At 45.5% G+C, this 1,153,433-nt stretch overlaps 1 protein-coding gene across 1 annotated transcript; it reads left to right on the top strand.

Moving 5' to 3' along the window:
* The first annotated feature begins 1,011,602 nt into the window (after nt 1-1,011,602).
* Nucleotides 1,011,603-1,012,643, top strand: LOC146863242 (5-hydroxytryptamine receptor 4-like). The gene has a single exon (XM_085643162.1). The coding sequence runs from the start codon at nt 1,011,603-1,011,605 to the stop codon at nt 1,012,641-1,012,643; it is 1,041 nt and encodes a 346-aa protein (XP_085499288.1).
* The last annotated feature ends 140,790 nt before the right edge of the window (nt 1,012,644-1,153,433 follow it).

Below are 1,153,433 nucleotides of genomic sequence, written 5' to 3'. Positions count from 1 at the left end.
GGTGTACACCGGTAAGGAATCTAGGATGAACCTCCCTGGTTGTCCGTCCACTTTTGGAGTGACTGAGAAAATTGTTTGGGAACTTGGTAGAGGATTTTTTAACAAAGGCCACCATTTATATGTAGATAACTTCTACACTGGTGTGCGGTTGTTCAGGGAATTGGCCAAAGTGGACACTGTTGCTTGTGGCACAATCCGCTCTAACCGTAAAGGTTTCCCGAAAGAACTAGTTTGTCAAAAGCTTGTGCGGGGACAGTGCAGTGCGTTGCGTTGCCAGGAGCTTCTTGCTGTGAAGTTTTCAGACAGGAGAGATGTCTACATGCTGACTACCATCCATGATGAAAGCACTGCACCTGTGACTGTTTGAGGTCAGGTCGCTGAAGCGCGCAAACCTGTGTGCATTTTAGACTATAATAGGCACATGGGTGGTGTTGACAGAGTAGATCAGAGGTTGGAACCTTATACTGCTCTTTGTAAGGCTTACATTTGGTACAAGAAGTTGGCTATCCATCTTTTCCACTTGGCAATGTTTAATGCTTTTGTTGTGTTCTAGGATTCTTGCCCTGAGTCAAAGATGACTTTTGCTAAGTTTCAGGAGTCTGTAATAGGCAGCCTTGTTGTAGTGGAACAGCCAAGTATTCCTAGAGTTGGAGTGGTGGAGGATGTTGCTAGATTGAAAGATCGCCACTTTCCAGATCACATTCCTCCCACACCCTCAAAAGATTTTCCCAGTAGGAGATGTAGAGTCTGTTGGCGAAGAGGTTCACGGAAGGAGAGTCGTATGTACGGCCCCGACTGTCCTTCTCATCCTGCACTGTGTCTCCCTGCTTGTTTTAGAGCGTACCACAGGCGAAAGAATTATTGGGAGCATTCATGAGTGGTAAAGTGAACTGCCTGGTCTGTATTCTTTGGATAATTTGATACTGTTTCAAGGTTGGTGTTAGTGCAATGTATTTAGTTGCTGATTTTCTGTTAGAAGATTGTATCTATTTGCGATTTGTTTGTGTTTTTATTTTCTTCAAAAAAAATCCTAAATGTGATGGCCGGTGTGTGTAGGCTTGCGCTTGACTGTTGGTGTGTGTGGACTGGCACTTGGTTGGTGGTGTGCGTGGAATGGTGCTTGGCTGGCGGTGAGCGTGGACTGGAGCTTGGCTGGTGGTGTCCGTGGACTGGAGCTTGGCTGGTGGTGTGTGTGGAATGGTGCTTGGCTGGTGGTGTGCGTGGACTGGTACTTGGCTGGCGGTGTGCGTGGACTGGTGGTGTTCGCGGACTGGTGCTTGGCTGGAGGTGTCCGTGGACTGGAGCTTGGCTGGCGGTGTGCGTGGATTGGCGATTGACTGGCGGTGTGCCTGGACTGGCACTTGGCTGGCGGTGTGCCTGGACTGGTGCTTGGCTAGCGGTGTGCGTGGACTGGCGCTCTGCTAGTGGTGTGTGTGGACTGGAGCTTGGCTGGCTGTGTGTGAGTAGTGACTTGCTGCTGGTCACTACACACACTGCTAGCTGAGTGCCACTCCATGCAATCCATCAGCATGTGTAGTTGCTGTGTCTGGATTGTGGGCATGTGAAAGTGATGGGCCCTTGAATGGCGCTGTGTGCTGGTGTGAGTTTTGTTATGTGATGGGCCCGCGGCTGGCGGTGTGAATGGTTTTGTATGTCTCACACGTATGAAAGGTGTATGAATGGCCTGTAAAGAGGTTGGTGCCTTGTCGTGGCTTTACAGCTCACGAGCTGTGAGTCAATGGTTCAGTTTCTCGCCCTTTCAATTATTACCAGTGCATTTCATGTTTTGTGAAATCACTTGCTAATACAATTGTATCTACTGAACCATCACTCACCCTCGTGCCAAATCCAACCAGTATGTGTGTGTGCTTGCGGATTAGATGGCTGTGCAGTAATATTTGTCTTTCTGAAGCAGGGTGTACCTTGTCCCTTTTTGGTGAATTTTGTACTGTTGCTTTTGTACCTGGTGGTGCGAATGGTCTTGTTTGTATCACGTATGAAAGGTGTGTGAATGGCCTGTAAAGTGGTTGGTGCCTTGACGTGGCTTTACAGCTCACGAGCTGCGAGTCATTGGTTTGGTTTTTTGTGAATTTAATTATTGACAGTGCATTTCATTTTTGTGAAATCTCTAGTTAATAAAATTTAATACACTGAACCATGACTCGCCCTCGTGCCAAATCCAACCAGTATGTGTGTGTGTTTGAGGAATAGATGGTTGTGCAGCAATCTTTGTCTTTAGTTTCTCTGCCAAGGTACACTTTCCATGTAAGAATAACCCACCAACTGTAGATATTGTCGAAAACCCATGGGAGTTCATGGTGATGTGTCTTGTGAATTCAAAAAGTTTTTTTTATCCCCAATGTCCTGCAAACCTCAAAATGTCTACCACATTTTCTTTGCAATTTTACTCCAAAATTCTCACGCCGTAGGAACAATAGTTAATCTGGTTCTGCATTGCCTATCCCAAATGTCGCCTCACTACGTTTTGGGCCCTTGCCTGCCACGGGTACTTGGGCCTCCCACACAAGTGAGGCACCATTTTTACCGGGAGACCTGGCGGAACGCTGGGTGGTGGTAAATTTGTGAGAGCCCGGTGATGCCACAACTTTCCCACCCCAAAATGTGTGAAAAAAGTGATTTTTTTCAGCTAAAATTGAAGTTTGCAGGGGATTCTGGGTAAGGAAACGTTGGGGGATCCACGCAAGCCGTACCTTCCTGGAAGCCGCCGGGTGTCTAGTTTTCAGAAATGCATGGGTTTGGTAGGTTTCCCTAGATGGCCGCCGAGCACATGGCCAAAAACCCAAGTGACCCCCCTTGCAAAACCAAGTGGTTTTGCGATAGGCCATTTTGATGTCGCCTCACTACGTTTTGGGCCCTTGCCTGCCGCCGGTACTTGGGTCTCCCACACAAGTGAGACACCATTTTTACTGGGAGACCTGGGGGAACGCTGGGTGGTGGTAAATTTGTGTGAGCCCGGTGATGCCACAACTTTCCCACCCCCAAATGTGTGAAAAAAGGGGTTTTTTTTAGCTAAAATTGAGGTTTGCAGGGGATTCTGGGTAAGGAAACGTTGGGGGATCCACGCAAGCCATACCTCTCTGGAAAGCCGTCGGGTGTGTAGTTTTCAGAAATGTATAGGTTTGCTAGGTTTCCCAAGGTGCCGGCAGGGCTAGGGTTCAAAAACTGCAGCTCGTCACTTTGCCAAAAAGGGATCATTTTTCTCTGCAAACTTGAGGTGTGACCACGTTGCGTTTTGCGCCGTTTCCTGTTGCGGGCACTATGCCGACCCGCACAAGTGAGGTACCATTTTTCTCGTAGGACTTTGGGGAACGCGGGGTGGGTGGAAATTTGTGGATCCACTCAGATTCCAGAACTTTCCATCACAGAAATGTGGGGAAAATGTGTTTTTTTTGTCAATTTTTTACGTTTGCAAGGGATTCTGGGTAACAGACCATGGTGGGAGGCAGTCAAGTCACCCCATCCTGGATTCCCCTGGTTGTCTAGTTTTCAATAATGTATAGGTTTGCTAGGTTTCCCTAGGTGCCGGCAGGGCTAGGGTTCAAAAACTACAGCTAGACTCTTCGCAAAAAAAGTGTAAATTTTCAGTGTGAAAATGTGGTGTGTTCACCTTCGGTTTTGAGCCACTTCCTGTCATGGGCACTATGCCTACCCACACAAGTGAGGTACCATTTTTATCGGGAGACTTAGGGTAGTTCAGATTTGTAAAGCAACTGTTATTACCTATTGATTTTTGATGCATTTCTCCCTTCCAAATGAAAGACATTGTGTAAAAAAAGTCATTTTGAAAAATGACCAATAATTGTCATGCAAGTATGAGTATTCCCAATTTCGAAAATGTGCAAATATGCACTGTTTCTAAACTCTGTAATTTGTTCCCATTTCAGAAATACATAGGTGTCTTTCATACCAGTTTTTCCATGTATACATTTTCCCACAATAATTGCTATATACCCGGAACAAAAAAAAAACCATTACAAAATGCTGCTCAGTTTTTTACTCTGGGTTTCGTTGGGCTCTTGGTGAACCAACAAGTCCTATATATCCCCACAACCAGGAAGGTCCACCAGATGTAACGGTATATTGCTTTCAAAGAGATGTCATAATTCGAAGAAGTTACAGGTGAAAACATTGACTCAAAAGGCTGCTTTTTTCAACAAATTTTTAATTTGTCCTATATTTACCTGTTAGTTTCTATAAAAAAACCTTGATGGATCTACACAAATGACCCCTTGCTGAATTCAGAATTTTGTCTACTTTTCAAAAATGTATACCTTTCCAGGATCCATTATTGCTTTTCTACCCATTTTTACCATTATCTGGAAGGAGGTTGAAAGCACAAAAAATAGCAAAAATAGGGTATGTCCCAGAAAAATGTCAAAACTGTGTAAAAAATGTTGGATTTCTGCCAAAAATCTGTCATTCCCTAAAAGCTGGAGAAATTTTGATTTCAGCCCCACAAACCCTTTTTTGATATCATTTGCAGAGAAAAACCCAGACGCTTTCATTTGCAGCCACTTTTCCCCATTTTTCACAAAAAAACCAAAATTTTGCTGTATTTTGACTAATTTCTGGGAACCCTCTAGGAGAATCCACAAACCCTGGGTACCTTTAGAATCCCCATGATGTTGGAAGAAAAGGGCGCAAATTTGGTGTGGATACCTAATGTGGTCAAAAAGTTACAGGGGCCTAAGCGCGCACTACCCCAAATAGCCCAAAAAAGGCTTAGCACAGGAGGGGAAAAGGCCTAGCAGCGAAGGGGTTAATATATATTTATACACAATTAACTTATTAATTTTTAACCATCTCAAATGTCAATCGTGTTTATCAATTATATTTATTCATGATATTTATTCATATGAGTTCATATTTTATGATATGCATACATTTATATATTTTTTAATATCTTTGAATATGTTGGTTTTAACACCATAACAGAAATTTTAAATATATATATATATATATTTTTTAAATGTATATATTTATTATTTTAAAAAAAAAGCCATGTTTTGCACAGGTGACAACAATTCTACCTCATTCCATTGTGGATATATTTGTCTTACTTTAGACTATCAATTTAGAATCGGATTAGATTTCTCTAATTGACATTGCAAGTCTCTACTAGTGAGCATTTAAGGATTTATCCAGAGATTATTCCTGAAAATTTGAACAATAATGACTCATCCTACATCTGTGTTGATCAAACGACATTGACTGTTAGACATTAGAAATGTAATTTACATATGAAATCATTGTTGAAATGCTGCCCAATCAGATGACATGATGTTTAAAAAAAATGCAAAAAAATGTTTTCTTTAAATACCGTATGCCATTGGTAGATCTGCGTCATGTGATCAAGTCCCCCAGGAGGGATGAAACGCGTAATGGCCATCTTGTTTGTCTGAGTTCTCTGAATAAACAAGCAGATATTTGACAAGAATCCCGTGGTCCGTGCTCCCTTGTACTCAGATTGTTTGACACGAGTGAGGAGAGTTCTTTGCTGATATATATATATATATATATATATATATATATGTTTTGGCCCCAGGGCCAACCCTTACCCAGCGCACGCCAAAGGCTGTGAGCGGTGTGGGATTGGCAGCCTGCTGGCAGTTTGGCAGCAGGGACTGACAGCAGGCTTAGCCCTCAGCCAACATCTTGTTGCACACAGCCAAAGGCTGTGTGCAGTTTGGTGTTGCCTGCAGGGTGGAAGTTGAAACCAGGGCCTGGCTACAAGACTGGGTCTGCGGCTTACCCCGTGCATGACCAAAGGCTATGTGCAGCATGAGGTTTGCTGCCTCTGGGTGGGCTATCGTTACTTGAATATGTCAGTGACAACATAATGCCATAAATGATTTAATAGAAAATGCCATGAGTGATGTAATATGTGAGGACATAAGCAGTGCATGGGAACCAAGTTTTAGTTAGCTCTGCTAAATATAACTGCTGAATGTATGTGGTTTTTTTTGTGTTCAAAACGTAATGTTACGGACTTATTCACTTAATTTTACTTTAACTATTATTTTTTTTCCTCTGGAAAAAAATGTCTAATATATATATATATATATATATATATATATACATACATATACTTGTATATCTCTGTGTGTGTATATATAGAAATATATATATAATTCACTTAAACCATAGGTTTCACACACGTTATAGTTAGGAATTAGCATTTAAAAAACCTTGCAATATCACTTAAAAAAACCATAGGTTTCACACAGGTTATAGTTAGGTGGATATTTCACTAGTAAAAAACCAATGAAATTCCCCCGTTATAGTTAGTTCAGATAACTATAACTCGAACGCCCGCAATCCACTGCTCATGACGTCACACATTACATCACTCATGACATGGTCAATGGCATCACTCATGACATCATCCTTGTGATAGAGTGGCGGCCGCGCGAGTTATAGTTATCTGAACTAACTATAACGGGGGAATTTCATTGTTTTTTTACGAGTGAAATGTCCGGTGTTCGGTGCAAGAGGTCACCATGAAGCGTTTCAGCCCTTCCCACGGGCCTTGATCACATGATATATATAGTCAATAGAATATTGGCTAAATACGTGCAGTATTAAGGTGGAGAATTTGTCAAGAGTCAAGAGATAAAAGGCTCTGCAACGTGTCCTTAATTGTCACATTTCTTAATTTACTTATTCCATTTCCAGCAGTGTCAAAGTGCATTACTCCAATCAAGCACAACATGTTCATCACCACGTTTGAGTAGCTGAAAGTAGGTTTATTCTCAAGATGCCACATCCACCACCAGTTCCTCCTACTCCACAAGATAATGGTTCTAATAATCATAAAATGCATGGAACGCAAATTACACCATAACAGTCTGAATGTGTGGCTCCTTAGCACATGCTAGGTTGCCACGGGGAACCATTTGGGTAGCAGGAGCCAAGACCAGTGTTTGTCCACTGGAATGAGAATAGAGTGAAAATAGTCATGTAGCCAGTGTGGTTGTGAGTCAGAATGCTTAGTTTTGTATGGGAGAATGGCAGGCTAATTTTCAGGTCTTGTTGAGAAGATGTGTGCTGGATTTGGCCATCTCTGCAGGGTCATCCCACAAGGCTTTGCCTTTACCCCTCCTGTTTTCTGAACCAGTTTTAGTTGGCTTTTAGGACTGTACCATTGCAAACCAGTGCTAACCTGCTTGTGCTCTATCCCTTAAAACATGGAGCAATTGGCTTACACCTAATTGGCACATTTAATTTGCTTGTAAGTCCATAGTAAAGTGGTATTACATGTACCCAGAGCCTGTAATTTCAATGCTACTAGTGGGTCTGCAGCACTCATTGAGCCACCCACTTAAGTAGCGTTTTTAAATGTCTCAGTCCTACCATTGCAGCTTATGTGCAGTGTAAAACTGCCATTTCGACCTGGTAAAATAACCCTTTTGCCAGACCTCAACCTTCCTTTTAAATACATAAGCCAACCCTAAGGTAGGCCCTAAACAGCCCCTGTGACAGGGTGCAGATAACTTTTCATTGGAAACAATTAAGAATGTCAACATTGGTCTCAAATTAATTATTTAAAACCGTCTTTAATGGCAAGTCACATTTTAAGTTGCAATTCTGAAAATGCCACTTTTAGAAAGTTATCAACAGGTAAAAGTGCCTACAAGGGATTCTTTATTCTACTCGTTCCCATATGTTATGAAGTCATCTGTAATAAGCTCTGAGCAGTAGCTTACATTGAGTTATTTCGAAAAATTAATTCTATATTTGAACATCAACAGATCTATAAAAGACTGCAAAGGAACAAAGCACAAAACGGGTGTATACTTCTTGAAACACAAATTTATGTTGAGAAGATAAACATATTGAAGGGTGCATAAAATACTGAACATATAAACACACAGTGACCGAGATTTTAAAGTTTTTTTTGCTGCTCCTATCTCATTTACACTTGTGTTCCCCCATTCCATACACTGTATACATAAAGACGTTGTAACTAATTATACAGAAAACAATTCCTCTAGCCGGACCAATCACAAAGAAAATGGGTGCAGTTGTCGGTGTTTCGGTCTATGTAGTGAAGGCATCTGCTACACCATCTTCAGGACTGTATTTTTCATATGTTGAATGACCCTGAAAACTACGCAGGTGACTATATATAATAGATTTGAGGGCTGTTAGATGTAGTCTAGTCCATTTTAATACATGTCAATGATATAGAGATGGAAAGCACAAGGTGGCAATCGCTCCTCCAATGGTCCACTCTAAAAGTAATGTTAGTAATTCCAACGTGACTAATCACTTCATTGTGTGTTCTTTGATGCTAACCCCATGTGCAGCGGTTTATCGAGCGGAGCAGTGCCCGTTTTCGAACACTCAAAGAAGTGGTTGGCCACGTTGGAATTACTAACAGTACTCTTATGGTGGACCGTTGGAAGAGTGATTGCCCCCTGTTTCTTCAGGCTTCTGAAACGTTTGAGTAGGTTTCTTCAAGTCTGACTTGCGGGAGAAGTGTTTCAGAGTTTACTCTTTGGACAAATGTGTTCATGAAGATCAAGCTTCTCCCCTGACTACTTGGTAGGGCTAAAAACCTTTATGTAGCTAGGAGAATGGCTGGGCAGTCCCATATCTGTTCCTTAGAGCTTGTGGAGAGATTATTATAGCAGTGAGTGTGTAAGGAATTCAATGCTTAAGCTGTCCAATATGAAGGGTCTACAAACTGATTGTGTGGGGTAATTGCAAGAGGTAGGATTCATTGAAGTTTAAGTAGATATTGAAATGCCCTTTTGGTCATACGTTTTGTGTGAGGAGTGACGAAAGGGCACTGTTATTAACATGTCTAAGTTAAGTGCATCGTTCCTGTGGCAGCTCATCCATATGGGTGTAGGGGCAATGGCCCACTCAGCTGGCAAAGCACTGGCTGGTTTGAGGTGCTACACATGCACCTTACCAGTGCAGAAATCTTGAGATTTGGCTTCTAATTGACGGTAGGATGGACGACGTGGATTCCCATAACCTGGCAGTACCCTAGCATGCCATGCTCGATGTAGCAAGGACGCGGAATTTAAAAAAATGGCTGAACATCCTGCTAAACATGCGTACTTTACAATTCATGCCATGTGTAGAAATCCGTGCTCTATCACGGAGCTGAAGCTCATGTGTGGCAGAGAATTGTTATACCAAGAGACAGCTAGCCAATACCGATGGTGCTCTTTAATGTAAAAATGTTTAAGGTAGGATTAGATTTGTGTTTCTGCTACAAGTGTGAGCCTTTAGGAAGTGGACCAAAATACAATCATGCAGCCTCCATTTCTTTATATTTAAACGCAGCAGAGTATAGAAGGGTGCCATCATCTGAAGCTAAAATATCAGGATGGTGTGAAATCAAGTCAATGAGCCTAGGATACAACAGAGATCTCTGGTGAGGACCAAGATAATAGCTCAAATAATTGAGCACTTAGATGAGGAAGCATTACAATACAAAAACCCATTCCAATTCATCTGCTGAGAGCTTAGAGTAGCTGATAGTATCTTTATCTTGCTGCCCCTCCCTTGTGGCAAACCTTGCTGTTTCAGTGGAAACTGAGGTAACTTGCTAGCCAGACAAGTAGAGTCTGGATTGGGGGTTTTAGTCTGTCATTTAAAGTAAAAGGGTGTGGTTGAGGTTTAGAGCCTTATTTAAAGTTTGAAGGATACGATTCTTCATCACAAACGTCCCTTCGGCCCTATTACATGTGCATTATAGCCTATGGCACTTGTACCAAAGTAAATACCTTCTGCCATATTACACGTGCATTATAGTTTATGGTACTTTTACTAAAGTAAATGGGATCTCCATCACGTTGATTCAGTGGAAGATCAAATTGTTAAATGTAAAACACAGGGGACAAACATAGTAGCAGGATATAAAGAATGTGGAAAATAAGAGACTTCAGTTTTTTGTAATGCATCCATCAACTGCAAATGTCTCTTTATATACATGATCCACCGGTAATTGGCCTCACAGGAAATACTCTTCTTAATTTTGGATTAGGAAACTTGGATAACATTCTATGGATAGACCACCATCTTTGAAAAAGCCGATTGTAATCTTCAGCCATTCCCCTTCCCTGAAACTCATGGAGTGCATTTGGAGCAAGAAAAAGAAGCCCAAATATGACATCATTTGTGCAGTGCTGAATTCTGCAGTCTGGCCACTGCCCTTCATGCCTGGTGCTCCATGCAGCTTACAGAACACACCTCTGGATGACAGCAAGCATGGAGACTCCAGGGTTGTCTAGGTGGTGCGGACACCCAACCATGCACTGAGCGTGGCCTCCCGCAACATGCTGTGTGTGGGAATAAGAGTGTAGAGCCTGGTAAACTCTTCACACTGGCACAGTTCTCAGATATAACACTGAAATTTGATTGGGCATTCTGTGGTGCCTGGATATATTGACTGGCACATGTGGGATATCTGCAGAAATGGCATACGAAAGGCCCATTCTGTCACATGGTATATATTAGGGTCTACCTGGGCATGCCGTAGGCTAGATACTTTGGTAATCCAGCATCAAGAGATACATTTATGTTTAAGGCAATTAATCCGATGGCCACTGAAATATTCCATTCCGATATCAAAGACTTGTGACAGTGAGGAGAATGAGAGAACAACTGTTGAATTTAGGAGAATGTGGCATTAAATAATAATGGCTAAGGCCAAAGGCAAGCCTTTCTGCGCCAGTCTGTGCCTGGAACGTGCCCAATGCTAGGAACCCTGGTTTGATCACCCCCCCCAGTGATATTATGCAGCCCTCGTTCGGTCACTTGACCTGGCACGCAACTCCCCCGCTTCTGCCGAACCACACACCACAATATCAGCCATCAGCTGACCCAAACCAACTCTTCACCTGTACCAACTGCTGGTTCTCCTGCAGCCTTCCACCCCCCAGGCATAAGTCAGTAACGCCATCTATACCCCCACCCAACACCACACGCCACAGCAAACTCACCCAAGAACACTCGCATGCATGCTAATCAGGATGTGATCACTCAGCAAACATGCTTCCGAAATCTGGGATTTACTGAGCATTGACACACCGTACCTCCTCTTCCTTACAGAAACCTGGCTCAACTCCACATAGGCACCAGCCATCGCTGCGGCAATCTCAACAGGCTACAAGATCCCGCAATGGGCTTGCATCCACCAGCCCGGTGAAGGACATGAATCGTCTATAAAATGCTTTACATGAGTGGAGAACGCCAATCCAAACACCTGCACTTCAAGCCTAACGACCCTCTGGACGACGAGCCACCTTTACCAGCCTCATCACGGACCTCTTCGCCCTGCTCACCATTAGCTCCAGGGAATGCATACTGCTTGGCGACCTCAACTCTCACCTGGAGGAAAGGACTGATGACTGCTCTACAGCAGTCCTTCAAAGCCTGGGCAACATCCGTCTTATCCAGCCCATCCAAGGACCCACGCACACCCCAGGGCACACACAGGACCCATTTTCATCTCCAACCGAATCAAATACACCACCACGCCGCTCACATGTACTGACCACTCCATCATCCACTTCCAGATCAACACACTGCAAGTCAATGCACCAACCAGCACCAGCTGACCAAGTCACAGCTGGGAAAAATCTCTATAATAGACTGGCTCCGCACCCTCAGCATGGATCAACCTAATCCCACAGATGACCTCAACAAGGACATCACAACTTTATCAACTGGATCTGGAACTGTGCAAACCCCCTTGCCTCCTCAAACCCAACAAGCAAAGAAGATCCAACAAGCAAACCAGCTGGTACTCAGAGGCCCTCTGAGAATCAAAACAACACTAAACAGTTAGAAAGGAAATGGAGAACTAGTCATGAAAGCTTTGACAGAGCCACCAACTAAGCTGCTCTGAGGCGCTACCACCAGCAACTACAAGACATCAAGAAATGTGTACTAGCTGAATGCATCGAAGGAAGCTCCAACAGCTGCAAAGGGCTCTTCTCGATCATAAAGGAATTCACCACACCTTCCGCATCAGTCAACATCTTCCCATTCCAAGAACCTTTTAACGGCCAACCCAACTTCAACAGCAAAATCATTAACATCTACAGCATTTCGCAGACCAACCTGATCCTGGCGACCTCACTGCCAAACTACCCACCACCTGACCAGATCGACACCCCTCACCAGAGACGACACAGCAACGATCATGTAGACGATCCACACGGAGGATTCCACAGATCCATGCCCCCACCACATCTACATCCTAGAAATGTCTGGGGGATGGGAGCACACTGCCTCACCTCCCAGCACAGTTCGCCCCTTAGCATTGTGGTAAATGCAGTTCACAGTGATTTCTTACTTGAATTTTAGCTGTAGTGGTTCACCACAGTTGGTGCAGGTTAGTGCTGTGACACATGTGTTTCTGGATATTATCCGTCTTCAGTAGAGATAAAAAACGAAAATTCCTTCTGGGGTTGCTGGAAAGGCTGCCATAGTCTCTCAGGTCTCAGTACCTCTCTCTGGCGCACAGGTGCACCGCCAAGAGCTCGTCAGCTCAGTGGCTCAAGGGAGCCTTTTCAAACAAATGGGGGTTGGGAGCACACTGCCTCACCTCCCAGTACAGTTCGCCCCTTAGCATTGTGGTAAATGCAGTTCACAGTGATTTCTTACTTGAATTTTAGCTGTAGTGGTTCACCAAAGTTGGGGCAGGTTAGTGCTGTGACACATGTGTTTCTGGATATTATCCGTCTTCAGTAGAGATAAAAAACGAAAATTCCTTCTCGGATTGCTGGAAAGGCTGCCATAGTCTCTCAGGTCTCAGTACCTCTCTCTGGCGCACAGGTGCCTCGCCAAGAGCTCGTCAGCTCAGTGGCTCAAGGGAGCCTTTTCAAACAACCTCCCTTGTGTCCATGACTGGAAACATGCAGAGGTCAACACCATCCTCAAAAAGCCATCAGATGACCCAAACCAACTGTGCACTGTCCGTCCAATATCCCTGCTCTCGTACCCAAACAAAGTGATGGAGAATGCAAGCAACTCTCAACCCACCTTCAGCTTCACCACCTACTAGACAACACCAAATCAGGTTTCATCAAGGACCACAGCACTGAAACAGCACTCTTTGCAGTCACCAACAACATCAGGACTGTCCTGGACCATAGAGAAATAGCAGCCCTCATCATACTCAACCTGTCCTCGGTCTTTAACACTGTCTCCCACTAAACTCTGAACAGAAGGCTCCACGCCATAGGCACCCAAGGACCTACATGCCACTGGTTCGGCTCCTTCCTCACAGTTGGAACCCAAGGAGTTAGAATGCCACCATTCACATGAGACCAAGACCGATGGCACCCAACTCATTCTCTCCCTGTCAGACAAGATGGCCACCTCCAGAACCAGCTTCTCAAATTGCATAACCATGGTAGCAGGCTTGATGAGAACAAGCTGCTTGAAGCTCAATTCCAGGAAGATGGAGGATCTGATCATCAGAAACAAGACCTCCCATTGGAACTACACCTGATGGCCAGTGGAGCTAGGATTAACACCCACCAACCCCGCAAGAAACCTGTGAATCATTCTAGATGACAAATGATAATTTTATGATAATTTTGTAAAGCGTGTAAATACCAATTGGCAGTAGTATTAAATCATGATGACTCAGGACGAAGGCAGGGAAACTCACCATGACCGCACAAGTCAATGCTGTGAGTGCCTTCTGCTTCCACATCCTATGCATGCTACAAATGATCTTCAAGTGGCTACCACAGAACACCAGATGGACTGTCACCCAAGCACTCATCAAAAAGAGGCTAGACTACGATAATGCACTCTATGCGAGAATCTTCAAGCAGCTCCTGCAAAGGCTCCAGACCATCTAGAACGCCGCTGCAAGGCTCATACTGGTCCTTCCGCACCCACATTGCACTGTACCTCACGGACCTCCATTTGCTCCACATTCATAAACGCTGCCAATTCAAACTCCTTACTCACACATACAAAGCCCTGCACAAGATTTAACCAGCATAACTTAATAACCTCATACACTTTTCACAGCCAACCAGACACCTATGCCCTAACTCACTCGTGCTCACACACACCCCTAGCATTCACTAAAGAAAACAGTGGTCGCTCATTCTCATACAACCGAGAACATGGAACAACCTCCCTCAGCACATCAAGGTCTCTTCCTCACTTCCTAAAGCTCTGCAAGAAGCTAAAAACCTGGCTCTTCAAATAACTCTCCAGGGACCATACACCCACTCACTCCTCAAGAGCCTTGATAACCTCATGAGTGATTAAGGATTCACACGGCGCACGGAAGCGTCATGGCAGGGGGACGCGTTTCGTGCGCGTGGGCAGCAGGTCTCCTCTCGTGCGTGATAACCCAAGCACGGGGGCCTTAAGGAAATGAAGAGCACGGGTTCCAGATAGATTAACAAATGACCTGTGCCCAGCACCAGAGTGTGAAGCCGCTCTTAATATTCGTGTTGCCCTGGTAAATCCTGGCGTGCCCACTTTCGCTGCGACTGTGACGGATTCGCGCCATAGAAAAGATTCAACATTTTGACCAGCTGAACGCTGTGCCATACAGTCAGGAACACCTACCTGCCGTGAGGGGAACGGCCTGCAGCGGGTTCGCTGGGCAGCACTTTTCAAGAACTTCGCCGCCGTGAGGGGAACGGCTCGTGCAAACTTCATTTCCCGGCACTCCCTGTTCCGGCGCATGCCGATGACGACGCCTCCCAGCGCCGGTACAGCTTAAAGCCAACCAGGCGCTCACGCAGCGCGGGAGGCTCTCGCTGAACGCTGTGCCATACAGTCAGGAACACCTACCTGCCGTGAGGGGATCGGCCTGCAGCGGGTTCGCTGGGCAGCACTTTTCAAGAACTTCGCTGCCGTGAGGGGAACGGCTCGTGCAAACTTCATTTCCCGGCACTCCCTGTTCTGGCGCATGCCGATGACGACGCCTCCCAGCGCCGGTACAGCTTAAAGCCAACCAGGCGCTCACGCAGCACGGGACGCTCTCGCTGAACGCTGTGCCATACAGTCAGGAACACCTACCTGCCGTGAGGGGAACGGCCTGCAGCGGGTTCGCTGGGCAGCACTTTTCAAGAACTTCGCCGCCGTGAGGGGAACGGCTCGTGCAAACTTCATTTCCCGGCACTCCCTGTTCCGGCGCAAGGCGATGACGACGCCTCCCAGCGCCGGTACAGCTTAAAGCCAACCAGGCGCTCACGCAGCGCGGGACGCGCGCGGGCAGTGCCCGGGCAAAGCCCGGGCCAAGGGCGGGCCCGTCCCTGCCCGTCAAAGCCCGGACAAGGCTGGGCTGGGCTTACCCCCTAATTTCTGTGGTGGGGCTAGATCACGCCATTATACCAACTGATGCTGCCGTGAGGGGATCGGCGCTCAGGAATCTTCAGACAAGGAACAGTGAGTTGGTTGAGTGGGGAACGGTCTCAGGCAAACTACTCTACCTATCTCTCAGTCCTTGTTTTTGTTGTTGTGTATTACCATAGGCTATTGTGACACCATAGGGGAAGGTGGGTTGCTTACTGAGAAGATCGGTTCTCCTTTGCCCCGTAACATGTCAAAAAGGAGGGCAGGCGATAAGGCAACGGGGGGGACTTTAGATGATTATTTAATACGAGCTGAGTCAGCACTGAATCTTGAGATCTTAGCGGTGGAACGCAGACTCTCTTTAGATCCTGCTTCTTCTTCCCTCCCATGTGCCCAGTTACAGATGGACTCGCCTACTTCTGGTCATCATAGTATAGTTGATGGCACCACTATCCCCCCATTGCCTTTTCTCCCTGCTCGGGAGTCATTGGATATCGCCCAGGCCTGTGTTGTTATCCAGAGTCCTACTAGGGTCACCACAAGACGGAGGCTGGCTCACAAAGGCAAAAAAAAAGAAGTTACTAGTAAAAACAAGAGAGGTCAAGGAACCAGTAAGCCTCTTGTTGTGTCGCCTCATCCTGAGCCTAGTGGGTCTATTGTTGTTGAAGGACGTAGTTCCGATTATAACACTATTCTCCCGATCCAGGATCAGTTCCAGCCTCTTCTGGATTTACTACTTGTTGGTCTTAAAGACCACTTAGCTGGTCTCCTAGCCCCCGTACTCCACAAATTGGATCTGGTAGCCGGTAGGTTGGATATATTGGATGCTAGACTTGCTGGTGACAAGCCTCCAGCCGCAGGGCCTCCCACACGAACAAATGGGGTGTCATTAGTGGGGGTGACTAATGAGGCCGGTAGTGTTAGACCATCACGGTCAGAGGGGGTTTTGCAACCTCTTCCATCTATAGGGGAAGAGATGGGCTATGACACAGGCCTAGAAGTGGTTACTGCTAGGGGTAACTCCAATCGTTGTGATGTGCAAAGATGCCCCCCCCAGAGTAACAGGGCTGGTAATGAGGGGTTGGTAGCTGGGGTTTCTACAATGCCCACCAATTTACATCTCCCTCCCCAAGCCACTCCATATTCTATAGTTTTGGCTAATGTTCCACCACTCTCGGAAGGAACCTATGAACATTGGTCAAACCTCAAGAATAAATCTCTGCATTACTTAAGTTCTAAAATTGGAAATAGTAACGCCCTGTTTGATGATTTTAACATGGTTAGGCGTATTAACTGGATTGGACAGTCTTATAAGTCCCTTCCTGGGGATTGTGTGGTGTTGAGTTTTAAGTCACCTGCTTTGGTTAAATATATACTGGAAGTTGCTCACCATCTACCCCCAGCTCCTAATGCAATTAAAATCTTACCTTTGGGCTTTTTTTATAGGCCAGGTTCTATACAGCCTATACGGGACAATCGTGCTTTTTCAACTTTTCCTGCAAGGTCTAATCTACCCATTGTGACTTCCAATCACTTTGATATCCTCTCATCATTGGAGGATAATGATTGACGTATGGTTGGTACCACATGCTCTCCACTGTTAGCGCCTGGGTCTTTGGGTCCCATCTGCCAACAGAGCCCGGATAATACTACTAAGTTACCACCTCTTAATGTTATTTCCTGTATGTCTAACCCATCTGGTTCTATTCAGACACCCTCCGCTGAAATGAATGATCCCCTGGTTGCCCCAGGACAAGCGGTGGAAATTGGGGTTTTAAACCCTCTCTTAAAAATACGCTCTTGGAACATCGCAGGGTTGGGGTCTAGGCTTGATATTCCCGATTGGGTTACTTTTATAGATGAGTTTGAGATATGGGCTTTTCAAGAGACCTGGGCATTGACTCCCCATTTCCGCACAGGTTTTTTTGAACTTCTTTAAGCCTGCTGTTAAGGGTCATAGGGGCAGACCCATGGGTGGTTTAACCACCTGGGTCCGTCAATGTGAAGGCGTCACGGTGACAGAGGTCCCAATCGATAGTCCAGATATTTTGATTATTTGGCTCCAATCCCGTAATGGCTTTAATCTCCTTATAATAAACATCTATGTAAGGGGTCTCCCGGGTGGCAAATGTTCTCCCACTTCTTTATAGTAGTGAGTCAAATCCCCTCTCTCTTGTAATGAACCATATTCAGGCTTTTGGTAGAAACAGAGAGTTCTTTTTATTCGTGATTTGAATGAACATGAAAAATCAAATGAACATGGACAGCCAACACGTGTTTCGCCCCCTAGGCTCATTTGAGGCCGGGGCTTTCTCAAGGCTGGGGATGTGCTTTCAAATTTCTTTCGATATTAAACATCTCAAACAGGTCATGTTATCTTCATTATCTCGTCATTCTTTTCACAGGTTACTTGTAAAATACAAGTATACCAGCCTTTTCAGGCATAAGATCAGGATCACGGCGGGAATGCCGTCTCTGGTAGTCTTCCGCGCGGCGTATACAGTCCTTTGGGGCAACTTGCTGGTGTGACGAGCAGTGTGCGACCAACTTTTGCATGATTTTTCATGTTCATTCAAATCACGAATAAAAAGAACTCTCTGTTTCTACCAAAAGCCTGAATATGGTTCATTACAAGAGAGAGGGGATTTGACTCACTACTATAAAGACTTATGAATTTTTAAGGCCATAGAGGTCCAGTGCCTTGAGTCTATTCCCTCGAGAATCTATTTCATTTGAATTGAGCAATACTCTCCAGGACCTGGGATCCTAGGGCCTCAGAACTTTAATGTTCTCCCACTTGTCTCCTTTTGGAGAATTTTTTAGGGTCTGAACTAAATTCTATTAATAAGATTGTAGCTGGAGACTTCAATGTCTGTTTTGAGCCCTTGGGGGTTGATTGCGGGGATTACACCGAGGATGAAGATTCCTCCTGGGGTGTTCCCCTGCTGGAGCTGGAACCTATAAGTAAATGGACTCAAGCTGCCCTGTTTATGAAAGGCTTGTGTCTAAATCAGGGCATGAGAGCAGTTAATGGAAGAACAAAATCGGATAGGGTTGGAAGGATGACCTTTGATAATGGCAGAACGGGGAGCCGAATTGACTATATTTTAGTCAATCTGGAATTGTGGTCGCTCATAGACGATATGGTGGTAGTAAATAGAGTTGAGAGCGACCACAATCCTCTTGCGTTGTGTATTAATGACAACAGCTTTGCAATCCCCTATACTACTCTTGATGGCTGTACCCCTATGGATGTTATCCTTACAAATGATTTAAGAAGGGTGAGATGGCCGATAATTGCCACTTGTGAAACCTCACGGGTTGCCATTAGAAAATTAATTAATAATACTTTGGCCACACTTCATCAGATGAAGTCTCAATGCGTGATTAAGGATAATATTCGGGATATTCACAATATGCTCTTTGCCGAACTTAAACCATTTTTTGTTAAGACTCATCCCCCCTCCGGTAAAGGCAAAGAGGTGAGATCCCGCACATGGTTTAATAAGGACTGTAGACTGGCCCAAAGTGCTTTGATTCAGGCCATTAAAACTGGCTCTCCACTCACGATACGGAAATGTAGATCTGTATATAAAACTGCCCAACTTAAGGCCAAGCAAAACTGGGATGAGGATCGCTGGAGGGATTTATATCAGGCTTGCCATGACCGTAACATGGTCCAATTTTGGCAACTCCTTAAATGGGGTAACTGCCCCTCGGATATTCGCCCCACTAATCAAGTTGAGCCGCAACAGTGGGTTGCGTACTTCGAGGAACAGTTTAAGGTTGGTGATAGGACGGGTAATTATATCACCTGTCCATCTGGTGTTGAAAACCCTTTAGAATTTTCCCCCTGTGAAGTTAAGTTAGTGTTAAGATCCATTAAGAGTGGTAAGGCTCCGGGCCCAGATTGTATCCCTACTGATTTATTTATTCAGGAGCAAGATGTATGGATCCCGTACTTGACCTTGCTGGCTAATGCCCTCGCGGGTGGTGCTGCTGTCCCTGACTCATGGCTTGGGGCAGAGATATTGCCGATCTATAAGAAAGGCGATCGTTCTGCCCCGAGCAATTATAGACCTATTAGTCTCATTGACGCAGTACAAAAAATTATAGCCCGTCTTGTACTGGGTCGTATTCAAATCTGGATGACTGATTTTGACGTACTGTCCCCCCTTCAGGCGGGGATTCGCTCACATATTGGGACCCTGGACCAAGTATTTAGGGTGGTACTCCTTTATTGGAAGGTAGTTGTTCTGGGGGGTGGCAAGCTTTATGCGGCCTTCGTGGACCTAAGGTCCGCGTTTGACCTTGTGCCGAGGGACAAGCTATGGGAAGCACTCTTGGAGATGGGCATGCCAAAAGAACTGGTCTCCTTTCTGGTTACTATCCACGAAAACACGTATGCCCGTGTTCGCTGGGGCAAACCAGGGGAGGTGACGGACAAATTTAAAGTGTCTAAAGGTGTTCGCCAAGGGTGTGTGCTCGCTCCTACATTGTTTTCTTTATTCATTAATAGGGTTACGAACTATTTTTCCAACACTCCTACTGATGCTCCCTCCCTGGCTGGAGTGAAGATTCCCCTACTCATGTTCGCAGATGACACCCTTTTGATCTTGAAGACGAGACAGGGTTTGCAATTAGCCCTGTCTCGCTTTGAGATCTTTTGTCGCGAACATGAGTTGGAAATAAATGTTGGGAAAACCAAGTTCATGGTTTTTCGCGGTCCTCGGCGTATGAAGGCACAGGTGTGTCTGGGTGGTGTCAGTTTGGACCAAACGGCTGTATTTCCCTACTTAGGGGTTACTTTTAGCGAGACATGCAGCTGGTCTAACCAGCTGGATCTTCTCGCTCTTAAACATGCCCAATTAGGTGGAGCTTTGCTGAAAGAGCATAAACACTCCCTAACAAAACCAATAGCTCCCCTAATGAAGATATATGGCTCCAAGATTCTGCCTGCCATTTTATATGGTGCTGAGATTTGGGGTTTTAGTAACCTGACCAAGTTGACGACTGCCCAGAATAAATTCCTCCGGTCAGCTATTGGGCTTCCACAATCCACTCCGCGCATTCCCTTATTATACGATCTGGGAATCCAGCCTATAGAGGAATTGGCAGGGTATAGACCCTTGGCGTTTTGGCGGCGCCTGTGGACTACACCCGAACTATCGATCTATGCTAAAGCACTCTTGGAGGTTAAAGGGCTGGAGGGTTCGCATAGGATATCCTGGTTGTCTGGTATTAAAAACTTGTTGTCCGATCTTGGGTTGGGTGACCTATGGGCTCACCCAGATACTGTGGTCTTTCCACCAAAAAATGTCCTAAAGGATGCTTATTGGGGCTTTATTAAGAACAGGAGATGTGCTTCCCTTATAGGGTCCTCGATGACTGCTTCATTTCTAGTTTTTCAGGAGTCTGTCTACGAAAGTTACTGGGATACTATCTTGAAGTATTTTGATCGTAAATTGTATCACCAGTTCAGAGTGGGCGCCCTACCACTGCGAGGTCTCACCAAAAGCTGGAGTCCTCTTGGTAGCGATAAGTGCCCTTTCTGTGTAGATATGATTGAATCCATGGACCATTTCCTTTTCTGTTGCCCAACATACCTACTACCTCGACGTGTTTGGCTTCGACCTGTTTGCAGACTAATGAGCATTCGCTCTGCACAGGCTGCTAGTAGAATCTTGAAAACAGATACAACAAAACCTGTAGCTATAGGTGTTGCCAAATTTATTAGCTGGGCATGGATCCTTAGGGCACGGAAACTTAAGTCATGATTTGTGTTTATAAGGCTTTAGCTGTTATTATCAAGCACTTTATTATGGACTATCAGGTTAATTGGTGTGTCCCTCACTGTATTTTATCATGTCAGTGACTACTTATGACTTATTAGCATTTAAATGTAATATTTTAAGCTCTTAGAAGTTTTATATTGTATTGTAATATGATTTATTGTTATATGAATTGTTTTTAATATGTGTACAGTGTCTTTTATGATGTGAATCGAATAAAGACTAAATGACTGACTGACTGATTAGGGAGCTCTAGAAATCTACATAGCATAACATAACATATAGTATAACATAAATTTGGACAGAATGTATATGGCAATACTGGCTGATGAAAGGCCATCCACTTTTGGAGGGCCACACTACCAAAATCATGAGAAAGTCCTCAAGATGAAGCTCTTGTGCATTTGAACTCTCCTGGGAAAACAATGCTATGAGGGCAGCTTAAGCACAGATTGTAACCACAATGGAGAAGGCAAACATTACTAATGGAATCTACTCTTTATGAAAGATAAAGTAAGTTATCACACCCCACTAAGAGCCACCATTCACCACAGAGAACTTTCAGCAGTTCTCCATTTCTATAGGTTTTCATCAATGAAGAATTGCTCTTATATTTTTGGGTGAAATGTGAAATGGTTTATAGCACCTTTTCAATTAGCACAACTAACAAATGGGACCGTGCCAAGTCCTGTGTCTAGTACAACACTGTCTGTAGGTAACCATGGGAACATTCTTGAATTTAACATGTGGTGACAGATTTGTTAACTGAGTAAGTGCGTGGAGAAAAAAGAGAAATGAAGGAGTCTGTTGCGAACAGAAGAGTGCAACAAGCGGTGTTCAAGGTCAGAGAATCTCTCTGTGTAGCTGTTTCCTCATTTGAACAGCTTGATGCTGGTCCCCTGGTGGTACCTGAGAAATTATCTTGAAGACCTTTCAAACCCTCAGTATTGTTCACCAATGGATAAAAAGCGGTCTTATTCCACTGCAAGATAATGAAACTGACCTCTCATGCTAAATTTAACCATCTTAAAGTGCTAACTCATGTCTATTTGGGATGAAAATATTCAAAGGCTAAACTAAACTACAAAATTGCAGAAGACATCACCATTGATTCTTAGAAGGCATCTCTTTGAGGCAACTTAACTTTGAAATAGATTTATAATAGGAACTTTTAGTTTACATCCAGTTATGAAACCAATTGCCCAGATGTTATGATCTGTCTAACTGGACTATTGTCCATTACCATTTTAGAATGATACCTCAGCACTTAATAGAGTTTTTTGTTGCCAGGATGCTCTCTATTTAAATTATTATCCTCCCACATTCCCTAGTTATGTTCTTTGTGCTTTCTATATTGATTCCTGTGAAATTATCTGGAGTATTTCCTTATTCCATATTGCACTTGTCTAACAATAAGAAGACTGTTCGGTCTGCCAGATTAACAGAATTATTATATAGCAGCTCCATGTAGAACTATAGCTGCAGTAGATCATCCAATACATTGATAGGCAAGCACTCTATTGAAATGACAATACACTTAGTGATCTCACAATATTTTTACATCTCATAACTGAAAAGGTTCCATTTTCAGTGTCCTTGTGTGAGACTGTAGGTGGCAAAACACTCCTAAAGGCCGGCATGCATTGGCCCTTCCTGCCATCATCCCTATGGTTTCCTCCCCAGCCTTGTCTCACCAGAGATCTCAACATATTTGAAAAGTGTAGGATTGAAAGAATTGAAAAGGTCAGTCACATGGAAACAGGCGGACTGCTAGTCCATGACTTCTTGGTGACCAGATCTTTCCCCTTCCACTATTGAAATAGATGCATCTAAGGGTTACAGTAAGAGACTCTCCAAAGGTGTAGTTTAAGAATTCATTCTACTACTGGTATTTTGACTTGCCTACAAACATTCAAAATTAGAGTAAATCTTGAGTGTGGAATTGATGATGAGACTGGGAAACCAACTTAAGTTGGATAACATACTCACTTCTGCATTTGTCACCAGTGTTCAGAGTCCTCTTTCGAGTTTGCTTCACAGGTGACACGTGAGATGATAGTCTGGCTCACCCCTCCTGTGAAACTTCGACTGTTGCTGGAGGTCGCGGTGCCACATAATCCCGCTGGCATGTTTGGAGGGCCTGTCCTTTCATGCGTATTTCTGCAAAGAAGTAGCCGGTTGAATGGAACATTCCGTGGGTATAATGCTTTAACTGGGCCCAACGCGGTCTCTCCTAAGGTGGTGAAAGAAGTTTACCCTACGACACAAGCTAGCACAGTTTCACCCAAGAAGTTCCTTTGTCTATGGCTGCCCGGCTGGTGTATAGTAATGCGCTTCCTCTGCTTTCTTATGTTTATCTGTGGTGCAGACATTATTTATTCCCTAGAGTAGTATTATGTTGTCCTTTGTTTGTTTCCACAGTCTCTTTTGCTGCTGCAGAGAATTCTAAGTGGAATGTATGTAGTTGAATGTATGTGGTAAGAGACACTTGGCTGAGAAGTGTTTCTCAGGAGGTGGCTCGAGTTTCCTTTGGATGAAGAAACCTTCATTTTTGGATTTACATCCTCTCCTTGCATTGTTTGGGGTCCTCGCACTTTACATGGTGCTTTTCCTTTGCTCTCATTACTGTGATAGTTTACCTAAAGATATTATCTACCCTGTCAACTAATATCTGCCCATCAACTAATAAACCACCACCCATCCCTAAGGCATCATACATCCTTGGGCTGGAAGTCATCGTATTTACGTGGCCGCAAAATACCCGAACTCTCATTCCAGTCCTGCCTGATCGCTTCTTAGTCGGTGTCTTAGCATTAATGAATATTTCTCCCCTCATAAATGCTTCATATAATTTAAATCTATGAAATTGAAATCTTGGGATAATCCAAATAAGTGTCGGTGATCCGAGCTGAAAGAGGAGGCCTGATCTTCATGTGAAACGCATCCACATGTGTACTGCAGGGCAATCGAGGGCGTTCTTACAGTCTCAGAGCAGCACATGCTTTACTAAGTCAAACAACATTTTTATTTCTTTTTCTCGTTTTTAGATTGTTGAGAACAAATGCAACTATGAACGAAGTCTCAGTCAAGATGTGATCCGTGTTTTGTACATTATTAATTTCTAGTTCAAGTCATCATTGCATTTATATAGAGACTAGCTGCCACAGGTGCGGCTTCAAAGCGCTGTTACCTTAGCCTTGGAGGCCCATATGAGAAGGTTGCTGGTAAGAGTTCCTTCCTGTAGAGCGGAATGCGCTGCTTGAGTGATGAAGTCCAGCCAGCCATATTTTAATGTATTGTCGCAGGTGCATGACATGCCATTGGGGGTGCCTGGCAAGGATCTTAAGTAGATTCATCAGTGCTGTCTGCACATATGTGCAGGAGTGTAGAGGTGGACTTATGCGCCTTGAGACCCGTACGGGTGAGTAGCGCGCTTTATAAATGCAATTGATTGATTGATTGATTGATTATGTGTATGTCAGGATCAGTCCATACCTCTGTCTGACACGTGTGGCACTTGATGGCATACGAGGTGACCAGAGATGGGGATTGACAATGGCACAGTGGGTGGAGTTCCATCTTGGTGCCCAACCGGTAGACGCATAGTAACCCTGTGTATGGTAGGATTATCAGCTCAAGTAGTTAGGAACAGTCACCTCTTGGCTGCTTTACAAAAGGCGGAATAATAATGAATATTTCTGATGCTCACTATTGGAAATTTCCATCTTTTGTGTGGTATTCCTGCATATTTTTGCCTTCGTTTGCTGAAATGTTTTTCTGGCTGTAGGACACTGCACGCTTTACTCCTGCTAACCAGTGGTAAAGTACATGTGCTGGACTCTCTAAACATGTTAAAATTGGCTTATCCCTAATTGGACCCTTTAATTTACTTGTTCTTCTCTACTTATCCCAGGGCCTGTAAAATACATGCTACTAGTGGGTTGCAGCACCCATTGTGCCAACCTCTAATGAAGCACTGTAAAGCATGTAAACAGTCATTTTGGCCTTGCAAAACAAACCTTTTGCCAGGCCTAAACCTACCTTTTTAATACTTACAATTCACTCTAATGTAGGCCCTAAATGCCCATAAGGCAGGTTGCATGGATTTTAGAAAGTTGAGGATATATATTTAATGATTTGAATGTGCAGGCAGAGAAATCAATTCCAAAGTTGTTTTTACTGTGGCAAAGTTAGCACTCCCTTAGGAAAACACTGGATGACACCATGAAAAATGTTAATGCTTAATTTCATTTTGGGAGTAGCTAAAGAAATTATTTAAGGACTTGTTTTAATAGTAATTTTTATACCTAACCCTAATGATTGAGTCAGATTTGATATTGCTATTTTGGAAATTACAGTTTTAGAAAGTTGTCATTTTCCTGCCTAAAGCCAAAAGGGCCTTTCTGTTGGTGTCCATTGTTACATGACTTCCGATGGTTCCATTGTGGTGAGATGTGGATTGCTCCCAGACAGTGGAAAAAAGGCTTGGGTGTGGGGGATGTTTTTTTCCTTAAGCAGGATTGCCTGAAGGCTGTTATCAGCCCCTTCCTTAGCTCCAAAGGATACCTACCCTGTCACTGGCAGATGTAACCCACACCTAGGCCTACCTCCCTTTTGTCTTCCTAGCCAATTGAGCTCCAAATCCAGTGGGAGGGGGAGCTGCCCCAGAACTGGTTTGGAGTGACCACAAGAGAGGGTTTCACCACTATCATTGCCACACCTCTGGTTGGTACCGGGAGCTCTGACCAGGGGAAGAAAGGTTCTGCCATGTTGGATAAAAGCAAGGGGGGCTCTGTTGGATACTTTACCGTAAAACACACAGGAGTGCTACAAAAGTGGATAGGATCACCCCTGGTAACTCTTAACCCATTGGTTAGGGAATGGCCAGGAGTTTCCCCCACCCACAGGTTGACACTGGGCATTATTATGGCAACTCCAGTACCTTCCTGAGAACCTCCAGGACCTGTGAAGATCAAAAGAAGAACTTGTTCTACTGACTGATACATGACGAAAGACTGACCTACTTGTTTGGAACCCAGAAGTGACTCCAAGCGTCAGTTGGCTGACCTGTTTGAGCTACTGGGATACAACAAGCTTCAAGGGGCCCCTCTCCCTGCAACTGGCCAGCTCACACTGAACCTACCCTGGACCCTGCAGCTGACCTCTGCTGGAGTAAGTCCTAAACCCCAAGTGGTGCCCCCCAGATTCTGGACCCTTGTCTGTTAAAATGTTCTCTTGCTATCCCCAAAACTGAGGAAGTGTGACATCAATGTCAAACTCCTGGTCGATCTCAACTTATTGGTCTGCCCCTCTGAAGAAGTTCTGACTTTCCGAAAAGTTTCTAAATCCGAACTTAAATGGCTTAACTAAGACCAACACTGAGCCAAAGCCATTTGACATCGAGGCCTTCTTAGGCACGGACTTCACCACTCACCACTTTGCTGCTTTCATCGACTGACACACTGGGGCCCAGCTCTTCAGCAGCCCACCATCATCGAGCTCCGTTATGGTTCCAGCTTGCCCTGCCAATGTGTCTCCACTTTTTCGCCATAAAGGTTTTTAAGTCAGAGGGTAAACTTTCCACCGAGATGAACCCGGTCCGTGTATCCGACCAGCCCTCCATCGCAATTGGACAACATTTTTTACTTTGACCTGCTCTGGCCAGATACCTGCGGATGGCCTTTTGTGCTTTTTGGTGCTATTTTTAATTCAAACTCTAAAAATATCTGCAGTTCTAAATGTTTTTGGTGACATTTTATTTATCAAAACATTCTCTATTTTTGTAAATGAATTTGGGATTTGTTTGTGTTGTGTTTTCACTTTAATATAGAATTATAGTTGGGTAACAGTGAATTATGGGATGATTTACACCGAGACATTCTGACTGAAATGAAACAGACGAGACAAATTCACTTTTTATCGATCTATAAATGTATGATTTGTATGGCCCTCAAAATCATCAGCCCTTGCTTTCAGCAGCTACAGCGATGCAAGGGGAGAGCCATACATAACACTGCCTCTCTTCCCTGTTCACAAAAAAAAAAGAAAAACACACATGGACTCCTGCCACCCACCACTCTGTTTTCCCTCCCCTCCAGAATCTGTGCTACCCGCTCTCCAGCCTAGTGTGACGGGCTCTCAGCGAGCCCTGGAAGGGCAGGCTGGACTTCTTTATGCCCTAGCAACAGTCACTGCATTATAGCAGTGAATTGCTGGAGTTAGAATCCAGTCTTTCGCACTAATGGTTCTCAATGAGAGCCATGCATACCATTTTGAATTAGTGCTTTTAGGTGCAAATGCTTCCTTTTCATGATGCGCCAAACTTGGACTGTGAGAAAGTCTTCTGTTTTATTTTTTTTCTGTTTAATATATAGTCGAACTTGACTCAAAGGTACTGGAGCGCTTTACGTTAGCACCAGTTGCATTACACAAGGACACATTCATTTTTTGTAGGTACTGGGAGATGAAGTGATTTGCCCAGAATCCCAGGATGTTGAGCCGACGCGAAGACTCGAACTCGGTTCCCCAATTCCAAAGTGGGCAGCGCTGGTTGTTAAGCCACATCCCTCTCCCATTGATCCCATCCCTTCACGGTATAAAATATTGTTGTTCTATTAATGAATCAGGCCCTGGTATATTAATATTGCATTTTACAATGTATATTAACCAACAGTGGCAGCCTAAACCTTTATCAGAGAGGGGGGGGCCACACACATGCACACTCATGCGTTCACACATGCACGCACACATACACATCCATTAACAACACTCACTCTCAAATATTCATGCACACACACATGCACCAAACATTAAAAATAAAATCATACTTAGCTGCACAGCTCTGCCTCGGAGGTCCCAGGAGGGTTGGGATTGCTGCCTTCAACAATGAGCGAAGGCAGCAGTCCCGTATTCGTCACAGAGTGGGATGAGGTCAGTGAGACTGCTGACCCCGCCCCACTCTGTGACAAGATGTAAGTGGTTCACATTCAGTCCTGGGCACTTCAGGGCTTATTACTAAAGCGTCCAGGTCCAAGGCAATCAGTGACGCTCCTCCTCGTCATGAGGGGGATGGCCAGGGGCGTAACACAGGCCCCCGCAGCCCCTGCGGTGCACGAGGGCCCCCAAGCTCCAGGAGCCCCCCTCAGCAGAGTACTCGGGCCGGAGAGCTCCTGATTGTGCCCCTCCACATACCTTGCAGGGGGCCCCCTCAATTTTCGTTACGCCACTGGGGATGGCCTCGAGGTGCTTTGCCAGGCTGAAGATGTCACGCCCACAGGAGCTGTGACTTCTTCAACCCCACAAGTTTCAGCTTAGGCAGCCAGGAGCCTGCACAAAATGTGCATGTCTTGCTCCTGGCTGCCAGACCTGAAAATAAAGTGGTTCTGTCAGGCTGACCTGTGCTCAGACTGACGGACATTTTTTATAGTGGCCAAAACGTGAGAGGGTGTGGTCCCTCAGTCCATCAGGACAGACCATGGCTGTGGAGATGTTCGACTTTTGCTGCCTCAAACTTGTAATTAATCCTCTGTGAATTACCTTCTGTTAAGAAGAGTACCACATTATAAAAGACAATCGAGTTTGAGTTTTTTTTTTTTAATATGTACCGACATCACCATCTAGTGGAAAAGCTGGGAAACGAGTTCATTATGAGAACAATACAAAGAATCATCAATTCACTATACTACGAAGAAGGCGCCGATTTTTGGCCAAGGTTCTAAACGTGGCTGCAATTTTGAATCCCGCCACCATAATTTATGCATATTCTCCTCATATAACTAACCGTTTTTTGATTGGTGTCTCCGATGATTGCACTTGCCAATCTAGTAAACATCTTAGATGTACATTGGTATGACGTGAATCCACTACTCAGCTGTTCACTCCCTCGGCTTCATTATTTCGAAGTAGCATCTTCTCGGCGCCATCGCTTGGACTCCACTCATCAAATGAGACATGCGCCGGTTCCGGTCATTGCATCTCCTGCGTCTAAGCTGAGTACATCAATAGTTGAACACCTGATTTTAACGTAGTAACACATCGAAAGGACATAGGCATGTATTTATTTGATATTAAATATTCAACTCCTTGTTAAGGGCAGTGAGAGCTATACACATGCAATTTCAATTCTATACTAACCTTGATTAATATCACAAGATAAAAGATTACAAATATGAAGAAAGCTATTTTTATTCTTGGTTTAATTTTCCTTGTTTTTTAAGTGAGTAAAGGATGGACGGACAGGGAATATCCCATCGTTTATATTTTCCTATATTTTTAATTCGATAAGTTTACTAAATAATTAAAAAAAATGTGTATTGCCTCATTATAGATAGTATTCATTTTAAAGTAAAGTTATTTTAATTTAATACATTTTAATATAATTATTACATTCCGGGGGAAAAATACATTTGAACTTAACAGTTACATGGATTTAGGGTTAGGGTATCCCTTAGTATTATTACTAGGGTTAGGGTTACAATTAGGATGCTCTCGAAGGCTAGGGCTGGGTTACGTGCAGATAGCGAGCACATAGTGCTGGGTTAAATGCAGATTGTTTCCCTTGAACTGGTATCTCCGATGAACTTCACTTTCCCTTATTTTTCAGGCGATAGGGTGCTGCCCCTGATGGGCTGCCATTATTTTTTCACTGATTGTGTGATTATTGCTTGTTTAAAGGGCTTGAAACACTTTTCTTTTCTCAGGGTGCATTATCGATGGGAAAGACTAGAGTAGCATGTAAAGCGCTCTGATACCTTCGGGTCTAGGTAGCGCTATATAAAACTTATATTAATAATAGTAACAATAGGGCTGCAAGAAATGGGTCGAATTTCTTCATAAAGGCGGGAGGGCGGGTCAGACCTCAGTGGAGGGTTCGATCCTTTGCTTTTGGGGACAGCCTTATCACCCCCTCCACATTTGTTGACTTTGAAGGAATGGATGGGGGCTGGTTGGCCGTTTGGAATGAGGGTGGTAGATACAGAAAGATGCTAGATGGCGCGTTGAGAATGAATGAAGCACGCCATTTAATGAATGCACATCACTCTAAAAACTCACCAAGAGAGCGAGAGGCTCGAGAGGCTCCCGTGGGCTGTTCCAGCGCTGTCTTCGTCCTGTGTGCCCTGCCGCCGCCCCGACATCGACGGCCGCAGAGGACTACAGCTCCCAGGGTCCCGAGCGGGCACTTCCGCCCGACATCGCGCCCGGAGGTGCTGAAATACGCGAGGCTCCCACGGAGGAGCGGGGGCATCACTCTAAAAACTCACCAAGAGAGCGAGAGGCTCGAGAGGCTCCCGTGGGCTGTTCCAGCGCTGTCCTCGTCCTGTGTGCCCTGCCGCCGCCCGACATCGACGGCCGCAGAGGACTACAGCTCCCAGGGTCCCGAGCGGGCACTTCCGCCCGACATCGCGCCCGGAGGCGCTGAAATACGCGAGGCTCCCACGGAGGAGCGGGGGCATCACTCTAAAAACTCACCAAGAGAGCGAGAGGCTCGAGAGGCTCCCGTGGGCTGTTCTAGCGCTGTCCTCGTCCTGTGTGCCCTGCCGCCGCCCCGACATCGACGGCCGCAGAGGACTACAGCTCCCAGGGTCCCGAGCGGGCACTTCCGCCCGACATCGTGCCCGGAGGCGCTGAAATACGCGAGGCTCCCACGGAGGAGCGGGGGCATCACTCTAAAAACTCACCAAGAGAGCGAGAGGCTCGAGAGGCTCCCGTGGGCTGTTCCAGCGCTGTCTTCGTCTTGTGTGCCCTGCCGCCGCCCCGACATCGACGGCCGCAGAGGACTACAGCTCCCAGGGTCCCGAGCGGGCACTTCCGCCCGACATCGCGCCTGGAGGCGCTGAAATACGCGAGGCTCCCACGGAGGAGCGGGGGCATCACTCTAAAAACTCACCAAGAGAGCGAGAGGCTCGAGAGGCTCCCGTGGGCTGTTCCAGCGCTGTCTTCATCTTGTGTGCCCTGCCGCCGCCCCGACATCGATGGCCGCAGAGGACTACAGCTCCCAGGGTCCCGAGCGGGCACTTCCGCCCGACATCGCGCCCGGAGGCGCTGAAATACGCGAGGCTTCCTCCGCGTCGCGGGATGCGCGCGGGCGACGCCGGGCTGAGCCCGGGCAGAGGGCGGGCCGTCTGTGGCCGTCCGGGGCCGGAAGAGGTCGGGCCGGGCCATATCTCTTATTTCGCTCCCTTCTTCTACCAGGCACTATCCTGCAAGGCAAGTACACAACCACTGCTACGGGACCCGGGACATTGAGACTGCCGCAGCGGTTGCTGCCATATTGGTTGTATCAATTGCTCATTGTTGACTGTTCCCTCCTGTTGTCAAAGTTCTGTATCCACTTTGCCCCATATATTGGCCTGAGGTAGTGGTGGGAGATTGCTGCCGTGCGCCGTACCGCCCCTTTGGTCCCCATTAAATCTATAGTTGGTCCGCCCATTACATTAATATCATGGTAAAGAGTAAGAATCCCCAGTCCAGGGTGGAGGGAGGGGTAAAGGGGACCCTGGACGCCTTTATTGTAAGAGCGGAGTCCCTGCTAGCTCACGAAATTTTACTGACGGAACAGCGGCTTTCCCTGGACTCTCTGATAGCCAAGAAACGGTCCTCCTTGGGCAACTTAGCCCTCAGCGTAACGCCGAGTGGAATTCTCCCCAACCCCCTGCTGGTGGCAGACCCTAGCCCACGAGGGACCTTAGATCTAGCAAGTCCGTCTGCTATAGTTATCTCCCCCACTCTCAGGGCGTCGCAAGTAGCTGGCTCGCAACACTCTGACACTGTCTTAGGAGAAGCAGAAAGAGGGGGGCCCAGTGCACTTTCAACAGCACCAGACACTGAATCTAAGCAATCGCCCACCAGGGAAGTGGTAACTCGATCGAAAAGATCTCAATTGCAGGCAGGCCCATTAACCATAGGAGGGACGCACACTTCTAACCCCTCGAGTAGGCCTAGCCGCAGAGGACCAACTAAGGCCACCAAGAACCTCGAGTGCTCTAAATGCCCAACTTGCAAAACCACAAATGGGTCGACAGGGCTGCATGAAATCATTACAGTTCTGGAAGGAAAATTGGAACAGCTCCTAGTCCAACATCTAGGCCCAGTATTATCAGCAATTTCTACTTTGGAATGCACATTAAGGAGGTTGGCAGAACCGGTCTCTGAAAAGCCAGTTGGGATCTTTCCACAGAGGAGGCAAGAGGGTGGTGGGAGCGAAAAGGAGTCACATAGGGTTGCCAGTGATAAAACGGTCACCATTAATACTGAATTCGAGCCCAGAAATTGTAGGGAAGCCGTTTTAGAACAAACAAACACTGGTAATAGGCACTCTGGACAAAAAAACCAAGGGTAACATGCGGACTCCCCCTGACCCAAAAACCGCTCCCTGTGGCCCAAATGAGAACGCAGTTTGGCCCAATATTAGCAACAATACTGTCTGCGCTCAGAACACCCCAGGCCTCCTGATACTAGATTTACCCCCCGCATCCAGTCCCTACACGCTAGTGTTAGCAGGCGTCCCAGGCCTTAATAAAGATGTCGAGGAATCAACTAGTACGCTGATAAATAAGACCTTACACTGGGTGCGAAATAAACCACATGGGATGAGGCTCCAACACAGGCACATCCTAATGGCTAGGAGGGTGGCCTGGATTGGGAATAGCGCGAAAAGATTTACAGGTGAGTGTATTATAGTTAATTTCAAATACCCTGAGATGGTGAGAGAACTACTTGACAACCGACACATGAATGGGGGTTTTGGGTCATGTATAACGATGCTACCCCTGCATTTCTTCTATAGGAACAGTGCACTTGAAATCGGAGGGAGGTGGCATCTGTACAAGACACAAATAGATTTGCTCTGCTTTCTTGTCCCTCCGCACTGGATGAACAGGACTGACTGATGGAAATAGGGAGTATGGAGCCTGAGTTGGCAAATCCTACCCCGGTTAATACCGTAGATTTTAAAGGGATCCCGGAGCAAGTGGCAGCAGCCGTCCCTGTGGTAGAGCAAGGGACGGAAACGGAAGCCAGGCCGAAAACGCCACACGGTCTGGACTAGAGCCCCCCCCTAAGAACGATGCCTAGCACGATTAGGGGTATAGCTCCAAACCTTAGGGATCTGGGGATTATTTCCTGGAATATTTCAGGACTTGCAACCAAGATCCAAAATATTGAATGGTTAGCCTTTATAACAAAATTTCAAATCATTTGCCTACAGGAAACATGGGAAACCAACAAAACTGTCCCATTCCTGGAAGGATATAAATTGTTTTTTGTGCCAGCCCGGAAATCCAATATGGGAAGAGCCAAAGGCGGACTAATAATGTATGTAGCATTGTCATTGCAGGGGAAATGGCAAGATTTGGGGTGGGACTCCGCCTGTCTCCAGGGCGTAAAACACTCATCGGTGGGCCTAAAGCTCATTTTTATAAACTTTTATAACGCGGGACAATCCTTAACAAACTTGATGGAGTTAGAGGAAAGATTGGCCACCCTTCAGAACTCAGGGGATGAGGGCTATCAGCTAATTCTCATGGGCGACTTTAACTGCCACCAGTGCCCATACCTGAAATGGGAAGGTGGCACTTGGGATAATTGCCCTTCTATTAAGGGTTGGCACCTGGAGCACTCCAGAGAGGGTCTGTCCCTGAGTACAATACTGAGCGAGTTCGCCCTAACCCAGACAATGGATCTGATTGATCGGGGGAAGTCTGATAACATAGCCCCTTCCTTTAAAGGAAGAGGCTGTAACTCAATAATAGACTATATTTTCATTTCCACTGTCCTAATAACCAGAATAGGCCAGTTTACGATAGTACCCAGCGCGTTTAGCGATCAAAATCCCTTGGTCATGGCACTAGTGGACATTTTCCCAGGTACTAAAATAGACAGAAGGACCACTACGGGTGAATTTAAGGCAAAGGATCAAGGAAGAAGAATTAAATGGGAAAATATCGATGGGGAACAACTCCATAGAGCACTCCTTGCCAACGCCGAGAATCACTTGTGGAGATGTTTAGACCTCACTGTTGAGGGGACGGATCTGATTGCAGCATTTGAGGGCACCGCACAGCATATAGACACTCTCTTAAGAAGCAAACCAAGGCCCCAGGTAGATTTCTGCCCTAGATGGTTCGATAAGAACTGCTCTAGAGCCCATAGGACCTAAAATTGGCACTATCAACTGCCCCTAGGAACAGAGGAGAGATTGCTGATTGTAGGGCCCGGTACAAAAAGGCAATGAAGTCGCGAAAAATACTCCTACAAACAGAGGCCTGGGAATCCTTGAAAGAGGCCGCGGAGCTCCATGACATGACCAGCTTCTGGAGGATTATAAATGCTCCTTGCTTTCAACCCCCAAATAAGCCTCAGGTGGCTTCCCACATCTTGCCAGATGAATGGATGGCGCACTTCAGTGGCCTATACAACCGTGGCGAGCCTGAGGAGCTGCCAACTAGCGGCACAGAATCCCTTGGTGGTGATTGGTCACACTTTACGGTCCAGGAGGTTAAACTGGGAATTGAGGGCTTGGTGGTGAGGAAGGCCCCAGGCCCAGATGGGATACCTCCCGACCTTTTCAAAAGCCAGGTAGATCTCTGGGCCCCGGTACTGACCAGGGTGCTGAACACAGCCATTGAAGCATGTATGCCCAGATCCTGGTCCACGGTCACTATTGTACCCATATTTAAAAAGGGCAATAGAAACGACCCGCAGTGTTATAGCCCAATCTCCCTCATTGATGTCTCGGCAAAAATTTTGGGAAGAGTTGTTTTAAATCGTCTGTTGACTTGGGCCGATGATAATAACATCATCACGGATGTGCAGTACGGGTTTAGAAATGGGCGTTCTACTACTGATCAGTGCCTCAATCTGTACCTCCTGGTAGCGAAGTACACTGTGGCCAGGGAAGGCACTGTTTACCTGGCCTTTATGGATCTCTCAGCAGCATTCGACTGCGTGAACAGAAGAAGGCTGTGGGAGATCCTGGATGTGCTGGGTGTTGAACCAGGCCTGATCCATATCTTACGAACACTTCACTCAAACACCACGGCACGGGTCAGATTTGGTGAGAGGGGGGAAGTCACAGAGGACTTTGGGTGCAGTGGAGGGGTGAGACAAGGGTGTATCCTTGCCCCTTTTTTGTTTACGCTCTATATTAATGGGCTTGACAAGGCACATAGAGAGCTGGAGGCCGACTGTCCCTGCATTGGGAGGAGAAGTATACCAGTCCTCCTTTATGCAGATGACGCGGTACTCCTGGCGCGTACAGGAAGGAGCTTGCAGACCCTCATTAGCGGCTTTGTACGCTTTATGGCAGATTTAGACTTAGTTCCCAACCTTTCAAAGTCTTATGTCATGGAAGCAGGTAAAACACCTTTAAAGAATTGTACCTTCTCTATAGGCACCCATAAACTTGAGAAGGTAAAAACCTTTAACTATCTGGGGATCATGTTTGATAAGGACCTCTCCTTCAAACCCCTCGCAAAGCATAAATGTAGTCAATACCCGAGAGCAGTAGGGTCAATCATGAACTATGCAAGTAGATTTGGACGGTGGTCGCCTAATGAAATAGTAAAGTTATATAGGTCAGTTTGCTGTGCTAAGACTCTGTATGGGAGTGAGTTGTGGGGTTTCACAGATGTAAGTAAAATCCAAGTGGAAGAAAATAAGTTCCTAAGGAGACTACTGCAAGTGCCCCAATGTATCCCCTCATATATTGCCCATGAGGAACTGGGCATTCCCCACCTCAGTGACAGGATACAGCTCAACCCGATAATTTGTTGGATCAAGATCTGGATAAATCCCGAGGCATTGTTAACTAGACAAATCTTGGAGGATTGCATGAGGGGGGACAAGGGCTTGCTAATACCCTGGCTTAAATACGTAAGGGATGCATTAGATTTATCGGGCCATGTACCCTTTTTTAATAATCCATCCACACTGGCCAAAAATGACCTGGTCCTCGCAAAGGCTGACCACCTACGACATATAGCCAGGGCCAGAGAGGAAATAGAAGGGCAAAAACGTAGCGTCTGTGACTATCAGCTCACAAAAACCTCCGTGGGGATGGAATTCTACCTGTCGAACACATATAACGGATAGATTCCTGATGACTAGATTTAGGTTAAATCTTTTGCATCACATTCTGTCAGTCCCCGCTGGTTTTGTAAGCGATGCTAGGACAAAAGGGTGCTGCGGCTGCGATCTACGATCTCCGCAAGACACCCTACATTTCGTCCTACTTTGTCCCTTTTACGCACTACCAAGGTCCCGGTTTCTAAAAATTGTCCTAAAGCGAGCCAAAATTAGACAGGCCAAAGTGGCCCTTTTGTTCCTTAAAATGTCGATTGATCCTTTTGTCTTATTTAGCACTGTGCACTTTTTGCGACTCACAGTTAAATTAAGATTGACCAAAGGAGAGGCCCACTGAAGTAGACAGTGGAAAATTGTCTGGGATTGATTGGATGCATATAGATATATTTTACTCTTTTCTATGAATGATTGTCGCACACAAAGGCTTACTGTATTCGATTGTCTTGTTTTTATCTTCTTAACTTGTTTGTATATAGGGATTTTATAACATTGATTTTACAGGGAATGTGTATAATTGATTCATATTACTCTTAATGGATTGTACGATTGTAGTATGAACTGCATCTTTTATGGATATCTTTTTTTTTATCCGAATAAAGATTATTGACTTGAATGCACATTTGAAGTTCTGAAGTTCTTTTCAGAGTTGTTGGTTGAGCTGGCCCTGTCTGAAGCTGCGCTCATGTACACAGCAGGAGGTAAATGTGTTCTGTTCTTGTAACAGCTGTGTATCAGCCCCACCTGGGTATTTGTTGCCACAGGCCATCAGGATACGGCATGTGCTTTACTACTCTGCCTTTTGCCCAAAACATTGGCTCATTCCAAGAGTGGTTGCGAGTTGAGGACTTGGGGGGTGGGGGGCGGGGGGTTGAGCTTTTTGATTGGTGTCTCCGATGGTTGCAATGACGTGAATCAACTACTCCTACCGTTCACTCTTTCCGTCTCATTATTTTGAATCAGTATCTCCTCAACAGTGATTATTTATTTATTCTTGTTTTTTGTTGAGGTTTTATATAGTGCGAACTAGACCCGAAGGTATCAGAGCGCTTTACATGAGCACCGGTTGCATTACAGACGGGCATGTTCATTTTTGTTAGGCACGGGGAGATTAAGTGAATTTCGGGATGTTGAGCGTCGCTGCCTTGACTTGAACTCGGTTCCCTAGTTTCGAGGTCAACTGCTCTAGCCTTTAGGCCACATCAATTTGTGCTGGTGGTTGGAAGGGAGGGGTACCAGCATTAATTTTGGGGGCCGGCACTTACTTTTCCGAATCGGGGGAGAAAACACAGAGATCGGGAAGATGGAGGATGAAAAAAAACAGCGAAACCCTCACAAAAGGAGAAAGCAGGGACCATCAAGAATGAGATGAGGGGGCAAGGAGCATCTAGTAGCGAATTAAGCAGACATGAGGTGGATTTAAGACTACCAACATTGGAGCATATTTACAAGGGGATTGCGGCACCGGAGCGTCACTTTTTACGATGCTCCGGCGTGGCAATGCCCTTTCTCCATATTTACAAGGCGGCGCTAAGCCACTTTGCATGGCATAACGCCGCCTTGTAAATATCGTACCCTTTGAGGCAGTTTTCTGCATCTAAGGGTCGTGCAATGGCTGTTGCTGTGGGTGTACCCATGAAACACCCTTTGCTTTTTGACACTACCCCAAATGTACAAGAAATGGTAAATCTGAGGCAGCTCCAAAAACTAATGCCGTTGAAAGGGTGGTGTCAGAATGTCGCATGAGGAGAAGCACTTTAATTTCTCCTTGTTTTTTGCTCTTTCTGTGTCTGCTGCATTCTACAGCACACATTGAAGGAGCAAATCACCATTAAAGATTGTTTATGTGCGTGAAGGTTTCCCATCCTGCACATAAACAATCCTCCCTGCAACACAGGCACCCTTGAACCATGGTGCAAGGGTGCCTGCGCTGGAGCTAGATATGTTTATAGCACCAGCGAAAGGGAAAGCACAGGGGTGCACCGTATTTGTGTAAATATGGCGCATCCCATCATTTTTTATATGACGCAGCACAGTGCTGCTGAATTGCTTGCAGCACCACATTATTTCTTTGTACATATGCCCCTTTGTTATTAGATTTGGGTGACCAGACGTCTTGGTTTTGTCCGGACAGTCTCTGGTTTTCAAAGACTGTCCTGGCATCCCAACACTTTCTGCCAAAACAGAGACCTGTCACGGTTTTTGAGAGCGGGCCGGATGAATGTGCACATTAATCACAGTGTTGAGCAAGCTCATGGTTCATCCGGCCCTCTTATCACACCAAAGACACAACTTAACTTTCACAGTCACCTGATGTGCTGCCTCGTCTTATTCAAGCAGCACAGCAGGGTTTAATGGAGGGGGAATGAGGTCTTCAGAGCCAGAGATGGTCTCACTAACAGTCTGACCCTGAAGCACTTGACTGTAATGGGGCGGTGGGAATATATATATATATATATATATATATATATATATATATATATATATTCACTTAAAAAAAATAGGTTTCACACATGTTATAGTTAGCTGGACATTTTACTCGTGAAAAACCAATGAAATACCCCCGTTATAGTTAGTGCAGGCAACTATAACTCACGCGACCGCAATCCTCTGCTGATGACGTCCGATATTACATCACTGTATTTAGACACTTATTTACCCATGTCTTCTTCCATTAATTTTTAGCTATACATATATTACAAATATTTTTTTTTCAGAAAGACACATATGTCATCAGTGATGTAATATCTGATGTCATCAGCAGAGGATTGCGGTCGCGTGAGTTATAGTTGCCTGCACTAACTATAACGGGGGAATTTCAATGGTTTTTCACGAGTGAAATGTCCAGCTAACTATAACATGTGTGAAACCTATGGTTTTTTAAGTGAATTTGCAAGGTTTTTTAAATGCTAATTCCTAACTATAACGAGTGTGAAACCTATGGTTTTTTCAGTGAATTTGTACGGTTTTTTAAATGCTAAGTTATGTATTTTTTTATTTTTTAAGGTTTTGCACCGTGCGCACCGTGCGCCCACGTTACGCAGTTCGCAGAATTTTTCCGTTTCTACCGTGCGCGCACGCTACGCGCACTCCACGAATTTTTGAAACAAAATTAAAAGAAATTTTGGCCCTTGGGGGTCTTTCTGGGACCCCCTGACAAAGGCTAGGGGGTCAGGAATTGTCCACCCTGCCCCCTTTTTACGTTCTCCACCTTTGTTTTTCACCCCCTCAGACTGCGAGAGACAAAAGGGCGGCCGACACTTCCTGGTTTCGACCGATTCGAATGTTTACTAAGATCTAACAACCAATCAGAATCGCGCTCGCGCACGGCAGCGTGCGCGTACGGTAAGTTTTACCGTACGCGCACGGTGCGCGCTTATAGATATATATATGCTTTTAAATGCTATTTTCTCCGGAAATATTGAACAGATTTACACAGGACCTGCAAAAGGCACATCCCTGACCTGATGACTACCTCTCTGCCAAATTTCAAGTAATTCTGTTCAGCCGTTCGGGCTGTAGCTTGGACTAAAGGTCCTATGGAAAAATGTATGGGGAAAACGCGTTTTGGGACCCTCCCTTTTTCTCAGCCCCCGCCTGACGAACCCCCCCGAGACTTTCAGGGAAGGAGCGGAGCAGAGCGCCCCACCTATTTTGAAAATTTCGCGAGGATTCGTCAATCGGTGCCAAAGTTATTCCAAATTGAATGTTGCGGATTTCCTATGGAAACACGATCCTAACTATAACTATCTACTGGCGACCGCCAGTAGATAATATATATATATATATATATATATATATATATAATCGCTACCAAATTGCACCAGAAGCCAAGGCACTCATAGGCGGGTGCTGTAACGCGGTGGTGCCCGCGTTTAAATCCACGCTACCAACGATGTCCACGCTCACGGACAAAGCACAGCACTCCGGGAGAATTCCGTATATCAGTTTATTCAGCAACAAGCAAAAAAGACAGACGCGTTTCAGGGTATCCTTCGTCAGTGTCTAATTGCGCTAGCCCCGCGAGAGCGATTTTGAAATCAAAAGACTCATGACGTCACTTCCTCCCCCCTATGGCCAATGCAATACAGTCTATCGCATGGCGGCCATCTTAACAGGGTGAAGATAACGTATCAGCCTATAGAGTTATGCACGATTTCTGATATTACTCTCGACAATTAAGAGTTGCATCAACATCATTTAAACATAATAATTACTGATCATGATTGAAAGCAAATATTAATCCATTTGTGCATGTCATTGAGCAATTGTGTGACAGAGAAAGCTACACATCTTAAACAATTGAGCCGTGGATCGGCATGTATATTGTAGCAAGTCTCATAAAGTGCATTCTGAACCTCAATGTATTTAAATAATTCATTCAATGGTTCAAACAATAAAGCCGTGAATCGGCCTAAACTTCTTATAGTGTGGAAATCCACTGAAATTCATAAGACTAAGTTCCTCAAATCCACCAAAACAACAGAGGAACCTAACCCAAGAACAAGAAGTGATCCTTAAAAACCTGGCAATGGAGGACAATATAATTTGTAAACCTTCGGACAAAGGGGGTAACGTGGTGTTACTTACTAGAGAACAATACTGTCGAGAATCTTATCGTCAGTTGAACGACACTAAGTTCTATGAAAGGACTAACAAAGATGTGTATCAAACCAGTATAACGAAGTATCATGCAATGATTACCAAATGGCACAACTTGGGTTTGCTTGACATCAATGAATTTCTCTTTTTAAGGAACAATGAACCTGTTACACCAACGTTCTATCAATTACCGAAGATACACAAAGATAAATCATGATCAGTAATTATTATGTTTAAATGATGTTGATGCAACTCTTAATTGTCGAGAGTAATATCAGAAATCGTGCATAACTCTATAGGCTGATACGTTATCTTCACCCTGTTAAGATGGCCGCCATGCGATAGACTGTATTGCATTGGCCATAGGGGGGAGGAAGTGACGTCATGAGTCTTTTGATTTCAAAATCGCTCTCGCGGGGCTAGCGCAATTAGACACTGACGAAGGATACCCTGAAACGCGTCTGTCTTTTTTGCTTGTTGCTGAATAAACTGATATACGGAATTCTCCCGGAGTGCTGTGCTTTGTCCGTGAGCGTGGACATCGTTGGTAGCGTGGATATATATATATATATATATATATCTATTGCTGAACGACGTGTCTACATTTAATCCTGTTTATATGTCTGTGTCTGTCCCGGTTTTTGGTTTTAATTATCTTGTCCCCCTGTATTAGACATGCCAACACTTAATTGCACCTGCAGCCGGCTTCTGAGCATTGCTCCGGGCAGCGTCACTCTTTCTTCAAATTAAGTACTTTTCCTCGGCCTGTTATCACTTCGAGTCCACGCACCATCAAATGAGACTTTCGTTCAGTTTGCCCGTTGCATCCCTTGCTTGAGCTCGTTGCGCAGGTTGTAGTGTAAAGAAACCAGCTGATTGCGCCGTAAACAGAGTCCATGGATGGAAAAAAAATTGGACTCTTATGATGTAGACCATGGGTACTCACAAACTTTCTGTCGGGGCCAAAATTACAGTGTGGTTTGTGGTCGAGGGCCGCACCGGTAGGGGTGGGGTCAGTGGGGGGGGGGGGGTGGGGGGCCTAAAGAAAAGAAAATCAAACCAGTTTCAAAACAGACAATGAGACAATGCTGTATTTCAAAAGCAGATATAACTACAAAGAGCACATTTTGATAATACATTTATATTAGCAGACAATAGCAATCTTAAGAGGCATTGCATAGCTTCATACACACCTTGACCCCAATTCCATCACAGTCTCTCTCTCTCTTTTTCTCAGTCAGTCTCTCTCTCTCTCTCTCTGTCAGTCTATCTCTCTCTGTCAGTCAGTCTGTCTCTCTCAGGCAGTCAGTCATTCTTAGTCAGTCAGTCTCTCTCTTAGTCATCTCAATCCGTCTCTATCTTAGTCAGTCAATCTATCTCTCAGTCATTCTCTCTGTCAGTTAGTCTCTCTCTCTCTGTCATCAGTCTCTCTCTGTCAGTCTCTCTCTCTCTCTATCTTTCTCTCTCTTGCTCTCTCAGTCAGGCAGCCTCTCTTAGTCAGGCAGTCTCTCTTAGTCAGTCTCTCTCTGTCAGTATCTCTCCCAGTCAGTCTCTCTCTCTCTCTCTCTCTCTCTCTCTGTCAGTCTCTATCTCTCCGTCAGTCTCTATCTGTCAGTCTCTCTCTCAGTCAGTCTCTCTCCTTCTATTAGTCAGTCTCTCTCCAAGTCAGTCTCTCTCCCAGTCAGGCAGTGTCTCTCTCCCAGTCTGTCAGTCTCTCTCTCAGTCTGTCAGTCTCTCTCTGTCTGTCAGTCTGTCTCTCTGTCACTCAGTCTGTCTCTCTGTCAGTCAGTCTGTCTCTCTCAGTCTGTCTCTCTAAGTCTGCCAGTCTCTCTCTCTGTCAGTCTCTCTCTCTCTCTTAGTCTCTCTATCACTCTCTCTGTCAGTCTCTCTACCTTAGTCAGTCAGTCTCTCTCTACCTCAGTTAGTCGCTCACTCTGTCAGTCAGTCTCACTGTCAGTCAGTCTCTCTCTGTCAGTCTCTCTCTACACTCTCTCTCTCTCTTCACTCTCTCTCACTCTCTCTCTCGTCGCTCTCTCTCTCTCCACTCTCTCCCTCTTCTCTCTCTCCACTCTCTCTCTCTCTCTCTCCACTCTCTCTCTCTCTCTCTCTCCCCACTCTCTCTCTCTCCTCTCTCTCTCTCCCCCATCCCCCACTCTCTCTCTCTATTTCTCTCTCTCTCTCTCTCCCTCCCCACTCTCTCTCTCACTCTCCCCACCTCCTCTCTCTCTCTCCACTCTCTGGGGGTCCATGGGTACATTATCTGCAAGGTCCGCGGGCCGCCAAGGAAGGCCTGCCAGGCCGCTGGTGGCCGCGGTCCGTACTATGAGTACCACGGATGTAGACTAAATGATACTTTAGCTTAGTAAAATGAAATGTGACTAGGGTGTGGAGCGTTTCAGCATTGTTACATTGTTAGTTGCTGTGTAGCGAAAGAACGCTAAATTGGCTCTATGATCAGCTGTCTGGGTCACTAAATGAGTGGCTGAAGCACAGAGCAGCCATGATTTGAGTGAGTGCCGCTTCTGGGTGTCTGTCATACCTGTTCACCCACAAGTTGATGCCCTCCCTAGATGTTAGGGTTGCCTGTGTGCATCTCCGTGCCACAGCAGGCTTCGCAATAGTGTTGGGTATGATGTGTATGTGTTAGCCAGACTGTCTTGAACCGAAAGTGGATATGCTTTGGGAATCTACAAAAGACATCATCAGCACCAGTGTTACCTGGGCATGCTGGTGTGACTGCAACAAGGCAGACTGTTGTCCCTTGTTTCATCTGGACTACAATGTGCCAAAACATTGGAAAAACCATCTCTGTTGTTTTGTCCTGGCCTCGTCTTGACAGGACTAATGTCTGCTCAGCTCTGAGCAGATCACTCGCTGGGATGAAGAGTCTGATGTGCTAATCTCTGTTCACAAACCAGGATGCTGAGATTGCGCTCTGGCTACTTTACAAACAAGGATACAGCATGGGGTGCAACTTATGAACAAAGAGGTTGCAGCACAAATTGTCTAGTTTCAGTGTCACAAAATGACAGGCCTAATGGAACTGAATTAGGCAGGTTCGACCAACTGTGAAAACAGGCATGGTGTCCCAAAAGCAACAGCAGTCCTCCAGCCCTACATTCATTCAGTCATTCATTAAAAAGAACATTTTCAATTTGGGAAGATATCAGGAGAGGCGGTCAGTGGCCTCCTGGACCACTGCCGACCCCTGCCCAGGCCAGCTTGAGGTGGCCCACTTTCCCTTCCTTCCCCTCCGACCTCCCATTTGCAATGAGTCGCACAACTTTTGTTATTCTTTTATGTTTGCTCCTTGAGCGGTCAGTGTGTCCTGTCGTTGGGTGGTTCTCTGGTCTGATTGTGAGTCCTCCAGTCATAAGATGAGGTCTCCAAGCCACTGCGGTTAGGCCAGGCACACAGCCTCCTAGTTCTCAAAAGAAAAGTCTCTGGTTACATATTTGTGCTTTACAGGTCCACTCACATATGGGCTGTAGATTTTCCTTTTTTTCCAAACTCTACATCCTAATGATTTGAGTGCTTACATTCATTGTCCTCAGACATGGTTTCACAGTAAAGAAGATTTGAGTTCAGCTTCTGAGCGGCCTGACATAGTTAGGAAAACTGTGGGGCAGGATGAATGATTTCCACAGTATTGACCGACTCCAATGCAGCAAAACAACATCTTCCGCGCTAGCTTCCTGGGAGTCAATGGGGCATATTTACAGCGAGGCGCTAAAAAATTATCGCCGCTTTAGCGGCCGTTTTTGGCCGAAAAGCGGCGATAATTTAATCGCTATATTAGCAAGGCCACGCTAACGCGTGAAACCTTGCTTTAGCCTGGGGATTTCTAACGCCCAGCTTTGCATCTCTAATGAGATGCAAAGTGGGCGTTCCTGACCTAACATGACAGGAGAAATGTCGCCAAGCGACATTTCTCCTATCATCAAGCCCCATGCTATGAAGCATAGCGTCAGGAAAAGTAGCGATAACCCCTGTTATCGCTACTTTCCTTATGCCTGCTTCAGGACTGGCTTAGCCATGATATCCTATGGAAGGAGGATATCATGGCTAAGTTTGTGAGTCCCTATCAGCAAGCTAACGCCACATTGCGTGAGATTATCGCTGGGTTTCCAGCGATAATCTCACGTTGGGGAGTTAGCGTGAGGATTTTTATCGCTATTGAGATAAGTGTTGCTAACAGCACGCTATTTTAGCGATAACAATCCACGCTAGCCGGCGATAATTATCCTCACGCTAAAAGCGCTTTGCGATGATTATCGCCGGTTGTTGTTGATATGCCCCAATGTTTTTAGCAGTGCTACAACCGCTGCAGATACGCTGCAGGTAGGAGAGCCTTACATCCTACAGAGCGCACACGTTGAGGTCTGTTTAGCGCGGGAGAAAAAACTACAGTTCAAAATCAACAAGTTTGAAGAATTTCGTAACAACTGACGTATTTATTTTATTTCAGCAGTTACGCCTAAGTGCTGTATTTAAGAAGAAATGAGGCCTGGTGCAGTACAGGCGTGTGTGATTGGAAGGCGTGATTGCCTTTCAGAAGTGTTCACATGTTTTGAATGGGAAAACGGTCGAAGATCTATTGATCTTTCTAAGAAGTGGGAGCCCTACCCTGGAGAAGGGGGTTGTTTTACGCTTTAGAAATTGAAGGAATTTTTGTAATGATTACTGCTTCAACAATTTTTTCTCGCTCGCTAGCACCATAAATACCTGAGAGCAGTTGAATGTGCTTTCTTCCCTTGTTAGGTTTAGGCTTCCAGGGTACTTTATGTCTTATATTGTGGTCTCATGTGGACGAACGCCGTGTTATTCATTTTCACTGTACAAATATACATCATGCATGCTGATTTCCGGGTCATTCTGTGAATGTTATGCCTTGGTGCACAGGGGCGTGGGATGTTGTCATTCACCACCCTTACTCTTTAATACTGAGAACAGAGAGGTCTGACCAAGGACCACTTGTCCAAGGTCAGACAGCTCGCTTGTTCTTTCTTGGGTCCTTGGACTTCAGGTTCTGGTTCTCATGGGGTCCAGATAAGTTCCAAAGTTGTGCCTGACTGGAGGGGAGTTTTGCGTTTATTACGTTTCTGATTGTTAGAAACTCCAAAATAGTGAAGGCTGGGACTGGTGTGCCACTCTGACAGCAAAGACTGAAATCACCATGAAAAAGGTGGTCTAAATGGACCGCGAGATGGGTGGGTACCTGTTTAATGCATTTCTCCACAAGCATGTGTCAATAAATGAATATGTGAGATGCATCTGGTAGGATAAAAAACTTAGTTTTTGTGGATAAATATTTTTGATTCTTTTTATATCATACAGTATCAAAGATAAATATTAACATTCTTCAGTTACTAAAGGGAATTACACACATTCTCTTCATTTAAAGCAATGATTTATCTCTCATCATCACAATTCAATATCTCTATGAATCAGACTCTCAAAGGAATTTCTTCTGGTCATGGCCAATACTGCACTCTTCCTCCACAGAGGCCCTCAACTACAGAGTGAAGGGAAAAGAGAGCCCTGGCCATTACAGCCACATCACTACTCTCAATTTCAACTTACATTTCAAATATATTGCAATAGGTGAAAATCAAAAGAATAAAATTATATACATACAGAAAAAATAGTAATTTTGCATACAATAAATTCACCGAGATAACAGTGAAATAAACTAGAACACAACAGTTTGGCTCAGTGTAGAGCAGCTCACAAAAAACTATTAAACATACTTTAATTATGGAATTATTAGTGCAAAAATTAAGAGACCCATTAATCACCACTCATGAATTAGCAAACCAATCAGCTTGACTCTCTAATCCAGCAGAGAAAATAATTTTTTGTATTTTTTAGATAATCTATTGCACAATTAATTAAAATCTTTACAATCTAACTACAAATAAACAGTATGAAGTGCATTATTTCCAAAAGTAAAAAATATGGGCTAACATCCTATTAATGTAGATAACAAATTAAAACATCACGCTATCATCTGTAGAGGCATGAAAGGTAAAATAATGTACACGTCTTTTAGAGTTATAGTTCTATAGGGTAGTCGTGGACCAGCGTATCTATTGCGACTGTCAGGAATTTCATAAATCGTGCCGCCAGCTGTGCTGGGTCACCTTTCATGCACTCTACCAGTGCTGGCTGACATGTCCGTACGTTTAAAATACGCCAAATGGGGCGAAGCCAATAGATTCTCAGGTGGCGTAATTTCTCACAGATGCATAATATGTGGATTGGTGTTTCCTCTTCTCCCCCACATGCTCGGCACCCTATGCTTGCCCTATCTTTGTACCGTTGGCCGCACTTATATGACATTAATGGGATCAAGCTGAACATCAGCCTCATTAACTTCCACTTCATTACTGGCTTTAAGGGAGAAGACAGGTATTATGGCGGGCCCCCACTGCAGTATAGATCTGATGCCCAGCATCTGTGCTTAGTTTTTTTTTGAGTTGTTGCATCGCAGTCCGCCGACATTATGTTCGCTTGTTTGGTTAAAAGTTTGACTGCCGCCAATATCGGTATGGGAGCGGACCATATTTCTCGGGCTGCCAGTGTATCAAGAGAGTGTGTTAAAGAGTCATGCCAGGTTGATCCAGGGTCATATTATCATTTGCCAAATAAGCTTCTTTAGCGAATTATCCCAAACATGTTTGGCTTTTAGGCGGTATGCTATAAACCTGGCTTTTAGTGACCATTTTTGAGATGTCAGGTTAAATTCCATGCGGATTTGTGCGTGAGAAGTGGAGGTAGGTAGAAAAATACTTTACAAAAGCAGATTAACTGAGCCCTATCCAGCCACAATGACATCTTGTCTTTAAAGGCTATTGCGCCATGAGCCACTGATGGTAAAAATGTTGCCCCCATTGCTTGAATTAGGGGAATAAGGTCGGGAGAGGTCATGGTATTATTTGCTCTGCAAAAAGCGAATGCGCCAAACCTTGCATTGCGGTAATATGTGCGGACTGCCTTCCTTTATGGTCAATCCAGACTCCCAGATACTTATATGCTGAGACTATCTCGATAGGTTTACCGTTGATATGCTATGCGTCTCTCTTCTTTATTTGCCTTTATCATCGCCTTTGTTTTTGCGGTGTTTATTTTCACGTGATTTATTTTGCAGTATAATGGCAGTTCAGTTAGGAGGCGCTGCAACCCCATTTGAGTTTGATCAACCAGTATGGTGTCATCTGCATATTGCAGCGATTGATTTTTGGTTCCTGCGAGTTTGCGGGGTGTCAGGGTGAGGGGGGGGGGGGGAGGAGGCACGAGTCTCAGCCAGATGCTCGGGTAAATCTGCCAAGTACAGGTTAAAGAGCATTGGGACCAGCATACATCCTCGCTTTAATCCTTTATTGGTTTTTATTTTTTGGGACATGGACCAGTCAGTTGACTCTGATCTTGACCCAGGTTTCCGAGTATAAGGCCACCAATGCATTTAATAGTGTATTATCAATGGCCCAATTGTTTTTAGTTTTGCCCAAAATCTCAATCGAGACACTCTGTCAAAAGCTGTTTGAAAGTCGATATATGCTAAATACAAGGCTCTCCCTTTTATTGCGAGCCTTATTTCGATCAAGTAGGACATACAGACCAGATTATCTTCAATGTTTGATCCCTTACGGAAGCCTGTATGCGTGTATGGGATCAGGTTACGCTCTGCAGCCCATACTGTCAGTTCTTGAAGTAATGCACTGGCAGAGCACTTCCCGTCTACGTCTAAAAGTGCGATTATTCTGTAATTTTACGGATTGGATCGCAAACCTTTTTTATGTATTGGCACTAAAAGGGAGCCCCTTCATGACTCAAGGATGTTTCTTCCCGACCTGTGTTCCCAGAATAACGGGGCCATAATTTCGGGCCCTTGCCGGGCCGTCCCTTTATATACCATAAGCGGAATAGCATGTGGACCAGGTGCCGCGCCAGGTCGCATTTTTTTGATAAGGTGCATGACTGTTTCAGTTGTTATTCCTGTTTGGTCATGGGGACGATTTTGTGACTCCATGCACAATGGTGCGTTGTTAATGGCCTGTCACCTGGTGGGTCCACACAGAGGGTTTCAATGTGGATTCCTCACGCTTAGGGCGAGATATTTGCGGTTGTAGATCGCTGGTTTGATTTGAAGCAGTTGTTCATCCTCTTACCAAAACTTCCACTCCTGATCACGAGACTGTATTATATCATGTGCTTTATTCCAGTGGTTTTCTTCAATCATTCTCTGATGGGAGAATCTGACTTTCCTATAGTTCTGGTGAATTTCTGCAACCTTTGCCTTGACAAGTCTATGTTCATAGATATCAATGACGGTTTTCTGCATCATGTTGTTTAATTTCCGCTTTATTATCCCCATTAACTGTTTATGTTTTGTGAGGCGATCATCTTTTAAAGGTCGATTATTAGGTCTCGGCTTCGTGTCGTTGGTTACTATTTCCCTTATCTCTTCCAAAAGATGTTCCCATGAGTATATCAAGATTGAGTCGCTACTATCCATGATTACTCTGTTCAAGGTTAATTCCACTTCTTCAATGATTTTGCATTTGTATTCTGTTGACCACCTTATCTTTTTTATTGGTCCCAATTTTTCCTCCTCACCGATCATTTTAATTTTTGGGCGATGACATTGCGTAGATGGTATGTCACAGGCAATAATTGCATGGTCGCTTGCCACTGAGGGAATTACAACAAAGCCTTTTACTGCGTGAAAGTGGGTGATGTAATCCAGGGTGGCAAGCCTGGAGTGAGAAAAATGAGTGTAGGTGACTGGTCAGTAGCAGATCTTCCATTTAGGATTCGTAGGCCCAGATGGCTGTAATAGGCTGACAATTTAAGTCCATGTTTGTCTTTTCGTTGATACTCACTTCTTATTTCTGGAATAGACGAGATGGAGTCATCCAAGGCTACCAGGGAGGAGTTTAGGTCTGGTTACATTAAATTAGCATTGAAATCTCTCATCATTATCCAGTCGTTCAGAGTAGAGGTCACTTATTGCTGGTAGCATTCTGCTTAGCGTAGTTTCTCTTTTAAGCTTTGACGGATGTAGATAGATGCAGCCTATGATCTTTGGATGGTGATCCTAGCTGGAGGTTTCAGTTTTTAAAGAACCTAACCTAGCAGAGAAGATAATCTTTATTTGGATGTCATTTTGATCAAAACATTTAATGCAGTAAAGTTGTCTTTACAATTTAAGCCGTTGTCAGCATGCTAGAAGCCATCTCTAAAAACGTATTAATGTCATCATGAATAAGGTTGTTTTCTCTTCTTATGCAAAGCTGAAAATCTTCCTGAGTTGTACATACATTGCATTCATAAATACGTTGTTCTCAATAACAACATGCCACGGCATCATCCAATGTTATGAAATAGTCACTTTTTATCAAAATTACAAAGCCAACATTTGTTCTTGAGAAGGAAATCTTGCCATCTACCAGTATGATATAGAAGATCAAACTGTTATAATTGTAAGACCTTATTTAGAGCTTGGCAGCCCACTATACCCGTAACTTCCCAGCTCTATTTAGAGTCAGAAAAAGCCAGTGGTTAGTTTGTAAAAAACATAAGTGCTGGGGCTCTTGTCAGGAGGCAGCCTGCACAGCCCATTTCTCATGTTAGCGTCGTCAAAACAGAACCAACAACTAACCATGAAAGTTGGGACAGGATGTGGCGTAATGACCAGAGCTGCTGACTCTGGAGCTAGGAAACCCAGTTCAAGTCTCGGCGTCACTCAACCTCCTGTGTTTCTGGGCAAATGCTGTCCGTACCATAATGAATTAACTGGTGCTCAGGAAAAGTGTTGATGATTAAGTGCCTCTGCTGGGCACCGGAAACCACAGGCTCAAATTAACCACTTGTTAGAATCCGGGTTCTCTGGTTGGCACAGGTAGGTACTTGTGACAAGCAGGGAACCTTTCCTCTAGTCAGGGTAAGGGGTTACACTCCTAAAATAACCCCTGCTCACCCTCTAGGTAGCTTGGCGCGAGCAGACAAGGCTTATCTCAGAGCGTTATAGGTTAAGCATTTGTGAACACATACAGTAACCAAGTGACAACACTACAAATGGACACCACACAGGTTTTTATATTAAAAATAAGGATTCTTTATATGGAGTTACCACAAGACCATTAAACGACAAAAATACACAATACTGTTACTTAAGATGGTAGAAGTTTGCTTAGTTCTCTTATGTTCTTAAATGCGACACTTTAAGTCAATGTACCTTAGATGCGACACGCAGGGCAACGAAAGTGTTGCAACGATGCTGATGCGATTAAGTTTTTGGTGCAAAGAAATAATGACGTGAAGATCTTCCAGATGCGTTACGCTACTCCGATGTTGCGAGAAGACTCGTCTCGATGCGTCGGCTGCAGCGGCGTCACCTCTTTATGCGATGCGACGACAGCGGCCTTGGCAGCGGCACTCTACTCCGACGTTTGCGAGACGCTTCCGCTCGATGCGATGCTGCAGCAGCGTCACCCCTTTACGCGATGCGACGACAGCAGCTCCGTCGGCGGCACGCTTCTCCGTAGATGCGAGGCGCTTTTCTTGATGCGGTGCAATGCGACAACTACGATGGCTGCGATGGCGACACGCCCTCATCGCTGCCACCGATGACATCCGAACCCTGATGGACAACGGAGAAACAGCGGCCCTCATCCTCCTAGACCTCTCCGCGGCCTTCGACACCGTCTGCCACCGCACCCTAGTGCAGCGCCTCCGCAACGTCGGAATCCAGGAGAAGGCACTGGAATGGATCATCTCCTTCCTCGACGGAAGAACACAGAGAGTCCGTCTACCACCGTACAAGTCAGAGGCCACCAAAGTCATCTGCGGCGTCCCTCAAGGATCCTCGCTGAGCCCAACCCTCTTCAACATCTACATGAGCCCCCTCGCGGCCATCGCACGCCAACACAACCTCAACATCATCTCCTACGCCGACGATACCCAGCTGATCCTCTCCCTGACCAACGACCCTGCCGCCGCCAGAGCCAACCTTCACGAAGGAATGAAAGAGGTAGCCGAGTGGATGTCGACCAGCCGCCTGAAGCTGAACTCGGACAAGACGGAAGTCCTCATCCTGGGATCCTCGCCCTCCGCCTGGGACGACTCCTGGTGGCCCCCCGCCCTGGGCACCGCACCCAAACCGACAGACCACGCACGCAACCTGGGCTTCATCCTGGACTCCTCCCTCTCCATGACCAAGCAAGTCAACGCCGTCTCCTCGTCATGCTTCAACACCCTGCGCATGCTACGGAAGATCTTCCGGTGGATCCCCACCGAGACCAGGAAGAATGTCACCCAGGCACTCGTCACCAGCCGACTGGACTACGGCAACGCCCTCTACGCCGGAACCACCGCCAAGCTCCAGAAGAGACTCCAACGGATCCAGAACGCCTCAGCCAGACTCATCCTCGACATCCCACGACACAGCCACATCTCCGGACACCTAAGAGACCTGCACTGGCTCCCGGTCAACAAGAGAATCACCTTCCGTCTCCTCACCCACGCACACAAAGCTCTTCACGACCAAGGCCCGAGCTACCTCAACAACCGCATCAACTTCTACGCTCCCAAACGACACCTCCGATCAGCCAGCTACGCCCTCGCCGCCGTCCCCCGCATCCGAAGAACGACAACAGGAGGAAGATCCTTCTCCTACCAGGCCGCCAAGACCTGGAACTCCCTCCCGACCGACCTGCGCCTGACCCAGGACCACCTCGCCTTCAGGAAGAAGCTCAAGACCTGGCTGTTCGGGCAGTAGCAGCACCCCCCCCCCCCCCCCCCCCCCAGCGCCTTGAGACCCTCCGGGTGAGTAGAGCGCTCTATAAATGCCTATGATTGATTGATTCTTCCTCGATGCGAGACTCTTCTCTTGATGCGGTGCAATGCGTAAGCTACGATGGCTGCGATGGCGACACGCTTCTTCGGCGTTGCGAGACACTTCCGGAATGATGCGAGACGCTTCCGATCGATGCGATGCTGCAGCGGCGACACCCTTTGCGAGATGCGATGACAGCAGTTCCCACGGCGGCACACTTCTCCTTCTTGAGTTGCGCTTCCAGCTCCTTGCGACACGCATTCCCTCAGAAGGCCCAATAACAACAGCAGGCACTTCCAAAAGACTCTGGGGAGCTGGGGGGTGAAGTCCACTGGTCCTGGGACTTCGTTCAGGGGGCAAGCTCAGCACAAGCCCTTGGAGATCTTTTAAGCACAAGTTGAAATAAAGTCTTTGTAGTCTCTCTCCTCTCCTTTCAGCAGCAAGGCAACCACTGCAGGCCAATCCCCCAGGTCAGGGACAGTACTCCTCCTTACAGCTTTACCAGTTCCTTCTCCTCAAGCAGAGGTTCTTCTTGTCAAGCAGGATCTAATTTCTTGGGAGCAGGGTCCCAATACTTATACTCCTAATTCCTTTGTTCCTCTGGGGTAGAGGGGCCTTTGCCCAGTCCAAACCAGTTCTTGAGCACTTTGTTGACATGACTCTGCCTTTCTATTCAGGGTGCAGGGCAGAGACATCAGCCGCTCCACAGGAGGTGGAGCCAGCATTGTGGTGGCATAGCACAGCCCTATTCAGAGTCCAGGTGCACTCCTCCCACCCATCTGGATGTCAATCTCTCTATTCACCACCAGGCTACCTAGCCCTGCCCCTCTGGGTTTCCCCAGCACTGTCACTCACACAAACCAGACCGGCAGATACACATCATAGCAGAGGCGGGCTGAAATGGTTAGGCCAGCAAATACCAACTTTCTAAAAGTGGTATTTGCAAACACAGAATATTAAAATAAGCTTTACTAAAAGATGTATTTCATTATTCTGAGTTCAGGCATACTAAACTCGAATTTCTACCATGTTCCCTGGGTCTGTTAGGATCATAGGATGTAACAATTCTAACAGCCCATTCTGGCCTATGGGGAACAGGTAGCCTTACAATAGTGAAAAACGAAAATGGCTGTAATTCACTATTAGGACATGCCACACACATCAGGCCTTGTCCTACCTTATGTTTACAATGCACCCTGCCCTTGGGCCTACCATAGGGGTGACTCATATGAAGTTAAGGGAAGGTTTAGGGACTGGGAAGTGGGTGCACTTGCCCAGTCAGCATGACAGTACCAGACTGCACGCAGGTTCTGCAATGGCAGACCTTAGACACATTTTACTAGGCCGCTTCTGTGGGTGGCACAACCAGTGCTGCAAGCCCACCAGCAGCATTTGTATTTACAAGCCCTGGGCACTCCTGGTGCACTTTACTGGGGTCTGACAGTAAACCAAATAAGCCAATCATGGAATCCAACCAACATATACATTTTAAATAGGGAGCACTTGCACTGTGGCACTGGTTGGCAGTGGCACAGTGCTCTGAGCAGCTAACACCAGCAAAACATATGAGGCACAGCGACAAAAAGTGGAAGGGAGACTCACGCCAAGGTGCCAGGTCTAACACCACTGAAAAAAGCACTGTGGTTACACAAGTCGAGCTCTACTGGCTCCACCAGCATAGACCTTTGACCTGACTGCCTGTCTGCCATAGGGCTGTCAGGACACCGTGACTATTTGTTTGACACCAAGCGAGGGGTGAGGGTCCTGGCTTGGGAAAATATTCAAAGCCCTTTTTCAAAAAACAAACTCCCACTTTGGGAAGGGATTTTTTTAAAACGAAACATTCTTGCTGAGCGAGCACATGAAACACTGCACTTTCTTAGCAAAACCTCAGTGCCATCAGTAGGGCTGCTGAAACTTCTCTGAAGGCCTAGAGATCACTGTCTTTCTGGGGGGATCTCTAAATATGGTGGGTGGTCCTAACCAGTAGAGCACTGCAATGACCTCCATTGACCTGGGAACTGGCGGGCAGCCTGATAAGGACAACATGGCCCCTTAGAATTAAAATGTCATCCAGATGTGGGTTCACGGGTATTGTCAGGTATGAATGAGGCTCTCAATTTGAATCATCCCACTCTTTCAATGCATGTCTTCTGTCATTTTCCTCCATCGATAATACCTCTTGCTTGATCAGGTTGGCCATGTTACCCAGTAGATGCTCTTATGTTACTTCCATTGTACTCTATCTTCTGCAGTCATTTGTATGGCTGAGGTGTGGTCCAACAAACTGAACTCTGAGCTTCAGTTTGCTCTTCTGTGTTCATCTGGAACATGATCCTATAAGGGCCAACTGGAAGATCGGCAGAGACACCGCATGGAAATTGGAGGACAAGTGCTTGAAGGGGCACTGCATTGCTCTCATGGACCCAAACTTCAGTGTTTGCCAGGTAATCCCCCAGTTTAGATTTCCCCTCTCTACTGCCCTCTATTCAGAAATCCTTCAAGGGCAATCTAGGGGGCACTCTTCTGGCTAGTAGAAACAAGCTTCTACCCTAACAGTAATCAGCCCTGCAGGCACGCACCGCTATCAGCTGGAAGACAGCCTCTCTCTGAAGAAAAGTGAAAATGTGGTGGTTTGACTAGTAAATGTACTGTTAATAATTCCGCGTCAGAAAGCGCCAGTATGTGCACTATACAAATAAACATTATATAACATAACAATGATCTCCTCCAGTAAAATCATATAAAATTATAGATGGATGTACTGTGAATAATGGGGGCGTCTTTAAGTGAAGTGTTCTGAATGGCATCAAGTAGACAATGAGAGTAAAGCCTGAGGTGCTTACGCTGTCACTTAGAACCCCAAGTGAAAAATATCCCCTTAATTCACAATTACACCCTCAACAATTGTATGTTATTGTTACGAAAGTCCGCTCACTTCAGGACCTGCTGTTCAGGTGTAGAGGAGTCGCAGGGGCGTCATACACAACAAGCATGCCTCAGACCCTTGCTTTGTCAGACATAGTCTATCCTGTAATCCTCCTTCTACCTCCTCTGGTCATTCTCCCTATTCACACTCTTGGGGTCTTGCCATGCTCCCCCATCACTCTCAGCGTTACCCTCTCCTCTCCAACAATACATAACAGTACCTGGTGTCTTGCCCCGCATCCCCATCATGCGCTGCATCAATTATGATACCTCCCCCAACCAAAAAAACAAGCATTGGCATAGCCAATAGGTCTCGCCTTTGGAACCTTATAAGTATTTAGTTATGCAGTACAATATCCTTGGTGCAACAACATCAACTGTTGCATGTCTAAACACTTATAAGGTTCCAAAGGCGAGAGCTATTGGCTATGCCAATGCTTGTTTGAAAGTCGAAGTCAGCCGCCTCTGTCTCCAGCTCCCCTGGGTGTATGACAGAAAAATAGAGAGCTTATCTCTCTCTTTCGCTTACTCTTTTTCTGTCAGATAAAGACAGCGAGTGAATGGAAAGAGAGGGGAAGGGAGTGCAAATGGTTTGACCATATATGCCTGGGCTGCGGTTGCTTCCCAGTCCGGCCACGCCATGTCGCGACAACACAGCACGATGACGAGAGCACTGGATTCATCGCAGTCTAAGAGAATGCACACATTATCTCAACACACATTTCCCTTTCACTTTAACTTTCTCGGAACACAATCGAGTTCAGAGCCTGTGCATTTGGAAGAGGCGAGAGTTCTTTCCGTTCTCATTTTTTCTTTTTTTTGGAAGAGTCAACAATACTGTTTTTCTATAGGAAACCCTGCTTTCCCTTCTTCCTTCCTGCAGCAGTGTTTGGCTTGCAGCGGGGCTTTCTTCGAACAACACGACCCCTGACAGCCCAGCTGAAGTCCCGGTTGGGATGGCCAGCCCCCACAGGCTCGCTCTCTTTCTTCTCTTTCATCTAGGAGGCGGGCCCGGGGCGGGGCCATGGCGCCATCAACAGCTGTTTTGTGAAGCTAACGCCACACATTTATCATAATTTCTGCAAATCATACCTGCCCTGAGTAGGCGAGGCTCGCAGGAACCACTTCAAAGGACCAAAGGATTAATACAAAACGACACGCAAGCCGTATGGAGGAGAACTGCAGAGTTTGACTGTAGTATGGGAATGCGAATATCTGTTACAACGCTGCCTCTCCTATTAATCTGATTTTTAACAAGCATTTGTAATTTCAATAACAGCGCTTCTGCGCCTCATCAGGGGTAGTAAGAGGGATACTGATGACAGTCCATCCTGCTCCCCGACCGTGGTTCTTCTAGTACATGGTGTAAAACTGAAAGCAGATCTAAATATAGGAGGGAGAGGGGAATGGGCTGCGCTGCCCTGCGTCAGTGTGAAGGGCAGGAATTCACTGTATTTATCTAATACGGTGCATTCCTGTTCCTTCCCGAGCGCTGGTGCCATTTTGGCAGCCTAGCGCCAACACAGGCACTCTTGCACCATGGTGCAAGGGTGCCAGTGTTGGCGGCAGGGTTGTTTTTGTGCAGGAAGGAGTACCTTCCTGTACAAAAACAATCCTGGGAGACATTTTCTTCTTTCTATGTGTTCAGCAGACATGGAAAGAGGAAAAAACTAAGAGAAATAAAGTTATTTCTCCTCGTTGCACCTCCATGGGGAGGTGTAAGGTTTTGGATCTTCCCCAGGTTTACATGGCTTGTAAATCTGGATAAGTGTCAAAATCCATGGGTGTTGCGTGTGAACACCCATTGCAATGCCCATGGAATGCCTCCTGACCACACAGTAAGGCAACACAGCGATTTGTGCGCCTCGCCTTACTCCATATCTATGAGGCCATTCAAAGTGACGCAAAGTCGCTTTGCGTTCCCTAAGAAATATGATTTGGTAGTAGGCCCCCCCCAGAGTGTCACAAAAAGTGATGCTATGGCAGCCCAAGGGGCTCATAAATATGCCCCAAAATGTGGAAAGAGACTTGGCTGTGGCTGCAACTGCCACTGAAGAATCATGCAATTTTACCAGGTGGAATTACTACTCAGTAAAATTGGGTCCAATATTCCAACGCTTAGTAAAAGTGGTGTGGGCCTACCGGCCCCACTCAGAATCAGACAGAGTGGAATTCAATATGGTAATTCCAATTCACCCGACTCATAATCAGGATCTAAGTCTAAATATAAAATCGGTATATTTTGCACCATCAACTGACTGCAATTTATTTGTAATAATCTCAGACCATAGAAGATTTTGCTTACCTGCATCAGGCTTGTAGTGGGTGCTATGACCTAGTGCAAAAGATGGCATATCGGGTTTCTGCCAATCCTGGATACAAGATGTAATAGCAGGGCCGGACTGGCCATAGCAGGCATCGGACATTTGCCCGGGAGGCTGGAAGGGTGGTGGCTGGTTTGGCAGCAGTGGGAGCTGTGTTTTTGTTACTGGGGACTGGTTTTGCAGCGGTGCTGCAGTATTGGCCCCCAGTAACAAAAGCAGCAGTGCCCCCAAATTTGTCAGGGCTGCTTTGGATTCCCAGTCCAGCCCTGTGTAATAGAAAACAAATTCTAAATAAAACACCAAATCCAAAGCAGGATCCTTTACCAGAGCCAAAATAGAGGCAATAAGGCAGGTAACCGAGGAACAAAGCAATGAATTAACTGAAACTGCAGGCTGCAATTTCAATGCTATGCAAAACGTTTCCAGGCCCCTTCATAGGAAATATTCACCCCTTAAGTAGCACCGCTGCCTATAGCACCCTGGAGGTCTCACCCCTTGACCTTTCCAGCCTGGCAATATCAATTCCCCAGCCGCCAAAGGCCAGTTTGCAGCAATCTTAAGGGCGTGGTCTCTCAGCTCAGATCTGAATGGTGCTAGCTTACTCCCGACACCGACTTTATTCAGAGAAGGTTAAGTAGTATTCCACATTTTTTAATTAACGTTTTTTCAAAATGTTGGTACCATATTAATCTACTGTACCATATTTAATGAGAAGACCTGTGCTCACTGAAGTGAAATGATGCACTATATGAGAGGGATGCTTGAGACCTTGCAATCACTAAAGATATATATTTTTTTCTCTCTTCCATAAACCCATTTTTCCCCGGTTGTGTCTTCTGGTAGCAGGTCAGCTTCCAGCCATGGCAGGGTGAGAATACTTATGAGGTTCACTGCCTGGCTTCTTGAAACCTGACAAAATGTTCTTGTACTGTAGGCACAAACGTAGAAGAGGGTAAACCCAATGGTAAAATTCTAGACTGATAACCAGACTGTTAGATTTGGGGGTCTCTAGTTGGCAGAGGTAGGTACCTTTGACCAAATAGGGACCCTTGCGTCTAGTCAGGGTAAGGGGCTACACTCCTAAAATAACCCATGCTCACTCCCTTGGTAGCTTGACATGAGCAGGCAGACTTATCTCAGAGGCAGTGTGTAAAGCATTTGTGTTACAAACTTGTGTAACACATACAGTAATACAGTGAAAACACTACAAATGAACAACACATAGGTTTAGAAAAATAAGTAATCTTTACTAGACTTAACATAAGACCAAACGACAAAAATCCACAATACTGTTCTCAAAAATAGACTTTAAAATGGTAGGAAATAGGTCAGTTCTCTTAAGATTGTAAATGCAACACTTTACTCTCAAAGTACCTTAGATGCGTAATGCAAAGCCAATAAAAGGGTCGCTGGGAAGGTGATGCATCGGTTCCTTACACTCAGGGAAGTGGATGCATCGGTTCCTTACTGCTGCACAAGGGAGTTGATGCTCACTTCCTTACTGTGTGGGGAGGTGATGCGTCGGTTTCTTACTGTTCTCCGGTACGATACGACAAGATGGCACCTCGGTGCGATACTTCTCTCCGGTGAGATGCGACAAAATGGCATCTTGGTTATGATGCGACAAACTTGATGCGATGTGGGCACGCCCGATGGCCGTGTGGCGACTCAATGATCTTCTGAGCTGCAACAGGCCCTGCGACACACTTCTCCGGTGATACGACGGCAACCTCTGCGGAGGCACACTTCTCCGGTGATGCAACATGCTTCGGTGATGCAATGGCGGCAGCGGTGGCACTCTTCCTTGGCGATGCGACGGCAACTGCTGCGGCGGCAGCGACACGCTTCTTGTCGTTGAGTCGCGCTTCCAGCGACACGCAGTCTCTCAGAAGGCCCAGCACAACAGCAGGCACTTCAGTTCCCAGCAAGGGAATTCGGGGGGAGCTGGTTGGTGAATTCTTGTATCCCTGAGATTTCAGGCAGGAGGCAAGCTCAAAGTTCAAGCCCTTGGAGATTCTTCTTCAAGTTTATGAAAAGCACACACAGTCCTCTTCTCCTTTCTCTGGCAATGAAGCAACCACTGCAGGCCAACCCCCAAACACACAGCACAGGGGTAGTCTCCTCCTTCAGCTTCCTGGTTCTTCTCCTCAGCAAAGGTTCGTCTTGATTCCCAGAAGTGATCTAAAGTTCTGGGGTCTGGGTCCCCCTTTTTATACACCAAAATCCTTTGTCTCTGAAGGCAGAGAGTGTCTGTACCTAGACCAAACCAGTTCTGGGTACATTCTGCCAGTTTACACCTTCTTCCTTTGTCAGTGTGGGCCAGGGTCCTCAGACACACCGCAGGAGGTGGAGCCAGCATTGTGGAAGGCAGGCACAGCCCTATTATGGTCCAGGTGGTACTCCTCCCACCACTCCTCATGCAGATAGGTCTATTCAGCCTTGTGCTGACTCACCCTGTCTCCTGGAGCCCCCCAGCCCCTGTCACTCAGAAACCAGATAGGGAATACACAACCTAGCAGAGGCAGGCTTGGATAGTTAGGCAAGAAAATACCTACTTTCTAAAAGTGGTATTTTCAAACATAGAATGTGAAAACCAACTTCACTAAAAGATGTATTTTATCATTCTGAGTTCAGGCATACTAAATTCGTTTTTCTACCATGTTCCCTGGGTCAGTTACGATTATAAGGTGTTATAATATGGGAGCAGGTAGCCTTGCAATAGTGAAAAACGAAAAAGGCTATAATTCACTATTAGGACATGCCACACACATCAGGGCATGTCCTACCTTTTACCTACAATGCACCCTGCTCTTGGGCCTACCTTAGGGGTGTCTGATATGTGGAAAAGGGAAGGTTTGGGGACTGGCAAGTGGGTGCACTTGCCAAGTCAACATGACTGTACCAGATTGCACACAGGCTCTGCAATGGCAGGCCTGAGACACACTTTACAAGCTGCTCCGGTGGGTGGCGCAATCAGTGCTGCAAGCCTACCAGCAGCATTGGTTACAAGCCCTGGGCACACGCAGTGCACTGTACTAGGGTCTGACAAGTAAACCAAATAAGCCAATCATGGAGTCACTAATCCCTACATCAATTTAACATAGGGAGCACTTGCACTGTGGTACTGAATAGCAGTGGAACAGTGCCCAAAGCATCTAAAACCAGCAAAAACATAAGAGGCAACAGCAAAAATGGAAGGGAGACCCATGCCAATGGTGCCAGGTCTAACACTGACATACACAAATAAGGTGACACTCCAGTAGCAGAATGCTATGTGATTTTTATTATATTAATTCTGTTATCCCCAATATCTTACTTTATGCCTTTTCCTGAATCAATGCCTGACATCTCAAGTATACAACACACTGATTTAAATAGTTTGTCTGCCAAGCTGAGGACGATTACTAGTTGACAATATTTCCATATCTAATTCCTTATAGAAGACAGACTTTGATATAAACAGATAACTACTTCCATTCTCTGTTGAATTGTAGACAAATGAAGAATATGATGTGCCAAAATCTATGCTAATCCCTGGTTACACAACTCTTGATTGGAAGATTAAAACAAAACAGTATATAGGGGAAGGCGGGACATGGAAATTAAGGTACCATATGTGAAGCAGTAATACTGTACTGAAAAACACAGTGCAAGATCAAACAGAGCGCTAAGTACATAGCTTGAGGTGTTCCCACGAGACAGCAGCCCTTGAAGGATGAGGAAGGGCAATATCAAAGAGGACACGCGGGTCCACATCTGTATGCAAAATGGCCAGTGGGTTAGGGGGCCAGAGAAAAGTAACATGACAAAAAGAAACTTACGGGAAAATCACATAGGGAATCCATACTTGCATCTACACGCCGGGGGGAGGGAGGGAGGATAAAGGGGAGAGAATAGGAAGAGACGGTTGAAGAGAGGAAATAGTTGAGAGGCAAAGAACAAGTGAGCAGTAGAAAAGCGGTAGTAGGGGTGGAAAGTGGGGAAAGGAGGCACGCACCGTCGAGGAGCATGACCAAATGGGTTCTCAAGCGCGGTGTCAGTGTAATACAATGTCCGGTCACCCTTTTAGGGACAGGTGTGCTCTCAGTTAAGAGGCTAGTGGGCTTTCATCCAAAAGAAAGGCACCCAAGTGAGAAGGAAGTTCTCTGCCTTATCCTGTAAGTTATAGATGACCCGCTCATAGGAGGCGATCTGGCACATTGTCGAGAGTCATTGATCATGAGAGAGGGAGTAGGGGGAACACCAGTTGCAAAGAATGCAGTATGCAGTAGACAGCCCTGAAGGCGGGAAAGATCCGGGGAGGTCGCTAGATCTTGTAGAAGGATCAGGGGACGAGGCAGGGGTGACATGATTGGTAGGGTCTTGCTCAGCGTGGTGCCACCTGCCTCCCAAAAGCGTTGTACCGAGGGGCAATCACAGAGGACGTATATCAGGTCACATCAGTCGTGGGAGCAGCACCAGCAATTTGCATGAGGTAACAGGCCCACTGCTGGCAGTTTTACTGGAGTCCAGTGCCAGCTGTGCAGTGACTTAATGAGACAGAACTACTTTTGTGCCTCCCGGGCCCCACAATCCAATGCCCCAGAAGGACCGCCCAATCCTCCGGTTCATATTCTGTTTCGGAGTCTGGTTCGCCATGTGATACAGAGGCTATTTAGAAGGGGTAGGGAGAAAAAATGGTGGCTCAAGAGACTATAAAAGCCAGACATCACCCTGCAGAAGTGACCACATGTTCTAAGGTAGGACACAACAGGGGAGGTCTGGAGGACCCAGGGCTGCGCACCCAGGCGACGATTTAGGCAATGTCAGAACAGCTTTGAAATCCCTCTGTCTACAGAGACCAGCATTTTACAACAATGAAACGTGGCATTGGCAGCATCACCTTTTACAGGTCATTGGAGAGTCGCGAGAAGGTGGATGTCACTGCCGGACACCATTTTGCAACTTTGCTCACATCTCTGAAGACCAGGGGTGGTAGAGCAATGAAGGGGAAGTGAGTGCTTCTCCTTCTCATATCACAGTAGAATGAAACAACCTTTGTTTACCAATGATGTGACGTAGTAGGACATTTATGCTTCTGTCTTACAGTAAAAGCAAATCGTAAACAAATATGTACCTGGGGCTACAGAAACCCTCACAATATCCCATTGATTCAAAGCTCATGTCCTCATTCTCTTGCCTCCACTGTACCTGTCAATGGTCCATTTTTGGAAACACTGACTCTAGCTTTCTGTCACTAAGGGGATTTCCATCAGGTATCTTCATTTCCCTGGCCACTACTGTTCCTGAACACAAACATAGTTATATATGTACTACCTAACATTATATAGTTTTCAGTAGTAATTGTTTTGTTTCTGGCAGGAGTTGACAGTAAGCAACATTGATAACATATATGGTCATCCCTGAAGTTAGGAGTTCTACAGTTTAACAATCACCTCCGATAATTAGATACTAAAATGGATTAATGGATTGAGACATCTGATGTGGTCATTTTACACCGGGAATTACAGATGTCATGGAAATTTTCCTTTTCTGGTGGTAACTCGTGGCCCTGGCTGAATCGGGTTGTACAGGCTCAATCAGTAAGTTCAGTTTATTTTGGTTTAAAATAATTATAAAAACACATACAGATACATGCAAAACATTCCTTAAACGTGACCTGTACAAAGAAAATGTACAATTGGATATTAAAGTACATTCTAATTTTAAAACGCTCCTTTTATAGCCTATCATAGTTTGAGGGCTAAGATAGGCTGTGATTGGCAAAAACAGTCAACCACAAAACAGACATACAAAGAAGGTAAAACCAGCAAACATGAAACGCTACTCGGCAGCTTTTCAACTATTTTCGCTTCAGGAGAAGTACAAAAATACTTTCTACGAGAAAAGTCATAAAACCTGCAAAACAACATAAAACGCAACCTAGTTTTTGAAGCGAGACTTTGTCCAAGGGCACACATTTGGATCAGCAAAAGAACCACCCTTGAGGAAAGGGAAGTGACTGACACACCATGCCAACCATAAACCCGGTAAACAGATCCCGCTTGTAAGATATGATGTACTCAAGTTAATTAAGATTTCATGCCTGTGGTAGTTTTGAGAGCAATCAACGACCTGATCGCAGATTCAACCAGATCGATATATGCCCTAAAAAGTACGTTGTTGTTTTGAGGGCTCTTTTTTTTGTTTAACCAGAACTTATCGGATTTATGAATATTCCACGGTGTGGGTGGCCCATCTTTGAAAAATATGTTTCATGTTCCACAGGAGTGCTTCCAGCCTCATGCAATCCTGAAGAGTTTATTGATTCCAGCTTGCCTCTGGGTCTGAGCAAACGAATACAAAGGAAACGATAGGAGCTATTTTCATTTTATTCTCCCAATATCAGCTGCCTCATTGCTCGTGACAAAGTGTGAATGTCCACGAGGTAAGGCACAGCAGATCCGACTCTAGTCTATTGCAGGCTGAGTTGGTCCCAAAATGCCGGTACGTAAGAGGCCACTGAGATAGACGTACAAGTTATAGATTGTCTACATGTGCTGGGCTGATTTATGCCCCCGAAAGCAAATGTAAAACTGCTTGTGAGGAGTTGGAGTGGACGGCAGTGAGTGTTACCAAACGTTACAATTTACGAGGACGCCTCTTCCCAGTGAGCGTTGATAGAGACTGATTTTCGGATCCCAAATGTAGAACATGTTTTGTAAGTGTTCGTGGTCAAAATGATGACTTAGGTGGTCGACTAGCAAGCCGCAACAATAGTGTCCACACTTAAAAGGTATGAAGGTATGAAGTTAACATCTGCTTCTTCTTACTCTGGCTGCCAAGCAGAATTTGATGCGCTGCTGCCAGATTTTTGATGTGACAAAGTGTCGTATAATTGTTAATTATCAAATCGTTTTAAATTCGAAAAAAAACTGTTTACCACACGTTCAAGTCGATTCAGTAATCCTTGTCGGAATCTTGGAAACGTTCATAACGAACGCGTTGTCGTTCAATTCCATCGTTACTGGGCTCTGAGGCAGGGGTTCATTGACCATATACTACAATTCTGTCCATTCATTTACCTTTTTAATTTAATAATGGAACGAACACAAACTGTAACCTGTAATACAAAAGAATCTAGCAGAAAGTGCGCGCTTCCAATTATGCCCAGCAGGGCGCGCTGTTGTTTCACACTGAACACAGTATTTTCGGTGCTTCTTAAAAAACATAATTAGTATAACGTGGTGCCATTATTTTTGATTCATAATGTTCATATATTTAAGTTTTTAAAACATCTATAAAAGAGACGAGGAGACTAGATTACAAAGGCGTGACCATCGTTTCATTGTTATATCGAGTGCCCCTGTAGCTTCCACATTTACTCACAAAATGTATACCTAGGAGTACAGAGATCTTCACAGTCGGGGCAGATACCTCTGCACATAAAAGATAGCAGAGGCCGAGCAGTAGGCGTCTGCACATAGGTTAGTGAACAGCAGTTTGTAGTAGGCATGTTAGGCCCATATACTGGTCTGTGCTGGACATGAACATCTTATGTGTGGTATTCTCCCAGATTTTTTTGTCTTATGCTGCTGCACCAGTTTTTGAGAGCCATCGGCCTCTGTGCCCTTTACTGGGATAAGCAGTGGGAAAGTGCTTGTGCTTTCCCTTTAAGCATAGTAAATTTGACATATTCCTAATTCGTACATTGATTTACTTATATGGTAATATATGTACCCAGGGCATATTCTATTATAGGGCTGCAGCAGTCATTGTGCCTCCCACTAAATTAGCACCATGAAACATGTCTCCAAGCCTACAGCATGCCTATGCAATTTCAAACTGCCATTCTGACCTGGCAAAATATACCTTTTGACAGGCCCAAACCATCCTTTTTACTTCCTTTAAGCCACACCTAAGGTAGGCCCTAAATTCCAATACTGCAGGGTGCATGGTATTTTAAAAGTAGGACATGTATATTTAATGTTTTACATGTCATAGCAGTGAACAACCTAAAAAGTTGTTTTTCTATTCCATAGACCAGCCCTACTGCAAACATATGAAAGCCCCACGAATCAACATCATATCTGTGTCACTATCTATGGGACATTTGCAATCAGACGAGGAGAATGCTCTCCAAATATTGGACCTCTGGTCCCATAAACCCACAAAAGCCAGTGTTTTCTTTTAAATGTGGCAAAGCTCTGAGGTAACATTGGTACACATCAGACCAAAACATCAAATAGCAAAAAAAGCGACCATTCGGTCACTGTCTCACTTGCCCCCAGTAGTTGGCTACTACCTGTGCACCATTGTAATATCTGCCTCAAACCAAAGCAGTTAAGGAACTAGACTTAGGTCTGCGGCCCCTTGGGCCTTAAAACAACACATACATTGTGACATAACCAACTTGTTTATGTTCTCATCTGCCCGTGTGACCTCAAATACGAGGGAATGACCACCAGAAAGATTTGTGTCAGAATCAACAAGCACAGGGGGACCTTCAGGTGTTAAACAGCAGCTACAAAACTGAAGCGTCATTATCTGTCAGAAAATGACTTTATGTGGTATGTCATTGATAAACTACCACCCCAAGCTCCAGAAAAAAACTGTTCTCCTACAAACAACGATGGATCTATAGACTTTTGAGTGCTACTACTGACCTGAATGATGACATCCCTTGGCCACAATTGGAGGGAAAATGTGGTAACCTCTTGACGTTGCCATTACACTTTGTTACCCCCACCAGCTAGTAAACACCTCTGTTAGACTCGGCATCTTTTGGCATGTTTCCCCTGTCTTCTTGCTTTCTGACCTCCCGGTTTTGACTCTGTTTTTGCTGGTTTAGTGTCTCTGCACACTTTCTCACTGCTGTTCAGTGTTAAAGTGCAAGTGCTCCTGTTGTAAATTGTTATTATGGATTGGTGTTTCCATGATTGGCATATTTTATTCACTGGTAAGCCCCTAGTAAAGTGCACTGAGTGTGCATGGGTCTGTAAATCAGATGCTGCTAATGGGCCTGCAGCACTGCTTGTGCCACCCACATGAGTTGCCCTGAAAAGGTAACTCAGGCCTGCCATTGCAGAGCCTGTGTGCAGTCTGGTACTGCTATGTCTACTTGGCAAGTGCACCCACTTGTCAGGCCCAAACCATCTCTTTTCTTACATGTAAGTCAACCCCAAAGTAGGTCCAAGGTACCCCTGTGGGGAGGGTGCAGTGTATGTGAAAGGTGGGGCATGTCCTGATAGTGAACTACTGCCAATTTCGTTTTTCACTATTGCAATGCTACCTGCTCCCAGAGGATTGAATGTAGAGTTTGCTTATAACGTCTTATAGACATAATTACCCCCTGGGAACAAGGTTGGGAAATAAAGTTTTGTATGCCTGAACTCAGAATGTCAAAAGGCATCTTTTAGTGAGGGTGATTTTTACACTCTGTGTTTGAAGATACCACTTTTAGAAAGTAGTTATTTTCTTGCTGAGCCATCCAGTGCTCCTCTGCTAGGATATGTATTGACTGTCTAGTTAGGAGTGACAGGGGCTGGGGATGGGCAGTGGCTCCAGAGAGTCTGGATGAGTCAGGACTGGGCTGAATAGACCTGGCTGCATTTAGAGTAGTCAGGAGATCTCCTTTCACCTGAATGGGCCTGGTCTTCCTTCCACAATGCTGTCTCTATATACTGCCAGGAGCTGTGTCAGAGAGGACAGAACTGGTTTGGACTAATCACAGACACTCTCTGCCTGAGAGAAGAAAGGGATTTTGAGTATAAATATTGGGGCCCAGACCCCAGGGCTTTAGAACTCTCTGGAATCAAGGAACCTGCCAAGAAGAAGAGCTGGAAGAGCTGCCAGGAGGAGTACTGCCCCTATGCTGTGCTCTTGCTTTGTTTGGATGTCCTGCAGTTGCTGCTTCTGCTTAGGGCAGTCAAAGAACTGGACTGAACTTTCTTTACTTGTGCTGAGTATCTCCAAGGGCTTGAAATAGAGCTTGCATCCTGTTCTGATGTCTCAGGGACTGCAAAGACTTCCCCAACCTCTGGGTATCGCTTCTGGAATCGCTGTTTCAGTTGCCACAGAGAAGGGAAAAGCAACTGACTCTGTTACCGACTCCATCGCTGGCTCTGTGTCCTGACGGCACCGCAGAAGGCACCGTCTGCATCTTGCACCGCAACCCTGGTCTCACCAAAGTGATGACTGCGGCCGCCGCCACCGAGCTGCTGCTTGCACCATGCCATGTTGGCACCACACTCTGCACCCCCTCGCTTCACTTCGCCATCCTAGCCTCACCGACGCTGTCGGTGCTGCTGACTCTGACACCCGCGACCACATCATGGCTGGGGGCACCGCTCGTAAGTTTCATGATTCATCGCCTTGTCCCACCCAGCAGTCTGGGCTGACCAACGCCATCTCCCGCTAACTGGCTCTGTCGCTTGCACCACAACCTACCAGCACCGCATTGAGCACCGCTTCGCCCTGCACTGTAAGCCTTGGTCTCACTGACGCCGTCTAGACGATCGTCATCGAGCCACTGCCTGCACCGCAATGAGAGGGCACTGCACCCTGCACCGCTTCCATCTTGCAACACAACCATGATGGTTGCCATGACCGGCTCGCACCGACGTGCCAGCTGCAACAAGAAAGGTACTGTTACAGAGTCTGTACACGCTTTCGCTTGCCCGTACTGGAACTCTAAGAGACTCGGTTGTTTTCAGCATCGCGGTAGCCCCAGATGGAGCTACTGACTCATACAAACAGTGTTTTTGAGGTATTTCTGCAATTATAAGGATATTTTGCAAAGTATGTATTTTTAAAGTACTGTTTGTTGGATTCTTATCGTTTTGGTCTTGTTTTGGATATTTAAAAATATTGGATTTTTTCTAAACTGGTGTGGTGTCCTTTTGTAGTGTTTTCACTGTATTACTGTTGGTTATGTGCAAATGCTTTACACACTGCTTCAGAGATAAGCCTGACTGCTTGTGCCAAGCTACCAAGGGGGTGAGCAGGGGTTATTTTAAAAGTGTAACTCCCTTACCCTGACTAGAAAAAAGGGGCCCTTCTTGGACAAAGGTACTTACTTACCTCTGTCAACTAGAGACACCCAATTCTAACAACATCCCATTGTTTCATATTGCTGAGTGTATCCTTCACACTAATTTTCACACAATCCCAGGCAATATGAATATATATGTATATTGCATCGTTTACGACCTTCTGGGGCCCGTGAATAGAGAATAAATGAATGTCCATTTCATTGGCCCATTGATGTACCTATTCCTGCCTTCTTGTTGCTGCCATTTTTATTTCCAATACATATTGTGCACTCTACACTCTCATACTCTACCATTTTTCACAATTTTTATTATTACTTAATTTTTGTCCCTTTTATGAATTTTGAGATATGATGACATTCATGTGGCATGCATATCTGTTGAATTTTGCATTGGCTGCTTCCAGACACACCAGCCCCTAAAGGCCCCAAGAGCTCTGCACACAGGTGAACCATATTTAGTTAATCACTCGAGGCACTGTGACTTCATTTCCCATGAAGCCAGGTCCGTTAGATGCTGTACGTGTTAGCGAATAGGCACCCCAGCCGGCCCAATCAGACGCGTTCCACCTGCATATCAAGACAAGCCACATGAACACCAATCGTTCAGTGTCTTGTCGGATGCAAGACTAGGCAGGTTCACTTCCATGTTCCCTACCTTAACGAAGTATGTTTTGAGCGTGGCCACTAGTCTCAGATGCCTTATTTATTTTATTTGTTTATTTATTTGACAAGTTTTATATAGCGCTGGCTAGACCCGGAGGTATCAGAGCGCTTTACATGAGGATCATTGAGTTACAAGTTACAGATTACATCATTTACAATAGCATAGTATAACACAGGAAAAAAACAATGTTACGGTAATTCGTCAGAGGGAGGGGGAGGGAGGAGACATAGCGGGGAGACTAGGAGAATTGTGCCCAATGTCCGGCTGGGTAGATGAAGGTCGAGGGGGTGAACCAAGGCCTATCTCCTCTATAGCTGTCCAGAAGCTCAACTGGGCATCAGCCATGTTGCTCAGGTCTATGCCTTCTGCTGCTGCTCCATGGTGCCCCTCCTACCCCAGGCATTAATTTAATTTCTGAGGCATTACAGCTGAATTTGCTGACGGTTACCAAATATGTGTCACAGTGCCCCGGCTCTCCGCACCATTACTCCACTTTTCTGACAATAATATTGGAATGTCTACTCTGACTAGCCCTCATATTCACAAGCACCATATCGCGGCGCCCGTCTACTCGCACCAATTATTACTGCATGGGTAATCTTACTGCAAAGTTTTGTGCACAATAGTATTTTACTCCCGAGAGGGCCCTCAGGCATATATCTGGCTAAGTCATCCCACGTTCTTAGCAGACACACTGCTTGCCGTTATTTTGACACATCTTTGGTGCCTAAACACACATAATAACCCACCAGGTACCTGCGAGAGACTCACTAATGATTTCTTGAGTAAAAAGCCAAAAGTACTCACTCTACCTAGGACACCTGGGTACCCATGGATACTATACCCATAGCATACTAGTCCATTGTTTCACATAAGCCGGGGACTATCTCAGCACCAGATGCTTTATGTGAACTTAGCACAAGATGTCTAAATAATGCTATACCTTTACCAAATTAGGTGTGTGACTGCAAGAGGGAGCCTCTCAGCAGAAGCGCATCTATTTTTATGTTTATTTTCTCTTTACTGTTTTATGTAAATGCACGTGTGACATTTTGCAGTGGCTTCAAGTGCTTCACTTTATAGCTTCACAATGTAGTATGATTATATATGCAACATATTCCCCCTTTAAAAAAACAAATGAGTCTGAAAGAGTACAGTGGCTGTTTTGCCGGTCTGAGGTTCCCACTGACACCTCCCACTGGCTAAATGGTCTCTTGAAGTCACTACGGTTTGTACTTTGTTATGCCAGTTACAGTCCAGGACCTTTTGACCCTATGGTGCACTCATTATGTTTTTAGGCTTCAGTCAAGGGGAGAACCTTAGGCTTAATTTCTTCATGGCATGACCGCTTAGATAGGCAGGGACACCCCTGACCATGATAAAGGCCCTAGACCCGTGTGGGCTTTTATGGCGGGCTGAAACATGTTGGCTTTACTAGGGCCTTTTTGAGACATTGCAACTCAACTACAAGACCCAAACTCTGTTTATAGTTATTCTGGATCCCTGCAACGTATCCTGCCTCGATCTATATGAGAACTCCCATACTTTTGGTTGTACTGTCATACCAGGGTGTGGATAGGCGTTGATGATGAAGCATGCCACTATTAAGTGGGTGATGCATCTACTCAAAAATCTTTGGATTTCTCCCATGCCTGTCCCTTCTGGCAACTCTAGTCTAGCTACATGTTTGTGTTTGTGTATTCCCTAGGAAAATACTGGGTTATACTATAACAACTTTTTTTTATTTTAAAGTAAAAAAATTACTTTATTGCATTAATCATTTGATTACAATAAATAGAAAATAAGCAGGCATAAAAAAAAGAATAAAACAATCACATATTTACCATGCGTAATATCATAAAACGAAGATTATACATTGGTCGTGATACCTGTCTTTGCATCTATATACAGATCCAATAAAAAACACCTAGTCAAGTAATGTTTTATAAGCATGTTCTAAAAACTGTACCATCCTTCTGATTGCACTTTCCCCTGTGAGCCTAAAACAATAACGTATAGCCTCTGTAGTTGTTCTTATTTTGGTATTATTAAACATGGGGCGTAAATATAACCTCCGTGCGGGCAAAAGTCTCGGGCAAATGCATATTAAATGTTCAAGAGTTTCCTTGCCGGTTCCACAAAGCCGAGGTCCCTGAGTAACTTTAAGAGCCTTATTCCAAGTCCCTTCAAACTCCCCTATCGGAATATAGAATTGTCTGAACCGTACGTATTTCCATTTAATGTAGCTGGTCAAATTCCATCCCAAGTATTCTTGACCCTGCAAGGTATATGTATCAATTATTAAGTCTGTGTGTTTATATTTCCCGGCTTGTAGACGATCTGAATTCCACTGTGTTAGCTTTAATGCTTTACATATTAGTTTTTTCCGCACATTCCTGGTCATTCGTCCCATCTCCTGTATGTCAGGCAGTTCATAAGAGTCTATTTCCATCAGTATAGTACAAAGTTGCAGATCTCTTTCTTTTTCACTCCGGAGTTCCTCCATTATTAGATGTTTCAATGTGCATGAATCGGCCTTAGCAGCACAATCGATAATGTAGTTAACACAACTGATCTTATGCAGAATTTCCAGAGATTTTAGGCCAAATACCAACCGTATCATACAATCTGGAGTAGCCTGTCGTAAATGGAGTATGGTGTGTACGCATTTCATAAAACATTTTTGAAAATCAAAAATTACTTTCTTGTTCATGGCAGGAGATGCGTATAATAGAAACGTAATCATTTTCATCTGTAAAGCTTTTAGAGATGGTATAATTGCATTCCCTCCGCACAGTTTCATAAATCTCGCAACTGATTTTGTAATAGTTATAGATTTTACACTTTTACAGACCGTATGGTTTAACCATGATAACTTTTTGTCGAATATTACGCCGAGGTAGTTATATTGATCCACTACCTCGATTGGATTATCTCCAAGAGTCCACATTTTTGGTTGTGTAGGCCGTCCAAAAGTAACAATTTTTGTTTTAGATAAGTTAGCTATCAGACCATTCACTTTGTTGTATGTGTCTAGTTGGATCAGTTGATGCTGTAATCCGTTAGGAGTTAAGGATAAAATGACTAAATCATCGGCATATGCTAGGTCTGGTATTTGTTTGTCCCCTAATTTAGGTGCCACACTCATATCTGAACTTAACACCGATATCTGCAATGTACAAGGAGAATAATAAAGGCACAAGGACACAGCCTTGTTTAAGACCGTTATCCATTTTTCGAGATAGTGTATTATCATGAGCCAGCTTCACCCTGACCCTTGTATCAGAGTGCAGGGCAATAATAACATTTAAAAGGTTCAAATCGACCTCCCATGCTGTTAATTTATTCCACAACCTTTGCCTGTTGACCTTGTAGAATGCTGTGGAATAAACCAAAAAGGCGTATAATATTATTTCCCGCAAGCTTGCCTTTTTTCCCATCATGGCCAGTGAAACAATGTTATCAAGGGTCGAACACCCTAAGCGAAATCCAGTTTGTGTTATTGGTATTAATGATTCTTCCTCCGCCCATGTCCTTAGTTTATTCTGGAGGTGCTTTGCAAACAGTTTTCCTTCAAAATCCTGCAACATTATTAGTCTATAGCTGGACGGATCCGCTTTTGGACCTCGCTTGTAAATCGGGTGAATAATCGCTCCTTTCCAGGAAGATGGTATCATTCCGAGTTTAATTACCTGTAGGAACAACTGTTTTAACATCGCACTCCAAAATGTTATGATAAATTGTATCAAGCCGATAGGGATACCATTGGGTCCTGCTGCCTTGGATGAGCGAGAACTCTCTATTAATTTGACAATTTCATCTTAGATTATTTCTGCAAATGAGCCATCCGCGTTAGTTGTCATATATTCACTTATAACAGATGATTTGTATAAAGATTTAATATGATTTTCCCACTTATGACTTGAGACAAAAGAATTGTCTGGCTGTTTATGCAAATTTGTGCCATGTCTCACCAGGGGCTAAAAAGCTTGCTCATTCCTAGTCGAAATAGCATGATATAATTTAGCATAAACAGTATCCACACTATACCACTTTATCTGTAAGTTCCTATTCTTAAATACTTTCTTTATGTCTTGTATTTTCATATTCCTCTCATTCGATATTTGAAGCTTTAAGATATGACGCATCTCCTTACAATAGATTCTCTTTGATTCCATTAATTTTGAACTCTTTATTACATTAACATTTAATCGCGGCTCTTGTATACTTGCCACAAGACTGGATAATATATTTTTTAAAACAGATTGCCAGGCATCAGACCAGTTGTCTCCAGACTTTAATACAATCAAGTCTTTCTCGGTACAGGCTGTCATGGTTGTTTCCAGTTTCGTTGCCTTCATTTGTAGTTTGTTGTTCCAGATAAGTCTTTTCCCATTTACAGCGGTCAATCTTCCACTATTGGCCGTTTTGTGAGTCTCCCAATGATCGTGCTTGATGCTGATGACTAACCTTTCAGGATCATGGTCACTCTCGGCTCTAGGTATAATAGTATACTTTTTACATAAGTCAAAATGGGCATAATGGATAAATGTAAAGTCTATAACAACTTGCAGTGCTTCATTTCAGTTTGGGGACTGCTAGAAAAATGATTCATTTAAAAGTAATTGAAAATCCAACCTAATGGTTAAGTCGGATTTTATATTGCTAATTTAGAAATGACCCATTAGAAAGTTGTAATTTTTCAGCCTAAGCCAAACTGGGCTTTCCTGCCAGTGTCAAGTGTCACCTGACTGCTGATGGTGCCCGTGTGGTGAGGGGTGGATTTCTCCCAGACAGTGGACAAAGGGCTTGGGTGTGCAGAGTTGGTTCCTTCCTTGAACAAGATGGCATAGGGGCTCTGCCCCGTCCCTTCTTGAGCTTCACTGTTATTGGCAGATGCAGCTCCCACCGAGGCCTGCCTCCCATTTATCTTGATAGCCAGCTTGGCTCTAAACCAGTTGGAGGGGAAGCTGCCCCAGAAATGGTTGGGAGTGACCACAAGAGAAGGTTTGCCCATTTCCATAGACACATTTAGGTATATGTGCGTTGTAATATTACTCAGGAATGTTCTGTTTCTACTTGCACTTTGCATATTGCACTCTGCACTTTGCTGTTTTATAAGACTGTTTTATTCTTTCCTGTATTAAGCATAGTATGTATGGTAAAATGTTTTTAGGAGGTATTTTTATATATAAGAAATGTATTTATCGGAGGAAATGTATTTTTCGATTTATCTGTAGTAAATGATTATGTGGAGTTCCGTATCCTAAAAAATAAATAAATTTGATAAACATATTACCATAGCCACACTTCTCTCAGTGGGCTGAGGGGGTTCTGACCAGGCGAAAAAGGTTCTGCCCATGTTGGTTTTAGGGAAAGAGGGGTACTGTGGAATAATAGAAGAAAATGCCTCTTTTTGCACAATCATACCCGTTTCATTGAAATTATGCTGTTGGTTTTTGGACTCTTTACTCTGGGATCCTGCTAAGAAGGCCCCAGTGCATGTGTTCCGATCCCTAACAACTTGTCAAACTGGTTAAAGATCATATTCAGCACATAGTGAACTAGTGAACTGCAGCACCTATTGAGCCACCACTAAAGTGACAATGCAGAGCATATCTTCAGGCCTGCCCCTGCTGTGTTGATGTGCAGTTTTAAAACTGCAAATTCGTCTTGGCAAAATAAACATTTTGCCAGGCAAAAACCTATTTTTCAAATGCATATACGTTACCCTAGGCTTTACATGACCATAGGACTGGGTGCCTGGTATTTAAAAAGTAGGGCATGTGTATTACATGTCCTAGCAATGAAAAATCTCCAAAGATTTTTTTCACTTTGCATGGTAGAAAAGCACTGGGCTGTATTAAAGCACCTCAACATGAATAACTTTAGTCTGGGAATAGCTAGAATGATGAATTAAGGACTCAAACTGATAACAGTTTAAAATCCAATCTAATTATCATTTTAAATTACTAATATAAAAATTCTTCTTTCAGAAAGTGAACACAAGGAGATGATGGACGGAGTGCTGAAACGTTTCAGACACTCACCCCCAGTCACAGATCTGGTTTGAATCCATCATCATTATTTAGCTCAGTTCCCCACCCCAGTTCAGACATAGCTATATGCCAATCAGTCTTGACCCTGTGCCTCATGGAAACAGTCTAGCCCGAACTGCCAAGCCATGTCTTTCCTGGACCGGAAACACGCATCCTGGGACCCGGTTCGGGCTAACAGCCCTCATTAGCCAGGCTGGCTTGAATCCAGTGGCAAAGTGAGCAAGGGACCCACGTCTGGGCATTCCCTGCCAACTTAGGGCGAACAAAGCACTGGAATGGCATGGTGAGCAAACAAATTATATATTTAGGCCCAGATATCTGTACTGGGGTGAATGTATGACATTGTTCTGCATTCTGTCCATCAATTGTTCTTTTTGGATTTGTCACCCCAAGTGGGACAGGTATACCCAGACATGGCTCATGAGGAGTTAAACCCCAAAACCGGTCCCAGGATGCTTGTTTCCAGTCCAGGGAGGACCTGGCCTGGCAGTTCGGGCTGGACTGTTCCCATGAGGCACAGGGTCAAGACTGATTTGCATGTGGCTGGGTTCACACTGGAATTGCATGGTGAGCAAAAAAATGATGGATTGAGGCATAGATCTCTGTACTTGGCTGAATGTATGACATTGTTCTGCATTCTGTCCATCAATTGTTCTTTTTGCATCTTTTAGAAAGTGGGCATTTTCCTGCCTAAATCCTCTAGTAGCTTTTTCAGTGTTAATCCACAACTATCACTTGTCAGCCTACTGGGAGGTGTGAATTGCTTCCAGGAAAGGGAACAAAAGGACCTTTGCTCGCACCTAGCCCTGCACCTGTCATTATCTAAGTAGCCTGAGTGGCACCAAACCCAGTGGGGGGAAACCTGTTCCAGAACTGGTCTTCAAGAAGAGTTCCTCATTTGCCTAGACACACTTCAGGGGTTTGCCTAGACCATTTATCAGGGTAAGGAAGAATCTGTCATGTTGGATTTTGGCAGAGCAGGAAACTGTGAAGCTGTTTAGGGCCCAACCAACAGGAAAAGGTTGGCAGGGTTGCCCCTGGGAAATTGGATTTATGTAGGGAGAAGTACTGTGGAATATCTTCCAGTGAAACACACAGGAAGTGCCACTAAAGTGGGTAGGTGCACCCCAGGGAATCTTTACCCCATTGGCTAGGAAGAGGCCAGCATATTACCCCACCCAAAGGCTGATACTGGGCATACATGTGGCACCCTCAGTACCCTCTTCACATCTCTGGTTCCGTGGAAGACGGGAGAAGGACTGCACCTCCTGTTAAATCTGTGGAGAGAAACCTCAAAGACTGAACCTGCTTCCCACCTGTTCCCAGGACTGAAGAGTGGGCTCTAAGGGCTAGCTTGATAGCCTCCTGTTCGTCTCTAGGAACACAGAAGCTGCACGAAGCAAAATCTCTCTTGAGCTCAACCGATTAGTTCCAACTGTATTTGCCCTGGACCCTGCTGGTGGCTTCTGGGAGACTGAGTATTAACTTCCAAGTTCTGCCCAAAAGGTCACTAACCCTTGGATAGAGTCAGAGTATATTCTTTTATCCTTCAAAATGCAGGACTGTTCACTTAGAATCGTTTTTCGAACTTTTTGCAAAAAAATAAGAGGATATCACGGACTTCTCCAAGTCACTGCCGTCAAACTATTTGTCAAATTAAATGTGCTGGTTTGTCTTGCTGAAAGGATCCTGATTTCCAGAAACGTTTCTAAGTCCACAGATAGAAGATTCCACTGGGACCAATGCCGAGCAGCAGTCCGACGACAAAAACACCTTCCTAGGCATGGGTGTCGCCCACTCAGAGTGTTCCCGATGTGGACGCCAAGAGCCTCAAACTTCCCACCAGATCCGAAGCTTCCACTGAGGTTCTGAAGTTCAGCCTGCCACTGTCAACAAGTCCCTCTTTGGATCCAGCTGGTGCCCTGATCCACTGATGAACTCATTGTAAGAAATTGGGTTGTTGGTTGTCTGGGGTGTGGGCCCTGGTCAAGCAGCAACTACAATCCTTGTCAGGGTAAGGCAATCAATCAATCAATCAATCATAGCATTTGTAAAGCGCACTACATACCCATGCGGGTCTCAAGGCGCTAGGGGGGAAGCTGCTACTGTTCGAAGAGCCAGGTCTTGAAAAGTCTTCTCAAAGTCAGAAGGTCTTCGGTCTGCCGTAGGCGGATGGGGAGGGTGTTCCATGTCTTGGCGGCGAGGTGGGAGAATGATCTGCCACCGGTGGTCACTCTTCGGATGCGGGGGACGGTGGCGAGGGCGCGGTCTGCGGAGCGGAGCTGGCGGGTGGGGGTGTAGAGGCTGAGTCGGCTGTTGAGGTACGTTGGTCCGGTGTTGTGGAGTGCCTTGTGTGCGTGGGTCAGGAGTTTGAAGGTTATCCTCTTGTTGACAGGGAGCCAGTGCAGGTCTCTCAGGTGGGGTGTGATGTGGCTGCGGCGAGGGATGTCGAGGATCAGGGGTGCGGAGGCGTTCTGGATACGTTGAAGCCGTTTCAGGAGTTTGGCCGGGGCTCCTGCGTTTCCGTAATCCAGTCTACTGCTGTCGAGGGCCTGGGTGACCTTCCTTCTTGTTTCGGTGGGGATCCACTTGAATATCATGTGAAGGATGCGGAGGGTGTTGAAGCAGGAGGAGGAGACGGCGTTGACCTGCTTTGTCATGGAGAGGGTAGAGTCGAGGATTACCCCTAGGTTGGGTGCGTGGTCAGTGGGTGTTGGGGGTGTTCCTAGTGCAGTCGGCCACCAGGAGTCGTCCCAGGCCGAGGGGGTGGATCCGAGGATGAGGACCTCCGTCTTGTCTGAGTTCAGCTTCAGTCAGCTGTTCCTCATCCAGTCAGCGACGGCCTTCATTCCTTCGTGGGGGTTGGTTTTGGCGGTGTGGGGGTCCTTGGTGAGGGAGAGGGTCAGCTGGGTGTCGTCGGCGTAGGAGATGATGTTGAGGTCGTGCCGTCGTGCTACGTGGGTGAGCGGTGCCATGTAGAAGTTGAACAATATTGGGCTGAGGGATGAGCCTTTGGGTACACCGCAGATGATCCTGGTGGCTTCCGAGCGGAAGGGGGGAAGGCGGACGCTCTGTGTTCTGCGGGAGAGGAAGGAGGAGGTCCAGTCCAGGGCCTTCTCTTGGATTCCGGCGTCGTAGAGGCATGTTCGTTGTGTGCGGTGGCAGACCGTGTCGAAGGCGGCTGACAGGTCCAGGAGGATGAGGGCCGCGGTTTCTCCGTTGTCTAGCAGGGTCCTGATGTCGTCGGTGGCGGCGATGAGGGCAGTTTCGGTGCTGTGGTTGCTGCGGAGCCCAGACTGGGACGGGTCCAGGATACTGTTCTCCTCAAGGAAGCTGGTCAGTTGTTTGTTGACGGCCTTTTCGATGATCTTCGCTGGGAACGGGAGCAGGGAGATGGGTCGGAAGTTCTTGAGGTCCTTGGGGTCCGCCTTGGGTTTCTTGAGTAAGGCACAAGCAAACCCCACATTAACCTGTGCTCAACGTTCTGGTAGCTTGGCACAGGGCAGTCAGGCTTAACTTAAGGCACTGTGTAAAGTATTTGTGCAACAGTTCAAACAGTAAAACTGTGAAATAACTACACAGTAAGAATTCCAAGTTAGACAAATGGAGCTTAATTTAATAAATAAAACAAGACAAAATGACCAAAATCCAATCAGTAGAACTGGAGTTATGAATTTTTAAAGAATAAACTTCAATCAAGCTCATAAAAGCATAAAGCGGAAACCACAGCTATCTGGTCACACTGGACTTGCTCAAAGTCAAAAGTTCAGGCCAACCGCGATGGAGCACGGGTCGGATACAGTCCCAGATTAGTCCAGAGGAAGTTTTACCTTATCATGTTGTGTGCCTAGAGTCCTGTAGGGAGCAAGAAGAGCTTCATGGGTCGTTATGGCGTGAGGAGCAGGCTAGGTGTCGTGGACGGATGTGCTAGAGCTTCGTGGCCGTGGTCTTTCGTGGGTGATTGATGCTTGCTGTGCAAAGAGATGGTTTGGCGGCAGCTCGTGCTGAATTTTAGAGTGAGCGGCGCAATTCTGGTGTGAACGGGCCAATTCACTGTTGCAAAGAGCCCAAAAGTTTGATTTCAAGAGCTTGAGAGCCACACCAAGGGTCCAGGACCTGAGAAGCACCACTTGGGGGTCAGGAACTCACTGAAGATGGGTCAAGGAGCTGTTTGGGAGCCTTTTATGTTGCTGAGGCTTAGAATAGGGGGCCAGCAGACTAGCCCTTTGAGTCACGCTGGGGTCCTGGGTTCAATAGGAAGTTGCAAGTCCACTTCTTCTTCCCAAGACAAGAGGACAGCAGGCAATAGGTAAGCACAGCAGGGCAGCAGTTTCTGTAGAGCAGCAGTCCAGCAGAGTGGTAGTCCTCTTAGCAGCAAAGCAGTCCTTCTTTCTGGCAGAGTATCTTTTTTACACTGGTGCCCTGGTTCTGGAAGGTGCGAGCAGCTTCTAGACAGTGGCTTTGAAGTGGATGGAATATACCGCTCTGCCCTGGATCCAAGCTGCCTGAAGTGCTAATGCAATGTAGTTCGGCCCTTTGCATGGAGGCAGAGTACAGGCTATTCAAGTGTAAGTGGGGCTGGTCTCAGCTTCCCCATCCTGCCCGCAGATGGTCCACTCAGACACACCTAATCCCTCTACTGTGTGACTATCTGGGAGAAATTCACAAAGTCTAACTATCAGTTACACCCAGTCATGCGAACCTGGTCCCTGTATCCAACCTGTGCTCCATCACACTCAGCCTTAACTTTTGACTTTGACTCGATCTAGCACGGCCAGATACTTGCGTTTGACGCTTTGTGTTTTGTGGCACTAGAAACATCAAATATCTTAAAAAATCATATCTCTATGCCCCTACATCAGATATTTACCATTTTGATATCTATTTGTTCATTGAAGGTTTATCTATTTTTATTAATTATGATGTGATTTTTATTGTGTTGTGTGGTTTACTTGTTAACTGTTTAGGTACTGATGAATGCTTTACACGTTTCTCCAATGTTAAGCCTGTCTGCAGTGTGCTACAACCACCAAGGTTGGAGCTCAGGTTTAAGTTATTGATACCTAACTGAACCTAATAATAAATAGTGCTATTATTACTTGAAGAAGACTACCCTGCTCTTCAATTTATAATCCACTTTCTCACAATGGTGTTCAGAGGTGGGATCTAGAACCTATGTCTAACAGTACCAATCAGCTACTAAGATAGAAAATTAAAAAAATCCCTAAATTCACTGAATGCCAAACTCGTTTTTATTTTAATTGGAATTAGGTGTTTAATTGGGTCCTTTTGGATTTTCTAATTTGTTCCCGATTCAAGTTTTTCCACCTTGTTTAAAAATGTAAGGGAACATGGAGTTGTATATGGCTACCCTCAAGTAGGCAGTGTTGTAAGCACTACTCACAGAAGGGGAAATTAAATTGGGCAATCAGACCAGGAAGGCAAGATTACAAAAAGGGCCTTGAAAGTCATGTTTACCCTGCCATTGTGGAGAATGAGTACACCTTGTACCATATACCAGGCATTTGGTAAATTAGATATGCCAATTAGGATTATGCCAATTCAAGCATGTTAAAAGGGGGAACAGAGGCATTTTACTACTGGTTAGCTGGATAAAGTGCCCAAAGTTCTACAGCCAACAAAAACAAACAGGGCAAAAATAAGACAGTACCCAATGCAAAAGAAGGTTATTTCCAACAGAAATAAGAAGAGAGCAGCAAATATACAGGCGAACACTGACAAAATTCAGCAAAACAACAACATAATTGCAACACAAAAAATAATTATGAAAATACAACACACCAAGGCAACACACTAATGATGCACAATAATACGGCAACATAAAATGACACACCAACACACAATTTGTTTTGTTCTTCTGTTTTAATTTGTGTTGATGTGCTGTGTTGTAGTTGTGGGTTTGTTCTTTTGTGTTGTGTAGCTTTGAAGCACATAGTTGAGGTTTTGTAAAAGTGAACTACTGTGTCACTGTGAAGTATTGTGCTGGTTTATTTGTTGTGGTGCTGTGTTCTCTTGTATCTGCTGTATATGTGTTGCTCTTTTTTTTATGGTATCATTTTTGTGCTGTGCATTTTATGTTGTGTTGGTTTATAGGTTGTGATGCTGTGTTGTTGTGAGAGTGCTGTTTTGTGTTGTTTTGTTTTATTTTGTTGCGTTGGGGTTGCACTTTTTTGTTCCATTATTGCATTGCATGATTGTGCTGTTTAGTTGCTCTGTGGTTCCATTCTGTTTTGATCATTTTGTTATGATATGTTGTGTTGTGCCGTGTTATGTTTTTGTAGTGCTATTATTTTGCATTGTGTTAGATTGTTCTATTCCCTTTAGTTACTTTGGAGATGGTAACAAATGGTGCTACATTTCCAGCCAAAAGCAACTCATTTTTTATGGTTTAAATCTTTTTTATTGAAGCAACTCATTTTTTAAAACTTCTAGTGGCAAACGACCGTGTACCACTGCCTTAGTCCCTGATTACAGTCAGCTCGATTAATTGAGATATGAGCAGTAACATGTGTTACTACACATATCACAATTACAAGCTGTGCAATAAGCGTCACACTCCCACCCACATTTCTGTAGGTAAAACCTGTGGTGCCGCAAGCATTAAAATCCTGTTGTTATGCCCCATGTCTATGGCAGTAATCCCAATTGGATGCTATTTATCACACCTGATATATTAAGATGTTAGAGGTGTGGGGATAACATATTAAATAACGTATCCATGCAAACAGTACCCGGATGTCCTCAGGGTTGATAAGCAGCGCTCTACAAATCCTATTTGATTGATTGATTGATTTCCGGGCCAACTGTAATCAGGCTTAATATGATGACATACCGCTGCTTCAGCTCTTCAACTGTTTAACACTCCATTCAGCCTTACACTGGGGAAGAGGCCACGTCTTAAATTAACACTTTCCATGCTAACTATGTGATTTGGCCCCTGAATTTCGAAGTACTAACTTGTTCTTTTTTATTGAGCCTTTGTGGATTTGTGAGGTTAAACAAGTAGCACAGAGAGGTTGGCAGCATTTCAAACAGAGCAAACACAAGGAGATGATGGACGGAGTGCTGAAACGTTTCAAACACTCATCCCCAGTCACAGATCTGGGTTGAATCCATCATCATTCTTTGGCTGACTGTGCCACCCAAATTCAGACACAGCTATATACAAATCAGTCTTGACCCTGTGCCTCTTGGGAACAGTCAAGCCCGAACTGCCAAGCCATGTCTTCCCTGGACCATAAACAAGCATCTTGGGACCGGTTTCGGGCTAACAGCCCTCATCAGCCAGGCTAGCGTGAATCCAGTGGCAAAGTGAGCAAGGGACCCACGTCTGGGCATATCCTGCCAACTAAGGGCGAACAAAGCAAACACAAAGAGATGATAGACTGAGTGCTGAAACTTTTCAAACACTCACCCCCAGTCACAGATCTGGGTTGAATCCATCATCATTCTTTAGCTCACTTTGCCACCCCAGTTCAGACATAGCTATATGCAAATCAGTCTTGACCCTGTGCCTCATGGGAACAGTCCAGCCCGAACTGCGAAGCATTGTCTTCCCTGGACCGTAAACAAGCATCCTGGGACCAGTTTGAGGCTAACAGCCCTCATCAGCCACGCTAGTGTGAATCCAGTGGCAAAGTGAGCAAGTGAGCAAGGGACCCACGTCCCCCTGCCAAATTAGGGTGAACAAAGCAAACACAAGATGATGGACGGAGTGCTGACACTTTTCAAACACTCACCCCCAGTCACAGATCTGGGTTGAATCCATCATCATTCTTTAGCTCACTTTGCCACCCCAGTTCAGAAACATCTAGATGCAAATCAGTCTTGGCTTGGCAGTTCGGGCTGGACTGTTACCATGAGGCACAGGGTCAAGACTGATTTGCATATAGCTGGGTCTGAACTGAGGAACTTTTCTTTGGATACTTATAAGTCACCTGTAAGGTAGGCAATAAAGGCTCATAGGACAGAGCGCATGGCATTTAAAAAGTAGCACATGTTTTTCATGTCCTGACAGATAAAAACATATTTTTCACTGTGGTAAGGCCTACCACTCCCATTGAAAAAAAATGTGGGCCATATTCACAAGGAGCTATCTCTGAATTAACCACACTTTATCGCAGCCAAAGTCATGATAAATTTACCTCCCCATTCACCACCTGGTGTTAACAGCCCACAGCACCAGTTTACCTGCGAAAGCAGACACAAAAAACATTGCTACAGCGGATCCCCGCAACTATCACTAATGAGATGCAGAGTGGGCGTTCCTGTGCCAAAAGCCGCGACCACACCACTCGCACCATTCTCAATGACCAGACAGATCGGCGATAAGAACAAAAAAATGGCGATAAGGCGCGTTAGCAGCAGGAAATCTACACCTGCTCTGACCTGGTGTTAAGTCGGACGGCAGCCAGCACCACAAAAGGGAGACCAGCCCAGGGCCACATCGGAAGGGCAACAGATGCCATGAAGCCACACATTATGCGGCCCGGACACCCAAGAGGGCTACAACACCCACCGACACCACCCCCCGGACCACCCCTCCCTAGCAACCAAAACACCTTCCTAGGCATGGGTTTTGCCCACTCAGAGTGTTCCCGATGTTGCTGGTGCCCTGATCCACTGATGACCTCATTGTAAGAAATTGGGTTGTTGGTTGTCTGGGGTGTGGAACCTGGTCAAGCAGCAACTACAATCCGTGTCAGGGTAAGGCAATCAATCAATCAATCAATCAATCATAGCATTTGTAAAGCGCACTACATACCCGTGCGGGTCTCAAGGCGCTAGGGGGGGGAGCTGCTACTGTTCGAAGAGCCAGGTCTTGAGAAGTCTTCTCAAGGTCAGAAGGTCTTCGGTCTGCCGTAGGCGGATGGGGAGGGTGTTCCATGTCTTGGCGGCGAGGTGGGAGAATGATCTGCCACCGGTGGTCACTCTTCGGATGCGGGGGACGGTGGCGAGGGCGCGGTCTGCGGAGCGAAGCTGGCGGGTGGGGGTGTAGAGGCTGAGTCGGCTGTTGAGGTACGTTGGTCCGGTGTTGTGGAGTGCCTTGTGTGTGTGGGTCAGGAGTTTGAAGGTTATCCTTTTGTTGACAGGGAGCCAGTGCAGGTCTCTCAGATGGGGTGTGATGTGGCTGCGGCGAGGGATGTCGAGGATCAGGGGTGCGGAGGCGTTCTGGATGCGTTGAAGCCGTTTCAGGAGTTTGGCCGGGGCTCCTGCGTTTCCGTAGTCCAGTCTACTGCTGTCGAAGGCCTGGGTGACCTTCCTTCTTGTTTCGGTGGGGATCCACTTGAAAATCCTGTGAAGGATGCGGAGGGTGTTGAAGCAGGAGGAGGAGGTGGCGTTGACCTGCTTTGTCATGGAGAGGGTAGAGTCGAGGATGACCCCTAGGTTGAGTGCGTGGTCAGTGGGTGTTGGGGGTGTTCCTAGTGCAGTCGGCCACCAGGAGTCGTCCCAGGCCGAGGGGGTGGATCCGAGGATGAGGACCTCCGTCTTGTCCGAGTTCTGCTTCAGTCAGCTGTTCCTCATCCAGTCAGCGACGGCCTTCATTCCTTCGTGGAGGTTGGTTTTGGCGGTGTGGGGGTCCTTGGTGAGGGAGAGGATCAGCTGGGTGTCGTCGGCGTAGGAGATGATGTTGAGGTCGTGCCATTGTGCTACGTGGGCGAGCTGTGCCATGTAGAAGTTGAACAATGTTGGGCTGAGGGATGAGCCTTTGGGTACGCCGCAGATGATCCCGGTGGCTTCCGAGCGGAAGGGGGGGAGGCGGACGCTCTGTGTTCTGCGGGAGAGGAAGGAGGAGGTCCAGTCCAGGGCCTTCTCTTGGATTCCGGCGTCGTAGAGGCATGTTCGTAGTGTGCGGTGGCAGACCGTGTCGAAGGCGGCTGACAGGTCCAGGAGGATGAGGGCCGCGGTTTCTCCGTTGTCTAGCAGGGTCCTGATGTCGTCGGTGGCGGCGATGAGGGCAGTTTCGGTGCTGTGGTTGCTGCGGAACACAGACTGGGACGGGTCCAGGATACTGTTCTCCTCAAGGAAGCTGGTCAGTTGTTTGTTGACGGCCTTTTCGATGATCTTCGCTGGGAACGGGAGCATGGAGATGGGTCGGAAGTTCTTGAGGTCCTTGGGGTCCGCCTTGGGTTTCTTGAGTAAGGCACAAGCAAACCCCACATTAACCTGTGCTCAACGTTCTGGTAGCTTGGCACAGGGCAGTCAGGCTTAACTTAAGGCAATGTGTAAAGTATTTGTGCAACAGTTCAAACAGTAAAACTGTGAAATAACTACACAGTAAGAATCCCAAGTTAGACAAATGGAGCTTAATTTAATAAATAAAACAAGACAAAATGACCAAAATCCAATCAGTAGAACTGGAGTTATGAATTTTTAAAGAATAAACTACAATCAAGCTCATAACAGCATAAAGCGGAAACCACAGCTATCTGGTCACACTGGACTTGCTCAAAGTCAAAAGTTCAGGCCAACCGCGATGGAGCACGGGTCGGATACAGTCCCAGATTAGTCCAGAGGAAGTTTTACCTTATCATGTTGTGTGCCTAGAGTCCTGTTTGCATTGGGCAGAGTCGTAGGGAGCAAGAAGAGCTTCATGGGTCGTTATGGTGTGAAGAGCAGGCTAGGTGTCGTGGACGGATGTGCTAGAGCTTCGTGGCGTGGTCTTTCGTGGGTGATTGATGCTTGCTGTGCAAAGAGATGGTTTGGCGGCAGCTCGTGCTGAATTTTAGAGTGAGCGGCGCAATTCTGGTGTGAACGGGCCAATTCACTGTTGCAAAGAGCCCAAAAGTTTGATTTCAAGAGCTTGAGAGCCACACCAAGGGTCCAGGACCTGAGAAGCACCACTTGGGGGTCAGGAACTCACTGAAGATGGGTCAAGGAGCTGTTTGGGAGCCTTTTATGTTGCTGAGGCTTAGAATAGGGGGCCAGCAGACTAGCCCTTTGAGTCACGCTGGGGTCCTGGGTTCAATAGGAAGTTGCAAGTCCACTTCTTCTTCCCAAGACAAGAGGACAGCAGGCAATAGGTAAGCACAGCAGGGCAGCAGTTTCTGTAGAGCAGCAGTCCAGCAGAGTGGTAGTCCTCTTAGCAGCAAAGCAGTCCTTCTTTCTGGCAGAGTATCTTTTATACACTGGTGCCCTGGTTCTGGAAGGTGCGAGAAGCTTCTAGACAGTGGCTTTGAAGTGGATGGAATATACCGCTCTGCCCTGGATCCAAGCTGCCTGAAGTGCTAATGCAATGTAGTTCGGCCCTTTGCGTGGAGGCAGAGTACAGGCTATTCAAGTGTAAGTGGGGCTGGTCTCAGCTTCCCCATCCTGCCCGCAGATGGTCCACTCAGACACACCTAATCCCTCTACTGTGTGACTATCTGGGAGAAATTCACAAAGTCTAACTATCAGTTACACCCAGTCATGCGAACCTGGTCCGTGTATCCAACCTGTGCTCCATCACACTCAGCCTTAACTTTTGACTTTGACTCGATCTAGCACGGCCAGATACTTGCGGTTGACGCTTTGTGTTTTGTGGCACTAGAAACATCAAATATCTTAAAAAATCATATCTCTATGCCCCTACATCAGATATTTACCATTTTGATATCTATTTGTTCATTGAAGGTTTATCTATTTTTATTAATTATGATGTGATTTTTATTGTGTTGTGTGGTTTACTTGTTAACTGTTTAGGTACTGATGAATGCTTTACACGTTTCTCCAATGTTAAGCCTGTCTGCAGTGTGCTACAACCACCAAGGGTGGAGCTCAGGTTTAAGTTATTGATACCTAACTGAACCTAATAATAAATAGTGCTATTATTACTTGAAGAAGACTACCCTGCTCTTCAACTTATAATCCACTTTCTCACAATGGTGTTCAGAGGTGGGATCTAGAACCTATGTCTAACAGTACCAATCAGCTACTAAGATAGAAAATTTAAAAAATCCCTAAATTCACTGAATGCCAAACTCGTTTTTATTTTAATTGGAATTAGGTGTTTAATTGGGTCATTTTGGATTTTCTAATTTGTTCCCGATTCAAGTTTTTCCACCTTGTTTAAAAATGTAAGGGAACATGGAGTTGTATATGGCTACCCTCGCTACCCTCAAGTAGGCATTGTTGTAAGCACTACTCACAGAAGGGGAAATTAAATTGGGCAATCAGACCAGGAAGGCAAGATTACAAAAAGGGCCTTGAAAGTCATGTTTACCCTGCCATTGTGGAGAATGAGTACACCTTGTACCATATACCAGGCATTTGGTAAATTAGATATGCCAATTAGGATTATGCCAATTCAAGCATGTTAAAAGGGGGAACAGAGGCATTTTACTATTGGTTAGCTGGATAAAGTGCCCAAAGTTCTACAGCCAACAAAAACAAACAGGGCAAAAATAAGACAGTACCCAATGCAAAAGAAGGTTATTTCCAACAGAAATAAGAAGAGAGCAGCAAATATACAGGCGAACACTGACAAAATTCAGCAAAACAACAACATAATTGAAACACAAAAAATAATTATAAAAATACAACACACCAAGGCAACACACTAATGATGCACAATAATACGGCAACATAAAATGACACACCAACACACAATTTGTTTTGTTCTTCTGTTTTAATTTGTGTTAATGTGCTGTGTTGTAGTTGTGGGTTTGTTCTTTTGTGTTGTGTAGCTTTGAAGCACATAGTTGAGGTTTTGTAAAAGTGCACTACTGTGTCACTGTGAAGTATTGTGCTGGTTTATTTGTTGTGGTGCTGTGTTCTCTTGTATCTGCTGTTTATGTGTTGCTCTGTTTTTTTATGGTATCATTTTTGTGCTGTGCATTTTATGTTGTGTTGGTTTATAGGTTGTGATGCTGTGTTGTTGTGAGAGTGCTGTTCTGTGTTGTTTTGTTTTATTTTGTTGCGGTGGTGTTGCACTTTTTTGTTCCATTATTGCATTGCATGATTGTGCTGTTTAGTTGCTCTGTGGTTCCATTCTGTTTTGATCATTTTGTTATGATATGTTGTGTTGTGCCGTGTTATGTTTTTGTAGTGCTATTATTTTGCATTGTGTTAGATTGTTCTATTCCCTTTAGTTACTTTGGAGATGGTAACAAATGGTGCTACATTTCCAGCCAAAAGCAACTCATTTTTTATGGTTTAAATCTTTTTTATTGAAGCAACTCATTTTTTAAAACTTCTAGTGGCAAACGACCGTGTACCACTGCCTTAGTCCCTGATTACAGTCAGCTCGATTAATTGAGATATGAGCAGTAACATGTGTTACTACACATATCACAATTACAAGCTGTGCAATAAGCGTCACACTCCCACCCACATTTCTGTAGGTAAAACCTGTGGTGCCGCAAGCATCAAAATCCTTTTGTTATGCCCCATGTCTATGGCAGTAATCCCAATTGGATGCTATTTATCACACCTGATATATTAAGATGTTAGAGGTGTGGGGATAACATATTAAATAACGTATCCATGCAAACAGTACCCGGATGTCCTCAGGGTTGATAAGCAGCGCTCTACAAATCCTATTTAATTGATTGATTGATTTCCGGGCCAACTGTAATCAGGCCTAATATGATGACATACCGCTGCTTCAGCTCTTCAACTTTTTAACACTCCATTCAGCCTTACACTGGGGAAGAGGCCACGTCTTAAATTAACACTTTCCATGCTAACTATGTGATTTGGCCCCTGAATTTCGAAGTACTAACTTGTTCTTTTTTATTGAGCCTTTGTGGATTTGTGAGGTTAAACAAGTAGCACAGAGAGGTTGGCAGAATTTCAAACAGAGCAAACACAAGGAGATGATGGACGGAGTGCTGAAACTTTTCAAACACTCATCCCCAGTCACAGATCTGGGTTGAATCCATCATCATTCTTTGGCTGACTGTGCCACCCAAATTCAGACACAGCTATATACAAATCAGTCTTGACCCTGTGCCTCTTGGGAACAGTCAAGCCCGAACTGCCAAGCCATGTCTTCCCTGGACCATAAACAAGCATCTTGGGACCGGTTTCGGGCTAACAGCCCTCATCAGCCAGGCTAGCGTGAATCCAGTGGCAAAGTGAGCAAGGGACCCACGTCTGGGCATACCCTGCCAACTAAGGGCGAACAAAGCAAACACAAAGAGATGATAGACGGAGTGCTGAAACTTTTCAAACACTCACCCCCAGTCACAGATCTGGGTTGAATCCATCATCATTCTTTAGCTCACTTTGCCACCCCAGTTCAGACATAGCTATATGCAAATCAGTCTTGACCCTGTGCCTCATGGGAACAGTCCAGCCCGAACTGCGAAGCCATGTCTTCCCTGGACCGTAAACAAGCATCCTGGGACCAGTTTGGGGCTAACAGCCCTCATCAGCCACGCTAGCGTGAATCCAGTGGCAAAGTGAGCAAGTGAGCAAGGGACCCACGTCCCCCTGCCAAATTAGGGTGAACAAAGCAAACACAAGATGATGGACGGAGTGCTGACACTTTTCAAACACTCACCCCCAGTCACAGATCTGGGTTGAATCCATCATCATTCTTTAGCTCACTTTGCCACCCCAGTTCAGACACATCTAGATGCAAATCAGTCTTGGCTTGGCAGTTCAGGCTGGACTGTTACCATGAGGCACAGGGTCAAGACTGATTTGCATATAGCTGGGTCTGAACTGAGGAACTTTTCTTTGGATACTTATAAGTCACCTGTAAGGTAGGCAATAAAGGCTCATAGGACAGAGCGCATGGCATTTAAAAAGTAGCACATGTTTTTCATGTCCTGACAGATAAAAACATATTTTTCACTGTGGTAAGGCCTACCACTCCCATTGAAAAAAAATGTGGGCCATATTCACAAGGAGCTATCTCTGAATTAACCACACTTTATCGCAGCCAAAGTCATGATAAATTTACCTCCCATTCACAAGCTGGTGTTAACAGCCCACAGCACCAGTTTACCTGTGAAAGCAGACTCAAAAAACATTGCTACAGAGGATCCCCGCAACTATCACTAATGAGATGCAAAGTGGGCGTTACCGTGCCAAAAGCCGCGACCACACCACTCCTCACCATTCTCAATGACCAGACAGATCGGCGATAAGAACAAAAAAATGGCGATAAGGCGCGTTAGCAGCAGGAAATCTACACCTGCTCTGACCTGGTGTTAAGTCGGACGGCAGCCAGCACCACAAAAGGGAGACCAGCCCAGGGCCACATCGGAAGGGCAACAGATGCCATGAAGCCACACATCATGCGGCCCGGACACCCAAGAGGGCTACAACACCCACCGACACCACCCCCCCGGACCACCCCTCCCTAGCAACCCCCCCACAAAGACATGCCACATCAGCTACACAAATACATGTACAAAATATTCAGCATGATGTCGCAAAATGCATTTAGTAGTAGTAAATTAGGAATCCTAACTTTACTACTACTAAATGCTTTTCGCGTATACCAAAAGTTGTAAAGTTAGGACGTTGTCTCAGTTTAGCGGTAGTAAAGTTAGGAGTCCTAACTTTACTACTTCTAAATGCCTTCTGTGAATACCAAAAGTAGTAAGTTTAGGATTTTATCTCAGATTAGTTCTGTGAATCGGCCCCTCAGTGTCTAGCAAGATTGATTCAAAATTTTACCAGTACCTACTATGTAATTTGGTCTGCATATGAAGATTACCAAGAAGCTTTAAGGATATTTTTGCTAAATGAGCGTGTAAGAAATAAAAAAAAACATTCAACAAGCCATCTTGGTTCGAGGACAGACCCTCAAAATGTGAATAGATGGGAACAGACATGCAACAGACAACTAACAGCAGAACTGGATTGTCAGCAGAGAGCACAAAGATCAATTAGCAATACATTGCAGAATGTGAATAGGCAGTTTATTAGTACTTCCTACATGATTCTCTACACTACAGCTTTTGTATGTTATATTAGAGCAGGTCTGTATTCATAAGTGATGTCCAATGTTGCTCAAGAGGACCAGTGCCATGCCAGATTGCCAAGACCATTCGCTCTCTATGCCATGCGCCATGAGTTAGGGCCGTAATTATAATGTTGACCTTCCTAGTATAGATCATGTGACAACGGGGTTGTCACGGATAACTCATAATTTGGGGGCATATCATCAAGGAGGCGATAATTTTATCGCCTTATCAGCAAGGTCACGCTATCGTGTGAATCCTTGCATTATCGCCCTTTCCCCCAACGCCCATCTTTGCATCTCTTATGTGATGCAAAGTGGGCGTTCCTGCCCTGACATAACTGGAGAAATGTCGCTAAGCAACCTTTCTTCAATTATCATTGGGCACGCTAACCTGGAGAGCGACAAGCAAAGTAGCAATAACCTCTGTTATCGCTACTTTCCTTACGCCTGCTTCAAAACTGACTTAGCCATGATATCCTATGTAAGGTGGATATCATGGCTAAGTATGCCATGCCCTATCAGTAAGCTATCACCAAACTTTGTGAGATTATCGCTGGATTTCCAGCGATAATCTCACATTTGGCAGTTAGCGCTTGGAATTTTATCGCTTTTGAGATAAGCGTTGCTAATGGCACGCTATCTCAGCGATAAAATTCCACGTTACCCGGCGATAATCATCCTAGCGCTAAGTGCGCTTACTGATAATTATCGCCGGTCCTTGATGATATGCCCCTTAGTTAGTTTGATCTATCATTTTGTAGAAGAAGTTAGAGCATAATGCATTTTACCTGTGGTGCCTTTGCCTCAGTGCCTTATCCCAGATATACAACACTTCCTGGTTCAGATATTGTAAACACGCTCCTTCTGGTTACTGTTATGGATTCCTGCCTGTCAGTCTAAGTATTAGAGAGAGCCGTCTTCAGGTTTGTAATAGAATCTCTGGTTTTAGAAGTGCTGGACATCTAAGGATATAGAGGTTAAGGTCTTCTAGAAATTCTGCTTGCTTTGAGATATATTTCTTTTAAAGATGGGTATTGCAGACGGCCCTGGAGATTGCCTGGGAGAAAACTGGTTAACCAGTTATAACTCAATATTTTTGTAGCCTGCCCTAGTCAAACAACTCAAAGTGTCTTTAGAGTGTATAATGGGACCTGCTGCAGTGGAAGCTCAATAACCAGCTGTAACTGATCATTTTGTTGTGAACCTGAACTGGAGATATGGGGACCCTTCCTGCAACTTCAACTCATCTTCTCTTATCTAAGAAGTCTGTCCTGAAAGTTTGGAGAATTTTTACAGAAGGAAGAAAATAAGCTGAAGAATTATTTTTAAACTTTGGGACTCTTTTCATCTTTGGGTACCTGCGATAAGATGTCAAATCTACATAAAAAGAAGCGATGTGGAGCAATGTACAGCTGCACTTCCAGCCTTTCCACACTCAATATATTTAATCTGCACTTAGAATCTACAGTTTTCCCTGACAGAGACCTTGCTGTTTTTGCCAAACTAATAGTGGTGAGTCACGTATTTCTTACAATAACCAGTTTATCTAAGAGGAGTTGGATTACTTTAGCTTCGTAGGAGTTTAGACACACCCCACATCGACTCTTCTTGTAGACTTAGGGCCTCATTTATGAGAGGATTGCATCACATTTGCACCATGTAAAGTGGTACATACGTGACGCAAACCTCTAAGTCAGATTTTTGAAGCCACGCAATGCCAAATTGCGTCGCTCTGTTCGGCTTAAAAAATCTGGAGTAAGGCAATGCAGCGCAAATTGCTGCATTGCGCTACTCTGCTCTGGGAAGGCATTCCATCGGTAATGCGTGGGTGATCCCAAGCAACTTCCATGGATTTTGATGCATCATAAGATTTACAAGAACTTGTGAGCCTGGGGATGTGCCAAAAATGTACACCTTCCCAGGGAAGGCGTAACGAGGAGGTATATCTTTATTCATCCTTGTTTCTTCCTCATTCTATGTGTGCCTCATCCTGCACAAAAACAATCCTGCAAGCAACACAGGCACCATGGTGCAATAGTGCCTTTGTTGGCGCCAGGCTGCCAAAAGAGTGCCAGCACAAGGGAAAGGACAGGAAAGCACCGTATTGCCTTTACCTGTTTCGCAGTGTAGTGCAGCAAGGTGACTTGCTGCGCTGCATGACGTCCTCATAAATGAGGTCCTTAGAGTGAGAAATTGGGGTGTTTGGTTTACTGGGGTGTGAGCCCTGGCCGAGCAACAGCCACAATTCTAGAAGGGTGAACAACAAAAAGTCACTAAATTAACTTGTGCTTAACCCTGGATTGCTTGGCACAAAACAGAGTCAGGCTTAAAATTGTAATAAATTATTTAACACCAAAATGAGAATAGTAGAACAGTATTGATTAATTTTTAAGGTTTTTAGTAAAAACTAGTGCCTAAAAAAAATTAAAGGGCCAACCACAGACATCTAGTTGCATGAGACGTGGTCAAAATAAAAAAGTATGACAGACCGCGGTTCGAATGTAAGAAGTGTATTGTGCCCGGTCAAGCCTTACTTTCAGACTTTGAAAAAAATCTGAGATAATGTGGATGAGGAGGTAAAGTTCAGCAGGGCAAGGCTGCAAGATGTGTCTGAGGCAGGAGTGCCATTGTCGGATAGCCTAGATAAGACTTGGGGACAGATTTTCAAAGGTCGAGTAGAATTCGCACTGCGCCTGAAAACCTTAGAGCTGCACTGCGTGTGTGAAAGTAAATAGCGCTGGGCCATATTTACAACGCGAGGTGTCGCAAACTAGCGCATGCGCAAAAATGGTCTCGCGTCGCAGAGCAAAAAGCATGTGCGTCATGCATGTCCTTCAAAAAGACGTATTTTGGTGAAAGTCCAAACACAAGAAATGGTAGAGAGCCTTGCCCCACAACCCATTCCTGTAATGCAGCAGTCAGAAGAGGATCCAGCAACCAGTATCTCCATGTGGATGAGTGATATTCTCTGCATGTAGTTTCTTTCCTTCCTCTGTGTTTTCTTTTTCGCCAAGGCAACTATTCACTGATGGTGACAGACAGTAACAATCTCCATGGTTGCCACAGCCAGTAGATATTTGTTGTGCTTCTGCTGGTAGATCTCTCAGTAAATGGCTCCAGCTCTTTGTGCGACTGTTTTGTATCCGAGCTATTAATCTTATTTGCGCTGCTTCACGTCACTTTGCGTGACTCTTTTAAATACCCTTGCCTACAGGATTTTGGAGCTTTTTGCATGGGTAACGCCCTGACACACCCAATCTGCATACATTAAATCGACTTTGGTGTAGAGTTACGCAAAACCGTTTGTGCATCACACTAACTTTAAAATAAGGCACAAATACTTACTTGCACCTATCTGAAATTGTGTGCGAGGTTTTGCAACGCTTTGTGTCTTGCAAGCGCCAGCGTAAACTCTTTGAAAATCTGCTCCTTAGTCTCTTAGATGGAAGTCCAAAACTCTAGTGGGATGAGGCAAGGAGCTGTAAATGAAGGCAATTCCAAGTGACCGGATGCCCTTTGGCCGAGGACCACTGAAAATAATTTGCTGCTGCGGAGAAGAATGTAGCGGCAGAAGTTGTTGGCAATGCACCTCGGGCAGATAGGCGAACAGGTTGGTCTCAGTCTCCTCCTGGTTCTCAGAGCAGGTTTTGGACAAAAAATGTCGAAGTCCTCAGTTTTGAGATGTGGCCATTTGAGCACCTGTAGCACCAAAACCAGGGGTCCAGGCACACGAGTGGGACACCTCTTGGGGTTCAGGACTCACTCAGACTGGGTCTAGGTGCAGGGTCAGGATGCTAGGAGCCTTTTGTGTCCCTGTTGCCCTGAACAGGGTGCCATAAAATGACTTCATCTGAACACACCTAACTTTAATTTTCTCACAGATGTATCCCCGTAGGCAGATAGTACCACCATAGGCAACAAAGTGATGTGGCCCATTCCACCCTTGGGTCTGACTTCTGTCCCCAACTCAAGGAAAACTCTTTCCACAAGCACAGCAACCATCAGAGGCCAAAGCTAGCTATCAGTGTCAAGAGTCAGGCACGAGGCCAACCAGGGGCCTCTGCCCTCTTTGTTTTCTTAGAGTGGGAGGCAATAGCCCCAGGTGCCTTGCATGCTTTTTCCACTCCACCTCCCACCAGTTCAGGGGTGGTATCTTGAAACTGGTCCTTCAACCCAGAGTCTCTACCCTGAGGCTGAACAGGGAGCAGGGGTGAGTCCTCCACCTTCCCAATGCATTTGGCCTCTCGTACCGGCCACTTGGGAGTGATACCCCCAGAAAACTGAACTGTCAGAGCCCACTTGGCGTCCACCCTTCCCAGTTTTCCTCACACCAGGAACAATTCATTCCCCAAAATGCAATCTATGGGCATCTGGGTACTAACTATGACCCTCCTCTGGGTCACCTCCCCCCATTCCAGGGGTACCAGGGCTATAGTGCGTAAAAAGTCCTGCTATGGGCTACAGTAACCCTACACACCTGGCCAGTGTATTGCTCTGAGGAAACTAGCTTTTCTACTATCATGGTCTGGCTAGCCCCGGCATCCCTCAGAGCAGTGACGGGAACCATATTCACTTTCACCTGGTGGAAGTGATGACTCCCACCCTCATGGATCACAAGCTCACACTCTGAGTAGATCTCCCAGCGGAGGGAGATCGTGGCATGTTCTATGACCTGCCTTGGGCACTATGTTCTCCTATGGCCACATTGGTCACTCCTGTAGAGTTCACACCAGTGAGTGGGTTCTTTGGACAGACAGAGTCCCCCTGCATGTGTCTGAACTGGGAACAATCTATCCAGCATGGTTGAAAATGGGGCACCCTAGGCCGCGGGCCACCAGAACCTCCCTCTTTCTTCCGGGAAGGGAGATGGGAACCCTTTCCTTTCCCCTTATCTTGAGACTTGTCTGGGTCTCCCTTGACCTCCCTACGTCTCTGCTTGGAGGAACCAGAACCACCCTTCTTGGGGTCACCACTAGGTACCTTTTTGGACACTCTGATGCTGAACCAAATGTTTGCCTCCTCAGCAAGCTTCCTGGGGTCAGTCAGCTTGCTATCAACCAGGTGTTGGTGCAGCTCTGTAAAACAAATACCAAACATGTGCTCCTTCAAAATCAAGTTGTACAGCTCACTATCATCATCTATCTTGCTGCCCCTCACCCATACCTCTAGTGCCTTACTGGCTTTATCAAGCAAATGCAACAAGGCCTGTGATGAGATTTTCTGGTTGCCCCAGAAGGTCTGTCTATACATCTCAGGGGTCCGCTCAGATTTGTTGACTAAAATGGCTTGCATTGCAGTGTACTGTGTCTGGTCTTCTACCTCTAGTGTTAGGAGTGTGTCCCTCCCCACTGTTGGCATGTACCTCCACAAGCTAACCCCTTCAAGACTCTTCACAAACGTGTGCACCCTCAGAGCCACTTCACACGCTTAGAACCATTTGTCAATGTCATCATCCACCACATAACTAGGCACCAAATCTTATGGGATGCAGAGTCTGTCTTCTCTAGTGAATACCTCAGGTATGGTGCCAGCATTGATGCAGGACTCCACTTACATGGCTCTAATGTCCAGCTCTCTAAGGCTTAGCTCATGGGCCATTCTCCTTTCCGCCATGACCAGCCCTTTCCTCTCCTTCCCCATTTTGGCATGTATTTGCTCTTTCTCAATTTTTGCAAGCTCCAGCTTCAGCTTCCTATCCTCCCTCCTGTCCTCCAGCTCCTCTGGGGACAGGTTCCTGGATGACACACTGATCCCTGCACGAGGATATCATTCCAGTCATGGAAAGATGTTCCCTCCCTCCAGAACAGGTGGAATTGCAAAACCCTCAGACAGGTCTTGTTCCAACTCTTCCTCAGACCCTAATCATTCCTCCTCATTACTGACACAACAGAAAAAATGGGAACATGAACTTTGGCAAAATCAAAAATGTCAGTTAGGGAAACCTGACTCAAATTAGTCTGGATATAGAGTAGCAGTGTACACGAAGTCCCTGTATAGCACTGCACAATCACAAGTCCTAACCTCACCAATGTTAGAAATTGAGGAGCATATTTACTAAACTTTCACGCAACGCAGGGGAGCAAGCAAAGTTACTGTGATGCGCTGCATTACATGAAAGGCAGAGGGCAGAAATGCTCCATATTTACAGTGATATGGAGCATTTCTGCTCTCTTCTTACACTGGTGCACTTCAGGCAGCCTGGGGCCAACGCAGGCACCCTTGCACCATGGTGCAAGGGTTCCCTGCGTTACAAGAAGAATTGTTTTGGTAAAGGAAGGAATACCTTCCTGCACAAAAACAATCTCTTGAGGTATTTTCCTCTTTCTATATGTGCTGCAAAATGCAGCAAACATAGAAAGAGGAAATAACTAGAAGAAAAAAAGATTTTTCTCCTCATTACGCCATCCTCTGGGAAGCGTAGCGATTTCACGCAATCCCCTGTTTACAAACTTTTGTAAGTCTAGGATAGCGTGAAATCCATGGGTGGGTGCATGGGAACACCCATGTTCCATCCATGGAACAACTCCCGAATGAAATGTAATGAAATGCAGCTCAAGCTGCTGTATTGTGTTCCATTTTTTACAAAGCCACACTAGGTGGCACAAATCATCCCTTGCATAGCTTTATACATATCTACCAGCATTTCGTGTCATGGATGTGGCACATAATTGGTGCAACCATGATGCAAAATGTTAGTAAATATGACCCTGGTTTTCTGTTTGGCAGAGGTATGCACCCTGTCCAAGCAGGAACCACAATCCTAGTCAGGGTAAGTCAGATACATACCATAAATTAACCTGTGCTCTCCCTCCTATAGCTTGGCACAGAGCAGACAGGCTTAACTTAAGAGGCAATGTGTAAAGTATTTGTGCAACACTTCAAACAGTAACACAGTGAAATCACCACAGAAGGAATCCGCACCAGTTTAGAAAAATAGATTAGGCTTTTATAAATAGAACATACCAAAATTACAAAAATCCAATAAAAGTAGTCAATATGTGAATTTTAAAGAATAAAAGTGAAAATAGTGCTTAGAAGCAATAACCATCTATTGGGTTATCTGGTTGCGCCAGACTGGGGCAAAGTCTAGAGTTCAGGCTGACCGCGATGGAGCGCAGGCCGGATACAGTGGCCATGTAAGGCCCGCTGAGCAAAAGTATATTGATCCTGGTCACAACAGCAGGATGCGGAGTGCAGCCAAGCGATCCGTTGGTGTATGTCCCACATTCGAGGGTATGAATCAATTGTCTCCATGCAATGATCGCGATGCACCAGTTCTGAAGAAAAAGCGCTGGTTCCAAGATGCGTTGGTTCAGAAGCTGATGCACTGAGTGTCTTCACGCAGTTGAGGGGATGAGTTGACCGTCTTTCACTGCAGCGGAGACGATGCAGTAGTGCTTATGAATCGGTTCCGATGGTGATGCTTTGGTTCCAAGTGCAATGCGCCGGTTCTGTTCGCACAACAGCGGCAATTCTTCAGTTCTGCTTCATGAAGCACAGGATGTGCTGTTTCCACTGGATACATTTCCAATAGACCTGGAGCAGGGGGTAGGACTTTGATATCCCTGAGTCTTAAAAAAGAAGGCAATCTAGTACGCCCTTGGATATCACTCTGGGTTGAAGTCAGTTAGTCTAGTTTTTCCTCAACAGGGCAGAGGGTAGCAGGAAGCAGGGCAGTATAGCAAAAAGACGGAACAGACCATGGTGAGAGAAGAGCCGGGCAGTATCTATGCTTGAATTTATACAGGAAAAGAAGTTTTTTTGGTCAATGTTGAGATTGATGAATAACATATGAGAAAATAGTCCCGGAAGAGCTCACCAAGAATTTTGGGAGAATAAGGAACTATAATGTTTGGTGGTTACTGTTGATATTGACGGATAACTAAATAATAAGATAAGCTCGGGAAGAGCTCATCCAGTTATTTGGAAAAAGAAGCCCTGATGATGTCCCAGGAGGGGACGAAACGCGTCGGCTGTTGAGATTGTGTGAAATAAGGAATTGAAGCATTTGTTCCTCGATAGATTGATATGAATATAAAAGGACTGAAATATAAAAGGATGGAATGATCGTTTGATGGATTGAAAAGAATCTCAATGATAAATCATCATAAAAAGGAAGTGAAGCAATTTTCCTTGATGGATTGATGGGAATATATAAAAAGGATTGGAACCGCTAAGGATGGAAAAATATTTTTTTTGACAAATCATCTTAAAACAACCAGTTCTATATGCAATTGGAGGAAGTACCTCAAATATACAGAGGACATTTATATGTGATATATTAGACATCTTTCTTGTTGGGAGGGAAGATGACAACTAAGAATAAATGATGCTTATGTTTGAATCCAAAAAATTGGTGTTTGGAAATATTGTTTTGAATTGAGTGCTCCTTATTTGTGTGAATTGTCAGTATAGCAAAAAGGCGGTACTTCCAGAGCAGCAGTCCAGCAGAATGGCCGTCCTTCTAGCAGCACAGCAGTCCTTCCTCCTGGCACAGTTTCTTCACAGGACCAGTAGTGTCTGATTAGGTGGTGTCAGAGACCCAGTACTTATACCCAGTTGTACCTTTGAAGTGGCGAGGACTTCAAAAAGAGGCTTTGAAGTGCACAGAGGTTCTTCCTCTCCTGCCCTGGCCCCAGACTCACTGTAGATGGGTATGCAACCCTTTGTGTAGGGACAGGAAACAACCCATTCAGGTGTAGGTGTCAGCCCCTCCCTCCCATTCCACCAGGATGACTCATCAAGATACGGATGAACATTCAGTCACACCTAAGCTCCCTTTGTTTGTGCCTATCTAGAGGGGATGCACAAAGTTCAGCTGTCATCCACACCAGACATGTATTGGAGAAAGGCTGCAGGTACATAGGGCTAAGATCAGATAATTCCATCTTTCTAAAAGTATATCAATGACTTTGGGCAACCCAATATACACTTGTGGGCTTGGGTGATAAAGTTAATCAAGTAAAGCTGCTTCCAAGGGATTCATGCAAAAATATTTTTCTCAATTCATTTTTTTAGTATATTTTCTATGAAGTGAAAATTTATGACACCACAAGATAAATCATTCAAAACTTACATGATTCATTCAGCAAATAAATTACAAAAAAATGTGTGTTTCAAAATAATATTTTGATTTGTATTCAAATTATACAAGACAGGGGTTCAAACATTGATAACAGAAATCAAAGATGAAAAAATGAAAGTATGCTAGTCATCAATGTATAAATATCCATCTCCACATAATCAGAGAATTGAGTCGATCCAAAGCATAGGATTCAAGACTCAAACTAATTTAGTTTAACAATAACTAAAAGGAAGAATGGGTTATACGTCAACGTTTCAGTCTCTGTTGCTATGTGTGACTGAGACCATATCAGGGCACAGATGGATCGTGTGAGATTCCTCGACCCCTTGGTCAAAGATTTCAAGGCCCCATGAGGAACAGGGTCAAGACTGATTTGCATATGGCTGAGTCCCAACTGGGGTGGTGTGGTGAGCAAAAGAACAATGGACTAAACTCAGATCTATGTGACTGGAGGTGTTTAGCATTCCGTCCATAATTTGTTCCTTTTGCTTTTGTTGCCCTAAGTGGGAAGGGTATGCCCAGACATGCGTCCCATGCTCACTGCACCATGGGATTCAAGCTAGCCTGGCTGATGAGGGGTGATGCCCCAAAACACTTCCCAGGAGGCTTCTTTCTGGTCTAGAGAGAACCTGACTTGGCAGTTTGGGCTGGACTGTTCCCATGAGGTACAGGGTCAAGACTGATTTTCATACGGTTGGGTGCAAACTGGGATGGCGTGGTGGGCAAAAGAACGATGAATTAAACTAAGATCTATGTGACAAGGGGTGAATGTTTGCATTGTTCAAAATTCTGCCCATCATTTGTTCCTTTTGCTTTTGTCGGCCTAATTGTATGCCCAAACATGGGTCCCATGCTCACTGCACCACTGGATTCAAATTAACCTGGCTGATGAGGAATGATGCCCCGAAACCGGTCTTGGCAGTTTGGGTTGGACTGTTCTCATGAGGAACAGGGTCAAGACTGATTTGCATATGGCTGGGTCCAAACTGGGGTGGCGTGGTGAAAGAATGATGAATTAAACCCAGATTTTTGTGACTGAGGACATTTTTTTGCATTGTTCAGCATTCCGTCCATCATTTGTTCCTTTTGCTTTTGCATGCCGACTAGTAGCATTTAATTTATAGGCCCTGGGCAGAGGTAGTGGACACTACTAGGTACTTATAGGTAAATGTATTGTGCTAATAATGAATAAGTCAATCAAACCATGTTTTAGGGTAGTGAGCACAAGCACTTTAGCACTGGTTAGCAGTGGTAAAGTGCACAGAGTCCAATGGACAACAAAAACAACTCAGCAAAAAGGGGAGGAGGAAGGCAAAGCATTTGAGGGTGAGCCTGCAGAAAGGGCCTTTTCAAGCAATGGCACTAGAGAATGTTCCATAAAACGTAGAGACCTGTTGAGGGAATGTGAGACATTTACATAATGTGAGAGGTTTGTACAATGCATAGAAAGTTTCCCATGACACATGAGGCTTTTATGTGACACACCAGATATGAAAATGAGACTAGAGACATGTACACAACCCTAGAGAGTTGTACTGCTGGATCTCAGTCTTCACATAAGGTGGATGATAGTGAGGTAGCGGCACTGCGGTACACCATGACATCTCTGGAACTTATCCAACATGTATCGAGTGTTCTCTAATGTCAAGTTTGAAATAGTAGACCCAATTCCTCAAATATGGAGGGACCACTAATCAAATTCTCTTGGAAGGCCCTAAAAAAGCCCATCCTCCAATTGCCAGGGCACCTTACACCACGAGAACCTTTCATAAAGTCCAGCCAATGGAGTTTATACGCTCCCTGGAAGAAAGTGCCTGTCTCTCTCTGGCTCGATGGAGGTCGATGCAAACATCCTAGATAATTGGATTCATACTACTACAGATAAGTAAGCCCCGGCTACTCAACGGAGACCCGGCAGAACTAAGCCATCTATCCCATGGTTAAGAGACAGCCTCAAATCAGAAAAGAAACAAAGTTAAACATTGGAAAGATAATGTAGCAAGCAATAAAACATTAAGGAAGCTTACAAGGCAGCCCTCAAGAAATATTACGTTGAATTTAAAACTGCGCAGCAATCCCACTTAGATGATAGGAGTGAGGGAGCAGGGAATAAAGAAAGGGACATTTTCAAAGTTGTTGAAAGCTTCATGTACCCGGTGGCCTGCACCAGATCCCAACTTCCCTCAGTAGACTGGTTCAAACAGCTGGCAACCTACTTTCAGAGCAAGATTTCAATCATTGCAGCCAGTCTGCCATGGGCTACCAGCTAGAAGAGGATGTGCAGGATATTATGAAATCCAATAATAATACCTCTACCCAAACCTCACTTTCTAGCTTCCAACCTATTTCTCTAGAGATACTCTTGCAACCATATTTAGCCTCAATCAGGGTCTCCATCAGACCCTTGTCCGCCCAATTTGCTTTGTGTATTGGGACCCACCATTAATCCAATGGCCAATAGGGTACTCAATGCATCTCTATCCACAGTCACAATACCCCTCCCAATGGAAACCTTCTGCGGACCAGGGAGACCAGACCAGACAAGTTATAGGTCTATATTCTTGTTACCGGCCCTGTCTAATGTGCTGGAAATGCATGTCAATCCATCAGGGTACTGGGTCAAGCTCTGGACTATCTTCCCACCTTTTTGGAAGGGAGAGGTCAGGAGACTTTGATTGCTCCTTTCTCCTCAAAGTCGATTGAGCTTACGGTGGTGGTACCCGCCCCCCTCACTCCACGCCCAGATAGCAGAAGCCTTAGGAGCAAACGTTATATTTTACACTGACAAAACTCAGCTGTTGTTTTCATGTAGCAAGGGAGAAGAGATTTCCAGTGGTTCAATTAAAACATGCTTTACTATGGGATTCTACTGGATGGCCATAAACCAACTAAAGTGTAACGCAGACAAAAAAAACTATTCTATTCTTCCGTAATACTCCTCCTAAACTCTGGAAGAACTTTTATCCTGAAGATGCCCCCCCCCCCCCCTTTAGGCCCTCAGGGGACATAAATAAGAAATTAAGGATCAAATTTAATAATTGTCTGTTGTTCAAACCACAAATTAAATCGGTGGTTGGCACATGCTTCGCAACACTGTGGTCTCTAATAACGTTCCTGCAATTCCCTTCATTCCCAGCAAGAAAAAGTGTCACCGTCATCCAGGCACTGATAACCTCAAGACTCGACTACGGTAATGCCCTGTATCCTGTAGTGGAGAAGTGTGGCTCAATGGTTAGAGCGGCAGACCTCGATGCAGAGCACTGGTCTGGGACCAGGGTTCGATTCCTGTCGCGGCAGGGTCTCGGGCTATAAATTCCACGGACCGGGTATTCTCGCCTCAGTGCCTAGTCTAATCATGGGTCCCATGCTGCAACTCTGGGCAATAGCTTGCTTAATCTCCACAACGGCCCCACAGCGCTGGGGATGCCTGGCTTCACCCTGGGATGCCCAGGAGTGGACATTTCACAGGGAACAAGCCAGGAAGGGTTCCCTAGCTGTATGAGTACAGCGCCGGGAGACCCCGGTCTGGGGTAGCTGTGCGCTATATAAGTACAAACACATTTACATTTACATCCTACACTTCCTGAATACTTACTTGACAGACTTCAGTTGGTCCAGATCGCTGCAGCCCGCCTTCTTTTGAACCTACCTTTAAGAATGCATAGGTCCCCATGGGGGTTGTGGTGAGTCCGTCTCTGGTTGACTGGAGAAAGAGTCTGGATATGTACATGTTAGGGGAGAAGACGACTTATAAAGCACGGGGCTGTCCCAAAAAGTTCTGGAAAATATGGAAACTGTGGCTCATACACTATGGACTCTCGCTCTCTGATTCACAATGATTTCCTAAGGTGGGGTGTACAGGTGGCGGGAAATGAAGGGGCCCACAATTATTGGTGCATAACACTGCTATCTGATTGTTCGCCACTGCTGTTTGGATATGATGTTGACGTCAAACTGAACATGCTTATATTTTTTGCTGATGAACAATGTTTCTGTAATGCAATTAAGAAAATGCCAATAAACATATTCCACAAAAAAAAAAGAATGCATATGTTCCCGCACATGCGCGCCCTCGACTGGCTCCCAATAAGAAAACGAATCATGTTTAAGGCTTTAGTGTTGATTCATGGGGCACTCTACCAGACAGGCGCTGGCTATCTCAGAACAAGGCTTAACTTCAAGGCCCCCTCGAAGAATTCTGAGTTCGGCTAACAGCCTCCTTGCTAATAACCCCAGAATTGGCTACTCTGGAGTCGGGGTACAAATGTTCTCCTAGCTAGGCCCAGGGGCATTGAATAAGTTCCCCCTTGAGCCTTGAGCAGTGGACACTATCTCAGGGTCCAAAAAAAGGTTGACAAGTTGGCTCTTCGTGCTGGAATAAACGATCTTTCCAATTTACACTCTGCGACTGTTAGATCTGGGGGTCTCTAGTTGGCAGAGGTATACACCTTAGACCAAATAGGGACCCTTGCTTCTAGTCAGGGTACAAGGACACACACGGTAGATAACCCCTGCTCACCCTCTAGGTAGCTTGGCTCGAGCAGACAGGCTTATCCCCAAGGCAATGTGTAAGGTATTTGCACATAGACACCACAATGATCCCCCCTCCGTACACCACAAACTTAGACCACACAGGTGAGTTATATCAAAAATAATATATCTTTATCTAGTTTCCGCAGTTGAAATCAAGTATCACAGGTTTATACTATATTCTCTTTCTTGGTTGGTCGGGATCGGTAAGACGATAGTCTCTAGTCTCTTGCGTGATTCGATACTCACTGAGAATGAATCAGTTTGTAGGCTCTTGATGTTTAGGCAGCTACGTTGCTCCGGCGGTGTCGCTACGCTCGTTGTAAAAGCGCTCCTCTGGCTGTTCGGTGCAAGGTTTCCACAACTCCCTCGACGATGTCAACGTCACCGGAGTCAGCCACTCACAGCGCGGCTTGGTAGAGCAGGGAAGTACGATTCTCGATCTGCTTCAGGCCTCCGGGTCGCGGCAAGGCACGTGCCGATGAGCACGTCGGTCTTCTTGATGCGGCAACCGGCGTCAGGCCCGGGTCGGTGCGGCACTCTCCAGCAAGACAGAGAGCAGCCAGCCCACTTCACAGGCAGATGTTGAGAAGCTTGGTAGAACAGTCCACGGTCCCTGCAGCACACAGCAGTGCAGGGGGGACACAGCAGAGTCTTGAGTTCTTGGCAACCTTTCTATCCCTGGGTTGCGAAACAGGAGGCCAGCTCTGCTCAGGCCCTTGGAGATTCGATGTAAGACACAGCACACAGCAAAGTCTTGTTTAGTCAAGTGGGTAGGGTCAGCACACAGCAAGACCCCTTCTCCTCCTCAGCTTCAGTTGTCCAGCAGAACAGGTCAGCCCTTAGCGCACACAGCACGGCAATCTTCCTTTAGTTCTTCAGCGGTCCGTCTTTCAGCAGAGGTTCCTCTTGATGGTAGAATCTGAAAATCTGTTGTCAGGGGTCCTTTACTTATACCCTAAAAGTCTTTGAAGTCTTTGTGCAAGTGGGTCCTGAGCCCGGTCTGATCCAGTTCTGGGTGTTGCTGGAGCACTTTGTTTTCCTGGCTTCTACTTTCTTTTCAGAGTGAGGGGCAGAGTCGTCAGCCGCCCAGCAGGAGGTGGAGCCAGCACCGTGGCAGGCAGGCACAGCCCTATTCACTCCCAGGTGCTATCTCCTCCCTCCACTCTCCTTGCAAATGTCACCATTCAGCAGAGGGCTGACTCAGCCAACCTCCCGGGGGATCCCCAGCCCCTGTCGCTCTCAAGCCAGACAGTCAATCCACAAGCATGCCCAGGCACACAGAAGGGTCAGACAAGAGAACAGCTACTCTCTAAAAAGTACTATTCTCCAACTCAGGATTTAAAAACAACCTCTCCTAAAAGATGTGTTATTAAATGCTGAGCTCAGGGATATCAAACACTCATGTCTTATCTTGTTCCTATGAGAAGATAGGCGGATAGCCATTGGCACCAGCCTCCCCCATGTTAGCCTACGGACCAAGATAACCTTGCAGCAGTGAACACACAAAATGGCCGTTGTTCACTACCAGAACATGTTACCTGCAATAGTACATGCGCTACCTTTTGCATACACTGCACCCTGCCCAGGGGGGTACCTTGGGCCTTCCATAGGGATGACTGACGTGTATAAAAAGGGAAGGGTTAGGCCCGGTCAGTGTGGACACTGGCCAGGAGGACATGGCAGTCCGGGGACTGCAGGCAGGCCTGCGGTGGCAGGCCTGAGACACCATTTTAGGGCTACACAGGTGGGTGGCGCAATCAGCGCTGCAGACCCACTAGTAGCATCTGCCATCACCAGCCCTGGCACACACAGTGCACTTTACTAGGGACTTCGTGGTGATACAGATATGCCAATCAGGTACATCCAATCAATATGATATTTTACACAGGGAGCACTTACACTCTGGCACTGATTAGCAGTGGCAGAGTGTCCAAAGCATCTAAACCAGCAAAAACGAAATCCATCACAGCATCAAAAATCCAGGTAGTAGAGGCAAAAGATAGGGGAAAAACCCACGCCAAGGATGTCAGGTCTAACACGTGTCCCCTCCAGCTGAAAGTGGGGAGAACTACCCACCCTCTTGGGAGTTCTCATCACTAAGGCGGAAAAACCTGGACAGACCATCAGCATTGGCGTGTTCTGTACCGGGATGGTGTTCCACCGTAAAGTCCATTCCCTGTAGGGAGATGGACCACCTCAACAGTTTTGGATTCTCACCCCTCATCTGCATTAACCATCTGAGGGGCCTGTGGTCGGTCTGAACACGGAAGTGAGTCCCAAACAGGTAGGGCCTCAGCTTCTTCAGGGCCCAGACCACAGCAAATGCTTCCCTTTCAATAGCGCTCCACCTCTGTTCCCTGAGAAGTAGCCTCCTACTAATGAAAGCTACGGGTTGGTCCCCGCCCTCGTCGTCCATCTGTGAGAGTACTGCACCCACGCCTTGCTCTGAAGCGTCTGTCTGCACTACGAACTCACTCGAAAAGTCAGGCGCCTTAAGCACCGGTGCTGTGCACATTGCAGTTTTCAGGGCATCAAAAGCAGTTTGACAGGCCTCGGTCCAATTCACTTTCCTGGGCTGATTTCTAGAGGTTAGTTCTGTCAAGGGGGCAACAATGGTGCCGTATCCCTTGATGAACCGTCTGTAATACCCGGTGAGTCCTATAAAGGCTCTCACCTCTGTCTGCGTCTTGGGGGGTTCCCAAGCCAGAATGGTATCGATCTTCGCCTGTAGGGGCGCCACCTGGCCGCTCCCCACCTGGTGTCCCAAATACACCACCGACCCCTGCCCTATCTGGCACTTACTGGCCTTGATAGTGAGGCCTGCCTTTTGCAGCGCCCTCAACACTTCACAGAGGTGTTGCAAGTGTTCCTCCCAAGTGGAGCTGAACACAGCAATGTCATCCAAGTACGCGGCGCTGAATTGCTCCAGCCCGGTCAGTACCCGGTTGACCAGTCTCTGGAAGGTGGCAGGGGCATATTTCAATCCAAAGGGCATGACACGAAACTGGAAGTGCCCCTCTGGTGTTGAAAATGCCGACCTCTCCTTAGCCCCCTCAGTTAAGGCAATCTGCCAGTACCCTGAAGTCAAATCAAAGGTGCTGAGATATCTGGCAGCTCCCAACCGATCCACAAGTTCATCAGCTCTGGGGATGGGGTGCGCGTCAGTCTTGGTGACCGCATTGAGCCCACGGTAGTCCACGCAAAACCGAAGTTCTGACGGGCCACCGGGTGTAGCAGATTTCTTGGGAACGAGGACCACTGGGCTAGCCCAGGGACTGCTAGAGGGCTCAATTACCCCTAACGCCAACATCTTGGAAACTTCTTCCTTGATGCTGGCCCTGACCTTGTCAGCTACTCTGTAAAACTTCTGTTTCACAGGCAGACTATCTCCAGTGTCCACATCATGGACGCACCAATTGGTGACACCTGGAGTCAGGGAGAACAGGGAGGCAAACTGACCCAACACCTGGCGACAGTCTCTCTGCTGTTCTGGGGTCAGGGTGGGCGAGAGGACCACACCATCCACTGACCCGTCTTGCTCCTTGGTTGCCAGGAGGTCAGGGAGAGGATCACTATCCTCCTCCCCACCGTCATCGGTAGCCATGAGCATCGTCACTTCAGACCTCTCGAAGTGGGGTTTGAGGCGGTTCACATGCAAGACTCTAAGGGGCTGCCTGGGAGTCTTCATGTTGATCAGGTAGGTCACCTCACTCTTGCGCTCTACCACCTCATATGGCCCGGTCCATTTGTCACGGAGCGCGCAGGGCTCCACCGGTGCCATCACCCACACTTTTTGCCCAGGATGAAATTCAACCAGAGTGGTATTCTGGTCGTACCATCTTTTCATCTCCTCCTGGCTGGCTTCTAGGTTCTCCTGAGCGAGCTTCCTGAAGCGCTGCGTCTGGTTGCGGATGGCCAGCACATAGCTGAACACATCCTGGGGGGTTTTCCCACGGGATTTCTCCCACCCCTCCTTCACCAGTGTGAGAGGTCCTCTAACAGGGTGGCCATACAGCAGTTCAAAGGGGCTGAATCCTAAGGACTTCTGAGGCACCTCCCTGTAGGCAAACAACAGGCATGGTAACAAGACGTCCCACTTCCGTCTCATGGGCTCCGCTAGGCCCATAATCATACCTTTCAGGGTGCGGTTGAACCTTTCAACCAACCCATTTCCTTGAGGGTGGTAAGGAGTGGTGAACTTATAAGTTACCCCACACTCCTCCCACAGAGACTTCATATACCTAGAGATGAAGTTGGTACCCCGGTCGGAGACCACCTCTCGGGGGAACCCCACGCGGGAAAAGATCCCCATCAATGCACGACCCACCACGGGTGCTGTGATTGTCCTGAGAGGGACTACTTCCGGGTACCGAGTGGCGTGATCCACCAAGACCAGGATAAACCTGTTGCCTAAGGCGGTCTTGGGATCCAGGGGCCCTACGATATCAATGCCCACCCGCTCGAAAGGGGTACTCACTACAGGAAACGGCTGGAGGGGCGCCACGCACTTCCCTCCGCTCTTACCACTGGCTTGACAGGTTTGGCAAGACTTACAAAAGGTACCGACGTGCTTCTTCATCTGGGGCCAGTAGAAGTGGGTGACAAGCCTGTGATAGGTCTTGTCTTGCCCCAGATGTCCTGCGAGAGGCACGTCATGAGCCAGACCCAGTAAGAAGTTCCTGAAGCGCTCGGGTACCACCAGCACACAGGCTGCACCGGGCTCAGCGAACTTAGGCTCACTATAAAGTAAGTCATCCTCCCAGTAAATCAAATGTTCCTTGGACCCTAGGCCTGCTGCCTGGTCTGCAGCCTGCTGCCGCACACCAACGAGAGAAGGGCACTCCTTCTGAGCCTGGCAGAATTCCTCCCTGGAGGGACCACCCTCTTGCTGCCAATGGGTCAGCTCAGGCAATTCCCCCAGTTCGGCCACCTGTTCCCCTGTAGGTTCCAGGGCATCCCCCTCAGGTTCTGCTTCCTCCTGGACCGTGAGAACAGTGGGGGCCGGTTTCCCGCGCCCTCTGCCCATTCCTCTCCTGGCAGGTTCCTGGGCCATTGTTCCAGGCTCCAGTTCTACTAATCCACCCTTACTGGCTGTCATGGCACGTGTGGATACACAGATCCACGCTGGCAGTCCTAACATTTCCAAGTGAGTTCGATGCTCTACGTCCTTCCATGGAGAACTCTCCAGGTCGTTACCCAACAGACAATCTACCGGCAAGGCATCACTGACACAGACTTCCAAGGTACCAGAGACTCCCCCCCATGTAAAGGGAACACGCGCCATCTTGCAGAGGCGCACTGAAGTGTCAGCGGCCACTACTGGGCGAAGCACATTGGGAATGACTTGCTCTTCAGACACCCACTGACACCTGACAGATGTCACACTCGCCCCGGTGTCTCTCAGAGCCTCTATCTCCCTCCCATTGATGGTCACCTTTTGCCCGTATTTCTTAGTGTTAGCGGGTATCAAGGTATCCTGGACCATCTCTTGGTCTCCTAACGAGACAAGGGTCATCATAGCTAATCCCTCTTCCCCACTGAAAATCAAATCCCCTCCCAAAGCTACACTAGTTAACCCTGGGACTGGAGCAGCTGCTGGTGCTGGGGGTTTCTTGGGACATTTAGGGGCGATGTGCCCCACTTCCCTACAAGCATAGCAAGTAGGCGGTGGTCTGTTGCCCTTAGGGGGCCAAGACCTCTTAGGCTTGGGGGCTTGGGACTCCTTCTCCTGGGAACTGTTTTGGGGCCCTTTAGAGAACTCCTTACTGTTACCCTTGTCCTCCCCACCTTTCTGCTGGGGACCCTGTCCACCCTTGGCTGGGATACTTACCACCCCTTTGTTGACCCTGGTGCTAGTCCAGCGGTCTGCCTCTTTAGCAAGCTCACTGGGATCAGTTAACTTGCTGTCTAAAAGATGCTGGCGCAGCTCTGGAACACATAGACTACTCAAGTGCTCCCAACTAATCAAGTGACACAACCCCACATAATCAGTAACTTTGCTGCCCTTTATCCAACCTTCCAGTGCACGCGTGTACATACTCACACACTCCACCCAAGTACTTGAATCAAGCTTCTTGAAGTTCCTAAACTTCTGGCGGTACTGTTCTGGTGTAAGCCCATACCTGAGGCATAAGGCCTCCTTCATAGTGGGGTAGGTTAAGGTCCCTGCGGTTTCTAAGGGTGCTAAGACATCCCTCCCAGAGGCCTCAAAATGCTTCCACAAACCTGCTCCCCAACTCTTCTCAGGCACTTCATTCATCTTCAAGGCAAGCTCATAGGATCTAAACCATGCATAGATATCCTCACCCCTCTGATAATTCTGCACCAAATCTTTCGGTATGTATACTTTACCCGCCTGTACTGGTTGTGCGCTGCCACCATTCGGACTGGACTCCACCTGTTTAGCTTTAATGTCCAGCTCCCTCATGCTCAACTCATGAGCCAACTGGAGTTTTCTCTCTTCCAAAGCGAGAGCATTCCTCCTCTCCTCCGCCTCTTTCTCACTGTCAAGGCGCAGTTTCCTTTCTTCCGCTTGAGCTTTGAGCTTAAAAAGTTCAATCTCATGGGCCCTAATCCTCTGATTTTCCTCCAGCTCCTCTGGAGAAAGGCTCCTACTGGAATGGGTGCTGCCAGCCCGCGATGCTGGCCTATTCACTGGCAGATCATCGGATCCAAATCCGTGCTCCGGTGTGCCATCCTCTCCAGTAGCTTCCTCTGTTGCGCCATTCTTGGCCTCCCACCAGGCCCTTAGAGCTTTCTGTAGCTCCGTCCTGTTGGCGCTGCCCTTCACTGGGCATCCAAGCTGCTTGCAGAATTGCTTTAGTTGCTCCTTCTTATACTCGAGCAACTTTTTCACTTCGAATTGCAATTCCGACTCCTCACCTACTCCATTCAGAGACATGATGCTTCGTCGATCCTCCAAGAATAGTCTTCGAAAAAAACTTCGTGCAATGCAACTGCTTACTAGATTAGTGATGTACGAAGAATCACTGCAGGTCAAGTGCAAATACTGGTTCTAATCCGCACCGCTGACCACCAATGTTAGATCTGGGGGTCTCTAGTTGGCAGAGGTATACACCTTAGACCAAATAGGGACCCTTGCTTCTAGTCAGGGTACAAGGACACACACGGTAGATAACCCCTGCTCACCCTCTAGGTAGCTTGGCTCGAGCAGACAGGCTTATCCCCAAGGCAATGTGTAAGGTATTTGCACATAGACACCACAATGATCCCCCCTCCGTACACCACAAACTTAGACCACACAGGTGAGTTATATCAAAAATAATATATCTTTATCTAGTTTCCGCAGTTGAAATCAAGTATCGCAGGTTTATACTATATTCGCTTTCTTGGTTGGTCGGGATCGGTAAGACGATAGTCTCTAGTCTCTTGCGTGATTCGATACTCACTGAGAATGAATCAGTTTGTAGGCTCTTGATGTTTAGGCAGCTACGTTGCTCCGGCGGTGTCGCTACGCTCGTTGTAAAAGCGCTCCTCTGGCTGTTCGGTGCAAGGTTTCCACAACTCCCTCGACGAGCCCCCAGTGACGATGTCGACGTCACCGGAGTCAGCCACTCACAGCGCGGCTTGGTAGAGCAGGGAAGTACGATTCTCGATCTGCTTCAGGCCTCCGGGTCGCGGCAAGGCACGTGCCGATGAGCACGTCGGTCTTCTTGATGCGGCAACCGGCGTCAGGCCCGGGTCGGTGCGGCACTCTCCAGCAAGACAGAGAGCAGCCAGCCCACTTCACAGGCAGATGTTGAGAAGCTTGGTAGAACAGTCCACGGTCCCTGCAGCACACAGCAGCGCAGGGGGGACACAGCAGAGTCTTGAGTTCTTGGCAACCTTTCTATCCCTGGGTTGCGAAACAGGAGGCCAGCTCTGCTCAGGCCCTTGGAGATTCGATGTAAGACACAGCACACAGCAAAGTCTTGTTTAGTCAAGTGGGTAGGGTCAGCACACAGCAAGACCCCTTCTCCTCCTCAGCTTCAGTTGTCCAGCAGAACAGGTCAGCCCTTAGCGCACACAGCACGGCAATCTTCCTTTAGTTCTTCAGCGGTCCGTCTTTCAGCAGAGGTTCCTCTTGATGGTAGAATCTGAAAATCTGTTGTCAGGGGTCCTTTACTTATACCCCTAAAAGTCTTTGAAGTCTTTGTGCAAGTGGGTCCTGAGCCCGGTCTGATCCAGTTCTGGGTGTTGCTGGAGCACTTTGTTTTCCTGGCTTCTACTTTCTTTTCAGAGTGAGGGGCAGAGTCGTCAGCCGCCCAGCAGGAGGTGGAGCCAGCACCGTGGCAGGCAGGCACAGCCCTATTCACTCCCAGGTGCTATCTCCTCCCTCCACTCTCCTTGCAAATGTCACCATTCAGCAGAGGGCTGACTCAGCCAACCACCCGGGGGATCCCCAGCCCCTGTCACTCTCAAGCCAGACAGTCAATCCACAAGCATGCCCAGGCACACAGAAGGGTCAGACAAGAGAACAGCTACTCTCTAAAAAGTACTATTCTCCAACTCAGGATTTAAAAACAACCTCTCCTAAAAGATGTGTTATTAAATGCTGAGCTCAGGGATATCAAACACTCATGTCTTATCTTGTTCCTATGAGAAGATAGGCGGATAGCCATTGGCACCAGCCTCCCCCATGTTAGCCTACGGAGCAAGATAACCTTGCAGCAGTGAACACACAAAATGGCCGTTGTTCACTACCAGAACATGTTACCTGCACTAGTACATGCTCTACCTTTTGCATACACTGCACCCTGCCCAGGGGGGTACCTTGGGCCTTCCATAGGGATGACTGACGTGTATAAAAAGGGAAGGGTTAGGCCCGGTCAGTGTGGACACTGGCCAGGAGGACATGGCAGTCCGGGGACTGCAGGCAGGCCTGCGGTGGCAGGCCTGAGACACCATTTTAGGGCTACACAGGTGGGTGGCGCAATCAGCGCTGCAGACCCACTAGTAGCATCTGCCATCACCAGCCCTGGCACACACAGTGCACTTTACTAGGGACTTCGTGGTGATACAGATATGCCAATCAGGTATATCCAATCAATATGATATTTTACACAGGGAGCACTTACACTCTGGCACTGATTAGCAGTGGCAGAGTGTCCAAAGCATCTAAACCAGCAAAAACGAAATCCATCACAGCATCAAAAATCCAGGTAGCAGAGGCAAAAGATAGGGGAAAAACCCACGCCAAGGATTTCAGGTCTAACAGCGACTTTGAACTAAGCGTCGGCACACTCCCAGGAGTAGCTGCGTGCGGTACAAGTTGCCTTTCATTCATTCATTCATACTTTGCTCCAGAGATTTTTATATGATGCATAATATGTGTACTTAGCCAAAAATACTTGCACTTGACAATAGAGATCTTTTTGTGACACTAGAGACTTGTGCATGGCACTAGAGTCATGCGCAAATCATGAAGGTTTGTAAATGGCACAGAGATTTAGAGTTGGTGTAATTGTATTGTATCATCTAGAATGATTTGTCCATCAGGTAGATGTTTGTAGAACCGTGTTAACTACAATTTCTTTTAATTTGCATATATTATGTTTGAACCGGGTATGTCCTCGTGTGGAATGTATGTATCATATTTTTTTATATTGTGCTTTTATGGTTTCATTACACCAAACCTAATAAAGATTGAATTGAGTTGGTGTAATGACTTGTATATGATCACAAGGTTTTCACACAATAAAAAATAAGTACACATAACGGTGGGAATATTCACAATACACCAGAGACGTGTGCACATCACTGCAGACTTACATGGCATAGAGTCTTGTGCAAGGCACTACAGACTTTTACATGGGACTAGTTAGTTTTAATTGTCACTGTAGACTTGCACGTGGGATCAGATACATTAAAAGTGGGACTAGATGCATGCGTATGCAGCAAGAGACTTTTATATAACACTGCACGGTTTTGGGGTGACATAAGACAAGAGATGCTCATGACACTAGACACTAGAGATTAGATGGTTATTTGACCTTAAATATTTGTTTTAGGTTTGAAGGTTTTGCATACTGTCTTGACTTGAACATGGCAATAAAAACGTGAGTATCGCCATAGAGTTGTAAATAGTACATACATTTACAGTTGTGTTGTAGCAAGTACATGACATAAAAGATAAGCAGATGGCCTTGGTGGCTTTTACATGGCACTAGAGATGTGTGCATATAGCTAGAGACTTGAAGAAGGCATAGCAGCTTGTACCTGGCACTAGAGATGTGTACATATAGATAGAGACTTGAAGAAGGCATAGAAGCTTGTACCTGGTGCTAGAGATGTGTACATATAGAAGGCATAGAAGCTTGTACCTGGCGCTAGAGATGTGTACATTTAGCTAGAGACTTGAAGAAGGCATAGCAGCTTGTACCTGGCACTAGAGATGTGTACATATAGCTAGAGACTTGAAGAAGGCATAGAAGCTTGTACCTTGCACTAGAGATGTGTACATATAGCTAGAGACTTGAAGAAGGCATAGAAGCTTGTACCTGGCACTAGAGATGTGTACATATAGAAGGCATAGACGCTTGTACCTGGCACTAGAGATGTGTACATTTAGCCAGAGAATTGAAGAAGGCATAGAAGCTTGTACCTGGCACTAGAGCTGTGTACATATAGCTAAAGATTTAGAAGGCATGAAAGCTTGTACCTGGCACTAGAGATGTGTACATATAGCTAGAGACTTGAAGAAGGCATAGAAGCTTGTACCTGGCACTAGAGATGTGTACATATAGAAGGCATAGAAGCTTGTACCTGGAGCTAGAGATGTGTACATTTAGCTAGAGACTTTCAAGAAGGCATAGCAGCTTGTACCTGGCACTAGAGATGTGTACATATAGCTAGAAACTTGAAGAAGGCATAGCACCTTGTACCTGGCACTAGAGATGTGTACATATAGCTAGAAACTTGAAGAAGGCATAGCACCTTGTACCTGGCACTAGAGATGTGTACATATAGAAGGCATATAAGCTTGTACCTGGCACTAGAGATGTGTACATTTAGCCAGAGACTTAGAAGGCATAGAAGCTTGTTCCTGACACTATAGATGTGTGCATATAGCTAGAGACTTGGTGAAGCTCTGGATTTTTTTACATGACACAAATGATGGATACATGGTTCTAGAGTTGTTCATGACTCTAATGGAATGCATGCGCCATAAGAATATGTACATGAGGCCTCCAACCTTTACTCTCCCTCTTTTATGATGTCTGATATTTACTGCTATGCTTTTACTTTGACAGCATCTTCACTTCGTCTTCATGAACTGAGATACACTATCTCTTCGCACAAAAGTATCAAGAAAAGACTTATAATATAAGTATAATTTAGCAATAGAGTTAACTCAGCTATAAAATGTTAGTAAACATTTTATATGAATGTATTTTTTTACTTTAAGGTAAAGGTTAGATTTAGTAGAATTGCAATTAATCAAAACATTATTTAGTTAAAATTCATTGAGGGTTTGAGGTATAATACTTAGACATATTATATTACATATATTTAATTTTGAAGTTCAATAATATGTACAGTTAAGGTTAGGGTTATTTTTAAACAAATTGAATACCATTAAATTAAAGTTGGCTACATTTAATAAAATACACTGTTAGTTAGAATTCAATTAGAGTAAGGATTTTAATGATTTTATTTCTTTTCAATAAGTTGAGTTTAATATTTTAGTTAATTAAACTGGATTTCAATTTTGTTCAAGTTTAGTTTGTTATTTGATTGGCGTTAGCACTGGGACTGCAGTAAGGTTATTGTTTTTAATGTAATTAAACGCGCAGCATGAACACCCAGGGCTGCCCTTCACTTTGAAGAAGTGAATTTTGCTCTGCACTTGAAACCTGATCACTTCTCTTTATCAGTGGTGTGGCCCCTTGCATTGAGGAACCCTTGGCCTTCGAGGCCATGATGACCGAATGTATGCTGAGCCAATTGCCAACCCCCACAGAATATGAAAATACAAAGGATTGTTTCATTCTGGGCTGGTGGAGAAAGATACTTTTTCACAAGCCCTACCTTTAATTTATTCATTCATCCAGCCAGACACAAATTTTCTTTAACCTCTTGAGTGCCCATGACGAGATGGTCTCGTCATGGGCCGCGGTTGCGCTGTGCCCATGACGAGACTATCTCGTCATGAACCCCGCCCGCTAATGAAAGGGCCGGCACAGGGCGGGGAAAGGGCGGGGCACTCAAGGGGTTAACATTAACGACAGGGACATATCCTTCTTGGAAGGCTGAGATGGTCAACTGCCTGGTCCTTGTTTAGTCCAGCATCACTTCTGCATAGGGTGATTTTTTGTTTTCAGTGTTTACCTACTTCCAACTCAGGTGCAGTCATTGGTCGACCTGCAGTATCACTGGGCAGAGGCTGATCTCTTGATTAGTTTCATGTTCTCAGCATAGGGATGAAATCTGAGGCTCCCATTGGAATGAATGCGACTGAGGGTTAGACGTTGTGTTATGCCGCAAAAAGACTAGTTGGGTGGGAGCTGAAGCTAGACAAGGGGCACACAGCTGGTACGGCTTGTCAAGTATGAGTGGAAGGAAATATCTACGGCTCCTTGCAGCTTAGCTTATGTAGTAAGACAGTCCTTAAGCAGGGAGTGGTGGATGTGAAGGAGAGATGCAGCAAGAGTAGCACCACCAATGTAAGTCTGCTTATGGTATGCAAGATGATGTCGAAAAAGACCATAGCTGCTGTGTCTGTGGGGTGTAAATGGTGGGATCCAATTCTTAATTTAAGCCGGTGTCTTCCGGTGCTCAGCACCAGCAGTTAATTGGTATCTGGTTCTCGGCACCGCACTTAGGGGCAGATTTACAGATGCGTCACTTTCCCTGCACCCCTTTGAGAAACCCTTGTGCCACTATGGATGCGCCGTATTTACAATACGGAGCACCATGGCGCAAGGATTGACAGATGCGTCAGAAATTCTGACGCATCTGTTGATGCAAAAAGTAACGCATTGCTGGAATCGTGTCGCAAGCACGACGCAACTCCAGCAATGCAGGGGGATGCCGATCCTCATTGTGCTGCGTCACTCCTTACACCTGCTTCAAGCAGGCGTACGAATTTGACGCAGTGGCGTCCTAGAAGTGGCGCAGTGAAATCTTGTAGATTTCACTGCGTCACTTCTACGAGGCTTTTTTGCGTTGGAGCACCCACCCTGCATACATTATACCTGACACAGGTATAATGTAACGCAGGGCTTTACAACGTGACGCATCTCCCTAGATGCGTCACGTTGTAAATGGGCCGCATTTTTACGCTGCTGCTGCTGTGTCACAAAAAGTGACGCAACTGCAAAGCAAAAATGACGCAAGGGGCTTGTAAATCTGTCCCTTTATTGTTAACACCGCACTTATGATAGTCTGCTACAAGGTGGCGCTGCTCATCTAATTTTGAGATGAGCAGAACAACAGTTGTTTATGAACACAATATACAGTGAAAATTACAACTACCTCCCCAGCCATTCCTTTAGCTTTGGGGACCTGGAGTTATCTGAACTGTTGCACTTGCAGGCGAGAGAGAGGGCTAGTAGTCTTTTTGCCAGTGATGTCAGGGGCGATGGGGGGTGCAAGCTGCAGTGCCCTTCTAGTCAGGGCCCTGGCGCTTATTATTTTACTCATTAAGCACTGCAATAGAAAACTAAACTAACTGGTCCTCATTACTGATTTCCCCAGGATCTCTCCAACCAATGTCAGCCCGGCAATAGGACCGCAAGTATCAGCTTACGGATGTTTGGGATCAGGGCAGGTGCTCTAGAAGTTGTTCAAAAAAGCCCATCAGACCTCAGAGGTGATTTTTAGGAGAGTGCGTTTTAATTGGTACAAAATAAGCATTTTACCTCGATGGAGGATTCTGAGTAAAGGGTATAGATAGGTCACTGGCTGTAACAACTCCTCTCTTTTTATGAAGGTGTCCCAACCTCTTGAATATATTTTGCCTGGGGACCTCTAAAGGTTTCTGATTTAGTTCAGTGCTTAATTTGTGCAGGTGGTTTCTGGTGCTCGGCACCAGCACTTATGACAGTGCCACATATTGACGCTGTCTGTGAGCTGACATGAGCAAGTTGTTTATAAATTAAATACACAATAAAAATTACTAATACCTGCCACGCAAGCCGTTCTTATAACTTTGGGTGGTTAAGAATAGTCTAAATTGTCACACTTCTAGGGGTGTGATGGTCAGCAGTTATGTTGGTGCTGTCATTGTCAGAGTTGGCAGGTGTTGTGGGTGGCGCAAGTTGTAGCACCTTCCTGAATGAGGGACCTGGCACTTATGTTTTTGCAAATTAAGCACTGCTTCAGTTACTAACCCCTACTAGGGTTATAGCTTGGGGCAGGTGAAGTTGCATACAGCTTTTCTATGTGCTACGTGAGGGTGACCATCTGCATGGGATTCAGGACTTTGCAATACTTTTTATCACAAGATCCTGTTTCCACTGATCCTACAGACCTTTCACTCACAACTGTCCCCTCCAAGGTGGATAGTGCGCGTGCAGTGCAGGGATATTTTAAGTATTTTCGGGATACTGGATCTAACGGATTTTGGGAGACCCCATTCGGAGCAGCTGTGAATCTATTTTTATATGGATTTTGCTTGAAACACGAACACAACGGGCCTGATTCACCAAGGTGAACTGAGATGAAAGTCTAACTTTACGACTTTCGGTATTTACAGAGTAAAGAGTATTTAGGAGTAGTAAAGTTAGACTTTGGCTCAATTAAACGTAAGCTTTGGTTTTAGGACATAACGAGGAGAAATATCTTTATTTCTATTCTTTTATTTCCTCTTTCTATGTGCGCTGCATCTGCAGCACACATAGGAGGAAAGCGCCTCTTAGGGTTGTTTCTGTGCAGGAAGGTGCCCCTTCCAGCACAAAAACCATCCTGCATGCAATGGAGGCACCCTAGCACTGTGGTGTAAGGGTGCCTATGTTGGCGCTAGGCTGCTAAAATGGCTCCATCACAAGGAGGAACAACAGCACTGCACAGTATTTCATAAATACAGTGCATTCCTGCCCTTTCTCTTTGGCTGAGGGCAGCACAACAAGGTGACTTTCTGCGCTGCCCTATGCCAAATTCCCGTAAATGAGGGCTCAAATCTCACAAGAGGAAGATAAGCAGTCAGATTAGGCATACGAAAAGATGGAATGATGCTAGCTACACTATCCCAATAATCGGGTCTAAGCAAGATTATACTCTAAATATAATCTACATAAAGACATATTAGTGCGTGGCAGGGTCGGACTGGCCTATAGGGCAGTCTGGCTATGGCAGAAGGGCTGGTCTGACAGGTGAGTGTGTGGTGGCAGGATTTTTTGATGTTTGTGGAATTGTTATCGTCTGGTGGGCTGTTTTTTCCGTTGATTTCTCTGAGCACAACCATTGTCAGCAGCAAGCACAAATGCACGCAATCTCCCACACCCTACAAAACACCTAGGCAGCTTCAATTTACAAATGTGGGTCCCTTTTTAGGTCTCGCTAGCGTAGGCTGCGCAAATGCGCAGTCTCGCTGGCGAGATTGAATTATATGGGGTATTTTCTATAAGGGGCATTAAGCCCCGCCCCTCTTTTCCATTGGCAGGCATCACCGTTTATGCTAAATGGTGGCCAGCCTTTGGAAAAGAGCTGTTGGTGACGCATTTGCTCGGCTTTCTGAGCCGTCCCATTTGGACGGGCTCGTCTGTCTTCCTTGCGTCGCAAAAGGTTTCTTATCTTTTTGGAGCCAAACACATGGCCCCTTAAAGACAAGAAACCTTTTAGCAGGCGAGGCCGTCCAAGTGGGACCGCAGAAAAAGCCGAGCAAATACGTCATGGCGAGCACTTGTTAGCCCTGCAAGGCTTGATTGCTTGTATTTTCTTTTAGTGAAAAAAATCCAGCTCCAACCTTACTAACTCGACCGAGCTCAAATTACCTTGTGGGCAAGGTGTGTCACGTCAAATGTTATTGGCTGCGCTGGCAGCTCCGGGGTTCACGCTGTGAGCCGCAGCTCTCTTTAGTATTACTTCTTCTGCCTCTGACATCGAAGCGCTCGCGCCTGTTAGCCCACTTGGCATGGCCTTGTGAAGGAAGAAGAGACCCGCCCTTTCGGAAGTTTGTCAGGCGCTAGGCGGTGCACCGGTGCGGTTCCCAGGTGTCTGCCATTGAGGGCTGGAGCTACCGGGAGAGGGGGCAGGAAGTACTGCCGCCGTGCTGTTCACTGCCTGTGCACCTAGCACTGCTGCCGGAATCTCAAAATGGCTCTAAGAGTGCAAAACCAGGTGAGTGGCACCAACAACCCTCCCCTCGTTTATACGGCTTAATGTATAACTTACTTCTGTGGCCACGCTGTAACCTGCTCTTGTGTGCTGCAAAATGTGTCTGGCTGCACATTGAAATTGTTACCCTTTTCAGCGCAACTTTGGTTGACCTTTGCGCGTATTTTTATGCAATGTTTTTCTGTAGCATGTTTTGAAGCGTAGATAATAAACAACACAGGAAGTGTTCTGTGAAAAGGCACTGAATCGTTTAGGCAACGTTTGGAAATTACACGTTTTCAATCGTTCCGATTTATCTAACCTGTAATTGTATAGGTTGGGGGGGGGGAGTGCGACTGGACTTTTGCGCACCTTCAAAAGGCTGCAGTGAGTTACTGTTTGGGAATAATACTGGGAGGTTGACTGCAGTGGTTTGTGGGGGCAGCAACTGAAAGACTTATGTTTAGCTTGAGCTTGGACTTTTAAGTTGGTTCAATCAGTTGGCAGCTGGAAACTTAATAGTGTTGAACTAGCCTGAGGTTGCCGTGCTTAGTTTTTGATTCTATGAATGGTTAGCGGAGCACGCTCGTTGCTTGTTATTGCAATGGGGGTAGAAATGCAGGCGCACCAAAGCAGTTTTCAATCACTGCCCTGGCATGCTTTGAACGGTTTTGTTGTTTACACTTGTCAGTGATCCTTCCCTGGCCTGAGTTGGAGTGTTGCATGCTCTGCTTGGCTTAAAATCTAAAACCCTGGACCTTGCAGAGGGGCACAAAATAGTGCAGCTGGTGCTATGGCATAACAGCCCAGGGCCCACGAGTGCGTGGGGGCCTCTGCAGCCCAAATGGATGATTTGAATAGTTAGAAACCCAGGACATTTACTTTCTTGTGGCCGCCTATGAGATGCCACTAGAGTTAGAGAACAGACTCCCTGGGAAAATACATTGAAGCCCAACTTCTTATAAATATAAGACGATTGTATCAGGGAGCTGTCCAGAGGGTGGGAGAAGTCTCCCTGCAATGTTTACCTACTTTTTAGCCTGCCCAGCTGTTTTTGGGAACAGCTCTCAAGTGATACCGTGCCTGGGCCTCTAACATGACTGCATTCTCAGGCTGGGATTGGCAACGCCTTGAGAGAGCAGGCATGGCTTTAAGTGGTTTGAAAAAGTGGGGTGTCTCTAGAAAAATGTAAACTAGAAATCATTTCTAAGAAGTGTGATCTCTGTACTTAAGGGCATGGCAAAAAAACATGTACATTCATATTCTGTGTTTCACACACTATGCCACCTGAACAGTGTTTGTTTGGGTGCCTCTGGACTTATCACAAACATGTGCCTAACACAAGCCAGACAGACCTCTATGCATAGCCAAAGTTTCTTACCAGAATCAAATACGTAACAAAATAATTTTGTTGAGAATGATTAGAGATGAAAATGTTGCAATTGTGAGTCTGAATGAACTGTTACTAAGATCTGTGAAAGAGGCAATGATCTTCAGAGTGCCTCATTCATCCCTGAGCACCCTTCACCCCTCTTCTGCCAAAGCCTTCCACTCTTTAGACACTCATGCCCCTTTTCTCCCTACATTGGCTGAAATCGTCCATAGGCATAATCACACACCTGATCTTTTTCCTCTTCAACACCCACTCTTCACTCTCTCTGGCATGTAATTCCTCAGGAGTGTTTTTTCAGGAGGGGGTGTATAGAGTGATTCATACCAAATGCATTATGGGCGTGGTAGTTGGCAGCCGCGGTCGGTAGTAGGAGTAACTGCAGGGCGGTGACGTGGGGAGGGGGAGGGGCAGGGTGGGGGTAGTAAACTATGGATTACGGAGGTTTACAGGTAAGTTAACAAATAAATTGATAAAACGAATTTCGTTGCGTGCACAGCATAGCATTTGGGGATGCAGTGCACGCAACGAAATTCGTTTTATTAATTTATATGTTAACTTACCTGTAAACCACCGTAATCCATAGTTTACTACCCCCCACCCTGCCCCTCCCCACGTCACCGCCCAGCAGTTACTCCTACTACCGACCGCGGCTGGTAGTTGGGCCAGGGGGCTCTGAGTCTGGTCTGCGAAGTCTGTCAGTTAGTCTCATTGTGTGCCAATAATTAAAGACAAAACAGTGACCTTTGATGTAACAGTCGCTACAGCCCTTCAGGCACAAGCTATAGTGGCTACGTTATGCCTGGTTCACTAACTCGTTTTAGGCATTTTAATATTGTCTGCCTCAGCGGTTCACTGCTGTAGCCCAGGACGGGTCACAAAAGCTAAACAAAACTTTGGCCTATTGGTATCGTAAATGACAATGCCTTTTATTATTGCATGTTTTTTAAACACTAAATTAAAAGGCATTTCCATTTACAATGCCAATAGCTCAAACTCTCACACCTGCGAGACCTATTGCATTGCAAATGCTTGTTAAGCCATGTGATACAGTGATGGGGGCACTTTTATTTTGGTGCCCGGCCTACTTTTTGCCCCAGTCTAAACACTGCCGCGCCCATCTCTTGTGCACAACAGCTTTTAAAGCTGTGAGGTACTTGAATATTTCAGCCCTGAAGGGAAACATACAGCTATCTTTTAAAGTTTAAAATAGATTTTGTTTGAAAAAGGGATTTGGTTGTTATCTCTTCATCGACAGCCTCTCTGTACACAGTCAAATTGGAAAAATACAGCCAGGGCTGTACATGTCTAGCACGAGCCCACGAGCTGATTTAGTTTTCTTGGCTCACCGAGCATCAGCCAAATATTAGTGCTAAGATAAAGTGCCATGTATGCTTTCACAGAATGTACTTCTCTTTTGCTAATACGTGCTGTCGTTTTGAATGCAGCAAGAGCTTTTTTGGTCCTCTGTTTCTTATCTATTAGAATAATATGTTTGTTGATGCCTTTTATCGTTTCTACATGTGTATTTTCTAATGGACATTTTGCAACGAGAGCCTAAAGAAAGTAGATTTAAAGTCAAATGAAAACTTTTTTCAAACGGCTCTAAGCACACACTGAACAGCATGCACTTTTGGTAGAAAAAATCCTCAAATAAAGTATTTGTCAAGTGAAAAGAAAATATTTTCAAAGTGAGCTAGTGCATGTTTGCAAAATGGACATGTCTGACTAGAGATATGAAACTGCTGAATGTGGCATGATATAGCATAACAGGAGAGAGCCTATCTCTTCCTACAGAAATGTGCCTACTCAGGAAGTTATTCTTTGGCTCTACTTCAAGATTCAGGAAAGTTTATACGAAATATATCCTGAACCAATATAAATGGGGGAGTTTGATACGGAGAGAAATGTCAAGGTATGTGTTGGACCAGACATCCTTGGCAGGGTTTCCCCAACGTTTTGCCTAGGTACCTTCCAAAAGGAGGAAGGGCAAGGGACTCCTGAAACCCCCATGGAATGAGAGGAGGCTGAGCCTGAGGGCAACGCTATGTAACCTCCAGGGAAAGACATTGCTGCCCTGGGGAACCTACCTGAACCAGCCTGGTGGCAGAAGGAAGGAGGTCCCACCAGGGAGGAGTTCTGCAGAGCGCAGAAGGAGTACTCTACTCTTGAGGGCCTATGGGGACTGGTAGCGGACAGGGCATCTGGCGACACCTCTGGTGATCACCTGATTTACTGGGAGAATGATCTATACAGTGAGCCCAAGCTCCCTAAGCCTGGTGAAACCAGTGTGTTCTTGGTCCCCCAGTGCTAAAGGAACTTCCTACTGGAGCTGTCTCATGATGTTCCCTTGGGAGGTCACCTAGGGCAGGACAAGATCTTTGGAAGGCTTGTCACCCACTTTTATTGACCTGGATAAAGGTTACCTCAGATGCGTTCTGCAAGTCATGTCCTACCTGGCAGGGCAGTGAAAAGTCAGGAAGGAAGCACAAGGCTCCCCTTGTTGCCTTTCTGGTCATTGGCACAGCCTTTGAACGAGCGGATGTAAGGATATGCCTCTCTTTGCATGTTCACCCCTACATTTTTGGACTGATGCTGCTGGTTTTTCAACCCTGAGAGTGCACTGAGGCCTGCTAACCAGACCTCAGTAGCAGTGTTCTTAACCCTTAACAAACGTGTGTTGAATTGGCTATCCCCAATTGGTAAGTATTGACTTACTTATAAGATCCTAGTATATGATACCTAGGGCATGTAAGGCAGAGTGTCCGCACAGGGCTGTAGCACTGGTTGTGCCACCCTGAGTTTGACAAAGAACAAAATGGCTCCCAGCCTGGCACTACAGACTGGAAGGGCAGTGTGCACCCTGCTAGTTCAGCTTTGCCAATAAAACTAATAGCAAAGCCACCATTTCCTTAACCTTATATGTAAGACTCCCCTATAGAACGCCTATAAAGTCCTATGGCAGGGATCTCTATGTTGTTAAGTAAGACATAAATCTTTTATGTGTCTTAACAGCAACACTTCGAAATTGCCATTTTGCTGGGGAAAAGCTAGTAGCCCCATTGGCTAACATCAGGTTACCGGCTTGCATCCCTCCCTGGCTAACTTCTGAATGGGACAACCTAACTGAGCGAGGTGTTACCTCCTCACCAATGGAGACCACTTGGGGTGTTATCCCAAAAGGCGAGTTTCAAAGGGGAAGCCACCTTTAAAGGGCTTCCTGCAGCAACACTCATAGAATGCCTTTTGTTCCTGAAGACACGTTGGAAACAATGACAGGAAGGGAAAACCCATCCCCAAACATGTTTTCCCATGGGCTACCAAGCCCCTGGCAGCTGAGGAAGGGTCCCAACCTTTTGATTGTGGCTAGAATAGTGCATTCTGGGATAGCTAGGTGCCACACTCTGCATAAAAAGTGTCACTAGGTGAGAGGGGACTCAGAAGCCCATTGGTTAGTGACCACGTGGCCCCCTCAGGGCACTTTCCTGGGATAACTATGGCACCCATGGCACCCTGCTCATCAGATCTCTCTAGACTTGAAGAAAGGACCAAAACAGGACTGCCCTGCTGCCTTTGAAACTGTATGGAGAGAGGCTGCGCCCTTGGAAGGACTGCACCTGCTGCACTGTGGGCTAGTAACATTTGGATTGTGCCTGTGGCCCCTGACCCTGGGAAAAGTTGATTACCGGCATCATGTCACTTTAGTGACTCCAAGGATCATGAGACTGATCTCCTGGAACCAGTTCCAGGGACATAAAAGCTGAAAGATCCCAAATCGACAAGTTGGGAGCCACTGCAGAAGTTTTGCAGCTACCAATCACTGGGCAAATAAAGGGATAAATCCAAGATAGGAGTGCTATCAGAGTCCAGTTTCATCATACCCTAGGTACACTAGCCCCACCTAAGGATTTTGCCCCAACCGCAGTGCAAGGAGACCAGTAGCCCAGCATCAGATGGCCTGCTACTGCCATGTAGAGGACTTCGATCGCTGTGGCCAGAGTTGGCCTTCGTCACCCGAGGACCTTGGGACAACCACAAAGACACACCTGTCGACCGCACCTCAACTGGAGCATGCTTTGAACATCTTTAGCCTGCATCTGCCAGCATCGGTACCCTTCCATTGAAGTCTATAGCAGTCATCCTGCAGAGCTTGGAACATGCCCTAAAAATGCTCTGGTGGCCAGGTAACTGTTCAAAGTATTCTCTCTGGTTCCGTAGACCATCATCCTGTCAGATTTGGTCACCCAGGCTGGGCCTGAGTTGCCGAAAAAACTTTTCAAAAGTTTACCAACCTTTTGATGACCAATGCTGGTTTGTGGTTGCATGTAAAATTATTTAAAAGCTCTAAAATCTGTATCTCCGGAACCTTATAGTGATCAACAAGGTTGCTAAAATTCATAAACATATGCTCTCTTTTTATGAATTGCTGTAGTGTCTCTTTCTTGTTGTGTGACTCTTAGGGGCATATTTAGAACAGAATGGGGAAGCGTGACGTTAAGCAAACATAGCTAACGCCACACTTCTCCCTTCTGAAAATGCAGAGATATGATATATTCACAAGAACACCCCTGCGTTTCCCCTAGCGCTGACAATGAGTTCAGCTGCCTAGCACCAACACAGGTATCCTTTCACCATAGTGCAAGTGTTTCTGCATTGTGGGAAATGTCTCCCTTCCTGCACATAAACAATCATTCATGGTGTTTTAAAAGTTCTCTGTGTGCTGCTTAAACCAGCATACATAGAAGTTGTAAAATGTATTTTTTTTCGGTTGTTTATGTGCAGGAATGGTCACCTTCCTTGACATAAACAATCATAGGCAATTTACTGTTTCTATGTGTGCTGCAGAAGGCAGCATACATGGAAACAGCAAAAACGAGGAGAAGTAAAGCTTTTCTCCTCATTTCGCCCGTTTAAGACTAGGTTTTCCCTGGTCTTAATTTTGGCACAGCCTCCTATTTACGCCACCCTTGTAAATATGGGGCAGCATCAAAATCAATGGGTGTTGCGGTAAAATACCCACCGCAACACCTATTGCCCTCCCCTTCACGCTAAGTACAGCATGAAAGGGGGCCTTATTTACAAGGCAGCGTTAAGGCACGTTAAGTGTCTTAATGCTGCCTTGTTAAAAAGGCGAAGCCCCTATCGCCACCACAGCATCCCTAAAGGTGATGTGGAGGTGGTGATAGGGGCTTGTAAATATGCCCCATATTTCATAGTTTGGTGCTGTTAAATGCTTTACATATTGTTCCTTTGCTAAGCCTTGCTGCTCAAAGCCACAGCTACCCATGGTTGAGCTTAAGGTTTACAAACTAGCCTGACTGCACCCAAGACAGTTTTTGTGAGTGTATTACACTATAAGGCCCCACAGCCATATCATATAATACTTCAAAATCCTCACAGTGGACATCAGCATTGTGGGGCTCCTGTACCCTAAAACAGCCCTGGGCAACCGGTCAATGGTAGGCAGGGCACTGATTGGGATATTTACACTTGTGGGGTTCCTCCAGGAGGACAAAGGTACCAACTTCATGTCAGTTTACAAGAAGTCCATGTGGGATGAATGTGTGGTAACATACACGTTCTGCATACCCTATCAGCCCCAAACCAATGGGCTTGTTGAGAGGTTCAACAAGACCCTCAAAGGCATGATCATGGGCCTTTCCGAGCCCTTGAGGTGGAGGTGGGTCATCCTTTTGCCATGTCTTTTGTTTTCTCAAAGGGAGGTATCGCAGAAGAGGGTTGGATTCAGCTCCTTTGAACTTCTGCACTTGCACTCCATCAAAGGGCCTCTCAGCCTGATAAAGGAGGGATGGGTGCAAGCTCGCAAGAAAGCCTCACAAGATTTGGTCAGCTACATGCTGGCACACTACACCCAGATGAAGCACTCTGGAAGCTATCCAGAAGGTTATGAAGCTCGGGAATAACCAGAAAGCTTTGCTGGTCGAGTTTCAGCCTGGCAAAGAAGTGTTGATGATGGAGCCAATGTAGCCCAGGTCCCTCCAAGAACGATGAGCTGGGCCCTATGAGGTGAAGGAGCACAAGAGGGATATCACCTACCTGGTGGATCTCAAGACACCCAGGAACCCTTTATGGGTCCTGCATATCAATCGCCTCAAACCCCACTTTGAGAAGCCAAAAATGACCATGCTCCTCCTGGTCACGGAGGATGGAGTGGAGGAGGAGAGTGAATCTCTCCCCTACTTCCTTTCTTCCAAGGAGCAGGATGGGGCAGTGGAGGGTGTCAGCCTCTCCCCTACTCTAATGCTAGAGCAGCAGAGGGACTGTCACCAATTGTTGGGGCAGTTTGCGTCCCTTTTCTCCCTAACCTTAAGGCTCATTACATGGTGAATCCATGTGATTGACACTGGGGGCAGTATGCCTGTGAAGAATGATCTACAGGCTAACTAAGAAGGTGAGAGCCAGAATAAAGGAGGAAGTCCCAAAAATGTTGGAGCTAGGGGTAATTGAGCCCTTGAGCAGCCTTTGGTCCAGCCCAGTGTGCTGGTCCCCAAGACTGCTCCTCCAGGTATCACCCTCAAACTCCAGTTTTATATGGATTACCCGGGGCTCAATTTAGTATCTAAGACTGACACTCACCCCATTCCCATAGCTGATTGATTGGTTGGGGGCTGCTAAGTTCCTCAGCACATTTGATCTGACGTCTGGGTTCTTTAAGATTGTCTTAACTGAAGGGGCCAAAGAAAGGTCTACATTCTGTACCCCAGAAGGTGTCTTTCAATTTTAGGTGATGCCCTTTGGGTTAAAGAACGCCCCTGCCATCTTCCAGAGGTCGGTCAATCAGATCCTAGCTGGGTTGGAGAACTTCAGTGCCGTCTACCTAGACATAAGTGTCGTCTTCAGTTCCAGCTGGGGGGACCACCTGTGCCACCCGTGCCACCTCAGAGAAGTGCATCAGGCTTTGCACAGAGCAGGCCTGACTATCAAGGCCAGTAAGTGCCAGATAGGGCAAGGTTCTGTGGTCAACTTGGGTCACCAAGTTGGATCGAGCAAAGTGTAGCCCTCCAGGCCACAATTCAAACCATTTTGACTTCGGAACCCCGAAAACCCAGACAGAGGTGAGGGCATTCCTGGACATCACCGGGGGCTACAGAAGATTTATCAAGAGGTATTGCACCAGTGACAGAGATGTCGTCAAAGAAGCAGCCCAGACATGGAGGCGGTCCAGAACACTTTTGACACCCTGAAGAAGGCCATGTGCACGGCATCAATGCTCAATGCCCCTGATTTCTTCCAAGAGTTTATCTTACAGACATTTCCTCAGAGCATGGCATAGGGGCCGGGCTCTCACAGCTAATTGAAGAGGGCCTAGATCGATCAATAGCTTTCATTAGTAGGAGGTTACTTCCCAGGGAACAGAGATGGAGTATAAGGGGGAGAGGGAAGCATTTGCAATGCTCTGGGTACTGAAGAAGTTGAAACCACACCTGTGTGGGGCTCACTTCTAACTTCAGACAGACCGTAGACCCCTCAGATGGCTAATGCAGATAAAGGGTGTGAATCCCACACTGTTAAGGTGGTCCATCTCCCTACAAAGAATGGATCTTACGGTGGAACATCTCCCTGGAACTGACCATGCCAGTGCTGATGGTCTCTCCCTATTATTCCACCTTAGCGACGAAAACTCCCATGAGAGTGGGTAGTTCACTTGTATTGAGCTGGGGAGACACATGTTGAACATGACATTCTTTGCGTGGTGTTCCCCCAGCGTTTTACCCTCAATCCTCCTGTTTTTGCTGACTTTGTTTTCGCTTGCCCTAGGACTCTGCACAGTTTACCTCTGCTAACCAGTGCTTGTGCTCTTTTCCCTAAAACAGGGTAACAATTGCTTTCACCCAATTAATTTAATTTACTTGTAAGTCATTGATAAAATGGTACTGCCCGTACCCAGGGTCTATAAATTAAATGCTACTAGTGGGCCTGCAGCATTCATTGTGCCACCCACCTAAGGAGCATTTTAATATGTCTCAGGCCTCCCATCACAGTCTATGTGTGCAGTTTAAAACTGCCACTTCGACCTGATAAAGTAAATCTTTTCCCATGCCCGAACCTTCCTTATTAATACATATAAGTCATCCCTAGGGTAGGTCCTTAACAGCCCAGAGGGCAGGGTGCAGTCTAGTTTAAAAGTTGGGCATGTACTTGGTAGTGAAAAACTCTTAAATTTGTTTTTCACTGCTGCAAGGCCTACCTCTCCCATAGGATGCCATTAAGTTACATTTTTACATTTAAAACGTGATAACTTTCAATTGGTAGCAGTAGGTATGTTGAGTTTAGTATCTAACAAATTGTAATTTAAAACCCTCTTTAATCTTTAAGGTGGATTTTAAGTCACAATTCTGAAAATGCCTGTTTTAGAAAGTTGCCATTTACTTGTCCTAACCTTTTGGTGCCTGAAGCCTGTATCCTGGGTCACAAGACTAGGTGACCCAGGATGTATGTGCATCCTAAGGACTCGGCCACAACACTTTAGGTGCATTTCAGTTCACGTTGGTGCGCAAAAAGTGTACCCTGTAAACACAATTGTACAAAAAAAAATAGAGATGCCTGGTCACTTGCCCTTCAAATGGAATTTATGCTTGCAGAAAACCAGTAAGCACAGCACGTTTTTCGTGGTCATTAGCTGTGTTAGGGTTGTAAAACAGGCAATTCCCATGGTAAGATGGCGAGTGCCTGTCCAGTGGCTTGGAAGTGAACACTCACTTCGTGTATTTCCACAAACCTTCCTAATCAAACATTTCAGTCTGTTTTCCACATGTAGTTTTCACCAGGTTTTTCCTGACGAAAAGTATCTTCAAACTTTCACAGACAGTTTATTATCCGTAATGCACTCCTAAATGTACAACTGTCAAGGGTGTGGGTAAATACATATGCATAGGGGCCTGTTCACGAAGCCATTTTGGAGTACACACAGGAGTATTCCAAAATACATTTTGCAAATGGCCCCCAAAGCAATAAAAATCGGATTACTATGAGAGTATTCAGGGACCAGTCATATACAATTATTACAACTGGGAAGGCTGTACACTAATAGGGAGTTCGACATTCCAATTAACAAAAGTATGTAAGAATACTTAAAAGAGTTTTACTTATTTGAAACCCCCTTGAAAACCCTTACTGTTCTTAAAATATCAGATTTTTCAATCTATGTTATATATGACTGTTTCTGCTGTTTTATTATCTTCAATCCTTATTTTCTAGCCTGATTCTTTCCTTAAATTGATGCTTTTCTATTATGTGACATGCATTCACTGTTGATGTATTTTGTTTTTATGACACCTTGAGTTTGTTCATTAATAACATCTTTTGAACTGAAAAAAAAAAAAAGAATTTTACTTAAAAGAGTTTTCCTGTAGCACTACTTCCAAGACTCATGAAGGCTTTTTTGAAACAGACCCGTAGTGAAAAGTGGAGGAAAACCCCTAAAACTAGCGAAGGTGTAGGGGAAAATATTATTCCCTTGGAGAAACAAAACAAATATTTTAGAGTACAAATGCACTATATGTACGTATCCTCGATAGCAAATCATGGACGTTGACATATGAGTAAGTGGTAATAAATGTAGTGACACAGAATTCATAAAGAATTTCACACCCATTCCTGAGAATTGACATTGGTCATGGATTCCCAGTAGGAGTTGTGAGTTTCCTGGTAGATGGAAAATACTCCAAAAGTAGGAGGCACCCTGTAGGTGGTCCGTTCTGCTGAGTATTTGGGATGCTTCCAAATGGGTAACTTGTTTTCCTTCCTCGTCTATGCATCGTAGACAATCTATTAAGTTTCCTAAAGTACGTGGTGTGTCGTCTTTCTTGAGAGATACTTTCCATGAATCTGCCATACCTGCAAGTGGAGTCGCCACTTCCTAGTTGCGTTGATGCAGGGCTCTGGGGTTTGGAAGGCAAGGGCGTATCTGGAGACCACGCAAAACCAGCTTTTTACTTCCAGTGCCTTTTTCACCCCTTTCCTTTACAGACATGTAAATACTCAAGGCATCTGGAGCGCTGTCTCACAAAACATTTCAGACAGGCGCTGTTAAGCTCAGAACACCTTTTACTACTCTATAATGAAAACAGGAGTCTACAGATGGTAATGAGTGAGAAGAATGCTTGTGCACATTTTCTCTGTGGAGTGTTGTTGTGCTGATGATATGTTCTGTTGTTTTCCATGCTGCTGGGTTTTGTGCTGCATTATTGCTCTGAGACTTTGTTTTATTGTACCACAGTTTTTGGGCTGTGATCTGTTTTGACAGGTTTTTTTGATGTACCTTGTTGTATATTAATTGTGGTGTTATGTTGCTTTGTGTATGTTATTGTGTTATGGTTTGTTGATTATTTTATGTTATCAGGATTTGTTATCACCCAAGGGGGTATCCAGTCACTAGAGCAGATCTGTTGGCTGATTGGAGATCCTAGTTGAACAGCCAGGTCTTCATTTTCGTGCGAAACTCAGGTAGAGATGGGGAAGTCCTGATGTGATGGGGACGATTGTTCCAGGTTTTAACTGTGATGTAGGAAAAAAAATATCCTCCTGTTTTGCTTCTATGGATGTGTGATATCTGTGCAAGGCAGAGTGTAGCTGAGCCCAGTTGCCTAGTTAGATAGTGGAAGTTAGTATACATAGGAGGAGAAAGAGGTTACAGCGTTCACCTCTTCGGTCATGTTCAGTTTGTTGTCTATGATGATTCCGAAGTTTCTAGTGTAGTCTGTGTGGGTGGGCGTGGGTCCAAGTTCAGTTGGCCACCAGGAGGAGTTCCAAAAGAGAGCTCTTGTTCCCAAAATTCAGGACTTCCAATTGTCAGTGTTGAGTTTTATGCATATCTGCTTCATCGAGTTAGCCACGCTTGACATGCAGCATGTGAAATTAGTCCTGGTGACTTGGTTGTGGTCATTGAGGGAAAGATGAGCTGAGTGTCATCTGAGTAGGAGACAATGTTGATTCTGTGAGATCTTATAACATGGACGAGTGGTGTCATATAGACATTAAGAGAGTAGGTCTCAGCAATGACCTTTGAGGGGCTACGAGGATGGGGTTCTTGGGTTCGAACATGTAGGGCAGGAGTCTAACTAAATGGGTTCTGTCGGAAAGGAAGGAGGCAAGCCATATCGGGGTGGCAGCTTGTATTCCGGAGTTGTGGAGTCTAGAGACATAACAACTTATGCTGCTGTTTTTCCAGCCAAAAGCATCACATGCTGAAAAAGTTCCTGTGAGCAGCAATCATTTACCGCTGTCTAAGGTGGTAAAATAGTGCTGCTCCAGCTGCTCTTCAAGCACTTAAGACTTCAGTCATCCCAAAGCTGTGGGTGTCTCTGGAGCTCATTTTATCTGAAACAGCTCCTGTCTTTGATTTCTTCTGCTATTCCAGGCCTTTCATAACTTTAATGCCATTTGATTGGCCATTTGGGAAATAAAATGTTTTCCCCAAGGTTAGCCCAACCAGGAGTTAATACGTAGGATGTGTCCAGCAATTTTGATCAACATCTGACCCAAAGAAGAGGTTCATCATAAGATCAAGTTACCAAAGAACCAACCAGCTTTTCTTTCTTCCCCCACAGGAAACATATTCTCATGGCGCACAGAAAATTGGAATGTAGAGGCAGACAATAGAGGGCAGTGCCAAATAATGGCTGACTCCATCCACTGAGATTCTGAAGTACAACCAGCCACAGAGGAATGATTCCTGAGTCAGGAAACTAGGAGCTTGGCAGGCACCTGAAGCTTTTGTATACTCGTATGGAGCGTTACATAGTGTTAGAATTTCAAATTGTTGGTTGAATGGGAAATGAGCCCTAGTCAAACCGCTACCTCAATCCTAGTCCGGGTAAGAGGCAGGCAGCCCTAAATTAACCTGTGCTCACCCTCTGTTAACTTAGAAACAATAAGTGCTAATTTGGGATATCTGTTCGTAGCAGACTGGGACAATGTAAAATGTTCAGGCTGACCGCGATGGAGCATGGGCCAGACACAGGGACCCGGTGAGACCCGCTGAACAAGAGTGCTTTGATCCGGGTTGTGTCAACTTCAAAGAGGATGCGGGATGCAGTCGATGTCGGCCCTTGCAATGGCAGTGATGCGCTGTCCAAATCCGTGCAACAGAAATGATGCGTTCTCTCCAATGGGCGCAGGGGCTGCGAAGCCCAGAAAAGCTAGAGTGCAGCAAAGTGGCAATCCTTCAGCAGCACAGAAGTCCTTATTCTTGGCAGAGTCTTCACAGGTCCAGCAGTGTACTCATGTGGTGGTGTCCGAGGTTCAGTACTTATATCAAGTTGTGCATTTGAAGTGGGGGAGACTTCAAAGATGGATCTTTGAAGTGTACAGAGGTCCTCCCCCCTCCTTCCCTGGCTCTTGACTCACTACAGGGGGTATACAGCCTTTTTTATGGGGACAGGAGACAGCCTATTCAGGTGTGAGTGTGGCTGGACCAATAAACTCCTTCTCACCCTCCCAGGATGGGCCATTAAGTCACAGTGAAGCTCCCATTGTGTGCGGTCATTAGAGGGAATACACAAAGTCCAGCTGTCATCCTCCCCAGATGTGTGGCAGAGACAGGCAGCAGGCACCAAATTGCTAAAGTAAGAACATGCCAACTTTCTAAAAGTGTATTTTCAGATTAGCAATTTAAAATCCGACTTTACTATAAGTTGTGATTTTAAATTGTGATTCCAGAGATACAAAACTTGTAAAGTTCATCTCTTAACAATTGGGAATCACACTTAAAAAAGATAATACGTCATACCAAGGTTATCCTATGGGAGCGATCTGCATTGCAATTGTGAAAACCGAATTTGGGGTGGTTTTCTACCAGGACATGCAAAACTTGAAAGTTTATGTCCTATCTTTTAAATACACTCCACCCTGCCCTCTGGGTTGTCAAGGGCATATTTTAGGGGTTACTTATATGAATAAAAAGGTAAGGCTTAGGCCTGGCAAGAGGTTAATCTTGCCAGGTTGAAATTACAGGAGGAAAAACTGTTGCCGTCCTGGGGTCCAAAGCTTGGAACGCACTTCCAATCAATTTAAGACTACAGGAAACGGAATCCCATTTTAGGAAGGCACTGAAAACATGGATATACAACTTTTCCGATGTCTGCTGCCTCGCGCTAATTTAAGCGAAACACAGGCTGATTTCTCATAGAACCCTCCCTTATCGTCTATTCCTCAGCGCCAGGATGCTCCTTGTGGAGTGACAGCTTGTGCTTAATAAATGCCAACTTACATTACATTACATTACAGTGTAAAGTGCACATACCAGCTCTGTAATAGTAGGTCTGAGCCATGTTTAGAGGGCTACTTAAGTGGGTGGTACAAGGAGTGCTGCAGGCCCTTTGGTAGACCATAATATACAGGCCCTGGGCACATGTAGTTCACTTTACTAGGGACCTATAAGTAAATTAAATATGCCAATTGGAGATGAGCCAATGTTGCTTAGTTTACGGGAGAGAGCATAAACATGTTAGCCCTGATTTGCTTTGCTAAAGTGCACAGAGTCCTAAAGCCATCAAGCATGAGGTCAGAAAAAGTAGAGGAGTTTGGTAAAAAGTTGGGGGGAACAGAAACCTAAGGCTGCCAGGTGTAACATGTAGCATACGCCTAGCTACCAAGCACCAGTGCACTTTACAGAGTTGGGGGTGAGGAGAATTTTAAATGCACCCCGCAAACAGCAGAGGGGTGCAATTAGTCCCTCATCGAGCAGGATGTTGCCCATCTTACATCTTGGTGTCCTGGCTACTTCCTCTCCAAACCCACCAACCCCTGATTTAGTGCTCAATGGACTTTTCCCCAAATGTGGCCCTTAGCAGGGGACTGTCAGTGGGTATTTAAATCTGGATTGCCTGGCTTACTTCCTCTTTGTCTCACGATCCTCAAAGACGGCCAGGGTTAGAAGACATCTGTCAGATAGGGAGCATGACCTTCCTATTCAGACACTTCAGGGGCCTTCCAATGAAAGTAAAATTTTAAGGTGCGGGCTGCGAGTTCACAGAATATTGAGTTGGAAATGTCGACTTACACAAATATCAAGATGGATATATCGTGACACAGAAATATCGACATCAAGAAATATCGTCGTCAAGAATATCAAATTTAAGGTAAGAAATTTCGGGGCATATTCTCAAGGACCTATCGCTGAGTTATCGGCACTTTAGTGCAGCCAAAGTCGCGATACATTTATCGCCCCATCCACAAGCTGGTGCAAACAGGCAATAACACCAGTTTACCTGTGATAGCAGCCGCAAAAGACATCGCCACGGATGACCCCGGCAACTAACACTAATGAGATGCAGAGTAGGCGTTCCCGAGCAAAAAGCCACAACACCACTCCGCAACATTTTCAACGACCAGCCAGATCTGCGATAAGATCATAAAACAGGCGATAAGGCGCGTTAGCATCAGGAAACTAACACCTGCTCTGACCTGGTGCAAAGTCAGACGACCGGGAGAGAGAAAGAGAGAGGAAGAGAGAGAAAGAGACAGAAAGTGAGGGAGAGAGAAAGAGTAAGAGAGGGAGAGAGAAAGAGAGATAGAAAGAGAGGGAGAAAGAGGGATAAAGAGAGTGCCGACACTGCGGACCCAGGCCTCACTGCTCACCTGCTGCCACCGGTGTGTCTCCAATGCCTATATACACTGCAGTCCCCCAGGTCCCTTATCTGCAACAGTTCACAGAGACATGAATGGCAAAGTCCATACAGTTGCACACGCCATCATAGCATGCACGCCCCTGCGCACACAGGTTGCCGCACCCCAGCCCCTCCTGCCGCCCAGCGGTGATTGCCTGCCCCTGCTCAACCAGGCCTCACTGCTCACCTTTCGACACCATTGTGTCTCCAAGAGGGCACACCACATGCCGGTGGGAGCACCAAGCCCGGGGCCAGCGACCATGGCACCCTCCACATCATGCAGCCCCGCACCGGTGGACACCTGGTCACACACTTGATTCTGGGTCTTGATTAAGCAATGGCAGAGCCCATATCAGTGCACACAGCATCAACGCAGGCTGCACACCCGCACAGCCCTATAGGTGGCACTAACTCTGTGAACCGCCAGGCAACGCCACGTGGCGAGAGGCCCGCACTGCCCACTGGCTCAGGCCTACACTGCGGTCCAGCAGGGCGCACACTAATCCTCACCAGTCCGGACCGCCAGGATGGCGCATCATCGCAGCACACCCGCTCAGCAGCTCAGGTGCCCCTATCTCACTGCACCGCAAGACACCATCCTGTGGCGGTGTGCCTGTGCCTGACGCAGTGTATCCGGTGCCATCAAGTCTGTGCACCGCAAGCCATGGACCCTTTATGTTTGAGTCTCGTGGTGCGGACGCCATCATGTCACCCCCAGCACTGTGCAATGTGCTGTAGCAGGGCCCTAGGGCCTCATGCAGAAATGAGAACCACATGGAGACTACCAGTTACAGAGTGGAAATGGCGTCCAGCACATGCACCAGGCCCTTTATATTGGCAGGGTCACGTGTCCTGTGACGGCTGTGCTGGATGGGTGTGGTGTGGATGTAAACCAGCCATGAGGGAGTGGCTGTGGCATGCTGCCAACTAGACCTGTGAGAAGCAGATCCCTACAGGGAAGAGCTGGGACATGTAGCGTTGTCATCCCCCCTGTGAGCGTAAGCCGATTGGGCTGGCCTGGGGTGTGCCAGTCCAGCGTAAGGGTGTGAACAATGACCCCGGGGTGCTGGGCGTGGGTCCATCCTGGACTGGACAAGGAACCAATCAATCAATCAGAACATTTGTAAAGCGCATTACTCACCTATGGGGGTCTTAAGGTGCTGGGGGGATGCTGCTACGGCTCGAATAGCCAGGTCTTGAGTAGTCTTCTGAAGGTTAGAAGGTCCTGGGTCTACCGTAGGAGGATGGGTAGGGTGTTCCAGGTCTTGGTGGCGGCGATGTCGCTCTTCGGATGTGGGGGATGGTGGCGAGGGCGAGGTCGGCGGAGCTGGTGTTTGGGGGTGTAGAAGGTGAGTCGTCTTTTGAGGTATGCTGGTCCGGGTTTGTGTAGCGCCTTGTGTGCATGGGTGAGGAGCTTGAAGGTGATCCTCTTGTTGATGGGGAGCCAGTGCAGGTTTCTCAGTTGGGGTGTGATGTGGCTGCAGCGAGGGATGTCGAGGATCAGGCGTGCAGAGGCGTTCTGAATGCGTTGTAGTCGTTTCAGGAGTTTGGTTGAGGCTCCAGCGTAGAGGGCGTTTCCGTAGTCCAGCCTGCTGCTGACGAGGGCCTGGGTGACCGTTTTTCTTGTTTCGGTGGGGATCCACCTGTAGATCTTGCGGAGCATGCGGAGGGTGTTGAAGCAGGAGGATGAGATGGCGTTGACCTGTTTAGTCATGGAGAGAGTAGAGCCGAGGATGAACCCCAGGTTGCGTGCGTGGTCGGTGGGTGTTGGTGCTGCTCCCAGTGCGGTCGGCCACAAGGAGTCGTCCCAGGCCGAGGGGGTGGAGCCGAGGATGAGGGCTTCCATCTTGTCCGAGTTTAGCTTCAGACGGCTGTTCTTCATCCACTCGGCGACGGCTTTCATTCCTTTGTGGAGGTTGGTTTTGGCGGTGAGGGATAGGATCAGCTGGGTGTCATCGGCATAGGAGATGATGTTGAGGTCATGCAGTCGGGCGACGTGGGCGAGCGGGGCCATGTAGATGTTGAACAATGTCGGGATGAGCCCTGGGGTACGCCATAGATGATCTCGGTGGCTGCGGAGCAGAAAGGGGGTAGTCGGACGCTCTGGGTTCTGCCGGAGAGGAAGAAGGTGGTCCAGTCCAGAGCCTTGTCCTGGATCCCAGTGTGTTGGAGGCGTGTGCGTAGGGTGCGGTGGCAGACAGTGTCGAAGGCGGCTAACAGGTCCAGGAGGATGAGGGCCGCGGTTTCGCCATTGTCCAGCAGGGCCCTGATGTCATCGGTCGTGGAGATGAGGGCAGTTTTGGTGCTGTGGTTGCTGCGGAACCCGGACTGGGACGGGTCCAGGATGCTGTTCTCCTCGAGGTAGCGGGTCAGTTGTCTGTTGACGGTCTTTTCAATGAACTCCGCTGGAAATAGGAGCAGGGAGATGGGTCGGAAGTTCTTGAGCTCCTTAGGGTCAGCCTTGGGTTTTTTGAGTAAGGCGTTGATCTCGGCGTGCTCCCAGCTCCCTGGGAAGGTCGCTGTTTCGAAGGAGATGTTGATGGCTTTCCGGAGATGGGGTGCGATGGTGGTGCTGGCTGTGTTGAAGATGTGGTGTGGGCATCGGTCTGACGGAGATCCGGAGTGGATGGTGTTCATGATTTTGATGGTGCCGTCGTCACTTATGTTGGTCCAGGAGAGCAGGGGATCGGTGCGGATGGTGGCTGTGGGGGCAGAGGCCCCAATGGCTGTCGGGGCAGTCGTGGCATTGAAGCTGTCGTGGATGTCTGCGATCTTGCAATGGAAGAAGGTGGTGAGGGAGTTGCATAGGTCTTGTGAGGGTGGGATGTCGTTGGTGTTGGAGCTGGGGTTGGAGAGTTCCTTCACGATGTTGAAGAGCTCTTTGCTGTTGTGTGCATTGTTGTCTAGGCGGACTTTGAAGGAGGCTCTTTTGGCAGATCTGATGAGGTGATGGTGTCTGCGGGTGGCGTTCTTGTGGGCTGCGTAGTTGTCTGGTGTCGGTTCACGGTGCCATTTCTTCTCTAGTTTTTTGCAAGTTTGCTTGGAGGCCTGGAGGTCCTTGATGAACCAGCTGGCTTTCTTGCTGGTGTGACTGTTGGAGGGTTTCTTGATTGGGGCGAGGGTGTTGGCGCAGTTGTCGATCCACTGTCTAAGGTTGCCAGCGGCGGTGTGGGGGGGGCGGCGGGTGGTTCCGGGCGAGGGTGGTGGTTAGCTGGTCTTCGGTGACTTTGCTCCAGCAGCGACGAGGGATCTGTTGGGTGCGGTGGTGCGTGGTGGGTTTCCGGAAGCTGAAGTGGATGCAGCGGTGGTCGGTCCAATGGAAATCAGTGGTGTGGCTGAAGGAGACATGGGAGCTTGCAGAGAAGAGTGGGTTGAGCGTGTGGCCGGCAGAGTGGGTGGGTGTCGTGACGAGCTGTCTGATTCAGAGGTTGGCGAGGTTGTCGATCAAGGTGGTGGAGTTGGTGTCGTTGTTGTTATCGAGGTGGAAGGTCAGGTCCCCGAGGAGGATGTAGTCTGTGGAGGCGAGGGCGTGCGTACTGACGAAGTTGGCGATGGAGTCGCTGAACTGTGGCCGGGGTCTGGGGGGTCTGTAGACAGGGGTTCCTCTGAGGGTGGTGTTGGGGTTGGTGTGGATCTGGAAGTGCAGGTATTTGGTGGTGCTGAAGGTGTCGTCGGTGTTGGTCGAGACTCTGGGGGTGTTCCTGTGGATGGTGGTGATTCCTCCTCCTGTTCCGTTGGTGCGGTCCCTGCGGGTGATCTTGTAGCTCTCCGGATGGCTATGGCAATGTCGGGTGCTGAGGAGGGGTACATCCAGGTCTCCGTCAGGAAGGCGACGTCTGGGGAGGTTGAGTTAAGTATGTCCCAGAGTTCAACGGCGTGTTTGCTGGCTGAGCGGGTGTTGCGAAGGATGCATCTGAGGAGGTTGCGTTCCTTCACAGTGGGTGGCTTGGCGGATCGGATGCTGGTGAAGCTGCAGTTCCGGCAGGTGAAGGGTCCTTGGGTGCGTTTCGGGGTGGCCAAGAAGCAGGTGTGTGAACGTCCATTGTTGAGTGTGTGGAGGGTGCTGACATCGTAGCGGTGTCGGGCATCGTGGCATTCGACGGGCGCAGTCCGGGCACAGATGGGATTGCCTTAGGTGCGCCTTTGGCGCGCCAGCGGCGCGTCTGCCATAAGAAGGGGAGGTGGGAGGGAGGAGCAGCTGGAAGGTGGGAGTGGATGAATGGGTGAGTAGGAGGGGTGGGATGGCAGGGGGCGCAGCGGCGAGAAAAACGGGGGGAAGAAGTACCTAAAGCGTGTGTCCCTGTTGTAGTGTCGGCGCTACCTGTGCCTCAATCGACAATGTGTCACCAGTGACCCAAGTCCCACAACATGAGCAACATGGACGTAAGGGAGAATCACTGACCCTACATTCATCCATACTTCCACACTTGAAAGATCATAGGCATGACACATCGGTGTGACCACGAATGTTTATTGCATAATCAGTAATCAGTGGAGTTTTGAAGCTGGAGCAGTACAGGGCCATGCAAACCCCACTTCACATTGTTGGCCCGTGTAGGGCCAGCTAGAGGCCTTCAGGGAATGACAGGTACTTCAGAAGAGGAGGAGTTCAGTCTGTAGTCTGATAGCTGTGTCATTGGCAACCAAACGGAATATGGCAGTCCATGTCGAGGTCCAAGGTGAGTGTCGCAGAGTGCATAGGGGGACAGTGGAAGGTGATGATGCAGAGGGCAGAATCAAGCAGAAACCGGGCCATATGGCAGAGATGAATGCTACTGCGTCCTTCTGACCACGGAGGCAGATTCATTGGCATCTTCGTCCTCTGCTGTTGCATGAGCCTCACATGTGGGTGGTGGTGTGCTGTCTCCATGTCTTTATGGCATTGAGGGACCCAGCTACCTCTCGCTGGTGTACAGTTGTGGCAGCCGCTCTTTCCGCACGCGTCCGCTCCGTGTTCTCCATGAGCCTCCGCATGAGTCCCAACTCCCGGTTGAATTCGCTGGAGGCACTCTGGCTAGACAGTCATTCTGGTCGCAGAGTCAGGACTCTAGCAATGTCAGCCATGGTTCGTTAGAGAGCATGGAGCTGACTGTGGATGTCCGTTAGGGACTGTGAGTGGGCCCTGATGGGACTTATACATCCACATAGAGGTGCCGATTACGATCCTGTAAAAAAATTCCCCGTACGACTCGTATCCTGTCTTTTTACCGTACGAATCATACAAGTGCCGTACAAACTGCCAACTACGATTCGCATGGGAAAAAGTCCATACGAATCGCATTGGGAATAATTCCCCACACGTCCTCGGGTCGGAAAATGTGCCCGGCACGTCTCCGGATGAATTACCGTACAAATGTGAAAAGTGAAGTCCGACCGCGGAAGTACGATCCATCCCGTGCGTCCGATGTTACAACCGGATGGGAAAAGCACCGTCCGCACCGAACTCCCATAGCAACCATGGAGACATGTGCCCGCATACGCGCCCAACACTCCCCCCAGCCCCCGTATGTACGTGCCCAACCACCCCCCCAGCCCTCCTATGTACGAGTCAAACCCCCACCCGTGCATGTACACCCGTGTACGTACGAGACGTACCCCCACCGTGTATGTACACCCCCGTACATACGGCCCGTACCCCCACCCGCGTATGTATGGAGCGTACCCCCACCCCAACCGTGTATGTACGGACCGTACCCACACCCGCGTATGTATGGAGCGTACCCCCACCCCAACCGTGCATGTACGGCTCGTACCCACACCCGCGTATGTATGGAGCATACCCCCACCCCAACCGTGTATGTACGGCCCGTACCCTCACCCGCGTATGTATGGAGCGTACCCCCACCCCAACCGTGCATGTACGGCTCGTACCCACACCCGCGTATGTATGGAGCGTACCCCCACCCCAACCGTGTATGTACGGCCCGTATCCTCACCCGCGTATGTATGGAGCGTACCCCCACCCCAACCGTGCATGTATGGCTCGTACCCACACCCGCGTATGTATGGAGCGTACCCCCACCCCAACCGTGCATGTACGGCTCGTACCCACACCCGCATATGTATGGAGCGTACCCCCACCCCAACAGTGTACGTACGGACCGTAACACCACCCCCGTATGTATGGAGCGTACCCCCACCCCAACCGTGTATGTACGGCCCGTACCCTCACCCGCGTATGTATGGAGCGTACCCCCCAACAGTGTACGTACGGACCGTAACACCACCCCCGTATGCATGGAGCGTACCCCCACCCCAACCGTGTATGTACGGCCCGTACCCTCACCCGCGTATATATGGAGCGTACCCCCACCCCAACCGTGCATGTACGGCTCGTACCCACACCCGCGTATGTATGGAGCGTACCCCCACCCCAACCGTGTATGTACGGCCTGTACCCTCACCCGCGTATGTATGGAGCGTACCCCCACCCCAACCGTGCATGTACGGCTCATACCCACACCCACGTATGTATGGAGCGTACCCCCACCCCAACCGTGCATGTACGGCTCGTACCCACACCCGCGTATGTATGGAGCGTACCCCCACCCCAACAGTGTACGTACGGACCGTAACACCACCCCCGTATGTATGGAGCGTACCCCCACCCCAACCGTGTATGTACGGCCCGTACCCTCACCCGTGTATGTATGGAGCGTACCCCCACCTCAACCGTGTATGTACGGCCCGTACCCCCACCCGCATATGTATTGAGCGTACCCCGACCCCAACAGTCTAAGTACGGAGCGCACCCCAGGCCCCAACACCAGCACCTTCACCCTTCACCCAACATCGCGCATGTACGAGTCGTACCAAGCCTGAGACAAGGGCAGCACTGTACAACAATATGGCTGATGTACACACCGTACACACGCTAAAAACACACGTACACAACCAGGACAAAGCAAAACAACACAAGAATACTCTATTCGAATCGCACAAAGCCACAAAACATGTCCAACAAGCACAAATACATCACATTCACTGACCTGCAACTGCCAAACTCCCAAACAGAGGCCCAAAACACAACCACTCCTTATAACACACCCACCCAAAGTTCAAACACTGCCACACCCACCAATGGACCAATAAAAAGGGCCCACAGACACAAACCATGAGCCTTTGCAACAGACTCACTGCTGCCAGACCCCACAGACAACCCACAGCACCATACTTGAACCTTTACTACACCTTACACTTGCTCACCTTCACACAACCACCTTCACAAACACCCCCTCATCACATTCACACACACACCTGCACAACCACACCCACACACCCACAACCATCCACACCCACACCCCCCACAACCATCCACACCCACACCCCTCACCATGCCCACTAACAAGAATCCAAAGTTCACTAGCCAAGAGTTGGAGGTCCTTGTCGACGAAATCCTCAGAGTCGAGCCACACCTCTTTGGAACATTGGTCAGACAGACCAGCATTTCCGAAAAAACAGCCATGTGGCAGACAATTGTCGATGCTGTGAATGCTGTTGCATCCACCAGAAGGACCAGGCATGAAAGCCAAGCCAGGTGGTACGATCTGCGGAGGAGGGTCCGAGCCAAAATGACCGACGACCACAACCAGGCCAACATCACTGGAGGAGGGCCGCCCCGCAGACGCGTACAATACCATCCCTGGGAGGAGAGGGTGATGGCCATTCAATCAGATGAGCCAGGACCCCCAGGCCTGCCGTCCGATCTTCCGAAGGAGTTAAACTTCGTTTGAAGACCCTACATCACCCACACTAAGGGATTAGAAACGCTTGGATTTTAAACAGACCTGCGCATCAATATAGATGCGACTTTTTACTGCTGTGGAGCCCCGAATACTACGGGATCATTGTATCAACATAGGCCCCTCGCCAATTAAGTGGACCCCATCCGGTGATCGTCCACAGACCCACACTGAATAGAATTGATTCTCTCTAACTAAGGCCGTCACCTTCTACCCAAGTCCTGATGAAGACCCGCACTGACCTTTCAAGAGTGCAGTATTAGGGTTGAAACGTCGACTATTATGTGGACCTTTACATAGGATCTGCGCCAAAAAGGAACTCTTCCATTACGCAGCTTTACTATAGAACCTTCTGGCCACTTTCGAATATTCTCGATTTTAAACAACTGTACATATCACGCACACTGTCACTGAGCACTTATTCACTGTGTCACTTGTATCATCACACTATTGTTTGACGGCCTTCCATGAAATATCATTGCATACATATATGAATGACGTAATTTATATATAAAGAATTTGCATAATGAACTGTCCTGTGTGTTGCTTACAGTAGAATACTGTATATTTCTTGAATAACGCTTGACTATGCCTAATATGTAAAGTAATTCTTTCACCCAACGGAACCATTGTTTACCTTATAAACATACTGCCGGTGGTGGCAGTGGACGGAGTAGAAGGACTCCGAGAGCCGGGTGAGTACACAAACAACTCACCTCACATGGGGGGAACGTCATCCACAACCAAACTCACAATCATGCACGCAACCACCCCAAGCTATCGCATGACTCAACCACACTCCATAAACGCGCACATGCCACTAGCGCCACCATGCCCCATGCACCCCGCTGGACAATGCCAAGTCACAGGCCACAGAAAACACCAACACAAGACACGGTAACCCGCATGGCGGGAGTGTGGGCCCCAAAAATCACATAGTGCAACTCAGAAGCAGACAACAATGCCCTCTGCCCATATGGCCTAGGTCACAGCCAGACAAACAGTGTGTCCCCACACAGGAAAGACTTGCCAGCAAATGGCGGACGCCTTGCATTAAGACATGGGGGTGAAGGCACTTTTTGCACATGACAGCAGCTAATGAACAGCCAACACTGTGAAAGAGTGGCAGCACACACCACCACAGCAGCAGCGCAGACACAGACACTACACCCAATGGGTGCCTGGAGATCAGAAACAAACTCACATGAACAAGCCAAGGGCCATTCAAAGATCTGCAAAAAGTGTGTGCCTAGGAAGCTGGGCTGAGGTGACAGAGGGTGACACACAGCGGGAGGGAGAGAGAGGGAGGGAGACACAGGGAGACGGACAGAGGGAGGAGGCTGACACAGGGAGGGAGGGAGAGGGGGACAGAGAGGGAGTGAGAAAGGGAGACACAGGGAGACCAATTCAGCCTTGGTTGGTGTGGGAATGTCTGCTCGTCAGCAGGTGGACTGCGTGCATGTAGACAAGGGTGGCCAGTGCCTGAATCCCCCTCTCTTCACCATGGAAAAACACTGGGCCATGTCTCAACCTGTGCACGAGCACAACGACAGCTACCTGCATCATATAAGTGTGTGGAACAACTCCATGTGCCCACGTACAGTGTAACACGGAAGGCGCCAATGCATGGCTCGCCACACCTGCTCACTCCACTGCTGACTGCAGTCACAATTGACGCAGCAAGTAAGACTGTGTCACACATAGGTAAAATCTCAAAAGCTGTGGCCAAGGGACATACCCATGCACAAGTGCACTGTGAGTAGAATGCAAGACATATCCAAATACCCAGAGGAAATGTGCCAACTTTGAAACGAATGAAACATGGATGTTGCATGGAACAAAAATAACATTGTCTCTCTCACACACAGGTCAACGTCGTGGATCACCCCCCAACACGGGGGGGGGGAAGACTCACAGGACCCGGCTCTGCGGGATGACGATCCCACCGGCAGTGACGACTCTCACCACTCTGTGGACGACCCCGACCAACCTGGCCCCTCTGGTGTCCAACCACCTGCAGCACCTGCGTCAGGTACAACTGGGCCAACCACCACCCCCACTCCTGCCACATCCCAGGAGACACCCAGGATCCCTGCCCCACCACCACAATGCAGCCAGGCTGACCAGGAGGTACACGGTGTACCGGGCACCCAGGAGGAGGCAGGCGACAACGCTAATGCCACCCCTCAGGGGTCCCGGAGACCCGATGTGCCGACAAGGGCAGGCCAGGTGCAAGTGGGCAGGGGTGGTGGGAGTGGAGGACGGCGGAGGCGCGAGCCTGACCAGTTGGCTGCGGAACCGGTATATTCCCATGTCAGAAACATCCTGGACACATACCGGCAGGACACCACGGGCATGGGCCAGGTTGTGTCCACCCTCAACGAGATGAAGGGGACCCTCGGGGAGATCAAGACCCAGCAGGCTCAGCAACATGCGGAGCAACATGCCTGTCTACTGCAACACCAAGGGAGGATGGAGGACAGACAGGCTGAGCTCGTGACGGTGTTCACGGGAATTCCCCGTACACTCCGTCGGATAGCCGACAACATGGGCAACCCTCCCTGTGCCACCAGGCCAAGAACATCACCACTCACAGGGAGGGATCAGGAGGAGGAGGAGACATCCGACGGAGCATCCCAAACATCGTCACGGCCTGCTTCTGAGGGTTCCCGCAGGAGGGCGGGTCGTCCACGGAAAAGACCGCGAGGGTTGGCGCAACAGCACCATCTCCCAGGACACCTGGTCTGGCACCTGGCCCACTGGACCAACAGCAGCACATCAGCAAAAGACATTCTCTGCCACATGGACTTGCTGGTCACTGTCTGACCAATGTTGACAAAGACTGTGGCATGGACTCTGATGATTTCCAATGGCAAGGACACCAACTCCCCCAGTTAACTTTGGATTCCACACACCCGGAAAGCCCCTCTTGTCATACCCCCCCCCCAACACCTACCCCAACACAAATAAAAAGTTACACGATAAAGAGATGATGCCTACATTTTGCATTATTACCTTACATGTGTCTTGTAAAGTCTAACCATGCCTGAGTTCTCATATGACTTCAACCATCCATACCCTGGGGCCTGAGTCTGGCACAGGACACACATGGGTCACAATGTATTAGGCAAGACAGACATGGAGCACCATACACACCCGTGATGGGCCCAACCAGCTGAGGGGGTGGCCGCACAACCGTGCCGACAGACATATTGAGTACAGCGACAGTCATGCGCAGAGGTCAGGGATCATGTGGAGTGTCCTGGGGGGCACCCAGGTATGTGTAGGCAGGTGGCAGAACCATGTCCTGCAAGCTTGAGTCAGGTGGATGCAGAGAATGGTGGCCTGGCCAACGTTGGATGCATGGGGATGGCACATGTCACAATCCCCACACAGTCATGGACATCATGCACAATACAGAGTCTAATCCCACACAAACAGCTTGCAACTTGCTACTCTACACATAGACACATAGCCACTATCACGGAAAACCATGCCAGACATGCCGTATGCACCGTGGCAACACACCAGCATTGACTGAGAAGAGGCACCTTGGAGGCATAGGGACACCTTTATTAGTCATGTATTCGGGAATGCAGAGGCAACTCGGAGTACACATACACAGGTCATGTGGAGTAACATGTGGGTCCAACACTGGAACCCCCCTTCTGCAGCACAAATGCGTGATAGCCATGGAACTGGCACACAAGTGTCGGGTAACAGCTAAACACCCCCTGCTGCTCACGGAGAGGCTGCCATACACCATTGATCCTCTGATGTGGAAGTCCCACACCATGTCAAGTCAATGCAAACGGTATGTGTCCGATGGCAGTGTTACACACATTGATGCCATCATCACAATCCACTATCCCATCACAGATGACTGTCAACAAGTCTGACCATCTATTCAGGTGTATCCAGCTACATGTAATGTGTCCCATGGTGATGCGACATGTCTGCAGAGGAACCAAACATCGACAGGGGCAGTGTGCACACATCGGAAACAACTGCCACACCCAATACACCCCTGATGCATCCCTTACCCTAAGGAGACTTCCAAACTTGTCCGTGCGTGTAACGCTGAGTCAGCACACGATGACGTGTCCATGAGGAATAGCAGTGCCACAACAATGCAACCAGCAGACGGCATGCGCAAGTACCTGGGGATGAGAGACACACAAGAAGTCAGCCACAAAAAGCACAGCCACTTGCATGTACTCGACACATGTAAGGATGACAACATGCTAGGTCACTATTATGACTGGGGAAATACACTCATCACTGGCACCATCACTCGAGTGACACATCCACACACACCTCTGACTCACGTGGCATACATGCAGATGGACACACACATCACAACACATGCCACACGGGGACCAATGCGTGCACACTCAGACACTGGTACTCACCACTAAGCAAAGAAGTCGCGTATGAGCCGACTCCGGATGTCCTCTTGCAGAACCACATCCTCCACATCACTAGCCCCATTGCCAAGCCCTTCGTCCTCCACGGGTGGATGGTCCTGATCATCTTGATCCAGGATGAGTGGCACAGCTTTCTCAACTGCCATGTTGTGCAGCATGCAGCAGACCATGAAGATTTTGCAGACCTTCGCCGGGGCATATGGGAGGGCGCCGCCGGTCTTGTGGAGGCACCTGAATCGGCTCTTCAGGAAGCCAAATGTCCTCTCTATCACTCGCCTTGTGTGGCCATGGGCGGTGTTGTAGCGGAGCTGGGCCGGCGTGCTGGGGTTGCGGAGAGGTGTGATCAGCCATGGCATGTTGGGATAGCCAGCGTCCCCTACATGGAAACCACATGGACATAAGTAGGACAGGAGAAGCGGTCGTGCTGGAAGTCTACGCAAAATACAGGACAGACAGAGTGTACCCACCAACAACACATGCTCGTTCGTTGCGCAGCTGCGTCATCATTTCAGGCACCCTGCTACGCCTCATGATGTAGGCATCGTGTGCTGATCCTGGAAAACGAGCACAGACATGTGAAATCACCATGTTGGACAGACACACCACAAGGGCATTGATGGAGTGGTAGTGTTTGCGATTCCTGTACGCTACCTCCTGTGCCTGTGGTGGTACCAAAGCCACATGTGTCCCATCTATGGACCCAATGACATGGGGCATCCCTCCCAGGGCATAGAATCCACGCTTGACCCCAGTCAACTGTTCAGGAGTTGGGAAATGGATGAACTTATCCAGGTGAAGCAACATGGCCTCTAAGAAATCATGCAGCACACGGCTGAACATGCTCTGGGACATGCCACCAACATGAGCTATGGTATATTGAAAGGTACCCGTGGCAAGAAAATGTAGGGCTGCCATTACCTTCAGCTTGGGTGTCAGTGCCGTAGGATACCTGTGCAGCGGTTGCAGGTGTGGTGCCAGCCTTGCCGTCAACTCCTCAATCAACGGTTGTGGGAAGCGGTAGCAGCGTATACAGTCATTCTCCCGCATGTCAGCCAAGTCCGGAATTGGTCAGGGAAGAGGCGGCGCTCTGCAGTAATTTGGAAGTGACAAGGAAGAGTGAGTGCACTACAACGACAATTTATATGTACTGAGAACATGTTAATCTGTCAATACACATATGCTACATAGGGAGTCAGGTATGTGCTACATGCCCTGGACACGTATGGCTGCCAGGTGACACTCCTACCAAGACCCAGCTACACACGGAGATTGTGAACCTCCACATCCCATGGCATGGGACTAGCTGTGTCCCAGTGTAAGTGAACAGCCAGACGCAACACAGGAGTGACATACATCAACACATCAGCAGGAGTAGGATGTCGATTGCAGAGACAGGTAGCGGAACACTAGAGCCACAGGTCACATGACATTACACTAGGACAGCCCCCACACCTTGCCATTAAGGTGTACATGTCAATACTCACCACACATACATTGAGAGGATGCAGACAGGTCCTTGTTACGCTACTCCGTGTCCCATGCATACATACACACCTCACATCCGATACCACATGTGGCCTGGTGTGCGTAACAGTGTGCCATGGCCATCTACACACAGACACATGTTGGTTGCTGCAACAGCAGATGCTTTTGAGGGAACACCAACATCAAGCTAATGGGAACACACCACACATACATGACATAGACACATCGTGCACCGTGGGTAGTCACATGTCTGGTGTGGTAACTCCTGTATTGGGCATCTGAGGACACTTGCGTGTGTTGTTGACTGTGCCATGCCAGTGACGCTCATCCCAAGTGTGCAGTACGACATGCACACATGTCAAAGGAGTTAATGGCATGTCTGCCACATATTGCACCGTCCCACATAACATCTGTACACATCTCATCATACATCTATTGCCTTCTCAACTCAGAAGTAATGTGCCACATCACAGCCTTTCACACCTGTGCCCCACACATGTAGTACTGCCCAGACAATGCCTTGATGTCCATCCATGGACAAGTATGTCAGCTCTATTCCTTCCTGTGTGCTGCCTGTCACCACTGTGATGTGTGAAAGGCACCGTACATTCGCTCTGAGGGCCTGTGTACGTTCCCTATCACTATGAGAGTGCTGCCGTAGGCCTACCCATAGTGATAGTGAGCGTACGCATGTGTGTACGGTCCGTATCACTATGGGTACGCATACGCGAGCACACCCATAGTGATAGTGAGCGTAGGCGCGCGTGTACGGTCCGTATCACTATGGGTACGCATACGCGAGCACACCCATAGTGATAGTGAGCGTAGGCGCGCGTGTACGGTCCGTATCACTATGGGTACGCATAGGCGAGCACACCCATAGTGATAGTGAGCGTAGGCGCGTGTGTACGGTCCGTTTCACTATGGGTACGCATACGCGAGCACACCACTATGGGTGTGCTCGCGTACGCGTACCCATAGTGGAACGGACCGTACATGTGCGCCTACGCTCACTATCACTATGGGTGTGCTCGCCTATGCGTACCCATAGTGATACGGACCGTACACACGCGCGTACACTCACTATCACTATGGGTGTGCTCGCGTATGCATACCCATAGTGATACGGACCGTACACACGCCTGTACGGGCCGTTGCCATGCATTTGGGGTGCCCTAGGGCCCCGGAACGCACCGTACCTGGGTGTGAATCTCCAAATTACATAGGGGACACATGAGGGACAAGTATAAAGGCCTACATGCATGCTGGTTGTCATGGAGACCAAGTTTAAAGTATGAGTTTTTTTCTGCAGGTGCACAGCAAAAGTCAGTTTGAATGAATCTACTTTGTTGCAATGTGGTTGTGGAGTTGACATCATGCTCAAGGAAAAAACAATAAGAACCCACTGACTGTGCTAGGTTTAAAGGGATTGGAGGAAACATAAGATGCAAATGTGAGTGACCAATCACTCCGTACTCCTGTGCATGAAACAGGCCAGCACGGCAGATATAAGGCAGCCAGGTCCCATGAGAGAGCACTTGCCTGCACATCCTTGGATTCTAAGATCCAGCTGCTGCTCGTGATTCCCTGGAACCATGTCAAGGTCTGTGGAGAGGGCCCAGCCTTTCACCCTGGAGGAGAACCTGGCATTGCTGGATGTGATCCTCCCACAGTACCCCCTGCTGTATGGGTGACCAGGGTATCAGGTGAGTGCAGAGTCCACTAGCACAGACTGTGTCCCTTTTTTGTGACTGTGACTTCTTGCATTGTGTCCAGGTGTGACACACATGCAATGTACTGTAGGTGGGGTTCCAGGGGGGGGAATGCCTGATGTCTCCCAGCCAGAGCATGCTGTGGTGCATGTCTGCCGTCCTCACTTGCATTGTGTTTACTGTGACAATTACTGCATGGTGCATGCCACATTCTGCCTGTCTTATCCTCCTGGGAATGTAGCCTCTACAGTCCTCATGTGATTATGTGGTCAGCCCAGTGTGACAGGTGACTGTACCCACAGATGTGTGTTAGTTCTGTGTACCTGTGCTGAGAGTGTCCACATGATGTGTTCGTACCCTGGACATCGGTGTGTGTGTAAGTCCCCTGTCATGTGGGTGGGTGCATATGTGGAGTGTAGCACCCAAGCTGCATGAGGGATGGATATACCCTGCCCATCTGATGTGAGCAGGGAGCAGTGCTGTGTGTCTGACGTGCAGAGCCAGCCCCACACCTGTGAGACCCCCCCGTCTAGTGGCACATGTGCAGAGTGAGGGTTGTAGCTGCATTTGGCAATGGCAGGTGAATGTCCTGTGCCTGTGTGTGTCTGTGTACTCTGCTGAGGTAGCGTCAGTGGCCTGTGGCATGTGACTGCTTTGAGGTGCTGCACATAATCCTGGTGTAGCTTGTGATGCACAGTGTGAGCCTGGATCATTGATTGTGTCGTTGCCCTCATTCCACCTGTGTACTTTCAATGGCACGTACTGCTTTTGCCCTTCCCCAGAGGATAATGTCCCTATGACAAAGGTGCAATGCGTTGGATGCATACTATGCCTTGTTGTAACCAGCAAATTTGTTCTAATATGTGTCTCTGTGACATGTGCCAGATGTATTGATGTAGTGTCACTTGTTCATCCTCACAGGTAGGCGCCTCTGACAAGAAGCAGATCTGGATGAACGCCGTCAGTGCCGTGAGGAGGACGGATGGTCGCAAGCGGCGCCTGGCCCAGGTGAGAAAACGCTGGCAGGATATCCGGTGCTGGACGCGGAGGATCGGACGGGTCCTGCTGGGGGACTCACCTGAGACCCATAAGAACCGCGGGCGCCGCCGTCTGACCCACATCCACAAGCGTGTGCTGGCGGTGGTCTTTCCAGACTTGGACAGGCGCTTACAGGAGAAGCAGCAGTAGGAAGGGGGTAGGTACATGTGTGTTTGTTGTGTGTCACCAGCATTTGTAAGTGCGCAGTTGCATGGATACACTGCCAGGGTTTAAAGGTGCTGTGCAGATCCTGTTACCCTCAGTATGGCGGTGCTCTCCTGCCTCCCTTCCTCTCCTTGCAATGTGTTCCCTAGTCTGTGTGTAGTCACTCCTTCACAAGGTTATCTAGGCTGGCAGTTTATCCACGTGAACAATGCCTGTAGCATCATGTGTGGGGGTGGTGTGTAACAGGTTTTGGGACCTTGCCTGTGCCCTGTCCAGTTCAGTACTTGTGGGTTCCATGTCAGTTGGCACTGATGCTGAGTCCAGACATGAGAGTTAGTCTCTCAAGTGTCATGCCTTAGAGCACGCATGTCCTATGTTGTGGCCTGTTACATGATGTGCATGAGTGTGCGATACGCATAGTGCAGGGATGGTGGCATGTGTTGCAGTCATTCCCATTCAGGACCATGGAGTTGTGTGGCCACTACTGTCCCCTGGGGCATATTTTCCTAGGTGTCATGTGTGTCATCACAAAATGTAGACACTCTCAGTGTCTACGGCATAGGTTGTGCTCTGTGCCATTGTCCCCTGGCACCATGTATATTGACGTAAAATGTAGTACAAGTGTCCACTGTACAGCCTGACCTGATTTTCCTTGTTCATACTCACGGTGGCCAGTGCCTGTGTGTCTTGTTACAATCGTCTGATGATGCCATTTGTATATGATTATTTGGACAGGCGCACCTTGGGTATTTTGTGTGCAATCTTGCATTTTTCCAGCCCATGTGTATTTCACCCAGACTAAGAGATGTAAGTGCTTCCTGTGTCTCAACAAATTGTCTCATGTAGGAGGTGGTTGGTGCGGGCAAAGCCTACATGTCAAAACCTGATATCTCCGTGCTAGGTCTGGCCAGTGTGTGATGTTTGTCTGGACATACACTCAAGGTGCAGTGAGCCAGTCATGGTGGGCATGTTTTCTGTATTACCTATGCAGCATGTGCCTAAAGTTCATGGATATGGTCCCTGCTCATCCCTATTTTCTGCAACGCTGTGTGGTGCAGATGCAGTGCTGGATTGTCCCCAGAGCCTGGCTCCTCTGTCAAAATCCATTTCATGTCATTTGCTATTGTGTCATGCTCTCCATAGTTTTTCAGTGGCATGGTGGGTCAACCAACTGTGTGTTGCGGGGCCTACATATGTACCTTGTTTTGTAGATGTTACTCATCTTTCTTTTCAGGCTATGCACTGTGACCTATGTAGATTGGACTCATGTGACATATGTATACAGGTGTCTGATTAATTCCTGTCTCTTCACCTTGCCCACAGCATCGTTGGGGGACACGGAGGGAGACATCAGCACAGACCGAGCGGAGGGACCGAGCACCAGTGCCAGCGGTGACATCTTGGCTGGCACATCGAGTGGAACTGAGGCGGAGGGTGTGAGACGGAGGACCTGTCCACTGCCACCACAGAATATGAAGCTGACGGGTCCGAGGCTGAGCTCTCCGAGTGGGCGGAGGCTGCACCACCAGCTGACAGCGGCACAACATCTCTCCCCGCCCCCTCCATTGCCATCAGCCACCTCCCACTTGCTCGTGTCCCTTCCCAGCGTGCCCGGTCACCACATGTCTCCTTCCTGCCAGGCACCGCACCCCCTGCCCCTGTCTCCACTGCTGCCGCCAATGCCGAGTCTGTGGACATCCAGCGGCAGTTGCAGGTTGGTCAGGCTGCGATGCTTAATGTTCTAATGTCCTCCATGGCCACAGCCAAGTGCTGAACAACATGGAGGCATACTTGGAGGGCATTTTCTCATCGCAGGCTGACCAACGCAACTTGCTGAGGTCCATTGACTCGACACTGACTGTAGCAGTGGGTCTCCTGCAGTGCTACGTCCAACCCCCTACCCCTGACCCATCCACACTTCCCACTCCCATGCCTGTCCCACGTACACCCAGACGTCAGCATGCACCCACCACAACAGACACAGGCACCACACCAGCAGGGAAGGTCAAACGCACACCTCCTGGCACGCACACACAGGGTGAAGTAGGCACACCCACTGGGTCGGGGGGCAAACGTAAGACACGCAGCCAGAGTGGGAGTCTGCATTCCACAAAATCCACTCCCTCCAAATCCCCTCCCCTCAGCTCTCCTGGCCAAAAGTCGGATACAGGGTCAGTCCTGCCCAGTCTGTCCATCAGCCCCAGTGTGGCACCACCCCGCAAGCGGTGGAGGCAGGACACCGGCAGGGGAGTTGAGTCCCCCCCCTGTCCACACCCTCCCCCAGTGGCGCTGCGACCCATCCCTCCGACCCCCCCCCTCCTTGGGGCCTGTGGTTCCTTCGGGTGCAGGGGAGTCGCTGGAGGACCTTGCTAAGGTGTGCAGCGCCATCCTGACCTCCGCCTTTGGCGCTGCCCCATCCCCTGTGGTGGAGTCCTCCGTCCCTGCACCCACGACGCCTACCCTTCGCCCTCATGTCCCTGCGGTGCCTGGTCCTTCCCCCCCACATGATGCCCCCCCCCCCTCTGGAAGACAAAGGAGTCTGACTGTGCAGGCAAGCTAGGGGACACGCGTCCCACTGTGTCCCCCACCTGGATTTGAACTTTGGATTGCCCTATGGGCATTGTACATTTTGAACTTTCAAGGGACAAACAGATTTTTGGATGCTGAATAAAGCAATTTCTTTTTCCTTAGTACACTACTGTCTATCTGGTATTGCTGTTGGTGGACCTGCTCCATTATTTTGGGTGGTGATAATGTGTTGGGTGTCGTCTTGTGCTGGTCATAGGGTGGACACTGGTATCTGTGTGCCATCACAAGCTGTTGGCTACATAACTTTGTTCATGTAAGCAGTTACTGCATGGTGACATCGTCCCAAGGTGTGTTCCTTCCTCTGTGTAACCTGACATCTTCCCTGCAGGGTCATTCCAATATGTGGTGCTGAGCTGTGTCTACATTGGCTGGGTGTGTGACGGACTCGTTAGACTTTGGCCATGCATGCTGAGCGATGTCTCCACCTGCATCATTCGTGGCGTCCTTGGTGGTCACTGTACTTGTGTATGTAGACTGTTGACATGACTTCATGTGGACATGTTTTCTTTTCGGCGCTATGCATGTGTATACTCCCAGCCTCGCACACATGTGGTACATGTACTGCAGGATCTTTGTGCACCTGACTGACATTTGTGGGCATTGGATCTGTGGGTACTCCACCCTTTTCTTTGCAGGGGCACTGCTGTGAGTGTTATGCACCCACCCCTCCTGTGTCTGGGCACTGCTGTGAGTGTTAGGCACCCACCCCTCCTGTGTCTGGGCACTGCTGGGAGGACTCTGCACCCACCCCTCCTGTGTCTGGGCACTGCTGGGAGGACTCTGCACACACCCCTCTTATGTCTGGGCACTGCTGGGAGGACTCTGCACCCACCCCTCCTGTGTCTGGGCACTGCTGGGAGGACTATGCACCCACCCCTCCTGTGTCTGGGCACTGCTGGGAGGACTCTGCACCCCCCCCTCCTGTGTCTGGGCACTGCTGGGAGGACTCTGCACCCACCCCTCCTGCGTCTGGGCACTGCTGGGAGGACTCTGCACCCACCCCTCCTGTGTCTGGGCACTGCTGGGAGGACTCTGCACCCACCCCTCCTGTGTCTGGGCACTGCTGGGAGGACTCTGCACACACCCCTCTTATGTCTGGGCACTGCTGGGAGGACTCTGCACCCACCCCCCCTGTGTCTGGGCACTGCTGGGAGGACTCTGCACCCACCCCTCTTATGTCTGGGCACTGCTGGGAGGACTCTGCACCCACCCCTCCTGTGTCTGGGCACTGCTGGGAGGACTCTGCACCCACCCCTCCTGTGTCTGGGCAGTGCTGGGAGGAATCTGCACCCACCCACCTGTGTCTGGGCACTGCTGGGAGGACTCTGCACACACCCCTCTTATGTCTGGGCACTGCTGTGAGTGTTAGGCACCCACCCCTCCTGTGTCTGGGCACTGCTGGGAGGACTCTGCACCCACCCCTCCTGTGTCTGGGCACTGCTGGGAGGACTCTGCACACACCCCACTTATGTCTGGGCACTGCTGTGAGTGTTAGGCACCCACCCCTCCTGTGTCTGGGCACTGCTGGGAGGACTCTGCACCCAACCCTCCTATATCAGGATATGTACGCTTAGAACATACATGGGTGTGGGTTCGCTCCATGCATACGCGGGTGGGGGTACGGTCCATACGTACACTGTTGGGGTGGGGGGTATGCTCCATGCATACGGGGGTGGTGTTACGGTCCGTACGTACACTGTTGGGGTGGGGGTACGCTCCATGCATACGGGGGTGGTGTTACGGTCCGTACGTACACTGTTGGGGTGGGGGTACGCTCCATGCATATGGGGGTGGGGGTACGGTCCGTACGTACACTGTTGGGGTGGGGGGTACGCTCCATGCATACGGGGGTGGTGGTACGGTCCGTACGTACACTGTTGAGGTGGGGGTACGCTCCATGTATACGGGGGTGGGGGTACGGTCCGTACGTACACTGTTGGGGTGGGGGTACGCTCCATGCATATGCGGGTGGGGGTACGGTCCGTACGTACACTGTTGGGGTGGGGGGTACGCTCCATACATACGCGGGTGAGGGTACGGGCCGTACATACATAGTTGGGGTGGGGGTACGCTCCATGCATACGGGGGTGGTGTTACGGTCCGTACGTACACTGTTGGGGTGGGGGTACGCTCCATGCATACACGGGTGGGGGTACGGTCCATACGTACACTGTTGGGGTGGGGGTACGCTCCATGCATACGCGGGTGGGGGTACGGTCCGTACGTGCACTGTTGGGGTGGGGGGTACACTCCATGCATACGGGGGTGGTGTTGCGGTCCGTACGTACACTGTTGGGGTGGGGGTACGCTCCATGCATATGGGGGTGGGGGTACGGTCCGTACGTACACTGTTGGGGTGGGGGGTACGCTCCATGCATACGGGGGTGGGGGTACGGTCCGTACGTACACTGTTGGGGTGGGGGGTATGCTCCATGCATACGGGGGTGGGGGTACGGTCCGTACGTACTCTGTTGGGGTGGGGGTACGCTCCATGCATACGGGGGTGGGGGTACGGTCCGTACGTACACTGTTGGGGTGGGGGTACGCTCCATGCATACGCGGGTGGGGGTACGGTCTGTACATATCCATACCCACGCTGTGGAATGCTTGTGCGGGCCGTACCCAGGCCTTTGCCACGTGGGTACGAGCCGTCCCGCCATTGTTGGGGTGACGTAGGTGTGGGCGTGGTACGACTCTTACCCACGCTCTTAAGGTGGGTATTGTTGTGTTACCGGTTCGCGTCGTCATCCACTTCCGTTGTGGCGGATGCTGGCTTTGCTGGACACGCCCCCACCCCCTCGTAGTGACCAGGGCCTGGGGGGCAGGTATGTCGAGGGCATGTGTGCTGTGTGTCTTGGGTGGGGGTTTTGTGGCCTGCCCCTGCTCCTGCCCCCCCTTTCCCCCCTCCCTTTGTTGTTCTGACCTTCTGCGGCGTCTGCGCCGGAACCTGTAGAGGAGGTCGACTGCTATGAGGGCCGGGATGACACGTAGGTTCGGGTCCATGTCTGTCCGTCGCGTGCAGGTACTCCTTGTTCGCGTCGTCCTGATTTCCCGGCAGTTTTTGGCTGCCGGAAAATATTCTCCGTGCGGGATGACGTCGGTGCGAATCGTACTTCCTGGTTCGTGAAAGGCAGGCTGCGTGCGTCTCGAGGTCACGTCGGCGTTTTCCCGGATCACATTTGTATGTATATTTTCGTCAGACGGTGTTTTGTACGAATCGTACAGAAATAGTATTTCCGTGCGAATCGTACTTCCATGTTTGTATATTGTTCCAACCGGGTACGCGTCGGACGGAGAATATGCTCCGTCCGACGGTTCGTACCCGTTTTTTACAGGATCGTAATCGGCACCATGGTGTCTAATTTGTCTGCCATGCAATCGAACCCCACCTGCACCTGTTCAGCTTCTCCTTGCACCCCAACACACGGCGTTGGAAGGCCATGTGCTCATCGTGGGGGTCCTGGGAGGCAGCCGTGGTGGTGGGTGCTGCTTGCTGTGTGTTCTGTGCAGGGGGTGGGTTCTCCTCTTAGCAGCTGGGCTGCCCTGCTCCTGGAGGTGGGGTCCGGAGGCTCTCCATGAGCTGTTGGAGGGCATAGGAGTCGAAGGTGTGGTGGTCCTCTTCGTCATCACAGAAGAGAGGTTGGGACTGCTCTGCAGGAGGTGTTGGATTTCCCCCTGCAATGTGAAGGGGAGATGCAGTTTAACAGTGTGTCCACATGTATGTCGGTGCATTGTACATGTTTACATTCAGACTGAATGACAGTGTATATTGTGAATGTTTGTTGGGAGCTGTCTATATGATGCAGGAGAGTGGACATTTCGACAACATATAGGATGTGTGTTTGTACTTGTATATTGTCAACTCACATTTCCCTGTGATACCATATGTGATTGGCCAATTTCTGCACACAAGCGGCACCAGTTGTGTCCTCGGTTCTGTTGTGGACGTGTTGAGGATTGTGCCACTTCGTTGTCAATGTTGATGTGCTCTGCATGTGATGCGTGTGTGCCGCATTTTGGTGGTGTCGCCCCTGCAGCTCTGATTTGGCTGCCCTTTATCCCTTACATGCCGTGTGCCTCTGACTTCTTATACAGCTCTGAAATGTTGCATACTTGGGTGCATTGGTCTCTTGGTGGAAGTTGGGGTTATGGGGCATGGTTTGTTCGCAGATGTGCTATGCCCATCTCCCCCGTCCCTCCAGTCCCTGGTCGTTACTCATCCTGTTGCTGTTGTGTCCGGTCATGTTGAGCAGAGTCCGGGCCCCCAACTCCTGCCACCATCTCCCCACTGATGACTGTGGACACCATTTCCTCCATCTTGTCCATCTCCTCCTGTGGCGCTGGACTCCCACCTCCAGTCTGCATTGCTGCCTTCTGGTTGTTTGCGAGTTTCTGCTTGGTTTTGCACTTGACATCATTCCAGCGCCTCTTGACCTCTTCCATTGACCTCGCCAGCACTCTGACTGCATTCATCTTGTCCACGATGGTCTGCCATATTCCATTTTTAGTTCCCAGTGACACAGTGGAGGTGACGAACAGTAGTTGATGGTGTTCTATCACCTCCGTTATCAGGATCCTATTTTCCTGCGGACTGAACCGCTTCTTCCTACTCTTCTTGTCCTTGCCCTTACCTGACCCCGAAGTCCCAGGCTGGTCCTCCGGGGGGCTTGTGGGGTTCTGGTTGTCCTCTGCACTTGGTCCGACTACCTCCATTGGGCTTTGCTGTTGTTTGGCTTTTCTCTGTGTTTTATTTAGACTTTTAGGGTGCATTTTCCCGCATGATGCGTGGGAATTGCAGGCCTGTGGCTGGTTTTCGCTGATTTTTGTATCGCGATTGGCCTCATCGCAGCTTTTTTTGCGTTCGTGTTTTGCATTTTTGCGGCGTCGCGTTGACTTTATCGCGGTCATTTGGCGTGTTATCGTGGGACTATCGCATGGTGCCGCCGTGTTGAGAATACCACGTTGACACAGAGTTATTTTCCCGCAATAGACTGCGATATGAAGAGTTGCGTTAAGCTAAATTTGCGATGGTTATCACACGTTGTTGATAACCATAATTATTTATATAATTTTCAAAAATATAGAAGTCATTAATATAGTTTGCAAAAATATAGTTGTTAAAAATTTCGATTTTTTAATTAGTGTTCTGTTTTTTAGTCTATATTTTAAATGTATGTGATGTATTTTTTGTATTGTTTATGTTTTTTAATATATGTGTATATTGTGTAGTAGTTTTCAATTTTATTTTAATTACATTTTTGTGGTTTTTGAGTTCCATAGCTGGGTTGTGGGTTTATAGGGGAATTGGGTGGGAAGTAATTTAATTATAATAAATTAATGATTATTTTTTATTTATTGGTATTTATTAATCTTAATTAATGAATTGGTAATTAATTATGGTAATTGTGTAATTTTGTTTAGGTGCGGGTTGTGGGGTTTATGGGTAAAGAGTGGGAAGTAATTTATGTTTAATTAATTAATAATTAGTTGATCATTAATATTGATTAATTAATTAATTTATATTAAGTAATTGATTGTGAATTAATTATGGAAATTGTGTAATTCATTTAAGGTGCGCGTTGGGTTTATAGGGGTAAAGGGTGGGAAGTAATTTATGTTTAATTAATTCATAATTAGTTGTTAATTGGTGTTAATTAATTAATTAAAAATTATATATGGAAATTGTGTAATTAATTTTATGTGTGGGTTGCGGGGTTTATAGGAGTAAAGGGTGGGAAGTAATTTATGTTTAATTAATTAATAATTAGTTGATCATTAATATTGATTAATTAATTGATATTTAATTATTGTAATTGTTTATATTTTTTGGTGAGTGGGTTTTACATTTATAGGAGTAAAGGGTAGGGAGTAAATACATTTTACTTACTTTATAATTAGTTGTTAAATACTATTTGTTTTTTAATTGAAAATATGTTTTAATTGTGTCATACATTTTTTTACAGTTTAATTTTAGCTGTAGGTTGTGGGGATTATAGTAGTAAAGGGAAGTGAAATAATATTTATGAGTTTAATTTTTTTTTAGAATATTTATTTAATTGGTAATTATTTATGTTAATTATGGAAGTACATCGTTTTTAAATTTAGATGTGGGTCGTGAATTGTGTGGTGTTTTCAGGTAAATGATAAAAAAAGTCAATTTATATAATAATTAATGTTTTTGTTTCTAAATAATTTCTAATTAAAAAGATTTATTTGTTGTAATATTATTTTTTATTTTATTTAATATAATATTCGTAGGAATTTGTCATATGTATTTATCATTATAATATGTTTATTTTTAATATTAAATATATTTGTATTTTAATTGTTAGTATATTTGGTAGTGTATGTATATACTTTTTTATTTATTTTGTTTTAAAAAAAATATTTTTGTTAATATATATATTTTTTAATTTTGAGCTGACTGGAGTCAGAATATCAATTGTTACCCCTCCGCAATGCAACACTTTCCCTACTGTTGCACTTATTGGAGTGGGAATAGTAATTTTACCCCTCAGCTATCCAACACTTTCCCTACTGTTACAATAATTGGAGTGGCAATAGTAATTTTTTTTTTTTTAATTTTCCAAAACCTTTATTAAAGAAGTTCAAGTCAAACAAAGTTCACTGTGCCACAAGGCCACTAAGGTCTTCACAGTAAAAAACACCAAGTCAAATGATACAGAAGCGAGTCGCCAGCATCCTGCAAGAAACATAAACATGTTGAGGCTGAAAAAAGAAGCATCTCTACACAAAGCTCCCAAGCCACAGGGAGAACACACAATCAGCAATCGAGTGGAAGCGCGACAGGGCCTATGGGTAAAAAACAAAAAAAAGGGGGGGGGGCATTCAACCATCAGCACCGGCGGCCGCCGCAGGCACAGGGCCGGCAGGGAGCGCGGGAGAGGCAGCGTCACTGGGAGGAGAACGGGAGCGAAGGTAAGTTACCAGAGGACCCCAGATATCAATGGGTCGAGACCTGGCGGGAAGTAAGTCCCAGAACTCCGTTAGTAGAGTCTGATACCGAGAAGCGTCCTCCAGCCAGCTCTCGACCTTAGGAACAGGCCTGCAGCCCCAACACATCGCCACCCTACGCCTGGCCAGGACCAGCAGCATCGCTATCAAGTGTCGAGAAACGTCCGGACAGAATTTGACAAAGCCAAGAAGGCAAAGAGAAGGGTCGGGGAGCACTGTAGTGCCAGCCATGTCCGAGATGGTGGAGCACACCCCCCGCCAGAAGTCAGAGACCTTAGGGCATAGCCATGCTAAGTGCGCGAAGTCCGCCTCAGGGGCAGCAAAACGCACACAAGCGTAGTTGGGTATAAGCCCGAGCCTATGGAGCTACACGGGAGTACGGTACAACCGGTGTAAATACTTAAAATGGATCAGACGAAGTCGGTAATTAGGTGACAGCTTCTTCATCTGGTTGCAGCAGTACAGCCAGTTGGCCTGCGTTATATCTGTACCAAGATCCGCACCCCATGCCTCCCGTGCGCGGTCTGTGGAATTGGAAGTGGACGCTAGAGTAAAAGCATAGATTTTGGTGACCAGTTTACGTGGAGAAGAGGAGAAGTATATAAAATCAAGGGCTGGCATAGTGGATGGGGGATGTGGGAAAGTGGAGTGAAGCTTCCGACAAATAGCACGCAGCTGGTAGAATAGAAGCGTATCCAATGGGCCAGAGGAGTCAGGAAGTGAGTAAAAGGTGTTCCCTGGGTAGAGGTCCGCCAAAGTCCGCAAACCCAGACAAGTCGCATGTCTGGCCATGCCGGGAGGCTGGAGTGGGGGGAAATCAGGGTGATTAACCAGTGGCATCATATTGGCGGAGAGTAGAGGAAGATTGGAAAGCCGGCGAAGGCTGGACCAGGCCCAGCGCAATGTCTCGACTGTGTCCACCTCTGCCCGCGGGCGCAAGGCCGGCGCAAACAACGCCGTGGACAAAGACCAGGGGGATGCTATATCCGTCTCCACGGCCACATGAGGTTGATATGGGGTAGGATGGATCCAGAAGTGTAGAAAACTAGCCTGGGCGCACAAAGCATAGATCTTGAAATCAGGAGCGCCCATAACTCCGGCAGACATGGGGAGAGTAAGGATATCGTATGCAACCCGTGGTTGCTTTCCTGCCCAGACGAGCGAGATAATTAAGGAACGTATTTTGCGAAAGAAATGAGCGGTGAGAGGGATAGGGACGTTCAGAAAGAGATAGAGAAATTTTGGCAAGACCACCATCTTAGCGATGGCGATCCGGCCCGCCAAAGAGAGTGGAAGCCGGCTCGTATAAGGTGTCAATAGTAATTTTTCCCCTCCGCAATCCAACAATTTCTCAACTAACTAACTGCAGTGGGAGTAGGAATTTATACCCCTCCGTTATCCAACCCATCGACCCCTCCGCTATTCAACACTTTCCCTACTGTTACACTTATTGTAGTGCGGGAATAGTAATTTTTACCCCTCTGCTATCTAACACTTTCTCTACTGTTGCACTGACTGAAGTGGAATAGTAAATTGTATCCCTCCGCTATCGAACACTTTTTCTACTGTTGTGCTCATTGGAGTGGGAATAGAAATTTGTACCCCTCCGCTATCCAACACTTTCCCTACTGTTACACTTGTTGGAGTGGGAATAGTAATTTTGATCCCTTCGCTATTCAACACTTTCCCTTTTGTTGCTCTCACTGGAGTGGCAATAGTAATTTTTACCCTACCGCTATCTAACACTTTCCTTACTGCTGCACTCACTGGAGTGGGAACAGTAATTTTTACCCCTCTGCCATCCTACACCTTCCCTACTGTTGCACTCATTCGAGTTGGACTAGTAATTTGTATCCGTCTGCTATCCAACACTTTCCCTACTGTTACTCATACTGGAGTGGAAATAGTGATTTTTACTCCTCCTCTATCCAACACTTTCCCTATTGTTGCACTCACTGAAGTGTAAATAGTAATTTTTACCCCTGCGCTATTCAACACTTTCCCTACTGTTGCACTGACTGGAGTGGTAATAGTAATTTTTACCCCTCCGCTATCCAACACTTTCCCTACTGTTGCACTGACTGGAGTGGGAAATGTAAGTTTAAAGATTTTTAAAATAGTTTAAATGTTTTAATTTATAAAAAATGTATTTTTAATTATATTTTATTTTATTGATATATAAATATATATTTGTAAATGTATATATAATTTTAAAATGATAAAATACATTCAATGTAATAGTTTATTAAATTATTTAATGTAAATATATATACATGTTATTTATTATGTATGTGTTTAACTTTTTTAATTAAGTTTATTTGTTATAGTTGTTAAAATGTATATTACCTTCAATTTATTTTTTAAAATGTAATTGTATTATTCAATATATTTATTATATTATTATATATTTATGTATAAAAATCTATATTTTGTACAACTATATTTTTTCTCGTTATTTTTGTACTTATCTGTTTAACTAGAGGTAGTCGATATTTTTGCATTCTATATTTTTTCATCTCTATTTTTTAAATCTCTATTTTTTACATCGATATTCTGTCAGTGAACCCTCCTCACCCTGTGGCGGAAAGAATGCCAAAAACGTATAATTCTATAACCTAGACTAAAATACCTCAACTCTGTTCATGAGAGTTTTAGGTGGGTATGGGGCTGGTAGTCCAGGCCTTCTAGTCCTACCTCAGGATTTACCACGGTTTTATGTTTTAGGTAGGTATGGGGCTTTTTAGAAGGGGAACTGACCTGCTGGTGGTCGAGGCCTTCTAGCCCTACCCCTCAGTGGACCACGGTTTAATGTTTTCATGGGGTTTAACCAATTTGGCTCACAGGTGACCTGAGTGGGGTTGCGCCATTAAGCAATTCCCTGGTTTATCATTTTGTAAATATGAGATTCATCTATATCATGAAGTTGCATTCAGATCTTGTAATTGTTTGCTAAGCATATACTTGTTGGCTTTCTGTGCCTACTCCTGGGAGGGGATGTAAATATGAACATGTGTGAATGCTCAGTCCAATAATATGTATGAAGTTCTATTTCAATCTCACTTCTCATATAGGAGAAATTTTGATGATGCCTTGTGGGACGCTTTAAGTAAAATCAAGCTACGTCCTACTTGGAATACCAACAAAGGTGCCGATTCGGATCCTGGAGAAACCGGGTGCGAACCGTCGGTCGGAGTGTTTTCTCCGTCCGACTCGTACCCGGGAAAAAAACATTACAAACATGCAATTACGATTCGCACGGAAACACCATTTCCGTACGAACCGTAAAAAACACCGACCGACGAAAATATCCATACAAATGTGATCCGGGAAAGCGCCGAGGTGAGGTCGGGACGCATTCAGGCTGCGTATCACGAACCAGGAAGTACGATTCGAACCGACAGTAGTCCGGACGGCAATATTTTTACGGCACCCAAAAAGTGCCGTAAAAGCTAAGTACGCCGCGATGCCAGCGGAATAGAGGGCCCGGTACGTGCCGTACCCCCCCCGCCCCCGTATGTATGCCCCGAACACCCCCCCGGCCCCCGCATGTACGCCCCGAACACCCCCGTGTATGTACGGACCGTACCCCCCGTGTATGTACGGACCGTACCCCCAGCCCCCCTGTGTATGTACGGACCGTACCCCCAGCGCGTAGCGCTGGGGGTACGGTCCTGTCCGTACATACACGGGTGGGGGTACGGTCCATATATACACGGGCTGGGGGTACGGTCCGTACATACACGGGGGCTGGGGGTACGGTCATCACATACACGGGGGGCTGGGGGTACGGTCTGTACATACACGGGGGTACGGTCCGTACATACACGGGGGGCTGGGGGTACGGTCCGTACATACATGGGGGGGCTGGGGGTACGGTCCGTACATACACGGGTGGGGGTACGGTCCATACATACACGGGGGCTGGGGGTACGGTCCGTACATACACGGGGGCTAGGGGTACGGTCCGTACATACACGAGGGGCTGGGGGTACGGTCCGTACATACACGGGTGGGGGTATGGTCCGTACATACACGGGGGGCTGGGGGTACGGTCTGTACATACACGGGGGGGCTGGGGGTACGGTACGTACATACACGGGGGGTACGGTCCGTACATACACGGGGGGCTGGGGGTACGGTCCGTACATACATGGGGGGCTGGGGGTACGGTCCGTACATACACGGGGGGGTTCGGCGCGTACTTCCGCGGGGGGGCTGGGGGTTCGGCGCGTACATGCGGGGGCTGGGGGGTGTTCGGGGCATACATGCGGGGGCTGGGGGGGTGTTCGGGGCGTACATACGGGGGCGGGGGGGGTACGCCGCGTATGCGGGCACATGTCTCCATGGTTGCTATGGGAGTTCGGTCCGTACGGTGTTTTTTCCATGCAGTTGTAACATCGGACGCCCGGTACGGATCGTACTTGCGCGCTCGGACTTGAGTTTTCACATTTGTACGTAAAATCGTCCGGGGACGTGTCGGAAACGTTTTCCGACCTGAGGATGTGTGGGGGAATTTTCCCAATACGATTCGTATGGACTTTTTCCCATACAAATCGTACTTGCCAGTTTGTACGGTACTTGTACGTTTCGTACGGAAAAAAATCCGGATACGATTCGTACGGGGAAATTTTTTCCAGGATCCGAATCGGCACCAAAGTTGTCCAAACTTCTCTTTGTCTCAATTTGTTCATGATGGGTTTGGGTAGGACAGTGATGTTGCACCGCTGAGCATACTACAAAGGAGCATCATGGGGGCCTAAATTAGGGAGCATCATGGAAGTAGTGGGTTTCAGTCACAGATGGACTCCATAGAGATGTGGTTTAAAACTACTGTGCAAATGACTGGCCCATTGAAATGAGAGAATATCAGATAGGGAAATTCCTGCTGTTACTGAATTATTCATTCCAAAAGAGACAGCCAGATAGTCTGAAAGAGGGAGATGTTGCTAGTAGCCTGATCATATTAACTAAAAGCAGCCATTTCACCTTAATGTTTGTCAAAGTTTCCTACATGCTCAGAGCTTTTCATTTTGATAGCTGCATTAAATGAGGATGCAATTTGTTTGATGTTTTATAAGAGTTTCAGCCAATTCCTTGTTAAAGATCCGTAGCTCATTTAATGGAGATTGTTAAATATGTAAATTAGTCAATAAATGTCACTTTTAGAACTAGAGGGTGATATTTTCTATGGAAGCTGAATGGGTCAGCTGTAAAGTATTTGGGTTCATAGTTCAATATTGAGACGAGGTCTGTTTCTATGCTGCGGACATAGATAGATTGGAATAGGCTGACATGCTTGAGATACACATGAGAAACACAATGGCGGAGGAGCGTCGCCCCCTCTCACTGAGAGCCAGCTGAGGGAGGGCTAAATAAAATGATAATAAAACCATTTTGTTATAATTTTATTTTTATTTTCACACTTGAGCCAGCAAGCCAAGTCTGGGCAGGGTGGGGCAATGAGGAGAGCAGGGGGAGAAGTATTGCACACTGTTAGTGCGCATGACTGTTTGGCCGGCTGTCTAAGGTTGGCCAAACAGTCATGCACACTTTGATCTCTCTCCACCCGAGCTGTATTATGCAGCCGGGTGAAGTAGAGGCACAGGCTCCTACAACCTTATCGCGCGTTAAACAAGCCCACTCAGGCCAATCACGGTGCTCTCTCATGCTGTATTACCAGTATGAGAACAGCGCCATCATTTGCTTCTAGGAGCCTGGCGGTGTGCACAAGCCACTGGGGAATCGGAGTGCGACTGGACAGAAGAACTCCGAGACGGCAGGCGGCAGATGGAGGTGAGTGCTTCTCTTTTTGTTTTTTGTTATTTAAACCACCCCCCACACTTCCCACTACCCGTTAAGAAGAGCAGCCACTATTGATTGGCTTTAAACTACCATAATAGCAAATGGCATGTTGCCTCAGCTGCTGCCATCTTGTTTACCTGTGTCATCCATAGTTGTTTCTAGTGAGGCATGGCCAATGTACCTGAATAGACAGCTAAGTGTGTCAAAGAAGAAACTGCCATGAGCCTACTTAAAGTCTGGACCTCTTTAAGCAAACATTAGCACATAGCAATGCAAAGCATCAAGGGCTCCCCTCACTGCAATTGAGCATCTAATGCTGCTTGCCCTCCTCTTTACATGATTTTTTGTCTATTTTTATAAACTACTGCATTGTAACATAAAACAGGACACACATAATAAAACCAAAACTCTGACAGTACCACAGGTGCAAAGTTTCGCTTGTGAAGAGTGCAAAAGCCCTTGAGAAGGAGATACAAGAACATTAACTTCTATATACCGAACAAGTAGATTGAGATAGAAGAACTTGGGATGAAAATACATCGTATTGTTTTATAGTGTTAGTCTCCGTGACTTTGTAGGAAGCGTTTCATGTTGTGAACATTAAACTGTATAGGAGTTTAGAAATGTTAAGAATTACTTCTGAGTGTCCTCATAGGTCTCTTAGAAAGACAAAGATTACTGAATTCACCTGGGCACCTGGTCACCCTTCACTTGAAGGTTTAGCCGAGTAAATAAATAGATCATAGTAACTGAAAAAATCATGTTTCATTCCATCAGGAGATCTTTATGATGATGTCTCAAATTGTTTCATGACCTTTGAGCATCCCATTTAGAGAGTCAAACCTGAGATGAAGAATGAGCAGGATGAACAACTGCCTCTTTTTAGGTGTAGCCTAGCAGACAATATTTAATGCAATATATTTGAGATTTAATTCAAAATAAAGTTAAACTTCTACATTTAAAATAAATATATAAATTAAAGTACAATAATATTTAACATAAAAATATTTTTACAAATTAATAATAGAATTTAATAAATATTTTTTGTATTTCCCTATATTTAACATAGGGAGATCACCATCCCAACTGTGGTAGCCTTTGGAGTGGAGACCTAGTTGCAGCTGAACAGAAGCGGTTATGTACATGTTGCCCTCCCCATCACAGGCTGGCTCCGTGGAGTGGGTTGCAGTTCTTGAGGCCAGTCGGACTCATAGGTCCATATCAGCGGCCCCTGACTCTATGACACTATTATTCCTCTTATCGGATGGGTCATGTTTTAATTTTTGAGGGCTCCTTTATGGATCTTCTCATAGACATTGTGAAAACACTTGACTTGAATCATGTACTCTCTGGCCGCCATAATGGACTGGTTAACATCTATTTGGAAGACCTGCCTGTGCAAAGACATTTATCCTGTTTGTCTAATGATGCTAAGGAGTCTCTGACTATGCACGATGCCCTGCCTTAATGAGAAGCCACCCACAGAAATTACCAGCTAACAATAGAGACATGGATGTAAAAATAATTACTAAAAAAGGGGTATAAGGATGTTTGCTGATACTGTCAGGGATGCATACACTAATAAATTCTCTGGAGGACCCATTGAATCTGAGTGACCCCCTCAACGCTGCCCTTCACACTCCACTCCCTCTGTGCTTCAGATATTGTGTTATTGAACTAGAACATATTTAGGAATAGCATCACAGGCACACATCGCTATCTGCCTGTATTAAGGGTGAAGGTGTGCTTAAAATGAAAACAACCTTCACTGGGGGAACGGCATTAACAACGCGGGCTAAACCACAAGTGCCATTATAACTCAAGCGGAACAACGCTTGCCTTAACCACGCATATACCATTAACATGCATATGCCTTAACCATGCATATGTGTGGTAAAGGCAGTTTGCGGTCTAGCATTACAGTGAGTGGGCAGAGGGTGTTGAAGACCTCCTGCAGTCGGTGGATGGGACGGCGGCTTGGTGAATACTTTTTTAAAACATTTATTTAGGTTTCAGGGCGGAGGGGAAGGGGACGGGCTGGTTTTAGGGCTGGGCCGGTTTTAGGGCTCGGGGACGGGGGCGACTCTGTGACCACAACTCCGTAAATGGTATGTTCAGTATAGACTACTGAAGCCATTTACAATGTTTTTTAAGGTGAATATAAAACAGAGAATTTGTTAAGCCGGAAGACCTGTAATGGGTTCTTGAAACACTTGGCAATTCCAGGATGGACACTTCGCAATCCCCCAATAATCGGACTACACTGGCTTTGACAGTCATGTCAAATACTACAGCCAACACCTTGAAAATCCGGATTCGGACCGGCTTCGACTGAAGGCTGTAACGAGGAAATAGGAGCACAGAGACTAAAGAGAGATGTCCAAGACTGCCAACAGTGATGGGGTCTTCATCTCCCTTAAATGTGTGTCACAGCACCATTTACTGACCACTACTCCTGGAGAGAGATGGGATGATGGCATGAACATGGACCCTTTCCTACTGCATGGTGGTAAGACCCACCTTATGTGAAAATATGTACAGTTAAAAGGCTTACCATACTTCAGAATATTAATCCTAGTGGGGGTATATTGAGTCATTGGCTGGAAATGATGGAGAGGTACACCTATGTTCGCCATTCCATATAATTATGTATAGGCCTTGGCGGAGAACTACACTTCTTTTGCGGAGTTTGCTGAGTTTTCTGCACTTCGCACTCCGCGTAGCGCAGCAGAGTTTTTTCCCCGCTCGTGCTCACGAACGGTATGAACTTGAAATGATACCAAGCGACTCTCAGGTACCATCACTCATGCTGTATGTAGCACTGGGTGAGCCTATATTTGGGAGAAAGTTTGCCTGTTTAAAGTTGTTTGGTTATAGTTTATTGCAGAAGCTATAAAAGTTAGTGTTGTAACTTTACACACTGATGCAGGTTTTTTAGGTCTCGCCTACGCAGCGCGCAAGCGTTGCTTTGGAGCGGACCTTTTGGAATCAATCAGTTTTTTGCCCTTAAAACATGCACGTTTTGCATTGCGTTCTATTGCAACGCATGCACGTTTGGTGTTTCCCTTGCGGGAGTGAGCTTTGGCGACATCTGTTTGTAATTATCTTGCAAATAGATGGTGCCCCTGCTCGCTCCCGCAAGGGAAACGCTGTGCGAGTCTCGCTCGTTTAACTTCAAAACTGAGCGTGGCGCCGCTTCACGGACACCGTGCTCGGTATATTTATATATTTCTTAACTTTAGCACTGAGCGCAGCGCCCGCTTCAAGGACACTGTGAAGCGGCGCCGTGCTCACTTTTAAACTTAAGCATTTGCAATGCAATCGGACCGATTACATTGCACATGCTTGTTTATCACTGCGCCGGGCTCCGAGGGGCAGATGATCCTGGTGCTGCGTGGGCTGTTCACAACGAGCTTGTCTGCGGCCTCTGGTTCGCCGATACTGGATGAACCCGAACACTTCTTCTGGGCGCCTTAATCTATACTCGATCAATGTGCCCGGGAATGGCTTTGAAATCTCACTTGAGTGATGATACATTGTTTTTATTGCTTTACATTGTGCTTGCTGCCAGTCCTATAGGGCACTGACCTCTGGGTAGTGGGTAATATAAGCTTGCCTATTAAAGTCGTCCCTTCACAGTCGTTTCATAGGGTTACAATATGGGCAGGCCAAGCCGTGGTTTACATCCGGTTTAGACTGTTTTGAGCAGCACAAGCATTATCCCTCTAAGTACCCCACGCGGTGGGCAGGTGCCTCCCCATGCGGTGGGCAGGTGCCCCCACCCCTCCTGCCATGCTCTGTTATCTGCGTGTGTGGGTTTTAGCAGTGATAAGGAGCTGGTCGTACATCGAGGGCTGGAGGGCCTCAGTACTGCAGCAGCTCTGCGGCCTGCGGTATGTACTTGGGGCAAGGGACCTCCATTATGGGATCATTGGTACCCACAATGCGGCAAGTCTTCTTTCTACCTGCCGCTGCATTCTCTCTCCAAGACCCTATCTATCCCTGCTCTATCTCATTTCTTCCTGTCCTTGATCGATTCAAACTCCCCTCGCTCATTCCCGCCTTCCCTATCTTAATTTCTCTCTGTCTTCTCCTCAACCTTCTTTTTTTCTTATTTTGTCACATCTTCTCCTATCCAAGGACCATCTCTTCTTTACATCATTTGTGTTATCTCTTGCAAGTTCCTATCTTCCTCTTTTGATGTCACATTATCCATTCCCCGATGCAATTAACTCTCGCTAATGTTACTCTCATCCTCCTTGCACCCATTCGTGTCATCTGTCTCAAACGTTTGTAAACGCCTCTTTTCTCCCTTGCCCCTGCGGTCTCTCTCCTTCCTTTCCTCCCATGTCCCCTCTCCATCAACTTTCTCACATGTTGTCTCTCTCCCTTTCCCCCTCACACTTTCCGCATTCCCACTCGTCCCTTTTTCCTCCTTCTCCACTTTCCTCTACCCTACGTCCCATGCTGTCCCGCCTACATTGGTGTCCGTGTTCCACGGCCTCCTCTCCTCTCGCCGGTGCTGAGATGGGTCTGGGGTTCTCCATGCCCGTCTTTGTCCCCGTGCTGGGAGCCGAGGTGTGAATCCAGCAGAAATCCTCAGGCCCCCACAATCCCCTCTTCCTCGACCACAGCCTAATACATCTTAGCTGGCTCGATGACCTGCAGCACTGACCGGGACTCTGCTTCTTCCGGTAGAGACCTCCCTGGGGACTGGCGGCATCACCCTGACAACCAACTCCAGGGCGCCCTGCTCTGACCTCTGTGCCCCAGAGAGCGCCCTTTGCCAGCCAGGGTCAGAAAGGTCAAGCAACCTCATTTTCATTCTTAAGATATGTCGTGGGCTGACGTGTTGGAGTAATTAATGTAAGGGAGGCGGGAGTCAGCGGGATGACCACGTGGTCACCTGGTGAAAGGTGTTAGACTTTCGGGTGTCAAACGTGCTTGCCAGAAATGTGGCGACGTTTTCTAAAAAGCATTAGCAATGCAATAGGTCTCGCATTTACCCGAGTTTATGCTATTGGCATTGTAAATGACAATGAATTTTATTTGTTTTAAAAACGAAAACAAAAATAAAAGGCATTGTTATTTACAATGTCAAAAATGCATGGCTAAACTTATAAGGTCCCAAATGCGAGACCTATTGGCGATGCCAATGCTTGTTTTATTGACCCAACTATTAACAATTTGGATACACTGCTGATCACCTCGCATGATCTGTGTCCCATAACTGTTCTTGATTGACAACAGAGTAGGATTTTCTATCAGTCTTGAGGAAGCTGATTTTGATTTATTAAAACTGTTTGCCCAATGTTATGAACATGTTTGCACTAAAACGAAAACAAACTCACCCTGCAAAACTTTATTTTCAATAGGACCCAAACTAGGCCTAAATGCCATCCCGAATCATAACACAGCCATGATGTGTGCTGTCACTTCTCTTCTCATCGCAAGTAACAGAATGTGCACCAGTGTAATTCTCTGTGTTGACATGCTTTTCTCGAAGAGCTCTGTTGGAAGCCTTTCCAACATTCTAGGCTTTCTGCCTGTGTTTCTGCAGGTCTATTAATTATGAGACTGTCAATGTGTTGAGTTTAACCAGATTTGTACTGACATTCAATGGCATTAGGTCAAAAGGGCTGTTGTAATATTAATCTTGGGGGATGGAATTGGGAGAGAGCAAGATGACACTGTACTGCATTTTGTGTTCTGATTGTTCAGTTTCTATATGATATATGGTCACTTTATGCTGACAGTGTGATCATCACTGTGTTTTTTTCTATACAAAGACTCCTGTTTGAAGGCGAGCCAGTCTGGCTTGCTCTAAGTCTTTGAGAAAAGAACTGCATTAGTCTGTCTCTTTATTTGGACTTTTATATGTTCGCTCTGAGACTTGACTTCATGCCGACCCTTTGCTGCAACTGATAAAGCTTTATGCTAATTCCTTATATTGATTTAGCATGCATTCTGACTGTTATTTTTGCCTTTTCTACTCTACGTTTATTATTATTATTTTTTTTTTAAATTATTTAAAAAAATATATATATATTTTTATTAACATTTTAACAGAAACATTGCTGATTGCATCGTATAATTACAAATCATGGTGTATACATATATCAGGTAGCGCGTTAATCAACACTTAGTACAAATTTGGTGTACGTTTATTATTTAACAAACCTACATGGTTTAAAACGTGAAGAAGGCTCAGTTCCCTTTTTGGTTTGAAGCTTATTTCAATGGCTATGTTGATGTATTTGCTGTTGACATGTTATTGGTTGGGGCGCATTGTCTCATATAATTTTGAGGTTAACACCGTCTCTGATCCTGCTTAGGCACTTTATCTGAGATCATCGGATAGGATAGTGTCAGCACCCTATTACCCCATTGCTTGGAATATTTTCTCCATACACACTTCTTCGTCCACTGTCAGCCCTGACATTCATGCACCGCTATCCCCCCCAAAAATGTGGAATGGCAATCTATTACAAAAAAGCCCTACAGTATACTATTCAGAATAATTGGACAGACCCGATGGGTAGATGTTTTCACTAAGGTCAAACATTTGGACACTACACTCATTGTGAGATCCATATATGCACCTAATTCGTATCACTCTGGTCAAGCTTTAAGGATTTTTCACTCTGGATTTTAGAAGGACACGTATTGACGGATTTTCTCAGCCAAGGGTAAGGGTGACCCCCTCTACTAGCCACAGTTCCCTTGACAGCGCCTAGCAGTTTGTGCATTCCAGAAGAAGCCCAAAGGAGGAAAAACAAGAGCTGCAAAAAATCTTGTGAGATCTTGAAGTGCCAACTGTAGATGGGAAGCCAGGGAATGAAGTGAGGAGGAGAGATAAGACAGGTACCAGCCAGGGTAGTCAGACTTAAATTGGAGTCAGAAGCTGGAGAAGAATACCCCTGGATGGACAGGAACTTCGGGAACAAGGAGAAAGACTGGATGTAGGAAATTGGGTTATTGATTGAGAGGTGTGAAAACCCTACTGAAGCAAAAACCACAATCCTGGTAAGGGTGAGCCACCAATGTCTCTAAATTAACTTGTGGTTAACCCTCCGGTAGCTTGGCACAAAAGCAGTCAGGCTTAATTTAGAGTCAATGTGTAAAGTATTTATACAGCACTCAAACAGTAATACAGTGAAATACATAGCACACCAACTTTGAAAATTAAAGTAAATTGTAATAAATAAAATGGTACTAAACCAAAAAAAATCCAATCAGTAGAACTGGATATATGCCATTTCAAAATTCCAGGCAGGTATGGCACCTAAAAAACCAAAGTGCCAGTCTTGATCATTTGGTCTTGTTAGACTGGGGGAACGTCACGGGTTCAGGCTGACTGCAATGGCACTTGGACTGAATGCAGGACCAAGTTACTCCAGCTGAAATAGTTACCTTTTCAAAGGCCAGCATGAAGAGCCCAGTTTGTCCCGGAGGAGAAAGCGAGGAGCAAGGAGAGCATTTTGGATGGTCATTGTTGTAGTACGAAGAGCAGACTGGGCATCTTGGATGGTTGCTGCTATAGTACGAAGATCCGGTCGAGTGTCGTGGTTGGTTGTCACTTGTGCTTCACATTGGTGCTCATCGCAGACTGCTGGTGCTGCGGAGCAAAGAGCAGTTCTCGCCATGCTGGTCGTCACGGGAAACATCGTTTACAACACGGGGATTACATCGCGATGCCATTACATCGCGGTTTTTACAACGCAAGTCGTTACAATGACTTGCGCTAGATGGCGCTCTAGGACAAGGAATAGTATAATTTACTATCCAACACCTTCCCTACTGTACGTAGACTGGAGTTGGAATAGTAAATTATACTACTCCTAAGTCCTATTCCTTGTCCTAGAGCGCCATCTAGCGCAAGTCGTTATAACGACTTGCGTTGTCAAAACCGCGATGTAGTGTACCGCGATGTAAATGTATGCGTTGTAACGTCATACATCCGGTCGTCACTGGTGGTCCTTGTTGAAGTGCGAAGAGTAGATCTCACATTGACGGTTGTTGCTGGTGGTTGCTGTCATATGAAGAGCTGAGTTCACTGTAGATTTGCACAGGGGCGTAGCTTCGGGGGGCTGTTTGGGGTGTTACACCCCTATTAAATGAATTATTTAATGAATAGTTGGGTACAAGAGCTTTCAGTTGAGTATGATAAGGTGTCTGTCACATTTCACCTGGGATTTTTAAATACTCACTCAGTCAAAAAAGCACGCACGTACACATCCGTCTCTGTTTTGAAGGTCTTAAAACATGGGTAATTTTCAAAATACTGTGTTTTACGTACACCTCATAATCCACACTCCTTCCCCTTTCCACTGGCCCTTAAGGCCCCCTCATGTGCTGTTTCTCATATATTGACTAATATGATATGCCAGTGTGTTTACAAGAAAATCTGCAGCTCACATCCCTCAAGTCTTACTGACCAAGCTACGCCCCTGGCTTTGCGTTGGCTGTCATCACAGGCAGCAGAGTATCGGCGTGAACAGGCCCATTCGCAGAAGAGCCAAACACTTTAGGATTTCACCCTTCTTTACAGAAGAGTACACTCTGATGCCATCTAAGAGTGAAGGACCTGGGGAGGCACCCTTTTGAGGTTCAGGGACTGACTCTAGTGGCCCTTGTAGCTCAGAGGAGGAGGTTTGCCAACTGACACTTGGAGTCACTCAGATTAGCCTGGGATGAAAGGAGCAGGTCCAGTCTTCCTTCTCAGACAGCAAAGCAGGACAGTCCTCTGGAGAACAGGACAGGCCTCAAGCAGCAGGGCGGTCCTCTGGGGTACAAGGCAGTCCTTCTTCTGTAGTCCACAGGTTTAGGAGTGTACTGAACAGTCGGTCTGAGTATCCAATATTTATACCTGATGCCAGCCTTTGAACTGGGGGAACGTCTTGGTTGCGTCCCACATCTGGTTCTGAAAAGTTCCTTCTTTCCTCTGCCCAGGCTCAAGTAGTCCAGAGTAACAAAAGACTGCTGTCAGGTCCCTTGTTTGAGGGCAGGAGGCAGGACTTTGAAATGTAAGTGGGGCACAGAACAACTCCACCCCCTCATCCTGCCAAAACCTAGTCCCCTTTGCCCCACTGTCTGGGAGGAATACACAAAGGCCAACTGCAGTCTACTGTAATTTGTAATTGCATTTATATAGCATTTACTACCCCTGACGGGGTGTTGAAGAGCTTTATGGTGAGTCACACACTACTCTGGAACCCAAGGTTAGTGGTTAATCCAGTGCTTATTGTAAACTATTGGATTAGTCATGCACTCTCAAGAAAAAAGTAATTCATTTACTCTATTTAATTAGTAATATACTAATACCTGGTAGGTGTAGTCATTAGTGGGGGCTATAAGATTTCAGTTGAATGGTTGGTGAGATAGATAAGGCTGTTGGAGATTAGGTAATGTAAGATTACAGGGATAGGGTTTTAAAGAGGATAGATTGTGATCTATGAAGTTAAGTATCAGCCAATTGCAGAATTTTCAATACCAAAGACTTAGGCAGGCAGACATAAGACTGAGAGGAGGCTCTTCTCAGGTATAGAGAGAATGGAAGGTAAAAAGAGGGTAACCCTGAGGAAAGGAGAGGAATCAAGCTGGAATAAATCAAGGTCAATTTTTGGGTAGGATTTAGGAGTATAGTGAGAGAAAGTTTTGTGAGTTAACAAGCAATCGGAAAATATAAACTGTAAAAAGAAACAATGTTAAACTAAGTGCTCCACATCAGGAGGAGACAGATTAAACATTTGTTTCTAGGTGTGCACATCATTTAAACACTTTGGGCCTAATTTACGATAAATTAATGCAGGGAGGTGCCGCAAGCCATTTTGACTACGCCGCAATGTGTTAATTAAGAAGCAAAGGGATGCATCATATCTACAACGGTATGACGGATCCCTATGCTCGCCCCTGCGCTGGCGCACAATTGGCTGTCATGTGCTGACGCAAGCCCCCTTGCACCATTGTGCAAGGGTGCCTGTGTTGGAGGAAAGATTGTTTTTGTGCAGGAAAGGACACCTTCCTGCGCAAAAACAATCACAAAAGGTGTTTTCCTCTTTCTATGCATGCTGCAGAATGCAGAATGCAGCACGCATAGACAGAGGAAAAAATGAGGAGAAATTAAAACATTTCTCTTTGTTGCGCCTTCCTTCGCCTCCCCTGGGGAGGTGTAGCATTCTGGCGCGTTTCCAGGTTTAAGATTTCTCGTAAATCTGGAAATGCAGCAGAATCCATGGGTGTTGCATGGAAACACCCAAGAGCAACAACCATGGCACGCCCCTTTCACTCAAAGTGATGCGTGATAAGGGGCTGAATTTACAAGGCCTCAAAAAGCCACTCAAGGTGGCTTTGCATGGCCATGTAAATATGGAGCAGCACACTGCGTCGCTGGTGCATCACAAAAAGTGGAAAACCTTGGAAAAGTGTATGTATGCGGGACAACGGAAGTTGGCGCAGAAAAATATATTGTCTTATTCTTATTTAAAGATCTTCCCTCGCTATTCTGTAAATAAAATGTTTTTTCACTCACTCACTAAAAATGAGTTATTTGGCACTGGCTAAAAGTGTCTTGCCAATTCTCAATTAAGTTTTTACCGTGTATTATCATCTAATCCAGATCAAGTGAATGTTTTGCACGTCTGTGACTATTGTAGTATATGCATTATATGCATAAGCAAAGCAGAGTGATGGAGGCCTGCACATTCAATTTAGGACGTTTCTGTGCACAAGTTGGGGGTGAAGTTGTTTTCCCAGACAGTGGAAGTGTATCTTAGTGCAGGAGGGAGGAGACCCAGACTGCGAAGTGAGGACAAGGGAGACACGTTTCCTTTTGAAATTCAATTAGGTCCTTCTTGTAGCACTACCACTTGGTAGATGGTGGGGGTGAAGTGGGTTGCAGCTTATTGTTCAGAGTGAGACGGGTCCTTCAGGTGAGACCAACGTTTTCGCTCTTTCCTGATCACTGTCTTTGTAGCTGTCATAGCCAGGTGAACATAGTTAACACCTCTTTGTACATCACTTCATACCAAGGCTGTGTGTACAGAACTGTACAGAACTGCAAAGAGAGGTACTTGAAAAGGAAGCCATCCCAAACCAGTTCTTCTGCCAGCTCCTCTTGCCTTGATCATTTTAAAATCCCTGTTTCTATCACACCACGGAACAAACAAAATGCACTTCACTCCTGCACCCCTAACTGCTGAATGTCTACAACCCACCCAGAATCTTTCACCTTGGTGTGGAGAATGGGTGCATACTATGCCCATGGTGAAGGGTTTGGCTGATTTTTCATTGCACGCTGCCACACCAACCACATGTGCTCTATGCCAGTTGCGCTGCCCTGAGAAAGATTGTAAGCGATAAACGTTATAGCCAAAAGAAGCTTACTTATTTCAAGCTATGCATGCAGCTGTTTCATCAACAATTAGGGTAGATTTGTAATTTTTAAAAAATATTAAAAAGAGTGAAACATGTTTCACAAATAAACAAAGGCATCTTTAAATTTAGCTGCCCTTAAGCTTTATTGCTGATTCCAACAGATGGCACTGGGTAAACCTTCGACCGTACTCATTGTAAGCCCTTCTGTAGACTGAATGATTGTTAAAGAAACGGTAGTTTTCATCCGCTGAAAGATTGTAACTAACCACAAAAGAAAACAGTGTCTTACTGAAGCTGCGGGAGGGCTGCTTTCAATGTACAGTGTGTGTGTGTGTGGGGGGGGCGGGTACTCATTATGGTTAGGGTGTGTTTTAGTGCATGTTTACAGGCTCTTTGTGACATGCTAGCAATCATCTGTGGGCAGCGAAGGAAACTGCAAATGAGGGGAGAGTAACCCTATGGAAGGGGACCCTCCTAGGAGCTTGCAGCACTCACCCAAGTGTCCACCAGGGACTGGAGAAATCACTCAAAAGCAGGGAACCAGGGTGGGCTGCCGACAAGTGCCCAAAAAAACTAATGGGGTGCGCAGTGCTTGGAAGCAAGAGTGGGCGCCCAAGCTGCCAGAAAGACAGGGGGCAACCAGCAGCACGGGGAGGCAGAAGCGACCAACACCATTGAGCGGGGTGGGTTGCTGGTGAGGACAGCGAGTCTTGCAAAATGGTCATCACCAAAGACAGGTGAGGGCAAAATCACAAGCATCAAAGAGTCTATGAGGAGAGCAAAGCAACCAACAACAAAGAGATAAAGACAGCTAGGGGAGTAAAATGATCAGCTAGAACAAGGAGGGAGGAGTTACTAGCACCATCGAGAACAAGGATGGTTCCAAGCTACCTAAAGCCAAGAGATTGGGTGCCGAGCAGCTGTAGAGAAAGCCATTTTCATCATGATAGTATGACCAGGCATAAAGCCACATTGGTCTTCACATACCAATACCCCAACCCTAAACAATAGTCTAGAAGCCAACACCAGGGAGAGCACCGTCATATCTACATTTAGCATTGACAGAGGCCTGCAGGAGGCTAGTTCCTCAGGGTCCTTATGTGCTTTGGATATCATGACTATGACAACTTCCTTCATGATGAGGGGAAGGCCCACCACTTGGTAAGCCTCCAGGTATACCTCCAAGACTCTATCCACCAGGAGGTCAGAATAAGTTTGATAACACAGTGCTATCCTCTTCATCAGTCTGCTTATGGCTGCAACTACTTCCTTCTGTGTAATCTCCACCTCTTGTTCCAATCTATCCTCCTGTGATATCACCGGGAAAAAAAGCTGTTTTAGGAAGGTCCCTCCATGGTTTCCACCCTTCTCCTTTGGTTTTGTATTGAACTGAGCCAATAATCAGCCAGTCGCGTATTTATACAAGCTTGTGTCACTGTCCTTGTCCCAACAGTCCCCACCATGGAGAGTATTTGGGGAGACAGAGCCTTCCTCTTTAGTAGCCATGCTAGCAGACACGCTGATTTAACCCCCTCAGTGTGGAGCCTTTGACGATATTATCGGACAACTTGCTTATCTAGTGTGTCCCATAGAGTGGCAATTTCATAATCTAAAAGTCTAGCAAGCACCCCATTGGGGCAGGTCCATCGCTCTCTCATGCTTGGAACTGAGCATGTATGGTCTTGTTGAATGTGAGTTGTTGATTCAGGTGATGTTTGATGCCATCCTGGAGAGGCAATCCCCTCATCACCACCCTCAGTACCTCCAACTCTGTTACTCTTGTATCTGTGGACCTCTGCTATACTCAAAGTAACATTCTAGGGCCTCCTTAACTTCTGAGCAGAAGATCGCATCAGTCAGGGCCTCCGGGTTTAACCTCATAGAGAATGGCTGCTCTCGCTGCCAATTATCAGCATAGGTCACAAGGAGCAAAGGAATGGCGCAAAATAAATCTGTTGAGCTATTAGGCACTTTGTATTCTAGTGCTGGAGTCACTGGTTACCAGTATGCCATCTGGTCCATTAGGAGTATTAAGTGATGCAGAATAACAGGAAAAATGTTTGGTGTTTGGATGCATGATAGACCATATTTCTATGCAGCCCAGGTGACCAATTGAACAAGTTACTTACCTTCCATAATGCCCGATCTGGTAGAGACATGTGACCCAGGACACAGGGTGCAGGCACCAAATGGTTAGGATAAGAAGATGCCAAATTTCTAAAAGAGGAATTAAAAAAATTGTGTCTTACAATCCAACTTTACCACTGATTTTCTCAGATACCAAATATGTCCTGCTCCCAATCAAACGTTAGCACTTATTGAATGTAATAAGGTAACCCAGTGTTATCCTATGGGAGAGGAAGGCTTGAACATTTAATTTGTGGGGTTGTCACTACCAGGAAATTTAAATATTTGAAACACATATCATGTTTAAATCCTGCCTTTTAAATACAATACATCCTGACCTATGGGCTGTTTAGGGCCTACCTTCAGGTGACTTCTATGTACTGAAAAGGGAGATTTATACCCGGCAAAATGTTCATTTGGCCAGGTCAAATTGATTGTTTAAAACTGCACACAGGATGCAATGTCAGGCCTGAGACATGTTTTAAAGGGCTATTTTAGTGGGTAGCATAATAAGTGCTGCAGGTCCACTAGTAGTGATGGAGCAAGGTTTTGTATAAAAAGAAACTTGCTCGTATGCAATCCTCTCGAATAACCTGTAACATTATAACCAACCTGTCTGTAAATACTAAGGGGCTCATTAGTATGGCGGGCAGACTTTGTCCGCCCACCATAGGCCCGGGAAATGGGACCGCCCACACTGCATGCTGCGGTCCCGCATTGGGCATTAGGATGCCCTTGCCATACTGGCGGGCGCATCCCGCATTCCTGGCATTGCGGCGGGCGGTGATTTCAGCAGCACCCTCCGCAATGTCACAAATGCATGTTGAGCATGTGCATGCACAACGTGGCAGGCACCGTGCGGTGCCTGCCATGTTGTGCATGCACATTACCCCCCCCACCATCCCAACATCCTGGGGGCCTGCAACGGGCCCCCAACTTCAAAGTCCGCCTGCCTTTCCATGGCGGCAACACCGCCACGGAAAGGCTGCCCCTGCCTGCATCCTGATATGGATGGCAGTGTCTAGTAGACACCGCCACCATATTAAACCCTTTTCCGCCCGAACGACGAGTCGACTGGGCGGAAAAGCAGCGGACGGTCTTCCCGTCCGCCGCGGTCCCCCCTGCCATACTAATATGGCGGGGGCAAATAGGTGGCGGGCGAGGAAGGATGTAGGGCAGATCGCCACTGCCATGCGGGCGGTGGCGATCCGCCCTGCATCCTAATGGGCCCCTAAGTTTGTACCACATTATACATATCGTATCAAGGGGAAGGTTTACTATGTGCTTTACTAATGAATAACCCGAGTGTCCTAAAAATGGCCGCCAAAACGCGGGAACTCTTCTGTGCATGCGTCTACCACATCTATGTGGTATGACGTTTTCTGTCGCTTGGGGGAAATCTTTGCAGCTGCGCAATAGCTTTTAATATAGCTGCTCAAAACCCTTGCACTAATGCACATGCTGTGCTGAAACTAACTTATGCATATTTTACTAAACCATTAATGCAAAAGATTTATTAAGTACATGGGGTTAGAGTAGAAGTAAGTGGTATACAGTGAATTCATTTAATTTTGTGTTCTTCTCTGACTTTATTAATAGCTCATATTTGGGCCTTGGAGGGTGACCACGTCTCTGTTTCCTTGTGGCAACCACGCATGCGCAGCATCTGCTTGTCCTGAGATCAATTAGATCATTCACTGGCTGCCAAACCCTAAGCCTAGCAAGGACACAGGAAGAACAACTCTTGACCCTACGAGAGGAAGAAAATGAAACATTGTAGTACAGATTTATCCAATGGCATATGAAATGCTTGTGGGAATAAAGTTTGTGGGTATTAAAATTAAGGGGCGGGGAGCAATCCAATAGAACTAAAGAAAATTATTACACTTAGTATGGTGTGATGTCCTCACCCCACTGCTTGGCCCAATCAAATTGGGGGTGTACATGGAATTGAAACATTTGGGGGTGGATCATACATTTGAATTGGTACAAAAGAGGTAAGTTCTAAATAGCTAGACACACTTGACCTACAAGATGCTGATGCTATGCTGAGATGCTGCCCGATTTTGCTGCAATCTGACTGAAGAATCCAACACTAGGGAAATTTGCAGAACAACCAAGGAGGCACATCTAGGAAGGGGTCCGGACGAGCCCGAGCCAGAGAGAGTAGCACCAGAGAGGGGTGTAACGCTGGCATTACACTAGGAGAGGTCACCTTCCCGGTCCTGAACCTGTCCTGAATCCTTGACATTCTGATGTCTAGGTCCTCACACCATTCTAGGTAAATATAACTGTGGGGTTAAATGCTCCGTATTTGCTCTCTGTTCTTTCTCTCCTCAGGTACTGTCATTGCAAGAATTTAAGTAATGCAAATTGATTATAAGTTAACTGTACTAAATTTCCTGATGGAGAATTCTGGTATATTTATGTGTACTCTGATTTGACTCACAAAATTATTAATTCAGATAAACTTTTAAAACTCCTTCTGAGTCTGTGGTTATTTAAATAAAGAAGAAATGTATTATAGTATTTCCTCCCTATTCTAATCTACTACTAGATCTTTCAAACGTACATTTACTCAGAAGACAGGAATGGTAAGGTTACTGGTGTAAAGGTTTCCTAGGGTAAAATAAAATTGATGACCAGCCGATATTTGTTGGCTCATTGAGTGTATGAATGTATATGGGCCCAAATGAGTGTTGTGTGTATGTTTGTGTAGAGCTGGTAAACTCCGCTGCATCAGTAGCATTTAATTTACTTGAAGCATTGCGAAGCAATGAGTAGTCAAACTCCTACCCTTAAATAGCTGAAGGACTGGAAGTGCAGAAGCGTCATGTAAAAAGCCATAGTGGCGTGATAACCTTAAGAGAAGTATATTGTGGTAGCCATGTTGGTTTGGTAAGTTATCCGTGATGGTAGCTGCTAAATAATAGTAAATCTTGACCTAATCATATCTACGCACCCTGGAGTCGGGTGAAAATTAAGCTGCACATCATTTCTTTGCAAACCTCATAAACCTTTATGCAGTTTAAAAAAAATTAGAAAACATTACAGCAAAAGTAGATTTTGGGGGGAAAAAATCTCAGGAAATGTAAGCATAACTGGCAAACAAACTGTTTGGAGAAAATTATTTAGCAACATCTTTTTTTTTTTGCAAAACAGTTCAGTCACTGACAGCATTTTAATAATTTGACAAAGGTTTGTAGCCTTCACGAAGTGCAGTAACTAGTCACAATATCGTGAAAAAAAATATCGACTGGACAGAATATAGAGTTTTTTATATAGAATGGACAGAATATCGAATTGCAAAAATATAGTGGTGCAGAATATCGAAAAACAGGTAAGAAATATCGAGTTCCACAATATCGAACTTAGTAATATCGACAGTCATAATATAGTTGTTAAAAATATCGAATTTGTTTTAGTGTTTTAAGTGTTAGTATATGTGTTAAAAGTATGTATTATTTTTGTAATGTATTTTAGAATTGTGTAAAAGTAATGAATTTTATGTTAATTACATTTTTGCCATTTAATTCCGTAGCGGGTTGTGGGTTTATAGGGGAATAGGGTGGGCAGTAATTTAATTATAATATATATTTTTACCATTATTTAGAATTAATTAATTATATGTTAAAAAGTTTTTTGCGTAATTTAATTCTGTAGCGGGTTGTGGGTTTATAGGGGAATAGGGTGGGAAGTAATTTAATTGAAAATAATTAATTAATTATTTTATTAGTTAATAAATTAATATTTAATAATTTAGATTGTTAATTAAGTTAATTAATTTATTATTGATTATTAATGTATTAATAACAGTTAATAATTAATTGGTAATTATGTTAATTGTGTAACTTTTTAAAATAATTAGTAATTAATTAGATATTCATTATTAACAATTAATTTGTAAATATGTTAATTAATTATATTGTTAATTTATATAGTTAGTTAATTCATTGTTAATTAATTATGTTAATTTATTAATATGTTACAATATTGTAGGTGATGTTTATAGGGGAAAATGGTGGGAGGTAAATTCATTTTACAAAATAATTAATTGTTAATTAATGTTAATTATATTGTAGGAGTGGGTATATTAAATAATTCCCCTACGCTATCCAATGCTTTCCCCACTGTTGCACTCACTGGAATGGGAATAGTAATTTTTACCCTCCCACTATCCAACGGATTCCCTACTGTTGCACTCACTGGTGGGAATAGTAAATTTTACCCTCTCGCTATCCTATGCTAAAAATATTGAATATTTTTTAATATTATTAAGTTGATATATATATGTATTAAAAAAGAAAAATACAAGTTTATTTATTTTTTACTTACATTAATTATTTATTAATTTTAATGTTATTTAAGTATGTTTTAGTTAAATATATTTATTATTTCATTAATTTTACATTACTTTTAAGACATTTAAAAAATTTGATATTTTAACAAATTATATTATTTACAACGATATTTTGGATTCGATATTTTTGTACTTGCCTGTTTGTAGATAGAAATTCGATATTCTGGTAGTCGATATTTTGTCACCGATATTTTTGTTGGTCGATATTTAGCTCCTCGATATTCTGTCAGTGATTCACGAAGTGAAAAGTTTGTAAACTTAACGAAATAGCAAACGATTCTATGCGAAATGTGCATCTTGGCCCCATGGAGAAACAAAATGCAAAGTTCAAAAGCTTAAGTTTTCTAAAATTGTGTTGCTTCCACTAGAGTCTACACTGTGTCTGTCAGATGTAGACCCCAAGGGCGTGAACTCAAAAAGACTAGAGAGCAGTGAAGAAATCTTGGGTTGCATAGCAGAGGACCCGACAAGGGAAAATTGGTTGTGTGAATGAATTTTTTGATTCAGGATCTAGATCATACAGACAGTTAAATACCAGAGAATCTCTAAGGAATCTCCCTGACTACCAGTGCATGTTGTGCCTAAGGGATGTGTCTAAGGGTCAACGCCAGCCCTCTTCTTGAGGCCAAAACCAGCTCCAGCATTCTGAACACATCCAAGTTCCATTAGATATGTTAGCTGTCTAGCATAGAAGTCATGTCTGAAGCTTAGTTTGGAATTTATAATGGTTTTAAGCAAAATATGATATTAACTTAACTTTTGAGGGAGCCAGGTTCCACGTTCTAGGCTTACTCTGGAACCCCTGGCCTATGGTTCTTTATTACTTGCTTGTAAGTGTGGAGGAGAGAGAGAAACTCATAAATAAATAATACATTACCAATACCCATGACGTCGAAGGAATACAGACTCTTAGGGGCCGATTCCGATCCTGTAAAAATATTCCCCGTACGACTCGTATCTGGATTTTTTACCGTCCGAATCGTACAAGTCCCGTACAAACTGGCAAGTACGATTTGCATGTTAAAAAGTCCATACGAATCGCATTGGGTAAATTCCCCGACACGTCCTCGGGTCGGAAAAGGTGTCCGACACGTCCCCGGACATTTTTATGTCCGAATCTGAAAACTGAAGTCCGAGCGCGCAAGTACGATCCTTCCCGTCCGTCCGAATGCACAACCGTATGGAAAAAACACCGTACGGAGCGAACTCCTATAGCAACCATGGAGACATGTGCCCGCATACGAGCTGAACCCCCCACCCCAGACCCCGTATGTACGCGCAGAACACCCCCCCAGCCCTCGTATGTACGCGCCGAACACCCCCCCAGCCCCCGTATGTATGCGCCAAACGCCCCCCCCGTCCGCGGATGTACGCGCCGAACCCCCACCAGTGTATGCTCGGAGCATACCCCCACCCGTGTATGTATGGAGCGTACCAACACCCCACCAGTGTATGTTCGGAGCGTACCCCCACCCGTGTATGTTCGGAGCGTACCACCACCCGTGTATGTATGGAGCATACCCCCACCCGTGTATGTTCAGAGCATACCCCCACCCGTGTATGTTCAGAGCGTACCCCCACCCGTGAATGTATGGAGCGTACCCACACCCATGTATTTATGCGCCGAACCCCCACCAGTGTATGTATAGAGCGTACCCCCACCCCACCCGTGTATGTTCGGAGCGTACCCCCACCCGTGTATGTACGGAGCGTACCCCCACCCGTGTATGTCCAGAGCGTACCCCCACCCGTGTATGTTCGGAGCGTACCCCCACCCGTGTATGTATGGAGCATACCCACACCCGTGTATGTACGTGCCGAACCCCCACCAGTGTATGCATGGAGCGTACCCCCACCCCACCAGTGTATGTTCGGAGCATACCCCCACCCGTGTATGTACGGAGCGTACCCCCACCCGTGTATGTACGGCGTGTACCCCCACCTGTGTATGTATGGAGCGTACCTACACCCGTGTATGTACGTGCCGAACCCCCACCAGTGTATGTATGGAGCGTACCCCCACCCCACCAGTGTATGTTCGGAGCGTACCCCCACCCGTGTATGAATGGAGCGTACCCACACCCCACCAGTGTATGTACGGAGCATACCCCCATCCGTGTATGTACGGAGCGTACCAACACCCCACCAGTGTATGTACGGAGCGTACCCCCACCCGTGTATGAATGGAGCGTACCAACACCCCACCAGTGTATGTACGGAGCGTACCCCCACCCGTGTATGTACGGAGCGTACCCCCACCCGTGTATGAATGGAGCGTACCCCCACCCGTGTATGGACGGAGCGTACCCACACCCGTGTATGATTGGAGCGTACCCACACCCGTGTATGATTGGAGCGTACCCACACCCCACCAGTGTATGTACGGAGCGTACCCCCACCCGTGTATGTACAGAGCGTACCCCCACCCATGTATGCATGGAGCGTACCAACTCCCCACCCGTGTATGTATAGAGCGTACACCCAGCCCCCCTGTATGTACGGTGCGAAACACCACCACCGATGGACGGTGCGGACCAACACCCTGCCCGTGTCTGTAAGCACCCTACCCCAGGCCCCTACACCAGCACCCTCACCCAACATCGCGCATGTACGAGTCGTACTAAGCCATGGCAAAGGACAGCACTGTACAACAACATGGCCCATTTACGAACCGTACAGACGCAAAAAACACTCGTACTGAACCAGGACAAACCAAAACAACACAAGGAGAATCAATTCGATGCACACAACACCACAAAACATGTCCAACAAGCCCAAATACATCCTATACACTGACCTGCAACTGCCAAACAGCTAAACAGAGGCCCAAAACACAACCACTCCTTATAACACACCCACCCAAAGTTCAAACACAGCCACACCCACAAATGGACCAATAAAAAGGCCCAACACACACAAATCATGATCCTTTGCAACAGATCCACTACTGCCAGACCACAGAGACAACGCACTGCACCATACTACATCCATCAATACACCTTACACTTGCACTCCTTCACACAACCACCATCACAAACACCCCCTCATCACATTCACACACACACACCTTCACAACCACACTCACACACCCACAACCATCCATACCAACACCCCCACAACCATCCACACCCACACCCCACACCATGCCCACTAACAAGAATCCAAAGTTCACAAAGGAGGAGCTGGAGGTCCTTGTCGACGAAATCGTCAGAGTCGAGCCACAGCTCTTTGGAACATTGGTCAGACGGACCAGCATATCCGAAAAATCTGCCATGTGGCAGAGGATTGTCAATTCTGTGAATGCTGTTGGGGCCACCAGAAGGACCAGGCATGAGTGCCAAGCCAGGTGGTACGATCTGCGGAGGACGGTCCGCCACAAAATGACGGACGATCACAACCAAGGGAACATCACTGGAGGAGGGCCGCCCCGCAGACGGGTACAATACCATCCCTGGGAGGAGAAGGTGATGGCCACGCTGCCGCCGGTGGGAGTAGATGGAGTAGAAGGAGTCCGAGAGCCTGGTGAGTACACAAACAACTCACCTCACTTGGGGGGAACGCCATACACAACCAAAATACCAATCATGCATGCAACCCCCCCAAAGCCAGCACCGGACACAACCACACTCCAAAAACACACACATGCCACTAGCGCCTCCATGCCCCATGCCCCAAGCAAGGCCATGCCAAGTCACAGGCCACACAAAACACCAACACAAGACAGGATGTACCCGATGCCGGGAGGGTGGGCCTCAAAACTATCATAGAGCAACTCTGAAGCACACAACAATGCCCTCAGCCCATATGGCCTAGGGCACAGCCATACAAACAGTGTGTTCCCACACAGTACTGTGTTGCCTGCAAATGGTGGCCGCATTGCAGGATGACATGGGTATGAAGGCACAATTTGCACATAACAGCAGCTAATGAAGACGCATCACTCTGAAAGAGTGTCAGCACACACTGCCACAGCAGCAGCGCAGACTCAGACACTCCGCCCAATGGGTGACCAGAGATAAGAAACAAACCCACATGAACAAGCCAATGGCCTTTGAAAGACCTGCAAACTGTGTGTGCCCAGGAAGCTGGGCTGAGGTGACAGAGGGTGACACACAGAGGGAGGGAGAGGGGGAGAGAGAGGGAGGGAGACAGAGGTGGACACAGGGAGACAGACAGAGGGAGGGAGGAGGGTGACAGAGGGAGGGAGAAAGGGAGACAGAGGGAGACAGACAGAGGGAGGAGGGTGACAGAGGGAGGGAGAAAGGGAGACAGAGGGAGATGGACAGAGGGAGGAGGCTGACAGAGGGAGGGAGAAAGGGAGACAGAGGGAGACGGACAGAGGGAGGAGGCTGACAGAGGGAGGGAGGGAGGGAGGGAGAAAGGGAGACCAAATCACCCTTGGGTGGTGTGACCATGTCCGCTCGTCAGCAGGTGGACTGTGTGCATGTAGACAAGGTTTGGCAGTGCGTGAACCCCCCCTTTAACCTTTGATAAACACTGGGCCATGTGTCAATCTGTGCACGAGTACATCCGTGCTGCAGGCACAAACCTAACCTTACACCCAGTATACCCACCCACTGTGTTTGTCAGAACCCTGTCACAAATGCTTAAGTTACCTACCTGCATTCTCAAATAGCATGGAAAAAACACCATTTGGCCACGTACAGTGCAACACGTAAGGCGGCTCTGCATGGCTTGCTACGCCCGCTCACTACACTGCTGACTGCGTTCCAAAAAGATGCATCACCTAAGATTGTGTCACACATAGGTAAAGTGTCGAAAGCTGTGGCCAAGGGACATACCCATGCACAAGTGCACTGTGAGAGGAATGCAAGCCAAATCCAACCACCCAGAGGAACTGTGCCAACTCAAAAATGAATGAAACATGGATGTCGCATGTAACACTATTAACATTGTCTCTCTCACACACAGGTCAACGTCGTCGATCTCCCTCCAACACTGGGGGGGAAGACTCACAGGACCAGGCTCTGCGTGAAGAGGACCCCACCGGCAGCGACGATTCTCACCACTCCGTGGATGACCCAGACCAACCTGGCCCCTCTGGTGTCCAACCACCTGCAGCACCTGCGTCAGGTACAACTGTGCCAACCACCACCCCCATTCCTGCCACATCCCAGGAGACACCCTGGAGCCCTGCCCGCACACAACAACACAGCCAGTCTGTCCAGGAGGGACAAGGTTCTCCGGGCACCCAGGAGGAGGCAGGCGACACCGCAAATGCCATCCCTCAGGGGTCCCGGAGACCCGATGTGCCCACAACGGCAGGCCAGGCGCAAGTGGGAAGGGGTGGTGGGAGTGGAGGACGGCGGAGGCGCGAGCCTGACCAGTTGGCTCAGGAACCGGTAATGTCACACATCAGCAACATCCTGGACACATACCGGCGTGACACCAGGGGCATGGTCCAGATTGCGTCCACCATCACAGACATCAAGGGGACCCTCGAGGAGATGAAGACCCTGCAGGCCGAGCAACATGCCTGTCAACAGCGACACCAAGGACGGATGGAGGCAAGACAGGCTGAGCTCGTGGCGGTGCAAACGGACATGACCCGTGTACTCCGTCGGATTGCCGAAAACATGGGCAACCCTCCCTGTGCCACCAGGCGAAGAACATCACCACCCACAGGAAGGGATCAGGAGGAGGAGGATTCATCCGACGGAGCATCACAAGCATCGTCATGGCCTGCTTCTGAGGGTCCCCGCAGGAAGGTGGGTCGTCCACGCAAAAGACCGTGAGAGTCAGCGGAACATCACCATCTCCCAGGTCACCTGGCCTGGCACCTGGCCCTCTGGCCCAACAGCAGCACATCATCACATGACATTCTCTGGCACATGGTCTTGCTGGTCACTGTCTGACCAATGTTGACAAAGACTGTGGCATAGACTCTGATGACTTCCAATGACAAGGATACCAACTCCCCCTGTGAACTTTGGATTCTACACTCCCGCCAAGCACCTCTTGTCATCCCCCCAAACACGTACCCCACCACAAATAAAAATCATCACAATCACGAGATGATGCCGTCATTTTGCATTATTCCACTACATGTGTGTGTTGTAAAGTCAAACCATGCCTGATTTCAGAAGTAACTCCAACCATCCATACCCTGCGGTCTGAGTCTGGCACAGGACACACATGGGTCACAATGTATCATCCAATACAGACATGGAGCACCATACTCACCCGTGATGGGCCCAACCAGCTGAGGGGGTGCCCGCACAACTGTGCCTACAGACCTATTTAGAAGAGCAACAGTCATGCACAGAGGTCAGGGATCATGTGGAGTGTCCTGGGATGCTACTCCCAGGTATGTGTAGACACGTGGCAGAACCATGTCCTGCATGCTTGAGTCAGGTGGATGTGGAGAATGGTGGGCCGGCCAAGGTTGGATGCATGGAGATGGCACAATGGGGTCTTGGATCACAGTGCCACAAGATTGTGTTGTGGTTGTGGGCTGCATCCTGAGTGTGTGCGTGGATTGAGAAGGTCATCCTGCAGCTGGCAGTGATCCATTCCCCCCATCTCTGTTGGACGTTGATGTGGCTTGGTTGCCGGATGTAGAAGCAGAGCTGTGCAGATGCGCCCTGGATGTGGACAAGTATCATGGGAGTTGTAACGCACATGTCCGTAGAGTGCATGGTAGGATTAGACACGGATGTTGTGGTTGACCTGGGGGATGGTCTCTCTTGCCTTGAGGTGGATGGAACTGGGGATCTTGTGCATAATGCAGAGTGTGCTGCAGCATGAGGCACAGATGCTGCTGATCAGCATAGCACATGTCAGCAAGCAATCCATGATGAACACCAGCTTGTTTGCGTGGACACTGGGTGCCCTTGCTGCAGGGCCTGCAGCAGCATGCGCCATGTCAAGAAAACAATGCCACAAGTTGCACACAAAGACAAGGATCTCAGGAAGGAACTATGCAAAAGGTGTATGTCAAGGAAGGAATGTCTGGTTCAACATGGCACACACACACACACAATGGATGCACATGCAGCACAGTGGCCGTCGTGGAGACTGACATGCCACAATACCTACACAGCCATGGACATCATGCACAATACAGATTCTAATCCCTGACAAACATCTTGCATCTTGCTACTCTACACATAGACTCATATGCACTATCTCTGATGACTATGCCAGACATGCCACATGCACAGTGGCAACAGACCACCATTGACAGAGATGAGGCACCTTGGAGGCAGAGGGACACCTTTATTAGTCATGTGTGTCGGAATGCTAATGCAACTCTGTCAACACATACACAGGTCATGTGGATGAACATGTGGGACCGACACTGGCACCCCCCTTTGCACCACAGATGCTGGAAATCCATAGAATTGGCACACAAGTGACGGGTTACAGCTAAACACCCCCTGCTGCTCACGGAGAGGCTGCTATACACCATTGAGCCTCTATGTTAGAAGGCGACCTCAGAGGGGCCCGGAGGGGGCACTGACTAGCCTGAGATCAACCCTCAAGGTATCGTAGCCGGGCACTGGCGGGGGACTCCTCAGGGGAGGAATCTCGTATCTAGGATCGTACACTCGGCACCATACAACAAAGAGACACCACACCGTGAGTTCTTAGAACAAATCTTTATCAGATCGGAGTCGTAGGATCTTTATGATCAGCAAGGCCAATATATACAAGTAGAGCACGGGTTCACAGAGTCTCGGGTGGGGGGGTAGGAGGTAGCGGGACAGTCTTTGGGGATGTGGATCAAATGCAGGGGCGTACCCGGCGCGCAGCTCACAATCCTCGAGCTGGAGGATACGCTTGTCGTCGTCGGGGTCCGGCGGGACCAAGAGAGGCTGTGGGAGCTGCGAGTCACTCAGCAGGGCTCAAGCACAAGTTCGGAGGTCTTACGATATTTTCGGGGAGCCGCGAGTCACTCAGCAGGGCTCAAGCACAAGTTCGGAGGTCTTACGATATTTTCGGGGAGCCGCGAGTCACTCAGCAGGGCTCAACCACAAGTTCGGAGGTCTTACGATCTTCAGGGAGCCACGAGTCACTCAGCAGGGCTCAAGCACAAGTTCGGAGGTCTTACGATCTTCAGGGAGCCGCGAGTCACTCAGCAGGGCTCAGGTGTTTCCAAAGGCGAATCTGCCAGATAGTCCCAGATCACCCCTTGTTATAGGACGACTCCTCTTTGATGTCCGGAGTCTGTGCAGGCAGGAGTCTTGTCACCTGGGGGTCGCTTGTCGGGGCTTCCTGCCAGTGTCTTTTGATCCTTTCAGGGCCGGGTCGGGAGGAGTCCCAGACACCCAGCAGGCGTGGAGCCAGCCCTCGGGGAGGCCGGCGGGCCGATCGAAACCCACCTTCCCAGGGGAGCTCAGAGGTGCGATGCAAACTGCTCCTCCCTCTCTCATCCCAATGGGAGTGCGATGTCCCCCAGCCGGAGGGGCGCCTCTAGGCCGGGGTCGCGCTGGGGCCGGGCGGCCATCATGGTGCGTGAAGTGGGCACGCGGGCCCGGTGTGGCCGAAAGGAGGAAGGCCACGGACGGGGAAGTCCGGGTCGGGTGTGTGTGTGTTCTGGTGGGAAGGATCGGCTAGGCCGTGTGCTCGGGAGCTGCGTGGGGTGCATGGGTCAGGTTATGTGGTGCGGGGACAGGGATGGCCATGCCACGAGGCCGGGTCTAACACGCGTCCCCCCCAGCTGAAAGCCGGAGAGAACTACCCATCCTCTTGGGGGTTCTCTTCGGGAGAGGCCATCGGCGTTGGCGTGGTCAGTACCAGGGCAATGTTCCACGGTGAAATCCATCCCCTGGAGGGAGATTGACCACCGCAGTAGTTTGGGGTTTTCTCCTCGCATCTGCATGAGCCATCGCAAGGGGCGATGGTCGATTTGGACTTTGAAATGGGTGCCGAACAGATAGGGGCGGAACTTCTTGAGGGCCCAGACTACGGCGAACGCCTCGCGCTCGATGGTGCTCCATCTCTGTTCTCTAGGCAACAGCCTTCGGCTGAGGAAGGCTACGGGCTGGTCTAGGCCTTAGTCATTCACCTGGGACAGGACGGCCCCAATTCCATGCTCGGAGGCGTCCGTTTGTACCACAAACTCCTTGGAGTAGTCGGGGGCCTGAAGGACGGGGGCAGTGCACATGGCCGCTTTCAGGGCATCGAACGCCTCTTGGCAGGCAGGGGTCCACTGCACTTTCTTGGGTTGTTTCTTGGACGTGAGTTCTGTGAGGGGACCAACTAGGCTACCGTACCCCCGGATGAATCTCCGGTAGTAGCCCGTGAGGCCCACAAAGGCTCGGACCTCCGTTTGGGTAGTGGGGGGTTCCCAGGCTAGGATGGCGTCGATCTTGGGCTATAGGGGGGCGACCTGGCCGCTTCCGACCTGGTGCCCCAGGTAGACTACCGAACCTTGCCCAATCTGGCACTTGCTGGCTTTCACGGTGAGGCCTGCCTGGCGCAGGGCAGTGAGCACCCTCCGGAGGTGCTGGAGGTGCTCACTCCATTCGGAACTGAAAACTGCGATATCGTCTAGATAGGCAGCGCTGAATTTTTCCAGCCCGGCCAGGACTCTATTTACCAGTCGCTGGAAGGTGGCCGGGGCATTTTTCATCCCGAAGGGCATCACGCGAAAGCGATAGTGCCCATCCGGGGTGGAGAAGGCAGACCGCTCCTTGGCTCCTTCTGTGAGCGCAATTTGCCAGTAGCCGCAGGTGAGATCGAAGGTGCTGAGGAACCGAGCAGCCCCGAGTCGGTCAATGAGCTCGTCGGCTCGGGGAATGGGGTGGGCATCGGCTCGGGTGACTTCATTGAGTACCCGGTAGTCCACGCAGAAGCGGAGTTCTGGGGCGACACCGGGGGCAGCTGCTTTCGGGACCAGGACCACGGGGCTGTCTGATGGTTCGATCACTCCTAAGGTCAACATCTTCGAGACCTCGGCTTGAATGCAGGACCGGACCCGATCAGGGACTCGGTAGGCGCGGTGTTTCACCGGTGGGCTGTCTCCGGTGTCCACGTCATGGACACACCAGTCGGTGACTTGGGGGACCAGGGACAATAGGTCGGAAAACTGCCCTAGGAGCTGGCGGCAATCCTCACGTTGCTGGGAAGTGAGGGATGGGGGAGGTTCACTACCTCTACGGAGCCATCCTTCTCTTTGGTGCACAGGAGATCAGGGAGGGGATCCGACTCCTCCTCGGCCCCGTCATCGGTAGCCAGCAGGAGGCTCAGCTCCGTCCGGACAAAGTGAGGCTTGAGGCGGTTCACGTGGAGGACCCGGAGGGGGTCCCGTGGTGACTGGACGTCCACCAAGTACGTGACCTAGCTCTTCCGCTCAATCACTTTGAAGGGCCCGGTCCATTTATCCTGGAGGGCACAGGGTTTCACGGGGTCCATGACCCATACCTGCTGGCCCGGCTGGAACTTGACCAGAGTGGCATTCTGGTCGTACCAGCGCTTCATCTCTTCCTGGCTCGCCGCCAGGTTGGCCTCGGCCAGCTCTCGGAACTTCCTAGTCCTAGGTTTCGGAGGGTCAGGACGTATCGGAACACATCTCGGGGGTGGCCTCGGGGCGCCACCTCCCACCCTTCCTTGACCAGGCTGAGGGGCCCCCGGACGGGGTGCCCGTAGAGTAACTCAAAGGGGCTGAACCCCAAGGATTTCTGGGGAACTTCCCAGTAGGCGAACAGGAGGCAGGGGAGCAGGACGTCCCACTTACGCCGGAGGGGCTCTTCCAGGCCCGCGATCATCCCTTTCAGAGTCCGGTTAAACCGCTCTACCAGGCCATTTCCTTGGGGGTGGTATGGGGTGGTGAACTTATAGGACACTCCACATTGTTGCCACAGGGACGTCATGTATCTGGAGATGAAGTTCGTACCGCGATCGCTCACGACCTCGGGGGGAAAACCCATACGGGAAAAGATTCCCATCAACGCCCGGCCCACCACGGGGGCTGTGACGGTGCGCAGGGGTATGGCTTCAGGGTATCGTTTGGCATGATCCACCAGGACGAGGATAAAGCGGTGCCCTTGGGAGGTTGGGGGGTCCAGGGGCCCCACGATGTCGATCCCGACCCGTTCGAAAGGGGTACTGACGACAGGGAAGGGTTGGAGGGGAGCCTTGCACTTTCCTCCGCTCTTCCCACTAGCCTGGCACGTGGGACAGGACTTGCAGTGGGCTTCTACATCCGCTTTCATTCTGGGCCAGTAGAAGTGAGTCACGAGGCGACTGTAGGTTTTGTCCTGGCCCAAGTGGCCTGCGAGGGGGACGTCGTGGGCCAAGCCCAGGAGGAGGTCTCGGAAGCGTAGGGGTACCACCAGCACCCGGGCGGATCCTAGCTCCACCGACTTCTGCTCGCTGTATAAAAGGTCATTATCCCAATACACCCGGTGCGTTCCAGTTTGGTCGCCCGCGGCCTGGGCCTCTGCTTGTTGCCGGGGCCCGACCAGGGAAGGACAGGTAGCCTGCTCCCGGCAGAACTCCTCTCGGGAGGGGCCCCCGTCGTGCCGCCACTGGGCCAACTCGGGCAGGTCGCCTAACTCGGTGACCTGGGCGGAGTCGGACGGTGGGGGTTCGTCACTGGCGACCGACCCTCCTTGTGGGGGGATGTGGTGACCCTCGGTGGGGACCATCCTGTCTTCGGTGGTCGGGGCGTCGTCGACTTCCCCAAGGGGGGTCAGTCGGGCTGCCATAGATCGGGTGGTGGCGCACACCCACTCAGGGAGACCCATCATCCCTAGGTGGGTCTTGCGCTCGACTTGTTTCCAGGGGGAACTTTCCAGGTCGTTCCCTAGGAGACAGTTGACTGGCTGGGAGGTTCTCACTGCGACTTTCAGTTTACCGACCACCCCTCCCCACTCAAAAGGCACCAGGGCTACCTTACACAGACTTTCCGTATTGTCAGTGGAAATTACCGGGCAAAAGACGTTGGGGAGGACCTGGTCTTCGTTGACCAAATGACTGAGGACACCGGTGATGCTGGCCCCGGTGTCACGAAGGGCCTCTACTTGGTGGCCATTGATCGTTACGAGCTGCCCATATTTCTTCGTGTTGGAGGGCAGGAGGCTTCCAGGGACCATTTCTCTATCTCCTAAGGATACTAGGGCCATGGCTGCGGGTTCCCACTCTACGGTCTCCTCACCCTCCTCCCCCAGTGCTACATTGGCTATCTGTCTAGCGGGGGGTGCTGCCTGGGTGATGTGTGGGGCCATGGGGCATTCAGGGTCGTTGGCGTAATGCCCGGGCTTCTGACAACGGAAACAAGTGATGGTCACCCGGTGCCCCCGTCTCACGGGGGGGCCGGATACAGCTGGTGGGGGTGCCGGGAAAGGCGGAGGTTGGGTTTTCGGGGTACTGGAATGGGACTCTCTCTGCCCTCCCTGGTTTCCCCCCCCTCTCTGGCGGGGTGGTCCCTGACGGGCTCGGGGGTACTCTCCTACAGGGCCTCGGGAGACCCGGGTGTTGGTCCAGCGATCCGCCTCGACAGCCAGCTTTCTCGGATCCGTGAGCTTGCTGTTGAGCAGATGCTGGCGCAGTTCCACGAAGCAGTTCGCAGCCAGGTGTTCCCACAACATAAGGTCGGTTAGTTCTTCTAGGGTGGTTACCTTGCTGCCCTTGATCCACCCATTGAATGCGCGGCTGAAGAAGTTTACATACTCCACCCAGGTGGTGCCCGGGATCTTCCTGCAGTCCCGGAACCGCTGGCGGTACATCTCCGGGGTGAGGCCGTACCTTGTGAGGAGGGCCTCTTTCATGTGGTTGTAGGAGGTCTGCATGGAGGTTGGTAGGTCGAGCAGGGTGTCTCTCCCTTCGCTCAGAAATCGTCCCCACAACCCGGCCCCCCAATCCTTCTGCGGGACCCGATGGGAGGTCATGGCGACCTCGTATGCCCTGAACCACTGTTGAATGTCATCGTTTTTGTAATATTCTTTGACCACATCCTTGAGGATGTGGACCTTCTGCACCGCCGGGGAGGCCGCCTCTCGGTTTCCCGGGGGCCGCGCTTCTTCGCTTTTTGCTTTTAGCTCGATCTCCTTCAAGCTGCGTTCGTGCTCCAGTTGAAGTCTCCTTCCTTCGTGTTCCCGTTGGAGTTTCTTCTCTTCTAGTTCTCCTTGCACCCGCATCTGTTCCACTGCTAGCTTTTTCTCGGCTAATTTCAACTCGCCCTCGATTTTGAGTTTGGCTAATTCGAGTTCGTGATTGCGACTTCTTTCTCTGTCTGCGAGTTCCTCCGGGGGTAGGCCCTCGTCTGGTACGAAGCTTCGCACCTGGTTGCTGCTGCGTTCTCCTTGGGAGGGTCCAGCTTCGTCGTGGGGCTCCACCGCTCCTTCTGGGCGGGGGGCTCCAGAATCCACCCAAGCTTTCAGTGCCTTCTGCATATCTTCTTTGGTGTTGAGACCAGTGGTAGCGATTTTGAGTTCTTTGCAGAATTGCTTCAGTTCTCTGTGTGTGTACTCCTCCAGTTGTTCCGCCTGGAACACGGTACTGGTGTCGTTTTCTGTGAGAATCACGGCGTTTCCTTCTGGCATCTTTGTCGGTAGTGCGTCAGCCGTTCACGGTACGATCTCTAGATTATGGGCCCGAATCCCACCGCTGCCACCAATGTTAGAAGGCGACCTCAGAGGGGCCCGGAGGGGGCACTGACTAGCCTGAGATCAACCCTCAAGGTATCGTAGCCGGGCACTGGCGGGAGACTCCTCAGGGGAGGAATCTCGTATTTAGGATCGTACACTCGGCACCATACGACAAAGAGACACCACACCGTGAGTTCTTAAGAACAAATCTTTATCAGATCGGAGTCGTAGGATCTTTATGATCAGCAAGGCCAATATATACAAGTAGAGCACGGGTTCACAGAGTCTCGGGGGGGGTTGGAGGTAGCCGGACAGTCTTTGGGGATATGGATCAAATGCAGGGGCGTACCCGGCGCGCAGCTCACAATCCTCGAGCTGGGGGATACGCTTGTCGTCGTCGGGGTCCGGCGGGACCAAGAGAGGCTGTGGGAGCCGCGAGTCACTCAGCAGGGCTCAAGCATAAGTTTGGAGGTCTTACGATCTTTTCGGGGAGCCGCGAGTCACTCAGCAGGGCTCAAGCACAAGTTCGGAGGTCTTACGATCTTCAGGGAGCCGCGAGTCACTCAGCAGGGCTCAAGCACAAGTTCGGAGGTCTTACGATCTTCAGGGAGCCGCGAGTCACTCAGCAGGGCTCAAGCACAGGTTGCGGAGGTCTTACGATCTTCAGGGAGCCGCGAGTCACTCAGCAGGGCTCAGGTGTTTCCAAAGGCGAATCTGCCGGATAGTCCCAGAGCACCCCTTGTTATAGGACGACTCCTCTTTGATGTCCGGAGTCTGTGCAGGCAGGGGTCTTGTCACCTGGGGGTCGCTTGTCGGGGTTTCCTGCCAGTGTCTTTTGATCCTTTCAGGGCCGGGTCGGGAGGAGTCCCAGACACCCAGCAGGCGTGGAGCCAGCACTCGGGGAGGCCGGCGGGCCGATCGAAACCCACCTTCCCAGGGGAGCTCAGAGGTGCGATGGAAACTGCTCCTCCCTCTCTCATCCCAATGGGAGTGCGATGTCCCCCAGCCGGAGGGGCGCCTCTAGGCCATGGTCGCGCTGGGGCCGGGCGGCCATCATGGTGCGTGAAGTGGGCACGCGGGCCCGGTGTGGCCGAAAGGAGGAAGGCCACGGACGGGGAAGTCCGGGTCGGGTGTGTGTGTGTTCTGGTGGGAAGGATCGGCTAGGCCGTGTGCTCGGGGGCTGCGTGGGGTGCATGGGTCAGGTTATGTGGTGCGGGGACAGGGATGGCCATGCCACGAGGCCGGGTCTAACACGCGTCCCCCCAGCTGAAAGCCGGAGAGAACTACCCATCCTCTTGGGGGTTCTCTTCGCTGAGGCGGAAGAACCGGGAGAGGCCATCGGTGTTGGCGTGGTCAGTACCAGGGCGATGTTCCATGGTGAAATCCATCCCCTGGAGGGAGATTGACCACCGCAGTAGTTTGGGGTTTTCTCCTCGCATCTGCATGAGCCATCGCAAGGGACGATGGTCGGTTTGGACTTTGAAATGGGTGCCGAACAGATAGGGGCGTAACTTCTTGAGGGCCCAGACTACGGCGAACGCCTCGCGCTCGATGGTGCTCCATCTCTGTTCTCTGGGCAACAGCCTTCGGCTGAGGAAGGCTACGGGCTGGTCTAGGCCTTGGTCATTCACCCGGTGTGGCCGAAAGGAGGAAGGCCACGGACGGGGAAGTCCGGGTCGGATGTGTGTGTGTTCTGGTGGGAAGGATCGGCTAGGCCTTGTGCTCGGGGGCTGCGTGGGGTGCATGGGTCAGGTTATGTGGTGCGGGGACAGGGATGGCCATGCCACGAGGCCGGGTCTAACACTCTAATGGGGAATTCACACACCATGTCAACCCGGTGCAACCCGTATGTTTCCGAGGGCAGTGTTACACACATTGATGGCTTCATCACAATCCAGTATCCCATTACAGATGACTGTCACCAAGTCTGACCATCAATTCAGGTGAATTCAGCTCCATGTCATGTGCCCCATAGTGATTCTACATGTATGCAAAGTAACCAAACATGAACAGGAGTAGTGCACACACATTCCAAACAAATACCACACCCAAAATGCCGTGCTGCATCCCTTACCCTAAGGAGATTTTCAAACTTGTCCGTGCATGTAACACTGATTCAGCACATGTTGCTGTGTTCATGAGGAATAGCAGGAGCACAACAATGCCACCAGCAGACAGCATGCGCAAGTACCTGTGGATGAGAGACACACAAGGAGTAAGCCAAAAGAAGCACATCCGCATGCATGTGCATGTACTCGACACGTATAAGGTTGTCAACATGCTAGGTGACAATGATGACTCTGGAAAAACATTCTTCTATTGCACCATCACTCGAGTGACACATCCAAACACACCTCTGACTCACTTGGCAGACATGCAGATGGACACACACATTGCAACACATGCCACACACAGCCCAATGCGTGCACACTCAGACACTGGAACTCACCACTAAGCAAAGAAGTCGCGTATGAGCCGACTACGGATGTCCTCCACCGCCTCCTCCTCCTCCACATCACTTGCCTCGTCACCAAGCCCTTCATCCTCCTCCACGGGTGGATGGTCCTGGTCATCCGGATCCAGGATGAGTGGCACACCTTTCTCCACTGCCATGTTGTGCAGCATGCAGCACACGAGGAAGATCTTGCAGACCGTCACCGGTACATATGGGAGTGCGCCGCCGGTTTTGTGGAGGCAACGGAATCGGCTCTTCAGGAGGTCAAACGTCCTCTCTATCACTCGCCTGGTCCGTCCATGGGCGTTGTTGTAGCCGTGCTCGGCAGCCGTGCTGGGGTTGCGGAGAGGCGTGATCAGCCATGGCATGTTGGGATAGCCAGCGTCCCCTACATGGAAACATCATGGACAAAAGTGGGTCAGGAGAAGCAGTAAGACAGGAAGATGACGCTAAATACAGGACTGCCAGAGTATACCCACCAACAATACATGCTCGTTCGTTGCGCAGCTGCAGCATCATTTCAGGCACCCTGCTACGCCTCATGATGTAGGCATCGTGTGCTGATCCTGGAAAACGAGCACAGACATGTGATATCACCATGTTGGCAAGACACACCACAAGGGCATGGTGCGGACCCCCAATGGGGTGCCGTAGGGGGGCGCACCGTACCCAGGCCTGAAGAGCGTGGGTATGGGTCGTACCACTCGTACCCCTACATCACCCCAACAATGCTGGTACGGCCCGTACCCAGGCCCTTAGAACATGAGTACGGGCCGTACCGCCATTGTTGGGGTGACGTAGGGGTGGGCGTGGTACGACCCGTACCCACGCTCTTAAGGCGTGGGTACAGTACGTACCGGAATTGTTGTGTTGCCGTTTCGCGTCAACATCCACTTCCATTGTGGCGGACGCTTGTTTTGCTGGACACGCCCCCACCCCCTCAAGGTGACCAGGTCCTGCAGGTCAGGTATGTCCAGGGCATGTCTGATTTGGGACTTGGGTGAGGGTTATGTGTCCTGCCCCTGCCCCCCCCTTTGCCTCTGGGTGTTGTTCTGACCTTCTGCGGCGTCTGCGTCGGTTCCTGTAGAGCAGGTGGACTGCTATGAGGGCTGGGATGACACGTAGGTTCGGGTCCATGGCTGTCTGTCGCGTACAGGTGCTCCTTGTGCGCGTCGTCCTGATTTCCCGGCAGTTTTCGGCAGCCGGAGAATATAATCCGTGCGGGGTGACGTCGGTGCGGATCGTACTTCCTGGTTCGTGAAACGAAGCTTGAATGCGTCCCGACGTCACGTCGGCGCTTTCCCGGATCACATTTGTATGTATATTTTCGTCGGTCGGTGTTTTGTACGATTCGTACGGAAATAGTGTTTCCATGCGGATAGTACATTTTTGTAATGTTTTTTGGCCGGGTACGAGTCGGATGGAGAAAATGCTCCGTCCGACGGTTCATACCCGGTTTCTCCAGGATAGGAATCGGCACCTTAATATAAGTTTAGTATATTTATTACAATGCCAAGAAAAGTTGAACATCCAAACACCTCATTACGAGAGTGTAGAGGTACACGGGCACTAATACAAAATCAAATCTGCGAAATAAATATAGGCAGTGCAACATGCACATAATCACCAATTCAAAAATCAGGACACAAATGATTATAGAAACCACATCAAGAGATTTCTTCACTGGCGGTTCATATTCATAAGTAAAGAGCATTAGTCTGTCCCTACACGACTTCTAACGTGATATCGCTACTTAACGTTTCCCAGGCAAGTTCCATGAAAGGTGTCAGCACGTGAAGACTTCCTAAGAAGTGCACTTACGTCAATTTGGGTCGAGTAGCGTAAAGCTACAGAGCTCATTCTAACATGCTCTCCGCTCTTCAGGTAAGGCAGAAGTGTGTATCCCCATTACAAAAGTCAAATACCACACCCCCGAATACATCACATGAACACTTCATCCAATTAGACACTTCTAGTTGGGTAACCTTCTATGAGGTAATGGACATCCCGTCTCTTGTTCGATGACCTTGGTTCCCAGGCCTTTCCAGACCTGAGTGACATCCTCCTACTTTCTTGACTCCCCTTGTCCGAAGGCATCCTCTCCTCCCTAAACTTGTCCTACTCCTAAAACAAAGACGCTATTCATACTAATGAGGACAAATTTCTGCAACTGCATCAGGGACGAGAAAAGAGAAAATTCCACAAGCACATAAATTCTAATTAGCAACTTTCAACCCGAGAGCGAACAGGGAGAAACGAAAGTTAGGCCTACCAAGTCTTCAGTTAACATAGGAACAGTGCACACATTTAAAATACATGCATATATGAATTATTAATATACACACATTAGCTTTTATAAAAGATATGTTCATCAGTCATGAATATACTTCACCGATGTAGTTTACCTAAATTTGTACGTCTACTAGGTTAATTCTTTAATTACATGAATAACTCTCTAACATTCCACTTGCACATTATTACAATACAAGTTAACACAACAGATTACATGTGGATGCGGACTAACCATGATTATAACGCACCCTTACAAATAAAGAGCGAAGTTGCCCTCTAACACTTTTAATTGTAATTCCTTTTATAGAGTGATTCATTTCAGTGTAAGGTGTCAGTGCGCGTTTCATCAATTAATTACAGGAGAGGTAATGAATGATAACAAGCATCCAGAACTATATACAAGATACGTTAACACAAGACAATGAAAGTTACAAAGTTTATGGGTCAACATGTTATCAAAACTGCTAGTTACATGAGTGCTGGAGGAAGGACCTGATGTGGGGTTTGAATCCAAGATCACCATTACATACAAATCGTAGACTTTTGACATTGAGAAATTTGTCTAATGGCCGCAGATGTGGGTGGGCCAGTCATATGGTAGCGCAGTTTAAGATTTTTTTAATTTAACAGAAATACTTGCTTCTTATTGTTTTTATATTTTAAACCTCTTAATCCTATCATGTTGCCTACCATGGAAAGGTGTTTTTACATCACTGGCCACTGATTGACAAAGAAAGGTAAACTGAGGGCATGTTTAGAAGATAATGGCGCAGGGCAATGCAGAAAGTTCCCTTGCTGAGCTGTGCCACTGTAAAAGGGCAGGAATGCACTGTATTTTTCCAATGCAGTGAATTCTGGTCCTTTTTCCCTGCGCTGGTGCTGTTTCAGCAGCCTAGCACCAACGCAGGCACCCTTGCACCATGGTGCAAGGGTGCCTGTGTTGTCAATAGGATTCTCTTTGTGCAGGAAGGGGTACCTTCCTGCACAAAAACAATCCTGAGAGGCGTTTTCCTCTTTCTATGTGTGCTGTAGAGTGCAGCAAACATAGAAAGGAAAGAATCTGGAGATATAAAGTTATTTCTCCTTGTTCCATCTCCTCTGGCAAGGCGTAAGGTTTTAGCACATCCTCAGATTTACATGGTCTTGTAAATCTGAAGAAGAGTCCAAATCCATGGGTGTTTCTTGGGAACGCCCACCATAACGTCCATGGAACGCCTCCCTAGCTCAGAGTAAGGCAACACAGTGATTTGCGCTGTATTGCCATACTCCATTTCTATGAGGCTATTCAAAGCCATGCAAGGTGACGTGGTGTGGCCTGACAAATATGATTTTGTGGTTTGCCCCGCTGAAGCGTCCCAAAAAGTGATGCTATGGCAGCACACATGGCTCAAAAATATGTCCCTGAGTGCCTAAAGAATGGGCAAGTATAAGGTGGGTTCTAAACAACAGCAGTGTCAATTAAAGCTCTGGTGAATCATGTAACTAAGCAAGCAAACCCCCTTTGAGGCAGTTCAGAGATTATGCAATTCTTGCTAAGCCATAAGACAGGAAAGTCTGCTCTATAATGTTAAATTCTGCCAAAAAAGCCCACTTTACTCAGTAGGCTCCTCTTTGTTATCAGTCACATATTAAAAAACAAAGTGCTCTCATTGGCTGAGTCATAAGGATTTCCCCTGTAGAGATCCAAAGGCCCGATTGACAAAAGCAATCTGAGACAAAATCCTAACTTTACGACTTTCAGTATTCACAAAAGGCATTTAGGAGTAGTAAAGTTAGGATTCTTGACTTTTCTACTCCTAAACTGAGACGAAATCCTAACTTTACGACTTTGGGTATTCACAAAGGGCATTTAGGAGTAGTAAAGTTAGGAATCCTAACTTTACTACTCCTACATAAGTTTACGACTTTCGGTATTCACAAAGGGCAACAACTACCGGTGGGATGACTTCTAGTGGCCATGGAAACTCGGTCCCACACCTACAGAGCATGCCAGAAACCTAGTAATAATACTCAACAGCAAACTCTCGATGAGGAAGCAGATCAACACCAGCTCATCCTCATGCTTTCTTACCTTCTGCTTGTTCAGAATAGTCTTCAAATGGCTCCCCCTCGACATCAGGCGCACTGTCACCCAGGCCCTCGGCACCAGCCTCCTGGACTAAAGCAACTCCCTCTACATGGAAATCTCAGCTCAACTACTAAACAGACACCAGACCATCCAGAACTCAGCATCCAGGCTCATTCTCGACCTCCCAAGGCGGACACACACCCCCCCACCTCAGAACTCTACACTTGCTCCCCATCAGCAAATGATGCCAGTTCAAACTGCTCACCCATGCCTACAAAGCCCTTCACAACAAAGGCCCGGCATCCCTCAACAGCAGGGTGAACTTCCACCAACTTACCCGCAATCTTCATTCCTCATCCCTCTTCTTAGCTCACACCCCCTGCATTCACAGAAGCAGGAGCGGGGTCTGCACCTTCTCTCACCTGGCAGCCAAGTTCTGGAACGGCCTCTACCTCCGCACATCCCCCACCCTGTAGGAATTCAGGAAGGATATGAAGACCTGGCTCTTCGACTAATTCATCCCAGCAGCAGCATCCTCCTCCCTGCAGCACCTTAATACCCCCATGGGTAATAAGCAGCACTCTACAAATCTAATTTGATTGAATGATTGAATTGTCCTATCTTGCTGATTTCTTCTTCAGGAGAATTAGGGTAGGTTCCTAGGAACTAAGGATCTTCAGTGCATGGTTGGTAGCCAGATGCAAATCCAGCAGGAATAAGAGTGGCGTTGGGAATTGCACACAGCCAGCTGTAGGGGGAATGATGGTTCATACTGTTTCTGTTTTGAGCTATGTAGGTCCACATCTGAGGGGGTAGTCATGGGAATTGCTTGTGCCCTTGTTGATGAGGTGCCCATGACCCACTGCAGAGTGTGAAGGGACACTTAATCACTACAAAAAGGAAGGGGAGACTTGACTAGTCTCTCTTGGTAGGGTGGTGTGTTCAGAAGTTGATGTGGCTCATTAAGCTGGGAAGGGAGGGTTGGCTCAGATATTGTGTAGTACACAGCCCATGATTAAAGAGCTCACCATCACATCATTTTCTAGAACACAACAGAGGTCCATTACAGATACAATATAGGTCTAAATTGTAGTTTTTACTGGCCTACATTGGACCGATGGGTTAATGTGTAGGCTGATGCTAGTGGGATGATTGTTTTTTCACTCAGATGCAGACTATATTAGCGACTGGTGCAGGACCTAAATTAAGACTCCTTTTTTCCTCTGTTAGCCGTAAAATGATAGGATCGCAGTTGATCTGGGTGGAAATTCCCTCACATTTTCTCCTGCAGAATAAATTTACTTCTGTAGACAATACACCTTTTTTTAGATTATCCATTAGAGTAAACATTTAACATGGGATAAGAAAGGGGACACAGCAAAATGGGGTTAAACATCTACAAATTAACCATGGAAATTACTTGCCCAAACATCAGGAGTAAATTCATTTCAACAGTGGGAAAGGAATGGTTACAGCTCCACATGGAGGTTATCCATGAGAAAAAATCTTTCCCCCTACAGAAGAAAAATAAAACGATTTAGCACATGTTCTCCATACTACAGCAGACTCCTTCCCGTGCCGACAATCTACTGAGGTAGGCATAGTGACCATAAGTATCCATGAATGTTAATGTTTGCCATGGATAACAAGCATGTAGTCCTTAGAATTTGCTAGAACCGAAGAAAATGTGTGCATTATACACAGCCTATGCCTACTTTTCTCATGATTAGAGTTATGTGTTTTCTGTGAACTTGACCCAGTTTCTGTATCATGCTTTGTTGGCCTGGGTCAGTATCTTGAACTGACATCTCTTGTGGACGAGGAGCCATTGGAGTTTATTGAGGTGTGGGGTGATGTGGGTCCATTTGGGGAGGTCGAGAATGAGTCTGCCACTGACTTCGGTTTGATCTGCAGAGGTGTGTGGTAATTCCTATGTAGAGTGCGTTGCCGTAGTCCAAGCATCAATGATGAGGGTTTGAGTGATGATCTGCATGGTGCTGACATGGATCCATTTGAAAACTTTTCTGAGGATGCAAAGAGTAAGGAAGCAGGCAGAAGAGACTGAGTTGATCTGGCTTTTCATGGTGAGCTTGCTGTCTCGGATGATGCTGAGGTTCCGGGCGTGATCTGTAGGAGTTGATGAGGGTCGTAGTTCAGAAGGCCACCAGGAGTCTTTCCACAGGGCGCTGTGGCTCCCGAAGATCAGTTCTTCAGTTTTGTCTGTGTTGAATTTGAGGCAGTAGTTTTACATCCAGTTGGCGACACTGGTCATGAACAGCTGGAAGTTGGCCCTAGTGGTGGATCAGTCTTCAGATAGAGAGAGGTTAAGCTTGGTCTCGTCTGCATAGGATATGATGTTGAGTCCATTGGTCGATGTTGGCCAGGAGGGGTCCTCTAGGCAATGAACAGTGTAGGGCTGAGGGACGAACCTTTAGGGATGCTGCAGATGGTGTTCTTGGGTCCAAGGTAAATGGTGGTAGGTGAGTTCTTTGAGTTCTTCCAGTGAGGAAGGATGCGACCCATTTGAGGGCGTCCTCTTGGATTCCAATCTGATAAAGCCTCTTGATCAGTGTGTGGTGGGACTTTGTGTCAAATGCTGCTGAGCGGTTGAGGAGGATCAGGACAGCTGTTTCTCTCTGGTCTAGGATGGTTCTGATGTAGTCGGTGGCAGCAATTAGGGTGGTTTTGGTGCTGTGGTTAGTGCGGAATCTGGACTGGGATGAATCCAGAAAATCATTGTTCTCCAGGTATTCTGTGAGTTGGTGGTTGATGGCCTTTTCGAGGACTTTGGTGGGAAAGGGTAGCATTTAGATAGGCTGGTAGTTCTTCAGCTCGTTGGTGTCGGCGGATGGTTTCTTGAGGATGGGTGTGACTTCTGCATGTTTCCATTCTTCTGGTTTGATGGCAGAGTTGATGGATGTATTGAAGATGGTGGTGCGCTTGTTGCTGATACTCCTGCTACCAAGATAGAACACGTGGTGAGGATAGGGGTTCGTGGGTGCTCCTGAGTGGACAGAGTGCATGATGGCTGCGGTGCTCCATGTGGTGACCTAGTCCTAAGCAGTGATCTGATGGTCAGAGTTTGCATCTGTGGGAGCAAGGATGTTCTTTTTAGTCTCTTTCAAGAGTAGGTGGTAGTGGTTGAGGGATTCCTTGAAGGTGTTACGGTTTTTGGTGCGCCATTTCCTTTCTAGTTGCTTGCAGTTGGATTTCATGGTTCTCAGTTCAGAGGTGTACCAACTGGCATGTTTGGTGGGTCTCTTGAATTTTGTGGGTTTGATGGGGCGACTTTGTCAGCACAATATGTTATCCAGGCAGAGAAGTTCTTGACAGCCTGTTCAGGGTTGGTTACGATGTCAGTGTGGGAGGTGCTGAGGGCCTCAGTCCATTGGCTTCCAAATAATTTGCTCCAGCTTTGGTGTGAAGTGCTGAGTGGCTTGGTGGCGTTGCTGGGGGATCCTGTGATGGTGAAATGGACAATGGAGATGTCTGTCCAGGTGAGCTCAATGACATGACTGTACTTGACTCTGTTACTGGCTGTGAAAATAGGGTTGAGTGTGTGTCCTGCACTGTGTGTGGGCGTTGGTGACTAGTTGGGTATGGCTGATGTTGACTGTGTTGGCGTTGTTAAGGTTGTTAAGGTGAAAATTGAGATCCATGAGGAAAATGTAGTGTTTGGAGTCAATGGCTTGTGGTGCAATGAATTGAGGGATGGCGTCGCAGAAGGTGGGGCGTGGTCCAGGCAGTCTATAGGCGAGGGTTCCTCTGATGGTGATTTTTCTGTCTGTTTTGAGTTGGAAGTTAAAGTTTTCGGAGTGGTGTTGTCTGCTGCAGTGGTGCAGCAGATAGTTTCTTTGTGGATGATGATGATTCCACCTCCGTGTTTGGTGATGAGGTCCTGGTGTGCTATCTGGTAGCCAATAGGAGGATGTGGGGTTATGCCAGGTCTTGGTGAGGAAGACAACGTGAGGGGTGAGGAAGGTGATGGTGTCCCAGATCGCAGAGGCGTGCTTGCAGAGTGATCGGGCATTGAGCAGGAGGCAGTGGAGTTATTCCGACACAGTTGTTGTTGGCGTGGTGGTGGTGGATGCGTGTGTGGGTGCTCTGGTGTTGCAGGAGAATAGAGAATGGCAGCAGAAGAATGGTCCTACTGTTGATCATGGAGGGGCGGTAGCAATTGTTACGGAGTCTGGGGTCCAAGGCTATGAGCTTGGCAGTGGTCTAGCTGCAGCGGGGGAATCCAAGGTTCCTGGCATTAGGAGTGGTCCAGGGACAGATGAATGCAAACAGGCTTGCTTTTGGCACACCTTCGGTGCACAGGGAGCATGGCTGTGCTGCGGCCTCCATTAAGTAGTTCCTGGGAGGTGGGAGGAGTGCTGGGCAGGGTTAGCAAGAGGTGCAAAGTGGGAGGGAGAAAACGGTGGCAAAGTCAAGAAAAAAGAACAAGCAACAGGGCAGAGAAAACTGCAAAACAGTGTTGAAATAACTTACACTATGGTTACAACAGTAAATCAACTGTGTAAAAGAAATAAATTTTACAACAGATAATAAACAGCAGAGAAAGTTAAACAAAGAATAACAACAGTAGAAAGCACAGTCTCAGGTAGCAATGCAGCTGGAGCAATAAGCGGGGCAGAGGCAGCAGGGGAGCTGGCACGAGGGACCTGCCAATGGGAACATTGATATTTGCTTTTGAAAAATACTGTTAGACATAATAAACAAGCATTGGCAGTGCCAATAGTTCTACCTCACATTGGTATTTGCAAGCCATACCTTTTGGCTTCAGCAATGTTTGTTTGAAGTTGCAGGAATTGCCCATGCATGATTAATAGCAGGAGCCTTGCAGCAATGCAGAAGACATCCTGGTTGCACTGATTATGTGAGCATCATCCCTGCTACAGGGGAAAGGAGCTGCCAGACAGAGATTAAATATGAGCGACCAGATGCACAGAAAAGAAACAGCGACCTGCCAGCAGGTGACTGGAATGTTAAATTATAGAATGTGTGATGTGTGACTGCACTTCTCAGAAATAAATATTAAATATGTGTTGAGTGGCTTTACTGTTCAGTTTGTCTAATAGTCCCTCATGCATCCCAGTGGAGGTAAAAGGATACACCTAAACAGCTAATAGAAAGATGGTGAGACTAAAATACACCTGTGGGCTGAATAAATGTCTCAAGCCAAAAGTTTCAGGACCCTGTGCACTTTGACATTGTTAATCAGTTATAAAGTGCTTGTGCTTGCTCCCTAAAACATGGTAACATTGGTTTACAGCTGATTCGCATATTTCTTTACCTATAAGCCCCTAATAAATTGGTAAACCATGTACTCAATGCCTGAAAACTAAATGCTGCTACTTGGCCTGCAGCACTAATTGTGCTACCCACTTACGTAGCCCCTTAAAACAAGTCCCAGGTCTGCCACTGGAGCCTGAATGCTGTTTTAAACTGCCAATTCAACTTGGTAATATAAACTCATTGCCCTAAGGAAGGCCCGAGGTATACCTTAGGGCAGGGTGCATTGTAATTTAGGGGCACATGCATCAAAGTAGGCTTTTGCGAGTCCTTATTTGCGATTATTAAGGAATCGCAATTAGGGACTCTCAAAAGCCTATGCATGTAGAAATCGCTATTAAATTGGCTATTTCTAAACATTCCTTAATTGCGACTCGCAAAGTGCGAGTCACAATTAAGGAATGGCTTCCCATTTAATTCTATGGGCCTGCAGGCCCATAGGAATGAATAGGAAATTGCATGCGCAATTTGCTAGTACCAATAGGTACTCGCAAATTGTGCATGCAATTTCAAGGGTGAATAGGTGTCAAAATGACACCCTGTTGCACCCCTGAAATTGTGATGTGCACCCATGTCGCGAACACACATGCCCCAAAATTTACTTTAGTGCATTTTTTAAGGTTTTTGCAAAATACAGACCAGAGTAATTTCTCTGTATTTTGCGACCCCAAATAGTGAATTCGCTATTTCTAAGGGGTACATGCATTGCATTTAAGGAATCGAAAATTGCGATTCCTTAAATGCAATCGCAATTTAAGAAATCACAATAAATTGCGATTTCTTAAATTGCGAGTGCCTTACACCTTGATGCATCACAAAAGCTCTTTTTGTGGTTGCAAAGGGCCATTTTTTGCGAATCGCACTGTTTGCGGTCGCAAAAAACATTGATGCATGTGCCTGTAAATGATTGGACATGTACTTTTATGTTTTACATGTTCTGGTAGTGAAAAACTCAAAAAGTCATTTTTCACTCTTGTGAGGTCCACCTCTTCCGTATGATATTATTGGATTTCTTTTTTACATTTAATAAATGATAACTTGTGATTGGGAACAGGTATTTCATGTATAGTGTTTGAGTCAGTGTAATTAAAAATCCTCGTAAAGAGAGATGTAAAGTTACAATTTGGAAAATTACATTTTTATAAAATTACATTTCTTCTGCCCAAACCATTTAGTACCTTCAGCATATTCATGGGTCACATGACTGTGTGTAGCTGGACTTTGTTTATTCCTCGCAGACAGCCACACAATAGAGGAATTAGGTGTACCTGAATGGGCCATCAACTGACAGGAGGGGGGGCGTATCTGGGCATAGCCCACTGAATAGGCTGTGCTGTGCCTTCACACAAAGGACTAGTCTCACCTGCATAGTTCATGCAGCCAGCTTCGAGCCAAGGCACGTGAAGCAGGAATCTTCAAGCACTTCAAAGGGAATTCTCTACAAACTTCTCCAACTTCAAAGGGGACACTAGGTATATAAATGAGACTCGCGGGCCCACTTTTCTGGTCTCGGGCCAGACCTGCGGATGGACTCTCAGATGACTACCAGCTGCTGTGGCCTGCAATGTACTTCAGAAGAATGCCTTACTGGACCTGGAAGGACTGCTTTGCTGCCTGAAGTCTGCCTTGAACCCTCAGAGTTCCTTTCTACTGCTGAACCCAGGACTACCAGAATGACTTCAAGGGCTAGTTGACTGGCCTCCTGTTCAGAGCCTCATAGAAAGAAAAGGCTCCAACCATCTTCAACCCACACCTGGACCCAGCCTGAGTAAGTCCTAACCCCCCTCAAGTGGTGCCTCTCAAGTACTGGACCTCAGGTGGTGGTGCTGAGGGTGCCCAAATTGCCAAAAGTAAAAACTTGGGATTAAAGATTGTTTTGCTAAAAACTGCTCTGAGAATCAAAAGGAGACTGGGACCAACCTACTTCTCTATCCACCCAAGGTGCATGGCCGGTTGGCCCAACTTCATGGCATTCATCTCAATAAATTCTGTTCAGCGGTCCTTTGCCAAAAGGGTATCCGACCTTGTGAAACTCTAGTCGACTACAGCTTCATGCCACTGGAGATTTTTGACTTCCAAAAAAGTTGCTACGTTCGAACAAAGAAATCTTCACCAAGACTTCGTCCAAGCAGCTCCCCAACGATTATGCTTCCCCCCGCCATATACCGCCTGCAGCCTTTACCTTCTCAGAAACTTTTTCTTCAAATTTCTTCTAAGTCTGAACGGAAGCACTGAACGGACCCTATTCACTCTTTTTATCCGACGTGTGCTCCATCTAGGTCGGTCATATTTTTTGACTTTGACCCCGTCTTGCGCGACTAGATCTCCGCAGTAGGCGCTTTGATCTTTGAGGTATTAGTTTTTACCTTAAACTTTAAACATTCATAGCAAAGGTTCTACTAAATGGATTATTGTTATTTTGTAGAAAATGTATTGAACTTTACTCAATTTATCAAAATTGATGTGGGATTTTTCTTGTGTTGTGTTCTCACTTTGTTACTGTTTCTGTGCTGCATAAATACTTTACACATTGCCTCTAAATTAAGCCTGACTGCTTTTATGTCATGCTAGCAGAGGGTTAAGCACAGGACTATTTTTTGATTTTTGTGGTTCACCCTGTGAGGGATTGCGGTGGTGGCGGTTGCTTGAACTGGGGTCACGTCCCATTCAACCAACAATCCAATTTTTCACTTGGGTGTTCAGTGGTGGGCTCCAGTGCTTGTGTTTTTGCAGTGTCGTTTAGTTATTTGTGTAACACTAAAATCCCATATAAATAATTTGACACCAGAGTTGACGTCTTTTTAGATTCTGCTTAGTTTTCTATTGTTTGTATTTTCTTTTTAGAAAATGTAAGTGCTCTGCCTCCCATCTGTTCCATGGAGACAGATCTGATCATCTTTGACGCCCTCACAGGGCTGAGCTGCCTCATCTCTGCAATGAGAAGGGGCTTGATGCAAGCAGGAAGGCTACAAAGTTGGATCTCCAGGTAGCCCTCAGTGCCTACGAGGAAGTACAGAGGTGGCAGTCCATCCCAGATGATGAGAAGGAGGGAGCACACTTGGAGGATGATGAGGAGGTGGAGGACACACATCTGGGGCCTGAACAGCAGGACAAGCACAACTCACCCTCAGAGGATGCCCAGGATGGGGCAAGGAGTAGTATTTCTGTCTTGGGTATGTCTGCAGAAGACCTGGAGGAGAGGAAGGTGGAGAGGGAGCTCAGACTACAGCTTGCCAACATGAAGCTGGAAGCAGAGGACAGGAAAGATGAGACTAAGAGAGCCTTAGCCAGAGAAAAAGATATTGATGGGGAAAAAGATGAGGTTGAGAGAGCATTGGCAGGAGAGGCTGGCCATGCAGGAAAGGAGGATGGCCTATGAGCTCAGTCTCAAGGAGCTGAACATCAGAGTCAAGCAAGTAGAGTCCAGTAGTATTGGTGGCAACATTACCCTTGCATCCATTGGAGAAAAGAGATCTAGTGCCTAACATTCTTGTGAGAGATGACATAGACAACTGGTTCAAGGACTATGAGGTTGCCCTGGAGATGAGTAGGGTCCCTGAAGAAGATTGGGGGGCCAGTCTCCAGAGTAATATTCCCAATAAAGGGAGGGATGCCTGTTAGCACTGGGGAAAGGACACAGGACAAAGTATCAACTCATGAAGGAGGCTCTGACCAGGAAATATGGGCTCACCCACAAGCAGTATAGGCAGACATTTAGCGACAGCCAGAAGCTGCTCCATCAGACCTGGCTGAATTGTGTGGATCATTTTTGCATGGCACTGTATGGTTGAGTGAAGGGCAGCAAAGTGAGTGATTACAAAGGGCTGTAAAATTTAGTTGCTAGAGAGCACATGTTCAGTCTTTGTTTTCAGTCTTTGTTTTACAGATCTGTGCCAACACCTTGTGGATAGTACGCTCACAGACCCCAGGGAGCTTGCTAAGTAGATTGACTGCTGGATCAACACCATCGTCCACAAGAAGGTATCTAGGTGAGTCTCCCAATAGGGTGTTCAGGGTTCTAACCAGAAAGAGGGGAGCGGGATAAAAATATGAGGGAGTTCTCTCCAGGCCCGTAAAAAGGTTTTCTGGGGAAAGGGTCTCAGCCGCAACCTGGCCACAAAAAGTGATTTGTTAACACTGAACAATAATCCGGAGCGCAAGGCTAGCTTCACGATAGTTTTCACGTGATCTCCGGGGAGAGACGGCGGCTGCGCGGAGATCTGTGCTTGCGGCCCTGTCTCTCTGAGACAGCGGGTGCGCAGGGCCGCTTCTGTCCCCCCCCTCCGTGTGTGAGGCAGACGCACAAAGAGACTTTCCCTGGCTGCGTGGGGAGGTCACAGGGCGGGCCTGGCAGGAAGAGCTGGCTTTACTGCGAGTGACTCCCCCGAGCCGCGTGCGAACAATAAGAGCTGCACACCCGAAGACTAACTCGGATTGGGCCTGCACAGACTCTGTGACCCTGACGACCAGACGACTGGGAGATTCCCGACGGCCCCCCGAGGAGATATACGACCGGCGAGGGAACCGTGCCTCGTCGGCCCCCCCAGAGACACATCAAGTCATTCTATAAATGGGACTGACTAGCCTGGAGGCGGCTGCTAAATGAATGTGGTAAGACTGTTCGCCTGGCTAAAAGCGGGTCAGAGGCAGCCATAACTGTACCGATGCGGTAGGGCCAAAAAAGGGAGAACTGCTCCTAGCTGATGCCCGATTGAACTGTTTTGGATCCCCCTTGGGGGAAATACTTAAGAGAGCCAGAATCAGCCACCAGCATTCCTGTGGCCAGCATCTTTGTGTAAGGGGACTGCAAACCCCAGAATTCCTAGAGCCAGGATGTTTGGTTGTTGTCTTTTCGCACCAGGAGGCGTTTGAAAAGAATTTTGCGGCACCCCCTGTGCCTGAGCCAGAATCAGTTGCTGCATTTCTGTGGCCAGCATACTTGCGTGGGGGACAGCAAACCCCAGAATTCCCAGGAGGCGCGGTTGTTGTCTTTTCGCGCCAGGAGGCGCTTGAAAAGAATTTCCAGTCAGAGCCAAGAGGAGGCTGGGATGGGCCCATTCTCTTGGCTCTGCTATTTGTGCAACTATTTGTGCAACTGGTAGCTGGATCTGAGTTGAGAAACTAAGCCAAGAAGTCAATAGATCCCATAAGGTAACTTTATTTGACTGGTTTTAAAGATACGTAAGGGTGCTTTTTGTTTCATACTGCACTGTGGGGAAGCGAAAGCCCACACCTGCCCCAAAAACCACAGATACTGCTCTTGATTGGTTTCTGCAAAAGGCGGTGGGAGCCATCAGCAAAGAAATAGAGCAAGCCGAACGGAGACTCTCTCTGGTAACAACCCCCGAACTACTTCCTGTTTCAGTATCACCATCTTCCATCAATGATTCTCATGTGGATATACCAGAAACTGTTATTGCTGACAGACCACAAGTCCCTATTTCACCCACCGTGATAGTTCTGAGCCAGGCTGAACCACGAGGCAAACGTGATGAGGTGAGCCCTACCCATAAGACTTTGACGATGGCTGGCCCTTTGATCACAACAGGAGCAAAGAGGAAACGGACTGAGAGAGCGGGGACTGCCCCTAAGATTAACAGTCAGTCGCCCAAGATAAAAAGGCCCAAACAAACTTACATATCGGGCAAAGTTGTTAAATCATGTATGGGAGGGGTTACTAATGTTGGACAGGATGAGTTTGATATTTTAACAGGAAAACTCAGTAAGTTGGTCCAGGAGGCCCCAGCATCAATTTCGGTAAGATTAATCAATATAGAGGAGCAACTAACTTGTCCATCAAGTCCTAGCGCCAGCAGTAAAGACTTCCCTACATAACACAACTGAGGGAGATGTACCAACAAGCGATATAGCCGAAGGGGGGGTGCTTTTTTAGCAGATGTCTCATTTAGTGGGGTGTCCCCCGGGAAGGTTAGATCTACCCTCAGTGATACTTCCCGCCCTCATGGGCGTACCCAGGATGCTATAAATATTAGTATACCTGTTAAGTTACCAGAGAATCCTGTTTCCCAGGGAAATTCCCCCCCACAAAGTCAACACCTGGGTCAGGGCGCTTTGTTTCCCAAATCATCTAAACCAGGGGGTGGGGGTAGTGAAGGACTGGGTTATTCTTAAGACCCAGCGGTGCCAGGGAACAACACCTGAAACCTTCGTGGGTTACCTGTTCTGGCGTACTAAACACAGAGACACGGGACACTTCCGGCGACGTCAGAGATCAGCGTTTATTTACTGCAGGGATACAGAGGTCACAAGAAGTACACAACGTGTAGGTTCTCGGAGACTGCTTCAAATTCGTAGAAGTGGGTCGGTCCTTTTATACAGGTTTTTGCCATAGCGCAGTATGGCGAACAAAGGTTACAACTCAGTTCCCACAATAAACTTCAAAAGGGTCGCGTTCATGTTTCAGGAGGCCGGAACATAATTACAACAGTCTTGCCGGTTCCCAACTGTAAAAACATATTTCCTCCGCAATAAACACATCCCATCCTAACCATAAACACATTAAGAGGAAGGACGAAAAACAGATGCAAGGAAAGGACAAGGATGCACAACAGGTTAGAAAAGAGTGTTGGGGGCAATAAAGGAAACTTGATAGAGGGGTCAAAGACCTCGTGTCTAATGTATGCATGGCTGAAACAATAGACCGGCGCGGCAAGATGAGCCTCGAGCGGGGCCATCTGCCTTAGTCGTGTCGTTTCCCTCATCGTAAAAGTCACCTCAAAGAAACACGTGTCCTTCGTGTAAGCTTGAGAGTCCCAGGGTCACGGAGCGGACAAGAAGCCCGTTCGCTGGCTACCTGAGGGCAAGAAACAAAATGGATGCTGTATCTAAAATGGAACCCGAGGGTTCAGATGAACGAACCCAAAAATGAGACGAACCATACGTGGCTGCATAGCGAAACTGCGTACACCCATTATACTCGTCATTTGCGGTTCGTAGATACCAAACTCATCCATATTCGTTACCACTCAAAAGTGCGGTCCCGTGTCATACGGAACCTCAGACCCTCCTTTTGCCCTCATGTAGGCAAGCACTAGTCAAGATCTGAATCTATGTCAATATTCATCAGATCGTTCAGCTGCTGCTGGAACATCATCCTATTCATCAATGTCTCCTTGGTAACAGATGGCCGCCTTATACACGTCGCAGCACATAGGCCACATAAGGCAGGACCACACTGTACACAAAGACAACACGTGAACAGAAACGTTACAACAGCCCCTACGATCATTAGAATCTTCCAACCCCAGGTTGACATTAGGCCCCACAACCATCCTAGGAGCGTCCAATTACCTTCGTCCACGTGTATGGACTCGGAAATCTTGTGCAACTTCGAGATGGCTTGGTATACAGTTGGAGCATTGTCAGGAATAAAAATGCAACAACTCGAATGGATAATTTTACACACACCCCCTCTATCCGCAAGAACAACATCTAGAACCATACGGTTCTGCAACGTCATGAGTCTATCCGCCTGTAGTTCAGCTGTTAGATTACCAAGGGCATTTGCAGTAATATTAGCAGTCGACTCAACTACACGGGTCAACTGTCTTAGGTTCCTACTATTAACCATAGGTCCCCAAAACGGCAAGAAACCTTTAAAGAAGTCTCCTGCTTCTTGACCAGCAGTGTCCTCTTTGCTAATAACGCCTCTCACGACTCTAGTTCTGTGGTAGTCTGAAGCAACTGTGAAAGTCGGAGGTAAAAGATTCGCAATATAACAGGTACCCGAAAAGTCGCGGGGTAACCATGTATATGCGCGTTCATAACATACAAAATAGGTGCCCTTAGCAGTCAGAAAAACAGGGGAGGAGAGCATGGGTAGAACATACGTATCAGTGCAAGCACTGTTCCCAAGTTGCGCTCTCGGATTTCGACCCAAACCTTTCAAGCAGAAATTACCAAGGTGCGGTACAATCCATATCGGGGACGAGCTCTTAAGCTGTCTATCACCCACTGACATACTATACTCAGTCTCACTCAGATCCTTATAGGCCTGCACTTCTTCATCTGGAATGAGGGATGCATCAAAAACATCTCTATCCAGATCTGCTATGGCTATCGCCAAAGGCTTGTGGTACGGCCCAGGACCAAAATTGACAGACCGTGGCTCTCGACTGGGGTAGGAATCTAGTGCACTACGGAACATAGTTTGGAATGCTCGAGCTGAACCCTGGGAGCTGTAAGGAAGGACCAAATACGGAATACCCCTATCCATAGTGTGTGGCATTAAACCACATACCCAACAATTGGTAGTATTCACCACCAACTGATGCTGATGTAGAAGTTGAACAAAGGAATTATTCATGAATTCCGCACGTCTAATCTGCTCATGCTGAGGCAAAGGATGAAAGGAATGTGGGGAGACAGTGGTGAGGGAACTTAGGTTAGGAGAAAAGGTAGGCGAAACAGAAGGCAAGAACAACGATACTCCAAAATACACTCCACCCACCAATAGCATAGATAAAGTCAGAAACAGTAGAAACACCTGAAACAAAAAACATTTTGTTCGTACAACCCTCCATAACTCTAATCTCTGTGCCGACACCCTTTCTTCTTCCAACAGCTTAGAGAATGCCATCCTCTACAAACCGTCCGTGACGTACTTGACGCACTTCGTTCTGAATAGCGATTATCAATCCCCAGGAGTTCCCAGAGATCGACAAAAGTAACCGACCTAGCGTCAGAAACCTGCTAAACAGAAAGAAGTACCCGCACGGCCCTACGGTAACCCGGATGGAGAGGTTTCCTCGAAACGTTCAAATTTATTACAAATCTCTTAGCGGTGGAAAGGCACATAAAAACTCAAAAAGAAAAGGATGTAATTGTCCATAATATTCGTAACGTCAAAAACCACCGTACTATTAATTTTTATTAGTCCTTGAACGAAGAAAGTATCGATTTCTTCCAGGTCGAGTTTGCTCTACAAACAATTGTTCAGCTGGCGCAACAGGATTCGATGAAGTGGACAACGAGTCAGACCTTGGGTTTTCTGCTACAGATGACCCCACATATGGGTTTGGCAGTGACGAATCCTCATCCACAAGTTGAGCGTCACTAAACGGCACAAAGTGCAAAGGAGTCTCAGTTTCTGTGGCCGAAATCCCAGTCCTCACCCAACCGTCAGTTGGTAAGGGGATCGGTACCTTCTTTGTGTGGCTGGCATGGACCCAGTTTTTCCGGCCCTCCAGTCGAACCGCTGTCCTCGTCGTCAACAAAACTTGAAAGGGTCCAACGAATCTTGGCTCCAAGTTACGTTTCCGACCAAAATTTCGGGTAACCACCCAGTCCCCTGGTCGGAGCTGGTGTCCAGGACCCTCTGTCTGCGCCGGTAGAGCTTCAAAGACCTGTTGATGGATTAACCGTAGTTTAGTGGTCAAATCATGCAGATAATCAATCAACATTGGATACTCAAGACTATCAAAAGCCCTAGGCCTCGGGACTCCCCAAATATTCGCAGGGCGACCGAACACAATCTCATATGGGCTAAGCCCTACTCGAGAGTGTACGGTTGCTCTGGTCGATAGTCAGTCAGTCAGTCAAAGGCTTTATTTCGATAAAAACATATCATAAAAGCTTTACAATTAAAAAAGAATTTAAATTCATTTAAGTTAAAATCCTAGTATTACAATAAGAGTAAAACATATCATAAATAGATGTTAAGAACGGATTAAACAATTTCTTTAAGCCTTTTGCTTCTGATGCGCCATGCCCAAGATAAAAATTTTGATAGGGCGCAAGCATACAGAGGGCGGGAGTCAGACATTAAAATACGTAACGCCTCAATGTAGTGCCTAGTGCCTAAGGAACGGCACAATTGCTTGAGCCATCTTCTTCTTGGGTATACATACTGTGGGCATTCAAATAAAAAATGGGCCACAGACTCTTGTCTGGATATACAAAAAGGACAAAATTCAGTGGTCTGGGCAGGGGGATTCCACCGGGAAGTAAAAACATAAAGTGGGAGAGTCCCGGTCCTAAATTTGAAGTAAAGAGATCTATCATGAGGTCTCTCAATAATGTCGAGATACAGTTCCCGGATCGGCTGGTCCTTGAATTCCAGAAAGTCCTCCGTGAGTCTACCCAATGTACAATTCGTTTTTCTTTGGGTCGCAATCCAATTCCAATATAGAGACTTGAGCGTAGCTTTCGGGGGGGAAGACCTGTTTTCCCATGCTGCGCTTAGCCCGAGATTGCACAAGAGGATTTTCATGTCGCTCAGCCACTTTATCTTGTGCCATCCCGGGAGTGACATAACTTCGGAGAGGCCTTTGGCATATTTAGCTAGTTCCGGGACACGCCATAGTCGGGCCCATAGCAGTAGAGGGCGAAGTTTCGCCAGGTCGTCAATGGGACGACAACCTAGATCGAGCATCAGTGGGGTCGTTGGAGTACCTTGAGGGAGTGACATGATAGCCCTACAAAACTTTCTCTCAGCTCTTGACAACTCACTAGCATTGCATGAACCCCACAGCTCAGCCCCGTAAAGAGCAGAGCTGACTGCCCTTGCTGCATAAATTTCCATAACAGGGGCTATAGGTCTAATAGCACAGGAACGCTGTTCCTTCAGTAGGGCCCCTGTTACTCTCTTGTGGGCTAGCAACATCTTGCTTAAGTGGGGGGCCCATTGCATATTATGAGATAAACGGATCCCTAGGTAATCAAACACATCCACCCTCCCCAAGGGTACGGCATTTAATTTCAAAGGGCGCACAAGTTTTTTGGGGGGGTTCATCACAAGATATTTCGTTTTGTCAGTGTTGATTACCAGGCCCCGTTTAGCGCAAAAGAGTTGGAAGTTATTTAATAATTTTTGGAGGCCCATAGGGGATTTGGAGAGTAAAAGGGTGTCGTCTGCGAAGAGGAGGGTAGGGATACGTTCCCCTGCCAGGGATGGTTCATCTGAAGGATCGTTCAGCAGATGCTCAACCACACCATTCACATATAAGGAAAAAGGGTGGGGGCTAGAACACATCCCTGGCGGACCCCTCGCTCAACCGGGATTCTACTAGTTCTCTCTCCATCCCTGCCCCATCTAATCTGGGCAAAGTTGTTTTCATGCAACCTTGCAATTAACAAAAGTAAGTAGTGGGGCACCCCCATGTCAGCAAGTACTCTCCAGAGGGTCTCCCTGGGTACCAAATCAAAGGCAGTCTTTAAATCGATAAATGCGAGATAAAGACTGCCCTTGCCTAGGACCACCACCTTCCAATACACTAGTAACAATCTAAATGTCTGTTCAATAGTACCAGTGCCTGTTCTAAATCCTGCCTGGTAGTCGGAAAGGACATTGGTTTCGTCGATCCATTGTGATAATCTGACTAACAACACCTTCCCGACTACTTTTTGGGTTATATCCAGCAGGCTTATGGGTCTATAGTTAGACGGGTCGTCCCTGGCCCCCTTTTTAAAAATAGGGACAACCTCCGCCCCTTTCCACGATGCCGGAATAGGAGCTCCCCTACTAATGGCATTGATCAAACAACAAATGAATTTGCCCCAATTCGGAATATCCGAACGTAGGAGATCCCCGGGGATACCATCTAAGCCGGCTGCTTTTTGGGGCCTAATGTTGCCAATTGCATACTCGACTTCTTTGATCGTAAAAGCAGAATCTGCCAAATTTACCCCCCAGTCATTGAATGTCGTGATTGTGCCTAACGTGTCGATTTCATAGTCTATGCTTCTTATTGGGAGGTCGGGAGTTGCTAACGCCACCCCCCGAACCAAATCATCACTAGAGGTGTCTATCGGGGAAGTTTCAAGAATCTCCCCAGTGCGGCTAGCATACAATTTGGTAAAATGGTCGACCCATGCTTGACTTGTGATATTGCATGTGATAAGTTCACTATCGGGTCTTGTTTTAGCTCTAATTGCATCCCAAAAACGCCTTGAATCTTTCCCCAAACTGGCCTCTTTTAAGGAGCACCAGTATTCAAGCTCCCACTCCTTTCTAGCGCTTGCAAGGGTTTTCTTATATGATGTCCTAGCTCCCTGAATTGCTCCTTGATTTTTGCTTTTGATGGCCTTAATCAAGAGTGATTTTGCATGTCTACAGGCAGATGTATACCAGTCATGTTTCGCCCTAGGGTTCCTAGTTACCTTGTTCTTGACCAGATGTTCCTCTTTAGAAAACACATTCCCAATAGACCTAAGGGTTTCCTCGAAGATGGAAGTGACCCGGCCAGGGATCGAGAAGGCCGGGTCACTGTTGTCCAACTCCATTTGTGAGGCAATAAGCAATGTGTGTATAGTGTTGAGTTTGGTTTCATCCTTGGAAACCAAACTCCACTTCAGACGTCTCCCACAAGAGGAGACAAAGGTTTTGTTAGCTGCCTTAGGAGATGTTTTGATCCTATCGTTGGGCCAGGGATTCCTAAGGGACAAGGAAAGCGAATTATGATCGCTTTCAACGGTGGGCAAAACAGCCATATCCTGGACAAAACCCCAGAGGAAGTGATCTAACATGATATAGTCGATCCTTGAGGTGCAGTTAGGTCTGTTAAAGGTGGCCGCGCCCATAGGATCTGAGCGTGTGCGGCCATTGGCAGCTCTCAAGCCGAACTCCAGCGTTAAAGCATTCAGCTGGATCGCAGTTGCAGACCATTTTTTAACCGGGGGGATGGCCAAAGACGGGATGCCCCATCTTTCGTCCTCCTCAGCCGGGTCAGAAGCGTCATCCTGAATCAGGGGCTCGTAGGTGCAATTAAAGTCGCCCGCGACCAGAACTTTGGCTCGGGCTGTATTTTCTCTCAATATCGTGTCAAGAATGGAGACTGTCTGGGACGTAGAGCCACACTTAGCACCTCTGGCATATACATTAAGTACATCAAGAATGAATCCCCTTTGGGGACCTCTCAGGGAGATTCCTAGGATGTCAGGACAATTGATTTGTTTTGTATCAATACGAAGATTTAGAGCTATGCTTATCCAAATGAGTAGGCCTCCAGAGGGACGGCCTATCCCCTTTCTAGCAAGAACTGCAGGGACAAAATAGGTGACATAACCTACCCGGTGTAAAGGTTCTAAACTCCAGGTCTCTTGGAATAAACAGATCGTGTGTGCCTCTACTAAGGCATTCCACTCCGGAAGGCATAATTTCCTGTGGATGCCAGCAAGGTTCCAACTTAGAATTTTTAGAGTACCAGGAGGATCATGAACGACATTTTTTTGGGCACCTTGATGGACAATAGGGGGCGTAAATAAAACGGGGGGCACAAGCTCTGTGGAGAGCTTAGGCGGTATGCTCCCATGCCCTGTGGTCTCAGTAGAGCATGGGCTTAGAGCAGAGGACTGCGGAGTTTCTTGAGCAGTTAATTTCGGGGATGAGGCAGTCTTGGTGGAATCAATACTGTTTTGGGAGACAAGACTATCTAGGGGCTGGGATGATTTGGGACTATCGAGTTCAATGACCTCAGGGCCATTTACTGGACCCGGTGATGGTCAATCCACTTCCTCTAAACAGCTAAATCTGTTAGCGAGTGGTAAACCTCTCCAGCCAACAGAGAGAGCTGCGTCTCTGCCCTCGTGATCCGGCCAATCGCTCCGCTCCCTTCTTAAATTCCAGTTTTTTATTTGTGGCATGTTCCTATCAGGGATGTCGGTCCAATAGTTTGTGGGAGGATAAAAGGAAGAGAGCCTTCTCACCTTTATTCCATCGTGCTTAGGCCACATGCCACGACGGCAAATGTAATCCGCCGTACATGGATTGTCAAAATTAACTATGATGCAGTCCCCTTGGCTTGTTTTCTTCTCGCTTCCCACCCAAGAGGCCCTGCGCACCATTAGGATCCTACTACCACAAGAGGGTGGGAGCGGTCTGTTGGTATTGAGCCAATGCTGGACCTTGTTTTTTAGGGCCCACGTTGGTTCCTCAGTTTTGGGCCTTAACTCGGGAACACCGGTCAGGATCACAACATATGGATCTGCATCTACTGGTAAATGTATGTGGTGCCCGTGCTCCCCCCTGGTATTATCATTAGGGTGTGTTGGCCCTGGGGATTTAGGTAGAGTGTTTTCCGAGATTTTGGCAGGGCCGGGGGGTTTAGGGGGCTCCACAACTTTCTTTATTTGAACTGGCAGTGGCTTTAATCTTGTATTTAATACCTGAGAGGGTGCATTTGCCACTGGCCGCTCCGTTCTCAAGGTTGTGGGGGTTGGTTGCGATACCTCATGGGTAGCCAGCCCAACGCCCAACTGGACCCTGGGGAAAACATTCATTGAGGATAACTGTTTTTCAATGTTAGAAAGAGATAGTGCAATGGGTTGCATAAAGTCTTTGATAAGCTCTTCTAATCTAGATAAAAATGAGTTTTTGGCCTCACAGACTTTGCAGCCCTCGCCCAAACTACCAAGGCCACCAAGAGTTGTTATGTTTGTGGGCGGAGCAGTTATGTCAGTGGCTGAATTTGGTAGGTTACTCTGTTTAGGTATGCTTTTGCTTTGCACCCGAATAGGCGGGATTTTTTTCTTGGGTTTACCATTGCATTTTTCCACCTCCCTAGGCTTCTTCCGTTTTGGAATGGCGCCCTCCCTCTTCCCCCTTGGGTGGTTAACAGTGGGAAGCTCCTGCCTTGGACTGGTGAAAAGATCGGGCGTCTTCTCGAGAGCTTCGCTTGAGTGCATGTCCGAAAGAGCCAATGAGGCCGAGAGATCCACCGTGTTTGGCACGCCATGAATTTCAGCCTGGATTTCAACAAGAGGTCTAAGGTCCCTAGGGGTAGTGGGTGTCTTGGCTAAAGCCAAAGGGCCTATAGAGGAACGCCTTGCTAAGGCCAAATCCTGCGATACCCTCCGCTCCAGGAGCGAAATGCCTTGGTTGATGGCTTCATTTGCCCTGGTGATGTACTGGTCAATTGGGCCAGATGTATGAACATCCCCGTGTGCAGTTTTACTCCTAGAAGCCCTCGGCATCCTATCCCAACTACTACAAATGTGCAAACTAGAGCTAGTCAACTAAGCAAAAATCGCTAGTATGGTACCTAGTGTGTACGTTAAAGAAGGCAGAGCAAAAAAACGCCTGTCTAAAATGTAAGAGGGGGGGCCCAGTCCAGTCTTACCCGGTCTTTAACGGCCTAAAACGGCCCTGTCTTTGCCCAGTCTTAGCCCGGGCTGCGTCCCGCGCTGCGGGAGTAGGATGTTGTTATAAAGCCTCAGGAGGGCGGGGGGCGGGGCAGCAGGGAGAGCGGACCGGAAGCTCGCCGTCGGTCTAGCAGGGACTTCTGGGAAATGAAGTCCCCGCACGCTCGCAGCCCCGCTGCAACCACACGCCTGATGCCGCTTTTCCTCCTCAATACTCCTCCCAGGCGTAGATTGTGAGCCTCTCCTCAGAACGGGCGAAGGGGCACCCGCGAAGCGGGTGCGCGGAGTGGTGGTAGGGCGCCGAGTGAGAGACAGGTGAGCCGGCAGTTGGCGATGCTAACTCCTCCGTTTAGTTTCCAAACAAATTGAGCAAAGTGTCCCGCTTATTTTACTACAAACTGGTGTTTTAAAGCCTCAGGAGGGCGGGGGGCGGGGCAGCAGGGAGAGCGGACCGGAAGCTCGCCGTCGGTCTAGCAGGGACTTCTGGGAAATGAAGTCCCCGCACGCTCGCAGCCCCGCTGCAACCACACGCCTGATGCCGCTTTTCCTCCTCAATACTCCTCCCAGGCGTAGATTGTGAGCCTCTCCTCAGAACGGGCGAAGGGGCACCCGCGAAGCGGGTGCGCCGAGTGGTGGTAGGGCGCCGAGTGAGAGACAGGTGAGCCGGCAGTTGGCGATGCTAACTCCTCCGTTTAGTTTCCAAACAAATTGAGCAAAGTGTCCCGCTTATTTTACTACAAACTGGTGTTTTAAAGCCTCAGGAGGGCGGGGGGCGGGGCAGCAGGGAGAGCGGACCGGAAGCTCGCCGTCGGTCTAGCAGGGACTTCTGGGAAATGAAGTCCCCGCACGCTCGCAGCCCCGCTGCAACCACACGCCTGATGCCGCTTTTCCTCCTCAATACTCCTCCCAGGCGTAGATTGTGAGCCTCTCCTCAGAACGGGCGAAGGGGCACCCGCGAAGCGGGTGCGCCGAGTGGTGGTAGGGCGCCGAGTGAGAGACAGGTGAGCCGGCAGTTGGCGATGCTAACTCCTCCGTTTAGTTTCCAAACAAATTGAGCAAAGTGTCCCGCTTATTTTACTACAAACTGGTGTTTTAAAGCCTCAGGAGGGCGGGGGGCGGGGCAGCAGGGAGAGCGGACCGGAAGCTCGCCGTCGGTCTAGCAGGGACTTCTGGGAAATGAAGTCCCCGCACGCTCGCAGCCCCGCTGCAACCACACGCCTGATGCCGCTTTTCCTCCTCAATACTCCTCCCAGGCGTAGATTGTGAGCCTCTCCTCAGAACGGGCGAAGGGGCACCCGCGAAGCGGGTGCGCCGAGTGGTGGTAGGGCGCCGAGTGAGAGACAGGTGAGCCGGCAGTTGGCGATGCTAACTCCTCCGTTTAGTTTCCAAACAAATTGAGCAAAGTGTCCCGCTTATTTTACTACAAACTGGTGTTTTAAAGCCTCAGGAGGGCGGGGGGCGGGGCAGCAGGGAGAGCGGACCGGAAGCTCGCCGTCGGTCTAGCAGGGACTTCTGGGAAATGAAGTCCCCGCACGCTCGCAGCCCCGCTGCAACCACACGCCTGATGCCGCTTTTCCTCCTCAATACTCCTCCCAGGCGTAGATTGTGAGCCTCTCCTCAGAACGGGCGAAGTGAGGTTCCGTGTGAGACGGGACGGCACTTTTTGAGTGGTGACGAATATGGACGAGTGTGGTATCTATGAACCGCAAATGACGAGTACAGTGGGTGTGCGAAGTTTCGCTATGCAGCCTTGTACGGTTCGTCTCATTTTTGTGTTCGTTCATTCGAACCCTCGGGTTCCATTTTAGATACAGCGTCCATTTTGTTTCTTGCCCTCAAGTAGCCAGCGAACGGGCTTCTGTCCGTTTCGTGACCCTGGGACTTCCAAGATAGTATAAAGGACACGTGTTTCTTCGAGGTGACTTTTATGACGAGGGGAATGACACGAGCAAGGCAGATGGCCCCGCTCGAGGCTCGTCTTGCCGCTCCGGTCTATTGTTTCAGTCACGCATACATTAGAGACGAGGTCTTTGATCCCTCTCTCGAGTTTCCTTTATTGCCTCTAACACTCTTTTCTAACCTGTTGTGCATCCTCATCCTTTCCTCGCATCCTGTTTTCCGTCCTTCCTCTTAATGTGTTTATTGCGGAGGGGATATGTTTTTACAGTTGGGAACCGGCAAGACTGTTGTAATTATGTTCCGGCCTCCTGAAACATGAACGCGACCCTTTTTGAAGTTTATTGTGGGAACTGAGTTGTAACCTTTGTTCGCCATACTGCGCTATGGCAAAAACGTGTATAAAAGGAGCGACCCACTTCTACGAATTTGAAGCAGTCTCCGAGAACCTACACGCTGTGTACTTCTTGTGACTTCTGTATCCCTGCAGTAAATAAACGCTGATCTCTGATGTCACTGGAAGTGTCCCGTGTCTCTGTGTCTTGTACGCCAGAACAGGTAACCCACGAAGGTTTCAGGTGTTGTCCCCTGGCACCGCTGGGTCTTAAGAAAACCCAGTCCTTCAGAAGGGGCACCCGCGAAGCGGGTGCGCCGAGTGGTGGTAGGGCGCCGAGTGAGAGACAGGTGAGCCGGCAGTTGGCGATGCTAACTCCTCCGTTTAGTTTCCAAACAAATTGAGCAAAGTGGTCGATAGGAGAGCCAGAGGCAAGGCATCAGGCCATGACAGACCAGTCGTAGCTTGAATCTTAGCGAGTTTCAGCTTCAGGGTACCATTGTACCCTTCAACCAAACCCGCTGCCTGAGGATGATTAGCACTGTGGAATTTCTGCCGAATTCCAAGGCCCTTACACACACTCTGCATCACACTTCCCACAAACTCGCTTCCATTATCCGACCACACAATCCGTGGCATTCCGTACCTAGGAAAGTACTCCTTCAGCAGGATTTTTGCTGTGGACAGGGCAGTATTATCCTTAAGAGGATAGGCCTCAATCCATCTGGAGAACGCGCAAACCACAACCAAAACATACTTCAGGTTATTGCATCTCTCCATATGGATAAAATCCAACTGGATAACCTCAAAGGGACAAGCAGGAGGAGCGAAATGACCAGGCGGAGTGGGGGTACCTTTTCCGGGATTGTGCATCAAACACACCATACAATTCTTAACCACTCTTTCGGCACACTTAGCAATCCCCTCATTCCTCCATACAGGGGACAAGAACTTACATATTCCTTTCACACTAATATGTGACAACCCATGAGCCATCGTCACAACAGCTAATACATACGCATCTGGTAACATCCACCTCTGACATTCCGTCAGGTCAACCCAACATCCATGCATATCCAATTTTCCTGTACTTTCTTTCCACTTGGTCTTTTCAGCTTCAGTAGCTTCGTTCTGAATTGCTTTCACACTCTCAACAGTATTCTCACACATACCAGTCTCCGTCGGCCACCTCACTGAACTCGTGGCATACATTCGAGTCGCAAGATTCTTAGCCGTTTCCTTAGCAATCTCATCCGCAAACGCATTACCACGACCAACATCATCCGTCACTTTCCGATGTGCACTACATTTAACGATCGCCACTTGTTTAGGCAATGTAAGTGCATCCAAAAGATCGTTCACAAGCTGCCCGTGTTGGATCTTCGTACCATGCGATGTCATAAACCCTCTTTCTCTCCACAATCTTCCAAAATTATGCGCAACACCAAACGCGTACTGACTGTCGGTAAACACATTCACTCGCTTTCCCTTCGACAAAACACACGCTCTTGTCAATGCGATTAACTCTGCCGCTTGTGCGGAATTCTGATTCAATCTCGCAGTTTCCACAACCGTGCTCAACGTCACTACAGCATACGCAGTCGTCACATCGCCATTCGGCAATTTGAAGCAAGAACCAATCACATACAAAGTACCATCGGGATCTACCAAGGGAGTTTTTTTCAGGTCCACACGACCTTTTGTTTCTTCCTCAGTCCGTCAATAACAATCATGTGGCAGCACATCATCTGATTCCATATTAATCGGCAACAATGTCGCCGGATTCAGTACATTACAACGTTTGATCTGTATATGACTTGCCAAAAGGGTCAGCTCGTACCCAGACAACCTTGCACTCGTCAGATGTTGAGTCTTTGTCCGATTCAAGAGCGTATCAACTGCATGCGGAACCATTACTATGAGCATATTATCCATGACCAGGCCTGCGGACTGTCGAATAGACGCCGCCGCTGTCGCCCTCAAGCAACTCGGCAACGCTCTAGCTACCGGGTCTAAGGTCGAGGAAAAATATGCACACGGACGGTGTTTATCACCAAATTGTTGCGTTAAAACACTCAACGCACAACCGTCCCTCTCATGGACGTATAATGTGAAAGGCTTACTGTAATCAGGAGTACCTAACACAGGAGCCGAACACAATGAATCACGTAATTCAGAAAAACTTTTCGGACATTCCTCCGTCCAAGGCAAAGGAGTCGAAACGTCCTTGCACGTGAGAGCTACCAATGGCTTCGCTAACAGTGAAAAGTTCGGGATCCACTGTCTGCAGTATGACGTAATACCTAGAAAGGCACGCACATCTCTCTGAGTTGTTGGCACAGACATTCGAGCAATATCTGCAATTCTTTCAGGGGTCAACCTTCTTCCCGCCTTTGACAATAAGTGACCTAAATAAGTTACTTCTTGACAACAATATTGCAGTTTGGAAGGTGACACTTTATGATGTAAGTCACAAAGATGCTGTAACAGTGACACTGTAGCAGTCCTACAAAGCTGTTCGGTGTCAGCAGCGATCAACAGATCGTCAACGTACTGAATCAAGGCTGCACCAGCCGGTAACACAAACGCATCAAGTTGGCTCTTAAGAGCTTGGCTGTAGATTGATGGACTCTCACAGTAGCCCTGTGGTGCGCGTTTGAACCTGAAACTGCGACCACCTAATGAGAAACCGAACAAGTCTCTGCTTTCCTCAGCAATCGGAATGCTAAAGAACGCATTCTTCAGATCGATCACCGAGAACCATGACGCAGTGGCTGGAATCAGAGTCAGTAAAGCTGTAATGTCTGGCACCACAGGAAACTGCGGAACAACAACTTTATTCACCTCCCGTAAGTCGATAACTAGACGATACACAGGAGGCTTGGAGGGATCCGTTCGTTTCAGAATAGGCAACACGGGACTATTGCACACATTACCCCGTGTCTCCTCAATAACATCTTTACCGATCAAGTCGTAAATGATCGCTAATAGTGCCCTTTCACCATCAAGGGAAATACGATACTGGGGTATGCGTGGCAAGCGCGCACCAACTTTCAGCTGAACAACATAAGGTGGTATATCCAACAGGCCCACGTCATTGGGACCTGTCGCCCACAAGGAGTCCGGAAGAGATCTCAATTCTGGTGGGAGCTTGTCGATCGATAAATACATAGGGGAAATCACGCTCTTATCCAACGTAAGCTCCACACCCGTAGGAGAACAGTACAAAGTTGCATGTAACCTTTTCCACAAATCCAGACCCAAAAGATTCTCACCACAACCAGTAGTTAAAATCAAAGGAGCTTCTAGCTCATGAGACCCAATTGTAAGGGGCAAAGGGCTAGAAACTGGATTGCTAACGGGGGCGCCAGAAAATCCAACGGAAACATTCGTTAAGCCAGACAAAGGCGTGCCAGGGAGTTTCGAATGCATGATGGAACTTTTTGCTGCACCAGTGTCCAACAGAAAAGGCTCAACGACGCCCAAAGTGGCTACCGCAACATAAGGCCCTCTCTGATCTACCGGAACTGGTACCTCTCCCTTCCTTTGTCTATGGCTGTCCTAGTAGATACCATCCGTATCAACATCACACTCAACATAACAGTCATCCACATGATACTGTGCAGACCGACCGGACGATGGTTCGCGCCTATCGAAACAATTTTGCGAGTCCGAAGACGTGGCAAAGCGTTCGGCCTGATTCTGGGTAATTCCACGACCTCTACCACGGGAAGCCTGTTGAGGGCCACTACGTCCTCCTCGAGCCGACACACCATTGTTCCTATCACGGAGAACCGGACAATCAAACTTCAGATGGCCCTCCCCACGACAATATGCGCATTGATTATATCCCAGCACAAAACGAGGTGCGGGGGAAGCATTTCGCGTCTGCGATCTGGAGAACTGTGATTGTGATCTGTTTTGCTGTTGTGTATCACTGAAATGCGAACGCGGAGGATAGGCTTGGTGCAATAAGACCTTAGTTTTAAGATCCTTCGTTTTCTTATCTGCACGCTCACTTTCCTCTTTTTCTCTGTTTTCGTAATATTGGGCCGTAGCCAATATTTGGGCAGTGGTAGAAACAGCCCACGAACTCTCAGAATTCTTCAACTTGTTGCTAAGGTCGGGCAGCAAGTTCGATACAAACTTATCAACAAACAGCCGCTGACCACCCTCAGATCCCATGTCCTGACCACTATGATCAACAAACGCTTCCTCGAATCTCGTAAAGAAATCAGAAACGCTTTCATCCCTCTTTTGCTTACATGCTGATAATTTGTCCCAATTGACGCGCATCGCTGGCATAAGCGTTTTCATGAGGGTAATTATCCTCTGAGGCAAAGCCACAATAAGCTGTTCAGGTTTAGCCCCACCGACCTGCTGGGCATCTGCCGCCGTAAGGGCAGCCCAGTCACCGCCTAACTCGGCTGCGTGATTCTCGTGACGAATTTTTGCCCAAATCGGCTGAGGCACCACATTACCAAACAACATATCAATATCAGCTAGGTTCATAACAGTAGCATCCACCAATTGGGACAGCTCCTTATAATAACCTGCAGGATTCTTACGGGGATCGGGCAAAGATTGCTTCACTTGTAAAACTTCCGATCGTTTCCAAGGGAGGTGTATCCACACTCTCTGGAAACGGCCTGGGACAGGAGGGTTAGCAGCAGGATCACCTGGCATCCATACCGGAGGAACTTCTCGCATATGATATTGACCAGGTTGTGCCATCCATTCTGCAGTCTCGTCCTTAAACAACGCACGAGGTTGCACTGCACATCGAAAGGATAACAAGCGCTCTAAAGCCTCTCGAACTTTGTCGCCTACGATTACACCCGAGGCAAACCGATGCTGTAGCTCAGAAACCTCTGACGGTACATTATCTGTCACATCATCGTCCCACTCCTCCTTCAACGAGTTACACAGTTCTTCAAACACAAATCGTTGCGTAGGCACATTAAACTGGGAGAACGTTTCAAACACTACACGTGAGGTGTATTTAACAGGGTTACGAATCCATCTACGTGCCGTTTTCACCAACGATTCACGTTCCCTACCATCAGGAAGCTGACTGCGCCTTTGAGCGACATCTGAAAGAGTCGAGCCAAGTATCGGCCCAAAAAGCGGAGAATAAAGAGAAGCAACAGCAGTCAAAAGACGACTACGAACAGAAGGAGAAGAGGAAGAAGATGCGGGCGCAGCAACAATAGGGGTGGAAACAGTAGAAGTAGACGCAACAGCAGGAGCAGCGGGAACAACAGGCTGAGGAGGGACTTGGAAAGGCGCAGTAGGGAGAGAAGCCGGAACAAGAGGATGTACGATCTGGGGCCCAAGGTGATTCGGGAGTACGAGAGGAACGGCGGGCTGACCAGCAGCCGCCAAAACAGCGGGTTGAGGAAGAGGTGGACGCACGGGACCCATAACATCGGGAGCATAGGGAGGTGGCGATTTCATCAGATAAGACAAGAGCGGATCCTCCATCGCTTCTTCTCCTGTCTTATCGATATTAGAAGGTAGCACCGGATAACACTTATCCACTGCCATATGATGTAGCCGAGCACTAACTTCCTGCTCTTTCTCATCTTTGTCTAATTGATATTGTTCTGCATTTCGCATCACTGCAATAACACCTTCTCTTTTATTTTTCTTATTCTGTTTGATTTCTTTCTGCTTGGCCTCTTTCCGCCATAACCGGAAGGAATCAAACATGGCCGGCCTAGCTTTCTTTTTAAACAATTTAGCTTCCAAATTATCTAAAACGGCAGTCTCAAAACTACCATGAGATGGCCAACTGAGGACGCCATCCTTTTTAGTGTAGCGGACCCAATATTCATTATATACGATAGGACCCACGCCATGACGACTATAGAGCTCGTAAATCGGAGTTCCAACCGGAGGTATCGGACATGAATCCTCCAGCCGGGAATCCATGCTGCAACATTTGAGAAACCCAAACAAAGTACTACGGCCAGGCATCGTGCACACTAACCGAGTTTACAAACTTCAAGGGTTATCGAATTACGATGTCCTCACAAAAATGCAAGACCCTCGGTTTTGGCAATTGCAATCGTCAAATAAAACCCAACTACTAAGAACCACGAATGCTATGGAACCATGCAAACAACAAAGCAACACTGGGAGCGACCCACAAATACTTAACTGAGAGAACAGTGGCGTCACCAGGAAGGCCCGTCGATCGTCTCGCCGTACAAAGGACTACGCCAGGCGCCAAAACAGGTCGACAGTCAGGGCATCGGTCCGTCGCAGCCGTCAGGAGGCGGGGATCTTCGCGGGAAAAGACGTCGGGCCACTTATTTCGACAACTGGATCGATGAAGCGGGGTGCACCTTCCCTCGGAGATTTCACACGATGTTCCTCACGATCGTCGGGCTTTGGACCGGTACCGTTGATGTCGCCCAACGTTGGGCGCCAACTGAAGGACTGGGTTATTCTTAAGACCCAGCGGTGCCAGGGAACAACACCTGAAACCTTCGTGGGTTACCTGTTCTGGCGTACTAAACACAGAGACACGGGACACTTCCAGCGACGTCAGAGATCAGCGTTTATTTACTGCAGGGATACAGAGGTCACAAGAAGTACACAACGTGTAGGTTCTCGGAGACTGCTTCAAATTCGTAGAAGTGGGTCGGTCCTTTTATACAGGTTTTTGCCATAGCGCAGTATGGCGAACAAAGGTTACAACTCAGTTCCCACAATAAACTTCAAAAGGGTCGCGTTCATGTTTCAGGAGGCCGGAACATAATTACAACAGTCTTGCCGGTTCCCAACTGTAAAAACATATTTCCTCCGCAATAAACACATCCCATCCTAACCATAAACACATTAAGAGGAAGGACGAAAAACAGATGCAAGGAAAGGACAAGGATGCACAACAGGTTAGAAAAGAGTGTTGGGGGCAATAAAGGAAACTTGATAGAGGGGTCAAAGACCTCGTGTCTAATGTATGCATGGCTGAAACAATAGACCGGCGCGGCAAGATGAGCCTCGAGCGGGGCCATCTGCCTTAGTCGTGTCGTTTCCCTCATCGTAAAAGTCACCTCAAAGAAACACGTGTCCTTCGTGTAAGCTTGAGAGTCCCAGGGTCACGGAGCGGACAAGAAGCCCGTTCGCTGGCTACCTGAGGGCAAGAAACAAAATGGATGCTGTATCTAAAATGGAACCCGAGGGTTCAGATGAACGAACCCAAAAATGAGACGAACCATACGTGGCTGCATAGCGAAACTGCGTACACCCATTATACTCGTCATTTGCGGTTCGTAGATACCAAACTCATCCATATTCGTTACCACTCAAAAGTGCGGTCCCGTGTCATACGGAACCTCAGTAGACCCCTTTTGGGGGACTCAACGTTTCACACTCACCTAGAAGGTCCTTTAGTTGGGAGGGGGATCTTTGACTCATTAAATTTGCCTCCTGAAAGTACCCTCTATACTCTGATTTTAACCGGGGTTACTTCCGGGCCAACAAGAAAGCTACCAGAGCTTTATAAATAAATCTGCACATGGGTGTTCCAGGAAAATTCCATCCTAATTTAACTGGTTCGAATATATCATCATGGCCAAGGGGATGAGTTGGGCTGGTCGCACTAAGAAAAGTATCCGGGGGGATTGTGTCGTGCTCAATTTCAGTGATGCGAGGTGTGTGCACCTTGCCCTAAATCAACTGAAAGCAAAGCAAAGCAAATAAATGCTCGACCTTTGGTTTTCTTCTATCCTCCTAACCAGTTTTTCTCCCTTGGCATGCGGCCCACTCAGCCGAGACAAAATTTAGATGTCCCCACCTATCCCATCTCCTTCCACCCTAACTGTTATGAGGTACTCTCAGACCTAACTGAAATTGATTGACTAATAAGACTCTCCGGTTGTCAACCAGATAACGGTAGTAGGGGTCACATATATGTTGATTCAGGGGGGAGTACCAACCAAAGAGGTATTTAACAATGCAAAACCATCCAAAAACCCTGTCTCAAACTATGCTGGTTCAATAGATAAGGAGAACTTGGATGATTATAGAATCTGCTCTCTGGTTACAAATGTGGCCACTGAGGATAAGTCAAAAACAAAAATGGTTCTGTTGGGAATCATTTAAGCTTAGTTAAGTATGCACTTAATGCAAATAATCAATGTGTCAATATTCATTCAGGAAACAAAAAAGTTATGCACACATGGACTAAGGGATTCAGAGATTGAATTCGTTTTTACTCTGTAATCAGTATCAATTTTTTTTTTTAGCAAAATATGTATTTACAGGACTAACCAACCATAATACAAATACGACATAGGACAATCAGTGATTGAACGTACTTATTGACATGGAATTGACGACAAATTCACGTATAACATATATCTACTAATAACAAAAACACAGTAATACAGAAAAGGTCCAAAAACAAAAGCATTGACCACAATTGGATATAATTTTCCTAATTCTCATGGACAACTCACAGGGTTATTATACCAATCGGAGTAGACAATACTTAAGGAGATTTGCAACCTTCTCCAATTCCTCCTTTGGCAGTGGGTCTGAGAACGAATCCGAGAGAGCAAGCACTAGCTCTGATCCTCGTACATTTTCAGACGGAACTACTTTCCAACCACAGGAATCGACTTTCCAACAAGGTCCAACATATCAATCTTGGACCCGCTACCAGGATAACTTTGAACCATCTACTTAGTCTTTTTTAGGCGAGCCCACGTGGACCAATCGAGACCAGAACTGGGGGAGACCACCCAGATGGAACCAAGGGGGGGGCAACCGACGTGGGAACACCAGGGTTCGTTTTCAAACACAGCCACAACAGAATCACGGAGAGATTCGGACCAGACGTCAGACTTACCGATGGTAACTCACATATCAACTAACGATCTGTCTCTAACTATGGAAGCATCTACCATAGAACAAGGAACAGCAGATGCCATTACGAATATGAAAGATCCCATACTGAACATCTCAAACTACATCTTGAATAGGGCTGAACATGATATTCTGTCAAGAGGCTTGTCTTTTGTACCCACTTCCGTTCCCAATTCCTTCAATATTAAATTAGAATTGCAACAATTCTTCAGGAAGATTCGTCTAAAATACTTCTTTGTGAAAAATGACAGCTATAACAAAAAATTGGCAGCAACAGATTTCCGTCCGATATCAACCTTCACGCCTGCTTCTCATTTGATGAATGAAAAAATCATAGCCTTTGAGAAAATAGTGATGAGCGAAGTCATGAAACTGTTACATAACACCAAATATATTAAACATAACATCACCAAAGAAGAAAGAGTAGCCCTGCACACATTGAATAACAATAAATCCATTGTTATTAAGACTGCTGATAAGGGTGGAGCTGTGGTAGTACAAAATACAGAAGATTATATAGAAGAGATCAATCAACAACTTGGTTGCACTACTAATTACATCCGGATCCCTTGCGATCCTACCAAGGAAATTGCTAAATTGATCAGAGATCTTACCAGCTATGGTATAGAGCAAGGATTCCTCTCAGAACCAGAAAGTAAGTTCCTAAACAAAATAAATCCAAGGATCCCTACTATTTATACTATCCCGAAAGTACATAAGAACTTACAGAAACCCCCAGGAAGACCGATTGTATCGGGGTGTGGCTCGGTGTTGGAACCTTTGAACCAATATCTTGACAGCTTTTTACAACCATTTGTTCTGGAGACTAGGGGCCATATGTAGATAATTTATATTTACAGATTCATAAATACCGAATTTTACAGATTCGGTATTTATGAATCGGTAAATAGAATGTAGGTAACCATTCGGCAATTATTACAGAATCGGTAATATTCGGTATTTATGAATCGGTAATTACCGATTCGGTAATAATGCATCCCTTCCCATTCATTCCCATGGTCCTGGAGGCCCATAGGAATGAATGGGAAGCCATTCACTATTACCGATTCGGTAAATAACGAATCGGTAATAGGGGGAGGATATTCATGGGTGGCAGGGTGTCACATTGACACCCTGTTGCACCCCTGAATCGTGCATGTGTGCACATGTGGCGCACATACATGCCCTAAGGGCATGTATGTCTGCCACATGGCACTTTCCAAAAAGCACAAAATTGCTTTTTCAAAGGTATTCGTCATTTACCATCAACTTGTAGTTGGTGGTAAATAACGAATCCAGAAACAGAAATGCACTCACTTGAGTGCCCCCACATAGGATTTCAGGATTCGGTAATTTACCGAATCGGTATTTTACTGATTTCTTAAAATTCCGATTCGGTAAATTACCGAATCCTGAAATCCTGCCACCTACATCTCAATTGGCTAAATACCGGTCGGTAACGGGATATTTACCGAATTTCGGCCGTTACCGACCGGTATTTAGCTACCTACATATGGCCTTAGATCATTTATCAGAGACACCATGCATACTATTCTACTGTTTGAGGACCAACCTTTTGATAGAACTACACAGCTATTTGTCACACTTGACGTGTGTTCATTATACACAAGCATACCACAAGATGAGGCTAATGAAGTCATCAGGAATGTATTAAACACTCGCCCTACACCCCAATGGATTCCTACTGACTTCCTTATACAACTATTACAGATTGCAATGGAGAAAAATTACTTCATTTTCCAAAATGTGTTCTTTTACCAGTGCAGAGGAGTAGCCATGGGAGCCGGGTTCGCGCCGAGCCTGGCGAATCTGTTCATGAATTACTTTGAAGACAAGAATATTTACTCTGACCAGAACCCCTATATTGATAACATCACTGCCTGGAAGCGATACATTGATGATATCTTGATGCTGTGGTCAGGTTTGGTTGATCAACTGATGGAATTTCTATCTTGGCTGAATTCTCGCAACACGGATATTCAGTTCACCATGGCGCACAGCGATCAATCGATCCCTTTTTTGGATCTTACACTCGAAGCAAAAGATGGAAGAATTGTAATGAACCTATATAAAACACCAACGGATCGAAACACCTTGCTCCAATACAATTCCCATCACCCTAGAAACCTTAGGGATAACTTACCTTATGGACAATTCTTGCGATTACGTCGCAACTGCACTAGAAGGAAAGATTATTTCAAAGAAACGGCCATTCTTATCGTTAAACTAAGGGAAAGGGGATATCCCAAAGGACTCCTCAACCGAGCCAGAAAAAGAGCCTGGTACAGACCACGAGAAACTCTACTCGAAGTACAACCTAAGGACCAAACAATGGATAAACTGGTATGCGTAACAACATTCAATACCAGAAGTAATGAAATAAAAAATGTGATCAAAAAGTATTGGAATCTGGTTGGATCAGAAATTGGCATCACTGAGGCACCGATGTTTGCTTTCAAGCGTGCAAAAAACATTAAGGATTTTGTGGTGTCCTCTTGCCTAGAACCTCCGCCAACATCAGATATCAGATCACAACTCAGTCTACCACCTATTACAGGACACCATAAATGCAGTCATTGTAAGGCATGCCAATACACTACACCTGGAACCACCTTCAGACATCGTGGGAAGACATATGCCCTCAATCAGTTCTCTAACTGCAATAGCCAAAATGTCATTTACGCCATCAGATGTCCATGCCAGCTGATCTATGTGGGTCAGACGACCCAGAAAGTTAAAAACAGGATCCTGCAACACCAGAGTAGAATCAAGTGTAAGACCCTGGGGGCTCCCTTGGTATAACACTATATGAATGCAGGACATACTCATGAACATCTAGAGTGGTGGGTAATAGAAAAATCATACTACACAAAAGGGGTGGGAATATTGCCATTTCTCTTAACTATAAAGAGTGCCGTTGGATCCATACTCTTGAGGCTATTAACTATGGCCTCAATGAGCATGAAGAGACATATTTACAAATGAGTAAATTGTAATATGACTTAATAGTGCAAATGTATGAACATCTATTTTCTATTCAAGAGTGCATTGATACAGGACATAATCTCTCCTCACTACAATGAGTTGAATTAGGGTCACTATAATCTACTCAATCTGTATATACTGACAATTGTTGCTCATGTGTAATATGCCATGTATAACTATTTTAACAATGATGAATTACATCATCCGAATATGTTGAGTTAGTGACTTTTATGTCCTGTTGAAATCGATATGCTCATTCATTTAGAATAGGCACTATATTATTGTTGTCATATATGTAAGATAGCGTCCTAAAATAGCCTTGCATCTATGAGATTCCAACTGTTAAAGAGATACTGGATGCAAACTCTAGTGAATGATATAATTTTCTCCACTGTTTGAAAACTTTGGAACAATTTATATGTTTTAAATTCTGTACAAACATTGTGGTCTGATTTTCATAAGCTAAGGAACCAGTGCACACGACATTATTGTATTGAATTATTGTAATTGTTTGATTTGTATTTGTGAGGAATCTATTGAGGGAGAGTTACCGGTAACATACTTTGTCTAGACACCGATGCTTTCAAACATATCCATTCGGCATTGAATTAGTGCTTTAAATTGATACATCCAAATTATTTGTATAAAAGAGACATCAAGGGGTGAAAATATACCTGCCTTGTATTATGTTTATATCTTTGTTTTGCAAATCAGAACCTACATTATGTACGAGGTCACCATTGAGGGAGTCCCGGGATTTTGCTTCTTCTATTTTCTCGCAAAATCTTTATTAAATTATAAACTAGCGCCTTAATTTGTTACATTCGATCTACCGGCATCAGGGAGAAACGATCTGTGGAAGATATGTTAGACACACACTCTATTCATATATGAGGATTCCTTAAAAACTTGAACCAATACGAGGTCCAGGGTTAACATGGGAGGAGTCACGGGGCCTGGTTGCAGGATTCCATTCCGCGTTTTACCATCTAGCAGCTGAGTCTGCTGCCTGCACGTACACGTTAATTGAGATAACGTCATATAGTCAGCTTCTCCCTACCCTCGCTGTCATTAGCTGCGGAGCCCTAGACGGACACAGACGTCTCGATCGAGAACATTATGTAAGTTTTCATTGCAGTGGTACTTAAGCTTGCCGTGCTACGATACAGAGTTTAAATGATTCTCTTTCGTGTGCCTATTGTAACTATATCACTGTTAAAAGATCGTAGTGATTTTCATTTTAATCATACGATTAACAAACTATCTGGCACTTCCAACTACATAAATTACGGGTTTAAAATGCCCGTTAGTTCTCACAGTGTATCCTTTTAACCACTTCTTAAAATTATCTCTCTTTCACTTGGGCGGCACACGGAGCTGCTTTCAGGAGTAATATACCTGATAAATGGATTTTTAGCTCACACACGGAGTTTCTTTCAGGAGCTATACACTTGATAAATGGAGTTTTATTTCACGTGCACACAAACACGCACAATTTCTCTCCTTATGGGTGATGGCATATGAGTTTACCATGTAACCGTTTTTCATTCACCCAGCCTTTCCCCTGTGGCCTTAACTTCTGCCCTCTTATTTTCAGTAAGTGGCGATCGTTATGACGGCACCACTCCTTCCAGTTGAATAAATCACTGTCAAGGTATGTGACTTCTGCCTATACCTTAGATATTTCGATCAGTGTAATAGGGAGTTCTAGTTCCTATTTCTTTTATTTATTACAGAATCTATGATTAATTCAGATGTCGGCTGACATCTCCTCTAATGTGACACCAGAAAATCAAATCCTATAAAATTCTGATCCCAGGTGAGCGATTTCGCCGCTAAGTGAAACCTTTATTGTTTCCCCAGTTTTTTTACACACACATGGCCCTTATGTAAAATGCTTTGTACTTACAGGCCGCCAGCCCAACATTTTTCGTCCTGATGAAGACCCGCTCTAGATGCATACAATCCAGCACTACTACATAGGGTCGAAACGTCGACGTTACTTGTCCAATTTGTCCACGCACTTCCACAATCAGAATTAGGAAAATTATATCCAATTGTGGTCAATGCTTTTGTTTTTGGACCTTTTCTGTATTACTGTATTTTTTTTATTAGTAGATATATGTTATACGTGAATTTGTTGTCAATTCCATGTCAATAAGTACGTTCAATCACTGATTGTCCTATGTCGTATTTGTATCATGGTTGGTTAGTCCTGTAAATACATATTTTGCTAAAAAAAAATTTATACTGATTACAGAGTAAAAACAAATTCAATCTCTGAATCCCTTAGTCCATGTGTGCATAACTTTTTCGTTTCCTGAATGAATATTGACACATTGATTATTTGCATTAAGTGCATACTTAACTAAGCTTACATGATTCCCAACAGAACCATTTTTGTTTTTGTCATAAACGCCCAGGTTCTGAGGGTTACTGGGTTACCCCATTATCTTTAATGGTTCACTGAGGATAAGTGTCAGGATGATGGGACGTCCCAGATAGAGTGGCCAGTCCACCTGCTTCAATGGTTAAACCACCGGATACTGGCCAGGGCCATTCAATACCCCCAGTTTAAGTAATCTCCTTGAATGTTGCAGGCATCCGTTCTAAATTATTGGATGAGGTCTGGCTTGAATATATCAGGGAATTTGATGTTATTTGTTTGCAGGAAACGTGAGCTAAAGAGAATATTGTGATGGATGGCTATCATGCCTTTTACGTGCCTGCCACACCATCTTTAGATGGGAGGGCAAAAGGAGGGCTGGTTACCCTACTGACAGTTAAATTTGGGTCCATAAAAGGCACATTATGTAGGTTCATCACAGTGGATTCAATTGATTATGATTGTTAATATGATGCAGGTTAGAGTTCTACTTATAAATTGATACCACAATATTTTTCACCCAAAGAACTGTCATGCAATAGAAGCCCTGCAATTGGAAATCGCTAATGTTTCTGGGAAGTGGCAGTCATTATGTGTTCTGTGGGTGGAGGAATTTTAATTGTACATCATGTGAGCATAGCAATGAAAGAGTATGTTGTCTCGTGGACACAGATTGACAGCCTTTGTCGCAATTTATCCACACCCCGCAGGGTGAGGCACTAAATTCCATCATTATTGAGAATGATTTAGACAGTTTGACCAATAGTTTTTCTAGGGGGTAGGGAAAGTCTTATCTATGTTATGTTAATTTCAAGGTGTTCATCATTTGTTTGTGATTTTTATGTAGAACCAAAACCTTCTAGTGATCACAACCGACTCATTGCCTCACTTCAAGTAATAGCCAGGTCAATGGGGGGGACGGTTGTCGGATCCACTAGAATCGTAACAAAGGCATAAGAATAAAGGGGGGGGAAATAAATCTGCTATTACTTGAGGGGGAAATAGTCAAAGCGAATCATGATTTGATCATGGACTGCCTTCAGCAGGACTCTCCCTCAGTAATGATTGTACAAAATTTCGAAAGATTTTGTATTAATGTAGCCAATAGACTATCAAGCCCGACCAGGCCTAAGCAGCATCCAGAGACACGATGGTTCAATGCAGAATGTTTTAGAGCCCACAAGAACCTAAAAATCGCCCACCATTCCATCCCCCGTAACAGAGAACAAATAAAAAGTGCTAGACGTTTATATAAAAGTACCACCACCAAAAGAAAAGGGGAGTTGAGGCGTCAAGCATGGAAGGATTTGGAGCGAGCAAGTGCTCTCAAAGTTAGCAAAGGTTTTTGGGCCATTATCAACCGACCTCAATTTAGTGAGGAAGCAAAATAAAATGGACTCAATGATCTTGGGAGACATTTGGGAATCCCATTTCGTGACCATTTGTAACGCAAGTAGTAGGGAGCTGATGGTGAGCAATGAGGAGCAACCCGTAGACTTAGTCCAAGCAGCTGAGCTTAGTGCCTCCTTTACGGTCGCAGAAGTGGAAGAAGCCTTAGCGAAAGGAATATGTAAGAAGACCCCATGCCCAGATGAAGTTCCGTTAGACCTGTGCAAACTAAATATTAATCTTTTGGCACCCCTGTTGACCAATGTATTTAGATCAGTGGTGATTGGTCCAATCCCAGCCTCCTGGAAAGAGGCCATAGTTGCACCTGTGTTTAAAAAAGGGAATAGAAATGACCCTGGATGCTACAGACCTATTTCCCTTATTGACACTACCGTCAAGGTGCTGGATAGGGTAATTCTGGCTTGACTAGAGACCTGGTTTCCGAACGGGGCTGGGAACCACAGAGTAGTGCTTAAACTTGTCCCTGATTATGGGCATGTACATGAAGGCAAAGGGTGTCTCTATCCACCTTGCCTTCATCGACTTGTCCAGTGAATTTGGTTCCGTCAACAGGGAGAAAGTGTGAGCATTAATGGATGAAATGGGCTTTGAAATAGCTCTGATCCTACTTCTAAAAAGACTTCACGCTAACACCTCCGTCTCCATAAGATTTGGCACACAAGGGGAAAGGACAAAGCCCATTGCCTCCACTGAAGGAGTTCGGCAGGGGTACATTTTAGCTCCTTTTCTTTTCCTTATTTACACAAATGGTTTGGAAGCGTTTTTATTGGGGAAGAAAATCGACTTTCCCCATATTAAAGGTAACCCAGTCCCGTTGCTTTCGTATGCGGACAACACTGTACTCATGGCCTTGACGGTCAATAGTCTGCAAACGTCATTGGATGCTTTTACGGATTTTATGTCAGCCATAGGAACTCTCTCAAAGTCTCAACCAACACCGACGACACCCTGAGCACCGCTGAACACCTGCACTTCCAGATCCACACCGATCCCAACACCACCCTCAGAGGAACCCTCTTCTACAGACCCCCTGGACCACGAGCACAGTTCAGCGACTCCATCACCGTCAGCACACACGCCCTCACCTCCGCGGACTACATCCTCCTCGGGGACCTGAACTTCCACCTCGAGAGCAACAATGACACCAACCCCTCCACCTTGATCACCAACCTCAGACAACTCGTCACTACACCCACCCACTCTGCCGGCCACCCGCTTGACCCCATCATCTCTGCAAGCTCCCACGTCTCCTTCAACCACACCACCGAGCTCCACTGGACCGATAACCACTGCATCCACTTCACCTTCCGGAAACCCACCACGCACCACCGCACCAAACAGATGCCGCGCCGCTGCTAGAGCAAAGTCACCGAAGACCAGGTTTCCACCACCCTCGCCCGGAACCTACCCACAGATCTGACCGACCCCGACACCGCCGCTCGCAACTTCAAACAGTAGATCAACGACTGCGCCAACACCCTCGCCTCTCACAAGAAGCCCTCCAACACCCACACTAGCAAGAAAGCCAGCTAGTTCACCGAAGACCTCCAGGCCTCCAAGCGAACCTGCCAAAAACTAAAAAAAAACTGGATCCGTAAACAAACACCGGAAAGCTACATAGCCCACAAGAACACCACCCGTAGACACCACCACCTCATCAGATCTGCCAAAAAGACCTCCTTCAAAGACCGCCTAGACAACAATGCACACAACAGCAAAGAGCTCTTCAACATTGTGAATGAACTCTCCAACCCCAGCTCCAACACCAACGACATCCCACCTTCACAAGACCTGTGCGACTCGCTGGCCACATTCTTCCATCGCAAGATCGCAGACATCCACGACAGCTTCAATGCCATCACCACCCCGGCAACAACTGAGACCCCTGCTCCCACGACCACCACCCGCACCAACCGCCTGATTGCCTGGACCAACATCAACGACGACAACACCATCAAGATCATGAACACCGTCTACTCCGGATCCCCGGAAGACCCCTGCCCACACCACATCTTCAACAAAGCCAGCAGCACCATCGCACCCCATCTACGGGAAACCATAAACATCTCCTTCGAGACAGCGACCTTCCCTGAGAGCTGGAAGCACGCAGAGGTCAATGCCTTACTCAAGAAACCCAAGGTGGACCCCAAGGACCTCAAGAACTTCCGACCCATCTCCCTGCTCCCGTTCCCAGCGAAGATCATCGAAAAGGCCGTCAACAAACAACTGACCAGCTTCCTCGTGGAGAACAGCATCCTGGACCCATCCCAGTCCGGGTTCCGCAGCAACCACAGCTACGAAACTGCCCTCATCACCTCCACCGATGGCATCAGGACCTGCTAGACAACGGAGAAACCGCGGCCCTCATCCTCCTGGACCTGTCAACCGCCTTCGACACGGTCTGCCACCGCACACTACGAACACACCTCTACGATGCCGGAATCCAAGAGAAGGCCCTGGACTGGACCTCCTCCTTCCTCTCCGACAGAACACAGAGCGTCCGCCTCCCCCCCCTTCCACTCCGAAGCCACCGAGATCATCTGCTGCATACCCAAGGCTCATCTCTCAGCCCAACGTTGTTCAACGTCTACATGGCACCGCTCGCTCACATCGCACAACTGCACGACCTCAACATCATCTCCTATGCCGACAACACCTAGCTGATCCTCTCCCTCACCAAGGACCCCCACACCACCAAAACCAACCTCCACGAAGGAATGAATGCCGTCGCTGACTGGATGAGGAACAGCCGACTGAAGCTGGACTCGTACAAGATGGAGGTCCTCATCCTCAGATCCACCCCTTCGGCCTGGGATGACTCCTGGTGGCCGACTGCACTAGGAACACCCCCAACACCCACCGACCATGAACGCAACCTAGGGGTCATCCTTGACTTTACCCTTTCCATGAGGAAGCAGGTCAATTCCGTCTCCTCCTCCTGCTTCAACACCCTCCGCATGCTTTGCAGAATCTTCAAGTGGATCTCCACCGAAACAAGAAGGATGGTCACCCAGGCCCTCGTCAGCAGTAGACTGGACTACGGAAACGCACTCTACACAAGAGCCACGGCCAAACTCCTGAAACGGCTTTAACGCATCCAGAACGCCTCCGCACGCCTGATCCTCAACATCCCTTTGCCACAGACACATCACACCCCACCTGAGAAACCTGCACTGGCTCCCTGTCAACAAGAGGATAACCTTTAAACTCCTCACCCACGCAGAGAAGGCACTCCACAACACCGGACCAATGTACTTCAACAGCTGACTCAGCCTCTACACCCCCACCCGCCAGCTCCGCTCCGCAGACCATGCCCTCACCACCATCCCCCGCATCCGAAGAGTGACCACCGGCGGCAGATCATTCTCCCACCTCGCTGCCAAGACATGGAACACCCTCCCCATTCTCCTGCGGCAGGCCGAAGACCTTCTGACTTTCAGAAGACACGTCAAAACCTGGCTCTTTGAACAGTAGCAGCTCCCCCTCAGTGCCTTGAGACCCTCGCTGGTATGTAGTGCACTTTACAAATGCCATGATTGATTGATTGATTGACCTGAAGGTCAATTTTTCAAAGTCATATATGATGGCATGCGGCCCAAGAAAGACCAAAACCCGAAGTTTTAACGTAAAGGGCAAGATTATAAAAAAGGTGGAAACTAGGCCTGGGCTAAATTTCCATTCCGCCCGCGGAAATTGCGATAATTTGACATTTTCGCGTTCCGCGGAGAGCGCGAAAATGTCAAAATTTCCGCATTCCGCAGCTTAGCGATAACTTGTTTCTTGCTCGCGCTGTAAAATAATACATTCTTGCGCGCGCGCGTTCGCCTTACCTGAATCCCCGCGTTCGCCGACAAGTTTTCCCGATCCGGTCGCGTTCTCCACGAGATGTTGGATTGTTGGTAGCCATTTGCGCTGTCTCGCGACAGTTCACGCCCGCAGTAATGTCATTGGTCGCGCGATCACGTCTTTCTTCTCGCGATCATGCACCGCGAGAAGAGTGAAAACAAGATGGCCGCGCCCGCGAGCAACCGCATGGGTAAGTTGGCGAGCCGCGACCACGCAGAAAATACCGCGAACGGGCGGGGAAAAAACTTCCGCATCTTCGCTATATTTCCGCGTGTTTGCGGAGATTTTTAACATTTTCGCGATAATTTGCGAAAGTCACTTTCGCAAATTCCGCCCACCCCTAGTGGAAACCTTTACATATCTGGGGAATTTGTTCAATAAGGAGTTGAAATGGGATTCCTTGGTCACGGCAAGGGCTCAGCAAACAAGTAGAGTTGTGGAGGGGCTGTTTAGGTTTACCTGTAAGTTAGGCCATAAGGCAGTGCCAGAGCTTGTTACTTTATATAAAGCAAAATGCTTGTCGGTTGCATCTTATGGGCGGGGGTGTGGGGCTACCCAAAAAATTGTCTGTTACAAGTGGTGGAAAATAAGTTTGTGAAACGCTGATTGAATATTCCAAACAGCTCTGACACTTCTTTCTCTCACCATGAAGTGGGGATGGAATATATAGAGGACCGCATAGGCTCTTCTCCCCTGCTCTTATGGTCCAAAATATGGGTTTCTAAAGAGCTACAGTTCTCCAGGGAGATCATTGAATACTGTATTAATTTGGACAAGTCATTGAAGATCCCCTGGCTCAGTTTTGTGAGGGATAGGTTACTTGAGATTGGGTTGGACGAGTACTTTGACACTCCAATGAGTATCCCCACAAATGCCAAGGTTATAATAAAAGAGCTGCATAACACCTGGGCAACCTTGTGTCATTCTCAATTGGAGGCGTCAGGTCCTAGCTGCCCTTTTATGCCTAAACTGCAATTGAATGTTACCTATCCTTCACTACAAATGGTCAGACACGTATTTTTTTAACAAGACTCCGCTTAGGCACTTTGGGCCAGATGTAGGAAGCAAAATACTGATGGCAAACGCAGAAATTCACAGAATTTCTACGTTTGCGATCGAAAAAGACCCATGTGAAATGTAAAGGGAAGCGCAAAATAAGGAATCGCTAAAAAAAAGCGACGTCAGTCAACGATTCCTTATTTTGCGAATCAGACCCACCGACTCCCAACTAGCGCCTCGCAAAGTGCAAAATTGCAAAAACAAATTCGCAGACCAATGTAAGAAAAATCGCAAATAGCGATTTCTCGGAAAATCAGTATTTGCGAGTCGCAAATTACCACCAACTCAAAGCAGGTGGTAACCAGGTGCACTGCATAAATACAGCCCCAGAATGCATCAGTTTCAACACAATGGCGGCCCTCTATGTCATTGCAAGGCGGATGCGGATTCAAGCAGCAGCACAGAGGATGAGGAGGCGACAGGAACGCATACACAGAGTGCTCATCACCCTTTTCCAACTCACAGAAGAAGAAATACATGACAGGTACAGGCTTCAACCCACAACCATCCTAGACCTCATACGTGACTTGCACCCCATCCTGGAGCAGCAGACACGCAGGGCCCACGCAATTCCACCACATGTACACGTCCTTGGTTCCTTGCACCTACTTGCATCAGGTAGTTACCAGGGGGTGATAGCTGTGGCTGGAGGTGTCTCACAAAGTTGCCTGTCACGCTTCTTCAACACCTTCCTGGATGCCATGCTTCAAAGAATGCACCATTATATCTGGTTTCCCTCAACACAAATAGAGCTGCATAAGACTAAGATGGATTTTTATCAGATGGCCCAATTCCCACATGTTATAGGGTGCATCGATGGGACACATATCGCAATCTGCCCCCCCTCCGCCACTGAGTACATATATCGGAACAGGCAGTCATATCATTCAATCAACGTTTAGGTCCTTTGTGATGCGTCACACATCATAACTGATATAGTTGCGAAATTACCAGGGAGCACGCATGACTACTACATCTTCAGGCACAGCGTAATCTATATACGTCTGGCTGGGGGTGAATTTGGAGAAGGATACCTGCTAGGTACATGCATGTGCACACCCTGATGTATACCTTGGTTGTATCTGTTGTTGCCTGTGATTGACGTCTCATCCTTTCCCACTTAGGTGACTGCGCGTATGCGGTGCGTGCATTCATACTCACCCCATTCCTCAACCCGTCTATCCCAAGTGAGAGGAGATACAATGCTGCCCATAAGTCCACGCGGAATGTGGTGGAGCAGACATTTGGACTCCAGTACCGTCCCCGAGATATGCTGCAAAATCATTGCCACCTGTGCCATGCTACACAACCTGGCCACGAAGAAGGGGACACCAGTTGAAATCACTGACTCAGACTCAGAGGAATGCCCACAGCCACTGCACAGCACAGCAGGTGTCGTAGGAGCGGCAGATGGGAGACACAGACGTGTTGAAATCACACGCAACTATTTCTAAGTACGAAATGAGACAAAGCGATTAATGACAATTGTGTAACGGGGTTTTATTGTCCTTACATCAATAGGCAATAGGAATGCACAGCGCCTCACCATATTGGCCTCTGAGTGCACTGAGTAGCCCAGCGTGGCATTAACACACTGCATGCACCTTGCATTCCACTATCAGTGGGTCCCATGGGTTTCCTCACCCATCTGCAAATGTCAGCGGCAGCATGGATTCATTTCCTGCGGCCACGCACAGCAGTGTCCCGCTCAGTTTGCACACTGCCCTCCCTAGAGGACTGTTCTGCTGCTGGCCCCTGCCTTGCACTACGCCTTCTGGGCTCAACAACGGGTGGAGTAACGCTGCAGTGGCTTGTGACCTCCTTACTGTCTCCACCATCCCCAGACACTGTGGCAGCAATGTTGGTTGTCTGGAGCAGTTCGACCGCAGTGGTGACCTGCACCAACCCCCTGGCAACGTCCTGGCTGCAGCAGGCCATTTTCAATTGCATTGCCACTGTGCGTCTGCTGAGGACAGAAGTGGCATTGGCTAGGCGGTTCACCGCCTTGGTGTAACCCTCCAGGCGCTGTTTTTCCCTGTGCCTTGCGCCACGTTCACTGTCCAATTTTGTGCACAACAGCCTCACTGCCTTAGCCATGTCCCGCATGCCCTCTGCAACAGTGTTATTCAAGCCATTGATGCCCTCCTTAATGTCCCTAAGGTTCCTGTTCATGGACACCATCTGTCGTTGCATTGACCGCATTGTCTTCCCTTGCAGCTACTGCACCTTCACCATGGTGCCCTCGTAACCTGCAAAGACACTGGATCCTCCACCCTGCGCATCTTGACTGTGTGCCCTTACAAAGTATCGGGGACCACGCTGCATGGATGACTGTGGCAACGGAGACTGTGCTTGTTCTTCGTGTAGGGTCTGTGGTGCCCCCGTGCTCTCCTCTTCTGACCTCCAGCTCCTACAGGCTACCCACTGTGTACCTCCTGCGTCTGGGGGGTGGTGGTGTGACATCTGTGGGTGACAGGGTCTTTTCCTCCTGAGCATGGTGTTCCCCAGGTGCCTCTTGTGCCTCCCTCTCAGCAGTCTGGGGTGCAGGTTCGCCTGTGGATACTGAATATTCATTTACTGACCTGCCTAACAGCATTGTGTTACATTAAACTATATGTGTTGCTATTCACACTAACAGTCCTCCGCTTGCTTATTGACTGATGTTTGGCCCCTGCACTCGTGTTCAGTTAACTCGCTGACATGCTATATGGGTTTTAGGACTACATCTCCCATGATGCATTGCTGGTTGTTTACAAAATATGGACTGGAGTAGAATTCTGAGTTGCTTATGGGGGATTGGGAATTGGGGGGGGGGGGGTCAGTCCATGCTGTGCATGCATCTTACCTTGTCTGTTGTTGTCTCTGGCCGAGCTGTCCACATCTCCTATGCCACTGATGGTCTCAGGCTGGAGGGTGGACTCCACCAATTCATCCAGGGGTGTGCTTGCAGGCGCAGTGGATGGTCCGCCACCTGTCTTCCTAGCTTTTTTAAGGCGTTCAGCCACCCTCTCCTTTGCACGGGAGCGCAGATCATACCAGCAATTCTTCAGCTCGTCGATGGAGCGCTGTGTGACACCAATGTCATTTATTTTCCCTTGGATTTCAAGCCCGATCTTCCTTTTCTGGGATTTTGGATCATGCAGGGATTTCTTCCCAAACATTTGGTCATGAGTCTTCACAACCTCTTCAATTAACACCTCCAACTCCTTCTCGCTAAATTTCGGCTTCCTTTTCCTCTCTGCAGGCTCCTTTCCCTTCTCCTGTGTCTCCATCCTGGTATTTGGTGTCTGCCTGGTAACTCCTGTGCAGCTCCTGGGTGTGTACTCCTGCTCTCTGCCTCTCCCATAGCCTCAGGCACTGAGAACAGCATGGGTGTGGTCACTTCCTGTGAGTGATGTCATCAGGGTGCACCTAAATGGCAGATTTGCAAATTTGCAATTTTTTAAAATTGCGATTTTGTTAATTCGGAATCGGTAATACCGATTCGGACTTGGGTTTGCGATTTGTACCGAAACGCAAACATTTTGCAATTTGTTTGCTACATTGCAGTTTGCGAGTTCTTAATAGCGATTCGGTAAAAATCGGTATTAAGAACTCGCAAATTTGTTTTTACCTACATCTGCCCCTTTTCACTTTTTAGTGGCATTTCCCAGGCAATCTGGATGGATGGACAATCTTACTCCCTGCCCTTGTGACAACATGGCAACCCAGAGCACCCTGCACTTTATTCTTTTTTGTACACTTTATAAGGAACCCAGAAGAAGATTTTTGGTACCCCTATTAAAAACATTCGTCCATGTACACATGTCGAGAGGTTTAGATACTTGCAATCCCTGACAAGTTCCGTTATTTGCATTGGGGTGTTGAATTTTATTAAAACTGCAATGAGTATTAGCAAATGCTATGAAGCACAGTAACCAGTTGGGGGTCTGGTATAGCTCCATCTTAAGAAACCTGGAAGTTTATGGTCGATGAGGTGTCCATTTTTAATTATTTTAAATTGTGATTTTATCTTTTAATCAGGATTTTTTAACATCTTAAAAATGTATTGTCTGTTTACTAAACTTTTGTGGTCTTGGTGCCGAATAATTTTTTTAAAAATTGATTTGATTTGTTTATAAGAACACTGGTATGTTTGCCTCCAAATGTTATTATTGTTACCAGTATGGGCACACAAAGGGTGATGCCAAGTGTACCAAAAGGGCACAGACCCTCAATGGTGGGCAGATCCCTGGGTTGGCCAGTGTAGTGCTTGGGGAAGAGATGGCCTCAGTTAGTGTGGGGAGACAGATGAGGTTATCCTAGTGTCCATGACTGGCAGAGTAATGGTACCCACAGTCCACATGCCTTCTAATACTTCCAAGTGCAGGCAGTGGGTCACCATCAATGGGTAGAGGGTGGAAGTTCTGAGGGACACAGGGGCCAGCATGACTACTGTTAGGTATCATCTACTATCCTCAGTGCAGGTCATACCTAAACATTCCACCAGGTTGTAATAGCAGACAACTGGAAGAGCCACTACCCTGTGGCTATGATTACATATATATGGTGAGGGGGTCTCAGGTCTTCCTAAGGTAGCTGTGAGCCCAGCTATGCCCATAGACGATTTGCTAGTATATGATCTGGAGCACACTGCCTGAAAGAAATTGGAACTCAGGGTACACTTTGAGATGTTGGGGTTGCCTGATCAAGTCTGTGTGACCACCAGGTCCATGACTGCCAAGGAGAGGAGTCAAGGAAGTCTGCAGCCTGGAAGAATGCCCCAAACAGCTGACAAGCAAGGGAAGGGCAGGGGTCATGGGAAACGAGCCCCTGGAACTCCCACATACAAGTGGATTAGGCACCAGAGGAGGCCGCCTCAGAGACTACTGGGGAGGACTTGCCTCCCTTGGGGACCTACCTGAACTTTGCTTTGCACATTGCCTCTAATTTAAGCCTGACTTCTTTTGCGCAAAGCTACGAGAGGGTTAAGCACAGGTTAATTAAGTGACTTTTGTGGTTCACCCTGACAGGGATTGTGGCTGTTAATTGAACAGGGGTCACCCTTATTTAACCAATGACCCAATTTCTCACAGTCTAGGTTTATGTTAGCCCTAAAAACGAGTGAAGTGAAATCACATGCTCTTATATTATGTAATAAATTCAGCACTAAACCTATGTGCATTCTACCATCGCAAGGACAATTTAAGTATATGGTCGTTACCAGGCGTGTAACTAGTAACACAAAGAACTCAGAGAATTGCTTTAGACTGTCGCTCAGAATTTCCCATAGCGCTGACTTATAATTATCAACTTGATTGCAGGGTTGTAAAACTCGCATTAAACCCAGGACAATCATTCTAGGAGAGAACATTTTGAATACTCTCAGGTGAAATTCAGCTAAAATGTGATTAACAAGGTCATTCCAACGTAAAGTCTTCCTGTCTCTTTGCTTAATTTACACTTTTAGAGAATGCCATTGTTCCAGCTTCCTTAACATTTTTACAATTTGTCTTTGGTCGCCCGGAAACGAATCTAATTACGTTGCTTTAATAACAAACTTTCTTTTGCAATTGAAGTTTTATGCCTTCTACTTGTATTGTTTAAAAATAACTTTTTCCGAGGTTAAAACAAGTGGTTCAGATGTGTGCACTTAACTTCAGAAAATCTTATTTACCCTACATTTGTCCTTGTCATAGTCCTAACCAGTGGCGGCTGGTATTAATGGGCAAAGGGGGCGTTGCCCTCCCAGCTTCGGAACGGAGACAAAAGGGAACAATTAACACCGTGGAGCAGCTTTAAATGGTCACTGCTTGCTGCTCCACTTCTACCCTTAGAAACATTTTAATATCTCTTTTTTTGTGAGGTCGGACCCTCGGGCGAGAGTCCTCCTACGCATGTGCTGAACTGGGCGAGGATAATTCATCACCCTCAAGGCACAAGCGAGGAGAGTGACATCAGTCTGATGGGAGTGGCTGCACCAAGCAGCAGGGAATAGGCTTCAAATGGGGAGCTTCTGATGTGGCCCAGGGCGCGGTCAGCAGATCTTCATTCACATTAAGGGGAAGGGGTGGGGCTGGTCGACAGCAACACAGTGCAGTGGGTGGCAACAATTGCAGCACTCTTTTAGCTTTCGCACTGTTAGGCTTTTTCATAATGTGTAGGATAATGTAAGCTGGGGGCGAGGGTTACGATTGAGTTCAGCTCTTCCTATTTCCGAGATTATCAGCACGTGTACTTGTTGGCTTTTTATGGCGCGCAACGGACACCAAGCTATTCCAGTCCCGACCTAAAGTGACACTACAGGCACCAGTTGGAAAAAGAAAGGCGCCTGCAGCCACGGTAAAGGAGCGCACAGCAAGTTTGTTTTTTCAAGTTCCAAGAAGAGCTGAATTGAGGGTGGGGGCTGCAATTAAATATAACATATGTGCTGAGTCTTCCTGCCTGCCGTATTTATAGGGACACAGCCTGTCTCTGAAGAAAAACTGAAGAAGACACTTTAGAATTGTCTTTAAAACCGACGTGTGTAATGTTTTCACTTTTCACCCAATTCTTTTGTGAATAATGGAGATAGCAGTAGCACTGGCTAATGAATTAGGATTGGTCATATGAATCCAGCCTACTTCCTTCACAGAGAGAGCACTTTCCACCTGTGGAAAACAGCTCCCTCACCTGTTAGTAGCAAATCAATCTCTAATTTCAAGAATATTCACTCACTGAATGCGCACACATACATTCTAGCAAACACGCTCTTGCAAACCCACGCTTTGACCCACTTGCTAAAATATACATGCATATGTTCACACATAGTCACAGATGCTTACATTTGTGCAGCAGTACGGTGCACACATGTGCACACACTTACATACACACACTGCAATACACATGAGCATCTGTTCATATGTACATGCACTTTGTGCACATAGGCTTGCACAGAAAGGGGTTTCCTCTACACATATATAAACACAAAAAACCCGTAAACTTGCATACCCACTTTTAACAAAGCACACATAGTCAAACATGTATAGTGCTGAATATTGCACCAATATAAAACATTTTTCGAGTTCAAAATATTTTATTAGAATTTTGATAATAAATGACATACACATAAGAGTTCAGAAAAGGTACAAACATCAATCCATAAAATTCAATATGAGTAAAGATAAACATTCTAATATTAAAAATAAGAACTTCAATAAAATACTATAAAGTACCTACCAAACTAAATGATATCTCTGCAATGAAAAATAATAAGGACAATACTATAATATAATCTAATAAAATTCAGAAACACTAAACTAAAAATAGATTCATAAATAGAAATACTTAAACATGTATCAACTAGGGATTCAACATTAAATAGTCATCAATTGGTTTCCAAAATTTTAAATAGTTTGAATTATTATGAATAATACCAGATAAAGTCAAATTAGCACCCTTTCTTGTGAAAATAATCCACCACATATGAACAGATAAAGAGGGTGAGCCTTTGAAATTATCAGTAATTTTTCTTACAGCTGCAGAAATTAAAAAATCAAAAAGCGTAATTTGGAACAGCGGCAACGTAGTTGTGTGAGAGAAGAGGGTTTACAAATAACTAACTCATATGATAAAGTGTCTAATACATTCAATATACACGTGACCTTTGCCAAACGTCATCCCAAAACCTTCTAACAAAATGACAATCATATAACATATGTTTTAATGATCCTACTCCTGAAGCACAATTCCAACAAGTTGAAAGTTTGGCATTATATAATTTTAAAGGGGTGCAAAAAAAATTAAGAAGTATATAGAGTATGTTTGGTAAAGTTTTACAGGCAACCAACACAAAATCGAATTTACCCAAATCATCCTCCATGTATCTAATGGTAGGGACAATTTTAATTCTGCGTCCCAGAAGGTATGAAGGAAATTGATATTATCTTCATTAGAGATATTTCATTTTTTGTAGAAGAATGACACTGCATGAGAAGAAGATGCAATTGTTTGGAGATACACTTCTAAGTGAGAAGAAACAATGGAAGGAAAACCATTTGGGAAGGAGTCAAGAGGAGAGTTACAAAGCAATTCATATTTAGTACTATCTGACAGTAACAAATGACATCTATGTTTTAAATGCTCAAAACTTAAAAAGGCATTATTATTATAAATGTCTTTAAAATACCAAATGCCTGCTTTAATCCAGGAATTCCAAAATTTTGCATGACGATCTAATTTTACAAATGGGTTATACCATAGCGTTATACTCAATGTATTGGAAATGGAACAGTGAAAAATAGATTCAAGATCACGTAAAATCAGTCTGGTAGATTTCAATATTATGGATTTCCTTTAAAAAACAGAAGAGTTGCACATTGTAAGTAAAGCAGGTAGTGGAAAAGGTGATACTAAATTCTGTTCAATATGTATCCATGCAGGTGAATTATTAAGATCTGAATGTTGAAAACATAAAATACTTTGTTTTAAAATAAATGCTTTATGATACTTTAGAAAATCTGGCAAACCAAAACCTCCATTGGATTTAGACAATTTTATTTTATTGTAATTTATGCAAGATGATTTATTATTCCAAAGAAATTTAGACAGAAATGTATCTAAAATGTTATAACATTTGAGATGAAGTTGAATAGGTATCATTGAAAAAATTAAAAAATGTTTAGGAGCTAAAATCATTTTAACGGCATCCACTCTTCCCCATCAGGATAAACACAGGGAGGATCACTTTTGAATGTTAACCCTAATATATTCCAGAGTAGATTATGAATTAAAAAACAATGTTTGTTTTACGTTGTTAGCAAATAAAATACCCAAGTATTTAAATGTATCCTTTTGTCAAACAATCTCCTTATTGATTAGCATATCAGGTGAACAGTGAATACTTAACGGAAAAATAAATCAGTTTTTTTGTCTTAAACTTATAACCTAAAATGGTAGAGCAGACATCAATCAAATTTAACAATGAAGGAATGGAAGATTCAGGGTTAACAATATATAAAAGAATATCATAAGCATAAGCGGAAGTTTTAATAGAAACATTATTAATTTGGAGGCCTTCAATTTCTGTGCAATTTCTAATAGCAGATAAAAGTGATTCAATTGCAGCCTTGTCTGGTCCCTCTAAAAAGGTGAAACGTTTTTGAGAGTCTACCATTAATAAAAGGTTTAGCAGAGGGATTAGAGTAGAGTGCAGAAATTATAGGCATAAACAAAGGACAAAAATTGAAAGCATGTAGGGTACGGAAAAGGTATTGCTGATGCACTTTATCAAAAGCTTTTTCAGCATCTAATGCTAAGACTCCAGCAGGAAAAGGCAGTAATTCTCCAGTATCAATTGCATGAAATAAAAGTCTAATATTGTTTGACAAATATCTTTTTTTCATAAATCCTGACTGATCCACATGAATAATATCAGAAAGTATACAGGTTAACCTAGTCGCAAGAATTTTAGCATATAGTTCACCGTCTTGATTTATTAAAGAAATACGACGGTAATTAGTAACTTGTGAAGGATCTTCATCTGCTTTCGGGAGGACAATAATCAAAGCTTCGGTGAATTATCCAGAAATATTTACCCTGTATTGCTAAAATGTGAAAACAAATCAAGCAAATATAGTGAGAGGTTAAGAGAAAATTCTTTATGAAATTCAACTGTAACCATCCGGACCTGGAGATTTCTTTAATTTTAGTGACTCAATAGCTGAAAGTATTTCCTCAACTGTAATAGGGAGTTCCAATTTATTTCTATTGGTTTGTGAAATGTTTGGTAAGCCACATCCTTTCAAAAAAGTATCAATAGGCACTGTATCTGAAGAAGGTGGATTATTATATAAATCTGAAAAATAGTTAAAAAATTCCTAAATTATATCATCATGGGATAAAGCAATTGAACCATTTGGAGAAAGAATAGCGTTAATTTGAGTTTTATCATTTTTAATATGAAGATAATTAGGTAAATGCCTACCAGACTTATTGGCACTAAAACAATATCTAGCTTTGTTATTAGATACTTGCACACCAGCTCTATTGCTTAAAATAGAATTCAGTTCATAACAAACTTTCTCTAACTGTTCCTTATATTGAATGTTGTTGGAGGAAATAAATAGATGTTGATATTTGGCTATTTGTTTACCCAATTCTTCAATTTTAGCATTAAATCGTTTATTTTCATGTGCCATAATGGATTTGGTTTCACCTCTAATAGACACTTCAAATGCATCCCATCTATTAATCATAGAGGTGGAGCTCTCAGTGTTGAATGAAAAAAAATAGTGAATAGCAGATAAAATTCTGGGTTTATTCTTGTTTTTAAGAACAGTACTGGTATTCATACGTCAGCGATTATGATTATTCTGACTGGAATCACCAGAAAAAATGCAAGAAATTAAGGCATGGTCAGAAATATCTATATACTGAATATCTGGATTTGAAATTGAATTGAGGAAATTAGATTACGAGAAATTTAAAAACAATCCAATCTAGAATAAGAATCATAAGGGTTACAATAAAAAGTAAACTGTTTATCCGTAGGATTATGGAGACTACAAATATCACCAATTTAGTAGTACTAAAAAAGGATTTGAGAGAAAAAAATGCTTTTGGAGGGTGAAATTTGGCGTGAGATATCCTGTCCAATAGTGGGTCAGAAATAAGATTAAAATCCCCACCAATAGTTAGAGGTAGATTACCTAATTTTAAAACCTCTGACGTAAATCTTGACCAAAACTTTGGATCATCATTAGTAGGCCCATAAACATTAAGGTGCCGATTCTGATCCGTTAAAAAACATTTACCGACCGACTGGTATCCGTATTTTATTACGTACGAATCGTACAAGTCCCGTACAAACGGCGAAGTACGATTCGTACGTGAAAAATACATACGAATGACCTCGGGAAAAGTCTACGACACGTCCCCGGACAGTTTTACGTACGAGTCGTAAAACTGAAGTCCGAGCGCACAAGTCCGATCCGTACCTGCGTCCCGAATACACAAGCGTATGGAAAACGTCCCGTACGGAGCGAAGTTTGTACGACCCCTAACCCGGATACACTTGGGCCCAGGGTACAAGTTGTATGGCCCCCCCAGCCTCCCACCCCTCCCGCGTACGTCCGCACCGTACCCCCAGCCCCCGTATGTACGCACCGTACCCCCAGCCCCGTATGTATGCACCGTACCCCCAGCCCCTGTATGTATGCACCGTACCCCACGCCCCCGTATGTACGCACCGTACCCCCAGACCCCTGTATGTACGCACCGTACCCCCAGCCCCCGTATGTACGCACCGTACCCCTAGCCCCCGTATGTACGCACCGGACCCCCAGCGCGTAGCTGGGGGTACGGTGCGTACATACGGGGGGCTGGGGGTACGGTGCGTACATACGGGGGCCTGGGGGTACGGTGCGTACATACGGGGGCTGGGGGTACGGTGCGTACCGGGCCCCCTTTTCCTCATGCATCGCGGCATACTTAGCTTTTCCGGCACTTTTTGGCTCCCGTGAAAATATAGCCGTGCGGAGTGCTGTGGGTATGAATCGTACTTGCTGGTCCGTAAAATGCTGCCTGACTCCGTGCGGACGTCGCGTACGCGCTGTCCAGGATCGGAATTGTATGTATTTTTTAGCCGCATGGTGTTTTTACGATTCGTACGGAAATGGTATTTCTGTACGAATCGTACTTGCTGGTTTGTATGGGGAAATTCCCGGGTACGAGTCGTACGGAGAAAACGCTCTATACGACCATTTGTACCCGGGTTTTACAGGATCGGAATCGGCACCTAATTAGGTGGAAAGCATTATTGTCAACTTTTATATTAGCAATGATAAAACAGCCTCCTGAATCAAAGTGTTTATGTAAAATTTGAGCATGTAATTTTTTAGCAAAAAGAATTGCTACCCCATTTTTCCTATTGTGAGCTGGAGACGAAATAACAGTCCCTACCCATTTTTTATTCATATAGCATAAAACTTTATCATCTACATGAGTTTCTTGATATATACAAATATCTACTTTATGGTTAGGTAAATAATCTAAAACTTAAGTGCGCTTAACAGGGTGCCACAAATCTTAACATTAAATGAAACAATTTTAATACCACTTGGCAAGAGAGAGAAAAGGAAGAATAAAAAATAGAGAAAAAGATAGAATATAGAAAGAATCGTAGCTTGAGTGATGAAATATAGAAAACACAAAAAACACCAACGAACAACAAAAATAATAACTATACAATATAGAAACATATATAAAATTCCTGAATCGCACACACGCATACCAAGATGACCTACTCAAAAAGCCCTGCAAAAAATACTGCAAAGATACATTAATCAATTAGATATATTGACAGTAAAACAAGCAACAATAAAATCATGTAGTGGCCTCATTTGTTTCCATAGAGACTGCATATCCAGGAAACAACGAAGATCTTCAGGATGGTGAAACGATTTAGAAAATCCATCTTTCTAAATTCTCACAGTGGATGGATCGAGCAAACCATATTTATAGCCAGCATTTCTTAGTCTGGGACGAAGATTCGCAAATTCCTTACGAATATTGACTGTGTCTTTATCAAAGTCTTGATGGATAAAGATTTTATTCCCATTGACCATCAACGAAGGGATATCTCTGGCAGCCTTACATATCAAAATAAGATGGTGATGGCGAAACACTTTGAAAATCCTTTGACAAGGCTTATCCTGTCTGGGATTGCGTTGAAAGGGGATTCTTTGGGACTTGTCAATCTCAAATTTTTCAGGAAACTTAATACGTAAAAGACCAAGAATTACACTTTCAAGATAACCCCTGCAGTCATTGCCTTCCATGTCTTCTGGTAGATTAAAAATACGCATGTTATATTGTCTATTGCGATTTTCTAAATCCAAAAGTAGTTTATTCATTGGTTCAATCTCTGCTGCAATAGGTATAAGATCGTCAATTTTAGATTTATTGTCTTGAATTTGAATAACATTGTCAGAAACCTTCATGGAAAGACCAGCCATGTCTCTACGTACATTTTTGATCTCTGTAGCAATATTATCAGTATTTGAACGTACAGCTTGTAACTCCTCCAATAAAGTGGAGAATGAGGGTTCATTAATGTCCACTAACTTGGATTTGACTGGTGGAGGAGAAATATTTTGTTTTCTTTTGGTAGACATATTATGAGACTGATTATTTTCCAAAAGTAAAAGCAAATAAATAATTGAAAATAACAGAAAAAGAGCAGTCTTGAGCAATATTGTAGTGACAATATGCAAATAAAGGAAAGAGGAAAAATGCTGCCTGGATAAGCAGGGTGCAGCAGCTATAACCAGCTGTGGAAGTGGACTAGGCCTCAGTCGTGCCCTTTCCTAAGCTTGTTACCTCCCCTCTGACAGGAATTCCAGGATCAGGAGCAGTCTAAGTACCGGGGAGCAGCTCACCTCAATTAACTGCTGCCAAACGTGATCAAAAGCACCAAAAAGGTAGCATGCAGAATCTGTTGCTTGTAGTCGTCGAAGAGTTAAAAATGAGAGAGTTTGCCTTAAAACATCATTATTGTCATCTAAAACGGGCTAAATCGCCTCTGATTAACGGGAGGCGGCCATCTTGCAAAGCACCCTCGCGCGACTCCCCAATATAAAACATTTTTTAAAATGTTCTCAGGGGAACCTCCCCCAAACCTCCCTCAGAACAATCAGGCTCGCTGACTTCTAGAAATTATTAATTGGTGTTGCGCCTCACCACTTTTAAATTCCACCCCGCTTTTAAATTCCACCAGCCGTCACTGATCCTAACTTGTGAGGCTGTCCTGACTTCAGATAAAAAAAACGCTTTAAATAGCTTTCTACTATTTCTTTTTAAATTATGTATGAAATCCCTACTTTACACTCCCACTCCCTATTCTGTCTCGAGCACAGGAGGATTCTGCTAAGTTATACTTCCCATGATCATCTTCAGCAATAGGGTAGTGTGCATACAGTTCTAAACTCTCTTCCCGCCCAGCTTTAGATGGGGCCGAAACATGTAAGGCAGTAGACTTGGGCCGAGAGACTGTCTGCTGCTGTTCTGGACATTGCTCACGAGAGCCAATGCATGTTCAGTTAGCATACACTGGGTTGCCTTTTTAGCTGTTTATCATCTCACAGGTTGATATTTTAATCTCCTAGGCAATCTACATAAACGGAAGTCATTGCATCTCGCGCGACTCGCACATCATGAGCCTTTAGCAAGTACATTAAGGACAGCTAATTTTGCTGAGGAGGGGGGGTCTGATGGTCTCTTGGTCAAACCTTCAAGTCATGATGAAGCGGTGAACATCAATTAAGCAATCAATAGGGATTTATACAGCATGGCTACTCACCCGCAAAGGGCATTCAGGCGCTGGTCTCTTTCTGCTGAAGGTGGGCTTAGTCGATTGCCAGGTCTTGAGCCCCCTTCTGAATTCCGGGTGGGAGAATGAGGTTTGGAGGTGCATGGGAAGGTTGTTCAAGGCCATTCACGGTGAGGTAAGAGAAGGCATGTCCTCCACTGTTGATTTGGTGGATACAGGGAACGTGAGCGAGGGCGAGAGAGGCAGAGCGCAGGTGTCTGGAGGGTTGCTGTAAGTTCAGGCGGTGGTTGAAGTATGCTGGTCTTTGGTCGGGGAGAGCATTGTAGGCATATGTCAGTATCTTGAACTGCCATCTTTTCTGGATGGGGAGCCAGTGGAGCTTCTTCAGGTGGAGGTGATGTGGGTCAGTTTGGGGAGGTCGAGGATGGCTGTGGTGGCTGAGATATGTATCATCTGGAGTCCCCTCAGGAGTTGGGAGGTGATTCAGGCATAGAGTTCATTGCTGTAGTTTAGCCGACTAGCAACTAGGGCTTGAGTGATGATTTTCCTGGTGTTGATGGGGAGCCACCTGAAGATCTTAAGTAGCATGCAAAGAGTGTGAAAGCAGGCAGAGGAGACTGTGTTGATCTGGCATTTCATGGTGAGTTTGCTGTCCAGGATGATGCTCAGGTTGCAGGAGTGGTTAGTGGTGTGAGTCCAAGTTCGTGGGGCCACCAAGAGTCATTCCATGGTCTGTTTTGAGTTTTAGGCAGTTGGTCTTCTTCCGGTTAGAGACACTCTTCATGTAGTTGAGGAAGTTGGTCCTACTTGTGGAGGGGTCGTTTGAAAGCGAGAGGATGAGCTGAGTGTCTTCTCCATAGGATATGATGTTGAGGCCAAGGGTTCTGACAATGTGGGCCAAGATCATCATGTAAGTGTTGAACAGGGTGGGGTTGTGGGATGAGAATTGAGGAACGCAGTAGATGATGTGCTGGTGGGTCGCGAGATGAATTTTAGTAGTCAGATCGCCTGGGTTCTTACTGTGAGGAAGGAGGTGATTCATTTGAGGGCATCCCCTTGGACTCAGATGTGGTTTTAGTCTTTTTATGAGGGTGTGGTGGGAGACAGTGTCGAACACTTCTGAGACGTAGTGGAGGATGATGGCGGTTGTTTCTCACTGGTCGAGGAGGGATCTGATGTCACCTGTGGCTGTGATCAGGGCAGTCTTGGTGCTCTGGTTGGCACGGGATCCGGAGTGGGAGATGTCCAGAAAATTGTTGTTTTCTAGGTGTTTGGTGTGTTGGAAGTTGATGGCCTTTCGAGGACCTTGGCAGAGAAGGGAAGTAGAGAGAAGGGGCAATAGTTCTTGAGCTCACTGGGAACGGCGGAGAGTTTCTTGAGGAAAGGCTTGACCTCTGCCTATTTCCCTTTCTCAGGGAAGGTAGCCAGCCATGTTGATGGATGCATTGAGAATGGGAGTGAGTGCGCTGCTGATTTGCTTGCTCCTGAGGTTGAAGAAGCAGTGCAGGCAGGGGTCCGTGGGTGCTTCAGAGTGGACAGAGCTCATATTTGCTGTTATGTTCTGTGTGGTGAGCTGTTTCCATGCCATGTGTGGGTGGTTATAAGTGGCATCAGCTAGAGCGGGCAGTCTGTCAAGGTTGGTGGATTAGATGCGATGTGTCTGTGTATGGTGGATATTTTGTTATGGAAAAAGTCCACCAGGGTGTCGCAGAGCTCCTGGGAAGGGGTGATAGTGTTCTCAGTAGCTGATTGGCTGGAGAACTCTTTGACAATGTTGAAGAGTTCTTTGCTCTGTTTGGAGATGACCTTGATGCTGTCTGCCAGGGCACCTTTTAATGTCTTTCACGTGCAGGCTGTCTTGGTCAGTCGGATCCTTGCTGGTGCTCCATCTTTTTTCTAGGCACTTGCAGTTGTGCTTAATGGCCCTGAATTCAGGAGTATAGCATCTGGCTTGTTTGGTGGATCTTCTGGGTTTGGCTGGCTTGATAGGGGCAACTCTGTCTGTGTAGTTGGTGATCCATTTGTAGAAGTTCTTGACGACAAGTACCAGGTTGTTTGCAGCATTGGGATGAGGAGTGTTGAGGGCATCCATCCATAGGTTCACTGTAATTTGCTCCAGCAGCGGGGCAAGGGGCTGGGAGGTTTGGTGGTGGTGCCTGGGGATCCCGCTATTGTGAAGTGAACAACAGCGTGTTTCCCTCCAAGTGAATTTGGTGTCTTGACGGTACTTGACTCTGTTGCTGGCAGTGAAAATGAGATCCAGTGTGTGTCCTGCACTGTGAGTAGGGTTGGTGACCAGTTGGGTGAGGCCAATGTTGCTCATGCTTTCTAGGAGTTTGGCTGTGTTGGTGTTACTGAGGAAGATGTAGTTCTTGGAGTCGATGGCAACGGGTGCGATTCCGTCGGGTATGGTATAGCAGAATCCAGGGCGTGGTCCTGGGGGTTTGTAGGCAAAGGTGCCTCTGATGGTGGTTCTACTGTCGGTCTGGATTTGGAAGTTCAATCAATCAATCAGGGGTTTATAAAGCATGCTACTCACCCATGAGGGTCTCAAGGTGCAGGGGGGGAGCAGCTCCGGATCAGTCGAAGAGCCAGGTCTTGAGGTCCTTCCTCAACATGTGCAGGGTCGGGGAGCGTCTTAAGTTCACAGAGAGCTCGTTCCAGGTCTTGGCTGCGATGTAGGAGAAGGCTCTCCTGCCTGTTCTGTTTCTGCGGATGCGGGGGACCTCTGCCAGGGCGAGGTCAGCGGAGCGGAAGTTCCTCTTGGGTACGTGGAAGGATACTCTCTCGTTGAGGTATTTGGGTCCGATGTTGTTGTGGGATTTGTAGGCATGGGTGAGGAGTTTGAAGGTAATCCTCTTATCGACAGGGAGCCAGTGAAGGTCTCGTAGGTGTTGGGTCATGTGTGTGTGATGCGGTGTCCCGAGGATGAGTCTGGCTGCGGTGTTCTGGATGGTTTGTAGTTTGTGTAGAAGGGTTCTGTTGATTCTGGCGTATAGGGCGTTGCCGTAGTCCAGTCTGCTGGTTATGAGTGCGTGGGTGACGTTCTTTCTGCAGTCGGGGGAATCCATATGAAGGTCTTGCGGAGTATGTGCAGGCAGTTGAAATTGGTGGAGGTGACGGCGTTGATCTGGCGTTTCATGGAGAGGGAGGAGTCGAGGATGATGCTGAGGTTTCATGCGTGGTATGTAGGGTTCGGTGGGTTCCCTAGGGTGGAGGGCCACCAGGTGTTGTCCCAGGCAGAGGTGCAGGGTCCGAGGATGAAGACCTCTGTCTTCTCTGAGTTGAGCTTCAAACAGCTGCCTTTCATCCAGTCCGCCACGTTCTTCATTCCTTCCTGGAAGCAGAGTCTGGTGTCCTCGGGATTTTTTGTGAGTGAGAGGATGAGCTGGGTGTCATTGGTGTAGGATACAATTAACCCTGGGTGGACAACTACGCTACGCTCGCGAATTGCACGTAGCACAGTGCAAAATCGCGTAGCGTAGCGTATGTGTCACTTTTTGCTCTCTCGCAGTCAACGTCAAGTTGGCGACAGCGAGCAAGCAAAATGACATGCCGGCGAGACTTTTTCCCCGTTTGCGATCAGCAACATCAAGTTGCCGATCGCGAGCGTGGAAAATAAACCTCCCGGCGAGATTCTCAACGCGGGGTGGTCAGGTTTCTCACTGCGAGTGGTCGCGTATGCTTGCTACCGCTCGCCATGAGAAACTACCAGCCCGCGTTGAGTAAGCTACCGCTCGAGTAAAAATCTACTCGAGCGGCAGAAAACGACGGCTCGCACTGTGCACTGCACAGTACGGACAATCATCCGGCACTGTGCAATCATCGCGAACAGCACACTACGCAGTTCGTGTAGTGCTACGTGTATCTCGCGTAGTGCGAAGTGCACTTCGCGTAGCTACGCATTGCGCTACTACGCGAACTACGCCCAGAATTAGATACAATACTGAGCCCATGCAGTCTGACGATGGCGGCGAGGGGGGCCATGTAGATGTTGAAGAGCGTGGGGCTGAGCAATGATCCTTGGGGTACTCCGCAGTTGATATCGGTGGGTTTGGAGAGGAAGGGAGGGAGTCTGATCCTCTAGGTTCGGCCGGAGAGAAAGGATTGGATCCAGTCGAGGGCGGCTCCTTGTATCCCCGCATCGTGAAATCTGGCAGCGAGCGTGCTATGTGAAACGGTGTTGAAGGCTGCAGAGAGGTTTAGGAGGATGAGGGCCGCAGTGTGTCCTTGGTCGAGTAGCATGTGGATGTCGTCTGTGGCGGCGAGTAGGGCGGTCTCTGTGCTGTGGTTGCTGCGGAATCCAGACTGGGAGGCATCCAGGATGGAATTCTCTTCGATGAAGGCTGTCAGTTGGGTGGTTACGAGTCTCTCAGTGACTCTGGCCGCGAGAGGAAGGAGAGAGATGGGTCGGTAGTTTTTCAGGTCAGTTGGGTCGGTCGTTGGCTTCTTGAGGAGGGGTTTAACCTCCATCCACTTTCAGTCATCTGGGAAGATGCCGGACATGAAGAAGGCATTGATGGTCCGTCCTAGCTCGGGTGCGATGGTGGTGGCGGCCCTGTGAAATATGTGCGGTGGACAGGGGTCCGTTGGGGCTCCTGAGTGGGTTTTCCTCATGGTCACAGCGATGTGTTCTACGGTGGCGGGACTCCAGGTCATGATGGTAGGTTTATCGTGTGGAGGGGTGTGGTGTCCGGCTTCAGTTCACTGAATTGTCGTAGAGGACCTTGATCTTCAGATGGAAGTAGGAGCTGAGCTTGTCGCAGAGTTCCTGGGATGGCGTGACATCCGTGGTTTCGCTGGGGGGTTTTGCAAACTGCTGTATGATGTTGAACAGTTCCTTTGTGTTAGTCGCGTTGGTCTGAACTTTGTCTCTTATGAAGGTCCGTTTGGTGTCTCTTATGCGCTGGTGGCAGTCCTTCAGGGCGTCCCTGTGGTTGTTCCATGCGTCCATGTTTTTCAGGTTACGCCAGGTTCTCTCTATGCGTCTGCAGGAGCGTCTGGCTTCTTGTAGTTCTGTGGTGAACCAGGCGGCCATCAGAGGGCGTTGTTTGGTGGGGTGGCAGAGGGGTGCTAGCTTGTCAGTGCAGCAGGAGATCCAGCAGTGAAATTCCGTGGCTGTGAAGTTTTTGTCGGTCGTGGCGCTGGGGGGCTTGGAGGAGGGTGGTGTTGAGGTGTTCCTATGTGACCTTGCTCCAGTTTCTTTGTGGTGGGCGTGGGGCAGGCTTGGGTGCAGTGGTGGTGTTAAAGGTGAAGTGAACGCAGTTGTGGTCTGTCCAGAGGGGCTGGATGGTGTGGCTGAAGCAGATGTTGGTGCCTCCCGCGAAGATAGGGTCGAGGGTGTGTCCAGCTTTGTGGGTGGGTGTGTTAACCAGCTGCTTCAGTCTGAGGTTGGCGTGGTTGTTGAGGAGAGTGGTGGAGTCGGGGTCATCGCAGTTGTCGAGGTGGAAGTTCAGGTCCCCGAGTAATATGTAGTCAGTGGAGGTGATGGCGTGTGGTGTGGCGAGCTTGGCGAGGGTGGTTGCGGACTGGTTGCGAGGTCCTAGCTGTCTGTAGATGAGAGTGCCGCACAGAGTGGTCCTGGGGCTGGTCTGGATCTGGAAGTGGAGGTGTTCTGTGTTGGAGTCGGGGTCGCTCGTGCTGGAAGTGGAGAGTCGGAAGGGGGTCTTGTGTGCGATGGCGAGTCCTCCTCCTGGGTGGTGGGGCAGTCCTTTCTCTGGATCTTGTATCCATCGGGGATGGCAGTGACGATTTCTGGGCCGGAGGTGGCATTGGTCCAGGTTTCCGTGAATAAGGCGACGTCGGGCGAGAGGGTGTCGATCAGCTCCCAGATCTCTATGGCGTGTTTGTGCAGGGAGCGCACGTGGAGGAGAATGCATGTCAGGGTTTCGGCGGTGCGTGCATCAGGCGGGTCTTCGGCGGAAGTGGTGGTATTGTCGATTGTGAAGGATCTGCGGCAGCGTCTACACAAGAACTGTCCATGGGTGGTGTTAGGCGAGGATCTTTCGCAGTCGATGTGTCTTCCGGGGTTGAGTGCGTGGAGTGTGGCGGGGTTGTTTCGGCGGGGTCCTGGAGATCCAGGGTTCCTGCTGCTGGCCGTGGTCGTGTCACGGACGGGCGCAGACGAGCTTGCCTTAGGCGCGCCTTTGACGCGCCAGTCGCCATTATATAGGGGATGGGGCGGGAGCAGAGGTAGGGAGGTGGGAGCGGGGCTGAGTCGGGGGCCGGGGCCGCAGGGGCAGCAGCGGTGGGAAGAAATAAGCAAGTACAGCGAGGGGAAAGAGAAAAAGATAAAACACAGTAATACAGTCACAATAGCAACAGTGAGGAATACGATCAATAAGTAGAGGAACGATGGGGAGATACAAGGATGGTAGGCAAAAGAGAACCTGTGGCGCAGGGATGGGCTGCCGCCTCGAACCCTGCTCGAAGAAGGGCTGAGTACTGGCGCGGTCGGCTGTGAGGCGTAGCTGCTGGGGAGAGTGCTGGCCTTGGACCAGAGGTCAAGGTTTCACATGCGCTCCCCTGCAGCAGTCACCATTATGTAGGGGATGGGTCGGGAGCAGAGGTAGGGTGGCGGGGGCGGGGCCACGGGGCAGCAGCGGCGGGAAGAAATAAGCAAGTACAGCGAGGGGAAAGAAAAAAAGATAAAACACAGTAATACAGTCACAATAGCAACAGTGAGGAATACGATCAATAAGTAGAGGAACGATGGGGAGATACAAGGATGGTAGGCAAAAGAGAACCTGTGGCGCAGGGATGGGCTGCCGCCTCGAATCCTGCTCGAAGAAGGGCTGAGTACTGGCGCGGTCGGCTGTGAGGAAGAGCTGCTGGGGAGAGTGCTGGCCTTGGACCAGAGGTCAAGGTTTCACATGCGCTCCCCTGCAGCAGTCACCATTATGTAGGGGATGGGTCGGGAGCAGAGGTAGGGTGGCGGGGGCGGGGCCACGGGGCAGCAGCGGCGGGAAGAAATAAGCAAGTACAGCGAGGGGAAAGAAAAAAAGATAAAACACAGTAATACAGTCACAATAGCAACAGTGAGGAATACGATCGATAAGGAGTGGAACGATGCGGAGATACACGGATGGTAGGTAAAGGAGAACCTGAGGCACAGGGACGGGCTGCCGGCTCGAACCCTGCTTGAAGAAGGGCTGAGTACCGGTGCAGTCGGCTGTGCGGCAGAGCTGCTGGGGAGAGTGCTGGCCTTGGACCAGAGGTCCATGGGGTGCAGAGGTGTTCCATGATTGGTGCAGTGTAGCCTTCTGTGGAAATGCAGTGGATGCTTTCTTTGTGGATGATGGTGATGCTGCTCTGTGTTTGTTGGTGCCAATCCCGGTGTATCATCTTTTAGCTGTCAAGCGTAGCAGTGGGGATGTCGGGTGTGGCAAATGGGTTGAGCCAGGTTTCAGTGATGAAGATAATGTCGAGGTGAGGGAGGGGATAGTGTCCCAGATTTCGGTGGTATGCTTGCAAAGTGTTCGGGCATTGAGCAGGAGGTAGTGGAGAGGTTCTGGGGTGGTGGTGGTCAGCGAGGTGGGTGTGGTGGAGGTTTCTGTGCAGAGGGTGCTCCTGGGTTGCAGGACAAGAGACAGTAATGGCATGTGAAAGGTCCTACTGTTGATCGAGGAGAGGCGAGGCAGCAGTTGTTGATACAGCATCTGGGGTCCAAAGCTCAAAGCTCAGCAGAAGAGTAACTATGGGTGGCCGGGGGGCCAGTGTTCCTGATGGTGGGTGAAGTCCAGGCATGGACAGTCACAGATGGGCTTGCCTTTGGTGTGCCTTAGGTGCTCCATTTACGTATCCGCTGAGCAGCCGTGCTGTGGCCACTATTTAAGAAGGTCCTGGTGGAGCTGCGTTGGTTCGCAGGAAGCCGTGAAGTAGCGGAAAAAGGAGCGAGTGATGAGGCGAGCCAGCTCCTGACTGCACAAACAGCACATTAACCAAAGAGGCATGGCAAAACTTTAAAACAGTGGGATAGAATTAAACTAGGAAAGGCAAACAGTGCGATAAAATTAAACTTGAAAAGTCAATACAGAAAAGCATACAATTCAGCACTGACACAAACAATACAGACAGCGGTCAATGCACAGGCAGAAACAACAACAGTGACAACTCAACAACAGTGGGTTAAGATAAGACTAAGAAGGCAAAACCTAAAAGCTTACAATTTGGCAGTAACACAAATAATACACATAGGAGTAAATGCAGCACACTACCAGAGGGGGCAGCAGAGGTGGCACTGGGACAGTGCGCCGCAGAGTCAGGGAGACCTGCTAGCGAGCAGCAAGTAAAGCGGATTGGGGATCACAACATGTTTTATTGTAACCATCAGCAAAGAAGACAAAGGGGTTTGCCAGCTGATGATTAACTATCAAAATGCAAATATGCACATGGAGTTCATCTCCAGGAATTTCCGAAACACATTAGAGAGATTTTGGGGTTTCAGCCAAAGGAGACTCCAGAGGAGAAATTCTTCTTTCAATACAAGACTCCTGTTGCAGATGACCTTTCAATGCATGAGGTTATTGACACCAAGCTAAATAAGGAATGGAAGGAACTAGGCAAAACAAATTTGTTTAATTTTTAAAAGATACCCTGCAATCCTATGAGGACCAGTTTCTACAAGTTCCTAATGTCAACATTATTCTGGCCAGTGTAACTTCAGCTGCTTCTTTGGCATCCGAGGAGGCATCTTTATTTTATCCTACAGATAAAAAAGGTTACAGGTTCTTTCAAAGGGGCATATGCAGCCTCTACATTTGCTTTATGTGCAGCAATATATTCTGTGTATTCTTCTCAGATCCCTATTTAAGATTTCCAGCTCCTTGGTGATTGTCCTCAGAATAAAAAGGATCCTTTGTAAATATTGGCAAATCTGGAAATCTTACCTTAATTTCTTTCTGAACTGTCTTTTGATTTCCTCTGGTTGCCTCAGCAGCGGTTGCAATAGCTGCTTGACTCATCCTTTGGTTGGAAATTTGGAAGCTTGATCAAGCTCGAAACTCTCATTTTCTGGCTTGCTTTCACGAAGAGAAACTCTAGTCCTCTCAATTGGATAGCCTCTTAAAAAAAAAAAAGCTGAAGAAAATAACTTACTTCAGCCCTTAAGACCATACAATACTGAAATGTGCTGGAGCGTCCTGGGTCTTACAAACATGGGGGCACATTTATGGGATTTTGACATAGGGCAACACAGCTAAGCACTTTGCTGCGCTCCCCTATGTCAAAGTGCAAGGGCAGGAATGCACCGTATTTACGCAATACAGTGCATGTGTGTCCTTTCTCCCTGCTCTGGAGATGATTTGGCACCCTAGCGCCAACGTAGGCACCCATACACTAGGTTGCAAGGGTATCTACATTGCAGACAAGATTGTTTTTGTGCAGGCAGGGGCATCTTCCTGCACAAAAATAATTCTGAGAGGCATTTTCCTCTTTCCATGTGAGATGCAGGATGCAGCAAACATGCAAAGGGGAAAAAATCGAGGAGAAATAAAGAAATTTCTCCTTTTTACGCATCACCTCAGTAGGCCCTCACCTCGGGAGGCGTAAGTATTTGGCACTTGGTTTACATCACTTTGTAGATCAGGGACAGTGTCAAATTCCAAGAGTGTTGCGGGGAAAAACCAAACACAATGTCCATGGACCCACGGCACAGAGTAAGACGATGCAGCAATTTATGCTGCATCACCTTACTCATGATTTATAAGGCCACCTAAAGCCAAGCTGGGTGGCTTTACGTGCCTTCATAAATCAAAATGAGAGCCCTGCATCATGCATATACCACTTTACGTGGGGCAAATGTGACAGAGGGCTCTCATAAATTAGCCCCGTGGTCCCTCTGTCAAGTTGTTGAAGAATGTACTCAATAAATTCGATGAACATTAATAGCTGACATGAAGCGTTAAAAGGGAGAAAAGATCACCAATACAATTTGACTTGTGAAGTCTATGTCACTCCGCAATGAGGACCAAGAATCAATGAATATGATTAAAGGGTTTTATTTGGATTACCAATCAGTACAGTCAATAGGCAAGCCATATGCAGATATAGGAAGTACACAAGTACAATTGGCAAAGAAAAATATCTCAGCTGGTTGAGATGCAATAACATGAAATACAGAATTGTAAAAGCCACACGTATGTTACAACAAATAAAAGTGAATACGTGTTCCATAAATAAATTTTCCTTCTCTACTCTAATGTGGGCCAAATATAGAATCATCTATTAAGGGTTTCTAATTCGGGAGCAATAGAAAAAGTAGATGTCAACAGAATCAGACTTTAGTAGAAAGTGAAAGAAAAGGAAATAAGTGTTTAACATAAAGCGTCACACTTACAAGAATAGGGCAAGGAGAGAGGTCTGTACGTCTCATAGTCTAAAAGGGATCTCTCCCTAACCCTGACCACACTAGCACAAAGCTGTGAGAACACCAATATAAAGGACACATGAGATTACCATATATGTCATCTCCGTTCACACTAACAGCATCCAATCAGAATGCTGTGAATGTGGCACTGCTCTAAGTACCCAATGCATCTGGAACACGGTGAACATAAACGCCTTTCTCCACGTTCACTGCCAAGTCTCTCCAAGGCCTCTCTATCAGCCATCTAAAGCAGACAATAAACCTTTCATTAGCTAATGTAAATCACGATAATGAACCTGCAAGGGAGAAAGAGAAAACATTCTGGCGAAGCAGAAAGCATTTCAATTGAGGCCTGTAGTCAGGCTAACTTAAATGAACATTGTATGTGACCTACATGTACATGGTTATACATGCACATGTGTAACTTCAAATGAACTGTAAAGCGTGAGCAAAAAGAATACTTGTTTACAGGTGCAATATAATTTGAAGTGCAAGTGTAAAACAAATATTTGATTCATATTACTGCACACCTATATACATCTCTGGTTTCTACATGAATACAGTTTAGTAATGCGTTTAAATGCTTCACTCATGTTAATGAAATGTAGGCACACAGGGGCCGAATCAAATAACTAATCTGAGATAAAATCCTAAATTACTACTTTTGGTATTCACAGAAGGCATTTAGTAGTAGTAAAGTTAGGACTCCTAAATTTACTACTACTAAACTGAGATAAAATCCTAAACTTACTACTTTTGGTTTTCACAGAAGGCATTTAGTGGTAGTAAAATTAGGACTCCTAACTTTACTACTACTAAATGCCTTTTGTGAATACTGAAAGTTAAAATATAATGTCAGGTTCACGTATATAATTGCACGTTTGTGACGTGTAAGGGTGCAGACTAAATTACACTGCTCCAGAGGTAATTCATCCAAAGACGTTATAATCAGAGTCTTCAAAAATAAACAGCCATTTTGAGGCCGGGCTCGAGGTCAGGGATCTGTGGCAGGTGGAAAATCATGGCCACAGCAACCACACCTCCAACAGCAGCAACAACAGAAACAATGACAATTGCTTACCCATGTCAAAGTTATTACAGAATTTCAGTCTCTTCCGCCCAAACCACACTTCCTACAAACTTCAATTCCCAAGAATCAAATCAAAAATCAAGCATTATTCCAGACAGTTGAAGCCCTTGCACAGAAAGGAGCAATCGTGTCTGTACCAGAGGTCAAATGAGCTGAAGGTTTTTATTCTTTTCTCCTCCTAGGGCCAAAGTCGTACTGCAGTTTTGAACAACATTGACAAGTTCGTGAAATATGTTACATTAAAAAAATGTCTGGACAGAGAGGGATTCCCCTCTATTTCTCAAGGCTATTTTGAAATAACCCTCGACTTACAGGGCACTTATTGTCACATGCCAATTCACATGGATTCTCAAAGGTTTCTTCCATTTGCAGTGGTGGCTGGTATTAACAGGCGAAGGGGACGTTGCCCTCCCAGCTTCGGAGCGGAGACATAAGGGAGAAAACCAACACCATGGAGCAGCTTTAAATGATCACTCCTTGGTGCTTCACTTCTACCCTAAGAAACACAAGTGAATAGGGGCGCTTCTGACGTGGCACAGGGTGCGGTCAGCATTAAGGGGAAGGGGTAGGGCTGGCCGACAGCAACACAGTGCAGTGGGTGGCAACGATTGCAGAACTCCTTTCACCTTCGCACTGTTAGTCTTTTTCATTGGATAATGTAAGCTGGGCGCGTGGGTTATGATTGAGTTCAGCTCTTCCTATTTCCGGGATTATCAGCACGTGTACGTGTTGGCTCTTTATGGCGCGCAACGGACACCATCAAGCTTCTCCAGTCCCGACCTAAAGTGACACTGCAGGCACCAGTTGGAAAAAGAAAGGCGCCTGCAGCCACGGTAAAGGAGCGCACAGCAAGTTTGTTTGTTCAAGTTACCAAGAAGAGCTGAATTGAGGGTGGGGGCTGCAATTAAATATAACATATGTGCTGAGACTTCCTGCCTGCCGTATTTATAGGGACACAGCCTGTCTCTGAAGAAAAACTGAAGAAGACACTTTGGAATTGTCTTTAGAACCGATGTGTTTAATGTTTTTCACTTTTCACCCAATTCTTTTGTGAATAATGGAGATAGCAGTAGCACTGGCTAATGAATTAGGATTGGTCATAGGAATCCAGCCTACTTCGTTCACAGAGAGAGCACTTTCCACCTGTGGAAAACAGCTCCCTCAGCTGTTAGTATCAAATCGATCTCTCATTTCATGAATATTCACTCACTGAACGCGCACACAAACATTCTAGCAAACATGCTCTTGCAAACTCACGCTGTGACCCACTTGCTAAAATATACGCATATGTTCACACATAGTCACAGATGCTTAGATTTGTGCAACAGTACGGTGCACACATGTGCACACACTTACATACACACACTGCAATGCATACAAGCGTCTCTTCATATGTACATGCACTTTGTGCACATAGGCTTGCACACACAGGCATTTTCTCTACACATATATAAACACAAACATACCCGCTTTTTTTGCAAACACTTGCACACCCATTCTCGACAAAGCACACATAGTCAAACATGTATAGTGCTGAATATTGCACCAATATAAAAAAAAAATCAAAAGTTCTCAGGGGAACCTCTCCCAAACCTCCCTCAAATCAACCAGGCTCGCTCACTTTGACAAAAACTATTAATTGGCGCCGCACCACTTTTAAATTCCACCAGCTGCCACTGTCCATCTGTGGTGGAGAACCAGCATTTCCAATTCAAGATTTTTCCATTTGACCTCTCTTCCTCTCCAAGGGTTTTTACAAAGGTACTTGCACCAGTGGTTGCCCATTTACATATGCCTGGTGTGCATTTTGTCCCTAACTTTACGACTGATTAATTGTAGCATCTTCTCTTTCTAAGGCAGGGGAAAATCTGTCATTGGTGTGCAAAGTTTTAACTTCTCTGGTATTTGTTCTCAACAAAGACAAATCACAAATAAATCCAACATACCAAATGGATTTCATTGGTATCAAAGGACAATGAAACTGCAAGCTCACCTTCAAGACCTTCTTCAGGCTCTTGCTTAAACCCCTAGTCATCTACAGGGGCATGCTGTCTTGCCTCCTGTTCTGAGACTCGGAGCTAACAAAGTCTTACCCCATCTCCTGTGCCTGGTCCAATGGAAGTTGACCCAGGTGCTTGCTCCAGTGGAACTGACGCATCCTCTGCTGCTTGAGGCAGAATCAGTGCATCACTGCTGCTGCGGGGACAGAACCGGTGCAATGCACTTGGAACCAGCGCATCGCAATCGGAACCAATGCATCGGAAACACTGCATTGCTGCAGCTGCAGGAGAGATAATCAACACATCCCCTCAACTGTGTGGAGAAACTCGGTGCATCGAACTCAAAACCGGTGTTTTGTCTTGGAAACCAGCACATCGTTATAGTTGCATGGGGCAAATCAACACTGATGCATCGCTCTGATGCATCTCATTGATTCGGGCCATGTATGTTACGGGGATAGTCAATCTCCAAGCAGACAGCCTCAGTCGATACATGCCCTCTTCAAACAATTTTCAGTTTGAGTTTGAATTTGAGTTTCAAGGCATTCCAAGTAATGACAAGTCATTTTGGTCACCACACTCTCGATCTCTTTGCTTCTCCAACAGATGCCCTTCTCCATTTTTGTAAGGAGACGGTGGGTCTGGAAGTGTGGAAGCATGAAGCCCAGATGCATAAACAGTTCCACGGACTCCTGAACTCCTGCACTCCTTCCCTCTAATTGCCCTCTTTCCAGAGGTGCTTTAGAGGATTCAGATGGTGATGTGACAGTGATACTCATTTCATCCTTTTGGACATGGAGGCCTTGGTCACCATTGCTAACCCATCTTGCGACAGAGATACATCTAACTCTCCAGTTCTGTCCCAGTTCTCATCAGTTTCCATTTCTAACATCCACACAAACAAATCAGCTGAAAATGACGGCCTGGAAAATGAGAGGCTGGAGATGCAGCAATTGTGATGCTCCAAAGAGTAGCATTTGGTATTCAAGTGGTAAAGAATTATCTACCCTGTGAGCATACTCTAGACACAGGAAAACCTTCTGTTCCTGGTGTTCAGAATTTGACTACGATCTGGTCTCTGGAGATCCTCTTAAAATCCTATATTTTTAAAGAGACGGGTGCACAAAAGGGTACACTCCCTCAACACTTTCCTCACAGTGGGAAGCTATCAGATCTTGAAGGGAATGTAGGGGGGATTTAGCCATAATTCTGCCTCTAGCAAAAATCCTTCTTAGAAGTTTTAGATTAAAACAACCGACCATTTCTTCTCCAGTTCCCTCCTGGAATCTATCTATTGTTTTGGAGGGCTTTGAGCCTTTGTATCATGCTGATATATCATGGGTCTCAGAAAAGTTTGCTTTCCTAGTAGCCATAACCTCGGCCAGAAGAATAGGCAAGTTAACTTCTTTATTATTTCTTTCCTGTACCTGGGTTTTCTTCGAGACAAAGTGGTTATGAGACCTGATCCGAAATTTAAGCCTAAAGCATAGTTTCAATTTTACTACTCTTAGGAGGTTGTTCTTCCAGTCTTTCAGGCCTAGATAATATTCCGTCAACCCGCGATGTAAAGAAAGCCCTTATAATGTATCTAGAAAACTCTAAACCTTTCAGGATGTCTCAGGCTCCCTTAATTTCCTATGGCATATCATATAGGGGGAAAAGCATCAGCTACAACCATCAGTAGGTGGGTTATACAAGTACTATCCCAGACTTATGCCTCTATTGATCTGTAACTACCAGGGAATGTGATGGCAAGATCTACTAGAGCAGTACCGGCTTCCCGTGCTGAGGCTGGAGTTGTTTCCTTCCAGGAAATATGTAGGGTGGCCAGATGAGTAAGTTCCAAGATTTTTCTTACCCATTATAAATTGGATTTGTTTTCAAACAAGTTGACAATTTGGGTGTTTCTGCTGTAAAAACAGCAATAAAGTAATTGTAAATATAGTCATGATAAGCAGCACATAATTGTGTCTGTTTTATTCTTATTGCTTGGGGATATACTCACAGTTAGGACTACGGCGAGAAGGACAGATGTAGGGGTAATGAACCAATTATTTACTGGTAATCTTCATTACCCTTAGGATAGTCCACCTCGTCATTGTAAGATCCCACCTTCCCTTCCTTCTTGAAGCAAATTTATATGATCTTGAACATTACAGGAAGTGGGAGTAGAGAGGAGGGATGTTATGCATATTCTGCTCGCTTTTTAAGTAAGAAATATTAGAAAGTTTGGTTAAGCGGTTTCTGTCTAGAAACAGGACGGCCTCACACGCAAGGACTTTGACAAGCAGTACTATACTAGGGGTATTGAAGATTACCTTTAAGTAATTGGTTACGTACCTTAGCACATTCACTGATAAGGTTTTTCACCTAGACTCGGCTAATGTTCGTGACATTTATGGAAAGTGAGATGATCGCACAGGCGCTGTGTCATGAAGTTGTGGCATTAATATTTGCAACCTTGGCATTTCTCTCCTTGCAAATGTGCAGCTGCACTTGAAATAATTCATGTTGACGGTCTATGCTCTGTTATAAATTAGGTCTTACAAGACATGTAGGCATGGTACGATGGGAGGGGCCTGCTGATTTCCTTTCCTGGAAGTCCTGGAAGGTCCAGCCAGTCATCACCCACGAACATGCAAGCTTGTGGGTATCTATCAAACTCACACATGTAGTTTCTGTAGTAATTTACCTTTTTTGCATGCTCACCTCAGATTGTTTGACTTTTTGACTCCAAGAGGGTCCAACTGACACAGAAGACTGGACTCTACAGGAGACATAGCTGGAGAGAGACATGGTGCCTATACGCTGCCCTGAGGAACTAGGGCTGCAGGACTGACCAGGATGAGCATTCTCAGCAGTTGGAGAAAAGTGGACCATCTTCTACACCTCTGGAGGACTAAGAATGAGGTTTGAGGCTTGACCAGGAAGGCTGCAACCGAGGCAGGCAAGAAAAATAGTTTTTTCCCACAGCAAACCTGCTGCCCTGAGAACTGGTTCAGAGAAGCCTCGAGATAATGTTTTCTGGCCTCGTGGAGCCCTGTCTGGCTTCTGCTTCTGCCTTTGCCCTGCTGGAGAATTTCGACTTCCAAAAATTTTACTAGGTCCAAAAGTAATGCCCTTTTCTTGTGCAATACAAGCAAACAGCAATATCTCAACCGGTTTTATTGAAAAGACTGGTAATTAGGCATGCGCAAAACATTGCAAGAAAGGAAGGCAGGGGTACTCATAATTTGTTTGAATGTGCCCAAGGCATCATATATTTGAGTGAATACAAGAAATTTGCAGGACAAGTGAGAGAAGGAAGGGTACGGACAAATTGGGAACAGTTGTAGCAGCACTGTAAACAATGAATACGTAAGTAACCCGAAAAACATTGTGCACACAAGTGATTGTGACACTCAAAGGTGGACGGCACAGGTGACAAGTGGAATCAGCGACGGCGCAGAGTGAAAACGTGACAAGAAAATACAAAGAGACTTCTGGTTCACAGATAATTATTTACATGAATTTTACAAATTTTAGGCTTTTTAGTGAATTGTGGTAAAGGACACCGGAAGTTGCGCTGGTATGTCGACCACGTTTCGATCCTAGCGATTTAGGATCATCATCAGGACGAGGTTACTGAATGAAGGTGCTGTACACAAAACGGGATAAGGAAAATGAGGTCTGGAAATGAGGAGGGCAGAGAAGAGGGGGGGTAAAGGGGATGGTCAGGAGTTACCGGAATGCAGTACAAAGGAGGAGAAGCAGGGTATTGGTGGATCAGCAAGGCTTGAACTCACCACGGTGGCTGCCAATTTGTGCAAGGAAGGGAGCTGCGAGGGGATGGAGGCGCCAATTAGTAGGTTGCTAGGACGGGACACAGGCACGAAAATGTGTACCTTGTTGTACACTTACCAAGAGGAATGGGAGAGAAGGGAGAGGAGGTGATTGGATGATACAAGAGGGTCCAAATGGAATCCCGTAGGAACTCGAGGGAAGAGTCCTAGTATGCAGGCGACCCCTACGAGGAAAGGAGAACCCGTTTAATGAGTATAGACCGGGGCACTGGGAAACAGACCAAGGTGGTAAAACAGTTATGGGCTTATCCTGGTCAAGGTGGAATCCAGATGAGGTGGAGGCTGAAAAGACAACAGAAGGGCCAGGATTTAGAATACAAAAGCCCGGGATAAGGGCCAAGGCTGCTGAAGGTGGCGGCAGAAAAGCGACTAGAGTAGGTACTGACTTACGAGCAAGCTAAGTGGTGACGGGGGCCTAGGATGCAGGTGGGATCCTAACGTGGTAACCCGGGTCAGAGTCCCGATCCATAGGAGGCCGTCAGTGGGAGTGACTTGCGAGGGATGGCAGGAGGGCCGAAACTGAAAGAGAAGGACCGGTATTTAAGAAAATATGGGTCCGTGAACAAACCACGATGCGAAGGATATTGGCAGCAGAGACCAATTATCGCTGAGCAGGACTTACCAATTGAAGATTTGACCAGCGGGGCCTGTGGCGAGGCAGAGTCCTTGATCGCTGTGCCTGGGTCGGGTCCCTGATCTGCAGGAAGCCGTCACAGAGTGATCGGCTTGGGTTCAGTATGTGAACCTGTGGCAGCACAGGGGAGTTAAAAAAGACGGCACATGATGACATCAGCGCCTCTACGTCGTGAGGGAGGGGGTGGGTAAACAGCTGGCGAGTGGCCTAGCCTGGCTAAGGTAGCAACCTGAGATGAGACGGAGAGGCAGGAGGACCCTGGGATAAGGGACAGAAAGAGAAGCATCAAAAGCCATTAATTGAAGGACTTAGACGTAGGCATTGTACAGAACAATTTGTACATAAAAGTTGGTTGTCAAACAATGTAATTCAAAGGACTTCATTAAACATTTCAGGAACATAGTCGTATTTTGGACAGTACTAAAACGTAGGTATGCAGGTGGACAATCATTTATTTTATTTATTTGTTTTTATTGTTTTTTTATAGTTACATAAAACTTTGTTAAACAAAACAATTTAGCAGGTGGACAATCATAACAAGACAAAGAGGCTCTATCTTTAGTCCAAAGGTCGACATGATTGGTGACACATGATTTACAAATGAGGTCTTGGATATATAACCGCACTTATTATTATCTCTGGAGATTATTTACATATGGTGCGAAGATCAAGAGAAACAAGACCCCATAGTTTCTCAGAATGTGAAAAAAAAATCACATCACAGCTTTGCAAAGATTGGTTTTGATCCGCACACATTTAAAAGTACAAAAATAAGTTCCACCAAATGAGATTATTCACACGTCTTTATTCTTTATGCTTTTTCTTCACAAGTAGCCAACGCGTTTCGTCCTGTTAAAGTACTTCTTCAGGGCTCTTCAGTATTCCGTAAGCTATAAGATTATTCTCTCTTCTCAGGGTGGGTAGACTTTAGGTGCTCTTTCTGTATGTTTTTTATGGTAGATCCTGGATAAAGCTTGTATTATATGGCATATTCCTTTAAAACTGTATATTTGTCAATGTTGACTTTCTGGTTATCCTCTTGTTGCAACATTGACAAATATACTGTTTTAAACGAATATGCCATATAATACCAGCTTTATCCAGGATCTACCGTAAAAAACATACAGAAAGAACACCTAAAGTTTACCCACCTTGATTGGTGACACTTCGAGAATCTTACACAGGGCTAATTAATATGGTTGTGGCCATTAAAAAACACAGGAACCAAGGTGTTAGAAAGGGTGATAGCTAAAAGGAGGTACAAATGTATATGTTATGGTTGTATGGTGTTATTCCACTCATCCATGGTATTCAAGCCTTGATTTACAGATTTGCATCTAGTGATACATTTGCATTCACTTTTATTAAGTAGAAGTTGAAGATTGCCACTTCTGGTGGGTAGTGTGGGTTGGTCTATCACCTACCACATCATATCCAGTTCACTGTGTTGTTTCTCCACATAGTGGGCCACCAGAGGGGCGGTCATGACCTTGCAGTGGATGCGGCTTTTATGCTGGATTATCTGTCGTTTCACCATTTGTATAGTCTGGCCAATGTAGACCAGATCACATGGACACCGTATTGCGCAAATCACGTTGGATGATCAGCAGTTGGTGAAGGTCTTCAATTTGTGGGTCATGTTGTTGGTTGTGAATTCTTTAGTGTTCACTGTGAGGCAGTAAACAACACAATTTTGACACCTGTGTCCAATGATTAGTGGAAGCCCCCGAGCATGTGTAATGGATTCCTGGGTGTTCGGTTTCCTAAGCCATGTGATGGCATGGACTAGCTGGTTAGAGAGATTGTCGCCGCTTTTGTATGAAAACAGTGATGGTTGCTGGAAGGGTTCATGAGATCGTAGTATGGACCAATTCTTCTTAATGATCTTGCTAACCCGGTTACTGCAGGGACTGAATGTGGTGACAAAAGGAATCTGGGTGTTTTCCTGTCTGTTCTTGGGGTGAGGAGATGCTCTCGGTGGCAGTACCAGGCTCGCTTGCGTGCTCTGGAAACCAAACGTGGTGGGTAGCCTCTTTGAAGAAGTTTGTTGGTGAGGATAGCAGCTTCACGAAAGTAGTCTTGACGCCACTTACAGTTCCTTCTGATGCGGATAAATTGTCCATAGGGTAGACCATCCCGAAGGCTACGCGGTGGTAGCTTGAGTAGTGCAGAAGGGTGTTGCGTTACGTGGATTTCCTATATAGGCCGGTACCAATGTTTCTATCTTCGGCATGAAGAGTGAAGTCGAGAAATGGGAGGTCGTTGAATCTGCAATCTGAGATGAATCTCAGGTGTGGTTGAGCCAAATCATAAAGGCTTCCAGGGTGTCGGTTGTACCTTTTCATAGTAGGAGAATATCGTCTATGTGCCGTCGCCACAACAGTATGCGGTCCTGAAAGGGGTTGTTGGGAGTCAGGATGTGAGTTTTTTCTAGGTTATGTACAAACAGGATTGCAAAGTTAGGGGTGAAGCAAGCCCCCATAGACACGCCCTTGATTTGGAGGTAGAAGGTGTCTCGATATAGGAAATAGTTATTTTCCAGGGCAATCCTAAGTAGGTCCATGATAAATTCTCTAGGAATTAAAGTAGGTTTGGGCCTGGTTTCTAGAAGGTCCTGGATGACACAGAGTCCTTCATCATGGGGGATGTTGGTATAAAGGGACTCAATGTTGTGTCCGCCATGAGTTTAGTACTGGTATCGAATGGTTTGTCCTCAATGGTGTTTATGAGGTCCATGCTGTCACGCACGAAAGTGTCCGTCAGTGGTACAAAGTCTTTAATGGCTTCATCAATGTATTTTCCCAGATGTTCAAGAATGGAACCGCATCCAGAAACAATGGGTCGGCCGGGTGGGTTAGTAATTTTATGTATTTTGGGTAGGACATAGATGACCAGCGTACCAGGGTTTCGGTTGTTCAAACAAAGATATTCTTTCTGTGAGATAATGTCCAGAGTCCTGGCATGGTGAGTCACCCTTTGGATTTTCATTTTAATGTCCGGAAGGGGGTTCTTGGCTAGTGGGCGGTAGTGGCATCCATTGGATAGTTGTCTCTTGATTTCCTGATCGTATTTGTCAATGTCCATAACTACAATCCCACCGCCCTTGTCTGCAGGTTTGATGATCAAGTCGTTTTTTTCTTTGAGGTCCAACAATACTTGTTTCACGGACTAGGGTAGATTGTATGGAACGTATTCAAACTGGTTTTTAAGGTTCACAACTTCTTGCAGTACTATGTGTTCAAATGAGAGTATTTCGGGGGCATGGAGGTGGATGGGGGTTGAAGGTAGAAGGTGGGTGGAAGAGGCTTCTGGTCTTCTGGTTGGATGATAACGAGAAGAAGTATCGCAAACGGATGCGTCTGAAAAACGTACGTAGATTTTCCTGGAGGTCGAAAAAATTGCTTCGTTCAGTTGGGACGAAGGCTAATCCTCTGCTCAAATGAGGATAAGATGTGTTTGGACAAATTGAATATGGGGATCAGTTATTGGTCCAGGTTGGTAGGGCTAGTAGGTGTGGGTGAGGTAGCAGAATCTGTGGGGTCCCTGCTCACGAGGGAATTGTTTACTGTGATGCAGGGAATCCATTCTACTACAGTGACTACAAAGTCTACGAATTTGTCTCACTCAGAGGTTTTCGCACCAACATCAACAGCTTTAGGAGGAGTTCAAATACAATGTATCTGATCTGAAAAGGCCTTTGCTGGCCTGGAACCTTGCCCCACCGGAAGATTTGTACTTCTATTTCAGAGACTAAGGGCCTGATTTAGCGTTTGGTGGAAGGGCATTTCACTGCAAACGTGATGTATATCCCGTCTGCCTTGAAAGTGCCATTGGATATCTGTCATGTCATGTAACGCAGTAACCCCTCCTCCAAACTCTATATCAGGCCCAAAGTTTGACGGTAAAAACTTTGACCGGCATGACCAGTTTTGTTGTATGTGATATGGGCTCCATCCCAATCTGCATGAAATTGTGTCTAGGTCCTGTTCAACCATGAACTGTTGGTTTCAATAGGGCTTTATTTTTTCATGATTTCTTTGCCATATATGTTTTAAAAAAATCACAGAACCATTTTCCTTTGTCCTACGTTGGGGATCTAGGTGTCTTTTTACTCACTAAATGTTTCTGTTTTTTTCTGAATAATTGAAATTTGCTGGTTCTATGTGAACTTAAAACACATTTATCTGGGGATTCCATGCTGCCTGTGCCATAGCTACCAGGGATTGGGAGAGATTCTCGCAGAACTCTGTTTTGACTTAACTAGATTGATTTGTGCCAGCCTACCTGACATTTCAGACTTATTTTCTGCACATTTGGTTAATTGAGCCACGAGTTCCCTTGCAGTCAGCTTACCTCTGATGCATCATAGGACTGAGGAAACTTCAGATCCACTGACATTGAATATCGATTATGCTGCAGTTGTATGGGTGGCACATGTCGGTTCCCCTTCTTGCCTCTCCCACCTGTGCACTTGTAGGCCACCTACCATACTATTCCATTGCAACTCTCAAAACAAATGTGCAATTGTGCTCCTGTTTCACTCAGAGTGAAGTTTGTTTCATTTCCAGCTGCCTCTCAAGTGCATATGCCCCCTTCGCCACGTCATATCTGCTAAACTGGCACACTGATCCACAAAGGACAAGAATCTAATGTGGCAATAAACCTCATTCCACTAAAACAAGCACCCTCCAGTGTGTAGCGTGTGTGGTGTACCATGACATGGTTATCTTCAGGGTTCAAAGGATTGCAGTAGTTTTGTAGGTGGCACACTCTTCTGCCTTTCGCCTGAAACTTGCCGACCTTACGTATGCATTACAGTGTGTAGTGACCCCACAGCACGCTATGAAATGGCTGGAACTGATTCTTTCAGTAGATTTTTTTTAGCAACATCTAAATTAAACGTGCATTTAAATTTGAAACTGGAATTAGGCCGACCCATTATTATAGCCAATGTTAGCAGCCAGGTACAGTCCATTTGTTTTACATGGGAAATGCAATGTTCAAGTTAATGTTTCCACCGTTGTTTCCTTCAGTATCCTTTTGTTTATTTTACGTTTTTGCATCCATTTTGCTTTGGTATAGTATACTATATTTTGTATGGATGTATGTATTTACTGGCTCTGATCGAATCAAAGATAGCTACAAAGCACTGGGGAGCTGCACAACCAGGGGGCTACCCAGCAGGAAATAAACTTCAAATAGGAGAAAGAAACATGGACAACACATAATAGGGGAATTGGGTTGTATTCTCCTTACTTCATTCTCTAATCTGTAGCCCAGCTAGTTATGGCAGTGCAGCAGTGTACAAGGATCACTATCGACTTTATTCTTATTTGCCATTGAGTGGGGTCCTCATTTTTATGTTATGTTGCGTTGTGTTGTGCTGTGTTATGTTACGTTGCATCATGTTATGTTATGTTGATTTATAGAGTGCACTAATCACCCAAGAGGGTATCCAGGCAAATGGGCAAAGCGTCAGGGGCGTAACACAGGCCCCCGCATCCCCCGCAGTGCGGGGGGCCCACAAGCTCCAGGGGGCCCCCTCAGCACTGCACTTCGGCCAGGGAGCTCCTGATAGAGTCCGGAGGGTGCCCCCCCACGTACCTTGCAGGGGTGCCCCCTCAATTATCGGTACGCCACTGCAAAGCGTGTAAGTGTGTGATCCCAAGATGCTTACATGAAGAGCCAGGTCTTCAGCTTCTTCCAGAGTTCAAGAAGGCAGGATGTGTTAGAAAGTCATTCCTTTTCTTGGGTGCGATGTAGGAGAATGAGCGGCCTCCAGTTTTGCTTTTGCCGATGCGGGGATTGTGTGCGAGTGAGATTGAGGCAGCACGTAGGTGTCTGGTGGGTTGGTGAAAGTGTGTGAGACTGTTCAGGTATTCTGGTCGTGTGCTGTGTAGGGCTTTGTATGTGTACTATCTTTAATATGATGCAGCCTGTTTGTAAGGTGATGCTAGCTGACAGGGAGGTCTTTGTGGAACTCTCAAAGAGTGGGGGTGATCCTGTTCAATTCTTTAATTCTGTGATCAGATGGGCCTATGCCTGGAGGGCGTTCTTCAGAGGGGTGCTGAGATGCTGATTTACAGGGATTTGGCAATGTAGTATATGATGAGGTCAGTGCTTGATTGACACTTCTGAAAGCAGATTCAAAAGCCTTCACTTTCCAGAGCAAGGAGAGCCAGGCCCAGTTAATTACTGTGGGGCATATTATCAAGAAACGGTGTTAAAATTATCGCTGCTTTAGCGGCAGAAAACTGCACCAAAGCGGCGATAATGAGCTTGATAATATGCTGCAGAGAATTCCCATAGAAGCCCATGTTCTGGTGTCAACATGGGCTTCTATTGGAATTCTCCAGGGCATATTATCAAGCCCATTATCGCTGCTTTAGCGGCAGTTTTCTGCCGCTAAAGCGGCGATAATTTTAACGCCGTGCTTGATAATATGCCCCTATCTTCTTAGCAAGGTCGGTTCTGGAGCTAGTGCTGGTATGCTTTCTGTGGTATTCTGCACTGCTAGTGACTTGTGATATGAAGTCTTTGCAGTTTCTTGCTTTCATATAATTTAGATCTCCGTGTAGTGCATTGGTCTATTTTGACAAGACTTCCTCCATTTGGAAAGCCTGACTCTAACGGGGTTTCCCTGATGACAGTGATTTGATTAGGGATCTAATGAAAGTTCTGCAGCTCTCTTCTTCATCGACTCTTGTACATTTGAGGCAGAGAACCTTCAGCCATGAACACCTTTGGATTGTGCAAATATACACACTTAACAGGGCAATGAGCATCCAAAAATATCATGCTGTGCCTGTTCTGTCTTCAGTGGCACTTGTAGAGAATGAACCGAGCTGAGGAATTATGGATTACTAATTCCTTAGTCAATGGCCTGAAATGGCTTGATGGTTGGCATTTTAGCGCAGAAAGTCAAGGTTTTATAGCCAGGACTGCTCTACTAGAACACCTGTAGCTTGTCCCCCATCATGCTCAAATCGCAAAAGCAGGCCTTTTTTTTATATATATGCATTGTGGACCAGTGTATGTGACAGTAGTAAGAGAGTCCTTGCATATCCGTGCCCCGTATATACATGTTCATCATCAACACCATCATTATTCAAATATTAGGTGCTTCAGTCCATTTAAATCCAAAGTAGAGCTGCAGTGTCAGCGTAGGCAGCATCTTCTCAAATTAACTGGATGCCACTGAGCGCTGCGTGGCTGATAAAAAGGGTTATTTTGATATGTGCTGTAATGTATCTGCAATTTCCCAGGGATATATTTTTAGATACAACTTCCCCCAAACACTGCCTCCCACCAGATGGCAACACAGTGCATCTAACAGCTAGTCAAGACCTGGCTGTTCGAACAGTAGCAGCACCCCCCCCCCCACCAGCGCCTTGAGACCCTCACGGTTGAGTAGCGCGCTCTACAAATGCATTGATTGATTGATTGAGTTCACATGCATGGGCCACTGGAGGTGGAGTTATGCATCTCATGTGACCTTTAACAAGAGCAGAATAGATTGCACACAGTACCCCAATTATCTGGACTAAACTATGAAATGTGGTATAGGATTCATACAGGTAATGCTTTTGGCAATATCGCCAAGAGAATTACTGCTTGGCAGTTATTGTAAGGGGACAAGTGCTTATATGGTGATGTTCAGTAAAAGACTCCTCTTACTGGTACACTGTGCTCGCAACTGAAAATATAAGCAAATGTATTTTCTTCACCAACCTATGCCAAGCACTATTTTTACTAGGTATTGGGGCCAAAATGATTGGCCGTTTTTCTACAAAAGTCGATTTGATCACTGTCCGTGCTCTGTGCTTCGATCTTTTAGGTGCTAGTTTTCACGCCAAATTCATAACTATGGTTCTATTGATTGAATATTGTGTCGTTTTGGTGACAAAATTATTTATTAAAATTGACTTTATTTTTCTAAATTGGTGTGATATTTTTCTTGTGTTGTGTTTTCACTTTGTTGCTGTTTGTATGTTGCATTAATACTTTACATATTGCCTCCAAGTTAAGCCTGACTGCTTTTGTACCAAGGTACCAGGTGGTTAAGCAGAGGTTAATTTAGAGACTTTAGTGGTTTACCTTTTTGGGGATTGTGTCTGTTCCTTGAGCAGTTTCCACCCCAATCAACTAGTAACCCAGTTTCTCACACTTATTATGCCATCCTCTAGTGTGACACCAGAAATATGGCCCACAATTGTCGCCTGTTTGCTTCAGTTTAGCCCTGCTGTTGGACCTGTCAAAATAACCCATTTGAAAGGAGAAAAACCTTCCATATTAATATTACTAAGTCACCTATATGTAGGCCTTGTAGCCTGCAAGGTCAGGTGCATAGTATTTAAACGTGAGGCATTTTTACATTTGTTGCCATGCCCCTATAGTGACAATCTCCAAAAGCTATTTTCACTGTGAAAGGTTCGAAGAAGAAAACTAGAGTGCAAAATAAAAAATACATTTTGTTATCTCAGGTTTGAGACAAGCTACAGAATTGGTTAAACCCGATTTTTAAAATGTAATAACAATCCAGTTAAATGGTGAAGTTGGATATTTGATAAATATTTAGAAAAAGCTACTTTTAGAGAGTTATCTTTCCATGCCTGAAGCTCCTGAGGACTATTTGCCTTAACCTGGTAGACGTGGCCCAATCTGTGCTTGACTGTAATTAGGTGTGCAAACTGCTCGTAGAGCAGGGACAAGTGTCTTAGGCTTAGTAACAGGATATGCTTGGCTTGGCATATGTGATACCTATCAGCTCAGAAGGTGCTGCGGAGGTTCCGGAAAAGTCATTAACTTCAATCCAGACCTAGGGGTAAGGCTCCCTATACACAGTTAAGTGTAAGGAGAGACCTGAAGTGAAGGCCTTTGTTCGTTGGGCCATCTGTAGCCATTTGGGCACCAGCCCAATGGGAGGAAGAGCTGGTCTCAGCACCAGTTTGGAAGAGGAGGGGACTGCTCATTTTCTTAAAGAGACCCCTGGCTGATCCACAGGCTTCATTTGGGGGAGAGTGCATGTGCCAACTTAGATTCTCCCTCTAGAGTAATGCATTCTGGGCCAATTTTCAGTAACCCTTGTGTTGCTTTAGTTTTCTAAAATACCTTTCATTAACTACTGACTCTTAATAGCTCTGAATATTATTCAATCACATCAATTAACACAACCCTCTACAAGCACAACAGCATGCCTACACTGTCAGTAGCTAACAATGAAAACGTAACACAACAGAGACATAAGCATTAGAAAACAATCCACATCATTAGAACAATTCATATCCCCATAATACATCAAACCGGGCAGACTAAGCACACAATGAACAGCCGACAAAGTCCCCTGTAGTCAATGCAAAAACCTTATTGTAGAGTGCCACTTGTAATTTTATCTCTGAAACTAGCATTACAGAAATGGAGCCCAATATGTTTCATTTTGGCTACTTTGCCTAGATGATATTGTCTACCTTTTGTGAAATTATTTGCAATGTAGAGCTGATTTAGAGCTTGGTGAAGAGGCACTCTATTCAAAATTACACATATGTTTGAGAGGACCTTATTTTGCATGGTATTCCCCTAGATGTTTTCCGTTTTATGCTGTACCATTTTTTTGCTGGCGCTTTTAGACTTGATAAAACTGGCAATGCCCTAGTTGGCACAAATTTATATAACTTATACGTCAGTCCCCAGTCTGTGGTACTACATGTACCTAGGCCCTGCAAGATAAATGCTACAAGTGGGCTGGAGCACTCATTGTGCCACCAACTAAACTAGTACTGTAAAACATGTCCCCAGCTTGGTCCTGCCTATAGGTATGATGCTTTAAATGGCCATTTCAAGCAGGTACAATTAACATTTTTCTAGGCCTAAACCTTCCTTTTTAATACTGAGAAATCACCACTGAGGTAGGTCCTAAATGTGACACACCTGGTTGCATGGTATGTAAAAAGCAGGACATGTGTATTTAATGTTTTACATGTCCTGGCAGTAAAAAACTCCAAAGTCGTTTGTCACGGTTGCAAGGCTGGCATTCCCATAGGAAAACACTGGGTTACACTATAGTGTGTAATTTCAGTTTGGGAACAGCTAGATAAATTATTCAAGGGCTCATTTCAATAGTAATTTAAAATCCATCGTGGTGGTCAAGTCTGATTTTATATTTATATTTTGGAACTGATACTTTTACAAATTTGACATTTTTCTGCCTAATACAAAAGGGGCCTTTCTGCCAGTCTCCTGTGTCACCTTACTGCTGATGGTTCCCCCATGGTGAGATGTGGATTCCTCTCAGATAGTGGACAAAAGGCTTGGGTGGGTGGAAGTGTTTTTCTTACCTGATCAGGATAGCCTAGGGGCTCTGCCCAGCCTCTTTCTGAGCTTCAAAGGATGCCTCCCTGTCACTGGCAGATTTAGCTCACACCTATGCTTCAGAACTGGCTTGGAGTGACCACAAGGGAGATTTGGCCCAATATCATAGCTACACCTCTGGATGTGCCCAAGGAGCTCTGCAAAGGGGAAGGAAGGCCCTGCCATGTTGCTTTTGGGCAGAGAAGGGCACTGAGTGATAGTTTACTGTTCAACACACATGAAGTGCTGCTAAAGTGGGTAGGGTCACCCCTAAGAACTTCTAATCCATTGTCTAGGGAATGTGACCAGGAATTTCCCCCACCCACAGGCTGCCAATGGGCCTAAATGTGTTAGCACCAGTACTGTCTCCAGATCACTTCTGGCCTGTGGAAAAACAGAAGAGGACTGAAACCATTGTCTGTGACCTGAGAACAGCCTTGCCCTGATTTCCCTCTTGTAGCCTGGACAAAGAAGTGTACTCTAAGGCTCATAAAACTGACCTCTTGTTTGGGCTACAGGAACACAAAAAGCTCCAACAGGCCTTTTTCCTGCATTACCAGCTAACCAGTTCCAACTGGACCTGTCCAGGACCCTGCTGCTGACCTCTGCTGGAGTGAGCCTTGACCCCCAAGGGCTAACCCTTCGATGTTGTCAAAGTGTATTCCTCATCATGTTTCCTCAAACTGGTACTTAAAAACTTTTTGTCAACTTTTTGATCTGAGAAACGATGGGGTACTGGGACCAACATGCCAAGCAGATCCGGCAGAGGGCATCATTGCTTGGCCAAAGATTAAGGCAGCTCCCACTAACTTCTTCTTCCGAGCAACAAATTCAATCCAGAGGGACTTCAGATAGAAGGTGTCCTTGTGGGGCTTTTTTAGGCTACACCCAGAAGTCTTGTCCGACTAAAAGAATCAGAGCGCCAAAAAAGTGACTAAGTCCAGAGGTAGACGTCTTCACCAGGAAAAGTCGTGAAAGGTGTCCAGCCGACGAAAGACCTTCTCTTGACATGAAATACAAATTTCTCCTACTCTGAGCTTTCTCACTAAAAGTCAAGAGATTCCCCAAGACCTCAATCAGGGACTAGCCGACAATGTGGAGCCTTCTTTGGCCAGATGAGAATTTTTGACCTCCATCAAACAAAGTCAGAAGCTTAACCTTGTCACAAGGGTGAACCTGGTCCCTGTCCTCACTCCATCACAGTAGGCCTTAAACCTTACGCCTGTATTGGTCAAGTGCAATCATATGACCACAGTTTGTGCTTTATGGTTTTTTGCCCCATTTTGAACCTTAAACTCTGGGTCTACTTATTGCATTTATGTCCTTTTGTGTGTCCTTTTATGTATTACTCTATTTTTCTAATTTTTCTTTGGCTGTGTTTTTACTTTTTTACTGTTTGATTACTGCATACATATTTCATACATTTCCTCTAAATTATGCTTGACTGGTTTGTGCCAAGCTACCAGAGACTTAAACATGGGTTTATTTAGTGACTTTTGTGGTTCACCCTGTTACCTTGACAAGGATGTGTAAACATAATAGATATAATGCACTTGTACTAAGGCGAATGGGATACCCGTCACAATTGTGATGGAGTATCCATCTGCTAAATTCAAGTCAGGCCATTTGGACTTGATTAACGAACACTATGTGCCAGGTTTGCGTTACTTGTCCCAATTAGGATTTGTGTTAAAATGTTGGCCAAAGAAATGCAAACTGGCTTTATACACTAGTTTGCATCAAGGGACCATTCAATGGGTGGTACATGAATGTTCTCATGCAACCACTCATGGGTTTTAATGCAAATCTCTATCTACTAACATTGGTAGACAAGGATTTGCTCCAAAAACATATGCCTCCTTTAGCAGGCGCAACTGTTGAGCAAGTTTTAAAAATCTCCATACATTTCCAACTTTGCACTTTGCACATGTACTGAACTGGACAGCAACTATACAAAGTAGGAAAAATATTAAAGCATGGTATTTGTGCTGGAACTGAATCAAGGGTGTGTGTGTGTGTTGCTGCTAGGCAGCCTAAAGTGCCACAGAGCATGGAGGGAAGAAAAGAGCACCATATCTTTTTATATATTGTGTTGTTCTACGTTGTCCCTTTAAAGCAGCACAGCAACTTTGGTTGCGTGCTGTATTGTGTGAAAAATATTACATTTTCTCCTTAATTTTGAAACACATGCTATCACCAGTGATGATGTATTTGACTCACCGGCTGGTGGGTTCCGGCTATTAATTTAGCAATATGATTGGTAGAAGTAGTAGTAGTATAATACTTTATTCGATAGCAAGGTATCATAAAAGTAGTACAATACAACATAGATCGAGTTAGGTTTAGTAAAAACAATTTCATCATAAATTGATATGATTTGCTAAAAACAGTGTACAAATACACACTAAAAAGAAGCATTTAAAAGTAAGTTTTCTTAAAGTTCATAATTAAGAATAAAAAGAACAGCAAGCCCCCGGGAAATGTAGTCAGGGCCAAAGATGTCAATTAATAAGGTGCTAATTCATAAAACGGCACAATTACACATTTTAACGGTCTACCCAGTACTCAATTCAACAAGCTTGGTTCGTATTTGCCACGCTTTCCCCAAATATTTGGCAACCCCACAAATTACCATCAAACATGTAGTATCCGTTGTTAGGATACGAAGGGCCACTGAACACTGCCTAGTTCCCAATTTTCTACACACTGGGCTTAGCCATCTTTTCCTGGGCCCCCTGTATGCCCTACAGGCAAACAGGAAGTGGCCCAGTGATTCAGTTGGGTTAGAGCACCCCGGGCAAACTGCTTGATGGAGCTTAAAATGTTTCCAGCTACTCGTAAAAACATTCAGGTGTAGCGTACCAAATCTCATTTTAAGGAACAAAGATCTATCTCTTGGTGTAGAGATAAAATCAAGGAACGATTCCAGCTTCGCTACTGGCTTACGGGTCAAAAATTGGTCGGTTAAAACGCCCCACTTGGAATTTCCCAAGTCCCTTGCTTCTATCCTCGCCCAATATAGTTTTTTAATGATATCTTTTGGCGGGGGCTGCTGCCATAGCCATTCTTCTTTTAACCCCAGATTGATTACCAGGTCCCTTAAATTTTTCAGCCGAAAAATAACCCCAAAGCCGTTCAAAACAATGAGTTCATCGAGGACTACGGCATAGTTACTAAGTTCCGGCATCCATCTAAGACGAACCCAAAAAAGTAAGGGCCGGAGTCCGACGATATCTTTAATTGAGCGACGTCCCAGGTCATAAAGTAGTGGTTTAATGGGGGTGGAAACTGGAAGACTCACTAACTCTCTCATAAATTTGTGTTCCGCTGTAACTAAGTCAGTGACTCTTTCAGATCCCCACAGTTCGGAGCCATAGGTTGCAGCGGATAATGCCTTACCCTCATAGACTAGTAAGACAGGGCTGATGGGTTTACTAGAGGTCAAGCGATGGTCTCTGGCGATTGCTCCTGTCACTCTCTTAAAATTTAACAACATCTTAGCGATGTGTGAATCCCACTTCATTTTACAATTTATCCTCACCCCTAGGTAATCAAATGCATCAACGTCCTCCAGAAAAGTGCCATTTAGTGCGATGTCAATTTTCATAGATTTTTTGTTTCTGGACAGAACCATCAATTTGGTTTTGGTAGTGTTGACAATAAGACAACGATTGTTACAGAAGGCACTGAACCTGTCTAGAAGTTTCTGGAGGCCAGAGAGGGTTTTGGACATAAGGAGGGTGTCATCTGCGAAGAGGAGGGTAGGTATTTTTTCCCCTGCCAGGGCGGGGGCATCCGCTGGGTCCTCCCTCAAATGGTCTGCCACCCCATTTATAAAGAGGGAGAATAGAGTCGGAGCCATCACACATCCCTGGCGGACCCCCCTCTGAACTGGTATTCTTTCAGTCAGCTGGCCTTCACTCCTCCATCTGATTCTCACATACGTGCCATCATGCAATCTTTTAATAAGTTCCAGAAGGTATCGTGGAAGGCCCATATCGTACAATACCTGCCACAATTTGACCCGGGGGACAAGATCAAAAACGGTTTTAAGGTCAATAAAGGCCACGTACAAGGACCCCTTACCGATTAAAACAGTCTTCCAGTAAGTGGCTGTGAATCTAAATACTTGGTCCATAGTACCTATTTTCTGTCTAAAACCTGCTTGTAGATGTGTTAAATAGTTTCCCTCTTCTAGCCAGGTCTCCATTCTGGAGATAAGGACCCTGCCAACCACCTTTTGAATGACATCAATTAGACTTATCGGTCTGTAGTTGGCAGGGTCCTCTCTCGCCCCCTTCTTATAAATTGTAACTACCTCCACGCTCTTCCAAGAATCTGGAACTGGATGGCCCTTTAACAATAAGTTCATCAAATTGAGAATAAGTTTTGCCCATACTTTAGGGTCATGAAGGATTAAATCACCTGGCAGCCCGTCCGGACCTGCAGCCTTCCCTGGTGCTATACTTTTAATAGCTATCTGTACCTCCGAAGGAGTAAAAAAATCTATTGGTTCTAACTGTATAGGTACTGGCTCGAGGTCTTAACTGGCAGTCAAGGAATGGTCAGGCTCTACCTCACTGCAATAAAGATTTGAAAAATGCAGAAACCATTGCTGGTCAGTTATGTTATTGGGGATAGGATCTGAGCCTCTTTTAGTTAGTTGGGTTATTAAAGCCCAGATACTAGAGTCTTTTAAAAAGGCCGCCTTCTTTAGTTCCTGCCAATGATCCTCCTCCCAGGCCCGTTTGGCAGCTTCTATAGATTTTCTATAATCTTGTCTAGCCAGCCTTACAGCTACAGAATCTTTTTTCTGTAAGGCTGATGAAATGGCCTTTCTCCGATCTCTACATTCTACAGTGAACCATGGATTACCCCTTTTAACTACTAGTTTTGTCCCACCCTTAGACCCCAATATTTTAAAATGAGAGCCTATGCCTTCTATAAATTCCTTATAAGAATTACTAAGGTCTACACTATTCTTCTCAGCAAGCATGGAGTTGAGCAAAGCAAATTCTGCTGCCTTAGAGGCCACTTGGAGACCTATACCAGATAGAATATCCTCATGACATGACACTTTATGCCATTTAAGCCTTCTATTGCAATTTGTAGGGATCACTGCTTTTGAAACTAAATGCACGTTTGTAGTGCATTACCTTGCTTGCCATCTAATATCTACACAGAGTGGATTGTGATCACTATCTGGCATCTGCTTGACCTTCATGTCAACCACGTACCCCCATGAGTTTGTATCTAAAATGATATAGTCAATACGTGATGGCCCATTCAGTCTGTTGAAGGTCATAGGCCCATGGGGGTCAGAAATAGTTCTGCCATTTAGTGCCCGAAGATTAAATTCCATAGTTAGGGCAGGGATCTGCAATGCCCTCGCTGTCCACCTCTTAATGGGACTCAGATTTAAAATAGGAATGGAATTTTTTATGTCATCCTCAAGGGTCCCTAAGAGATCTTCCTCACTTAAAGGTTCGTATGCACAGTTTAAGTCACCTCCCAAAATAATATTAGAGAGTGGGGGGATACCTATTGGGACCTTTTACAAAGAGGAGATAGTAACAGAATTTTGGTTAGACGGACCTCCTCTAGCATACACATTAAAAGGTCAACTCTGGTACCATTTAATGGCCCTTTAAAAGATAAGTGGAGAATATCCTCTGAATTGGCATTATGGACTTTAATATCCAAATTCAGTGCTACCTTAACCCAAATATGTAGTCCCCCCGAAGGGCGGCCCACACCCCGGGTTACGGCCGGTATATAGAAGGTGGAATAACCAGACATGTACAGGGGTTCCAGGCTCCAAGTCTCCTGGAACATGCAGATCTCGTGCTTATTAACAAAACCATGCCAACCAGGGATTGCCAGATTCTTCTTGAGACCTGCAATGTTCCAGGAGAGTATATGAATTATTCCAGAATTGCCCTCTCCTACCTCACCTTCCTCACTCATGGTCTGGTTTAGCGAGTCCATACTGGGAACACTAGGGGGAACAATCAATGCCGTGGGGATATTCCCCACAGGATTATGTTCAGGCCCAAAGATTTGATGAGGACTATGGTTGGCGGCTGTTAGTCAGTCTATTCTATTAAGACCTGAATCATCATCTAGCCTTAGAATGGACTATAAGGGGAGACGCCTAATCTGTATACTAGAATGATTGGTTCGGGGAGGACCGGAACTCCAAATTCACCAAGTCATCCGCCATAATTTGGTTGTTTAGATAAATTTCAATACAGTCACTGTTGGAGCTGTGTAGGGACAATCTCTTGACATTTACCAAGTCTTCTCTAATGATAGATCTACAGCCCCTAACGTGTCTGAGCCAATGAATGGCTTTATTATGTAAGGATTCCCTAGATTCAAAGCCCTGTTTATTGTTTAGTTTAGAGACACCAGTCATATATACTATGTTATTCGAACTTCTTTTGGTGTTAATCACAGGTGAAAAAATTGTCCTTCCCGTTCATGATCCTATCTTTTTCCATCCTCCCATGACTAGCCGGTAGCACAGATGATGGACCGGGCTTATTACACAAATCTGCACCATGCGATCTTATGGTATCCGCATATGATTTGGTGCAAGATTTGGTACTGAACGATAAAATCTTTGGGCACTCACCCTCAGCTGGGGGCCTAGGGACGATAAATGGGATAATGGCGATGGTATTATAGTGGGGCTGCCAGTGCGCAGTGTTTTTTTATCCCGAATACATTCCCTTCCTGGGATAGTGTCGCCAACAAATTCCTGATATCCATCATATCCTGTTTGAGTTTCTCTAGCTTCAACAGGATAACCTTGTTGGTACCAAGACAATGTGGGAAGCCCGCGGGTCTTTCTGTGCATGTATCTATCACATTTTCGTCTAAACCCCTCTTAGACGCCTGAGCGATTATTTGTGACACATCACCTGTTTCCCCTTCCAAGACGGCATATTTGTTACTACATGGGATTGCGATATCCCCTAGGCATGGCGATGCAGTCCCTTTGTCAATATTAATTGTTGGGAACACAATGTAAGATAGCGCGAGCTGTCACGAGCGTGGATCTTTATCTATGCTTGTGGTTAGCTCGTGTCATGTGAAGAATGTGTAGTTTCAAAAAGGGTGGAAGGTTGGGCATGCGACTGGTGGAAGGGTGGTTGACATTCTTGACCTGTAACTTGCTGAGTATAGACGTGTTATTAAACTCACGCTCTATCTTCATTTACCGACTCCTGTCTTCCTTGGATGGATTATGCTTTTCTAACACTGGCGACGAGCGGGATAAATTTACAATCGAACCAGCCTGGTTATATTTTTATTTTTTTTGTTTTTGTTCGTTTTCTTGGAAAAGCGGAAGAAATTCATTTTGTAACGTGACTTTTCGTGAGGACGTCAATTGCTGCGCAACGAGGAAAAAGAAACTTACGGCTATACTGGAGTGGTAGCATTAGTCCAGGAAGCTTGAGGATTACAGCCGAAGTAAGGAATATTTCCGCAGTTGGAACCCTCAACGAGTTCATATCTCGCAAGGCATCATACGTATGCTAATGCGCGTCAGACGCACGCTGACGTGCTGACGTGTGACGCGAAGGAGCAGGAGACACCATTTTGTTTCACGGTATCCTAGCAACAACTCGGATCAACGTGGAATTAACAAAAAAGGTGCAAAGCGAAGCGTTGAAGAGGAGATTTATTGCGGTAACAGTTTCTTTCTCATTTTGAGTCTAATTCTAACCAAATAAATCGTTTAGGCTCATTTATTATTTTATTTTATATCTAACTATATGATATCAGTTTTTTTTTCATTGAACATTTCACCATGTCTGGCATTGTTCCTCCTCCTTCATTTTTATCCTCTCCTGGTGATCCTCCTATGCCGTGGGAGATTTGGGAACCTGTTTTCATGGCATATGTAGAAGTTTTGGAGGGTGAAGAATGTGAACCAGAGAGGAAACTATCCCTTCTTAAGCATTGTTTGGGCGGAATTGCTTTGAAAGAATATAAAACTCTACCTGCCTTAGTCAATCCAGGAAATATTGATGTATATAGCTATGCCTCATCACAACTCAACCTGCGTTATGGGAAAAAGAAAAATATAGTGATGGAAAGGTATATATTTTACTCACGAAAACAACGCCCTGATGAACCTGTGGAAGATTTCGTATCAGCTCTCAGATCCTTAGCTGTTACATGTGATTTCGAGCACATATCTTATGAGCAAGTACTTAGAGACCAAATATTGATGAGAACAAATAATAAAAAGGTTCAAGAACGCCTGTGGACTACGTCTGACATGTCTTTGAACAATGCTATTGACATTGCAAAATCAATTGAACATTCAGAAAAATTTGTGAAAGAGATTAGAGGAAATGAAAAAAGTGATGTTTTTAACGTAACTAAGGGTACTGATAAGCAAAGAAAGTATGTTCCACAGAGAAATGATAATTCTTCTAAAACTGATAATAAATTTAGAATTACAAAATATGAGAAGAAAAACCAACATCAACTACTTTGCTATAGATGCGGAAGCGATGGACACTTAGCGGATTTCAAGAACTGTCCAGCTATCGGGAGAACGTGCTCAAAGTGCAATAAAAAGGGCCATTTTGGGAAATTCTGTAAATCAATACCTAAAAAAGTGAATTGTATTTATGATGAAAGTGATAACGTAGAGGATGACAATGAATATGAGGTCAACACCGTCATTAATGTGTGTGGTAGTGGAGAGTGCGCTAAATTTCCTTCATGTTTTATCTCTGTAGATGATGTTAAACTAGAATTCTTGGTTGATTCTTGTGCCTGGTACACCATTATTTCATTAAGTGTGTTTCATGAAAGTTGGTCTACGAAATCTTTGCTTCCACCGGATGTTTCCCCTGGTGGTTACACAGGACACAAAATTGACTTAATAGGGTTTTTTTGTGCCAATCTAGAATTTTCTGGTCGTCATACTTTTGGGAAAATATATGTGGCAAGGTCAGGATTATCATTGTTAGGGTGGCCTCACCAACATGAATTAGGAATCAAAATTGACCCTAGAGCTGTTCCTCCTGTCTATGTTGTTGAGTCCTGTGATATTTCCCACGATGACAATTCTCAAATTGTCAATAAATTAAAAGGGTTGTTTCCTGATGTCTTTAGTGGGAAATTAGGAATGTACAAAGGGTTTGAACATGTAATAAAACTACATGACAATGTTGTCCCTATCCGTCATAGAGTAAGGAATGTCCCACTCACTTACAGAAACAAATTGAAGGACATACTAAAAGAATTATGTCAAAATAATATTATTGAGCCCATTGAATCATCTCCGTGGGTTTCTCCCATTGTGATTTCCATTAAATCTTCAGGCGAACTTAGGTTGTGTGTGGACCTTCGCAGTGTGAATAATGCCATTTGGGTGGATGCCCACCCTTTACCCAATTTACATGAGATGGTTTCCACATTAGCGGGTGCACAGGTATTCTCGTGTATTGATTTGGCTAGTGTGTACCACCAAGTTGTTCTTGCTGAGGAATCAAAAAACATAACTGCATTTATTACTCCTGAAGGATTGTACAGGTATTGTCGTATGCCTTTTGGTCTTGCTAGTGCTGCTTCAGTTTTCCAAAGACTTATGAGAGACACTTTGGAGGGACTGGAGGGCGCTATTGCATATCAAGATGATATTCTTGTTTTTGGGAAAAACAATGAGGAACATGATTTGAATTTAGAAGGTGTTATTGCTGCTTTGTCAAAGAAGGGTCTCACTTTACGCCTTGATAAATGCAAGATCAAGAAAAAAGGGGTAGAATATTTAGGGCACACTATTAGTGGATTGGGGATCAAACCCAAACAAAATCACGTGGAAAGTATTGTAAATGCTCCCATACCTACCTCCAAGGAACAACTTGTGGCCTTTTTGGGTCTTATTGAATTTTACTCAAAATTCATACCGAATTTTGCTTCTAAAGTGGACCCCTTCAGAGGTCTATTGAAGAAAAATGCTAAATTTGTGTGGACCCCAGAGATGTCCAAAGCATTTGGAGTGTTGAAAGAGTTTATAGTGAATGCCCCGTGTCTTAAGCCGTTTGTTTGTGGAAAAAAGTGCATCATTATGGTAGACGCTAGTAGCACTGGGTTAGGTGGTGTTCTTTTACAGAGAGACAATGGGAGAGAGTGGATTGTAGCCTATGCTTCAAGGGCTTTGAGAGATGCTGAAAAACACTATTCTGTCATTGAGAGAGAGTTGTTAGCCTGCGTTTGGGGATCTGAACACTTTAGAATGTTTTTGTGGGGTACAAAGTTTGTCATTAAAACGGACCACAAACCTCTTGTTTTTTTAATGTCACCTGGTGGGGGGCGAACCATGTCCGCACGTCTGGCTAGACTAGCTTCCAGGTTACAGTCTTTTCAATTTCAGATTGAGTACGTTCAGGGCAAAGCCAATGTACATGCTGATTGTATGTCTAGGTTGATCTCCCCTACAGAATTTCCAGATACCAGCAGAGATGAGGAATGCGAAGTGGCTTTCACCATGGGTGATGTTAATTCAGTGTTGGGTCAGCATTCTTTCTTACAAGAGGATGTTTGGTTCACCGAAATGGGAAAGGACATAGAGTTGCTTAATGTCAAGAAGTATTTATTGCAAGGTTGGCCAGAACAAAGGAAGTTATCTGGAGAGATGATGGGTTTCTTGAAGGTGCAGGATGAACTGGCTGTTGAAAATGGTTTGATTTTAAGAGGAGACAAATTTATTCCACCGTTCTCCCTTAGAAATACTATTCTTAAAATTGCTCATGAAGGGCATTTGGGAATATCTTTTACCAGGAGACGTGTCAAGGAATCATTTTGGTGGCCAGGCATTGATAATCATGTTGATCATTTTGTTCGTTCATGTGTTCAATGTGCGGATAGTGACAAATCTGCTGTTGCTCTACGCCCGGAACCTCACCCTGTTGAATTTCCTAATGGTCCTTGGCGTAAACTCGGTTTAGACATCATTGGTCCATTTAACATTTTACCCAAGAATGAATCGTTTGGAATTGTACTTATTGATTATTTTTCAAAATGGCCTGAGGTCAAGATTGTCAAGGAGGTTACTTCTCATAGTGTGATTGAATTCTTAGATGAGATATTTTGTAGAGAAGGAATTCCGAAAGAAATTGTAACTGATAATGGACCTCAGTTTGTTAGCAAAGAAATGAATGATTTCTTTGTTAAGTGTGGAATCATCCACAGGAGGATTTCTGTGTTCCATCCAGAGGCCAATGGCCAAGTTGAAAGATTTAACCGTGTTGTTAAAGAAGCTATTCAACTATCTGTTAAGGGTGGTTTAAATTGGCGTAATGCACTTCATTCTATGTTATTGGCATATAGAACTTCTCCAAATTCGGTTACCTTGGTTAGCCCTTTTGAACTTTTAAGGGGGCGAAAACCTAGCACTAAGTTAACTCCCTGGTGGATGAAAGAGAGTAGGAATGATTCAAATGATTTTTTTAGTGTGGATTATGAAGCTGTCCAATGGAGAGTTGAAGTGTACAAAAATAAAATGAAACATGATATGAAAAAGAAAATAGGCCCACCAACTAAACAGATGATTAAAGTGGGAGATTGGATTCGTATAAAGAAAAAAGAAGGTGTTGGTAAAGGGTGTCCTGTATGGTCAAGTCCGAGAAAAGTGATTGAGACATTCAAGAATGCCATCAGAATTGATGGTGGTTCGGTGTGGAATCTAAACAGAGTTTCTTTGTTTAAAGGAGTTGTTAGTGGTCAAGAAGATTATAGCAGCAATGTTTTTCTTGATTTTGAGTGTGATGACAGCCGTGAGGAAGCGTTTGTTCCTACTTGTTGTTCTGGTAATTCTAGGGTGGTACGCTCACATCGTCTTCCTGAAAAGTACAAGGATTTTGTTATGGGATAATTTAGTAATTTTCTTATTATGTATAATATTATGTTTAGGTTCATGTGTTTTTTTTCGTTTTTTTTGTTGTTTTCTTTTAAGGGGGGAAGGTGTGTTGGGAACACAATGTAAGATAGCGCGAGCTGTCACGAGCGTGGATCTTTATCTAAGCTCGTGGTTAGCTCGTGTCATGTGAAGAATGTGTAGTTTCAAAAAGGGTGGAAGGTCGGGCATGCGACTGGTGGAAGGGTGGTTGACATTCTTGACCTGTAACTTGCTGAGTATAGACGTGTTATTAAACTCACGCTCTATCTTCATTTACCGACTCCTGTCTTCCTTGGATGGATTATGCTTTTCTAACATTAATGTCATCTGCAATTAATAGGTCAATGTCTGTAGAGCCCAATGATCCAAGTGCAGTGGGCACAGAACTAGTCCCCAGTTGCGTATGCACTAAGCAAATGGGTAAGGATTGCGATGTTTTTTGATTTTTAAATATATCTGGAATCACCTTCCCTCTGTGTTGGCCTACCTCTTCTGCATTAAGGGTGGGAATCACCTCATGATGTGATGTATTGTCAGCTAAAAGAACCTCACAGTCGGTGACAAGGTTTTCGATACGGGTAAGGGCACAATTAGTACTAGTAGCAGTAGTTTTTTAAATTTTTTCCCTTTCTTTGTGTTAGACTGCTGGGCCCCTCCTTCCATAAATTTACGTTTGCCCATTATTCAAAGTGTTATGCAATCACATACAGATACAACACAAAAAACAGTTTTGCAAGAATCCCCCTGCTATCACCCCACAATACCTTTCACTCAGGGTTTTAATGTTCTGACAAACTTGAGGGTATCCTGTGGCGAACATTAGAGAATGGGCCCAGTCCAGTCTTTTCCGGGCTTAGACGGGCAAGGACGGGCCCGCCCTTGGCCTGGGCTTGGCCCGGGCGCGTCCCGCGCGCGTCCCGCGCTGCGAGATGCCTGGTGAGCTTAAATCCCTCCCCGGCGCAGCCTGATGACGTCACTGGCAGGCGCCCGGGCAGGGAATGCTGGGAACAGTAGTTTATGAAGCCGTTCCCCTCACGGCAGGCAAGTTCTCGGCAAAGTTATCAGCACGTCCCAGAGGCGATATAGAAAGCCGTTCCCCTCACGGCAGGATGATGGGCCAATGCACGAGTGAAGGCAGGACAAGGCACAACCCGCGCTGCGAGATGCCTGGTGAGCTTAAATCCCTCCCCGGCGCAGCCTGATGACGTCACTGGCAGGCACCCGGGGCAGGGAATGCTGGGAGCAGTAGTTTATGAAGCCGTTCCCCTCACGGCAGGCAAGTTCTCGGCAAAGTTATCAGCGGGTCCCAGAGGCGATATAGAAAGCCGTTCCCCTCACGGCAGGATGATGGGCCAAAGCACGAGTGAAGGCAGGACAAGGCACAACCTATGATTGGTAGAGAAATTCACTCACAGCACTTCGTCATCATTGCCTCTTTCATGCAACAAGTCAACAGAGGATTCACATATTCTCCATATTGTTTGTCCTAATCACCAGCTAGGGACCACAACCAGTCCAGCACCGTCACAGTTGAGATTCAACCAGCTGCCAGTTGACAAGAAATAACATGTACAGTTGCCTAAAGGCACTCAAATCAATTAGGTATTTCTCTTCACCGGCCTTGTCAACAACGTCTCCCTGAGTAAATTGAAGTTCAAAGTCCCCACTACGCCTGGGCGGATTTGCGGAGTGCAAAAAAACCTCTGGCACGCTACACGGAGCTCCTCAAGTGGCGGAGTGCGTTGGATAAATGCTGTTCGCAGTGATTTTCAGTGCCAGGTGCTTGTCTGCACTGTGCAGTCATCGCGAACAGTACCATGCACAACACTGCTTCCTTTCTGCTGCTTGAGTAGATTTTTACTCAAGCAGCAGCTTTCTCAACGCAAACGGACAGCTTCTCATTGCGAGTGGTCGCAAGCATACGCGACCACTCACAATGAGAAATGTGACAGCCTGCGTTGAGAAATCTTGACGGGAGGTTGATTTTCCACACTCGCGCTTGCCAACATGATGTTGACGATCGTGATCGAGGAAAAATCTCGCCGGGAGGTGGATTTTCCTTGCTCGCGCTCGCCAACTGGACATTGACGAACAAGAGCGAGGGAAAAAACTCCACTAGTTTTTCAGAACTCCGCGAGCTCCTCGTAACGCGGAGTACGGAAATCTCTGCAAACTCTGCAAGCGGAGGGGAGTTCACTGCCCAGACTTAGTCTCGGCCACTCAATTTAACTGTATAGGTTGCGCCAGACAGATTCATTCTGAACATTCCTAAAAGGCATTCCAATCGGAATTACTTGAAACGGCTCCACTGGCTGCCTATCAAGCAAAGAATAGAATTCAAAGCTTTAACAATAACATTCAGGCCCACCCAATTGAAAGGCCCTGTTTGCATCTGTGACAAAATCAAAAAATGCATTCTTCCCAGAGCGCTATGCTCAGCCAGCCATAACCTGCTCTGCATTCTCAGGATCAAAAACACCAGAGCAGGTGGGCGCTCCTTCTCTTCTGTGGTCCCGAAGTTCTGGAATCTTTTACCGGATCAGATGAAAGGTGCCACATCAGAGAACGTCAGGTCTTTGCCTAAACATGCTAACGAAATCTCCCAGTTGATCGATAATCACCATCTTGATGCTCTATTCCTGACGGAGACCTGGACCCACTCCGACCGTAATATTGAATTGGATTGGGCCTGTCCTCAAGATTTTAAAATCCTGCATCTCCCTAGACCTAAGGGTCGGGGTGGTGGAGTCGGTATAATATATAGAGCCTCCTGGACCGTAAAAACTCTTGATATGGACCCAGTGGCCGGCACGGAAATACTTGGACTCTCAATCGACTGCCACTCCGGAACAACTTTCACGGCTGTGATTTGTTACCGCCCACCGGGAGCTTTTAACTCCACTCAGCAGCAGTCGCTCCTCACCACCCTTACTAATATGGCTACCTCTCACAACAAGTTGATCGTCTTGGGCGATTTTAACTTATGGCCCAACGGCAGCCTAGACTCCGCTCTTAACAATCTACTACTTTCCTGTGAAGGTATGGGACTCTCCCAGCTGGTCAATAAGCCTACACACTCCGCAGGGCACCAGCTCGATTTAATCTTTTCCTCCCCCCAGCTAGTACTCCTGAGCGACATTCTGCCTATGTGCTGGACCGACCATGCGCTCATTAAATTTCACATGGCCGACAGCAGGGCCAGCAGATCGTCACTCAGCTCCGGCCCCGATCTTTTGTTCAGAGATTGGAAAGCTCTGGATAAACTAAGACTGACCGGCCCGGTTTTTGAGGTGGAAGACAGCTTCTCCATCGCTCAGTCGGTAGAGGACAACTTTCTGTCCCTCTGCTCAAGGATTTCCAACATCTCCGACCGCCTCGTCCCTCAGAAAAAGGGCAAACCAAAGAGACGAGCACATGCCCCCTGGTTCGACGACTCATTGAGAGCACTCAAACTAGCCTGCAGACAAGCAGAGAGAAGATGGTGGCAAGGCTATTCTGACACCAACAAATCTCTTTGGAAAGACAACCTCCGGGCGTACAAAACTGCCATTGCCCATAATAAGGCCAACTATTACTGTTCCACCATCACCAATGCCACCAACAGTTCGAAAAGTATCTTCCAGATTCTTAAAAACTTAACCCATCCAGACTGTGTAACTTCTTCGCAGCCCCCCACCCAAGCCCTCTGTGATAACCTCGCAGCATTTTTTATCAACAAAATAAACACCATCATTCAAAACCTGAAAACACCCCCTTCTCTGGGAGCACCTAACATTCAGGGATCCAGTACCAGTTCTCAAAACCTGACGCCTCCAGGCTCCGTCCTGACGGCCAGATTACGGGAATTTCCTCCTATCCCGGTCTCCGAGTTTGAAAGACTGGCGCTTGGAATTACCTCGGGCTCCCCACTCGACCCCCTGCCCCCTAAAATTTGGAAAAGTTTTGGAACTGAACTTTTCGGCACCATGCGCCAAATATGTAACCAGTCCTTGCACAGTGGTTATGTCCCAACCTCATGGAAACAGGCGCTGGTTACCCCACTCCTAAAAAAACCCTCCCTGAGTCCAGACTGTCTATCTAACTACCGACCCATCTCCCTATTACCATTTCCGGCGAAAGTCGCTGAACGATGGGTCAGTTCTTGCCTTTCCTGTCATCTAGAACAGAACAACTTTCTAGACGATCATCAGTTCGGATTCCGTCCCGCCCACGGCACCGAAACAGCGGTCTTGACAGCCATGGAAGACCTTCGCATGCGTGCAGACAGGGGCCAGCCAGTAGCACTGATACTGCTGGACCTGTCTGCCGCATTCGATACGGTCAACCACAGCACGCTGCTGCAGAGACTAGGTGAGGCAGGCGTGGATGGCACAGCGCTGCTCTGGTTTCACTCCTACCTGTGGGACAGGAGACAGGCTGTCTCCCTCCCCCCATTCCAATCCACCTTCGCACCGGTGCCTCAGGGAGTTCCCCAGGGCTCTTCCATCAGCCCCATTCTTTTTAACGTGTACCTCATCCCATTGATCACGTTAATTAAGTCTTTCGGGATAAAAACGATCAACTACGCTGATGACACGCAGCTCATTCTCTCTTGGGAAGGAGAAGACTCCATTCCTTTAACCACCTTCCACGACTGCTTAAGAGAGACGGCTGGGTGGCTCCACAGAAACTCCCTCCAATTCAACTCCTCCAAAACAGAGGTTCTGTTCTGTGCGGCCACCAACACACCCCGCCCCTTTCCGAGTGAATTCTGGCCACCTGAGACTAGGGATAAACCTCTGCCAGTCTCCTCGGTTCGCAACCTGGGAGCCATGCTCAATAACAAGCTGAGTACGGAAACCCAGGTAGCAAAAACAGTGGGGATCTGCACAGCCCTGCTACGCTCCCTGCGTAAAATCATGCCACTCCTCCCAGCACAAGCCCGGGCGTCGATAGTCAGATGCACAATACTCAGTCGCATTGACTATTGTAACTCCCTGCTCCTTGAATCTCCAGTCACGCTGATGGACCGACTTCAAAGAATTCAATCTGCCGCCGCCAAGCTGGCTCTTGGCTGGACGAGAAGGTCTTCGGCCACAGCAGCCCTGGCCGAGCTACATTGGCTACCCTTAAAGCAGCGTGTGGCATTCAAGTCCCTCTGCATCGTCTTTAAGGCTCTGCATGGACTCGGGCCCAGACCCCTGCAAGCTTTGTTCCTGTGGTACACTCCCACCAGAGATTTACGATCATCATCAGCCCGTCTGGTAAAGGTGCCCAGATTCAACAAAGCCAGAACCGGGGGCAGATCCTTCAGGGTCGCAGCGGCCAAGTTATGGAACAGTCTGCCTATTGACATACGCCAGATCTCACAACTTCTTCCATTTAGGAAGCGCATCAAGACCTGGCTATTCCCCTAAACTCTGCCCACCTGCTAACTACTCCGGTCTATCCTTCAGCAGAGTATTCTCCAGCGCCAGGAAGCCTGCAAGGTATCAGTCGCGCTCTATAAATACTTAAAAAAAAAAAAAAAAAAAAAAAAAAAGAAATCATTCAAGAGCCTTTTACAAAAAAAACTTTTTAGAGAGATCTAATTTTGAGGGATCGCTCTTCTGTCTATCTCTTTAACTGTGTCTTGCTGTCACGTATCGCTGGGACGCTGCTTTTTGGAGCAGCTGTTTTGCGCTATATAAACCCATTTAATTAATTAATTCATTCATTTTCGTTCAGAGTTGCTTTAGGACATGTCATAGTTTCAGCACCTTTTGACTGTCCTCTTATTACCTGCCCCCTTTCTTCAGCTAGGACCTGAGGCCTTGCAAATCGAAGAGCAAATCTTGGATTCTCTTCCTGGGCTCTTTCAGGGTCTTGTTGAAAATCTCTCTATGTGCATTAGTGTGTGGGTCAAAATCTGTGGAGAACTTATAAGACACTCCAATTCATCCGACTTTGACTACACATAGGTGGACAGACTCTAACAGGCTTCTTCTTTTGGCATCTACAGCTACTATCATTACAGGTGTGCCTCTAGTCCAGAGCAGCATAGCCTTGGAGGACCACATTGCCTAACCAACAACAATCAGTAGGAGACTTGCCATTGGTGGAGTTTTAGAGTAAACAGCCCTCAAAAGTCAGAATGACCATCTAGAACCTCTTAAAGGGTGTCCCCACAAGGTATTAATATTATCGTGAGAGCCTGTACCAGATCTCCTAACTTATCAATGTCTTGGTAAGTCACGCAGGATCTAATACATTGTTATTCCTTGAATATATGTATCAACTGTACATCCTGGTGAATGTGATTGACTTGGGATGCTGCAAATGTGCAAAAACTAGCCAACTAATCACTGATGTGAATCATGCCAGATTGAATGTGTGCGGTGACCATTTAGCTTCTATTGATGTTATTCATTGGAAGTGTGTATGACACGTTTTAAATGTTGAATGGTTACTTGCACTTTGGCCAGCGCACTGGACTGTCATCAAAAAAGGTTGTAAGAGTTAGATAATGTCACCGGCAATCATACAACATCTGGACATTATTGGGGCTCTGACCAGGGTGCTAAATTGTGGAGACAATCTCCCACGAAGACAAGATTCAGGGGCAAAACCAGTGGGACTTTAGAGTGTGTGCATACACAGAGATTTGTGGAGCCCGTTACTTTTACATCTGTATATTCGCTGGACAGAAATGTACTATATCCTGGATAGAGCACGTAGACCTTAAAAAAGGTAGACAACTCTTTGGAGTGTCTCATGGCAAAAGCGACGGGTAAGTAATATGAGTAGTTCTCTACCTCTTCCTGTTCTTGCATTAATTATACACATTGGTGTCAAGCAGGAAAGGAACACGTAACATAATTTACACAGCTCTTTTTAAAAAGATATAGAGAGGAGAGAGCTAGGGAATTGAGGTGAACAGAGAAGATGATAGGTTATGATGGCAGCTGGTTGTTGAGGAACAATGGGTAGCATCAAGAGCCCGAACATATTAGAAAATTTGAATATTGAGTGCTCTATTGAAGACAATGGAGCGGCTCCGGGCTTATTATAGCTGGTAGAAGCCTTCTGATCCAATATTCCAATGTTTGTCTTTCTTTTTCTCCCTTTTTAATTTAGAACATTCTACCCTAATGGCCTTATAGCCCTTCTGCCTCCGGCTATACCGGCTGTTCAAGGCCCTCACCCTCGATATAGCCCCACGCTTGCGGCGCGGGCCTATAGCTCGGGTTTAGGGCCTTTAGCAAACTGTATAGCCCTCGGCAACAGGCTATTAGGCAATATTAAAAACAGGAGAAGATGACTGGATGGATCTTTTGAAGAAAGTTGCATAGTTAGCAAGAGGCGGACCTCATGAGGCAAACTGAATCTACATTGAGCCACGCTGATGGGTTCTAGGTCTAACAATTAAAAGAAGTAGCTATGGAAAGAAAAAAGACCGAAAAAAATTGGGCGCTGTTAAGTTTGCATAAATGGGATTTTATGAGTTGCCAGAATCTCGAAACTTGGGGGCAGATTTATGAGGCCCGTTGCGCCATCGGAACGTCACTTTTTGTGACGTTCCGTGGCGCAGAAGCCTGCGTGATATTTATCAAGCAGCACTGAGCCACTTTTTTTTGGCTTAATGCTGCCTCATAAATATCAGTCCCTTTAACGCACTGTTCTGCGTTAAAGGGGCGTGCAATGGGTGTTGCTGGGTGCGTTCCCAGCAACATCCATGGCCTTTTGACACTGCCCCAGATTTACGAGAAATCGTAAATCTGAGGCAGCGCCAAAAGCTTACGCCTCCCCAGGGGAGGCGTAAGGGAGGCGCAACGGGGAGAAATATCTTTATTTCTCCTCGTTTTTCCTTTTTCTGTGTGTGCTGCATTCTGCAGCACCCATCCAAAGAGGAAAAACCTCTTGTGATTATTTTTGTACAGAAAGGTTTCCCTTCCTGTACAAAAATATTCATCCCCGCAACGCAGGCACCCTTGCACCATGGTGCAGAGGTGCCTGCGTTGGCGCAGGCAGCCCATTGTGCGCCGGCGCAGGGGAAAAGGACAGGAATGCGCCGCATTTCATAGATACGGCGCATCCCTGCCCTTTTCTTTTGCCGTAGGGAAGCGCAGCAGGAAGGCCTGCTGCGCTTCCCTACGGCAAAACCTCATAAATCTGCCCCTTGGTGTTATGGTTGCTGCACAGAAAAAATGTGGTCTGCTGAGGTGCGGACACCTATAAGAATGGGTTCCAATTAAGGTTATAATGACCTGAGCTCAACCAGATGACTAGTCAAACAGTGGCATGGGTTAATATGTTAGATGCGATGCCTCGAGTCTTATAATGAATGTCATTGTGGAGATGAACAAGCACACCTGAAATGAAGCAATAACATCTTGGTGAGACTGAGACGTCATAAAGAGGACATACCTAGAGCACTTTATGCGCGAACAGGAGGCAGGCGCAGGTGCCAGGCACAGACGTGCCTTCCCTGCTTTACATTTCAGTGCATAAACCAGTGTTCTCAGAGCCACTGTATAGGGTTGGTTGATGGAGTGCCCAAGCTGAGTGTCCCATAACCCTACAAATACCTCACTCCGCGGTATTGATATTTACCACCTGTAGCATTAACCCCACAAGTACAGGGGACCTCACACTAAGGCCTAAAGGAATATTATTCATGAAAACAGATAGTTCGAGTGCGTTGTCTGCTTTTCAAGAATAGGAAGAAATTAATGAACCAAAAAAATATGCGAGGGTATTGTGTGTAGTGTTCGCATGTATTGCAATTATATCTTTATGTCTATGATGGGAGCGTGGGGCAGAATGTATTGTGTCATCATCGTTCGTTCCAACCAGGACGTCAGTTGATTACTGGTATCCTGGGATGGAGATTGTACCGCCTGGCGCTCACCTGTTTCCTATCAATAAATATTACTTCAACTACCTATTTGCGTCTGCCTCTACGACCGAGTCCACACCTAACAATTGGCGACGACTGGCGAAGAAGAAAAGCGAACATTGAATCCGCGAAGCAATTTAGCGGAAACATCGTATTGGTGAATCTTGTTGAAAAACAAAAAAAACATTTCGTCGTGCCTGCGCAGAGCAAGTAACAGCCTAAGTCAGCGGTAATGTATACAGTAGAAGCAAGAATACTTTAATCTTGTTTTTAAGAACAGTTACCGTTGACCAGGGTTGCCGCGAGCACCAACGGCTGCATCTTTGCGCGAGCTGAGAGCGAGAACAGAGTTCTACCGCATGCGCATTGAGACGGGCACGTCATTGCGCAAGGTTACGTACGTGACCTGCGTGGCGGCCATATTTACGGAAGCGCTCTGGTAATTGAACATTGCAACGAAGATACGAGTGCTGGCTTGAACATTTTGAAGTGGCTAAGTTGAAATTATCACGCGTGCATAAAGGACAAGTACAGGAAACAGGTGAGAGAGTCGGGGGCTTAGGATAAACGATTTTTAACAAAGTGGAATCTGGCTGGGAGACTGTGTTATATTTAAAGTGGTAGTGAATACCATGTATATACAACAGTGAATTTATACATGGATGAAGGAGACCACACAACAGAAGAAAATATGGCACAACAGAATTTCACAATTAGTGATCCTCATGCATTTTGGGTGAGTGGTTCACAACCCAGCATCAAATGGGTGGAATGGAAAGAATATTTTGTTAACTATATCGAAGCAGTGGATGAAGCAGGGAAGATGAAACCGGAGCAAAAGAAGAGAATTTTACTTCACTCTTTGGGTCCAATGGGGTTAAAAACATATTCTCGCATGTCGAAAAGTGTACGAGGAGAAGAGAATGTGTTTGAAGCTGCATTAAAAGATTTAGATAAATATTTCGCACCTAAGGTATGCATTGGTGTAGTGAGACACAGATTTTTTCAGAGGAAGCAAAATAAAGAGGAAACGGTGGATGACTGGCTGGATGATTTAAAGAAACTGGCGATCGACTGTAAGTTTGAGAACTTACATGATGACTTCATCAGGGATCAACTGGTGATGCATAGTAGTAATTCCTCCATACAAGATCGATTGTGGGTGAATGGAGATGCACCTTTAGATGACATAGTGGCGATCGTGAGGAAAGCCGAGATGTCGGGAAGGTGTGCCACAGTAGTCAAAGAGTCGGAGAAGGACAGTGGAGGTGTGTTTAAATTGCAGAGTAACAATAGGATCCAAGGACAAAGTCTGAGTGGACAATGGCGCAATCAATCACAAAGGAACCCAGGGGTAGAAAGGAAATGGGAAGAGAGAAGATGCTATCGTTGTGATAGCAAACAACATCTAGCATTTAGTAGGAATTGTCCTGCATTAAAGAAAAAATGTGGCATATGTGGACTGTTAGGACATTTCAGCAAAATGTGTCGCAGGAAAAATAATGTTAAAATTGTGAGTAACATTGGGGAGGAGACAGAAGAAGATCCGGAAGTTGAAGACAGCTGTGTTAAAAGTTTACAAGCGAACTATATGTTGAATGTGATAGATAATTGCGTGGAAGGGAAACCAATTTGCGAGGTATGCTTTGGAGGTATTAAAGTCAGTGTGTATGCTGATTCAGGGTCACCGTACACCATAGTTAATGAGAGTGTATGGAAGAAGAAGTTTGAGGGCAAAATTGGGAAGCATTTAATTCCTACAGATGTGAATCCTGTGAGTTTCACGGGCGAAAAAATTGACATGCTGGGTTTCAGGTGGCTCACATTTTTTTTCAAGGGAAGGTCAGCAAGGGGTAAACTGTATGTGGCGAAAAATGGTCCGTCAGTACTTGGTTGGTTTGATCAAAAAAATCTACATATTATCTTGGATCCAAACAGTGTAGAGAAAGTACTTATAATGGATGAGACCAGCAAAGTTGGTGATGTCTTAGTTAAAAAATTTCCAGAAGTGTTCGGAAATAATTTAGGAGCTCTGATAGGGTTCGAACATAAAATCAGATTAAAAGAACAAGCGGAACCTAAGGTTCACAAAGTAAGGCCAATACCCATGGTAATAAGAGAGGAGGTCAAGAAAGAACTTCAGGGGCTGTTGTCTAAGGGGGTGATTGAAGAAGTAGAGAGTTCGGAATGGATTTCTCCGGTCGTGATCGCTCGCAAAAGCAATGGAAAAATTCGTTTATGCATCGATTTGCGCCACTTGAACAACAGTATCATCATTGATAAATTTCCACTTCCAAAGATAAATGAAATGGTTTCTTCTTTAGGTGGAGCGAGTTGGTTTTCAACAATAGATTTGTCAGCAGCATACCATCAGATTATGTTGTCACCTGAATCTAAGAATCTTACGGCATTCATAACACCATTTGGATGCTACCAATTTAAACGTATGCCGTTTGGTTTAGCCTCAGCTGCTGCGGTATTTCAGAGATTGATGTATAAATTGTTTGGAGAAATGAAGGGGGTATGTTTCTTTCAGGATGATATCCTGGTGGCAGCAAAGAATGAGGAGGAACACAACCTTATCCTGCATAAGGTGTTAGGAATATTGCAAGAAGCAGGTTTAAGTATAGAACTTAGCAAGTGTAAGTTTGCGCAAAGAAATGTGTCGTACCTTGGACATGTGATAAGTGAAGAAGGTGTGAAACCTAAACCTTCTTTAGTGGAGGCTATCATGGATCTGCCTGCTCCGGGTAATAAGGATGAAATTAGATCGTTCCTTGGAATGGCAGAGTATTGTGCCAAGTTTATACCAAACTTTTCTAGTAAGACTTTCAACATACGTGCTTTGCTCAAAAAGAATGCAAAATTTACATGGTCAGAGGAATGCGAAAAGGAGTTTGAATTGATAAGATGTGATTTGGGGAGTGTTAGTGCCTTGGGCAGCTTTGATCCAAATCTTGAATGTTTATTGACAACGGATGCAAGCGATAAGGGATTGGGGGCGGTACTTTCGCAGAAAATGGAGAATGGAGCTGAGAAGATAATTTTGTTTGCATCTAGAGCGATTTCCCCTTCTGAAAGTAGATATCCAATTATTGAGAGGGAAGCCTTAGCCTGTGCTTGGGCGTTAGAACATTTTCGGGCATTTGTCTGGGGGAAAGCTGTCACAATCCGTACAGACCATAGACCTTTGGTAAAGATTTTAACTAGTGTGGGTTGTGTTGGAACTTCTGCCAGACTGGCAAGAATATCCATGAGGATGAAAGAATACATTTATCGAATGGTGTATGTGCCAGGTAAAGACAATGTTGTGGCGGATTGCTTGTCCAGGCTGCCCTCACCACTAGAAGAGTGTCTGGATGATCCATGGGGTGAGTTCAATATTGCGTTAATTCATGATTCGGGTGCACCGATCGTTACTAAGGATGAGTGGATGAATGAACAATCTAATGATAAGTTGTTACAAGCGGTATCCAGTCATATTCGTGGTGGTTGGCCAAGGAAACATCTGATTAGTGGGGCTTTGAAAGCCTTTTGGGATGTGCGGTATGAATTGTCTTTGGAAAGAGATTTATTATTTAGAGGTGAGAAAATAATTCCACCTAAGACAGTACAAAGGAAGGTATTGCAGTTGTGTCACGAAGGTCATTTTGGCATCGTTAGAAGCAAGTTGTTGGTTAAAGAAAATTTTTGGTGGCCAGGTATTGACATGGACGTAGAAAAATTTGTAAGGGAATGTTCAATTTGTTCTTCGGCTGATAAATCTTTGAAGACGTTGAGACCTCCAATGAGTGAAGGTCTCATTCCAGATCTTCCGTGGGAGGTGATAGCAATTGACATATTTGGACCAGTGGGAGAATCAAAGGAATATATATTAGTAGTGATTGATTTGTTCACCAAATGGCCTGTAATCAAGATCGTAGAGAAAGTGGACACTAATGCTGTTTTGGAGTTTCTAGACAAGCTATTTTTATCGGAAGGGCTGCCTGTTTGTTTGTTAAGTGACAATGGAGTGCAGTTCACATCTAGGCTAGCAAAGGATTATTTCCAGAAATGTGGAATTAAACATAAGACTACCTCTCTTTATAATCCTAGTGGGAATGGTACTGTTGAGAGGTTCAACAGGGTACTTAAGGGTGTGATTCAGGCTGCAATGAATAAAAGGCTAGAGTGGAAAGTAGAGTTACAAAAGGCTGTTTGGGCATATAGGTCTACTACGCATTCTGCAACTGGTTTTTCTCCTTTTATTATGATGAGGGGTAGGACTCCGAGGTGCAAGTTTAACCCGAGTTGGATCATGGATGGGAAGGTTGTAGAGTGGTCACCTGGTGAAGTTAAAGAGAATTTAATTGGTACACACATGAGAAGTAAGGAGGTATATGATGCACGACTTGGCACTAAGAACGTTCCAGTGGTGGTAGGAGATTGGGTTCGGATTAAAAAACCGATCAAAGTTCCGAAGGGAGAGAGTAGATTTGAGGAACCTCAGCAGGTGACTGAGGTTCTTCGCAATGCGATAAGACTCAAGGATGGTAGGGTGTGGAATTTGAAAAGTGTAGCTTTAGACCCTATTCAGGAGCGTGTAGTGGGTGCTGGCAATTCTGAGATTCACAATGATTTTGAATGGGTGGAGGATTATTTTGATCAAAGTGCTTTGCAATCTAAATTGGGAATGGATGGCTGTGCGACAAACAAAGGTTTGGAATGTGTGGAACCAGCTAGGACAGGTCAAATTTCAGGTGGGGTGTCTGAGGAAGTTTTTCCGCCTAGGGATTTCTCTTCTTGTTTGAGAGGGGAAAGAGGGGTTGCTAGTACTTCTAAGTGCAACAATGAACTCGGTGAACTCACTCAAGAGGTTGTCGTTGCTAAAAGGAAAAGAGTTCTTCCAGGGTGGTTGAGTGAGTATGTTAGATAATATTTTAGTGAGTTTGTTAGATAATATTTTGTTTTGTTTTACTGAGGGGTGGATTAGGTTTTGTGTTATTATTTATGTATTTGTACTTTTCCTTCAAAGGGAGGGGAATGTGTAGTGTTCGCATGTATTGCAATTATATCTTTATGTCTATGATGGGAGCGTGGGGCAGAATGTATTGTGTCATCATCGTTCGTTCCAACCAGGACGTCAGTTGATTACTGGTATCCTGGGATGGAGATTGTACCGCCTGGCGCTCACCTGTTTCCTATCAATAAATATTACTTCAACTACCTATTTGCGTCTGCCTCTACGACCGAGTCCACACCTAACATTGTGGCGTATTCGTCTCAAGGATAAGTTATTATTAATAAATACCTTCTATGATTCTCATCTGGCATTTCTTTCTTCTCTCTTTGCAACGGCCCAAGGAGTCCGCGCGTTGCATTATGGATTCAGCACCTCGTATGGTAATGTATGTTTGCTTATGGGCTTAATTATGCACACACGCATGAATGTGCTGCATGTTTTATGCAGGATCTTGCGCGATTATGCAGGCCTTTCTTTGAACACAAGGGCTGCTTTGGTCTTTGTAACTTTTTGTTGCTTCAAAGAAGACGAGTGTTTTACTAGGGCCGGTCTGTGCGACACTTTAGCATAATTTTAATTAAAATGAAGATTTCAGGCAGCGACACCTTTTGATGTGATCCTTGAATAGAAGCACGCGGTGCTTCACCGTAGATAAATAAGTTTGTGTGTTCATTATTATGTTTAAGGCTTATAAAAAAAAGTACAGGATAAATCGCCTGCATGTTCTAGCTGTAATATGCGCCTTTACTATACTACAATTGTGCAGAACCTGCACTGCACAAGGTGGCGGCATTTAATGCATCACATTGATATTGTCACATAGGCAACTCACAGTCTCAACATTGCAATCCCTTGTGAATCAAGGAAAAGGCGCGGAACGATGGGTCCCCTTTGACCTGTAAAGCAGTCATAAGTTTCCGAAGTTTACCAGCTGTTCGTGCCTTTCATCATCATCATCATGATTCTTTATTTCGGCAGTATTTCAGCCATAAAAGATACAAATAAAATCATGTATACAAAGGGAAAGTACAGCATTAAAACAGTACATGCACGTTCGAGGTCCAGAAAGAACCGCTGGCGCTAGCCACTATTTGAAATTAAAAAACTCCTTTTAATCCACATGGCATGTAGAAACTTAGAAAGGGCAAACACAATATATCCTGCAGTATCAGATTTAAAAATTCTTAGTGCCACTGAACATTTCCGGAAGCCCAGATTTTTGCAGATTGGTACAATCCAGAACTTCCGAGCTCCACTATAAGCAGGGCAAAAGAATAAAATATGACATTCATTCTCCTTTTCAGCTCCACAACCTGGGCATTGAGTGGCCCTGGAGGATGACCATTTACTTGTGAGGCTCCCTATTGGGAGTGATCCGAACCTCCATTGTATGTATAGCTTCCTGGCCAGAGCGGGATGAATAACATTCAAGAATTCTTCAAAGGAATATGCAGATTTAATCACTAAAAATGATTTTACCATAGTGCCATTCTGCGAATCGTGCAGCCATACACTGCTGCAGCGTAGTTTATAGCACTCCGTAAGTGATTTCCCTGAGATCTCTCTGCAGGCCTTAGCTGGATTATGCCACATGTCTGATAGGCCCATTGTCAGTAGTTCTTGTTTGACATAGGTGAGCCAGGAGATATTCGCTGCCTTACTTGAGCTCAGTACTTCTTGCAATTCGTTTCTGTACTGCAACAGTTCGGGGGTTATCCATAACCTCCTCCAGAACCTAAGGGGTTTAATAGATAATTCCTCCTGAATAGGGAGTAAACCCAAATCGAGCCTTAGCGGTAGTAGGGGTGTACTTTGGGGAAGCAGCAGCAACTGCCGCAGAAATCTATTCTCTACTTTGGCAATTTCAGGCCTGGAGGCATGCCCCCAAAGTTCCCCTCCATACAATGCCGCTGCTCTCGCCCTAGTTTTGTATATTTCAAGCACTGGGCTTATAGGCCTAAATGTAGAGGCATTTGACATCTTTAGGATTCCCCCCACTGTTTGGGACAATTTGAGTTGGGATTTAGCCAGATGAGGACCCTTTCGCCTGAGCCTACAAAGACTGACTCAATATACCCCCTTTAAGCATTGCACCCTGAGGATTAGCGGATTTTAACAACTTTACGAATGTGAATGTGTCTTTTCAATTGCTGCATTTGATGAATTTCTCCTGCGTCATGAATATCAACTAGCAATATTACTTTTGAATAACTTTTTATTGACAAATTCCTGGTAAAAAAAATAATATATATATATATATATATATATATATATATAAATATATAAATATATATATATATATATACTTAAAAAACCATAGGTTTCACAAATGTTATAGTTAGCTGGGCATTTCACTCGTGAAAAACCAATGAAATTCCCCCGTTATAGTTAGTGCAGGCAACTATAACTCACGCGACCGCAATCCTCTGTTGATGCTAATACTGTATTTAGACACTTATTTACCCATGTCTTCTTCCATTAATTTTTAGCTATACATATATTACAAATATTTTTTTTTCAGAAAAACACATATGTCATCAGTGATGTAATATCTGATGTCATCAGCAGAGGATTGTGGTCGCGTGAGTTATAGTTGCCTGCACTAACTATAACGGGGGAATTTCATTGGTTTTTCACGAGTGAAATGCCCAGCTAACTATAACATGTGTGAAACCTATGGTTTTTTAAGTGAATTTGCAAGGTTTTTTAAATGCTAATTCCTAACTATAACGTGTGTGAAACCTATGGTTTTTTCAGTGAATTTGTACGTTTTTTTAAATGCTAAGTTATGTATTTATTTATTTATTTTTTTAAAGGTTTTTCACCGTGCGCGTACCGTGCGCGCGCTGTGGGCTCTCGGTGCGCTTTGCGCACCGAGCACCGACGTTACGTAGTTTGCGTAGTTTTTCCGTTTCTACCGTGCGCGTACGCTACGCGCACTCCGCGATTTTTCATAAAAAAACATTTTTGCCCTTGGGGGTCCTTCTGGGACCCCCTGACCAAGGCTAGGGGGTCAGGAACTGTCCAGCCTGCCTCCTTTACACGTTATCCACCTTTGTTTTTTACCCCCTCAGACTGCGAGAGACAAAATGGCGGCCGACACTTCCTGGTTTCGACCGATTCGAATGTTTACTAAGATCTAACAACCAATCAGAATCGCGCTCGCGCACGGCGGCGTGCGCGTACGGTAAGCTTACGGTGCGCGCTCGGAGCGCGCCTATAGATATATATATTGATTTAAATGCTATTTTCTCAGGAAATACTGAACAGATTTACACGAGACCTTCAAAAGGCACATCCCTGACCTGAGGGCTACCTCTCTGCCAAATTTCAAGTAATTCTGTTCAGCCGTTCGGGCTGTAGCTCGGACTAAAGGTCCTATGGAAAAATGCATGGGGAAAACATGTTTTGGGACCCCCCCCTTTTTCTCAGCCCCCGCTTGACGAATCCCCCCGAGACTTTCAGGGAAGGAGCGGAGCGCCCCACCTATTTTGAGAATTTCGCGAGGATTCGTCAATCGGCGCCAAAGTTATTCAAAATAGAATGTTGCGGATTTCCTATGGAAACACGGTCCTAACTATAACTATCTACTGGCGACCGCCAGTAGATAATATATATATATATATATATTATCTACTGGCGGTCGCCAGTAGGTAGTTATAGTTAGGACCGTGTTTCCATAGGAAATCTCAAAATTCTATTTTGAATAACTTTGGCGCCGGTTGACGAATCCACGCGAAATTTTCAAAACTAATGGGGCGCTCCGCTCAGCTCCTACCCTGAAAGTTTCGGGGTGATTCGTCAAGCGGGGGCCGAGAAAAAAGGGGTCCCAAAACGCGTTTTCCCCATGCATTTTTCCATAGGGACTTTAGTCGCAGCTACAGCCCGAACGGGTGAACAGAATTATGTGAAATTTGGCAGAGAGGTAGCCATAAGGTCCATGAAGTGCCTTTTGCAGGTTTGGTGTAAATCTGTTCAGTATTTCCTGAGAAATTAGCATTTAAATCAATATATATATCTGTAAGCGCGCAGCGTGCGCGCACTGAGCAAGTCCTGTGCGCGCACCTTGCCGTGCGCGAGCACACTTCTGATTGGTTGTTAGATGTCAGTAAACATTCGAATCGGTGGAAATCAGGAAGCGGCGGCCGCCATTTTGTCTCTCGCATAAAGAGGGGGTGATAAACAAAGGGGGAGAGCGTGAAAAGGGGGCAGATTGGGGAGATATTGACCCACTAGGCATTGTAAGGGGGTCACAGTAGGACCTTGTAGGGCAAAAAATATTGCCCAGTGCGCGCACCCAGCGCGCACCCGAAAAAAAACTTTTTTAAAAAAAGAATAAAAAATCGCATTTAAGTGTTTAGATATAAGGTGGCTCTAAAAAGAGCCCTTGTGTTTATTGTGTGTTTTTTGGTACCTACAAGTAAGTACCGATGCAGAGTCTAAAGTTCAAGAGGAAGACTCTGTTGCCTTCATCAGTGAAGTGTACACCATCTCCTCTATAAATGTCTTGCATGTTGTAACGCAAGTTGTTGTGGTATATAGAACCCATACCATTGTCTCTGAGGAAAGCAGAAATAGATTTGTTGACGTGCTTCCTTGCTTTGTTCATCTGTGGACAAAATTGGTTGGACCAGTTCCACTTTTGCCTTTGGCATATGTTAGAATATACAAAGGCAGTTTGTGGAAAAAGCGACATCAATTGCACAAAGGTGTCCTTAATAAGCATTTCCAGACCTACCCCAGTTAAAGTGCCTAGGTCATTACCACCACAGTGCACAATAATAAGGTTAGGCTGTGGGAGATGTAGAAAGGTTTTCACCAAAGGCATTAATTGGTGCCACTTTAACCCTCTCTGACCAATCCATTTAATGTCTACATTTGGCAAAGCAAGGTCTCTCACCATACCTCTTTTTTCTGCAAACTTTTCACTCCAGAAGACATAGCTGTGACCTACAATCCACACTGTGAACATCTTCCAAGGAGATCTGGATGCACTCAGGAGGTGTCTTTCAGTAGAAAGGCAATATGAAATGAAAGACAGTTGAAAAATGGAGGCACACATACTTTTTTTAAAAAAAAGAACTCATTGGCAGATTCAAACCATTTTACAGTTAAAACTAGGCTGTATGTTTAAATTTTAAAAAGCATGTTTTGTATTGGTACAGAAAAATGTGTTCCCACAGAACATTACTATGGATTGGCTGTTAGGTTTGAAAAGTCAAGCACTCTTGCTCTTTGGATATGAAACATTGTCTGCTGAACTTCTGACCTCTCTCCTCACAGCAGTGTTCCATGACCTGTTGCTATGGTAGCAGGTAGGAGACAAGTTGGGGGAAGGGTACATTTGGAAAGGGGTTGAAGTTTTCAACCAATAGAAATGTGTGATTTCATTTGAAAAAAAGTGGGAAGCACTGAGATTTGAAATTAACATGTATATGTGTGAAAAAAGAGAGGGAAACATTGCCATTTACTGGTTCTGCAGAGAGGAGAGAGGTGTAGAGCTCTGATATTCTGACTCTGATAGTCTGCTGTTTGAGTGGCACCTTTCTTTCACAAGTAACTAATTTTAAAGGTGAGTTATGAGTTTGAGAGGGGAAGTATGTGGTGATTTTTGAGAAAAATATTAGAATTGTGAATCTTCTTCAAAAGTTATGTTTTACATTTTGAGGTTTGGGAGATATTTAACTGTCTTGAACTTGTAAGATATTAAGGACTATGTTTTCGCCATAAGTTAATGTGTACTGGTAACAATGAGGAATACTGTTTTGTGCCTACCATCAAACCATGAGTCTGTGTGCAGAGAAGAATTGTTGACAGAGATTTAATTTGTGTTGCTGTTGAAAAGTAAGACTTGCAGTTGAAAGAAAAGGACAGCTTCTTTTTAATTGTGATGGTTAGGATTTAGCAGAAATCACTTTGAAAGAAAAGAGAGGAAAATGGTAGCACATTTGAAATTAGCATTAGTTCTGTAAGAATTGCAGTCCCAGGAAAGGGGCAGCCTGTGTTTTGTGTCTACCAACACAGCATGAGTCTGTGTGCATATAGGAATTGTTGGCTGAGATTTAATTTGTGAAGTTGTTGTTCTGTAAGGATTGCAGACCCAGGAAAGGGGCAGCCTGTGCTTTGTACCTACCAACACAGCATGAGTCTGTGTGCATATAGGAATTGTGGCCAGAGATGTATTTTGTGTTGCAGTTGTTCTGTAAAACATGCACTTGCAGGAAAGGGACAGCTTGGTTTCTTCAAATGTGGTGGTTAGCAGTCAGCAGAAATCACTAAATCGCAAATGAGAGGCAAAAGCTACAACATTTGAAACCAATAGGGTAGATTTTCAATTCAAAATAGCAAAGGCACAGGTAGTTGCCATATATTCAAAACTGAAAATAACCATTAGCACACATGCACTGTTACATACATCCCAGCAGTCTTCATGCAGTTTTGGAAGTCTCTTTGCTCATCTGTCTTGCACCAGACAATACACAGTCTCCAGAAACACACTCTTGGCACACACGCAGCAGCTTCTCTCACACTCCCATGTGTAGTACTCAGGTCTGTGTGGTGTTTCAGATAGCACTGTGTAACGCAAACACATTCAACGTCATCAAGGCACATTTCGTTTGCTCTAGTGTAGTCACTCACCCAGATTGCACATGCTCATGGTATGATGTAGCTGTTAGGACATGTGGTCTTTTCTGCCTCTGTGATCTAGAAGAAAAATGTGTCAGGCTGTAACAGTAATTATCACTTGTTCTACCACAGTAGTAAATGTGCTTTGAAATTGCAAATCAAATTCTGTTTTCTGCTTAGACGCACACTATGAGGTTGTGTGCGCACAGGAATTGTGGCCAGAGATGTAATTTGTGTTGCAGTTGTTCTGTAAAACATGCACTTGCAGGAAAGGGACAGCTTGTTTTCTTCAAATGTGGTGGTTAGCACTCAGCAGAAATCCCTTAATCGCAAATTGGAGGCAAAAGCTAAAACATTTGAAACCAACAGGGTAGATTTCTCTTTCAAAATAGCAAAGGCACATGTAGATGCCATATGTTCAAAACTGAAAATAACCCTTAGCACACATGCACTGTTACATACATCCCTGCAGTCTTCATTCAGTTCTGGAAGTCTCTTTGCTCATCTGTCTTGCACCAGACAATACACAGTCTCCAGAAACACACTCTTGGCACACACACAGCAGCTTCTCCAACACTCCCATGCGTAGTACTCAGCTCTGTGTGATGTTTCAGATAGCACTGTGTAATGCAAACACATTCAACGTCACCAAGGCCTCATTTAAATTGATCTAGTCTAATCACTCACCCTGTAACACATGGTCATGGTCTTAAGGAGCTGTTAGGACATGTGCTGTTTTTTGCTTCTGTAAATGATAAGGGAAATGTGTCAGGCTGTAACAGTAATTTGGTACTATTCAGGAACACTGTTTTGTTCCAAAAAACATAGCATGAGTCTGTGTGTATACAGGAATTGTGGGCAGAGATTTAATTTATGAAGTTGTTTTTCAGTAAGAATTGCAGTCCCAGGAAAGGGGCAGCCTGTGTTATGTGCGTAAAATGATGGCATGAGTCTGTGTGCGCACAGGAATTGTGGGCAGAGATTTAATTTGTGAAGTTGTTGTTCAGTAAGAAATGCAGTCCCAGGAAAGGGGCAGCCTGTGTTATGTGCCTAAATGATGGCATGAGTCTGTGTGCGCACAGGAATTGTGGGCAGAGATTTAATTTGTGAAGATGTTGTTCAGTAAGAATTGCAGTCCCAGGAAAGGGGCAGCCTGTTGTGTTTACACAAATTATCCCTTAGCACACATGCATTGTTACATACATCCCTGCAGTCTTCATGCAGTTTTGGAAGTCTCTTTGCTCATCTGTCTTGCACCAGACAATACACAGTCTCCAGAAACACACTCTTGGCACACACGCAGCAGCTTCTCCAACACTCCCATGTGTAGTACTCAGCTCTGTGTGCTGTTTCAGATAGCACTGTGTAATGCAAACACATTCAACGTCACCAAGGCCTCATTTAAATTGATCTAGTCTAATCACTCACCCTGTAACACATGGTCATGTTCTTAAGGAGCTGTTAGGACTTGTGCTGTTTTCTGCTTCTGTAAATGAGAAGGGAAATGTGTCAGGCTGTAACAGTAATTTGGTACTATTCAGGAACACTGTTTTGTTCCAAAAAACATAGCATGAGTCTGTGTGTATACAGGAATTGTGGGCAGAGATTTAATTTATGAAGTTGTTGTTCAGTAAGAATTGCAGTCCCAGGAAAGGGGCAGCCTGTGTTATGTGCCTAAAATGATGGCATGAGTCTGTGTGCGCACAGAAATTGTGGGCAGAGATTTAATTTGTGAAGTTGTTGTTCAGTAAGAAATGCAGTCCCAGGAAAGGGGCAGCCTGTGTTATGTGCGTAAAATGATGGCATGAGTCTGTGTGCGCACAGGAATTGTGGGCAGAGATTTAATTTGTGAAGTTGTTGTTCAGTAAGAAATGCAGTCCCAGGAAAGGGGCAGCCTGTGTTATGTGCCTAAAATGATGGCATGAGTCTGTGTGCGCACAGGAATTTTGGGCAGAGATTTAATTTGTGAAGATGTTGTTCAGTAAGAATTGCAGTCCCAGGAAAGGGGCAGCCTGTTGTGTTTACACAAATTATCCCTTAGCACACATGCATTGTTACATACATCCCTGCAGTCTTCATGCAGTTTTGGAAGTCTCTTTGCTCATCTGTCTTGCACCAGACAATACACAGTGTCTAGAAACACACTCTTGGCACACACGCAGCAGCTTCTCCAACACTCACATGTGTAGTACTCAGCTCTGTGTGCTGTTTCAGATAGCACTGTGTAATGCAAACACATTCAACGTCACCAAGGCCTCATTTACATTGATCTAGTCTAATCACTCACCCTGTAACACATGGTCATGGTCTTAAGAAGCTGTTAGGACATGTGCTGTTTTCTGCTTCTGTAAATGATAAGGGAAATGTGTCAGGCTGTAACAGTAATTTGGTACTATTCAGGAACACTGTTTTGTTCCAAAAAACATAGCATGAGTCTGTGTGTATACAGGAATTGTGGGCAGAGATTTAATTTATGAAGTTGTTGTTCTGAAAGAAATGCAGTCCTAGGAAAGGGGCAGCCTGTGTTATGTGCCTAAAATGATGATATGAGTCTGTGTGCACACAGGAATTGTGGGCAGAGATTTAATTTATGAAGTTGTTGTTCAGTAAGAATTGCAGTCCCAGGAAAGGGGCAGCCTGTGTTATGTGCCTAAAATGATGGCATGAGTCTGTGTGCGCACAGGAATTGTGGGCAGAGATTTAATTTGTGAAGATGTTGTTCAGTAAGAAATGCAGTCCCAGGAAAGGGGCAGCCTGTGTTATGTGCCTAAAATGATGGCATGAGTCTGTGTGCGCACAGGAATTGTGGGCAGAGATTTAATTTGTGAAGTTGTTGTTCAGTAAGAATTGCAGTCCCAGGAAAGGGGCAGCCTGTTGTGTTTACACAAATTATCCCTTAGCACACATGCACTGTTACATACATCCCTGCAGTCTTCATGCAGTTCTGGAAGTCTCCTTGCTCATCTCTCTTGCAGCTGACAATACATAGTGTGCAGAAACACACTCTTGGCACACACGCAGCAGCTTCTCCAACACTCCCATGCGTAGTACTCAGGTCTGTGTGTAATGCAAACACATTCAACGTCACCAAGGCCTCATTTTCTTTGCTCTACTCTAAACACTCACCCAGGTTGCAGATGCTTATGGTATGAAGTAGCTGTTAGGAAATGTGCTCTTTTCTGTCTCTGTAAACTATAAGGAAAATGTGTCAGGCTGTAACAGCAATTATCACTTGATCTACCAGAGTAGTAAATGTGCTTTGAATTTGCAAATCAAATTCTGTTTTCTGCTTAGAAGCACACCATGAGGCTGTGTGCGCACAGGAATTGTGGCCACAGATATAATTTGTGTTGCAGTTGTTCTGTAAAACATGCACTTGCAGGAAAGGGGCAGCTTGTTTTTTTTCAACTGTGGTGGTTAGCACTGTGCACAAATTAGTAAATCACAAATGAGAGGCAAATGGAAAAACATTTGAAATTAATGAAAAGGAAAAAAAAATATTTTAATGAATTATAATTACAAAAAGGAATTTCTTTTAAGTTTCTTGCAGGTATTGCTGAGCAACAGTGAAAACAAAATGCCTTTAAGGACAAGAAAGAGGAAAGAAAAGCAACAACAAGTATATCTGGACAAAACTGGAAAAAAAAAATAGGAGGAGAAGCTGGTGATGGCAAAAAGAAAAAGTCTACTGGTAAGCAGAGTAGAGATTTCTTTAAAAAGATTTTCAAAAAACAAACAAAATGGCAAAAATAACTGTAAAACAAACAGTGTTTTATGTACAAAGCAACAACAGAGTCAACAGCAAAAAAAAAAAGCTAATGTACAATCAGAAGTATGTCAAACTGATTTAACACGAAAATTAGATTTTAAAAACATTTGTCGAAAAATGTTTCAGAGAAGAGTGATGTTAAATTTGCTAAAAGATGTGAAAAAATATAAGAAAAAACAAAATTTATTAGGAAAAAATAATTTATAGAAAATATTGTAAGTAAGGCTTTGGAAATAAAAAGAAAACTTTTTATTCTAATTTTGAATAGGATGCGTAGATTAGATAAATTAGTGAATGCAATGAAGTCACAAAGCAAAAGGAAAAGAGAAGTGAAAAAAAGTAACTTTTGTAAAGTGTTCTTGGGAGAATGGAAACACAGTTCAAGTACTGAACCATTTTTTAATGAAGAGAGTTATCTTCAAAGTAATAGTTTGTTGCATGCAGTTGACACCAATGGTAGAGCATAAGAAGTTAAGGATGGTTGTGTGATGGAAAAAGAGAAAATGGTCCCAAGAAATGAGGAAGAAGTAATGGCTGCTGAGGCTATGGGGAGACGTCCAAAAGCCCCAGTGTACACTTGGAACTGTAGTAGTATTTGTACTGTGCGTCAGGAATCTATTGATAAATTACGTGACTTTCTAAGAGAATATAGTAAAAAGAGTGTAAAACAGAAGATGAAGGTGCTTCAAACACTAGATCCATGCAGAGTGAGAGAGAATACTGGTTTGCAGGGACATTCTCTGGCTTGTCTATCTAGAAAAGTGTGTAAAAGTGTTTTTCATCATTTTAGGATGCTGGCTGTTCATCATACTGAAATGAGAAAGTTTGTGAGAACATTGTATTTTGCTAAAAGTCCAGCAGTAAAGTTAAATGAGTTGAATAATGCTCTGTTCCGTGGATCTGTATCAGATGTAGTGAAGGTTACTGATGAGATTCAGTTTTGTTACTTTGGTCCAGAACAAGAAAGTGCAGAAAAGGACACAGTAAATGAGGAAAATGAGGAACAGAATGTAGAACTCATTGTTACTAAAAATTTTGAGGATGAAATGACATCTCTAAAGAAAGACCAAATATTACTTGTATTTGTTGCCGCAGAAGTCATTATAAAATTCAAACAAGGAATGTTGATCTGTATAAAAAAAGTGAAAATGAAGATAATTATAAGTGGAAGGATTTTGCAACATATATATTTCTTGAAAATTGTTTTGAATTGGGTGAAGATCAGCGTATTTGTAAATACTGTTATAACAAGTTAGAAGAAAATAGAATGCCGACCAGAGCTGTACATAATAATTTAGAATTGGATGCTATTCCTGCCGAACTTTCTGAATTAAATACATATGAATCTATACTCATTAAATGTGTTCATCCGTTCCAGACCATAGTACGTATGGAGCCCAAAACTGGTAAATTACCTCCTTCTGATTTACTGAGAGGTTTAAAAGGAAGAGTGGTGTATTTGCCCTTGGATTTGAAAAAAAATATGGAAACTATTGATGCAGATACTTTGGAAACTGAACCAATAGTTATTCTGGTTAATGGTGTACCTACAAAGAATAAGAAGATTTGGCAGGAGCTGGTAGATGTACGGAAAGTACAAAGAGCAAATTTGTATTTGAAAAGAAATAATAAATCGTATGAATCAATTTACATAGATGAAGAAGAAGAAGATTTACAAGAAGACACAGAAACACCAACTGGTCGAATTGAAAAAGTGGAGAAGTCAAAGGAAGAAGAAATTTATGAACATTTTAGCATACATCCTCTTCATTCAAAAGAAGTTATGGGAGACACTATTGATCTGTTTCAGATGAGGAAAGCAAAAGGAACTCCCGTGAGTGTATGGGAGAAGAGCTTGGAAGCTCGATGTTTTCCTCAGCTGTTTCCTACAGGAAAAGGTGGACGATACGATGAACGCCCAGAACAGATTCCAGCTTCTGAGTATCGGACTACAAGACTATATGCTGAAGATTCAAGATTTCGTCAAAGTATTCCTTATTTGTTTCATCTTTTATTTGAAAGCGACTTGTCTGCATTATCTTATGCAGTAAATCACATTTTAAAAAGTGGAGTACATCTACATAATGTGTCTGCTAAGGATTTTATGGAGAAAGTGCAGCACCGAGATGATCATTTGGAAACACAACTCATCAATCTGATGGCTTGTCAGCGTGGGACAAATGAATATTGGTACCGACGCCATGGTGAATTAAAATGCATGTTACGGAATTTAGGAACTCCTACATGGTTTCTAACCCTAAGCTGTGCCGAGTACGCTTGGGATGATTTACTGGATTTTCTACGAGAGGCAAATTCAAACATTAAAAACATTGAATACAAGACAGCAGGAGAACTGTGCTCATTGGATCCAATTAATGTTTGCAGATATTTCAATCATAGATTTGAGGCTATGATGTCCTTCATCTGCAATAAAAAAAATCCACCTCTTGGAGAAGTAGTGGATTTCTTTTGGATAAAAGAGTACCAGGCAAGAGGTGCTCCTCATATTCATATGCTGTTGTGGATCAAGGATGCCCCAAAGTTTGGAACAGATGCTGATGAAGCAGTGTTATCTTTCATTGAAGAATATGCAACATGTGCTATACCTAAAAGCACAGAAGAGAAAAGTTAAAAGAACAAGTTTTAAGTTTCCAAAGTCATCGGTGTGGAAAATACTGTCGATGGAAGTACAAGACCAAAGATAAATTCTACACAAAGTGTCGATTTGGATTTCCTAGACCTGTTCTTTCAAAAGGAAGAGTCAACAGTTTTATGTCAGCTGTGCGACATACTATAACCAGAAAATCTCCCAAAAATACATACAACCTAAAAAGAAAAGAAGAGTCAAAATTTATAAATGACTTCAACCCAGTCATTTTATCCATGTGGAATGCTAACATGGATATTCAGTATGTGGCAGACAATTCTATTGCTGTTGCTCGGTATGTCACATCTTACATCACTAAATCTGAGAAAACAGAATTGAAGGAAATGTGGGAAGAGATTTCTCACGAGAAGACTGTCAGTAAGAAGCTGTACAGTTTCAGTTTAAAGATGTTATCGCATCGAGAAATTGGATCCTACGAATGCTCAGATAGGTTATCATCTGCAAGTCTTTACTCGAAATCCAGAAGAATAATTTGGGTAAGCTTAGGCCTTGGAGGAATGAGAAATCGGGTACTGAAATCTGTTGGAGAAATTGAATATTTGGCTGAGAATGACCCAGAAAGTACAGATATTTTGAAAACAAACATGTTGGACACATATTACCCAAAAAGAAGTCATCATCTTGAGAACATGTGTCTCTATGAAGTTCTGCAGAACTACATTTTTTCACGGAAAGCCACAGAAGACATCAACAATGGAAATATAAAGTCATTGGTGAGGAAGGATGTTTGGTGAAGCAAACAAAAGGAAGTTTGATACATCACAGAAAGCTGAGTTGCGACACTACTGACAAAAAGGAATTTTACTACTTGGCTCTTTTACAGCTGTTTAAACCATGGCGTTCAGAGGACGAACTACTGGGAGAATTTCAAAGCTATGAAGATTCTTTTAATGCTAGCAAAGATAGCATAGAATGCAGTACTTTCACAACTTATGTCCAAATGTTAAATGAAGAAAATGGACAGGAAGCAAAAATTGCAGCTGAAGTAGCTAGAGACAGTTCTCAAGACAGCCAAAGTTCAGGAACACTTAGTCAAGATCCCCTAGGACAACCAATCATAGAAAATGAAGCTGCAGTAGCCATGACTGAAGTAGAAGCGGCTATGAATCAAGCACAGGAAGATTCAATCGACTTACTAAATCTGGAACAACAACTGAATGAAGAACAAACAAATTTATGAAGAAGTCACCAAAAAAATTGATCATGGATTACTACATGAAAAGAAAGAGTGCTCATGCACATCATTTGAACCAATCAGGATGTATGTGAGTGGACAAGCTGGAACTGGTAAAAGTTTCTTAATAAAAGTCATCAGAAGCTACCTACAGCAAAAAACAGCTTCAAATTTGTCTTGTGTGGTAACTGCTCCAACTGGGTTGGCAGCCTATAACATAAAAGGAATTACCTTACATCGCTTGCTAATGTTACCAGTGGAGCATGAGAACAAAATAGAATACCACAAGCTAACTGGAGAAGCATGCTTCGAAGTTTCAAGAGTGTTGAAGAAGATGCAAGTTCTCATTATTGATGAGGTGAGCATGGTTTCAAATTTAATGCTTGCCTTTGTGCATTTAAGAATGCAACAAATTCTTAAGAGAGACTATGACGTGTTATTTGGAGGTAAACACGTCATAGTTTTTGGAGATCTTTTACAGCTCACTCCAGTTAAAGGACAACCAGTGTTTAATACTGTGACACATGAAGACACGAAGTCATTAGGAAGCATTGGTAATGCGAATATTTGGTTGTTCTTTGAGTACAAAGAACTCACTACCAATATGAGACAAGCAAACGACGAAGATTATGCAAGTATTCAGAAAGATATCAGAATTGGACTACTCACAGAAGTTGGCAAAAAAGCATTACAGAGTCGGTTGCTACATAATTTATTTCCAAATGAAGAAATAGTTGCAGAGAAAATATACCAGAACATTGCAGAAAAAAATACTGTAATCTGCTTAATGCCAACACTACGTGAGTGCTCAATATTCAATGAGGAACTTTTGAAATTGGAAAAGGAAGAGATTAAGAAAATGGAAGCAGAGGACAAAATTCAGCATGAAAGAATTACTTTTACATTAACAGGCAAACTGAAAAATAAATTGGATTCACTAGAGAAGAACATTTCCAAAACAGCTGGATTAGAAAAAAATCTATATGTTTGCATGAATTGTCGAGTGATTTTAAGGACAAATTTGGATGTAGAAAAAGGTTTAGTGAATGGAGCTATGGGAAGAGTTGTGGGTTTTATTAATTATCAGAAGAAAGAAGTAATTGAATGTTTAAAAATAAAATTTGATCAGATAGAAGAAGTTAAAGACATTTGTCGTTGTTCAATTCGTTTCATGCTTGTGAAAGACTTATATGTACGTAGGAAGCAGTTTCCGTTTTCTCTAGCATATGCTGTAACTATTCACAAGTCTCAAGGATTGACTGTAGATAGTGCTTTTGTAAACATTGGTTCTACTGTGTTCAAAGAAGGTATGGCATATGTTGCTTTGTCACGAGTGAAAACATTATCTGGTTTATTTATGATAGACTGTGATGACTCAAAAGTTAGTGCTGATACAAACTGTGTAAAGGAGTATAATAGATTAAGAAGAACCTATGCTCCTCATTTATGTCAGTATCCTGTGATTGAAAAACATGTTGTTTCTCGGAAAAGGAGATTTGAAAATATTTGTAATGTGGATGAACAGAACAAAAAAAAAAAAGAACAGTGATGTGATAGCAAGGAAAAAGAAAAAGGACAGTGTTGAAGAGGTTGTTGGTTGCCATTTTGAAAATAGCTCTGGTGTCAACTGCTATGCAAATGTAGTGCTGAATGTTGTATTTTATCTTGAAAAGTTGCTAGAACAGATAATGATAAATCATGGAAAAAGATTGTGTTCTCTGCTGAGTCTCCTTTTTGAGAAGCTGAGTACTGATAAAACTGAAATAGAAAGTGCTACTGACGTTAGAAATCTTTTAGTTGTATGTTGTGGTTCTACACAGTTTAAAGAAAATGTCCAGCAAGATGCACAGGAATTCTTAATATATATTTTGAGTGTACTTGAAGATGAAGGAGTAGAAGTAGAAAACCTATTTGGTGTCTCTTACAAATGGGAACATTGCTGTGAAAACTGTATGAACACATGTAGTAGTAATGTTGATTCAGAAAGGTTCATATTTTTACCATTACCAGAGAGTAAATCAGTGACTTTTAGTAAATTAGTTAAAGATGCCAATCACAACATGGAATGTTCTGAATGCAAATCTGACATGTTTTCCACGTTATTTTTACAGAAATATGGTCAGTATGTAATTTTAATGCTGCAACGTTGTAGAGCTGATGGTTCAAAATTGGAAACTTTAATAAAGAAGTTTACAGGACAACAATGATCAATTTCTGGAAAAACTTTTGTTACAGTTGCAATAATTTTTCATGAAGGACCTACTGTAACTTCTGGACATTACACAGTTTATCTTAAATGTGAAAAAGGCTGGACACTGTGTAATGATTCCCAATTGATTTTCAAGCAACGTTTGCCTTATGATTTACCCAATTCTTATTTAATTTTTCTGAAACCTAAATTTTGAAAACTAAAAACTGCATCTGAACAAAGCATTTTTTGTAATTTTAAAGGATTATAATTGAAGATATCACTTAAAAAGAATTTTGAAATTACTATTTGGCCTAAAGGAAAAGTAATAAAAACAATTGTGGACTCCTTTGACAGAAATTATTTTGGCATGTGTGCTTTTGCGACAAGGTTTAAAGACGGTTTGTCTAGAAATTTTTTATTCATCTAGAAAAGTACTTGTAATATATATGTGATATTTCTAACAAGGTATATTTTAGTGAGGAAAGTTTTAGGGCTTTTTTTAAACAATCTTTCAGATTGTTTTTTTTTGCCCGCTGTTAAATGATGAATACAATTATTTTAAGTATGTCATTTGAGATGTCATCAGTGATGTCATGAGTGATGTCACTGACCATGTCATGAGTGATGTATTATGTGACATCATCAGCAGTGCATTGCGGGGGCGCGAGTTATAGTTAGCTGAACTAACTATAACGGGGGAATTTCATTGGTTTTGTATGAGAGAAATGTCCAGCTAACTATAACATGTGTGAAACCTATGGTTTTTTCAGTGAATTTGCAAGGTTTTTTAAATGCTAATTCCTAACTATAACGTGTGTGAAACCTTTGGTTTTTTGAGTGAATATATATATATTTTACCTACTGGCAGTTGCCAGTAGGGAGTTATAGTTAGGACCTATTTTCCATTGGAAATCCGCAACATTCTATTTGGAATAACGTTGGCGCCAATTGACAAATCTTCGCGAAATTTTCTGAACTTTTGGACAGCTCCGGTCCGCTCCTATCCTGGAAATTTCACTGTGATTCGTCAAGCGGGGGCCGAGAAAAAAGGGGGGTTCCATGCATTTTCCCATAGGACCTGTTGACGCAGCTACAGCCCGAACTGCTGAACGGATTTACACCAAATTTGGCAAAGAGGTAGCCCTCAGTTCAGACTCATGCCTTTTGCTTAAATGGTGTAAATCTGTTCAGTAGTTCCTGAGAAAATTAGAGTTAAAAAGATAGATATATCTGGGCGGAGCCTAACCACACATGTAAATGTAAATGTAAATGTACAGATATTTATATAGCGCAAATCACCAACCGGTCTCTAAGCGCTTGCTTAGGGAACCCGTCCTGGTATTCCCCTGTGAGATAACCCAGCAGGGCATCCACAAGGTGAAAGCCAGGCATCCCGCCGCGAGGGGCCATTGTGGAGATTAAGCAAGCTATTGCCCAGAGTCGCAGAGTGTGAACCCATGAATCAAGTATGCACTGGAGCGAGAATTATCGAGTCCATGGACAATTTATGGACTCAAGACCCAGCTGAGCCGGGAATTGAACCCTGGTCCCGGGCTGACCTCTGCTTCCAGGTCTGCCTACTCTAACCAGTGAGCCACACTTCTCCATCGTGAGATCTGATTGGCTGTCAGTACTTCATCCAAGAAGTGTTGGCAGCCATCTTGGGACCAATATACATGATAGCACCTCATTAAAAAGCATTGCAGTTAATAGAAGGATTTAAGACGTTAGTTATATTATAAATCATTTGTTGATGGTACCATACTCATTTTAGGAATTATGGTGTGTTCTAAGGTGATTTTACCATGTGAAAAAGCCTTCTGCTGTGATATCATGAATCATGTTTGAGAGAAAACTATTTTCTCATGCTTTTCCCACAGAGGTTTGGAAGGTGATCTATAAGCTAAACTGAGAGCATATTTTCTGTAAATTCACATTATCTTTCTCAGTCATGTGAGAATGAAGTCTGACATTCTCAGTACAACATGTAGATCCAACAAGGCCAGAGACTGTCAGTTGATTCCTTTGTGTTCGACTGCAGCTTCCCAGAGGGTTCTAAAGAACAACTAGAGCGCTGAGAGTCCTACTTATGACAAACGTATTGCACACCTGAAGCCATCTCGATTGGAATAAAGTGGTAACTCTTAAAACATCTAATTTAAAAAGGAACAAAATGAGGGGGTTCATTTTGCCATAGAAAGTATGATTAGTGCGGCAGAAAGAAAAATTAGGGCACATTTTGAGTGACTTCTCAAATCCTCTTCTATTTCATAAAAAAATTCTGACATGCAGACTGAAACATGCACTTTCAATACCAGCAGCAGACTTCCCTGGTGAGCAGTAGCTTCACTACAGTGATCTAATGAGCAACTAGAGTGCTAACATTCTGAATTTATGGCAAATGTGTGACACATATGAATGCCTTCTTGATGGAATCAAAGTAAAAAACTGAAAGTATTTCCTACTGAGGAGACTGTAGGAAATGAGGAAATTAGGAAACTTCATAACAAATAAGTCTCCCAAAATGGCCACCAGAAACAAAAGAGCCCAAATGTAGCCCAAATATCACCCAGATGTAGCCCAAGTATAGCCCAATGACAGAATGTCCCAGAGTGTTGTGACGAACAACTAGAGCGCTAACAGTCTTACTTATGACAAAAGTATGGCACACCTGAAGCCTTCTTGATTGGAATAAAGTGGTAACACTTAAAACATTTAATTAACAAAGGAACAAAATGAGGGGGTTCATTTTGCCATAGAAATTATGATTAGTGCTGCAGAAAGAAAAATTATGGCACATTTTGAGTGACTTTTCAAATCCTCTTCTATTACATTAAAAAATTCTGATATGCAGACTGAAACATGCACTTTTAATACCAGCAGCAGACTTCCGTGGCGAGCAGTAGCTTTACAACAGTGATCTAATGAGCAACTAGAGTGCTAACATTCAGAATTTATGGCAAATGTGTGACATATCTGAATACCTTCTTGATGGAATCAAAGTAAAAAACCGAAAGCAGTTCCTACTGAGGAGACTGCAGTAAATGAGGAAATTAGGAAACTTCATAACAAATAAATCTCCCAAGATGGCCACCAGAGACAAAAGAGCCCAAATGCTGCACAAATATCACCCAGATGTAGCCCACATGTAGCCCAATGACAGAAGTGTGCAAAACACTTATTTTTTATGTATTTGCAGTTTTTTATAGTGCAGACTTGGCAGGTATTGGAGTGCTTTACATGAGCATTGGTTACATCACACAAGAACAAATTCATTTTGGTTGTAGACATGGGGAGATTAAGTGATTTAACCAGAATCACAGAATGTTGAGCTGAAGCAGCAACTCCAACCTGGTTCCCCAGTTGCAAATTCTGCAGCTCTGGAAGTAACACCACATCCTCTTCCCTAAGTGCAACATATAATCAAGTGGTCAACTGGATAAAAAAACATTAAGATTACAAATAATTTAAAAGTTCTTTGTCGCTATTTGAAAGCTCAGAAAATATGTCCTCATTTTAGTTTTTTAGAGCACTAACCATAATTTTGATGCAAATAAGACCCTCTCATATATGTAATTTCTAAAGGAAATGCTAGGTATTACAGTTTTGATTACATCAAGATGACGTCAGGCGTTCCACACTTTTGTAATAAATATAGAATGTTAGCAATCTAGTTGTTCATTGGGATACTGTTGAGAGGCAGAGGCCAGGGGCACGGACTCTGAAAATTGAAGGCAGGTAGGAGAGTGCAGAGGAAACAATTTGACCACACTGAGCAGGCAGGAAGGGCAGTGGCAGCACAACAGACTATGGAGATCAGTGGAAAGGGGGGCAGGGGCAACAAACCAACAATACAGGACTGGCAAGAGAGGCTGTGGCAATATAATAGACCATTATGGGCAGAAGGAAGAGGCAGTGGTAGTACAACCATACATGCCAACAGGCCCGTTTCAGCCAGGAAACGTCCAATGTTTTTAAGCTCAAATGAGCTTTATTTGATCTGTCTCCTGTCTACAATCCCCTCTTTTTCAATGTACCTCAAAGGGGAAAATCAATACCCCAGTTAGTTTTCAAAATCTCCCTCTTACCAAATTCAAAATGTTCGCAAGTATGGTACATTGGATCATGGTAGGCAGGAGGAATTGGGGTAGGGACATGGACTCGGATAACAGAGGACAGGAGGGACATGGAGAGGTGCACCAAACTGACCCTATAGGGCAGGCATCAGGGTTTGCAGCAGCACAATTCACCACACAGGGCATGCGGGACGGGAGTGCAGAACAACAATCCATAGAAAGCAATAGGGAGGGGACAGGACCATGCACATGGACAACAGAGAACAGAAGGGAAAGAGGCAATGGTAGCAGGCTGACCATAATGGACAGACAGGAGAGAAAGGTGCAGCATAACAGACCATAAAGGGCAGGAGGGACGGATCAGGGACATTACAATGGAACAGACAAGCCAGGAGGGAGGGAATAGGGGTCTGCACATGGAAACAGAGGGCTGGGGGTAAGGGGGCAGGGCAGGAGCAGCAAGATGACCATGGAGGTCAGGCAAGATGGGCACTAGAAACAAGACACACCATGGAGAGCAACAGTGAGACTATGATGGCATACACACAGACCATGGAGGGAAGGTGGGAGGGGGTCAGGGCAGCTAGCTGACCACACAGGGAAGGTGGGAGGGGCCATGGCAGCACAGAAGACCATGCATGGCAAGTGGGAGGGTTAGTGGCAGCACAATGGCTATGATGGGCAAGAAGGAGGGTGCAGGGGCATGCACAAAGGACCATGGAGGATAGAAGGGAGGGTCAGGACCTGGGCACAGACAAGAGAGTTCAGGGGAAGGGGCCTCGCAACAGACCGCGCGGGGCAGGCAGGAGGAGCAGTTGCAGCACAACAGACCAGGGAGGGCAGAAGGGTGTGGCAGTAAAATGGACCATGGAGGACAGGAGGAAGGGGATAGGGGCATGGCATGTGGACAGGCAGGGTGGAGGTGGCAGGGACAGGTTACAGTCATCTGACAATGCTAGGCAGGTGGGAGGGGAGTGGCAGCTCAACAGAACACTCAGAGTAGATAGGAGTGGCAGGTCCATGGAACATGGTGGGCAAAAAGGAGGGAGCAGGGGCATGCACAAAGACATTGGAGGGCAGGGGGAAGGAGAATAGGGGCAGCAAGCTAAGCACAGAGGCTAAGCAGGAGGTCAATGATGGGCCATAGAATTGGGCAATGGAGGGCAGGAGGAGTGGACTGGTACATCATGCTATATGGAGGGCAGTGGCAGCACATCAGACCATGCATGGCAGGAGGGAGGAGCCTAGTCCATGGATTCAGACAACAGAGGATAGGGAGGAGGTGGATGGGGCAGCAAGCTAACTGTTCAGAGCAGGTGGGTATTAGGAGCTTTATTGTTTTTAAAATGTGTGTCTGTGCGAACTACTTAAAATATGAACAAGTATGCAGCATAATCTCACTTTTATTCAGGAAGAAGAGGACGTTTGTGACTGTGACTCCGGGCTCACTTGGCAGAAACACCCCCTGACCTTCCACCCCCCATCGCAAAATGTAATGCCAGTGAAAAGGGTAGGTGGACGCAGTGTTATATAGAACATAGTCCTGCGAGCACGATTGAAAATGAAAACTAGATATAGTATATGGTATAAACTATGCACCAAAAAGTGTGATATAAGATGAACCGGGGCGTGAAATGTAATATGCAATACATTGTGCACAATGACAGATTCATTGGAGAGCGCGAGATAGCACAGGCACTAGCGCGTGCTATGCGATATGCGCCTTGGAGTGTAATATGCACAAGGCAGTGTTGTGTAACCTAACTAGTCTCTAAAGGTGTAATATAAAATATGTGCTGGGGAGTGTAACATTGCACATGCACTGTGACAAAGATATGGATCCCAGATTGTAATATGTATGGCATAGCCCTGTGCGTTATAACATAGGCATCGAGGAAGACACGTTAGATGGGGCAATATAACCCGTGCGAAGGCAAGTGTGGCATGACATATTCACGGGGTGGTGTTGCAGTGCACATGAGTGTCATAGCATACGCACTAGCTGGTGGAATACAACACAGAGGTGTGTGGCACTCGGCGGGCACTGGTGGGTGTAACACAGCATTGGGCTCAGCCAGGAGCACGCTGTGACTCTCAAGTGAGGTTCGTCTCCTTTCCAGAGAGTAAAATAACAAGTATTACACATCCGGCGGTGGATGTGTGTTTTATTAACAGTGAGGGGGGTTTCTTGCATAGTTTGGTCGAATTTTTGTCGAATCCCCTTTGAATGGCTTGGTGTGCATGTGTATTAAATGTGCCCGTCAATAGCTACCCATGTTTGTATAAATAAATGACAAGGGTGTCTACTTGGAGAGTACCCACTGGTGGGGGCGCCGGGATTAGGCACGGTAGGGCTTCAGACACGTCAGAGCTTCACTAGCGGTGTAAATACATTCCACGTGGATTCATTGTACGCATAGTCGCCTTTTAATGAATATCACGCAAATCGTCATGGTGATAGGTACATACGGTTTGTCCAGCATGTCCTAGGTGTTTCTATAAATATATATATTTTTTAAAATAATAAAAAACAGAGGCTGGCCCCGGGGGATGGGGTCCCCGGGGCCATAATTGGCCTGAGGAGGGGGGCAACGCAGCCCCCTCCTAAATAATTAAAAAAAAAAAGGCCATGACCCGGGGTTTGGGGTCCCCGGGGCCGATTAAGGCCTTGGGAGGGGGGCCATGCGGCCCCCTTCCAAATGTATTATTTTCAACAAAAAAAATTAGGGTGCAGGCCCTGGGGGATGGGGTCCCCAGGGCCAATAAATTAGGCCACACAGCCCTCCTTCTTAAAAAAATAAAATAAATAAAAGACCGGCATCGTGCTGGAGGCCACGCCCCTCCTTGCAGCACTCTGCAAATGCGCCCCCCTGGCCAGTTGTAAGTTGGGGTATTAATTCCCCTTCAATACTGAGGGTCCCTGAGGGCCAACTAGGCCAACAGGAATCTCCAGTATGCGCCAGGGAGCTGCGTTGCAGACAGGTGTTCTGAGGCCACGCCCCTTTTTACACCTCTATGCAACGCTGCTCTGTGGCGCTTACTGGAGGTACCTAGTGGGCTAGTTTGACCCTAGGAACCCTTAGGATTCAAGGGGACTTAATCTCTCAATTTAGAACGGCCACAGGGCGCGTTTACACAGTGGTGAAGGGAGGGGACGGGGCCTGAGGTGACGTGTGCAAACACGCCCTGTGGTGCTTTTTAAGTTAGGAAATAATTCCATTTCAATCCTGAGGGACACTGGGGGCCAACTAGCCCACCAGGTGCTTCCAGTAAGCGCCACTGCTCTGCGTTGCAGAGAGGTGGTGCAGGCCGTGCCCCTTTTTACACCTCTCTGCAATGGCGCTTACTGGACGTACCTAGTGGGCTATTTTGCCCCTAGGGACCCTCAGGATTCAAGGGGACTTAATCTCCCAACTTAAAACGGCCACAGGGCGTGTTTACACAGTGGGGAAGGGAGGGGACGGGGCCTGAGGTGACGTGTGCAAACACGCCCTATGGCGCGTTTTAAGTTGGGGAAATAATTCCCCTTCAATCCTGAGGGCCTCTGGGGGCTAACTAGCCCACCAGGTGCTTCCAGTAAGCGCCACTGAGCTGCGTTGCAGAGAGGTGGTCAAGGCCGTGCCACTTTTTACACCTCTCTGCAATGCAGCTCTGTGGCGCTAACTGGAGGTACCTAGTGGTCTAGTTGGACCCTAGGGACCCTCAGGATTCAAGGGGACTTAATCTCCCAACTTAAAACAGCCACAGGGCGTGTTTACACAGTGGGGAAGGGAGGGGACGGGCCCTGAGGTGACGTGTACAAACACGCCCTGTGGCGCATTTTAACAGGTAGTTTTAATCCCCTGCCCTATTATATACTAGGGGCTTAGGGGCATATGTATCAACATCACCATTTGCGATTCTCAAATAGCGATTGTTAAGGAATCGCTATTTGGGAATAGCAAAACGGGATGTATTTAAAAAATTGCAAACTTTTTGCGATTTCTTAAAATTCCTTAATTGCGATTAGCAAATTGCGAAATCGCAATTAAGGAATACCTGGCCATTCATTTCTATGGGCCAGGAGACCCATAGGAATGAATGGGAAGTAATTCTCAAATAGCGACTTCGCAATTTGCTAATCGCTATTTGAGAATAATTTCAAAGGTGCAAGGGTGTCATGATGACACCCTGATGCACCCCTGAAATGAGCATGTGTGTGCATATGGCGCACATACATGCCCTAAGGGCATGTATGAGCGTCACGTGGCACTTTGCAAAATTAAAAATAGTGCATTTAGAAAGGAAATCGCAAATTACCACCAACTGGAAGTTGGTGGTAATTTGCGATTTCTTAAGGATAATTCGCACAACTTGGGTGCTTTTTACATATCATTTAAGAAATCGCAATGTGCGATTTCTTAAATGATTACGCAAAATTAAGAAATCGCTAAATTAGCAATTCCTTAATTTTGCGATGGGATTTGCCTAATACATCCCGTTTTGCGAATTTTTACTCGCAAACGCTGTATTTTGCGATTCGCAGCGTTTGCGAGTAAAAATTAGCTTGATACATATGCCCCTTAGAGAGGAGGTCATGCTAATCACAGGGGGACCCCAACGCATAGTGTTTCCTAGTGTATGTAGGTGTTTTCACTGTATTCTGAGTGTCTTTTAACATAGCACTGGCTCTAGGACTGGTTAGTCAGACTCGGATACCACCAGTATCCGTCTGAAAATGTTGAGGATACAGGAAGATTTTGCAACAAGGCTTCTTTCTACTCTTCTGTTTGTTCTTTCTGCACGTTATCCTTCTTCCTGCACTTTTCTTCGTCTTTGAGGACTTCTGTTGCTTCTTTCTGCATTTCTTTTTTTTCTTTCTGTGCGTTTTTTCTTCTTTCTTCACATGTCCTATCTCAGTAGGCATAGTTAGAAATTAGCATTTAAAAAACCTTTGAAATTCACTGAAAAAGCCATAGGCTTCAGGCACGTTATAGTTACGAATTAGCATTTAAAAAATCTTAGAAATTCACTGAAAAAACCATAGGTTTTAGGGGCGTTATAGTTAGCTGGACTTTTCACTCGTTCAAAACCATTGAAATTCCCCCGTTATAGTTAGTTCAGCTAACTATAACTCGCGCGCCCGCAATGCACTGCTGATAACGTCACATAGTACATCACTCATGACATGGTCAGTGACATCACTCATGACATCACTGATGACATCTCAAATGACATCACTGATGACATCATCCTTGTGATAGAGTGGCAGACCTCCTCTCCCTCTAATATAACCTTTGATACACACATTCACAAATAGAAACTAAAATGTTCAAAACAATGGATATACCAATACCAGTTACAACAACTTATTCAGTAATTCTAAGATCCACATACACATCCACTCATTCACCAACAGTCCTATACTGTCACTCATACATGTACTCACTCATCATATGTACACCTATACATCCTGTTACACAATGTCACTCATCCATAGAGTTACTCACACACATAGTCACTCATGCTAATAAAGAATCAAACATCCATTTACTTGCATACACAGTTGTACACTGACCACCACACTTACTTCTACAGAAACTTACACATACTTAGTCTTTTAAACAATCACTTATAGAAACACATACTTATTCATACAGGAACTCTTCCAATCTCTCACTCTCACATATACTCACCTATATACACCAATAGTCACATATACTAGTTTAAAACATATGTAGTTACTCATAAAGACACTATTGAGACAGTCATCCACTCACTAACACACCCATTCACACACTCATCCACCCATACAGTCCTGCACACATGCTGTCTTCAACACATACAAACAGTGAGTCACTCATTCATGCACCTATGCACTACGTAATACCCCCCACCGAACCATACAGACACTCAGACACTCATACTGATACTCAAAAAACCAACTAATAACCTATATAGACACTCATGTAGCTACTCACCAACCCATGCAGCCACTTATACACAAAGTGAGAGACTGATACAGATATTTACATATTTAAACATTACTCACTAAGCCATGTATTCACTAAGATACACTTAATCAGTCAGTTATACAATCAATTTTTCAAAAACAAATCATCCATTTAGACACTTATATACCCATTTATTCTTCCATCGACCTTGAGATATACATATATAAAACATATGTAATTTTCAGAAAAACACACATTCACTGGATGATGTCATCAGTGATGTCATTTGAGATGTCATCAGTGATGTCATGAGTGATGTCACTGACCATGTCATGAGTGATGTAATATGTGATGTCATCAGCAGTGCATTGCGGGCGCGTGAGTTATAGTTAGCTGAACTAGCTATAACGGGGGAATTTCAATGTTTTGTACGAGTGAAAAGTCCAGCTAACTATAACGCCCCTGAAACTTATGGTTTTTTCAGTGAATGTCTAAAGTTTTTTAAATGCTAATTCCTAACTATAACGTGCCTGAAACCTATGGTTTTTTCAGTGAATATATATATATATATAAAAATTCCAAATGAGACTCTCTACAAGCAAGGGAGCCACGCCATGCCGTTTTGGGTGAGGCGATAAGCAAGCAGTATTGCTACATCTCTTTTAACATCTGCTGTAATAACTGTATACAACTATTTTAAACGGCACCTACTATGGATTGAAAGTGGCTAAAAACTCTATTAACAAGAATGCCTAGCCAGCACACGCCCACTGAGACGGAACATTGAAATAATCATGACAACTGAGCCGTTTGTTGAAGCATAGCCAGTGACCAAGAGTATAAACCTGAAACGCGGATGGCGAATTTGCGATGCTGAGGAGAAGTGTGCAATTTGCTGCCTGCCCATTAAAAGGGTAAAATTCACAATGTGTGTGGCTCCCTTGCTTGTAGAGCATCTCATTTGGAGTATATATATATATATATATATATATATATATATATATATATATATATATATATATATATATATATATATATTCAATGAAAAATCCAAAGGTTTCACACATGTTATAGTTAGCTGGACATTTCACTCGTAAAAAACCAATGAAATTCCCCCGTTATAGTTAGTTCAGCTAACTATAACTCGCGCGCCCGCAATGCACTACTGATGACGTCACATATTACATCACTCATGACATGGTCACTGACATCACTCATGACATCACTGATGACATCTCAAATGACATCACTGGTGACATCACTGATGACATCATCCAGTGAATGTGTGTTTTTCTGAAAATTAAAAAAGTTTAATATATATATATCTCAAGGTCAATGGAAGAATAAATGGGTATATAAGTGTCTAAATGGATGCTTTGTTTTTGAAAAATTTATTGTGTAACTGACTGATTAAGTGTATCATAGTGAATACATGGCTTACTGAGTAATGTTTAAATATGAAAATATCTGTATCAGTCTCTCACTTTGTGTATAAGTGGCTGCATGGGTTGGTGATTAGCTTCATGGGTGTCTATATAGGTTATTAGTTGTTTTTTTGAGTATCAGTCTGAGTGTCTGTATGGTTCGGTGGGGGGTATTACGTAGTGCATAGGTGCATGAATGAGTGATTCACTCTTTGTATGTGTTGAAGACAGCATGTGTGCAGGACTGTATGGGTGGATGAGTGTGTGTATGGGTGTGTTAGTGAGTGAATGACTGTCTCAATAGTGTCTTTATGAGTAACTACATATCTATTAAACTAGTATATGTGACTATTGGTGTATATAAGTGAGTATATGTGAGAGTGAGAGATTGAAAGAGTTCCTGTATGAATAAGTATGTGTTTCTATAAGTGATTGTTTTAAAGACTAAGTATGTGTAAGTTTCTGTAGAAGTAAGTGTGGTGGTGTGTGTATAACTGTATATGCAAGTAAATGTATGTTTGATTCTTTATTAGCATCAGTGACTATGTGTGTGAGTAACTCTATGGATGAGTGGCATTGTGTAACAGGATGTATAGGTGTATGAGTACATATGATGAGTGAGTACATGTATGAGTGACTGTATAGGACTGTTGGTGAATGAGTGGATGTGTATGTGGATCTTAGAATTACTGAAGAGGTTGTTGTAACTGGTTTTGGTATGTCCATTGTTTTGAAAATTTTAGTCTCTATTTTTGAATGTGTGTATCAAAGGTTATATTAGGGGAAGAGGAGGTCTGCCACTCTGTCACAAGGATGATGTCATCAGTGATGTCATCAGTGATGTCATTTGAGATGTCATCAGTAATGTCATGAGTGATGTCAGTGACCATGTCATGAGTGATGTAATATGTGACGTCATCAGTAGTGCATTGCGGGCGCGCGAGTTATAGTTAGCTGAACTAACTATAACGGGGGAATTTCATTGGTTTTTTACGAGTGAAATGTCCAGCTAACTATAACATGTGTGAAACCTTTGGTTTTTTCATTGAATTTCTAAGGTTTTTTAAATGCTAATTCCTAACTATAACGTGTGTGAAACCCATGGTTTTTTCAGTGAATTTGCAAGGTTTTTTAAATGCTAATTCTTTTTTTTTTTTTTTCAATTTTTTTAACATATTTTTATTTTAATTTTCTATCCTTTTTTAAAGACTATGGTTAAATTTTAAAAATTCTACAATATATTTTTTATTTTTTCCATTTTTTTAAACTAAACAGGTAAGATTTATTAGTATAACATAGTGGGTTTTTTTTCCCCTTTTTTTTTTTTTTTTAACGTGCGCGTACGGTAAGCGCACGTCTTGCTTTTATAACGTTAGATTTCTACGCTGTTTGCGTTCATTTACGCAATTTGCGTAGACGTACGTCACGCGCATGTAGCGCGTAACGCGTACGCTGCACGCGCATGTTACACGGAAGTGAAGGGGCGTGCCTGTTTTGCGCATGCGCGCGTGCGCGTGTCTTTTTTACGCGCATGCGTACTTTTGCCGTAAGCGCTCCGTAAGCGTAACGTAAGCGTAACGTACGCGCACGTTGGGTCATGTGATCAAGAAACACAACTTTTGATTGGTTGAAACTACTTTCAGTTCTAGAACTCTCCTACACCACACCCATTCCCCTCATTTCTGCTTGTGATCCCTTAGGAGAAGGAGCTGAGTTGTCTTTGTGATACGATGGCAGAACAGCAGAACTCTTCTGAGAGTGAGGCTAGCAGCACTACCTTGAGGCAGAGAAGGAGGAAACAAAAGAGCTCTTTCATATGGGAGTATTTTTCTTTTCCAGAGGGCAAGAAAAAGGTAAATGCACCATTAGTGACTTGTTAGCTTTGTGGCCGTGTACTTTCAAGAGGGAATCCCAACAAGAAGTATTCCTTCGGGAATCACACCATGTTGAGACACCTTCAAGATGTACACGGTAGGACACATGCTCGACATACTGAAGGTAACCCTTCAGTAAGTCAACCAAGCACATCCACAGCAGCTCAGCCTGGTCCATCATCTGCAGGGCCGAGTCCATCTTCGGTAGGTCAGCTGAGCCCTTCATCTGTGGGGGGAGCATCTCCTTTTTCTCGTCCTCTGGAAACCAACCACCGGGAGACCAGTGTTGCCCTAGTGAACAATTTAATAGATCAGCGCATTTGTCGTACCGACTAATATTCCCATTCTTTCTTTCCTCTGTCCCTGCATGAACACAACGGCTCTTTTAAGAGCCAACCTTACCTTTTAACTTTTTTTTATATATTTTTTAAAACTTTTTTTAATTTTTTTTTTACCATACGCGTACGGTACGCGTAATTTTTTTTTTTTTTTAAAAACACTAAAAATCAATTATCACATTACAAGGTCCTTGAGAGACTACAATGATAAACTGAAAATGTGATTGTGGAGAAGTGGAAAAAAGGGACCATGACATTTTTGACTTACCATACCCACTCAAAAAATTATTTATTAATAAAAATTTAATTTTTATTCCTTTAAAATCACCAGAGCAATACCAAACAGCTTTCTGAGACCAGCAACATGTGTAACCTGGGTGACTGAGTACACTCCAGCAAGGGCAACCAGCCTTGGTGATGCTGAATGTATTTGCATTACTGACTGCAACTTCAAACCCCACTCGGTTGTGAATACTGGCATGATTCCACAGGATAAGCAGCTGGCTGTGTGCTAAGAGTCTGCTTCTGCACAAAAAAATAGCCCCCCCTTAACATCTAATGCAAATGTTAAATCACCAGAGCATAACACAATAAATCTCTGCCTGTAATTCCTCTTTCCACACAGAGTCATGTTTTCATATTAGTCTGAAAACGTAATTTCTTTACTTTTCAGATTCTTAAAAAAGCACATGTCCAAACTGCTTTTTCAGACCAGCAACATGGGTGACTGACTACACTCCAGCAAGGGCAACCAGCCTTAGTGATGCTGAATGTATTTGCAATACTAAGTGCAACCTCAAACCCCACTCGGTTGTGAATACTGTGCATGATTCCACAGGATAAGCAGCTGGGTGTGTGCTAAGAGTCTGCTTCTGCATAAAAAAAATGCTCCCCCTTTACATCTAATGCAAATGTAAAATCACCAGAGCAATACGCAATAAATCTCTGCCTATAATTCCTATTTGCACACAGAGTCATGTTTTCATATTAGTCTGAAAACGTAATTTCTTTGCCAATTTGAAACCACACTTACTACTCTTTTTTTAGGCAAGTGATAAATACTTTTACAGTCTGACACATTTTAAATCCACTTTTCAGATTCTTAAAAAAGCACATGTCCAAACAACATTTTCAGACCAGCAACATGTGTAACCTGGGTGACTGAGTACACTCCAGCAAGAGCAACCAGCCTTAGTGATGCTGAATGTATTTGCATTACTGACTGCAACCTCAAACCCCACTCGGTTGTGAATACTGTGCATGATTCCACAGGATAAGCAGCTGGCTGTGTGCTAAGAGTCTGCTTCTGCATAACAAAATAGCTCCCCCTTTCCTACTAATGCAAATGTAAAATCACCAGAGCAATACGCAATAAATCTCTGCCTGTAATTCCTATTTGCACACAGAGTCATGTTTTCATATTAGTCAAAAAACGAAATTTCTTTGCCAATTTCAAAGCACACTTACTACTCTTTTTTTGGCAAGTGATAAGTACTTTTACAGTCTGACACATTATGAATCCACTTTTCAGATTCTTAAAAAACAACATGTCCAAACAACATTTTCAGACCAGCAACATGTGTAACCTGGGTGACTGACTACACTCCAGCAAGGGCAACCAGCCTTAGTGATGCTGAATGTATTTGCATTACTGACTGAAACCTCAAACCCCACTCGGTTGTGAATACTATGCATGATTCCACAGGATATGCAGCTGGCTGTGTGCTAAGAGTCTGCTTCTGCAGAAAAAAATACCTCCCCCTTTCCATCTAATGCAAATGTAAAATCACCAGAGCAATACCAAACAGCTTTCTGAGACCAACAACATGTGTAGCCTGGGTGACTGACTACACTCCAGCAAGGGCAACCAGCCTTACTGATGCTGAATGTATTTGCATTACTGAGTGCAACCTCAAACCCTTAAAGTATTCCTTATTTATACCAGTACACCTTAATTTATCGTGAAAACATAGTCCATATTATTTTACATGTTCCTCACATTTAAATTTGTCCCAAAACAGAAAATGATAAACACAACTTCAACAAAACGAATTCCAATTCTATTATTAATTTCTTAATTTACCATATACATCCCCTCTCAAACTCTAAACTCACCTTTAAAATTAGTTAGTTGTGAAAGAAATGTGGCACTCAAACAGCAGATTATCAGAGCCAGGATCTCTGTTCTGTACACCTCTCTCCTCTCACCAGAACCAGATAATGGCAAACTTTCCCTCTCTTTTTCCACACATATACATGTAAGTTTCAAATCTCAGTGCTTCCCCCTTTTTTTCAAATGTAATCACACATTTCTATTGGTTGAAAACCAACCCTTTTCCAAAAGTACCCTTCCCCCAACTTGACTTCTGCCTAGTACCCTTCCCCAACTTGACTTCTGCCTGCTACCATAGCAACAGCTCTTGAAACACTTCTGTGCAGAGTTAGGTCAGAAGTTCACCAAACAATGTTTCATTTCCAAAGAGCAGGAGTGCTTGACTTTTCAAACCTAACAGCAAATCCATAGTACTGTTCTTTGGTAACACATGTTTCTGTACCAATACAAAACATGCTTCTATAAATTTACACATACAGCCTAGTTTTTATTCTAGAATGGTATGAAACAGCCAATCAGTTAAAAAAAAATATATATATGTATGCCTCCATTTCCAAACTGTCTTTCATTTCTTTTTACCATTCTACTGAATTACACCTCCTGAGTGCATCCAGTTCTCCTTTGAAGATGTTCACAGTGTGGATGTAGGGCACAGCTATGTCTTCTGGAGTGAAAAGTATGCAGAGAAAACAGGTATGGTGAGAGACCTTGCTTTGCCAAATGTAGACATTAAATGGATTGGTCAGAGAGGGTTAAAGTGGCACCAATTGATGCCATTGGTGAAATCCTTCATGCAAATCCAACACCCTGACCTCATAATAGTGCACTGTGGTGGCAATGACCTAGGCACTTTGACTGGGGTAGGTCTGGAAATGCTTATGAAGGAGACCTTTGCACAACTGTTTTCACTTTTCCCTAAAACTGCCTTTGTGTTTTCTAACATATGCCAAAGGCAAAAATGGAACTGGTCCAATCATTTCTGTCCACAGATTGACAAAGCAAGAAAGCACGTCAACAAATCTGTTTCTGCTTTCCTCCGAGACTATGGTATGGGTTCCATTTACCACAACAACTTGCGTTACGACATGCAAGACATTTATAGAGGAGATGGTGTGCACTTCAATGATGAAGGGAACAGAGTCTTCCTCTTGAACCTTAGACTCTGCATCGGTACTTACTTGTAGGTACCAATAAAAAATCACTTCATAAACACAACGGCTCTTTTTAGAGCCCCCTAATATCTAAACACTTAAATCTACATTTCATTTCTTTTTTTTTTTTTTTTTTACCGTACGCGTACGTTGAGCTTACCGTACGCGTACCCCGCGATTTTTTTTAAAATTAATAAATGGTTTTTTTGTACTTTTCTGTCCTTCTTTGACCCCCTTTTAAATGTTATGGGGTCTGTAACTCTATTCCTTGCCCCCTTTTCAAGTTATCACCCTTTTTTTCCTGAGTGAAACACACAAAATGGCGGCCGCCGCTTCCTGGTTTCGACCGATTCGAATGTTTACTAAGATCTAAGAGCCAATCAGAATCGCGCTCGCGCACGTCACCGTACGCGTACGGTAAGCGCACCGTAAGCGCACCGTAAGCTGGCTCAGATATATATATTGATTTAAAGGCTATTTTCTCAGAATCTACTGAACAGATTTACACCAAACCTACAAAAGGCACTTCCTTGACCTGAGGACTACCTCTCTGCCAAATTTCATTAAATTCTGTTCAGCCGTTCGGGCTGTAGCTCTGTCTAAAGGTCCTATGGAAAAATGCATGGGAAAAATGCGTTTTGGGACCCCCCTTTTATCTCAGCCCCCGCTTGACGAATCCCCCCGAGACTTTCAGGGTAGGAGCGGAGCTCAACGCCCCACCTATTTTGAAAATTTTGCGAGGATTCGTCGACCGGCGCCAAAGTTATTCAAAATAGAATGTTGCGGATTTCCTATGGTAAGAGGGTCCTAACTATAACTATCTACTGGCGACCGCCAGTAGATCATATATATATATATATATTATATCACACTGCATCATTAAGTACAATGCCAGCACTTATATAGAAAATAGAAGACCCTGAACTAATAATACAGCCTCAACTAGAGCCCTTCCGTCTGCCCCACCCTAAATACAAAATCTGTCTCACAGATGTATGACGTATTCATGCATGCTTTTACAATGCATGACTTTACACCACGGGCAATACAGCAAAAGCATTGTTACCACGTTTAGGGAAGCGCTGGTAATAGTATACTTTATTACTCCAACTCCAGTCTGTGCAACAGTAGGGAAGGTGTTGGATTTAAAATCCAGCAATGCGTTCCCTAAAACAAGTCGTTGTGATGACTTGCGTTGTCATGGAACGCGTGGTAATGGCACGTTCGTTGTAGTACCTGCGTTGTAATGGCACCGCGTAGTTCTGTCTGCGTTGTAAACACTGTTTCCCCGCCTCACACTGGCATGTGAGAACTTGATTGGCAAGTGAAACATTCAAAAGCATAATGTAAGAGATTGGGGTATTAGTTGAGGGGGTTAGAATCCACCTCAGCTAATAATCACAGTCATTGGCAGGGTGAATCACAAAAGTCACTAAATAAACCTGTGCTTAATCCTCTGGTAGTTTGGCACAAAGCAGTCAGGCTTAACTTAGGGGCAACGTGTAACATATTCATGCAGTACTCAAACGGTAATAAAGTGTAATCCCAATACAAGAAGAAATCCCAAACCAATGCAGAAAGATAGAGAACATTTGAATATATAAAATAACACTAAAACAACAAAAATCTAATGTGTAGAACCAGAGTTATGAATTTAAAATTTTTAAAAGTTAAAAATAACACCAAAAAGTGTTAAGTGTTAAGTGCAAACTGCGGTCATCTGGTTGCAAACAAGGGTAAGGTTTAAGACGGACCACAATGGAGCGCAAGTCGGATACAGGAAACAGGATCAGCCTGGTGAAAATTTTTATTTTTTAACTTATTCTCTGAAATAGAAGTCAGAAGTCCTCAGTGGGGCAAGGCAGCAACCTGTGGCCTCAGAGGGCTCTAAATAGTGGGATAGCCACTGGACAAGATCTCTGTGCAGCCATTGACTCTAGGCAGGAATGCTCTGAGCGGAAAAAAATGGAATTTCCCTCCTAGAGAAGGTTCCTCTCCGACTGAATCCTTTTCTACCTTGGAACCTTCTACCTAAGTTCTACCTTCGAATTTAGGGGCTTATTTACAAGCCCCTTGTGAAAACGGTGCATCACATCTTGTGATGCACCACTGGCGCAACCTCCTGCCCCATATCTACAATGACACGTAAAGCCACCCTGCGTGGCTTTTCCTGTCTTTGCAAATATGGCCCCTTCTAATGCAACACTTTGCATGAAAGGGGTGTGATATAAGCGTTGCTGTTCCCATGCAACACCCATGTATTCTGCAGCATTTCTAGATTTATGAGAATGTGTAAACCTGGAAATGTTTCAGAATGCTACGTCATCCTAGGGGTGGCGTAGTAAGGTGCAACGAGGAGAAATGTTTACATTTCTACTCGTTTTTTCCGCTTTTTAGGTGTGCTGCATTCTGCAGCACACATAGGAAGAGGCAATCCCCTTTTTTATTGTGATTGAGCAGGAAGATACCCCTTCTGGCACAGAAACACTCTCCGCAATGCAGGCACCCTTGCACCATGGCGCAAGGATGCCTTCATGGTGCATGGCAGCTGACTGTGTGCCAGCGCAGGGGAAAGCACAGGGAGGCATCATATTGTTGTAAATATTACCTATCTTGTGTTTTGAAAGTGCCACAGGGTGGCACAGCCAAAGGGCTTGTGGTGCTCTTTTTTGGAGGTCAGATGCTTCCAGAGGGACAGGAATGCAGGATGTAGGCAAAGAGGGCCCCACAAGGCCAGATACCCTCTCCACTAGGTCCCACTTACTGCATTGTTGTTAATAATACACTCACTTCTGATGTCACTCTGCCATCTAGTTTCAGTCAGGACAGCAGTCGTGTAAACAGTAAGAAATTTACAAAGATGAGATAATACTGGACAGCTGAACTGGGCCATATTAACAAAGATGTGGCGCAGTTCAGCCCTCTCTAAACACCAATGCCATGGTACAAGGGTGCCACAAGGGCACCTGCATTACAGGCAGGATTGTTTTTTGTGGGGAAGGGGGACCTTCCTACACAAAACAAACCGTGTGCAAAAGAGGCTTATTCCTCTTTCACACATGGAAAGAGGAACTGATGAGGTAATAGTTCTCCTCATTATGCCGCTATCAGGTAGGTGCACCATTTTAGCACAAGCCCAGGTTTAACAAGTCTCTGCATATCAGAATATATGGGTGGATGCACGGGAAAACCTGTGTGACATAAAATATTAGTGTTTGGTCTGGATCCACCCATGTGAAGCCTATCTGATGCAAGGTAACACAAGGCAGCTCTGTGTACTGTTACTTTGTATTTAACAAACCACACAAAGCCAAGCAAATCAACTTTGCGTGGCTTCGGAAATACCAAAATGGATTTTGTGTTGGACTGAGCCAAAAAAGTGACGCAACCCTGATGCAAAATCTTAGTAAGTCTTGCCCTGATTCCCCTAGTCAAACAAGCTTACAGCAACACCACTGTATCCTTAGGGCAAGCACAGATGATCAATTAACTAGAAAGAGTACTTACATCAAACAAGGCTGTTAGCAAAGGGTAATATTGAGTCCCTTTCCCTTGAAGAAAAAGAAGAGTGCGAGATACCGGTGCAGGTCTTGCTCTCCAGGTCCTGTACCTATGTCTCTTTTATCACTATTATAAGCTCATGAACCGGCCAAGAGGTCAGGGTAAGTCTGGATGGTTTAGCAAAACATCTGTACCAAAAGGCACAGCCTAGATTTATCTGAAACTGATGCTCTACAGGAAAGGCATGCTTATCTTCAAGTGGTTCCTTTATGGGAGTAGAGTAGAACCAGTGTATCTCTCATGGGCTATTCTTCGTGAAATGAGGTTGCTAGTCAGCAAAACTTTCACTAGATTAAAACAAAGATGCCACACAACCATGATGGACTCTTTCACAAATACCGCAGCCAAGCAGTTAACCAGTGTCTGAAACTCCTGACACCATGGTAGTTTTGAAACTAAGGGCCTGATTTAGTTATCGGCGGACAAGTTACTCCATCACAATGGTGACAGTTATCCCGTCCACTGAAATATAAATCCCATAAATCCTATGGGATTTATATTTCGACGGACAGGATATCCGTCACCATTGTGACAGAGTAACCCATCTGCTGAGATCTAAATCAGGCCCTAAGATATGGTACTGCAGTTTGGGGTCACAAAGTTCTGGGAGTATCTTTATGCACTTGGTTCTGCACACAGTGGACCTCATTACAGAACAGATCCGTAAATGGTGTGATTTTTATCCCGAGTTGGAGTTTATCTGGTGCAGTAATTTCCACACATGATGAGTTTTTGGAGAATAACATACATATTTTGGTGCTTATCTAACAAAAATCTGCATGTTCTGGTCAGTACTGGACGTTTTCCCTGTGACAAATAGCTGCATGTTTTGACCTCATAATTGCAATAAGTGCAGTAAATAAGAACACAATTTCAATTGTGTCTAGAATTCCAGTTGTCAACATAAATCCAGTTGGGCTTCTTATACAAACGACAATTTCACCATAGACGAATCAGAACAACTTACCAAGATGGCAGCATTATTATTTAACACCACAACAATTCTTGGTCTTCAAATTCCTGGGCTGTAGGAAAGTGTTCAATACCTGTCAAAAAAGTACATATCTTTCGGTTCCAGTTGAATGTGAATTGCTGGGAGTACCTCAAGTAGTCGAATAAATTAGAAACAAATGCTATTGTAGGTTTATAATATTGTGGTGACAGGTTCCCCAAGTCACTTTCTAGAGCCAATCCTTACCAGGGTAAACAATGACTCTTCTGACCACCCTTGTACCCCATAGCCTGTCTTCCAGACGTCTACAATATATTCTCCAAATACCTCCTCCCTCCACAGCTCCTCTCCTCTTAGTATGTTATTGTGGCTGTACCAGTTCACCGAAGGCTCCGTGGGAAAGATACAACAAAACTGCTAAATGCACTCTGCTCAAGCCCCTGAAGTTTGACCATGTGCCGCCATTTTTAACTGCCTATATTGACTACCAAGGAAAAATTAGGTAGACTTTAAGCCATTGTGAATTGCATACTGCACTTTCTACAGCATTGGTATATGTCATCCAAGAAACAAACTGATTCATTACATTGTAGGCGCGGTCCTCCAATCAATAATGAGTTGCCAGATTATGACTGCTCGTTACAAACATTTAGAATTTGGAGGGAGATCCAATCACATTTTCCAGTATAAACATTACTGTACTTAATAACTGACCATATATACATTGGATAATCAGCTTCAGTCCAGAAAGATCCTCAAGACTACATCATTTGCTCAATACATCAGTATCTCTTATTCTCATGTTATGCCAATAGGCAAACATGCACTTATTAAAAATAAACTAGCATACCATAACATAAATAAATGTATGCATTTGCATGTGTGTGTATCTAATTTATATAGCGTTAACCTAGCTACAAAGCAAAGGGGTGCTGCAAAAGCAGGTATTTTACAATGAGGATTGACAGGGGCAATAACGGGGGCAGGGCCTACTGCCTTGTGGTGAGAAGGACATTACAATGGAGATGGTGGCGCAGAGAGAAAATACTGCAATAAAGAGTTTGAGATATTGGGTTACTGGTTGACTGGGGTTTGAGCCCTGGTCAAGCAGCCATCACAATCCTTGTCAGGTTAAGGCACAAACAAACCCCAAATTAACCTGTGCTCAACCCCATGGGAGCTTGGTACAGAGCAGTCAGGATTAACTTAGAGGCAATGTGTAAAGTATTTGGGCAACACTTCAAACAGAATTAACGTGAAAACCACCACACAAGAAGGATCCCACTCCAAGTTAGAACAACGGAGCAAAATTCCATAAATAAAACAAGACAAAAATGACAAAAATTCAGTCATTAGAACCAGATTTATGAATTCTAAAGACTAAAGTGTAAAATAGTGCTAAAAGCATAAAGTGCCAGCCTCGGCTATCTGGTTCCGCTGGACTGAGTAAAAGTCAAAGGTTCAGGCTGACAACGCACTTCAGCAAGACTAATCTTGTATAGTCCGAGATTAGTCCTGCTGAAGTTTTATCATCTCAGGTTTTGTGACAAAAGTCCCACTCGTATTGGAGAGGACTGCAAGGAGCAATCAGAGCGTCTTGGAAGGTTGTCATTGTGGGGCGATGATCCAGTTGGGCATCACGGGCTGGTGGGCTGAAGCTTTGCATTGGCAATCTCCCGTGTGTGGTCAATGCTGCTGTGTGAAGAAACAGGCTGGGGGCACTTCACGCTGATTTTCGTTGGGATCTGGGTGATCTCAGTGTGAACTGGTCCGCTGACTGTCATGAAAAGTCCAAAAGCTTGATTTAAGTTCGCTGACCCACATGAAGAGTCAAGGACCTGAAGGGCTTCACTTGGAGGTCAGGAACTTGCTGCAGAAGGGTCCAGGAGCTGTTTTGGGAGCTATTTATTATGCAGCCCTTTGTGTGGAGCAGGACACAAGCACAGACTATTCAAGTGTAAGTGGGGCTTTGACCATCTCCTCCCTCCCATTCTACCAATGATGGCCTATCCAGGCACACCTAGTCTCTCTATTATGTGTGGTTGTCTAGGAGAAATACACAAAGTTCAACTGTCAGCTACACCCAGTCATGTGACAAGAGACAGGTGATAGACCCTAAATGGCAAAGACAGGAAAATGCCAACTTTCTAAAAGTGGCATTTTCAAAATTGTAATTTAAAATCCAACTTTATCATAAATCATGATTTTGAATTAGTATTCTAGAGACACCAACCATGAATTGAATACCTATTCCTATTTGGAAATGACACTTATAAAATGTAATAAAGTCACTCTAATGACCACCCTAAGGCTCACAGGTCTAACAGGGAGGAGGAGAATGGGTGAATGAGGGCTTGGGGTTAAAGTAAAAAATAGAGGGAGAGGTTTCAGTCAAGGATTGGAAGAAGAATAAGTGGGTATCTTCTATGGCGGGTCCAAGAGATGAGGATGATCGATGGGACACATCCGAACTATGGAAGAGCAAAAGACTGCTTGATGTGACCTCTCATGTTAAGTATCGGGCATGGGAATTGCAACAAACTATTGAACCCTATCACTCATGAACTTTCTGAAGAAGAATTGCAGGAACTGACTTGCAAAATTTGTACACCTAGCATTGAAAAGCTAGCATCCTTATAATCCTTGGTAATTTATGTATTTGAATTATTTATTTATATATATTTAGTTTACAGAAAGAAAGTTCACAACAAACAGTAGGATAATAGAAGATTTATCACAGTGAATTAAACTATACCCTAAATGAGAGGTCCAATATCTTTTTAAAAAGGGAAATAAAGTATTACACATTAAAGGAAAATATCAAAATGTCTTTATAAGAAATGGGATTTATGTAAAAATGCCCAACCGATCCTACCACAGCCTAACAAAACAGAAAAGTGACAAAAATATAGTTATTATCTCTTAGCATTTGATGGAAGAAATGAGTAAAGGAAGACATTCTGCTATATGTATCATTCCACAAAATTATGGCGAACCTCAAATGTATGTAGAGGGATGTTACATTGATCATTTCAAGATTTCTTAATCATTTAACCAAGTATCAACCTTTAGCTCATGTTTTGCATACTACAACATACTGTTTGATTTTAGTGCCTTGACAAAACGCCCTCAATATAAAGCTCCAAAAATGTTGATCCAGAAGTAAGAGCAAGTGTTGTTGTAACTTTGCCCATTTTACCCTTGCCTCTTTTCTGCCTTTCCCCCTTTCCTTGACATCCCATTTTTCTTTCTCCCCATGGTTAAGTCCTTCTAGCTAGAGTAGAATGTTCGAGACTGTTGACAGTCGGTGATGTGAAACCTTTCCTGTGGGACACTTCTGAGCTATGTGTTCCTGAGATACTTCAAAAGCAAAATAAAGAAGATTGTTTTCCTTGAATTAATATTCTAGTGTCTACTTTACAACAACAGGCTATCTTGATTGAGATGAATTGGTAAAGCTGAACCCCTTAAATCTAGTATAGTTAATGCATTATTCAGAGAGAGATCTTCATTCCAAACATATGTCACATTTTCACACTTTCACAATACCCAAAATTGTGAACTTACAAGAATTGTCAGCTGCGATTCCATGATGAATTTTATGGATATAAGTGCAATATTTTCCCCCAAAAAATGTTGTCAAGTTGGACTAAGATATGCAGTTCTCAAGAGACTATCATAAAACAGACTCTCATTTAGCTGAATGAAGACCCAGTTTGTTGGATCAAGCATTGAGAGAACAAGGTGTGGAGCATCTCAATCATTTACCTAAAATCAAAGCAGATATTAAGCTATGCATAAGAATAACTGGGAAAGGAGGCAGTGGAAAGTCCTCTACCAAACCTAACAGCATTGAAAATGGGGTAATATTTTCCAAACTTTCCGAAAGTCAGATGTTTTGTCTCCCAAGTGTAAGTTATTACTTATTAGAACATTGGAATGTTGGGAGCTCCATTGAAAACAATGGAGTGCTCCGGGCTTATAATGGCTGGTATAAGCCCGGAGCTCCAACATTCCAATGTGTCTTTGTTCAATGTTTTCCTACGGGAGAGGTCTTGCAGTAGTGAAAAAACAATTTTAGGGGTGTTCACCACCAGGACATGTAAAAGTTAAAAGCACATGTTCAACTTTTTAAATAACCTGCACCCTGCCTTTTGGGCAATTTAGGGCCTACCCTAGGGGTAACTTTTATGTGCTAAAAAGTAGGGTTATGCCAGGTGAAAGGTTTATTTTCTCAAGTTGGAATGGCAGTTTAAACTGCACATACATGCTGTAATGACAGGTTTAAAGGGCTACTTAAGTGAGTGGCACAATGAATGCTGCAGGCCCACTATTAGCATTTCATTTACAGGCCCTGGTTACATTTAGAACCACTTTACTTGGTATTTACAAGCAAATTTAACTATGACAATTTGGTGTGAGACAATGTTACCATGTTTCAAGAAGAGAGCACAAGCTCTTTAGCACTGCTTGGCATCAGTAAAGAGTCTTAAAAGTCAACAGAAATGGGTTCAGGAAACACGAGGATGAAGGCATTCAATTTTGGGGATGACCCTGCAGAAAGGGCCAAGTCCAACAAATTTATAATATTTGGCTTCATTGTAGCATTAACAGCTTCAAGTCTTGGTCTTACACCCTTTTCTGTTGTACCCAGCTTCTCGAAACCTTTATCTATTTAGGTGACGTGATTATATTAGCTCACTATTTATCTGGCATCTTGCCAAGTTTTATTAACTTTGTGTGCGCGTGTTGTTCAGGCAAAGAAGCAGCACACTTGAAGTGTAAATAGGGTAAATGTGCATGGTACAGCAAATATTAACAACATTAACCCCTTGTGTGCCCATGACGAGCTGGACTCATCATGGAGCACAGTCGCGCTGTGCCCATGACGAGTCCAGCTCGTCATGAGGCATTCCCTGGGGAATCCCTCTGGTGCGGGCACCATAGGGATTCCCTTTTAGTGAAAATAGCCTCGGGAGCTGGGGAAGAGCTTCCCCAGCTCCCGAGGCCCCCCCCTGCTTCCAGTGTAATGACGATCGGCGCGCACGTCGCGCCGACGTCATTACACTGCAACTGAAACTGAAATGAGCCAAGAGGTGATTTTTTCAGCTAAATTTGTGGTTTGTAGGGCATTCTGGGTAAGGAAACGTTGGGGCATCCACGCAAGCCATACCTCCCTGGAATGCCCAGGATGTCTAGTTTTCAGAAATGTGTGGGTTTGGTAGGTTCCCCTAGGTGGCCGCCGAGCACCGGGCCAAAAACCCAGGTGACCCCCCTTGCAAAACCAGGTCGTTTTGAGGTAGGCAATTTTCATGTCGCCTGAATACGTTTTGGGCCCTTGCCTGTCGCGGGTACTTGGGCCTCCCACACGAGTGAGGCACTGTTTTTATCGGGAGACCCGGGGGAATGCTGGGTGGTAGGAAATTTGTGTCAGCCCGGTGATGCCACAACTTTCCCACACAAAAATGTGTGAAAAAGGTGATTTTTTCAGCTAAATCTGAGGTTTGCAGGGCATTCTGGGTAAGGAAACATTGGGGGATCCACGCAAGCCATACCTCCCTGGAATCCCCCGGGTGTCTAGTTTTCAGAAATGTGTGGGTTTGGTAGGTTCCTCTAGGTGCCGGCCGAGCAACGGGCCAAAAACCCAGGGGACCCCCCTTGCAAAACCAGGTCGTTTTGAGGTAGGCAATTTTCATGTTGCCTCAATACGTTTTGGGCCCTTGCCTGTCGCGGGTACTTGGGCCTCCCACACAAGTGAGGCACCGTTTTTATCGGGAGACCCGGGGGAATGCTGGGTGGTAGGAAATTTGTGTCAGCCCGGTGATGCCACAACATTCCCACACGAAAATGTGTGAAAAAGGTGATTTTTTCAGCTAAATTTGAGGTTTGCAGGGCATTCTGGGTAAGGAAATGTTGGGGGATCCATGCAAGCCATACCTCCCTGGAATCCCCCGGGTGTCTAGTTTTCAGAAATGTGTGGGTTTGGTAGGTTTCCCTAGGTGCCGGGAGAGCTAGGGTTCAAAAACTACAGCTAGGCACTTTGCCAAAAAAGGTTCATCTTTCACTGCGAAATTGAGGTGTCTCTACGTTGCGTTTTGCGCCGTTTCTGTCCCGGGCACTAGGCCGACCCACACAAGTGAGGTACCATTTTTCTCGGAAGACTTTGGGGAACGCGGGGTGATTGGAAATTTGTGGATCCACGCAGATTCCAGAACTTTCCACCAGAGAAATGTGGAGAAAATGTGGTTTTTTTTGGCAATTGTTTAGGTTTACAAGGGATTCTGGGTAACAGAACCTGGTGGGAGGCAGTCAAGTCACCCCATCCTGGATTCCCCTGGGTGTCTAGTTTTCAAAAATGTATAGGTTTGCTAGGTTTCCCTAGGTGTCGGCAGAGCTAGGGTTCAAAAACTACAGCTAGGCACATTGCCAAAAAAGGGTCATTTTTCGCTGTGAAATTGAGGTGTGTCCATGTTACGTTTTGTGCCGTTTCCTGTCGCGGGCACTAGGCCGACCCACACAAGTGAGGTACCATTTTTCTCGGAAGACTTTGGGGAACGCGGGGTGGGTGGAAATTTGTGGATCCACGCAGATTCCAGAACTTTCCACCAGAGAAATGTGGGGAAAATGTGTTTTTTTTGGCAATTTTTTAGGTTTGCAAGGGATTCTGGGTAACAGAACCTGGTGGGAGGCAGTCAAATCACCCCATCCTGGATTCCCCTGGGTGTCTAGTTTTCAAAAATGTATAGGTTTGCTAGGTTTCCCTAGGTGCCGGCAGAGCTATGGTTAAAAAACTACAGCTAGGCACTTTGCCTAAAAAGGGTCATTTTTCGCAACAAAATTGAGGTATGTTCACGTTACGTTTTGTGCCGTTTCCTGTCTCGGGCACTAGGCAGACCCACACAAGTGAGGTACCATTTTTCTCGGAAGACTTTGGGGAACGCGGGGTGGGTGGAAATTTGTGGATCCACGCAGATTCCAGAACTTTCCACCAGAGAAATGTGGGGAAAATGCATTTTTTGGGCAATTTTTTAGGTTTGCAAGGGATTCTGGGTAACAGAACCTGGTGGTAGGCAGTCAAGTCACCCCATCCTGGATTCCCCTGGGTGTCTAGTTTTCAAAAATGTATAGTTTTGCTAGGTTTCCCTAGGTGCCGGCAGAGCTATGGTTAAAAAACTACAGCTAGGCACTTTGCCAAAAAAGGGTAATTTCTCACAGTGAAATTGAGGTGTGTCCCCCTTACGTTTTGCGCTGTTTCCTGTCGCGGGCACTAGGCTGACCCACACAAGTGAGGTACCATTTTTCTCGGGAGACTTTGGGGAACGCGGGGTGGGTGGAAATTTGTGGATCCACGCAGATTCCAGAACTTTCCACCAGAGAAATGTGGGGAAAAAGTGTTGTTTTTGAAACGTTTTTAGGTTTGCAAGGGATTCTGGCTAACAGAACCCGGTGGGAGGCAGTCAGGTCACCCCATCCTGGATTCCCCTGGGTGTCTAGTTTTCAAAAATGTATAGGTTTGCTAGGTTTCCATAGGTGCCGGCAGAGCTAGGGTTAAAAAACTACAGCTAGGCACTTTGCTAAAAAAGGGTAATTTTGCATTGTGAAAATGTGGTGTGTTCACGTTGGGTTTTGAGCCATTTCCTGTCGTGGGCACTATGCCTACCCCTACAAGTGAGGTACCATTTTTATCGGAAGACTTAGGGTAATTCAGATTTGTAAAGGAACTGTTATTACCTATTGACTTGCGATGCATTTCTGCCTTCCAAATGAAAGACAATGTGTAAAAAATAAGTCATTCTAAAAAATGACTGATAATTCTCATGCTAGTATGAGTATCCCAATTTCGGAAATGTGCAAATATCTATTGTTTCTAAACTCTATATTTTGTTCCCATTTCAGAAATACATAGGTGTCTTTCATACCGATTTTTCCATGCACACATTTTTACAGAATAATTACTATATACCCGGTACATAATAAAAAACCATTGCAAGTTGCTGCTCAGTTTTTGGCTCTGGGTTCGTCGGGTTCTTGGTGAACCTACAAGTCCTATATATCCCCACAACCAGTAATGTCCAGCGGATGTAACAGTATATTGCTTTCAAAGAGCTGTCAAAATTAGAAGAAGTTACAGGTGAAAACGTTGACACAAAAAAAATTTCAACAAATTTTCAATTTATCCTATATTTAACTGTTAGTTTCTATAAAGAAACCTTGATGGATCTACACAAATGACCCATTGCTGAATTTAAAATTTTATCTACTTCTCTAAAATGTATAGCTTTCCAGGATCCATTATTGCTTTTGTACCAATTTCTACCATTAACTGGAAGGAGGTTTAAAGCACAAAAAATAGCAAAAATAGGCTATGTCCCAGAAAAATGCCAAAACTGTGTAAAATATTTTGGGTTTCTGACAAAAGTCTGGTATCCCCTAAAAGCTGGGAAAATGGTGATTTCAGCCCCACAAACCCTTTTTTGATAACATTTGCAGGGAAAAACCCAGATGCTTTCATTTGCAGCCCGTTTTTCCCATTTTCCCCCCAAAAAACTAAATTTTGCTGTATTTTGGCTCATTTCTGTGACCCCTCCAGGGGAATCCACAAACCCGGAGTACCTTCAGAATCCCCATGATGTTGGAAGAAAAGGACACAAATTTGGCGTGGATACCTTATGTGGTCAAAAAGTTACAGGGGCCTCAGGGCGCACTACCCCAAATAGCCAAAAAAGGGCGTGGCATGGGAGGGGGAAAAGGCCTGGCAGCGAAGGGGTTAATAAATCATCAAATACATATCACACTTCTACTGTTTTGATGTTAACATTTATTTATTAGGATTGTGTATTGTTTAATATTTCAGTACAATGAACACATTCTATTCTTAGAACCTCTAGTTAAGGATAAATAATTCATGCGCTGCACCCTCCTCTCTGTTCCCCTGTCATTTCATATAAAATCAATCAATCAATTAAATGGGGTTTGTATAGCGCTGCTTTTCACCCATGAGGGTATCCAGGTGCTGGGGGTTTCTGCTGCTGGGTGTAGTCAGTCGAACAGCCAGGATTTCAGATAATTCCTGCAGGGAGAGGAAGTTTCGGAGGTGGAAACCATTATAGTTCTTTGCGGCCAGGTAGGAGAAGTAGAAGCTGACGCTCTTGTGGGGCTGGTAGAAGTTCACCCGGTGGTTAATGTACGCTGGTGCCTGATTGTGAAGGGCCTTGTAGGCATGACTTAGCATTTTGAACTGGCACCTCATGTGGATTCGGAGCCAGCACAGATTTCTGAGGTGACGGGTGATGTGGGCACGTCTTGGGAGCTAGAGAACGAGTCTGGCAGCTGAGTTCTGAATGGTCTGTAGTCTCTTTAGCAGGTGTGAGATGATTCCTACATTGAGCGAGTTGCCATAGTCCAGGCGACTGGTGACGAGGGTCTGGATGTCAGTGTGTCTGGTCAGGGAACCACTTGAAGATCTTTCGGAGAATTTGGAATCAGGCTGAGGATACTGCATTTATCTCGTTTTTCATTGTGAGTATGCTGTCCATTATGATGCCTAGGTTCCTGGCAAATTCTGTGGGTGTGGGTGAGGGTCCCAGGCCAGCTGGCCACAAGGAGTCATCCTACAGGGATATGTTGCTCCCAAAGATGAGTACCTCCTCTTTTTTGATGTTGAGTTTGGGGCAGTTATTTTGCATCCAGTGGGCGACGCTGGCCATACACAGGTTAGAGTTGGCCTTGGTGGTTGCGGAGTCTGCAGATAGAGAGAGAATGAGCTGAGTGCCGTCAGCGTATGATATGATGTTCGTTCCATAGGCCATGACCGAGATAGTCATATAGGTGTTGAACAGGGTAGGGCTGATTGGAGAACCTTGGGGGACACAACAGATTATGTTCTTGTGGCCCAAGGTGTAGAATGGAAGACGGACGCCCTGGGTTCTTCTGGTGTGGAAGGATGCAATCCACTTTAGGGCATCCCCTTGAATCTCCATCTGATGCAGTCTTTTTAGGAGGCTGTAGTGGGACACCATGTGGAAAGCTGCAGAGAGGTCGGGGAAGATCAGGGCGGCAGTTTCTCCCTGGTCTAGGAGAGTCCTGATGTCATGGGTGGTAGCAATTAGGGTGGTTTCTGTGCTGTGATTCGAGTGGAACCCAGATTGGAATGCATTCAGGAGGTCGTTGTTCTCTAGTTAGTTGGCGGTTGGTGGCTTTTCCCAGAACTTTGGCAGGGAATGGCGCATGGTATAGGCCAGTAGTTCTTGAGAACTTTCTGGTCTGCTGAAGTTTTTTTGAGGAGTTGTTTGACTTCTGCATGTTTCCATTTCTCTGGGAAGTTAGCAGAGGTGATGGAGGTATTGAAGATGGTGGTGAATTCTTTGATGGCTGTGTTGTTCCCCAGATTGACCATGTTGTGTGGCAGGGGTGCCTGGGTGCTCCTGGGTGAATGGATCTCATGATGGCAGAGCTGGTCTGCATGGTGAGTTGTTCCCATAATGTAAATTAAACCTGAGGTTTGAATGGGAGTTGGTAAGATTGAGGAAGCTGTGAATGCTGCGATGTCGGTTGGGGGTCGAAGTGTTTGTAGATGGAGGATATTTTATTGTGGAAGAAGTCTGCTAGGGTGTCGCAGAGATCTTGGGAAGCAGTGACGGTAGTCTTGGTTGCTTAGGGATTAGAGAACTCTTTGATGATGTTGAAGAGTTCTTTGCTGTGGGGTGAGTGGGCTTTGAGGCGTACGGCCAGGGTGTCTCTCAGTGTCTTTCAGGAGCTGGTGGTAGTTGTTGAGAGCCAGTTTGAAGAAACCTTGGTCATTTGACTCTTTGCTAGTGTGCCAAATACTTTCCAGTCATTTGCAATTGTTTTTGGTAGTTTTTACTTCCGGGGTGTACCAGCTAGTGTGCTTGGTGAGTCTGCCTGGTTTGGCGGGTATGATGGAGGTGGCTTATGTCAGCGCATTTGTTGATCAATAAGCTGAAGTTTTTGACAGCCACTTCGAGATTGGAAGTGGTGTATGGAGAGGAGGAGCTGATTGTATTGGTCAATAAGCTTTTGGATATTTTGCTCTAGCTCTTGTGGGAGGTGCTAGGCTAGTTAGTGGGCATTTCAGGGGCGGATGTGATAGAGAAGTGGACGATTGAGAGGTCCGATCATGTGAGTTCAGTAGAATGGCTGTACCTGACTCTGTTGCTGGCTATAAGGTTCGGATCAAGAATGTGCTCAGCGATGTGAGTGGGGTGGGTGACAAGTTGGGAGAGGCCGAGATTCATGCCTTGGAGTAAGTTGGATGTGTTGGCATCATTGGGGTAGTTGAGGTGAAAGTAGAGGTCTTTGAAGAATACAAAGTCCTTGGAGTTGCTGGCCAGAGGGGCAGTCTGTTGGTGAGGGTGCCTCTGATGGTGGTCTTTTAGTCTGTGTTAAGTTGGAAGTTGAGGTGTTCCATGATGGGGGTGGTGTTGGACAGGTGGTATGGGGCAGTGTCAAAAAGCAATGGGTGTTGCGGTGGAACGCCTACTGCAACATCCATTGCACGCCCTTTTGCCGCTGAGGACTGCAGTGGAAAGAAGTGGCTTAGCGCCACCTTGTAAATAAGGGAAATGGCACTATGCCTCCGGTTGTTTCAAAAAGAGTGACACTCCAATTGTGAATGGGGCTTGTATATAGTGAGTGAGGTATTGATATTTCCAAAAGTGGTGGGCTTCCACATTGGCAAAGGCTTTTAATTGGACATCTAAGAGTAGTTGGTTGGTCGTCTTAACCCCACATGTAATTCAAAATTTGCCCATATTTGTCGATGATCAGCTATTTATATCTCTCCATAGCACCAAAGGCAAACATGCATGTGTATTATGTGAATCTCCCATAGAAGAAAGTGTGCTCTGCACTAGATCAAGGCCATTTCTTACAGTATCACATTAGAAGAGTGTATTTGCCATGTCATTCGCATGTATATGTCACACTTCTCTCATTTTTAAGCCATGGGAGGGACGGAATATATTCTATATTAAGAGTGTGTCTGAAAAGCCTGAGCGGCTGGGGCTGTCACTTGTCAGGCCAATGTTTCTGGTTTGACTAGAACTGGGTTAAAATTGGTTCTTTTAAGGTTACAGAATGTTTTGGATGTAGCGATTTACAGATTTGGTTGGTGTCTCTGAAAGGCTGGCCAATCGAGGTTACTAACAACCATTGGTTTCAGGGGTGTTATAGTTAGCTGGACATTTCCCTCGTACAAAACCCTAGAAATTCCTCTGTTATAGTTAGTTCAGCTAACTATAACTCGCGCCCCCGCAATGCACTGCTGATGACGTCACATATTACATCACTCATGACATGGTCAGTGACATCACTGATGACATCACTGATGACATCTCAAATGACATCACTGATGACATCACTGATGACGTCATCCATTGAGTATGTGTTTCTGAACAGTTTTATTATGTTTAATATATATAGGGAAAGGCCTGTTGAAAAATAAGTGGGTGTACAAGTGTGTGAATGGATGATTTTCTAGGTACGTAACTGAGTCTATAAGTGAGTCATTAAACGTATCTTAGTGCAGACTAGTGACTAAACTGTGTGAATGTCTGTATGTGTCTGTGTGTTGGTGTATAAGTGGCTGCATGGTTTTGTGAATAGCTATATGAGTGTCTATATGGGTTATTGATTGGTTGTCTGAGTATCTGTATGGTTGCCTGAGTGTTTGTGTGGGTAGGGTGTGTGTGACTCTGTGACTAGATGTGTGAGTGGGTGATTCAGTGGGTGCATGTTTTTAAGAGTGCATCTGTGATGGACAGTATGGTTGGGTGAGTGTATGTATGGGTGTGTTAGTGATTGAATGTATATCTCAGTTGTACATGTGTCAGTAACTACATATGTAAAACACAGTGTATATGTTTGTAAGAGTATATAACTATCTATATGTGAGAGTGTGTGATTTTGGGAGTGGCTGTATGCGCCATAGTGCAAGGATATCTGTGTAATGTGCTGTTTCTTTTTCTGCAGGAAGACACAGAATTTGTTAGTATTTTTATGAGTAAGTGAACTTGAGTGTTTTTAACTGTATAGGTGAGTAAATTTTACTGTGATTAATTATTTACATGACTGACTAGATGTATCAGTACCTCAATGGATGATTGGCGGTGTGTGAGTGTCTATATAGGTGTATAAATGCACAGAGTGACTGTAAGTATGAGTGACTGTACAGGTGAGTGAGTGGAGATGTATGTAGACCTAAAAGTCAATTAGTGGGTGAGTAGTTATTGGTACTTGAATACCTATGGTTGTCAAAATGGCCTTCTGAAATTTTGAGTCGGTGTATCAAAGGTTATATTAGGGTGTGAGAAGATGCACTAATTTATCACATGGATGACGTCATCAGTGATGTCATCAGTGATGTCATTTGAGATGTCATCAGTGATGTCATCAGTGATGTCACTGACCATGTCATGAGTGATGTAATATGTGACGTCATCAGCAGTGCATTGTGGGGGCGCGAGTTATAGTTAGCTGAACTAACTATAACAGGGGAATTTCTAGGGTTTTGTACGAGGGAAATGTCCAGCTAACTATAACACCCCTGAAATCAATGTTTTTTTCAGTTAATTTCTAAGGTTTTTTAAATGCCAATTCCTAACTATAACGCCCCTGAAACCTTTGGTTTTTTCAGTGAATTTCAAAGGTTTTTTAAATGCTAATTCCTATCTATAACTTATCTCTGAAGATATCAGAAAGCATTCTTTTTTAAAAGTAGGGTGCACATTAGTTTTGTGGAAAAGCATCTTTGTGATTGGTTAAGAAAAAGCAGTTTCAACGTGGAGTACATTTCATAAGATAAAATTTGCTCAGCTCAACCACACCTGCTACTTGCATTTGGAAGGCACTGTTCGAACTTAAAACAATCGTCAACTTTTAACCTGCATGTGTCGTTAAATGTTCAAGAAAATGTTACAAAAAATATCGTAAAGTTTTAAAAAATTGATGAACTTTTAACCTGCACGTATTGTAGAATGTTCTAGAAAGTGTGTTGATAGAATACGTTGCACTTCTGACTTCTATGTGTTGTTGAATATTAAAAAAAACGGTTCATATGGAAAATTAATAAGAAACCAATAGAGAAGTTTTGAAACCTAAAAGAATCAAGGAACTATTCTAATTTATTCTTTACATGTATTTATGTGTGCAGCAACTAAATTATAGACACAACAGCACTAGGAAGAGGAAGAAGCAGGGAGTGGGGGGAGGGAGGGAGATGGGCAGAATGGCACACATGCACAATTAAGTACAACACACATATAGACTAACAATGGCCAAAATGAAACACACCAACAAGGAGCACAAGCCACACAACCCACCAACATCACACCACTGAACTAACATAGAAGTGAAAACCACGCTGCATTCATACAGGATGTGTACAAAGGCCAGTCGTTGGTGCTGTGGGATGTCTGCGACCGTGGTCATCATGGATGAGATGCCCAGCATTTGGCACATGGTCGAGTTCACTGTGTGTTATGTTGCCAAACGGCTGCTCCTCCCTCCCACGAGCCCCCACACTTTTGTACGGTGAGCTGTTGTATCTCGTGCACTCGTACGGCACGCCATTGTAATGCCTATTTGCGCATGTCCTGCTACAATCCAACAACAACATCATAGTGCCGTTTGGAGGTGGTGCATGCCACTTTACAACATCGACTGCTGCGGTTCTTGTAACACGCCACACCAGAACACAGAGACACACTTACCGCACTTCCTGTACACGGACATGTCCGAGACACCCCGTTCCCCTTGCCGGATAGGCACACCCCTGCACTGACCTGTGAACAACAGACCAGCACACACCAGTTGTGCATGCAGGAGGATGCGTACGTAGCTACACATCCAGGCTCACTGCCAACGCTGAGGTGACAGCATACTGTGATGTTGCAGGGCTCGTGCCTATCATGCTAAGACAATGAGCACATGGACACACTTACTAAGATGTGGGTTTGGGGGGCATTGGCGGTCCTGGAGTTGTTGAGATGAGTCTTCTGGCCCTCATGGGTATCCCTGTATCATGCTCATTGACTCTATGGCACCTGTGGGTGTTCTGGTGTGGCTCTTGGCTGTGTTCCCTTTCATGGTGCAGGTAGTTGTCCTGCTTAAAACCAGCAGAAAGCAGGTGTAAAATCCCTGGTGCTAACGGGTCTTATCGCCGAAATTTGTTTCGCATTGCAATTGGTGTGAAAGTTGTGATGTGATTTTTTTCGTGTGCACAACAATATACGAACTGAGCAATGTATCTCGTCAAGATCCAGCACCCGACGCACTATTCCCAATCAATATAAATACAATGAGATTTCTTAATAGATTTTGTGTGTACACTGTAAGTGCAGCCAATACCTGAGTGCAATACAATACAGGATTTTAGTATTTAGAATAAATCGCAAAGGTGCACCTCATGTCTTTTTGCACGGGAACGGCTACTCTCCATTTCATTATCAGCACTTTAAAGGAAGTAAAGTTGAGATAAATCTAACACACTATTCAGAAGTTGGTGCAAACTGCAGATATCACTAGTATTCCAGCGATAAGTGCCCCAAAATTTAACACCATGGTGGACTTCATCAAATAACAGTAATAAGAACAAGAAAGAGTCACACAGCAGTTAAGAGAACAACCAAAAACATTATTATTATTTTTTTCAAACTTTATTTTTTATAATAATAAATATATAAACGATAAACTATTTTCAAACTTTATTTTTTTATTAACATAAATCTAAACAATAAACTAATAAATAAAATGTAACAACAATAATACAAAACAACAAGGCGGAACACTCCTGTGGGAACCACGATTGTCGACGACAGACCTGGAAAATCAAAAAGATTGTTTAAAAAAAAACAACATGGTATTCTCAACAAAATACCACAAGAAACAAATCACAGATATATAAAATGTATACAGCTAACAAAATTTTATCAGTTTAACTTACAAAAACTGTAAATGTTGCCGCTTTAAAATATTTACCGAATCTGAGGAATTTTTTTTGCAGAAGGCACCACGCCCACAACGTTTTTCTTCAGTGGTGAAGACATTTTTAACTTTTTCCAAGGGGCAAACAAAGACCAATGCCACCTTCTTCATTTGCAAGATTTGCCAAAGAGTTCTGTTGCGAGGGATCCTAACAAAAAATACTCGTGCGGCACAGCAAGTATGATGAAACACCTAAGGACCCTTCATCCAAACAATCTTGCACGAGAAGAGTGCAAACAGATGAGAAACACTCCTGTTCTGTATCTGTAAAAAAGAAACACAAATAAATGTATATTAATAACTTTCAAATTTATACTATTCCATTACTGTACAAACACATTTTATATAAAAACTGACTAAGAAACTATAGACCTGAACCACAAGTGTGACGATCGTTAAAACACTACATGCATAGTGCATACTACTTTGAAGCAGTTCATGCCCTAAAGCCTACCTCACTGTGGGCCTCATGTAGGTAGCCAAATACCGGTCGGTAACGGCCGATTTTCGGTAAACATGCCGTTACCGACCGGTATTCAGACAAGTGAGATGTAGGAGTCCAAAAACCACTTTTCGGTAAATATGAGGCGGTAAATACCGATTCATATTTACCGAATTCCAAAATACCGAATCAGATTTACCGAATACATAATTAACGATTTGGTAAACATGAAGTGGTAAATATGAAGTGGTAAAATTCAAAATGACATGTAGGAGCACTCGGTAATTAAGAAATCCAGGAAAATCGGTAAATAAGAGTCGGTAATTAACACGGATTGAAAGCAGGTGGTAACCATCAACAATGCATATAGGCAAACCCAAAATGCAACAGCGTGGACAACATGGCCGCCATGTACGTCATTGCAAGGCGCCTACGTCTACAGGCAGCAGGACTGAGGGTGTGGTGACGGGAGGAACAAATCTACAGACAGCGCATCACACTATTCCAGCTGACTGATGCAGAGATACATGAGAGGTACAGGCTACACCCCGAAACCATCATGGACTTAATCAGGGACCTTCACCCACTCCTGGACCAGCCAATAAGAAGGGCGCACGCCATACCCCCACATGTGCAGGTGCTCTGCAGCCTACATCTGTTGGCATCCGGCAGTTATCAGGTGGTGATAGCTGCGGTGGGTGGGGTATCCCAGAGTTGCCTGTCACGTTTCTTCAGGAAGTTCCTGGATGCCATGATGCAGAGAATGCACCACTACATAAGCTTCCCAAACACACAGGCTGCACTGCAGAAAACAAAAACAGACTTTTATCACATGGCACAGTTCCCCCATGTCATCGGCTGTATTGATGGTACACACATCCCAATCTGTCCACCAGCTGATACAGAGCACATCTACAGGAACAGAAAGTCCACCCACTCCATCAATGTGCAGGTGATCTGTGATGCAGGGAACATCATCACAGATATTGTTGCAAAGTTTCCTGGGAGCACCCACGACTCTTACATCTTCCAGAATAGTGGGATCTACACACGACTGAGTGCCGGAGAATTCGGAGAGGGATACCTGCTAGGTAAGTAACAGTGACGCCCCTTGAAACCTGCAAATCATAGTGTATAGAGGCATGTTACTGATGGTTCCCTTTTACTCATCCAGGCGACAGTGCATATGCATGCCGGTCATTCATCCTCACTCCCTACCTACACCCAGCAACCCAGAGTGAGAGACGATACAACGTGGCACATAAAACAACACGCAATGTGGTGGAGCGCACGTTTGGACTACTGAAGAGCAGGTTCCGCTGCCTGCACAAGAGCGGAGGCGCACGCCAGTACAAACCCATCACCTGCTGCAAGATTATTGCCACTTGTGCAATGCTGCACAACCTTGCCACGAAAAAAGGTACAGATGTGGAACTAACATATTTTGAGGACAACGAGGATGAGTCAGGCCAGCCAGAGGGCAACGCAGCTAGAGTGCCAACTGCAATCGATGGGAGAGAGAGACGGGCAGAGATCACATGCAACTATTTCTGAGTAAGTGAGGGGACACAGCGAGTTGTGAGAAGTCCTGACGTAGTTTTAATGTGGCACCACGCCATGAACACATGAACAGGCCAATCAGGCAATATACCATCTATACAAGGAGTATGTCCAGGGTTACGTCACCCAATGGGAAGTGGCTTAGCAGGGCTACATCAATGTTTGCGCATACGCGCTGCAGTGGTGGATTGCACGGCCTGTGCATCCTCACTAGAGCCAACCCCAAGCCGCCTGCTGCTCCTGCGTGCTTCTGGGACGGGGGGTGTGATGCTGCTGCTGGTGTCGATGCTCTCCGCAGCATCCCCTGCAGCAGTTGTCGACGCCTGACTAGTCAATAGCACCCCTAGTGCACTTGTCACCTGCACCATCCCCCGAGACAGGTCGCTGCAGCACTGTGTTAGGCCCTCCTGCATCGTCACAGAGCGCCGGCACAGTAGAGAAGTCGCAGTTGCCAGACGGTTGAGTGCCCTGCTGGTAGTGTCCCTTCTCTGGCGTTCCCGGCGCCGTACTTCGATGTCAGCATCTAATTTGCTGCACAACTGCTGGATTGACTGGGACATGTCCCGAATGCCCGCAGCCATGCCGCTAATGTTACTGTCCATGTTGACTAATGTTGTCCTCATCACCCGCATGTGCCTCTGGACTGACATGACTGCCTTTGATTGCAGGCGCTGTTGCTTCAACATTTGGCCCTCGAGACCCAAGAAGACACCATGGCCGTCAGTGGGTGCTGGTGGACTCTGGACACGCGACCTGCGGCGCCCTCTTGCTCCCGTCTGTGCTGCCTGTGAGGTGTGGGGCACAGTGGCATGGCTCCCTTCCTGGGGCCCGGTGCGGTCTTCTGGGCCCATGCTGTCGTCTGACGAGGTGTCTAAGGCTCGTAGCCTGGCTGCTGGATGCCTCCTCATTCTCACACCTGCAAGCGGAGATGTGGCCGGTGATTCGAACATGAGTGGCGATGCTGGCTCTGGTTGTGGTGATGCTGGCTCTGGTTGTGGTGATGCTGGCTCTCGGTGAGGTGATGCTGGCTCTGGGTGCGGCGAGGCTGGCTGTGTTGGTGGTGCGGCTGCCAGTGGGCCTGCTCCCTGGTCTGAACTTGTGCTGGCTAGAGGTGATACTTGTGGCCGGTGTGCCGTCTCTCCTGCAGCATGCCCTGTCCTGCATGATGTCACATCTGTGGACAGAAATACAACATTGGCTCAGTGTCCCCGAAGGGCTGCATTGCAAGCGTCACAATAAAACATTTCACATTCCAATATGTCCTCTGTCTCCTTGTGCCTCGAGTGCGTGACATGCCTTGTTGCCCTGTAACATTTACGTCATGGTTAGTGTTGCCCTGACTACATCTCCCGGAATGCATTGCCTGTCTGCACTGACACGTGTGGACTGCAGTGTGATTCTCATTTCACAATGGGGGATGTGGGATAGGGGTAGGGGGGGCTACATTGCTGTGCTTTCGTCTTACCTTGGTGTGTTGCGGCTCTGGCAGAGCTGTCGGCGTCCCCAAGACCCACGACGCTCTCCTGCTGGATTGTGGCCGCCACCAGCTCCTCCAGTTCGGTGAGGGCAGGTGCCCTGTTGGTTCCACCTCCGGTCTGGCTGGCCTCCTTCTGGATGTCGCCCATCTTCCTCTTGGTTACAATCCTCAGGTCATACCAGCGCTTTTTGAGGACCTCAATGTCCCTGTGGGTCACTCCCACAGCATTGACCTGCGCCTGGATGGCCAGCCATATGTTGCGCTTTTCCGCCTCAGGCACTTGCAGGGATTGCCTTCCAAACAACTTCTGGTGCTGCTTCACCACCTCCTCCACCAGCACCTGGAGTTCCTTGGGGCTAAATTTCAGCTTCCTCCTCCTTTCCCCTCCGTCTTTCTGTGTTCTCTGGCTGGACATGCTGTTCGTTTACCCGCTCGCACATGCAACGGCTCCCTGCCTCTCCTCTGCACTCCAAGCCTCTCCAGGGTCGGCTAATTATGTACACCTGCCTGGGTGTGGCCACTTCGGCTAATTATGTACACCTGCCTGGGTGTGGGCACTTCCTGGTTGGGTGGGCTGTCGTTGCACAGGATTAGCTGTTTCGTCAAGTCATGTGATTTTATTTACCGAATCCGTACATACCGATTCGGTATTTTCCGATTCGGTAAATACCACCTCGGTATTTTCTGATTCGGTAAATACCACCTCGGTATTTTCCGATTCGGTAAATACCACCTCGGTATTTACCGATTCGGTGAATTCCGATTCGTGATTACCGAATGTTACCGAATCGGTAACTGTTACCGAATTTTTACCTACATATAACTTACCGATTCTAATTTACCGATTCGGTACGGCTCGGTATTTAAGAACCGGTAAAATGTATTTACCTACATGCTAACTGACTAAATGATTACAGTACTATAAGGAGACACACTGGGTGAGTGACAGGGTGTTTGCTAGAAGAGTATGAATACTAACTAGGGAATTGAAGGTGTGAAACACAACTGTGTAGCTGATTAGAGGACTGCATCCATACTGCATTGGCATTTAAAGCAGTCCATGTGCTAAGGCCTGGCTCACTGCATGACTACTTTGGTACTGACTGAATGATTAGAGTACAGCAAGGAGAGTGCCTAGGTGAATTTATAAGTGCTAGGCTTTTCGCACAGGGAATGGATTAGTACTTGGTACTGAATGGGTCACTAGAGGAGTGCAAAGGCAGTCACAAGTGCTGGACTGTATGGTTACTGACTGGGAAATTGAAAGTGTGAAAGACAAGTGTCTAGGTGGTTAGAAGATTGTATAGTGCATAGGGGTTTGAAGCAGTCCATGTGCTAAGGCCTGGCTCAGTGTATGAATACTTAGGTACTGACTGAATGATTAGAGTGTGGTAAATAAATTAATTACCAGGTCTGAATTTCTATAAATTATGAATATAAATGAAATAATGAACTGAGGAGTCCGTGGTGTAAGAGTTAAATGGGCCTTTATTCAATAACCCGGGTTAAGGGAGAGAGCTCCTTCACCTACAGGTTCAGGAGTGGTCTGACGCTTTATTCACAAGGTACAGTTTTTATACATATCACAGTAAATTTTCAACTCAGGGGGAGGGGCCCTCCTGGTCGCGGTGAAAGAAAAAATGACAAGTTAGCATTGCTCAAGAGGTATATGCAGAAACACAGATAAGCACATTTTTAGAGAAAGCAGCTTGGGGGGATGCCGTCAGAGGGAGGGGGAGCTTGTGTGCCTGACAGATAAGGATGTGGTGCGTGAGTCATGAACAGACAACCTTGGAGGGATCTGAGTTATGCGACATTCTGCGCGGCCCCAGTGGGTCCTAGGCCAGCTGGCCTCGAAGAAATACGAGATAAACTTGCTTTTCTAAGAAAAGAGGAAGATGGTCGGCCCATTTTTTTTAGAATCGGCTTAACCACAAAAATGCGTGGATGTAACGGTCTGAAAACCAGCTACAGTTTGAGGAGATACGTGAACTGGCTGACCCTGGGCAAGCTGAAGTGAATTCTTAAAATGGATGCTGTGTCCAAAATGGATGCTGTATAGAATGGTTTCAAAGCACTAGAGAAAAAGAAGTGTGCGAGGGGACAGAACCGAGAACGCGATCTTTTAATTTTTATTTCCTCATTCCCTCCTTGTCCCCAAGCGAAACTTATCCATTTCTTTCAGATTACTTCCATGGCCATGAGGCCATCCACATGGGCTTGTAACATAATTTTCTCATTTTCTGTCGCTCTATTAATTGGCTTCTGGACCAGGCATGTAGCACAGAGGCCGCATAGGGCGGGGCCACACTGTACACAGAGACAGCAGGACAATATTACCATCAACAAGAGGCCTAGTCCTGAAAGTACCTTCCAACCCCATGCTGACAATATGCCCCATAACCATCCCATTAGTGTCCAGAAGCCAGGCTCTTGGTGTATGTCAGCAGCTATTTTGTGCAATTTGGAAATTGCCGCATAGACTGACGGCGAGTTATCAGGTATATACACACAGCAGGAAGAGCCGATCAATCTGCATGCTCCACCCCGGTCAGCCAGTATGACGCCAAGGACAAGTCTATTTTGCAAAGTTCCATTCTTATGGCTGTCTGCTCCTCAGTCAAGTTTCCAAGGGCAGATATGGTCTGATTGATGACAGCCTCCAGAGTCCTGGTAAGCCTACGTATTAATTTACTATTTTGTACAAGGCCTATGAAAAAGAAGAATCCCCTATTGAAATCCGTATATTGTTCCCAGGCAGTTTCAGTCTGATCAACCACTGAGGTATCTATCGTCCTTTTCCTTCGCTTGTGCTGATATAGTTGGAGATCCCTATGATATGAAGGGGGGGCTATGAAAACTGGTGGAAGGAGGAACGCGATGTAACACGTGCCATCCCACCCCGGTGGTAATTGAAAATAGGCCGTGGAGCCACATACAAAATAAGTGTGTCGGGAGGCTAAGGCAGAGGACTTACTCCAATCCTCAAAATCTAGTATTGTGGAGCAATCACTGTGTCCTAATTTTAGGGACCCATTATGCCTGATGCACAAATGGCCTTTAGTTGGTGTTACCAATATAGGGGGGGGGGGGCATTATTCCTTTTGGGTCTTATGTTTAGGATTCAGAATGGGTATGTCTTAATCCTATTATCTATTTGGTATTCTTCTCGCTCTAATGTGGACCCTCTTGCTTGCGGATCGCCGTCATCATTGGGGTAACAGGCCTTATTCAAGACTTTGTTCAAATCTCCCCATGGCCACCCGTTTTTGCACGTTTTTCCATCCCCAGGACAGGTTAAGGAAATATTTATGTCCCCCATTAGGGCATCCCAGGCCTGACATGTTCCATTATGGGAGAAGGGTAAAGGAGAAAGGGGCATTCCTCCCCTATGCTGGTGGGCTGGGAGTCGGCCACAAACCCAGCAATCAGTCGTATTGCTGACCTGGTGTGTATGATGTAACATCTGTATAAAAGTATTATTCTGTAAGGCCAGCCGGTGACTCTGCTCATGGGGCGGTAAAGTGTGGTACGTGTGTTCTCCAGTTGTATTGACATGTTTTTGTTGGTGTGGTGATGGTGTCTCGGAAGGGAAAGCAACATGTAATATCCACCCCACACATGTCAATATAGCACATATTGTAAACAGAATTATCAAAGTCATTATACATCTGCTACGTAACATTTTGCAGTATTTCTTTTTCATTATTGCCTTTTTAGTTGGGCCCCAGGCAGTCTGTCCTAAAGCAGTAGTCATTGTCTGACCGCTTCACCAGTCAGTCTGTACCGACTGGACTTAATTGATCAAACGTGAGCTACTTTGGCAGATCGTAATTTTGAACTGTAAGTTTGTTGGGGCATCGGATCCAAGAGAGGGGGCAAATAGTTTGTGTTATCTTTCTTTTGAACAATGTTCTCAGGATCCCCAAAGTACTTTTTACAGTGGCTGGCATGAAGCCATCCTTTCCTTCCTTCAACCTTTACTGCTGTCCGCGTAGTAAGGAGGACCAATTTGGGCTGCTTCCACCTGGGCTCCAAAGGCGATGTTCTGTCAAAATTTCGGATGAGTACCCAGTCTCCTGGCTTTATTGCATGCTCTTCGGGACTGGTGTGATCTGGAAAGGCAGCCGCCACCTGTGAACGACAGGAGCGTAGTGCAGACATCATGGCGGCAAGATAATCTGTCAACATATTACTGTCAGTATCTGTGATAGTCTTGGGTCTAGGTGTGCCCCAAATGTTAGGTGGTCGACCGTAAACTACCTCATAAGGAGATAGACCGGTCCTTGAATGTGCTACCATTCTCATGTAGAAAAGGGCTACCGGCATGGCCGTAATCCAATCTACACCCTTTTCTGCACATATTTTGGCCATTTTTGTCTTTAGTGTCTGATTGTTTCTTTCGACTAAACCTGCTGCCTGGGGGTGTCTGACACAGTGGAACTTCCAGGTGTACCCTAACAACAATGATACCTGTTCCATTAGTTTAGAGGAAAAAGGTTGACCATTGTCCGAATAGATAACTCGAATTCCCTGACCAATTGTCTAGCTGTTGTTTCTGCTGTGTAATCTGATACTGGATAGGCTTCTGTCCACCTGGTCAAGGCACATACAACCACCAGTACGTATTTCTGTCCCCTACATCTATCCATTTGTATGTAGTCCATTTGTAGGACCTCAAAAGCATGTTCAAGAGGGTGAAATCCACCTTGTTCTACAGACACCTCTTTTCCCGGGTTGAACTGACAACATATCATACATGTTCTGACTTTGTGTTTTGCAGCAGCTCGCAAGTTTTTGTTGTGCCATAATGGTCGTAAGCTATCTAACATTCCTTTCTCACCTAGGTGTGCTGGACTATGTGCAGTTTCTATGATGATGGGCACCATGGAATCGGGTAGGAACCATACTCTTTTGTCTTTTGTTACCCACCCCTGTTCAGTCTCTGTCCCTCCTGCTTCAGTCCATTTTTTCTTTTCCTCTGGGGTGGCGTGGGCCTGTAAGTCTATGACGTCTTTGGAGGGGTCTCTTACTACCAGAACTGTATTCTGTTGAATTGTGTGGGTAATGGCTGATGTCTGGGCTGTGTGTTTGGCAGTTTGATCTGCAAGATCATTCCCTTTGGAAACATCGTCTGTAACTTTGGTGTGGGCTTTGCATTTCAATATTGCTACTGCCGTTGGTAGATGTATAGCATCCAACAGGTCCTGTATTGGAGGTCCATGTTGTATCTTTGCTCCATGGGAGGTTAGAAAACCTCTTTCTTTCCATAGAGTCCCGAAGTTGTGAACTACCCCAAAGGCATACTGGGAATCTGTGTAAATGTTTACTTTTAAATGTTTCGCCCACTTACAGGCCTGTGTGAGGGCGATTAATTCTGCAGCTTGGGCTGAAAGGGTGCCTATTCTGTTTGTTTCTATGACTCTACTATCAGTGGTTATGGCATAAGCTGCCATTAACTCTCCTGTACTCGTCCGCATACATGACCCATCCACAAAGAGCGTAATATCTACATCCGATAGCGGGACATCAGTCAAGTCTTGTCTGGGTTTGGTGACAATCTCTATTATTCTAATACAGTCATGTGTATCTTCATCATTTGTGGCATTGGGTAGCAAGGTAGCAGGATTTAATGTGTTACACCTCCTCATCTCTATGTGTGGCTGGAACAATGTCAGTTCATATCCCGTTAATCGTGCAACTGTAAGGTGTTGTGTTTGTGTTCTGTTGAGTAGGAGTTCCACTGCGTGCGGTACAAGTACTGTCAGGGGGTGTCCTAGGACAATGGCATCGCTTTGTCTGATGGCTAAAGCTGTGGCAGCTACAGATTTTAGGCAGGCAGGTAGGGCTTGTGCGACTGGGTCTAATGTACTTGAAAAGTAGGCACAGGGCCTGTTTCTTCCTGCTTGGTCCTGTGTGAGGACTGAGAGTGCTGTACCACCTCGTTCTGTTACAAATAATGTGAAGGATTTGGTGTAATCTGGAGTGGCCAGGACTGGGGCCTGGCACAGTGCTTGTTTTAGTTGTTCAAAGGCCTCTGTATGCTCAGTTGACCATGGCAAAGATGTCGATAAACTGGCCTCCAAAGTGGTCAGTTGTATCAAAGGTTTGGCCAAATGGGCATACTGAGGAATCCATTGTCTACAATATGATGTTAAGCCAATGAAGGCACGTATTTCTTTCTGTGTTGTTGGACGTGGAATAGTGGCTATCAACCGTATTCGTTCCTGTGTAAGTTGTCTACCCTCCTTGGACAGCAAGTGCCCAAGGTAAGCCACTTGCTGTGCACAGAACTGTAATTTTGAGGGAGACACTTTGTGTCCTTTGTCTGCAAGAAATAGTAACACCTGGAGAGAAGCTTTTTTGCACTCTATTTCTGACTGGCCTGTTATGAGGATGTCGTCTACATATTGTATGAGCGTGGTATTTTCAGGCATCTGGATGCTGTCCAACTGCCTCTTCAGGGCTTGACTGTAGATACTGGGACTTTCTGTATAGCCCTGTGGAGCTCTCGTAAATCTGAAGCTTCGGCCATTTAACGAGAATCCAAAAAGGTATTGGCTATCCTCATGAATAGGAATGCTGAAGAAAGCATTTTTCAGATCTATGACAGTGAAGAAGGTAGCCTTGGGGTCTATTGCAGTCAAAAGTGATGTTATGTCAGGTACCACAGGGTATTGTGGCACTACACATTTGTTTAATTCTCGCAGGTCCACTACCAAACGATATACAGGTTTGGCAGTTGGGTCTGTTCTTTTAAGAACTGGAAGAACAGGTGAGTTGCAAGTATTGGAATCTGTCTCTACTACTACCTTGTGTTCAATCAGGTCATTTATTATTTGCAGTAATGCTAGTTCAGCCTGCGGTGGTATTTTATACTGTCTTATTCGTGGCAAAACCACACCTTCCTTTAGTGTAATCTTTTGAGGTGTGATGTCCATACAGCCTACGTCTGTAGCACTAGTTGCCCATAATGTCTGCGGGATTACTTTGAGTCTGGCATCCAGTTCCTTTTCCAGGAAATGACCCTTGAAATCCCGTAGAAACAGCCTGACACCTTCTGGGGAACAACATATCACGGCACCCAGTTCTTTCAGTGTTTTAATGCCTAATAGATTCTCAGGGCAGGTCTTTGTCAACACTAGATCTGTAGTACGTGTTAGTGGACCCACTCCTATGGAAACATTTTGTGAGACCTTATTTATTATTGTTTTTCCCGAAAAACCCAAGGAAATACTATGTGAGCCGGAGAGAAGTATCCCTGGGACCTCATCATGGTTTATTGTTGTCCTACTGGCCCCTGTGTCAAGGAGGAATTTTCTGTCCTGTCCCAGAATGTGTGCTTGTACATAGGGGCCACGTTGGTCCACCGTGACAGGAATCAGGGGCAAGTCTTTTTCTCTCTCTAGGCCCTTTCACAAGTATTCAGGATATTCGGTGTATATTTCATCATTGCGCTGGTACATTTGAATTTGTGCGGGGGCATTAGTAGGGGGTCTGGCCTGTGCCGTAAGGGCTGGGGTCTCAGTGTTCCGAGGGGAATAAGGGCGGGCTTGTGTTTTTCCTGTTGCTATATTGTGTTTTAATACGGGGCACTCCCTAACGAAGTGGCCAGGTTTTTTGCAATAATTACATGACCCTTTTTCAGTGGATTTGTTATTTTTCCCCGTATTGGATACAGTTGTTGTCTGGGCTACCAGGGCTTTGATTTTGGTGTCTTTGACGCGCCTTTTATCTTGTTCTTCCTCTTCTTTAATTCTATTGTGATGATACTGTAGCATTTGTAGCATCTGTTGAGAGTTATTTGCTTGCCAAGTACTCTCAACTTTCTGGAGTCTATTCTTTATTGGGGGAAGGGCATTTTCTACCAATTTTGCTACGAAAAGACGTTGGTAGCCATCACTACCTGAGGAGAGGCCGCTGTTAATGGCGAAACATTTCTGTAAACTTACAAAATAATCTCCTATTTCTTCATCTATTTTTTATTTACATGCTGATATTGCGTCCCAATCCTCTTTCTTCGTTGTTAACAATTTAGGTAATACTTGCATAAGGGCATCGGGGAATGCACGTATTAGGTCTCCCAACCCATCCCCTGGTTTGCGGGCCTGTTCCTCATTTCTCAGCGCCGTCCAATTTATAACTCCCCCATCTAAGTTCCAATCTTTTTCCATCAACTTTTCATAAATCCCTTCGGGAAGGAGAACCTTAAGCAATATCTTTATATCCGGGAAAGTATAATTTCCCAGACTCAGAATGTCCCTTATTTCTTTATGGAATCCTGCGGGGTCTTTTTCGTGTGGTGGTACTATCTTCTTAATTTCTAATATTTCTAATTTGGTAAGGGGGGTGTATACATGCACCCGGTCATATTCACCGTCATCACGCAGCTGTGGGTGTACCTCTCGCAGGGGAAATTGTCCCTTGTCATAGGTACCCTTACCAGACATTTCAGTTTCGAACTGTACATAACGTTGCCTTAGATCCAGAACTTTAGTAATAAATTCCTCATCCCTGGTGGACCAGAAACCATCTGCACAGTCACGTAATAAATGGTGTATTTTCTTCGGTGGGGAACATCTTTTTTCATATAATGTAGCCAAATGCTGTAACATGAACATTCCTGCTATTCTTTGATCAGACAGGGAGAGGGAGAGGAAGATCTGTCCTATCATATCAGGATCATAGAGTTGGTGCTGGGCAATCCAATCAGTTGCTGATCGTGCTATCTCTCTCTCGTGTGGGGTGAAAGGTGGGTCGTCCTCAAACCAGTGTTCCAATGACTGGGCAGTGCACTGGAACATGTTATCAGAAATGGTATCCGTTCTAACAGTTTTGTATTCAGTTGAGGAACGAAGGGGAGGGGGAGGGAACCCAGGGCGGCGATGGCTACGGGCCTGTCCCATCAGAGTTGTTCTTCCTTCCCCCTCTTCCTCGTTCTCCTGTTTTTCCCTATTTTGATGGATGGTAAAGATATCTTTTCTTAATCCTGCCAACATCTCATCTGGCTGTCTATGTTTGGTAAATTTGGACTGTTCAATTGTATTACTTAATTCCAATAAATAATCCGGTACTTCATTGTCATTTGAAGCCAACATTCTAATAAAACAGGTCACAACGAATTGCAATATGCGCTGTTTAGTTACGATATTTCTGTCCTTCATCATTGTAATCAAGGCCTGTTCATTCAGACCCGTGCAGAGGTATTCGTAAACTGCGTCCAATTGGCGTTTACTGTCAGGAATGTTCTGGATCAGCTCCAGGACCTGTCTCAATCTATGAGATATTATGGCCATTCTACCCTCCCCGGGTGTTACATCATAGGGGCATTCTAAAAGCGGGATATCAATTTTATCCTCCGTCCTGTCTTTAACATCGTCTTGGGGAGGAGCGGTGGCTAATTGTTGCAGGACTTGCGGTTGAACCACATAAGGCGGGGGACTTTCTATTAAGTAAGAGGACACGAAATCCTCTGAAGGAGTTATTTTTACCTTTTTCATATTTTCTTGGATGCACATCTCCTCACCACTTGTTTCGGTAGGCAGAACTGGATAAATCCCTTCAATAAGTGCATTTTTTTCTCTTTCTCTTTGTTCGGTAATAACTCTCTCACCTTCCTCCTGCACTTTCTTTTCTTTAGCCTGTTCTGACATTCTCCTACCTTTTTCAGCCTTCGTCTGTTCCTTCTGGTCCCTCCTATGCGCTTCCTTGCGCCATAATTCAATTGCTTTTTCTTGTGAAGGCCTTACTTTCTTTTTCCACAACTGTTCCTCTACTGCCATAATACACTCCATGTCCCATGTACCTGTAGGGGGCCACCTGAGTCTTTTTTCTAGATCTTTTGTATAATCTGACCACAGTTCCAGAAACATTACCCCTTCTATACCATGTTTAGTATACATGAAGTGTCCAGGCGTATCTCTAGGTGGGACCGGAACGGCCTGTTCTAATAACTTTTTCTTGGTACTTAATCCTCGTAATTTGGAAAATAAAGGCATTTTTAAAATGTCTTGCCTAAGCCTTATAAATATCAAATCCCGAAAACAATATACTTGATATCTTTATACACTGGGGAGCCAGTGCAACTTTACCGTGTTCTATCACAAAACCCGTCTTTATACATTCCCAGTAGTACTCACCGAGAAGCAGAACTTGAAGACCTGGTCATCGGACTGGAGCGCTGCGTAGTGGAATGAGGAATAACGGGACACTGGAAACCTCGGACTCGACAAGTTCACTGGTCGGGCTCTGGGTTGGAACGCTCCACCACCTTCCTCACCGCCTCGTGTGGATGTTCAGTCTCAGTCTGTCTCCTCATCGCCGCGAGGGAGTCAGCAGGAATACCACGCCTCTTGTGTATGTGAGAGTCCGTCGGGACTGTGGAAGGGACAAAGACCGGACCTAGATCTCTGGCGCGTGGGGAAGGGGGGAGCGTCCCTGTTCGGGCACCAGAAAATTTGGTAAATAAATTAATTACCAGGTCTGAATTTCTATAAATTATCAATATAAATGAAATAATGAACTGAGGAGTCCGTGGTGTAAGAGTTAAATGGGCCTTTATTCAATAACCTGGGTTAAGGGAGAGAGCTCCTTCACCTACAGGTTCAGGAGTAGTCTGACGCTTTATTCACAAGGTACAGTTTTTATACATATCACAGTAAATTTTCAACTCAGGGGGAGGGGTCCTCCTGGTCGCAGCAAAAGAAAAAATTACAAGTTAGCATTGCTCAAGAGGTATATGCAGAAACACAGATAAGCACATTTTTAGAGAAAGCAGCTTGGGGGGATGCCGTCAGAGGGAGGGGGAGCTTGTGTGCCTGACAGATAAGGATGTGGTGCGTGAGTCATGAACAGACAACCTTGGAGGGATCTGAGTTATGCGACATTCTGCGCGGCCCCAGTGGGTCCTAGGCCAGCTGGCCTCGAAGAAATACGAGATAAACTTGCTTTTCTAAGAAAAGAGGAAGATGGTTGGCCCATTTTTTTAGAATCGGCTTAACCACAAAAATGCGTGGATGTAACGGTCTGAAAACCAGCTGCAGTTTGAGGAGATACGTGAACTGGCTGACCCTTGGCAAGCTGAAGTGAATTCTTAAAATGGATGCTGGGTCCAACATGGATGCTGTATAGAATGGTTTCAAAGCACTAGAGAAAAAGAAGTGTGCGAGGGGACAGAACAGAGAACGCGATCTTTTAATTTTTATTTCCTCAAGAGTACTGCAAAGATAGTATCTTGGTGAATTTATAAGTGTTTGGGTTTTAGCACAGTGAATGAATTAGTACATGGTGCTGAATGGGTCACTAGAGGACTGCAAAGCGAGTAACAGGGTATTTCCTGGAAGTGTATGGATACTGAGTAGGGAATTGAAGGTGAGAAAGACAATTGTGTAGGTGGTTAGAGGACTGCATGCATAGTGGATAAGGGTTTGAAGCAGTCCATATACTAAGGCCTGGGTCACTGGATGAGTACTTGGGTACTGACTGAATGATTAGAGTACTGCAAGGAGAGTGCCTGGGTGAATTTATTAGGGTTTGGCACAGTGAATGGATTAGTACATGATGCTGAATGGGTCAGTAGAGGAGTGCAAATGGAGTGACAGGGTGTTTGCTGGAAGTGAACGGATACTGACTGGGGAATTGAAGGTGTGAAAGACAAGTGTGTAGGTGCTTAGAGGACTGCATGCATAGTGGATAGGGGTTTGAAGAAGTCCATATGCTAAGACCTGGCTCTGTGCATGAATACTTAGGCAGTGACTGAATCATTAGAGTACTGGAAAGAGAGTGTCTTGGTGAATTTATAAGTGTTTGGGTTTTGGCACAGTGAATGGATTAGCACATGCTGTTGAATGGGTCTCTAGAGGACTGCAAAGGAAGTGACAGGATATTTCCTGGAAGTCTATGGATACTGACTAGGGAATTGAAGGTGTAAAAGACAAGTGTATAGTATGTTAGAACACTACATGCATACTGCATAGACATTTGCAGCAGTCTATTTGGTACTTAGAAACTGACTAAATAATCAGACTACTTCTAGGACAGTGCTTAGGTAAAACTTTTAAATTTTCAGTTCTGCCACAATGAACAGAATAGTACATGGTACTGCACCTTAGTGTCAAACCCTGACTCATTTTATCAATGCATAAGCAAAGACTAGCTTCTAATGCTACTAAAACTTGACAACATGAGAGGTTTTAAATTAGTTATCTGTCAGCAAATACACGATGTTACCAAATGCTTCTCTCACAGTGGTTCTCAAATTCACACAGACTCACAGTGTGATTCTAGACAACAACCACTATACCTAGGAGTTTACCAAAAATCATTCACTACTGTGGAAGTGGTAAGCGAACTGCACACAATCTTCATATTTCAGGACTGCACTTTTATGTCAAAGCCTGACTCATATAATCAAAGCATAAGCAAAGACTTGCTTCTAATGCTACTAAAACTTCACAACATGACCGGTTTTAAAACGGGTATATGTCAGCAAATACACAATGTTACCAAGTGCTTCGATCACAATCCTTACCCAAATGCACACAGACTCACAGTGTGATTTTAGACGAGCAACACTATCCTAGGAGTTTACCAAAACTCATTCACTACTCTGGAAGAGTTAATGGTACTGCACACAATCTACATATTTAAGTACACCACATCAGTGTCAAAGCATGACTCATTTAATCAACGTTTAAGCAAAGACTGGATTCTAATCCTACTAAAACTTCACAACATGACAGGTTTTAAAACAGTTATCTGTCAGCAAATACATGATGTTACCAAATGCTTCTCTCACAGTGATCCCAAATACACACTAACTCACAGTGTGATTCTAGACAAGCACCACTATCCCTATGAGTTTATCAAAACTCATTCACTACAGTGCAAGTGGTAAGGGAACTGCACACAATCTACATATTTCACAACTGCTATTTACTGTAAATGCCTGACTCATATAATGAAACCATAAGCCATAACTGTCTTCTAATGCTACTAAAACTTGACAACAGGACATGTTTTACAACACTTATCTGTCAGCAAATACACAATGTTACCAAACACTTCTCTCACAGTGGTTCCCACATGCACACAGACTCACAGTGTGATTCTAGACAAACAACACTATCCCTTGGAGTTTACCAAAACTCATTCACTACAGTGGAAGTGGTAAAGGAACTGCACACAATCTACATATTTCACGACTACACTTTAATGTCAATGCCTGACTAATTTAATCAACGCATAAGCAAAGACTGGCTTCTAATGCTACTAAAACTTGACAACATGACAGGTTTTAAACAGTTATCTGTCAGTAAATACACAATGTTACCAAATGCTTCTCTCACAAACCTTACCCAAATGCACACAGACTCACAGTGTGATTTTAGACAATCAACACTATCCTAGGACTTTACCAAAACGCATTCACTACTGTGGAAGGGGTAAGGGGACTGCACACAATCTACATATATAAGTACAGCACATCAGTGTCAAGGCATGACTCATTTAATCAACATATAAGCAAAGACTGGATTCTAATGCTACTAAAACTTCACAACATGACAGATTCTAAAACAGTTATCTGTCAGCAAATACATGATGTTTTCCAAATGATTCTCTCACACTGATCCCAAATACACACTAACTCACAGTGTGATTCTAGACAAGCACCACTATCCCTATGAGTTTACCAAAACTCATTCACTACAGTGCAAGCGGTAAGGGAACTGCACACAATCTACATATTTCAGGACTGCACTTTTGTGTCAAAGCCTGACTCATTTAATCAAAGCATAAACAAAGACTGGCTTCTAATGCTACTAAAACTCGACAACATGGCCGGTTTTAAAACAGTTATCTGTCAGCACTTACACGATATTACCAAATGCTTCTCTCACAATCCTTACCCAAATGCACACAGACTCACAGTGTGATTTTAGACAATCAACACTATCCTAGGAGTTTACCAAAACTCATTCACTTGTCTAGAAGAGTTAATGGTACTGAACACAATGTACATATTTAAATATAGCACATCAGTGACAAAGCATGACTCATTTAATCAACGCATAACCAAAGACTGGATTCTAATGCTACTAAAACTTCACAACATGACAGGTTTTAAAAAAGTTATCTGTAAGCAAATACATGATATCACCAAATGCTTCTCTCACACTGATCCCAAATACACACTAACTCACACTGTGATTCTAGACATGCACCACTATCCCTAGGAGTTTACCAAAACTCATTCACTACAGTGCAACTGGTAAGGGAACTGCACACAATCTACATATTTCAGGACTGCACTTTTCTGTCAAAGCCTGACTCATTTAATCAAATCATAAGCCATAACTGTCTTCTAATGCTACTAAAACTTCACAACATGACAAGTTAAAACAGTTATCTGTCAGCAAATACACAATGTTACCAAATGCTTCTCTCACAGTGGTTCCCAAATGCACACAGACTCACTGTGTGATTCTAGACAAACAACACTATCCCTTGCACTATACCAAAACACATTTCTTCATCTAGAAGTAGTACTACATTTTAGTATAGAAACATAACATAACTCATTTCACAAATTCATAAACAATGACTGGTTTCTAATTCTACCAAAATATAAAAACTGCACAGTTATATGTTTACAAACACATGAAAAACACAAATGCTTATCACAGAATGGTTTCTACATGCACACACATTGTAGAGAAAAAAAGTACTCCCTACACTTTAGCAGGAAAAATATATTAGTCTGATTAAAATCAAAATAGTCTACATACATCCCCTCACAATTAAATAACTCATCTTTCAAGTTCTTTTGTAGATTAAGAAGTATATCAATCACTCACCATATTTTCTTTTACAGAATCTCTGCACTGTGCACCTCTCAGCAAAAGCAAAGAATGAAAAAGTTTCCCTTTCATTTTCCACACATATACATGTAAACATCAAATCACAATCCTTCACACATAAACTCAAAAGCAAACACACATTTCTATTGGTTAAACATTTCAACCCTTTCCAACTGAAATACATTTCAACCCTTCCCCCAATCTGCCTTCTGCCTGTTACCATAGAAACAGGTCATGGAACTCTGCACTGAGCTCACAGGTCACAAGTTCAGCACACACTGTTCCTACACAAGACAGGAAGTGTGCTTGACTTTTCAACATATCAGCTTATCATATATAATGTTCCTTACAATCTGTTTTTGTTAACCAATAACAATCATACCTTTAAAAAACAAAAATATACACCCTACCTTTCAATGTAGAAAGTTGTCATGCACCCAATGATTTCTTGTCGTTTTTCAAAAAACGTTGCCGTGGATCCGCGCACCCACCGCGAGAGAATCCGTGCATCCAACGCGATAGGATGCGTACACCGTGCGCGCATTTCCCCCGTGTTTTTTTTTTTAAAAGGGGGGCCCCAGGGGGGCCTTCTGGGACCCCCTAAGCACCTCTAGAGGGTCAAAGTATTTCCACTCTGCCCCCTTAATATGTTTTACACACTTATTCCCCTTGCATCTTCAGCCTCGCTTCTACCGAGGCAGAAAATGGCCGCCAACAGTTCCTGGTTTCGAATGTAGAGAGACACTCAACAGACAATTAGCATTCAGCGCGCGATCGGGAAGGTGCGCGCTCAATTCGGGGAGGGTGCGCACTCAGTTCGGGGGGGGTGCGCTTACGGTGCGGGTACGGTCCGCGGATCCTCCGCGGCCATAGATATCACTAACTTTTTTACCCTAATTTTCTCAGAAACTACTGAACAGATTCACACCATATATGCAAAAGGCACGAGTCCAAACTGAGGACTACCTCTTTGCCAAATTTGGTGTCATTCCATTCAGCGGTTCGGGCTATAGCTGCGAAAACAGATCCTACGGGAAATTGCATGGGGAAAACGCGTTTTGGGACCCCCGTTTTTCTCGGCCCCCGCTTGATGGATCGCCGCAAAACTTTCAGGGTAGGAGCGGAGCGGAGCTGGCCGAAAGTTTGGAAAATTTTGCGAGGATTCGTCAACCGGCGCTAACGTTATTCCAAATAGAATGTTGCGGATTTCTTATCGAAAATAGGTCCTAACTATAACTATCTACTCGCGACCGCCAGTAGATTATATATATATATATATATATATATATATATATATATATATATATATATATATGGATCTCACTTACCTTATATATACTTACCTTACATTGTAAAGACATGCATGGTGAATGCATGTTCGTGGAAAAGGCTTGCGTTGTAAAAGCAATGAGTAGTAAAGGCATTGCGTGGTAATGGATGCATGGTAAAGGCATGCACTGTGAATGCATGCATTGTTAAGTCATACGACCAAAGTTCCTCAATACCAGCATAGACTTTTGGAGGAAAAGGCCTGTGCTATGAACGACGTAGGAGAATTCAAAGAAATGTGAAGACCTGAAGGTTGCATCAGCCACTGAAGAGTCATCGATTATTGTCTTGTCATATAATGTCATTCCCCAGGTCGCAACTAATTTGACCATCTACACACACAATGACATCGTACTCTCCATTTCAACTAGGACTCCAACACTCAGCCAACTCCTGAAGACTACATAACCCAAAGGAGGGATAATATAATGTCCACCAGTAATAACAACATATTGCACCATAGCAGCTTTAATTTGTAGGTCATGAGCAACCTATGACCAAGGGAAAACATGTAAATGTTCCTTGCCGATGATGCAATGAGACAGAAGAAGAAAATGTTGGGCAAACACTTTTAAGACTTACGGGCAGTCTTTAGGTCCTCAGCGCCAAGTTCCAGTTCATTCTATCATTATAAATGCTCTGGGGAGACAATTGTACTTTTTCATTCGTGTCTGAAGTTGGCAATACTTGTAAAAAGTCGGAGGAGGCTATGGATCTAATAGTTCACATTTCTTAAAAGCGTGCACTAACATTTCTGACACAATCCATTGCTTAGGATGCATAATGTCGAGAATGTAAGGGCTCATCAAGGAAGTCAAATTGCAACACATGCATCTAAGGCAGTTTTGCCTTGTTAAAATCATGTAATCACTAGATTAACCAGTGGGCAGCAGCTAACTACGATGCTATTAGTTGTTCACCAGAGACCATGTTTGGCCTCCTTCAAGGAATGGACAATGTTCAAAATGGGCCGGATTTTTTATGTATTAATTTATTTACTATTTCACATAGTTCCCAAGTGCCAACTTGCTGCCTTGTGGACTTTGTCTGGGTTATATTGAACTGGGAGCACAAAAAGATGATGGACGGAATGCTGTACATTATCAAACATTCAACCCCAGTCACAGATCTGGGTTCAATCCATCTATTTTTTGTGCTCACCATGACACCCCAGTTTGGGCCCAGCCATATGCAAATCAGTCTTGACCATGCTCCCCATGGGAACAGTCTACCCCAAACCGCCAGGGCAGGTCCCGCCTGGACCGAAAAACAGGCATCCTGGGACCACTGGATTCAAGCTTGCCTGTCTGAGAGAGGTGGCTTGTACAGGTAAACGCTGTGGGGTGGTGAGATGGTGTGGGGTAGTGGAATTCAACATACGACGGGAATGTGAAAAGTAAATAAATGAAACCACTTACCTTGTGCTTGCCACATCACCGGTGATGCGGCGAGCGCAAGGTAAGTGGTTTTATTTATTTATTTATTTACTTTTCACATTCCCGTCGTATGTCAAATTCCACTACCCCCACCCTGCCCGCCCCTGCCTCACCGCCCCACAACGTTTACCTCTGCGAGCCGCCGCTGCTGGCTGATGAAGGGTGATAACCCAAAACTGGTCCCAGGAAGCTTGTTTCCAGTCCAGGGAGGTCCTGGACCTCATTACATGTTGATGAAATAGACATATGGTAAATACCTTCTGTTTCAATTTATAACAGGAAAGTGAGGCAGAACATGGAGTCCAGTGACATAAAGCTACTTTAGAGCTAATTTATGCTGCAAATCTGGATTTGTGCAAGGAAGAAAATCCCAAAGGAACACTTTCTAATGGTTTGCACCATTATGTTGTCTTAAACCTTACTCAAAGTACTCATATATCTGCCCCAATGCCCTTCATTTCAAAAGGACCAGGAGATCCCATTTGAGGTTTATGCTCTTATCAACTGTCCAATTCACCATCTGACCCCACCACCAGGCCCTGGTTTCAAGGTAACCCTACCCTTTCCCCTCCTGTCTTTTTATTTGTTTTTTTTAGGACTCAGGACTGAGTCCCTAGTCCTAAAATGGCTACCACATCTTCCTTTTTGATGTGTGGCAGCCAATCAGATTTGGTCCAAGATTTACAAAACTTTTTAGCATTTATTGCTCAAAAACTACTAAACCAATTTACACCAAATTACAAAAAACAGTCTTTCTGGACCAAGATCTAACTTGCTGCCAAATTTGGTGTAATTCCGATCAGTGGTTTGGCCTGTAGCTGTGTCTAAAGTTCCCATGGAAAAATGAATGGGGAAAATGAGTTTTAGGGCCCCCCACTTTTTTTCGGCCACAGCTTGACGGATCACCTCGACATTTTCCATGTGCTAACTAGTCAAAAAGTAACACATTTTTGGAAAGTTTCGAGGAGACTCATCAATTGAGTCCAAAGTTATTAACATGACAAAAAATGCATGTCCTGTGGAAAGACAATCCAAATGGATGGGTGAATGGATGGATGTGTGGATGGATACATTGTTTCCATAACTTCTCTGTGGCAAATATTTGCATCTCTTCTCACGTGCACCAGGGCTTGTGGATTGGGGATGCATTTGCCATTTGCCTTCTTCAGACCTCCCTTTGGATCTACCGACCACTGTACTTATCCTCACTATTTTGAGTGCAGCAGGTAGCAACTATATTTATATCACGAACAATGTCTTTTAATTAGCTCCATGTCGTGTGAACAAAGTTTCCTACCGTGTGCTCTCCTTTCTCAAGCCAAGGCTTACCGGGTGAGCTTTCCGTGTTTTACAAAGAAGCACATGAAACTACCAGAATGCAATGCTGTGTGAAAGGAAGGCACTGGGCTGGGGATGTGCTGCATCGATCCGTGGGGTCGCCCTGCTGTTTTGAGTCAGTGCAGCTGCTTTCAAGGGCTCCACGACATTCATTTGCTGAAATGTCAGACCCGCTGCTTGTGCCCGGCAGATACAGCCCACCGTGTGTATTCACACATTTTAAAGCCTCGTCCCAGGCTTTTACAAGGCACAAAGTCACAGTATTCCCACTGAAACGCACAGTATGCAATAAACTTACAATAACAATAATATGAAACTACAGTAAAATAAGTTAAAAATATGTTTTTCGGAATTAAATGGTCTTGCAAATGAAACATGAAGATTGTTTAACTTACACACTTTAGGACAGCATTGTTTTTTGCCGCTCACTTGCTGTGGCTCGAAGAAGCAGCGAGTGAAACTTTGTTTTTTATTGTAAGAGGAATCTCTTGAACAAGAGATGCTGCATGTTGTACTTTGAAAAATGTGAGGTTGGGTCACAGACGGACCTCGATTTTCATAGGAAGAGGATGCTTCCTACATGGTCACAATTCGAAGGACAGGTACTGGATGTAGTTTTATTGAAATTCAGTTTTTCATAATTACCTGGTTAATTCTGCGCTGGTGACAGCTCTATTTTTCACCTTCATTTGCACTGACTCACCATTGCAAGTGATATCTGCACTCATAGATCAGTGTAAGAACAAGTTTGCAGAGACTCAAACTAAGGGGCATATTATCAAGGACGGCGTAAAAATTATCGCCGCTTTAGCTTCAGAAAACTGCCGCTAAAGCGGCGATAATGGGCTTGATAATATGCCACAGAGAATTCCAATAGGTGACAACATGGGCTTCTATTGGAATTCTCTGCGGCATATTATCAAGCCCATTATCGCCGCTTTAGCGGCAGTTTTCTGCCGCTAGAGCGGCGATAATTTTAACTCCAAGCTTGATAATATGCCCCTAAATATTTTATGGATGTCAGTAAATGCAAATGGCGATGCAAAATTGTCCAGTCACTAGCAGTGCTTAATTTGAGCCCGGTGGTTTCCGGTGCTCGGCACCGGCACTTAATTGTCAATACTGGCACTTGTGACAGTCTGCCACAAGGTGGCGCTGTCTCAGATGACCACAACAACAGTCAATTATTAATTCAATACACATTGAAAATGACCATTACCTGCCGCCCAAGCCATTCGTTTAGCTTTGGGTGACTGGAATAGTCTGAATTTTCACACTTGTAGGCAGCCGCGGTCGGTAGTAGGAGTAACTGCAGGGCGGTGACGTGGGGAGGGGGAGGGGCAGGGTGGGGGGTAGTAAACTATGGATTACGGAGGTTTACAGGAAGGTTAACATATAAATTAATAAAACAAATTTCGTTGCGTGCACTGCATCCCCAAATGCGATGCAGTGCACGCAACGAAATTCGTTTTATTAATTTATATGTTAATTTACCTGTAAACCTCCGTAATCCATAGTTTACTACCCCCCACCCTGCCCCTCCCCCTCCCCACGTCACCGCCCTGCAGTTACTCCTACTACCGACCGCGGCTGCTTGTAGGAGTGTGATAGTAGTTTTGTTGTACCTATCACTGGCAGCATGACAGGGGCAATGTGTGGTGTAAGCCGCAGTTGTCTCCCGACGAGAGCCCTGCACTTATTTATTTACAAATTAAACACTGGTCACTAGTGCAAAATTGTTCAGGAACTCGTTGAGATGCATGAAATCCAATACTTGACATCTAGTATTATGATTTAGAGTCCACAACTCTGCCAATATTGCACTTTTTCTTCCTTGGTTCTGTTTCATGAACTCCTCTATGATTCACTGTTTGGTCTTCAAATTAGACATACCTTTTGCATCCTTTTACTGTTTGAAATCCCAACTAATCATGTTCAACTATCAACAAAAGAACGATCGGGGAGTGGGGGGGGGGAAAGAGTAGTCAAAGGGGGGTCCTTGTAAATAAATTGGAATACTAGCTGAGGTGAGTGAGAATCCACCTCAAGTAGTTGTCAATACAAAACAATACTTGTCAGGGTGAACCTCGAAAGCCAGTAAATAAACCTGTGCTTAATCTTCTGGTCAATTGGCACCCAGAAGTCAGACTTAACTTAGAAAGCAATGTGTAAATTATTTATGCAGCATTCAAACAGTGATCATGTGAAAACATAAAACAAGAAAAATCACAAACCAATAGTAGAACCAGATAGCTGATTTTTTAAAGTTTAATTTAAAACTAGAACCAATAAGTCCGAAGTACCAACCAGTTATCTAGTTGCACAAGATCGCGTCAGATTCAAAGTTGATGGGTCGGATACAGGGTACCAGGTTCGTCCCAGTGGTATGTTTACCTTATTTAGGCTTAGAAACTGTTATGGAGGCAAAGTTGTGTTCATCGAGTCATCAGTGGGATAAGCTGCAACCTGGATCTGAAGTGATGCTCCTCAACAGCAGGTCGCTGAAGAGGGGACACCCGTTGCAGTCATTGACAAATATGAGAAAGCTTTGAGGGGGAAAAACCTGGAGGCCATGCCCAGAAAGGTCTGGAAAATTCACCTCCACGACACAGGACCAGCATATCTGAACCACCGCCTCACATTCCACGTACCTGCCAGACAACTTCGTTCCACCCAACTTGCCCTGGCCTTTTTCCCACGGATCCACAAGACCAGACCTGGAGGAAGATCCTTCTCTTACCTCGCCTACCCTCCACCTCAGGCAATCCCCATCATGGACTCAATTCAGGAAGGACCTCAAGACCTGGCTCTTCGACTGAACCTCCACGCCCAGACGGATCAGCAGCCCCCCTCAGCACCTTGAGATCCTCACAGGTGAGTAGCAATGCTATATAAAACCCTGATTGATTGATTGAAAGCCCCCCGCCTATGGTATTTGGCAAAGAGTTTGTAATGTAAAAACCCTTCCCATTGTATTTGCTGCCAGAGTTCGCAGTGTAAAGCCACTTCGTATGTATTTTGGCAAGCTGTTCCATGAAAGCAGATTGGATTTTAACCTTTCATAATAAACAGGTTAGAGCTATGGCATTTAAAATAACTCTTCCAATGCCCGAACAGACCTAGAGCGTCAACCATTGGCTTGTCAGCATAACCATCCCAGTGCTGCAATATGGAGCATAATCTACACATACAACTGTGCCTTTTTAGCGAAGAGCAAAGCTTTTGACCAATCAAATCCATTAGGGAGGAAGGTCCATGAATGGGTGGGTGTAAAGCCCCACTCCCTAGTAGTACTAGTTATAGCTCTTTTTCTCTTTATTACACAGTGTGGGCAGTGGCAGCTGGTGACATTTGAAAGTGGTGAGGTGTAAAAATCTTGTTATACTGCACCCCAGCCAGCGAGCGTAGTGAACAAGCTAAAACAACCTACGGGGGATTTGGGGGGGTTCTCCCGCCAAGAAAAGTTTGAAAAAAGAGTGGACAAATGGGGCATTTTCAAGCAAATTTGAGAAAGCAGGAAGGTTAATAAAGCAATGGTGAAAGTGCAGTTATTACATTAATAAAGAGATGGCATGTAACATGGGTAGCTGCTTATTCAGTATAACCACAGAGCTTCATAACAGACTTCGAGATAAAATGCATTGCTGAGGACTAAAGAAGGACTCGCACATTCAAATGAGTTTATGATTGGGGTGCAAGCTGTTTTTAACTATTTATATACAAATTCTTCAAATAGGGTAACACCTTAGTAGGGGGACACACACACATAGAATATTGCAAAGGAGTACTGTGCTGATGAAAACATAGCACACATATGTACAGTAGTATGTTCCACTTCTTTACTGCTATCGAGCGGAACCGAGCAGCACTTTTGAGAATTGGGAATGACTGTGTGGGTTGGCCCCTTTCTCTGGGACAAGAATGGTCACCGTCTAAACCACGTGTCGTCAGTACAGTGGTTAAGCGACACGCAGGGGAAACAGTTCATGTCTGGCGCTAAGCATGGTTGCACTGGCCTGCGGAACATTTTAGAACACTAAGGAGGAGCCGTGCGCCAAATGAGCATAAATAAATGGACCCTCAATTCTAGTGGATTGTGAACTCATGAAACCATGAGCAGTCTGGATTTGACCTCGTTTTCTTTGGCAGACAATAGCATAATGGTTGGTGAATGTGGAACATCGCCCTCCCCAGACTTATAGGGGAGAAATCACTATCCGGTCTCAATAGCCATCATTGTTCCTCACTTGATACACCGAGGCACTCTTTTACCAGCGCTTTGAGGCTGTTGAACTAAACCTGCATTACAGGACACTCGAACGCTATGAATCCACTAATGCCAGCGCTACATTAAAGAAAAAAAACATACACCCATAAAATCTCAGGCATTGTATATATTAAAACAGTCAATTCAATTTCACGCTAACGCACCTACACTTAATGGCCGCATTGGCCGGCCTATGAAGCTCACGGCTGGCCTGGGGCTGGGCTGGAAGCCAGGAAATATATTATATTGTTTAGTTGGGAATGGCATCCATCCATGCTATGTTCACCATAGGCGATGGATTAAATTTCAAGGCCCACCCTGCCTTCCATGCGATGCGAATCAGTGCGGCCAGATGCGACTGGGCCCGAGATTATAAAAACGCACTGCCACTGCGCTGCCGCTGCACTGAGGACAGGAGAACAAACGTATTTATAATGTGGCGAGGTGGAGCCATTCCATTCACTTTCAAGGCCCACCCCGTCTTCCATGCGATGTGCATGTGATTGCGAATCGATGCGGTTTTAGTAAACCTGCTGCCGCTGTGCTGAAAGACAGCAAACTTATTTATGTAATGTGGCACTGCGGGGGCCGGGGCTATTCATTAACTTTCAAGGCCCACCCCGCCTTCCATGCGACGCGATGATCATGTGCGTATTAAATTTATTTACAGACTTATTCACGACTCGCGAGCCGGGCCAGGCCCAACACTTGTTTTTTATTATATGGCCACTTGGCCAGTTTAGGATATACTGGTTATATAATTCAGTGCTGCAGTGCAGTATGCGCAAAGGCGTGATCATGGCCTCACACCTCAGCAACCACCAGTCCCGGACCTTGAACCATAACAACTGAACTTAAGTACGTTAACAGTCACAAAAACTACCTGCTAATTTCAATCAATCAATCAATCAGAATACTTGTATTGCGTGCTACTCACCCGTGAGCGTCTCAAGGCGCTGAGTCGAGGGGGAGCCGCTACTGCTCAAAGAGCCAGGTCTTGAGGAGTCTTCTGAAGGTGAGCAGGTCTTGGGTCTGTCGTAGGTGGGTAGGGAGGGTGTTCCAGGTCTTGGCAACGAGAAGGATCTACCGCCGGAGGTTGTTCGTTGGATGCGGGGGACATCGGCGAGGGCGAGGCTGGCGAAGCTGAGCTGGCGAGTCGGGGTGTAGAAGTTGAGTCTGCTGTTCAGGTAGGCTGATCCGGCGTTGTGGAGTGCTTTGTGTGCGTGGGTGAGGAGCTTGAAGGTGATCCTCTTGTCGACGGGGAGCCAGTGTAGGTTTCTTAGGTGGGGGGTGATGTGGCTGCGGTGGGGGACGTTGGCGATCAGTCAGGCGGAGGCGTTTTGGATGCGTTGTAGTCGTCGTAGGTGTTTGGCTGGGATTCCTGCGTAGAGTGCGTTGCCGTAGTCCAGTCTGCTGCTGACGAGGGCCTGTGTCACCGTTCTTCTTGTTTCGGTCGGGATCCACTTGTAGATCCTGTGGAGCATGCGGAGGGTATTGTAGCAGGAGGTGGAGACGGCGTTGACCTGTTTGGACATGGAGAGGGTGGAGTCGAGGATGAATCCTAGGTTGCGTGCATGGTCAGTGGGTGTCGGTGCTGCTCCCAGTGTGGTCGGCCACCACGAGTCGTCCCAGGTCTGAGGATGAGTACCTCCGTCTTGTCCGAGTTTAGCTTCAGGCGGCTGTTCTGCATCCAGTCGGCGACGGCCTTCATTCCCTCGTGGAGGTTGGTTTTGGCAGTGTGCGGGTCTTTGGTGAGGGAGAGGATGAGCTGGGTGTCGTCGGCGTAGGAGATGATGTTGAGGTCGTGTTGGCGGGCCACTTGTGCGTCGGGGGCCATGTAGATGTTGAACAGCGTCGGGCTGAGCCCTGGGGGATGCCGCAGATGATGACGGTGGCCTCGGATCGGAAGGGCGGGAGGCGGACGCTCTGGGTTCTGCCGGAGAGGAAGGACGTGGTCCAGTCAAGTGCCTTCTCTTGGATTCCGGCTTCTAGGAGGCGCGTCTTTAGAGTGCGATGGCAGACCGTGTCGAAGGCACCTGACAGGTGCAGGAGGATGAGGGCTGATGTTTCGCCGTTGTCTAGTTGGTGCCTGATGTCGTCTGTGGCGGCGATGAGGGCTGTCTCGGTGCTGTGGTTTCATCTGAACCCGGCCTGGGACGGGTCCAAGATGTTGTTGTCTTCCAGGTGGCGGGTCAGTGGTATGTTGACGATTTTCTCGATGACCTTTGCCGGGAACGGTAGCAGGGAGATGGGCTGGAAGTTCTTGAGGTCCTTGGGGTCCGCCTTGGGCTTCTTGAGAAGGGCGCTGATTTCGGCGTGTTTTCAGCTTTCCGGGAAAGTCGCTGTTTCAAAGGAGATGTTGATGACCTTCCGTAATTGGGGTGGGTTGGCAGCGTCTCCTTTGTTGAATACGTGGTGAGGGCACGGGTCTGATGGAGATCCTGAGTGGATGGAGTTCATGACCTTGCGTGTCTCGTCGTCGTTGATGTTGGACCAGGAGGTCAGGCGGTTGGATTGACTCTTCTTCTGACAGTGACAGATCACTAGGATCAGATGATGACTGCACTGGAGGAGGCCTCACTACAGCAGTGCTAGATGAGTCGATTTGATTCCGAGTGACGAGTCGAGTACTAGAGTATACACGTGCTCCCTCCACTCTGACTGTGAGACTGAGAGGAGGAGGAAGGGCCGGCCCGATTTGCCCAGCAACGGCAGAATGACCCAATCACTGCATGGCTTAACAATAAGCCATTACAGTGATTGGGCATCGCATTACTACGTTGGATGCTGGGCGGGCCCTCCCACCCCCACAGTGCCATGTCGATGCTTCCTCTGCTACTGTAACTGCAGCCTAGACTGGCAACCGCCGCCGCACTGCAGTACTGCAGCCAATCCTGGCACTGCTCTCTTACAGAGAGAGGCTCTCTCTGTAAGAGAGCAGGTAAACTTACCGCTCATTTTTCAACCACTGGGGTCTGTGGTTTGCGGCAAACCCCCACTCACTTTGTGCTTGCTTTTCAAAGGGCACTGTGCACATTTTGAGTTCCTGGCCACGGAAAGCAAGCCGGCCAAACCCAACATGGGCAGTGTGCTCACTGTGTCGCGCACAGTGCACAGTCGCAGCACTCATATTGCATTTGCAAGCAATTTGTAGTGTCAATCAGTATTGATGCTTATGCACGTGACGGTGACGTCTCTGTGCGATGGAGCGCACCGCTTTAAACTAATACAATTTCAACATTGAAAGTTCAAATTGTATTAATAATTTGCGGCGGTGGCGCACTAACGCCGCTATTGAAATGCGCCAATAATTGTTAGTGGGACAACGCCACACCGCCCAAACGGACAAACCGCCACTGAGTTTGGGGCAGTTGCGCTCTCAAGACATAAATTAAAAGGGTGTGCACGATTTACCTACTTTTTATGTGTTTTATTCCAAGTCAAAAACTTCTATTTTTGTATGGTTCGCCTATGTATGGTTTCCTGTTTTGAGCCAAGTAGAAACAGCGGTGACTGCTAGTGCACATCCATGAAATGCAGGGGATTTGTTTTCTGTGCTCTTTGTCGTATGGCTTATTTGCTGACAAATGCGATAAAGAAGAGGTCGCCGGCCCTCCCAGCAGCATGACATAGCTGAGGAACTTCAGCGCCATCATCATCAGCGATCCTGGACAGACATGAGCGATGCCCAGCATCAGGCGCTGTGACTCCCACCAAGATGTATGTGGGATGAGCACAGCGAGGGACCCACAGCAGCGGCTATTTATAGCGAAACCACTAACCTCTGGCTAATGCAAACAAGCTGCTCCTCACCTGTGTGTGTCCAAAGGGCAACCACCATGTGCTTTCTGCTTCAGCAAAGCAAACTTTCCCAGGAAGCAAGCAGCCACTGTGATGTCAGTCTTGAGGCATGTATGATAATCACGATTGTAATTAGTACTATTATTAATAATATTCATAATAAAATTAATAATAATAATAATAATAATATTAATGTTGGCGTGAGTGTTAATGGTGTTCTTATTACTATTATTATTATTGATAACATTAATAGTAGTGGTGTTGTGAGTGTTATTATTTGTATTATTCTTAATAATGATAATAATAATAGTAATAGTAGTACGGGTGTGATTTTATTATTATTATTTTTAGTAGTAGTAATAGTAGTAGTATTGTTATTAATAACAATTGTAATAATGATGTTGGTGTGAGTGTTAATATTATTATAATCATTGCTAATAATAATATCAGTAATAGTAGTAGTACTGGTGTGATTGTTATAATTATTATTATTAAGAATTACAATAATAATGTTGGTGTTGATGTGAATATTAATATATTTACTGTTATTATTATTGATAACAATAATAATATTGTTGTGTTAATATTATTGCTAAAAATAACAATAATATTAGTAGTACTGGTGTGATTATTACTTTTATTATTAACTATAATAATAATCATAATAATAATAATAATACTCAGCAGCAGCATCTGTATCATTAATATGAATAATAATTATTAACTGACAATAGCACAGTTACCACTACTAATATTCCTACTAACCAGAACAATAATAATAATAATAATAATAATCATATAATATTATTAATGACAGTGTTAATCATTGTCTCCATACAGGGCGCGTCATTGTCTTTCGAGTGCCATCAAGCACAGTCCCGGAGGTGTGGATGATCCACCGGTGTTTTGATTCGTCCAGTGGAGGACAGAGGATGCTGTTGAAACCGCTGTCTTAGTTCAGACAATGTTCATGGTGTGTGCCTATGGAGACTTCACAGCAACCCAAACAGAAGAGTGATAAAAACTTAATAGAGTGTGTGGACTCACTGTGCCAGAAATGAGATCTGTTGATCCATAAAAAACTGGCATATCCTTGGAACTCTTCTCAATCATCCTTAACATCTAATGTGTGTGCTCAGAAAGAACAAGAACTTGAAACAAGAATAGAGTTGAGCCCATAGTCTGAAAGCAAACAAGGAACCAAGCAGAACAGCAGCCAGTGATGGAATCTTCACCCTGTGAAAGAGCATCTGTTCCTTTGGTCTCCTGTGTCAGGAAGGCCACAACAAACAAAAAACGCACACAGCAGCAGAAATGGTAAATTTTCTGTAAAACAATGCACTTTTTATCAATCATTACTTGAGATCAATTCATTGGAAGAAAGATTTGAAATGGAGCATTCTACAAACAATCTAACCTACCCCAAAAAGAGGGAGCCACAAGGGCCTACTCCTCCATGGAAGTTGTCCTACATGGATTACAGGAAGTAGGTTAATCTCACGGATTAGACCATGTATATGGCTTTTCTTCCATGAGGGACAACATATCTTCCAGACAACAATTCAATTACCCCTAATTAAACCATGAACCCTGAAGATGCACAAAATGAACTCCTCCCCCTCATTGTTTATAATCTCTATTAAAAGTGACACATTTCAGTTAAGGACTTTCCATCCTCACTAGGGGTCGCCGAGATGAAGGGGCTAGCAGTAAATCCCTTCCATACTACCGAGTGGATATAGCAGTGCATGTACAGAATTCCTTCACTTTTCAATTAAGAGCTTGTTATGCAATCCACCATTAATAATCGGAGGCATGGTTGTACAAATGGTGTTACCATAGCGACAGGACTGGGGGGTGGGCCCTCAGGGGTCGAAGGTGATCCTGGGGGGGGGGGGTGTAGGTGGGGGGGCAGGCTTTGGCCAAGAGAAGCATTTAAGTGATAAAAAATTAAGCTACTTTGTAACGGGCCATCACTAACATATTTTGTCATTTATATCGTGACTGGGAGTATGTGTAAAAGGGGTAACAGAATTTAACTACAATGTTTACATATGTTTCGACATATTAAAATATTGCCAATTTAACAGAATAATTGTGAAAAATTGAGGACGGGGGATGATTTTTGTTTTTCACGGGGGCACAGCATCGTGAAGCTTGAAGACCGCTGCATTAGAGGATACCTTGCTGTCATATAGAAAAGGTTGCACTCGTTTTGATCCGCACAACAGTACACGTGTTTCACAGAAATTACACATATTTTATAGGGAAATATTCAATATTTTCATGTTCCTTGCACTTGGTTTCATTTGGCAGTAGGATTCCACGCAAAGCCAGGTCACACTACTGTGGTATATCTAGGCTCCCACACCATTATGCCCTTTTATATAGCTAAGTAGAGGTTTAGCGCTACATAACACAAAGGTATTTGGTTGTTTTATATCTACTTTTGGTACACACATTTCTTTCACTTCCTGCTGTAGGTGCCACAAAGCATTGCTTAGTTTTGCACAAACACCTGTAATGATACATTGTAAATGTGGTCCCAGGATGTAATAAAAAGATTTCAAATCTAAGATGCCACAAATGATTTGATACAAAAATAATAAAGTTAAAATGTTGAGAATAGTCAATGAAAAGATAAACTATGTAACAAATGTAGCTATGAATGTTTAAAGATAAAAAGATATCAAATCTCATCAATTAATGGAATGGTTACTTTGGGAATAAGGAATCCCTACTTCTTAATGTGGCAACAGATTAGGAAGGGTAACAACATTCAGCATCCACAACAAGTTGCTAACAAACAACTTTCACAAGGATTAGGAGCACATTAAAAGCCAGATTACGAGTCATTTGGAGAGATACTTATGGGAAGAGAGAGCTCAGACTTTTCACAACTGTCCTGATGTTCCTGCGTCCGAATTGTCTGTGTGGTGGAAGCCTTGGGTCGATTTTACCGCCCAGAAAATGTGGTTGGTAAAATGAGATGAGGATAGGCTGCCCAGCCCTATCCAGCCTGGCACAATCACACCTGCCACTGATGCCCTCACCACCCCTGTTTCTCATGCACTTAGGCCCCCTGACTCTCAATAAACATGTGCATAAAGCAGATGGTAAATAGGATCAAATTGATATCTGCAATTGGGACTCTGCATGTGAATTTGAGCTGAATAATTCTTTCCCATTCTGGGGACAAAAATCTCAAAATAGCTGTATTTAGGTGTGGGACATTGGCTGAAAATGGTTGCTCCAGCCACCTGCTTTTCCTAAAGTCGGCTCACTCTTAATCAGAGAGTAAGAATGTTCGCTAGAGGACCTCTGGGTGTTACAAATGGTTAAGGAGTCTCCTGGGGCAAAAATGAGGTAAGGTATCTTGATAGATGCATGCCTTCTGCAGTTTTGCTGCATGCTTTAATGAGTATGTGCTAATTCTGTAGGGCTAGCCCTATTGGACACAGTTATCATAGGGGTATATATCTTGTGGGACTACCTCAAACTCAACAACTGCCCTGACAGTATAGTCCTCTCCGAAGGCCGACAACTGGAATACAGACATCTTCAGACATCTTCAGTATATCAGATCTTTCTACTTCCAGACCTAAATATCAGGCTCAAAGAACACGTTGTAGATACTTCAGCACACAAAGAGAGGTCAAGAGAGCTCACCTTGTGTATCCTCAGCAGTTTAAACAAATATTCTTTGTGTCTCTCTTCCAAGCAAGTATACTTGGGAGTTTGTGTGTTCAGCAGCCTATTATCAAGATGACAGGCTAGGCTATCATTGATTTCTACACATGTACTAATGGCTAGCAGTCTTTGAGGTGTCCCATGCCACCTATTCCATCAGACTAGTGTAATCTAAGAACTTTGATTTTTGATCAAGGGATTGTTCCAGATCATATCCTGTCTAACATGGTGGAGCTTTCTTCCTGGGCAGTGTTCCTAACCTTTGTTCTTCAAAGACATTCCACGCCTCCCTGAAAGGCAGCTTCCTTGAATGTCATTGGCCTACTGAGCCCAACAGCCCAGAAGAGAGGATACCCTCCCAGGTAATAGAGCGCTCGACAAATCCGTACAAATCCTGCGCTTGAGGAGCACAGAAACATTTCCCCTTATATCCCTCCTTGTGATGGAATTTTGTTGATGTCAGTGAGGCACATAGTTCACAACAGGACACATGCATTAATAAATTTCACATCTTCAGTGGAGTAATTTAGACCAAATTACTCGCTATTTGAAAAAAAAACCATAACACTTTCTCTCTTCAAACATTTTACTCCAAATTGATAATTCAATTCTATTTTTGTATGCGACTACCTTTTCCACTCATTTTTATTTTTTTAGAAAAAAATCATGAATAACTACCAGAAAACAGACTGTAATAATATATCCATTATTGAATACATGGTTAGCTATGCCCTTTTAAAAAGCCTATTGTTGTATTACAAACGCCAGGTGTTTTGGGAACACTGTCCCATATGTCAAGCAACGGCTAGAAAAACCATACATTCCTTAGTGAAACAACCATAGTATTCATATGACTAGAAGGGGGGAATGCTGTACATCTACTGCAAATTTATAGTGTTCTGGTTATCAAATTTACATAACTTCCAGTGACAGCCTAGCAATGTAGTAACATGTCAGACTAGCCACATGTTAACAGGAGCTATGTTAAAAATAAAGTTAAAGCTATGATACTCTGCCTGCTAAGGGGTGAGGCTTGTTCAGCATTCCCCAGGCCCTGGCAAAAGAAACCTACATGAAGTGAGTCACTCACAAATAAAGAGCAGAAGAGTACACAGTTCAGTGTGGGTACGACTGGCATACCACATATACTGCTGATGGCTGGCAACAGCTCTACCCATCAGCATACACATTTTTTTATTTTATATTTGAGTTTAATAGAATTGTTGTTTGGCAAGCACTGAGTTTGGATACTCCTGTTTTCGGAGAGATGTATTTAATATAGTTTAAAGAGGTGGAACGCGATTGTGCACGCAAGATAGGTGGGCAATAGTGTAATGATGATGACAAGTGGCAATGCAGAGATACTGTACATGTGCAAAGACGTCTACCAGTAATGGTTGGTGTTAATCTGTAAAAAGTAGGGGCCTCATTTACAAGAAACTGATGTACCTGCATCGATGCGTCAGTTTCCTTGCCCCTGCACCAGATGTCCTTGGGACACCATGAATGCACTGTATTTACAATATAGGGCTCCATGGCACAGATGTGTAAAAAATTCAGACACATCTGTTGGTGCAAAAGTGACGCATTGCTCAAGTTGGTAAAACTGACGGAATACAGCAATGCGTCGAAACACAGAGATGAGTTTCATTGTAAAAGCCCTGCGTCATTCCTTATGCCTGGTCTGAGCAGGTGTAAGGAGTATGAAGCAATGAAGTCATAGAGTGGCACAGTGAAATGTACATTTCACTGTGCCAGTTCTACTTGGCTTTTTTGCATGGTAACGCCTACCCCGCATACATTATGTCTTGCGCAGGTATGACGTGATTCAGGGTTCTACAAACTGAATCAATTTCATAACTGACACAGGGAAGGGAATATTTACAAATATTCCTGTTGTTTGCTTTCTGACTGTTTTGTCTCTGTATGCAATGGATTCGTCAATAAATTAATTTGAAATAAACCCTTATATTTACTTTTTTCATTTCATAAAGTTATTGTCCATACAATGCCTTCCCTTTCTGCACGAACTCCGTAGAAATTGGAGTATTGTCTATTGAAAACTACTTGGGAATATTGGTAACAAGTTATGGCTGTATCATTCAGACTTAAGATAGATGCGCAGATGATTGTGGGAAGGTATTGCACAAAGTGAATAACTAAAAAGTTACAATTATTTAAGTGATCTTTGAGAAAGAATTTCAAATCGGATTATTTCCTTCTCTGAGAGCATCATGTTCTAAATGCACATCAGAGGGCTATTTTGGATCAAGGCGTAAAGCTGACTTGATCCTCTTAAACACAGGTGGCAGCTTTTGCTACCATTTCTCATGATATCCTGTGTCTCATCTACACTCAATTGGAATTCGTGGTGATGCTCCAACCCAGTGGTTCTTAACCTATGATCAGGGTGAGCCCTAGGTGTCCATGAAGTCTACTCGTGGGAAGGGGGTGCTTAAAAAAAGTAATAATATTAATAAATTATAAAACGTCCTGTAATTGTGAAGGAATTTGAAATTGAGGTCTGAAAATTGAGTTAGTGTTCTCAGATTTGTTCGTGGGAGCTGCGCAAGCGCTCAAGCAAAATATATCATGAACAATGAGTGGTCTCAGCTGAATCTAGAAACGCTCCAATCTTCCTAATAAAATTAACATTTTGAATTTTTTTAAATTTTTAGTTTGTGAATTAAATACAGTATTTCATTTGTGTATGTGCTTGATCAATGCTTGTTTCTGTACTTTGCATGCCTTGTTTTGCCACTCAAATCATCGAAAATGCTTTGGCCGTAGTCCACAGCTTCCAGTAATGAGTCAGTTCAGGTGCTCGGATTCAATAATGATTCATTTGGGGACCCCGGGGTCAAGTAATGATTAAGTGGGTGTACTCAGACGTCAAAAGGTTAAGAATCACTGCTCTAACCTGTCTCTGCTCTTTCTCATCAGCAGTAGGGCTGGGTGGAACTCACAGACTTTTACTACGCAGAACTCTGCGGAGTTACATAAAAACGCGACGAGTTTCCATGGAGTTCCGCGAGCGGGCAGAATTTGGCACGTCCCGCTGCCTGGGCTGAAGTTTAGTGCTGGGAGCTTGTTCCATGCTGTAAAATCAGCGCAAATGGCTCCATGCCGTGCACCAGAGGGCTCTGCTTCTTTCTGCCCCTCGAGCAGATTTTCTACTTGAGCGGCAGCTTTCTCAATGCAAATAGTTTTAACCTGCCAGGACCGCCCGTGTTGAGAAATCTCTCTGGGGAGGTGTTCTAGTGCCAAAAATCATGCTAGGAGACACAAATTCTTGGTTGCACTTGCCAACTTAAGGTTGGTGAGCCACTCATGAAAACAAAACGCTGCCACGTGGGGGTTGGTGGAGTTTTGCTGGAACTTCGCCTTCCAATCAGAATGCGAGATAGTCAAAACTCTTGTCAACTCCTCCCCTAATCAAACGATCTCAATCCGTACATCTTCCTACTGTCTGCTTATCCTTTATCTCTATTACTTGTGGAGTTGCACAGGGCTTTTCCATCACTCCGCTTTCTTTGTTTACTTGTGCCTTTGACTTTTCTATTATATTGTGGACCAAAACTATTTTTGCTCTATTTCAATTGCTACAGTTTTAAGCTTAACAGCGATAATACTGAAGTCCTAATCATGGATGGCCACACCTATTTTTTGTTCCTGACTTTGGTCCCCTGAACTGCACTCCATTCCCCACTCGGTCATTTCAACAAAAAATCTCAGGGGCATATTATCAAGAACGGCGTTAAAATTATTGCCTCTTTAGCGATAATGGGCTTGATAATTCCAATAGAAGCCCATGTTATGGTGTGAACCTGAGCTTCTATTGGAATTCTCAAGAGCATATTATCGAGCCCATTATCGGCGCTTTAGCGGCAGTTTCCTGCCGCTAAAGTGGCGATAATTGTAACGCCGTTCTTGATAATATGCCCCTCAGTGTCTATTTTTGCTCATCTTTGTCCTTCTCAGTCCAATTCTGTGAAAATTTGTCCTCATTTTTTTCAACCTCCTTATGCCACAGATGATTAACTGTTTTATCAAAAAAAATGGTGACTAAATCTATTAAACTGTCTGGACTGGACTACAACAATTCTTTCTACTTGGCTTTTCCATTTGCCTTCTTTGTTACCTTCAGATTATTCAGAACACAGTGCCTGCTTACTTATTGGAGTTTCCCCAATCATCCATCACTTATCATTTTCGGTCCCTTGACAGGACACCCATAGTCAAAGGGCAATGTTCAAGTCTTTCTGCATTTGCCATTGTGTGTTACATGTTGTAGCAACTACTCACCTTAGATCCAGTATCTGTTCTACCTCATTTGTGTTCTGACAGACTTCTTACACCTCCCCCATTATAAGAAAGCACATATGGGTGGTAGTTCCTTCTTGTTCCTTACTGCAATGCACCTGGACATCCTTCCCTTAGATTTGGGCTTAATGGAGAACTACTGGTCTTTCCCAAGAACATTAAGACTTGGTTATTTAAAGTTTCATTGAGCTCTTAGCTAGTTAGTATAACGTCATTTTGGGAATTAACTTTTTATAGCTTTATAAACCCTTTTTTGTTCATTCATTTATTCACCTCATTTTCATGATGTTTCCCCGATCACCCCTCTATACTTGTCTGCTATAAATCCAAGAGATACTCACAAGGGTACTTATAACTATATACATATATACATATATATACTCTATAGCCAAGTAGTGGATCAATAAACACAAAATGTATGACTTACTGATGTGATACTGAGCGAATATAACATTGCAAGTAAAAGCATTTGAGCACAAGAATGAAAATCAGCATTATTGCAAATACATTTGGTAAAGAAGACAATAAGGTGTCGATTCCGATCCTGTAAAACCTGGGTACAAATGGTCGTACGGAGCGTTTTCTCCGTCCGACTCGTACCCGGGAAAAACACATTACAAACTCGCAAGTACGATTCGCACAGAAATACAATTTCCGTACGAGTCGTAAAAAACACCGACCGGCAAAAAAATACATACAAATCTGATTCTGGACGGCGCATACGCGACATCCAGACGGAGTCAGGCAGCGTTTTACGGACCAGCAAGTACGATTCGTGCCTACGTCACTCCGCACGTAGCATTTTTTACGGGAGCCAAAAACTGCCGGGAAATTCAGGACGACGCGAACAAGGAGCACCGGTACGCGACGGACAGCGATGGACCCCAACCTACGCGTCATCCCGGCCCTCATAGCCTACGACCTCATGTTCAGAAACCGACGCAGACGCCGCAGAAGGTCAGAACAACCCCCAGGGGCAAAGGGGGGAGTGCAAGGGCATGAAACATAACCCTCACCCCACAAAAAACAAATATATCCTGCACATAAATTACCTCCATGGTCTGGTCACTTCGGGGGGGCGTGTCCACCAATCCCACGTCCCGCCACAACGGAAGTGGACGTGGACGCGTACCCGTCACCACCACAATGGTGGTACGGGACGTACCCATGCCCCTCAGAGCGTGGGTAAGGTCCGTACCACCATTGCAGTGGTGATGTAGGGGTACGCGTGTACGGACCGTACCCATGCCCCCAGAGCGTGGGTAGGGTCCGTACACGTGTACCCCTACATCACCACTACAATGGTGGTACGGACCGTACCCACGCCCCCCAGAGCATGGGTACAGGCCGTACCACGCGTACCCCTATGTCACCGCCACAATGGTGGTACGGCCCGTACCCACGCCCTGGGGGGTGTGGGTACGGGCCGTACCACGCGTACCCCTACATCACCACTACAATGGTGGTACGGACCGTACCCACGCCCCCCAGAGCGTGGGTATGGGCCGTACCACGCGTATCCCTACGTCACCTCCACAATGGTGGTACGGACCGTACCCACGCCCCCCAAAGCGTGGGTATGGGCCGTACCACGTGTACCCCTACGTCACCGCCACAATGGTGGTACAGCCCGTACCCAGGCCCCCAGAGCATGGGTACGGGCCGTACCACGCGTACCCCTACAGCCCCATTACATGATGGATACAAGGCGTACACACGCCACGGATGTAGGTGTACGGCTTGGTGCAGCACATCAGCTGTAAATTGGGGGTGGTGTATGCCCAGGACAGCAGTGTACCACAGCAAGGGCGCAAGTGGGTTGGTGGGTGGGTGCAGAGGACTCCCAGCAGTGGACACAGACATGGGGGTGGGTGCAGAGGAATACCAGCAGTGGACAGGGACATGTGAGGGGTGGGTGCTCATCAATCCCAGCAGTGGACAGAGACATGGGGGTGGGTGCAGAGGACTCCCAGCAGTGGACAGAGACATGGGGGTGGGTGCAGAGGACTCCCAGCAGTGGACAGAGACATGGGGTGGGTACAGAGGACTCCCAGCAGTGGACAGAGACATGGGGGTGGGTGCAGAGGACTCCCAGCAGTGGACAAAGACATGGGGGTGGGTGCAGAGGAATACCAGCAGTGGACAGGGACATGTGAGGGGTGGGTGCCCATCACTCCCAGCAGTGGACAGAGACATGGGGGTGGGTGCAGAGGACTCCCAGCAGTGTACAGAGACATGGGGGTGGGTGCAGAGGACTCCCAGCAGTGGACAGAGACATGGGGGTGGGTGCAGAGGACTCCCAGCAGTGGACAGAGACATGGGGGTGGGTGCAGAGGATTACCAGCAGTGGACAGGGACATGTGAGGGGTGGGTGCCCATCACTCCCAGCAGTGGACAGAGACATGGGGTGGGTGCAGAGGAATACCAGCAGTGGACAGAGACATGGGGGGTGTACATCATTATCAGATGACCACAACTCCATGGGTGTATGTACGTATCCCTAACTTTGGACAATGATGATAGTGCCATAACAACACATCACTGACAGCAGTGTCCCACTCCCAGGAGGATGGATGTCTTTCCCCCACTGCATGACACACCACATGTGGGTGTGAGGACAAATAACACATGCATACCCACCCCTGGCAGATGCAGCACAACACACACTGAGATCATGCCACAAGACTGTATAGTCATGTCACTGCCTAATAAACTAAGAGAGCCAAAGAGAACACACACTGTCACGCACATCCCAGGACTGATAGGAATGTTCAGGTGCTGGGCCAGCCACCAAGATGTTGTCTCTCATGGAAGGAATAGGGTGGAGTTCCCACAGATACAATGCCCACAATTGTGAGTCAGGTGCTCAAATACCCAGCAGAACAAGTACCATATGTGTACTAGGCTGGGATTACACACATGCATAGTGCAGAAAAGGGGCAATTTCTCCATGAAGGCATGGCAAAATACTCTATACACAAGTACAGTGAGTACCAAGAATGGCACAGACGATGCAGCCGGAGACATTGCTGAGCAGGCATGGCCAGAGTTGAAGGGATCCATCACCAACAAAGGAAATGTAGACACAGGGCAACACAACAATTGTGCAACTCTCTGCAGGGGAGATGTCAGGTGCCACAGAGGAAGGAACACTCCTTGATTCAGTAATCAAAGGCAACATCATTCAACACCCACAGAAGGGAGTTAACATCAAACTTAGAGTATCCGCCACTTGCAACAGTCAAAATGTCATCTATATGCTGAAATGCCCGTGTGGCTTAGTGTACTTTGGAAAAACCGAACGCAAGATGCGCATTAGGCTTAACGAGCACAAAAGCAACATCCGAACTAAAAATGCCAAATCATCCATCGCTCAACACTTTGAAATTGCTAAACACAACATCAGTCAACTAAGATTTTTAATCTTAGAGCAAGTCACCATACAAAAAGGACGAAACAACACCCAACACTTACTCCAGAGGGAGATATACTGGATAAACAAGATGGATTCCATCAGTCCTAAAGGTCTGAATGAACGTTGTGACCTCAGTTGCTTTCTATGAAACGCACCCCGTATTGTTCCCATCGCACTTTATATTGTATTTTGATGATGATTCTCAATGATATACCTGATGGTTATATTTTTATATCTTTATTTTCATGTTTGTGTTCAAATGCACACGATTATCATGTCCTCTGGTTTAAACAGGCTTATACCATCCAGTGTCTATGCTCGAAGCACTACTGCATTCTCCTTCCGCCACTTTATTCCTGTCCCTTGACACTAATTTAGTAGAATCCCACACTTCCTTTACACTTCTTGCACATTTTCTCTCATCTTTTCCGATGTTTTTCACCATTCCGATTTTGCTCTTTACCATCACATTGAAGGTTGCCTTTCCAGCAATCTATCCGTGTATATCTACAGCGCATATCGCTGTTACAGGACCCCAAAGATAATATTCATCCTTACTGCCTTTCTACCCCGTGCTGTATACCACGCTGCTCTCGAAACACTATTACGCTTTTTCCAGTCAATTTTATCCTACACACACATTTTTGTACGTAGTTCGGTTATTTTTATTATATTATTATATTTTTTTGACACGCCTATACCGAACTACGAGTCTTTCCTCTTCGTAGTTCTATACACGCGCACCAATCAGACGCGCACAGTATATTTAAACCAATGGAGTCTCACTTCATTGATTCTTCGATCCGGATCCCGGAAACACCGTGTTTACACTCGCAGACGGACACCTCGTAGACCTGTTTACTTTCTCATCCAGTAAGTGTATGCTTAACAGCATTTCAGAATTACGTAACCATTCTCCTATGACTAGTTGCAATCTTCGTTACCAACTCGCATATTTTACTTTTCATAGGAGCAACTCCGAGTTTGCTCTCGGATCCAGACTCTCTCGAGTGTTCAGAACGTCTTTGTTAAGTGAGTTCTGTTACGCGTGTTTTATCAATCTTCCTCACATGTGCTGGGTAATGATTTTTTTTTACTTTTGATGGCTTTATCACTTCTTTGGGTGTGTGCTTTACACGCTCTTTCACCTTGTTACCTGATTAGAGTTCCAGTCACTCCTCCACTACTCACAAATTCGAGTCTTTTTGTTTTCCTCACCATGGTCATTAATCACTTACATATACTCCTGACAATCACGTGACCAACACTTTACATTGTATGAGCATGACACACTTGTTATGATTCCCTGTTTCCTCATTCTCATTTTTGTTTTCAGCTTGATAGCCCCTGATGAAGGGCTCACCAGCCCGAAATGCATTGGGCAGTATGAATTGTATCAAGTCTCATGTATTCATTTGGAATTAGTGAAAATGTTCTTGTAACGATTTAAACATGAAGAATTAATTGACTTAAGTTTATGGACAAATAAAAGATCAAAGTAACCAAGAAACACTGTCGACCTGTCAATCAATTTCATTTTATACGAGTGCAAAAGGGAGACATTCTTTACGATTAAGGAGTGCAATCTATATGCCACAGAGGAAGGAACACTCCTTGGGACAATGTCTCCAAACACGAAGAGCATACACGACAAAGAATCTTTGCAGAGACCTTGTGATGGCACGCAGATACCAGGTTCCACCACATGAGCAGCAGACTACAACATTTCCCTGAAACATAACACATGCCCACAACCCCAACTCCTGTAGCATCAGCATCAACATCAATACCTGAAATGCAAGACTTTTCAAACGAAAAAGAAAATGCTTTATTCAGCATGAAAATAATAATGTGTAAACAAGACTATTCACAAAGGCCACTGGCCAGTCCATATCATCAGTCCTTGGGGGGGGGACACATGGCCATGCGTCTCCCCTAGCTTGCCTGCACATCACAAGACTGTGTCGTCGACTGGGGGGACCATCATGTGGGGAAGGACCAGGCACCGCAGGGACAGGAGGGGGAAGGGTAGGTGTGGTGGGTGCAGGGACAGACGACTCCACCACAGGGGGTGGGGCAGTGCCAAAGGTGGAGGCGAGCTCGGCGCTGCACACTTCTGCCAGTTCTTCAAGCGTCTCCCCTGCACCCGGAGAAACACCAGGCCCCAAGGAGGGGGGGGTCGGAGGGATGGGTTGCAGCGCTACTGGGGGAGGTGGTGGACAGGCTGGGGGCCTTAACTCCCCTACCCGTGGAGTGCCTTGACTGTTTCCGGCCAGGTGAACTAGTGGGGCTGAGGCCCAGCCCAGCAAAGTAGGCCTCCTTCTCTGAATCTGGGGCAGGGGAGCCAAGGGGAGTGACATCGGAGGGACTGGAGAGTGAGTCATGTGGACGAGGACTGTGGCTGCGTGCCTGCCTGTGTGCCCCAGACCCAGTGGGTGTGCCTGCTTCCCCCTGAGTGTGCGTGTCAGGAGGTGTGCGCTTGCCCTTACGTGGTGGTGTGCTGCTTCTGTCTGGTGGGGTGCGTGTGTGTGGATGTCTTGGTGTGCTTGGGACAGGCATGGGTGTGGGACTTGTGGATGGGGCAGCCATCTGCGACCTGTGTGCTACTATGTGCATCCCTAAACCCAAACCACAAGTAACAGAGAATATTAGAATAATGCTACAGCAACAGCTCGATGACCTCATGGCCATCGACATTGACTCAGATTAACGTGAGTCTATGTATCTTGCCTGAGTTCTGGCAAAAGGAGGGTCTGAGGAAATTCGATTTTCGATCGTGATCGAATCGACCCACCATCTTGTGCTCCGCCGCCATTTTGTGTTGCCCTCACTCAGGCAGCACGGCGAACATAGTCTTTTCTGCTTTTTCTGCAGCTTCGTGTTGAAATAAGCCTTCTGCCTCTATTTACAAAGCTGATGTTAGCACTGGCCGAGTACACTAATCCCCGTCTGGTTTTTCTAATCCCTGTCTCAACTATCTGTTGGTTCACACTATTCTCTTCTAACTTTATCTTATCATCTGGCCTTCGCTGTCCTCTGCTAGTATTCTCTTGTTTCAAAACTGTCCTCCAAAACACACAAACGTATCTCGTCACCTGCGAGTCGACCACTACTGCCGTCAGTGACAAGTCCAGGGACCTCAGCAACATCCGTTGGTCAGACATCGCTGATGACATGCCCTCCATGTACGACACCATCTGGGTCAGCAGTCTGGTGTGGCCATGGAGGACAGTCAGGATTGATGTCTGCCCAACTTGCAACTGCCGCTGAATGTCCACAGACTCGGCAGTGAGGGCAGCAGGGGGGACAGGGGCAGGGGGTGCGGTGCCTGGCACGAAGTAGACAAGGTGTGGCCTAGCACGGACAGAAGGGACCCGAGCAAGTGGGAGGGTGGTGATGGAAATTGAGGGGGCAGCGAGAGATGTACTGCTGCTTTCAGCTGTGGGAGCAGCCTCCGCCACCTCTGGGAGCTCAGCCTCGGACCCGTCTGCCTCGTAGTCAGTGTTGGTACTGGGCAGGTCATCCGCCTCACTCCCCTCACCCTCCGTGCCACTAGATTCCACCGACTCCTCAGCAGTGGTGGCACCACTGCTCGATCCCTCCTTCACGTCCGTGCCGGTGTCTCCCTCGGTGTCCTCCAATGATGCTGTGGGCAAGGTGAAGAGACAGGAAAAAATCAGTCACCTGTATACATCTGACACATGAGTCCAAACTAAATAGGCAACAGTGCATATCAGGAAAGGCATCATGAGTAACATCTAGGATACTCCCCACATATGTAAGCCCTGCACTCCCCAGTTGATTGACCCACCATGCCACTTGGAAACAATGAAAATCAGGACACAACAGCAAATAACTTGAAATCACAAGATCACGAGAAGCTAGTGTCTGGGATCAGTTGAGCACAGCAAAACTATGAAGGCATGCCACCTCATGTTCACTGTGAACCAAAAAGTATTGTTGCACCCAAGGCCAAATACCACACGCCAATGCAGAAGGTGTCCCCACACTCAGAGACCTGTGAGTACTTTTGACACCCCAAAGAAATACATTGTGACTCCTGGAGAATCACAACCCTTTACACAATGGACATGTCTAGCATGTGTGAATGTGGCACTCTGTGAACACAACACACGTGTCTGTATAGCAGAAGTCACACAAGGGGGTGCACACCAAACTACATGTACACAGTCATTGTCTGAGCTGCCAGACTCATTCAAATCAGCCACTGTTAGGCAGAAATGGCATATCAGTAAGTACATATACATGGCACCTGAAGAACCAGAACCTTTTGGGTCCGGCGGCGCAGGGTACGCCTTAATCTCCTGGGTTCTCCTGCTCAGCTACACAGAGACACTGGGACACTCCGTCGGCGTAAAAGATCAGATTTTATTAGCTGCAGCTAGTACAGTTATCCTAGAAGTACACACGGAATGTTCTCAGTAGATTGCCACTTCACTCCGTGGCGCACAATCTTATATAGGTCATATGTGAAATATACATTAACCAAGAACACACCTAAAGCATATAGAAAGAACCAATAAGAAAGGTTGGAAAATAGAACAGAACCAATAGGAAAGGTTTGAAAACAAAGTATCGGATAACTCGAAGAGCCTCTCCTCCAACTGTGTTTGTCACCCCTCCCCAAGAACTAATTCATTAACAGGTTTGTGGTCGACTCGCAGGTGACGAGATACGTTTGTGTGTTTTGGAGGACAGTTTTGAAACGAGAGAATACTAGCAGAGGACAGCGAAGGCCAGACGATAAGATAAAGTTAGAAGAGAATAGTGTGAAACAACAGATAGTTGAGACAGGGATTAGAAAAACCAGACGGGGATTAGTGTACTCGGCCAGTGCTAACATCAGCTTTGTAAATAGAGGCAGAAGGCTTATTTCAACACGAAGCTGCAGAAAAAGCAGAAAAGACTATGTTCGCCGTGCTGCCTGAGTGAGGGCAACACAAAATGGCGGCGGAGCACAAGATGGTGGGTCGATTCGATCACGATCGAAAATCGAATTTCCTCAGACCCTCCTTTTGCCAGAACTCAGGCAAGATACATAGACTCATGTTAATCTGAGTCAATGTCGATGGGTATGAGGTCATCGAGCTGTTGCTGTAGCATTATTCTAATATTCTCTGTTACTTGTGGTTTGGGTTTAGGGATGCACATAGTAGCACACAGGTCGCAGATGGCGGGACCACAGTGCATACAAAGGCAACAAGAGAAAATGATGGTCAAAATTACTCCAAGGAATGTCAATATCTTCCAACCCAATTTCGACAGTAGTCCCCAAAACCACTCCAATAATGACCAATCTCCTTCGTCCTGATGAATCGACTCAGAGATTATATGTAACTTAGAGATAGCTTGGTATACTGTCGGAGCGTCATCAGGTATGAAAATACAGCAACTTGACCCGATCAATTTGCACACTCCACCAAGATCCGCAAGAACAAAGTCTAAAGCAACTCGGTTTTGTAAGGTCATAAGACGATCTGCCTGTAGTTCTGCCGTAATATTACTTAAGGCTCCTACAGTGATGTCTATAGTGGTTTCTACGACATAAACCAGTTGCCTTATATTTCTGCTGTTGGCCATCGGACCCCGAAAAGGAAGAAATCCTTTGAGGAAATCTCCTCCCTCTTGTCCTGCTGTGTGTTTTGAGTCAATAATCCCTCTGCCATATCTGTTTTGATGATGATTTGCAGAAGCGGTGTATGTAGGGGGAAGAAGGAAAGCTATATAACAGGTACGAGAAAAACCAGTAGGCAACCACGTGTAAGCCCTATCGTGGCAGATAAAATACGTGCCTTGGGATGGTACTAGAGGAGGCGAGTTCTGAGAGGAGTAGAAGTATGTGTGGGAACAGTTGTCTCTTTGTATGGTGTCAGTAGACGGACCATTAATTTGCAGACAGAAATTTCCCTGCTGAGGAATAGTCCAAATCGGTGGAGATTTTCCTTGTTTAACCTTATCACTAAGGCTAGTGACATAATGGGTGATGTTCCAGTTGGTGTACGCTTTTCTTTCGTCAACGGAAATCTTACTATTCTCCATGATTTTAGCCATAGCTACCATACCCTTTATCAGTGAACTATGACTGAAATCTGGACCACCAATATATGAACTAACGGATCGTCTGAATTTGCTTTGGTAGGCATTGGAGAAGATAACAAAATAGGCCCAAGCAGAACCCTCATAAGAAAACGGAAGAACTAAATACGGCATTCCTTTCTGTGTGGTATGTGGCATAAGTCCACACACCCAACAGTCAGTTGTATTGATCACTAATTGGTGTTGATGTAATAACTGGACAAATGAATTGTTGTAATACTCAGTTCTTCTAATGAGTTATTGTTGAGGAAGGGTATGAAATAGATGTGGAGAGACAGTAGAAGAAGACGAAGAGGTAGAAGGAGAGACAACTTTTTGCTGCAGAGCGTAAATAATCCAACTTATACACGCCAAAAGGATACACAATAATATAATAATACACAAGGTTATACTAAAACGACTGTACATTGATCTACAGAATTCTTTCTTCATTTTATCCTTGCTCTCTCTTTTCCCTAATGTAGTTTCCATCTTTCTAATCGATGCTCACGGCAATCTTCCTCAATTACTTAATTATGATTATCTGCCGTCCTATGACACTGCAAGTCCTGCAGGCCTATTGCCACTACTCAGGTCACAACCAAGACTCCTAGCATGACCCTGCAACCGGGATAGAATACTACATAGGAGAGAGAAAATCTTAAGTGTTCTTCAGTCTAGGTCTTAGGTTATAGTGTTCTTTATCAGGTACAATTTGGTCTCGGAACAATGTTCTCGGATTTGTCGTATTCAAGCGACGATGTGGTGTTATCGCTTCCTGAAGAATGTCGTCGTCCTCTTTCTCAGACAATGTTCCATTGAGGCGTGCATCACTGAAAGGTACAAATCATGGAACCTTCTCGCTCTCAGAGTCACTAATGCCCTTACGCATCCATTGATCAAGGGGGAGGGGCAAAGGCACTTTCTTACAATGCACGCCGTGAATCCAGTTTTTCTTTCCTTCGACCTTTACTGCTGTTCTCGTGGTGAGGAGAACCAACCGAGGCTCCCTCCACCTGGGCTCCAAATTTTTCGTCCTTTGGAAATTCTTTATGCAGACCCAGTCTCCTGGTCGGATGGAATGACCTGGGTCTGTGGAGGCCTCCGGCAAAGCACTCTGAACCTGTTGATGGAGAACACACAATTTAGTTGTAAGTTCATGCAAGTAATCAATCAACATTGGATATGGCAAGTCTGAGTATTTCTTAGGGCGAGGGACTCCCCATATATTAGCTGGGCGTCAAAACACCACTTCGTAAGGGCTAAGTCCCAAACGAGAGTGTACAGCAGTTCTGGTGGATAGAAGAGCCAATGGTAAAGCATCAGGCCAATTAAGTCCTGTACTAGCCTGCACTTTCGCTAGCTTTAGCTTTAAGGTTCCGTTGTAGCATTCCACTAAACCCGCTGATTGTGGATGGTTTGCCGCATGAAACTTTTGCTTGATACCAAGACCCGCACAAACTTTTTGCATGACTTGGCCCACAAATTCGCTTCCATTGTCACTCCAGACAATGCGCGGCAAACCAAACCTGGGAAAGAATTCTTTCAGTAGAACTTTGGCTGTGGATAAGGCTGTATTGTCTTTTAGAGGGTATGCTTCTATCCACCTAGAGAAGGTGCATACTACCACCAGAACATATTTGAGGTTGTTGCATCGTTCCATATGAATATAATCGATCTGCAACACCTCAAATGGATAGGTCGGAGGAGCAAAGTGACCCGCTGGAGTTGGGGTTTCCTTTCCTGGATTGTACATCAAACAAACAATACAATGTTTTACTACATTGTCTGCACACTTTGGGATTCCTTCATTTTGCCACACTGGAGCCAGAAGCTTGCATATACCTTTCGCACTTAAGTGGGCTGGACCATGCGCCATAATAACTACTGGGAGTACATAGGCGTCTGGTAACAGCCAACGTTGGTGCTCAGATAATTCCACCCAACATCCCATCTCATCTAACATTCCCGTAGTTTCTTTCCACTTACTCAATTCTTTCTCTGTAGCCTCTTCCTGAATCGACCTTACACTTTCTACTGTATCCTCATACATTCCTCCCTCTCTAACCCAGTTCGCAGGACCCGCAACATACATTCGACTTGTAGCATCTCTCGCTGTCTTTTTCGCTACTTCGTCTGCAAATGCATTTCCTCGACCAACATTATCTGTAATCTTCTTGTGTGCACTACACTTCACAATTGCAATCTGAGCAGGTAAAGAAAGTGATTCAAGAAGATCAGTCACCAGCTGACCATGCTGTATTTTAGTGCCATGTGAAGTAAGAAATCCCCTCTCTTTCCAAAGACGCCCAAAATTAAATGCCACACCAAACGCATACTGACTGTCAGTATACACATTCACTCTTTTTCCTTTTGACAACACACATGCTCTTGTTAAAGCTATCAGTTCTGCTGCTTGAGCTGAATTGTGTCTGATACGAGCTGTTTCCACAACTGTAGTAACAACATAGGCTGAAACTGTATCTCCATTAGGAAGCTTAAAGCAAGAACCATCCACCCATAGAATTCCATCTGGATTTTCTAGCGGCGTATCTTTCAAGTCAATTCTTCCTTTTGTCTCTTCCTCAGTACGGAGGAAACAATCATGTTGTTTTTCATCGTTTTTATCTATTGGAAGAGGCAACAAAGTAGCTGGATTTAAAGTGTTACATCGTTTGATGTGCACATGACTAGCCAAAAGTGTCAACTCATATCCAGACAAACGAGCACTCGTAAGATGCTGTGTTTTCTTTCGGTTTAGTAAGGTATCCACTGCATGCGGCACCATAACAATAAGTGTGTTGTCTAAAACTACTCCAGCAGACTGTCGAATAGAAATTGCAGCGGCTGCTGTCGCTTTATGGCAACTAGGCAATGCTTTAGCTACCGGATCTAACGTAGCTGAAAAATATGCACATGGTCGCTGTTTGTCTCCAAAACGCTGCGTTAAAACTGACAACGCACAACCTTCTTTTTCATGACATATAGCGTGAATGGCTTACTGTAATCGGGAGTATCCAATACAGGAGCAGAACATTGCGCAGCACGTAAGTCAGTGAAACTCTTCTGACATTCGTCGGTCCATGGAAGGGGCTGAGGTGCATCTTTCAAAGTAAGTGCCAACAGAGAGAAGTTAGGAATCTACTGCCTACAATAAGAAGTAATGCCCAGGAAGGCACATACCTCCCTTTGTGTGGATGGCACAGACATTTGAGCAATTGCCTGAATTCGTTCTGGGGTTAATCGTCGTCCCTCCTTTGATAGGAGATGACCTAAGTAGGTAACCTCTCGACGAACATATTGTAGTTTGGAAGGTGAAACCTTATGATTCAGATTAAAAAAATGGCGTAACAATGCAACAGTCACGTTTTTGCAAATATCTTCTGAATCAGCAGCGATTAACAAGTCGTCCATGTACTGGATAAGAACAGCACCAGACGGCAAATGAAAAGTATCAAGATGACATTTTAAAGCTTGACTGTAAATAGAGGGACTTTCACAATAGCCCTGAGGTGCGCGCTTGAACCGGAAGCTTCGGCCTCCAAGAGAGAAGCCAAAAATATCTCTACTTTCTTCTGCAATGGGAATACTAAAGAAGGCATTCTTTAGATCGATAACAGAAAACCAAGTCGCTGTGGAAGGTATCATTGTCAAAAGAGCAGTGATATCTGGGATAACAGGAAATTTTGGTACAACAATTTTGTTTACCTCTCGAAGATCAATTACGAAACGATATACAGGTGGCTGAGAAGGATCAGTGCGTTTAAGAACAGGAAGAATAGGACTATTGCATATGTTTCCTCTCGTTTCTTCAACCACACCCTTCTGAATCAAATCATGAATGATTTCCAAAAGCGCTTTTTCACCTTCAGTGGAAATTCTATACTGTGGAATACGAGGCATTTCAACATTAGGCTTGAGTGTGACAACATAAGGTGGAATCTCAAGACAGCCCACATCGTTCGAACCCGTGGCCCAAAGCGTTGCCGCAAGAGAAAGCAATTCAGGTGGAAACTGATCTTTGGACAAATACATTGGAGAAATTAATTTCTGACCTAAAGTAAGATGTACACCAGAAGGAGAACAATATATCGTAGCATACAGTCTTTTCAATAAGTCCAAACCCAACAGATTCTCACCGCAACCATTCGTCAAAAGAAGCGAAGCTTCCAAATCATATGGACCAATTGAAATGGGCAAAGGGCAAGAAACCGGATTACGAACAGGGGTGCCAGAAAATCCTACAGATAAATTCGTTAAGCCAGACAAAGGTGCCCCAGGGAGTTTTGAATGAATGATAGAACATCTCATCGCACCAGTATCTAAAAGAAATGGCTCTGAAACACCCATTGTAGTGACTTTAACATAAGGTCCATTCTGATCTACTGGAATCGATACAACTCCCTTACTTTGTCCATGGCTGTCCTAGTTAGCATGAAGACTTTCATTCCCATCTTCAACATAACAATCCTCATTGTAATACTGTGTAGACCGAACGTTTTGCTGATCAAAGTAATTCACGGAATTAGAAGGAGGAAGCGAACGCTGTTCTTGGGTCAACATACCCCGACCTCTACCTCTGTTTGCTGACTGGAGGCCAGCACGACCTCGTGAAGCAGATGGTGTCCCATTTCGCTGCAATAAAACCTGACAACTATTCTTGAAGTGACCTTCCTCTCTACAATAGGCACATTGATTAGGTCCTAACAAAGGTCGCGGAATATATGGCTCAGGCTTTTGATACACCCTCTGAAACTGCGGAGGCTGTTGAAACTGAGGCTGAGCATGACGAGGTGGATAAGCCTGTTGCAAGAGAACCTTAGTTTTTAATTCTTTAGTCTTTTTCTCTTGCTTATCTCTTTCTTCTTTATCTCTATTTTCATAATATTGAGCAGTAGCCAATATCTGAGCTGAAGAAGAAACAGCCCATGAACTTTCGGAATCTTTCAACTTATGCGACAGCTCGGGAAGCAAATTAAATATGAACGTATCCACAAATAATCGCTGTCCACCCTCTGTAGTCATATCCTGACCACTGTGATTAATGAATGTCTCCTCGAAACGAGTAAAGAAATCGGAGACACTCTCATCTTTTTTCTGTTTACACGCGGCCAGTTTATCCCAGTTAACTCTCAAGGCAGGCATCATCGTTTTCATTAATGTAATAATCCTACCAGGGAGTTCTGAAATCAAAGCATCAGGCTTCGCACCACCCACTTGGTTTCTATCTGCGGCAATGATAGCATCCCAATCTCCACCTAATTCTTGGGCATGATTTTCTTTACGAATCCTAGCCCATAACGCTTGTGGAACTACATTCCCCATCAACATGTCAATATCTGCTAAATTCATGATGCAGGCTTCAACAGTTTGTGACAATTCTTTATAATAACCTGCAGGGTTCTTACGAGGATCCGGTAGAGACTGTTTAAGGGCTAAAACTTCAGATCTTTTCCGGGGGACATGTACCCATATACGCTGGAAGTGAGCAGGAATAGGTGGAACGTTACCTGCTGCTAGAACCTCTTCTCTCCATACCGGACGAACCTCTCTCATTGGATAATTTTTCAGTGTCAACCTAAATGAGGGATCGGAATCTAGAAAAGTCTGTGAGGAAAATAAGGTTCTAAAGGAAACAAGTGTCTTTACAGCGTCCTCAACCTTAGAACCCACACCGAGACCTTTATCAAAATTAGCCTGAATGTCTAACAGACCCTGAGGAACCAAACCCAAGTCCATATCCTCCCATCCTTTAATAAGAGTATCGCACATAGCATTGAAAACATATCTCTGCGTAGGCGCATTCCACTGTGAGAAGGTAGGCATAATATCAGGTACACTATACCGAGGACCCTTTTCAATCCATTTACGATCAAGAGAGTCCAACATTTCTCGTTCTTCGGAATCTGGGAACTGACTACAAGACTGTCTTCGAGAAAATGCCGGAGACACATTTAATGCCTTAAAGAAAGGAGATAAAAGACCAGAGACCGTTTCTGTGAGTCGTTTACGCATAGACGGAGAATTGGACATAAGAATAGGGGACAAAGTATTAGGCGAACTAACTGAAAAGGAATCGGTAATTACCGGAGGAGCAGAAGGCAAAGAAGACGAAGGCAAAGGAGTCGAAGGCAAGGCTGGCAGAGGCGGCAATACTTGAGGGGGCAAATGTGGAAGAGCTGGAGCAGGCGGAGGCGCGGCTGAACAGGCTGTAACAACTGGGGTGCATTAGCACCTTGTGCATAGGGCGGAGGCAATCTCAATAGGTGAGACATCAAGGAATCCTCTTCTAAATCCTTTCTTTTATCAGAGGGGGAAGCTGGCAACATCGGATAGCATTTATCTATTGTCATACGATGCTGTCTCTCTGAAATTTCCATCGCATTTTCGACTTCATCATCTTTAAACTGCTGAGCAGCCTGTATAATAGTCATACCCTGTGCTTTCTTATCTCGTCTTTCTTGCTTAATTTTCCTCTGTTTGGCTTCCTTACGCCAAAGGCGGAAAGAGTCAAACATTGCCGGCCGGGCTTTTCTTTTGAATAAAACTGCTTCCAAATGATCTAGTATGTCAGGCTCAAAACTACAATTTTCTGACCATTTTAAAACACCATCATTCTTCGTGTATCGGATCCATACCTCATTAAAGGCGATGGGGCCAACACCATGTTTAGAATAGAGCTCATAAGTGGGAGTTCCAACCGAAGGAATCGGACAAGAGTCCTCAAGCCGGGAATCCCTATTACAACCAAAGCAACAAATTCTTCCAAACTTAGTCAGACCAGGCATCTCGTGATTTCACCGGACTGTTCACAAACATCAAGTTTACGCAGCGCAAATGCACTTACCCCTCGGCTTTCGCTATTGCAATAGTCAAATCTAAGGACCAAAGGAACTAAGGAACCAAGAAACATCTGGAGTGGCACACATGTCCACACCCAGGACAATGCATAAGCTAATGGGCCTGCAATTGTTTAGCAAAAAAGCCTAGCTGTACTGTGGGCTCCCCCTCATGGCAAGCCAGAATGTACCCACAGATGTCAGTACACAAAGCCACAACTGTGTAGCATCTGAACCACACACAGGTGGCAAAAATGTACAAGCAGGATACATGATTGTCAAAAACTGACACAGGCAATGAAGCACGAACATTAAGCACTGGCCAACATCACGGGGGCACTGCACGATGACTTTCTGTACTGCGAATCATCACACACAAGTCAGAACTGGCAATGAAACATCAGGGTTGAACATGTACGCCCCTCCCGCACACACCCACCCATACCTGAGTCAATGTGACTAATACCGATCAAGAAGTGACACCTCTTATTCAGGGTTACAATAACTGTGCTTGAAAACTAGCTTCATTAACACGACATCACCTTGTAGGGCTGCCAAAACATATTGGTCACAAACAAACATCAACAGATTGTTGTGAATAGCCACACAGGCACTGCCCAGTGTGAGTATGCACAAGCAAACTGGTGTATCCCTGTCCAGTGGGCAAATGTATCACACATGTGAAAATATACTACCTAGGCCAGGGAACAATGCCACAGAGGCAGAGCCATACTGAACCCACAGTGAATGTGCACAGTGTTGGATGACACACATGAGTACGAGGGCAGGCTGTGTCAGGGGACTGTAGTGGGCACACTGCTCTATGGTCCTGGAATGAGCTGACTGTTACAGGAGCAACCGTCCCGGCACTATGCATATAGCCCACTCATGCACATCATGTCTGAGGCCACAACATTGGTAATGCATGCTGCAAGTCTGTTCATTTGAACCCTCACACTCCTATGTTGAGACTCAACATCAGTGTCAACAATTATGCACCCCCAAATGACTGAACAGGACAGGGCACAGGCAGACCACCCCCACACATGATGCTGAAAGCAGTGTGCACCTTGATAAACTGGCAGCCTAGATGACCATGTGCAATAGTGATAACGCACAGACCAGGTAACACATGTCAAGGAGGGGAAGGGAGGAAGAACAGCACAGGTTGACTTTGGGGAACAGGATATGCACTGCACATATATAGCCTGGCAGTGTATCCAGGCGACTGAGCAGCTCCAAAAGCTGGCGACACACAACAAACACACATGTACCTACCCCCTTCCTGCTGCTGTAACTCCTGTATCCGCCTATCCAGGTCAGGGAAGACCACCGCCAGGACACACTTCATCTGGTGGGTCAGGCGACGGCGCCCGCCATGCTTGCGAGGAGGTGAGTCCTTCAGCATGACCTAGGCGATCCTCCGGGTCCAGCACCGGATGTCCTGCCATCTCTTCCTCACTTGTGGCAGGCGCCGACTGCGACCCTCCACTGATTGCAAGGCCTTGACGGCATCCTTCCAGATCTTCCCCTTGTGGTAGGGGGATACCTGTGTGGATGACAAAGTGGGACAATATCACTATACCTCCACCATGTCACAGAGACACACATTTGAACATCTTAGATTTGTTGAACAGGGCATAGTATGCTGGCAAGTAATAGCACCTTAGTCATAGGGACTTTTTCCACTGTGGACGCACCAATGCACTACATGGCATATTAAGTACAAAGGTGGCATGAGGGGTGCGAAACAATCCCTGATCATGGCACACAATGTGCATCCCAAGCAACACAAGGCTGATGGACAGCACAGCAAAGCAGTCACATGCCCCAGGCCACTGACGAAAGCTCAGCAGAGTACACAGACACACACAGACACACATCAATCACCTGCAATTGGCAACAGCGGATGCAAACCTCACTCTGCACATGTGCCACTTGCCAGGGGGGTGTCGCAGCTGTGGGGCTAGCTCAGCAAGTCAGACACACAGCACGGCTTACTTCACACATCAGATGGATTGAGCAGTTGCCTCCTCCATGCAGCTGTGGTGCAACACTCCACATAGACACTCACCCACAATACAAGAAACATTCACACACATCATTGTCCAGGGGGCGTACACATCATTTGGACACTCTCACCACTCTCACCACAGCTCCACTCAACTCTCACACACATCTGTGGGTGCAGTCACCTGTCACACCGGGGTGACAACTGAATCACCGCAGGACAATAGAACAAGAATGCCCAAGAGGATTAGGCTGGCTGAATGTGCCATGCACTATGCAGTGAATGTCACAGTAAGCACAATGCAAGTGAGGAGTGCACACATGAACTACATCAAGCCCTGCATGAGAGACATAAGCCATCCCCCCCTGGGACCCACTCCAACCAACATTGCATGTCTGTCACACCTGGCCACAATGCCAGAAGTGACAGACACAATAAAGGTGCACAGGCAAAGGTAGTGGAGTCAGCACTCACCTGCTCCCCTGGTCGACCATACAGCATGGGGTACCGTGGGAGGATCACATCCAGCAGGGCCTCGTTCTTCTCCTGGGTGAAAGGCTGGGCCCTCTCCACAGTCCTTGACATGGTGCCAGAGGGAGACAATACAGCAGCAGCGGTATCGACTGACATGTTGTGCAGGCAAGTGCCCTCTCATGGGTTCTGCTTGCCTTATATCTGCCTTGCTGGCCTATTTCATTTACAGGAGTACAGAGTGATTGGTCAGACTCATTTGCATCCTACGTTTCCTACAATCCCTTTAAACATACACCAGTGACAGCCTTCGCATCTTTCGATTTTGCAGCATCATGTCAAGCCAACAACCACTTTGCAACAATGTATAATGTGGCCAACTGCTTTTTCCAGACCACATTATGTTAAATTTTGAACTTGAAACTCGGTATCCATGACAACCAGCATGCATTTAGGCCCTAATACTTGTCCCTCATGTGTCCCCATTGTAATTCTTAAATCCCCACACAGGTACGGCGCGTTTCACACGTAATCCTAGGGCACCATCACTACAGTGATACGGGCCATACTCACGCGTGTACGTGCCGTACATGTGTGAGTACGTGCCTATCACTATAGTTGGGGGTACCGTAGGGCCTAGTGATATGGCACGTACTCACGCATGTACGGGCCGTACACGCGTGAGTACGTGCCTATCACTATAGTTGTGTTACCGTAGGGCCTAGTGATACGGCACGTACTCACGCGTGTACAGGCAGTACACGCGTGAGTACGTGCCTATCACTATAGTTGGGGGTACCGTAGGGCCTAGTGATACGGCACGTACTCACGCGTGTACGGGCTGTACACGCGTGAGTACGTGCCTATCACTATAGTTGGGGGTACCGTAGGGCCTAGTGATACGGCACGTACTCACGCGTGTATGGGCCGTACACGCGTGAGTATGTGCCGTATCACTCGGACCTACAGTAACACAACTATAGTGATAGGCACGTACTCACGCGTGTATGGCAGGTACTCACACGTGAGTACGGGCCCTACACACGCCCTCAGAGCGTGTGTACTGCCTTTCACAGCTTATACTGGTGATAGGAGGCGCACACGAAAGGAATGGAGGTGTCAGACTCTTACAAGGCTGTACATCAAGTCATTGTAAGTGCAGTCCTTCATGTGCAGGGTCTAGGTGTGTCAGGCAGTGATGTGGTACATGTCTCCTCATGTTGTGACACAATAGATGTGTGATGAGCTGTTTACATATGTCATGTGTGATGGGGCACTACGTGGCACACTTCCCCTTCACACTTTGCACCCGCAACTGTCCCCTGATGCCAGGTACACGGACAATTACACCTGACATGTGACTCCCAGCGTGCCACGATGTGACTATGTCATGTGTGTGTCATGTGTTCCCATGAGTTTTCCGTTGGTGTTCCGTCAACTCCATCTGCTGTTGCAGCATCCAACATGTGTCTGTGTGCATATGTGCATGACACACATATACGCACACCATGCCACATGTGGACTCACACGTTACATGTGTCATGATGGTTCGAAGATGACTTCCTGACATGAGGCAATAACTGCGTTCTCTCAATGTCTGTGTCATCAGTTTTTGACATGTACCCCTTCATGGAAATGTGTGTTATCTGTCCTTTTCCAGATGACATGTGACCTGTGCGTCTAGACTCCCGCCAGCTGTCTGTCTGAGATGACATCCTTCAAATGCTGATATGTGGATGTCTGTCACTCATGTAATGTGTCTGGCTTGTCACTTACACTGGCCCACAGCTATTTTAATGGCATGTCATGTCAACATTGCCATGCAACTATTGTGGCTGGCTCTTCGTAGGAGTATCACCTGGCTGGCCTACGTGTCCTGGATGTATTGCACAAGCAAAAACAACAATTGATGGACAGAATGCAGAACAATGTCATACATTCACCCCAGTACAGAGATCTGGGCCTAAATCCATCGTTTTTTTGCTCACCATGCCATTCCAGTTTGAACCCAGCCATATGCAAATCAGTCTTGACCCTGTGCCTCATGGGAACAGTCCAGCCCGAACTGCCAAGCCAGGTCCTCCCTGGACTGTAACCAAGCATCCTTGGACCAGTTTCGGGATTTCACCGCTCTTCAGCCAGGATAGCTTGATTCCAGTGGCATGGAGAGCACGGCACTCACGTCTGAGCATACCCATCCCACTCGGGGTGACAAATGCAAAAACAACAGTTTATGGACAGAATGCAGAACAATGTCATACATTCTCCCCAGTACAGAGATCTGGGCCTAAATCCATCGTTTTTTTGCTCACCAGGCCATTCCAGTTTGAACCCAACCATATGCAAATCAGTCTTGACCCTGTGCCTCATGGGAACAGTCCAGCCCGAACTGCCCGAATTGACTGGGGGTGAGTGTTTGATTTTCTCAAGCGCTCCGTCCATCATCCCCTTTGGTATTGCTTTGTTCGCCCTAAGTTGGCAGGGTATGCCCAGACGTGGGTCCCTTGCTCACTTTACCACTGGATTAAAGATAGCCTGGCTGATGAGGGTTATGAACCCGAAACCGGTCCCAGGATGCTTGTTTCCGGTCCAGGTAAGACATGGCTTGGCAGTTCGGGCTGGACTGTTCCCATGAGGCACAGGGTCAGACTGATTTGCATATGGCCATGTCTGAACTGGGGTGGTGGAGTGAGCTAAAGAATGATGATGGATAAAACCCAGATCGGTTGACTGGGGGTGAGTGTTTGATTTGCTCAAGCGCTCCGTCCATCATCCCTTTTGGTATCGCTTTGTTCGCCCTAAGTTGGCAGGATATGCCCAGACGTGGGTCCCTTGCTCACTTTGCCACTGGATTCAAGATAGCCTGGCTGATGAGGGTTATGAACCCGAAACCGGTCCCAGGATGCTTGTTTCTGGTTCAGGGAAGACATGGCTTGGCAGTTCGGGCTGGACTGTTCCCATGAGGCACAGGGTGAGACTGATTTGCATATGTCTGAACTGGGGTGGTGGAGTGAGCTAGAGAATGATGATAGATTAAACGCAGATCAGTTGACTGGGGGTGAGTGTTTGATTTGCTCAAGTGTTCCATCCATCATCCCCTTTGGTACCAATAACATGCTGGCATAAAGCATATTTGACACATTGTAGACGTATTCCGAATTGGATGGTCCTGATAGGGAAACATCCTTTACCCCGCATGCGTCATTCCGCAGTGCCGTTGCCCTACAGTTTCTATCCCGCTAAATCTATTACAACGCAGGGCAGTACACCGCAAACTATCACAACGCTTTCCCCATTACAACGCAACGTTGAAGTTTGAATACTAAATTGCATTGTAATGGGGAATGTGTTGTAATAGTTTGCGATGTACAGCCCTGTTTTGGAATAGATTTTGCGGGGTAAAATCTGCAGGGCAATGGCACTGCTGAGTAACACATGCGGGGTAAAGTGTCCTATCCATCATTACACCATCATTGGTACTGTGCTTGGTCAAGGCAGACACAGAGTACAGTGACAACAATTTGTAGATATCTGTTTGCAATTTGGCAGTGCAATTTAACAGCAATCAAGGACAATAGGGGGAGTAAAGCAAGTCTGTAGTATGACAGGCCCACAGCCGACCCTGCCATTGCAACTAACTGAAGTCAGTAGGCTGCACAGACTTTGATCAATTCTGGTGACTATTCACAACAGTGGTAGTCATGTGATACATTAGAGCAAATGTCAAAACAATGTATGAGTGAGCCCTTGGAGGTGTCACCACAGGTGCACAAACAGATTAGATCATGTACACTGGTTATTGTCAATTTGTGGGACAATACTTAAAAGTTTGACAGGCATGCAAGGAGAGAGGGCATATGTTGCATGCAGCTGTGTACACAAGTATTAACCATCTCTGAACATTAATGTGCCATGAACCAATGAGACAGCAAAGATGCTGCATGTGACCCCCACATGTTTCTGCAGTGTTCACATCACAGTGGCAGTGTGAACACAATTATGGTATTGCTAAGGCAAACAGCCTCGCCCAAAGGTGCTCTGTTGACTGGTCTAAGCACATGTTAGTCAATGTTATGCAAGGATCTCTAACATGCCCCTGATCCATTAGTAAACTAATCTGTATTTCATGTGTGACCCAACCATATGGCCAAGTTGTAACATGTGAAATGGCAAAAGCATTGAGCATGTCAACGTAAACAGCATGTTTTCGACATTAACCCCTTCGACGCTCATGACGGAGCGGTTCCGTCATGAGCGTCGGTTGCGCTCAGAACCTTCAGCGCGGCGCGGAAATGAAAAGACATGCATTTCAGCAATGAGCGGATGTTATCCTGTATGTTCCAATATGTATTGGGTGCACTGTTGACATTGTAAGTTAGTTTTAGTGTTGTCTGTACACATGTCAATAGTACCCAATGGACTACAACATCCTACAGACACAGATCAGATTATGCATATTTAGATGTGTGTAACAGATGACATGAGGGAGCTGCATCCTCAGATTTATGCATAGCTCTACATGACACACTGAGCCAAGAGGAAGCATGTTGCAGACCCAGCTGCACTTGTGTACATGTCATTGTGACTTTGTAATGTCATGGATGCACTTTACATATCACAGTCCTTGCAAAAGCTAAAGTGACAATGTCTATTAGCACGTGCTGTCCACATGTCCTGAGGATCATGCTGTGCCTTTGTATGAGACCCTGGTGTATAGACACAGATGCTGCTGACTTACAGCAGAGTGACAGAGATGGCATTGCCTGCATTGTACGTGGTCTGGTGGTCACATTTCCTTAGAGTTATTGCATGTACAATGAACATTACCTGACGTAAAGCCTTGTCATGTCCTTGTTTTGACTACACTCACATGTGAAGTATGCATGTTGCAACTTGTTGTGTTCATAATTGAGGGATGGTACTGGTTGTGTACAGAGGTTAGTGTACATTGCAGTACACACACCATGGGTACACTCATGTTCCAGGGTAGACATCCGATCTCTTTGAATGTGCTCTTAACGTATGTAAGCAAGAATATGTTGCGCAGACCATCACTGTCGAGGAGGAGGCATTTTGGCTCTGCTCGACTTGTGACGCCGGGGACATGTGATGAGACAAATTGGAGTGTCCACTCCCATCCCCTGCATCAGTTATTTGAATTGCATGGTTTGCATTCCATGCTGTACCCTGTATTTGATTGTCTGTGTTCACAAAGTCACAAAGGGTTCTGCTTGCTCAGTCAGTGAGCCAGTGAGAGTGTTGTATATTGTCGCCTGCTGTAGTATTGAATTGCTAGTAATGGTTGTGAGTGAGTGATTGGAGGACCAGAGGTTGTGGGCCCAATTCACAGAACTAACTTAAGACAAAATCCTAAACTTACTACTTTTGGTATTCACAGAAGGCGTTTAGTAGTAGTAAAGTTAGGATTGTGTCTTAAGTCTGTCTTAAGTCTGTCTTAAGTCTGTCTTAAGTCTGTCCTTAGTTGCCAGTGGTCTCTCTGGGCCTGTGTGTGTGTCATTCTGAGGGGCATCATCAGCTATGTCATTAGGGCATATCCTTGATCACCTGAGACAGATTGAAGTGATATGTGGCCATTAGTACATGTGCCTGCTGTGTTTACGGAGTGCCTTCTTAGGTTTGTGTGCATTGTCCATGTTTGTACTTTCTGGTGTAACAGATTGATTTTGCTACACGTTACCAGAATCATTGAAATGGACTTGCCTATACTTAAGAGACTACACATCACCATGTTGTCATTGTCCGTGCCCTGTGTAGAAACTCCATGTTGTGACTGTCATGATGTATGGGCCATTGTAAATGAACATGGGTAGTTATTTACAGGCACATTGTACATACCTGAGGTCTATTCTGCATATGTTGTTGAGGGTGCCCCATTGACAGATGTTCCATGTTAGGCATCAACCTTGAGTTTTGGATGACTCCTATGTTGGGACATCATCAGGGTACCTCATTGTTGGTCATTATGCTGAGGGTGACTGGGAGTCTACATCTTGTCTACTTACCATTTGAATCATTGGGTTCTCTTTACATCAACCTTGCCACTATTGTGGGACAGAGTGTAGTTGACAGTGGCACTGCTACATGGGACAATTATGGACAACATACATTTGCCATGATGTCCTTGGGCATTGTTTGACTTGGACTCTGCATGTATGCATGTTGTGGTACAACATGTTAATGTACACATGTGTGTCTGTTCACAGACAATACATATTCTGGAATTGGATTTCGGCCATCAGATTGCTACTCCTGACCAGGGGAGACATGTGTGTGTAGGACATGTGTTGAGGATGTGATTTGGATAGTTTGTATGTTCTTGCTAAGCATGCTCCATTCAGCTACAACACTGTACAAATCAATCCCCAAAAAAGGATAAATGTAAACCCACCCTAATGCAGACACCTCAGGTCCAATTGAGTCCACAAACCCCAATGCTATGAAACTAGAGACCCCCCACCCAGGCCCACCCCCCTACAGCCCCGTCTACTTAGTCCAGACTCAGCCACTACACGGGTCACCACCTCAGGCCGGTTGAATGTTCTCATTTTCACCACTGCCACGGTCAGCCGGGCTTCTCGCACCACGGCTCTCGATCCAGTCTGTTGCGGCTTCGGGGTGTTCAAAGAACCACACTCTCCCCTCCGCCTCGATCCGAAGACGTGCCAGAAAAATCATGGAGTATTTCAATCCCCGCTTTCTGAGGTCGCGCTTGACCGATAGAAACAACTGTCTCTGCCGTTGCACCCTCTGCGTAAAATCCGGAAACAAGGAAATGTCCCAGTTTTGGTACCGCAGGGGCGCGCCCACCCTCGAGTTTTGAAGGATAATGTCTCTGTTGCGGAAGTTCAAGACCCGCGCCAACATGGGCCACGGGGGAGCGCCCGGTTTGGGACGGCCGCCCGGGACCCAATGTGTGCGTTCGATAACAAAGAACTTACTGAGGCCCTTGGGTTGCAGATGTTTCAGAATGAGGTCCTCGACAAAGAGGTCTGGGGTTTGTCCCTCTGATTTCTCTGGAACCCCTAAGATGCGCAGGTTATTGCAACGCAGGCGGACTTCGTAGCCGTCCAGCTTGAGGTCAGTGAGTTTTCGGGAGTCCTGAAGGTCACGAATCTCCGGCTGAAGCTGCGCAACATCGCCAACGAGACTGGCAGTGGTAAGTTCAACTTGCTTGACCTTCTCATTCAGTTTCCCCATATCAGCCCTGATGAGGTCAATTGCCACTGTATCCAGGGAGGCCTTAACACCGTTGATGGCATCCATTACGTCTTTTAGCGAGATTTCTTACTCCTCCTCACCCAAATCCCCCGAGGCAGAGTCTCTGGGCATCCGGGATGATTGTGTGTCTTTTGGGACAGTGTAGCGGTTCAATTTGTGGGATTGTGTAGCCCTTGGTCCACGGGCCCCTGCGACCATGACACGATACATCGTGACCCCCTCCGTGCACTACCAGTCTGGCCACAGGCACCCCAGCAAAGCAGCCACACCGCCTCCTGTAACGAGCCAGCGGATGTTGAAGGTGCCACAGCACCCCTGTGCGCGGTCAATTGGTCCTCTGTAGGGCTATTATCCAGAAGGAGATCTGTCCCCGTGTCGGCCGTGAAGGTGGTGGCAGCTCAAGGGGTCTCACCAAACAATCAAAGGCTATGCGCCCTCTCTGTGGCTCCCAGAGGTCGCGCACCTCCCTCACCCCGGTGCAGTGGGCCCACCGATAACACGGTGACAATTCAAGGGCTCAGCAGGCCCGTTTCCAATCCCTCGAGGGTAGTCCCAGCACCGCGGGGATCATGTTGGTGAAGTCGAGTGTCCCCGGGAGGCTGCGTGTCTCAACTGCGGCCACTGATACAGTCTGCAGCTCTGGGGAGGAGTGGGGGGGGAGCAAGGCACAACGGATGCCAGCAGCACCAAGGACCACCCCCAGGTCCAAGTCAGGTGGTAATTCGGAGCAGGCAAACGGGGTGTCTACACCGCACGGAGCAGTCCCGGGCCACCTCTGTCAGCCGCAGGGTCGAGGGTGCCCCGGTCTGGTGAAGCGGGAGTGGTCTTCTCTTCCTAGCAGCGGCGCCCTCCAGACGCGGCGCCACCGCGAGCACGGGCCAAGTCTTCCGGAGCTCTGTCTCGGCCCCACGCAGCACTGTGGGTCCCTGCGCGAGCCCCGATGTTAGGCCCCACCTCCGCAGTGGCCGGATCTTCGGTCTCCGATGTCGGAGACGGACCGGAGTTAGCGGGTTCGTGTCCACTATGTGTCCTACACACAAAGCTGCTGTCGGGCAGGCCGGATAATGCACAGGATGGACGTTAGGATGGGGCCGGTCCTGGAGCTGCGCCTTACGCGACCATATTGCCTCGCTGCCTGCCACGCCTCTCGGCCAATCAGATCTGAGTATTTTTAAGTTTTGGAACATCAGTTATCCTATGTTCCTCTGTGAATTAACAGTCCCGATATCACTAAGATATAAACACTTTATACCCAACCCTAGCACCTGTTTAAATGCTAAGTTCATGAAACTGCTAAACAGATTCACAACAAACCAAGGAAAGGCGCTTCCTTGAGTAACGTTCTATTTTCATGCCAAATATGGTGCAATTTCGGCCATCTACTTTTTCTGTATTGAAGGGCAAAAAATTCTATCGGAATGAAAATGCCTGCAATGCTTTCTCCTGAGGACATTTGGCTGCCTTCGAGGATTGCTGGTATACCACAAAAGGAAGGACCTCGAGACCTGGCTCTTCGGATGACCCCAGCGCTCAACGGAGCTTCCTCCCTCCCCCTTAGGGCCGTGAGACCCTTAGGGGTAAGTAGTTGCACTTTAGCAACCATGATTGATTGATTGATTGATTAATTGATTGAAGGGATCAGTAGCGTCCTGTCCCGAATATCTTTCTGTCCATCAATGGTCCCGGAACTTGCCATCAGGCTCCTGATGGCAAGTTCCCACAAGGTACCCACAAGGTCGTGTGGCAATTGTAATTGAGGTTGGTTGCCTCATGACCTCTACTTCTGTGGCTCAATTGTGGCAGGGGCTTTTTCTTGATTTGGAACTATGCTATTGCTGACCCCTGGTCCTGTTGCTGCAGGAAAGATCACTTGGCCAGCCGTTCTTGGCATGTCCTTCAAGGCGAGAGAAGTCACCTACACTTGTTTATCTTTTCTTGTGCCGTAAAGTGGTCATATCCTTGCGCACTGTGGGAAGCCCTGAGGTGAGGGGCACTCCGTGAAGGGGGTGCCAACTGCCTCCTCTCCTTCAGTCCTATGGCACTCTGCAAGTTGGTGACCAGACAATTACTGTTCTCCAAGGCTGTGACCCATCCCTAGCTATCCCAGGTGCTGGATCCAGATCCCTTGCTGCAACTGGATATGGAGACCTTGGTCATAATCTTTGGACAATAAAATCTCACAATGGAGGTATGTCCATAATTTTTCCCCAGATCTCCAGCCTCCTTCATGCATGTTTTCTGCCTTGTCTCCCTGCTGCACCCCGGGGCCCTCAGCTCTACCCCACTGTCTCAAATTTCTGCAGGCCTAAGGTGAGAGAATGTGAGTGCTCTGTCTCACACATGCCCTCATCACCAGCAGACTAGACTACAGCAATGCCCTCAATGCCGGAATCAACAAAAAACTCCTCCACAAGCTCCAGACTACCCAGAATGCCACAGCCAGACTAATCCTCAACATCCCCAGGCACAACCACATCATCCAACACATTTGCGATCTCCACTGGCTCCACGTCAAAAGAAGGATAACTTTCAAGCTGCTCACGCACACGTAGAAGGCCCTCCACAACATCAGACCACAATACCTCAACAATTGTCTCTCCTTCCACAGCCCCAAGAGAAACCTCCATTCAGCCAACCTCTCCCTGGCCACCATCCCACGTTTCTACAGGAACAGAGCGGGTGGAAAGTCCTTCTCCTACCTCACAGTCAAGACCTGGAATGACATCCCCCTTCACCTCCGGCAAAGCCTTACACTGCTCCAGTTCAGGAAAGACCTGGCTCTTCAGATGACCCCAATGAATCTGCACCCCTCCAGTGCCTTGAGACCCTAACGTGTGAGTAGTGCACTTTACCAATCCCTGATTGATTGATTGATTGAATACTACTTTCGAGCCTTCCTACCACCTTTTTTGTCTCTCTCCACGGATGGCTCATTGCTGCTCCCTCGCCCAGCTCCCCCTGCATAGATATACAGTCCCACTCCTGCCATATCACCATTTCCGGGCTTTGCCCTAAGGTGGGGTGCACACTGGTTCGGTCCTGTACAGTAGTTAGCTCAAAATCCAATATAATTCCCCAGCTCTCTAGCCCTGGTGCTCCCTCTCACATCCTAAACTCCTTTCTTATCCTTCCATAGAAAGACCAACCCTTTGCCTGATACACCCCCCTCCAGCTGTCTCTTGGTGGCATCCCTTTTGCCCTCACCAGCTGATAGCACTGATGCAGCTGGTTTGTTTATGATACCATATCTGCTCTCTCTCGCCCAACTCCACCACTTCACACACAACTGGTCATTGCCAACTGGATCTGTCCACCCCACAGACCCTCTCTCCCACTCCTGATCTTTTCAGAAGTGCCTGGGCTGGGCCGGGTCACCTGAATCGAGTCGGTAGGGCTCTTGGACCTTCCATGGACCTTTGTCACTAGAAGCGCTTTTGACTGTCTGGATAACACAAATAGTACAAAGGCATATTGATGTGGGTTGCCCAAACCCCAAAATTGGCAAGACACACTTCGTAGCATGTCTTCTCAGACTCATTACCTCCTTTGGACACACTATGCTCCTTATTGGTGGGGCCTGGAATCTGACACTGTCTCTGATTCTGGAACGGTCTGGCTGCCCAGAGATACACAACCGTAGGGACCAGGCCTTGATGGGACGTGCTGGCACCTCTCCCATCCCAGGGACAGGGATTACACTTTTCTTTCCTTTTTTCATGTCACCCAGTCTTGCATCGATTATTTCTTACTCCGGGAGTGTCTACTGTTTGAGGTGATCATTTGGGATATATTAGAAGCCGGACTCAGTGATCACAGCCTGGTCCAACTCAACCTTGACTTTGGCCTCACACCAACCCCTCCCACTAGGTGGTAAATGAAACACTTTGCCTATAACTGACCTGAAAGAACACCTTCGCCAACACATTTGTTCCTACTTACAAGACCATGAGGGCTCAGTATTCTCCCATAGGACCTTGGGGGCAGCTGGGAAGGCCACATTCAGAGAAGCCCTGATGACAGTTTCTATATAATCATGTTTTAGTATGATATCTTTGCAGGTTCCCAAGACACTGCTCCAGAAAATAAAGGTGGACATCAGGTCCTGCATGTGGAGTGGCCTTAGGCCTCATCTGAGGGCGGCCATATTGTGGGTGGACACTACAACTGGAGGACTTAGTTTGCCTTAAATGATGTTGTATAGCCCAGCCTTTCATGTATCACAACTTTCCTCTTATCTGTGTGCACTTAAAGATGCCTCTATGTGGATGCAAATTGAACATCATCTCCTGGGAAGCCATAATGCACCGCTACTAGTTTACCTTGCGAGGACGCATCGTCTCATTGCCAGGAATCCAATTCTAAATGCAACTGCCTTAGCTTATCATTCTGCACACACATTATTAGGGGTTTAACCATTTGTGTACCAAAGGGCACCTCTGTGGTATAACACAGCCCTGGGCATGATGGTGTAACCTTTCTATTGGGACACCTGGAATTCAAGAGTGGTGACACACATAGACCAGGGGCTTTGCAGAGAGGCTTTAAATCCTTCCTCGTACTTAGAGAGGAGTTTAGCCTTCTCTCAACTGATGGCTTGACTTACCTCTCACTAACTCACTGCCTCTGCGTGTCACTGGGTCCCTTACCAATGGCCCTACCGACTTAATCTTTTCTTCAGTATCAGTGGGTATGGGCCAGTGCAGAGGTATATTCTCCAGCCTTTACGGTGTCCTTATCAAATCCGTACACTCTGGTCCTAACCCTGTCAACATGTCAGGCGACCCTGGGTAGGGAGTATACACCAGAAGACTGGGCAATGCTCTTATTTGACCATGATAGGGTTCTCAGGGAGCATGGTTGAAATTCCTGAACTTTAACATCCTCTACGAGTGGCACTGAACTCTGGAAATTGAATTGGGCCTTACGGCTCCTCGATGTCCTCTGATAGTGGTGTGATGAGGAGATATACAATCTGCTTTACATGTTATGATCTTCTTCTCATACTCGACATCGGTCTGGTCACATCTCAGCTGTAATAAATCTATATCTGTCCTCCCACCCACTCATCTGGCGATCCTTCACAACACTTCCGACACAACTGACCTAGATTCCCATGCACATCGCTGGCTTGATATGTCAATAGTGGTGGATAAAATATGTATAGTGTGCCATTAGAGGTAACCTACTAGTCTCTTGATCGGTGAATGGCTTTTTGAAATGCATAGGTCGGCACTCCATGAATGGACCACCTATACACTGATTGATAAACTCAAGGAATTTGAGAGCGTTTGGAGCAATTTCCTGGATGGTGCAGGAGTCGTCTCCTAATCTCGGATGGCCACCTACTTTGAAATGCATAGAGTAGCACTCCATGAATGGACCGCCTACACACTAATTGATAAACTCAAGGAATTTGAGAGTGTTTGGAGGAATTTTGTGGATGGCGTTGGAGTTGTCTCCTAATCTAGCATGGACACCTACTTTGAAATGCATAGAGTAGCACTCCATGAATGGACCGCCTACACACTGATTGATAAACTCAAGGAAATTGAAAGAGTTTTGAGGAATTTCCTGGATGGTGCTGGAGTTGTAACCTAATCTAGCATGGCCACCCTTTTGAATCCTGGGGGCTTCAGGCTGCTCTCCATCTCCATGAGGTGCAGCGTATTGGTGGTTGCATGCTCGACCAGGCCAGCGAAGATGGTGTTGTGATTTATTTTATTATTTTCCTTTTCTTGTTTTTTGAAGCTTGTCGATTTCTTACTTTGACATTGTGATTATCATAGATATTGATGTCAATATTGCTCTTGACTTTGATTGCGTTGACCCTTCTGTTTTCGCTCATCCTTTTACTTTATAGCCTACCTGACAGTAGAGGAACCCTTAATGGCTGGTATTGTATATTCAGTAAGGATCTTAGCCACCTCCATGTTGCTCCCTTCCCCTTTACCTCCGTCTAGGTTGCCCACAACCCATTTCCCTCCCATCTTCCTGTCTCCCTCCCTCTGCTTTAGTCCTGTTATGACCAAGAGATTACGTTGATCGATGTTCCGTTCAATGTTTATCAGGATGCAGTGCCTGCAATCAAGATTGTCTCCCTATTGAAGAGACACATTTAGATATTGTTGGGATAACCATATGTGCATACATATCCTCCCTCAGATCCCTAATGTTCATACTATGATTGCCTATTTCTATGCAGTTTTCAAATTTTTTTGTACTCTAAAATATAATAAATAATTGATGCAAAAAAAGGTAAGAACCCTAAATGGATAATTTCATGCAGATTTATCGAACTGTGAAAAAGTTAGTAAGAAAACAGAAAATGCGTGGAGTTAAGAATAATAAATCTATAGTTATCAACATACACATTCTTACAGGATATTTTGATTATAAATATATTTGAGACTATGTGCTTGTAGTTTGGTATTTCTATAGTTGATATTCAGACATTAATCATCTCTAAGAGTAATAATTCTCAAATATCACTGGCTTAGTTCAGAAAGGATCTCTAGGTGCAAGTCTGACTTAACCCGTATGCACACATACCTTACAACTGCTTCAGAAAACAGGAACCTTGAGGGCATGCTTGTGCATGGCATAAACTCATGAGTACAGGGAAGAAGATAGATGGCCAGGTAGCTACAATTCTAACGTTGGCTCAGTACTAATCCTGTGTTACCTACCCAACCGCACTGAGTAATCCCTGAGAAATTACTTCATCGACCTGAGCTTTTAGCCCCAATATCTTGCCAAAATATGGTAGTCTATAGAAACTGGCTAAATGCATGTATGACATCTCATATAAATAACAAGACATAGTTGCATTTAAATAAGAATTTTTAGGTGTGGCTTTGAACCATCTGATTTTAATAAAAAATACATATAATAAATACACCTATCTATAGAACTGTTTGTTAAACCTGCCATCCTTGGCGTGGTTTACCCATAACTTTTTGCTTTCAGGCCTACTGTTTTTGTTGATTTTGTTTTTGTTAGCCTTAGGACTCTGAGCACTTTACCACTGCTAACCAGTGCTAAAGTTCTTGTGCTTCTTCCGTAAAACATGATAACATTGGCTTATACCTAACTGGCATGTTTAATTTAATTGTAAGTCCCCAGTAAAGTGGCACTACCTGTGTACAAGGCCTGTAAATTAAATGTTACTAGTGGGTCTGCACAACTGATTGTGCCACCACTTAAGAAGCACTTTAAACATGTCTCAGGCCTGCCATTGCAGCCTGTATGTGTGCAGCTTTAAACTGCCATTTTGGTCTGGCAAATAAACCTTTTACAAGGCCCAAATCTTCTTTTTTAATACACACAGGTCACTCCTAAGGTAGGCCCTGGACAGCCCCAAAGGGCAGGGTGCAGTGTATTCAAAAACAAAAATGGGCATGTACTTTTACTTTTTACATGTCCTGCTGCTCTTAAACTCATGTTTCACTTCTGCACACATACATCTCCCATGGGATAGCATTGGAATTACCTTGTTACATTTTATAAATGTAATTTCCAAATGGGGACAGGTAACCCCCTTATGTTTGGTGTCTCTGGAATCATAATTTTTAATCCTAACTTATGGTGAAGTTAGATTCTAAATTCAAATTCTGAAATTGCCACTTTTAGAAAGTTGGCATTTTCTTGACTTACCCACGTGGTGCCTGTAGCCTGTTTCTGTGTCACATAACTGGGTGTAGGTCACAGTTGAACTTTGTGTATTCCTCCTAGACAGTCCCACACAAAGGGGAGCTTAGGTGTGACTAGGTGGGCCATCACTGTCAGGATGGGAGGCAGGAGCTGGGCCCAGCCTAACTTTCACCTGAATAAGCTTTGTCCTGTCTCCTCACAAAGGGCTGCATACACCCTGTAGTTAGTCTGGAGCCAGGGCCAGAAAGCCAGGGCACTTATGCACTTCAAAGGCATGAATCTAGTAGTTTCTCCCCACTTCAATATCACAAGAGGGTCTATATACTGGAACTCAGTCACCACCAAGACAGTACACTTCAGGACCTATGGATACTCTGCCTGGAAGAAGGAATACTGTGCTGCTACATGGACTGCCTTTCTGATGCACTGCAGCTCTAAAGGAACTGCTGCCCCACTGTGCTGAACTGCTTCCCTGAAAGGACTGTACCTCAATCTTTTGAATCCAGAACCCAGAGGGACTGCAAGGGCTAATTGGCTGGCCTCCTGATCTGATGCCTCAGGGACATAACAGGCTACTAACAAACTAGCACCTCCACCCAGAGTCTACCATGCCAAGTGGTGCAACCCACGTCTTGGACCCATGGAAGTGGGCTTAAGGTGCTCTGCCAGCCTCTGTGGATCCAGCAAAACTGACTCATCTCCACTACTGGGTGAACTGGATCCGTCGCAAAGGCCCGCATCAGAGCTTTTCAGAGCCGCTGCAGCGCCCTGACTGTAAGACGCATCCTTTGAGTAGGCCCTCACATACCTCATCGACGACAGTCTCAAAGACCGCTGACTGACTCCACATCACAGTTCTTTTAAATCAATGCATCGCCGCAGATGTGCACCACGTCCTCGATGCCAAACTTACATCGCATGCCCTATCAAGGGGACCCTCAACGACGACACAGGCCCTTGCATCACAGCCTAGCCACATCTCGCAACCGGTGCATAACTTTGGCTGGGCAACGCATCTTTGATGCGGATCCTCGCAAAGCTCCGCAAACCAGGATTGAAGGTACTTTTGTTCATCAGGCCTAACTATGTCCCAGTAGCTGGCCCGTGCTTTATCACGGTCAGCCTTAACTTGTGGCTTTGACCCAGTCTGACGTAACTAGATATCCACAGTTAGTGCTTTGTGATCAAATTTTTACTGTTGAATATCTCCGGTTCTACTGATTAGAGTTTTGCAGTTTTGGTCTTGTTTTATTTATTAAAGAAAGTTTGTATTTCAAACTTGGTGTGGGATCTTTATTGTGTAGTGGTTTAATTTCATTGCTGTTTGAAGTATAGTGCAAATACTTTACTAATTTTCTCTACATTAAGCCTGATTGTTCTGTGCCAACTACCAGAGAGTTCAGCACAAGTTAATTTAGGGTTGGCTTGTGCCTCACCCTGACAAGGATTACGGTTGCTGGTTTACCAGGGCTCACATCCCAGTCCACAAACAACCTGATTTCTAACACTGCTCATCTGTCATTCACATTTTCATTCCTTGCTTGGAAGGTTACTTTTTAAATCAAAGAAGGGAAAATAAGCCTAAGAATAGGGCAGACTAAGATTCAGTAGAGTAGTCAAAATCACCAGAAATTTGGCAATAATTCCTTGATGAAGAACTCAGGTTAAATGTTCATACACTTCCCAGACAGGTAGAGAGAGGTTCTATGGATCAAAATGAGTGACCAATAAGTGCTTCGGTTATTTTTACATTTAACTGTTAGCACTTCTAAGGAGCACTTACAGATGAAATCAGCCTTTTTACAGTTTGAAGATATTCCTTACAAGGAACATAAGCGTGCTGCCTATTTTAAAGTGGGCAGTGCACCTTCAAAACAGTAGAGTGTAGAGGTGTAATGCCATTAAAGACCTCTAAAGTGCAGTCATTAGACATTTTTTCACTGAGCTATATGCACTCATATGTATTGGGATCATGACCTTTGATTACCATTGTTTTTATTAATTGACTCTTTCAGAGTAGGAGTGTTTACTTTCTCCTCAGCATAGAGCAAAACATCCTTGCCCAGAACTTGTGGAATGTGCGTTTGAAAGCATGATAGAGAAATGTGTGGAATCTGCTTCTCTGTCTCGGAGTGTAGTGCTGTAGGCAGTGGGGCACAAATGTGCATTATGTTGTACATTGGGAAATGAAGTTTTAATTATTGGCTTTAACTTGCTCTAACTCCATCTTGAATTCTGACTCTTAGGAATGCTAACTTTACTACTACTAAATCCCTTTTGTGAATACCGAAAGTCATAAAGTTAGGATTTTGTCTCAGTTTAGTAGTAGTAAAGTTAGGAATCCTAACTTTACTACAACTAAATGCCTTCTGTGAATACCAAAAGTTATAAGTTTAGGATTTTGTCTCAGATTAGTTCTGTGAATCGGCCACTCAGTTATTATTTGCATGTGTTTCACTATTATTATTTGCTTGTGTTTTATTCCCTTGCATTTGACTTGTGAATGTTCCAGTGCTATTATTATTTGCTCATGTTCTATTTTTTTACATTTCACTTGTGAATGTTTCATTATTATCTGACTTGTAAGTGTTTAATTTTTGCAAGTGTTTGACCATAATTATCTGCTTGTGTTTTATCCCATGCATTTGATTATTTTGGAAGAGTTTCATTATTATTTGCTTGCACAGATATATAAGTATATTTACATTTGCATGTTGTTTAACCTGATTCATTTGACGTCTGGGAAAACCTTTCTGTTAGAGAGTGTTGTATTAATAAAACCCCACGCTTTGTTTTGAAGCTGTCTTTGGTGTGCCTCATTTGTTGAGTGTGGATCTCCCTTTCCAGGTGCTTTCTTGCTTTACAGAGTGCCTCTGCTGGGGAGTGCTGAATTTCTTTTATGTGGGAGTATAAAGCAAGACATTTTGGTACCAGGACAGGGGTACAATTTTAAAAGGAGGTGCAGCATCATTTTAAAAGGGGAATACTAAATATTTTCCAAAAAATCAATGTTTTCAGTTGCGGAGTACCAGATGCCAACTGAGCTATTGGTGTGGGAGGATGCCTCTTATGCATGTTTAACAAACGAGGGGCAAGCACAGATATTTAAAGGTTTGCAGAAAGTCTCCTTTGAAGAGGAAACAGAGCTTAGCACTTCAGGGAGAAAAAGTTGGATTCTTTTTAGTGCTTTTTGTAGCATGTATAGAACATGGATGAAGTTAAAAAGAATCTTCATACGTTCATGTGTGAAAATAAATCTTTATAATATAGGCTGCATATATACCAGGCAGCGCAAGAGCGAGAAACTGTGTGTGTGACACAGTGTAAATTCACAGATTTTCCAGATAGTGAGAGTGAGTCGTATGAAAGGAATACACAGTCAAGGAAAGCTGCAGATGAATTCACAATGCCCACAGAAGGTTTTAATTGAATCTCTGGAGGACTTTACTCTGCAAAACATTAATGGCATTTTGGACAGATTCCAGCAGAAACTAGAGGAGGCTTTCCTAACGTGGATTGTGCATTTGTTTGATTTAGGAGCCTCTGACGTGATGTTGAACCGAGAAACAGCTGCAAAGTTTTTGAACTTAGGGCACCATTAGCATGGCGGGCGATAGCCCCGGGAAATGGGACCGCCCACAATGCATGCGGCGGTCCCGCAGACACAATTAGGATGCGCCCGCCAGTGTGGCGGGCGCATCCCGCATTGTTAACATTGCGGCGGGTGGTGCAGAAAGCACCGCCTGCCACAATGCCAAGAAGGCATGTTGTGCACTTCCATGCACAACATGGCAGGCACCGCGTGGTGCCTGCCATGTTGTGCATGGAACTGCAGGGAGGTACCATAGATACCCCCCATGTGCACTCCCACCCCCCAGGATCCCTGGGGGCCCGCTATGGGCCCCAATGGCAAAAAACGCCTGCCTTTCCGTGGCGGCAAAGGCAGGTCCCCGCCTGCATAATAATATGGATGGCGGTGTCTACCAGACACCGCCACCATATAAAATGCTTTTCCGGTAGGGAATTGGGCGGATTGCCTACCGGCGGAAAACCGACGGACAGTCTTCCCATCTGCCGGGGTCCACCCTGCCATGGTAATGTGGCGGGGGAAATCCTAAGCGTGCGAAGGTTTTTTGGCGGGCGGATCGCCACCGCCATACGGGCGGTGGCGATCCGCCCGTTATCCTAATGGACCTCTTAGTGTTGACTCTGTACAGGAACATTTTAGAAATTACTTTCACTATTATTATCTGCTTGTGTTTTATTCCCTTGCATGGAGGGCATAGAGGGACTCACAGCCAGGAAAGCTCCTGGCCCTGATGGGATCTCACCAGACTTATATAAGTCTGAACCTAGCTTTTGGGCACCCATTTTAGAGTCTGTTTTTAATGCTGCTGCTGAAATTGGCTGTCCCCCTTCATGGGGAGTTTCAACGATTGTCCCTGTCTTTTAGAAGGGGGATAGGGGCAGTCCTTTTTGTTACCGGCCAATTTCATTAATAGACTCTATGGTCAAAGTTGTGGGGAGAATTCTGCTGCAGAGATTGTCAAACTGGGCATTAGAAAATAACATTATGTCCATTTCCCAGTAGGGCTTCTGCAGTGGTCGTTCTACTATAACCAGTGCCTTAATCTTTTTTTAATACTAAGTAAATACACTGTTGTTCAGAAGGGCACTGTCCATCTCGCCTTCATGGATCTGTCATCAGCCTTCGACTGTGTCAACAGGGGAAGGCTGTGGAGGTCCATGAGGGAGAAGGGTGTGGATAGTGGGATTGTTAATTTTCTGGTAGACCTACACAGTAACACTAGTGCTAATGTTAGGTATTCGTCGGATCTGTGAACCACTGGCAACTTCGATATTAAGAAGGGTGTGCGTCAAGGCTGTATTCTCGCCCCCTTCCTTTTTAATTTTTATATTAATGAGTTAGATACCGTTTTGCAGAAGGTACAGGCCGACTGTCCTAGAGTTGGTAGGTGGGGTATTCCTGTTCTTTTGTACGCAGATGATGCGGTTTTAATCTCTAGAACCGAGAAGGGTCTCCGAGCCTTATTAAATGCTTTTAAATCGTTCATGACAGAAAGAGACCTAACGGTCAACAATTCCAAATCATTTATTATGCAAGTTGGCTTACAGCCAAAAAGGAACTTTGTATTTAAATTAAACGATGCATCCATCCCCATTTCGCAATCGTTCTCGTATCTCGGGGTCCTATTTGATACCAAATTAAGTTGAGGCCCCCACTTGGTCAAAAAGAAAGGGGAACTGGCAAGGGTTAACGCTACTATTTTTAACTTTGCATCGAAATTGGGGAAGAAGCCCAATAATGCCATGATGAAACTCTACAATACAAAATCAGTGGCAACTGCTGTTTATGGCAGCGAATTATGGGGCTATGTGGCTGGAGAACAGCTACAGGTGTCTGAAAATGCCTTTATGAAGCGTCTTCTATGTGTTCCAATTGGTACATCTAACTTGGCAGTACATGAAGAATTGGGGGCACAATACTTATGTGACATTTTTTCTCTGCGGCCTTTGACCTGCTGGGCAAAACTGTGGTTGAACCAGGACATTCCATTAACCCACTTGATTGTGAAAGATCTTGTGTCCCATGATAAGGCAATGTGCACCCCCTGGTTAAAATATCTGAAATCCTGTTTCTCTCGACTTGGTTGCCTGGAGTTGTTTGAAAATCCAAGCGGGATTGTAAATGGGGATGTGGAGGCAATTAAGCGCGCCTTTTATATGGGGAGAAAGGTTCAACGAGAGGGAGAGGAGCTCCTGAAACCCAGTATCAGGAAATATGTCATGTTAAAAACTTGCGAGACAATGGAGCCATATTTGATGGGCTCATTCAGCTCCCATGAGAAGTTCCTGCTGTCAAGGTTCAGGTTAAATATCTTTCATCATCTGTTAATTAGACCTAAAAAAGACATTTTTAACAAGGCTGCAGCTCCCTGTGGCTGCGACGGAAAGTCTCCACAGGATATGCTGCATTTTATATTTTTATGTAAATTTTATGAATACCCGTGCAAACGCTATCTGGTAGCTCTTTTAAAGAAACTTAATTTTAACCAGATCAGACCAGCACTAATGTATTTACAACTTTTGCACAGTGACAGTATTCTCCATGTAACTGAATTCTTAAAACTGTCTGTTAAATTGAGAACCTGTATGGACCAATGAGGTTGTCTCTTTACTGTTTGACTGCCTCATCTACCTCAGGAACCTATATGGACTATACTATACCTTGCGCTATTTGCACTGTACTGATTATGAATCCATTGTACGGTATTGGTGATATCCTTGTGTTTTTTTTTAACTGTGATGTTTATATGTATACTTTTATGGTTTGAAGCAAAACCGAAATAAAGTCTCTATTGAATTGAATTCACCTATGAAAGTTCCAGTGTTATTATTATTTGCTTGTGTGCTATTTTCTTGCAATTCACTTGTGAATGTTTCATTATTATCTGACTTGTAAGTGTTTATTATTTCCATGTTTTTTACCATAAGTATCTGCTTGTATTTTATCCCAGGCAGTAGATTATTTTGTGAATCGTTTCATTATCATTTGCTTGCACATATATATAAGTATATTTACATCTGTATGTTTTTTTACCTGATTCATTTGACATCTGGGAAAGCCTTTCTGTTAGAGAGTGTTGCATTAATAAAACACCATGCTTTTTTTTAAACTGTCTTTTGGTGTGCCACATTTGGTGAGTGTGGAGCCCCCTTTCCAGGTGCATTCCTGCTTTACAAAGTGCCTCTGCTGCAGAGTGCTGAATTTCTTTTATTTGGGAGTATAACTGAAGACACACTGATACTAAGTCAAACTTATAATCAGCATAATGAGATACTATCCAAAACCTGAACACGTGTTCCAGCATGATTGGATTACTTTGCCTACCTTGACTTACCATTTGACCAGACCCACATGGTGCAGTTAACATAGAACTCTGAAGTTCAGTTGGCTCTGGGTCTTCATCCAAAGGAGTACATCTGGCGGGCCCTGGATTCTTTACCCTGGGTCTCAGCAAAAGAGTGGATTTGTTTCAAACCCATGTGTTTGGTACACAAATCTATATTCATCCCCAACCAATCTCCATTAAGTTACTGTTTTCAATGATATTGCTTATTCTGAGGTCTAAAAACAAATTTTGTTTAGACATCCTAGAATTTCACCTAAAGATGGTGGGTGGTCTGGCTGTCACCATAGTGGCTTCCATTGAATGGGACTCCCTGCCCATTTATCTTCATCAAGAATCCAATCTGTGCAAATTCCAAACATTGCGGACTGCGTTGGTTCCAGCATGTCACTAAGCTTGTGTGATCTCTTCCAGTTTGTTTATAGGTGTCCTAAAAATGAGGTTTTTGGAAGGTGTAAGTTCTTAGGTTTACTTGTGCCAAGAAACGCAGTTAGTGTGAATGTCAAACTTTATAAATTCACAACCTAACTTAACTAATTTATGCTGCAAAATAAAAATAAATGTGTCATTATCACTCTCATGCTTGACATCAAAGTGATTGTGGAATGGATTAAGATCTACAAATATATTATCAATTGTTGAATTTGAACTGCATGCACGCCACATTGGTGACGCTGTTTTGTCACTTGGAAGCACCCATTTAGGTGCTGCAAGTTATTTTCATATAATAATTTGTCAAAAAGCACCCATAATTATCATATTTGCATTTAGGGAATACAAGCTCAGAGAATAATCATGTGACATCCTGCTCTCTAGCTATTTCTTGTGCAAGGTGTTAGCCAGGGCCGTTAGCTTTAAAGTCTTTGACGTAGGTACATGATTCCCTGTATTAAGACATAGGGGGCCTAATTCGCAAAGGTAAACGTATACGTTTGTGTCAATTGACGCTTTTGCAGTATTCACCAATATTAATAGTAAGTTTACAAGTATGGAGACTCCCAAGTCTAAACAGAGAATTCCACACATAAAAATATAAGTATGTTTGATGTTTTTATGTGTGAAGTTTTCCATCCTGACTGTGAAGTTTCTGCACTCCTAACGTACTATTAAAATGCAGTTTACACTAAATATGATTCTGCCCTTAAATATGTTTTTTGCTGAAATCTGTTACCATAATCCGCTACTTTGTGCCAAGAGTCATTCTGCACTCTGGACGTGATTTTCAACTAAAACGTCTTATTTTATTTTATTTGCAAAGTTTTATATAGCACTGGCTAGACCCGGAGGTATCAGAGCACTTTATATGAGGATCAGCGAGCTACAGGTTACATAATTACATAGCCTAGTATAGACATAGGAAAAAAACATGAGATACCACAATAATGTGAGTTATTAGCGCATACACACATCTTATGGGGAGTGAAAGGTAGAGGGGGAATGGTAAAACAGGGGTAAGGAATGCAGGTAGGAAACACAACTGGGAGGCGAGGAAAACAATGTCCGATGTCCGGCTGGGTAGGTGACGGCCGAGGGGTGAACCAGAGCCAAACTCCTCTATAGCTGCATAGGACAGCTCCACCGGGAATCAGCCAAGGTTGATCGGGCACCGCTGTAGGTACAGATAGATTATGGTTTCTGCCCAGGGAGCTTTGTTGTCGTTCCCATGAGAGCACTAGTCACGGTGTTGCTGGGAAGCGCTGTGCACCTCATCCTCCAGCTCGCCCCCAGGTCAAAAGCGGTGAGAAGTGGAAGGTACAATTCCAAAGTCCGCAGATCTTACCCCATTCCCAGCAGCAGTTGTGAGTGTTGGGCATTTGAGCAGGATCCCAGTGGTAGGGGGACCCTGGGCGTGAAGAGGGAGATCGCTGGCGGTGGCATGTGAAAAAGTTCCATGGTGGTGGATGGTATGGGGTCATCTCGCTCAGGGGGGTGTTTTGTAAGCAGAAGGACGGTGTGCAGCTGCTGCAAAAGTCAACGTACCTCCCAGCCACTGAGTCCCAATGTAGGCCCGGTCTCGGGAACGTTGCAGGTCGGGCCCGCAGGCCCCTCCCCCTCTACCCACACCGACCCTCAGGAGCGGTGCAGGTAAACAAGTTTCATGATGTAGTGTTTCTCCCGCATTGGGATGGTGCACAGTTAGTGTTGGTAACAATATATTCCCCAGCCACGGATCCTGTCTCCGGAGGGGGCCCGGTTGTGGGAGGGCAACAGTCTCAATTTGCGGGCCCATCCCCCACCGGCCGCATTCGTACCTCGCTGATGGTGTAGACAAGAAGGTTTCCCGTCAAGGAGTTCTCTCCCCAGGAGGGTCAGCTGGCGGGTCCCTGCTTCAAAAAGAGGGCAGGGGGAGGCCGCTATTGAATGTTAAAGGGGCGGCCAGCGGCATCGCGGTTTACTTCTCTCGCTCTCCGGGTGTTTTCACATAATTCCCCAGGCGCCATCTTGGTTCACTTCCATGGGGGATTGCCACTTGTTTCAAAGAAATCACGGAATTGTTTCTCATGTAATTCGATTAACAAATCCCCTTTATCAATAGAGTTTTTACAACCTCTGTGTTTTTAGTTTAATGCTTATCATGATCGTTCTAAACTAATATTATTATCATTCCTTAATCGCTTCACTTATCATAAGGAGATCTCTTTAGAGTTAGGGTGAGGTTGATCATCGTGGACATCTTGTTCCAATTATGGGTTTTCTGTATACACACCTTTGTTTCCAGGTGTGATAGTCTAAGTGATTCTCTTGTAATGAATCATTAGTTAAACCGCAGAATGCAATGTTTTTTTAAAGAAAGCCTAGGACAGGAAAATGGTGACCTCATGACACTGAGTCACTTGATGCTGTTAATTTGAAGTTGAGCAGCTCACTCTCAGGGCACTTAGCAAAGACCTGTGATACTGAAGGTTTATGCAGGTCTCTCTTCAGACCTCATGTGTTACTTCAAGATTGTGCTGCTCACTGTTGAGGCACCAATATATAACCTGGGTTACTGCTGGTTTGTACTGCTCACTGTTGAGACAAAGAGTAACAGTCCATGATACTGCTGGTTTATGCTGCTCACAGTTGAGACACCTAGTAACAGCCTGTAATACTGCATATTTGTGCTGCTTACTCTTGGGGTTCCTAATAACAGTCTGTGGATTTACAAGCTTTTGCTGTTAATTTTCTTAGTTCTGGGTTTACAGTATTGTGCAGAGTTTTTTTACTGAAACTTCAGTAGTGAAATGTCTGTCACCTCGTGCTGCCATTTGATGTATCGTTGCACCTACTAGTGAAGAGGTTCTGTTGTAGTGTAAGGGGTGTATTGTTGGCAGCCTGTGGCATAGACTATTTAATGAACCCAGAAGTCATCTTGAGAAAAAGGCTTCCATCTCTAAAAGGAACCCATTGTGCATTAAGAGTAAACATCTGCTCAAAGTCGAATTTAAAAATTAAGGGCCTCATTTAGAGTTTGGTGCACAGGGTACTCTGCAATAACTGTGGTGAAACCTGTCTGCCAAACTGAGATCTGCATTCTCCATCTAGAGTTGGACTACCATAATGCTTCCACCTGCAGTGCTCATGCTGGCTCTGCAGACAGAAACCTTACAACAATGGCCTGATGCGTTGGAAGCAAATTAAAGTATACCAGAACATCCACCCTATTTAGGGTAGAAGGTCTGATGTCCTTTTTAGGTCGAGCCTAGCGAAGCGCCCATGCGTTGCTCTAGGAAAACGACTTCTTGGAATCGCTCTGGGCTTTCCACACGCACATTTTCACTGGTCTTTGCGTGTGTCTTTCTGAAAAAGACATCACGCAATTGGGCAAAGGCATCTGCATGTATCCACCCATGGCATACCGCTTGCGGTTACGAGCAGGGGCCATCTGTTCTACCATCTGTTTTCAATTAGAGCTGCACGCACCACGCATAGCGCACACCACTCGCGTGCTTGTTTTGTTTTGAGCCTGTAAAATCTCTGTAACCTGAGAGGTAGTTCTGCTCACAGACCTCTCCTGCTCAGCTGTTTCCAGCCCAAGCCCGAATGATTATAGCGGACAAAAGGGCTTGCTCCTTTAACCACAATGAATGACTGTCATATCTAATGATGGTGTGTTATCCTGAGTTAGGGTGCTACATTCGTGTTGACAAGCACACGCGTTGAGGGGAAGAAAGTCTTACTGTGGAAGTGTGCCTTTAAGTCTTGTTCCGCGCGTGTCTCGTTTCCCGCGCGCTCTGCAGAAGGCGCGCAGACGCCCTGGTGGAGTTCAGAGAGCCTGGAATCTGATGTCACGGTGCAGATAAAGAGATCTGACTGCAGCAGAGAGCTCCGAGGGCAGCAACGGCTGTCACTTCCTGCCCCGGGCAGTTGTTCCTCCTGCTGCTCTTTGGCATGGAGGTGGGGGAGGGGAGCACATATGAACTGTCTGCGTGAACTACACCCTCAGTGTTTGGGGTTCCTGTTGTGTGCGGAAAATACAAGATTCTCACACAAACAAAGGTTGGTAAACTAACCAAAGAATTTATGTATTTAAACTGGGCTAGTAAACAGCTGCTTTTGGCAACTGCACGATTGTGCACTAGTGTGATATACTATGCAAGATAAACAGACAGCGGGATGAACTCTGAGTGTGCGTGAGCGAATTGGGTGCCGTGGTGTGAGTACACCCATGCGCCTATCTGTATGCATCAGCGTGCGCCACTGTGAGTGACTCATGTGCCAGTGCGTGTTTGGGCGTGAACTGTTTGTCGGGCCTGAATGTGAGAGAACATTGCTTATGTTCACGAGTCGATTGCGTGCGAAGTAAACAGCACGCCTGTGTGTGTGTTTGAAATAACCATGCACCTGTGTGAGTGATCCGTGTGCCTATGTGTGCGTGAACCCTGTATATGACTAAAAAAAAGCGTGTGTTTATATGTGTGAGATTCGTGTGCCTGTGAGGGTGAAAGCAAGTGAGTGACAGCTGCGCTGTTCATGCGCTCCTGGCCTTTGCTCTCACGGTTGGCTCCTGCCCTGGTGGTAGATTCTTAGGATCTGTGATCTCTGGTTTATCCACAAAGTGACATGGAATAATCCCTCTCAGATCTCGGGGTTTGGGCAGGGGCTCTGTGTCTGCTTTTCCTGCCCGTGGTTTCCCTTCTCTTCTTCTGTAACATTTGCTGTAAACCATTTCTTGGCGTCTCCCATTCTTCCAATCTCCCCGTCCTCCTCTATTCCTCGCAATCTTTCTGCGTACGTTGCCTCTTCTCTGGCCTTTTTTCCTTCTTATCCACCTGTTAGATCTGGGGGTCTCTAGTTGGCAGAGGTAGGTTCCACTGTCCAAATAGGGACCCTTACTTCTAGTCAGGGTAAGGGGGACACACTCTTTAGATAACCCCTGCTCACCCCCTTGTTAGCTTAGCACGAGCAGACAGGCTTATCGAAGGCAATGTGTAAAGTATTTGTACCAACACTCACAGTAACACAGTGAAAACGCCACAAATGGACTCCACACCAGTGTAGATAAATAAAGTACTTTTATATAAGCTACACAAGACCAAAACGACAAAAATCCAACATACACAGTTCAAGAATATGGTTTCAAAAGAGTTCTTAGCTTAGTGACAAAATAGTCCACATTAGCGTCGATTTTAGCCAACAGTACCTGGTGATGCGATAAAAGTTCCTAGCGGTGCTCAGGCATAGAAAAACAAGCAACAGCGTCAGTCCTGAGACCCTGGGGAGGCGATCCGACAACCACGCTGCATGCAGCGGGCGTGTGCGACGAATCTGTTCTGTATGGGGAGTGAGGCGATACTTGTATGGATTCCAAGGCGTAGCTTCTCCGGTAGAAATTTACTCGCAAAGGCTTGATGCGACGATATTCGATGATGTTTGCAGCGACGAAATGCAGCCCGCTAACGAGCGGTGCGACGATCTCACTCAGCGGTGGCAGGCTCTGCGACGATACTCGCAGCGACGATGAACGCGGCATTGACGTTGCAGCGGCGACAGGCGATCAACGCGGCGACGGAAATGTTCTCGCTAAGCCGGCGGTGCGTGAAAAAGTTGCTGATCTTTTACTTCTTTTCTCTTGGTCAGCTTCCCAACAGCAGGCACAACTTCCAGAGGCCCCACAATTGGATCAAGCACTCTAGGAAGGGCAGAACTTACACAGCAGAGTTCAGGGGGAAGCTGGGGGTGAAGTCCTTTTGTTCCTGGGACTTCTTAACAGGAGGCCAGCTCTACTCCGGCCCTTGTGATTCCTTCAAGCCAGGGGAATCAGCACACAGCAAAGTCCTTCCCCTCTCCTTGGCAGCAAAGCAACGGCAGGTCAGCCTTACAGCAGGTCAGTCCTTCTTCTTCAGTCTTCCAGCTTTCTCCTTGGCAGAGGTTCCTTCTTGATTCCAGGATGATCTAATTTTCTGTAGTCAGGGTCCCAATATTTATACCCCAAAATCCTTTGTCCTCTGAAGGCAGAGGGGCCTAGTCAGAACCAGTTCTGGCCAGTCCTGGAGCACTCTGTTTACTTGGTTTCTTCTTTCCTTTGAGAGAGAGGGGCAGGGTCGTCAGCTGCCCAGCAGGGGGTGGAGCCAGCATTGTGGAAGGCAGGCACAGGCCTATTCAGGCCCAGGTGCTACTCCTCCCACCCATCTACAGGGGAATTTCCCTATTCAGCCCTGGGCTGACTCATCCAGCCTCTGGGAGCCACCCCTGTCCCTGTCACTCACAAACCAGACGGTCAATTCACAAACAGGCCAAGGCACACAGAAAGGGCAGAAAAGGAAACAGCCACTTTCTAAAAGTGCTGTTTTCACACACTGGATTTAAAAAACATCTTTCCTAAAATATGTATTATTAAATTCTGAGTGCAGGGATACCAGACATTACTTTTCTATCTTGCCCCTATGGGAAGATACGCAGGTAAACATTATACTCAGCATTCCCCATTATAGCCTATGGACAAGATAGCCTTTCAATAGTGAAAAACGAAAATGGCTGTAATTCACTACCAGAGCATGTCACCTACACCAGTACATGCTATTCCTTTCACATACACTGCACTTTGCCAAGGGGGGTACCTAGGGCCTTCCATAGGGGTGTCCAATGTGTACAGAAAAGGAAGGGTTAGGCCTGGCCAGTGTGGACACTGGTCAGGTCAGCATGGCAGTTAGCAACTGCAACCAGGCACTGCGGTGGCAGGCCTGTGACACCATTTTAGGGCTACTCCTGTGGGTGGCACAATCAGTGCTGCAGACCCACTAGTAGCATTTGAATCACCAGCCCTGGCACACTCAGTGCACTTTATTAGGGGCTAACAGGTGAAACAAATATACCAATCGTGGATAACCAATCAATATAACAATTTACCTAGGGAGCACTTGCACTTTGACACCGATCAGCAGTGGTAAAGTGTCCAAAGCATCTAAATCCAGCACAGCGTCAAAAATACAGGAGGTGGAGGCAAAAAGTCTGGGGAAACCACGCCAAAGATGCCAGGTCTAACACCACCCATTTGTCTTCCCCTATGCCTTGCTGGTCAATCAGCCACCGTTTGCCATAACTGCACCCATTTAGCCCTTCTCTGCCTTTCTTTGCCCCTTCTCTGCCTCTTATAACCATTCTCTATTTTCCCTTCTCCACAACTGCCCAATTCCTTAAGTTTCTTTTACCCCCTGCATTCTTTTACATCTTCTTCCTTTTGTCTCTTCTTTCTTTTGTCTCATCTGATCCTCTTTTCCTCCTATCTGTCCCCTTACATCTCCTTCCACCTCCCCTTTTTAGATATCTCTATAAGGGTTGTTTCCCTTCCACCCTTTTGCCTTCCATCTGCCCCCTGGTACTTTCTCTCTACCTGTGTCTTACCTTTGTCATTCTCTTTGCCACCCTTTCCCCTCAGCTTCACCCCGTTCTCTCTCTCCTCTTTTCCTTCTGTGTCCTTTATCCTCACATCCCAAAAAATTATTCGATGCCTGTTCCCCGCTCAGTCCCTTATCCCTCTGTCACTCCAGCTTCATTCTGCTTTTCCATCTGTCCTTAATGTAGCCTTCTCTGGTTTTATGGCACTTATAGACAAATAGCGATCGCAAACGCAGAAATTCACAGAATCTCCACGTTTGCGATCGCAAATAACCCATGTGAAATATAGAGGCAGAAACACCGAATAGCTAAATAAAGAATTGCTAAAAATAAAGGAAAACAGTTAGCGATTTTTATTTAGCGAATATGCCACACCGACTCACTATTTAGCGAGAAGCTAAATAAGGTATCGCAATATAAAGTCGCAAACCAATGTACATAAAATCGCAAATACCGATTTTTTGAAAAATCGCTAATTTGGAGTAGCAAATGAACACTGACTCAAAGCAGGTGGTAACCAGGTACACTGCATATAAACAGCCCCAGAATGCATTTGCGTGAACACAATGGCGGCCCTCTATGTCATTGCAAGGCGGATGCGGATGCAAGCTGCAGCACTGAGGATCTGGAGACGACAGGAACGCGTATTCAGATTGCGCATCACACTATTCCAACTCACAGAGGCAGAAATCCATGAGAGGTACAGGCTTCACCCCACCACCATCCTAGACCTGATACGTGACCTGCACCCAATCCTGGAGCACCAGACAACACACGCAATACCACCACATGTACAGGTACTTTGTTGTCTGCACCTACTTGCATCAGGTAGTTACCAGGGGGTCATAGCTGTGGCTGGTGGTGTCTCACAGAGTTGCCTGTCACGCTTCTTCAACACATTCCTGGATGCCATGATGCAAAGAATGCACCACTACATCCGGTTCCCCAGCACACAGACGGAACTGCATAAGAAAAAGACGGATTTTTATCAGAAGGTCCAGTTTCCACATGTCATAGCGTGCATCGATGGGACACATATTCCAATCTGTCCCCTCTCTGCTACTGAGTACATATATCGGAACCGCAAATCAACACATTCAATCAACGCACAGGTCATTTCTGATGCGTCTCACATCTTCACCGATATTGTCGCAAACTTTCCAGGGAGCACGCATGACTCCTACCTCTTCAGGAACAGTGGGATCTATACACGTCTTGCTGGGGGTGAATTTGGAGAAGGACCCCTGCTAGGTAAATCAATGTGACACACCCTGATGTATAACTTGAATGTATCTGTTGCTGACTGTGAATGATGTTTCTTCCTTCACCACTTAGGTGACAGAGCATATGCGGTGCGGTTATTTATGCTGACTCCATACCTCAACCCATCTACCCCAAGTGAGAGGAGATTCAATGTGGTGCATAAATCAACGCGGAGCGTACATTTGGACTCCTGAAAAGCAGGTTTCGCTGCCTCCACAAAAGTGGAGGTGCACGGCAGTACCGTCCTCTGATCTGCTGCAAGATAATAGCAACATGTGCCATGCTACATAAGCTGGCCACACAGAAGGGAACACCTGTAGAACTCACTGAATCAGAGGATGATGATGAGGAATGTCCACAGCCACTGCACCGCGCAGCAGGTGTCGCAGAAGCGCCAGATGGGAGACACAGACGGGCTGAGATCACATGTAACTATTTCTGAGTAAGTAATGAGACAAAGCGAGTAATTGCAAATGTGTATCGGTGTTTTATTGACCTTACGTCAGGCAATAGGAATTCACACCGCAGCACCATATTGGCCCCTCAGTGCTTCAACAATCCCAGCATGGCATTGACACACTGCATGCTCATTGTCATCCCTTATAATTTGGTTACATGGGTTATCTCACCCATCTCCCAATGTCAGCTGAAGCATGGCTTCATTTCCTGCGCCCACGCACAGCACTGCGCTGCTCACCCTGCACACTGCCCTTGCCAGAGGACTGTCCTGCTGCTGGACCGTGCCTTGCACCGCACCTCCTTGACTCTGCTATTGGTGGAGTAATGCTGCTAGCTTGTTACCTCCTCACTTTCACCACCATCCCCAGACCCTGTGGCAGCGATGTGTGTTGTCTGGAGCTCTTCCAATGCAGTGGTGACAGGAACCACCCCCCTAGCCACATCACGGCTGCAGTGGGCCATCTCCAACTGCATGGCCACTGAGCGTCTGCTGAGGACAGAGGTGTCATTTCATAGCCGGTTCACCACCTTTGTATACCCTTACAGGCGCTGTTTCTCCCTACGCCTTGCCACCTGTTCCATGTCCATTTTGCTGCACAACAGCCTTACAGCATCGGCCATGTCCTGCATGCCTTCTGCAACGGTGGTATTTAGAGCATTTATGCCCTCCTTCATGTCCCTTATATGTCTGTTGATGTACACCATCTGGAGTTGCATTGACCGCATTGTTTTACCTTGCAGCTGCTGCACCTTCAACATGTTTCCCTCCAGACCTGCAAATACACTAGTATCTTCTCCCTGTGCATCTGGACTGTGTGCCCTTGGTCTGCGTCATCGAGCACTTGTGTGGCAATGCTCCATGGGTGACTGTGTCCCTGGAGTCTGTCCTGCCTCTTCCTGCATGGTCTGTGGGGCTCCCGTGCTCTCTTCCTCGGAACCCTCCATCTCCTGAAGGCTATCAACTGTATACCTCCTGCATCCCGGTGGTGGTGGTGGTGGTGGCGTGACATCTGCAGGTGTCAGGGCCTCATCATCCTGAGTGTTGTGTTCCCTAGGTGCCTCTTCTGTCTCCCTCTCAGCAGTCTGTGGCGCAGGTTCGCCTGTGGATACAGAATGTCAATTTACTGACTTGCTTGGCGGCACTTGTGTTCCATTAAATTACATGGTTGCCATTGAAACTGACAGTCCCCAGCTTGCCTATTTACTGATGTGGGTCACATGCACTTGGGTTCATTGGAATAACTGGTATGCTATGTGTTAATTAGGACTTAATCTCCCAAGATGCATTTTTGGTTGTTAGCAAATCATGGACTGGAGTGGGATTCATACTTGCTTATTGGACATTGGGTATTGGGTATTGGGGAGTGGGGGGGGGCACAGCATGTTGTGCATGCTTCTTACCTTGTCTGTTGTTTCCTCTGACTGAGCTGTCCGCATCTCCGATGCCAACAATGCTCTCCGGCAAGAGGATGGACTCCACCATTTCCTCCAGGGGTGTTGATACTGGCGCAGTGGATGTTCCGCCACCTGTCTGATTGGCTTGCTTGAGCCTGTCAGCCACCCTCTCCTTGGCACGTTTGTGGAGGTCATACCAGAACTTCTTGAGTTCTTCAATGGAGCGCTGGGTGACACCAATGGCATTAAGTTTTGCCTGTATTATGAGCCATATCTTCTGTTTCTGCGATTCCGCAACATGCAATGAGTTCTTGCCAAACAACTGGTCGTGGTCCTTTACCACCTCCTCAATTAGGACCTCCAACTCCCTCTCAGAGAATTTGTGTTTTCTCTTCCTCTCTGCCTGCTCCTTTCCCTTCTCCTGTGTGTCCATGCTTGTTTTTGGTGTCTGCTTGGGGATTACTGTGCAGCTCCTTGGTCAGTGCCCCTGCTCCCTGCCTCTCCCACAGCTTCAGGCTTAGTGAAACAGCATGTGTCAGGCCACTTCCTGGTTGTGAGGTCATCAGACTGCACCCGATTAGCGGATTCGCTAATTTGCGATTTTTTTAAATTGCGAGTTCGCTAATACCGATTCGGTAATGCGGATTCGGTATTTTTTTGCAATTATTAACAAATCGCTAACTTTTAGCGATTTTTATCTACATCGGATTTTGGGGGTTCTTAATAGCGATTCGGTACAAATCGCTATTAAGAACTCGCTATTTGGTTTTTACCTACATATGGGCCATAATTATGTGGTGAGAGCATCTGGAGCTCTGATTTCGTGTCTCTGTGAATACACATGAAAAGCCACGGCTGACAAATGTTTCAGGGTCTTTAGGACTTGACATTGGTTTTCCCACCCCATTCCTCAGTTCCAGCACGCATAGGGCCTCCTCTTTGCGGTGAAGATGTGCCTCAGGGCAGTGCTGTTTGTATCACAGAATAGACGCTGTAGGGCTGGAAAGGATACTAAGATGCCCGGGCTGCCAGGCTAGCAGGGCCAGATGGTCCTCTAAGTTTGGTCTTTTCTAGCAGGAGGTGGCAGGAGTTTCTTGGAAGACACAGTTGCGACTTTATAAAAAGGTTGTTGTTCAAGGTGAGAACTCAGAAGCCTAGTTGTGAATCACGAGGGTCGCCAGGGACACTGGGACAAGCAGTCTGCGCATTCATCCTTTGCCTGCTGCAGGGCCGGACCCTGCCTGCCTGTGAGATATGTCCCACCAAAGGACCGTCCTCCTGCTGGTGCTTTGGGCAGGGGTCGTGCTGGGCCAGCAGCAAAGAGGTAAGAGTGAACAGGAGCAGATGAGATGGGTGCCTGCCAACCCAATTTATTTTTTTGTGGGGTATAACTAAGTTACTCCAACTTTGGTCACAATTCATTGTTTTTGTTGTTGTATAATCAGACAAATAACATGCAATCAAGGTGTGCCTTTCAGGTGTTGATACTATTGATCCATGCATAACGGAAGCGCCGGGCAGGGCAATGCTTGTCTTCACTACCGTTTTCATTTGCAGGAGTTCCATTTGAAGACGTTATAGATTTATACGCGGCATGTTATAAAGCATACGAGGCATGTTATAAAGCCGTTCTTTCTGTGCAATTTGGAAATCCGCACAGTGCTCTTCGGGGCTGTCCTTGCGCAGTACCGGACTTTAAATGCAGTGGTTGTAGTTGTCCAAAGTGCAGCAGGTACAGTGGCACCAAGCCTAGCAGTGTGAGGGCCCCCTCTACTACAGTTACAGTTGTGTTTTACTCCCGGTCTTGCCAGATGATGGGGGGGGGGAATTCCTTGCTTGCATTAAGGCACACGGCACCCTTGCTGCTCCACTGCAAATGCACAAAGGCTGACTTAAAACAGCGAATATTGTGAATCCGTGAATGGTAGAGCTATTTTAAGCATTTACATCTTCTGAAGAGTGGTGGTGATGGGACTATACTGAGCTTGTATGCCCGCCCAGCGCCTTGAGACCCTCACGGGTGAGTAGCGCACTATATAAACCCCTGATTGGTCGATTGATTGATTGGTTATGTCCTAACAGTACAACGTATAGCATCAGCCTCCAGGCAGTTGTGTAATACAAGCTGCATTTGTTAAATGAGAGTGAATTTGACAGTACTCACTTTTTGATATCTTTTCTCTACATCTGTTCTGTTTGGTACAGCCAATAATTCTGAATAATTCTTGGCAGCATGCCAAGGACACGAAACTCAATGGGACAGTTGGCTTGTACCCCAGTCTCTACACTTGACTTTTGGGTGAACAAGAATTATTCATATATTTTTAGACTACCTTGATCAGACCTATGTCACACCATCAAAATTTGGACTTGAAGATTAGTTTCTATTTACTTTTGACATGCCCTGATGAAGTCTGCTGTTAAGATTTCAGCAATAGACGAAACATGTGTTGGCAGGAAAAGAAAGAGATTCATTTTAATGGTCCAATAAAGGACAGTTGATACCACAACCTCGACATCAGAAGTGCTTATTGAGCGGTCGGAGAACTCTCTCTAAAGGAACTAGGACGGAGGAGGATTGACATTGGCTGGGAGAGGTGGGCCTCATTGGTGTCTGGCAGGTACAACATGCCACAGCGAGAGAGTACTTTTTTATTCCTCTCTCACCAGTTTCACGCAGCATAGACTACTTTTTGCTATCCTCCTGCCGTGTGGCAACTTACGCTGTCACCTCTATCAGAGTCTCTGCTCTTTCAGACTATGCCCCATCACGCTGCTGGTGCCTACTCCTGGAGCCCTTGCCCCTGTAAAACATGGCGTCTCAACCACACCCTCCTCTCTTACGCATTTATAATCAAAGAAGTGACAGAGGTGATCAGCCACTACCTTCAGGTGAATGACTCGCCCGGCACCCTAATAGCATTACTATGGGACACCTTAAAGGCAGTGGTGCAAGTTTCCTTCATAGCCATATCGGCAAGGCTGAATGGGACTAGGAGGGAAAAGTGGGCCTCCCTGGAGAGCCAGGTGCAAGATCTTGAGAAGTCATATAAACGAAACGGCGCCCACAGATTGTGCCGTCAATTGACCCTCGCCCATAAGCAATTCATGGCTCTGGCCGTTGTCTGACTTGAGTTAACCCTCCCCACACTAAACAGAGAATTTACATTGCTGGATGACTCTTGGCACATAAGCTTTGAGCCCAGCCACATAAACATAGGGCCCAATTCAGAAAGGTAAACAGAGAGTTTAGAGATACGTAGTCAAACAGGCTCTTTATCCCGCACTGACCACAACATAGCGCAAGCATTTGAATGCTTTTATTCTGACCTCAACATCATAGAAGCAACGGATTCATGGGTCACAGACACAGACTTCCTAGAGGAAGATATACAGGTGGACGAGGTACTTTCCTCCATCGCCCAACTACAGATGGGTAAGGCGCCCAGCGTGAGCAGGTTCATGGCAGATTTCTACAACACATTGGCACCCAACTAGCTCCCCTGCTGGCATGCTTATATAAATAATTTGGGGGAGACGGGTGTGTTGATGAACTACATGCGGGAGGCGCTAATCATGGTGATTCCTAAGCCCGGGAAGGATCCAACAAGATGGTCTTCCTAACACCCAATATCCTTGCTTAACATAGATGCCAACTCTTCATGAGTATACTGGCCCCACGTCTCAATCCCTACATGCAGGGACTTATTGACCCGGACCAAACTAGGTGGATCCCAGAATGAAGCTATAGTGACAACACCAAATGACTGATGCATCTTATTGATAAAGTGACCCATTTGCACATACTGGTGCTCCTCCTCTCGAAAGATGCAGAAAAGGCCTATGATCTAGTGCACTGGCCCTACCTTTGGCAAGTATCGGCCAAGGTGGGTCTAGGCCCCAGATTCCGCATATGGGTGCAATGTAGTTACACCATCCCTGTAGTCCGTGTGTGGGTAAACAACTATACATAATCTGCATTCCTTATAGATAGGGGCACCAGACAGGGATGCACCATTTCCCCACTCTTATTTGCCTTATACATGTAGTCACTAGCGGTGATAATCCGAAGGAACACACACATCTCGGGCATCACCTTTGGCTGCCAGGAACATAGAAGTGCCCTATATGCCGATGATGTGATTGTAACACTTACGCAACCCCTCACATCCCTGCTCATGCTACTACACCCATTAAGTGACTTTGGGCTATCTCAGGCTTTAAATTCAATATCCAAAAGTCACATGGCCTCAATCTTATGGCTCCACAATATGACTGCCTGCTCCTAGAACTGCGCTTTCCATTATCCTGGGCAAAACACTGGATCCCATATTTGGTTCTGAATAACGTGAGCGATATTGGGAGGCCATGCACACGGAGGTTAACTAGACATTCAACACAGACATTCCAGCATTCCTGAGCTTTGTCTTGCTGGACCTGCCCAATGCTCTCACATGCCCACGTCGCTCCTCCAGAGGGAAGGCCAGTGAAATGGCACTGTGTTCTGGAAAACAGGCCATCACAGTAAAATGGGGCACAGACCCCATCCTGGCCCAGGGAGACTGGGTCTACAGACTATGGGATATTGTGGGGATGGAGAAACTCATTGTCACCATAGATGGCAAATTGGCACAATTTGTCAAAAAGTGCTCCCCTTGTTTATGCTTCTTGGTACGTGACTTTCTGGAACTTACCTGCCCCTGATATCGCCAAATTCTCAGACACTTGCTGATTTCCTTTACAAGGATGGGGAATTCCAAGGTGACTTGCAACATCCTTATCATATACAGCAGGGGTGACTTTGGGGCAGATGTTCAAAGCATTTTTAAAGTCAGAGGGCCCGATTCACAGAACTAATTTAAGACAAAATCCTAAACTTACTACCATTTTCGTATTCACAGAAGGCACTTACTCATTTTGGTATTCACAGAAGACACTTACTCACTTCGGGATTCACAGAAGGCATTTGGGAGTCCTAAAGTTAGGAGTCCTAACCATACTACTACTAAACTGAGAAAAATACTAATTTTAAGGCTTTCGGGAGTCACAGAAGGCATTTAGGAGTCCTAAAGTTAGGACTCCTAACTTCTGTGAATACCGAAATGAGTAAGTGCCTTCTGTGAATACCAAAATGAGTAAGTGCCTTCTGTGAATACCAAATTGGTAGTAAGTTTAGGATTTTGTCTTAAGTTAGTTCTGTGAATCGGGCCCACTGTATTTGGAAGGGCCACGGTTTGGGCGTCCCTTCCAAATACCAAATTGGTATGATACACATTACTGTTTTGCGACTGATTTCCGTGCACAAAACACTTATACTTTACCAAGATTTTAAAAGTGGTGGTAACCTATTTGCAAATGGGAAGTGGTCCCCTTGGGACTCCTTCCCTTTGAGAAAGTTGAAAAAAGCATTTTTTAAGTACATCATATTTTCTTTTTAATCACATCCCATTTTTCTTTAAGGAAAACGGGCTGCAATAAAAAAAAAAAGAAGAAGAGATTGCTTTATTAAAAAGCAATCAGAGACATGGTGGTCTGTTGACCTTAGCAGGCCACCATCCCTGTGATGGCTGTGATTTCCAATGGGTCGCAAATTGCGACTTTTCTCATTAATATTGATGAGGTAGGTCGATTTGCAACCTTCTAGGAATAGCTGTAGGGTAATAATGCATTTTATACATTAGGAGCACAGATTTCTAATTGTGATTCTGAGTTAGGACATCAGTATTCCTAATGTCAGTGCATCAGCCCAGATCTCCATACTGCCTGCTGTCTTTAGTCGCTTATAAAAGGATCACAGGGCACAACATTACCTACACGAATGTTTACTCTTAGTATGATTTGAAGGGGACAGCAAACAGCGGAAGTGAGGAGGCGGAGTGCAAATATGGTAATTCTGGCTGTAATTAAACCGTGCAAGCCCTCCAGACAGGCAGCTTGAAAGGAACAGCCCTGGACAAGCTTCACCCCTCTTCCCTCTGAGATCAGAGGGAGGATGCGATCCGTGGAGCTTCTCACGGTGAATAACTGATTAGCAGAGGAGGCCGAGACCCACGGGGTGCGCGGACGAACGAGTGTTGCGTGGTACCACTTGTCTAGTGTGGGTCCAGTGTGCCATGCTAAGCGGGCAGTGTATCTAGGTGTCCTTCGTTGCATCACAAGGTCAGGCTGTCGGGATTGGTCCGGGAACTGAAGCGTGACCACCTTGTTCAGCACCACGCGAGGCCAGGGTCTGGCTTCTCCTGCGCCTTGGGTTGAATTGACCTTACGCGCCCCTGCACCCTGGATCTCATGGCTAAAATTTACGGTATAAAGGAGCGTTCGGGGCCCCACATCCTGAAGGGATAGTAAGTACAAACTTTTCGGTTCTTTTCTATAATATTTGCACTTTGAATACATACTTTGCTTTGTCTCTTGTGTGACCTTTGCTCCTCTGGGGCTCTATTACAGTAGGTTTGCGCTTGTGTGAATACTGGGTGTGAAAACATTTTGCAAGTTTGCTACTTTTGAATTACGAATTTGCGTAAGCAAATTTTTCTAGTCCATATTACAAAAAGGTTTTTGAATCAGCCAAAAATCAGCAAAGTTTTAGTCCAGTGTTGCGGCTGCTTAAACAATGAACAAAGTAACCGACTGATTTCAAACAAAACTCTTCCTTTCACATTTGAAAAGTGACTAAATGTATGTTCTCTGCATCTTAGTATGTGAATACTGTCAAATGTTTGTGATATCGATCTGTGTCAGGTTTGCCTTGGTGCGAAGAAAATTTGCTGCATTCTCTACAACACAATTAACAAGCATTGGCATAGCCAATAGGTCTCGCTTTTGGGACCTTATAAGTGTTTAGCCATGCAACAATTGCATAACTAAACACTTATAAGGTCCCAAAAGCGAGACCTATTGGCTATGCCAATGCTTGTTTTAACTGCTGCAATCTATTGAAGCCTCATGGAGAACATCAAAGCGGAAAATCTCGGTAAAGCGCGACGCGCGCGCCCGCGCACATGCACTGTAGCTCTAGGCTGGCCTGGTAGCACTTTTTGGAGCCCTCACAAAATGTCTCGCCAGACCAGCGCATGCGCTGGGTCAGGCGAGACCTAAAAATGGTGCAACTGTGTTTCCCTTGTTGTATTTTCCTAGTGAAAGGCCTCAGGATATTGCGCCTTAGGGCCAATTTGTGTAAATCCCCTTCAAATTCAACCCAAGATCATTTAGAAAGGAATGGTTCAGTTAGTTGTGCTCTTCAGACCTTTGTATACTTCTGACAAACACCAAATACCATTTCTCTTTATCACATATATCACATTGGCCTTTGAGAAATATGAGATAGATAGCAATGGTCTATGAATATTAGTCTACAAACTGTTCATGGAATAAATTCCTGTTAAAAGCCACCTACAGTTGTTGTGTTCCTTTGTGGCGCCTGCATTTGTGTTGTTGATTGATGTGACTCTGTCTAGAGGTGGGGGCATAGCTCTCACATCTTTAAGTCCTGTCACCTCTGCTTATTTGTCAAGGAGGATGTGGCCGGGTGCGAATGCGCTCGTTTTGTAATTTCCTTTAGCGCACACTCTACTATGACAGGATTGTTAGTCTACCGCCCCCCTGGGGCCGATCTCGGAATTCAAATCATTGAGGCCGCGTGTTCCCTGGCGCTGACAGCCACTAACTTTAGTATCATTGGTGATTTAAATCTACACTTTGACCGTCCCTATGATCCTGAAATCAGAAGCTTGCTTGCTGACTTCGCCGCTTGCCAATTAAAACAGCTTGTGGTGGGCCCTACCCATATTGCTGGGGACTTGCTTGACCCTGTTTTATCTAACATCCCTTCTCTTCTGGTCAAGACACCCAGCCCGGTGTGTTGGTCCGACCATTTTTGGTCTCCATCTCCTTCCTGTTATCAGAGCCAGTGCCCAGAGCCGATCCTAAGGCCTCCTTCAGGCGATGCTGGCATAAACTTAAACTGGAGGACCTGCATGCCATCTTGGCATCCTGTCCCCCTATTCCAGCCACTGATCTAGATCTGGGGTACAAATAACTCTGCGACTGGATCCTGCATGCCCTAGCAACTCTCATTCCTGCTAAATGGTCCAAGGGTCACTGCTCGAATTCCAATCCTTGGTTTAACGATTCTCTGGCCACCCTGCGCAGTACCTGTAAAAAACTAGAATGGACCTGGATAAGGGACTACGACCCTGGGGCTAAGAAGTCATACCAGGATGCGATCAAGTGCTATCACAAGGCCATAAATCTGGCACGAGCGGCTTACTTCACTACTGAGATCAAGTCTAGTAAGAACCCTGCCAAAAGTATCTTCCAAATACTTAATGACCTCAAAAACAGGAAAGACCCCTCTATCTCGGTGATCACGTCTGGGCAGCAATGCGAGGACCTGGCCACCTTCTTTGTTGAGAAGGTGGAAGCCATTTACAAATCCTTCCCTATTCCCCCTATCGATCCCGCTGCTTCGCATGCTCCTCTCCCCACTCTCACCTTGGCAACTATCCCCCCTATTTCTCAGGATGAGTCCCTCACGCTGAGCAAGAAGGTCAAATCGGGCTCCCCTATGGATCTTCTGAGGCCTGCCCAATTTAGGGACTCCCTACCTGTACTCCTTATGCCTTTGTGTCAGGTAATCAACTCCTCTTTCATCACTGCTGTGGTGCCTTTGCTATGGAAGCAAGCAAGGGTGGTCCCCTTGCTGAAAAGACCCTCACTAGACCCGACTAAACCAGAAAGCTTCCATCTCATGTCTTTACTGCGTTGGGCTGCTAAAGTTGCTGAGGTCCACACCAATAACATCCTCTCGGGCTTTCTGAACAACACCGGCGTCTTGGATTGTTCCCAGAATGGCTTCCGCCCTGGCCACAGCACCGAGACTGTGCTCTTAGCTGTGACCGAACACCTGCGGACCATTCTGGATGAAGCGACATACCGCGGCCCTGATATTGCTCGAACTAAGTGCCGCTTTTGCTACGGTCTCTCACTGGATCCTCCTACGTTGCCTAGAGGAGGCTGGGGTGGTAGGTCTTGCCTTGGATTGGTTTAGATCTTTTCTGTCTGACAGAACATTCCAGGTCGCTGCCCCCCCCCTTTCTCTCTTGCACCCATTCCATCAAGCAGGGGGTCCCCCAGGGCTCGGCCTTGAGCCCCGTAGTGTTCAATCTGTACGTTCAACCCCTGGCTGCAGTGGCGAGGGACCATGGCTTGACCATGGTCTCGTATGCTGATGATACGCAGCTGGTGGTGGCCTTCTCCGATGATCCCACATGAGGCGCCTCCAAATTGCGGACCTTCCTAGCGGTGGTCGCGCAATGGATGGCCACCAACTGCCTTCAGCTCAACGCTAATAAGTCAGAAGTGTTGTTGGCGGGGAGAGCTAAGGGGCTCTGCAGTATGCAATGATGGCCGGCGACCTTGGGCAGCACCCCCACCCCTAAGTCAACTGTGAAAAATCTTGGGGTCTGGCTCGATTCCACTCTTGGGTTTCAGGAGCACACTAAGAAGGTTGCAGGCACCTGCTTTGGCCTACTCCGGGGACTGAGACCCATGTTGGGTTTCTTCGATCCACTCACCCGCCAGTTGATAGTCCAGGCGACTATTTTGTCCAGACTGGACTACTCTAATTCACTCATGTTAGGCGCTAACAAGGCAGAAGTGACTATTCTTCAGCGAGGTCAGAATGCAGCCGCCCGAGTCCTACTGAGGCTCCCTAGAACTTGTTCCGTGATGGGTGCAATGCGACGCCTACATTGGTTACCCATGTCCAAAAGGATTGAATTCAAAACGCTATGCTTGACTTTCAAGATACTAAAGCTTTCATCCCCTGAGATTCTGTCTAATCTGCTGGTTCCCTATGTACCCACCCGCCAGCTACGCTCTGCTGAGCAATATTTGGCTACGGTCCCTCGGATGAAGCGCCTCAGAGCTGGTGGCCGGTCCTTGCCGTATCTAGCCGCCAAACTGTGGAATTCCCTCCCTATTCAGATTCTTCGCCTGGATTGCTTGCTATCCTTTCGTAAGGCCACCAAAACCTACCTGTTCCCCTTGGTTTAGTCTCTAGCTTTCTACTGACACTGCTTCCAGCGCCGGGACACCTCTTCGCTGAGGCAGCTGCGCGCTATATAAGAATACCTATCATAACATAACTTTTAGGAAACAATAGGGCACATGTTGACTATTTTTAGCAAATGGAAAATCTGTCTGTTTGTGACTGTTAAATGGCCTTTTTACATGTTCTTAACCTATTACCGACTTACAAAAACATAGGGCTTGCGAGTCGCTATTTGGAAGGGCCAAGGCCAAGTCGCAAGGGCATGTATGACTGTGTTGCAATCGGAATGCGGTTGCAAAACAACCGCAGTTTACCACCTACTTCAAGTAGGTGGTAAGCCAGTCACAAATGGGAGGGGACCAAAGAGGACCCCTTCCTCTTTGTAAATGGTAGCAAAACCTTTTAAGAGAAGGCAGTGGTCCCACGCACCACTGCCTGCCCTTAAAAAAATTAAACAGAAGCATTTCATTCTTATTTTTGAAAGAAAAACGGGCTGCATTAAAAAAAAATGTTTATTACAAACGGAAACAGACATGGTGGTCTCCTGTCCTTGTGTTATGGCCCATCTGGTGGCGTAAAGAAACTTGAGGGGGCCCCTCTGAAAAGTACATGGAGAGGGCCTACTCCGGCCACACTCAGGAGCTTTGCGGCCGGAGTACTGTGCTGAGGGGTCTCCCTGGAGTTTGGGGCCCCCGCACTGTGGGGGCCTTTGTTACGCCGCTGCGCCCATCCCTGTGTTATTGCCTATTCCCTATAGGTTGCAAAGTGTGACCTGCCTCATGAACATTAACGAGGCAGGGCATTTGCGACCCCGTTGGGAATTGCTAAATGTGTCTGAGACACATTTGTATATTTAATTTTGTGGCTTAATAGTTGTGAGCTACACATGAATGTGGCTGTTGGTGTTCATGCAATGAGATCATTTATCATAATAAAGAATACCCTGGGGTACTTTACCTGCTACTAAGAGGCTATTGATGCCTGTAACATGCTTCCCTTGTCAATGGAAGCATTTCTTCATCTTACATATCCCAGAACTCCCCAGTCACATAGCTCCACCATATGACTCACAGTTTCTTCACTCATCATACAGCAACCAGGTGAAGAGCAGCTATCAAATGGTGAGCGGAAAGCCTTTGTACAGAACACGGTTCTAGCTCAGGTGAGAACGCTTTGAACAGCTAGTCTCCATTAAAGCCTTTTCAGGACATGCAATGTGTTCCAGATGAGTTCCTTCTTGTTGATAGGGAAGGTAGAGATAGCTAATTAGGTAGTGCACATAACGAAAATGATTCTCACCTAAGCAGTCTAATACTGTTTTCTGAGTGGGTCTCTGTACATGAAATATCCACTGCCAACAGTCACACACCTACCATCAGGCTTCTTTTGTAAAGGGCATGGTAGCTCTCAGGAATACTGCAGCACCGCTACTTGGTTATAACATGTATTTCCAATGATAGGCTAACAGTTCACATTCAATGTTGCTGATGGTGTAATCAGGGTTTTGTTTTCAATGTGTGTGAATGTAGCTCTGGAATTTCAGCTGTTGAGGGGGATCTGTGGATCTCGTAAATAAAATGGCGGGCTCCTGTCTTTTATTAAAAAACCCTCTGGGATGGGCAATGCTCCAGATGGAACTTTGCATGTAAATATTTTGGGGGAGTGGAGCAGCCCCCCTCCCTGAGCTTCCAAGAAGCCCCAGGTAGCCCATCCTCCGGGGCCGTAAGTAAAATAAAGGGGAGGGGGCATGTGGGTCCACTCCCTGAGCCTCCCAAAGACCCCTGGGACCCCATCCCCCAGGGCTGTATCTAAAAGATACAGCTGCAGGCACTAAATGTTTGGGATAAGAAAATTTCAACTTTCTAAAAGTGGCAACACAAACAAGCCACCCTGGGTAAAAATAGTGACAGCGGAGTACAGGGGAGTCCCTTTTAAAGGACGAATTCCCTCCCCCACCCGTAGGTGGCATGCTTTATCATCGGGAATCTCCTCGCACTGCGAACCGGGTCGCAGTGCGGGCTACAACCCCCTCACTTTGAGGGAGGAGCTCAGGGATGTTTTGTTTGTGATGGTAGGGAGGCATCCTAAAACCTTCAGATGAGCTGGGCGAGGAGGGAGAATGTGAGGAGAGTGACAGTGAAAATAAAACTGGCTGCCTGGTGTGTTAAAGATTAATTTTAATGGAGCACCCAGGAGTCAGGATTAAAAACAATGAGGCAGATTTACAAGCTCCGTATGCCTCATTTGTGATGCCGTTGCGTCACCTTTGTGACGCAGCGGCGGCGCAAAGCCAGCACCATGCTGCGGGGTATTTACAACGTGACGCATCTAGGGAGATGCGTCACGTTGTAAAGCCCTGTGCCACATGTGGGCGTTGCGGCGCAGGGAGGGCGTTCCGGCACACGAACGCCTCCGAAAAGTGGCTCAGTGAAATCTACAAGATTTCACTCAGTCACTTTTACGGCCATGCTGCGTCAAAACCCAGCGCCTGCTTGAAGCAGGCATAAGGATTGACGCAGCATGTTAGGCATAGGGGCACCCGTAGCCTTGCTGGAGCTGCGTCGTGCTTGCGACGCGACTCCAGCAATGCGTCACCTTTACAGCAACAGATGCGTCACGCATCTGTCTATTCTAGCCCCATGGTGCGCCGCATTGTAAATGCGGCGCATCCATGGTGGCGCAAGAGGTGTCTGCTGTGATGCAAAATGTCTGCCGCATCCCTGCTGATATGCAGGTATGCGCCAGTTATTGTAAATCTGCCCCAATATATTTGGGCCATGGCAGGAAACTTCAACCGAACATGGTCTCCAAAGTGGTCAATTGATTGACATGTTTCAGTCAGAATGCCCTCTGTAGAGGTGCTGTGGCTTTCTTCAGGACCAGGTGAGATGTGAGACAGTGTGAGTGTGAATCATGCCACCATAACGACTGTGGCAGTGGGAAAAAGGATACAACCAACCACTGAGGTTGCTGCATCAGTTGAAGAGTTCAGCTGTTCAGCGTCGTCCCTGTATAGTCGGGAGCCCAAATGGCTAACTCACCCTCGGCGCATGCACTCAAGGTGGCTTCCAAAACCTGAAAAAGGAGTCCTCATCGCCGGTTTTCTAAAAGTGGCATTTTCAGAATTGTGACGTAAAATACAATTTTATCAATAAAGTTATAAATTACAAGTCTCTAAACACCAAATTGGACAATCTTACATGTTCCCAATTGAAAGTTATCACTTATTAAATGTAATAAGCTAACCCAGTGTTATCCTATGGGAGAGGTAGACCTTCAAGTAGTGGAAAACAAATTTGAGAGTTTATCACCAACAGGACATGTAGAAGTTAAAAGTACACATCCAACTTTTAAATACACTGCACCCTGCCTTATGGGCAGTTTAGGGCCTACACTAGGGGTGACTTATATGTCTGTCGCCCTGAGAGATCCTCTCCCCCAGCCACGCTCAGCACCTTGGACCCTGACATCATACCGCTTTTGCTGGGACTCCTCAATTCCTCCTTACTAGAGTTGCACAACCCACAAACCTGGAAGAACGCCATGATCCTGCCCCTCCTGAAGAAACCTAACCTGGACCCTTCCAATTGGTCTAATTATAGACCAATTTCAATGCTTCTTATTATGTCCAAAATTGTGGAGAAATATGTTAATAACCAACTCTACCCTTTTGTGGAGTCCCTCCATCTTGTACAACCCTCTCAATCAGGGTTCAGAATGAGACACAGTACCAAATCCGCCCTTCTTGGAGTCATGGAACACCTCAGATGGCTTGTGGATGAAGGCGAGACTGCAGTGCTGATTTTACTCGATCTTAGCGCGGTCTTTGATATGATGTTACATGCCACTCCCTTAGAGAGGGTGGCAACTCTAAGTCTCCAAGAGCCTGCTCTTACCGGATCCTTTTAAAAAGATCGCACTTTCCAGGTCTTCTCAGTCAGTGCCTCTTCCAAACCGTATGCCCTTACCTCTGCAGTGCCCTGAGGATCAGCCCTTAGTCCAGCGCTATTTAACATCTACGTCTGTCCACTTGCAGACCTACTGGAAAGTTGTAGTTTCACTCTATTCTCATACACAGATGACACACAAATCATCTTCTCCATTTCATCTGCCCAGGACCACAACTCCGAGGCCTTGAACTTCTGCTTGGGCTTGATTGCTAAGTGGTTGAACAGCAACTCGCTCAAACTCAATTGAAAAAAGACCGGGGTATTGGCGCAGGGAAAGAATTACCTTTCTCTGGGGCCTACAGCACTGGCCTGAAACCTTGGGTGATCTTCCAGATCTAGCTCCCAAGGTAAGGAACCTTGGGGGCATATTCTCAAGAACGTGTGATAGCTACCACAAAATTAGCTTAACGCAACTCTTCACATCGCAGTCTATCGTGGGAAATAATACCGTGTTAACGAGGTATTCACAACACGGCGGCACCATGCGATAGACCCACCACAACGTGGCAAATGAAGCATCAAAATCAACGTGACGCCGCAAAAATGCGAAACACCAAAGCGAAAAGGCCTGCAAACCCCACGCGACATGCAGGAAAATGCACTACAAAAGTAGGAAAAAAAACACATACAAAGCCATGCAACAGAAAAGCACAATGGAGGTAGCTGGAGCAAGTGCAGAGGACAACCAGAACCCTACAAGGCCCCCGGAGGACCAGCCTGGGACCTCGGGGTCAGGGAAGGGCAAGGAGATGAAGAGTCGGAAGAAAAGTTTCAGTCCGCAGGAAAACAGGTTTCTGATAACAGAGGTGATAGAACACCATCAACTACTGTTTGTCACCTCCACTGTGTCACTGGCAACTAAAAATGGAATATGGCAGACCATCGTGGACAAGGTGAATGCAGTCGGAGTGCTGAAGAGGACAATGGAATAGGTCAAGAGGCGCTGGGATTATGTCAAGAGCAAAACCAAGCAGAAACTCGCAAACAACCGGAAGGCAGCAATGCAGACTGGTGGTGGCAGTCCTGCGCCACAGGAAGAGCTGGACGAGATGGAGGAAATGGTGTCCACAGTCATCAGTGGGGAGACGGTGGCAGGAGTTGGGGGCCCTGACACTGCTCAACATGACTGGACACAACAGCAACAGGGTGAGTAACGACCTGGGACTGGGGGGCTTGGGGAGATGGCCACAATGGCACACATGCACAATTAAGCATAGCACAACTGCGGACAAACCATGCCCCAGAGTCCCAACTACCACTGAGAGACCAATGCATCCAAGTATGTAACATCTCAGCACTGTATAAGCACAGAAGTCAGAGGCACACTGCATGTAAGGGATAAGTGGCAGCCAAATCAGAGCTGCAGGGGCAACTCCCCAAAATGCGGCACATATACATCACTTCCAGAGCACATCAACATTGACAACGATGTGGCACAATCCGCAACACGTCCACCACAGAACAAAGGACACAACTGGTTCCGCTTGTGTGCAGAAACTGGCCAATCACATGTGACAGAGGAGGGAAATGTGAGTTGACAATGTACAAGTACTAACATACATCCGTGATGTTGTCGGAATGTCCACTGTCCTGCATCATATAGGCAGCTCCCCACAAACAACAATGTACACTGGCATGCAGTCTGAATGTAAATATGTACAATGCGACAATATCCATTTGATCACAATGTTAAGCTGCATCTCCCCTTCACATTGCAGAGGGAAATTCAACACCTCCTGCAGAGCAGTCCCAACCTTTCTCCTTTGATGACGAAGGGGACCACAGCACCTTTGACTCCGACGCCCTCCAACGGCTCGTGGACATCCTCCGCAGCCCACTTCCAGGAGCAGGGCAGCCCAGCTGCTACAAGGAGAACACACCCCCTGCACAGAGCACACAGCAGGCAGCACCCACCACCACGGCTGCCTCCCAGGACCCCCACGACGAACACATGGCCTTCCAATGCTGTGTGTAGGGGTGCCAGGAGAAGCTGGCTGAACAGGTGCAGGTGGGGTTCGACTGCATGGCAGACAAACTAGACGCCATACGTGGGTGTCTAAGCCCCATCAGGGACCACTCACACTCCCTAAAGGACACCAACAGTCCACTCCATGCCCTCCAATGAACCATGGCTGAAATCACCTGGGTCCTGACTGTGACAAGAACGACTGTCTAGTCAGAGTGGCTCGAGCGAGCTCGCCCGGGAGTTGGGACTCATGCGGAGGCTCATGGACAACATGGAGCGGACGTGGGCGGAAAGATCTGCTGCCACGGCTGCACACGGGCGAGAGGTAGCTGGGTCACTCAATGTAATAAAGACCCTCCTCATGGGATTGCTGCCACAAGGCCAGGTGCTGGTGCATGCTGCTGCTACCACTCCATCCACATTCCCGTCCCCTGATGTGTCAGTGCCACACAGTGTGGCGGACATTCCACCTCCGGCCCCTGAGGTGTCAGTGCCACACAGTGCTGGAGACAAAACACCACCACCCACATGTGAGGCACCTGAAACAGCAGAGGATGAAGAGGTAGATGAATCTGCCCTCGTGGTCAGAAGGAAGTGGTAGTATTCATCTCCGCCATATGGCTTGTTTCTGCTTGGTTCTGCCCTCTGCATCATCACCTTCCACTGTCCCCCGATGCACTCTGCGACACTCACCTTGGACCTCAACATGGACTGCCATATTTTGTTTGGTCACCAATGACACAGCTATCAGACTGTGGACTGAACTCCTCCTCTTCTGATGTCCTTGTCATTCCCTGAAGGACTCTGGCTGACCCTGCACGGGCTATCAATGTAATGTGGCTTTTGCATGGCCCTGTACAGCTACAGCCAAGACAATCCATTGAATGTGCATTAAACATTCATTGCCACAGCGATATTTCATGTCACTGATCTTGCAAGTGTGATGGTATGGATGAATGTAGGCTCAATGATTCTCCCTTGCATCCATGTTGCTCATGTTGTGGGACTTGGGTCACAGGATGACACATTGCCGATGGCGTTCCGGGTGGCACCGACACTAGAATGGAGACACGCGCATTAGTTACTTCCTTGTCCAGCCCGGGAAGGACCCACGCCCAGAGCCCTAGGGTCATTGTTCACCCCTTATACGCCAGGCCAGCCCACTCCTCTTACACTCACAGGGGGCGACGACAACACTACATGTCCCAGGTCTTCCCTGTAGGGATCTGCTGCTCACAGATCTGTTTGTCAGCATGCCACAGCCACTCCCTCACGGCTGGTTCACACCCACACCACACCCATTCAGCACCGGAGTCACAGGACATGTGACCCTGCCAATGAAAACGGCCTGGCCATTTCCACTCTCCAACTGGGTGTCTCTGTGTGGGTATCATTTATGCATGAGGGCCTAGGGCCCGGCCACAGCACATTGCCCGGTGCCGGGGGTGACATGATGGCGTCCGCACCACGAAACTCAATCATAAAGACTTGGTGGCACCAGATACACTGTGGCAGGCACAGGCACACCGTCACGGGACGGTGTCTTTGGGTGCACTGGGGTGGGGCACCTAAAGTGCTGAGCGGGTGTGCAGCCTGCGATGATGCGCCGTCCAGGCAGTCCGGGATGGTGGCATTGGTGTGAGCCCTGCTGGACCGCAGTGTAGGCCTGAGCCAGCGGGCAGTGCGGGCCTACCGCCACGTGGCATCGCCTTGTAGTTCACAGAGTTAGTGGCACCTCTAGTGCTGAGCGGGTGTGCAGCCTGCGATTAGGCCGGGTGCACTGATATGTTCTCTGCCATAGCAAAATCAAGACCCAGAATCAAGTGTGTGACGTGGTGGCCCACGGTGCGGGGCTGCATGATGTGGAGAGTGCCATGGTCTCGGGCCCCAGGCTTGGGGATCCCAGCGGCACGTGGTGGGCCCTCATGGAGATACGCTGGTGGCGGAAGGTGAGTAGTGAGGCCTGGTTTTGCAGGGACGGGCAATCTCCACTGGGCAGCGGGAGGGGCTGGGGTGCAGCAGCCTGTGTGCGCAGGGGCGGGCAAGCACGGATGGCATGTGTGACTGTATGGACTCTGCCATTCATGTCTCTGGCAACTGTTTCAGATGAGGGACCTGGGGGACCACAGTGTGTACCGGCACGTGGTTGGAGACACACCAGTGGCTGCAGGTGAGCAGTGAGGCCTGGGTCTGCAGAGACGGAACTCTCTCTCTTTCACTCTCAATCTCTTTATCTCTCCCTTCCTCTCTTTCTCTCTCCATCTCTTTCTCTCTCCATCTCTTTCTCTCTCCATCTCTTTCTCACTCCATCTCTTTCTCCCTCCCTCTCTTTCTCTCTCCATCTCTTTCTCTCTCCATCTCTTTCTCTCTCCCTCTCTTTCTCTCTCCATCTCTTTCTCTTCCTCTCTCCATCACTTTCTCTTTCTCTCTCCCCCCTCTCTCTCTCTCTCTCTTTTGCTCTCTCTCTCTGTACTTTGATGGGCACATGACACACCTTCTTATCTGTATTTCTGTCTTGCAGGCTGGGACTTACAGAGTGCCCGGAGAAGACCCGCCGTGCCTCTTCAAGATTGTTATTTTTGTTTATTCTGTTATAAAGTTTTTGGGGGATTATATGATTTGAATGTATGATTTCCATTTTTCTGGCCGCACCAGTCTGTTAGGTGTTGTAATTGTGCGACTTCAGGCTATTTGTTGGGTTCATGGTTTCATGGTGTTGATGTGCAGTCTCTTTGTCCAAAGGGAGGGGGGGGGGGCGGTGGTGGGGTCCTGGTGGTGGAGGCGGTGGGTGTTGTTGCCCTATTGGGGCTCCGGGCTGCATGTTCAGTTGCTCTTGGGCATCTGTTGTGGTTCATGTTTGGCTCTGGGCTGTTCTTCCTTGTCTGGTGCCGGTTGTTGTCCGACTTTACAACAGATCAGAGCAGGTTTTAGTTTCCTGCTGCTAACGCGCCTTATTGCATGTTTTGTCTTCTTATCGCCGAACTGGCTGGTTGTTGAGAATGTTGTGGAGTGGTGTTGTCGCGGCTGTTTGCTTGGGAACGCCTATTCTGCATCTCATTAGCGAAAGCTGCCGGGGTCATCTGTGGCGATGTTTTTTGAGGATGCTATCGCCGGAAAACTGGTGATATGGGCTGTTAGCACCGGCATGTAAATGGGGCGGTAAATTTTTCACGACTTTGGCGGCGATAAAGTGCCGATAACTCAGCGATAGCTCCTTGAGAATATGCCCCTTTGTTTTCTGCCGGACGGCTGAGGAAAATCCTTATGGTTGCATCCGTTCCCAGTCCAAAGGACTTATACTGTCAAGACTGAACTACGTCACCTTCCTTTACCTGGGGGAGGATAATGCCTCCATCAGACGATTATAAACAGTCCTCAACTCAGGTGCCAATCTGCTCTACAGACTTCCTAAATATGCCTCGGAATCAACTCTCGTCGGGGGGATTTATTGTCTCACTGTAGGGAAGCAGATTCAATTTAAAGCCTTATGCTATGTGCACAGAGCGAAGTCAGGTGTCGACCTCGATACCTCAGAGAACTGGAGAGAGCATATCGGTCTTCTCATCGTCTCCACTCGTGCGACTTGTCCCTGTAAATTGTCCCCATAGTTAAACTGGACCACATGGGAGGCCAGTACGTCGCGTATCAGGGCCCCAAACTGTGGAATGCCTCACCCATATCCTTGAGAAGTTGCACCTCTTTGATCATCGTTTGAAAACAGCTGAAGACCTCGATGCTCTGAGTCAGTGGGGCCTTGTCAGACCTGACCTGCTGATAAAGTGCCGGGAAACCCTTAGTGGGTAGCTGAGTGCTATATAAGACTCTAATAATAATAATAAAGAGGAAGGCTTAGGCCGGGCAAAAGGTTTACTTTGTCAGGTCAAAATGGCAGTTTAAAACAGCACACAGAAGCTGCAATGGCAGGCCTGAGACTTGTTCAAAGGGCTACTTAAGTGGGTGGCAGAATCAGTGCTGCAGACCCACTAGTAGTGGAGGAGAGTCATTTGGGGCCCCTTTTTGAATTTACAGTAGGCGTGCGTTGTAATCACGGGTAGTCTGCACTCACTTATGTTCTGTGTGACTAAGACATAAAACAGTAGAAAGAGGCGTATGAGATGTTGAAGCATCCTCATGATTAATGTAAATTACATGTGTACCTTAGAAATGTAACTGACAGGATTGTGTATTAACACACTCAATGGATAACAAACTACATGTGCTTGCTAATTTTGTTTAATGTTTCACTCATGTCACTACTACTTTGAAATGTCAATCAATCAATCACTTAATCACGTGTTTGTTAAGCGCGACTACTGACCGGTAAGGGTCTCAAGGGCTGGGGGTGGGGTGGGGGTGCAGATTCCAGTCCATCAAGGAGGGGGTCTATTGAAGAGCCAAGTTTTGAGGTTTCTCGTGAAGATGGGGAGTGATGTTGTCTGTCTGAGGTGGAGCGGTACGGCATTCCAGGCTCTGGCCGAGAGGAAGGAGAAGGAGCGGCCTCCCGATCTGGTTTTTCTGGTGCAGGCGACCACGGCGTAGGACAGCTGGGCTGATCGTAGGGTCCTTTGGGGTGCATGGAATTTGAGTTGGCTGTTCAGGTATGCTGGTCTGGTGTTGTGGAGGGCTTTGTGTGCATGGGTGAGAATCTTGAGGGTGATTCTAGCTTCGATGGGGAGCCAGTGGAGTGGGCGTAGGTGCTAGGACATATGGCAGTGTCTTGGCAGGTTGAGGACCAGTCTTGCGGTGGCGTTCTGAATGTTTTGTAGCTTGCGGGTGAGGTGTTTTTTTTTTATTCCAGCGTAGAGTGCGTTGCCGTAGTCGGGTCTGCTGGTGGTGACGAGGGCGTGAGTGACGGTCTTTCTGTGCTGGAGGGGGATCCATTTGAAAGTCTTACATAGGAGGCAGAGGGTGTGGAAGCAGGAGGATGCGACGGAGTTGATCTGATGGTCCATTTTGAGCTCGGAGTCTAGGATGATTCCAAGGTTGCGTGCGTGGTTCGCGGGGGTGAGTGGGCTCCTGAGGGCGGGGGCCCACCAGGTGTTGTTCCAGGTGTCGGGGTTTGGGCCATGATGAGTACTTCTGTTTTGTCGGTGTAGAGTTGTAGACAGCTGCTTTTCATTCATTTGGCGACAGCTTCCATGCCTTCTAAATACTAATTAATTATTTAAATTAACTAACAAATAATTAGTAATTCATCAATAAAAAATAAATTACTTCCCACCATTTACACCTATGAACACCACAACATACACCTAAAATTAATTACACAATTACCATCATTATGTACTAATTAATTAAAATAAATTAACAACTAATTACTAATTCAGCAACAAAAAATAAATTTCTTCCCGCCCTTCACACCATTTACACCTATAAACACCACAACACACACCTAAAATAAATTACACAATTACCATAATTAATTACTAATGAATTAATTTAAATTAATTAACAACTACTTATTAAACAATTATTAATCAATTCATTTACACATTCAACACATCACAATGAAACAAATATTAATAATTAAATTACTTCCCACCCTATTCCCCTATAAACCCACAACCCGCTACGGATTAAAAACGCAAATTTCAAATAAAATAAATTCATAACTACTATAAATAATCAATAAATGGTATATAATTAAATTACTTCCCACCTAAATTCCCCTATAAATCCACAACCTGCTATGGAACTAAAAACACAAAATTAAATTAAAACAAATAGTAATAACTACACATTTTTTTACACATATAATAAAAATACAAACAATTCTTAAATTCTTATTAAAAAAATGACACACATATAATATTAATAAAAAATCAATATTTTTAACAACTATTTATTTATTTATTTTATTTATTTTATTTATTTTGAGAGTTTTATAGAGAGCGAACAAGATCCTTGCGGATATCAGAGCGCTTTACGTTAAACAACTGTTAGTTATACAAACAAATATATGCCGGTAACACACATATACATAATATTTCCTGCAAAAAGCAGTAGGGTATATAACAGGAAACATCCCCATTGAGTCAAGTCAAGGGCAGAAAAAGTGAGTAGGATGTTTAGTTGGGGCCTTAACATAGTACGGCTTACTAGTAAGGGAGCTGTAGAACTCGGAGTTTATTTAGTCTGTGTTCAGGTGAATTTTGCCATGAGAATCGCTTTAACTTCCTTTTTGAAAGATGAGGTAGAGGCATTCAGTCTGGTTTCAGGGGGAAATGTATTCCATATTCTGGGCGCCATCCCTGAGAAGGATCGTTTATATGTTTTCTTCTTGTTGAACCTTTGAGGTTTCAGTACTAGGTTTTCCGCACTCCTTGAGGATCTTAAACCACCAGAGCTCGTCAGTTTCTGTGCGAGGTAGCTGGGTGTATTATGATGTAGGGCTTTATGCGTCATGCACGCTATTTTTAGATTAATTCTGGCTTCAAGCGGTAGCCAGTTTAAGGATTTTAAGTCTGAGGAAATGTATGAACTTCTTTTCGAGCCAGTGATGAGTCTCGCTGCAGCGTTTATTGAGGCTCTTAGGGGCGCTGTTGTAACTTTTGGGAGGCCACATAAAGAGACAATTCTGTACTCCACTCGAGGGATAACTAGAGCTTGTACTGCCAGCTTGAAGTCATCGACTGGTAGGAAGGGTTTCAGCTTCCTCATTGTGTTTATCTGGAAGTTTGCTCCCTTTGTAGCGTTGCTAATGTGTTTTTGCATAGTGAGGTTGCTGTCCAGAGTAATTCCCAAAGATTTCGGCGATATCTATATTTTTACAAATGATATTAACTACTTTGATATTTTTAAATCGATATTACTTACCTAAAATTGATATTCTTGACCACCAGGAGGATTTTTCTGTCGATATTCCTGACCCACGATATTTTTACCATGATATTTATGCAATTCGATATTTCTTCCTTGATATTCTTTCTCTGCACCAAGTTAGTCAAATATAGTAATGTTTTATTCATAGCTTTTTAAATTGTTGTTTGTTTTTTGTAATTTTTTAAGGTAATAGGAGGGAAGTGTGCTTATTTTTTTTTTAAAAAACTCTTTTTTATTCATTTTGTAATATGAAATTGGTATTTATATATATATACTTTTTCTTTTTTTTACAATATTTTGTTCTACAATACAAAATGTAACTGTGAAAAATCATTATTCTGGCTGAACAACAACCACTATTGAAAATAATAGAGGATAGCATAAATCGTCATTCTGTGGGAGAAAGATGTAGATAATATTAGGCTATTTCTTAGATAAGGTAACAAATCTGAATATGGAGAACGTTCTTCACCTCTGGAGCCAAGGAACCTGTTAGTCTAGTGTGCTTATGGTTACAAAGAATAGTTGGGTAGTAGTGTTCCTCAAAAAAGGAAAAAACGGCACACCTAACTGAATACAAATGATAAGTACAATGCATATAGTCAGGGCGTGTTAATGTAAAAAGAACAACAATTGCAAGAGGGTGCTCAAGGCTAATATTGATGTCTACTACCTGGAGACATCATCCGTATGTGCAAGACATACATGCATTGATCATTACAAAAGAAAAGACTTAAATGGCACTCCTACACGGTATAAAGGTTAAATTAACTACTGATATAAATCGCCAACTATATTCAAGTCACATATGCTTGTCAAGGAAGAAGATAAGAGGATCAGTTCCATTAGTTGGTCGTCTTGTCTGGTAACAAATCCATGACCCCTTAGATTTTAGTTGCTTTTCACCTTTATTTTTTTTTAGGATTGCAAGTTCCAATACACGGACCAGCCAACACATGTTTCCTCTTACAAAGACTTTTTCAAGGCACAAAATGTAGAAGGTTGTATTGAAGGTGTTCGTAGTACTCTGTAGAAGTTCAAAAACACGAAGTCCAAAGTATCCAAAGTCACTATAGCGCGTGAAAAATCATACAATCAATAGAAGTAGAAAGTTGTCCATTCCAATTAGATAAACAGAAGTTTTTCAATAAAGTTCTTGTAATAAGTGGCGTGCTTACTCCTTGATACGAGTGCACCAGCTGCCTGTCTCCACAAAAAAGAAGGTACAACCGCAATCCGCACAGTCTCGCTAGCAAGTGAACTTATGGGTTCCACAAGATTGTAGGTTATTCAGAACTGGTTAAGAGGAATGGAGAGTTACTTTTGGGTAAGATGTTACTTGCAATGACAGGTCTCTGTAGGAGAGTACAAGGATAAAAAAGAAGAATACGAAAAGCTTCAGACTCTACTAGAAGAGGACCAAAGCACTAATAATCATCTATTCGGCAGTAAAAGAAAGGCAGGCACGCTAAGTCAGAAACAACAGAGGAGAGGAAGGGACCTCCTAGTCACAATTTCTCTTCAGAGTCTTGGTAATAGTGAGAGGAGAGGGTGACAGACCACTTTAATTTTTGCTAATGGCGAGAGTAGTCTCAGGAGCTCATTGTATCATGATCCTCCCTACTGGTGCGACTCTATGCAGGAGAGAACTAGTAGCCAACTATTAGGTGGTAAATAATGAATATTGGTACCTGTTTGTCAAGTAAATTACATAATTCGTAGTCTCAAAGGGAGAGTAAACACAGAGACAATAGAAATAGAAAAATAAGGCAGAGAGTAGCTGGGGCCTGGGGTGTGTATGGGATAGAAATTCCTAGTGGGAAGTGTAAGTAACAAGCATGGTTCCTGAAAGGTATAATTTTCTAGGGTTATGTAGTCCCTAGGGAAAAAATGAAAACCATCTTACAAATTAGGTGCAGGCCTAGAAGGTCATGAAATCTAGGCGTCCTAGGACTACTGAAGTAGGATGTGGGCTGTGATGAAACGATGAGTGAGAAATTTCTATAGGGGCATCTCACTGTGATCTGTCAGGAAGTCATGGGTTGAGGCGCCAAGCGTGATATAAGGGACCGGGAAGTGGAAATGGCTAGACAGACAAGTGTGTTGACCATATTAGGAAGGTCGTAGGGGAGTCTCGTTAATGGACGGGAACTGGACCAGGATATATCAACACTTTCTAACCAGTTGTGTTAGAAACTAATACAGCAGTAATATAGAAGTTTTAACATGGAGCTGTCAAGACATGTTGAAAAAAATACCCACAGTAGGATTGTCCTACTGAGCTGAAATGACATTTCATGATGACTGGATTCTTGTTGCTCTGATGTTACAGGTCTAATGATTCTTCTAATAAGGGACCAAGTCAATATTAATAATTTATTAAAAGACGTGAATGAGGAGGATAAGAAAAGGTGGTACTTGGTGGAGTTTCAGCTAGAGATTCTGAAATACCAGGCCAGATGAAGAATTATTGGGGAATCAGACCCAGAACTACTGATTGCCCAGGAATTACTAATTTTTCAGAGGATCCTCAGCATTCCACCTGTGATCCATGTACCCCCAGGGTTACTGGTCCAGCTGGTATTGGTAACTGGGACTTTGTAATTCTATTGTACGGGTCTCGATGGTGTGGGTGGAACAACGCCAGTATTAATGTGGATGTAGAGAAAAAGGCTTTCTCCATGCGTGTAATATCTTCTCTATGACAAAGAAGCCAAAGACGCGTTTCCATTGCATTTCCAGATGTGGACAGCTGGTAACAATTCCTCATGCAGAAATACTTGTTCATTTTTGTGCTTCTCGGACAGTGAGACTATGGAAGACTTCCAAGAGCGCTCATGGAATTTATAGTGCGTGCTGAAAATCTCAGACATGACGTCCAAATGTAGGAGTAAGTCTACTACAAAAAATCCAAATTATTTTAAACGTTTTTAAATAGACCCTTTATTTCCAGACAGGCATTGTATTTGAAATTGGTTTGATTAGACAGTGAAGCCCAGTGTGCTGCTGGTGTGTCAAAAAAAGTGACGCACCAGAGGTGCAACAGGCTTGTAAATGAGGCCTTTAGTTCGCACAAAAAGGGGCTTATCATCAAGGAGGCGATATAAAATAATCGCGTCCGTATTCGAATTTTACCGCCTTATCAGCAAGGTCACGCTATCGCGTGAACCCTTGCATTAGCTCCCTTTCCCGTAACGCCCACCTTTCCATCTCTACTGAGATGCAAAGTGGGCGTTCCGTCCCAAAATAACAGGAGAAATGTCGCTAACCGACATTTCTCCAATTATCAATGGACATGCTAATAGGCATAGCGATTACGCCTGCTTTCAGTTTGACTTAGCCATTATATCCAATGTAAGGTGGATATCATGGCTAAGTCTGCCCTGCCCTATCAACAAGCTATTGCCAAACTTTGTGAGATTATCGCTGGATTTCCAGCGATAATCTCACATTTGGCAGTTAGCGCTTGGAATTTTATTGCTTTTGAGATAAGCGTTGCTGATAGCACGCTATCTCAGCGATAAAATTCCACGTTACACGGCGATAATTATCCTAGCCCTAAGTGCGCTTAGCGATAATTATTGCCGGTCCTGGATGATATGCCCCCACTCTATTGTGATTATTGTTGAGAATGATTCAGATTGAGCACTACTCATTGATATGGGTGGCTGTGGCTCTCAGAAGAGGGAAGAAATATGTATTTTGCCATCGAGCATTACAAGAAGGGACAAATTCTTATTAAAATCTCCTTGATGGATGTGCTGCTAAATATAAAGATGAGTTATAAGCTCCTGTCAACAAGTAACCTTTATTTAAAAACAAAAAAAGAATTAATTGGATTAATGCAGCATATTAATGCATTTATAACATATCTTTGCCATAAGCTTTGTTTTTCAGCTGCATCATACTTTGGTTTTACTTACGGTCAGTGCAATGTATACAACTTTTTTCCAGATTTGCGAAAGTGCTACTTGTAAACGTCTGTGAATGCCTACTTGTGCTAAGGTGCTAATGTGATGGTCTTTCGCAGACACATTTGGATATATCATACAATTTTGTATGTGAAAATGTCTTTTTAGGTCCACTTTTTGAGCTACGTAGAACATTTATTTTCTCGTGGAAAATACCTTTCTACCTCTCTTACCACGACATTACTGTGCTAAATTGGGTTATTGGATGACTAGGGTGTTAGCAGCAACCACAAACCTTGTCAGTGTGAGGCACAGGCCAATTCTAAATTAACAAATGCTATATCATCTGGTAGGCTGGCACAGAGCACTCAGGCTTCATTTAGAGGCAATGTGTAACGTATTTGTGCAACACATCAAACAGTAAAACAGTGAAAACACCACACACAAAAAGATCCCATACCATAGAAAAATAAAACAAAATTTTATAAATAAAATAAGACCAAACAACAAAAATACAATCAGTAGTACTGAAGTTATGAATTTTGAAAAAATAAACTGTTAAATAGTGCCTAAAAAGATAAAGTTCCAATCACAGCAATGTGGTTGAGCTGGACCGGGTCAAAGTCAGAAGTTAAGGCCGACCGCAATGCATCGCAGGTCAAATACAGTCCCAGATTAGTCCTACTGAAGGTTTACCTTCTCACGTTTTGTGCCAAGAGTCCCATTCGCGTTGGAGAGGGCCGCAAGGAGAGCATTGCAGGAGACTGTTGGCTTGGCACGAAGAGCAGGCCGGCTGAAGCTTTACTTGGCAGTCCCTCGTGAGTGGTCAATGCTGCCATGTAATTAGACGGACTGGAGCCGCATCGTGCTGATTTTTGGTGTGAGCGGCGCAGTCTCTGTGTGAATCGGCCTGTTCGCTGTCGCGAAGACCCCAAAAGCTTCATTTAAGCACCTCTGAGCCACACCAAGGGTGCAATTCCTGAGCAGCACTACTCCGGGGTCAGGAACTTTCAGCAGCTGGTACAGCATTTTGGGGAGCCTATTATGTCCCTGAGGCTCAGATCAGGAGGCCAGCAGACATGCCCTTGGAGTCTCTCTGGGGTCCTGGGTTCAAGATAAGGTTGCAGGTTAAGTTCTTCCTCCCCAGGCAAAAGGACGGTAGACAGCAGGTCAGCACAGCAGGGCAGTAGCTCCTTCAGAGTAGCAGTCCGGCAGAGTGTCAGTCCTTTCAGCGGCACAAGAGTCCTTCTTTCTGGCAGAGTATCCACAGGTCCAGAAGGGTACTAAGAAGTTGGTGTCTGAGCTTCAGTATTTATACACAGTTGTGCCTTTGAAATGGGCAGAAGCTTCTAGAGGCATGCCTTTGAAGTGCACAGATGTCCAGTCTTCCTGGCCCTGGCTCCAGACTAAATACAGGGTGTAAACAGCTCTTTGTGTGGAGACAGGACACAGGCTATTCAAGTGTAAGTTAGGCTGGACCTGGCTACTCCCACCCATCCTGTCACCGATGGCCCATCCAGCCACACCTAATCGCCCATTGTGTGTGGCTGTCTAGGAGGAACACACAAACTCCAACTGTCACGCACACCCAGCCATGTGACCCGGAGACAGGCTTCAGGCACCAAATGGCTAAGATGAGAAAATACTAACTTTCTAAAAGTAGCATTTTCAGAATTCATGTCCCACCTTTTAAATACATTGCACCCTGCCCTCTGTACTGCCCAGGGCCTATCCTAGGGGTGACATATGTATTAAAAAGGAAGGCTTACTTTGCCCGGTCGAAATGACAGTTTAAAACTGCACACACACACAGGCTGAAATGGCAGGCCTGAGACATGTTTACAGTGCTTCCTAAGGCAGTGGCACAATCAGTGCTGCAGGCCCACTGGTTGCTTTTAACTTACAGGCCCTGGGCATGGTAGTGACACTTTACTTGGGACGTACATGTAAATTACATATGGCAATTGAGTATAAGCCAATCTAACATGTTTGAAGGAGAGAGCACAACCATTTTAGCACTGCTTAACAGTGGTATAGTCCACAAAGTCCTAATGCCAACAAAACCAAATTCAGCAAAAAATACGAGGAGGAAGGAAATATATCTTAGGTTTACCCTGCAGAAAGGGCCAAACCCACCAATTACTATCCCGGAAAGGGAGTTACTCATGCCTTTGACAGAAATACCTATCAAACTCACAGGTTTGTAGATGTCATCAAGCTTACTATACCATCAGTGTCTTGGATCGACCTTTCTAGAGTAGGAGGCAATCATTGAAAATATTACATGATATTGGATGGTATAAAGTATATGTTAAACCCTTTATGAGTTAAAATGAATGTCTTGTAAATGTCATACATGACCCTGCATTTTTGAAATTACTTTGAGAAATGGGCCCAGTTACTTCAATTATTCCAAGACCAGAAACATGTTCAGTAGCATTTGGTTTAAATGCAGTGGAGGGGAACACTATGAAATGTTATATTATTTTGTTTTTAAAGTGCTACACGTGGCACCTGGTGACTACTTAGTGCTGTGCTGCCCAATGAAATACTACCTATCAATATGATGTATGCTCAGTTCAACTGAAGTATGGGGTAATATTTTAGCGAGAATATCCACCTATTTCCTCAACATAAGAAGATGTTGAATGTTACATATCCTAGAACAAATAGGTGTTCCACTTAATCGATGTCTGGATCAATAAGCATTGGCAAGGCCAACTGTATGGCCTACATCTACTGATTTTATCAGTGCTTGTAATGCTTTGTTCTAAGGAGATCATATTGCACTATATTCTAATAAATTGCAGCAGCTCAAAATACGAGATATGAAATTTCTTGTCATCTGAAACATATTCCGGACCCAGCAAAAGTGGAAATCATTAGAACATGCAACACAGACTTTATTTTATTGAATTCTAGATGAGGGTCTGAATATCGGCTACTACAGAAAACAAGTGGAGCAAAAATGGACAAAAATAACCATGAAATAGAAATACTTCAAGTACATATTCAGTGTGGAAAAACTAGGGGAAATGTTTCCTCTAAGTTACTTCCATCTTGGGAATTCTGTACTTTATGTATTTCTGCTAGGAAGTGCTTTAATTTCACTGGGAATTAGTGACTTATGTTTGTGGCATTGTTGCAGGTCATGTTTTGTAAAATTTGCATTACTTTTGGGTAACCGGTCAATACTGAAGAGGCAGCAATTTTTCAGCGGAAGAGCAAGCCCCCTCGATTGGTTTTTCTTAGCCTTTTAGAAAAAACATTCCAAAATAGTTGCCATGCGTTTACATGCATATGCGGTGGCCATCTTGGATTGTTTCTTCCAAGGGAAGAAACCGTCAAAGTTAGCCACTGTGCATGTGTATGCATGCGCATGCGTACTGTACACTGTTTGCTTTTTGGAATTGTATATTTAAAAAAATGTTTGTGCAAAAGGTAAAAATTGAGTGGTCCTGTAGCAATGTGCTGCTGTCAAGCTCTTGTAAAAAAATATTAATGTGGAGGTTCGGGCAGGGATGTGTTGCAACATGCAAGTGGCCTACTAGCAGTGTGTCGCTGATGGCCCACTTAAAAAATGGAAGAAAATGAATCCTAAAAAATAAATAATGCTGATGGGGGATAAACAATTTGAGGGGCCCAATTACCGTGTGCCACTGATGGGCTTTCTTAAAAATATTAAGTAAAAAAAACCTAAAGACCTCACATAGTAGTGGAGGTTGCAAACTGTGGGTGGCCTATTAGAAGTGTACAGCTACCAGCCTGTTACACAATTTTCTTTTAAATAAGGGACTAATTCATGACCCAGTTTGTGTCGCTGCAAGTGCAACGCAAACTTTGAGACAGATTTTTGAAGCCATGCAAAGCCACTTTGAGTGGCTCTGAGTGGCTTAAATAATCTGCAGTAATGCAATGCAGCGCAAATCACAGTGTTGCATTACTCTGCCTTGGAAAGGCATTCCATCAGCATTGTGTGGGTGTTCCCATGCATCTTCCATGGATTTTGATGCAGCTCCAAAGTTATAAGCACTTGTAAAACTAGGGTTAGGTCCTCCCTAGACTGAAAATAAGAACCCTGTAACCGGTATCTTGCTAACCTCATCAGCCATGCTAGCTTTAATTCAGTAGTTGAGTGATCACGGGACTCACATCTAGGTACACCCTTCTCCCTTAGGGCGACAAAAATAAAAAGAACAAATGATGGACAGAATGCTGAGCAACACAAACATTCACCATCAGCCAAAGATTTGTGTTTAATCCATAATTTTTGGGTCTCGCCTGAGCCAGCGCATGCGCTGTTCGGAGAGATATTTAGTATACGGGTTTCCAAAGTGCTACCAGACCTCGCTGGCCTAACGTTTGCGTTCACACGAGCGTGCACGCGCGCAGCCGCCAATCAATGCTGCGCATCACCATTCGCGTGCTTACCACACAGCGTGTCCCATCCTCGCGATCGCGATCACTTTTGCTTTGATCACGATTGCGATTACTTTCACCTTCACAGCCGCGCAGCCGTTTCTTTTACGGCAGCGCGGCCAATGCTTGTTTTTACTTTTGGCGCGCACGCGCGCTTTTTTTTTCTTGCCCTTGCTCTTCTTCTTTGATTTTCAGTTTTAGTAAATAATGATTATTCTCCCCTTTTCAATCCGTTCTACGGGTGGGGCTTAGTCGAGCATTTCAAACTCTCTTTTGTAGGACGGGAATGTTTGTCAGGTTGGTCAGCCCATCCTTATTTGCAGCATGGCTGTGTATTTATGCGCTAACTGTTCTAGCGTTCACTTGAAAGTCATTGCGGGCCCTGTGCAGGTAAGCCTCCTGCACTCACACAGGCTACGTAAATCACCCCAGAAGTGAGCCGCTCGTGCCGCCTACTGACCCCATGAAGAAGTCTTGCTAAATCGAAGGAAATTCCATGTTTTCAAAAAATGATGCTCAGTGTAAGAGGCTGCCCTCTAATTCTAGGATCTGATCTAGAATTATTTATTGACCCAACAACTCTTCAGTAGTCTAGCCTTCCGTCTCCCCTCATGTGCTTAGGAAGACAGACTTTGATGTCGCCATTCATGAATCAGCTCTTGACAGGCTGCTTCACTCCGCCTCTTTGGCGCGGCGCTCCGCAGAGAGTGCAGTGCAATAGCACCCCTGTGGTGTTTATCTGAGAGACAGTAGCGCCTGACCTTTATCTGACACCTTCATATTGCGCACCGAGCGATGGCGTCGCTTTTTAGTAGTGCTCGTCGAGTTTCAAGCAGTGACGCGCAGTTGCATACTACAAACTATAGGTGTTGTTGGGAATAGAATTTTAAGAATTGTTGTTGCTAAGAAAGTACACTACAACCGATCGACTGGACAACTGGTCTTCTATTTCATTCAGTCATAAGGAGGCACTTGTACTCACATCTCAAGATATATTCAAGAGTGCTTTTTGTAGTATACTTGTTCAGACTTGCTGAATACTCTTCCTAAAAAAAGACATAAATATAAGACATAGACACACGAAGGTAAACGCTTTGGCTTTGTAACCACACGCACTGATAACGGGGGATATTTGCAATGGTACATGCCTCTTGCACACCTCATTGCACGAATATTGTATGGTTTATACTTCTTGTGTCACATAACATAAGACGCATAGACATGGCTCATGAACGTTGCAATAAAGACCACATGTGAAAGATATTGCTGTTTACACGGCTCACCGCATATTGTAATTTTTATTTACAGTACCTTTCAGGGCTTTGCAGTGACACATGTTCGTGAGCCACCAGTGAAGAAATGTTACCTCTTCTGCAGCACCCCAAAAATAGAGGTTAGGAATCAAACATTGCACTCAGCCCCTGGCAGTAGAGTGATACCTCTGGGGTCTCAGTCCTTGTTTGTTGCATACCCTGGTCACGGGTCGCCATGGCCAAGAGCCGCTTTGTTCCCAGTATCCTAAAAAGGATGGATGCCCGCCTTGGTGATAGTGTGATGTGGTGGGCCGTGGGCGCGCTGCCTTGTCCTGGCATACATTAGTGTGGTAGTTTCTGGGTTACTGCATCCATTGGCCGTGGCCCAGGTATGGTTTGATTGCTTAATTCTTTGATCAAAGGATGATTTGTTCACGGTCTGCATAGATTGTGATGTTGACTTTCATGGTGTGCACCGGTCATGACGTGGCTACACAGAAACCTGCCTCGGTACATTAGCAGGCCGCCTTGGTAAATTGGCGCTGTGGTAGCTAGGCCTTTTGTCACCCGTGGCGGTCCCAGCCTTTGGCACCCCCCGGAGCCCGTAAATTGGGGGTTGATCTGGGGGGCGCCCAAAACACGTGCCGCCGTGGGCTGACACCCCCCCATGCTACCACTGATTTTGGCGCGTGGTTGTGACTGCCTTGATTTTGTTGTACTGTTGCCATGTGGCGCCTTGGTCCTGACGCGCCTTTCTTTTGGATGCCCACGGCCATGGCATGCTGTTGTCCTCTAACGTTTCTATTGTAAGCTAGTTGTGCTGTGTCTCAGTCATTGTAGTCCTTGGTTTCATCTAGCAGTAGCTAGGCATTTCTTGTCAGGAGGCAGGGACATCTAAAGGACTTAGGGGGCCCAGGGACAAATGTATTTTGGGGGCCCCTGTCAGAAATAGCTTTGAATTTATGATCCAATGTGAGCTCTTTCATGCCCTCTTTGCCCTCTTTGGCTAGGCCACTAGCAGTGCACACAAACACACTTGTCCCAATATTTCCAAATCCTAATATTTAGTGAAAGCGACCTGTATTTTTAGGTCTCGCCTGACCCAGCGCATGCCCTGGTCTGGCGAGACTTTTTGAGAGGGCTCCAAAAAGTGCTACCAGGCCAGCCTAGAGCTGCAGTGCTTGTGCGCGGGCGCGCGCGCCGCCATTACTTTCACTTTCGCAGCCGCACGGCCGCTTTGATGTTTGCTCGCGATTGCGGCATAGCCAATAGGTCTCGCTTTTGGGACCTTATAAGTATTTAGTTATGCAACTGTTGCATGGCTAAACACTTTAAGGTCCCAAAGGCGAGACCTATTGCCTATGCCAATGCTTGTTAATATTGTAACATAGCAGCAGCTCACTAATATTACTGTAAATAATCTCTGTGACACCCTCCCATTTCTCATATGTGATGTCCTGTTTTTATCTAAAAGAATCTTTTTTAAGGATGTTGCATTAAACAGAAACACAACATTTTTCTAAAAAATATCCATAATAGACTCACACATCACCCACATTAAAAATAAATTATTTAATTTTTTAATGTCTGTTTACCGCCCAACCTAAATGCCACCTGTTGCCCCACCGCCTCGCCACTCCACCCTCCATGTTGTTGCACCAAGGATATTGTGCTGCATAACTAAATACTTATAAGGTCCCAAAAGCAAGACTTATTGGCTATGCCAATGCTTGTTTTGCTCACCATTGCACCCCAGTTTGGACCCAGCCATATGCAAATCAGTCTTGACCATGCTACTCATGGGAACAGTCCAGCCGAACTTCCAGGCTAGGTCCTTCCTGAACTGGAAACAAGCATTCTTGGACTGGTTTCCTGGTATCACACCACATCAGCCACGCTAGCTTGAAAGTAAGCACGGCACCCAAGTCTGGGCATTCCTTCCCACTCAAGGCAATAAAAAAAAAGAACAGATGATGGACGGAATGCTGAACAATGCAAATATTCACCTACAGCCACAGATTTCAGTTTAATCCGTCATTTTGTTGCACACCAAGCCACCCCGATTTGGACCCATCCATATGCAAATCATTCTTGACCCTGCTCCTAATGGGAACAGTCCAGCCCAAAATGCCAAGCCAGTTCATCCTTGAGCCAGAAACAAGCACCCTGGTATATGTTTCGGAGTATCACCCTCATCAGTCAGGCTAGCTTGAATCAAGTGGCGCAAGGAGCACTGGACCCATATCTAGGTATACCCTTCCCCCTTAGGGCAATAAAAGCAAAAAGACCAAATGATGGACGGAATGCTGAACAATGCAAACATACACCCCCAGTCACAGATCTCGGTTTAATCCATTGTTTTTTGGCTAACTTCACCATCCCAGTTTGGACCTAGCCATATGCAAATCAGTTTTGACCCTTCTCCTCGTGAGAACTGTCCAGCCCAATCTGCCATGCCAGGTCCTCCCTAGACTGAAAACAACCATCCTGGGACCAGTTTCGGAGTAACACCCTTATCAGCGAGGCTAGCTTGAATCCAGTGGCACAGTGAGCACTGGGCCCATGTCTGGGCATTCACTTCACACTTGGGACAACAAAAGCCAAAAGATCAAATGATGAACCGAATGCTGAACAATGCAAACCTTCACCCACAGTAAGAAAGATCTTGATTATTTCATTGTTTTTTACTCCCCACGCCACCCCCGTTTGGAATTAGCTTTACGCCAATCAGTCTTTATCCTGCTACTCATGAGAACAGTCTAGCCCAAACTTTCAAGCCAGGTACTCCTGGGCTGAAAACAAGCATCCTGAAACAGGTTTCGAGATATCACCCCTCATCAGCCATGCTAGCTTGAATTCAGCATAGCAGTGAGCACGTGACCCAAATCTAGGTATACCCTTCCTCCTTAGGGAGATAAAAGCAAAAAGAACAAATGATGAACGGAATGTTGAACAATGCAAACATTCACCCCCAGTAACATAGATCTGTGTTGATTCCATCATTGTTTTGCTCACCATGCCACCCTAGTTTTGACCCAGCCATAGGCAAATCAGTCTCGGCCCTGCTCCTCATGAGAACAGTCTAACCTGACTGTCAAGTTAGGCCCTCCTTGGACTAGAAATAAGCATCCTGGAACCAGTTTCGTGCTATCACCCCTCCTCAGCCATGCTAGCTTAAATTCTGAGCACGGGACCCACATCTGGGCATACCCTTCCCCGCGTGACAAAAGCAAAAAGAACAAATGATTAACCTAATGCTGAACAATGCAAACCTTCACCCCCGGTAACAAATATCTGTGTTTGTTTCATTGTTTTTCTGCTCACCACGCCATCCCAGTTTGGATCCAGCCATACAGATATTAGTTTTGACCCTGCTCCTCGTGGAAACAGTCCAGCACAAACTGCCAAGACAGATTCTCCCTAGACCAAAACAAGCATCCTGGGACCAGTTTTGGAGTATCACCCTCATCAGCCAGGCTAGCTTGTATCCAGTGGTGCAGTGAGCACTGGACCCACGTCTCGGCATACCCTTCCCACTTAAGGTAGCAAAAGCAAAAAGAACAAATGATTAACGGAATGCTGAACAATGCAAACATTCACCGCCCGTAACAAAGATCTGTGTTTATTCCATAATTGTTTTGCTCACCACGCCTCCCCAGTTTGTACCCAGCCATAAGCAAATCTGTCATGACCCTGCTCCTCATGAGAACAACCCGGCCGGAACTGTCTAGCCAGGTCCTCCATGGCCTGGAAACAAGCATCCTGGAACCAGTTTTGGGATATCACACCTCATCATCCATGCTAGCTTGAATTCAGTGTTGCAGTAAGCATGGGTCACACATCTAGGTATACCCTTCCATCTTAGGGCGACAAAAGCAAAGAGAATAAATGATGAACAGAATGCTGAACAATGCGAACATTCACCCCAGTCACAAAGATCTAGGTCTAATACATTGTTGTTTTGCTCACCATGCCATCCCAATTTGGACCCAGCCATATGCAAATCAGTTTTGGCCCTGCTCCTCATGGTAACAGTCGAGCCAAAACTGCCAAGCCAGGTCCTCCCTAGACGAGATGAAAGCATTCTGGGACCAGTTTCGAAGTATCACCGTCATCAGCCAAGCTACCTTGTATCCAGTGGTGCAGTGAGCACTGGACTCACGTCTCGGCATACCCTTCCCACTTAAGGTAACAAAAGCAAAAAGAACAAATGATGAACAGAATGGTGAACAATGCAAACATTCATCCCTGGCAACAAATATCTGTGTTTATTCCATTGTTTTTTTGCTCACCACACCACCCCAGTTTGGACCCAGCGATAGGCAAATCAATCTATACCCTGCTCCTCATGGGAGCAGTCCAGCTTGAACTGCCAAGCCAGGTCCCCCCTGGACTGGAAACAAGCATCCTGGAACTGGTTTTGGGATATCATTCCTCATCAGCCATGATAGCTTGAATTCAGTGGCGCTGTGAGCACGGGACCCACATCTAGGTATACCCTTCTTCCTTGGGGTGACAAAAGCAAAAAGAACAAGTGATGGTTGGAATGCTGCACAATGCAAAGAGGCCTGTAAGGAAATATTTCCATTTTACATATAAACATTTCTTTCATTAAGTTGTCCTCCCATTTTGTCACATCCACATTTGACACACATTGGTATTCGTGGCACTTGGGTGAGTTCTAAGAAAGACCTACCTTGCTAACATAGAGTGGTTCATGTGAACACTATCACTATGCTTTGTCATTATTTGTAATGTTTCATGTGTGTGATTCAAATGTCTTATTATTCCATCCACATGGCAACACAGCTATCTGTGGAATGCAAACAATAGCAGCCTGATCACTATCATGGCCGAAGGCAATGACGCCGTTTTCTGTATATAACCATTGTAAGCACATTGTAAGTTGCGCAGCAAAGCATTAACACAACAACATGTTCTTTGATGTTCTTTGAACAAGAACATCAAAGGGGCACTGCGAAATTGATCGTAGGCGAAAGTGAAAGTGATCGCGGGCGCTTAATGAGCATGACGAGGTTTGCCAGCCTCTGCTCCTAAGCACGTGCCCGCGCACATGCACTGTAGCTCTAGGCTGGCCATGGTAGCATTTTTTGAGCCCTCACAAAAGGTCTCACCAGACCAGCGCATGCGCTGGGTCAGGTGAGACCTAAAAAACCATCCTGTTCTAAATCCAGATCCCAGGTCTTGCTGTTTGCCTAACCAGGTTCCTTTCGAGACCGGCGTTAGCTACCCTGCCCGTTTTTGAGGGGAGTACTAAAAACAACTCAAGGGCTTCATCATCGTTGGTTCACGAAATGGCAGACTAACCTACTGCTACGGGGGTATTACTCCCATAGGAGGGTGGAAGAATAACACATAAATGCCCATACCAGTAGTGTCGTACTTTAATATTCGGGACCGCGTAGGGAACAGGGTCCTACCCCTGTCTATCTTGGTATTAGCAAACCGCAAATGGTTAATGCGGTATGTACGAGTGCTTTATATATCGTTCTAGCTATGAATGCACTGTGTACACATTATTCTGCTTCACTACGCGGGTTCCATTTTGGAAGCAGTGGCCATCTTGTCATTGCCCTCACATAGGCTATAATGGAGTAAATACGGGCCTCACAGTACATGGGCTTCTCCTCTGACTTCTCTGTGACCTGGGCAGCTGGCTCTGCTGCCCCGGGTCAAACTGGTCTCACGAGCTCCCCTTCCTCCGTCCACCTGTGATTAGCATCAGGGCTTGACCCGTCATAAAACCCTTTCATTCTACACAAGCCTCCGGCTAATCTCTTTCACACCTGCTTGTTCCTGCTTTATGACTTGTTTCCCAAAACAGGAGATGCTCATGTTTATTGGGGGGTCTATTGATATCCGATGTGGGATCTGAACCTTACTGTGTAAATCATTGTGGGCTGGCCGAACTGGAATGTGGGATGGTCATCATGACTCTGCCTTTTCTTTGTAATGTACACTTGTATATTGCCGTATCATAAAACCTAGGAATGTATGCTTGAGGCAGGGAAAACTGTATTTAAGATGAAGTCCGTTTCTATGATTTTCAGCAGTCTCCTGAGAACATACACGCTGTTGTACTTCTAGGATACCTGTAATTGGTCTGCAGCCAATAAACAAATCTTTGACTTCACCCAGAAGACTCTGTGTTTCTGTAGGTCTGGAACAGGGTGAACCCAGAAGTCATAGGGTGTGTGCCCCTGCACCGCTGGGTCTAAAATACCCAGCACTTCAGTTTGGCGCCCAACTCGGGACGATTTCAGCGGTACCAGTCCAAGCCAGAGGTTCGTGAGGAGCTTCGTGTGGAAATTCCGGAGGAAGGCCGCCACTTCATCGACCCCTGCATGTCGACGTGGTCCGAAAGTCTTTTCTGCGAGGTTCTCCGCGTCCCGACGGCTACGAAGGACTGCTGCCCTGATTAATCGACCTGTTTTGGACCCTTGACGAGTTTGAGAGAGCGAAACAATCGAGAGAGTCTTCTGGTGACGTCATCGATCGGCAATATTCAGTTAAGTATAAGTGGAGCGTCTCCCATTTGTTTTGGTATCCTTCGGGATCGTTTGATTTGGTAATTTGGTAATTTGGAGTTTGCAAACGCCAAAGCCAGAGGTCTCGTGTATTCACGAGACTATCGTAATCGATAATCCTTTGACGTTTGGATCTAGACTAGTGAGCGAAGATGCCTGGTTTTGGAATATTTGGTAGCTTATTCTGTTTGGGTTGTGGAAAAGATTTCCAGCTAGAGGAATCATGTCCGGTTCCTCCGGTTGGAACTCCAACTTATGAGCTCTATGTAAAACATGGCGTAGGCCCCATTGCATATAACGAAGTATGGATCCACTACACCAGGAAAGACGGTGTTTTAAAATGGCCCCAAAATGGTAGTTTCGATACCGATATTTTAGATAATTTGGAAATTAAATTGTTTAAGAAGAAAGCCCGGCCGGCGATGTTTGACTCTTTCCGCTTATGGCGAAAGGAAGCCAAACAAAAGGAAATTAAGTTAGCGAAAAAGAATAAAAGAGAGAGAGGTATGACAGTAATGCAAGCAGCTGTACAATTTAAAGACAATGAGAAGGAACAGATGAATGAGCAATTGCACAGGCAGCGTAAGTTAGGGATTGACAAATGTTACCCAGCTTTACCACATTCTAAGCAGAATGAGTTAGAAGAAAAGGAGAAAGATCCCCTGATGTCGCATTTGTTGAGTTCACCACCCCCGTATGCTCAAAATGCCATGGCACCTCCCCAGCTTGTGAATATGCCACCTCCAGTGAATATACTGCAAGCCTTGCCGCTACCGCCAGCTGCTGCGCAGCCGGCTCTTATCCATATAGCGCAGCCCTCTCAAGGGCCGCCAGCTGTGTTCCCGACTGCCCCCGCGCTTCCTGCGATTTTGCCTAATTCAGCAGCTGCCTCTTCTGACACTCTTCCTTGCACCACTCCAGTACCTGTTTCTACATCCTCTTTTCTTCCCTCTGTTTTTCCCCCTGTTTTCGCCTCAGCTTCTCCTTCAGCGCGACAGCGCTTAGCTAATGTGGTTACTACATTAATGTCGCCTCTCTTTGAGTCATCTGGTGCGACTCCTGGTTTACAGCGTAAGCAATTGCGTAGCCAATTGCCTAACCCTGATGAAAAAAAGGTAATAGACAGCATGGCGCGTAGATGGATTGTTTTCCCTTCATTGTATGATGTGGAATCAGTTGTCAACGTTTTCCATCAGTGGGATGCCCCAAAACAGAGATATGTGTTTGAGAAAATGTGCGAAATTCTCTGTGAAGAATTGGAAGATAGTGGTAAAAATCCGAGCCCGCAGGAATTGTGTAGAGTGAGGTTTGATTTTGGAACTGGTATAATTGTGGACCGCGAAGTAGATAAAGCAGTTGCGGTTGTATTGTCCTTCAGGAATGATGATTGTCAACAGTCATTGTTTGAACAAGATGTCCTTGTGGGGAAAAAGGTAAAAGCGCGACAATACCCCATGAGAGAAGTTGCCCCGGTATGGAAGGAAGCAGTTGCAGCTGATGCCAATGCCGGTATCGCCGCTGCGCCAGCGCATTTCCAGCGTGTTTGGGTGCATGTTCCATGGAAGCGCTCTGAGGTGTTAGCACTTAAGCAGTCATTACCTGATCCCCGTAAAAACCCAGCAGGTTATTATAAAGAGTTGTCACAGACGGCAGGGTCATGCGTTATGAATCTGGCCGACATAGACATGTTGTTTGGTAATGTTGTTCCACAGCCTCTATGGGGATCAATTCGTAATGCAGATCACGATGCAGAACTAGGGGATACATGGGCTAACATCGTTGCTGCTGATGCTAGACAAACTGGTGGCGCGAAACCAGAACCTTTAATAGCTGAACTGCCTGGTAGAATCATCACGTATATGAAGACAATAATGCCCGCGATGCGTGTAAATTGGGACAAGTTATCTGCATGCAAGCAGAAGAAAGATGAGACAGTGTCAGACTTCTTTACTAGGTTTGAAGAAACATTTATTGACCACAGTGGGCAGGATATGAGTACTGAGGGTGGCCAACGGTTATTTGTGGATAAGTTTGTGCAGAATTTCTTCCTGACCTGTGTAAAAAGTTGAAAGACTCAGAGAGTTCTTGGGCTGTTTCTTCTTCAGCGCAAATACTGGCTACTGCACAGTATTATGAAAACAGAGATAAAGACGAGAAAGAAAGAACAGAGAAGAAAACGAAGGAATTAAAGACAAAGGTCCTTTTACAGCAGGCCTATCCGCCACGTGGAGGTCAGAATAATTATAGACAACCCCAAGGTGTCTATCACCAACCCCAACAGTTTCAGAACAACCAGCAAATGAATGGGTATTATCAACCACGTGTCCCTGTAGGTCCCAACCAATGTTCATACTGCAAAGAGGAAGGTCATTATAAATATAGTTACCCTAAATTAATGCAGCGGAACGCTAATGCGTATGGCGCAAGAGGTAGGGGTGGTCAGCAAGCTCCTAGAGGCAGAGGGCGTGGAAGTGTTCCCCAGAACGCGCGTCCTCTTCCGCCCCAAAGCGCCATTAATAGCTTTGATCAGCAAGCTAACGCGACTAGTAATACGGCCCAGTATTATAATAATGATTATTATGCAGAGGATGGCGATGCAGAAAATAATGATTACTAGGACAGCCATAGACAGAGAGAGGGAGTTGTTTCAGTGCCAGTGGATCAGAGTGGACCGTATGTTGAGGTGACTACAGCAAATGTAACGGAACCTTTTCTGCTAGACACTGGTGCTGCAAAGAGTTCAATTATGCATTCAAAACTCCCTGGCGCACCTTTGTCTGGCGATATAAATGTTTCAGTAGGTTTTTCTGGCGCCCCAGTTAGGAACCCGATTTCTAGTCCCATGTCACTTTCTGTTGGGCCTTGCGAGCTGAAAGCACCCCTGATTCTGACAACAGGTTGTGGTGAGAATTTGTTGGGATCAGATTTGTTGAAAAGATTGCACGCTACACTGTATTGTTCGCCTTCAGGAGTACAACTTACATTAGGCAAGAAAGTGATTTCCCCAATGTACTTGTCTAAAAATACAATGCCGCCTGAATTGTCATCCCTTCCGGATGCCCTTTGGGCTACTGGTCCCAATGATGTGGGCCTCTTGGAGATACCGCCATACGTGGTGACTTTAAAGGCTAATGTCAGACTGCCACGTATTCCCCAGTACAAGATCTCTAATGAAGGCCAGAAAGCATTGTTAGACATTGTCAGCGACTTGATTAATAAAGGTGTGGTTGAAGAGACAAGAGGCAACGTTTGCAATAGTCCGATTTTACCTGTCTTAAAACGAACGGATCCTTCACAACCACCTGTTTACAGATTTGTGATCGATCTTAGAGATGTTAATAAGATTGTTGTGCCACAGTTTCCGGTTGTCCCTGATATAACTGCCTTGTTAACGATGATTCCAGCCTCTGCTGCACGGTTTTCAGTGATTGATTTAAAGAATGCTTTCTTTAGCATCCCAATTGCAGAAGAGAGCAGAGATATTTTTGGCTTTAGTCTGGGAGGCCGAAGCTTCCGCTTCAAACGCGCTCCCCAGGGCTACTGTGAAAGTCCATCAATATACAGTCAAGCTTTGAAAGCGCAGCTTGATGCACTTGTTTTACCTAGTGGCGCTATCCTGATTCAGTACGTGGACGATTTACTAATCGCTGCGGATACTGAAAAGATTTGTAAAGAAGCTACATTGTCATTGTTGCGCCATTTATCTGCTTTCCATCACAAAGTGTCTCTCTCTAAGCTGCAATATTGTCGACAAGAAGTGACCTACTTAGGTCATCTCTTATCGAAGGAGGGAAGGAAACTGACCCCAGAAAGAATTCAAGCCATTGCACAGTTGAGTGTGCCGAAAACACAGAGAGAAGTGCGTGCTTTCTTGGGCATTACCTCATACTGTAGGCATTGGATCCCTAGTTTTTCTTTGTTGGCAAAACCTTTGGTAGCCTTAACATGCAAAGACACACCGAATCCTATCCCATGGTCTGAAGAGTGCCAGAGAAGTTTTGTGGAATTGCGTAATGCATTGTGTTCGGCTCCTGTGTTGGGTACTCCTGACTACAGTAAGCCTTTTACATTGTATGTTCACGAGAAAGATGGTTGTGCGTTGTCAGTGTTAACACAGCCTTTTAGCGACAGACCGCGCCCATGCGCGTATTTTTCATCAACCTTGGACCCTGTAGCGAGGGCATTGCCAAGCTGTCTGAGAGCGACAGCTGCTGCAGCAATGTCTATCCGACAATCTGCTGGTTTGGTAATGGACAATACATTGATCGTTATGGTTCCACATGCTGTAGACACATTATTAAATAGGACCAAGACACAACACTTGACTAGTGTGCGATTATCAGGCTATGAGCTTACACTGTTAGCAAATCACATACACATAAAGAGATGTAATACGCTGAATCCAGCTACATTATTGCCAGTTCCAGCAGACTCAGATGAGATTGAGCAACATGACTGTCTGTTCAGAACAGAAGAAGAGACGAAAGGGAGAGTAGATCTAAAAGATACTCCCCTGACTGAGTGTGATGGTACTCTATGGGTGGATGGTTCGTGTTTCAAACTCCCTAATGGTGACACGACTGCTGCATATGCTATCACGACTTTGCATACAGTTGTGGAAACTGCACGAGTGCCACATAATTCGGCCCAAGCAGCAGAATGAATCGCCCTCACGAGAGCATGTGTGTTATCTGAAGGAATGAGAGTGAATATATACACAGATAGCCAGTACGCCTTTGGCGTGGCTCATAATTTTGGGCGTTTGTGGAAAGAGCGTGGGTTCCTGACGTCGCATGGAGCTAAAATTCAGAATGGCAAGTTGGTGAATGATCTCCTTGAGTCACTGACCCTACCGTTGCCACTTGCGATCATGAAATGCAGTGCGCACAGGAAAGTCACAGATGATGTTGGACGTGGGAATGCGTTTGCTGATGAGACCGCGAAAGAAACAGCACAGAATGTGAAGACTAGAATGTATGTTGCAGGCCCCGCAAGATGGGTTGATGATGTTGGGATGTGTGAAAACACAATAGAGAGTGTGAATCTTGGTATTAGCAAACCGCAAATGGTTAATGCGGTATGTACGAGTGCTTTATATATCGTTCTAGCTATGAATGCACTGTGTACACGTTATTCTGCTTCACTACGCGGGTTCCATTTTGGAAGCAGTGGCCATCTTGTCATTGCCCTCACATAGGCTATAATGGAGTAAATACGGGCCTCACAGTACATGGGCTTCTCCTCTGACTTCTCTGTGACCTGGGCAGCTGGCTCTGCTGCCCCGGGTCAAACTGGTCTCACGAGCTCCCCTTCCTCCGTCCACCTGTGATTAGCATCAGGGCTTGACCCGTCATAAAAAACTTTCATTCTACACAAGCCTCCGGCTAATCTCTTTCACACCTGCTTGTTCCTGCTTTATGACTTGTTTCCCAAAACAGGAGATGCTCATGTTTATTGGGGAGTCTATTGATATCCGATGTGGGATCTGAACCTTACTGTGTAAATCATTGTGGGCTGGCCGAACTGGAATGTGGGATGGTCATCATGACTCTGCCTTTTCTTTGTAATGTACACTTGTATATTGCCGTATCATAAAACCTAGGAATGTATGCTTGAGGCAGGGAAAACTGTATTTAAGATGAAGTCCGTTTCTATGATTTTCAGCAGTCTCCTGAGAATATACACGCTGTTGTACTTCTAGGATACCTGTAATTGGTCTGCAGCCAATAAACGAATCTTTGACTTCACCCAGAAGACTCTGTGTTTCTGTAGGTCTGGAACAGGGTGAACCCAGAAGTCATAGGGTGTGTGCCCCTGCACCGCTGGGTCTAAAATACCCAGCACTTCAGTAGTATTTACATCTCTCACCTGTGTCACCTCCTTTTGTCATAATCCTTGATCAAGTTCCCCCTTTAAACGCAGCAAAGAGGGAATCGGGTGGACTTGGTATGTTATTGGAAACTTGTTGAGCACATGTTACACCAGGTCTCTTGACACTGAAGTAGAGAGAGGCAACTGTTATCAGAGTTAGTGATAGGCTTGCTTAAATAACCAAGTATTCCATTTTTTTCTAAATCCCTCATAGTTCACTAAGGATCTTATCTCAAGGGGAAATGTATTCCAAGTGTGGGAAGCAAATACCAAAAAATCTGCTTCTCCAGGTTGAGGTGGGCTGATCCAAGGGGTATAGCGTTGGATTCCAGAAGATATGAATGTTGGTCTTTTGCCATGGAGGGATTTAAATCCTAAACAGGCAGTTTTAAAAATGGATCTCTGAGCTACTGGGAGCCAATGTAGTTCTTCCCTCAAGGATTTGATGTGGCAATGTCTAGATTTACAAAAATCAGACTGGTTGCTTGATTTTGCACTATTTGCAGTCTGTGGGTTAGGCAAGAGGGGAGTCCCATCTAAAGAGCATTGGTGAAGTCTATACGGGACATGACCAATGCGATTATGGTTTGAATAATCGCATCGAAGGTGAAATGTCTTCTTATTTTCCTTATCTTTCGAACTAGCTGTTTGTTTTCCACGGAGCAGTCACGCCGGCTGTGGCGGGAGGATTTTCTGCTTTTACAAATTGGTGCAGTGACTTGGATGTGAACTGTTGATCTCTGCAGGGATTTGATGCACTGCGGTCCCAGGACTGTTCGGGGGCCTTCAAGTCTTGGTGTGAGCAGCTGCTTATTGTACTTCATTTCCTGCAGGACCCAGGCGACAGGGCTCCCGTTGACCAGCCTGTGACATCAGACACTGACAGCTTCCTTTCGAGCCATCTGGTTGTTTTAACGTGGAAGACCATGCACAGCAGCATTACTGGTCAGATGATCAGATCGAGGTAGCAGCAGCGAGCAGGAGGAACATCGAACGACGCTCCCGTAGCCGCTGCAGAACCAAACCAACTGCGGTACCGGTCCTTGCTGACCCCGTTGATTCTCGCCGCATAGTGCACAACGGAGGATTGGCTGACTGATCATGCATCCGCGGACCAGGCTTGAACGCGCTTATCTGTGACTCAGTACCTGCAGCTTCCTGCCGGAGCGCCGCTGTGGGCACTGCTGTGAGCACGAGGGCTTCTCTGCCGCAGTGGTCAGAGTCAGATCCGCCACCCCAGCCCACGCTGAGATCGCGGGAGCAGCCCGGCTCCTCAGCGGTGGCGGCTTGGCAGCAGCGGCGGGGGAGCAGCCTCACGTGAGTACCCCGGCAGCAGCAGGCACCGTACAGTACAGTGTAAAGTGGCAGAAGCCGCGGGAGCAGCCCGGCAGCTATAGGAGCCGTGCCAGACTCCCCGCGAAGCCATACCCGCAGCGGCAGGTGTCACCCACCTAAGTGAGAGGCGGCAGCAGGGGTTGCTCCTTCCCCCGCAGCAGCAGCAAGCTTCAGTGAGGTGGAGCAGGAGGCGGTGAGAGGCTGTTAGAGGCTTTCAAGGGCTTCTGAGAGAGAGGGAGAGGTTGCTGTGCTGTGGTTGTGGTTGGGTGTGTGGTTGTGTGCCCTCGTGCCTCTGTGCAGTGGTCACAAGGCCCATACAACAAGAGGCGAAACAGCTACCCCAGCAGCAGCAGCTATAGCAGCAGGAGCATCACAACAGCGCCAGGAGCCGTGAATATTAACCCCCCTGAAAAAGCGATCAGCCCTAAAGAGGTGCCTTCTTGGTGGAAGCAAAGGCATCACAGCAGCGGTGCGCAACGGGAGAGCTGATCACCAAGAGATAAATCAGCAAAAAGCATAAAGCACTCGCATTGTGATCTGAACCACCTCACTTTCATTTCCAACCCTGCCTAGCTCTCCCAGGCGGCCGCTGCACAACATGAGGTCGGGCCGAGTACGCGAGATCGGCCGTCCTAACCCTTCAGGGCACAGAAGAAAGGTCAAGGCTGGCCCCTCCACAGATCTGATCAGCAACAAACTTGTTTTAATCTCGACAGAAGGCGACCCAATTGCTGGCGGGTCGCCAAGTGAGAAACCCAAGGCCTGCTTAATTCAACCTAAAATCTACACAAAATTCAGCTTCATAAAAGACATTGGCGCCGCTCTCTATTCAAGCAATGCCACTGTGAAAGGTCTTCAGTCTCCTCTATTACCAGCCCAAACATCAGTACTAGTGCCCACACCAGGGCAGATAAAACAGCCAACTTATCAAAGCCGGCGGAAACAGCAAATTACAGCACAAGTCCATACTCAAGCATCGGCTCAAACCACTGAGATCTCTTCAACATCTTCACCTTTATCTTCATCTACATCCATAACTACATTACAGACAGTGGAAAACACTAATGAAGTTCCACACAGCAAAACAATACAAAGTAACACTTGGAATATATCAGTAGCTGAATACCCTTCAACTAGTCTTTCAGTCAGTCCTTTGGCGCAGCATAAGCCACAGAACAAGCCGCTCACCGGAGACGCGCCATCCCCTGGAGTAATCCAATCACATTTTGTCTCACCAATAGGCTCTTTAGGACCTCACAAACCTCTGCAAGTAGAAATTCAGCACCCAATGATGACAGCCAACTCAACAACTGAATTAACTCCAATTACAACATCAGGAGCACTTCAGACTGCACAAGCAATGTCAATCTTAACAGGAGCAGGCCACGCACAGGCAAAGGAACAGACCAACTGGAGTATGCAGTCCTGGCTAGACTTAACTAACCTAGAAGATAAGCTGACTAAACAACACTCCCTACGGACAGCTGAAGGACCCGCCAGTGGACCCCACGATCTAAATCCAACTGGTGGCAACATGGGTAATATAGCTAAGTGCAAACTCAGCCCTATTAGCCAAGTCAATCCTATGATGACGCCCCCGATAGCTAACCTAAAATCTCCAAAGAAGGACGAAGGAAGGGCTGTTTTATCCTATCTAGGAACACAAGAATGGGAGTACATGCTGGCAGCATATTCCCCAGACCGACTGTCGGGGCCTCTCATGGAGAAGACAAAGCACCTGCATCTACCTCTAGCGGACAATCAGCCCTCATGGGGTAAGAAGGAAGTGGGCCCCAAGGAGCGGGGGGGACCCAAATCCGCATTACGGGAGCGTTTGGGCCTCCCTCATAAAGACCATGCAACTGTCAGTGGGGGCGCTACAATATCAATCAGATAAGATGGACATACAGCTCTCTTTATTAAACACTCTGGCAGTGTTTACAGCAGGGATTGATGAAAAACTGTGAGACCTCAATGCTTTAATAAGAAGGGCTCAAACAGAGACATACCTTCGTTGTGGGTGTAGCCAGGTTGTGGACAAGCTGGCAACCCTTCCGACTATGCTTTCCACCATGCTCAATGAGCTGAAGAACAAAACAACCTGCTCCACCGGCGCTAGCCTCTCCACCGACGGCCCCACTACACTACCAACAGCTGACAGTAATTCAAAGCAGCCCTGCAAAGGCACTAAGACTGATACACAACAAAGAGGAGGTATCAGCGGCAGAGGCGATTCATCTAAAATAGTGTTAGTCACACCAACTGAGACAAAAACTAACGCCAAACAACGCCACCAGCTGAGAAGAAAAGGTAGTAATCAGAAATTACTCCTTCTCAACCAAGCAGCCACCTACTCAATTTTCAACAAACAATGCTCTAACCCAATCAGCGCACCTAAAGAGGGGCACACACAAGAGAATGATCTGGCTCAAACCAGCAACCGTCAAGACACAGTAGCATCCTCTTGTTCCTATAACCCCGGAGGGCCTCCAGCAGAAACAGGGGACAGGATTCTGAAGCAAGCTGTGGTGGCCCTTGGGCCGGTAAGGGACAAAGCCGCTACCAGTTTAGCTCTTGAACCTCCACTACAAATCACCAGATCCAACTCAAACAGGCCAGCTGGGCTCGCTGAGCTTCAAAGAATTACGGCCCTAGCAAAGGATAGCAACCGGGAGCCCTTCCTGCAGGAAACCGGGCAAGTCTCAACTGTCCCTCCAGCTGGAAATGACCAAACAACATTGAGAACGATCTGCACAACCCAGACAGTGGCAACCTCAATGGAAGAAAAACAACTGAGGAACGCCGTGGATCAACCGCCTCAGGCTTCTCACCCCTGGCAACAACAGAGCCAACCCGGAACTTTAACTTCAATAACAAACATGGTAAGAAAGCCTAACTCCGGTCGAGCACCCGCGCAGCAGGACCAGAACGAGCCTCATCGGCTAATTCAACTAAACCTCATTGTCAAATGGATGGGGCCACCCAAAATAACCATTTATCCCCCAAAAGATTTGCCATCTGCCTTGAGATACACACTGCTCAAACCAGAGTATATTTCAAAAGGACGTCATGATTTGTTGAACAGGGGCAATGTACTAAAATTACTCTGGGCCATACCCACTCTAGCAGACCTGAACACAACAGACTTACTCGCAATAGAGTTTCTTATACCAGATGGTCCTGCCAAGCCAGAAATAACAAGGGCATCGTGGAAAACAGATGCAATAGCCCAGAAAATATTAAACCACCACCTTATCTTCAAAGGCTGGGGCATCCAAGTCACCCCCTAACATCCTGCAGCCTACCCAGCTCCGCTATCAATCTTGAGCCCAAGGCTAGATACCAAAGACTGCTCAAGGCCCTCAAACTCTGTTCTAAGAGGGGCACTTGGCCACTCTGCGCCACAAAGGGTTTTCAATCATGGCATACAACATGGATCTCCTGGGGCGGAAATGACACGCGGACGCAACTCCTGGCACGCTGATCCAATTACAAGAACTATAAATCTTGCCACAGCAACCCAATGACATCCTAACCATATAGACCCCGGCAATAATAGACATACAAAACATGTGATACGTCTCTGCTCTTGGAACGTTAACGGCTTAGCATATAAAATTCAAGACCCAGAATTCCTGCAATACCTGAACAACTTTGATATTATTATGCTACAGGAAACATGGCTCATGGAACCAGTACACATACATAGGTTTCTTAGTTTTGATCGTCTAGCCGTTAGAGGCCGCAAAAAGGGCCATTCTTCAGGGGGGCTGGCAAGCTACATCACAACAATATCCATATCAACAGCGGTGGCAACCGGCCCCGAAACTGATGTAGCTTTAGCAGTCAAACTTATTCTTTCCCTGGCAGGGGCACAAAACGAAGCAACCCTTTTTAATGCATACATCCACCCAAAACGGACAGCTAGTGATTCAGCAAAGTTAATCGATCAATTAAGTTCTTATCTAGGCAGCGCTGAAATTTCAAACCTTATATTATCGGATGACTTGAATCAATACCTAATGGGATCATCCAAAGCAAAGGAAGTTCGCGTTCAATCCTCAAACTACAACATACCTACACAAGGTACCTTTACGCATGAGAGGCCTAACAGGGTAAACAGATTCCTTTTGGAAGAATTAGAACATCTAAATCTCAGGGCCCTCAACGGAAGAACAGCCGGCGATACTCCTCCAGTGGCAAGCCACTACACTGAACTAACAAGCGCGCTTTTCGATTATACGTTTGTCAGTCTTTCGCTGTTTTCACAAGTAACAGGCTTTAGAATGGGTGACAAGGGGGACAGCGACCATCGTCCACAAGAGACTATCTTAGCGCAACCGCTCCGCCTAGCATTAATCCTGCTCCACATTTAGGCTCAAGCTACACGATAAATTATAAGAGGATTAAGTATACGGCAGAAAGCATAGAGTCTTTAACAGACACAGCAATCAACCTTTTTTTCGCACAACTGCTTGGAAAAGACTTGTTACAAACCTGGGAATGCTTCACCACTAACCTCCCAAATATAAAGACCATGTACATAAAAATGAGGAGTTTTCCGGTGCCTGCACAAGAGAAAAAGACAACCAAGGCTCAAAGAGAGCAAATAAAAGCCCTTAAGAGAACGATAAATGGCTACATAAGATCTCTGCGTCACGATCCTGGGAACACACTGCTCCTTACATCCCTGCGGCAACAAAGAACTCAACTAAAGAAGCTGAAATGGATCATTAATAATAACTACGAACAGGACCTCTGGGCAAAACACCTGCATAACATAAAGCATAACGCCATTGATTGCTTCTGAAAATCAGTAAATACAATTATCCACCCGCATCATGGAGGACTTACCTCCCACATTTTGGAGGAAACTTGGGCAAGCTTTAACAGTCCAAGCAATAGTCTGCCCAAACCCGAGCAGAGTAGACCTGACCCAGACAACCAATATACCAACACAGGAAGAAGGGAAAGAGTCAACAGCATTTCCCCTGCCTGCTCCGCCGTTACCCGACCAACGGCAAATGATACATCAAAATCTCCTGTTTTAATCCATCATCAGGAGGAAAGGCCAATCGGCACTGAGCATGTAACAATCACGAAACAGATCAGGAAGGGAAGAAAGGAAGAAGCGCCGGGCCCGAATGGAATCCCGCCTGCCGTGTTTAAACAAAGCTAGGAAGAATGGGCAAAAATATTCCATCCACTATTCCTGGAAGTAAGATGACTGAGCACCATTCCTGATTCCTGGAAAGGTTCAACGATTATCCCAATCCACAAAAGCGGCAACAAGGCCTTGCCAGCCAATTATCGGTTAGTAGTACTGATCGATAATGAGGCCAAATATTTTGCGGGAACACTGCTAGATGAACTAACAACCCGCGCAGAGAACAACAAAATAATTAGACAGGCTTCCGAAAAAACTCTGGCACGATATCCAACATCTTGGCAATTTCGTTGATAATGGATACAACAAAATTGAAGAAAACACAGCTGCATGTCTGCTTTATCGACTTTAGCGCCGCATTTGACAACATGGAGAGGTCTAAACGGTGGAATAAGCTAGCCAGATGGGGCATCCCAAACACTTTTTTATCAATGTTAATGCTCTTACACACCAATACCTGGGTACAGGTGAAATTAGGATCAGGCTCTCATCTCTCAAGAAAAGTAAAAACAACGAAAGGGCTTAAACAGGGCTGCGTGCTGGCCCGTATTCTATTTAACCTATTCATGGCAGACTTACCTCAGACACATAACACCTGCAACTCCCACGTGCCGAGACTGGGGGGTACCACAATGTCCAACTTACTATACGCGGACAATGTAGTCCTGCTTAGCCATACGGTAGTTGGCTTGCAACATCTTCTGAACGGTCTGCAGGTCTATGCAGAAGAAAACAGCCTATCAATAAACTTAAATAAAACCAGGACCATGACAATTAACAGCAAATGAAAAAGAGGTACCAATGGCACCTGGGCGGCACACATATTGAACCAGCAGAGACTTATAAGTATCTGGGGGTCTACTTAGATAAAGAAGGATAATTTACCCGCCAACAAGAAGAGATCAAAAGGAAAGGGATGACCCTTGCCTTAACCATAAAAAGCTGATCAACCAATCTACTGGGCCCTACGCTGAGCCCTTTTTTAATGGTAGCACGAGCTAAAATTCTACCTTCAATCACCTGTGGTAGCGACGCTCTGCGAGGGAGAGATGCCATTCTTTTGAATAAAACACTTGTAAAAGCATACAGAATGATGTTCAAGCTCCCAAACTATACATCCCCGGTGCAACTTAGACTGGAGTTTGGCTTGTTAAAGCAAATTTGGGCCAGATACAGAGCATACATCAACTGTTGGAATAAAATCAGAATATCAACCCCTAACTCACTAAACTACCTTCTGTGGCAAGATATCCAACAGAGGGAGAATTCGCTCGCAAGATTATATCTTCAGGAGGCACTGGCAAACACAGGCTTATTGCCCTTATGGAATACACAGTGCCATTATTCAACTCTGAAGAAATTAGTCTGGAAGTCGCTGAAGAAACAGTCACTGGTGGAGGACAAAGTGGCTTTCTCAGCCAGAGAGCATGCCTGGATGACGCTGAACTCTTATAAGATTCTAGCCCCACAACAATATTTTAACCTGGGCTATCCAAAAGCACAGAAACTAAAATTCTTAAAGCTATGACTCGGAGTGATACCATGCACGCAGCATCTTCCACCATGGAAAAGGGTGCAGACTTTCACTGTATGCAGTTTGTGCAAAAACGGCCAGGGTGACATCATCCATACCATTTGTTCTTGCATAGAGATGCTTCAAGAAAGGAGGCAACTGCTAAAAATCCCCTTTAATCAAAGGTCAATTCGGACAAGGAGGCAAGCAGTTTTGGCTTGCTTCGACCCAGCTTCACCACAATTGAACTCCAGACTAGTCCGATTTCTTGAAGCGGCCAGGACAAAAATGCCAGACTGTCACTAAAGCTTCTTGGGGCAAAGGAGACTTTGGATTATTAATTTTTCTCAGGGGGAGTAACAATCACAGCATTTGACTGGGCAACAGATATGGTTGCTCTTACATGTTCAAATCTGAATCTTTCTAAACCTGTAAACAACAGAACTGTTTATATTTTAATTATGATGAAATTTTATTATTGCGAATTAATATTTAATAAATGCTTTTATCTTTTGCACGCATTGCAATGGTTTTAAGTAACTCTGCAAATAAACTAATTGAATTATACATAGTGACTGAACTGCACAATATGAAACACAATGCTTGGGATTAATACTGGCTTGTCAACTTAAACAAACTGTATGATCCTAGGCAATTGTTTTATTTCACTTTATTTCACTTCCTTATCTTTCGAAGTTGCTAAGAGCAAGATGAAGTCACTGGACTTATCTGTGTTTTCAGTGGTAGTTCCTCATCAAACAGGATTCCAAGACTGTTCACCACTTTTTAGGTGAAGGGGGAGTTCCCATCTCCAGAGGCGAAATGAAGGGTTTCATAGGTGAAGTTTATTCTTAGTCACCACATTCTCTGTTTTGTCAGAGTTCAGACTTGAAGCATAAAGTCACGCATTGGTTAGCGTTAACTCAGGATGAGTGGATGATCTCTCAACTGAGATTCTGTCAGTTAGAAGAGTTCCGGCGGTTTGGCGTGAGCCAAAACTATCAACCTGGGGAGTGTGTGGTTGTTAGTTTCAGGAATCCATGGTTAGTGAAAATCCTACTTTCAGCTGTGAGATATTTAGTTGATTCCCCTAGCTGAAACAGAGCCCTTCCCCTCGGTTACTTTTATAAACCCTCATGGCCATTGCACAGAGTAGCAGCTGTCGAGCGGCAGGGTTATGGCAACTTGGTGGCTCAAGTGCAGCCTTCTGTGCTTTCCCTAAGTAATTGTTTTTCTGCTCTGAGTACTCTGCAAGAGAATGATTGATGCCCATTGTTGTTCCCACAGAATAGTTCCCTGTCTGCCTCCTAAGCCTGTGACACCTCCTTAAACAAGTCCGGGGCTTTAGCTCAGATGGTAAAGCCAGGTCCAAATGTGAGTTTTCCACCCATAATACCTTGCTCTGAAAAGGTTTTTAGAGTGTTATGCTGGAATATTGCCGGGATCAGGTCAAAGCTCTTAAATGATGACTGGTTGGACTTTTTCAAAGAATTTGATTTGATATGTCTCCAAGAGACTTGGGCCCTGGAAGACCTCTAAATAATTGGATTCTCTCCTTTTGTAACTCTGCCGTGTCTGCTGCCTCTGGGAGGCGATGAGAGGTCTGGTCACTTTCATTTCTATTAAGTTTCCCGGTATAAATGTTAAAACAGTTGGCTCCTCTCCCTTACTTTTGCTTTCAGGGCTAGGTACTGTGGACATGCTGATTTTTTAATTTTTATCACCATTTATTTGATCATTGTTGTACTAATATAGTGGCTATGCTGAATGATGCTACTGGGAATGTGAACACTAAAAGTCATTTGTCATCACACCCTAGCGGTTTAAATCTATACCGTTGGTGCACTGCTATTTTAATCCTGACATTAGGCATATCTTGATCAAAATTGTTGTTTGTTGCCTATTAGTCAGTTTTAACATTCACCTACACTCTTTATTCACATATTGTAGTTTATTCTTTGCACTGCGTTCTCACTCACACGTCAGACACGTCATAGGTGGGTTCAGGATACCCAACATACTCCATTAAAATATCCCTGAGCTCCTCCCTCACAGTGAGGGGGTTGTAGCCCTCAAAGGAACTAGGTGTTTCCTTTGGGAGGAGAGTCCCTATGATGAAGCATGTCACCTATGGTGAGTGAGGGATTACGTCCTTAAAGGGATCTGCCCTTAGATGACCCCATGAGCACACCTCCATTGTTGTTTACAGATACATCCTTAATCAAGGAGTATTTTTGTTTTACATTTGCTTTTGATTTGTGATTAGACCCTAGGATTTTTTGGTATATAACACTAAAAGTCATCCACATTAATTGGTCTGGGTAGGCGACTTTAAGGGTGCAACATGTGAGCTCAGTAATTTGTGGGTTTGTTGCTGAGTAAATAAGGATGGTCAGGAGCTGATACATTTCAGACATTCTAACTATGGGGACGCTTCAAAAACATTCTATATTGTGAGTATTTAGTACTTTTGAGTGATTATGTCAGAGTTATCCCTAACCCATACCCAACCTCCACAGGAAGGAACAAACCCAGTGCCATCGATGTTATTTTGATTTCAAATGATTTTAACGATCTAGTGACAGACTTTAAAATCCCTCCTAAGTGTGCTAGTGACCATAAATAACCCTTTAGTAGCTTCTCTTAAAATAAATTAGTTACTAACCGAGCCGATGCAAACTATGACCCCCCTTTACATTCAACATTAACAAAGGGCTTAGATAAAAATAGGAGCAGGTTGACTCAAAACTATTTTTGGGAAAAATTGACTCTGAAAAAATTGGGTTAATATACAAGTACTTGTCCTTGGATGCTTCCCCGTTTTGTTTAATTGAGTACTTTGAGACTGCTAACTCAATCATATTACAGGACCTAACAGTAAAACAAGGCCTGCTCAAATTTGCATAAACAGTTAAAGGTGGCCCTCAACTCTGTGCCAAAAAATAGGGAAACTTTAGCTATTGTGCACAAAACATACAAAGCTACCATTAGGGTTAGGAAGGCCCAACTTGGAAATGAGGCTTAAACTTATTTGCTGGCTGCCGGGGGATCGAGGGACATGAGGCAATTTTGGGAGGTTGTGAACCACCCGTTATTGTCTGAAGGGCTATCATCTAATGTAGATTGTTTCTTTTCAGAGACACAATTGGTCAGACCTCTAGGAGAGATAAGCAACTGGCACTTCAGCTCAGCCAGTCCATCACAGTGAAGGAAGCAGAGGGAACTATCAAGAAAAGCATGTGCAGGAAAGCACCAGGGCCGGATGGAGTCCCCGTGGACTTGTTTAAAGATAATCCTGAACTCTGGACCCCTATGCTCACCAATGTACTCAAAGCTGCCATTACCGGACCACTCCCTTCAACTTGGAAAGAAGCCATTGTGTTACCGATCTTCAAACAAAGTCAATAGATCTGACCCGGCCTGTAATAGGCCAATTTCCTTACTGGATTCTACAGCTAAGATATTGGGTAGGATCCTATTGGCATGACTGGAGGATTAGGATATCTCAAATAACATTATCTCAGAAACCCAATACAGTGCCAGACAAAGAATGGGTATGGTTGAGCAGTGTTTGAACGTATTGCTCATTGTTGGTAAGTCAAGTCCATGAAAAGTTCTTTGCATCTAGCTTTCATGGTCTTATCTTGTGCTTTCAAAAGAGTCAATTCATCTAAATTATGGGATATGCTGGGCAATCTGGAGGTGGAAGAACACTTGGTTATTCTCCTTCAGTGACTGCATTGGAATACCTTGGTTAAGATCTGTTTTGGTACAGGGGGTAAGTGTACTCCATCTATAAATTTCACTCAAGGCGTTCGGCAAGACTGTATCTTAGCCCCATTTCTGCTACTCCTTTATATACATTTGTTTGGAAGCCCACTTACTTCAAGGGAAATTGGTTTTCCTGAGGGCAGGCACCCGTTTTATCCCCACTGTTCTCTATGCAGATGACGCGGTCCTGTTAGCATGGACTGCAATCAGTCTTCAGGAAACCTTGGACACCTTTGTAGAGTGTATGCCATCCCCAGACTTGAAGATTAACCACCAGAGGTTTTTTATAATGGTTTGTGGGTCAAAAGAAAACCTAGATCCAACACCTTTTTTTACTTAGAGACCCCAGTTACCAAAGCAGGGAGTTTCTGTTACTGGGACTCCCTTTTGACTCACAATTAAATTGGGACTCCCTGTTGGTGTTGAGGGTGCAACAAGCAAATGGAGCCTAGGAAGCAATTTTTTGCTTCGCACCCAAGTTAGGCCTCAGACCAGTGTGGGAAATGATTACTTTCTTTATTTAAAGCTAAGTCCCTCTCAATATCTACATACTGGGCTGGAATCTGGGGGTACTGTGATTGTTGTAGACTTCAAATTGCAGAGAACAGCTTTCTTTAAAGACTTTGATGATCCTGCAGGGAGCGTCAACCTTCTTTTGTCATTCGGAAGTGGAACTACATATTGTAGGTGGCACCCTGGGTTTGGCACCATTATTACTATGGTTAAACTAGAATTTTCCAAGTACATTCTCCAAGATTGTCTGGCCCTGGATAATGGTGAGTCCATGTCTTGGCTTGGGTATGTTAAGCATACTTTTAGTAGGATGGGAGCCATAGAGCTTTTCAGCAACCCTGCTTGAATTTCCCCCTCTGCTAGAGTCCAGATAAGGGCAGCCTTTTTTAACCATGTAGTGCTTAAGGGTAGCCAACAAGCCTCTCAACGTACCTCTCCGGCAAATTATCATGCCATAGCACTTAGCCATAAAATGAAATCTTACCTTCCTTATATTGAAAACACCGAATATAGGTTTTAACAAACTGGGCTCAGTTTTGGGACATTGAATTTTCATTTAGCCTTTCCACATCAAGGGGGATGGTTTGATAAATTCCCTTCTGCCCTTGTGAGAACATTTCTAGACAAAAAACATCACACTTTTTGCCTTTTTGTGCACTTTATAAGTCAGTAAGATCAAGTTGTTTGCTTCCACTCCTACGTTCACACAGTTTTAATTCACATCAATAACGTTTTTGATTTTTATTGAATCTTGATTCCCCAGAGATTTGCCATGCAGATATTAGTTTTATTAGAGAGTCACTTACCATTAGGAACAGATGCTGTTAATTTGGCTGGATTGAGGGGTTGGTTTTGGATTATACTAACAATATGGATGCATTTTTTTTAATGAATTGTTTTATTTATTTATCTTATGAAATGAATTGCATGTGTTATATGTCTGTACTAAGTTCTTTTATGGCTTTTTAAGCTGAATAAAGTTTTATGACTGACTGTATTAATTTAGAATCTCTTTGAATCTAATGTTGTCCTAATCTGTAATCAGGCCTTAGTGCGCATTTTGCGTTTTATAATATGATTTGCAAGTGTCTTGTTTTTCCTTTTCTTTGTAGGTATCTTATCTATGTTCCCTGTTAGCTTAGAACAGGTTCCTTGTAATAGACTAGCAGACTACTGATCTTTTAAATTAACTTTTGCCCTTGGTTATGGAGACTGAGATGGTGGGGGACACCATTCTGTACCAGGCGGACCCGACAGATGTTACATTCAAGATTGTTAGATTATTGCTGCTTTGATGGTAGCTGGGAAACTAGAGAGTCTACCTGCTTCTCGAAAAACACTGTCTCTGTGGGGTTTGTTCATTAGAAGTTGATTAGAGGAAGCATTCTAGATACGTCTTTCATGCTTTAATTGTGTGCTCTTTAGAATAGTAGACTAAACCCTAACCTGACTTTGCTGAGAGAAGACCTCTTCTTTGCTCTCCTGATTTTCCCTGCCCAGTGGGTTAACCTTCATTCTTGAATACTCAGACTTTTTCCTCTGAACCTTAAATTTGGATCATCTGATGGTGACACCGTCCTTAGAATTTCGCCTTGCTACTTTTGTTACTCTATTTCAAATAGGGAAGTTCCTTTATGGAACCTGCTTGGGTCATATTTTGCTCTCTGTATGACATTCTGGGCCTGATTACGATGCCGTCAGGAAGGGCATCTTTAACCCTCCTGGAGTCGGACCTTCCTACCGACTCGTACTCAGCTTCGGTTTTCCCCAACGACGCATTACGATGCCTAAAACCCATTACTTATCGACCAACACGGTTTCTCTGATTCTGGCTCGATATTCCCGACGAAACGCCTTCTGAGTCGCCGAATAGAGAAGTCTGGAGTACTTCCGAGTCTCAATCCCACCGTCCAAGTACGATGCGTACTTCCTATGCGCCAAATCGGTCACTACAACCAACGTGTCAGAGCAGTCAAAAGGGGGGTATTTCAACTCAAAATAGCACCACAACTGTGCAGCTATGCATCCCATCGCGTATGTCATCCCTCCACTCTATGTCTACGATGAATACAATAACCCCATCTGACATGACCGTCGCAGACTATAAGTTAGACACCTACCCCTACATAATAACACAACTACACCACGAAAGACAATACAAGAGAAAGCAAGGGCACAACTTTAGTCAAAGTTGGGGGGAATACTTCCAGCAATGTCGAGGCAATTTTTCGGTGGGGAGGCTAATACTTCCAGCAATGTAGCCCCAATGGTGGTGTGGGTGCTAACACTCCCAGCAATGTTGAGCCAAATTTGGGGGTGTTGGGGTGCTAACACTCCCAGCAATGTTGTGCCAATTTGGGGAGTTGTGGGCTAACACTCTCAGCAATGTTGAGCCAATTGAAGGATTTGGGGGGCTAACACTCCCAGCAATGTTGAGCCAATTGTGGGATTTGTGGAGCTAACACTCTCAGCAATGTTGAGCCAAATTTGGGGGAGTTGGGGGGCTAACACTCCCAGCAATGTTGAGCCAATTGGTAGATTTGGGGGGCTAACCCTCACAGCAATGTAGCCCCAAATGGTGGTGTGTGGGGCTAACACTCCCAGGAATGTTGAGCCAAATTTGGGGGATTGGTGGGCTAACACTCCCAGCAATGTTGAGCCAATTGGGAGAATAGGGGGCCTAACACTCCCAGCATTGTTGAGCCAATTGGGGGATTTGGGGGGCTAACACTCCCAGCAATGTGTACTTGAACAATGTAACTGGTGCTCATGCAAAGTGCCTCAATACCTACGGTTGGAGTACAAGCTGCAGAAAATTCCCCCAAAACAGAGCCAAAGGTCACTTTGCAGGAAATGCATTCTCACACTGTGGCAGCAAAAGTAACTGGCAACTTTAAGGAATGGGCAGAGTGGAAATGCGGGTGCTCTAGGGACTGTTGAAAAACAAACAAAGCCTCATCATCTAGTAAATGGTCCCTTAAAAACCTGTGAAATACTCAGGTACTGCTGTGCAAAGAAGACACCAGAGCAGCTCAAGAACTGTATGTGTGTGTGGGGAAGTTATCTCAGCCTGGGCTGACTCATACGATGGGGGGCTGAAGCCCATAGACCCCTATGGGTGTTGAGTTTGGTCAGAAAGTATTCCTTATTGGATTGGCATTGCGGGCAATTAGGCATTGGTCAATGGGCCGGTTCACCAGTGTCACCTGTGGCCACGGTTTTAGGGCCTTTGAAAACCACACCAAGAGACTGACTCACTTCCCCAGTCCCCACCAGGCCACTGCAATGTGGTGCCAGTATGTTGTCCGCTCACCAGCTATGCTGCAAATTGAGGCTGGGAGGTAGGCTTTGGAGCATAGTCAGCTTAGCGCCCTGCCATATATGCCTTGCCAGAAGCAATGTAATCGCCCCCACCCGCCCTTGACTTTCAGGTCAAGGCAGGTGCAGGGAGGTTGAGTTGTATGTAGGGGCCTTGCAGGAAGGCAAGTTTCATTTGGCCAGTCTAACCTACCCTCCACCCCTTTGATCAGCAGCAGTGTGTTTTTTGAAACCTCTCTTGACAGATAAAAGCACAAAGGCTACAATGAAAGAGATGATCATGGAATATGTGCCAATTACTTTCAGAGTGCCCGAGCATGATTGTGATTCCAATCCAACCATGGATCCATAGCATGTTGTCTATGTCCAATGAGTGCATATCATCACCAGGTAGGCACAGTTAGCCCGCCAAATACTAGGAGAAACACACATTTGACGTGGGAACAGGAACGGCCATAACCACATATATATATGTATCACAAAGTGAATGCATGAGTCTACCACAACACACTCTGAAACATCGCAGGGCAACAGAACTCCAATACTCACAAAAGTATGACATTGTGACGCCTCTGTGTATGGTAAAGCCCAGAGGATATTGGCCCAGACAACACACAAGTCCACAGACCCAGCCACTCAGTACTGATTTCAGTGCCTCCCACTACAACAACCTAGAAGTGTCACAGTCGTCATTGAAATATTTGTCCATCTGGATTTCGAAAGAGGCATGGGCCAACAACAATTTAGGATACAGTCACCATGTGTGGACTGGGTGTGCTGAACACAACACCCAATCTGTATGAATACAGGATCATCTTCGGAGAATGTCATTCACAGCAATTCATCATCTAGCTCCTCAGGCTGTAGTGTGTGCTGCAAAATAATAAGCCCATTTTGAATGTTCAGATTGTGTCCTGTAGAGCAGTGGGAGTACGCATGAGTCTCAGGGCGTATGATCCACCAACAGTGTTGGTGGGACCAGAGCACAGCCTATTGTGTAAGATAAGCTGCCAGCGCTGCTGAGGATGCCGGGGGGTGGCTCAATCTGTGGCTCTCCAACACAATTGACATAGCCATCCTCAAGCCAGGGGATATGGGTACATGTTGTGAGGATGAGGGATATGTGCAGAATGAAGTCTACTTTGTCCACATTTGGCACTGAAACACTGTCTCAAAATCTATGAAAACGTCAAGGAGACCTTCACCAAAGTCCTATTGCCCTCAGACTCTAAGGCAATGATTAATGGGTAAAATAGGAGCCCGTATGGACCCACACAAGGGCTACCCTTGCAAAACCAGATTTAAGGATGGACTGTTCCAGTGTCACTTGTGTGTTTGCTTACAGTGTAATGTGTTTTCATCAGCACAACCAGAGATATCCATCTCCCTTGGTGTCTCCATACCTCAGACATTCAAAGTCAGAATGCCATTAATACCCATTCGTGAGTAGTCTACTGGGAAGTGTGGGGATGCGTTTCTGGAGAAGTCTGACCCCAGGTGGCACATCAACACACATCATTGACTTTTCACTTTAGGGGGCATAGCCCTATAAGTAATGGACTGCCATCCAAAGTTCCGGCATCATGACATTTCAATATAAGCAATCACCACCTCCATCCCAGGGCATTATCCAAGGGCAAGAATGACCAATCAGTGACAACAGCTACCTTCAAAGGATAACTCGCCACTTATGTCCACACATAACTCAGACAAGGCAAGGCTTGGTGGAAGCAACTTGTCCTGTGATGCCAATAGGTTTTGCATATGCCAGTATACTCAAAGCAGCCATTAAAACAATCAGTCATGAGCATCCATTGGGAGAGAGCAAGCTGTAGCAAACACATACTACATCTTCATATTTCCTCTGGCATCTGTTTTTGCCTACTTACATACACATAACATTACCTCATGGCCTGCATTAACTCTACTTGTGCGTGTATGACCCCTCTCACATCCACCTCAAAGTACATACTCATCTCCCAAAACTATCGTACACACACACGCACGTCATAAACCCCCTCTGGTGCAGCTAGCCAGAAAAGCATGTCTGCCCTACAAGCTCCAGCCTTGTACTCGAACACTTCCAACCTCATTATTACAATCTCACACTGGCTCTGCCCTTCTTTCATCCACATCTACACTCACAGCACCACTCTTTATCACTAGGTATACAACACCTCTCACATACATGACATGTACACAATGTACTGTACTCATCACCTCCTCATCAGACGTCAAATGTAACATGTCAAATGGACCACTCACATGACCAGTTGCACCCTCAGTAATGTCTTGGACTGCACTCATATCACAATGTGCAGCATCACAGCCTACCCTGACATGCATCTTAACACATCAACACATCTCTCAACAAGACACTTACTTTGCTCAATGAATATGTCCTCAGTCATTCGCATCTCACCATGAACCCATCCTACTCTGCTTAAGTTTCACAGATAGTCATTCCTAAAACAAATGCATGCACAGATTCAAACTCACAAACATCAACTGGACAACACTTCACATTTCACCATACAGCACCCTAAATTACACAACTGGTGTATACCCTTTACATCCACTTTGTTACAATCACAAGTTTAACCTTGTCTCACTGTGGCCCCGTCACATCCACATAGGACTTCCATGCTCCATACCTCCATTGACTTCTGCACATTAACAACTATCCTCATTCAATGAAACTACTCTCTCACAGTAATCTCTCACCATAGTGCCACAGACTACAGCTCTCATCTCCTGCCAGAATTCAACCTTGTCTAGCTGGTTATACCCCTATCACATCTAACTATTTCTAGCGTACCTTGTACAGGAATTAACCAGTCTTACAAGCTCGCACACTCTGATTCACACACCCCCATTTAAAACCACTCACATTGTAACAATTTGGATACTTCGAATCTCCTACACAAGAACTACCTATAAACTTAACTCCTACCTTACACTCTCTGACAATCTCTAAATTTGTCCTGCCCCATTACGTATGAGTCTCAACTCTATTTACACATTGGAGACACTAGTCTCTCTCACCTCTACCCTTGTTTAAGCTTGCTTAGCCCATGCAACATTAACCTTGCCAAACACATCTGCAGGCCTCTCATTTCAAACTCCACCTCCTCCCCTGTGTGGCAACTTAAGGATGTGACACTGGCTCCTGTAGCATCTGCACAGCAGACGGGCCCACAACACTTCTGTGTACTCACAGTCCACTCTGCTTTCCACATGTAGCATAGGCCAATCCAACAGTCATAAAATTACTCCTAGTTCAGCTCTGTGTGATATGGAAGAGCACCAAGAATAGCTCAAAAAGACCCCACTGTCAGCCATGCACAAATGACAACCTACACACAAATCATATGCTCAACTATGACTGATGTGTGGTTGTAACTGTGAAAGTTTGGACAGACAAAACACACCATCCACATGATGTACCCAAACAAAAGCAGGATGGCATGACTTACAAATAAATTAAAACAGACTGGACTATTAAGACCCCAGACACCTTGCCTAACAGGAATATCTGCAGAAAGTGGAGTCCTTGGAGGCAACAGGGTCGGAAGACAGTAAGAATACTGCTCACCTTACACTCACCATGGGCACAGGAAATGCATTAGATAAGTACACAGCCATGAAGGGGATTTGCCTACAGTGGCATGCCACCTATGACAAGGTTGTCATTGCCAGTAGTCTAGCAGATCTAAAGAAGACACAAACATGGGTCCACCACTATCAAGTCACATACACGTACTCTACCATTACTTTGTGTACATTGGTGTGTCCAAAGTGACTACTATGTAGTCAAACTACATATGTACCCAGGTACATTGATGAGACGGGTGTTTTTATGCACATCACAAACATATGCAGCATGCTTCTCCTAAACTGTTGTACTTTGCCACACTTGCACTATGTTGATATCTGAAACCATGAACCATGTGGAATTGTATTTCCTAAACAAAGCTCTGTGACTTTAAGGCACGCTCATAGACAAAACCAATGTTAACATTGACATCTAGCCAAAGAAGGCACAGCATCTAGAATACATACTGACCAAGTGCTTGTACTCCATGGACCATATGCAATCCACACTATACTGACATCATTGTCTACTTACATCACATATTACACATGAATGACAGTTAACCATAAATCCATTTTGGAAAAATAAATAGGAAATGCTTATTCAGCATATACTGTGATGAGAAATAGGCCAATGGCCAGTCCAATGAAAGTCAATGGGTTTAAGGGTCACATATGTAATGACCTTCACTGCTTGCCTGCACTTTGCCAGCAAAGGAGCACCTCCCACGGGAGGGGCATCTAGGGGTTAGGCCAGGCACCAAGGGAACATGTCTAAGGGGGACTGGTTTGGGTTTTGGGAGCGATGGGATCAGGATGGGTGGGTGGGTCCACTGCAGTGGTAGTGCCAGATTGAGGGGGTGGTGGGTCCTCTGCAGTAGTTGGCTCAGATTGAGGAGGGCAGCTGTAGTTGGAGGGCTACATGGAGGGGGGATGGGCTGGGTTTGACCATTTTGGGGATGGTATAATTCTTTATGGTGTGGAAAGGAATAGGGAGGGGCTCAGACTTTTTGGAGGGGGGTTTTGCTGCGGGAGGTACTGGTCTGGTCTGGGGAAGTATGGATTGGTAGAGGGGTTTGGACTTGGGAATTTTCTGGTGGTGTGTGATTTTGGGCTTCACTTCTTCTCGGGGGCAGATGTAGACGTCAAGGCTGGGGGGTGGATTGCCTCTTCTTCTTGGGAGTGGGTTTGTAGGTGTGGGTAGGGAAGAGGTCCAGGGCACAGAGGTGGAGTGTTTAGGCAGAGGGTGGAACAGGAGAGGCAAGGATAGGGGTTGTGGAGTCAGAGGATTCAGAGGTCTGCGGAGTGTCTGTGGATGCATGTGTGTCATCTGCTGGTATGTCCCTGGTGGTGAGTGTGCTGTCTGTCGTGTGAGTGTGCGTGTGTGTGGGTTTGTCCTTGTGTCTGTGTGTTTGTGTGTTGTGTTTGGCTGTTGATGTGGCTGCATGCATATGTTTGGGTGTGCCTGGGTCAGGAAGGGAAGTTGGGACTGTGGATGGGGAAGAGGCAGGAGGGGGGTGGGACAGCTGGAGCTGGGAAACTGCTGTCGTCAGGGTGGAGGCCAGAGCCTGATTTGATCTCTGCTGGCAGACATGTCAGAGTGAATGCCCTCCAGGAATGATACCATTTGTGTCAAATGATTGGTATGCACCTGGAAGACATTCAGCACTGCTGTTTGCCCCACAGAGATCTGCCTCAGGCTGTCAATGGCCTCCACACTCAGGGCAGCAGGGGTAGGGGTTGAGGTGCCTAGTGTGAAAGAGATGCCCCCCCTTCCACAGGAGTGGCCACAGACACTGGGCCTGGGAGCAGCTGGGAGGATGGAGATGGTAGTGGTGGTGGTCGAGTCCGATGTAGAGGATTCAGTCCTTGGAAAATCCACCCCCACAAGGGAGTCATCACTGGAGCTGGAGTCGGCTTCATATCCTGCAGATGTTACATCTGACATACCCTCAGTGTGGCTATCCTCACCCTCCGCGCCACTGGGTCCCTCCTCCTCCAACTCAGCACTGGACCCAGTCTGGCGAACTGTTCTCCCTTCGTAAGTGGTGCTGCCTTCTCCATTGGCTAGTACTGAGGCTGTGAACAAGAAAGGAAAAGATTCACATAAGTCATCCGTATGTACTTGACACATAGGTATCCTAACAACTCTTCACAGATCAAACAAATACATAATTTTGACTAGTGCTATTGCCTCTTGATACATTTACATACATGACACTTGTCAGTCTGCAAATTAACCATAGTTCCCTCACACAGGATATCTACAACATTGGGTGTATCAACATCAAATGCCACAACTATAATGTCAATTACTTCACTACTAGCAGGTGGTGTATCGTCTTTTGCTCCAGGCGGTCTCGTGTCATGACATACCTGTCTCATCTCCTGCAAGGGAGTTTAGAGCTCACTATGGAAAAAGGATTCACACAATTGAATTGAGGCATGGCATCCGTTCTGCAATCTCTAGTCATCAAATTGGGAACCATTGGCTCAAATGCTGCAGCTCAAATGACTTCCTTGTCAAACTTTAAGCTTTCGTACTCAGTGCATGAGTCATATCACACAGATAACAGTGATTGTGCTCATTTGTCCTGTAACTTAAGTTCTCTACTGACAAGTCACACATCTGACTCTTATTGTGGAGACACCAAGGTAGTAGGCACAGATAGGGTGAGAGGCACGTGGCACACTGTCTTGTGTCATCTATGCACAGTGTCATGAAGATGAATCAGAATGTTGTGCACATTGTAAACAGCCCATCATTTTCAGATGTGAACAATGGGCAACACACTTCCAAGTCCGATGACTGCATCTACACAATGGAGGAACACAATGCCACTGGCCTGTCTGGGTGCATAGTCTCTGCAGAACCTCTATTCTTCATGAGTCCAGTCTACACTGTGTACCAATCCTGTCTAGACTGCAGAAGTCCCCATTTGTATGGGCCAAGTCTGAATGTCCCTAACTTCTTTTCAACATATTGCACACTTTGTACAGCTTACATAGCTCTTGTTTTTTATCTCATTTTGGTAGCTTACTCCAAAATGATGCACATTTGACATCTCTCAATCTGACAGTGATGCATCATACATATGGTTTACAAAGCCATCAAGTATGAACAGTCAAGAGCATTTACACAGATGTCAACCATTGTGAATGTGTATATAACATCATACCTTACAATTTCAGACATGTTTCCACCAGTGACCACCTGTTTCTGACAGTGAATGGCATGTGTTGTCACTGTTACAGAGTCAGACACATGGACTCACTCTTTTGAATGGAGTGAATGGAATCTTCCACACAATCACATGTTAGGCCAGCGTGACAAGTGGCCGGAGTTAGCGTACCTGTTATTGGCCATTGGGATACATCTGATTGCACTGAGTACCACGGCTAGGACCTAACATTGGCACACTGACCAAGCAAAACTCACCAAGGCCTCAACATTGACGTCATCTGCTGCCGGGATATATTGCATGGGCTTTTCCCACTTGAGTGCTCCAATAACAATATACTTCACAGATTTGTTCAGACCACACTGAGAACAGGTCATACATTAGTCAATGTGCTGACACATGTCGAGCAATTGCATTAATCATGAAGGTTATCTCCATGTACATGTTGTTGTAATTTTTGCGGATCCCATGAGCATGGCAATACTGTCATTACCCGTCACATGTCCCTGATGAAAGGGGCATAACCGGGCATCTAATAATCCTTGTGCATATGCATCTCTTAAAACTGAACAGTGGTTTTGGCTGACTTCCGACCTGTAAAAGGGCCAGCAGGCTAAGATACTTCAACATGCGTTTTTAAATAAAGCTGTGCAACAAGGCACACAATCAGCCACTCCTTGCTGCTGTGTGGCTTTCAACTTCCCATCCAGGTCAGGGAAGACCACCACTAGGATACGGAGCATGTGAGGTCAGGGTCCGGCTCTCGCCCCTCTTGCTTGGAGCTGAGAGGCCCAGCTGGAGTTCAGTGATCTTCTTGGTCCAGCCACGAAGGTTCAGCCTCCTCTTGCGGCAATGACGGACTCGCCGAGTTTCTAACCCCACGGAGTGCACCTTCCGGGCGATGATCTTCCACAGCTTGGCCTTCTCATGGGAGTTGACCTGTAAGGATGACATGGTGACAGACCCTTAGTTCACATGCAACATATTTCTGAGTCAATCACTTGTACACATAGGTCATGGTCAGATTGGCAACAATGCCTAAGGGATAGGCAAGTGGCATTATTGTCCTGTGTTCAATGATGACTCATTGTCCCATGAAAACATTGATAAGATGTTTACCCCAGTACACACAGTGTAGCTGCCCAGAACATATATATTCACACGTTTAAACTTACAAAAAGCAGTTTACATGCTTGCCTATAAGATTCCTAATGCTAGTAGTGCATGGTAATTGCACATGTCCAATGAAAATACAGTGTAATCATCACTCACCTGCTCCTCTGGTTTGCCATAGAGCTGGCTATACAGTGGCAGGAGGGAGTCCAGTAGGACCTGGTTCTCCTCCTCTGTGTCAGCTGGGGCCCTGACAACTGTACGAGTCATGGTAGCCAGAGGATGTGGGCACAGCACAGAGAGATGGAGAGGTGCAGGAATGATGCAGGTAGGGCAGGCAAGTGAATTCTCTATGGAACAGACAGACATATCTAAACCGCAGAGGCGGTCTTCATTCCATGAGGCCAAAGCTATAGGTCCGCGTCGGTCGCATTTTTAGAATCGGTCCAATGCATTACATTGCTTGCAGACTACACGCCTATCGCGAGGTCAGAATATATATTATCGGACCGCGAGTGACTTTGATACATTGGCAATGGGAGGTTACCAAGTCGGTTTCCACACGATGGGGACATAATCCGAAAGCCGCGTCTGTCACCATAACAAGTATCAGCCAATGGCTGTGTCGAATCGGTCATGTTGCGCCGAGCGCTTCCTTTGAATAGAAACCCGAGTCGGTCACCAGAACAACTGACAGCCAATGGATGCATATGAATTGGTTAGGATGCGGCTACTGCGTTCTTTGAATAGAAACTTGAGTCGGTCACCATAACAACTGACAGCCAATAGATGCATACAAATCTTTTAGGAAGCGGCTACTGCGTAATTTGAATGGAAACTCGAGTCAGTCACCATAAAAACTAACAGCCAATGGATGCGTTCGAATCGGTTAGGATGTGGCTACCGTGTCCTTTGAATATACACCTGCGTCTGTCACCATAACAACTTGCAGCCTATGGATGCGTTCGAATCGGTTAGGATGCAGCTACCGCGTCCTTTGAATAATCGGTTGGTAGGACAGACACTTCTGTAATTGATGTATTTTTGTGCATTACATGTTTGGAGGCAGAGTTTTCATGCTGAAGTGGACATCTAAATGACTAGCTCACACTCCCATGAGGATCTAACCTATAGGGAGACATGACACACTGATTGTGAGGATAATACCAACATGAAACCAAACTACTCCATTTAGCTCCTTTGACTTGGTCACAGTCCCAATGCGTTTTTGGGGATATGTAAGTGCCTTCTTTACATATTCACTGCTTTTGGGGACTGTGTGACCCAGTGTGCAATCTGTGTGATTTGTGACTATAAATGTTTATAAAAAAAGTTATGAATACTGCATTTACCTTGGAATGAGTAGACCGTGACATGAAGCAACCATATCAGCTGGTGTTTATTAGGTGATTTACTAGTGTATCTTGTCTCCCAGACTTAACCCCTTCACCGCGGCACGAATTCCGCCACGGTGCGGTGGGGCTAGCGGGTGGGAATGGCACTGCACTGCTCATGACGGCTCCCGGCCGTCATAAATCACGGTGGGCGTGTGCTCATGACGGCAGGGAGCCATTCGAACTCCGCCCACTAATTAATTCTCCAGCACAGGCGAGGAATTAACACCGCGTAAGAGGAGCGGCAATGTTCGGACAGCTCCCGGCCTTCCTGAGCACACGCCTACCGTGACTCATTACGGCTGGGAGCCGTCATGAGCACCGAAGAGGTTAGGTGGATGACGGCGTTATATGCTACTCCAACATACTTAATGGTTTGTGTATGTGATTGTATGTGTCTTGCAGGCATGACAACATGACAGTGTCCACCCTGTGACAGTAGTGTACATAATTTACATTATGAAACGCTGTCTGTATTTGTTGTCCCACATATCTGGCATTACATGATCCTATTGTGGGTACATTAGAGACATGTAATTGTTCTCCCAAACCTATACCTCGGTTTATTTGGTGTGGAGTTGTTGAGTATGTGATGCTTGATTAACATGAGAGGTGACAGACACTAGTGAATTGTAAACTACGGCAGTCTAATTGCTGGGGGGCATATGTATCAAACGATTTTTTTATCGCAAACGCTGCGATTCGCAAAATAACAGCGTTTGCGATTAAAAAATCGGTAATCGGGATGTATGAGGCAAATCCCATCGCAAAATTAAGGAATTGCTAATTTAGCGATTTCTTAATTTTGCGTCAGCATTTAAGAAATCGCAAATTGCGATTTCTTAAATAAAATGTAAAAAGCACCCAAGTTGTGCGAATTATCCTTAAGAAATCGCAAATTACCACCAACTTCCAGTTGGTGGTAATTTGCGATTTCCTTTCAGAAAGCACTTTTTTGAAGTTTACAAAGTGCCACGTGGCGCTCATACATGCCCTTAGGGCATGTATGTGCGCCATATGCACACACATGCTAATTTCAGGGGTGCATCAGGATGTCATCATGACACCCTTGCACCTTTGAAATTATTCTCAAATTGCGATTAGCAAATTGCTATTCGCTATTTGAGAATGACTTCCCATTCATTCCTATGGGTCTCCTGGCCCATAGGAATGAATGGGCAGGTATTCCTTAATTGCGATTTCGCAATTTGCTAATCGCAATTAAGGAATTTTAAGAAATCGCAAAAAGTTTGCAATTTTTTTAATACATCCCGTTTTGCAATTCTCAAAAAGCGATTCTTTAAAAATCGCTATTTGAGAATCGCAAATGGTGATGTTGATACATATGCCCCTGGGTCACCATACCTTGGTAACATATCTGGCAAAGATCATAATGCTGTGATATGTATCTAAGGTCAACCTTATACATTGAAATGGGTATTTCCATTTTTATCTAGTCTCATTTGTGGTCATATTAAAGTTATGTATGTCTGAATGCATGTTGCTTTGTACATTGTGAACTATCAGCAACTGCATTTACACTCTACACATAGGTATCGCAGACGACCGCCAGACCATGGAAGAATGGGATACCATAGGAAAATACTATTTCACAAGGCCAATAATTGCAGAGTTGTCTGAACAGTTGTCATCTCATTTGTAGCCTGGTCACACATATCCAACTACACTGACCCCCAAGTTGAAGGTGTTGGCAGCATTAGATTTCTTTGCCACAGGTTCATTCCAACATCAGGTGGAATGTCACAAGAAATGTTCAGCCATGTCCTTGGGGATGTGTTGGAGGCATTGCTACATTACCTGGACTAGTACATCAAGTTCCCGACTCCTGGAGAGTTGACAGGCATCAAGGGGGAATTCTATGCCTTGGGGTGGATACCTCATGTCATTAGCTCTATTGATGGCACCCATGTTGCATTGATTGCACCAGAAGCAAATGAGCAAGCCTATCGAACCAAAAACATTACTACTCGACACATGATGCCTAAATACTGAGAAACAGCGTCATACCCCATTTGATGTCTCAGCTGCAACCTGACCAGGCATGGCTTGTTGGTAGGTGAAGTTGTATGTGTATGTTGTGGTGTGTGTTGATTGTATGTCAGGTAGTGCTCTGTTGTCAGACAACTGAAGTCTTTTCTGTATTCACTGTAGGAGACTCAGGATACTCCAACCAGCCTTGGTTGCTGACACCACTCCGTAACCCTGTCACCCCTGCAAAAGTGTGGTTTAATGAGGCCCATGGTAGGACCAGGCGAGTCGTGGAGCAGACTTTTGGGCTACTGAAGACCAGATTCCGCTGTCTGGAACACATAGGAGGAGCCCTCCAATATTCCCCATTAATGGTGTGCAAGATCATCACAGCTTGCTGCATGCTCCATAGCCTGGCTAAACAGAAGGAAATACCTCTCATACTGGATGACGGAGACCAGCAGCCAACAGTGACGGAGGATTCAGGACTGGGACATGTTGACAGTGGTGATGAGGAGGAGGGTTTGGATTTGTGACAACAACTCATCCACAACATTTTCACATGAGTTTAAGTATGCAATGAGAGGCGGTGACAAACCCCAATTGTTTGTTTGTGTGTTGCTGGTGTACAATGTGTATGTATGCGTGAGTGTATGATAATTGTCATGATCTTTTTAAATTAAATGGTTCAATTAAATTTGCAGTTTAACATGTACAGTGCTAATGTGAATCCTAGCTAGTGTTCACACAGACATTTTTGAGCTTTTGATAAAATTCTGAGCAAAATTGGGTCACCTTATTCCTGACTTTGTTCTATTTTTCTCCTTAACAGGATACATTGCCTTTTCTTCTGCAAGGTTGGGACCTTACCAGACCCATGATGCAGTGACATACTCCAACATTGAACTGTTGGAGAAATCCCCGCATGCACTAACTTCTGACCTGACAGTCATTTTTTTTACTTTTGGGCATTTTGACACTATGTGATGTGTTCTGATTTTGTGTTAAGGCACCATGCTGTATCTAAAGAATAAACCTGTGTTCCACTTTTAGGTGTGCCTTGTCTGTTATCACACATCCAAAGATGTTATGAAACAAAAATGGACCATGATGAGTTGGTTTGCTAACAATGAGTGTTGATTGTGCTGGCAAATGGTGATAGTTTAATAGACAATAGACTTCCATTAAATCAGTACCATGTACTTCTGGTTGCGTGATAACCTGGTTGTGTCTATCCATCATGCTGTGACAAGGTACATTTGCTCACAAGCCATTAGCTGACATTTTGGAAGTGATTTGTTACCAATGTTGTTGACACTTTCTTCTTTGTGATTTTGTACATCATTTCAATCTGTACATTTTGGATTCACAGTCATGACATGAGCAAGTATTTTGTGAAAAGTGATTTATTATATTGCATACTGTTAGCAGATCATTTCACACAATGGTGGAGTGCTCAACAAAAAAATATAAAAGTGCAGATTGGTGTTGGTAGTCTTTGTAGATGATGTCTTCAAAAGTAAATCCACAGTCCAGCACAGACCCTCCATCCAATGTGGGTCAGTTCAATGACAGGCAACAAAGTGAACTCTTGGCACATAATGGAGAATATCATGGGCAGATTGTCACTTCCTGGGGGTGATGCATTGCCATCCGTCTCTCAGGGATTCTTCCTTTGACAAAACCTTCCCACGTTTTGCATGGGGACCCTCAGGTGCAGGCAGCTGCGGTGCTGGGGACTCTCCACAAGACTCCACGTCCCTCCCTGCAGCTTGTGCAGATGTCGAGGCACTGGATGTTGTGGGCACACAGGGAAGTGTGGACATGTTGTTAGTGAGCTAGCGGAGGTAGGTGACAATGTCCCGGTGCACCACAGTTATTTAATACATTTTTTACATGAAAGTGTCCAGACATTGATTTTGAGCTGCCTGCAGCTGTTCAATGTTCCCCGAGGATCCCAACGACCTGGCCAAATTCTCCCTGGTAACCCTCCTAAGCGTTGAGGATCCGGGAGAGGTTTGGGTGCTCCTCATCAGCAGCACCAGCTGCTTTACGGCGTAGATCCCCATGGCCCCTCCCACCACCCCTATCTACCCAAGCAGGACCAGCTGGTGGTGGCACAGTCAACACTGAGCCTCCTTCCTCGTTGACAGGGGTGTTGTTGCCAGCTAACTCCAGAGTGCCCTGTGTTGCTGTGCTGTCAGTGGTGCATCGGGCTGCTGTATCCGTCAGGATAGTGGTAATCTGGGTGTTGTTAGCTGAGGTGGGAGTGGTCTCAGAGGATTCTGCTGTAGCTGCTGCTGGTGCTGTGGTCTGACCAACACCTGATTCTCCAGGTCGATGTTAGAGAGCTCCTGGTCGACCAGAGTCTGGGACTGGCCGTCCTGGTTGGTTCCGGGGGTGTTCCCAGCTCGCCCTATGGGTACATTAATGACACAATGATTGATGTGAATATATACTGCCCCCCAAATCATACCCATTACATAGGTTACTGAACCTAATGATAAGTTAATGTACATAGATTGTCCTCCTTCATCCATGATGCTGGCCTATGTTTTTGGAGGACAATGTAATTCTGACAAGATGGGGATTAATGAACATGTCCAGCTACATGCATAAATGGGCACATTGTGTGTTTAGTTGACATTGCATGTCCAAAGACATTGACTGGTTCGTGACACCATGCTAATGCCACAGGTGGGTTGATGTTGTCCACATCTGTACTTTCACGTGACATATGTGCTCTTTATCTCACAATGTTGGTATTTTTCAGACCTGTCTACTGGGCTTAGTCCATGTCTTCTTTAGCAGTCACATAGTTGTGGCTGCCTACACACTCACAGTCTGTTTATTTACCCTGATATTTAATGACCTAAGGTTTGAGTGTTTAGGCTCTATTTGTGAAACATACACTCCTCCTCCTGCCCAGCCCAACCAGGAAACCAGGAAGAGTGTTGTCCAGACAATGCTGGGAAGTGTACTTGCAAGATGGTTGTAACCGGGGGTCGGTGCTTGTAGCACAAAGGCAAATTTGTTAGTTGTGATAGGTTCAGACAGCAGTCCCCAGTGTCAGCCATCAACTCACTGTCAGGTAGACATAGGCCCAGATTAAGTGGTTGTGCTGTGTGTGGAGGAGTGTTTGCTCTTATTCCGACTCCCATCAGTCCGGATCCTACATACACCTTCCCACATAGCCCAACCAGCCAACATGGAAAGATGCTTTACTAACAGTGAGTGGCAATGTACTTGCAAGATTTCTGGCACTGGGGACAGGTGTCTGCCTTGAGACCACCCCACATCAGGGCCTTATGCTCCAAACACCATGCACCAGTGTCAGACATCTTGCTGGTACATTTCCACTCAGTCTCATTCACACTGGATCCCGGGGTTGCTGTTTGGGATTGGTGGGACAAATGTGTGTATGGCATTGCCTGATGGGATTTGGATTGATGGCAACCAGTACTCCCCCCCACATGGCACATCAACTTCATCTGGGCCTATGGCTAACTGACAGTGAGTGGAGAATGGACTAGCAAGATGTAAGACACTGGGGACTGGTCTTTGGAGCACGAAGCAATGATGGTAGTTGCGCTCAATTCAGACACCAGGGATCACTGTGAGCCATCTTGCTAGAACACATCCCCTCACTGTCAGGTAGCCAGAGGCCCGGATGAGCTGTTTGGTTTGGGTGGGAGGGGGAATGTTTGCACTGACTCCCTTTACCATCAGGCCCTGTCCTACATACACCTTCCCGCCCAGCGCAAACAGCCTAAAAAGACTTGAGCTTACCTCACAGTGTGTCAGAATGTACATACAAGATGCCTGACACTGGGCACTGGTGTCTGACTTTACAACAACTCCACTCATGGCCTTGTGCTCCAGACACCATTCCCCAGTCTGAGATGTTTTGGCAGTACATTTCCACTCACTGTCAGGAAAGCATGGTTCATAGTGGGCCTGTAGGGATGGGTGGGAAGAGGAGTGTTTGCAATGGCGAGATCTCCCATCAGGCCCTACACTACACATACTCTTTCTACCGTGCACAAACAGCACCCCTGGAACTATGGTTTCCTGAGCGTGAGTGCCAGTAAATCTTGCCAGTAAATTTTCACTCACCGTGAGGGACAGCATAGTCCCAGGTGTGCTGTTCGAACTGTGTGGGAAGGCTGTGTAGGGCAGAGACTGATGGGAGATATAATCAGTGCAAACACTCCTCCTCCCAGGCACCCCAACCAGGCCACCACGTCACCAGGGAGAGTGATGACCTAACAGTGAGGGAAGTGTACATTCAAGATGTCTGACACAGGTGCCTGTTGTTTGACTTGACTGCAACTCCCATCTGGGCCTTCTGCTCCAGACACCATGCAGCAGTGTCAGGCATCTTGCTAGTGCATTTCCACTCACTGTCAGGAAAGCATAGTTTCAGGTGGGCCTGTTGGGCTATGTGGGAGGAGGAGTGTTTGCTGTCACTACCACTCACATCAGGCCTGTGCCCACACCCACCTTCCCAGCCATCCCAAACAGCCTACCTGTGACTCAGCTTTCCTGAGAGTGTTTGAAAATGCGCTGGCAAGATGGCTGACACTGGTGACTGGTGTTTGCAGCACAAAGTCTTGCGGTGAGTTTGTAAGAAGTATGTACATGGTTGTGATTTTGTGCATTTTAATTTTCATTGCAGTTATGTTGTTTAACAATATGACATACACATCACATGCTCATGTACTCTAGTTTTGTTTTTTGATTTAAAAACAGTCATATGTATAACTGTATCCCTGACAGTGATTTCTATAGAGGTGTAATTGCTAACTTTCTTGTAATGTGGAGTGGGTACTTACTAGACTCTAGTGGAAGGATGGCATGCACCTTCTCCTCCCAGGAAGTAAGTGCACAGGTGGTGCAGGAGGGCTACCACCAGTCCGCTGTCTTTCAGCATGTTCACTGGCCAGCAGTTTTTTGACCCTCTTTCAAACATCATAATACCTACTCCTGATATCATCCATTGTGCGCAGGATAGGTGCTTCAGTATTCACCTTGTTGACTATCACGTCCCACATCCTATTTCTCTGGGAAAGGGGGGTCTGTTGGACTATGTTCCCTAACCCAAATAACTGTGGCTCTACTCTGGATATTTCATCTACAAGCCCTTCCAACTCCTTCTCTGTGGAACATGGCGGCTTCCTTGGGGCCATGGTGAGGGTGAGGGTGAATGTGAAGGTGAAGTTGAAGGTGAAGGTGAGGGTGAGTGTGAAGCTGAGTGTGAATATGAAAAAGAGTGCGTGTTTGTAAGAATTTGTTTTATGAAATCTGTGCAAGTTGTGTGGTGGGTGAAGTGTGAGTGTGTGAGGCAGAGAGGCAGAGAACAGGGATTGTGTTGAGCCTCCTAACACCTAGCAGCAGTTGTATTGGAGCACAGGATCATGGTGATGTTTTTGGCCAATTACACTGGTTATTTGGTGGGTGTGGCTAATAGTTGGTCATTTTTTGGGAGAGTAATTTGGCAATGCCAATGCTTGTTTTGATGATTTGTATCAGTTGTCAATTGCCATTTGTGAAACAAACTGACATGGTTCAGAAACCGTGTTGGAGGCATCGTCATCTGGTTGTGGGGTAAACCGAGTCTGATTCGTAACCGGAATGCTATTCTTCAGCGTTTCCGAAAGAGTCGGTCGCATTGGGCTTGTTTCCAGATGATTCGGTCGTGCAGATTGATTTCCTACCGACTGGGTAGGAGTTTAACATGCAATGCATCCTAATCCGTCATTCGGGAAGCTCACGGTCGAGTCGCTCAGAAACCATTCCGGAACCGATTAGTTCAGGAGGCTTTTCTGATGAGATCGTAGTCGTCCCCTCTGTCTTGTATATTCTTTTTGATTATATATAATTCTACAACCAAAAATAAGAGCCTAGCTAAACCGAGGAGACTAACCCTTCATAGGAGAAAACAAAAGTTCTCTAGGAAAACACTCACCTACCAGGGTTGCCCCTTGGTGGCATGCTTCATCATCGGGTTCATCCCGTTCCGCTACAGAGCGGGCGTGCTGTGACCTACGGGTTACATGGGGGCACATGAATTATTATACAATGATAAAGGAGATAGTATCAGGAATAGGAGTGGGGAGGTTGGTGTGCTGGAGTGAAGAAATAACTGGCTAGTAGGTTCTTTCTATTAATTCTGATATCTGGTCGATATGATTAAAAGAAAAGAAGATTTTAGGAAAAAAAGGTTCAATGTACCTGATTCCTAAAAGGTCAACATCTTTCTAGCCATACCCCTATTGGCTTTTCATCAGGACCTATGGAAATAAATTCTATAATTATATTAGCTCCCTCGTGCCACTCTTGCCATATCACACTGGACATATAATTGAGTGCATGCTATTGAAAGGCGTTTATACTTATACCATCTATCTGGAGATCATTCACTATTAATAATAATGTTTGGCTATTGCTCCATGGTTCCTCCAGGGGAGAGTGAAGCCTGTAGTCACAAGGTTTCGACTCTGCAGGGTTACCTAGTTAGGAATCACCGCCGGGGACTGCATATCCCTCCCCCGGAGGAACCATGACCAGGGTAGACCAGTAGACATTTTTATCCAAAAACAAATATGTCTCTAAAGAAGGCACACATCAACGAAGGTTCAGGCAATTGAGGTATCGCACCAAGTACCCTTTAAAGTGGCCAGTCCTGTATCTCTAACAATCTCCAAGAAGAACCATTTTAGAATGCTGATTTGCTTGATGATGTCTGCTTTGGTTTTGAGCTCTACTGTGACATCATTTACCAGATGACCCTTTTAGGTATTATATTTTCTTTAATTGGCTCATTGCTGTTCTATCTTTACTTTTATTTGCCAATTTTACACTCACAGTACAAGTTCTAGTGTTTTTTATTTCATATCCATGTCTGGTAAGCAGCTACATTGGTTGGGCTCTCAATCAGCCCTTAAGCTTCTCAAAGACAACATATGGACTCACAGGAACAAAACAGAAACATGTCTGGTGCAAGCTACTCTCTTGCGACACTGTGTCTTCTATAAATTAGAGCGTTATATTAAAGAGAGATGTTTTGAAGCTCCTAATGAAGCTGCCATCTGTGCCACTTATTCACACCTGAGCAGCTCTTAATAGGACCAGAGATTTCCAGGAGTTTCTAGGCAGCTCAAATCCCCCTTGTTTGGATCCAAAGCGGATCCTCATAAAGCAGCACACCTTCTGGCTGATGTAAGCACCTCAGAGTCAACAGATCCTTCTTCATTGCAGCCAAGGCTAAGAAAGAGAGGACATGATTTGGAGCATTTCAGCATGTAGTACCAGGGCATTCATGGTAATTCCACACACTTCTGATTCTAGCACTTCATGAATTACTTTGGTTTCTGTGCAGCTGTATACATGCGGTTCTCCTAGTAGTAGTAAGTAATATATTGTTTAGCTAATTAAAACTCGCAATATAAAAACATAACCAACAAGTTTAAAAACCACATAAATCCGTCCTTCTTTCAATTTGTACAGCAAGTTATAAATTATATCAGAGTATACAGTCTTTTATATTGAGATTGCTGATAATACGATATACATGGGAGAACGCGCCAGTTCTCAGTTCTGATGTCAAGTTGGAGATTTGAAAGTCATATCAGATTTAAAGTGCCTGTGCTTCAGAATGTAAACATGGACTGTGCAGTCTGGCCAACCAGTAGCATGGCCAAATTAAATGTGCTAATTAAAAGTGACGCAACGTTTGGGTTTAGATAATTAATACTGTTTTGCTATTCACTGTTCGCTTTGTGGCTTGCGTTTAAATCTCTCTTCCACTGGGTCAAAAAACTTTGTAGGTCAGCAGTTTAGCTGAGTTTCCACTGGGTTAAAGCATAACTTTACTTCATGCCTACAGGTCCTGGTGGTACTCTGTTTGAATATTGGGCGGAGTAAAGTGTGTCTTATGTCCTTTAGACTAGGGCAGATACAGATGACATGCACAAGGTCCTCATTTTCTGTTCCACAAAGACAGCAAGTCTGCTCTCCAGGTCTCCTTTTCCAAGGCGGCAGGCACGGGAAGATTGGTAAAATGCCAAAACGTAGCTTTCGGAATTTTTCTTTTAGCTTCATTTTGGCTCTTGTTTTTAAATAAATTTGAGGTGCAAGAACCTTATAGTCATTAAGCACTGTCCAGCCATGTGCCCTTTTAGCCAATGTTTCCTTGTCTTCTGTGATAGATGTCATTCTTGTTACTTTTGTTACAACCTTTTTAAAACTCTGGAGGGCTATAGTGGTTGCCCAAAGGTTGGTTAGTCCAATCTTGTCAGAGAATCAAGCTAATACTCTCTGGCAGGTGATTTTTCGTGACATGACAGTTCACTGCAAATGAGCAAGGTTCGAGTTTCTGGTTCAGCGCCTCTGATCTTATGACAGCTTTTTATATATGCCCTCCTCCTTTACACTGATTGTTTCTGTAGGCCAAATTCTAAGCGTATTTAGGTGGGGGACATGTAGATTGGTAGATGGAAAATTGCTCTGTAAGCGTTGGAGATTATTTTATCCAGGGCCATCGCATCTCTCCCTTACATTGATTTGCTCCCATATGTTAACATAGGTTGAAGTTTTACTCAAATAACCTGTATTAAAGGGTCTAGGGTTAAGTCTGGCAGAACTTTTCTCAGAGGCTTCATTGCTAGGGAGCTTGTGGTGCCCTTCCGGCGCAGTGCCTCCAGTTGGGGTTTGTACGAGTCTCACTGTCCAATAAGACTCTGAGGTATTTATAGTTGGTTACCAGGTCAAGACAATACCCATCCAGATGCCAATTGGTCTTTGTCCTCCTGTAATAATTCACTGTGATGATTTTTGTTTTCTTTAAGTTAATGTTTAATGTGTTGCGTTATGTAAAGTTGTTAGTGGTATTCAGTAGGTGTTGCAGGCCAATTGGTGTATGACTTATTAACACCAAGTCATCTGAACAGCGGTATTTTTCCCAATCTTGGGGCATTTGATTTGTTCTTGTCCAGCTCCCCGGGGAGGTTAGCCATAAAGAGGTTAAAAACAGGGGTGCAAGAATGAACCCTTGTTTTAGCCCTTTGGAGGTGATGATTCACTTTGAGATCTTGACCCAGGTGTCAGGGTGTAGCAAAATCAAATGGTTTAGGAGGGCTTTCGGTATCCCCCACTTTTCCGATTTCTGCCATAGTTTAGCACAGTCTACGTGATTGAATGCTGCTCTATAGTCTATGAAGCATAAGAACATTGGATTCTTTGCTGCTGTGGCCGCATCCATTAGCAGAGCTAGCGCCATAATGTTAGTAGTGGTTCCCAGTCCTCTATGGAACCCAGTCTGGTTTATGGAGATGATGAATTTTGACGATGCTTAGGATGTTAATTCTTCCAGTATCATTCCCGCATAATACTTGGCTTCTATGTCAATTAGGGTGACGAGTCAGTAATTGTTGAGATTCTCTTGACACCCTGCTTATGGATAGGACAGATCTTTGATCCTTTCCATAATTCTGGGATTGTTCGTGTTTCCTGTATGTCCTTAAAGACTGGGAAAGTGCTTTGCTCCAATCATCTGCATCATGTTTATACAAAATTGGTGGTATTCCGTTAAGGCCTGGGCCTCCTTCTAGCTTTCCTTTGGCTATTTGTGTCTTGATCTTTGACGCTGTTTTTTCGTTGCGATCTTCGTTGCTATTCAGTCGTGATTCTGGGCCTGCTGCCACTTCGACCCTAGGGTGCTTTTGTCTATTCGGGATTGCATCATTGCTTGGGCCCTCGATGGGCTTGTGTCTAATTTTTTCCCTGGACGTACCACCTCTGTCCCTTTGGTTGGGCCGTGTTTCTTCCCCAGCCATGTTCTCCTCTTGCGCATTGTTGTTGAAATGATTACATAGATATTTTGCCCAGCTGTCATATGGGAATTTATTCCTTGATGAGCTGGTCGTTGAAGGCTGTTGATCGCCCCCAAGAACCTGGCGCTGTTCTTGAGTTTAGAGCTGTGCAATATCCTTGCCCAAACATCTTCATTCTCCTAGTGAATCATCTTGGCCTTATAGTCTCTCAGTCTTTTGTACACAAACAATGCATACAGGGCAGGGTTTTTTGGCAATTCTGTACCAATACATACAATTCCTGGGTGGTCTCCAAATTAGGTGACTATTCTTACTCATAGATTGGTTGCCATGTTACTGATCTTAAAGCGCTTGGTTCAGCTTTCATTCTGCTTTGCACTGTTTGGGCCCACTATTTCTAAGATTGTCTTTGGGGCAAGAATCTTCACCCAATCACCACGGAGAAGATCAGGTTTGTTTTCTATGCTCACTTTCATGGTGCAAAATGTGGCTAATTTTAACGTTTTTCCCCAGGCTGCTTCTTGTGCCTAATCCAGCCTTGCACACATCTCACTCACAATGACTGATCCTTTGCCTTGTAACTTCTTAGCACGAGATTGAGAGTGCACATTGGTGGAGGTCGAATTGTGTTCCCATCTACATACAGCTGGCAGCACTGGTAGTATCCAAAGTATGTTTGTTTGGGTACATTTAGTGCTTTTAGTTTTGTGAGAGCTGAACAGACGTTCCTCCAAGCTCAACAGAGTGACCCGAGCACCAGGACGGAATCTGCTGTAACTTACGGACTTTACTTCAACAAGGTACAGATCTGGATGGAGGTGCATGAGTGGGTACTCCGTATATGTGCACACAGTGACTACAAGAATATTAGCACTGTAGTGGTATTCTGCCTCTTGTTTACTGATGGGGGAGTGAGTGCACAAGTTAGTGAGTAGATGGGTTAAATGTGTAAGTGAGTAAGAGACTGAGTGGGAATGAGCTTTATTTGGATGAAGGAGTCAGAGAATAAGTGAGTGGGAGTGAGTAAATAGGTGGGTGGGATGAATGAGTGAGTGGATGGGAGAATATAGGTATGTTTAAGTGGTTGAATGAATGGGATTTGAAAGTATGTAAGTAGGTGGGTTGAATGGAATGGGTCTGAGTGAGTTAGCGAGTAGGAATGAGTAAGTAGATTGGTGACTGAGTGAATGAGTGATCAATTGGCGTAAGTAGGCAGATGAATTTGAGTCAGCTAGTGAGTGAGCCATTGTGTGGCAGTAAACCCTCAGTAGACTGGTGGGATTAACGAGTCAGTAAGTGAGTGAACGAGTGAGTCAGTAGGAGGAAGTATGTAGGTGGATGAATTTGGGTTAGTGAGTGAGTAGGAGCGACTTAGTAAATGGGAGCGAGTCAGAATGTAGCTGGTCGGGATGAATGAGTCACTGAGTGAGTGGGTTAATGCAGTAGAGTAATTTCGAAGAGGTATTTTCATTTGTAGTGCTTCATCATTGTAAGAGCAGATTTACTAATCAAAAATAATGTTTGTTTTGACTTTGAATATTGTCCTGCATAGATTTTATTTATTTGCTCTAAGGGCCCCTGTTCCTTGGGACTTATGTGGCCCCCATCCTGCATATCATCCTTTGTTGATGAAAAGCGATGACAGAATCTGCTCAAAAAGGGCCAGATTTTAAGCCTGGCACATTGTACCCCATCCATCAGAGTGGCAGAAGGCATCATATGACCTCACTACTGCATTGTGACACTTTTGAGGATGGTGGGACCCAGGATGCAGACAAACAGGCTGGGCTAGGAACATCACTGGATCAAAACGCACTTACATTGAAGAATAAAGAATAATATTTTAAACTTGATAGCAATATTCTGAGTTGGCGTGGGTGAACCATTTCACCTCGACTGTGAAAAATCACAATTTTCAAACTTTACTAAAATCCCAAAATTAACAAATTCCGATTATGGAGTTTGGCGGCATTTAGAACATGCCATGTCTTTCATCTATGTGGATTACAAAAGAAACGTGAAATTAAGTGAGACTAGAAGTTATAAATGTTAGTGAAATGTAAGGCAAAAGAATCGACTCCGTGGGGGAAGGTAACAGCTTCTAAGATAAGTGACTCTTTGTTGGGAAACAGAGTTACCACTTGGCAAGCTGCCGATATTGTTCAATTCAGTCGTAAATTTGCAGGGATTAAACACTGATTTGCCCCTGGTTTTTCCCTGCCTGGATACGATCTTGTGACCAGTGATTTAGACAAAGATGTCCCCAGTGGTTGCTTTTTTCCACATAGTGATATCATTTTGATTGCACCTTGTGACCTATCATTTATAAACATAGTATCGAGGGAGACAGTTAACTCAATAAACTATCTTTAATATCAGTTGTATTTCACCTGTAGGAAAGTTGTGCGAAATTCCGGGAATTAATTCTATGTGGGCATGCTTGTCTTCCATCTGAGATGACATAAGGAGTGACTCAAGAGTGACTGAGGCTCACCTCTTGGCAGGTATCATTGTGTATTTAGCAAATATACTCCTTGATTGACCAGTGGCAGACACTTTATACATCTTAAAAATATACGTTTGTTTCTGGCACCTTTGTCACAAAAAAAGCACTTGACAGCATAGTTTTTAAAAGCTCTACAAACTAAACACATCTGTAAATCACACCATAGCGAATGTTGGTGCCCTGTGACCACAGTTCTAGGTACAAGTCATGGCTGAAGAGTGCAATCAGTGACTATTATGAGATAACCAGAGAACACAAGTGCATAGATGTATATTCCTGGGGACAGCACCTGGAAAAAGGCTACACACAGTGCTATATTTATTAGGGCGTCCCTAGGCCAGGATGATAAAGCAGGGCACTGCAGGGTGATTAAACCCTCTTTTAGTGTCGAAAAAAGGTCATTATGTTTCAGCTCATAACCCTCAGCAGAGGTACTGTGGCTTTCTTCAGGACCTAGATATCATTGCTGCTGCTCAAGGTGCTCGAATCCAAAACACAAATTATATTCATGACAAATATGAAACCATCCAGTGATCCTATGAGATGTCACAAGGTAGAGGATAACCTGTGAAAGACATGTACAAAAAAGTTTTTTATGCAATTATTTTGTGTCTGAAAAAACAAGGTTAGGATAAAAAAAACTAAGTGAACAGTTTTAGACAAACTAACATCTGTGATTATTCTATATGTAGAAAGAACAATAATAGGGCATCAGATAGGATAACATATCCCTGCTGTATATTTCCATCGTGTGTGCCCTCAGCTCCTTATTTTAACCGCAGTAGGCAGAGAAAAGACATTAGTATTGCCAACCATACTGTTAATTCTATATAGATAGTGAGGCTTACCTGCTACTGTTGGGTGTCAAGCCTCAACTCACCCTGGCATGGGGCTCAGGGTGCTCTCTGTCCTATTCGGCTATCATTGTAAAAAGATAAGAAAGATTCCTTAGAAAACATAAAAGGGGGAAACTCCTGTCACTTCAAGAAGGAGAAAGATGTATGTAAAACCTGTGCATAAATGCATCTTTCTGCTATGTTGTGTTTTCATGACAGTGCAGGAGTAGACACCAGCAACAACACATGCATTGGAGCCCCCCTCCGTCACCCCGCCGTACTCGGAGCATGACGATGACGAACCCCCAACCGAGCACTAGCAGGGACACGATTTGGTCGTGAATCTCAGCAACCAGATGTTGACCACTGATGAGCAGAGAGTGCTAAGTAGAGGACATAGATTTGTTCCCACTCAGAAAGGGAAAGCATTTCAAGTCCATCAGGAAATATCCTGACTTTTCTGCAAGATCAGATTACAGTTTTCCTCCGGAGAACACTGAAACAAATGTGGACATTATCCCAGCAAATACAAATCTGAGTAAAAAAGTCGACCATCAATCCCCCGGCCCATGTGGTCCCTCCAGAGGTGCTAACATTTGAGAAAGCATCTCTGAAGGATCTAGATCTTGGCAATGGAACCAAGCGACAACTGTTTTTGCAAACCGGCCGAGCAGGAACATGCCTCGAAGGATTGTTTTTGTGAATGCAGGTGCCCCTTCCTGCACAAAACAATCCTGCAAGCAACGGAGGCACCCTGGCTTGCACCAGGGTGCAAGGGTGCCTCCGTTGGGGCTAGGCTGCTGAAACGGTACCAGAGCAGGAAGAAAGGACATGAATGCACCGTATTGCTTACATACAATGCATTCCTGCCCTTTCACTTTGGCGTATGGCACTGCAGGCTGCGCTGACCTTGCCAAAATGCCATAACTAAGCCCCTGTGTGTGCTTTGCCTGCCCAGTACTCTGGTATGTAGCTCGGATCTTGCTGTCTAAGGGCTCTGTGTCTTTCAAGAGCAGTGAAGAGGCCTGGTGGGTAGATTAACACACACGGCGCAATCCCTTTGCCTCCCTCTCTGGGTTTTCAAGAGATGATCGTGGCACCCTGCAGTCTGGCTTTGGTCTCAGTTTGTCGATGCATGTTCCCTGCTTAAAGATAAACTGATCTCTGGCACTAATTTTGTGACTCCGATCCTCGCTGTTCTTTGCCTTCTCTTCTGTTTGTCCCACTCAAATCTCCGACCGTCTAAATCTTACTTCAGAGGCATAGCAGCCAGAGGTCCTGCCCGCCGGGCCTGGATGGGCTGACAGTTATTGGTGATCGCCATGGCTAAAGTGGAAAAAGAAGGTTCCACGGTCTGTCACCTCTACAGAAAGGCAGGAATGTCTGGTGCAAAATCAGGTGTGTGCCTTTCAGAGCCAATGCTCGTCTGCAAATGTTCAATGTTACCCACGGGCTTAGTTATCCCCAACACTGGACATTCTTAACTTTCTACAAGGGTTGGGGACCCATTTTCCTAGTAATAAATATAAGAATAAAAGTCATATGTCTTTGTTCAATGCTAAAAATAATGAAAAACAATAAATTAAACTGCCTTACTATATTTATCTTCTACATTACTGAATGCTTAAAAACAATGGGGCAGATTTACAAGCCCCTTGCGCCTTCCTGCGCCTTCCTGCGCCGCCATTGCGTCACTTTTTGTGACGCAACAGGGGCGCAAAAAATGCGGCCTATGTACAACGTGACGCATCTGGGAGATGCGCCACGTTGTAAACCCCTGCGTCACATTATACCTGCGTCACTTTTAGGATGCCACTGCGTCAAAACCTTACGCCTGCTCGAAGCAGGCGTAAGTAGTGGCGCAGTGTAGTGGAAATAGGCCTCAACACGCATTGCTGGAGTTGCGCCGTGCTTGTGAGATGACTCCAGCAATGCGTGGCTTTTCCGCCAACCGAGGCATCAGAATTTCTGACGCATCTGTCAATCCTTGCACTATAGTGCGCCGTATTGAAAATACGGCGCATCTAGGGTGGCGCAGGGAAAGTGACGCATCTGTACAGATGCGTCACTTTCTTGTAAATCTGCCCCAATGTGTATAATATATTTATGCTGTACATCCTCGTCACATTAACCTCTTGTCTCTCTTTTTAATAATTTCATGGTTGCTATCCCCACACGTCTCCTCTCAGTGCCTATTGAGGAAGGTTATGTCGCTGTCTAGGTTTCCCTCACATATTCCATCTCATCCTTACTGTGTCCTGATGACAGGGCTTCTGCACCTTAATGTGCCTATATGTATTGTTAGAAGTTGGGTTTCTGGGGGCAGAGGTATCAGTCCCACGGAATACTTGTGAAGAAAGGCGCAGTGTTCGACATTCAGCTTTGGGCTGTGTTTTAATTTGGCACTGAACTGGCTTTAACATGACATTAATGCAGTGTTTGCAGGAAGGATTTCAAATGCTGCAGGATGATACTAGGTGCTGATTCAAGCTCACTGCGCATGCTCGTGTAAATGACCTTCTGGCTCCGTGAATCATCCTTTAAACACAACATGGTCATTTCTGCAAGCAAGGTTCATTCGTGAGCAAGACTCGGAAGCAGAGCTGAAACCTGTTGGGACAGATATTTTTGCTGTCTGACAAATGATTTTATTGTGTCTAAATAAAGCGCGTGGATTCCCTGGAATTTGGCTTCAAAGGTTTTCTTTGCAGAGAAGTGTTGTGTTGTTTTGGATATGAAGGTGGGAAGTTTCCATGGCCACTATATTGAAGCCACCCTGCGAGGGTCTGGGGCTCCCTTCATGGAGCAACCTGGTGCGTGATATATATATTAGATATATATTAACCCGTACAATACTTATATTTTCATGCTCAAGGCATGCAGGGTAATGGCATATGTTTTGTTTTAAAATTAAAGGTGGGTAAACTGACATTTATATGTATATATATATATATATATATTCACTGAAAAAACCATAGGTTTCACACATGTTATAGTTAGCGGAAATTTTACTGATAAAAAACCAATGAAATTCCCCCGTTATAGTTACTGTAGGCAACTATAACTCACGCGACCGCAATCCTCTGCTGATGCTAATACTGTATTTAGACACTTATTTGCCCATGTCTTCTTCCATACATTTTTAGCTATACATATATTACAAATATTTTTTTTTCATAAAGACACATATGTCATCAGCAGAAGATTGCGGTCGCGTGAGTTATAGTTGCCTACAGTAACTATAACGGGGGAATTTCATTGGTTTTTTATCAGTAAAATTTCCGCTAACTATAACATGTGTGAAACCTATGGTTTTTTCAGTGAATTTGCAAGGTTTTTTAAATGCTAATTCCTAACTATAACGTGTGTGAAACCTATGGTTTTTTCAGTGAATTTGTACGGTTTTTTAAATGCTAAGTTACTTTACGCCATTCGTGGCGTGCGCGCCCACTTAACGCAGTTCGTTCCGTGCGCGCACGGTGCGCTTCGCGCACCGTGCGCGCACAGTAAGCATGCGGTGCGCTTCGCGCACCGCGCGGCCACTTTACGCAGTTAGTGCCGTGCACGCACGGTGGGCACGCGGTGCGCTACGCGCACCGCGTGCCCACGTTACGCTAGATGGGCCATGTACGCACGATGCGCTTCACGCACCGTGCGCACATGGAGGACATATGATGCACTTCGTTTTGAAAGGTAATATTTTTATTTTTCGTAATTTTTATAAGCCATGCACAGATGGTGCCCTTCGGGAACCATTTGCACACGGGGTGGAGAGAGTGTGGATAATTTTTTTTTTTATTATTATTTTTTTAAATATTATAGTTTATCTCATCTGTAATAAGCCATGCACAATGAGTGGCCTTCGGCCACCAATTGCACACGGGGTGGGGAGAGTGTGGATATTTTTTTTTTTTTTATAATTTTTTAACGTACGCGTACGGTAAGCGTAATCGGCGAAATTAGCGAAAAAAAAAAAATTCCGTTTTTGCCCTTGAGGGATCTTTGGGGACTCCCTCAACATGGCTATGTGTGTGGGAGCTGTCTAAACAGCCCCTTTACATGTTTTTGTCCTTTATATTTTAAACATCACTCTCAGTGCGAGAGAGAAAATGGCGGCCGCCGCTTCCTGGTTTCGGCCGATTCGAATGTTTACTAAGATCTAAGAGCCAATCAGAATCGCGCTCGCGCACGCCACCGTACGCGTACGGTAAGCGTACCGTAAGCGCACCGTAAGCTGGCTCAGATATATATATTGATTTAAAGGCTATTTTCTCAGAATCTACTGAACAGATTTACACCAAACCTACAAAAGGCACTTCCTTGACCTGAGGACTACCTCTCTGCCAAATTTCTAGTAATTCTGTTCAGCCGTTCGGGCTGTAGCCCTGTCTAAAGGTCCTATGGAAAAATGCATGGGAAAAACGCGTTTTGGGACCCCCCTTTTATCTCAGCCCCCGCTTGACGAATCCCCCCGAGACTTTCAGGGTAGGAGCGGAGCGGAGCGCCCCACCTATTTTGAAAAATTTGCGAGGATTCGTCGACCGGCGCCAAAGTTATTCAAAATAGAATGTTGCGAATTTCCTATGGAAACGTGGTCCTAACTATAACTACCTACTGGCGACCGCCAGTAGGTAATATATATATATATATATATATATATATATATATATATATATTCACTGAAAAAACCATGGGTTTCACACACGTTATAGTTAGGAATTAGCATTTAAAAAACCTTAGAAATTCAATGAAAAAACCAAAGGTTTCACACATGTTATAGTTAGCTGGACATTTCACTCGTAAAAAACCATTGAAATTCCCCCGTTATAGTTAGTTCAGCTAACTATAACTCGCGCGCCCGCAATGCACTGCTGATGACGTCACATATTACATCACTCATGACATGGTCAGTGACATCACTCATGACATCACTGATGACATCTCAAATTACATCACTGATGACATCACTGATGACATCATCCAGTGAATGTGTGTTTTTCTGAAAATTAAATATGTTTTATATATGTATATCTCAAGGTCGATGGAAGAATAAATGGGTATATAAGTGTCTAAATGGATGATTTGTTTTTGAAAAATTGATTGTGTAACTGACTGATTAAGTGTATCATAGTGAATACATGGCTTAGTGAGTAATGTTTAAATATGTAAATATCTGTATCAGTCTCTCACTTTGTGTATAAGTGGCTGCATGGGTTGGTGAGTAGCTACATGGGTGTCTATATAGGTTATTAGTTGGTTTTTTGAGTATCAGTCTGAGTGTCTGCATGGTTCGGTGGGGGGTATTACGTAGTGCATAGGTGCATGAATGAGTGACTCACTGTTTGTATGTGTTGAACACAGCATGTGTGCAGGACTGTATGGGTGGATGAGTGTGTGTATGGGTGTGTTAGTGAGTGAATGACTGTCTCAATAGTGTCTTTATGAGTAACTACATATGTTTTAAACTAGTATATGTGACTATTGGTGTATATATGTGAGTATATGTGAGAGTGAGAGATTGAAAGAGTTCCTGTATGAATAAGTATGTGTTTCTATAAGTGATTGTTTAAAAGACTAAGTATGTGTAAGTTTCCGTAGAAGTAAGTGTGGTGGTGTGTGTATAACTGTATATGCAAGTAAATGTATGTTTGATTCTTTATTAGCATGAGTGACTATGTGTGTGAGTAACTATGGATGAGTGGCATTGTGTAACAGGATGTATAGGTGCATGAGTACATATGATGAGTGAGTACATGTATGAGTGACTGTATAGGACTGTTGGTGAATGAGTGGATGTGTATGTGGATCTTAGAATTACTGAAGAGGTTGTTGTAACTGGTATTGGTATGTCCATTGTTTTGAAAATGTTAGTCTCTATTTTTGAATGTGTGTATCAAAGGTTATATTAGGGTGAGAGGAGGTCTGCCACTCTATCACAAGGATGATGTCATCAGTGATGTCATCAGTGATGTCATTTGAGATGTCATCAGTGATGTCATGAGTGATGTCACTGACCATGTCATGAGTGATGTAATATGTGACGTCATCAGCAGTGCATTGCGGGCGCGCGAGTTATAGTTAGCTGAACTAACTATAACGGGGGAATTTCAATGGTTTTTTACGAGTGAAATGTCCAGCTAACTATAACATGTGTGAAACCTTTGGTTTTTTCATTGAATTTCTAAGGTTTTTTAAATGCTAATTCCTAACTATAACGTGTGTGAAACCCATGGTTTTTTCAGTGAATTTGCAAGGTTTTTTAAATGCTAATTTCTAACTATGCCTACAGAGATAGGACATGTGAAGAAAGAAGAAAAAATGCACAGAAAGAACAAAAGAAGTGCAGAAAGAAGCAACAGAAGTCCTCAAATACGAAGATAAGTGCAGGAAGAAGGATAACGTGCAGAAAGAACAAAAAGAAGAGCAGAAAGAAGCCTTGTTGCAAAATCATCCTGTACCCTCAACTTTTTCAGACGGATACTGGTGGTAACTGAGTCTGACTAGCCAGTGCTATGTTAAAAGACACTTAGAATACAGTGAAAACACCTACATACACTAGGGAACATTATGCGTTGGGGTCCCCCTGTGATTAGCATGACCTCCTCTGTAAGCCCCTAGTACATAATAGGGCATGGGGATTAAAACTACCTCTTAAAACAGGCCACAGGGCGTTTTTGCACACGTTAACTCAGGCCCCGTCCCCTCCCTTCACCACTGTGTAAACACGCCCTGTGTCCATTTTTAGTTGGGAGATTAAGTTCATTTGAATCCTGAGGGTCCCTAGGGTCCAACTAGCCCACTAGGTACCTCCAGTAAATGCCACAGAGCTGTGTTGCAGAGAGGTGTAAAAAGTGGCACGGCCTGGACCACCTCCTTGCAATGCAGCTCAGTGGCGCTTACTGGAAGCACTTGGTGGGCTAGTTAGCCCCCAGGGGCCCTCAGTATTGAAGGGAAATTATATCCCCAATTTAAAACGTGCCATAGTGCGTGTTTGCACACGTCACCTCAGGCCCCGTCCCCTCCCTTCACCACTGTGTAAACGCGCCCTGTGGCTGTTCTAAGTTGAGAGATTAAGTCCCCTTGAATCCTAAGGGTCCCTAGGGTCAAACTAGACCACTAGGTACCTCCAGTAAGCGCCACAGAGCTGCGTTGCAGAGAGGTGTAAAAAGGGGCTTGGCCTCAGAACACCTGTCTGCAGCGCAGCTCCCTGGCGCATACTGGAGATGCCTGTTGGGGGCGCGTTTGCAGAGTGCTGCACGGAGGGGGCATGGCCTCCGGCACGATGCCAGTCTTTTATTTATTTTAATTTTTTAAGAAGGGGGGCTGTGTGGTTCCCCTTCTTATTCTAATTTATTGGCCCTGATGACCCCATCCCCCAGGGCCTGTCTCCTAATTATATTTTTTTGACCCCAATCCCTAGGGCCGGCCACTGTTTTTTATTATTTAAAAAAAATATTTATTTATAGACACACCTAGGACATGCTGGACAAACCGTACATACCTATCACCATGACGATTTGCGGGATATTCATTAAAAGGCGACTATGCATGCAATGAATCCACGTGGAATGTATTTACACTACTAGTGAAGCTCTGACATGTCTGATGCCCTACCGTGCCTAATCCCGGTAGACACCCTTGTCGTTTATTTATACAAACATGGGTAGCTATTGACGGGCACATTTATTACACATGCACACCAAGCCATTCAAAGGGGATTCGACAAAAATTCGACCAAAACTATGCAAGAAACCCCCCTCACGGTTAATAAAACACACATCCACTGCCGGATGTGTAATACTTTTTATTTTACTCTCTGGAAAGGGGATGAACATCACTTGAGAGTCACAGCGCGCTCCTGACAGAGCCCAATGCTGTGTTACACCCACCATTGCCTGCCGAGTGCCACACACCTCTGTGTTGTATTCCACTAGCTAGTGCATATGCTATGACACTCTCTAGCCCATGTGCACTGTAACACCACCCCGTGAATATGTCATGCCACACTTGTCTTCGCACGGGTTATATTGCCCCATCTAACGTGCCTTCCTCGATGCCTATGTTATAACGCACAGTGCTATGCCATACATATTACAATCTGCGATCCATATCTGTGTCACAGTGCATATGCAACGTTACACTCCCCAGCACATATTTTATATTACAACTTTAGAGACTAGTTAGGTTACACAACACTGCCCTGTGCATATTACACTCCAAGGCGCATATCGCATAGCACGCGCTAGTGCCTGTGCTATCTCGCGCTCTCCAATGAATCTGTCATTGCGCACAATGTATTGCATATTATATTTCACGCCCGGTTCATCTTATATCACACTTTTTGGTGCATAGTTTATACCATACACTATATCTAGTTTTCATTTTCAATCGTGCTCTCAGGACTATGTTCTATATAACACTGTGTTCACCTACCCTTTTCACGGGCATTACATTTTGCGATAGGGGGTGGAGGGTCAGGGGGTGTTTCTGCCAAGTGAGCCCGGAGTCACAGTCACAAACGTCCTCTTCTTCCTGAATAAAAGTGAGATTATGCTGCATACTTGTTCATATTTTAAGTAGTTCGCACAGACTCAATGTTTTAAAAACAATAAAGTTCCTAATACCCGCCTTCTCTGAACAGTTAGCTTGCTGCCCCATCCCCCTCCTCCCTATCCTCTGTTGTGTGAATCCATGGAATAGCCTCCTCCCTCCTGCCATGCATGGTCTGATGTGCTGCCACTGCCCTCAATTTAGTATGATGTACCAGTCCACTCCTCCTGCCCTCCATTGCCCAATTCTATGCCCCATCATTGACCTCCTGCTTAAACTCTGTGCTTAGCTTGCTGCCCCTATTCTCCTTCCCCCTGCCCTCCGATGTCTTTGTGCATGCCCCTGCTCCATCCTTTTTGCCCACCATGTCCCATGGACCTGCCACTCCTATCTACTCTGAGTGTTCTGTTGAGCTGCCACTCCCCTCCCACCTGCCTAGCATTGTCAGATGACTGTAACCTGTCCCTGCCACCTCCACCCTGCCTGTCCACATGCCATGCCCCTATCCTCTTCCTCCTGTCCTACATGGTCCATTGTACTGCCACACCCTTCTGCCCTCCCTGGTCTGTTGTGCTGCAACTGCTCCTCCTGCGTGCCCCGTGTGGTCTGTTGTGAGGTCCCTTCCCCTGAACTTTCTTGTCTGTGCACAGGTCCTGACCCTCCCTTCTATCCTCCATCGTCCTTTGTGCATGCCCCTGCACCCTCCTTCTTGCCCATCATAGCCATTGGTCTTCTGTGCTGCCATGGCCCCTCCCACCTTCCCTGTGTGGTCAGTTAGCTGCCCCTGACCCCCTCCCACCTTCCCTCCATGGTCTGTGTGTATGCCATCACAGTCTCACTGTTGCTCTTCATGGTGTGTCTTGCTTCTAGTGCCCATCCTGCCTGACCTCCATGGCTATCTTGTTGCTCCTGCCCTGCCCCCTTGCCCCCAGCCCTCTGTTTACATGTGAAGACCCCTACTCCCTCCCTCCTGGCTTGTCTGTTCCATTGTAATGCCCCTGATCCGTCCCTACTGCCCTTTATGGTCTGTAATGCTGCAGCTTTCTCTCCTGTCTGTCCATTATGGTCAGCTAGCTACCATTGCCTCTTACCCCTCTGTTCTCTGTTGTCCATGTGCATGGTCCTGTCCCCTCCCTCTTGCTTTCTATGGATTGTTGTGCTGCACTCCCGTCCTGCATGCCCTGTGTGGTGTATTGTGCTGCTGCAAACCCTGATGCCTGCCCTGCAGGGTCAGTTTGGTGCACCTCTCCATGCCCCTCTTGTCCTCTGTTATCCAAGTCCATGTCCCTATCCCATTTCCTTCCATGATCCAATGTACCATACTTGCGAACATTTTGAACTTGGTAAGAGGGAGATTTTGAAAAAAAACTGGGGTATTGATTTTCCCCTTTGAGTTACATTGAAAAAGAGGATATTGTAGACAGGAGACAGATCAAATAAAGCCCATTTGAGCTTAAAAACATTGGACGTTTCCTGGCTGAATCGGGTCTGTTGGCATGTATGGTTGTACTACCATTGCCTCTTCCTTCTGCCCACAATGGTCTATTACATTGCCACAGCCTTGAAGGAGGGTAGATTTTGTATCACAGGGGGCCCCTGGCCCGTTCTGTCCACACCTGAAGTATGAGACCCTTGTCCTTGCCCTGCCAGCCGCATTTGTAGGCCGTATTAAATTGACCAGCGGGTCCTGTGTTGCTATATAATTATCCTGAGACATCCTTACCACTCAGCCAGCATAAAACCCCTGTGTAGGCCCTTCTGTTCAATATGTAGGCCTCTTTGTTAAATTGACCATAGCTCTGCAATTTTAGTGTATAGCAGTCTGAAGGCAGGTCTGCGAGGCCTTCTGCTCCAAACTAGTAGCCCCCACCCTACCCGAGTGCTCCGTGCTCGGTATCAAAGTTCAACATCCCACTGAAGCTGTCGACATACAGTAGGCTGCATCCTGGACTGGTACTTGCTTCCTGGGCAGGTTTCCCGCTTTTAAGGAAGTGGCAACCGCAGAGCGTCAAGTTAGGAGAACTGAGGAGATTTTGTACATGAATATATTGAATTCCCGTACAATACCCATTATTTTCTGCTTGCTCTATGGAACTTACGATAAGTGATTGGCCTGAGAGACTGACCTTTTCACCCAGTCCATTGTCAGCATTAAGTGGGTAAATGACGAAATGTCTGGTAAAATCTGCAGACGAAGCTTTTGGGTAGCAGACGTAGGTAGATGTAGCGTGCAAAGGAGCCCACAAAATGATATAAAAAGGGAGCACCCACAGATATCGACGGACTACCTCGCCGTCTGTATGTAGGTTAACAGGCTGTGCAGGTTTTCCCCAAGAGCTGGGAGCTCTTGTCTTCCTTTGCTTAAAATGTCTTGCTCTGCTTTGCTTGAAGTATCTTATTCTATTTTACCTATATGAAATGTCATGTTATGTTTAACCATTGTTCTCTTTACTTTTGCATTTAAAAGATTTTGTATTGTAATTGCAGGAATGCTTGCTCTAAGAGTAAACGTGAGTGTTCCTAGGTAACATTTTCCTTGGTGTAACTTGTTTCTCATGATGCATTTATAGATGTGTTTTCTCTCTCTCTCTGTCAGTACATTAATTAAGATACAGAGAATATCATGACAGCTGTATGATTATCTGGATTCTGTATTTTGTACTTTATGTCTCTATTCTGCGGTTTCTTTGAAGTTGTATCTTCTCATTAAACTGCCATTGTATTCTGCCACCAATTCCATGTCTCATATGTCTGTTTTCTTCATTTTTGGAGCAAGCGTTCCTAGGCACCCTGGCTCAAATTAAGGTGCCCCTTTTGTCCCTGACTCACTCTCCTGCTCAGTTCTGTGGTGGCTCCCGGGGCTCTGGGGACCGCCTCTAGCTTCCTTGACCCGTAATAGATCTTCCCTCCAACAGCCTCTCTTGCAAGTCCTGTATTGTTGGTTTGTTGCCCCTGCCCCCCTTTCCACTGCCCTCCATAGTCTGTTGTGCTTCCACGGCCCTTCCTGCCTGCTCAGTGTGGTTAAATTGTTGCCTTTGCACTCTCCTACCTGCCTTCAATTTTCAGAGTCCGTGCCCCTGGCCTTTGCCTCTCAACAGTATCCCAATGAACAACTAGATTGCTAACATTCTATATTTATTACAAAAGTGTGGAACGCCTGACATCATCTTGATGTAATCAAAACTGTAATACCTAGAGCATTTCCTTTAGAAATTACATATATGAGAGGGTCTTATTGGCATCAAAATTATGGTTAGTGCTCTAAAAGACTAAAATAAGGACATTTTGTCTGAGTTTTCAAATAGCGACAAAGCACTTTTAAATTATTTGTTATCTTTATGTTTTTTTTATCCAGTTGACCACTTGATTAAATGTTGCACTTAGGGGAGAGGATGTGGTGTTACTTCCAGAACTGCAGACTTTGCATTTTTGGAGCAAGCGTTCCTAGGCACCCCGGCTCAAATTAAGGTGCCCCTTTTGTCCCTGACTCACTCTCCTGCTCAGTTCTGTGGTGGCTCCCGGGGCTCTGGGGACCACCTCTAGCTTCCTTGACCCGTAATAGATCTTCCCTCCAACAGCCTCTCTTGCAAGTCCTGTATTGTTGGTTTGTTGCCCCTGCCCCCCTTTCCACTGCCCTCCATAGTCTGTTGTGCTTCCACGGCCCTTCCTGCCTGCTCAGTGTGGTTAAATTGTTGCCTTTGCACTCTCCTACCTGCCTTCAATTTTCAGAGTCCGTGCCCCTGGCCTTTGCCTCTCAACAGTATCCCAATGAACAACTAGATTGCTAACATTCTATATTTATTACAAAAGTGTGGAACGCCTGACATCATCTTGATGTAATCAAAACTGTAATACCTAGAGCATTTTCTTTAGAAATTACATATATGAGAGGGTCTTATTGGCATCAAAATTATGGTTAGTGCTCTAAAAGACTAAAATAAGGACATTTTGTCTGAGTTTTCAAATAGCGACAAAGCACTTTTAAATTATTTGTTATCTTTATGTTTTTTTTATCCAGTTGACCACTTGATTAAATGTTGCACTTAGGGGAGAGGATGTGGTGTTACTTCCAGAACTGCAGACTTTGCAACTGGGGAACCAGGTTGAAGTTTCTGCTTCAGCTCGACATTCTGTGATTCTGGTCAAATCACTTAGTCTCCCCATGTCTACAACCAAAATGAATTTGTGCTTGTGTGATGTAACCAATGCTCATGTAAAGCACTCCAATACCTGACAAGTCTGCACTATATAACACTGCAAAAACACTAAATAATAAGTGTTTTGCACACTTCTGTCATTGGGCTATATTTGGGCTACATCTGGGTGATTTTGGGCTACATTTGGGCTCTTTTGTCTCCGGTGGCCATCTTGGGAGATTTATTTGTTATGAAGTTTCCTAATTTCCTCATTTACTGCAGTCTCCTCAGTAGGAAATGCTTTCAGTTTTTTACGTTGATTCCATCATGAAGGTATTCAGATATGTCACACATTTGCCATAAATTCTGAATGTTAGCACTCTAGTTGCTCATTATATCACTGTAGTAAAACTACTGTTCACCATGGAAGTCTGCTCCTGGTATTAAAAGTGCATGTTTCAGTCTGCATGTCAGAATTTTTTAATGAAATAGAAGAGGATTTTAGAAGTCACTCAAAATGTGCCCTCATTTTCTTTCTTCAGCATTAATGATAATTTCTATGGCAAAATGAACCCCCTCATTGTGTTCCTTTTTAAATTAAATGTTTTAAGTGTTACCAGTTTATTCCAATCAAGATGGCTTCAGGTGTGCCATACTTTTGTCATAATGAAGACAGTAAGCGCTCTAGTTGTTTTTAAGAACATTCTGGGACATTCTGTCATTGGGCTATACTTGGGCTACATCTGGGTGATATTTGGGCTACATTTGGGCTCTTTTGTCTCTGGTGGCCATCTTGGGAGACTTATTTGTTATGAAGTTTCCTAATTTCCTCATTTACTGCAGTCTCCTCAGTAGGAAATACTTTCAGTTTTTTACTTTGATTCCATCAAGAAGGCATTCAGATGTGTCACACATTTGCCATAAATTCAGAATGTTAGCACTCTTTTTGCTCATTAGATCACTGTAGTAAAGCTACTGCTCACCAGGGAAAACTGCTGCTGGTATTGAAAGTGCATGTTTCAGTCTGCATGTCAGAATTTTTTAATGAAATAGAAGAGGATTTGAGAAGTCACTCAAAATGTGCCCTAATTTTTCTTTCTGCAGCACTAATTATACTTTTTATGGAAAAATGAACCCCCTCATTTTGTTCCTTTTGAAATTAAATGTTTTAAGAGTTACCACTTTATTCCAAGCAAGATGGCTTCAGGTGTGCCATACGTTTATCGATTCATAGGTAGGACTGTTAGCGCTCTAGTAGTTCTTTGGAACACTCTGGGAAGCTGCAGTAGAACACAAAGGAATCAACTGACAGTCTCTGCCCTTGTTGGATGTACATGTTTTACTGAGAATGTCAGACTTCATTCTCACATGACTGAGAAAGATAATGTGAATTTACAGAAAATAAGCTCTCAGTTTAGTTTATAGATCACCTTCCAAACCTCTGTGGTAAAAGCATGAGAAAATATTTTTCTCTCAATCATGATATCCCAGCAGAAGGCTTTTTCACATGGTGAAATCACCTTAGAACATACCACAATTCCTAAAATGAGTATGGTACCATCAACAAATGATTTATAATGTAACTAAAGTCTTAAAACCTTCTATTAACTGCAATGCTTTTTAATGAGGTGCTATCATGTATATTGGTCCCAAGATGGCTGCCAACACTTCTTGGATGAAGTGCTGACAGCCAATCAGATCTCAGGATGAGATGTGTGGTTAGGCTCCGCCCACATATATATATGCTTTTAAATGCTATTTTCTCAGGAAATACTGAACAGATTTACACCAGACCTGCAAAAGGCACTTCCTTGACCTTATGGCTACCTCTCTGCTAAATTTCAAGTAATTCTGTTCAGCCGTTCGGGCTGTAGCTGTGTCTAAAGGTCCTATGGAAAAATGCATGGGAAAAACGCGTTTTGGGACCCCCCTTTTATCTCAGCCCCTGCTTGACGAATCCCCCCGAGACTTTCAGGGTAGGAGCGGAGCGTAGCGCCCCACCTATTTTGAAAAATTCGCGAGGATTCGTCGACCGGCGCCAAAGTTATTCAAAATAGAATGTTGCGGATTTCCTATGGAAACGTGGTCCTAACTATAACTACCTACTGGCGACCGCCAGTAGGTAATATATATATATATATATTTACACACATATATTCATATATATATATGGTGAGGCACAGGGCTGAAAAACAACTTCAATTTTAAAACCGGCACATCAACAGCAACTTGTAATGAAAGCCAGGTTTTTAATTTATACATTGCGGACTTTGCACAGTGATTTAAAATGACTCTTGCACTTCAGGCATTAGCCAGAGAAAGTGATTGGATTCTATTGTATTCACCGGGTTTATAGAGCGCATCAATTCCCAAAAAAAGGGCTTCCCAGCGCTGTCTGCTTTAGGTAGGTAGTTACCACCGAACTCCACTGGACCGACCACCGCGGCATCCATTTCACCTTCCAGAAACCAACCACGCACCACCGCACCCAACAGCTGCCCCGCCGCTGCTGGAGCAAAGTCACTGAAGACCAGCTGACCTCCACCCTCGCCCAGAACCCTCCCACCAACCCCAGACGCCGCCTCCAGCAACCTCAGACAGTGGATCGACGACTGCGCCAACACCCTCGCCCCGCTCAAGAAACCGTCCAACAACCACACCAGCAAGAAAGCCACATGGTTCAACGAGGAGCTCCAGACCTCCAAACGCACATGCCGGAAACTGGAGAAGAAATGGCTCCATGAACGTACACCGGACAGCCACGCAGCCCACAAGGATGCCATCCGCAGACATCACCACCTCATCAGAACAGTCAAGAGATCCTCCTTCAAAGCCCGCCTGGCAACAACGCACACGACAGCAAAGAGCTATTCAACAGAGTGAATGAACTCTCCAACCCCAGCGCCAACACCAACGACATCCCGCCCTCACAAGATCTGTGCGACTCAATGGCCACCTTCTTCCACCGCAAGATAGCCGACATCCGCGACAGCTTCAACACCACGACCGCCCCGACAACGCCAGACTCCAACACCCCCTCGAACACCACCAGCACCAACCACCTGACCTTCTGGTCCAACGTCAACGACGACGAGACGCGCATGGCCATGAACTCCATCCACTCAGGATCACCATCGGACCCCTGCCCACACCACGTATTCAACAAATCGGACGCAACCATCGCACCCCAGCTACGGAAGGTCATCAACATCTCTTTCGAAACAGCGACATTCCCGGAATGCTGGAAGCACACCGAAATCAACGCCTTCTTCAAGAAGCCCAAGATGGACCCCAAGGACCTCAAGAATTTCCGGCCCATCTCCCTGCTCCCCTTCCCGGCGAAGGTCATCGAGAAAATCGCCAACATGCAACTGACCCGCCACCTCGAGGACAACAACATCTTAGACCCGTCCTAGTCCGGATTCAGACGAAACCAGAGCACCGAGACAGCCCTCATCGCCGCCACATATGACATCAGGCGCCAACTTGACAACGGCAAGACATCAGCCCTCATCCTCCTGGACCTGTCAGCCAACTTCGACACGGTCTGCCACCGCACACTAAAGGCACACCTCCAAGAAGCCAGAATCCGGGAGAAGGCCCTGGACTGGACCACGTTCTTCCTCTCCGGCAGAACCCAGAGAGTCCGCCTCCCACCTTTCCGATCTGAAGCCACCAACATCATCTGCGGCATACCCCAGGGCTCATCCCTCAGCCCGACCCTGTTCAACATCTTCATGGCCCCCCTCGCACAAGTGGCCAGCCAGCACGACCTCAACATCATTTCCTACGCCGACGACACTCAGCTCATCCTCTCCCTCACCAAGGACCCGCACACCGCCAAAACCAACCTCCACAAAGGAATGAAGGCCGTCGCCGAGTGGATGAGGAGCAGCCGCCTGAAACTGAACTCGGACAAGACAGAGGCCCTCATCCTCGGCCCCACCCCCTCTGCCTGGGACGACTCCTGGTGGCCAACCACACTGGGAACAGCACCGACACCCAGGGACCACGCACGCAACCTAGGATTCATCCTCGACTCCTCCCTCTCCATGTCAAAGCAGGTCAACGCCATCTCCTCAGCCTGCTACAACACCCTCCGCATGCTCCACATGCTCCGCAGGATCTACAAATGGATCCCGACTGAAACAAGAAGAACGGTGACCCAAGCCCTCGTCAGCAGTAGGCTGGACTACGACAATGCAGGAATCCCTGCCAAACACTTACGACGACTACAACGCATCCAAAACGCCTCTGCCCGACTGATCCTCAACATCCCTCGTCACAGCCCCATCACCCCCACCTGAGACACCTGCACTGGCTCCCTGTCAACAAGAGGATCACCTTCAAGCTCCTCACCCACGCACACAAAGCACTCCACAACACCGGACCAGCCTACTGAACAGCAGACTCAGCTTCTACACCCCCACCCGCCAGCTCCGCTCCACCAGCCTCACCCTCGCAGCCGTCCCCCACATCCAACGAACAACCTCCGGCGGCAGATCCTTCTCCTTCCTCGCTGCCAAGACCTGGAACACCCTCCCTACCTACCTGCGACAGACCCAAGACCTGCTCACCTTCAGAAGACTCCTCAAGACCTGGCTCTTCGAGCAGTAGCAGCACCCCCCTCCCCTCAGCGCCTTGAGACCCTCACGGGTAAGTAGTGCGCTTTACAAGTGACTGATTGATTGATTGAGTGAGAATAGCTAGGGTGATATTTGTTCATGGCGATGCTGAGTATACAAGTGTCATGTGACAGCTTGCACAAACAAAATATCTCTTCTCAGGAGTAATTTAATATTTTGTTCATAATGAATCACAAATCTCTGGAAACAACAGGTTAATCCACATTGCTATTGCCGTCTTTAACATTGTGAAGGTCACCAAACCTTCTAGGGAAACTAGTGAGCTGGATTTCATTTAAACTAATACTGAATACCCAGCTGCACTCACTTCCATTATCAACACCTCCCTCAAGACAGCCACCTTCCCAGTCGTGGCGGCATGACTCGTGGGTAGGCGGTAGGGGAGGTGGTCACGCGGGGAGGGGTTTCATTCTAATTAAAAAACGTACGTTAGCCAGCCAGATCCGGTCCTGCGTCATTCTGCTTCTCTGCTCCTTGCAGAAAGTGGGCAGCCTCCCTCCCCTCCCCTAAGCCAATCACAACACTGCTATGGCAGCGTTGTGATTGTGGGGACGGCACCCAGCCAGGCGCCTATGGGGAGGCCATTTTCCCCATGTAGGCTGCCCCGCAGCCTACTTGGAGAAAATGGCAGAGTGCGCATGACTGGTATTTTCGGCCCCAGAGGGCCGGCCAAACAGTCAGGGACTGCAGCATTGGACTAGCCAATCCTCCCCTGCCCTGTTGCAGGGCTGCCCACCCGCCCCCAACCAAACCCTTCTGCTTTCTCACAGTGTGAGAAGCAGTAACATAAAATGGTATTTATACCATTTTATGTTACTACTTCTCGCACTGCCAGAAAGCAGTGAGGCGACGCTCCTCTGCCCACATGGAGGAGCCGACCCTGCACTTTCCCAGATGGCGGGCAACATGCAGAAGTGACCGCACTCCTTAAAATTCCCTCAACCGACCCCAAAATATTCAGTAACTACCGACCCATCTGGCTGCTCCACTTCCCAGCCAAAGTATTCAAGCCCATCAACAGACCACTCTCTGGCCACCTGGAATGATACAAACTCCTGGACGGCTCGCAATCAGCATTCTGAAACAATACAGCACCAAAACGGCCCTCATCTCTGCCACAGACGACATATGCACCATTCTCGACCATAGGCAGACCACCATCATCATCGTCCTCTACCTCTCTGCTGTTTTCTACACTGTCTCGCACCACACACACATTACCATAATACACACAGTAGGAATACAAGGATCAGCACTCAAATGGATAGCGTCCTTCCTCTCCGGAAGAACACAATGATTCAGGCGCTCGCCGTTCACATCAGAACCCAAGGACTGCACTCTTTTCAATATATACATGACTCCTCTGGCAATCATCATCAGATCTCACGGAATCAACATCGTTTCCTACGCCAATGTCAACCAGCTCATTTTGATGATCTCAAACAAAACCGTCACCACCAAGACAAACTTCAAATAATGCATGACTATTGGAAGAAAGAAAACCGGATCAACCTCAGTGCTGACAAACCTGAAGTGCTGCTCTTCAGGAATAAGAGTTCACTTGGGACTTCACCTGGTGGCCCATCGATCTTTGACCCACACCCACCTCAAACGACCTCACGAGGAACCTAAGCCTCATCCTGGACACCAAACTCACCATGAAGTCCTAGCTCAATGCCATTTCCTCCTCATGCTTCCACATCCTTTGCATGTTAAGTAAAAACTTCAAGTGGCTCCCACTGGACACAAGAAGTACATCACACAGGCCCTAATCACAAGCAGATTGGACTATGGCAATGCACTCCAGGATCTAACCCTTCTTCTTCACAGACTTCAAACCATCCAAAACGCCACGGCCAGACTTGGCCTTGACCGCCAGCTCTGAACTCATACCACACAATTCCTTAGAGAACTCCACTGGCTCCCCATCCGGAAGCGCTGCGAGTTCAAACTTCTGACATGCGCATTCAAGTTAGTACACAACACGGGACCAGCATACCTCAATCACTGCTTTCACTTCCACCAGACAAATTCGCTCAGCATCACTCTCACTCGCACACCCCGACTTTCACAGAAGCAGAAGAGGAGGTCCATTACTTTTGTAACAAGCTGGCGGACTTCCTGTGTGAGTTACAGGGACAAAACAAGCTTCAAAGCCCTCCCTGCAACTGCCCAGCTGGCTTGGTGCACTAGACCTATCTAGACATGTAACCCAACCTGCCGGAGCCCTGCTCCTGGCATCTGCCTGCAGTGAGTCCAGATCCAAAAGCAAGGCCCTCCAGGTCCAAGACAGTCCCTTGGCTGGCACAAGAGTGTACTCCTCGCAGCCTAACTGTGGGTGCCATCAAATACGATGAAGTGCAATGCAGACTGACTCAGAACCTCACAGCCCCTTGCAGCTTCCTATTGCCAGCCTGACACAGTGTGATGCAGCTCGATGCAGGTCCTCGCATCACAGCCCTCGTTATTGGGCCATAAAGGAGTGGCATTTACAATTCCCAATCCTATATAATCAATCTAAGGATATTTGAAGAAGGTGTTGGGGGCTAAAGAGATGCAATTTACAATTTCCACTACATAATAAAATATTTTACCCAAGGTAATACAAATTAAAACCTATACATGCACAATCAATACTCCATAATCATATATATGCTTATATACAATTAAACTAAATGTTATCTAAATACACACTGTTCTCAACTACAAACCTTGATATACATATTTAAAATGTAATATATAAAATTAATATTTTAATGATTATTAAAAATGTTTATATTTTTGAAATTATTTACTACAATTCATAAACTTTAAAGAATAAACTGAAAACAAAATCACAATACAAAATTAACAATCATACATTAACAGAAAAATGTTGATACATTTCATATTTAAAAAAATTACAAAAACAATCACAATTTTACATTTTAAACATTAAAAATCATTATGCATTTTAAAATATATTAATAAAATTTAATAAAATACAATTTTAAAATTTTACATACATATTCTAAATATTCTACTTTATGAACAATGTTTTTATATGTTTTAAAATGTTATAATATTTTTCAAATTATTTGATACCATTGATATATATTTAAATTAACATCAAAATAAGATACAGCAGAATATAGTTTTATAACAAAAAAAATCAAAAATTCTAAAATATTAAATTGCATCTCTTTAAAATTGTGTTACTTAGAGCTTAAATTCAAAACATAATTTAAAAAATATCTCCCCCACCTTATCCTCTACCAACCCAATATCCTGCTGCTAAAATGTCTTCACAAATTAATTATATACATTAATACAACTAAAAAAACAAATGTCAACAATTTCATAACTAAAAAGTATCTAATTAAAAAGAGAAATAAAAAATAATACACATACACAATCCAACACACTACAATAAATTACATGCTAATTAACACTTACACACGATATTGCATACACAATATTCTGTACATCGATATCTTGTACAACGATATTAAAAACAACACAGAAAAATTATATTTTTCCCATAAATATTCCTGTCGATGATATCTTTGATATTCTAACATTCTCAACACAATATTTTTGGATCACGATATTTGTTTTCGATATTTTTCCCAAACACCACATTTTTTATTGTTTTGACACTGCTCAATACATTACACGTTTCCTTATTTTAAACCTGTCTGCTCCATGCTATAGCTACCAAGACTTGAGCTCACTCTTATTTATAATCTGATAAGAATTGAGACTTATTACCTGGGAATGGCTCATATGCTCCTAATAACCCATTTTCTTCCCTTGAGTCTCACACAGCCATCAACAGCCTGGCTCAATTCAGCACAAGTTGTTTGAATGATTCCCATTAAGGGCTTAGGGCCTGATTACGAGTTTGGCGCAGTTGCGGCGACTCTCCGCCGGCACAGTTGTGCCAAAACCATGCAAGGACCGCCCGCCATATTACAAGTTGAACTTGTGCCTTTTCCATGGTGTGCCTGGAAAACAAGCACCGCAATGGGAATGGCAAAAAAGTTCCAGCATGGCAAGGACGTAGATGTCCATTCTGTGCTGGAACGTTGGCTGTATAAAGACAGGGTGGCACATGTGGCACCCTGAATGTATCCCCATGGCGGGGGAGTATTGTGGCCCTATAGGGCCCCTTTTATTCCTGCACCGCCAGCCTTTTCATGGCGGTTCTCCTGCTATGAAATGGTTGGCGGTGCAGAAACTTGTAATATGCTCGGCGGGACTTCACCAGTCCCGCTGAGCATGTTACATTGTGGTGCACCTCCATCACCACTAGAGAACAATAGAGGACCACCGGCTGCACCAGGGAACAACTGTTACCTGGTGCAGCCGGTGGTCCTCCTCCACAATGACTTTTCAAGTTGTAATGCGGCAGACGGACTACCGAGAGTCCGGAAGTCATAAGACCGCTAGACTCGCATACGGAGAGCCAGTGAAACTGCGCCAAACTCGTAATCAGGCCCTAAGTCTTTTGGTTTTGTGCATAAAATAGTGATAATATCATTAAACTTGTGATGGTTGAAATTAATACCTGCTTCTCAAATTTCTTAAACTTGATTGTGCTGGACTTCCTTAGAAAGAACACATAGGACCTCAACATGATGATATTTATTGCAAAGTGTGGGCATTTTATAAGTTCCTTTCAAGCCTGAAAACAGCTAATGGGCTTTCCCAAAGAAGGGTGCTTCAATACATATTTCAAAATTACAAAGCTGCTAATGACTTTGTGAGGCATGATGTAATGGACACAGGGTTATTAATATATTTGTGTTCTCAGCATTCAGCAGGGTGGTCTCAAGAAGCAGCTCATCTAGATTGTTTAACCCTTTGAATATGCCAATTAGGCAGGTATTTATAAAAAGCTACTACAAGTCATGCAGCTCATTTGGATTCTTCTGTAGGACAAAATTCTGACAATAGGAAGATAGTTCAGAGTGAACAGATGTTAAAGCTAGTGCTCTGGCTAATGAAAACACAAACACTGCGAGTCAAATTTCAAGATCAACAAAGAGACCTCGGTGCCCACATAATATATTTTTGTTGATAGTTTAGACCCACTTTACAGTTCTGCAGAGCCTACCTTTTCCTCAAGAGGATGAAGTTACAAAATACAAAAAGTGGACCATTGTTGAACATGGTCCTTCCTAGGGTATTTCTCAAAAACTTTTTGCTTTTTTTCCTCCTGGTTTTTGGTGACTCTCTTTTCATGGACTTAGGACCCTGGGCACTTTCCCACTGTATTTCAGCGAGAAAGCATGCACAACCTTCCTACACATGCCAGGAAGGGGTGCTTACTTGACATGTATTATGCTCAGGTTGGCCTTTCTCACTCGTTAGCCAACCCTGAGTGGGCCTTTCACTTCTACTAGAGCATCCCTACGGTAAGTCCGGAGTGGTGAAGCCTTTGTTAGGGGAAAGGCAGGGTGGGTACACATGCGTGTTTCCTGCCCTGGTAGTGAAAACCCCCATGTAGGTTTTTCCTACCTAGGAGGTCGTTTCGTTCCATGGGACACCACCGGGGTGTTGCTGATTCTCTGTTTGTGGTTTTAGAGCTCTAGGTACTTTCCTACAGTAAATGCAGTGTGAAAGTGCACATGCTCTTCCTATACATGGTAGAGAGAGGTGTTTACCTGATGTTAATAAACATTTCTCAAGCCTGTCATTGCCGGCCTGAATGTGTGCAATTGCACTTGTGTTGTTTTTAAACGTGTGCAAACCTGCCATTGCAGGCCTGTGTGTGCACACTTGCACCTATGGTGTTTGTAAATGTGTTCAGCCTGCCATTGAATGTCTGTTTGTGTGCAATTGCACTTAGGCTCAGGTTGGCCTTTCTAAATCACTAGGCAAATTCTGAGTGGACCTTTCACTACCACTGGAGCACTCCTAGGGTAAGTCCTAAGGAGTAAAGCAAGTGGTAGGTGAAAGGCAGGGCAGGGACACATGTGTGTACCCTGCCCAGATGTGGAAGAACACCCATGTGTGTTTTCACTACCAATGATGTTTTCTCTTTACATAGGTTAACATGGGGGGGTGATTGAAATTACTTCAGCCTGCAATAGTGGATTGCAGTCGAGCAGCCTCATCATGTTTCCTATCATTGCATTCACAATAACAAAACCTCTCCTGTGGTAAAGCTGGATTTGTCATTATTAGCTGAGAAATGCCACTTCTAGAAAGTGGGCTTTTCTATGCTCTAAAACCCTTTGTGTGCCTTTTAGTTTGACTTCATTCCACACTGGAGGTTAGAGGATCACATTTGTGCATTCCAATATTGGGTATGCAACTGGAATGACAGACCTCTGCCATTTGAGGACCTAGTTGGATACATTGGAGGGAGAGGTTTTGACGCTTTGGCCTCTGGTAGACAGATCATGGCTCCACTAAAGATTAAGATCTGCATTCCACGGCCTCATGGCAGACAGGACTCAAATACTAGAAGAGACATCTGTGGTTCAAAGGAAAATCCTCTGAATCAACCCAACTTCAAAGGCACACTACAGTATCATTACTGGTGCCATACTTCGTGGGACTAAATAACCTTGAACTTTGTGGTGCACACTGCCAGAGGAATCTGTTGTGTACAAGAAGGAATACTGACATTGGAAGGGACCGTGCACCCTTCATGAATAGTGGTGAACCTGGGCTGACTGTTGAGTGGCACCCTGAAGTGTGCTCTCCAAGGGCTGGTTGGCTTGCCTCCTATTCTCTTGTGGGGTCTCAGTGACATCAAAAACCTCCCAGGAGGGACCCAGACCATCTACTAGTGACACCTGGAGAGTAGTGCCCTCCTAAGTGCCCACATAATCTGCTGGATCTCAACTAGTAGCGTGGCATGAGCTTGGAACCAGGAATTGTGCCTGGAGACCAAATTTTCTTGTGTGGAGCTCCAAAAATATTACCAGAGTGGGGCCCCTGCATCGTGTAGATCTCAACACATATAAGCCTCTTGTTGGTGATGAGCCGATTCAATGGTTGAAAGATCCAACGTGGCCTGCTTCGTCGATTTTGCTGCAGCTGTTTCGTGAGACACGCCGACTGCATGCTCTTTGCGTGCATTGTCCGATTCACAGGTTGCGACCATCGGAGGTGAAGGCATACCATAGTAGTGCCTCATTCTACCTCTGTGGCACTGCTAATCTTGCGCATGTGTGTGTGTGATGGGAATTGGCTGGTGCAACCAGTATCAACGCGTCCCAGGCATTGTGCCTTATTTCCAGGAAGATACATAATTTGCAACTCTTTGTTGTATGTGACTGCAACTGTCTGGCGCTACTATTATCACCGCACAGCAGACATTGTGCTCGGATTGCCTGGGTGCTACTGTGATCGACATGTGCCTGATGGGGTGCCTCTTTCTTCTGAGAGGCTCAACCGCTTCATTACTTGGTTGTTCCTTTTAGACCCTCAGTGTGGTGGACCAACTGCCCTCCCCTCACCCAGCCCCAGACAACATTGTGTTGCCAGGTAGTATTGCCCCGATCCGTAGTGGGTAGTTAGATGGATTGACTGGTCTGAAGAAACACTCCGAGAGTGATCAGAAGTGGGCCAAGAAAATGTGTGACCCCCCGTGCTTTGTAGAACTGGGCTGGTGCCGGAAGGCACATTGTGGAACCCTTCTGAGTGACCGACTATTGCCCTAGTCTTCTTCTGGTCAGCATCCTGTGGGTGAACCTCCAGAGTGGTGGCCAAACCCCTATTTAATGATTGCCTCCTAATTAGTCCTGCTACCTACCCCACCTTTTTCCCTGGGACCCTAACTGCGTGTGACTTTGGCCTTGTTTGGTCTAGTATCAGGGGGAGGGCTATTTATCACCAACCCATGGGCGCAGGGTAGTCGGGGTGAGTTGGAGGGTGGAGGGAGGCTTGGGCACGGTGTCTGCAGTGTGCAATCAATTGACCTGATGGATATCATTTGCACCGCGTTACGGTGCTGTATGCGTGCGAGTGCATTCCATACGGACCTGCCTGATATCCGTTTCACCAAGTATCAGTGCTAAGTGAGTGTGTGTGTATGGGAGTGACTGCCTGCAGGCCGCCTGTGATTGTTTACACTGCCTGGCGGTGCTGTTTTACACGTTGATTCCTTGCCAAAAGATTACCACATTGGACATTGGTTTTACCCATGCAGCCCCGGCCCACGGTCCTGCTTAAAAGTGTTGTAATTCTTTGTATGTAGATGTTTTTGATATCGTTGTGGTTTGGGGTGCACCCTATAACTGTGTGGTATTGAATTATAATAATTTCCAAGGTGGGCCTAGTTTTAACAATGTTTGCACTGCATAAGGGTGCTGGGGGTAAAATATGATCTCTCCCTAGTGTGCATATTACTGATGTCATTTCAATATGGTTGGGCCTAGTACTGCTAATAATATTTCCAAGTGTGGTTTATGCCCAGAAATACATGATTCTCATGTTGTGTTAATTATTGTGTGTGTTGAATACAAACTTTATGTACATATTCCAGGTGTGAAGTCTCTTTTGTGATGTTCAGTTTATTTATTGTGTGTGAGTTCTGTGCCAATTCTTTACACATTGCCTTTATGAAAAGCATGACTGCTCAGTGCCAAGCTACCCATGGGTGAGTGCAGGTTATACAGTGAGTGTAATCACCCACCCCTGACAGGAGTGGTAGGTTCTGCTTGGCTAGGGCATCGCATCAGCCAACCAGAAAGTGACAGTTCCAACAATCCTGATCCTAAGTGCAGTGCATAAGATGGAGATACCTGACTTCATTGGCTCAGTGCTATCTTCCTCCCCATCTTAATTGAGAAAAGGGTTTTATTAACACAATCACTATCAGCACCACACTCATAGCCCTTTGAGATTCAGAGATCTGTCAATCTGGTACCAATGTGCACACGTGTGTCAAAATCTTAAACCCTATATGGTATCACTTTTTCTATAGTTGTATTTCATTCCAAAATAAAAATGTCAAAATTGAAAAGGCCAGTGGGGGTAATGCTACAGACAGACGTGAACAATCATAAATTCTTTAGTCTGGAGTAAGACTCCTTCATAAATAAGCATCGTAAAATCAAACAGCAACCTGAACTGAGAAGAATGGCAACACAATGTCCATGGTATCCTGCTGCTATAGTATCCCCAAAATAATTTTCTTTGCAGGTCAGTCTGCCTTCATGACAGGAGGACAAAAAAGACAAGTTATTTACAGCTAAACATTGCAAGGCATATTATGTTGAAAACAAAAACAATTTAAAGCTCTGGAGCACAAACCAGGATTTGGAGGAACTTACAGTCCTTTAAGCTAATAAACATTCCTTTGCTGTAGCTGGCTGGGATGAATTCTTAGCAAAAGACAATGGGCCAGGCCATATCTTTTCAGGCAACTTGATGCACTGCACAAGAGGAGAGAGGGTGAGGGCAGGAATGTGCCATATCTATAAAAATGTGGCGTATTCTTGTCCTCTCTCTGTGCTGGTGCACAATCTGCATCTTGGCGCCATGGCAGGCAACATTGTGCACAAAAACAATTCTTTGAGGCAGTAGTTTCCTCTTTCTAAATGTGCTGCATAATCCAGCATACTTAGAAAGAGGAAACAATGAGGAGAAATAGAGATATTTGTCCTTGTTATGCCTTTGGTGAGAAGGCGTACATTCTGATGCAGTCCCAGGTCTACCAGTGTTGGTGAATCTGGGAATGCTTCAGAATACATAGGTGGATGAGTGTGAACACCAAAGTTCTACCCATGTAACGCCCGACCATGCAAAGTAACGCAAGGCAGCAACTTGCGCTACCTTCAGTTACTCCAGATTTACCAATCTACACAGGTAAATCTCATTCTAGTTTTTTCGATGTTCTGCATAAAACCTTGATATGTTTGGGCCAATGTGTCTTTGAATGTGTACGCCACTTTCAATGTCTTCTGTTATGGGTTTCCTGCATGGCCCATTGTAGTTTCCCTATGTTAGCGTAACTGTGCACGTTGTAGACCTTATTTTCCCTTTGCACACATTACTATACAATCACGGTTGCTATTGTGCCACATTGTACTTTCAGAAGGAACCTGCATATGTTTTCGCGTTCTGTTCTTTTCCTGGGATTTAGTTTGAACACCACCGACAAGGTCAAACAACAATGTCCCTTGTTATTCTTTCTGGCCAGGCACTAGCACCTGGACATAACACAGGAATGCAACTGTTGTGTGTGTTTGTACAGGTCTTGTCATATGGATGAGCACAGGAGCGAGAAACACACACATGGAACAAGAGTACTGAGACAAGAGCACTGCTTCTGCTGAGGAGTAGCACGCCCATCTGTTGATGATAAGGTACGGGGTCAGCCACTAATCCCTGCAATCTCTCGTATATAATCTTAAGCTTCAGTAGCAGGGGAGGTGGGTGTAGGCTACCCTATCCTGGATTTTATTTGGTATACAGTTAGTTAACCATGCCAGCAGCATATTAAGGGCCCGATTCACAGAACTAACTTAAGACAAAATCCTAAACTTACTACCATTTTGGTATTCACAGAAAGCACTTACTCATTTTGGTATTCACAGAAGGCACTTACTCATTTCGGTATTCACAGAAGTTAGGAGTCCTAACTTTAGGACTCCTAAATGCCTTCTGTGAATACCGAAAGTCTTAAAATTAGGATTTTTCTCAGTTTAGTAGTAGTATAGTTAGGACTCCTAAATTTAGGACTCCTAAATGCCTTCTGTGAATACCGAAAGTCTTACAATTAGGATTTTTCTCAATTTAGTAGTCCTAAGTCTAAACTTAGGACTACTAAATTGAGAAAAATCCTAATTTTAAGACTTTCGGTATTCACAGAAGGCATTTAGGAGTCCTAAAGTTAGGAGTCCTAAATTTAGGACTACTAAATTGAGAAAAATCCTAATTTTAAGACTTTCGGTATTCACAGAAGGCATTTAGGAGTCCTAAAGTTAGGAGTCCTAACTATACTACTACTAAACTGAGAAAAATCCTAATTTTAAGACTTTCGGTATTCACAGAAGGCATTTAGGAGTCCTAAAGTTAGGACTCCTAACTTCTGTGAATACCGAAATGAGTAAGTGCCTTCTGTGAATACCAAAATGAGTAAGTGCCTTCTGTGAATACCAAAATGGTAGTAAGTTTAGGATTTTGTCTTAAGTTAGTTCTGTGAATCGGGCCCTTAGTATTTATTTGTTTTTTTTTTATAGCAATCATTTTTATTGATTTTCAGAACAACAGTATCATTGCACATGTGTAGTCATACAATAACAAGTAACTGCCGGGTGTCCCCCGGCCATAGGTATCTACAGAATGCCCCATAGCTGGTTCAGATGCTCCATGTGCGGCCCAGGGGAACCCCTCCTCAGACTCCTCCGGTACCCCGTCCCACCCCCCACCCCCCCCCACTACCCCCCTCCCGCCACCCCCCCCCCCCCAGAGGCTGCTGCAAAGCGTCCGAAAAAAAAGGAGAAACAGTTTCAGTCTGTGGAGTGCCAGGTCCGGAAGATACGCAACTTCCTCCATGCGGGCGGGAAGACGGCTGCCGGGAGGCCCCTAGATAAGTAGGCCAGCAACGAGCCCCAAGACTCCTCAAAGGCTGTGGGATCATCCCTAAAGCACACCGCCAAGCGCTCCATCGAGAGCAGGCGCCACAGGCGGGCATGCCACAGTGACATGGCGGGAGCAGCCTGTTTCTTCCACGCCGCAGCCACCGTGAGCTTAGCTGCCCCCACGCAGAGCCACCATATAGCTTTATCTCCTCTGGACACCCCCTCCCAGTCCTCTCCCCGAAGACCCAGGATGACATGAGCAAGGTCCCCGGGGGGATCAAAGCCCAAAATCTCTTTAATCTGCGCTAAAATTTCTGCCCAGAAAGGTTGAATACTAGGGCAGTCCCACCAGATATGTTTGAAATCCCCGAGGAGACCACATCCCCGCCAGCAGAGTGCAGAAGTCCCCGGGAAGATCCTAGCCAATTTTGTGGGGTATAGGTACCAATCAAAGATGGTCTTGTAGTGAGCTTCCCGTAAGCCTACCGACAAGTTATGCCTGGGAATGTCCCGCCACAAGCCCCTCCACTCAGCTTCAGTTATCTCTCTCCCCAGGAGCTGCTCCCAGAATTCCATATGTCTGGCCCTGGGTGTGTGTAGTGTAGCAAATAATGGAACTGCTCACTGTTGGGGACCCCAAATTCACTCTTACAGTTCTGAAACGAGCGGAACGCCCCCTTGTCGAATAGGTCCGCCAGCTTTAGACACCCTCCCTCTCGCCACCCATCAAAGGGACCCTCCTCTCTGGCAGGGGCGAAGGCCGGATTAAAGTGTATCGGGGTATATGGTGAAGGGAATGTCGTCCACCCCTCCCTCCGCGTGACCCTATCCCAAACCTCCAACGTAGTGCGCGTTGGCGTGCTAAGATATGCGTTCGGCGGTCTATCTCTCCTCGGTTTCCACAGCAGATCCCAGATGGATCTGCCGGCTATCGCGCGGTCCATATGAAGCCAATGCTTCTCTGATTCCCGTACCGTCCATTCCAACACGACCCGCAATTGGGCCGCTTGATAGTAAAGCTCAAAGTCCGGCAGCCCCATCCCTCCATCCGCCCTTTGTTTCCGAAGCACCGTGAAAGGGAGCCGGGCCCTCCCTCCTTGCCATACAAACTGAGTGATCAACGTCTTCAGCTGCGGAAGAAATGCCTTCTCCAGCGGGATCGGCAAGGCCTGAAACAAGTAAAGGACCCGGGGCAGCACCATCATCTTCACCGTGTTGATTCGCCCCAACCAAGATATGTACAAGGGCGTCCACCGCCGCAACTCCTGCCGCAAGTGTGGCAAAACTGTGGTGTAGTTGGCCCCATACAGTCCCGAAACCGTCGGTGTCAGCTGCACCCCTAGATATTGTAGCGAGTGTTGGGCCCATGAGAGCGTCGTCTGGGATTTGAGCAAGGCCACCTCCGCTCTCGAGAGTGTGAGATTGAGTATGTAGGATTTGGTCATGTTGACCTTGAACCCTGCCACTCTCTCAAAGTCCCTCAATTCCCCCTGCACCGCGGGCAGAGAGACATGTGGCTCCCCCAGAGTCAGCAGAATATCATCCGCGAAGAGGGAGATTTTGTGGTCTTCCCCGCCAAATCGGATCCCTTTAATGGAAGCATTCTCCCTCACCCGAATGGCTAGTGGCTCAATGCTGAGGGCGAAAAGCAGAGGGGACAGCGGGCACCCCTGTCTAGTACCTCTAGTCAGCTGGAAGGGCTCGGAAGGTGTCCCGTTGACCACCACTCTCGCGGAGGGATGGCTGTAGTTAGCTCGCACCATCTCCATGAAAGCGTCCCCGAACCCAAATTTTTGCAAGGTCAAGAAGAGGAAGGGCCAGTCCACGCGGTCGAACGCTTTTTCAGCGTCCAATCCTACTAGCACAGCTGGAATCTTAAATCTGGATGATTTCTCGATAAGGTGGATGGTACGCCGTATATTATCGTGCGTCTGGCGCCCTTTAATGAAGCCCGATTGGTCCGGGTGGATCAATCGAGGCAGCAGGTCATCCAGGCGGCTAGCTAGGATCATGGAGTAGAGCTTGGCATCTAGGTTCAGAAGTGCTATGGGGCGGTATGATGCACACACCAGTGGGTCCTTGCCCGGTTTAGGCAGGACCGTAATCACCGCCTCTGCCATTGACTTGGACACTCTCGCCTCCTTCGCCACCGCCCGAAACAGAGCCGTCAGATGCGGGGCGAGCTCGTCTACAAAGTGTTTATAAAAGTGGGCGGTATAGCCGTCGGGCCCAGGTGCCTTGTGGAGCTTGAGACGCTTTATGGCATTCCGCACTTCCTCCACGGAAATAGGTTCGTCCAGCCGTTCCCGGTCCAGCGCTGATAGCTGGGGGCACTCCACCCCATCGAGATATGCCGTTTGCGTGTCGTGCGCCAGCGTGCTCCCCCCATACAGCTCACCATAGAAATCCCTAAAGGCTCTGGTCTTCGCTGCCTCCTCGTGTGTGACTCGGTCTGGCCCTACCCGAATGCCTTCCACATAAGATTTTGCCCGCTGAATGCCAAGCTTTCGAGCCAACTGAGAACCCACCTTGTCCCCCTGTTCATACCCCGCACGGCGCAGCCTCAGCAAGGTATATTCCGCCCTGGCGCTATAAATCGCCCGCAATTTACCCCTCACCGCCGTGAGTTGTCGTTGCAGGTCGCGAGTGGGTTTATCTTTATGTCTGCCCTCCAACCCCCTAAGTTCCTCCTCCAGTGCCTCCCGTTCCAATGCCTGGTGTCTTCAGGCGGGTTGTCCTGGAAGTACTCCCATATGGCCTCGGTCAGCTCCACCCTCCGCACTTGGTCTCGCAGGAGGGCCCCCGGAAAGTACCATCTGCCACGACCCCGCGCCCCCCACTGAAGCTCCAATAGAACCATCCCGTGGTCTGAGACCGAAATGGGGAGAATCTGCGCCCCTGTCGCCTTCCCCACTAATGCCTGACTAATGAAGATGTAATCTATTCGAGTGTACGTCCGGTGAACATGGGAATAGAAAGTATAGTCTTTTGCCGTCTCGTGGAGAGCCCGCCACCCATCCCGCAGACCTAGGGAATCGAAGCGGTCCTTGACTCGCTTGGAAAACACTGATGATCTGGCCCCCGCAACGTGGGAGCCGTCCAGGACGCCATCCCACAGGCAGTTAAAGTCCCCCATCAGAATGATGGGGCCCTCCGCGAATCCGCCCAGGGACCCCAACATGCGGGCTGTGAACACCGCCTGGCCCGTGTTCGGAGCATACACGACCGCAATGGTGCATAGTTGGCCCTGAAGCCGCCCCTTGAGCATGAGCCACCTCCCCTCCTTATCTCTCTGTGAATCCACTACTTGGAAGGGCATTGAGCTGTGGAACAATATCGCCACTCCACTATGTTTGGTGGTGGCCGCTGAGTGAAAAATCTGCTGGAATGCCCTATGCTTGAGCCTACCCACATCCTCCCTTGTAAGGTGCGTTTCCTGCAGAGCAACTACCTTGACCTGCCGATCCACAATGTACTTCAGGACCTGCTGTCTCTTCTGGGGCGAGTTCAGGCCCTTCACGTTCCATGTAGCCCACGTCACCATCTTAAGTGAGTGTAGACCCCCCTCTCCACCCCGTGTTGTGGGATCCGCCGATACCAGACCTCAGCGCCTGTCCGCCTCCCCCCCCCCGGGCCCCCCTTCTAATGTCTCGCCGTCCCTCCCCGGACCCTCTCCACGTCTTCGTTGCAGCCTACCCCTGTCACCTTCCCCCCCCGCCCAGACCCCCCCACATCCCCCCCCCCTCCCGCACCCCCCCACCACAAGCACCCAGCCATGGAACCCCTCATGCCTAGGGTAGTTCCAGGGAAAGTAACCTCCTAACCTCATCAACTTGCTCCGCAACCGGCAGAGCATCAACAACATGTGTGCCAGACAAAGGGCTCATAGAGAAAAACAAAAACCTCAGTGTCCATGTAACCTCAGTGTCTCTGTGGAGACTGCCGCATCTCTCCGCTGGGCCTTCACAGACTCGTCGCCAGCCACCTGGCTTCGCCGCTCGGGCTCCCGGGTCCCTCCCGGCCGGAGGACCCCCCCGCGGTCATTCTTGAACTGCATCCCGGAGAATCCCGTTCTTCCAGCTCGCGACCTCTACTCACGGTGAGGCCCTCCTCGCTGGCGTTGCGCCCTGCGCCACTGCTCCCCCTGAGAGCCGACTGCCACTGTTCCGGACGGCCCCGGGCCGCCTCCTTCCTCCGGTTCCGTCGGGAGGCCCAGGATACGCAGCCCATCTCCCAAGTCTGTAATGTGGTGTCGTTTATTTTGCCATTCGAAGCTGAGCCCAAAGGGATAGGTCCAACGATAGCGCACATTGTCCTCTCTGAGTTTGCTGGTCACTGGGCGGAGCTGCTGCCTCCGAACAAGGGTGGCCCGCGACAAGTCCTGGTAAAGAGAGCAACTGTGGCCCTGGAACGAGACTTCCTTCTTCTTCCTGGCCGCTTCCAGGATGGCCTCCTTGACTGGGAAGGCGTGCAGCTTTGCTAGGACATCCCTAGGTCTCCGGCGTTCGCCGTGAACCGGTGGTCCGACCCTGTGCACCCGATCCACTTTTATTTTCAGGTCTGGCTTGTTCACCACCTCTCCAAAGAGGCCTATAATAAACGCCTCCAGGTCCGGACCCTCTGCGCCTTCTTCCAAGTCTCTCACCCGTATATTCTCCCTCCGGGAACGATCCTCCAAGTCCTCCAGCTTCAGAGCAGATTGCGCCAGCTGAGCGCGAAGCTCCGCGCACTCCGACCGGGAAGCCTGAGCTGTACTATCCAGGGATTGCACCTTCTCCTCCACCTCCAGGATTCGCGACCCCACGGCGTCCACATCACTGCGCAGATCACCAAGCTTCTCCGTCAGGTCCCCACGCAATTGGTCCAGGCTGGCGTGGAGGTCCCGTTTAAGTTCACCACACAAATCCCTCTTGAAGTCCCGGAGCGTAGCCACCAGGTCATCCTTCGTCAAGGCCATGCTTTCCCCTCCGCCTGGACCTCCCTCGTCCGCAGTGCTGGAGAGCGCCTGGAAGTACTTCGCCACGCGGTTTTCCTGAGGCTTCGGCGCCTTTTTTGTCGGGGGCGCACGGGACGACCTCCCCCTCAGACCGTCCCCTCCGTGCCACACGACGTCGCCTCCACCAGTTCTATGGCCTTGTCGCGTCCGACCACCACCGTTCAGCCACCGGGACCCCGGAAGTCAGAGCAGGGACCGACTCGGCTCCGCTCGCCGCCTCAGGCACTCAGCCGGACCCACGTGCCGTGCCTCAGAGAGTCCTCACCAGCGCCAATCCGCACCTATATTTCACAGCATCCTTCCCATCTAGCGCGCCAGAGAACCAGTGCTGCGGAGGCTCCCCCGGTCCCGGCGCCGGCAGGTGTCTTGCTTGGCCGCCATCTTGGAGTCAGGCATCGTCTCTCGCCCAGGCGCATGGTGATTGCCCCCTGCGCCCCCGCTCCCTCTAGCCTGGCTCGGTCTCCGTCAGGGCGGACCACTTATCTTCTGTTGGCCCTCCGTCCTTCCTCATGGGCTCTGTGATGGCCGCAATCTCCGCCTCCTCATGCACGTCCCACGGTGAGGTGTCCCCGCGCGTTGTCCCGCTCACTGGAGCCGGCAGAATCCGGTTCAGCCTCTCTCCAGCCGCGGCGGTCACTCCCGTTGCGCGGTCACCGCGACCCGCCTCCATTCACTCTCCTGAGTCCTGGTGAACCGCCGCTCGGCGAGCGATCGTGGCCTTCCGCCGCCATTTTGCTCGGTCATCTCTCCCGGGTCAGTGCTCGCTTTCTAGCCGCACCGGGGCCGCCTCATCCTCGCCGCCGGTCCATTCGCCTCCACAGGTGTCCCGCGAGTGTTTTCCTCGAAGAGCGCCAGTCCAGAGCCCCCGTTTAGCCGCTCACAGGAGTCCGTGGGGCCGGAGCTGACTCGGTGCACTACCAGTCAGCCATCTTACTTGGCCACGCCCCCCGTATTTATTTGTTTTTTAATTGTGTCATGTATACTGTATTTCAGAGCATGATAGTTTAAATAAATATTTTAAACTTTCTTCGTGTTTCCTGGTTATCTTATGGTGGACAAGTACGAGTGAGAGCACAAAAGGATATGTCCTGTTATCACGATCCCTGAGAGGGTTGAGAGGGTTGTGTTCTGGGGTGCCAATTCAGTTGTTACTATGGCAAGGTTAGGAGGGCAAATTAGGCACTATAGCTAGTCGGACTCGAACTCATAGATACTGAGGTGGTATGGTGCCTCAGTCCCTACAGTCGGATTTTCTATGGTTCCAAGCATAGTTCTGTCTAGAGCAGAATCCCGGCAACATGGCACTGCAAATGTTTGGTCTGGTACTTACTAGTGGGAACCCTAAGTAGTGCTTGTCCACAATACCCTTGCTCCTTTTTTCAGAGACATCTGCGGCGTTAGGGATTTGTCCTAACACAACTTCTATGGAACCCTAGTACTGTTGGTTTTTCAAGCTTGAATATTAAAAGGTTTTATAGCCCTCATTGTGCTACTCTTTGAATCCCCCTTAACTAATGATGGCCCAGCCCATTGTTATTCCGGTTACTTAGCATTTGTTGCAACATGGAGTTCCTAATGCTGGTTCTCCTGTGATTTTTGTTATTGAGGTGGACGCAGCATTCCGCTTTGAAGTTTTTTACTCGTGGGTCACATTCTCAGCAGTCAAAACTAATGGTAACACTTTTCATGAATACATTAAACCCCAAGTTCCAGATGCCTATCAACCATATGCACTTAAAGAAATTCCTCTTACCATCTGGGAGCACAAGAATTGGTTTACTGGTGCTCTTTCTCATGTGCTTGGCACTGTCAAAATGAAATGAAATGAAAATAGGTATTTGTAAAGCATGCGGCTACTCACATAGCGTGTCCCGGCGCTAAACCACCACAGCCGTAACAGAGGAGCTCCGCCTACCCTACTGAAGTACTGTTTCTGGAACAGCCATGTTTTTAGTTGTCTCCTAAAAAGGAGCAAGTCCTGGGCCTGTCTGAGATGTAGAGGCAGGTCATTCCACAAGCGTGCAGCTAGAACCTGAAAGGAACGTCCCCCCATCCGAGAGCGAGCAAACTTAGGGATGAGCATGAGGGACTGCCCTGAGGACCTTAAAGCTCGTTGGGGCTGATAGTGATGAATCCTCTTTCTCAGATACACAGCGCCCGTACCATGGAATGCTTGGTGGGCCAGCACTAAAGCTTTGAACTGGATCCTCTTCCTAACTGAGAGCAAGTGCAATGCCTTCAGGTGGGGTGGCATATGCGTTCTGGGACTTACCATTAGGGGTGGGCGGAATTTGCAAAGTAGCCTTTCACAAAATTCCGCAAAATGGCACAAAATCTCTGCGAACACGCGGAATGTCGCGTGCTCACGGAGATTTCGGGGGTGGGGCTTCTTCGCGAGTTCACATGCCTCTTGATAGGGTCAGAGACGCTGTACCGGAATTCCACCGTTTTGTGCAATACCTCTACTCAACTGGAGTACTTTCTACTGGCTAATCAGTAAGTGCTACCTCGTTGGGTAAATTCATAGTGCTTTTCCTCCACTACAGATGCGTAAAGGGCCAGAAGAGTTGTCTCCACTCCAGTGACCATGTGTGTCTAACTTTGCCATCGCGCCGAAAGGCACCGGGGTCCCTTGAGTGAGCTGTCCATCATAATGGGTAAAGGGCGGGAAGCCATTGAATACCGCTAGTGTGTGTGGGGCGGGGTCAAATGGGTGGGCTTCTATGCGAGCAGCAGATGAGGAGAAAGAACCTCCTGGTCACAGGAACTACACGGGGCTTACGCTGGAGAAAGTCATGGATGCACAGACCTCTATCAAGCACCACAAGCTGATTTTCGACGGTAGATATGGGGAGAAAGCACACCTGCCCAGCCTCGACCGAGCTCCCAAATATTTTGGGCTGATTAATGCGTTACTGAATTTGAGCTTCAACTCAGGCACCTGCTTTATTTATATCTGTAAGTGCTTCCTGTTGAGGTTTAATTTTTGTGACAGGAGCATCGTGCCAGAATGAATCCTGCCCTGCATATTTATCCAGGAAGATGCCACCGTTTTGAGCAATGCCTCTACCCTCATGCCCCCGAATTCCGTTCCGCCGCGGATCGCGGACGTTTCGACATTTTCATGTTCGGCGCGGAACACGAAAATGACGCAATGTTGCAAGTTCCGCGAGCGGAGCGGAATTTGCCGCCCACCCTTACTTACCTTAAGAATAGCTCTGGCGGCGGCGTTCTGGACAACCTGAAGCCGATTGAGTAAATATTCAGGAAGGCCCAGATACAGGATGTTTACATAATCCAACCTGGATGTAATTAGAACTTGCACTATGATCTTACGGTACTCCACCGGAATCAGAGGAAGGAAATTCCTGAACATTTTTATCAAACCAAAGCATGTGCCTGCAACAGCTTGTATTTGAGTCTTCATTACAAAGCTATCTAGCATCAAGTCTCACTCCTAAATTCTTTACAGTACTAACTGGAGCAGAGGGAGGAGCCATATTTTAGGGCCCCAAAGGCTCCACTCCTCACATGGAGGGCACCCAAAAAAATGATTTCGGACTTCTCAGGGTTGCACTTAAGTTGATTGAGATGTAACCACGAGAAGACCTCCGTCAAACATCTATTAATCTCCATCCCAACAATAGTTGAGTATCGTCTGCGTAAGAGACGATCTTCGCTCCGTGGACTCTGCAAGGTGGGCCCCTTAAGTATTGACAGGGCCACAAGCCCGGCACTAGCAGGCTACACCTCTGTCCAGATTTAGCTAATATAAATCTAGTGCAGACTCATGCTTTATCCAATGTTCTTATTGTCTTAAATAGACACATGACCCAAATCATTGCCCTTGCCTTTCCTGGCTGGACCAGCTAGAGTAGCCCTACAAGGACAGCCTCAGGCACCTGCAGCTCATGTTATAAGTCCTGTATTTGTTCATTCCATTATGGTCAAATGACCCACAAATCGTGAAGAAATACCCTTTTGGATTGCCCAAAAAATAGATCACTTAAAACTGTGTTTCCCCTTACGAGAACTCAGGACAAGCACAGAATTTTAACCATGTGGCCTGGTTCCCCCACTAGTGGACTGCAATACCTGGGGGACTATTTTTGCCATTGTTTTTACTCTTTGTCATGGCACTCCCTCAATGGCCATTCTAACGAACGTCCTCAAACAAATACAGAATGAGAATGGGGCAAGTCCTGCCCTCTGTTTGGGGATGAAAATTGTTGGGAATTTACTCTTTTTCTCCCAAATGATTCCTTCTAATATTAATGGTGAAGCAGCGTCTTTGGCCAGATGCCAGCGACTTGCAGCAGTGGCAGAAACCGACCATGAACGCAAGTTGCCTGTCAATATTGCTAATGCGTATACGTCCCTAATACCCAAACGTAATAGTTTGGGTATCAGACCTTCAGTGCAATCTCTTGGCAAGCCTTGCTCTGTCAAGGATGCCAGACCTGCTTATGAATTTCCTAAGAAACCATGGGATAAGTCTAAACAACCCAAAAAAACGAAACAACGCAAAGGAACTCCGCAACCTAAACCCGCTCAGTGGAAACTAAAACTCCTGACAGGTATCAGATTGCTGATCTCCGCTCTCCTCATTCCTTTCAGGACTCGTCTGATCAACAACGAGATAGAGAAGTGCAAACTGACCACAGACAAGTAGAGTATGTAAAACCAAGAAAGGAGAGCCCACGCTCGTCAGGTGTGAAGATAAAGAAGAAGGATAAACCTACTCCATATAAATCCCCTTTTCAGAAAAAGAAAGTTGCTGCATTGACTGTTAAATCTACCAAATATCCTGAACAGGAGCTGGGCGGTGACTCTCCTCAACAGCGCAGCAGAAGTCACCATAGTTCTCCAGACTCTTCATCGGTTTCTGGTAGCAAAAGCAACTGATACATTCATTACAGTTGAAACCGCAGACACTCATGTAGCTCTTCGGGACCGACTATATGACTTGGATATTCGTATTGAAGGTGAAGTGAAACGCAACAATTAAAGCCGTATTTTGGGACAATCTAACTACGTAATATGACATTCTCTTGGCAGAGGTCGACTGGTCCCCACAATTTATTCTTGCTTGTCCCCAAGGTGAAGATATAATTTTCCCTTTTTTCTCACACCTTGTCCCTGATGAGGTCAAACAAGCTTATGCAGCTGAATGGCTCCTCGCTTTGGCCCCCGCACTTTATCGTAATCATACTGGTTGGGATAAGGATTTCATTACAAGACTGGAGGCTACAATTATGCATAACCTTTTATTTGCCACTCCTGAACAGCAGCCCCTTTAAAGAATTTAACAAAGGACAATCCAGAACTGGAATGTCAATAGGCAACAGGCAATAAATGTCTCCTGCATAGTAAACTCCTCCTCTTTTAAATGCAGCTCTTGTTCAGATAAGTCCAATCTTAGATTACATTTATGAGTGTGTCTGTTGGTAGAAAAGAAGGTATATATTTACATTTATTTATAAGCTTCTAATTTTCAGAAGCAGTGTGTGTGTGTCTGAGATGTAAGTATGTCCTGTAATTAAAAAAAAGTAAGGGAGTTTATTTTATTGAAATTAAAGGAATATTACATTGTTTTGATATTATTATTGAAGTTTATGTGTTCCGCGCTTTTAATGGATTTTTTGCTGAAGATATTTGGTAAAAAGGCAGAGGAGCGCATTATTTCAGGGGGTGCTTGCCAATTTTGAAGTCGCATGAGAGCTTGGGAAGAGGCAGCCGGGTCACGTGCTTGTGAACCGCTTGATTGCTGAATTCGTGGAAGCCTGCATGAGAATCCTATGAGAGGGAGAAGGAAGGATCGCGAGAGACTGAACAATAAAGCTCACATAGATTTTCCCGGGTGAGCTCGAGCGAAGGAGGTGAAACCGATAGCTTGACGGTTGATTGTGTAAGGTCACGCTATCGGAAAAAGAAAGAGGAAAATAATTTATTAGTCCGCCGTCATCACAGCGGCCATATTAGATTCAGTATGTTAACACTGAAGTAAAATGAGAGGAGATAGTTTCCGAGTGGAAATAATTCACGATCAAACAGCTGAGCGAGGAGATGTGTTTTTCGGAGGTGTGATGATAGGAAGGCTATACTGTTAGGGATTACAGACAAAGAATTAAAATGTTTAATATTTATGAGAGATGACTTCAGGAGAGTCTAGTATAAGTCAGCAGGTGGTTGAAGGGAGAGTAAGTGAGGAAAGTTTGGGAAGGTTGATACAGAGTGAAAAGTTCAAAAAGGGAAGAGTTGGAAATTGTAATGGATAGGAAAAGGAAGGAAATTAGGTCTGAGAAAGATTTTTGGTTCTTCCCTGAAGAGGATGAAGGAAGAAAAGAGAGCAGACCAGCAAAAAAGGCTAGGAAAACAAAACATTTCAATAAGAAGAGCAAGGATGGATTAAACTACATTACAAAAGTTGGTGTCCATGGCGGCACACAGAGCACAGGTGTCCAAGGCAGCACACAATATTTTCCCGAAGAGGAATATGCAATGGATATTGATGATAAAATTGTACAGAGTGATGATAGATTGTAAGATGACCATATATTTGATGTAGATCAGGATGACGCTTTGAATGATGATCTAAAGAACGATAATGCTTCCTCATCAAAAACTGTGGTTAAGGATCCATTAGAAAAGGAAATGTTTAGTCCATATGAGTTAAGGCACCCAAGAAGTGCAGATTAGTGGCCTCTGGTTCATGTTGGTAAATTTATAAAACAATAGCTATGAAGACCACTGGAACGAGAGGTAAGAAAAGTATTAAGAGCTGAGTGCTCAAGGACACAGATTGATAACAAGGTATGTTTTACATCAAATCTTGATCCAGATATGTTTTCTTACTTATTTAAAATGGGAAGAGATCCACGCAAGTCTAGAAAGGTCATTGAAACAATGTCAAGACCGATTGTTGAACATATTAGGACTATTAGCAAAAATAATCGACATGGCTGAAGAAGCTTATATTAACGGAGAACAGTTTAGTGTTCAGCTTTTGCGAGGTTGGAGCCAAAGGATGATGTTTTTTTGGGTAATGCCAATTCAGGGTTGTTGGCAGAGTGGAGAAAATCTATTTCCATGAAAATAAATATTTTAAATTAGAAGATGTGGCAAGCAAGGAACCCAGTGAGGAGGCAAAAGATTTATTTTTTGGTGAAGAGTCTGGGCAAACATGTGCCCATGTTTACTGCTCTCGAGAAAGCACAAACAAATATGAAGAGGGTTTTATGGTAGGGCAAGCAGACCGGGACCGTATGCTGGCCGGGGGTTTCAGAGGTCCCAATAGAACTATGTATTCGGAGGAAGAGGAAGAAGTTTCCACGGGTCCTCACATTTATTCTCACAAAGAAGAAGATTTTCAAGAAGTAGAGGAAGAAGTCAGTCGGCTTCATGATCATGAGGTGGGTATGCAGATAACTTTTTGTTCTACCCTAAAAAAAGTCAGAGTATGTTTGAAACTATTTCAAAAGGAATGGGAAAAAATGACAAAAGACCCATGGATTTTAGAAGTGACACAGATATTCATAATAGAGTTTGTACGACAACCATTTTAGGTAAATGCACCAAAGGGGTTAATTTTATCCCAGGAACAGGTGAGAATTGCAGATTTAGAAATAAAGGAAATGGTACAAAAAGGAACAAATTGTATGATAGAGAATCACATGAAAGGTTTTGTAAGCACTTTGATATTAGTGGAGAAAAAGGACAAGGGATGGAGACTGGTAAGAAACTTGAGAAGTTTAAATCAGTCTTCAGTTTACAGACATTTCAAGATGGAAGGGATCCATCTTTTAAGAGACATGTTACAGTCAAAGGACTGGTTGGTGAAGTTTGATCTGAATGATGCTTGCTTCACAATCCCAATGAAGGAAAAGAGCCAGAAATGTCTACAGTTCAGATGGAAGAACCAGTTATATACATTTTTGTGACTCCCTTTTGGTCTGTCTTTGGCGCCATCGTACTTCACAAATTTGATGCGTGTAGTGTTAGCTTATTTGAGAAAGAGGGGATTCTGTATGATTGAGTATTTGGATGAGATTTTACTGATGTCTCAGGATGCATTGTAATTGGTTTCCCAACTCAAAACAACAATAGATATGTTGGAAAGTTTAGGATTCTTGATAAAACAAGAGACATCGATTCTAATACCTTCTCAGAGTTTAGACTATTTAGGATTCAGGATAGACACGACTGGAGAAGTTTTAAGGTAACCAGAAAAGAAAGTGACAATGATAAAAAAGAGGCTCTAATAGTTTTGCTTTAGGTGTCTTTGACTCTGAGAGATTTAGAAAGAATTTTAGGGTTCTTTTCTTCCTCTATCAAGGCTATTGTTCCAGGACCTTTGCATTATCGTGCCTTACAAAGAGTGAAGGCAGAAGCATTGCAAAGGGGTTTATGGTATGGAGAAAGAGTAAAGTTGAGTAAGGAGGCAAAAGAAGAATTGAATTAGTGGTTACACAATCTGGAGGCATGGAACGGATAGGCGATTTTCGGATTTATTCTAGATTTTGTTCTGGAGACGGATGCCAGTCAATTAGGATGGGGAGCACGAATAGGGATTAAGGAGTCAGGTGGTGCTTGGTCAAGACTAGAGAAGAATCTTCATATAAGTTGCCTGGAACTCACAGCGGGGTTGTATGCTTTGAGGAGTTTCAGGGAGAAATTGCAGGGACGGTTTTGATGCAAATGGACAACTTTTCAGCAGTAGCTTATATAAACCAGTTGGCAGATTGCAGACCCAAGAGTCTTTCAGATGTTGCGAAGGAATTGTGGATGTTCTGTTTGGAACACAAGATTTCATTAATAGTAGAGTACCTTCCAAGGGTATGGAATGTTGTGGCAGATAGGAATTCCAGAATTGTGAAGGAGTACAGAGATTGGATAATGAGTATTTCAGGAAGATACAACAGATTTTGGGTCCATTAGAAGTAGATCTGTTTGCAACCAGACTGACTTGTTAGTTGGTGAGATATTACAGTTGGTTACTAGATCCGGGGCTGCAGCGATCAATGTATTTCAGCAGAATTGTTATCTACACAATGGAGAGCGAGAGAAAGTCGGGTCAGTTGCACTCTCCCGCTTAAGATGCTTTCACACACAAGCAACTGCTGCCTTAGAAGTTCTCCCAAAGAACTCTGGGCTTCTTATTGGGTCAGGATGTTGTGTCCTGCAATCTGGGGGTATCCAAAGATATTGGAGTAGACGCCTCACTCACTTATTGTGACGTGCTTCATCATTGGCGCCTATCCACACCCGGGTGAGATGATACTACCCGTGCGGACTCAACCATAGATGGAATGGGAGTTCCTAGATAAAGCAAAAATGGATGAGCAGGGATCCAGATGAGTGATATTACCTCAAGGTATATCCAAAGCTATGCTTTCTTTGGAGGGTACCTGGGCTACGGATAAAAATGTGAATTTGTTGGGTTTTACTGAATTCAATCATTCAGTTGTACCCCTGTTACTGTGCCAACATGTTTTGGCCCTCTCAAGGAGCCCAAACAGGTCTGGGGCCTTCGTCAGGGCTATATTTAGTGTATCCCTGCTTTTTTATTGTGCACACACACCATGCACATACGTGAGGCCTAATGCTCTTGCCTGTCTTGGTTTTTTCTTCAGTGAGTTTTCTATGAAAGGAGAGAGACAGAGAAACCAATATTACTTGTCTCACCCATCCTGACATTTTACTTACATCTCATACATTCTTAAAGTCGGACCGTTTTATAGTGTTTTACACATATCTTAGATTATTGATTGACTATCTAAGAGGAGATTGTTTACGTCGGTTGGTTTGTAAAATACCTCAGTTTTCAATTTCTCATTTTCAGGCCAAATTTTCAGATCAAGAAAGGTGATTGAATCGCTGCTCATGGTAATAGTGAAGTTCAAGAATTCATCTCGGGAATTTAACCATTTCGCGCATTCTGTTGCTTCTGTTTCAGAACCCCTCCATATAAGAAAGACATCATCTATGAATCTTCTCTACACTAGCACATTTGTTTCATATGGGTTGTTGTTATCATACATGTACCTAATTTCCAAATCATGGACGTAAAGGCAGGCAATGCTCGGATCAAAGGTACTGCCCATAGATGTTCCATGGGTCTCTAAATAGAAGTCTCCCTCAAATTGGAAGAATTTCCTGGTTAAGACCATTTTCACACAGTACAGATGAACCTTTGTGGTGTAATGGAGTGTCTGTCTTCCCTTCTCAGTATGGTTTCTATTACTTTTAGGAATGCTTCTTGTGGTATGCTTGTGTACAAAGCCTCAACATCTAGTGTGATGAAGATATTGGTTCTTTGGTTGAATCTAAGATCCTGGAGTAGCACAAGCATGTCTCTCGTGTCCTTCAGGTAGGAAGGCATTCTCTGTACCAGTGGTCTTAAGAAATGGTCTGTAATCTTGGATAGTGGTTCCTAGATAGATCCAATTCTAGATACGATTAGCCTCCCTGGTGGCGGATTTTTGTCCTTGTGCACCTTAGGTAAAATATAGAAATAAGGTGTTCGTGGGTTTGCCTCTTTTAGGAAGACCGCCTCTTGAGTTTTTATCTACTCCCTCTCTCTTGCCTCATTTACGAGTGTGTAGATTTCATCCATAATCTCTTTGGTAGGATCTCGCTGTAGTACCTTATAGTTGCAGTGATCATTTAGGAGTTTTTTGCACTCATTGCGGTACATCTCGAGGGGGATCACCACTGTTGCTCTCCCTTTGTCTGCTGGTTTTATGATGCTATCTCTCATGTTGTCAATCTCTTGGATGGCATTGCATTCTGCTCTTGTGAGGTTATTGAACAGGTGTCTATTGACTTCCTTGAGTTTGTCTACTTCCTGGGTTACTGCTTTTTCGAAAGCCAATAAAGCTGTTTGCATTGTGTGGTTAGGTGGATTAAAATTCGATTTTTTTCTCATACCAGTGTTCTAGTTCTCCGCTTCCTGGGGTACTGTATTTTCATCAGAGAAAAAGATTGATAATCTCAAGCTTAAGAAAAATTCCGCTAATTTGATTCTCAAATTGAATATATTTGACTTTGCCATTGGGACAAAACCCAGTCCTTTATTGAGTACTGTTTGTTGGGTCTCTGTGAATGTTACCCCACTCAAGTTTATTATTCCCGAGGGTTCCTGCTGGTGCTCAGCATGTTTCGGTGTGAGAAAACTTTCACGAAATTGATGCACCCTTTCCAAACGACTGGTCATACAGAGAATGGTTTCAAATGGACCGTGATTGAGAAATAACCTGTGACCATAAATGATAAACAACTACTAAAGCTTGAACAAAGATGGATTTACCGCCTATCCAGAACTACAAGGGGACTGAATGAAGAAATAACTTGGACTGCTGTTAGAAATGGGATCTCTGGTTGGCTAAGGTTTGCGCCAAAGCCAGGCAGAGACCACCGCTCTAGTCATGGAGAGGGAGTTACACGCCAAAGATAACCCCTGCTCACCCCCTTGGTAGCTTGGCACGAGTAGTCAGGCTTATCCCGGAGGCAATGTGTAAAGCGTTTGCGCAACACACATACAGCAACAACATACTAGGCGCACCACAAAAGGAACTCCACACAAGGTTATATCAAAAATAGCCTTTGTATTATCATAAAACACATTAGAATAGTAATCACACAATATACACTGTGCCAACTGGCATTGGGCAATCTTTACAGGGGATCATATCCACATGACAGGGCCACTTGGACCACTGCCAGAACCATCACTTAGCAAAAATAGTAAATGTAGACATATAATAAACATAGAACACAACCAGTAATTACTGGCAAACACTGTATTCAGCATCATCCTGTAACATAAACCATATTATGCACAGTATCACATTTAGGCGTGAATTACATTCTGCGCCAACCTCACCAGCATAAACACATTATGCAATCATCTCCTAAGTCTAAACGCATTAGACCCTAACCTCCTAAGCATAACTCACATTAGGGGCAAAAATCACAGTAGAGAATAACCTCATACATAAACCACAGTTAGAGGCATAAAACAGGGTGCATAAATCATAGTACATGAATCACATTTCCTTGCACCACATAAATCACATTAGGGCCTGACGCCCTACAAACCCAACAGTCCCCCTGGCCAACTGGCCTTTTTAAAGGGGCTCAAATGCCCTATGTCCGAAATGTCAGGGCGGTTGCCAATGCAGCAGAATCTCCAAAAGCACACAACTGCGCTGGGGCAGAGGAGTGTCTCTTACTCCTATCTTACACAATGCCCCGACAGAGCTGATAGCCTAAACGTTGCAGCTGACGCTACTTGCCGTGCAGCTGTGATGCTAAGGAAGGCCTGGCACTCACTGTGCCCTTGGACAAATATGCAAAGTGTTGCAGTTGCCGGCGCTGGCGCGGCGTAGCTGAGAATCAGGGAAAGGGGCCCTGGCACAACTGTGCTCTCGGGGTCCCACTGAGCCTCTTTAAACAAACTTGATCCCACTTTGTTGCAGTTGCCCACTGTCCAGCGGGGCAACTGTAAAGTCAGAGCACGGGCCCTACACGGGCCGTCTGAGCCCTACTCCGGGACTCTGAGGAAACAGAAATGGCTCCCAACGTTGGAGCCACACGGGCTCTTGACACAAAACATGCCCAAAGCACCGGAAATATGCCTCGAGAGGCACGGGCCCCTCTGGGCCTTCTAACAACATGGAGGCCCCACCCTTGGGGCGGGCCCCGACAATGTGCCCCGACGCTGTGCCTCGGACAGACACCAACAACACTGAGGGAGTCCTTATTCAAAGTGCTTGGAGCTTCTCCCTCGCCGGTCTCCCTCCCTCGCTGCCAGCTCTTCTCCGGTGTGGCGGCCGCGTCAAACATCTTGGCATCTCCTCACTTCACCCGGGCCCCCCTCCTGGGACCCGGGACTTCTCTGGACATATGCGGAGCTTCCCTCAACTCACGGGAGCAATGCGAGGAATGGACGGTCTTCCGGGTCGCCTTCTCCCGGCCGGGGGAATGCGAAAATGACATCCGCGACGCGCCTGTCCTCCTGGTTGCGCCGGGCCATGGCGCTCATTCACGTAGGTAGAAAGCGGGGTGGGCACCCGCATAAAAAAAAAACCAAGGCCATTTAAATATAAAAATAAGCGGGGTGGGCACCCGCCGCTCTAGGCACCACGGGGAAATCCCTCATGCCGGGATTCCCCCATCAGGTCGAGCAGCTCATCGCTGCAGAGCACTCGCGCTCCATCTCTTTGGGGATGGATAGGACAACAAAGCACAGCGCTCACCAGGCAGTAGAAGCAGCCAAAAAGTCCTTTGAGGTCCTGGGGATCAAGAAAAGCAAAAGCAGGAGGGTCCCAAAAGTCCTTAGAGATGAAAGGGCAAGGCAGGGCCTAGGGAGGCAAGCCCTCATGGCATCCCCCTCCTGTGCCCCAACAGCAGCACGCCCCGGCAGGATTCAGGAACATGAACTGAACATCTTCATGTGGTCACAGCCCCTACATTTATACCCAGATTCTCTTTGTCTGTTAGTGCAGGGCATGGGGGAACCAGGTAAAACTGGTTCAGGGGGGAATTGGAGCACTTTGTTTTGCAAGCTCCTCTTCCCCTTTGTCATGTGGGAGCTAGGTGATCAGACACACCACAGAGGGTGGAGCCAGCATTCATTAGGGTAGGCACCATCCTATTCAGAGTCAGGTGATTACCCCTTCCACTACTCCCATCCCAGATGTCCTATTCAGCCCAGTGCTGACTCACCCTGCCCCTCCTGGAGCCACACACACCTTCCAGCTCCTGTCACTCACAAGCCAGACATGCAATTCACATCAGGCAGGCAGACACATAGCACACAGAAATGCCAACTTCTAAAAGTGGCATTTCTAAAATAACCACAATAATTCTGCACACACCATTGAGCAGCATTTATTCTCACAATTTCATACATACTAGATTTGAGTGACCACGCTGCTCCTCCCATACCATGAATTACCACTGACGCACACTGATCAGGGAATCCCCAATGCATTCCTATGGGAGGGCAGGCCAACCTTACAAATGTAACACAGAGAGCGCGCGCACTTTACTCTGGCCCACAGTGCTACAGTTCCCAGAGGCCTAAAACCACCAATACCATGTCAGAGAAAAGGCAAAAAGTTTAGGGGTGAACCTGCCAAAAAGGGCCAAGTCCAACAACCGCCTTGGCATAAAAATCCTACTAAGAAAAAGTATCCAATACAAACCAGGTATAACATCTACCATGTGCATAGCGTCAACTAGGTTGTATTACCCAACACTGCAACATACGACACACATACACCATTGGTTTAGTCCCCCAACTGAGAGTACACAACCATCCAAACATAAAGTAAAATAAAATACCCTAGTGTTTGGGCTAGGGTTCAGAAGTATGTCTGAATACATATATCTAGGGGGTAGAAATAAGAATGAATAGGATCCCTCACAACATGGTTAATGAAATGAGGGTAGTTCTGGCCTTCATGACACGTTCACAAATGTCCCTAAATGATCAATATTCCTTTCAAGTGTTGTTTATAAATTGTCTATGATTTGAACCGCAAACCTAACTAAAGAAAACAGAATTTGTGAACTAATGTTTACAAGCACAATGAGAGAACGTATTTGGGAATCCAGATGTTGTAGTAGAATGCTCGCAAACAGTAAAAACCAAAGTTCCGTCCTCAGAACTCTGTCTCTTCCAATTCTGAAACTCCATTTCTCAGCATTCAGTGGGAAAACCCAGATAAGGCCAAATGATGCTGTTAGAAATGGGATTTCTGGTTGGCTGGGGCTTGCGCCAAAGCCAGGCAGAAACCACCACTCTAGTCAGGGCAAGGAAGGTACACGCCAAAGATAACCCCTGCTCACCCCCTTGGTAGCTTGGCACGAGCAGTCAGGCTTATCTCTGAGGCAATGTGTAAAGCGTTTGCGCGCGCACCCAGCAACAACACCCAAGGCCCACCACAAAGGAAACTCCACACAAGGTATTATATAAAAATAGCCTTTGCATTATACCAAAACACATTAGATAAAAACACACACTTTACAATGTGCCAACAGGCACGGGCAGAATTTACAAGGGATTATATGTACAGGGGACAGAGCCACATGGACCACTGTCAGGAATTAGCACTTTTAGAACATAGGAATAATACTGTAGTACAAAATAGCAAATGTAGCACACAACCAGTAATTACTGGTCACAGGTAAGTACCACCTACGCAACCCTAACCACCTTAGGAGAATTTCGCGCAGGGAAACATGAACACACTAGCATAATTACTACTAGTAAAACAATCTGCAATGCAAAAACACAGGAAGGAAAATATCATGAAGACATTGCGCAGGCGCAAAAGTACATATCTGAAAATCACCAGGTACCCTAGGTGAGGGCACAACACAAGATAACTGTCCCCAGGCCAACTGGCCTCTCAGGGGTGTAGAAATGACCAATATCCAATACTGTCAGGGCGCCACTGCGCAGGCTGCGCAAGCCAAAGCGCGAAGCACAGGGGCACAACCTACACGATGCAGCTGCCCACTAAGTGCTGGGCAGCTGGAGAAAATGAGCGTGGGCACCACTGTGCCTTTAAAAACAAATGGCAGTTGTTGGAGCCTCTCTGGGCTCTGGGAAAATATTGGCCCCGTCGTTGGAGCGCACCAGCGCTCTAATGCCCGGCGTGGGAGTCCCTCTGGACTCTACAAAACAATGTGCCCCGTTGGAGCCTCACAGGGCTCGTGAAGGAATAATGTCCCTTAACGTGGGAGTCCCGCTGGACTCTTGAATACTACTGCCCCCTTAAACGTTGGAGCCCCTCTGGGCTCTGAGACACAAGGAGGCCAGATGGTGGAGCGGCCCGCTGTCAGGTGCGGGGCCGCTCAGATAGCACGACGAGGAGCCGCATGCTCTAGGTATCAAAGAGCCCCCACTCACCGGTCTCCGTCGGGTCCCAGGCTGCACGCGTTGATCTCCCGGCTTCTCCCGGCGGGGTAGGCTCCCGCCTACCGGTTGACTTCTGCTGGGCCGACGATGGAGCATACAACGCTCCGTTTACTCTGTGGTGGGCGGGGCTCTCTCACTTCACGAGAGCCCCGCTGGGGGATCGACGCACCTTTCTCTGTGCCGGCTTCCTTCTCCTGGCTGCACCGGAGCCCGGGGTGGGCTCCCGTTGGCTTCCGGGTCGTCCTTGGGCACAGGAGCGCGGGTTAGGCTCCCGTCCTCTTCCTGTTTGGAGTCCCGCCCACGTCCTCGCTCGGGCGCCTGACTTCCTGGTCTCGCAGGGGCCGCGGTGGTGACTTTCTTCGGCAGTAAGAGGGGTAGGCTCCCTCGTGAGCAAACCAAATAAGCGGGGTGGGCACCCGCCAACGAAATAAGCAAATAAGCGGGGTGGGCACCCGCCAACGAAATAAGCAAATAAGCGGGGTGGGCACCCGCCAACGAACACGGCAATGCGGGGTGGGCACCCGCTTCAAATCGGCAAGAGCGGGGGAATCCCTACGTCGGGGTTCCCTCGTGAGGATCGCAGCTCAGCGCTGCTGGGGCCACAAATAGAGCGCTCCTAGCGCTATAAGTAAAAAGCTCTTCCAGGCTTTTAGGGGAGAAAGCAAGTCCAGCAAAAGAAGCAGGGGGGCAAAGACTGGGCCCAGGGGCCAGCTCACAGGGCCCTCCAGCAGGGAGGCAGTCCCCAGTGGCGGTCTCTCCTGGCGCCCAGCAGCAGCAGGCCCCCCTCAAGTTGGATCAGCAAGAGAACAGATTCTGTGGGGACACAGCCCCATTTTTATACAGTAAAGCCCTTTGTTCTTGGTTCAGGGTGAGGGGGAAAACCAGTCGCAGCTGGTTGGGGAGCACCCTTGATGTGCTCAGCCCCTCACTCTATTCACTGGCAGGGCTAGGGTCGTCAGTCGCACCACAGGGGGTGGAGCCAGCATTGTGTGGGGAAAGCCCTGCCCTATTCAGGTCCAAGGCGCACTCCTCCCCAGCCATCAGCATGCTAATCTCACACTCACCACTGGGGCAGACCCAACCAGACTCCTGGAGCCAGGTTCACCAGCCAGCTCCAGCCAATCACATGCCAGACACACTTTACACTAATATGCCAACTCCTAGAAGTGGCACTTCCGCACATGACATAATCACGCATTATATATCATTGCGAAGCATTCGATCACACGAGTCCGCACATACCAAACTCGGGCCTGCACACCCCACGCATCAGGAACTACTAGGGACACATACATTCCCCATGCATTCCTATGGGAGGGCAGGCCTATCTCACCACATGCACTCAGAGTGCGCACGCACTTTACCCTGGGACACAGGGAAAGTGCGCAGAAATCAAAAACCACTATCACCAAGTCACCAATAAAAGCAAAAAAATTCAGGGGTGAACCTGCCAGAAGGGCCAAGTCCAACACAACCCCCTTCCAGCCAAAACGCAGGGCAGACCAATCACCACCGTGATGGACTTCCCTGCTTGGGGCGATAGAACACGGACGCGGGCCCGCAACTGCAGGGACACCCTCCGGTTCTACACCACGGTGAACCCATGGAATTCCTTCTAAAACCACTGTCTGGACCAACTGGGCTACCCCACTGGTACTCCCAAGCTGTCCGCGGCCAAGACCAGGCCCTAGGCCACCCAGGTGCCACCGGTCCTTGCCTAACCACAGAGTGGGGTGTAGTAACCCTTGGCACATAGCGGCCATTCTCCACTCTTCCTGCCTGTAAGACAGGACTAGACTGCCACTGGTTCTCCAGCCTAGGGTCTACACCCTCATGCGGACCAGGAGTCTCAGGGAAGGCTCTCCTCCCCCTACCTCTTCTCCTAGGGTTCCTCCTCCTCCGGTGAGGGGTACACCTAGAACGCCATTCCAACCCAGGGTTTAACCCCTCAGGTTGCACCGGGGTCAGAGGTGGGCTCTTCCACCCTCTGCACCCCCTTCCAGAGCCCTGCTCCCTACCAACTGGGGCGGTACCTCTGGAAGAAGAACCGGTCGGGACGCTGGTTACAGACGTCCCACCCTTCAGGTCAGGCTGATCCCGAACCTGGCCTTCCAACCTCCGGCCTAGAACCTTTGGTGGAAAAATCGCCTGGCACTTCCAGGGATTTACACTCCATCCCCCTGAGCCTATAAAATGACACATATGTCGAGTGACTGTCTGTCTGGCGCTGATCTCCCGTCCCCTGTCCACCTGACAGTGCGCGGAGATCCCCAGAACAGAAGTGGTGTCACCATGGTCACTACACAGGATCCTAGCCCAACTGGGTAGTCCCTGACCCACCGGCTCTTCCACTGGGGAACTCATCCCCCAATCACCCCTCACACTGGACTCCTGTACCCTCCCTACCGGAGTGGTACTGCCAGACTCCAGAACCACAGGAGCCCTGTTTACAGGCGCTCCAGGTCCTCTACTCACTAAGAGATCTTCCTCAAGTGGACTAACAGGACAGCCTAGGTCCCCAACCTGGTGTTCCCGCAAGAAACCATCCAAGTCCTGAGGTAGGGTTTCGTGCGTCTGGGGACCCTCGGTCACCCTCTTACTCCTGTTCCACTGAGCCAGGCAGTGAGCCCCTACACCCTCCTCGCTATCCTGGGACCTAGCTGGGCTACACTGAGCCTCCTCCACCACGCTGGGCTGGAGGATCTCTGACCCACTATTGTTGGAATCACTCACTAATGACTCTAGAGAACCTCTGGCCCTTTCCCAGCGGTCTGCTTCGTCCACAAGCTCAAATGGACAAAAAGAGTTATACCTCAACAGGTGTTGGCGCAACCCTGGAGAACAACTACTGAGCATCTGCTCTTTGATAACCAGATCATACATGGCGGAATAACTGCGTTCCGGGCTAAGATCCACCCAACCGTCCAGTGCATCATCACATTCATCCGCAAACTCCTTCCAAGTCTGGTAAGACAGCTTCCTACTGCCCCTGAATTTCAACCTATACTCCTCTTCTTGGGAAACAGGTACCAGACTGGGTGAACTGGGAATAGGACTCTCTGTACTGCACTCTATATCGCTGCCACCACTGGACTCCACCCTCACTGGGGAATCCAGAAAACTACCACTGTGCTCAGGGAAAGGGATGAGGCGCTACCGCCTACGCTGGACCCAGCAAGGGACTCCCTACCTAACGGGTCCTCACTCTCTACTGGCGTCCAGGTACTGTCATCTTCTTCTGAATCTTCAGGGCTCCCCACAGACCCACCACCCTCCAGGTGTGAGGCCCGGGCCCTTTCTTCCTCACTGCGCTCACGTTCCCATTCATCTGCTTGTTGAGGAAATATGAATTTTGTGATCAGTTATGTCCCCTATCGTAGACCTCAACGGCTCCATGTACATGCTATACGTACATGTATGTTCCCTCCTGCTCCAGTTTTGAAGACGCAAATATATGTGCGTCCACCGTCAACATGTCCTCTTTCAGATCCACTATGACTGGGTCAGATATTCCTTTCCTAAGTATGAAAGGCCACCGACTTTATGTGGTTCACTTTCCACATTTTACAGATTCAGGCGAGTAGGCCCGAATTCTGTCATCAAGCCTTTTCCTGCCTTCTGCCTCTGAAAGCTCCAGTCTGAGCCTGCATCTGTGACCATGAACTTTGTCTTACTCCCTGCGCGGCTCACGGTGCCTGATCCAGCCCGTAGCCTGCCAAAAAAAAACTGTATCTCACCTTCAAGATTATCTCCTCCGCCCCTCATCCGATGCATTCCTGTCTAGCAGTTTAGGTAAACATTCCTCCAGCTACCGTGCAAAGGGGCCAGGCCTCGCTGTCCTCATGCAAGTAATTCATAGCCCTGTTACCATGGAATATTCCTACCCCCTCGCATCTAGTGTAGACACTTAGACGCTTGTACACGCACTAGTCAGTATAGTCAGTATAGAATAAGATTCTATCCTAAGAGACCTCTCTTTTTGGATAACACAGTTCTTTAAACATAGGATATTAGATATGATTTGGGATTAGGTTGACATAACCCCAGACTTTTGTCTCCACATGTAGAGCTAAATGTCAAGTCCCTTTCTCCCTCTAGTTGCACGTCAATCACACGTCATGCGGCTGCGCACGCATCTCTGCCAAATATTTCTGCTGACATTGCAGGATTCTCTTATGGATCCACCCACTAATGACATCATGTATGATGACGTTGTCTAGTTACGCCTATTCTAGTTACGCATGCATAGTTTATTTTTCTTATCAGTTGATACGCCTACTACATCTGTTTTACTGTAATGCCTTTTCTATAAAAATGATTACCTGTCAATAATATATGCCCTTCCTTCCTGAACTTTCGTGGTGATGGAATAGAACGCCTACAATTTAAATTGTATTCCTTTGTATAGGAATAAAGCCTTTTTAAACCTCTAATACCACGGATTCTGCCTCTCATTTTACTGAGTTATTTTTAATAGACTTTACCGCATAAAAATAGTACCGGTAACGAAATATTTACCACATAAATTGGCGCCCGAACAGGGACACTTTCTCATCTCACGCGCCGGCGGTGCGTTGCAGGCCCGGTCTCCTGCCACAGCTGAACGGACAAAAACGCGTACCCGCAGGATTTCCTGTATCTCCCTCCGGCCAAGCGGGGACGACTGAGGCTGCGATCAACACCCAGACGAGGCGGTGAGAAGTGCGAAGTATCCCGACCAGAGCCTAGCTGAGAGAGCAAGATCCGAGGTATACAGAGACCCGCCAGGTTCCGAAGTTCCGAGTCCAGTCCGGTCCAGTCCAGTTTCAGTTCCGTTCCGAGGCCTTCCGTTCCGAGCTACCCGGTGAGTACCATTACCGGGGAGGCATTTAACGTGCACATAGTCTGTGCCGGTCAAGACGGGTTTGGGTACACAAATCCGGTCTGCACTGTTTTAGCAGTGTATCTGTACTGTTTAGCAGTATATATAGTATGTTGTGCATATAAATAAATATAAATAAGTATTATCTAGTGTCAGTATAATGTCAGTAACTAGTTTTCTATTAGTTATCATTGTTCGTAAAACTGTTAAGTGTTAAATGTTTTAAATACGTTCTATATACTGTGGTGTGAATGACTGTTCATTATTGTGTTTTTGTAAAGTGTGTTCTAGTAATAAGGTCTAAAAATGCCGCTCTTTTCAAAACTAAGACAGATCAAAACTAGAAAAGGTGTACTCGAAGAAGCCGTTCCCATCCCACCTAGGGACACTCCAGGGTACTTTATGTATCATAAGCATGGCCTAGATGCTGTATTATTTCTTGATTTATGGGTGAACTACACCAAAGAATTACCAGAGAGTCAGAGATGGCCCGCAGCGGGGACCTGGGATGCAGATTGCATCATGAGAGTAGAAGAAGAATTATGGAAAAAGAAAGCCAGACAGTCGCAGAAAGATGCCATTGAATTATGGCGTAAAGAATCATATAGACGCACGGAAAAAGCGCTCAGACAGGAAGAGAAAGGTAGGGAGAATTCGAATAAAACCCGAGAAAATCTATTACTTGAGGAAGGTACCCGAGTAAAATCAGAACAAGTAGACAGACAAAGAAACGCTCTTATGAATGGTATGTATCCACTTCTGGCTGAAGGGTTACCTAAGGCTACTCCGGAAATACCAAAAGACTTGCCACCTCCATTGTTTCCGATAAAAGCACATCCCAAGGGGCATCCTAGAACCGCAGAAGATGTTTTCCTTTCCTCCTATTTAGATGACGCAGCACCCGAGTATGCAAATACCGCAGCACATAGACCGCTTGCCGATGGTGCTCATCGCCAAGATTCTCCGTCTGTACCTCCACAACAACAAGCTTCGACACACATTCCGACAAGCACATCTGTTTCTACAGCTTTTCCCGCAACGACGGTTGCTGTCTCACCTTCAACAAATCCTTTTACGTCCAGCACCCCAGGCGGTGCTACAGGAGGTACGACAGACATTTTTTCTACGCCACCCAGAGGAGATAAATTTTCCCTTAGAGAATTAGCACACCAACGTACGCCCAAACTAGCAACCCCCGACATGCTCAAGGAACTTCTAGTAGATTGTAGATATGAATCTGTACCCGGTAAACGGGACGAAATGCTGCTGTCATCATTACGTATTCGACGAGCTGCAATATATTTAACGAAGCTACCAGGAATGGCTACACATTTAGAAAATATATATCACTTTGTCCAGTCAGGACGAGGTCCTGAAAGTATTAGCAGAGCCATGGAGTACCAGAAAGAGGAGGTACAGGGACAACTGTTACGTTTCCTCATAAACTGTGTAATCAGAAATCAAGACCGGCCAGGGGTAAATCCGGAAGAAATGCAAAAACTTGTCACCTGGGGTAAGAATATATCAGAAGGGAGACATGATAAACTATTATGTATAATAGCTATGTACCGAAAGATCCGCAAAGAAGTAGAACGAATACACGAAGAAAGATTAGAGGTAGACCCCACTGACATAAACAGAGAGGAGGAGGAGCAAGAATCAGACCACGTAGATACAATAGCTTATGTAGGTAGAGGAAGATCCCATAATAACACCAGAGGTTTTAACGACCCAATACGTCCAATACGTCCAGAATGTAATAGACATCTTCCAAACCCTATGTTAAAAGCAAAATCCCCTGAACACTTATTCCAAGCCGCTGATAAATTACTCCGAGATCGAAGGGGGTACCACGTGCTCGATTCCATGGACGAACAAGAATTAGCCAGGTCAGCAGTACAATGGGCTGACAGTCCCGGCGAATACAATGACGATGTACTTGCACACACGTTTCTGAATCTAGACCCATATGAACAGCGTTTAGCTAGTGTATACATGATTCAACACCTCCTTATATTATATAAAGGCCAACACTCCGATCCAGGACCCTTACCTGACATATTGACAGAACTACTCACGAATATATGGAGAGGGTCAGGTACTGATTTGATTAAGGAAATTCTAGAATCCCGAAACCAATATTTAAATTTCGTATGCCCAGAACACGTTCCAGTTCCCATCATGGGGAGAAAAATGTATCACATAGATAGACAGAATCCATTACGCGAAGTACACCCAATTAGAGGTGCCGATGATAATTTTACACGCGTGTTTGTATACACGCCTATAACTAAACTGGAATTATTAGAAATGAAGAAAGTAGTACCCAGCCATGACAAGGACCCAGCAGGTTTCCACCGTGAGATAAAAGACATGTTACTCATGGGAGAGTATACCTACCCCGACATTATGAAAATATTGAAAGTCCTATTACCTGCCGGTGTTTATGAGAAACTCAAAGAAAAAGAATGGGAGGTGGGAGACCAAAAGATAGATTGGACAGCATTAGAAAACGAAGAAAAGGCCCGAGCTGCAGGAGCAGGGCTTGGGGATAAGACTACAGCACTAGCAGGATTACTAATACAGGTACTGCCACGTTTATTAACTACGAAAAAGGAAGACTGGGGTGCAATCTCAGCCTGTAAACAAAAACCAGATGAAGACACTAGTGATTTCTATTCCAGATTCGAAAAATGTTTTAGTATAAATAGTGGTATAAAAGCCAGTAGTGAGTCATATCCACATCTGTTTGTGACAAAAATTAGTTGAAAATTCTCTGCTACAAGTCAAGAATAGAGTATTGAAATTCGAAAGTACCTGGCAAGGTAATACCCCATCACAGATGCTGCAGATGTTACAATATCACCACAATAGAATTAGAGAAGAACAAGAACACGAACAAAGACGTATGAAAGATACAAAAATGAAAATGCTTGTTGCACAGTCAGTTCCTGCCGATAGTCATCAAAAGAGTGATTCTGCAGGTCCTGCGAAAGGGACATGCAACTATTGTAAACAACCAGGTCATTATATACACGATTGTCCAGTCCTGAAACATAATATTGCCACGGGTAGGACCCAGGAAAGACCACGTCCACCTAGACAGGATCAGAATCAACAACTAATGCCTCAGCAGGCACAACCTAGGTTAGCTCCGCAACAATTAGCTCCGCAACAGGCAGCTCCACAACAGATCGTAGCATCACCACAAGCGCAGCCTGTTGCTGCAACACAAGCAACAACACAACAAATGTATCAGTACGCACAAACAGATTATCCCGATTATCAACGATACTCATGAGATAGCCTAGAGAGGGAAGTTGGCTTACCCCTTATAGAGGTTCCTGTAGACCAAGAGGGACCTTATGTACATAGTGAACTATTAGGGGAAGACAGAAAGTTTTTACTTGATACAGGGGCAAGCAGAACAACTATAAGACGCAGTGAAGTTCCAGGGGCACCCCTCTCAGGCTCACAAAATATTTCCCTTGGATTCTCAGGAAAACCTATAATTAATGACGTAACACAACCTCTTCCACTTACAGTCGGTCCATTAACACGTACTACAGATTTATTGCTTACTAAATCATGTCCAGAAAACTTGTTAGGCATAAAGACATTGAAAGCTCTAGGAGCCATTATATGTTGTTCTCCGGAAGGAGTGCGACTATTTTTACGTGACTTTAAAGGTCACTACGTGTCCAGAGACATGGATCACCGACTGCAGAATTTACCTACACATTTATGGGCACAAGGCCCCACTGATGTTGGTTGCATGAACATTACACCATATCGAGTCACACTAAAAGCAGGAGTGATACTACCACGAATGCGACAATACAGGTTACCACCAGATGCTGTAGTGGCTTTAATGCAAATCATTGACAAGCTTATTGCCCAAGGAGTGGTTGTCGAAACTGACTCCAATGTATGTAATTCCCCGATAATTCCGATTCTTAAAAGAACGGATCCAAAAGCTCCGCCAGTATATCGATTGGTTATTGATCTGCGCGAATTAAATAAATGTATTGTACCACAATACCCTGTGGTCCCAGATATCTCCTCATTACTCACAGCTATTGACTCAGAAGCAACGTTTTTCACTGTAATTGATCTCAAGAATGCTTTCTTTAGTGTCCCAATTGATCCAGAAAGTCAATACTTATTCGGTTTTAGTTTAAATGGACGAAGTTTTAAATTCACACGCGCACCTCAAGGATTTACAGAAAGCCCCAGCATCTATAGCCAAGCACTGAAACGAGAACTTGACAGTATCCACATGCCAGTTAACACTGCCTTGCTTCAATATGTCGATGATCTGCTGATCACCGCCCGAAGCGAACCTGAATGTGAAAAAGCGTCACTGACGGTTTTGAAATTTCTGGCTGACAAGGGGCACAAGGTGTCCCCTTCCAAGCTGCAATTCTGTGTCCAGCGAGTTGTTTATCTTGGGCACTCGCTGTCCAAGGAGGGAAGGCAGCTTACACCCGATCGCATCCAGTTAATTGCTAACATGCCACCACCCAAGACACAAAAGGAGGTGCGGGCTTTTATAGGCCTCACTTCATACTGTAGGCAGTGGATCCCTCAATATGCATTTCTAGCAAAACCACTCATCCAGTTGACAACACAGGAGGCAGTCACATCGACTGTCCTCCCTTGGACTCCAGAACATACACATGCCTTTGAAAGCTTAAAGAAAGCTTTATGTCAAGCACCTGTCCTAGCAACACCATGTTACAGTAAACGGTTTACACTCTTTGTTACAGAACGCGAAGGTACTGCTTTGTCAGTACTCACTCAGGAACAAGCAGGATCACACAAACCATGTGCTTATTTCTCTAGTACATTAGATCCAGTAGCGCAGGCACTTCCAGCGTGCCTAAAATCAGTGGCAGCAACAGCTTTAGCAATCCGACAAAGCGATGCCATAGTGTTAGGACATCAACTGACAGTACAAGTACCACATGCAGTAGAGGTTCTCTTGAACCGCACACAAACACAACACTTGACTATAGCAAGACTCACCGGTTACGAATTAACATTGTTTCAGCCACACATAGAAATCAGACGTTGTAATACGTTAAATCCTGCCACACTGTTACCAATAGGCGGAACAGATCCATTGGCACATGATTGTGTCGAAGTCATTACTGTCACGACGAAACCCAGACAAGACTTGACAGATATCCCTTTGACAGATCCAGACTTGACATTATATGTAGATGGGTCATGTATGAGAACAAGTACAGGAGAGTTAGTGGCCGCTTACGCAGTCACAACAGATACTGAAGTCATTGAAACAAATTGTATTAACACTTTGTCAGCTCAAGCAGCAGAGCTCATCGCTCTGACACAAGCCTGTATTCAAGCCACAAATAAAAAAGTCAACATATACACAGATTCACGTTATGCATTCGGAGTCGTCCATGACTTCGGCGTACTGTGGTGAGAGAGAGGTTATTTAACTTCTCACGGTGCCCACATCCAACACGGACCCCTCATTCAAGCCCTATTAGACGCGATTCATCTACCTACTGCAATATCAATTATGAAATGCAAAGCCCACACAAAAGTCACCGATATTATTTCTCAGGGTAATGACCTAGCTGACAGAACAGCTAAACAGACTGCTCAGAATCAGACTCTCGCAACTGACATGACAAAGACAATAGTCCTGACACCAACACATTGCATGACAGTCAAGGATCCCGCCCTTGATGTAATTGACATACAGACACATGCTACACCAGAAGAAATAAAGAAATGGACTGAATTAGGAGGGATCCAAACAGATCAAGGATGGATGACGAAGGAAAAATCTATATGGTTTCTTCCCGACTCAATGGTCCAAGTCATCATTAACACTGTACATAGTCCAGCGCACCTAGGAGAAAAAGCTATGCTAGACAGCATTCAACACATTTGGTTCAACAAACACTTGCGAGCCGCAGCGAAACAAAAAGTTCGTACCTGTATGATATGTTGTCAGTTTAATCCAGGTAAAAGCATTCCCGTAGAGCAGGGTGGATTCCAAACTCCCGATCACCCTTTTGAAGTCCTCCAGATGGATTATATCCAGATGGAACGATGTAGAGGATTCAAATATGTTCTCGTAGTTGTCTGTGCTCTTTCCCGTTGGACAGAGGCATACCCGGTTTCAGATTACACTGCCCCGACTACTGCCAAACAGTTAGTTCGAGAATTCTTCCCACGGTACGGGTTACCACGTGTTGTCTACTCAGATAACGGCCAGCCGTTCTCATCCGAACTAATGAAACACGTTTCCCTTCTATTAGGATACCAATGGAGATTTCACTGTGTCCGACATCCCGAGGCGGCAGGTCTCGTGGAACGCCATAATCAAACTCTGAAAATTAGATTGTCCAAAATATGTAGAGAGAAAGGAGTCGATTGGATAGTAGCCTTACCAGTTGCACTCTTTTACATGAGAATGGTAGCACATTCTCGAACAGGGCTATCCCCGTATGAGGTGATCTTCGGTAGACCACCAAATATGTGGGGGACGCCTGTACCTCGTAAAATAACTGACGTTGACTGTAATATGCTGACAGATTACCTGGCTTCCTTGATGTCTGCACTACAATCTTGTCGTTCACAGGTATCCGCAGCTTTTCCCGACAATACTGAGGTGAAACCCCATGACGTGGTTCCTGGGGATTTGGTTTTAGTCAGGAATTTCGACCGGAAGACCCAACTGGATCCTAGGTGGAAGTCACCGAAGTTGGTTTTACTCACCACAAGGACAGCTGTGAAAATCGAAGGAAGAAAAGGGTGGTTGCACTCGAGTCATATCAAGAAATTTTATGGACTACCATCCAGCGTAGAGACTCAACCCTGTATTCCCTCACAGACAGACTCAAAGCTCCCCTTGGTTGAGCAATCGAACTCAGAACTGTATAAACTAAAATTGAGGTCCAGTAAGTCAGACAATTTGATTGTTTAAGTCCTCTCCAAGGTGAATCGGTTGAATTTGTCTCTGACATGAATCCTCTGGACCGGAATAGAGAAAGAAATAATGAAATGCTGCTCAAAAAGCATACGTATTGTAAATCATTTCGTAGTCATTGTACAGTAACATTATTAATTTTGTTTTTTCTAAGTCTTCTGATCATCATTGTCAGCATCCTATTGCACATGTATTACCCTATTCCTAAGCATGCTTATAATATAACTGCAGAACATTCTTTTAGTGAATTACCTCCACATGAATTGTCCTATAGATTTGCGCTGCGCAATAACACTTTCATTAGTATGCTACATCATTCCCATCAAACCAGCAATGCCACAAATTGTTGGATATGTGGCCGACTCCCTCCCTATCAGAACTATAAGGGAGTTTTGCCCCTCTTTCCCTATCCGTTCACACACAATGGCTCCTGTGGAGCATGGTTTAGTTTGATCAATTCCCTAGATTCGAATTCCGCAGTTTATCAAGACAACTGGGTATGGGGAAACCTGAACTTAGTTTTGCTCAAAGTCTGCTACCCTAACAAGGAGGGACTTCCCAAAAGAACAGGAACTGATCTAGAAAATGAAGTTTATGGATTAGGTAATTTTACGCTTAACCTCATGATCCTGAACGTTGAATCTGAAGCTACACCAATCTTGCCCGCCATGTCAGTATTCCCAGTAAAAGGGGAACTATGTATAAGAAAGAATGGCTCCATACACATGGGCCATAGTAAATGCACCACTGTAATAAAATTCAGTGATCAAGGCAAGTCTACATTTAGAGCTTCTCGTCATTCCTACTTTATATGTGGCCAGACCGCATATATACGCCTACCTCTGGATTGGGATGGTACCTGTTACATAGCATTCCTCCTACCACCTGTTTTCCTAGCTCCTCCTGATTATCACAGAAATACTCATTTAGTACACAATAGACAGCAGAGAGATCTCCCAAATGTTGATTACACTGAAACAGCATGGGAAAAATACACAGATTTCAATAAAGGTTTCTTCCCCTATATAGGTACAGTCACTAATAGTAAGCTGATACGTAGATTAACCAGAACCCTTGAAGCAGTAGTGAACGAAACTATTTCCGCCTTAGGCAATTTAACAGAAGAGCAGTCTGCTATGCGGATTGTTGTGCTTCAAAATCGTCTTGTCCTTGACGTCATCCTGGCCGATAGGGGCGGAGCTTGTAGGGTCATCGGATCAAGTTGCTGCATTTTCATACCAGAAAATTCGCCGTCAGTATATAAAGCCATAACCCGCCTTCATAAGATTGTAAGCCAGATACACCAGAGTCCAGGCACCTGGACTTGGTCCGGTTGGTTCTGGGGCGTGTTGTCAGCCTGGGGATGGAGAATGCTCTCCTTTCTAGGTATTGGCTTTCTCATACTATTCAGTTGCTGCTTATGTTTACAATGTGGGCCAGCGATTTGTGGTCTGTGTGCCACCTCGTGTATCCCACATCCAAGTTTTCGTTCGAGATCCCGGAAGAAGAAAGAAGAACAAATGATGCTATATGAACAGATCGATGGATTGATGAAGATCGATATCTCCTAAGGGTCCGAAGGGGACAAGGAGGGAATGAGGAAATATGAATTTTGTGATCAGTTATGTCCCCTATCGTAGACCTCAACGGCTCCATGTACATGCTATACGTACATGTATGTTCCCTCCTGCTCCAGTTTTGAAGACGCAAATATATGTGCGTCCACCGTCAACATGTCCTCTTTCAGATCCACTATGACTGGGTCAGATATTCCTTTCCTAAGTATGAAAGGCCACCGACTTTATGTGGTTCACTTTCCACATTTTACAGATTCAGGCGAGTAGGCCCGAATTCTGTCATCAAGCCTTTTCCTGCCTTCTGCCTCTGAAAGCTCCAGTCTGAGCCTGCATCTGTGACCATGAACTTTGTCTTACTCCCTGCGCGGCTCACGGTGCCTGATCCAGCCCGTAGCCTGCCAAAAAAAAACTGTATCTCACCTTCAAGATTATCTCCTCCGCCCCTCATCCGATGCATTCCTGTCTAGCAGTTTAGGTAAACATTCCTCCAGCTACCGTGCAAAGGGGCCAGGCCTCGCTGTCCTCATGCAAGTAATTCATAGCCCTGTTACCATGGAATATTCCTACCCCCTCGCATCTAGTGTAGACACTTAGACGCTTGTACACGCACTAGTCAGTATAGTCAGTATAGAATAAGATTCTATCCTAAGAGACCTCTCTTTTTGGATAACACAGTTCTTTAAACATAGGATATTAGATATGATTTGGGATTAGGTTGACATAACCCCAGACTTTTGTCTCCACATGTAGAGCTAAATGTCAAGTCCCTTTCTCCCTCTAGTTGCACGTCAATCACACGTCATGCGGCTGCGCACGCATCTCTGCCAAATATTTCTGCTGACATTGCAGGATTCTCTTATGGATCCACCCACTAATGACATCATGTATGATGACGTTGTCTAGTTACGCCTATTCTAGTTACGCATGCATAGTTTATTTTTCTTATCAGTTGATACGCCTACTACATCTGTTTTACTGTAATGCCTTTTCTATAAAAATGATTACCTGTCAATAATATATGCCCTTCCTTCCTGAACTTTCGTGGTGATGGAATAGAACGCCTACAATTTAAATTGTATTCCTTTGTATAGGAATAAAGCCTTTTTAAACCTCTAATACCACGGATTCTGCCTCTCATTTTACTGAGTTATTTTTAATAGACTTTACCGCATAAAAATAGTACCGGTAACGAAATATTTACCACATTGTGGTTCCTCAGTTCGTACACAGTGTCTGACTCTCTCACCCCTATGTTTCTTTCTCTACAGAACCTTTCCAACTCCTGCATACTGTAATAAACTAGATCACTGAGATCAAAAGCAGGCTCCATTCTGGCGGACGTTCTGGTGAAAAGATTACACAGGGAACCTAAGGGTCTGGGCTTAACAGGAGTACACAATTCACAAAAAGGGTTCAGCAAGCTCTCTATCCCAGAGAACTCACACTCACTCGTCTAGTGCCACACACCATTCATCCACACACAACCCTCCCCTCGGACTGGTAAGGCAGTTTCTACCACCCCTGATTCCTCAACCTGACCACAAGTGACACAGGTACCAACTCTGGGCGCAGGGCGGGGGACAAATGTACTGGACACTTATGCTGCCACCACTGGATCCCACCCTTACTGGTGAATCCAGAAAACACAATGCACTAAGGGGGATGATCTACCCTCCCGAGCTAGGGACACCTAACTCACAGTGCACAAGAAACCCATTTCCAAAGAAATGACATTTAAAAACAAACTTAAAACAATAATCCCTATACCATGTGATTATCTAAATGCAGAGTTTTGTAGTTCGGCCAGTTGCCGCTGCGGTACAGTGCAAACGCAAGTCCAAATCCCACCGCTGATCACCAATGTTAGAAATGGGATTTCTGGTTGGCTGGGGCTTGCGCCAAAGCCAGGCAGAAACCACCACTCTAGTCAGGGCAAGGAAGGTACACGCCAAAGATAACCCCGGCTCACCCCCTTGGTAGCTTGGCACGAGCAGTCAGGCTTATCTCTGAGGCAATGTGTAAAGCGTTTGCGCGCGCACCCAGCAACAACACCCAAGGCCCACCACAAAGGAAACTCCACACACGGTATTATATAAAAATAGCCTTTGTATTCTACCAAAACACGTTAGATAAAAACACACACTTTACAATGTGGCAACAGGCACGGGCAGAATTTACAAGGGATTATATGTACAGGGGACAGGGCCACATGGACCACTGTCAGGAATTAGCACTTTTAGAACATAGGAATAATACTGTAGTACAAAATAGCAAATGTAGCACACAACCAGTAATTACTGGTCACAGGTAAGTACCACCTACGCAACCCTAACCACCTTAGGAGAATATCGCGCAGGGAAACATGAACACACTAGCATAATTACTACTAGTAAAACAATCTCCAATGCAAAAATACAGTTTAGGAAGGAAAATATCATGAAGACATTGCGCAGGCGCAAAAGTACATATCTGAAAATCACCAGGTACCCTAGGTGAGGGCACAACACAAGACAACTGTCCCCAGGCCAACTGGCCTCTCAGGGGTGTAGAAATGACCAATATCCAATACTGTCAGGGCGCGACTGCGCAGGCTGCGCAAGCCAAAGAGCGAAGCACAGGGGCACAACCTACACGATGCAGCTGCCCACTAAGTGCTGGGCAGCTGGAGAAAATGAGCGTGGGCACCACTGTTCCTTTAAAAACAAATGGCAGTTGTTGGAGCCTCTCTGGGCAAATATTGGCCCCGTCGTTGGAGCGCACCAGCGCTCTAATGCCCGGCGTGGGAGTCCCTCTGGACTCTACAAAACAATGTGCCCCGTTGGAGCCTCACAGGGCTTGTGAAGGAATAATGTCCCTTAACGTGGGAGTCCCGCTGGACTCTTGAATACTACTGCCCCCTTAAACGTTGGAGCCCCTCTGGGCTCTGAGACACAAGGAGGCCAGACGGTGGAGCGGCCCGCTGTCAGGTGCGGGGCCGCTCAGATAGCACGACGAGGAGCCCCATGCTTGAGGTTCTGGACTTTTAAGAGTCCAGAGGTGTCAGGGAAACAACACCCAAAGACCCCTGAGTTCCTTCCTGTCTTGGTGCACAAATAAACAGAGACGCGGGCTTCTCGATGGTGGCGTCAAAGACCAAGGTTTATTTACTGCAGGGACACAGAAGTCATAGGAACCACATGAAGGCAGAATCTACGAGACTGTTGGATTTGCAAAAAGTGGGTTGCACCTTAAATACATAAAATATGCCTTCAGGCAACATTACACGAATATCTTTCATGCCCAACCCGGTATCCCAAACAGACAATAAACATACACCAAACAATAATTAGTCGTAGGTTTTCAGTATTCGATCAAGTCCCTTTGTCAGTTTCCCATTCTTTGACCGATCCTCCCCATCATAAAAATCGTATCCTCCCCATTGTAAAAGCCCAGAAGGAGAGGAGCAGAGCCAGGTGTAGGAGATAGAAAAGTAGGATAGAGATGTTTATGGATCATAAACGGGCATGGCTACCGTCTTCGGCCTCTCAATCAGGACAATGGACACGAGAACCAGTATAGCAGGGCTGGCCTCAGGCAGGGGAGGCAGCTTGACTCTGCCTAGTCACGCAGCGTCAGCTTCCTCGGGCTCGGGCTTACGTGTCCTAAACAAGGTGATTCTGCCGGGGTCATTGCTCGTCCATTGACTATGTGAGGGCAAGAAACAAAATGGGTGCCGTATCTAAAATGGATGCCATGGCTTTACAACAGAATGCCCTATTTCTCAGTGAATTCATGCTCGTAGCGCAGCGAAAACACTGTCATATATTAAATGGATCATTTACGGTTCATTGATACCAAAATCGTGTCAGTACTACGATACCGAATACACGGGTTCGGATCGCTGCAGAACCTCAGACCGTCCTTTTGCCCTTACATAGGCAATAACTCACTCTATGTCAGAGTCCATCTCTATGTTCATCAGGTCACTGATATGTTGCTGGAACATTATTCTATCCTGTGGCGTATCTCCAAGAACAGGTGGTCTTCTTACGCATGTTGAAACACAAAGGCCACATAAGGCAGGACCACACTGAACAATGAGACAGCACGAGAATAAAAATACCAATGCAACACCAGTGACTATCAGAACCTTCCATCCCCACGCAGATAACAGATTCCAGAACCATCCCATTAGTGACCAGTCACCTTCCTCTACATGAATAGAGTCAGAGATTTTGTGTAACTTAGAAATGGCCTTACATACCGTTGGCGCATTATCTGGGATAAAAACACAACAACTCGATTGGATCATCTTACATACCCCACCTCGATCTGCAAGTAATACATCAAGGACCATACGATTCTGTAACGTCATGAGGCGATCCGCTTGAAACTCAGCTGTCAGGTTGCTAAGGGCACCCGCAGTCTCGGTAATAGTGGATTCAACTACCCGTGTTAGTTGACGTAAGTTTCTACTGTTGGCCATAAGCCCCCAGAACGGAAGGAAACCTTTGAAGAAGTCTCCTGCTTCTTGGCCAGCAGTGTCTTCCTTATTGAAAACACCTCTCACAACTCTAGTTTTGTGATAATCCGGTGCAGCAGTGTATGTCGGAGGCAACAGTTGAGCGATATAACATGAGCCTGAAAAGTCAGCAGGCAGCCATGTATATGCTCTGTCTTTGCAAACAAAATAGGTGCCCTTAGCAGCTAAGAATGCAGGAGAAAACTGTGACGGGAAAATGTATGTTTCGGTACAGTCACTCTTCCCTAGTCGAGCTTTCGGATTTCTCCCATTTCCTTGCAAACAGACCTGACCTTGGTGGGGTACGACCCAGATCGGAGTCGAGCTTTTACGTTTGTTCTCACCCAAAGTAATGCCATATTCCGTAACATTCCAACCCATGTAAACTCGCAATTCATCCTTGGGAATAAACGGAGTGTTATTGACATCTCTAACCATGTCAGTAATTCCCTTTACCAAGGCTCTATTAGCGGAGTTATACCTAGTGGAACGCGGAGGTCGTGGGGGATAGGTCTCTAGAGCATAGGCGAACATGGTCTGAAATGCCCAGAATGATCCATTATAACTAAATGGCAGAACCAGATAAGGGATACCCTTGTCCATGGTATGTGGTATCAAGCCACACACCCAGCAGTTCGTTGTATTTACCACTAGTTGGTGTTGGTGCAAGAGCTGAATGAAAGTGTTATTTATAAACTCAGAGCGTCGAGCTTGCTCATGTGCAGGAAAAGGATGGAAAGAATGAACAGAAACAATAGTCGGAGAAACAGAAACATGGGGAGATACCGTAGATGTAACAGGTGCACAGATCAGTTGAATACCAAAAATAATTCCGCCTATCAGAGTTATTAAAACAATCAGAAATGTCAGAGCACATTGCATTAGGAAACATTTGCTATACAATATTTCATACAGTTTTGTCTTGCGAGCATTTATGACGTTAGCCCGTCGCAGTTCAGGAAGCTCCATCTTCTACAACCGTTCGCAACGGATGGTTTGTACCAGTTAAAAATTGCCTCTGTCTACCCTGGGAGGTCCCAAAATAAACAGAAGAAACCGACCTTGTGTCTGGTTCCCTGCAAGTTAAAACAAGGCACACGTTACGACCCTAGGGTAACCCAGATGGCAAGGTGAGAGAACAACACAAAAAAACAAAAAATTATAGAACAAACTTCCTGACTGAATGGAAATGTGATAAGATCAAAACAGTTTTCAAATAGAAAGGTAATTATGCAATGTTATTGGTTCATAGAATGAGAACGTAGGTTATATCTGTACTTTCCGGGTCTTGTCTGATCTTGAAATAGCTGGTCTACAGGTGCAGTAATGTTCGAATCCACAGGTGACAAATGTTCACTTTGTACAACACTCTGTTCAGGGTTCGAAGGAACAGTTCCTGGTGGGGTGTCAGAGTTCTGCGTTTCAGTTTGTTTGTCCGTTATGTACTCTGCATCACTGAAGGGAATGAGCCTAGGAACAGGTTCTGTCTCGGATACACCAAATCCCTGTCTAACCCAGTTGTCGTAGGGGAGTGGGAGAGGGACACGCTTCGTATGGCTAGCGTGCACCCAATTCTTTATTCCAGCTAGGCGTACAGCAGTTCTTGTTGCCAGGAGCACTTGAAACGGTCCCACAAATCTTGGCTGGAGGTTCCGGGTTCGTTCAAAATTCCGCACCACCACTTGATCACCGGGTTTCAATGTGTGGCCTGGACTCTCTGGCAGTTTAGGCAAGGATTCAAATACCTGTTGATGAATAAGGCTCAATTTAGCAGTCAGGTCAAAAAGGTAATCAATCAACATTGGATATTCGATCTGTTTGAATTCCTTTGGCCTAGGGACTCCCCAAACATTAGCAGGACGACCAAACACAATCTCATATGGGCTAAGCCCTACTCGAGAGTGTACAGTCGCTCTGGTGGACAGTAAAGCTAAAGGCAGTGCGTCTGGCCACGATAGACCAGTGGAAGCTTGAATTTTAGCAAGTTTTAGCTTCAAGGTACCATTGTACCCTTCAACCAAGCCTGCTGACTGTGGGTGATTCGCACTGTGGAATTTCTGGGTGATTCCCAGACCCGCACACACACTCTTCATAACTTTCCCTACAAACTCACTTCCATTGTCCGACCAAACAATCCGTGGCATACCATACCTGGGGAAGTACTCTTTGAGGAGGATTTTTGCAGTAGACATAGCAGTGTTATCCTTTAACGGATACGCTTCAATCCATCTTGAAAAGGCACAGACTACCACTAGGACATATTTAAGATTATTACATAAGTCCATGTGGATAAAATCCAACTGAATCACTTCAAAGGGACAAGAAGGGGGAGCAAAGTGACCAACTGGGGTTGGGGTTCCCTTGCCAGGATTATGCATCAGGCATATCATGCAATTTTTCACCACTCTTTCCGCACACTTAGTAATTTTATCGTTCTTCCATACTGGAGCTAACATCTTACATATCCCTTTCGAACTAATGTGTGCCGCTCCATGCGCCATCGTGACTACCGCAAGTACATACGCATCAGGTAACATCCAACGCTGCTGCTCAGACAAATCAACCCAACATCCACTTGAATCCATTCTACCCGTTTTCTCCTTCCATTCATTCTTCTCATTTTTAGTTGCTTCATTCTGGATTGCCTTCACACTTTCAATTGTATTCTCACACATTCCTGATTCAGCAATCCATCTCGCAGACGTTGCAACGTACATTCGACTCATCATGTTCTTGGCCGTTTCTTTGGCGACCTCATCAGCAAACGCATTCCCACGGCCAACATCATCCGTAATCTTTCGATGTGCACTGCACTTCACAAACGCAACTTCATTCGGTAAGGTCAGAGATTCCAACAGGTCATTGACTAACTGTCCATGTTGGATCTTAGTCCCATGGGACGTGAGAAAACCTCTTTCTTTCCACAGACGTCCAAAACTATGTGCTACGCCGAAGGCGTATTGGCTATCGGTAAACACATTCACTCTCTTTCCCTCAGCTAAAACACACGCTCTTGTTAATGCAATTAATTCTGCAGCTTGGGCAGAATTCTGACTTACTCTTGCGGTCTCAACAATCGTGCTCAAAGTCGTAACTGCATACGCGGCCGTCACATCACCATTCTGTAGTTTAAAACATGACCCATCGACGTACAAAGTGCCATCTGGATCTAGTAACGGAGTATCTTTTAAATCAATCCTACCTTTTGTCTCTTCCTCAGTTCTAAAACAACAATCGTGGGGCTCTGAATCACTCGACTCTTGAGTAGTCGGCAACAGCGTTGCTGGATTCAATATGTTGCATCGCTTGATCTGGATGTGACTTGCCAAAAGCGTCAGCTCATAGCCTGATAGTCTAGCACTGGTGAGGTGCTGAGTTTTCGTTCGATTCATGAGTGTATCCACAGCATGTGGAACCATGACTACTAACATGTTGTTCATGACTAGTCCAGCAGACTGTCGAATAGACACTGCAGCTGCTGCTGTAGCTCTCAAACAACTTGGCAATGCTCTGGCTACCGGATCTAATGTGGATGAGAAATATGCAAAAGGTCGCTGTTTGTCACCAAATTGTTGCGTTAAAACACTCAACGCACAACCTTCTCTTTCATGGACATATAAAGTAAACGGCTTACTGTAGTCAGGAGTACCCAACACAGGAGCTGAACACAGCGCATCACGTAAGTCGGAGAAGCTCTGTTGACTTTCATCAGACCATGGCAAAGGGCTCGGAACACCTTTTCCAGTCAGGGCTACCAATGGTTTTGCCATGAGAGAAAAATTTGGGATCCATTGCCTGCAGTATGACGTAATACCCAAAAACGCACGCACTTCTCTCTGTGTGCTTGGTACAGTCATATGCGAAATTGCTTTGATTCTCTCCGGGGTCAACCTTCTTCCCTCCTTTGATAAAAGATGACCTAAGTAGGTCACTTCTTGGCAACAATATTGCAGTTTAGAAGGTGAAACCTTGTGATGTAAGTCTGACAAATGACGTAATAAAGAAATTGTAGCTGTTTTGCAAGTTTCCTTGTCATTAGCAGCCAGTAAAAGATCATCTACGTATTGGATCAGGGCAACACCAGGAGGAAGTACAAGAGCATCTAATTGACTTTTTAATGCTTGGCTGTAAATTGAAGGGCTCTCACAATAACCTTGTGGAGCGCGCTTGAACCTGAAACTGCGACCACCTAAGGAGAAACCGAAAATGTCTCTACTTTCCTCGGCTATCGGGATGCTGAAAAAGGCATTCTTCAAGTCTATCACTGTAAACCATGAGGCTGAGGCAGGAATCAACGTCAATAATGCAGTGATATCTGGTACCACAGGAAACTGTGGAATCACTATTTTGTTAACCTCTCTGAGGTCAATCACAAATCTGTAGATTGGAGGTTTGGAAGGGTCAGTGCGTTTCAAAATCGGCAGAACAGGACTATTGCAGACATTTCCTCTAGTTTCCTCTATCAAATCTTTCTGTATCAAGTCTTTCACGATCAGTAAAAGTGCACGTTCACCTTCATTCGAAATCCGATATTGTGGTATTCGTGGGAATCTAACATTCGCTTTCAGACTCACCACATAAGGGGGAATTTCCAAAAGACCTACATCATTAGGACCAGTTGCCCAAAGAGTATCAGGGAGAGAATGCAGCTCCGGTGGGAGCTTATCCATTGACATGTACATTGGAGAAATGACTCTCTTACCCAATGTGAGCTTTACTCCCGAAGGAGAACAGTACAGTGTCGCATGCAGGCGTTTCAACAGATCTAAACCAAGCAGATTCTCATTACAACCAGTTGTTAGAATAAGGGGTGCTTCTAGTTCGCATGGCCCAACAGAAATTGACAAAGGACTAGAAACAGGATTGTGAACAGGGGCGCCTGAGAAACCTACTGAAGTGTTCGTTAAGCCAGATAAAGGTGCGCCAGGGAGTTTCGCATGCATAATTGAACTTTTTGCCGCACCAGTATCCAACAGAAACGGTTCGACCACGCCTGATGTAACTACTGCGACATAAGGTCCACTCTGATCAACTGGAACTGATACTACTCCCTCTCTTTGCCTGTGGCTATCCTAGTACTCACTTTTCTGAATCTCTTCATTATTTTCATAGTAAACCTCAACATGATACTGTGGAGATCTACCTGGCTGCGTAGATTGTACATTTCGCTGATCGAAATATTTGATGGGCGATCAGCCTGTGGAGTCATTGTACCACGTCCTCTACCTCTAGGAGCTTGCATAAACCCACCACTACCTCTATGAGCTGGGATACCACTGGTTTGTGTGTGCAGTACTGGACACTCGTTCTTATAATGGCCCTCCTTTTTACAATAGGCACACTGATTCCATGCTAACTGTTGTCGGGGAAAACCATAATTAAATCTTTGCGACGTCCCTTGCTGGAATTGTGGCTGTTGCTGAAACTGGGGTCGCTGCTGTGAATCTGACTGAACTGAGCGAGGCGGGTATGCCTGTTGCAAAAGAACTTTAGTTTTAAAATCTTTTGTCTTCTTTTCTGACTTTTCCCTCTCTTCTTTCTCTCTATTCTCGTAATACTGAGCAGTTGCAAGTATCTGTGCTGTCGTCGACACTGCCCATGCACTCTCAGAATCCTTTAACTTGTTACTAAGCTCAGGCAGTAAATTAAACACAAACTTGTCGACAAACAACCTCTGACCTCCTTCAGTACTCATATCTTGCCCACTGTGGTCTACGAAGGTCTCTTCAAATCTAGTGAAGAAGTCAGAGACGCTTTCGTCCTTCTTTTGCTTGCATGCTGATAGTTTGCAGAGTTATTAAAACAATCAGAAATGTCAGAGCACATTGCATTAGGAAACATTTGCTATACAATATTTCATACAGTTTTGTCTTGCGAGCATTTATGACGTTAGCCCGTCGCAGTTCAGGAAGCTCCATCTTCTACAACCGTTCGCAACGGATGGTTTGTACCGGTTAAAAATTGCCTCTGTCTACCCTGGGAGGTCCCAAAATAAACAGAAGAAACCGACCTTGTGTCTGGTTCCCTGCAAGTTAAAACAAGGCACACGTTACGACCCTACGGTAACCCAGATGGCAAGGTGAGAGAACAACACAAAAAAACAAAAAATTATAGAGCAAACTTCCTGACTGAATGGAAATGTGATAAGATCAAAACAGTTTTCAAATAGAAAGGTAATTATGCAATGTTATTGGTTCATAGAATGAGAACGTAGGGTATATCTGTACTTTCCGGGTCTTGTCTGATCTTGAAATAGCTGGTCTACAGGTGCAGTAATGTTCGAATCCACAGGTGACAAATGTTCACTTTGTACAACACTCTGTTCAGGGTTCGAAGGAACAGTTCCTGGTGGGGTGTCAGAGTTCTGCGTTTCAGTTTGTTTGTCCGTTATGTACTCTGCATCACTGAAGGGAATGAGCCTAGGAACAGGTTCTGTCTCGGATACACCAAATCCCTGTCTAACCCAGTTGTCATAGGGGAGTGGGAGAGGGACACGCTTCGTATGGCTAGCGTGCACCCAATTATTTCTTCCAGCTAGGCGTACAGCAGTTCTTGTTGCCAGGAGCACTTGAAACGGTCCCACAAATCTTGGCTGGAGGTTCCGGGTTCGTTCAAAATTCCGCACCACCACTTGATCACCGGGTTTCAATGTGTGGCCTGGACTCTCTGGCAGTTTAGGCAAGGATTCAAATACCTGTTGATGAATAAGGCTCAATTTAGCAGTCAGGTCAAAAAGGTAATCAATCAACATTGGATATTCGATCTGTTTGAATTCCTTTGGCCTAGGGACTCCCCAAACATTAGCAGGACGACCAAACACAATCTCATATGGGCTAAGCCCTACTCGAGAGTGTACAGTCGCTCTGGTGGACAGTAAAGCTAAAGGCAGTGCGTCTGGCCACGATAGACCAGTGGAAGCTTGAATTTTAGCAAGTTTTAGCTTCAAGGTACCATTGTACCCTTCAACCAAGCCTGCTGACTGTGGGTGATTCGCACTGTGGAATTTCTGGGTGATTCCCAGACCCGCACACACACTCTTCATAACTTTCCCTACAAACTCACTTCCATTGTCCGACCAAACAATCCGTGGCATACCATACCTGGGGAAGTACTCTTTGAGGAGGATTTTTGCAGTAGACATAGCAGTGTTATCCTTTAACGGATACGCTTCAATCCATCTTGAAAAGGCACAGACTACCACTAGGACATATTTAAGATTTTTACATAAGTCCATGTGGATAAAATCAAACTGAATCACTTCAAAGGGACAAGAAGGGGGAGCAAAGTGACCAACTGGGGTTGGGGTTCCCTTGCCAGGATTATGCATCAGGCATATCATGCAATTTTTCACCACTCTTTCCGCACACTTAGTAATTTTATCGTTCTTCCATACTGGAGCTAACATCTTACATATCCCTTTCGAACTAATGTGTGCCGCTCCATGCACCATCGTGACTACCGCAAGTACATACGCATCAGGTAACATCCAACGCTGCTGCTCAGACAAATCAACCCAACATCCACTTGAATCCATTCTACCCGTTTTCTCCTTCCATTCATTCTTCTCATTTTTAGTTGCTTCATTCTGGATTGCCTTCACACTTTCAATTGTATTCTCACACATTCCTGATTCAGCAAGCCATCTCGCAGACGTTGCAACGTACATTCGACTCATCATGTTCTTGGCCGTTTCTTTGGCGACCTCATCAGCAAACGCATTCCCACGGCCAACATCATCCGTAATCTTTCGATGTGCACTGCACTTCACAAACGCAACTTCATTCGGTAAGGTCAGAGATTCCAACAGGTCATTGACTAACTGTCCATGTTGGATCTTAGTCCCATGGGACGTGAGAAAACCTCTTTCTTTCCACAGACGTCCAAAACTATGTGCTACGCCGAAGGCGTATTGGCTATCGGTAAACACATTCACTCTCTTTCCCTCAGCTAAAACACACGCTCTTGTTAATGCAATTAATTCTGCAGCTTGGGCAGAATTCTGACTTACTCTTGCGGTCTCAACAATCGTGCTCAAAGTCGTAACTGCATACGCGGCCGTCACATCACCATTCTGTAGTTTAAAACATGACCCATCGACGTACAAAGTGCCATCTGGATCTAGTAACGGAGTATCTTTTAAATCAATCCTACCTTTTGTCTCTTCCTCAGTTCTAAAACAACAATCATGGGGCTCTGAATCACTCGACTCTTGAGTAGTCGGCAACAGCGTTGCTGGATTCAATATGTTGCATCGCTTGATCTGGATGTGACTTGCCAAAAGCGTCAGCTCATAGCCTGATAGTCTAGCACTGGTGAGGTGCTGAGTTTTCGTTCGATTCATGAGTGTATCCACAGCATGTGGAACCATGACTACTAACATGTTGTTCATGACTAGTCCAGCAGACTGTCGAATAGACACTGCAGCTGCTGCTGTAGCTCTCAAACAACTTGGCAATGCTCTGGCTACCGGATCTAATGTGGATGAGAAATATGCACAAGGTCGCTGTTTGTCACCAAATTGTTGCGTTAAAACACTCAACGCACAACCTTCTCTTTCATGGACATATAAAGTAAACGGCTTACTGTAGTCAGGAGTACCCAACACAGGAGCTGAACACAGCGCATCACGCAAGTCGGAGAAGCTCTGTTGACCTTCATCAGACCATGGCAAAGGGCTCGGAACACCTTTTCCAGTCAGGGCTACCAATGGTTTTGCCATGAGAGAAAAATTTGGGATCCATTGCCTGCAGTATGACGTAATACCCAAAAACGCACGCACTTCTCTCTGTGTGCTTGGTACAGTCATATGCGAAATTGCTTTGATTCTCTCCGGGGTCAACCTTCTTCCCTCCTTTGACAAAAGATGACCTAAGTAGGTCACTTCTTGACAACAATATTGCAGTTTAGAAGGTGAAACCTTGTGATGTAAGTCTGACAAATGACGTAATAAAGAAATTGTAGCTGTTTTGCAAGTTTCCTTGTCATTAGCAGCCAGTAAAAGATCATCTACGTATTGGATCAGGGCAACACCAGGAGGAAGTACAAGAGCATCTAATTGGCTTTTTAATGCTTGGCTGTAAATTGAAGGGCTCTCACAATAACCTTGTGGAGCGCGCTTGAACCTGAAACTGCGACCACCTAAGGAGAAACCGAAAATGTCTCTACTTTCCTCGGCTATCGGGATGCTGAAAAAGGCATTCTTCAAGTCTATCACTGTAAACCATGAGGCTGAGGCAGGAATCAACGTCAATAATGCAGTGATATCTGGTACCACAGGAAACTGTGGAATCACTATTTTGTTAACCTCTCTGAGGTCAATCACAAATCTGTAGATTGGAGGTTTGGAAGGGTCAGTGCGTTTCAAAATCGGCAGAACAGGACTATTGCAGACATTTCCTCTAGTTTCCTCTATCACATCTTTCTGTATCAAGTCTTTCACGATCAGTAAAAGTGCACGTTCACCTTCATTCGAAATCCGATATTGTGGTATTCGTGGGAATATAACATTCGCTTTCAGACTCACCACATAAGGGGGAATTTCCAAAAGACCTACATCATTAGGACCAGTTGCCCAAAGAGTATCAGGGAGAGAATGCAGCTCCGGTGGGAGCTTATCCATTGACATGTACATTGGAGAAATGACTCTCTTACCCAATGTGAGCTTTACTCCCGAAGGAGAACAGTACAGTGTCGCATGCAGGCGTTTCAACAGATCTAAACCAAGCAGATTCTCATTACAACCGGTTGTTAGAATAAGGGGTGCTTCTAGTTCGCATGGCCCAACAGAAATTGACAAAGGACTAGAAACAGGATTGTGAACAGGGGCGCCTGAGAAACCTACTGAAGTGTTCGTTAAGCCAGACAAAGGTGCGCCAGGGAGTTTCGCATGCATAATTGAACTTTTTGCCGCACCAGTATCCAACAGAAACGGTTCGACCACGCCTGATGTAACTACTGCGACATAAGGTCCACTCTGATCAACTGGAACTGATACTACTCCCTCTCTTTGCCTGTGGCTATCCTAGTACTCACTTTTCTGAATCTCTTCATTATTTTCATAGTAATCCTCAACATGATACTGTGGAGATCTACCTGGTTGCGTAGATTGTACATTTCGCTGATCGAAATAATTTGATGGGCGATCAGCCTGTGGAGTCATTGTACCACGTCCTCTACCTCTAGGAGCTTGCATAAACCCACCACTACCTCTATGAGCTGGGATACCACTGGTTTGTGTGTGCAGTACTGGACACTCGTTCTTATAATGGCCCTCCTTTTTACAATAGGCACACTGATTCCATGCTAACTGTTGTCGGGGAAAACCATAATTAAATCTTTGCGACGTCCCTTGCTGGAATTGTGGCTGTTGCTGAAACTGGGGTCGCTGCTGTAAATCTGACTGAACTGAGCGAGGCGGGTATGCCTGTTGCAAAAGAACTTTAGTTTTTAAATCTTTTGTCTTCTTTTCTGACTTTTCCCTCTCTTCTTTCTCTCTATTCTCGTAATACTGAGCAGTTGCAAGTATCTGTGCTGTCGTCGACACTGCCCATGCACTCTCAGAATCCTTTAACTTGTTACTAAGCTCAGGCAGTAAATTAAACACAAACTTGTCGACAAACAACCTCTGACCTCCTTCAGTACTCATATCTTGCCCACTGTGGTCTACGAAGGTCTCTTCAAATCTAGTGAAGAAGTCAGAGACGCTTTCGTCCTTCTTTTGCTTGCATGCTGATAGTTTATCCCAGTTCACCCGTAACGCTGGCATCAGCGTTTTCATCAGATTAATTATTCTGCCAGGTAAAGCAGCAATCAGAGGCTCAGGTTTAGCACCATCAACTTGTTGCGCGTCTGCCGCTACAATAGCTGGCCAATCACCTCCTAAAGCGACTGGGTGGTTCTCTTGCCGAATCTTGGCCCATATAGGCTGTGGCACTACATTGCCAAATAGCATTTCGATGTCTGCCAAATTCATGACACGCGCTTGAACCGTCTGCGTTAACTCTTTATAGTAACCAGCAGGATTCTTACGCGGGTCCGGCAATGCCTGTTTTACTGCTAACACTTCTGCCCGCTTCCAAGGGATGTGTATCCACACTCTATGGAAATGCGCCGGAGCAGCTGCAATACCATGAGCCGCATCAGCTTGAACTGCTTCGCGCCATATCGGCGGAACTTCCCTCATTGGATACTGACCTCGTCTTTTCCTCGTAATCGGAGAACCATCAGAACCCATTGCAGACCGAAGAGGAGAATCATCCCTATAAGCTAAAATCAGTTCTAACGCTTCCCTTACTTCTGAACCTATCACCATTCCTGCGGCGAACTTTTGCTGAATATTTATCAAATCAGAGTGGACGGAATCTGAGTCATCATCATCCCATTCCTCACGCAAAAGAGAACACATCACGTTAAAGACATAACGCTGAGTTGGTTCATTCCATTGCATAAATGTATCTGACACTCTTCGTGCATCATACTTCGCAGCTTTCGACATCCACCTAAGAGCTGTCGAATCTAACATTTCTCGTTCCTGAGGACCAGGAAACTGGCTACGTCTCTGTGTAGAGTCAGAAACGGGGGTCCCAATTAAAGACCTGTAGAGAGGAGTTAGGATATTAGTTACAGAGTCGGTTATTTTCCGACGAACAGAAAGCGGAGTCAGAATGTTTACAGAGTTCGGGAACAGGGAAGCTGGAGCAGATGAAATGGTAAGGGTGGGAGTAGTAGGTAAAGCAGTTTGCGAAACGACAGGCACAGGCGGAATAGGCAACCCAGAAAGAGGGGGTGCCGAGGGAACATTTACCACAGGAAGGACAGGAGCTTGAATCAAAGGAAGTGGAGCAACTATTCCAGGCTGACCAGCAGCTGGCTGCACAACAGGTAGTAGCTGTGGTGCTGTATTACCCTGTGCATACGGTGGGGGTGATCTCAACAGATAAGACAACAGAGGATGCTTTTCGCAGTCCTCTATCGGCTTAGCAGGACAAGATGGCAAGACAGCGTAGCATTTATCAATCGCCAAATTATGTTTTCTATTCGCTATCTCTATTGTTTTCTCAGTCTCGTTGACATGCAACTGTCTAGCAGACTCCATTAATGTCAACCCTTTCTCTTTCTGTTCCTTCTTCATCTTCCTAATTTCTCTCTGTTTAGCTTCTTTACGCCATTCGCGAAAAGAATCAAACATTGCCGGCCGGGCTTTCTTTTTAAACAACTTCATCTCTAGATTGTCTAGAATTTCGGTTTCAAAGCTACCATGCGGTGGCCAACTAAGGACACCATCTTTCCTGGTGTAACGGACCCATACTTCATTATAAGCGATAGGACCTACACCGTGTTTACAATAGAGCTCATATGTAGGAGTTCCAATTGGAGGAACCGAACACGGATCCTCCAACCGGGAATCCCCGTTGCAACTTAACCAGGACAGGAAACAATTACTACTGTTAGTCATTATAAACTAAGGACAAATTCCAACAAAAATGCGCAAAGAACTTAGGCCTACCAAATGAACCAATACCAAAACAAAGATTATCTTAACAAGAGCAACCAATGATAATCTACGAATTCAAAAACAAACGTATCCAGAGAGCAAAACAAAAGCAACAACGGACAATCAAACTGAGCGCAACCCACTTAATACTTAACTGAAATGTGGAAGACGTCACCAAGGAGAACCCGTCTACGTCTCGCCGTACTAAGGTCTGCACCTCGGGTCCAAGACAGGGAGACAGTCAGGGCAACGGTCCTCTGTAGCCGTCTAGGAACGGGAACCCTCGTGGAAGAGATCGTCGTGCCACTTTTACGACATACAGGGATCGATGAAGCGGGGTACCTCCCTCCGGAATCTTCACACGAAGCTCCTCGAAATTTTCAGGCTTTGGACCGGTACCGGATGACGTCGACCCACGTTGGGCGCCAATTTGAGGTTCTGGACTTTTAAGAGTCCAGAGGTGTCAGGGAAACAACACCCAAAGACCCCTGAGTTCCTTCCTGTCTTGGTGCACAAATAAACAGAGACGCGGGCTTCTCGATGGTGGCGTCAAAGACCAAGGTTTATTTACTGCAGGGACACAGAAGTCATAGGAACCACACGAAGGCAGAATCTACGAGACTGTTCGATTTGCAAAAAGTGGGTTGCACCTTAAATACATAAAATATGCCTTCAGGCAACATTACACGAATATCTTTCATGCCCAACCCGGTATCCCAAACAGACAATAAACATACACCAAACAATTAGTCGTAGGTTTTCAGCATTCGATCAAGTCCCTTTGTCAGTTTCCCATTCTTTGACCGATCCTCCCCATCATAAAAATCGTATCCTCCCCATTGTAAAAGCCCAGAAGGAGAGGAGCAGAGCCAGGTGTAGGAGATAGAAAAGTAGGATAGAGATGTTTATGGATCATAAACGGGCATGGCTACCGTCTTCGGCCTCTCAATCAGGACAATGGACACGAGAACCAGTATAGCAGGGCTGGCCTCAGGCAGGGGAGGCAGCTTGATTCTGCCTAGTCACGCAGCGTCAGCTTCCTCGGGCTCAGGCTTACGTGTCCTTAACAAGGTGATTCTGCCAGGGTCATTGCTCGTCCATTGACTATGTGAGGGCAAGAAACAAAATGGGTGCCGTATCTAAAATGGATGCCATGGCTTTACAACAGAATGCCCTATTTCTCAGTGAATTCATGCTCGTAGTGCAGCGAAAACACTGTCATATATGAAATGGATCATTTACGGTTCATTGATAACAAAATCGTGTCAGTACTACGATACCGAATACACGGGTTCGGATCGCTGCAGAACCTCATGCTCTAGGTATCAAAGAGCCCCCACTCACCGGTCTCCGTCGGGTCCCAGGCTGCACGCGTTGATCTCCCGGCTTCTCCCGGCGGGGTAGGCATGGACCTTTCTCTGTGCCGGCTTCCTTCTCCTGAGTACGCATACGCGAGAACACCCATAGTGAGACGGACCGTACACACGCCTGTACGCTCACTATCACTATGAGTACGCATACGCGAGAGCACCCATAGTGAGACGGACCGTACACACGCCAGTACGCCCACTATCACTATGGGTGTTCTCGCTTATGCGTACTCATAGTGGTATGGACCGTACACACGCCTGTACGCTCACTATCACTATGAGTACGCATACGCGAGAACACCCATAGTGAGACGGACCGTACACACGCCTGTACGGGCCGTTGATATGCATTTGGGGTGCCCTAGGGCCCCGGGACGCACCGTACCTGTGTGTGAAGCTCCAAATTACATAGGGGACACATGAGGGACAAGTATAAAGGCCTTCATGCATGCTGGTTGTCATGGAGACCCAGTTTAAAGTTAGAATTTTTTTAAGCAGGTGCACAGCAGTAGTCAGTTTGAATGAATCTACTTTGTTGCAATGTGCTTCTGGAGTTGACATCATGCTGAAGAAAAAAACACAATAAGAACCCACTGACTGTGCTAGGTTTGAAGGGATTGGAGGAAACATAGGATGCAAATGTGAGTGACCAATCACTCTGTACTCCTGTGCATGAAACAGGCCAGCAAGGCAGATATAAGGCAGCCAGGTCCCATGAGGGAGCACTTGCCTGCACATCTTTGTATTCGACGACCAAGCTGCTGCTACTGATTCCCTGGAACCATGTCAAGGTCTGTGGAGAGGTCACAGCCTTTCACCCTGGAGGAGAACCTGGCTTTGCTGGATGTGATCCTCCCACAGTACCCCCTGCTGTATGGGCGACCAGGGTATCAGGTGAGTGCAGAGTCCACTAGCACAGACTGTGTCCCTTTTTTGTGAGTGTGACTTCTGCCATTGTGTCCAGGTGTGACACACATGCTATGTACTGTAGGGGGGGTCCCGGGGGGGGAATGCCTGATGTCTCCCAGCCAGAGCATGCTGTGGTGCATGTCTGCCGTCCTCACTAGCATTGTGTTTACTGTGACAATCACTGCATGGTGCATGCCACATTCTGCCTGTCTTGTCCTCCTGGGAATGTAGCCTCTACAGTCCTCATGTGATTATGTGGTCAGCCCAGTGTGACAGGTGACTGTACCCACAGATGTGTGTTAGTTCTGTGTACCTGTGCTGAGAGTGTCCACATGATGTGTTCGTACCCTGGACATCGGTGTGTGTGTAAGTCCCCTGTCATGTGGGTGGGTGCATATGTGGAGTGTAGCACCCGGGCTGCATGAGGGATGGATATACCCTGCCCATGTGATGTGAGCAGGGAGCAGTGCTGTGTGTCTGACGTGCAGAGCCAGCCCCACACCTGTGAGCCCCCCCCGTCTAGTGGCACATGTGCAGAGTGAGGTTTGTCGCTGCATTTGGCAATGGCAGGTGAATGTCCTGTGCCTGTGTGTGTCTGTGTACTCTGCTGCGGTAGCGTCAGTGGCCTGTGGCATGTGACTGCTTAGAGATGCTGCACATTATCCTGGTGTAGCTTGTGATGCACAGTGTGAGCCTGGATCATTGATTGTGTAGTTGCCCTCATTCCACCTGTGTACTTTCAATGGCACGTACTGCTTTTGCCCTTCCCCAGAGGATCATGTCCCTATGACAAAGGTGCAATGCGTTGGATGCATACTATGCCTTGTTGTAAACAGCAAATTTGTTCTAATATGTCTCTCTGTGACATGTGCCTGGTGTATTGATGTAGTGTCACTTGTTCATCCTCACAGGTAGGCACCTCTGCCAAGAAGCAGATATGGCTGACCGTCGTCAGTGCCGTGAGGAGTGCGTATGGTCGCAAGCGGCGTCTGGCCCAGGTGAGGAAACGCTGGCAGGATATCCGGTGCTGGACGCGGAGGATCGCACGGGTCCTGCTGGGGGACTCACCTGAGACCCATAAGAACCGCGGGCGCCGCCGTCTGACCCACATCCACAAGCGTGTGCTGGCGGTGGTATTTCCAGACTTGGAGAGGCGCTTACAGGAGAAGCAGCAGCAGGAAGGGGGTAGGTACATGTGTGTTTGTTGTGTGTCACCAGCATTTGTAAGTGCACAGTTGCATGGATACACTGCCAGGGTTTAAAGGTGCTGTGCAGATCCTGTTACCCACAGTATAGCTGTGCTCTCCTGCCTCCCTTCCCCTCCTTGCAATGTGTTCCCTGGTCTGTGTGTAGTCACTCCTTCACAAGGTAATGTAGGCTGGCGCTTTCTCCACGTGAAGTATGCCTGTAGCATCATGTGTGGGGGTGGTGTGTAACAGGTTTGGGGACCTTGCCTGTGCCCTGTCCAGTTCAGTACATGTGGGTTCCATGTCAGTTGGCACTGATGCTGAGTCCAGACATGGGAGTTAGTCTCTCAAGTGTCATGCCTTACAGCGCACATGTCCTATGTTGTGGCCTGTGACATGATGTGCATGAGTGTGCGATACGCATAGTGCAGGTATGGTGGCGTGTGTTGCAGTCATTCCTATTCAGGACCATGGAGTTGTGTGGCCACTACTGTCCCCTGGGGCATATTTTCAATGGTGTCATGTGTGTCATCACAAAACGTGGACACTCTCAGTGTCTACAGCATAGGTTGTGCTCTGTGCCATTGTCCCCTGGCACCATGTATATTGACGTGAAATGTAGTACAAGTGTCCACTGTACAGCCTGACCTGATTTTCCTTGTTCATAGTCACAGTGGCCAGTGCCTGTGTGTCTTGTTACAATCATCTGATGATGGCCATTTGTGCATGATTATTTGGACAGGCGCACCTTGGGTATTTGGCGTCCAATCTTGCATTTATGCAGCCCCTGTGTATTTCACCCAGACTAAGAGATGTAAGTGCCACCTGTGTCTCAACAAATTGTCTCATGTAGGGGGTGGTTGGTGTGGGCCAAGCCTACATGTCAAAACCAGAATTCTCCTTGCTAGGTCTGGCGAGTGTGTGATGTTTTTCTGGACATACACTCAAGGTGCAGTGAGCCAGTCATGGTGGGCATGTTTTCAGTATTACCTATGCAGCATGTGCCTCAAGTTTATGGATATGGTCCCTCCTCATCCCTATTTTCGGCAACGCTGTGTGGTGCAGATGCAGTGCTGGATTGTACCCAGGGCCTGGCTCCTATGTCAAACTCCATTTCATGTCATTTGCAATTGTGTCATGCTCTCCATGGATTTTCATTGGCATGGTGGGTCAACCAACTGTGTGTTGCATGCCCTACATCTGTACCTTGTTTTGTAGATGTTACTGATATTTCTTTGCAGGCTATGCACTGTAACCTATGTAGATTGGACTCATGTGACATATGTATACAGGTGTGTGATTAATTGCTGTCTCTTCACCTTGCCCACAGCATCGTCAGGGGACACGGAGGGAGACATAAGCACAGACGGAGCGGAGGGACCGAGCACCAGTGTCAGCGTTGACATCGTGGCTGGCACATTGAGTGGTACTGAGGCGGAGGAGAGTGAGGCCGAGGACCTGTCCACTGGCACGACAGAATATGAAGCTGACGGGTCCGAGGATGATCTCTCCGAGTGGGCGGAGGCTGCACCAGCAGCTGACAGCGGCACAACATCGCACCCCGCCCCCTCCATTGCCATCAGCTGCCTCCCACTTGCTCGTGTCCCTTTCCAGCGTGCCCGGTCACCACATGTCTCCTTCCTGCCAGGCACCGCACCACCTGCCCCTGTCTCCACTGCTGCCGCCAATGCCGAGTCTGTGGACATCCAGCGGCAGTTGCAGGTTGGTCAGGCTGCGATCCTTAATATCCACCATGGCCACAGCCAAGTGCTGCACAACATGGAGGCATACTTGGAGGGCATTTTTTCATCGCAGGCTGACCAACGCCAGTTGCTGAGGTCCATAGACTCGACACTGACTGCAGCAGTGGGTCTCCTGCAGCGCTACGTCCCACCCCCTATCCCTGCCCCATCCACACTTCCCACTCCCATGCCTGTCCCACGTACACCCAGACGTCAGCATGCACCCACCACAACAGACACAGGCACCACACCAGCAGGGAAGGTCATACGCACACCTCCTGGCACGCACACACAGGGTGAAGTAGGCACACCCACTGCGTCGGGGGGCAAACGTAAGTCATGCAGCCAGAGTGGGAGTCCGCATTCCACCCAATCCACTCCCTCCAAATCCCCTCCCCTCAGCTCTCCTGGCCACATATCCGGCAAGGACTCCTTCATGGCCACTCTGTCCCTGAGCCCCACTGTGACACCACCCCGCAAGCGGTCAAGGGAGTCCCCGGTCAGGGTGGTTGAGTCCCCCCCTGTCCACACCCTCCCCCAGTGGCGCTGCGACCCATCCCTCCACACCCCCCCTCCTTGGGGCCTGTGGTTCCTTCGGGTGCAGGGGAGACGCTGGAGGACCTTGCTAAGGTGTGCAGTGACATCCTGGCCTCTGCCTTTGGCCCTGCCCCACCCCCTGTGGTGGAGTCCTCCATCCCTGCACCCACGACGCCTACCCTTTGCCCTCATGTCCCTGCGGTGCCTGGTCCTTCCCCCCCACATGATGCCCTCCCCGCTGTGGAAGACGAAGGAGTCTGACTGTGCAGGCAAGCTAGGGGACACGCGTCCCACTGTGTCCCCCATCCAGCTGTGACTCATGGACTGCCCTATGGGCTTTGTAAATATTGAACTTGATCCACACACACATTATTTGGAAATGCTGAATAAAGCCTTTTATTTGTCCTTAGAACACTACTGCTTTTGTGGTGTTGCTGTTGGTGGGGCTGCTACATGATTTTGGGTGGTGATCATGTGTTGGGTGTGTGTGAAATGTAGTAGTGTGCTGGTCATAGGGGGGACCCTGGTATCTGTGTGCCATCACAAGGTGTTAGCTAGGTTTCTCTGTTCATGTAAGCAGTTACTGCATGGTGAAATTGTCCCAAGGTGTATTCCTTCCTCTGTGTACCCTGACATCTTCCCTGCAGGGTGTTCCCAAAATTTAGCGCTGAGCTGTGTGTACATTAGCTGGGTGTGTGACGGACCCCTTCAACTTTGGCCATGCATGCAGAGCGATGTCTCCACCTGCATCATTCGTGGCATCCTTGGTGATCACTGTACTTGTGTATGTAGTCTGTTGACATGACTTCATGTGGACATGTTCCCTTTTAGGCTGTATGCATGTGTGTACTCCCAGCCTCGCACACATGTGTTACATGTACTGCAGGGTCTTTGTGCACCTGACTGACAATTGTGGCAATTTGATCTGTGGTTACTCCACCCTTATTTTTTTCCATGGGCAATGCTGGGGGCCTCTGCATCCACCCCTCCTGTCTCTGGGCACTGCTGGGAGGACTCTGCACACACCCCTCCTGTCTCTGGGCACTGCTGGGAGGACTCTGCAGACACCCCTCCTGTGTCTGGGTACTGCTGGGAGGACTCTGCACACACCCCTCCTGTCTCTGGGCACTGCTGGGAGGACTCTGCACACACCCCTCCTGTCTCTGGGCACTGCTGGGAGTGATAGGCACCCACCCCTCCTGTATCTGGGCACTGCTGGGAGGACTCTGCACCCACCCCTCCTGTCTCTGGGCACTGCTGGGAGGACTCTGCACCCACCCCTCCTGTCTCTGGGCACTGCTGGGAGGACTCTGCACACACCCCTCCTGTCTCTGGGCACTGCTGAGAGGACTCTGCACACACCCCTCCTGTCTCTGGGCACTGCTGGGAGTGATAGGCACACACCCCTCCTGTGTCTGGGCACTGCTGGGAGGACTCTGCACCCACCCCTCCTGTCTCTGGGCACTGCTGGGAGGACTCTGCACACACCCCTCCTGTCTCTGGGCACTGCTGGGAGGACTCTGCACACACCCCTCCTGTCTCTGGGCACTGCTGAGAGTGATAGGCACACACCCCTCCTGTGTCTGGGCACTGCTGGGAGGACTCTGCACCCACCCCTCCTGTCTCTGGGCACTGCTGGGAGTGATAGGCACCCACCCCTCCTGTGTCTGGGCACTGCTGGGAGGACTCTGCACACACCCCTCCTGTCTCTGGGCACTGCTGGGAGTGATAGGCACACACCCCTCCTGTGTCTGGGCACTGCTGGGAGGACTCTGCACCCACCCCTCCTGTCTGTGGGCACTGCTGGGAGGACTCTGCACACACCCCTCCTGTCTCTGGGCACTGCTGGGAGTGATAGGCACACACCCCTCCTGTGTCTGGGCACTGCTGGGAGGACTCTGCACCCACCCCTCCTGTCTCTGGGCACTGCTGGGAGTGATAGGCACCCACCCCTCCTGTCTCTGGGCACTGCTGGGAGTGATAGGCACACACCCCTCCTGTGTCTGGGCACTGCTGGGAGGACTCTGCACACACCCCTCCTGTCTCTGGGCACTGCTGGGAGTGATAGGCACACACCCCTCCTGTGTCTGAGCACTGCTGGGAGGACTCTGCACCCACCCCTCCTATTTCACGATATGTACGCTTAGAACATACACGGGTGTGGGTTCGCTCCATGCATACGAGGTGGGGGTACGTGTCGTACATACACGGTTGGGTTGGGGGTACGCTCCATACGTCCGCGGGTGAGGCTACGGGTCGTACTTACACTGTTGGGGTGGAGGTACGCTCCATACGTCCGCGGGTGAGGGTACGGTCCGTACATACACGGTTGGGGTGGGGGTACGCACCATACATCCGCGGGTGAGGCTACGGGTCGTACTTACACTGTTGGGGTGGGGGTACGCTCCATACGTCCGCGGGTGAGGGTACGGGTCGTACTTACACTGTTGGGGTGGGGGTACGCTCCATACGTCCGCGGGTGAGGGTACGGATCGTACTTACACTGTTGGGGTGGGGGTACACTCCATACGTCCGCGGGTGAGGGTACAGGTCGTACTTACACTGTTGGGGTGGGGGTACACTCCATACGTCCGCGGGTGGGGGTACGGGTCGTACTTACACTGTTGCGGTTGGGGGTACGCTCCATGCATACGGGGGTGGGGGTACGGTCCATACATATGCGTCCCCACGCTATATGATGCTTGTGCGGGCCGTACCCAGGCCTTTGCCACGTGGGTACAGCCGTCCCGCCATTGTTGGAATGACGTAGGTGTGGGCGGGGTACGACTCGTACCCACGCTCTTAAGGCGTGGGTACAGGACGTACCTGTATTGTTGTGTTGCCGGCTCGCGTCGTCAAGCACTTCCGTTGTGGCGGTCGCTGGCTTTGCTGGACACACCCCCACCCCCTCGTAGTGACCAGGGCCTGGGGGTCAGGTATGTCCAGGGCATGTGTGCTGTGTGACTTTGGTGGGGGTTTTGTGGCCTGCCCCTGGTCCAGCCCCCCCCCTTTCCCCCCTCCCTTTGTTGTTCTGACCTTCTGCGGCGTCTGCGTCTGAACCTGTAGAGGAGGTCGACTGCTATGAGGGCCGGGATGACACGTAGGTTCGGGTCCATGTCTGTCCGTCGCGTACAGGTACTCCTTGTTCGCGTCGTCCTGATTTCCCGGCAGTTTTTGGCAGCCGGAAAATTTTCACCGTGCGGGATGACGTCGGTGCGAATCGTGATTCCTGGTTCGTGAATGGCAGGCTGCGTGCGTCCCGACGTCACGTCGACGCTTTCCCGGATCACATTTGTATGTTTATTTTCGTCGGTCGGGGTTTTGTACGATTCGTACGGAAATGGTGTTTCCGTGCGAATCGTAATTCCATGTTTGTATATTTTGACGACCGGGTACGCGTCGGACGGAGAATATGCTCCGTCCGACGGTTCGGAACCCGGTTTTTACAGGATCGTGATCGGCACCTTGGTCTTTGAAAACGAATATGTTGTTATCCAGTTTAAGTTTAATCATACTTATAATCATTTCCGTGTGTTCCCAAGTGCTTGCAGATCTAACACTCAGCATCTTCCGTATAGCCCACAATCCAAAATCTCTTCTAATGCTGGTGTATAGGGCTGTAACATCCAGCGTGACTAGTAACATGTTTTCTTCCCATACCACATCAGATAGTATACCCAAAATATGTTTGGTGTCTCGAATAAAGGAAGGTAAGTTGTTCACTAGTGGCTTCAGATAAATGTCCACATATTCTGACAGTCTTTCAGTTGGGCCATCATTACCTGAAATAATAGGTCTCCATGGATGGAAAGGGAGATTCTTATGCACTTTGGGAAGTGTGTAAATGCATGGAAATCTAGGTCTGTACACTTTAAGGTAACTCATCTCTTCCTCATCTAGTAAGCCCATGCCATGCCATTGTCTAAGATGTTGATTTATATGTTCAGTAAGTTTCCAAATGGGATTCCCTATGAGAATCTCATAACAGGTGTCATCATTAAGTTGAGAGAGAATCTCCGTGTCATAATCAACGCTTTTCATAACCACAATATTCCCCCCTTTGTCAGCCTCCCTGATTATTATGTTGTCATCCTTCTTTAGGTTTTGCAGAGATTTCCTTTCTCCACTAGATAGATTGTCAAACCCTTTCCTAGGTCGTGTATTCTTCTCATAATATCTGTCTAAGTCTGTTAGTACCAACTTGTGAAAGATATCAATGTTATTCCCCATGAGCAAGGTGGGAATCCATTTCGATTTATCTTTTAAGTCACTAGGTATCGGTGTGTCGCTTATCACATTTAAATCCCATCGCCTCTTGAATTGTAATTTCACTCAAAGCATGACTCTGTTGTGGTATTGTCATAATTTTATTCATATCGTTGCATGCAAAATGCTTTTTAATCTTCACTCTTCTAATAAACTTAAACAAATCAATCTTTAGTTCACAAATGTTACCATCATTCATCGGACAAAAACCAAGTCCCTTTTTTAACAATGATGGGTTGTCCTTTGTTAGATCCCTATCGGACAAATTCATCACATTCAAATCCTCTACTTCCGCTGATTCCATGAGCGAGTTCTCATCCCTGGCCTGTCTTCTCCCCTTGCTGCCTCTTTTTCCCCTCCTTGTTTTACGTTTGTAGTAGGGCGTCTGTTTATCTCTTTGTTCCCCTTCTTGATACGCTGTACCTCTCTTAAAAAATGATTTTCACTATTGGCAGTATCTGTTGAGCCTTCCCCTCTTTCTCCTTCTCCTCCACATGTCCCAGGTGTATCAAGAGATGTTGTGCTAGAGCTGAGTGAGGTTCCTTCCTTAGACTTGTTCTGATTGTCTTTACTCACTAAATCATCATATTTTCTAGCAAACGTAAATATTCTACCGTTAAGGTGATCAAATTCATCTCTCTTCAGTTTCTTTGTCTTCCTTAGTTTAATCTCAGCTAGATGGTGTTGTAACACATCATTAAGTATTGCATAGTTTTTGTCAGTAGCTTCTGGTAAGTTCAAAGATTTAATTTCAAGTTCCAAAGTTTCTATTTCAGTCTGAAACCTTGCAGCTTTACGGTCCAACAAAACACAATTATTTATATATATAATGATAAGAAGCTTGAGTCTTTAGTTTTTCTTTGGTCCAAACATTTATTCTCACAAACTGTGATTCAGTTGAAAGCCAGATGCCAACACGTGTTTCGTCGCCTTCAAGTATTAATAATTTTGTTTTGTTGGATCACACTGTCAACACTGAAATGATATAACTTCTGTGTGCTAAGGATTTTGTATTAATGTTTGCACTGTAGTTTCACTACAGTAACTTCAGGGGAGTCTAGTGGTTCTCTTCTTCCTTATAGCACCAGATTAATAGCGCAACTATATATTAACCTAGTGAAATTTTCCGAGAGCGCCATCCTTATCATAACATACCACCATTCTGTTGTACTGCTCATAACCAACCATACTGAAATGTCCAACGTGTTATCTAAGAGCATGCACAAACACTGGGGTTTTTTAAGAGCTGACAAATCCCTGGACACTTTTACTACTCACAGACCTAACATAACATACAGAAGAGGCAGGACCTTGAAATCAATTCTAAGCACGACTCTACTAACTACCATCAGGGAAAATGATTGGCTAACACAACGGACTTTGGGTTTCCATAGGTGTGGAAGCTGTGGGGTGTGTAGATGGGCCTCGCAGAACATCACATCTTTTCATGGCCCGGACTGGAGAGAATACACGATTAAACATAACATTAACTGTATGACACGCTATGTTGTTTATATTATTGTGTGCAAATACGAGAAACTAGATATAGGCAGCACTATTCGCATGCTCAAAGAACGCATAAGCGATCACACATGTGCACTAAAGCAAGGAGATGTGAGATACCCTATGGCAATTCACACCTCAATCAGTAGAGCATAGGGGGCGTACAAACAGTTATCCTTTTTGGGATAGAACATGTTCCACAAAATGCAAGGGGTGGAGATAGGGAACTCATGTTACGCCGTGTGGAAACCACGTGGATCATGAGATTAAAATCTGTTGAGCTCGGTCTAAATACCGACCATGAGCTACAATTCTTCTTAGGGGACTGACTATTGAGACTGGTTTTAGCCACGTGACCCATGTGACCACCGTCTGATAGATGTCGTCAGTCTGGTAATCCCTACTTGAAAGATATGTCGCACAATGGACATTGTGTAGTTGGGATTGAGATATTCGTTATGGGATTGGATGTCTTTTCTTCTAAATGTCACTTAAAGTCCATTGGTCATGTATGCTGAATATATTATGTTTAAATAGAACCACTGTATTATCTCTGAAGAAATAATTGCTTCACCTGACATGTCGAATTTGACACTTTAGACTATTGCTGCTGTAAATGTGTGTGTATTCAAAGACATGACATTTCCTTTGTGGTCTTACAATTAACACATCACCAATTATCTATGATACCATACAATAATGCATAATGTTTTTAATGACAACTGTCTTGATTGTAACTGTCTGGCCTCTTTGTTATGTTTTCCTACTAACGTCATTATGGAATTTGCTGTGTCTGTCTATCCAGGGCAGACGAATTGCGATGTACCTAATCCCTCAGCGTTCTCACTGGCATCTACCTTATCCTTTTCCCCTATGTTATATTTCTTGTTACTCTCTGTTTCTACCAATCCTCTTAATTTCGTAGCTGTTTCTATCAAAGTCTTTTGTTCTCATGGCAGATCAATTTCATTATAACTCTATTGAGCTTCGGCTCATTTGGATTGAAGCATCTCTTCTCCACTCGGGTCAAGGGACGTTTCTTTTGTCGCCATTTAGGATGTTCTGTCTGTCTGCCATATTGGGGTTGACATTCTAGTTATCTCGTGAATCCTATTGGAACAAGGCACAATTTGAACGTAATGGTGACATGGATACCTCCGGATGCAGTGATTGAGCGCGTCTCACTATTAAGTATGTTTTATCTGTGTGCCGGATTGCGGGTTTACACTCTAGTTCTCTCGTGAATCTGATTGGAACCATGCACGTTTTATGTGATGATGACATAGACACTCTCCAGATACAGTGATGGAGCCGCGTCTCTCTGTTCCTTTATAACCTTTGACCTACGACATCACCATACTTCCGGTATTTGCCGCAGGCCACGGGAATTGAGCAGCGCACTCAGCTGCCTTCACACAAATATCCAGGAGGTAACTATCATCGGTACTCTCTACTGCATATACGGAAACTGCTTGCACCTTTGCCCTGACGGCACCTTTTTGTTTACCCTTTCAGAGCAACTCGCCCTGGACTGAGACCTACTCGGCTCGTTTTTTCCTTCGTGTGCTGTGAACTTTCCATTACACCACCTGGAGGTAACTTTGGCTAGATTTTTTCCTCACACCTTGTCGTGAAGTGAGAGAGCCCCGCCCACCACAGAGTAAACGGAGCGTTGTATGCTCCATCGTCGGCCCAGCAGAAGTCGACCGGTAGGCCTGGTATTTGATGTCGCCTCACTACGTTTTGGGCCCTTGCCTGCCGCGGATACTTGGGCCTCCCACACAAGTGAGGCACCATTTTTCCCGGGAGACCTGGGGGAACGCTGGGTGGTGGTAAATTTGTGTGAGCCCGGTGATGCCACAACTTTCCCACCCCAAAATGTGTGAAAAAAGTGATTTTTTCAGCAAAAATTGAGGTTTGCAGGGGATTCTGGGTAAGGAAACGTTGGGGGATCCACGCAAGCCATACCTCCCTAGAAGCCGCCGGGTGTCTAGTTTTTAGAAATGCATGGGTTTGATAGGTTTCCCTAGATGGCCGCCGAGCACCGGGTCAAAAACCAAAGTGACCCCCCTTGCAAAACCAGGTGGTTTTGCGATAGGCCATTTTGATGTCGCCTCACTACGTTTTGGGCCCTTGCCTGCCGCGGGTACTTGGGCCTCCCACACAAGTGAGGCACCATTTTTACCGGGAGAGCTGGGGGAACGCTGGGTGGTGGTAAATTTGCGTGAGCCCGGTGATGCCACAACTTTCCTACCCCAAAATGTGTGAAAAAAGTGATTTTTTCAGCAAAAATGGAGGTTTGCAGGGGATTCTGGGAAAGGAAACGTTGGGGGATCGACGCAAGCCATACCTTCCTGGAAGACGCCGGGTGTCTAGTTTTCAGAAATGCGTGGGTTTGGTAGGTTTCCCTAGATGGCCTCAGAGCACCGGGTCAAAAACCAAAGTGACCCCCTTGCAAAACCAGGTGGTTTTGCGATAGGCCATTTTGATGTCGCCTCACTACGTTTTGGGCCCTTGCCTGCCGCGGGTACTTGGGCCTCCCACACAAGTGAGGCACCATTTTTACCGGGAGACCTGGGGGAATGCTGGGTGGTGGTAAATTTGTGTGAGCCCGGTGATGCCACAACTTTCCCACCCCAAAATGTGTGAAAAAAGTGATTTTTTCAGCAAAAATGGAGGTTTGCAGGGGATTCTGGGTAAGGAAATGTTGGGGGAACCACGCAAGCCATACCTCCCTGGAAGCCGCCGGGTGTCTAGTTTTCAGAAATGCGTGGGTTTGGTAGGTTTCCCTAGATGGCCGCCGAGCACCGGGTCAAAAACCAAAGTGACCCCCTTGCAAAACCAGGTGGTTTTGCGATAGGCCATTTTGATGTTGCCTCACTACGTTTTGGGCCCTTGCCTGCCGCAGGTACTTGGGCCTCCCACACAAGTGAGGCACCATTTTTACCGGGAGACCTGGGGGAACACTGGGTGGTGGTAAATTTGTGTGAGCCCGGTGATGCCACAACTATCCCACCCCAAAATGTGTGAAAAAAGTGATTTTTTTCAGGAAAAATGGAGGTTTGCCGGGGATTCTGGGTAAGGAAACTTTGGGGGATCCACGCAAGCCATACCTCCCTGGAAACCGCCAGGTGTCTAGTTTTCAGAAATGTGTGGGTTTGGTAGGTTTCCCTAGATGGCCGCCGAGCACCGGGTCAAAAACCAAAGTGACCCCCCTTGCAAAACCAGGTGGTTTTGCGATAGGCCATTTTGATGTCGCCTCACTTGGTTTTGGGCCCTTGCCTGCCGCGGGTACTTGGGCCTCCCACACAAGTGAGGCACCATTTTTACCGGGAGAGCTGAGGGAACGCTGGGTGGTGGTAAATTTGTGTGAGCCCGGTGATGCCACAACTTTCCCACCCCAAAATGTGTGAAAAAAGTGATTTTTTCAGCAAAAATGGAGGTTTGCAGGGGATTCTGGGTAAGGAAACGTTGGGGGATCAATGCAAGCCATACCTCCCTGGAAGCCGCCGGGTGTCTAGTTTTCAGAAATGCGTGGGTTTGGTAGGTTTCCCTAGATGGCCGCCGAGCACCGGGTCAAAAACCAAAGTGACCCCCTTGCAAAACCAGGTGGTTTTGCGATAGGCCATTTTGATGTCGCCTCACTACGTTTTGGGCCCTTGCCTGCCGCGGGTACTTAGGCCTCCCACACAAGTGAGGCACCATTTTTACCGGGAGAGCTGAGGGAACGCTGGGTGGTGGTAAATTTGTGTGAGCCCGGTGATGCCACAACTTTCCCACCCCAAAATGTGTGAAAAAAGTGATTTTTTCAGCAAAAATGGAGGTTTGCAGGGGATTCTGGGTAAGGAAACGTTGGGGGATCAATGCAAGCCATACCTCCCTGGAAGCCGCCGGGTGTCTAGTTTTCAGAAATGCGTGGGTTTGGTAGGTTTCCCTAGATGGCCGCCGAGCACCGGGTCAAAAACCAAAGTGACCCCCTTGCAAAACCAGGTGGTTTTGCGATAGGCCATTTTGATGTCGCCTCACTACGTTTTGGGCCCTTGCCTGCCGCGGGTACTTGGGCCTCCCACACAAGTGAGGCACCATTTTTACCGGGAGACCTGGGGGAATGCTGGGTGGTGGTAAATTTGTGTGAGCCCGGTGATGCCACAACTTTCCCACCTCAAAATGTGTGAAAAAAGTGATTTTTTCAGCAAAAATTGAGGTTTGCAGGGGATTCTGGGTAAGGAAACGTTGGGGGATCCATGCAAGCCATACCTCCCTGGAAGCCGCCGGCTGTCTAGTTTTCAGAAATGCATGGGTTTGGTAGGTTTCCCTAGATGGCCGCCGAGCACCGGGTCAAAAACCAAAGTGACCCCCCTTGCAAAACCAGGTGGTTTTGCGATAGGCCATTTTGATGTCGCCTCACTACGTTTTGGGCCCTTGCCTGCCGCGGGTACTTGGCCCTCCCACACAAGTGAGGCACCATTTTTACCGGGAGACCTGGGGGAACGCTGGGTGGTGGTAAATTTGTGTGAGCCCGGTGATGCCACAACTTTCCCACCCCAAAATGTGTGAAAAAAGTGAATTTTTCAACAAAAATTGAGGTTTGCAGGGGATTATGGGTAAGGAAACGTTGGGGGATCCACGCAAGCCATACCTCCCTGGAAGCCGCCGGGTGTCTAGTTTTCAGAAATGTGTGGGTTTGGTAGGTTTCCTTAGATGGCCGCCGAGCACCGAGCCAAAAACCAAAGTGACCCCCCTTGCAAAACCAGATTAACTATTGTTCCTACAGCGTGAGAATTTTGGAATAATATTGCAAAGAAAATGTGGCAGACATTTTGAGGTTTACAGGACATTGGGGTTAAAAACAATTTTTGAATTCACAAGAGAGACATCACCATGAACTCCCATGGGTTTTCGACAATATCTACAGTTGGTGGATTATTCTTGCATGGAAAGTGTACCTTGGCAGAGAAACTAAAGACAAAGATTCCTGCACAACCATCTATTCCTCAAGCACACACACATACTGGTTGGATTTGGCACGAGGGCGAGTCATGGTTCAGTGTATTAAATTTTATTAACAAGAGATTTCACAAAAATGAAATGCACTGTCAATAATTAAATTCACAAAAAAGCAAACCAATGACTCGCAGCTCGTGAGCTGTAAAGCCACGTCAAGGCACCAACCACTTTACAGGCAATTCACACACCTTTCATACGTGATACAAACAAGACCATTCGCACCACCAGGCACAAAAGCAACACATTTCATAATTCACCAAAAAGGGACAAGGTACACCCTGCTTCAGAAAGACAAATATTACTGCATAGCCATCTAAACCGCAAGCACACACACATACTGGTTGGATTTGGCACGAGGGTGAGTGATGGTTCAGTAGATACAATTGTATTAGCAAGTGATTTCACAGAAATGAAATGCACTGGCAATAATTGAAAGGGCGAGAAACTGAACCATTGACTCACAGCTCGTGAGCTGTAAAGCCACGGCAAGGCACCAACCTCTTTACAGGCCATTCATACACCTTTCATACGTGTGAGACATACAAAACCATTCACACCGCCAGCCGCGGGCCCATCACATAACAAAACTCACACCAGCACACAGCGCCATTCAAGGGCCCATCACTTTCACACGCCCACAATCCAGACACAGCAACTACACAGGCTGATGGATTGCGTGGAGTGGCACTCAGCTAGCAGTGTGTGTAGTGACCAGCAGAAAGTCACTACTCACACACAGCCAGCCGAGCACCAGTCCACACACACCGCTAGCCAAGCGCCAGTCCACGCACACCGCTAGCCAAGCGCCAGTCCAGGCACACCGCCAGCCAATCGCCAGTCCAGGCACACCGGCCGCCAATCGCCAATCCACCCACACCGCCAGCCAAGCTCCAGTCCACGGACACCACCAGCCAAGCACCAGTCCGCACACACCACCAGTCCACGCACACCGCCAGCCAAGTACCAGTCCACGCACACCGCCAGCCAAGCACCATTCCATGCACACCGCCAGCCAAGCTCCAGTCCACGCACACCACCAGCCAAGCTCCAGTCCACGGACACCACCAGCCAAACACCAGTCCGCACACACCACCAGTCCACGCACACCGCCAGCCAAGTACCAGTCCACGCACACCGCCAGCCAAGTACCAGTCCACGCACACCGCCAGCCAAGCACCATTCCACGCACACCACCAGCCAAGCTCCAGTAAACGCACACCACCAGCCACGCACCAGTCCACGCACACCGCCAGTCCATGCACACCGCCAGTCCACGCACACCGCCAGCCAAGCACCATTCCAGGCATTGCAGGGGATTCTGGGTAAGGAAACGTTGGGGGATCCACGCAAGCCATACCTCCCTGGAAGCCGCCGGGTGTCTAGTTTTCAGAAATGCGTGGGTTTGGTAGGTTTCCCTAGATGGCCGCCGAGCCTTGGGTCAAAAACCAAAGTGACCCCCCTTGCAAAACCAGGTGGTTTTGCGATAGGCCATTTTGATGTCGCCTCACTAGGTTTTCGGCCCTTGCCTGCCGTGGGTACTTGGGCCTCCCACACAAGTGAGGCACCATTTTTACCGGGAGACCTGGGGGAACGCTGGGTGGTGGTAAATTTGTGTGAGCCCGGTGATTGCACAACTTTCCCACCCCAAAATGTGTGAAAAAAGTGATTTTTTCAGCAAAAATGGAGGTTTGCAGGGGATTCTGGGTAAGGAAACGTTGGGGGATCCACGCAAGCCATACCTCCCTGGAAGCCGCCGGGTGTCTAGTTTTCAGAAATGCGTGGGTTTGGTAGGTTTCCCTAGATGGCCGCCGAGCACCGGGTTAAAAACCAAAGTGACCCCCTTGCAAAACCAGGTGGTTTTGCAATAGGCCATTTTGATGTCGCCTCATTACGTTTTGGGCCCTTGCCTGCCGCGGGTACTTGGGCCTCCCACACAAGTGAGGCACCATTTTTACCGGGAGACCTGGGGGAACGCTGGGTGGTGGCAAATTTGTGTGAGCCCGGTGATGCCACAACTTTCCCACCCCAAAATGTGTGAAAAAAGTGATTTTTTCAGCAAAAATTGAGGTTTGCAGGGGATTCTGGGTAAGGAAACGTTGGGGGATCCACGCAAGCCATACCTCCCTGGAAGCCGCCGGGTGTCTAGTTTTCAGAAATGCATGGGTTTGGTAGGTTTCCCTAGATGGCCGCCGAGCACCGGGTCAAAAACCAAAGTGACCCCCCTTGCATAACCAGGTGGTTTTGCGATAGGCCATTTTGATGTCGCCTCACTATGTTTTGGGCCCTTGCCTGCCGCGGGAACTTGGGCCTCCCACACAAGTGAGGCACCATTTTTCCCGGGAGACCTGGTGGAACGCTGGGTGGTGGTAAATTTGTGTGAGCCCGGTGATGCCACAACTTTCCCACCCCAAAATGTGTGAAAAAAGTGATTTTTTCAGCAAAAATTGAGGTTTGCAAGGGATTCTGGGTAAGGAAACGTTTGGGGATCCATGCAAGCCATACCTCCCTGGAAGCCGCCGGGTGTCTAGTTTTCAGAAATGCATGGGTTTGATAGGTTTCCCTAGATGGCCGCCGAGCACCGGGTCAAAACCAAAGTGACCCCCCTTGCAAAACCAGGTGGTTTTGCGATAGGCCATTTTGATGTCGCCTCACTATGATTTGGGCCCTTGCCTGCCGCGGGTACTTGGGCCTCCCACACAAGTGAGGAGCCATTTTTACCGGGAGACCTGGGGGAACGCTGGGTGGTGGTAAATTTGTGTGAGCCCGGTGATGCCACAACTTTCCCACCCCAAAATGTGTGAAAAAAGTGATTTTTTCAGCAAAAATGGAGGTTTGCAGGGGATTCTGGGTAAGGAAACGTTGGGGGATCCACGCAAGCCATACCTCCCTGGAAGCCGCCGGGTGTCTAGTTTTCAGAAATGCATGGGTTTGGTAGGTTTCCCTAGATGGCCGCCAAGCACCGGGTCAAAAACCAAAGTGACCCCCCTTGCAAAACCAGGTGGTTTTGCGATAGGCCATTTTGATGTCGCCTCACTAGGTTTTGGGCCCTTGCCTGCCGCGGGTACTTGGGCCTCCCACACAAGTGAGGCACCATTTTTACCGGGAGACCTGGGGGAACGCTGGGTGGTGGTAAATTTGTGTGAGCCCGGTGATGCCACAACTTTCCCACCCCAAAATGTGTGAAAAAAGTGATTTTTTCAGCAAAAATGGAGGTTTGCAGGGGATTCTGGGTAAGGAAACGTTGGGGGATCCACGCAAGCCATTCCTCCCTGGAAGCCGCCGGGTGTCTAGTTTTCAGAAATGCGTGGGTTTGGTAGGTTTCCCTAGATGGCCACCGAGCACCGGGTCAAAAACCAAAGTGACCCCCCTTGCAAAACCAGGTGGTTTTGCGATAGGCCATTTTGATGTCGCCTCACTACGTTTTGGGCCCTTGCCTGCCGCGGGTACTTGGGCCTCCCACACAAGTGAGGCACCATTTTTACCGGGAGACCTGGAGGAACACTAGGTGGTGGTAAATTTGTGTGAGCCCGGTGATGCCACAACTATCCCACCCCAAAATGTGTGAAAAAAGTGATTTTTTCAGCAAAAATGGAGGTTTGCCGGGGATTCTGGGTAAGGAAACGTTGGGGGATCCACGCAAGCCATACCTCCCTGGAAGCCGCCGGGTGTCTAGTTTTCAGAAATGCATGGGTTTGGTAGGTTTCCCTAGATGGCCGCCGAGCACCGGGTCAAAAACCAAAGTGACCCCCCTTGCAAAACCAGGTGGTTTTGCGATAGGCCATTTTGATGTCGCCTCACTACGTTTTGGGCCCTTGCCTGCCGCGGGTACTGGGCCTCCGACACAAGTGAGGCACCATTTTTACCGGGAGACCTGGGGGAACGCTGGGTGGTGGTAAATTTGTGTAAGCCCGGTGATGCCACAACTTTCCCACCCCAAAATTTGTGAAAAAATGATTTTTTCAGCAAAAATTGAGGTTTGCAGGGGATTCTGGGTAAGGAAACGTTGTGGGATCCATGCAAGCCATACCTCCCTGGAAGCCGCCGGGTGTCTAGTTTTCAGAAATGTGTGGGTTTGGTAGGTTTCCCTAGATGGCCGCCGAGCACCGGGTCAAAAACCAAAGTGACCCCCCTTGCAAAACCAGGTGGTTTTGCGATAGGCCATTTTGATGTCGCCTCACTATGTTTTGGGCCCTTGCCTGCCGCGGGTACTTGGGCCTCCCACACAAGTGAGGAGCCATTTTTACCGGGAGACCTGGGGGAACGCTGGGTGGTGGTAAATTTGTGTGAGCCCGGTGATGCCACAACTTTCCCACCCCAAAATGTGTGAAAAAAGTGATTTTTTCAGCAAAAATGGAGGTTTGCAGGGGATTCTGGGTAAGGAAACGTTGGGGGATCCACGCAAGCCATACCTCCCTGGAAGCCGCCGGGTGTCTAGTTTTCAGAAATGCATGGGTTTGGTAGGTTTCCCTAGATGGCCGCCAAGCACCGGGTCAAAAACCAAAGTGACCCCCCTTGCAAAACCAGGTGGTTTTGCGATAGGCCATTTTGATGTCGCCTCACTAGGTTTTGGGCCCTTGCCTGCCGCGGGTACTTGGGCCTCCCACACAAGTGAGGCACCATTTTTACCGGGAGACCTGGGGGAACGCTGGGTGGTGGTAAATTTGTGTGAGCCCGGTGATGCCACAACTTTCCCACCCCAAAATGTGTGAAAAAAGTGATTTTTTCAGCAAAAATGGAGGTTTGCAGGGGATTCTGGGTAAGGAAACGTTGGGGGATCCACGCAAGCCATTCCTCCCTGGAAGCCGCCGGGTGTCTAGTTTTCAGAAATGCGTGGGTTTGGTAGGTTTCCCTAGATGGCCACCGAGCACCGGGTCAAAAACCAAAGTGACCCCCCTTGCAAAACCAGGTGGTTTTGCGATAGGCCATTTTGATGTCGCCTCACTACGTTTTGGGCCCTTGCCTGCCGCGGGTACTTGGGCCTCCGACACAAGTGAGGCACCATTTTTACCGGGAGACCTGGGGGAACGCTGGGTGGTGGTAAATTTGTGTAAGCCCGGTGATGCCACAACTTTCCCACCCCAAAATGTGTGAAAAAATGATTTTTTCAGCAAAAATGGAGGTTTGCCGGGGATTCTGGGTAAGGAAACGTTGGGGGATCCACGCAAGCCATACCTCCCTGGAAGCCGCCGGGTGTCTAGTTTTCAGAAATGCGTGGGTTTGGTAGGTTTCCCTAGATGGCCACCGAGCACCGGGTCAAAAACCAAAGTGACCCCCCTTGCTATAGGCCATTTTGATGTCGCCTCACTACGTTTTGGGCCCTTGCCTTCCGCGGGTACTTGGGCCTCCCACACAAGTGAGGCACCATTTTTACCGGGAGACCTGGGGGAACGCTGGGTGGTGGTAAATTTGTGTAAGCCCGGTGATGCCACAACTTTCCCACCCCAAAATGTGTGAAAAAATGATTTTTTCAGCAAAAATGGAGGTTTGCAGGGGATTCTGGGTAAGGAAACGTTGGGGGATCCACGCAAGCCATACCTCCCTGGAAGCCGCCGGGTGTCTAGTTTTCAGAAATGTGTGGGTTTGGTAGGTTTCCCTAGATGGCCGCCGAGCACCGGGTCAAAAACCAAAGTGACCCCCCTTGCAAAACCAGGTGGTTTTGCGATAGGCCATTTTGATGTCGCCTCACTAGGTTTTGGGCCCTTGCCTGCCGCGGGTACTTGGGCCTCCCACACAAGTGAGGCACCATTTTTACCGGGAGACCTGGGGGAACGCTGGGTGGTGGTAAATTTGTGTGAGCCCGGTGATGCCACAACTTTCCCACCCCAAAATGTGTGAAAAAAGTGATTTTTTCAGCAAAAATGGAGGTTTGCAGGGGATTCTGGGTAAGGAAACGTTGGGGGATCCATGCAAGCCATACCTCCCTGGAAGCCGCTGGGTGTCTAGTTTTCAGAAATGTGTGGGTTTGGTAGGTTTCCCTAGATGGCCGCCGAGCACCGGGTCAAAAACCAAAGTGACCCCCCTTGCAAAACCAGGTGGTTTTGCGATAGGCCATTTTGATGTCGCCTCACTACGTTTGGGCCCTTGCCTGCCGCGGGTACTTGGCCCTCCCACACAAGTGAGGCACCATTTTTACCAGGAGACCGGGGGGAACGCTGGGTGGTGGTAAATTTGTGTGAGCCCGGTGATGCCACAACTTTCCCACCCCAAAATGTGTGAAAAAAGTGAATTTTTCAACAAAAATTGAGGTTTGCAGGGGATTATGGGTAAGGAAACGTTGGGGGATCCATGCAAGCCATACCTCCCTGGAAGCCGCCGGGTGTCTAGTTTTCAGAAATGTGTGGGTTTGGTAGGTTTCCCTAGATGGCCGCCGAGCACCGGGCCAAAAACCAAAGTGACCCCCCTTGCAAAACCAGATTAACTATTGTTCCTACAGCGTGAGAATTTTGGAATAATATTGCAAAGAAAATGTGGGAGACATTTCGAGGTTTACAGGACATTGGGGTTAAAAATTTTTTTTGAATTCACAAGAGAGACATCACCATGAACTCCCATGGGTTTTCGACAATATCTACAGTTGGTGGGTTATTCTTGCATGGAAAGTGTACCTCGGCAGAGAAACTAAAGACAAAGATTCCTGCACAACCTTCTATTCCTCAAGCACACACACATACTGGTTGGATTTGGCACGAGGGCGAGTCATGGTTCAGTGTATTAAATTTTATTAACAAGAGATTTCACAAAAATGAAATGCACTGTCAATAATTAAATTCACAAAAAACCAAAACAATGACTCGCAGCTCGTGAGCTGTAAAGCCACGTCAAGGCACCAACCACTTTACAGGCCATTCACACACCTTTCATACGTGATACAAACAAGACCATTCGCACCACCAGGCACAAAAGCAACACATTTCATAATTCACCAAAAAGGGACAAGGTACACCCTGCTTCAGAAAGACAAATATTACTGCACAGCCATCTAATCCGCAAGCACACACACATACTGGTTGGATTTGGCACGAGGGTGAGTGATGGTTCAGTAGATACAATTGTATTAGCAAGTGATTTCACAGAAATGAAATGCACTGGCAATAATTGAAAGGGCGAGAAACTGAACCATTGTCTCACAGCTCGTGAGCTGTAAAGCCACGACAAGGCACCAACCTCTTTACAGGCCATTCATACACCTTTCATACGTGTGAGACATACAAAACCATTCACACCGCCAGCCGCGGGCCCATCACATAACAAAACTCACACCAGCACACAGCGCCATTCAAGGGCCCATCACTTTCATATGCCCACAATCCAGACACAGCAACTACACAGGCTGATGGATTGCGTGGAGTGGCACTCAGCTAGCAGTGTGTGTAGTGACCAGCAGAAAGTCACTACTCACACACAGCCAGCCGAGCACCAGTCCACACACACCGCTAGCCAAGCGCCAGTCCACGCACACCGCTAGCCAAGCGCCAGTCCAGGCACACCGCCAGCCAATCGCCAGTCCAGGCACACCGGCAGCCAATCGTCAATCCACCCACACCGGCAGCCAAGCTCCAGTCCACGGACACCACCAGCCAAGCACCAGTCTGCACACACACCAGTCCACGCACACCGCCAGCCAAGTACCAGTCCACGCACACCGCCAGCCAAGCACCATTCCACGCACACCGCCAGCCAAGCTCCAGTCCACGCACACCACCAGCCAAGCTCCAGTCCACGGACACCACCAGCCAAACACCAGTCCGCACACACCACCAGTCCACGCACACCGCCAGCCAAGTACCAGTCCACGCACACCGCCAGCCAAGTACCAGTCCACGTACACCGCCAGCCAAGCACCATTCCACGCACACCGCCAGCCAAGCTTCAGTCCACGCACACCACCAGCCACGCACCAGTCCACGCACACCGCCAGTCCATGCACACCGCCAGTCCACGCACACCGCCAGCCAAGCACCATTCCAGGCATTGCAGGGGATTCTGGGTAAGGAAACGTTGGGGGATCCACGCAAGCCATACCTCCCTGGAAGCCGCCGGGTGTCTAGTTTTCAGAAATGCGTGGGTTTGGTAGGTTTCCCTAGATGGCCGCCGAGCCTTGGGTCAAAAACCAAAGTGACCCCCCTTGCAAAACCAGGTGGTTTTGCGATAGGCCATTTTGATGTCGCCTCACTAGGTTTTGGGCCCTTGCCTGCCGCGGGTACTTGGGCCTCCCACACAAGTGAGGCACCATTTTTACCGGGAGACCTGGGGGAACGCTGGGTGGTGGTAAATTTGTGTGAGCCCGGTGATGCCACAACTTTCCCACCCCAAAATGTGTGAAAAAAGTGATTTTTTCAGCAAAAATTGAGGTATGCAGGGGATTCTGGGTAAGGAAACGTTGGGGGATCCACGCAAGCCATACCTCCCTGGAAGCCGCCGGGTGTCTAGTTTTTAGAAATGCGTGGGTTTGGTAGGTTTCCCTAGATGGCCGCCGAGCACCGGGTCAAAAACCAAAGTGACCCCCTTGCAAAACCAGGTGGTTTTGCGATAGGCCATTTTGATGTCGCCTCACTACGTTTTGGGCCCTTGCCTGCCGCGGGTACTTGGGCCTCCCACACAAGTGAGGCACCATTTTTACCGGGAGACCTGGGGGAACGCTGGGTGGTGGTAAATTTGTGTGAGCCCAGTGATGCCACAACTTTCCCACCCCAAAATGTGTGAAAAAAGTGATTTTTTCAGCAAAAATTGAGGTTTGCAGGGGATTCTGGGTAAGGAAACGTTGGGGGATCCACGCAAGCCATACCTCCCTGGAAGCCGCCGGGTGTCTAGTTTTCAGAAATGCGTGGGTTTGGTAGGTTTCCCTAGATGGCCGCCGAGCACCGGGTCAAAAACCAAAGTGACCCCCCTTGCAATAGGCCATTTTGATGTCGCCTCACTACGTTTTGGGCCCTTGCCTGCCGCGGGTACTTGGGCCTCCCACACAAGTGAGGCACCATTTTTACCGGGAGACCTGGGGGAATGCTGGGTGGTGGTAAATTTGTGTGAGCCCAGTGATGCCACAACTTTCCCACCCCAAAATGTGTGAAAAAAGTGATTTTTTCAGCAAAAATTGAGGTTTGCAGGGGATTCTGGGTAAGGAAACGTTGGGGGATCCACGCAAGCCATACCTCCCTGGAAGCCGCCGGGTGTCTAGTTTTCAGAAATGCATGGGTTTGGTAGGTTTCCCTAGATGGCCGCCGAGCACCGGGTCAAAAACCAAAGTGACCCCCCTTGCAAAACCAGGTGGTTTTGCGATAAGCCATTTTGATGTCGCCTCACTACGTTTTGGGCCCTTGCCTGCCGCGGGTACTTGGCCCTCCCACACAAGTGAGGCACCATTTTTACCGGGAGACCTGGGGGAACGCTGGGTGGTGGTAAATTTGTGTGAGCCCGGTGATGCCACAACTTTCCCACCCCAAAATGTGTGAAAAAAGTGAATTTTTCAACAAAAATTGAGGTTTGCAGGGGATTATGGGTAAGGAAACGTTGGGGGATCCACGCAAGCCATACCTCCCTGGAAGCCGCCGGGTGTCTAGTTTTCAGAAATGTGTGGGTTTGGTAGGTTTCCCTAGATGGCCGCCGAGCACCGGGCCAAAAACCAAAGTGACCCCCCTTGCAAAACCAGATTAACTATTGTTCCTACAGCGTGAGAATTTTGGTATAATATTGCAAAGAAAATGTGGCAGACATTTTGAGGTTTACAGGACATTGGGGTTAAAAAATGTTTTTGAATTCACAAGAGAGACATCACCATGAACTCCCATGGGTTTTCGACAATATCTACAGTTGGTGGGTTATTCTTGCATGGAAAGTGTACCTCGGCAGAGAAACTAAAGACAAAGATTCCTGCACAACCATCTATTCCTCAAGCACACACACATACTGGTTGGATTTGGCACGAGGGCGAGTCATGGTTCAATGTATTAAATTTTATTAACAAGAGATTTCACAAAAATGAAATGCACTGTCAATAATTAAATTCACAAAAAACCAAACCTATGACTCGCAGCTCGTGAGCTGTAAAGCCACGTCAAGGCACCAACCACTTTACAGGCCATTCACACACCTTTCATACGTGATACAAACAAGACCATTCGCACCACCAGGCACAAAAGCAACACATTTCATAATTCACCAAAAAGGGTCAAGGTACACCCTGCTTCAGAAAGACAAATATTACTGCACAGCCATCTAATCCGCAAGCACACACACATACTGGTTGGATTTGGCACGAGGGTGAGTGATGGTTCAGTAGATACAATTGTATTAGCAAGTGATTTCACAGAAATGAAATACACTGGCAATAATTGAAAGGGTGAGAAACTGAACCATTGTCTCACAGCTCGTGAGCTGTAAAGCCACGACAAGGCACCAACCTCTTTACAGGCCATTCATACACCTTTCATACGTGTGAGACATACAAAACCATTCACACCGCCAGCCGCGGGCCCATCACATAACAAAACTCACACCAGCACACAGCGCCATTCAAGGGCCCATCACTTTCATATGCCCACAATCCAGACACAGCAACTACACAGGCTGATGGATTGCGTGGAGTGGCACTCAGCTAGCAGTGTGTGTAGTGACCAGCAGAAAGTCACTACTCACACACAGCCAGCCGAGCACCAGTCCACACACACCGCTAGCCAAGCGCCAGTCCACGCACACCGCTAGCCAAGCGCCAGTCCAGGCACACCGCCAGCCAATCGCCAGTCCAGGCACACCGGCAGCCAATCGCCAATCCACCCACGCCGGCAGCCAAGCTCCAGTCCACGGACACCACCAGCCAAGCACCAGTCTGCACACACACCAGTCCACGCACACCGCCAGCCAAGTTCCAGTCCACGCACACCGCCAGCCAAGCACCATTCCACGCACACCGCCAGCCAAGCTCCAGTCCACGCACACCACCAGCCAAGCTCCAGTCCACGGACACCACCAGCCAAACACCAGTCCGCACACACCACCAGTCCACGCACACCGCCAGCCAAGTACCAGTCCACGCACACCGCCAGCCAAGTACCAGTCCACGTACACCGCCAGCCAAGCACCATTCCACGCACACCGCCAGCCAAGCTTCAGTCCACGCACACCACCAGCCACGCACCAGTCCACGCACACCGCCAGTCCATGCACACCGCCAGTCCACGCACACCGCCAGCCAAGCACCATTCCAGGCATCGCAGGGGATTCTGGGTAAGGAAACGTTGGGGGATCCACGCAAGCCATACCTCCCTGGAAGCCGCCGGGTGTCTAGTTTTCAGAAATGCGTGGGTTTGGTAGGTTTCCCTAGATGGCCGCCGAGCCTTGGGTCAAAAACCAAAGTGACCCCCCTTGCAAAACCAGGTGGTTTTGCGATAGGCCATTTTGATCCCGCCTCACTAGGTTTTGGGCCCTTGCCTGCCGCGGGTACTTGGGCCTCCCACACAAGTGAGGCACCATTTTTACCGGGAGACCTGGGGGAACGCTGGGTGGTGGTAAATTTGTGTGAGCCCGGTGATGCCACAACTTTCCCACCCCAAAATGTGTGAAAAAAGTGATTTTTTCAGCAAAAATTGAGGTATGCAGGGGATTCTGGGTAAGGAAACGTTGGGGGATCCACGCAAGCCATACCTCCCTGGAAGCCGCCGGGTGTCTAGTTTTTAGAAATGCGTGGGTTTGGTAGGTTTCCCTAGATGGCCGCCGAGCACCGGGTCAAAAACCAAAGTGACCCCCTTGCAAAACCAGGTGGTTTTGCGATAGGCCATTTTGATGTCGCCTCACTACGTTTTGGGCCCTTGCCTGCCGCGGGTACTTGGGCCTCCCACACAAGTGAGGCACCATTTTTACCGGGAGACCTGGGGGAACGCTGGGTGGTGGTAAATTTGTGTGAGCCCAGTGATGCCACAACTTTCCCACCCCAAAATGTGTGAAAAAAGTGATTTTTTCAGCAAAAATTGAGGTTTGCAGGGGATTCTGGGTAAGGAAACGTTGGGGGATCCACGCAAGCCATACCTCCCTGGAAGCCGCCGGGTGTCTAGTTTTCAGAAATGCGTGGGTTTGGTAGGTTTCCCTAGATGGCCGCCGAGCACCGGGTCAAAAACCAAAGTGACCCCCCTTGCAAAACCAGGTGGTTTTGCGATAGGCCATTTTGATGTCGCCTCACTACGTTTTGGGCCCTTGCCTGCCGCGGGTACATGGGCCTCCCACACAAGTGAGGCACCATTTTTACCGGGAGACCTGGGGGAACGCTGGGTGGTGGTAAATTTGTGTGAGCCCAGTGATGCCACAACTTTCCCACCCCAAAATGTGTGAAAAAAGTGATTTTTTCAGCAAAAATTGAGGTTTGCAGGGGATTCTGGGTAAGGAAACGTTGGGGGATCCACGCAAGCCATACCTCCCTGGAAGCCGCCGGGTGTCTAGTTTTCAGAAATGCATGGGTTTGGTAGGTTTCCCTAGATGGCCGCCGAGCACCGGGTCAAAAACCAAAGTGACCCCCCTTGCAAAACCAGGTGGTTTTGCGATAAGCCATTTTGATGTCGCCTCACTACGTTTTGGGCCCTTGCCTGCCGCGGGTACTTGGCCCTCCCACACAAGTGAGGCACCATTTTTACCGGGAGACCTGGGGGAACGCTGGGTGGTGGTAAATTTGTGTGAGCCCGGTGATGCCACAACTTTCCCACCCCAAAATGTGTGAAAAAAGTGAATTTTTCAACAAAAATTGAGGTTTGCAGGGGATTATGGGTAAGGAAACGTTGGGGGATCCACGCAAGCCATACCTCCCTGGAAGCCGCCGGGTGTCTAGTTTTCAGAAATGTGTGGGTTTGGTAGGTTTCCCTAGATGGCCGCCGAGCACCGGGCCAAAAACCAAAGTGACCCCCCTTGCAAAACCAGATTAACTATTGTTCCTACAGCGTGAGAATTTTGGTATAATATTGCAAAGAAAATGTGGCAGACATTTTGAGGTTTACAGGACATTGGGGTTAAAAAATGTTTTTGAATTCACAAGAGAGACATCACCATGAACTCCCATGGGTTTTCGACAATATCTACAGTTGGTGGGTTATTCTTGCATGGAAAGTGTACCTCGGCAGAGAAACTAAAGACAAAGATTCCTGCACAACCATCTATTCCTCAAGCACACACACATACTGGTTGGATTTGGCACGAGGGCGAGTCATGGTTCAATGTATTAAATTTTATTAACAAGAGATTTCACAAAAATGAAATGCACTGTCAATAATTAAATTCACAAAAAACCAAACCTATGACTCGCAGCTCGTGAGCTGTAAAGCCACGTCAAGGCACCAACCACTTTACAGGCCATTCACACACCTTTCATACGTGATACAAACAAGACCATTCGCACCACCAGGCACAAAAGCAACACATTTCATAATTCACCAAAAAGGGTCAAGGTACACCCTGCTTCAGAAAGACAAATATTACTGCACAGCCATCTAATCCGCAAGCACACACACATACTGGTTGGATTTGGCATGAGGGTGAGTGATGGTTCAGTAGATACAATTGTATTAGCAAGTGATTTCACAGAAATGAAATGCACTGGCAATAATTGAAAGGGCGAGAAACTGAACCATTGACTCACAGCTCGTGAGCTGTAAAGCCACGACAAGGCACCAACCTCTTTACAGGCCATACACCTTCCATATGTGTGAGACATACAAAACCATTCACACCGCCAGCCGCGGGCCCATCACATAACAAAACTCACACCAGCACACAGCGCCATTCAAGGGCCCATCACTTTCAAACGCCCACAATCCAGACACAGCAACTACACAGGCTGATGGATTGCGTGGAGTGGCACTCAGCTAGCAGTGTGTGTACTGACCAGCAGAAAGTCACTACTCACACACAGCCAGCCGAGCACCAGTCCACACACACCGCTAGCCAAGCACCAGTCCACGCACACCGCTAGCCAAGCGCCAGTCCAGGCACACCGCCAGCCAATCGCCAGTCCAGGCACACCGGCAGCCAATCGCCAATCCACCCACACCGCGAGCCAAGCTCCAGTCCACGGACACCACCAGCCAAGCACCAGTCCGCACACACCACCAGTCCACGCACACCGCCAGCCAAGTACCAGTCCACGCACACCGCCAGCCAAGCACCATTCCACGCACACCGCCAGCCAAGCTCCAGTCCACGCACACCACCAGCCAAGCTCCAGTCCACGGACACCACCAGCCAAACACCAGTCCGCACACACCACCAGTCCACGCACACCGCCAGCCAAGTACCAGTCCACGCACACCGCCAGCCAAGTACCAGTCCACGCACACCACCAGCCAACCACCATTCCACGCACACCGCCAGCCAAGCTCCAGTCCACGCACACCACCAGCCACGCACCAGTCCATGCACACCGCCAGTCCATGCACACCGCCAGTCCACGCACACCGCCAGCCAAGCACCATTCCAGGCATTGCAGGGGATTCTGGGTAAGGAAACGTTGGGGGATCCATGCAAGCCATACCTCCCTGGAAGCCGCCGGGTGTCTAGTTTTCAGAAATGCGTGGGTTTGGTAGGTTTCCCTAGATGGCCGCCGAGCCTTGGGTCAAAAACCAAAGTGACCCCCCTTGCAAAACCAGGTGGTTTTGCGATAGGCCATTTTGATGTCGCCTCACTAAGTTTTGGGCCCTCGCCTGCCGCGGGTACTTGGGCCTCCCACACAAGTGAGGCACCATTTTTACCGGGAGACCTGGGGGAACGCTGGGTGGTGGTACATTTGTGTGAGCCTGGTGATGCCACAACTTTCCCACCCCAAAATGTGTGAAAAAAGTGATTTTCTCAGCATAAATGGAGGTTTGCAGGGGATTCTGGGTAAGGAAACGTTGGGGGATTCATGCAAGCCATACCTCCCTGGAAGCCGCCGGGTGTCTAGTTTTCAGAAATGCGTGGGTTTGGTAGGTTTCCCTAGATGGCCGCTGAGCACCGGGTCAAAAACCAAAGTGACCCCCTTGCAAAACCAGGTGGTTTTGCGATAGGCCATTTTGATGTCGCCTCACTACGTTTTGGGCCCTTGCCTGCCGCGGGTACTTGGGCCTCCCACACAAGTGAGGCACCATTTTTCCCGGGAGACCTGGGGGAACGCTGGGTGGTGGTAAGTTTGTGTGAGCCCGGTGGTGCCACAACTTTCCCACCCCAAAATGTGTGAAAAAAGTGATTTTTTCAGCAAAAATTGAGGTTTGCAGGGGATTCTGGGTAAGGAAACGTTGGGGGATCCATGCAAGCCATACCTCCCTGGAAGCCGCCGGGTGTCTAGTTTTCAGAAATGCATGGGTTTGATATGTTTCCCTATATGGCCGCCGAGCACCGGGTCAAAAACCAAAGTGACCCCCCTTGCAAAACCAGGTGGTTTTGCGATAGGCCATTTTGATGTCGCCTCACTATGTTTTGGGCCCTTGCCTGCCGCGGGTACTTGGGCCTCCCACACAAGTGAGGCACCATTTTTACCGGGAGACCTGGGGGAACGCTGGGTGGTGGTAAATTTGTGTGAGCCCGGTGATGCCACAACTTTCCCACCCCAAAATGTGTGAAAAAAGTGATTTTTTCAGCAAAAATGGAGGTTTGCAGGGGATTCTGGGTAAGGAAATGTTGGGGGATCCACGCAAGCCATACCTCCCTGGAAGCCACCGGGTGTCTAGTTTTCAGAAATGCATGGGTTTGGTAGGTTTCCCTTGATGGCCGCCGAGCACCGGGTCAAAAACCAAAGTGACCCCCCTTGCAAAACCAGGTGGTTTTGCGATAGGCCATTTTGATGTCGCCTCACTACGTTTTGGGCCCTTGCCTGCCGCGGGTACTTGGGCGTCCGACACAAGTGAGGCACCATTTTTAACGGGAGACCTGGGGGAACGCTGGGTGGTGGTAAATTTGTGTAAGCCCAGTGATGCCACAACTTTCCCACCCCAAAATGTGTGAAAAAATGATTTTTTCAGCAAAAATGGAGGTTTGCAGGGGATTCTGGGTAAGGAAACGTTGTGGGATCCACACAAGCCATACCTCCCTGGAAGCCGCCGGGTGTGTAGTTTTCAGAAATGCATGGGTTTTGTAGGTTTCCCTAGATGGCCGCTGAGCACCGGGTCAAAAACCAAAGTGACCCCCCTTGCAAAACCAGGTGGTTTTGCGATAGGCCATTTTGATGTCGCCTCACTACGTTTTGGGCCCTTGCCTGCCGCGGGTACTTGGGCCTCCCACACAAGTGAGCCACCATTTTTCCCGGGAGACCTGGGGGAACGCTGGGTGGTGGTAAATTTGTGTGAGCCCGGTGATTCCATAAATTTTCCCACCCCAAAATGTGTGAAAAAAGTGATTTTTTCAGCAAAAATTGAGGTTTGCAGGGGATTCTGGGTAAGGAAACGTTGGGGGATCCATGCAAGCCATACCTCCCTGGAAGCCGCCGGGTTTCTAGTTTTCAGAAATGCATGGGTTTGATAGGTTTCCCTAGATGGCCGCCGAGCACCGGGTCAAAAACCAAAGTGAACCCCTTGCAAAACCAGGTGGTTTTGCGATAGTCCATTTTGATGTCGCCTCACTAGGTTTTGGGCCCTTGCCTGCCGCGGGTACTTGGGCCTCCCACACAAGTGAGGCACCATTTTTACCGAGAGACCTGGGGGAACGCTGGGTGGTGGTAAATTTGTGTGAGCCCGGTGATGCCACAACTTTCCCACCCCAAAATGTGTGAAAAAAGTGATTTTTTCAGCAAAAATGGAGGTTTGCAGGGGATTCTGGGTAAGGAAACGTTGGGGGATCCACGCAAGCCATACCTCCCTGGAAGCCGCCGGGTGTCTAGTTTTCAGAAATGCGTGGGTTTGGTAGGTTTCCCTAGATGGCCGCCGAGCACCGGGTCAAAAACCAAAGTGACCCCCCTTGCAAAACCAGGTGGTTTTGCGATAGGCCATTTTGATGTCGCCTCACTACGTTTCGGGCCCTTGCCTGCCGTGGGTACTTGGGCCTCCCACACAAGTGAGGCACCATTTTTACCGGGAGACCTGGGGGAACACTGGGTGGTGGTAAAATTGTGTGAGCCCAGTGATGCCACAACTATCCCACCCCAAAATGTGTGAAAAAAGTGATTTTTTCAGCAAAAATTGAGGTTTGCCGGGGATTCTGGGTAAGGAAACGTTGGGGGATCCACGCAAGCCATACCACCCTGGAAGCCGCCGGGTGTCTAGTTTTCAGAAATGCGTGGGTTTGGTAGGTTTCCCTAGAGGGCCGCCGAGCACCGGGTCAAAAACCAAAGTGACCCCCCTTGCAAAACCAGGTGGTTTTGCGATAGGCCATTTTGATGTCGCCTCACTACGTTTTGGGCCCTTGCCTGCCGCGGGTACTTGGGCCTCCCACACAAGTGAGGCACCATTTTTACCGGGAGACCTGGGGGAACGCTGGGTGGTGGTAAATTTGTGTAAGCCCGGTGATGCCACAACTTTCCCACCCAAAATGTGTGAAAAAATGATTTTTTCAGCAAAAATTGAGGTTTGCAGGGGATTCTGGGTAAGGAAACGTTGGGGGATCCACGCAAGCCATACCTCCCTGGAAGCCGCCGGGTGTCTAGTTTTCAGAAATGCATGGGTTTGGTAGGTTTCCCTAGATGGCCGCCGAGCACCGGGTCAAAAACCAAAGTGACCCCCCTTGCAAAACCAGGTGGTTTTGCGATAGGCCATTTTGATGTCGCCTCACTACGTTTTGGGCCCTTGCCTGCCGCGGGTACTTGGGCCTCCCACACAAGTGAGGCACCATTTTTCCCGGGAGACCTGGGGGAACGCTGGGTGGTGGTAAATTTGTGTGAGCCCGGTGATGCCACAACTTTCCCACCCCAAAATGTGTGAAAAAAGTGATTTTCTCAGCATAAATGGAGGTTTGCAGGGGATTCTGGGTAAGGAAACGTTGGGGGATCCATGCAAGCCATACCTCCCTGGAAGCCGCCGGGTGTCTAGTTTTCAGAAATGCATGGGTTTGGTAGGTTTCCCTAGATGGCCGCCGAGCACCGGGTCAAAAACCAAAGTGACCCCCTTGCAAAACCAGGTGGTTTTGCGATAGGCCATTTTGATGTCGCCTCACTACGTTTTGGGCCCTTGCCTGCCGCGGGTACTTGGGCCTCCCACACAAGTGAGGCACCATTTTTCCCGGGAGACCTGGGGGAACACTGGGTGGTGGTAAATTTGTGTGAACCCGGTGATGCCACAACTTTCCCACCCCAAAATGTGTGAAAAACGTGATTTTTTCAGCAAAAATTGAGGTTTGCAGGGGATTCTGGGTAAGGAAATGTTGGGGTATCCATGCAAGCCATACCTCCCTGGAAGCCGCCGGGTGTCTAGTTTTCAGAAATGCATGGGTTTGATAGGTTTCCCTATATGGCCGCCGAGCACCGGGTCAAAAACCAAAGTGACCCCCCTTGCAAAACCAGGTGGTTTTGCGATAGGCCATTTTGATGTCGCCTCACTATGTTTTGGGCCCTTGCCTGCCGCGGGTACTTGGGCCTCCCACACAAGTGAGGCACCATTTTTACCGGGAGACCTGGGGGAACGCTGGGTGGTGGTAAATTTGTGTGAGCCCGGTGATGCCACAACTTTCCCACCCCAAAATGTGTGAAAAAAGTGATTTTTTCAGCAAAAATGGAGGTTTGCAGGGGATTCTGGGTAAGGAAACGTTGGGGGATCCACGCAAGCCATACCTCCCTGGAAGCCGCCGGGTGTCTAGTTTTCAGAAATGCATGGGTTTGGTAGGTTTCCCTAGATGGCCGCCGAGCACCGGGTCAAAAACCAAAGTGACCCCCCTTGCAAAACCAGGTGGTTTTGCGATAGGCCATTTTGATGTCGCCTCACTACGTTTCGGGCCCTTGCCTGCCGCGGGTACTTGGGCCTCCCACACAAGTGAGGCACCATTTTTACCGGGAGACCTGGGGGAACACTGGGTGGTGGTAAATTTGTGTGAGCCCAGTGATGCCACAACTATCCCACCCCAAAATGTGTGAAAAAAGTGATTTTTTCAGCAAAAATGGAGGTTTGCCGGGGATTCTGGGTAAGGAAACGTTGGGGGATCCACGCAAGCCATACCTCCCTGGAAGCCGCCGGGTGTCTAGTTTTCAGAAATGCATGGGTTTGGTAGGTTTCCCTAGATGGCCGCCGAGCACCGGGTCAAAAACCAAAGTGACCCCCTTGCAAAACCAGGTGGTTTTGCGATAGGCCATTATATGTCGCCTCACTAGGTTTTGGGCCTTTGCCTGCCGCGGGTACTTGGGCCTCCCACACAAGTGAGGCACCATTTTTACCGTGAGACCTGGGGGAACGCTGGGTGGTGGTAAATTTGTGTGAGCCCGGTGATGCCACAACTTTCCCACCCCAAAATGTGTGAAAAAAGTGATTTTTTCAGCAAAAATGGAGGTTTGCAGGGGATTCTGGGTAAGGAAACGTTGGGGGATCCACGCAAGCCATACCTCCCTGGAAGCCGCCGGGTGTCTAGTTTTCAGAAATATGTGGGTTTGGTAGGTTTCCCTAGATGGCCGCCGAGCACCGGGTCAAAAACCAAAGTGACCCCCCTTGCAAAACCAGGTGGTTTTGCGATAGGCCATTTTGATGTCGCCTCACTACGTTTTGGGCCCTTGCCTGCCGCGAGTACTTGGGCCTCCCACAGAAGTGAGGCACCATTTTTACCGGGAGACCTGGGGGAACACTGGGTGGTGGTAAATTTGTGTGAGCCCGGTGATGCCACAACTATCCCACCCCAAAATGTGTGAAAAAAGTGATTTTTTCAGCAAAAATTGAGGTTTGCAGGGGATTCTGGGTAAGGAAAAGTTGGGGGATCCACGCAAGCCATACCTCCCTGGAAGCCGCTGGGTGTCTAGTTTTTAGAAATGCATGGGTTTGGTAGGTTTCCCTAGATGGCCGCTGAACACCGGGTCAAAAACCAAAGTGACCCCCTTGCAAAACCAGGTGGTTTTGCGATAGGCCATTTTGAGGTCGCCTCACTACGTTTTGGGCCCTTGCCTGCCGCGGGTACTTGGGCCTCCCACACAAGTGAGGCACCATTTTTACCGGGAGACCTGGGGGAACGCTGGGTGGTGGTAAATTTGTGTGAGCCCGGTGATGCCACAACTTTCCCACCCCAAAATGTGCGAAAAAAGTGATTTTTTCAGCAAAAATTGAGGTTTGCAGGGGATTCTGGGTAAGGAAACGTTGGGGGATCCACGCAAGCCATACCTCCCTGGAAGACGCCAGGTGTCTAGTTTTCAGAAATGTGTGGGTTTGGTAGGTTTCCCTAGATGGCCGCCGAGCACCGGGTCAAAAACCAAAGTGACCCCCCTTGCAAAACCAGGTGGTTTTGCGATAAGCCATTTTGATGTCGCCTCACTACGTTTCGGGCCCTTGCCTGCCGCGGGTACTTGGGCCTCCCACACAAGTGAGGCACCATTTTTACCGGGAGACCTGGGGGAACACTGGGTGGTGGTAAATTTGTGTGAGCCCAGTGATGCCACAACTATCCCACCCCAAAATGTGTGAAAAAAGTGATTTTCTCAGCAAAAATGGAGGTTTGCCGGGGATTCTGGGTAAGGAAACGTTGGGGGATCCGTGCAAGCCATACCTCCCTGGAAGCCGCCGGGTGTCTAGTTTTCAGAAATGCGTGGGTTTGGTAGGTTTCCCTAGATGGCCGCCGAGCACCGGGTCAAAAATCAAAGTGACCCCCCTTGCAAAACCAGGTGGTTTTGCTATAGTCCATTTTGATGTCGCCTCACTAGGTTTTGGGCCCTTGCCTGCCGCGGGTACTTGGGCCTCCCACACAAGTGAGGCACCATTTTTACCGGGAGACCTGGGGGAATGCTGGGTGGTGGTAAATTTGTGTGAGCCCGGTGATGCCACAACTTTCCCAACACAAAATGTGTGAAAAAAGTGATTTTTTTCAGCAAAAATGAAGGTTTGCAGGGGATTCTGGGTAAGGAAACGTTGGGGGATCCACGCAAGCCATACCTCCCTGGAAGCCGCCGGGTGTCTAGTTTTTAGAAATGCATGGGTTTGGTAGGTTTCCCTGGATGGCCGCCGAGCACCGGGTCAAAAACCAAAGTGACCCCCTTGCAAAACCAGGTGGTTTTGCGATAGGCCATTTTGATGTCGCCTCACTACGTTTTGGGCCCTTGCCTGCCGCGGGTACTTGGGCCTCCCACACAAGTGAGGCACCATTTTTACCGTGAGACCTGGGGGAACGCTGGGTGGTGGTAAATTTGTGTGAGCCCGGTGATGCCACAACTTTCCCACCCCAAAATGTGTGAAAAAAGTGATTTTTTCAGCAAAAATGGAGGTTTGCAGGGGATTCTGGGTAAGGAAACGTTGGGGGATCCACGCAAACCATACCTCCCTGGAAGCCGCCGGGTGTCTAGTTTTCAGAAATGCGTGGGTTTGGTAGGTTTCCCTAGATGGCCGCCGAGCACCGGGTCAAAAACCAAAGTGACCCCCCTTGCAAAACCAGGTGGTTTTGCGATAGGCCATTTTGATGTCGCCTCACTACGTTTTGGGCCCTTGCCTGCCGCGAGTACTTGGGCCTCCCACAGAAGTGAGGCACCATTTTTACCGGGAGACCTGGGGGAACACTGGGTGGTGGTAAATTTGTGTGAGCCCGGTGATGCCACAACTATCCCACCCCAAAATGTGTGAAAAAAGTGATTTTTTCAGCAAAAATGGAGGTTTGCCGGGGATTCTGGGTAAGGAAACGTTGGGGGATCCATGCAAGCCATACCTCCCTGGAAGCCGCCGGGTGTCTAGTTTTCAGAAATGCGTGGGTTTGGTAGGTTTCCCTAGATGGCCGCCGAGCACCGGGTCAAAAACCAAAGTGACCCCCCTTGCAAAACCAGGTGGTTTTGCGATAGGCCATTTTGATGTCGCCTCACTACGTTTTGGGCCCTTGCCTGCCGCGGGTACTTGGGCCTCCCACACAAGTGAGGCACCATTTTTACCGGGAGACCTGGGGGAACGCTGGGTGGTGGTAAATTTGTGTGAGCCCGGTGATGCCACAACTTTCCCACCCCAAAATGTGTGAAAAAAGTGATTTTTTGCAGCAAAAATGGAGGTTTGCAGGGGATTCTGGGTATGGAAACGTTGGGGGATCCACGCAAGCCATACCTCCCTGGAAGCCGCCGGGTGTCTAGTTTTTAGAAATGCATGGGTTTGGTAGGTTTCCCTGGATGGCCGCCGAGCACCGGGTCAAAAACCAAAGTGACCCCCTTGCAAAACCAGGTGGTTTTGCGATAGGCCATTTTGATGTCGCCTCACTACGTTTTGGGCCTTTGCCTGCCGCGGGTACTTGGGCCTCCCACACAAGTGAGGCACCATTTTTACCGTGAGACCTGGGGGAACGCTGGGTGGTGGTAAATTTGTGTGAGCCCGGTGATGCCACAACTTTCCCACCCCAAAATGTGTGAAAAAAGTGATTTTTTCAGCAAAAATGGAGGTTTGCAGGGGATTCTGGGTAAGGAAACGTTGGGGGATCCACGCAAGCCATACCTCCCTGGAAGCCGCCGGGTGTCTAGTTTTCAGAAATACGTGGGTTTGGTAGGTTTCCCTAGATGGCCGCCGAGCACCGGGTCAAAAACCAAAGTGACCCCCCTTGCAAAACCAGGTGGTTTTGCGATAGGCCATTTTGATGTCGCCTCACTACGTTTTGGGCCCTTGCCTGCCGCGAGTACTTGGGCCTCCCACAGAAGTGAGGCACCATTTTTACCGGGAGAGCTGGGGGAACACTGGGTGGTGGTAAATTTGTGTGAGCCCGGTGATGCCACAACTATCCCACCCCAAAATGTGTGAAAAAAGTGATTTTTTCAGCAAAAATTGAGGTTTGCAGGGGATTCTGGGTAAGGAAACGTTGGGGGATCCACGCAAGCCATACCTCCCTGGAAGCCGCTGGGTGTCTAGTTTTTAGAAAGGCGTGGGTTTGGTAGGTTTCCCTAGATGGCCGCCGAGCACCGGGTCAAAAACCAAAGTGACCCCCTTGCAAAACCAGGTGGTTTTGCGATAGGCCATTTTGAGGTCGCCTCACTACGTTTTGGGCCCTTGCCTGCCGCGGGTACTTGGGCCTCCCACACAAGTGAGGCACCATTTTTACCGGGAGACCTGGGGGAACGCTGGGTGGTGGTAAATTTGTGTGAGCCCGGTGATGCCACAACTTTCCCACCCCAAAATGTGCGAAAAAAGTGATTTTTTCAGCAAAAATTGAGGTTTGCAGGGGATTCTGGGTAAGGAAACGTTGGGGGATCCACGCAAGCCATACCTCCCTGGAAGCTGCCGGGTGTGTAGTTTTCAGAAATGCGTGGGTTTGATAGGTTTCCCTAGATGGCCGCCGAGCACCGGGTCAAAAACCAAAGTGACCCCCCTTGCAAAACCAGGTGGTTTTGCGATAGGCCATTTTGATGTCGCCTCACTACGTTTTGGGCCCTTGCCTGCCGCGGGTACTTGGGCCTCCCACACAAGTGAGGCACCATTTTTCCCGGGAGACCTGGGAGAACGCTGGGTGGTGGTAAATTTGTGTGAGCCCGGTGATGCCATAAATTTTCCCACCCCAAAATGTGTGAAAAAAGTGATTTTTTCAGCAAAAATTGAGGTTTGCAGGGGATTCTGGGTAAGGAAACGTTGGGGGATCCATGCAAGCCATACCTCCCTGGAAGCCGCCGGGTGTCTAGTTTTCAGAAATGCATGGGTTTGATAGGTTTCCCTAGATGGCCGCCGAGCACCGGGTCAAAAACCAAAGTGACCCCCCTTGCAAAACCAGGTGGTTTTGCGATAGGCCATTTTGATGTCGCCTCACTATGTTTTGGGCCTTTGCCTGCCGCGGGTACTTGGGCCTCCCACACAAGTGAGGCACCATTTTTACCGGGAGACCTGGGGGAACGCTGGGTGGTGGTAAATTTGTGTGAGCCCGGTGATGCCACAACTTTCCCACCCCAAAATGTGTGAAAAAAGTGATTTTTTCAGCAAAAATGGAGGTTTGCAGGGGATTCTGGGTAAGGAAACGTTGGGGGATCCACGCAAGCCATACCTCCCTGGAAGCCGCCGGGTGTCTAGTTTTCAGAAATGCATGGGTTTGGTAGGTTTCCCTAGATGGCCGCCGAGCACCGGGTCAAAAACCAAAGTGACCCCCCTTGCAAAACCAGGTGGTTTTGCGATAGGCCATTTTGATGTCGCCTCACTAGGTTTTGGGCCCTTGCCTGCCGCGGGTACTTGGGCCTCCCACACAAGTGAGGCACCATTTTTACCGGGAGACCTGGGGGAACGCTGGGTGGTGGTAAATTTGTGTGAGCCCGGTGATGCCACAACTTTCCCACCCCAAAATGTGTGAAAAAAGTGATTTTTTCAGCAAAAATGGAGGTTTGCAGGGGATTCTGGGTAAGGAAACGTTGGGGGATCCACGCAAGCCATACCTCCCTGGAAGCCGCCGGGTGTCTAGTTTTCAGAAATGCGTGGGTTTGGTAGGTTTCCCTAGATGGCCGCCGAGCACCGGGTCAAAAACCAAAGTGACCCCCCTTGCAAAACCAGGTGGTTTTGCGATAGGCCATTTTGATGTCGCCTCACTACGTTTTGGGCCCTTGCCTGCCGCGGGTACTTGGGCCTCCCACACAAGTGAGGCACCATTTTTACCGGGAGACCTGGGGGAACGCTGGGTGGTGGTAAATTTGTGTAAGCCCGGTGATGCCACAACTTTCCCACCCAAAATGTGTGAAAAAATGATTTTTTCAGCAAAAATGGAGGTTTGCAGGGGATTCTGGGTAAGGAAACGTTGTGGGATCCACGCAAGCCATACCTCCCTGGAAGCCGCCGGGTGTCTAGTTTTCAGAAATGCATGGGTTTGGTAGGTTTCCCTCGATGGCCGCCGAGCACCGGGTCAAAAACCAAAGTGACCCCCCTTGCAAAACCAGGTGGTTTTGCGATAGGCCATTTTGATGTCGCCTCACTAGGTTTTGGGCCCTTGCCTGCCGCGGGTACTTGGGCCTCCCACACAAGTGATGCACCATTTTTACCGGGAGACCTGGGGGAACGCTGGGTGGTGGTAAATTTGTGTGAGCCCGGTGATGCCACAACTTTCCCACCCCAAAATGTGTGAAAAAAGTGATTTTTTCAGCAAAAATGTAGGTTTGCAGGGGATTCTGGGTAAGGAAACGTTGAAGGATCCACGCAAGCCATACCTCCCTGGAAGCCGCCGGGTGTCTAGTTTTCAGAAATGTGTGGGTTTGGTAGGTTTCCCTAGATGGCCGCCGAGCACCGGGTCAAAAACCAAAATGACCCCCTTGCAAAACCAGGTGGTTTTGCGATAGGCCATTTTGATGTCGCCTCACTACGTTTTGGGCCCTTGCCTGCCACGGGTACTTGGGCCTCCCACACACGTGAGGCACCATTTTTACCGTGAGACCTGGGGGAACGCTGGGTGGTGGTAAATTTGTGTGAGCCCGGTGATGCCACAACTTTCCCACCCCAAAATGTGTGGAAAAAGTGATTTTTTCAGCAAAAATGGAGGTTTGCAGGGGATTCTGGGTAAGGAAACGTTGGGGGATCCACGCAAGCCATACCTCCCTGGAAGCCGCCGGGTGTCTAGTTTTCAGAAATGCATGGGTTTGGTAGGTTTCCCTAGATGGCCGCCAAGCACCGGGTCAAAAACCAAAGTGACCCCCCTTGCAAAACTAGGTGGTTTTGCGATAGGCCATTTTGATGTCGCCTCACTACGTTTTGGGCCCTTGCCTGCCGCGGGTACTTGGGCCTCCCACAGAAGTGAGGCACCATTTTTACCGGGAGACCTGGGGGAACACTGGGTGGTGGTAAATTTGTGTGAGCCCGGTGATGCCACAACTATCCCACCCCAAAATGTGTGAAAAAAGTGATTTTTTCAGCAAAAATGGACGTTTGCCGGGGATTCTGGGTAAGGAAACGTTGGGGGATCCACGCAAGCCATACCTCCCTGGAAGCCGCCGGGTGTCTAGTTTTCAGAAATGCATGGGTTTGGTAGGTTTCCCTAGATGGCCACCGAGCACCGGGTCAAAAATCAAAGTGCCCCCCCTTGCAAAACCAGGTGGTTTTTCGATAGGCCATTTTGATGTCGCCTCACTAGGTTTTGAGCCCTTGCCTGCCGCGGGTACTTGGGTCTCCCACACAAGTGAGGCACCATTTTTACCGGGAGACCTGGGGGAATGCTGGGTGGTGGTAAATTTGTGTGAGCCCGGTGATGCCACAACTTTCCCACCCCAAAATGTGTGAAAAAAGTGATTTTGTCAGCAAAAATGTAGGTTTGCAGGGGATTCTGGGTAAGGAAACGTTGGGGGATCCACGCAAGCCATACCTCCCTGGAAGCCGCCGGGTGTCTAGTTTCCAGAAATGCATGGGTTTGGTAGGTTTCCCTAGATGGCCGCCGAGCACCGGGTCAAAAACCAAAGTGACCCCCCTTGCAAAACCAGGTGGTTTTGCGATAGGCCATTTTGATGTCGCCTCACTACGTTTTGGGCCCTTGCCTGCCGCGGGTACTTGGGACTCCCACACAAGTGAGGCACCATTTTTACCGGGAGACCTGGGGGAACGCTGGGTGGTGGTAAATTTGTGTGAGCCCGGTGATGCCACAACTTTCCCACCCCAAAATGTGTGAAAAAAGTGAATTTTTCAACAAAAATTGAGGTTTGCAGGGGATTATGGGTAAGGAAACGTTGGGGGATCCACGCAAGGCATACCTCCCTGGAAGCCGCCGGGTGTCTTGTTTTCAGAAATGTGTGGGTTTGGTAGGTTTCCCTAGATGGCCGCCGAGCACCGGGCCAAAAACCAAAGTGACCCCCCTTGCAAAACCAGATTAACTATTGTTCCTACAGCGTGAGAATTTTGGAATAATATTGCAAAGAAAATATGGCAGACATTTTGAGGTTTACAGGACATTGGAGTTAAAAAAATTTTTTGAATTCACAAGAGAGACATCACCATGAACTCCCATGGGTTTTCGACAATATCTACAGTTGGTGGGTTATTCTTGCATGGAAAGTGTACCTTGGCAGAGAAACTAAAGACAAAGATTCCTGCACAACCATCTATTCCTCAAGCACACACACATACTGGTTGGATTTGGCACGAGGGCGAGTCATGGTTCAGTGTATTAAATTTTATTAACAAGAGATTTCACAAAAATGAAATGCACTGTCAATAATTAAATTCACAAAAAAGCAAACCAATGACTCGCAGCTCGTGAGCTGTAAAGCCACGTCAAGGCACCAACCACTTTACAGGCAATTCACACACCTTTCATACGTGATACAAACAAGACCATTCGCACCACCAGGCACAAAAGCAACACATTTCATAATTCACCAAAAAGGGACAAGGTACACCGTGCTTCAGAAAGACAAATATTACTGCATAGCCATCTAAACCGCAAGCACACACACATACTGGTTGGATTTGGCACGAGGGTGAGTGATGGTTCAGTAGATACAATTGTATTAGCAAGTGATTTCACAGAAATGAAATGCACTGGCAATAATTGAAAGGGCGAGAAACTGAACCATTGACTCACAGCTCGTGAGCTGTAAAGCCACGGCAAGGCACCAACCTCTTTACAGGCCATTCATACACCTTTCATACGTGTGAGACATACAAAACCATTCACACCGCCAGCCGCGGGCCCATCACATAACAAAACTCACACCAGCACACAGCGCCATTCAAGGGCCCATCACTTTCACACGCCCACAATCCAGACACAGCAACTACACAGGCTGATGGATTGCGTGGAGTGGCACTCAGCTAGCAGTGTGTGTAGTGACCAGCAGAAAGTCACTACTCACACACAGCCAGCCGAGCACCAGTCCACACACACCGCTAGCCAAGCGCCAGTCCACGCACACCGCTAGCCAAGCGCCAGTCCAGGCACACCGCCAGCCAATCGCCAGTCCAGGCACACCGGCAGCCAATCGCCAATCCACCCACACCGCCAGCCAAGCTCCAGTCCACGGACACCACCAGCCAAGCACCAGTCCGCACACACCACCAGTCCACGCACACCGCCAGCCAAGTACCAGTCCACGCACACCGCCAGCCAAGCAGCATTCCACGCACACCGCCAGCCAAGCTCCAGTCCACGCACACCACCAGCCAAGCTCCAGTCCACGGACACCACCAGCCAAACACCAGTCCGCACACACCACCAGTCCACGCACACCGCCAGCCAAGTACCAGTCCACGCACACCGCCAGCCAAGCACCATTCCACGCACACCGCCAGCCAAGCTCCAGTCAACGCACACCACCAGCCACGCACCAGTCCACGCACACCGCCAGTCCATGCACACCGCCAGTCCCCGCACACCGCCAGCCAAGCACCATTCCAGGCACACCACCAACCAAGTGCCAGTCCACACACACCAACAGCCAAGCGCAAGCCTTCACACACCGCCATCACATTTAGGATTTTTTTAGAAAAAAATAAAAACACAAACAAATTGCAAATAGACACAAATCTTCTAACAGAAAATCAGCAACTAAATACATTGCACTAACACCAACCTTAAAACAGAATCAAATTATCCAAAGAATACAGACCAGGCAGTTCACTTTACCACTCATGAATGCTCCCAAAAATTCTTTCGCGTGTGGTATGCTCTGAAACAAGCAGGGAGACACAGTGCAGGATGAGAAGGACAGTCGGGGCAGTACATACGACTCTCCTTCCGCGAACCTCTTCGCCAACAGACTCTACATCTCCTACTGGGAAAATCATTTGCGGGTGTGGGAGGAATGTGATCTGGAAAGTGGCGTTCTTTCAATCTAGCAAGAATCCTGGAACACAACAAAAGCATTAAACATTGCCAAGTGGAAAAGATGGATAGCCAACTTCTTGTACCAAATGTAAGCCTTACGAAGAGCAGTGTAAGGTTCCAATCTCTGATCTACTCTGTCAACACCACCCATGTGCCTATTATAGTCTAAAAAGCACACAGGTTTGCGCGCTTCAGCGACCTGACCCCAAACAGTCACAGTTGCAGTGCTTTCATCATGGATGGTAGTCAGCATGTATACATCTCTCCTGTCTGTAAACTTCACAGCAAGAAGCTCCTGGCAACGCAACGCACTGCACTGTCCCCGCACAAGCTTTTGACAAACAAGTTCTTTCGGGAAACCTTTGCGGTTAGAGCGGATTGTGCTACAAGCAAGAGTGTCCACTTTGGCCAATTCCCTGAACAACCGCACACCAGTGTAGAAGTTATCTACATATAAATGGTGGCCTTTGTTAAAAAATCCTCTTCCAAGTTCCCAAACAATTTTCTCAGTCACTCCAAAAGTGGACGGACAACCAGGGAGGTCAAACCTAGATTCCTTACCGGTGTACACCCTGAAATTAGAGACATATCCAGTCCTACTGTCACACAGCATATACAGCTTTATTCCATAGCGTGCCCTCTTACTAGGAATGTATTGCCTAAAAACCAAGCGGCCCTTGAACAACACCAAAGACTCATCCACTGCAATTTCTTTCCCAGGGGCATAAATCTCAGAAAATCGATCAACAAAGTGATCAAGGACAGGCCTAATCTTAAAAAGACGGTCACAGTCAGGGTGATCTCGTGGCAACGCTAAACCATTATCAACAAAATGCATCATCCGAAGCAGAAGCAAATACCTGTCACGACTCATGACTGCCGGAAAAATAGACGTTGCCATCAAGGGACTGCTAGACCAATATGAAGACATTGATGGCTTCCTTAGCAAGCCCATCAAAAAAGTTAAACCCAAGAACTTCTTCATCTCTTCAACATTTGTGGGAGTCCACCGGGTAGCTCTAGAGTGTGGCTTAAGACTGGCACTGTTGTCCCTCAAAAACTGTTCGGCATACAAATTAGTCTGCTCAACAATCTCTGCAAAAAACACATCGTCCATAAACAACTGAAAAAAATTGACCGGCAAAAAGTTCTCAGTATTCACTCTAGACCCTGGAACACCAGTAAACTCTGGCAATGCTGGCTGCACCATGCTGTGGTAAATAATTTAATTACCGGTACTTAATTTGATGCGGAAAATTTATAATAATAGCTCAGTAAAATAAGAGGCAGAATCCGTGGTATTAGAGGTTCGGAACGGGCTTTATTCCAAAATCAATTCGAATTGTGGACTCCATGTTCCATCACCACGAAGGTTCAGGAAGTGAAGGACCACACTTTATTGACAGGTAATCATTTTTATAGAAGAGGCATTATAGTGAAACAGATGCAGGAGGCGTAACAGTTGATAACAGAGATAAAAACATACATGCGTAACTAAAATGGGTGTAACTAGGCGTAACTAAAGAACGTCATTAGGTATGATGTCACAAATGGGTGGTTCCATGAAGGAATTTCGCAATGTCAGCAGAAATACTTGGCAGAGATGCGCGCGCAGCAGCATGACGTGTGATTGACGTGCAACTAGGGGGTGAAGGGGACTTGACATTTAGCTCTACATGTGGAGACAGAAGTCTGGGGGGTCAAGTCAACCTAATCCAAAATCATATCTAACATCCTATGTTTAAAGAACTATGTTATCCAAAAGGAAAGGTCTCTCGAACAAAATCTATTCTATACTGACTGTGAGTGCGTGTACAAGCGTCTAAGTGTCTACATGAGATGCAAGGGCAGAAATCTTCCATAGTAACAGGGCTATGAATTACTTGCATAAAGACAGAGAAGCCGGGCCCTTTGCTCGGTAGCTGGAAGAATGTTTACTTAAACTACTAGACGGGAATGCATTGGATGGGGAGCGGAGCAGATAATCTCGAAGGTGAAATACAGTTTTTGGCAAACAGACAGGCCGAGTCAGGCACCGTTAGCCGCGCAGGGAGTAGGACAAAGTTCATGGATACTGATGCTGGCTCAGACTGGAGCTTTCAGAGGCAGAAGGCAGGAAAAGGCTTAATGGCAGAATCAGGGCCTACTCGTCTGGACTGTAAAATGGGATAAATGAACCATATAAAGCCGGTGGCCTCTCATACTTAGGAATAGAATATCCGGCCCATTCATGGCGGATCTGAAAGAGGACATGTTGACGGTGGACGCACATGTGTTTGCGTCTTCATAACTGGAACTGGAGGGAACATACATGTACTTGTGATTTATACATGAAACCGTTGGGGTCCAAGGTAGGGGACATAACTGATCATAAAAATCCATATTTCCACATTCCCTCCTTGTCCCCTACTTGCCCTTAGGAGATATCAATCTTCATCAATCCGTCGATCTGTTCATATAGCATCATTTGTTCTTCTTTCTTCTTCCGGGATGAATGAAATCTTGGTGGTGGAATACACGATGTGGCACACAGACCACAAATCGCTGGTCCACATTGTAGGCATAAGCAGCAACTGAATAGTATGAGAAAGCCAATACCTAGGAAGGATAGGACCCTCCATCCCCAGGCTGACAATACACTCCAAAACCAACCGGACCAAGTCCAGGTGCCTGGATTCTGGTGTATCTGGCTTACAATCTTATGAAGGCGAGTTATGGCTTTATATACTGACGGCGAATTTTCTGGTATGAAAATGCAACAACTTGATCCGATGACCCTACAAGCTCCGCCCCTATCGGCCAGGATGACGTCAAGGACAAGACGATTTTGAAGCACAACAATCCGCATAGCAGACTGCTCTTCTGTTAAATTGCCTAAGGCGGAAATAGTTTCGTTCACTACTGCTTCAAGGGTTCTGGTTAATCTACGTATCAGCTTACTATTGGTAACTGTACCTATATAGGGAAAGAGACCTTTATTGAAATCTGTGTATTTTTCCCATGCTGTTTCAGTGTAGTCGACGATTGGGAGATCTCTCCGTTCTCTATTGTGTACTAAATGAGTATTTCTGTGATAATCAGGAGGAGCTAAGAAAACAGGTGGCAAAAGGAATCCGATGTAGCAGGTACCATCCCAATCTAGAGGCAAACGTATATATGCAGTCTGACCACATACGAAGTAGGAATGGCGAGAAGCTCTAAATGTAGACTTGCCTTGATCACTGAATTCTATTACAGTGGTGCATCTACTATGGCCCATATGTATGGAACCATTCTTTCTTACACATAATTCACCTTTAACTGGAAATACTGACATAGCGGGCAAAATTGGTGCAGCTTCGGATTCAACATTCAGGATCATGAGATTAAGCGTGAAATTCCCTAATCCATATACTTCATTTTCTAGATCAGTTCCTGTTCTTTTGGGAAGTCCCTCCTTGTCAGGGTAGCAGACTTTGAGTAAAACTAGGTTCAGGTTTCCCCATACCCAATTGTCTTGATAAGTTACTGAGTTTGAATCGAAGGAATTAATTAAACTAAACCATGCTCCACAGGAGCCATTGTGTGTGAACGGATATGGAAAGAGAGGCAGAATTCCCTTATAGTTCTGATAGGGAGGGAGTCGGCCACATATCCAACAATTTGTAGCATTGCTAGCCTGATGGGAATGATGTAACATACTAATAAAAGTGTTATTGCGCAGCGCAAATCTATAGGACAACTCATGCGGGGGTAATTCACTAAAAGAATGTTCAGCAGTAACATTGTAAACATGTTTAGAAATAGGATAATATATGTGCAACAATATACTTGCAGCGATTATTAAAAGACTTAAGAAAAACAAAATTAATAACGTCACTGTGCAATGACTACGCAGTGATTTACAGTACGCATGTTGTTTCAACTGCATCTTTCGGTTTCTTTCTCTATTCAGGTCTAGGGGATACATGTCAGAGACAAATTCGACCGATTCACCTTGGAGAGGACTTAAACAATCAAATTGTCTGACTTATTAGACCGTAGTTTTAGTTTGTATAGTTCCTTATCACTCTGTTCAACCAAAGGAAGCTTTGAGTCAATCGGTGAAGACACGCGAGGTGTATCGTTTACATCAGACGGTAGTCCATGAAATTTCTTGATATGACTTGAATGTATCCAACCTTTGCGACCTTCGATCTTCACGGCTGTCCTCGTGGTGAGCAGTACAAGTTGAGGCGATTTCCACCTAGGATCCAGCTGAGTCTTCCGGTCAAAATTTCGCACTAACACCAGGTCCCCGGGAACTACGTCATGGGGTTTCACCTCGGTGTTGTCGGGAAAGGCTGCAGCTACCTGTGAACGACAAGATTGTAGTGCAGACATCAAGGAAGCCAAGTAATCTGTCAGCATATTACAGTCAACATCAGTTATTTTGCGTGGTATAGGCGTCCCCCACATATTTGGTGGTCTGCCAAAGATCACCTCATAAGGGGATAGCCTTGTTCGAGAGTGCGCTACCATTCTCATGTAAAAGAGTGCAACTGGTAAGGCTACTACCCAGTCGACACCTTTCTCTCTACATATTTTGGACAATCTAATTTTCAGAGTTTGATTATGTCGTTCCACGAGACCTGCTGCCTCGGGGTGTCGGACACAGTGAAATATCCACTGATAGCCTAACAAAAGTGAAACGTGTTTCATTAGTTCGGATGAGAACGGCTGGCCGTTATCTGAGTAGACAACACGTGGTAAACCGTACCGTGCGAAGAATTCTCGAACCAACTGTTTGGCAGTAGTCGGGGCAGTGTAATCTGAAACCGGGTATGCCTCTGTCCAACGGGAAAGAGCACAGACAACTACAAGAACATATTTGAATCCTCGACATCGTTCCATCTGGATATAATCCATCTGGAGGACTTCAAAAGGGTGATCAGGAGGCTGAAATCCACCCTGTTCTACGGGAATGCTTTTACCTGGGTTAAACTGACAACAGATCATACAGGTACGAACTTTTTGTTTAGCTGCTGCTCGTAAATGTTTGTTGAACCAAATGTGTTGAATGCTGTCTAGCATAGCTTTTTCTCCTAGGTGCGCTGGACTATGTATTGTATTAATGATAACTTGAACCATAGAATCAGGAAGGAACCATACAGATTTTTCCTTCGTCATCCATCCTTGATCCGTTTGGATCCCTCCTAATTCAGTCCATTTCTTTATTTCATCTGGTGTAGCATGTGTCTGTATGTCAATTACGTCAAGAGCGGGATCCTTAACCGTCATGCAATGTGTTGGTGTCGGAACTATTGTCTTTGTCATGTCAGATGTGTGAGTTTGAGCAGTCTGTTTAGCTGTTCTGTCAGCTAGATCATTGCCTTGGAAAATGATATCAGTAACGTTCGTATGAGCTTTACATTTCATAATTGATATTGCAGTGGGTAGATGTATTGCATCTAATAAGGCATGAATGAGGGGTCCGTGCTGAATGTGGGCACCGTGAGAAGTTAAATAACCTCTCTCTCGCCACAGCACGCCGAAGTCATGTACAACTCCGAATGCATAACGTGAATCAGTGTATATGTTGACTTTTTTATTTGTGGCTTGAATACAGGCTTGTGTCAGAGCGATGAGCTCTGCTGCTTGAGCTGACAAGGTATTTATGCAATTTGTTTCAATGACTTCAGTGTCTGTTGTGACTGCATACGCGGCCACTAACTCTCCTGTACTTGTTCTCATACATGAACCATCTACATACAACGTCAGGTCTGGATCTGACAATGGGACGTCTGTCAAGTCTTGTCTGGGTTTCGTCGTGATAGTGATAACTTCAATACAATCATGTGCTAGTGGGTCTGTTCCGTTTACTGGTAACAGTGTGGCAGGATTCAATGTACTACAACGTCTGATTTCTATGTGTGGCTGAAACAATGTTAATTCGTAACCGGTGAGTCTTGCTATAGTCAAGTTTTGTGTTTGTGAGCGGTTCAAGAGAACCTCTACTGCATGTGGTACTTGTACTGTCAATTGGTGTCCTAACACTATGGCATCGCTTTGTCGGATTGCTAAAGCTGTTGCTGCCACTGATTTCAGGCACGCAGGCAGAGCCTGAGCTACGGGATCTAATGTACTAGAAAAATAAGCACATGGTTTGTGTGATCCTGCTTGTTCCTGTGTGAGTACTGCCAAGGCAGTACCTTCGCGTTCTGTAACAAAGAGTGTAAACTGTTTATTGTAACATGGTGTTGCTAAAACAGGTGCTTGACATAAAGCTTTCTTTAGGCTTTCAAAAGCTTGTGTATGTTCCTGAGTCCAAGGGAGAACAGTCGATGTGGCTGCCTCCTGCGTTGTCAACTGAATGAGTGGTTTTGCTAGAAATGCATACTGAGGGATCCACTGCCTACAGTATGAAGTGAGGCCTATGAAAGCCCGCACCTCCTTTTGTGTCTTGGGTATTGGCATGTTAGCAATTAACTGGATGCGATCTGGTGTAAGCTGCCTTCCCTCCTTGGACAGCGAGTGCCCAAGGTAAACAACTCGCTGGACACAGAATTGCAGCTTAGAAGGGGACACCTTGTGCCCCTTTTCGGCCAAAAATTGTAAAACCGTCAGTGAGGCTTTTTCACATTCATGTTCGCTTCTAGCGGTGATCAGCAGATCATCGACATAATTGAAGCAGGGCAGTGTTGACTGGCATGTGGATACTGTCAAGTTCTCGTTTCAGTGCTTGGCTATAGATGCTGGGGCTTTCTGTGAATCCTTGAGGTGCGCGTGTGAATTTAAAGCTTCGTCCATTTAAACTAAATCCGAACAAGTATTGGCTTTCCGGATCTATTGGGACGCTGAAAAAGGCATTCTTGAGATCAATTACAGTAAAGAATGTTGCTTCGGAATCAATGGCTGTCAGTAATGAAGAAATGTCTGGGACTACGGGGTATTGTGGTACAATGCATTTATTTAATTCGCGCAGATCAATAACCAATCGATATACTGGCGGGGCTTTTGGATCAGTTCGTTTAAGAATCGGAATTATCGGGGAATTACATACATTGGAGTCGGTTTCCACAACCACTCCTTGGGTAATAAGCTCGTCAATAATTTGCAGTAAAGCCACTACAGCATCTGGGGGTAACTTGTATTGTCGCATTCGTGGTAGTACCACTCCTGTCTTTAGTGTGACTCGATATGGTGTAATGTTCATGCAACCAACATCTGTAGGGCCTTGTGCCCATAAATGTGTGGGTAAAGTCTGCAGTCGGTGATCCATGTCTCGGGACACATAGTGCCCTTTGAAATCACGTAAAAACAATCTTACTCCTTCCGGAGAACAACATATTATAGCTCCTAGAGCTTTCAACGTTTTTATACCTAACAAGTTTTCTGGACATGATTTAGTAAGCAATAAATCTGTAGTTCGTGTCAAGGGACCAATCGTAAGTGGAAGAGGCTGTGATACTTCGTTAATGATAGGTTTTCCTGAAAAGCCAAGGGAAATATTCTGTGAGCCTGAGAGGGGTGCCCCTGGAACTTCACTACGTTTTATGGTTGTTCGGCTTGCCCCTGTATCAAGTAAAAATTTTCTATCTTGGCCTAATAGTTCACTGTGTACATAAGGTCCTTCTTGATCTACAGGGACCTCGATAAGGGGTAAGCCAACTTCCCTCTCTAGGCTGTTTCATGAGTATCGTTGATAATCAGGATAGTCATACTGTGCGGTCTGGTACATCTGTTGTGTCGTTGTTTGTGTGGCAGCAATAGGCTGCGGTGGTGGAGCTGGCATAGACTGTTGCGGAGCTGGCATGGACTGTGCATGCTGCGGGGCTCCTTGTTGGTTCTGATCCTGTCTAAGTGGCCGTGGTCTTTCTTTTGTATTACCTATGGCGATATTATGTTTTAAAACTGGACAATCGTGTACATAATGACCTGGCTGTTTACAATAGTTGCATGTCCCTTTTACAGAACCTACTGAAACACTGGACTGTGTCATACCCTTTTTATGACCGTCAGCTGGAACTGTCTGGGAAACTAGCATTTTCATTTTCGTGTCTTTCATGCGTCTTTGTTCATGTTCTTGTTCCTCTCTAATTCTATTGTGATGGTACTGTAGCATTTGTAACATTTGTGACGGAGTGTTACCTTGCCAGGTACTCTCGAATTTCAATACTCTATTCTTAACTTGGGGCAAGGAATTTTCAACTAATTTTGTCACAAACAGATGTGGATACGATTCGCTACTTGCTTTTATTCCACTATTTATACCAAAACATTTTTCGAATCGGGCATAGAAATCACTAGTGTCTTCATCTTGCTTTTGTTTACAGGCTGAGATTGCACCCCAGTCTTCCTTTTTCGTAGTTAATAAACGTGGCAGTACCTGTACTAGTAAACCTGGTAGTGTTTTGGTCTTTTCCCCAAGCCCTGAACCTGGACCTCGAGCTGTTTCTTCGTTTTCTAATGCTGTCCAATCTATCTTTTGGTCTCCCACCTCCCAATCCTTTTCCTTGAGTTTTTCGTAAATGCCCGCAGGCATTAATACCTTCAATATTTTCATAATGTCGGGATAGGTATACTCTCCCATGAGCAACATGTCTTTAATTTCACGGTGGAAACCCGCTGGGTCTTTGTCATGACTGGGTACCACTTTCTTCATTTCTAATAGTTCTATTTTAGATATGGGTGTGTATACAAACACACGTTTAAACTGATTGTCATCACCTTTTATCGGGTGCACTTCGCGTAAGGGATTCTGTCTATCCATGTAATACGTCGTTCTTTCCTTGATGGGCAGTGAGACATGTTCGGGGCATACAAAAAGAATGTACTGCTTTCTGGATTCTAGTATTTCTCTAATTAACTCAGTACCTGAACCTCTCCATTTATTCGTGAGTAATTCAGTCAATATATCAGGTAAGGGACCAGGATCGGAGTGTTGGCTTTTATATAATATAAGGAGTTGTTGAATCATATAGATACCAGCTAAACGCTGTTCATCTGGGGTGAGGTTCAAAAACGTGTGCGCTAGTGTATCATCACTATATTTTCCGGGACTATCAACCCAGTGAACGGCTGACCTGGCTAATTCTTGTTCGTCCATAGAATCGAGTATATGATAACCCCTTCGTTCTCGGAGTAATTTGTCAGCGGCTTGGAACGAATGTTCGGGGGACCTTATATTTATTATAGGGGTTTGGAAATTTCTGCTATTATCTGGACGTATCGAACGTATCGGATCAGTAAAGCATCTAGTATTATTGGAAGATCTTCCTCTACCTACATAGGCCATGGTTTCTAACTGTCCTGTGGGCAGTTCTAATTCTTCCTCCTCCTCGGTTTGTTCAGGCTGGTCTACTGCTAATCTTTCTTCGTGTATTCGTTCTACTTCTTTGCGGATCTTTCGGCACATAGCTACTATACTTAATCGTTTATCATGTCTCCCCTCTGATATATTCCGACTCCATGTGGTAAGAATTCGCATTTCTTCCGGATTTACCCCTGGTCGGTCTTGATTTCTGATCACACAATTTATGAGGAAACGTAACAGTTCCCCCTGTATCTCCACTTTCTGGTACTCCATGGCTCTATTAATACTCTCAGAATCTCACCCTGACTGGACAAAGTGATATATATTTTCTAAATGTGTAGTCATTCCTGGTAGCCTCCCTAAATATATTGCAGCTCGTCGGATACGTAATGATGCCAGCAGCATTTCGTCCTCTTTGCCGGACACAGGGTCATATCTACAATCTACTAGAAGTTCCTTAAGCATGTCGGGAGTTACTAGTTTGGGCGTACGTTGGTGGGCTAATTCTTGAAAGGAAAGTTTATTTACTCTGGGTGGCGTGGAAAAAATGTTTGATGTACCTCCTGTAGCACCCCCTGGGGTGCTGGATGTGAAAGGATTCGTTGAACGTGATATAGCAACCATAGGTGTGGATACAGCTGTAGAAACAGATGTGCTTGCCGGAACTTGTGTCGGAGTTTGTTGTTGCGGAGGTACAGACGGAGGAGGGTCTTGACGTTGAACCCCCTCGTCAGGCGGTCTATGTGGCGCAGTATTAGCATACTCGGGAGCTGCGTCGTCTAAATAAGAGGAAAGGAAAACATCTTCTGCGGTTCTGGAATGCCCTTTGGGATGTGCTTTTATCGGAAACAATGGGGGTGGCAAGTCTTTTGGTATCTCCGGAGTAGCCTTAGGTAACCCTTCGGCCAGAAGAGGATACATACCATTCATAAGGGCATTTCTTTGTCTGTCTACTTGTTCTGATTTTACTCGAGTACCTTCTTCAATTAATAGATTTTCTCGGACTTTATTTGAATTCTCCTTACTTTTCTCTTCCTGTCTGAGTGCTTTTTCTGTACGTCTATATGATTCTTTACGCCATAATTCAATGGCATCTTTCTGTGACTGTCTAGCTTTCTTTTTCCATAATTCTTCCTCTACTTTCATGATGCAATCTGCATCCCAGGTCCCAGCTGCGGGCCACCTCTGACTTTCTGGTAATTCCTTGGTGTAGTCTACCCATAAATCAAGAAATAATATGGCGTCTAGGCCATGTTTATGATACATGAAGTACCCTGGAGTGTCCCTAGGAGGAATGGGAACAGCTTCTTCGAGTACCCCTTTTCTAGTTTTGATCTGTCTTAATTTCGAAAAGAGCGGCATATTGAGAACTGATCTGATACCTAATTTTGAACACGTTTAATACAACAAAACACAATAATGAACAGTCATTCACACCACAATATGCAGAACGTATTTAAAACATTTAACATTTAACATTTAATGAACAACAATGATGGCCATTTAGGGAACTAGTCACTAAGCATAATACTCGGCACTAACTAGGTAATTCTGAATTATATACTAGGCATACTAGATATACTGCTGAACAGTACAGATACACTGCTGAAACAGTGCAGACCGGATTTGTGTACCCAAACCCGTCTTGACCGGCACAACCTATGTGCACGTCAGAACGCCTCCCCGACAATGGTACTCACCGGGTAGCTCGGAACGGAAGGCCTCGGAACTGAACTGAACTGGACTTGAACCGGACTGGACTCGACTCGAAACTTCGGAACCTCGGAAACTGGTGGGCCTCTGTATACCTCGGATCTTGCTCTCTCAGCTAGGCTCTGGTCGGGATACTTCGCACTTCTCACCGCCTCGTCTGGGTGTTGATCGCAGCCTCAGTTACCCCCGCTCGGCAGGAGGGAGATACAGGAAATCCTGTGGGTACGCGTTGTTGTCCGTCCAGCTGTGGCAGGAGACCAGGCCTGCAACGCACCTCCGGCGCGTGAGATGAGAAAGTGTCCCTGTTCGGGCGCCATATATGTGGTAAATAATTTAATTACCGGTACTTAATTTGATGCGGAAAATTTATAATAATAGCTCAGTAAAATAAGAGGCAGAATCCGTGGTATTAGAGGTTCGGAACGGGCTTTATTCCAAAATCAATTCGAATTGTGGACTCCATGTTCCATCACCACGAAGGTTCAGGAAGTGAAGGACCACACTTTATTGACAGGTAATCATTTTTATAGAAGAGGCATTATAGTGAAACAGATGCAGGAGGCGTAACAGTTGATAACAGAGATAAAAACATACATGCGTAACTAAAATGGGTGTAACTAGGCGTAACTAAAGAACGTCATTAGGTATGATGTCACAAATGGGTGGTTCCATGAAGGAATTTCGCAATGTCAGCAGAAATACTTGGCAGAGATGCGCGCGCAGCAGCATGACGTGTGATTGACGTGCAACTAGGGGGTGAAGGGGACTTGACATTTAGCTCTACATGTGGAGACAGAAGTCTGGGGGGTCAAGTCAACCTAATCCCAAATCATATCTAACATCCTATGTTTAAAGAACTATGTTATCCAAAAGGAAAGGTCTCTCGAACAAAATCTATTCTATACTGACTGTGAGTGCGTGTACAAGCGTCTAAGTGTCTACATGAGATGCAAGGGCAGAAATCTTCCATAGTAACAGGGCTATGAATTACTTGCATAAAGACAGAGAAGCCGGGCCCTTTGCTCGGTAGCTGGAAGAATGTTTACTTAAACTACTAGACAGGAATGCATTGGATGGGGAGCGGAGCAGATAATCTCGAAGGTGAAATACAGTTTTTGGCAAACAGACAGGCCGAGACAGGCACCGTTAGCCGCGCAGGGAGTAGGACAAAGTTCATGGATACTGATGCTGGCTCAGACTGGAGCTTTCAGAGGCAGAAGGCAGGAAAAGGCTTAATGGCAGAATCAGGGCCTACTCGTCTGGACTGTAAAATGGGATAAATGAACCATATAAAGCCGGTGGCCTCTCATACTTAGGAATAGAATATCCGGCCCATTCATGGCGGATCTGAAAGAGGACATGTTGACGGTGGACGCACATGTGTTTGCGTCTTCATAACTGGAACTGGAGGGAACATACATGTACTTGTGATTTATACATGAAACCGTTGGGGTCCAAGATAGGGGACATAACTGATCATAAAAATCCATATTTCCACAATGCCAGGGGCAACCCAGAGGTCATCACTTTCAAAGGGAAGCCTTGCAGCCCCAGCCTGCAGCCCAGATGCCTCTTGCCGCACTACACCAACGGGAAGCCTTGCAGCCGCAGGCTGCAGCCTAGAAGCCTCTTGCTGCACTATCGGCACATCAGTCTCCTCCTCTAACACAGGCACTTCATCCGCACTAAGAGTATCTTCATCATCCGATGACTCCATACGGAGAGACAACTCACTGCCGGAATCGTCCCCTGCCTCCTCTCCCTCAGATGCAGAGTCAGTCTCTGAACCAATATCAGAGGAAGACTCAAACAGCAAACCAACAACCTGCTGAGCAGTAATCCTGCGGCTAGCCATTATACTTACTAAGATTGAAGACTGCACAAACAAGTCAACAACAACCAACAATGTGCAAACCAAGTAAGTAAAGAAATGTGTACCTTTATCACAATGATCAATGTACTCAAAAACTATAGAATTCAATTACAAGAGACAGCTACACTCACCAGAACCTACTTTGCAGTGACACAGCAAAAACCAACGATATCCAACTAGAAAGAAGAAAAAAAAACCAAATTACTCACAAGACAACAAAATACACATCGAGCACAAATGCAAACAGTTTTTGCCAAGGGGTCGCTTCCTAAATAAAAAAGAAGACATCCCTGGTGTCTAGTGGGCTTTTCTGCCCCCTCCCCTGGGAGCAGAAACGGACAGAAAGATGACCGATCTGCCCCCGGGAGGGGGGGCAGAAAAGTCTTCTAAATAATTAGGCCGCAAAGGGAGCGACCCTTGCCCAAGGGGTCGCTTCCTACATAAAGAAAAAGAAATCCCTGGCGTCTAATGGGCTTTTCTGCCCCCCCTGGGGGCAGAAACGGGCAGAAAGACGACCGATCTGCCCCCAGGGGGGGCAGAAAAGTCTTCGAATTATTTTGCCTCCCGAAGAAGCGACCCTTGCCCAAGGGGCCGCTTCCTACATAACGAAGAAGACATCCCTGGTGTCTAGTGGGCTTTTCTGCCCCCCCCTGGGGGCAGAAACGGGCAGAAAGACGACCGATCTGCCCCCAGGGGGTGCAGAAAAGTCTTCGAAATATTTTGCCACCCTAGGAAGCGACCCTTGCCCAAGGGGTCACTTCCTACATAACATAAAAGACATCCCTGGGGTCTAGTGGGCTTTTCTGCCCCCCCTGGGGGCAGAAACGGGCAGAAAGACGACCGATCTGCCCCCAGGGGGGGCAGAAAAGTCTTCAAATATTGTGGCACCCCTAGGAAGCGACCCTTACCTAAGGGGTCGCTTCCTACATAACTAAAAAGACATCCCTGGTGTCTAGTGGGCTTTTCTGCCCCCCTGGGGGCAGAAACGGGCAGAAAGAAGACCGATCGGCCCCCAGGGGGGGGCAGAAAAGTCTTCCAATTATTTTGCCCCCGAAAGAAGCGACCCTTGCCCAAGGAGTCGCTTCCTACATAACATAACAGACATCCCTGGTGTCTAGTGGGCTTTTCTGCCCCCCCTGGGGGCAGAAACGGGCAGAAAGATGACCGATCTGCCCCCAGGGGGGGCAGAAAAGACTTCAAACAATTTGGCACCCCTAGGAAGCGACCCTTGCCTAAGGGGTCGCTTCCTAAATAAAAAAAAACACATCCCTGGTGTCTAGTGGGGCATCCCTGCTCCACGATCGCGACGCTGTGCGCGATCGTGGAGCAGGAATGCCCTGTATTGAGACATCAGGGGAGAGGAAATACTATTTCCTCTCCCCCGATGCCTCAATACTAAAAATCTCGCCCCCGCGGCCCCCACCGGACAAGCAAACCTACCTCTACCCCCTTGGACGCGCTGGAAGAAATGGATTCCAGCGCGTCCAACGCTTCCTGATGACGCCGGCGCGCGCTGTGCGCGCTGACGTCATGGGGAAGCGTGGGGGGGCTCGGGGGTGGCAGCGGAAGCTCTTCCGCTGCCATCCCCCTCTGTGGGGGCACGATCGATGCCCCAGGGGGGGAGCGCCAGCGCTTCCCCCGGGGGCTGTGCTCATGACGGAGCGGTTCCGTCATAAGCACAGCCCAACCGATGCTCATGACGGAACCGCTCCGTCATGAGCATCGAAGGGGTTAAAAAGCATTGCAGTTAATAGAAGGTTTTAAGACTTTAGTTACATTATAAATCATTTGTTGATGGTACCATACTCATTTTAGGAATTGTGGTGTGTTCTAAGGTGATTTTACCATGTGAAAAAGCCTTCTACTGGGATATCATTAATCATGTTTAAGAGAAAACTATTTGCCCATGCTTTTCCCACAGAGGTTTGGAAGGTGATCTATAAGCTAAACGGAGAGCATATTTTCTGTAAATTCACAATATCTTTCTCAGCCATGTGAGAATGAAGTCTGACATTCTTAGTAAAACATGTACATCCAACAAGGGCAGAGACTGTCAGTTGATTCCTTTGTGTTCTGCTGCAGCTTTCCAGAGTGTTCTAAAGAACAACTAGAGTGCTAACAGTCCGACTTATGACAAACGTATTGCACACCTGAAGCCATCTTGATTGGAATAAAGTGGTAACTCTTAAAACATTTAATATAAAAAGGAACAAAATGAGGGGGTTCATTTTGCCATAGAAAGTATGATATGTGCTGCAGAAAGAAAAATGAGGGCACATTTTAAGTGACTTCTCAAATCCTCTTCTATTTCATTAAGAAATTCTGACACGCAGACTGAAACATGCACTTTCAATACCAGCAGCAGACTTCCCTGGTGAGCAGTAGCTTTACTACAGTGATCTAATGAGCAACTAGAGTGCTAACATTCAGAATTAATGGCAAATGTGTGACACATCCGAATGCCTTCTTGATGGTACCAAAGTAAAAAACTGAAAGTATTTCCTACTGAGGAGACTGCAGTAAATGAGGAAATTAGGAAACTTCATAGCAAATAAGGTGCCGATTACAATCCGGTAAAAACCGGGTACGAACCGTCGGTCAGAGCGTTTTCCCTGTCCGACTCGTACCCGGTTGTAAAACTTTATAAACATGGAATTACGATTCGCACGGAAACACCATTTCCGTACGAATCGTAAAAAACACCGACCGACGAAAATAAACGTACAAATGAGATCCGGGAAAGCGCCGACGTGACGTCGGGACGCACGCAGCCTGCCATTCACGAACCAGGAATCACGATTCGCACCGACGTCATCCCGCACGGTGAATATTTTCCGGCTGCCAAAAACTGCCGGGAAATCAGGACGACGCGAACAAGGAGGACCTGTACGCGACGGACAGACAGGACGACGCGAACAAGGAGTACCTGTACGCGACGGACAGACATGGATCCGAACCTACGTGTCATCCCGGCCCTCATAGCAGTCGACCTCCTCTACAGGTTCGGACGCAGACGCCGCAGAAGGTTAGAACAACAAAGGGAGGGGGGAAAGGGGGGGGTGGCAGGACCAGGGGCAGGCCACAAAACCCCCACCAAAGTCACACAGCACACATGCCCTGGACATACCTGACCCTCAGGCCCTGGTCACTACGAGGGGGTGGGGGCGTGTCCAGCTAAGCCAGCGACCGCCACAACGGAAGTTCTTGACGACGCGAACCGGCAACACAACAATACAGGTACGTCCCGTACCCACGCCTTAAGAGCGTGGGTACGAGTCGTACCACACCCACACCTACGTCACCCCAACAACGGCGGGACGGCTCGTACCCACGTGGCAAAGGCCTGGGTACGGCCCGCACACGCATTCCACAGCGTGGGTACGGATATGTATGGACCGTACCCCCACCCGCGTATGCATGGAGCGTACCCCCCACCCCAACAGTGTAAGTACGACCCGTACCCTCACCCGCGTACGCATGGAGCGTACCCCCCATGCCAACAGTGTACGTACGGACCGTAACCCCACCCGCGTATGCATGGAGCGTACCCCCACCCCAACAGTGTACGTACGGACCGTAACCCCACCCGCGTATGAATGGAGCGTACCCCCCCACCCCAACAGTGTAAGTACGACCCATACCCCCACCAGCGTACGTATGGAGCGTACCCCCCACCCCAACAGTGTAAGTACGACCCGTACCCCCACCCGCGTACTTATGGAGCGTACCCCCCACCCCAACAGTGTAAGTATGACCCGTACCCCCACCCGCGTATGTATGGAGCGTACCCCCCACCCCAACAGTGTAAGTACGACCCGTACCCTCACCCGCGTATGCATGGAGCGTACCCCCATGCCAACAGTGTACGTACGGACTGTAACCCCACCCGTGTATGCATGGAGCGTACCCCCCACCCCAACAGTGTAAGTACGACCCGTACCCCCACCCGCGTACGTATGGAGCGTCCCCCCACCCCAACAGTGTACGTACGGACCGTAACCCCACCCGCGTATGCATGGAGCGTACCCCCACCCCAACAGTGTAAGTACGACCCGTACCCCCACCCGCGTACGTATGGAGCGTACCCCCACCCCAACAGTGTCATTACGACCCGTACCCTCACCCGTGTACGCATGGAGCGTACCCCCATGCCAACAGTGTACGTCTGGACCGTAACCCCACCCCGTATACATGGAGCGTAACCCCACCCCAACCGTGTATGTACGACACGTACCCCCACCTCGTATGCATGGAGCGAACCCACACACGTGTATGTTCTAAGCGTACATATTGTGAAATAGGAGGGGTGTGTGCAGAGTCCTCCCAGCAGTGCCCAGAGACAGGAGGGGTGGGTGCAGAGTCCTCCCAGCAGTGCCCAGAGACAGGAGGGGTGTGTGCAGAGTGCTCCCAGCAGTGCCCAGAGACAGGAGGGGTGTGTGCAGAGTGCTCCCAGCAGTGCCCAGACACAGGAGGGGTGTGTGCAGAGTGCTCCCAGCAGTGCCCAGACACAGGAGGGGTGGGTGCAGAGTCCTCCCAGCAGTGCCCAGAGACAGGAGGGGTGTGTGCAGAGTGTCCCAGCAGTGCCCAGAGACAGGAGGGGTGGGTGCCTAACACTCCCAGCAGTGCCCAGAGACAGGAGGGGTGTGTGCAGAGTGCTCCCAGCAGTGCCCAGACACAGGAGGGGTGGGTGCCCAACACTCCCAGCAGTGCCCAGAGACAGGAGGGGTGTGTGCCTAACACTCCCAGCAGTGCCCAGACACAGGAGGGGTGGGTGCAGAGTCCTCCCAGCAGTGCCCAGAGACAGGAGGGGTGTGTGCCTAACACTCCCAGCAGTGCCCAGACACAGGAGGGGTGGGTGCAGAGTCCTCCCAGCAGTGCCCAGAGACAGGAGGGGTGTGTGCAGAGTGCTCCCAGCAGTGCCCAGAGACAGGAGGGGTGTGTGCAGAGTGCTCCCAGCAGTGCCCAGAGACAGGAGGGGTGTGTGCAGAGTGCTCCCAGCAGTGCCCAGAGACAGGAGGGGTGGGTGCCTAACACCCCAGCAGTGCCCAGACACAGGAGGGGTGGGTGCAGAGTCCTCCCAGCAGTGCCCAGAGACAGGAGGGGTGTGTGCCTAACACTCCCAGCAGTGCCCGGACACAGGAGGGGTGGGTGCAGAGTCCTCCCAGCAGTGCCCAGAGACAGGAGGGGTGTGTGCCTAACACTCCCATCAGTGCCCATGGAACGCAAAGGGTGGAGTAGCCACAGATACCATGCCCACAAATGTCAGTCAGGTGCACAAAGACCCTGCAGTACATGTACCACATGTGTGCGAGGCTGGGAGTATACGCATGCATAGCGCCAAAAAGAAAACATGTCCACATGAAGTCATGTCAATCGTCCACATACACAAGTACAATGACTACCAAGGATGCCACGAATGATGCAGGTAGAGACATCGCTCAGCATGCATGTGCAAAGTTGAAGGAGTCCGTCACACACCCAGCTAATGTACACACAGCTCAGCGCTAAATATTGGGAACACCCTGCAGGGAAGATGTCAGGGTACACAGAGGAAGGAATACACCTTGGGACAATTTCACCATGCAGCAACTGCTTACATGAACAGAGAAACCTAGCTAACACCGTGTGATGGCACACAGATCCCAGGGTCCCCCCTATGACCAGCACACTACTACATTTCCCACACACCCAACACATGAACACCACCCAAAACCATGTAGCAGCCCCACCAACAGCAATACCAGCAAAGCAGTAGTGTTCCAAGGGAAAAAAATAAATTGCTTTATTCAGCATGATCCAATAAATCTTGTTTGTAGGAAGTTCAATATTTACAAAGCCCATAGGGCAGTCCAGAAGTCACAGCTGGATGGGGGACACAGTGGGAAGCGTGTCCCCTAGCTTGCCTGCACAGTTAGATTCCGTCGTCTTCCACAGGGGTGAGGGCATCATGTGGGGGGGAAGAACCAGGCACCGCAGGGACAGGAGGGCGAAGGGTAGGCGTCGTGGGTGCAGGGATGGAGGACTCCACCACAGGGGGTGGGGCAGGGCCAAAGGCGGAGGCCAGGATCTCGCTGCACACCTTAGCAAGGTCCTCCAGGGAATCCCCTGCACCCAAAGGAACCACAGGCCCCAAGGAGGGGGGGGGGGGTCAGAGGGATGGGTCGCAGCGCCACTGGGGGAGGGCGTAGACAGGGGGGGGGGACTCAACCACCCTGACAGGGGACTCCCTTGACCGCTTGCGGGGTGGTGTCACTGTGGGGCTCAGGGACAGAGCGGCCATGAAGGAGTCTTTGTGTGATATGTGGCCAGGAGAGCTGAGGGGAGGGGATTTGGAGGGAGTCGATTTGGTGGAATGCGGACTCCCACTCTGGCTGCGTGTCTTACGTTTGCCCCCTGACCCAGTGGGTGTGCCTACTTTACCCTGTGTGTGCATGCCAGGAGGTGTGCGGGTGACCTTCCCTGCTGGTGTGGTGCCTGTGTCCATCGTGGTGGGTGCATGCTGACGTCTGGGTGTACGTGGGACAGGCATGGGAGTGGGAAGTGTGGATGGGGCAGGGGTAGGGGGTTGGATGAAGCGCTGCAGGAGACCCACTGCTGCAGTCAGTGTCGAGTATATCGACCTCAGCAAGCTGCGTTGGTCAGCCTGCGATGAGTGAATGCCCTCCAAGTATGCCTCCATGTTGTTGAGGACCTGGCTGTGGCCATGGAGGACATTAAGGGTCGCAGCCTGACCAATTTGCAACTGCCGCTGGATGTCCACAGACTCGGCATTGGCGGCAGCAGTGGAGACAGGGGTAGGGGGTGCGGTGCCTGTCAGGAAGGAAACATGTGGTGACCGGGCACGTTGGGAAGGGACACGAGCAAGTGGGAGGCGGCTGATGGCAATGGAGGGGGCGGGGTGCGATGTTGTGCCGCTGTCAGCTGGTGGTGCAGCCTCCGCCCACTCGGAGAGATCATCCTCGGACCCGCCCGCTTCATATTCGGTGGTGCCAGTGGACAGGTCCTCGGCCTCACTCTCCTCCGCCTCAGTACCACTCAATGTGCCAGCCACGATGTCAATGCTGGCACAGGTGCTCGGTCCCTCCGCACCGTCTGTGCTCATGTCTCCCTCCGTGTCCCCCGACGATGCTGTGGCCAAGGTGAAGAGACAGCAATTAATCACACACCTGTATACATATGTCACATGAGTCCAATCTACATAGGTTACAGTGCATAGCCTGCAAAGAAAGACCAGTAACATCTACAAAACAAGGTACAGATGTAGGGCATGCAACACACAGTTGGTTCACCCACCATGCCAATGAAAACCCATGGAGAGCATGACACAATAGCAAATGACATGAAATGGAGTTTGACATAGGAGCCAGGCCCTGGGGACAATCCAGCACTGCATCTGCACCACACAGCGTTGCCGACAGTAGGGATGCGGAGGGACCATATCCATGAACTTGAGGCACACGCTGCATAGGTAATACTGAAAACATGCCCACCATGACTGGCTCACTGCACATTCAGTGTATGTCCAGACAAACATCACACACTGGCCAGACCTAGCAAGGAGAATTCTGGTTTTGACATGTAGGCTTGGCCCGCACCAACCACCCCCTACATGAGACAATTTGTGAAGACACAGGTGGCACTTACATCTCTTAGTCTGGATGAAATACACAGGGGCTGCAGAAATGCAAGATTGGACGCCAAATACCCAAGGTGCGCCTGTCCAAATAATCATGTACAAGTGGGCATCATCAGAGGATTGTAACTAGACACACAGGCACTGGCCACTGTGACTATGAACAAGGAAAATCAGGTCAGGCTGTACAGTGGACACTTGTACTACATTTCACGTCAATATACATGGTGCCAGGGGACAATGGCACAGAGCACAACCTATGCTGTAGACACTGAGAGTGTCCACGTTTTGTGATGACACACATGACACCTAGGAAAATATGGCCCAGGGGACAGTAGTGGCAACACAACTCCATGGTCCTGAATGGGAATGACTGCAACACACCCCAACATCCCTGCACTATGCGTATCGCACACTCATGCACATCATGTCACAGGCCACAACAGAGGACATGCGTGGCATGACACTTGTGAGACTAACTCCCATGTCTGGACTCTGCATCAGTGCCAACTGACATGGAACCCACATGTACTGAACTGGACAGGGCACAGCCAAGGTCCCCAAACCTGTTACACACCACCCCCACACATGATGCTACAGGCATAGTTCACGTGGAGAAAGCGCCAGCCTACATTACCTTGTGAAGGAGTGACTACACACAGACCAGGGAACACATTGCAAGGAGGGGAAGGGAGGCAGGAGAGCACAGCTATACTGTGGCTAACAGGATCTGCACAGCTCCTTTAAACCCTGGCAGTGTATCCATGCAACTGTGCACTTACAAATGCTGGTGAAACACAACAAACACACATGTACCTACCCCCTTCCTGCTGCTGCTTCTCCTGTAAGCGCCTCTCCAAGACTGGAAATACCACCGGCAGCACACGCTTGTGGATGTGGGTCAGTCGGTGGCGCCCGCAGTTCTTATGGCTCTCAGGTGAGTCCCCCAGCAGGACCCGTGCGATCCTCCGCGTCCAGCACCGGATATCCTGCCAGCGTTTCCTCACCTGGGACAGGCGCCGCTTCCGACCATCCGCACTCCTCACGGCGCTGACGGCGGTCAGCCATATCTGCTCCTTGGCAGAGGCGCCTACCTGTGAGGATGAACAAGTGACACTACATCAATACACCTGGCACATGTCACAGAGACACATATTAGAACACATTTGCTGTTTACAACAAGGCATAGTATGCATCCAATGCAATGCACCTTTGTCATAGGGACATGATCCTCTGGGGAAGGGCAAAAGCAGTATGTGCCATTGAAAGTACACAGGTGGAATGAGGGCAACTACACAATCAATGATCCTTGATCACACTGTGCATCACAAGCTACACCAGGATAATGTGCATCACCTCTAAGCAGTCACATGCCACAGGCCACTGACGCCACCGCAGCAGAGTACACAGACATACACAGGCACAGGACATTCACCTGCCATTGCCAAATGCAGCGACATACCTCACTCTGCACATGTGCCACTAGACGGGAGGGGGCCCACAGGTGTGGGGCTGGCTCTGCATGTCAGACACACAGCACTGCTCCCTGCTCACATCACATGGCCAGGGTATATCCATCCCTCATGCAGCTGGGGTGCTACACTCCACATATGCACCCACCCACATGACAGGGGACTTACACACACACCGATGTCCAGGGTACGAACACATCATGTGGACACTCTCAGCACAGGTACACAGAACTAACACACATCTGTGGGTACAGTCACCTGTCACACTGGGCTGACCACAGAATCACATGAGGACTGTAGAGGCTACATTCCCAGGAGGACAAGACAGGCAGAATGTGGCATGCACCATGCAGTGATTGTCACAGTAAACACCATGCTAGTGAGGAAGGCAGACATGCACCACAGCATGCTCTGGCTGTGAGACATCAGGCATTCCCCCCCTGGGACCCCCCCTACAGGACATGGCATGTGTGTCACACCTGGACACAATGGCAGAAGTCACAGTCTTAAAAAAGGGACACAGTCTGTGCTAGTGGACTCTGCACTCACCTGATAACCTGGTCGGCCATACAGCAGGGGGTACTGTGGGAGGATCACATCCAGCAAAGCCAGGTTCTCCTCCAGGGTGAATGGCTGTGACCTCTCCACAGCCCTTGACATGGTTCCAGGGAATCAGTAGCAGAAGCTGGGTCGTGAAATACAGAGATGTGCAGGCAAGTGTTCCCTCATGGGACCTGGCTGCCTTATATCTGCCTTGCTGGCCTGTTTCATGCACAGGAGTACAGAGTGATTGGTCACTCAGATTTGCATCCTATGTTTCCTCCAATCCCTTCAAACCTAGCAGTCAGTGGGTTCTTATTGTGTTTTTTTCTTGAGCATGATGTCAACTCCACAAACACATTGCAACAAAGTAGATTCATTCCAACTGACTTCTGCTGTGCACCTTCCGGGAAAAATTCAAACTTTAAACTTGGTCTCCATGACAACCAGCATGCATGTAGGCCTTTATACTTGTCCCTCATGTGTCCCCTATGTAATTTTGAGCTTCACACACAGGTACGGTGCGTTCCGGGGCCCTAGGGCACCCCAAATGCATAGCAGCGGCCCGTACAGGCGTGTGTACGGTCCGTCTCACTATGGGTGTTCTCGCGTATGCGTACTCATGGTGGTACGGACCGCACCCACGCCTGTACGCTCACTATCACTATGAGTACGCATACGCGAGAACACCCATAGTGGTACGGAGCGTACACACGCGTGTACGGGCCGTCTCACTATGGGTGTTCTCGCGTATGCGTACTCATGGTGGTACGGACCGTACCCACGCCTGTACTCTCACTATCACTATGAGTACGCATACGCGAGAACACCCATAGTGGTACGGAGCGTACACACGCGTGTACGGGCCGTCTCACTATGGGTGTTCTCGCGTATGCGTACTCATAGTGATAGTGAGCGTACAGGCGTGGGTACGGTCAGTACCACCATGAGTACGCATACGCGAGAACACTCATAGTGAGACGGCCCGTACATGCGTGTGTACGCTCCGTACCACTATGGGTGTTCTCGCGTATGCGTACTCATAGTGATAGTGAGCGTACAGGCGTGGGTACGGTCCGTACCACCATGAGTACGCATACGCGAGAACACCCATAGTGAGACGGACCGTGCACACGCCTGTACGCTCACTATCACTATGGGTGTTCTCGCGTATGCGTACTCATGGTGGTACGGACCGTACCCACGCCTGTACGCTCACTATCACTATGAGTACGCATACGCGAGAACACCCATAGTGGTACGAGCGTACACACGCGTGTACGGGCCGTCTCACTATGGGTGTCCTCGCGTATGCTTACTCATGGTGGTACGGACCATACCCACGCCTGTATGCTCACTATCCCTAGGGGTACACATACGGCAGCACTCCCATAGTGATACGGGAACGTACACAGGCCCTTGTTGCGAAAGTACGGTGCTTTTCACACATCACAGTGGTGACAGGCAGCACACAGGAAGGAATAGGGCTGACATACTTGTCCATGGATGGACATCAAGGCATTGTCTGGGCAGTACAACATGTGTGGGGCACAGGTGTGAAAGGCTGTGATGTGGCACATTACTCCTGAGTGGAGAAGGCACCAAATGTATGATGAGAAGTGTACACATGTAATGTGTGACGGTGCAATGTGTGCCAGGCATGCCCTTGACTCCTTTGACATGTGTGCATGTGGTACTGCACACTTGGGATGAGCGTCACTGGCATGGCACGGACAACAACACACGCAAGTGTCCCCTGAGGCCCGGTACAGGGGTTACCACACCTGACATGTCACTACCCACGGTGCACGATGTGACTATGTCATGTATGTGTGGGGGGTTCCCATTAGGTTGATGTTGGAGCTCTGTTAGACCTGGCACCTTGGCGTGAGTCTCCCTTCCTCTTTTTGTCGCTGTGCCTCATGTGCTTTTATGGTGTTGGCCGCTCAGCGCGCTGTGCCACTGCCAACCAGTGTCGCGGTGCGAGTGCTCCCTTGTAAATTGTATATGTTGGTTGGATTCCATGATTGGATTGTTTGGTTTACTATCAGACCCCAGTAAAGTGCGCCAGGAGCGCCAGGGCATGTAAATGCAAACACCGCTGGTGGGCTTGCAGCACGGGTTGTGCCACCCACAGAAGCGGCCGGTAAAATATGTCTAAGGTCTGCCATCGCAGAACCTGCGTGCAGTCTGGTACTGACATGCTGACTGGCAAGTGCCCACACTTGCCGGTCCCTAAAACCTTCCCTTAGCTGCATGTTAGTCACCCCTCTGGTAGGCCCACGGGCAGGGTGCGTTGTAAGCCTAAGGTAGGACAAGCCTGGATGCGTGGCATGTCCTAGTAGTGAATGACCGCCATCTTGTTGTTCACTACTGTAAGGCTACCCTGTTCTCATAGGCCAGTATGGGCGGCCTGGATTATTACACCCTATGATCCTAACCGACCCAGGGAACATGGTAGGAGATCGAGTTTAGTATGCCTGAACTCGGAATATTAAGGTACATCTTTTCGCAAGGTTTATTTTAATATTCCGGGTTTGCAAATGTCGCTTTTAGAAAGTTGGCCTTTGCTTGCCTAAACATTTCAGCCGCCTCTGCGTGATGTGTATCTGATGTCTGGCTGGTATGAGTGACAGGGCTGGGGGAACCCAGATGGGCGGGGCTATGTAGCCTGGTGGTGAATAGGACGATCGACAGGTAGATGGGTGGGAGGAGTGCTCCTAAGCTCTGAATAGGACAGTGCTCTGACCCCTCAATGCCGGCTCCGCCCCCTGTGAAGCGTCTGATGACTCTGCCCTGCACTCTGAAAGAAGAAGCCTGCATCGCGTAAACAAAGTGCTCAGAAACCGGACTGGACTAGGCAAGGGCCCCCCTGGCCTGGGAGAACAAAAGATTTGCTGTATAAATGTAGGAGCCCTGCTCCTAAGAAACTAGATCCGCTTTTGACCAAGAAGAATCTCTGCCTGAGGAGGAGGCACCGGGAAAGCTGTAGGAGGAAGACTGTCCCTATCCTGGGGGATTGGCCTGCAGTGGTGACCTTGCTGCCAAAGGGGAGAAGAGAAACTGTTGCTGAAGACTTTGCTTTATTTTTACTTTCAAGACTTGTGCTTTTCCAAAACGATCTCCAAGGGCTTGGAACTGAGCTTGCCCCCTGAACTGAGCCCCAGGACCATTGGGCTCTACCTGATCTTCACTCGCCTGCCGCTGGACTGTGGTGTCCTTTCCCTCGCCGGAGCTGTGACCCTCGTGCCTTAGTCCCTCCCTGAGCCGTGACCAGGACTGCTTAGCCGCCCCCGCCTTGGGAAGAGCCTCGCTCGATCGGAGCCGCTCCCCCTATGCTGTGCTGGGCTGCCCCTGTCACCTCGCTCGCTGGAGGCTCGCTGCGCACCTTCACCCTCCCGCCGGAATCGGCGTTGTGAGCATCTCCAAGCCTCGGACGGCCCGGACGTAATCTGCGTGCCCGGCTGCCCCGCTTTGTTCACCCGCCACCTGCAACACCCTGCTCTTGTCGTGAGCCTGAAGATCAGATCCCCATCGTGAAGTGTGGGAGCCCCGGACGCCGCCTCAGTCTTCTGTCGAAGAGCCGCTGAAATCCCGCCCCCGCCTTCGCGTCAAGAAACAAGGTACTGTACTTATGAACTCGACCGCGAGCTCGCATCGGATCCAGGGTCAGCAACGTTCTGATTTCCCTGTCATCTGTCGCGTGCTTCCCGGACGCCGCCTCAGCACGAAGTACGCTGAGGCCCACAGTTACCTTGTGCCCGCCTAAAGAACTTTCCATAACAAAGAGAACTTTACCGTATTCCTAAGAATTGTGGCCCCATCAGTTCATCGTTACTGGGCCTTGTATTTGAATCTGCTGAATCTACATAAAAGCTTATTTTTATATACTACCTGATTGGTGTCCGTTTGTGGTGCATGCAAGGGGTCTACTGTATGTGTAATTGCATTTGCTTAACCGTGTACGCCTGAGACTTAGCCTAGACTGCTCGCGCCACGCACCTAGAGGGTGAGCAGGGGTTATTCTGGGGAGTCATCCTTCGCCCTGACAAGAAGTAAAGGGTCCCTGCTTGTTGTGGGTTCACACCTGCGTCAACCAGAGCCCCCTCATTTCTAACATTGGTGGCAGCGGTGAGGATTTACGGATTTGCATTTGTGGTTTGCGTATAGTGGATCACTGATCACCACGTAGTGAGAGCAGACCAGTAACACAGCCACAAGGCTAGCATTTGTTTTTGTTTTGCCAAGAATCTCCGTTGTTAAAGCCATGCCTGGTTCACTCTCCGCCGGAAGGGCAGCTTCTATAATCTCTGGATTTGAGGACGTAGATTGGGAAGAAGACGCACTTCAGAATTGTACCAATGAAGAATTGAAAGGTTTTTGCTCCAAGTTCAGGATTGCCCAAACTGGATTAAAAAACTAGGCCCAACTCGTGAAGGCGCTGAGGGCCTGGTATGAGTCAAAGGCACCAGAGAATCAGGTGGAAGTGGTTCCACCAGAAAGTGTCCATGAGTTTGGCAGAGGCCTGTCGCCAGAAGAGTTGGCAGACAGGGCAGCAACCCGGGCACACGAGGTGGAGATGGCAAAACTTCATGGGCAGATGGATATGGAAAAACAAAGATTAGCCATGGAAGAAAAGAAACTACAATTAGAGCATGACATGAAGCTGAGGGAGCTGGAGCTGAAAGCAAAAAGTTTGGAGCTTAATCCCTCTGGTGGCAGCACACCGCCAGTACCGGCGGAACCAAGAGTTTATATTCCCAAGAATGTAGTGAAGGAGTTCTTCAAGAATGACGACATCGGGCAGTGGTTCAGAGCCTACGAGGTAGCCATGTCTTCCCACCGGGTCCCTGAGAAAGATTGGGGAGCGGGGCTGTGGGGACGGTTCCTGAGTGAAGGGCGGGACACACTGTTAGATTTACCTGCTGATGTTCACAATTCTTATGCCCATATGAAGGAAGCATTGATGGCTAGGTATGGGTTGACCCCTGAGTTATATAGACAGAGGTTCAGGGGTTGCACTAAGATTCCCAATAGTACGTATGTGGAGTATGTGACTTTCTTTTGCAGAGCGCTGGATGGTTGGGTAAAGGGTAGTAAGGTAAATGATTATCAAGGGCTTCTTGATTTAATGGCATGGGAGCACTTGTCCAGTAATTGTTTTCCTGAGCTACGCCAGCACCTGATAGATAGTAGGCTGACTAACCCGAGGAAGCTTGCTGAGGAGGCGGACCTCTGGGTCAGTACCAGGGTCCACAAGGGTACCGTGGGAGATTCCGCCAAAGGTGGGCAGGGTCCCCAGCAGAAGAGTGGGGGGGACAGGGGTAAACAGAAGCAGTTCCAAAAAGGGCCCCAAAATAGTCCCCAAGGGAACCAAGGGAAGGGTTCCCAGCCTCCCCCACCCCAGAAACCGACCGGGGCCTCGACAGGTCCTCCTGTTCAGAAGGGGCCCGTAAGATGTTACAGGTGTAACAATTTGGGGCATTTTGCCTCTGATGTAAAGTGTCCGTTGTTTGGTAAACCAGCACCCACTGGTGCTCCACCCCGGCAGGTGACTAGTGTAGCCTTGGGGGAGGAGAGGGATGTCCAAGGTGGGTGGGGTCCCGCAGAGATGTCCCTGGTCTCGCTAGGAGACCATGAAGTGGTCCCTCCAACCCAGCTGCCTGAGAACACTAAGAAGTACAGGCAGTGGGTGACCATAAATGGCCATAGGGTGGAAGCTCTTAGAGATACAGGAGCCAGCGTGACAGCTGTCAGGTGTCACCTGGTGTCTCAGGAGCAGGTGGTCCCCAATGCATTCTATCCCGTTGTTGCCGCTGACAACACAGAGAGGCACTGCAAGGTGGCTCAGGTTCCCTTCGAGTGGGGGGGGTCTCTGGTACTCTTCAGGTAGCTGTGAGGCCCGCCATGCCTGTAGACTGTTTGTTAGGGAACGATTTGGAGAGCTCACCTTGGGCTAAGGTGGAGCGGAGTGCTCACCTGGAGATGTTGGGTATGCCGGATTGGGCGTGTGTCACCACACGGTCCATGGCAGCCAGTAGAGGTACTCAAGAGGTCCTGGAGCCTGAGAGGGAGGCCCAGGAACCGGCCTCAGAGAGAAGGCGCAAGGGGCGCGGGAAGCCGGCCCCTGAAGTTCCCACGGTCCAGGAGGAAGCAGACCTTGAGGGGGATGCCCTGGAACCTACAGGGGAACAAATAGCTGAACTGGGAGACCTGCCGGAGCTGACCCATTGGCAGCAGGAAGGGGGTCCCACCAGGGAGGACTTTTGTAAGGCGCAGAAGGAGTGCCCCTCTCTCGTGGGTATGCGGCAGCAGGCTGCAGACCAGGCCGCAGGTGATCAGTCAGGATCACATTTCGTTTACTGGGAGAACGACCTCCTATATACCGAGCCTAAGGTTGCTGAGCCTGGGTCAGCCCGTGCGCTGGTGGTACCCCAGGACTTCAGAGCCTTCCTACTGGGACTGGCTCACGATGTGCCATTGGCAGGGCATTTGGGGCAGGACAAGACCTTTGAAAGGCTTGTCACCCACTTTTATTGGCCTCAAATGCGCAGTAGTTCGGACACTCACTGCAGGACATGCCAGACTTGCCAGGCAAGTGGAAAGAGTGGAAGGAAGCAGAAGGCTCCACTCCAGCCATTCCCTGTGGTCGGTACCCCATTCCAGCGAGTGGGGATTGACATTGTAGGGCCACTGGACCCCAGGACAGCGATGGGCAATAGGTTCATCCTGGTCCTGGTGGACCATGCCACCCGGTACCCGGAAGCCACTCCTCTGAGGACAGTGACGGCCCCCGTGGTGGGACGTGCACTGATGGGAATTTTCTCCCGAGTGGGATTCCCTCTAGAGGTGGTGTCTGACCGAGGTACCAATTTCATGTCCAAGTACATGAAATCTCTTTGGCAAGAGTGTGGTGTAACCTACAAGTTCACCACACCTTACCACCCCCAAGGAAATGGGTTGGTTGAGAGATTCAACCGAACCCTCAAAGGCATGATAATGGGCCTAGAAGGACCCATGAGGCGTAAGTGGGACGTCCTCTTACCATACCTTCTCTTCGCTTACCGTGAGGTGCCACAGAAGCCTCTGGGGTTCAGTCCCTTTGAGCTTCTGTATGGTCACCCAGTCAGAGGACCTCTAAGTCTGGTCAAGGAAGGCTGGGAGCAATCTCCCAGGAAACCTCCCCAGAATGTATATAGCTACATGCTGGCCTTCAGGAATCAGACTAGGTGTTTCAGGCAACTTGCTGAGGCAAATCTGGAAGCCAGCCAGGAGGAGATGAAGCGGTGGTATGACCAGAATGCCACTCTGGTAGAGTTTCAGCCTGGACAGAAAGTATGGGTCTTGGCCCCCGTGGAGCCGTGTGCGCTCCAGGATAAGTGGACCGGTCCCTTTGAGGTGGTGGAGCGCAAGAGTCCTGTTACCTACGTGGTGGACCTGAAGTCTCCTAGGAACCCCTTAAGGGTCCTACATGTCAACCGCCTCAAGCCCCACTTGGAGAGGTCCCAAGTGGGCATGCTCTTGGCAACAGATGCTGGGATGGAAGAGGAGACAGAACCTCTTCCTGACCTCCTGTCAGCCAAGGAGCAAGATGGGTCAGTGGATGGTGTCATCCTCTCTTCCACCCTGACCCCTGAGCAACAGAATGATTGTCGCCAGTTGCTGGGACAATTTTCGGATCTGTTTTCCCTGGTCCCTGGTGTCACTGATTGGTGCGTCCATGATGTGGACACTGGGGATAGTACACCTGTGCGGCACAAGGCCTACAGGGTGACTGACAGGGTGAGGACATGCATCAAGGAGGAGGTCTCCAAGATGTTTGCACTCGGGGTAATTGAGTCTTCTAGCAGTCCTTGGGCCAGCCCCGTGGTCTTGGTCCCAAAGACTGCAGCGCCAGGAGCCACGCCCGAACCCCGGTTCAGTGTGGACTACAGAGGACTCAATTCAGTCACTAGGACTGACGCACACCCCATCCCCAGAGCTGATGAGCTCATCGATCGGCTAGGGGCTGCCAACTACCTCAGCACGTTTGATTTAACGTCTGGGTATTGGCAGATCGCCTTGACCGAGGGGGCCAAAGAGAGGTCAGCATTTTCCACCCCAGATGGGCACTACCAGTTCTGGGTTATGCCATTTGGGATGAAGAATGCCCCTGCCACCTTCCAGAGATTGGTCAACCAGGTGTTGGCTGGGCTGGATTCGTTCAGTGCAGCCTACCTGGATGACATTGCAGTGTTCAGCTCCACTTGGGAGGAACACTTGCGTCCCCTCTGGGAAGTGTTGATGGCGCTGCGCAAGGCAGGCCTCACGATCAAGGCGAGTAAGTGCCAGATCGGGCAGGGTTCCGTGGTGTACTTGGGACACCAAGTTGGGAGTGGCCAGGTGGCACCCCTTCAGCCCAAGATAGAAACCATCCTGAATTGGGAGGCGCCCAAAACCCAGACGGAGGTGAGAGCCTTCCTAGGTCTCACCGGGTACTACAGGAGGTTTGTCAAGGGGTATGGCAACATGGTTGCCCCCTTGACAGCGCTGACTTCGAAGAAGCAGCCCAGGAAAGTGATTTGGACTGACACCTGTCAGAAAGCTTTTGAGGCCTTGAAAACTGCTATGTGCACGGCGCCCGTGCTCTTGGCTCCCAACTTCTCCAAAGAGTTTATCGTTCAGACAGACGCTTCAGAGCATGGTGTGGGGGCTGTTCTTTCACAGATTAATGAGGAGGGCCTAGATCAACCCGTAGCCTTTCTTAGCAGGAGGTTACTTCCACGGGAACAAAGGTGGAGTGCTATTGAGCGTGAGGCAATCGCTGTGGTCTGGGCGCTGAAGAAGCTAAGACCCTACTTGTTTGGGTCTCACTTCCGGGTTCAGATGGACCACAGGCCCCTCAGATGGTTGATGCATATGAGGGGTGAGAATCCAAAGCTGTTGAGGTGGTCCATTTCCCTACAGGGTATGGATTTCACGGTGGAACATCGCCCTGGTACAGATCACGCCAATGCTGACGGTCTGTCCAGATTTTTCCGCCTTAGTGATGAGAAACTCCCTGGGGTAGGGTAGTTCTCCCCACTTTTCAGCTGGAGGGGACACGTGTTAGACCTGGCACCTTGGCGTGAGTCTCCCTTCCTCTTTTTGTCGCTGTGCCTCATGTGCTTTTATGGTGTTGGCCGCTCAGCGCGCTGTGCCACTGCCAACCAGTGTCGCGGTGCGAGTGCTCCCTTGTAAATTGTATATGTTGGTTGGATTCCATGATTGGATTGTTTGGTTTACTTTCAGACCCCAGTAAAGTGCGCCAGGAGCGCCAGGGCATGTAAATGCAAACACCGCTGGTGGGCTTGCAGCACGGGTTGTGCCACCCACAGAAGCGGCCGGTAAAATATGTCTAAGGTCTGCCATCGCAGAACCTGCGTGCAGTCTGGTACTGACATGCTGACTGGCAAGTGCCCACACTTGCCGGTCCCTAAAACCTTCCCTTAGCTGCATGTTAGTCACCCCTCTGGTAGGCCCACGGGCAGGGTGCGTTGTAAGCCTAAGGTAGGACAAGCCTGGATGCGTGGCATGTCCTAGTAGTGAATGACCGCCATCTTGTTGTTCACTACTGTAAGGCTACCCTGTTCTCATAGGCCAGTATGGGCGGCCTGGATTATTACACCCTATGATCCTAACCGACCCAGGGAACATGGTAGGAGATCGAGGTTAGTATGCCTGAACTCGGAATAATAAGGTACATCTTTTCGCAAGGTTTATTTTAATATTCCGGGTTTGCAAATGTCGCTTTTAGAAAGTTGGCCTTTGCTTGCCTAAACATTTCAGCCGCCTCTGCGTGATGTGTATCTGATGTCTGGCTGGTATGAGTGACAGGGCTGGGGGAACCCAGATGGGCGGGGCTAGGTAGCCGGGTGGTGAATAGGACGATCGACAGGTAGATGGGTGGGAGGAGTGCTCCTAGGCTCTGAATAGGACAGTGCTCTGACCCCTCCATGCCGGCTCCGCCCCCTGTGGAAAGTCTGATGACTCTGCCCTGCACTCTGAAAGAAGAAGCCTGCATCGCGTAAACAAAGTGCTCAGAAACCGGACTGGACTAGGCAAGGGCCCCCCTGGCCTGGGAGAACAAAAGATTTGCTGTATAAATGTAGGAGCCCTGCTCCTAAGAAACTAGATCCGCTTTTGACCAAGAAGAATCTCTGCCTGAGGAGGAGGCACCGGGAAAGCTGTAGGAGGAAGACTGTCCCTATCCTGGGGGATTGGCCTGCAGTGGTGACCTTGCTGCCAAAGGGGAGAAGAGAAACTGTTGCTGAAGACTTTGCTTTATTTTTACTTTCAAGACTTATGCTTTTCCAAAACGATCTCCAAGGGCTTGGAACTGAGCTTGCCCCCTGAACTGAGCCCCAGGACCATTGGGCTCTACCTGATCTTCACTCGCCTGCCGCTGGACTCTGGTGTCCTTTCCCTCGCCGGAGCTGTGACCCTTGTGCCTCAGTCCCTCCCTGAGCCGTGACCAGGACTGCTTAGCCACCCCCGCCTTGGAAAGAGCCTCGCTCGATCGGAGCCGCTCCCCCTACGCTGTGCTGGGCTGCCCCTGTCACCTCGCTCGCTGGAGGCTAGCTGCGCACCTTCACCCTCCCGCCGGAATCGGCGTTGTGAGCATCTCCAAGCCTCGGACGGCCCGGACGTAATCTGCGTGCCCGGCTGCCCCGCTTTGTTCACCCGCCACCTGCAACACCCTGCTCTTGTCGTGAGCCTGAAGATCAGATCCCCATCGTGAAGTGTGGGAGCCCCGGACGCCGCCTCACTCTTCTGTCGAAGAGCCGCTGAAATCCCGCCCCCGCCTTCGCGTCAAGAAACAAGGTACTGTACTTATGAACTCGACCGCGAGCTCGCATCGGATCCAGGGTCAGCAACGTTCTGATTTCCCTGTCATCTGTCGCGTGCTTCCCGGACGCCGCCTCAGCACGAAGTACGCTGAGGCCCACAGTTACCTTGTGCCCGCCTAAAGAACTTTCCATAACAAAGAGAACTTTACCGTATTCCTAAGAATTGTGGCCCCATCATTTCATCGTTACTGGGCCTTGTATTTGAATCTGCTGAATCTACATAAAAGCTTATTTTTATATACTACCTGATTGGTGTCCGTTTGTGGTGCATGCAAGGGGTCTACTGTATGTGTAATTGCATTTGCTTAACCGTGTACGCCTGAGACTTAGCCTAGACTGCTCGCGCCACACACCTAGAGGGTGAGCAGGGGTTATTCTGGGGAGTCATCCTTCGCCCTGACAAGAAGTAAAGGGTCCCTGCTTGTTGTGGGTTCACACCTGCGTCAACCAGAGCCCCCTCATTTCTAACAAGCTCCCTCAAAAGCGGCAGCTGTTGCAGCAACCCCCATGTGTCTGTGTGTAGATTGACATGGCACACTGTTCCGCACATCATGGCACATGTGGTATTGGATGTGAGGTGCGTATGTATGCATGGGACACGGAGTAGCGTAACAAGGACATGTCTGCATCCTCTCTATGAATGTGTGGTGAGTCATCACATGCACACCTTCATGGCAAGGTGTGTGGGCTGTCCTAGTGTAATGTCATGTGACCTGTGGCTCTAGTGTTCCGCTACCAGTCTCTGCAATCGACATCCTACTTCTGCTGATGTGTGGATGTATGTCACTCCTGTCTTGCGTCTGGCTGTTCACTTATACTGGGACACAGCTAATCCCATACCATGGCATGTGGAGGTTCACAATCTCCGTGTGTAGCTTGGTCTTGGTAGGGGTGTCACCTGGCAGCCATACGTGTCCAGGGCATGTGGCACATACCTGACTCCGTATGTAGCATATGTGTATTGACAGATTAACATGTGCTCAGTACAAATAAATTGTAGTTGTGGTGCACTCACTCTTCCTTGTCACTTCCAAATTACTGCAGAGCGCCGCCTCTTCACCGACCAATTCCGGACTTGGCTGACATGCGGGAGAATGACTGTATCCGGTGCTACCGCTTCCCCCAACGGTTGATTCTGGAGTTGACGGCGAGACTGGCACCACACCTGCAACCGCTGCACAGGTATCCTACGGCACTGACACCCAAACTGAAGGTAATATGCAGCCCTACATTTTCTTGCCACGGGTACCTTTCAAAATACCATAGCTCATGTTGGTGGCATGTCCCAGAGCATGTTCTGCCGTGTGCTGCATGATTTCTTAGAGGCCATGTTGATTCACCTGGATGACTTCATCCATTTCCCAACCCCTGAAATGTTGACTGGCGTCAAGCGTGGATTCTATGCCCTGGGAGGGATGCCCCATGTCATTGGGTCCATAGATGGTACACATGTGGCTTTGGTACCACCACAGGCACAGGAGGTAGCGTACAGGAATCACAAGCACTACCACTCCATCAATGCCCTTGTGGTGTGTCTGTCCAACATCGTGATTTCACATGTCTGTGCTCGTTTTCCAGGATCAGCACACGATGCCTACATCATGAGGCGTAGCAGGATGCCTGAAATGATGACGCAGCTGCGCAACGAACGAGCATGTGTTGTTGGTCGGTACAGTCTGTCTGTCCTGTATCTTGCGTAGACTTCCAGCACGACCGCTTCTCCTGTCCTACTTATGTCCATGTGGTTTCCATGTAGGGGACGCTGGCTATCCCAACATGCCATGGCTGATCACACCTCTCCACAACCCCATCACGCCGGCCCAGCTCCGCTACAACACCGCCCATGGCCGGACAAGGCGAGTGATAGAGAGGACGTTTGTCCTCCTGAAGAGCCGATTCCGATGCCTCCACAAGACCGGCGGCGCCCTCCCATATGCCCCGGCGAAGGTCTGCAAAATCTTCATGGTCTGCTGCATGCTGCACAACATGGCAGTTGAGAAAGCTGTGCCACTCATCCTGGATCAAGATGATCAGGACCATCCACCCGTGGAGGACGAAGGGCTTGGCAATGGGGCTAGTGATGTGGAGGACGTGGTTCCGCAAGAGGACATCCGGACTCGGCTCATACGCGACTTCTTTGCTTAGTGGTGAGTACCAGTGTCTGTGTGTGCACGCATTGGTCCCCGTGTGGCATGTGTTGCGATGTGTGTGTCCATCTGCATGTATGGCACGTGAGTCAGAGGTGTGTGTGGATGTGTCACTGGAGTGATGGTGGCAGTGATGTGTATTTCCCCAGTCATAATTGTGACCTGGCATGTTGTCATCCTTACATGTGTTGAGTACATGCACATGCAAGTGGCTGTGCTATTTGTGGCTGACTTCTTGTGTCTCTCATATCCCCAGGTACTTGCACATGCCGTCTGCTGGTTCCATTGTTGTGGCACTGCTATTCCTCATGGACACGTCATCGTGTGCTGACTCAGCGTTACACGCACGGACAAGTTTGGAAGTCTCCTTAGGGTAAGGGATGCATCAGGGGTGTATTGGGTGTGGCAGTTGTTTACGATGTGTGCACACTGCCCCTGTCGATGTTTGGTTCCTCTGCAGACATGTCGCATCACCATGGTACACATTACATGCAGCTGGGTACACCTGAATAGATGGTCAGACTTGTTGACAGTCATCAGTGATGGGATTGTGGAATGTGATGATGGCATCAATGTGTGTTGCACTGCCCTCGGACACATACGGTTTGCCTTGGCTTGACATGCTGTGGGACTTCCACATCAGCGGATCAATGGTGTATGGCAGTCTCTCCGTGAGCAGCAGGGGGTGTTTAGCTGTTAGCCGACACTTGTGTGCCAGTTCCATGGCTATCACGCATTTGGGCTGCAGAAGGGGGGTTCCAGTGTTGGACCCACATGTTACTCCACATTACCCGTTCATGTGTACTCCGAGTTGCCTCTGCAATCCCGAATACATGACTAATAAAGATGTCCCTATGCCTCCAAGGTGCCTCTTCTCAGTCAATGCTGGTGTGTTGCCACGGTGCATCCGGCATGTCTGGCATGGTTTTCCGTGATAGTGGCTATGTGTCTATGTGTCGAGTAGCAAGATGCAAGCTGTTTGTCTGGGATTAGACTGTGTATTGTGCATGTAGTCAATGACTGTGTGGGTATTGTGACATGTGCCATCCCCATGCATCCCATGTTGGCCAGGCCACCATTCACTGCATCCACCTGACTCAAGCTTGCAGGACATGGTTCTGCCACCTGTCCACACACACCTGGGTGCCCACCAGGACACTCCACATGATCCCTGACCTCTGCGCATGGCTGTAGCTGTACTCAATATGTCTGTCGGCACGGTTGTGCGGCCACCCCCTCAGCTGGTTGGGCCCATCACGGGTGTGTATGGTGCTCCATGTCTGTCTTGCCTACTACAATGTGACCCATGTGTGTCCTGTGCCAGACTCAGGCCCCAGGGTGTGGATGGTTGAAGTCAAATGAGAACTCAGGCATAGTTAGACTTTACAAGACACATGTAAGGTAATAATGCAGTCAGTAGGCAACTTCTCTTTATGGTGTGACTTTTTATTTTGGTTGGGGCAGGGGGGGGGGGGGGTTGACATGAGGGGCTTTCCGGGTGTGTGGAATACAAAGTTCACTAGGGGAGTTGGTGTCCTTGCCATTTGAAATCCTCAGAGTCCATGCCACAGTCTTTGTCAACATTGGTCAGACAGGGACCAGCAAGTCCATGTGGCAGAGAATGTCTTTTGATGCTGTGCTGCTGTTGCTCCAGTGGGCCAGGTGCCAGGCCAGGTGTCCTGGGAGATGGTGCTGTTGCGCCGACCCTCACGGTCTTTTCCGTGGACGACCCGCCCTCCTGCGGGGACCCTCAGAAGCAGGCCGTGACGATGTTTGGGATGCTCTGTCGGATGTCTCCTCCTCCTCCTCATCCCTCCCTGTGGGTGGTGATGTTCTACGCCTGCTGGCACAGGGAGGGTTGCCCCTGTTGTCGGCCATCTGACGGAGTGTACTGTGAATTCCCGTGAACACCGTCACGAGCTCAGCCTGTCTGTCCTCCATCCGCCGTTGGTGTCGCAGTAGACAGGCATGTTGCTCCGCATGTTGCTGGGCCTGCTGGGTCTTGATCTCATCGAGGGTCCCCTTCATCTCATTGAGGGTGGACACAACCTGGCCCATGCCCGTGGTGTCCTACCGGTATGTGTCCAGGATGTTACGGACATGGGAATATACCGGTTCCCCAGCCAACAGGTCAGGCTCGCGCCTCCGCCGTCCTCCACTCCCACCACCCCTGCCCACTTGCACCTGGCCTGCCCTTGTGGGCACATCGGGTCTCCGGGACCCCTGAGGGGTGGCATTGGCGTTGTCGCCTGCCTCCTCCTGGGTGCCCGGGACACCGTGTCCCTCCTGGCCAGCCTGGCTGCATTGTGGTGTTGGGGCAGGGATCCTGGGTGTCTCCTGGGATGTGGCAGGAGTGGGGGTGGTGGTTGGCCCAGTTGTACCTGACGCTGGTGCTGCAGGTGATTGGACACCAGAGGGGCCAGGTTGGTCGGGGTCGGGTTCGTCCACAGAGTGGTGAGAGTCGTCGCTGCCAGTGGCTCCGTCATCCTGCCGAGCCGGGTCCTGTGAGTCTTCCCCCCCAGTGTTGGGGGGTGATCCACGACGTTGACCTGTGTGTGAGAGAGACAATGTTAATTTTGTTCCATGCAACATCCATGTTTCATTGGTTTCTAAGTTGGCACATTTCTTCTGGGAATTTGGATATGTCTTGCATTCCACTCACAGTGCACTTGTGCATGGGTATGTCCCTTGGCCACAGCTTTAGCGTCTTTACCTATGTGTGGCACAGTCTTACTTGCTGTGTCAATTGTGACTGCAGTCAGCAGTGGAGTGGGCAGGTGTGGAGAGCCATGCATTGGCGCCTTCCATGTTGCACTGTACGTGGGCACATGGAGTGGTTCCACATACTTAGATAATGCAGGTAGCTGTCGTTGTGCTCGTGCACAGGTTGTGACATGGCCCTGTGTTTAGCCATGGAGAAGAGGGGGGGTTCTGGCACTGGCCACCCTTGTCTACATGCATGCAGTCCACCTGCTGACGAGCAGACATTCCCACACCCCACAAGGCTGATTTGCTCTCCCTGTGTGTCCCTTTCTCGCTCCCTCTCTGTCCCCCTCTCCCTCCCTCTGTGTGTCAGCCTCCTCCCTCTGTCCGTCTCCCTGTGTCTCCCTCCCTCTCTGTCCCCCTCTCCCTCCCTCTGTGTGTCAGCCTCCTCCTTCTGTGCGTCTCCCTGTGTCTCCCTCCCTCTCTGTCCCCTCTCCCTCCCTCCGTGTGTCAGCCTCCTCCCTCTGTCCGTCTCCCTCTGTCTCCCTTTCTCCCTCCCTCTGTCAGCCTCCTCCCTCTGTCCGTCTCCCTCTGTCAACCTCCTCCCTCAGTCCATCTCCCTCTGTCACCCTCCTCCCTCCCTCTGTCTGTCTATCTGTGTCCACCTCTGTCTCCCTCCCTCTCTGTCCCCCTCTCCCTCCCTCCGTGTGTCAGCCTCCTCCCTCTGTCCGTCTCCCTGTGTCTCACTCCCTCTCTGTCCCCCTCTCCCTCCCTCTGTGTGTCAGCCTCCTCCTTCTGTGCGTCTCCCTGTGTCTCCCTCCCTCTCTGTCCCCCTCTCCCTCCCTCCGTGTGTCAGCCTCCTCCCTCTGTCCGTCTCCCTCTGTCTCCCTTTCTCCCTCCCTCTGTCAACCTCCTCCCTCTGTCCGTCTCCCTCTGTCTCCCTTTCTCCCTCTCTCTGTCACCCTCCTCCCTCCCTCTGTCTGTCTCCCTGTGTCCACCTCTGTCTCCCTCCCTCTCTGTCCCCCTCTCCTTCCCTCCGTGTGTCAGCCTCCTCCCTCTGTCCGTCTCCCTGTGTCTCACTCCCTCTCTGTCCCCCTCTCCCTCCCTCCATGTGTCAGCCTCCTCCCTCTGTCCGTCTCCCTGTGTCTCCCTCCCTCTCTGTCCCCCTCTCCCTCCCTCTGTGTGTCACCCTCTGTCACCTCAGCCCAGCTTCCTGGGCACGGACTGTTAGCACATCTTTGAATGGCCCTTGGCTTGTTGATGTGAGTTTGTTTCTGATCTCCAGGCACCCATTGGGTGTAGTGTGTGTGTCTGCACTGCTGCTGTGGTGGTGTGTGCTGCCACTCTTTCACAGTGTTGGCTGTTCATTAGCTGCTGTCATGTGCAAGAACGTGCCGTCACCCCCATGTGTTGATGCAAGGCGTCCGCCATTTGCTGGCGAGTCTTTCCTGTGTGGGGACACGGTGTTTGTCTGGCTGTGACCTAGGCCATATGGGCAGAGGGTATTGTTGTCTGCTTCTGAGTTGCACTATGTGATTTTTGAGGCCCACACTCCCGCCATCCGAGTTACCGTGTCTTGTGTTGGTGTTTTCTGTGGCCTGTGACTTGACATTGTCCAGCTGGGTGCATGGGGCATGGTGGCGCTTGTGGCATGTGCGTGTTCATGGAGTGTGGTTGAGTCATGCGATAGCTTGGGGTGGTTGCGTGCCTGTTTGTGAGTTTGGTTGTGGATGACGTTCCCCCCATGTGAGGTGAGTTGTTTGTGTACTCACCCGGGTCTCGGAGTCCTTCTAATCCGTCCACTGCCACCACCGGCAGTATGGCCATCACCCTCTTCTCCCAGGGATGTTAGTGCACGGGTCTGCGGGCCGGCCCTCCTCCAGTGACGTTGGCCTGGTTGTGTTCGTCCGTCATTTTGGCTCTGACCCTCCTCCGCAGATCGTACCACCTGGCTTGGCATTCATGCCTGGTCCTTCTGGTGTCCGCAACAGCATTCACAGCATCGACGATGGTCTGCCACATGGATGTTTTTTCAGAAATGCTGGTCTGTCTGACCAATGTTCCAAAGAGGTGTGGCTCAACTCTGAGGATTTCATCGACAAGGACCTCCAACTCTCGGCTAGTGAACTTTGGATTCTTGTTAGTGGGCATGGTGAGGGGTGTGCGTGTGGATGGGGGGGGTGTGGATGGTTGTGGGTGTGTGGGTGTGGTTGTGCAGGTGTGTGTGTGAATGTGATGTGGGGGTGTTTGTGAAGGTGTGTGTGTGAAGGTGTGCAAGTGTAAGGTGTGGTCAAGCTTCTAGTATGGTGCTGTAGGTTGTCTGTGGGGTCTGGCAGCAGTGAGTCTGTTGCAAAGGCTCATGGTTTGTGTGTATGGGCCCTTTTTATTGGTCCATTGGTGGGTGCGGCTGTGTTTGAAGCTTGGGTGGGTGTGTTATAAGGTGTGGTTGTGTTTTGGGCCTCTGTTTTGGATTTTGGCAGTTACAGGTCAGTGATTGTGTTGTTTTTGAGCTTGTTGGACATGTTTAGTGGCTTTGTGCCATTCGAATGGTGTATTCTTATGTTGTTTTGCTTTGTCCTGGTTGTGTACGTGCGTTTTCAACGTGTGTACGGTGTGTACTTCGGCCATTTGGTTGTCCAGTGCTGTCCTTGTGTCTGGCTTGGTACGACTCGTACATGCGCGATGTTGTGTGAAGGTGCTGGTGTTGGGGCCTGGGGTACGCTCCATACGTCCGCGGGTGAGGGTACGGTTCATACATACATGGGGGTAGGACACGTACACGGGTGGGGGTACGACTCGAACGTACACGGGTGTACATACACAGGTGGGGGTGCGACACGTACACGGGTGTACATACACGGGTGGGGGCACGACACATACACGGGGGTACGACACGTACACGGGTGTACATACACGGGTGGTGGTACGACACGTACACGGGTGTACATACACGGGTGGGGGTACGACACGTACACGGGTGTACATACACGGGTGGGGGTACGACACGTACACGGGTGTACATACATGGGGGGTTCGACACGTACATGGGTGTACATACACGGGGGGGTTCGACACGTACATGGGTGTACATACACGGGGGTTCGACACGTACAGGGGTGTACATACATGGGGGGTATGACACGTACACGGGTGTACATACACGGGTGGTGGTACGACACGTACACGGTTGTACATACACGGGTGGGGTTACGACACGTACACGGGTGTACATACACGGGTGGGGGTACGACACGTACACGGGTTTACATGCACGGGGGGTTCGACACGTACACGGGTGTACATACACGGGGGTTCGACACGTACACGGGTGGACATACACGGGGGGGTTCGACACGTACACGGGTGTACATACACGGGGGTTCGACACGTACACGGGTGTACATACACAGGGGGTTCGACACGTACACGGGTGTACATACACGGGGGGTTCGACACGTACAGGGGTGTACATACACAGGGGGTACGACACGTACACGGGTGTACATACACGGGTGGTGGTACGACACGTACACGGGTGTACATACACGGGTGGGGGTACGACACATACACGGGTGTACATACACGGGTGGGGGTACGACACGTACACGGGTGTACATGCACGGGGGGTTTGACACGTACACGGGTGTACATACACGGGGGGTTCGACACGTACACGGGTGTACATACACGGGGGTTCGACACGTACACGGGTGTACATACACGGGGGGTTCGACACGTACACGGGTGTACATACACGGGGGGTTCGACACGTACACGGGTGTACATACAGGTGGGGTACGACACGTACACGGGTGTACATACACAGGTGGTGGTACGACACGTACACGGGTGTACATACACGGGTGGGGGTACGACACGTACACGGGTGTACATACACGGGTGAGGGTACGACACGTACACGGGTGTACATGCACGGGGGGTTCGACATGTACACGGGTGTACATACACGGGGGGTTCGACACGTACACGGGTGTACATACACGGGGGGTTCGACACGTACACGGGTGTACATACACGGGGGGTTCGACTCGAACGTACGGGGGCTGGGTGGGGGGTTCGACTCGAATGTACGGGGGCTGGGGGGGGTTCGACTCGAACGTACGGGGGCTGGGGGGGTCAGCGCGTACATACGGGGGCTGGGGGGGGTGTTCGGCGCGTATGCGGGCACATGTCTCCATGGTTGCTATGGGTGTTCGGTGCGGACGGTGTTTTTTCCATACGGTTGTAACATCGGACGCACGGGATGGATCGTAATTCCGCGGTCGGACTTCACTTTTCACATTTGTACGGTAAATCGTCCGTGGACGTGTCGGACACGTTTTCCGACCCGAGGACGTGTGGGGAATAATTCCCAATGCGATTCGTATGGACTTTTTACCATGCAAATCGTAATTGGCAGTTTGTACGGCACTTGTACGATTCGTACGATAAAAAGACCGGATACGAGTCGTACTGGGAATTTTTTTACCGGATCGTAATCGGCACCTAAGTCTCCCAAGATGGCCACCAGAGACAAAAGAGCCCAAATGTAGAACAAATATCACCCAGATGTAGCCCAAGTATAGCCCAATGACAGAATGTCCCAGAGTGTTCTTAAGAACAACTAGAGCGCTTAATGTCTTACTTATGACAAAAGTATGGCACACCTGAAGCCATCTTGATTGGAATAAACTGGTAACACTTAAAACATTTAATTTAAAAAGGAACATAATGAGGGGGTTAATTTTGCCATAGAAATTATGATTAGTGCTGAAGAAAGAAAAATTAGGGCACATTTTGAGTGACTTCTCAAATCCTCTTCTATTTCATTCAAAAATTCTGACATGCAGACTGAAACATGCACTTTTAATACCAGCAGCAGACTTCCGTGGTGAGCAGTAGCTTTACTACAGTGATCTAATGAGCAACTAAAGTGCTAACATTCAGAACTTATGGCAAATGTGTGACATATCTGAATACCTTCTTGATGGAATCAAAGTAAAAAACTGAAAGTATTCCCACTGAGGAGACTGCAGTAAATGAGAAAATTAGGAAACTTCATAACAAATAAATCTCCCAAGATGGCCACCAGAGACAAAAGAGCCCAAATGCAGCACAAATATCACCCAGATGTAGCCCACATGTAGCCCAATGACAGAAGTATGCAAAACACTTTTTATTTTTTGTAGTTTTGCAGTTTTATATAGTGCAGACTTGTCAGGTATTGGAGTGCTTTACATGAGCATTTGTTACATCACACAAGAACAAATTCATCTTGGTTGTAGACATGGGGAGATTAAGTGATTTGACCAGAATCACAGAATGTCGAGCTGAAGCAGAAACTCCAACCTGGTTCCCCAGTTGCAAAGTCTGCAGCTCTGGAAGTAACACCACATCCTCTCCCCTAAGTGCAACATTTAATCAAGTGGTCAACTGGATAAAAAAACATAAAGATAACAGATAATTTAAAAGTGCTTTGTCGCTTTTTGAAAACTCAGAAAATATGTCCTCATTTTAGTTTTTTAGAGCACTAACCATAATTTGGATGCAAATAAGACCCTCTCATATATGTAATTTCTAAAGGAAATGCTCTAGGTATTACAGTTTTGATTACATCAAGATGACGTCAGGCGTTCCACACTTTTGTAATAAATATAGAAGGTTAGCAATCTAGATGTTAATTAGGATACTGTTGAGAGGCAGAGGCCAGGGGCACGGACTCTGAAAATTGAAGGCAGGTAGGAGGGTGCAGAGGCAACAATTTGACCACACTGGGCAGGCAGGAAGGGCAGTGGCAGCACAACAGACTATGGAGGGCAGTGGAAAGGGGTCAGGGGCAACAAACCAACAATACAGGACTGGCAAGAGAGGCTGTGGCAATATAATGGACCATTGTGAGCAGAAGGAAGAGGCAGTGGTAGTACAACCATACATGAAATGAAATGAAAAATTATATTTATATAGTGCATAGACTACCCGGAGGCCTCGCAGCGCTTTAATTGATCACTGTGGCGGGCCGCAGGGTGAGACTAGCACGTTTTTGCAAACAGGTGGGTTTTCAAAGCTTTCCTAAAAGCCAGCCGGTTATTATTTTCTCTGAGGGCTAAGGGGAGGGAGTTCCAAAGTCTCGCAGCAGTATGGGAGAAGGAACGGCTGCCCCAAACGTGCTTTGTTGATTTTAGAAGTGGTAACTAGGTGCAATGATCCCTAGCGAAGGGCTCTGGATGGAGCGTAGGGCACAACTAAGGGGGACAGGATGGCAGGGCCTGTTCGATGGAAAGATTTGTGCACAATGCACATAGCCTTAAACTGTGCTCTAGCAGCCATCGGGAGCCAGTGCAATTCTTTTAGAGCTTTCTTGGCTGACTGCCAGCGGGGGATGTTGAATAATAATCGGGCGGCGCAGTTTTGCGTGACTTGGAGCCTGTTGGTCACTGAAGCCGGGGAACCCAGATATAGCACGTTTCCATAGTCCAGGCGGGAGAGTATCAGGGCCTGAACCATGATTCTCCTCGCCTGGAAAGGAAGCAGAGGGAGTACTTTGCGAAGCATTTTCATTAGGCCGACACACGTGGAGGCAGTTTTGGTAGCCTGGACCGAGAAGTCCAGCGCTTTATCGAGCCATATTCCCAGACTCTTTATCTGCGGTTTTGGAGGGGGGGGAGCACCAAGGCAGGTGGGCCAAATTGATGTCAAAATGGTCGGAGAAGGGTTACCCAATAGCATAATCTCTGTCTTCTCCCCGTTAAGTTTGAGACAGGACGATTGCATCCACTTAGCAACGGCCTCTAGACAGAGGCCCAGGGTGTTGGACGGCTCCTCAGTGTGGTCCAGAGAGACCACCAACTGGGTGTCGTCCGCGTAGGTGACAATACGCACGCCAAAGGGCTGGACTATCTCCGCTAGAGGTCGCATATAGACATTAAAAAGTGTGGGGCTCAGGGAGGAGCCCTGAGGAACCCCACATCTAAGTGGTTGCTTAGGGGAGACTGCTTTGCCCTCAAACACCTGGAAGAAGCGCTCGTCCAGGAAGGAGGTCAGCCACTCCAGGGCCGCGCCCGACACGCCCATGCCTTTCAGACGGTGTAGCAGTGTGGCATGGTTGACAGTGTCGAACGCGGCACTGAGGTCGAGTAGTATGATGGCTGCTTTTCCTCCCCGGTCCAGCACCAATCTAGTTTCTTCCGTCACTGCTAGGAGAGCAGTTTCAGTTCCATGCTGCGGGCGGAAACCCGTCTGAGAGGCGCATAGCAGACTATTTGATTCTAAGATATTATTGATGTGCCTTTCAAGCAGTTTGCTCATCCAGGGAAGTAGGGAAATGGGGCGGAAATTGGCCAAGTTGTTCTGGTCCAAGGTGGGTTTTTTCAAAAGGGCCCTAACCATCGCAAATTTCCATGGTGCTGGGACGGAGTTAGAGGAGATGGAAGCATTAAGGACATCCAGAATGACAGGGCGGATGATGTCCATCACCTTATTGAGAGTTTGCGGGGGTGCTGGATCATTGGGGGATCCCGAGATGACTTTAAGAAGCATTCTGTCTAAAGTGTCGGAATCTAGGAGGGGGAATTCATCCAGTGAGCTGGGGGCTAAGAAGTCAGAATCTGTAGTGGTGGTGTGTTCCATGTCACCACTGCCAGTAGAAAATGAAGAATAGATGGCCTGGATCTTCTGGGAGAAGAAAGTGGCTAAATTATTGCAACGGGTTTGCGCGCCGTCAGGTGATAGACGCTCGGGGGGAGGGGGAGAAATTAAAGATTTGGCTATTTTAAAAATTTCTTTGGGGGAGTTTGCAACTAGATTGATTTTGGCTTCATAAAAATGGGCTTGCGCAGATTTTATTTGATATTTGTTTTTTTATAGAGCTTTATTGCGGCTCTATACTCAACTTGCTTTGATTGTGAGTAATCTTGTCTCCAGGCTCTCTCTAGTTTGCGGCAAGATTGCTTCATAGTCCTGAGAGTCGGGGAGTACCAGGGGGCCACTTTGGCTCTGTTTATTAAGTGCAAAGATTCCTCTGGTAGGACTAGGTCAAGGGAACTGGAGATCCAGTTATCAAAATTGACAATGGCTGTATTGGGATTGGTCACATTTGGGGGTAGGTGTTCTATAAGAGCCAGTTTCCACTTAGAAAGTGGGAGGGAGGCCCATTTTCTTCCCCGCTGCTTATTGTGATTTTGTGAGATGGGGGGGGAGCAAGTGGACCATGTCAAAGGTACTAAAAAATGATCGGTCCAGGATAGTGGTACTGGAGCCTCGACGGTTAAGCTATCTAGATTGCTGTAGATGTGATCTAGGAGATGTCCCTTAACATGCGTTGATTGAAAGCCTTTCTGAGCCAGGTCAATGGACTGAAAGTTTGTTCGAAGACTATTGGCTGTTGAATCAAGTGGCTCATCTAGGTGTAAATTAAGATCGCCCAGCAGGGTGAAATTTGCCGAGGTGAGCACTAGGTTGGCAGCTAAATCCGTCATGTTAGTGATAAAGTTGTTGAGGGTGCCAGGTGGTCGATAGACTAGGATACCGGAGAAAGTAGTGGATGGGGAGAACTCAAGAGTGAAATGTAGGTTCTCACAGGCTGGCATGGGGGAGGGAGTGATGCAGCATCTAAAGTTGTCCCTATAGATAATAGCCAGCCCTCCACCTCTGCCAGTCTTGCGATCCAAATGTTTAATAGTATAGCCTTGGGGGGTGGCCCATGCTATTGCAGGATCAGTTTCTAGCTGAAGCCATGTCTCTGTTAGAAAGAGGGCGTCTGGATTGAGCTCCTCTATCAGCATGGCCAGTTCAGTATGGTGTTTGGGCAGGGAACGGCAGTTAAGAAGGAACATCCTCCATTTCTGCTTGGAGGGGTTTTTCACAACATTTGGAGTAGTTATGCCCCAATCACAAGTTTTGCAGTGGGCCTTCGGGTGTAAGGGAAGGACTGAATGCAAACATAGTGGGTTGACCGAAGGACGCAATGCATATAGTGAGGAAGTGCTGTATGTGAGGAGATTTCCTACCATGATGACAGCTGGGTCCGGAGACTGGAAGCGTCTGGACGCGGACTGGCGCAGACTGGCTTCTCTTTGGCGCCACTTCGGCGCTACCCCTGTGCGTGCCGCTGCGCGGGGCGAAGGAAGTTAATATAGATTGGGCTCAGGGAACACTGGAGCGTCAACCCACTAAAATGGCCGCCAAGAAATGGCACTACCAGGAAGTAGGAGCGCTCTGTTCTCCCTCCACAACAATCAGCCCGAGTAGCTGCGGTGGACCGGGGAGTCAGTGCACAATTCGAATCACATTAGCAACAGCAGTTTGCATGTAAAAACGATTTTCTATTTTTAAGAAAACAATTTTCTCCTTTTAAAAAAACGATTTTCTCTTTTTAAAAAAACGATTTTCTCTTTTTAAAAAAACACATTCAACAGAACAGCAAAGGTGCTATCACCTAGAGCGCTGGCGCAGGAGTGATCAGTTCAGATTTTACTCGAGCGTGTCAGCGCTGGGAGCCTAAGTAGTCAGGGCTCAGGGAACACTGGAGCGTCAACCCACTAAAATGGCCGCCAAGAAATGGCACTACCAGGAAGTAGGAGCGCTCTGTTCTCCCTCCACAACAATCAGCCCGAGTAGCTGCGGTGGACCGGGGAGTCAGTGCACAATTCGAATCACATTAGCAACAGCAGTTTGCATGTAAAAACGATTTTCTTTTTTAAGAAAACAATTTTCTCCTTTTAAAAAAACGATTTTCTCTTTTTAAAAAAACGATTTTCTCTTTTTAAAAAAACACATTCAACAGAACAGCAAAGGTGCTATCACCTAGAGCGCTGGCGCAGGAGTGATCAGTTCAGGTTTTACTCGAGCGTGTCAGCGCTGGGAGCCTAAGTTGTCAGGGCTCAGGGAACACTGGAGCGTATATCTAGTTAGCAGAACTAACTATAAAGGAGGAATTTCTATGCCAACAGACCCGATTCAGCCAGGAAACGTCCAATGTTTTTAAGCTCAAATGGGCTTTATTTGATCTGTCTCCTGTCAACAATCTCCTCTTTTTCAATGTAACTCAAAGGGGAAAATCAAAACCCCAGTACGCGGATCCTTCACGACGTTTCTAAAATGACGGCTAGAATCCACGCACCCGTACGCTTTGGGTGTGCAACAATTTGGATTAAAAAAAAATTAAAAAGAAAATAATATTAATATATTAAAATAAAAAATAAAACAAAAAATTAAACAATATTTCAGTTTTAAGTTGTAAATTTTTTTTGTGCAATTTTCAGAAAAATATATAATGTTATTTAATGAATAAAATATTTATAAATAAACAGTTAAAAAACTGTAGAAAATCAGTACAAAAAAAGAGGTATACCTACTATTACACTTAAAAATTAGCATTTAAAAAACCTTTGAAATTCACTGAAAAAACCATAGGTTTCAGAGACGTTATAGTTAGAAATTAGCATTTAAAAAACCTTAGAAATTCACAGAAAAAAACATAGGTTTCAGGGGTGTTATAGTTAGCTGGACATTTCACTTGTACAAAACCATAGAAATTCCTCCTTTATAGTTAGTTCTGCTAACTATAACTTGCGCTCCCGCAATGCACTGCTGATGATGTCACATATTACATCATTCATGACATGGTCAGTGACATCAATGATGACATCACTGATGACATTTCAAATGACATCCATGATGACATGACTGATGACATCATCCACGTGACAATCTGATGCACCTCATCATACACTAGTATAACCTTTCATCACTCACTGTAAAATACCATATTTGAAACCATTGACGCACCAATACCAGTTACTATGTACCCATCTCACTGATTCCTAAGTCTACACACACAACTACCCATTCAACAACAGAATCACTTATACATGCAGTCACTAATTAATAGAACACTATCAAATGCACCTATACACATATACAGACATTGACACAGCAGCAGTCATCTTAGTCGGTTATGCAGTCATCCTACTCACTCATGAAAAAAATTAATCACACTTACATTTACTCACTTACACAATTATACACACAACACCTCATTTATTCAAACACATAGTAACTCATAGTTAAATTGTTAATATGTTAAAAAATCACCATTACAATTATACACTCATTCATATAGTTACTCTCACAATCACTGACTCTTATATATACGTATTTATATACACCAACTCTCACATACAATGTCTTTTATTTTTTTACTTTGTTGAAGATGTACAACTAAAACATATATTCGCTCACCAACACACAAATAAATACACTCAGTCACCCAACCAACTGTTTCCACATGCACTCTTAAACCTATACACCTAGTCAATCAACCATTCACACATCTATGCAGAGTTACACACACCCCATCCAACCACACACAAACTCAGGTCCCATACACATTTTCACCCAACTAATCAATAAGTAATATACACACTCATGTAGTTAGTGACCAACTGATGCAGCATGTTATACAACAACAGAGACAGTGATGCACACATTCACATAGTTTAGTTACTAATCCATGTATTAAGTGAGACACTTTTAATTACTCACTTAAACAGACAGCCAGACAGCTACTAAATCCTATATCCACTCAATCTTCAATACAGATTGGTATATATATAATACATATTTAAATTTCAAACTAAACCACATTCACTGGATGATGTCATCAGTGATGTCATCAGTGATGTCATTTGAGATGTCATCAGTGATGTCATCAGTGATGTCACTGGCCATGTCATGAATGATGTAATATCAGCAGTGCATTGCAGGCGCGCGAGTTATAGTTAGCAGAAGTAACTATAATGGAGGAATTTCTATGGTTTTGTACGAGTGAAATGTCCAGCTAACTATAACACCCCTGAAACCTATGTTTTTATCTGTGAATTTCTAAGGTTTTTTAAATGCTAATTTCTAAATATAACGTCTCTGAAACCTATGATTTTTTCAGTTAATATATATATATATATATTTTTAAAATATTAAATATATTTGTATTTTAATTTTTAACATATTGATGTATTTTTTATGTATTTTCTTTTTTAAATATTTTTGTTGTTGTTAATATTTTGTTTGTTTTAAATTTTGAACTGACTGGATTGGGGAATATTAATTGTTACCCCTCGACTATCCAACACTTTCCCTACTGTTGCACTCACTGGAGTGGGAATAGTAATTTTTACCCCTCCGCTATCCAACACTTTCCCTACTGTTACACTCACTGGTGTGGGAATAGTAATTTGTACTCCTCAGCTATCCAACACTTTCCCTACTATTACACTGACTGGAGTGGGAATAGTAATATTTACCCCGCCGCTATCCAACACTTTCCCTACTGTTGCACTCACTGGAGTAGGAATAGTAATTTTTACTTCTCCGCTATGCAACAATTTCCCTACTGTTGGCACTCACTGGAGTGGGAATAGTAATTATACCCCTCTGCTATCCAACTCTTTCCCTACTTTTCCGCTCACTGGAGTGGGAATAGTGATTTTTATCTCTCCGCTATCCAACACTTTCCCTACTGTTACACTCACTGGAGTGGGAATAGTAATTTTTACCCCGCCGCTATTCAACACTTTCCTTACTGTTACAGTCACTGGAGTGGGAATAGTAATTTTTACCTCTCTGCTATTCAACACTTTCCCTACTGATGCACTGACTAGAGTGTGAAATTTATGTTTGTGGATTTTTAAATAGTTTAATGTTTTAGTTTATAATAGAATGTTTTTTTTAATTAGATTCTATGTTTTTGGTACATATATATACATATATATATATATCCTACGAAAAAAGATCCCAAAATTGAAAGCGCCACCCATCATAGTTTTGATTCCTTTTACTTTGCTGGGCAACAGGGCAGCAACATCACTTGTCACAGCATGACTAATCACCAAGGTCCATACACGTTTCAGGCATGCGTTCGCCCTTGCTCACCAGCTTGGCTTCCGTAGAGAAAAGGCAGCAATGGTTAGTGTTGCACTCGTGATCAGTTTTTGTATCCCGCCCCCATGGGCATGTGCAAAGTGCATTTTGATAATTGAAGTTCAAATATTCAAATCAATCTATAGTGGGTGCCGCACTATTCTCCATAATTATAGTTTGTTCACCACGGTGGGCTGCTGTCAACTCGCCAGGTTACTGCTCTGCATTGTACTTCCCAAACAAACGGAAAACGACGTTCCAACTGTGCAATGTTGATCATGGCACTGGACCCGCATTGTTCGCAGTGGGCCGCCTTCGTGACCTGGGTAGGCCGCTATAAATTCTATGAAAAAAACTCCCAAAAATGAAAGCACCACCCATCCTCGTTTTGATTCCTTTTACTTGTGCTGGGTAACAGAGCAGCAACATCACTTGTCACAGCATGGAAAATCACCAAGGTCTATATGCGTTTTGGGCGTGCGTTCGCCCTTGCTCACCGGCTTGGCTTCTGCAGAGAAACGGCAGCAATGGTTAGTGTGGCATTCAATTTTAGTATCCCGCCACCATGGGCGTGTGCAAAGTGCATTTTGGTCATTGAAGTTCAAATATTCAAATCAATCCATAGTGGGTGCGGCACTATTCCCCGTAATTATAGTTTGTACACCACAGTGGGCTGCTGTCATCTCGCCAAGTTACTGCTCTGTATGGTACTTCACAAATAATAAGCATCTCCCATTTAGAAATTACAGCGTATTAAATGTAATAAAGAATCCGCCATGTTATCCAATGGGAGTGGTAGGCCTCACTGAAGGGAAACTCTAATTTGGGAGTTTTTCACTACCAGGACATATCAAACTTAAAAGTACATGTCTAACCTTTTAATTACACAGGACCCTGCCTTATGGGCTACCTAAGACCTACCTTAGGAGTGACTTATATATATAAAAAAGGGGAGTTTTGGGCTTGGCAAGGGGTTTAAATGCCAAGTTGACATGGCAATTCAAAACTGGATTCAGGCTGCAATCGCAGGCCTGGGATATGTTTTAAAGTGCTACTTAAGTGGGTGTCACAATAAATGCTTCAGGCCCACTGGTAGCATCAAATTTACAAGCCCTGGGTATATGGTATACATGGAACATATAAGTAAATTAAATATGGCAATTAGGTATGTGTAAATCAAACCATGTTTAGGGGAATGAGCACAAAGCACTTTAGCAGTGGTTAGCAGTGATAAAGTTCATAGAGTCCTAAGGCTAACAAAACAAATTTCAGCAAACATTGGAGATAAGTAGGTAAAAAGTTGGGGAGAAACCACCCTAAGACTGACTGGTTGAACACCTGTCTTCCCCAGGTGAAAATGAGGTGAATTACCCAACTTCCTGTGAGTTCTCATCACTAAGGCAGAACCTGGATTAACTATCAGCAATGGAGTGGTCTGACGCCAGTTGGACAATTTTTGATTCTCACTCCTTAGAAGTATAGTCTCAGCTTTCACTACCCAGACCACATCAAAGGCTTTTCTTTCACTAGCACTCCATCAATGTTCCCTGGGAAGTAACCTCCTAGAGATAAAAACTACAGGTTTGTCTAGGCCTGCCTATTTGAACTGTGATAAGACTGCTCCAATGCCATGATGGCATCAGTTTGTACAATGAATTCCATGAAAACAAACTGGGGCCTTGAGCACAGGGGCTGTACACATGGCCTGTTTGAGGGGTTCAAAGACTTTCTGGCAGGACTTCTTTCAGGTTACCTTCTTGGGCTGCTTCTTGAAAGTCAGGTCAGTCAAAGGGGCAACAATGGTGTCCTTTACATTGACAATCCTCCTGAAAGATCCTGCGAGGGCCAGGAAGGCCCTCACTTCAGTCTGAGTTTTGGGGGGCTCCCGGGCCAGAATAGTTTCCATTTTGGCCCAGAGGAGCTGCACCTTACCCCCGCCCACAAGGCCTCCCAAAAACACCACAGACCCTCACCCTGTCTGGCACTTACTGGCCTTTATAGTCAGGCATGCGTGTTGCAGGGCCTGAAGCACTTCCTGCAGGTGAAAGAGGTGGTCCTTCCTGCTGCTACTGAAGACAGCCATGTCATCCTGGAAATCAGCATTGGGGGACCCCATACCAGCTGTTAGACCTGGCATTTTTGGCATGATTTCCCCTGTCTTTTTGCTCCTGACCTCCTGTTTTTTGACTGTGTGCGGCATTTCGTTTTTGCTGCTGACCAGTGCTAAAGTGCAAGTTCTCCCTGTGTAAATTGTATTAGTGATTGGTTTGTTCATGATTGGCATATTTGATTTACTCGTAAGTCACTAGTAAAGTGAACCAGGTTTGTCCAGGGCCTGTAAATGCAAAACTACAGGTAGGCATGCAGCACTGAATGTGCCACCCACATACGTAGCCTTGCAAACATGTATCAGGCCTGCCACTGCAGTGTCTATTTGTGCAGTTTTCAACTGCCCTCTTACCAGGCTGTTGTGTAGTTCCTAGGACCTGCGCATTTTGGATGACGTAAACTGAGGGCTTGGTGTGCAGACAGACTCTGGACACCCCCACAGGATGAGTCAGCCGTTAGTCTAGCTAGCTCCACTGTGCCACTACCACCCCGTGTTCCCTGTGTGTTGTTTCTGGCAACCACTGAACATGACAACCCTGATTCCTTTGGTATCGTGGAAAACAATATGGTGTGTTTCGCTCAGTCACTCATGCTTACTTTTCTCAGAATACACATAGAATGACGATTGGAGTGGTTTCAAAAATTATTTATTGGTCAAGTGTCAGTCTAGTGTGAAATATATTAGCTTCTACAATCAAAAGACAAGAGCTGACAAATGTGATTGCTAGCACCAATATCATAAATAGTAAATACATTTCTACCCTAGTGCTAATAAGATTAATATAAACAGATTATATAAAACAATAGCATTGGCTTGCTCCTACGATGCGTAGCCTACCTCCATGTTCCTAGCCTAAATATGTAGGTGAATCATGTGTATTTAAATGTCAGGATAGATACTAATGGAGCCAAGCAACCCTCTGGGAAGTATTAACCCCTCACCTGATGGTTCTGAAAGAAGGACCCCGTCTCTGCCTCGAGGATGGCACCCCGCAAGGGATGTCAGATCCCTGCCTGTCGAAGGAACAGCCTGCAGAGTCTCGGTCCAGCCTGGAAGGAATTCTCCTCTGTCTTCTAAGGGGGAGTGAGGGTCTTTATACTAAAGTGGTGACTCCAGGATTTCTTCTAGAATCGATATGTTTTGAAAGCATTCACTAATCCTCTACTAATCCTTTTCTAAACAAACATGATCATGCACAGCTCGCTGTTGGCCATGGATGAAAAAAGTGGTGACCCTTATACAGAATAAATCTGCTGAGCCTGGGGACATGTTTATGTACTTCAGTGGGAGAGACAGAAGTAAGCTACTAGGTAAAAGGTCACATGTGTTATGAACATTTTTGTCGTGTTGATGGGACAAAATGTATGTAATTGGTATGTACATGATGGGACTGTCCTAAAGGACATGACAAGGCCCAAATCTTCTCCTTTATTACTTGTAAGCCACCCCAAAAGTAGGCCCACTGCAATCCCATGGGCAGGATGCGGTGTATTTAAAGGATAGGACATGAACTAGTGTGCTTTAAATGTCCTAATAGTAAAATATTACTAAGTTCGTTTTTCAATAGTGCAAGGACTATCTCTTCCATAGGGTAACAAGAAAATTGCATTGAAATATATTTTAAGTGTAATTTACCATTGGGAGCTCGTAGAGATTTGAAGTTTGGGGTATCTGAACTCATAATTTATAGTACATCTTTTTGTAAAGTTGGTTTTAAAAATGCATGTTTAAAAATGCCACTTTCAAACCTGTCCTGGCAGTTATACTTTTGTCACCCAGAGTGGGATGGCTATCTTGGCTGATGAGGGGGTGAAACCCGAAACTGGTCCTAGGATGCTTGTTTCCAGTCCAGGGAGGACCTGGCCTGGCAGTTCTGGCTGGACTGTTCCCATTGGGCACAGGGTCAAGACTGATTTGCATATGGCTGGGTTCAAATTGGAATGGCATGGTAAGCAAAAGAACAATGTATTTAGGCCCAGATCATTGTACTGGGGTGAATGTCCAACATTGTTCTGCATTCTGTCCATCAATTGTTCTTTTTGCATTTGTCACCCCGAGCGGGACGGGTATGCCCAGACATGGGTCCCGTGCTCTCCTTGCAACAGGAGTCATGCTATCTTGGCTGATGAGGGGTGAAACCCCGAAACCGATCATAGGATGCCTGTTTCCTGTCCGGGGAGGACCTGGCCTGGCAGTTCGGGCTTCACTGTTCCCATTGGGCGCAGGGTGAAGACTGGTTTCCATATGGCTGGGTTGAAACTGGAATGGCATGGTGAGAAAAAAAACGATGGCTTTAGGACCAGGTCATTGTACTGGGGTGAATGTGTGACATTGTTCTGCATTCTGTCCATCCATTGTTCTTTTGGCATTTGTCACCCCGAGTGGGACGGGTATGCCCAGACGTGGGTCCCGTGCTCTCCATGCGACTGGAGTCAAGGTATCCTGGCTGATGAGGGGTGAAACCCCGAAACCGGTCCAAGGATGCATGTTTCCAGCCCAGGGAGGACCTTGCCTGGCAGTTTGGTCTGGACTGTTCCCATTGGGTCCAGGGTCAAGACTGATTTGCATATGAGTTCAAACTGGATTGGCATGGTGAGCAAAAAAACTATGGATTTAGGCCAAGGTCATTGTACTGGGATGAATGTGTGACATTGTTCTGCATTCTGTCCATCAATTGGTTTTTTTTTGCATTTGTCACTCCGAGTGGGGCGGGTATGCCCAGACGTGGGTCCTGTGCTCTCCATGCCACTGGAATCAAGCTATCCTGGCTGACGAGGGGTGAAACGCCAAAACCTGTCCTAGGATGCTTGTTTTCAGTCCAGGAAGGACCTGGCCTGGCAGTTAGAGCTGGACAGTTCCCATTGGTTGCAGGGTCAAGACTGATTTGCATAAGGCTGGGTTCAAACTAGAATGGCATGGTGAGCAAAAAAATGATGGATTTAGGCCCAGATCTTTGTACTGGGATGAATGTGTGACATTGATCCGCATTCTGTCCATCAATCGTTCTTTTTGCATTTTGTTGTGTACCATTCTGTGCCTCTGCCTGACTGTTGAATCCACGTCTGGTTTAGGATGACAGTTGGGCTCTCGTGCATTCACTCTAGACAGTCACACAAAGGGGGCTGGGGTGTGTCTTACATATCCTGATGGGCCTTCCTGAGCTAGAGTGGTGGATGGAGTTGTCACTGACCCCTGAATAGGGCTGTGCCTGTCCTGACGAAAACTGTCTCCACCCCCCTGTGTTGTGTCTGGACCCAGGTCAGGGAAAGGCAGGGTCTTGTGCACTAGAAAGTCTTTTCTTTAAAGTTTTCCTACTTCAAAGACAGAAAGGTATCTAAGTATTGGACTTCTGACGCCCCAAAATCTAAACACTTCTGGACTAAAGAATATTCTGCCAGGAAGCAGAGCTGTATGCTCTAGGAGGGACTGCCTCTCTGCCTGTTGTTCTGTTGTGCTGGCGTGCTGCTTGCTGCTTCTGTCCTGGGACTGAGAGGACTGGACTTTGCTTTCTGTATCCTGCTACCAAAGTTCTCCAAGGATTTGAGCGTGCTTGCCTCCTGTTAAGAAGTCTAAGGGCTATCAAAGACTTCACCTACCAGTGCCTGGGATCTTCTTGGAAATAGAATCTGGTGATCTGAAGAGAAAATCCACGCATTGACTCCCAGCGCCCGTTCTCTCGATTCAGCACCACCGTGCGGCTACAGAATTGACGCATTACCTGCTTTGAGGCTGAAAAAGCACTGCAGCCCAAGTCCCGAGCACCGTGTCACCCTCTCTGACTCTGATGCATCGCCTGAATTGCAGCTGTGAAATCGACACAGGGCCTGCTTTGCTGCTGCCACATAGACACAGCGCGTCTTTATTTTCAACACACTGTCCCTTGAGGTCGTCTGTTCATTGTTGTTGTCCAGCAGTAAGGAACCAAGGCCGAGTGTTCGTAGATCAAAGCATCACCTCCCATTCCACAAAGGAACCGCCGTAGGAAGCGACGCATCACCTCCCCTGCATTGGAGTAAGGAACCAACGCATCACATTGCTTTGCTTATCTGGGTCCTGAACTCCCTTGCACCTCTTTCATCTTTGAATTTTGATACATCTAAGTACTTTGTGCTAAAAGAAGCACGTCCATAGTTTTATTTGGACTGAACTTGTTTAACTGTTGAAAAGTGATATCTTAATTTTTGTTAGTTGGATTTTAGTCGTTTTGGTCATGTTTTATTCAGATTAATATTGGCTATTTTTCTAACTGGTGTGGATTCCTTTTGTAGTGTTTTCATTGTGGTACTCTGTGTATATATATATATATGTATATGTACAAATGATTTAGACATTGCCTCTGAGATAAGCCTGACTGCATGTGCCAATCTACCAAGGGGGTGAGCAGAGGTTATCTTACCTCTGTGACTAAATTACCCTGACTAGAGTGAGGGTCCCTGCTTGGACACGGTGCAAACCACTGCCAACTAGAGAGCCCATTTCTATTATTGGAGGTCAGCAGTGAGGATAGGACTTGTGTTTGTACTTTACATACAGTGATTGGTTTTACACTGCCTCAATATCACAGAATATTACACAACCACATACTGTTTTTGATTCTTCTTTTTCTATTTTTGCAACCCTTGGGATGATCCACAGTCATATCTCAGTTGGGTGAGATATCAGTGGGGGCTGTATATTTTGCGTTTGAGGAGGGAAAGCTGGAGAACAACGCAGGTGCCTCAGCTTTAACCCCTTGTGTGCTTCTGACGGCCTCCCAACGTGACGGTGGGTGTGTGCAGAGGACGGCCGGGGGCCATCCGAACCCCACCCACTCATTAAAACGCCCGCACAAAGCGAGAATTCGCGCAGCGCGGAAGGGGTTAAAATGTCTGCAAGAGGCTCAAATGTCCTATTTAAGGCCTCTCTAGGAAAGAGGAGCTGCAAAAGGTGCTGAGGGCTTGGTTGGCAACAAAGAAGGATGGTGTGCATACTGAGGACGAGAATGAAGATGTAGAGATAGAGTGCCTGCACGAGGATTTTGTAGATCAGGATTTGACTGTGGGGACAGCACCCTCCATCGCTGGCAGCAGTGTGTCCTCTAAAAGTCTGTCCCCAGAGGATCTGGATGACAGGCAGAAAGCTAGAAAGTACAAGATGGAAAAGCTCAAAATGGAGAGAGAGAGCTCCAATTGGAACTAGCTAAACTCAAGCGAGAGGCAGAAAAGGATGACTTGGCCATAGAGGAGAGAAAGCTGAATTTAACTCAAGAGCTGAGCTTGAAGGAGTTGGACTTGAAGGCCAAGTCCAGCTCAAAAGGTGGCAGCAATTTTAAAGTGCACTTTGATCTTAAAGTGCATTTACCCAAAGGTTTAGGGAAAGAGTATTCACAGGTGGTGTCAGGGGTATGAGTCAGCTCTCCACATGCACCGGGTCTCTGAGAGATATTGGGGGGGCCGGTTTGTGGAACTACTTTACAGTGGAGGGGAGGGACACATTGTTGGCCTTAAGGGACTTAAATGATCTCGCCTAACCCGCCATGAAGGATGCTCTGATCACTAGACATGGTCTTGCCCCAGAGAAGTACCTTGACAAGTTTAGGCAGAGCAAGAAACTTGATTCCCAGACATGGCTTGAATGTGTAGATTCTTTTTGCAGAGCAGTAGATGGTTGAGAGAATGGCAACAAAGGAACAGATTACAAGGGGCTGTACAATTTTGTTGCTTATCTAGCATCTCACCTCCCTTGCGCCTGTTTCATCTTTGAATTATGATGCATCCAGGTACTTTGTGCTAATAGAAGGGCACCCATAGATTTCAATCGACTGAACTTGTTTAACTGTTGAAAAGTTATATTTTTACTTGTGTATTTTGGATTTTTGTCTTTTTGGTCTTGTTTTATTCAGCTACATATTGGCTATTTTTCTAAACTGGTGTGGACTCCTTTTGTAATGTTAACACTTTGTTACTGTGTGTTTATGCTTTACACGTTGCCCTTAAGATAAGCCTGACTACTCATGCCAAGCTACCAAGGAGGTGAGCAGGGGTTATCTTATCTGTGCGACTCCCTTACCCTGACTAGAGTGAGGGTCTTTACTTGGATATGGTGCAAACCACTGCCAGCTAGAGACCCTATTTCTAACACCAGCCAAGACCTGGTTCACTAGCCTCTGGAAGGTGGCAGGGGCATTTTATATCCCAAAGGGCAGCACTTTAAACTGAATGTGGCTCTCTGGAGTGGAAAGGTTGACCTCTCGTTAGCCCCTTCAGTTAGGGCAATCTGAAGTTAAGCCAAAGTTACTCAGGAACTTTGCAGCCCCCAATCTGTTGATTAGCTTATAAACTCTCGGGATCGGGTAAGCATCAGTTTTAGTAACATAGTTGAGTCCCTTGTAGTCTACACAGAACTGGCGTTCTGGGGCAGTGCCCTGTGGGGCAGCCTTTGGTACCAGCACTATAGGGCTAGACAAGAGGCTACTAGACCGCTCAATCACCCTTAATTCCAACATCTTAGAGACCTCCTTTGTGATGCTCACCCTCACTGTATCAGACAGCCTATACATTTTGTTTGTGACAGGGGGACTGTCTCCAGCATCGATATCATGGGTACACAAATGTGTAACTCCAGGAGTGAGGGAAAACAGAGAAGAAAACTGTCCCAATAACTGGTGACAGTCCATCGCTGTTCCAGGGTCAGAGTAGGGGAGAGGTTGACACCCTCCACTGACCCATCTTTCTCTTCTGATGATAGGAGGTCAGGGAGATGATCATACTGCTACTCTTCCCAATCATCTGTCACCAGCAGCATGGTGACCTCAGACCTCTTATACTGTGGCTTGATATAAAGGACACTTAAGGGGTGTCTGGGGATCTTGAGGACCAGGTACGTGGCCTCCCCTTACTCTCAACTATCACGTAAGGCCAGTCCAACGATCTTGGTGGGTCCTAGGCTGTGTTACCCACTCTTTCAGTCCAGGTTGAAATTCCACAGGAATAGTCATCTGCTCATACCACTGCTTCATAACCTCCTGGCTAGCCTCCAAGTTCTCAGAAGCTTTCTTCCAGAACTTGGCCATCTGGTTCCTGAGGGCTAGCATATACTATCCACAATCTTAGGAGCTTGCTTCAATCCCTCCTTAACCAGACTGAGAGAGAGGTCTCCTAACAAGGTGACCATACAGAAGCTCAAAAATGCTGAATTCAACCTCCTTCGGTGGCACCTCCCCGTAGGCAAACAGTAGGCATGGTAAGAGGATGGCTCACTTCTGCCTCATGGGCTCAGGCTGACCCATAATCATGCCTTTTAGGGTCTTGTTGAATCTTTCCACCAGCCCATTTGTTTGTCGATGGTAGGATGTGGAGAACCTGTAAGTTACTCCCCACTCCTTCCACATTGACTTTATATGTGCAGACATGAAGTTGGTGCCCTGTCGGACAGTACTTCTTTGGGAAAAGCCTCTCTGGTGGAAATCCCGATCAGGGCCCTAGCCACTGCAGGTGCAGTTACAGTCCTGAGGTTAGGCCTCTGAGTATCTAGTGGTATGGTCCGCCAAGGCCAGGATAACTCTGATGCCTACGGCTGCCCACCTTTTCAGAGGAGGGGCCAATGACAGGTAAGGGATTCAGAGGCACTTTCAGCTTTTTCCATGTCTTCCCACTGGCCTGGCAGGTTCAGCAAGTCCTACAGAATGCATCTAAGAAGATCTTCATCCGGGCCAATAGAGGTGGGACACAAGATTAGGAAAGGTCTTGTCTTGACCCAGATGTCCTGTCAGAACTATCTCATGATCCAGACCAAGTAGGAAGGCCCTGTAGCATTGAGGGACTACCAACACACATTGAGACCCATGCACAGGTGCCTTAGGCCCATTATACGGGAGGTCATTCTCACAGAATATAAGATGAACTCCAGAGGTATCACCATCTTACAAGGCTTCAGCTTGCCGTCTTTTGACCTCCAGAGTTGGGCACACCCTCTGTGCCATACAGAACTCTGCCATGGTGAGTCCCCTTTCTGCTTGCCATTCAGCCAGTGCAGGCTGGCCACCAAGGGGGGCATATGCCTCCACAGTAGGCTCTGGGGCAGCCTTCTCTGGCACACCATCCACCTGTACCCGGGACATTCAGGGGCTGGTTTCCTACATCCTTTGCCCTTTCCTCTCTTGGCAGCTGTTTGGCCCATTTTGCTAGGCTCCATAGCTCATTGACTCCCCTCCTGGGCAGCCATGGGCCAGGTGATCACACAGACCTACTCAGACAACCCCATCATTTCCAGGTGGGATGTGAGTTTCACTTCCTTCCAGTCAGTGTGATCAAAATCATTCCCTAACAGACAGACCATAGGCATGGCAGGGCTCACAGCAACTTTCCAAAGACCTGAGACCCACCCCACCATTCAAAGGGGAATCAGAGCCACAGGGTAGTGGCTCGCCCGGCTGTGTGCTACTACAGACTGGTAGAATGTATTGGGAATCACCTGATCTGAGGACACCAGATGACGCCTTACAGTCATTCTGATCCTGGTTCCTGGGTCCAGCAGAGCCTTCAGCTTCTGCCCATTAATGGTGACCCACTGCCTGTACTTGGAACTGTGCAGATGTGATCACGCAAAATGCTGTCTCTCACATTGCGAGACAGCCAATAGATAAAGTGGCCTGACCATTTGCCCCAATCTGTATACGTGGGGTTAAATCAAACTGTGAAGGTCACTCAAGCAGACCAATGGATGAAGAGAGGAGACTGAAAGTCCCTGCATGTAGGTACATATTCATAAAATGTTTAATGCATTTTTTTTGTAACATGGCTATCTCAACAGCTAAAGCACCCACTAGGTCAGGCCTAGAAATGTGGGCACAGAGACTAGGTGATTGTTAAGTGATCACTGGTCATAATGTGCAAAAGCCATTCTGCGAGTTGAAAAATAACTTTGAACTCAGAATATGGATTTTTCGATCCATTTTGTGGGTCTGACTGGACATTCCCCTCCAAGCTGTAAATCACAACACAAAGTGAGAACCCATAGAGTGATTATGGACTTCAACGTCTCTATTTAGTCCCAAATCAGCACATTTTCAAGAGACTCGATCTGGATAATAGGAATCCTGCATTATATTTACCCCTATTTGGGGCTCTCACATATAATTCAGGAATATCTAGCACTGCATTGCACATCAGGCAATTCATGGCTGGGACTTGGCTTCTTACAATCAAAACTCTGACTCTTGACTCAGATCAAGAACAACCCCACTTCTAATAATCCTTTTTTTCCATTAACCCACATAGGAAGTAATTGTTTTTACAGTACAGATATGCAAATTATGGAACAAATGGCCAAATAAAAGATCAGACCAATAGACAATTTTTAATTGAAGACTGAAGTAGTTCTCAGGCCACAACTTTGATTGATTTGCAATGAATATGCTACTTGAGAGCCCATCTTCACATTTTATTTCCCACCATGCATCAAATGTGCTTACACACCACTGTGTCATGCTTGACACCACTACTCAGTACTAGGCCTGGGCCAAAATTCCGTTCCGTTCGCGGAAATTGCGATATTTTGGCATTCTCGCGTTCCGCGGAAAGCGCGAAAATGTCAAAATTTCCGCATTCCGCAGCTTAGCGATAATTTTTTTCTTGCTCGCGCTGTAAAACAATACATTCGCGCGCGCGATCGCCTTACCTGAATCCCTGCGTTCTCCGACAAGTTTTCTTGACCCGGTCGCGTTCTCCACGAGATGTTGGATTTTGGTAGCCATTTTGCGCTGTCTCGCGAGAGTTCGCGGCCGCATTCAAGTCATTTTTCACGCGATCACGTCATTTGTCGCGCGATCAGGTCTTTCTTCTCGCGATCATGCACCGCGCGAGTATGAGAAGATTGAGATCTCGAACATGTCATTCTACATCGCGAGCCAGAGAATGAGGACGCGGGCACATGAAATCGAACGCGAACAGGAGAAAGAGACCGCGAACACGTCATATCCAACGCGACAGGGACAAAGAAGAGAACGCGATCATATCGTTTTCGACACGCCGGCGGAAGTAATGTGAAGCTGGAGAACTCAACAACGTAAAATTTACAATTTGGAGAGGAATATCGGCTCTAGCAGCATGAAACCATCTGCAAATACTGATTTTGGATGAAAAGAACTCCTTACATTCACATTTGGCTTACCTTTTTTGTGCAAGGACTCCAGGAGTCATTTTTTTTTTACAAGGTGGAGAGAGGGAGGAAGTGACACAGATTCTCCAACTTCCTGTTCCTGTCCAGCAGGCTCCTCCCAGTGCTTTGTCCATCTCCTGCTCATTCTGCCTTTGGATTTGGAGCTGGAAAGATCACTCTTTTTGTCTGCTGCATCATTGCAATTGGATTTCAGGATTTTTGGAATAGGATATTTTACAAGTAAGTGGTTGTTGTGTTTGATTGTGGGCATTGCAGTTGTTGTGTAACTACAATTTATTTTTGATAATTAATTATCATCATTCCTTTTTTTTTTTTTTATTTATTTTAATTTTGTGGGTTGTAGTAGTAGGCCCGAGCTAGCCATGGGCATGGCCTCATGGGTGTGTGTGTGCATGATGAAGCAACTGTTCCTTTTGTTTTTTGAATATATTTCATTTTCAATCACATTTAGGGCATGGATGGCATTGGATTGAGTTGGGGAAGTGTGTTTTTTGGGGTGGCCTTGCTGATGTTGTTGGGCCTGGACATGTGGCTGGTGGCCATTTTGAGGCCTAGGCCTGCAAGCTTGCCTGGCCTTGTCTGCCAGCAGGCCTGCTTTCATCCACTGCTACCAGAGCAGGTAGCCACAGCTTTAGTAATCTACTGTTTTCTGTGTGCTCTGTTGAATTTAGACATCATTTAGGGCATGGATGGCATTGGATTGAGTTGGGGAAGAGTGTATTTTGGGGTGGCCTTGCTGATGTTGTTGGGGCTCGCCATGTGGCTGGTGGCCATTTTGAGGCCTAGGCCTGCAAGCTTGCCTGGCCTTGTCTGCCAACAGGCCTGCTTTCATCCACTGCTACCAGAGCAGGTAGCCACAGCTTTAGTAATCTACTGTTTTCTGTGTGTTCTGTTGAATTTAGACATCATTTTGGGCATGGATGGCATTGGATTGAGTTGGGGAAGTGTGTTTTTTGGGGTGGCCTTGCTGATGTTGTTGGGGCTCGCCATGTGGCTGGTGGCCATTTTGAGGCCTAGGCCTGCAAGCTTGCCTGGCCTTGTCTGCCAACAGGCCTGCTTTCATCCACTGCTACCAGAGCAGGTAGCCACAGCTTTAGTAATCTACTGTTTTCTGTGTGTTCTGTTGAATTTAGACATCATTTTGGGCATGGATGGCATTGGATTGAGTTGGGGAAGTGTGTTTTTTGGGGTGGCCTTGCTTATGTTGTTGGGGCTCGCCATGTGGCTGGTGGCCATTTTGAGGCCTAGGCCTGCAAGCTTGCCTGGCCTTGTCTGCCAACAGGCCTGCTTTCATCCACTGCTACCAGAGCAGGTAGCCACAGCTTTAGTAATCTACCGTTTTCTGTGTGTTCTGTTGAATTTAGACATCATTTTGGGCATGGATGGCATTGGATTGAGTTGGGGAAGTGTGTTTTTTGGGGTGGCCTTGCTGATGTTGTAGGGGCTCGCCATGTGGCTGGTGGCCATTTTGAGGCCTAGGCCTGCAAGCTTGCCTGGCCTTGTCTGCCAACAGGCCTGCTTTCATCCACTGCTACCAGAGCAGGTTGCCACAGCTTTAGTAATCTACTGTTTTCTGTGTGTTCTGTTGAATTTAGACATCATTTTGGGCATGGATGGCATTGGATTGAGTTGGGGAAGTGTGTTTTTTGGGGTGGCCTTGCTGATGTTGTTGGGGCTCGCCATGTGGCTGGTGGCCATTTTGAGGCCTAGGCCTGCAAGCTTGCCTGGCCTTGTCTGCCAACAGGCCTGCTTTCATCCACTGCTACCAGAGCAGGTAGCCACAGCTTTATTGATCAAGTGTTTTCTATGTGATCTGTTGAATTTTTAGACATCACCTTCCTGAGAGTGTAGTGTGGCTGTACACAGTACTAGTAGTATAACATAGCTCTAGTTAAAAAAAATTCATAAATGGCTAGACTATCTTTTGTTTGCACTAGTACAGTACTAAGTAACTGAACCACAAAAACAAATGCAACATTTCACTGATGTTCTTCTCCTGTCTTCTTTGCTTTTAGGTGCACAAAAGACAGAGTAGGAGGTGTCATCGGCATCACCTGGCTACCCGTTGTACTGCCAGCCAGACGGAAGTCCTGCTGCGCATCACGCCCACGTGTGACCAGAACTTGTTGTGCATCTGCCTCCTGCCTGACGTCGGAATAAGATGGCCCCAAAGAAAGGTACCAGGTCCAGTACCAAGAAAGTTGCTGGTGAGAAGAAGGAACAGAAAAAGGAAGTGCCATTAACCACGACTGGTGGTGTGCCGGCCAAGGTTTTTTTTGGCACCAAAGCGTTGTCCGGGAACCAAGCTGGGAGCAGCACAGCGGTCCAGCAACCCCACCAACCTAGGCCCAAGGGCTTTACTGTCGCAGAGGTAGCCAGTCTACTAACGGGCAGCGATGTTGAAGAAATGTCATTACCGCAAAGTAGTACACAATCAAGTTCAACGCAGGCGCAAACTCAGCAGATCAGTGTGCAGCCGCCGCAACCAGAACAGCAGCAGCAGCCGCCGCAACCAGAACAGCAGCAGCAGCCGCCGCAACCAGAACAGCAGCAGCAGCCGCCGCAACCAGAACAGCAGCAGCAGCCGGCGCAACCAGAACAGCAGCAGCAGCCGGCGCAACCAGAACAGCAGCAGCAGCCGCCGCAACCAGAACAGCAGCAGCCGCCGCAACCAGACCAGCAGCAGCAGCCGCCGCAACCAGAACAGCAGCAGCAGCCGCCGCAACCAGAACAGCAGCAGCAGCCGCCGCAACCAGAACAGCAGCAGCCGCCACAACAGCCCACCATAGTAGTTGTTGCTCCTGACGTAGGGGCATTTCAGGAAATCGAGCTTCCTGCAGACAAAGCGGAGCGAAGTCAAACCACTGTTTCAGAACATCTATTGTCTTCCAGACCACCAGCAAGGAAAAGGAGGCTTAGTCCATCATCTTCTTCTTCAAGCCCCGCTTCTGATGATCGTGATGACACTTGGGTCCCACCAGCTCGGTCTGAGAGTGAAGTACGCCACAAGACATTGCTTCTGAAAAGGAAGGTCCCAGAAAAACTTAGAGTTATGGAGGTAGATGTAGAAGAGGGGGGTGATGATGTTGATGAAGACGAGCCAGTCATCACGCACATTACTCCCGCCCCAAAGGGATTGGAGACCGACATTCTAACCCTATCCAGAAAGGCTGCTACTGAGCGGGATGCAGCACGGATCTCACCAACACAGGTTACACCACCACTACCTCCAGCTGCCATATTTTCCAAGGCCCGGCAGGGACCTACATCCAGCTCAACCACCTCAGTAGGAAGTGGTAGTAAAAGTCACAGTGTAGGTGGACAGGGTCACATATTTTCAAGGACCCCCTCAAGTTCATCTGGTGTTGAAAGTGGCACATCCAGCAGTGCCAGAAAGTTCTCCTCCCCAGTTTGGGACTTCTTTTCTGTTAGCGCCAAGGAGGAGAACATTGCTATATGCGCAATTTGTCGGCAAGGTGTTCGGCGTGGTAAGCTTGGTACAAACTATGGTACCGGAGGACAAGCAAGTCATCTCAGAATACAACACACTATTGTGTGGGAGGATCACCTACTTAAGTTAAAAGAAAGTAGGAAAACTAAACCCTTTGAAGTTGGTCAGGAATCAGGGAGCGATATTATTGTGGTGGCAGGTGAAGAACAGGGAGGCATTTCTAGCCCTATCTCCAGTAGTGCAGTCACTGCAGTGGTAACGCCCACATCCTCCTCAGTAACATCAGAGTGGCACCGCAGTAAGAGCCATACTCAGAGTGTGGGTGAGACACCAAGGCGACCGGCGGCGAGTACCTCAATGAGACAATCTGTGTCGTTGAGCCTTAGTGGGTTAATGGCACCACTAAGGAAAGTAAGCCAGCCTACCATTGACAGCATGTTTAGGTTGGAGGGGCAGTTCCAACGCAACCACCCAACGGCACGATTGTACAATGCGAAGCTGGCTAAAATGTTAGCGCTGGACCTTCTTCCTTTTTCATTTGTGGAAGGGGTGGGTTTCCTTGAATTTGTGTCTGCCATCTGCCCGAAATGGAAAGTTCCAAGCCGGTCCTATTTCGCAAGAATTGCTGTCCCGGCACTACATCATGATGTGCTGGAATTGGTTGGACAAGCTTTGCAGAAGAGTGCTGTGCACAATATCCACCTGACAACAGACATGTGGACCAGTTGCCAAGCCACAGATTACATGTGTATCACTGCACACTGGATCTCTTTTGTGGGGGTTAAAGATCAACTATCTGCACGAGGTGTTGTTGACACAGCTGCGATTTTTGAAGGTACTCGGAAACATGCAACTGTAGCCATGTTCGCCATGGAGAAATCTCATACGGCTGAAAACATTTTAGAAGAGTTTCGCACCAAGGTTTTGGAATGGCTGCAGCCCAGAGGGCTTGGTATTGGTTTTGTTGCCACAGACAATGGCAGTAATGTACTTAAGGCCATGGAACTTGGTTCCTATTTCAGGGTTCCGTGTTTGGCACACTGCATAAACATTATAGTGCAAGACTTTCTGAAAAAAGAACCCATAGTAAGCAATTTACTGTCCATCTGCCGAAGAATATGCACTCATTTCAGCCATTCTTTTAAAGCTCGGAAGCAGCTGAGGATCCTCCAACGTGAGCGTAGGGTGCCAGTCAAGGCACTCATCCAGGAGGTGGCAACACGTTGGAACTCAACGTATTACATGCTTGATCGTCTGTACGAACAGCACAGGTCACTCAATGATTATGTCTGGTACAGAAGCAGTGATGCTAGTGTTAAAGGCATGACCCTTCAGAGGGAGCAATGGACCCTAATTCAATGCCTGACTGAGATGCTGTCTCCTTTTGAGGTCTTCACACGTGAAGTCAGCAAGGAGGACTGTACAATGGGCCAAGCTATCCCATTGTTGCAAATGCTAGAGCATGAGCTGAATAATGTGTCTGAATCCTACAAAGGTGTAGAGGACAGAAGGCAAGCCCATGACTTGGTGGAGAGCTTATCCAGGCGCTTATCAGAAAATGTAAGGATACAAAATAAAATTTTGTCACAAGACCATTACATTTGTGCCACAATTCTGGATCCACGTGCAAAATTAGGACTATTCCGTTCTTTTTCCGACACTGATGTTGCCCGCTACAAAAGTTGTATAGCTGAAGCAGCCATCAAGTTTGAAAACGAAGGGCTGCTAATTAAAAGCCCGCCACATCAACCCACAACAAGTACTGATACTGAAGCAGGCCATGCAGAATCAAGTGCAACTTCGTCGGCTGAGGGCAGTGCGGTTGGCTCACAATCGCAACACTCACCATCACCATCGACTACAAAAACAATAACTGGATCATTCTGCCGAGTACAATCATTATCAGATTGGTATGTAAAGATGGGCCTTAAGCACAGTGCTGATGCACAGAAAAAACAGCACAAAAGCTTACCAGCAGCAACCCTGAACATTGAGCGGATGGTCCAGGCCTATCTGGACGACCCAACAGAGGTGTACGTTGATCAAAACCCAGTGCAGTATTGGCATAGGAAAAGGTCTGAATGGCCACAGCTCAGCAGGCTGGCGATAAGCTATCTGGCTTGCCCTGTCGCAAGTGTCTCTTCCGAACGTGTTTTCAGTGCTGCAGGTTCCATTGTAACCTTGAGAAGGACCAGTCTATCTCCCAAAAACGTGGAGAGGTTAACAATGATCAAAATGAATCAGCACTTCATACCACCGAATTACACAATGCATGAATCAACAGAGGAAGATGAGGACAGCGGCTCAGGTGACGGAAGTATTGTGTCAGATGATTACCTACTACTGGAAGATCCCCCAGAGTTTGAGGACGAGCTATACTTCCCTGACAATTAGGCTCGCACTTACTGTCTTCCTCCCTTTTTTCCCCCTTTGTTTGTGTCTGTTGTTCCGGTTATAAACTTGTGAATCGCAACCAATGCATTATCACCGTCTTCTAATCTTCTAATTTAAGATACAAGTTTCAGGTGTCTGCCATTTGACACTACAGTCCTCAGAATCCAGCTCCTCCGCTCGATCATACTGCATCTCCTGGTCAATTCCATTTCCCTCATGAATGATGATTGGATGATGGTAACAACAAATTCAAACTTTCCTCGTCCTTCCAAAACAAGTGGACCATGAATCTGATGACTTCTATAGCTATCCTCCTTCAGAGCCGAGAGAGACTGGCCATTAACTGAAAATAAGATGCAACAGGTAATGATTGATGCCATGCATTGTCCGCAGAAAAGCAGACTGAGTGATGTAGATTTTGTTGTGTGTGTTGCGCATGAATGAATTGATGTAATTGTGCACTGCCACTAATCAACATTCTACAGAACACACTAATTTTCCTCTTCTGGCAAACAAGAAATGTGTACTTCTCTCCTGCATCTTGGTGATACATTGCTTTTAATTCAATACAGGAAGGGCACTCACTCAATCTGCGCAATGCAAATGACTGTGACTTAACAGCACCGTCCATCATGATGATGGCGAAAGAGACGGCCTGCAGCGTTAACGAGATGAGATGCAACAGGTAATGATTGATGCCATGCATTGGCCGCAGAATAGCAGACTGAATGATGTAGATTTTGTTTTGTGGTGTGTTGCGCATGAATTGATGGAATTGTGCACTGCCACTAATCAACTTTCTACAGAACACACTAGTAATTACTAATTTTCCCCTTCTGGCAAACAAGAAATGTGTACTTCTCTCCTGCATCTTGGTGATACATTGCTTTTAATTCAATACAGGAAGGGGACTCACTCAATCTGCGCAATGCAAATGACTGTGACTTAACAGCACCGTCCATCATGATGATGGCGAAAGAGACGGCCTGCAGCGTTAACGAGATGAGATGCAACAGGTAATGATTGATGCCATGCATTGGCCGCAGAATAGCAGACTGAATGATGTAGATTTTGTGGTGTGTTGCGCATGAATTGATGTAATTGTGCACTGCCACTAATCAACTTTCTACAGAACACACTAGTAATTACTAATTTTCCTCTTCTGGCAAACAAGAAATGTGTACTTCTCCTGCATCTTGGTGATACATTGCTTTTAATTCAATACAGGAAGGGGACTCACTCAATCTGCGCAATGCAAATGACTGTGACTTAACAGCACCGTCCATCATGATGATGGCGAAAGAGACGGCCTGCAGCGTTAACGAGATGAGATGCAACAGGTAATGATTGATGCCATGCATTGGCCGCAGAATAGCAGACTGAATGATGTAGATTTTGTGGTGTGTTGCGCATGAATTGATGTAATTGTGCACTGCCACTAATCAACTTTCTACAGAACACACTAGTAATTACTAATTTTCCTCTTCTGGCAAACAAGAAATGTGTACTTCTCCTGCATCTTGGTGATACATTGCTTTTAATTCAATACAGGAAGGGGACTCACTCAATCTGCGCAATGCAAATGACTGTGACTTAACAGCACCGTCCATCATGATGATGGCGAAAGAGACGGCCTGCAGCGTTAACGAGATGAGATGCAACAGGTAATGATTGATGCCATGCATTGGCCGCAGAATAGCAGACTGAATGATGTAGATTTTGTGGTGTGTTGCGCATGAATTGATGTAATTGTGCACTGCCACTAATCAACTTTCTACAGAACACACTAGTAATTACAAATTTTCCTCTTCTGGCAAACAAGAAATGTGTACTTCTCCTGCATCTTGGTGATACATTGCTTTTAATTCAATACAGGAAGGGGACTCACTCAATCTGCGCAATGCAAATGACTGTGACTTAACAGCACCGTCCGTCATGATGATGGCGAAAGAGACGGCCCGTTAACTTAAGATGAGAAGTAACAGGTAATAAATGATGATAATTAATGGCATGCATTGGACACCTGACTCTGAGCTATTGGTCTTTGTGTTTGCGTTGTTTGTTGTGCACAAAGTGATGTCAAAGTGTACTAGTGTTAATCTATCTTTCTGTACACAATAAAGAATGACTCAAGTCAGTAATATTTATATTTCTACTCTTGTTGTGTTCTAAAAATTATACTTGTACTGCAGGCCGATCTTCAGTCAGTAGAAGTATCAGAGCTGATGATGAAGTCAGGAGGATGTTTCATGAGTGGCATAAAACGGAAAAGCCTAAAGGTAAACACGTGAACCACAACCACAGCACACCCAAATGTCTGTGTAGAAGTTGAATAGAGTGTAGCGGTGGGATGACTGCAGTGCATTGATTTTACTAACTTTAACTGTAAAATGCTATGTCTGGAATGGATAATGTGCTTTGCGTTTGTCCAACTCTTTGAGAGAAAAAAAAAAAGGACTCTAAAGTGTTAACGTAGGATGTGCTAATGGTAAGCACTGTGGGCCTGATCTCTCCTGTTACTGTTGAAGGTCTATGCTGGAAACAGACTACAGTAGAGATGATGCATATGCATACATGCCACCTCGGAAAGTGTTCTTGTTGCACTACACCATCACTTGTGCATTTGTTTTCACTTTCTTTCTGAATATCCCCTTTGGTTTTCAATCTAAAATTACAGGCCGGGCCTTGTCCAAAACTTTGTAAAACATTACAATGCATATTAATTACCTTACCAATCAATCACCTTTTTATTCCAGCCGGGCAGTGGCGAGTGGTGAGGCGACACACCCAAGATTGATGGACGAGAGGAGCAAGAGGAATGCCGAGATGCAAAAAACCAGTCCACATTTTTGACCAGGATAAGACAGTAACAGTATCCACTTTTCACTTCTTTTAAATAATTTGATTAATATCTTGTATACATTCTTTACAACAGTGTGTTCTTGGAGTTGTTATTATCAATCATCATTACGTTTGCTCTGTGTTTACGATTCTTCACTACCAATATTTAAAATTTCTATTTGCTATCTGTTAAAGTATTAAGGCCGGAACAGAACAAGAAATAGAAGTGTATGTAATCCGGGTCTCATCATGCATGCATTTCCTTTTTTATACCTTAACATATGGAATGGATATGGTATGGTAGTCTTCAATGATTGTCGTTTGTTTGTCTATGTATGCATACTGTTTTTCTATGTCAAACCTTTCCCAAAATCCCCCTTCCCATCCAATCAACGGACCCTAACCCTCTTCCCCCGGGCTGTGTGACTTATTGTCGAGGTGTAACTAAATTAAATGTACACCAATACTTAATCACACACTTGCTGGGGCGGATGTGGTGAAAGCAACACTACTTCAATTTCAATGCAGAGCGATGATCTTCTTCTGCTTGCCCACCCATGAGTAGGATATTTCACAGGTTATTTTATTTAACAAAGGAACATATACCTCAGCATGAATTGCCGGCATTGATTTGATTTGTTTGTTGTCATTCCTCATATACAGCACTAACTGTTAGACTGTAGGCATAGCCAAGTCGACAAAACTATAGTTTGTAACTCTGTCTAGTAGGCTATCCTCATAATATCCAGCATTCAGTTTTTTTGTCAAATATTTGAGCATATAATTGTTGCTCGGTAAATTCTGTGATGTACTTCATTCAACTACTCCTCTAACAGTCTCTCAAAGGTGATTGACTATCTCCTTTTCTTTTTTTGGAAATGCTGCCACCCTGCCAGTGTATACTACTACTATACTACCACCACCACCCCAATCATGGCATGTATGAAAAAGGAAACCATCTTCACCATGCAGCCAGTGCTGTGCCACAGTTGGACATAAACATCAAGCACCGGTAAGAGAGAAGTTTGGGGGAGGCAGAATCAATAATGGACATGTTGTCAATGATGTCAGTTTCAAACACCACTCCAAAGAATGCATAGTAGGACCAGTCAATGAGTGAGGTGTGTCGCATCTATCTGTTTGTGTCTTGTACAGTCAGCAAATTATTGAAATCAAACACACGCTATGGGCGGCCATGCACCAGCAAAGAAACAGTGTGATGTAAAACAGTTACCCCACCTACAAAACATTAACAACATTGCATGTAACATAGAAAAATATATTTAATTGACCCTAACAAATAAACTAAACCCACAAAAGCTGACCCACCCCCCTCCCTAACCCCAACGACTGTCCATAGAAATAGAGAACGCCCAAACGAGTGAGGAAACAAACAGGAATTAAAAAAGGGGCAGTGACAGGGACTAACTGGTGGGGCGGGACTGGAGGAGGACACGAATCTGGTCCTCTAAATGGGCGACGCGGCGTCTAAGGCCGCGGCAGTTGCAGCCACAGTGGGGGGGGGCACCGGAGATGGCACGGTGGCGGCGGGCAGCCGCCAGACGGTGGCGCCGTACCGCTGGAGGGCGGTGGCTGGGGCCCGGGGCACTGGAGGAGGCTTGAATTGCTGCTGCACTCTCCTCCTCCTCCTCGGCTAGGACCACCAGCCGCCGGTATTCCTGCTGGATTGCCTCCAGCTTCCGGCGCCGTGCCTTGGCGGCCAACTCCTTCCGGTTGATTTTCGGAGTAGCTGTGTATCAAAAAGAAAAAAACAAGACAATTGTAAAATATAGTCTTAATAAAACAGTAGGACAAGGTAATTATTTATACACATAGTGGCATGGTAGAGTAGCACTATAAAATAAAGCACAGTAGTACATAACATTTTAAATGTCGCCCGTCCTTCTTCCTTCCACCTGTCTTACACTTTTTAGTTGAACAGTGCACCAGGTGCTCTTCTCCATAAAACTTTCAAAGCGGAGTTGAAATCAGATAGATGAGGCCATTGGTTACTCAATACTCTGGCTCCTAGTCCTATACCAATTAAAGGGAATTCTAGTCTTCTAGTTCACTCTTCAAACGTCCCCAAGAACTCATACTTACTTACGACATCGGATAGCGGGCGGACTTTGTCCGCCCGCCATCCGACTGCTAAAAAGGGTGGGGGTCCCGTGGGGACAATTAATTAGGATGATGCGCCCGGCACAGTGGCGGGCGCACCCTGTTATTTTAAATTTAAATTCTGGTTGGCTTTGCTGAAAGCAATACTAAAATGTTGTGCTGCTTTTCCAAGCACAACATGACGGGCCTCGCACGGAGCCTGTCACGTTTTGCTTTGAAAGTCGGGGGGGTACCATAGCATCGGTAGGTACCCTCCATGGGGGCCCCCAAGCATACTCTGCAATGTGTGCATGCCTTTCCGTGGCGGACGGTAATGCCGCCACGCAAAGGCATTCCAAAATGCAGATTATATGGCTGCCGGTGTGGTGAGAGAGACACCACCGCCATATTGAACCCTTTTCCGCCTAGACATGTCTGAATATTTTCTACAGGGATGGCGGGAGGTTTGCCCCTGCTGTGACGGCAGTGAATTCCAGCCAGCCCGGCGGGGGCAATACGCCCACCATCCTAATGGGGCCCTAATTCACAACTTTACAGTATACATATACATACAGTACACCTTTGCAGTGAGTGTGCTGTCAAGTTCAACAATAGTTAAAGATTATGAATCTAACTTACCACCGCCTGCCACTGGTGCTGCCACTCCCCCTCCGTTGCTATCTGCAACTGCCGCATCCTCGCCCTCTGCGTCGCCTTCGCTGGCCCCAGCAATGGTGGTCGGTAGTGCGCCTAGAAAACATTACACATTTATTAGGCAACATATACACCTCCCCCCTATTGATCAGTAGCAAGGTTGAAAAATGAGTTAATACTAACATAAATCACTAGTACAAATCAGGTAGTAGTAGAGTAGACACTAAGTTATATGATCATTGTAGCATTTGCTTGATTAGCCCTAGCCATGCACATGTGACGTTACCTTTACCTTGCAGCTTCTTAAGACACCTTTGAGCCCACATGACCTGCCTCACACTGCTACTGTCTAGTCTACGCGCTGCGTACAGGCGGTCAACAAACATTAACAAGCCACTTTTTTAGGAAGAACTGGTGTACTACTGTTACTGTTAGTCCATATTGCTTATCCATAGATGCTACACTTTTTGGCACGGCTGAGAAATGCTTGCAAGTTGCAATATACTAACGCACACCATTTCCTTTTTTCGCATTACAGACGCAAGATTCGCTTCTACGAACCAGAGCTTCTGAACGATGCACCAACTACCAGTACTAGGTTCTTCTGAGGTGAGGGGTCCCTTCACTCACATCTTCATTTATAAATGTATATAAACTAAATTGCTATGGGATGGTGGTGCTGCCTTCCACCACTTCAGTTATCATGATTTAATTCCCAACTGTATAAGTGTAACAATGTATATTGTTTTAATGTTATTGATTTGCCGGTTGGTGCTGCTAAGAAAACAGTGTACAGACCTTCTCAAATTGAAATAAAAATTTTAAACTTACATAGACTTTGTGGTATTTGGTGTGGAGTGGACTAACTTACACGATTGAGCAAATTAAAGTAAGGGTGTGCATGTGAATTGCTTCCACGACAGAGGTTGGGTGTGTTAATGTTCTGGGTTGTCTACTTGTTGGTTGTCTTGGGGGGAGGGTTCCGAGACCTAATAGGTATGACAAGACAGTACTATAGTCAAGCAGTGGAATTGTGGTGGGTGCGGAATTTCTGATTGAGGTGTGCAAGGAAGGTCCAACCTACCATCACCAACATCCTATTTTCTGGTGCAAATGTATGTGCAAGATCCCTACAACAGTTGTATGTCCTATAGGGTATCATATCAAAATATTAAGAAATCTGGTAGGGCTGTTGCTGTGAATTTTCAAAGCCTAAACATCAACAAGAGTAAAAAGTAGTACAAGACAACGACCCAACGGATTGTACGAGCTACTGGTGAATATGAGTTTTATATTACAACCTTTCACTAAGAGTGGCACTGGGCAAGACTAGCTACTACAGTACAGACAGACAGACTGATAGTATGTAGTAGTACTCAGTCATCATAGCGGAGGCAGGGATAAGCTTTTTGAAACCGTACAGATCGAAGGATAATTGGTGGTAAAAAAATAGCATTTGGAAACACACTATAGTTCGGGAGAAATGGGGCAGTAAAAGTTATGGAATAAGAAATATTATTAAAAACAAGAAGACTTACTGGGGCCAGCAGAGGAGCCCTCAGCGGTGTCCTCCTCGTGGTGTTCCTGTCCCGCCGACTGCCCAGTCCCTGCCCGTCTGCCCCTGGGTGCTGATGAACAGGAAAGATATAAGAAAGACAAACATTGATGGATGGTGTCAACTTAAGCAAATACAATTTTTTTCAACAACGGTCAAAAAACACTTATGTAAACAATTGCAATAACTACATTGACCGATCTCATCTGGTCAACATGTAATATCGGGGGATTCGCAGTTCGACTACTTAAGTTACTATTTATCAACAGTAATCCATTCTTCCATTCTGATTCCAGAAAACTAAGTTACAAGTAAGCCTAAGTATTAGTACAACCTACCACCCAACCTAGCCCACCTATTCCAGGCATGCCAATTGTACATTAAGTATGCATTTCGACTGTATTCCTCAACAATGTGTATGATCCAATCATGGAGGACACATTAACATGACTACATTTTTTGTATATACACAATTTTGGTTTGATTGATGCTCATCTGCTACTGCTAAGTAACTGCAAAGCCTACCTCCACTCATTGAACAAACTAGAAAGGTTCTAAAGACTGGCGTACTAGCAGCACGTCACGTAACTGAGTGAGGGGGCATCACGCATACCACTAACCAATTAGAAGCTCATACAAAGTACCTAAACCTATGTATCAATCCGCCCCTATCTATTAGTGACAGGACAAAGTAAGGAGTGGACATGAGTCACTGTAGCATTACGTAACTTAAATTCTCTAAAATAAACTCGTAAAGAATCACGCTAAGCAAGCGCAAACGCAAAGCTGCAAACAAGTAAGATTAGTAGTAGCGCAGAAGAGCACCTGTGTCATAATCACAGAAGACTTTTAAACGTTATTAACCTGGAATGTATTGCAAGCAGCAACATTCTATCTGTTTGGAAGGAAAAAAAGATATTCGCAATATATAACATAGAGCAGAAGAACAGACACAAAGTTGTAATAATTAAATAGGTACTCACCAAGCCCCGGGACCTCCACTCCTAGCAGGTCCAGCAGGTCCTGCTCACGGTCCAGGATGTCGGACCACCGGTGCGTCAGCTGTGCCTGGGTGCGCCGGACCCCAGAGATGCGAGACACTGCCCGGCGCACCTTCCCCACCGCTGCCGACGCTCCCGGAGGCCGTACCCGGACCCAGGCCTGCCACCTGCTGCCAGGGTTGAGGGGAGGTGGCGCTGCACAAAGAAAATTAGTGCAGCCAACTCCGCCTCCCCAAATAAGGCCCGTGCATGCACCCCTTGTGGGCGCCGCCTTCCGCAAGGAAGGCGGTCGCGGCTCTGGCTGCGCCGGCGAACAGCCCTGCCCTTGGACATGGTTCTGGGGACGGGGCGGGAAAGAAAAGGTAAAATAAATAAAGGAGTAAAGGAAATAAATAGCAGGCAATACAAAGAGAAAAAGTAGCTAAAAAACAAAAAAAAAGGTACACAAAAACCAAAAATATAGAGGCAGGAAAATAGTTAGAGAAATAATAAGTAATAAAGATCCGAAAAAAGTGGCTATAAACAAAGGATTGAAAAGATTTAGGGAGGATTGAAAATCAGGCCCCAGAACCATGCAATAGAGTGGAAAACAAGATGGCCGCGCCCGTTGCGACCACGTGCGCAAGTTCGCGCGATATTTTCTCCCTGAGCAAGCAAAAAGCAACGCAATGAAGTAAAAGCGATCGCGAACAGGAAATATCGACCGCGAACATGCATTGCGCGACCCGGAACAGGAAGTAAACAACGCCAGAGGGCGGGACAAGTGAAAACAAGATGGCCGCGCCCGTGAGCGACCGCATGGGTAAGTTGGCGACCCGCGAACACGCAAAAAATACCGCGAACAGGCGGCAAAAAACTTCCGCATCTTCGCGATATTTCCGGCGTGTTTGCGGAGATTTTCTGCATTCTCGCGATAATTTGCGGAGGTTAATTCCGCAAATTCCGCCCACCCCTACTCAGTACTAATCGACGATACAGCTACCAACCTATCTCATCTACGTATCTCAGAACCATAGTTTTAGACCTGTCAGTCTTGGGGTGGTCTTCCCCAAAACATTTTACCTGTTGGCCTCACTTGTTGCTGTTCTGTTTTTGTTGGGCTCAGGACTCTAGGCACTTTACCACTTCTAACCAGTGCTAAGATGCATATGCCCACTCCCCTAAAACATGGTAACATTGGTGTATCCACAATTGGCATTTTTAATTTAGTTATAAGTCCCTAGTAAAGTGCACTATATGTATGGCCTGTTTATTAAATGCTATGAGTGTGCCTCCAGCACTGGTTATCCTACTCACTTAAGTAGCACATTAATCATGTCTCAGGCCTGCCATTGCTATGCCTGTATATGCAGTTTGACCGCCATGTCAACTTGGCATTTGAAAGCCCTTGACAAGCCTTAAACATCCCTTTTTTACACATATGTTACCCATAAGGTAGGCCCTTGGTCGCCCATAGGGCAGGGAGCTATGTAAAAAAAGGCTGGACATATATCTTTTAGTTGTACATGTCCTAGTAGTGGAAAACTCCCAAATTTGTTATTCACTTCTGTGAAGCCTACCCCTCTCATAGGTTAACAGTGGGAATTTCTTATCACATTTAATAAGTTTAATTTCTGATTGAGAAGAAGTAGAACTGTCATGTTTGAAGTGTAATAATAAACACTCTACACAGTAAAGTTGTATTTACTATTACAACTTTAAAAATGCCACTTCTAGAAAGTTGACCATATGCACCACACAGGCCCTGTAAGATCATCACATCCAGCCGGGGTTAGTTTCTTTTATTTAGGCTAGTGCCTCCTAGGAATAAAAGTATCAGAAAGGGCTGCTCTAGACCTATTTTAATTTGATCACGCACTACCCAGCCCACACACACGCACACACCGTACGGCCTTATCAACAAAAGATCTCCGCTAAAGGTCCCATTTGCGGGTGCCCGTCAGGCATTGCAGCGCCTGCCCGACGAGGAGCAGGACCAATGATGAAGCATGAAATCCTCCAGGGAGTGTGAGGGCACTTTTTAGAAATACCTGAATCCTCCTCCACACCTAAGAACTGCATATCCCTTTTCTTACTTTTAGAAAGTTGCCATTTTTGTGCTCTTAAGCTCTGTGTGCCTTCTGCCTTTCTCTAATATACATCTGGGTTGGGTGACAGCTGGCCTTATTAGACAGTCGCACACAAAGGAAGCTTAGGTGTACCTGATGGGCCATTCAAATCCTGTTGAGTCACACTTGGTGGGATTGGAGGGAGGAGCTGACACTTGCATCTGAATGGGCTGTGTCTTCACACACAAAGGACTGCTTAATGCCCTGGATGGTGTCTGGAAACAGGACAGGAAGGGAATACCTCTGTGCACTTCAAACCTCCTCTTTGAGGATTATCTGCCAGGAAGAAGGACTGCTGTGCTGCTTAAGGACCAACACTTTGCTTGACTGCTGCCCTGGAAGAACTGATTTTCTGCTATGCTGACCTGACCTGCCTGCTGACCTCTCTGCCTTGGTGAGAAGCACAGGACCTACACCACTTGAACTCCAAGGGCTTGTCTGCTTGCCTCCTGTCTCAGGGATGTGAAAGACTTCCAGCAACCCTGCCACAGCACCTGGCCCCTGTCATCTGTGAGTCCTACCCTGCCAAGTGGTACCAATCCACCCCATGGTCCTTGGAAGCGGATTTTCTGTGCTGAAGCTGCAAAATCCACGCATCGCCGCTGTTGCACCGGTCAGAAACGACACATCTCTGCACAATAACATCGCATTTGTGGCTGCATTGCTTGACGATGACGATGCATCACCTTCATTGTAAAGGGTTCGACAACAACGCATCTCCAACTGATCAGATCGGAACCAATGCATCGCCTTCATCCGAAGGGTTCAATACCGATACATTACTTCCTCTGTTCCCCGTATCAGGTCTTCAACGTTGACGCATCCTCCATCCAAGATACTTTTTTAATGGGACAAGGTTGGTCCTTGTATCTGACCTGCGCTCCATTGTGGTCAGCCTGAACTTTTAAATTTGACCCAGTCAAGTGCGAACAAATGGCTCAGCCATTCACTTTATGTTTCTAAGCATTATATTTCAAGAGATTCTTTAAAGTTCAAAACTCTGGTTTTACTTTTAGTATTTTTGTCATTTTGGTCTTGTCTGGTTCAATAAATTAAGCTCTATTTGTCTAACTAGGAGTGGATTATTTTTGTGTGGTGTGTGTTTTCTAGGGGTGGACGGAACTTGCAGAGTTTTACTGGAATTCTGCAGAGTTACCTGAAAACAGTAGCGACCGGCATGGCTCGTTCGGGAGGGGTGGTATTCGCAGCGGTGTCAGGGGAGATTGCGGGGGTGCCACGGGGAAATAGAAAAAAACATGAAAAAAAATTAAACGTACCTTTCCACCGGGTGCAGCTTCTTCTCTGCTCCTGCTCTCCTGCCTCCATCACGAACAGAAAGCAGGCAGCCAGGCTTCCTCCACTAAGCCAATCACAACGCTGCATGCATCATTGTGATTGGTTGGGATAGAGCCCAGCCAGGTCCTAGTGGGCTGGGCATTTTCTCCATGATGGAGAAGGGCAGAGTGCGCATGACTGGTTTGGGTGGCCCGAGAGGGCCGACCAAGCAGTTTTTGAGCACTCCGGAGTGGGCAAACCACTCCTCTCCTGCCCTGCCCTGCTCAAAGAGCAGAGCAGACCCGCCCACTTGCCCACCTGCAATGATCAAACAAAACATAAAATGGTAATAACTAAAAGGTATTACCATTTTATGTTTTGGCTTTCTCGCACTGCAATAAAGCAGTGGGGTGTTGCTCCTCCGCCCTAGTGGAGGAGCCGCCCCTGCCTAAAAACTCTACAAGATCCCACAGAGTTTTGCGAGAGGGGGAATTTCAAGATAGGGAGGGTGTCCTTGTGGAGTGAGCATTGCCTGTTATTACTTTATGCTCTTGTAACTCTTGTTCCCTTATCTCGGAACCCCGGAGTGCTTATTAAAATAGGGCTTACCACCAGTATTAAAGAATACATAAAGTCCATTACCAGTATCTGTTAGCGCTCTAAGCTTTGACAGGTAAGTGAACATAAGCAGATGAAAATAAACTACCTTGTCGAGAATCACAGTTTTGAGACAGCACTGTAGCTATTGAATTTAAGATGTGCCTATAGACGACAGATTGTGGTGGTGCTTTATACATGTTTACTCGCTCCCCAAACAGTATTAATGAGAACTATTTTAGGCTGCTCAGGTGCCACATGAAGGGAGTGCAGCAGCGGGAACCTGCACTTGCCCTCAGTTCCTGTTTAGAGAGTCTTGGAGAAGGGGCGATCTCTTTGCCTCTCACCCAGCCCATGTAATAGAAACACACCTTCGTTGTTCCTGGGCCGGCTCATATTTCCAGAACACGTGCTTGCTGAGGAGGAAAAGGTGCTCTGCAGACAGGAGTGGGCAGGGGTAAATGTGCAGAACTAGCTTTACCCATAAAGGGTTGGAATCTCAGCAGTTGTCTTTTGTTTTCTCCTGTGTTTCACCTCTGTAGGCCCTGCTCGTTCTGGCTCCTGCAGTAAGAACTGAGAGGCATATTTACAAGCTGGCGATAAAAAATTATCGCCGCTTTTGCGGCCGTTTTTGGCCGAAAAGCGGCGATAATTTTATGGCCTAATTAGCAAGGCCAAGCTAACGCGTGAAACCTTGCTTTAGCGTCAGGATTCCTAACGCCCAGCTTTGCATCTCTAATGAGATGCAAAGTGGGCGTTCCTGACCTAACATGACAGGAGAATTGTCGCTAAGCGACATTTCTCCTATCATCAAGCCCCACGCTATGAAGCATAGCGTCAGGAAAAGTAGCGATAACCCCTGTTATCGCTACTTTCCTTATGCCTGCTTCAGGACTGACTTAGCCATGATATCCTATGGAAGGTGGATATCATGGCTAAGTTTGTGAGTCCCTATCAACAAGCTAACATGAGATTATCGCTGGGTTTCCAGCGATAATCTCACGTTAGGCAGTTAGCGTGAGGATTTTTATCGCTGAGGAGATAAGCGTTGCTAATAGCACGCTATCTCAGGGATAAAAATCCACGTTACCCGGCGATAATTATCCTCACGCTAAGAGCTCTGAGCGATAATTATCGCCGGTTGTTGCTGATATGCCCCTGAGTGCCTGCCCTGCCTTGTTGCTTTCTTTGATTGCCTATGGCAGTGTTTCACAGTCCCCGACGCTCAGGATGGTCAGCATCCAGGGAGCAAAACCGCACCAAAAAGTGAAGTCCAGGCCTGTGCAGTGAGACCAACATCCACCCATCCCTGCATGAGTGTGTGTTTCGAGTGAGATAAGGTGGTGGATATGAATGGTTATTTTGCTGGATTTTGTAGAACCTGTAGTCTGGAGTTTGTGTTGGTGAACATTGTGTTGTAAGCGGAAATACGTCTTCACTTCATAATGCTTTATTTCGACACTATTGTCATAAAAGCAAAAGCAACACAGTATACATAATTTGACTAATGCATTGATCTACATGTCAATACGAACAGTGGTAAAAACAAAAAAAAATGAATCATTACATTTTAGAGGAATTAAAAGTGGGCAATTTCTTCAATGGAAGCGCCACAGAATTCATATATCATACACCATACAATACAAGCATGATGTATAATGTAGTAAGATACCACAGCTCGGGGGTGCACAAACCTCAAAACGCAAGGTTATCCAACTAAAAGGTAATCTATAAAATATATCAAGACAATACAATCAACATTTCATAAAACTCCATACATAATACAGATAAAATGTTAAAAAGTTATTAAATAGTATTAAAATACAAGTCATAAAAGTTTACACAGTGAGGTTCAATAACACATACAAAGATCAAATTGATGCTTCAGCGGAGGGAGAACCTGGTAGCAAGGGTGCTAGATTATTCTCAGTTGGTGCGATTTTTGATCTGATGCACCAAACCCACTTTAGGTATTTGGCTAGAGGGATAGCATAACGAAGTGGGGAGTCAGTCCTCAGAATTCTTAAGGCTTCGCTGCTTTGTCTGGTGCCCAAGTTCTTATTCATAGGCACAAGCCAAATCTTTCGTGTGGTAGCGTAAGCGGGGCATTTAAAGAGAACATGTTGGTACGTTTCCACAGCACGGGCAATTGTTATCTCACGCTCCTGACCAATTTGCAGTGCAGGTTTTTATAGGCAAGGTACCGACTCTAAATTTGAAGTAGAGTTTATGGTCAAGGGGCTTGGAGATGGTATCCCAGTATGGTTCAAGATGGAGGCGAGGTTTAACCAGCAGAAACCTCCCTATCTAAGTTGAACTGTCAATCTACTACAGTTTTGACCCACCATGTCCCAGTATTTATTCTTCAATACAGCTTTAGGTATAGACAGTAAGTTAGCCGGATACTCCCACATATTTTTCAGGACCATTAGAGACTATGTCTTCTTGATATCTCCAAGCCAGCTTATTTTATGATGGCAATCAGCATCTAGAACATCCCTTAGTCTGCTTGCATAGGAGGATAGCTCGGGTGTGACCCAAATTCTATGCCAGTATAGTAAGGGGCGAAGCCTCGCTCTGGCTGCCACAGAGTGCCTTCCCATGTCATTAAGCAATGGGGGGGGGAGGGTGTGCTTTTGGGGAGGCTGGAGATTGCACACAAAAAACGTATTTTCAGCAATGGTTAACTGTGCTAGATTTCCGAACCCCCATAGGTCTGAACCATATAAAACTGAGCTAATCACCTTGGCATCATAAATCTGTAACACAGGGCTTATAGGTTTGGTCAAATGCAGGCGAAATTCTTTACTTAAGGCACCCTCTAGCTGCCTATGTTTTAGTGCCATCCTACCAAAATGGGGACTCTATCTCATTCTTTTCTCCATTGTGTCTCCTAAGTACGTAAACACATCTACCTCCTCTGAAGCCACCCCGTCCATATTGATTTCCCCCCTGTATGATCAGTGTTTGTTAAAAGACATACCTTTTGTTTTGTCAGCATTAATCTTAAGCCCTCTGATGTTACAGAAATCTCCAAACAAGGCACTCTGTAATCCACTGGGAGTCTTGGAAATGATGAGGGTGTCATCGGTAAACATAAGAATATTGGAGCCAGCAAGGGTCAGGGCATCAGTGGGTGTTTGGGATAAGAATTTAGCAGCTTCATTAATAAAAAGGGAGAAAAACGTGTGTGCCAAGACGCACCCTTGGTGCACTCCCTTATCCACCCTAAATAGGTCATTGATTTTCCCCTGTGCGCCCCAACGTATTTGAGAGAAATTGCTCTTGTGCAGGCGTACTAAGAAAACTAGCAAGTTGGCCGGCATGCCAAGATCCCGCAGCCCCTCCCACAATTTACTATGGTAAACTAAATCAAAGGCCGATTTTAAATTGACAAAAACTGCGTACATACTGCTTTTACCAAATACCACTGTCCATCAGTATATCAAAATAAATCTAAAAACTTGATCCACTGTACTGATGTGGGCCCAAAAACCAGCCTGATGAGGAGTTAAGATACTTTTGTCATCAACCCATTCATGTACCTTCCCAAAGGCAAGGCGTGCCACCACCTTTTGGATTGAATTAATAATGCTAAAGGGCCGATAATTTGCAGTCTGTGATCTATCCCCCTTCTTGTAGATTGGTATAATCTCAGCCCCCTTCCACAAATCAGGAATGGGGCACCCTGGGCCAGACTGTTTACTAGCAATGTTATATCCCTGCACCACTTTTCCCTGTCATATAAAAAAACATGTGCAGGAATACTATCGATACCCGGGGCTCTTACCCTCGTGATGGCATGTAGAGCAACCATTACTTCCGAGGGTTCAAATTCTAGGCTCCTCTGGTGCCTAGGTACCTTTTGTGGAGGTTCAGGAATTCCTCCGTCATTTAATGAATACTGTTGGGAAAAATATTTTACTCATTTTTCGGGGCAACATGATTTTCTGGTGGAGGAGGATGTGCTCCACTATCCCATTTTAAAAGTGCTCCAAAATGTTGCAGGTTGCTTCTAGTGTGTGCTGCCTTTAATTCCTGCCACCTTCTCTCATCCCACTCTCTTGTAGCTTTACTCTGTTCAGTTCTGTATGCATTCCTTGCTTCCTTAATAGAATTAAAAGTTTGTGTTCTAATAGCTACCCCTAGGGATTTACGAGCAACACTGCATTCTATGTTATACCAAGTTTGTCGATTTTGTTTGAACGTGCTTCTATTACTACAGGGTTTCAAAAAATGGGTCCGTACTTTGTCGAATAGCGAAGCGTGGATGGTGGTAGTGAGGCCTATTGGTTGAGCACTAGCGGCCAGGATATCAGGTTACCTAAGGGGAGCTCCTGAATCGAAAGGACAATACCCTGACAAATCCATATCTTTAGCCCCCCTGAAGGACATCCCTTGCTTCCAGTAATAGCAGGAGTATGAAAGTTAAGGTATCCTCGCCAAAAGACCGGGGCAACAGACAACTTTTCCTGAAACAAACACATGTCATATTGCTCTAAAAATTGTTGCAGTTCTCAGATACAGTTTTGGACCTAAGCCCTGCAATGGTCCATGACATAAAAGATGTTTGATGTAATACAAGTGGGGGTGCATAATAAATATTAGCCCCATTAGTTGCCTTCTATATTAGGTATCTCTCCTCTGGGTTGCCACTAGGGCTAGGAGCTGTCGAATTAATTGCATACTCATCATCTGGAACTATGCTTGCTGGTTGGGGAATGAAGTTCCTTTCCTGAGCCGGAGGAGGTACTTGCTTCCCTACACAGGAGATAGAGTACGGTAGTCAGTCAATTTCCCGAAGAGGAGATGATCTAATGTCAGGTAAATTGGCAGGAAGATGGGATGCTGGTCGAATGCCACCAAATTTTCAGCTAATTCTTGATGAAAAAATGTAAGTGCTATGGCATCAGTAGAACCTCCCTTGGTTTGGCATCTATGCACCCCTTTGATATCCTCCCTGATGATCGACCGGCATCATCTTACATGCCGGATCCATTGGATACTCTTATTAATTAGGGAGGTCTCATCCTCTCTCCAGGTGTGAGATAAAAGTTTAGGAACACCTGTTAGATATACCACCTTTGCCTTTGCCTTTTTAGTGGCCATAGAGGTATTTCTAATAGGGTTGGGTGTTTTTACCCAAGAGACAGAGGGTGCGCAATGGGGTCTAAGTTGGGGCGATGTTGCAAGCCATCTCCCCTATTCACGGCTCCTCTCAATTGCACAGTTTTCGGCTGCCCAATTTGGCGACATGGTAGTGATTGTAAACTCCTCCCTCCCTCCCTACTGGGGACAGCGGCCCCGTCTAATGGCACTTCAGGGAACACTCTAGCCGGTCTTCCACCATCTACCCCCCCCCCCCTCCCGAGACGACTACTGGACTAGTGGGAGGAAGGCTCATCTGTTTTTTCATTTGATGTATCTCGAAAAGGGCCATGGACAAGGGGTCCAAAAGACTACTAACAAGGGCTTTAAAATCTTTCACTACCGGGCCAAATCTAATAACTGGATCTCAAGAGACCTGCCTTGAGTCAAGGAGAACACTGGGGTAGCAGGTACAGTAGTAGTTACGGTATCCAGGCTATACCCCTGACTCTCTGTAGGTAGGCCAGTCAACCTGCTTTCGTTTGTTACACAGCTGTCCAAGCTATTAAGGGGGAGTTCCGGGTCAGGGTGAATCTGGGCCTGTAGCACTGTAAATCTGTTATTGCAAGGAAAGTCTTTTAAAAGCGACAAGGCAGTATTGTCACAAGCAATTCGGTTAGGAGTAGGCACTGATATAGTTAACTGTTGCAAACCCAGATTTGAGCTTAAAGTCTTCTTGAACATAGAGGGAATGTGCCTGGGCTCGGCATAGTTGCAAGTATCGGACTGGACAGTAGGTGTTGACGTCTTGCTGGAGCCTGCTGGGTCAAGTAAGACCTCACAATCTGATATTAGGCTATCAACACGCTCAAATTCCCCTTTTTTTTACCAACAGGGCTGCGTCTCACAGCGTTCTTTTTCAATTTCCTTTTATGGAATACCCCAAATCCTCCCTCCACAGCTTTCCTCTTGCCCATACTGATCGCCTAACCCCCACATGGTTAGGATCAATCAAATGAAGCACCTTATGACTGCAGGGGATCAGACAACATCCACTTGAGTTGGTCCTTTCAGAGAAGGGTGAAACAGTAGAGTAGCCAAGACCTAAAGGTCCAACAGATCCACCAACCAATAACATAGGCCCAGCCTGCCCTCAGACAGCCGTGGACAGGCACAGATGGGCCCTCCCTTGGCCCGCACACGTCCGCGTGCGTCCCACGCTGTGGGAGCCCGAGAGTTCCTTTATGTGCCACCGGCGCGTTGGGCGTGACGAGGCACCTCCAGGAGCAAGGGTCATTGGGGGTTGGAGTCACCGGCTCCCTCCGGACCTGGCAAAGCGCTGGTGCAAATAAATGTAAGCGGGAGTAGTTCTTGGTTAGAATGGCTGTATTGCAAATGTAAACATGTACCTCAAACAAACAACATATACAAAATGGCACCACATACAAGGTATTCAGACAACAGCAATAGATCATGTACAAAGTACGGGTGTCCCAACACAATTCATTACATGCAATGACTCTATGCATTAGAATTGGGCAGGGCCAACCTTGTTTTACATTTTTTCATTACCCTAAACTTTTCTCTATTTAAAATCGACTGTTTATTCTATAAGCTTCTGTACCATTAATAATACTGAAACTTAAAAATACAAATCAAGTGAAACATAGCATCCAAACGTTGTGCATCTTTTTCGGATTCACGACTTTCGTACTGCTCTTGGTTTCAGGATGTTTATCTTAATATACTGTTTCATTTACAAATGTGCTGTTTTTTTATAAGAATTGTACTTTGAATTGTATTCTAGTTTGCCATGTTGAGGTTTTTTTATGCTAAAAAAAGGTACTAAAAGTACACTTGAACTTGAGAATAGAGATACAGCTTGGCATGGACACTGTTCTCTGAGGATAGGACAGCTGCAGTTATTGGACTTATGGCTGGAAGTATCTTTATGCTTCAGTTTTGCCAAGTGAAAATACCTTTTATCGAATCGATCAGGCTCTTCATTTCCAGCTGACCAGCTTACCACTCGTGTGTATTTTGAGTAACTTCCCCTCTTTGTTCAACCATGCTTCCAGGCACACGCACGAAAGTGTAAACCAAACTATTATAAAGCACTGTGGAAATGAGTATGGATGACTGTGATCAAAAGGCAGCGCCTAGGAGATGCGGACGGTGGCAGAACAAGATGGCCGCTCCGTGATTTCCTACGTGACACCGGGGTAAGCTTCGGATACGAGGGAGGATCTAAATGCGTTCCCACAGCATGTTAGACGCATGAATGGACGTCGGAAGCGCCCGGGAGCAGAGAGGCAAGTTATTTAGACTATAAATAGGTCAAATTTTGAACAAATTCTCCTTTGCTCCCGGGACGCTCCAGGTCCCCGACCGCCATTTTGAAAGCTCTTGCTCTCGTTTTCCTCACAAGGCTGTAATCCAGAGAGTCTGCGCTTTCGTTTTTGTGCACAATGCAGCATTTCTTTCTGTTTCTTTGATGGTGGTGCCAAGCAGCAGTATTTTTCTTTTTTTTTGTGTGTAAAAACTTCCTGTCATCATTTATTGTTGAGGAACTGCGCTGTTTCTGAGCGACTAAGGCTGGCATTTTGAAGAGATCTTTTGGTTTTTTGAAATGTGCTATACACTACTCTGTGCCTGCAGAGGGTATAGAGTACCTCAGAACTGTGTATGGTTAACATATATTGACTGTGATACAAATTGAACAGCTGGTGAAATCACTTCCTCATAATCCCTGCACGATGCAGCATTTCTATTTGTTTCCTTGATGATGATGCCAGGCAGCAGTATTTATTGTTTTTTGTGTGAAAAGTTTCAGTCATCACTCATTGTTGAGGAGCTGCGGTATTTCTGAGCGATTAAGGATGGCATTTTGAAGAGAATTGGTTTTTTGGCTTTCGAAGTGTGCTCTGCTCTACTAAGTGTCTACAGAGGGTACCATGTGCCTCAGGATTGTGACTTGTTAGGTCATGTTGACTGTGATACAAACTGAGCAGTTGGTGGAATCACTTCCTCACACTTACGATAAATTCTATTTCTGGCTGCCATTTTGTTCTCATTTTTAATGTAGTTTCAATGTCATTAGACTACTGTTTCCTCCCAAGATTACTTTGACTGGACGCTGTGAAATTTTCTATTTCCAGCTGGTCTTAACAATGGAGTCTGCAGGTTCAAGCAAGCTACAAGGCGCCTCTGGCCGTAAAGACACAACAAGCAACGCTAATAAAAGACCTAAAAACCAACAAAGAATTGGTGGTACGCAAGATGTGTACGCCAAGGTAATCGCCTTATTTAAAGAGGTTGCTCATCTGAAGAAAGCAACAGAAGATTTGGTAAATCGAAATCGAAGTAATAACCTAAGAATTGATGGGATTCTGGAAGGTTCTGAAGGCAATGATATGATCTCTTTTTTGAAGTTACATATCCCACAGATCGTTGGTCTACCTAAATCTGTAGATCTTAATATCCAGAGAGCACACAGAATTGGTCCTCGCATCGCAGACTCCTCAAATAAGTCACGAGGAATTATTGCCTATTTTCTTCTGTATTCTGACTTAATGGCGACTCTTGCTGCTGCCAAACAGCGTAAGCAGATGCTTTGGATGGGGCACAAAATCTTTTTCAGTCAGGATGTTTCAAAATCTACTGCTAATCGCCGTAAGGAATTTTTGGATCTCCGACCAATGCTCCGATCTATGAATGAGTTATGGTCTCATCCACCCTTGTTACTTCAAAGTTACATACAAGGACAGAACAATGACATTTGAAGAACCTGCGGCCCTTAAGAACTTCATACACATGCAAAAAACAGAAGAAATGGAACTGAGTAAAACCTAAAGTGTTTTTTCTCTTTTTTCTCTTTGCAGATCCTCCATTCACATAACGTCTGATGTTGTCTCCGTTCTTGTTACACGTCAATCTTGTCATTCATGTTTCCGTCTGGTTACGTTGTCTACCCTAGTGAATGGTAAGTGCCTTCACGCTGTATGTTTCTAGTCCCCTTTTCTTGTTACTACAGCCCCCCAGTTATTTGTTGTTCTTTCAATAGTTCTTCTTTTCCTGGTGTTGCCCTTGCGGAGACGTGTCCACCCTTTTTTTGTCCCCCCTTGTCATCTGTCTTTTTCTTCTTCGTATCTATGTTTATTATGGCTATAGTCTTCTGGCTTTTTGCCATCTACTCTCCATACATTTTTCTGTGGAGACTAAGCTCTCCTATCCTTCTCTTTTCTTTGTCAATTACTTATCTTTGCCCCTTTTCTTCCTTCTTTTTCTGCCTTTCCGTTTTTCTCCCTCTTTTCTTTCTTACCCTGTTTTTTCTTTTTTTCTTTTTCCGTCTCCATATTTTCTCTTCCTCTCTTACTTCACTTCATCATTGTGAGTTTTTTCCTCCTCAAGGCGATTTTTGTTGTCTTTTTTCATCCCTTATTTGGCCAACTGTCTCTTAATAAATATTGCAGAACTCATTTTACTTTTTCTACTCTTTTCCTCCTTTTCTCTCAATTCCCTGGTTTATCCCTGTCTTTTATTTATGCCAGTCTTTTCCTCATATTGGAAATTGTGTGCCAATTATTGAGCTTTCTTTATTTGATTTGTTTAAGAACATATTTAGTTACCTTCTTAACTCATGTTATAAGTTTTATAACTGAATTTCTATTTACTTCCTTATCATTAGTCCAATGAGTAATTTACGTCTGGTGTCATGGAATGTTGAGGGCATTTGTAACCCCGTAAAAAAACAAAGAGTTTTGTCCCATTTGTCCAAATTGAATTGCCAAATAGCACTACTGAAGAAACACATCATAAGGAACAACAGTGGGTTGGCAGTGTCTTCGGCTCTTTTGCTGCACAAAGTAAAAATGGTGTTCTTATACTGTTCCATAGATCATTGAATGTTCAATTGATCAATGAGTACAAGGATGATGCCAGCAGATGGCTTATCCTTGAAGTTGCCATTAATAATACCAATTTTATGATTTGCAATATATATGAACTGAATGGAGTAGATCATAACTTTTTGGAAGGACATTTCTTTCTTGCTATCCTCTCATGCTTCTGAAAATTTAATAGTTGGAGGAGATTGCAACCAACCTCTTGACCCCTTTTTAGATCTCAAGTCCCAAGCTGGATTTATCCCATCTCCAATGCATAAGGCGTTCCGCAAAACCATTTTGGATAGAGGTCTTGCTGATGTATGGAGAGTATTCCACACTGATGATTTGGAATATACCTTTTTTTCCCTGCTCATATGTCCTTTACTAGAATAGATTATGTGTTTTTCACACTCCACGTACTTCAATTTCTTACACATGCAGAAATAGGTTCAATTTTAATTTTGGATCATGCACCTGTTATTGTGGATTTTGACCATCCCAATCCCATTTCATCCACCCGTGGATGGTGATTTATTAACTCCCTTTTATTAGATCAACAGTATACAGATCAATTTACGATATTCACATAAAAATATTTCTCTCGTAACCTCCCTTCAGATACACAAATTAATTTTATTTGGGACGCTTTCAAACAACTGCTCGAGGCTTTATAATTGATTATGTGGCTAAAAAAAGAAAAAACACTTCAGGAATCCAAACAACTCCAATCTCAGATCAAATCCTTGGCCCACAAATATTTCTCGTCCAACAAGCACGATACTTTGTCTAAGCTTGTCAATTGCAAATTACAGTATAATAAGCAATCCCTTGTTGATGCTTGTGGTACTTTACTAAGTTTTAACGTAAAAATGTATGGCGGGTGCAACAAAGCGGGTACATTTTTGGCAAATTACTTGAAGATTAAAAAAAAAAATTTTAATTACTGCTATCATGGATCTTTCTGGTGTATGACATATTAGTGACTCAAACATTTTAGAATGTTTTACTGATTATTATAACATTCTATACACTCCAAAATAATACCCCTCAACTGATCAAATTGATTCCTTTTTTCAGTCGATTCCTAAATACCCTAATAAAAATATAAATCTATCCTCCCTTGATACACCTTTATCCGAACAAGAATTTTTAAACGCCATTAATATGCTCCCTAAAGATGAAACACCTGGGCCCAATGGCTTTACTCTGCGCTTTTATTTACACTTCAAACATCTTTTAATTTCCAAACTTTCATTGCTCATTAACCTTTTTTTGAATACTCAGTGTACGCAAGGTTCTTTTGCTCAGGCCATGTTTTGCCTAATCCCTAAAAAAGATAAAGTTTTGTCTCAGTGTGGAAATTATAGGCCTATTTCATTAATCAATATGGATTGTAAAGTTTTCGCTAAATTACTGGCTATCCGGGTCAATTCTGTCATTCCAGATTTAATAAACATGCATCAGTCTGGATTTGTAAAGGGTAGATCCATCTCAGATAATTCAAGAACCTTCCTTAATATTATACATTTAGCAGCCAAACTTAGTCCTCCAATAGCTGCCATAACATTAGATGCCGAAAAGACCTTTGATCGAGTCAATTGGGATTTTATGTTCACTGCTCTGATATATTAAATTGTTATAGTCCAACCCCTCCACCTCTATTTGGGTCAATGGTCAACAGTCTAGTTATTTTCCCCTACACAGAGGCACCAGACAAGGATGTCTCTTGTCTCCCTTATTATTTATCCTGTCGTTGGAACCCTTCTTAGAAACAATTCAAAGATCCTCTACCTTTACAGGTCTTCAATTTAAAAACTTAAATTAAAAATACACTGCATATGCAGATGATATTTTATTGTATGTATCTAACCCTACTACTTCTTTACCAGAATTGTTTTCCTTACTGGATGAATACTCGATTGTTTCAGGTTATAAATTAAATATTAATAGATTGGAAGTATTACCGCTAAATAAATACTGTCTTCCTCACATGTTTAAAGATTCCGGTTTCAAATGAAGCCCAAAGGGTATAAAATGTCTATATACAAATAATATTAAGGACACTATCAAAATTATTAAGAATGACATTTTGTCTAAAATTAATGCATTAATAGAAGGTTGATCCCCTCTTTTTAGTTCTTGGTTGGGTAGATTAGCCACCATTAAAATGATGCTATTACCTATTAATTTTCACTTGTCAATGCTCCCTATTTCTCTTCCACTTAATTTCTTAAAAATTATTTACCGATCTTTTATAAAAATGTTATGGAACAAACGCAAACCCTGAATTTCTTTAGCTCGATTACAGCAACCCAAAAATCTTGGTGAGGTTAATTTTCCCAATATCAGAACTTATCATTCCGCTTTTACGTTGAAGCATATTTGGCTTTCCCTTTCTGACAACTATTCAGTGTCACCCACAGTATGGGGTCAATTAGAGTATGCACAGTTTTGCCTTTTACTTTTAAGGATGTTATTCATATATCTCAACCCCCACGAGGCATAATTTCCCCCATACTTACTCATTCAATTGCCATTAGTAAGCCCTTACTTGTTTCCTCGAACACCATCTCTGATACTATTTTACAAACCACAATATGGTATAATACTAACCTTAAATTAAACAATAGGATTCTTGAATGGAAAGAAAGGATTCATTATGGCATTATCACTATCAGACATCTTGTTTCAAGTAACATTTTATTGTCCTTCTCCGAGATACAAGAAACATTTCATATATCCAACAGTTTGAAATCCTTAGACCCCTCCTCAATACATTTATCTCTCAACAATCTCTCCCAGCTACAGTTGCACACTCTCCTTCCACCTCAATTGACTTCTCCAACCAACTGAAAGTTTCAACTATATACAAACTACTGATTAGCCCCTATAAATCTATATCAAAACACAAAATAGAACTTTTATGGGAATCAGACTTGCATCAAGAATTTTCTACTCACACCTGGCGCTCAATATTGGCCAAGATTCATACCTCGTCCTCGTCAGCAAGCACTACACAATCATTGTATTATTTTTAAAACAGATTATTTATAATTACACCCACAAATTTATTCAAAATTTAAAGCATCCTCTAATGCTAAATGTTGGTCGTGTGCACATGATAAGAGTGATTTTCTTCATATGTTTTTTGATTGACCTCTTGTTAAACAGTTTTGGTTACAAATTTGGAATAAAATCAATGACATCCTCTCGGTATCCCTTCCCTTTGATTTTCAAAATATTTTATTGGGTGCTGCTCTCCCTTGTTGAGCTTCGCAACGTTTGGCCGGTAAACTCCTTAACTAAATGATCGCCGTGGCCCTTCAAATTATTACCTCTAATTGGAAGGATACAGGAAAAATCTCATATATGGCATGGTGGAACTTACTATGTCATCACCATTGATTGCACCGTGTTTGTGCTACATCTATTCCGTTAAAAATTCAAAAGGATTTGTTATGGTTACCCCTTCCTTCATTTTTATCTAGGAATACAGACAGATCAGTTTCTACTGTTCGTAATTTCGAACCTCCTTAGATTATAATTGCCTTTCATTACAATTGTTTATATTGTTATATATCTGATAAGACTCGCTTTTTCAATCTGATATTGCATTCCTTTACCTTCTCCTTTCTTTTCTTTTCTTTCACTCTTTCTCTGTCTCTTTCTTTTCTTTCTTGTTTTTCTTATCTCTAAAAACTTAAAATGCATTATTTCATAAGCAATTCGTTTAATATCACAATTCAAGTTTTAGGTATGTATTCTCATAATAGTAGTGATGTTTTATGGCTAATGTTTGAGTTATCCAACATCTTGTCCTTGTTCTTAACTTGATGCATTGTATTTCTACTTCTTTTACTTTTACATTTACTTGTAATGTCTTATTGATAATTTTTATTATTAGATGTAATTGCACACTGTTTATTTTACAATAAGCATTTTAATCTTTTTATTTTTTTATGTCAGCGCCTATTGGAAAAGGCAGCGCCTCTTGGCGCCGCACCGCACAAGCATTGTGGGGGATCTCACAGCGGTTTAGTATTTGATACCCCCGATATGAAAACAATATGACCCAATGACTAGTCAACTGAGAAATAAATAAACATGAATATTATTATCCTCACTGCCAAGTTTTGCCATGCAGTTTGATCCTGGGCGCATCAAATGATGCACGTATATAAAAGTTGCATTATCTGCCAAAAAATTGCAACATTTATAAACTGCTATAAAGGGCTATCTGGTGGAAATGGATATCTCCTCTCACTCTTCTGCAAGCTTAGGCAACACTCGTGCTCTTTAATGTTGCTAGTTATTCCAGGTAAATAACAGACACCTAACTGTAAACATGCCTACTATACACTTTTCGCAGCACGTTACTGAACCTCCAGTGATCACACCTCTATAAACTGTCCACAATATAGCACACAGACTTCTCTCTCTGGTGGTACTCGCCAGTTACCAGCACTACAAAGCCAAGAAAATGTGAAAACGCTCTATATGAAGATGTTTCTTAAAAAAAGGGAGTGGGACCACCCTAGAAAGAAAAGACAACCAACTCCACCCATTATTCAAATTATTTCGTCCCACCTCAAGGCTGAAAAAGGCATGGAATGTGCCTAATGGAAACTGCGACCTCTGACCCAAAGTGATGGGGGCATTATTTAGGTGCCGATTCCGATCCTGTAAAACCTGGGTACGAATGGTCGTACGGAGCGTTTTCTCCGTACGACTTGTACCCGGGAAATCCTCCTTACAAACCATCAAGTACGAATCGTACAGAAATACCATTTCCGTCCGATTCGTACAAAAGTATGTGCGGTGAAAAAATACCCACAATTCCGATCCGGGACATCGCGTACGTGACATCCGGACGGAGTCAGGCAGCGTTTTACGGACCAGCAAGTACGATTCGTGCCTACATCACTCCGCACGGACCATTTTTTACGGCAGCCACAAACTGCCGGGAAATTGAGGACGAAGCGAAGAAGGAGCACCGGTACGCGATGGACAGCCATGGACCCCATACTACGTGTCATCCCGGCCCTCCTAGCCTACAACCTGGTGCACAGAAACCCACGCAGACACCGCAGAAGGTCAGAACAACACCCAGGGGCAAAGGGGGGGGGGCAGGGGCAGGAAACATAACCCCAACCCAAGTTAAATTGTAAATATGTCCTGTACATACATGACCTCCTGGCTCTGGTCACTTCGGGGGGGGCGTGTCCACCACTCCCTACGTACCGTCACAACGGAAGTGGACGTGGACACGTACCCGTCACCACGACAATGGTGGTACGGACCGCACCCACGCTGTGGGGGCGTGGGTACGGCCCGTACCACCATTGGAGTGGTGATGGAGGTGTATGCGCCGTACCCAAGCTGTGGGGGCGTGGGTACGGGCCGTAGCACCATTGTTGTGGTGATGGAGGGGTACGCACCGTACCGACGCCCTCAGAGCGTGGGTATGGCGCGTACCCCTCCATCACCACTCCAATGGTGGTACGGCCGTACCCACGCCCCCACAGCGCGGGTACGGCGCGTACACCTCCATCACCACTCCAATGTTGGTACGGGCCATACCCACGCCCCCACAGCGTGGGTCCGGCGCGTACACCTCCATCACCACTCCAATGGTGGCACGGGCCGTACCCACGCCCCCACAGCACGGGAACGGCGCGTACACCTCCATCACCACTCCAATGGTGGTACGGGCGTACCCACGCCCCCTCAGCGTGGGTATGGCGAGTACACCTCCATCACCACAAAAATGGTGGTACGGGCCGTACCCACGCCCCCACAGTGTGGGTATGGCTCGTACCACCATTGGAGTGGTGATGGAGGGGTACGCGCCATACCCACGCCCTCAGATCGTGGGTACGGCCCGTACCACCATTGGAGTGGTGATGGAGGGGTACGCGCCGTACCCATGCCCTCAGAGCGTAGGTACAGCCCGTACACCCTATGAATGCGGGGTTAGGGTCCGTCCCACCCGTACCCCTACGGCACCAGTACAGAATGGATACAAGGCGTACACACGCCACAAATGTTGGCATAGGGCCTGGTGCAGCATATAAGCAGTATATTGGTGTGTGTGTATGCACAGGACAGCAGTGTATTGCACCAAGGGGGCGGGTGGGTGGGTGGGTGGGTGGTTGGCTGCAGAGGACTCCCAGCAGTGGACAGATTCATGGGGGTGGGTGCCCAGGACTTCCAGCAGTGCCCAGACATATGAGGGGTGGGTGCATAGGCCTCCCAGCAGTGCCCAGACATATGAGGGGTGGGTGCATATCATTCCAAGCAGTGCCCAGACATATAACGGGTGGGTGCATATCACTCCCAGCAGTGCCCAGACATATGAGGGGTGGGTGCAGAGGCCTCCCAGCAGTGCCCAGACATATGAGGGGTGGGTGCATATCACTCCCAGCAGTGCCCAGACATATGAGGGGTGGGTGCATATCACTCCCAGCAGTGCCCAGACATATGAGGGATGGGTGCAGAGGCCTCCCAGCAGTGCCCAGACATGTCAGGGGTGGGTGCATATCACTCCCAGCAGTGCCCAGACATATGAGGGGTGGGTACAGAGGCCTCCCAGCAGTGCCCAGACATATGAGGGGTGGGTGCATATCACTCCCAGCAGTGCCCAGACATATGAGGGGTGGGTGCAGAGGCCTCCCAGCAGTGCCCAGAAATATGAGGGGTGGGTGCAGAGGACTCCCAGCAGTACCCAGACATATGAGGGGTGGGTGCAGCGGCCTCCCAGCAGTGCCCAGACATATGAGGGTGGGTGCATATCACTCCCAGCAGTGCCCAGACATATGAGGGGTGGGTGCAGAGGCCTCCCAGCAGTGCCCAGACATATGAGGGGTGGGTGCAGAGGACTTCCAGCAGTGCCCAGACATATGAGGGGTGGGAGCAGAGGCCTCCCAGCAGTGCCCACACAGATGAGGGGTGGGTTCAGAGGCCTCCCAGCAGTGCCCAGACATATGAGGGGTGGGTGCATATCACTCCCAGCAGTGCCCAGACATATGTGGGGTGGGTGCAGAGGCCTCCCAGCAGTGCCCAGACATATGAGGGATGGGTGCAGAGGCCTCCCAGCAGTGCCCAGAAATATGAGGGGTGGGTGCAGAGGCCTCCCAGCAGTGCCCAGACATATGAGGGGTGGGTGCAGAGGCCTCCCAGCAGTGCCCAGACATATGAGGGGTGGGTGCAGAGGCCTCCCAGCAGTGCCCAGACATATGAGGGGTGGGTGCAGAGGCCTCCCAGCAGTGCCCAGACATATGAGGGGTGGGTGCAGAGGACTTCCAGCAGTGCCCAGACATATGAGGGGTGGGAGCAGAGGCCTCCCAGCAGTGCCCACACAGATGAGGGGTGGGTTCAGAGGCCTCCCAGCAGTGCCCAGACATATGAGGGGTGGGTGCATATCACTCCCAGCAGTGCCCAGACATATGAGGGGTGGGTGCAGAGGCCTCCCAGCAGTGCCCAGACATATGAGGGATGGGTGCAGAGGCCTCCCAGCAGTGCCCAGAAATATGAGGGGTGGGTGCAGAGGCCTCCCAGCAGTGCCCAGACATATGAGGGGTGGGTGCAGAGGCCTCCCAGCAGTGCCCAGACATATGAGGGGTGGGTGCAGAGGCCTCCCAGCAGTGCCCAGACATATGAGGGGTGGGTGCATATCACTCCCAGCAGTGCCCAGACATATGAGGGGTGGGTGCAGAGGCCTCCCAGCAGTGCCCAGACATATGAGAGGTGGGTGCAGAGGCCTCCCAGCAGTGCCCAGACATATGAGGGGTGGGTGCAGAGGACTCCCAGCAGTACCCAGACATATGAGGGGTGGGTGCAGAGGCCTCCCAGCAGTGCCCAGACATATGAGGGGTGGGTGCATATCACTCCCAGCAGTGCCCAGACATATGAGGGGTGGGTGCAGAGGCCTCCCAGCAGTGCCCAGACATATGAGGGGTGGGTGCAGAGGACTCCCAGCAGTGCCCAGACATATGAGGGGTGGGTGCAGAGGCCTCCCAGCAGTGCCCAGACATATGAGGGGTGGGTGCATATCACTCCCAGCAGTGCCCAGACATATGAGGGGTGGGTGCATATCACTCCCAGCAGTGCCCAGACATATGAGGGGTGGGTGCAGAGGCCTCCCAGCAGTGCCCAGACATATGAGGGGTGGGTGCATATCACTCCCAGCAGTGCCCAGACATATGAGGGGTGGGTGCAGAGGCCTCCCAGCAGTGCCCAGACATATGAGGGGTGGGTGTATATCACTCCCAGCAGTGCCCAGACATATGAGGGGTGGGTGCAGAAGCCTCCCAGCAGTGCCCAGACATATGAGGGGTGGGTGCATATCATTCCCAGCAGTGCCCAGACACATGAGGGGTGGGTGCAGAGGCCTCCCAGCAGTGCCCAGACATATGAGGGGTGGGTGCATATCACTCCCAGCAGTGCCCATACATATGAGGGTTGGTTGCAGAGGCCTCCCAGCAGTGCCCAGACATATGAGGGGTGGGTGCATATCACTCCCAGCAGTGCCCAGACATATGAGGGGTGTGTGCATATCACTCCCAGCAGTGCCCAGACATATAAGGGGTGGGTGCAGAGGCCTCCCAGCAGTGCCCAGACATATGAGGGGTGGGTGCATATCACTCCCAGCAGTGCCCAGACATATGAGCGGTGGGTGCAGAGGCCTCCCAGCAGTGCCCAGATATATGAGGGGTGGGTGCAGAGACCTCCCAGCAGTGCCCAGACATATGAGGGGTGGGTGCAGAGGCCTCCCAGCAGTGCCCAGACATATGAGGGGTGGGTGCAGAGGACTCCCAGCAGTGCCCAGACATATGAGGGGTGGGTGCAGAGGCCTCCCAGCAGTGCCCAGACATATGAGGGGTGGGTGCATATCACTCCCAGCAGTGCCCAGACATATGAGGGGTGGGTGCAGAGGCCTCCCAGCAGTGCCCAGACATATGAGGGGAGGGTGCAGAGGCCTCCCAGCAGTGCCCAGACATATGAGGGGTGGGTGCATATCTCTCCCAGCAGTGCCCAGACATATGAGGGGTGGGTGCAGAGGCCTCCCAGCAGTGCCCAGACATATGAGGGGTGGGTGCAGAGGCCTCCCAGAAGTGCCCAGACATATGAGGGGTGGGTGCATATCACTCCCAGCAGTGCCCAGACATATGAGGGGTGGGTGCAGAGGACTCCCAGCAGTGCCCAGACATATGAGGGGTGGGTGCAGAGGCCTCCCAGCAGTGCCCAGACATATGAGCGGTGGGTGCATATCACTCCCAGCAGTGCCCAGACATATGAGGGGTGGGTGCAGAGGCCTCCCAGCAGTGCGCAGATATATGAGTTTGGCTGGAGTTTGAGTGACAGGGGCTGGGGGATTCCAGGAGACAGGGTGAGTAAGCACAGGGCTGAATAGAAAGATCTGCATGTAGATGGGTGGGAGGAGTTGCACCTGGGACCTGAATAGGGCTGTGCCTTTCCTCCACAATGCTGGCTCCACCTCCTGTGGTGCGTCTGATGTCCCTGGCCTGCACTGTGAAAGGAAAGAAGGAGTCTTGTCAACAAAGTGCTCCAGGACTGACCAGAACTGGTTTGGACTATGCAAAGGCCTCTCTGCCTTCAGAGATGAAAGAGAAACTGTGTATAAAAAGGGGGACCCAGACCCCAGAACTTTAGATCACTTTGGGAAACAAGAAGAAACCTTTGTTGAGGAGAGGAACCAGAGAGACTGAGGAGAGACTATCCCTAAGCTGATGTGCTGCTTGGGGGATTGGCCTGCATTGGTTGCCTAAACTGCCAAAGAAAGGAGAGAGGAACTTTGTGTGTACTTTCATCAACTTGTAAAGGATCTCCAAGGGCTTGAGAGAGAGCTTGCCTCCTGCTGAAGTCTCAGGGACAACAGACTTCACCCACCGGCTCCACAAGAGTTCTATTGGAAGTGCCTGCTGCTGTGCGAGGCTTTTTGAAGGACTGTGTGTCGGAAGAAGCTGGAAGCGCGACTCACGGAGAAGAAGCGTGTCGCCGCTGCAGCCACTGTCATCGCATCGCCAAAGAAGAGGATCGACGTCGCATCAGATGCCGCCGCATCAATGGAGAAGGGTGTCGCCACCGCTGCAGTTGTCGCATCGTTGCCGAAGCGCTTCACATTACCGGAGAATAGGATCGACGTCGCATCAGATGCCGCCGCATCACCGGGAAGCGTGTCGCAGGGCCTGTCGGAGCTCAGAAAAATCATTGAGTTGCCGCACGGCCATCAGGTGTGCACGCATTGTGTCGCATCAAGAAGAAGATGCCATCTTTGTCGCATTGTACCGGATCTTCATCGCATCACAGAAGTGCAGTAAGAAACCGACACATCACCTCCCCTAGCAGAGAAGAACCAACGCATCCCCTACGCATCAGGAGGGACCCGACGCATCGCCGTTCTTGCGTGTAAGGAACCGGCGCATCACCTTCCCTGCAACATTTTTGTTGTATAGCGTTACGCATCCAAAGGTACATTGAACTCAAAGTGTCGCAGTTTAACATCTAAAGAGAACTAAGCTAATTCTACCATTTTAAGTACAGTATTGTGGATTTTTGTTGTTTGTGGTCTTGTGTTAAGTCTATATAAAAGATGCTTATTTTTAATATACAACTTGTGTGGTGTCCATCTGTAGTGTTGTCACTGAGTTACTGTATGTGTTCACAAATGCTTTACACACTGCCTCTGAGATAAGCCTGTCTGCTCGTGCCAAGCTACCAAGGGGGTGAGCAGGGGTTATTTGGGGAGTGTACCCCCTTACCCTGACTAAACGCAAGGGCCCCTATTTGGTCAAAGGTACCTACATCTGCCAACTAGAGACCCCCAAATCTAACATTGGTGGTCAGCGGTGAGGATTCTGGACTTCCATTTGTGACTCATATACAGTGTTTGGTGAACACTACTAGTGAGAACAGACCAAAACGCGACCACATACTTTCGGTAGATTGTTTTTCCTGGGATTTTCCATTTTTGCCTAGAACTGCCATGTTTAGCCACCATGAGTAAAGCAGCATCCATAGCATCTGTTGATTTTGATTGGGAAGAGGAGAAACTAGAATGCCACATTGTGAGACAGCTCAAGCACTTCTGCAGGAAATGTAAAGTTCAATGACTGGTCTCTCCAAGAAGGATGAGTTCCGATAGGTGCTGAGGGCCTGGGTCGAAGCAAGGAATACCCCTGAGGATGAGGAAGGGATTGAGAATGCAGATGAGCAGCTGGAAGGGCCATTTGGTCCAGTGGGAAGGAGAGCAATTTCCCCAGCAGGTAGCATTGTCTCTGCCAAATGCTTGTCCCCAGAGGAGTTGGGGGACAGGAAGGAGTATAGGATGCATGAAATGGAGCTGGCCAAGCTCATGTTGGGTGGGCAACTGGAGTTAGAGAATAGGAAATTGGTCCTAGAGGAAAAGGTAATGCAGTTCGAGCATGATAAAAGTTTTATGGAGGTGGAGTTGAAAGCGAGGTGTTTAGAAATTACTCCCTCTGGTGGCAGCACACCGTCAATGCCTGTTGAAGCCAGGGTGTATATTCCTAAAGATGTGGTAAAAGAGTTTTTTAAGAATGATGACATTGGGCAGTAGTTCAAAGCCTATGAGGTAGCCATGTCTTCCCACCGGGTCCCTCAGAAGGATTGGGGATCGGGGTTGTGGGGGCAGTTCCTTAGTGAGAGGCGGTATACACTGTTAGACTTGCCTTCGGAAGTCCATAATTGAAGATGCGCTGATGTCCAGGTAAGGGTTGACTCCTGCATTGCATAGGCAGAGGTTCAGGAATTGCATGAAGATAGAAAACAGTACCTGGGTAGAATATGTCTCTTTCTTCTGCAGAGCATTGGATGGTTGGGTGAAGGGTAGCAAAGTGAATGATTTTGAGGCGTAATTTGATTTAATTGCATGGGAGCACTTGTCAAGTAATTGTTTTCCAGAGCTACACCAGCACCTGATTGATAGTAGACTGACTAACCCTATGAAGCTTGCTGAGGAGGCGGACCGCTGGGTGAGCACCCGGGTCCACAAGGGTCACATGGGTGACTCAGCCATGAGTGGGCAGGGTCCCCAGCAGAAGAGTGGGGGGGACAAGGGTAAACAGAGGGGGTTCCAGAAAGGGCCCCAAAGTAATTCCCAAGGGAACCAAGGGCAAAGTTCCCAGACGCCCCCTGAGAAGAAGCAAGGGGCCTGACAGGTAAACCTGTTCAAAGAGGGCACATAACCTGTTTTATGTGTGGCCTAATGGGTAAAGGTGCATGGGATCTCAAATGTCCCCAGTTTGGGAAGACAGCACCCACTGGTGCAGCCCCCCAGCAGTTGGCTAGTGTAGCCCTGGGTGAGGAGATGGGTGCCCAAGGTGGGTGGGGTCCTGCAGAGATGCCCCTTGTCTCCTTAGGAGACTGTTAGGTGGTCCCCAGGACCCAACTGCCTGATAACACTAAGAAGTACAGGCAGTGGGTGACCATCAATGGCCATAGAGTGGAGTCTCTTAGAGACACAGGAGCCAATTTGACAGCTGTCAAGTGTCACCTGGTATCTCAAGAGCAGGTTGTCCCCAATGCATTTAACCCAGTTGTTGCCGCTGACAACACAGAGAGCCAATGCAAGGTGGCTCAGGTTCCCTTTGAGTGGGGGGGTCTCTGGTACTCTTCAGGTAGCTATGAGGCCCACCATGCCTGTTGACTGTTTGTTAGGGAACGATTTGGAGAGCTCACCTTGGGCAAAGGTGGAGCGAAATGCTCATTTGGAGATGTTGGAGATGTTGGGTCTGCCTGACTGGGCGTGTGTAACCACAAGGTCCATGGCAGCCAGTAAGGGTGCTCAAGAGGACCTGGAGCCTGAGAGGGAGACCCAGGTACCTGCCTTAAAGAGAAGAGGCAGGGGGCGTGGGAAACCGGCCCCCGAAGTTCCCATGGTCCAGGAGGAGGCAGACCCTGAGGGGGATGCCCTGGATCCTGCAAGGGATTAGGTAGCTGAACTGGGGCACCTGCCTGAGCTGACCCATTGGCAGCAGGAAGGAGGACCCTCCAGGGAAGAGTTCTGTGAGCAGCAGAACAAGTGCCCCACTCGTGGTGGGCTGCTCAGAAACGCTGCTTTGCCTAACCAGATAATCGCTGCTAAAAACGCTGCTAAGTTGAATTGCTAATAGTTTGTAAAAGTTTTACTCATTTTACTGTGTAATTTGTGACTTGTACTTTGCACATGTAATTTGCTGAATCTCGCTTCCAGCGCCCCCTCACTTGCGCTTTTGCACTTCCGGGCATTGTTACGGTCTAGTGTTCGGAACAGGCAGCTGCTGCACAGCAGGGCTGAGTGGTGGGTGGGAGGAGTCCCGGGCCTTAAAACCAATGCTGGAGCAAGCGCGCTGGATCAGAGGGCAGCGCCTACACTCGTGGTGGGCTGCTCAGAAACGCCGCTTTGCCTGACCAGATAATCGCTGCTAAAAACGCTGCTAAGTTGAATTGCTAATAGTTTTTAAAAGTTTTAATCATTTTACTGTGTAATTTGTGACTTGTACTTTGCACACGTAATTTGCTGAATCTCGCTCCCAGCTCCCTCTCACTTCCGCTTTTGCACTTCCGGGCATTGTTACGGTCTAGTGTTTGGAACAGGCAGCCGCGGCACAGCAGGGCTGAGTGGTGGGTGGGAGAAGTCCATGGCCTTAAAACCAATGCTGGAGCAAGTGCGCAGTGCGCGCGCAGCGGGCGTGCCAAGGGCGCGCCTAAGGCAAGCCCGTTTGCACCCGTCCGCGGCTGACCGGGACCAGGGGCCAGGGCCCCTGGCCCCCGCCTCATGTACTCCATGAAGGAACTTCAGTCCCTAAATCACGGTACGCTGCCACTGCATAATAAAGTGACAGACACCCTTAGGTCGGAAGGGCTTCTGCAGCCTCAATTAATCATGAGGAGGCTAAGCCATGCCATACCCCCCCAGGCCACCCCGACCTCTCAACCCATGTGGACCTAGTTTTGCCACTCTTAACACCCGCTCTTTGCAGAAACACTCCCTTGAGGTCTTCTCGCTACTTCAAGAGGATAACCTTGACATTCTAGGTGTCACAGAAACCTGGCTGGAAGACTCCTCAACCCCGGATCTGGTAGCCGCGCTTCCACCAAATTATGCGGCTCTATATCACAACAGGCCCGGCAGCTCCTGAGGGGGGGAGGGGTTGCAAACCTCTACAGCTGTCTATTAAAGACAGAAACCCTCTGTACAGAAAGCAGTGATGGTGCTGATGTACTGGGTGTTAAGCTCAGCTCCCCACGGACTGCCTGGTAATTCTGATAGTATATCGCCAACAACGTACGCCGCCCAGGTTCGTGGAAATCCTTCTGGAACTAGTCCATGATCCCCGTTCACGATACCCAGGGCTGGTGGTGATGGGGGACTTTAACTTCCATTGGGAGCTCACACCTAAAGATAGCCAGGCTAAACAGCTAGAAGAGGTGCTGACCTCCCTAGGACTCCGCCAACTAGTGGTAGGGCCCACGCATGTGAAGGGCCTTACATTGGGTCTGGTCTGGTCATCTCACCCGCTGATCAGCCCCATAGTTATTACCCCATGCTCCTGGCCAGACCATTTTTTAATCTGTGGCCGACTCTCCCTTACGAACCTGATAGCAACTCCGCCTCCGGAGTGGAAAGTACTGCGGAGCTGGAACTCGATCAAAACTGACAATCTGGTATCAACCCTTTTACACTCTGCCACATCAACAACCCCTCAGGGAGACCTTGATGCCGATAGTTTCATTCTAATGACAAGGCTCCGGAACGCCATGGACAGGGTTGCTCTTGCACGTAGGAAAACAACCAAGGACAAAGGCAAAGGGGCTCCCTGGTTCAGTGATGCACTTAGGAAAATGAAACAGACTCTCCACCAGCACGAGAGAGCCTGGCAGAAAGAGTATGAACCCTGTGCCCGGGCAGATTACGTATCTCTGTTCACCTCCTACAAAAAGGCCATTCTGTCTAGGAAGGCAGAATTTTACGAAGGTAAGATTGCTGCAGCAACAAATCCTCAGAAGGAAACCTTTTGGATCTTGAACGAGCTAAGAAAGAATAAGGGTCAGATGCCCTCCTTCTGTCAAGAAGATTGCCACAAATTCCAGGCCTTTTTTACTAAGAAAATAGAGCACCTCCTGGCGGAAATCCATGCTACGCCGACCCTACCTTACCTCACAGGACTGACCTTTACATCCCCCTCGTTCGGCAACCCTCTTAGCACTTTGCCACTACTCACAAAGGAGTCCCTGTCACTCTTAATTGGCCGGGTGAAATCTGGATCACCGGCTGACCCTTGTCCGCCAAAGATCTTTAAGATGGCCTTCTGGGGAATTGGTGGCGAGGTGCTTTCACTTCTCAATCGGTCCCTGGAAACTGGGCTTGTCCCAGCTAACTTTAAGGAGGCCCGCGTCATCCTGCTTCTAAAAAAACCAGGGGCAGATGTCAAGAATCTAAAAAATGTAGGCCAATCTCACAGTTGCCTTTCCTCGCTAAAGTACTAGAACAGCATGTACTGCTCTCCCTCTCACGCCACCTTGAAGACAATAACCTTTTGGAATCGAATCAGGCAGGGTTTAGGGCTAACCACAGAATGGAACTGGTAATGATATCCGTGCTGGATGAACTAAGATTGAGGGCAGACAAGAAGATGCCATGTGCCCTGGTTTTGCTGGACCTATCCGCGGCATTCGACACAGTCAATCATGACCGATTACTGTCACGGATTTCGGATCTAGGAATTCAGGGCACAGCCCTGGCCTGGATTACTTCCTTTCTTAAAGACCGCTCACAAAGAATCCAGTTAGCGGATCTGGTGTCTGAGCCAGGCTCTCTCTCATGTGGGGTACCCCAGGGCTCGGCACTATCCCCTCTCCTTTTTAACGCCTACCTTCAGACCTTAATATCTGCTTTAAACCAGATGGAGTGCCAGATCTACAACTATGCTGATGATACCCAGATCATCATCCAGATTGACAGTTCACCGATGGCCCACTTAAGGATGCAAAACATTTTAAAATTTACTGTTAATTGGATGTCGGCCAACTCTCTTAAAATTAACCCAGACAAGACTGAGGTACGGGCCGTCACCACAGAGTCCAATCCTTGGAAGGATCTTTTTTTGCTGCAAGAACTTGGCCCTTTTCTGGAACCAGCCAGGGCTGTGAAAAGCCTGGGCATCAAAATTGATGTCAAGCTATCCATGATACAGCATGTATCGGCAGTAGTGGGTACCTGCGTGGGCCTGTTGAGACAATTGCGTAAACTGGCCCCCCTCCTTACCTCACCAACCCTTAGACTGGCGGTCACGGCAATGATACTGTCGCGTCTGGACTATGGCAACGCCCTTTATACTGGCCTCCCACAGCAACTGTTGGCCAGACTGCAGGTTGTCATGAACGACGCGGCCAGACTTATCTACAGAATGCCGAGACAAGCCCATGCCACCCCTTTGCTACGCAAGCTACATTGGCTCCCGGTCAGACAGAGAATCAAGTTTAAAGGTCTCTGCATTGCACATAAAATGATGTATGACCAAGCACCAAGTTATATCAAAGACCGTCTAGCCAATTCTGTCCCTAGCAGGGTGCTCTGGTCAGCAGAGGCCAGTCTTTTAGTCTGTTCCCGTTTCAACCTGTCCACCGTCGGAGGAAGAGCTTTCTCTACATCTATCCCTCAGGTGTGGAATAGTCTTCCGGTAAACCTACGGAAGGAAGAAAACCTCCACCTTTTTAGGAAGAAGCTGAAGACAGTTCTTTTCACAGAAGCTTGGGACATCACGTAATTTCTGCCATTCCTCCACGAACAATGATAGGTATGTCCTCGGAAAGCACTTAGAGACCTGTTGGTGATAACACGCTCTATAAATATAAATTACATTACATTACATTCTCTTGTGGGTCTGCGGCAGCAGGCTGCAAGCCAGGCAGCATGTGATCAGTATGGATCACATTGGATCTACTGGGAGAATGGTCTCCTGTATAGTGAGCCTAAGGTTGCTGAGCCTGGGTCAGCCCGTGTGCTGGCGGTACCCCAGCGCTTCAGAGCCTTCCTACTGGGGCTGGCTCATGATGTGACATTGGCAGGACATTTGGGTCAGGACAAGACCTTTGAGAGGCTTGTCACCCACTTGTATTGGCCCCAAATGCGCAAGAGTTCAGACACTCATTGCAGGACATGTCAGACTTGCCAGGCAAGTGAAAAGAGTGGGAGAAAGCAAAAGGCTTCTCTCCAGCCATTCCATGTGGTCAGCACACCCTTTGAACGGGTGGGTATTGACATTGTAGGGCCACTGGACCCCAAGACAGCCATGGGCAACAGGTTCATTCTGGTCTTGGTGGAACATGCCACCCGGACCGGGACGCCATACCTCTGAGGACAGTCACGGCCCCGTGGGAGGACGGGCACTGATGGGAAGTTTCTCCAGAGTGGGATTCCCTCGAGAGGTAGTGTCTGACCGAGGTACAAACTTCATTTCCAAGTATATGAAGTCCCTGTGTGTGGGGTAACCTTCAAGTTTACCACTCATTACCACCCCCAAGGAAATGGGTTGGTTGAGAGGTTCAACCGAACCCTAAAAAGGCATGATTATTGGTCTTGAGGAACCTATGAGGCGTAAGTGGCGCGTCCTTTTACTATGCCTGCTCTTTGCATACCGTGAGGTGCCACAGAAATCTCTAGGGTTCAGTCCCTTTGAGCTTCTCTATGGTCACCCAGTGAGAGGACCTCTGAGTTTTGTCAAGGAGGGCTGTGAGCAATCTCCCAGGAAGCCTCCCCAGGATGTATATAGCTACATGCTGGCCTTCAGGAACCAGACTAGGCGTTTCAGGCAACTCGCTGAGGCGAATCTGGAAGCCAGTCAGGAGGAGATGAAGCGGTGGTACGACCAGAATGCCACTCTGGTAGAGCTTCAGCCTGGTCAGAAAGTGCGGTTCATGGCCCCAGAGGAGCCCTGCGCGCTCCAGGATTAGTGGACCGGACCATTTGAGGTGGTAGAGCGTAAGAGTCCTGTTACCTACTTGGTGGACTTGTGGTCTCCCAGGAACCCCTTGCGGGTCCTGCATGTCAACCGCCTGAAGCTCCACTTGGAGAGGTCCGAAGTAGACATGCTCTTAGCGACAGATGCTGGAATGGAGGAGGAGACTGAGCCTCTTTCTGACCTCCTGTCGGCGACAGCGCAAGATGGGTCAGTGGATGGTGTAAACCTCTCTTCCACCCTGACCCCTGAGCAACAGAATGACTGCCGCCAGTTGCTGGGACAGTTTTCTGATCTGTTCTCCCTGATTCCCAGTGTCACTGATTGGTGCATCCATGATGTGGACCCTGGAGACAGTCTTCCTGTGAAGCACAAATCTTACAGGGTGATTGACAGGGTGAGAGCTTGCATCAATGAGAAGGTCTCCAAGATGCTTGCTTAAGGGGTGATTGAGTCCTCTAACAGTCCTTGGACCAGCCCAGTGGTCTTGGTCACAAAGGCTGCCGCACTGGGTGCCACGCCAGAACTCCGGTTCTGTGTGGACTATCGAGGGCTCAATTCAGTCACGAGGACTGATGCACACCCCATCCCCAGACCTGATGAGCTCATAGATCGGTTAGGGGCTGCCCGGTACCTCAGCACGTTTGACTTAACGCCTGGGTACTAGCAGATTGCCTTGACTGATGGGGCAAGAGAGAGGTCAGCATTCTCCACACCAGATGGGCACTACCAGTTCCAGGTTATGCCCTTTGGGATGAAGAATGCCCCTGCCACCTTTCAGAGGTTGGTCAACCAGGTGTTGGCTCGACTGGAAGAGTTCAGTGCCACCTACCTGGATTGACATTGCAGTGTTCAGCGCCTGTTGGGAAGAACATCTGCGCCACCTCTGGGAAGTGTTGATGGTGCTGCGGAGGGCAGGCCTTACGATCAAGGCGAGTAAGTGCCAGATCGGGCAGGGTTCTGTGGTGTACTTGGGACACCAGGTTGGGAGCAGCCAGGTGGCGCCCCTACAGCCCAAGATTGAAACCATCCTGGCTTGGGAACCCCCCAAAACCCAGACAGAGGTGAGAGCCTTTTTAGGACTCACTGGGTATTACACGAGGTTTGTCAAGGGGTATGGCAGCATTGTTGCACCCTTGACAGAGCTGACTTTGAGGAAGCAACCCAAGAAAGTGATTTGGATTGACACCTGCCAGAAAGCTTTTGAGACCCTGAAAACTGCTATGTCCACTGCGCCCGTGCTCCTGGCACCCAACTTCTCCAGAGAATTTATCATTCAGAGCATGGTGTGGGGGCTATTTTTTCACAGATGAATGAGGAGGGCCTAGATCAAACCGTAGCCTTCATCAGTAGGAGGTTAGTTCCACGGGAACAGAGGTGGAGTGCGATTGAGCGTGAGGCATTTGCTGTGGTCTGGGCACTGAAGAAGCTGAGACCATACCTGTTTGGGACTCACTTCCGGGTTCAGACAGACCACAGGCCCCTCAGATGGTTGATGCAGATGAGGGGTGAGAATCCAAAGCTGTTGAGTTGGTCCATTTCCCTACAGGAGATGGATTTCACGGTGGAGCACCACCCTGGTACAAAGCACGCCAATGCTGATGGTCTGTCCAGATTTTTCCACCTTAGTGATGAGGTAGGGTAGTTCTCCCCACATTACAGCTGGAGGGGACACGTGTTAGACCTGGCACCTTGGCGTGGGTCTCCCTTCCATTTTTTGCTTCTGCCTCATGTGTTTTTGCTGGTTGTTGATGCTTTGGGCACTATGCCACTGCTGTCTAGTGCCACAGTGCAAGTGCTCCCTATGGTAAATTGATGTATGGATTAGTGATTCCATGATTGGCTAGTTTGGTTTACCTGTCAGACCCTATTACAGTGCACCAGGAGTGCCCAGGGCTTGTAAACCAAATGCTGCTGGTGGGCTTGCAGCACTGGTTGTGCCACCTACAGAAGCAGCCTGTAAAAGTGTGTCTCAGGTCTGCCATTGCAGTGCCTGTGTGCAGTCTGGTACTTCCATGCTGACTGGGCAAGTGCACCCACTTGCCAGCCCCTAAACCTTCCCTTTTCTTCTTATCAGACACCCCTATGGTAGGCCCAAGGGCAGGGTGCATTGTAAGTATAAGGTAGGACATGCCACACACACCAGGGCATGTTCTACCTTATGAAGTACATTTTCGTTTTTCACTATTGCAAGGCTATCTGTTCCCCATAGGCCAGAATGGGCAGTTTGATTATTACATCTCATAATCCTAATTGACTCAGGGAACTAGGTGGAAATTCGAGTTTAGTATGCCTGAACTCAGAGTGATAAAATACATCTTTTAGTGAAGTTGGTTTTAACATTCTGTGTTTGAAAATACCACTTTTAGAAAGTTTGTATTTTCTTGTCTAACCATCCAAACCTGCCTCTGCTTGGTTGTGTATTCCTTGTCTGGAGTTTGAGGGACAGGGACTGGGAGATTCCAGGAGACAGGGTGAGTCAGCACAGGGATGAATAGAAAGATCTGCATGTAGATGGGTGGGAGGAGTTGCATCTGGGACCTGAATAGGGCTGTGCCTTCCCTCCACAATGCTAGCTCCACCTCCTGAGGTACGTCTGATGTCCCTGGCCTGCACTGTGAAAGGAAAGAAGGAGTCTTGTTAACAACGTGCTCCAGGACTGACCAGAACTGGTTTCGACTAGGCAAAGGCCTCTCTGCCTTCAGAGAACAAAGAGAAACTGTGTATAAAAAGGGGGACCCAGACCCGAGAACTTTAGATCTCTTTGGGAAACAAGAAGAAATGTTTGCTGAGGAGAGGACCCAGAGAGACTGAGAAGAGACTGTCCCTAAGCTGAAGTGCTGCTTGGGGGATTGACCTGCAGTGGTTGCCTAAACTGCCAAAGAAAGGAGAGAGGAACTTTTTGTGTACTTTCATCAACTTGTAAAGGATCTCAAAAGGCTTGAGAGAGAGCTTGCCTCCTGCTGAAGTCTCAGGGACAACAGACTTCACCCACCAGCTCCCCAAGAGTTCTTTTGGAAGTGCCTGCTGCTGTGCGAGGCTTTCTGAAGGGCTGCTGTCGCAAGGAGCTGGAAGCGTGACTCATGGAGAAGAAGCGTGTCGCCGCCGCAGCCACTGTCATCGCATCGCCGAAGAAGAGGATCGACGTCGCATCAGATGCCGCCGCATCAACGGAGAAGCATGTCGCCACCGCTGCAGTTGTCACATCGTTGCCGAAGCGCCTCGCATTGCCGAAGTAGAGGATCGACGTCGCATCAGACGCCGCCGCATCACCGGGAAGCTTGTCGTAGGGCCTGTCACGTCTCAGAAGAATCATTGAGTCACCGCATGGCCGTCGGACGTGCACGCATCGTGTCGCATCAACAAGAATGGGGCCATCTTTGTCGCATTGTACCGGATCTTCATCTCCTCACAACGTTGTGTGCAGCAATGCCATGGAAGCGAAGTAAGGACCCGACGCATCACCATTCTTGCGTGTAAGGAACCGACGCATCACCTTCCCTGCAGCACTTTTGTTGTATAGCGTTACACATCCAAAGGTACATTGAACTCAAAGTGTCGCAGTTTAACATCTAGAGAGAACTAAGTTAATTCTACGATTTTAAGTACAGAATTGTGGATTTTTGTCTTTTGTGGTCTGTGTTAAGTCTATATAAAAGATACTTATTTTTAATATACAACTTGTGTGGTGTCCATCTGTAGTGTTGTCACTGAGTTATTGTATGTGTTCACAAATGCTTTACACACTGCCTCTGAGATAAGCCTGTCTGCTCGTGCCACGCTACCAAGGGGGTGAGGAGGGGTTATTTTAGGAGTGTACCCCCTTACCCTGATAAGCCTGTCTGCTCGTGCCACGCTACCAAGGGGGTGAGGAGGGGTTATTTTAGGAGTGTACCCCCTTACCCTGACTGGACGCAAGGGCCCCTATTTGGTCAAAGGTACCTACCTCTGCCAACTAGAGACCCCCAAATCTAACAGGAGGCGGCTGTGGAGTTGGGGTTGAGGTTGGTTGGAGTGTTTGACGTAGTTGCTGATCTGATCCTTGCTAATGTCAAGGGAGATGCGGTTAACTTTCAAGTATCTAATGCTTTGCGCCTTGTTCGGGATAAGGAGAAACCCCACAAATTACCGAAAATGTTTGCAGAAGCTTATAAGACAATTGGGCGCAATAGTTTGGGTGTTGAGCCTTTTGCTAGAATTCCTTCGAAAACAGCAAACACAGACGGCACGGTCTGCTAAAGACAACCATCCAAACTTTCCTAAAAAGAATTGGAAAAATAAGAAACAGGGTTTGCAACAACAAACACAAGGGTCGGGTTCAGCGTCACCAGTTCCCGAACCCTCTGAGCGCACTTATCACAGCGTGAAAATTAGGTCTCCTGACAGGTTTCAGGTTCCTGATCAGTGTTTTCCTCATTCTTCACAGGCAACATCAGGCTCACAAGCCTGTGGAGGGGAATGCCAGGATAGCGGCAGATGTTGAGGTGCCCCATAAGGTCGTGAGCAGTCTCGTCAAACTGACAGCAAAGGGAAAGAAGACAATTCTCCTCGTCCGCGACCGCCTTTTCAGAAAAGAAAAGTTGCTGCTTTAACAGCGAGATATGCCACAGATGGTGAGAACACGGCTCCGGAACCTAAGATGGGCAGTAACGCTGCTAGACAGCGCAGCAGAGGTTACAATAGTTCGTCAAGCACTGCGTCCATTTCTGGAGGCAACAGCAACTGATACATTCATCACAGTTGAAATGGCTGACACACGTGTGGCATCCCCTGACAGATTATATGATATAGTACTTCTAATTGAAGGTGACATACAACGTGCAATAAAAGGGATTTGTTGGGAAAATCTGACTTCTTCGTATGACATACTTTTGGCAGAGAAAGATTGTCCACCACCTTTTGTTTTAGCCTCTGCCAGGGGTGAGGAGGTTATACTCCCCATTTTTTCACATAATGTTTCCAAGGAGCAAGCAATGGCTTTTGCAGAAGAGTCGGCTTTGATGCTGTACCGTACTCAGGTGGGCTGGGATAGAGTTTCTCCCCCGCATGAGATACCTTTACAGTCTTAGCCACAGCCACAACCCCAATATCCTCTCCGGCGGGAGGCAAAAGCTCCTTTGCAAATATTCTGGATCAACTAGAGTATCAAGGAGTAATTGAGTCATGTGTGTCATCGATGAATAACCCTCTATTTACAGTATCAAACCCAATGGGTTGTACCACTTAGTGTTGGGTTACAAACATTTTAAACTCACATTGTCGGACTTGTGCAGTGCAGAATACCCATAGTTCTGCCTTAGTTGACAGTCTTATTCATAAAAAAATATAAAACTACACTAGATATTTCCAACAGCTTTTTCACACACAATCTATCACCTGAAAGCAGTCAATGGACCGCATTCACAGCGGGCGGAAAACAAAAAAAAATGTATGCGTTTGGCAATGGGCTACTAAAATAGCCCTGGAGTTTTCGCCAGAAGACGCATACTTGTACGTTGATGATATGTATCTAACGGACGATAAGTTGTGTTAGCATCTTTGACGTGTGGATCGCATCATAGTTTTGTTTTGGACCACGGTTACAAATTTAACTTTGCAAAATAACACATTGCTGAGTAGACAAGTGTTGTTTTTGGGCTAAGAGCTCCACAATGAAGGAAGAGGCTTGGCGCCTCACTTCTTAGAAAAATGCGCATGTTTGTGCCCTCTGACTACACTGAAAAAATTACAGTCTTTGCTGGGTTTTTCAAATTTCAGTCGAACTTACATTCCCGATTATGCCCAGCATATCAAGCCTTTGTATGCTTTGATACAACCTACTTTTTCAAAAGCCTGCTGGCTTCTGGAACATTCTACTATACTGCAATCTTTGCAGTCTGATCTTCTTGCATCAAAATTCTTGCTGACTCGTGATAACCATACAAACCTGGTGGTACGAATCGTGCCAGGCGCAGTGGGTTTCACTTACTTGACGTTTAATGAAGGAGACACAGTACCTATTGCTTACAAGTCACATTTGTACACTTCGGCAGAATTGCGGTTTTCCTCTATTGAAAAAGGTTTGACAGCAGTCCAGATGATGATCCTAAAGGAACGCGCACTGGCAAAAGGGAAACATATTTTGGTTGTAACACCATGTCCAGCTCTGGAAGAGGTGACAAAGGCGAGTGTACCCAACTCTAAGGCTTTACATCCTCGATGGATACAATGGGCAACATCTTTGACCTCTCCTGATGTTACGTTTAATTTTGACTCGTCTTTGCGTACACAGGAGTTTGAATTTGTCAATCTCCTCCACTGTCAATGTGCCCCCTTGAGCAGTACCAATGTATCATCTATACCGACAGTTCGGCGCAACCAGCAACTGGGTCTAAGCATTCTTACTCGGCTGCTTGTGCTATAGTGGCGCGTACCCTGGTGAACCGAGAGTTCAAGTTGAATTTTGTGCATACTCAGACACCAGGTGACTGTACCGCCCAATTAACCGAGTTTGCAGGTCCAAATGTGACTACATTAATTGTAAGCGATTCATACTACTGTGTTCAGTCTTTTAATGACAACTTATTCTTTTGGTCTCAAAATGACTATCATGATTCGAAAGGCAGCCTAATTAAACATAAAATGCTTTGGGTTCAAGTCACAGATCTTAAAGACCGTCTGCCTCTCACACAGGTAATTCATACTCTTGGTCATCAGCGCGTAGGAGTACACGCAGTTGGCAACAGTTTGGCAGATGAAGCTGCCAAATAAGCAGTAGCCACATGTTCAGTTGCAGTAGTTACAAGATCCATGAATAAGATTGATAATGACATTTTGGCAGCAATAGCTGCTACCGAGAGGGGTGATAATTACCCGCAGGGTTTTTCCTTCCAAATACTCTTATCATTTAAGTCCCGATATGAGAATTAACGAAGTTGGTGACAGATTGATAACCAACGCGGACCACAGACTTTCACTGATAACAGCTGCACATGAAGGCATGGCTTCGGCGCATGCTGGAGTGTCTGCTACTGTTTCTATCTTGCAGCAGCGTTACTGGTTGCACGGCTGATATAAACAAACCCGTAATTACGTACTTTCCTGTGACATTTGTCAGCAGATTAAACCGTGTATGGCAATCCGCCCACCACAAACACAGCTATGCATTTCTAATAAACCTTTCGGTTGTGTTTATTTAGATCACTGCGGTCCTTTTTCTTCATATACTGCATATAAGTTCATCTTAGTTGCAGTTGAGTCGTGCAAACGCTTTCTATGGATTTGGCCACACCGCAGTGCTGACTCCCGAACTGTTGTCATGGATTTGCGTCTTTTTGGGAATTTATGTATATGGCACCTTCCATTCGGACCAGGGTCCAGCGTTCGCCTCTAATGCATGCAAGGATACCATAAGGTCTTTGGGGGTGCAGGTCAATTTTCATCTCCATACAGGCCTGAGGGCAATTCACTTGTGGAGCGAATGAACCGTGCCTTAAAGCAATCCTTGACAGCTAAGGTCATAGGGACTGGCAGGAACTGGTTCGCCCATTTGTATAGCGTTCAACGTGCACTAAATAATCTCCCTAGAAGATCTCTGGGTGGGCAGACCCCATACGAAATGCTCTTCGGCAGAAAAATGTTTGTGCCAGACCTTGATGGTCTAGACATGACGGCATCAGCTGCATCCTTTGACGTAGATAATCATTCTGCTGTGTTACAGAAACTACAAGAGACCCATGACAGTCTTGCAAAGGAACATTTACCCTCACCCACTGATGCTGCGCTGCAGATTCCGGTGGTCGGCTGGCTACCCAAAATCGGTGGCCTGGTCCGAGAGAGGGTGGAGAACAAGAAAGAGTTTGGCCCCTCTTATCATCCACCTATCCCAGTGCTTGGAGTGAAGGGTACTTGTACAGTCATTTTACCACCACTTCCCGGTCGAAAAGAAAACAGATACATCTCAGTGGACAATGTCAAGCTACAACATCTGGCCGATCCTGAATAGCATCACCCCAGCAGTCTCTACAACAACTGTATCGAGAGATCTTGGCTTACCTGCTACTAACAACACGCAGGATGACACCGCCATTGAGATGGACTCTGTTACCAATCCTTTGCTGCTCCAGCCTGCTTCCACTCAAACTGAAGAAAGTGAATATGCTTATCCAACTACAGTGTCATTACCTGGTTTGCGACCTGAGGCCATTAATGAATCACGTTTTTCCTTTGACTCACATTCCACGTTACGTTATGTTAATTGCACTTATAGAGCGCACGGTTACCCTGGGGTGTCCTGGCTCTAAGCACTGTCTGCAGGGGAGCATGAAGATATATCCGACTGAGAAAAGAGCCATGTCTTCAGCCCTTTTCTAAAGGAGAGGAGATCCGGGGCATCCCTGAGATGAAAAGAGAGATCATTCCATGCCCTAAAAGCACAGGTGATGAAGCTCCTGCCTCCCCAGTTGACGTTTTTAAATAAAGGGACTTGAACTTGCTTAGCTCCTGTTGATCGCAACATTCTTCCAGGGATGTACCACTGAAATGTACGCCTCAAGAAATCAGGACCTACACCATTGATGGCCTTGAAGACAGTACAAAGTGCCTTGAAGTGTGCTCTTTGTTTGACCAGGAGCCAGTGAAGTTGCCTGAGTTTCTCCTTTACAGAGACAAATTTTGGGGTCCCTGATAGCAATCTGGCCGCTGGATTTTGGGCAAGTTGAAGCCGATAGATATGTTGCTTTTGGGCATAAAGATATAAGCCATTACAGTAGTCAAGATGTGACATTATAAGGGCCGTTACCACTGTTTTAAGGCGGTTTTCAGTAAGATAAAAATTAATTTTTCTTATGATTCTTAGTGCCAAAAAGCAAGCCGAAGTCACCATACTTATTTGGTCAGCCATGGTGAGTTTATTGTCCACCAATACCCCAAGATTTTTTGCTTTCCTAGTGGGTAGGGGGCAGGGTCCAAGATCTTCCAGCCACCATTCGGGTGTCCAAATAAGTGGATTGTTTCCAAACTTTGTGACATCGGTCTTGCTAGAGTTTAGTTTAAAACAGTTGGAGGACATCCAACCAGAAATGCACCCATACAGTCATGGAAACATGCCCCTGTTTCCTTTTCCGCCCCCTCAGTTAATGACAACACTATTTGAGTGTCGTCAGCATAGGAAGTGAGTTGGAAACCAAAAGATCGAATGACTCCTGCCAGGGGTGCCACATTGATATTAAAAAGCGTCGGGCTGAGTGACGAGCCCTGAGGCACCCCACAGGGAAGGGAGAACGGTTTTGACGTATTACCGTCTAAGTCCACCGTTTGCAATCTATCAGATAGAAATGATTGCAGGAGTTTCCAAGCTCGTCCTTCTATTCCTATGTCAGACAGCTGGTCCATCAACACTTCGTGATGGACCGTGTCGAAGGCCGCTGACAGATCCAATAGGATCAGTATGGCATTACCTCCCCTATCCAAGGTCTCTCTAATTTCCTCCGTGGATTTAATTAGAGCCAACTCAGTGCTGTGGTCTGCTCTAAATCCATTTTGGGATGGATCTAGGGAATTATTACCACATCATCAAAGGCCCCTTCCAAATTTTCTATTTTTATCGCCTGGTTTAAACAAACTTATTTGGTTCCGCCTTGGACATACATCTGGTTGGTGCTGATTGCAATTTTTTTGTTTATGTCCATTGGCTTTGTGACATTCTTTTTCCTTCTCATCAATGGTCACTACCTTCCTGAACGCTTTGCTGTTAAACTGGTAGATGGAACTTTGGCTTCGCACTCTTCTTCTCACATCATGAAAAGAGACCTGACATTTATGAACATCACTGCCTGACCAGTTATAGACGGCATAGTTTGGGATGCTGTAGAAGGCAGCTCTGAAACGTTTTTGAAAAAATTCACATATTTTACCAGTTTTGAAAAATCAAACCCTGGGTCGTTCTATTTTAAATTAAATGTTTCTTCAAATTCAAAAATAATGCTAACCCACAGTAAATTATTATATGCTAAATCCTTTATTGATAAATTGTCAGTGGGTGGCTATGATCTGTGGAAGTCCACAATTGATCTTAAATCAGTTTGGGGTTCTAAATCCTGGCAAGTGCAAGGCACAGAAGCGTTACGCCACGCGTGCCTCATCCCATCACAGATTCTATTTTTAAATGAATCAATTTATCAAACTACTTGTTTTGGATTGGCAACTTCTAAGCAAATGAATGTCCCTGCTATTCCTGCATTGGCTGCATATCAGAACTGGAGCAATTGTACTAATTATTCCTTGGCTGAATTACAATTATTTTTTAACAATGACACCTTTAATTTTTCTAGTTTGGTTTGGCAAATTAGTTCAAATGCTTGCCAACTTCGTTTCCATGACAAGGCTCCTGGTTACAGACAGGATAGGCCTGATCCTCGTTTTGCTAACCCCCATTCAGTTACTACATATACCGTTGGAGAGTTATGTCAAAATTGGTTGCGACACTCGACTCTAGATTCAGTGAAACAACATTTGTCGTTATTATCAGGTGACATTGATTTGACAGATTTTTTAAAAGGACCTGCTGGTCCAAGATCAAAAAGATTTATTTATGCAACTTACAATCAAATCTGGAAACTTTCCCAAATTGAAGCAGCTTCACGTTTAAGTGCTATTGATCATGCTAATCTTGAAAAAGTGCTTGCTGTTGTTGATAATAATATTAACACACTTTCTTTCCACATTTGGACAATTTTGTTTCATCTGTTATGGACATTGTGCAAGAGGATGTTTCTGTTTTGTATCATGGTCAAAATCAATTGCGTTCAGTTATGCAGACACTTAAGGTGGGGAAATTTCCATGGGATTACTTGAACGCCTCATCGTTATTTTTACCCTTTAACTTGAAAACAAAACAGCAGTTTATGTCCATGAAAGATGCTACTTACCCTCTTTTGAATATTGAAAAGTTAGATCCATTACCATTCTCTATGGCGGAAACAGACTCGGCTGTCTGACTTATCCATGGAGTAATAACTCTCCCATTTTCCTTGTTTAAATTTACCTCGTGCCTGAAACACTATCCACTAGGCCGCTTCGAACCCTTAGGCAGTACATTTCTACACGAAGTTTGGCCATTACCATTCACATACAGATGCCTACGGGATGACAAAGAAGTATACCTAACTGGGGAATCATGTGATACCAAAATAGGTCATTCTATGGTTTGTAAGAATATCCAGTTTCTTGGGACCTGTAACCTTACGGCCCAAATCTTGCATGTGTTTTAAAAGGCATACCTGTGCCAGCTATTAAACCCACTTTCACTCTGCTTGCAAACAGTAGTTATTTGCTTCTAAATAATGAAGAATGTTGCGGCATGTTAGCCGTCATCCCTTACACTGTAGCGGTTTCACAGCGTGTGGTTTGCTGTAAAAATGTGCTTTTCCCACCCCCACACGGCAGGCTCGATAACTTGATTTAGCCTTCCATTCCGACCTTGATGGCAGACTTCAACAAGTTGAGCAGAATAAGAGCATTGTTATCCCAAAAAGAAGTTTCAATCACATCTGCCCGTGAGACATTCATCCTTCATGTGGCTAACACCCATCCAGAGGTACAAGCACTTCTAAATACTGACCTCCCACTACATTTCAGTGCGTTGATTCACACTATCTTCAATGCTTCTGACACTACAGGCATTGCCCATTTTTTTAAAGCTGTGGGCTCTGACCTTGTGACCTCTTTTCAAATTATATTTGGTGTGATACCAGCATTTATCCATTCTATTTTTTTCCAGCTTGCCTTAGCCGCTGGGATTTTGCTGTTAATTTGCTTGATGTGAAATGGATGCTCTTCCTGTGGCCCTGCACAGCCAAGACCTGCTGCAGATGCTTCGTAGCCGTATGCTTGAATGCTACGGTACGCTGCCCCTGGCCACACTCAGCGTGGCTTATGGATTATCTTTTCGCTTTACCTATTTCACTTGCGTGCAACCTGTCTTTAACTGCTTGGTTTGCTCCTTTCAATGGGCATTGGATTTTTGCCTTTCCAATACGGCATTTCCTTTAGGCCTGGGCTAAAAATCCGATCCGTTCGGGGAAATTGCGATAATTTGACATTTTTGCGTTCCGCGGAAAGCGCGAAAATCTCAACATTTCCGCATTCCGCAGCTTAGCGATAATTTGTTTCTTGCTCGCCCTGTAAAATAATACATTCTCGCGTGCGCGCGATCGCCTTACCTGAATCCCCGCGTTCGCCGACAAGTTTTCCCGATCCGGTCACGTTCTCCACGAGATGTTGGATTGTTGGTAGCCATTTGCGCTGTCTCGCGACAGTTCGCGCCCGCAGTAACGTCATGCGTCGCGCGATCATGTCTTTCTTCTCGCGATCATGCACCGCGAGACAAGTGATAACAAGATAGCCGTGCCCGCGAGCAACCGCATGGGTAAGTTGGCGAGCCGCGACCACGCAGAAAATTCCGCGAACGTGCGGGAAAAAAACGTCCGCATCTTCGCGATATTTCCGCGTGTTTGCGGAGATTTTTAACATTTTCGCGATAATTTGCGAAAGTGAATTTCGCGAATTCCGCCCACCCCTAATTTCCTTCGCCTGATTTTGAACTGCTAATGAGTCCCTTAGTGGCCCATAAGCAAGAATGTTCCGGTGTTGGAATTGTGGCCTGGGCAGCAACACTTGGAGTTCTAGCTGAATGGGATATCTGTGCAGCGGCACAGGATTTCCTACAACAGAGTTATATGGAGTATCACGCAAGTTGTCCATTGATGGTGCTGGAAGCGCCCCTTGTTGAGGAACATATATGTTCATTCAGTCTACTTGATTGGGTGGCAACACTTTTTTCAGATGGGACCAATCACTTCCCTTTGGAAGCTATTGCAACATACTGTTCATACACCTTGCTGGATTAACTCAGCCACCGTATCCTTCTGGATTTATTTTTTATTTTTTGTGTGTGCCTCTTTGGACACAAACTATTTATTTTCTTTCTCTTCTCACATTCCCCGCAAATCCGAGGTATCATTGATACATATGCTCTTGATTCTTGCTCAGACTTGTTTGAAAGCTGTGTTCTCTTTAAGACCACTGTCAGATGGACTGACCAAGGGGAGGGTTTAGTGAGAATATGGACACACCTGCGGACATTGCTAAGTTAGCATAAGTTAGATATGCTTGGCCGCCATTTTGCCACTTTTGCTCACGTTACTACATGCCACATTTCCCGTAAACATTTTGCCTGCTCGCTTTCACATGAGAACTGTCTGCATTTCACATATTTAGTTGAACACTCTGCTCCTCGTCTGTACAGCGTGTTCAAGGTCAAAAAACAATGAGCTCTGTTGATTTGCTTTGGTCAGTCTCACGTCCCTAGCCATAACATAGAACACAGCTGCACCCAGGAAATCTGGTGCTTTCAATATTGCATTGCATGCATGTTAACGCACTTGAAGAAACGCTTTCCAGGATAGAAGAGCTGTGCTTGTCCGGAGATGTAAATTCCTGCATCTGAACTTGGAGGTATGGGGTCCCCCTGACAAAGCCTGGGGGTCTTCTATAATTATAATAAACTAGCTTCTAGCATGGGGAGGGTGACAAGGCGCTATAGTCCTGTTTACACCATCATTATAATATGATTTCCCCTTTTGTTCTATATGGAACAATGCTAATTTGTTTGATCTTATGCAATTGCTGCTAGTATTGGCTAGAGTACTGCATTATAGAGCATGTTAATTAAAAGAAACATTTAAAACTATTCCTTGGCTCTATTTACTCATGTTTTGGACCAGTACGAGAGTTTGAACGAAAGAGTGTTCTTGTTCCCATGTATCCTGAAAGGGACGGGGTAGCATGTTCTAGGATGTCTAATCATTGGTAGCTTCGCTGTAGCACGAAGAACGAATGAGACACTATAGTTAGTCGGATTGGGGTTCTGGGCACCGAGGTGGGTATTTTGGTACACCGCTACACATTTAGGTCCTGGTTTCCTGTGCATAGTTCTGTATATGTGCAGAATCCCTGCAACAGTATGTGTCCCAACTCCCGGGTGAGATCGCTGGAGCCACTCTGACTAGACAGTCATTCTTGTCTCAGAGTCAAGACTCTAGCGATGTCAGCCATGGTTCATTGGAGAGCATGGAGCAGACTGTGGCTGTCTGTTAGGGACTGTGAGTGGTCCCTGATGGGACTTAGACACCCACATATGGCGTCTAGTTTGGCTGCCATGCGGCCTCCTGGCACCCCAACACACGGCGTTGGAAGGCCATGTGTTCTTCGTGGGGTTCCTGGGAGGCAGCCGTGGTGGTGGGTGCTGCCTGCTGTGTGGTCTGTACAGGGGTGGGTTTTCCTCGTTGCATCTGTGCTGGCCTGCTCCTGGAAATAGGCTGCCGAGGCTCTCCTCAAGCTGTTTGAGGGAGTCGGAGTCGAAGGTGTGGTGGTCCTCTTCGTCATCAGAGAAGAGAGGTTCGGCCTGCTCTGCAGGAGGTGTTGGGTTTCCTCCTGCAATTTGAAAGGGAGATGCAGTTTAACATTGTGTTCACATGTATGTTGAAGCATTGTACATGTTTACATTCAAACTGCATGACAGTGTACATTGTGACTGTTTGGAGGAGCTGCCTATTTGATGTGGGACAGTGGACATTCCGACAACATCACGGATGTGTGTTTGTACTTGTACATTGTCAACTCACATTTCCCTGCAAGGCCAAATGTGATTGGCCAGTTTTTACACACAAGCAGCACCAGTTGTGTCCTCTGTTCTGTTGTGGACGTGTTGCGGTTTGTACCACATCGTTGTCAATGTTGATGTGCTCTGTATGTTATGTGTGTGTGCCGCATTTTGGGGGAGTCGCCCCTGCAGCTCTGATTTAGCTGCCCCTTATATCTTACATCTTACATGCAGTGTGCCTCTGACTTCTGTGCTTATACAGTGCTGAGATGTTGCATACTTGGGTACATTGGTCTCTTGGTGGGAGTTGGGGGTCTGGGGCATGATTTGTCCGCAGATGTGCCATACTTAATTGTGCATGTGTGACATTGTGCCCATGTCCCCCGTCTTCCCAGTCGTTGGTCATTACTCACCCTGTTGCTGTTGTGTCCGGTCATGTTGAGCAGTGTCCAGGCCCCCAACTTCTGCAACCGTCTCCCCACTGATGACTGTGGACACCATTTCCTCCATCTCGTCCAAGTCCTCCTGTGGCGCTGGACTCCCACCTCCAGTCTGCATTGCTGCCTTACGGTTGTTTGCGAGTTTCTGCTTGGTTTTGCGCTTTACATCATTCCAGCACCTCTTGACCTCTTCCATTGTCCTCTTCAGCACTTCGACTGCATTCACCTTGTCCACGATTGTCTGCCATATTCAATTTTTTGTTGCCAGTAACACTGTGGAGGTGATGAACAGTAGTTGTGGTGTCTACCACCTCTGTTATCAGGATCCTGTTTTCCTGCGGACTGAACCGCTTCTTCCTACTCTTCTTGTTCTTTCCCTTCCCTGACCCCGAGGTCCCAGGCTGGTTCTCCGGGAGGCTTGTGGGGTTCTGGTTGTCCTCTGTACTTGCTCCGACTACCTCCATTGTGCTTCACTGTTGTTTGGCTTTTGTTTGTATGTTTTTTTTCTACATTTATAGTGCATTTTACCGCATGACGTGTGGGAATTGCAGGCCTGTTGCTAATTTTCACAGATTTTTGTATCGTGATTGGCGTAAATGCTACTATTTTTGTGTTCGTGTTTCGTGTTTTTGCGGTGTCGCGTTGATGTTAACGCGATTATTTGACGCCTTATTGTGAGACTATCGCATGGTACCGCCGTGTTGGTAGTACCACGTTAACACAGCATTATTTTCCCGCAGTAGACTGCGATGTGAAGAGTTGCATTAAGCTAATTTTGCGATAATTATCTCACGTTCTTGAGAATATTCCCCACACATCTGGTAGCATTACCACTGAAACTGTTTTTTTTTTACAGTTTTATAAAGCATGAACTTGACTCGAATCGGGTATCAGAGCGCTTTACATAGCACCAATTGCATTACATTTTTGTTAAGCATGACGAGATTAAGTGATTTGCCCAGAATCACAGGATGTTCAGTGTTATTATTGCCGGGACTCGAACCCAGTTCCCCAGACTCGAGGTTGACCGCTCTAGCCGTTAGGCCAACTGCTCTCCCCAAGTTATTCTACTTTTCTGGGGACTATGCATGTTATGGTCTCTAATATTAAATACACTCATGTTTGCGTTTATTTAGGCCTGTCTCGTGTGTAACATGAATTATTAATATATGAAAGCCCTTCCACACAAGACAACAGCTTCATTTTTGTCAATGGTGGTAGGCAGTCTCGAGGGGAGCAGTCTGTAGTAAATGGGAATATTGTATGCCTACTCTGCTCCCACACACACAATGTGCCAATGTCAGCTCATGCATGTGAAGATTTATTTTTGAATGCTTCATTTGCATGGAATGTGAACACAGGGAGGAGGCCTCCTGGGCCTCACAGGCCTTCATCCCTGCATCTGCAGGCATTCTCAGTGAGTTACAAAATGCCTTCTGTCTCATAAATTTTAATTACGCATGAGTTGTTGTAACTTCCTGTGAATGCACATTTTGTGATGTGACTGATTAATTATTATATCAGTGTTGTTGCAAAATGAAGCTCATGGCTGTGAATGCATGGAATTTAGACAAAAGACAAAACAAGTTAGAAGCAGAGAGAAGCAATCCCTGCTCACTGTTTCTGACTTGTGCTGTCTGTATTTCCTGCATTAGTTAGAGGAAATACCGATTTAACGTTTTGTCCACTCAAACACAAAGAAAGGGCTCGGCTCTGTGCACAGCCACCACAGCTCTTCATGATCCAGTCCCTGGTTGTGAATCAGTCAGTGTTTGAAAAACAGTGTGACGTATGTACAAGAAAATGTCGGAGCGTGGAGCTGCGCCAAATCTGGCAGTGCTACTCTCCAAAATGGATGCACCATATTTACAACAAGACGGCACACCCCTGTGTTTTCCCTAGCCCTGGAACTAAAATTAGCAGACTAGCACCAGTGTAGGTCCCCTTGCATCATTGTGCAAGGGTGCCTGTATTGCAACGAATGATCGCGTATGTGCAGGAAGGTGCCCGTTCCTGCACATAAACAATCAATAATGGTGATTTGTTATTTCTATGTGTGCTGCAGAATGAAGTACACATAGAAGTAGCAAACTGTCATTATTTAATGATTGTTTATGTGCAGGAAGGGACACCTTCCTGCACATAAACTATAATTCATGGCGTTTTGTTCTTTCTTTGTGTGATCCAGAATGCAGCACACAGAAAAATCAAAAACGAGGAGAAATAAAAGTATTTCTCCTTGTTTCGCCATTTTGACGCCTGCTCTTCCATGCCATTAGTTTTTGGTAATGCCTCAGATTTACTGATCCTTGTAAATCTGGGACAGTGTAAAAAACACAATGGACGTTCCGGTGGAACACTCACAGCAACACCCATTTCATGCCACTTTCACACAGATACCTGCATGAAAAGGTACCATATTTATAAAGTGGCATGAAGCCACAAAAAAGTGGCTTAAAGCCTCTTCGTAACTATGGAGCAGGGCATTGCTCCACAGGAACTTCGTTAAAAGTGACATTTCAATGGTGCACTGTCCTTGTAAAATTGCCCCAGTGACTGGTTTGCTCCCTGGGATTGGTGCATCAGACCCTAAATATTCTAACATCAGAAGGCACTCACTAAACAAGCATCCGTTCCTTTTGTAAACATATTTGCTGCCATTATGACAAATCCAAAAAGGTGAGGAAGGGGCGTAAAAAGTGTGAACAGGAAATGCTATTTGTAAATGACTGTGGTGCCGCATTTCCGTTATCCTCTGCCCAGTGACTTATTAAAAAGATTAATAGCTTGGCTGGAACCCTCAAACATGGATGGACTACAAACTGTCTTAAATTCTTGGCTTGAAATGAAATGAAAGGCTACTGGCAGACTTGATTTTCCTGTCATCCCTCTCTTAACACATGAGCTTGAGTCCTCTGAAACTGTAGGCTCCTGATTGCCTGGGAGCAACATTCCACTTTCTAATGAGGCATGAGGATCCTATTAGAGGGGCCATCCCTGCCTCACTCACAACTGTCTGTAGTCAAATATGAGAGAACCAGAGAACCAGCTCATAAACAGTGGACTTTAACACACTGAGCCTGATTCACACAGATAAACTTACACTTTTGTGTAACTTTATGATTTTTTGCAATTCACAAAGCAATTTTAGTAGTAGTACTGTCATAAAGATGCTACTCGGAAAGTTCATTTGTGCGCGCCCTTGTGCAATGTCTCAAGGAGAGCCATCGGGGATTAACATTGACTTTGTCCTCGAGGTAGTCCCTCCAGCAAAAATTCACACGCGCAGACACTGGCATAATTATTTTGAACCTGCACAATATTCAACTTTCAGCATTAAAATATTTTGTGCTGGAAAGTGAATTGCAATTTCTGTTTGAGCTACTTTACCTTGCAGTCATTTTGCGTCACGTGAGCGCCCACACCAACCATTAGTACACCTGAGCCAAAATGAACTGTAAGAAATTATATTTATTTTCTATAAGAATGATGAAGAGTTAGTTCTCAAGCTTTGGACTTAGGACAACCCCTTTCAAGTGGGTTTATGCTGAATCTAAGATCCACAGTGCTAGGTGTAACTCCACAGGTCAACAGAAGATGCTACTGTATATACACTAGGGCATGTTTAGAACGGCATTGCGCTACCGGAGCGCCTCTTTTTCTGATGCTTCCGTGGCGCAATGCCTCCCTCCATATTTACAAGGCGGCGTTAAGCCACTTTGCATGGCTTAACGCTGCCTTGTTAAGGTGGGACACCTCGTTGTTGTTTTCTGTGGAAACGGGGCGTGCAATGGGTATTGTTGTGGGCGTTCCCACACAACACCCGTTGCTTTTTGACACTACCCCAGATTTACAAGGATGTTTACATTTGAGGCAGCGCCAAAAACTAACACTTTCGAAAAGGAGGCAATAGAGTGGTGCAGCGTGGAGAAATACTTTCATTTCTCCTCGTTTTTTGCTCTTTCTGTGTGTATTACTAGTGGGCCTACAGCCCTGATTGTGCCACCCACATAAGTATCTTTTCAAACCTGTCTGAAGTATACCATTGCAGGGCTTGGGTGTGCAGTTTATTGTCACTCCCACTTGGGGCTTAAAACTAATTGCCAAACCTTAAACACCCCTTTTATTACATATAAGTCACCCCTAAGGTAGGCCCTAAGGGAGCCTAAGGGCAGGGTGCTGGCGCTAGGCAGCCATTTTAGAGCAAGGGAAAACACAGGGGTGCGACGTATTTTTGTCACTACACCACATCCCTGCTTTTTTTAAATGACGAAGCGCTGCTAAATTGCTTTAAGTGCTCTGCTGTGCCATTTAGTTGTATGCTCCCTGATTTTCTATCGGCTGTTCCTAACTTTGACTGACATGGCTGCACGGCTGGCCCATAAGCGGAGTTCACATAACCAACAGGATTCACATAACCAACAGGGTTCTGTCTGTTCTTGAGAGCCAGGCTTCGAAAACAGAGCCTTGTGTGATCTAAAAAATACCACTTACTACATGATGCACTGCATGCACCAACATAAACAATATACTGCTTAATTCCTTTTTAGGTCTATTTATGGCTAAGTACTGAGGTTTTGGCTTGGGAGCATTATAAACTTAATTAGTAATGAAAATAACAGAGAACGGTCTCCTCAGCGGGCTGACATACTAGCTTTGCAGGAACAAGCCAAATCCCTGCTATATCTCGGATTTAAGTCTGCATTGCCTTATCTTATTTCACACTAGTTGCTGATTACTCGGCATAGTGATCCTTCCACTTCTTTTCTCCTAATGATATTGCAATTGCATATTTAGAACATTCCCCTTGAATGCCCTTCTTGAAAATCATTTCATAACTTTTGGCTTATTTCATCCTTGAAGGCATCCGTGAGAACATAATTGCAACTAGTTGAGGGAAAACAAAATAGTAAGTGTGGCTGGTGATGCATGAACCATGTCTTAGGTTTAATGTGTTCATTAAATATCCCCAGACCATGCAACTATCAAAAGCAGAATTTCAGAAATGTACTGCAAAGTCCTTGTAATTCCAGAACGATGAGTAGTCGTTTGTATACCGCCATTTTCACGCAGTCAAGCAATACTAATCTGTGGGTGTAGTTAGGCAGTGCTTAATTTGTAAAAAAAAAACAGAAGTCCAGGGCGCTTGACAGGAGGCCACTGCAGCTTGCACCACCCACTGCCCCCACTAGCAATGGCAATGACAGAACTAGCACTACTACCCATCACACTTATGCAAGTGTGGCATGCCAGACTTTAAATATACATAAAAATTACTAATGCCTGCCGCCCAAGCTATTCGTATAGCTATGGGTGGCAGGTATTAGTGATTTTATTGTACATTGAATTTTTAAACAACAGCTGTTGTGCTCGTCAAAAAAGTAGACAAACAGCGCCACCAAGTGGCAGGCTGCCATAAGAGCCAGTGTTGACAGTAAAGTGTCGGTGCTGAGCATCGGAAACCACCTGCTCAAATTAAGCACTGTAGTTAGGAATAGCCAGGGCTATCACTTGCTACCTCTGACTCCAGGCACCTGAAGGCAGCAGCAAGAACAGAAATGGGGTCATTTTCTCTTTTTGTTTACACTCCTTCCGCTCCCCCTAACAATCAGCAGTAAACAGCAAGCTAATGCTGTTGATGTGCTGTGGGTGGAGTGGGGGTCTGACGTCATTGTGGATCAAAGGATGCTTAGAGTCACAAGAATTCCATACTTTATGTTACTGTGAAGATCCAGATGATTTGCTGAAAGCTTCTGTACATGAAGAAAGGCATGTTAAGAAGAGAAATGTGGAACAGAAACAGAAGACAGTAAATGCTGTCATTAAAACATAACAAAGCATGTCATACAATATTATAAGTAGGCCAGTTGTAATCCCTACAATTTGCAAATATCCAGAGTTTTCGACTGCAAAAAATATTTTTGGGGAATGTACTAATTCCATTTTTCAATCCTCTTTTCCTTTTGGAATCCTGAAAAATGCCTGAACTTCAAAATGGCTCTAGAAATCATTACCGAAACTCAGTTTGTAAGGAGCGTGTTAAGTCCATGCCTTCCAAATTGTGATTTAGTAACCCATATATCAATGGTTTGCAGCCATATTTCAGCATGCAATGTACTGCCAAATTGCTAACTCCCGCAGTGGGTCTGTAAATGATTTCCAAATGGGAAAGTGTCCCTTTTAGATCCTTTTAAGACCCTTTTATGCAAGTTTCCCTTTGGGAATAAGGCTAGCAGATTTAGGGGTGTGGTGGCTGTGGTAGCATAGAAAACCACTGCCTCCTCTAACTTAATTTGTTCCTAAATTGGAAATTTCTTTTAAATGCAGCTTGAGTTCTTATAGGGACCTGTTAGACCGGGCATCCTTAGGGTGGTGTTTCATCAGATCTTTTGCCTATTGCCTCCGATTTTACTGATTCTCTTTTTGTTGGCCTTAGGACTCTGAGCACTTTACCACTCCTAACCAGTGCTTAAGTGCATGTGCATCTCCCTAAACATGATGACCTGATTGGCATTTTTGCTTTTCTTGTAAGTCCTTTTTAAAGTGGTGTACCATATACCCAGGACACGTATTTCAAATGCTGCTAGTAGGCCTGAAGCATTGAGTGTGCCACCCACATAAGTAGCCTTTCAAACCTGTCTACGCCCTGCCATTGCTTGGCCTGGGTGTGCAATTTACTGCCCCTTCCACCTGGCATGTAAAACTACTTGCCAAGTCTTAAACTCCCCTTTCATTACATATTAATCACCCCCGAGTTAGGCCCTAAGGGACCCTACGGGCATGGTGCTTTGCAAGTAAAAGGTATAACAGGTACCTGTGTGTTTGACATGTCCTGGAAGTGACAAACACCCAAGTTCGTTTTTCACTGCTGTGAGACCTGCTCCATTTATAGGTTAGCATTGGGCATTCCTTAAAATACTTTAACGCTGTAATTCCTGTCTGCAGGAGAGTAGCTGCTTTATGTTGTTTTTAGATTTGGCATTACTAGGTTAGGAGTGCCACTTTTAGATCGTGAGCATTTCTCTCCACTTAGCTCTTTGTGTGCCTTCCAGCCTGTATCCAATACATATCTGGGATTGGGTGACAGCTACACTTTGTGCGCTCCCTCTAAACAGCCACAACAACAGGACACTCAGCTGCATCTGCAATCTTCTACATACTGATTGGTCTTCCTGGGCAGAGGAAAGGGGAGGGACTGACATATGCACTTCAACAGGTAGTGTCCTGCCCACAACAAAGCAGTAATCAACCCCTAAGGTTAGCCAGGCAGGCAAAACTGGGCTGAAGGGAACATATGCATTTTAAAGACTTTGCTTTGAAGTCAAATCCACTTCAAAGGCATTTTTGGTCATAAGTACTGGGTGTCTGGCCCCTTCTAAGCAGACACTTTTGGACAGGTTACCACACATGGCTAACTCTACATCTGCACTTTGCCAGTTGGACTGCTGTGCTGCCAGTAGGGACTGCCACTCTTCTAACTGCTTTGCTGTGTTGGCTTGCTGCTCATTGAGCTGCAGGAGGGACTGCCACTTTGCTACCCGCCTTACTGTGCTGGCCTGCTCCTTGCTACTTTTGCACTGTGACTGACTTCAAGTGTTCGCTGAGATCTAACTCCCAGCACCTGCTCTGTGTACCTAGTGTTGCTAAGTCCCGTATGGGAGGCAGGTCCTTCACTTTGGGGACGGCCAGACTGTGGAACTCCCTGCCTTCCCATATGTACCTGATCAAGATCCAACGCGAGTTCAGAAAGACCTTGAAGACTTGGTTCTTCAGCCAGTGCTAGTACCTCGGTTGTACCTACCTCACCGCCTGTTGACAGCAAAGCGCCGGGACACCTCTGCTTGAGGTAGCTATTGCGCTCTACAAATGTTATTAATATATTATTATTCTCCAAGGGCTTGTTGGCTTGCATCCTGTTTTCAGAAATCTCAGGGCCAACAAAGATTTCCCCCTCACAACAACTACTGCTGGGCTCGACCAACTTGGAGCCCTACCCCGCCTTAACATGCTAGAAACCACCCTGGCACTTTAAGCAAGGTGCCTGCAGCAGTTTTTATGCATCTGCCCAACCCTGTGTTGTGTGTCAAAGAAAGTTTACAGCGTCTGTGCTGTGTGTTGACAAAAATTGCCAAGCCTGTTCTGCCTGAGGCAAGATACCCGCATCTTCTGGCTCTTGGCAGACGTAGCGCCTGCACATCTCATCTTTCCTCAGCTGCATGCTCCAGGAGGAGGGACCTACTGCAGTGCGGGTCCTAGACAAGGGAGGCCACTGAGTCTACACTTCACCAGGACCTCCGCAGTGCCCAAGAACAGCCTATGCAGTTTGACCCTCGTAACACCAGCCACCCAAAATTGCCGATCACAGCACAGGGCCCGACCAGGAAAGGCCGCCTCCTTTGCCAACTTTAATTAGGACCACCACGACTGTGTTTTTGGAACGCTGAGTTTTACCTTTATTTACGACTGGCATCATTCAGAAGACTTGTGGAGCATTACTTTTCCCGCTCCAGAGCATACAAAGTCCATCTGTTGACCCCTACAGGGATTGTTGTGATTTCACAGAGACTACTGCAAAGCCCCTAATGGACAGGCTTTACCTGTCTTTATCAAAATGTATTTATTTTGTTTTGGTCTCGTTTTGTTACCAATACAGAAAGCTATTTTTATAAACCTGTGTGGAGTCTTTTTGTGGTGCATTCATTGTTTTAATATGTATGTGTGTGTAATACACAAATACTTTACACATTGCCTTTTGTGATAAGCCTTTCTGCTCTGTGCCAAGCTACCAGAGGGTGAGCACAGGTTATCCTAGTAGTATATCTAGCTTACCCTCACTAGAGTGGTGGGTTCTGCCTGGCTTGGGTGTATACCTTAGCCAATGAGAAACCCCATTTCTAACAGAACCTCAGACTGCTTTAAAAAACAAAATTCAGTTTTAAAATGCAAGCACAGGGTTGGTGGTCTGCTGTCACTTGCAGGTCACCATTCCAGTGGTTGTAGCCAATCACATGTGATTGCAACTTGCAACGTGATTTATTGCTTAGGTAGGTTGACCGAATGTGATTCCATATTTCAGAACCTACCTATTTGTAAATAGCTCAGTTTGTAAAATAAGATACTGAGTGCAAAAAAGTCTGTGAGTGATTTCCAAAGACCTTTCACAATCAGAACAATAGAACATCTTGCCCAGTATTCTTACTGTGCTATAAGTCTTAAATAAGATAATTCTTCAGATATTTTTCAGTTAGACTCCTTCGTCCATGAAGTTGATGCATTGTTCAATTATTATTAATATCTTTCAGCAAAAATGATCAAGTTAGTGAAAATCAGCATGATCATTTGTCTCTTTATTTGACCAGAGATAGAACAAATTTGAAGAGGGGGAACAAATCACTTCGAATAATTCAACTGCATTAGCTAAGACATGTTCAAAGTAGGTCCAGGAGGGCCAGATCCAGCCAGATTTTCATGTTCTACTCACAAGAATAATGTACATTAAATGGATCCAAACAAAACTGAATTCCAGTCATTGATTATCCTGGAAATATCCATTGGCTCAGTTATAGATTTAACATCACAGCGCTGCTGGAACAATTTTTAGAGTGGGATTGCTGACCATTAGCATCAAGCCACTGAGATTATAGGCACTTGAAACAACCCTGTCTTACTGAACAAGCTAGTGTAGAATATATAGTGTAGTGTATGTTGTGTGGTTGGATAGTAAATGGGCTTCCCAAATGCACTATTTTTTAAATGGGATTCAGTGAGCCACTGCACAGACATGTCAGTCCCAAAATATTTTGGTAAAATGTGACATGATTGAGTGTGGCCATTGAGAGTGGGTACATTATCCATCAAAACTGATTGTAATGTGAATAAAGTACAAAGAGCAAACAACAGAGTTTTGTCAGATAGACTTACTGAAGTTACAACTAAGTTATAATTGTTCTTCACAACTTGCAATGGTCTGATTGAGCCCATGTGAATGTTTCTATCACAACTTAATTTTCAACACTGCCCAGATAAAGTAGCCTTCCACAGATTGAAAAGTGTGTACATGCCCATGACCAACATGTTGTGCCCAGTTAGAACCATGGATGCAGTACCTAAATCTGTTTGCACAGCAGCTAAAGAGTGTCACTCTATAACATCAAGTACCACCTGAAAGAATAAGCAGCACTGTCAGAAGAATGCCAGCAGCTATACTATGTTATGGTTCAAAACATAACAAGGAAATGCCATGAAAAATATCCATTAGAGATAATGTGCTCCAAGTAGAAATAATATCTTTAAGAAGTACTATGCAATTCAAAATGCGCCTTAGAATACTGTGCTGTGCAATAATGTTCTGAGGAGCATTGGGCTGAGATTATGTCCAGAGGTTATTCTGTATTGATATTAAGCCTAGAGCTGTGGTTCTTAACCTTTTGATCAGTGGCTGCTCCTCCGACAAAGCGGAGGAGCTTCGCCCCACTGCTTTTCAGGAGTGTAAGGAACAATAAAATGATATTAACTCAATGTTATCATTTTATTTTTTCCTGTTGCTGGAACGGTATCTTTGTGAGGTGGGGGGGTTGCTCTGCTGACAGAGCAGGGGAGGGGAGGAGTGGTTTTCACTCCCTAAGTGAGCATGAATGTTTGGACAGCCGTCTTGGGCTGGCCAAACTTTCATGCACACTTAGCATGTTCTCTATCCAGGCTGCATTGCATCCTGGGTGGAGAACATGCCCAGGCTCCCAGTCCCCGTCTAAGTGCTGATCCACGGAGCTCAGACCAATCACAGCTCTGCATTGCAGCTTTATGATTGGCTCAGGGGAGCCTGGTTGCTTTCTGGTTGCTCCCTGTTCTGTGTTTCTGGCAGAGGAGGAGAGACACAACGAGGAGGATGCGGTGAGAAGATGGGTTTAATTACATTTTTTATTTACTCCATTGCTCCCCCCCACCTCCCTGGCCCACCATGCCCGATTCTTGCCAGCCGCCTGCTTTTGATTTCTATTGAACCCTACTGAATCATTACTGGAAGTCGGGAACCCTTACTGAATCATTATTGGAAACTGGGGACACCCAGCCTAAGCAAATTCTAGGATTTGGAATTCGAAACTACAGAAAAATACAAAACAAGTATACACCAAACAATGCTCGAATATTGAAATATTTTGTGTAATTCACAATCAAATATAGATTTTTTTTTTTTAATTTTCAATTTTGCTTCTTAATTTGTATGTGTTTCATTAATTTTATTTGATTCATTTTAATATTATTTGTTTTTGGTAAACAGTCATGAACCCCTTGAGTAGGCCTCTTGGAATATCAGGGGTCCTCTGGCTTACAATGTTATTTGGTATAATCAACCACTTTCTCTTTCGTTTTATTAAAGTTGGCTCAGCTGAAGCCTCCATGACGAGCAGTTGATCTGATATTGCTCTTTTCTTCCTTAAATACAACAGTTTTAGTTTTACTACCCAGAGTTACTAATAGCCCTGACCATACTTGCTCCAAAAGCCCCGGATCAGTCAGAGAAATGCACCAGCAAATGGCAAGTTTCACTAAGACTGGTCACTCTGATGACACCTAGTGGCCCACTTAGAGCTTTCATAAAACTTCGATTCAGTCATAATTTGCTTATGAAAACAAGCACACATACAAATCATTCTGCTTATGCTATCACCCAGATTGTTGCAAAAACAACAATTCATTTGTTTGTTGTAACGCTTTTCGCCCTAAGTGGGATGGGTATTCCCAGACGTGGGACCCGTGCTCACTACGCCACTGAAGTCAAGCTATCCTGGCTGATGACGGCTGATAGCCAGAAACCGGTCCTAGGATGCTTGATTCCGGCCCAGGGAAGACATGGCTTGGCAGTTCGGGCTGGACTGTTCCCATGAGGCACAGGGTCAAGACTGATTTGCATATGGCCATGTCTAAACAGGGGTGGTGTAGTGGGCAAAAGAACGATGGATTTAACCCAGATCTCTTGACTGGGGGAGAATGTATGCATTGTCAGCATTCCGTCCATCATTTGTTTGTTGTAACGCTTTTCGCCCTAAGTGGGATGGGTATTCCCAGACGTGGGACCCGTGCTCACTACGCCACTGGAGTCAAGCTATCCTGGCTGATGACGGCTGATAGCCAGAAACCGGTCCTAGCATGCTTGATTCCGGTCCAGGGAAGAAATGGCTTGGCAGTTCGGGCTGGACTGTCCCCATGAGGCACAGGGTCAAGACTGATTTGCATATGGCCATGTCTAAACTGGGGTGGTGTAGTGGGCAAAAGAACGATGGATTTAACCCAGATCTCTTGACTGGGGGTGAATGTATGCATTGTCAGCATTCCGTCCATCATTTGTTTGTTGTAACGCTTTTCGCCCTAAGTGGGCTGGGTATTCCCAGACGTGGGACCCGTGCTCACTACGCCACTGGAGTCAAGCTATCCTGGCTGATGACGACTGATAGCCAGAAACCGGTCCTAGGATGCTTGATTCCGGTCCAGGGAAGACATGGCTTGGCAGTTCGGGCTGGACTGTTCCCATGAGGCACAGGGTCAAGACTGATTTGCATATGGCCATGTCTAAACTGGGGTGGTGTAGTGGGCGGATTTAACCCAGATCTCTTGACTGGGGGAGAATGTATGCATTGTCAGCATTCCGTCCATCATTTGTTTGTTGTAACGCTTTTCGCCCTAAGTGGGATGGGTATTCCCAAACGTGGGACCCGAGCTCACTACGCCACTGGAGTCAAGCTATCCTGGCTGATGACGGCTGATAGCCAGAAACCGGTCCTAGGATGCATGATTCCGGTCCAAGGAAGACATGGCTTGGCAGTTCGGGCTGGACTGTTCCCATGAGGCACAGGGTCAAGACTGATTTGCATATGGCCATGTCTAAACTGGGGTGGTGTAGTGGGCAAAAGAACGATGGATTTAACGCAGATCTCTTGACTGGGGGAGAATGTATGCATTGTCAGCATTCCGTCCATCATTTGTTTGTTGTAACGCTTTTCGCCCTAAGTGGGATGGGTATTCCCAGACGTGGGACCCGTGCTCACTACGCCACTGGAGTCAAGCTATCCTGGCTGATGACGGCTGATAGCCAGAAACCGGTCCTAGGATGCTTGATTCCGGCCCAGGGAAGACATGGCTTGGCAGTTCGGGCTGGACTGTTCCCATGAGGCACAGGGTCAAGACTGATTTGCATATGGCCATGTCTAAACTGGGGTGGTGTAGTGGGCAAAAGAACGATGGATTTAACCCAGATCTCTTGACTGGGGGAGAATGTATGCATTGTCAGCATTCCGTCCATCATTTGTTTGTTGTAACGCTTTTCGCCCTAAGTGGGATGGGTATTCCCAGACGTGGGACCCGTGCTCACTACGCCACTGGAGTCAAGCTATCCTGGCTGATGACGGCTGATAGCCAGAAACCGGTCCTAGGATGCTTGATTCCGGTCCAGGGAAGAAATGGCTTGGCAGTTCGGGCTGGACTGTCCCCATGAGGCACAGGGTCAAGACTGATTTGCATATGGCCATGTCTAAACTGGGGTGGTGTAGTGGGCAAAAGAACGATGAATTTAACCCAGATCTCTTGACTGGGGGTGAATGTATGAATTGTCAGCATTCCGTCCATCATTTGTTTGTTGTAACGCTTTTCGCCCTAAGTGGGATGGGTATTCCCAGACGTGGGACCCGTGCTCACTACGCCACTGGAGTCAAGCTATCCTGGCTGATGACGACTGATAGCCAGAAACCGGTCCTAGGATGCTTGATTCCGGTCCAGGGAAGACATGGCTTGGCAGTTCGGGCTGGACTGTTCCCATGAGGCACAGGGTCAAGACTGATTTGCATATGGCCATGTCTAAACTGGGGTGGTGTAGTGGGCGGATTTAACCCAGATCTCTTGACTGGGGGAGAATGTATGCATTGTCAGCATTCCGTCCATCATTTGTTTGTTGTAACGCTTTTCGCCCTAAGTGGGATGGGTATTCCCAGACGTGGGACCCGAGCTCACTACGCCACTGGAGTCAAGCTATCCTGGCTGATGACGGCTGATAGCCAGAAACCGGTCCTAGGATGCTTGATTCCGGTCCAGGGAAGACATGGCTTGGCAGTTCGGGCTGGACTGTTCCCATGAGGCACAGGGTCAAGACTGATTTGCATATGGCCATGCCTAAACTGGGGTGGTGTAGTGGGCAAAAGAACGATGGATTTGACCCAGATCTCTTGACTGGGGGTGAATGTATGCATTGTCAGCATTCCGTCCATAATTTGTTTGTTGTAACGCTTTTCGCCCTAAGTGGGATGGGAATTCCCAGACGTGGGACCCGGGCTCACAACGCCACTGGAGTCAAGCTATCCTGGCTGATGACGGCTGATAGCCAGAAACCGGTCCTAGGATGCTTGATTCCGGTCCAGGGAAGACATGGCTTGGCAGTTCGGGCTGGACTGTTCCCATGAGGCACAGGGTCAAGACTGATTTGCATATGGCCATGTCTAAAATGGGGTGGTGTAGTGGGCAAAAGAACGATGGATTTAACGCAGATCTCTTGACTGGGGGAGAATGTATGCATTGTCAGCATTCCGTCCATCATTTGTTTGTTGTAACGCTTTTCGCCCTAAGTGGGATGGGTATTCCCAGACGTGGGACCCGTGCTCACTACGCCACTGGAGTCAAGCTATCCTGGCTGATGACGGCTGATAGCCAGAAACCGGTCCTAGGATGCTTGATTCCGGTCCAGGGAAGACATGGCTTGGCAGTTCGGGCTGGACTGATCCCATGAGGCACAGGCTCAAGACTGATTTGCATATGGCCATGTCTAAACTGGGGTGGTGTAGTGGGCAAAAGAACAATGGATTTAACCCAGATCTCTTGACTGGGGGAGAATGTATGCATTGTCAGCATTCCGTCCATCATTTGTTTGTTGTAACGCTTTTCGCCCTAAGTGGGATGGGTATTCCCAGACGTGGGACCCGTGCTCACTACGCCACTGGAGTCAAGCTATCCTGGCTGATGACGGCTGATAGCCAGAAACCGGTCCTAGGATGCTTGATTCCTGTCCAGGGAAGACATGGCTTAGCAGTTCGGGCTGGACTGTTCCCATGAGGCACAGGGTCAAGACTGATTTGCATATGGCCATGTCTAAACTGGGGTGGTGTAGTGGGCAAAAGAACGATGGATTTAACCCAGATCTCTTGACTGGGGGTGAATGTATGCATTGTCAGCATTCCGTCCATCATTTGTTTGTTGTAACGCTTTTCGCCCTAAGTGGGATGGGTATTCCCAGACGTGGGACCCGTGCTCACTACGCCACTGGAGTCAAGCTATCCTGGCTGATGACGGCTGATAGCCAGACACCGGTCCTAGTATGCTTGATTCCGGTCGAGGGAAGACATGGCTTGGCAGTTCGGGCTGGACTATTCCCATGAGGCACAGGGTCAAGACTGATTTGCATATGGCCATGTCTAAACTGGGGTGGTGTAGTGGGCAAAAGAACGATGGATTTAACCCAGATCTCTTGACTGGGGGAGAATGTATGCATTGTCAGCATTGCGTCCATCATTTGTTTGTTGTAACGCTTTTCGCCCTAAGTGGGATGGGTATTCCCAGATGTGGGACCCGTGCTCACTCCGCCACTGGAGTCAAGCTATCCTGGCTGATGACGACTGATAGCCAGAAACCGGTCCTAGGATGCTTGATTCCGGTCCAGGGAAGACATGGCTTGGCAGTTCGTGCTGGACTGTTCCCATGAGGCACAGGGTCAAGACTGATTTGCATATGGCCATGTCTAAACTGGGGTGGTGTAGTGGGCAAAAGAACGATGGATTTAACCCAGATCTCTTGACTGGGGGAGAATGTATGCATTGTTAGCATTCCGTCCATCATTTGTTTGTTGTAACGCTTTTCGCCCTAAGTGGGATGGGTATTCCCAGACGTGGGACCCGAGCTCACTATGCCACTGGAGTCAAGCTATCCTGGCTGATGACGGCTGATAGCCAGAAACCGGTCCTAGGATGCTTGATTCCGGTCCAGGGAAGACATGGCTTGGCAGTTCGGGCTGGACTGTTCCCATGAGGCACAGGTTCAAGACTGATTTGCATATGGCCATGTCTAAACTGGGGTGGTGTAGTGGGCAAAAGAACGATGGATTTAACCCAGATCTCTTGACTGGGGGTGAATGTATGCATTGTCAGCATTCCGTCCATCATTAGTTTGTTGTAACGCTTTTCGCCCTAAGTGGGATGGGAATTCCCAGACGTGGGACCCGTGCTCACTACGCCACTGGAGTCAAGCTATCCTGGCTGATGACGGCTGATAGCCAGAAACCGGTCCTAGGATGCTTGATTCCGGTCCAGGGAAGACATGGCTTGGCAGTTCGGGCTGGACTGTTCCCATGAGGCACAGGGTCAAGACTGATTTGCATATGGCCATGTCTAAACTGGGGTGGTGTAGTGGGCAAAAGAACGATGGATTTAACGCAGATCTCTTGACTGGGGGAGAATGTATGCATTGTCAGCATTCCGTCCATCATTTGTTTGTTGTAACGCTTTTCGCCCTAAGTGGGATGGGTATTCCCAGACGTGGGACCCGTGCTCACTACGCCACTGGAGTCAAGCTATCCTGGCTGATGACGGCTGATAGCCAGAAACCGGTCCTAGGATGCTTGATTCCGGTCCAGGGAAGACATGGCTTGGCAGTTCGGGCTGGACTGATCCCATGAGGCACAGGGTCAAGACTGATTTGCATATGGCCATGTCTAAACTGGGGTGGTGTAGTGGGCAAAAGAACAATGGATTTAACCCAGATCTCTTGACTGGGGGAGAATGTATTCATTGTCAGCATTCCGTCCATCATTTGTTTGTTGTAACGCTTTTCGCCCTAAGTGGGATGGGTATTCCCAGACGTGGGACCCGTGCTCACTACGCCACTGGAGTCAAGCTATCCTGGCTGATGACGGCTGATAGCCAGAAACCGGTTCTAGGATGCTTGATTCCTGTCCAGGGAAGACATGGCTTGGCAGTTCGGGCTGGACTGTTCCCATGAGGCACAGGGTCAAGACTGATTTGCATATGGCCATGTCTAAACTGGGGTGGTGTAGTGGGCAAAAGAACGATGGATTTAACCCAGATCTCTTTACTGGGGGAGAATGTATGCATTGTCAGCATTCCATCCATCATTTGTTTGTTGTAACGCTTTTCGCCCTAAGTGGGATGGGTATTCCCAGACGTGGGACCCGTGCTCACTACTCCACTGGAGTCAAGCTATCCTGGCTGATGACGGCTGATAGCCAGAAACCGGTCCTAGGATGCTTGATTCCGGTCCAGGGAAGACATGGCTTGGCAGTTCGGGCTGGACTGTTCCCATGAGGCACAGGGTCAAGACTGATTTGCATATGGCCATGTCTAAACTGGGGTGGTGTAGTGGGCAAAAGAACGATGGATTTAACCCAGATCTCTTGACTGGGGGTGAATGTATGCATTGTCAGCATTCCGTCCATCATTTGTTTGTTGTAACGCTTTTTGCCCTAAGTGGGATGGGTATTCCCAGACGTGGGACCCGTGCTCACTACGCCACTGGAGTCAAGCTATCCTGGCTGATGACGGCTGATAGCCAGAAACCGCTCCTAGGATGCTTGATTCCGGTCCAGGGAAGACATGGCTTGGCAGTTCGGGCTGGACTGTTCCCATGAGGCACAGGGTCAAGACTGATTTGCATATGGCCATGTCTAAACTGGGGTGGTGTAGTGGGCAAAAGAACGATGGATTTAACCCAGATCTCTTGACTGGGGGAGAATGTATGCATTGTCAGCATTCCGTCCATCATTTGTTTGTTGTAACGCTTTTCGCCCTAAGTGGGATGTGTATTCCCAGACGTGGGACCCGTGCTCACTACGCCACTGGAGTCAAGCTATCCTGGCTGATGACGGCTGATAGCCAGAAACCGGTCTTAGGATGCTTGATTCCGGTCCAGGGAAGACATGGCTTGGCAGTTCGGGCTGGACTGTTCCCATGAGGCACAGGGTCAAGACTGATTTGCATATGGCCATGTCTAAACTGGGGTGGTGTAGTGGGCAAAAGAACGATGGATTTAACCCAGATCTCTTGACTGGGGGAGAATGTATGCATTGTCAGCATTCCGTCCATCATTTGTTTGTTGTAACGCTTTTCGCCCTAAGTGGGATGGGTATTCCCAGACGTGGGACCCGTGCTCACTACGCCACTGGAGTCAAGCTATCCTGGCTGATGACGGCTGATAGCCAGAAACCGGTCCTAGGATACTTGATTCCGGTCCAGGGAAGACATGGCTTGGCAGTTCAGGCTGTACTGTTCCCATGAGGCACAGGGTCAAGACTGATTTGCATATGGCCATGTCTAAACTGGGGTGGTGTAGTGGGCAAAAGAACGATGGATTTAACCCAGATCTCTTGATTGGGGGAGAATGTATGCATTGTCAGCATTCCCTCCATCATTTGTTTGTTGTAACGCTTATCACCCAGATTGTAGCACTCAGAGGTCTGTTCTCTAAAAAATCAGCTTTTTTTTCGACTCTTGCTAATACAAATACTCATTCAGAGCTCTGTTTGCAACATTACAGAGAGCCCCTCAAGGGTCTATGAGTGACAACACTGATAATGCTCTGGTCTAGTTAAAATTCAGTTACCCAAAGCTCAATTCTTGTTGAGATCAGGATCACCCAGAGGGTTTTTACTTCTGGAAGCACTTAGAGTCACTCTGAGTTCTTCATTTGATACAGATTCACTTCAAACTTTACCCTAACAATGCCTTGAGTACCCCAAAAGATCAACAGTGACTTCAAATATGCTATTGGCAAAGTATGCTACGAGCAAGGCTTGACTTTGTGCCCTGCTGCCAAAGACAGGCCAGAGCCTGCCAACTGAGCTGAGGTTTGTGAATCTAGCACATAAAAATTCAGACACAGCATTTGCCAAGTAAAACCCTCTCAATGTAGTTTTTGCCAAGCAAGTCCATTTCACCCATAAATAAGATGTTAACACACTCGTCCCTTACAACCCCAGGTAGCCTGACACTCCCACCTTACAAAATCAATTTATACAAGCTGTAATATACGCAGACCAATTGCTTTATGCAATTTCATATGTGTACTATTATTTACATGCTATTATTTATGTGGTTACTATAAAGCATGTCATTGTTCATGTGACTGCTGCAACAATCCCACAAGACCTCAAACAGAGGAAAGGAAAATGCCACAGATTTCCAAGCCAGGCATTAGTATAGCTATTCGAAATTAGGTGAGCTTTGGTAAGTACTCAGAAACCAATTCACAAAGTAGACTGAGTAGGCAGGTTCATACTCTCACGGAGATTTCCACCCTCCAAACCTAAGACTGACTTGTGTCGTTCCTTTTCCTTTGCTGACTGTAAAGATGTGAAACTTTGATGTGCATTCTCACACCTACTACACTACTTATGTTGCAGGGTTTCTGTTCAGGAACAGAACTGTGCTTGGGACCATAGAACATCAGTATGTAGGGACTGAGTCACCATACCTCCTCAGTGCCGATGAACCCGAGTCTGACGAGCTATAGTGTCACACTCGCCCTTCTTCTCATACACAGAGAGACAAGTGAATCGACAGCCCAGAACACAACAATCCCGACCCTCTCAGGGATTGTGGTAACATGATACCCTCTTTATCTCACTGCTTGTACTGATCCACAATACATTAAATATTTATTTAAATTATTGTGCTCTAGAATGCAGTATTCTTGTCACAATAAGGAAACAAATGTCTAATGAAAATGCAGTTAGCATAGTCAGTAAACCATATAATATACAAAGCCCTGTCACATTATAAGACAGATTAGCCTATCCCCTCTCCCCTTCTACAGAAGCGGAATGTTATAACATAAAGATGTCTGGGATAAGTAGTGGACCCCGTATTTTAGGATACAAAGGTAGACATTCTACATCTCAGATACAGTTGTGGTCTCCTCTCAAATAGTCTCTCTCTCTATGTGTATTACCTTACTGCACATACCTATATGGCAAGACTCACATGTTCACAAACAACTGCTGCACTCCTATGTTGTGTCTAGGTGCTTATGCCTGACCAGAACAATATAACAGGGAACATTGTTGCTTGACCTTGTCTACTGTGTTCTGACAACTTCCCAAGAAAGGAAAGAACACAAAAATAACTGCATGTTCTGTCTGAAAGTACAAAGTGGCACAAAAACAAGTGTGTGCCTATTGTAACAAGTGCAAAGCAAACACGGCCTACTTGGTGACCAATTAGCATAACATACAGAAAACTACAATGGAGCATGCACCAAACTCATGATACATACTCTTGGTTCTTTAAAGTGTACATTTAGAGGTGCAGATACTATGGGGAGTGATTGAAAATGTTTTGTGACTATCCAAAATGTGTTGTTTTTGTGGCCATTCACATACTCAACAAACTTCCCCTCACACTCTCTTGAGAACAACCACTTGAGTATGGAACCATAATTTGATGCTTTTTTACATTGAACTACAAAATATTGGGACTTATTCCCAAAGGTAAATATACACATGCATATTTACTCACATGTAACTTCACTTTTTTACTGTACTGGACACACTACACATGTGGGTTGAGATGTGTGCCAATATGAACGAGATCTCCCTATGACAAAGTATAGGCAAAATTATTAAAGTATATTATTCTTTAAACATATTTACAATCACTTAGCATAATATATAAATGTAAAAATAGTTTACATATTAAATTCTAATGTAGAACTAATAACATAAAATGATAAAATGTACAGTACACCAGAACGTCAAACAAAATGTGTGTTAAACAATTATTTATTTTAAATATAGCAATGTGATTTACAAATAGTAATATTTAACTATTAATTTTCAAAACATTACAAGCTTATTAACATTTTTCTGTTTAAAATTATGTGTTTCATTATTTTAAATTATCTTACATTTTTAAATAAAAATGTAAACTTTTAAATTCAAATGTAATTTAATTCATTTGAGTATTATCTATTAAAACTAAAATATGAGTTTATTATATACAATGTTTTGAACAATAATGACTGTTTATATATATTTAGCTGTATAACACATGATCATGGAATCAGTGTGTAGACATTTTCCAAGATTCCATCCTTTGTCCTATTTATTGCACATGGAGATCATTTTAGACATGATGTATGTCTGTCTAACCAACAATTTTCAAATATTTGATCAAACGATGTACAGAAAACCTCAGCAGACAGCGATGGGGACCAGCTTCACCCCCAGTTATGCAGGTTTGTACCTGGGCTAGCGGGAGTAGCAGGCCATCAGTAACATCAAACTATTTGAACACCACATCGTCCTCTGCGTTCAACATATCGATGATATTTTCTGTATTTGGGATGGAAGTTGTGAAGAAGCACAGAAATTTGTTTGACACCATAAATGAGAACAACTTAGATCTTAGGTTCACAAGTCAGATAGACTCAGAAGAAAAATAATTCCTTGATATTCGGGTAAGACTATGCAAGAACAAGAAGAGTACCTTTTTTTGTAAAACAAAACTGCAGGAAGTAGTCTACTACATGCAAGAAAATTGTCATCCGGAGAATCTAATCAAAAGCATACCCTATGGAGAGTTACATAGAGCTAGAAGGAATTAGCTCAGAGGAATCATTTTGAAAAAGAAATGAGAAAGATGAAACAGAGATACAATGAAAGAGGGTATTCCTCGAAGGTGATTGAACAGGCATGTATGAAAGGGATTGAGGTTAAAAGGGAAGATCTGTTGATTTCCAAAACCAAAAGAGAAATGGAAGATCAACCTATGGTATTTATAACTGCATTTTTCACCCAGGCATGGGAAGTTAAGAAAAGCTTTAGTACATTTTGGCAAGTCCTTAAAATCAATGAGATCTTACCTAAATCTATAGGAGACAGCCCTAAGGTAACCTTTACAAGATGCACCTCATTAAAGGATGTCCTAAGTAACAGTCTAGTGTAGTCTAAAATTAGTCCTTAAGCTATACAAGGCTTTTATGTTTGCGGTGAGTGCAAAGCCTGCAAATATAGGATAAGCTGCAAGCAAATACAAGTGTCGAAAATGAAAAAACCTTATTTCATTACAAAACACCTTACCTGTAATTCTGATTTTTGAGTTTGTGCATTGAGCTGTCCATGTTCAGTATTCTACATTGGTAGCACAATTCATAAAGCTAAGAAAAGGATCTTAGAACCTTTACAAGCTATCACAAATGAGGATAAACAATATCCCATAACGAAACATTTTAAAGAACAACATGATAAAGAGACAAGATTGCATCCCAACAATGCACTGCTTATGGCCTGACATATTACATCACTCATGACAATGTCAGTGCCCCCACACACTCGACCCTGTCTTCACAGGAGGAAACTGCGTCCCCTACAGCCACACCAGGGAACTCCTCTGGACAGATCACCATTACATCCACTACCCCTTCAAAAATAACACTGTACAGAAGCACGCCCACCACCTTCCCCTCAGAAGCTGGAACAAAGTCACCAAAGACCAACTAACCTCCACCATCGTAAGCATCCCTCCACCGACTATGTCAGACGCAAACACCACAGCACGCAACCTCCACTGCTGGATCACAAACCGCCTACACACTCTCTCCCTCAAAAAAGCCACCCGAAGACAAATCAAGAAAGCAAGTTGGTTCACCCCTGCACTCCAAGAATCCAGACGCTCCTCCAGACGACTCAAAAAGACATGGAGGAACAACAAAACCCAAGAAACATGCTCCGCCTACAAAGCAGCCACTACCACATCCCTCCAAGACAGAATCCTCACCAATGCACACAACACCAAAGAGCGCTTCTCCATTATCAAGGAATATGGCAAACTCTGCCGCGAAAGAGCAGATGTCCCACCCTCCCAAGACTCAGCAACTTCTTCCACCACAAGATTAAGATGATCTACAACAACTTCGACAACCAAGACCACCTCACCCTTTGAACTCCCCCCTCATACAAAGCCACCCAACAGACCCTGCCCAAATGGATCCCGCTAACGACAGAAAACACCTTGAAGACCATAAAAAGCATCCACTCCGGATCACCCTCAGACCCCTGCCCACACCACATGTTTCACAACGCCGTCTCTGCCATTGCACCCGAACTATGTCAGAGGATCAACTGCTCCTTTGAGACCGCCACCTACCCGGTACACTGGAAACACATTGAAGTCAACCCCCTCCTGAAGAAACTCTCCACCGACCCGACAGAACTCAAGAACTTCAGGCCCATCTCCCTGTTTCTATTCGCAGCCAAGGTCATCCAAAAAGCTGTCAACACTCAGCTAGCAAACTTCATCGAAGCTAACAATGTCCTGGACAGCTCATATTCCAGATTCCGAAGCAACCACAGCACCAGGACCGCCTCTGACGACATTCGCTCCCTCCTTGACCAGGGCGGAACGACAGCTCTCATTCTCCTGAACCGCTCAGCTGCTTTGACATCTTCTCTCACCGCACCCTAGCCACCAGACTCCACGACGCCAGCATCACCAGCAAGGCCCTTGACTCGATACGCTCCTTCCTTACCAGCAGAACTCAGCGGGTCAGACTCCTCTTGTAACCGACAGAGACCAACTGAGAAGTGCCCCCAGGGCTCCTCCCTCAGCTCCACCCTCTTCAACGTTTACATGGCCCACCTCGCACCCATCTTCAGGAACCACAGGCTCAACATCATCTCTTACGTGGACAACACCCAGCTGGTCCTCTTCCTTAGCAATGAAACATCACCAAACACACTTTTCAAGAAGGGATAAAACCAGTTGCCACCTGGATGAATAACAGCTACCTGTCCTCATCATTGGCTCCACCCCCTCTGCATGGAATGACCCCTAGTTGCCCTCTGCCCTTGGAAATCCACCCACCCCGAAGGACCACGCACAAAACCTCAGCATCATACTAGACTCATCACTGACAATGAACCGTCAGATCAACTTTGTATCCTCGACCTGCTTCAACACCCTCTTCATGCTTCGAAAGGCTTTCAAATGGATTCCAACCGAATCCAGCAAAATTGTCATGCGCGCGCTCCTCAGGAGCAGATTGGACAACGGCAATGCACTCTATGCCAGAATCAACAAGAAACTCCTTAGCAAACTCCAGACAGTCCAGAATGACGCAGCCAGACTGATCCTCAACTTCCCTCGTTGCAGTCACATCACCCAACACCTCCGCTTTCTCCACTGGCTTTCAGTCAAAAGAAGAATAACCTTCAAACACCTCACCCACCCATGCATACAAGTCCCTTCACAACAGAGGACCCACATACCTGAACTACAGCCTCTCCGTCCACATACCAAAAAGACACCTTCGATCAGCCCAGTTCTTGCTGGCCACCGACCCATCTGTCAATAATACCAGAACGGCAGAAAAGTTCTGCTCCTACCTCGCAGCCAAAGCTTGAAACCCCTCCAACTCCGGCAATTTCCCACATTGCCCCCGTTCAGGAAGGACCTCAAGACCTGGCTCTTTGGATGACCCCAGCACTCAACAGAGCTGCCCTCCCAGTGCCTTGAGACCCTCACGTGTGAGTATTTGTGCTTTACAAACCCTGATTGATTGATTGGAAATAATATGTAAAAATATCAATTCGGAACACTGCACTACACAAATAACTACATACATACTTCGTTCAAAGTATGTTTAAACTCATATTTTTGTACTAAGTTCCATAAAGTCTAAAATAAATATATACACATAATACATTATTTTACACACTAGGGGTTTCTTACAGTATTCTTTAAACTAATTTTTTTCCAAAGAGTTTTTATGAAAACCATCTCTAAACCTACTTTCTGTTTTCGCGGTGAAGCCAGAGATTGCGATGACGTTGGTCATTGTGAACCCCGCGGTTACGTTGCGAAAGGGGAAAACCAAACCAGGAATTCAACAGCCACAACCACAATAAAAAATTATAACTATATAATTAATTCTAACCATCACAGTAGAAAACTCACTATCTAAATAACTCTATAAAAACATTTATCAGAATCTCAATATCTCTATAATAATGCGTATTAATTATTCACTGATCTATTTCTTTATATTTCCACCAATATTCGCTACAACGTGGATAGTCGCAATGTCCCCGCGATGATACATGGGGAGCCGCGCTGGCGGTCGCAACTTCATCGCAAATATTACGCGCGATTAAAAAATCTCCACACTGACCCCTTGTGTGGTCTTTCACACACATTTTTAGCCCTAGGAACCATTCCCAATACATAAATTGGTGACCACAACTTTCTGTTCAGGTTGTGTCCTGCCAATCAGAGCATTCCCGAAATATCCAGGCGCAGAGAGAGCACTATAATTTTAGATTAAAATTTTCAAGAACTACTAATGGATTTCACCATATAAGCAAAAGACTCTTCCTTGAACCAACATCAATCTCCCTGCCTAATTTGGTGTGGGTCCGTTCAGCGTCTCTGGCTGTAGGTTTGGCTAAATGTTCCTATGGGATTTAACATCACAAACGCAACGTTATTTTGCGACCCAAATTCTTTGTCTCCAGTGCACGAATGACCCCCAAGCTTTCCACGACAATCAGAACCTACATGGACAGTTTTGTTTCATAAAGATTGGTCAAACGTTGCCAAAGTTATAGACAATTCACAAAATGCTTTTCCTATGGAAACATGGTCCTAACTATAACTATCTACTGGCAACTGCCTGTAGGTAATACATATATATTGAATTATTATGACATTTTATAAAAAAATATATATATATAATATTTCACTTAAAAAATCATTAGTTCCTTTAGGATGGTAATTTATTTCTCTGCCTCCATTGCTTTCTATGGGAGTGTCTTGTGAGAGGCCAATTATGCTGATTGACTTACTCGATGGCATAACTGGAGTTTGTTTACACCTGTTTTGACACATCATTAGGGCTATAATAACTTTAGAACTGTCGTTTGTGAAAGTAATGGTCCTACTAATTTGTAAGTGTTTGTTTATACTAAAATGTTCCTCCGTAAAAAGCTCCTTCAATTACTCTAAACTCCTTCCATTTTGGAGTAATTATTCTCCATGTCAAGCCACTCCCATGTCCCTCCCACATTTACTTCTGAAATGTATACATAAGTTTGCAGAGGTCTCCATACACAAAAGATAAGAGAGGCCCAGGCCGAAGTCTCTGTAGGTTTGTGAATAGTGCTTTGGAGTACGTGAGTGGTATTACTCTAGAACTAAACTTCATCTGTCACAAAATGCAGTTTGGAAATAGGCCACAATGACTCTAGAGTATGGCCTTCCCCTATATTGTCAAAGTAAGGATACATAGGGAAGTGTAGACCCCACACATCTAGTTACCTTGACAATCTTCAAGGTACATAGAGCTGGATTTAAGAATAGCACATGTGTGCTTGTGTTTATATATTACCTTAATGATATACTGGTAGCCAATATAATGCAATAAATATTCATGAAGGCTGACACCTGTGACTTCAATATTCTGACATGCAACCCTCACCAGGGGTCACTTGCAACTCTGCACACTTTGCTGAGATTTCATATTTGGAACTGATGGCTTGCTCAAAAACCATACAATGATTTTGTAAATGAATAGTTTATAAGAACAAAACTAATATGTGTTACTATGACTTATGAAGTAAAATATTTTCTGACAAGGTGCTCCAACCTGCACAAAAACATACCTGCATGTGACACAGGCACTTTTGCACCATGGTGCGATGGTGCCTGCATTGGCGCTACCCAGTCAAAATGGGACCAGCGCAGGGACAAGGACATGAATGCGTCGTATCCTGCCCTTTCACTGTAACAGGCATCAAGGTGACTTGCTGCCCTGCTTGACAATTCTCATAAATATGCCCCATAGTCTATAGCTGAGCTCCAATGCGTGCCATACTGACTTGACTCCTAAGACAAATTCAAACAGAAAAAGATCAGTATCACAATGAAAGCCTGATTCTGAATTTACAATTGTAACTTTCACTAATTAGATATTGAAATCACAAATGTAAATCACAATGATCTCAGTCCTGTTTGCTTTTGATCCTAATCAAGATATTTTCCCCATCTCACTCCAGCATTATGAGGTTGTGTGCCTGTTTGTGCTACTAATATATATTTTGAAATATTTGGTAGCTTTAGAAGTGGTTGTCTCAAGTACTTTGGAATGTAGGAAACATTTGTCGTAGGTTTTCGTCTTTGACATCTCTTTGGTGCAATCAATTGTTACTAAAGGTTATATCTTAAAATGTCCGGAATCTTCAGGCAGACAAATCGAAAAATAGATGTGACAGAAAGAAAAGTAAGCTATATTCTCTGAAAGACAGTTTGCTTCCTTGGTTTAATTACTCCTAATATTTCACTGCCTTTAAACACGCCACTGTTTGCAGTAAGAAGCAGTTTAAAAATGCCTGTTGCCTGTTCTGCCTCTGAAATCTCTTTGGGACATCTGGGGGTGCTGAGGAGCCTGCTGTACCCAGGAGCATAGCTTCAGGGGGTGTTTGGGGTGTTACACCCACCTGAAAAATGTATTCTGTAGTAAATAGTTGGGTACAGGTGATTTCAGTCGGGTATGGTGAGTTATCTGTTGAATTTCATCCTGGGTGTTTAAATGTTCACACTGACAAAAATCACACACACACACACACACACACACACACACACAAACACACACTCTCATCTCTGCCTTAAAACCTAATTGTTTTAAAACTATTATGTTTTACGTACCCTTGACAATCTGCACTCCTCTCTCTTTCCACTACCCCTTTTTTTTGTTAGGCATGGGGAGAGTTGCCCACAATCACAGGATGTTGAGCATATCTGCCGAAACTCGAACCTGATTCCCCAGCTTCAAGGTCGACCGATCTAGCTGTTAGACCACATCCTCTCTACTTTATTCCCCCTCGTGTCCTGTGAGGGAGCGCAGTTTAAGGATCCCCTTTTTTGTGACATTAGGAGTGCATTATAATCATGGGTAGTTCCACTCATATATTTTTGTGTGACTAATGTAGGACTAAACAGCTAAAGTTCAAAGATGTTAAGATAACTCCCTTATTGAATGAAATGTCTATGTGTATTAGTAATGTAACTGACACAATTTAGAATTTTATGTTGATAGTTAAATGAGCAGATACAAATGTTTTAGACATATTTGTGAAATGATGTAACATTGCATTTTAGTAATTACATAGTAGAATGTGATGTTAGGATACTAATGTATGGTTTTGGAGTAACTGAAAAGAAACACATATTGTAACCTATGTGTTGCTAACTTGACCTAACTGTAGGCCTGAAATGCATTTTAATTTCTTTCCCCGGTTAACGATGATTAGGCTGTCCGATTTTAGGTTTAAATCTATATTAACTGATAAAACCCCACTGAGGGGGAAATAGCCCTCACCAGTGTAAATATATAAACACTGGAAAAACACCTGCACAAGCACAAACTAAATGCCTTTCAAAGAAAGGAAAAGGAGAGTGAAAGAGTCATTTTTTTCTTCCTGGAGGGCCCAACACAATATAACTTTGTTATACAAGGTAGCAGCAAGAAATACTGGGCTAACATTATTCTGCTTGAGTTTGTTGTTTAGGGATATCACTAAAATATTGTTTCCTCTTCCTTTTTATATTTTCCGTTTTGTGGCCTTTGCTCTAAAGTTGCAGGGCTTTAGAAACATGTTTTAGGTCTTGTTTGATTAATTTATAAACTGTATAGAATAAGGGAATATCAAAATCATATTTGATATTTTGGCTGCGTTTGATTCTTTCACTGATAGGTAAAATGGCTGGTTTCATAAAAATCTTTCCCAATATGTGCCATCACATTTACCCACAGAGAATGGGTAAAAACCTTTGATACATCAACCCCCAGTTTCTAGTGAGTCAGTATTGATAGTAGGTGAATTGCTAACACCTCAGGCTTTAAACATTCAATGCAAGGTATAGTGACACGTATATGTGAAAAGAGTGCTATCACCAAACATCTGGGGTAGTGGTGAAAACATGACACTAGATTTGGGTAAACATGGAACACAGTGTCACTTGAAATGCTGCTGCAGAAAGTTTCTTTCCAAGTTCAACAAAGATTGAAGTGATATTGCTTGTATTTGCAGTGATTCAGCTACCTATATGAAAAGTTGTTTAATGACCTGTCAAAACTGATACTTGAGCTGAAGTGCTTCCCTGTAAGAGATCATTGCCACTTGTTAGATGATATGCTGAAAGCATCCTTACTATCTTCCAAGTGAATGAAAAATGTTTTTGACTTTTTAGTCCATTTTGATGCACTGTTTTGATATGCACGGGAACCAAAACGCAGATATATTTCTCATTTTGTGCTCTGTGTGGCATCAAAGAAAGAGTCATCCCAACTGCGTCACTTACACTTAGCTGATGGTTCTCAGTCCAAGGGAAGGAGCTGTGAATGCTATATTGTCCATCTGGCACCCGTTTACAAACTTTTTGATGAGTAATGATGCCAAAGGCAAGAAATGTGAGGATCTTTGGTCACATGTTGATAGTGATGTCAAAAGAAAGGACAACTCTACTGCACTGTTAGATTTTTTTACAGAAAAACATAACTGCTGTAGTGGGCATAATAAAAAACACTCTCGTCTGCCAAGTGATTGCTGATTATTAGTGGTTGCGTAACAGTCCATCTGGTGTTCTGAAGAAACCATTGGAAGATCTTTCGCAGCATGCTTAGGATATGGTAGCAGAAGGTACACACTGTGTTGATCTGAGCCGGCATATTGAGCTTGTCATCTAAGATGATCCCTCGATTTGTTGTATGGTCTGTGGGTTTTGGTCCTAGTTCAGACTGCCACCAGGTGGAGTCCCATGGGGAGGTTCTTGTTGCCAGAGACTACTACTTCCATCTTGTCGAATTTGAGCTTCAGGCAGTTGGTCTGTATCCAGTCTGCTAACATGGTCTTGCAGTTGGGAAAGTTGTTTTCTGGTGGTGGTTGTCTTGTCTGTCAGGGAGAGTTTGAGTTGGGTGTCATCACTGTAGGAGATGACAGTGATGTCTTGTGATCTGATGATGTTGTTGAGTAGTGCCATGTATATGTTGGAAAGGGTGGAGCTGATTGATGATCCCCAGGGAACTCCGCAAATCAGTTTCTTTGTCTCTGATGTAAATTATGGCAGCCTGACCCTTTGGGCTCTTCCCATGAGCAAGGAACAGGTTCATTTGAGAGCAGATCCTCGTATACCAATCTCTTGGAGTATTCTGTGAGGGTGTTATGGGAGACAGTGTTGAAGGCCACTTAGAGGTCTAGCAGGATGCAGGCCGCTGTTTCTCCTCTGTCCATTCGGTCGGTCAGTTCTGTGGAATGAATACCACATGAGAAGTGTAATGAGTGCTAGAAGCCGTGATTACCTTTATATATTTAAGAACGCCCATGAACATGTCTGTTTGTGAAAATTCAATATTTTCTCTCTAACCTTTGCTTACCATGAAAATTCATTGGAAGTTTATGCCAATTTGTTAAGAGGGGCAGAACTTTTCATAATGGATTTCTCCAAATGGAACATTGATTTTGTAATGGAGAAAAAAAAGAAATGTGCAATTGCAGAACGCTGCGTCACTGAGCCAAATTGCTTTTTTGGGGGCACGTGTCCTGCCCCATGTTATTACGATGCGTTTTTTTGCGAGCAGCAGTAACAGTGCACAGAGCCGGCTACCCTCCGCGGGTATGTCCTTTGCATATCCCAGCAACGCCGTCGGTGGGGATCTAATTATCAGCATGCCCGTCATTTCGTCTAATGTGTTAAATGCAGTCACCATTCATGGACCTGGGAGCATTCCCACGCGAGGTGTAGAAAAGTTGCATCAGGTGCTCTACATCGCTGGCAGCGTGCCTCTGTAGTCAGTCCTAGTCTCAGTAACCATGCAGGAGTTCTGTATGTGCAAGAATGGGCACGCTCCTGAGTGCAGCAATATGTCCACTGCTCCTGCGCAATAGGTGTGCCTAGCGCAGTCTCCCACTCCTGCCGGGCCCGGGTTGTGCATGCTGGGACAATGCTTTCTCTGGCTGTGTAGAGCCGTGTGATTATCTTACGCGGGGATGGGTTTTTAGGTGTCGCTGAGTCAGCGCGCATGCGCTGCTCGGAGGTACATTTAGTAGGTGAGTTTTCAAAGTGCTGCTGGCTTGGCTAGCGCTTGCGTTCACGCGAGCGTTCACACAAGTGTGCACACGCGCAGCCGGCAGCTTTCAGCGCCCAAGGTGCCATCTAGAGCTTTCACTTTTGCCGCCGGTAAATGCTTTACGGCAGCACTCTTAGTGGCCGCTTCTTCAAAAATACTTATAAAGCTCTCCCCAAATAATACATTTTCAGCAGACATACAACACAATGTCAGTTCTTTTCCCTCGCAGGAAAATAATATGGACACTATTTGTAACATAACACCGAATGCTTCCGGAGGGATCATCAAACGTAGAGCATGATCAAGGTGTGTTTCCCTGTAAGCATGTACAGACAGGCAAGTAGCAATGTAACAAAGCAAAAAAAAAAAGGTTTCTTCCCTCGACTCCTCGCGCTACTTTTAGACTTATATACAGTGATTCATAGTCTTGTTTTCGTGCACACAGACTTTGACACGCCAGCAGAAGCTGAACAGCAGCAATTACTTTGTCGAATTGACAGCATGTCTGACTTATGCGGATATACTGCCATGCAAAGCGACGCCTAATGCAGCGGACAGGAGCCGGAAATAATAGCATCTTTTTAAAGAAGTCTTGCACCGTGGCATTATCGCAGTCAGTTACATTTATCTGAGGGACACTTATTTGTCAATGAAACTTGATGACGTACAGCTGCTAGGTTTTATTGTACGCGGAGATTGCTCATCTGTCAGCTATTATCGACACTATGAAGATGAAACGCCGAGACAGTCCTCTAGCATTCAAACTTTTGTCCTGCAGATGGCACTCAAAGCCTGCAAAAGACACATTAGGCAATATACTGCCAGCTATATTGCGGAGGGTGATCTGTTCATGTTGAAGATGTGCCTTATTCACTAAAGTCACCAAGGTGGTGAAATGGCAGTATAATTTTTTCAAAAAGCCCAGTTCTCAGAAATGGTTTACTTTGGAAGCTTTTCTGCAGGCAGTGTGTGGCAGTATTAGGGGAAAACAGCCATGGCATTCACTATGTTCTTTCCCCATCAAAAAGATGAAAACATTGGCCCATTTCTGCTCTCCTACCTGTACAGAGATATTGATCCATTGGTGCCTAATTCAGTGTAATATAGGCATCGATTTAGGTGACCGCGCCATTTTACTCTGAAATTTGTGATCGCGATCAACAACATACACACAGTGCTTTGCAGCAGACAGATTAACCCTTCCAAGATGTTTTATGATTATTCAAAATTGTGAGATGTGGATTATAAAAGTGCATCAACAACCTGAACAATATATTAGAAGCATTAACATAAGAGACGATGGATGCTCCCGGATTATGAGGTGCCTTAGCCCACTCAAAAACTGCTTAAAACCCTGAAGCCAGCTTGCCAATAGATATACTTGCCAAGCAGAAAATGCTTGTAAGAAACCTCAGTGGTTAATTCTTAGATTGTTGTTAGCCGAGGGCAAGAAGTGGGTGACAGGCTCAAACCTTGTTGCTGCAAACTCAACCTTTTACTCTTCTAGGGTAAATAAAATTAGCACTCGTAATTCCTATTCACATTGATACTAAACTGCACAACTGTGGTAACAAATGGTAAGAATAAACAGAAGTAAAGAGTGTACATGTATGTGTTCTCTTTTCTAATTAAAACAAGCATTGGCATAGCCAATAGGTCTCGCCTTTGGGAACTTATAAGTGTTTAGCCATGCAACAGTTAATGTTGTTGCAGTAAGGATATTGTGCTGCATAACTAAATACTTATAAGGTCCCAAAGGCGAGACCTATTGGCTATGCCAATGCTTGTTAAGAAATCTCTCTAGGACTTGGAAGATGGCTGGCGCCTCTGGGAAGGAAGGGTGGTAAGCGCCCAGTGTGGCCCCCATCTGGTATTATGTCATTTGTTCTAATACGGTAAGCTCCTGTCCCTCTCTGATCTGGTGCATCGCTATGAAGCTTCTGTCAGGGTACACATCTCCCATTTTTGTGAGTTTCAATGCTCTCAGTCTGGCGCAAGGGCCGGGCTCCGCCAGGAAAGACAGCTCGGGTGCTTCATTAACGGATCCCGGGGCCATGCATAATATCCTGTTGTGCCCTTTTTTGCGTGCCTTGCCAGGCTCCCACCGTGCACCCCACTGTGTGTGCCTCTTTTCTAGGTTGGGGTCTAGACTGATATAGTGTCGCAGGAAGGAGGACCGGGAACACTTGGTTGTGTTCCGGCACTGTGTGAGCCATGAACTGAGTGGGGTAAATCCAGTGGTATGCAAATTGCGCCTGAACGCACCAGTAATACAAGTCGAAGTCCGGTGCCCGAGCCTCCCTTGTTCAAATGGAAGTGTTAGCACATCCCATGCCACTCGAGGTTGCTTGCCCCCATGCCAACATAAACATATTTGTGCGCTGCTGCTTCCTGAAGCAATATGTGAGGGGGAGTGGGATGCTAGTATAGATATAAAGGAGTTTGTGCAGCACAACCATCTTGACAATGTCCACCCTCCCGGCCAGAGGGAGGGACAGCGTGATCCACCTTTTTATACACTGTTCCAGACAGTCTATTAACTTTCTGTAATTGGAGTGCCACAGTTTGTCGGGGTCACGGCTGATCCATATGCCCAGATATTTCACCGGGTCGCGCGTCCACTGTAAGGGGTACTCTGTATGTGTCTGCGTCATCACCTCCATGAGCGCAAATATCACTGATTTGGACCAATTTATGACTATCCCAGCTAGACCTCTGAAGCGCATAAATTCTCTGATCAGTGGGTCCAAATTGTCGTTGGGATTCTTAACATACAGTGTGACATCGTCCGAATATAGCTAGACCAACACCACTCGGGGGGTGTATGCTATGCATCTGCGGGCATGGTGCTGCGGCAGCCTGGCCGCCAGTGGCTCCATGGCTATGGCAAATAGTAGGGGTGACAGAGGGCACCCCTGCCACGTGCCACAAGAGATCGGAATTGGGGCTGTTATTACACCATTGATCCTAAAGCGGGCTGCGGGGAGCGGATAGAGCAATGTGATTAAGTGAATGATTTTTGGGCTCAGACCAATACGTTTGAGCAGGGAGAATAGGTAGGGCCATTTGAGGGAGTCAAACGCCTTTGTGGCGCCTAACATAATAGCAGCTGCCTGCATTTGCGGATCCACATCCTGCATTATGTTGAACATGGTTCGAAGGTTGTGAGCAGTGGATCTGCCGGGGACAAACCCGCACTGATCCGGGCAGAGCACCTTAGGTAGCTGAGGGAGGAGACGGGCCACAATCAATTTCACCAAGATCTTTTTGTCACCAAGATCTTATTGGGTGGTACAAATCGCATCTTAATGGGTCCTTGTTCAGATTTAGGATTGTAACGATAAGGGCTTCCCGGAGCGACAGAGGAAGTATCCCACGCTCTACCGAGTCTTGGTACAGATCAATCAGCCGTGGGGAAAGCAGGCCGGCAAACTCTTTGTAGAGGAATTCCTCCGCCGCAGGTGCACTGGAGTGCAGCTGAGCATGGTAGAGAGATGCATAAAAGAAACCATTTCCTCGTGTACGGCTTTTTGGCCAGCCACTATCTTACCATCCGCAGATCGCAGATCTGTAGTGCATGCACTAGCCCAGGGTTTCCTAAGTAAACCCGCCAGGGTTTTTCCAGCGCGGTCTCCCTTGCTGTACTGCCACGCCCTAGCCTCCTTGCCCAGAAAGAGTGTTTCTCTATGAGCTGCTTCTTGAAACTCATTCATCTTAACGCACAAGTTGTTGAACATGTTGAGGTTTTTGCTAGAGAAGAATTCCTGCTCAAGTGCTCCAATGTCTTTTTCTAATTGCTGAGGGTCTCCCCTCATGGACCTGAGCACTCCTGACTGCTTCGCTATGCACTCCCCTCATATGACTGTTTTAAAAGCTTTGAAGGGGAATCTACTGAGCTTTTGTTGTTACAGAAATCGTCATTTAGCACCTGCCGTATAGATTTGCAAAACACCTGATCTCTCAGTGCATTCTCCAGGAGCTTCAAGGCGGAGGCCCTGGTGGGTTAATCTGGGACATCCAACACCAGAATTATCGGGGCATGGTCGGAGAGGGTGCGGGGTAAGTGCTAGACCTCTATTGCCCCAGTTCATGATCAGCCAGTAGTCTAAGCGAGACAACGAGGGCCCTGCCGTCGTCATGCACGTACCGCTAGTCTCGTCAGGGTGCAGTGTCGCCAGATGCCAGTCAGCTTTCTGTCCTGAATTATGGTCTGAAGTTGCGCTGCTGCGTGGGGGAGGGTGCGCTGGGAGTTGCCAGACCTGTCTTTGGGATCATCCAACAGTACATCAAAGTCCCCGCCCCATATTATAGCCCAGGGACCGAGGGAGTCCGCCACACTACAAACTTCTGCAAAAAAGCCAGGAACGTCAGGATTTGGCCCGTAAATGGAGACGAGTCTGATCGGGTGGCCCCCTAGTGTGCCTGCCAGCATGAGGTACCTGCCTGTTTATCTGAGAGTGAAGCGCATATGCGCCAGTGCAGTCCCTTTCTAATATTGCTGGCCACCAAGCGTACATATTTCGACTAATATGCTATGTGCTTTTCGCCAACCCACCCGCTTGCATGCACCCCTGTATGTGCTGGGTTAGATGTAGCTCCTGCAAGTGACCTATGTCTGCTTTATATCTGTCTAGTTGAGCAGCCACTATTCTGGTCTTGCGTGCAGCGCTAAGGCCATGTACATTCCAAGAGATGCATTTAATACTGGTCATGGTGCTTTTGGTAGTTGATCGCCCAAGGGAGCACTGTGCCTTGCATCGTGAGTTAGGGAACGGTCAGGGTGAAGCAAGGGGAGGGAAACAAAAATGATCAAATGTAATCATAGAAACCAAAAACAACCCCAGCCCCACCCACTCCAGCCCCCAAATAGGTTGAGTATGTTCCCCAGTAAACAACATCCCCCACTGTGGAAAGATATTATACATTGACAGGTAATCATCCCTATGGGGCAGAGGTAGGAACCCAACTGGACCGCCCAGTTTCTGCGATAATTTGCTTTTAGAAAGGATACAGATTCGGAGCACAGTTTCATTATTTTGGGTTGTCCGGGTCAAATCATAGTTCCACCAGAGAGGGCCACATCTAGTGTGTCCATCACATCTACTTGTTAATCGTTGTCACTGGCTTCTCCCCCCTCTTCCGGGTCTGTCCCGTGGCATTCAGATCTTTGGGCAAGGCGCAGGTTTTTCACAAACCGTGCAGCCTTTTTTGGATCCGTGAAGAAGGTTGTCTTCCATGCATGAAAATTCAAAGCTTGGTGCGGTAGAGGAGCGAGTATTTTATTTCAATTTGTTGGAGGTTGCGCTTGATAGGGAGTAAGCCTTTGCGAGCCGCCTGGACCACCAGGGTGAAATCTGGGTAAAAGGGAATCATGTTCCCCTGGTACAAAACGTTTTGCATTTCTCTGGCGAGACGGAGTACCGTGTCCCTATCTCGATAATTGTGTAGAAGCTTGATTATGGGTCTTTCCATCGCACCAGGAGGGGGCCAAGGTCCGAGGGTGCGATGGGCGTGCTCCACAATGCACATGGAGGATAGGGACTCACCAAATATGGAATGCAGCATCTCCTCCACACAGTCCTCAACTCGCGGCTGTGGACTCAAGCACTCCTGTGATGCGTAAGTTGTTACGGCGTGACCTGGCCTCCAAATCCTTCTGTCGGATTAGCTCCAGTACCTTCACCATTTTGAGGAGCTTTTTGCGGGTTCCCGTTTCTTCGTCCTCAAGCGAGGAGGTGCATTGCTCTACTTGTTCGAGGCACTCTTCATGTTTTGCTTCAGGTCTCTGAACATTTTTCTTATATCAGCCTCAGGTGGGGGTGGTTCTGATGTTTCTGCGTCCTGGTGGGGGTCCTAGGCGACTGGGGGACCTCGGGGGGTCCTACACTGTTCGTACACAAGCTTTGGCTGCTTTGTGTCTGTTTCCCCCATGTTAACAGTTGCACCTCCACAGGGACTCAGGCCTGCAGTGGTGCACTTGCTGCTTGACTCCCCAACACCGTTGTGTTTCTGTCAGGGCGCCGGGATGTGCCAATACAGTCTGCTAACAGAGCGTCCGCCCTGCCTCTAGGAGCATCGTGTACGCGGTGTCCTCCTCCTCAAGTTTTCTTCCTCGCGAGAGCCCAGGCAATTGTCTCACCGAGGCCTCCTGCCGACACTGGGCCACTATGTTGCTCTCGCACTCTCTGCTGAACACATGCTGCTGATCAGCTCACCCCGTCTTGTGCCTGCCTGGGCGCCGCTAGCTGCCTGTCCACCTTGCCCACAGGGCGTCTGCCCTCTCTTCAAATTGCGCCACGTATGCAGCAGCTGCCTCATGTATCTTCACCCTCATGAGGGCTCAAGTAGTTGCCCCACCGTTGCCTCCAGTTGGCACTGGGCCTCCATTTTCCTCTTGTGCTAAGCTGCACATTTGGTGTAGGACTGCTCCCCCCCACCGTGTGCCTGCCCATGCGCCGGTATCCGTCTGTCCATTATGCCCTTGGGCACCTGCCCTTCCCCAAGTCGTGTCGCGTGAGTGGAGGCCGCCTCTCAGATCCTCCCCCTCGTGAGGGGCCCTGCTATATTCTAACCGAGGCCTCCAGTCGATGCCGGGCCACTGCTGCGCTATGGTGCTGGTGAGGTGTCTCAGCTAACGGTCTCTGTTACACCAGGGGTAGGGGGGCCTGGACACAGTGGAACCCCACCTCCTGTTACCTCCTACCGGCCTGCTGTTGCGCTGTTTGGGGGTTCGATTTGGGCCCAACGTCACTGGCTCTGTCCTCCGCTGGCTGCGATTCTTGGGATTGGCTTCCCCGACTCCTTCTGCAGTCCGCTCGGGACCAGGGCTTCTTCTGCACTTGGTGGTGTCACACGGAGACTCTGGTCTGCGTCTCCGCTCAACGCATGGGGCTCTCCCGGGTACGACCTCTCGCCTTGATCCGCCTACAGATCAGCTCAGAATTCTGCAGCCGTTCGTCTCCCTGAGCTTTGGTATGTTAATGGTGTCCGTCAAGGGATTTTCGAAGGATCGTGTGCTGATGTGCTTTCTGGGTACTACGGCGCTGCGTTCAAGTTTCAAAAGTGACTGGATGTGCAGATTTTTAACGGATTATTCCTCCCGCCGTTGGAGCCTTGCTATGGAGCAGCCATCTTGGAATCAGGCTCACTAGCATCCCCAAGTCGTAGCAGCTTTGGCTACAGTATGAAGGTATGCCCTGGGGAACAGGGCATTAACAATACCTAGCCTGCAAATCAAAGTTTCACTTTCCTCTGCTCAAATACCTGCTTCCTGATTAGTAAGAAAGATATTTCACCCAGCAGTATGGTTTATAGGACTTGAAGTATGGCCAAGTGTCCTTTTTGTAGGGTATACAACTTCTGACAGAATCTGGCACATTGTTGTAGACTCTTAAACAGGAAAATAACCACCACATCACCTTTACAAGAGCAGCAGTCTTCCTGTTCCTTCTTACGGAAAAAGATGTTTGCCAGTAATTTTTTTGCATTATTTCTAGCTTCATTGTATTTCTCTCAGTCTTTAATAGACAACAGCAAGTCCGTTTAGGCGCACATCCTCCAAGCATTCAGGAAGAGGTGTGGCACAGCAGCCAGAGGGGCTTACTCCAGAGCACTGGGTTTACGGTTTGATCCCCGGTGGCAGCTCAGCTCAGCTCAGCATCATGTGACTCTGGGCAATAGCTCACTTAATCTCCCCAATGGCCCCCAGTGCCTTGAAACCCTTTAGGGAGTATTATGTTCATGCTTTACAAACAAGAATTATTATTACAAATAGGAATTATTTTGTAGAATTTTGGAAGTCTTCAAAATATGATATGATGATGATGAATGGGCCACAAAATGCAGCTCTAACAACATCATACTTATTGCTTATGTCGTACTTAGGTGGCCATAAGCGTGAATAGTAGATTGGAACTGTGTTCATTCACTGCCATTAGAGCACTAGAATGTTGAGCGCTCTATTGAAAACAGTGGAGTGTTCGAGGCTTCTAATGGCAGGTAGGAATCCGGAGCATCAACATTCCAATGTTTAGCAAAGGCCTCACGGAGCTCAAAGGGATTTCAACCCCCTCGGACTCCATGAGGCCTTTGTTTTACAAGTTAGAACATTCTGCCATCATGGGGCAGAATGTTCTAATACTGCCATCTAGGGACAGAATGTTCTAATATCCTTAGAGCCTTCCGTAACGGGCTCTACCGGCCATTAAATGCCAGCTCCCTTGTTAATGGCCCTCGCCTGTGGCTCATGCCTTTAATGCTGGTTAGGACCTTTAGCAGCCAGTAGAGCCTGCTACGGCAGGATTTAAGGTTATATAATGTTTCAATAGTAAATGCAAAATTAGAAATTGGTGTCCATTTCCTGGTGGACCGGCGGATGGGGGTTTCCTGTCTCACCAGACTTCTCCTGTCTCTCTAAGATATCCACCTACCTAAAGGTGCTCTTGGAGTGCACGGTGTCATACTCTTGTCATCCCTGGGTCACATACACAGCAAATAGGAGATTGTTTTCCTGCACTGATATTTGGCTCTCACCGAGCCAGTGTCAGTGCAGCACTATCTCCAACTTCTGACTGAGAGTGGAGAGCGGAACTCCAGGTGAGTGCAAGGCAAGGTACAGAGGGTGGCAGGGTGGATGCCAGGATAGCAATTATTTATGGTTTATATTTAGATAGGTTGTAATGACAAGATGGCAACTGCGATGGCTACCAGTTTAACAGGTATTTAATTTATTTAAGCAACTTTATTAATAATTTTTGTAGTGAGAAATTAAATGTAAGTCCTATGGGGAATGATTGGTCTTTTTACCTCTGAACACTTGTAATTGAACTACAATGTAATTTGTTTCTAACCTTAATGCCAAGGAATTTCTTTTCAATAAAAAACTTAAAGCTAGACGGCAACCACCCTGAACTTGAATGATTGATGATTGACGAGTTAAGACAAATACAAAATATTACTGGCCTGGACTGAAGAACCATGTCTACCACTACATGGCAATGTTCAATTTCAAGAAACAGAGCATGCATTGCATGCTCCGGTGACAGACAGATACAAAATTGGAGCAAGTACACTCCTGTGCTCTGGTTTGCCTAACAGCTGCTGAATTGTTACTGGTAGAAGCCAGATCACATTTACAATCTTGACATGCCTGCTTTCCAGGAGCTATTAGTTTCTCTAGAGAATACAATTCTGGCATATTAAGATTCATTTACTGTGTTCACTTCAATTACAAGTGATGACAGATGTGGATTTTGGGTGGAGGCAAAAATGAGCTGCAATGCAGAATCAACCCCTCGACCCTTGTCGCTTGCTCAGCCACCTTCCCATGGTAGAGGGATAATCTGGGTTGACCTATGGAAACCGGTCTAAGACATCCCATAAACACAATAGTGTCAAGATTGGTAGGGTAGGTGTTGCAAGGCACCATGGTATCGCATTTTCTAATATTATGGTGTTGAAGGGGAAGGTAAAGACAAGGGTGAAGAGGGAGTATAGAAGGGCAGCATGTATTTTTAAGTACATTAATGAATACGATCGATCAACAGATCTGTCAAACCATCGGCATTAGTATGTTGTGGCACCTTTCAGATGCAGAAAGTCTTTTTAGCACAGTGCTGTTGCTTCACTTATTTCATCCTTGGCTGTCAAAAAGAACACAACGTCCATGGAACACATTTCATTTTGTTACCCATTTCAGCTCATTGAAATGTGTAATGTGTACCATGGCAATAGTCTTCTTAATGTCGAAAGGTACGTTTTGGGGGTCCTTCTGATTGGGTGTACTTTCTCGAAACTTTGCTTTTTGGGGATAATGTGTCTGGTTTTGCAATTCATAGACTTTAAAACTGAACTGATAGCCCTGTTGCATTGCACTGTAGCACCTAAACATGTTACGTTCGGTCATGTTTTTAAAACCATGAAATCTGCTGCTTCCCAGCCTGAAATCTTAGTTCTGAATGGACTATGGGGGAGTTTATCCTGTGTATGAGACAGCGGTGAGATCTCTTAGATGAGGAGACTGAGCAGGTAGCTTCTGGAGGGACACATAAACATATACTTAACATTAACTGTGTCTTTCCAAAAAGAAACACAATCCTGCAGGTTAAAACGTTCATTTTCTAACATCTAAAACTCTTTTATCACATACCTTTCTAACGGTCACAAGACAAAGTAACATAGTCACCTTCCCATTATTCTACTACCTATAACACCATCCCTTACAGATGTGTATTTCACCACTGGGGGGGTTCAAAACTCACATATTCCTTATAGCCTTCTTTACGAACATATCCTGACTCGCTGTAATGCAGGTCTCGAATCTATAAAAATTACTGTTCTATACAAAAGACTTGGTTCAAAACATTCTGAAAGAGAAGGGGCGTGACTTTGGCGCCAGCAAAGATGGCCACCCTGATGTGGAGCTCCTTGAGGAGACGGTTCTCCTCCTGGCAGTTTTACTCACTGCTCGAGCCTCAAAAACAGCTCGTAGTGCACAATGAAGCCCAGGTGAATCTTTACATCATTTTACAAGTGCCTGGGGTGAGCGCTTCTCACTGTTTCCTCTCCCGATCGTCCGCGCTCAATTTTTCGTGGCCGCCATTTTTTTTTTTGCCGCCCGAGCACCTTCTCCTCATGCTGTTTACTCGCTTCAAGTGTTTCAAGCCCATTTCGACTTACCAGCATTCTAGTGACCATTGACTGTGAAAATTCTCCTTTTATAATGTAATTTCTTTTGTTGCTTTTTTCCTCACACGGTGTACAACGTCCTAGTCTATATATTGAAGGAATTTGTTGCAGAGGTACTTTCGTGGTCGTTTGGGTAGTGCGCTCCACAAGTGACTGCCTGTTAATTTTTATATTTCATGACAAACACGCACTCTACACGTAGCAGCGCTAATCCCTTTGACTGTTCTACGTTAGAGGATCATAATCCTTTCACCGTCCTGCAGGAGAATATGGATGATTTGGAATCTAATCATTCTACTACTGGTGGTGCGACGCACAATATGCCTTGCTGTGCTTCTAAGTTGTCGTCTAAAAATCCTTATGTTTCATCAAATGTATCTGGTAAATGTGTCAAGAAGGACCCACCTTCTCCTTCCGCTCTCCAACGTCCACATCTATGGAATTAACTCTGGAAGAAATACGTGCTCTTAAACTTTACATGGAGTAAACAAATATATGTCTCCAAGGTCTTGAGGATAAATGGTCACATTTAGAGCAAAATGTTAATCACCTGGAACGACGAGTTGATTCCGTCCAAGCTGTTACCAACCAAGTGCCTTCAATACATCTGGAGATTTCACATCTTAAACAACAAGTGGAAAATTTGGAAAATCGTAACAGGCGTAATAACTTACGCATTTATGGTCTTGTAGAAAATCTTGAAGGCTCAAATACTCTTTGCTTCTTTCAATTCTTTTTACCACAGCTTCTGGGTTTTCCTGAGCCTCCAAAATTGAATATTCAAAGAGCTCATCATTTGGGACTGATCCCACATTCAACATCATCTTCAACCAAACCAAGAGGTGTCATTTTATATTTTCTGGAATATACAGATTTACTTAAAGTCTTGCACACTGCCAAACACAAAGGAAACAGTTCCTGGCAAGGATCTACTCTATTTTTTGCTCAGGATTACACCAATTTGACAGCAGACCGCCAGAAATCTTTTTGGGACATGAGACCTGCTCTTCACAGTTTGAACGCTAGATATGGTCTGTTTCATCCTTGCCTCATAAAGGTTACTTACAACAAACCACTACTTATCCCTCCCTGCTCTTCTACAATGTTTCTTGGACACTTGCAGAGAAGAAACCATGCATCTTCCTGGTCCATCGATGATTTGATTGTTCCCTTGTTTGTTGTTATTATCTGCAGTCTACTCATTTTGTTTTTTCTTGTTGTATTGTTTTGTTGTGCCGTTTTTAACCAATCTCTTTTTTACTATCAGGTGCGCTTTATCGTGGTCTTCTGATGTGATCCCTGTTTCCCACCTGGATAACATCTACCTTTGCCGTCTTCGTCCTGGAGTTTCCCACTTGAGTGTGCCATCTTCCTTATGTCGCTCCACCATCCCCATGTAATCTTCTATGTTTGTGGTATGTTTCTTGTTTTTCTTTTCTTTTCTCTTTGTAGTGTCCTTTTTCAGAACATCTCTTCTATTACCTTTTTGTTATTCGATCTGTTTTACTTTTAGTTACGTCCTCCTATTTCTCTTCCCTTTACTTCTCTTCTTTCCGGCCTCCCTCTTTACTTTTCTTTAAAGCTAATTTCTTGATCTTTTCTACTAATGTTTCCTACTTGATAGCATTTCTTATGTATACTGATGCTTTACTGGATTCCCCTTATTGGAAGATTAGTCTTATTATATTACTCTATTTTGTTACTTACACTTGGTCATATCAAACTTTCTTAATTGTTTTAAATATTTAGATGTCGTTAAAAGTTATATCTTGGAATGTTAAAGGTTTGGGAGCTCCCATAAAACGTCAACGGGTTTTATCACACATTGCTGGGTTGAAAGGCGATATAGTTTTACTCCAAGAAATTCATGTGACAACTAAAGAGATAGCTAAACTTCAGCAGCAGTGGGTGGGTCATATTTTTGCATCTCCTGGCTCTGGGAAAAGGAATGGTGTAGCTATTCTTTGACAGAAACGCTTAGATATCCAACTTATACATCAGGACACTGCTTCTGAAGGTAGATGGGTCTCAGTTTCTTTAATGGTTAATAAAATTCCTTTAACAATTTTTAATCTATATACACCTACCAATCTTGATAACATTTCTGGCCGCAGATCTTATCCAAATTAATGACATATACTGATGATTATTTGATACTTGGTGGAGATTGTAATATGGTTCTTGACCCCTTTATAGATAGACGTTCCAATTCCAAATTCACTCTCTCTTTCATACATAATCAATTCACACCAACTATAGCTCAAAGATCCCTCATTGATGCCTGGAGATTATGTCACCCTACACTACAGGAATACACTTACTTCTTTCCGGTTCATTCTTCTCAATCTCGTATAGACTACTTATTTATATCTAAATCCGTTACCCAACATATTTCCCATTCTGACATAGGGTCTATATTAATTTATGATCACGCACCTGTCTCCTTAGATCTAGATTTACTTCCTCCCATTGAAAGAACTAGGAGATGGAGATTTAATAACTCCCTTCTACTAGATCCTAAATTTACACCAGCTTTTCAAACGTTCGCTGACACTTTTTTAATAGAAAATGAATCTCCTCAACTTATTTGGGACACTTTCAAATCAGTATCTAGAGACTTCATTATTTCTTTTGTCACTCAGAAACGGAGATCTTCTGCACAAACCCTTAACTTGCTCAATTCATGTATTAACCAATTGAAATATTCCTATTATTCTACAAAGACCCAATCGATTTTGAATAAACTTATCAAGGCCAAATTTACTTTTAATAAACTTTCAACTGAATCCGCTAATCTATATCTCCTTAAATCTAGTGCTAAATATTATAGTGCACAAAACAAAACTGGCAAACAACTTGCCAACTATCTTAAGAATAAAAAAGAGTGCACTAAAATTGAATCAATTTTAACCGTGGCTAATAGTACAGTTTATAAAAATAAAGATATCCTTTTGGAATTTACACATTTTTGTCAAAACCTCTATACTCCTGAATCGCCTCATCAAAAAACTGATATTCTTCAGTATTTATCCTCTATTCCTCCTCCTTCATCTCTTGAGGTAGATTTCTCTTCCTTAGAAGATGATATTCAAATCAAAGACATTCTTACTGCCATTCAATCTATTAAAAAAGGGAAACCTCCAAGACCTGATGGTTTTACCATCGAGTTCTACACACATTTCTCCCAGCTTCTTCTTCCTAAATTACACCAATTATATTTATATTTTATCTCTGCTCAGAAATCAGAAGGGTCCTTTCAGGAAGCTTTAATTTGTCTTCTCCCTAAAGAAGATAAAGATCACTCATTATGTAAAAACTACAGGCCCATCTCTTTAATTAATTTAGATTATAAAATATTTGCAAAAAATCTTGCCCTTCGTTTAGATTGTATACTACCCCAGTTGATTGGAAAAGAACAATGTGGCTTCATTAAGGGTCGACACTTGTCTGATAATACTCGTTTATTTTTTAATGTCTTAAGCAAATCTAATTAATATAAAAAAATTGCTAGCAGCAATTTCCCTAGACACCGAAAAAGCATTTAATAGAGTTAGTTGGCCTTTTATTTTTTCAACTTTTACTTGGTTTGGTTTTGTCCCTAAATTTATTAATTATATATCCTTGCTTTATTCTTCTTCCAAATCTTTTATTCTAGCTAATGGACTTGTTTCTTCTTAATTTCCTCTCCATAGAGGAGTTCGACAAGGTTGTCCATTATCTCCTCTTTTATTTATCCTTGCCCTTGAACCTTTTGTGATAAAGATTCGATCGAATACTGACATTACGGGTTTTTCATATGGTGCCAATCAGTTGAAACTCTCAGTATATGCAGATGATATCTTATTATTTATTTCAAACCCACAAACATCCTTGCCAGCCTTTCTATCAGAGGTGAATAATTTTGCCCTGGTTTCAGGTTACAAACTCAATGCTGACAAATGCGAAATTATTCCACTAAACAAATGATGGGGTATATTATCAAGGACGGCGTTAAAAATTATCGCCAGTTTAGCGGCAGAAAACTGCCGCTAAAGCGGCGATAATGGGCTTGATAATATGCCCAGGAGAATTCCAATAGAAGTCCATGTTCTGGTGTGAACATGGGCTTCTATTGGAATTCTCCAGGGCATATTATCAAGCCCATTATCGCCGCTTTAGCGGCAGTTTTCTGCCGCTAAACCAGCGATAATTTTAACGACGTCCTTGATAATATGCTCCTTTGTTTTCATGCCGATTTTTTGTCCTCCTGCATTCACTGGAATTCAATTCAACTTAAATATCTAGGACTATGGTTCACTCCTTCCATTAAAGATACGGTCAATTTAAATCTAAAAGAATTACAATCAACTTTAAATGCTTCCACATCACGTCAGCATCCCTTTTTTTTTTCCTGGTGGAGTAGATTGCATACTATAAAAATGATGCGGGTTCCAATAATATTGTTTCATTTGTCTAATATCCCAAATAATATTCCTAAATCCATTTATAAAATATATATAGTATTCTTTCGAAATTTTTATAGCACAACAAAAAGGCTAGGATGTCTCTTTGCAAACTTAAAAAACCTAAACACATGGGTGGAGTTAATTTTCAGGACTTCCGCTCCTAGCACACCTCATTTTTTCTTAAACATTCTTCCTTTTTATTTTTAGATAATGGAGAAGAGTCTAATCTTTATCCTTTGTGGGTCGATATTGAAAAACTCTCTTTTCATCCTTTTTTCTTTGAAGAATATATCTAATTTCCCATGTTCCCTCATTGTTATCTCTTCCTATCCTTAAAATTGCTCATAGAATTTTCCAACCACTTTGTTCATCAGCTCAAGAAGACCGTACAAAATTCCCAAACTCACCAATTTGGTATAATAAACATATCAAAATTAACAATAAGTTTATTTTCTGGAAAGATTGGTTAACTTACGGCCTTAAATGGATTCACCAACTTTTTCAGGATGGTATTTGTATTCCCTTTTCAATAATGCAATCCGGTTTTTCTCTTCCACCTGCATATCAATCCAAATATATGTCTTTAACTGCAGTTGCTCAAGTCTCTCATGATTCTCTAGTTTCTCCTCATGCACCTTCCTCTTCTACTTCTATAACAAAATCGTTTTTATGAAGCTCCCCGTCCGCATCTCAAATTTATAAAAAGTTAATGGATATTCCCATTACTTGTGATAAATCACCTGTGGAATGTGGTTGGGAATCCGACTTAGGAGAATCTTTTCCTATTCCAACATGGAATACAATCTGGATGAAAATAAGGAAGTCTTCTAGAGAAGCAAATACTACTCAAACTTTATTTTTTATTTATAATAGGCTTTTGATTAGTCCAGCTAAATTACATAATATTGACCCCACCACCCCCTCTACCTGTTGGTCTAGTACAACCTCACCAGCTGATCTTAAACATATGTTATTTCAATGCCCAATCATTCATACCTTTTAGACACGAGTTTGGCAACAAATCAATACCTTTGTCACACCCATATCCCTTTTTCTCTTTCACATATATTTCTGGGCAGCATTTCCAAAGTTTGGTCCTCTCATGATACGGATTTTTTTATTGTTGATCTACTCATAGGCGTTGCATTTCAACAAATCACTAAAGCATGGAAAGATACCTCTACTGTGTCTTTTCAAGCATGGTGTTATGGGGTTTGCTACAACCATAGATTAGATAGAGCCTATGTACACGCAATTACACTTGCTATTAAGAGAGATGTACTCTGGTTGCCTGTTACTGAATTCTTAAATGTATCAGCTAAAATAGAACCTTCACATAACTTGTCTATTGAAGAAGTGTCTAAACCTCCTTGACTTTATAATTAATGTTGTTTTACATATTTTTATATTCTAGTTATAATGTAATTTTCTATGGTAGGAGTCTCTATACATAATTGTTTTGTTGCAGGTTATATAGTTTAATATGAGATTTATATCCCTTCCCTTTTTCTATATTTCTATCCCCTCTCTTTCATTCCTTTATTTTTCCTTTCCTTTCCCACCCATAACATTTTGTAAAATGAATTCTATATTTATGCTATATGCTTTTGACTACTGTATTGTATTATATCTTTTTGACTAATAAAACCCTCTAAACTTAAAAAAAACATTCTGCAATAAAGTTACTTGAACTATACCTTCCAAAACAGAATCAAATCTCAGTCGCACACACCAGTGTACTATTTATTCCATAGCAGTCTATAAGCCTTTCTAGTACCTGGTGCCCAGGATTCCTAAATAAGTCTGAAAGCAGTCTGCTAATATCCCAGCACCTGCTGCTTAACCTGACTTCATCAGAGAAAGATGTCCAATAGGGACCAATTTATGCAGCTCTCCCTGTGGTTCCATGAGGATAGTGTTGTATAAAGAGAGCTCCAAGGGGAAATCTATTGACATTTTTTGTCCATTGACTACTATTTACTGAAACGTGCACACTTATACCTGCATCCTCGCTATCATAGCAAAATGTGGAAACATATAAGTTGCCAGATTCCTCCAATCCTGAAGAAACGTGTCCACCGAGTGAACCCCAGTCTGAGTTCCAAATGAACCATTTTGGTAATTGGGAGTTCAATCTGTTGACAAACAGATCGATCCTAAATGACCCTCACATCTCCTGAACCATGAGAAATATGGTTCAATCCAGTATCCAGATGCCTGCGTCCTGAAAGTTCTATGAAAAGCAATAGGCTACTCCATTTCTTAACCTTTGAAATTCTTTTCTGTACACAATACTCCCAACATACATTTGCCACCCCTGAAAATCATCTTGACCTTGTGCCCCTCATCCTGTTGACATAATGTACCACAGACATACTCTCCACTGTCCCCTGTAGAGCAAGGATTGCCACTGAACCTGCTAACAACTCCAAACAGTTTATATATAATTGTTTTCTTGTATTGTCCAGTGAAAACCCACAAACAAATCTCCACAACTCACACACACGTCTTGCTAAACTCACACCTTACTCTATCACCACATCAAGTGTTTCCCCAAAGATCACTCTTCCATTTCAGGTCCTCTCATTTTTTAGTCACTATCACAACTCTTCTCCCGTCTTCTGAGTCAATATTATCTTTTCTGAATACTTCATTCCTTTCCTTAAGTGTGCTATCTTTAACCTCTGCAGAGTACGATGATGAAGTGGACCCGGAAAAAAATAGCCTGAATGGGTAAAGCCAATAATTCAGTAATCCTTGCAACATCCTCAAGGAGATACACTCCATTTTTAAAATTAACTTTTCCAGAGACTTGTTTGTTAATTTCAACTCAAAACCCTAAAAATGGGGTTTCCTGACTCTGTCCAAAGAATTTAAAGTCTGACCATCAAATTGGTATGACCTACTAAAACTCTCCCATCCTGAGCCATAATTAAAATGTCATCCAGACAAATTATCAGTCTTATATCCCTGAACCTCAGCCAAGAACTTACTGGAAGTAACAGCTTTGAAAACACAAAGGGGCCAATGATAAGCCAAGTGAGAGGTATTTGAACATCCACAACTTACCAGCACCAGTGGAATTACAAAAACCTTTGCTGCAGTTGTCAAAAAGGTATTGCTAGATAAGGGTCTCTAAGATTCAACTTCCAACTTCATCATCCAATCTCTTATTCTCAAAACATTCCCCAAAAGGTGAATTCCCTTCATGTTGAAATGGTGGTAAACCACCCAATTGGTTGTCCTTGCCATCCACCCCCAGAATTCCCAGAATCATACACGGTTGAAGATAGTAAAGCCGGACTGTTTTTCCCGGGTGTACTGTCCTGATTTTTTGAGGAATCGGTGCAGGGACGACCTAGGTTCCTGCCTGGATCCTTGAAGAAGCATTTGCTGCCTGGGATCTCAGTGCTTACCATATTCCGCATGTCCCTGCTCCCGACAAGAGTAAGACTGCACAGGCAACTCCAGCATCAGGGTAAACATCGGTTCAAGGCCCAGCATGGCTGGTTGCCAGCATAGGCCCGCCGGCCCCCACATCAACAATGTGAATCCCTGCATCACAGAGGGCTGATACGTCCACACTGGAGGCACAGGTAGCCTGGATCCTTAAAGAAGCATTTGCTGCCTGGAATCGCAGTGCTTACTGCATTCCACGGGTCACTGCTCCGAAGAGAGTATGACTGCAAGGGCACCTCCAGCATCAGAGGAAACATTGGTTCAAGAGATGGCGTGGCTGGCTGCCAGCAGTGACCCGCAGGCCTTAGCATCGACACTGCAAACTCCCGCATCACAGAGGGTTGAAAGGTCCGCACTGGAGGCAGCCCCTGGCATCTGAAGAGGCATCGGGACAAGGTCCGGCGATACTGGTGGTAGTGGAAGGTAGCTGGCCCCCACATCATCCCTGTAAAGCCCAGCTCCCCAGAGGGGCTAGCAGGATTGCACTGGAGAGAAGCCATCGGGCCAAGATACTTTTTTGATTCCCTACTCTGGTCAATAACCTCACGGGAGGCTCCCTGTCTCCACTCCCCACCTAGATGGAGGAACTCTGGTCTCCTCCACGCCCATCGTCGTGCTGAATAAAACTGTATGCTGGATCGGGCAGACTTGAGATAAGACTGCGGATTGGGCAAAACACAGACCCCTATTGATGCTGCAGCGGAGAGTCACGCTGCTGGAAACAGGTCCTGGGTTTCGCTTCCACTTGACTGGGCATTTTAACCATTGGTCATTAGAATAAGATGAACTTCCTCTGCGCGGTCTTGTTTGTGCCTCTCTTCTCACCTTAGATTGTTTAGTCCAGCTAATCATCCAATCACTGCCATTTACTCCCTCACTACACAGCCATTTTGTGCCTCACACTTGGACCCAGAAAAAGAAGATGCTCTCTCCATCTTGTGGTAAAGGATTGTGCTGGTGTCACTAGAAATTAAAGATTCACTAACTCCTCTCCCTTGCACTGAAACTACCCAGAGGGACTTTCCTTTTTTTCTTTTTTTAAGAGACTCTTTCGCTCTAGGTCTGGTGCCTATCCCATTTACTGGAATGAACCCGACGATGCAAGTGACCATGAGGTCTAGGAATCCTAGAGATGTTCATTGTCTTTGAACTACCCTCAAGCCTTTCTTCTACCTGCTTGCTGATCCTCCATTCTACCATATAGTCACCACGTTCTCGACACTCCTGGGCAAGCCTTAGAAGGTTCTTGATGCACAATAAAGCTCTGCTCTCATTTTTCATTTGACCCCATGACCCCAGCTGATCTAAGCCTGATGATGGATCCTAAAGTCTGTACTCCTATCCTGTTGAATTTGGAGTCTTCAGGGCACAATGCCTACTCAATTAATTACCCGCCTGAACTAACAAAAAAACGCATCCAAAAACTTAAAACACAGACCCCTAAAAGCGCACCCAGAAACCCTCATCTCGGATCCCTACTTCTGCCAAAATAAAGGTGCGGTAATAAGGGAAAATGTGGGCTAAATGGAGGCTGCCATTCTACTGAATGCTGAAAATCGTCACCTCCAAGAAGACTCCTCACTGGCTCAAAATTACAGTTGCCCCCTCTCCCTCCTATGAATTCGAAGCAACCACCTCCCTCTAGAACAATGGGCCTATCGTCATACAATCATCTGACCACATCCTGGGCATCTTCAGCAACATGTTCCCCATCATTAAGAACTCTTTGTCTAAATACAATCCTTCACCCTCCCAAGATCCCCCTTTCGCCACTGGCAACCCTCTTAATCTTCAGCTGGTGCATTCTCACAGTCCTGACAGCGACCCTACCCCTCCCCTACATAGCTCCGCTATAGGGACCTGCATACTAAATAACAACTTTTCCAAAACTATAGACAGGTCATATCACACCTCTCCCTCCTCCCCAACTTGCCAACTGGATCGCCAATCGCCTCAGCCCATTGGGGCAGATACCCCGAGCCCAATAAGGCAAACCACCCCTCCTCTTACTTCCCCGTCTCCCTTTGCTCACTCCTATAGTATACTTGACTCCCACTCCTACTGCACCGGTTTCACACCCACTTTCCTACCTCCCTAACCAGGCCACTGACGTGATGCATAAACCCTAGGTACCTCTTCACAACCAGTCCCCACCCCTACCACCACATGATGAATCCCAGATATCTATGTCGACTATGAACCTCTCTAACCTTCCCCTCCCCTGGCTCCCCTTTCTCAGCCACTGCCCACAAGGGCCAGGATCCTGCTTCCACACAGGACTGGAATATAGGCTGGATGATGTCTCACTTACCCTTCAAACTTCAAGACAGCTGTACATAGCCTCTTTCTCCTCACATTGGAGCATCGGTTATTAAAAAATCTAGGGGTTTTTCATAGACTGTGCCACACATCTACACACATCCCTTGAATTCCGGTGCTAAACTGTCTGTATATCCCATACCAGCTGTGACCTCACCTCTAGGTGCTCCTACTCACCAAAGTTGAGAAACATTACCCTTCCCTAATGACCCCTCTTGGCCTTGCAGAACTAATCTGCCACTCCAAGACTCGGAAATTAGAACGCTTTTTCTCTCTTATGACACATCATTTGCTTTGAACACAGATATGGTGTGCCAAATTAAAGCAATCAACTCGGACTCGGCTAGAGAACCTATGGCTGTGGCTAACACTAGATCGTTAAATAATTACAACCTCACCTTAGTCACCACCATCACTTTTTCCTGATCCCAAACCACAGCTTAAATGCTTGCTTCTCACCTGCAGATCTGCAGTTCACCACGCTGCAGTCATCGCTGCCCTCATCCTGGCAAATGATCCAGACATTTTAGTGCTGATGAACACTCTTCTTAACGAATCTTCTTTACCAATAATTGACATTCTAGTACCCCTAACTATAACATCATCAGGCTTAACAGACTGGGTTGGCTAGGTGAAGGCATCACATGCATTCATCATATCAATTTATCAGTTAGACAACTTCATTCTGATTCCCTGTCATCATGCGAATACCTGTGTCTTGAGGTCTCATGCAACAACAAGCATGCTTGCAAATTTCACACACTCTACCACCCTCCAAGAAGCAATCCTGCTTTTATAGAACAGATCATGTAAATCATCTCAGCAAATGTGGATTGTCATGGCACCCAGATCTTCCTGGGGTACTTTAACCTACATTGGAAAGACATAAATGACTCATCAGTCAACAGCCTCAAATCATTCATATCAGACCTCAACATCACTCAAATATGTGATAGCCCTAAGCAGAACAAGGGAGCTACCTTGGATGTGGTCATTGGCAAGAGAAGCTCCATTGAACTTGAATCTATCATCCCATGTGACTGAACGGACCACCATTGCATCTCCTTCCTCATCTCAGAACCAATGAGAACCATTAAATCTCAGTCAAAGCAACCTAGACTCTGGCAAAGAAGTATGACAAACATTAACTTATATGATTTGTCCTACCACACAGACAGCATCCTGCCTCCTCCTCTGGACATGTTTGCTATTGACCTCACAGACCACTATAATCATTCAATGTCCAACATACTAGACTCTATGGCACCTCTACAACTGAATTAAATACCCTACAAAATCTTCAAGCCATGGTCTAATGGGAGCCTAAACACGGAGAGAAGAAATATAAGACTAGCAGAACGTATCTGGAGATCCTCACCCTCTGTGGACCATCTTACTCAGCTAAGATCTCTCAGAAACTCATGTAACAAACTCATCAGATGTTCTAAAGATAGTTACTTCAGGGAACAACTAGATCAAACTTAAAATCGAACAAAAAAACTGTTTTGACTCAGCAAGCATCAATCTAACAACCCACAAATTCCTCCCTCCGTAGAACCCTGTCAGCAGCCAAACTGTGAAGAGTTTGCCTTCTTCTTCTGTGACAAATCAAAAAAAAAATTGAACGGGAACTACTGTTAGTTCATAAGAATCTACCTACCACCTTTATATCCTCTGGATTTGATGTGCCCCCACAATGTCTGGTTCTCCTGCCCAAAAAAATGCCTCTTGAAGCTATTCTAAACCATTAATGGGAGCACCATTTGAAAAACTCTGGCCACTCTGAAACTTTCCAACCATTTTAGCGACCCCATACCACCGAAACCTCTTCAAGGAGATCAGATCATCCATACTCCTTCTCTGGACGAAGATAGTTAACGCCTTTCTGCTTCAAGGGTCAATCCTGGATTGCCTAAAGTCAGGGCAGGTCACCCCCATCCGAAAAAAATGACTGCAGACCGGACTAACCTGCACAATTTCCGTCCAATCTCCACCATTCCTACCCTGGCATAACTCCTTGAGAAAGTGTTCACACCCAACTTTGTAGACATATTGAACAATTCCAACTTCTTGACAAATTCCAATCCAGTTTCAGACAAGGTCAATAGTATGGAAACTGCTCTTAATCACATTCTGGATGATGTACTACATATGCTGGACCAAAATGAGTCATGCCTTTTGATCCTCCCTGACCTTTAGTCTCTTTTTGACACAGTCATACATGATACGCTCATAGGTCTCCTGGAGCACAGGATGGGGTTATCAGGGATGGTGCTTCACTGGTTTTCTTGTTTTCTACACAATAGATCACAAAGGTTGAAGGTTAATCAGTCCCTGTCCGACCCCTCTCTGCTCACTCTGGGGGTACTGAAGGGGTCCACTCTCTCACCCACTCTCTTCAACCTGGTCAATGAACCTCTAACAGAAATCCTGAAATTGTTCAATGTCCATTGTCACATGTACGCCGATGACACACAACTGTACCTGCAAATCTCCTCCCACGAGGATATCAGAACTCTCAACTCAGTACTTCAGGAAATGCTAAGTTGGTTGATACTCAATCATCTGAAATTGAATGCTCTCAAAACTGATGTCCTCCTCATCGCCCTGACAAACAGTCCCCAGTCTTTGCAAAATGGGTGCACCAACTGACAGCCCTCATCTGCACTCCAAACATATTTGATTCTACGAGCTCACTCCGAATAATACTGAACAAACATCTGAACATGCAGAATCTCATTAGTGCTCTCACTGAAGGAGCAAACTTCCATTTAAGCACCCTAAGGAAAATAAAACAGTTCTTTCCCCACAGCAACCTCAAGACCGCGGTGCAAGCAGTAGTGATCTCTGAGCTGGATTATGACAGTGCAACCCTTTGTGGACTTCCGAGATCAAAGATCGCTCCAATTAAGGCCTCTTTCAATTTGGCTGCAAGGCTTATCATAGGCTCCAAACGTTATCATCATATCACGCCTGAGTTAAAAGCTCTTATTTGGCTCATGTATGAAGCAAGAATACATCTAAAAAATGCTTGCCTGACCCACAAAGTTCTACATTACAACACCCCACCATATCTTGCACACAAACCTGAGCTCTCAGGAGGCTCCGGGGGCCATATTATCAAGGAACGAATCAAATAACATTATCGCCACTTTAGCGGTAGTTTCCTGCCGCTAAAGCGGCGATAATGTTATTGCCGTTCCTTGATAATATGGCCCTCCATCCTCTAGGGGCTCCAGCACCTTACTACTTAAACCACAGAAATTTCATAAAAAGAAAACTTACAATTGAGCATTCTCAGGTATTGCACCTAGAATTTGGAACTCCTTACCTCCGGAAATAAGACAGAATAATTCGATAGCTTCCTTCAAAAGGGAAGTCAAACAGATTCTGATGAAGAACTTTCTGGGCTAGTCCACCTGAGAACTCGCTATATTATCCATGTCTTGAGTGAATTGCAAAGATTGTTATTATCTGATTTGCCCTGTCCTGTTAGGCTGTGATAATAACTTCTGCTCCCTTCTTAAGAAAGTCAAAGTGAACTGCTGAAGAAATCACTGGTTAGAACTTCAGCCTTACCCTAGGATTTGCTCTCTTACTCTTCCCTTGTTTGCAACGTTTAACTGTTATGACTGATGTTGTCCTTTTCTGGTCCGTTCTGTGCTACTGTCGTTATTTCTTGTACCCTTGTAACTACCCTTTTGTAAAGCGCTCTGATACCCCCTGTGGTCTTGCCGCGCTATATAAAACTCTTTAAATAAATAAATACTAGAAAAATATTGCTCAGATAAGCTGTTACACCATAGGGTCCCTGTGCAGTTGCCCCCTTTTGTAATAGCTCCTGTACTTCCTTGTCCACCAACAAACATTCTTTCTTTGAGAAGATAAATTCCTTTGGCAACCATCCTGAATAGTCTGATCTGAAAGCTCTATCCTGTAATCTGGCACAGTTTATGTTTTGTCCTCTGATCCTGAAGGATTTTTATTCATTTTGCTGCCCAGTTTTATAGGGATAGCTAAAACGTTTGATCACATGAATGACCTCATTGACGTCTCTCTCCAAGTATTCCTCTTACTCAAGCTCTCTGTTTCTGGGGAAAGAACCATGGACTCAACCTGAAACCTGATCTAAAGCTTGTGTTTCTGAAGAAGGTTCTAGTTGTACAGCCCATAAGTACTCTTGGCCCATTCTGTTATTAGGTGAGGAACTGTCGCGGTCCGCGCTTGGTCCTCTCCTCGGGATGACGCTGAGGCTATAGGGGTTCCCCCTCCCATCCGTCCCCAACCCGGATTCGTGTGAAAGACCCTCGGGTTCGGGAGACAGGTGGGCGAGGGAAGGAAGGGAGGAGTCTGCGGGGATAGAACCTGAAACGAGATAATGAGAGGGGTTTTAGAACTAGTCCTTCTCTCCCTGATGCAATAGTGACCCCCAATTATCCCCCGAGTACTTGCCTTGTTTTCTCTCTCCTGCTCTGAAGGAGCTGAAATCAGAGCCCCCAGTCAAGGTCTCGGTCCCCAGGGGCGCACTGGGGCTAGGACAACAGCTTTTCTGGCTCTAGCCGTGAGGACCCAAAATACGTCTTTTGACCCTCACAGGAGCCGTCTAGGGCGCTACCACTCAAGACCCGGGAATCCGAGGGGCCGAGGAGCGCCGAGGCTAAGGGAGCAGGCAAGGAGGATCAAAGGAGGTCAAAGGCCACCGATAACCGCCGGTGGCGCTTCCACTCTAGGCCCGGGTATCCAAATATATGTCTTTAACTGCAGTTGCTCAAGTCTCTCATGATTCTCTAGTTTCTCCTCATGCACCTTCCTCTTCTACTTCTATAACAAAATCGTTTTTATGAAGCTCCCCGTCCGCATCTCAAATTTATAAAAAGTTAATGGATATTCCCATTACTTGTGATAAATCACCTGTGGAATGTGGTTGGGAATCCGACTTAGGAGAATCTTTTCCTATTCCAACATGGAATACAATCTGGATGAAAATAAGGAAGTCTTCTAGAGAAGCAAATACTACTCAAACTTTATTTTTTATTTATAATAGGCTTTTGATTAGTCCAGCTAAATTACATAATATTGACCCCACCACCCCCTCTACCTGTTGGTCTAGTACAACCTCACCAGCTGATCTTAAACATATGTTATTTCAATGCCCAATCATTCATACCTTTTAGACACGAGTTTGGCAACAAATCAATACCTTTGTCACACCCATATCCCTTTTTCTCTTTCACATATATTTCTGGGCAGCATTTCCAAAGTTTGGTCCTCTCATGATACGGATTTTTTTATTGTTGATCTACTCATAGGCGTTGCATTTCAACAAATCACTAAAGCATGGAAAGATACCTCTACTGTGTCTTTTCAAGCATGGTGTTATGGGGTTTGCTACAACCATAGATTAGATAGAGCCTATGTACACGCAATTACACTTGCTATTAAGAGAGATGTACTCTGGTTGCCTGTTACTGAATTCTTAAATGTATCAGCTAAAATAGAACCTTCACATAACTTGTCTATTGAAGAAGTGTCTAAACCTCCTTGACTTTATAATTAATGTTGTTTTACATATTTTTATATTCTAGTTATAATGTAATTTTCTATGGTAGGAGTCTCTATACATAATTGTTTTGTTGCAGGTTATATAGTTTAATATGAGATTTATATCCCTTCCCTTTTTCTATATTTCTATCCCCTCTCTTTCATTCCTTTATTTTTCCTTTCCTTTCCCACCCATAACATTTTGTAATATTAATTCTATATTTATGCTATATGCTTTTGACTACTGTATTGTATTATATCTTTTTGACTAATAAAACCCTCTAAACTTAAAAAAAACATTCTGCAATAAAGTTACTTGAACTATACCTTCCAAAACAGAATCAAATCTCAGTCGCACACACCAGTGTACTATTTATTCCATAGCAGTCTATAAGCCTTTCTAGTACCTGGTGCCCAGGATTCCTAAATAAGTCTGAAAGCAGTCTGCTAATATCCCAGCACCTGCTGCTTAACCTGACTTCATCAGAGAAAGATGTCCAATAGGGACCAATTTATGCAGCTCTCCCTGTGGTTCCATGAGGATAGTGTTGTATAAAGAGAGCTCCAAGGGGAAATCTATTGACATTTTTTGTCCATTGACTACTATTTACTGAAACGTGCACACTTATACCTGCATCCTCGCTATCATAGCAAAATGTGGAAACATATAAGTTGCCAGATTCCTCCAATCCTGAAGAAACGTGTCCACCGAGTGAACCCCAGTCTGAGTTCCAAATGAACCATTTTGGTAATTGGGAGTTCAATCTGTTGACAAACAGATCGATCCTAAATGACCCTCACATCTCCTGAACCATGAGAAATATGGTTCAATCCAGTATCCAGATGCCTGCGTCCTGAAAGTTCTATGAAAAGCAATAGGCTACTCCATTTCTTAACCTTTGAAATTCTTTTCTGTACACAATACTCCCAACATACATTTGCCACCCCTGAAAATCATCTTGACCTTGTGCCCCTCATCCTGTTGACATAATGTACCACAGACATACTCTCCACTGTCCCCTGTAGAGCAAGGATTGCCACTGAACCTGCTAACAACTCCAAACAGTTTATATATAATTGTTTTCTTGTATTGTCCAGTGAAAACCCACAAACAAATCTCCACAACTCACACACACGTCTTGCTAAACTCACACCTTACTCTATCACCACATCAAGTGTTTCCCCAAAGATCACTCTTCCATTTCAGGTCCTCTCATTTTTTAGTCACTATCACAACTCTTCTCCCGTCTTCTGAGTCAATATTATCTTTTCTGAATACTTCATTCCTTTCCTTAAGTGTGCTATCTTTAACCTCTGCAGAGTACGATGATGAAGTGGACCCGGAAAAAAATAGCCTGAATGGGTAAAGCCAATAATTCAGTAATCCTTGCAACATCCTCAAGGAGATACACTCCATTTTTAAAATTAACTTTTCCAGAGACTTGTTTGTTAATTTCAACTCAAAACCCTAAAAATGGGGTTTCCTGACTCTGTCCAAAGAATTTAAAGTCTGACCATCAAATTGGTATGACCTACTAAAACTCTCCCATCCTGAGCCATAATTAAAATGTCATCCAGACAAATTATCAGTCTTATATCCCTGAACCTCAGCCAAGAACTTACTGGAAGTAACAGCTTTGAAAACACAAAGGGGCCAATGATAAGCCAAGTGAGAGGTATTTGAACATCCACAACTTACCAGCACCAGTGGAATTACAAAAACCTTTGCTGCAGTTGTCAAAAAGGTATTGCTAGATAAGGGTCTCTAAGATTCAACTTCCAACTTCATCATCCAATCTCTTATTCTCAAAACATTCCCCAAAAGGTGAATTCCCTTCATGTTGAAATGGTGGTAAACCACCCAATTGGTTGTCCTTGCCATCCACCCCCAGAATTCCCAGAATCATACACGGTTGAAGATAGTAAAGCCGGACTGTTTTTCCCGGGTGTACTGTCCTGATTTTTTGAGGAATCGGTGCAGGGACGACCTAGGTTCCTGCCTGGATCCTTGAAGAAGCATTTGCTGCCTGGGATCTCAGTGCTTACCATATTCCGCATGTCCCTGCTCCCGACAAGAGTAAGACTGCACAGGCAACTCCAGCATCAGGGTAAACATCGGTTCAAGGCCCAGCATGGCTGGTTGCCAGCATAGGCCCGCCGGCCCCCACATCAACAATGTGAATCCCTGCATCACAGAGGGCTGATACGTCCACACTGGAGGCACAGGTAGCCTGGATCCTTAAAGAAGCATTTGCTGCCTGGAATCGCAGTGCTTACTGCATTCCACGGGTCACTGCTCCGAAGAGAGTATGACTGCAAGGGCACCTCCAGCATCAGAGGAAACATTGGTTCAAGAGATGGCGTGGCTGGCTGCCAGCAGTGACCCGCAGGCCTTAGCATCGACACTGCAAACTCCCGCATCACAGAGGGTTGATAGGTCCGCACTGGAGGCAGCCCCTGGCATCTGAAGAGGCATCGGGACAAGGTCCGGCGATACTGGTGGTAGTGGAAGGTAGCTGGCCCCCACATCATCCCTGTAAAGCCCAGCTCCCCAGAGGGGCTAGCAGGATTGCACTGGAGAGAAGCCATCGGGCCAAGATACTTTTTTGATTCCCTACTCTGGTCAATAACCTCACGGGAGGCTCCCTGTCTCCACTCCCCACCTAGATGGAGGAACTCTGGTCTCCTCCACGCCCATCGTCGTGCTGAATAAAACTGTATGCTGGATCGGGCAGACTTGAGATAAGACTGCGGATTGGGCAAAACACAGACCCCTATTGATGCTGCAGCGGAGAGTCACGCTGCTGGAAACAGGTCCTGGGTTTCGCTTCCACTTGACTGGGCATTTTAACCATTGGTCATTAGAATAAGATGAACTTCCTCTGCGCGGTCTTGTTTGTGCCTCTCTTCTCACCTTAGATTGTTTAGTCCAGCTAATCATCCAATCACTGCCATTTACTCCCTCACTACACAGCCATTTTGTGCCTCACACTTGGACCCAGAAAAAGAAGATGCTCTCTCCATCTTGTGGTAAAGGATTGTGCTGGTGTCACTAGAAATTAAAGATTCACTAACTCCTCTCCCTTGCACTGAAACTACCCAGAGGGACTTTCCTTTTTTTCTTTTTTTAAGAGACTCTTTCGCTCTAGGTCTGGTGCCTATCCCATTTACTGGAATGAACCCGACGATGCAAGTGACCATGAGGTCTAGGAATCCTAGAGATGTTCATTGTCTTTGAACTACCCTCAAGCCTTTCTTCTACCTGCTTGCTGATCCTCCATTCTACCATATAGTCACCACGTTCTCGACACTCCTGGGCAAGCCTTAGAAGGTTCTTGATGCACAATAAAGCTCTGCTCTCATTTTTCATTTGACCCCATGACCCCAGCTGATCTAAGCCTGATGATGGATCCTAAAGTCTGTACTCCTATCCTGTTGAATTTGGAGTCTTCAGGGCACAATGCCTACTCAATTAATTACCCGCCTGAACTAACAAAAAAACGCATCCAAAAACTTAAAACACAGACCCCTAAAAGCGCACCCAGAAACCCTCATCTCGGATCCCTACTTCTGCCAAAATAAAGGTGCGGTAATAAGGGAAAATGTGGGCTAAATGGAGGCTGCCATTCTACTGAATGCTGAAAATCGTCACCTCCAAGAAGACTCCTCACTGGCTCAAAATTACAGTTGCCCCCTCTCCCTCCTATGAATTCGAAGCAACCACCTCCCTCTAGAACAATGGGCCTATCGTCATACAATCATCTGACCACATCCTGGGCATCTTCAGCAACATGTTCCCCATCATTAAGAACTCTTTGTCTAAATACAATCCTTCACCCTCCCAAGATCCCCCTTTCGCCACTGGCAACCCTCTTAATCTTCAGCTGGTGCATTCTCACAGTCCTGACAGCGACCCTACCCCTCCCCTACATAGCTCCGCTATAGGGACCTGCATACTAAATAACAACTTTTCCAAAACTATAGACAGGTCATATCACACCTCTCCCTCCTCCCCAACTTGCCAACTGGATCGCCAATCGCCTCAGCCCATTGGGGCAGATACCCCGAGCCCAATAAGGCAAACCACCCCTCCTCTTACTTCCCCGTCTCCCTTTGCTCACTCCTATAGTATACTTGACTCCCACTCCTACTGCACCGGTTTCACACCCACTTTCCTACCTCCCTAACCAGGCCACTGACGTGATGCATAAACCCTAGGTACCTCTTCACAACCAGTCCCCACCCCTACCACCACATGATGAATCCCAGATATCTATGTCGACTATGAACCTCTCTAACCTTCCCCTCCCCTGGCTCCCCTTTCTCAGCCACTGCCCACAAGGGCCAGGATCCTGCTTCCACACAGGACTGGAATATAGGCTGGATGATGTCTCACTTACCCTTCAAACTTCAAGACAGCTGTACATAGCCTCTTTCTCCTCACATTGGAGCATCGGTTATTAAAAAATCTAGGGGTTTTTCATAGACTGTGCCACACATCTACACACATCCCTTGAATTCCGGTGCTAAACTGTCTGTATATCCCATACCAGCTGTGACCTCACCTCTAGGTGCTCCTACTCACCAAAGTTGAGAAACATTACCCTTCCCTAATGACCCCTCTTGGCCTTGCAGAACTAATCTGCCACTCCAAGACTCGGAAATTAGAACGCTTTTTCTCTCTTATGACACATCATTTGCTTTGAACACAGATATGGTGTGCCAAATTAAAGCAATCAACTCGGACTCGGCTAGAGAACCTATGGCTGTGGCTAACACTAGATCGTTAAATAATTACAACCTCACCTTAGTCACCACCATCACTTTTTCCTGATCCCAAACCACAGCTTAAATGCTTGCTTCTCACCTGCAGATCTGCAGTTCACCACGCTGCAGTCATCGCTGCCCTCATCCTGGCAAATGATCCAGACATTTTAGTGCTGATGAACACTCTTCTTAACGAATCTTCTTTACCAATAATTGACATTCTAGTACCCCTAACTATAACATCATCAGGCTTAACAGACTGGGTTGGCTAGGTGAAGGCATCACATGCATTCATCATATCAATTTATCAGTTAGACAACTTCATTCTGATTCCCTGTCATCATGCGAATACCTGTGTCTTGAGGTCTCATGCAACAACAAGCATGCTTGCAAATTTCACACACTCTACCACCCTCCAAGAAGCAATCCTGCTTTTATAGAACAGATCATGTAAATCATCTCAGCAAATGTGGATTGTCATGGCACCCAGATCTTCCTGGGGTACTTTAACCTACATTGGAAAGACATAAATGACTCATCAGTCAACAGCCTCAAATCATTCATATCAGACCTCAACATCACTCAAATATGTGATAGCCCTAAGCAGAACAAGGGAGCTACCTTGGATGTGGTCATTGGCAAGAGAAGCTCCATTGAACTTGAATCTATCATCCCATGTGACTGAACGGACCACCATTGCATCTCCTTCCTCATCTCAGAACCAATGAGAACCATTAAATCTCAGTCAAAGCAACCTAGACTCTGGCAAAGAAGTATGACAAACATTAACTTATATGATTTGTCCTACCACACAGACAGCATCCTGCCTCCTCCTCTGGACATGTTTGCTATTGACCTCACAGACCACTATAATCATTCAATGTCCAACATACTAGACTCTATGGCACCTCTACAACTGAATTAAATACCCTACAAAATCTTCAAGCCATGGTCTAATGGGAGCCTAAACACGGAGAGAAGAAATATAAGACTAGCAGAACGTATCTGGAGATCCTCACCCTCTGTGGACCATCTTACTCAGCTAAGATCTCTCAGAAACTCATGTAACAAACTCATCAGATGTTCTAAAGATAGTTACTTCAGGGAACAACTAGATCAAACTTAAAATCGAACAAAAAAACTGTTTTGACTCAGCAAGCATCAATCTAACAACCCACAAATTCCTCCCTCCGTAGAACCCTGTCAGCAGCCAAACTGTGAAGAGTTTGCCTTCTTCTTCTGTGACAAATCAAAAAAAAAATTGAACGGGAACTACTGTTAGTTCATAAGAATCTACCTACCACCTTTATATCCTCTGGATTTGATGTGCCCCCACAATGTCTGGTTCTCCTGCCCAAAAAAATGCCTCTTGAAGCTATTCTAAACCATTAATGGGAGCACCATTTGAAAAACTCTGGCCACTCTGAAACTTTCCAACCATTTTAGCGACCCCATACCACCGAAACCTCTTCAAGGAGATCAGATCATCCATACTCCTTCTCTGGACGAAGATAGTTAACGCCTTTCTGCTTCAAGGGTCAATCCTGGATTGCCTAAAGTCAGGGCAGGTCACCCCCATCCGAAAAAAATGACTGCAGACCGGACTAACCTGCACAATTTCCGTCCAATCTCCACCATTCCTACCCTGGCATAACTCCTTGAGAAAGTGTTCACACCCAACTTTGTAGACATATTGAACAATTCCAACTTCTTGACAAATTCCAATCCAGTTTCAGACAAGGTCAATAGTATGGAAACTGCTCTTAATCACATTCTGGATGATGTACTACATATGCTGGACCAAAATGAGTCATGCCTTTTGATCCTCCCTGACCTTTAGTCTCTTTTTGACACAGTCATACATGATACGCTCATAGGTCTCCTGGAGCACAGGATGGGGTTATCAGGGATGGTGCTTCACTGGTTTTCTTGTTTTCTACACAATAGATCACAAAGGTTGAAGGTTAATCAGTCCCTGTCCGACCCCTCTCTGCTCACTCTGGGGGTACTGAAGGGGTCCACTCTCTCACCCACTCTCTTCAACCTGGTCAATGAACCTCTAACAGAAATCCTGAAATTGTTCAATGTCCATTGTCACATGTACGCCGATGACACACAACTGTACCTGCAAATCTCCTCCCACGAGGATATCAGAACTCTCAACTCAGTACTTCAGGAAATGCTAAGTTGGTTGATACTCAATCATCTGAAATTGAATGCTCTCAAAACTGATGTCCTCCTCATCGCCCTGACAAACAGTCCCCAGTCTTTGCAAAATGGGTGCACCAACTGACAGCCCTCATCTGCACTCCAAACATATTTGATTCTACGAGCTCACTCCGAATAATACTGAACAAACATCTGAACATGCAGAATCTCATTAGTGCTCTCACTGAAGGAGCAAACTTCCATTTAAGCACCCTAAGGAAAATAAAACAGTTCTTTCCCCACAGCAACCTCAAGACCGCGGTGCAAGCAGTAGTGATCTCTGAGCTGGATTATGACAGTGCAACCCTTTGTGGACTTCCGAGATCAAAGATCGCTCCAATTAAGGCCTCTTTCAATTTGGCTGCAAGGCTTATCATAGGCTCCAAACGTTATCATCATATCACGCCTGAGTTAAAAGCTCTTATTTGGCTCATGTATGAAGCAAGAATACATCTAAAAAATGCTTGCCTGACCCACAAAGTTCTACATTACAACACCCCACCATATCTTGCACACAAACCTGAGCTCTCAGGAGGCTCCGGGGGCCATATTATCAAGGAACGAATCAAATAACATTATCGCCACTTTAGCGGTAGTTTCCTGCCGCTAAAGCGGCGATAATGTTATTGCCGTTCCTTGATAATATGGCCCTCCATCCTCTAGGGGCTCCAGCACCTTACTACTTAAACCACAGAAATTTCATAAAAAGAAAACTTACAATTGAGCATTCTCAGGTATTGCACCTAGAATTTGGAACTCCTTACCTCCGGAAATAAGACAGAATAATTCGATAGCTTCCTTCAAAAGGGAAGTCAAACAGATTCTGATGAAGAACTTTCTGGGCTAGTCCACCTGAGAACTCGCTATATTATCCATGTCTTGAGTGAATTGCAAAGATTGTTATTATCTGATTTGCCCTGTCCTGTTAGGCTGTGATAATAACTTCTGCTCCCTTCTTAAGAAAGTCAAAGTGAACTGCTGAAGAAATCACTGGTTAGAACTTCAGCCTTACCCTAGGATTTGCTCTCTTACTCTTCCCTTGTTTGCAACGTTTAACTGTTATGACTGATGTTGTCCTTTTCTGGTCCGTTCTGTGCTACTGTCGTTATTTCTTGTACCCTTGTAACTACCCTTTTGTAAAGCGCTCTGATACCCCCTGTGGTCTTGCCGCGCTATATAAAACTCTTTAAATAAATAAATACTAGAAAAATATTGCTCAGATAAGCTGTTACACCATAGGGTCCCTGTGCAGTTGCCCCCTTTTGTAATAGCTCCTGTACTTCCTTGTCCACCAACAAACATTCTTTCTTTGAGAAGATAAATTCCTTTGGCAACCATCCTGAATAGTCTGATCTGAAAGCTCTATCCTGTAATCTGGCACAGTTTATGTTTTGTCCTCTGATCCTGAAGGATTTTTATTCATTTTGCTGCCCAGTTTTATAGGGATAGCTAAAACGTTTGATCACATGAATGACCTCATTGACGTCTCTCTCCAAGTATTCCTCTTACTCAAGCTCTCTGTTTCTGGGGAAAGAACCATGGACTCAACCTGAAACCTGATCTAAAGCTTGTGTTTCTGAAGAAGGTTCTAGTTGTACAGCCCATAAGTACTCTTGGCCCATTCTGTTATTAGGTGAGGAACTGTCGCGGTCCGCGCTTGGTCCTCTCCTCGGGATGACGCTGAGGCTATAGGGGTTCCCCCTCCCATCCGTCCCCAACCCGGATTCGTGTGAAAGACCCTCGGGTTCGGGAGACAGGTGGGCGAGGGAAGGAAGGGAGGAGTCTGCGGGGATAGAACCTGAAACGAGATAATGAGAGGGGTTTTAGAACTAGTCCTTCTCTCCCTGATGCAATAGTGACCCCCAATTATCCCCCGAGTACTTGCCTTGTTTTCTCTCTCCTGCTCTGAAGGAGCTGAAATCAGAGCCCCCAGTCAAGGTCTCGGTCCCCAGGGGCGCACTGGGGCTAGGACAACAGCTTTTCTGGCTCTAGCCGTGAGGACCCAAAATACGTCTTTTGACCCTCACAGGAGCCGTCTAGGGCGCTACCACTCAAGACCCGGGAATCCGAGGGGCCGAGGAGCGCCGAGGCTAAGGGAGCAGGCAAGGAGGATCAAAGGAGGTCAAAGGCCACCGATAACCGCCGGTGGCGCTTCCACTCTAGGCCCGGGTATCCAAATATATGTCTTTAACTGCAGTTGCTCAAGTCTCTCATGATTCTCTAGTTTCTCCTCATGCACCTTCCTCTTCTACTTCTATAACAAAATCGTTTTTATGAAGCTCCCCGTCCGCATCTCAAATTTATAAAAAGTTAATGGATATTCCCATTACTTGTGATAAATCACCTGTGGAATGTGGTTGGGAATCCGACTTAGGAGAATCTTTTCCTATTCCAACATGGAATACAATCTGGATGAAAATAAGGAAGTCTTCTAGAGAAGCAAATACTACTCAAACTTTATTTTTTATTTATAATAGGCTTTTGATTAGTCCAGCTAAATTACATAATATTGACCCCACCACCCCCTCTACCTGTTGGTCTAGTACAACCTCACCAGCTGATCTTAAACATATGTTATTTCAATGCCCAATCATTCATACCTTTTAGACACGAGTTTGGCAACAAATCAATACCTTTGTCACACCCATATCCCTTTTTCTCTTTCACATATATTTCTGGGCAGCATTTCCAAAGTTTGGTCCTCTCATGATACGGATTTTTTTATTGTTGATCTACTCATAGGCGTTGCATTTCAACAAATCACTAAAGCATGGAAAGATACCTCTACTGTGTCTTTTCAAGCATGGTGTTATGGGGTTTGCTACAACCATAGATTAGATAGAGCCTATGTACACGCAATTACACTTGCTATTAAGAGAGATGTACTCTGGTTGCCTGTTACTGAATTCTTAAATGTATCAGCTAAAATAGAACCTTCACATAACTTGTCTATTGAAGAAGTGTCTAAACCTCCTTGACTTTATAATTAATGTTGTTTTACATATTTTTATATTCTAGTTATAATGTAATTTTCTATGGTAGGAGTCTCTATACATAATTGTTTTGTTGCAGGTTATATAGTTTAATATGAGATTTATATCCCTTCCCTTTTTCTATATTTCTATCCCCTCTCTTTCATTCCTTTATTTTTCCTTTCCTTTCCCACCCATAACATTTTGTAATATTAATTCTATATTTATGCTATATGCTTTTGACTACTGTATTGTATTATATCTTTTTGACTAATAAAACCCTCTAAACTTAAAAAAAACATTCTGCAATAAAGTTACTTGAACTATACCTTCCAAAACAGAATCAAATCTCAGTCGCACACACCAGTGTACTATTTATTCCATAGCAGTCTATAAGCCTTTCTAGTACCTGGTGCCCAGGATTCCTAAATAAGTCTGAAAGCAGTCTGCTAATATCCCAGCACCTGCTGCTTAACCTGACTTCATCAGAGAAAGATGTCCAATAGGGACCAATTTATGCAGCTCTCCCTGTGGTTCCATGAGGATAGTGTTGTATAAAGAGAGCTCCAAGGGGAAATCTATTGACATTTTTTGTCCATTGACTACTATTTACTGAAACGTGCACACTTATACCTGCATCCTCGCTATCATAGCAAAATGTGGAAACATATAAGTTGCCAGATTCCTCCAATCCTGAAGAAACGTGTCCACCGAGTGAACCCCAGTCTGAGTTCCAAATGAACCATTTTGGTAATTGGGAGTTCAATCTGTTGACAAACAGATCGATCCTAAATGACCCTCACATCTCCTGAACCATGAGAAATATGGTTCAATCCAGTATCCAGATGCCTGCGTCCTGAAAGTTCTATGAAAAGCAATAGGCTACTCCATTTCTTAACCTTTGAAATTCTTTTCTGTACACAATACTCCCAACATACATTTGCCACCCCTGAAAATCATCTTGACCTTGTGCCCCTCATCCTGTTGACATAATGTACCACAGACATACTCTCCACTGTCCCCTGTAGAGCAAGGATTGCCACTGAACCTGCTAACAACTCCAAACAGTTTATATATAATTGTTTTCTTGTATTGTCCAGTGAAAACCCACAAACAAATCTCCACAACTCACACACACGTCTTGCTAAACTCACACCTTACTCTATCACCACATCAAGTGTTTCCCCAAAGATCACTCTTCCATTTCAGGTCCTCTCATTTTTTAGTCACTATCACAACTCTTCTCCCGTCTTCTGAGTCAATATTATCTTTTCTGAATACTTCATTCCTTTCCTTAAGTGTGCTATCTTTAACCTCTGCAGAGTACGATGATGAAGTGGACCCGGAAAAAAATAGCCTGAATGGGTAAAGCCAATAATTCAGTAATCCTTGCAACATCCTCAAGGAGATACACTCCATTTTTAAAATTAACTTTTCCAGAGACTTGTTTGTTAATTTCAACTCAAAACCCTAAAAATGGGGTTTCCTGACTCTGTCCAAAGAATTTAAAGTCTGACCATCAAATTGGTATGACCTACTAAAACTCTCCCATCCTGAGCCATAATTAAAATGTCATCCAGACAAATTATCAGTCTTATATCCCTGAACCTCAGCCAAGAACTTACTGGAAGTAACAGCTTTGAAAACACAAAGGGGCCAATGATAAGCCAAGTGAGAGGTATTTGAACATCCACAACTTACCAGCACCAGTGGAATTACAAAAACCTTTGCTGCAGTTGTCAAAAAGGTATTGCTAGATAAGGGTCTCTAAGATTCAACTTCCAACTTCATCATCCAATCTCTTATTCTCAAAACATTCCCCAAAAGGTGAATTCCCTTCATGTTGAAATGGTGGTAAACCACCCAATTGGTTGTCCTTGCCATCCACCCCCAGAATTCCCAGAATCATACACGGTTGAAGATAGTAAAGCCGGACTGTTTTTCCCGGGTGTACTGTCCTGATTTTTTGAGGAATCGGTGCAGGGACGACCTAGGTTCCTGCCTGGATCCTTGAAGAAGCATTTGCTGCCTGGGATCTCAGTGCTTACCATATTCCGCATGTCCCTGCTCCCGACAAGAGTAAGACTGCACAGGCAACTCCAGCATCAGGGTAAACATCGGTTCAAGGCCCAGCATGGCTGGTTGCCAGCATAGGCCCGCCGGCCCCCACATCAACAATGTGAATCCCTGCATCACAGAGGGCTGATACGTCCACACTGGAGGCACAGGTAGCCTGGATCCTTAAAGAAGCATTTGCTGCCTGGAATCGCAGTGCTTACTGCATTCCACGGGTCACTGCTCCGAAGAGAGTATGACTGCAAGGGCACCTCCAGCATCAGAGGAAACATTGGTTCAAGAGATGGCGTGGCTGGCTGCCAGCAGTGACCCGCAGGCCTTAGCATCGACACTGCAAACTCCCGCATCACAGAGGGTTGATAGGTCCGCACTGGAGGCAGCCCCTGGCATCTGAAGAGGCATCGGGACAAGGTCCGGCGATACTGGTGGTAGTGGAAGGTAGCTGGCCCCCACATCATCCCTGTAAAGCCCAGCTCCCCAGAGGGGCTAGCAGGATTGCACTGGAGAGAAGCCATCGGGCCAAGATACTTTTTTGATTCCCTACTCTGGTCAATAACCTCACGGGAGGCTCCCTGTCTCCACTCCCCACCTAGATGGAGGAACTCTGGTCTCCTCCACGCCCATCGTCGTGCTGAATAAAACTGTATGCTGGATCGGGCAGACTTGAGATAAGACTGCGGATTGGGCAAAACACAGACCCCTATTGATGCTGCAGCGGAGAGTCACGCTGCTGGAAACAGGTCCTGGGTTTCGCTTCCACTTGACTGGGCATTTTAACCATTGGTCATTAGAATAAGATGAACTTCCTCTGCGCGGTCTTGTTTGTGCCTCTCTTCTCACCTTAGATTGTTTAGTCCAGCTAATCATCCAATCACTGCCATTTACTCCCTCACTACACAGCCATTTTGTGCCTCACACTTGGACCCAGAAAAAGAAGATGCTCTCTCCATCTTGTGGTAAAGGATTGTGCTGGTGTCACTAGAAATTAAAGATTCACTAACTCCTCTCCCTTGCACTGAAACTACCCAGAGGGACTTTCCTTTTTTTCTTTTTTTAAGAGACTCTTTCGCTCTAGGTCTGGTGCCTATCCCATTTACTGGAATGAACCCGACGATGCAAGTGACCATGAGGTCTAGGAATCCTAGAGATGTTCATTGTCTTTGAACTACCCTCAAGCCTTTCTTCTACCTGCTTGCTGATCCTCCATTCTACCATATAGTCACCACGTTCTCGACACTCCTGGGCAAGCCTTAGAAGGTTCTTGATGCACAATAAAGCTCTGCTCTCATTTTTCATTTGACCCCATGACCCCAGCTGATCTAAGCCTGATGATGGATCCTAAAGTCTGTACTCCTATCCTGTTGAATTTGGAGTCTTCAGGGCACAATGCCTACTCAATTAATTACCCGCCTGAACTAACAAAAAAACGCATCCAAAAACTTAAAACACAGACCCCTAAAAGCGCACCCAGAAACCCTCATCTCGGATCCCTACTTCTGCCAAAATAAAGGTGCGGTAATAAGGGAAAATGTGGGCTAAATGGAGGCTGCCATTCTACTGAATGCTGAAAATCGTCACCTCCAAGAAGACTCCTCACTGGCTCAAAATTACAGTTGCCCCCTCTCCCTCCTATGAATTCGAAGCAACCACCTCCCTCTAGAACAATGGGCCTATCGTCATACAATCATCTGACCACATCCTGGGCATCTTCAGCAACATGTTCCCCATCATTAAGAACTCTTTGTCTAAATACAATCCTTCACCCTCCCAAGATCCCCCTTTCGCCACTGGCAACCCTCTTAATCTTCAGCTGGTGCATTCTCACAGTCCTGACAGCGACCCTACCCCTCCCCTACATAGCTCCGCTATAGGGACCTGCATACTAAATAACAACTTTTCCAAAACTATAGACAGGTCATATCACACCTCTCCCTCCTCCCCAACTTGCCAACTGGATCGCCAATCGCCTCAGCCCATTGGGGCAGATACCCCGAGCCCAATAAGGCAAACCACCCCTCCTCTTACTTCCCCGTCTCCCTTTGCTCACTCCTATAGTATACTTGACTCCCACTCCTACTGCACCGGTTTCACACCCACTTTCCTACCTCCCTAACCAGGCCACTGACGTGATGCATAAACCCTAGGTACCTCTTCACAACCAGTCCCCACCCCTACCACCACATGATGAATCCCAGATATCTATGTCGACTATGAACCTCTCTAACCTTCCCCTCCCCTGGCTCCCCTTTCTCAGCCACTGCCCACAAGGGCCAGGATCCTGCTTCCACACAGGACTGGAATATAGGCTGGATGATGTCTCACTTACCCTTCAAACTTCAAGACAGCTGTACATAGCCTCTTTCTCCTCACATTGGAGCATCGGTTATTAAAAAATCTAGGGGTTTTTCATAGACTGTGCCACACATCTACACACATCCCTTGAATTCCGGTGCTAAACTGTCTGTATATCCCATACCAGCTGTGACCTCACCTCTAGGTGCTCCTACTCACCAAAGTTGAGAAACATTACCCTTCCCTAATGACCCCTCTTGGCCTTGCAGAACTAATCTGCCACTCCAAGACTCGGAAATTAGAACGCTTTTTCTCTCTTATGACACATCATTTGCTTTGAACACAGATATGGTGTGCCAAATTAAAGCAATCAACTCGGACTCGGCTAGAGAACCTATGGCTGTGGCTAACACTAGATCGTTAAATAATTACAACCTCACCTTAGTCACCACCATCACTTTTTCCTGATCCCAAACCACAGCTTAAATGCTTGCTTCTCACCTGCAGATCTGCAGTTCACCACGCTGCAGTCATCGCTGCCCTCATCCTGGCAAATGATCCAGACATTTTAGTGCTGATGAACACTCTTCTTAACGAATCTTCTTTACCAATAATTGACATTCTAGTACCCCTAACTATAACATCATCAGGCTTAACAGACTGGGTTGGCTAGGTGAAGGCATCACATGCATTCATCATATCAATTTATCAGTTAGACAACTTCATTCTGATTCCCTGTCATCATGCGAATACCTGTGTCTTGAGGTCTCATGCAACAACAAGCATGCTTGCAAATTTCACACACTCTACCACCCTCCAAGAAGCAATCCTGCTTTTATAGAACAGATCATGTAAATCATCTCAGCAAATGTGGATTGTCATGGCACCCAGATCTTCCTGGGGTACTTTAACCTACATTGGAAAGACATAAATGACTCATCAGTCAACAGCCTCAAATCATTCATATCAGACCTCAACATCACTCAAATATGTGATAGCCCTAAGCAGAACAAGGGAGCTACCTTGGATGTGGTCATTGGCAAGAGAAGCTCCATTGAACTTGAATCTATCATCCCATGTGACTGAACGGACCACCATTGCATCTCCTTCCTCATCTCAGAACCAATGAGAACCATTAAATCTCAGTCAAAGCAACCTAGACTCTGGCAAAGAAGTATGACAAACATTAACTTATATGATTTGTCCTACCACACAGACAGCATCCTGCCTCCTCCTCTGGACATGTTTGCTATTGACCTCACAGACCACTATAATCATTCAATGTCCAACATACTAGACTCTATGGCACCTCTACAACTGAATTAAATACCCTACAAAATCTTCAAGCCATGGTCTAATGGGAGCCTAAACACGGAGAGAAGAAATATAAGACTAGCAGAACGTATCTGGAGATCCTCACCCTCTGTGGACCATCTTACTCAGCTAAGATCTCTCAGAAACTCATGTAACAAACTCATCAGATGTTCTAAAGATAGTTACTTCAGGGAACAACTAGATCAAACTTAAAATCGAACAAAAAAACTGTTTTGACTCAGCAAGCATCAATCTAACAACCCACAAATTCCTCCCTCCGTAGAACCCTGTCAGCAGCCAAACTGTGAAGAGTTTGCCTTCTTCTTCTGTGACAAATCAAAAAAAAAATTGAACGGGAACTACTGTTAGTTCATAAGAATCTACCTACCACCTTTATATCCTCTGGATTTGATGTGCCCCCACAATGTCTGGTTCTCCTGCCCAAAAAAATGCCTCTTGAAGCTATTCTAAACCATTAATGGGAGCACCATTTGAAAAACTCTGGCCACTCTGAAACTTTCCAACCATTTTAGCGACCCCATACCACCGAAACCTCTTCAAGGAGATCAGATCATCCATACTCCTTCTCTGGACGAAGATAGTTAACGCCTTTCTGCTTCAAGGGTCAATCCTGGATTGCCTAAAGTCAGGGCAGGTCACCCCCATCCGAAAAAAATGACTGCAGACCGGACTAACCTGCACAATTTCCGTCCAATCTCCACCATTCCTACCCTGGCATAACTCCTTGAGAAAGTGTTCACACCCAACTTTGTAGACATATTGAACAATTCCAACTTCTTGACAAATTCCAATCCAGTTTCAGACAAGGTCAATAGTATGGAAACTGCTCTTAATCACATTCTGGATGATGTACTACATATGCTGGACCAAAATGAGTCATGCCTTTTGATCCTCCCTGACCTTTAGTCTCTTTTTGACACAGTCATACATGATACGCTCATAGGTCTCCTGGAGCACAGGATGGGGTTATCAGGGATGGTGCTTCACTGGTTTTCTTGTTTTCTACACAATAGATCACAAAGGTTGAAGGTTAATCAGTCCCTGTCCGACCCCTCTCTGCTCACTCTGGGGGTACTGAAGGGGTCCACTCTCTCACCCACTCTCTTCAACCTGGTCAATGAACCTCTAACAGAAATCCTGAAATTGTTCAATGTCCATTATCACATGTACGCCGATGACACACAACTGTACCTGCAAATCTCCTCCCACGAGGATATCAGAACTCTCAACTCAGTACTTCAGGAAATGCTAAGTTGGTTGATACTCAATCATCTGAAATTGAATGCTCTCAAAACTGATGTCCTCCTCATCGCCCTGACAAACAGTCCCCAGTCTTTGCAAAATGGGTGCACCAACTGACAGCCCTCATCTGCACTCCAAACATATTTGATTCTACGAGCTCACTCCGAATAATACTGAACAAACATCTGAACATGCAGAATCTCATTAGTGCTCTCACTGAAGGAGCAAACTTCCATTTAAGCACCCTAAGGAAAATAAAACAGTTCTTTCCCCACAGCAACCTCAAGACCGCGGTGCAAGCAGTAGTGATCTCTGAGCTGGATTATGACAGTGCAACCCTTTGTGGACTTCCGAGATCAAAGATCGCTCCAATTAAGGCCTCTTTCAATTTGGCTGCAAGGCTTATCATAGGCTCCAAACGTTATCATCATATCACGCCTGAGTTAAAAGCTCTTATTTGGCTCATGTATGAAGCAAGAATACATCTAAAAAATGCTTGCCTGACCCACAAAGTTCTACATTACAACACCCCACCATATCTTGCACACAAACCTGAGCTCTCAGGAGGCTCCGGGGGCCATATTATCAAGGAACGAATCAAATAACATTATCGCCACTTTAGCGGTAGTTTCCTGCCGCTAAAGCGGCGATAATGTTATTGCCGTTCCTTGATAATATGGCCCTCCATCCTCTAGGGGCTCCAGCACCTTACTACTTAAACCACAGAAATTTCATAAAAAGAAAACTTACAATTGAGCATTCTCAGGTATTGCACCTAGAATTTGGAACTCCTTACCACCGGAAATAAGACAGAATAATTCGATAGCTTCCTTCAAAAGGGAAGTCAAACAGATTCTGATGAAGAACTTTCTGGGCTAGTCCACCTGAGAACTCGCTATATTATCCATGTCTTGAGTGAATTGCAAAGATTGTTATTATCTGATTTGCCCTGTCCTGTTAGGCTGTGATAATAACTTCTGCTCCCTTCTTAAGAAAGTCAAAGTGAACTGCTGAAGAAATCACTGGTTAGAACTTCAGCCTTACCCTAGGATTTGCTCTCTTACTCTTCCCTTGTTTGCAACGTTTAACTGTTATGACTGATGTTGTCCTTTTCTGGTCCGTTCTGTGCTACTGTCGTTATTTCTTGTACCCTTGTAACTACCCTTTTGTAAAGCGCTCTGATACCCCCTGTGGTCTTGCCGCGCTATATAAAACTCTTTAAATAAATAAATACTAGAAAAATATTGCTCAGATAAGCTGTTACACCATAGGGTCCCTGTGCAGTTGCCCCCTTTTGTAATAGCTCCTGTACTTCCTTGTCCACCAACAAACATTCTTTCTTTGAGAAGATAAATTCCTTTGGCAACCATCCTGAATAGTCTGATCTGAAAGCTCTATCCTGTAATCTGGCACAGTTTATGTTTTGTCCTCTGATCCTGAAGGATTTTTATTCATTTTGCTGCCCAGTTTTATAGGGATAGCTAAAACGTTTGATCACATGAATGACCTCATTGACGTCTCTCTCCAAGTATTCCTCTTACTCAAGCTCTCTGTTTCTGGGGAAAGAACCATGGACTCAACCTGAAACCTGATCTAAAGCTTGTGTTTCTGAAGAAGGTTCTAGTTGTACAGCCCATAAGTACTCTTGGCCCATTCTGTTATTAGGTGAGGAACTGTCGCGGTCCGCGCTTGGTCCTCTCCTCGGGATGACGCTGAGGCTATAGGGGTTCCCCCTCCCATCCGTCCCCAACCCGGATTCGTGTGAAAGACCCTCGGGTTCGGGAGACAGGTGGGCGAGGGAAGGAAGGGAGGAGTCTGCGGGGATAGAACCTGAAACGAGATAATGAGAGGGGTTTTAGAACTAGTCCTTCTCTCCCTGATGCAATAGTGACCCCCAATTATCCCCCGAGTACTTGCCTTGTTTTCTCTCTCCTGCTCTGAAGGAGCTGAAATCAGAGCCCCCAGTCAAGGTCTCGGTCCCCAGGGGCGCACTGGGGCTAGGACAACAGCTTTTCTGGCTCTAGCCGTGAGGACCCAAAATACGTCTTTTGACCCTCACAGGAGCCGTCTAGGGCGCTACCACTCAAGACCCGGGAATCCGAGGGGCCGAGGAGCGCCGAGGCTAAGGGAGCAGGCAAGGAGGATCAAAGGAGGTCAAAGGCCACCGATAACCGCCGGTGGCGCTTCCACTCTAGGCCCGGGTATCCGAGGGGCCGAGGAGCGCCGGGGGTGCGGTTACGGTGGGAACGTGTGGCGGGGCGCTGAGGCAAGGAACCAAAGCAGAGGGAGCAAAGGAAACAAAGGAAACAAAGGAAACGGAGGGCACTAGTTACCCCTCCGTACCGGTTATGGCAAAGGAGCGGGATCCGGGATCTCCGGTGCTTCGTCGGGTGACGGATCAGCGCGGTTCTCACCTCAGTTGGCAGATAGTGCTGGCGGTGGTCACGGGCAGCTCCGGAGGCGGGGAAACGTCGGACCGGTGATACAGGCTGTCCGGCGCTTTCTAGAGTCGTGGAGCCCCTGGATGCGGGTCCGGGCGGACCGAGGGTCGGGAACTCGTCGGGGTCTTCGGAGAGACGGGTTGCGGGCCGTTGATCAGCTTCTGGTTCGGAACGAATCATTGGCCCCGCCTCTCCGCGTTGTGCAGCCTTTTGAACGGCCGCTCTCCCGGTCACGTGGGGGAGTGCGGTTGCTACGCCTTGTGGGTGATGTAGTCCCGGCGTGGAGCCCCCTCGGTCTGCGTTCCGACCTGCCTGGTCCACGCGATTATGACAGGAACTGACTCCTTGTTCTCCCGGCCCTAGTAAAAACTCTGCCATTAAAAAGTTTCTTGATATCTTTTTGTGACTTCTCGATCGCACTAGAGACTCCCAAATAATTAGCCATTTCCTGTACAAAATCATTTCCAAAAACACCATTTGAGGCTTGTCTAGCTTCCTTATTTGCTAATTCTGCCAATTTCAGGTATCATTTTTGTTATATACTTTTATGCTTTTCTTTCGAGAGGGATTTTTTGCAGGGTCTGAAATACAAATTGCCCTCTGTACCCGTTGTTATAACCAGGGCTTTATCATTATTGTGAGCATACTCAACCAGATCAAATAATGTACAACTATGCCCCAATATCCAATCCTAAAAAGAGTTTACCCCTCTGTCTAGGCCTTTATGGGAATATCTGCCCCATTTCATTACGAAAAGTAACACCTTAGTGTCCATCTTTGGTGTCAAGAATACTTTGTCAGGTATAATAGGTCTGGAACATTCTCACCTAAGAGACAATACCACCTCTTTTGGGATCTCCTTCCTTATACTGCGCTACATGAGGAGAGGGAACCCTTTGTTTACATAATGGATGCAAAATTGAATGTGGGTCAAACATAACATTTCCTAAAGAGTCTATCCGAATCTTTTTACAGGCCTTACATGCCTCAGTACGTGTTCCTTTCTTAGAAATAACCATCAATTCATGATCAGAGTCAAAATCAGATGAACAACTTGACTTTTATTTATTGAGGAACACCTTCGGGTCTTTTCTTTGCCCCTAGTCAGTGCCATATGCACTTTTCACATTCTTTGCAACTAATGAGGAGCATTTTATCTTAACCATTCTCAGTCATCTTTCTTTTCTTAGGTTCGCCAGTTCTTTCTTCCTCAGAGACTCTTTTCTTCTGAAGCCCTGCTACCCAGCTAATACAAACTGCACCTTCATTTACCTCAAAATCTCATCTCATACACTTCTGATCTTCCCTCATCCATTTTTCTGTAATACTATATCTTTTCTTAAATTACTCTGAAATAGAACCTACACATTTACCGAAAGCCTTAGAAACATATTTGTCAATTTTATTTTCCATATCTCTATCCATATAAATCTTTCGATGTCTAATTTCATCCTTGCAAAATGGCCAGGATATGTAAATCCATTATATATTATCAAAGATCTAATGTGGCCGCCTGATGCTGTAAAGGACGTGTGGTCATATCTTAAAATATTATTGTCTATCTTCTATCTTTCTCTGTTTATTTACCTTATCGAGCACAAGTTTGTGCATCAAACCTTTGAAAATGCTTGAAAACTGCATGAAATCCACTTTTGAAAGTCGATGCTCTCACAAGTGCACACAATAAGCACTCACAGACTGTAGTCAATATAAAATGAAAGCAAAGTCATTCCATTGATAACAGAATCCCTGACTGAACATTATAGTAAGAGAATACCTATATATTTAGTCCAGATACCATAAATATTATTTATTAACCATCCATTGTTAGATTTCTGCTCAAATCGTCCTAAACTAAAAATATATAACAGAACTACAAAGAAACAGAATCCACTGCTGCCCTACTTATTTATAAACATCACATCCATTTATTGTTGAAATATTATATATTTTAACCTTATATATTCTGAAAGTGGTAAACTAACCAAATGTCATTATCTTGTGAGCAGCAGCAATAAAAGAAGGAAGAGAGCTGTGTGTTTTTGACTATTCCTGTTAACTGGAATTTTACAGAAGCTCTAAATTCTTCTCTTTTGTTGCTGGTGTGAGTGGGAGCAATAGAGGATTAGTGGATAGTGTTTGATTTCGTGCCTTGACATAAAATCGAATACAGGCCACAATAGCTAACATTCCATACAGAACTAACATTCCAGGCCCCATACTAGGTAATGGTTGAAAAGTCCCTGTTTGCACCACAGCACACCTATAAGCATGTGCATCGGGCGCGAACAGGGACAGTGCACCTTGCTACAATGAATGAGTTACCTTTGGAGCAGCTGCAAGCAGTACTGCTGTGGGGACAGTTCATTCAGGGAATGAGGGAGCTGATGCATACACGCTGCTATGTGTTAATCAGTGTGGGTGGCAGCTGTCTGCACATTAAAGCTTGGTGGCCACAAGAATTAGGGGGTCTGTCAGTTTCCATAAAAATGTCAAAAACTTGGGTGTCTCTCTTGATGATAGACTCGTGTATAGTAATCAGGTGAATGTAGTTATTTCATCATCTTTCCTTCTGCTAAAAAACATAAAAAACACCTCTCATCTGATTCCATCTGAGCTACTAAAGATAGTACTCATTGCATTGGTCCTTTCTTGATTCAACTATTGCAACGAGCTGTATTTAAATCTACAAAAGGGACTGTTAATAAAACAACAAACTCTGCAAAACTCAGCCACAAAAAATGCTTTTAAATCTTCCTAAATTTCATTTGGCCACTCAGGCTTTTAATGAACTACACTGGCTCCCTGTGGATAAATGTACCATCTTTAAAGAGCTATGCATAGCATTTAAATCTCTGAATAGTATAGGTCCTGACTACCTAAAGAATAAATTTAGATGGTATATTCCAGGTAGAGCTCTTCGTTTCAGTATCTCCAGAAATGTGGTGGTCCCCTCTTGCAATTTTGTTTCTTGGGGAGGAGGAAGTTTCATCAGAGGTACAGCCTTACACTGGAAACGTCTGCCTCACATTATAAAATCTGTTTCAACTCTTTTTACTTTCAGGAAAAATCCTAAATACATGGCTATGCAGCAAATAAGTAGGGCCTCACTCTAATAAAGACTAGCTCCAAGATGCCTCCAGGCAGAAGAGTGTGTAGCAATATCGAATAAATCCTCAAAGCAGTGTCTTAGTAAACGGCCTTTATTGGTTTCGCAGGGATGCGAATACAGGTTAAAGTGCCAGCTTGGTAGGAAGAAGAATGTCATAGCATTCCCCAACATCAGACCAAATGCAGACCTAGAAATGTGGACCGTTCACAAGACTCTAAACTCTATACATTCCATGAAGGTGAAGGAGAGAAATAAATAAAGGGATAACATAGAAAACTTACCAAACAAGCTATATACAACATATCCTCCCCCTTGAAAAAAAATAAAAAATGAATTGCAAATGAATTCATTGGACCTTTCAAGATTTTTAACAATTCTTCCGAAGGAAGTTTTCACTTCAGACCAAGGTCTACAAACATTTACATTTTATTAAAACAACTTTCAATATTGTTGTCAATGGTGTCGCTGCTAACATTAGGTGGAACAACATTACCTAGAGCAGAACTGACATCTTTACCGCTCTGACTGGTGTCCTCATAACACCAGAAATTGTGTCTGGAAGGTGATTTGGCATTTCCACAAGATTGGTGAGTAATGGCAGGTAAGTCATCAGTTTCAGCAGAACAAGCCATGGCTAAATGACTCATGTGTCATGCTTCACCATTATCCAAAGATACAGTGTTATGATGGATCTTCGAAATGTTTTTAGGCTCACTAAATTTGTTATGTCCTTTGGGAAATTTTCTAGCACTTTTGACGCAAACCCACTGACCAACATGCACATTTGCAGGTTTAGCTCCATGTTTGGCATCGTAATAAACTTTGTTTTTAATTTGGGAATTAGCTAAATTATTTCTGACCTAATTTAAATCCCAAAATTTACCCAAGGAAGTATGGGGGGTTACTCTATAAGCCCATAACATTTTCTTTAATTCGCCTTCCCAAAAAAGTCTTGACTTGCTACACAACGGTAAGGTACCTTTGTTAACTCTGTTTAGTCTTTCAACTGTGCCATTTCTGGAAGGATGATAAAGGGGGTGAATTTTTGTTTAATGCCAGCAGAGGTTAGAAAATTCAACATTTCTTTAGATTTATACTGCACCCCATTGTCAGTCAAAATAGAAGTAGGAAAACCTTCTTGCAGGAAAATAGAGTCCAAAAAGTCAATAACAGTTTTTGTGTCAACTTTATCTACAACTCTTAATTCAAACCACCTGGAAAACAAATCAACAAGAACAATGATGTACTTGATTGTCCCATCCATCCAATTGATTCGACCCATAATGTCCAAGGTTACTTCTTCCCACGGCAAATTAGGGGAACAAACTACACCCAAAGGTGGATTAAAAGTGTTTTTGGACTTGTCAGCAACTTCACAATGTATGCATGCCCTTACAATCTTCTCAACAGCATTGTCACCACCAGGCCACCAATAATGGTCTCTAACCCTGGATTTGGTACAAGAAATGTCATGATGACCCTCATGGGATAAACGTATGATTTGCTCTCTTAACGACTCAGGGGGAATAACTTTGTCACCCGTTAAAAGTAAACGATCAGATACAGTGAGTTCATCTCTTATTTCCCAAAAACCTCTCAGATCATCCCAAAGGTTCTTTTTACTAAAGATGTTCCAACCATTAATGACTTTATACTTAACATCAATTAAAATGGTGTCTTCATTTTCAGCCCTTAACCACTCTTCCTGAGAAATGCTATTCTGGAAATCACTATTGGAGAGGACGTTGGTGACAGAAAACGCATTCCACAAGTTATAATCAATCTCTGTAAGAGGTAATGATAGTCTACTAAGACAATCAGCAATGAAGTTTTAAGCTCCAGGGACAGATTGTTTTTCAAATAAAAAATCTTGTAAATGCATAGAAAGTCTGGCAATTTTAACGGTAACTCTGTTGAGTCCATCAATAGTAAATAATTTGGTGAGAGGTTTGTGGTCACTTCTAACAATAAACCTTTTCCCTACAAACATTTTCTAAAATGTTCTAAAGCCCAAACAACAGCCAAAGTCTCTTTTTCAATGACTGATTACCTCTCCTCTGTAGGAGTTCGAGACCTGGATGCAAAAGCGATTACAACCTCCTATTTCACATCAGTTCATTGGGTTAACACTGCACCAAGGCCTTTTGAACTTGCATCGGTGGTAACAAAAGTATGAGCACTTGGATCAGATCCTTGTAAGTTGGGTGCACTGCAGATAGCTTTCTTAAGAAGAGAAAAAACTTGCTGACATTCCTCAGACCATGAGAAAACAACCTTGTTCTTAAGTAAGTTTCTCATAGGATGGGTTTTTTCAGAGAAGTTGTTTATGAATTTAGAATAAAATTTGGCTAAACCCAAGAATGATCTCAGCTCATCCTTGGATCGAGGTGCAGGGGCATCGATGTTGGCTCTGATCAGTTTTGTCTTAGGTCTAATACCATGTTCACTGATCGTGTGACCTAAATAAATTACATTGTTTTCTGAAAATCTGCATTCAGAAATTTCAGCAGGAAGGCCGTTGCTATTTAGAACACTTAACACTTTCCTCAATCTAGAATCATGCTGATGAAAGTCACGGCCCATAATGAGAATATCATCTTGGAAAAATGTTATCCCTGGCATATCACCAAATAACTGCGACATTAGACTTTGGAAAACAGCAGCCTCAGAGGCTAACCCAAAAGCCATGCGGCGAAAACGAAAACATCCAAATGACCTAATGCTGGTAAATCTCGGCTAGAATGATGCAAGGAAATCTGATGATATCGCGAAGATAAATCAATCATAGAGAAGCATTTGCCACCACGAGTAAAGGATAACATTTCATCTATCCTTGGCAATGGAAATTGATCGACAATTATATTTTCATTGAGACTCCTCAGATCAACACATAGATGGATTTTTCCATTGGCACGTCTAGCGATGACCAATGGAGAAATCCATTCTGAGGCCTCTACAGGTTCGATGATGCCACATTCTTGTAGTTTGACCAATTCCTTTTTAACTTCTTCTTTAACAATCATGGGCATGTTTCTTACCTTATGTATTCTAGGTACAGCATTACTTTTCACCTTAATGCTATGAGTAAATCCCTTGAGTTTGCCAATTTTACCTAAAAACACATTAGGGAATTATTTGAGAACCCGATACTTGGTGCTTTTGCCTTCACAAGCAACACAAACTTTACAAAACTCTAAATCAAATCAAAGAGAGGACCGAGATCCCCCTGAAGGTGAGTAGTGAGTGACCCATCCAAAGGACTGCCATTTGGGGCACACTAGCAATGCCTCACCTTTTTGTGGAGCACTGACCATGTGTTTCCTAAGGGCCTGTTTGCCTCTGCACCCACATTGGCAATAGGGCACAGGTACAGAGGCAAAGTGAATCCCTCAATTGCATAACGATACAGCCCAAGCAAAAGTGGGAACAGCCTTGGAAGATAGCACTGGCATTACATTTGAGTCAGCAATTTGAGCCAGTGCTACCAGCATTACAGAAGGGGTCGCTCAAGCAACTGCAGCCCCCTTTTGTAATACCACAGTGCCTTGTCTGGTGCAAAAATCGGGTGCATGCACCTGTCTAGCTCCCATGCTGTATGCACAATAGGCACAGTTTGCACTGAGTATGATAGACCTACAAAGAGGTCATAGCATGTGTAGTAGTAGTTTTCTTTATTGGATATTTGGGTGCTGATTCCGATCCTGTAAAACCCGGGTACAAATGGTCGTACGGAGCGTTTTCTCCGTACGACTCGTACCTGGGAATTCCACCGTACAAACCAGCAAGTACGATTCGTACAGAAATGCCATTTCCGTACGAATCGTACAAAACACCGTACGGCTAAAAAATACATACAATTCCGATCCTGGACAGCGCGTACGCGACGTCCGCACGGAGTCAGGCAGCATTTTACGGACCAGCAAGTACGATTCGTACCTACAGAACTCCGCACGGCTATATTTTTACGGGAGCCAAAAATTGCCGGAAAAGCTAAGTACGCTGCGATGCACAAGGAAAAGGGGGCCCGCTACGCGACGTACACGCCATCACCCACATCGTACGTGTCATCATGTATGGTGCGTACCCCAACATTGCATATGTACGGACCGTACCCCCCACCCCTTGTATGTACGGACCGTACCCCCCACCCCCCTGTATGTCCGCACCGTACCCCCACCCGCGTATGTCCGCACCGTACCCCAGGCGTACCCCATTCCTCGCGTATGTACGGACCGTACATACACGAGGATTGGGGTACGCCTGGGGTACGGTGCGGACATATGCGGGTGGGGAGTATGCCTGGGGTACGGTGCAGCATACGCGGGTGGGTGGTACACCTGGGGTACGGTGGGACATAAGCGGGTGGGGGTACGGTCCATATATATGGGGGGGTTGGGGGTACGGTCCATACATACGGGGGTGGGGGTATGCTCCGTACATACGGGGGTAGGGGGTACGGTCTGTACATTCGGGGGGTTGGGGGTACGGTGCGGATGTACGTGGGAGGGGTGGGAGGCTGGGGGGGGCCGTACGACTCGTACGCCGGGCACAAGTGTACTCGGGGTAGGGCTCATACAAAGTTCGCTCCGTACGGAGCCTTTTCCATGCGCTTGTGTTTTCGGACGGACGGTACGGAGCGTACTTGCGCGCTCGGACTTCAGTTTTACGATTTGTATGTAAAACTGTCCGGGGACGTCTCGTAGACTTTTCCCGAGGCAATTCATATGTATTTTTCATGTACGAATCGTACTTCGCCGTTTGTACGGGATCTGTACGATTCGTACGTAAAAAAAATACGGATACGAGTCGTACGGGAAAAAAAAATCCAGGATCGGATTCGACCCCTTGGTGTTATACTTTTGAGTTTTTACTTCGGTTCAAACATTAAGTGATATTTGGTTTATTTATTCTTTGTTCTTTAGTGGCCCCTGATGAAGGGATGTTGGGTCCCAAAATGCATAGGGCAGGCAACGACAGACATCCAAAGAATCGACACTTGAGTTTACGAAAAAGGATCATGATGTGAAAATTCCAGTTGTGTCAAAAACAATAAAAAAACTAATGTTTTAAATGTTACATATGTTGTATTGGTTATTATGGTAATGTAATGATTGAATGTAAACATGATTATAGCGATGGAATAATCATAAAATAAGAAAACAAAAAAACAAATGAGTACTGGTATTATGTGAATAAATAATATGATGATGTAACTCAAATGAAATACGACAAGGGCTGTGCGGATAGGTAGTTTCAGGCTCTACTTTTCCTTAACTTTTTTCATTAGGTTGTATTGTGAAATAGAAATTTAATTTTGCTACTAAACGCTCGAGCCTAATTATTGTTTGCTTTGCAGCAAAATGTAAATATATCATCAAACACATTAAAAATAACTTTTCACAGACACACTACACTTATTTACAAGCTCAGTGCGCCTGCCGGGATACAGTTTTTTTTACATTCCGGTGGCGCACAGTGCAGACCTATATCTACGAGGCCATCAAAAGCCACTCAGCATGGCATTTCATGACCTCGTAGATATGGTGTACGGCAACGCAGAGCAAGTTGATGAGTTGCCTCACACTGCCTTGGGGAGGCATGCCATGGGCGTTGCGGTGGGTGTTCCTACTCAACACATGGTTTTTTACACATTCCCAGATTTACAACATAACATTCTTCTGGGAATACGTCAAACTCCTGTGCCTCCCTTGGTGTGCCGTAATGGATGTTTTTGCAAACAAAGAGTCCCTTCCTGCACAAAAACAACCTGATGTCTATGCAGGCACCCTTGAGCCATGGTGCAAGGGTGCTTACATACGTACTAGGTATTCCTGCCCTTTTCTTTTGATGCAGGGCAGCACAGCAAAGTGAAGTGCAGTGCAGCCCTGCATCAAATAGTTGTTAATGAGGCCCTTAGTCTGTATTCTTTACTAGTGACCTGCCAACAAACATACCAGACCACTGGGCTGGATGTACAGCACCAACATCATACAGTTAGCAACACATTGGTAACTCAGCACAACCCCTTTACATTCTATCACATAGCAAACAGAAGTCAGACTCTTATGTATGACAGAAGTAATTGAACTATTTTTAAAAAGCTGGCTGAACCACACCACATATGCACATAGAAACAACTCTTCCTGTATAAATATATATATATTCACTTAAAAAACCATAGGTTTCACACATGTTATAGTTAGGTGGATATTTCACTCGTAAAAAACCAATGAAATTCCCCCGTTTTAGTTAGTTCAGATAACTATAACTCGCGCGCCCGCAATCCACTGCACATGACGTCACATATTACATCACTCATGACATGGTCAGTGGCATCACTCATGACATCACTGATGACATCATCCTTGTGATAGAGTGGCGGTCGCGCGAGTTATAGTTATCTGAACTAACTATAACGGGGGAATTTCAATGGTTTTTTATGAGTGAAATGTCCCCTAACTATAACGTGTGTGAAACCTATGGTTTTTTCACTGAATTTGCAAGGTTTTTTAAATGCTAAATCCTAACTATAACGTGTGTGAAACCTATGGTTTTTTCAGTGAATTTGCAAGGTTTTTTAAATGCTAATTCCTAACTATAACGTGTGTGAAACCTATGGTTTTTTCAGTGAATTTGTACGGTTTTTTAAATGCTAATTTATTTATGTATTATTTTTTTTATATATTTATTTTACAATAAACTACGTATTAAAAATTATTATTTTTTTTTTTATTGGTTTTCACCCTGCGATTTAAAAAAAAAAAAAAAAAAAAGAAATGTTTTGGGGGGTTTTTCAGGGTGCGCGCACCCCCGCGATTTCCTTCAGGGACCCCCTGACAAAGGCTAGGGGGTCAGGAACTCTCTACCCTGCCCCCTTTTCACGTTCGCCACCTTCCTTTTTCACTCTCGCACTGAAAAAAAACAAAATGGCGGCCGATACTTCCTGATTTCGACCGATTCGAACGTTGACTAACATGTAACTACCAATCAGAATTACGCTCGCGCACGTTAGGGTGCTCGCACGGTGCACGCACGGTACGCGCACCCTGCACGCGTATAGATATATATATTGTTTTAAATGCTATTTTCTCTGGAAATACTTTACAGATTTACACCAAACCTGCAAAAGGCACTTCATGGACCTTATGGCTACCTCGCTGCCAAATTTCACATAATTCTGTTCAGCCGTTCGGGCTGTAGCTGCGACTAAAGTCCCTATGGAAAAAATCTATGGGGAAAACGTGTTTTGGGACCCCCCCTTTTTCTCAGCCCCCGCTTGACGAATCACCCCGAGACTTTCAGGGTAGGAGCTGAACGGAGCGCCCCATTAGTTTTGAAAATTTCGCGAAGATTCGCCAATCGGCGCCAAAGTTATTCAAAATAGAATTTTGAGATTTCCTATGGAAACTCGGTCCTAACTATAACTACCTACTGGCGACCGCCAGTAGGTAATATATATATATACATATATGTATATATATATTCAGTGAAAAAACCATAGGTTTCACACACGTTATAGTTAGGGGACATTTCACTCATAAAAACCATTGAAATTCCCCCGTTATAGTTAGTTAAGCTAACTATAACTCGCGCACCCGCAATCCACTGCTGATGACGTCACATATTACATCACTCATGACATGGTCAGTGACATCACTCATGACATCACTGATGACATCTCAAATGACATCACTGATGACATCATCCTGTGAATGTGTGTTTTTCAGAAAATTAAATATGTTGTATATATGTATATCTCAAGGTCGATGGAAAAATAAATGGGTATATAAATGTCTAAAAGGATGATTTGTTTTTGAAAATTTGATTGTGTAACTGACTGATTAAGTGTATCTTAGTGAATACATGGCTTAGTGAGTAATGTTTAAATATGTAATTATCTATATCAGTCTCTGACTTTGTGTATAAGTGTCTGCTTGGGTTGGTGAGTAGCTACATGGGTGTTTATATTGGATTTAAGGTTGTTTTTTGAGTATCAGTCTGAGTGTCTGCATGGTTCGGTGGTGGGTATTACGTAGTGCATAGGTGCATGTATGATTGGCTCTCTGGTTGTATGTGTTGAAGACAGCATGTGTGCATGACTGTATGGTTGGATGAGTGTGTGTATGGGTGTGTTAGTGAGTGAATGACTGTCTCAAAAGTGTCTTTATGAGTTACTAAATATGTTTTAAAGAAGTATATTTGACTATTGGTGTATATAAGTGAGTATGTGTGAGAGTGAGAGATTGAAACAGTTCCTGTATGAATAATTTTGTTTTTTTAATAGTGAATATTTAAAAGAGTAAGTATGTGTAAGTTTCTGTAGAAGAAAGTGATGAGGTGTGTGTATAACTGAATATGCAAGTAAATGGATGTTTGACTCTTTATTAGCATGAGTGACTATGTGTGTGAGTAACTCTATGGATGAGTGACAATGTGTAACAGGATGTATAGGTGTATGAGTACATATGATGAGTGAGTACATGTATGAGTGACTGTACAGGACTGTTGGTGAATGAGTGGATGTGTATGTGGTTCTTAGAATTACTGAAGAGGTTGTTGTAACTGGTATTGGTATGTCCTTTTTTTTGAAAATTTCAGTCTCTATTTTTGAATGTTTGTATCATAGGTTATATTAGGGTGAGAGGAGGTCTACCACTCTGTCACAAGGATGATGTCATCAGTGATGTCATTTGAGATGTCATCAGTGATGTCATGAGTGATGTCACTGACCATGTCATGAGTGATGTAATATGTGACGTCATCAGCAGTGGATTGCGGGTGCGCGAGTTATAGTTAGCTTAACTAACTATAACGGGGGAATTTCAATGGTTTTTTATGAGTGAAATGTCCCCTAACTATAACGTGTGTGAAACCTATGGTTTTTTCACTGAATTTGCAAGGTTTTTTAAATGCTAAATCCTAACTATAACGTGTGTGAAACCTATGGTTTTTTCAGTGAATTTGCAAGGTTTTTTAAATGCTAATTCCTAACTATAACGTGTGTGAAACCCATGGTTTTTTCAGTGAATTTGTATGGTTTTTTAAAATGCTAATTCTTACCTATAACATGTGTGATTCCCATGGTTTTTTCATTGATTTTTTTTTTTTTTTTACAAATACTTAAATTAAACGTTTTTTTTTCTTATTTGCAAGTGGTTTTTTTTTTTTTTTTCTTGTTTTTTACTTTATATTCTCTTAAAACACTATGCTTAATTTTAAAAAATTCTGCAATATATTAATTTTTCTCATTTTTTTTTTCCAAACAGGTAAGATATATTAGTATAACAGAGATTCTTTTTTTCCTTTTTTTTTTTTTACGTGCGCGTACGGTAAGCTTACGGTAAGCGTACGGTTTGCGTAATGTTAGTAAAATTTCTACTCTTTTTGCGTATGGTTACGCAATTTACGTAGCCGTGCGTACTGCGTATGGGGCGCGTAAGCGTGTACGCTACACGCGCACGTTACGCGGAAGTGTTGGGGAGTGCCTGTTATGCGCATGCGCGCGAGCGCGTGTCTTTTTTACGCGCATGCGTACTTTTACCGTAAGCGCACCGTAAGCGCTCCGTAAGCGTAACGTAAGCGTAACGTATGCGCACGGTGGGTCATGTGATCATGAAACAAAACTTTTTTTTTTTTTTTTTCTTTTTTTTTTGAAAACCTTTATTTCGAAATTCAGGACACAGCTATTCAGCCGACAGCCCGAAGGTTCGGCAGCATTGCAAGTTAGATACAGTAATGCGTCCCGGATACAGTACGAAGAGTAATGCAAAGGTCCAGTTTTAAATAAACACAGAAAAAACACACAACAAACCCCAGCAAGGCAGAACATTGAAATCCCATGGCGAAAGCCCCCCGGGGAGGCAGGACCCCACTCATCTACTAAGTATAAGACTGTGTGCGGAGGAAGAAGGGGAACAGCAGAGGCCCAGAACAAGTACCAAAAACCAAACTGTGCTGGAAGGTAGGTCAGGGGGAAAGCTGTTCCTCGGGAGGTGAAACAAAACTTTTGATTGGTTCAAAGTAGTTTCAGTTCTAGAACTCTCCTACACCACACCCATTCCCCTCATTTCTGCTTGTGATCCCTTAGGAGAAGGAGCTGAGTTGTCTTTGGGATACGATGACAGACCAGCACTCTTCTGCTGAGAGTGAGGCTAGCAGCACCACCATCAGGCAGAGAAAGAGGAAACAGAAGAGCTCTTTTATATGGGAGTATTTTAGTTTTCCAGAGGGTGAGAAAAAAATCAATGCTGCTTTGGTGACTTGTAAGCTGTGCCAGCGTGTACTTTCAAGAGGTAATCCTAACAAGAAGTATTCCTTCGGGAATCACACTATGTTAAGACACCTTGAGGATGTACACCCTAGGACACATGCACGACATACTAGAGGTAACCCTTCAGTAAGTCGAGCAAGCACATCCACAGCAGCTCAGCCGAGTCCTTCTTCGGAAGCTCAGCAGAGCCCTTCATCTGTGGGGGCAGAATCACCTTTTTCTGATCCTGTGGAACCGAACCATCGGTTTGCGAGGGTTACAATGCGGTGTTCATTTTGCCATGGTCTAATTGTTCATAGGGAGACCAGTCTTCCCCTCATTAACAACAAAATAGACCAGCACATTTGTCCTACCAGCTAATGTTCCCATTCTTCCTTTCCTCTGTCCCTGCATGAACACAAGGGCTCTTTTAAGAGCCAACCTTACCTCTCAACTTCTTTTTATTTTTATTTTACGCGAACGGTAAGCGTATTTTTTTTTTTTTTTTTTTTAAAAAACAAAAAAACTATTTCCACATTTCAAGATACTTGAGGGATTAATAACTAAATAATGTAAATCTGTTTGAGGAGAAGTGGAAGAAAGGGACCATCTAATTTCTGACTTACCTGACCCACCCAACAATTTAATTTTTATTTAAAATTTAAATTGAAATTACTTGTAAAAATGGTTGTTTTTTTTCGAAAATTTTCTTTCACAATCTGAAAAAAAAGAAAAAAGTATTAATATTTAATAAATCATTATATAACACAGTACACGTATTTACATATTTTTCAAAAACACTTTTTTGCCTTTTTTTTGCTGTTTTCAGAATATATTGCATTTCACTATAAATCGTGAAAGCAATTGCATTCATCACTTAACAGCGGGCAAAAAAAAAAGAACAATCTCAAAGATTTTAAAAAAGCCCAGAATCTCTTCTACCTTAAACATAACATTATAGAAATGCAAAATATTTAAAAAAATATCATCTAATAACAATAACTTTTTCTTTAAAATACCGTCTGACAATTTTGTTACAGAAGCATAATCACAAAAATAATATATCTCAAATAACTCCACAATACATCTGGTTACCTTTCCTTTAGGCCAAATGGTAATTTTAAAATTCTTTTTTGATTAAATTTCCAATGGTAATCTAATAAAATTCCAAAATTTAAATTGGACAGATGTTACCGATTCTCTCTAAAATTTTGGTTTCCAAAAGATTAATTAGGAATTAAATAAGTCCACAATACAATTGATTACCTTTCCTTTAGGCCAAATGGTATTTTTAAAAATCTTTTTTGAAGAAATTTCCAATGGTAATCCAATAAAATTCCAAAATTTAAATTGTACAAATGTTACCAATTCTCTCTAAAATTTTTGGTTTCCGAAAGATTAATTAGGAATTAAATAAGTCCACAATACAATTGGTTACCTTTCCTTTAGGCCAAATGGTAATTTGAAAAATCTTTCTATTTGTAAATTCCTATGGTAATCCAATAAAATGGTAAAATTGTTTTGCACAGATCTTGCCAACTCTCTCTAAAATTTAGGTTTCAGGAAGATTAGATAGGAATTTGCTAAATCAAAAGGCAAACGTTGCTTGAAAATCAATTGGGAATCATTACACAGTGTCCAGCCTTTTTCACATTTAAGATAAACTGTGTAATGTCCAGAAGTTACAGTAGGTCCTTCATGGAAAATTATTGCAACTGTTACAAAAGTTTTTCCTGAAATTGATAATTGCTGTCCTATAAACTTCTTTATTAAAGGATCCAATTTTGAACCATCAGCTTTACATCGTTGCATCATTAAAATTACATACTGTCCGTATTCCTTTAAAATTAATGTTGAAAACATGTCAGATTTACACTCACCGCATTCCATGCTATGATTAGCATCTTTAACTAATTTAGCAAAAGTGACTGTTTTACTGTCTGGCAATGTTAAATAAATAAACCTTTCTGAATCAACATTAGACCCACATGTATTGAAACAGTTTTCACATCTATGTTCCCATTTATAAGAGACACCAAACATATTTTCAATTGGTACCCCTTTTTCTTCCAGTACCTGAAGAAAATACATCAAGAATTCCTGTGCGTCTTGCTGTACATTTTGAGAAAACTGTGTTCGTCCTGAACATACATCTAAAAGTTTTCTAATTTCAGTAGCACTTTCTATTTGAGTTTTATCATTACTCAGTTTTTGAAAAAGGAGACTCAACTCAGAACAGAATCTTTTTCTCTGATTTACTATTATCTGCTCTTGCAAATTTTCCAGATAAAATGCAACATTCAGCACTACATTAGCGTAGCAGTTGACACCAGAGCTATTTTCAAAATGACAACCTACAACCTCTTCAACATTTTCATTTTTCTTTTTGCTTGCAATTACATCACTCCTCTTTTTTTCCTCCTCTCTACATCCTCAATACAGATATTCTCAATTCTCCTTTTTCGAGAAACTACACGTTTCTCCAACACAGGATACTGACCTAAATGAGGAGCATAGGTTCTTCTTAATCTATTATACTCCTTTACACAGTTTGTATCAGCACTAACTTTTGAATCATCAAAGTCTATCATGAATAAACCAGATAATGTTTTCACTCGTGACAAAGCTACATAAGCCATACCTTCTTTGAACACAGTAGAACCAATGTTTACAAATGCACAATCTACAGTCAATCCTTGAGACTTGTGAATAGTTACAGCATATGCTAGTGAAAACGGAAACTGTTTCCTTTGTACATATAAGTCTTTCACAAGCATGAAACGAACTGTACAACGACAAATGTCTATAACTTCTTCTATCTGATCAAATTTTATTTTTAAACATTCAATTCCATCTTTTTTCTGATAATTAATAAAACCCACAACTTTACCCATAGCTCCATTTACTAAGCCTTTTTCAACATCCAAATTTCTCCTTAAAAATACTCTACAGTTCATGCAAACATATAGATTTTTTTCTAATCCAGCAGTTTTTGAAATGTTTTTCTCTAGTGAATCCAATTTATTTTTCAGTTTGCCTGTTAATGTGATAGTAATTCTTCCATCCTGAATTTTGTCCACTGCTTCCAATTTCCTAATCTCTTCCTTTTCCAATTTCAAAAGCTCCTCATTGAATATTGCGCATTCACGTAGAGTTGGCATTAAGCAGATGACACTTTTCTTTTCTGCAATGTTCTTGTATATCTTCTCTGCAAATATTTCTTCCTTTGGAAATAAATTATGTAGCAACCGACTCTGTAATGCTTTCGTGCCAGCTTCAGTGAGTAGTCCAATTCTGATATCTTTCAGAATACTTCCATATTCTTCATCGTTTGCTTGCCTCATATTAGTAGTAAGTTCCTTGTACTCAAAGAAGGACCAAATATTTGCATTACCAATGCTTCCCAATGACTTTTTTGTGTCTTCATGTGTCACAGTATTAAACACTGGTTGTCCTTTAACTGGAGTAAGTTGTAGAAGATCCCCAAAAACTATGACATGTTTTCCACCAAATAACATGTCATAGTCTGTCCTTAGAATTTGCTGCATTCTTAAATGCACAAAGGCAAGCATTAAGTTTGATACCATGCTCACCTCATCAATAATGAGAACTTGCATCTTCTTCAATACTCTTGAAACTTCCAAGCATGCTTCTCCAGTTAGCTTGTGGTATTGTATTTTGTTCTCATGCTCCACTGGTAACATTAGCAAATGATGTAAGGTGATTCCTTTTATGTTATATGCTGCTAACCCAGTTGGAGCAGTAACCACACAAGACAAAGTTGAATCCGTTTTTTGCTGTAGGTAGCTTCTGATGACTTTTATTAAGAAACTTTTTCCAGTTCCAGCTTGTCCGCTTACATACATCCTGATTGGATGAAATGATGTGCATGAGCACTCTTTTTTTTCATGTAGTAATCCGTGATCTATTTTGTTTCTGATCTCTTCATAAATTTGTTGCTGCTCTTCATTCAGTTGTCTTTACAAATTTGGTAAGTCTATAAATTCTTCTTGAGCTTGATTCATAGCCGTTTCCACTTCGTTCATGGCTATTGCAGCTTCATTTTCAACAATTGGTTGTCCTAGGGGATCTTGACTGAGTGTTCCTGAACTTTGGCTGTCTTGATAACTGTCTCTAGCTATTTCAGCTGCAATTGTAGTTTCCTGTTCAATTTCTTCATTTAACATTTGCACATAATTTGTGAAAGTACTGCATTCTATGCTGTCTTTGCAAGCATTAAAGGAATCTTCATAGCTTTGAAATTCTCCCAGTAGTTCATCCTCTGTACGCCATGGTTTAAACAGCTGTAAAAGAGCCAAGTAGTAAAATTCCTTTTTGTCAGTAGTGTCGCAACTCAGCTTCCGGTGATTTATCAAACTTCCTTTTGTTTGCTTCACCAAACATCCTTTCTCACCAATGACTTTATATTTTCCATTGTTGATGTCTTCTGTGGCTTTCCGTGAATCAATGTAGTTCTGCAGCACTTCATAGAGACACATGTTCTCTAGATGAAGACTTCTCTTGGGGTAATATGTGTCCAACATGTTTGATTTCAAAATATCTGTACTTTCTGGGTCATTCTCGGCCAAATATTCAATTTCTCCAACAGATTTCAGTACCCGATTTCTCATTGCTGCAAGGCCTAAACTTGCCCAAATTATTCTTCTTGATTTCGAGTAGAGACTTGCAGAAGATAACCTATCTGAACATTCGTAGGATCCAATTTCTCGATGCGATAACATCTTTAAACTGAAACTGTACAGCTTCTTACTGACAGTCTTCTCATGAGAAATCTCTTCCCACATTTCTTTCAATTCAGTTTTTTCTGATTTAGTAATGTAAGACGTTACATATCGAGCAACAGCAATGGAATTGTCAGCTACATACTGTATATCCATGTTAGCATTCCACATGGATAAAATGACTGGGTTGTAGTCATTTATATTTTTTGATTCTTCTTTTCTTTTAAGGTTGTAGGTATTCTTAGGTGATTTTCTTGTAATAGTATGTCTCACAGATGACATAAAACTGTTTACTCTTCCATTTGAAAGAACAGGTCTAGGAAATCCAAATCGACATTTAGTGTAGCATTTATCTTTGCTCTTGTATTTCCGTCGACAGTATTTTCCACACCGATGACTTTGGAAACGTAAAACTTGCTCCTTTAACTTTTTCTCTTCTGTGCTTTTTGGTATAGCACATGTTGCATATTCTTCAATGAAAGATAACACTGCTTCATCAGTATCTGTTCCAAACTTTGGGGCATCCTTGATCCACAACAGCATATGAATATGAGGAGCACCTCTTGCCTGGTACTCTTTTCTCCAAAAGAAATCCACTACTTCTCCAAGAGGTGGATTTTTTTTATTGCAGATGAAGGACATCATAGCCTCAAATCTATGATTGAAATATCTGCAAACATTAACCGGATCCAATGAGCACAGTTCTCCTGCTGTCTTGTATTCGATGTTTTTAATGTTTGAATTTGCCTCTCGTAGAAAATCCAGTAAATCATCCCAAGCGTACTCAGCACAGCTTAGGGTAAGGAACCATGTTGGTGTTCCTAAATTCCGTAACATGCATTTTAATTCACCATGGCGTCGGTACCAATATTCATTTGTCCCACGCTGACAAGCCATCAGATTGATCAGTTGTGTTTCCAAATGATCATCTCGGTGCTGCACTTTCTCCATAAAATCCTTAGCAGACACATTTTGTAAATGTACTCCACTTTTTAAAATGTGATTTACTGCATATGATAATGCAGACAAGTCGCTTTCAAATAAAAGATGGAACAAATAAGGAATACTTTGTCGAAATCTGGGATCTTCTGCATATAGTCTTGTAGTTCGATACTCAGAAGCTGGAATCTGTTCTGGGCGTTCATCGTATCGTCCACCTTTTCCTGTAGGAAACAGCTGGGGAAAACATCGAGCTTCCAAGCTCTCCTCCCATACACTCACAGGAGTTCCTTTTGCTTTCTTCATCTGAAACAGATCAATATTGTCTCCCATAACTTCTTTTGAATGAAGAGGATGTATGCTAAAATGTTCATAAATTTCTTCTTCCTTTGACTTGTCCACTTTTTCAATTTGTCCAGTTGGTGTTTCTGTGTCTTCTTGTAAATCTTCTTCTTCTTCTTCTATATAAATTGATTCATACCATTTGTTATTCCTTTTCAAATACAAATTTGCTCTTTGTACTTTCCGTACATCTACCAGCTCCTGCCAAATCTTCTTATTCTTTGTAGGTACACCATTAACCAGAATAACTAATGGTTCAGTTTCCAAAGTATCTGCATCAATAGTTTCCATATTTTTTTTCAAATCCAAGGGCAAATACACCACTCTACCTTTTAAACCTCTCAGTAAATCTGAAGGAGGTAATTTACCAGTTTTTGGCTCCATACGTACTATGGTCTGGAACGGATGAACACATTGAATAAGTATAGACTCATATGTATTTAATTCAGAAAGTTCGGCAGGAATAGCATCCAATTCTAAATTATTATGTACAGCTCTGGTCGGCATTCTATTTTCCTCTAACTTGTTGTAACAGTATTTACAAATACGCTGATCTTCACCCAATTCAAAATAATTTTCAAGAAATATATAAGTGGCAAAATCCTTCCACTTATAATTATCTTCATTTTCACTTTTTCTGTAGAGATCAACATTCCTGGTTTGTTTTCTATAATGAGTTCTGCGGCAACAAATACAAGTAATATTTGATCTTTCATTAGAGATTATTGCAAATTTTGTTATGTGATCATTAAATGCCTTACTTACAGAGGGTTCTACATTCTCTTCCACTTGTTCCTCATTTACTGTGTCCTTTTCTGCACTTTCTTGTTCTGGACCAAAGTAACAAAACTGAATTTCATCAGTAACCTTCTCTACATCTGATACCGATCCACGGAACAGAGCCCTATTCAATTCATCTAACTTTATTGCTGGACTTTTTGCAAAATACAACCGTCTCACAAACTTTCTCATTTCAGTATGATGAACAGCCAGCATCCTAAAATGATGAAAAACACTTTTACACACTTTTCTAGATAGACAAGCCAGAGAATGTCCCTGCAAACCAGTATTCTCTCTCACTCTACATGGATCTAGACTTTGAAGCACCTTAATCTTCTGTTTAACACTTTTTTTACTATATTCTCTAAGAAACTCACGAAATGTATCAATAGATTCCTGACGCACAGTGCAAATACTACTACAATTCCAAGTGTACACTGGGGCTTTAGGACGTCTCCCCATAGCCTCATCCGCCATCACTTGTACCTCATCTCTTGGAAGCATTTTCTCCTTCTCCATTATACAACCATTTTTCACTTCATAAGCACGACCTCTGGTGTCAACTGCATGCAGCAAACTATTACTTTGAAAATAACTCTCTTCATTAAAAAAAGGTTCACTACTTGACCTATGCATCCATTCTCCTAAAAACACTTTACAAAAGTTTGTTCTTTTCACTAGTCTTTTCCTTTTGCTTTGCGATTTCAGTACATTGACCATTTTATCTAATGTACGCATCCTATTCAAAATTAAAATGAATAGTTTCCTTTTTAATTCTAAAGCCTTTGCTGCAATGGCTTCAATTTCTTTTTTTCTCTTATAAAATTTAGCTTTTTTCTTATATTTCTTCACAACCTTTATCAAATTGGACATAACTCTTCTCTGAAACATGTTTCTACGAATCTCTTTAAACGCTGTTTTTCTTTTTAAGTTAATCTTTATTGTTTCTGAAGGTACATTTGCAGTAACTAAATGCTCAATTTTTTCCTGTTGTTTTCTATTTAAAACATTCTTTCCAGTACAGACATTTTGTACATTTTTCCTTTTTTTGAAGATATTGCTTAAAAAATCTTTTGTCTGCTTACCAGAAGACTTTCTCTTTTTCCCAACATGAGCATCTCCAACTAACTTAGGTCCTCCAGTTGTCTTCAAATATAGTTTTTTTTGTGGTTTTTCCTTAGTCTGGATTTTGTAGGCATCTTAAATTTTGTTCACTGCTCTTCAGCAATACCTGAAAAAAACTAAAAAAAAATTCCTTTATTTTATTTAAATATATTACTACATTTTGTATGATCTTTTCAAATCTTAAAATACTATGTACCCCTTTTCCTACAAGTGAAAATCACAATAACACCATCACAAATTAAATATCTAAAAACAATTCCTGTGTGCACACAGAGTCATGGTTTGAAATTAGGCAGAAAACGAAATTTCTTTGCCAATTTGAAAGCACACTTACTACTCTTTTTTTTGGCAAGTGATAAGTACTTTTACAGTCTGACACATTTTGAATGCACTTTTCAGATTCTGACAACAGCACATGTCCAAACAGCTTTTGGAGACCAGCAACATGTGTAACCTGGGTGACTGACTACACTCCAGCAAGGGCAACCAGCCTTAGTGATGCTGAATGTATTTGCATTACTGACTGCAACCTCAAACCCCACTCGGTTGTGAATACTATACATGATTCCAGAGGAAAAGCAGCTGGGTGTGTGCTAAGAGTCTGCTTCTGCAGAAAAAAATAGCTCCCCCTTTCCATCTAATGCAAATGTTAAATTACCAGAGTAATACAAAATAAATCTCTGCCTATAATTCCTCTTTGCACACAGAGTCATGGTTTGATATTAGTCAGAAAACGAAATTTCTTTGCCAATTTGAAAGCACACTTACTACTCTTTTTTTTGGCAAGTGATAAGTACTTTTACAGTCTGACACATTTTGAATGCACTTTTCAGATTCTGACAACAGCACATGCCCAAACAGCTTTTTGAGACCAGCAACATGTGTAACCTGGGTGACTGACTACACTCCAGCAAGGACAACCAGCCTTAGTGATGCTGAATGTATTTGCATTACTGACTGCAACCTCAAACCCCACTCGGTTGTGAATACTATGCATGATTCTACAGGATAAGCAGCTGGGTGTGTGCTAAGAGTCTGCTTCTGCAGAAAAAATAGCTCCCTCTTTCCAACTAATGCAAATGTAAAATTACCAGAGTAATACACAATAAATCTCTGCCTATAATTCCTCTTTGCACACAGAGTCATGGTTTGAAATTAGGCAGAAAACGAAATTTCTTTACCAATTTGAAAGCACACTTACTACTCTTTTTTTGGCAAGTGATAAGTACTTTTACAGTCTGACACATTTTGAATGCACTTTTCAGATTCTGACAACAGCACATGTCCAAACAGCTTTTTGAGACCAGCAACATGTGTAACCTGGGTGACTGACTACACTCCAGCAAGGGCAACCAGCCTTAGTGATGCTGAATGTATTTGCATTACTGACTGCAACGTCAAACCCCACTCGGTTGTGAATACTATGCATGATTCCACAGGATAAGCAGCTGGGTGTGTGCTAAGAGTCTGCTTCTGCAGAAAAAATAGCTTCCCCTTTCCAACTAATGCAAATGTAAAATTACCAGAGTAATACGCAATAAATCTCTGCCTATAATTCCTCTTTGCACACAGAGTCATGGTTTGAAATTAGGCAGAAAACGAAATTTCTTTACCAATTTGAAAGCACACTTACTACTCTTTTTTTTGGCAAGTGATAAGTACTTTTACAGTCTGACACATTTTGAATGCACTTTTCAGATTCTGACAACAGCACATGTCCAAACTGCTTTTTGAGACCAGCAACATGTGTAACCTGGGTGACTGACTACACTCCAGCAAGGGCAACCAGCCTTAGTGATGCTTAATGTATTTGCATTACTGACTGCAACCTCAAACCCCACTCGGTTGTGAATACTATGCATGATTCTACAGGATAAGCAGCTGGGTGTGTGCTAAGAGTCTGCTTCTGCAGAAAAAATAGCTCCCCCTTTCCAACTAATGCAAATGTAAAATTACCAGAGTAATACGCAATAAATCTCTGCCTATAATTCCTCTTTGCACACAGAGTCATGGTTTGATATTAGGCAGAAAACGAAATTTCTTTGCCAATTTGAAAGCACACTTACTACTCTTTTTTTTGGCAAGTGATAAGTACTTTTACAGTCTGACACATTTTGAATGCACTTTTCAGATTCTGACAACAGCACATGTCCAAACAGCTTTTTGAGACCAGCAACATGTGTAACCTGGGTGACTGACTACACTCCAGCAAGGACAACCAGCCTTAGTGATGCTGAATGTATTTGCATTACTGACTGCAACCTCAAACCCCACTCGGTTGTGAATACTATGCATGATTCTACAGGATAAGCAGCTGGGTGTGTGCTAAGAGTCTGCTTCTGCAGAAAAAATAGCTCCCTCTTTCCAACTAATGCAAATGTAAAATTACCAGAGTAATACACAATAAATCTCTGCCTATAATTCCTCTTTGCACACAGAGTCATGGTTTGAAATTAGGCAGAAAACGAAATTTCTTTACCAATTTGAAAGCACACTTACTACTCTTTTTTTGGCAAGTGATAAGTACTTTTACAGTCTGACACATTTTGAATGCACTTTTCAGATTCTGACAACAGCACATGTCCAAACAGCTTTTTGAGACCAGCAACATGTGTAACCTGGGTGACTGACTACACTCCAGCAAGGGCAACCAGCCTTAGTGATGCTGAATGTATTTGCATTACTGACTGCAACGTCAAACCCCACTCGGTTGTGAATACTATGCATGATTCCACAGGATAAGCAGCTGGGTGTGTGCTAAGAGTCTGCTTCTGCAGAAAAAATAGCTTCCCCTTTCCAACTAATGCAAATGTAAAATTACCAGAGTAATACGCAATAAATCTCTGCCTATAATTCCTCTTTGCACACAGAGTCATGGTTTGAAATTAGGCAGAAAACGAAATTTCTTTACCAATTTGAAAGCACACTTACTACTCTTTTTTTTGGCAAGTGATAAGTACTTTTACAGTCTGACACATTTTGAATGCACTTTTCAGATTCTGACAACAGCACATGTCCAAACTGCTTTTTGAGACCAGCAACATGTGTAACCTGGGTGACTGACTACACTCCAGCAAGGGCAACCAGCCTTAGTGATGCTTAATGTATTTGCATTACTGACTGCAACCTCAAACCCCACTCGGTTGTGAATACTATGCATGATTCTACAGGATAAGCAGCTGGGTGTGTGCTAAGAGTCTGCTTCTGCAGAAAAAATAGCTCCCCCTTTCCAACTAATGCAAATGTAAAATTACCAGAGTAATACGCAATAAATCTCTGCCTATAATTCCTCTTTGCACACAGAGTCATGGTTTGATATTAGGCAGAAAACGAAATTTCTTTGCCAATTTGAAAGCACACTTACTACTCTTTTGTTTGGCAAGTGATAAGTACTTTTACAGTCTGACACATTTTGAATGCACTTTTCAGATTCTGACAACAGCACATTTCCAAACTGCTTTTTGAGACCAGCAACATGTGTAACCTAGGTGACTGACTACACTCCAGCAAGGGCAACCAGCCTTAGTGATGCTGAATGTATTTGCATTACTGACTGCAACCTCAAACCCCTCTCGGTTGTGAATACTATACATGATTCTACAGGATAAGCAGCTGGGTGTGTGCTAAGAGTCTGCTTCTGCAGAAAAAATAGCTCCCCCTTTCCAACTAATGCAACTGTAAAATTACCAGAGTAATACGCAATAAATCTCTGCCTATAATTCCTCTTTGCACACAGAGTCATGGTTTGAAATTAGGCAGAAAACGAAATTCCTTTACCAATTTAAAAGCACACTTACTACTCTTTTTTTTGGCAAGTGATAAGTACTTTTACAGTCGGACACATTTTGAATGCACTTTTCAGATTCTGACAACAGCACATGTCCAAACTGGTTTTTGAGACCAGCAACATGTGTAACCTAGGTGACTGACTACACTCCAGCAAGGGCAACCAGCCTTAGTGATGCTGAATGTATTTGCATTACTGACTGCAACCTCAATCCCTAAAAGTATTCCTCATTTATACCAGTACACCTTAATTTATGGTGAAAACATAGTCCATATTATTTTACATGTTCCTTACATTTTAATTTCTCCCAAAACACAAAATGATAAACACAACTTCAACAAAAGGAATTCCAAATCTATTATTCATTTCTTAATTTACCATATACATCCCCTCTCAAACTCATAACTCACCTTTAAAATTAGTTAGTTGTGAAATAAATGTGGCATTCAAACAGCAGATTATCAGAGCCAGGATCTCTGTTCTGTACACCTCTCTCCTCTCAGCAGAACCAGATAGTGGCAATGTTTCCCTCTCTTTTTCCACACATATACATGTAAATTTCAAATCTCAGTGCTTCCCCCTTTTTTTCAAATGTAATCACACATTTCTATTGGTTGAAAACCAACCCTTTTCCAAAAGTACCCTTCCCCCAACTTGACTTCAGCCTAGTACCCTTCCCCCAACTTGACTTCTGCCTGCTACCATAGCAACAGCTCATGGAACACTGCTGTGTAGAGTTAGGTCAGAAGTTCACCACACAATGTTTCATTTCCAAAGAGCAAGAGTGCTTGACTTTTCAAACCTAACAGCAAATCCATACTACTGTTCTTTGGTAACACATTTTTCTGTACCAATACAAAACATGCTTCTATAAATTGACACATGCAGCCTAGTTTTTAGTGTAGAATGGTATGAAACAGCCAATGATTTCTTTTTATTTTATAAAAATATGTATGCCTCCATTTCCAAACTTTCTTTCATTTCTTTTTCCCATTCTACTGAAATACACCTCCTGAGTGCATCCAGATCTCCTTGGAAGATGTTCACAGTGTGGATTGTAGGGCACAGCTATGTCTTCTGGAGAGAAAAGTATGCAGAGAAAACAGGTATGGTGAGAGACCTTGCTTTGCCAAATGTAGACATTAAATGGATTGGTCAGAGAGGGTTAAAGTGGCACCAATTGATGCCTTTGGTGAAATCCTTCATGCAAATCCAACACCCTGACCTCATAATAGTGCACTGTGGTGGCAATGACCTAGGCACTTTGACTGGGGTAGGTCTGGAAATGCTTATGAAGGAGACCTTTGCACAACTTTTTTCACTTTTCCCTAAAACTGCCTTTGCGTATTCTAACATATGCCAAAGGCAAAAATGGAACTGGTCCAATCATTTTTGTCCGCAGATTGACAAAGCAAGAAAGCACGTCAACAAATCTGTTTCTGCTTTCCTCCGAGACTATGGTATGGGTTCCATTTACCACAACAACTTGCATTACGACATGCAAGACATTTATAGAGGAGATGGTGTACACTTCACTGATGAAGGGAACAGAGTCTTCCTCTTGAACCTTAGACTCTGCATCGGTACTTACTTGTAGGTACCACTTAAAAATCAAATCACTTCATAAACACAATGGCTCTTTTTAGAGCCCCCTAATATCTTAACACTTAAATCTGAATTTTATTTCTTTTTTTATTTTTTTATTTTACCGTACGCGTACGGTAAGCTCACCGTAAGCTTACCGTACGCGTACCCCGCGATTTTTTTTTAAAATTTATAAATGTTTTTTTTGTACTTTTCTGTCCTTCTTTGACCCCCTTTCAAATGTTAGGGGGTCTGTAACTCTCTTCCTTGCCCCCTTTTCAAGATATCTCCCTTTTTTTTTCTGTGTGAAACACACGAAATGGCGGCCGACACTTCCTGATTTCGTCCGATTCGAATGTTTACAGTCATGTGACAACCAATCAGAATCGCGCTCGCGCACGTCACCGTACGTGTACGGTAAGCTTACGGTAAGCGCACGGTAAGCGCACCGTAAGCTGCCACAGATATATATATTGATTTAAATGCTATTTTCTCAGGAACTACTGAACAGATTTACACCAGACCTACAAAAGGCACTTCCTTGACCTGCGGACTTCCTCTCTGCCAAATTTCAAGTAACTCTGTTCAGCCGTTCGGGCTGTAGCTGTGTCTAAAGGTCCTATGGAAAAATGCATGGGGAAAACGCGTTTTGGGACCCCCTTTTTTCTCAGCCCCCGCTTGACGAATCCCCCCGAGACTTTCAGGGTAGGAGCGGAGCGTAGCGCCCCATTAGTTTTGAAAATTTCGCGAGGATTCGTCAATCGGCGCCAAAGTTATTCAAAATAGAATGTTGCGCTTTTCCTATGGAAACAGGGTCCTAACTATAACTACCTACTGGCGACCGCCAGTAGGTAATATATATATATAGTGAAGTGAACAAGGACACAGCCCAGTGTCCGAAACGCGTCTGAGGCAGCACCTTTTTGTATATATGAAATAAAGAAAATCCTGGCAACAGCAGAGCAAAGTGTTCGTGTTCCTATCTTCGGTGCGATGATGCACCGAAGATAGGAATATACATATATATATATATATATATATATATTATCTACTGGCGGTCGCCAGTAGATAGTTATAGTTACAACCTAGTTTCCATAGGAAATCTCAAAATTCTATTTTGAATAACTTTGGCGCCGGTTGACGAATCCTCGCGAAATTTTCAAAACTAATGGGGCGCTCCGTTCAGCTCCTACCCTGAAAGTCTCGGGGTGATTCGTCAAGTGGGGGCCGAGAAAAAAGGGGGGTCCCAAAACGCGTTTTCCCCATGCATTTTTCCATAGGACCTTTAGACACAGCTACAGCCAGAACGGCTGAACCGAATTACTTGAAATTTGGCAAAGAGGTAGTCCTCAGGTCAGGCATGTGCCTTTTGCATATATGGTGTAAATCCGTTCAGTAGTTCCTGAGAAAATCAAAAGTAAAATCATATACATATCTGGGCGGAGCCTAACCACACATCTCATTGTGAGATCTGATTGGCTGTCAGCACTTCATCCAAGAAGTGTTGGCAGCCATCTTGGGACCAATATACATGATAGCACCTCATTAAAAAGCATTGCAGTTAATAGAAGGTTTTAAGACTTTAGTTACATTATAAATCATTTGTTGATGGTACCATACTCATTTTAGGAATTGTAGTACGTTTTAAGGTGATTTTACCATGTGAAAAAGCCTTCTGCTGGGATATCATGAATCATGTTTGAGAGAAAACTATTTTCACATGCTTTTCCCACAGAGGTTTGGAAGGTGATCTATAAGCTAAACTGAGAGCATATTTTCTGTAAATTCACATTATCTTTCTCAGTCATGTGAGATTGAAGTCTGACATTCTCAGTAAAACATGTACATCCAACAAGGGCAGAGACTGTCAGTTGATTCCTTTGTGTTCTACTGCAGCTTCCCAGAGTGTTCCAAAGAACAACTAGAGCGCTAACAGTCTTACTTATGACAAAGGTATGGCACACCTGAAGCCATCTTGATTGGAATACAGTTGTAACCATTAAAACATTTAATTTAAAAAGGAACAAAATGAGAGGGTTCATTTTGCCATAGAATGTATGATTAGTGCTGCAGAAAGAAAAATTAGGGCACATTTTGAGTGACTTCTCAAATCCTCTTCTATTTCATTAAAGAATTCTGACATGCAGACTGAAACATGCACTTTCAATACCAGCAGCAGACTTCCCTGGTGAGCAGTAGCTTTACTACAGTGATCTAATGAGCAACTAGAGTGCTAACATTCTGAATTTATGGCAAATGTGTGACACATCTGAATGCCTTCTTCATTGAATCAAAGTAAAAAACTGACAGTATGCCTACTGAGGAGACTGCAGTAAATGAGGAAATTAGGAAACTTCATAACAAGTCTCCCAAGATGGCCACCAGAGACAAAAGAGCCCAAATGTAGCACAAATATCACCGAGATGTAGCCCAAGTATAGCCCAATGACAGAAATCCCAGAGTGTTTTAAAGAACAACTAGAGCGCTAACAGTCTTACTTATGACAAAGGTATGGCACACTTGCAGCCATCTTGATTGGAATAAAGTGGTAACATTTAAAACATTTAATTTGCAAAGGAACAAAATGAGGGGGTTCATTTTGCTATAGAAATTATGACTAGTGCTGCAGAAAGAAAACTTAGGGCACATTTTGACTTCTCATATCCTCTTCTATTTCATTAAAAAGTTCTGACATGCAGACTGAAACATGCACTTTGAATACCAGCAGCAGATTCCCTGGTGCGCAGTAGCTTTACTACAGTGATCTAATGAGGAACTAGAGTGCTACCATTCAGAATTTATGGCAAATGTGTCACATCTGAATGCCTTCTTGATGGAACCAAAGTAAACAAGCATTGAAAATGCAATAGGTCTCGCCCTTGTTTAAGTTAAAGCAATTCTGTTTGTAATTAGGTGGCTTTTTAGCTTTGCTTTTATTAGTGTTTTTCAAAATTTCATGTAAATAACATGCATATCTGTATATGTATGCATGCATTTATATTTGTATTTATATAGATATGCAGATTATATATATGTTTATATATGTATGTATATATATATATATATATACACATACATATATATAAATGCATATATGTGCATATGTGTGCGTGTAGAGAGAGGTAGAGAGAGGTACAGAGGTAGAGATATAGAGGTAGAGACGTAGAGGTAGAGAGGTAGAGGTAGAGAGGTAGAGGTAGAGAGGTAGAGGTAGAGAGGTAAAGAGTAGTAGAGAGAGAGGTAGAGAAAGGTAGAGAGGTAGAGAGTAGAGGATGAGTAATAGAGAGTAGAGAGTAGAGAGAGGGTAGTAGAGAGAGTAGTAGAGAGTAGTAGAGAGAGTAGCAGAGAGTGAGTAGGAGAGAGTAGTAGTGAGTAGTAGAGAGTGAGTAGTAGAGAGTAGTAGCGAGTGAGAAGTAGAGAGTAGTAGAGAGTAGTAGAGAGTGAGTAGTAGAGGGAGTAGTAGAGAGTAGTAGAGAGTCAGTAGTAGAGGGAGTAGTAGAGAGTGAGTATTAGAGCGTGAGTAGTAGAGAGTAGTAGAGAGTGAGTAGTGGAGACTGAGTAGTAGAGAGAGAGTAGTAGAGAATGAGTAGTAGAGAATGAGTAGTAGAGTGAGTAGTAGAGAGTAGTAGAGAGTGAGTAGTAGAGAGTAGTAGAGAGTGAGTAGTAGAGAGTAGTAGAGAGTAGTAGAGAGAGAGTAGTAGAGAGAGAGTAGTAGAGAGTGGGTAGTAGAGAGTAGTAGAGAGAGTAGTAGAGAGTAGTACAGAGTGAGTAGTAGAGAGTGATTAGTAGAGAGTAGTGGAGAAGTAGAGAGTGAGTAGTAGAGAGAGTAGTAGAGAGGGAGTAGTAGAGAGAGAGAGTAGTAGAGAGAGTAGTAGAGAGTAGTAGAGAGTGAGTAGTAGAGTAGTAGAGAGTGAGTGGTAGAGAGTAGTAGAGAGTAGTAGAGAGTGAGTAGTAGAGAGTGAGTAGTGGAGAGTAGTAGAGAGTAGTAGAAAGTGAGTAGTAGAGAGTGAGTAGTAGAAAGTAGTAGCGAGTGAGTAGTAGAGAGTGGGTAGTTTAATTTAAAAGGAACACAATGAGGAGGTTCATTTTGCCATAGAAATTATGATTAGTGAGGAAAAAAGAAAAATTAGGGCACATTTTGAGTGACTTATCAAATCCTCTTCTATTTCATTAAAAAATTCTGACATGCAGACTGAAACATGCACTTTCAATACCAGCAGCAGACTTCCCTGGTGAGCAGTAGCTTTACTACAGTGATCTAATGAGCAACTAGAGTGCTACCATTCAGAATTTATGGAAAATGTGGGACACATCTGAATGCCTTCTTGATGGAATCAAAGTAAACAAGCATTGAAAATGCAATAGGTCTCGCCCTCGTTTAAGTTAAAGCAATTCTGTTTGTAATTAGGTGGCTTTTTAGCTTTGCTTGTATTAGAGTTTTTCAAACTTTCATGTACATACCATGCATATGTATGCATATATGTATATGTTTGCATGAATTTATATTTATATAGATATTCAGATTATATTTATATGTTTATATATTCACTGAAAAAACCATAGGTTTCACACACGTTATAGTTACGAATTAGCATTTAAAAAACCTTGCAAATTCACTTAAAAAACCATAGGTTTCCCACATGTTATATTTAGCTGGACATTTCACTCGTAAAAAACCAATGAAATTCCCCCGTTATAGTTAGTGCAGGCAACTATAACTCACGCGACCGCAATCCTCTGCTGATGACGTCAGATATTACATCACTGTATTTAGACACTTATTTACCCATGTCTTCTTCCATTAATCTTTAGCTATACATATATTACAAATATTTATTTTTCATAAAGACACATATGTCATCAGTGATGTAATATCTGACGTCATCAGCAGAGGATTGCGGTCGCGTGAGTTATAGTTGCCTGCACTAACTATAACAGGGGAATTTCATTGGTTTTTTACGAGTGAAATGTCCAGCTAACTATAACATGTGTGAAACCTATGGTTTTTTAAGTGAATATATATATATATGTATATACATATACATTCATACATACATACATATATATATGAGACCAAGAGCTGTGTAAGCGTGAAACGCGTTGTTTGTGCCTGAAATAAATATATATTTTCTTCAACTGAGATCGGTGTGGCTTGTGCTTATGGGACTAAGTAAGCTTGGTACATACTTTCAGGTGGGAAATATACGACTGTTACATTTAAAAACATTTAAATGCCAACATTTACATGTTAGAAAAATATTGCCTTTTTAGAATTCATTAGAGACAAAAAGAGAACCAATATCAACAAGCAAAGATAGCTTTGAAAGATGGAAACAAGCTGTAAAGCTTTAAAGGAGTGTTAAACAGACTGTTAGACCTGTTATGCTTAGGGTATTCTTCCCCCTAATGTTTTGGCTTCCTGCCTCCTCTTTTTGCGGTATCTTTTTGTTGGCCTTGGGACTCTGGGCACTTTACTACTGCTAATCAATGCTAAAGTGCATGTGCATCTCCCCTAAACATGGTGACATTGGTGGATACATAATTGGCACATTTAGTCACTTATAAGTCCCTTGGAAAGTGGTACATCATATACCCTGGGCCGGTAATCTAAATTCTACTAGTGCGCCTTCAGCACTGGTTGTGCCACCCGCACAAGTAGCCTTTCAAATCTGTCTCAGGCCTGCCATTGCAAGGCCTGTGTGTGCAGTTTACTGCCACTTTAGAACCACTAGCCAAGCCTTAAACTCTCCCTAAGGTAGGCCTTAGGTAGCCCTATGAGCGGGGGTGGGGTGTAACTAAAAGGACATGTACTTTTAAGTTTTACCTGTCCTGGTAGTGACAAACAGGTACATTTGTTTTTCATGGCTGTGAGGCCTACTCCTCTCATAGGCTAGCATTTGGAATTCATTGAAACACGTTAAAGCTGTAATTCCTCATTGGAAAGGAGTAGCTGCATCATGTTTCATATATTTGAAATGGTAATGATAAATGTTCTTTACTGGTAAAGTTGGATTTAACATTACTGTTTTAGAAATGCTACTTTTAGAAAGTGGACTTTTCTCTGCTCTTACTGCTCAATGTGTCTTGCAGCCTGCCTCCAATACATGGGTGACAGCTACACCTTGTTCATTCCCTCTAGACAGCCACAAACACAAAAAGGGTTGGTATGACAGAGACCCCATCTGTCTTCATCTACATTCTGATAGCTCTTCCTGAACAGGATGAGGGAGTGGGGGCTGTAGCATCGGGCTACAAATAATTACACACACAGCAGGTCGTTTTAGCTGGAGCTTTATTCACTGCTTCTTACTCCGACCCTGTCCCTATCCTAACTGCCCTCATCCTATCCTTGCTCCTCCTCTTCCCCTCAACCCAACTCGCTCCGCCCCCCAACTACTGGACTGCTAACTTTATAACATCTCCCCTTTTCTTAATAAACAAACAAACAGGGCTTCAGTCCATCTCTTCAATGAGTCTCTTTGGTGGCTGGATATCACGACGTGGCCGCAATGACATGTTCCCAGTGGATACACTCAGCATGGGCTCACCCTGCTGGCCTCTGCCTTCTGTATCACCCCGGGCAGGTTCTTCACATGCGGGAATGCCAGTCAGGCTCTCCCCAGGGCCCTTCATGTCTCGCGGACACTTCTTGAAGTGGGAGACGTTCCTGGTGACTCTGCGTTGCTCAGATGCTGCCGTCACCATAGTGCCCTTCTGCTGGGTAACTACCAGTGGCTCGTCACGGAATTGGGAATCAGTCTTTCTCTGCTGCTCCTGCTTGATGAAGACATGATCCCCTTCATGCAAGGAAGGAGACCTCGCTCTTCTTTTGGCATCAGCATACGATTTCATTCTGTCTTTGTTATGCTTGTCGGTCACAGCCATTTCCTGATGAACGTGACTTGGCGATACCGCTTGGAGGGCACCTTCCCATGTCGGGATGCGATTTCTCATTGGTCGCCCTAGCATGAGAGTTGCAGGGCATTGTCCGGTGGTTGAGTGTGGAGTTGACCTGTACGCTCTGAGAACTTCATTTAAAGCTGCCTGCAGTTCTTTCTTCTCAGCAGTGGCGTGCTGAAATGTCCTTTTGATCGTAGCCATAAATCTTTCGATGGTGCCGTTCGCTTGCGGCCAGAGTGGTGTAACTTTTCGGTGCTTGAAGTCCATGTGTTTCGCAAAGGCACTGAATTCGTGTCCATTGAATGGGGGCCCATTGTCCGTTTTGACTTCTTTGGGGACACCCCATGTTGCAAATACCTCATATAGCACCCTGAGAGTGCAGGAAGCGCTTGTGGACGATATTATTTGCGCGATGGGAAATCGTGAATATTCGTCAATTATGGCAACCACATACTTTCCAGACTGCAGCGGTCCATAAAAGTCCATGGCAATTTCTTGCCACACTCCACTGGGTAAGGTGGTCATTTGTAGCGGTGCCGGTGGGTTGCTTTTGCTGGTCAACTGACAGAGGTGGCACTCCTTCAGCGTAGACTCTACCATCTGATCCAGAAAGGGGAAACAGACGCGTTCCCGTAGAGCTCGTTTCGTGGATACTACTCCTCTGTGGCCTTCATGGGCCAGATTGATGACTCCCTGCCGTAGTTGACTGGGGATGACGAGTCGTTGACCTCTGAGGATGACTCCATCGGTGGTGACCGACAGTTCATCACAGACGTGCCGGAATGCTTGTATCTCTTTCCGTATGGTAGGGTCTGAGTCTTCTTCTTGCAGGTTGTGTCTCCATCTGTTAGTTTGGATCCGGTGGCGCACCAATTGCAAGATAGTGTCTTGAGCGGTGACCTCCCGAATGACGTCCATGGGAATAGCAGGTGGCAGTGCCTGGTCAGCCACAAAGTGAATATACTCCTCAGCAATCGATGGTTTGGATTATGAAGACGGCTGAGGGTGGCGGGACATGTAGTCAGCCGGGTTCTCCGCCTTCCCCGGTTTATGAACAATAGTAAACGTGTACTCCTGAAGTCTGAGACCCCATCTCTCAATCCTCGGAGGCATCTTTGATTTCGGGTTGCCGTAGATAGTGACCAACGCCTGGTGATCAGTGATCAGAGTGAAGTGCTTGCCATATACGAAGACGTGGAAGTGCTCGCATGCCCAGACCACAGCAAGACTTTCCTTCTCTGGCTGCGAGTACTTCTTCTCGGGATCAGACAGGCTGCGACTGGCATAGGCAACGATCCTCCTCTGGTCAGAGTCATTGTCATATTGCGCCAGGATGGCCCCCAATCCAACGGGGCTAGCGTCGACGGTGATCTCAGTCTTCCGGTGAGGGTTGAAGTATGAGAGGCTGTCGGCCGACTCCACAGCACGCTTGATGTCCCTGAACGCCCGCTCACACTCTGAGGTCCAGTCAAACGGTTGACCAAGCTTGGTAAGAATCCGAAGTGGGTGACTGATGGTCGCATAGTCACGTATGTAGCGAGCACAGTAGCTGGCCATTCCTAGGAAGGACCTCAGGTCGTTGACATCCTGCGGGCTCTTAGTATTATTCAAGGTTGCGATCTTGTCCGGGTCAGGCTTCATGCCCTCGTCTGAGAAAATGTGGCCAAAGGATTTCAGAGTGGCTTGGTGAAACTCACATTTCTCCTTGTTCAGTGTCAAATTCGCATCCAACAGGGCATGGCAAACGCGATCAAGAGCGATGTCGTGCTCACGAACATCAGACCCATAGACCAGGATGTCGTCGCTGTAGTTTAAGGTGTTGGGGATGCGTTGGATGATTTGCCGAATTGCTTCCTGAAAGATTTTCGCGGCTGACGAGACACCAAAGCTCAGCCTCTTATACCTAAAAAGTCCTAGGTGGGTCGCAAACGTGGTAATGTAGCGAGATTTGGCGTCTAACTCAAGCTGGTGATAACCCTTGTTCAGGTCTAGCTTCGAGAAGACCCTTGCGCCATTCAGCGCAGTAATCATATCGCTCAGATGCGGTCCAGGGTGTCGCTCCCTCTCAATTGCGGTGTTGGGAAGGCTCATGTCAACGCACAGTCTCACCTTGTTGGGAGTCCCTTTTTTGGGTACAATGACCACTGGCGACACCCAAGGAGTCGGTCCATCCATGCACTTAATGATGTCTGCGGATAGAAGTTCCTGGAGCTCGTCCTCAACGGCACTTTGAAGGTGAAAGGGAACACGTCGTGGGTGCTGCGCAACAGGCTTGATCTGTTCGTTGATATGCAGCCGAGCTTGACAACCTTTTAGCTTGCCTAAGCCTTGAAATAATTTGTGAAAACTTGCTGACACAGTTCTGATTGTCATTGACTTTGAACAAGATTTCCACCAGACGAAGACGCTCTGCAGTGGGGAGGCTTCAGGCCCTTTGATGACATGTATGACCGCCTGTATGGTGATGTCTCTTTGTGTCAGAGCGGGACGATCTCGTTGTTTCACTTCGTCTTTCCTTGTGATAGTCCCCACACATTGCTTCGAAGTGGTTTGATCGCCCACATTTCCTGCATCGCTGACCCATGGCTGGACAGGTGTCTATGTGAGGATAGTCATATCCACACCGAAAACATTGCTTCGTCCTTTCTGGCTTTCGGTCTTTCCGCCTTGTTTCACGTCTCTTGTGCTCCGTGCGTCGTTGATAGGACGACGGTCTTGGTCTCCATTGAGTCTCCGGAGAATACTTCCTCCTGCCACGAGGTTGGTCGTGAACGCGGTGTGCTTGTTCATGACGGACGTTGTGTCCTGTTTCAATGGTGGCAGCGTGTTCTTCCGCTTGGTCGTATATGCGAGTCATTTCTTCAATCTCTTCCAATTCATGTGGTTTCCTCAGTAGCCGTCTCCTGAGTGTTTCTGAGTGACAGCCGGCTATGATTTGCGATTAGATGGCAGCGTCAGGCGAGAAGGTTTCGAACTCACAGTGTCTCGACAGTCGTCGTAGCCGGGTGATGAATGCACTCATTGCTTCCTCCTTTCCTTGACGCGCCTGATGGAATGCGTAGCGCTCATAGTCCACGTTTCTTTTATGGAGGAACTTTTTGTTCAGTGCCTCACGCACCTTGTCATAGGTTCCAGTATCTGCAGGCGAAAAATCCTTGATTATTTTGCTTATTTCCTGGCCTGCTAGGTTGCGGAGGGCAATTAACTTCTCTTTGTCTTCCGTCACTTTGGATCCCTCGATATAGTCTTCCAACCACTCTTGCCACTTGGGGCCCATACTCCCTCCCGTGGTCACGGTCAGAGGTTCCGGAGCACGCAGGTGTGATCCTCCCGCGACACGAGGCATCCGCTGTGGTGAGGTGGTGGGGGTCGCCATATTGTCGTTGTGTTCCTCTCACCCTTTTCAATGGTGCCTGTTTCTTTATCTATTCTCGTCACTGCTTGTTTCTTTTGCCTTTGCCAATGCTTGTTTATTTCTAGCCACCAACGAGTGTTCGCCTGCTCTTGGCAATGCTTGTTTATTTTCTATTTACCAATGCTTGTTTGTTGTCCTTTGCCAATGCCAATGCTTGTTTATTTTCTTTGCCAATGCTTGTTTATTTGCTCTTATCAATGCTTGTTGTTGTGTGCCTGACTTCAAAATGGCCGCTCTACAACAATCAAGGGGTTCGTCTTGAAAAATGCCTGACTCCAAGATGGCCGCCGTCACTGCATGCACACGAGGCTTGCTCTCAGGGCTCACTCAATCTTCTTTCACCCTGAACTCACCGGTGGGCAGCTTCAGACGGTGGCACACAGCAGGACACACATCTCCCCAACGGCGGCTGCTAACAGGTGAGGTTGGGGTGGGCTCCCGCCTTTTCCTGCAGGTTCGCGCGTTTCTCCTCGCGACAACGTGCCAAGGCTCACGCGTCAAGCGTGAGATCTTCCGGCATCAACGGGCACTCGAGCCCGAACTTCAGGACGCTCAGCGACATCAGCGGGCCTCCAGGGGCGGTGTCCTCTCGGCTAGGGCACAGCTTCTTTGCCCTCAGGTGCGAGGCAGGGTCGGGGTGGGCTCCCGACTTCGGCGCTCACCGGCCTCACTTAAAGCTCACGCTTCTAGCGTGAGTTGCGCTTCGGCGCGATCGGCTTGGCAGCGTTCTCCTCGACGTTGACGGGGACAGGGTGTCTTCGCGGGGTTCTGGGCAGTGGGTCTGGTCATCCCACCCTCGTCGCCAGTTGTAGCATCGGGCTACAAATAATTACGCACACAGCAGGTCGTTTTAGCTGGAGCTTTATTCACTGCTTCTTACTCCGACCCTGTCCCTATCCTAACTGCCCTCATCCTGTCCTTGCTCCTCCTCTTCCCCTCAACCCAACTCGACACTTACACCTAATTAGGTAGTGTCCTGTTTCCCACGCAAAGGACTGATTACACCCCACAGATATCCTGGCAGACAGGGCTGGGATTAAAGAGGACCTGTGCACTTCAAGAGCCTGCTTTGAAGTCACCCCTTATTCAAAGGCATATTTGGGTATAAGTACTGGGGCTCTGACCATACCAAGACAGTACAGTATTGCACTGGTGAAGAACTCTGCCAGGAGTAAACACTGCTGTGAAACCGGGATTGACACTCTGCTTGATTGACTGTTCTGAAGGAACTGCTGCGCTGCTTTGCTCAGCTGCCCTGCTGCTATCTCTCCTACTGAGGACAAGGACAGGAGCCATCTCACTTGAACCCAGTGTGACTCCGAGGACTTGCTTGCTTGCCCCCTGTTCTGAAGTCTTGGAGCATCAAAGGTTTCCTGCAAACCTGCTGCTGCTGGTCCTTGCCATCTGTGAGTCCTCCCTTGGTTGAGGCCTCAGAAGTAGACTATGCATCTGTTTTGCTGCAAAATCGATGCAGTGATGACTTTGCAGCAATTGGAATCAACAGAGTGCACACCAATGCAGTGCCATTTCAAGGACATCCCTGTGCTGCTCGACAATGAGGCAGGACCCAACTGCGAGGTTCAACAATGATACAGCACCTGTATCATAAAGTATTCGACACAGGACCCAAATGCGAGGCTCGACGATGACACATCGATTCGACCATGTGAATTAGCATCAACAAATCGACTCTTTGATGTCAACACTTGCTCATTCAAGCTAGTTTTTCAATGGATTCTACATGGTTCTTGTATTTGGCCTGTCCTCCATCACTGTCAGCCTGAATATTAGATTTTCTTGGTCCCGCATGACCCCAAGTAACCCCTTAGCACTATTGACTTCTGAGCACTATTTTTGGCTTATTCTCCCAAAATTCATAACTCTGGTCTACTTATTGGATTTGTGTCATTTTTTAGTCTTATTTTATTAATAAAATTATTCTCTATTTTTCAAAACCTGTGTGGAGTATTTTTTGTGGTGGTTTTTGCTGTGTTACTGTCTGTGTTGCACAAATACTGTACACATTGCCTCTTTAGATAAGCCTGACTGCTCTTTGCCAAGCTACCTTTGGGTGAGCACAAACTATCTTTTAGTGTGCATCTAGATTAACCTGACTAGAATTGGGTTCCCTGCTTGGACAGGGTGCATACCTCAGCCAACTAGAAACCCAATTTCTAACACAGACAAACAGCTCATCCCTCCTTGACTTCTGATGCATATTATAATGCTTAAATACCAAGCTGAATTAACAAAACATACTACTTCTGCACATGATAAGCTGCAGTTAAGGCAAAATCAAACAACAGATTAACCAAAGACAATACACAGGACAACAGAAGGCCCATCTAGATGCTTTCCCTCACCCACTCATATATGACAACAAACACATCATAATTTGAATTATGTGTGCCCCGTCTTTTCCCATACTTCTTCTTTTACCCTATTCACCATCGTTACAAACTCTTTTATTTAATCTTATTCTGGGTACTGGAAATTTGCCAGGAGGGCTGCTTATATCATACTTCAAGGTAAAGAACTGACTGACTGCTCAGTAGTGACACAGGAGATGTCCTTCTATGAAGTAAATGCTGCTCAGACGAGGCATAGGCTTAAGGGATCTGAGGCAAGGTGATGCTTACACAATGCATGAGGTGTGACCTGCATGAAGAGACTGCAATTGAGGTCCAGAGGGCCAGATGTGTCTAGTTTGTAGAGTCAAAGTCGAACTTGTGACTGTCGGGGTCCCAGACTTCATCGTAAGAGAATTACTCTCCAAAATGTGGCGCCTAGAAGGACAGAAGTGCAGTTAACTGTGACCATAAACACAGTCTGACTTTCAGGAAGCTCTAAGTGCAGAGAGAAGATCAACATGTGGAAGAGTGTCATCATTGCGACCTAGGGCTGTATGTTAGTGGGGATTTAGAATTAGGTATGTAGAAGACCCAAGTGGAATGATCTCTGATAGCACTAGGTCTGCATCTCCACCAGAACTGTGTTTAATTTCTTGACCCACCTTCGGTTACAGGAGACATTCATCGTAAAGCACAAACTCTGACAGTTGGGTCAAGATGCTTACTGATATATGCCCAATTGCCAGTCCATGTTGAGTGTACTACATTGGAGAAGGGCAGCCACCAGTGAGAGTGTAGCACACAGTCAGCAGTTGTGAAAGGACTACATGAACTTCAGGACAAAGAAACCATGAAGACAAAGAAAGGTAATGTGACTTTTTTACTCGAGGGGAGAGAGGAGTGGACTCAGGTGGGGACAACTGAAATTCTTGGGTGTGACTGAGAATAACCAGAGAAACAGGCAACATTCGCTTCCAAGTAGCATAGTGTTTCCTTTAACAAAGCCAAAGGCCAATGTACTGCAGCACTAAAGACTGTCCCATAAAATACCAAGATTGCTATTCCCATTAGTATGTGATTAACCACTCTCTGCTAACTTGTGTACAGTGATCCTTTATCTTTATTGCTTGTAATACGATTAAAGTACTTTAGTTTCTATAAATCATGTTGCTGGCCGGACAGTAATTTATTACTTGTCACCCAAAGACTGTGTAGTGCTGAGTCTCTAACCCCTCACCACTTCCCTGAGTAAACCTTGGACTGCTCGTTGTGGCTACCCTGAGAGTCAAGTCCTAACATGGTTTAATCAAAGCCCAACTAGTGATGCAGCACAAAAGATATAAATCCCAATCAGATTCCAAAGACATCTTTCTCAGTTTTTTAAATGTTTTTTATCTCGTAAAAGCATCCAATGATTACAGCAAGAAACAACAAACGCATTTCGTCCAAAGATTGGACTTCTTCAGGGCAAGTTAATATTCATTTAATGTATATCCGGGGCCTGTAGCCATTGACAATCCATCCCATGGCATGAAAAAAGTAGATTTTCAGGTCCAAGATTGGCTTTCCTTTCTAATTATTGAATGCATTAAAGCTTGCCCTGAAGAAGTCTAAGGCTGTTTTATGCTGTAATCATTGGAAGCTTTTACAAGTGAAAATAAATAAAAAAGAACTGAGAAAGTTGTCTTTGAAATCTGATTGGTACTTATATCTTTTGTGGTGCATCACTAGTTGTTATTTGAATGTATTTTACAATATGGTCGCAATCTTGGGTTTCGGATGCATTTGATGAATGCACGCAGATTTTCAATAAATAGAAAAACACATTTTTGACAAGGAGGAGGTGCGGTTTCCTTGGCTCGCTGTCCTATGCTCTTGTTGTATTGCTAAGGGGGTGTACTTGATGATCAGTTTTGGGTCTAATAGTAGCATTAAGCTTCTTGACACCTGCAGTAAAAAGCTATGATTGATACACTCTGAGCCTATAACCACCAACAGCCCAGGGACACCTGAAAAGGTTCAAATAATTACTGCTCGAATTCCCTATCCCAACCCTAATTCATTATTTCTCAGGGAAGCAGTAATGGAATAATCAACGTTCACAGATATTTACACATCTTTAGTGGTGTTAGTTATTTTAAGTGCAGGAATACTGATGCAGTACTCTTAATCAACATGTGATGAGCTTCTAATAGCAATCCATATCTGCACATCCTTTTTTTAAACATAACACAGATTTCATCATGTGCCACGGTTGTAACTTGCCTCCCCATTGCTTAGTTCACCAAGCAATTTGGACATTTTGCAAACTCCCTTGCTCTGCCTCTGAAGTTTTGCCTCTGTGTTTGTATTTCCATACAGTGGAAACCCACATATAAACAGTCAAAAAGAAGTAGGAATGACTAGCAACACAAGTGGGCAAACAGTAGTAGGTAGCAGTATAAGTTAAATACACCACTGTACTGACTGGGGTATCAATTTATGCACAGCTTCTTAGCTGAATTGACAGCTTGCTTTGTAGTGCATCATGTAGGGAGGCATTTCCAGAGAAGCAACCCAGACCAAGTCTCTCAGACATCCACTTGAGATTCTCTCTCAACCCAATCCTAGATGATTATCCATGCTGTCTGTTTTGCATTTGAATTAATATGATGTATTCTGCCTGTAACAGAAATATAAATGAAGCCATCATGCATCTGCACAGGAAGTCACATCACTGGTCTTCCATCCAAAATTCTTTAAATGAAGAAGTAAGGCAAGAAGACTTCTTTCCATATCATCCATTTGCACAGAAAGTAGCATTAGTGAATCTCAAGACATCTATCTGGACAAGACGCAACATCACTGGTTTCTCACCAAAAACAATCTGTAAAAGAAGAATAATTTAAACATGAGATCAAACCCTGGTAGCTATTGCACAGAGCGGGCAGGCTTAACTTAGACACCGTGTCACCCTAACTTCCTGCCAGGGAAGGAGAAAAAATCTCCTCACACCAAAGCCATTGTTGATGCTCTTAATGCAGTTTTCACACCTCATAAGGGGTATGCACCCACTAGACAAATAATGGAGAGCTAATGCAAAGGAAAGGGTAACCTTATAAAAGTTACTTTTCTTAAGATTGATTAAAAATCCCACTTTACTATTTAGTTGGGCTTTTAATAAAAAGTAACAAATGTGGTTTAATCTTATTTCTAACTAGTCCCAATCCAGAGATAACAGACTTAATACTTATGGCTTCCCAATGGGTCTCTATAGGACCATCTACCTTGTTACAGTGAAAATAGCTTTTGGGAGCTAGTCACTGTTATTTTTAAATACTATGTAGTCTGCCTTGTGGGCTGACAATGATTTAAGAATATTTGAAACAAATGTTTTCTACTGTAAATTGTTTTTATTTTGACAGGCCTGGCTGCAGGTTTTAAACTGCAGCTGCCAGGCTACAGCGGTTGTCCTTGAGTCATATTTGCAGGGTCACACTAGTAGAAGGAACAGTAGTGCTGTACTCCATAGGTGAAATTTTACTTTCTCTTCCATGGGTGTATTTTGAGCATGATCTACTATGGATTTGAAGGAAAGTTAAGCATGCCAATTAAGTGTTAACCAATTTGGACATGTTTAAGGGAGTCAGAGCAGATGCACTGGAGCCTGGTCAGCAGAGTAAATAAAAACAGCAGCATCAGCCCACATAAAATGGGGGTGAGCTTGTAAAAGGAGGCAGTTTCTCAAATCAGTCAAGAGGACTACATTCCCATCACCATCTGCACAGGAAGTGACATTGATGTATTTTCCATCATCCTTCTGCTTTAGAAGTGTCAATACTGCATTTCCCAACATCCTTCTGCAAAGTAAGTGATATGGTTTCCTGTTTTTTCCTTATTCCAGTCAACGCCTCTTGCCTTCTCACTTCAGGTGTCTGTAGCAAAGGGCGGACATAGACAAGGGCATTGCAGAAAGTATCGCACTGTCTTGTGTGCACTTTTGAGTCTGCCCTGGACATATACTATGGAACACAACTTGTTCAATCTCCAGACATTGCCCTACTGGTAGGTGTGTTGATGGCCCACTTGTACTGTTGTCCATGGTGCTTGCCGTTGCTGGTGAACACATTCTACAAGCCCTCCCGGGATACTTTTGTTCCTAGTGATCTGGATCTTGGCTCGGCTTTGGCAGACATCGCACTGGCTGCTCTTCCATTGGCAGCTGCTAAGGGGGAATGATGGGAACAAATTTGCTCTATGGATCTGATCCGATGGATGCCTATGGGATCATCGTCTGCGGTTGCTGGGAACAGCAATGCTTTGTCTGCCACTCGGAACATAATCAATCTAGCAGTTTTGAATCATGGAACTTTTTAATTCAGTCTTGATTTTATATGCTAAATTACTTTTTTAAACAAAAATTAGCTTTTTCTATTTCTTTTATAGTTTATTTCTTTTTTAAAGAGGCTTTCACTGTGCTCTTTGCTGCTAAAGAAGCAGTGATGCTTTTTTTAGATTTTCTTTTTTTTTATACTCAATGGCCTTTTTATTTTAGCATTGATTAGGGATAGCTGTTATTGTCTCACGTCCAAGGAGTGAGTGTCACATGGTCAGGATAGGCCCAATTAGAATCACCGCCATTTTACCTGCTTGTGTTTCTTAAGATGCCTTCTTTCTTAAACACAGTGACATTTGACATACATTTTTTCAAAAATATATTTTTATTTTGGAGAGTTCATTAAAAAGATGATACATATAGAATCTTGCTACTATTGGCAATATCCATAAAAGCATAACAGAAAAAGGTGGTGGAAATTAACACATTATTCACAGATTTGGAGAGAGAATATTACCATATAATTAATAAAATCTACTACTGCACATTCCCCACAAGCATTCTAGTTTTCCATTAGCACCCCTTTTTCATTTAGACTCCTTTATACCCCAGAAAACATCAAAGGAATTTGAATAGTGCTACGTGTAGATCCATTTATCAGGGGTATATTGCAATAACTAAACATTTGTGCCCTTTGTTTTAGTAGCCACTGCAGTACCTTATATTGAACTTTCTCAGTAGATCTAAAATGTTATATTCTTTTAAGAAGTTTATCATAAAAAAGTTGTCTATACTGGATGAGCCAGAACTGCTAACAAATCCTAAGTGCAAAATTTGCGTAGTAATATTCCATTAAATTGGGAAGTGACATACCTCCTTCCCTAGTTGGATTGTGTAAAGTGACTAGTGCCGGTATGGGTGATTTATTTGCCCATATAAAAGTTGAAAATAAACCTTCAAGTTCTGTAAAGAATGTCATCTCTAAAGTATATGGAATTGCTGAAAATAAAAAATTACAGAGGGGTAAGATTGACAAACTAATTAGTGCCACATGCCCAATTATTGATAGAGGCAATTGGATCCACTTGGCGAATAACAGCTTAATCTTTTGGTTTAATGGTTTGCCATTTATACTTTACAAATCATTCACATTTTCAGAAACATATATTCCTAGATAGCGCTTTGGTCTTGCGTTAATTAAAGTCTAGAATTTGGGTAGTAAGGTGTCCTGTGTGCAATTACATAATAAGATTCCAGTCTTTGCCTTATTTATTTTATATCCACCTAATTCTTGAAATTACCTTAAAATCGCATATATTTTCTTTTATTGTCATCTGCATATTGTTTTAATTTGACATACCGTTCATTGGCATTGACTTAGTTGCTTGCTTCCTAATGGCTATCACCCGTGATTCTATGAACAGGGCAAAGAGTGTAGGTGACAAGGGACATCCCTGGCACGTACCTCTATTTACTCTACATGTACCTATGTTACTGGAATGAATAATTACTTGCACCATAGCACCCTTATATAGACAGGTTATCATTTGTATAAAATGTTGCGGGAACCCACCTAAATCTTTCAAAAATTATAAAAAGGCTTTCAAAAGGCACCAAAGCAAAAGCATTTTCAGCGTCTAAAAACAGCACCTGTTTTGGTATTTTATTCTGTCTCATGTAATCCAAAGTGTCTAGCAAAAAGTTAGTATCAGTAAAAAGCTGTCTACCTGCCACAAACCCACATTGATCTGAATGCATAATTGATCCTATGATATTATTTATCCTATTTGCTAAAAGCTTGGTAAAAATGTAGTTGTCTACGTTTAATAGGCTAATGAGCCCATGGGAGTTGATATTCTGCTTGTCTTTTTCTTTCTTTAAGAAGCTGACTACCACGGCAATACGGAAAGGTGGTGGGGGCTCCCCTCCTTCCAATATATGATTAGCAGTCTTTAAGATTTATGTATTTGGGTGGGGGTGGCTTGCGCCCACAGAAGATATTGCCATCTGAGTGATTCTCCGGTAACAAAACTGCGCTTCCTGTTATAACCAAGGGTGGAAACCTGCGTCACAAGCATCACAGATGTCGGAGGTAACTTGGGTTTGAGTCATACTTACTTCACCGCACCCAGGAGTCGGCGTTTCTCTGCTGCACGGCTCTCCTCATAATGCCGCCCGCCATTGTATGATGTCAGGATTCTTACCACGCATTGAGCGGTTTCTTTTATAAGCCACTTAGTTCCTCTGTGTCCTCAATTTGATGACCTGCTCAATTTAACACTCCAGAATCAGCAGTGATGGGACTTTCTTTCCATTTTGAGAAACAGCTATACTGGTCTCATGTTTTGTGGTTTTGCTGACTCCAGTTACTTATCTGTCATTAGTCTCTTTTCACTTTTGAGGCGAGTTGCTACCTAGCCCTCCACTAACTTTTTTTTCTTTTTCTCGGGCATTGTTTGGTATTCTTCTGCAGTGCTGTGCCTCAATATTAAAATACGTTTTTATTCATAAAAAGGAGTTCCCTTTGGTGAGTGACTTAGCTTGCTCTCTTCCTTTCTTCTATTTATCTTTTTTCTCAGAGCTCGGAACAATGGAGGATTCAGTGGTTTCCTTACATCGAGGTGTTTCTTTATCACGTTCTAATAGGACCTCTGCTCCACTTGCAACTGGGAAGGCATTTACCAAACGCCTGAAAAAAGATCCACCATCCCCCCAAAACCTCTTGCGGTTGTCCCTATGGATCTTTTTCTGAAGAGATGTGTTTTGCACCTTTTTATGGAAGAGACTAATGATAAATTACAACACCTTACTGATATATGGCCACAGATGGATAAAATACTTAATAATGCTTAACAAAACATTGCGTCACTAGGATCACCTACTCTTAAGATGAATGCTCAGGTTTTGTCTATTCAGAAACAGGTTGAGGACCTCGAAAACAGGAAGAGGAGTAAAAATATTTGTATATATGGTCTACCTGAGGGTTCGGAGGGCCCTGACCTCATTGCCGTCTTTAAAACATTTCTTCCAAAAGTCTTGAATTTGCCTGATGGTACTTTTCTTAATATTGAGCGTGCCCACAGATTAGGTCATCAGCCTGCGGTTGTTTCTACCTTGAGCAGACCAAGAGGAGTTATTTTATATTTTTGGAAATATACTGATCTTCTTAAGGTTCTGTCTGAGGTCAGATCCATAAAACGTGTTTTATGATTGGGTAATCCCCTGGACTTTTCTCAAAGAGTACAGCTGACAGGCGCAGAGAGTTTCTTTCTATGAGAACGTATCTTCGCTCTCTTGGAGCCCGCTTCTGCTTTTTTCATCCTTGTTTGTTTAAAGTTACTTACAATAATAAGACAACTAACTATGAGGATCCTGTCAAATGGAAGAGTTTTCTCAACGCTTGCTAGATAGACACTATGGATACCTCAACAGCGTCCACTTCTTAACTTGCTTGAACTTAGTCATTCTTTATGCTATTTTGGATGTCTTAACACAATATACTCATAATTGATTATTAGAGGTATACTGTTGAGCTACTAGAGGTATAATATACTAATATTTTTTTATTTCCTTACAGGTAGTATTCCCTCATTTTGTGGCTTTCCTACTTTTCATGTTGTATATGCTGCAGTTTCCCTCTCCTTTCCTCATGGAGTTTGGACGTTTCATTTGGTCCATGTGGTCTCACCCTCCCATACTTTTTGGAATCTTTATAGGTATGGTCTATTCTCTTCTCAATCTTATCACCATCTTTTTTCTTTTTTCAGTCTTGATAATTTCTCCTACTAGGTTATCTTTTGTACTTTTTCTCTTGCTACAATTTCTTTATTCCTTGTTCTTTTCCACTTTTTGTTTCCTGTTTACAACTTTTAGTGTAATTATGTATATAATAGTTGTCTTTTAGTCTATATTGCGTATCTTATATACTGTGTCTGGTTTATTTCATTGTATTTTTCATACGATTGTTCTATGTCCCTGAAAATTGTTTCCTGGATGTCAGAGGCTTAAATTCCCCTATTAAGAGACAATGTGTTTTATCGTATTTATCTAAGCTTGATGTCAACATAGCTCAAGAATCACACCTTGCGAAAATTGAATCGTTAAAACTGAAAAAGGTTGGGTAGGAGATGTTTTCTATTGACCAGGTGACAGTATAAGAAATGTGGTTATAAGTTTGTGTCATAAATCGCTTCGCTTATTTCTCAAGAATCTGATGATGAAGGTAGATGATTATTTACTAAATTACAGATTGGGATGATTCCAGTTTCTTTCTTTAATGCGTATGCCTCTACCAATGGTGTTGCTCATTTTTGGCCCAGTATATAGTGCAGGTAATTGCAATCAGATTGTAGCTTTCTTTCTAAATCATAATTCTACAGTATCTTTTACGCCCAATAAATCACATAAATGGTTTGTACAAACTATTAAACAGAGGAGTTTAATAGACACCTGGAGGCTTTGTAACTCCTTTTTGGGAGAATACCCTTCTTTTTCCCAGCATATCAGACACTGGAGGACATACCTTCAGATTCAGACATTTCTCATTATCTCTCTAATATTCAAAAATCTCCTGCTATTTCAGTAGATTTTGTCTTGTTGGAATCTGATTTGTCACAAATGGAACTGCATAATGCATTGAAGGTTCTTAAAAAGGAAAAAGTCCAGGGTCCAGATGGATTTATGGTTGAATTGTACATACATTTTGCTCAGTTACTCCTTCCACAATTACATGCTCCTATAATTTATTTTTAACCTTCTGGCTCCTTTTTAGATGCCTTAATCTGTTTCATCCCAAAGGAGGGAAAAGATTTGCATTATTGCAAAAACTACAGACCTATTCTGTTAGTCAATGTTGATTATAAAAAAAAATCTAAAGCTCTTGCTATGTCACTTGAATCCTACCTTCCACAATTACTTGGTAAGTAACAGTCCAGTTTTGTGAAAGGACGTTGTATTAGATAATACGCGTTTATTTTTTTATATCAAAAACTTCTTATTAATCTGACTCTCTTGCAGCAACAGTCTTGGATGCTGAAAAGGCATTTGATCGAGTGTACAGGCCTTTTATCTTTCAGACACTTAAATGGTTTGGGTTTGGTGCAAAAATTATATCCCCTATTTCTCTTCTTTATACCAACCCAAAGGCTGCTACTTTTGGAAACGGCCTTACCTCTTCCTATTTTACTTTACATAGAGGTGTTTGTCAAGGATGCCCTTTATTCCTTTTTCTTTTTAATTTAGCGCTAGAACCATTTTTATCCAAAATACGACAAAACCAAAATATCCATGGCCTCACATTTAAGTCACCACAGATTAAATTGGCAGCAAACACTGATTATGTTTTACTGTTTCTCTCTCAACCTCAGTGTACTCTTCCAACTTAATTACAATAAGTTGACTCCTACATGTTTGTATCTGGATATAAACTGAATAATGAGAAATGGGAAATATTGCCTTTAACAAGAAATACTTTCAAAGAGGATTACTTCATCTCCAATTTCATGTGGTGTCCTAACATATTAAATATCCTGGTTTATGGATTACCCAATCTATTAAAACCTCAATTTCTTTAAACTTTGACAAATATCTTCATAAATTAACTATGCTAAATACAAAATGGCATCCTTTATATCTGTCCTGGTGGGGTCACCTTGACACCATTAAAATGATGTTAGTTCTTATCATACTTTATACTATTTCGAACATTCCAATACCTATACATACCACTTAAATGTTCTCAAAAGATTGATTTTATATTTCTCTCATTTCTGTGGAAAAACAAAAAATCTTGTATATCGTTGTCAAAATTGTCATGCCTAAAATTAGAAGGAGGTGTACATGTTATCAATTTTTTTAAGTACCATAAGGCGTTTTTATTATGTCAAACATCTTGATGGTTTTCTGACTCCTTATTGGACTCCCCATTATGGGTTGACCTTGAAAAATCCTTTCTTTCTCCCTTTTCTTGCCAAGAATACTTGTCTTTTACCAGTAAACCACAAACTGTATCTATACCAGTTCTTAAACACTCCTGTAAATTGCTTTGTTCTGTTCTTCACTCTACCCCTATAACCATGGTACTTTTCTTGCTTCCACTATTTGGCATACTACATTTATATTAATAAATAACAAATCCATATATTGGAAATCACTGAGAAATAAGGGGCTAATTTGTGTATATCAATTTTTGTAACAGGACACATTTCGTTCATTCTCACAAGCGTGTCACCTCTTTCACCTTCCCTCTTCTTTCCAAAGCAAATTTCAGACTCTACATAACACATTACGCATCACATATACTCATTTTCAATCTTCTCTACCCTCTTCTTCCCCCTCGGATTATAGATGGTACAGCCTTCTAAGTACAAATCCCAAACAGTCTACTATTTATTCCAATCTACAATCTTATTCTACTGATATAGTTAAAACAAATGTAAAATTATCTTGGGAATGTGACTTAGGAATAGAATGGTCCATCCCCTTCCGGAAAATGATTTGGACCAAAATTAGAACATCCATAAAAGCAGAAAACACCACACAAACTCTTTTCTTTATAAACTATAGGCTTTTGTTATCTCCTATAACCTTACATAAAATTAATTCTGAACTTCCAGATACTTGCTTCTCATGTTCCTTAGAACATGCTGATTTAAAACATTTACTTTTCACATGTCCCTTTGTGCTTTATTTTTGGACGCAAATTTGGAGTTAGATTAACTCAATTTTTCATACCACAATTTCTTTTTCATTTGCTAACATTTGTTTGTGAAGCTTGTCTACTGACTGGGACATGTGTTCATCTAAGGTGCGAATTCCGGAATTTGCTAATAGCAGTTGCATTTCAGCAGATCACAAGACATTTAAAGGACTTGTCCAAATTATCATTTCTAACATGGTGGTATGCAGTTTGTCATAATCATAGATTGGATACCAGATATGTATACCCATATCTCTTGCTGTGAAGCACTTACATTTATGTTCTCCTATTACATGGTTCCTAGATGATGGTGCAATACATTCCTTTGCTCCTACACCCATCCAACAACAGCCTCCTTGACTTTCCTTTTACTGATATTAGTACTACTTTAGCATGTTTATTTTTATCACTCAGATCATTTTATGTCCATATTGTATTATGTTTCTTTTGTACAAACCAGCTTTTTCTAATTCCAGACCATATATTACTCCCTTTTTCCCTGGACAATTTATCTAGATTTATAATGTTGATTATGTAATTCTTTATGCCTATTGCATTATGTACTGATGTTTTAATGTTTCTCCAATAAACTTACTTTTAAACTTAAGATTTCTGTACTCATTTGTAGGTGCAATTTTCTTATATAGTTCTGCTGGGAATCCATATTCACGTGCCAATTTACTGAAGGATATTGAATTCACTGCTCTCTCTATTTCTTCAAGGGAAAAGTTAGTGACCATCATCTGGCCTTGTTCATTTGATAGGCGTGGAATTGGAAGTTTATCTAAAAACAGAGCCTAAGTCATCAGCATTGCTCTGCTGTTGTAAATTACTGATTGTCTCATAAGGCCAGATCTACAACCCACCAATTTACGAGTCACAAATTGCGTCGCATTTGCGACTCACAATTCGTGACTCGCAAATTGAGATGCACAACAGTGTCTGAGACACTGTTTGTGATTCCCATTGGGGTTGCAAATTGCATGCCTCATTCATATTAATGAGGCTGTCGCAATTTGCGACCCTTTTGGGAATGACTGGCACTACCAGGGATGGTGGATTGCTGGTGTCAGCAGACCACCATGTCTGGAACTGCTTTTAAATAAAGCAGTTTTGTTTTTAAATTTTTACCCGTTTTCCTTTAAGGAAAACAGAATGCATTTAAAAAATAAAAATACAACTTTTCAGTTTCATTTTTTTAGGGTAGGCAGTGTTCACTGGGACCACTGCCTGCCCTTAAAAAATATTTTGAGAGTCACTCACAAAGGGGAAAGGGTCCCTGGGTACTCCTTCCCTTTTGCAAGTGGTTAACCACCCTTCTATGAAGGGTGGTAAACTATGACTGTTTTGCGACTGCAATTGTGGTCGCAAAACAGTCATACATAACTTCAGGAGTTGCTATTAGGAAGGGACGCTTTTGGAATGCTCCTACCTAATAGCGAGTCGCAAATCCTATTTTGCGAGTCACAAATTGTTTTGCCACTCGCAAAACAGGATCAGTACATGGGCCACACAATTTTTGCAGTCGCAAACGGGTCTAAAACCCATTTGCGCCCGCAAAAAATGTTAGACAATCTGGCCCATAGTGTGGTAAAAAAGTTTTCTGGATATGATTCGATTAAGTGAGCCTTAGTTTCAATATCTTATTTCTTATTTGCCATTCTATGGCCTGCCATGCCAGTTGTCTACCCTTATATTCGCTTTCCTCGTAGACCCTTTGGAGATGCACGATATTAGCATTATTGCCTTGTGCACAGTAGTATTCTTGCATTTCTGTTTTTGCCTGGTTAAACAATTGCATAGTTGCAGAATTTCTAGTTTGCAGAAGAGCTATGCTAGCCTGATCCAACTTGGCTTTCAATTCCAGCCTTTTTAGAATACCTCTTTTTATTGCTATATCTCTTTAGATAGGATATGTCTCCAAATTGTGGCCTTGAAAGCTTCCCATACACTCTCTAAGTGAGCAATGTTGCTATTGATCATAAATACATCTAAAATCTCCTCATGGACCACTATACACCACTCCTCGTTCTCCAAATTCACTTTATTAAAAAACCATCCGCCTGGTGCTCTTTCCATCCTAATTCTGATTACTTCCATTTTGAACAAAGCATGGTCTGAAAAATTGTTCACATCTAATCAATGTTAAACTATGTGAAATAAGAAAATAATCTAATCTGGAAGCAGTGTCATATTTAGCAGTGAAACATGAAAATTCACGTTTCTTGGGATAATGAATTCGCCATAAGTTAATTAAGTCCAATTCAATTACAATTGGCTAAGGCTTTGGCCATTTGCAGCTTATTTTGCCCCGATTTGTGGAAGATGTATCTAACATCACGTCTTGCAAAACATTGAACTCACCACCCAATATCACATAGACTGGGATATTGATTAAACCTTCTTTTAATTCTATCAAGGGTCGGGGATCATCTAATATTGGTGCATAAATTGTGGCTGTAGTTAGCTTTGTTTTATTTAACATTCCATTAATAAATGCCCATCTTCCCTCTGAATCTGTCTGCATACCTTTTATTTGAAAGGGTATGTGCTTACCTATATATATCCGCACACCTCTGTGTGCCCAACTGGCATTTGATAGGTATTCGACCCCGGCCCACTGTTGGAGAATTTTGATAGAGCTATTTTAGTTTTAATTCATAAAGTGCATTTCCTGTAAAAGCACAATATCAGGGCTCTGTCCTCTTAACCAGATATCAATTGCCTAGGTTTCACGCTTGTTGTTTATGCCATTGACTTTGAAAGATAATTTGTTCTTTATGCATCTTGTTTTCGCTTATGATACGGCTGCTAAACATTCCCACCTATATTTTGCTGATGAAGAAGTCTTCATTGATAAAGGTGTCTTATAATATAGATAAAGTGACATGTGCCTTGAAATATTTATATTTCCATATAAAGTGCATCATATATTCTATCTGCCAAATATATTGATGTAGAGAACTAAAATATTAAAAGTGCGATCCTCTGTTTACCCAGATAAAGTGCTGTGTGCATTAAGGTGCCTGTTAACGTAATGGGGTCTATGCAAGTAGCATAGTATAGTCTAAATTGCATTACGGAACCTTAGTTGTATTTTGTGTCTTTTAAGTACCTTTTCATTTCCATACTAGCTCTCGATCCTTTACCTTCACCCTTTATCTTTGCCAATATTGCTTTTTCGCCATTGTTTTTTCCTGTTATTGTATCTTTCTTCTATCAATCAATCAATCAAAAAATTTGTAAAGCGCACTACTTACCCGCAAGGGTTTCAAGGCGCTGAGGGTGGGGAGTAGGGAGGATGCTGTTGCTACTGGTCGAACAGCCAGGTCTTGAGTCGTCTCCTGAAGTTTAGAAGATCTTCAGTTTGTTGTAGGTTGAGGGGGAGGGTGTTCCAGGTCTTGGCGGCGCGGTGGGAGAAGCATCTGCCTCCGGCTGTGGTTCTACGGATGCGTGGGACGGTAGCCAGGGAGAGGTCTGCAGAGCGGTGATTCCTGTTGGGTATGTAGAAGGAGAGTCGACTGTTGAGATAGGCTGGGCCAATCTTGTGGAGTGCCTTGTGTGCATGGCTCAGGAGCTTGAAGGAGATTCTTTTGTTGACGGGGAGCCAGTGCAGGTTCCTCAGGTGGGGGTTGATGGGGTCGCGGCACGGGACGTCGAGGATCAGGTGTTTATTTAGAAACATAGACTTGAACTTTCCATTTTCACTTTATGACACCCCTATTCCCCCATATTCCTGTTTAACTTGTAACGACGCCTGAAGAAGGATCACCCCTGTTTCCCTCTTCAACCCCATCTTTAACCTGGATGCACTTGTTGTGCACCCTTTCTACGCTCGTCCGGAATCTAATTTCTGACACCCCTCCAGCTATGACTCCTTGCAATATATCAAGCCTGGTTACCTCTACATTTAGACCTCCCTTCAATCTTTAAACCAATATTAAGTATTATCATTTGACAATTTCATTAGCAATGTTTGAGCTTCTCCTGTATCTATGAACAAGAAAAATTGGCCCTTTACAAGTACTTTGAGCTTCGATTGTTGGACTATCAACACCTGGGCCCAATATCTTTAAATAAATAAATCTTTTTCATGAATTATTTTCTTCTCCGAGCTGTTGCTGCCGACATATCTGAACAGTTTTCGAATTGCAGTATTTCTGGGGATAAAAACGTTCTCCTTGCTATTGCCATACTTAAGATTTGATCCATAATCCGATAGTTCAGTAGTATTGTACGGTGGTACTTTACATTCATCTGTCTCTGTTCCCTTGTAATTGTTAAATCCCCCTCCAGTTCCAGCATGGCTTTCTTTAGTAGTGTCTCAGTCCATTTTAATACTTGGGTGCCTACACTTCCTTTTGGTATGCCCACCAGTCAAAGATCAGATCGTCTGTTGTAGTTCTCCAAGTCCTGTAACCTGGTTTCTATCTCACGTTTAACTTTCTCCATTTGAGTGACCTCTTACTGAATGCTAATCAATTTGTCCTTCAGGTCTGAGATACGAATCTCGACTTAATTTATTCTTTTTGGTGTATTGGAAATATTGTCCTCCAGATTTGATAGTCTTTCATTTTTTTTTTTAAATGTATTTTTATTTGCTTTTCAGAACATTCATACAAACAATGCGATCAAAGCCCAACACTTACAGGAGGCATAGCAAGGCACAGCTTCGTACCGTCAATTCTAATCTGTACTAACAGTGGTATAGCTCCCCCTACAACCCTATGGAGTAGTCCCCTGTAATTCCTCCAGCCAGTGACCACCTTCCGGCAGCTGGCTCAGGTATAATTCACGGATGCTTCACTCACAAGGCTCCTTGGTGCTATTGATACCAGTAAACCAAAACCTAGTTACTACCCTATAGTATGACCCTCCCCTCGCCCCCCATCCCCTTCCCTCCCCCCCCATCCCCTTCCCTCCCCCCCTCCGGCATGACTTATTGAGTGGATACATGTCAAGGCACCCACTTCTTCCACTCTACCCCACAAGCTCTCCCAACACAGGAGCACCGGCAACCCAAATACAACAATGTCCGACTCTACCCCGCACTCCTAACTCAACCCAGGGGAGGGAGGGACCTGCCCCTCCTCCATTTCTGAGGCCGCATCTGTCTCAGAGCCGGCAGCCTTCAAAAGTTCTGTCAGTGCGCCCCAGGCCCGGGCCAAATCCAGCGCCCTATCGCTATGTGCGTGGGTAGCCGCCTGCACCCGAAGGACCGTCTCACAATCTGCCCACCTGGTAAATTCCGCCCTCCATTTCTTCAATCTCGGTCCCCGCTGCGACTTCCAATTAGCAGTAATTTCCCGTTTGGCTAGCACCAACCCAAGGTCTATAAATTTACTGGTTATTTTCGTCTTGGAGGTGTGGGGAAACCAGTGCAACAAGCATGGGCCCATATCAAGTTCGAACTCCCTGCCTGTGATGGTACAGAGCAACGACCACACCTCCTCCCAGTAAGCCCTGATCTGTGGGCAACCCCAAAGCATATGGCAAAGATCAGCCCCCTCCGCACGACAGCGGGGGCAGGGCGCCATAGTAGTGTGAAAGTAGCATTGAACCTTAGCTGGGGTTAAATAAGCTCGGTGTAAAATAAAAAATTGGATCTGCTGGAATCGGGCGTTTCTAGAACACTTCCAAGGGCGCTCGAGCAGTTCAGCCCACGCTTTATCGGGTATATCCCTTCCAATATCCTCCTCCCATTGCTGTTTCAACCTTTCGAGGGGGACCCACCGTTCGTTAGTCATTCGCAGATACAAGCATGTGACCGCTTTAACGGTGCCCGCTGCCAGCACTACATACTGGCAGACCAATGAGGTCTGCGGCTCCGATAACCCACTCCTCCACCGGCGCTGAATAGCCGATACTAAGGCCGCATGAAGCAAGTAATCCCCCCGCGGTAGGCCATAACGCTCACAGACAGAGTCGTAGGGCAACAGCACACCATCTTCGTACAGGTCCCCCATCGCCGTCAAGCCCGCCTCGCTCCACCCTGGTAATGCTGACCAGTCGCCCCCATGCGGCAGCTGCTGGCACATCAAGAGCGGTATCTCTGGTGCGTATGGGTAGGCGATCCGCGCCCTCCTTTGACTTTTATTCCAACACAACCGATAGGTCTGCACCTCAGTGGACAGATCCCCGATGCGAAGCAGTTGCTGTAGGATAATCCGGGCTAGGATAGAAGCGGGAGTCCGCCCAGCCGCACCCTCCCTAATTCCTCGGAACTCGTGAGCCACCGTCTGGGTCATCCATTGGAGCTGAGTGGCTAAATAATAGGTCTCCAGATCTGGAACCGCCAACCCGCCCTCTCCCCGCGGTCTCATCAACTTCTGTAAAGCTACTCGCCGCCGACCGGCATTCCATAGGAACCCCGTGATCATCTGTTGGAGTCGTTTAAACAGGGACGCTGGGATCCAGACTGGCAGCGTTCTAAAATAATATAGCGACCGGGGGAGCGCCACCATCTTAAGAAGTGCCACCCTCCCCATCAGGGACAGCGGCAACGTTTGCCAGAAATCCATACTGCCCCGAAGACCACGTATCGCCCTGCCAATGTTGCCCTCCACTAAGTCTGCGCGGTCATGGTATATTCGCGTCCCCAAGTATCCTATACAGGTATATTCCCACCGAACCCCCTCCGTAGTCTGGGGGCCCCCTGCTACCTTGGAGACTGGAAAGAGACACGACTTAGCCCAGTTCACCTTCAGGCCTGCAAGCTCCTTGATACAACTAAGCAGCCTCTTGGCTCCTACCAGGTCGACCTGTGTATTATTTAAAAACAGGAGGAGGTCATCCGCATATAGCGCTATGTAGTGCGCATCATCATTCACCCGGAGCCCCCCGAACCAACTCCCCGTCCGAGCCTGAGCCGCCAACGGCTCTATGGCCAGGGCGAACAGCAACGGGCACCCCTGGCGCGTCCCTCTACCCACCACACAGGGGGCGGATATCAGCCCTCCCGTTCTAGTTCGGGCCGTGGAGTCCCTATATAACAGAGAGGTCCATGTCACAAAGCGATCTCCTAGGCCAAAGGCACGTAAGACCTGAAATAAATACGGCCATTCCAGGCTGTCAAAGGCCTTTTCTATGCCGACCGAGAAAACGGCAGCAGTAGGCGCTACTTGCGGCGCAGCCTCTAACACCCGGAGGAGGCGTCGAACGTTACCAGCAGTGTTCCGTGTGGGAATAAACCCTGCCTGGTCTCCATGCACCAGTCTAGTCATGTAGGGCAGAAGCCGCGAAGCTAATAGCCGGCTCAAGACCTTATAATCGGTCGTAAGCATTGCCAGCGGGCGGTAAGCAGTTGATAGTCTTTCATGTAGCGTTGTTATATCCATGAGCTTGTGAAATTTTCAAGTCTCTGATTTCTCTTAAAATGGTACCTAACATACCTTTAATTGATTAATCTTCTCTTTCTCCTTCTGCTACCTCTACTGTCTCCAATACTTGTCTTAAATTCTCACTCTCCATACATACTGATGTTAATTCTTGTGTACTTCTTCTGATTTTCTCCCTTGAGGGGGAAATGGTAGTTGTACAAGGAGTATTTTGGCTCATAGATAGACTCATAGGTAGACATAAAGCAGGGCATGGCTGACTAGATGTTGCCATTTGCACTGCTTGCACGGAAGGCTGGGTCTGGGTCTGAAACAGTGTAGAATTGTGAGAAGGGCCTGCATCTCTTCTTGTGGTTTCATCTGTTTTAAGAAGAATGGATATTGTTTGGCGCAGGTCGGACTGCTGTTTTCTATAAGGTCAGTATTCCTGTACTGTGTATTTTCTACAGGCTCAGAATTTGGAGAAGCGTCTAACGATTGTAGCACAGATATTTCTCCTGCACTTTCTGTCTCTAACGCCTTCTCACTTTCCATATTGATGTCCCTTGTCTCTTGCTTCTCAGGCTCCAATAGGGCCCTTGCCTTCAACTCCATCCCTTGGTGTGCATTTCGCTGAGCCCTGCATTTCACCTTGGGAGCCGGAGCTGAGTGCGCATTCCGTGTAGTATAGGGCTTCACAGGCCATAATCAGGAAGAGAAAATCAGGCACACTCTTAATATTAATCAATGTCAGTGTTGGTTAGCCAATATATATATTTTTCTGTTTTCCTTGTGGTTGTTTCACACCCCCTGGACTCAGGCCTGATGGCCAGCACTGATAGATAGGACAGATGGCTACACACAGCAACGAGGGGAAGAGAGTCGACTCATACTTCCCACACGTGTGTGCACCTGAGGGCGACAGGGTTCTGTGCTTTCCTTCAGCTTCCTTCAGATTTTATGGCTGCAGTCTCAACCAGTTGTGTGACCTTGCCCAGCCGGGGAGAGCAGCCACAGCCAGACTCCTCATTGCGGTGCACAATCACCTCACTCAGCCTGGGAAGGAGACAAATCGGCCGTCCAGTCGCCTTGTAGCCTCCCGGTTCTCGGTCTTTGTTGCCATCGATGCGTCGCCAAATGCCAAACCTCGCTTGCTTCGCACCCGAGCAGGTAAGCCAGTATTGGTGGTCATCCAATAGGCCTATAGCTATCTGCCCTCTAACAGGGTCACAATTACTTTGAAAACATTCCAAGCCCCTTTGGCAACAGGGCTCCGTAAGACCCCTCCGACGTTTACAACAGCACCCTCCCTTAAGGTTCCATTGTTGGTTGTCGGCTGCCTGTTTGACTTCTCGGTGCTATGAGTAGGGGGAAGAGCAGGGAAGCGCTAACGGCAGCGTATGTGGGGAACGTCTGCCATCATTCACCCAATCCTCTGGAAGGAGTCCCTTGACATACATTTGTGTGCGTGTCCTTGCACGATAACATTCTCTGAAACTCCATTGCTTACATTTCCACTTTGTACGCAAACTACCACCATACCTTAACCATTCGGTAGAAGAGATAAAGTTCACTGCGCAAATGTTGTTGTTATTATTGTCCGGTAGGCAACAGAGCTATCATATTAGAATAAACAATTACGCCAATGACAATGCATTTATTTTTTGATTACTTAAAATTGATACAAAGCATAAAAGGTCTAAAACTATCAGTGCAGGCGCCTTTAGCAGAACAATATAAAACAAGATTGAATCATGGTATAACAGTGCTTATTAAGTATTTTATGGACCAAATTAAATAATTGTTCCGGCATGAAAAGTGCACTGGAGGGGTCATGTGTGTGTGATCTGTGGGGCCAGGCTGTCTATTATTTGAGTGTCTGTATCAGTGACCCACAATTCCACAGACAGAAGAGTAGTCTGCTGGAGGGAGACAGGGTGAACTCCAAGTATGACACCAGAGAGAATGCTGAATGCCTGTAAACACTTGAAGGGGGAACAAAGTTATGAAAAGATGGAGCAGAGCTGCCAATAGCCTCAGGGCAATAGTAATGTTTGAGCCAGCATTTTTAATATGGCAGTCGCACAACTATTTCCTTCGACATTAAATATCGCTTTTATATATTATAGCAGTACTTAGTATTTAGTAGTACATTGTAACATTTCAAGGATACAGAGTCACTGAACTGTTTGCGAAATGTATTAAAGTTTACTCTGCTTTATATGGTAAAATTTAGAAAGTTTTTGCTTCAGTAGGTAATACCTGTTGTGCTAAGTCCAAATACAGCAACATGTTTATTTTTCTCGTTCAACCAATAGGATGCTGTCCCTTTAAATGGCCTTCTGAATTTTAGATTCAAGCACTATAGGACTGATTAAAAGTGGATAAATAATGGGGATGGCTGAAATGTGTTTTTTACTTTGTTAATTGTGGGCTTTTATTTATTTAAAGTATAAAGTAAAAGAAGAGGACGAAAGTAGATTGTGAGAGTGCTTACTAGAAAGCATTAACCTCTCACAAGTTTGATTTAAGGAAAAATAAAGTCACCCACAGCTAATCTCTCAAAATTTGAATGTTTTCTGCGGTGAAATAGGGTGTAAACCAGAACAGGCAAAGGCCAAGAGTGGTGCTATGATAGCTTGAAATGCACCAAAATGTACTAAGGGCTTCACTTGAGGCAAATGGACTTAAGTGTAGTAAAGTTACGAGTACGGGGTCCCCGCACTAGGGACGGAATCTCCACGCGGTGCACTACAGAGATTGCGTGATGCGAAGATTCCACCCGAAGTGTGGAGATTCCGTCACAAGTATGGAGAACCCTTAATCGTACATTTACTAACTGTAAGCCCCTTTGTGGATCCGGCCCTTGGTGTTTCTAGGGGTGGGAGGAATGCTTTAAACCAGCAGTGCTCCCACCACACAGTTCCCCTACTGTATATAGATGTGTGGGAAGTGCTGGTTTACCACAGTGGTGCCTCCGCTGGTTCTGCTGGTGCAATCTCCTGCCTAGCAACACATCCACCAAAGCACAACAGGTCACAGTGACAGTCCATCCAGCCGTTGAGGGTGGGATGACCATTACTTATTTTCCTTGTTTTTATGCACAATGCATGGCATGACAGAGCAGGCCAGGGATAATGCAGAATGACTCCCACTCATTGATATAAAACTTTGTGTGCATTGGGGCCATTTATATTTTGCTTATACAAACTCATACTTTCAGAATTTGGATAGAAACGTTTGCCTCTAAACATGGGGCCCACCCGGAAAACCTTCAGTGCTGTGAAGGGAGCAGTTATGACTCCTTTCAAAGCAGTGAGATCCCTGCCTGACAGACAGAGATCTGTCAAAGTATGTTTGACTTTTTGATCTGACTGGAAGGCTAAGTGACAGAGAGGGCATAGTCCTGATATCAATTTCAAGTCTTTATTTCGATTTTCATCATAAAAGACAAAATTAGTATATTAAACAATTTTAAAAGAGGGATACAAAAAAGGAGAAGGGACCTTAATCTCATCATAAATTACAAGTGTAATATACATAGCAGCGACAGTTATAAATAAATATCTCATTATTAAAAGTCATAAAAAATGTTAAAAGGTAACCAAATAATCAAATAATGCGTAATTTATATGCACGAATAACACAAATCCAATGGAGAAATTTTGCAACAGCATTAGTCACAGATTGAGAAGTGTTTGTTTTAAGGCACCGCAAATCCTCAACACCTGTCCGAAAACCCAGTAAAAGACAAATTGGTTTAAGCCAGACCCGCCGTGGAATTTTGTACTCCGGGCAAATAAATAAAATATGCGCAATGTTTTCCCGTTGTGCTTGACAAAAGGGACTATCAGGGTTAATGCCTCCTCGCCATTTAGTAACAAAAGAATTAATAGGAAGAGTGCCCACCCTGAATTGATGATATCGCTTTCTATCCTCCACAACTGTAATACAGTCCCAATAATTTTCAAACAGGGGCCTGTCCTTCAGTGCCAAATAGTCCGAAGTTAAAGACGGGCCGATGCTTGAGCCAAATCTTCTTTCAAAGACCACCCGCCAATATAAGTCTTTTAAAGTTTTTCTGGGGGGAAAAGTATGTGCCATGGGCTCTTCCCATAAACTTGCTAGGCCCATAGCAAAGTAAAGAAACTTGACCAGTCCTGATATCATAATTCACTTACCTTCCACTTTGTCTAAACAGAGGTACTGTGAAGGGTAAATCAATTTTCCCTAAAGCTATCCTTAGCTCACCTTTGACAACTTAGGAAGAAGAGCAAGACATCTCTTCACAGAATCGGCTAAATGAGAAATGAACAGAGAGACAGAACAGGGGAACCAAACTATGGCAGACAAATAGGCAGACATATAAATGGGAGAATGCTACAGGCAAAAAGACAGACAGACAGACAGACAGACAGAGTGCACTGAACAGCAACGTTTGCCTATAGGCACTGATGATAACAAATCAACAAAATAAAAATGCAGTAAAAAAAATTAGGAATTTAAAGGTGAGATTCAAGAACAATTAACAAGCTAAAACATTAAGAAGCAACACCACGCAAACATGAATAATATTGGGGAAGAGAGTCGGAAGATGTTCGGAAAACCTTTTTTCTATAAGAAGCAACAGAAACTGTTTGAAATATATTAATTCCGAGAAAAACTTTAAAGATTTCTCGTACAAATATAGCTGGAACCTGAAGCCCAAGCTAGACAGACTACTGAGTGCAGTCAAGTGGATAGATACATGGGTAAATCAATTACATGTCAGAATAAAAATCAGTCCAGCAGTTCGAAAGAGGGGCATAGCACAATCAAATCAGATATCCATAATTTGAAAGCTAGGTAGACAAACTTTAGAGATGAAAATCCTTTGAGCACAACAAGAAATAGTATTTATCAGAGGTTACATATTTGATGTATGTTTGTACCGCAGACTCACTTCCACCCTTTCGAGTTTAAAAAGCAGATGTTTGTCATTAGAATGTAAAGTTCTTCCTGCAAATGCTTTCGTTTTCCAACAAACATTTGATAAGGCAGGTAAACACTATTTTATTAAGTAAATACGTTTTCTGCTTCTTCAGCACACAGTCTGCTTCAGGATAGCTGGAAGGGGTCCCTCACAGTTAGAAAACATGTCCCAATATTATGCCTGATACTTTTCTGTCAATGGAGAAATCTTCCATTTGAGAAAAGGCGTCATCTATTCCAGGATCTTTAAGATATAGACATTTAAAGATGTCGAAAGACTTCCACATTAGATCAAAATCACAATATACCTTGGAGTCTGTTCAGATTGCTGCAATAGGGATAGATGCTGTGAAAACTGTCATGTTATTCTCCTCCTTATCTTAACTACGTTTTAATTGAAAGCCAGTTGACCTAGAATGATACTGCAAAGATGTTAGAAAGGCATGTCTTCTGTGAGTACACCTAAACTAATCCCTGGTTGTCCTATGAGTGTCCCACTGCTCATTTTCAAACTATGTGGTCACCCAAGTTCAGGAAGATTGTCTGGTTGAATTTGAAAACACAGATGATGCTTTGACAAGCGTTAGACCATTATCACATACTATTCTATGCATAAACGCTTAACGCGATACACTAATTTGTTGCCACGATGGTGATATGAAATTCATTTTTTCCTTGAATAAGATGCAAATAAAAGTAGTTCATATAAAAAGAAATCCATTGAATGTTAGTAAATGACAATAACAATACTAATGAGGTCGTATGGTGCTGGGTGGACCTGAGTTCGCCCGCCATAGAAGTGGGGAATGGGACCACCCGCGATGCATGCGGCGCTCTTGCACTCCAAATTAGGATGTGACTGCCACCTTGGTGGTTGCATTTTGCAAATTAATACTGAGGCGGGTGCTGCTGACGGTAGCACCCGCACCGATGTCCAAATTGCATGTTGTGCATTTCATTGCACTACGTGGCAGGCACACGGTGCCTGCCACTTGTTGCATTCGAATGTAGGGGGTTATCCCCTTAGTGCACAAACACCTCCCCCCAACATAAGGGGGGCCCCCAAAACGAATCTCTGCCAGCCTTTCAGTTGCAGTTTACCCACCATGGAAAGGCTGGCTGAAGCCTGCATCCTAATTTGGCACCGCCACCATTCTAGGGATGCAGACCGCTCCGCCAGGCAATCAGTACGATTGCCTGTGGCGGTTCCATGGTGGATGGTCTTTGAGTCTGCCACGATCACAGTCTGGATACACCTGCCATCGTAATGTGAAGAGGGGAAAATCGTGGTCCGAAGGCGGAAGGCTCACCACCGCACAGCTGACGGTGGCAGGTCTTCCGCCATCATAATGACCCCTAAATTATATTTGTATAGGAGGTAATGTTATTTATTTAACATAGACCTATCTAACACAGGGGTAGTTGGGTAGCTCTGTACACTAGATATTGTTGGGGTCTCAGCAGTGATTTATGTGAATGATTGTAGACTGCAGGAAGCAGGGATTGGCACACAAATGGGTGATCTCTTTTATCTGTCAAATAGAGCATCTTCATACTCCTGCATATGGCAAGTTTTGCACTGTTTATCAATAATCCTGGATCAGTTTAATATTTATGTTCTGCACATGGCTTGCATTGTTATATTGCTTGGCTTAATAATCTAAACATCGGTTGATGGCACCGATGTGATTAAGCGATTGGCAGTAATCTCTAAAAATACTTGCACTAATTTTTAAAATTGCACAAAGGCCGTCACAGGAAGGACAAATGGTAAAACCCAAGCCTAATAATGATGACAGAACTGAGATGCCGTTAGTTGTCATTCAAAGAGAGTTCAGCCTTCTTGTGTTCTATGGTACCCTCAACCAGAATTGGCAATATGTGTTTTCAGTTGGATAAAAACTAAGGGGACAATTTAATTTTTGGAGGAGAGGGAACTCCATCTCAACGGAGATGGAATTCCCTCCCTGCCAACATGATGGAATTATCTCCCGCCATCACAGTGGTTCTCCTGTTCGTCAACATCACAGCTGAACTTCTCTGACAGCGCGTTGGAGTAAGGGCTGCCAGAGAACTGACTATATGACCATGCGCCCAATTAGGTTAGCCAGACATATAGCAGTATTTTTAATGTCAATCTCCGACAAGCAAACCCTAACAGAAAGGGGCAGTAAAAACAAAAAATGCCCCCTTGCCATGGGAGATGACCCCCCATGGGGAGGGGTGGATTATCTTTTTGAAACTAAAAAAGAAGCCAGTTTGATGCCAGGCTCCATCGTGTTGACGATGCCCTGCAGCAAACTGCGAAAACCTTTGATGGTCGTGCCAATGCTTTAGTAATGACCTTCAGCTTGGTAGTCATTTCTAAATTCGGTGGACGGTAACTCCATCAGGGTGACAGAGTAATGTACTCTGTCGCCGTGGTGGAGAAATGGGCCTCTTGCTGGAATTAAATCGGCCCGTCAGTTGGCACCACAAACCAACAAAACACCCAGATTTTGTTATTCAACTGTGCAGGTGACTAGAAAGCCACTGCTCTGGCTAACTGGACTTATTTAAAATAGAGGCAACTTCAATGATCTCATTGAACCTGGATCAATCATCTCCTGTTAGTTGAAAGTGTTGTGCACCTGTTAGTGCATCTGCAAGGAACATATTAAGTGCCACTTGTATAGTTTTCTTCCAGTAAGAATGTGAACAGTATTTAAAGCATTAATTGTAGATAACTGATGTAAAATTGATGGGGCCCTGCCTTTTTTAATTAAAAAAATCATATGCAATGCCCCCCAATTCTCTCTCAAATCAGAGAATCTGGCATTTCTTTAAGTGTCCATATTTAAAAGATTGAGAAGGAACAGACCCCCACTTATTTCTAGCGTGAAATATACGTCACACACAGTAAATGAGGAAATAAATATTTATTTAAGGGGAAACACAGGTTATCTGTGACAAGTATGGAAGGAATTCCACCCTAGGTTTGTTTACGCTTTTAGAAAGCACACTGCTTCTTACCATTGTCAAAAATCACTTTTACAAGCTTTTGAAGAATTTTAGTTACAAATTAAAACTGTGCCATTCTTGAAAGAGCTTTCCACATAATAATCCATGCCTGGCATAGAACCTTTGCTACACAACATGCAAAAAGAGGTCTGGAGCCGGACCTAAGAATGCGCAATGCTGTATGGTGATCCCGCATGCCCAACTGCTGGCAAATCAATTTTAGCCATTTGGCCCGCGAGATGTTGTATGCCGGGCAGGCACACATTGCATGGGCGATGCTTTCTATCGGGGCTCTGCAGCATGGGCAATCTTTTGCATTGCTTGGATGCCATTGCGCAGTAGTCTCGCAAACAGGGAGAGTTCCAAACCTAAAATGTATATACAACATCCTGTCCCTGGGGACCTGGATTATGTCAAGAAAGGGCTCAACATATCTGGTTTGTTTGTGTAAATAAAATTCTATTGTTAATTTGGCCACATTAGGTTTGTGAATCTCCTGTTGGTCCACCCATTGCCAATAGAGTCGTTTAAGCTCACTGCCTCTTACCTTTGTCAAAAATCACTTTTACAAGCTTTTGAAGAATTTTAGTTACAAGCTAATTAATAGAGAACAATTTTAATTGTCATTGTTCAGTATAAACATGTCCAGTGTATCATACTGTGTCAACCTCACCCGTGGACACTTTTAAGAATATCTGAAATATACACAATGCGAGAAAGGAAACTATAAACCACTTGCAGGTTAGTCCGGTTAGCGGAAGTAGAGACAAGACTCACGACTACAGCTGCTAAGCCTCCAAGCTGAGGAAACCGGTTCCGAACAGACTCCGAAACGAGTACGGAAGGAGAGAGCACACAAAGAGGAGTTGGCTGGACGGCCCCCTTCGCAGAAAATCGTCGCTAGCGTTAAAAAGTGTACTCAAAGGAAGACAAGTCGAGGTAAGTGAAGAGTCTTCTTTATTCAGCCATCCACTCTCTGTAATCAACTGTCAATAACCGACATGTGTGAGCATTCTAAACCAAACTCTAATGGAATGTACAACATAGGATCCAAGAGAGGTGAGCAGGAACATACCAAGGGAGTATAAATATATCTATGCAGTAAAAGATGAAAGGAAATAATTTACAACAGGGTGGACATGTTTTCTAAATGTATTACCTAAATACTGAATTATTCAATGAACGAGGGGATTCTGCATGTTAAGCATCCCTGCCCCTACTTAAAATGTTTTAATGGGAAAGTGAATACGTTTATGATGTACAAAACTCAGTGAGGGGCCGGCCGAGCATTTGTAGTCCATTGACTCTCTTTGAGTGATTATTTGTATAGGTTACAGTCTCATTGACCATCGTTGTCTATGCTGTGTGTTGCAACCCTGGGGTCTGTTGTCTGATCTTTGTGAGGACTAGGGCCCTGTAGTACAGCTGCATTCATTATGAGCTCTACAAGATCAGATCCAATTTGCTATTACGTCTTGCTTCTTTCAGCTGCAATCTTTTGAAGGGACTTCTGTGTCAATCTCTCTTTCTCACATGAGGTGATGATTATTACTGCAATGAAATTTAACCTGCGCTCCTTGACTGTTTGTTTCACAAGCTGCAGTCAGTTCAAAAGCATCAGCCATACTGGTCTGTGCCTGAGGGCTAGAGACCATGGGGCAGATTTACAAGCCCCTTGCGCCTCATTTACGCCGCCGTTGCGTCACTTTTGTGACGCAGCGGCGGTGCAAATCCTGTGCCATTGTGCGGGGTACTTACAACGTGACGCATCTGGGAGATGCGCCATTTTGTAAAGCCCTGCGCCACATGTAGGCGTTCCCGCGCAGGGCGGGGGGCGTTCCGGCGCAGGAACGCCTCCTAAAAGTGGCTGAGTGAAATCTACAAGATTTCACTTTTAGGCCCATGCTGCGTCAAAACCCTGCACCTGCCTGAAGCAGGTGTAAGGATTGACGCAGCATTAGCAAGATAGGGCCCCCTAGAGCATTGCTGGAGCTGCGTCGTGCTTGCCTGCCTGCCATCGTAGTGGGGAACGGGACCACCCGCGATGAATGCGGCGGTCTTGCACTCCAAATTAGGATGCGACTGCCACCATGGCGGTTGCATTTTGCAAATTAATACTGAGGCAGGTGCTGCTGACTGTAGCACCCGCACCGATGTCCATATTGCATGTTGTGCATTTCATTGCACTACGTGGCAGGCACACGGTGCCTGCCACTTGTTGCAGTCAAATGTAGGGGGTTATCCCCTTAGTGCACAAACACCTCCCCCAACACAAGGGGGGTCCCCAAAACGAATCCCCGCCAGCCTTTCAGTGGCAGTTTACCCACCATGGAAAGGCTGGCTTAAGCCGGCATCCTAATTTGGAACCGCCACCATTTTAGGGATGCAGACCGCTCCGCCAGGCAATCAGTACGATTGCCTGTGGCGGTTTCATGGTGGATGGTCTTTGAGTCTGCCACGATTGCAGTCTGGATACACCTGCCATCGTAATGTGACGAGGGGAAAATCATGGTCCGATGGCGGAAGGCCCACCACCGCACAGCTGGCGGTGGCGGGTCTTCCGCCATCATAATGACCCCTAAGTTATATTTGTATAGGAGGTAATGTTATTTATTTAACATAGACCTATGTTCCACAGGGGTAGTTGGGTAGCTCTATACAATAGATATTGTTGGGGTCTCAGCAGTGATTTATGTGAATGATTGTAGACTGCAGGTAGCAGGGATTGGCACACAAATGGGTGATCTCTTTTATTTGTCAAATAGAGCATCTTCATTCACCTGCATATGGCAAGTTTTGCACTGTTTATCAATAATCCTGGATCAGTTTAATATTTATGTACTGCACATGGCTTGCATTGTTATATTGCTTGGCTTAATAATCTAAACATCGGTTGATGGCACCGATGTGATTAAGCGATTGGCAGTAATCTCTAAAAATACTTGCACTAAGTTTTAAAATTGCACAAAGGCCGTCACAGGAAGGACAAATGGTAAAACCCAAGCCTAATAATGATGACAGAACTGAGATGCCGTTAGTTGTCATTCAAAGAGAGTTCAGCCTTCTTGTGTTCTATGGTACCCTCAACCAGAATTTGCAATATGTGTTTTCAGTTGGATAAAAACTAAGGGGCCGATTTAATTTTTGGAGGAGAGGGAACTCCATCTCAACGGAGATGGAATTCCCTCCCTGCCAACATGATGGAATTATCTCCCGCCATCACAGTGGTTCTCCTGTTCGTCAACATCACAGCTGAACTTCTCTGACAGCGCGTTGGAGTAAGGGCTGCCAGAGAACTGACTATATGACCATGCGCCCAATTAGGTTAGCCAGACATATAGCAGTATTTTTAATGTCAATCTCCGACAAGCAAACCCTAGCAGAAAGGGGCAGTAAAAACAAAAAATGCCCCCTTGCCATGGGAGATGACCCCCCATGGGGAGGGGTGGATTATCTTTTTGAAACTAAAAAAGAAGCCAGTTTGATGCCAGGCTCCATCGTGTTGACGATGCCCTGCAGCAAACTGCGAAAACCTTTGATGGTCGTGCCAATGCTTTAGTAATGATCTTCAGCTTGGTGGTCATTTCTAAATTCGGTGAACGGTAACTCCGTCAGGGTGACAGAGTAATGTACTCTGTCGCCGTGGTGGAGAAATGGGCCTCTAGCTGGAATTAAATCGGCCCGTCAGTTGGCACCACAAACCAACAAAACACCCAGATTTTGTTATTCAACTGTGCAGGTGACTAGAAAGCCACTGCTCTGGCTAACTGGACTTATTTAAAATAGAGGCAACTTCAATGATCTCATTGAGCCTGGAGTTTATCACATTTTAATATTTGGATCTTCCCAGCCATCTGATCAATCATCTCTTGTTAGTTGAAAGTGTTGTGCACCTGTTAGTGCATCTGCAAGGAACATATTAAGTGCCACTTGTATAGTTTTCTTCCAGTAAGAATGTGAACAGTATTTAAAGCATTAATTGTAGATAACTGATGTAAAATTGATGGGGCCCTGCCTTTTTTAATTAAAAAAATCATATGCAATGCCCCCCAATTCTCTCTCAAATCAGAGAATCTGGCATTTCTTTAAGTGTCCATATTTAAAAGATTGAGAAGGAACAGACCCCCACTTATTTCTAGCGTGAAATATACGTCACACACAGTAAATGAGGAAATAAATATTTATTTAAGGGGAAACACAGGTTATCTGTGACAAGTATGGAAGGAATTCCACCCTAGGTTTGTTTACGCTTTTAGAAAGCACACTGCCTCTTACCTTTGTCAAAAATCACTTTTACAAGCTTTTGAAGAATTTTAGTTACAAATTAAAACTGTGCCATTCTTGAAAGAGCTTTCCACATAATAATCCATGCCTGGCATAGAACCTTTGCTACACAACATGCAAAAAGAGGTCTGGAGCCGGACCTAAGAATGCGCAATGCTGTATGGTGATCCCGCATGCCCAACTGCTGGCAAATCAATTTTAGCCATTTGGCCCGCGAGATGTTGTATGCCGGGCAGGCACACATTGCATGGGCGATGCTTTCTATCGGGGCTCTGCAGCATGGGCAATCTTTTGCATTGCTTGGATGCCATTGCGCAGTAGTCTCGCAAACAGGGAGAGTTCCAAACCTAAAATGTATATACAACATCCTGTCCCTGGGGACCTGGATTATGTCAAGAAAGGGCTCAACATATCTGGTTTGTTTGTGTAAATAAAATTCTATTGTTAATTTGGCCACATTAGGTTTGTGAATCTCCTGTTGGTCCACCCATTGCCAATAGAGTCGTTTAAGCTCACTGCCTCTTACCTTTGTCAAAAATCACTTTTACAAGCTTTTGAAGAATTTTAGTTACAAGCTAATTAATAGAGAACAATTTGAATTGTCATTGTTCAGTATAAACATGTCCAGTGTATCATACTGTGTCAACCTTACCCCTGGACACTTTTAAGAATATCTGAAATATACACAATGCGAGAAAGGAAACTATAAAACACTTGCAGGTTAGTCCGGTTAGCGGAAGTAGAGACAAGACTCACGACTACAGCTGCTAAACCTCCAAGCTGAGGAAACCGGTTCCGAACAGACTCCGAAACGAGTACGGAAGGAGAGAGCACACAAAGAGGAGTTGGCTGGACGGCCCCCTTCGCAGAAAATCGTCGCTAGCGTTAAAAAGTGTACTCAAAGGAAGACAAGTCGAGGTAAGTGAAGAGTCTTCTTTATTCAGCCATCCACTCTCTTTAATCAACTGTCAATAACCGACATGTGTGAGCATTCTAAACCAAACTCTAATGGAATGTACAACATAGGATCCAAGAGAGGTGAGCAGGAACATACCAATGTTCACATAACCATACAGAACTAATCAGGATAACTTTTCATGGCCTTGAGGTAATACTGCCACATCAGAGAGGCGGTAATAGGGTTAGCTTTCTAAGACAGAATGAATGTAAATGGATTATCTCCCTTAGAGCAGTAGAACATGGTATCAACATCGATAAGGAATTATTTGAATTTTTATAATTCAATGTTATATGTACCATGATAGATAATCATAATTTCCTGTTCTGGTATATTATTGAACTGATGTGTAGTTTGATTAACAATGACTACAATGTAATATGTACTAACGAAGTGACAAAATTTCACTTGTTATATATGCTTTAAAGAACAGTGTTTACTATATATGTTGTGGCTCCAGGATTCCTACTCCGCATGACCTGCTGCTATCTGTCCTTTTTATTTCTTCTCTCTTTAAATATTCATGACATAACATCAGGACTTCTCGCCTGTCTAACACTACTGTGGATATAAGATTGGGTCTTTTTATCAAAAAAACGTAATTATGAGACTTTATACTTGCGGTGGTGTTCACGAAACTTGGGACATGACTAGATAACGACAGATGCAATACGCAATATAGACATTCTATCGCTCCAAGATGGCCGCCAGTATGTGGTAACTAACTTCGACTACCTATTTCTCTAGTCCACTTTCTATTTTGATGAACTTACGTATCACGTATATTTGAAACAATGGCAGGCAGTACTCTGATTATAAACGCCCAAAAACTGTGGGAGAGTCAGTGACACTAATTAGGTGAGTGTGATACGGGTTTTCTATGATGCGATTCTCGTAAAATTTTATTTAACTTAATGGGACTAAGCGCACTATTAGGGCCACTGTTACACTTTCGTGCCCATCCAGATGAACACTTCGAGGCTAGTTACTTCTCTGGATTAACAATTACATATACGAGACATTGCGCTTAATAGGTGCGATGTTATGTCTCATAAATATACTCGGGCTTTTAAACGCACAAGGGAAACCGTAGGGCGACAATAACCATAAACACGTACGAATAAACGATTAGTGTTGATGCTATGGCCACTGTTAGACTACAACATTAATTCACGTTCTTTAGAAAACCTAATTAAGGATATACGCGCGCTTTGCATTCTCTTCGCGGTATTGACATTTACGGGACATCGTAGTGAATACTTGTGTTTATCATACACTTTTTGCAGAGGGGACGGATCCTGGTCCTTTTCTTTGCTCACTACATTACAGAAACGGAAAACGCCGATAGTGCCTTACATGAGGCACTTTGTGAAATACACGTGACCGATTTGTGAAGATTAGGTAAGCAATACCTAATGCCCTAATAGACTACGTGGTAGATACTATGTCAGTAACATTATTAGTACTTATATACGGTCACATCTTGCTTACAGATTGTATTTCGAACCTTTCACATTGAATACGAACGAGACATTGAACCTTACAAGGTGAGACTTTATCACCTTGCATAACATTACCCGGAGGATTTTACGGGTTATGCCTTCTTTGCTTGCTTGGTACTTAACATGGGCACCCTTATTAACACTCACTGTTCATATCGGTTGCATACACGTGATTAATTTGGGGAGTTCAAGGACACAGGATTAAGTCACTCAATTGAATTTTGTACACTTACGTTCTGTCCACTTGGGGAACCTTTCGGGATCTATCTCTCTATGAATTACTCTACCTAGGGTATCACCCTTTTTTTCCTTTTTTTTGGGGGGGGTACTTTCCCCTGGAGCCGTGCTTCTAACTTGTTTGACCATATGAGAGGTCTTTGTTGTTGTCTATATATGAACAAACAATAGATTTGTTTTGTACTTGTTTGCACGGTACTACATAGTTGACAATACTGGTTATATATCTGTTTACACAGAGTGTTAGATACTATGTTTTTCTTTTTTCTTGTATATATGCAGCCTTGAGAAAGCCCGTTGGGCGAAACGCGCGTCGGCTGCGCTGTGAGAATTGGACGTTTGTTTGATTACCAATGATTAAAATATAACTTATCCAGCTATCAAGAACGGACATCGATTGTGTTCTTTGAATGAAATTAACAACTAACGGACTATACCCGGAGATAAGATTGTTTCAGGGGTGTATGATACTTTTGGGGTGTGCTGCATTGCCTTTTTGACAAATTTCAACATCTTTGGAATCTTGTATTCTCTGAGATGACTATTACTCTTAGTGGATGAGTATGTGGTGATTTGCTAGCACCCAATACAACTGTTATGAATAACTCCTTGCATTACAGAGCATACTTTACGATGTGCAGGTCCTTATAGCATATCCACTGTTAAATATATCTACATACCAATGGAGTATAAATATATCTATGCAGTAAAAGATGAAAGGAAATAATTTACAACAGGGTGGACATGTTTTCTAAATGTATTACCTAAATACTGAATTATTCAATGAACGAGGGGATTCTGCATGTTAAGCATCCCTGCCCCTACTTAAAATGTTTTAATGGGAAAGTGAATACGTTTATGATGTACAAAACTCAGTGAGGGGCCGGCCGAGCATTTGTAGTCCATTGACTCTCTTTGAGTGATTATTTGTATAGGTTACAGTCTCATTGACCATCGTTGTCTATGCTGTGTGTTGCAACCCTGGGGTCTGTTGTCTGATCTTTGTGAGGACTAGGGCCCTGTAGTACAGCTGCATTCATTATGAGCTCTACAAGATCAGATCCAATTTGCTATTACGTCTTGCTTCTTTCAGCTGCAATCTTTTGAAGGGACTTCTGTGTCAATCTCTCTTTCTCACATGAGGTGATGATTATTGCTGCAATGAAATTTAACCTGCGCTCCTTGACTGTTTGTTTCACAAGCTGCAGTCAGTTCAAAAGCATCAGCCATACTGGTCTGTGCCTGAGGGCTAGAGACCATGGGGCAGATTTACAAGCCCCTTGCGCCTCATTTACGCCGCCGTTGCGTCACTTTTGTGACGCAGCGGCGGTGCAAATCCTGTGCCATGGTGCTGGGTACTTACAACGTGACGCATCTGGGAGATGCGTCACTTTGTAAAGCCCTGCGCCACATGTAGGCGTTCCTGCGCAGGGCGGGGGGCGTTCCGGCGCAGGAACGCCTCCTAGAAGTGGCTGAGTGAAATCTACAAGATTTCACTTTTAGGCCCATGCTGCGTCAAAACCCTGCACCTGCCTGAAGCAGGTGTAAGGATTGACGCAGCATTAGCAAGATAGGGCCCCCTAGAGCATTGCTGGAGCTGCGTCGTGCTTGCGACGCAACTCCAGCAATGCGCCACTTTTACAGCACAGATGCGTCACACATCTGTGCCGTTTTTGCCCCATGGTGCGCCGCATTGTAAATGCGGCGCATCCATGGTGGCGGAGCTGTGGCGCACAATGACTGGCGCATACCTGCTGATATGCAGGGATGCGCCAGTTATTGTAAATATGCCCCCTTATTTTACAGGATCTCGCTTCTCTCCACTGACATCCAGTAAGAGAACATATTGCATTTAAATTGATGTGCCTTGCGCCACGAAGCTCTCATCTCATCCAGCTGTGCTGTCTTGAAGGACCGCGTCAGGTGGCACCATTCCGTGATGGTCAATTTACCGAATTGCCAATGGGCAGCAGAAGTGGCTTCACTCCTCAGTAATATCACAGGAAGTGGCATCTAATGATGTGTGATGCTGAATCCTATGAAATAATGCCACAAGATCTTTATCCTGATGACATCATAATAATACCCCAAATGGATAAAATTATTGCTAAACGACACGGTAATACACAAGAAAGAGATTTTAAAAATAATAGAGGTATAGCCCACTAGTTGTAGGGACTATACATTGTGTATGAACTATCTTGTTGGCTTGATTTAGCTCTATATATTTTAATTTATCATGACTTTTGAAGAATTTTCACCAATGTGGAACACAGGTGATGATAGTTCTGTTCAAAAACGTATTTTTGTCAATTCACAGTAATAGACCATTGTAAAAATTTTAAAAACAATTGTGTATTTGTTTAATTGTATTCTGTACTATTCCGCCTCTGAATTTTTTTTAACTTAAAGTATAATCTCCCAGTTTACTTTCTGTGCTTGTTACTGCTTTTGCCACCTCTGAGGCCAGGGGTCGCAAAAGCAGTGCTGGAGGGAGTGGGGGGAAAGCCAGGGGTCGCAGCTGCAACTCCTGGCAACTCCAAAATTACATCTGTGTACCATTCTTCATATCCTCTAAGATCTGCTGTGCAATCTGTACTAGCAATACCCCTGCTCCATCATTCTTCACTTGTGATCAAGCTTTCTCTTTGTGGCCGAAGCTGGAATAAACTACCATTTAACCTCAGGAAGGACAGTGATATTCTTAAGTTTAAGAAAAACCTTAAAAACCTGACTCGCTCCTTGTTGCTCCGATGATGCCTTGTTCCAAGACCGGAGTGGGTGGAGTATTTTCAGAGTGTCATGACTGCTGTCTTCTTTATGTGCGGTGAGACACACTTGGCCTTGGATTGCATGAATTATGTGGCGCGGTGGCTAGGCACTTTAGAGTATATTTATGAGAATTTTCACGCAGGGCCTCACAGCAAGTTATCTTGCGGTGCTGCTCTGCAGGATTGAGCTGTATGTAAAAGAAAATGGCACCTTTCTGCCTTTCCCCATGCGCTGGCACTGTTTTGGCTGCCTACTGCCAGTCCAGGTCCCCTTGCACCATGGTGCGAGGGGGCCTGTGTTGCATGCAGCATTATTTTTGTGCTGGAAGGGCAGCCTTCCTGTACAAAAACAATCATTACTCCTCATTTTTTCTCCATATTACTCCTCTCCTGGGAAAGCTTATCTTTTTGGCGCATTTCCAGGTTTAACACTTCTGGTAAATTGGGGAATGCGTCAAAAACAATGGGATTTGGGTGGGAGCACCCATGAAGCGCGAATGGAATCCTTCTCTAGTGCAGAGTAAGGCAACGCAGTGATTCGCACTGCATTATACTCAACACTTATAAAGCCACGAAGAGCCACGCAAAGTGGCCATGCTTGGCTGCATAAATCAAATTTTTCCGTTGCATCGCACATTGAACACGTTGCGTGGTGCAAGCGTGATGCAACTGAGGTCAGAAATATGGCTCTCTGTAGTGTGTACAAACTTCCTCTTCGCAATAAAAGTATATATTATTGTCTTGACTTTAGGGAAGTCCTAATACTTTACTGGTTAGAAACTGTTAGGGCCACCCTAATAGTTGCAATGAACTTTGGAAAATTTGAAACCTCAGCTCCTTATTTAGAGTTTGGCGGGTGAGGGACATTCACCAAAAAGTGGCAGAAGGCCCGTTTGAATCATTTAGGGTGTTTGGGATCTGTATGAACATTAAATAGGGTTCTGCAAACTCTAAAAAATCCATCAATCTTTAACTTAAATGAGCTTGAAAAATCTCAATGTAAGCGCTACAGAACACTGCCTTTCAAACTATATGTGCTTTGTCGTTATAATATGAAGAAAGGGCTTTATCGGGCATATTGGTCGATGTAGTTGTGATCCTAACACCAAATAAATAGTGTGAAATTATAATTCTGCTGGTAAATTGTTCAAAATTAGCTAATGTTACAATTCATGCCATGCAAAATATTGCTTTTATCAGTAAAAAAAAAATCAATCGAAAGCCTCCTATTAAGTTTTTTTACCCCATAACTACTTAAAAACTTCAATTTGGAGGATTCTTTGTTTACCAAAAGACTTGCAATAACTTCTAGATTTTGATGTAAAAGAAATGTGTCCATCCTCCCAAAGAGTCTATTTACTTACATTTTCCTCTTCAAACTATTTAAAGAAAACTTCCATTTCTAGGAAGCTTAGGACACATGTTTCCACGAATTTCCTCAAGTTTTACGACACTTAGTCCTGGTGAGGGCGAAAGGCATGAATATAGATAGATATGTAGCCTGCTCACATAGGCCAAAGAGCATGTGCTCAAAAGGGCAAATATATTCTCTCTCAAACGTTTGTAATCCTCACCAATATTATGATTAATACAAGCAATTCATTCAGTTCTTTTGAAAAAAGCGTTCACGTTAAAAAGGGAACTATTTAATTTCGTTCACCATAAAAAAAGGTCTTCGACATCAGTCCAGTTTTAAAGTCTCAAAGAAAAAGATTGGTCCGAGCGGCCTGGTTTGCCGCACAGACAGTGCCTGGGACAATTCTGAGAAATTCTATGTGTGCCTGTCGATTTGGTTGTCCTAAGATGGCCGGCCAAACCGACATGCGCACTTATAATGCCCACAACTCCTCCTCCCTGCTCCGTCAGACAGCCCAGCACCACCCTGCCCTAGAATGGCTCTACTGAAAAATAAAATGATAATAACATTGTGAGCACGTGAAGAGAGAACACCGATGCAGAATGGCTTTGGAAACATTGTCATGTTCCTCTACCAGACATTAGTCCTGCACTTTGTCTAAACAGAGGTACTGTGAAGGGCAAATCAATTTTCCCTAAATTTTCCCTAAAGCTATCCTTAGCTCACCTTTGACAACTTAGGAAGAGGAGAAAGACATCTCTTCACAGAATCAGCTAAATGAGAAATGAACAGAGAGACAGAACAGGGGAACCAAACTATTGCAGACAAATAGGCAGACATATATGGATGGATGGATGGATGGATGGATGGATGGATGGATGGATGGATGGATGGATGGATGGATGGATGGATGGATAGATAGATAGATAGATAGATAGATAGATAGATAGATAGATAGATAGATAGATAGATAGATAGATAGATAGATAGATAGATAGATAGATAGATAGATAGATAGATAGATAGATAGATAGATAGATAGATAGATAGATAGATAGATAGATAGATAGATAGATAGATAGATAGATAGATAGATAGATTGCACTGAACAGCAACGTTTGCCTATAGGCACTGATGATAACAAATCAATCAAATACAAATGCAGTAAAAAAAATTAGGAACTTAAAGGTGATATTCAAGAACAATTAACAAGCTAAAACATTAAGAAGCAACACAACGCAAACATGAATATTATTGGGGAAGAGAGTCGGAAGATGTTCGGAAAACCTTTTTTCTATAAGAAGCAACAGAAACAGTTTGAAATGTATTAGTTCAGAGAAAAACTTTAAAGATTTCTCGTACAAATATAGCTGGAACCTGAAGACCAAGCTAGACAGACTACTGAGTGCAGTCAAGTAGATAGGTAAATGGGTAAATCAATTACATGTCAGAATAAAAATCAGTCCAGCAGTTCGAAAGAGGGGCATAGCACAATCAAATCAGATATCCATAATTTGAAAACTTGGTAAACAAACTTTAGAGATGAAAATCCTTTGAGCACAACAAGAAATAGTATTTATCAGAGGTTACATATTTGATGTATGTTTGTACCGCAGACTCACTTCCCTCCTTTCGAGTTTAAAAAGTAGATATTTGTCATTAGAATGTAAAGTTCTTCCTGCAAATGCTTTCGTTTTCCAACAAACATTTGATAAGGCAGGTAAACACTATTTTATTAAGTAAATACGGTTTCTGCTTCTTCGGTACACAGTCTGCTTCAGGATAGCTGGAAGGGGTCCCTCAAAGTTAGAAAACATGTCCCAATATTATCCCTGATGCTTTTCTGTCAATGGAGAAATCTTCCAATTGAGAAAAGGCTTCATCTATTCCAGGATCTTTAAGATATAGACATTTAAAGATGTCGAAAGACTTCCACATTAGATCAAGATCACAATATACCTTGGAGTCTGTTTAGATTGCTGCAATACGGATAGATGCTGTGAAAACTGTCATGTTATTCTCCTCCTTATCTTAACTACATTTTAATTGAAAGCCAGTTGACCTAGAATGATACTGCAAAGATGTTAGAAAGGCATGTCTTCTGTGAGTACACCTAAACTTAGCCCTGGTTGTCCTATGAGTGTCCCACTGCTCATTTTCAAACTATGTGGTCACCCAAGTTCAGGAAGATTGTCTGGTTGAATTTGAAAACACAGATGATGCTTTGACAAGTGTTAGACCATTACCACATACTATTCTATGCATAAACCCTTAACGCGATACACTAATTTGTTGCCACGATGGTGATATGAAATTCATGTTTTCCTTGAATAAAATGCAAATAAAAGTAGTTCATATAAAAAGAAATCCATTGAATGTTAGTAAATGACAATAACAATACTAATGGGGTCGTATGGTGCTGGGTGGACCTGAGTTCGCCTGCCATCGTAGTGAGGAATGGGACCACCCGCGATGCATGCGGCGGTCTTCCACTCCAAATTAGGATGCGACTGCCACCATGGCGGTTGCATTTTGCGAATTAATACTGAGGCAGGTGCTGCTGACTGTAGCACCCGCACCGATGTCCATATTGCATGTTGTGCATTTCATTGCACTACGTGGCAGGCACACGGTGCCTGCCACTTGTTGCAGTCAAATGTAGGGGGTTATCCCCTTAGTGCACAAACACCTCCCCCAACACAAGGGGGGTCCCCAAAACGAATCCCCGCCAGCCTTTCAGTGGCAGTTTACCCACCATGGAAAGGCTGGCTTAAGCCGGCATCCTAATTTGGAACCGCCACCATTTTAGGGATGCAGACCGCTCCGCCAGGCAATCAGTACGATTGCCTGTGGCGGTTCCATGGTGGATGGTCTTTGAGTCTGCCACGATTGCAGTCTGGATACACCTGCCATCGTAATGTGACGAGGGGAAAATCATGGTCCGATGGCGGAAGGCCCACCACCGCACAGCTGGCGGTGGCGGGTCTTCCGCCATCATAATGACCCCTAAGTTATATTTGTATAGGAGGTAATGTTATTTATTTAACATAGACCTATGTTCCACAGGGGTAGTTGGGTAGCTCTATACAATAGATATTGTTGGGGTCTCAGCAGTGATTTATGTGAATGATTGTAGACTGCAGGTAGCAGGGATTGGCACACAAATGGGTGATCTCTTTTATTTGTCAAATAGAGCATCTTCATTGACCTGCATATGGCAAGTTTTGCACTGTTTATCAATAATCCTGGATCAGTTTAATATTTATGTACTGCACATGGCTTGCATTGTTATATTGCTTGGCTTAATAATCTAAACATCGGTTGATGGCACCGATGTGATTAAGCGATTGGCAGTAATCTCTAAAAATACTTGCACTAAGTTTTAAAATTGCACAAAGGCCGTCACAGGAAGGACAAATGGTAAAACCCAAGCCTAATAATGATGACAGAACTGAGATGCCGTTAGTTGTCATTCAAAGAGAGTTCAGCCTTCTTGTGTTCTATGGTACCGTCAACCAGAATTTGCAATATGTGTTTTCAGTTGGATAAAAACTAAGGGGCCGATTTAATTTTTGGAGGAGAGGGAACTCCATCTCAACGGAGATGGAATTCCCTCCCTGCCAACATGATGGAATTATCTCCCGCCATCACAGTGGTTCTCCTGTTCGTCAACATCACAGCTGAACTTCTCTGACAGCGCGTTGGAGTAAGAACTGACTATATGACCATGCGCCCAATTAGATTAGCCAGACATATAGCAGTATTTTTAATGTCAATCTCCGACAAGCAAACTCTAGCAGAAAGGGGCAGTAAAAACAAAAAATGCCCGCTTGCCATGGGAGATGACCCCCCATGGGGAGGGGTGGATTATCTTTTTGAAACTAAAAAAGAAGCCAGTTTGATGCCAGGCTCCATCGTGTTGACGATGCCCTGCAGCAAACTGCGAAAACCTTTGATGGTCGTGCCAATGCTTTAGTAATGACCTTCAGCTTGGTGGTCATTTCTAAATTCGGTGGACGGTATCTCCATCAGGGTGACAGAGTAATGTACTCTGTCGCCGTGGTGGAGAAATGGGCCTCTTGCTGGAATTAAATCGGCCCGTCAGTTGGCACCACAAACAAACAAAACACCCAGATTTTGTTATTCAACTGTGCAGGTGACTAGAAAGCCACTGCTCTGGCTAACTGGACTTATTTAAAATAGAGGCAACTTCAATGATCTCATTGAACCTGGATCAATCATCTCCTGTTAGTTGAAAGTGTTGTGCACCTGTTAGTGCATCTGCAAGGAACATATTAAGTGCCACTTGTATGGTTTTCTTCCAGTAAGAATGTGAACAGTATTTAAAGCATTAATTGTAGATAACTGATGTAAAATTGATGGGGCCCTGCCTTTTTTAATTAAAAAAATCGTATGCAATGCCCCCCAATTCTCTCTCAAATCAGAGTATCTGGCATTTCTTTAAGTGTCCATATTTAAAAGATTGAGAAGGAACAGACCCCCACTTATTTCTAGCGTGAAATATACGTCACACACAGTAAATGAGGAAATAAATATTTATTTAAGGGGAAACACAGGTTATCTGTGACAAGTATGGAAGGAATTCCACCCTAGGTTTGTTTACGCTTTTAGAAAGCACACTGCTTCTTACCATTGTCAAAAATCACTTTTACAAGCTTTTGAAGAATTTTAGTTACAAATTAAAACTGTGCCATTCTTGAAAGAGCTTTCCACATAATAATCCATGCCTGGCATAGAACCTTTGCTACACAACATGCAAAAAGAGGTCTGGAGCCGGACCTAAGAATGCGCAATGCTGTATGGTGATCCCGCATGCCCAACTGCTGGCAAATCAATTTTAGCCATTTGGCCCGCGAGATGTTGTATGCCGGGCAGGCACACATTGCATGGGCGATGCTTTCTATCGGGGCTCTGCAGCATGGGCAATCTTTTGCATTGCTTGGATGCCATTTTGCAGTCGTCTCGCAAACAGGGAGAGTTCCAAACCTAAAATGTGTATACAACATCCTGTCCCTGGGGACCTGGATTATGTCAAGAAAGGGCTCAACATATCTGGTTTGTTTGTGTAAATAAAATTCTATTGTTAATTTGCCCACATTAGGTTTGTGAATCTCTTGTTGGTCCACCCATTGCCAATAGAGTCGTTTAAGCTCACTGCCTCTTACCTTTGTCAAAAATCACTTTTACAAGCTTTTGAAGAATTTTAGTTACAAGCTTATTAATAGAGAAAAATTTTAATTGTCATTGTTCAGTATAAATATATCCAGTGTATCATACTGTGTCAACCTCACCCGTGGACACTTTTAAGAATATCTGAAATCTACACAATGCGAGAAAGGAAACTATAAACCACTTGCAGGTTAATCCAGTTAGCGAAGTAGAGACAAGACTCACGACTACAGCTGCTAAACCTCCAAGCTGAGGAAACCGGTTCCGAACAGACTCCGAAACGAGTACGGAAGGAGAGAGCACACAAAGAGGAGTTGGCTGGACGGCCCGCTTCGCAGAAAATCGTCGCTAGCGTTAAAAAGTGTACTCAAAGGAAGACAAGTCGAGGTAAGTGAAGAGTCTTCTTTATTCAGCCATCCACTCTCCGTAATCAACTGTCAATAACCGACATGTGTGAGCATTCTAAAGCAAACTCTAATGGAATGTACAACATAGGATCCAAGAGAGGTGAGCAGGAACATACCAATGGAGCATAAATATATCTATGCAGTAAAAGATAAAAGGAAATAATTTACAACAGGGTGGACATGTTTTCTAAATGTATTACCTAAATACTGAATTATTCAATGAAAGAGGGCATTCTGCATATTAAGCACCCTGCCCCTGCTTAAAATGCGTAAATGGGAAAGTGAATACGTTTATGATGTACAAAACTCAGTGAGGGGCCAGCCGAGCATTTGTAGTCCATTGACTCTCTTTGAGTGATTATTTGTATAGGTTACAGTCTCATTGACCATCGTTGTCTATGCTGCGTGTTGCAACCCTGGGGTCTGTTGTCTGATCTTTGTGAGGACTAGGGCCCTGTATAAACCTGTAGTACAGCTGGATTCATTATGAGCTCTACAAGATCAGATCCAATTTGCTATTACGTCTTGCTTCTTTCAGCTGCAATCTTTTGAAGGGACTTCTGTGCCTATTCGCTTTCTCACATGAGGTGATGATTATTACTGCAATGAAATTTAACGTGCGCTCCTTGACTGTTTGTTTCACAAGCTGCAGTCAGTTCAAAAGCATCAGCCATACTGGTCTGTGCCTGAGGGCTAGAGACCATGGGGCAGATTTACAGGCCCCTTGCGCCTCATTTACGTGACGCAGCGGCAGCGCAAATCCTGTGCCATGGTGCGGGGTACTTACAACGTGACGCATCTGGGAGATGCGTCACGTTGTAAAGCCCTGCGCCACATGTAGGCGTTCCTGCGCAGGGGGGGGCGTTCCAGCGCAGGAACGCCTCGTAAAAGTGGCTGAGTGAAATCTACAAGATTTCACTCAGTCACTTTTAGGCCCATGCTGCGTCAAAACCCTGCACCTGCCTGAAGCAGGCGTAAGGATTGACGCAGCATTAGCAAGATAGGGCCCCCCAGACAATTGCTACACTGCGCCACTTTTACGGCACAGATGCGTCACACATCTGTGCCGTTTTTGCCCCATGGTGCGCCACATTGTAAATGCGGCGCATCCATGGTGGCGGAGCTGTGGCGCACAATAACTGGCGCATACCTGCTGATATGCAGGGATGCGCCAGTTATTGTAAATATGCCCCCATATTTTACAGGATCTCGCTTTTCTCCACTGACATCCAGTAAGAGAACATATTGCATTTAAATTGATGTGGCTTGTGCCACGAAACTCTCTTGTCATCCAGCTGTGCTGTCTTGAAGGACCGCTTCAGGTGGCACCATTCCGTGATGGTCAATTTACCGAATTGCCAATGGGCAGCAGAAGTGGCTTCACTCCTCAGTAATATCACAGGAAGTGGCATCTAATGATGTGTGATGCTGAATCCTATGAAATAATGCCACAAGATCTTTATCCTGATGACATCATAATAATACCCCAAATGGAAAAAATTATTGCTAAACGACACGGTAATGCACACGAAAGAGATTTTAAAAATAATAGAGGTATAGCCCACTAGTTGTAGGGACTATACATTGTGTATGAACTATCTTGTTGGCTTGATTTAGCACTATATATTTTAATTTATCATGACTTGTGAAGAATTTTCACCAATGTGGAACACAGGTGATGATAGTTCTCTTCAAAAACTTATTTTTTTCAAATATTCACAGTAATAGACCATTGTAACAATTTTAAAAACAATTGTGTATTTGTTTAATTGTATTCTGTACTATTCCACCTCTGAATTTTTTTTAACTTAAAGTATAATCTCCCAGTTTACTTTCTGTACTTGTTACTGCTTTTGCCACCTCTGAGTCCAGGGGTCGCAAAAGCAGTGCTGGAGGGAGTGGGGGGAAAGCCAGGGGTCGCAGCTGCAACTCCTGGCAACTCCAAAATTACATCTGTGTACCATTCTTCCCATCCTCTAAGATCTGCTGTGTAATCTGTACTGGCAATACCCCTGCTCCATCATTCTTCACTTGTGATCAAGCTTTCTCTTTGTGGCCGAAGCTGGAATAAACTACCATTTAACCTCAGGAAGGACAGTGATATTCTTAAGTTTAAGAAAAACCTTAAAAACCTGACTCGCTCCTTGTTGCTCCGATGATGCCTTGTTCCAAGACCGGAGTGGGTGGAGTATTTTCAGAGTGTCATGACTGCTGTCTTCTTTATGTGCGGTGAGACACACTTGGCCTTGGATTGCATGAATTATGTGGCGCGGTGGCTAGGCACTTTAGAGTATATTTATGAGAATTTTCACGCAGGGCCTCACAGCAAGTTATCTTGCGGTGCTGCTCTGCAGGATTGAGCTGTATGTAAAAGAAAATGGCACCTTTCTGCCTTTCCCCATGCGCTGGCACTGTTTTGGCTGCCTACTGCCAGTCCAGGTCCCCTTGCACCATGGTACGAGGGGGCCTGTGTTGCATGCAGCATTATTTTTGTGCTGGAAGGGCAGCCTTCCTGTACAAAAACAATCATTACTCCTCATTTTTTCTCCATATTACTCCTCTCCTGGGAAAGCTTATCTTTTTGGCGCATTTCCAGGTTTAACACTTCTGGTAAATTGGGGAATGCGTCAAAAACAATGGGATTTGGGTGGGAGCACCCATGAAGCGCGAATGGAATCCTTCTCTAGTGCAGAGTAAGGCAACGCAGTGATTCGCACTGCATTATACTCAACACTTATAAAGCCACGAAGAGCCACGCAAAGTGGCCATGCGTGGCTGCATAAATCTAATTTTTCCGTTGCATCGCACATTGAACACGTTGCGTGGTGCAAGCGTGATGCAACTGAGGTCAGAAATATGGCTCTCTGTAGTGTGTACAAACTCCCTCTTCGCAATAAAAGTATAAATTATTGTCTTGACTTTAGGGAAGTCTTAATACTTTACTGGTTAGAAACTGTTAGGGCCACCCTAATAGTTGCAATGAACTTTGGAAAATTTGAAACCTCAGCTCCTTATTTAGAGTTTGGCGGGTGAGGGACATTCGCCAAAAAGTGGCAGAAGGCCCGTTTGAATCATTTAGGGTGTTTGGGATCTGTATGAACATTAAATAGGGTTCTGCAAACTCTAAAAAATCCATCAATCTTTAACTTAAATGAGCTTGAATAATCTCGTTGTCGTTATAATATGAAGAAAGGGCTTTATCGGGCATATTGGTCGATGTAGTTGTGATCCTAAAACCAAATAAATAGTGTGAAATTATAATTCTGCTGGTAAATTGTTCAAAATTAGATAATGTTACAATTCATGCCATGCAAAATATTGCTTTTATCAGTTAAAAAAAAAATCAAGCGAAAGCCTCCTATTAAGTTTTTTTACTTCATAACTACTTAAAAACTTCAATTTGGAGGATTCTTTGTTTACCAAAAGACTTGCAATAACTTCTAGATTTTGATGTAAAAGAAATGTGTCTATCCTCCCAAAGAGTCTATTTACTTACATTTTCCTCTTCAAACTATTTAAAGAAAACTTCCATTTCTAGGAAGCTTAGGACACATGTTTCCACGAATTTCCTCAAGTTTTACGACACTTAGTCCTGGTGAGGGCGAAAGACATGAATATAGATATGGAGCCTGCTCACATAGGCCAAAGAGCATGTGCTCAAAAGGGCAAATATATTCTCTCTCAAACGTTTGTAATCCTCACCAATATTATGATTAATACAAGCAATTCATTCAGTTCTTTTGAAAAAGGCGTTCACGTTAAAAAGGGAACTATTTAATTTCTTTCACCATAAAAAAAAGGTCTTCGACATCAGTCCAATTTTAAAGTCTCAAAGAAAAAGAGTGGTCTGAGCGGCCTGGTTTGCTGCACAGACAGTGCCTGGGACAATTCTGAGAAATTCTATGTGTGCCTGTCGATTTGGTTGTCCTAAGATGGCTGGCCAAACCGACATGCGCACTTATAATGCCCACAACTCCTCCTCCCTGCTCCGTCAGACAGCCCAGCACCACCCTGCCCTAGAATGGCTCTACTGAAAAATAAAATGATAATAACATTGTGTTATTTTCATTTTATTTTTCCTTTGTGTACTTCTCAGAGAGCAGTAGGGCAACACTCCTCCACCTTAACGGAGGAGCCGACACTGCCTCCAGGGAAGCCAATAACCTGCTCTTTACTGGCTCTACTCTACCATTTAAAAAACATGCACATAGATACTAAAGAGATGTCATCTCTGGAATATTGAATGTTTTAGTGGAAATACAAGCATCTTATGAAACCCAATCTAAGAAGTCCTGTAAATCTCTTTGTCATTTGTGCTTTTAAACTGTAAAGAGCTAATCTACTCACCTTGCAGAATCGCATGAAAAACAGGGTACCCTACGTAACAATATCTCTTCATTACATTATACACTATGAGCATCATTGGCAAAGCTACTTGCATAAATAGGTTCAACTTATGGGCTCAAAGGGCAAGCCTTAATTTGTAAATAAACTTCTGTAATTCACAAAACGGAAATATGTCCTCATAAATGGATAAACACTTGATAATGTTGCCCAATATGACTCATGGGACAAAACTTAAGCATTCCAGATGTGCCATATCATGAAAGTTTTGGGAAGACACATAACATGTGAGTGTGCGGGTATGTACAAACATCTCCATGATCAATCATCATCATGTAAACAGCAGGGGCGCCCCACTAAAATTATTCCCAAAGCCTGCGAGATGAAAAATAAAATGGTCATTCATGCTCATTTTATTTTTCAGAGCGTCAGGACGGAAGTGGGACGCTGCTGAGTGACAGCAGCGGACACTATTTAAAGTGCACATGTCTTTTTGGCTGGTCGTCTTGCGATGGCCAGCCTCACATGCGCAGTTGGCGATGCAGTGAGCGCAAGATAAATAGTTTTATTTATATATTTACTTACTTTACTCCTTGCTGTCGTATGTCCGACTCCAGTATCCCCACCCTGCCCCTTCCCCGCCCTGCCCCACCGCCCCGCAGCACTTCCTCTGCGAGCCGCCACTGAATCCTCGATAGGGATTCACTGGGAATACTTTGCCTCCCGCAGGACGGGAAGATGAAGGGTGTGTGGTGTGGCAAGAGACAGACAGCCCGCACGTGAAGAGAGAACACCGATGCAGAATGGCACAGGAAACATTGTCATGTTCCTCTACCAGACATTTGTCTTGCATGAAAGCTAGGAGTGGTATGACATTTGTGTAATTCTCTTTTGCGTACTTACACAAAATTATTGAAATAACGCAAAATGCAAAACCAACATGTGATGCTATATTTTAGCACAAAAGGCATGGATGCATTTTGCACAAAAGAAATTGGACAAAAGTCACAAGTACTGCAAACAGCAGTCTCTCGCGTTCTGGTTATTTGGTTTGTTCCCATGTGGTCACACACATTTTTTGCCATGAAAGGCACGTAGAATGTGGTGTGGCGTAACATCATCATTTCTGGAGTTGTGTGTACCAAGCATAATGTGAAATTGCCAAAATTATGCGAGATTGTGCAAAGCTACAGAAATTTCTCCAGGGCCTTGTGAAAACATTTTCATGAATGTGAGCACATTTAAATAAGCTTCAAATGAGGAGTGTCACAACATTTTTTAGCATTTTTTGAAGGCAGTCTAAAGACTATTATCATGGCAGATGAAGAACCTGTGTCATATGCATATTGTTTGTTAAAATGCTAAAGGTGTAAATATATTCATATAAAAAACAGTTCCCTGGATTGGGCCTCTGCTTCCTCCCTCTTCAGCTCAAGGAACCTTTTTTTAGTTTCTGAGACAGCCTGTCAAATAGTTGGTGTTTCACTATCTTCATCTTCTCTTTCTGTCCCAGCTAAATCGATATAACTTAATTTAGTGTGGCAGAGCACCATAAGATAATTAGAGTTTCTATAACCTGTCCAGCTGGGTAGATCCATTAGTTTCATTATGCTCCATATCGGAAATACTGTCTTCTAAATGAAATAGTGAAAAATATATGAGTAATTTGGCACGACCAGATTCATTTTCATGAGAGCACTTCCAAGAACCTCCTTTATTAGCATGCACAGGGAACATGCAGGCCTTTATTTAAAATAAAACCCAGACTTCCCGCACTTGACTGCTGTAGGGAAATGAATTATTAGTAGATAGGGGTATTCACCTTAAACTAGTAATAATACCACACTCCCTAACAGCTCCAGTAAAATCTCAGTGAATCCTTGCTCAACCCTTGATAGCTTGGCAAATGAGCAGTCAGGCTTAACTTAGGAGACAGGTATGTGTAAAGCATTTATTATCACCAAAACAGTAAATAAGTAAAAGACACAACACAATAAAAATCCAACACCAATTTACAAAAACAGAGATTATTTTTATTATTAAAATTACACAAAATGACAAACAACTAAAGTAGGGAACAGGAGACATGAATTTTTAAAGATTAAATGTAAAATTGTGCATTCTAGTGCTAAAAACCTTAAAGCACAACTCGCAGCTATCTGGTTGCGCTGGACTGGGACAAAGCCAAAGTTTATAGGCAGACCCCGATGAAGCGTGGGTCAGATAGGATGAGTGCTAGTTCCCAGTCAAAAGTGTACCTTTGGATTTAGTCTTTTTCTTGGAGCTTTTCTCTTGTGCCAAAGTTTTTAGGCAGACCACGATGAAGCGTGGGTCAGATAGGATGAGTGCTAGTTTCCAGTCAAAAGTGTACCTCCGGATTTAGTCTTTTTCTTGGAGCTTTTCTCTTGTTGAAGGGCTCGCCTTATTTCTTGGAGCCATAGTTCAAGTTGATGACTGTGACCTCTGCAGTGCAATGCCTGGAACACCCTGCCCCTCCACCTAAGGTAATCCGCGTCGCTGACCCAATTCAGGAAGGACCTCGAGACCTGGCTCTTCGAATGATCCTCCACCCAGTCCGACCAGCAGCTCCCCTCCCCCAGCACCTTGAGACCCTCACGGGTGAGTAGCCGCTCTATACAAGACCCTGATTGATTGTTTGATTGATTGAGTATCTGGAAGTCTTTTTCCTCAACGTCGACGACGAGGAGCTCTGGAGCTTTCAGCGGGACAAACCAGTATGGCTAAGCAAATTCGCAAGTCGACGACAGCGGCCTGACTCTCGACATCGAGCCGGTCTCCCCCTGGAGTTTTTCAACAAAACTTTGTAGAAATTTTCCAAACTTTCAGATCTTCTTCCTTCTTGGTTCCTTTGAGGAAAGAAGTGTCCAGCAGCAACATCCAAGGGTTCAGAGACCCTGGATTGCGTTTTGGGAACTAGAACTCAATCCCCAACAATGCACTTGCAAAGTCCAAGAGAAATCCAGTTAGTCTTGCATGTGACTTCTTACAGCTCTGTTGCACATGTTGCTGATCAGGGAGTCCAATATCACTGAGAAACACTTGTGCTTCCTGGACCAGGCGGTAGCCGGCATCCATATATGGAAGATACCTTGGATTCCGCGTAAGAATTGTCCCCATGAATGTACATTTCGGGTCTGGGACAGACTGAGCGCCTCTAAGTGCCTCTCCACCCCGATCTCCCCTCTTGCCCCAATTATGGAAAATGCAGACTTTCCACCGGCAATGCACAGACCAACATACTCCCGGTGGCAGGAGGCCAATTGCAAACGCCTTGATAATCCCTTTGATGAATGTGACCTATTGGAGTTCCCTAGGATCCAGCAGGCCTTTGGGCTCTAAGACTCTGAACAATGACGGTACGCAGCAGTACGCCACTGGGGGACCCAGCCATCGATGCGACCCACGGAAGCAGGCCACTTACTCCGTTTGAGCTCTGGGTCCTGTCACGGAGAGATGACCGCCGCCTACAGTCAGATATTTATACATTTTTTAATACCTTTGCTAATCCTCTGCCCTCACCAGCCAGGACAAGGTGGGAGACGGAGTGTGAATGCAGGTTCACAGATAAGGAATGGACGGACATCGTGCACCGGGCTCGCACGTCAGCCTGCAGCATCGCTGGGAGGGAGACACTCCTTAAACTAGTGCACTATTGCTACTACACACCCGCCCATCTGGCTAAGTGGAAGAAGTGAGGCTACGATAAGTGCTGGGGTCATTGCAGTCACTCTGGTACACCCTCCCACTTGCTGTGGCATTGTCCCAGACTGCACCGCTACTGGTCAGAGGTGCTCGCAGATGTTGACCAAATGTTCGATACCAAGCTACCCCACTTCCCTAGCTATATCATATTGGGGCTACCCAACGCATTTACATACCCACTATGTTTCCCCAGGGGGGCTCTAACCCTGGAACTATGCACAGTGAAGCAAGTCCTACCATCAAGATGGGGAGCTGATACTACACCCACACACATAGAATGGATACACAAACTCTGAGACTTGCTAAGTATGGAAAAGCTAACAGTAGTAGTAAATCAATCCTTAGCTAAGCTTGAGAAAACGTGGGGTCCCTGCTTGAAATACTTCTCCAACACCTTTCGGGAACTCACCTGTCCAATATAACTACAAGTCCTGCGTCTCACAGCTGGCTCACAACCTGACTCCCAAACAGTTGTGTAGTGGGAGTCGGGACAGCATTGACACCTCTTTACTACACACAGGCATGGCATGTTTTGTTTATTGAAGTTTCACTGATAACCTTATGTTAATAACTACACTGCTATTCCCCCTACCTATTCCCCTTTACCCCAATCCTCCCCTTTTTTTTCTTCACTGGCCATTGAATGTAGATGAATGATTCTGTACACTTCTCTCTAAAAACAAATAAAAATTGATACAACACTAAAAAGGACCCATTCACTCCTACTGATCACTACACTATGCTACCGACTATGCTACCAACACCGGGCTTGTGGTGCTTAACTGCTGGCGAAGGCAGTAACCTGCCACCACAATGTGGTTAGCGCTTTTGCAGTCCAGCCCGATGCAATAAGCCCGCAATCTGTGAGACAGGCTTATGCATGCCATATGCGCATGATCCGTGTTTCGCCAATGTCAACAAAAATCAGCATTAGGGATCCTGACATCAGTACAGTTGGGTGCACAGGGCAGGGGTGTACGTTCATTACCATGAAGAGGACTTTTCCATCTCAACAATGACAATATCAGACAGTACACAAAAGAATCAGACAGGTTTTGCAGGCTCGTGCACCAGAATTATCAATTAAATTATGGAGACCATAAGACCTTAAGAGATCAAACAACAGATGGGTTACATTTTCCTTGTAGACCATAATTCCAGACATCAGTATTGCTTATCACTCAAATATCAGCTATAAATTTATACTTGGAATTGCAATAATTCTTCCTCAAGCATGGGAATGCCAGTGTGCTTTCAATTTTGGAAAAGTGCAGTTACTGTTCCCAAATAAAAGCCTTCCGTGTACTTGAGTTGCATGCCAGATCAATGGTAGGCAATATGATGCCATAAATGTCCACATTAGCTCAAGAATGACAACAATTATGCTAGGGCCACCTCTGTATCAAGAATGTGCACCACCTTGCAAATAATGAAGTATACATGGAAATAAATGCTACTGCAAACCACATTGTGTACTTAAATAGCAGAAATGGCATTCTCATTAAATATGTTTGGTCCCAAAACCTAAACTTATCATTGTTATCACGTTTTCATTTGTGCTATTTTCACACATCAAAATAGTGTACCCCACAAGCCCATTCATCACCATTTCATGCCTCTGAGAGTGAAAGTATGCTGTAGATTACAACTATTATGCAATGGCAGCCTTATTATATAAATGGAGGGCATTCTCATGCTAGGGGTGTCCACAATAAGCCCGGAATTATTATAACTATGCCACGACCATCTTTATACCAGGGAAGGACTTGCCATGGGCACTGACAGCCTGCAAAGAACTACTGTGATCTGAGGCGCAGTGTGTCAGTGGGGGGGCCACATTTGTCCCAGAAAAGTCTCCTGAGGGGACCATGCAGTCAATAGCCAATGGGCTACTTGGTGTTCTCCTACCTAGTCACGTGCTCCCTGCAATGTGTGGCACCAAACTATCCCAAAGTGCCGCATTCTTTCAAAATGGCACAACCCTTCCTTGGTCATCAGGAGCAAAGTAGCCCACCCACCAGTATGGGGACGCGTTTTCTCTCTCTGGCTCTTTCTTCTAATTGTCTGCAGGAACAAAAGCCATCCTGCTCAGGTTTGTTGTTGCAGTCAGCCCTTCAAAGGCAGCTTCCTCTTTGAAGCTCGCCTTTTGGGATAACACCCTGAGGAGCCATCCTGGGAGAGGAGGTATCACCTCGCTCTGCTGCAACTGCCTTTTTTCCTGGGCCGGGGAGTTGTTCATAGATCTCCCTAGGTGGTCAGAACTCTGTCTGTTTGTCAGGATCTTTGAGAGGCCACTGGACAAGCTGGAGTGCAGAGTGGCAACTTTCTAAAAGTTGCTAACTTTAATAGTGACTTTACATCTGGCCTGGGCATCAGGTCTGATTTAATGTCACAATTTATTTGATACCTTATTCGACTTTGTTAGGTAGTCCCATTCAGAGATTAGATGGCCTAGGATACCAGCTGTTAAACCTGCATTAGCCAATGGTGCTACTACCCTTTCCACAGCAAAAACAACATTTTGGAAGTGTTGCTGCTAAGACATATCCAAAATCATGTGTCCTACTAATAATGTACAGTTCCATCCCATTGGGCTCTAAAGGCCTTCCTTAGGGGAGACATACATATATCCTTAAGGTAAGTGTTGGCTTTGCCATTAGGTGTAATACCATTAGGTGTACTGGCAAAGTCGAACTAGCAGTGCAAACTCTGTTTTTCCAGTCTGCAGTGGAAGGCTGGGGTCCATTTTTTCTTTGTCACATGCAGGGTGGCACAAACAGTGCTGCAGTCCTGGGTGAACACTCTATCTTACATGCGCTGGATACCATGAATTAGGGACTTATAAGTAAGACAGTGCTTGCCAATTGGGTGTATCCAATTTAACATAACTTGTGTATATGGTAAGAACACTGGCACAGAGGTCAGGTTAGCAGGCCTCAGTACACTCTCAGAGTCGAAAAACCAGCAGCATCAGTCCAAAAATGTGTGTGGGGGGACATGCAAAAAGAGGAATTTCCATACAACTAGCATAATTATCCTGCTTTCAGGTTTACAATACTAGTGAGAAGCATCGTGCCATGGATGCATATTGTATGCCAAAATGTCTCCTCATCATGTTAGGTCAAGAGTGGGCATGCATCATGATGCCATGAATGTCCACAATTGCTACAATTATGCCAGGGCCAATACTGTACCAGGAGTAGGCACCTTCTTGTATGCCAAGAATGACCACAATTCTGTCACAGATAGTATTGTCCCAAAAGTAGGCATCATCAGATAAGAATGTTCACAATATGCTGAGATTTACCACCGTCACTAAAGCACCAGCTTATATGAAATATGGGCTTTATCATGCCATGTCCCCAATTGTGCAAGAGTTACCAAAATTATGCAAGAGCTGGCAAAATCAAAAGGGTGAGTGTCATTTGCTGTGGGTGCCCACAATATGTTGGTGTGAGAAACTGGGTTGTTAGTTGACTGGAGTGTGAGCCCTGATCAAGCAACAGCCACAATCTCTGTCAGGTTGAACCAAAAAAAGTCACTAAATTAGCCTGTGCCTAACCCTGGGTAGCTTTGCACAAAAAGCAGCCAGGTTTAACTTAAAGACAGTGCGTAAAGTATTTATGCACCACAAGTAGAGTAATACAGATTCAACACCAAAATGACAAAAATCCAATCAGTAGAACCAAAGTTATGAATATTTAAAGTTTTTTGTAAAACCTAGCACCTAAAAGATCAAAACGCCAAATGCGGCTATCCAGCCTCGCTAAACCAGTTTAGAGTAAAAAAATAGGACCGACTGCGATGGAGCATGGGTCAGATAAAAGAAGCATATTGTGCCCATTCGGAACTTACCTTCGGACTTTAAGAATATTCGATTCAAATGTTCTGATACGATAAAGTTCAGAAGTACAAAGCTAGTAAGGAACGTCATCATTGGGGAGCCGCTGGATGAAGTCATGCTGAAGATTTCTACGTTTGAACTTAGCCACTTTTCTGGAAGATGGAAATTTCCAGCAGGATGAGGCAGAGGCTGTATCCAAAGACAGTTCTAGGAGGTCGGAAACCACTTTGGTGAAGGACTGATGAACAGGATTGTTTGCTGTGGAGAAGAACGTAGCATGAGCAGCAGTGTATCAGGCTGACTGGCGATGCACCTTGGGTGGATAGATCAGTAGGTTGGTCCCAGTGTTTCCTTGGATCTCAGAGCAGTTTTTAGCCAACAAGTTTCTAAAGTCCAAAGTTTTGGATTTTGGCTATCTAGGCACCATCAGCACCACAACCAAGGGTCCAGAACTGATGGGACACCACTTGGGTGTTCATGACTCACTTTGGCTGGGAGAGGGTGCAAGTTCAAGATGGTGGGAGCCTTTTCTGTCCCTTTGGCTCTGAACAGGAGAACAGAAAACTAGCCCTTGAAGTCACTCTAGTAGTCCTGTGTTAACGTGGAGAAGCAGGGCTCAAACAGCAGGGTTGGCCTCTGGGGATTTAAGGCAGGCTTCAGGCAGAAAAGCAGTCCTCCCAGCAGTCTTGCAGAGTACACAGCAGGCCACAGCCCCAGGCAGTCCTCTAGGAGCCCTTCTGCAGGTCCAGAAAGTGAACTGAAGAGTGGGTCCGAGGGTCCTATTTTTACACCTGTTGCCTCCTTTGAAGTTGGGAGACGTTTGTAGAGGTTTCTCTTTGAAGTGCTTGGAGTTTACTGACTTCCCTGCCCTGACTCCATGCTGGCTGCAGAGACAATGTGGAGGTGATAAATCCCATGTGTGCTGCAGGCCCACTAGTAGCATTTAATTTACAGGCCCTGGGCATATGGTATGCCACTCTACAAGAGACTTATAAGCAAATTACATTTGCCAATCAGGTGTAAACCATTTTAAACGTATTTAGAGGTGTGGGAACAAGCACTTTAGTGCTGGTTAGCAGTGTTAAAGTGCACAGACTCCTATGGCCAACAAAAACTAATTCTGCAGAAGAGTGGAGGGTAAATCCAAAAGGTCTGGGAGTGACCCTTCAGAGAGTGCCAGGTCTACTCCTGGGAAATGCAACATTTATGCCATGGTCTGCCTTATGCCAGAGATTATCACCATTATTCAAGGTCAAGTTTATATCCAGGGCCACTGGAATTATACAATTGTGCGACTGCAGCAATTTTCGTATAGTTATATATTTGCCGCATCTGCCACATAATCCATCATTTTCTGCATAATCTGCAGATTTTAACAAAAAATATTTTTGTTTCCAGCTCAAAACAGTTCAAACTTTATTTAAAATGCAGCTACATGTGTTGATGTGCAGTGGAAGACCATTTGCAAAGGTTGACTGGTTACTTTTCTTTTGATTATTGCTATATTTGGGTGTTAAACTGGTCCCAATGAGGTGGAACCATTGGCCAGACAGTGTTAACAAGTGTTAAAATTGCAAATTAGTAAAGCAATATTAACACAAATTCGTGCCTCATTATTTACTCAACCCTTCTACATAGTTTGGCCCTCCCCTGCAACATGAATCCAGTGGCCCTGCTTATACCAAGGAAGGGCATCATACTATCACAGATGTTTCCACTGACCAGGAATTACCATAATGTTGTCAGGGCCAGCATTCTCTAACCAGGGGTGATGCCCACCTAGCTATGGGTGCTGACAGTAAGCGAAGAACCATCACAATAATTCCTCATCCAGTATTATACCAGGAGTGCAGATCATCACGACCAATTGTACTCAGGAGAGGTACATTTCCAACAGTTTTCCGAACAGCGGGGAGGTGGGAACATTTCACAGTTCTGCACGTGGGAGTTCCAAAAAAATGAGAAGGTTCGGTTCAGAGCTTGGGGTGTCTGCAATTGAGGTGTTTCGGGATATCGACCTGTTTTCCTTCTAAAACGCTTCCCTTTCTTTAGATGTTAAGAAGACCAGACATTTTACTTGGATTTGTTTTAGAAAGAGATCTATCCACTTTTGAGTTGAATACTCACTTCAGTGGGGAGCCAGTTTAGCAGCTTGAGTAACATATGGCCAGATTTTTGGGTGAACATCAGAAGACAGGAGTTTGTAAAGCATTACCAGAAATATGCCAGGGCCATCAGCATACGAAGGTGGCCCCATCTTGCCATGGATGCGATAATATGCCATGAATTGCCAGTATCATGCGAATTCCATCCATGTGCCAGAGTGGGCATCAGCATGTCATCTATGTCTGCATTATGCTAAAAAAAAGGTCTCCATTAAGCTAGGACCAGCCATCATCATACTAAGGGAAATAATCATCATGCCATAGGTGCCCACAATATGCCTAAATAAGAGGTTTTTTTCCAGTTCAGCACTTAACCAGGACACCCAGATGAAACTCAACATTCACAAATTCATACACGCACACACGTGCATACAATCAATTACTAATATATGCACACACACACCCAAACCCACATACATACACACACACACACACAGACACACACATGCACACACGCACACACGCACACACACACAAACACACACACACATACAGACACATACTCATGTATGCACGCACACGCATGGCAGCAGCATTTGAGGCATTTTATTTATTTATTTCTCGGTGTGCAACCAGCTCAGGCCGTCACCTCTCCCTTTCTCTCCTCGGCCAGATTCTGGTTCTGCAACATGGTCGACCCTGACTCCCAAGTACAGTGTGATTGACCATATGTTGTCAATTACACTGTTTGTGTTACATGGGTTCTGCCATTGACTTCTGAGTGCTGATGTACAACTCTCCACTAGAGATCCACAGGATGGGAATTTAGACTCCACATCTCTTACGGGGCTTTGGGGAGATGTCATCTGAACATTATGAACAGAACATGCCTTCTAAGCCAAGTGTGGACTGCTGGCCAAAAAAACAAAAACATGAGCAGTTTGTATATTTTCCCTGGCACTCCAGGATCTGGAACTGAACTCTGCACACATTCAGACCCTTGGAATTATGGGCTAAAAAGAGGAGAGGAAGTGCATGAATGCCCTCAGGGATGTGCCACCAATGGTCACTTATCTCCATGGGGCTTTTCCCTTCAGAGACCGATGCTGGGAAAAAACCTCAAATCGTGAAATCTCTCTATCAATGAGGTGTTACTGTTTATGCACTCTTGAACTGACCACAAAAGCAAATTAGACATAGGTAGTAAAAGAGGGATATTTCAGTCAGAAAGGAGCATTGGATGTAGCCCAGGATAAAGGTGGTCAAATTAGGCATACTTCAGACATCCCTGGTGTGGTGATGCCCACCATGGGTAAGATGGTGACCCTGTCACAGTGATGGAAAGTCCTGGTATATTGTAGCCATTCATGGCAAGATGGTACTCACCAGGTTTTACTGCAGGCCCTTGCATAATAATGGTAATTACTGGGCTTTTATTGGCATTCTCGACATCCCTTGGTGTATTGTTATTGGAGTTATTTTGTTGGTAATTTTTGTTACTCTATTTAGGTGAAATTGCTGAAATTATGATATTGCGCCACATACTGTAATTACAAATGCATGGGAACAAAGGAACAAGAGCCGCTGTTGTTTGCAATGCTTTTCTTTTTGTGCATTATTATTTAGTTCAAAATACTTGCTCACATCACACCATGAGGACACATTTTGCACTAAAATGTAGTGCAAAATTACTGATTTGCATTTTGCATAATTACTAATAACTTCCTGCAATTTTGCTGAAATGTTAAGTAATGACACACAAGAAAATGATGTGAATTTTGCAAAGCCCTAAATAGAACCAGGCTCCACCTGCCACAAGAAGAATTTAAACTGACCTTCCAACAATTGGTCAATCTCTGCCATGAAAATAAATAAACTTCTGCATTAATATAGCCTTTCGACTCGGGCCTTTAACAAGGGAGCGGGACTTTAAAAACCGGTATAGCCCAGCTACTAAGGGCTATAAGGCTATTAGAACAGTCTGCCACTAGAGGGCAGAATGTTCTAACAAATAAAACAAAGGCCTCAGATCCTGAGGGGGTTTAAATCCCCTGGGCTACGAGAGGCCTTTGTCAAACAACATTGGAATGTTGCTTTGTGGGCTTGTACCGGCTCGTAGAAGCTTGGAGCACTCCATTGTATTCAATGGAGTGCTCCACATTCCAATGTTCTAATAATGAATATGACAATGGTAATAGATTCTGACCAAATATACTTTATTACATATGAAGAGCAAAACAGAAAACAAGTTTAGGAAAAAGTTAAATTTACCACCCGCAGAACAAGCTGTCTCATGCCCTCAAACAACTCAATTTCTATGTTATAGTAAGTCCAAGAGTCTTGTTTCCCAAGTCTTTAGCAGTCACGGGAACAGGGGGCGGGGTGTCAAAAAAAGGAAAAAAAAGATACCTGATTGCTGGTGCTCTGCTCCGTCTTCCTTCTGTCGTCTCTACCAGCCAAAACAGAAAGCACCAGGCTCCCCATAGCCAATCACAACGCTGCAATGCAGCATTGTGATTGGTCTGTGCGCCATTGTTCGGCGCTCAGACAGACAGTGGGAGCTTGTGCATTACAGCCTGGGTGGAGAACATGCAAAGTGCGCATGAATGTTTGGCCAAGATGGCCGGCCAAAATATTCATGCGCAAACCACTCTTCCCCCTGCTGCTGTGTGAGCAGCCCAGCCCTGCCCCGCCCTCAAAGCTGCCGCAGCAGGAAAACATAAAAAGATAATAACATCGAGTATCATTTTATGTTTCTCTTATTTCACTGCTGCAAGCAATGGGGTGACGCTCCTCTGCCTTAGCGGGGGAGCCGCCACTGGACTTTAGACTCATCTTTAAATTGTCCCATTGTAAGAATTTCTGTTCTAGGCGACAATATTGCTACCAGTGTTGATTGGGAGATGTTGTCCCTTTAGACGCAGCCTGATAAAGAAACATTTGCTTTACAGTCGTTCACATAAAAGAATAGGAGTGCACACTGTATAAGGACCACCTTCACACCTAAAAAAGTAATCGAGCTAGGTCAGTTTCACCTCATCTAAGAGGAAAGGGAAAATGAGAAAAAGGGAAAAAAGGGGAAAAAAGGAAGAAGGGAAAAACGGAAAGGGAAAGGGAAAAGGAAAAGGAAAGGCGTGGAGTTGGCCATACTGGAGCCATTGGAGTTTAAGGTGGACTTTCCTCTGTAAAAAAAGCTTGGTGGAATCTCTTTCTGTAGGGTTCGTAGCAGATTTGTGAATCTTTCCCCTACATGAAGGACATTTATTGCTTTTTCTGAACAGACTGGAGACGGGTTTGAAAGCAAAATGTAAAACATTCCTCAAATACTCGTGCAGAACTTTATAAGGAGACAGGCATAGATATGCATAGTAAAAAGAAGGACGGGCAAAAGAAGGGAAAACACGGATGTGAAATGAACGGATAAGAAATGAGGCTACATGGGGGAGGACAATTGAAAATTAAAATGTTTCGACCCTTGTAATGTTTCTACAGTAAGACAGCACATTAAAAAACAAGCTGTAGTAGTGAGAAGCCTCAGACAATAGTGTGCTGGGTGCAAAGATCTGCAAGGCACGAGTTAATATATAAGGAGCAGACAGTGGTAACTTTTATCACCCTATCCTTGTAAAAATTCATAAAAATAGAAACATTGTTTTTGGAAGCCTTAATACCTAACATTAACGCTGCCAGAAGAAATGTAGTTTGTCCCACCATGATTTGTGACCACTGAGTAACATATTGAGACAAAAGAGAAAGCCCTGTCGCTACCAACCACAATTTTTCTTTTTGGGGGAGGGAGCTATATTTCGTAAGGGACCCAAAGACCATAATTTAATAACTTTTCAAACAAACATAAACAAATAAATAAGGCACAGAACCCGGATGAACGTTAAAAATAGCTCTGGCACTGCCTAACAAAGAACTGTCCAGAGGAAAATGGGTTTTGATGAGAATAATTGTGCCTCACTTTTGGCAAGTTAGATTGAGCAACTCGGCAATCCTCAGAGAACTAAACATTTTTAGACCTGTTTCAAGTTAAATAAGTAAAACAAGGAAAAGTATTTCAGGCAATCAAATGTTATGATGGGAAAAAAACTTGCTGTATGAAAGGAAAAGGAAAGAAATAGTATTTGTTATGAATATGAGTCATACCTCAGACTTCCCGCCTTTTTTCATCACTAAGCACCCAGACATAAACATATACACTGTCCTCTGTATTGTACCTTCCCTGTATATGTATTTATTCATTTTAAGTTATGAGCTTGTGCAGATCTCACTCTCCTGTACTGTATTTCACTGTTTACTGTTCACTTTAAAGTATGCTTTTATGGTCAAATAGACAGAAATAAAGTTTTTGGGATTAGATTGGATAAACATATATGCATACACATGTATTACAATATCAACAAAGAATCTGGTTTGAAAAGCATCCACTGAAGGTCAGCACTGCACTTGGAATGTTCACTGTGGAATCTCAGTCCAGAAAAGTATAAGGGTTTGGGTGGGTGAAGTCAGTTCAGACAGTGTGGGCTGTGTGATACATAGGCTGGCACTTAAGTAGATCCCAAGTGTCCATAATTCTCAAGCAACTGTATCCAGGGGCTACTTCCTGCATGATCTCAAGGACTTCAGTCCTCTTGAAAAAGATGCAGGGCGGTTCTCTCCGAGCCACAATGTCCTCTTGATGCGGGTCTCTCTGGCAAGGAGGTTCCTCTGGTTCTGGACCTTCGTTGACACCAAAATTGCTCTTGCTTCTCTAGGTGCCAGTTCAGATTGACAGTGCTCTTCAATGTTGCTTCAACAGGCAGCCGGCCTTCTTCATGATAGGCATGAGTCAAATGGAAGCAAACACAGCTAGAGCCAGCAGCACTGCATGATTGAAGTATTCAAAAGTTAAACCTTAAGTGTAGCAATGAACCAATAATTTACACAGAACCTGTATCACACAATTCCATGTCTAGACAACAGTACATTCACACTTTGACCTGCTGCACCACACAATTACATGAGAAACTAATGATATTTTAAGACACACTACACATGCCAGCGAGATTAAGTTGACAGTCACCATAGTCCAATGAAACCAAGTAATCTGAAACCAAAAATGCCCTACAAATATCATACTTGAAAACCAAAACAGTGAAAAAAGGCCCTTGATGTTTTCAGTGTCAGGAGTTGATTGTCAGAAAATATGTTAAAAACTACAAATTGCATCCCTATGCAATTTTAGCCGCTTTACTGGGGCACCCCAGGAGAGTTTGCAACAATGCTGTTGACTGCAATTGTTTCATGTACCTATAAATGTTTGAAAGGGTAGTGAATAGACAAATAGCAACTAGGTATTCCTTGAAACCTGGGCTCCAGACAAGTAGGAACTATCAGGCACATGCATCAAGAAAAGCTTTTGCGAGTCCTTAATTGCGATTATTAAGGAATCGCAATTAAGGACTCGCAAAAGCCTATGCATGTACGAATCACTATTAAAATAGCGATTCCTAAGCATTCCTTAATTGCGACTCTCAAATTGCGAGTCGCAATCAAGGAATGGATTCCCATTCATTCCTATCGGCCTACAGGCCCATAGGAATGAATGGGAAATTGCATGCGCAATTTGCGAGTCCCAATAGGGACTCACAAATTGCGCATGCAATTTCAAAGGTGCAAAGGTGTCAAAATGACCCCCTGTTGCACCTCTGAAATTGTGATGTGCACCCATGTTGCGAACACACATGTCCCAAGGGCATGCGTGTGTGTAACCTGAAACCTTGAAAAATGCACTTTAGTGCATTTTTCAAGGTCTTTGCAAAATACAGACCAGAGTAATTTCTCTGTATTTTGCAGCCCCACATAGCGAATTCACTATTTCTAAGTGCTTCTAGCATTGCGTATAAGGAATCGCAAAATAACGCAATCGCAATTTAAGAACGCAATAAATTGCGATTTCTTAAATTGCGAGTACCTAACTTTTTAATGCATCGCAAAAGGCCATTTTGCGGGCGCAAACGGACGATTTTTGCGAATCACACTATTTGCGCTCACAAAAACCTTTAATGCATGTGCCCCTATGCCCTTAACATTTTTAGAGGGGTTCCATGGCAACACAAATCACTGACTGCATTCTGCAGTATCAAGGATGACAACATGGCAGGTCAGAAGCCTCTGGTAGGTTGATGTTGTTCTGCATATACTGGTCCACGGCACCACAAATATTTAATTGGGCATCTAAAATCAAGTGACTTTTGATTCATCATAGGTAGCCAATAAGATAAACTGAAGTAGATAGTATAACAGAGACAATTTTTTGATTGGACAAAGACTGAGCATTTTTGTAATGAGGATTCATGACATTAGGACGAGGATATACTCTTTGGGGCTCCATATTGCTGCTTGGTCTCCCACTTTTCAAATACAGCAGTGTATGAATCTCATCACACTACAGAGATGGAAATGAAGTCTACATTGAAAGAGGTGCTGGGAAGTGTGCAGGCAGTACAATACAGTGCAATACAGGCAAAGACATTATGGGAGTGATGAAAGATTTGTTTGCATTGATGCATGAATGTGTGGCAGTTTAGCTTGAATGACATGATTCTCTGCAGCATGTTCACTGAGGCTATAGGAGGAAATACTGCGCCATTTTAACTACGGTATTAGACATTCCCCTTGTCAAAGAGACAAGCCAAAGAGTGTTCTCAATTTTAACTGGAATGGATACCAGATTAGAGGTCCCCAAGAAGATGAATGTGTTCAATGTATTGCTCTTATTGGTGGGTACCTCATCTGTCCAGGCTCTTGATGAAGGAAGGCGGGTCTGTGATGAAGCAAGCTATGATAAGCATTAGCTTTTTGAGGGAAGCGTACTGTCTTGAGAAAGTCTGAGGGAGAGATCTGATTTAGGGAAGAGTTTCTGACTTATAGCCCTACTCTTGTGTGGAATGTCAATATTCCTTAGTGAGTTAGAGAGTGGCAGTGTCTGAAGAAAAATAAGTTGGCTTGATATATTTAGGTGCCGATCACGATCCGGTAAAAACCGGGTACGAACCGTCGAACGGAGCATATTGTCCGTCCGACGCGTACCCGGTCGTCAAAATATACAAACATGGAATTACGATTCGCACGGAAACTCCATTTCCGTACGAATCGTACAAAACCCCGACCGACTAAAATAAACATACAAATGCGATCCGGGAAAGCGCCGACGTGACGTCGGAACGCATGCAGCCTGCCATTCATGAACCAGGAATCACGATTCGCACCGACGTCATCCCGCACGGTGAATATTTTCCGGCTGCCAAAAACTGCCGGGAAATCAGGACGACGCGAACAAGGAGTACCTGTACGCGACGGACAGACATGGACCCGAACCTACGTGTCATCCCGGCCCTCATACCAGTCGACCTCCTCTACAGGTTCGGACGCAGACGCCGCAGAAGGTCAGAACAACAAAGGGAGAGGGAAAGGGGGGGGGGGTGGCAGGACCAGGGGCAGGCCACAAAACCCCCACCAAAGTCACACAGCACACATGCCCTGGACATACCTGACCCTCAGGCCCTGGTCACTACGAGGGGGTAGGGGCGTGTCCAGCAAAGCCAGTGACCGCCACAACGGAAGTGCTTGACGACGCGAACCGGCAACACAACAATACAGGTACGTCCCGTACCCACGCCTTAAGAGCGTGGGTACGAGTCGTACCACGACCACACCTACGTCATCCCAACAATGGCGGGACGGCTGTACCCATGTGGCAAAGGCCTGGGTACGGCCCGCACAAGCATCACATAGCGTGGGGACGCATTTGTACGGACCGTACCCCTACCCCCGTATGCATGGAGCATACCCCCCACCCCAACAGTGTAAGTATGACCCGTACCCTCACCCGCGTATGCATGGAGCGTACCCCCCACCCCAACAGTGTAAGTACAACCCGTACCCTCACCCACGTATGCATGGAGCGTATCCCCCACCCCAACAGTGTAAGTACGACCCGTACCCTCACCCGCATATGCATGGAGCGTAACCCCCACCCCAACAGTGTAAGTATGACCCGTACCCTCACCCGCGGACGTATGGAGCATACCCCCCATGCCAACAGCGTACGTACGGACATTACCCCCACCCACGTATGCATGGAGCGTACCCCCACCCCAACCGTGTATGTACGACACGTACCCTCACCCACGGACGTATGGAGCGTACCCCCCACCCCAACAGTGTAAGTACGACCCATACCCCCACCCGTGTACGTATGGAGCGTACCCCTCACCCCAACAGTATAAGTACGACCCGTACCCTCACCCGTGTATGCATGGAGCGTACCCCCCACCCCAACAGTGTAAGTACGACCCGTACCCTCACCCGCGTATGCATGGAGCGTACCCCCCACCCCAACAGTGTAAGTACGACCCATACCCTCACCCGCGTATGCATGGAGCGTACCCCCCACCCCAACAGTGTAAGTACGACCCGTACCCTCACCTGCGGACGTATGGAGCGTACCCCCATGCCAACAGTGTACGTACGGACATTACCCGCACCCGCGTATGCATGGAGCGTACCCCCACCCCAACCGTGTATGTACGACACGTACCCTCACCCGCGGACGTATGGAGCGTACCCCCCACCCCAACAGTGTAAGTATGACCCGTACCCCCACCCGCGTACGTATGGAGCGTACCCCCCCACCCCAACAGTGTAAGTACGACCCGTACCCCCACCCGCGTACGTATGGAGCGTACCCCCCACCCCAACAGTGTAAGTACGACCCGTACCCTCACCCGCGTATGCATGGAGCGTACCCCCCACCCCAACAGTGTAAGTAGGACCCGTACCCTCACCCGCGGACGTATGGAGCGTACCCCCACCCCAACAGTGTAAGTACGACCCGTACCCTCACCCGCGTATGCATGGAGCATACCCCCCACCCCAACAGTGTAAGTACGACCCGTACCCTCACCCGCGGACGTATGAGCGTACCCCCCATGCCAACAGTGTATGTACGGACCGTAACCCCACCCCATATGCATGGAGCAAACCCACACACGTGTATGTTCTAAGCGTACAGATCGTGAAATAGGAGGGGTGTGTGCAGAGTCCTCCCAGCAGTGCCCAGACACAGGAGGGGTGGGTGCAGAGTCCTCCCAGCAGTGCCCAGAGACAGGAGGGGTGTGTGCAGAGTCCTCCCAGCAGTGCCCAGACACAGGAGGGGTGGGTGCAGAGTCCTCCCAGCAGTGCCCAGAGACAGGAGGGGTGGGTGAGAGTCCTCCCAGCAGTGCCCAGTCAGAAGAGGGGTGTGTGCAGAGGCCTCCCAGCAGTGCCCAGAGACAGGAGGGGTGGGTGCAGAGTCCTCCCAGCAGTGCCCAGGCACAGGAGGGGTGGGTGCAGAGTCCTCCCAGCAGTGCCCAGACACAGGAGGGGTGTGTGCAGAGTCCTCCCAGCAGTGCCCAGACACAGGAGGGGTGGGTGCAGAGTCCTCCCAGCAGTGCCCAGAGACAGGAGAGGTGTGTGCAGAGTCCTCCCAGCAGTGCCCAGAGACAGGAGAGGTGGGTGCAGAGTCCTCCCAGCAGTGCCCAGACGCAGGAGGGGTGTGTGCAGAGTCCTCCCAGCAGTGCCCAGTCAGAAGAGGGGTGTGTGCAGAGTCCTCCCAGCAGTGCCCAGACACAGGAGGGGTGGGTGCAGAGTCCTCCCAGCAGTGCCCAGAGACAGGAGGGGTGGGTGCAGAGTCCTCCCAGCAGTGCCCAGTCAGAAGAGGGGTGTGTGCAGAGTCCTCCCAGCAGTGCCCAGACACAGGAGGGGTGGGTGCAGAGTCCTCCCAGCAGTGCCCAGTCAGAAGAGGGGTGGGTGCAGAGTCCTCCCAGCAGTGCCCAGAGACAGGAGGGGTGTGTGCAGAGTCCTCCCAGCAGTGCCCAGTCAGAAGAGGGGTGGGTGCAGAGTCCTCCCAGCAGTGCCCAGAGACAGGAGGGGTGGGTGCAGAGTCCTCCCAGCAGTGCCCAGTCAGAAGAGGGGTGTGTGCAGAGTCCTCCCAGCAGTGCCCAGACACAGGAGGGGTGGGTGCAGAGTCCTCCCAGCAGTGCCCAGTCAGAAGAGGGGTGGGTGCAGAGTCCTCCCAGCAGTGCCCAGACACAGGAGGGGTGGGTGCAGAGTCCTCCCAGCAGTGCCCAGAGACAGGAGGGGTGTGTGCAGAGTCCTCCCAGCAGTGCCCAGAGACAGGAGGGGTGGGTGCAGAGTCCTCCCAGCAGTGCCCAGTCAGAAGAGGGGTGTGTGCAGAGTCCTCCCAGCAGTGCCCAGACACAGGAGGGGTGGGTGCAGAGTCCTCCCAGCAGTGCCCAGACACAGGAGGGGTGGGTGCAGAGTCCTCCCAGCAGTGCCCAGACACAGGAGGGGTGTGTGCAGAGTCCTCCCAGCAGTGCCCAGAGACAGGATGGGTGGGTGCAGAGTCCTCCCAGCAGTGCCCAGAGACAGGAGGGGTGGGTGCAGAGTCCTCCCAGCAGTGCCCAGTAAGAAGACGGGTGGGTGCAGAGTCCTCCCAGCAGTGCCCAGACACAGGAGGGGTGGGTGCCTAACACTCACAGCAGTGCCCAGAGACAGGAGGGGTGGGTGCAGAGTCCTCCCAGCAGTGCCCAGACACAGGAGGGGTGGGTGCCTAACACTCACAGCAGTGCCCAGAGACAGGAGGGGTGGGTGCAGAGTTCTCCCAGCAGTGCCCATGGAACGCAAAGGGTGGAGTAGCCACAGATACAATGCCCACAAATGTCAGTCAGGTGCACAAAGACCCTGCAGTACATGTACCACATGTGTGCGAGGCTGGGAGTATACACATGCATGGCGCCGAAAAGAAAACATGTCCACATGAAGTCATGTCAATAGTCTACATTGTTATTTGGATATTTGTAAAGCGCAACTTTCGCTCCGAAAGGAGCATCTTGGCGCTGAGCATGCGTATAGGAGATAGGTGGTGAAAAGATCTAGATAGCTGCCAACACATAGGTGTCAGATTGCTGATAGACCCAGGTCTTCAGTTGTTTCCTAAAGGGGCACTCAGACTCAATCAGTCTAAGATTAACGGGTAGATTGTTCCAAGCCCTTGCTGCTAGGACTGTGAACGTTTTTCCGCCCCTAGTTTTGTATTTATGCCTCGGGATCTTAGCAAGATTGGCCCCTGAGGATCGCAGACATCGTACAGGATCATAATGAATAAAACGATTAACAAGGTATTTGGGACCTAAATTTTTCAAAGATTTAAAAGCTGTGAGTAAGAGTTTGAAAAGAATTCTCTTATGCAGTGGCAACCAGTGCAGAGAATTTAATGCAGTTGAGGCTGAGGATTTCCTAGGAAGTTTTAACACTAACCGTGCCGCCGCGTGCTGTACACTTTGTAACTTCTTCAAAGTGGACTTTTTCACCCCTGCCATCAACCCATTGCAATAATCGAGTCGGGAGAGTATCAGTGCGACCACGACCGATTTCCTAGAGGCAATGGGGAGGAAGTCAAAACATTTCTTTAGAGATTTAATAAGACCGAAGCAGCAGCCAGCCGTGATCCTAACATGATCATCAAAAGATAAGGTAGCATCAAATTGCACGCCCAGATTGCGCGCAGAAGACACAGCACTGGGAGGGGCCTCAGAGTCTTTGGGCCACCAATCCCTCGGGCAGAAAGGTAGATCCTGGCCTAATGGTATGATTTCAGTTTTCCCACTGTTGCACTTCAAGTGGTTTTTATTTAACCACTGAAATACCTCAGTGAGACAATTCTGAAAACGTAATTCTGTATCCGTGCGGTTTTTGTCAATGGAGACGACCAATTGAGTGTCGTCAGCATATGACGTAACGAGGATCCCGTGTGACTCTATCACAGTGAGGAGGGGTGCCATATAGATGTTGAAAAGAAGTGGACTTAATATGGATCCCTGCGGTACTCCAGATGTAGTAATTTTTTCACTGGATAGGTAGTGACCCAAAGATACAGATTGAGACCTATTGGACAAGAAGGATTTGACCCATGCCAAAGCTGTGTCTGTCACGCCAATCTCTCGCAGCCTGTCATTCAAGATGACATGAGAGATAGTGTCAAAAGCTGCTGTTAGATCGAGCAGGATGAGGACGGCCTGCTTTCCCTCATCCTGCAGGAACTTGATGGAGTCAGAGAGTTCTATCAGAGCCGTTTCGGTGGAGTGGCCAGGGCGAAACCCAGATTGCTGGGGATGCAAGATGTTATGGTTCTCCACAAATGCTTTTAGCTCCGAATGCACCATCCGTTCAGTGATCTTTCCTAGAACAGGCAGGAGTGAGATGGGGCGCATGTTCGTCAGATCCGTTGGCGATTTGTTCTGCTTTTTCATGAGAGGTTTTACGATAGCCTTTTTCCATTCATTAGGCACAATCCCTAATTCTAAGGATGCGTTTATGATGGCATTGATGGTCGGATTAACTACCTCAACTAGATGATGTAGAATGCAGGGGGGACAGGAGTCGGTAGGTGCTCCGGACTTGCAAGCCAAAATCGCCTTGCGGGTCTGTTGGAGGGAGACCGGTTGGAAACTACCAAGGGAATGGCTATTATCGGCTACATGTTTTTGGGGGCCTAGAGTAGGAGAAGTCAAAGGAGGCGGGAAATCCTTTTGGATGTTTACAATTTTTTTCTCAAAGAAATCTGCAATTTGGTTGCACAAACTCTCGGAGGGCGGGATTTCGGGCTGGAGGGCTTTGGGGTGAGTAAAGGATTTAACTATAGAGAAAACAGTTTTTTGTTTCTGATGGGCATCGTTGATAGCTTTAGTGTAATACACCTTTTTGGCAGCCTTTATGCTAGAGAGGTATAATTTCCTCTGCTGAACATAAAGGGCTCTTGAGACCTCATCATATGTTTTCCTCCACTTCCTTTCTCTTATTCTACAAAGTAAATGGCTCTCAGTTAAGGCCTGAGTGTACCATGGGGCACTAAACTTCCTTTTAGGACAGTTCCCGCGGTCGCCTTTAGGGTCAGAATTTTCTAAAATAATCTGATCCATCCAGACGTGAAAGTTACGAGAATCGGCCGTTACGTCTCCTCTCAATTCAGGGGCCTGAGCCAATAACTGGGTATCCAGCTTGATACGATCAATCAATTTTCTCCAATTTACCGAGGGGGAAGATTGAGGGTGCTTTGTTATTAATGGAGCTAGAACTTGTTTCTTGATGTCAAAGGGAATGAAACTGTGGTCGGTCCAAATTTGCGGAATGGGGGGAGACGTAGTCATGGTAATTAAGTTGGAACAGATACCATACATACACAAGTACAGTGACTACCAAGGATGCCACGAATGATGCAGGTGGAGATATCGCTCAGCATGCATGTGCAAGTTGAAGGAGTCCGTCACACACCCAGCTAATGTACACACAGCTCAGCGCTAAATATTGGGAACACCCTGCAGGGAAGATGGCAGGGTACACAGAGGAAGGAATACACCTTGGGACAATTTCACCATGCAGTAACTGCTTACATGAACAGAGAAATCTAGCTAACACCTTGTGATGGCACACAGATACCAGGGTCCCCCCTATGACCAGCACACTACTACATTTCCCACACACCCAAAACATGATCACCACCCAAAATCATGTAGCAGCCCCACCAACAGCAATATCAGAAAAGCAGTAGTGTTGTTAGGAAACAAAAAATGGCTTTAATCAGCATCATCAAAAAAAGCTTTCGCGGAGAAAGTTCAATATTTACAAAGCCCATAGGGCAGTCCATGAGTCACAGCTGGATGGAGGACACAGTGGGACGTGGGTCCCCTAGCTTGCCTGCACAGTCAGACTCCTTCGTCTTCCACAGCGGGGAGGGCATCATGTGGGGGGGAAGGACCAGGCACCGCAGGGACATGAGGGCGAAGGGTAGGCGTCGTGGGTGCAGGGATGGAGGACTCCACCACAAGGGGTGGGGCAGGGCCAAAGGCGGAGGCCAGGATGTCGCTGCACACCTTAGCAAGGTCCTCCAGCATCTCCCCTGCACCCGAAGGAACCACAGGCCCCAAGTAGGGGGGGGGGGGCGGAGGGATGGGTCGCAGCGCCACTGGGGGAGGGTGCGGACAGGGGGGGACTCAACCACCCTGACCGGGGACTCCCTTGACCGCTTGCGGGGTGGTGTCACAGTGGGGCTCAGGGACAGAGCGGCCATGAAGGAGTCCTTGCTGGATATGTGGCCAGGAGAGCTGAGGGGAGGGGATTTGGAGGGAGTGGATTGGGTGGAATGCGGACTCCCACTCTGGCTGCATGACTTACGTTTGCCCCCCGACCCAGTGGGTGTGCCTACTTCACCCTGTGTGTGCGTGCCAGGAGATGTGCGTATGACCTTCCCTGCTGGTGTGGTGCCTGTGTCTGTTGTGGTGGGTGCATGCTGACGTCTGGGTGTACGTGGGACAGGCATGGGAGTGGGAAGTGTGGATGGGGCAGGGGTAGTGGGTGGGACGTAGCGCTGCAGGAGACCCACTGCTGCAGTCAGTGTCGAGTCTATGGACCTCAGCAACTGGCGTTGGTCAGCCTGCGATGAAAAAATGCCCTCCAAGTATGCCTCCATGTTGTGCAGCACTTGGCTGTGGCCATGGAGGACATTAAGGATCGCAGCCTGACCAATCTGCAACTGCCGCTGGATGTCCACAGACTCGGCATTGGCGGCAGCAGTGGAGACAGGGGCAGGGGGTGCGGTGCCTGGCAGGAAGGAGACATGTGGTGACCGGGCACGCTGGGAAGGGACACAAGCAAGTGGGAGGCGGCTGATGGCAATGGAGGGGGCGGGGTGCGATGTTGTGCCGCTGTCAGCTGGTGGTGCAGCCTCTGCCCACTCGGAGAGATCATCCTCGGACCCGTCAGCTTCATATTCAGTCGTGCCAGTGGACAGGTCCTCGGCCTCACTCTCCTCCGCCTCAGTACCACTCAATGTGCCAGCCACGATGTCAACGCTGGCACTGGTGCTCGGTCCCTCAGCTCCGTCTGTGCTCATGTCTCCCTCCGTGTCCCCCAACGATGCTGTGGGCAAGGTGAAGAGACAGCAATTAATCACACACCTGTATACATATGTCACATGAGTCAAATCTACATAGGTTACAGTGCATAGCCTGAAAAGAAAGATCAGTAACATCTACAAAACAAGGTACAGATGTAGGGCATGCAACACACAGTTGGTTGACCCACCATGCCACTGAAAATCCATGGAGAGCATGACACAATTGCAAATGACATGAAATGGAGTTTGACAGAGGAGCCAGGCCCTGGGGACAATCCAGCACTGCATCTGCACCACACAGCGTTGCGGAAAATAGGGATGAGCAGGGACCATATCCATGAACTTGAGGCACATGCTGCATAGGTAATACTGAAAACATGCCCAACATGACTGGCTCACTACACCTTGAGTGTATGTCCAGACAAACATCACACACTGGCCAGACCTAGCAAGGAGATTTCAGGTTTTGACATGTAGGCTTTGCCGCACCAACCACCCCCTACATGAGACAATTTGTTGAGACACAGGAAGCACTTACATCTCTTAGTCTGGGTGAAATACACAGGGGCTGCATAAATGCAAGATTGGACGCCAAATTACCAAGGTGCGCCTGTCCAAAGAATCATGTACAAATGGTCATCATCAGATGATTGTAACAAGACACACAGGCACTGGCCACTGTGACTATGAACAAGGAAAATCAGGTCAGGCTGTACAGTGGACACTTGTACTACATATTACGTCAATATACATGGTGCCAGGGGACAATGGCACAGAGCACAACCTATGCTGTAGACACTGAGAGTGTCCACGTTTTGTGATGACACCTATGAACATATGCCCCAGGGGACAGCAGTGGCCACACAACTCCATGGTCCTGAATGGGAACGACTGCAACACACGTCACCATCCCTGCACTATCACTATGAGTACGCATACGCGAGAACACCCATAGTGAGACGGGCCGTACACACGTGCGTACGCTCACTATCACTATGGGTGTTCTCGCGTATGCGTACTCATGGTGGTACGGACCGTACACACGCCTGTACGCTCACTATCACTATGGGTACACATACGTCAGCACTCCCATAGTGATACGGGAACGTACACAGGCCCTCTTAGCGAAAGTACGGTGCCTTTCACACATCACAGTGGTGACAGGCAGCACACAGGAAGGAATAGGGCTGACATACTTGTCCATGGATGGACATCAAGGCATTGTCTGGGCAGTACTACATGTGTGGGGCACACGTGTGAAAGGCTGTGATGTGGCACATTACTCCTGAGTCGAGACGGCACCAGATGTATGATGAGATGTGTACACATGTAATGTGTGACGGTGCAATGTGTGCCAGGCATGCCCTTGACTCCTTTGACATGTGTGCATGTCGTACTGCACACTTGGGATGAGCGTCACTGGCATGGCACGGTCAACAACACACGCAAGTGTCCCCTGAGGCCCGGTACAGGGGTTACCACACCAGACATGTCACTACCCACGGTGCACGATGTGACTATGTCATGTATGTGTGGGGGGTTCACATTAGGTTGATGTTGGAGCTCCCTCAAAAGCATCAGCTGTTGCAGCAACCAACATGTGTCTGTGTGTAGATTGACATGGCACACTGTTCCGCACACCATGCCACATGTGGTATCGGATGTGAGGTGCGTATATATGCATGGGACACAGAGTAGCGTAACAAGGACATGTCTGCATCCTCTCTATGAATGTGTGGTGAGTCATCACATGTACACCTTCATGGCAAGGTGTGTGGGCTGTCCTAGTGTAATGTCATGTGACCTGTGGCTCTAGTGTTCCGCTACCAGTCTCTGCAATCGACATCCTACTTCTGCTGATGTGTGGATGTATGTCACTCCTGTGTTGCGTCTGGCTGTTCACTTACACTGGGACACAGCTAATCCCATGCCATGGCATGTGGAGGTTCACAATCTCCGTGTGTAGCTGGGTCTTGGTAGGAGTGTCACCTGCCAGCCATACGTGTCCAGGGCATGTGGCACATACCTGACTCCGTATGTCGCATATGTGTATTGACAGATTGACATGTGCTCAGTACATATAAATTGTTGTTGTAGTGCACTCACTCTTCCTTGTCACTTCCAAATTACTGCAGAGCGCCGCCTCTTCCCCGAACAATTCCGGACTTGGCTGCCATGCGGGAGAATGACTGTATCCGGTGCTACCGCTTCCCCAACCGTTGATTCTGGAGTTGACGGCGAGACTGGCACCACACCTGCAACCGCTGCACAGGTATCCTATGGCACTGACACCCAAGCTGAAGGTAATGGCAGCCCTACATTTTCTGGCCACGGGTACCTTTCAAAATACCATAGCTCATGTTGGTGGCATGTCCCAGAGTATGTTCTGCCGTGTGCTGCATGATTTCTTAGAGGCCATGTTGCTTCACCTGGATGACTTCATCCATTTCCCAACCCCTGAAATGTTGACTGGGGTCAAGCGTGGATTCTATGCCCTGGGAGGGATGCCCCATGTCATTGGGTCCATAGATGGGACACATGTGGCTTTGGTACCACCACAGGCACAGGAGGTAGCGTACAGGAATCGCAAGCACTACCACTCCATCGATGCCCTTGTGGTGTGTCTGTCCAACATGGTGATTTCACATGTCTGTGCTCGTTTTCCAGGATCAGCACACGATGCCTACATCATGAGGCGTAGCAGGGTGCCTGAAATGACGCAGCTGCGCAACGAACGAGCATGTGTTGTTGGTGGGTACAGTCTGTCTGTCCTGTATTTTGCGTAGACTTCCAGCACGACCGCTTCTCCTGTCCTACTTATGTCCATGTGCTTTCCATGTAGGGGACGCTGGCTATCCCAACATGCCATGGCTGATCACACCTCTCCGCAACCCCATCACGCCGGCCCAGCTCCGCTACAACACCGCCCATGGCCGTACAAGGCGAGTGATAGAGAGGACGTTTGGTCTCCTGAAGAGCCGATTCCGATGCCTCCACAAGACCGGCGGCGCCCTCCCATATGCCCCGGCGAAGGTCTGCAAAATCTTCATGGTCTGCTGCATGCTGCACAACATGGCAGTTGAGAAAGCTGTGCCACTCATTCTGGATCAAGATGATCAGGACCATCCACCCGTGGAGGACGAAGGGCTTGGCAATGGGGCTAGTGATGTGGAGGTCATGGTTCCGTAAGAGGACATCCGGACTCGGCTCATACGCGACTTCTTTGCTTAGTGGTGAGTACCAGTGTCTGTGTGTGCACGCATTGGTCCCCGTGTGGCATGTGTTGCGATGTGTGTGTCCATCTGCATGTATGCCACGTGAGTCAGAGGTGTGTGTGGATGCGTCACTGGAGTGATGGTGGCAGTGATGTGTATTTCCCTAGTCATAATTGTGACCTGGCATGTTGTCATCCTTACATGTGTCGAGTACATGCACATGCAAGTGGCTGTGCTTTTTGTGGCTGACTTCTTGTGTGTCTCTCATCCCCAGGTACTTGCGCATGCCGTCTGCTGGTTGCATTGTTGTGGCACTGCTATTCCTCATGGACACGTCATCGTGTGCTGACTCAGCGTTACACGCACGGACAAGTTTGGAAGTCTCCTTAGGGTAAGGGATGCATCAGGGGTGTATTGGGTGTGGCGGTTGTTTACGATGTATGCACACTGCCCCTGTCGATGTTTGGTTCCTCTGCAGACATGTCGCATCACCATGGTACACATTACATGCAGCTGGGTACACCTGAATAGATGGTCAGACTTGTTGACAGTCATCAGTGATGGGATTGTGGAATGTGATGATGGCATCAATGTGTGTTACACTGCCCTCGGACACATACGGTTTGCATTGGCTTGACATGGTGTGGGACTTCCACATCAGCGGATCAATGGTGTATGGCAGTCTCTCCGTGAGCAGCAGGGGGTGTTTAGCTGTTAGCCGACACTTGTGTGCCAGTTCCATGGCTATCACGCATTTGGCCTGCAGAAGGGGGGTGCCGGTGTTGGACCCACATGTTACTCAACATGACCCGTTCATGTGTACTCCGAGTTGCCTCTGCAATCCCGAATACATGACTAATAAAGGTGTCCCTATGCCTCCAAGGTGCCTCTTCTCAGTCAATGCTGGTGTGTTGCCACGGTGCATCCGGCATGTCTGGCATGGTTTTCCGTGATAGTGGCTATGTGTCTATGTGTAGAGTAGCAAGATGCAAGCTGTTTGTGTGGGATGAGACTGTGTATTGTGCATGTAGTCCATGACTGTGTGGGTATTGTGACATGTGCCATCCCCATGCATCCAACGTTGGCCAGGACACCATTCTCTGCATCCACCTGACTCAAGCTTGCAGGACATGGTTCTGCCACCTGTCCACACATACCTGGGTGCCCCCCAGGACACTCCACATGATCCCTGACCTCTGCGCATGGCTGTCGCTGTACTCAATATGTCTGTCGGCACGGTTGTGCGGCCACCCCCTCAGCTGGTTGGGCCCATCACGGGTTTGTATGGTGCTCCATGTCTGTCTTGCCTACTACAATGTGACCCATGTGTGTCCTGTGCCAGACTCAGGCCCCAGGGTGTGGATGGTTGAAGTCAAATGAGAACTCAGGCATAGTTAGACTTTACAAGACACATGTAAGGTAATAATGCAATCAGGAGGCATCTTCTCTTTATGGTGTGACTTTTTATTTTGGTTGGGGTGGAGGGGGGGTTGACATGAGGGGCTTTCCGGGTGTGTGGAATCCAAAGTTCACTAGGGGAGTTGGTGTCCTTGCCATTTGAAATCCTCAGAGTCCATGCCACAGTCTTTGGCAACATTGGTCAGACAGTGACCAGCAAGTCCATGTGGCAGAGAATGTCTTTTGCTGCTGTGCTGCTGTTGCTCCAGTGGGCCAGGTGCCAGGCCAGGTGTCCTGGGAGATGGTGCTGTTGCGCCGACCCTCACGGTCTTTTCCGTGGACGACCTGCCCTCCTGCGGGGACCCTCAGAAGCAGGCCGTGACGATGTTTGGGATGCTCCATCGGATGTCTCCTCCTCCTCCTCATCCCTCCCTGTGGGTGGTGATGTTCTACGCCTGGTGGCACAGGGAGGGTTGCCCATGTTGTCGGCCATCCGACGGAGTGTACTGTGAATTCTCGTGAACACCGTCACGAGCTCAGCCTGTCTGTCCTCCATCCGCCGTTGGTGTTGCAGTAGACAGGCATGTTGCTTCGCATGTTGCTGGGCCTGCTGGGTCTTGATCCCCTCGAGGATGGACACAACCTGGGCCATGCCCGTGGTGTCCTGCCGGTATGTGTCCAGGATGTTTCGGACATGGGAATATACCGGTTCCCCAGCCAACTGGTCAGGCTGGCGCCTCCGCCGTCCTCCACTCCCACCACCCCTGCCCACTTGCACCTGGCCTGCCCTTGTGGGCACATCAGGTCTCCAGGACCCCTGAGGGGTGGCATTTGCGTTGTCGCCTGCCTCCTCCTGGGTGCCCGGGACACCGTGTCCCTCCTGGCCAGCCTGGCTGCATTGTGGTGGTGGGGCAGGGATCCTGGGTGTCTCCTGGGATGTGGCAGGAGTGGGGGTGGTGGTTGGCCCAGTTGTACCTGACGCAGGTGCTGCAGGTCGTTGGACACCAGAGGGGGCAGGTTGGTCGGGGTCGGGTTCGTCCACAGAGTGGTGAGAGTCGTTGCTGCCGGTGGCTCCGTCATCCCGCCGAGCCGGGTCCTGTGAGTCTTCCCACCCAGTGTTGGGGGGTGATCCACGACGTTGACTTGTGTGTGAGAGAGACAATGTTAATTTTGTTCCATGCAACATCCATGTTTCATTGTTTTCAAAGTTGGCACATTTCCTCTAGGAATTTGGATATGTCTTGCATTCCACTCACAGTGCACTTGTGCATGGGTATGTCCCTTGGCCACAGCTTTTGCGACTTTACCTATGTGTGGCACAGTAGTACTTGCTGCGTCAATTGTGACTGCAGTCAGCAGTGGAGTGGGCAGGTGTGGCGAGCCATGCATTGGCGCCTTCCGTGTAGCACTGTACGTGTGCACATGGAGTGGTTCCAACACACTTATATAATGCAGGCAACTGTCGTTGTGCTCGTGCACAGGTTGTGACATGGCCCTGTGTTTTGCCATGGAGAAGAGGGGGGGTTCTGGCACTGGCCACCCTTGTCTACATGCACGCGGTCCACCTGCTGACGAGCAGACATTCCCACACCCCACAAGGCTGATTTGCTCTCCCTGTGTGTCCCTTTCTCGCTCCCTCTCTGTCCCCCTCTCCCTCCCTCTGTGTGTGAGCCTCCTCCCTCTGTCCGTCTCCCTGTGTCTCCCTCCCTCTCTGTCCCCCTCTCCCTCCCTCTGTGTGTGAGCCTCCTCCCTCTGTCCGTCTCCCTGTGTCTCCCTCCCTCTCTGTCCCCCTCTCCCTCCCTCTGTGTGTCAGCCTCCTCCCTCTGTCCGTCTCCCTGTGTCTCCCTCCCTCTCTGTCCCCCTCTCCCTCCCTCTATGTGTCAGCCTCCTCCCTCTGTCCGTCTCCCTGTGTCTCCCTCCCTCTCTGTCCCCCTCTCCCTCCCTCTGTGTGTCAGCCTCCTCCCTCTGTCCGTCTCCCTGTGTCTCCCTCCCTCTCTGTCCCCCTCTCCCTCCCTCTGTGTGTCAGCCTCCTCCCTCTGTCCGTCTCCCTGTGTCTCCCTCCCTCTCTGTCCCCCTCTCCCTCCCTCTGTGTGTCAGCCTCCTCCCTCTGTCCGTCTCCCTGTGTCTTCCTCCCTCTCTGTCCCCCTCTCCCTCCCTCTGTGTGTCAGCCTCCTCCCTCTGTCCGTCTCCCTGTGTCTCCCTCCCTCTCTGTCCCCCTCTCCCTCCCTCTGTGTGTCAGCCTCCTCCCTCTGTCCATCTCCCTGTGTCTCCCTCCCTCTCTGTCCCCCTCTCCCTCCCTCTGTTTGTCAGCCTCCTCCCTCTGTCCGTCTCCCTGTGTCTCCCTCCCTCTCCCTCCCTCTGTGTGTCACCCTCTGTCACCTCAGCCCAGCTTCCTGGGCACACACTGTTAGCAGATCTTTGAATGGCCCTTGGATTGTTGATGTGAGTTTGTTTCTGATCTCCAGGCACCCATTGGGTGTAGTGTGTGTGTCTGCACTGCTGCTGTGGTGGTGTGTGCTGCCACTCTTTCACAGTGTTGGCTGTTCATTAGCTGCTGTCATGTGCAAGAACGTGCCGTCACCCCCATGTGTTGATGCAAGGCGTCCGCCATTTGCTGGCGAGTCTTTCCTGTGTGGGGACACACTGTTTGTCTGGCTGTGACCTAGGCCATATGGGCAGGGGGCATTGTTGTCTGCTTCTGATTTGCACTATGTGATTTTTGGGGCCCACACTCCCGCCATCTGGCTTACCGTGTCATGTGTTGGTGTTTTCTGTGGCCTGTGACTTGACATTGTCCAGCTGGGTGCATGGGGCATGGTGGCGCCAGTGGCATGTGCGTTTTCATGGAGTGTGGTTGAGTCATGCGATAGCTTGGGGTGGTTGCGTGTCTGTTTGTGAGTTTGGTTGTGGATGACGTTCCCCCCATGTGAGGTGAGTTGTTTGTGTACTCACCCGGGTCTCGGAGTCCTTCTAATCCGTCCACTGCCACCACCGGCAGTATGGCCATCACCCTCTCCTCCCAGGGATGGTATTGTACGGGTCTGCGGGGCGGCCCTCCTCCAGTGACGTTGGCCTGGTTGTGGTCGTCGGTCATTTTGGCTCGGACCCTCCTTCGCAGATCGTACCACCTGGCTTGGCATTCATGCCTGGTCCTTCTGGTGTCCGCAACAGCATTCACAGCATCGACGATGGTCTGCCACATGGCAGTTTTTTCTGAAATGCTGGTCTGTCTGACCAATGTTCCAAAGAGGTGTGGCTCAACTCTGAGGATTTCATCGACAAGGACCTCCAACTCTCGGCTAGTGAACTTTGGATTCTTGTTAGTGGGCATGGTGAGGGGTGTGGGTGTGGATGGTGGGGGGGTGTGTGGATGGTTGTGGGTGTGTGGGTGTGGTTGTGCAGGTGTGTGTGTGAATGTGATGAGGGGGTGTTTGTGAAGGTGTGTGTGTGAAGGTGTGCAAGTGTAAGGTGTTGTAAAGGTTCAAGTATGGTACTGTAGGTTGTCTGTGGGGTCTGGCAGCAGTGAGTCTGTTGCAAAGGCTCATGGTTTGTGTGTGTGGTCCCTTTTTATTGGTCCATTGGTGGGTGTGGCTGTGTTTGAACTTTGGGTGGGTGTGTTATAAGGTGTGGTTGTGTTTTGGGCCTCTGTTTTGGATTTTGTCAGTTGCAGGTCAGTGATTGTGTTGTTTTTGAGCTTGTTGGACATGTTTAGTGGCTTTGTGCCATTCGAATGGTGTATTCTTGTGTTGTTTTGCTTTGTCCTGGTTGTGTACGTGCGTTTTTAACGTGTGTACGGTGTGTACTTCGGGCATTTTGTTGTACAGTGCTGTCCTTGTGTCTGGCTTGGTACGACTCGTACATGCGCGATGTTGTGTGAAGGTGCTAGTGTTGGGGCCTGGGGTACGCTCCATACGTCCGCGGGTGAGGGTACGGGTCGTACATACACGGTTGGGGGTACGACTCGAACGTACACGGGTGTACATACACGGGTGGGGGTACGACTCAAACGTACACGGGTGTACATGCACGGGTGGGGGTACGACTCGAACGTACACAGGTGTACATGCACGGGTGGGGGTACGACTCGAACGTACACGGGTGTACATGCACGGGTGGGGGTACGACTCAAACGTACATGGGTGTACATGCACGGGGGGTATGACACGTACATGGGTGTACATACACGGGTGGGGGTACGACTCGAACGTACATGGGTGTACATGCACAGGGGGTACGACTCGTACACGGGTGTACATACACGGGTGGAGGTATGACTCGAACGTACACGGGTGTACATACACGGGTGGGGGTACGACTCGAACGTACACGGGTGTACATACACGGGGGGTACGACATGTACACGGGTGTACATACACTGGTGGGGGTATGACTCGAACGTACACGGGTGTACATGCACGGGGGGTACAACTCATACATGGGTGTACATACACGGGTGGGGGTACGACTCGAACGTACATGGGTGTACATACACGGGGGGGTACGACTCGAACGTACACGGGTGTACATACACGGGGGGTACGACACGTACACGGGTGTACATACATGGGTGGGGGTACAACTCAAACGTACACGGGTGTACATGCACGGGGGGTACGACTCGTACACGGGTGTACATACACTGGTGGGGGTACGACTCGAACGTACACGGGTGTACATACACGGGGGGTACGACACGTACAAGGGTGTACATACACGGGTGGAGGTACAACTCGAACGTACACGGGTGTACATGCACGGGGGTACGACTCGTACACGGGTGTACATACACGGGGGGTACGACACGTACACGGGTGTACATACACGGGTGGGGGTACAACTCGAACGTACACGGGTGTACATGCACGGGGGGTACGACTCGTACACGGGTGTACATACACGGGTGGGGGTACGACTCGAACGTACACGGGTGTACATACACGGGGGGTACGACACGTACACGGGTGTACATACACGGGGGGTACGACTCGAACGTACGGGGGCTGGGGGGGTGTTCGGCGCCTATGCGGGCACATGTCTCCATGGTTGCTATGGGAGTTCGGTGCGGACGGTGTTTTTTCCATACGGTTGTAACATCGGACGCATGGGATGGATCGTGATTCCGCGGTCGGACTTCACTTTTCACATTTGTACGGTAAATCGTCCGGGGACGTGTCAGACACATTTTCCGACCCGAGGACGTGTGGGGAATAATTCCCAATGCGATTCGTATGGTCTTTTTCCCATGCGAATCGTAATTGGCAGTTTGTACGGCACTTGTATGATTCGTACGGTAAAAAGACCGGATACGAGTCGTACGGGCCATTTTTTTACCGGATCGTAATCGGCACCATAGTAGCGTGTGTGAAAAGATTCCAGCTCAGCTAATCATGACATTTAGATTCAATGAGGGTTTGTTTCTCGCTGTATGATCTGAACAAGTTACCTGGACACGTTTGGTGCCTTTGTTTTTAATTATATTGCTGTTTCTCATAGGATTTACTGTCTATTATAAGTATGACAGAGTGGGTGGGCATGGAGCATTTTCTCCATCTCCTTTGAGATGCTTGTAGGTTTTGTCCCATATTACGTATGTATTCATTTAATTCATTAAGGGGCACAGGCATCAAGGTAGGATTTTGCGAGTCCTTAATTGCGAATATTAAGGAATCGCAATTAAGGACTCGCAAAAGCCTATGCATGTAGGAATCGCTATAAGAATAGCGATTCCTAAACAATCCTTAATTGCGAATCGCACTTTGTGAGTCACAATTAAGGAATGGTTCCCCATTCATTCCTATGGGCCTACAGGCCCATAGGAATTAATTGGAGGTTGCATGCGCAATTTTGCCAGGGTGCAAGGGTGTCAAAAGGACACCCTGTTGCACCCCTGAAATTGTGATGTCACCCATGTGGCACTGTTTGCGCTCGCAAACATGGTTGATGCATTTGCCTGTTAAAATTTTCTTAGAGCTCATTAGGTTCGCAATAGTTCAAGTTTTTTCATTAGGCCAGAGATCTCATTACTATGTTTCTCTTCTACGGGCCCATTTACAGGTTTCTCATTACGAACGGAGTGCAACCTCCACATGCGAAATTCAAATTACTACGTGGTAACACCCTACCAGTAATGCACATCTACAATATCATTTCCTGGAACAGGGAATAACTGTTCCCACTCAGTTTTACTGGGCCTAAACATGCACCATATTCTTTGTGCCAAGAGGATTAACACTTATGATAGAGGGCAAGAGAAGCTGGGCAGGGCTGCAGGGACAGTGGCTGACATGGTAGAGTAGGTGGGGAAAAAGGAGCCCTGGAAGAAATAATCATCAGGAATGGTGACAGTGGCAGACTGTTGTGGATTAAGCCTCAAGTGAGTTATCAGATGTTTATTGCAGATGGTAAAATTGGATCTGGTATTCTCACACCCGCACAGTTGTGATCAGACAGAGCCAAATTCCATATAGTAATACGCCTCCTTTCATTTTGTAATTTCTCCTTAAGTTGGAGCGACCAGTATTTGGATAATTGTGATGGGTTTATAGTACATTTTCTCTAAAACAATTTTGTTGATGTTTTTGATAGCTCTTGTTTTTAGATTAGTGTGGAGTGAGTGTGATGTGATTAGGCGTTTGAAAGGAATGAATAAGTAGCATGACCAATTCAAATCATAGGGTTAGAGATTGGTATGTAGTCTTCTGCTGCAATATTCAGGTCCAATTGTATGTGTATTGGTGTATTGTGGAAGTGCAGTTTGGTAATGTCTTGTTGTCAGAAAGGACGTACATGAGCAGAGATGCATGGGTGCCATCCTCTTATCCAAGTGGTAATTCAAGAATTCCAAAAATCTGGTAACAGAAGGTGACTAGATTATCAGTGCTGTGATCAAGTACATCCTCCATGAAGGTGTTTCTACTGTCTGGTGGGTAGTGTAAGCTGTTTAGCCATATTTACCACCTTAGACAGTGGTAAATGGTTATGTAACTGGAACATTACATTAAAGTGTTACTTTTTGGCTGAATATGTAGCAGCATCTGTTAACGTATTGATAGTAACTTTGGCGCATTGATGTACTTATAGGGGCTACAGGCCTGATTATATTGGACCTGACAAAGGACACCGCGAATTAACGTAAAAAACTAAAAAAGTAAAAGAGATAATAAAGCAAGATTACCAATTAATTGATCCATGGCGCAGAGCCCATTGGGAAGAACAGCAATATACCTGCTACTCCCGACAATTCCAGAAGGTTTCCCGTATTGACTTTATTAAATTTCTCATTCGTTGAAGTATTCTGATTCGGGAATACGAGCTAGTTCATTTTCAAACCACTCCCTGGTTATACTAGAAATAGAAATAGACGAAGGCAGGAGGATAAGGTCCAGGTGGCAGATGGATCGACTCCTTCTCACAAACCAACAATGGGTAACTAGCACAAGAAAATGGATTAAAGAATTTTTCCTGAATTATGAGGGCACAGCAGAACTTTTTTCAGTTTGGGGGGGCCTTTAAGTCCTCAGTCCATGGGCAGATGGTGGCCTTTATGGTGGCGCAGTCGAAAACTCGAAGGACTCGCATAGCTGAACTACAGCTGGCAGTTGATACTGCTCTACTGCAGAAGAACGCATCCCTAAAGCAAAACAGGAGTTAAGAGAGTTTTTTATTATAGAAGAAATTAACAGCTCTCTGGCATTTCAGCAGCGAGTTTACGAAGAGAGTCAAATGGTAAGTTAATTGTTAACTTGGTTGACTGAAGTAAAACAGGAAGCAGCATTAATTACTGAAGTGCTGGAACCTGGCACAAGAACCCTAGTGATTGACAAGGAAGGGATGCCCCAAATTCTTGGGGAACACTATGACCAGTTATATGCTACTAAATATATGGTGGGGCAAGAGGCAATTCAACAATATTTTGACAATGTTAACCTCCCGCATTTATCCAATACTCAGGCAGAGGAGATTCAAGTAGATATTTCAGCTCCAAGAAACCTGAACCTGAAATTCAGCTAGGTCTTGCCACAATGTCGGGAGGAAAAGCCTGTGGAAGTGATGGGTTGCCAGCAGAATTTTATAAGGTGTTTGCCGAGGAATTAGCACCTTTTTTGGTTGAGCTTTTTAACCATGTGAACGCGGGTGGTTTGGTTCCCACAGCGTTTAAAGAATCTACTATTGTCAGTTTTATAAAGAAGGGCAAAAACCCCAGAGACATTAATTCATATATACCGATCAGTTTACTCAACTCTGACTATAAAATTCTAATGAGAATCTGGGCGTGTCGTTTTACTCCAGTTGCACAAAAAGTGATCCACAGGGATCAGGCAGGGTTTGTTGCAAGGAGGTTAATGTCCACCAATACATGATTTTTAGTTCAAGCGCTCGATTATTTTAACACTTATCAAACTCCAGCACTTATTATGATTGTTGACACAGAAAAAGCTTTTGATTTGGTGAATTGGGATGCTCTATTTTATGGTCTTGGCAGGTTTGGGATCCCCCCAGGTTATAAATATGGTATGTAATATTTCCCAAGGGGCGCAGGCACAGGTTTTTATTAACTCCAACCTAGCCGGGACAGTAAATGTAAACCGGGGGAGCAGGCAAGGTTGCCCTCTCTCCCCTGTGCTCTCTACTTATTTTATCGAACCCCTGGTTATTAGGATCCGATGTAATGTGACGAAAAGGACACCCATATTAGGAATGTCTAAGTTAAAGTTGTTTGCGGGTGACATTATCCTCTATCTTAGCCCAGAAAGACAGAATATTGAATCGACACTAGCAGAATTTGCTCAATTCAAATTAATTGGAGGGTATAAAAAGAACCACAATAAGACCGAAATTTTAACAATTAATAGTTCGAATTATTTTCTCCCCGACAATCTTAAACATCAAGCCCTTATTTCTAATCCTATTCGTTATTTGGGTATATACGTTACCAATCAGTATGCGGATATTTATATATTGAATTCTGAAGTCATGTGGGAAAAAATGAAAAATCTGCAAGCGGAATGGTCGTTACTACCTCTCACACTGATCGGCCGTGTTGCCCTTATAAAAATGTCCATTCTACCTCTACTTGTTTTTCTTTTTACAAATGTTCCTATAAAAATCAATTTGATGTATCTTAAAGAGTTGCAACTGATTTTCCGACAGTTTGTCTGGAGTAAGAAGGCACCGAGGGTAAAACTGGCAGTGCTCCAACTTGAAGTTAACCAGGGTATGCTTGCACTTCCCCAAGTCCGTACATATTATGACGCAGCCTTTCTAGATCTAATAGTCCGTTCAATCGACTGTAAGGGATCGGCCGATACGTTTTTTTTAGATGAAATGGTGCAGATTCTGGTCTTCTTAAAAACAGCTGAATTCCCCCAAAAAACAAGGTACAAGACTTTGCAGGAATATAGCACTAGACTCCAGACTTTTTACTCCAAGCAGGCTTGCTCCACAGGGTACAACTATTTAAAGCTTACAGAATGTAAAAGTTTAGGCCTCCAAATCCAGAGCAGCCATCTAAGGTTTTGGAATGTCAACGGTTTTAAATAATTGGGTAAATTTGAAGTGGGCGGCAGATGTATCACTTGGCAAGAGGTCCAAGGTAGGTGTGGAGACTGGAGTAAGCTGTTCTACTTTGGATATATTCAGATTTCACATCTAATAAATAAGTGCGCCCTTCCATCTAATTCCGGCCCAACACCGCTTTTGGCTGGTCTATTCAGAGCACAGTTAAGGGGGTAGGGAAATTGGTACCACCTTCTGCGGGCCCAAGGGGAGTCTATGGTGGTTAACAAATTCCTAGAAAAAGTGACCCGGGAGACACAGTGTGTATTTTATGTTCGGGACTGGCAAGCCATTTCACAACTCAGCAGTGAGGCCTTAAGAGCGGCCGATTTTAAAAGAATGGCATTTTGTCACGCTGGATGGCGTACTATACCCCCAAAGCTCTTTATAAGATGCAGCCATAATTAGAGAATAGATGCTTGCACTGCCAGGCAGCAGGCGAGGGAGGATGGCTCCACACTTTTTTTACCTGCCCAAAACGAGGACAATTTTGGGAAGGAATCTCCACTGCTTTAAGCTGTGGTTTACAGACAAGACTGGATCCTGAGGCAGCTGTAGCACTCTTTGGTACTGTTAGGCAGAAACCAAATTTAGCAACGTCAAGAAGGGAGGAGACATTTATTGCAATTGCTTCCCTTGTTGTGCGTTCTCTGATACTTCAGAACTGGAGGCCCTCCAAGGTGCCCACCTATTCAGAGTGGTTTAATAAAATGATACAAACAAGGAAATTTGAAGACGTTTATGCTAAGAGAGTTGGTGCTATTAAAAGGTTTACTACTGCATGGAAATATATGGAGCACATTTCAGTAAAGTGGGGCTGTAAGGCAATGCAAAGTCTTTATCAGCATAAATGCATTTTATGGGCTTGAACCGAACTATTTTTTAGGGTTTGAAAGCACTGCACTTTATTGAATTATAATTGGTTGCACTTTAGTAAGTTTGTATTGAAGCTTAAGGCTCAGCACCATATACAGTTGGTGAATTGGCAAGTTGCACTTTATGGAAAGGTATATTCAAAAAAGCTTGTTTTCTTGTGTTTTTGTCTTGGTCTGTTATGATGGTTTGATCACATTTTCAAGTGATCTATTAGTATGCTCTGTTTAATCCATGAGTTGTATCGTTGATTTGTGTTGTGTTGAGCTGTGTTTTGTTGTTGTCATTGTGATATTATGATGTTGTTTTACAGCATTTTGTTAGTTGATCTATTTTACTTTTGGGTTGAATGTATATTGCGTTATTGTTGCAATGTATTGGTGTTATATTGTGTGGTTGTGCTGTATTGCTATTTTCAATTGGCTATGCCTCAATTGCAATCTGTCTGATTTAATATGCAGACATTTTTTTTTCACATATGCATGATGTTGTAAACTAATGGTAAAATTTGATAAAATATTGATATGGAGAAGTGACTGCACTAGGTTATTTTGAGTGCAATAGTATTGAAGTCATAGTCAAAGGACGTAAATTTACATATTTAAATTATTTTAAAATCCACTCAAACCATGTTTTAGAATAAGTCATAGCAAAGGTGCATCAGCAGTAGACCAGTGTTACACACACAACCACACTAAACACCTTGCAATAGGATTTTACAGTTGCGTTGTTCAAAGTGTATCCATTTAGTAGCATGATATTACTTCACTTTGTGTACTAATTTTATTTATGCATTCAATTTCATTTTGTTAGTGTTTTGCTCTAAATATACACGTTGGTTTGCAAATGTTACTAATTAAGTTCTCCAAGTATAGCTTTTTGTGGATATATTTTTGAAGGATTATTTTTGTTATATATACATGTTTTTAGTGTGAGGATTGATGTGGCTCTAAGAAGAAGGTGTTTGGTTTTTTAAAATGTTGTTTATTTGTTTTGCTGATGCAGTCTTTTCTTTACATGGTGCGAGAGTCGTGCTCATTAATTTGCAGAACTTAAGGTAAAATTAGGAAGAGAGGTGTAGTAGAGAGTTTACCTAAATCCTCGCTTCGCTGGCTGTGCCACCAAATTTAGTATCACTCTGGTTGCATACTAACCAAACTCTGGACTTATCTCCAGCTGATATGGTGGTGGATCCGCGGTCAGTCTAAGGTGACTCCCTCACCTTGGGTATGATTAGAAGTTGTGCAGTGCAGGGAAGGAGCAGATTTACTAAGAAGGGGATTATAGACCACTGCATGTGATTCCTTCCCTGCCCGGTCCAATTATGAGATATTCTTCACAAAATAAGGACTAACATGTGGACTCAGTTCACTGTGGGTTAGTTGAGGTGGGTGAGTAGTTGAGAAAGAATTTGGAGCAGGACAAGTCAGTGCCAGACAGGGATGAGTTTCTAACCTCCCCTTTGCCATACGAGGGATTGAGTGCATGCTGTGCATGTGTCTGCAGCCCCTGCCTGAAACACAATCGGTTTCTCCAGTTGGCAGATAAATCTGGATGCGTGAACACCAGAGGCCGTATTACAGAAAGTGCACGACGGGCATGAGTAACCACTTTGTGCAACCACCGGGTACTTTGGTATTACACAAGAAGCCGCAAATACTTGCACAGACTCTTCTGTAATACAGATACTGCTGGAGCATAAGTAGCGCAAGCACTATCTCAATAGGGAGCGCCCACATATGCACCATATTATGGACATGGCCACAAAGGCAAAGAAGCTATCATGAGGCCCCAAGGATCCCCCAGACATCAACCCTTCCTGGTGGGAGAAGTCATTCACTGCATCTGCCTGTAAATGGATCGCTAATCCCTCTTTAAATTGCACGTGGATTGCTGCCAGCACTGTGAAACACTGAGCAGCTTTAAAACAGCATCTCCGTAATTTCAATTGAATGCACTACCCAAAGGGCAGCTCAAGTTCACAGCTGTCCTGAGTGCAGCACATTCACTGCAATAGGACGCCCTCTCCCTCTTTGAGCATGGTGCACCTATTTAAAGGTGCATTGTGGCGAAAATAGTAAAAGTGTGCCCTATACATAATAAGGGACCTGACCTCTGGTGATCAAGCAGAGCAATATCCCACCTGGACATATGGCTCCACCTCACTCATAATCATGCCACATGTCAGTTTGAATTATATCCAAGGATCTAATTGCAGGCTTTCATTGAAAGGTTGGGTTGTATTCCCATCAAGATAGGAACAAGGTTTTCAACAGGTTGTATATGTTATCCTGACTATGTAGCCTCACCTTGGGGTTATGTCCATTGTCCTTTTTTTGCGCCAGTAATTTCTCCAGCAGTAATGGGCATGTATAAAATCACTACTGAGGTTCCCTTCTAAAAGGGGCTACTCCTATAGTGGATATACCTACTTCAGTGGTGAAACTTCTGTTGCCTTTGGGAACATTCTAATTCTGTCATATCTGTGACATTGCCTTGACTGGCTACTAATTCTACTACATTGACAGTCTGAAAGTCTATGATCTAAATCGCATATTAGACTTAGGCTATCCTGTTTTAGGTTTTTACCTGTAATAACTGATAAAACCCATCAAAAGGGAAATAGCCCTCACCAGTGTAAACATATAGGCACTGATAAAAACCTCCACAACCACAAACTAAATGCCATTCAAAGAAAGGAAAAGGTGAGTGAAAAAGTCATTATTATTTCTTCCTGAAGGGGCCAATACAATGTAACTTTATTATACATGGTAGAAGAAAGAAAGCATGTGATAGCAGTATTCTTCTTGAGTTATGTTGTTTAGGATTGTCACTAAAATATTGGGGGATATTCTCAAGAACGTGTGATAACTACCGCAAAATCAGCTTAACGCAACTCTCCACATCGCAGTCCATCGCGGGAAAATAACTTCGTGTTAACATGGTATTCCCAAGCCGGTAGCACCATGCGATAGTCTCACGATAACGCGTCAAATGTCCGCGATAAAGTCAACGCGACACCGCAAAAATGCGAAACACGAATGCCAAAAAATCTGCGATGAGGCCAATAGCCATACAAAAACCAGCGAAAACTAGCCCCAAGCCTGCAATTTGCATGCGCCATGCGTGAAAATGCACCATAAAAGCAGAGTACAAAAACGGTGAGATGACAATGTACGAGCATAACCCCACATCCATGATGTAGAACAAATGACCATTGTCCCGCATCAAATAGGCATCTCCTCACAATCACAATGTACATTGACATGCAGTCTGCATTTATCCCACGCCAATGCAGACACATGCATGGAACACACAGTGAAATGGCAACTCCCGTTCACATTGCAGAGGGACAAGCAACCCCTCATGCACACAGACTTGTCATTGCCATGATCAATCAATCATGACAGCGCGGATAAATGTACATGTTGCCCATGTTGTGGGACTTGAGTCCCAGGGGGCATCCCTGTATCATGGTGGTACATAACTGACCCCAAAAGGATCCCTGTTGTCACCTGTAGGTCACAAATGGCAGCCAAAATGGAATGGACTTGGACACATGTGAAACGCCGAAGAGTGGGATACCATACTAACTGTGACACACCTACCATCCATGAACACATCATAAAATCATCATCAACACATGTCGCACTCACACCTGTCTGAGTGATGTGCCTGTACAGATGAGTGACATGCACTTAGGGAATGTAATTTTGGAACGCATTTATTTGCACATGCTGTGCCTCTGGTTATTCTGTCCTGTCCCATGATTGCCAAGGACTGTCACAATGTGATGTGCTCATCTGAAGAAATTTGCAATGATGGTGTTCCTGCCGGCTATTCCTGCTGCGGCTGCAGTGGGGTGTGGTCCACCTGCCTCATCTTCATCATCATTGTCCGGTGCCTCTGGAACTGGTATCCATGGTGCTTTGTTGCGTGCACATATGTTGTGCAACACACAGCATGCAACTATCATCTTGCACACAATGTCTGGGCGGAATAGGAGCCTTCCACCTGTGATGTCCAAGCACCTGGAACGTGACTTCAACATGCCAAATGTGCCCCTGGTGTGTTTGTGGGCCGCATTGTACTGCCTCTGGGGCTGTGTGATTGGGGCTCGGAGGGGTGTCATCATCCAAGCGCAGAGTGCATATCCTTGGTCACCTGAGACAGTGCAGAGAGGCTGAAGTCAACAGTTGGCTCTGCATGATGTGTTGGCAGGCTCACTGGTTCATTGGTGTGTGATTTGTGTGACTTAGTGATCCCCGTTTGACATGTTCTGCTTGTAGCAAATGAGCGGCATCAATGTGTATTATGTAGCCTCACTGCTGCTCCTCCCTCCCCCGAGCCTATTCACTCGTGTGCGCAGCACGGTTGCATCACTTGCACCCCTACACCACACCATTGTCATGCCCGTCTGAGCGTGTCCACAAGCCTGACAACGACACTGTGATGTTGTGCGCTGAAGGTGGGCGGCCACGTGTGTGTAGGCCTATGTTAAGGACAGGGCGTACACAGATGTAGAGTACATGCCTGGCTGAACTCGCCCTGCGGTTGAGGGTAGACCTTTGGCTTATGCTGCGGAAATAGTGACACACACAATAGTTGGCATGTATGATCCAGGACCCCGGGCGGGCTTGCTCACCCTCATCTACCCCTCGACCGAGGCCGCACTCTGTGGGCATGCTACATAGCAACATTTCACAATGCATGATGGGTGGCGCAGACACCACACCAGAGACACACGCATCAGTTACCTCTTTGTCATGGTCTAAACTCAACCACGCCCAGAGCCATGTGTTGTATGACCACACCCCTATGCTGTACTGCCATACGCCGGTCCACTCACTTACGCTCACAGGGGGGTCCAACACAGCCACATGTCCCAGGTCTACACCACTGCCTGAGGCGACAAGGTTTCACATGCTGTACACAGCACAATGTGTGTGGTATGGCCCGGGGCCTTCATGCATACATAATGACCACACAGACACAATGAGATAATTTGTGGAACTGGCTATGGGCACCTGCGCCCGGCACCTTTTATTTCCAGGGTTACACGTCCAGTGACGCCTGTGCTGGATGGGTGTTGAGTAGTGTAAGCAACGCCTCAGGAGTTGGCTGGTGCAGGCAACAACTACACCAGTGATCAGACAATCTGAAGTTCATAGTCCAAACAGCAAGGGTCCATGACTTGAGTTGCACAGAGTTAGTGGCCCCGGATGCACTGCGGCCGGCACAGGCACACCCGCAAGGGACGGTGACTTGTGGTGCACTGAGATAGGGCCACGAGAGCTGAGCGGATCCTCATTGATGTCCAAGGAGAATGTTGCGGAGTGTTACGGGGGACAGTGGAAGGTGTCCATCCAAGGCATGATGCAGAGGGCAGAAGCAAGCAGAGACAGGCATTATGGAGGAGATGAATGCTATAGTCTCCTTTTCCCACCTTGTCAGTATCAGCTACATGATGAAGACAACCCACAGGCCATAGACTCAGATGCCAACAATGTTTAACGGGAGAGTGCCCATGACTCCCATGGCACAGAGTCAGTGGCACCAGAGCTGGAAGGGGATGCAGTCTGCGATGAGGTCTGTACAATGATATCAACTCTGCAATTAACAAATCAAGACTCAGTTCTAATTGTGTGTCCTACTTGACCGCAGTGTGTGCCGGAGGCAGCGGTCAGTGTGGGGCAATCGATGTGCAGCCAGCTCCTCCTGGATCTCTTACACACGGCGTTGGAATGGCATATGGAGAAGATTCCTGGTTGACAGAGGTGGAGGCACAAGAGCAGAGTGGGTGTGCACCCTGCGACCATGCCGTGTCCTGCCTGGGACGGACTGGGTTGGATTTATCTGAGGCCTGCTGGACCGGCGTGTAGGCCTAAGACAGAAGTCTGCAAGGGCCCACAGACACGTGTGGTCGAAATGCTATGCACAGAGTTGGTGGCAACACATTGAAAGGAGTATAGGGATTTAAACGATGCCATGAACATGTACTCTGCCAATGTGTAATCAAGACTCAGTTCCAAATGTATAACCTACTTGTCCGCTGTGTATGCCGGTGGAGTGTGTCAATGGGAAAGGAGTACGGGCATTGCTCGCAGAGGCTGCGATGGCCTGAGGAGGCTGCCAAGGTCGCGGGCCTCAGGCTTGGAACTAGCACAGGCACATGGTGGGCACTCTTGGAGACATGCTGGTGTCGGCAGGTGAGCAGTGAGGCCTGGATGGGCAGGAGCGGGTGAGACTGGTTTGAGGAGCAGCAGCCCTGGCTGCGGCAGGCACACAGGATCACAGGCACCGCCGCACATGGCGTCAGCCTCGTGGCGGGGTGAGAGGAGCCGCCCTGGTAGACACGCTGGCCATTCCAGAATAGAATAACTCCCAGGGCTACGTGCTTTGTATTCAGACACCTATGCTAGTCTGGCGTATGCTGGGTAAGCCCACTCCACACACGCTACAGGGGGGATGTAACAAGATACAGTTCCGTGATCTTCCCCCCTGGCTGGGGTGACATGGTTGCGTCCACTGTCCACAACACTACCAACACCAGCATTATATGTCGACATGGATATGTCTGTGGTCTGCATAATGCAGTCCATCCAGCACATTCATGCCACACTTGGCAATGTGTGCATTCTCATTCATGGGTCACTTGCCTCCTTCGCACATGCCTGGTTGCCACCTACCTCCAAATTCCACTGGTGTGTGGCTGATGTGCCATGCCGTTGGTGGGTAACCCAGGTTTCCACAGTAATTTGTGATGTCGTGTCTGGTGGGTGGGCATGTTGTTTGGCATGTTGTATGTGGGTTTGTAACATGTGTATTGCCAGAGTTGTGAGTTGCATGATTGTGGATTGGAGGTGTGTGGTGTGTCCATTTGGTACTTACCAACGAGCACTGCATTTCCGTAAGTGCCATCCTGGAAGTGCCGGTTGATGATGGACTGTTGGAAGATCTATGAGTCATGCACACTGCCTGGGTAGTTGGCGACGACATTGGTGGAGTCCCCGGTGGTCCACTATTACCTGCACATTGATGGAATGCGTGTGCTTTCTGTTGCGGTAATTGTGTGCAGTGTCGGCAGGGTCCACAAGTAGGACATGTGTGCCGTCAATTGCCCCAACACATTCAGGAATCCATCTATGGTGCAGAAGCCTTGCTTGGTCTCCAGCTGTTCCTGCGCAGTGTGGGGTAAGTATAGGTACTGGGGCACATAGCTGAGGATGGCATCCAGGACAGGTTGGAGGAACTTTGATAAGGCTGGCTGTGAGACTTTTCCTACTCTGGTGGTTGTTGGTCGGAAGGCCCCAGAGGCCAACAGGTGCAGCACAGCCAGCAGCTTGGTCTGCGGAGGGGTGTTGGTTGTCCACTGTGTTGGTACCGTCAGCCTGTGGGCAATGATGTTCAGGATGTGGAGAATGGTTGTCCTTATGAGCCTGTAGTGGGCAATGACATGCTCTGGTATTAAGTCTGTGAGGCTGGTGCTTTTTCTGAAGGCCCGCTGTCTTTGTCTGCGCTGCCTCTGTGGTGGTCCGGGGGAGCGGTGGGTGTCTGGGGGGGTGGAGGTCCTGGGGGTGGTTGCGGTGGGTGTTGTGGCCCTGTTGGGGCTCCGAGCTACATGATGAGTAGCTCCATGGCATCTGTTGTTCTTCAGGTGTGGCTCTGGGCTGGGCTCCCTTTATGCTGCAGGTTGTGGTCCGGCTTTGCACCAGGTCAAGAATCTTTCCCAATAGGTACCATCACATTTGCCTACAGACAGAGATTGGTTGAAACCCTTTGATACATGAGGCCCCTTTTCTAGTGAGTCAATATTGAGAGTAGGTGAATTGCCAAACACCCCATGCTTTCAATATTCAATGCAAGGTGAAGTGATACGTATATGTGAAAAGAGTACTGTAACCAAGCATCTGAGCTAGTGGTGAAAACATGACACCAGGCTTTTAGAAAACATGGAACGCAGTGCCACTTGAAATCCTGCTGCGAAAGGTTCTTACCAAGTTCAAAAAAGATTGGAGTGACATTGTTTGTGTTTACAGTGATTCAGCTACGTATATGAAAAAGTTGTCGATGGCCTGTCAAAATCAATACCTGAGCTGACGTGCTTTCCTGTAAGAGATCCTTGCCACTTGCTAGATGGTATGCTGAAAGCATCTTCACAATCTTCAGAGTCAATGAAGAATGCTATTGACTTTGTAGTCCATTCTGATGCACTGTTTCGTTATGCACAGGAACAAATACACAAATATTTCTCAATTTGTGCTTTGTGTGGAATCAAAGAACAAGTCATCCCAACTGTGTCTATTAGCCAGTGGTCCTCAGTCCCAGAGGCTTTGAATGCTATATTATCCATTTGGAGACCGTTTACAGAATTTTTGATTAGTGGTCATGCCAAAGTCAAGAAATTGTCAGTCGAATATTGATGGCGAAGTGAAAAAAAGTACACTCTACTGCACTCTTAACTTTTTACAGGAAAACATGACTGCTGTAGTGGACATAATCAAAAACCTAGAGTCTGAAAACACCCTTGTCTATCAAGTGTTCAGTATAATTGGTGTATATGTGAAACATCTCCTTGAGAGTAGACTGGGAAACACTTTTAGTGACTTTGGCCTTGCAACATGTTCCACGTTAAAATTCTTGCCACTTGGTAAGCAAAGAAATGTTGAGGAGCAATTCAGGAAATTGTATTTTAAAATGCATGAGAAATGGCTTGCACTGATGCTTATAAATGTCCCTTCTTCAACCATGACATTTGAAGTCAAAGAAGCCTCTCTGTGGTACTCTGCACAAGTTCTAGATCCCTCCTGTAGAAAGAAATTTTCTCCGGACATTGAAAAGTACTGCTTCATTTTCGACCGCTTCAATAACTCTGAGGACTTATGAGCCGAGTTCAATGCATATGTTGTAGAGTCTGTCCCAGAAAATCACAATCATCAGATGCACCATAATTGGCAAAGAAAGCTATATCATTGGGCGGAGTTAGCAAATTGTGTACTTGCCCGTCTCAAGTGCCAATGTTGAGAGGGCCTTTTCACAGATAAAAGTATACATTGGAAGGAAAGAGCGAGTGCACATGACCAAAGACTCACTGAAGAAGTATCGTATGTTTGATTTGTAAAAATATATTTGGACCTCCTATACACTGTACGTACACTGACTATATGTCATGCACTATAATTCAGAAAACAAGCAATAACAAAAGCAAAACATTTCATAAACACTGGAAAAACGCTGTTTCTGTTGTTTTTAATGGTGCAGAAATATGTAATCACAGATGACCACTGTTTTTCAAAGGTATTAAAATCATTGGGTAAAAATCCCACCAGAATTGACCAAAAATAGAAACTGAAAACAGGAAGCCTAATTAGACTCGCACTTTTCCTTTTGTTTTTAGTGAGAAACTCAGGGCTGATTCACAAAGGGCCTTCGCAATTCTGGCCGAGGCCCTGCACTCGTGTCAGGACCTTGTCGATGGGTAACTGCAGTATGGAGGTCCCACCATGAGTTCGGGGTCTTCTTCATGAGTGCGCAGGCTCTTTTTGAATCGGGCCCAGAGTAATCAGTTTTTTACGCTTTTTGCTCAAAGTATTGTGTTTATAAGTGTAAAATTAAAGTTAATGTTAAATATGCCTGATTTCTATAGTTGATGTTGCAAATATGCCTGACATGATATTTTATTCTATATTTTTTTTTTACAGGCTTGCTCTCAATACAGTCAAAAATTTCTGGAACCTATGAATAGGGATGCAACACCATGACACAAGAGAGCAAACCACAACTGATGAAGCGGCAATATATAAAAAGCATTTTACTGAATGAGTTTCTTATTCTATGAGAAGTCTACCAATTGCTTAAACATAGCTTAAACATGCTCTAACGTTCATCGAGGTCTTACAAAAATAAAACACATTTTCACAGTGACAAAAGTGTTTCTTTCTGGTTCCGAAAATGGTTACTCAGAAGACAGAATTTTTTTTGCGTGTGGTAATCTGAAATTATAACTGTAAGAATCACTCCTTCAAATACATGCTTTGCCAAAACTATTGCATGGCAGTGAGCTTTCAAGAACCTCACTCTGACACGTGCAACAGACTTTCCAAAGATCTCTGCAAACATCGCCGGTGCTCACACATCTCAAAGCCAGCCTGGTTAGCCAGCACCCATCATTTCAGCAGAGTCCAGGAGAATATAGTCACTGAGTATGTGGTGTATATAGTTAGGAACTAGCCTGCATGCCAATCCATAGTTATAGTATACTTTGTTGATGCCAAATTATGTAGGATTTTCTGCAGCACTTAAGATGGGATCCTATGTGGGCTTTTAAGAAAATGAAGACTGTGTCCAGCAAGCAAGAGTTTTCAAACTCAACCATGACTTCTGTGGATGGATTGTGCTTTTCTACTATAACAAACCTGCCCACGAAACTCATTCTTTATACCTTCATCTTCCTACTCATCCTCATCACCTTAAGTGGAAATTTCTTGGTGGTTGTCTCTATTGCTTACTTCAAGCAGCTCCGCTCTTCGACAAACTGTTTCCTACTCTCGCTTGCAGTGGCCGACTTCTTGGTTGGAGTCATGGTGATGCCTTACAGCATGATTCGAACGATTGAGGGATGCTGGTATTTCGGCACCATCTTTTGCTGGTTTCACTCTAGCCTGGATGTCATGTTTTGTACAGCATCCATTTTGCACTTGAGTTGCATAGCATTTGACAGATATTACGCTGTGTGCAACCCTCTGCTCTACATACACAAAATGTCTGCTCAACGCATAACTGTACTCATTGTCACCTGTTGGATTGTCCCTTTGTTGATATCATTTGGGCCAATATTGCTTGGACTTCATACATTAAGTATTGAAAGTGCACAACCGGACAGTATGTGTGTCTTTTCAGTGAACAAAGTATATGCTGTCTGCGCATCCCTCGTTGCGTTTTACCTGCCTATGCTCCTCATGCTCGCTGCCTATTGGAAGATTTACAAAGTTGCACGGAAACAGGCTTTACAGATACATGCTATAGAAAAACACACCAGCATGCCCAATACCAAGAATGACCCAAAGCGGAAGCCAAGGCATTCCATGAAGAGCGAAAGAAAAGCAGCAAAAACTCTTGGAGTGATCATAGGCATTTTCCTAGCTTTTTGGGCACCCTTCTTCACAGCAAATATCATTGACCCATTTATTGGGTACAGGACAGGCGCAGTGGAGTGGGAAGTGTTTTTGTGGTTGGGATATGTGAATTCAGCAATAAACCCCATATTGTATGGATTTTTTCACAGATCTTTTCGCAGGGCATTCCTCATTGTAATTAGTGGCAATATCTGCATGGCAGGATCTACACCCAATGTGGATCTTTCTAATGAGAAGCGAGAGGGTGAGGACACTATCAAAAATCAAGTGCACGCTTAACAAGCCTCTGATAAACTTAAGCTGTCCCTGAACTTTTAATGATGATATGATTAGCTCCCTTGATTCTAGTATATTTGGAAACTCACTAAGTTCCTCAGTGATGTAAGTGAAAATAAAAGGAGCAACAGTCAGATACTGAAGCTAAATCTTCTACTACTGACATCTATATTTCACTGTTTATAAATATGTATGAAAGGTGATTTAGGAGAAAGTACCAGAGTATTGCTAATTGCTAATTAGGCGGTTCTAGATGATGAACAAAGCTTGTGGGGTGAAGAAGAATATATCTGTAGGAGGCCTGAGATTGTAGTCCCTTTGTTGATACTGGGTCTTCACATTATGTCTGAGTGAAAGGAAAAGTGGGGGCAACACTCATTTTAAGTGAGAACTTGTACTAGAACCTGTTCCCTTAGTCGGAGAAACCTTAACATCTTGATGCATTTTTATCTGCAGCTGTACTGCAGTTCCAGTACAGAGAGGTTCTATTTTTCCTCCAGGTGTAGGAGTGGAGACCATCCCAATGGATTCTTAGGCAACTTGATTGATGTATCTTGGCCCCTACACTTATGGATTGCTCTTGGCATAACACAACAGTAGGGTGGAGTGAACAGAATGATTTAGCTTGATTGCCTGCTGTTTTGGCGAGTGTGGCTGATGAAGGTGAGATTTTTAATTTTAATTGTTGAGGTAATTTACAAATAGAAATGATTTATAAATTAGTTGATGATGCTGGCAAGGGTGACTAAGGGGCTCATTATGATGGTTGGCAGACATGAGTCCCCCCGCCATCGTTGCGGTGTTTGGGACCACCCGCCAGACATGCGAAGGTCCCACCACCATACTGGTAGGCACATCCAGGGCAGCACCATTCGCAATGTTAATATCGCATGCACTGTATTTCCCTGCACTATGTGGCAGGCACCACTTAGTGCTGGGAAATGTTGGGGGGTACCATGGGTACCCCCCCCCAGTGCACCACCCTCCCAACACAGAGGGGGCTCGCAACGGGCCCCCGAATACAATCCCCACCAGCCTTTCCATGACGGTTGCACCACCATGGAAATGCTGGCTGTAGCCAGCATTGTAATCTGGCGGACGGGGCCTGCTAGGCAACGCCACCATTGACAATGTCCTTTCCTCTCCGCCAGGCACTCTCAACGATTGCCTGTGGCGGAAGCATTGCGGGCGGTCTTTGCGCACGCCATGCTTGAGGAACGATTCCCCCCGCCATCCTAATGTGGCGGGGGAAATAGGCATTCAGATGGTGGACGGCCCGCCACTGCGCGGCTTGCGGTCCCTCTGCCATCGTAATGAGACCCTAAGTCTTTCGTGAGTGCGTCATTCAGGATAACCTTGAAGGAGACTGGATGTTGCTTAGCTGGCTTGAGTGCCATTAGTGAGAGGGTTTCATGTGATTGATGGAATAATATAGTGATCGGCCCAGTTGAGTCGTACTCGAATGGATCTCAAGGATGAGAATGGAGACAAGATAAGATTTTGGGGTATGTCTAGGAAATGTTGTGATTCTTGGATGTTGTGTGGAATGTTGAGTTTAAGGTTTTAATTGTCCAAATTATGGGGACATCTATTGGTTACACTGCAAGGGGTCTGAAGCACATCTGGTTTTTCAAACTTTGTTCCTTTACTTTTATTCAAGTTTGGCGTGCATAGACTCATTCATGCTCCGTTCCAAAACGTGTATTGAAATAAGCATCCCAGGATTGTGACACGCAAGTTTTCATGTCACAGTGAGTTGCACAGCCTTTTGCACATGTGTGAAATATTTACACGTACTCGATAATTTTGTCCTAGTTCATCCAAATTTTATTTGCATAATTCATCCAGCTTTATCCGTTACGTCAAGGAAATGAAGATCAACTTTTTCAAGCATTGTAAATCACACTGGAATTGCCCATCCGGGCCTATTCCCAGGCACGTAATCTGTCTCCATTCCTTCTGCATATTTTTTCACCCAATGCATCTCGGTCTGACTTCAGACCTTCCTCAGGGTATCTATAAATATTGAAAGTACACATCAGCCCCATACAATTCATAATCAAAATTAATTTCAAACGCAAACTTTGTACTTCAATACAAAGTTTGCATTTGAAATTAATTTTCATTATATTTAAATGCCGTTCTACGTCTGAATGCACCCACGAGGATGAATCGCGATTAAATTGGTAACAAAAATACAAGGTTACGTCAAGGATTCTTCCAAACAGATGTCATCTGGACAGAATAAGTCATCAAAAGAAAGACATTTCAAACTATACGAATCATGGCTGCATTATTTTTTTATTTTTTTATTTCTGATTACATAAGTGTTTTACAAAGGGACTGATTGATGTTTATATAAGGAGTATGTAACATTTTTTATCATCACGGTTTAAGTTTATTTTTTACCATTACGGCTTTAGTTCATTGGTAGATAGATCAGGGGAGGTTGCACGATTACGGAGGCTGCACATAGGGTGGAGTTGGGAAACCAAGTGACAGGAGTGATCACAGGTGGGGCTGGAGACGTTAAATTCAAAAGCGGGTATTTCCTGAGAGGACGGGATGTTGAAAACCGTGGTTCAGCTGGGAGTTTGAGTGGTCGAGACTACGAAGATACTGCAGGTATATATTGGGCTGCTAAGTCATGGATACATTGGGTCAATTGGAGAGATTAGATCTTGAGTGAGGATATTTGAGGAGTAAGAAAGTTATTGAAAATATATTAAAAGAAAGTAGTTAAGATTGGAAAGAGTGGTTTAGAAGTGAGTATGGAAAGGAGGTGGTAGGTTGAAATATGTACTTTTGGGGGGGACGGGGTTTCTAACAGGATTTGAACACTGTGATTATACAGGCCGTATTAACAACTGAACTAAGAAAAGCAAAAACCGGAGAGTTGGGGCATGAGTGAGATGGGCGGTATAATTGAGAGGTTGAAAACTGCAGTGTGCGGGGATTGAAACAATGGGTATTTTATTTGGGACACGGAGGAGTTTTGGGTTAACATCATATTGGTAACTGTGATGAATCAGGAGGATACATGTTCATGGATGGGCACGTTCTTTTATAAGGGATGTTTATATTTTTATATTTTGATGTCACACAGAGCAATACAAAGTTTGCGTTTGAAATTAATTTTGATTATGAATTGTATGGGGCTGATGTGTACTTTCAATATTTATAGATACCCCTGAGGAAGGTTTGAAGTCAGACCGAAATGCATTGGGAGAAAAAATATGCAGAAGGAATGGAGACAGATTACGTGCCTGGGAATAGGCCCGGATGGGCAATTCCAGTGTGATTTACAATGCTTGAAAAAGTTGATCTTCATTTCCTTGACGTAACGGATAAAGCTGGATGAATTATGCAAATAAAATTTGGATGAACTAGGACTAAATTATCGAGTACGTGTAAATATTTCGCAAATGTGCAAAAGGCTGTGCAACTCACTGTGACATGAAAACTTGCGTGTCACAATCCTGGGACATCTATTGGTTGCCATCTCTGAGGTGCACTGCTAGATCTGCCATTGTTGGTGTGGTAACCAGTGGTAATGTGCTTCTGCTCTTTCCTTAGAACATGGAAAAATTGACATACACCTAATTGGAACATTTAATTTTCTTACACGTCCCTAATAAATGGTACAATACACATCTGTTTTTCAGTGTCAAGATACTGTTGTGGGTGAACATGCACTTTACATATATATGTTATGCTATGTCATGTTTTATTATGTTATGTTATGTTACTACATGTACCCATGGCCTGTTAACTAAATGCTATTAGTGGGCAGCAGCACCTATTTTGTCACCAAGTAAAGTAGCACTGCAAGATTTGTCTCAGGTGTGCCACTGCAACATCTAGTGCAGTTTTAAACTGCCATTTCAATCTGCCAAAATAAACATTTTATTAGGCATAAACCTTCTTTTTTAATATTTAAAGTCACCAGTAAAGAATGACCTAACCAGCCAGAGGGCAATGTGCATGGTATTTAATAATTATTTAATAAGTAGGACATGTGTATTTAAGTTTCACATGTCTTGATGGTCAAAAACTCCTAAAGTTGTTTTACACACTTGTAAGGCTACCTCTCCCAAAGACTAACACTGGGTTACCTTACTATACGTAATAAGTGATAACTTCAGTTTCATACTAGATAGAGCAATGCTGTGTCCATTCCTTTGATTTGTAATTTAAAACCCTCTTTAATGGCCAATCAAGATTTTAAGTTACTACTCTCAAAGTGCTACTTTTCAATTTTTCGTCCAAAACCAAGTGTGCCTTTCCGCCAGGGTTTAGGGTTCAGGGTTTTATGACTCATGACTGTGACTGGCTTTCCTCTGGTGTGTTGTGTATTCTTCTGGACATGGGGACAAAAGGGATTTGGGTATGGGGTGGGGTATTGCTTGGGGTTGTACCTAGCCTTTCTGAGCTTCAAAGGGGAGTGTCATGCCCACCCTGTGGCTGTTTTCTAATGGCTGCCTCCCTGCCACTAACAAATGCACCTTACACCCAGCTGCCTGTCCTTTGTTACCCTAGACAGTTTAGAGACAGGCATAGGAAAGGGTGAATATTAGATGAAGGAGGTATCCCCCACCCACAGGCTGGCACTGGGTTAATTGGCTAGTCCCCATGTTTGAACTACACGGATATAACAAGCTTCAAATGGCCTCTCCTGCAGCTTCCTAGCTGATTAGCACAAATTGCACCTGCCTGAGCCCTACTGCTGGCCTATGCTAGAGAGAGTTCAACTCCACAAGAATTGCCCGACCAAGTCTGGGACCCTTGGCTGACTTCAGAGAGTACTCCTCCTATCCCAGAACTACACGTCCTGAGTGTCAGGTGAAGATCCAGAGGTTTTTGAGCTAGCTCTTTGTGTCCATGAATATACTCCTTGCGTCACCCAACGACCATCCCAGATACCAGTCAACACAAATCTCTAGTGAAAACCTGCTCTTCTCATCCTGTCGAAGAACCAGTGCCAAAAGCAGCAGTCAGCATCAACTGCCATTACCATTATTGACTTTATTACAATCTCAAAGATTCAAAAAAGTACACCGCAGCACAGGTTCCATAAGAAATACATAAAATCCTTAAAATAAAGTCAATTTCATAAAAAGTTTACACTACACAAAATGCAGCAATTCATTTTCTTATTGATTCAGAGTCATACATAAAAAGAAATATCTAAAAAAGTTAATTGCATTAACTTTCCCCGCCTGATCCACAGAGCAAAGAAAGAGTGAGAAATACCAAAGACTATTAATCTGCGGATATCTGTAGACAATAGCCTCAAAAGTTCAAGGGAATGACCCGGACCAGCAGCTCTGCATAAGGGTATTATCCATTTCTTTCTCAATAGGGCATAATAGGGACAGAAAAAGAGTAAATGAACAATAGATTCTGCACAAGCTTTACACGCAGGGCATAGACCAGCTACTGGGGGACACATGCACCACCTAGAGCAGAAAAGATTAGTGGGTAGGGTCTTCTATCTAAACTGTAGAAAAAGCTTGCGTGCCAGCGGAGGGGTAATTTCCTCTATTGATGTTTCAACCCGTGGAACACTTTTAAAGGATAGAAAATCTTTTCTTAGACCTGAGAAATGTTCTGCCAATTCCATTTGGAGTATTTCTTCCCAGTACATTTTTTTCAACTTCTGCCTTGAGATGCTACTCATAGTTTCTGGGCTAGACCAGAAGCTTTCCATCCCTAGTCTCCCCAAGAGATCACGCAGGCATGAGAACCACCTTATTGATTCAGCCTGGGGGAGCCTTAAGAGATCCTTGAAGGCATCACGGTAGGAATCCAACTCTTCTGTCGTCCACAGCCTAAACCAAAATGATAACATTTTATAATTTACTTTATGCTTTAGTGGTTTGTGAGCAATGTCGAAGTAGAAGGGAATCAGGGGGGAACCGACAGGAAGGTCAACCAATGATCTAAGAAAACGATTTTCTACTGTAGTTAAGGAACCTTGGGTACTCGAGCCCCAGAGCTCAGCACCATACAGTAACCCGCCCAAAACCTTAGTGTTATAAATTTCAAGGGCGGGAGCGATTTGCCTAGATACAGTCCTCTTATGAATTTTACTTATGTGGGCACATTGTTGTATTAATTGTAGTTTTGATTTTTCCACCTGTGGGCACCAGTTAATAGATGGAGTTAGTCGGATACCCAAGTAGTCAAAAGCTTCGACCTGCTCCAATATGGTACTACCGGCCCACATTAGCCTAGTCTTTGCTGCACTTCTACCTTTGTCAAAAATCATGAATTTAGTCTTTCTTTCATTTAGGCTGAGCCCTCTTTCTTTACAAAACTTTAAAAAATAATTTAAAAGTTGGTGCAGCCCTTGTGGAGATTTTGAGATTAAGAAGGTATGGTCAGCAAACAGTAGTGCCGGAACTCTTCCTAACCCTATTTTTGGAGCATCACAGCCATCTCTATCTAAAAACTCAAAAACCCCATTAATAAAAAAAGTAAAAAGGGTCAGTGCCAACACGCATCCTTGTCTCACTCCACGTTTGACTGGAAAGCTTAAAGTTACTTGACTGTTGGCACCCCACCTAACCTGTGCTGAATTTTCTGAGTGTAATCGAATTAACATTTTTAAAATATTGATTGGGAGGCCCATCTCAAGTGCAAATCTACGACAATGACTCTCGCACCAAACAGTGCCCGCATATGATGCCCGAATTTCGTTTACCACCAACAATGGCCTTCTTAGGTTCCATTGTCAGCATCAACCACCAACACAGAGCTCTATTGCAGCTCGGACTTGGAATTCTACACCAGTACGAATTAGGTCCCTGTATTCAACTCACGTTCCACTGCAGTAGGCCTGAGCTTGTGACTTTGAGCAGGTCCAGCGCAATCATGTAACTGCAATTGGGACTTTGTGCTTTTGGCACTATTTTTTACTAGAAACTTCAAAACAATTATAATATTACTGATTGGATTCAAGTCATTGTGGTATCATGGTATTTATTAAACTGAACTTTATGTTTCTAAATTGGTTTGAGATTTTTCTTGTGTTCTTCTGTTTTTGATGGTTAAACAGAAGTTTATTTAATGACTTTTGTGTTTCACACTGACAAGGACTTTGTTTAATATTTGAGTGGAGCTTCCACCCTTTCTCAACTGATAAAACCGTTTCTCACATACGTGTTATTGGTTTGATTTCTCAATGTGTAGGAAAACGTTGAACAGTGTCATATATACAGAGGTTCCTGTTTAGTAGTTGTGAGAAAGTGGATTATTAGAAGGGGTGGATGTTGGTCCACTTGCAGTATTCATGTCACTTATTTTGGGGCATATCAACAACAACCGGCGATAATTATCGCTAAGTGCACTTAGCGCTAGGATAATTATCGACGGCTAGCGTGGATTGTTATCGCTGAGATAGCGTGCTATTAGCAACGCTTATCTCAATAGCGATAAAAATCCTCACGCTAAGTGGCTAACGTGAGATTATCGCTGGAAACCCAGCGATAATCTCACGTTAGATTGTTGATAGGGACAGACAAACTTAGCCATGATATCCTCCTTCCATAGGATATCATGGCTAAGTCAGAAAAATACCAGACGTAAAAAAGCAGCGTTAACCGAGATTAGCGCTGCTTTTTTTGTCTCTAACAGGGTTAGCGATATTCTTGATAATAGGAGAAATGTCGCTTAGCGACATTTGTCCTATTATTTTACTCTGGAACGCCTCCTTTGCATCTCATTAGAGATGCAAGGGGAAGCGTAGAGTAAAAGGGTGCTAACATGCCAATTTGCATGTTAGCACCCTGTTGTTGATAGGGTGCTAGTTTTATCTCTGCTTTTTTGGCTTTTAAAGCCAAAAAAGCAGAGATAAAGCCCTTGTTGATATGCCCCCTTGTGAATTAAACCTGAGCTCAACCAGTGATAGTTATAGCACACAGCAAACAAGCTTAGCTTAAGAAAATATATAAAGTATTTAGAAGTAGCAAAACAGATAATACGACACATTAAAAATGCCACTCCAGAGTATAAACATAGAGAATATTTTAATGAACAAAATCACATCAAAGCACTATAAATCCAAAAAGAGATCCCAGAGATAAGATTTTTTAAAGATTCAACCAACCGCGGAAAACTGTTCATGCCAGACTGGGACAAAGGCCGACCACGATGGACCCAGGTTGGATATCAGAACCACGTTTGTCCCGGTCAGAGTTGCATTCGGACCTAAGAAGTTTATGGAGAACAGTAAATATTGACCGGTCATCGGCGGGGTAAGCTGCAAGCAACATTTGAAATGGGGCCCAACAACAGCAGGATGCTGAAGCATGGGGTCCCAGTGAGGTTGGCGACGAAGGTGAGAAAGCTCTTAGCAGGTGAAGTCCCAAGTCCATGCTTAGGAAGGTTTGAACTTTGTTGGCTGCTGCTTGAGCTACCGGAATTCATCTTTCCCTCTGTGGGCCAAACCAGCCAGCTGAGGCCCACTGTCGATTTGCCAGTGATGGCTGGAGCTTCAATGGTGACCGTGGTACCTGTCGGTTCTCCAGGCAGAAAGTTGACAAAAAGTTTCTAAGTCCCAGCTTTTGCAGTTTGTACAGCAAAAGTACACTTTAGTACCAGCCAGGGATTCAAGGACCTCACGAACAGCACTTGGGCATCAGAAGTCACTAAAACAGAATCCACCAGAAAGGTTTGAGATAGGTCCAGCTTAATCTGGTCAGCTGCTCTTTTTCGGGAGACTGGTCTTCTTGTAGATTTTGTAACCCTGTAGCTTAATAGAGGGTCAACTGACCTTTGCAGTCCACTTCTTTGCCCTGGGTAGAAATGCGGGTAGATCTTAGCTCTGGGAGCCAATTCATACCCAATCAAGAAGCTATTCAGTTCTGGGGTGACAGTTGAAAGGTCAGGCAAATGGGCTACTAAAGGCATTAGGTAAGCTGAAGGTAACTTTTTAAAAAGTACCTTTTGTCAAATATTTGATATTTGTTACAAATTCGTCTTTGCCAATGAATTAGATTTGTAATAAATATTTCAAAAGTCCAAGAATGAATGTTTTAGCTGGTTCCTAGGCAGAAGTAACATTATTTAGTTTTAATACTAACTCCCAGTGTTTTCCTATGGAACAACCAACCCTGCTAAAGTGAAAATAGCTTTTAGAGTCTTGTCACTGTAATGACATGGGTTACATTACACTTTAACATATCTTACAACCCTACTGTATTGGCCCTTAAGGCTTACTTATGGGTGACTTATTAATATTTCAAATGAGGGTTTAGGACTGTCTAAATGGGCTATTTTGACAGGTGAATTTGTAGTTTAAACCTGCATAGCCAAGTTACTGGTTGAAGGCCTGCAGCCGTGTTTTACATTGTCACTTTAGTGGTGGCACACCATGTGCTGCAGTCCACTAGTAACATTCAACTTGCAGGTCCTAGGTACACTTTCAACCTTATACAAGGGGCCTAGAGGTAAGTTAAGAGTGCCAGTCAGGAGTATAACCAATTTCAACATGTTTTAGGGGTCAGAGCACAATACACTGAGGCTGATTAGAGTCTCAGTGCACATAGTCAAAAATTACCAACATCAGTCCATAAATATGGGTTGATTATGCCAAAAAGAGGGGGTTTCCAGATAAGGCTGAAATGTATGATTTATGTACCAGAAATGGGGACATACGAGTTTAAGTCTGAAAGTTTCTTGGACTGCATGGTCATGAGGAAAAGTGGAAACATATAGGTTAGCAAGCAGGTTAATGGAACAGTCATGCTACAGTGAATCAGTTGAACACAAAAATGTCATTATAAAATCAAAATCTGGAGAGATTAATTGCAAGGAATGCTAGGCACAGTGGTGTACCACTTATGACCTGGAATCCCAGAGCCTTCAGATGCATTGTGGCCAAGTGATAAAGATGTTTAGCCTCATTTACAAGGCAATTGCACCGCCGGTGCATCACTTCTTTTGACACACCAGTGACGCAGTGTGCCTGCCCATATTTACAAGGCTACGTAAAGTTACCCTGCATGACTTTTCGAGGCCTCGGAACAATGGGCCCCATTCATGCACTACTCTGCACGAAAAGGTTGTTCCATGGGTGTTGCTGTGGATGTTCCCATGCAACATCCATGGAACATGACACATTCCCAGATTTACAAAGTTTTGTAAAGCTCGGAATGCTTCAGAATCTTACGCCTCCCCATGGGAGGCTTAGGAGTGGCACAACGAGGAGAAATACTTTTATTTCTCCTAGTTTTTTCTTCTTTCTGTGTGTGCTCCATTCTACAGCATGCATAGAAAGAGTAAAATGCCATCAATTATTGCTTTTGTGCAGGAAGGTGTCCTTTCCTTCACAAAAACAATCATCACCGCAATGCAGGCACCCTTGCAACATGACGCAAGGTTGCCTGTGCTGGTGCATGGCAGCCAATTGTGTGCCAGCGCAGGGGAAAGCACACGGATGCATCGTATTGTTGTTAATAAGGCGCATCACTGTGCTTTTAAAATCACGCAGCTCGGTGTAGCAAAATGGCTTGCGGCACCACACTGCGTAATTTTTGGTAAATGAGGCCCTTTGTGTTCTCCAGTAATTAAATTACCAGTTGCATTATTAATTTGCGTTTTAGGGTGGAACTTGTTTAGAAATAGTGGCAAAGGGAAAGCATGTTTCATCTCTATACTTGATAATTATCCTGAAGCGTTTCAGCCATGAAATGCTCTTTTATATTAGTATAAATATACACACCTTCCGGGTCATGTCAAGGTCATGTCCTCACATGCCTTGACATGGTTCATCTTAAGTGATTATCCAACTGTTCATCCTGTCAATACAGAAGTATGAAGAACAGAAATACGAGCAAGAGTTGAAAGGGAAACAGAAGACAAAGCACATCACTGTCTGAGTATAATATTAAAGATTGGTTCTTAAGTGCAAGCATGCAAGTGATGTGCACTTATAAAGATGAAAAGAATAGTTTTTTTCTCATAAGAAAATAGGCTATGAAAATCCCATGGTTCAAATGCCTGAAAAATCTGTTGGGTAGATTGGTCTTGGAGAGATTTTGTCTGAGCCCAAGAGATTTGACTCTAGTCTCCAAAGTCAGTTTAAAGAGCATCTATTGGAAACCTTGGCAGTTTAGGAGTCACCGGAAGAATAGACAATCTAACTGAGGAATTTCTGGACCATAAACCTCTTCCATGCTACGAGTTTACCATAAATGAAATTGTGCAGATCCGAGCACGTAAACTATGTATTCAGTTTAGATATAATCTTTTCCAGCTAAGGTTTTCTGCAGTATGTCGTCAGATGCAGCAGGTAAAGATGACTTGTGTCCAGCATGCTCAGTAGCTTGAGAGTCACTAACTCATATATTTTTCTTTTGCTCAGCTTACACTATTCAATGAAACACATGGATACTGCCCATCTGTAGATCGTTGGGAGCCAGAAGGCACTTGCAAACTTTTAGAATATTAAGCACAGATACAACGCAAGCTATAGTGATGCTATTTCAAACTTTGTACGGCCCCTTTTATATATGGGGCGTGATACATTTTTGCCTCTTTGTCTCTGAACATACAATTTAATCTTTTGGTGTCTGATGATTTTTATTATGTCTTTAGGATATTTAATTGTAAATTATTTATATATTCTATCAGCTATATTATCTAGAGATACTGCATTACCTTTTTTCAGTGGTTGATTTTACTCAAATTTGCTTGCTAAAAATCTTATATATATATATAAAAATAGTGATAACCTGTTTTTATGTGTGTTTCTAATTTACTTCTTTCCATATAAAAGTAGTATTTTATATGTATTAGCACTGGCACTTTTAAATAGCTGGTCAAAAATATGTTAACTGTACAAGAGCTGTTTGTAGGGCTGCTCCCTGAAAGTGTCTGTATTGGGGATGGGGTGGTATTTTTATGTAACTGTGTGTATTTTTATTTATGTGATTTTGTTTTATACAATGTGTGTCATTTTTATGATCCTAGAGATCAAAATAAAGCTTTTTCAATCAATCATAAAAAATATTTGCCATTATGTATTAATAAGCACCATTTGTAACATGAGAATAAACCTCTTGTCATATGAAATAATATGCCATTGAAAAGTAATGACTCAATTTAGAAATCTCTCCTCTTTGACCTACTTACCTGTGTGTTATTTATTTCTTGTACTTTCTCGTTTCACTGTCCTTGCAGTCAGTTAGCTGATAGGGTAAACCTTGAAAAGACTTCGGAAAAATGATATAGAATTAAAATAAGTACCAGAATCAGGTTGCTATTCAAAACCAGGTCCCAAGAGGACATAAGTGCTCACAAAGATAATTACTACTGCTACTCAGATTGGGTTATTGAGGTGCCACAGTATGAATTTGTAATCCTTTTACAGTTCTTTTTTGAAAAATATATTGCCTCCTCAGGTACTAATGAAACTAAGCTCATGAAATAATTGTTTAGTGCTGAATAGATGTCAACCTGTTAGATTGTTGGGTGTTCAACAGTGATTAGTATCTGTACAAAATCCAACTTTTCTGCATTCTCACCACACATTTTTCACCTTTTATATGCCCTATTTTGCCATCCAGGGCATGTGCTCTTCCTGTAAAATAGTACTGTAAAGTTTTTTACACCCAGTTAGTTTAACTGTCTGGTATGGGTATTGTAAACTGGCACAAATATTTCACCAGTTGAGTGGAAATTAAATATCATATGTGGGTTAAAGTGCATATTTACATCACTATGTATGCGATTCAATTGTATGGTTCCTGATAGCACCATATTCCTCTAGCTGGTTTGCAATTTGAAACCACTGCAGTGATATATGGCAAGGAAAAATGTTTGCATGTAGGAGAACGTGCTTGCATATATTAGATCCATCAGCCCTAAAGGGTGCCTTGCAATCCCACAGAACTTTACTGCTTAATATATAACAAGCATTTGCAAAACCAATTCTTCTCACCACTGAAAGGAATTAGCCAATCATTTAGCTCTGCATTGGCAAAAATAAGCATTGGTTGAGTAAATGTATTTGGATCATAGTTAACTTTTTCTCCCACATCTCAATCCCCAAATAAATGTATATAAAATACTGGGGGAGAGAAAAGAGCTGAAGCAAAATCAAAGATAAAAAAAACACAGAATCTGCTCTTTTACAGCGCCATGGATAAGTGTAAGTGACACCATAACTCTGTGAAAGGGGGAACAACCTTTACAACGCAACTGTTACAACGCACTACACTTACAACGCATAATCCATTACAACGCACTACACTTACAACGCATGACACTACAACGCATTTTTAAAAAATACCTTTACAACGCATACCATTACAACGCCTACCATTACAACGCATAATATTACACTACACTATCCAACACTTACCCTACTGTTGCACCCCCTGGAGTTAGAATAGTAATTTTTACCCCTATACTATCCAACACTTACCCTACTGTTGCACCCCCTGGAGTTAGAATAGTAATTTTTACCCCTATACTATCCAACACTTACCCTACTGTTGCACCCCCTGGAGTTAGAATAGTAATTTTTACCCCTATACTATCCAACACTTACCCTACTGTTGCACCCCCTGGAGTTAGAATAGTAATTTTTACCCCTATACTATCCAACACTTACCCTACTGTTGCACCCCCTGGAGTTAGAATAGTAATTTTTACCCCTATACTATCCAACACTTATCCTACTGTTGCACCCCCTGGAGTTAGAATAGTAATTTTTACCCCTATACTATCCAACACTTACCCTACTGTTGCACCCCCTGGAGTTAGAATAGCAATTTTTACCCCTATACTATCCAACACTTACCCTACTGTTGCACCCCCTGGAGTTAGAATAGCAATTTTTACCCCTATACTATCCAACACTTACCCTACTGTTGCACCCCCTGGAGTTAGAATAGCAATTTTTACCCCTATACTATCCAACACTTACCCTACTGTTGCACCCCCTGGAGTTAGAATAGCAATTTTTACCCCTATACTATCCAACACTTACCCTACTGTTGCACCCCCTGGAGTTAGAATAGTAATTTTTACCCCTATACTATCCAACACTTACCCTACTGTTGCACCCCCTGGAGTTAGAATAGTAATTTTTACCCCTATACTATCCAACACTTACCCTACTGTTGCACCCCCTGGAGTTAGAATAGTAATTTTTACCCCTATACTATCCAACACTTACCCTACTGTTGCACCCCCTGGAGTTAGAAAAGTAATTTTTACCCCTATACTATCTAATACTTACCTTAAATGCAATTAAATATTATGCGTTGTAATGGTATGCGTTGTAATGGTAGTTTTTAAAAATGCGTTGTAGTGTCATGCGTTGTAAGTGTAGTGCGTTGTAATGGATTATGCGTTGTAAAAAATGCGTTGTAAGTGCATGCGTTGTAAAAGTGTGCGCTGTAACGTCATACATCCCTGTGAAAGTGTCTTGATGTATGGTCAAAACTATATGCTTCGAGCTTGTGCTGTTCACTGTTGAGAAACCTAGAAATAACCTGGGTTACTGCTGGTTGGTTCTGCTCACTGTTAATATAACGATTAACAGTCCATGATACTTCAGGTTTGGGCTGCTTACTGTGATATGGCCTGGCTCCACGTTCTATGTTCTAGCATGGAACCAGGTCTACCATTGTCGAGGGCATCCTAACTAGAGGGACGAGATTAGTTCCACCCGAGAGTTTAAGGAACAACATTGTAAAAATGGCACATGAAGGTCATATGGGTATTTCAAAAACAAAAGTACGCATCAGACAAGATTTTTGGTGGCCGGGTTTGGATCTTATGGTGGAACGTGCTGTTCATGATTGTGTTCCTTGCTGTTTAAGTGACAAAGTTCTCAAGCCCAGGCAACCACCAATGGTTTGTCGGAAAGTACCCATGTGCCCTTGGGATAAGGTTGCCATTGACATTGTTGGTCCCCTTCATGGTGAACATCAAACTCCTTATTTAATTGTTTTGCTGGATTTATATTCTCGGTGGATTGAGGTCAGTTCAGTAAGGTACATAACGACTCAATGCATAATTACGTTTTTAAATTCCATCTTTAAACGTGAGAGTTTTCCTAAATCATTACTTTCGGACAATGGTCCACAATTCTGTTCAGGCGAAATGGAGGATTATTTACTTAAGTGTGGCATTGAACACAAATATATTTTGCTTTATCATCTGAGTCTAATGGTGCCCTGGAGAGACTGAACAAAACATTGAAGGAAAGCATTCAACTGGCAAGAGTTAACTGCTTAAACTGGAGGACAGGGTTACAAAATCGCATTTGTGCTTATAGATTTACACCACATTCTTCAACTGGCAAAACACCTTTTGATTTATTCAAAGGAAGGTCTTCCAATACTCTTTTATGTCCAGGGTGGATGATTCTGGATAAAGGTCTCAAGAACAATGACATTGGTAAACGGAGGGATAAAGAGTTGTCTCTTCAGCAAAAAAGGAAGGTCTATCTAGATGCCCGCAGGTCCAGTAAGGTTATTGAATTCAAGGTTGGTGACGAAGTCAAAGTTAAAGCTCCTGTGGGGTGTCAGAACTGGTCCAAATTCACAAATGTAAAGAGAGTGGTTAAACTGTTCAAAAATGCTGTGAAAACCGATGATGGTCGCATTTGGAACCATAGTCGTGTTGTTCATGTTAGGCTTGACAAAAAGAATATCCCTGAGCCTGAATTTACTGTTGGGGGTTCGTCTTCTGCTTGTTCAGAATCTGAGCCTACTCACAAGAGTAATAGAATCTGCAAAAGCCCAAATTATCTGCATGATTTTGTGAGATTTTAATTGTTTTTTTTTTCATACTTTGCTAACACACTGTGGGCCCGATTCACAGAACTAACTTAAGGCAAAATCCTAAACTTACTACTTTTGGTATTCACAGAAGTTAGGATTTTGTCTTAAGTTTGTCTTAAGACAAACTTAAGACAGACTTAAGACACACTTAAGACAGACTTAAGACAAACTTAAGACAGACTTAAGACAAACTTAAGTCTGTCTTAAGTCTGTCTTAAGTTTGTCTTATGTCTGTCTTAAGTCTGTCTTAAGTTTGTCTTAAGACAAAATCCTAACTTCTGTGAATACCAAAAGTAGTAAGTTTAGGATTTTGTCTTAAGTTAGTTCTGTGAATCGGCCCCACTGTGTTTTCCCTCTCTTATGTATTTTAGGGGGATGAAGGATTCGGTTTACTTTCTGGTGTTCTTTCTATTGTTACTTGCTGTTATTTTTATTGAGAAATTGTACTTCAAATGTAAGAGGGAAGAAGTGTGATATGGCCTGGCTCCACGTTCTATGTTCTAGCGTGGAACCAGGTCTACCCAGTGTTCTGTAGTTAGGCAGTTGGTGAGAGAGAGCCGATGGATGGGGTTATATATTAAAGCCTCTCCTAATCTCCACTTGAAGGCGTCTGTCCACATTATTATACTTACTGTTGTTGTTGTGGCTTCCTCAATGACGATGCAAGGCTACATATCACAACCTTGCAGCCCTTCCGAACCACTGAGATGCAACCTCGATGCTCCGCAAACCAGGATTTAAGATGCTTTGTTCAGCGGGCCTACCTTGGTCCCTGTATCCACTCCATCATGGTTGGTCAGACTAAACTTGTCCGGCGCGACCAGAGAGCCACAGGTGGAGCATTGTGCTTTTAGGTAAATTGCACATCTCTGGTTCTACAGATTGGATTTTTGTTGTTTTCACCTACATTTTACTCTATTTGTCTAAATTGGTGTGGAAATGTTCGTGTGTTGTGTTTTCACTTTATTACTGTTTGAAGTGCTGCATATTACTTTACACAGTGCATCTAAGTTAAACCTGACTGCTTTGGGCCAAGCTACCAAAGGGTTCAGCATAGGCTAATTTGGGGATTGCTTGTGTATTACCTTGACAGAGATAGCAGTTGCTGCTTGAGTAGGGTCTCACCCTCCTCAACCAGAAACTCAATTCGCATCAATATTAGGGGTGGGCGGAATTTGCGTAGTTGCCCTACGCAAATTATCGCAAAATTGCTTTAAATCTCTGCGAGCACACGGAACTTTCGCGAAGACGCTGAAATTGCTTTTCCCGCCCGTTCACGATGTGTTTTTGCGTGCTTGCAGGGAAATATATTTCTAACTTGCCCATGCGGTCCCTAATGGGCGCAGCCATCTTTCTTGCGATGCTTATTTCCTGTTCCGGGTCGAATGACGTGTTTGCGATCGCAAACTCTCGCGGGATAGCATATCCGGCTATCAACAATCCAACATCTTGTGGCGCATGCGAACGGATAGAAAAACTTGTTGGCGAACGCAGGGATCTGATAAATCACTACCGCATGCACGAGCATGCATTTTTAAAGCACGAACAAGAAAATAATTCCGCTTTCGCAGCGGATCACGGAAGTTTAGACATCTCTGTGTTCTCCGCAGAACGCGGAAATGCCAAAACTTTGCAACTTCCGTGAGCGGAACGGAAATTTTCGCCCAGGCCTAATCAATATGAATAATTAATATTTTCCATTTATATAAAAGAAAAAAAAACACACGTTAATTACTACAAAACATAGATATTTACACATTGATTGAAGGTGTCCCTTCCTGCACAAAAACAATCACCCCTAAAACGCAGACACCCTTACACCGTGGTGTGATGGTGCCTGCGTTGTGCATGGCAACCTTTTGTGCGCCAGAGCAGGGGAAAAGGACGGGAATGCACTGTATCTGACATATACAGTGCATTACAGCCCTTTTCTTCTGACACACAGCAGTGCAGCAGCAATGTTTGCAGTGCTGCCCTAAGTCAAAAGATTGTAAATGAGGCCCACAGTCTTTTGCTGATACAGGTGTGTTATGGACAGCCATACAAATCTCTTCATCACCAGACATTTGTACCCTGATGTGTAGGGTGCAAACCCAGTAGTATGAATAGGAGGGTAACACAGAACGATGTTGTGAAGAAGGGATCACCAACACCATATTCTAGTGACAATGGATCACCAATATGATGTTCTAGTGAAGGGACGCAGGTATGTTTTCTGTTCAAAGGGTACCCATAATGTGTCATGGAAAACACGGTGCCTACATGATGTATTGGTATAGACGGGGTGGATTCAAGGTGCACTACCTAAATAAAATGAATCCATGCAGTATCCTTGAAAAGAGCAGGGCATCCACACTTTGCAGTGGTATGGTTGACATAACTCTCAACAGGTGCCAGGCAAATCTGGAACTCCTGCTTATGGAAAAGGTTCTTCTAACTCTGCTTGTTAAACTGCATTTGGATATATGGACCCGGGTTTGTGATGCTAGCAATAAACCCTTAAATCTTTCTATTAGTGTATCCAATTGCCAGAATCAAGGCAGCTTGCTATCTCCAACTTGTTTATTGTAGATAAGGTTCTTCTACCAAAACACTAAACAAGCACTGGCTTACGAATTCTTATTTTCTCTCACTGATGACTTTCAAGAGTGCCCACACAGGCCCGGTTGCCACCATGGAATGTTTTTTTTTAAGCATAAGAATCGCAATTCCAAGATTGTCACATCATATGCATGTTCCGGTATTGTGGCCCTCCTGGATTATTTTTATTTAGCCTTTTAGCAAAATATTTCCAAAATGAAGGCCAGGCACATGCATGCATACAGGGTGGCCATCTTGCAATGGTTTATTTATAGCAAAGAAACTTTCTACTATAGCAACAGTAGGTGAGGCGGGGGTGCTGCACAATGCAAGTCACTTGATAGCACTTTGCCGCTGCCAGCACTCTTAAAAAAGATGGAATAATACTAATAATAATAAAATAAATAATGCTGGTGAGGGTTACAAAATGGAAGGGGCCCAATAGCAATGTGCCACTGATGTGCCCTCCTAAAAATATAAAATCTGTATATAGTATGTAGTAGACAATATGAGCCTTATTACGAGTTTGGTGGTCTGTGGACCGCCGTACTGGTGGTGGCAGTCTGACTGTGGTGAGTTTGGCAGTCCGACTGTCGTATTATGAGTTGGGCAGATTTGCATTGCAAAGACCGCTGCCGAACCGCTGACACCGCCAGTGCACTCTGAGCACGGCAGCCGCAGAGCTGGCCTATGAGGCCATGGGAGGCTCAGACCGCCAGTGAAACCCCTGACCAATTATGAGTTGCTTTCCTGCCAGCGTGACCGTGGCTGTCTGACCACCACATCAGTACAAGGAGGAATATAAGCCCAAAACTCACCTCTACTCACCTCTACTCATCTTCTACCATCATAGAGCCCATCAGATAAATCCTGCCGCTGCTCTAACACCCCGACAATGTTCAAAAGCCACTCTATCATGGACAAAGTAGTTGGTAAGTCATAAAACTACGTGCTGCCATGGACTCCTCTGCAAAACGATATCCCACCATGGACCAGGCAAGGGAGTTGACGTCCCTAAGTAATTTACACATATACAGGAACCCTGTCTGTGATTGTTTCTTAACAATCATCAAACATACATCTGTAGGATGCTCTTCTAGGCCAAACCATTGGTACTGCACAGGCACACTATACATAAATGGACATCTGTCAGCAAATTATATACAGTAATAGTGATGTGTGTATTATTTTGTATTCCACAACACCAAGTCCTCATGAATTTCACACCTATTAATGTCTGTCACACATAACATTTGCCCTTTCTCACTTGTCTGCCATGTTACTACTGACATTCACTAGTCATGCAGGTTATAATTTGTCAAGTGTTGCCAAAGTGACATTGAAGTGACTACAACTACCATGAGGCCTTGTGATTGTAAGTCTGACTAAGATGCTACACGTCTTTTGGTCCTTCTCAATTGTCTGCCATGTCACTGCTGATCTACAGTAGTCATTCATGTTACCATTTCCCAAGTGTTGCTAAAGTGACATTGAAGTCACTACAACTACCATGAGTCCCTCTCACTGAAACTCTAACCAACATGCTATAGTGAATGTGACACAGTCACATTACACACATCTCAGATCCTGTTGTGAGGTCAAAGAAACATCAGTACAGATGTATCAATAAAGTGAAACACACCTTCTCTGCAACAACTCTGTTGTCGACTCTCACATACCACCTACATGAAAAGGCAATGGGATTACATAGAATCAGTGTGAGAACTATTCTCGGGGAACAATGGAAACACTGTGCCGGATAGATATGCTCTATCAAGGGGAACCCTGAAAGGCTGGGGTCCTGGGGCACAGTACAAGTTACTCATGCATAACAAACTCCACATGCACTGGACCTGGGAACTGAAGTATATTAGAGACAACCAATAACATAATCAGGTGCCATGCATTTGTAGGTAATGGATAAGTGTAACTTATGAAAGCAAACACAGCACTAACAGCATGTGGCACACATCTAGATGAAGTATCTGTAAGGTACACACTGCAAAATGGACACATGTCCATGCAGAACTACACAAAAATATGACATTCAAACTTCCTCCATATGTGGATATACAAATATCTAACTTTAAAACACCTAACACATACCCAGCCTACATCATAGGGAGAGGTGACTGCTAAACGAGGCTGACTTTAGCCAAGCTGAAATACATACCAAATCGAATATCACACAATGCAATGTCACCCCCATTTGGAATTCATCCCACATATCCATTCAATGAACATTTCTGCTCATCCACTGTAACTCCAAAACAGGCACAAAGGTCAGATCATACTAACCACTTGTGATAGATCAGCAGTCTGGGTTAAAGTAACACAACTGTAGCCACACGTACTGAAGTAAGCAATAGCAGCCAACAGTATGCAAAGTAATGGCAGGGCTAATGTGTTCTCAAAAATGAACAAACTTGAATTTACACATATCAAAAAGCCGGATCTGAGCAAAGGCAAATGGCCAGTTCCAAAGTCCCATGTGGGCCAATCACACTGCTGTATCACTCAACTTGCCTACCTTGACACTGCCAAGGTAACCTTCCCAGGAAGAGGCATTTAGTGGGCAGTCCAGGCCCCTCAATGATGTTATTTGGAAGAGCTGCGGTCTGTATTGGGAGGGTTTGGATTGGCTTTGGCAGGGGGTTTGGACAATTTTTGGCTTGGGCCGGGTTTTGGGGTGGGTTGGTCAAGTCTCAGAGGTGTAGAATGGGATGTCGAAGGGATTGGTTTGAAAGGGGAAGGGGACTTGGAAAAGGGGGGTGGCTGTGGCAGAGATAAGGGCAAGGGCAAACATAGGGCTTTCCTAGGGAGTCTGGAGAGGTGGGATATTATGTGTGAGGGCTGTGTATGTTGGTGTGGTGTCTGTGGTTATGTTTGTGGTAGGGCTGGTGAGGGGTGAGTGTCTGTTGAGTGGTTGCATGCCTGGACATCTTGCTGTGTTTTTGTGTGCATGTGCTGTGTGTGACTGTTGAGGTTGTGTGCTTCAGTCTGTGTTTGCTATGGACAGGTCTGGGGAAAGGGAATTGGTATAGGGAAGAGGCAGGAGGTGGGGTGGAAAGCTAAGGTTGATGGAAGGCTGCCGCCAGTGAGCAGGTCAGAGCCTGAAGCAACCTCTGCAGGCCAGTCATAATACTGTGAATGCCTTCCAGGTAGGCCGGCATCTGCTTCTGCTGGATGGACTGCCCTTGGATGCCATTCAGCAGTGCAGTCTGCCCAACAGAGATGTCTCTCAGGCGATCAATAGCCTCCTCTCTCAGGGCAGCTGAGGGGAAAGGGGCAGGAGTGAGGTGCCTGGAGCAAAAGAGATGCCACTCTCTTTACGAGAGTGGGGCCAGACAACTGGGTGGAGATCAGCATGGAGAGTGGAGATAGAATAGGGGGTGGCAGACAAGGGTGTTGTAGACACGGGTCCAGTGGTTTCTGCCACCACCAGGGAGTTTCCACTGGAGGTAGACTCAGCAGAAGATGATACAAGATCAGCTGCCTCCATGGAAACTCCCTCACCCTTTGGGCCACTGCCTCCATCGTTGTCAGTCTCCCAACTGCAGGCACTTTGGCCAGCTGCATTCCCAACATTATCAGCACTGTGTCCTCTGCTTGCCTGGATTGATGCTGAAATGACAGTTGAAATAGGTGTAAGACATCAGCGTAAACTCAATGTACAAACTGATTTTAACAATAACATTATCAAAAGTGCACAGATCACTCCACCAACAAGGTTTGCTAAAACTTGCTTGGAGACAAGTTGGCATGTTTTCTATCAGAAGTAGCACATATATACATAGTACCAGAACTCACCTACAGCTAAGGACATCTCCAGTCCACATTGGTACTGTTTGGAACATCATCCTCAGACTGCATATCTACAACTCAATAGAATAGTGAAAGCCTTAAGAGGTTCAGGTAATCTCCTGTCCATGAATATGAGGTGTCACTTTTATGCAAAAGGGAAGGCACATCACAGTACCCATAATGTTTTGCACGCACAAACACCAATGTTTCAGAGTGTTTAAAAACCCGCATATGACCACACCAAATCTGCATGTCACTCCCTGATGCATGTCATCAGTCAGTAAATGTACCTTCAAAAGTCTAAATGTGTAGTTCACATAACTCTACACTCCCACGTTAATGGCCTCGATGATAAGTTTGTGAGACACAAATGTAAGTGTACATACCATGAAATACATAACCTCAACAATTGAACATGCCTAATAAGAGAGATCAATGTCTCTTCAAATGTCTAACAAACCCACCCATGTCTACACACTCCTCCTGTCCATGTGTATACATCACCTGCATCCCAGCATGAATGAACATTGTCCTTTAAACATTGGCCAACACATACAAGTGTGGAGGACTCTAACCTTAACCTATGTTGACCCTTTCATCATGCATCATACACTTGTGCAGATGATAGCACTACTAATTAAAAATACACATGCCATTATGTAGGCATAATTACTGATGGCACCAATGTTGTTTAACATCCCATAATGCTCAACATATCCCACTTACCAAGGTCAAGTAAGGCTCATTGTCTGCATCCCATGTGCACTGTATGCCATGTCACATGTAAGAGATCACCAGGAAAAGATAAACAGTACTGGGGGAGCATTACTCCCGACATAAAGAAGACAAGTGGTCTGTGTGGGACAGTTGTCAAACACAACATCGAACATATGTAGGTGAACTGTCACATTACTCAGCCATGTGTCTGTCTAACTCTGAAGATAGACATGTGCCTTGACTCAGCTTTGGATCTGGTCAAAAGTACATAAGTCTTGGTCAAACATCATAAACCAACAACAAGACCTACACATTCAACAGCACTGCTAATCCGTAGGATATGAGTCACCTTCAATGTTGATGGAGAAACTGCAGCTTGTAACAAGAGGAAATTGTAAATGCACAATGTATGACTCAGCCCAATACTCACCCCTCTAGCTGCTGTTGGGCCTCAACTGCCAATCAAGCTCTGGGTAGGCCATTAGGAGAGTCCAGCATATGCCCCTACCACATTGGGAGGACCTCCCCAGCTGGACCTCCATGTTCTTCTGGGTCCAGCGTCTCAGGTCCTCTCACCTCTTCCTCGAGTTGCAGATAGAACCCCAGGGACCGCACTTTCCAGGTGATGGCTTTCCACAGTCCCTGCTTCTGATGGGGGTTGACCTGTATATATGCAAGAGATTAAGCAAAACATTGTAACTGCAAGTAAATTGATCAATGTCGAGGTCTCACACATTTCGGAGATATCTAGACCAAGCAAGTAACAATTCTTAAAACATTACATGTGTACTCCTCACATGCTTAGCACCATATATAGGGGCATTTATACTTCTGTAGTCATCAGCGGACTATCCCTAATCCTAGTTGTGTCTTACCCTGACAAAGACAGCCCACCTCCACCATGTAGGCCAGGGCCATCCTACATGTAGTGTGCTGTGAACTACTGTGGCACACACCATTTAGGAATTCTGAAGAGTAACCTACTTGTTCATGTGTGTACACACCAGGAAACCGCCAGGCCCATTAACCACATGCATACAGCACATACAGCTTGATATCATAGTACATATTGACACCAAACACTAAGGTCACAATGAAAGGGCTTGCATGTGTCACACTGACAGATGACACTCTGGTATTTTCTGGACATGTGGACACCAGAATGGGATACCATACAATGTGTTAGAGAGTTTGAGTGGTTGGTACTAGTATCACAGGACATACCTCCTGCCATATGTGTCACTGACACAGGGATGACACTTACAAACTTTAGAACACCTTGTTTAATTTGTTGCGCGTTAACAAGCTACTCAACCACAAAAGTTGATTGTCTCACACATTAGCAACTTCCAGAACAGTCAAGATGTCACATCAGCATTAGGCCTGTACAATGCAAGCAAGAAGTTAGGAAGAGTTAGAACACACCTGTGTAAGTAAATGACTTGACCTAATTCAATCACACACACCCACAGTGTGAGCCAACGGAAAGAAGTATCAGGTCAGGGGATGACCTCTGACAGCATACAGAATGTACAACACTCAAAGGCAATCTGGACAAATAGTGGGGGAAGAGAATCAATTTGTGAACATCCAAGAATCACCAGAACTATAGGGAGGTAAACTTGTGACTCACAAGTTCAGCCCAAAGTGACTGTGCCTCTCAACCTCTGCCATGGCCAATGATAGGCACAATTCTTCATCATCCCTTTCCCTCTGCAGGCAGTGCAGACTCATCCCACATGCACATCATATTCTCAGCACTTCAATCCAGAAAGGTGCATCTTTTGGACATGCTATATGTGAAATGACTGTTGTGTGGTACTCTGAGGGGGCTTTTGTGGTATAGCTAGTTCCATAAGCTAAGTCTGACGAGTACAGATCTGGCCTGCATAAGTATTTTAACTGTACACATGCCTCAAATCATCCTTACCTGCCTCTTACAGTATACATACACAGCTCAGGGTATAAGCCTATACTTATTTATTACCCTTTACCATGATTTGGTAACACAAAGTTTACACAGCACCATCAACTGAACATATGCATTGAAATGTGCCTGCCACCTAGGTATGATCTAAGGTTTAACAAAAGTCACAATTATGATGTGAAGTACACAGAGTACAGTGCTTCACAATCCATTACATGAATGTCCTATGTAGGACAGAAGCATTTGACTTAATTACCATCATATAACACACTGGAAACTAAAGCCACATCATAGCCTTTGGGACAGGAAGCAATACAGTCCAACAAAGTGAAGTATGTGTGTTAGGAAGTTACCTGCTCCTCTGGTGAGCCATAGAGCTGGCCATATAGGGGAAGGACCTCATCCACTAGCATCCCCAGCTGCTCTGGAGATAAGACAGCGGCCCTCAGTCCTGCAGAGCATGCCATGATTGCTCCCAGAGATGGAAAACAGCAGCAAAAGACGATGAGGTGTTGATAGTAGTAGTGTCAGTAGGCAAGTGAATAGTTTTTCGCACCACGACGTACATGTATGCCACATAGGCAGTCTCCTGCATACAGAGACACAGCCAGTAGACCGCGACCATCTTATGCAGCAATATTAGCCAATGGCTGTGTCAGCCATGGATAACACTGCCTACCACACGGTATATCTCCACAGGCAGCAATCGATTCTGAATGTCCCCATTTTGGCATTTGAAATAATAGTAATCCTCAAGTTTTCTACAGCGTCATCATCACTACAAGTATGTTGGGACATGTCTACAGCGGTTATAGACAAATGGTCTGTAACTACCAGTTCACAAACAAGTTTGTAGAGAATTTCTGCTCAAGTCCCCATGATTACGGCAGTGAATTTGACCCCGGCGATGATGGAAATAAAGTGTTCATATGTATATATAGGACAGGTCGTGTATATGATACAATTTGAGTATGTACTATGTGCACATCCCTCAAATTCACACATGTGGAGTCCAAAATGAGTATTAACTGGTAAACATTGATGTCAGTCAGTGATTACGTAGATGGATGAGTAATACTTGCATATCCAGTACTGTTCGCTCACATGATTATTTTGGCTCTCTCCTCACAGATGTTACTGGGGACACTGTGATGCTAGTCCAAATGTGTACACACCCCATATATAGGTAGTCAGGGACAGTAAGAAGACAATAGGCTCCAGAGTACCTGCCATTCCCAGACCTTCAAACCATGGAAGAAAGAAATGTCATTAAGAAGTTCCATCTGAATAGAAAGTACTCATAAATAATAATACTCACTCCACCACATGGTTCCTGACAGCCTAAGGCCTAGGCCACAGTCAGCATTGCACATGACACCAAATCCCCATGTGCACAGTAGCAGTGGACAGAAGTATATCCGGGACTAACATTATCATAACCAACAGTCTTGCAAATCAGGGAAATGTGGAAGTGCAAGTCAACTAAGCAAACACAGCAGGAACTGATTGTGTGACACAGGAAAATGATTTTGGTGAAAGTCCAAAGCACATATGTGGACATATGCCCATTCCAAATCAGACATCATTAGTTCTACATAATTACCTCTATGTGTGGGTAATCAAGTTTGTTACTTCAACACATCAAACTCATATCCAACCTACATCATTGTGAGATCTTCAATCCAAATGAAGTTGACATTGTCCAAGAGAAGTAAGAATTACCCATCCTATGACATCCCACCTAATTCCATGTCATTCACCATGTCAATCCTTGGAACAGTTAGCCTTCTCCTGTGGAATACCATCACTGGTGCCATTTACAGGGCTTAAAAACCTCTGCTAATTGCACAGCAAACTAGATGTAAGAGCCAAAACTATAGTCACATATTACAAAGTACATAGTTACATCACATGTTTCAAACAAAATGATGTGCTTTATTTAGAATTAAACAGAACTGTATATGGAAATATGAGGTCAATGGCCAGTCCATATGGGGGCTGGTAGGAGCAAGTGACCAACTGGTTCTCCACCAGACTTGCCTACATAACACTGCCAGGTGAACCTCCCCAGGAAGGGCCCTCTAGTGGGCATGCCAGGCACCTCAAAGATTTGAATTGTAAGGGGGTCTTGGACTTGGGAGGGGTGAACTTTGCCTTGGAAAGGGTTGTTTTGGTTTTAGGAGTGCTTTCTGGTTTTGGGAGGGGTCTTTGTTTTTTTCTGACTTTTGGATTTGGACTTGGGAATGGTGGCTCTTGAGATGGAAGTTACTGGGTATGGAAAAGGGGACCTGGATTGGCGGGAGAGAGGGAGGTGTCCAGCAGGGCAAAGTCCAAGGCAAAGGAAGTACTGTTCACGCTCTGAGGCTCTGGGATATTCATAAATGGGTTCTGTTTCTGGTTGGGAAGTAGAGGGAGTGGATGTGTCTGGTGTTGGTGTAGGTGTGTGTTGCGTTGGTGAGTGTGGGCATTGGCCTGTAGTGTGTTTGTATGTAGTGGACGGGCAGGGTTTGGGGGATGGGGTGTATGTGTCTGTGGGTGAGTTGGTTGTGCGTGTGATGATGATGTGTGTTGATGGGTTTTGTGCTGTGAGTGTGCTGTCTATGCTGATGTTGGGTGGTGTTGATGGATATGTGGGTGCAGGTGTGCTATCTGCGCTGATGGTGGGAGACGTTGATGGGTGTGTGTGTGCAGGTGTGCATTGAGTGCCAAGGTGTGGGGGTGAGGGGTCAGCCGGCGTAACTGTGCTCTGAGGGCCAATGCTGGTGGGGTCAGTAGGGGTGTAGGTTAAGAGTGTGTGCTGTGTGGGTGTGTGTTTGAGATATTTAGGCTGTGTGTGTCTGTGTGTGCTGCATTGGTCTGTTTGGGTAGGTGCATGAACAGGTGTGTGTGTGTGCTTGGGACAGGCAGGTGAATAGGATATTTAGATGGGATGGGGTAGAGGAAGAATGTGGGGTGGGAGGCTGGGGTGGGTGTAAGGCTGCTGTCAGTAAGTAGACCAGAACCTGAGCATTCAGCAGTGCAGTCAGCCTGATAGAGATCTGTCTCTGGAGGTCAATTGACCTCCTCACTCAGGGCAGCTGGGAGGACAGGGGGTGAGCTGTAGCTAAGAAGACAGCTCCCCTCTCAGGGAAGGCAGAGATCAAACGGGGTGGCGGACAGTGATGGCATTGCACCAGGATAGATGGGGTCCGTCACCACCAGGGAATGGCCACTGAAGTCCCACTCTGGATGGCGATGTTGAGTCTGGGTCCTCTGTGGCACTACTTTTTACATCTTGTTTATGCATCTCTCCTGTTGCTTTGCCCCTAGCTGCTCATTATGCCAGTGTGAATGCGATGCGTGGAATGTTGGCGTGGTGATGATGAATGGAATGTGAGGTGAAGTGAGGTGTGAGACTTGGAGTAGGGGTTGAGAAGCAGGTAGGCTCCTCCTGGTGGGGCTGTTCCCTATGGATGTACCAACCTACAACTAAGACTAAATAAATCATCATAAAACTACACTGGGCTACCAGACATTGATGACAACATTTTTGGCGATGATGTGGAGACAGCGCCATGCGTGTATGCTGGTGAAACAACTACTGAAAATGTCTACAATAAACTGGAGATTCAACTATTTAAGGAACTACTCAGAAGAAAATAAGCCAAGGAAAATGTATTGAACCTGTAATGTTTGATTGCGCGTGTTGCACTCTTTGCTTCTGTGTGTTCACATATTTTTTTAATTCAGTTTCTTACATGGTGTTTTATTTCCAAGTATGGAGTTGTATCATGCTTTGTGGTTCCACTGGTCATGCTTTCCTGGCCAGTTGATGTGGTTAATGGTCATTGTAGGTGCAATATTGTTTTTGTCTAGTATGCTGTTAGTGGGACTGATAGGGTTCATCTTCAGTCTGCTGTCCTTTAACGGGTGATGTTAAAAGAAATGCTGTTTCACCTGTTTAATTCTATTAGTTGTACTTGTTTTGTAGAGGGGAAGGATGTGTAGCATCTCTTGGGTATTTATTTATGCATCTTCTCTGTTTTCCCTATTTTTGGTTCCTCACATGATGCTTTGTTCTACTCTGCTTCCGTGGACATTGAACTCATTTCTTTTTGCCTGTTTCTTCATGTGAATGCCTTCTTCCACCTTGGGTTCTTATTACATTCCATCTTGCATTCGTATATTTTGATGTAATTTCTCGTTACAGGGTTCTACATGTGAATACTTTATTCCACCTTGCATTCTTATATTTTTGTGTTTTTTAAAGGGGGAGGCTATATTATATCTTGTTTATGTATTTATGCATCTCCCCTGCTGCTTTGCTCCTTGCTGCTCAGACAGTGTGAATGTGTTGTGTGGAATGTTGGAGTGGTGATGATGAATGGAATGTTTTGGGTGCCTTTGAGGTCAGGTGTGACAGTTGGAGTGTGGGCTGAGCAGCAGGCAGTCTGCTCCTGGTGGGGCTGTTTCTAAGGATGTACTAACCTGCAACCAACACTAAAACTAAATAAATCATCATAAAACTACACTTGGCCAGCAGACATTGATTACAACACTACTGGTGCCCTCTTGGCCACTGGCTACATCTATATCTCTGTCACAACTGGGTCCACTTTGGCCAGCTGTTTCCCCAATGACCTGGGCCCTGTCTCCTTTGCTTGCCTGGGTAGATGCTGAAATGACATAAGAGTTTGGTCAATTCTAACTGCGTAGACACACAGAAGGAACAGCTCATTACAAATAACACAACAAATGTGCAGGTATCACACCACCTACTAGGATGGCTAAATTATCTACAACATTGGCATCAGTACATGCATGAATGCAACATAAGTTCTCAACAGTTGCACACAATGAAGTCTTGACAACAATTTGCCACTATTGCATGAGTTACCTTGTCTCCACTCCATCATCATGTATTTGCAGGAAATAACATTACCCTGTATACTTCAGCCCTTTTAACATACTACAGTGACTAGGTGATATCAACTAGCAAAGGCATAATTAATACATCCCTTCCCATTTCACACACAGCCCTGCTACAGCAACTAGTCATGTTCCTAAACTCACCTCATGATGAACTGACAGACACCTAATACAGCTATTTTCCTGCAATATGTGTAGTACCAAGAAGGATGTGTCATGGAAGTGCCTATTCCACACTGTTAACACGATCCAATGGAAACTACATCATTTGTCTTCTGCCACAACACTCTCTATTTAGGTGAACCTGTGTACATTTGCTATGTATCAAATAATTCACACTAAAGTAGAATGGATACTGTTAGACCTGGCACCATTGGCGTGGGTCTCTCTTCCATTTTTTTCTGTTGCTTCCTGTGTTTTTGCTATGTTTTTGCTGGTCTAGATGCTTTGGGCACTTTGCCACTGCTATTCAGTGCCAAAGTGCAAGTGCTCCCTATTGTAAATTGTTGTAATGGATTAGTGACTCCATGATTGGCTTATTTGATTTACTTCTCAGACCCTAGTACAGTGCACCATGTGTGCCCCGGGCCTGTAAATCAAATGCTACTGGTGGGCTTGCAGCACTGGTTGCGCCACCCACAGAAGCAGCTTGTAAAATATGACTCAGGCCTGCCATTGAGAGCCTGTGTGCAGTCTGGGACTGCCATGTCGACTTGGCAAGTGCACCCCCTTGCCAGTCCCTAAATCTTCCCTTTTCTGCATGTCAGTCACCCCTAAGGTAGGCCTTATATGTGAAAGATAGGACATGCCCTGATGTGTGTGGCATGTCCTGATCGTAAATTGCAGCCAATTTGGATTTTCACTATTGCAAGGCTATCTGTTCCCATGGGCCGGAATGGGCAGTTTGATTATAACATCTTATAATCCTAACTGACCCTATGAACAAGATATGAAAATAAAGTTCAGTATCCCTGAACTCAGAATGTTAAAATGCATCTTTTAGTGTGGGTGATTTTTAGATTCTGTGTTTGAAAATACCACTTTTAGAAAGTAGGTATTTTCTTGCCTAACCATCCAGAATGCCTCTGCTAAGTTTGTGTATTCCATGTCTGGTTTGTTAGTGACAGGGGGCTGGAGTGGAGAGTGCCTTGGCTCCAGCAGCCTAATGGGTCAGGGCTGGGCTGAATAGGACCTGCATTGAATAGAGAGTAGAGGGTGGAGATTTCCTTTCACTTGCCTGAGCCTTCAAAGAATAGAGAGTAGGGGACGGAGATTTCCTTTCACTCGCCTAAGCCTTCATAGAATAGAGAGTAGGGAGAGGAGATTTCCTTTCAGCTACCTGGGCCAGGTATACTCTCAGCAATGCTGTCTCCACCTCCTGCCAGGAAGCTGCACCAGGGAGGACAGAACTGATTTTGGCTGGGCACAGACAATCTTTGCCTTCAGAGAACAAAGGATTTTGCAGTATAAATACTGGGGCCCAGACCCCAGAACTTTAGATCACTTCTGGGAATCAAGACAAACCTTTGCCAAGGAGAGAAACCAAGGAAGCGGAAGGAGGAGACTGCCCCTGTGCAGTTTGCTGTTTGGGGTTAGCCTGCAGTGGTTACTTATTGCTGAGGAAAGGAAAAATGGAACTTTGTGTGTACTTTAACTATCTTGAGGAAGATCTCCAAGGGCTTGAAGTTGAGCTTGCCTCCTGTTCTGAAGTCTCAGGGACACAAAGACTTCACCACCAACTCCCCCTGAATTCCCTTGCTGGGAATTCTACCTGCAGAGAGGTGCCTGCTGTTGTTTTGGGCCCTCTAGAGACTGTGCGTCGCTGGGAGCTGGAAGCGCGACGCAATGAGGAGGAAGCGTGCCGCCGCCGCGGAGGTTGCCGTCGCATCACCGGAGAAGCCCGTCGCAGAGCCTGTCGCAGCTCAAGAAACCATCGGTTTCATTGAAAAGCTGTTGGGCTTGCACACATCGCATCCACGTTGTCTCATCTCATCAAAGACGCCATTTTGTCACATCTCACCGAATCGTCGCATCGCATCGAGGAGCCATCTTGTTGCATCGTAACCGGAACGCAGTAAGAAACCGACGCATCACCTCCTCTCCAGTAAGGAACCGATGCATCATCTCCCCTGCGCTGCAGTAAGGAGCCGACTCATCACCTCCCCCGAAGCAAGGAACTGACGCATCACCTTCCCTGCGACCCTTTTGTTTGTATTGTGTTACTCATCCAAGGTACTTTGAGAGTAAATTGTCGCATTTACCATATACATTGAACTAAGCTATTTATACCATCTGAAGTCATATTTTTGAATACTCTATTGTGGATTTTTTGTCGTTTGGTCTTGTGTTAAGTCTAGTTAAAGATTACTTATTTTTCTAAACTGGTGTGGTGTCCATTTGTAGTGTTTTCACTGTATTACTGCATGTGTTCACAAATGCTTTACACACTGCCTCTGAGATAAGCCTGCCTGCTCATGCCAAGCTACCAAGGGGGTGAGCCAGGGTTATTTTAGGAGTGTAGCCCACTTACCCTGACTAGAAGCAAGGGCCCCTACTTGGTCAAAGGTACCTACCTCTTCCAACTAGAGACCCCCATTTCTAACAGAGACTATGTGGCTCAAAATTGGGAGAGATGTCCTCACATACATCCATATGACATGAGACCACAAAGGCCTAGGGACATGCCTGCTCCTTATTGGTGTACTCACCAGTACCAAGCTGCCATAGCATACTGTTAAAGTTTAAGGGACTCAGGGAATCTGCTGTCCATGAAGAGAAGGTTAAACAAGGGGCAGCTCCTCCACTAGGGCGGAGTAGCATCGCCCCACTGCTTTCTCGCAGTTCCCTTAATAACAAAGGGGCATATTATCAAGGACGGCATTAAAATTATCACCGGTTTAGCGGCAGAAAACTGCCACTAAAGTGGCGATAATGGGCTTGATAATATGCCCTGGAGAATTCCAATAGAAGCCCATGTTCACACCAGAACATGGACTTCTATTGGAATTCACAAGGGCATATTATCAAGCCCATTATCGCCGCTTTGGCGGTAGTTTTCTGCCGCTAAACCGGCGATAATTTTTAACGCCGTCCTTGATAATATGCCCCAAAGGTTCCCAATCCCCATTGCTCATGCGATGTCTTAAAGGAAGTTTCCTACAAACTGAGGTTAAAAAGGAACTCTTTTTAAAATCTTCTTGGTAAAAACAGCAATTCAAATCACACAAATAAAAGTCTTTGCTAGAGCGATGCAGTGCTTTACTCACTTGCGTACCCACCTCCCAACTGCCATTTATGGGTGCCAGACAACAACTAGAGCACAGCTCTCATTAGTGACTCTATAATCCTTTGTAGCTCCTAAGCTCTATGGTTTGTTCCCAGTCCCCTAATAACACAGTCCCCATTCCCCCTTGATCACGACCATGACTAAATTGACAACACCCCAAATGTGTAGACTCCCATGTTTACCATACACACTGACATGAAACCATAATACACTAGTCATCTGATGACTACACCCAACTCAGGGCAGGTCATATACTGACAATGCCAGCCTACTTACATCACGTAGCCCAGGGCCATAACATCTGTACTGTGAACACAGTCAAATTGTACCACTACACACCATTGGGAACACATCACAGTTAAAGTACATGTGTATGAGTGTACAGACAAATTCACACCCCAGACTTGTGACTCTATCCATGCTGTTCACAACATAACTGTTACTACTAAATTATAAACATCCCAATACTTGGGTCACCATGAAAGGTCTGGCATGTGTCACACTGTGTGCTCATACTTTGGCAAGTAGTGGCCATGTAGAGAACTCAATGTCAAACAGTACTACATCTGATTGAGTGTTTGGCCGATGTACTGCCAGCAAAGGATACCCATTTGGCCATTTGCGGCACTGTCACAGGGATAACATCAACATACCATTGTACATACTGTCTGGTTGCTCAATGTTGCACACCTGGCGATGCAGTGATGGAATTCACTGCGGTACTCACCAACCATCTGCACAGTACATACAACAATAGTACAATATGCCTGCACAATTCGAGCTCTACTCATGGGACAGTTGCAACAGACTTGTGGTAGTGAGGAGCCTGTCTTAAGGCAGTAAAACACATTGACAATGTGGGTAAATGTCAAGTAGACTCAGGTATGTGGGTCTTGTCTGGTACAATACTATAGGTAGCATATGTAGGAAGTATTAGGCCAACAAATTGTTCAGGATTACTAAATTGAGCACTATCTAGGGATCAACAGATCTACAGGGCGAGGACACTGTACTACAGTACTATGTCACATATACCTCTGCTACAACCTGGGCCAGAGCGGGTAGGAATCATTTCTGGGGTTTGCTCTCTGCAGGCTTACCATAGTGATTCCACATGACCATCACATTCCCAAGCTTTACATGGGTAACTGTTCATCTGTTGGCCATACAATGCAGGGCATTTGCTCTCTAAATGGGTTTGTGACATATCCTTCATTCCCAGCCAAGACGTTAAGGAGGACTTATGTGTGCTAGGTGTTGTGGGGTACTATTCACATACCTGAGATCACTACGACTGCACCTTATATGATACATACACGCCATGAAGTCAAACATGGTCATTTCTTTGCAGATTGAACATGATCTGCATGTGAAACTCATAATAGGTCATGTTACACTTAGCATGCCGTTATATGTTCATGCCACAGGGGTAGGCTATATGGCTACTCCCACATCACTATGGAGCTTTTTGTCGGCAAAGTACAGAGCACCATCATCCATCACATGATTGACCTAAGTAGGGACAGCACATCCTAACAAATGCGTCTGCAATTTCACTCTGGGACTCGGAGGCACATAGTATCCTATGGAAATGGTAAGGATGAGCTTTCATATTTCTTCAAACATCATGTATGAAGTTAACTGCTCCTCTGGTGAGCCATAGAGCTGGCCATACAGGGGAAGGACTTCTTCAACAAGTGTCTCCAACTCGTCTGTGTGAAGGCAGGCACCCTCTCACCTGCTTGGCCTGGCATGGTTGCTCACAGAGGTGGTACACTGCAGCTGACTTAGAATTGGTCTTTATTGCAGCAGTGTCAGTAGGGACGTGAGTTTGTTTTCAAAATGCGGGGTACATGTATGGGGTGTACGCAGTCATGAGCGTTCATGCACCGAGCCATTGGGCTGCAGTGTTCACATTCCTGAACATTAGCCTATCGCTGTGTCTGCTGTGGAAGGCGTGTTCAATGACCGCAGGCGGCGGAGCCTTTCATTTGTCCTAAATGGAGATCAGGCTTCTGCCATTTTAGCGGCTGTATAGACAGTATTGGTGACGATATTTGTGACGGTTAAGTGTGTCACCACCACCACAAATGAGGGCAAACATGTTTACATTTGAGAGGCTCCATCCCATGTCATATCCAGAACAAAACGTCATCTGTGTAGTGCATTACGGTGCTCATAGGTAAAATGTGTGCAGCACACTGTACTCTGCTCTTAGTGGTAATACATGATATGCTACCCTCATTATAGTGGCAATTTAAATTCTTTCAATTGATAATGTGCACAGTTCTGTAACGACCTGTGAAGGCCAGCTTAGGGATGACAGGTGGATGTTCAAGATCTGACAATGATGATGTAAACTGTGTCCTACTTCAAGAAGCATTGCAGTTCAGGCAAATGACTTTAGCTTTACTCTTCACATATGTTTCCCTGCAGACTGAGACCAAGATACATTTTTGTGTTACTCTCCACATAGGTGCCCTGGGAGACGGAAGAGATGCCAGGCTCCAGTATACCACCCATTTCCAGACCTACACATCATGGAGGAACAACATATCATCACAACATTCCGTTTGAATGGTCAAACAATCCTGGATTTATGTCATCAGTTGGATCCTGGATTTATGTCATCAGTTGGAACCTGACCTCCTACCTCACCTTAACAAGTCTACCGAAACAGGAAGCACTTGCATTCTATCAACATGCAGGTTGTCTGCATACCAGATTTGTACATCTTAGACATCTGTGTCCAGTTCCCAGGAGCACATGATGCCTTTGTGCTGTGGAACAGCACCATACGACAGCTGATGTCACAGCTACTACCGGAGAGGGCCTGGCTTGTAGGTAAGTGTGAACTGTCCTAAATTTGTGTGGGGAATATTCAGATAATATGAATTTGAAAGTGTGTTACTAAACATTGCCCTTGTGTCTATCTTTCATCTATCCCAATCTGCCATGGTTGTTGGCACTGCTGAGGAGTCCTACAATGGCAGGGAAAGCCTGCTTCAATGAGGCCCTTGTAAGAACAAGGCGGCCAGTGGAGCGGGCTTTTGGGCTCCTGAAAGCCAGATTCAGATGTCTGGACAAGACTGGAGGAGCCCTCCTCTACTCACCCGAGAAAGATGTGTAAGATCACCATGGCCTCCTGCATAATACACAACATTGCCCTGCAACGGAACAATTACATTGCAGAGGATGCAGGCCATGAAGACCAACCAGGTAGGCACCCTTAAATGCCAAATGAAGATGAGGATAGTGGTAAATAGGAAGGACCTGAATTGCGTCAGGATCTTATCCAGAGCTACTTCTCCTGAGTGTAAGTATGGTGTGAGATGTGATGACTTTGGCTATTCTTGTGATAATGTTGTGAGTAGGATATTAATGCTACATACTAGGAATATATGGGTCTGGAAATATCTGGGGAAAGGTGTTTGTATTGTAAATGTACTATTGTTCAGCTGCAACTGTTGTGTTCTCTAGAAGTTGACAATGTGATGTGTGTTGTATGTATGTTTTCTCAGCTAATCTCTCTGTGTTGCTTTGTTTTAGGTACCTTCACCATGTCATATTCCTTTGGACATTTCACAGTTGTGACATTAGCAGGTATATGATGTTGGTCAGACATATGAAGCAAACATGGATGTGTCCTGGGAATGTCTGTCACAGAGTTTGTACAAAGCCGGTACCAAGTCAGCTTGCACAGCAATAGAATGGATGTTACTTGGCTTCCATTGAGCTTTTTTCTTGTGGTGTGGAGGCCCTAATGCAAAAGTGTGCTATCATGTGATCCAACACAATGTTGTGGTGTGCCCAATTCATGCTATCCTTGACTTTACGTTAGCTAATTCCTCATTGTCTATTAACTGGATGTAGCTGTTGATGTGTCTCCTCATTGTAGGCAAAAGTGCTTGTAGCACATCACTGACATTTGTTTGTTAGATTCCACCAGATGCAAACAACACTGGATTAAAATGAGTCTGCATTCAGAAACTGTTGTATTGACATGTGGCTGTTTATTTGTTTCTTTGATGTAGAATTCCTTTTGTGAGCTAGGCAGTATGGCTCCAGCTGATGTAGACCGATTTTTTTGTTGCCTATTGTGTGGGAAATTTTCAGATGTATTCCCTCCTTCCATGTTGTGAAAGTCTGCAAGTGATTATGTGATCACTGACCCAAAATAACTGAGTCATGTCTTATTTGCTCCGTGTCTGACATCATGTCAGCCTATGATTTAAACACTGGAATAAAGATGTTATCATCCCAGACAGTTGTATGCATGTGTTGTAGTGATATGGTAGTGATCCTGAGGTTAACATTGTTTACATATAACATATCCATGCTTCCAGAAGTCCCTAGTTTTTACATTGTAAAGTTCACCTGGTAGTACATTAACATTGTCATATATGAGAATTACAACAAGAGACAATGCTTTGGCAACGTGTTTTTAATGAAGTGAACAAGGATAAGATAAAGAAACTGACTTAAAATTAAACAGTGCCAACAAAAAGTGAAGTCTTCCGTCATGGTGGATGAAACCATAGTAGTGGAGTCCAACAGATCAGGAGTCCAAAGTCCCACATACTCTTCCCATCAGATAGGGAAAAGTGGAAAGAAATATTCGAGCAAAGTGAATTTGTTGCACACACAGGAAGATATTAGGGTCGAGGTCTCTTACTGGCAGTGGTTGGTTGTCTTGCCATCCTGAGCTCCTGGCTTTTTCCGTGGATGTCCCCTCGGTTTGCCAGAGTGGGGATCTGGAGCTGCTGAGACAGGGGTGCGTGCAGGCATGTCATCCTGTAACAGGGCCTCCTTTCCTTTGGCTGCGGCAGATGTTGATGGTCTGGATGTACTTGGACCACAGGAAGGGGTAGATGCAGTTGGAAAAGCCATGCAGAGGGTGGTATATTTGTTCGGCAGCACCACAACCAGAGAGGCCACCTCTTTGCGGATGCCGGCCACCTCAGTGTGGATGCCGCCCACTTCAGCTTTGATGACAACACCTCCCGGTATGTGCCCCTCTGCAGCTCCTTCATTTTCCGTATTTCAGCCAATACCTGGCCCATGACACTTTGCGAGTCCTGGTAGACTCCTGGGATATGAGTGATGGCAGCCTGGGTGTCCATGTGCTCAGTCTCTGGGCCCACGGTTACCCTACCAAGATGCCTACCCCCATAGCCCTGGGCCCTTGATATAAATTGCACCCTCCCACTGGGCCCAGGTCCCTCAATGACTGGGTTGGTGTTAGCTGTCTAAAAATTCAGGACTGGAGGGGCACAGGATGGGACTGTCTGTGCTAGGTGCACAGGTGGGGGGGGGGCAGTGGTTGGCTGCTATGTAGCAGTGTTGGTGAGAGGTGTTGTAGTGGGCACAGTGAGCCCCACTGTCGGTGTCTGCCCAGGCTGACTGGAAGGGCCAGGATCTTCAGCCACGTCCACCTCTTCCGGACCATTGGAATCACTGAGGGCTTCATCCTGGGGTGGAGAGGAACTCAGTTTCCAACCTCTCTGCAGGTGCAGTGATGGATCAACCTGTTGAGAGATAGAGAACATTGTTAATGGTGAAAGTGAAGTACATACATCCAAGTTGTTTGTGTTAAGGTAAAAGGGGACCCAGAATGGAACTAAATAGGTAGAGATTAGTTTTGTCATGTCTTTGTGTGGAGTTGATTTGGTTACTAGACATTTGTTGCCATTGAATAGATCTAGTAGATTTCATCAGCTCATAAGATGTGCAGATATGTGACATTTTGGCTTTAGGGATAGACATGGCAACTTCACAAAACTGCTACAAACACAGTGTGTCATAACATGTGTATTTGTCCATTCCAAGGCCTAGTTATGTCTAATACAGGGAAACACCCGGGTTGTAAATTTTGCATTGTTCATCATGTAAGAAGCGCCGAGTCAAGGGGTCACTTGGCACTGCTAATGAGATGAGTTTCCTTTACAGCTCACATATATTAGTGGTACACAGTTGTTATGGTGTCACTCATGCCATCAATAGTTTAAGTTGATAGGCCCAGGACACCATAAAGCAAAGTATTCAGATGTATATGTGTCCCACATTTCACTTTCCCTACTGAGAGGAGTCTCCTGGCTCCAAAAATGTGTGGCTCTATTGTAATGATTTCTTTCACCATGACTGTCAACTCTTGCACTGTGAAGTGTGTTTTTCCCAGGCACGGTAAAAACAAGAAATGTGAATGAGAATATGAATGAAAAAAAACAAGCGATAGAGGTAAAAAGGTGCAAAACAAAAATTACAGGTGGTGGAGAGTGCTAAACAGGAAGAGGAAAATAAGAGGAGCTTTATTAAAAAATGCAGAAAACGCAGGTGCTTGTCTTGCTGTGCTGCAGTGGTGAAGCAAAAGATGGTGGTCAGGGATAGGGTGTGTTTTATAGTGGGATTTGCAGGCATGTCCACTTGCCAAAGCACATCAGGTGTGTGTTTTTTAAATCCATCCAATGGTCACTATTGTGCTGTTTTTCATGCATAATATGGTGGTCGACCGCCGTTGGCTAACTGCAGTTTGTTGACCACAGCTGGAAGACTGCAATTATGACTGTGTAGTTGTAACACACTCGGTGGGTAGACCAAGGACATGACGGCATTGGTGGACACACCGCCGACATTGCAGACTGCCACAGTCCCACCTGGAAGATCTCCGTGGCCTCTGTCAGCATTTCAGACAACACAACTGGTAATATGGCGGGTGGTAGATCACCGGCGAAGAGATGGCATAGATGACACAGACGCGGTTATCAGGTGGTCAGACCGTCAAGCTCGTAATAAGACTGTGTCTTCAATAACAGACAATTAAAGCTGTATTTAGGTCGAAATCTAAAAAAAGGCAGAACTCAATAAAATAGTAGCAGGCTCATAATTGGAGAGGACAGAGTTAATCTTTCTTCCTAGCAAGAGTTTGGTTACTAGGTTAGATCTGAAGGTACATTTGCAATGTACATACTCGTTATTCCTGTGCCATAAACAAATAATTACAGATCCCCCATTGAAGCCTTGGATAAAAACACAAAAGTTAATGAAAGAACTTAGGGGCTTATTTACAAGCCACTTTTTCCCATATTAAAAGTGATTCACCAACTTCGCAAGGGGCCTGTAAATAGGCTCATTAGTGCTTTAATGCATGCCTGCTGTGAGTTAAGGTTGGTTAAATATCTGGAAATTCTTGAGTAAAAATTTTGGTGCCTGTTATTAGGTCTAGTTAGCCAAAATCTTTTGATTTTACTATAAAGGATATGTATAATATACTTACTTAAAGGGACTATCAGACACCTCTCTTCACCCATTGGTCTGTTGTGTTATTCCCATTTGGCTTCCGTCTACTACAGCATAAACTATGGGACAAGTCTGATTAAGCCTCTGGTTAACTTCATTTGGATGCTCTGTATTTTGCTCTTTCTCAGGGTGGACAGCCACACACAACTTAGTTCCCTTTAGTGCACTGTTGCCTGATGTGATAGTAGGATGCATTTGAAGTGAGCACAGGGCACATTCCAGCTTTATCAGTTCCTGTCTCCCTCCAATGCTCTTGTAAATTCATTTAGAAGTGGACTGCTGCTATTTCACAGTATACCAAATTGTGTTCCTGGGCTGTGTTTCACCAATGGTTCTTTTGAATAAACGTTTCACAGGAAGAAAGCCAAACTTGATCATGTTTAAATGCAGTACACTTGCAACAGTTTTATCAGAACATAGGTGGGGTATAATGTGGATTTTGGCATCCAATATTTTATACTGTGAACCCTCTTTCCTTCCTTCATTCCATCTTCTTTCTTTCCTTTTTTCTTTCCTCCTTTCCTATTTTACGTTCTTTCTTTCTTTCTTTTATCTTTCTTTCTTTTTTGCCTTCTTCCAATCTTTCTCTTTCTTCTTTTTTTTGCTTTCTCTCACTTTTCTTTCCTTTTTTCTTTCCTTCTTTCCTTTCCTTCTTTATCCTTTCCTTCATTCTTTTCCTTCTTTCTTTCTCTTTTGCCTTCTTTCATTCATGCTTTATTTCTTTCTTTCTTTTTTGCATTCTTTCCTTTTCATTTCCATATTTCCTTTTTATTTTCCAATTTGTATATTTATTTCTTGCCTTCTTTCTTTTTTGTTTTCTTTCCTTATTACTCTTCCCTTCTTTATTTATTTCCAGCTTTCTTTTTTTGCTTCTTTCCTTCGTACTTTCTATTTTCGAACTTTCTTTCATTCTTTTTGCCTTATTTCTTTCCTTCTTTCCTCCTTTTTACCTTTTTTCCTTCTTTCTTCTTTGCATTCTTCCCTTTTTTCTTTTTTCCTTTCTTTGTTGCCTTCTTTTCTCTATTCTTTCTTGTTGGCCTTAATTCACTTTTTCTTTCCTTCTTTCTTCCTGTTTTGTCTTCTTTATTTCCTTCTTCCCTTCTTTATGTTTTACCTTAATTTTTTTGCATCCTGTTGTTTTTATTTCCTTTTTTCTTTCTTTTTTGCCTTTCATTATTTCTTTCTTTTCCTTTTCTTTCATTTCACCTGCTTTCTTCCTCCCTTTCTTTCTTTCCTTCCTTCTTTGTTGCTCTCTTTCTTACTTACTTTCTGTCTTTTCTTTTTCAGTATTTTTGTCTTCTTCCCTACTTTACTCTTGTCTTCATGTTTGCCTTACTGCCTTCTCTTTTTGAGTCACTCACTCACTCACTCACTCACTCCATTCCTCCTTTTTTCTTTTCTACCTTCCTTTTTTGACCATCTTACTTCCTTTTTTGCCTGTCTTCCTTTCTTTTTTGGTCTCACTTCATTACGTTTTTAGTCTGCATTCTGTCATTTTTTCCTTCCTTCCTCCCTTTCTTCCTTTTTATCTTGCCTCCTTACTCAAAGGCTATGCTAGCAGCCAATGCTAGACCAATAGTTTTTTTAGGTCTGTGTTAGAGAAGACCTTTTGATTTTACTAAAAATATGTATAACATAGTTACTTATAATGGTTTTCAGCCAGACGTCATCCATTAGTCTGTGATTGTGTTATTCACATGTTTCCTTCATCTGCTCCGGCATGTATCAAGACTTAGCCCACTTCAGCAATTAACTGACTGCACTATGAGTTACACCATGCTGCCTTTTTACAAGGAGCACATCCACACACAAGGTATTGCCCTTCAGTGTCGGGTGTACCATGGTAAGGTGTACTCTTTTAGGACCAGAAAAAGACTTTTGTTTTTGCCCGAAGTTTTTTTTTTTGATTTAATGAGTGTTCAGCCGCTTCACAAACAATAAAGTTTTGCAAAAACTATGACAAAAAAATTGCCGAAAGGCTAGCAGCTAACGACAGACATAATGGCTTTGCCAATGCTTGTAAACTTGTTGGCACTGTAACAGGCAATGTGTTTTGAACACCAGTATATCTAAAAACCTATACATCTAGCATATAGCAGTCCTTTTCACAGAAGGCCATATTCTTTTTGAACACTAAATCAAGGTTATTCTGTGACAGGAGTTCAAACTACTTCCAAGATTAAATTTAGCCTCAATAAACAGAGTAAATCCCTGAGTAGAACCCTAGAGTTCTTTTCGGAGTTCAGAGATGATGTGACAATGTGAATCGAGCACTGCTCAAATTGATAGGCACTGATCATTAAGCGCTTTCCGGTGGGACGCTTGCACGCTCACTCTGGACTTCAGCAGTTGCAGACTTCCAGAAAGCCTATAAACCTACGGACTACACCGCTGGGGAAACATCGGTAGTTGCGTGGGGAGGTCTAGGAATGGTTGGCTTATGCAGAGTGTCACGACAGGGAGTAGGCGGCATTAGTGAGGCATGGGACCACGACACACCTGTGTAGCAGGACATTTGACTCCCTGTCTTTTGACTATTGAATTAGGTCAAGCCTAGCCCTGGAGCCTCATTGCTATTGATTCTATTCTGTTTTTGGAGAGCAGCGCATTTCCATCAGTGTAGATGGCTGTCCTTGCTGCCCTCCAGCAGCTCTGCAGCTTGCCTCCATCCTACGATGAGACTTTACCTACACGTACAGGGGTGAACCGGAGTTCGTTTGGTCCCTTTGTGAAGCAAGTCACTACCTGGGTAGAGTGAGGCGAGGAGACCATGGAGGTAGGGAGGCTGTGTCCTCTTTTTATTCATCCTTTGTGTTCTTGGCACCTTCACCCCCCTGTGCGTTAACGACTACCTCCTGGTTGCAGTAGCTTTCAAGGAATCAGATCTAGGAGCTTAACATGGAAACAGCTTTGTTGTGTCAAGCGCTCAGGAATGGTTTCCCCCCAACTGATTTGAGTTCTATAGAAGATTTGGGATGGCTGCTGTTAGACCTGGCACCATTGGTGTGGGTCTCCCTTCCATTTTCTGCTGTTGCCTCCTGTGTTTTTGCTGTATGTTGGACTCCGTGCTGCTGGTCTAGATGCTTTGAGCACTTAGCCACTGCTGTTCAGTGCCAAAGTGCAAGTGCTCCTTTTGTAAATTGTTGTTATGGATTAGTGATTCCATGATTGGCATATTTGGTTTACTTGTCAGACCCTAGTATAGTGCACTGTGTGTGCCCAGGGCCTGTAAATCAAATGCTGCTAGTGGGCTGCAGCACTGATTGTGCCACCCACAGAAGCAGCCTGTTACATGTAACTCAGGCCTGCCATTGCAAAGCCTGTGTGCAGCCTGGGACTGCTATGCGAACTTGTCAAGTGCACACACTTGCCAGTTCTAAACCTTCCCTTTTTTACATATTAGTCACACCTAAGGTAGGTCCAAGGTACCCCTGTGGGCAGAGTGCATTGTATCACTTTTATTAGTTCAGGCTAGGGATTAAATTCAAGGCCTTCTGTCTGGCCCGTAGAGCCATGCACGGGAGAGGCCCAACTATGCTGCAAACTTTGACCTCCCACTATTTCCCCCGTAGATGCCTTAGGTCAGGAGCAAACTTTCTGATGACTACAACTAAAGTCAAGAGGTCAAGATGGGTTGGAAGATTCTTTGCACACCTGGTCCCCAAAATATGGCAAAATATGGATCCAGAAGTCTGACTAATCAAAAATGAGCAGTGTTTGAAAAAGAAACTCAAAACATGGCTGTTCCCTTAGGCTTCGTGCTTGATATCTTTCCTCCCTGTTCAGCACTGGTATGCCTCCGGGTAGCCATGCGCTTTATAAATCCCTAAACGTAAAACGATGTGTGCCAAGCTACCAAGGGGGTGAGCAGGGGTTATTTTAGGAGTGTATCCCCCTTATCTTGACTAGAAGCATGGGTCCCTATTTGATCAAAGGTGCCTACCTCAGCCAGCTAGAGACCACATTTCTAACAGCTGCCCCTTGTTGGTTTTGATTTAAGGGAGTTGTTTCTGATTTATTCAACTGCTGGTAGAGGAGAAACCTTAATGAGCCTCGCATGAAGCAACAAGGGGCAGTAATAAGTAACAAGGAGTAATAAGGAGTGGGGAGTAGTATTACTGCTGAGACTCTCTGTGACCTTTTGTCACCATCAGTGAGGCTTTGTTGTTCCAACTCTTTTTTTTCTTGCATCCATTCGGCAAGGGCTTGTAGGAAGACCAAATCCAATTTGTTAGGGAATACATCCATCCCTCTGATTAGTTGAAGGGCTCCAACCCCATTTTACTTCAAAAGGAGGAAGTTGACGCCTGTGGTGACAAGTAGGAGTGGGAGGAACCCGCTGAATTTCACTCTGTGGAATTCCGCAGAGTTACCTAAAAACTCTGCGAGATTCCGCGGAGTTCCACGAGTGATTGGATTTTTTGCATGTTGAACTGCACATGCTAATTTGTGGCATCTGGAGCTCGTTTTGTTCTGTAAAATCTGCGGGAATGGCACCACATGAAGCACCAGAGGGTGCTGCTTCTTTCTGTATCTCAAGTAAATTTTCCACTTGTGTGGCAGCTGTCTCAAGGAGAACGGTAGCAACCTGCCATGACTGCCCATGTTGAAAATTCTTGTAGAGAGGCTATCTAGTACTCGAAAATCGTGCTGGGGGTGCAAATTCTCATACTCACTTGCGTGAGGAAAAACTCTGACTGATCTTACATTTAAGGTCATTCAGATGATCTGTTTCCCAAGAACACTGCCTTTGATTGATTTGATCATTGGAAGATAATAAGGAGAAGCTTTCAGAAAAATTATTTCATGGTTTAGGTGTATACTCTTTGGAATAGCAGACCAGAACCTATCTGCTATATGCTGAGAGAAGACCTCTTCCACTGCCCAGAGGGTTAAGTTTCATGCCATCGAACCGTAATCAGTGTAGTCTGATGCTTACACCTTTCTCACAGAATTTACCCTAGCTACTTTCAAGACTCTTTATGGAACATGCTTGAGTCATATTTTGCATGCTGTATGTCATTCTGTGTTCAATATTCTTTTTGATTGTATATTAATTTAGATTGCATAAGCATTAAAACATATGCATTATTACTATCTGTTCTATTAATTTTGCTGAATGATTTTCTATGCAACCTGAACAAAATTTGTTAATGAAACCCTTATGGTTAGGACCCCATCCTCTCTGTCGTTTCTGTGGAGCCATATTGGTTTCACTGTCCTTGAAATGTATTTCTGATGTAAGCTCCTTTATTACACTTCATGTCAACAATTAAAGGTCTATGTGAGACGTGGGGAATTTTGTATGATGATTTCACGAAGAGACTGCAACTCAAGAAACCCCACTCTGTCACAACTATTTCCCTCACATGAGAGATCATTTTCAAATTCTCAACAAGGGTGACAAGTCCAACATTTTCATAAAAAGATTTGAGATATACACCTTACCACAGAGCATCCAAGAGCTGCCCTGTTCAGCGGGCAGAGTCACTGCATCCTCCAGGACTTTGTCACAGGCATGAACTCTGCTCCAGCTAAGCTAGACAGCAGAGCATGTGGCAGCAGGCAGTGCGGTCGAGGCACCATGCACATGGCCAACAGAAGTTCCAACAATTTGGCTATGAATTGGGCTCCTTGCCCTGAAAATGGCCTCCATCTGTTTCAGACATGAGTGGGAGTGCTTAGAGTGGATGAGGTAGTTATGATGCACAGGTTCCACAGCAGTTTTCCACAATGTTTAAAGAATAATGTTGGCTCTGAAAGACCAGGGTGTTGAAGGTTATGTGGAAGGTCTGGAGGATGTTCATGATTTGAAGAGCTTCTTACTCACTGTCTCATTCAGGGTCAGGCTGGTTGGCACCAAGACCATGATAACCACCAATGGGAGGCTTCTGTGCATGAGTAACGTGCCAAGCTTCTGGTCAACACTGGAAATATTACATAACTCCTTTACACGCACCTTCAGTAGTAGGTAGCTGCAGGACAGGTTTCCAGCAGCCAAGGGGAGAACATTGTCAACACATCTTCACTCACCTTATACCCGTACCCTTCTTATGCTTTATTTCCTTCCCTTGGATATGCATCACTCACACAAATTTTGCTTGTCTATATTCTAATTACCCCAATGTTTTTCCTTCTGTAAACAATGTCTTGTAATCTTTACGTGATTTAGGACAGTCAACCCTGCTTGCATCTCTTAGTATCATACTGTTCACTTACATATAGAGTTCTCCCGTTGCCTTTGCCTATGATGACGTATATCTACTTTGTACTGTATAAATAATGTTCTTGATTTTGCTGATTTAAATGTGTAACTGTATCACCCCCTCTTTTTCTTTGAAGCGCTCTAACTCCTTCAGATCAAGCACAGACTATGTAGAGCCACATAAATAAATACTTATACACAAATGTTCCCTATTTCAGAGCATTGATTTTGCTTCTCTTGGGTCTACTGATGTTGAACTAGTGGTGAAGTTCATTATGCATACCTTAGTTACCCGTGGCTGCTGAAATGGAAACGTCTGTGGTTTAATATACTACACAGTGCAATAGGAGATGTTGCCCCACTTAAACGGTTAGTTGATTCAGTGCAAGGAAATGAAAGAAAGTTTGCCTCTCATACTTTATCCTTGACCCGTCACATCTTTCACAAAAGGAACACTTTTAACATCATAATTTGAATGATCAAAACACCTTTGGATGACAACCCTGAAAGCAACTAAGATATGAGAAATGAACTGCCTCATGATGAAGGACTCGCTGGATCAAAATGCACTGGAGATCCATCGAACTACAGTTTGATGAGCATCAATATTGATGAATTTGACTATGGGATTAAAACATGTTCTTCCATTTCATATTTGAGAAGAGATGCATGTTTGACAATAATAATTAGTAAATGATTTTCATGGAGAGAGAAATGTACAACATGGATTCATTGTGTAGGTCCGGCTCATCTTCCTTGCCTAGCAGTGCATTTGTGTGACATTTTGTTACAGAACAAGTGGTATGGAAATTGATGAGACTTTGAAGTCCAGAACAAAGGGTGCCCCCAGATAGCAAGGTAAGAAACATTTCTAAGATTGAATGAATTCTTGAAAATGATGGTTAAATCAAGGGTATGCACATGAGGAGCCAGTTCAAAAATTGTTTGGCTCACGATCCCTATCACAATTTCACAGAGCAATCAACACCGAAAGATAACAATTTATTTTACATTCTAAAGGGAGAGGGCATAAGCAGTTTTTGGCAGATGCATTTATTGCATACAGCTGCAATGCAATAGAAAGAAAAAGCCTTATACTGCGTATAACTTGTAAGAAACGCCAGAGTCAGCCTCATACTATATCCAGCTTATCCTATCTGAGGTTTTTACCTGTGAAGATGAATGCATGTCGGGCGCTACAAGTCTCTCCCAGTCCCCTCCCATATGCTTCATCTATACGGATCTACCTGCGAATGTGACCAGGGATGGTGGCCAATGGGCACAGATGGTCCTAAGACCCTGCTTGACCTCCACTAGGACTTGGGAGACTTCTGCTCAGCCATGGCCTACCTCACTCAGCTGCAGAAATGGATGAGGGACAACTGTTCAGTTTCATAAAGGCAGCAAGACGAGCAGTTTCAGTCACTGCTCTGTGAGCAATGAATGGTCGAGACTGAGTCGGCCACCTGTGGTTATAAGTATTGCATCGGCAGCATGAACGCCTTCCTGAAATTGCATGGCTCTAGGTAGAGAAAAAAGTAAATAACTGGCAATAGTATCCTCCGAACAATCCTACACATTGAGGTGTTCTCAGTATCCACACTAGGGGGCAGGTTTACAAGCTCCACTGTTGCATCACTTTTCCCATGTTAAAAATGGCGCACAATTGGCAAAAGGGCCTTGTAAATAAGCCCCTAGAAACCTATCTATTGCCAGGGCAGATCAGTAGACACTTTTTATCCAAAATGAATCTACTACTAAAGAGGGCACACATAAATGAAGGATCAGGCGACTGAGGTATTGCATACACTATACTTAAAGTGGCCAGTGCTGCATCTCTAACAGTCTCCAACAATAACCATTTCGAAATTTTGATTTGTTTGTTGACGTCTGCTTGGGTTTTGAGATCTACTGTGACATCTTTACCAGATTACCCTTTTAAGTGGCATAACATATTTCCTTTAATCATTGTATTGCTGTTGTATCTTTACTTTTATTTGTTAATTTTACACTCAGAGTACACATTATACTGTTTGTTGATACCTATCAATGTCTGTTAAGCAGTTACGTTCGTTGGGCTCTCAATGAGCCCTTAAACTTCTGAAAGACAACATATGAACTCATAGGAACAAAACAGAACCATGTCTGGTGGAAACAAAACTCCTGGGACGCTGTGTCTTCTAACAATTAGAGCACTACATTAAAGGAGCTGTTTTGAAGCTCCTAACAATGCTGCTGTCTGTGCTACTAATGCACACCAGAGCAACTCTTAATAGGACCATGGGTTCTCCAGGGCTTCAAAGCAGCTAAAATAGCCAAGATCTTTTCGTTTCACTAAAACAATGTGTATAACATATTTAGGCTTTCCTGTTTTCAGTTTCTATTTTTGGTGAATTCTGGTGGTGTTTTTTCAGTGTTTTCCAGTGATTTCAAAACCTCAAAAAAACAGTGCTTTTCAGTGGTTACTCATTTTTGCCCCCAAAAAAACAACTGAAACGGTGTTTTACCGGTGTTTTTGGGACGCTTTGCTTTTATTATTGTTTGCTTTCTTAATTGGTGCATGGAATATAGACAGTCTATGTACAGTGTATAAGAGGTTGAAATACATCTTTACAAGTCGAATTTATTGTAGTACACCATACAATATTTTTTCAGTGAATCTTTGGTCATTCGCGCTCTCTCTTTCCTACCCATGTAAACTTTTATTTGGGAAAAGGCCCTCTCGACATTGGCACTTGAGACTGGCAACACCAAAACAGACAGTACACAATGTGCCAACTCTGGCCACTGACGTAGCTTTCCATGCCAGTATTGGTGCACCTCAAGGTTGACATTCTCTGGGCCAGGTTCTGCGACATATGCGTTGAACTGGGTGCATATGCCCTCCGAGGTGTTAAAGCGGTCAAAAATGAAGCTGTACTCTGCAAAATCTGGAGAAAATTCCCCTTTACGGAAGGGATCTAACACTTGCGCAGAGTACCAAAGTGAGGCTTCATTGGCTTCAAACGCCATGGTTGGTGAAGGGACATTTCTATGCATCATAGCTAGCCATTTCTCATGCATTGTGAAATAAAATTTCCTGAATTGGTCCTCAACACTTCTCTGCTTACCAAGTGGCAAGCATTCTAACAGGGAACATGTTGCAGTGCCAAAGTCACTAAAAGTGTAGCCTAGCCTACTCTCGAGGAGATGTTTGACATCTACACCAATGATGCTGAACACTTGGTAGACCAGGGTGTTTTCTGACTCTAGTTTTTTGATTATGTCCACTACAGCAGTCATATTTTCTTGTAGGAATCTAAGAATGCAGTACAATGTACTTTTTTTTACATCGCTATCAATATGCAACCGAAGATCCTCACATTTCTTGCCTTTTGCATCTTCACTAAGCAAAAAATCAGTAAACGGTCGCCACATAGATAAAATTGCATTCACGGCCTCTAGGACTGAGAACCACCGACTAAATGACACAGTTGGGATTACTTTTTCTTTGCTGCCACACAAAACACAAAAAGAGAAATATTTGCGTTTTAGTTCCCGCGCATACCGAAACAGTGCACCTGAATGGACTACAAAATCAATAGCATTCTTCATTAGCTCAGAAGATTGGAGAGCTGCTTTCAGCATACCATCTAGCAAATGGCATGGGTCTCTTACAGGGAAACACTTCAGCTCAGGTATTGCTTTTGAAAGGTCATCACATAACTTTTTCATATACGTAGCGGAATCGCTGCAAATACAAACAATGTCACTGCAATCTTTGTTAAACTTTGTCAGAACTCTCTGCAGCAGCATCCCAAGTGACACTGCGTTGCATGTTTCCAGTACATCTAGATCTGCCATGATGGTACGTCTGTACCATCCATTTTTTGCATCACAAAATGTGATTAGCACTGCCACTGCTGGGTCGCCACGCATCTCTGGGGTTTCATCAAGGGTAACAGAGATCTTTACATCACCCTGGAGTAACTCTGAAATATGTTCGATATCTGCAAGGAACACCTCTGGTAGGTATTTCTCATACATTTGTGTTGCTCTTGGTAATGTTTTGCATGCTGGTGCACGCTTGCGGAACAGATTCCCAATCGGTCCATCGGCTTGGTGTAAGCTGGTTCCAGATTGCACTAGGGCACGTACAAATTCATGTGCCACATCCTTTTCTTCCTCACGTTTTCTTTTGAAGCGTGTCATTGTCTCAGCAAGAGACATCTGGCATAGGCTGTCGCTATTAGGTGGCTCTTTCAATTTCAAGTGGGTCTTGGCAACAAGATGTTCAGCAATTCGGCTTGCAGTCTTCCCAGTTACTATTTATAATAATTGAGGGACTTTCAGACACCCCTCCTCACCCATTGGACTGTTGGTGTGTCATTTCCATTTTGCTTCTGCCCACTACATCATACATCATGGGGCAATGGGTAAGCCACTCTTTAACGTCAATTTGAGGGGTTTCATTTTGCTGTTTCACAGGGTGGAGATCCGCACACAGTGTAGTTCCCTTTAGTGCCCCTGTTGCCTGATGTGATAGTAGGATGCATTTGAAGTGAGCACAGGGCACATTCCAGCTCTATCAGTTCCTGTCTCACTCCAATGCTGTTGTAAATTCCTTTTAAAGTGGACTGCTGCTATTTCACAGTATGGCAAATTGTGTTCCTGGACTGTGTTTCAGCAATGGTTCTTCAATAAAATTTTCACAGGAAGAAAACTAAACTTTATTGTATTAAATTTGAAGCACACTTGTAACAGTTTTATTTAAACATAGGTGGGATTTAATTTGGATTTTGGTATCCAATATTTCATACTGTGAACCTTCTTGCCTTCCTTCATGCCATCTTCTTTCTTTCCCTTCTTTTCTATTTTACGTTCCTTCTTTCTTTCAATTTTTCTTGCCTTCTTTCTCAAAGACGAGACAGTCAGCCAATGCCAGACTATTAGCACATCCACACACAAGGTACTGCTGTGTCGATTGTATCATGGCAACGTCTACTTTTTTGGGGAGGGCAGGATATCCGTCAAGTTTGTGGTGGAGTATCCTGTCCACCACAATAGTAATCAGGCCTAGTAAATCAAAGCAGTTGTGTGACAGGAATTCAAACTACTTCCAAGGTTAAATTTATCCTCAATGAACAGAATAAAACCATGGGTTGAACCCTTTGTGGTTGATCGATCAAGCCATTGGGCCACATCCTCTCCTCACAATTGGGAACACCTGCCAACTACACTATAAAACACATCCAATTTCAGACCATGACCCTTTGCCATTTCACAGCACCACAACACTGAAGCTGATACCCAGGAGTCAAGCAGGTTTTTTTGTTGTTCTCCCTGTTTGTTCTCCCTCTGTGTTTCAATTTAATTTGTTCTCTTGTGTTCATTTAATATAATGTAAGTGTATGTTTTTCTCCATAATGCCAGGCACCAAATTCCCCAATTTATGGAGGGAGAATTGTCAGTCATTGTCAGTCATGGTGGGTGAATTGTTTGGAGAACAAGTACAAAATACATCCCTGTCTCAGAAAAGGATAATGTTGACCAGAATAGTTGACAGAGTGAATGCTGTCGCTAACAATCTGTGCAAACACTATGAAATTAGGAAGCAGTGGAATGACGTGCGAGTGAGAGTGCTTTTCTTGGCCTCCAAGCAGAATATGCTGTCCCATAGACTAGTGGTGGTTATCCCAGTCCCCCATTACATCTTATGCCCCGGAAGGAGAAGGTCTTGTCCATCCTACACCCTGAAGGCTTGACAGGAAACCCTGGTGGAGTAGAGAATGGTATGTAATACCTTACAATGTGTCATAAAACACAAATCTCCTATTTGCTTTGACATTAGCTGTTGCTAATGTGTCATGCCCAAATGTTTGTGACATATAAACCTAATTATATCAGTAACATCCTCTTTGGTATGTTTGTTTGAATGTAATGAGTTGTATTTAAGTTAGCAGCTTTCAATAGCCATCACATTGCACATGATGGTATGGTGCTTGTCAGTGTTTATTCTCCAAATAACAGGGATATCTTCCCCATAGTAAATGTATGTTCTCTCACTACTGCAGATTTATATAAGGGTAGTACAAATTACAAGTTTTGCAAGTGTTGTGAATGTTGTGTTGAAATAACTTCAACTACCATGATGCCTTGTTTCCTTGTTGGGAAAAACATGTTTCCCTTTAATATAGTTAATTTTCATCTTTTTCAATAAATGTAGCCATATCCCTTTTAGGTGTCCACATTATAGTTGCTCACAACTCATTGGATGTGTATTCAACACTTTTTCTGACACATTTTCCCTTACATTCCTGATAGGTCCAACTGCCACAGCACATGCCCAAGCATATGCCACTCTTGATGACTCCACTCTAGCCCACGAGCAAGCCTCCAGGGATGTCTCCAATGCAGACAGTTCCGATGAGCACGACACAGCTGGTCTATCGCATCAGCCTGGGCAGACTGCTCCAGTGAGTGTCACTAGACCCACAACTACACCTACCACCCAGCTGTAACAACACCACAACCAAAAGATCCCTCCACTTTCTGTGGACAAGTTGCAAGAAGCACCATCTTGTGCCCCCAGTCCTGTCTGGTGGTGAGACAACAACACCACCACCATCACTTACAGTCCAGGCAGAAACCAGTGAGTTGGGACACACTGTGCCAGGGTCACAGGTTAGTGGGGTACATGGTAGTTGCTCTGGGGGCCAGCATAGTGAGGCCACTGGGGTCAGTATCACCCAGGCCAACATCACCCAGCTCTTGGGATCTTTCCAGCAGTCCCAAGAAATGATGGGCCAGGTCCTGTCTGGGGTGCAGGAGATGACGCAGTAGCAGAAGGAGCACAATGTAGACAGTAGCGGCTCCTGGAGGGAGTGCTGTGGGGCGGTGAGGCGGGCAGAGGGGCAGGGTGGGGGGTAGTAAACTCCGGCATACGGCCAAACTGAGGTAAGTACATAAATAAATAAAAAGAATTTCATTTCACGAGCTGAAACGCCAAATGGCGATGCAGCACGCGCAATGGAATTCGTAATATTTATTTATTTATTTACATTACTCCGGTCGGCCGTAAGCCCACCCTGCCCCTCCTCCTCCCCCGCCCCACTGCCCCACAGCACTTCCTCCAGGAGCCGCTACTGAATGTAGAGATGCAGAATCTCAACACAAATGTGGGTTCCCTTACTGGGGTAATGCAGGACATTTATACCCATCTTTGCAGGGTTTTTCTTGCACCATCTTCCCCTTTCTGTGGGCCAACTCCATCAGGCCCACTCCATTAGCCTCAATCACAGGAAGGGAGGCCCTGCCACCAGAGTCAACAGCTGCAGCCACCTCAGTCCCTTCAACTGTTGACCACCTGCAGGCACACATGTTCATCCGGGCCACCAGGAGAGAATGGCAAGACCCCCACCACCAGCAAGACACCGCCATCCAAATTGTACCCAGTGTGTGACTACCATTCACTCTGTGGACTATTTCTTGTCACATTTACCTTTCATTGGACACGTATTTTGGAAATTAGACTACATATAATTTTGACTCTACCATTATGGTCTCATTTACCATGACTGACATTGTATTATTCTGTTTGCTATATCCCCATTTTAGATTCATTTACCTTTATGCAATACAAGAAGAAATTACAAAATAGAAGACTGGTGTTGAAGTAATTGTTTTGTATGAATGCTATTGTTATACATCCCATTACACTATTCCAAATGTGTACTACAAAAGGTTTGTTTATTAATAAGTGATTTGCAAGTAGGTAAGGTTTCACACTAATTTCTACCATGATACAAAAGTACAAATAAAAAAACTCTTCAACTAGTATTTCTTTAAATGTGTAGCAAATTGTTTTTTCAATTCTTTATTAAACATAAACCATACATAACACAAATACAGACATTTTAACCCTGGGAGAGTTAGGAGATGACAGCCTCAAGTGTACCGGCCATTTCCAGACCAGGCCACCATGGAGGAAAGGGATATAAAAATATATATATATTGATTAGCCAACCATACTGAATTAATGTAATCAGCTGGACCCTGATCTTCTGCCATGCACCAGATATACCGCAGCTACTACACCAATTGTCAAAGTCATGGCAGTACTACATTTTGTGGCCACAGGATCATTCAAATACACTGTGGCAGTATGTGGTGCGATGTCACAACCAACTTTCAGTGGAGTGCTACATGAAGTTTTTGCGTCAATGATTTGTAAGGACTTTCCCATAAAAAACTCTAAAGGTCTCATTAAGTATTATGTGTTGTGTTCAAAGCCCAAGTAAAATATTTTCACTGTACATGTAGAGATAAATCCCAATGTGTCAATCAATCAAGCAGGGCTACTCACCCATGAGGGTCTCAAGGCGCTGAGAAAGTGTACTTTGTAATACATGTGAAATGCATTAATGTCACATCATGTGCACATTAAAGTGAATTCTAATGTCATTACAATTGTATATGTAAATGTTTTCTGTATCTACGAAATTAAATGGATGTTTGCTATGTGTACAGTGCTACAAGTCCCTTAGATCTGGGGTCTCAAGACAGCAGTTTGGGAGCTAACAGTAGTTCTCAGACCCCTCAAGAGTGGCACACAGACCTGACGTAAGTCATTACATGGGCACAAGGGCAGTTTTCCACATGGAAGTTAAGTGAAGGCTGGGTTGATGTCACAATCAGCATGCTGCAGAAATTAGGGCCTGACAATGAGCAGTGCTCAGTCAGAATTATGATCCAGGCTGGGGTTGAGTCACAAACGTGAGGCACTGAGGTATTGGTGCCATTAAAATTGGTTCCTTCACAACAGACTTTTGGAGATGTGTGCCAAAAAAAACCTGCATGCTAAAAAATTGAGGACATTTGAAACGGAGTGTTGCCTCACTTCTTGAGTTTTCAGTTTGACTCCCATTCTGAAGTGTTTTCTTTCCAAACTGAAGGCCTCTTACTCCCATTGACTAGTATTTACTGTGCCATACGCACGAATGTAAGTGACAGCCCTTTGTTAGATGTCATATTTTTGAAGTGCGGGGACATGTTCAGCCAAACACTTCAGAGTACATTTTCTGCACTTTCAAACGTGTCACATCTGAATAAGGGCGATGTCTTGCATTAGTACTGATGGCACAGTGAATACTGGCCACTGGGAGGCAATGGGCTGCTGACAGACAGTGTAGACAGTGAGTCTGTGTGCTACAATCTTGTGGCACAGGACACATTTCTTGCCCATATGTGGTACTGTTATATGATTGAGACAAACTGACCATTGTGTGTCCATTTGACGTGGGGAAGTTTATGATGCAGAGGATATTACATCATCCACTGCTCAACATGGGACCATTTTCTGCACCTTCACATTCCACCAAAACAAATAGACATACTAATGTATGTTTGTGTCATCCATGTAACAGTCTCATATATGGGAAACAGTGTGTCCTGTTCCACAAGAGATTACCATACATACTGTTTCAGTCTTACAATGTTAGCCCATCCGTAGGTATGCATGTTAATACATCCCCAAACATCACACTCTCCCTAACACTCATGGTAGACCTTTCATAGTGCAAGTTGATTGCCTGTGAGTAGCTCACACTGTTCTGCAGTGATCTAAATTAGCTCATATCACTGAAAATGTAGATGACTCTGGTCTACATGATGTCGCTGTGCTGGATTCGTAAGTGTAGGAAGTGACAAGGGATGATGGTAGAGAACAGGTCACTTCAAAAGTGTGCTTTTATATATTTGTTTTGGTCAGCATGTGAAGATGCATATGTGGTATGTAAACTTATGAGTCATGCTTAGGATAGTTTAGAGAAATTATGTGACATCACTTTAGAGAAACTAAAAGTCACTAACCCATTCTTTGTAAGGCCATTGCCAGGAAGATGCGGACCCTGTGGGGTCTACAAGTGGTGCAGCATTTATGGCTGAAAGAGGTGGAAGGACCTTTGACACTAGACCCAAAAGCTGGATCAAGTCCAGCTCGGCCAGTTCTCCCATTGTGGGAAGCAAGTGCGCTGCAAACTGACCCCCCAAATGGCCCACATTCTTGTGGTAGCCTATCTGGTGCTTGATAGGCAGCAGCAGCAACGGGGTCAGTTGGAGTGTGAGTTGAGCACATTAATTAACTATATCTTTGTTCCAGCATCTGTTTTTGACATCTACATGAAGGTTGACACATGTTTAACGCAGGTTATTTTTTTTAAGGTGTATGTTTAGTAGAAGGTAAATGATGAAGTGTTTAGTACATAACTTTAGGGTAAAAGAAACCACCTGCTTTGTGTTCACTACCAATGGACTGGTTTCAGCAGACACATGCCTGCCTTAACAACAGTTACCCATGATATTTGTTTGGATGTTAGAGGGATAGTTGTACTTTAAAGGCCACTAGTTCTTCATGTGTCAAGTGTGATGATCCTTTCCTGTTTTAAATGATCTTGGCTTAGCCCTGATACAGGTGACATAGAATACAATGCAATGATGACACAGTGGATATTCGGATATTCCAGATGCCACCTTGATAAGTTGGTTTCATACCCACCTAGTAGTGAGCCAGATTTTCTAATACCATCAGATTCAATGGCTATATTTTAGGTTCTATACATATCCAAATATGTGCTGAGAATCCTACCTACAAGCAAATTCCTATGACAAGTGACAGTTTTCCATGATGTCCTACTCCTTCACAAGTGTGGCTGTAAGCCAGTCTGGTTTCTCATCACAATCTGTGAGAAGCATACACATTTCAGCCAACACAGACAGCAAAGTGTACATACTGCTGACACAGTAACAGAGAAACAAAGCAAGTAATCATTTTCCTCTCTTGTGTCCAGAAGCAACATCTGTGATAAAGTCAAAGGCAATACTTACAAGGCCTTTTAGGGATGGAATGTCCCATCACATGTATAGAGTGATTTCCCAACTTTGAAACACAGATTCAGACCCAAGTTTGGACTCATTAGTCAACAGTATAAATCTATCAATGTGTAATATGCTGTTTTGTGACTTACCTATGTCTCTTAGGAGTGATCATGATATATTAATCAGGGCCTGATTTAGATTTTGGCAGATGGGTTACTCCGTCACAACGCTGACAGAGATCCCGTCTGCCTAAATATAAATCCCATATTATCCAATGGGATTTATGTTTTTGTGGACAGAATCTCCGTTGAGACAGAGTAACCCATCTGCCAAGATCTAAATCAGCGCTAAGTTTTGTATACTATGCAATAAAGGCCAGACATTCAGAGGTGGTAGAAGGTTCCTGTAGAAATGTAATGGATAGGAGATATCAGGTATAATGACCAACCTGTGACCAAATAGTTTCTGGAAATGTTGCCTACATTCCCATCCCCATTCAAAAAGAACACCTTCCACTCCCGGGACTACCCCTAAAAAACAGAAACCCTCCCTACAGCAAACCAAAACCACACCTTCCCTTCGCAAACACAAAACTTCAGGAAAAAAAAACTAGAAGATCACCTGCAAAAATCAAAATCACCCTTTCCCCTCCCACGCCCAAAAGTGCTGAGACAAACAAAACCTCCCCTGCAAAAAGCCAAACCAGCCCTTCCCCTCACAAGCCCAAGAGTGCTGTGTCAAAATAATCCGAAAGTTCGCCTGCAAAAACCCACAACACCCCTTCCCCTCCCAAGTCCAAAAGTGATGAGACAAAAAACATCTTAAAGCTCCCCTACCAAAACCCACCCCCCTTGCCTTTCCAAGCCCACCCCATCCACCGACCCTGCACAACCCACTTCCATGTATTATATAGAGGTGCCTAATCAGCCACAAAGATGCCCCTTCCTGAGGAGGTTCCTATGGCGGTTCCTATGGCAGTCCCTTAAGAGGCAAGTTGTTGGGACAGTGCACAGGAGTGCAAGTGACTAATTACTGATTTAGACTGGCAGTTTCCAATTTAATTTGAGAGAATCATCTATTTTTTGTAAATAAACATATTGTTTTATTTGCACTACGCTTGTCGTGTCAATAATGTTAATTCAGTATTGTTTGATTCCTAGCAATGCTTCTAACTAAACTGTTGTTGCAGGGATTCTGCACATACACAGAACTATGCGCAGGAGTATGGGACCTCGGTGTATAGGGACTGTGCCTTCCTACCACCTTAGTACCCACAAGCCCAGGACCGACTAGCTATAGTGTCTCACTCGCTTTCCTACACACTCACGGAGAAGCAAACGATTAGAAAGCCCAGAACACAACACTCCCGGATGTCTCAGGAATCGCAGAAACAAGACACGCCTTTTTGCACACACTCTCGTACCTGTCCACAATAAGATCTGACTAAGACATGAATACAGTTTAAAATGTTCAATTTAACTAACGTTTTCTAACATGTAGTATACATGCCACAACCAGCAGAAAAATGCATAATACGAATATCGTTTGCATTGCAGCTAGGCCATACATCATAAAGGGAGATGTCATCTTATCAAGACTGTAGAGAAAAGACTATAGTGCCTACTCTCTCCCCTTGGTTAGAAGTATTATTATATAATATAAGATCTCTTGGCTTTGTAAGCAGACCCCATACTCTAGACCATAGATGGTATTTCTACATCGTAGGTGCGTGTTGCTCTTCTCCTTGGAAAGGCCCCTCTCCAAGTGTATGTTACCTAAACATGTATCCCCGTAATATCAAAGTACGAGCTTCCAGCAGCAGCTGCGTTAGTGTGTTTTGGCTAGGTGCTAGAGCCTGACCAGAACAGAATAACAAGGGGCATTGTTTATCGACCTTGCTCACAATGTTCAGACTAAACTCCAGGAACAAGCAGAGAACGAGCACAGCAAACAGTTCCCATGTGAAAGGCATAAACCAAGTCTTGCAAAAATAAAGCTTTGTTGTAACGTGTGCAAAAGTTGTATCATGGCTGCAGTGCTCATGCTAGTTTAGTGATGTCGACAATGTCCCTATCGGCCACATGACACTGTGAAGTACTTTTTTTCCTTTACCATGCTGCCATGCACTCTTGCAAGATTAGTTAATGTGTAGTAGGTTAAGAGTATGCACTGGCTAACATTGTATGTGATGGCCATTTGATGTAAGTACAGGGTTTCTTCCTAGTAAGGGACACTTGCACCAACTTTAATGTTGAACCTCTGTTTTCCTAAATGTGTTACGGTAGGTGTCTTTGTTAGAACTTGATTCCTGCTCTGTACGAGCACATGTGCATTACACCTTATTAAGTATTGTGCCTATTGCGACATGGTACAGGACTTGCAGTAGACAAAGGGTAAAGTTCCATGGATTTATATGTTGCATACTTCCAAATTAGAATTGACATCGGTTAGTGCTAATGCTTGTGTACTGCAATTTTAACATTGTACTTCTCCCAATGTGTGTTGCATATGTTTTTGATGTTACAGTTTAGCTCATTTTTAAAAGCACACCTGTATATATTTTTAAAATAGTCCAATGTGCTGATTTAGGTGTATCATTAAATTTCTTCACTATCAAGCTGCAGTTCCACTAGTCCCTCACGAGTCAAATGCAAAAGCTTCATGAAAGGGTTTCAATGCTTTTGCATTTGAGGGACATCTAGTAACGACTAGTGGAACTGCAGCACTTTGTAGAATTATTTTCATATTGGACACTATAATATTCACTGCCCACTGCTAATCTCGTTCCATAATGCTTTGCAAGGAATCGTTCACCAGCATGATATGCTCTTTGTGTTCAAGTCATCTGCTTGGTCCTCCCCCTAGGTTAGGGGGGACCCCAAAATCATCACCTCTCTCATTGCCTAATATTTTAATTCACAGTTCACTTTTGTGAATTGGTTATATGCTTTTTAGCATGTAAAATTGCTTTATCAAAGCATTTGTGGGTATTGTTGATATTGTTGCTATGCTATGTGCTGTAGCACAATTTTTGCACTGTGCTATGTGCATTTTGCGTAGCTCTAGTACTACACCCAGGGTTACAAATATCTAGATTAGAATCAAAAACAAACAGGACTGAGATCATTATGATTTACATATGTGATTTCAATATCTAATTAGTGAAAGTTACAATTTTAAATCCAGGAATCAGGCTTTCATTGTGGCATTGATCTCTTTCTGTTTAAGTTTATCTCAGGAGTCAAGTCAGTTTAGCACCCACATGAACCTGCTAAGCTACCACACCGTAAATCAAACTGCTATTTAAGAGTCTCCTGATTGTGCTCAGATATAGACTAGGGGCCATATTCATGAGAATTGTCATGCAGGGCAGCAAGTCGGCTTGCTGCGCATATCTGCGTGACAGGGAAGGAGCAGGAATGCACCGTATTTAAAAGAATACAACAAATATTCCTGTCCTTGTCAAAAGTTAGTGCTGTTTTGACTGGGTAGCACCAATGCCGGCACCTTTGTACTATGGTGCAAGGGTGCCTGTGTTGAATGCAGGATTATTTTTGTTCAGGAAGGAGCCCCTTACTGCACAAAAAACAATCCTGAGGGGCATATTCCTCTATCTATGTGTGCAGGATAAAAACTGTCTCCTCGTTAAGCCTCTCCTTGGAAGGTGTACATTTTTAGTGCATTCCCAGGTTTACCAGGTCTGGTAATTCTGGGGATGTGTCAAATCCCATGGGAGTTGATTGCAACACCCACTTAACACCCATTGAACGCCTCCCTAGTAAGCCTGGGCGTTGAACTACACTCCGTTCGCGGAGCTTGCAAAGTTTAGGTAACTTCGCGATTCGCGTAGAGCGCGAAGTTGCAGATTGCTACGCAATCTAGCGCATAGCGTAGTAGTTTTGCTTCCTCGCGCGCTCAATATTCATACTCGCGCGCGCGGTAACGTCTTACCGTGATTCTGCGATCGCCAACTTGCTTTTCTGTCCGTTCGTGAGCGCCACGAGATTTGTAATATGGCTGCCCAAGCCCGCAAGAGTGTGCGAACGCGAACACATCATTCGGGCGCGCGAGCTGACTTCTGACAGCTGTCTTGGTAAGAGCGCGATCCCGAACATGCAAAAACTACAATCTGGCGAAGAATATCTCTCGAGCTTCATAAAACCTTCTCTAAAATGATCATTTTACTCAGAAAAACTCCTCAGATTGTGATTTTGCTGTAGTCTTTTGTGTAAGGAGGAGTCCTTTAATTTTTATAACTCTTTTTTTCAAGAGGAAGGAAGTGCCCCTGAGTCTACAACTTCCTGTTCCTGTCCAGCAGGCTCCTCCCAGTGCTTTGTGCATGTGCTGTTCACTTTCATTTGGATTTGGAGCTGAAAGGATCACTTTTTGTGTCTGTCTGCTGCATCATACCATTGGATTGGATTTATTTGAGGACTTTTTGATTTAAGATTTAATTTACTACAAGTAAGTTGGATAATTGGTGTGTTTGTTTCATTGGGGCTTGTTTGTACCTACTTTTTTCTGGGATTTACATTGTTTTTAAAAAGTATTGTTGTGGCGGGTGGCCTGTACTTTCAATAGGGGCCTAGTTGTTTTTCTCTGCAATTTCAGCCAGTAGGGTACCCATGGGTCCATGTTTCGTGGTGTCTGTAGAATTTCAACATCATGTAGGGCATGGATGGCATAGGAATTTGAAATGCTAAATGTGGCTGTGGTGTATTTCACTGTTGGTGTGTGTGAAATACCTTTGTTGGATGTGTGTGCTTGATGTGTAACTTCTTTGCAATCCTTTCGTAGCCCTGTTGATTTTCATTTTTGTAAGGCCTCCTTTGTCCGGTCATATATTATAGGCCTGCTTCAGTTCATTGTTTTCCATGGCCTGTTGTGACTGTGAGTGCCCATGTGGCTTGTGGCAATTTATTTTGTGGTGGTAGTTTAGTAGTGTGTGCTTCTTTTTCCATAAAGGCCTGCATTTCTTGTCTTTGTTTCCCTTGGCTTATGCTTGTTGTTGTTGTGTCCTCCTGGCCATGTGTGTGGCGGCCATTTTGTGAAGGCAGGCATTGTGCTTTTGCCATAGGCTTACATTGACTGTTCCAAGCTTGTGGCCTAGTCTGCAACTTCCTGTTCCTGTCCTTTGTTATCACTTTTTGGTTATTATTGTGGTGGGTGGCCTGAGCATGTGTGTGGCGGCCATTTTAGGAAGGCAGGCATTGTGCTTTTGCCATAGGCGTACATTGACTGTCTTCCATTTCTTGTTGTTGTGGGTGTGTGGCGGCCATTTGGTGGAGCCATCCAAGCAGTGTGCTTGCTTTTGCCATTCTATTCCAAGCTTGTGGCCTAGTCTGCCAGTAGGCCCAGAGGTAGTCATCCTCAAATCTTTGGTGCATTATTTAAATTTACAGTTTGTGTTGTCTGTTGATTTTTTTTTTACACCATGGATGGCTTTGGATTTCATTGCAAAAGGTGTTTTTTGGGGTGGGATAGCAGTTTTTGGTTGTGTGTTAAATAAATAGGGCTTTTCAGCCAGTAGGTAACCCTAGGGATTCAGCTCGCGTACTTTCGGTAACTCTGCACAGCGCGACAACGTGGACTTACAGCTTTCGTCATTTTCGCGCTCTCAATATGCGTTTTCGTGCACGCGATAAAGCTTTTTTGTACAGTTCGCGATCCCGAACACGCAGCATTTGCAATCTGGCAAACAACATCTCACGAGCAACATAAATCCTTCTCGAAAACGCTGATTTTGTGCATTTTTCAAAAAAAACTCCTCGGGTTGTCATTCTGCTGTAGTTTTGGAGCACAGAGAAGCTTTTATTTAAAAATATATATTTTTAGGAGAGGAAGTAAGTCCCACAGAGACTACAACTTCCTGTTCCTGTCCTTTGTAATCACTTTTTTGTTATTATTGTGATGGGTGGCCTGAGCATGTGTGGCGGCCATTTTGTGGAGGCAGGCATTGTGCTTTTGCAATAGGCCTGCATTATCTGTCTTGTATTCCTGACCTTTTCTTGTTTTTGTGAGTGGCCTGGCCATGTGGTGGCGGCCATTTTATGTTACCAGCCACTGTGCTTTTTCCATAGGCCTCCAAGCTTGTGGTCTAGTCTGCCAGTAGGCCCAGGGGTACTACTCATCAATCATCACGGGTGCATGGAATTTAAATAACTGTTTTTGTGTTGTGCGTTAAATTTCAACATCATGAATGGCTTTGGATTGAATTGTAAAATGTGGGCTTTACTTTTTTTCGGGGGTACATTTCACTTTTTGGGTGTTGTAAATAAATGCCTTTAGTTTTTATGTGTATATGTTCGTTGTTGTTGCTCCCTGATGCTGCATCCATCCCATAAGATGCACACATTTTTATTTAGGGCAAACAGGCTACACTACATTTATGTTTTTGTTCTTTGCTATTCTTCTTCCTGAGTGTACACAGTACAAGTACACCAGGAGCCCTGGCCTTGTCAGTCTCGTAAATGGCTATACTGTTGTTGTTCACTGACTTCATAAAATGTAATAATTGTGACCACCCACCAGACACTAAGAAGTTATACATTATATTATTGATCTGATGTTCTTCTGGCTTTTTTGCTTTTAGGTGCACAAAAGACAGAGGAGGTGTGTCATCATCATCGACCGTTGTGGTACCAGACTGATGTCCTGCTGCTGTACACGACGTGATGTGTGAGTGACCTGACCAGGCATCTCTGCAACTTGTGCAACTGAGGGCTGTTTTGACATCTGAAGAAGATGCCCCCAAAGATAGCAGGTCCTCCGGTACCAAGAAAGTTGCCATGGAGAAGAAGGAACAGAAGAAGAAGGAAGTGTTACTTAAGTCTGGTGTGCCTCCCGAAACCTTTTTTGGGACACCAAAAATGACGCCTGCGGCAGCGGTGTCGGGGGGCCAAGCTGGGGGCAGCACCTCCACATCAGTGGGCCCAACCCACCAACCCAGGCCCAAGCAGATGAGTGTGGAAGAGGTAGCCAGCCTTATGGTGGAAAGCAGTGATGCTGAGCCTGAACTAAACTTATCGCTATCTCAAAGTAGTACACAATCAACGCAGGAGGGAACACAGCAGATAAGTGGTCAACAGCCGCAACCACCGCCTGCAATAGTAGCTGTAGTTCCTCCCGAAGTAGGGGAAGTTCAGGAAATTGAGCCTCATGCAGAGGAAGAAGAGGAAGCCACTCCTTTAGAAGTTCCATTGGCTTCCAAATCCCCAGCAAGGAAAAGGAGGGTTAGTACATCAAGTTCTTCACCAAGCCCCCCTTCTGATGATCTAGATGCCACTTGGAAGCCACAAACTGAGTCTGAGAGGGAAACACGTCACAAGAGCAGGCATGGGAAAAGGAAGGTTCCAGAAAGCCTTACACTTATGGAGGTTGATGTAGAAGAGAAGGATGATGATGATGATGATGATGATGATGAGCCAGTCATCACGAACATCACTCCCAGGCCTGAGGAGATGGAGACCAACATTTTTACACTATCCAAAATGGCTGCGAGGGATGTAGCACGCATACCTCCAACACAGGTAACACCAACACGACCTCCAGCTTCCATATTTACATTAGCAAAGGGCCGGCAGCGTCCTACATCCAGCACAAGCACCACCTCAGCAGAAGTAGGTAGTGGTATTGCACAGAGTCAAATTCAACACACACCCTCCCGTTCATCCGGCATTGGAAGTGGGAGTGGCACCTCCAGCAGGAGACAAAAGTTAAGCTGCCCAGTGTGGGACTTCTTTACGGTTATCAGAAAGGAGGAGAACATTGCTATATGCTCCGTATGTCATACCTCTGTTAGTCGTGGTAAGCTTGGTACAAACTATGGTACCGGAGGCCAAATGACCCATCTGAAAAAACACCACGCAATCCAGTGGGAGGAGCACCTTAGTCGCATGAAAACTGGAACCATTGCTGTTGGGCATAAACGAGTAGAAAGTCCGCTCACGGTGGAACAGGAAGAAGAGGGAGACATTCTCTGTGGTAGTGGTACACAAAGTAGACCTGTCAGCACTGTAGTGGTAATGCCCACATCCTCAGCCACATCTCATTGGCACAAAAGTAAGAGTTAGCCTGAGACACCAAGGAGTACTGCTGGCCCAAAAAGTGCGACGTTGACCACAGGAAGGAATACCATGCAGCCCACCATTCTTAGCATGTTTACTAGGCCGGAGGGGCAGTACGAACGCAACCACCCAATAGCACGTTTGTACAATGCGAAGCTGGCTAAAATGTTAGCACTGGACCTTCTCCCTTTTTCTTTTGTTGAAGGGGTGGGTTTTCTTGAATTTGTGACTGAGAGACTGAGGGAGGAGTTGACTTGAAGTTGACTTGAAGTTCGTAGCCGCTACTATTTCGCAAGAGTTGCTGTTCCAGCACTACATCACGAGGTGCTGGAAGTGCTTGGAAAAGCCTTAAAACAGAGTGCTGTTCAGAGTATACACCTGACAACAGACAGGTGGACCAGTTGCCAAGCCACTGATTACATGTGCATCACTGCACACTGGGACTCTTTTCGGGTGTTAAAGATAAGATATATGACGGTGTTGTTGACACCGCTAAGATTTTTAAAGACACTCGCAAACATGCAACTGTAGCCATGTTTGCGATGGAGAAATCTCATATTGCTGCAAACATATTGGATGAGTTTAACAGCAAGGTGTTTGAGTGGCTGCGACCAAGAGGGCTTACCATTGGTTTTGTTGCCACGGACAATGGCAGTAATGTAGTTAGGGCCATGAAAGATGGTGGCTATTTCAGGGTCCCATGTTTGGCCCACTGCATTAACATTGTTGTTCAAGACTTTCTGAAAAATGAAAGCAAAGTCAGAAGTTACTGACCACCTACTGAAGAAAATGCACACATTTCAACCATTCTTTTAAAGCCCGGAAGCAGCTGAAGGTCATTCAACGTGAGCATAAAATGCCAGTCAAAGCACTCATCCAGGAGGTGCCAACACATTGGAACTCAACGTATTACATGCTTGGGCGTCTGTTTGAGCAGTACATACCACTTAATGCTTATGTCATGAAAAGGACAGGAGATCCTACTGTGAAAGGCATGACCGTTGAGATGGCCCAATGGGACCTCGTGAAATGCCTGACAGAGATGCTACTTCCTTTTGAGGTCTTCACACGTGAAGTGAGCAGGGAGGACTGTACTATGGGCCAAGCTATCCCATTGTTGTACATGCTAGAGCAAGAGCTGAAGGAGGTGTCAGAAATGTACGCAGGTGTGGATGACAAAGTAGACGCATATTATTTGGCAGACACCTTAGTCGCTCGCTTATCTGACAATACAAGGATTCAAAATAACATTGTGTCACATCCACATTACATTACTGCCTCAATTTTGGATCCACGTTACAAATTATTGCTGCGCAGTAATTAAGTAATTCCTTTTTCAGAAGTGAATGTTGCCCAGTACAAAACTTTGATAGCTGAGGAAGCCACTGACTTTGAAAACGAACAGATCCTAATTAGAGGCCCGCCCCCTAAGGGCAGAAAAAGTACTGCAGGGCACCCAGAGTGAAGTTCAACTTCAGAGGCCGAGAACAGTGCGTTTGCCTCCCAGCAGTCAACAACACTGCCAGCAATAACATCAACAGCACCAACAGGATCATCAGGCACATTAAAAAAAAACGACAGGTGATTGGTTTCTACAGAAAGGGTTTTGTACGTCCATGACTGATGCAAAGGCAAAAGAGGCCAAGCAAATCGGAGCACCCCTGAACATTGAGCGGATGGTTCAGGCCTATCTAGATGACACAACAGAGGTCTTCATGGAGCAAAGCCCATTGGTGATTGGTATGGGAAAAGAAGCCAATGGCCAGTGCTCAGCAGGCTGGTGATAAAGTATGTGGCTTGCCCTGTTGCAAGTGTCTCTTCAGAGCGTGTTTTCAGTGCTGCTGGTGCCATTGTTACTGTCAAAAGGACCAGTCTCTCGCCCAAAAGCGTTGAGAGGTTAACCATGATCAAAATGAATCCACACTTTATGCCACCGGAGTACAAAATACGTGATTCACAGCAGGAAGAGGAGAGCGACTTCGATGACATAAGTAGTGGGTTGTTAGATGTACTTCTGTCGGAACCACCAGAGTTTGAGGACGAGCTCCTCTTCCCTGACAACTAGGCTTTCAAATTGTTCTCCCTTCCTTTATTTGTGTGTGACTGTGTATCTGTTTTTCTGGTTCAAAATCTAATCACAATAAAATCCATCAACAGTCTCCTCTTTTTATTTCCCTATTGGAATTGCACGTCTGTGCATAACTGTCCACTCCCTAAATACATTTCAAGCAAGCCAGACATTGGATGAAAATGGAGAATAGTACACAATACATGTTGCCTCTAACAGTCCCTCCATTAGAAATGAAACGTGACTCCAGCTATATTCCGTTTTGTTTCCAAGCCGAAAGAAACTCATCACTGACTGTCAGAAGGCTAGGCAGGCAGCAGATCTGACAGCCAAAGAGAACAGCAAGACAGGTAATGAGTGATTATTGTGAATGATGGCATGCATTGCATTGGATGCTGGCTGACTACGAATGAATGTGCATGAAGTAGAACTATACTAATTTATCGACAAAGTAAAAGTGACTCAGGTGAGGTGACAGTTAATTTTTCCGTGTTGTTTAATAACCACATTGTACTCCTACCACTGCAGGTGCCGGCCAATATCCGTTGCAATTTTGTAATATGGAATATATTATAAACTTAATCAGTCACTACAGACTGAGTTGGTGTCGGAGAATATACGTACCACACGGTCATCATCATGATTCTGCTGAGCATACTATCTTTGCACACAGTCAGTTGGATCGGAGATAATTGATGGAATAACTGCATTTCAGGGCTGACTTAAAAGGTAAACAGTTTGAACAAGAACCACAACAGACCTAGGCTACATGTCCGTGTAGTGGTGTGGACTGGAGTAGAGTGTAGTGGTATGAGGGACAGTGGCGCATTGATTTAGTCACTTCATTTGGAAAATGCTAGGTTGCTGCAGTGCATATGACATTTGTCTGGCTCGGTCAAAATGTAAGTAAGGGGTAGGGTACCTGGCCTGTGTCGCAGTTGTCCTGTTCTGTGGCTGTGCTGGCTCCTGAGTCCTGTCCCGTTGTTGTTGTAGCTTAATGCTGTAGAGTAGACACTATGTATGCTATCCAAGCTGCCTCAGTCTGAAAGTGTTCTCTCCAGAGTCTTGTCTTCTCTTCTTGCACTCCACTGTAATTGAGTTTATTGTTTTAAATGCAGTAATTTTTCAATACCCCATTTGTTTTTCCATCTACACTTACAGGCCGGCCTTTAACCTGTGCTATAGTGGGAGAAACAACTCACACTTACCTTACCAATCCACATCAGGCAGGCAGTGGTACCCAAGATTGATGTGCGGAGTGTCCATGGAAAGGAGGACCAAGAGGAATGACGAGAATGATGCAACTCCACATTTGGACCAGGATAATACAGTAACTTTAGTATCATTCATCATTCATCTTTAAATTTATTTGATTCCTTTTTTCTCTTCAATCATTACGACTGTGTGTTGTGGTTTGTTTGGTAATTGATCCCTACAACTATTTTTTCATTTCCTTTGCTAGCTTGAAAAATAAAAGTAAGCCCGGTACAGCATGTAATTTGGTTCAGTCTGAGCTCTGAGGGTGGCAGACAGGCAACGCAAATTTCATATTAATAATTTCTTCCCTGTACTGTCTCATTGGGTAATAGTAGTTAGTAAGTACAACTCATTATCATTAACCATCAAGTTCTCTTCCTCAGCATGCATGCATTTGCTTTTTCTCACTTTATACTTTGATTCCTTTGATAATGGATCATGGTCGTCTTACAAGATTGCGTTTTACTTTTGTTGTGTCCATGCATACTGTCTGTTTTTCTTTCTCAAACCTTTCCCAAAACCCCACTTGCCATCCATTCATCAATCCCTAACCCTCTTCCCCCGGGCTGTGTGATTTATATTGAGGTGTGATGTGACTACATTAAATGTACACCAACAATTGATCACACGCTTGCTGGGGCAGATGTGGTGAAAGCAACGCTAATTGAATTTCAACTAAGGCAGGGCAAGGATCTTCTTCTGCTTGCCCACCCATGCTGTAGTTTACTTTGTTCTACTACTTCTCCCTCAGTCTCTCAGTCAAGTGAATTTCTCTTTCTTTTTTCAAATGCTATTGCCAGTGTCTACTACTACCACCACAATAATGGCATCTTCTCCGTTCATTTGGGAAACCAACCATGCAGCCATCAGTGTGCGGAATTTTATCATCAATCACAGGTAAGATAAGTTTGATGGGAGGTATGGACTAGGAGGAGAGACTGTGAGGTTCCGTATGACACGGGACCGCAGTTTTGAGTGGTAACGAATATGGATGAGTTTGGTATCTACGAACCGCAAATGACGAGTATAATGGGTGTACGCAGTTTCGCTATGCAGCCACGCATGGTTCGTCTCATTTTTGGGTTCGTTCATCTGGACCCTCGGGTTCCATTTTAGATACAGCATCCATTTTGTTTCTTGCCCTCAGGTAGCCAGCGAACGGGCTTCTTGTCCGCTCCGTGACCCTGGGACTCTCAAGCTTACACGAAGGACACATGTTTCTTTGAGGTGACTTTTACGATGAGGGAAACGACACGACTAAGGCAGATGGCCCCGCTCGAGGCTCATCTTGCCGCGCCGGTCTATTGTTTCAGCCATGCATACATTAGACATGAGGTCTTTAACCCCCCTATCAAGTTTCCTTTATTGCCCCCAACACTCTTTTCTAACCTGTTGTGCATCCTTGTCCTTTCCTTGCATCTGTTTTTCGTCCTTCCTCTTAATGTGTTTATGGTTAGGATGGAATGTGTTTATTGCGGAGGAAATATGTTTTTACAGTTGGGAACCGGCAAGACTGTCGTAATTATGTTCCGGCCTCCTGAGACATGAACGCGACCCTTTTGAAGTTTATTGTGGGAACTGAGTTGTAACCTTTGTTCGCCATACTGCGCTATGGCAAAAACCTGTATAAAAGGACCGACCCACTTCTACGAATTTGAAGCAGTCTCCGAGAACCTACACGTTGTGTACTTCTTGTGACCTCTGTATCCCTGCAGTAAATAAACGCTGATCTCTGACGTCGCTGGAAGTGTCCCGTGTCTCTGTGTTTAGTACGCCAGAACAGGTAACCCACGAAGGTTTCAGGTGTTGTTCCCTGGCACCGCTGGGTCTTAAGAATAACCCAGTCCTTCAGTTGGCGCCCAACGTGGGGCGACATCAACGGTACCGGTCCAAAGCCCGACGATCGTGAGGAACTTCGTGTGAAATCTCCGAGGGAAGGTGCACCCCGCTTCATCGATCCAGTTGTCGAAATAAGTGGCCCGACGTCTTTTCCCGCGAAGATCCCCGCCTCCTGACGGCTGCGACGGACCGATGCCCTGACTGTCGACCTGTTTTGGCGCCTGGCGTAGTCCTTTGTACGGCGAGACGATCGACGGGCCTTCCTGGTGACGCCATTGTTCTCTCAGTTAAGTATTTGTGGGTCGCTCCCAGTGTTGCTTTGTTGTTTGCATGGTTCCATAGCATTCGTGGTTCTTAGTAGTTGGGTTTTATTTGACGATTGCAATTGCCAAAACCGAGGGTCTTGCATTTTTGTGAGGACATCGTAATTCGATAACCCTTGAAGTTTGTAAACTCGGTTAGTGTGCACGATGCCTGGCCGTAGTACTTTGTTTGGGTTTCTCAAATGTTGCAGCATGGATTCCCGGCTGGAGGATTCATGTCCGATACCTCCGGTTGGAACTCCGATTTACGAGCTCTATAGTCGTCATGGCGTGGGTCCTATCGTATATAATGAATATTGGGTCCGCTACACTAAAAAGGATGGCGTCCTCAGTTGGCCATCTCATGGTAGTTTCGAGACTGCCGTTTTAGATAATTTGGAAGCTAAATTGTTTAAAAAGAAAGCTAGGCCGGCCATGTTTGATTCCTTCCGGTTGTGGCGGAAAGAGGCCAAGCAGAAAGAAATCAAACAGAATAAGAAAAATAAAAGAGAAGGTGTTATTGCAGTGATGCGAAATGCAGAACAATATCAATTAGACAAAGATGAGAAAGAGCAGGAAGTTAGTGCTCGGCGACACCATATGGCAGTGGATAAGTGTTATCCGGTGCTACCTTCTAATATCGATAAGACAGGAGAAGAAGCGATGGAGGATCCGCTCTTGTCTTATCTGATGAAATCGCCACCTCCCTATGCTCCCGATGTTATGGGTCCCGTGCGTCCACCTCTTCCTCAACACGCTGTTTTGGCGGCTGCTGGTCAGCCCGCCGTTCCTCTCGTACTCCCGAATCCCCTTGGGCCCCAGATCGTACATCCTCTTGTTCCGGCTTCTCTCCCTACTGCGCTTTTCCAAGTCCCTCCTCAGCCTGTTGTTCCCGCTGCTCCTGCTGCTGCGTCTACTTCTACTGTTTCCACCCCTATTGTTGCTGCGCCCGCATCTTCTTCCTCTTCTCCTTCTGTTCGTAGTCGTCTTCTGACTGCGGTTGCTTCTCTTTATTCTCCGCTTTTTGGGCCGATACTTGGCTCGACTCTTTCAGATGTCGCTCAAAGGCGCAGTCAGCTTCCTGATGGTAGGGAACGTGAATCGTTGGTGAAAACGGCACGTAGATGGATTCGTAACCCTGTTAAATACACCTCACGTGTGGTGTTTGAAACGTTCTCCCAGTTTAATGTGCCTACGCAACGATTTGTGTTTGAAGAACTGTGTAACTCGTTGAAGGAGGAGTGGGACGATGATGTGACAGATAATGTACCGTCAGAGGTTTCTGAGCTGCAGCATCGGTTTGCCTCGGGTGTAATCGTAGGCGACAAAGTTCGAGAGGCTTTAGAGCGCTTGTTATCCTTTCGATGTACAGTGCAACCTCGTGCGTTGTTTAAAGACGAGACCGCAGAATGGATGGCACAACCTGGTCAATATCCTATGCGAGAAGTTCCTCCGGTATGGATGCCAGGTGATCCTGCTGCTAACCCTCCTGTTCCAGGCCGTTTCCAGAGAGTGTGGATACACCTCCCTTGGAAACGATCGGAAGTTTTACAAGTGAAGCAATCTTTGCCCGATCCCCGTAAGAATCCTGCAGGTTATTATAAGGAGCTGTCCCAATTGGTGGATGCTACTGTTATGAACTTAGCCGATATTGATATGTTGTTTGGCAATGTGGTGCCTCAGCCGATTTGGGCAAAAATTCGTCACGAGAATCACGCAGCCGAGTTAGGCGGTGACTGGGCTGCCCTTACGGCGGCAGATGCCCAGCAGGTCGGTGGGGCTAAACCTGAACAGCTTATTGTGGCTTTGCCTCAGAGGATAATTACCCTTATGAAAACGCTTATGCCAGCGATGCGCGTCAATTGGGACAAATTATCAGCATGCAAGCAAAAGAGGGATGAAAGCGTTTCTGATTTCTTTACGAGATTCGAGGAAGCGTTTGTTGATCATAGTGGTCAGGACATGGGATCTGAGGGTGGTCAGCGGCTGTTTGTTGATAAGTTTGTATCGAACTTGCTGCCTGACCTTAGCAACAAGTTGAAAAATTCTGAGAGTTCGTGGGCTGTTTCTACCACTGCCCAAATATTGGCTACGGCCCAATATTACGAAAACAGAGAAAAAGAGGAAAGTGAGCGTGCAGATAAGAAAACGAAGGATCTTAAAACTAAGGTCTTATTGCAGCAAGCCTATCCTCCGCGTTCGCATTTCAGTGATACACAACAGCAAAATAGATCACAATCGCAGTTCTCCAGATCGCAGACACGAAATGCTTCTCCCGCACCTCGTTTTGTGCTGGGATATAATCAATGCGCATATTGTCGTGGGGAGGGCCATCTGAAGTTTGATTGTCCGGTTCTCCGTGATAGGAACAATGGTGTGTCGGCTCGAGGAGGACGTAGTGGCCCTCAACAGGCTTCCCGTGGTAGAGGTCGTGGAGTTACCCAGAATCAGGCCGAACGCTTTGTAACGTCTTCGGACTCGCAAAATTGTTTCGATAGGCGCGAACCATCGTCCGGTCGGTCTGCACAGTATCATGTGGATGACTGTTATGTTGAGTGTGATGTTGATACGGATGGTATCTACTAGGACAGCCATAGACAAAGGAAGGGAGAAGTATCAGTTCCGGTTGATCAGAGAGGGCCTTATGTTGCAGTAGCCACTTTGGGCGTCGTTGAGCCTTTTCTGTTGGACACTGGTGCAGCAAAAAGTTCCATCATGCATTCGAAACTCCCTGGCGCGCCTTTGTCTGGCTTAACGAATGTTTCCGTTGGATTTTCTGGCGCCCCCGTTAGCAATCCAGTTTCTAGCCCTTTGCCCCTTACAATTGGGTCTCATGAGCTAGAAGCTCCTTTGATTTTGACTACTGGTTGTGGTGAGAATCTTTTGGGTCTGGATTTGTTGAAAAGGTTATATGCGACTTTGTACTGTTCTCCTACGGGTGTGGAGCTTACGTTGGGTAAGAGCGTGATTTCCCCTATGTATTTATCGATCGACAAGCTCCCACCAGAATTGAGATCTCTTCCGGACTCCTTGTGGGCGACAGGTCCCAATGACGTGGGCCTGTTGGATATACCACCTTATGTTGTCCAACTGAAAGTTGGTGCGCGTTTGCCACGCATACCCCAGTATCGTATTTCCCTTGATGGTGAAAGGGCACTATTAGCGATCATTTACGACTTGATCGGTAAAGATGTTATTGAGGAGACACGGGGTAATGTGTGCAATAGTCCCGTGTTGCCTATTCTGAAACGAACGGATCCCTCCAAGCCTCCTGTGTACCGTCTAGTTATCGACTTACGGGAGGTGAATAAGGTCGTTGTTCCGCAGTTTCCTGTGGTGCCAGACATTACAGCTTTATTGACTCTGATTCCAGCCACTGCGTCATGGTTCTCGGTCATCGATCTGAAGAATGCGTTCTTTAGCATCCCGATTGCTGAGGAAAGCAGAGATTTGTTTGGTTTCTCATTAGGTGGTCGCAGCTTCAGATTCAAACGCGCACCACAGGGCTACTGTGAGAGTCCATCAATATACAGCCAAGCTCTTAAGAGCCAACTTGATGCGTTTGTGTTACCGGCTGGTGCAGCCCTGATTCAGTACGTTGACGATCTGTTGATCGCTGCTGACACCGAACAGCTTTGTAGGACTGCTACAGTGTCACTGTTACAGCATCTTTGTGACTTACATCATAAAGTGTCACCTTCCAAACTGCAATATTGTTGTCAAGAAGTAACCTATCTAGGTCACTTATTGTCAAAGGCGGGAAGAAGGTTGACCCCTGAAAGAATTGCAGCAATTGCTCGAATGTCTGTGCCAACAACTCAGAGAGATGTGCGTGCCTTTCTAGGTATCACGTCATACTGCAGACAGTGGATCCCGAACTTTTCACTGTTAGCGAAGCCATTGGTAGCTCTCATGTGCAAGGACGTTTCGACTCCTTTGCCATGGACGGAGGAATGTCAGAAAAGTTTTTCTGAATTACGTGATTCATTGTGTTCGGCTCCTGTGTTAGGTACTCCTGATTACAGTAAGCCTTTCACATTATACGTCCATGAGAGGGACGGTTGTGCGTTGAGTGTTTTAACGCAACAATTTGGTGATAAACAGCGTCCGTGTGCATATTTTTCCTCGACCTTAGACCCGGTAGCTAGAGCGTTGCCGAGTTGCTTGAGGGCGACAGCGGCAGCGGCGGCGTCTATTCGACAGTCCGCAGGCCTGGTCATGGATAATATGCTCATAGTAATGGTTCCGCATGCAGTTGATACGCTCTTGAATCGGACAAAGACTCAACATCTGACGAGTGCAAGGTTGTCTGGGTACGAGCTGACCCTTTTGGCAAGTCATATACAGATTAAACGTTGTAATGTACTGAATCCGGCGACATTGTTGCCGATTAATATGGAATCAGATGATGTGCTGCCACATGATTGTTATTTACGGACTGAGGAAGAAACAAAAGGTCGTGTGGACCTGAAAAACACCCCCTTGGCAGATCCCGATGGTACTTTGTATGTGGATGGTTCTTGCTTCAAATTGCCGAATGGCGATGTGACGACTGCGTATGCTGTAGTGACGTTGAGCACGGTTGTGGAAACTGCGAGATTGAATCAGAATTCCGCACAAGCGGCAGAGTTAATTGCATTGACAAGAGCGTGTGTTTTGTCGAGGGGAAAGCGAGTGAATGTGTTTACTGACAGTCAGTACGCGTTTGGTGTTGCGCATAATTTTGGAAGGTTGTGGAGAGAAAGAGGATTTATGACATCGCATGGTACGAAGATCCAACACGGGCAGCTTGTGAATGATCTTCTGGATGCACTTACATTGCCTAAACAAGTGGCGATCGTTAAATGTAGTGCACATCGGAAAGTGACGGATGATGTTGGTCGTGGTAATGCGTTTGCGGATGAGATTGCTAAGGAAACGGCTAAGAATCTTGCGACTCGAATGTATGCCACGAGTTCAGTGAGGTGGCCGACGGATACTGGTATGTGTGAGAATACTGTTGAGAGTGTGAAAGCAATTCAGAATGAAGCTACTGAAGCTGAAAAGACCAAGTGGAAAGAAAGTACAGGAAGATTGGATATGCATGGATGTTGGGTTGACCTGACGGAATGTCAGAGGTGGATGTTACCAGATGCGTATGTATTAGCTGTTGTGACGATGGCTCATGGGTTGTCACATATTAGTGCGAAAGGAATATGTAAGTTCTTGTCCCCTGTATGGAGGAATGAGGGTATTGCTAAGTGTGCCGAAAGAGTGGTTAAGAATTGTATGGTGTGTTTGATGCACAATCCCGGAAAAGGTACCCCCACTCCGCCTGGTCATTTTGCTCCTCCTGCTTGCCCCTTTGAGGTTATCCAGTTGGATTTTATCCATATGGAGAGATGCAATAACCTGAAGTATGTTTTGGTTGTGGTTTGCGCATTCTCCAGATGGATTGAGGCCTATCCTCTTAAGGATAATACTGCCCTGTCCACAGCAAAAATCCTGCTGAAGGAGTACTTTCCTAGGTACGGAATGCCACGGATTGTGTGGTCGGATAATGGAAGCGAGTTTGTGGGAAGTGTGATGCAGAGTGTGTGTAAGGGCCTTGGAATTCGGCAGAAATTCCACAGTGCTAATCATCCTCAGGCAGCGGGTTTGGTTGAAGGGTACAATGGTACCCTAAAGCTGAAACTCGCTAAGATTCAAGCTACGACTGGTCTGTCATGGCCTGATGCCTTGCCTCTGGCTCTCCTATCGACCAGAGCAACCGTACACTCTCGAGTAGGGCTTAGCCCATATGAGATTGTGTTCGGTCGCCCTGCGAATATTTGGGGAGTCCCGAGGCCTAGGGCTTTTGATAGTCTTGAGTATCCAATGTTGATTGATTATCTGCATGATTTGACCACTAAACTACGGTTAATCCATCAACAGGTCTTTGAAGCTCTACCGGAGCAGACAGAGGGTTCTGGACACCAGCTCCGGCCAGGGGACTGGGTGGTCACCCGAAATTTTGGTCGGAAACGTAACTTGGAGCCAAGATTCGTTGGACCCTTTTAAGTTTTGTTGACGACGAGGACAGCGGTTCGACTGGAGGGCCGGAAAAACTGGGTCCATGCCAGCCACACAAAGAAGGTACCGATCCCTTTACCAACTGACGGTTGGGTGAGGACTGGGATTTCGGCCACAGAAACTGAGACTCCTTTGCACTTTGTGCCGTTTAGTGACGCTCAACTTGTGGATGAGGATTCGTCACTGCCAAACCCATATGTGGAGTCATCAGTAGCAGAAAACCCAAGGTCTGACTCGTTGTCCACTTCATCGAATCCTGTTGCGCCAGCTGAACAATTGTTTGTAGAGCAAACTCGACCTGGAAGAAATCGATACTTTCTTCGTTCAAGGACTAATAAAAATTAATAATATGATGGTTTTTGACGTTACGAATATTATGGACAATTACATCCTTTCTTTTTGAGTTTTTATGTGCCTTTCCACTGCTAAGAGATTTGTAATAAATTTGAAAGTTTCGAGGAAACCTCTCCATCCGGGTTACCGTAGGGCCGTGCGGGTACTTCTTTCTGTTTAGCAGGTTTCTGACGCTAGGTCGGTTACTTTTGTCGATCTCTGGGAACTCCTGGGGATTGATAATCGCTATTCAGAACGAAGTGCGTCAAGTACGTCACGGACGGTTTGTAGAGGATGGCATTCTCTAAGCTGTTGGAAGAAGAAAGGGTGTCGGCACAGAGATTAGAGTTATGGAGGGTTGTACGAACAAAATGTTTTTTGTTTCAGGTGTTTCTACTGTTTCTGACTTTATCTATGCTATTGGTGGGTGGAGTGTATTTTGGAGTATCGTTGTTCTTGCCTTCTGTTTCGCCTACCTTTTCTCCTAACCTAAGTTCCCTCACCACTGTCTCCCCACATTCCTTTCATCCTTTGCCTCAGCATGAGCAGGTTAGACGTGCGGAATTCATGAATAATTCCTTTGTTCAACTTCTACATCAGCATCAGTTGGTGGTGAATACTACCAATTGTTGGGTATGTGGTTTAATGCCACACACTATGGATAGGGGTATTCCGTATTTGGTCCTTCCTTACAGCTCCCAGGGTTCAGCTCGAGCATTCCAAACTATGTTCCGTAGTGCACTAGATTCCTACCCTAGTCGAGAGCCACGGTCTGTCAATTTTGGTCCTGGGCCGTACCACAAGCCTTTGGCGATAGCCATAGCAGATCTGGATAGAGATGTTTTTGATGCATCACTCATTCCAAATGAAGAAGTGCAGGCCTATAAGGATCTGAGTGAGACTGAGTATAGTACGTCAGTGGGTGATAGACAGCTTAAGAGCTCGTCCCCGATATGGATTGTACCGCACCTTGGTAATTTCTGCTTGAAAGGTGTGGGTCGAAATCCGAGAGCACAACTTGGGAACAGTGCTTGCACTGATACGTATGTTCTACCCATGCTCTCCTCCCCTGTTTTTCTGACTGCTAAGGGCACCTATTTTGTATGTTATGAACGCGCATATACATGGTTACCCCGCGACTTTTCGGGTACCTGTTATATTGCGAATCTTTTACCTCCGACTTTTACAGTTGCTTCAGACTACCACAGAACTAGAGTCGTGAGAGGCGTTATTAGCAAAGAGGACACTGCTGGTCAAGAAGCAGGAGACTTCTTTAAAGGTTTCTTGCCGTTTTGGGGACCTATGGTTAATAGTAGGAACCTAAGACAGTTGACCCGTGTAGTTGAGTCGACTGCTAATATTACTGCAAATGCCCTTGGTAATCTAACAGCTGAACTACAGGCGGATAGACTCATGACGTTGCAGAACCGTATGGTTCTAGACGTTGTTCTTGCAGATAGAGGGGGTGTGTGTAAAATTATCCATTCGAGTTGTTGCATTTTTATTCCTGACAATGCTCCAACTGTATACCAAGCCATCTCGAAGTTGCACAAGATTTCCGAGTCCATACACGTGGACGAAGGTAATTGGACGCTCCTAGGATGGTTGTGGGGCCTAATGTCAGCCTGGGGTTGGAAGATTCTAATGATCGTAGGGACTGTTGTAACGTTTCTGTTCACGTGTTGTCTTTGTGTACAGTGTGGTCCTGCCTTATGTGGCCTATGTGCCGCGACGTGTATAAGGCGGCCATCTGTTACCAAGGAGACATTGATGAATAGGATGATGTTCCAGCAGCAGCTGAACGATCTGATGAATATTGACATAGATTCAGATCTTGACTAGTGCTTGCCTACATGAGGGCAAAAGGAGGGTCTGAGGTTCCGTATGACACGGGACCGCAGTTTTGAGTGGTAACGAATATGGATGAGTTTGGTATCTACGAACCGCAAATGACGAGTATAATGGGTGTACGCAGTTTCGCTATGCAGCCACGCATGGTTCGTCTCATTTTTGGGTTCGTTCATCTGGACCCTCGGGTTCCATTTTAGATACAGCATCCATTTTGTTTCTTGCCCTCAGGTAGCCAGCGAACGGGCTTCTTGTCCGCTCCGTGACCCTGGGACTCTCAAGCTTACACGAAGGACACATGTTTCTTTGAGGTGACTTTTACGATGAGGGAAACGACACGACTAAGGCAGATGGCCCCGCTCGAGGCTCATCTTGCCGCGCCGGTCTATTGTTTCAGCCATGCATACATTAGACATGAGGTCTTTAACCCCCCTATCAAGTTTCCTTTATTGCCCCCAACACTCTTTTCTAACCTGTTGTGCATCCTTGTCCTTTCCTTGCATCTGTTTTTCGTCCTTCCTCTTAATGTGTTTATGGTTAGGATGGAATGTGTTTATTGCGGAGGAAATATGTTTTTACAGTTGGGAACCGGCAAGACTGTCGTAATTATGTTCCGGCCTCCTGAGACATGAACGCGACCCTTTTGAAGTTTATTGTGGGAACTGAGTTGTAACCTTTGTTCGCCATACTGCGCTATGGCAAAAACCTGTATAAAAGGACCGACCCACTTCTACGAATTTGAAGCAGTCTCCGAGAACCTACACGTTGTGTACTTCTTGTGACCTCTGTATCCCTGCAGTAAATAAACGCTGATCTCTGACGTCGCTGGAAGTGTCCCGTGTCTCTGTGTTTAGTACGCCAGAACAGGTAACCCACGAAGGTTTCAGGTGTTGTTCCCTGGCACCGCTGGGTCTTAAGAATAACCCAGTCCTTCAACTGACAGTACTATTATGACAATTAAAAATACCTCAGTGAGGGGTACTGCATCTATCGGTTTGTGTGTTACAAAATCGGCAGATCTTTTAAATCAAACACTGGCTGTGGGCATGCAGCAGCACGGAAACAAAGTAACAAACCATGTAATTTATATTGAATTCGGAAAACAGTAACCCACCACAAAACATTAACATTGTATAAGTAAATAGTATAAAATTTAAGATCCCCTAACAAAAATAAACTATCCCACTCTGACCTAACCCACCTCCCTCCCTAACCCCAACCAATGTTCACAACGAAACGAAACGAAAGTCCAAGAGTCCCAATGTTCGAACTAATCTCCAACGCCCAAAAACCCACCCACCAACATAAGGAATTAAAAAAGGGGCAAATGACAAGGTCCTCTATAGTCGGCGGGCCTTCAGGTGTTTGTCCACCAGGATTTTGACCCGCTCCTCTAGGTTTTCCTCTAAGCGGGCCATCCGGCGGAGCAGCTGGCGGCGAAATGCCCTGCAGTTACATGCAGGGTGGGGGGCAGCAGTGGTTGAGATGGAGGCGCGGCGGCGGGCGGCTGCCGGACCAGGGCTCCGTGAAACTGGAGGCAGGGCCTGACTGGTGCTTGGGGCATTGGAGGAGGCTGCAGCTGCAGCCGCCTCCTCCTCCTCCTCCGCCTGAGCCACCAGCCGGTGATATTCTTCGCAAATGGCCTCCAGTTTACGGCGCCGGGCCCTGGCGGCCAACTCCTTCCGAGATGGGTTTGGTGTGGATGTGGAAGGAGTATCTATATCAAGAAAGAAAAAGAACATGTTGTAGCCACTACTCTTAGCAAAACAGAAACACTAAAATCCTTCAACACATAGTGTCACAGTATCACTAGCAAGCACAGTTCATAACATTTGTGATTTGGTGGTAAGTATCTCTACTCCTACTTCCTTGGACTCTAACATTTGTGGGAGTTTCCGACATAATAATCGTACTATGTACTCCGGTACACCAGTCGTATTGTTCTTATCTGTAGTTTAGCGCAATTACATAACCTTGTTGTAGCTGGCATGCCAGCTCAGTCAGTTAAGCTTGCACCCAAGAGAAACAGATATGAGCCACATGATGCAGACTCACGTTAGTTTTATTTACTACTACTGTCTGCAGGTGTGGAAGCTCATATTTTTGTATGACGCCTTACGGCCGGTGGCACTGGCCATACTCTGTCTGTTACATGAGGGCAAACAAACAATTTCACTTACACCCTGCCCTGGGTACTACAAAAAAAGGCTGATTATTTATCTGATCCAATGATCATTGCTTATATTCATATTATAGAAGGTAACACGACATCAGGTCAGTAGCGGTCGGTGGTGGGAGTGCTGCTGGGCGGTGACGTGGGAAGGTGCAGGGTGGGGATAGTAAACTATGGATTAAGGACAATCACAGGTAATTAAACAATACATTAGAAAAAAAAAAATGTTGCACGCACTGCATCGCATTCGGTGGTGCAGTGCGCACAATGAAAATAATTTTATTTATTTTTATGTTGATTACCTGTATTTGGCCGTAATACACAGTTTACACGCCAGTGCCACCCCCCCTGCCCCTCCCCATGTCACCGCCCACGAGCACTCCCACCACCAACTGCTACTGCAGAGGGTACTTTGCTTTCATTGATTGTGTAACCAATAACAATAAACAACAGATAGGCCACCCTTTGCAGGCTGGCTGACCCAATCGAAAATGCATTAATAATAATAGGTAGGGAGTGGTCCCCAGAGTGGGAGGAAGGGGCTTCCGCTTGACAATATATATATATATATATATATATATATATTATCTACTGGCAGTCGCCAGTAGATAGTTATAGTTAGGACCGAGTTTCCATAGGAAATCTCAAAATTCTATTTTGAATAACATTGGCGCTGGTTGATGATTCCTCGCGCAATTTTCAAAACTAATGGGGCGCTCCGTTCAGCTCCTACCCTGAAAGTCTCGGGGTGATTCGTCAAGCAGGGGCTGAGAAAAAAGGGGGGTCCCAAAACGCGTTTTCCCCATGCATTTTTCCGTAGGACCTTTAGACACAGCTACAGCCCGAACGGCTGAACAGAATTACTTGAAATTTGGCAGAGAGGTAGCCATAAGGTCAAGGAAGTGCCTTTTGCAGGTCTGGTGTAAATCTGTTCAGTATTTCCTGAGAAAATAGCATTTGAAAGCATATCAATATCTATACGCGTGTAACGTGCGCGCACTGAGCAAGCCCTGTGCGCGCACCCTGCCGTGCGCGAGCGTAATTGTGATTGGTTGTTACATGTCAGTAAACATTCGAATCGGTCGAAATCAGGAAGTGTCGGCCGCCATTTTGTCTGTCGCACTAAAAAGGAAAGGTGGAGACCGTGAACAGGGGGCAGGGTAGGGAGTTCTAGACCCCCTAGCCATTGTCAGGGGGGCACAGTAGGACCACGAAGGGCAAAAAAAAAGATTTTAATTTTTTAAAAAACATCGCGAGGTGCGCGCACTGAGCGCGCACCCCAAAAAAAGCCTTAAAAAAAATTGAAATAAAAATCACTTTTAAGTGTTTAGATATTAGGTGGCTCTAAAAAGAGCCCTTGTGTTCATTGAGTGTTTTTTGGTACCTACAAGTAAGTACCGATGCAGAGTCTAAAGTTCAAGAGGACGACTCTGTTCCCTTCATCATTGAAATGTACACCGTCTCCTCTATAAATGTCTTGCATGTTGTAACGCAAGTTGTTGTGGTATATAGAACCCATACCATAGTCTCTGAGGAAAGCAGAAACAGACTTATTGACGTGCTTTCTTGCTTTGTCAATCTGCGGACAAAATTGGTTGGACCAGTTCCACTTTTGCCTTTGGCATATATTAGAATATACAAAGGCAGTTTGTGGAAAAAGTGACATCAATTGCACAAAGGTGTCCTTAATAAGCATTTCCAGACCTACCCCAGTTAAAGTGCCTAGGTCATTTCCACCACACTGCACAATAATAAGGTTAGGCTGTGGGAGATGTTGAAAGGTTTTCACCAAAGGCAATAATTGGTGCCACTTTAACCCTCTCTGACCAATCCATTTAATGTCTACATTTGGCAAAGCAAGGTCTCTCACCATACCTCTTTTTTCTGCAAATTTTTCACTCCAGAAGACATATGACCTACAATCCACACTGTGAACATCTTTCAAGGAGAACAGGATGCACTCAGGAGGTGTCTTTCAGTAGAATGGCAATATGAAAAGAAAGACAGTTGAAAAATGGAGGCATACATACTTTTTTTTTAATAAAAAGAACTAATTGGCTGTTTCAAACCATTCTACACTAAAAACTAGGCTGTATGTTTACATTTTTAAAAGCATGTTTTGGATTGGTTCAGAAAAATGTGTTCCCACTGAACATTACTTTGGATTTGCTGTTAGGTTTGAAAAGTCAAGCACTCTTGCTCTTTGGATTTGAAACATTGTCTGCTGAACTTCTGACCTCTCTGCTCACACCTGTGTTCCATGAGCTGTTGCTATGGTAGCAGGCAGAAGTCATGTTGGGGGAAGGGATGATTTGCAAAGGGGTTGAAAGTAGCAACCAATAGAAATGTGTGATTCCATTTGAAAAAATGTGGGAAGGACTGTGATTTTACATTAACATGTATATGTGGGAAAAAAGAGAGGGAAAAATTGGCATTTACTGGTTGTGGAGAGAGGAGAGAGGTGTACAGCTCTGAGATTCTGGCTCTGATAATCTGCTGTTTGAGTGCCACATTTCTTTCTCAACTAATTAATTTTAAAGGTGAGTTATGAGTTTGAGAGGGGAAGTATGTGGTGTATTTTGACATAAATAATAGAATTGTCATTCTTGTTTTAAAGTTGTGTTTTACATTTTGTGGTTTAGAAGATACTTAACTATCTTGAACTTGTAAGTTATTATGGAGTATGTCTTCACTGTAAGTTAAGGTGTAGTGGTATCAGTGAGGAATATTGTTTTGTGCCTAGAATCACATCATGAGTCTGTCTGCACACAGGATTTGTTGACAGAGATTTAATTTGTGTTGCTTTTGTTCTGTTAGCCTTGCACTCACAGAAAAGGGGAAGTTTGTTATCTTAAAGTGTGATGGTTAGCATTCAGCAGAAATCATTTACTGACCAATGAGAGGCAAATGCAAACACATTTGAAAATAGTATGGTACATTTTCCTACCACTTTAAAAGTTGTGTTTTACATTTTATGTTAAGGAAGATATTTAAGTGGCTTGAACATGTTATATATTATGGAGTATGTCTTTATTATAAGTTAATGTGTACTGGTATCACCCAGGAATACTGTTTTCTACCTAGAATCATACCATGAGACAGTGAGCACACAGGAAATGTAAACAGAGATTTGATTCGGGTTGGTCTTGCTCTATTACTCTTGCACTCGCAGGAAAGGGGCAGCTTGTTTTTTGTAACACATGGTGATGGCCTCAAGGAGCTGTTAGGACATGTGCTCCTTTCTGCCTGTCTAAACTAGAAGGAACATGTGTCAGGCTGTTACAGTAATTATCACTTGCTCTACCCCAGTAGTAAATGTGCTTTCAAATTGCCAAAGGAAATATCGCTTTCTGCCTAGAATCAGACCATGAGTATGTGTGCACACAGGAATTGTTGTCAGCGTTTTAATTTGTGTTGCTGTTGTTCTGTAAAACTTGCACATTCAGGAAAGGCCCATCTTGTTTTCTTCCAATGTGTTGGTTAGCACTCAGCAGAAATCAGTATCTCAAAAATGTGAGGCAAATGCAAACACATTTGAAAATAGCATGGTAGATTTTTCATCAATTCTTGCAATGGCTGAGGTGGTTTCTACATGTTGAAAACTCCAATTAACCCTTACTACACATGTACTCTTACACACATGTCTGTACTCTTCATGCAGTTGTGGGAGTCTCCATGCAGATCTCTCTTGCAGCTGACAATACACAGTCTTCAGAAACACACTCGTTGCACACACGCAGCAGCTTCTCCTACACTCCCATGCGTAATAGTCAGCTCAGTGTGGTGTTTCAGATAGTAGTGTGTAACGCAAACAGATTCAACGTCACCAAGGCTCATTTCCTTTGCTCTAGTCTAATCAGTCACCCTCTAACACATGGTCATGGTCTCAAGGAGCTGTTAGGACATGTGCTCCTTTCTGCCTGTCTAAACTAGAAGGAACATGTGTCAGGCTGTTACAGTAATTATCACTTGCTCTACCACAGTAGTAAATGTGCTTTCAAATTGGCAAAGGAAATATCGCTTTCAGCCTAGAATCAGACCATGAGTCTGTGTGCGCACAGGAATTAATGTCAGCGTTTTAATTTGTGTTGCTGTTGTTCTGTAAAACTTGCACATTCAGGAAAGGCCCATCTTGTTTTCTTCCAATGTGTTGGTTAGCACTCAGCAGAAATCCGTATCTCAAAAATGTGAGGCAAATGCAAACACATTTGAAAATAGCATGGTAGATTTTTCATCAATTCTTGCAATGGCTGAGGTGGTTCCTACATGTTGAAAACTCCAATTAACCCTTACCACACATGTACTCTTACACACATGTTTGTACTGTTCATGCAGTTGTGGGAGTCTCCTTACAGATATCTCTTGCAGCTGACAATACACAGTCTCCAGAAACACACTCTTTGCACACACGCAGCAGCTTCTCCTACACTCCCATGCATAATAGTCAGCTCTGTGTGGTGTTTCAGATAGCAGTGTGTAACGCAAACAGATTCAACGTCACCAAGGCTCATTTCCTTTGCTCTAGTCTAATCACTCACCCTCTAACACATGGTCATGGTCTCAAGGAGCTGTTAGGACATGTGCTCCTTTCTGCCTGTCTAAACTAGAAGGAACATGTGTCAGGCTGTTACAGTAATGATCACTTGCTCTACCCCAGTAGTAAATGTGCTTTCAAATTGCCAAAGGAAATATCGCTTTCTGCCTAGAATCAGACCATGAGTCTGTGTGCACACAGGAATTGTTGTCAGCGTTTTAATTTGTGTTGCTGTTGTTCTGTAAAACTTGCACATTCAGGAAAGGCCCATCTTGTTTTCTTCCAATGTGTTGGTTAGCACTCAGCAGAAATCAGTATCTCAAAAATGTGAGGCAAATGCAAACACATTTGAAAATAGCATGGTAGATTTTTCATCAATTCTTGCAATGGCTGAGGTGGTTCCTACATGTTGAAAACTCCAATTAACCCTTACCACACATGTACTCTTATACACATGTCGGTACTGTTCATGCAGTTGTGGGAGTCTCCATGCAGATCTCTCTTGCAGCTGACGATACACAGTCTCCAGAAACACACTCTTTGCACACACGCAGCAGCTTCTCCTACACTCCCATGCGTAATAGTCAGCTCTGTGTGGTGTTTCAGATAGCAGTGTGTAACGCAAACAGATTCAACGTCACCAAGGCTCATTTCCTTTGCTCTAGTCTAATCACTCACCCTCTAACACATGGTCATGGTCTCAAGGAGCTGTTAGGACATGTGCTCCTTTCTGCCTGTCTAAACTAGAAGGAACATGTGTCAGGCTGTTACAGTAATGATCACTTGCTCTACCCCAGTAGTAAATGTGCTTTCAAATTGCCAAAGGAAATATCGCTTTCTGCCTAGAATCAGACCATGAGTCTGTGTGCACACAGGAATTGTTGTCAGCGTTTTAATTTGTGTTGCTGTTGTTCTGTAAAACTTGCACATTCAGGAAAGGCCCATCTTGTTTTCTTCCAATGTGTTGGTTAGCACTCAGCAGAAATCAGTATCTCAAAAATGTGAGGCAAATGCAAACACATTTGAAAATAGCATGGTAGATTTTTCATCAATTCTTGCAATGGCTGAGGTGGTTCCTACATGTTGAAAACTCCAATTAACCCTTACCACATATGTACTCTTACACACATGTCTGTACTGTTCATGCAGTTGTGGGAGTCTCCATGCAGATCTCTCTTGCAGCTGACAATACACAGTCTCCAGAAACACACTCTTTGCACACACGCAGCAGCTTCTCCTACACTCCCATGCGTAATAGTCAGCTCAGTGTGGTGTTTCAGATAGTAGTGTGTAACGCAAACAGATTCAACGTCACCAAGGCTCATTTCCTTTGCTCTAGTCTAATCAGTCACCCTCTAACACATGGTCATGGTCTCAAGGAGCTGTTAGGACATGTGCTCCTTTCTGCCTGTCTAAACTAGAAGGAACATGTGTCAGGCTGTTACAGTAATTATCACTTGCTCTACCACAGTAGTAAATGTGCTTTCAAATTGGCAAAGGAAATATCGCTTTCAGCCTAGAATCAGACCATGAGTCTGTGTGCGCACAGGAATTAATGTCAGCGTTTTAATTTGTGTTGCTGTTGTTCTGTAAAACTTGCACATTCAGGAAAGGCCCATCTTGTTTTCTTCCAATGTGTTGGTTAGCACTCAGCAGAAATCCGTATCTCAAAAATGTGAGGCAAATGCAAACACATTTGAAAATAGCATGGTAGATTTTTCATCAATTCTTGCAATGGCTGAGGTGGTTCCTACATGTTGAAAACTCCAATTAACCCTTACCACACATGTACTCTTACACACATGTTTGTACTGTTCATGCAGTTGTGGGAGTCTCCTTACAGATATCTCTTGCAGCTGACAATACACAGTCTCCAGAAACACACTCTTTGCACACACGCAGCAGCTTCTCCTACACTCCCATGCATAATAGTCAGCTCTGTGTGGTGTTTCAGATAGCAGTGTGTAACGCAAACAGATTCAACGTCACCAAGGCTCATTTCCTTTGCTCTAGTCTAATCACTCACCCTCTAACACATGGTCATGGTCTCAAGGAGCTGTTAGGACATGTGCTCCTTTCTGCCTGTCTAAACTAGAAGGAACATGTGTCAGGCTATTACAGTAATGATCACTTGCTCTACCCCAGTAGTAAATGTGCTTTCAAATTGCCAAAGGAAATATCGCTTTCTGCCTAGAATCAGACCATGAGTCTGTGTGCACACAGGAATTGTTGTCAGCGTTTTAATTTGTGTTGCTGTTGTTCTGTAAAACTTGCACATTCAGGAAAGGCCCATCTTGTTTTCTTCCAATGTGTTGGTTAGCACTCAGCAGAAATCAGTATCTCAAAAATGTGAGGCAAATGCAAACACATTTGAAAATAGCATGGTAGATTTTTCATCAATTCTTGCAATGGCTGAGGTGGTTCCTACATGTTGAAAACTCCAATTAACCCTTACCACACATGTACTCTTATACACATGTCGGTACTGTTCATGCAGTTGTGGGAGTCTCCATGCAGATCTCTCTTGCAGCTGACGATACACAGTCTCCAGAAACACACTCTTTGCACACACGCAGCAGCTTCTCCTACACTCCCATGCGTAATAGTCAGCTCTGTGTGGTGTTTCAGATAGCAGTGTGTAACGCAAACAGATTCAACGTCACCAAGGCTCATTTCCTTTGCTCTAGTCTAATCACTCACCCTCTAACACATGGTCATGGTCTCAAGGAGCTGTTAGGACATGTGCTCCTTTCTGCCTGTCTAAACTAGAAGGAACATGTGTCAGGCTGTTACAGTAATGATCACTTGCTCTACCCCAGTAGTAAATGTGCTTTCAAATTGCCAAAGGAAATATCGCTTTCTGCCTAGAATCAGACCATGAGTCTGTGTGCACACAGGAATTGTTGTCAGCGTTTTAATTTGTGTTGCTGTTGTTCTGTAAAACTTGCACATTCAGGAAAGGCCCATCTTGTTTTCTTCCAATGTGTTGGTTAGCACTCAGCAGAAATCAGTATCTCAAAAATGTGAGGCAAATGCAAACACATTTGAAAATAGCATGGTAGATTTTTCATCAATTCTTGCAATGGCTGAGGTGGTTCCTACATGTTGAAAACTCCAATTAACCCTTACCACACATGTACTCTTACACACATGTCTGTACTGTTCATGCAGTTGTGGGAGTCTCCATGCAGATCTCTCTTGCAGCTGACAATACACAGTCTCCAGAAACACACTCTTTGCACACACGCAGCAGCTTCTCCTACACTCCCATGCGTAATAGTCAGCTCTGTGTGGTGTTTCAGATAGCAGTGTGTAACGCTAACAGATTCAACGTCACCAAGGCTCATTTCCTTTGCTCTAGTGTAATCACTCACCCTCTAACACATGGTCATGGTCTCAAGGAGCTGTTAGGACATGTGCTCCTTTCTGCCTGTCTAAACTAGAAGGAACATGTGTCAGGCTGTTACAGTAATGATCACTTGCTCTACCCCAGTAGTAAATGTGCTTTCAAATTGCCAAAGGAAATATCGCTTTCTGCCTAGAATCAGACCATGAGTCTGTGTGCACACAGGAATTGTTGTCAGCGTTTTAATTTGTGTTGCTGTTGTTCTGTAAAACTTGCACATTCAGGAAAGGCCCAGCTTGTGTTCTTCAAATGTGTTGGTTAGCACTCAGCAGAAATCAGTATCTCAAAAATGTGAGGCAAATGCAAACACATTTGAAAATAGCATGGTAGATTTTTCATCAATTCTTGCAATGGCTGAGGTGGTTCCTACATGTTGAAAACTCCAATTAACCCTTACCACACATGTACTCTTACACACATGTCTGTACTCTTCATGCAGTTGTGGGAGTCTCCCTGCAGATCTCTCTTGCAGCTGACAATACACAGTCTCCAAAAACACACTCTTTGCACACACGCAGCAGCTTCTGCTACACTGTCCTGCGTAATAGTCAGCTCTGTGTGGTGTTTCAGATAGCAGTGTGTTACGCAAACAGATTCAACGTCACCAAGGCTCATTTCCTTTGCTCTAGTCTAATCACTCACCCTCTTACACATGGTCATGGTCTCAAAGAGCTGTTAGGACATGTGCTCCTTTCTGCCTGTCTAAACTATAAGGAACATGTGTCAGGCTGTTACAGAAATGATCACTTGCTCCTCAACAGAAGTAAATGTGCATTCAAATTGCCAACCAAATATCTTTTTCTGCCTAGAATCACACCATGAGTCTGTGTGCACACAGGAATTGTTGTCAGAGATTTAATTCATGTTTCTTCTATTTTGTAAGAGTTTGACTCGTAGGAAAGGATCAGCTCATGTGATAGGATTTGAAAAGTTAAAAAAAAAATTGTAATGAATTTAAATTACATAAAGGTATTTTTTTTTGTTTTTTGCAGGTATTGCTGAGCAACAGTGAAAAAATATAAAGATGCCTATAAAGTCAAGAAAAAGAAAAGAAAAGAAACAACAACTATATTTGAAGACGACTGATAAAAAAAAAATAGGAGGCGAAGCATGTGTTGGAAAACAGAAAAAGTCTTCTGGTAAGCAAACTAAAGAATTTTTTAAAAATATCTTCAAAAAAAAAAAAATGATCGAAAGATACATTTAAACAGTGTTTCAAGTACAAAACAACAACAGAGTCGACAGCAAAAACAAAATGCTAATATAGACTCAGAAGTTAGGAAGAGTGACTCAACACGGAAAATAGATTTTAAAAACATTCGTCGAAAAATGTTTCAGAGAAGAGTGATGTTAAATTTGCTGAAGGATGTGAAAAAATATAAGAAAAAAACGAAATTTTATAAGAAAAAGAAATTAATTGAAAGTGTTGCTACCAAGGCATTAGAAATAAAAAAAAAACGATTCATTTTAATTTTGAACAGGATGCGTAGATTAGATAAATTAGTGAATGCAATGAAGTCACGAAGCAAAAGGAAAAGAGAAGTAAAAAAAAAACTTTTGTAAAGTGTTCTTAGGAGAATGGAAGCATAGTTCAAGTACTGAACCATTTTTTAATGAAGAGAGTTATCTTCAAAGTAATAGTTTGTTGCATGCAGTTGACACCAATGGTAGAGCTTATGAAGTTAAGGATGGTTGTGTAATGGAAAAGGAGAAAATGGTTCCAAGAAATGAGGAACAAGTGATGGCTGATGAGGTTATGGGAAGACGTCCTAAAGCCCCAGTGTACACTTGGAATTGTAGTAGTATTTGTACTGTGCGTCAGGAATCTATTGATAAATTACGTGACTTTCTAAGAGAATATAGTAAAAAGAGTGTTAAACAGAAAATTAAGGTGCTTCAAAGAATAGATCCATGCAGAGTGAGAGAGAATACTGGTTTGCAAGGACATTCTCTGGCTTGTCTATCTAGGAAAGTGTGTCAAAGTGTTTTTCACGATTTTAGGATGCTGGCTGTTCATCATACTGAAATGAGAAAGTTTGTGAGAACATTGATTTTGCTAAAAGTCCAGCACTAAAGTTAAATGAGTTGAATAATGCTCTGTTCCGTGGATCTGTATCAGATGTAGTGAAGGTTACTGATGAGATTCAGTTTTGTTACTTTGGTCCAGAGCAAGAAAGTGTAGAAAATGACACAGTGATTGATGGAAATGTGGAAGAGAATGTAGAACTCACTGTTAGTAAAAATTTTGAGGATGAAATGACAAAATTTACTATCATCTCTAATGAAAGACCAAATATTACTTGTATTTGTTGCCGGAGAAGCCATTATAAAAATCAAACAAGGAATGTTGATCTGTATAAAAAAAGTGAAAATTAAGATAATTATAAGTGAAAAGATTTTGCAACATATATATTTCTGGAAAATTGTTTTGATTTGGGTGAAGATCAGCGTATTTGTAAATACTGTTATAACAAGTTAGAAGAAAGTAGAATTCCAGCTAGAGCTGTACATAATAATTTAGAATTGGTTGATATTCCTCCAGAACTTTCTGATTTAAATACGTATGAGTCTATACTCATTCAATGTGTCCATCCGTTTCAGACCATAGTGCGTATGGAGCCAAAAACTGGTAAATTACCTCCTTCGGATTTACAAAGAGGTTAAAAAGGAAGAGTTGTCTATTTGCCATTGGATTTGAAAAAAAATATGGAAACAATTGATGCAGATACTTTGGAAACTGAACCATTAGTTATTCTGGTTAATGGTGTACCTACAAAGAATCAGAAAATTTGGCAGGAGCTGGAGGATGTACGAAAAGTATAAAGAGCAAATTTGTATTTGAAAAAAAATAATAAATGGTATGAAGCCATTTATATGGATGAAGATGAAGAAGAAATACTAGAAGACACAGGAATACCAACAGGGCAACTTGAAAAAGTGGATAAATCAAAAGACGAAGAAATTTATGAACATTTCAGCATACATCCTCTACATTCTAAAGAAGTTATGGGAAACGCTATTGATCTGTTTCAGATGAAGAAAGCACAAGGAACTCCTGTGAGTGTATGGGAGGAGAGCTTGGAAGCTCGTTCGTTTCCCCAGCTGTTTCCTACAGGAGAAGGAGGACGATATGATGAACGTCCAGTACAGATTCCTGCTTCTGAGTATCGGACTACAAGACTATATGCAGAAGATCCGAGATTTCGTCAAAGTATTCCTTATTTGTTCCATCTTTTATTTGAAAGTGACTTGTCAGCACTATCTTATGCAGTAAATCACATTTTGAAAACTGGAGTACATCTACGTAATGTGACTGCAAAGGATTTTATGAACAAAGTGCAACAGCGAGATGATCATTTGGAATCTCAATTGATCAATTTGATGGCTTGTCAGCGTGGGACGAATGAATATTGGTACCGACGCCATGGAGAATTGAAATGTATGTTACGGAATTTAGGAACTCCTACATGGTTCCTTACCCTAAGCTGTGCTGAGTACGCTTGGGATGATCTTCTGGATTTTCTTTGAGAGGCAAATTCAAATATTGAAAACATTCAATACAAGACAGCAGGAGAATTGTGCTCATTGGATCCGGTTAATGTTTGCAGATATTTCAATCATAGATTTGAGGCTATGATGTCCTTCATCTGCAATAAAAAAAATCCACCTCTTGGAGAAGTTGTGGATTTCTTTTGGAGAAAAGAGTACCAAGCCAGAGGTGCTCCTCATATTCATATGCTGTTGTGGATCAAGGATGCTCCAAAATTTGGAACAGATTCTGATGATGCAGTTTTAAGTTTCATCGAAGGATATGCAACATGTGCTATACCTAAAAGCACAGAAGAGAAAAATTTAAAAGAGCAAGTTTTACGTTTCCTAAGTCATAGGTGTGGAAAATACTGTCGACGAAAGTACAAGAGTAAAGATAAATTCTACACAAAATGTCGATTTGGATTTCCACGACCTGTTCTTTCAAAAGGAAGAGTAAACAGTTTTATGTCAGTTGTGCAACATACTATTACAAGAAAATCGCCTAAAAATACCTACAATCTAAGAAGAAAAGAAGAGTCAAAATATATAAATGACTACAACCCAGTCATTTTATCCATGTGGAATGCTAACATGGATATACAGTATGTGGCTGACAATTCTATTGCTGTTGCTCGCTATGTCACATCTTACATCACTAAATCTGAGAAAACGGAATTGAAGGAAATGTGGGAAGAGATTTCCCACGAGAAGACTATCAGTAAGAAGCTATACAATTTCAGTTTAAAGATGTTATCGCATCGAGAAATTGGATCCTACGAATGCTCAGATAGGTTATCATCTGCAAGTCTGTACTCAAAATCCAGAAGAATAATTTGGGCAAGTTTAGGTCTTGCAGGAATGCGAAATCAGGTACTGAAATCTATTCGAGAAATTGAGTATTTAGCAGAGTTCGAACCAGAAAGTACAGACATTTTAAGAACAAACGTGTTGGACACATATTACCCACAAAGAAGTCATCACCTTGAGAACATGTGTCTCTATGAAGTGCTGCAGAACTTTATTTTTAAACGGAATGTCACAGAAGATATCAACAATGGAAAATATAAAGTGATTGGTGAGGAAGGATGTTTGGTGAAGCAAACAAAAGGAAGTTTGATAAATCACCGGAAGCTGAGTTGCGACACTCCTGATAAAAAGGAATTTTACTACTTGGCACTTTTGCAGCTGTTTAAACCATGGCGTTCAGAGGACGAACTACTTGGAGAATTTCAGAGCTATGAAGATTCCTTTAATGCTAGCAAAGACAGCGTCGAATGCAGTACTTTCACAACTTATGTTCAAATGTTAAATGAAGAAATTGAACAAGAAGCAAAAATTGCAGCTGAAGTAGCTAGAGACAGTTCTCAAGACAGTCAAAGTTCTGGGACATTCAGTCAAGATCCTCTAGGACAACCGATCATCGAAAATGAAGGAGCAATAGCTATGAACGAAGTGGAAACAGCTATGAATCAAGCTCAGGAAGATTTAGTAGACTTAACATATTTGGAGGAGCAACTGAATGAAGAACAAAAACAAATTTATGAAGAAGTCAGACAAAAAATTGATCACGGATTACTACATGAAAATAAAGAGTGCTCATGCACATCTTTTGAACCAATGAGAATGTATGTAAGTGGACAAGCAGGAACTGGAAAAAGTTTCTTAATTATTGTAATTAGAAGCTACCTACAGAAGAAAATGGATTCCATTTTGTCTTGTGTTGTTACTGCTCCAACTGGGTTATCAGCGTATAACATCAAAGGAGTTACCTTACATCGTTTGCTAATGTTACCAGTAGAGCATGGGAACAAAATACAGTACCACAAACTAGCAGGAGAAGCATGCTTGGAAGTTTCAAGAGTATTGAAGAAAATGAAAGTACTCATTATTGATGAGGTTAGCATGGTATCAAACTTAATGCTTGCCTTTGTGCATTTAAGAATGCAGCAAATTCTGAAGACAGACTTTGACGTCCTATTTGGAGGAAAACACGTCATAGTTTTTGGAGATCTTTTGCAACTTACTCCAGTTAAAGGACAACCGGTATTCCATACACTTACACATGAAGACACAAAAAAGTCATTAGGAAGTATAGGCAATGTAAATATTTGGACATATTTTGAGTATCAGGAACTCATTACCAATATGAGGCAAGCCAATGATGAGGACTATGCAAGTATTCTGAAAGATATAAGAATTGGACTACTCACAGAACATGGCAGAAAAGCATTACAGAGTTGATTGCTGAGTAATTTGTTTCCAACAGAAGAAATAGTTCCAGAAAAAATATACAAGGAAATTGCAGAAAAAATACTGTAATCTGCTTAATGCCAACACTACATGAATGCTCTGTATTCAATCAAGAACTTTTGAAATTGGAAAATGAAGAGATCATAAAACTGGAAGCTGTGGATAAAATAGAAAATGAACGAATAACTGTTATATTGACAGGAAAATTGGGTACTAAATTGGATTCTCTGGAGAAAAACATTTAAAAAACAGCAGGTTTGGAAAAGAATCTTTATGTGTGTATGAACTGTAGAGTAATTTTAAGACGGAATTTGGATGTAGAGAAAGGTTTAGTGAATGGAGCTATGGGAAGAGTTGTGGGTTTTATTAATTACCAGAAAAAAGTTGGAATTGAATGTTTAAAAATAAAATTTGATCAGATACAAGAGGTTAAAGACATTTGTCGTTGTTCTGTTCATTTCTTGCTTGTGAAAGACTTATATGTGCGTAGGAAGCAGTTTCCGTTTTCTCTAGCATATGCTGTAACCATTCACAAATCTCAAGGATTAACTGTTGATAGTGCTTTTGTAAACATTGGATCTACTGTGTTTAAAGAAGGTATGGCATATGTTGCTTTGTCAGGCGTGAACAAATTATCTGGTTTATTCATGATAGACTTTGATGATTCAAAAGTAAGTGCTGATGCAAACTGTGTAAAGGAGTATAATAGATTAAGAAGAAGCTATGCTCCTCATTTAGGGCAGTATCCTGTGTTTGAAAAACGTGTTGTTTGTCGGAAAAGGAGATTTGAGAATATCTGTAATGAGGATGTACAGAAGAGAAAACAAAAGGAGAGTGATGTGACTGCAAGCAAAAAGAAAAAGGACAGTGTGGAAGAGGTTGTTGGTTGTCATTTTGAAAATAGCTCTGGTGTCAACTGCTACGCAAATGTAGTGCTGAATGTTGTATTTGATCTTGATTTTTTGCAAGAACAGATAACACTAAATCATGAAAAAAGATTCTGTTCTTTGCTGAGTCTCCTCTATGAGAAGCTGAGTAATGATAAAACTAAAATAGAAAGTGCTTCTGATGTTAGAAATCTTTTAGGTGTATGTTCTGGACGTACACAGTTTACACAAAATGTCCAGCAAGATGCACAGGAATTCTTGATGTATATCCTGATGGTACTGGAAGATGAAGGGGTAGAAGTAGAAAATTTATTTGGTGTCTCTTATAAATGGGAACATTGTTGTGATAACTGTATGAACACAAGCAGTAGTAATGTTGATTCTGAAAGGTTCATATATTTACCATTACCAGAGAGTAAAACAGTGACTTTTAGTAAATTAGTCAAAGATGCTAATCACAACATGGAATGTTCTCAATGTAAATCAGGCATGTTGTCAACGTTATTTTTAAAGAAATATGGACAGTGTGTAATTTTAATGATGCAACGTTGTAGAGCTGATGGTTCAAAATTGGACACTTTAATAAAGAAGTTTACAGGACAACAATTATCAATATCTGGAAAAACTTTTGTTGCAGTTGCAATAATTTTTCATGATGGACCTTCTATAACTTCTGGTCATTACACAGTTTATCTTAAATGTGAAAAAGGATGGACACTGTGTAATGATTTTCAATTGATTTTCAAGCAACGTTTGCCTTATGATTTACCCAATTGCTACCTAATTTTTCTGAAACCCAAATTTTAAATACTAACATCATCATTGGAAGAAAGCATTATTAAAATTTAAAAGGATTTAAATTGGATATTTCACTCAAAAGAGATTTTAAACTTACCATTTGGCCATAAGGAAAGGTAAAACAAACAATTGTGGACTTCTTTGACAGATAATATTGTGGAAAATGTTCTTTTGTAACAAGGTTTACAGACGTTATTTTTTGGAAATTGTTATTCTTCTTAAAAGGTATTTTTAACATTTCTATTAAGGTATGTTTTAGTGAGGATACATTTGGGGCTTTTTTAAACAATCTTTCAGATTGTTTTTTTTTTGCCCGCTGTTAAATGATGAATACAATTGATTTCACTATTTTCAGTGAAAATCAAAACATTCTGAAAACAGCCAAAAAAAGGGCAAAAAATTGCTTTGCTAAATATGAAAAAACATGTACTGTTTAATAAAGTGTATTGTTGAATATTAATACTTTTTTTCTGTTTTTCAGAACTAGAAAGAAAATTTAGCAGATGTTATTCAGTTATCTTTGCAATTAAATAAAAACTTTTAATTCTAAATTATTTATTTTGATGGTCAGGTAAGTTTAACATATCTGTATGTGTCGCTGGTTTCGTTTCATGCTTCCTTTTCTTCACCTCTCCTTACTCTACTTTTCTCATTTCTCTTCTCACTCTCTCTTCCTGCTTTGCTACTTTTTTGTAACTTCCTCACTCCTTCTATACTACTCCCCTACCTTTACTGCCTCCATCACTAATTTTCATCCATGTTTCTTTTTCTGTATCCATATGTCTTAGTCTTTTTAACTGCCTTACTCCTTCTCAGTTGTTTGCTCTCTGTGTCTGTATCTGTCACTCTTGGTTTGTCTGTTTTACCCTTAATTTCCTTAACATCTCTGGGGCACATTTACAAGCCACCTGCGCCACCACTACGTCAATTTTCTTGACAAACTAGTTCCGCAGGGTGCTTTTCCATATTTACAAGGAGAGGATAAGCCTCTTTGTGTGTCTTTTCCTCTCCTTGTAAATACAGGCAATTCTAATGCAGCACTAAAATGAGCTATTATCTTTTTTGGGTACCTATACAGAAATACTGATGCAGAGTTTAAAGTTTAATAGGAAGACTCTCTTCCCTTCATCTGTGAAATGTACACCATCTCTTTTTTAATTACTTTGCCACTCCCCTCTCTTTCTCAGGGAGTCCCTGAAGGTTTACTAAAGGTAAAAAAAATGATTTTTTTTTTTTTAAAAAAACCCATTGGGTGCGTGCTGGGTGCGCGCACTCTAAAAAAAAAGAAATAGATTCTAAAAAACAAGTTTTTGTGTTTTGATTTTAGGTGGCTCTAAAAAGAGCCCTTGAGTTAATGTAGGGACAGAGGAAGAGAAAAACGATAAAAAAATAAGAAAATTAGGGTCTAGTGCAAGGGTGCTCCTCAAATTTCCTCTGAATGAGATCAATACTGCTCTCACCCATAGTAATAAGAGTACCACAATCCATGCACCGTGTACTCATCCTCCCAAAACAAGGACGAATATCCAGAGGTGTGTTAGAAGGTGAAGGCACCATCGCAGAAGAAGTGCTCGCCTGAGCTGCCGAAGATGTGCTCGGCTGAGCTGCTGCAGATGTCGTCGGCTGAGCAGGTGGAGGGTTTGCTCCAGAAGCTCGACGAAGAGTCACTGGATGCATTGCCTCAACGTGCCTCGTCATAGTATGAATACTAAAAGAGTACTTCTTGTTAGGATTCCCACGTGACAAGACGCGCTGACACAGTTTGCAGGTGACCTTTGGTGCATTCACCTTCTTTTGTCCCTCTGGAAAAGTGAAAAACTGCCATATGAAGGAGTCTTTCTGCTTGCTCTGCCTCTGTCTCTCAAGAGTGTCCTGTTCACTCTCAGAAGATGGATGCTGCTCTGCCATTGTATCTCAACACACAGATTAGCTCCTTCTCCTAGGGAATCAGAACTAACAATGAGGGGGGTGGGTGTGATTTTGGAAGAATCTGGAACTAAAAGTACTTTGAACCAATGAAAAGTGATGTTTCTGGATCACATGACTTGCCATGAGGGGATTGGGTGTGGTGTTGAAACAATCTGAAACTGAAAGTAATGAAAACCAATTAAAAGTGTTGTTTTATTCATCACATACCCCGAGGTGCGCGTACGGTGCAAGCTCCCAGCGCGCACGGTGCAATTACGCATGCGCGAACACGTACGCGCGCATGTGCATTAGTCTTGTACGTGTAAGTAACACGCATATGCAGCATGCGCGTATGCGTGAACGTCAGCGCGCGTACTCTACGCATATACGGAAGTGTACCGCGTGGAGTACGTACGACGCACGTAAGCATGCATATGTACGCATGCGTACTAGGTGCGCGCTCCGAGCGCGCAGAAAAACGTATGTATGCGTACGTAAATAACGTATGCCGGAATTCATAAAAAATGTACGCAAACGTACTAGGTGCGCGCTCTGAGCGCGCACCCTAAGAATTTATATTAAAAAAAAAGTGGACATAACTTAATAGAAGATATTAACTATGATGTTCAACTTTATCTTAATTAAAACTTTAAAAAAAAATGAGCCACACAAAATTAAAGGATACAGATAATATATAAAGTATACATAGGGAAATTTTTGAAAGAGAAATATTTAATAAATATAATTAAAAAATACAAAAATTAGCATTTAAAAAACCTTTGAAATTCAATGAAAAAACCATAGGTTTCACACACGTTATAGTTAGGAATTAGCATTTAAAAAACCTTGCAAATTCACTGAAAAAACCATAGGTTTCACACACGTTATAGTTAGCAATTAGCATTTAAAAAACCTTGCAAATTCACTGAAAAAAACAGAGGTTTCACACACGTTATAGTTAGCTGGACATTTTACTCGTAAAAAACCAATGAAATTCCCCCGTTATAGTTAGTTCAGCTAACTATAACTCGCGCGCCCGCAATCCACTGCTGATGACGTCACATATTACATCACTCATAACATGGTCAGTGACATCACTGATGACATCACTGATGACATCTCAAATGACATCACTGATGACATCACTGATGACATCATCCTTGTGAAAGAGTAGCACATCTTCTCACACTCTAATATAACCTTTGATACACCGACTAAAAATTTAAGAGTTCCATTCTCAAAACCATACATACTCCAATACCAATAACTACATACCCAATTATTAACTCTTAGGTCTACATACACCTCCACTCATTCACCTGTACAGTCACTCATACTTACAGTCACTCCATACAAAACTATCATATGCATTTATACACCTATATAGACACTCACACACCACCAATCATCCATAGAGGTACTCTCACACCTAGTCAGTCATGCAAAAAATCACACTCCAATTTACTCACCTAGGCAGTGAAACACACTCAAGTTCACTTACTCATAAAAATAGTATCACATTCTTACGCTCTTATAGAATCATTGATACAAGCACACACTCATCCATACAGTCACTCTCACAATCACACACTCTCACATCTACCCACTTATATACTCTTACACGCATATATACTGCCTTTCACATATGTATATAGTCACAAATGTACCACTGACATATACATTCAATCTCTAACACACCCATACATTCACTCACTCAACCATACAGTCCATCACAGATGCAGTCTTAAAACCATGCACCCATAGAATCACCCACTCACACATCTATGCATAGAGTGACACACACCCTACCCACACAAACACTCATGAACCCATACAGATACTTAGACAACTAATCAATTACCCATATAGAGAGTCATATAGCTGTTCTCAAAACCATGCAGCCACTTATACACCAACATACAGACACATACACACATTTACACAGTTTAGTCAGTAGATACATTTAATGACTAACTTAAAGAATCATGTTATGCACCACAGAAAATCATCCATTTACACACTTGTACACCCACTCATTCTTAAACAGGCCTTTCCCTATATATATTAAACATATTGAAAATTTTCAAAAACACATACTCACTGGATGATGTCATCAGTGATGTCATCAGTGATGTCATTTGAGATGTCATCAGTGATGTCATCAGTGATGTCATCAGTGATGTCATCAGTGATGTCACTGACCATGTCATGAGTGATGTAATATGTGACGTCATCAGCAGTGGATTGCGGGCGCGCGAGTTATAGTTAGCTGAACTAACTATAACGGGGGAATTTCATTTTTTTTACGAGTAAAATGTCCAGCTAACTATAACGTGTGTGAAACCTCTGGTTTTTTCAGTAAATATATATATATATATATATATATATATATATATATATATATATATATATATATATATATATGACGTGCTTGCAAACTACTGTATTCTGATAATACTACCTATATTCCCCTACGCTTTGCTACAGTGGCGCAGTTTCTTTTACATTTTCTTCAAAGTAAGAATCTCCAGTGACACTTTCCACCTATACTGTCTATTGATGATAGTACATCCAGGCACACATCCATTAAAGTAAACGTTTATCCTTCTTTTTTATATATCTCATACTTAATTGGTTTCACCAACAACCACCCATGCTTCTGCTCCTTACTTGCTTGCCTTGGCTTTGAGTTTGAATTTGAACCAAACACAGCTGATTCTTGCTATCTAGCACTATCCACCCATACTGTGTCACCCACCCAGGCAGGCATTCTCTTTCACCTTCCACCCATCCTTCAACAACCCATGCATCTGATCTGATTACTATCAGCCACCTATGCATGCTTCCAACAACATATCCTTCTCTGCCAGTCAGTCATAATATTTATCTCGCCCGTCCTTCCACCCTTAGTTCTTTTCCTCTTTGTACAACACATCCATCAAGGTCATCTGATCTGAGTTTGTCTTCTCCATAAAACCTTCACAGCTGATTTTGGAGTCAAATAGAAGAGGCCATTAGTTACTCAACTCACGCTGCTAATGCTAAGTAAAGGGTGTCTTCTTCAACCGTTGTATAATGCTCACTACAACTTAATAAGTCACACAGTACAGTGAAATAGTGAACACACTTCCATCTAGTAGTAATGTCAAGAAGTAATGAATATAACATACTGCCGCCGGCCACTGCTACTGGCTCCCCCCCTGTCTCTCCTGCAGGTGCCGCCAGTTCTCCTGCCCCCTCCGGAATGGCCGCATCGCCGCTGGCCCCGCCGGCACTGGGGGATGGTAATGTGCCTAGAAAAAACATCACACATTTTTAGATGCCTGGAAACCTCCCCCTATTTTAATAGTGTTCACTTGGAACATTGAAAAAAAAGTTAATCCAACATACATCAGCACTAGACAGTAAGTACAGTCAGTAGACAGACACTAGAAGTGATATGGTTCCTAGGGTCATCTAGTCCTACTCTACTCTTTTGAAAGTTAGCCTGAGCCATGTGTAACCCTTTTAGATTCATCATGTCGACTACTACTCTTTTGGCGCATATTTAATTATACCTGACAGCTTATTGACATGTGCAGTAGACGCCTTTGAGGCCACTTGACTGTTGCGTACAAGTGAAGAGGTCGAAAAACAACCCACTTATTGAGTTTGTTTAGTCCATATTGCTTAGCCATCACATACATGTTACAGTTTTTGCCATGACTGCAAAATGCTTGCATTCACCAGTATATTATCTAACGGCTAACTCGCAGCATTTTTCTCATATAATAGGCGGAAGATTCCCTTCTACAAACCAGAGATTCACAGAGCTTATTATGATGCAAGATGATGTAACCAGTATTTCTACGTTCTACGGTGAGGGGTCTTCCAGAGTTCAAAAGATCTTGGCTCTTGTTCTTGTTGTCATGCACTTGTAAATGTTTACTGTTTTAATCTTAGGCTTTTTGCTGGCTTATTGACTATGGCTGTAGCAAATTAAATTTCATATTAACGATGTACAGAGTTTGTTACTTGTTTCAAATAAGCCTTTTGAACTTACACATAGACTCTGTGGTATTTGGTGTGGTGGGGTGGACTTACACAAGTGAGTGAGCAAAATGGTGTTATTATGTTCTGGGTAGTCTGTCTCTGTCATCATCAACATTGTGTATCTTCCTCGTGGGGGGGGGTCGGGAGTGGGACCCTAATGTGAGACACTATAGTTAGTCGGTCAGGGGATCGTGGGTTCTTCGGACTGAGGTGTGATCAGTAAGGTCCAACCTCCCATCACCAACATCCTATTTTGTTGTGCATAGTTCTGCATGTGGCTCTGCAGAATCACTAGACAATAGTAGTATCATTTACTATCCGATCAAAAATACTAGTCAAATATCTGGTTGGCCATTTTGTTTGTGATAATTGTCAAAGCCTCAACATTGAGAAGACTATAAGAGGACAACCCAAAGGACAGGACACAGTGGCTAGAGCTATTGGTCAATCAGAGTTTTATTATTCCAAAGAAAACCTTCAATAAAGAGTGGGCAACTGCGCAAGCTTCACTAAAGACAGAGTAATAATAGTAATAGTAGTATTAGTAGTACAGAGAGTCATAGCAGAGGCAGTTAGAAGCAACTTAGTTAGAGGCAGGGATAAACAGAATTGGGAAACAGATAGTCAAGGTCAAAGAAGTACGTTTTTGTAAAAAATAGAATTAGAAAGTAGAACCATAATTTATAGTTCGGAAAAAAAAAGATGCAGTAAAAGTTAGGGAAATCTAAATGTCAATATAACCATTGGATGACTTACTGGGGCCAGCAGCAGGAGCCTCTGTAGAGGAGCGGTCCTCTGGTTCCCCAGCCGACTCCGACCCCGTCTTCTTGCCCCTGGGTGGGGCTGATGATCATGTAAAATAAAATAAAGAAAGAGACAAACATTAAGGAGTGCTGTGAAACAAATAATAATAAATCATTTGGAAAATTAAGTCAAACAACATTTTAGGAAACAACATTTCCAATAAAATTGACCTATCTAATCAGATGGATCGACTACTGGCTTCTTCCTGCATTCACGGATCGTCTACTTATTTATGAACACTCCAGTGTTCCATAATCATTCTGATTACAATACGAAGCCTAGTAAGTACCACCTGACCTACACCACCTATTCCAGACGGGCCAATTGTTCACTAAGTCTGCATTTCCATTTTTTTCAGCCATCAAATGCATAGATACATACATCAAATTGTGGGTTGGTTGCATGATTTTGATCTAGTTCTGCTATTGACTGACCATGCTAAGCCTACCACTCACTAAACAAAGTACAAAAGGTTCTACGGAGGACTGGGGTAAGCAGCACTCAGTGACAGAGGAGGCGTCACGCAGACCGCATGATAAAACAATTATTAAGTTAACTAATACTAACAAACTAAACCTAGTATCCAATATCCATCCACCACTATTTCACAGTAGGACAATAGAAGGACTAGAGTCTCTCTAGCAAATCGCATTACCTAACTTCAGTTCTGTAAAATAAACTCTTACATAATCAGCACAAGCTAGCGCAAACTAAGTTGCAAACAAGTAAGAGTACCACCGAGCACCTGGGTCCTTAAATCAAAGAAGATTTTGCTTTTTGGAACGTAATTTACCAGCAACGCTTGGCACGCAGCAGTAATCTTGTTGTTTGTCAAATTTAATTTATACACATTAAGTTACTCACCAAGCCAGACGACCTCAACACCTAGCAGGTCCATCAGGTCCTGCTCACGGTCCAGGATGTCGGACCACCGGTGGGCTAGCTGATTGTGGGTAAACCGGACCCCAGAGCACCGGAACACTGCCCGGCGCACCTTTGCCCACCGACGGTGCCGCTCCTGGGTAGTGTACCCAGAGCCGGGCCTGCCACCTGCTGCCAAGGTCAAGGGGAGGTGGTGCTGGATGAAAAAAACAAGGGCGGCCACCTCCTCCTCCCCAAACAGTTGCCGGGCCTGCACCCCTGCAGGACGCATTCTGCCGCAAGGCAGGCGGCACTTGTCTGCTGCTCCTGCAGGTCCCTTGCCCTTGGTACTAGCTGTGCCCTTGGCCATGGTTCTGGGGTGGGTGGGAGGCGGAAAAGAAAAGTTAGAAGGGGAAAAAAAAGTTAGGGGGAAGAAGAAAGAAAGAACTTTATAAAAGTAAAAAAAACACAGTAAAAGTAGAAATAAAATGCAAAATATAAACTTAGGCAAAGAGAGAGATAGATGAGAACTAAAAAAAGTTAGAAAAAATGCTTTAAAGACAAAGGATTGCAAAGATAAAGGGAGGATAGAAAAGTAGACCCAGAACCATAGCATAGACTGAAAAACAAGATGGCCGCGCCCATTCGCGACCGCGTGGGTAAGTTTGCGCGATATTTCTCGCGAACATGCACTATTCATCGCGAACAAGTAAAATGCGCTCCCGAACATGTCAATGCACATCGCGAACACGCTATCTGCGACCCGGAACAGGAAATAAGGCATCGCGAGCGGGCGGGACAATTGTAAAACAAGATGGCCGCGCCCATTGGCGACCGCAAGGGTAAGATCGCGAGATATTATCCCCCCAGCCTGCAAACAGCTCCCCGAACACGCTCACCGCGCTCCCGTACAAGAAAAAGCCATCGCGAACGGGCACCCCAAGCAACTACTCAAGCTCGCGAAGCTACGTGTAGCTCGCGTAGTGCAAGTACATCTTCGCGAAGCTTCGCAAAGCGCGACTACGTGAACCACGCCCAGGGTTACTCCCTAGCACGAATAAGGCAAAGCAGTGATCTGCGCTGTGTTGTTTACTCATGATTTAGGAAGCCAATCAGGGCCACGCTTAGGGTTCTATTAGGATGGTGTGCAGATGGCGATCCGCACGCCAAAACACCCCGCCGGACTGCCTTTTACCCCCGCTACTTTATCATGGCGGGGTATACCACGGCGGATGGAAAGACCGTCTGCTGCTTTTCCGCTGGTAGGCAATCGTCACGATTGCCTACCGGGTGGAAAAGGCCCATAATAGGCAAGGTACCGCCATTCATATTATGATGCCGGCTGTTGAATGCCTTTCCATGGAGGAGACTCCGCCATGGAAAGGTATGTGGGTATTCACTGTTGGGGCCCATTACGGGCCCCAGGGAGTGCAGGGGTGGGGGGCTGCACCTCCCCTTCCAGCTCAGTTGCCAGAGCGGGGTACCGACGGAGAGGTGAGTCTCGTACTTTGTTCCTCCGTTGTTTTTATGGGTTTCTGTATATGCACTTCTCCTAGATGCCGCGCTGCACGCACTGTGATTTTCACTTTGTCCAGATTTACGAGACATTCTTTAAACCTCGTGACAAGCACTGCTCTAACACAGCGCGAAGCTTGAGCCCCCTCCACCATGGGTTTCCCGAGTCAGCAAGCACTCTAGACGTATCCGTCCAGGCTTGAACTCAAAGTTGTGCCTTCTGGCTCCATCATGCTCTTGAATGGTATACTAACTCCAGATCCTCTACTAGAGGTTCAGTAATTTCTGACCACACTAGTATATCTACATCTGAACATCGTTTTTTTAGACTGTTTGATCCTGCCATGTTCCCATAACTGCCTTATCAAACGACACTGTTTGGAAGTTTCTTCGTCCCCCCTCCTTGAACTAAACAGGGTAAATCACCTTGGGGTAATCCTGCTGTTTGATATTCTCTTCTTTGTAGAGCGGTGCCTCATGTCCTGAGCGGATGCCAGGCGAGGCGAGGTGCGTACCCTAAAATTTTCGGGTAAGTGCACGAGTTGAATGTTGATATGAATATCACTTTGTAAAACAATACATCATGTAGTATTGTGTTGACGTTTGCTAGCACATTATATCTAGCTCTGTTCTGTGATTCACACTGATATTTTCATATAAATGAGTTGATTTCCTTCTTTTTATTGTTACTAGGTCTCTTTCCCTGTAAAAACCTTATGGGAACGTACTTGAACAATCAGGTTGTATTGGGTATTTACCGTAAACCTTTTTTGTGTATATAAGTTTCCTTTTTCACACGTTTTTGCAGTAGCGTCATTATGGTCCTGATGAGAGCTTGGACTCCCTAGTCCAGTAGCCGAAACATGTAGACCGACACCCTGACAGTTATTTGTTAAGCTGTCCACGCACTGTTTTTAAAGTGGCACCAAGACAGCACCAGAATAAAATTGATTGTGTCTTGATAGCCATTTTTAATAGCACTTTTTCCTTTCATACTTTTTGCACTGCAAACCATCACCCCATCTTTGGCACCCACGACTGGGACTACCACACAACCCACCACAATCACCTATGTGGTTGGCTTTTATGGTTAAGTCCACAGTTCCCAGATGATGATTAGCCACCTCTGGAGGGTGATGGGAACTTAACTTTTTGGGTAAGCCCCAGATGGTTTTCCGCCTCACTCTAATTAGTATATCAGTTTTTGTCACACAGAACTCTAGACCCACAGTATATTTTTTTGTATGATGTTAGATGACCAGTAACATGGTAACAGAAAAACGACGTTTACTTTTTGAGTGCTCATCACTTGGATTCTTTGTTTTAGAATCTGGGTCTCTGGAGGGACCCCTTTCAACAAGAAAAACACATTGCGCGTCCGTAAGAGAGTTCGGCCACAAAGTAGGATCCCTCCAATCACATAAATCATATTCAGAACACGGGTCTGTAACATGGTCTTGTTCTTTGGCTTCCTTTTCAATACCAGCATCATCCGTAAACTCTGAACCTCCTTCAGAATGCCAGATGTTGATGGACCGATGAATGACGTTTCAGTTTCTCTGTCTGAGGGTCTTTTGTAATAATCCTCATCCTGAGTTGGTAATTGCTGCATGTTTGTATCAATTTCAGAGTCACCTTGTTCATTTTCATTGGTCTGCTCATGAGTATCATTCTGCTCATGGATATCATCATTTTTTTGTTCTTCTTTATGGTCGTCAGCGCCTGTTTTACCTAGTGCATCAGCAGTACTCTGGCCAGAGGATTCTCCATCTTTAGGTTTCCCTTGGGTGATAAAGTTCAGGATTGCTCCTTCCTGTGACACTACGAAAGCCTGCTGAGCCACCTTTCTCTTTCGTTTCGAATAACCAGATTTGTGTACTCGAATTCTCTTCATTTTGCTTGCAATGCAGCGGGCGAGGCTAGCAGTGGGTAGGGGAAAAAAAAGAAGACAATCAGCAGTGGCGGCTGCTGAAAGATTTTGATGTGTCATTTTTATTTTCTTGCAAAAACAACAGTTGATGGACAGAATGCAGAACAATGTCATACATTCACCCCAGTACAGAGATCTGGGCCTAAATCCATCGTTTTTTTGCTCACCACCCCAGTTCAGACATGGCCCTATGCAAATCAGCCTTGACCCTGTGCCTCATGGGAACAGTCCAGCCCGAACTGCCAAGCCATGTCTTCCCTGGACTACACAATGAAGGACCAGCATACCTTAATGAACGAGTGAATTTCCACCAACCTACCAGGAAAATATGTTCCAGAACCATCTCCCTAGCAGCCACCCAATGCAGCCGCTGATAAAACAGTGGAGGCCGCTACTTCTCCCACCTGGCAGTGAAGACCTGAAAACCCTCCCCCTGCACCTCAGAGCCTCACCATCGCTCCAGCAGTTCAGGAAGGACCACAAGACCTCGCTGTTCAACCAACAAGCAGCATGATCCAGCAGCATGAATCCCACACCGCCTCGAGACCCTTATGTGTGAAGCAGCTGAGCTTTACAAACCCTGACTGATTGATAGTAATTACCCTTCTCACTACATGTATGACACATTATGAGGACTAGCCACATATGGAAGGTTTATTTGAAGAGTGTTATAAAACTATAGGGTAGATTATGTGACTTGGCATACAAGGTCTGTTTTATCAGTCCACTGAGAACAGTAGAGCCTGGAGAATAGTTCATGATCTATTTGGGAAGTGACCTTAGCAGGAAGAGAGTTAGCTACCTTGAAATCATGGCACACAGAGACCTGTCTCAGTACGTCACTAACTGATCCTGAAGACAGCCTACAGGTAACCAAAGACTCGTCCACTTTACCACATTGTCAAAAGACAAAATACAATATATTTAATTAAGGTTTCTTGTATAGTGCCATATTCCAGCAACCAGTTCTGCTTGCTTTACAGAGCACCTATTTAACAAGGATTAATTACAGTGAGTCCTAAGTCTATGAAAAGGCACTAGAGGTTCACTGAAGCAAAATTAATGTGCAAGGAACATCCAGTCAGGAGACAACTTTCAAGCAGACGTACGAATCACTAGCACAGCGTACCAACGACCCCATGGGCCGTGGCATAAGCAAGGAAAATGGCCCCTTTGGCTGCTGCTCAGGAAGTAGAATATTGCAATTATAAGGGTTCAATGGGCCCCTGAGGGTTTTGGGTCTCAGTACCACTGTACTTGCTGAACCAATGGTAACTATGCCCCTAGTATGGACAGAGAAGGCTGCTTCACCAATTGCAAACTGAGGACTAGTTAAACTAGTTTTCTCTGCTAGTCACATGACAAGCACTGGAATGTAATTAAAGAAATGATCAAGAAGCCAGTCTCCTACCAAGGTCTCTGCAAAAGGGCATTAGATTGAGTTAACATGGGTAGGCACTGCCATCCTATTCCAGGCGTCCATCCATAGGTGCTTGCATTTCATGTCTGCCTCAACACCATATAAACAGACATATCCAAATGCCAAGTACATTCGAACACTCGATGTTTTAAAAGATTTGTGCAGGCAGATCCACTCATTAGATCACAAATATCAGCTTCATACTCTGTTTTCATGATTGTTGATAAGTAATTGTAATCATTTTAATGAATCCTTAACATTACGTCTAACACCTCGTACCCTGCTCTCCTCTTCCCCCCAATACGACCGTGCCTCCCAAGTTACACCTCCAAAAGTCACCATGCCTCCCCTCAGCCACAAGTAAACACCACCCCTGTACTCCTGACTCACTCTTCCCTCAACATACAGCTCCGATCTGTACCACTCCCTACCCCTGGCGCACAGTGACCACCTCTCCGACCCGCGCCCTCTCAGAGATGAATCGTGAGAGAGAGGCTCTCTCTCACGATTCATCATGCCCTCCCTTCCCATGACCACCAGAATACCTCCAGCTCGCCACCTCACATGGCTTACCTCCACCCAGACCCAAAGCACACACCATCTACAATAACATCCTTCCCCACGCCCCCGGCTCCTCACCCCCACGGGCTGGGATACATTCCTACGCCTGATCTGCCCTCCTCCCCAGGGCTCCCCACACCCTCGTCCAATGGCTCACCTTCCCTCGGGTTCACTCTGCAGTGGCACACGCTGACCTCCTCACTCCCCCTCCCCATGCCCTGACCCTCGGGCTGCTCACCTCGCAGCTGGCACCAAAGGTTGCACACTGGCATGCTATCCTCTGCAAGGCGGCCTTTCTTGCCCAGGGTCTGTAGGCGCGCCGGTGCATGGCCTCGGCCGGTCTCGGTGCTGCTCGCTGCACGCCGGGCACGGGTGCTGCCACCCCTCCTGCCGCCAGTCATGCATGGTGCTTCTGTAACCCCTTCGCTGCAGGACTCGAGGGCACTGCGCATGCGCGCGCATGCGAGCCTCCGGAGGTGCCAGATCTGGACTATTAAAACAAGCTCGATTCTCCTGGAAAAAAAGGTCTAAACAAGCACAAGACCTACCAGAAGAGCCGAAACAAGGCCGACCCCACACAAAGACGAGACTGGGTTAGAAAGGAAAAGATTATAAGAACAACCATTCAGCGTGCATCACATTAGATTTAGCACGCCTCAGTCGTTCATGCTCCAAATCCCTGCCAGGGGCCGCCACGAATATGTATTGTATCCGATTCCTCGTGGTGGTCCCTGGGGTTTGGTGGCCATATGCAGGTGCACAGCTTGCACATGCCTAAGGCCGCCCCTGCAGCCGGTACCTGCGCCGCCATCCTAATAGACCCCTAAGTGTCTTTGTGAGGCTTCAGAAGTTTCATTTTTCAGTTGTATCTTGCATGTACCACATTGCATGATTCGAGTGCGACGCAACCAGAGTCATAAAAATGACCCTAAATACATTAATAGAGTGAAAATATTTTAATTGCATAAGTCATAGTAGTAGTAAGACAGAATATCGAGTTGGAAATATTGAGTGCAAGAATTTTGTTGTCAAGAATACTGATTTGAAGGTAAGTAATATTGTTTGTATAAATATAGGGGGTCATTATGATGGCGGAAGGCTCGCCCCCACCAGCCACGCGGATGATTGTATAACTGACTGATTAAGTGTATCTTAGTGAATACATGGGTAGGTGAGTAATGTTTAAATATATAAATATCTGTATCAGTCATGCCCCAGAATGCAATATAAAAATAAGCCACCGGAGGTTGTGATTTCAAATGCGGATATTTGGCTGTGGGTACAAGCGGCATGTGAGGTGCAGGCTTACCTTTGATAAAGGTCTATGTTAGACTGAAACGCGTCAGGACTGCCATGCTGTTTTTACAAGTACTGAATTAAATTGAAATTCAGCAAGTTACGAGTGCGGCTCACCTTCCTTCTGTGTGGGGAGAACTGTGTTGACATGTTGTCAGCTTGGTCCTGCCGAGGAGCGACGCACCACCAACAAGAGCGCCAATATTGCCCACCCTGGACCGGATTTGTTGCTCGTGAAAACGTATCAGGGCAATGAGGTGCCACCGAAGACCGGCTTCGGTATTGGACCCGTCCCAGCCTTGAAAATGGACTCGGATGCGGGGTAACAAATGCTGATATCTATGAATAATTAATGAAGCAGAGTGATCCATTGAAACAGCATAAAATGCACCGCCCACTGGAGGGAATCAGAAAGATACTGCCGGTTGGAACCACATGTTCCAGAATGCAATATAAAAATAAGCCACCGGAGGTTGTAATTTCAAATGTGGATATTTGGCTGTGGGTACAAGCAGCATGTGAGGTCCAGGCTTACCTTTGATAAAGGTCTATGTTAGACTTGAACGCGTCAGGACTGCCATGCTGTTTTTACAAGTACTGAATTAAATTGAAATTCAGCAAGTTACGAGTGCGGCTCACCTTCCTTCTGTGTGGGGAGAACTGTGTTGACATGTTGTCGGCTTGGTTCTGCCGAGGAGCGACGCACCACCAACAAGAGCGTCAATATTGCCCACCCTGGACCGGATTTGTTGCTCGTGAAAACGTATCAGGGCAATGAGGTGCCGCCGAAGACCGGCTTCGGTATTGGACCCGTTCCAGCCTTGAAAATGGGCTTGGATGCGGGGTAACGAATGCTGATATCTATGAATAATTAATGAAGCAGAGTGATCCATTGAAACAGCATAAAAAGCACCACCCACTGGAGGGAATCAGAAAGATACTGCTGGTTGGAACCACATGCCCCAGAATTCAATATAAAAATAAGCCACCGGAGGTTGTAATTTCAAATGCGGATATTTGGCTGTGGGTACAAGCGGCATATGAGGTGCAGGCTTACCTTTGATAAAGTTCTATGTTAGACTGAAACGCGTCAGGACTGCCATGCTGTTTTTACAAGTACTGAATTAAATTGAAATTCAGCAAGTTACGAGTGCGGCTCACCTTCCTTCTGTGTGGGGAGAACTGTGTTGACATGTTGTCGGCTTGGTCCTGCCGAGGAGCGACGCACCACCAACAAGAGCGCCAATATTGCCCACCCTGGACCGGATTTGTTGCTCGTGAAAACGTATCAGGGCAATGAGGTGCCGCCGAAGACCGGCTTCGGTATTGGACCCGTTCCAGCCTTGAAAATGGGCTTGGATGCGGGGTAACGAATGCTGATATCTATGAATAATTAATGAAGCAGAGTGATCCATTGAAACAGCATAAAAAGCACCACCCACTGGAGGGAATCAGAAAGATACTGCTGGTTGGAACCACATGCCCCAGAATTCAATATAAAAATAAGCCACCGGAGGTTGTAATTTCAAATGCGGATATTTGGCTGTGGGTACAAGCGGCATATGAGGTGCAGGCTTACCTTTGATAAAGTTCTATGTTAGACTGAAACGCGTCAGGACTGCCATGCTGTTTTTACAAGTACTGAATTAAATTGAAATTCAGCAAGTTACGAGTGCGGCTCACCTTCCTTCTGTGTGGGGAGAACTGTGTTGACATGTTGTCGGCTTGGTCCTGCCGAGGAGCGACGCACCACCAACAAGAGCGCCAATATTGCCCACCCTGGACCGGATTTGTTGCTCGTGAAAACGTATCAGGGCAATGAGGTGCCGCCGAAGACCGGCTTCGGTATTGGACCCGTTCCAGCCTTGAAAACGGGCTTGGATGCGGGGTAACGAATGCTGATATCTATGAATAATTAATGAAGCAGAGTGATCCATTGAAACAGCATAAAAAGCACCACCCACTGGAGGGAATCAGAAAGATACTGCTGGTTGGAACCACATGCCCCAGAATTCAATATAAAAATAAGCCACCGGAGGTTGTAATTTCAAATGCGGATATTTGGCTGTGGGTACAAGCGGCATATGAGGTGCAGGCTTACCTTTGATAAAGTTCTATGTTAGACTGAAACGCGTCAGGACTGCCATGCTGTTTTTACAAGTACTGAATTAAATTGAAATTCAGCAAGTTACGAGTGCGGCTCACCTTCCTTCTGTGTGGGGAGAACTGTGTTGACATGTTGTCGGCTTGGTCCTGCCGAGGAGCGACGCACCACCAACAAGAGCGCCAATATTGCCCACCCTGGACCGGATTTGTTGCTCGTGAAAACGTATCAGGGCAATGAGGTGCCGCCGAAGACCGGCTTCGGTATTGGACCCGTTCCAGCCTTGAAAATGGGCTTGGATGCGGGGTAACGAATGCTGATATCTATGAATAATTAATGAAGCAGAGTGATCCATTGAAAAAGCATAAAAAGCACCACCCACTGGAGGGAATCAGAAAGATACTGCTGGTTGGAACCACATGCCCCAGAATTCAATATAAAAATAAGCCACCGGAGGTTGTAATTTCAAATGCGGATATTTGGCTGTGGGTACAAGCGGCATATGAGGTGCAGGCTTACCTTTGATAAAGTTCTATGTTAGACTGAAACGCGTCAGGACTGCCATGCTGTTTTTACAAGTACTGAATTAAATTGAAATTCAGCAAGTTACGAGTGCGGCTCACCTTCCTTCTGTGTGGGGAGAACTGTGTTGACATGTTGTCGGCTTGGTCCTGCCGAGGAGCGACGCACCACCAACAAGAGCGCCAATATTGCCCACCCTGGACCGGATTTGTTGCTCGTGAAAACGTATCAGGGCAATGAGGTGCCGCCGAAGACCGGCTTCGGTATTGGACCCGTTCCAGCCTTGAAAATGAGCTTGGATCCGGGGTAACGAATGCTGATATCTATGAATAATTAATGAAGCAGAGTGATCCATTGAAACAGCATAAAAAGCACCACCCACTGGAGGGAATCAGAAAGATACTGTCGGTTGGAACCACATGCCCCAGAATTCAATATAAAAATAAGCCACCGGAGGTTGTAATTTCAAATGCGGATATTTGGCTGTGGGTACAAGCGGCATATGAGGTGCAGGCTTACCTTTGATAAAGGTCTATGTTAGACTGAAATGCGTCAGGACTGCCATGCTGTTTTTACAAGTACTGAATTAAATTGAAATTCAGCAAGTTACGAGTGCGGCTCACCTTCCTTCTGTGTGGGGAGAACTGTGTTGACATGTTGTCGGCTTGGTTCTGCCGAGGAGCGACGCACCACCAACAAGAGCGTCAATATTGCCCACCCTGGACCGGATTTGTTGCTCGTGAAAACGTATCAGGGCAATGAGGTGCCGCCGAAGACCGGCTTCAGTATTGGACCCGTTCCAGCCTTGAAAATGGGCTTGGATGCGGGGTAACGAATGCTGATATCTATGAATAATTAATGAAGCAGAGTGATCCATTGAAACAGCATAAAAAGCACCGCCCACTGGAGGGAATCAGAAAGATACTGCCGGTTGGAACCACATGCCCCAGAATGCAATATAAAAATAAGCCGCCGGAGGTTGTAATTTCAAATGAGGATATTTGGCTGTGGGTACAAGCGGCATGTGAGGTGCAGGCTTACCTTTGATAAAGGTCTATGTTAGACTGAAACGCGTCAGGACTGCCATGCTGTTTTTACAAGTACTGAATTAAATTGAAATTCAGCAAGTTACGAGTGCGGCTCACCTTCCTTCTGTGTGGGGAGAACTGTGTTGACATGTTGTCGGCTTGGTTCTGCCGAGGAGCGACGCACCACCAACAAGAGCGTCAATATTGCCCACCCTGGACCGGATTTGTTGCTCGTGAAAACGTATCAGGGCAATGAGGTGCCGCCGAAGACCGGCTTCGGTATTGGACCCATTCCAGCCTTGAAAATGGGCTCGGATGCGGGGTAACGAATGCTGATATCTATGAATAATTAATGAAGCAGAGTGATCCATTGAAACAGCATAAAAAGCACCGCCCACTGGAGGGAATCAGAAAGATACTGCCGGTTGGAACCACATGCCCCAGAATGCAATATAAAAATAAGCCACCGGAGGTTGTAATTTCAAATGAGGATATTTGGCTGTGGGTACAAGCGGCATGTGAGGTGCAGGCTTACCTTTGATAATGGTCTATGTTAGACTGAAACGCGTCAGGACTGCCATGCTGTTTTTACAAGTACTGAATTAAATTGAAATTCAGCAAGTTACGAGTGTGGCTCACCTTCCTTCTGTGTGGGGAGAACTGTGTTGATATATCTATCTATATATATATTCACTGAAAAAACCATAGGTTTCACACACGTTATAGTTAGGAATTAGCATTTAAAAAACCTTGCAAATTCAGTGAAAAAACCATAGGTTTCACACACGTTATAGTTAGCTGGACATTTTACTCGTAAAAAACCATTGAAATTCCCCCGTTATAGTTAGTGCAGGCAACTATAACTCACGCGACCGCAATCCTCTGCTGATGCTAATACTGTATTTTGACACTTATTTGCCCATGTCTTCTTCCATTAAATTTTAGCTATACATATATTACAAATATTTTTTTTTCATAAAGACACATATGTCATCAGCAGAGGATTGCGGTCGCGTGAGTTATAGTTGCCTGCACTAACTATAACGGGGGAATTTCAATGGTTTTTTACGAGTAAAATGTCCAGCTAACTATAACGTGTGTGAAACCTATGGTTTTTTCACTGAATTTGCAAGGTTTTTTAAATGCTAATTCCTAACTATAACGTGTGTGAAACCTATGGTTTTTTCAGTGAATTTGTACGGTTTTTTAAATGCTAAGTTACTTTACGCCGTTCGTGGCGTGCGCGCCCACTTAACGCAGATCGTTCCGTGCGCGCACGGTGCGCTTCGCGCACCGTGCGCGCACAGCGAGCACGCGGTGCGTGAAAGTGCCGTGCACGTGACGCTGGATGGGCCATGTACGCACCGTCCGCACACGGAGGACATATTATGCGCTTCGTTGTGAAAGGTAATCTATTAATTGTTCATTTTATCAAATATGCAATGTACAAAAGGTGCCCTGCGGGCACCTTTTGCACACGGGGGGGGGACAATGTGGATAATTTTTTTTTTTTAATTAATTTTTACCGTACGCGTACGGTAAGCGTAATCGGCGTTTTTTCGAAAAAAAAAAATTAGAATTTTTTGCCTTGGGGGTTCTTGTGGGACACCTTAATCAAGGCTAGGTGGTTAGGAGCTGTCTAACATGCCCCTTTACATGTTTTCAACCTTTGTTTTTCCTCCCCCCTCAGAGTCCGAGATAGAAAATGGCGGCCGCCGCTTCCTGGTTTCGACCGATTCGAATGTTTACTAAGATCTAACAGCCAATCAGAATCGCGCTTGCGCACGACACCGTACGCGTACGGTAAGCTTACCGTAAGCGCACGGTAAGCGCACCGTAAGCTGCCACAGATATATATATTGATTTAAATGCTATTTTCTCAGGAACTACTGAACAGATTTACACCAGACCTACAAAAGGCACTTCCTTGACCTGTAGACTACCTCTGCCAAATTTCAAGTAACTCTGTTCAGCCGTTCGGGCTCTAGCTGTGTCTAAAGGTCCTATGGAAAAATGCATGGGAAAAACGCGTTTTGGGACCCCCCTTTTTTCTCAGCCCCCACTTGACGAATCCCCCCGAGACTTTCAGGGTAGGAGCGGAGCATAGCGCCCCATTAGTTTTGAATATTTCGCGAGGATTCGTCGACCGGCGCCAAAGTTATTCCAAAAAGAATGTTGCTGTTTTCCCATGGAAACAGGGTCCTAACTATAACTACCTACTGGCGACCGCCAGTAGGTAATATATATATATATATTGTAACAAATCCTCCCTACGGAAGAAATAGGTCGCACTCCAACAGCTTTCCAATTTGCTTTTCTCTATTTCCAAAATTCCATAGTTTAGCACAACCAATAGATTGACCAACGCGTTTCGGTATGCTCCGCTACCTTGCTCACGGTCGTCGTTTTTACAAATGTTGAACAAACTGTTTTAAATAAAGATATTTGAAGGAAGTCCCATGACACCAATTTCCTGTTCCCACCCTTGTGATGCCCCACAGGTTTATGGGTCTTGTAGTTCGCATTAGAACATTCAACAGAGATACATTTTAACATTTAATTTTTTTGTTAGTTATTGACCTTCTGTTTCTTTTGCCAGTTCTAAAATGTTCTTCGTTGTTGCAACAGGTTTAATTTGGCCCAATGGTGGGCATTGCAATAATTCTTTTGCGTGTTTTTCGTGCTCCATTCCCATTTATTTATAAGCCCTCCAGTGGGCTCTTTTACCTATTCAAAAATGTTCTTCGTTGTTGCAACAGGTTTGATTTAGCCCTGTGGTGGGCATTGCAGTAATTCTTTTACGTGTTTTTCATGCTCCATTTACTTTATTTATGTCCAAGTACTCAGTTATTCTTGTCATCTGTTTTAGTTAAGCCCTCCAGTGGGCTGACGTATAATTATTTGCCTCTTCCTGTGGGAAAGTGCCTTTCATAAATGTATGTACAGTTCTTCAGATTGGTTTAATCCATATGGGGTCATGGACCGCAAATTTAAAATATGACACGATTCTTTTTGACGTAATATTTTTTCCCTGTTGCCACCACGAGAGCTCATCGGTACTGCTTCAATGCCATAAAATCTTAAAAGTTTCCAATTAGCATTGTGGTGTATTTCCATATGTTTAGCTATGGCATTGTTCCTGTCTTTATTTTTGGTCGCTCGTACATGCTCCAATATACGTTTTTTTAATTCACAGATGGTGGATCCAACATATCTTAAAGGGCAAGGACATTCTACCACATAAACTATATATTGGCTCTTACAAGTTATCAAAGTCGTGATTTCCCAGTTTTTATTGTTCGCCATCTTCACATCCCTTATTGGCTTAGCAATTTCGCAGACTTTGCAATTGTAGCATTTTGTGAAACCCGTTGTTCGTAACCAGGATTCTCTTGAATGTTTAGCTATGAAGTGGCTGTGTGTTTGGCGGTCCTTCAAACTCCTTGCCCTTCTGAATGTTATCACTGGGTGGCGACCCATTTTTTTCACCCATCATGTTATCCATTGTCAGAATCTTCCAATTCTTCTTCAGAATGTAAGTGATATCTTTCGCTTCTTGGCTGTAATCTGTGATCAATCTTATAGGCTCTTCCATATTGTCTAGTTCTTGCTGTTTTGGGATTAAGCATTCTGCCCTGGTTTTTTGATTGGCTCTGTTCCAACTTGTGATTAGGCTTTTTTTAGGATATTTTCTCTGTATGAATCTTTGTACTGTGTTGCCACTGTGTTTTAACCAATCTTCCTCTTCACTGCAGATTCTCCGCAATCGAAGAAATTCTCCACATGGTATGCTAGAAATTGTTGATGGCTGGTGGAAACTGGTTGCTTCCAAGGTTGTGTTGGTCGCAGTGCTTTTGCGATGTAGCGTCGTTGCCAGACGATTCTCTTTTACATAAATTTCCATATCTAGAAAGACAACTCGTTCTTTGCTGAGATTATGTGTAAATCTCAAATTGGGTGTACTATTATTTAGAATTGTGTAGTACTCCTGAAACTTTTCCTCCTTGCCATTCCATACAATTAAAAGGTCGTCTATAAACCGAACCCATGTAACAATGTGTTTGGTATATCGATGGTGTTTCATGTTCCAGGCAATTTCTTGTTCCCACCACCCCATTACCAAGCAGGCATAACTGGGGCTGAAGGAAAAACCCATTGCTGCTCCGTTGCATTGGCGGTATAGGTTATCACCAAACGTGAACACATTGTTTTGTAGGCAACATTCCATCATATCCAATAGCATTTTGTTATGTTCTTTGTAGTGAATGTTTCTGTTTTTTAAAAACCAATCACAAGCATTCAAACCTTGAGTATTATCAATAGTGGTGTATAAAGCTACCACATCCATGGTGATGAGACAATAAGTATTGGACCACGTTATATCTTGTAAAATTCTCAGACAGTCTGAAGTGTCTTTGATGTATGATTTGAGATTTTTTACATATGGCATGATGAAGTGATCAATGAAGTTGGCCACTGGTTCCATGAGCGAACCCTTAGCCGACAAGATAGGTCTCCCTGGTGGTTTTTTGGGATCCTTATGTATTTTGGGAAGAAAATACATGGTTGCAATAACGGGAAAGTCCACCGTGAGGTACTTATATTCATCTTCATCTAGCAGGTTCTTTGCTACCCATGTTCTGAGTTTATTGTCCAAATCCCTTTTGATGGCTATAGTTGGGTTAGTCTGCAGTTTTTCATAGAAGTCTGGGTTATTCAATTGTGATAGAGCTTCCTCGATGTACATTTTGGTGTCCCACAGAACAATATTACCTCCTTTGTCTGCCATTTTTATAACAAAGTCTTCTGACTTAGATAAATTGGTCAAAGCGTCCCTTTCTGTTTTACTGAGGTTATCTTTGAATTTTTTATGTTGTAATTTATACAGATCTTGGATGACAGACTCATGAAAAAGATCAATTTTATTCCCTGGAGGCAATTGGGGGTAAAATTTTGATTGTGGTTTTTTATCACTTAGGCCTGCGCCTAATTGTGGGCATGCTGTTTCAAGCGAGATTTCTTTGCCTGCTTCTGCATTCAAATTCAATAGGGTTAGAAAATCTTCAGAGTCTTTAGCCAGGAGAGTTGACGTAGGGGTTCCTGATTGTTTGATATGTTTAGGTTTGTCTTGATTTTCCATGAAATATTTAGCCAATTTAATTTTCCTGATATACAAATATAAATCAATCCGTGTCTTTGCCAGGTTCATTCTTTGCGTGGGACAATAGTTGAGGCCACGTTTCAATAGAGAGATTTCTTCCTGAGATAAGACCTTCGTGGATAGATTTATGACCTGAAGTTCATCTTTCATTGCTCCTTCCTCATTCTCATACTCCGTGTTTTTATCCCACTCTTTTCTGTTGTGGAACTTGCTCCTTCGTCCCCTTCTTTTTGTTCGTCGTGTTTTCTTTGCCGCCAGGGTTTCCCCCTTCCTCTTCCTCTTGGTTGACGTTGTGTTTGTTGGTTCTGTTCCCACTGACGTTGTTGGAGGACCAGGCGCATGTCTCCTAAAAAAACCCTCCTTGAGCTTTCTGGGGTTGCCCCATTTTCCCCGTCACTTGGGTCAGTTGAAGCCAGCGAAGAGAAGCTACTAGACGTGGTTGAGTATTGAGTAGAGTCCAACTGTTGTTTGAAGGGGTCATATTTTCGTGCAAACGTGAAGATCCTCCCTTCCGCATAATCCACAGTGTCTCGCACAAATTTACTGTGTTTGCGTTGCCTGACAATATCTTCGTGCTTATCTATTTGTTTCTCTAGGTCGTCCTTAAATTTGGACATTTCTTGATTTAATTTCAGGGATTCCAATTCTTTTTCGCACTCTTGCAGTTGTTCCTTGATTTTATTCAGTGAAATTTCGATATGTTTAACTAATATTTTAATCAAACCTAATGAAGAATTCAAGGTGTATTCTCCCCATTCCTGTAATAAATCATTAGATGCATCTTGTTGGCTAGGCATGAGCATGATTCTTAAGCCGCGAGGGACTCACTGAACTTCCAAATACTTCTGCAGGGTAATTAACTCCCAAGATTTATTGATTTCTTTTTTGCTCAGTTTTTCCCAAAGTCTTATTTTACTTTTGATGTCCATTTTCCCACTTGGATTTTCTTTATCAGGTTCTTTTAATAAAGGGCCTTTATCAAACATTGATGTCAATTGGTCCCTTCTTTTAGCCTCTCGTTTTTCCATACTGTAATTTAATAATGTGTACTTTCAGGTTTTGCTGTTAATATGCTCCTCGAGTGTAACGATAATTTAGCTGTCGGGGTTTTGAATGTACAACAAGCCGTTAATTGCTCCTGCCTTCTACAGTGCTGTATCTCCGCTGAGAAAGTCTTGCACTTAGTAAAACAAATAGGCATATGCTGGTGGTGAAAGGCACTTTCCCACAGGAAGAGGCAAATAATTATACGTCAGCCCACTGGAGGGCTTAACTAAAACAGATGACAAGAATAACTGAGTACTTGGACATAAATAAAGTAAATGGAGCATGAAAAACACGTAAAAGAATTACTGCAATGCCTACCACAGGGCTAAATCAAACCTGTTGCAACAACGAAGAACATTTTTGAATAGGTAAAAGAGCCCACTGGAGGGCTTATAAATAAATGGGAATGGAGCACGAAAAACACGCAAAAGAATTATTGCAATGCCCACCATTGGGCCAAATTAAACCTGTTGCAACAACGAAGAACATTTTAGAACTGGCAAAAGAAACAGAAGGTCAATAACTAACAAAAAAATTAAATGTTAAAATGTATCTCTGTTGAATGTTCTAATGCGAACTACAAGACCCATAAACCTGTGGGGCATCACAAGGGTGGGAACAGGAAATTGGTGTCATGGGACTTCCTTCAAATATCTTTATTTAAAACAGTTTGTTCAACATTTGTAAAAACGACGACCGTGAGCAAGGTAGCGGAGCATACCGAAACGCGTTGGTCAATCTATTGGTTTTGCTAAACTATGGAATTTTGGAAATAAAGAAAAGCAAATTGGAAAGCTGTTGGAGTGCGACCTATTTCTTCCGTAGGGAGGATTTGTTACAATATTGGCGGTTTGGTTCAACCGCGAGGCAACGCACCCGCCGAGTAGCGCCCGGAGCAAAGTAAAACGGAACCACCTGTGAGGATATATATATATATATATATATATATATATATATATATATATTTATATATATATATATATATATATATTGACTGAAAAAACCATAGGCTTCAGGGGCGTTATAGTTAGGAATTAGCATTTAAAAAACCTTTGAAATTCACTGAAAAAACCATAGGTTTCAGACACGTTATACTTAGAAATTAGCATTTAAAAAACCTTAGAAATTCTGTGAAAAAACATGTTTCAGGGGCGTTATAGTTAGTTGGACATTTCACTCGTACAAAACCAGTGAAATTCCCCCGTTATAGTTAGTTCAGCTAATTATCACTCGCGCGCCCGCACTGCACTGCTGATGATGTCACACATTACATCACTCATGACATGGTCAGTGACATCACTGATGACATCACTGATGACATCTCAAATGACATCACTGATGACATCACTGATGAAATCATCCAGTGAATGTGTGTTTTTCTGAAAATTAAGTATGTTTTGTATATGTATATCTCAAGGTCAGTGGAAGAATACATGGGTATATAAGTGTCTAAATGGATGTTTTTTTTATTGATTGTATAACTGACTGATTAAGTGTATCTTAGTGAATACATGGGTTAGTGAGTAATGTTTAAATATATAAATATCTGTATCAGTCTCTCACTTTGTGTATAAGTGGCTGCATGGGTTGGTGAGTAGCTACATAAGTGTCTATATAGGTTATTAGTTGTTTTTTGAGTATCAGTATGAGTGTCTGTATGGTTCCGTCGGGGTGTTATTACGTTGTGCATAGATGCATGAATGAGTGACTTACTGTTTGTATGTGTTGAAGACAGCATGTGTGCAGGACTGTATGGGTGGATGAGTGTGTGTATGGGTGTGTTATCGAGTGAATGTCTGTCTCAATAGTGTCTTTGTGAGTAACTACATATGTTTTAAACTAGTATATGTGAGTATTGGTGTATATAAGTGAGTATATGTGAGAGTGAGAGATTGGAAGAGTTCCTGTATAAAATTAGTATGTGTTTCCATAAGTGATTGCTTAAGAGAGTAAGTATGTGTAAGTGTTTGTAGAAGTAAGTGTGGTGGTGTGTGTCTAAGAGATGTTTGATACTTTGCATGTGTGACTATGTGTGTGAGTAACTCTTTGGATGAGTGTCGGTGTGTAACAGGATGTATAGGTGTATGAGTACATATGATGAGTGAGTACATGTATGAGTGACTGTATAGGACTGTTGGTGAATGAGAGGATGTGTGTGTAGATCTTGGAATTACTGAATAGGTGTGTTGTGAGTGGTATTGGTATGTCCATTGTTTTGAAAATGTTAGTTTCTATTTTTGAGTGTGTGTATATCAAAGGTTATATTAGGGTGAGAGGAGGTCTGCCACTCTATCACAAGGATGATGTCATCAGTGATGTCATTTGAGATGTCATCAGTGATGTCATGAGTGATGTCACTGACCATGTCATGAGTGATATAATATGTGACGTCATCAGCAGTGCATTGCGGGCGCGCGAGTTATAGTTAGCTGAACTGACTATAACAGGGAAATTTCATTGGTTTTGTACGAGTGAAATGTCCAACTAACTATAACTCCCCTGAAACCTATGGTTTTTTCAGTGAATTTCTAAGGTTTTTTAAATGCTAATTTCTAACTATAAGGTGTCTGAAACCTATGTTTTTTTCAGTGAATTTCAAAGGTTTTTGAAATGCTAATTCCTAACTATAACGCCCCTGAAACCTTTGGTTTTTTCAGTGAATTTCAAAGGTTTTTTAAATGCTAGTTTCTAACTATGCCTACAGAGGTAGGACATGTGATGAAAGAAGAAACAACGCACAGAAAGGAAAAAAAGAAATGCAGAAAGAAGCAACAGAAGTCCTCAAAGATGAAGAAAAGTGCAGGAAGAAGCAAGACATGTGCAGAAAGAACCAACAGAGGAGCAGAAAGAGGCCTTGTTACAAAATCATCCTATGCCACAACTTTTTCAGACGGGTACTGGTGTTAACTGACTGACTAACCAGGCCTAGAGCTAGTGGTATGCTAAAAGACACTTAGAATACAGTGAAAACACCTACATACACTAGGGAACACTATGGGGTACCCCTGTGATTAGCATGACCTCCTCTGTAAGCCCCTAGTACATAATAGGGCAGGGGGATTAAAACTACCTCTTAAATCGTGCCACGGGGTGCGTTTGCACACTGGTGAAGGCAGGGGGGAGATTGAGGTGACATGTGTGCAAATACGCCGTGTAGGCGTTTTAAGTTGGGGGATAAAGTCCCCTTGAATCCTGAGGGTCCCTGGGGGCCAACTAACCCATCAGGTATGTCCAGTAAGTTCCAGAGAGGTGTAAAATGGGGCATGGCCTCAGACCACCTCTCACCACAATTTCTGGAGTCACAGTGAAAATATTTAGAATAGGTTTTCTAATGCCTGCCTATGAAATCTGTGGCATTTTCCTTTCCCCCGTTTGAGATATTGAGGGGTTTTTGCAGCAGGCACATGAACAATGACGTTCTTTATAATAACTACATAAATAAACGCATGATTTTGAAGGATAGGTACATATATGAAATTACATAAAGCAATTGGTATGTGGATATTACAGCTTGCATAAATTGATTTTGTAAGGTGAGAGGTTAGAGTGGCAGGATACCTTGGTTGGTAAGGGACTGGCTGTGTTGACATCTTATTCCTACTGGAGATGGGTTTGCTTGGCAAAGACCACATTGAGGGGGGACTACATGGCAAATACTGTGTCTGAATGTTTATGTGTTGCACTGTATGGTGGATTCACAAAACTCAGCTCAGTTGACACTGGCCTATCTCTGCCAGCAGGGCACAAAGTCAATCCTTGCTCTTAACAGACATTGCTAAGAGCACCCAGCGTCACTGTTGATCTTTGGGGTACTCAAGGCATTGTTAAGGTAAGGTTTGAAGTAAACCTGCATTATCAAATGAAGAACTCAAAGTGACTCTGTGTGCTTTGTGAAGCAAAACCCTCTGGGTGATCCTGATGTTAATAAGAATGGGGCTTTGGGTAAAACTGAATTTCAACTAGACCAGAGCTTTTGATGATCTCAATTTGAGTAATATCAGTCACATAGCTCTGGGACATTCTCAGTGTTGTCAAACACTGATCCTTGAGGGGCTCTCTGTTATATTGCGAACAGAGCTTTGAATGAGTATTTGTATTAGCAAGAGTCGAAAAAAGACTGACGCTTTAAAGAACAGACCTCTGAGTGATACAATCTGGGTGGTAACATAAGCAGAATGATTTGTAATTTAGTTATCATAAGCAACTTATAAGTGAATCTTAGTTTTATGAAAGCTCTAAGTGGGTCACTAGGTGTCATCAGCACGGCCATTCTTAGTAAATCTTGCCATTATCTGTTGCATTCCTCTGACTGATCCTGGGCTTGTGGAGCAAGCATTGTCAGGGCTATTAGTAACTCTGGGTAGTAAAACTAAAACTGTGGCATTTTAGGAAGAACAGAGCAATAGCATTCTAGGTCATATTTTAGTACCGAATAACCTCTGGACATAAACTCAACCCTACACTCTGCAGAACATTATTGCACAGCACAGTATTCTAATGCATTTTTTGCATTGCAGAGTACTTTTAGACATTATGCAAAAGTTGGTCGCACACTGCTCGTCACACCAGCAAGTTGCCCCAAAGGACTGTGGTAAATATAGTGGCGACGGCGGGTACGCCTATGCCACGATGTGTAAAAAGAACAGTATGTGTTGCGTTAGCCATCCCTGGACACGTGTTTCGAGGTAGTTGCCTCTCGTCAGCAGGGAGCAGGTCAGTGTAAAGGGGTGCCGTGTGGACTGCCAAAATGTAATTAAAACAGGTCAAGTACCTCTCATGGCGCGCAGGTGCAGATCCAAGGCTCGTCAGCCCGTTGGCTCAAGGGAGCCGTAATAAATTATGCAAAAGTTGGTCGCACACTGCTCGTCACACCAGCAAGTTGCCCCAAAGGACTGTGGTAAATATAGTGGCGACGGCGGGTACGCCTATGCCACGATGTGTAAAAAGAACAGTATGTGTTGCGTTAGCCATCCCTGGACACGTGTTTCGAGGTAGTTGCCTCTCGTCAGCAGGGAGCAGGTCAGTGTAAAGGGGTGCCGTGTGGACTGCCAAAATGTAATTAAAACAGGTCAAGTACCTCTCATGGCGCGCAGGTGCAGATCCAAGGCTCGTCAGCCCGTTGGCTCAAGGGAGCCGTAATAAATTATGCAAAAGTTGGTCGCACACTGCTCGTCACACCAGCAAGTTGCCCCAAAGGACTGTGGTAAATATAGTGGCGACGGCGGGTACGCCTATGCCACGATGTGTAAAAAGAACAGTATGTGTTGCGTTAGCCATCGCTGGACACGTGTTTCGAGGTAGTTGCCTCTCGTCAGCAGGGAGCAGGTCAGTGTAAAGGGGTGCCGTGTGGACTGCCAAAATGTAATTAAAACAGGTCAAGTACCTCTCATGGCGCGCAGGTGCAGATCCAAGGCTCGTCAGCCCGTTGGCTCAAGGGAGCCGTAATAAATTATGCAAAAGTTGGTCGCACACTGCTCGTCACACCAGCAAGTTGCCCCAAAGGACTGTGGTAAATATAGTGGCGACGGCGGGTACGCCTATGCCACGATGTGTAAAAAGAACAGTATGTGTTGCGTTAGCCATCCCTGGACACGTGTTTCGAGGTAGTTGCCTCTCGTCAGCAGGGAGCAGGTCAGTGTAAAGGGGTGCCGTGTGGACTGCCAAAATGTAATTAAAACAGGTCAAGTACCTCTCATGGCGCGCAGGTGCAGATCCAAGGCTCGTCAGCCCGTTGGCTCAAGGGAGCCGTAATAAATTATGCAAAAGTTGGTCGCACACTTCTCGTCACACCAGCAAGTTGCCCCAAAGGACTGTGGTAAATATAGTGGCGACGGCGGGTACGCCTATGCCACGATGTGTAAAAAGAACAGTATGTGTTGCGTTAGCCATCCCTGGACACGTGTTTCGAGGTAGTTGCCTCTCGTCAGCAGGGAGCAGGTCAGTGTAAAGGGGTGCCGTGTGGACTGCCAAAATGTAATTAAAACAGGTCAAGTACCTCTCATGGCGCGCAGGTGCAGATCCAAGGCTCGTCAGCCCGTTGGCTCAAGGGAGCCGTAATAAATTATGCAAAAGTTGGTCGCACACTGCTCGTCACACCAGCAAGTTGCCCCAAAGGACTGTGGTAAATATAGTGGCGACGGCGGGTACGCCTATGCCACGGTGTGTAAAAAGAACAGTATGTGTTGCGTTAGCCATCCCTGGACACGTGTTTCGAGGTAGTTGCCTCTCGTCAGCAGGGAGCAGGTCAGTGTAAAGGGGTGCCGTGTGGACTGCCAAAATGTAATTAAAACAGGTCAAGTACCTCTCATGGCGCGCAGGTGCAGATCCAAGGCTCGTCAGCCCGTTGGCTCAAGGGATCCGTAATAAATTATGCAAAAGTTGGTCGCACACTGCTCGTCACACCAGCAAGTTGCCCCAAAGGACTGTGGTAAATATAGTGGTGACGGCGGGTACGCCTATGCCACGATGTGTAAAAAGAACAGTATGCGTTGCGTTAGCCATCCCTGGACACGTGTTTCGAGGTAGTTGCCTCTCGTCAGCAGGGAGCAGGTCAGTGTAAAGGGGTGCCGTGTGGACTGCCAAAATGTAATTAAAACAGGTCAAGTACCTCTCATGGCACGCAGGTGCAGATCCAAGGCTCGTCAGCCCGTTGGCTCAAGGGAGCCGTAATAAATTATGCAAAAGTTGGTCGCACACTGCTCGTCACACCAGCAAGTTGCCCCAAAGGACTGTGGTAAATATAGTGGCGACGGCGGGTACGCCTATGCCATGATGTGTAAAAAGAACAGTATGTGTTGCGTTAGCCATCCCTGGACACGTGTTTCGAGGTAGTTGCCTCTCGTCAGCAGGGAGCAGGTCAGTGTAAAGGGGTGCCGTGTGGACTGCCAAAATGTAATTAAAACAGGTCAAGTACCTCTCATGGCGCGCAGGTGCAGATCCAAGGCTCGTCAGCCCGTTGGCTCAAGGGAGCCGTAATAAATTATGCAAAAGTTGGTCGCACACTGCTCGTCACACCAGCAAGTTGCCCCAAAGGACTGTGGTAAATATAGTGGCGACGGCGGGTACGCCTATGCCACGATGTGTAAAAAGAACAGTATGTGTTGCGTTAGCCATCCCTGGACACGTGTTTCGAGGTAGTTGCCTCTCGTCAGCAGGGAGCAGGTCAGTGTAAAGGGGTGCCGTGTGGACTGCCAAAATGTAATTAAAACAGGTCAAGTACCTCTCATGGCGTGCAGGTGCAGATCCAAGGCTCGTCAGCCCGTTGGCTCAAGGGAGCCGTAATAAATTATGCAAAAGTTGGTCGCACACTGCTCGTCACACCAGCAAGTTGCCCCAAAGGACTGTGGTAAATATAGTGGCGACGGCGGGTACACCTATGCCACGATGTGTAAAAAGAACAGTATGTGTTGCGTTAGCCATCCCTGGACACGTGTTTCGAGGTAGTTGCCTCTCGTCAGCAGGGAGCAGGTCAGTGTAAAGGGGTGCCGTGTGGACTGCCAAAATGTAATTAAAACAGGTCAAGTACCTCTCATGGCGCGCAGGTGCAGATCCAAGGCTCGTCAGCCCGTTGGCTCAAGGGAGCCGTAATAAATTATGCAAAAGTTGGTCACACACTGCTCGTCACACCAGCAAGTTGCCCCAAAGGACTGTGGTAAATATAGTGGCGACGGCGGGTACGCCTATGCCACGATGTGTAAAAAGAACAGTATGTGTTGCGTTAGCCATCCCTGGACACGTGTTTCGAGGTAGTTGCCTCTCGTCAGCAGGGAGCAGGTCAGTGTAAAGGGGTGCCGTGTGGACTGCCAAAATGTAATTAAAACAGGTCAAGTACCTCTCATGGCGCGCAGGTGCAGATCCAAGGCTCGTCAGCCCGTTGGCTCAAGGGAGCCGTAATAAATTATGCAAAAGTTGGTCGCACACTGCTCGTCACACCAGCAAGTTGCCCCAAAGGACTGTGGTAAATATAGTGGCGACGGCGGGTACGCCTATGCCACGATGTGTAAAAAGAACAGTATGTGTTGCGTTAGCCATCCCTGGACACGTGTTTCGAGGTAGTTGCCTCTCGTCAGCAGGGAGCAGGTCAGTGTAAAGGGGTGCCGTGTGGACTGCCAAAATGTAATTAAAACAGGTCAAGTACCTCTCATGGCGCGCAGGTGCAGATCCAAGGCTCGTCAGCCCGTTGGCTCAAGGGAGCCGTAATAAATTATGCAAAAGTTGGTCGCACACTGCTCGTCACACCAGCAAGTTGCCCCAAAGGACTGTGGTAAATATAGTGGCGACGGCGGGTACGCCTATGCCACGATGTGTAAAAAGAACAGTATGTGTTGCGTTAGCCATCCCTGGACACGTGTTTCGAGGTAGTTGCCTCTCGTCAGCAGGGAGCAGGTCAGTGTAAAGGGGTGCCGTGTGGACTGCCAAAATGTAATTAAAACAGGTCAAGTACCTCTCATGGCGCGCAGGTGCAGATCCAAGGCTCGTCAGCCCGTTGGCTCAAGGGAGCCGTAATAAATTATGCAAAAGTTGGTCGCACACTGCTCGTCACACCAGCAAGTTGCCCCAAAGGACTGTGGTAAATATAGTGGCGACGGCGGGTACGCCTATGCCACGATGTGTAAAAAGAACAGTATGTGTTGCGTTAGCCATCCCTGGACACGTGTTTCGAGGTAGTTGCCTCTCGTCAGCAGGGAGCAGGTCAGTGTAAAGGGGTGCCGTGTGGACTGCCAAAATGTAATTAAAACAGGTCAAGTACCTCTCATGGCGCGCAGGTGCAGATCCAAGGCTCGTCAGCCCGTTGGCTCAAGGGAGCCGTAATAAATTATACAAAAGTTGGTCGCACACTGCTCGTCACACCAGCAAGTTGCCCCAAAGGACTGTGGTAAATATAGTGGCGACGGCGGGTACGCCTATGCCACGATGTGTAAAAAGAACAGTATGTGTTGCGTTAGCCATCCCTGGACACGTGTTTCGAGGTAGTTGCCTCTCTTCAGCAGGGAGCAGGTCAGTGTAAAGGGGTGCCGTGTGGACTGCCAAAATGTAATTAAAACAGGTCAAGTACCTCTCATGGCGCGCAGGTGCAGATCCAAGGCTCGTCAGCCCGTTGGCTCAAGGGAGCCGTAATAAATTATGCAAAAGTTGGTCGCACACTGCTCGTCACACCAGCAAGTTGCCCCAAAGGACTGTGGTAAATATAGTGGCGACGGCGGGTACGCCTATACCACGATGTGTAAAAAGAACAGTATGTGTTGCGTTAGCCATCCCTGGACACGTGTTTCGAGGTAGTTGCCTCTCGTCAGCAGGGAGCAGGTCAGTGTAAAGGGGTGCCGTGTGGACTGCCAAAATGTAATTAAAACAGGTCAAGTACCTCTCATGGCGCGCAGGTGCAGATCCAAGGCTCGTCAGCCCGTTGGCTCAAGGGAGCCGTAATAAATTATGCAAAAGTTGGTCGCACACTGCTCGTCACACCAGCAAGTTGCCCCAAAGGACTGTGGTAAATATAGTGGCGACGGCGGGTACGCCTATGCCACGATGTGTAAAAAGAACAGTATGTGTTGCGTTAGCCATCCCTGGACACGTGTTTCGAGGTAGTTGCCTCTCGTCAGCAGGGAGCAGGTCAGTGTAAAGGGGTGCCGTGTGGACTGCCAAAATGTAATTAAAACAGGTCAAGTACCTCTCATGGCGCGCAGGTGCAGATCCAAGGCTCGTCAGCCCGTTGGCTCAAGGGAGCCGTAATAAATTATGCAAAAGTTGGTCGCACACTGCTCGTCACACCAGCAAGTTGCCCCAAAGGACTGTGGTAAATATAGTGGCGACGGCGGGTACGCCTATGCCACGATGTGTAAAAAGAACAGTATGTGTTGTGTTAGCCATCCCTGGACACGTGTTTCGAGGTAGTTGCCTCTCGTCAGCAGGGAGCAGGTCAGTGTAAAGGGGTGCCGTGTGGACTGCCAAAATGTAATTAAAACAGGTCAAGTACCTCTCATGGCGCGCAGGTGCAGATCCAAGGCTCGTCAGCCCATTGGCTCAAGGGAGCCGTAATAAATTATGCAAAAGTTGGTCGCACACTGCTCGTCACACCAGCAAGTTGCCCCAAAGGACTGTGGTAAATATAGTGGCGACGGCGGGTACGCCTATGCCACGATGTGTAAAAAGAACAGTATGTGTTGCGTTAGCCATCCCTGGACACGTGTTTCGAGGTAGTTGCCTCTCGTCAGCAGGGAGCAGGTCAGTGTAAAGGGGTGCCGTGTGGACTGCCAAAATGTAGTTAAAACAGGTCAAGTACCTCTCATGGCGCGCAGGTGCAGATCCAAGGCTCGTCAGCCCGTTGGCTCAAGGGAGCCGTAATAAATTATGCAAAAGTTGGTCGCACACTGCTCGTCACACCAGCAAGTTGCCCCAAAGGACTGTGGTAAATATAGTGGCGATGGCGGGTACGCCTATGCCACGATGTGTAAAAAAAACAGTATGTGTTGCGTTAGCCATCCCTGGACACGTGTTTCGAGGTAGTTGCCTCTCGTCAGCAGGGAGCAGGTCAGTGTAAAGGGGTGCCGTGTGGACTGCCAAAATGTAATTAAAACAGGTCAAGTACCTCTCATGGGGCGCAGGTGCAGATCCAAGGCTCGTCAGCCCGTTGGCTCAAGGGAGACATTATTTCTACTTGGAGCACATTATCTGCAATGGATATTTTTCCTGGCATTTCCTTGTTATGTTTTGAACCATAATATAGCATATAGCTACTGTCATTCTTTCTCCTGCCAGTGCTGACCAATTTTTCAGTTGCTAGTGGATGTTGTAGAATGGTACACTTTAGCTGCTATGCATACAGATTTATGTACTGCATTCATGGTTCTAACTGGGCACACCATGTAGGTGATGGGCATGTAAACACTTTTCAATCTGTAGAAGGCTACTTCATGTGGGCAGTGTTGAAAATTGTGAGGCAATAGAAAGATTCACATGGTCCCAATCAGAGCACCATATTTGAGACCTAGGGTCTCATTTACAAATTTTTGGTGTAGGGCAGCGCCACAAGACTTCCTTCTGCATGCCCTAGATCAAATGAAAAGGGCAGGAATGCACTGTATTTATGAGATATAGTACATTCCTGTCCCCGTACACAGTGCTGGCGCACAAATGACTGCCATGTGCCAACGCAGGCATTTTTGCACCATGGTGCAAGGGTATCTGCATTGAAATCAGGTTTTTTTTTTGGAGGAAGAGACATCTTCTTTCACAAAAACAACCCGTACACCACCCCTGGGGAGGTGTAGGCTTTTGAAGCATTCCCAGATTACAGCATGTTGTAAATCTGGCAATGTGTCAACAGTGCGTGCCACAGTAACATCCATGGTACGCCTCGCCATCGCAGTGTGAGGCAACACAGCCACTTGCACTGCATTACCTCACACCATACCTAGGAGGCCATGAAAAGCCACGCAGGGTGGCTTTATGTGGCCTCAAAGATACGGGTATGCCCAGTGCATCGCTGGAATGGCATAAAAAGTGATGTTCTGGTGGCGCACTGGGCTTGTAAATAAGCCCCTTAGTTGTCACCCTGTTGGTTGCACTTTGTGCTTTTTTCACATGGCATGCAATTTTGAGGGAGAATGTACTCACTCTCAATGGCCAGACTCAATGATATCACATTTTGCCAATATATTTTTGGATATGTGTGTGTAGGGCCTCAATGAAACCCCCTTGAAAAAAGTGTTTTTGGGAAGCCTTTTTACAGTCCAACTACACTACGTACACTACACTACACTAAATATTCTGCTCTAGCTTGTTCAGCAACTCAGGGATTTTTCAAGTGCCTATATTCTCAGTGACTTGATGCTAATAGTCAGCAATACGACTCTAAAAATTATTCCAGCAGTGCTGGGTTCAATCTATAACAGTCAGGGGATATTTCCAGGGTAACCAATGACTCTGGAATTTAGTTTTGTTTGGATTCATTTGATGTACATTATTCTTGAGAGTAGAACATGAAAATCTGGCTGGATCTGGCTCTCTCGGACCTACGTTGAACATGTCTTGGCTAATGCAGTTCAAATATTCTAATTGATTCCTTCCCCCTCTTCAAACTCATTCAGTCTATGGTCAAATAAAGTGATCAATGATCATGCTGATCTTCACTAACTTGATCTGCAAATTATTATTAATAATTGAAGAATGCATCAACTTAACAGATGAAGGAGACTAACTGAAAACTATCTAAAGAATTATCGTGTTCAAGACTTATAGTTCAGTAAGAATACTGGGCCAGATGTTATATTGTTCTGATTGTGAAAAGTCTTTGGAAATCTTCTCACTGACTATTTGCAACCAGTATCTTATTTTGCGACCTGAGCTATGCACAAAATAGGTCGGTTCTCAAATAAGGAATCACAGGGGGACAAACTACCTAATCAATACTTCAGGTTGGAAGTTGTGATCACACACAAAGTGGCTACAGTCACTGGAATGGTGACCTGCAAGCGACAGCAGACCGCCAATCCTGTGACTGCATTTTAAAACTGAGGGCCAGATGTATGACCGTTTTTTAGGGTCGCAGAGGGGCATTTTGCCCTTTTGCGACAGCAAAGAACTGTTGCAGAATGTAATAGCGACTCGCAAAATAGGGTCAAAGACTCGCTATTAGGAAGGGGCGTACCAAGGGTGTCCCTTCCTAATGACGACTCTGAACCCTATGTAAGAATGTTTTCCTCTTCAAGAGGTTGCAAAACCATTTGCAAGTGGGAAGGGGTTCCCAGGGGATCCCTGCCCCTTTTTGGATGGGTGTACAAACATTTTTCATGAGCAGGCAGTGGTCCCAGGGACCACTAACTGTCCTTAAAAAAATGAAACAAAAATGTTTTGTTTAAGGAAAACTGGCTGCATTTAAAAAGAAAACTGCTTTATTAACAAAGCAGTCCCAGACATGGTGGTCTGCTGAGCCCAGAAGGCCACCATCCCTGGGAGTGTCAGCCATTCTTAATGGGGTCTCAAATTGCGACAGCCTCATTAATATGCATGAAGTATGCAATTTGCGACCCCATTGGGAATCGTAAACAGTATCTCTGACACTGTTGTACATTGAAGTTTGCGACTCGCAAATTGCTACTCACAATTTAATGCAATTTGCGAGTCGCAAACATCAATGGTCGTACATCTGGCCTGAATTTTCTTTTAAAAAGAAGTCCAAAGTCCTCAGGGGAACCCCGCCTGCATTGAAAAAAGGAATTGGCATTTTGGAAATATTCAGTGCGAGGAGGCAGTGGTTGTCTGGACTACTGCAGTCACCATCCCCCTAAATCTGCCACCCTGATTCCCAAAGGGAAACATGCCTAAAAGGTTCTAAAAAGGATCTAAAATGGACACTTTCCCTTTTGCGAATCTGTCACCGCCCCACTGTGGGAGTTGGCAACTTGGCAGTAGTTTGCATGCCGAAATATGGCTGCAAACCACTGATAAATAGGTTACGGAATCACAATTTGGAAGGCATGGACCAAACACGCTCCTTACAAATTGTATTTCAGTAATGATTTCTAAAGCCATTTTAAGTTTAAAGTCGGGCTTGCCACACTGCATGAGTGTGATGGATAGTAGTGCTAGTTCTGTCATTGGCATTGCTAGTGGGGGCAGTGGGTGGTGCAAGCTGCAGTGGCCTCCTGGCAAGGGCCCTGGCATTTCTTTTTTTTACAAATTAAGCACCAGGGGGCATATGTATCAACATCTCCATTTGCGATTCTCAAATAGCGATTTTTTGAGAATCGCTATTTGAGAATTGCAAAACGGGATGTATCTAAAAATTTGCACAAATTTTGCGAATTCTTAAAATTCCTTAATTGCGATTAGCAAATTGCAAAATCGCAATTAAGGAATACCTTCCCATTCATTCCTATGGGCCAGGAGGCCCATAGCAATGAATGGGAAGTCTTTCTCAATTTGCTAATCGCTATTTGCTAATCGCAAATTGAGAATATTTTCAAAGGTGCAAGGGTGTCATGATGACACCCTGATGCACCCCTGAAATCAGCATGTGTGCGCATATGGCGCACATACATGCCCTAAGGGCATGTATGTGCGCCACACGGCACTTTGAAAAATGCCACAAAGTGCATTTTTCAAAGAATTCGCAAATTACCACCAACTTGAAGTTGGTGGTAATTTGCGATTTCTTAAGGAGAAATCGCACAACTTGGGTGCGTGTTACATAGAATTTAAGGAATCGCAATTTGCGATTTCTTAAATGCTTACGCAAACTTAAGAAATCGCAAAATTAACGATTCCTTAAGAATGCGCTGCTGAAATGCCTCATACATCTCATTTTGCGATTTTGCATTCGCAAACGCTGTTTTTTTGCGATTCGCAGCGTTTGCGAATACAAAATCGTTTGATACATATGCCCCCAGATAACTAACACCTACAGATCAATATTGCTTGAGTGCGTGAAAAAGGCGGTATAGAAACGACTAGTTATGGTTCTGGAATTGCAATGACTTTGCTGTACATTTCTGAATTTCTGCTTTTTATAGTTGCATGGTCTGACAAGGATATTTAATGAACACATTAAACCTAAGACATGCTTCATGCATCACCAGCGACACTTACTATTTTGTTTCCCTCAACTAGTTGCAATTATGTTCTCACGGATGCTTTCAAGGATGAAATAAGCCAAAAGTTATGAAATGAATTTTAAGAAGGGCACTCAGGGGGGATTTCCTAAATATGCAATTGCAATGTCATTAGGAAAAGAAAAGTGGAAGGATCACTATGCCGAGTATTCAGAAACTAGTGTGAAATAAGATAAGGCAATGCAGACTTAAATCCGAGATATAGCAGGTATTTGGCTTGTCCCAGCACAGCTATTATGTCAGCCCGCTGAGGAGACCGTTCTCTGTTATTTTCATTACTAATTAAGTTTATAATGCTCCCAAGCCAAAACCTCAGTACTTAGCCATAAATAGACCTGAAAAGGAATCATGCAGTATATTGTTTATGTTGGTACATGCAGTGCACCATGTACTAACTGGTATTTTTCAGATCACACAAGGCTCTGTTTTTAAAGACTGGCTCTCAAGTACTGACATAACCCTGTTGGTTATCTGAACTTCGCTTAGGGATCAGCCGCGCAGCCATGTTGGTCAAAGTTAGGAACAACTGTTAGAAATGCGTGGCACTACAAGCAATTTAGCAGCGCCATGCTGCATCATTTTTAAAAATGCTGGGATGCGCCGTATTGATAAGAATACGGCACACCGCTGTGTTTTCCCTTGATTCGCCACTAAGAAAGCTGCCTAGCACCAGCGCAGGCACACTTGCATCATGGTGCAAGGGTGCCTACATTGCAGGGATGATTGTGTTTGTGCAAACGCCTTCCTGCAAAAAAACAATTATTACATGTCGTACCTTTTACTTATGTACCACCCTACCCTTAGGGTCCATTAGGGCCCACCTTATATGTAATAAAAGGGAGTTTAAGGCTTGGCAAGTAGTTTTAAATTAGGGGTGGGCGGAATTTGCGTAATCGCGTCAAAAATCTCCACAAACACGCAGAAATATCGCAAAGACGCGGAAGTGCTTGTCCCTCGTTTTCGCAATGTTTTGTGCGTGATCGCGTTGGAAATGTGTCACCAACTTGCCCATGCTGTCGCTAATGGGCGCGGCCATCTTGTTTTCACTTGTCTCACCCGCTCGCGATGCTATTTCCTGTTCTGGGGCGCGCAATGCATGCTCACGCACGTTCGCGATAAGTATTTCCTGTTCGGGAACGCGTATTACGTGTTCGCGACGCTTTCTTCGTGCTCGGGGGGAAAATATCACGCAAACTTGCCCATGCGGTCGCAATGGGCGCGGCCATCTTGTTTTTCACTCTATTGCTATGGTTCTGGGGCCTCCTTTTCCATACTCCCTCTATCTTTTCAATCCTTTGTTTCTGAAAACTTTTTTTAAATCTTTTTTATTTATTATCTCTCTCTCTATTTTCTTGATTCTATATTTTTTGTTTTTGTCTACTTTTTGGGTGTTTTTTAACTACTTTTTCACTCTTTTTCTATTACCTGTTTTTTTAATTTCTTTTACTTTCTTTTTGAATTTTTACCTTTTCTTTCCCGCCCCCCGCCTACCCCAGAACCATGGAAAAGGGACACAGCAGGGCTCATCACAGCCAGAGCCGCGACCGTCTTCCTTGCGGAAGGCGGCGCCCACAAGGGGTGCAGGCACGGGCCTTATTTGGGGAGGTGGAGTTGGCTGCACTGGGTTTTTTTGAGCGGCGCCACCTCCCCTTATCCCTGGCAGCAGGCGGCAGGCCTGGGTCCGGGAATGGGCTCCGGGAGCGTCTGCAGCAGTGGGGGAAGGTGAGCCGGGCAGTGTTTCGCTGCTCTGGTGTCCGGCGCAGCCAGAACCAGTTGACGCACCGGTGGTCCGATATCCTGGACCGGAAGCAGGACCTGCTGGACCTGCTAGGAGTGGAGGTCCCGGGTCTTGATGAGTAGATATTTAATTATTACTACTTTCTGTCTGTTCTTCTGCTCTGTGTTATATATTGCGAATATATTTTTTTTCCGACCAGCTAGAATGCTGCTGCTTACATTACAGGTAAACTACGTTTAAAAGTCTTCTGTGATTGTTATGATACAGGAGCTCTGCGCTACTAATCTTGTTATTTGCAACTTTGCGTTTGCGCTCGTTTTGCGTGATTATGTAAGAGTTTATTTTAGAGAACTTAAGTTAGGTAATGCTAGAGTGACTCTAGTCCTTCCTTTGTCCTGTCACTAAGAGATAGGGTTGGATTGATACTTAGGCTTAGTTACTTATTATGAGTTTGTAATTTTTTAGTGGTCTGTGTGACGCCCCCTCTGTTACGTCAATTGCTGCGGAGTGCTGCTGGTGCTTACCCCAGTCCTTAGTAGAACCTTTTGTAGTTTGTTCAGTGAGTGGTAATAGGCGTAGCACTAGCAGAACATTAGCATCAACCAACCAACAATTTGGTGCATGAAAAAATTTAGGCATGTGTCCTCCATTATGCATTTCTGAGGACTAAAAGAAGTGGAAATACTTACTTAATGTACAATTGGCACGCCTGGAATAGGTGGGCTAGGTCAGGTGGTACGTACTACTTAGCCTTAGTTAGTATTCTGGAATCAGAATGTAAAACTGGATTAGTGTTTATAAATAATAACTAGTCGGTCCGTGAAACCCCCGATACAACTTGTCGACCAGATTAGATAGGTCAATTTTATAGCAATTGTTGTTTACATAAATGTTTTTTTGAACGTCTTTTAAAAATATTTTATTTGTTTCACACCAATCATTAATGTTTGTCTCTTTCTTTCTTATATCTTTCATGATCAGCACCCAGGGGCAAGAAAACGGGGTCAGAGTCGGCGGGAGCAGTTCAACACCAAGGACAGGAGGACCAGAACGAGGGCTCTTCTGCTGGCCCAAGTAAGTTTTCCTGTTTTTAATATTAATTATTCTTATTCACTAACTTTTACTGCATCGTATTTTTTCCGAACTATTGTTTCCGTTTCCTAATGCTATTTTTTACCAACAATTATCCTTCGATCTAGACTATCTTTTTCTAAATTTTTGTTATCCCTGCCTCTAACTGCCTCTGCTATGACTCTCTGTACTACTACTATTAGTCTGTCGGTAGCTAAGCTTGCCCAGTTGGCCACGCTTTATTTAAAAGGCTTTAAATAAAACTCAGATTCACCAGTAGCTGTAGCCATTGAGTCCAGTCCTTAGGGTTGTCCTCTTGTACTCCTTCTAGTCTTCTTAATCTTGAGGCTTTATTAATCTTGAGGCTTTTCGACAATTCCCACCAACAAAATGCCCAACCAGATTTGACTATTTTGATAGGATAGGACATACTACTACTGTTGTAGGGATTTTGCACATACAGAACTTTGCACAAGAAAATAGGATTTTGGTGATGGGAGGTTGGACCCTCCTCACACCTCAATCAGAACAGAACCCACCACAATCCCCTGCCCAACTAGTTATAGTAGTGTTTCATTACTATTAGCTCTCTGACCCCCCCCCCAAGATACCCAATGAGTAGACAACCCAGAACATAACATTCCGGATCTCTTAGTCGTGGAAGTAATGCACATGCACACCCTTCCTTTCGCTCGCTCACTCGTGTAAGTCCATCCACACTAAATACCCCCGATTCTATGTAAGTTCAAAAGGTTTATTTGCAACTGACAAGCTCTGTACGTTGTTGTATAATGCAGCAGCAACAGCAAAATGCATAAGATTAAAACTATAAACATTGTTACACTCAGTTACACTTACAACAACTACAAGCCCATAGAACGAAGAAACAAAATGTGAAATCATGATAACTGAACAGTGGTGGAAGCACCACCATCCCCTTGGTAGGAATATAGTTTATATAAAATTATAAATGAAGATCTCTGAGCGAATTCTGAGGATCCCTCACCTTAGAAGAACCTAGTACTGGTTAAATCATGAGCTCTGCAAAGCTCTGGTTCATAGAAGGGAATCTTCCGTCTGTTATGAGAAAAATGGTGCGCGTTAGTATATTGCAAGCATTTCTCAGTTGTACCAAAAAGTGTAGCATTTTTATGGATAAGCAATATGGACTAACACCAGAACTCCATAACAAAGTGGCTTGATTTGTTTGACCTTGTACGCAGTGCTTAGACAGTAGCAGTATGAGCTCATGTGGGCTCAAAAGCGTCTTTATACAACAAGCTGTGAGGTAACGTGTGCAAAAATAAAAGACACAAAGGTAAAATGGTTGCATGGCTCGGGCTAACTAAGCAAAGACTAGAATGACCCTAGGGACCATATAACTACTAGTGCTGTCTACTCTACTACTACCTGATTTGTACTAGTGATGTATGTTGTATATGTATGTATTACTATTTCTCATTTTTCAATCTTGCTAGTGAAAAATAGGGGTAGGTGTATATGACACCTAAAAAATGTGTAATGTTTTTTCAAGGTGCACTACCAACCACCAGTGCCGGGGCCAGCGGCGAAGGCGACGCGGCTGGGGACGGAGGTAAGGATGCGGCAGTTGCAGAAGGAGCTGCAGGGGGTGAGCCAGCAGCAGTGGCGGGCGGTGGTAAGTTTGATTCCTAATCCTTACTTATTGACATTACACTCACTGCAAGGGTGTACTGTATACTATACAGTTGAGACTTACTAAGTAAGAAGTTGTTGTGAAAGATTGAAGACAACCTTTACTTAGCAGTATTAAAAGCATTAGCGGCGAGAGTGTTGAGTAACCAATGGCCTCTTCTTTCTGATTTCAACTCAGCTGTGAAAGTTTTATGGAGAAGACTAAAAGTCAGATCAGATGACCTTGATGGATGGGTTGAACGAAAAGGGAAAGAAGAGTGGAAGGAAGAAGGACAGGCGAGATTTAATATTTATGACTGGCAGAGAAGAATACGTGGGATGCATGCATGCATAGGTGGCTGATAGGAATCAGATGCATGGTTGGTTGATTGCCTGAAACTCCTACAAATGTTAAAGTCCAAGAAAGTGGGAGGATAGATACATAACACAAATGTTATGTACTGTGTTTGCTAGTGCTACTGTGCCACTATGTGTAGAATTAATTTGTCTTACTGCTTTGCTCAGTGTATATTTTACAATAGTCTTGTTTTTTCTTCTTGATATATAGCTACTCCTTCCAAGGGGAAACCTGACAGGAAGGAGTTGGCAGCCAAGGCCCGGTGCCGGAAGCTGGAGGCCATACAGCGTGAATACCGTCGGCTGGTGGTTCTGAAAGAGGAGGAGGAGGCGGCAGCAGCTGCAGCCTCCTCCACTGCCCCGGGCCCCAGTCACCACCCTCCAGTGGTATGGCACCACCGTCTGGCAGCCGCCTGCCGCCGCCCATCCTTTAACATCACTGCTGTCCCCCCC

Source organism: Triturus cristatus, chromosome 2_2, assembly GCF_964204655.1.
Source record: "Triturus cristatus chromosome 2_2, aTriCri1.1, whole genome shotgun sequence".
Lineage (NCBI taxonomy): Eukaryota > Metazoa > Chordata > Amphibia > Caudata > Salamandridae > Triturus > Triturus cristatus.
Note: the sequence above shows the minus strand (reverse complement) of the source record. Positions and strands in the feature narration are given on the sequence as shown.

Excerpts from the sequence above, each read along its gene's own strand:
- LOC146863242 (XM_085643162.1), top strand. The coding sequence starts at position 1,011,603 with ATGACTTCTGTGGATGGATTGTGCTTTTCTACTATAACAAACCTGCCC.